The sequence below is a fragment of the Sus scrofa genome, chromosome 1 (assembly GCF_054392235.1).
Source record: "Sus scrofa isolate SSC_HxYL_T2T_F1_AM1 chromosome 1, Sscrofa_HxYL_maternal_Yorkshire_Landrace_v2.0, whole genome shotgun sequence".
Taxonomy (NCBI): domain Eukaryota; kingdom Metazoa; phylum Chordata; class Mammalia; order Artiodactyla; family Suidae; genus Sus; species Sus scrofa.
Genome location: NC_139383.1, coordinates 130,981,173 through 132,059,219, shown reverse-complemented (window position 1 = coordinate 132,059,219; position 1,078,047 = coordinate 130,981,173). Strand labels below are relative to the sequence as shown.

The 1,078,047-nt window shown below is 37.7% G+C and overlaps 8 protein-coding genes and 2 long non-coding RNA genes across 109 annotated transcripts; 4 read left to right on the top strand and 6 right to left on the bottom strand.

Moving 5' to 3' along the window:
- Positions 1 to 34,611: 34,611 nt before the first annotated feature.
- SECISBP2L (SECIS binding protein 2 like) lies at positions 34,612 to 89,597 on the bottom strand. Of its 6 annotated transcripts, XM_084966477.1 has the most exons (19): positions 89,294 to 89,483; positions 84,474 to 84,655; positions 81,063 to 81,241; positions 78,771 to 79,095; positions 76,008 to 76,143; positions 71,838 to 72,067; positions 71,526 to 71,550; positions 70,748 to 70,863; positions 66,099 to 66,233; positions 64,362 to 64,442; positions 63,642 to 63,809; positions 63,357 to 63,498; positions 59,731 to 59,900; positions 58,833 to 58,965; positions 56,697 to 56,859; positions 54,874 to 55,094; positions 52,742 to 52,896; positions 46,272 to 46,491; positions 34,614 to 38,812 (listed from the first exon to the last, which is right to left on the bottom strand). In XM_084966477.1, exons 2-19 carry the CDS (start codon positions 84,486 to 84,488, stop codon positions 38,133 to 38,135), a joined length of 3,294 nt encoding a protein of 1,097 aa, XP_084822603.1. In that variant the 5' UTR covers positions 84,489 to 84,655; positions 89,294 to 89,483; the 3' UTR covers positions 34,614 to 38,132.
- Positions 89,598 to 134,349: 44,752 nt separating this feature from the next.
- On the bottom strand, positions 134,350 to 146,093 carry LOC146406372 (uncharacterized). Of its 2 annotated transcripts, none has more exons than XR_014811830.1 (3): positions 144,897 to 146,093; positions 141,195 to 141,313; positions 134,350 to 135,725 (listed from the first exon to the last, which is right to left on the bottom strand). It is a non-coding gene; the product is annotated as an uncharacterized LOC146406372 (long non-coding RNA). The 2 variants fall into 2 exon arrangements; XR_014811829.1 differs by lacking the exon at positions 134,350 to 135,725 and adding an exon at positions 143,781 to 143,882 and having other exon boundaries at positions 137,424 to 141,313; positions 144,897 to 145,770.
- A 2,683-nt stretch (positions 146,094 to 148,776) lies between these two features.
- COPS2 (COP9 signalosome subunit 2) lies at positions 148,777 to 180,818 on the bottom strand. Of its 2 annotated transcripts, none has more exons than XM_021072083.2 (13): positions 180,753 to 180,813; positions 166,542 to 166,655; positions 165,608 to 165,685; positions 163,337 to 163,462; positions 161,271 to 161,381; positions 161,069 to 161,146; positions 158,401 to 158,575; positions 157,459 to 157,637; positions 157,298 to 157,350; positions 153,435 to 153,532; positions 152,153 to 152,235; positions 151,594 to 151,652; positions 148,777 to 150,700 (listed from the first exon to the last, which is right to left on the bottom strand). In XM_021072083.2, the coding sequence occupies exons 1-13, from the start codon at positions 180,804 to 180,806 to the stop codon at positions 150,556 to 150,558; spliced, it is 1,353 nt and encodes a 450-aa protein (XP_020927742.1). In that variant the 5' UTR covers positions 180,807 to 180,813; the 3' UTR covers positions 148,777 to 150,555. The 2 variants fall into 2 exon arrangements, with proteins under 2 accessions (XP_020927742.1, NP_001098771.1); NM_001105301.1 differs by having other exon boundaries at positions 150,480 to 150,700; positions 161,271 to 161,360; positions 180,753 to 180,818.
- A 192-nt stretch (positions 180,819 to 181,010) lies between these two features.
- On the top strand, positions 181,011 to 435,122 carry GALK2 (galactokinase 2). 40 transcript variants are annotated; one of them, XM_084970565.1, is made up of 12 exons: positions 181,011 to 181,245; positions 193,221 to 193,397; positions 212,378 to 212,466; positions 222,959 to 223,082; positions 228,984 to 229,074; positions 232,780 to 232,926; positions 282,515 to 282,613; positions 284,110 to 284,262; positions 300,697 to 300,907; positions 332,240 to 332,441; positions 424,649 to 424,828; positions 425,013 to 425,719. In XM_084970565.1, exons 2-12 carry the CDS (start codon positions 193,393 to 193,395, stop codon positions 425,083 to 425,085), a joined length of 1,374 nt encoding a protein of 457 aa, XP_084826691.1. In that variant the 5' UTR covers positions 181,011 to 181,245; positions 193,221 to 193,392; the 3' UTR covers positions 425,086 to 425,719. The 40 variants fall into 40 exon arrangements, 39 of the variants coding, with proteins under 39 accessions (XP_084826691.1, XP_084826689.1, XP_084826685.1 ...); XM_084970563.1 differs by having other exon boundaries at positions 424,649 to 424,860; positions 425,043 to 425,719; XM_084970559.1 differs by having other exon boundaries at positions 424,649 to 424,892; positions 425,069 to 425,719.
- On the bottom strand, positions 353,353 to 358,674 carry LOC146406371 (protein FAM227B-like; the record flags this gene model as incomplete). Its single annotated transcript, XM_085020617.1, has 4 exons — positions 353,353 to 353,612; positions 356,269 to 356,338; positions 357,501 to 357,575; positions 358,586 to 358,674. Coding segments are annotated over 4 exons (348 nt in total), but the record flags the coding sequence as incomplete, so codon positions are not given.
- On the bottom strand, positions 358,717 to 587,991 carry FAM227B (family with sequence similarity 227 member B). 8 transcript variants are annotated; one of them, XM_084970593.1, is made up of 14 exons: positions 587,689 to 587,732; positions 577,634 to 577,760; positions 576,196 to 576,249; positions 573,697 to 573,928; positions 571,664 to 571,731; positions 570,744 to 570,779; positions 569,774 to 569,878; positions 566,537 to 566,635; positions 552,961 to 553,062; positions 547,464 to 547,590; positions 538,086 to 538,223; positions 386,875 to 386,972; positions 382,376 to 382,536; positions 358,717 to 358,813 (listed from the first exon to the last, which is right to left on the bottom strand). In XM_084970593.1, exons 2-14 carry the CDS (start codon positions 577,679 to 577,681, stop codon positions 358,732 to 358,734), a joined length of 1,350 nt encoding a protein of 449 aa, XP_084826719.1. In that variant the 5' UTR covers positions 577,682 to 577,760; positions 587,689 to 587,732; the 3' UTR covers positions 358,717 to 358,731. The 8 variants fall into 8 exon arrangements, with proteins under 8 accessions (XP_084826719.1, XP_084826718.1, XP_020929403.2 ...); XM_084970592.1 differs by lacking the exon at positions 358,717 to 358,813 and adding an exon at positions 538,918 to 538,986 and having other exon boundaries at positions 382,281 to 382,536; XM_021073744.2 differs by lacking the exon at positions 358,717 to 358,813 and having other exon boundaries at positions 382,285 to 382,536.
- On the top strand, positions 448,613 to 511,249 carry FGF7 (fibroblast growth factor 7). 2 transcript variants are annotated; one of them, NM_001444615.1, is given in 4 exon segments: positions 448,613 to 448,814; positions 449,404 to 449,955; positions 508,989 to 509,092; positions 510,111 to 511,249. In NM_001444615.1, coding segments are annotated over 3 exon segments (585 nt in total). In that variant the 5' UTR covers positions 448,613 to 448,814; positions 449,404 to 449,669; the 3' UTR covers positions 510,306 to 511,249.
- DTWD1 (DTW domain containing 1) lies at positions 587,908 to 607,476 on the top strand. 8 transcript variants are annotated; one of them, XR_014811813.1, is made up of 7 exons: positions 587,908 to 587,993; positions 588,967 to 589,095; positions 591,911 to 592,229; positions 595,584 to 595,727; positions 598,248 to 598,497; positions 605,510 to 605,870; positions 606,701 to 607,476. XR_014811813.1 is itself a non-coding variant. In XM_003480370.5 (6 exons), exons 3-6 carry the CDS (start codon positions 591,966 to 591,968, stop codon positions 605,755 to 605,757), a joined length of 906 nt encoding a protein of 301 aa, XP_003480418.1. In that variant the 5' UTR covers positions 587,908 to 587,993; positions 589,018 to 589,095; positions 591,911 to 591,965; the 3' UTR covers positions 605,758 to 607,476. The 8 variants fall into 8 exon arrangements, 6 of the variants coding, with proteins under 6 accessions (XP_003480418.1, XP_084826769.1, XP_003480417.1 ...); XR_014811814.1 differs by having other exon boundaries at positions 587,908 to 589,095; XM_003480370.5 differs by having other exon boundaries at positions 589,018 to 589,095; positions 605,510 to 607,476.
- Positions 607,477 to 612,257: 4,781 nt separating this feature from the next.
- On the top strand, positions 612,258 to 662,393 carry LOC146406370 (uncharacterized). The gene is made up of 6 exons (XR_014811832.1): positions 612,258 to 615,354; positions 616,048 to 616,178; positions 624,245 to 624,315; positions 639,620 to 639,776; positions 640,847 to 640,942; positions 661,144 to 662,393. It is a non-coding gene; the product is annotated as an uncharacterized LOC146406370 (long non-coding RNA).
- A 150,288-nt stretch (positions 662,394 to 812,681) lies between these two features.
- On the bottom strand, positions 812,682 to 1,076,400 carry ATP8B4 (ATPase phospholipid transporting 8B4 (putative)). Of its 39 annotated transcripts, XM_084970395.1 has the most exons (29): positions 1,071,372 to 1,071,452; positions 1,068,753 to 1,068,995; positions 1,063,168 to 1,063,236; positions 1,033,272 to 1,033,330; positions 995,303 to 995,416; positions 992,414 to 992,512; positions 989,121 to 989,182; positions 952,253 to 952,325; positions 942,878 to 942,948; positions 938,518 to 938,600; positions 927,567 to 927,725; positions 920,920 to 921,008; positions 919,465 to 919,661; positions 913,850 to 914,058; positions 909,952 to 909,995; positions 906,324 to 906,489; positions 895,706 to 895,894; positions 882,871 to 882,986; positions 879,556 to 879,720; positions 878,447 to 878,558; positions 876,594 to 876,699; positions 858,391 to 858,538; positions 855,402 to 855,585; positions 854,612 to 854,835; positions 838,378 to 838,461; positions 830,189 to 830,434; positions 819,394 to 819,532; positions 816,449 to 816,579; positions 812,682 to 814,819 (listed from the first exon to the last, which is right to left on the bottom strand). In XM_084970395.1, the coding sequence occupies exons 3-29, from the start codon at positions 1,063,193 to 1,063,195 to the stop codon at positions 814,538 to 814,540; spliced, it is 3,579 nt and encodes a 1,192-aa protein (XP_084826521.1). In that variant the 5' UTR covers positions 1,063,196 to 1,063,236; positions 1,068,753 to 1,068,995; positions 1,071,372 to 1,071,452; the 3' UTR covers positions 812,682 to 814,537. The 39 variants fall into 39 exon arrangements, 32 of the variants coding, with proteins under 32 accessions (XP_084826521.1, XP_084826514.1, XP_020951482.1 ...); XR_014811501.1 differs by lacking the exon at positions 1,068,753 to 1,068,995 and having other exon boundaries at positions 854,721 to 854,835; XM_084970388.1 differs by lacking the exons at positions 1,068,753 to 1,068,995; positions 1,071,372 to 1,071,452 and adding an exon at positions 1,076,219 to 1,076,400.
- Positions 1,076,401 to 1,078,047: the final 1,647 nt, after the last annotated feature.

The window sequence follows — 1,078,047 nt, the reverse complement described above, 5'->3', positions numbered from 1 at the left end:
TGGCATGTGCAAGTGGGTCTCACAGAACAAAGCACTAACTCACTTCAGCTGTATGCCCTTATCTGCTGTGATACCAGCCAGTGTGTGCAGAGACCTAACTCACTAAATGTTAATTATTACTGACCTTTCCTCTTTGGAGATCATATCTGTAAAATTCACTCAAAATACCTTATAGAACTGTCAGGAGTGAAAATATGAATGATAGACAAGAAAAACCATTACTGTCATTAAACCATCAGAGTACATTAACTTTTCTCACCACTGCTCTTGGAAAACAGGGTTCTGCTGAGACCACTGTGTCTATGCCTCCTCTGTTTTGAGAAGCTACACCCATCCCTGAACCTCCACAGGCACCTGCTGTGAACTAATGTGCCAGCTTAAGGGACAGCCTGCCCTGGTTGGGCTTCTTGGGTGGAACAAGAAGATTCAAGGAGGAGGCTGGACCAAGAGAGAATTAGCCGGATCTTGCTAGGATTTCTTTTTTTTTGTCTTTTTGCCTTTTCTGGGTCTGCTCCCGTGGCATATGGAGGTTCCCAGGCTAGGGGTCGAATCGGAGCTGTAGCAGCCAGCCTACGCCAGAGCCATGGCAACGCAGGATCAGAGCCACGCTCTGACCTACACCACAGCTCACGGCAACGCCAGACCCATAACCCACCGAGCAAGGCCAGGGATTGAACCCGCAACCTCATGGTTCCTAGTTGGATTCATAAACCACTGAGCCATGACAGGAACTCCTGCTAGGATTTCTTAGAGGAGTCAAGGAGAAGGGGACCTGGCAAAAATGCCTGCCCAGGCTTGGAAAGGAATCCAACCTGGGATTTGGGGTGGAGGAAGGGTGTACTAGAGAGTATAAGGTGGTGAAGATAGACTAAGAGAGAAAGAGCTCTAGGAAATAAGGGGCGAAAAGCTACTATGGAACAAAGTGGAGCACGTGGCATAAGAGCACTAGAGTACAAGGACCTCATTCCAGCCACTTATACCATGTCCATCACAAAGCAGACCTACCTGCACAGAACTGTCACTGGGCAAAAATCCTAAAGAATTTTCTCTGAGGTTGAGCCTGACTGCCCATCAGTGAGGAAGGAAAATATTGCTGAAACTCTATTTCAGAAAAAAAAAAAAATTCTCCACGAGACAATATTTATATAAAGCTCTTGGCAGAGATGGATATCATTTTAAAGGTGGGGAAGTGAGCTAGTGAGGAAAGGTTGAGTCTCTGAGAGTCAGAGCTAGCTTCGAAAAATGGAGGCAGGTCTGTGTCCCCCAGAGGTGCCATTAACTCCGAAAGCAACATCTTTTTGCCTCCTGAACCAAATGTTTCCTGTTTTCCCACATAATTCAACCTTGCTAGGTAAACAGCTATCTGATGATTGCTGTTGGCCCTCACTGGCTCTCCTGCAACCAGGACCAGCTAGAGACAACACAAGAAAATGGATATTTTTCTATCTGTTGAAAATGAGGTAATGTACCTGAAAGTGCTATATAGAATTAGATATCAACCAGATGAAAAGAAGAGGAGTTACTCTGGGTCAGGTTCAGTAGCAAATAACCCAAGAATCCTAAAGAAGAGTGGCTTGAACAAAAGATTTATTTCCCTAGAGGTGGGAAGCCCAAGGATACTGTCAGCTATTGGGCCTCCTTAAAGCATATCTCTTTTCCTCTTAATCCAAAATGACAGGTAGGGCTCCAGCCATTTCATCTTCACTCCAAGCAGCAAATAGATAAAAGGACAAAGAAGGACATGCCTACTTTCTTTAAAGAAACACCCTGGAAGCCCAACACAATGTTCCACTTATGTCACATTAGCCAGAACATAGTCACATGGCTACAACTAGTTGTAAGGGAAAATTAAGTCTTTTTTTATCTGAGAATTAAGAAGTCTTTTGTCTGGGTTCATGGCTGCTACACATAAAATCATAGTCTGTTAATGGGGAAGACAAGGAGAATGTGTATTGTGATAGAAAATAGTATCTCTGCCATAGTAATATTTCCAGAAGACCTTCTACTTAGATATAATTTAATGTTAGCATAGAATAAAAATGGCTTTGGCCAATGTGGCCTATTTCTCCCCTTTTTTTCTGTATGCATATGCACACGTGTGTTTGTTCTCATGTGCACACATGCACAGCTTTAACATGATCCATGTGAAAACAGGAGGAGTCAGAATAGAGGCTTCCTCTACATAGCCAGTGGGATAAGTGGAACCTCTAGGCCTCTGAAAGGTTGCCAGGTGCTTCCAGGCCAGCAGCAGACAGTGACAAGAAGGGTATCCAGACCACTGCAGATGGCAGTCTAAGTAGTTAATTGGGGTCAGGGTCACTCACAAGGAGTGAGTGGGTGTTGGACAGGTGGTCAGAGCATAGTCATCAGGAGGCGTCTGACCCAGGAGCGGGATTCCAATTCTAATTGTGGACTGGTAAAAAAATAGGCAAAAACAGGTTCCTGGACCAACTGATACTCTGGCATTATGAAATGGATAATCCAAACATCATTTCCAATCCTCTTTTCCTTGGCCCACCTCCACCAGGAAAAGATAAATACCCACTTTCTTAGGCTTCCTTGCAACTGCAGGGAGTGGAGGCCATTGACACAGTTATGGTCTATGAAAGTTATGCTAATGAAAGTTTCATGGGGGCTTCTGGGAAAACATCTACTTTCCTGATAAAAGGGGTAGAGGAAACTGGAGCCTCCCCTCCCCTTTCCCATGTCTTCCAATATTGAATATGGGTATGCTATCTGGAGCTGTGGCAGTCATATTGCAAACATGAAGGAATGGCCACATAAGTTATCAAGTCAATGGTCTTGACATCATTGAATCACTGCAACAAAACCAGCAAACATCTCTGTTATGTGAGAAAAATAAAACTTTATTAGTTTGAGCAGCTCAAGCAGCTCCTGGTTACCTGTTACTTATGGCCCAAAGCATTACTATCTGATTACAAGGGCAAAAAAACAGGGATATAAGCTACCAGAGCTTCTAGGCAATTATGAAATGACACCATGGAGTCTGATTAAAAAAAAAAAAATAGGATTTCCTGTTGTGGCGCAGTGGTTAATGAATCTGACTAGGAACCATGAGGTTGCAGGTTCAAGCCCTGGCCTTGCTCAGTGGGTTAAGTATCCAGTGTTGCTGTGAGCTGTGGTGTAGGTTGCAGACACGGCTCAGATCCTGCATTGCTGTGGCTCTGGCGTAGGCTGGTGGCTACAGCTCCCATTAGACCCCCAGCCTGGGAACCTCCATATGCCATGGGTGTGGCTCTAGAAAAGGCAAAAGACAAAAAAAAAAAACCCTCCCAGGTAGTCTTTCTGGGTTGAAATATGGATGTTGACAGCATATGGTAGGCAGACTAAAGACTCTCAAAGATATTTATGCCCTAATACCAGATACATGGTAAAATAAACTTTGCAAATGTTTTTTGGGTTTTTTTGTTTGTTTGTTTTTCGTCTTTTTTGCTATTTCTTGGGCCGCTGCCGCGGCATATGGAGGTTCTCAGGCTAGGGGTCAAATCAGAGCTGTAGTCACCAGCCTACGCCAGAGCCACAGCAATGCAGGATTTGAGCCGTGTCTGCAACCTACACCACAGCTCATGGCAACACTGGATCGTTAACCCAATGAGCAAGGCCAGGGACCGAACCAGCGACCTCATGGTTCCTAGTCGGATTCGTTAACCACTGCGCCACGACAGGAACTCCCAAACTTTGCGAATGTTAAAGATTGTCTAATCACTAAATTCCAATACATGCAGGGGTGTTTCCCCCATACCACCAAGCAGTTCTTGGCAATATCGGCTAGGTGTCCTACCATTCAACTCAATTCTGACACTGTCTATCCAGAAATAGCATCAGATTCCACAGGTTCCATAGCTCAGTTCCACAAGACTGTGCTCCACTTCAGATGCCAGTCCCAAGCCCACTTCAGATGCCAGTCAGTGCTTCTGACCAACTGGCTCTAGACAGGAGGTCCCAACATCCCTCTCCCTGCGTTCAATTAATTTGCTAGAGCAGCTCAGAGAACTCAGAAATATTTTACTTACTAGATAACTGGTTACTTACTGTATACCCTTAACAAAAGGATAGCTCAGGAAGAGCCAGTTCAAAGAGATGCATAGGGTAAGATGTGGGGAAATGGCATGGAGCTTCCAGGCTCTCTCTGAGTGCACAATTCTCTCAAAATCTTCAGGTGTGCACCAATCTGGAAGCTCTCAGAACCCCATCCTTTTGGGTTCTTATGACGGCTTCATTACCCACGCATGATTGATGAAATCATTGGCCATTGGCAATCCATTCAACTTCCAACCCTTCTTCCATCTCCAGAGGTCTACTGGTGGAACTGAAAATTCCAACCCTCTAATCACACAGTTGGTTCCCCTGGCAATGAGCCCCACCCTTAGGTGCTTTCTGAAAGTTACCTCATCAACATAAGAAAGGACATTTTTGTTGCTCTCATTATTTAGGAAATTCTACGGATTTTAGGAGCTTTGTGCCAGAAATGGCAATGAAGATCAAAGATCAAATATAGGTTTCCTATTATAAATCACAGTATCACAGAATGTGATTAAGATTACAGATCTTGAGATGGGGGAATTACCTGGGGGGGCCCAGTCTAATCAGACCTTCAAAGCAAAGAACCCTTCCCAGCTGTGGTAAGTGCTCAGAGACTGAAGACAGAAAAAGGAGAGGATTGAAACATGACAAGGACTCAATCTGCTCTTATTAGCTTTTAGTAAGACCCTGAGCCTGACCCTGAGCCTGAGCCTGACCCTGACCCTGACACTGAGCCAAGGAAGCTGGGAAGGGACCTCAGTTGACAACCAACAAAGAAACAGGGATATTACACTTACAGCTCAAAGAACTGAATTCTATCAACCCAAATGAGCAAAGACAAAAACAAAACTCTGGGTGCTTTCCTAAAGCCTCCAGAGAGGAATGCAGCCCTGCCAACACTTTGTCTTTGGCGTAGTGAGACTTCTGTTTTAATGTGAAGAGTAGTAAGATAGTGAACTTCTGTCATTTAAGCTAAATGGATGGTAATTTGTTGTGGCAGCAACAGAAAACAGATTTGGATACCAAGAGTAGAATGCCACTATAACAAATACAAAATATGGAGAGGCCTTCATACTGGCCACAGGCAATGATTGGAAGAATGATCAAAAAAGCCTAGATTTCTCTTAGTAAAGTATTAATAGAAATATGGACATTAGAGATGGGATTAAGATGGTGGAATAGAAGGACTGGAGCTCAACTTCTCTCCTAAAAACAACAAAATTCACAACTAAAGACTGAGCACTCTTCACCCAAATGGACCAGAAACCTTAAAAAAGATACCCTACTCCAGAAGAAAAAGAGGAGGCCACATCAAGAGGTAGGAGGGTGATTTCATGATATAAACAACCCCATACCACCCGGGTGGGAAGCCCCACAGACTGGAAACTAACTGGTTAACAGAGACACACCTACAGGAATGAGAGTTCTGCCCCACATCAAACTCCCACATGTGGAGATCTGGCACTGGGAGAAAGAGCCCCTGGAGCATCTGGCATTGAAGACCAGTGGGGTTTTTGTGCAGGAGCTCCATGGGACTGGGGGAAATGGAGAACCCATTCTTAAAAGGTGCCCATAGACTTTCATGTGCACTGAGTCCTAGGGCAAAGCCAAGTCTCCATAGGAATCTGGGTCAAAAATGACTGCAGTTCTTGGAGGACATCCTGGGAAAACAGGAGTGAATGTGGCTTGTTGTGAGGGAAGGACACTGAAAGTGAAGCTCTCGGGAATATTCAGTAGCAGTGCTTTTCTCTGGAGGTGGCCATTTTGGGAAAATCTGACCCTACCCATCAGTCAGTCAGTGCTCTGAGAAGCCCCAGGGCAAACAACAATCCAGGTGGGATCACAGCCCCTCCCCTCAGTAAAGAGGCTACCTAAAGACCCCTCAGGCACACAGCTGCCTCTAATCCCATCCAGAGACTAAACCCCACCCACCAGAGGGATTAGAATTGGCTCCTCCTACCAGGGGGCAGGCATCAGCCCCTCCCATCCGGAAGCTTACACCAAGCCTCCATACTGACTTCAGCCACAAGTGGGGGCAGACACCAGAAGGAAGAGAGGCTATAACTCTATTATCTGTAAAAAGATCTCCACACAAAAACCTATAAAAATGAAAAGACAGAGGACTATAACTCAGATGAGGGAGAAAGGAAAAACCCCAGAAAATCAGCTAAGCCATGAGGAGATTCTCAGCCTCCAGGAAAAAAACTTTAGATTGTTGATGCTGAAGATGATGCAAGACATTGGAAATAAACTGGAGGCAAAGATGGATAACTTACAGGAAACACTGACCAAAGAGATACAAGATATAAAACTTAAACAAGAAGAGATGCAAGATACAATAACTGACATAAAAAATTCACTAGAAGCAGCTAAGAGCAGAATACAAGAGGCAGAAGAACAAATAAGCGAGGTGGAGGACAGATTAGTAGAAATTATGGATGCAAAATAGAAAAGAGAAAAAAGATTGAAAACCTATGAAGAAAGTCTCAGAGAACTCTGGGACAATGTTAAATGCACCAACATCTGTATTATAGGGGTGCTAGAAGGAGAAGAGAGAGAAGGGGACAGAAAAAATATTTCAAGAGATTATAGCCAAAAACTTCCCTAACATGGGAAAGGAACCACTCACTCAAATTCAGGAAGGACGAGTACCATATAAAATAAACCCAAGGAGGAATACACTGAGACACTTTTTAATCAAACTGACCAAAACTAAAAACAAAGAGAAAATCTTGAAAGCAGCTAGGGAAAAGAAACAAATAACACACAAGGGAACCCCCAATAAGCTTATCGGCAGATGGAGTGGCATGATATACTTCACGTAATGAAAGGAAAAAACCTCCAACCAAGATTACTTTACCCAGCAAAGCTCTCATTCAGATTTGAAGGAGAAATCAAAACCTTCACAGATAAGCAAAGCTGAGAGAATTCAGCACCACTAAACCAGCCTTACACCAAATACTAAAGGAACTTCTCTAGGCAGAAAAGAAAAGACAGCAACAGGAAATGAAAAGACCACAAATGACAAGTCTCACCAGTAAAGGTATATATACAGTAAAGATGCGAAATCATCCATGCACAATTATACCACCAAAATCACAAATCATGAGAAGAGGTGGGTACAAATGCAGGACACTGGAGATGCACTTGCAATTAAGAGAACAACAACTTAAAATGGTCTCATATACATATAGACTCTTATATCAAAACTTCAGAATAACTGCAAATCAAAAATCTACTATTGATACACAAACAAAGAAAAATCAACTCAAATACAACACTAAAGACAGTCATCAAACCACAAGAGGAGAGAACAAGAGAAGAAAGGAAGAAAAAAGAGAAACAAAAACAAATCTAAAGCAATTAATAAAATGGCAATAAGAACATACATATCAATAATTACCTTAAATGTTAATGGACTAAACGCCCCAACCAAAAGACATAGACTGGCTGAATGGATACAAAAACAAGACCCATATATATGCTGTCTTCAAGAGACCACGTCACTTCCAGGGACGTATACAAATTGAAAGTTAGAGGATGGAAGAAAATATTTCATGCAAACAGGGATCAAAAGAAAGCTGGAGTAGCAATACTCATATCAGACAGAATAGACTTTAAAATGAAGAATATTTTAAGGGACAAGGAAGGTTACTACCTAATGATCAAAGGATCAATCCAAGAAGAAGATATGACAATTTTAAATATCTACGCACCCAACCTAGGTTCACCACAATATATAAGGCAACTGCTAACAACCTGAAAAGGACAAATTCACAATCACACAATCATAGTGAGGGACTTTAACACCCCACTTACAGCAATGGACAGATAAACCAGACAGAAAATCAATAAGGAAACAGAGGCCCTGAATGAACCATTAGACCAGATGGCCTTAATATATATTTATAGGACATTCCATCCAAAAGCAACAGAATCCACATTCTTCTCAAGTGCACATGGAACATTCTCTAAGATTGAGCATATCCTGGCCGGGCTACAAATCCAACCTCAGTAACTTTAAGAAAACTGAAATCATATCAAGCATATTTTCCAACCACAACACTATATGACTGGAAATCAACAACAAGAAAAAATCTGCAAAAAACACTAACACGCGGAGCCTAAACAACATGCTACTAAACAACCAATGGATCACTGAAGAAATCAAAGAGGAAATTAAAAAGTACCTAGAAGCAAATAACAATGAAAATATGACACTCCAAAACCAATGGGATGTAGCAAAAGCCGTTCTAAGAGGAAAGTTTATAGCAATACAAACCCACCTCAGGAAACAAGAAAAAGTTCAAATAAACAAGCTAATCTTACATCTAAAGCAGCTGGAGAGAGAACAGACAAGACCTAAAGTTAGTAGAAGGAAAGAAAATCATAAAGACCAGAGCAGAAATCAATGAAATAGAAACAAAGAAAACAACAGTAAAGATCAATGAAACTAAAACCTGGTTCTTTGAAAAGATCAACAAAATTGATAAACCCCTAGCCAGGCTTATCAAGCAAAAAAGAGAGAGGACTCAAATCAATAAAATTAGAAATGAAAAAGGAGAAGTAACAACAGACATCACTGAAATACAAAGGGTCATGAAAGACTACTATATACAACTATACACCAATAAAACAGAAAACCTAGAAGAAATGGATAAATTCCTAGAAAAGTACAATCTTCCAAGACTAAACCAAGATGAAATAGAAAAGATGAATGGACCCATCACAAGAACTGAAATTGAAACTATGATTTAAAAACTTCCAACAAACAAAAGTCCAGGACCAGATGGCTTCACAGGTGAATTCTATCAAACATTTAGAGTAGAGCTAACACCTATTCTTCTGAAACTATTTCAAAAAATTTCATTGGAAGGAATACTCCCAAACTCATTCTAGGAGGCCTCCATAATCCTGATACCAAAACCAGACAAAGATACCACAAAAAAAGGAAATTACAGGGCAATTTCACTGATGAACATCGATGCAAAAATCCTCAACAAAATACTAGCAAACTGCATCCAACAATACATTAAAAGGATTATACATCATGATCAAGTGGGATGTACCTCAGGGATGCAAGGTTCTTCAATATCCTCAAATCCATCAGTGTGATACACCACATTAACAAACTGAAGCATAAAAACCACATGATCTTCTCAATAGACACAGAAAAAGCCTTTGACAAAATCCAACACCCATTTCTGATAAAAACCCTTCAGAAAGTGGGCACAGCAGGAACCTACCTCAACATAATAAAGGCCATATATGACAAACCCACAGCGAACATCATTCTCAGTGGTGAAAAGCTAAAAGAATTCCCACTGAGATAAGGAACAAGACAAGGATGTCCACTCTCGCCACTATTATTCAACATAGTTTTGGAAGTCCTAGCCACGGCAGTCAGAGAAGTAAAAGAAATAAAAAGCATCCAAATTGGAAAGGAAGAAGTAAAACTATCACTATTTGCAGATGACATGATACTATACCTAGAGAATCCTAAAGACTCTACCAGAAAACTGGTAGAGCTCATCCATGAATTTGGCAAAGTCACAGGATACAAAATTAATACACAGAAATCAATGGCATTTCTATACACTAACAATGAAAAAGCAGAAAAAGAAATTAGGGAAGAAATCCCGTTTACCATCGCATCCAAAAGAATAAAATACTTAGGAATAAACCTACCTCAAGAGACAAAAGACCTGTACTCTGAAAACTATAAGACACTGATGAAAGAAATCAAAGATGACACCAACAGATGGAAAGATATACCACGCTCGTGGATTGGAAGAGTTAGTATAATCAAAATGACTATACTACCTAAGGCAATATACAGATTCAATGCAATCCCTATCAAATTACCAAGGACATTTTTCACAGAACTTGAACAAAATATTTTAAAGTTTGTTTGGAAGCACAAAAGACCCAGAATAGACAAAGACATCCTGAAAAAGAAAAATGGAGCCGGAAGAATCAGGCTCCCGGACTTCAGACTACACTACAAAGCAACAATCATCAAAACCGTATGTTACTGGCACAAAGACAGAAATATAGATCAGTGGAACAGCAGAGAAAGCCCAGAATTAAACCCACGCACCTACAGCCAACTCATCTATGACAAAGGAGGCAAGACTATACAATGGAGAAAGGACAGCTTGTTCAATAAGTGGTGCTGAGAAAACTGGACTGCCACATGGAAAAATATGAAATTAGAACACTCCCTAACACCATACACAAAAATAAACACAAAATGGATTAAAGACCAGATACTATAAAACTCTTGGAGGAAAACATAAGCCAAACACTCTCTGACATAAATGACAGCAACATCTTCTCAGATCCACCTCTTAGAGTAATGACAATAAAAATAAACAAATGGGACCTAATCAAACTTCAAAGTTTCTGCACAGCAAAGGAAACCCCAAACAAAATGGAAAGACAACCCACAGAATGGGAGAAAATCTTTGCAAATGAATCGACTGACAAGGGATTCATCTCCAAAATTTAGAAACAACTTCTGCAGCTCCATACCAAAAAAACAAACAACCCCATCAAAAAATGGGCAGAAGATCTAAACAGATGATTCTCCAAAGAAGACATACAGATGGCCCCAAAACACATGAAAAGATGTTCAACATCACTCAGTATTAGAGAAATGCAAATCAAAACCACTCTGAGGGACCACCTAACACCAGCCAGAATGGCCATCATCAAAAAGTCTACAAACAGTAAGTGCTGGAGAGGGTGTGGAGAAAAAGGAACCCTATTACACTGTTGGTGGGAATGTAAATTGGTGCAACCACTGTGAAAAACAGTATGGAGATTCCTCAGAAAACTCAAAATAGAATTACCATTTGATCCAGCCACCCCACTCCTGAGCATCTATCCAGAGAAATCCACGACTTGCAAAGACACACGTACTCTGATGTTCACTGCAGCACTCTTTGCAATAGCCAAGACATGGAAGCAACCTAAATGTCCATCGACAGAGGAGTGGATCAAGAAGCTGTGGTATATATACACAATGGAATATTACTCAGCCATTAAAAGGAACGAAATACTGGCATTTTTAGCAACATGGATGGACCTAGAAACTATCATGCTAAGTGAAGTCAGCCATACAATGAGACACCAACATCAAATGCTTTTACTGACATGTGGAATCTAAAAAAAGGACAGACTGAACTTCTTTGCAGAACAGATGCTTACTCACAGACATTGAAAAACTTATGGTCTCTGGAGGAGATAGGTTGGGGGGTGGGGGGATGTGCTTGGGTTATGGGATGGAAATCCTGTAAAACTGGATTGTTATGATCATTATACAACTACAGATAGGATAAATTCATTTGAGTAATAAAAAATTGTAAAAGAAATATGGACATTAATGGTATTGCTTATAAGGTCTCAGAAGAAACTAAAAACCAAGTTATTAGAAACTGGAAGAAAGAGGATCCTTGCAGAATCCTCACTGGAATTGTGTCTTACAGTTGTGTGGAAAGCAAGAATTTGTAAAAACTAAAACTGGACATTTAGCAAAGGAGATTTCCAAGCAAAGTGTTGAAAGTGAGTTCTAGTTTCTTACTGCTGCATTTAATAAAATGTAAGAGGAAAGAGATAAATTGAGTGAAGAACTGTTAAACAAAAAGGAATCAGGATTTTATCATTTTGGAAACTATCTGAGTATCTAGATGGCAAAGACACTAAAATTAAAAGATTCACTGTTGGAAATGTGCTCTCTACAGAAAAAGCTGAAGGTATAATGCCTCAGAAAGATCAAAAGATCAGAGAATAAAGTCATAAAAGGCCCTTAGATTAAGCATGTGCCTCATAAAACACCCCAGGATCAAACTAGAGAGCTTAAGGTCTGTTTTCCCAGCCATATCAACGAAAGGCACAAACAGAGATGGGACTGTCTAGGAAAGGTTTGTGAAAGAGCTTCATATCTAACGGAGAATAACCCCATGACATACATGGAGTCCTACAAGTTTCTTGAGAATGTCTTGCCAGGAGAAACACTGCCAGCCTGAATTGAAATGGACAGAGAAAGTCCAGAATGTAAGAAGCTTGTCAAACTCCAAAAATTCTATAGTCAGGAAACAGGCTGATAAAACTACTCAGCTGTAAACACATGCTGCCCTTCATAAAAAAAGGAAAGATGACAGAAGGCAGAGCCACGAGGCCACGGGACAGAACCACAAGCCACAAAGCATTATTCTCAGACCTTGAAATCTAATAGAATTTGCTCAGCTGGATTTAGAAATACTTGAAACAAATAACTCTTTTTTATTTTCAACTTTCCTACTTTTTGAACTGATAAACATAATACATAAATATATTTGGTTCCCAGGCAAGGGACCAAGACCATGCCACAGCAGTGACCCAAGCCACAGAAGTCACAATGCTGGACCCTTAACTCACTGTGCCACCAGGGAACTCTTCACCATTGTATTTTGAGAGTAGATAATTTGTTTCTTTAGTTTCACAGGTCTACAGATAGAGAAAAATTGTGCCTCAGTATGAAGCATTCCCACAGCTTCACTCATACCTGATTTGATGATGAGATGTAGAGTTTTGAGCTGATGATGAGATTTTGGACTTTGAGTTGATGGTATAACAAGTTGAGACTTTGGGGGGAATTTGGGATGAAGTGAGTGTACTTTGCATGTGGAACAGATGTGGACGCTGGTGGCCAGAAGATACACTTACCTACGAGAATTTAAAATAATAAATTTGTCTTGTTTAAGCTGCTGTATCTATGGTAATTTTTTTCATGGCAACAAGAGACAAATACAGACACTTACAACTCCGAATTAGTGGAAAGAAGCATTTTGCACCCAGATATTTAAAAAGCAACAACAACTGAATAATCAAGTAAATAAATAAATAGGAAAAATGGTTTAACCCATCTAGTTCTAGCTCTCCAAATAAATGATATTGTGAGGCTTTCTTGTAACTTGCACACTCCCTAACCAAACAGCTTTTGAAATGCTGATGAGTGAGGAAATGTGATGGCCTCTGTGGATGTGAAAATTGCAGGAGAAAAACCACTGTTCTTCTACCTTGAGGAGACTAAGTACAGACTGAGTGATCTTGGTAATTTTGTGTTTTTCCATTTATTTATTTATTTATTTATCCATTTAAATACCCATTCAGCTTTGCTAAGGTTCAGTTCTCCTCCTCCCTTTGGCCTCCATTCTAATACCAAGGGCAATCTCATAATGCTGGCCTACTCTATGTCATACACTGATTTAGTCCTTACAGTAACATGTATGGTAGACATTATCTTTCTTATACATAAAGAGAAACTGGGGCTAAAACTGAACAGAAACATTTTTTTATTTTGTGAGCTAAGCATTCCAAAGTTTGGGCTTCCTTAACAGAAACTCCTTATGAGTTAAACAAGTTTTTGAAAAGCTTTGGTCTCTTGAGTCTTCCTTTCACACCATCTGTTTCATTTTGGCAAGTTACTTCACCCCTCTGAGCCCTAGTTTCTCATCATCTGTGCAAAAAAAAAAAGATGGTCTGTCATACCCATGGCCTTACTGTAAGAACTAAATGGCATGTGACCCCCAGCATGCCATCATATAAGAGAGTCGTTATTATCAAAACAAAGTTCCAAGGGAGGAGCAGAACTAAACAATAGCAAGTCTGAGTGGATACAGAGCCCAAGCATTCTGATCTAGAACTTTTTTTTTTTGCTTTTTAGGGCCGCACATGGAAGTTCCCAGGCTAGGGGTCCAGCCGGGGCTACAGCTGCCGGCCTGAGCCACGGCCACAGCAACACAGGATCCGAGCCACATCTGTGACCTATACCACAGCTCATGGCAACACCAGATCCTTAACCCACTGAGAGAGGCCAAGGATCAAACCTGCAACCTCATGATTCCTCCTATCTAGAACATCTTAAAATTTTCCCTAAATTAAATCCAAAACAAAAGTCCCTATCTTTTAGAGATACATATGGAAATATTTAGTGATACAATGGTATAGTGGTTAAAGATACGACTTACCAGCTCAGGGCACTGCAGAGGTGTGGGTTTGATCCCCAACCTGATGCAGTGGGCTAAGGATCTGGCATTGCCACAACTGTAGCATAGGTTGCAGCTGCAGCTCAGATTTGATCCCTGGCCTAGGGACCTCTATATGCCATAGGTACAGCCAAAAAAAAAAAAAACTAGTGAGAAGAAAAAGTAGGGGAAATGGGGCAGAAATGAAGCAAGACGGCTGTATGTTAATAATTGTTGAAGCTGGATGATGGATCCATGGAGTTAATTACATTTTGCTCTCTACTTTTGTTGCCTGGAATCATGTTGATCATACAGATGAGGCATGGAGGTCAAGAAAAAGTGCTGCGGTAAACAAGGCTGGGCTGGGGCACAAAATAGGATAGACAAATTGTTCCCTAGTCAGCTCTGTTCTTACCAGGCTTTTCAATAGCCAGGAAGACATGAGGGGTGTGAAGTTTGGCCCAGGTCTCCTGTGCTTGTCGTAGACTGCAGCATTACCTCTAGGAGGTTTTTATCGGTATAATCTTCCATTCCTGCAATGTACATTTAAGAAATGTGCTTTGGGAGTTCCTTTGTGGGGCAGAGGGTTAAGGATCCCTGTTGTCACTGTAGCAGCTTGGGTCACTGCTGTGGCCCAGGTTCCATCTTGGCCCAGGAACTTCCAAATGCCATAGGCACGGCCGAAAAAAAAAGAGAGAAAGAGAGAGAAATGTGCTTTGTCTTACTAAGCCTCCCTGTCCACAAAGTAAAATGGGTGTGGAATGCATATTTTTTTGTGAAAGTGTTGGGCAGTGAACTGTTCATGGCTCTGAAAAGCCATGGACTGTTTACCATTCTTTGGGCAGCTCTGTTCATGGCAGAAGTGTATTGCAATTGAAGATGCATTCTGGTGAGCTAGCAATTGTTTTTGAGCCAGTGAAGTAGTCAAGAAGTTTTCCAATTATATGTTTTTTTGCAATACTCATACACATGTCTGTGGCTCCTATTCATAACCAATGCACTTCTAAACCTCAGATTTTCTTTCTAGTCCAAACTCGTAAGTTCCAGAATCAAATTTCTGACAATCTTCAAACTCAGCAGGTCAAAAATCCAGCCTTCTACCTTGATCATCATCACCATCCTTCAATCCATCTGTCATCTCAGACTCCTTCCTCTCTTCATGCCCTACATTTCATCACTGATCAAATCTATTTGTTTTACCTTTGAATTGTCATTTAATTTTATACTCAATTTTCCATTCATATATAGCAAACCCAACTCTCCCTCCACCCATCCAATACACTTATCAAAATTATCTTTCTTTTTTCTTTTTACAGCCACACTTCCGGCATATAAAGTTTCCTAGGCTAGGGGTCAAATTGGATCTACAGCCACCAGCCTACACCAAGCCACAGCAATGCCAGATCCAAGCCATGTCTGTGACCTAAGCCACAGCTTGCAGCAATGCTGGATCCTTAATCCACTAAGCAAGGACAGTGATCAAACCAGTATCCTCACAGACACTATGTTGGGTTCTTAACCCACTGAGCCACAGCGGGAACTCATCTTTCTAACTTCAAAATATGATCATATCAGTTCCTGCATTGAAATCTTTAATGACTCTTAAGATATACAGGATAAAACTCCAGTTCCTCACCATGGCTGGCCCCAACTAGCTTTTCTCTGGTCATTATTCTTTGTAAATCCCATTTCTAGCAAGCCATGCTACTGGCCACTGCTCAAGGACAAAGGAACAATGTGAAAAAAGGAAGATACTCTGGTACAACTATCTGGAGAAGTTTAACTAATATCCCCTCCCCCCATGCACCGTCTCCCCCATCTTCCTCAGAACCCAAACGTTGCTTCTTGCAATTTCTTAAAATCTGTTCTCAGATTCTTCATTCATAGTGAGGCAAATAACAGATAACTTTTTAAAGTGGTATTGATGCAAATTGCTTTTAAATAGATTTTATTCAGCTCATCAAAGAGGGATAAAACCAGCAATATGGTAAGGCTGTTTCAAATGGGGATTGTAGGAACAAGAATTGATATAGTTTACCAGGAAAGGTGTAATGAAATAAGTCTGTAAAGTTAGGGACAAAACTGGTTAATGTTCTATAGGGCCATAACCTTTGGGGTTATCTTTTCTATTGGACAAAAATTATTTGTATTTATTCTAGACAAATTCTAGACGTTAACGTATAACATCAGAGTCTGAGCCCTTAACTAGTAGTAAAAAGAAAATCAGACACAATCAGACACAGATACATTCCCTGGATAATTAAATAATTCTTGGTTGAATCTGCTAAACAATGCTTCAGTATAACATTGGAATACTGTTTAATTTTTTTTTTTACCTTACTCCCAAGTTTTTAATGATTTTTTTTTTCAGATACAACAATGGAGGTGATCAAAATGGAGGAACTTCAGGCATCAGTCAGTAGAGGTATATGGGTAGATTAGAATTTTAATACATGATTTTGCTGGTAAAACAAACAACGAAATTAGGGAGGAACTATTCTGAAAGGCTATTACCATCTGATAAGCTCAGTGATTTTTGGATGAAAGATAAAATGCAATCTACTGGCTTTATTCTGGTGACCCAAGTCTAGGCAAGATTTTGAAAAGCAGACCAGGCTTTTTTTTTTTTTTGGTCGACTGTTTTTTGGAAGAACAACAAACGCAACCTGGTTACACAGGCCCAATCTGCAATAGGAGAATATCACTGGTTCTTGAATCCCAGTTCAACCACTTATGAGCTGATGATCTCTGAAACTCAGTTTCCTCACTTGCAAGTGAATGATAGTAAGTATCAAAAACAATGGAGCAATGGTTTCCAAATGCTGGTTCGCAAACCAGTGTTTGTCTGTGAGTTTTTGCCTGTTTATAAAGAAATACTAATGATAAAGTACATAGATGAAGAGAGGTACCTTAAATAGTAAGGAATTTATAAAGTTAAATTTGAATGCTGTTTTCTATACACTAACAGCAAAAGATCAGAAAAAGAAATGAAGGAAAAAATCCTATTTACCAACTCATCAAAAAGAATAAAATGCCTAGGAATAAACCTATCTAAGGAGGCAAAAGACCTGTACTCCAAAAACTGACACTAATGAAAGAAATTGAAGATGACACAAACAAAAGGAAAGATATACTGTGTTCTTGGATTGGAAGAATCAATATTGTCAAAGTGACTATACTACCCAAGATAATCTACAGATTTAATGAAATCTATCAAATTACCTATGGCATTTTTCACAGACCTAGAATTTTAAAAAATTTAAATTTGTATGGAAACACAAAAGGCCCAAATAACAAAAGCAGTCCTGAGAAAGAAAAATGGAGCTGGAGGAATCATCCTTCCTGACTTCAGACTATACTACCAAGCTACAATAATGAAAATAGTATGGTATGGGCACTAAAATAGAACTATAGATCAATGGAACAGCATAGAAAGCCCAGAAATAAACCCACACATTTATGGTTAATTAATCAATGACAAAGAAGGCAAGAAGATACAATGGAGAAAAGACAATCTCTTCAATAAGCAGTGCTGGGAAAACTATACAGCCACATGGAAAAGAATGAAATTAAAATACTCTCTAATAGGAGTTCCCTTTGTGGCTCAGTGGATTACAAACCCAACTAGTCCATGAAGATGCAGGTTCAATCTCTGCCCTTGATCAGTGGGTTAAGGATCCAGTGTTGCAGTGAGCTGTGGTGAAGGTTGCAGACAGGGCTCAGATCTCATGTTGCTGCAGCTGTGGTGGAGGCCAGCAACTGCAGCTCTAATTTGACCCCTAGCTTGGGAACTTTTATATGCTGCAGGTGCAACCCTAAAAAGCAAAAGCAAAAACAAACAAAAAAACCCCACTCTCTAACACCACATACAAAAATAAACTCAGAATGGATTAAAGACCTAAATATAAAACCAGATACTAGAAAACTCTTAGAGGAAAACATAGGCAGAACACTCATTGACATAAACTGCACAGTATCTTTTTGAATCTGTCTCCTAGAGTAATGGAAATAAAAACAAAAATAAACAAGTGGAAACTAATTAAACTTAAAAGCTTTTGCACAGCAAAGAAAACCATAAAGAAAACAAAAATACAACCTGCAGAATGAAAGCAACTATTTGTAAATGATGTGACTGACAAGGTATTAATCTCCAAAATATACAAACAGCTCATGCAACTCAATATCAAAAAAGCAAACAACCCAATCAAAAAATGGGCAGAAGATCTAAAAAGACATTTCTCCAAAGACATACAGATGGCCAAAAAACACATGAAAAGATGGTCATCATCACTAATTATTAGAGAAATACAAATCAAAACTATGATGAAGTATCATGTCACACTGGTTAGAATGGCCAATACCAAAAAGTCTACAAATAACAAATGCTGGAAAGAATGTGGAGAAAAAATAACCCTCCTATACTCTCAGTGGGAATATAAATTGGAACAGCCACTATGGAGAACAGTATGGAGGTTCCTTAGCAAACTAAAAATAGAGCTAACATAAGATCCAGCAATTCTGCTCCTGGGAATATATCTGGAGAAAAGCATAATTTGAAAAGATACATGCACCCCCTCAACATTCAATGCAGCACTATTCACAATAGCCAAGACATGAAGGCAACCTAAATATCCATTGACAGAGGAATGGATAAAGAAGATGTGGTGTATATATACAATGTAGTATTATTCAGCCATAAAAAGAATGAAATAAGTCAAGTGCGGCAACATGGATGGCCCTAGAAACCATCATACTAAATGAAGTTAGACACTGAAAGACAAACATCATATGATATCGCTTACATGTGGAATCTCAGAAAAGGATACAAATGAATTTATTTATAAAACAGAAATAGATTCACAGACAAAGATAACAAACATGGTTACCAAAGCCGGTTGGGGGGGACAATAAATTAGGAGTTTGGGATTAAAATATACACACTATTATATATAAAATAGATAACCAATAAGGACCTACTGTATAGCACAGGGAACTATATTCAATATTCTATAATAACCTATAGTGGGAGAGAATTAAAAAGATAAATATATATGTATAACCAAATCACAATGCTGGACATCTGAAACTAACACAACATTGTAAATCAACTGTATTTCAATAAAATGCTGGGATGTTTTTGGCTTGGGTTGTTTTTTTTCCTTGCGATTGTTCTATTTCGTGTGTGCGGTAAGATGTCTTTTCTGTTATAAAGTAATGGTAATCATAAATAGATTTTAAATGGTTTAATCTGGCAAAATAAAAGTTGGCAACCCAATGTCCATCTCCAAATGATTTTGATATTGCTTCAGGAACCACTGTAAGAGGGTGTATGAATTTATCTTGTGAACTAAAAATATGTATACAGAGCAAGGTCTTATTATTGCTGTCTCTGAAAGCACCAGGTTTTGTATGGTGATGAAAATATTATCTAGCTGGGCCAAAAAGTTCCTGAGGAACCCAAACTAAAGCAGTGGCACTCCTGGGAGTCCCACTCGAGCCTGGCCTCTCACAGAGAAAGGACTCGGGCCCACTGAACCTATGGGGTAAGCCCTGGCCTTGTCTTGAAGAAGAGGAATTTTATCCCACAGACTTTGATTTCCAGGGAGAAGGTGAATAGCATGATAGGACGCTCACTGGTTTATGGCAAGAACCTCCCTGACCTGAGAGTCAGTGATGAGAGGAAGGAATCCAGTTTGTTGCAGGAAGAGTGGGGACAGTGAAGGAAAGGACACCCTGGTGCTCATATTTGGAAAGTGTGTGGGGCTAGTGGAGCTCTAAATGGCCAGTCTGAGTGATGCACCAATATTGGCAGAGGAGCTGTTTCAGCCTAGAACTCCTGTCAGGAAAATGGTGCTGGAAAATCCCAGGAAGCCATATCGGCCTCTGGAGCTGACCACAGGGGTTTTAAATCCAATTTTCCACTTTACATAGAAGTACTTCATGGAAAGAAATAAAAACAAGCCAGAGATGAAAATCAAATTCACTCATATACTAATTTAGACACAATGCTATTAACATTTTAACGTGTAACCTCAGGGTATTTTTCCCCCCTACAGATAAACATTTTTTTTTCAAAGAAAAATAACATAATATTGTGCATACAGTTTTCTATTTTGCAGAACTTAACAAAACCCCCACATTTTTCCACGTCACTAAATATACCATGTTGTTTTCAGGCTACCTGGTATCACTGTGCAAATAATTTAACAAAAAGGGGTGAAGGTATTTAAGTTTCCATGCACACACACACCTTAGGGCAGCAATGACTCTTTTAAGCCAAATCCTTCCATGCAAAATGCTAATTGCAGACTCTAGAGTGTGGGTGTATGAGTATCCACTGCAACAGTCTTTCAACTTTCTGCATGTTTGACATTTTTAACAATACGATTATAGCAAAAAAAAAAAAAAAAAAAAAAAAAAAAAAAAAATTGGAGTTCCCGTCGTGGCTTAGCGGTTAACGAATCGGACTAGGAACCATGAAGTTGTGGGTTAGATCCCTGGCCTTGCTCAGTAGGTTAAGGATCCAGCGTTGCCGTGAGCTGTGGTGTAAGTCAGCAGCTACAGCTCCAAACAGCCCCCTAGCCTGGGAACCTCCATATGCCACGGGAGCGGCCCTAGAAAAGACCAAAAAAAAAAAAAAAAAAAAAAAAAAAAAAATTAATATCCTCATATACAGAATCAGCTGGGTCAAAGAGAATGCCTGTTTACAAGGTCTGAAATGAGAGCTGGGTGATCAGCTCCTGGATGAACTCTGGCCCGGGTGGGCTCCTCCCTCGTCGGTGCGTGCCTCTCCCAGGCGGGCGGGAGCTGCTGCCCGGGCCCTGAGCCTCCTCCTCGGGAAGCCCAGGGCCGCAAGAGCGCCCTGTGCGCGCTTTCGCACGGCCTCCCTGAAAAAGAGCAGCGCCAGGCTGCCAGGCGCGCAGCATCAAAGCTGCAGGCGCCCGGAGAAGAAAAGGGCCAGTGTGCGTTCTCGAAACTCAAAAGCCCTTCTCCAAGCACGGGGGAGGGGGAGAGGGAGTTGAAACTGCGCTTTCACAGTGTGGGCACTCAGGCCGTGGGTGCCCCACCAGGACAAAAGGGCCTCAGTGCTGGAGAGGAGGCAGCCCCAGGGCCTGGTGGCCGCATAAAGGGAAGCTGTGTCCCTGCCGCACTCAAGTTCACCTTTGTCTTCTGAGTCCAAGTCAAAGGAAGGTTACAGAAGGAGCCTGCAGGCTCTCCGCCCTCCCCAGGGGTCTGGTGATAGGAATGGCCAAGTTCTTTCTCCAAGATGCTGGGAATTGGGATGAAAATAGAAATGGGCTTGTTGGGACAGCGGTCAGGATTTATGTCAATAGCTGCGTCCTCTGGGCAGGGCCAAGGAGGAGTGGGGGGAAGCCAGTACAAGTTACTGGAACCAGTGGCCCCAAAGGGCCCTGGGCAAACACGTTACGGAGCAATAAGAATGCCCTGGTTGGAAAGGCGGGAGACAGGATTGGGAGGTGAGCAGATTTCTTTCCACAAGACCCCAACCAGCTCTCAGCAAAACAGATGCAAAACAAAAACAAAAGATAGAGGCTAACCCTATCCTCTGGCCTGATAGCTGCAGCTCATTGATCAGCAGGGGAAGGTGGGTGATGGAAGGTTAAAGGCCAGTTTTCTCACACTTGACCTTTGCTAAGTTCTCGCCTGGAGTTGGCACAAGATCAGCCATCTTGGGCCCGATCTCTATTAGCACTTAAGGAGGAAAAAAGTTTCTTGGCTGAATTCCTAAATAATTTCAGTGGTTTGAAGCAGAGTGAGGAGTAGGTGTAATGAAGAGCAATTCACAAGCCCCCCGCCTGGCAACACACACACACACACTACAGATGTACATAAATTTAATAATTTTACTTATTGCTCTAGAGAAATGAGATAGTTAAAAAACAAATAAATGAGCTGACATACAAATTTTGAATCTCAGACCTGAGTTTCGTTCCTAACTTTGCCAGTTACTGTCTAAGACTTTGAACAAATAACTTAAACTCATTCAATTGTCTCATTATTAAAATACATCTACCTTAAAGAACTGCTGTTAGAATTAAAATAGAAAGCATATGCAAGCATACTAAGCATGATATTTTTTCTTCATTTGCTGATTATTCCATGTGAATTTGGGGCTGCTTACACAAATACAGAAAGGACTACACCATGAATAATAAACGAATACTTTGAAGTCTGGCTCTGTATAATTCTGAATTGTTTTCATCTTTACGACAAGAATGTGTTCATCCATTAATGTGGGAAGTAAATACAATGAAGAACCAAGTGAAGATAACAAACAAGAAAATTAAACTGACAGCAGTGGAGATAGTATATAAAGTGTTTGACAGAAGGGCAAGTAAACTTACTAGAAGTTAGGCCATCAGGTTTTTTGTTTTGTCTTGTCTTTTTAGGGCTGCACCTGCAGCAGCATATGGAAGTTCCCAGGTTAGGGGTCAAATTGGAGCTGTAGCTTCTGGCCTATGCCACAGCCACAGCAACATCAGATGTGAGCTGCGTCTGTGACCTACACCACAGCTCATAGCAATGCTAGATCTGTAACCCACTGATCAAGGCCAGGGCTCGAACCAGAGTCCTCATGGATACTAGTCAGAATCCATAATGGGAACTCCATAGGCTTTCAGTTTAATTCCTAGCTCCCAAGCAGCCAAGGCAAAAAGGGAAACATGATCATTTTCATGATTCCTGGTGTTTGCTGATGAAAAAAATTCATTTCTCAAGATTGCAAGCTATTTCTCTAGAAATTTTTCTAGAAAATTTTTTTGAAAATAAACACTGCCCTTTTATGAACATCAGGAATGCCCTTGAAGAGTTTCCCAGGGATGCTTTCCCTAATGCTCCTCAACAATGGCCTAATGTCCCTGTGCAAAACAGTGAGGGCACTCCAAGCAGCTCCATTAAACAACTCCTTCACCTCCACCACCAGCTACAATAGCACTGAGTTTGACTAGCACTTTACAAATGACGCATCTTGTTTGAGCACACTAATCCATTTACTCCAATAATCCTAAGACTTGATCAAAGCCCACTGCTAGAAGATGGTAGAGCCAAGACTCAAAACAGATGTTTCCACACCTGGATGTATGCCTCCACCAACATTACATAAGCCAAGGGCAACTGCAAGACAGAGAAGAAAAAAAGACCTAGTGTCTTATTAACATAATATCAAGTGGGCCAGAGAAAAGCTAGTAAGAAACAGCATAACAGAAGGCAGCTAAGTTAGTCAAACTAACTTGAAGGTGAAGGATTTGAGCTTAGAAGGTGAGGAAAGAAAGAGACAAAGGCATTTCCACAGTAATGGGGAGAATGCTAGGAGATCACATGTGTACATCAGGGAGACTCCAAGCCTTAAGGTGAAGACAGAGGGTAGAGATTCAGGTCATGGGAGCTGCATTAGCATGCTCAGGCTGCCATAACAAAACACCACAGACTGGTGGCTTAAATACCAGACTTTTATTTGCTCACATTTGTGGAGGCTAGAAACCCCAAATCAAGGCACTGGCAGGGTTGGTTTCTGATGAGACCTCTCTTCTTGGCTTTCAGAGAGCTACCTTCTTGCTTTGTCTGCAAGTAGCCTTCTTTTTGTGTATATGCAGAGAGCAGGCTGGTGCTCCCTTCCCTTCTTTTTTTTTTTTTTTTTTTTTTTGTCTTTTTGTCTTTTTGCCATTTCTTGGGCCGCTTCCACGGCACATGGAGGTTCCTAGGCCAGAGCCACAGCAATGCAAGATCCGAGCTGCGTCTGCAACCTACACCACAGCTCGTGGCAATGCCGGATCCTTAACCCACTGAGCAAAGCCAGGGATCGAACCCGCAAACTTATGGTTCCTAGTCAGATTCGTTAACTGCTGAGCCACAACAGGAACTCCATCCCTTCCCTTCTTATAATGACGTCTATCCTATCAGGTTAGCGCCCTGCCCTTATGTCCTCATTAAACCTGTATTACTTCCTCAAAGCCCTATCTCCAAGTAGTCACATTAGAGATTAGGGCTTTAATACATGAATCTGAGGGGAATACAATTCAGTTCACAATAGGAGCCAAAGGTGGGGTGAGGGGGGTGTCTCTAGAACATAGGAAAGGGGAAAATTCCAGACCTGCCAATGAGAACCTTATGCCCTGAGGCCTAGTGGGCTGTAGGACACAGGCTAGTTCTAGCTGGTAAAGAATGGGGAGCCAGGAAGTTCTCTGGTACAGGATGGAAGCTGTGCAGGTTTCACAGGGGGTCAACCTGTGGCATCCAGCATGTTAGCACCAGAACCCTAAAGATCAAACCCCTGGTGTGGCTGCATACAATCTCTGTGACCTTGGACAAGTCACTTAAATGTTCATAGTCCGGGTGTCCTTGTCGCCAAAACAAGGCTAATCATACCCACCTAGTTCACTGAAGAAGGTAGGGTGAGGAGCAGCAGCAAAGAGCCGTTCCCAGCTTCCCCACATCCACACACCCCAACTATACCTAAACGCTGCAGTCAACTAGGGAAGAAAATGAAATGGTATAAAAGTTCTGAGTGAGCTAGAAGCTGCCATATAAACGATGTAAACGATAACATCAACAACAGTGATGATGACAGCAGCAGAAGTAACACCCCCTGGGCCACCCCTAGCATGAGCCTCGCTGGTGCTGCTGGCAGCCGGTGCTCATCACATTAGTGGCACCAGAGCTCCTTGAGACGGCCCCCGGGGTTGCCACATTCACAGGGCTGTCCTTCCCCTCCTTCAATAATGTGCCCAGTTATGACCTCCTCTGCTCCTCCTCTCCCCCTCTTCCCTCCAACCTCCTCCTGCTGAAACTTAGGTGCTGGGGAGGCAATAGCAAGTGCAATTGGAACCCCAATCATCCTAAGTTGGGCAGGTCCTGGGCTCCTGTATCACAGCAGGCTGAGGCTTGGTGGCCTGTCCCCCTAGGGTGCTGGAGTGGCCACTTTGTCCCTGCTCTGGTCTAGACCCAGAGCCACAGTTGGCACATGGCTGGAGAGCAAGGAAAGAGGCTGCTCAGGAGGTGCTCCAGGTCCCTGACATCCTGGTCTTAGTGACATTCTTTCCTGGGAGCCAGGTGGTAAGAGGAAGACGAGCAGCAAGATGTCATTGCTGCCTCCAACTTAGGAGACGTTCTCAAAGCCTTTGTTCCCTTCTGTGGAAAGGGACTAATACCATCCTCGCAGGGAGGCTTTGAGCATTAACTCAGAGGACACAGGTGAAATGCCACCAACGGGCCAGCACACGGGAATCCCAACAGAGGGGAGATAGCTGTGGTTCTCGTGCCGCTGAAATGCTTCCCCCCCACCCTGCTACCTTGGCACATAGTACACGTTCTTACTGGGGCATTTATCCATGTATGTAATTAGCTACTATAACTATTAAAATCACTCTTTATTGAATATCTATCATGTGCCAGACACTGTTTTAAGTGCTAGGCATCATTCACTTAATCCTCACAAGTCCACATTATTATTCCTGTTTTGTAGATAAGGAAGCTTGGGGCAGGGTAACTTGTCCAAGATGGGATTTGAACCCCAGAATGTCTCAATCCAGAGTCTATGCTCTTATCCTCTACATTGAGTGGGCACTTCTTGTTCATCCTGTTATACTGTAATTTGTTTGCTTTTTAGAACTCCTTCCCCTGTTTTAAATAAGAAGCATTTTAAGGGCCACCACCTTATTTAACTCACCTCCTTTCTCCTATACCTAGAACAGGGTCTGGCACCCAGTGGGCACATAGGAAATAGCCACCATTTATTGAATGCACGTATTATGTTCTGAACATCTTACAGATGCCATCTCACATGTTAGGTGTTATTAGATCCATTCATCAGATGAGAAAACGGAAACTCAGAAAGCTTATACGACATGCATGTGGTAAGTGCCAGCTCTGCCCTAGATGTGCCTGACTCCAGAGGGCATGTACATAACTCCCTCCAACCATGTGAGCATTGCTGATCTTAATGGGAGGTAGCTTCACATGCAGAAGTGGAAGATACATTTGTTTATGTGAATAAAATCAGTCTCTCATTTATGCTTACACACAAAATATATGTATTTTTTTTATACACACATGTATTGCCAGTATGTGCATATTTTAGCTCTGGGAGGCTGTGTCTCTAGGAAGTTGCATTTTGGGGGGTGAGGAGAAGAGGAAGGAGGAGACGTACTTTTTTTGGCTTTTTAGGACCGAACCTGTGGCACATAGAAGTTCCCAGGCTAGGGGTCAATTCAGAGCTACAGTTATAGCTGCTGACCTACACCACAACCACAGCAACTTGGGATCCCAGCTATGTCTGCTACCTACACCAGAGCTCACAGCAAAGCCAGATCTTTAACCCACTAAGTGAGGCCAAGGACTGAACTCACATTCTCATGGATACTAGTTGGGTTCGTAACCCACGGAGCTACAACAGACACCCCAAGACTTAATTTTCACTGCACATTTCTTTGTACCTTTTGAATGTTGAATGATGTGTAGGTATTGTCTAGTTAAAACAATTAGAATTTTTTAAAGTCCACTACATTTTTGGTGAAAAGATACTGGATCCAGGAGACCCTGGTTCTAACCTCCTCTCTGCCACTGGATAAATCTGAAGACTAATCAGATTTATTTTCAGGGCCTTCATCCATTAAATGGATGGAGGAATAGATGTCCTACCTTCTTCACAGGGTCAAGCAAGGTCACCTACACAAAAACATTTGGTAAGGTGTGAACCTCCCCCTTCCCCCACCCCACACATTCCACACATGACTAATATCAGAGCTGAAAATCCAGAGCACATCCCCTCCCCTCCTCTGGAAGCCTGAGACCTTTGCAAAAAGCAATGGCCTTGAGGAAGATAACTGGCATTTCCAGGTTAGAAGAGACGCTTGAATAGTCCAGCCAGACACCTGTGGCTGGAGCAGCATGAAGCACCGGAATGAAATCTTTCAGCAGAGCACTTCTATCTCCCCCTCCATCACCATCACACACCCACAGGAAGTGGTCTCCCTGCTCCGGAGGCTTAAGAATGGTTACAGAGGCAAGAAAATGGCCAAGAGCTAGGCAGCTCCTCTTCAAATGTGGAGGTAAATATGGTGATGATGGCAGAAGTCAGTGGTGGTTGGGGGTGCTGCCCTATTGCTTGGTTGGGGGCGGGGAAGCTGCAGGCTCTGCAGTGTCATGGGGCAGCAAAGTTTGGCAACCTCCATCTCAGAAGTTCTATCACCTCCAACTCAGCAAGCACAACTATTTTGGCCAGAAAAAGAGATTTCCTTAGAGATATTTATTTTCAAATGTAGAAATGGGAGTGGGGGAGGATCCCAGGGGATTGCCCAGTTTCTGAGCTACAGGATGGAGTAGCAAGAGCCTGGAGAAATTTATATGCCTCCAAAGGTCTGTGACCTTGGGCAGTTCCCTTCATTTCCCTAGGCTTCAGTTTCCTCATCTGTAAATGAGGGGATTGAACTGAAACATCTCTTCTGTTCTCTCCATCCCAAAGAGCCCATGTCCTGGAAACTCTGCCTTGTGTTCCCTTCACTATGTCCCTATGACATGCTGCCAGCTTTGTGCCTCTGACATTTTCTAGGGAGTCTGCTGTGTTTCCTCATCCCTGTCATCAGCACCTGGAGGCCACAGATAGAAGAGTGTCTATGCTGAGATGTGAGCACCCCAGCAGAGGAAAGTGCCATCGAAGAAGCACTTCATTGAAGAAGAAACCTGACTTCTCACACCGCCCCACTGGGGTGGGAGTATGGGTTAAAAAAGGACTGTGCACATACATGTGTGTATGTGTGCACACACGTGTGTTCATTTGCAGGTGTCAGATGGAGGGGCCAGGAAATGGTGACTGTGTGCCTGTTACCCTGAGTGACAGGCACTTTCTCACAGAAACACGGGGGAAATCACAACAGCAGTTTCAACCCAGGTAGCCAGAACATGGCAAGAGCTTTGTTTCCTGTAGTCCTAGTGGTGGCTGGAGGCGGTGGCAGGGAGGGGTGGTGTTCTTCTCATTTCCACTCTGACTTACATCTTTGGGCTTCTGGGGTACTGCTTGGAAGTATAGCCAGCACTTTAATGTGGTTTTGTTGGGAAAATGTTCTGAGTCCCAAGCACACTGAACACACAACCATGTGTGAGTCAGGACGACTGTGCTCCTCTCAACTCCACCAAGGTTCACAATCATCAAAGATCCACTAATTCAATTAAGAGGTAATAAAGGGTCCTCACTGGGGGACTTTAGTCTCCCTATGTCTTTGAACAAGAGGGTGGCCAACTCTTCCCAGATTACCCAGGATGGTCCTGATTTTAAAACTGAGTCCCAGTGTTACCACTGTGGTGCAATGGGATCAGCAGCGTCTCTGCAGCACCAGAACACAGGCTTGATCCCTGGCCTGGCAGAGTGAGTTAGAGGATCTGGTGGTGCTGCAGTTGCAGTATATATCGCGCCTGCAGCTCAGATCTGATCCCTGGCCCAGGAACTCCACATGCCTCAGAGTGGTCAAAAAAGTAAAAAATAAATAAAAAATTAAAAATAAGTCCCATATCTATGGAACCTCTTACTCATGGGCAAACCAAGATGTGATGACTTAAAGAGGAGAGTGAATCCTTTGCTAGGCAGGGGGTTTGTGCTCCATTCCTCTCTCCAGGAATATAGAGGCTGCTCAGGCATTTCCAAGCCCCTGACCAGGGATCCTCCTGAGGGACATGGTCTGGGCAGCCAGTCCTGAGAAGTGCTTAGAGTAACAGACAGGGCAGATGGCTGGATTCCATTTCGAGGTGCTTTCCTCACCAATCTCATGTGAGTCCATTGTGTGGTCAGGGCCAGACCAGCTCATTCCCCAGGCCTTCTGTGAGCACTTGACTCATGCTTTTCTTGGAGCGTTCACTCAGCACCCTTGCCAGGGGTGCCTCCCTGCTCTTCTGCTCCTCACACTCCTCACCATGTGATGGGAGAAAAGAATTAGGAGCTGTGGGAGGAGGTACTTCCGTGTGATCAGAAGCTCTGGGTGAACTCTCTTAATCCTCTGCCCCAGGGGAAATGGGGGAGAAGGGCCTGTTTAATCCAGAAGATCTGGATCTGTCTGGTTAAGTCCACTCTGGAACATTGGAGGACATCTAAACATGTTCCAAAAACAGAAGTCAAGAGCATCTGATCATACCGTGGGGGCACATGCCCACACACTTGGGGCCCTGAATGCACACAGGACTCATCAAGCATCTTGGCACTAAGTCAGTCCAGTTCTTCAACCTCTGCCATGTTGACATTTTGGAGGTGTTATCATGTGCATTGTAAGATGCTTAGCAGCTTCTCTGGTCTTGACCCACTTGATGCCAGTAGCACTCTCTTCAGCTGTGACAATAAAAAATATTGCCAGACATCACCAAATGTCCCTGGGGAGGAAATCAGCACTGGTTGAGAACCTCTGAGTTAGAGCAGTCCAGGAGTTCCTTGTGTGTCCCAGCTTCTTGGATTTGTGCAGCTTAAGCAACACATTTTGATGCACATTACATGAAAAACTAGTTTTCCAGGATGTTCATAGTTTTTGCTCAGAGAAAGCACTCTGCGGCCAAGTATATTTGGAGATCTCCTTGTTCCAAAGCCCAGCATGTTGAGGAATTGCTGCCTAACATATAGTAATTATTCCCCCTCATGGAGAGTCAGAATGCATTAGGGCATTAGAGGCTCTAAAACATCTATCATAATGAAACCTTTTCAACTCTGTTTGACCCAGATTTTGCTTTTTCAAGGCCACCAATGATGTTGGAGATACCTGTCTTAAAATCCAGGTCCCCAAACCGACTGAGCTGATCTTTCTGAGTCCCAAATCCAAAAGTCCCATGAAAGACATCCATTGGCCCAGCCTGGATGAACTGTTTCAAGATTGGCAGACCAACCACTAGTTCCAGGATCAGTTATCTGTCTGCTTCTGTTACAGTTAAGAGATTACCTCCCTGGGGACGTGGGCTTGGGCAAGCACAGAGCCATTCCCCAAAGAAGGGGCTTACTAAGCAGACAAAACAATAGCTTCCTGGCCATAGTTCTTTAATAGGAATTTCCTTTGAAAAGTTCTTTTCTTTTTACTTTCTGCTTTTCCTAAATGCCTGGGTAGCTTCATCATTTTGATTCTTGCTCAGATTTCATGGAAACTGGTGGCAGCCTACCTAAATTTCTAGGAAAGTTGCAAGCGTATGGAAAAATCTTTCTTCGATTCTTAAAATAAAAAAGAGAACTTTGTCAATATTTCCAGGGATCAGAGATAAAGGGCATTATAACTGGCAAGGGTGAGCTGGCTATAGATAGAGGTCCAGGGTGATTGCTGTGATTATATTTGGGGTAGTTATCCCTTTAGAGGTTTGCTGCCATGAAGAGCCAGGTGTGGGAGAGTCCTTGAAGAGGTAAAGCAGCTCTGAGCAGACCTGGGGCACCAAGATCTGGCTTACTCAATTTCTATTCTGAGCAAGGGATGGTGTCACTTTAAATACTGTGTTCTTGTTGCTAAGGAAACCAGATAAGTGGGTTGCCAACACAATCTTCCACCTTTCTGTGAAGATTAAAGCACCTTGCTCCAGCTAGAGAGCAGATGGGAGAATCATGGGTGTGAGGCACATTTCTCATTACCCAGGGGAGGGTTAGGCCAGGTGATGGATGAAGTGAGACAGTTCCTGGGTCATGGGAAGGAGATAAAATTTGTAGCTACTGGCTATTTTAACAAAGTGTAACTATTTGCTGAATCAATCAAGAGAGGGGTTTAATCCTGACTTTTAGTTCCATTTCTACCACTAATTTTGTTTGTCAATGTATTGAAGGCAGATTTAGTGCAAAGTCTGTGGAGTCAGTCACAGAATAGAAAATGGTTACATTTTAGTTAGTCTGTTCCTTTTGGTTATTTTTATCAAATATCTCAAGCATATAAAAAAAGTATAAAGACTAATATACTACATTCTAATGTACTGATCATATAGCTTAAAAATGAAACATCGTAGATACACCAGAAGTTGCCTGTGCATTCTTGCCTCCTTCCCGCTTAATCTCATAGAAATGTCTCCCATACTTGTCAGCTCCCTATATGTAGGAAACGTTAGTTACTAAACCTATCATATGTCTTGAGTTATAAGCAACAGAGGACCATTAATTACAGAATAATTCTGGGAGCCCCCTACTCTGGGGCAAGGCTTTTCTCTTTGAGATTCAGGTTAGTTTTTCTTCCAATTACAGACTGTGGACAAATGTGGGGAAAGAGGAGTGGGCAGGAGACTCAGAGAGGAGTGGCAGCAGAGCCCTGCGGCGTCGCAAACACTCAATTTCCTTCCTTCAGCCTTCTTTCACCCATTAACCCAACGAAGCTTTACTGAGCGTCTATGCAGTGACAACCTCTGTGCTAGGCACAGAGGGTAAGCAGAAATGAAAACAGTCCAAACTCCCTGTCTGCACAGAGCTTAGCAAGGGAGGAGATATAGGATGAATAAAATATAGATGTAAGAGCTAGTTAAGTACAAAGGGGGGGGGGAGAGCAGATTTGGGGAATAAAATGACGGGTGTTACATTTTAGATAAGGTAGTCCCTAACTCCCCCAGGCCTTGCTGTAAAGGCGCACTTGGGCAAAGACCCAAAGGAGGTGTGGGGGTGGGGTGAACAGACTATCCAACAGAGGGAACACACAGTGCAAAGGCCTTGAGGCAGTGGCATGCTTGGCATGTTCCAGACCTAGCAAGGAGGGCAGCAGAGTGAGCAAGGGTAGGCGGGAAGCTATGGTAGAAGGTGAAGTCAGAGGAGGTCTCTGTGACTACCTTAATTACCATGGCCCATTCTGGGTACCAGGCCACTCTGAGGGTTTTGGGAGCCTTTGGCTATGGTGGCCTTAGGAAAGTGTCCAGCCCTGGTCCAACTCAAGACTACACTTGGCCTCGATGTCTCCCAAAGGAGGACCCAAGAACCAGAGAATCAAGGGATTTGTCTGATGTTCCAGAGGGAGCTCAGCATGAGAAACATGAGCCCAGGCGTACCATGTCCCTGTATTGACAAAGCAGCTGGGCCTGTTTTCTGATGATGCTCCTCCCAGGCAGCATCTTTTAGCACTGGAGAGATCTTAATGCAGTTTTTAGTAAATCTGTGACAGGTGTATCATCCCTAGAGATAAAGTATTAAGTGCTTTTGGCCAGCATCTCAATTTTAGAGGCCAGCAAACTTTCTCTGAAGGGCCAGGTAGTAAATATTTCAGGCTTTGCAGGCCAGATGGTCTCTGTCACAACTCCTCAACTCCAGTGTAGCATAAAAGCGGTTATGGACAATATGTAAACGAATGGGTGAGGCTGTGCTCCAGCAGAACTTCATTTACAAAAACAGGCTACTGGCTGATTTGGCCCACAGGCTAAAGTTTGCTGACCCTCTTACCTAAAAGATCATGAAATAGTTTTAATAGTACATCTTAAGTATGAGGGAACAAGTAAACACTAAATAAAGAATTGAATTATTTTTCTTGGCCACCATTGCATTTGAATATTTGTGTAGGAACACAGATCTTTCTTATCTTCCCAATTACAAACGTTACAGCATTTCCTGGAATTTGCCTCATAAGATGGGTTTTAGGAAGGGAAAGCAAGGAAAAAAGAATGACAAGAGATAATGGCATCTAATATTTCTCCTATAATTAAGAAATCATTAATTTTCAAACTTTTCTCTCATTTCTCTTTAACCAGATCTAAGACACAAAATTAACTGCTTAAATTTCAATCCATTATTGCATTCTCAAGCTGAGGGTTTGCAAAGCAATGAAAATGCTCCCACTCTGGCAAACAAAGAAGCAGATACCTGGGGAAACGGCACATCTAAGTTGGTACCATTTTTACTCACATCCCTCTTCCCCTAATAGATAAGCGTGCAAGCAACACTGCCTCAAATCAGAGTCTCACCACTGGAAGGCTGTGGTTATTATGTTCCCTCTGGGTAATTGAAGGCCATGACCAAGTCTGATGCTTCTGAGACAAAGCATTCATTCCTTCCAGAGAAACCTGTACTACCCGAGGCCCCAATCCCTTGCTAAATGACTCACAATTGCATCCTCTGGTTCCTCAGCAAGTGGATAAAGAACACCATGCTCAGCCAACAGCTCCAAATTTTATGCAATTCAGCATCTTACTTGCTCTCTCTGTACCAGACTGGACCAGAAATATAGCTATGCAGTCATCCAACCCATTTCTGCAAGAATAAATGTCTCTTCGCTCGCCAGAGTGTTGCCAATTACCAAAGAAATGGAAGGAGTGAGATCAAGGTAAATAAAGGGATTGAGGTTGGGTCCAAAATAGAAACATCTCCCCTTTTTAAAAACTGCATCATGGGAGCTCCAGTGGAACATGCTTTGGCCCTGAGATCCACAAGGTTGCAATTACCTATCATGTAATAAGCCAGCTGTCATATTTCACACATCAGAAGACCCCTAAATCAAACTCAAATACTGAATTGCTAAGATAACTTAGAAATTTCAAACAACTGAACTCCTTAACACGTGACCTAAAAATGTCTTTGGATGGTATTGCCTTTTTAAAATGAAATGATACCTATGTGTATGCTCCAGAGTTCTGAGCTTAGACTCAGAATGAAGCACCTTTTATGGTAAAGCCAGTGGTTCAGGATACTTCTCTTTCCTCCCTCACTTAAAAAAAAATTATTAATATTACATGGTGGCTTTTGAGCCTTTTCAGGTGCCATGCACACCCTCTTCTGGTCAGTTCGAAGAAAAACTGATCACTGTTAGGAAAGGAACTCTGTCAGGAGTGTACAAACTTTGGTCCTAAAAAAAAGGGAATGATTCTGATACAATGAGAGGCCTTCCTCCTTTCTTTTTTCATCACCAAATAAGGGTTTCATTATGAAAATTAGTGAGCCTACTATTTCCTAACAGATGACGTTCCTCCATTTCACTGTAAAAGTGACAACTCCAGGCAAAGGGTAATCAGGTAAGGCTCAATAAGCCATTTCTGAAGCAAGCAGCTCAGTTCTGGAACACTTCACACATTGTAGAAGACATGTGAAGGTGAGAGGGAAGAAGCCCTGCTTAGTTTGCACAGACTGAGCATGTTGTGGTGACACATAAGGCACAGTGAATAAAAGCACAGACTTGGTCACAGGACTGAGTTTGAATCCCAATTCTGCTGTTTACCAGCTGTGGATTCTTGAGCGAGTTACTCAACTCCATGATTGTTTCGTCATCTTAAAAGTGAGAAATTATAATAGTATTTCTTCACAGGGCTGCTGTTAGGATTAAATACGTTAATACTGTGAAATGGCTTAGACGAATGAACGGCACAGAGTAGCACAAAAAGGAAAAGGAATTTGGAGGAGCTTTTTCCTAACATCAGGATGGTCTCTGGGGAGATGCTTAGATTCATGCCACAGATGATCACACCAACCAACCCAAAGAGAAATTTTTAATAACGCCTTCCTGCAGATTTTATAGCCTTCCTTGGCCAAACCCTTGAGACCACCAAGAGAAAGCACAAGCTGACCTCTTTTTTTCTCTAGCCTACATGCTGAACAAGTCAGGAATTCCTAAGAACCTGTTCTGAAATGACAAAACTACATTTCAATAATCCTTTTATTAGTTACAGAAGAATCTCCACTAGTATTTACACAGTGCAAAAAAGCCGTTATTACCCCTAAAATGTGATAGAACAATCATCCTTCATACAGCAAAAGAACTAACAGGATGAAAATTCCTTCATGTTATAATTCACGCTAATTCTGCTAGTTTTTTTATTAGAGCATTACAATTAAGACATTAAATTATAAATTCATGTGGTATATTTAGAAATTAAATTATAAAATAATACAAATACTTATAAGGTGTGATGTGCCAACAAAGTTTAAATTTTTATCATTAATTAGGATTCAGATTTCCAGATCAGGCAAACAGTTTGGTTGATTCTATGATGTGTGTAGGCTGAAAGTAGGAGGAAGATAATAAATTATTTCACAAAAAATTTTAAATCAAAAAAAGATGAAGTGTTTAAATGGATAAATTAATGTTCCACCCTGTTGGCACAACATATGGAAAATACTTAAATGCCAGTTTTTTTTTTTTTAAAGCAAACAGCAGCTTTACAAACAGTAATACTTCTTTATACATATATTAAAGTAACAATGCGTTAGGATTGAACAGTTTTATGTTAAAGAGTTGAAAAATGAAGGTAGAGTTCACTACTCATTTGCACATTATAATTCCCACCCCACCCACCTCCCCCAGCTTATTAAGAAATCAGACAAGTCATTCATTATTTGGATATTAATTTCTCAATATTTAAACTACGTGAATTCCTTTTGACTAATTCTTTTCCAAATACTGGAAGCATATAAAATACCATCTCTGCAAAAATGACCTCCGGTCAAAACCTTTAAAAACTTTTCAATGTATAACACACATTTTCCCCCCAGGTTTAGTCAAAAGAAATATATTACATCATTTACAAACATATTTAAACCAAAAGTTAAGCTAATACGAACATTTGTCTCTTAAGTAATCTTCACAGCAAACAAACCTACCAAAGCAGAAATCTAGTTTTGGGAGTGCAATTCATATTGTAATTCATATACTTATGTATTGAAATAGAAATCTAATATTAATTATTGCCAGAAAAACAACCTCTACGCACGAAGAAAAAAATCACTATGGTTTTTACTTCTTGTGGTGATGAACCCTTGCTCTTACCATTAGATCTCTCTAGATCTCCAAAGAGTCACTCACCCCAGATCCAAAAGAACACTTTCCTAATTTTCACACCTCCCCCTGCATACAATATACACAAATTCCAAAATTTATCTAAAGGAAACAAATTATAAAGACATTATTAATACTTATTTAAGCATAGGTTCAACATTTCCTTTAATAAATTTTGGGTTGTCCTCTAGAGGTGACCTGTTTCATATAAAAAAGGATGTGGTCCCTTGGGTTTGCTGGCAGAAGATACTGCACGTGCAAAAGCGTTTATCAGACACATAATTGAACATTTCAGAAGTCCATAGCAAATTCAAAGTTACTGGTGTTCAGAAGATTTCCTCAACTTCTCTTGATACAAATGTCAAAAATCTAAAATGACAATTCTCACTCAGTAGAGATATAAAATATAAGAAACCTTTGAAAAGCCATTCATTACCTTAAGATCAAGAGTTATCTGAATCACTGACACTAATCGAAGGAAATTTACATCAAAAAGTATGAAAAGTTTTTCAATTCACTTTTAAGATTGTCAGTAGTTCAAAACCTCTATCATTTCTTTCAACCACCACGTCCAAATGTCAGTAGGATCTGCCACACGTAAATCCATGATTACTATTTGAGAGGCTTCATTCCTTACATGCTACATTCCTTTAAGTTGTGCCTAAGAAGTCTACACTGGAGAACAGTACAGTAACATCCCCTTTCAGCACACAAAGTTGACAGACTAACATTTTCTACACAGCAATGCTCCTAAACTTTCACAGTTCACAGATAACTAAGTCATCAACCAAGAATCTGGTCTCTCCAGTAGTTAAATGCCAGGATTATAAAACATTAGGACTAGCACAGCAGTCCCCATGCATTCATAAAGAACCTGCCCAATTCTTCCCTCGCACCTCTGTGGGGCAAAGCTCTGCCCCATAACACCTAAGCAGGGAAAATACCCCTCTCTCTTTAGCTCTGCGCCTGCTTATGGGAGTTGGAAGTGTAAAGCTGGTGTGTACATGCATGCATTTGTGTGTGTACACAGGCATGTGTGTGTTGGTTGGTTGGAGGTGGTGGGTAGTTGGTGGGAAGACAGAAAAATAGGTAATTTGTAATTTTTTCACCATTATAAACTTGCAGAGGTCACTACCAAGGAGGTATACACATTCCAGGAGATGGGCAGAGATAAATAATAATGGTGAAGAATACCTGCACCTATCTGCACACTCTTAAATCATCTAACAGCTTCAGCACAATCAGAGCAACTTTCTCTTTTCTTCAAAACTTTCTCTTCCAAGCCTTGATTATCAGGATGCATGTTATAATTGTATAAAGTTCCTTTCCCTGACCTCCCATCAGTAACTATGGTAGGTGTCACATGGCAGGTGCTTGAGGTTAGGGACAAATTCTTTTCTTTTTAAAGGTGCAATAGCTTTTCACTCAGGAAAGGTTTGTTTTGAGTACCCAGTCAAATTCTCATCTCAAGTCCAGAGAATCCCAAATCAGAAGCATGCAAGAGAACACACCAGTGTTAAGATATTGTTTCTAGATAGTTTACATGTTTAGTGCTGAAGTCATACAATCAGTTACAGTTATTCATCTGTCAAAATCTGCCTAACCTTATGCAAATATGACTATGTATGTACAAGAGCATTCCTGAGGTAAGTAAAAAGCAAATGTGAAACAGAACCTGGAAGTTCCTACCATGGGTGACTTCTCACTATTAAAGACAACATCTATCACTTTCCACAAATAAGGCCAGCTCTAACCTATCATACATAGTGGCTCCTTTGCTAGTCTAAGTTTTGGAGGCTCTGTCTTAGCCCATCCCAACTATAATCAATTACAATGATCAGTGACTTATGAAATAAGCATCTGTGGACTAAATAAAAGTTGCACCAAATTTCAACACAAAACACTTTGTGAACTTAGAGTTACCCTCAGCTAATTTTTTTTAACTCCAGAACCTCCAGTTCTTTTTTAAAAAAACCCAAACAACTTTTTGGTCAGACAAATTAGAGTGAAGGAGGTGTAGTCTTGAAGCAAACACCGGTAACTGCTCCTATTCTCAGAACCGTGATTTTTAACGTTCAAAATGACTCTAAATAGGCACTGTAAATTTACTTCCTTTAAAACCTGGTCTTTTTTAATCACTGTTTTCCATAACAAAATAAGCTGAAACAATTCTGAACTTTCCACACAGTTCATAGAAAGACACTCAGATGCTAATAAAAAGCTAAGCTATAGATCAAAACAAGTAAAAGACAGCTACAAAAATATTTCTGTCAGGAATTAAATACATATATTAAATACTGGACAGTGCAAAATGTTGAGATGAAGCATGAAAGATAATGGCTGCAACCCTTACACAGGTGGAGACAGATAGTTTACATTTCCTGAGTTATAGGTTTGGGGGTGTGTAATTAGAATCAGAGTGCTCCTTGTTCAGTGAGCTGCAGGTGCTGGGCTTCTGCTGCTCCTGACTTGCTTGATGGTCAGTAGTCCAGGCCTCACTATCCCTCCCTGGCCCCGGCACCTCAGGTGCCTCTGCTTCCTCTTCCCCACTTTGCTCTGCGTTGTCTTCCTCAGAACCATTAAGGGTTTTTCCAAGCTGAAGAGTTTCCATCGTTCTCTGGGTTTCAGAGACCCAAGACTCAATTCTACTATTGAGCTGTACTTCTACAGATATGGGTTCATGAGTATAATCTTCTTCCTCCTCCTCATCTTCATCATCCTCTTCTTCAAGCATGCCAGGTACAAGAGTGCTGGTGGTGCTGGTGATGGAGGAATTCAAAAGATCCCGGCAACTGCCATCCAAAGAGCCGGTCTCTGTACTCTGTTGTGAGGCCCATTCCAGGTCATCTGGCTTCACTTCCTCTTTATCGCTCACTGATTTTCCAGGGTTTGTAGCTGAGGTAGAATTGCCTGAAGCCACTAAGGATGGCTGCTTACCAACAGGGGCTGTGTCAAATGGAAGTTTACTGGGTTTTTCAGATGTGCTGTGCTTACAAGAAACCTCTCTCTCATTTTCTGACGTTTCTAATCCATCTGAAGTTTCCACCATATTTCTCCAATTTGTTTCTGCAAATATCAAGGAGATTTTTTTTAAAAACCAGAACACTGTTTCAGAATCATGCAACTTTTAAAAAGAGGGAAGAACAAACCACAGAAATCTGTTCATCAACTGACTGAAAAAACAAAAAACTTAGCTTATTTTAGTATTAGTTCAAATGTTATAATTGGAAAATAGTTTCTCAAAAATTTTCCTTCTCATAAAAAACATCAAAAACCAGAAAGAAAAAAACAGTGCATTTAACATAAAGAAACAAAGAAGCCAGGAGTTTCCTTGTGGCACAGCAGGTTAAGGATTTGAGGTTGTCACTGCAGTGGCATGAACAGCCATTGCGGCACAAAGTCAATCCATCCCTGGCCGGGGAACTTTCATATGCTGCAGGCACAACCCTGCCCCCCGCCCCCACCCCCGCAAAAGAAACAAAGAAGCCAAAATAAGTATATCAATGCTTCAGAATGCAAAAGATCTAATACAATACAGAAGCTGACACATATATAACATCTACGTATTCATAAAAATCAATGAATTGCCTTTTGTTTGGCCCTAAAGTGTCCTGGGCTCAAGGATCCACAAGTCACAGGTGGCAGAGCCAAGACGTCCATCAGAAATAGTTCTGATTTGACAGGTTTGTATTGCGCTCCCTCAGCAAGTTAAGAGCTGTCCTTTTTGGCCTGTAATGAAACTTGTGTTTCCACTTATAAACAAAGAAGCCATGCATGCATTTCTAACATTTGTGAAAATTTGTTTTATAATATACATAAGTGGTTTGGCTTACCAAGCAACTTTGGAGCCAAAAAATAACCAGGTATTGTTATATAATACAGTTGTGATCATCTAAATTATTTATAATGACAGTCAGTTTAGAGTCAAAAATTGTACTAAGCTCTCTCTTGTTTTTTTTTCATTTAATTTTTTAAATCACAGAGGTATAATTAATATAAAATATTGAATTAATTCCAGGTGTACACCATGATTCATATTTGTATATATTGAGAAATGGTCACAAACTGTCTAGTTGACTTCTATCTCCATTCATAATTATAATTTTTTTCTTTATGATGAGGACTTTTAAGATCTACTCTCTTTGCAACTTTCACATACATAATACAATGTTATTAATTATAGTTAGCATGCTATATATTAGATCTCTATGCCTTATTTATTTCATAACTTGAAGGTGGTAACCTTTGACTTCCTTCACCCATTTTGCCCAAACCTGGCCCCCTGCCTCTGGCAACTAACAATCTGTTTTCTGTACCCATGAGCTTGTGGGGATGGTGGTGGTTGTTTTAAAGATTCTACATATACATGAGATCATGTGGTTTTTGTCTTTCTATAACTTATTTCATTTAGCATAATGCTCTCAAGGCCCATCCATGTCATCACAAATGGCAAGATTTCATTCTTTTTAATAGCTGAATAATATTCCACTGTGTGTGTATATGTGTGTGTGTATCTTCTTTCTCCACTAATCTTCTTTACTCATTTATCTGTTGATAAACACTTAAGTTGCTTCTACATCTTGGCTGTTATAAATAATGCTGCAATAAACTTGGGGGTGAATTTTGTTTTCTTCAGCTATACATCCAGAAGTGGAATTGCTGGAAGTTCTTTACATTTTGAGGAACCCCCACACTCTTTTCCTTAGTGGCTGCAGCAACTTAAACATTCCCACCAGCAGTGCACAAGGGTTCCCTTTGCTCCATATCCTTGCCAACATTTGTTATTTTTTGTCTTTTTGATAACAGCCATTCTAACAGGAGTAAGGTGATATTTCACTGTGGATTTGATGGCATTTCTTTGATGACTGGTGATATTTAGCATCTTTTCATGCACCTGTTGGCCATCTGTCTTTCTTTGGGAAAAATGTCTATTTAGATCCTTTATTTTTAAATTGGATTGTTTGTTTTTCTGCTATTGAGTTGTATGAGTATTTTATTTATTTTGAATATTAGCTCCTTATCAGATATATGATTTACAAATATTTTCTCCTGTGTAGTAGGTTGCCTTTTCATTTTGTTGAATGTTTCCTTTACAATGCAGAAGCTGTCTAATTTGGTGTCATCCCACTTATTTATTTCTGCTTTGTTTCTTGTTTTGGTTTGTTTTTTGTTTGTTTGTTTGTTTTACCACATCCACAGAACGAAGAAGTTCCCGGGCCAGGGACAGAATGCATGCCACAACAGTGACCTGAACCACAGCAGTGACAATGCCGGATCCTTAACCCACTGAGCCACCAGAGAACTCATGTTTTCACCTTTTCTTAAAAATAAAAATCCCCTTCTATTTGCACTATAGCTGCTACTTGCATTTTATATGCATAATGATCAAGTGTAGTAATAAAGCAAGCCTAGCCATGGTGATAGATTTAACCTGTCACCTATCAATTATATATTGCTACAGACCATGTTTGGCCACCTGAACTCAGAGCACATGATTTGCAAAAGGCTTTCTTTTCTACAGCTACTTCAAATGTAGTCTGGGTCCTTCCAGTCACATTCCTACCTCATGACAAACAATCTAGCCTTCTCTCTTTATTCTCATTCTTGGTTAGTAACATTTTCAGTCTCAAGGAAGAAGAAACCTTATAGTAATCCTTGATCCTATCTTTCTCCCTTACTATATCCCCTCATTCCATCAAACTCATAACTATATTATGCCACTTCCAGCTCAAAAACTACTAAATTTCATAACGACTACCTTAGCTCAAGACTTCTTTACCTTGCTATATGTCAATAATATCTTTCTGATTTTGAGACTTGACCACATCGTTATCGAACTGGCTTTTTATTACCCTAATTTTACCCTAGTTACTAATTTTTATTACCCTAATTACTAATTCAAACTCCTTAGTTTAACACATCCAAGCCCTTTATAATCTACCCTTCTGGTCCCATTCATTTTAACCCCCAGCCATGCATTCCATGTTCAAGGTCACTTTGAATTTTCACTGCTCACAGAAGTCATACCATCTACATTTTCAACTCTTTGTTTTGCATAAGCTGCTTTTTCCATGTAAGACATGTTTTCCTCCTTTACCCTTCAGGCTCCTATTCATCCTTGATAGCCACCCTTAAATGTCAGTTCCTTTGTGAAGCTTTTCCTAACTTTCCTGAGAGAGTCACTAACTTCCACAGCACTTTCTGCATATCCAGTTCAAAATCATTTGTTTTGTGATTGCTGTTCTACCTCCTCCTCCCCCCTCATTCCCACTTATCTCTGCATTCCTATGGCTGGCATATGTACTAGGAAAACAAGCTTTTACAATAGAGTTTGACATATATATTTAATTGTGCAGAAAAATAACTTCAAAAAGCCATAAAATTTATAAAATTTAGGTACACATTTATTTATATTTACTTCCTTCAAAAGTACTATGAGAATTCACATGAGGTCTTGGAAAAAGTCCCACCGCTCAATGACAGTGAGTCAAAGGAACTGGAAAAAGAAAGAAGGTTAGTAGACTGATCAGGGCTGATCTCTCTCCAGGCTCAGTTTGGGGCATTTAGCTGCTGGGTTGGTGAGCTGAAAGCAAGAACGGTCCTTCAGAAAGGAAAGGCAGATATGACCTTGGAAGTTGAGACAAGGGACTCTGCAATTAGCCATCAAAAGACATGTCACAGTGATCAAAGAGCCCCTGAGGTCACATACCCACAGAAAAGGCACAGGCCTTTAAAATAATAGGTGAAGTCTGATCAAAAGCTGCTAAGCACACAAACCCAAGACTGTGATGGGAAGAAACAGAGCAAGAACAAAGTGCCATCTTTGGTGTGTGTGGAAAGGTAGGGGGGTGGGCAGTGGCTGAACACCAGCAGCCTAAAGCCAGAATAGTAAACCTAGAAAAGTCCACTTTTGAAGAAAGGCTTAGGAAGCAAGTTAAAGGCAGGATCAAAGATCTCAACAAACCTGGAAATGGTACTGATCCAAGCCTATCCTGCTTCTGAATTGTTTATTTTAGCAGAACTCATTAAATGAAGCTGTTCTTTGCTCATTAACCCATCTATGCTTTCCTGTTTAGTCAGCTAGTTCTTTGTGAAACTGCCTTTTCAACTTTCAGATTACTAGTGGGTTTGTCAGAGAATGAGGCATGTGTTTTTCTCCCTTCAGTCAATACACAAGGGAAAGCTGACCATCTTAAAATAGGTTTATGTAGCAGAAGAACAGAAAAATGAGTTCGAGAACCTACAGAAGAAGGGGTGGTGGCAGAGGATGAGCAGGAAACTCAAGGTAGGCAGAGGTAATCTTCCCCTCATAAGTGGTTACTGAGAATCTACTGAACGGTGCTATTGGGAATTCATTCAACAGACAGGGAATTCACGTCACACTAGCAGCAAGTACAATTTCTAGAGTCAAACTTAGCAGCTGTGTGACACTGACAAATTATTTACCTCACTTCATTTTAGCTTCCCCATCTGTATAAATGCAGTACAATATTTCTTATCTCCTAGGGCTGCTCAGAGGATTAAATGTTTTAATAAACACAAAGTGTTTAGAAAAGTGCTTGGTAAGAATTCAGTGAGTGAGCAACTATTATTATATGTCAAGTGCCCCCTATATGCTAAGTTTCCATCTAGAAGAATGCATTGTTTGGTTGGGATTTATGTTTGAAACTATGTTTCATGTAAGTATGGGAGAACTGAATTCAGCTCAGGAGAAAGGAAAACATGAGCAAAGAGAACAATTAAGGTGTACACAAAGAACAGTAAGACTGGACTATCACAGGAGCCTTTTTATTCTACCAATATTCAGCACCCCTTTCCTAAGCTTTGTTTTTTCTTTAAACTGTGAAGATCACAAGAGAACACTTTAGAAATCTTGCACCAGCACAGCATGGAAGATACTATTTGCTATCTAACAGTCATTCCCCATTTACTTCCTGGCCAGTAGAGCCCCCAAACTTGAGATGTACTTGAATTCAGTCCCATAGGGGAAGAAAAATAGTTCGAAGACTATCATGACTATCCCATTCTCCTCTGGTAAAGATTCTCTTTGCCCACATCTCCCTTGCAGCTAAAAGCTGCATATGATGGGCTCTGGCGAAATGAAACAAAAGGTGAAATCTTCTGAAAATTGTTTCCTTCATGGACAAAAAGAGCACACTGCCTAAACCTCCTGCTCTTAACTACTGTTGTGATGCCCGGGGCCACTGCAGTTATTTATGAACATGAGATGATAAGCACAATAAGAAGCCAGAGACTGATAAAGAACAGAAAGAAGGAAAGAGACAGGGACCCTGACGACATCATGAAATAATTAAACATCCTAATTTCTCAGGCCCCATTAGTGGGTTTTATGTGTCTGTTATGTCTGATCCCAATAGAGTAACTTTGTGCTCTGCTCCCTCGGCAAATTATTTATGACTATTTTCACTCATTTTGTTGGCATCCTGATAAATCAAGTCATAGACCAGAATCTTTAAGGTTCTCTTAGGGAACCACTGACAAAATGCCTGCCTTGGCCAGGTAACATAATATCCACTGTTGAGTTGTCTCACAACAGGAAGACCAATAAGGAACATGGATAAGGAAAACTAACTGGGAGAATTTGGTAGGGTCCAAAAGGAGGCAGGAGACATCAGCCCATAATAGGTCCTGCCAAACTCCCAGGAACCCGCAGGCTGGAATCCATCTTGCACCAGGACTCCATCTTTCATGTGTTAAATTTTAGGTGGCAAGTTGATGTGGTGGTGACCACATCATTTAAAAAAAAGATGTGCACCGCTAGAAAGGACCCTGAATCAGGCCAAATATGGGCACAAGCAAGACAACTGGCCAGAGACAACCTGGAAACTAACCCCATACCTGTAAATCCTGAGGCCACGAGCCACGCTGCAGAGCAGTTCTGGGTTCCCTTACCCTGTTGCTCTCCATCTAGATGCTACTTCCCAACAAGTTTTTTGCTTTGTCAGTAGCTGTGTCTCCCCGGACAATTCATTTCCTACTGTTAGACAAGAGGGGTCCTGGGAGGGGTCCCCCTTCTGGCAACAGTTCTGTTTAAATCCCTTCTTAGAATGCAACCATTAGCTCACAGAACTTTAGTTTTGAGTGAAATCTTATAGACAATCTAAACAAATCTGCCTCACTTTACTGAAGACAAATCTGAGGCTCAGAAATTAATCCATTGTGCCCAAATATCCCAGGCAGATTGTGGAAAAGACAAGGCTTCAATCTTTGAACACTTTAAAGCTGGTGACTTTTGAAAACATCTCCTAAGTCTTTGAGAGGTTCTTTTCACAACTTTTCTTTTTATGGGCCCAAATGAAGATCACTGTTATTTCCCACAACTTTAGGAATTTACCTTGCAGTTTACCTTTGAGGTCTGACATAGCACTACATAGAAAACTGATTTCATTTTCTAATTGATCTTCATTATTTTCAACTAGTATCACTTTAACCAAAGAAACAGTCTGCCTCTGAGCCAGAACCACCTATCCCTGACCAATAGTTTCCTAGAGGTACATAATAATTTCACTGCTCTAGTCTGGAACTTTGTCAAAAACATTCCAAACATTTAACTACAATCACAAGCGAGAAGAACAAGAAAGAAAGTGTGAGAAGAAACGAAGAAAATGAGGACTCCGTCTTTTATGCGTTAAATTTTAGGTGGCAAGTTGATGTGGTGGTGACCACATCATTTAAAAAAAAAAAGAATAGGGGAAATGAATGAGACATTAGATCAAGAAAGCAAAGAATTTAAGAGTTCAAAGTATTACAGACACAAAACAAGGAAACTACTAAGGTGTAGTAGTTTAAACATTATACATAAATGCCATTTTCCAGTCTATATATCTTTTTGACTACCATCAAATTTAACTCAAAACAAACATCACGAGTCTAGGTCTTTTGTTAACTTAGTAAATATGAACTTTTAATAATCAAGTGTTAGAATAAAACTTCCTATAACTTATTTACTTAGTTACAGATCACAAGAATAGTATATTCTGCTTTTTAAATGCCTTTGAGGAGTTCCCGTTGAGGCGCAGAGGAAACGAATCCGACTAGGAACCATGAGGTTGATGGTTCAATCCCTGGCCTTGCTCAGTGGGTTAAGGATCCGACACTGCTGTGAGCTATGGTGTAGGTTACAGATGCGGCTGGGATCTGGCATTGCTCTGGCTGTGGTGCAGGCCGGCAGCTGTAGCTCCGATTGACCTCTAGCCTGGGAACCTCCATATGCCTCAGGTGTGGCCCTAAAAATCAGAAAATAAATACATGCCTTTGAGATTTGTTTTTTTAAGATTTTGGAAATGTCACTAAATTTCAGGGTCTCACAGAAACTTTGAGCTCCAAATATTATCCTAACTTTCAATGGGCACATTTTATGTAATTTTCAAACAAAAATTTAAGCAAAGTTTGAATAATCAAGAAGACACGACAAAAGTTAGCAAGGAAAGTCATTTTCAAAACAACATCAATCATTAAATTATCTCAAAATTTCACTCACTTAAGACGGTATGTAACAACTTACCATATTCCTTTTCATTTACTTCAGAGATGGGTTCAGAAATAACACTGCAGAAGGAAATGGCGCTTGCTGCAGAGGGATTCCGAGAATGACCCATGTGGTGTGGCACCTTTTTCACATTCTTTAAGGCTTCCTCAGCTTGCTCCTGTTCCATTGCAGCAACCATATCTTTATATGCTTTCCTGGCTTCCTCAGTGAGTTCTACTAATTTATTAAACAAGCTCTAAAAAGAAAGAGATATTGATCAGTCCATTTTAGTTATACTTTTTATTACTGTCATTAGTGATAAATATTTCTACTGCTTCAGTATCTGATACAATTTCCATCAGCACAAACTTCAAATGTTATGCAAACCACAAAATCTTATAAAATACTCTGAAACTTACATATATTGTTTATTAGTTTTATATAAAATTATGTTTTCAGACAGAGGGGAAAAGTACAGCACAATTTCTTTTTTCTTAAGGCACTGTCATTTAAATATAAACCATAACAAGATGAGGACAGGACAAACAGTGTCATATTACTGGAGTTTCTACTGTAACACAGTGGATTAAGAATTCAACTACAGTGGCTTGGTTTACTGCAGAGGTATGGGTTCAATACTGAGCCCGGTACAGTGGGTTAAAGAATCCAGTGTTGCCACAGCTGTGGCAAAGGTCACGGCTATAGCTCAGATTCAACACCTGGCCTGGGAACTTCCATGTACCATGGGTGCAGCCATAAAATCATAAAAAAAGTGTCATATTACAATGGAATAATGTCTCTAAAAATTAAACTTAAGTGAGAAAAACACAAGTAGCAGTGCTTTACCTGGCTGCATTTTAAATTGTTTGAAGTATAGGTATAATAAACACTTCTGCTAAACATTGATGCTAAATGTTGATTTTTAAAAAGGGGTAGATACTAGTAGTATCAAAAATATATTCAGGATTTACTTATTTTTAAAAAGCAGGGAGGGGAGTTCCCATCATGGCACAGAGGAAACAAATCCCACTAGAAACCACGAGGATGGAGGTTTGATCCCTGGCCTTGCTCAGTGGGTTAAGGATCTGGCATTGCTGTGAGCTGTGGTGTAAGTCACAGATGTGGCTCGATCTGATGTTGCCATGGTTGTGGTGCAGGCTGGCAGCCGTAGCTCCAATTGGACCCTTAGCCTGGGAACCTCCATATGCTGCGGGTGCAGCCCTAAAAGGCAAAACAAAAAAACAACAACAACAAAACCACACAGAGAGGAGGCAAGCATAGTGTTAAAAAATAAAATTATTTAAAAAAAAAAGGTTTTAAAAAAAAAAGCAGGAAGGGAGTTCCCATCGTGGCTCAACAGTAAAAAACCTGACTAGTATCCGTGAGCACACAGCTTCAATACCTGGCCTCACTCAGCGGGTTAAGGATCAGGTGTTGCCATGAGCTATGGGGCAGGTTGCAGACTGGGCTTGGATCCTGCTATAGCTGTGGCTGTGGTGTAGGCCAGCAGCTATAGCTCTGATTTGACCCCTAGCCTGGGAACTTCATATGCCATGGGTGTAGCCCTAACAAGACACATACACACACACACACACAAAGCAGGGAAATGAATTCTGTTAAAAACAGCCCCTATATGTTACATGTAACAGACTTCATAAATATTTGTTTGCAATGTTCAACAAATCATGCACTTAAATGAAGCTAAAAAAAAAAAGAAAAAAAAGAAAACAGGCATATGGATATGTAATTTTGAGATTAACATTGGTTTTACAACATAACTAAAACACAGAAACTGCTGGGAATAAAATAATATAAAAAAGAAGAGAAAATAAAATTGAAAAGAGATGCTATTAGGGAATAAAAAGGACTTGAATGTCAGGGTAAGGACAGAAAGCTTAATTTAAGGGTTAGTCTTACTACATGGTAGAAGTAACTTAGGTGCACTACCACAGGTACAAGTAGATACACTTGGCATTATTAGTATTTCCTTTACCTTCATTTTATGAATATATTTTAGTTTAAACAATAATGTACCTACCTCAAAACAGAAAAGTGAAACAATGTACAAACAAAACTGGCAAGTATTTTATAATATAAAAATCATAATAAACTAATATATATAATTCAGTAAGAAGTCACTACAATTAAAAACAAACATGCCCATTTTTCCTGACCCTGATCCCATTCCTATTCCATAAACTCTAGTACTGAAAGAGAAAGGAAATTTTTATTATGTCTTTACCATAGGGCTATTTACCACCCAAATTCTCACATACTGTTTAATGGAACAGACAGATATACATCTACTATACAATTTATTAAATAAACATTTATCACCTGCTCAGGCTCAAGTAATGCAAAAGGTGTCAGGGATACAAAAACAAGAGATCTGCCCTCAAGGAATTCACAGTTACATGAGAAGAAACACATGAACTATAGCAAGGCAGTACGGTATCTCTAAGTGAGAAAGCATGGGCTGCTATGGCAGGATAAGTACTGATTATATGATCATAGAAAGTAGGTGGGTAGACAGATAATTTAACTAGTGGCAGAGAAACTGAATGGCTAGGGGAATGGAGATATACAAATATAGTGACTGGATAGGAATAACAGACACTTAAATGTACACAACAGTATGGTTGGGAAGAGTGGAAAACAGTCCATCAATGGTGTCACAGAATATTTTAAAATAAACTTCATAAAAAAGTCTTATTTTACATACAGTTGTATACAATTTAAAACAAGCACAACTGAAAACATTTCAATGTAAAAGCCAAAATGAAATCAAATGACATACTAAAATAAAAAACCACACACACTCAAAAAAATCCCACGAGGCTTAAAATTTAATCAGTTAATAAGCATTTCTCTACCCCTGCTCTACCCAGGTGATGGAGGTGTTGGCTTCATAGCACACCCACCGCCGCAGCAGCAACAATGCACCTAGAGGACCCTGGCATCGGAGGGCTCCCCGCTGCCCTTCCTGCTGCTGAGCTACCCGAGCAGTGGCGGCGGTGGCAAACACCATCCTAATTATCTCATGGCTAACGAATGCATGAGCCTCATAAACATGGCCAATCTGAGCAGTAAAGCCTTGACTGAATCTGCTCTGAACCTAGGGATAATGCTGGACTCTGACTAGCACCTCTTCAGCAGTTCTTTGTGGTGATGGAGCACTGCCTGAAACATAAGATGGCGGAATAGAAGGACTGGAGCTCAACTTCTCTCCTAAAAACAACAAAATTCAGAACTAAAGACTGAGCACTCTTCACCCAAATGGACCAGAAACCTTAAAAAAGATACCCTACTCCAGAAGAAAAAGAGGAGGCCACATCAAGAGGTAGGAGGGTGATTTCACGATATAAACAACCCCATACCCCCTGGGTGGGAAGCCCCACAGACTGCAAACTAACTGGTTAACAGAGACTCACCTACAGGACTGAGTTCTGAGTCCCACATCAAACTCTCACGAGTGGGGATCTGGCACTGGGAGAAAGAGCCCCTGGAGCATCTGGCATTGAAGGCCAGTGGGGCTTGTGTGCAAGAGCTCCATGGGACTGGGGGAAACGGAGACCCCATTCTTAAAAGGCACACACAGACTTTCACATGCACTGAGTCCCAGAGCAAAGCAAAGTCTCCAAGGGAATCTGGGTCAAACCTGACTGCAGTTCTTGGAGGACATCCTGGGGAAACAGGGGTGAACGTGGCTTGCTGTGAGGGAAGGACACTGAAAGTGAAGCTCTCGGGAATATTCAGTAGCAGTGCCTTTCTCTGGAGGTGGCCATTTTGGGAAAATCTGGCCCTACCCATCAGTCAGTCAGTGCTCTGAGAAGCCCCAGGGCAAACAACAATCCAGGTGGGATCACAGCCCCTCCCCTCAGTAAAGAGGCTACCTAAAGACCCCTCAGGCACACAGCTGCCTCTAATCCCATCCAGAGACTAAACCCCACCCACCAGAGGAAGTAGAATTGGCTCCACCAGCCAGTTGGCAGGCATCAGCCCCTCCCATCCGGAAGCCTACAGCAAACCCCCCATACCGACTTCAGCCACAAGGGGGACAGACATCAGGAGTAAGAGAGGATACAACTCTATTATCTGTAAAAAGATCTCCACACCAAAAACCTATAAAAATGAAAAGACAGAGAACTATAACTCAGATGAGGGAGAAAGGAAAAACCCCAGAAAATCAGCTAAGCCATGAGGAGATTCTTAGCCTCCAGGAAAAAAACTTTAGATTGTTGATGCTGAAGATGATGCAAGACATTGGAAATAAACTGGAGGCAAAGATGGATAACTTACAGGAAACACCGAGCAAAGAGATACAAGATATAAAACTTAAACAAGAAGAGATGCAAAATACAATAACTGAAATAAAAAACTCACTAGAAGCAGCTAACAGCAGAATACAGGAGGCAGAAGAATGAATAAGTGAGGTGGAGGACAGATTAGTGGAAATTATGGATGCAGAACAGAAAAGAGAAAAAAGATTGAAAAGAAATGAAGAGCAACTCAGAGAACTCTGGGACAACGTGAAACACACCAACATCTGTATTATAGGGGTGCCAGAAGGAGAAGAGAGAGAGAAGGAGACAGAATATTCCAAGAGATAATAGCCGAAAATTTCCCTAACATGGAGAAGGAATCACTCACTCAAATCCAGGAAGCACAACGAATACCATATAAAATAAACCCAAGGAGGAACACCCCAAGACACATACTAATCAAACTGACCAAAATTAAAGACAAAGAGAAAATCTTGAAAGCAGCTAGGGAAAAGAAACAAATTACATACAAGGGAACCCCGATAAGGCTATGGGCAGATTTTTCAACAGAAACTCCGAGGTCCAGAAGGGAGTGGCATGATATACTCAACGTGATGAAATGAAAAACCTCCAACCAAGATTACTCTACCCAGCAAGGCTCTTGTTCAGATTTGAAGGAGAAATCAAAACCTTCACAGATAAGCAGAAGCTGCAGAGGTAACAGCAAGTGTTAAAAATCTTCTAGGACTTAAAATACCAGTAGGCGGAGGAAGAGCCTGGCTTCATTTGGTATTAATGCAAAAGAAACTTTCAGAATATATGAGAGCTTTGATCAATAAAAAAGAACTTCTCAGGAACTTCCCTAATGCCCTCATGAGGGAAGACGGAGAAGCCATAATTGCTGGTATTTTGGTGGGCCTGAATGTCACTGATGCCAATTTTTTGTATGAAAGGAAAAGACTTGGACTCTCTGAATGGAGTTTTAAATTTCTCCATATATCTCAAAGATGGGAACAGCAGTAAAGGGAGTGAAGAAGATGGCCAGATTATTGCAATTCTGGATCAGAAGAACTATGAGGAAGAACTTAACGGACATCTGACTGCTCCTGTAAACAGCCTTCAGGTAAAAGTGGATGCATTAGAAAAATCCAACACTAAACTGGCAGAGGAGCTTGCAGTTGCAAACAACAGGATTATTACCTTGCAAGAAGAAATGGAACAAGTTAAAGAGGAAAGCTCCTACATACTGGAATCTAATCAGAAGTCTCCTAAGCCAGACAGAACTTCAGCAGGGCAGGCACTTAGTGAAGCAAAAAAGCATTTAAAGGAGTTCCTGTTGTGGCTCAGTGGTTAACAAACCTGACTATGAACTATGAGGACACAGGTTCGATCCCTGGCCTCGCTCAGTGGGTTAAGGATCTGGCGCTGTCATGAACTGTGGTGTAGGTCACAGATTTGGCTCGGATCTAGCATTGGTGTGGCTGTGGTGTAAGCTGACAGCTACAGCTCTGATTCAACCCCTAGCTTGGAAACCTCCATATGCTGCCAGTGTGGCCCTGAAATGACAAAAAATAAATAAATTAATTAATTAAAAAAAAAAAAAAGCCCAGGAGAGAGAGTAGGAGACACAACTATGACAGGATATTGTGAAGAGGCTGGAGTACACAGGTGGTTGTTAATAAAGTGTTAACCAAGAAAAAGAATAAGCATTACTCTATATAACATCTACTTTATCATTTACCAGTTCCTATGGGCAAGACTTTGTATTAGCAGACTGTAAGAGGAAGACAAATATCATAGGTGTAGAATTACTCTGTCAACTAGGTTGGGGAATTTCATTTTCTAAAGGTTAAATCCTCTCCAATTAAAAAACTCTTTTCTCTCTTGACTAGTAGCACATAATATACCCAACATATAGACAGAAAAAAATGATTTTACATTATACAGTATTAGCTATCTTTACCCAGCAGTTACATATATTATCAAGTACTACATATCTGAATCCAGAAGGAAAAAAAACTGGCAGAAATATGAGCTAAAATATTTTCAAAATGCTATAGGATTCACTTATGTAAATGTTTTCAACACTAAAAAAGGAAACGTAACTCTCAAGAATTTTCCACTCATTCCTGGAGAGTCATCATCTCACTTCTCCAAATGCTCAAACTTAACACCGGCATGTGTTAAAAGATGTACTTATGGTTGGGGCGGGGGCAGTGAGGGACTGTGTCTTCTAAGCCTCACCTCAGCACCAAAGTAGTTGAAGATTCCCACTACACTCACAGGAACCAGCTTGTTCACACAACGTCCTAGAGCTTTTCTTCCAAGGGCAAACACAAAAGGAATTTCTTGTTCCCGTGCCATGGCTATAACATTATAGAGAGCCTCATCCAGGCCACCTGAGAAATCAACATACACAGAGGTTCTATTTTAGTTACTTCCTAAACAGAGCTATTTTAGCACCCTACAGTTAAAGCATAAAACAGAGCAGCAAAGGACTCTATGAATGCTGTGGCACTTAGGCTGTTCCACACATTTTCCTATTTGAATTTATACTACATTATATGTAAACATATGTACACATTTTCTTTCTCCCCCGTCAAATACCACATTCCTTTAATACCACTATTTTTGTTTCTCCAGAGGGGTTAGCACGGCAGGGGTCAAATTTCAATATAATAAACTTTTTTTTTTTTTTCATTTGTGGCCACCCTGTGGCATACAGAGCTCCTAGCCAGGGATCAGATCTGAGCCACAGTCGTGATCTAAGTTTCAGGTACAGCAATGCCAGATCCCCAACCCACTGTGCTGCGGTAGAGATCAAACCTATGTCCCAGTGCTCCCAAGACACCTCCAATTCCACTATGCCAGAGTGGGAGCTCCAATAAACATTTTAAAAATTAATTACAATAGTTAATTATGGCTGATTCCTTTATCTCATCTCTCAGCTCAAGCTATCACATGCAGTAAAATCAATTACTTATACATTAATGTCTTGGAGTTCCAATCGTGGCCCAGCAGAAACAAATCTGACTAGCTTCCATGAGGACACAGATTCGATCCCTGGCCTCACTCAGTGGGTTAAGGATCTGGCATTGCCGTGAGCAGCGGTGTAGGTCACAGACACAGCTTGGATTCACTGTGGCTGTGGCAGAGGCTGGCAGCTACAGCTCCAACTGGACCCCTAGCCTAGGAATCTCCATATGCCTCAAGTGAAGCCTTAAAAAAAAAAAAAAAAAGACATTAATGTGTTTACTGGTATTTTTCCCCTATGGAGAATATGCCTGCTACTGGTATTTGATGCATCTGTCTACTCCAATCACCCCATGTGGCTCCTCCATGAAAAAGGACAGATAAGGGTGCATGACCTAGTCCAAAGTACTTGTGTGCTGGCTCATCCCAAAGTCTCTGCTACTACTGGTTTCGGAGAGACAAAACACCACCACCAACAGGAGCAGAGACCGTTAACTTTTTCTTAATTCTTTTTAGGATAAAAAAGCCATCAAAGGAAAGTAATATAAAAAAAATTTAAGGAGTTCCTGTCGTGGCGCAGTGGTTAACGAATCCCACTAGGAACCATGAGGTTGCGGGTTCGGTCCCTGCCCTTGCTCAGTGGGTTAATGATCCGGCGTTGCCGTGAGCTGTGGTGTAGGTTGCAGACGCGGCTCGGATCCCGCGTTGCTGTGGCTCTGGCGTAGGCCGGTGGCTACAGCTCCGATTAGACCCCTAGCCTGGGAACCTCCATATGCCGCGGGAGCGGCCCAAGAAATAGCAACAACAACAACAACAACAACAACAACAACAACAACAACAACAAAAAAAATTTAAGTAGAATATATGTGCAGAGGTAAAGAAATGCACTCTTACTGGTCCCCACTACAGCATAGGGGATACTTGGTTGGCCTTCACTAGGGTTCATAAATGGGGATTTTATGATCTGATCTCAATTTTATTACATAATTTCAGGTACTCAAATATTGCATTTTCTTTACTCAAGTTCAATACTATGCTTTATACCTAAACTCTACTAAGAAAGACCTAAGGTGTCCACTTTAAAATTCACTGTAGGGAGTTCCCATTGTGGCACAGTGGGTTAAGAATCCAACTGTAGCAGCCCAGGTTGCCGCAGAGGCTCAGGTTCAATCCCCAACCCAGAGCAGCGGGTCCAAGGATCTGGCATTGCCGAAACTGCAGTGTAGTTGCAGCTACAGCTTGTATTCAATCTGTGGCCTGGGAACTTCCATACACTATGGGTGAGCCATAAAAACATAAATGGATAAAAATAAAAAATTATTTACATTTTTTACAAATTCACTATCTATTCTATAATTATACCACACAAACATCAAAATTCTTCAAAAGTAAAATGTTCATACCTTTGGACTGGATTTTTTCACAATTTGGAGAAATTATAACACATTTGATCTTGTTTAACTTCATATGTTTGGTAACCTCCCTTAGACCCATAACCAGCCGTCTCCTCGCTTTTGCTCTTACAGGATCCTTTTGGTAGATGCGTTCCTGGAAACTGACAAGCTCTTGAAGAAGAAGAGTCACACACTCATCAATCTCTTTACAAAGAACTTGATTACAATACCTGTAATACCAGAAAAATAATTATAAAATTACTTTAAGAAAAAGATATACCCAGTAGCAAGTTTTCATTTAAAAAGGAAAACAAACAAACAAACAAACAAAAAAAAACGGAGTTTGCACTGTGGCTCAGTGGGTTAAGAACCCGACTACTATCCATGAGTATGCAAGTTTGATCCCTGGCCTCACTCACTGGGTTAAGGACATGGTACTGCCACAAGCTGCGGTGTGTAGGTTGCAGATGCAGCTTCGGATCGGGTTTTGCTATGGCTGTGCCAAAAGCTATGGCATAGGCTGGCAGCTGGAACTCAATCCCTAGCCCGGAACTTCCACAAGCCGCAGGTACAGTCATAAAAATAAAAGGAAAAAAAGTCTTTAAAGTCTCTTAAGGTTCTTCAGTCTATTAGAAAAACAGAGGAGTTTTTCTGAATTACAAGAGACTGGCTTTTAGGTAAAGGATAGGTTAACCTCGGGAAGTACTAAAATTCCCAATTATAAAATTCCTAAGGATAAACATCAAACGTCAGCCTGCTATTAGATAAACACAGGTATGTTTTTGGTAAGGATATAATGTATAGAGTTATTTCATTCCAATGAATACTAAAGATGCTTCTAGTAGGAAAGAAATTAATTTCATAACAGCTAACTGAATGCCCTAATACCAGCAATTCATCCTGCACACTTGGATAAATCAGTCTCCAGGCACTGGCTTCCTCAACCCTCAAAGATAAGGAGTTAGGGATGATGACCTCAATGGTCTAACTCTGAAAATCTATGGCTACAGAGGATGAACTGGATAATCAAAGTGAAGCCAAAACCAAAGAGGCCTTGAGATAAAAGTCACATGCTCTTGTATCAGGCAAAGCAACCTAATGAGGCCCATTGTGAGATCATGTATGGCTATAATGCAATTAAAAAACCAGAAAGGAAATGAGTGTGAGGCCACTACAGTACTTAATTTCAAGGATAAGGAACTTATCCAAGTATAAGTAAATTCTTAACCTACTGTACTCGTTCTCATCCATAATCTCTACCATAAGCAGGTGCTTTAACAAGGAGAATTGGTGTAATTTCTAATCTCGGAATAGCCAGAGCAGTGAATTACCACTTTTAAATTACATTATATGGTAGGAAAAGCTAGGCCTGCCTTTCTTTTTAGTGGAAAAAAAAAGTTCTGTTTTGGAAAAATTTTTTAATGTTTACATGAAAAATGTTTAGTTAAGTACAAATATGACATTACTTGAGAAAAGAAGATATAACTGGACAAACTAAGGGAAGATTAACTATCAAAGTATACAAAATTAAATAATGCAATTAAAGAACAAAACATCAAAAATGCATTTTTCTTCAGTTTTTCTTTCAAGCTGTTTATTTCATACATGTGCAACATTTTATTCCCTAAATGTTTCCTTTGCCCTGCATCTGTTATTTGACATATATGCTTTACATATAATCAAACCAGCTGTTAAGCAAAATCTCAAAGGAAAACTTAAGATGACTTTTGGTGTTCTGTCTATTCAACCTACCAAGTAATGACAATATTATATTCAGAACCACAATCAAGATACTTAAACTATTCAACCTGAATAATGAAACTAAAACTTACTCTCTAAACCTTTTGCTGTGGATTTTGGTTATTGTTGAAGACGCCATTGGACTGCCTATCCCAGAACTAGCCGGAGAGCCTTGTGACACAGGTGTCATACAGTATGGAGAGTTTTGACTCGCTGGAGAGAGGGATGTATCACTGGGCATGCTCAGTCCAGTATCTGTGGAGACGTGTGGTGAGGGGAAAAAATTCAGAAACTTCAAATGCTGAAAAGCTCTATACTGATTAATACAATTTAGAATGGCAGTTATCTTCTGTACCGCTTCCAAATTCTCCAGAAGCTACCAAGCTGGTCATTACTCATACCTTAAACATTTCTCATACACTACAAAAATGAAGTCTTCCTGTTAGATCTTAAAATATACTCCGAAAAAAATCAAAGCACAAGCCTCCACAGAAGAGATGCGAGAAAGCCAAGTTACCTAAAACATATATTCCTAAAGGATCTAAAATTGAAGAACAAGGAGTTCCTGTCGTGGCGCAGCGGAAACGAATCTGACTAGGAACCATGAGATTGCAGGTTCAATGCCTGGCTTTGCTGAGTGGGTTAAGGATCCTGCATTGCTGTGGCTATGGCGTAGGCTGGCAGCTGTAGCTCCAATTGGACCCCTAGCCCGGCAATCTCCATATGCCGAGGGTACAGACCTAAAAAAGCAAAAATAAATAAATAAATAAAATAAATTGAAGAACAAAAGACATATTAGCTTCTGCATCCCGTCCCGGATCATATTACTGGTCTCCTTCATTTCTATTTTTTCACCTATTTCTTAGAAATAATTTTTGTAACTGTCTAAAAATTCCCATTGCTACTGGCAATGGTTCATTCTATCTCACTCATTCTCTATACACCACTCCTGATTTTCCAGGCACTACCAGTTTTTCTTTCATTCGATCTTTGCTTCTGCACTCAGGCAGCCATGTTTTTAGATGCCATCTCTTGATGTGACTGCCTCCTTCAGTTATTGCCTCTTTCCTAAATGGCTAAACTCGGAAATTAATATATGGATATCCACTCCATTAATTTGCAAAGTTACACATTTATCTTATTTCCCTACTGGACTGTAAGCGTTCTGTATCAGGACCAGTCCAACATATATTTTTATTACATTTCCTGACCTTCCCACACCCCAATTACTAAAGTACATATGATAAGTGTTCAACAAATACATGTTGAATGTGTAAAAAGATACACCTAAATACAAAGGCAATGATATTTAACCGAAAGTAAAGGGGAACCTAACCAAATATATCAGAACAATCCTTAGAAATAAGAACATTTTTCTAAACACAATGAAACACTGCTAGTAAACCCAAGCATAAGCCACACGTTGAGGAATAAATACCAGCAGAAAAAGGGACCTAATCAGGTCTCTCTTAAAATTTTTCTTTTCCAGTAGTATAAATCTTAGAAAGCATTTGCAGTTCTGGTGAGGCTCCAACTGGAATCATGTGCTGGCTACTGTGTGGGACTGAATCTTACTGACCAACTGGACTCAGCACTACAACAAGCTTTGCAATTCTCTCCTCATTGTGGCATATGTATTAATTCCATGAAAGTAAGGAAGAAAATCAACAAAGGCAATTCAATAAAAAATACAGCTGACCCTCATACAACATGGGGATTAAACCACATATAATTTATAGCTGGTCCTCTGTATCCGTGGTACTTCCACATCTGTGGTTTCAACCAACCATGGCTCAGTAGTACTGTGTATTTACTACTGAAAAACATCTGTAATTAAGTGGACCTGTGTGGTTCAAATCGGTGTTGTTGAAGAGTCAACCGTACTCCTGCAAAGAAAGATAACCAATTGTGTTCTGGATATAAAAAAAGACAAAATAAAAGGAACTGTGACAGTTACAGAGGATGCATTAGTGAGATCATAATTATGAGAGTTTACAACAAATCAGGTTTTAAGCCTCAAAAATGCCGCAGACCTACTATGTAACACCTGCCCCCACCTTTAAATATCTCCCTCCAGGAGCATTTTCAAAAGAAACCACTCTCAAAAAGCAAAGAAATTTAAATAAAATACGGAGCATATTTAGGAAAATAACTAGTGATGTGTCACCTAACAATTTAAATATTTTGGATCATCCCATGAGAAGAAAGGGGGAAAAGGGTGATCTTACCTTCCTGGGAAACAATCTCCTGTGGTAAATCATCAATAAAATCTAAGTGCATTTCTACTGGTTCCTCAGATCCCAAAAGATTGTGGTCCACAGTTAAACGGCCCTTCTTTTCCTCTCTTTCTTTCAAAATAACCTAAAATTCATTACCAGTCCTTAATTACTGATTACTCTTTAAGTATGCACTGAGTGATTAAAATGTTCACTATTACACAGAAATAGTAGTTCACTTAAAAATGGACATGAGAATTTTGGCTGGCTAAGTAGAAACTGACTAGCAAAAAGGCAAATGTAATTTTACGCACTGTAGCTGAAGGAAGTACTATAACCAAAATAAAAGGAGATAATTATGCTATAAAATACTACAGCTATCAAAACACATCTGCTTCATTCTTCAAATTCTAATTGACAAACTAGAGTTTCCCTCAAAATGGATAAAAAATTTGGAAACCAGATCATATATAGTTATATTAGATTTATCAGGTCATGGATCATCTAATTCTGCTCCCCCTAATAACAATACTGAGTTAAATAGAGCAGTTATTAGCCCAGCTGACAGGTGATGAAGATGAGGACAAGAAAGGCTTGCCTAAAACTACAAAGTACTGAAGTTAGTACTTCCTAGGCTTCTGATTCCAAAGATCCAAAGTTTCTGGATGCCTAAATGTTTAAGTTTTTTTTTAAACCTCATAGACAGAATTCATTCTCCAGGGCCTTGTTCAACACATAAAACAGGTCATGATGCTAGTATCTTCAACCTCAAATTAACTAGTCATCATAAAGATGAACATCTATGAACTCTTTACAATAATCTGTTGGCTAAAATGCCACAACTACTTTTGTGAAACAGATTTAAACCCTTATTTATTTTGCAAAACAAACATCCTGGATTTTGATTTACCTTTTTAAGTGCTGTGGGCCGTTTTAGTTTTGCAATTTCCTTTTCTTTTCCTTTTTTTGCTTTAGAGGAAGTAATGTCCAAAGAATTAAAGGATGTCAAACAAGGCTGACTTTTGGTTAAAGGTTTTCTGTTAGTAGAGTCTTTAGTATGAAAAGAAGCTGCAGTGACCACTAAAAACAAACAAGAACATTAATTTTACTATTTTGGCCAACTCCACATACTTTCAAAATTTCTAACAATGTATCTTTAAGAACAAGAACACCCTCTTCTTGTGGAAAAACATGTCATAATAGTAGAAGGAGTACCTGGTTGTGTAGTGCCCCTCAGATACAGCTCCAAAGTATGGATAAATAAATTTGTACTTCTATTGTCCTGCAGCAACCCTCAAGCATGGCAATTTCTTACAACTGGTCTTTAGTCACAACTATTCTACATCTGAAATTTCAAAACTCTGTACCTCTACTTACTCTCACTGAATCTAAGAATGACCCAGACATAAGATATGTAGACTATCACTCCTATCCTCATTTCATCCTGTCAATAAAGAATGGTGATTTTCTCCTCTCAGGGGTACTCTCAGAACCACTGCACCACATGGAGGTTTGTGGGCCAGGGATTGAATAATAGCCACAGCTGTAACCTATGCTGCAGCTGCAGCAACACTGGATCCTTACACTGTGCTGGGCCAGAAATCAAACATCCACAGCAACCTGAGCCGATGCAGTCAGATTCTTAACCCACTGTACCATGGGGGAACTTCTATTCAGCAATTCTTTTAACCTGACTGATACCCTCATTCTCCCGTGGATACCCCTTACCCTTCAGCGGCCCTCACCTCTAATCTCAACCCTCTATCAGAAAAGTTTTCCTGCTACTTTCCTGAGAAGATGCTTTCCAGTATAAACTTACAAACCACCTGAGAGGAAGGCAATGGGCACCCTTACTCCCATCCAAGTCTCACCAACCACCTCTGCTCTTCATCCCACCTCGAGATTAATTCCTCAAGGATTTTGCTCTAACCTTTTTTCCCTTGCATCTTTCAAGTTTCTCTTTGGCTGGACCCCTCTTTTCCCTAAATTCTCAGAAGAACAGGCAAACCAACAAAACCTCTCCCTTGACTGGTTTCTAAGGTACCACTACCCCGCTTTCCTCCTACCCTAAACCTCTGAATAGGTGGCTTTCTCATAATTACCTCCTAAAATCTGGCCTCCACCCTACACACTCTCTTGAAACTGCTATTGCCAAGATGACATATAACCTAGCCCAAACTAAGTCTTTGCTCTATCCCAGTTTATTTCAGCATTTTTGTACTAAAGATTAATTCTCTTCCTCAAAATTCTATCCTCACTTTCTGTGATATTACATTCTCCTACTTCCCTTATTCTTTCTCAGACCTGTTTTCCTGTTTCTTCTTCCTTCTGTCCTTTAATTCTGAGCATTTCATAAGGCTTTATCCTTGAGCATCTTTTTCCTTTTTATTTTCCCTGACAATGTTGTTATTTTTACAGCTATAATAGTCATCTCTATTTGAAACTCACAGACTTCTAACCTAAACTGCACATATCTAACTGTATGTTAAATAGAGATCACCAGGATCTCCTTAATTAGTACTTCAAATACAACAAGGCCAGAGTCTGTTCCTCCTAAGAAAATCTTCTTCCATGATCCTTATCCTGTTTGGTATCTCTTACCACCACCATCACCACCATCCTCCAAGCCAGAGAGTCTAGAGTCATCTTTGACCTGTTTCCACATTGCATCAATTCAAAAGCCTGTAATTCCTTATAACTCTCATATCTCTGTCACAGTCCCATCCTTCTTTTGGACTTCCCAAGAGAACTGATTTCTTAGCAACTGACACTTTCCAATTTAAACACTGGTGTCAAGTTAGAGGTTAATCTCATTTCTGCCAAGAATTCTACTCCCCCTTCAAAGCCCAGTCCAAATGCTCTCATATACGAAGTCATTCATAACATCTTCCCCATGTCTCCCTGTTGACACAACTCACTCTTTCTTCTGTAAGTTCATAAAACTTTGCTGCTATCTTTCCTAGGGCACTGCTTTTTACTAGTTATGTGTATATGTTAATGTCTTTCTCTCTGACTAGATTATAAACTTCCTGACCACATGTATTATCTTAATCGTATCTGTAACTCCATAGTTCCTGATACCATACTCTGCAGATATTTACATTTGTATATTAACATGTGCTAAATGAATCCAAGTTGTAACAAATAAACCATGTGAAGTATCACAGTTTAACAATCCCTTCCTCAAAGTAATTAGTTGACCTTCACTGAATGATTATAACTCAGACACTCCTATAAGCACTTTACATGTATCATCTCATTTATTCCTCAAAACAGTCCTGAAGCAGGTTCCATATTATCTCTATTTTAATGTAAGGAAATTGAAACACAGGAAGATTAAATAACTCACCAAGGAAACAGATGGAAGAACAGGATTCAGAAGAACCCAGATGGCTCACCTCCAAAGCCCTTGCCTGCAGTCACCTGACAATGGTGCCTCCAGAACACCACTCTCAATTCCATTCCCAAATGCCCCTCTGCTGATCTCAACAACATGTACCTCTAAATCTTAGTATGCATTCAATATTAACTTTACTAATAGTTACTCAAAGCTACAGTGCATACTGGATGGGTAACTAGCTACAGGTTTAAATATTTTGCACAGAAGACTAAAGTTATAAACTGTTACTTATTTTTTTAAAAAAACAATAGACCCTTTACATAGGAACCAAAGAAACAGAAAAGTCACTTCCACATCTTTACATCAGTGCTTTTTGTTGGTGCCTCTCCCTTTATCTTATTTCTCATCCTCTAAAACAAATATTGAAAACAAATGAGGGTGCACGTCAGAGCTATTGAGCTCTAAATCTCATGAGGTCTGTTCAAGTATAAATCACAATTTCAGTAGAAAACTAGATCATTTTCTGTTTTCTCCCTCCCTCCCTTTCTTTCTGTCACACGCACACACAATTTGATTAAACTTCTATGTTTCCCATTTGGCTTTAAATTGAATAATGTAACAGTTACAGAGCCAAATTACTTGTGATTCTTATCACAACTTTTGAAGAAGAGAAACATTTGGTTAGTTTGTATAGTACACCAACTGACATTTGAACAGGGACCCGAAGGAACACGGTATACTGACGCCAGAGGAAAGAGAGTTCCAGGTAAAGGAAATAGCAGACACATAGACAGTGAGCGAGGAGCACATTGGCTGTGTGTGTGGAACAGCAAAGGAGCTAACATAGCTATAGCAATGTATGCCAGAGGAGAATGGTGATGAGGGCAAAAAGCTAACAGGGTGAGCTAAGGTAGGAGTTAGGATTCTGGCTTCACTTCAAGTGAGAGAAAGAGCTACTGGAAGGTTCTGAGCTTATAACTGAAAAAGATCACTTCTTATTAAGGCAGACTGGGGGTTGGAGGAAGGAAAGATAGGTAATAGCTGGGAAGCTACTGTACTGTAGTACGATGGGTGGCAGAAAAGGAACTGCTGAGTAATGAGACTCTGGATTTTTGAAGTATATGTAATTTAGACAAACAATATCCAAAATATAATCCCAAAGCCAAAGAGCAAATTGCTCAGATTAATGATATCACCTGTGTACGACAGAGGTCTGGTATTAGTAATCTGCCGTGCTTTCATGGCTTGTTGTTGTTTTTCCAGAGCTGCTAACATGTCTCCCAGATCTAGCTGCACAGGAGTTTTATTCTTTTTTCCAGCTGCCTTTGATAAAGCTTCCTGCAAGGTAAATATGAAAACATTTATTTGTTACACTATGAAAATGTTGGCCATTTTAAATGATTGTATTTGTTGCTCTTCCATCCATTTCTCCAAACCTACCAGATATACTATGATATTTGTGCACAAAAATGAATACATACCTGTAGTTTTTTTTGCTCCATACTTATTTCTGAATATTCTTGAGCTGTGGCAAGGGCTGCTGCTAAAGCTTTCTTCTTCTGACTTTTTGCACGTTTAGGAACTGAGGTTGTAATGGGAATTGGAGTCTGAACTATATTGATTGGTGAGTTTTCAGGTAAATCATCCAACTGTGATAATCAGAGAAAAACATTTGTCAGTGATTCCATAAAGGTCTAAATATATGGAAAAACAATCTGGAACATGGGATGTTCTACAGTATAACTGGACTTAGACTCTTCAAAAGATTCAATGTCGTAAAAAGCAGAGTGAGATGGTAGGACTGTTCTAAATGACTGAGAGACTGGAAAATTATCATTAGAGACAAAACAATAGGTGATGTTTGTCTGGATCCTGGATTAAAAATAAAATGACTCCAAAGTAAAGTTTGTTTTTTTTTGTTTTTTTTTAAATCAACTGGGGAAATTTTAGCTGGCCTGTATGTTGTATGATGGTATTTAATTAACGTTATTTTCTTTTCTGTGATGGAACTACGGATCTCACAGGACAGCATCTTTGTTCTGCCTATGCTGAAAGAAATACTAAGGATCAGTCCTAAATACAGCATTTCTTCTGTATCATGCTGTCCCACAAGTCTTTACACTTACCTGTAATATTTCTTTTCAACAGAGCCATATACCAAAATATGTTCAAATATTTTATCTTTTTAAAGAGTCACTTACTACTTTTGAAGAAAGTTTCTGTTGAATATTCTCATCTTTAGCATTTCCATTCTCATTTAGTTCTCGAAATCCATCTTCATCCTGAAAGAGTTCCAAACTGTAAGTAAAAACAGAGTTCAAAGCAATAAACTCTTAAAAAGAACTTTTTAATAATACTTAAGAGTAATCAATATTGAACGACTTTAAGACAGTCCTAAAGAAATCTCATTTCTCACAAGCTAAAACTTAGCTAATTTAATTATTCAAGGATGGGGACACATCCACACATGACCATTCTTTGGATTTCTGCATCTACAATTCCATTTTTATTAATAATTCTACACTAAGGTGAGTAGGTAAATAAAAAGCAATTCAAACAGGATTTCATCACATTTCATACAATATGGAAAAGATTTTAAACAGATGGCTTTATATGAATTTCATCTAATATATTTCCTATCCCATTACTAACTACGTATACCTGTCATTAAGATTAAAAGTTAAAAAATTAATTTTGTCGTGGCACAGTGGAAATGAATATGACTAGGAACCATGTCGGTTCGATCCCTGGCCTCACTCAGTGGGTTAAGGATCTGGAGTTGCCGTGAGCTGTGGTGTAGGTCGCAGATGCGGCTCTGATCTGGTGATGCTGTGGCTGTGGCATAGACCGGCAGCTGTAGCTCTGATTAGACCCCTAGCCTGGGAAGCTCCATATGCCGTGGATGCAGCTCTAAAAAAAAAAAAAAAAAAAATTCCTGTTCAAAGCAACTTAAGTAATATCCTGCTTTAAAATGAAAATTATATCTGATGTTTTTAACTAAATATGAAACCAATCACACAGTTAAGTGCAAATAACAAATCTGCTACATGCACTGTCCTGGATAAAATACTTGAGATGCACTCTCATGTATCCCAGGACAATTACCAAGCTTATCTAACATATTATTCACCTCTGGCCCCTAGCCTCAAGCATATTTAAACTCCATCTATTAGCATGTTTTATAAAAAATATGTAATAAAAATGAGTTATTCAAAAGAGTTCCCAGGAATGTTGTTTACTATCTTGACACAATCAAATTCTACTTATTCTTTAAAATCCATTCCAAATGCTATCCCTATCCTACCTCAAACCCCAGGGGACTTATTTCAACTCCAACCACACCCAAGAAGCCATGAGGTGTGTGTACATGTCTACATTCCTTTACTAAAGAGTAACCTCCCTAAGGGGAATGTGTTTATTCATCCCAATGCATCATGCAGAGCATCTTACTTTACACACTTAACAGGCCTCCAATGACAGCCAGTTAGATGATAAATAACAGAAACATTACAATTACAATATAAACTGTCTGCCTATTAGAGAGAGTAAAATAGCCTTTTAACTTCCTTTTTCAAACTCCTCTGGCTAGTAGCATAAATAACCTATACTGAACTATTGAAATTTGAAAAAACTTAACAAAAAGACTCAAGAGCAATAATACAAGTTAGGGAGAAAGTTTCATACTACGTGAAATTCATATAAAATCAATTTCTACTTCTACATGTTACCTCAAAATGAATACTCACAACAAAAAGTTAGAAAAATAAACATTAATAAAGTTCATGTTAGACTAACAAAAACAAGTCAATACTTCTAAGTAATTAACAAATCTAATAGCAGAGTAATGTGTTAAGACATAATAAGTATTTGCAATGTAAGAAAAATTAATTTCTTAATAGGAACATCTGCTATCAACAGTTTAGAGTCTGAAAAAATACCTCAAAATACAAAGACTCAGAATTTGGGTCGCCTCTATGAGACTGACTGGGGTTTAACTGCTTATTATCTTGTCTCTTTTGCAAATTCTGTCTTCTCTCTGAGGAAGTACTATGTCCTCGGCATCTGAATCCAACCTAAGTAAATCCCAGAGGGAGGAAAAATGTATTATTTTTAAGTAAAATGTTTTATTGGAGTATAACATACAGAAATGTTCTCAAAAGTAATACAACTCAGTGACAAAGTGTATAATTCCTTATAAAAGGTTACAACTTTTGACAAATAAGGTCATTATAATGAAAACAGGAAAATGTGATAATTAATACATGTTACCTTTTTCCCTCTTGTGTATAAACACTACAGCTTTATTTGTAATGCCAAAAACTGGAAACAACCCAGGTATCTTTCAGTGGGAGAAAAAACTCAATGTGTTATATTCATCCTATAGAATAGCAGCCAACCACAAAAAGGACAAACTATTGACATACCCAAAAATCTATGAATCTCCAGGGAACCATGAAAGTGAAAAAAGCCAGTCCTAAAAAGACTGTACGAGTTCATTTGTACAAAATTCTTGAAATGAAAAAAATCATAAAAAGGGCGAACAGATTAGTGGATTCTAGGGGTTGAGAAAAGGCTGGTGGGGAAGGGAAGAGTAGGGAGTATGGCAATGGCAGACTGAGGGCAACCCGAGGAATCCTTATGGTTATGAATCTGTTTTGCATCTTGTACGATATTAATGTCAATACTGGGGTTGTGATACTGCACTACAGTTTTGCAAGATGTTACCAGTTACCAATGTTACTGCACATTACCTTTTTCTAAAACTACTTTAAGTCTTCTCACATCTGTGTTTTTTTTTAATTCCTAGTAATTATTAAAAATTTTAAATCCTGTTTATAAGAAAACAGATTTAAGAGAATAAAATTTTCATTCCATCACATAAATTATTAACAAATCTGCAAAAAGTTTGCTTTTCAGAAGAGCAAAAAAAAAAAAAAAAAATTAAGCATTTTAAGAATCTTAAGACAATCAAGTCCCCTTTCGTAAGTACTCAATGAACTTACAAGAAATGCCTCTAACCAGGACACTTAGAGAAGACATGAAAAGTATGATCTTTATCAGTTACACAAGAATTCTAAGAATAAACAGAACTTTAAGCAGACTCGGACTGAAGGTGCTGGTAAATACACTTTGGATTATGAAATCAAAAATATGCAAACAGAAGTTCCCACTGTGAGGCAACAGGATCGGCAGCAACTCTGCAGTGCCAGGACGCAGATTTAATCCCCAAACTGATGCAGTGGGTTAAAGGATCCTGCAGTGCGGCACCCGAGGCATAGGTCCTAACTGCACATCTGATCCTTCGCCAGGGAATTCCATATGTCACAAGGTGGCCAAGAGAGGAAAAAAAAAATTCACACAAAGACCTGGAGAACCTAGCAATTCCCATGCTAAGCAACTGATCTAAAAAGACTTGCCGATAAGAGAGAGGGTTTTTATACCCTCTTGAGAAGTCAGCTACATGGCAGAACTATAGACTAGAGGATACTCATACAGTAAATGTAATTATCCCTTAGAATATGCACTGTGACAGCTGGGCTACTTCCTATCACCTATAAATACCTGTTAAGAAACTAGATAATTTTCCAGGTATCATGGTTTTAAGTATTTATCCACTTAAAAACAGACTCATGAACATAGACAGACAGAGGACTATATAATGTGATGAAGTGGACTGTACTACAATTTTAAATAGCATCTAGCTGACAGCTATATGAATGTTCTTCATAAAATTATTTCAACTTTGGAGTTCCCACTGTGGCTCAGTGGTTAATGAACCCAACTAGGATCCATAAGGACTCGGGTTCAATTCCTGGCCTTGCTCAGTGGGATAAGGATTCAGCATTGCTGTGAGCTGTGGTGTAGGTCACAGACACAGCTTGAATCTGGCGTTGCTGTGGTGTAAGCCAGCAGGTACAGCTCTGATTTGACCCTGAGCCTGGGAACCACCATATGCTGCAAGTGCGGCCCTAAAAAAAAAAAAAAAAAGAAGATATGGTACATATATACAGTGGAATACTACTCAGCCTTAAAAAAAATGAAATAATACCATTTGCAGCAACACGGATGCAACTAGAGATTCTCATACTAAGTGAAGTAAGTCAAGAAGAGAAAGACATACTATATGATATCACTTATATGTGGAATCTAAAATATGGCACAAATGAACCTATCCACAAAACAGAAAAAGACTCACAGACACAGAGAACAGAGTTGTAGTTGCCACAGGTGGAGTCAGGGCGTAGTGGGATTTTGGGGTGAGGAGATGCAAACTATTACATTTAGAATGGATAAGCAATGAGGTCCTACTGTATAGCACAGAGAAGTATATCCAGTCTCTTGGGACAGACCATGATAGAAGATAATGTAAGAAAGGGAATATATATAAATGGATGACAAAGTCACTTTGTTGTAGAGCAGAAATAGGCACAACATTGCAAATCTATTATACTTTAATTTTAATAAAATGTTCACCATGAAAAACTTAAGTTTTTAGATTCTGTTCATCATTTCAAATTAAGGCCACATAAAGTATAGCAAAAATATCTGCTGTTTGAAATGTCAAAATACAGGTAAAAATATTAAAAATCACTGCATTTTACAGTAGTTATAACAGCAAGGTGCAAGTGCAAAAATCTGGCAAATGGAGCAAAAAAGCCCAGAATCAGAAACTAAGACATAAAGAAATTAGCAAATGAGTAAAAGGGCAACACAAATCACAGAAAAGAATAGACTAAATGTTAAAACAACTGGCTAACTACTGTGAAACCTGACATCATTATATTGCACCATGCATTGAAAAAAATCTTGAAAATATAAATCTGTAAAGAAAATAGCAGAAAATACAAGTGAGTTATTTATTAGGTTTCTGAAAGACTTTTTAAGCCTAAAAATAAATAGAAATTGCAAAAGGGGAAAATACTTTGACTTATAAGAAAAAAATAAATATTCTGTACACTTGACTCAAACAACTTAAACATTACAAAGTCTCAGAAGTAGAAAAGAAAACATACACTGTTTAACATCTGGCTCTGGTTCTTTTGGAATGAAGAGAGAAAAATAAACAAATGTTTATGCATTTGCATAATTTTTGTTTACGAATTTGCATAATTTTCTTTTTTGTTTTTTCCACCACTCCTCATCAGTTTTGAGACAGAAATAAAACATTTTTCTGTATTAGCATTACTTACTTTCCAGTGGGCAACTGATACCAAAAGTACTGGCACTTAAGACTGCATCTTGGCAGGTCTAGCAGTTACAATTTCAACATAGAAAGTCAGTCAACTTAATCAATCACCTTGTGGATTTTGTTTATCTAATCTATATAAACAATTCTTCTTTTAGCTCTTTTGTTTTTAATCAAATAAAGCTAGACTGCCCCCTAAGCCTGCCATAAATAATAATGATTCATTTTTGCAATAACCACAGGGAAGAGGGCATTATTCTGCTTGTTTTCCTGATAGCCTAATTACTGTTAGGGCACATCCAAAGTACTTCATTTCAGGGAGGCAAAGGCATAGGCAAGTAACTGGTCTATTAAATCCATTAGTAATTTGCTCATATTTCAGTTCAACTAGATCTATCCTTTTAATTCTTTAACTAGATTTTAGGACTCCAAGAACTCTATCTAAAAATTAAAACGGAGGAGAAGGAGGAGTTCCCATTGTGACTTACTGGGTTAAGAACCCAACTCTTATTAGTGAGGATGTGGGTTCTGATCCCTGGCCTCACTCAGTGAGTTAAGGATCCTGGATTGCCACGAGATGCGGTGTAAGTCATAGATATGGCTTGTATCTGGCATTGCTGTTGCTGTGGCTATGGTGTAGGCTGGCAACTACAGCTCTGGTTTGAAAGTTCCCTAGCCTGGGAACTTTCATATGCTGTTAAGTGTGGCCCTAAAAACAAAAATAAATAAAATAAAATAAAATAAAACAAAATAAATAAATATAAAATAAAATAAAAATATAAAAGGAAAAATAGCCATCAACACCTCCCTGACTTCCTATAGACAACCAATGCAGGAACATAGTTATTGGAAGTTCGTGGCAATATATAACTCACTCTGCTGCAGTGGAGCTAGATCTTGCTCCCCAAGAGTAGGAAGCTGCCCAGTTTGGCCACCTTAAGGCACAAGGCAACCATCACTATGGCACTATAACAGAGTATGGCTCATGGTGTTTACAGTTAAGTAAAGACACATGGACATGGCTGCAGTCCTGAAGTTCAAAGAATCAATATTTAAGGCATTAAAAGGCTTTCAATTTTTTTATATGGATAAGAAAAATTCATAGGAGATGAAGCAGGACTGGGAATATTCTTTTTTAATATTATAAAATATCCAAATTTCTTAAATACAGAAAAGTAGAAAATAGTACAATATACACCCCACCTACATTTAATATCCTGCCATTTTGTTTCATTATTTAAATAATAATTTTATTAGCTAAGCCATTTCAAAGTTATAGATATCATGGTTCTTTTAAACAATGCAATAGGCATCACCAAAAATTAAGGACACTGCCCTTGAAAATCACTGTATATCATTTATTTCATGCCACGCAAATTTCTCCAACCTACTCTAAATTACCTGTGAATTATTTCTTTGTTCAGCCTGCCTTCCACCTCTAGAAAACGTCTGATTTTTTTCCATCCAAGGTTTCTTCTGAGTTGCCTGGGAAGTTACATTGGACCAATTTACACCACCTGTAACAAAAGAGATTTAAAAATATTATTTAAAAATATTATTTAGTTAGTTAGTTCGTTTTTTAAGAGCCATATCCAAGGTATATGGAGGTTCCCAGAATAGAGGTCAAATCAGAGCTTTGACTGCTGGCCTACAGCACAGCCACAGCAACTTGGGATCTGAGCTGCATCTGTGGCCTACACTGCAGATCACAGCAATGCCAGATCCTTAACCCACTGAGTGAGGCCAGGGATTGAACCTTCATCCTCATGGATACTACTTGGATTTGTTTCCTCTATGCCACAATGAGAACTCCATAAAATATAATTTAATTATAAAGATGCCTAAACCTAAAGTGCCCCTTAAAAAAAATAAATAAATAAATAAAGTGCCCCTTGACTTCATATACTGAAATTCAGTCACTATAAATGTAATACTGGAAAATTTTCCATAAACTTTAACTGGTATTCCAGTTCTTAATAATGTGTCATCTTCAAGAATAATACCTCCATCTGGAATTCTATTTCATCAATAAAACCATACTCTCAAATTAACTTTGAAATCTTCTCTTTGCAAGATTTCTAACTGTTCTTCAGCATCAGCAAGCCTCATGCTTAAATGCAAAACTGTGGTATGGACAAAGAAGAAAGTATAGCAAAAACACTATGCAGAAAATAAGTACCTGAACAGATAGATGATTCCACGTGCTAAAAATAGAAACAAAAAAGACAATTATTTCCCACTTAAGACCATACAACATATATCTTGTAAAACATTTCATAATTTCATCTAATACATAGCATGCTTATTACAACCTTAGAAAAAATACTTCTTCTTAAATGAATATTTTTATATTAATAATAAAATATACAAAATCCATTTTAACCATCCTATTATTACAGGAATTGTTGGTGAAAACAGATACTTCAGTTTTTGCAGAGGGCACACTCATACTGACATAGACTGATAAGGAAATAAAAGTGATACTACATACACTGATGGTGCCAGAATCAGGATTTCTCAAAGCCCCAGCTGCAGGTTGGTTGTTGCTGTGTTTGGGACTGCAATAGCCACTATCACTGTCAATGTCAGCTTCACTAGCTCCCTGCTCACTAGAGGACTCTGCAGTAGGATGGGATGCTCTTCTCCTCCTGCCTTTGGCCTTCCAAAGCATCGCAGCAGAGCTCTCCGAGAGAGACTTGTTAGCGATGTCTGATGGGAAATCTGTAAGGCAAGTGTGACAATTATCTTTAAGGACAAGGTTGATCAATCCTTTTTAAACTATCATTAAAATAATAAGAAAATAAAGAAATCTAACTTTGTAAATGTAGAAAACAAGTGAACACCTTTATGTTTTTGGCCACACATGCAGCATGTGGAAGTTCCTGGGCCAGGGAACAACCTGAGCCACAGCAGTGGTAATGATGGGTCTTTATCCTGCTGAGCCACCAGGGAACTCCAGATGAAAACTTTCTGATAAGACTGCCAAAAGGTAAAATGTTCCTGACAAGTTGGTTTATAATGTGTTTATTATGAAAATAGAATAATATTTTTATAAGTAATATCATATAATTAAAACAAACCATCAATACCCATTTAAAAACACCACGAATCCTTTGAAATACATTGCAACAGAGATTGGTTTTGATATTCTGATGTGTGTGGCTCTAATTCATGATTGTCACTGGAATCTAGAAGGCCTGTGTATGAATATACCATAATGTATTTATATTTTGTACCATGAATGTGACACTTTGGTTGTTTCAGGGTTTTGCTATTAACAATACTGCTGTAAACATTCTTATACAGACATATGAATGTGTATGCATGCATATGAAAGTTTCTCCAAGGTAAATACTGCTAGGCCTGAGGGGATATACACAATATTCAACTTTACTTGGTAATGTCAAATCATTTCTGAAGGTGGCTGATACAGTTTACACTCTAACAAGCAGGATATAAATATCACCACTGATGCACATATTCACCAAATACTTGACACTGTCCTCTAGGCTATAATTTTTTCCAATTGTTAGGTTTAAAAAGATGGCTCATTATGGGTTTTAATTTGTATTTTCCTGTTGAGTAATGAGGTTGAACATCTTTTCTCATTTTTTTTTTTTTAAGCCACTGTTTTCCCTTCTGTGAAATACCTGTTAATCGTACTTTTGGACTGTCTGACCTGTGTCTGTTTTTCTACTAAATTGTCTGTTTCTCATTTTTGGATTTCACAAATCGTAACTACAAGACACTAAAAAAATCCCCATACAATCTCCACCCGGCCCAACAAATCAAAAATCTTTTTATCACATAACTTTTTTCCACAAAAACAATTTTTTTCATATAAAATTTTTATACAGCATCAATGTAATTTTGACTGTGCTCTGTTTAACATTATACACATGTTCTTCGTTAATTATTTGGAAGCTACTACATACTATTCCATTGAGTGGATGTCCTCTACCTCTTTTGACTTGTCACCTGTTACCAGACATTGGTATGTTCAGTGGATTTTTTGTGCTGGTGCAAGGTACAGCTTTCATCAGACAGTTCCTTTTCTTTCTAGAGGCAGATTCCATCTGGGTACACTCACCTGAGTAGGACAACTGGGTCGAAAGAAAGATTCCTAATGGTCCTGCAAAATTGTTTTAGCCCCCTGCCAGCACTGCATTCTAGGGGTTCTTAGGGCAAGGTGGGAGGTTTTCTTATTGATTCATATGAATTCTTTATATGTCCCCATACTAATCCTTTGTCAGTTATATACATGGTAAAACTCTTTTCTAACATTTGTAGCTTGTCCTTCCACTTACTTTTGATAAATAGAAATTCTTAATTTTGGAAATAGTTCTCTCCCTGCAATCATAAAGATATATGCCTATATTTTCTTCTACATGCAGTTTTCCAATTTAAGTCCTTAACCCATATGGAATAAATTTGCATGGGGTATATATTTTAGAGGTCTACGATACTATCTCTTATCATTTTCATTATGTGTTGCCACATACATTTAAGTCTGTTTCTGGGCTCTCTGTTTTGTTTAATTTTTGTACACTGAATTTTATATTCTGTATTTTTATGTAAGCTTATAAAAAATTAAATGACTTTATAGGTCATGATAGCTAAAAGAAATTTCTTTTCCAGGAATGTCTTGAACCAGTGCTTCTTCTCAGACCAGTGCTCCTTTTAGAATTAGTTTGTCAAGTTCCCCAAAAATCCTCATTGGAATTTTGAGTAGAACTGCACTGAATCTACAGACTAACTTAGAAAAAAAATGACATTCACAATATCAAATCATCCTGAATTAGCATGATAAGCAGATTTTTTTTTTAATTCTATAATAAAGTTACAGTTTTCTGCATAAATGTCTTATGCATCTTTTGTCAGGTTTATCCCAGAAACTTTATTTTTTTTTTAAGTCTTTTTTTTTTTCCTTTATATGGCTGCATCTATGGCATATGGAAGTTCCTGGGCTTGGGGTTGAATCAGAGCTGTAGCTGCCAGCCTATGCCATAGCCACAAATATGTAAGACCTAAGCAACATTTGCAACCTACGCGTCACCTTGTGTCAACACCGGATTCTTAACCCACTGAGCAGGGCAAGGATCAAACCTGCATCTTCACAGAGACTATCAGGTTCTTAATCCGCTGAAACACAATGGGAACTCCCAGAAACTTTGTTTTTGTTGCTACTGTAAATATTATCTTTACTTAAATTTTGTTTGTTGGCAGCACGCTGTAATACAATTAACTTCTGTATTATTTCTGTACTCTTTGAAATAATACAAGCTTCTACTCAACAGTAAAAATTTGTTACAAATTTCTTTAAACTATAATATTTCATTTGACCTATGATTGATACCTATTAATTGTGATAAATTAAAAACAAATTAACGACTAAGAATACTGATAAAATGTATGATCATCAGAATTGGAAAAAAAAACTAAAGAATACTGAGAGAAGGTATAATCTACTAAAATTTTACCTTCATCTTTTCACTTTCTAATTCTTATGCTTCAGAAGGGTATCTCTCTGATCACTTAATGAGCAAACCAAAGATTTTAGGATAAATTTTTAAAACAATTTCAGGGTTAAAAGCATGCAGAAATGGGTCACTAGGTCTAAGAAGAACCAAAACATAGAAAACTTTGCTATAAATTACCATGAGATTCTTCCATAGCCATTCTAAGCATGTGTTAGTCTGTTAATCTCATCACTTTATGCCCTACAAACCACACAATGACTGTACTATCAACATGATTGTTTTTTAACTGATTCCTAGATCCTTTCTCGCTAACTGACCTAAGCAATTGTGAAAGGATAAATGAAGAGATGTCCAGCAGAAAAGGTACAGTCCAAATGAAAGAAACTATGCAACATCTAATTCATTTCAAGCCAGAGGGCATTTGAGTGAACACTAATCAGGGTAAAAAGCAAATGTGCCTTTTAAAAGATCTAATTCTTAGCTCTGGATCATTAACAAGGATTTTTTAACAACAATGGTAAGAGAAAATAACCATCTACTCTATACCTATTAAGCTGAGATCAGAGATACAAAATGAAATTTCATGATATAAACAGAAAAATAGTTAATATTTTAAGACCATTAATTTTTATCTATTAGCAGGATAAAACTTTTTATTTTAATGCTTATACAATCCTCTAAAAAATTTCTGACAAAACTAGTCATTCTTATTTGAGAATGTAGGTGTCACTCATAGGTTTGGTTCAGATCTATGCTAAAATACAGCACAGGATACTTGCTAAGTTCTTCCTACAAAGACACTATAGGACGTTAGGATGTTTAATAAAGGACTTTAATCTATTTATAAAAACATCTACATTCTGATTTTTACCAAAATGAGTACCTCAAATTTTGGAAAAATTAAAAAACTCTGATTTTTAAACTGCTCCACTCCTACAAAGGGATAAGGAAACCTCAAATCCTGCTCAAAATTATACATAAGCCAGCACACAAGTTGAAAGAACATTAAGAACATGAACTGTGTCATCTTTCCTACAGAATTTTACAAAGCGACTGGATAAATGGAAGAATGAAAGTCTACAATCCTAAAAAGTGGAAAGAGTCCACAATTATAAAATTAATGTATGACAACAGATAAAAATCAGTGGTGTATGTGTGTGTGTGTAGACATTTTGTCTTACCAGTTTGCTGGGAAGCGTCTACCAGTAGCACAATTTTTGATCGATTATCAGGACCTGCTGCATTTGTCTCCTTCTGAGTAGCTACATTTTTCACCAGTGGCCTTTTGCTTTTTATGTGCTGTTGTAAAAGCTGTTGCTGATTTGAGTTAAAAAAAAAAATTAAGATCATGTACTAAACATTATAAAATAAACACCCATTATAAAATACACCTAGGAGTTCCCATTGTGGATCAGCAGATTAAGAACCTGACTAGTAACCATGAGGATATGGATTTGATTCCAGACCTCACTCATTGGGTTAAGGATCCGGCATTGCTGCAAGCTGTAGCATAGGCTGCGGATGTGGCTCAGATCTGATGTTGCTGTGGCTATGGTGTAGGCCTGGAGCTGCAGCTCTGATTCAAACCCCAGCCTGGGACCTTCCCTATGCCACTCAAGCAGCCCTAAAAAGACTAAATAAATAAACAAAATACATTACACTTAAATGTATGCTATAATTTTAATTAAATTAACCCGTGTGGAAACAGGGTTACTATGTTAGAATATCATGAGATTATTTATAGCCAATCGTATTAGGCTAAATACTGTATTATACACACATTTATACACTATTTTTCAAATAACCATAAACACTGTTATAATTGATAAAATATAAATTCATTTCAATTGTTATTCACATTTTTAATTTTCTCAATCACTGATAAATAATAGGATAATTATGTTAAATAAGGGAATGTAATTTTTTTTTTTTTTTTTTGTCTTTTCGCTATTTCTTTGGGCCGCTCCCGCGGCATATGGAGGTTCCCAGGCTAGGGGTCGAATCGGAGCTGGAGCCACTGGCCTACGCCAGGGCCACAGCAACGCAGGATCCGAGCCACGTCTGCGACCTACACCACAGCTCACGGCAACGCCGGATCGTTAACCCACTGAGCAAGGGCAGGGACCGAACCTGTAACCTCATGGTTCCTAGTCGGATTCGTTAACCACTGCGCCACGACGGGAACTCCCCGGGGATGTAAATTTTTATTTAAAAAGGTAATTAAAAAAGAACTCAAAAAAGAAGTTCCCTAATGGTCCACTGGATTAAAGATTTGCTGCTGTCACTGCTATGGCTTAGGTTCTATTGCTGGCCTGGGAACTTGTGCATGCCATGGGTACAGCCAAAAAATAAAATAAAATAAAGAACTCAGAATTCTGAATATATATTCTTAGACTCAAGTGCCTCTGATAAATCATGTTACTTCAAAGTCTTAAAGTTATATACTATTATCTTATTTCCAATACTATTTTTTTTTCCCTCATTCTCAGAGGTCCCAAAAAGATTTCCCTTGACCCAGGTTTCCATGAACAAAGACTACGAAGCTTTTCAAAGCAACCTCTGCTGCTTGTGTGTATTTTTTTTCTTTTTTGGCCACCCTGGGGCATATGCAGTACGCAGGCCAGGGATCAGATCCGAGCGACAGTTGCAGCTGTGGCAACACCGGATCCTTAACCACAGCTGTGGAAACACTGGATCCTTAACCCACTGTGCTGCTGGGCTGGGCATCGAACCTGCGTCCCAGTGCTCACAAGACACCATCAAATCCCACTGTGTCACAAAAGAAACTACTGCTTATGTCTATTTTAATCTGTAAAAGGTATGTCAAAAGACAGCTAAGATTTTCACTGAAGAGGCTAGGCTAATGAAATCTAGAAAAGCATCAACTCCTTGATGATGTTATCATAAGATGCATCTAATCACTATGCCTTCTACTAGTTCAAAAGTGCTGAGAAGAAACATGGTTTTTCTTCTTATTTGCCTTAATAAGGTCTCAATAGAAAAGTAACCTTTTAATTAAGAAATAGTAACCTACAATAATTGTGATTTCAAGGTTTTTGTGTCTTTTTTTTTTTTTTTTTTTTGACGTAGTCAAAAGGCTAGTGCTAACTAAAGGTCTTTTCACACATTTATCTTCAATTTTCTTTAGTCCTAGGAGACCCTGTGTTCACATAACATGGTAAGCATCCTCTGAATAACGAAGTGCTATTCCTACTAAAAATTGACAGAATAGAAACAATTAAGTTGAAGGGATTTAATGAATCACAAATTTTCTCACCCATATTTCCTGTTTATTTCTGAAGACTGAAGTATCTTGATGTTCATCAGCCACTTAACAGTGTCAGTAAAAGGATCCAAACTAACCACTTATTAACACTGGTGTCACTATGCAATTTATCACTAAATTAAAATAATTTGGAAATAGCTGTGCAATATGTATACGTAAATTCTCGGGAAGAGCGTCAAGATAACTGTAATACATATCACCAATTATGAATGAGGAACAAAAATGGAAAATTTATCTCACAAATGCTACACCCGGAGTTCCCGTCATGGCTCATTGGTTAACGAATCCGACTAGGAACCATGAGGTTGCGGGTTCGATCCCTGGCCTTGCTCAGTGGGTTAAGCTTCCGGCGTTCCGGTGTAGGTTGCAGACAGGGCTTGGATCCCAAGTTGTTGTGGCTGTGGTGTAGGCTGGCAGCTGTAGCTCTGATTAGACCCCTAGCCTGGGACCCTCCATATACTTCAGCAGTAGCCCTAGAAAAGGCAAAATGACAAAACAAAAAAAACAAAAACAAAAAAACAAAAACAAATGCTACACCCTTCACTGTTTTTTAAATAGTATCTTCAACATTAAAAACTAATCAATATAAAAAGCAAATTACTTATAGTATTACTAACAACAGAAATACCAAACATAAAAGTCAAATTCAGTCACTTACTTTTGGTACCACTGGTCCTCTGTTACTGTTTCTGCTTCGATGACCAGACAATGGGAAGACTTGTCCAAGCTGACTTGGACGCTCAGTGCACTCTGTGGTTATGGTATTGACAGTATTTGCAGCCTGAAAAGTGTTGGAGTAGGGTGCAGGAAAAGGATGATAGAAACCCATAACCTGGGCACATGGTGCTGGCATCAACTGATAATATGTATACTCCGTAGAAACAGGTGGCTGAGCAGATATAATGGGGTAAGCAAGGTATGGTCCAGCAGGGTTTGGATTGGGCTGTTGCCATCGTATATCACTGCTATATAATGGAAACTGTCTGTAAAACCAAATCAAAAAAGAACAAATCTATTTATTGACATGTATGTCTAAAAGTAACACTAAAGCAAAATCTCAACTTATTTTAATAAAATAAAAAAAACAGTAAAAAACAGCAGCCTCATAATTCTGAAAAGAGATACAACTATCATTTTATAAATTTCTTTGCTATAATTAGAGCTTTTTATGTACATGTAATAACAATTTAACAGCATAAAGGAATTCAACCTGATAGTTTGCTGCATTCCAACATTTAAAAAGTACATACCATTCTCATTTGTAACTCTGTCAACCTCCTCAAGATATTTCTGCCTAAAAGTTAAATACCTAGCTACTGACTCTGCCAATAAAAGCAGTCCAAAGTTCCCATCCAATGCTAACAACTGCAACAGCTCTCTGTGAAAAGCAGGGTAAGGTGATCATTGTGCAAGGTGATGATTACAACAGGTGATCTGACTCTTTCACCCCTTATTCCTCAGCTCAGGCCCAGGGCCTCCTACCCCTCTGCCATATTCCCCTAACCATTTGGCCAAATCCAGCTCTTTCCCTGGCTCTCCACCTTGGCAATGGATGCAGGCACCAGGTCCAAGGGGAAGAAGAGAAGAAAAAAGCAAGACTATTCACTGTCATCTTATCTCTAGCGTTAGACTTCTTTCTTCTAGTGCAACTCCTATAAAGCCCCAGCAAGAGCCTTCCTATCTCAGCAGTCCTCTTCACAGATAGCTGTTACTGTCAGAGAGAGCAGGAGAAGAGAGCTTTTCCTCACCATTCCATGACAAAGCAAAAGGGAAAAATGTTCCCAGCCATTATTCTAAAAATACTTTCAAATAATCTGATGGCTGACTTACTCATGAATTCTCAAAGATTATTCGGTAAGGTAAGAAAAATTACATTTATTACACTGTATACTTGGCCATTTTGTCAAATACAGAAATAGGAGTTTTAATTTAGCTTACAAATCACTTCAAACATAGTCCAATATAGGTCAAGGACTTTTAATACAATAATGTTAACTTGACTCAACTAAGAAGAATCCCTTATTTCTACTGTTTGCCCAATGCCCAAAACTATTAAGAGTTTCAGATTATTAACTTGAATATTTAACATGTGAGAGTTTAGTGGTCTTATGTCTCATACATCCAGAATTTCTCAAAGAATGTGCCTGGGCACACTAGTGTGCCACAATAGTTTAAGATACATAGAAATACTAACTGCCTTAGCCCTTGGGGTGGTTGGGCAAAGACTGGAGCCCAGCTGCCCAGCTGCCTCATCTATTTACCCCAGAGTGCCAGAGAAGTACAATTTTCTGTGTGACATAACTTGAAAGAGGCTAAAAGTACTTTTTTTATACAGCAATAAAATGAACTACACCAACAAAGTGCTTGCTAATCATTCAGACAGTCTAAGCAGGGTTAGAAAGGCTATCGTGACTATCACAAGTTACACCCTAACCACTAGGTCACACATTATCTGAACTGCGAGCATTTTGCTAAATTGCCCTGTGATTATAGCACAGAAGCTAAATTTAAACTACAATCAGAGTCTAGAAGTATATGCTAACTAACCACAAAAGTTGCAAAGTTAAGGACGATTCCCTTCATATATTCTTCTTATGCCAGACTGTCTTGGCAATTGATTAGATGCCTCTTTTCAAAAAAGGGCTTCTGTTCATCTCTTTCTGAATAATTCATTCTTCCCTTTGAGTCAATTTATTTCAAACAAATTTCAATGACTTATTATAGGAGATGTATACAAAGAACTCCACCTTCTCTTAGAAAGAATGAGAAAATAGTAATAATCCATGTTAACAATTTTTAAAATTTCTACATCATTTGGTTTTATTTACTTCTCTTAGAAAATGGAGAAATGGTTACAAAGAAAAAAATTCAGTATGTTTTGCCAACTTCATTTCCTTATTCCTTCCTCCCCTCCCCCTGCCAAAAATAAATAAGTAAATAAACAAATTACCTATTGGACTGGTTTTCCTGCACAAACGGATAACAAGTAATCAGGTAGCTGGGAATTGGAGTTGGTTCTACACCAGAAACATTTCCACTATCATTTGGGAGTGCCATAGGGATCATAAACGTATCAGGATTCTTCTTTTGGGGAATAAATGGTTCTACCTCAGCTGACAGCTTGACATTCTTCAAAGAGAAAGTGAAACATTATTAACAAATGAGCAAAAACTAAAATAATATAAAATCACAATTTAACAATAAAAGAATCAGTCTTTACTAATTTTGCCTCTTCTCAGTATTCACAAAACATTTAAAGGAAAGCAATGTCAAATTAAAGTAATTAAATATGATTATACTATTTAGACAAAGCCATCAAACAGGAGGAAATTTATCAAAGGTTACTACATTTCAATGAAGTCATTTCTTACGTAACCAAAGCTGTTAAAATAATCAAGAGTACAAGCAAGTCATACCTCAGAGTCCAAAAATAAAGTTGGTAGTAAAAAAAATCTAGCTCTTCAGACAAAACAATGTGTTTTAAACTAATTTTGTTAGGGGAAAAAAATCATTAAACAGAGTTCTAAAGGATAACTACTTTATGTTTGTTGAAACAGTCTAAAAAATAGTCTATTTCTGTCCATTTCAGGAAATTAGATTAGTATGGTTAAATTAAAAGGAAGGAAAATGTCTATGATAAATGGAAAAAAAAAAAAAACAATATAAGGAGGAAAAACTTTTGGCTCACAGTTAAAATGGGAAAAAAATGAGTACTTCAGTTTCCCAGTAGACAAGCTGAATAAACTAAAGTAATCCAAAATATGTAGTCCATGTTAGTTTATTTTCTTATCAATCATATAAATCTACAGAGGCTTAATAGACCATAATAAACAATATCAAGGATGCAAAAGTGGGTGACAAAATGATAAAGAAAAGTAAATAAGAGCCATGAAAATCAGGAAAGGAATTACTCTTAGGAAAGATGCAGCTGTGCTGGGAAGAGGCACCTGGAGAGCTTCTTGGGTACCTGGCACAAGTTCCTTATCCTAACTTAGTTGATACAACGTATTCACCTTAAAATAATCTATTTATCTGTACATAGGTTTTATGAAGTTTTCATGCAGTATTTGTCACATTTAACAACACTTTTTTTTTCTTTTTTTTTTTTTTTTTTTTTTTGCTTTAAAGGGCCGCACACGCAGCATACAGAGATTCCCAGGCTATGGGTCGAATCAGAGCTGTAGCCGCCGGCCTAGACCACAGCCACAGCAATGTAGGATCCAAGCCTCTGCGACCTACACCACAGCTCAGATTTTTAACCCACTGAAAGAGGCCAGGAATCAAACCCGCATCCTCATTGTTACTAGTCAGATTCATTTCCCCTGAGCCATGACAGGAAGTCCTAACAACACTTTTAAAATTTAATTATAAAAGAAATAATCCATAAGCACATTCCATAAAAGCAGAATGTTAAGAACTACATAAAACATTACAATCTAAAAAGATATTAAACACTCCTTAATAAAACCGGTAAGTGGAATGCAATCCAGTTTTCAACAACTCAAATCAACTACCTCAAATTAACAGTCCTAACTAGAACTCTTTCACCACTAGAGTGGTATTTATTAGAAGCTCCCATCAAGGTACATTTCTCAGAATAAATTTCAGGCATGTCTCCCACAAAAGTAATCAGTAGCAAACCCAAGAAAATCTAAAGGAAAGGTCTGATAGGCTAAAGAAAGAGCCTTTCTTGAGAAAAACTGTTCTCCAAAAAGAGTCCACTGTAAATATTCAGAAACTACTGTTTTAAAAAAAGAGGGAGGAGCCATGGTTCAGTGGTTAACGAATCGGACTAGGAACCATGAGGTTGAGGGTTTGATCCCTGGCCTCGCTCAGTGGGTTAAGGATCCAGCGTTGCCGTGAGCTGTGGTGTAGATCTCAGACCGGGCTCAGATCCCCCATTGCTGTAGCTGTGGCGTGGGCTGGCAACTACAGCTCCGATTCGACCCCTAGCCTGGGAACCTCCATATGCCATGGGTGTGGCCCTAGAAAACGACAAACAAGCAAACAAACAAACAAACCAAACAAAAAAACAAAAAAAACAAAAACAAGACAGAACAAACAAAAAAAAAGGTGAGGAGAAATTTGAACTATATAGCAATGTTAATTCAATACCCTTCCTCCCCACCTGATTTAACTGTGAGGTCTACTTTTGTACTACTAACCAAATCTGAAGGAGGTAAGGTAATTGCACGCAGAAATATCTGTGAACTGAGGTTGGTTTTTTGAATTTCAACACAAGAGGCAAAAACTTCTTCAAATGTTAATAGTGTAACTCAATGATTTTCATTATGATAGTCATTAGGATTAAAAACTTATTTATATAAGGTATAAAATAGCAATCTTTGCACATATGAGAACTCAACAGTTTTATATATCTGGACTAGAAGACATTAGGATTTTATTTTATATTAAAATTTCAGTTCAATATGAAAAAAAGGAGCAATACTAATATAAAAGGTAATTTAAAAATAACTTTGCCTGACCTGCCCATAAAGGCTATCTTATATATTACTCTTACAACAAAATCAAATTCTTGCTCCACTCAAAAGTTGCAACAAGTTTTTTATACCTAGTCTCATTTGTATTTTAGAAGTTTTATGAATTTACCCAACCCACTATTCACAAAGTATCATGCACAACTTATAACTAATATCTACACATATACACAGCACATACCCTTAAATATTAAAGTCTGTATTGGTTTCCATTCTAAGAGCAATTCTAAATTATCAGCATTCAACAATAAAACACACAAACACTGAAATGATCCTTTGTTTTTAGCAAAAAAGAGAAGCTGCTGTAGTCAACAGCTGCACAAACAGAAGATGTCACTAGCAGGAACAGACTGGCAAACTTTCTCCTATAGTTACAACTCCATATGGTTTTAAAAGCTATTTATTGTGACTTTGAGGCCTTCAATACCGTATATTAAAATGCAGCTTCATTTGTTCTTGGCCTGAAAAGTAATGCTAAGATCCCAGACTATTTTTAAAATTTCACATAATAAAGCCCATATAGACAATATGTTAAGCAACAGATTCTGGCAACATTTCAATTATATTAGTATAGAAATCCAAAGGAAAAAATGTCTTACATAGTTAACAACAAAACATTATTTTAAAAAATCATATAGTAATACTCCTCAGTTTGAATTTTGGTTTAGTCTCTCTACTTTTGCCAAGATCTATCTTTTCGAAATCAGAAATTTTACAACAAATTTTCGTCTTCTTAAAGAAAACATAAATATGGGAGAAATCTAAAACAGAACAAAATCTATTCCTGTTCTATTTGCTTTAGAAAAAAAAACTACACCGTAAAATTATCCTGGAGTTCCTTCCAGGCTCTGGGGTTAACTAACCCGACTAGAATCCATCAGGATGCCGGTTCAATCCCTGGCCTTGCTCAGTGGATCAGGGATCTGGCATTGCCACGAGCTGTGGTGTAGGTTGCATACGTGGCTCAGATCCCTTGTTGCTGTGGCTGTGGTGTCAGCCAGCACTGTAGAACTTCCTGTAACTTCCATATGCCGCAGGGACAGCCCTGAAAAAAAGCAAAAATAAAATAAAATAAAAAAATAAAAAATAAAATTATTTTTATCTTCCACAAAGTATTTCAGAATTTTCCAAATTCATGAAAAATCATAATCTCAAAAAATTGTACTTAGAAAAAAAAAACCTTAAGCTATTTCACATTCATTTAAAAGTTTGCATATATTAAAACAAACATCAATAGAACTTTTTTTGATATGAATAATTTAGAAATCCCAGGAATTTATCAGAACAAGAAACTATAAAAACCTTATTTATTTATTATTTTTTTTAGAGCCGCACACGCGACATACGGAGGTTCCCAGGCTAGGGGTCAAGTTGGAGCTACAACTGCTGGTCTATGCCACAGCCACAGCAATACAGGATTCGAGCCATGTCTGCAACCTACAGCATAGCTCATAGCAACATCAGATCCTTAGCCCACTAGGTGAGGCCAGTGATCGAACCCGCAACCTCATGGTTCTAGTCAGATTCTTTTCTGCTGTGCCATGACAGAAACTCCTAAAAACCTTATTTAAAACTTTATTAAACAAATGCATTCTGATCTGTGAGAGCCTATATTTCAACTGAGCTCATGTTCTAAAGAGCATCACACTAGTCTGGTATAGGGAAAATAGGTAAATATTACTACGAGCACACATCAACAGAAAATGCATAATAAACTCCCCCAACATGGAACCTCTGTAAGACTGAATATAGTTTTCCCAGATTAAGCAGTAGAAAAATGACACCCACTTAAAATAAAAACTGAAGTAGAACATAATAAGGCATGCTCCCACAGTGAAATGTCAGTATGTACTATACACCTACAGAAAAAAATATGACCATGGAAACCCTCCACATTCTTGTTAAGGTAAAAAAATGAAATATCAAATATTAAGATGTTTTGCATATCACAGCCAAAAATAAATATCCTCTGAAGGAAAAAATGCTTAGGAGATACCTGCTGGTTTTATTTTCTGCTTATAATGGCTTATACTCAAAGTAAACCACTTGCCAAAACAAAATGCAGTAGTTGTACATTTTGCAAGACTTTAGAAAATATTGAAGAAAAAAATCATTTATTTTAGACTCTACTTGCTTTCCTATCTATACATTTTCCTTCTTTTCTTAAAACAGACCACATTTAATCCTGTTAATATCTGACTGTACTTTTCTAAAAAAAAAAACTTTCTAAATTTAATACTAGTTTTTGGATTATGTAACTTATTAATTTCTGTTTTTACATTACTTTCTCTCTTGGTTTGAGGGTTTTTCCCCCTTCTTGCCTAAGACGCTTAATTTTTAATTTCCTTTCAAAATGATAAACAATTAAAGTATTTGACTATCCATTTGCCTCAGAGTATAGCTTCAGCCACATCCCATATATCTGCATATGTAGCATTTTATTACTTTTTCAATTTCAATTTCACTAAAATTCTACTTTTTATTTCCTCTTTGATTTAAAAGCTTAGGGATAAATGCCTATTTAAATTTACAAATGGTATTTTCACTAAATGAGTACTATTTACTTTTTTTATTATGAAAGTATTGCTTTTAAAATCTGTAAAAGAAAGATCATTTACTTAGATCTATAAAGTCTAACTATAAGTATTAGTGAATAATAAACATTATAGCATAACTTATTTAAAAAATATTTATTTTGCAATGCTGATATTATTGGAAGTTCAGAAGTTATTTAAAAGAAAAAATTATAAGGTGGATAATTTTGTATTCTTATTGGTAAACAGTACTTTGCATGAAATCATATGCATTTATTACACATATACTTTTCTAGGAATTAAAGACATTAGTAATAGACAATTTCATAAATTTTATAAGAACCTAATATTAATGTACTAAAAATTAAGCCAATGTTTAAATTATTTGATAATACAAAAGAGACTGTAAACCTCAAGTGTTGTCACTTCTAAAACCATTGTTTATTTTTAAAAATCTCAAAACACTGTCCTAAATTTCCTAAAAACAGAAACAATAGGCCTTTATAAACAAAGTGAACTCCATGATTTATTCTTCACATCCCCTTACACCAACTTTTTTTCCCTTAGGATGGAAAAAAAATGCACTATACCAAGTAATATCTCTTCTTAGAACTAATTCTGGCAATTAAAATGAAGCTATTTGTTCTGATTTTATACAGTCTGCTAAAAGAGAATACTCCCGGGATTCTCTTCTGGTTATAATATTCTTTCAAATAGTCATTATTGCAATTAAAATGATTATCAAGCATGTATCCCTCATAACTTTTTATAATTTTGATCAACATACAATGTATCCATTTATACAAAGATTTCATACATTTTTTAAAAAGAGGTAATTCAAGAACAGCAACATGAATGCCTTCAGGCAAAACATGCTTAGATCTTTTTAAAGTTAAACTTGTGCAATACTCCAAGGATTTCACTTAAGATAAAATGCACAAAGTCTGTATTAAGTACTATTTTTTAAAAATCAAACTTCCATGAATTGCTAACCACTACAATAGCACAATAAGTAAGTTTTAATGCTGCAGACATCCCCAGAAATTCTGAATATAAACCAACACTAGTTTAAAAGAAAAAACAAATGTTTTGTAAGAAAAATGGAAATCCAGTGCACTTTTTTTATTAATGATTTTTATTTTTTCCATTATAGTTGGTTTACAGTGTTCTGTCAATTTTCAGTGCATGTTTTTTTATGACTTCTACCTATTAAATTCATTTCACTACAAAAAATATAAAAGCATATTCCAAATTACCTGGAAAAGCGCTAATATAAAATGGAGACTCCTTCCAGATCATCTCTGGACCCCTGAATTAACAGCCTACAGCAAGAATTAGGCAAAGCAGCATCACTCAGCTGCCTGTTAGTATATATGGAAGGAAATTGGATTGATTCAAATTATTCTCTCATTTAGGGTTAGATTAGGGAAGAGGCAGGAGGTATTGGACAAAAAAGAAAAAATCTTCAAAGGAAAATCGACACAAGAATTTTTTTCTGAACCTTAAATTTCTATAAGATTTTAATAAGTTGTGGACTTCGGAAAGATAGAGGATGAAAGAAGAGGCTCTAAATAATTTGCTCACAACACTTGATGTTAAGGTAACCACACACAAATAGCTATGCTAAAGTTTATCATATAAACAGTTAATTACATTTCCTCTGGGATGAAAGGAATCATAAGTATACATATGGTAGCATTATTAGTTACAGTTCTGTCATCATGGTGAAGGACCAAAATGTTTAACCCTTTCATTACTGACACGCATAGAAGAAAATCATTCAAGAAAATTTCCCATTCACTTATCAGACTTTGAAATCTCAGGCGTTCTTGATAGATACTTTAAAAAGCTGTCTTTCATTAAATTGGATATGGGTTGTATATAGAATACTCTGGGTCACAGGAAAAACTGTATATATTTGCCAAGGGGGCCCAGTCAATTTTGTTCTGGTAAATACAGTAGTGTTTCATAAGACTCATTTGTGTTTCCAGGGTCATATTCACATAAAGCTTTCTTTAAATAAAGTTTTTGTTTAAAAACAACAACAACAACAACAAATATACACAACCAGGAAGCTGCCCTTTGCCTGCTAAAAGAGCAGTATTTCAAAATCAAAACTGGCTCTGACTAGCTACATTTATACAGATACAGAAGTTGGGAAATCTTGTTTCATTATTCAGGTGTTAATTATCCATTTGCAAAGTAATTAGGCAAATCAATAGCCTTTTTTCCTCATCTTTTTTGCCTAGTTCGTCACAAGGCCTTCTTTCACTGAAAAGGGGAATGGATAGTAGGTAAACTTCGACTTCATCAAATTGTTTCAAACAGGTCTCAAGAGTGGAAAATACTGAAACTTTTGGAGGGGCAGAAAACAATTATTTTAGATTATTTTTGACACAGCCTTCCAGCACCTGCTAGTTTGGATAATCAGGAATTTGATGTAATGAAAAACACTAATGGGACTAATGCGGGAATATGAAAACGGGCTCGGAAATGAATTCGTGCTGGGGGTCCTACACCTTTAAAATATAAAATCTGTTTTTTAAAAAACTAACTTCTGCAAAATACCTGGCTAAAGGGCAAAGAGAAACCGTAGTATTTCATATCTAAAAGGAAAAACCTCCCTAATACCACTGCAAAAACCATGCCTCGCTCAAGGGAACATAAATCTTAAAAAGCCTGTAACCCCCCTTCATCTGTAGTTATCACACATTCTCTGACAGTTTTCCTGAGAAGCCTTCAAAAACCTTTCCACCTTGAAAATACATTCCAGAACTGAAGGGAATGGAGTTTGGCGGGGGAGGGGGGGGGTGTATTTCGTTGGAAGTTACAAACCCTCCTCTTCGGAGACCACGGACTACTTGGAAGTCTTCTGGCCCCTTTTACCAGGCCAAAGAGGAGGGGCAAGAGCGAGTCCCCAGCCCGGGGGGCAGGGGGTATCTGAAATGAAAAAGCCCCCAAGCTTGAGAGAGCCTCTGGAACAATGCAAGAGAGGAGGGCGCCGACAGGATCCGGGGTAAGGAGGTCTGCACCAGCAGTAACCCGAGGGCTCCTGTCGTCCTGGGCCGCGCTCGGAGCCCAGGGCCCGCCCCGGAGTTAGCAACAACCCCCAGACCCCGGCCCGGCCCGGGCGGCCCAAGCCTGCCTACCTGGTCTGCGGGGGCTCGGTCCATGGCGCCTACAGCCGGAACGGGCCCACGTTAGTCGGTGTGGAAAGCGCCTGGGGCCGCTTTCTCCATGGCCCTCCGCTCGAGTCCAGACCGGGCTCCGGACCTCCGCCCCTATCTAGCTGGCCCCGACGCAGAGTCCGGCTACGCCACTGCCCGGGGAGGTGGCTCTAGCTCCAGAAGAAGGAGGAGGCAGCCTCAACCTCTGGGAGGGATCATCTGGAACGGAAGCCGAGGAGGGTCCAAATGGGCGAGAGGCGTAGTCGGAAATGGAGGTACGCAAAATGGAAGGAGGGGGTGGGGCCGAAGGGGGCAGTGGGCGGAGTGACCGCACGCGGCCTGAGCAGGCGCTAACCTAACACGAGCTGGCCAATCTGGAGGCTGGATATTCCCAGCAGCAGGTGTTCCCAACAGCTGTGTGCTTTGCCTGGACTAAATTTCCCCTCAACTGCCCCTCCGTACCGTTTGGGTTTTTTTTCTTTAATATATTCAATTTTTTTCATTTTATAGTTTTATTGACATATATTTGATTTATAGTGTGATAATTTCTGCTGTCCAACAAAGTGATTCATTTGTATATACCCACATATCCATTCTTTCTCAGATTCTTTTCCCATATAGGCTATCAAAGAATATTGAATAGTGGATTATTAAACTAGAGGAATGTGGGGCCACTTGGGACCCAGGACACTCAGGTTCCAGTCTTCAGGGACCATCCTTATCTCAAATTGCCTCTTAGTGATTTTGGAAGAATTTTTAGATGCCCACTGTACATATGATCCTTCCTTATGTTATCCAGTTACAGGGAGTCTTGACTGTAGAAGAAAATACCACAGATTGACCACCAGTGAGAAACCAAGTCAAGAGGCTACATAAATACCGAATAAATAATTCATAGTCCAAGGTCCAGGTCCACCTTTAGGCAGATCTTCTCTATCTCTATCCCTAATTTTACCAAGCCTGTATCCCACCACCCACAGGTAACACACCAACTCTGGTATGTTACTTTTTTCGTTGTACTTGACTGTTGATTTTATCTCTAGTTCAATAGTTCCTTGAAGAAAGAGACTGCCATGAAATTGGACACTTGGTAAGAGGGCAGATTGCCTCTGGGCATCTCCTCAGAGGCACCCTCTACACATACTTTTCTCCCTAAGAGTTCTTACTTGCTGGTCATTTCCAGAGTAAGGAAGAAAAATAAAAAGTTATATAAGCAAAATTACACTAAGTGAAGAAAGAGAGTAGAGGCTACTATTTGATGGCCTGGAGTGGAGACTTACAACTGGAAGACAATTTTAAGAAGTTTGCATTGTTATGCTTCAGGAGACATCAGTAAAGACTTGCATTGCCTTTTCAGTTAGTCTGGCTTGTTAGTCTGGTTTTATTTGAATAGGACTCCAAGAAGAGGTGGTCTGTGGAGCATCTAACTGTAGTTGATACTATATTTTGACCTGGTGAAAGGAGCTAACTTGGATCACTAAGACTTATATCAAGGCCGGCAGCAGAAAACATTTCTAAGGAGAAACATTTATATTTGTGTGTAGAGATTTTCCATTTATTTAATTTTAGTACCTCTTCTAAGTGTATATGCATGTGGGTACATATAGAGGTTTATGTGTTTAAATTGCACATATATGTATGAATGTTATATACATGAGCAATTCATGTAATGTTAGGTCCCTAGTGTCTATCACTGAATGCTGAATGAATTTAGGTTTGCTCAGAGAAAGTAAGCTATTTATAAAATGCAGTTACGTAAACTAACAGATGATCATCCTCCTTCACAAGTGAAAGATAAAAAGAACTCTGAATTTTGAGAATGTGCCCCTACTGTCCATAAGATACCCCTATTTGAGTAAAAAGATAATAATAATTCAGTAATAATACAGTCATAAAAATACAGTAATACTTTGGTCTTCTTCCTTTAAGAAATTCTCTGAGGAAATTGATATGTAGGATCTCTAAGGATTTTTCCACTTTGTAGGATTTTTATGACTATGAAATAGTTTTTGCTGAGAATTTCCTATGTACAAGACATTTAAAATTTAAGAACAGAATAATAAGAAATTATAACAACAAAAATGTCACAATTCTCTTCTTATTTAACACAATCTAGCAATAGTTATTACAATAAAAATTTAAAACTACAAAGAGTAGTTCTCTCGTGGTGCATCAGGTTAAGGATCCGGCTTTGTCACTGCAGCGGCTTGGGTTACTGTTGTGGTACAGGTTTGATCCCTGGCCCGGGAACTTACATGTGCCATGGGTGTGGAAAACACACACACACACACACACACACACAGAAAAAACCATGAAGTTAAAAAAGACATTTTAAAAACATTATATTTTAGACCGGAATCACAGCACTCCAACCCGATGTTCCTTGTTGTGGTCGAAAACCGGATGACTCCAAGATGCTTATCACTCTTCCCTCATGGACTCCAACATCAAACTCACTGGAAATGTGGCACTGCTGCCTATCAGGAGTCAGTTCAAAGGACCTGCCCCTACAGAGACAAAAGATACAGATATTGTGGATGAAGCTATTACTTCAAGGCCAAGGTCTTCTTCAAAAACTCTGAAATTAAGAATGAAGCTCATAGGGGAGTTCCCGTCGTGGCGCAGTGGTTAACGAATCTGACTGGGAACCATGAGGTTGCGGGTTCGGTCCCTGCCTTTGCTCAGTGGGTTAACGATCCGGCGTTGCCGTGAGCTGTGGTGTAGGTTGGAGACGCGGCTCGGATCCCGCGTTGCTGTGGCTCTGGCGTAGGCCGGTGGCTACAGCTCCGATTAGACCCCTAGCCTGGGAACCTCCATATGCCGCAGGAGCAGCCCAAGAAATAGCAACAACAACGACAAAAAAAAAAAAAAAAAAAGAATGAAGCTCATAGGACCTTGATATATATAACTCTACATTTCTGATTGTCTAAAAAAAAAACTCCACAAGTGTAATTCTAAAAGCAAAGGTGAGAAATAATTGTATACATTGGGGACCACTAATTTTCCCATTCCTGGAGAGCTTGGTTTTCCACTTAATGAAATTTATGCCAAACCTGCAAACAAACAGGAAGATGAATTGATGAGGGCCTAGTTACAACAGCTGAGGCAAGAGACTCGACTGAGACTTTGTGAGAAAGTTTTTGACCCTCAGAATGAGAAACCCAGCAAGTGGTGGACTTGCTTTATGAAGAGACAATTCATGAACAAGTCTTTGAGGACTTAGACAGTAAAGGGTGCCTTGGGCAAACACTGTCTCTACAGCCATGGACAGCATTCTTCAGCAAGATATCACAGTTCTTTGCCTTTATTTCATAATGTTTTATTCAGAAGAGAGAAGAGAGCATGTCTTTACTTGTAGAGCTCTTTATCAAGAATTTAGGGCAGGGGGCTGGGGAAGAATGGTTTGTTGACAAATGATTTGAAATTTTCTGCCGTATCAAGCTGGTGCTTAATAACCAATAACAGAAATTTCTGGAGTTCCCCTCTTAGCGCAGTGGAAATGAATCCAACTAGGAACCATGAGGTTGCGGGTTCGATCCTTGGCTTCACTCAGTGGGTTAAGGATCTAGCATTGCCATGAGCTGTGGTGTAGGTTGCAGATGCGGCTCAGATCTGGTATTGCTGTGGCTGTGGTGTAGATCGGCAGCTATAGCTCAGATTTGACCCCTAGCCTGGGAACCTCCATATGCTGCAGGTGCAGCCCTAAAAAGACAAAAAGACCAAAAGAAAAAAGAAGAAAGAGAAATTTCTAACACTTCAAAAAATAAAATAAAAACACTACATTTAACAGATGATATGGTTGAATTTTAATTAATTCTTTCATTCCCAGCAACAATATTTAATGTGCCAGGTGCCATGCTAAGTAGTGGAGGTATAACAGTTAATAAGATACTGAGGGCAGAGACTATGTTTTCTGGGCAAGACATACATAGAACAAGTAAATAGAGGTGAGCTGAGGGTCATGAAAAAGGAAACTCAATAGATTCTACCATAGTGTGGGATGGAAGGTGAGAGAAATCATATCTAAGTAAACATCATCTAAGAAAATACCTGAAGGGTGAGTAGGGATAAGTGAGGGGAAAGAAGTATAAAAGCTGTTCCAAGGAAAGGAAATGACATGTGTGAGGATTCTGAGGTAACAGAGAGAGTTCAGCATTAGTACTTAAACAAGTTCACTACTTGAAATGAGAGTTCTGGAGGAGAGGAATCATCCAATAGAGCAAGATCTTTGAGAAGGTTAGAAAGGATAGGATACAAAAGCCAGGGGAAGAAATTGACCTCAAATGGGAGTAGGGATATGTTGTTTAAAATGACAAAAGGAAAGGAAGAAAGAATAGATATGGCTACATTTATAAGTTGACGAAATGCCTGCCAAATGGCTTCTATTTTCTCAGTAAAGTGGGTCAAGATTATTTGCAACAATGGAGGGAGGTAGAGTTGTGATGACCAGGCACTTGTCAAAACTCAGCAAATGTTTTAGAGACCTGTGCATGTCATTATATGTAAATTTTACATCAAAAGAAAAAATTATAAATAAATATTGAGCTCTAGTTTTAACAAACGCATGTACCTCTGTAACCCAAATCTCTTTCAAGATACAGAATGTTGCCATACATCCTATGGGTTTTTAAAACTTCTCAGCTTTCCTAGCCACAGCAATCAGACAAGAAAAAAGAAATAAAAGGCATTGAAGTTAGACGGGAAGAAGAAAAACTGTGACTATTTACATATGACATGATATATTTAAAAAACCCCTAAAGTCTCCACTAAAAAAAAAAAAAAAAAAAAAAAAAACTGTTAGAAGTAATAAATGATTTAGTAAAGTTGCAGGATACAAGATTAATATTCAGAAATCTTTTGCTTTTCTATATATCACTAGTAAACTATCAGAAATTAAGGAAATAATCCCATTTACAATCACGCCAAAAAGAATAAAATACCTAGGAATAAATTTAATGAAGGAGGTGAAAGACCTATTCTCCAGAAACTATAAAGCATTAATGAAGGAATTTGAAAATGATACAAAGGAATGGTAAGATATCCTGTGTTTTTGGACTGGAAGAATTATATTGTTAAAATGTCCATACTGGAGTTCCCTTTGTGGCTCAGTAGTCAATGAACCCAACTAAAATCCATGAGGATGCAGGTTCCATACCTGGCCTTGCTCAATGGGTTAAGGATCCAGCATTGCCGTGTGCTGTGGTGTAGGTCACAGACGCAACTCGAATCCCACATTGCTATGGGTGTTGTGTAGGCCGGCTGTAGCTCCAATTTGGCCCCTAGCCTGGGAATTTCCACATGCTGTGGGTATGGTCCTTAAAAAGCAAAAAAAGAAAAGAAAAGGGTCCATACTACTCAAAGCAATCTACAGATTTAATCCCTACCAAAATACCCTTGACTTGTTTCACATAACTAAAATAAATACTTCTGAAATTTATATGGAGGAATTCCTGTCGTGACTCAGCAGAAAAAAATCTGGTTAGCATCAATGAGGCTGCAGGTTCGATCCCTGGCCTTGCTCAGTGAGTTAAGGATCTGGCATTGCCATGAGCTGTGGTGTAGGTAGCAGATGTGGCTTGGATCTGGTGTTGCTGTGCCTGTGGCATAGGCCAGAGGCTATAGCTCCAATATGACCCCTAGCCTGGGAATGAACATATGCCATGGGTGCGGCCTTAAAAAGACAAAAAACATAAATTAATTAATAAAATAAAATAAATTTATATGGAAACCCAAAAGACTCTGAATTGCAAAAGCAATTCTAAGATTAAAGACCAAACCTGGAGATGTCATGCTCCCTGACTTCAGACTATACTACAAAGGTATATTGGTCAAAACAGCTTGGTACAGCATAGACACATACGTATAGATCGATGGAACAGAAGACAGAGCCAAGAAATAAACCCATGCACCTATGTCAACTAATATATGACAAATGAGGCAAGAATATACAATAAAGACAGTCTATTCAATAAGTGGTGCTGGGAAAACTGGACAACTACATGTGAAAGAATGAAATCAGAACAAAAAATAAATAAATCCCAAATGGATTAAAGACCTAAATGTAAGACCTGAAACCATAAAACTCCTGGTAGAGAACGTAGGCAGAACACTCTTTTATATAAATCATAGAATTTTTTTTTTTGCATCTGTCTAAGGTAAAAGAAATAAAAGCCAAAACAAACAGATGGGGAGTTCCCACTGTAGCTCAGCGGAAATGAGCCGAGCCCGACTAATATCCACGAGGATGTGGGTTTGATCCCTGGCCTCACTCAGTGGGTTAAAGATCTGACATTGCCATGAGCTGCGGTGTAGGTCTCAGACATGGCTTGGATCCAGTATTGCTGTGGCTATGATGTAGGCCGGCAGCTGTAGTTTTGACTTAACCCCTTAGCCTGGGAACTTCCATATGCCACGGGTATGGCCCTAAAAAGCAAAACAAACAAACCAACAAACAGATGGGACCTAATTAAATTCACAGGCTTTTGCACAGTAAAGGATGCCATCAATAAAATGAAAAAAAAAATCTACTGAATAAGAGAAAATATTTGCAAATTATATGATCAATAACCAGAAACAAATCCGACTAGGAACCATGAGGATGCGGGTTCGATCCCTGGCCTCACTCAGTGGGTTAAGGATCTGGGGTTGCCGTGAGCTGTGGTGTAGATCGCAGGCTTGGCTCGAATCCTATGTTGCTGCAGCTGCGGCATAGGCCGGCTGCTGTAGCTCCGATTTGACCCCTAGCCTGGGAACCTACATATGCCGCAGTTTCGGCCCTAAAAACAAACAAAAAATGGGCAGAAGAACCTGAATAGACATTTTTTCCAGAGAAGACATACAGACGGCCAAGAGGCACATAAAAAGATGCTCAGCATCACCATTTATTAGAGAAATGTAAATCAAAACCATGGTGAGATATCACCTCCACTGTGAGAATAGCTATCATCAAAAAGTCTACAAATCACAACATTTTAAAATAATTATATCTCATTAAATGTTTTTGTTTTTGTTTTTTGGCTGTGCCCAAGGCATCTGGAAGTTCCCAGGCCAGGGATGGATCCTTTGCCACAGCAGTGGCCAAAGCCACAACAGTGATAATGTCAGAGCCTTAACCACTGGGGTCTTGAGAATCCCAGGGAACTTGAGAAATAGTCTTGTCTTATTACTTATATGTGAAATCTGAAAAAAAGGCAAATGAATGTATATAACTAAACAGAAATAGAGTCACAGATATAGATAACAAAGTAGTGGTTACCAGTGGGGAAAGTGATGGGGAAGGGGGCAAGTTGGGGGTATGGAACTAAGAAACACAAACTATTAGGTACAAAATAGATAAACAATAAGGATGTATTGTACAGCACAAGGAAATAGAGCCATTATTTTGTAATATTTAATAGAATATAATCTGCAAAAATACTGAATCACTATGTTGTATGTCTGAAGTTAATATACTATTATAAATCAACCATCTTTTAATTTAAAAAATTAAATAAATAAAATTCTCTACCTTATATCAAATGTTTGTCTTATTCACTGTTGTATCCTCACTACATAAAACCAATGCCTGGTATATAGCAGGTACTCAATAAATATTTGTTAAATGAGTGAACATGTGCTATAGTATTATATCAGGATTCTTTCATCCAGGGTTGGGTTTCATTAGGTATGTGCATTTTATTGAATGAGCAAGATTCAGTAGGGTGTGAGTACAAAATTCTTTAATATTTTTGCTTCACTGTCCTAAATCCTCTGAGGGCCTGGATGAAATCTCATGAAGGTCACACACACTTCATTCCAAGTTAAAGCTTTTCCTTCTCCCAAGCTCGGTGCTGCTTCAGGCTAAAACCTGCAGTGGGAAAGTGGCACAGGCAACTTTTGTTTTCTGTCTTTACATCTCGGCCTCTCCCTCCTTAACTACTCACCAGTGAAGCTTTTATATTCCTCTAGGGTAGGTTGTGAAGGGGAAAGTGGCAGAACTTCTCAGATGTCTCAGATATAGGCTGTGCATGAAGTCACTTCTGGGCAATCACTGATTATCCTAGCCCTCGGTCCTTGGGTTTCTGAGGTTTCAATCCTCTGCTGGGTACCTTGGGTGCTCAGCCATGCAGCCTTCTTGTTGGACTCACTTTTTTTTTTTTTTTAATTTTTTTTAATTTTTGTCTTTTTGCTATTTCTTGGGCCGCTCCCGCGGCATATGGAGGTTCCCAGGCTAGGGGTCTAATCGGAGCTGTAGCCACCGGCCTACGCCAGAGCCACAGCAACGCGGGATCCGAGCCGCGTCTGCAACCTACACCACAGCTCACGGCATCGCCGGATCGTTAACCCAATGAGCAAGGCCAGGGACCGAACCCGCAACCTCATGGTTCCTAGTCAGATTCGTTAACCACTGCGCCACAACGGGAACTCCTGGAGTCACTTTTAAAATGGCTTCTACCACCATCCCTGGGAACGTTTTACTACACTTGAGTTATCACATTTATATCCATCCATCCAGCCAGCCCTCCTTCTATCATTCCATTAATCTATCTTATTTTTGGTGCCTAACAAAGTAAATTCCCAACATAAGTATACTTTCCCCTGGGAAAAGCTCCTGCAGCCATAGCTGGTGGAAGTGTAGCTCTCTTGCAGCATTCCCTATCTCTCTCTAATCTGCCGTCGGTTTTCTCAGGAAAGTATCAGATTCCAGGTCCCTGTATTCCTCTAGATTCCAGGGGACATGTATCAAGTTCTCCAAGTATTTTCCTGAAAGCTCCTCTCACATAGCTGGAGATAAGGAGGAGCAACTCTTCTTTTCTCCCGTGGGAGGTGTGGGTAGGTATCAGGTACCTCCAGAGCAATGCACTTCAGTAGTCAACAGTTGCCCGCTCATCCCTCCTCGATGGGCTGGAGATGAGTGATGAATAATACTGAGCCACGGTTTCTTGGCCTATCTTATAGAGTAGACTAACATCTGGCTTTAGATGTAGGGGTATTTGGCACCTATCTATTGTCCTTTGGTATTCCATCAAAACAGCATCCTTAATGAACGTCGCGTTCATTACATGTTCATTTACTTAACAAATCTTTTTTTTTGGCCGCATCCAAAGCATATGGTAGTTCCCAGGCCAGGGACTGAACCTGAGCTGCATCTATAACTTACACCCCAGCTGCAGCAACGCAGGATCCTTAACCCACTGCGCTATACTGGAGATCCTACCAGCAAAACCACAGGGATGGACTGGATCGTTAACCCACTTCACCACATCAGCAACTCTTTAACAAAAAATTTTGAGCACCTGCTCTGGGCGTGCCAGGCCCTGGGCTAGGTAGTAAGTATACAACAGTGAACCAAAGTTCCTGTTCTCCTGGAATTTACCATTTTGTCTGAATGACAGAAAATAAGCATATGAAAAAGAGAAGATAATTTCATGTAGAGATGGCTATGAGGAAATAAAGCATGCTAATGTGATTAATGCCAGTGAAGGGGGAGGTGGCCTACTTTTATAGACTGACCTCTGAGGAGGTAATATCTGACCTGAGTTGAAGAATACAAAAGGTAGGGGGAAAGAAAAGGAAGGCCCCAGGAGGAAAAAATTTTGTCCTTGGAGGATGAGAAAGGAGGAGACAGATGTGCATAGGAAAGGGGCAGTTGGGAGAGGGGGAAGGAAGAGTAGCGTAAACAATGGATGAAGCAGGAAACTGGAGCCAAGCCAAGTCATGTCCGGAATTTACAGGCCATGATAAGGAGTTTGGATTTAACCTTCATTCCAAAAGCCATTTGGAGTGTTTCAAAGAAGTACATGGAGTTTACATTTTGACTGAGTGCTGAAGAGCCAAATGTTAAAAGTAATATTTAATTTCTAGTGTATAAGAACAAATATGAAAGCTTATTTGAGAATTGGGTTATTATTACAATTGTATCATTAAAAAACTTAGTAGTCAAACTTGGCAAGTTTGAACTAATGCAGGAACAACTTAGCATTAGTGCTTCTACATGTTCATGCAGTTATGATTCTTAACATAGTCATTTTAAATAAAAGCCCACTCTCAACTAAAGTCAGATGAGGGGCAAGGTATTTTGGGGCTAGCTCTGCTGGTATAGAGTGCTTTTGACAGTGATATTGCACCTGCTGTTAAACTACTTTTCCTTTCTAATAGAAGTCGACTAAGCTAAAGTGCTATTGCTTTATCTCCTGGCCAGTAGAAATGACTGAATCTCATAGAAGCCCTCTAGAAGCTGATGCTTCAGCTCTAATTGAGTAAGATGCTTTGTGAATTTTTTTGCATGCAGATCTGAGATTGTGACTCTCATCTAAAGTTTTAATTTTTCATATGTGTTTATTTCCACATGTCTATTATTATTATTATTATTGTCTTTTTAGGGCCTCACACATGGTATATGGAGGTTCCCAGTTTAGGGGTCCAATCAGAACTGTAGCTGATGGCCTATGCCACAGCCACAGCAACGCCAGATCCAAGCTGTGTCTGCAACCTACACCACAGCTCACAGCAACACTGGATCCTTAACCCACTGAGCAAGTCCAGGAATCGAACCCGTGTCCTCATGGATACTAGTCAGGTTTGTTAACCGTTGAGCCACTACAGGAACCCCCCCCCGCCCTTTATTATTATATTGTATGTATATTTTTGGCTCAAGAGAGTTAATTTTCTTCCTAAACTTACCCAGTCAATCTTTTTTCTTTTCTTTTTTTTTTTTTTTTTTTTTTTTTTTGGCTTTTTAGGGCCGCACCTGCAGCACATGGAGGTTCCCAGGCTATGGGTCAAATCACCCCAGATCCTTAACCCACTGAGCGAGGCCAGGGACTGAACCTGCATCCTCATGGATACTAGTCAGATTTGTTTCCACTGAGCCACGACAGGAACTCCTCAATCTTTCTTATAACTGTGTTTTCAATTATTTCCCGATACATTTAACTATTTGAAAGTTCTCAATAATCTTGTTACATAAAATTAACAACTTTCATAATCAACATTATTACTTCAATTTACTCTATTTAAATTAGTCATAGAATTTCACCCTAAGGATGACATCTAAAAGACTTATCTTTGTTTGTTTGTTGGTTGTCTTTTTAGGGCCACGCCCGCAGTATATGGAAGTTCCCAGGCTAGGAGTTGAATCAGAGCTTCAGCTGCCAACATACACCACAGCTCACAGCAGTGCCTGATCCTCAACCCACTGAGAGAGGCCAGGGATTGAACTTGCATCCTCATGGACACTAGTCGTATTCATTACCACTGAGCCACCACAGGAACTCCCAAAATGTCTGCTTATATTTAAAAGTGTATACCTGTACATTAAAAATAACTCTGATGGGCATTTCTTGTTTTTGTAACTTACACAGTTATGCTGATTAGATATGATAGTTACCAGTGAGATCACCTGGTGGGGAGCCATACCAAGTTTAGGGTTGCAAAAAAGTGAAATAGGAATTTGACAGTTTTTAAAATTGAGCTATAATCGATGTATAACATTGTATTAGTTTAACGTGTGCAACATAAGAATTTGATATATGTATATCTTACAAAGTGATTACCACAGTGAGTTTAGTTAACATCCATCATCACATCTCTGCAAACCACCAATATGTTCTCTGTATTTATGAGTTTGGGCTTTAAAGATTTCACATACAAGTGATATCATACTGTATTTGTCTTCCTCTGTCTGACTTCTTTCACTTAGCATAATGTCCTCAAGTCCAGCCATGTTGTTTAAAATAGCAGAATTTCCTTCTTTTTAATGAATAATATTCCTATATATGTATATCACATCTCTTTTATTCATTCATCAATAAACACTTCTGTGTTTTTTTGTTTGTTTGTTTGTTTGCCTTTTTTTCTAGGGCCACACCTGCGGCATATGGAGGTTTCCAGGCTAGGGTCCAATCAGAGCTGTAGCCACCGGCCCACACTACAGCCACAGCAACACCAGATCTGAGGTGCGTCTGCAACCTATGCCACAGCTCACGGCAACGGCGGATCCTTAACCCACCCACCAGAGATTGAACCCACAACCTCATGGTTCCTAATCGGATTTGTTAACCATTGAGCCACGTTGGGAACTCCAAACACTTAGGTTGTTTACCTGTCTTGTCTATTGTTAATAATGCAGCCATGAACAGTGGGGTGTAGCTATCTTTTCAAGATAGTGATTTTGGGAGTCCCCATCATAGTGCAGCAGAAACGGATCCGACTAGAAACCATGAGGTTGTGGGTTTGATCTCTGGCCTTGCTCAGTGGGTTAAGGATCTGGTGTTGCTGTGGCTCTGGTGTAGGCTGGCAGCTGTAGCTCAGATTAGACCCCTAGCCTGGGAACCTCATATGCTAAAACAAACAAACAAACAAACAAAAAAGATAGTGATTTTGTTTCCTTTGACTAGATATCCAGAAATGGGATTGCTGGATCGTGTGGTAATTCTATTTTTAAATTTTTTCAAGAACTTTTATACTGTTTTCCATAGTGGTTGCATCAATGGGAATTTGACATTTTGGGCAAATAACAAGAACAGAACATAGATGAAGTTGAATATATATCCTTTTTTTTTTATTTCTTGGCAAAAAAGTAACACGATCTAATGGCAAGAGGGGAGTTAAGATGACAGACCATGGAATCAGTGCTGCATAAAGATAGTATTAACCAAAAACTATCAGACATAATACCTGCATATTTGTACCATGTATGATAAATTCACAAAAATTCCTATATATTATGGGCAAAATGATAGAAACAAAGTTCTCACCGAAAGGATCAGTGGTGTGATGGAAAGATCACTGCTAGACTAAGAGACAACAGCTTAGGTTTATTTTTTTGTAAATGATTTAATTTTTTTCCATTATAGTTGGTTTACAATGTTCTGTCAATTTTCTACTGTACAGCAAAGTGACTCAGTCTCTCTCTCTCTCACACACACACACACACACACACACACACACACACACACACCCATTCTTTTTCTCACATTATACATCATGCTCCATCACAAGTGACTAGATGTAGTTCCCAGTGCCATAGAGCAGGATCTCATTGCTTATCCACTCCAAATGCAACAGTTTGCATCTATTAACCCCAAATTCCCAGTCCATCCCACTCCCTCCCCCTCCCCTTTGGCAACAACAAGTCTGTTATCCAAGTCCACATGTTTCTTTCCTGTGGGTTCATTTGTGCCATATAATAGATTCCAGACTTTTGATATCATGTGGAATTTGTCTTTCTCTTTCGACTTGCTTCACTTAGTATGAGAGTCTTCAGTTCTACCCATGTTGCTGCAATGGCATTATTTTGTTCCTTTTTATGGCTGAGTAGTATTCAATTGTGTATATATACCACGTCTTAATCCATTCATTATTGATGGACATTTAGGCTGTTTCCCTGTCTTGGCTATTGTGAATAGTGCTGCAAAGAACCTATGAGTGCACATATCTTTTTCAAGGAAAGTTTTGTCTGGATATATGCCCAAGAATGGGATTGCTGGGTCGTATGGTAGTTCTATAGTTTTCAGAGATACCTACAAACTGTTTTCCATAGTGGTTGTACCAATTTACATTCCCACCAACAGTGTAAGAGGGTTGCCTTTTATCCACACCCTTTCCAGCATTTGTTATTTGTGGATTTATTAGTGATGGCCATTCTGACTGGTGTGAGGTGATACATCATAGTAGTTTTGATTTGCATTTCTCTAATAATCAGTGATGTTGAGCATTTTTTCATGTGTTTTTTGGCCATCCATATATCTTTGGAGAAATATCTATTCAGGTCTTTTGCCCATTTTTCAATTGGGTTGTCGGTTTTTTTGCTGTTGAGTTGTATAAGTTTGTATATTTTAGAGATTAAGCCCTTGTCGGTTGCATCATTTGAAACTATTTTCTCCCATTCTGCAGGTTGTCTTTTTTTTTTTTTTTTTTTTATGGCTTCCTTTGCTGTGCAAAATCTTGTCAGTTTGATTAAGTTTCATTGGTTTATTTTTGATTCTATTTCTGTTGCCTTGGGAGACTGCTCTAAGAAAACATTTGTAAGGTTGATGTCAGAGGATGTTTTGCCTATGTTCTCTTCTAGGAATTTGATGGTGTCTTGTCCTACGTTTGTCTTTAAGCCATTTTGAGTTTATTTTTGTGCTTGGTGTGAGGGTGAACAACTTAGGTTTAAATCTTAGCTACACACCCTCCATGCCATGTGTCCTTGAAAGTCACATAAGCCTCTCTGAGCCTTAGTTTCCTCACTACACATTGCATAGGGTTGTTGAGAGACTCAAATTAAGGGAATTAATGTGAGAACACATTGCAAGCTCTAGAGGAGTGCTGCTCAATGTGGTACTCAATCTGGGACTCTTTTAATACTAAGATGCTCAGGCCCTTCCTTAAAACAATGTAGTTAGAATCTTTGGGGTAAATAATCTTCCGGTCAGCCAGAGTGGCCATAAAGTCTTACGTCAGGTCATGAGACTCATCTCTTCAAACCTTCCAATGGAACTTCCTATCTCAAAGTAAAAGCCAAAGTGGTGATTAAGGCTCCATGATCAGGCCCCACCTCTAGCGTCACTCCCTCCTCTTCACCCTCACTCATCCAGCTCCAGGCACACAGGCCTTCTTGCTGTTCCCCTGACATTCCAAACATATTCCCACCAGGGAGCCTTTGTTTTTGCTGCTGCCATTTAGTCCACAGAGCTCAAGCTCTCACTTCAGGCCTTAGCTGGAATGTAACCTTTGATGGAAGCCTTCCCCAACCACTCTCTTTAATGCATCAGGCATGGACACAACTCCTTTCCCCTTCTAGCTTTTTACATAGTTTTATTTGTTTTTTTATTATAACTAAATTGCTATATGTTTTATTTGTTTTGGTTTTTTATTGATTATCATTTTCTCCTAGAGTATAAGCTCCATGAAGTCAGGGATTTTGTTTGTTTTGTCCACTGCTGGGTAGTCCAGTGCCTAGAAACTTAGAAGCCCTCAATAAGTATCCACTGTTGCTATTCCAAATGGATGCTCTGAGCATGCATATGACCCAGGCTAAAAATTTCAGTGATGGCTCACTGCCTACTCCAAAAGTATTCCCGCTGTGGCTCAGTGGTAACAAACCTGACTACTATCCATGAGGATGTGGGTTTGATTCCTGGCCTCGCTCAGTGAGTTAAGGAGCCATTGTTGTGGGGAGCTGTGGTATAGGTCACAGACATGGCTCAGATCCCACATTGCTGTGGTTGTGGCTGTGGCTGTGGTATAGGCCTGTAGCTACAGCTCTGGTTGGAGCCCTAACCTGGGAGTTTCCATATGCCTCAGGTGCAGCCCTAAAATGACAAAAACAAAAACAGGAACAAAAGATATTCTTTGCTTTCCTACCTCCTTGACTTTGCCCATGTGGTTCTTCTTAGTATGCCCTCCCCACCTTGAAACTCTTTTCCTCCATTTCCTGGATAAAATAGGTCCTCCTCAAGATTCTTCTAGTTTGTTGTGCCACATCCTGCCTTAAATTGTTTGTGTACAGTGTATAATTATTTCCTTTCTGAGAGTACACTCCTTGAAAACAGTGATACTCAACAATGTTTGCTGAGTGAACATATGAACTTGCTTTTGTAGCTGAATCAAACATTCGCCAGAAGAAGGAAGAGAGGCAATTAACGGTAGGTTTACGTGGCATCCGCCCCTCCCTCCCCACCAGCTCTTGGGAGGATTCAAGTTGCATGTGAGTAAAACAAAAACAGAAGATGATAACATAGAAAAATAATTCACGGATAGTAAGATCAACCACATGAAAGATCAACTATAACCTGTCTTATGAATAATTTAGCTTAGATAGAAGTAATTTGAAATGGAATGAGTTTATTGAAAAAAGGGACTCTGAGAGCCAAATAAAAATTAGACCTGGCATTCATTTTTATGGACTACAATTCAATTTTAAGCCAAACCAGCTAAAAACAGGAAATAACTTCCCAGATTTATGATGATGCCCTTCAGATTATTTTCATGAACTGTTCCAAATTCAACTTTTTTAGAGGACATTATCTTATGACAGTGAAAACAATAATTCTCTGACATTTCCCCTTCATTTAGAAGTACTCCGTAAACTGAAATTGAAATATTTCCTTTAACTCAATTTGGGGCTTTCCTCCCTGACTTTAAAAAGCTTTGTTAACAAGATATCTGGATCTTCCAAGGCAGTGACTCATATCCTCAGCATCCCAAACCTAGATTCTTTTTGGAATGTCCTTATTGAACCAGCAGGAGCTCACTTCATCAGCAGGTCTTGATTTCTGGAGCCAAGAATTTATGAAGCTCAACCTGTGAATGTAGAATTCTTGGTCACTGTGGTATTTTAACAAGTTTCCCTAAGGCTTCCAACCAACTTGAGTGAGCAAGACATGTATCACTAGTCTTGGAAGGAAAAATAAGAAGTGCTAGTTAAATAACTAAAGCTGGTAGAGATAACGCCTCTGAAAAAATTTCCACTCCACAGAACACCATTAAAAGAAATATATTTTAGGGAGTTCCTGTTGTGGTTCATTGGTTTAAGACCCTAATTAGTACCCATAGGATGTAGGTTGGATCCCTGGCCTCGCTCAGTGGATTAAAGATCTGGCATCGCCTCAAGGTGCAGCATAGGTCACAGATGCAGCTCAGATCTGGCATTGCGTGGCTGTGGTGTAGGCCTGCAGCTGCAGCTGCAGCTTAGCCAGGGATCATCCATATGTCACAGGTGAGGCCGGAAAAAGAAAAAGAAAAAGAATTTAACATGTTATAGGTTAGAGAATTTACTTTTTTCTTTTTCTTGAGTTTTAAATGTTTTTGCATAAAAAATAGCATAGCTATAAGAGCAGAATAAAAAAGAAACTTACTCACCACTTCACCTTTTTAACATATGAAGGATATTTTTCTAGTTTCTGTGCATCTCCATGTATAGACAGCTATAAATGACATAGTTTTAATTCATACAGCCTATAGGCTCTCAGCACTATGAACAATGGAATGTCAGCCCACTCTCTGGAAGGAGCCTAAAGCAGAATGGGGGAGTCTGAGAGATGAGACCCATAAGTGAACCCAGAGCATGCCTCACTCAGCCTGATGCATGATCCAGGCGGTCCACACACTCTTCACTGACCTGGAACACAACAGAGTTTCTCCACAAGACCTCAAATATCATCCTTATCCCTTTAAACAACAGCTGACTCTTCATGTTGACAATTACATCAAATCATTTACTCCCTCGCCAGACTTTCTAGGCCGTGCATCATGTGGGCCTGTGGGTAGAAGGTGGTATTCGATAAATATTGAGAGGAAAAAGGTAACACTGTAAACCTAAAATTGTGCTAGAGATCCAGGGAATACCTCTGCATGGTGATTTCATCCTCAAAGGCACCTCAGCCCCAGAATCAACTAGAAACTACAGAGACAAGGTGTTTTTACTGTCTCACCTGCTTACAAAACCCGAGCCTCTTCCCCAGTCCTTCCACAATCCAAGTTGGCAAAACGGTTAAGGAAGACAGCTGTAGCAATCCCGGGCTTGTTGTTTCTGGCGGGCGTTGACTTGTACCAGGCCAGTTTTTCACCTGCCAGGGGACCCGTGGCCTCTAGATTCCCAGCTGTGCTAAGCCCTAACAAGCTATATGTCATAGGTTTGAACAGGTGAAAATCTCAGAAAGAGAACCAAGCGCAAGTGCAGCCCCTGGCAATTAAGAATAAAAATTGGTAAAGGCTGTTCACAATGACCCCTTGCTGAGTAGTAATAAAAACTGGAGTTTACAGACTCACAGACATAGAGAACAGACTTGTGGTTGCCAAGGGGGAGGGAGTGGGATGGACTGGGAGTCTGGGGTTAGTAGATGCAAACTATTACATTCAGAAAGGATAAGCAAGGAAGTCCTGCTGTATAGCATAGGAAACTATATCCAATCACTTACAATAGAACATGACAGAAGGTAATATGAGAAAAAAAGAATGTATATTTAAGTATGACTGAGTCATTTTGCTGTACAGCAGAAATTGATAGAACATTGTAAATCAACTATACTTTAAATTAAAAAATTAAAAAAATTAAATTTTTAAAAACAACAGGAGCTTAAACAGGTCATGCCAGAAACAACACTGAGTCCCTTACAGAAAGCCTCTGATTTGTTACAATGATCCTTGAGGGAGGAATTACTTTTTTTTTTCAGGAGGGGAAACTGAGACATACATCTAAACTAGCTTACTAAGATCCAGAACTCAAATTTGAATACAAGCGAAGGCCATAAGGAGACTATGCTTTCCTGATAGTGAGACACCTCCTCAGACCTCAGGCCTGGATGGGGAGGCAGTGGGAGGTATAGGAAGTAGAAGGGAGTTCTCATAGAATCCCACCTGTCCTTTTTCCATCTCCACCCTCCTCACCAAGTCTCCCTTTCCTTCTCTCCTGCTTTCCTTCCCCTTCTGCCACTTCCTTTTCCATCTCTCCATCCTTTAGTATTTTCCTTCTCTGCCTATTTTCTCACCTCATAAATACTCTACTCAGAAGCCTGCAGCCCTAAAACAGCTGCTAGCCCTGGCTCTGGAGTGTGACTCATTACTAAGTTGTGAGACTAAGTAAGCTGTGTGGGTCCAAAGCAGCCAGTGTCCCTAGGCTCACTCAAGTCAGGTCCTGTGGGTTGGCAGTTGATAGCATCGCAGCACTTTCAAAGGTGCAACTCAGGCCTGAGTCCTTGCCTCCTCCACCCATGACCCTGTGGCAGCCTTTGATTTATGTCTCCTGTAACATCTTGCAGTTCCACTGCTGCAGGGGAAAGGTGTCTGCTTGCTGTGGGAATGTGTGGCTCAGTGTCATTACTCCTATTCCTTCTGAGACCTACGTTGGTGTTTCTGTACCTTTATGTTCTTGAAATGAATGTTAGTGTGACTGGTTTGGCCTTAGTTTCAAAAGCATTAAAGTGTTCTTTTTACTGCCAAGGGAAAATGTGTTCTGAAAGAACATACCTAATATATTCAGAGGAAAAAGGTACAGTGATGTTATCTAGAAAGCTGGACATTAGGTGGCAAAATTCACTGTCTAGTACTCTTGGTAAGAGTGTTACATCATTCATTCATTCAACACATGTTTAAATATGCCAGAAGGGATATATGCTATAAATAAAGTTTGGCAAAGGGATAAAAAAATGTAGAAGGGCTATATTAGATAGGTTGGCCAGGGAAGGCCTCGCTGAAAAAGTGATATTAAGCAGAGCCCTGAAAGGAATGAGGGCATGAACCACGTAAACACCTGGGGAAGAATGTTCTAGATAGAAAGGACAGCAAGTGAAATGGCCCTGAGATGGAAGTGAGCTTGGTGAGCTTGAAGACCAGCAAGAAGGCCAGTCAGATCACAATAGACTCCAGAGAACAGAAGCATTGTCATGCAGGTATGCAGAGCCTGCTAGGCTATAATATATAGCTTTGATTATATTATAAACATTATGAGAAATCATTGGAAGGATTTGAGAAGAGAGTGACAAGATCAGATTTGTTTTAGAAAGATCACTCCCAGTCTGGCCAGTCAAATAACAGATTAGGAGAGCAAGAGTGGAAGTAGGTGAGCAAGTTAAAAGCCTATCACAGGAAGTCCTGCTGTGGCACAGAGGATTAAGGATTCAGTGTTGCCACAGCTGTGCCTTGGGTTGCATCTGTGGCTCTGATTTGATCCCTGGCCTGGGAACTTCCATATGCCATGGGTGCAGCCAAAAAGAAAAAAAGAAAAAAAAAAAAAAAAAAACCAGTCTATCACAGACTGTGAAAGTGGAGTTCCTGTTGTGGTGCAATGGTATTGGCAGTGTCTCTGCATCCCTGGGATAATTCCCAGCTGGCACAATGGGGTAAGGATCCAGCACTGACTCAACTGCAGGTGGAAACTGTGGCTCAGGTCACAACTGTGGCTCAAATCTGATCCTTGGCCTGGGAACTCCATATGCTGTGGGCAGCCAAAAAAGAAAACACAAAACAGACTGTGAAAGAGACATATTTTTTGTAAATAGAAATAAGAGAATGTGAAGGATTTGGATGTGGGTTGTGAGGGAAAGAGAAGATTTAAGCTCACTTCTAGGTTTTCATGTTGAACCAGGGGTGAATAATGGAGCTATTTACTAAGATTGGAAAAGTTGGGACAGAAGGTAGTAAATGAAGTGTTCAGTAAGTTTGAGATTGCCTAAGTCACCCGAGTACAGATGCCAAGTAGGCAGCAGTGAACCAAGTCTGGGGCATATTGAAAGGTGGTATGTCCTGTGATGTTGACTTCTTACCACCACTATTAGTCAACAGCCAGATGTTTGAATCTCAAAAAAGGAATTCACCTCTTAGGAATTGCAATCCCCTGTTCTCTGTCTCTGTTCTACATGTGGGGGAGTATTAAATGAGATGCTAAGGCTATGGAGTTCACTATCAAATCCTCCAATAATGCCCCTTGAGCAATTAACATTTGACATTTCAAAACATGGCCTGGATCCAGCGCTGCTACAGCGGTGGTGTAGGCTGGCAGCTACAGCTCTGATTCGACCCCTGGTCTGGGAACCTCCCTGGGCCCCAAATGTGGCCCTAAAAAGACAAAAAACAAAAACAACCCCCCCAAAAAAAACCAACAAAGCCTTTGCCCACAACGTTTTTTCATAGGGCGTTTTGGCTTTTTTTTTTTTTTTTTTTTTAAGTAGAAGTACTGAATGAGTCAGGACTTCTTCAACATTGCAGTGTTCACACAGTGGATCTTGCCAAGGACATCTTTATGGACAGTGTATCGCTCATTCTTTCTAGAGATTAAAGCTTTCTGGGAAGGACCTGGGTACAGAGCATCTGTGCCATCAGAATGCCTGACTGAAAAAGTGTCAGCAGAATTCTCAAGGTGTTTCCCACAAGACTGGGAGCTTACAAGACCTCTTAATTGGGTCAAGTCTATTGGGTATCTCTTCCTTTAAGAGAGTTGCTCACCACCTAGACCTTATTACTGCATTCATTCCCTTGAAAACTAGACGGGTATATTTTTGCTATGGGAAAAACATATTAAGAGCTTGGTCATCAAACAAGTCTCTTCAAATCAGCTGCAGGTACCACCATGAGCAGTACCAATCATATAACCAGAGCCATTAAAGACAGGCACAGACTTTTTAAAAATTGTCTTTTTAGGGTGGCCTTTGTGGCATATGGAGGTTCCCAGGCTAGGGGCCCAATCAGAGCTGTAGCTGCCAGCCTACACCGCAGCCAGAGCAACTCGGGATCCGAGACGTGTCTGTAAACCATACCGCAGCTCAAGGCAAGGCCGGATCCTTAACCCACTGAGCGAGACCAGGGATTGAACTTGTGTCCTCATGGATACTAGTCTGGATGGTTAACTGCTGAGCACAATGGGAACTCCTGGGCACAGGCTTTGAATGGATTAGGTCAGAGCTGTGAGTCCAGCTCTGCCACTTTTATTGCTCTAGTGAACAAATTTAAGTTAGTTTAAAATTGAGATAACCCATCTCATAGGGTTACTGTGAGAATTAGATGATTTAACATCCTCAAGGAGATAAGAGTACCTAGGGAGTTCCTGTGGCTCATTGGAAACGAACCCTTGTGGACCAGTATCCATGAGGACGAAGGCTCGATCCCTGACATCTTCCACTAAGGAACTCGAGGTGAGGAGAGATTGTATATGACTTCAAATATAAAGCTGCAGTGCTCTGCATAGAGTTTGAATACTAGTCATTGCAGATGACAGCCTAACATTCTCAGCAAATTGACTAAACTTTCTGTGGTCCCTCACATCCAGCTGGCCCTGGCTGCCTAAAGCTCCCACTTTAGTGCATTTTACATTATGCTGTCTGGACCCAAGTAAAAGGACATCTTATTCTTCCTCTACTTGTTTCTCTGCCTTCCCAGATAGATTATTCCCTTACCCCAATCCCCCTTTTCTCTAACACCAGCTCTCCCTCATGTCCTGATTCTCCAGTGCCCATTCCAAATATTGTTGCTTATCTGCTTAAAATAAGGGGGTGGGGGAAAGCTGAGTAGATAACCTGGCTAGGACTAAAGATGGGACACCTATTATCAGAATAGTAAAAAATCAAAACTAATCCAAACAGTTCAGTCACCTTACCATGAGTTTTCTCTTTTGTTTTTGCTCCAGCTACATGTTGATAATATATGTTTTGTATTTATACTGGGACAGAATCCAGCCAATTCTCTCTTTCCTATATTTTAAGCAGTGTATTTAAGAGTTTGGTTTTTAGGGTTTTATTATCTGGGAAATCAGGCATAGATGAATAGATTACAAGATAGTTTTGGGAAATACATAGAGGTTCAGTTGAGACCTACAGGTCCATGCTTATAGAAGAGAGATTTTTACTATATTCTTTTGACTCTCCTTTACAGAAAGTCATCTCCTCATTCAGCCAAAGTGATCTCTCTCTCTCTCTCTCTCTTTTTTTTTTTTTTAGGGCTGCACCTGTGGCATATGGAGGTTCCCAGGCTAGGGGTCTAATCGGAGCTACAGCTGCCAGCCTATGCCACAGCCACAGCAATGCCAGATCCGAGCTGAATCTGTGACCTACACCACAGCTCATGGCAATGCTAGATCCTTAACCCACTGAGCGAAGCCAGGGATCGAACCTGAAACATCATGGTTCCTAGTCGGATTTGTTTCTGCTGCGCCATGACGGGAACTCCCAGCCCAAATGATCTTAATAGGAGAGGTTTCAAAAGACACTGTCCTGTACAATGAAAGCAGGGAGTTTATGGTTTCAGTGGTCTCTTTCAATTAAGCTCAACAAAGTGAAACCCCATAAACTCTTCTCGCAGTCTCTAAAGACTCACTCACTATCCATAGAACAGTTAAAAATTATTTTCGGAGTTCCCTTTGTGACTCAGCAGGTTAAGAACCCGACACAGTGTCTGTGAGGATAATCCGAGTTCAATCCCTGGCCTTGCTCAGTTAAAGGATCCAGCGTTGCCATAAGCTGCAGTGTAGTTCGCAGATATGGCTTGGATCTGGTGTGATTATGGCAGCTGCACTGTGATTCAACCCCCAGCCTGGAAACTTCCATATGCTGTGGGTGTAGCCCTAAAAAGGAAAAAAGAAAATTTTTTCATTTGAGTGGAGGAGCTACAAGTTTCTCCAACATTTTATTTTGTAGACTTACTGAAGACACTTGCAGAGATAATGATCTATCTGTGTACCTTAGAAGGATTCTACCCCCAAACTCGCTTTTTGTGACGTCTTCACTAAGCCTTCTGCATTTTGGAAGGTTTTTCCTTAAGTTTAAACACTTAGTCTGATCTTAATTGGGACTTAGTCTGCCATAAAATTTGGGGGATTTTAGGAGGGCTCTTAGAGATTTAATTCTATAGCTTAGTTTTCATATTGCTATACCTCTGTATCCAGGGACTTCTTACCAGTAAATTAAAATTTTTCATGAGTTGAATGTTCATCTTTGTATACAAATGCAGGGAAATTAGATTCTAAGAAGCTGATTGGCTTTTCTGTCATAGTATGCAAGAGATCCGGTGAGGATGCAGGATAAAAAGCAAAGTAGATAGCCAGCACAGGGACAAGGGACCCCTTCCCCTATGGTACAGCTACAGCTCTTAGAATAATTATTGTGACCCAGTGGAGGAAAACTGTTGAGCAGAATTGGCTGATGCAGCAAAGATATATCCATGTGGACAACTAGGTAGAACAACAAGGTAGTGATCCCTGGCAACAAGAAGTATGGCTGACACCTATGAATCAGAAGAATTTCTTCTCGATTGAACTCCATCGTTTCCCCTCATTTTAGTGAAAATGCTGCATTTACAGAGTAACCCTGAGAGTGCTTGAAGGTAATTCTCAATGGGAACTCCTTATTTTCAACATGAATCGGGCTGTAAGTAGCAGCCATAATATCACCATGATTACATGTGTGCATACACATACACACATCTGTTTATTTTATCTTTATGTTTGTCTTTTATCTTGAAAGACAAATGATTTCAGATGATAATTCTTTATCCTTTCTCCCTAAATTATAACTAGAGCATTAAGCCTCCTTTTAATCTGGCAATGCCAAGTTTTTTTCTGTATGCATTTTCATATGACTTAGAAAATTATTCTGCAAATGCTATATACGCATTGTTTAAAGATTAACCTCAAGAATACACACTGAAAAGTAAAAGAATCCCACCCTTAGGTAAATTACTCTCAGCAGATTATTGCCTGTCCTTCCAGAAATTATCTGTATGTAAAAAGGCATAAAATTTTTGCATAAATGGGGCCTAACTAAATGTTCTTCTGCTTGATTTTTTTTGTAATGTGTATACTTTAGACTATTTAAAAGGTACAGCAAGACAGTGTCCACACCGCTATAGGATGACATTTCACAGCATTATATTATTTTCTTTTGTTCCTGATTGTAACATAAAATGCTTGTAAAGTGACCTTTTGTTTTGGTATGTATGGCAAGAACACAAGAGTTGTACAATGAACAGTAACTCACAATAATGACTCATTATTTGGAGAAAAAAATAATCCAGCAAATATCTTGGGAAAATGTCATCATGCATCTGGTGGTCAGCAAACGTGAAGTGGGATTCCAGTCTAGTTCTACTGCATTCCATATTCTGTTTCACAAAGAAGGGGATTGTGAGAAAATTCATTTTATCAGTAGGATGTCTGATTTTTTTTTTTTTTTTGCTAAGACACTCCCACCATTCTCGAGACCTACAGCTAGTTAGATTTTTTTTTTAATTTCTGCAGAAAGCTTAATCCTAAATTTTTTTTGCACCGCAAATATTTTCTTCTGAATTGAAAAAAAAAACTTCCACCAATCAATTACTTTAGTCCCTACTGTGTGCCAAGTTATGGTGAATGCTTTATGCATATCATTTCCCTTAATTCTCATAGAAAATGTTCTTTTCCAGGTCCCTTTCAGTTAATGAAAAGAGGCACATGAAGGCTAAATAAAATGTTCAAGGTTGCACTGCTAAGAGGGGATGCTGAGACGTAAAGCCAGGTCAGTCTGACTCCAGAGGCCGTAAACTAACCTTTGTGCTACCTAACATGCACTCTGAAGCAAGCCCTGCCCTTTCTTTTCCCACCTGTTGCCCTTGTACTGTTGGTGCACCCGAGTCAATATATCTTCTAGGTTAATTTAAAAAGGGTATCGCCTGTTTAACCTTTTGTTTCTTTTGACTCTCCCTTCTAAAAAGCCCTATCCTCATTCAGCCCAGGGCATTTTAACAGAAGAGGGACAAGCAGCCATTGCCCATCAGAGTGAAAGCAGGGAGTTCACGTTGGCCAAGTAGCCTCTTTGTGTAAACGTGAACAAAGACAGTCCTTCAACTCGGTACCACCTATACCTGTTTATGACTTGTGGGTTTTCAGTATGATGTATACCCACACAGTCATGGAAAATGCATACAACTTGTTTCCCAGAATTGGTTGAAGAGAAACTCGTCACCTGTGATCATGAGCCTTCTCCTGGGCTTCAGGAATTTTGACTTTACCCCTTAACTGTCACACTCTTAATGCTCCCTCCACCTACCCAGTTATCTTCCCAAACAAACTTATATTGAGAGCTCACACTTCTTTTGCATTTTGCACCGTTGATTAACTGCTTCATAAATTAATCAGGTATGTGCAAACAGGTATGGGTGAGTGAAATACATATAGTTGAGACAGTTGAGTGGTGTGTATGTGTGCATGGATGGGTAAATGGTGTATCTGTTTTCCTATTACACTCTGCGATGTATGCTCTGGTGTGTATTCAATGCTAAGATTTAAAAATGGGAATAAGGACACAACTTTCCTTATTGAAAAAAAAAATGGTAGTAGAGCTAGGAAACACCACTCAGGTCCTATTCCCTTGGCTTGCTAACCTCTCTGTGCTCTAGTCAAGGCTTGCAGAATTTCTTGTCTTGATCCTTACAATATCGCTTCTAAATTAGTCTCCTAGATTTCCCTCTTTCAATTTATCCTACAATTTGAATAACAAATACCAGGTTTGTCTCTGAAACTCTCCACATGAGACCATGTTGCTATGGACTGAATTGTGTCCCCCCTCACCCCCCAAACTCACGTCAAAACCGTAACCCCCAAAGTGACAGTATTTGGAAATGGGGCCTCTAAAGAGGTAATTAAAGTTAAAGTAGGTCATTAGGGTGGGGCCCTCATCTGGTAGTACTGGCATTTTTCTAAGAGAGACCAGAGCCTTTTCTCTCCACACCAGGATAAGTCCCTATTTTTTGGACTCCAGGTTCTTTTACACCCCCTACTAAATTCAATCCTACCATAACTCCTTAGCCTCATCTCCAACTTCTCCCCACTTGACATTCTCTGCATGAGCAAAATACTGTTTTTCAATATTCCCCAAATGCGTGTGTCTTTTGTTCATGGTGGGTCCTCGCTTCAAAAGCTCACCATGCCAAGTCCAGCTCATTACCTCCACTGCAACCATCCTGGTTCAAACCCCCATTGTCTCCTGAGATATTATTTCAATAGCCTCCTCACTGGTCTTTGTGCCTTCACCTTTGGGCTGATCCTCAGTCTGCTCCTAACACACCTGCCACAGTGATTCTGCTAAAGCACTTCCAATGACCTTATTCCTCTACTCAGAACTTTCTACTGGATCCCTACATCACTCAGGGTAGAAGACACTTTCTTCAAATGGTCTCTAAGGCTCTGCCTAGACTCTTCCTTGCTGCCTTCCTGACCTGAGCACTTGCTACATTTGCCATTCACTCCCTTACTACACCCCAGTCATATTGGTCTCCTTGCAGTTTCTCAAACTTGCCAGGCACGTTTCTCTAGAGGTCCAGGCACTTGCTGTTTCCTGTGCTTGGATGCTATTTCCCCTGGATAGCCACATGTCTGATTCCTTCATTTCCTCAGCTCTTTGCACATATATATGCAAATAAATAAAAAAATATATATTTTTCAACAGAGACATGGTCCCTGACCACCCGATTTTAGTTTGTACACATGCATCCAACTTCCCATCCCACTTCCCTGCTCTATTTTTCCACTGCCACTACCTAACACTATTTTATTTAGTACAAAGATTTTGTCTTCCTTGTTCATCACTGTATCCCCAGTAATTAGAACAGTGCCTGACACACAGTACATGCTCAACAACAACAAAATAATTCCCAGAGCCTCTGCTTCCTTTTCCTATCTAGCTTATCTAGTTCATTATCCCAATTCACACTACCCTCATCCCTAATCTGTTGAGTCCTCCATTGTTCTGTTTTCCCAGCCCCGTTACAAGTTTCTTGAGGGAAAAGACAGTGTAGGGCTTCTTTTTTATGATTTATAACACCTAGCAGAGTGTTGGGCATGTAGTCAGCATTGGTTAGATTCCTGACGATTAGACTCTATCTGCAGTGAACCAGAGTCTTTCGAGGTATGGCTGCCTATTGGATAACCATAAAAATCTTCCAGGAGTTCCCTTCGTGGCTTGGCTGTTAACAAACCTGACTAGGATCCATGAGGATGTGGGTTTGATCCCTGGCCTTGCTCAATGGGTTAAGGATCCAGGGTTGCTGTGAGCTGTGGGAGCTGTGGTACCAGCTCAGATTCCTGGTACTGAGGGAATTATTTTCTCCTTAATCTCTTTTACAATTTAAACTCATCACAGGTTTTTTTGTGGGGTCTCTACTCTAAGAGCCAGTATATTCTCTTAATTATGTCCTGTCTCAATCCTCATCTTCAGTCATTATCCCATCCCCATTATTTGCAACATACCAGTGCTGTCACACTTGGCCTTGTTGTCTATGCTCAATATCACTCCCTGGATATCAGTCAATGGTATCACCAAGTCCTCTGGCATTATGGGCACACAATATTATTTTCAAAATATTTAAATAAAAATGGCTCTGAGCACCATTTCATTCCTCTTTCTCCCCAGGAGCTTTTGGGCTTCCACTTCTCCTAGTTCCTTCTGATTCTGAAGTCCTGCTTTTGCTAAATTCTTGATCCTTCACCTGGTTCCCACCCCCTCTAAGTGCTATCCCTTTTCTGCACTACGTTACCCCAAACTGGACACATCTGATCCTTCTACTCCCCAAAAGGCTGTTGACGAAAGCAAATATCAAAATGTTTAGAGACAGATGCGGCATAGGAAAACACAATTTAAAATTAAATTTTAGGAGTTCCCATCAAGGCGCAGTGGAAATGAATCTGACTGGGAACCATGAGGTTGTGGGTTTGATCCATGGCCTCACTCAGTGGGTTAAGGATTTGGTGTTGCTGTGAGCTGTGGTGTAGGCTGCAGACAAAGGGTGGATTCTGCATTGCTGTGGCTGTGGTGTAGGCTGGCAGCTGTAGCTCCAAATGGACCCCTAACCAGGGAACCTCCATATGCCGTGGGTGTGGCCCTAAAAGGCAAATAAAAAATAAATAAAATAAAATTTTAACTTAAATTAAAAACAATTTAAAATTGAATATTTCAGTCATTTCCAAAGTCCCTTTGGCCATCTCTCTAGTTGTTTTTTCCCTACCTCTTTTTTCCTCTCCCCTACTTTCCATCAGGACTCAAATTTTCTCCCACTCTATTATTAAGCAGGGCACTACAGGTCATTCTGCTGCATGCTAAAATTTGAGAAGACTTGACTTAAGCAAACTTTGAATATATACTTACACTATGCGCACATGTAAAGATCTACTTCATCATTTTTATGGGGGATGCTGCACACAACATACAGAAACCCCTGGGCCACAGATCAAACCCACGCCACAGCAGGGATCTGAGCCACTGCAGTGACAAAGCCGGATCCTTACCCCACTGCATCACAAGAGAATTCCTACATAAACTATCATTTATTTAACATTAAAGGAACCATGAGATTGTGGGCTCAATCCCTGGCCTTGCTCAGTGGGTTAAGGATCCAGTGTTGCCATGAGCTATGGTGTAGGTCACAGACGTGGCTTGGATCTGGCATTGCTGTGGCTGTGGTATAGGCTGGCAGCTACAGCTCCGATTAGACCCCTAGCTTGGTAACCTCCATATTCTGCAGGTGTGGCCCTAAAAAGACAAAAGACAAAACCAACCAAACAAAAAAACCCTAAACATTAAAGGGAGTTCCCATTGCGGCTCAGTGTGTTAAGAATACGACTAGTATCCATGAGGATGAGGGTTTGATCCTTGGCCTCCCTTAGCAGGTTAAGGATCCAGTGTTGCTGCAAGTGGCGCATCGGTCACAGATGTGGCTTGGATCTGATGTTGCTGTAGCTGTTGGGTATGTCGGTGACTGCAGCTCCAACTTGAACCCTAGTCTGGGAACTTCATGTGCCGCAGGTGTGGCCCTAAAAAAGAGAAAATGACCAAACAAAAAAAATTAAGAAGCACAATGGAGCACAGTGTCTTCACTGAGAAAGCAAAACTTAAGGTGAGAATTCCGGTTGTGGCTCAGCAGAAAAAAACCGACTAGGATCCATGAGGATGTAGGTTTGATCCCTGGCCTCACTCAGTGGGTTAAGGATTTGGTGTTGCTGTGAGCTGTGGTATAGGCTGCAGACAGGGCCCGGATCCAGCAGTGCTGTGGCTATGGCATAGGCCAGCAGCTACATCTCCGATTTGACACCTAGTCTGGGAACTTCCATATTATGCAGGTGCAGCAGCCCTAAAAAAATGAAAACAAAACAAAACAAAACTTAAGATGATATCTGAAGGACAGGAAGGAGTTAACCAAATAAAAATTGTTCTTTAAAAGCCTAAGGACCATAGTGAACAGTGCGTTCCAGAACCATGAGGCAGAAAGGTCACTAGGTACAGGCAGGCCAGACTATTTGGAGCCCAGTGAACTAAGAAGATAAAACTGGGGAGGTGAACAGAGGGAATGCAACATAGGGCTTGCAGCCATGGTAAGGGTTGGGAGTGTGCCCTAAGAACAGTGGGGTGTCATCAAAAGATTTTACATAGAAGAGTGATATGGTCAGATCTGAACTTTAAAAAAAATATTTAGTTGCTATGTAAAAGAATGAATCAGAAGGGACAATCTGAAAGTGGTTAGATTGGCAGGAAGTGTACTGCAAGAGTCCAGGGGAGGATGAGCATAAGCAAATATGAAATACTCAGCTCCTTGCAGGCATGTTCCATGAGGCCAGGAGCAAGGCAGATGGTGGGGGAAGACAGTGGGGAAAGAGGATAAGCATGTGGAAAAGGCAGGAAATATGAGGAGAAAGTTCATGGAGTGATAGAGCTTAATAAATTGGCATAGATGATGATATATATATATAATGCCTTTTGAATAACATCACTTTCAAAACAGTGATAACAAAATAACCACCATAGTTCTTAATATTTATTGAGTAATCACCATGCGCTGGGCAATTTTTTCTATGCTTTTTTATACAGATTAACTGTTATCTGTTTCATAACAAATCACCCTAAAACTTAGTGCTTAGAACAATATAAATATATACACACACACATATATATGTCACACCTGCAACTTGGGGTTGGGGGAAGCTTGTTACTGCTTCTCTCTGTGTCAGCAGGGGTAGCTTAAAGTCTGAGATTTAGAATCTCTAAAGCTTGCTCACTCACCTGTCTGTAACTGATGCTAGTTGTGGGCTGCAATGCTCTATCTACTCTACTGTAGTTGTACTCAACACACTATGCTTCGGTGTATTTGCTCACATGGCCAACTCTCTGTTGGACTTTGAGCTTCTCCAAGACGTGAAACATGTCCTATTTATCTTTGTATCACCTCTGTTTGGGGCACCATCTACAAATGAATGAATTCTGAATCCCACTAATAGTATATTTTCCTTTATCAAATTGAATACTCCTAGCAACTAGATTTTTATAACTTGGCAAGTCTACAACTTTATTGGGAAGATTTTCTTTATCCTTTGCCAAAATCTACATTTCTGTTACTTTTACCCAGTAGTCCAACTTTGGACTTGGGGAACTCCACAGAATGAATCTAAGCTAACTTCCGTAAGCTATCCATTCCCTCCATGATAGCTATCAAATCACATCTAAGTCTTCTCTAAGCTTAACACCCTGGTTCCTATTATTGTTCTTCCTGAATGTGGTTTCCATGGTTACCTCACTCTTGATTCAGTCTTAGGCAGTCACTGTGGTTCATAGAGATCCTGGACAAAATGCCTGGATAAATATTAATGGTGAATTGGTGGACACAAAGGAAGTGGGATAGAAAACCATTCTGAGACCATCGTCAAAAAAGAAGTACAAGGTGGGACTGAGGGGAAAGGCCATGGGATGGAAGTTGGGGATTACATGGAGCTTCCCTGGTAGGCTGATCCTGATGAAAAGCAGATGGAAAATATCTGGGAAGGCAATTTGAGGCCCTGTCTAATTAGAATTGGAGAAGGAAAAATAGGAAAAGTGGAGCTGAAATCAGTTGCCCACTTCTATCTTAAAACAGCATTTCGCTACAAGCATAGTTTATTGTTCATAAGAATTTCATAACCTGCTGGTAGACATGCAGTCCCTGAGTGCAGCCCCACACCCACCTACACATTGTGAAGAATGTGTATTCTTCACAAGCTCCCGAGTAATTCTAAAGGACATAGAGAATCTTAGTTTAAGGGCTGGGATAAGACAGAAACTGCTCATATTGAGACTTAGAAGAGTGTTTTTCAAACTATTTTGCAAAGCTAAAGACTCTTATGTTCTACAGAAATTTCTTTGACATATTAAAAAAAAAAAAAATCCCACCTCAAGTGTTTAGTCTGCATGGCTGCATCCCCATAGGTCCTGTTCCCAACCCGTAAGGGCCTGAAAAACAATAAAAAAAGAGCTGCCTTTGTCAAAAGATCCTATCACAATGACTCTTAGAGAAAGGCCTCCCAGCCCCCAACCCCCACCCCCAGGAAAAAAGCAGTTGAAGAATTCAAACCCATTATACATTCTTTCCATTCTCTGTCCCCAGCTTTAGTGAAATATTAAATCCTTTCCTCTTTTCTTTTCTTCCTTTCCTCTTTTCTACAGATGGATTTTAAGATATCCTTTCCAATGAATTTTTAGTTAAATAATGAATAGGAAATGTCAAGTATAGCTGTAGCAAATGTAGATTTTTTTTTGCTTAGAATAAGAGAAACTAAAATGGAATTTATCTAAATATATGTCTTTTCCTTTTTTAGGAAAACATCTCAAGAACACGTACTGAAATGTTTCCTAAAGAAACATCAGTGCACATCTTTTATGAAGTTGTAACAGGTAAAAATCTAACATTACTAGAAAAAAAAAAAAAAAGGGCCAGTTTTTCACATGCCAAGAGTCTTGCTTTAATACAATGATTTTGCAGTATCATTTATTCAAATAGAAATTTTTGCCTTTTAGCCTATCTCTCCCAATTATTAAAGCATTTATTTACAGAGCAGAAGAAAGGTCAGTGAAAAGCGAACTCTTTTAATGAGACAATGTCAAGTGAAGAGCATTCTGAAATGGGGAGAAAGCATGAGTGATCATTTCACCATGAGTCATCAGAAAGTGGAAAAAAATGGGCTTAAAATGATTGACCCACGGACTTTCAGAAGCATTGTTTAAAAATAAACAGATTATGATGCTCACTCACTGACTCCTCAAATATTTATTTCTATTACTTACAATGTGTCAATAGGGGAAATGAGGTGCTCAAGACTAGCACAGTCCTCCCCTCAAGATAGAGCTCCAAGAGTTCCTGCTGCAGCTCAGAGGGTTAAGAACCCAACTAGTATCCATGAGGATGAGGGTTTGATCCCTGGCCTGGCTCAGTGGGTTAAGGACCTGGCATTGCCATGCTGTCATGTAGGCCAGCAACTGCAGCTCTGATTTGATCCCTAGCCCCAGGAATTTCCATATTTTGCAGGTGCAACCCTGAAAAGGAAAAAAAAAAAAAAGAAAAAAAGATTGAACTCCAAAACACCTGGGCCCAAGGCATTTAATTATAACTGTAATATTGTGATGAATACTATAAAGGAGAAGTGCAAATGCCTTGAGGATGAATTTATCATCATTCCAAAGTCAAGTTGAAGTTAACCTTAAAGCGAGGACAAATTTTAAAACTATTTTTTCCCAAGCTTCAATTTGGATCTACTTCTTCGCTTCGACCTTTTGTGAGTTATTTGGGAGAGGGATTTTTTAAAAAACACGCACTGTATGCAAATACATGTTTGTAGTTTCCTACAAGCTCCTTTTTTGAGGGCAAGGAAATTCATATTTATTGAGTGCCAACTCTGTTGGGCATTGGACCCACTTGGCCCCCAAGATATGTGTGTCACTGTGCTTCCTTTACAAAGGAGAAAACTGAGGCTCAGAGATGAAACAATTTGTTCCCCATCAGCAGAGTGTCCTTGCTGCTGTACTTAGCTAAGAAAGTGGAGGAGGGAGGAGGGCAACAGATAAAAGGTTAAATTCACTGACAATTAGTTTATTGTTAGTGCAACTAATGGGTTGAACCAATGTAACTAGAGCCCACAAACATATTGCCTTTTTTAAAAAATAAATGTAAATGTAGAATCTGTAGATGAAAAGACAACTGGAGTTCTTGAGGGAGAAATGGCAGCTAAGATTTTCTGTGAAATATAGTTTGTAATAAAATTAGATTGTACTAAATTGCATGAGGGAGACAGCACTGTACTTCAAGCACTTGGTTAAGGTGTTTGTTTTACCTTTAGCTAAATTTGATAGATAACAAGGTGAGATTATGGAGAATTTATTTTGTGAAATACAAAAAAAAAAAAAAAAAATTGCACAATGTCACTTTACCCAACGACTTAAGTCTTTCAGTTTTAAGCAAGAGGTGAAGGGATGAACTAAAGATCAGAGAAATCACAGAAAACCAGAGTGAAGATCTGTCATCAACCATAATGTGGAAAATCAAGATTTGCTTCCTCCAGAAGAACAACTGGTTAGGATGACAAAAAGCAGCTGACAGCTATCAAGATTACCGAATTCTAGTCTTAGCCTTGCCAGTTACTCTGCAGAGTTGGCAGATTTTGTTAAGTCCCAAGGCAAGTGATGAGAGACATCTAATTTATTCTAAATTCAGGGCTTCATCATCTAAGATGGCCAGAAAGAAGGTGGGAAAGTGGGAGGGAGGGCTAGGGCAGTAGAGAGAGAATGAGATTTGCTTTGAGTTTTTATTCTCCACCAAACTATCACCCTTTTTCTTCAACCTGTGGCCCATTTGTCAAAATAAATAAGGATACATTTGTGTATACAGAAATACATGTTATATACTATAAATAATATTATAGACAATGTACAATAATACTGTTCTATTGAGCTGGTTACAAGAGTTCTCTTCAGTAATATTTTGGTAGCAAATTATCTTACAAAAGCACTTCTTTTCTATAAGGAACACATCTGATTTTTGACAACTTTTCACTATCCTTCAATTCTACCACCAAGGAGCAATGACCAGTTACCCTTCCCCCTTCCTCTACTTAAACATCTCAGTCACCTCCTAACCACAAGCAAATCTAAACTCTCAAACCATCCACCAAACAAAACAATATTCCAAAAAGTCCAGACAATTAAGGGAAAAAATTGATTCGAGGTTGAATTATATATAGGACATAACTTACTTTCTCCAGTGCATTTAAGATTATTATTATTTTTTGGCCATGCCCACTGCATGTAGAAGTTCCTAGAGCGGGGATGGACACTGCCTCACAGCAGAGACCCAAGCTGCTGCAATGACAAAGCCGGATCCTTAACCAACTGCATCACAAGAGAACACTGTAAGATAATTTAATATCTTTATTTATTTACTAGCTATCATGTCAAGTCTGCTTAGCCTCTAATAAACTTGAGTAAGAATTCTAGCAATTCATGCAGAAAACAGAATTCTAGTTCAATAAAACAATGTGTACATTTTTAAGAATACACATGACATATTTATAAATAAACAAATGAATTCAAGTTTGTGTATCCAATATTCTCTTTCTTTTCCTTTTAACATTCTTTTTTCTGTTTTAAAACAGGGAGTTCCCTGGTGACTCAGTGAGTTAAGGATCTGTTGTGGTTCAGGTCACTGCTGTGGCACAAATATGATTCCTGTTCCCGGAATTTCTGCTTGATGTGGGCATAGCCAAAAACCAAAAAACTTCCCCAAAGCCAAAAAAACCACGAACTCAGGTTTGTAGGTATAATATTCTCCCTTCTTTACAGTTGTCTTTTCAATCCTCTTCTACAAAAAATAGGGGTAGCAGGGGGAGAATATTTGTAATGAACTTTTAAATTTTGTCAGCTCCCAGAAAGAAGCATTCTATGTAGTTTGTAAGTAAATGTCCCTGAATGGAAATGGCACTTCATTTTTTTATTTTTATTTTTTTTGTCTTTTTGCTATTTCTTGGGCCACTCCCGCAGCACATGGAGGTTCCCAGGCTAGGGGTTGAATCGGAGCTGTAGCCACCGGCCTATGCCAGAGCCACAGCAATGCTGGATCCGAGCCGAGTCTGCAACCTACACCGCAGCTCACGGCAACGCCGGATCGTGAACCCACTGAGCAAGGGCAGGGACCGAACCCGCAACCTCATGGTTCCTAGTCGGATTCGTTAACCACTGCGCCACGATGGGAACTCTGGAAATGGCACTTTAAAATAAGTTCCATTAGAACTCTTTCTACGCAGTATGGGATGATAAACTGATTTAAAATTAGTTATCGACTTACACCTCCAGAGAGAATTTTAGGCAGCTCACACAAATCTATAAAATGCCCATTTCAAAGTTGTAATAAAGACTTCAATGAAAAAATTAAGATAAGGCCATTCCTGAGATTAGTGCATGTGCCTTAAAGTCCTCCATACTTGCTAGAGGTGGGCCCCAAACACGGCTTTCCTCTTTTTGGTAGTGAAGAGACCTGGTCAGTAACATGATTCACAGAATGTGGGAAAGAAACTGGTCTTTTATTTGGGTGGAGCACAGCCACTCAGACCTACCTGGCAGTTGACACTTCTGACACAGTCTGACCCGGTGACAGACTGACTAAGGGGATCATACCTAGTCAACACTGGAACAAACTGATAATCCAAAGCCTAATGTTCTAGGCCAGGGCAGCACAGCTGAAGCAACAATGGTGGAACACACTTTTAAAGGTTTCACTAAATACAAAAGCAAACAGAAAAACAGCAAAAACAAACAAACAAAAACAAAAAAAAACACTCATAGAGAGTCTAACTCTGAGAGTAATACCTTCTGGATTACGTTGCTGGCCAAAGGTATATCTGGTGGGGATATGAATGAAATCACTCATTGAATGTAAATGTAGTTATTAAGTTTAAGTCAGTTCTACTTTGAGAAGTTGTTACCAAAAACAGATGGATTTGGCGTCACAATAGTTGGCAGTTATTTGCTAGCTGGTCCCTCTTACCATCTCACAACAAAAACAGTCACATGGGATTAAGGAAGACTTTTTTTTTTTTGGCCACGCCTGTGGCACATGAAATTTCCCAGGCCAGGGATGGAACCCGAGCCACAGCAGCAACCGAAGCCACTGCAGTGACCATGCCAGATCCTTAATCCACTGTGCCACAGGAACCCCTAAGGAAGACCTCACAGTCTGTCTTCCATAGTTGGGTGCTGGTGCTAAAGGACCCACTCCCTGACATTCAGGGACAGGATCAAGTGGATGTGTATGGTTACCAGGAGTGTGAGTATTAAACTTGGGTTCTGAAGAGGGAATGTGTACAAACTGTGGGACCCAAGCACGGAGAGACAAGAAACTGAGGAAAGTCACAATCACAGGCATTGTGCTGGGCTCAATGCACTGTGTGACTGTGTGGTGCTTAGTATCACAGATTTTGTGGGGGTGCTGTGAAAAAGCTTTTTATCCTCAAAAATAATTAAATAAAAAGGAGGATGTTCTGGAACGCTGCATAATTCTGGGGAATTTTTCTACTCTGGAAAAAGACTGAAAATAGGACATTGAATAGGCTATGACTTACAAAATGTTCAAGATTTTCTTACATTCTACTTTAAGGAATTTGCAAAATCCTCAGTCTATAATTTTAAACAGTGCATTCAAGTAGATGGGAAAAATGCCTACAAATTTTTAAAGTGGTGGTACATGAGAATAAAGTCAGGAAGGCCTTAATACCACAGGGCAAAGAACTAAGAAACAGGAGAAAATTCTTTTTACAAAATATCAAAGACACCAGAGTATATATCCATTATATCCAATCATTATATAGATAGGTTTTCTTTAATAATCCACAACTTCAAAGCAATGTGGATAAAAGAAAGTCAATTTTTTTAAGTATTAAAAGAAATGGTTAAAAAGTTACAAAGAATTACAAATGTTTGCTTTTTTTGTTAAAAAGACATCAGATTAACTATATACTTTGATTTTAATTTGTTAAATCTTTACAGTTTTACTCTTATGTAGCACTAGGCCATATTCAGGAGTTTACTTACTCAAACATGTTTTTTGACCATGCCCACAGCACGTAGAAAGAAGTTCCTGGGCCAGGAATCCAACCTGCACTATAGCAGTGACCTCAGCCACAGCAGAGGCAATGCTGAGTCCTTAACCACTGGGCCACCAGGGAACTCCAATCAAACATATTTTGAGCCAGCCATTCTTCATCCTTCAGCTATAATTGAAATAAATTATCTATCATTATGGTCCAGTATTTACCTCCTACTTGTCTCCTAGTTCTATCTTTTGGAACAAGGTCAGTTCTTCTTCCTCTGAATATGTATTAAATATCTGAAAACAGGTATTTCATCTTATGTTTTCTCTTCTAGGCTAAAAATTTCAAGTGATGTAATTTTTTAATTTAAATATCATATTTTATGTTAATTCATGCCAAATTTCCCTTCATTACTTTCATTAATTAGCCCTCTCTATGAGGGTATCCAAATATTTATTCTGGGATCCAGTGTATTAGATCTATTTCCCAAGTCTTCTTGCTCTTAAAATACACCAAGAAAACATTTGAGAACTATAAAATCAGGAGTTATCTTTATTTTCCAGTTCATGAAAAATCAAAAAGAAGATGGTGAAGATAAAATTACTAACTCCATCCTTAAAATTTCTCATGTAAATCCTTTAGATGTGTTTCGCTTTTGGAATTATCTGGTGGCACAGTAGGTTAAGGATCTGTTGTTGTCACTGAAGTGGCTTGGGAAGCTGCTGTGGCTTAGGTTCCATCTCTGGTCTGGGAATTTCCACATGCCAGGGCATGCCTGAAAAAAAATTATTTCACTTTTATTTTAAAATGATACATAATATAGTCATATATATGCACATATATGTTTTTTAATACTTAAAACACATTTTTCATTCTAATAAAGTAAACAGACACATGGTGTAGTATACAAAAATATTTCCAGAATAATCAGATTGAGCTCATGAATTAGAGATGATTTCTTTTTTTAAAAAAAAAAAATTTTTTTTTTTTTTTGCCATGCCTGAAGCATGCAAAAGTTTCCAAATCAGGGATATCAAACCCATGCCTACTCAGTAGTGACCAAAGCCACAGCAGTGATGATGCTAGATTCTTTTTTTTTTTTCCCCTTTTCTGTTTTTTAGGGCTGTACCTGTGGCATATGGAAGTTCCCAGGCTAGGGGCTGAATTAGAACTACGGCTGCTGGCCACAGCTACAGCCATAGCAATGCAAGGCCAAAGACCAAACCCACATCCTCATGGATACTAGTTGGGTTCATAACCAGCTCTGCCACACAGGAACTCCCAAAAATGCTGGATTCTTAACTAGCTAGACTACTAGGGTATTCCGAGATGATTTCTTAAAACTTTTTTTTTTTTTTGTCTTTTTAGGGCTGCACCCACTGCAAAAGGAAGTTTCCAGGCTAGGGGTTGAATCAGAGCTGCAGCTGCCAGCCTACAACACAGCCACAGCAACGCTGAATCTGGGCTATGTCTGCCACTTACACTGCAGCCCATGGCAAGGCCTGATCCTTAATCCACTGAGAGAGGCTAGGGATCAAATCTGTGTCCTCGTGGGTACTAGTTGGATTTGTTACTGCTGAGCCACAAGTGGTATTCCTTCTTATAACTTAAAAAAATTTTTTTTAAAGTATAATTGACTTACAATATTGCGTTGGCTTCAGGTGTTCAACACAGTGGTTCAACATTTAAACATATCACAAAATGGTCATCATAAATGCAGTAACCTTCTGATACCATACGAAGTTATTATTGATTATATTCCTTATGCTGTATATTATTACATCCCATTTTATAACTGGAAGTTTTTAACTCTTAATACCCTTCACCTATTTCATCCAATTTTCTTGTAACTTTATAAACACTAATTTGGTTAGTCCAATGATGAAAGAAATCCAATTTTCTAGTAGTACAAGTTTAATTTTAAATAGGCTTTATTTTGGCTTTAAAACAAGACCTTCATCTATCCTTAAGTTGTGAAGAGCATGTTTTAGAGCATTGCCAAACTAAGATGGTGGAATAGAAGGACTGGAGCTCAACTTCTCTCATAAAAACAAAAAATTTACAACCAAGTACTGAGCAATCTTCAGCCAAATGGACCGGAAACTTTCAAAAAGATATCCGGAGTTCCCGTCATGGCACAGTGGTTAACAAATCCGACTAGGAACCATGAGGTTGCGGGTTCAATCCCTGCCCTTGCTCAGTGGGTTAAGGATCTGGCATTGCCGTGGGCTGTGGTGTAGGTTGCAGACTCGGCTTGGATCCTGTGTTGCTGTGGCTCTGGCGTAGGCTGGTAGCTACAGCTCCGATTAGACCCCTAGCCTGGGAACCTCCATATGCCACGGGAACGGCCCAAGAAATGGCAAAAAAACCCAACAAAACAACAACAAACAAACAAAAAAAACCCCCCAAAAAACCAAAAAGATATCCTACTCCAGAAGACAAAGAGGAGGCCACATCAAGAGGTAGGAGGGGTGATTACGTGATATAAGCAACCCCATACCTCCCGGGTGGGAAGCCCCACAGACTGTAAACTAGCTGGTTCACGGAGACTCACCTACAGGAGTGAGAGTTCTGAGCCCCACATCAAACTCCCACATGTGGGGATCTGGCACCGGGAGAAAGAGTCCCCGGATCATCTGGTATTGAAGGCCAGTGGCGCTTGTGTGCAGGAGCTCCACAGAACTGGGGGAAATGGAGACCCCATTCTTAAAAGGCGCACACAGACTTTCACATACACTGGGTCCCAGGGCAAAGCAAAGGCTACATAGGAAACTGGGTCGGACCTGACTGCAGTTCTTGGAGGACCTCCTGAGAAAACAGGGGGTGAATGTGGCTTGTTGTTGGGGAAAGACATTGGAAGCAAAGCTCTTGGGAATATTCAGCAGCAGTGCCTTTCTCTGGAGGTGGCCATTTTGGGAAAATCTGGCCCCAACCATCAGCACTGAGAAGCCCCAGACCAAACAACAATCCAAGTGAGATCACAGCCCCACCCATCAGTAAACAGGCTGCCTAAAACCCCCCCAGGCACACAGCCACCTGTAATCTCACCCAGAGCGAAAGCCCCTTTCACCAGAGGGATAGGAATCAGCTCCACCTACCAGTGGGCAGGCACCAATCCCTCCCACTGGGAAGCCTACAGCAAGCCCCCATACCAACTTCAGCCACAAGGGGAGCAGACGCCACAAGTAAGAGAGGCTACAACTCTATTATCTGTAAAAAGATCACCACACAAAAAACCTATAAAAATTAAAAGACAGAGAACTGTAACTCAGATGAAGGAGAAAGGAAAAAACCCAAAAAATCAGCTAAGCGATGAGGAGATTCTCAGCCTCCAGGAAAAAGACTTTAGACTGTTGATGCTGAAGATGATGCAAGGCATTGGAAATAAACTGGAGGCAAAGATGGATAATTGACCAAAAAACACTGAGCAAAGAGATACAAGGTATAAAACTTAAACAAGAAGAGATGCAAAATACAATAACTGACATAAAAAATTCACTAGAACAGCTAACAGCAGAATACAGGAGGCAGAAGAATGAATAAGTGAGGTGGAGGACAGATTAGTGGAAATTACAGATGTGGAACAGAAAAGAGAAGAAAATTGAAAAGAAATGAAGAGCATCTCAGAGAACTCTAGGACAATGCTAAACATACCAACATCCGTATTATAGGGGTGCCAGAAGAAGAGAGAGAGAAGGGGAGAGAAAAAATATTTGAAGAGATAATAGCCAAAAACTTCCCTATCATAGGAAAGGAACTCACTCAAATCCAGGAAGCACGACTACCATATAGAGCACTGCCAAACTATGCTAACACACTTTCTGTGAAAATAGTTCAGACTAAATCTTCCTATTTAAAAAAAAAAAAAGCATTTTTAAAAATAAGAGGGTTATATTAAATGATCTCTAAAATGATGCCTAGTTTTGTTTTTTTAATACACTAGGGAAATATTCTTATGCATTGAACTGTACTTTTATTAGAAAGTTGGTGCACACCACTTTAAGATAATGCTTTTAAATGATTACTCTTCAATTTTTACCTGAAAACAATTGTTTGGACATGGATAATTCAATTGTTACCTATAAATACTGAGTTAAACCTTAGCAAAAGATCAGAAGAAGTGGTTAAAACTCTTCAGTGGAGGGAATTCCCTTGCAGTGCAGCAGGTTAAGGATCTGGCATTGCCCCTGCAGCAGCCTGAGTTGCTGCCATGGGTATGATCCCTGGTCCAGGAACTTCCACATACCACGGGTATGGCCGAAAAAAACACTCCAAAAAATAGAAAAATAAAAACCTCTTCAGTGGAATACACAATCTTGCTAATCTTCAGAAAACAGATGAAAACGTTTCAATCTTTTTGGTTACTGTTGTTGTTTAGAAAACCAACAAAATCAGAAGATGTTGTACTGCAAAGCACACATCAAATGTACTAGAAAAAATATTGCTGAAATTGTAGAACAGTTCGCAGCTCTCAGATTGACGAGTAGCAAGAAGTAGAGAGGAAAGTACAAAAGCATTGGCTACCTCCTCTTTCAAGGGCTCTTCCACTAGCATACACCCTGCCTCACTCTTTCAGCTTGGCTCTTGAGAGAGGCTATCCAAACCTTCCTCAGACACAGTATCACCTTCTACTTTCAGCTTCCACATAGGCCCCCTTTGTCTTCCCTGAACGAATGCTTCTTTCTGTGGATCACACCCTGACACAAAGCTGTCACAGAGTGGGCCAGGGTATTCCCTTGCCCTGTCTCTCAAGGGAACAGTCTATATATTCAACCAACCTGACAAAGGTTCTTGGGAACTCTATAGTATTATGCTTATGACTTAGCATTTCCTGATGGCTACTTGTTGAGAGTTGGTGTTTTGTCCCCTAAAAACTGAAATGCAGAACATCCAATGACTACTTAGCGAGCCAAATCTATCCATGCACTGAAACCACCCAGATTTCCCATGCCAACTGCTCAGATCTGGCCTGACTCCAGAGGGGCAGCCCTGAGAAGAGAAATCCAGATGTGGATCAGGTTTGTTTCAAAGGAACCATGAGTAGAGATGAGGACAGGGCACTGCAGGGCCTTCTCTAGAAAGACTAGGCACTGGGCTGCAAAGGTGGAGGCCTGTCATCTGATCTCCCTCCTTAGATAGGTCACTGCTTCCCTGAACATTATTAGTTTCCTCATTTTCAAGGCAACAGTTCAACTTGATAATTTTAAGACCCCTCCTACTGCATGATAGGCTCAATCTAAGCAGATATGAAACTACCTGTCAGCCTCAGAATGGAATAACCCCCCTCAGAGCATATAATGCCTTTCCTATTGTGGATCAAACATCCAGCAAACTGATGTATAAGGAGACATTTGTCCTTGCATCTAGTTATGGTGTCCTGATAAAGGCTTTTATTCGTGTTTGTATTATTTTGATGTTCTCGCTGCAGATAAGGCAGAGTTGAATTCACTCCAGCTCACCTGGTACAAGATATCTCTTTAAGAGGAAAAAGATTAGCAGCCAATATTTGATAACTTCACAAAGAAAATATTTTGAAATAGAAGATGCCAGGTTGAGAAAAGATAAAATAAATTGTCCTAGTTACAATCTCAAATTGACTTATTTTTTCCACATGGTTAAAACAAACAAAAACTCCAAACAAGAACAAAAAAGGTCATTTTATCTGCTCCCCTTCCCTTTGCTATGCCTTTTCTCCTCTTTTAGCCCTCAGGGCACTCCAAGTTTGCATATTTTCCTGACGACTTTTTTTTTTTTTTTTTTTTTTTTTGGCCACACCTACACAGCATGTGCAAGTACCCAGGCCAGGGATCAAATCCTCACCACAGTAGTGACCCAAGCTGCTGCAGTGACAACCCCGAAACCTTAACTTGCTGCACCACAAGGGAACTCCTCCCTGGACACTTTGTGTCACAGGAAAAAAAGCAGGTCTTATAAATTTTAGGAGCAAAACTGGAGGTGGTATTGTCTCTCCCACAGTAACTCATCGTTAAAAACCACAGAAAAGGAGTTCCCATCGTGGCTCAGCAGAAACAAATCTGACTGGTATCCATGAGGACGCAAGTTTGATCCTTGGCCTCACTCGGTGGGTTAAGGACCTGGAATTGCCGTGAGCTGTGGTGTAGGTCACAGAAGAGGCTCAGATCTGGCATTACTGTAGTTGTGGTGTAGGCCAGCAGCTACAGCTCCAATTTGACCCCTAGCCTGGGAACTTCTACATGCCGTAGGTGTGGCCTTAAAAAAAAAAAAAAAAAAAAAAAGACACACACACACAAACAACATACCCCCGCCAAAGAATATTATCTTTTGATGGCAAGGAAACGTTAGAAAGCAAACCCTTAGAGGAAAATCACTCTTATGCTCACCTTCCTCTTACACTGCTGTTAGCATTTTAATTTAATTTCTTAACTTTTTTCCCATAGGCTTTTTCTAAGAGGTTGTGATGATACACATGTAGTATATGGATTCCACATCTTTTTTCCTCATGTCTTCATAGACCTTTAAATGGCTGTGTGCTAGTCCCCAGGAGCAAGTGGCCCAGGTTTCTTAACCACCATTCCTCCAAGCTGGGTCTCCCATGGTACTTTGAGAGTTGGATGAAGCAAAGAAAAGACTAAGAGGGATCAGTCCTCAAGTGTTGAAACTTGAGTTCCCTGGGAAGCAGATGGGGTAGACATTTTGAACTCGGGTAGAAGTTCATGGGCCCCTTCCTCTAGATGTTAAAAAGGAACCCTCACAGTCAATTTATTTTAAGAAATTTAAATGGTTTTACCGTAATATAATACACTTACTGTATAATTCATTTATTTGACATGTAGTTTTTGGTATATTTACTGAGATTGTGCATAGTCAGTTTTGGAACATATATGGTCAATTTCTATGAAGGATGAAAAAGCGAGTAACTTCATTTCACAAGGCATTTGAAATCAGTTTCTGTTTGTTCTTAGTTTTACAGTTATTTAAAATGATGTTTCTAGGAGTTCTCTTGTGATGCAGGAGGTTAAGGATCTGGTGTTGTCTCTGCAATGGCCTGGGTTGCTGCTGTGGTGTGGGTTCAACCCCTTGCCCAGGAACTTCCACATGCTGCAGATGTGGCCAAAATAAAACGATGTTTCTCAAAGCACGACAGTGGGTTAGTAATATCTAGTTCCTTTAGGGCTTCTACCCCTGGACAGGTACAAGGGTTAACATTCCCATTTGCTAGTACAGTTCTCTTTGGGGCAGTAGGCAAGAGAGCAGATAGCAGAGTCTTTGCCCTTGGGCTAGGTTCACATCTGCGCTCCTGTGTTTTGATTTACTTTAAATTGTACCAGGAGTTGGGAGAGCTGATGACTTCTCTCTCCTTGAGTCTCTGTCAACTGCCAGATTCCAGTTTGCTCTTGACCTCAGGTAACCTGCTGATAGCCAGGTGTCTGCTGACTGCCTTGGCCTCTGGGCTGGGGATCATGGGCTTGCTCCTGACCTCTTGCTGCACTGGTATCCTCACCCTCTTGGGGCAGATCCCAGGTTCTGACACCTGCTTGGTCCTTTCCTCCACACAAGCAGGCCCAGCTGACTAGCTTAATTCTGTTGTCACCTACGCCCTATTTTGAAATCATGAGTGAATCTCTGAACTTAAGCAAGACTCTCCTCACCAACTGAAGATAAAGAGGTCCATATTTCAAAGGTCTTCTTTCCCAATTTGGGACTTGTAAGCCACACTACGAACAACAGAAAAACTAGATTGAAAAAGAAGCTTTAGTGATTTTTTTTTTTTTGGTACAAAGATGCTTAGCACGTGTTATTTATAAAATTAAAATAGCCAGCAATGGAGAGTAGTTAAATAAATTATGACTAACCTCTATGATGAAATACTCACCTACTGAGTGATATTTATTAAAAGGCTTTCATGATGAGTTAAATGTTATAATGTTTGGTTAAAAAAAAAAAAAAAAAAGGATTTAGGGAGTACCCTGGTAGCCTATGATTAAGGACCTGGCCTTTTCGCTGCTATGGCTTAGGTTGCTGCTATGGCATGGATTCCATCCCCAGTCCAGGAACTTCTGCATGCCAGTGCAGTGGGTTAAGGATTCGGCATTGCTGCAGCTGTGGCATAGGTGGCAACTGCACCTCGGATGCAATCCCTGGCCCTGGAAACTTCCACACACCAAGAGCGAGGCCAAGAAAGAAAAATAACCCCCTTGCTGTACAGTGGGAAAATAATAAAAAAAAAAAAAAAAAAGAAAAGAAAGAAAAATAAAATAAATTACATATAAAGAATGATCTCAATTATGTTAAGTCATACACATATGAGAAAATAAGCAAAATGTTATCTCTTAATAGATACTGATTATTTCCTTTTCTATGCTTTTCTGTACTTTCTGAAATGAGTATATATTCCTTTTACAATCAAAAAAAGGTACATTAACTTCTTAAAGATAACTTTACTGAAGTATATTTTACATATCATAGAATTTACTCAGTGCAAGTATACAATTTGATGACTTTTAGTAATTTTTTACCAAGTGGCACAATCATCACCATAAATCAGTTTTTAGAACGTTTTCGTCATCCCAGTAAGACCCTTCATGCCCATTACAGTTAACGCTCCTTTCCATTTTTGGCCCTAAGCAACCAGTAATCTACTTTGTCTCTATAAACTTGTCTTTCTTGGACTTTTCATGTAAATAGAATCATACAATACGCAGTTGTTATGTTTGGCTCTTTCACTTAGCATGTTTTCAAGGTTCATTCATGTAGGATGTATCAGTTTGTTCCCCTTTATTGCTCAGTTTTCCATTATATAAATGTACCGTATTTTGTCTATGTATTCATCAACTGATAGACATTTAGGTTGTTTCCTGTTTGAGGCTATTATGAAATAATGCTGCTGTGTGCCTTCACATGCAAGTTTTTATGTGGCCTTAAGTTTTTGTTTCTCTTGGGTAGATAACTAGGAGTGAAATGTTGGGTCAATGGTAGCTTTATGTTTAACTTTTTGAGAAACTGTCAAACTGTTTTCCAAACTGGCTACATTACCTTTATAAACTCCACCCCAGGATTTAAAGTCCAGTTTTGAGCATTTAGATATGCACCTGGATCTGGCTCTTCCATCCTCTTCTTAGCTGAGTTAGCTGGTAACTGAGGGGATAGCGTTATAAAAGTTATAACAATATTTGTATTGCCCCATGACATTTTCTTAGAAATTACTGAAGATCTCTATGCAACCTCCATATTTCCTTAAGCTCCCAATAAACAATGAATTCCCTATTTGGCTTTTCTGAGCTGTGGTGATTTCTATTACAATGATTTTGAGGCTTCACAAAGGAAGAATACATGTAACCCAGGTGATTGTCCCCTTTGGAAGATTTTTTTTTTTTTTTTTTGCTATTTTAGGGCCGCACTTGAGGCATATGGAGGTTCCCAGGCTAGGGTCTAATTGGAGCTGTAGCCGCTGGTGGACCTACACCACAGCTCATGGCAATGCCAGATCCTTAACCCACTGAGTAAGGCCAGGGATAGAACCTGCCACCTCATGGTTCCTAGTTGGATTCATTTCTGCTGCACCACAATGGGAACTTTTGAACAGGGATTTTAAATGAGCATGACAAATATTCTCATATTTCATCTCAAATATCTTAAATCTGGAAGAAGCAGGTTAAAAACTAAAGATAATGGATATAAAAATATTCAGCAAATGGGCATAACAGAATGAATATACCAGAAGAACAAATGAATAAGCTAGAATATTAGGTCAAAAAGGCTGATATATCAGATCAGGAGGGGGGAAAAAGTTGGAAAGAAAAAAGTTAAATATATGAAAGACAAGAGTGTAAGTGTATATGAATTTAACAGTCTTCCAGGAATGAAAGGGAAGAAATTTTTAAGAAGTAATAAGTGATAATTTTCTCTAATTAAATACAGATATAAGTCCTTATAATGAAAGAATGCCAAACAGGCTGTACAATAAAAACACAACAAACAAAACCCCTTACCTAAAAATGCTAAAATGAAATCAAATAATATTAAAGAAAGAATTTTAGAAGCTTTGAGAAAGTACATGCAGATTACTTGCAAAGGAACAAGCGTCAAACCAATTCAAATTTCTCTAGTGGCAATACTGAATGTAAAAAGACAAAAGCATATTGTGTTTAAAGTTTTGAAGGAAAAAGTTAAACTCAGAATTTTATTTTTAGCTAAATTATTATTTATATGTAAAGCTGGGTCAAATATCTACAGGTATATCAAGGACTCAGAATCATTACTACACAAGATCCTTTCTGAATGCACTCAACAAGAAAAGAAATGAATGAAGACTGTTTCTTGGTGTCTAAATAAGCAACGATCAATGTGTTCAAACATATTCTCAAAACTCTGAAACTAAAGCTCTAGTTGTGGGTGAAGGAGACAGACCAGAAGGAAAGTGGAGCAAAATTTAAAGGCAGTTTATTTTGTTGATGAGAAGACATAAAACACATAGAAACTGAGATAAGTTCTAGGATCTGATAAATGTACCATCATAATAAGATGTTAATATTAGAGGAAGCTGAGTGAGAAGTATATAGGAACTCTGTGCAACACTTCTATAAATCTAAAATTATTTCAAAATAGAACTGCTAAAGAGAAAAATACTAAAATATTTAGATGACAAATCCTACAATAACTATAATAATTTTGAATTTGTTAAATAAACACCAAAAGCAGAGACCCTCAAATTGAATTTTAAAATATTAAAATCCAGCAATATGTTGTCTGCAAGATGTACTTGTCAAAAAAAAATACGAAAAATGTTGAAGATAAAAGAGAAAGTATACCAGGCAAATATAATCAACAACAGCAAGAGCTAAAGGAGCAATTTTAATATGAGATACAACAGATCATAAGGAAAAAAATCATAAGGGACAAAGAGAAACATACTGACTAGTAAAAGCAAAAAGATATAACAATCATGAATATATATGTTGCTAACAATTATGCCATAAAATACATAAAGCAACAGGTGACAGAATTACAGAAAGAAAGAAATCAACAGTTATAGCTGAAGATTTTAATAAATTCCTCTATGAAACTGATATAGCAGCCAAAAGAAAAAAAAAACACCAATAAAGCCAAACCCCCCCAAGCCCCCAAAATATAGATATGAACTAATTTAACATGCTTGAGCTAATAGTTTGGAGAAGGTTACAGAATATACATTATTTTAAAGCATAAATGGAACAATTACAAAAATTGTCTATACCAAACTACAAAGCAAATTTCAGTTCATTCCTGAAAATTGATATTATATTCTCTAAACAGTATGTATTAAAATAAAAAGTCTATAACAATGAGTGGCTGAAAATATCCCATATATTTGGTAACTAAAAACAAATCCCACATTGCTAAAAATTCTTGGCTTAAAAGGTAAATGAATGTCAACTAAAACTCTGCATGTTAAATCAAGAATTTGGAGCAAATTATAACAAAGTTTGATAATGATTCATCTCAAGAAGGTAGAAAAAGAAGCTGCAGAATATATATTCAAAGAAATGAAAATTAAGTAATACAGATTGGGACAGAAATCAATCAGAGATCAACAAAAATAATAAAGATGAATCAAAAGCTGGTATTTTGGAAAGGCTGATAAGATAAACAAATACAGAGCAAGAAGCAGGGAATAAGTATGAATATATGCTTATAACATTTAATTTTAATAAGCTTACATTTATAAACATAACTATCCTAATAAATTTAAAGACCTAGACAAAATGTTTCTGAAAAAAAATGTTAAAATAGCAAAAGATGAAGCAGAACACTTGTATAGATGAAGAATCACGTTTGAAAGGATGAAAAATTAAACTGAAATAGTAATTTAATAGTCTTACTATTTCTAAATTTCTAAAAGGTCTCAGTCCAAACAGCACTACAAGCAAGTTCTTCCAAAGAACAGACTATACTTTTATTATATATATTGTTCTGAAAACCAGAAATAGAGTGAAAGTTACCTACTCATTTTGATATATATAAAGTAACCTTGATAACTAAACTGATTAAGAACAGTCCAAGAAGAGAGAATTATAGGCCGATTGCACTTAAAAACATGACAGTAAACCACTAAATAAAATGTTGGCTGATAAGTCTAAAACTGTATTGAAAAAGGAAACACATATAATCATTAGCTTGAGTTTATAATGTAGGAATGAGTTAACACTAGAAAATCTATGAGTGTAATTCACTTCATGAATGGGCAAAGAGAAAAATCCCATGATCATTTTACTATGTTCAGAGACACTTAATAAATCTCAAAACCTATTTGTGATTAAAAAGGGAAAAAATACATACAACCTCTCAGGAGACTAGAAATAGAAGGAAACTTTATTCATTTATTTATGGCTTTATTTATTTATTTATGGCTACACATGTGGCGTGTGGAAGTTCTGGGGCCAGGGATCAAACCTGGACCACAGCAGTGACCGGAGCCACTGCAGCAACAATGCTGGATCCTTAATCTGCTGAGCCACCAGAACTCCAGAAACTTTATTACTGAACGCTAACTCCCTTAAACCGACCACAAACCTCATGTCTAACAAAGAAACTCAAAATGCTTTTTCTTTGAGAGAAGAATGCTGGCTGTTAACACTAATTTTCCATGTGTTATTGGAGATCTTGAGCAATAAAAGACAAAGAAAAAAGAGGTGTAGTGATGGAAGAAAATGCATAGAAATACATGGAAAAAAAACAAAGACGAATTAACAGACCAACTATTGATAGAATAAGGTTCAGCAAGGCTTAGCAAGGCTGACAGATTTAAAAAAAACAGTATGCAATATCATTATCATTCTTTTGCCCCACCAATAACCAACTAAAGATATTTTAGGAAATAAGAATGTATAAACTATACATATTTAGAAATTAATACAATAAAAATGCTGACTTTTATGGAGAAAAACTAAAGACTCGCTAAGATAACATAAAAGGAGACAAATTAACCTCTAAATTCAATTCCAATTAAAACTCTATAGGACTTTGGAGTTCCCATCGTGGTGCAGCAGAAACAAATCCGACTAGGAACCATCAGGTTGTGAGTTCGATCCCTGGCTTTGCTTGGTGGGTTAAGGATCCGGTGTTGCCATGAGCTATGGTGGAGGTTGCAGATGCAGCTCAGATCTGGTGTTGCTGTGGCTCTGGTGTAGGCCAGTGGTTACAGCTCTGATTTGATCCCTCCCTGGGAACCTCCATGTGCTGAGGGGGTGTCCCTAAAAGGATAAAAGCCAAAAAACAAACAAACAAACAAAACCAAACCTCTATAGGACTTTAAGAGAACTTAACAAACTGATTCCAAGACTAAGACAGAAAAATGGAGGTCTATGAATACTAAAATAATTTTCAAAATGAGCAGCACCTGTAATTAAGGGGAGATTCTCCTGTAATTAAGACAGTATTTTGCTCAGTAATAAAAATACAAGGTGAATCAAACACTAGTAAAGCAACAAATAGAACAGGTAAGCAAATTTGAGAGTCCACGAATACATCCCTTGCATATGTGGAAACTTGGCAATTGAAAAAGGTGGCATCACAAATCAGTAAAGAATAATAATTTAGTATGGTACTGAGACAATAAGCTCATTACACAGAAAAGAATAAATCTTGATTCCTACTTTTAATCATATACAAAAATAAATTACAAAGAAATATAAAGCGGTTAACAATAAAAGAACTTTTTTAATGGTATTAATGTAAGAAAGAACTTCTTAAACAAGATCCAAGAAAGTATGGGTGAAAATGGAAAAATAAAATGGATAGATTTAACCTAAAAATGAAAGACCGCTGTTCAATGAAGGAAACTAGAGACAATGCTTCAGAGGGTATTTGCAAATATAAAAGAAAACAGATAAGGAATTACTACCTAGAATATACGTTGACCTTCCACAAATCAGTTAAAAAAAAAAAAAAAAAAAAGAAAGGAAGAAAGCTTGTAACACAATGTGAAGAGCAGTCCATAGAAAGGGAAACCTGAATGGCTATTAAGTGTATGAAGAGATTTTCAAGCTTATTAGTAAATAAAAAGTGTTGGTTAAAATGAACAGTAAAATTCATTGTTTTATCATTTTAGAACAAGTCAGATATTATCAAGGGCCATCAAGGCTAGGAGAAAACTGGAACCCTCATGCACTACCGGTGGAAGCATAAATGGTGTAGCTATTTTGATGTATAATCTGGTAGTGTTTGGTAAAATTAAGTATTATCCCCTAAGACCTAATACTTTCCAATACACACCCCAGAGTAATTTTTGCACAAGTCCATAAGAGATAGGTCATCACGTAATTATTTACTGTAGTAAGGCTATGGAAGGAACACAAGACGAATGAAAAGGTAAATTGTGGCATATGTATGAGATGGAAGAAATAAACAGAAATAGTGAATTAGAGTGAAAAAGTAACAAAAAGTTTTAAAAGGGAATGAAATATAATTCATTTACAGACACTAAAAATAAACATTGTATATTTTTTCAACATTCATGCATATCTAAACACATGGCAAGTAAATTGAGAGAACATGATAGTGTGCCATATGCAAAGAGTTATTATTTTCTCAATTCTGAATACTTGAGATTAAAAAGAATTACTCAACTGAGAAAACTGGAGGCCAGAGAGGTAAAGTGGCAAGGTTTCAACTCTTGGGCAGCAGAGGAATGCAGGTCTCCACTCCCCAGAGCTTTCTACTTTTCCGTACTCCTCTCCCCTGGGAAGCTGCAAAAGACAGGCATCTTTAAGATGGAAACCTGAAATAGAGTTCGCATATTTTATCCTCAGAAGCAATCTCACTTGTCAATTGTTTTCTCTCTTTTTTTGGGGGGAGGGGGGAGGCTGTGCTGATGGCATGTGGAAGTGCCTAGCCAGGAATCTGGCCAGGGATTGAACTCAAGCCACAGCAGTGACAATGCTGAATCCTCAACCACTAGGCCACCAGGGAACTCCCTGTTTCCTGATTTTTGTTCTTTTCCTTTTAGGGCTACATCCGCAGTATATGGAGTTTCCCAGGTTAGGGGTTGAATTGGAGCTGCAGCCGCAGGCCAATGCCACAGCCACAGCCATGCAGGATCCGAGCTGCGTCTGCAACCTACACCATAGCTCACGACAATGCCAGATCCTTAACCCACTGAGCAAGGCCAGGGATTGAACCTGTATCCTCATGGTTCCTAGCTGGATTCATTTCTGCTGTGCCATAATGGGAACTTCTTGATTTTTGATTATAGAAAATGACTACTATAATTCTGAGATAGGACAATTTATAAATTTAATTATTCTAATTGCTTCATGGGCATTCAAGTATAAGCAAAAATATACTTTCAGATAAAACAATTTCAGGATAAGACATACTGTTCCACTGTCAATTTGAGATTACTCAACAATACCAATCCTTAATTGTTATAGCATTATTTACTTCTATATATTACTAATCTCTGTAGTTCCCTGGAGATAAATCCAAACATTTCAAGAATTCATGATTTTGGTGACATTAATATTCAGCTGAAATATAACAATATATTTCAAGATATGGTGAAAGCTGGTATCAGCTGAAAGGTCTTAGTTTGCATATATAACAAGTTCAATTCTTAATAAATACCAGGTTTGACCGCTTTTATAGGTAAAGCCACGGATTTCATACAATTTTATAGTTAATAGGCATCAAAGAAGAAAAGTTTAATTAAATGCTTATATATAGCATTGGAAAGGGGAAAAGGGGGTTTCAAAATATTTTATAGGAAGAGACACTTTAGAAGGCTGTTTATAGTTAAAGTCTGTAGTTATGGTCTGCTGTATATCATATTTTCCTAAGTTATCCCACGTAACATTCAGAAGATGTAAAAAAGGATGGATTATTATTTTTAAAATGTTCAATTTATAATGATAAATTAAGGACAGTGACTATTTAAAATTTCTCAGTCCAACGGTAGAGCTGGAACACCTCATCACACCAGAGGCCGCTCATTAGCCATCTCTGAAGACTTATATTTTGCTAAATCTGAGGCCCCTTCTTTGCCCTCCTCTTATTTTTAATTTTTATTTTTTTGTCTTTTCTAGGGCAGCACCCACGGCATATGGAGGTTCCCAGGCTAGGGGTCTAATAGGAGCTGTAGCTGCCAGACTACACCAGAGCCACAGCAGCATGGGATCCAGGCTGTGTCTGTGACCTACACCACAGCTCACAGCAATGCCAGATCCTTAACTCACTGAGCGAGGCCAGGGATGGAACCTACAATCTTATGGTTCCTAGTTGGACTTGTTAACCATTGTGCCATGATGGGAACTCCTGCCCTCCTATTTAACCTCTCAGCAGCATTCACAGTTGATCCCTCTGTTTTGAAATACCTAGTTTCTTTTATTCTACTATATTTATTTTCAAGCTTGTAATTCACTTTTGTTTTCTTTGTTGGCTCTACCTATTGCCAAAATACCTTCCCATCTCATTTAATGATACCATTATCTACCAACTGCTCACTAAGAAACCTGGGAGCCATCACTGTGGTCTCATTCCTTTAAAACCCTCAAATCCAATTCTTAAGCAAATCTTTGCTCTTCTTTACAAATCCTAGTCTAAAAGCCTCTATTATATGTCCCAGACTTCTGCAATGGGTACCTCTGGGTCTTCCTAGTCACATTATTGTCCCAAATAATCATTTCTCCACACAACAGCCAGAGTTATCTTTTAAAATGATGTATCATAATATAAATTTCTAATGGCTTCACATTGTATTTATAATAAAACCTCATTATCTCAAACCACAAGACTACCCATAATCTGGTCCCTGACCACCTAACTCATCTTGTTTATGATCTGCATGGCCAACTCCTTCCTCATTCATGTGTGAAACCAACTTTCATATCCTCAGATACCTCCCCATCTTTACAGATTGATAGAATTGTTTTCTACCTGAAATTACCTTATATTTCTGCTTCTTCCCATAGAACTAAGCTTATTTAAGCACAAGGATAATTTGTTCCTTCTGGTATCCTTCAACCTTAGGACATGGCACAGTCCCTAGCACATAGTAGGAACACAGTAAATATCTGTTGAATAGATGAAAGGATTAGAAAAATGGTATGTCCCTTTTAGTATTCTGAGCACTTTCAGATTTCGTTCCTAACTGCCTCATGGTGGTAAAGATAGTAATGAGAAAGGGGGAAAATTTAAGTTTTAAATCGTCAAACCTACCCTACTTAATAAAGTGCCTAAGTTTGTGGTCCATATTCATTCACAATACAATTCACTTTTAAGAGTCCAAGATAAGTAACTCTTCAGTTGAAGGCCATTAACCTATAGAGGATTAATGATAACACAGCAAAACTTAAAATGGGTTTCTAGAAAGATAAGTATAAATTTCCATTCATTAACTCTAAAAATTGAATTGGGACCATAAAACTATTTTTTGTAACAAATAAAAACAAACTCAAAATATTAGATGTATACTGCTTAAGTAGTTCCTTGCTGGGATAATGCTATCAATATGCTCCCTTCTACTGCTATTTGAAATGCCACTGAAATAGGAAGCAGTTGATCTGCTTCACTCCTTTCCTCCTACCCCCACAACTTGGAAGGCTAAAAGATTTGCAATGTGCAGCGACATTAGTTTTATATATTTACATTGAAACTTGGCCAAAAGGCTATTAGTCTGAAAGTTATTTTGCCTTTCAAAAAAAAGTCTGATAGCATCATTGCACTTTGAGATCAGGGTTGGCCCATTCTACTAGGTTGAAGGTTACACCTGAGAACAGTATTATTTTCACATACAAAATAAATCAACAAGTGGTTTCTTAGACACTGCAGCCCTTAAAGTGTTTATTTTAAAGCAGCATAACAGGCATTTGGGAGAGTACATTTCTTCCCCTACTTGATTTAATTTTCTGCTCAGAAATGTTTTATACCAAAGGATTAATTTCTGAGACATTTGCTTGCAACATGAACTGTTCCACAACAGATCATTAGACAGGGTTTGTGAGAGGCCTACTCTTTCATGAATGCTGTTGCAAAGCAGAACACGGTAACTGTAAATGCGGAAAACATTTAAACCCTGATATCCAAACAAAATGAGTAAGATTTTTAGCACTATTTTCTGAGAAACATACTTAAAACATTCAAAAGTCATTTTACAGAAGTATACATTATTGAATTATTTGATCCAGTATGAAGTGTACCATTTAAAGACACTGTGTTGGCCTTGTGCTAAGATTAATATTTACGAAGTAAATATTTAAGAGGTAGATTATGTAATTTTAATTACTGATAAAGAATGTGTACTTCCAGTCAAAAATCCTGCAGTGCATGTCTTACATCTTGTGACTCATCCTGCACCTATCAGTTGATTCTCAAGTATTAATTTGTGGGACTTCCAAGTAGCCATCCTCTGCCATGCTCCTAGTCATCTGCTTCTTGCCACCTAGTTAGCGAGCTCAAGGAGGTTACATCATTTTAAACACTATTTAAGAAAAAGAAAACAGAAAAGTCATCATGCAAACAACTATGTAATAAACTGCAAAATCAAACAACTTTGCATTTTCCATATCATCATTACATTTCTTTGTTGATGTAGAGTTGAAAATTTGTTTTAATTATCCTCAGTATTATTTAAAATAGATGCATAAAAACCTAGTATTTTAGTAAATAGTTGGAGATAGGCAAACATTTTAACAAAAATTAGATATTCAACACAGCATTAATATGTTACTAATATAGCAACTAAGCACACAAAAACTTCTGACTTCATGGGATGATTAAAACTTCTGTTTTTTTTTTTTTTTTTTGGCTTTTTGCTATTTCTTGGGCTGCTCCCGCGGCATATGGAGGTTCCCAGGCTAGGGGTCTAACTGGAGCTGTAGTCTCTGGCCTATGCCAGAGCCACAGCAACGCAGGATCCGAGCCGCGTCTGCAACCTACACCACAGCTCACGGCAACGCCGGATCGTTAACCCACTGAGCAAGCGCAGGGACCGAACCCGCAACCTCATGGCTCCTAGTCGGATTCGTTAACCACTGCGCCATGATGGGAACTCCTGGATTTTTTTTTTTTTAAATCCATAAAATCATAGGATTAATGCCCCAAAAATTATCAATTAAAAATACTCTTATTTCAGAATGATAAAAAAAAAATCCAACACCTCTAGATTAAATTTGGACACTGTCTTCCACATTAGACTTAAGTCATAATGTAGAAGTTAGTGGTATACTGGCAATTCTTTTCATGACATATGCTTGAGTTAGAAACAAGTGATAGTAAATAATGGAACCTGGAGAAAAAGTAGTGATGGACTAGGGAGTGAGTTTTGTACTCCCACACATACATACACACATATGCCTGTAAAAAAATATACTGGCCAGCCATTAATGTGGATATTCTGACCAAAGTTTACACTGTAAAATCCTGGCCAAGACAAAACAAAGTTGGCCCTAAATAAGGTATTTAAGAAATATTTCTTTTTCTTGCTAATGTAGATTGGCATCTAGCTTTGATGTCATAAAATTTGAAGGTGTAAGACTGATTTAAATTATTCCAGCAGGTTTAAAAATAACATAGGACTATAAAGAAGTAAACATTTAGGAAAGCTCACAATGGTCTCTCCTATGCCATTACCTAATTTAACTCTTTTCAAGACTCTAAAGCAAATGGAGTGGTACTAAATTTTAAGGAATATATAGAATTACTGACACAGTTGTTTAAGGAATATATAGAATTACTGACACAGTTGCTTAGTACCATAAAAACCCAAGTTCTCCAAATGGCATTACTATTTTAACTTGCCTTAAAATTTCAAAAGCTACAACTTTTCAAATTTCATTTAGTGATTCAAAGCAAACAAAATTTTTGAACAATTGTTTAATTAATGCTATTAAGGGCATGGACTGGCTAGAAGATACATTAAAAATTAATAGTCTTGAGTTAAACAAAAGCTCTGATATACTTACATTTAAAAAGTTAAGAATCTCTGATGTTTCCATTAGGGAAGTTCTTACAAATTATTCCTGCTTATAATTTTACAAAAAAAATATAAGATGCTGCTAGGGAAAAAGAGGGAGGGAAGACAACCTAATGTAAAGATAATAAACCTAAAAAAATTTTTTTTTTTTAAATTTTTGGTCACATAAATGAAGTCCAAGATACTTGAGCTTTAAATTCTGGGACCTGATATCCATCCAGTCTCATAAGTCCCTGGATACTATCAATGCTTTGAATTTTATTTAACAAAATAGTTAAATGTCAATTCCTTAAAATGTTCTATGTCAACTTATCTCAAAAACCCTACCTGAAAAGCCAATTTCTTCATTTTTTGCTACATATCTCAATCCAAAATTATGTTTATCACTGTTAAGAGGTTAAAAATCCCATGTAAAAAAATGAATTACGTACAAAGGATGAAAATCCTAGCCTTAACAGAAATTTATATGCTCAAGTTCCACCTCAACAAATTAAACCAAATGAAAACTTCAGGTTTATTTAATGCAATCTAAAATAATATTATTTTTAAAATGCAGTTTTGGTAAATAAATGTTTAGAGTACCTCTCAGGACCTGGGTTAAGGATCTGGTGTTGCTGTGAGCTGTGGTGTAGGTTGCAGATGTGGCTGAGATCTCATGTTGCTGTGGCTGTGGTGTATGCTGGGAGCTGTAGCTGTGATTTGACCCCTAACCAGGGAACTTCCATATGCAGCAGGTGTGGCCCTAAAAAGCAAAAACAAAAACAAACAAGAAGAGTAAGAGGAAATCATTAGGCAAATACCTTTTTATGCTGTGGACTAAACTAATATTCTAGACCAGCATAATCTGCTTCATATGCTAATTGGATATCCCCACTCCCAACCCTACCCCAAAGAAAAGTGTACTTAACTGATTTACTGAATTTAAATAAAAAATTATTGACTTAAAAAAATTTCTTAAAAAATTCTTACTCTCATGGATATTTTAAATATATACAGCTGTTTTTCAGTCACTGCCAAACCGGTATCTCATTATAAGGTAACAAAAAATACTACACTGCTCACAGGGCTGCCCATTTAAAACAATCTTCACCAAAACTATACCCCTGATGTGAAATTCGAGTCTCAGTAGTCTTGATACACTATTGACCTTTAGTTAGTAAGGACTCCTGTAATGAAATTCTCAGTACATACATTCATATCTCATCTTAAAGAAAAAAGTTATATTAAGATGTGGAGAAAAAATATTTAATCAACAACTTAAAAATTAATTTAAGAGCTAGAATGAGTAATGGAAATCCAGCTTTTGCAGCAGAGTATCCATTTGTGTCAGTTAAAGATCACTGTGAAGTGTGTTTAATCTAGGTTTAGGAAAAAGGAGTGAATACATTACAATAAGGTGTAAACTACTGGTTACTGCAGTTTTCATAGAAGAGAGCGATTTAATCAGCAATTTAAATAAGAATGTGATAAGAAAAGGAAGGTATATATATGTATGACTGGGTCACACTGCTATACAACAGAAATTAGCACAATACTGTAAATCAACTATAATTTAAAAAATGTATAAAAAAGTTAAGAATTTGCCAATCAATTTTTAGTTATATTTTAATAAGCAGTCTCTTAAGATTTCACTTCTAAGATTTGCTGCATAAAAAACACAGAAAATGCTCAAAGGAAAAAAAGAGAAATGCTCAAAGGGCATTTATTAAAAAAAAGTTTATCAAAAACCTGTGTTCAGGAACAAATGTGGCAACTGACTTAAAAAAAAAAAAAGAACAAATCTCTAGGGAATACTAAGCAAAGCCTATTCAATACATACAATTTAAGATTAAGGTATAACTTTGGATATCATTAGATATTTAGCCTAGCTTACTCCCAAAAAAAACAAACAAGTGCATGCTTTCTTTTCATCTAGAAAATGGAAGATGCACCACTGCAGCAGCAAAGATACCTCAGAGAACTGGGCATTCCAAGAGCTTGGAGGGTAAGGGTTAAATCATGTCATTCAAATCCTTTGAATTCTAATTCCACCAATTCAGACAAAAGCAAGACCTTTTTTCCACAGTTATATCACATGCATACATACTGAGTACTGGCACAGAAACTCGTCATTTTTATTTGGGTAACAACGGTCTCTAAATTATGTTGAAAAATAAGTCCTAATTGTTATTACTCCTGTAAAAAAATTTTTTAGCACATTTTCCACAAATGATTTATGCAAAAGAGAAGAAATACACATGATTTTTATAATATCTTAGTTTTTTATTCCCTACCAGAGACATTAATTTTGTCTATCATTTTCTTTCAAATTTTCTACAATTTTCAAGTTGCACCTGTATTTAATACTGCATTAATCTGCTAAAGACATTAACTGATTGCTCTCCTAAATGTAATGATTATATAGTTTTAGTATAAATATATATCACATATTTTCGAAAAATTTGACAAAACCAAATAAGCATGCCTTGTTTTAAGTCCATGCTCCTTCCACTGTTTATAAAATCTGATTTAATGACCAAAAATTCTTGGTTGTCATTCTTCAGTTACAACAGTCTTCCTTCTGAACTGCCACTCTCTTCTTTTTACATAATAACAAGCAATAGAAAAAAACAAAGAAATTACCTTAATCTTAGTTCTTCCTTTTGACACTATAAAATAATGTGAACTGTTTTTTTTTTTAAATGAAACATACATCCAAAACTCAATACATTCAAATGAGCTGCGTCTCCATTACGGTAGTCACCTTGGAAGGCCACAGTTCATTCTCCTAACTATGCTACCACTGCTCAAAATACCTTTAAAACTCTTTTTGGATTGCCTTCAAAGCTAGGTGCATATTTCCACTATTACCTAAAAGATAGATTTAATTTTTGGAAACAGTCCAAAGTCGTTTGGTACCAAATAATGATAACAATAAAACAATCAAGATAGGTAATGTTTTTTTTAACAATATGTAATTATAAAGTTAATAGTGTGTGACAAATTAGCTCTGAATGCAATTCTAAAAGAGCAAAACCCAAGAGGTTCTGAGCAACGGTAGACTGCTGGAATTAGGAAATAGTTTTCCAGCATGATCGTTATGCAGGGTAACATTCATTTAGCTGTCTATGTTCTGGCATACTTGTTTAAAGTGAACATTCTGAGTTAGAATCTTTTAAAAAGGAATATCATTCTAAAAAAAAGAATTTTATTCCTTTAAAGCATCACTGTCAAAGTAAGTACTATGCAAGTGTTTTGTTAGAAACTAGGAACTTTTATCAATAAAGACTACTTTTAAAACCTTGAAAGCAAATAACCAACTTATTTGCTCTCGGGCTTTTTTATATCATTAACTGAAGATGAAATAATTTGACGTTTCTAAGGTACTAAAAAACAAAACAAAAACCCCAAATGTAATAAAAACACATCAAGAACCAAACTACAATTTCTGAGCTGCACTGTTTATTTTGCTGCTTGAAACCTAAGTGACAGTATGCCACTATAATTATGGGGTTTCATCTAAACCTTTACTACACTGCAGGTACAGAAATATACGGACACATTTTTGGAGAATTGACATTTTGCAAAATGCAGCAAACGTTTTAATTTATACATGAGAAAAGGAAGTGTTCAAAAGGGTATGCATTTCAAGTTATTGCAGGTTATTTGTGAGAGAATTTCTGCAGGTAAAACATGTTTAAATTTAACCAACAGTAGCATGTCAGTGTATTTAAAATCATGACAAAAATCTTCTCTCTGGTCATGTTGCCCATGACAAATTACTATGATGTTGTATGTTTTAGGGCAAGATACAGCATAAATCCCATGGCATTTTGGTTTTCTTCTGGAGATTAAAGCTGTTTTTCTTGGGATAAATGCAGCAGCAAAACACAAACCAGTTGATCAAAAAAAGCACTTCTGCCATAACTCCAATAATTTTCAGGACACATCAACCGACAGTAGTTTTGCCATTCCCAGTTCTTTTAAGGATTACATCTCTGCACTGTTGCCTTAAGTACGTATGTAAAAGCTTGTTCTCTGTTAAGCCAGTTTACTGACTACAGCCTGGTTGAGAGAATTTAGTTGGTTGGTCCATTTATCTAGTGCAGTATATCGGGCACCACCCCTCTTCTGATGATCCAATTCAAGGAGTTGGTTGACTTGATCAATTCGGCCATGAATAGTGCTGGAAATAAATAAATAAGACATGTCTACAAACCATTTTCACCAAGCATATCTTCTGGACTTCATAAAATATTCACAAAATTAGTAAATGCAAAAGAAAAAAAAATGCTGCCTACATTGAATGACTGAGTTCAACACTCACTGTAACATTCATTACCTTATTCAAACTCTAGACAGAAGTCAGACATCAGCTACCTTTCAATAATTTCACTGAAAGAATGAACAGGCATATACTCATCCAATTAATCAAAAGCAAATGTAATTTCTGAAGCTCTAAATAACATACTGATTTTAAGAAAGATTTATTTTCTTTTTCTGTGTGTCTTTTGAGGGCCATACTTGAGGCATATGCAAGTTCCCAGGCTAGCGGTTTAATCAGAGGCATAGCCATTTTGGCTTACGCCACAGCCATGGCAACACCAGATCCAAGCCACAATCTGCGACCTACACTGCAGCCTGTACCAACACCATATCCTTGAACCCACCAAGAGAGGCCAGGGATCAAACCCACACCCTCATGGATACTAGTTGGGTTCTTAACCTGCTGAGCCACAAAAGGAACTCCAAAATTTCAAACTATTATATACCATACCTTACATTTTAAAAACCAAAAAAATGCTATTCATAAATAACTCTCCAGCTGTGTATGGGTCATATACTGACTGAGAAACCTTTTGAAAATCATTTAGAACTTTTTCAGAGACCATGTGCTTAATATGATCATTCCTTTATAAAAGGCCATTACATACATATTATCTCTTTCAGTAGAAAACCATAGCCAGAGGGTATTTTTTTTTTAAGTGAAAAATCAAGAATTCAATTGTTACCTTTGCCATCATTATTCAAACTTTATGTCCTAAAAGTTTTGTGGTAAAAAAATAGACAAATACTTACTTATCCAATATGCACTGTACCAGCAAGCTCTCCACATCAGCTACATCTATGTTTAACTCCTAAGACAAAAAACTCATTATAATTCTACTAATTCACTTTTCTAAAGACTTCATGATTTTATACAAATACTTATTCTGATTTTAAATTCATTTCTACCACTGAGAGAAAATTTAAAACAAATTTCAATATCACTTTAAAATATTTCTGAAAAAACAGGTCTGATAAAATTTAGCTTTAACTTTTAAAGTATATTTCTACCATAATGTTATTGTGGTTGGGGTTAACTCTATATCAGTTATATAGTTCAGCCACTACTTGCTCTACAATTTTCTCTGAGGCTAAAAAATTTTTAAAACAAAATTTAATTATTCCTTACTTTTAACTCAATTTATGCCAAGAAAACACAGGAACATTCACATTAAAAGTAAAAACTTTTAAGTTATACTGTATTTTCAAAATGTAATGACTACAAAACATTACCAAAAATCACTCTTTTAAACAGAAGATAGGTATACTGCATTTATAACTACAAATTATAAATACTGAAATCCATGAATACCTTAGAAATAAAAGGAATATGTATTCTTGTGTAAGGCTTAATTAATTTTATAAGCACTTGTGTTCTGATGTTTCTCAAAAGCTCTGAAAGACAAAAAATTAAAATAACACATTTGTATTTAATAGTTTGTATATCTCTATGAATCACTATGTACTTCTAAATCACATTAATTAACTATATCATTTATCTCGCCAAAATACATCTTTCTGTCTGGTGAGGACATAAAGTATTTGTGTTTGAAAACATTTGCGTTCAACAGATGCATAGTACATTTAGAGACTGTCTCTCCTCTTAATTTTTTGTTCCCAGCTCCCTGATTTTGCTCATGTGGTGATGCTACCAAAAATATCCTCTTGCCTTCTTAATACCACTTCACTGCTAATCATTTCCTCCACAGTTAACATGGTTCAAGAAGCTCTAATTTACGACAACCAAGTTCCTTATCTTATGCTCTCTCAAAACCTACAGTACTACATTTTACACAATGATTTTACAATCATTTTTCCTAGTTTCTTTATGTAGAATTATCCTTACAAAAAACAAAACAAAACAAAACCTAGACAGGAATTATGCATGAGGCTTCTACATTTTTCTATACCCACAAAGAACAGTATCATTCTAAGTTCAAATAAAAACTTAAAATGTCTGTTAAATGAAAGAGAAAGGAAGGTGAGCAACAACAAAAAAAAACGAAATTACTTCCAAAGTATTCTTCAGATTTCCCTAATGCATCTAGGATTTAATTATTTGAATGAGTTGATTATTAAAAACTATCAAATAGCTCCTTAACTGGTGGGCACACTGGAGGTATAAAAGGCTCAAAACAAAGGGATAATTTTTGTCCTTGTTAACCAGTACTTATTAAAAATCTCATATATTTGTTAATACAATGTTACCTTTTCAAAGTAAATGCACCTCAGCATTATCTATAATAGGCTGTTTTCAAAGCTTTTGTTGTCAAAAATAAATCCTAAAATTTAACTTTGAACCTAAGCACCAGTAATAAATGTGCAACAATATCTAAATTAGAATAAAAGGTAAAAGGGATAGCTACTTTAAGTGGATATAAGAACTTGATTATATTAATAACATGAAATTGGCTAATGATTTCTTTAAAACAGCTTTATAATTTTAAGGAGTATCTTATTCCATAACAGCACATAGAAATATTTCCACACTGTGCAATAAAGAGAAAAAAAAAGTTTAATTCCATATAGCTCCATTAAGAAGCACTGTCTGTCAGTGGCAAAGTAACAGAATTCAGTTAGCAGAAAGAATATACCTTCAATGTGTTCCCTTATGAAAGGATCATCCATGATGTTGCTATGATTGGTTTTAAGAATCTTTTCAAATTCAGTGATGTCATTATTCTGATAGGCACTAACAGAAAAAGAAAAGCATACTTTTGTCAAACATAAAGAGATCATATATTAAATCAGATAATCTAAAGCTCGTTTCTCATTTTCATATGCAAAAATCTAAATTACAATTTCAGTAATGAAAATTGGAAACACTTCACACATATTCTTCTGAAAACAAAATGAATTTTCTTTTTTAATGCTTTTGGTTTTATAAATGAAAGATTAAATAAATCTTCTGGGGTTTTATCTTATATTTATACATAATCAATTAAAATCTCAAAATCTAAAAAGCAAAAAAAACCCCTCAAAATCAGTACTGTTAAGAATTGACAACAGTTTAATAGCCATTTAATGCTTACTGCTTTCAAGTTAAATTGTGTATTTTTACTCCCTAAGAAATCAGGATTCATGCATACTACTGTATTGAGGAGTTTGGATATAGGACAGTATATCCTCTTTGAAGATTATTATTCAGAAATGCAGCTTCCCAATCTTTATCTTCTAGAAAGATACCAGCAACTGCCAAAACTTCTTAAACAGATCATGTGATTCTCAATTCTCTCTAGTCTTAAAATTCCACTGAGTTATATCGCAGAAACATTGGTGGCAGATAATTAGTGCCAAATTGCACAAACATATGATGGAGACTGCTGCAGAAGGCCAAAGGCTGATTTATGTTCATGATTCTCTAAGGTATCTACTATCTACTCTTGAAGGCACTAAGGGGATTGCTAAAGGTGCTGAGAAGGAAGAAGCCAACCTTCTGGATATGGCACCAATGTCTGCTTTATATGTAAGACATATCATCAGCCAATCTGTATGCCCTCTGCTGTGCTTCCATCTGTTGGGTCGCAATGTAACTTCATGTTAGGGGCAGGTGATTCAAGTGCTTCAACAGGAATTATTTTCCTCTAGTCTGCTGGCAACTGACTAGGAAGATAAAATTAGGATGCATTACTTTTCTTACCTATCCCAAATATATTATTGTAATACACTACAGGAAGATATACTTAAATGGTGAAAACACTTGCACACACATATATTTTATCCAAGAGACATTCTTCCATTATTTAAATGGCTTAAAAAAAATCTTACACAAAATGTAGGACACGATAGACCACTCTGAGTCAAAATTTATCATTAAATAAGTTTCTAAGTTTCTATATAGAGGCTTCACTGGATTATAATACATATTAAAATACAGTCATTGCTTTAAAAAAAAATTTTTTTTTTAAGGGCTGCACTTGTTGCATATGATAGTTACCAGGCTAGAGGTGGAACTGGAGCTGCAGGTGCCAGCCTATACCACAGCCACAGCAATGTGGGATCTGAGCTACATCTGCAACCTACACTGCAGATTGCTGCAATGCTGGATCCTTAACCCACTAGGCCAGGGGTTAAACCCACATTCTCACGGATTGCAGTTGGGTTCATAACCTGCTGAGCCACAATGGGAACTCCTAGTAATTCCTTTTTAAAGGTCTGATAAGAGTTTCTGTTGTGGCGCAGTGGATATGAAACCAACTAGTATCCATGAGGATGCAGGTTCAATCCCTGATCTTGCTCAGTGGGTTAAGGATCCAGCATTGCCATGAGCTGTGATTTAGGTCACAGACACAGTTCAGATGCTGTGTTGCTGTGGTCGTGGTGTAGGCCAGCAACTGCAGCTCTAATTTGACCCCTAGCCTGGGAACCTCCATATGCTGTGGGTGCAGCCATAAAGAGCAAAAAAAAAAAGTCTGATAAATCAATGCTTTAATCCATTTACTCAAATTTTATATTACAGCCACAGCAACGCAGAACCTAAGCCACATCTGTGACTGACACCACAGCTGGTAGCAACAATGGATCCTTAACCCACTGAATGAGGCCAGGGATCAAACCCACATCCTCACGGTTACTAGTCAGGTTTGTTTCTGCTGAGCCACAATGGGAACTCCCACTTATCCAATTTAATTTGAACAAAGTACTAATGTTTAGGGCAAAACTTCCCTTCAGTATTTCTTTCTTTTTTTGGTCTTTTTGCCTTTTCTAGGGCCATACCTGCGGCATATGGAGGTTCCCAGGCTAGGGGTCTAATCGGAGCTGCAGCTACCAGCCTATACCACAGCTACAGCAAGGCGGGATCCGAGCTGTGTCTGCGACCTACACCACAGCTCAGGGCACTGCCGGATCCTTAACCCACCGAGTGAGGCCAGGGGTAGAACCTGCAACCTCCTGGTTCCTAGTCGGATTTGTTAACCACTGAGCCATGACAGGAACTCCTCCTTCAGTATTTCTTATTAAAAAGTTAAACTGTTTCTTAGCAATTTAACTTAATAAACAAATATTTTCAAAGTATTATAAAGTTAACCTCTAATCAAATCATCTCTTAGTTAATGTGGCCAAATGTAGACAGAGTAAACTGTATTGAGGATGGTGAAATCACTTTTCATAACTAAAATAAAAAAAGAAAATTTATTTTCTAATGTTGCAATTTAGGTGACTCATAATTTATAGCCTAATAGTACTTTTCTAAATAAAAAAAAAAGAATATTAACACAATGTCATCTAAATTATCCACCTATATCTGAAAACAAACCAAAAAACCCCAACCCTGCCCTATGTCCCTAACTATTCTTCCTGTCTTAGTAAACTCAGCTGTATAAACCTAAAACAATGGACTTGAAACCTAGTTAAGTTTCTCATACTTTTTAATATCAATTTTAATATTAATTGATCACAGCAAGTTTTACAGTCAGTTGTATCTTTTACCATAGAAGCCAACAATAAATCTTTAGATTTCTTACCAGTATAACCCCTCTGCTGCTTCTCATCTTAGAAAATTTCCTGAGCAAATTTAATTAAAGTAGGGTTTTATCATGTCAATTAAGAAGATACATAAGTAAAGAAGCTATCTTATTGAAAATTCTTTTTTTTTTTGCTTTTTAGGGCTGCGCTGTGGCATAGGAAGTTCCCAGGCTAGGGGATGAATCAGAGCTTCAGCTGCCAGCCTACACCACAGCAACAGCAACAGCAATACAGGATCTGAGCTGTATCTGTGACCTTCACCACAGCTCATCCAAATGCCAGATCTTTAACCTGCTGAGTGAGGCCAGGGATCAAACCCAAACCTCATGGATACTAGTCAGGCTCGTTACCACTGAGACAGGACAGAAACTCCCTGAAAATTCTTGACTTATTTCAACCAATTTGTAATCTCATTTTGAATTAAGGCAGATAATTCTAATATTGTGAAATTGTTTTAAAACCTCTGGCTTTCTGCTGAAAAAAATAGCATGCGTTTATACACGTACATGAACACATACACACAGACATAAGATTAAAAAAGAGCAATAAATGGGAGTTTCCAATGTAGCTCAGTGGGTTATGAACCCAATGAGCATTCACGAAGATGTGGGTTTGATCCCTGGCCACGCTCAGTGGGCTAAGATACTTAGATCCCATGTTGCTGTGGCAGTGTTATAGGACAGCAGTTGCAGCTCTGATTCGACCCCTAGCCTGGAAACTTCCATATGCTGCAGGTGCAGCCCTAAAAAGCCAATCCCCCCCAAAAAAACAAAAAACAAAACAAACAAAAAAAAGCAGTGAATATTTATAAAATCTTGTGACTAACAAAAACAGTATAAAAAAACTTCAAAAATTTCACAAACTTTGGTGTACTTCAAGCCAAAATACAAGAGAGTTAACATTGAGAATTAACTGAATTCTGAAAAGTTCTCTCTTCTTTCTCCTTTATTCACTGCTTTAAGGAAAGTATCTTAATTGAAATATAAAATCTTACCTTACTAAATTCGTCATTGCTAGAATTTCTGGATCATTTTTGTAAGGTTTGGCCTAAACACAGTTAGAAAAAAAAGGAAGAAGAATTAAATACATATATGTACAAAGAATGTTTATTTCCACAAGAGCTGATAGAAATTAACAACCAGAGCACAAACATACCTCCTGTGAATCAAATGGGTTTATTCCCGATTTCATTAGCATATTTGCTAAAACCAAGTATTTTAAGCAAGTGGTTCGTCTTGGACTTCCTGATTCATCATAATTCTTGAAGGCTTCAAAAAAATCAGTGTGTGCCTTTTCAAATTCACCTTCTCTCAAGTGCATTTTACCACCACATTCTGTAAAGAAAATAGAAGAAGCGTTTTCAATTCTATTATTACAGATTGACCACTTTATAGAATCAAAAACTATTTCGGTGTCTTCTAGTCTTTTTAATTCTAAAACTTCAAGAGTACTAGCTCCTAAAACATCTAAAAGGGACACACTTGAATTCTAAAAAAGCAAGCTCTTCATTAAACATCACCCAAACAAGCATTTGAAAATCTTTGTTCTCAGTTGAAGTAGAAGGCAATTTTTTTTTTTTTGCTTTTTAGGTCTGCACCCACGGCATATGGAGGTTCCCCAGGCCAGCGGGTCCCACTGGAGCTACAGCTGCCAGCCTATGTCACAGGCACAGTAACATCAGATTCGAGCCACATCTGTGACCTATACCACAGCTCACGGCAATGCAGATCCTTAACCCACTGAGCGAGGCCAGGGATCAAAACTGCAACCTCATGGTTCCCAGTCAGATTCATTTCTGCTGCATGATGACAGGAACTTTCAAAAGTAATTTATCTATCTATCTATATATCTTTACAATTCCAGAATAGAACTTCTGATGGGTGAATTTTCTATTAATAATAATATCTTTACTAATGTAAATTGTACAATGACAAAAACTCATCCTCACTCCTTTCTAAGACTTCATCATTTCATCAACTTTGCTACTTTGTTATTTTCACTAAAACAGAAACAACCTTTATAGTCATTCAGTCCTATGCAAGGACACCCTGGTATCTTCACATGACACTGCCCACACACTCTCCAAACCAAACTTGCCTCTGATGACTCCCATGATCAGTGGATGAGGGATGGCAGACTTGATGTGAAGTGACTGTTCATAGAGTGCTTTAAGTTTTTTGTTATTTTTCTGTGCTGTGTACATTTGAATTTCCAAAGCATATATTTCTAATAACTGTGTGCCTTTTTTCAGGTCATCTTCACCATCATCAGTCTAGGAAAACAGATAATGAACATTTAGTCAAGATAGAACTCAGAGTCAATCTAGTTATTTTTATTTGATTTAGCCTGAGAACCTTACATTTATAATACTAATTCTGTTGGAAAATGCATTACAACTTTTAATTGGAACAAAGATTACAAAGAACATGAACTTCAATGGCCAGAAGTATTTTTTTTAATGTATAAAAGTTGAGTAATTTTTTCTTCTTTTTTTTGGCCATACTCACACCATGTGCAAGTTTCCAGGCCAGGGATCAAACCCATGCCACAGCAGCAACCCAAGATGCGTCAGTGACAATGCTTGATCCTTAACCCACTGAGCCACTGGGGAACTCTCTGTAATGTTTTTTATTTAGATTATTTATGGTTTTCCCCAAATCTTCACAAGAACATTAGATCACTCATTCAGTCAAAAGTACTTCCCACATGCCTTCCTAGTGCCAGGCACTGGGTCTACCTTGGGGAAATACAAAGTTAAATAAACCAATATTCTTGGTCTCAAAGTGTTCACAACTTAGAAGACCAAACTGTCAACAGATAAAATTATAATATAAATGATAATGATTCTAATTGAAGCATGAACCAAGTGCCAAGAACGGAAGAGAAAGGACTCACTCTCTTGGGATTTGTTAAAGGAATAACAAAAGTGGTGACATTTCAGTTTGACTTTGAAAGATGACCAACAACCAACGAAACACAGGCCAGGAACAATAGATTATTTTTCAGATAACCATAAATACAAGCAATGCCATACACAAAGCCAAAATTAATTACTTATTTGGTCATCCAACTTAAAACTTCTGTTTAGTACTAATAAGTCACAATAAGACTAAAAACTATGATATGCAAGAAAATCTGTACATTTAGATGACCATGCATCTCTTGTATATACTCTGATGTTATTTACAATCCAGATAGCATTTTCCTTATGTTCCAAAATAAACCAAGAAAAACCTCTCCAGAGGGCTTTTTCATATTCCTTATGAAAGAACTTCTTTCATTCAGAAATAGCTTCTCTACCATTTCCATTTCATATGGAAATGAACACAGCTGCTTATGCATCAGGCTAAGCTTTCCTAAAGAATGTGTAGATAAGAAACAATCTATAAATGATTAATCTGCATTATAAGGCAAAACAATTATGAAATAGAAACACTGTTTTTAAAAACTAAAAAATGGTAAAACTATTAAATGAAAATCTGCAGACAATTTAGAACACTATTCTGATCAACTTTTCCCCCATTTACATAAATAACATATAATTAGAGGGCATTGAAAGAGCTTAAAAATATTTAAAATGGTATTTCTACATAATATTTAAACTACTATCAAGTAACTTATTGATCAAGACGAAAAAGGAAATACAAAATGACAGGTTCTATTTAGAAAGTTATAGACGTGTACTGTATAGACCATGTGGCTATATGAATTTAAATTAAAAACTCAGTACCTCCATCATACTGGCCACATTTCAAGTGCTTGATGACACATTTCAAGTGCTTGATGACACATAGCTGATGCTACCACACTGGAGAGCACAGATACAGAATGCTTCTAGCATCACATGAAGTTCTATTGGACAATGTTGTTATATAGGATTCATACATGAAAACTAGAATATAAACTATCTTTTTTATTTTTCTTTTTAGGGCCACACCTGTGGGCATATGGAAGTTCCCAGGAGAGGGGTTGAATTGGAGCTGCAGCTTCTGGCCTACGTCACAGCCACAGCGACCCCAGATCAGGGCCGTGTCTGAGACCTACACTACAAGTGATAGCAATGCCAGATCCTTTACCCACTGAGTGAAGCCAGGGATCAAACCCGTATGCTCATGGATACTAGTCAGGTTTGTAACCGCTAAGCCACAATTGGAACTCCTAGAATAAAACCATCTTTATGATCTATACCTGTAAGATTCTTTCCAATTTTCATAGGTACATAACTAAATATGAAAGGCTTATTCTTTTTTTTTTTTTTGCCATTTCTTGGGCCGCTCCCGCGGAATATGGAGGTTCCCAGGCTAGGGGTCAAATCAGAGCTGTCGCCTCCGGCCTACACCAGAGCCACAGCAACGCGGGATCTGAGCCGCGTCTGTGACCTGTACCACAGCTCATGGCAATGCCGGATCCTTAACCCACTGAGCGAGGCCAGGGATGGAACCTGCAACCTCACGGTTCCTAGTCGTATTTGTTAACCACTGAGCCATGACGGGAACTCCCGAAAGGCTTATTCTTAGCATTAATGACGCATCTGTTAGTTTACTGATACCTGTGTCTCATTCTAAAAAATAAGGACTGAAATTAAGATTAAAAGAGGAATAAATGTAATACTCAGAAAAAATAAGCTTTTTGGTAACTTACTTTCCCAATTTTATTTTTGGGATGATGCTTGAACAAAAATATCCCTAAGCAATGTTTCAAATACAATTTTTTCTTATGCTTTTTTACTATGAAGCAATATTAAGGAAAAATAAAGGAATGCTACCTGGCAGGACTGATGTAACTGGCGTAAAATTTTTTGAAGTTTTCCATATTCCTCTCGTTCTAAATATAACTTCCCCAGCTGTAAAAAAATAAACTTATTAAAATTAAAAGATTTCAACAGGAGAAGGCTTGCATCTTTAGCAGAGTTTATCAAGGATACCCGCCCATTCTTCAGAAGAAAAAAAAGTAATTGTAGTTGTTACCTTTGTATTTGTCTTAAACCACAGTCTGTCATTCTTAGCATCTTTCAAAGCTTCCAGTGTTGTTTCATAGAATTCCTGCAGTAAATCCATCTGACATAAAAAATCAGAATTCTATAATTGTAAACAGCAAATTTGTACCTGTTAATAAAGTTAATTTGAACAAACTAAAAGTGCATCTTTGAACTTTAATATACATTAAGATACACTATCTGTATCTTACTGAATGTCTGTGACAGTCCACAAAATCAACAATACCTTAGTAAAGTACAGATCAAATTTACAGAAAGTGACAAAATGTGTTTTTATTCAAGTTTTAAAAAATAAAAGCCAGAAAATGTCTAATGTCCTACTAGTATAGGTTTGTCCTTTCCAAACTAGTAACTCACTCTATATAAATAGAGGTAAATAACATACACATAGAAATAGTATGGTTGTTATCAGTGTATATCTTATTTGCTCAACTCTCATTTGGTACCTATTATGTGGCAAATCCTAAGCAAGTTGCTAAAGAAAGAATAAGCCTCCTCCCTCAAAAATTGTTCTATAAATGTGACTAATCAATTAACTGGGCTATAAACTTTTAAGTTACTGTAAACTGTTGGAGATGAATGGAGGGACAAAGTCTTGCACAATTTTAGCTGTGTCTAACACCATCAGTTCATATGTCTGAGTATGGCTTTTTTTTTTTTTAATGGAAATTGCTCTTTGTTTGAATTATGATAAGTTCCCTTGTCCCCACCACTTCTGGTCCCGCCTTTGTTTGAATACCTGATTCTCTAGGTCTCTACTTAACAGGATCAAGAGGTAAGAAGGCCATGAGAATAGGAAAGGTTGAGACTGTCAGAAAAGGCTGCCTATTTATTTATGACTGACGTCAAAGTAAATAAGTCAAGTTCTGGCCAACCAATATCTATACTTACTTTCAAAAGACAATAAAGCTTACATAATAGCACAAAGCAACACACAATCTTCAAGTTTTAAAATTACTTATTCCTCCCAACATTTATAAATAATGTACAAAAATATTTTGATGATGCATTGGTAAAACTCAGAAAACATTTTTTCACTTAAGAAAAGCCTCTTTAAAAAAATAAACAAAAAAAAAAAGAGACTTAACTGATTAAAAGACCCGATATTAAGAATTCTAGAATTAATGCCATTAACTGCTAATGTTCTAAGTAAAAATAAGTTTATCTTCCTCTATTTCCATTATGTATATTTTAGATATAAAGAGTAAAAACTGCCTCAATAAATAAAAATGACATCTAGTAGAAAAGACAGATCAAAAGAGGCTGATTTTGAGATGAACATCTTTTGAGTACAAAAATTATCAAGTGTTCTAAGAAATGGTAAGTAACATAATCATCTCTGATTTTCATAATAATCAAAAATTAGTTCTCTGGTGGCCTAGCAGGTTAAGGATCTGGTGGTATCACTTCTGTAGTGCAGGTCTGATCCCTGGCCCAGGAACTTTTGAATGCTGCAGGCACAGAAATAAAAACTAGAATAATGAAAGCACTAACATTCCACATGCCCACTGTAGTTCCTTTATTCAGCCCTTCCTTTCACCATCTACCTATTCTCTGTAGAAGCACAGAGATAGCACTGAACACCTAATGAGTAATGCTAATTATTAATTGTATGAGTACAGGTTCTCCTCCCAAGGATCCTTATTGAATCAAATCTACACAAACCACCTAGGACTCACTGTTAAGTATTAACAGCTCAGGATGTTTAGCTGAAGTATTGAGGAGTTTATTAGATAGAATTGTGATAGTAACTATATGGGAGTCTAATATAAGCCTGCAAAAGTTGTGTGCAGATTATGTTCGATCTGAGGATATTGTTTAAAGAGATTAAGCTAGGGTTATTACCTTTTAATATTATGTCATTAGTACTATAATCAAGTAGCATATATTATTTTTAAAGCACACTAAAAGTAAAAACTAGCATAACTGCTTAAATAGAACCTTTAGGCTTTAAAAAAAAGAGAGAGAGAGAACAATGCCCTTTGTATAAACAAGAAACACACTGATAAGTACCAAGAGGGAAAAACAGAATCTAACCTGTTTAGAAGTGGAGATATAATCAAGAATAGAATTTATGGATTTTTCAGAATAATTTCTTGTGACTGCACTCCGAATATAGGTCAATAGTTGCTTATATCTGTTCATCATTTCTGGAAAGTTTGTCTGTGAGGAAAGAAAAACACATTACCAGGTACATATTTATGTACTAAGGTATGTACATGATGTTTATAGTACATATTACTACCTAATTGAAAAATAAAGTTTTTCAATTACAGAGGAACTATGTATGAAACACTACAAATGTTTTAGCTTAAATTTGAAGTCACTCGATTACTCAGACACATGAACCAAATTCATAAAGCTTATAAAAGTTACAAGTTACAGATTTTCCAAATTTCAGATAATATTCCTCACTACAGAACAAACACATAGATTCAAATCATAAAGACTACAAAAATATTCAGAGACTAGGAAGCTCTCTAAAAGTAGTTACTTATTTCTTCTCCCCCTATTATTGTCAGGCTCTTCCATTAAAATCTTAAGTGAAAGAATCTCTTCAAGCCCACTAAAGAATCTCTTCTTATTCCACTATTAAGTAAAGTCCTCCCCACCCCTAAAAAGGAGAAAAGTCCTCCCACCTAATGCTCACTCAATAGTAGATGGAGCTACTATTGCTATTCCTTGCAGGACTATTTGCATTACAGGAAACATGAAAGATCTGAGGAAATAAAAGACTACTAGTGAAATTTCCAGCACTTAAATTCCCCATAATCTCCAAATGCTCTTAATCTCTCTTTTTATTGTGCTCTATTCTACTTTCAATCACAAAGATGGAGCAATGGCAGATATAATGCTTTCTTGACTAGCAGAACATGTGTTATTTATTAGGGTGAAGAATAAACTAATGTTACTGTAATTTTCCTGCTTACGACTATGTTCTCCCCTGGTATATAGCATGAAGGACAAGGAAAAAAACATGAGAAGACTCTGAAATCTAAGAAAGAAGTGAATTATAAAAAAGAAAGCAGCAAGAGTAGGTGGAAAAAAAAAAAATTAACAGAACATGGGAAAAGCTTTAGCAACATATACCAAACTACTTTTGTTTTTAAGTACGCCAGTACCGTATAGGGGTAAATAATAGGTAACATGCTCTCAGTGAGCTGCTAAAATCCATGTTACAGAATATATCTCCTGGCAAAAGGGAAATGAGAAATACGACTGTTTCAACTTCAAGATTTTATCTTGATAATTAAATAGGATTTTAGTAAAAAGTTAGTTTTGACTTCATTTCCTTATGCTATAATAACTTCAAAGCTATTTTTTCAAAACTTATGTTACTGTAATTAAAGACTGAGGGACAATTAGGTTAACTGCTTTTTTGTTTTGTTTTTTAAATCTGCAATGGTAAACACATTGAGTAGCTGATAACAAAACCCCAAACTACTAGAACAACAACACGAGCCCTACTGTGAATCTAACTGGAAAACAAGAGGGACAGGAATGAAGTGATAACTTTTGTAAACTATAACTTACTCAGAGATGCTACTAGAGCAAGAAAAAGGCAGAGAAAAAAGGTAGGCAAAATAACACAAAATACAAGTAATTCTTTCCTTTTACTTGCTTCCCATTTTGCCTCAAGGTAAAATGGTAAAATCAAATCTTACAGGTGGGGTACATTTAAATGGGCTCAAAAAGTAAACCACTACTAGTTTGTTAAGATAGCAGATTTCAGTAAGGTCTCTTGGTATTACTTTAAATCAAAGACTCTTAGGAGTTGAACACTGGGCCCTTAATCTCACCATAACTATTCAGTCAAATCTCTATCCTGAGATACCTGGTGCTTACACAGCCTTCTAAATTATAAAATATACTGATGTTTCCTAAAGATATATAAGGCCACCTGGATTTACCAATAGATTATTTGTGAGGTGGGAGAAGAAGAGGAGCCATGAATAACGCTAAGGTTTCGGCCCTAATAAACGGACAAGCAACTCCCTGTAATAAAAAGTAGAACTTGAGAACTCCCCCAAATAAACACTGATAGTTTGGAGAAGAGTCACTCTACTAATAATGCAACCAAATACTGTCCAAATATCTAAAAGTCTTCTTAAACAGAAAACTTTGTATTCTATGAAGAATTTTTAAAAAATTTAGTATTGCTGTACTCACAAATAAAAAGTAGGCTAAATATGGAAACACATCAACAGAATTATATGAGAGAAGTAGATATAATGCCATTTTGCTGCCATGAAGTTTTTAACTATATAATTTCATTATCAGTTTAATTCCTCCCAAAACAAATCTTACCAACTTGAAGTTAATCTTAATCATTTGTTTCAGTGCTTTGAATCCCCACTCTCCTTTTTCACCTTCAAGTTCCAAAACCTAAAAAAAGAAGAAATTTTTAGTATAACTTAATACTGTTCTTTTCTAATACATCCAATGTCTACTTTTTAATTTTACATCATATGAAAAACAGTCCCAAGCACTCTTACTTTTCAATGTCATTTTTAAAACACTTAAAAAAAAAAAAAAGTCTTAAAATGCTTACTTAAGGATAAGAGATCTTATTTTGAAGATCTTTCAGCAAAAATTAAATAAGAACTACTTCTTGATTATTACACAGTCCCCAGAGTACTTTTTATTCCTTTGAATAATTTTGGGCAAGAATAACCCCAAAATTTATCAGTAGTAAAGAAATCACATTTCCCCCCCTTTTTTGGCCACCTCCACGGCATATGGAAGTTCCCAGGCCAGGATAAAATCCAAGTCAGAGCTGCAACCCATGCCACAGCTGCAAAGCTGGATCCTCAACTCACTGTGCTGGGCCGATCAAACTAGTACCTTCAGAGACAAGCCATGTCATTAATTCACTGTGCCACAGTGTAAACTCCAGAAATCAAACTTTTTAGCAATGAAACCACACCTGTGTGATATGTCACTAAAACAGGAAATAAGATTGCAGGGATAATAACTATTGACTAACATGTTGATTTTCTTTCCACCAGAACCATACTAGTTTTTCTGGACAACGGCTTTGCTCTATAGATAACTTGATTGGAAAATACAAAGGAATAGCCCTTCTGAAATATTTGCTTATGTTGCATAATACAAACTTACTTTATATGATATCACCATGTATCCAAATATATTTCTGAAACAAAATCACATGGAATTTACTTGATTTAAGACATCATTTAGAAAAATAAAAGTTATAGAATCAACCAGAAAAAATACAAACCTTTTGAAAACTGCTTAATGCTGCTTTTGGGTCATCTTCTTTTAATGCTTTGGAATTATAGTACTGATTTTCCAAATCCACATTTGGCTCAGAGTTACTATCTTCAGAGTATTCCTGTGTTAGAAAGAGATATTAAAATGTAAAAACAAAACAAAACCCACATATTGCTAAAATGTGAATACTGTTACGATAAAAACTACACAGTATAAAAAACAAAATACCTTAAATACACAGGTAAAATAAATAACTATTTAAATAACAAGGAGAAAGGCTAAAATCAAGTAGATAGCAGAATATAGTAGTCTCCCCTTATTTGCAGTTTCACTTTTTGTGGTATCAGTTGTCTGCATCAACTGAGATCTGGAAAGCTCCAGAAACAATTCATATGTTTTAAGTTGCAAGCCTTTCTGAGCAGCATGAAGAAATCCCCCGGAAATCTCCTGCCATCTCTTTCTCCCAACCTGGATGTGAATCATCCCTTTGTCCAGCATATCCCACCTGTGAGTCACTTAAAACAGCAGGCTCATTATCAGATCATTGTCCCAGTATCTCAGTGCTTATGTTCGAGTCAACGTCATTTTACCTAATAATCACCCCAAAGCTCAAGAGGAGTGATGCTGGCAATTCAGATGTGTCAAAAGAGGCCCTAAAAAGTGCTTCTTTAAATAGAAAAGGTTAAAGCTCCCAACTTAATAAGGAAAGAAAAAAAATGTATGCTGAGTTCACTAAGATCTATGGTTAAGAACTAATCTACCCATGAAATTGTGAAGGAAAAAGAAATTCATGCTAGCTTTGCTGTTGGATCTTAAACTGCAAAAGCTATGGCCACAGTGTGTGAAAGTGCTTAGTTAAGATGGAAAAGGCATTAAATTTGAGGGTGGAGGACATGAACAGAAAATGTGTTCTGACCAATGGCGGTGTGCTATGCCAGAAAACAAAGAGCCTATGTGGACTTTTCAGCAAGGAATTACCCGAAACAAGTGACACCAAGCCATTTACTGAAAATAAGGGATGGTTACAGAGATTCAGGAGTAAGTTGGCACTGAAAAATATGAGAGGCTACATTTGCCAGTGAAGCCACTGTCACATTTCTGGTAGAGTTGAAGAAGTTGATTATGGAGAGAGACCACATTATACAACTTTTATTACAGTATATTGTTATGATTATTCTTTTATTATCAGTTATTATTATTAATCTATTACTGTGCCTAATTTATAAATTAAATTTTATCATATGTATGTATGTATAGGAAAAAAACATAGCATGTATAGAGATTGGTACTGTCCTTGGTTTCAGACATCCACCAGGGGTCCTGGAACTACTGCAGAATAATTTATTTCAGGTCAAAACTACAATTTCCATAGAATCAATACAAAAGAAAATTACAGAGAAATACTGGTTAATAACCTCCAATTTTGTAATGGTTAACCTTCCATTGATAACAGAACCTGAGAAAAAATCAATTATTTTAAAATTATTATGTAAATGTTAATTATCTTTAGTTCCATAATCTAGTTTTCTCTACTTCCCAAGTCTAAATTTCATTATTCTAACATGGTCTAACTACCTCGGATGGTAATCTATATATGGCAAATAGTCTATTGCTAAATATTAATATTAATATTTTCTTTATGTGCATTCCCTATTACTCAACAGCTGTGTAATTAACATACTTTATTAGTCCTGCAACAATCAAAATAAGTAAAACAAAATGAATTCATACAGTTTCATGTGACTTTTCACTACTTAAGTTCAGTTCCTAGTTATGAAACAATAAAGCAGAAAGAAAAACTGGACTATGACTACTATTCTGTGGAGCAGTATAAACAAGAGTTTAAACAGATATTCAATTTAATGATGAGATTATAAAATATACACAAATTAGTGTGATAAAAGTTATTATCTGGGAAGAGAGAAGATTTCCTTTAGCTACAAATCATTACAAAGGGTAAGTTTATATCAAACTAAGAATAATGCCTGGAAATAAACACAAAAAGAACAGTATTACAGAGTTATTTCTAAATTCAAATACAGTTAAACTATTTTGGAGGTATTTCAGAAAAATTCTGTACAGTCTCACAAAGGCACATGAAAGAAAGTATATTGAATGTAGTGTTAGGAAGCTCAAAAACATATATAAACATGAGATGAATTTTTCCTATGACCAGTAGATGCAGGGGAGTGTTTGATGTTAGCATAAAACAAATTTTATGGGACCAGTGACTTTGCAATGTGCGCCCTCTGGAGGATAATCATTTCCTTGTGTGAAGCACTGGCACTCAGTCCTACAGATTTTAGATCAGGAATTCAGTTATGCTCAACATATGAAAAAACTTTGGAACACTTCTCTTGAGGATGAGCTCAAATTCTGAGTAGTGAGTAAATGTCATAATTATTCATTCACTTCTTAATGCTGTAATTTAGGTTTGACTAAAATAAAACTAATTAAACTAAAATCAAATGATGCTGTGACAGTTACGGCTTCTGAACTAGTTTGAAAGATAAATGGGAGTTTGCCTGGTGGACACAAGTAGAAAGGGGAAAGACAGCAGCTGACATGAAACAGCATAATAGGAGGAAACTAAAAGCAGTCATACTGTTGGAACATAAAAAGTCCTTACTGATTCTCCTTGAACATAAATCCCAAATCCATCCACATTTCCCCATCTCCCTTGTCACCACCCTAGCCTGCCAAGCTATCTTCATCTCTCCAGACTCTAATAACCTTCCCATTCTCCCTCTTAACATTTAAATTCCAATCTTCTTGTGGTAAGCAGCCAAAACAATCTTCATAAAATGTAAACTATCTCATTCCTCTTTTCAAAAGTTGTTTCCCATTGATCTTAACAGGTTTAAAAATCAACAAGATTTGACTCTTGACCATACACCCAACCATATTTCTTATGAAGATTTCCCTTGTTCACTTTGCTGCAGCCACTCTGGACTTACCTCAAAAAAGGCTAAACTCTTTCTCACCTTTACATGCCTTTTTTTTTTCTTTCTACCCCTCTTCATCCCAGCGTATCATAACAGCCTAGAAGTGTCACCTCCTCAAGGAAGACTTGGAATAAAGAATCATAGCCGTAAGACCTACTCTACACCTTTGGAAATTAGCTCTTCTCTAGTAACTATTCAATAATACACAGGACTAGCTAGCCGAACCAGAAAATGACTTTTCTGCTACCCAAATTTTTAAAATGCACCTCTAAAAATTTAGAGGTAAAATCCTCTTGATTAACAGCTATCATCCCCTAAACAAAACGAAAAGACAACCCACAGAATGGAAGAAAATACTTGCAAATGAAGAGACTGACAAGGGATCAATCTCCAAAATTTATAAACACCTTCTGCATCTCAATACCAAAAAAACAAACAACCCCATCAAAAAATGGACAGAAGATTTGAACAGACAATTCTCCAAAGAAGACATACAGATGGCCAAAAAAAACACATGAAAAGATGTTCAACATCACTCATTACAGAAATGCAAATCAAAACCCCTATGAGGTACCACCTTACACCGGCCAGAATGGCCATCATCAAAGAATCTATGTAAATGCTGGAGAGGGTATGGAGAAAAGGGAACCCTATTACACTGTTGGTGGCAATGTAAATTGGTGCAACCACTGTGGAAAACAGTGCAGAGACTCCTCAGAAAACTGAAAATAGAATTACCATTTGATTCAGCCACCCAACTTCTGGGTATCTATCCAGAGAAAAACCATGACTCAAAAAGATACATGTACTCCAATATTCATCGCAGCACTATATATAATAGCTAAGACATGGAAACATCCCAAATATCCATCAACAGAGCAGTGGAGCAAGAAGATTTGGTACATATACACAATGGAATATTACTCGGTCATTAAAAGGAATGAAATAAAGGCATTTTTAGCAACATGGATGGACCTAGAAATTATTACACTAAGTGAAGTCAGACAGTGAGACACCAACATCATACGCTATCACTTACATGTGGAATCTAAAAAAGGGACACAATGAACGTTTTTGCAGAACAGAAACTGACTCACAGATTTTGAAAAACTTGTGGTTTCCAAATGAGACAAGTTGGGGGGTGGGGGGATGTGCTGGGGGTGTGGGATGGAAATGCTATAATTTGGCTGTGATGATCATCGTACAACTATAAATGTAATAAAATTCATTGAGTAATAAAAAAAATCTATCACCATGTCTAAGAATCTAGATTCTTACTCAAAGCCCATTTATTTCTAGTTTCATAGCCCATAACAGATTAGTGAAAAAGTATCTAGGCCAGGATATAAGAAGTAAGTAGAAGCTAAGAGGTACACATGAGTAGAACATGGATTGCCAGAAGGTTAACTTCAATTACTGGAAATTATTGGACTGATTATAACACTGCTGAAGATAGAAATCTTTACACCTCTTACCATGTCTAAATGTCTCTTGTACTGGCTGGCTCCAGATTAATGATATTTCCAAACTCTAAATAAACTCCCCCAATCACTACAAATGAGATAAGACTTAATCCAGCCCTCAACTTTTTGTGAATGTATTCTTTTGGTGTTTCACATAACATGGGTTAAGAAGTGAAATGTGTGTAGTTTTTTTTGGTATAATTGCAATTTAATTCTTAGGTGTAACTACTGAAATGTATAAATACAGGAGATTTGGCACAATGGGCATGTTACTGATTGGCTTCTTATAATTGGCAAGTCTCTTGTTATGATCTGCAACACTATATTGCAGCCTCCAGGACATCACTAACCTGCCATGTGCAGCTCAGGCTATTACACCATTAATCCAAACTGTGCACTACAGCAAAGTATACTTTAGTTATTACATAGGCATGACTTTTTAAACTGAACATATTTTGAAAAGTCTTTAGAATAACTCTGTTGTGTAGGTATCTATTACTTATACTTAATGATAAAGATCTTTAGTATAAACCAGCAATTAAATGTTGCTCAAACAAAGGCAAATTAAGTCTTTTCCCTCAAGCTATGCATGGTCAGAGACAGATATGCAAATGAAATACCAATATAACACAATAAAAGCAAGAAGAGACACATACTAGGAACAGTGGCAGTTCAGAAAAGGAGTAATCAACTACACTTACATGAGTCAAAAGAAGGAAAAGTTATCTGAACCAGATCTAAAAATATGAATAGACGTTCTGAAGAACAAGGAAAGGCACTGGAAACAAAACAATTAACATATGCAAAAGCATGGAAGCTTAACATGGCCTTGTATATCTGCCATAGTCTGATTGGGCTGAAGCACAGGATTTTGAGTAGAGCTGTTAAGGCAAAAAATGGTATCAGAGGAAGAAAACTATACAATGTGCAAGGAGTTTAGCTCAAATGGAGACCCACTAAAAGATCTTATAAGGAAATAATTAGATTTGTGTTTTAGGAAGAATACTCGGGTAGCAATGGAGTAGTCCATTGGATACTCTTACAATAGTCTGGCCAAGACATGATGAAGTCCTGATTCCGTTCAAACAGTAGAATAGGGAGTTAAGGAAGGGGATAGAATAACTATATGCAATGTTAAGGATATAGAATTAAAAAAACCCACCACATGGGCACAAGAAAGAGGGAAAAGTCATCTCTAATGACTACCACTGACTTGGTTACACACAATGTCATTGGTTAAAATAGGGAATATAGGAGACGTATTATTGCTAAACTGATTCGTTTATGTCAGATGAAGAGGAGATAACTATAATTTATAATAGCATAAACAAAATGTTTTAAATAGATAAATAGAAATTTAACCTATAGATTAAGAATGCTTTAAAAAACAAAGAATTTATGGAGTTCCCATCGTGGCTTAGAGGAAATGAAATCTGACTAGCATCCATGAGGATGCAGGTCTGATCCCTGCCTCGTTCAGTGGGTTAAGGACCTGGCATTACATTAGCTGTGGTGTAGGTCGCAGATGCGGCTCGGATCTGGCATTGCTGTGGCTGTGGTGTAGGCCAGAGGCTACAGCTCTGATTTGACCCTAGCCTGGGAACCTCCATGTGCCTCGAGAACGCCTCTAAAAAAAAAAAAAAAAAAAAAAGAAAGAAAGAAAGCAAAGAATTTAAGCAATATATGAAGAAGAATCAAGCACTGGAACAGTGTTAAAACCCACTAAAATTCATAGTAGTTCCAATCTATTTATATAAACTCATGTCCTGACATCTTCCCAAAACAATCTGTTACCCATCCACACTGCCCAAATCTATTTATGTCAAGCAGTTTAAAAATCTCTGCTTTGGCATATATTTTCTCTGCTAGGAATTCTATACCACTTCCCCACCCAACTAACTCCCCACTTGTCTCCTATGATGCTCCCCATCACAAACACTCTTGGAAAAGGTATTCATCATGGCTTACCTTGTTATTCTTTCTCCAACGCTTCTTAGCAAAATAAATTTTCTCCTTGGACATGCTTCTACATAACAAGCATGTCTCGGACAAGGAGTCTTACGTGTATATTGTTCCCATCTCCCCTCACCAGCCCCACCATGAGCTCAAAAGCAGGAAATTTCTTTTACTCATCTTGATATCCCCAGAACCTGGTATATTACAAAATGCTCAATAAGTGACTGTTTTAATTGAAATGAGAAGTGGGTGAATGCTCCAAAAATAACACAACACACAGCAGGCAGGGGCAATTTTACTCTATGTTAAAATGTAACTCAGTTCCATAGTTATCTACTTACTCCTTATCTCTTGACAATAAAGGTCTTGAGAAATGTGCTCAAGGAAAACAAGACTCACCACTAATGATGCTTCCCAAGCTTTGCCCATGTCTAGACATCTATATTATTAGATGCTGGGGCATCTAGCACAAAGCCTCATTATCCTTAAGGGCTAGGTATAATCCAAGTCCTAGGTAGCCATTTGTGGTTCAGCCATTCATAAAATTATCCAAACTTTTAAAAATTTCACTCAAATTAATGGGACCTAATTTGTCTATGGTATAAATTATAACATTCATTTATCTGTCCTAAATGTTCAGTCTTCAAAACAAATTTTCTAACAAGATATCATTAAAGTCATTAGACTTGGGCTCTAGTTTTGCCTCGTTCACTAATTTGTTGTGTAAATTAGGTAAGTCACTCACAATAGGATGTTTCAGTTTCTCTCCTGTCAATTATGGAGGATGAACCCTATAGGAAGTCTAATTCTTGCTGAGGTCCATGTGTTAATTTTGGGATATAAAATAAGTGCACAAATTTACTCTGTGGATACTCATAGTTTACAGATTTACATAACGGGTGAAAAGCCTTAAGTTTACCTTACTATCACATAAGAGCTGTCTCCCATTACTTATGGGAGATCTTATAATGACATTCTTAGTTATCCTTGCTTGAACCTCTGATTTCATTATACAGGGTACACCTATGAGGTAATGCAATAGGCCTTTTTGAAAATATACCCAAACTTATATTCTAAACCAATGTTTTTCTTTAAAGCAGTAACTTTAAGAGGTTGTAATTTATTCCAATTATACTGACATAGATTATTAAGTAGCACTTTTGAAATTCTTAAGAAAACTAACTTCATTAGTACCAACCTAAAAGAGCATCTTCCAGTTTGATGGTCCAACTTATTTATCAAACCTAACTCACACAATTTTGACACCTATGAAATGGAGAAAACATAGCTATAATTGCCTTTAAAAAAAAAAAAAAAAAAGCTTCATTGTTTCTAAGAGGAAAAAAACAGGCCAAATTCTTGTCAAAGGAGAACTGGTTAAATAAAGTATGGTAAATCCACACACAATCAATGTAGCTATAAAAAAAATTAAGTTCTCTGCATTCTTCTATAGAACAGTCTCTAAGATTAAAAAACAAAGTATAAAACAATACATGTAATATGCCATATCCTGATTAAAAAAAAAAGAGGGTGATAAAAATGTGTGTTTGGTTACCTATGGAGAGGAATGGGAAGAGGGCAAATGGGGAACAAAAATGGAAAGGAAATCTTATCTTAACATTTCACGTTTGTGAGCCATGTGCATGTACTACCTATTTTAAAAGCTAGATGCTTCAGGTTCTGAAGAACTCTAAAAAATTTTGAGCAATGACAAAATCACTCTTTGGTCCTCCAAAATCAAAGTAGGATTTTTTCCTTTTCTTTTCTTTCTTTCTTTTTTTTTTTAACAGCCCACACCTGCAGGATATGCAAGTTCCCAGGTTGGTGTCAAATTAGAAATGAAGCTGCCTGCCTTCATTTCCAATGCAATGCGGGATATGAGCCACATCTGTGACCTATACTGCAGCCTGAGGCAACACTGGATCCCTAACCCACTGAGCAAGGCCAGGGATCGAACCAGCATCCTCAAAGACACTATGTCAGTTTCCTAACCTGATGAGCCATAATGATAACGCCAAAAGTAAGATTTCTGTTCATCATTTGTACCCTGAAACCCATACTCTCTGCCACCAGCAATAAAAAGTAATATAGCTTGACTGAGAAAGGTCTGCACGAAATAAAAACATTTTAAAATTTTCTTGACATTCTTCACATTTTCCAGATATTTTCCCTATATTTTTCCCATCCAGCAAAATAAGAAAATCTCATTCCCACTCAACAAAATCATAATACGGATCACATATTTATAGTGGACAAGTGTTCAATATGGGCATAGCAAAGACAGATAACTCTTCCTCTCCTGTGTATGGGTTTTCAATTACAGTGCTCCTCCCACAAAGAAGAGCAAGCAACCTATCCTCCCTCTCTACAGTGAGTGAGTGGTTCACAGAAGGCCACAAAGGCCTAAGTTGAATCGTAAAGTCCTTCCTAGGGTTTAACTTAGCCCTAGCAAGGAAGACTTTTTTGCCTTTGCCATTACAATACTAGCAAGATAACACTTTACATCTTGTGACATGTACTCCTATTCCTTCCACCCAAGAGTCCTGACTAATACAATTTATCAAGTTTTCCCTATCACTGAATATTCTTTAGAAAAATGGTGTGAGATGCTGACAGAGCATACCAACACATGAATGTATCACAATTTATCTACTATTATTATTAGTTAATCCAACTATTATTAATACCTATTAGTATCTGCATTATTAGTATTAACAGTGCTCATACTAATGATAATTTAGGAAGTGTTTAACATTATTTACAATTAAACATGTCACATTTCTTTTATTTTTTTGTCTTTTTGCCATTTCTTCGGTTGCACCCACAGCATTTGGAGGTTCCCAGGCTAGGGGTCTAATCGGAGCTGTAGCCGTCGGCCTACGCCAGAGCCACAGCAACGCGGGATCCGAGCCACGTCTTCAATCTACACCACAGCTCACGGCAACGCCGGATTGTTAACCCCCTGTGCAAGGCCAGGGATCGAACCCGCAACCTCATGGTTCCTAGTCGGATTCGTTAACCACTGAGCCACGACACGAACTCAAAACATGTCACGTTTCTTTTAAAAGCCTCAACTATATAATCAAATTTCATCTTTGTTAAGACTACATGCAGAATTCCAAATGTGTGCAGAGCACAGAAAACACTGGCCAAGGCCACAAAAAGTATTTTGTTTGAAAATCTATTCTTAAAGATCCCCAAGATTTTGTCTCCAAAGCTCTAAGTGACAACAGTCTCAGAATAAAATAACCCGTAACCTCCAAGATCCTTATATGCACAATGAATGACAAGTGAGTCTTACTTTTTGCCCCATCCTATATTTATCTACTACTTTTTCAAAGTATATACTCTATTCACATAAATTCAAAAGCCTTTTCAAAAAATAGAAGTTAGTGTTTTGTTTAAAACCATGTTTTAAGGTTCTTTATAACATGACATCATTTGTCTGATCTTGTTAAAATGATGACAAATAAGAGATTCTGTAAGATATCCTGCAGCTAAGACTCTCCTCTCTCCCCTTTCAAAGAAGACAAAAGGGAAGTAAATTTCTAGGGCATTAAAAAAGACTACTAAGACAAGAATAATAATACTGGAGTTCCTGTCGTGGCTAAATGTTTAACAAATTCGACTAGGAACCATGAGGTTGCAGGTTCGATCCCTGGCCTTGCTCAGCGGGTTAAGGATTCGGCGTTGCTGTGGCTGTGGTGTAGGCCGGTGGCTACAACTCCGATTCAACCCCTAGCCTGGGAACCTCCATACATTCAAGCACTAATCATAATTATAAGCCTGACTAGGTGACTAAGATGAAGCTTACAGCTTGGTAATATATTTGAACAGGTGCACTTAGTCTACCTTTTCAACTATTTTTTTTTTTTTAATTCTTTTTTGGCCATACCCATGCATATGAACGCTCCAAAGGCCAGGCATCAAATCCTAGCCATCACTGCAACCTATGCTACAGCTGCTGCAACGCATGATCCTTAACCCACTGTGCCAGGCTGGGGATTGAACCCATACCACCAAAGAGACAATGCTGGGTTATTAACCCACTGTGCCATAGTAGGAAGTTCCTCAATGATTTTTTTTTTTTTACTTGTAATACATTTAAGTACAAATATACAATGCCCTACCTATAACAGGGAACTACTAAAGAATTATTTTTAGTATGAAGTCAGTTTGTCTTAAATTCTTTATAAAAAGATTATTAAAAGTACTAATCAATTTCATGCTAGAATGGCTGGATTATGGAATTACAATACATTTAACTTACCAATGGCCTTATTAATGAATGGCACATCAGTTATTCATTAACACTATTAGTATATAGTATATTAATGAATGGCACTACAGTTATTATTAATTGTTACTATTAACACCATTAGCATATAAATCTGTAAAATTATCATTGAATTAAAAGACATTTACTGTACCATTTTCCACTTCTCCATTCACTGCTTATTGAGGCTACATTTATGCCTGTTTTAGTCTCAAATAAAAATAGCAAAGATCTTAGAAATAAGAAGTTAAGAATACTGAATTTGCTGCTGCTGCTTTTTTTTTTTTTAGGGCAGAGCGTGCAGCGTATGTAAGTTCCCGGATGAAGGATCGAATTGGAGCTGCAGCTGCCAGCCTATACCAGAGCCAGGTGGGATTTGAGCTGTGTCTGTGACCTACACCACAGCTCACAGTACTGCCGCATTCTGAAACCACTTAGCGAGGCCAGGCAAACCTGCATCATCATGGATACTAGTCGGGTAACAAAATCCTTGAGCCACAACAGGAATTCCTGTTTCTTCTTCTTCTTCTTCTTCTTTTTTTGTTTTTTAGGGCCACACCTTTGGCATGTGTTCCCTGGCTGGGGGGCTGAATTGGAGCTACAACTGCTGGCCTATACCACAGCCACAGCACCTCAGCAACTTGGGATCCAAGCCTCGTCTGTGACCTGCACCACAGCTCACTCCAACGCTAGATCCTTAATCCACTGAGTAAGCCCAGGGACTCTCGTCCTCACGGTTTCTAGTCAGGTTCGTTACTGCTGAGCCATGATGGGAACTCTCCTGTTTCTTCTTCTTCTTTTTTTTTTTAACCAACTCAGTTCTCTCTTCTTTTAGCTCCTGGGCACAAACGATTATTTACTTTCTTGGATTAAAAAAGCACAGTCTTAGAAACATTTTTACTTTTTCCAGTGGTATCTTATCTATATCTACTGTACTGGGCAAGAACAAGAAGTGATTTAGGGTATTAAAATTTATCAACAGACAACTTATGAAATATATACCAAATCCTTTAGTTAGGATACTCATGGTTCTTGTTAAGATTTTCATTAAAATGAGGTGATGGCAAATATTCCGACAAACATTAAAAAAAAAAAAGTTTCCCTAAAATAGCAAGTCAATTCTGTTGACTCTTAAATCCTAAGCAAACATAAACGACCCAGACCAAAAAAACCACTAAAACAGGAGTTCCTCTCATGGTTCAGCAGAAACAAATCTGACTAGTAACCATGAGGTTTCGGGTTCAATCCCTGGAATGGATCAGTGGGTTAAGGATCCAGCATTGCCAGGAGCTGTGGTGTAGGTTGTAGACGTGGCTGGGATACTGCGTTGCTGTGTCTGTGGCTCCGCTCTGATTAGACCCTTAGCGTGGGAACCTCCAAATGCCGAGAGTGCGGCCCTAAAGAGCAAAAAAAAAAAAAAAGGTACAAAAACAAAAAAGCACTTCTCTTTTGGCAACATATAAACATGACATGGCAACCAGCCCCTTTAATCTTTTTTTTTTTAAATATACAATGGCTTAAGAAAATTACATTAGTAAAAAAATAATATATATGCTAATGAGATATGAGGGGAAGAGAGGACTATTTAACAGAATGTTGGGAGAACTTTTATTTAATCATGTGATAGTTAAAATCTTACTTTTTTGGTTAAGAGATAAAAAAAGTTAAAACAATTGCATGTTCAATTTTATACTGTACATGTAGTGTAGGCCCTTAAGGAATGGAGAAACAGAGCCAAGTTAAATCATGTATGTTTAATTAAAATCTCTGCAAAAATGAACTGACTACTTCATGAGATGGATTTTTTTTTTTTTTTTAAGGGCTGCACCCATGGCATATGGAGGTTCCCAGGCTGAGGGTCAAATGGGAGCTGTAGCTGCCAGCCTACAGAAACTCAGGATCCCAGCCGTGTTGGCAACCTACATCACAGTGGATCCTTAACCCACTGAAGGAGGCCAGGGATCGCTCCTGTGTCCTCAGGCATGCTAGTCAGATTCATTTCCACTGAGCCATGAGAGGAACTCCCGGAGAGGTTCTTACTGCCATTCCTTCATTACAGTCTCACCGATGATCTTCAAGTTAATCAAAGTATTAATAAATCATGTATTCAAAAAACTATTGCTTAGAAAAGAGATAAGCACAAACATTCAAAAACAAACTAAAACCACAGACATAATTAAAAACACTTTCATAGTTAAAAAAATGCCTGTAATATAAACATGTAATAAATAAAAATGCTGAAGTTACAAGCAACATTCTTAATGGACTTCAGGCACTGCCTAAAACTGGCCTGTTTGCACAAACTAAAATCTAAGGCAGAAATCATAACTACCAGCATAACTCTACGTTTAACTTTAAGAATTACCAAAACCTCTACTACAAATTTTAGGTAATAGCAAGCATCTCCTTCCTCTCCCCCTTCCAAATGTGTTTTCTTCTTAAAGGGAAAGTATTGCAAATGCCTATAAAAAGATTTACACTACTTCAAAACGATATATTAACATCTTGAGACTCTGGCCTTATGGGCCAGACTTCCCTAAGTATCTATTTCATAATTTTTTGATAATGCAGGCATCACCATAATATACAAGAATCATGCAGAAAAACGTCCCCCAAATAAAAAGCAAAGCCAAGGTGATGCTAATTCTTGGTCGAGATCATTTTTCTTAGTTCCCACACAGATAATATTTTTGATTATCAACTTGAAATACCCCATAGTGAATTAAAAAAAATCACCCCGTAAATCCGTTCATAAATTAAACCTTGAATCTTTAAAAACAACCATTCAGCAACATAAATTCGTTTATTTCTCCACTGTTGATACTTTTAACTTTGAATATTGGGAAATTTCTAAATAAAGAAAAAAGCCATTGGGTCAACCCCCTTATACCCCTTCCCCTCCCTGCCCCCAAAAGCCTCAAACAAAAAGCAAAACCTCCTGCCCAACTGTTTTCTTAAAACAAAACAAGTAGCTAAACTATTATTTTTAAGCTAGCCTTGCTCTCAATTCTCCACTGCACCTTCACCTTAAACCAAAACGCACCCTGGACAAGACTAACCTAAGCTCTGTTTACAGGAGGCTCAGAGTGGTGTTTGGCTGTCAGGCCTGGGAGTAGTAAGGCCCCTAGTTTTCGGACCCTTCCCCTAGCATTTCGCATTCGCTCACTTCAAGTGTGAATTAGAGGGGCCGAGAATGCTGAGCCCAAAAGGGCAGAGCCGGGGCCTAAACCGCTGCATGGTCCCCAAGGCGGCTTGCGCGGGAGGCAGGAAGGAGGAGACACCGATAACCGGACGCCGGAGGTCAGGAGTGCCCATGTAAACCGAGTTGGCGCTCGGACTTGGGAACACAACGCTCGGGACCCTCTTCACTGCCTCCTTTACCTTCCCCTCCCCCATGCGGGAGAAGCAGGGCCCCGGCCCGGTGCGCGAAGTGGGAGGAGGTAAACTCGTCCTGTCACTGCTCCGGGAGAGGCTGGAAGGAGCACATGTTCTACGGGGAGAAGCGGCGGTCGCCCCTGCCTCGGCCTCTAAAGCAAGAAACCACTTCCAACCCCAGAGTTCTGTCCCCTGCGCCTCACCAAGTCGTAGTCCTCCTCATCATCGCACATGAAATCATCCTCCATGTCAGACATCTTGGCTGGGAGGGGGGAGGGGGAGGGGAAATTGGCGACAACCTCCTCCCACAATCCTCCGCGGTTCAGTGGCGTCACTCCCAGCCTCTCCTTTCCTTCCCGTCGCTCTTAGAGGAGCTGAATGTTTCCTCCCGGAACAAATTAGCTCCGTTTAGAGAGGATTCGCTACGACGCCAAAAGCTAGTGCACCGTCCCCCTCTTCCTGCGAGACGGTTGGTGCCTTAGCAAGTAAACCTAGCAACTAGGGAATCGAAGAGTACTGAAGGACTTAGGAAGCCTTCTGCTCACAAGGAGCGGTTTTCAGCCTCCTGGGCAAGGGAACAGTCTCCTTCCTTGCCTGGGACTCTGGAACCATTTCTTTTTGGTGAAAGTAAGAGGCAGCTTGGGATCAAAAACCTTTCACGGAGAAAAATCCCGACATGCCCATCCCATGTGACAGGTAGTATTTTTTTTTTTTTTGCCATGTTTGTCGTCGTGCATTTAACTCACACATTTTGGTCCTGGGATGTTGGGAGACCTTTCAGCAACATGGTTTACACGTAATGTTTGTTATATCTGTAGTCGACAAAACGGTTCTGTGGCTATCTCAAATTAGTTAAGCATTAATCAGTTGAGGTACCTTAGGTCTTATTCAGTTGTTCAGCAAATTATGAACTGACCTTTACTGCCTGTGGGACCGAATTAAGGTAAAAGCTAAGGACTTTTTAAAAAAATGCATTATTGTTACACACCATCGTTAGTAGAATTCGAAATAAAGAAATGAAATAAGGGAAAAAACTGCTTTTCAAATAACGCTTTACTTACAAACTTCCAGTTCTGTTCACTTGAATCCATAAATTTTATATAGCACAGATAAAATTTCGGATTCTTTTTGCACCTAGTTATGTAACCGCATAGCAAAATGTATGCAATATATTGTTGACAATGATTATTTTATTTTTTTCCCTCCTTCCCTCCCTCCCTTCTTTTTTCTTTTTTTAATTTTATGGCCGCACCCTCAGCATATGGAAGTGCCTGGGCTAGGGATTGAATCTCAGCCTCAGCTGAGACCAACTCCACAGCTGCAGTAAAGCTGGATCCTTTTAACTCACCGTGCCAGGTTGGGGACCCAAATCACACCTCTGCAACAATCAGAGCCACTTAAGTGAGATTCTTAACTCACTGCCTACAGCAGGAACTCCAACGATGACTTTTTAAATTGTGGAATAATAGTCCCTTCATTGAATGTACCAATGCACCATAACTTACTTAAACATGCTATTATTGCTACACATTTTGAATATTGTAACAATAACACTGTTTTAAATTCTGGAGTTATTATTTTTGTCATTGTTCTTTCTTAAGAAAAAGTCCAAGAAGAGGAATTGCAGGATGGACTTTTTAGTAATCATTTAATTTACCATGTTTGGGGTCATAGTTCTTCAGAGTACTTATAACAATAATGCTGTCTACTTATACACAAAGTTTTTCCTTAGTAGTCTTCTCCTCGCAACATTTTATAATAAGAAAGTTCAAACTTACAGAAAAATTTAAAGAAATAGTCCAGTGAACATGTGTGTACCCACTGTCAGCTTTATTTGTATGTGTTAAATATTCTCAGAATCAGTTGAAAAATGCACACATCACTCTTAAATGCAGCTATGTGTATTTCCTAAAAATAAGGACATTCTCTTATCACAATATAATTATTACAGTAGGAGATTTAATAATTCCCTGCTATCATCAGATACCCAGTCAATGTTCAGAACCCCCTTATTAAACATAGACTTTAAGAATTCAAAGTCTTTATTTTTTATTTTTTTAAAGTTTTATTGAAGTATAGTTGATTTATTTATTTATTTTATTTTATTTATTTATTTTTTTTTGTCTTTTTGCTACTTATTTGGGCCGCTCCCACGGCATATGGAGGTTCCCAGGCTAGGGGTCGAATCAGAGCTGTAGCCACCGGCCTACGCCAGAGCCACAGCAACGCGGGATCCGAGCCGCGTCTGCGACCTACACCACAGCTCACGGCAACGCCAGATCGTTAACCCACTGAGCAAGGGCAGGGACCGAACCCGCAACCTCATGGTTCCTAGTCGGATTCGTTAACCACTGCGCCACGATGGGAACTCCTAGTTTAGTTGATTTATAATGTGATAATTTCTGTGGTACAACAAAGTGATTCAGTTATACATATATACACATCCATTCTTTTTCAGATTCTTTTCTCATATAGATTATCACAGAATATTGGTTAAAAGTTCCCTGGGTTATATAACAGATCCCCATTGGTCAGTCATTCCATATACCACAGTGTGCATATGCCCCCAGTCCATTCCTTTTCCTCAAAGAGCTTTTAATGATATCAATTTAGAGTCCAAGGCTTTCGAAGCATGGCAGTTTGATTATGACTTCCCAAATCCCACACCAGAGATTCTGATTCAGTGGGTCTGGGGTAGAGCTCAGGAATTTGTACTTATAACCTTAAAATAAAATTTAAAAATCTCCACATAACTCTCGTGATTATGCATCTTTTGTCTGGGACAGTTTGGCTGAGTCCTGTTGTCCGGAATAATAATTATCAGCACCCATCACTGTAAAAGTCTGGATGATAAATCACGTGGTTATTCTACAGTAACCCATAAATCTTCGGAAAAGAAAATAGAATCCCAAAGTGACTATCAGAGATACATAGTTTTTGCTTTTTAGCCAGCATAGCAGTTTTGTAATTATCTATTAACCACGTGCAGACTGATCACATGTAAAAAACTTCATGTTGATGTACTTTGAATCTATTTATTTAATTTGCTGCCTTTTAATGTAATCTCTTGCTTCTACAATGGGGAAAGAATTATTCAGAAAGTTAGTGAATAGGAGCACTATGAAAAATGCAGCTGAATTTTGAGCGTAATATCCTTTGCAACCTCCAAATTTCACAAATGTAGTCTGGAAATTTGCTGAGCAAAAGTTTTCAGTGTTTAGCATATGGCTTAGGGACACAAATTCTAATGCATATTTCTTGAATAAATAGACGCATTTATCAATCTTTGTGCAGGCCATGCCCTTATATATATCTACACATAAAAATCTTTAAAAAAATTTTATTATAGTTTATTTCCAGTGTTCTGTCAATTTATGCTGTACAGCAAAGTGACCCAGTCATGCATGTGTATATATTCTTTTTCTCACATTATCCTCCATTATGTTCCATCACAAGTGACTAGATAAGAGTTCCCTGTGCTATACAGCTCAAAATCTTTATTTGTCCTTAAAAGCCATTTAAATATCATCTGATTCACATAGCCTATCCTAAATACTTTGCACAACTATGCTGTTCTCTTTTTCTTGACATCAATTTCACTCAATGGTTAAATCATTAAATTTTTTTAATTTTAACAGGGTATGTTAATATGACATGGTGCCCTTGTACAAAGTGGATCCTGTGTTTTTTAAAATATTTTTTAAAAACTAAGGTATAGTTTAGCAGCTTTATTGAGGTACATTAAACTGCAAACACTTAAAATGCACAGTTTTATGAATTTTGACATATGTATGCACCTGTGAAACCATCATTACAACCAAGATAATGAACATACTGCTCATCACTGCAGAGCTTCCCTCATTGCCCCTTGACAATCCATCTTCTCCTCCCTTCACTTTTCCCATGCAACCACTGACTTCTTCTTTGTCATTAGAGATTAGTTTACATTTCCTGAAATTTAGTATAAATGAATACTAAATTCATACAATATATATTCTCTTTTGTGTGACTTCACTCAGTATAAGTATTTTGAGGTTCATCCATGTTGTTGCATGTATCAAGTGATTGTTTCTTTTTATTACTGAATGTTCCTTTTTATGGATATACCACAATCCATTCACTTGGTGATGGATTTCTGAAGGGTGGTTTTTTTTTTTTTTTTGAGTTTTTCCCCCGTTTTTGGCTAAGATAAATAAAACTGCTAAGAACATTTGTGTACAAGTTTTTGTGTGAGCATATGTTTCACTTCTCTTGAGTAACATGGTAGATAGACTCTAAGGTAGTCTCCTCATGATACATGTGCTTATATAATCTTTTCCCCTTTAAATGTGAGTGGGATTTGTGACTTGCTTTTTTCCCCATCCCCCAGCTTTATTGAATTATAAATGTGACTTGCTTCTAACTATTAAGATAGAGCAAGTTTGGAGTTCCCTGTTGGCCTAATGGTTAAGGATCTGGCATTGTCTCTGCTGTGGCTCAGGTTCAGTCCACGGCCTGGAAGCTTCTGCGTGTGTGAGTGTGGCCAAAAAAAAAAAAAAAAAGGCGAAGGTGATATTCATGATTATATGTATACCTTTATGTTATACAAGATTGTGAACCCATCCTGATTGGGGAAGGACTCTATCTGCCTTGCTGACTTTTCAAGTGACCATTTTGTAAAAGACCATATGGCAAGGGGCCAAGGGTAGTATCTGGCCAAAAACTACCAAGAAACTGGCCTTTAGCCTGATAATCCATAAGGAATTAAAGCTGCTGGCTCAATGGCTTCTCCAACTGAGGTTTAGATAAGACTTGTGAGACCCTAAAGCAGATGACACAGCTGAGCTTGCCCTTACTCCTGAACTGCAGAAACTGAGATAATCAATGTGTATTATTTTATAATGCTTCATTTGTGATAGTATTACTGCACAGCAATACCATGTAACAGACATGAATACAGATACATACCTAGTAATGGTGGGATTATAAAGTATGTGTATATTTAACTCTTTCAAAAACTCTCAAATTGTTTTCCTAAGTTTTTGCTGTTTTGCTTATCCACCAGCAGTGTATATAAGTTCTAGCTGTACCACATTCTTGTCAACACACAGTGTGGTCTATTGTTTTAATTTTAGCCATTCTGGCAGGAGTATAGTGGTATAGCATTGTGGTTTTAATTTGCATTTCCTTAATGACTAATGTTGAACATCTTTTCATGTGCTTATTTGTTATCAGTGTATCTTTTTTGGTTAATTATCTCTTTAGTCCTTTTGCCCATTTGTAATACTGGGTTATTTGTCTTACTGCCATTGATCTGTAAGTGTCTTTTATGCTTTTTTTTTGTATTTAAAGAATATTTCCCACACTCAAGAGCACTAATATTTTTTCATGTTTTCTTCCAGAAGTTTTATGTAGTTTTAACTCTTAAATTTAGGTCGATGACCTAGTTGGAGTCTAATTTTTATATGTAGTGTGAGATAAATATAGAAGTTAATTTTTTTCTGCATATGTATATCAAATTTTTCCGGCATTGTTTGTCAAAAGGATGGTCCTTTCCCTATTGAGTTGTCTTTGTACTTTTGTCAGAAATAATTGACCATTTAATTCTCAACAGAATTTGACCCTTTAAAAGTATATTTTTGATAATTTCATGTTATCCAGTATTATGATTATTTTTCATTTATTATTTATTAAACTGAGAGCTTTTTGAGGACACAACTTTTACTTCTGAATCCCCTGAAACTCAGCATCCTCGGTAAAACTGTGATGTGTGTGGGTATATTCTAGCATTCATGACTCTTCACTGTTGGATTAAGGCATATCGTTACCCCAAACGGGCTCATGATTTGGCATCCTTTTGGACTGATTACCTTAACAAATATGTGTGTGTGTGTGTGTGTGTGTGTGTGTATGTATGTATCTCCTACATTTATTTAGACCAAACACTGTTATGTTAGAAGGGCAGAAAAGGAGGACTCCTTTTGTTTTGGTCAAGGTTTGGACGGGAAAGAAACTCAAGGCATCTGGGAGGCAGGTAACTGAAGAGAATTTACTGAAGGAACTATTTATAGAGATGGATTGGAGTGAGGGAACCCACAAGGATGGTGAAACACACAGTCACTAGCAAGAGGCTGGAAATCCCATTTCTTGAAGGCTTGAAGAGGCAAAGGGAAGAAATCGTCTTACCAGAGCCCAGCAAGAGTGGGAGCCTTGGAAGATGGACCTCCCAGCAGCAATTGTGGTTATAGGGAAACATAGCTACTGCCACAACTATGGCAAAAGCGTGGTGGTGTGTATGAATGTATATGTGTGTGTGTGTGATAAATACCTCAGTTTCTCTGTTTTATTGCTCTCTAATATCCTGTCAGCGACCAACCCTAACCAGAAGCCAGAGGGTAAAGGAGCCCAGGTACAGTTCATAGAGATCAGCTTCTTGGAAGAGAGAAAAAATGGATCTAGAAGTCAAATAGGGAGTCAAGAGTACAACATTATATCATACAATTCAGCCGTGGCATAAATTATATACTTCACTCAGGGAGGGAACTTTCTCTCCTTCGAATGCAAGTTGCTGACTATCTTTTCTTTTTTTTTTTTTTTTTTTTTTTTTTTTTTTTTTTACATGATCAGGGATAATTTTTCTTTTTTTTTTTTTTTTTTTTTAATTTTATTTTCCCACTGTACAGCAAGGGGGTCAGGTTATCCTTACATGTATACATTACAATTACAGTTTTTCCCCCACCATTTCTTCTGTTGCAACATGAGTATCTAGACATAGTTCTCAATGCTATTCAGCGGGATCTCCTTGTAAATCTATTCTAAGTTGTGTCTGATAAGCCCAAGCTCCCGATCCCTCCCACTCCCTCCCCCTCCCATCAGGCAACCACAAGTCTCTTCTCCAAGTCCATGATTGATTTTCTTTTCTGAGGAGATGTTCATTTGTGCTGGATATTAGATTCCAGTTATAAGTGATGTCATATGGTATTTGTCTTTGTCTTTCTGGCTCATTTCACTCAGTATGAGATTCTCTAGTTCCATCCATGTTGCTGCAAATGGCATGATGTCATCCTTTTTTATGGCTGAGTAGTATTCCATCGTGTATATATACCACATCTTCCGAATCCAATCCTCTGTCGATGGACATTTGGATTGTTTCCATGTCCTGGCTATTGTGAATAGTGCTGCAATGAACATGCGGGTGCATGTGTCTCTTTTAAGTAGAGCTTTGTCCGGATAGATGCCCAAGAGTGGGATTGCAGGGTCATATGGAAGTTCTATGTATAGATTTCTAAGGTATCTCCAAACTGTTCTCCATAGTGGCTGTACCAGTTTACATTCCCACCAACAGTGCAGGAGGGTTCCCTTTTCTCCACAGCCCCTCCAGCACTTGTTATTTGTGGATTTATTAATGATGGCCATTCTGACTGGTGTGAGGTGGTATCTCATGGTAGTTTTGATTTGCATTTCTCTTATAATCAGCGATGTTGAGCATTTTTTCATGTGTTTGTTGGCCATCTGTATATCTTCCTTGGAGAAATGTCTATTCAGGTCTTTTGCCCATTTTTCCATTGATTGATTGGTTTTTTTGCTGTTGAGTTGTATAAGTTGCTTGTATATTCTAGAGATTAAGCCCTTGTCAGTTGCATCATTTGAAACTATTTTCTCCCATTCTGTAAGTTGTCTTTTTGTTTTCTTTTGGGTTTCCTTTGCTGTGCAAAAGCTTTTCAGTTTGATGAGGTCCCATGGGTTTATTTTTGCTCTAATTTCTATTGCTTTGGGAGACTGACCTGAGAAAATATTCATGATGTTGATGTCAGAGAGTGTTTTGCCTATGTTTTCTTCTAGGAGTTTGATGGTGTCCTGTCGTATATTTAAGTCTTTCAGCCATTTGGAGTTTATTTTTGTGCATGGTGTGAGGGTGTGTTCTAGTTTCATTGCTTTGCATACAGCTGTCCAGGTTTCCCAGCAATACTTGCTGAATAGACTTTCCTTTTCCCATTTTATGTTCTTGCCTCCCTTGTCAAAGATTAATTGACCATAGGTGTCAGGGTTAATTTCCAGATTCTCTATTCTGTTCCATTGGTCTGTCTGTCTGTTTTGATACCAGTACCACACTGTTTTGATGACTGTGGCTTTGTAGTATTTCTTGAAGTCTGGGAGAGTGATGCCTCCTGCTTGGTTTTTGTTTCTCAGGATTGCTTTGGCGATTCTCGGTCTTTTGTGGTTCCATATAAATGTTTGGATTGTTTGTTCTAGTTCTGTGAAAAATGTCATGGGTAATTTGATAGGGATTGCATTGAATCTGTAGATTGCTTTGGGTAGGATGGCCATTTTCACAATATTGATTTTTCCAATCCAGGAACATGGAATATCTTTCCATTTTTTTACATCTTCTTTGATTTCTTTAATTAAGGTTTTATAGTTCTCGGCATATAGGTCCTTTACCTCTTTGGTTAGGTGTATTCCGAGGTATTTGATTTTGTGAGGTACAATTTTAAAAGGTATCGTATTTTTGTATTCCTTTTCTAATGCTTCATTGCTGGTATACAGAAATGCAACTGACTTCTGAATGTTAATCTTATATCCTGCCACTTTGCTGAATTTATTAATCAGTTCAAGGAGTTTTGGGGTTGAGTCCTTAGGGTTTTCTAGGTATAGAATCATGTCATCTGCATACAGTGACAGTTTGATCTCTTCTCTTCCTATATGGATGCCTTTGATTTCTTTTGTTTGTCTAATTGCTGTGGCTAAGACTTCCAAAACGATGTTGAAGAGCAGTGGTGAGAGTGGGCATCCCTGTCTTGTTCCAGATTTGAGTGAGAAGGCTTTCAGTTTTTCCCCATTGAGGATTATATTTGCTGTGGGTTTATCATAAATGGCTTTGATTATATTCAGGAATGTTCCCTCTATACCCACTTTGGCGAGGGTCTTGATCATGAATGGATGTTGAACTTTGTCAAATGCTTTTTCTGCATCTATTGAGATGATCATATGATTTTTGACCTTTTTTTTGTTAATGTGGTGTATGATGTTGATTGATTTGCGTATGTTGAACCATCCTTGTGAACCTGGGATGAACCCAACCTGGTCATGGTGTATAATTTTTTTGATATGTTGTTGGATTCGGTTGGCTAAGATTTTGTTGAGAATTTTTGCATCTATATTCATCAATGATATTGGGCGATAGTTTTCTTTTTTGGTGGTATCTCTGCCTGGTTTTGGAATGAGGGTGATGGTGGCCTCATAGAATGTCTTTGGGAGTATTCCTTCTTCTTCAACCTTTTGAAAGAGTTTAAGGAGGATGGGCACCAATTCCTCTTTATATGTTTGATAGAATTCACCTGTGAAGCCATCTGGTCCTGGGCTTTTATTTGTAGGGAGTGATTTTATGACCTCTTCAATTTCATTTCTGGTGATTGGTCTGTTCAGTTGGTCTGTTTCTGCTTGATTCAGTTTTGGCAGGCTGTAAGATTCTAGAAAATTGTCCATTTCTTCCAGATTGTCAAACTTATTGCCATATAGTTGTTCATAGTATTCTCTTATGGTTTTTTGTATTTCTGCTGTATCCGTTGTGATTTCTCCTTTTTCATTTATAATTTTGGTGATTTGGGTTCTTTCTCTCCTCTTTTTAGTGAGTCTGGCCAGGGGTTTATCAATTTTGTTCACCTTTTCAAAGAACCAGCTCTTGGTTTTATTAATTTTCTCTATTGTTTTTTGAGTCTCTATTTTATTGATTTCTTCTTTGATCTTTACAATTTCCTTCCTTCTGCTGACTTTAGGACTTCTTTGTTCTTCTTTTTCTAATTCATTTAGGTGGAGGGTTAAGTTGTCAATTTGGGATCTTTCTTCTTTTTTGAGAAAGGCCTGTATTGCTATAAATTTCCCTCTGAGCACTGCTTTCGCAGCATCCCATAGATTTTGAGAGGTTGTGTCTTCATTATCATTTGTTTCAAGATAGTTTTTAATTTCCTTCTTGATTTCCTCATTGACCCATTGGTTTTTTAGTAGCATGTTGTTTAGTCTCCATGGAGTAGGTTTTTTCTCTTTCCTTTTCCCATGGTTGATTTCTAATTTCATGGCATTGTGGTCAGAGAAGATACTTGAGATAATTTCTATGCTCCTAAATTTATTGAGATTCGCTTTATGTCCCAATATGTGGTCGATTCTTGAGAATGTTCCATGAGCATTTGAGAAGAATGTGTATTCTGATTTTTTTGGATGTAGTGTCCTGAAGATATCAATTAAGTCTAACTTTTCTATTGTTTCCTTTAGGATCTCTGTTGCTTTATTGGTTTTCTGTCTAGAGGATCTGTCCATTGATGTGAGGGGGGTATTTAGGTCTCCTACTATGATTGTATTCTCATCATGACTATCTTTTCTTGTTGGTGCATATCCCTGGATTTTACCGCCCAACCCAAGTAGCTTATTAAAATGTTCACACACACACACACACACACACGTTTATATAAAGGCCACACCTGCAGCATATGGAGGTTCCCAGCCTAGGGGGTCGAATCACAGCTGCAGCCACTGGCCACAGCCACAGCAACACCGGATCTGAGCTGTGTCTGCAACCTGTACCACAGCTCATGGCAATGGGGGATCCTTAACCCACTGAGCGAGGCCAGGGATCAAACCAGCATCCTCATGGATACTAGTCAGATTCATTTCTGCTGAGCCACAACAGGAACTCCATTTTAACCTATATTTAATATTCACTCCTTCCTGAGAGGAGCTCTCATAAATACAGGTGGCAGGACCACTTTAAATTTCCACCTTATTGACTGATGCCCTTGCCTTGTTTAATTGTCATTTTAATTTGCCTCAGTCTCCTTACATTAAATAAAATGATGTATGTAAATGGTAATTGCAAAGTACTCAATAAATGTATCATCATTAATTCAATCAAACTACTCATTCTGACCCTTTAAAATGCTCTATACTGCAATTACATCTTTCAGCTCTAAAACTGCCATGGCAGAAATATGCAGGGTGCACCCTAAAAAGGCAAAAAGTGAAACAAAACAAAATGCAATTATACAATCTTAGCAATGCTATTTACCATTATGGTATTTCTAATAATGTTTTTATTCCTAATCAAAACGGTAACCATTCCTCCATGGTTTTGTGAAATGAACCCACTTTTCAGTAAGATGGTAATTCCAAAATTGTTTTTGTTTCTTTCCTTCAGTGAAATTGTTAATTTCTTTCAGTACGTTTTGCATTAATCCTCCTGTGATTCCCCTGTGAATTAAGCAGCGTAATTTTAACTTAACAATTGACATAAATAATTTGCGTGTGGAATGCTCTAGCTACATTCCCTTTGCTATTTTCCATACACCCTCATTTTAATCTTAGAGTCTTCTTGTTTGCTTGTTTGTTTGCTTTTTAGGGCTGCATTTGTGGGATATGGAAATTCCCAGGCTAAGGGGTCTAATTGTAGCTTCAGCTGTGGGCCTATGCCACAGCCACAGCAGCACAGGATCCTTAACTCACTGGGTGAGGCCAGGGATGGAACCTGCATCCTCGTGGATACTAGTAGGGTTTGTAACCTACTGAGCCACGACCAGAATTCCATGGAGTCTTCTGCTATTTAACTTCAGATTCCAGAGACTCCTGTTTCCCCCTTTCTTTTGACTTCTTTTAAACCAGAGCTTTTCCCCATTTCCTTCAGCTTTTTCCTTTTTCTCAGCATCTATACCTATTGTTTCTCTACCCCATTCTCCAATCCCTACCCTCATTCCTACCTCAACTAGGGACTTAGTTTCAGACCTCAGGGTTCTTGACTCTGCATGAGTTGTTAGTACTATTACTGCTGTATTATGGATTAGATTTACTTTTACGGATCTGAGAATCAAACATTTTTTAAAAACCCACTTTTCCTCTTTAGAATGCTACATACTTAGATATTATAGGTTGTTTTGATTATTCCAGTTGTTTTCCTAGAAGAATAAATCTTTGAATTATGGCAGTCACCTGAGATCTATTCCATATATGTTCTTAAAAAAAGAAAAGAATTGCTTAAGATAATAATTGTAACTTTTTGAGATGGGCAACATTGAATGGTTATGACAAGATAAGATGTAGACAATATTGTCAAGTTTGAACATCCTTAGTACTGTATTTAGTTTCTGGATCAAGACAGCAAAAAGTGAAAACAAACATATTGTCTTAAATTGGTGCATTTTTTTCTGTGATTTGGTCAATTTAGTGAATACTTTAGGCCTGAAATGCAAACTTCTAATTTCAAAATCAAGTTCGTCTAAAGTTTTGCTTATCAGATTTTGTTTTACTGATGGAATATGTATTATATGCAGAGTTTGTGTCAATTTTTGTAATTTATTTACTTAAATTTTAACTTGTCATAATAGCAGGGCCTTTCATTTATGTTTATTATTCTATCCTGAGTGCCTGGAATAGTGCTTAGAACACATAAGCACGTGATAAACATTTGTTAGATGAATGGATGATTATAGAACAATAGATGAAAACAGATGTGAATTCTAGTGGTGGATTCATAATAAATAGAAACATCAATAAATAATTAATGTAATTTCAGATAGCCATAAAGTCAATAAACCATATTTCAGGGATAGAGAATTACTGAACGATGATTGGAATGGTTTTAAAAATCTTCGTGACAACTCCATGAAATAGTTTTTTTTTTCTATTTATGGCTGCACCCATGCATACAGAAGTTCCTGGACCAGGGATTGAATCCAAGCCATAGCTGTGTCCTGTGCAGTAGCTGTGGCAATGCTGGATCCTTTAAACCACTGGTCGGGGCTAGAGATCAAACCTGTGCCTCCGGAGCAACTTGAGCTGCTGCAGTTGGACTCTTAACCCACTGCTCCATAGCAAAAACTCATGAGGTGGGTATATTTTTATTTTTATATATTTTAAAAGTTTTATTGAAGTATAGTTGATTTGCAATGTGGAGATAATTTCTGCTGTACAGCACACTGATTCAGTTATACATGTACATACATCCATACTTTTTCAGATTCTTTTCCTATATAGATTATCACAGAATGTTGGGTAGAGTTCCCTGTGCTATACAGCAGGTCCCCATGAAGTAGGTATTTTTATCTCCCTTTTTTTGGAGGAAAAATTTCAGACTTGCCTAGGATCACAAAGTTAGTAAGTGGTTGAACCACTTCAATCCAGGTTCATTAATGTACTCCTTCATTAGACATTCCTTCAGTGCCTGTTAGACATTGAACCATAGTCTGTAAAATAGTTCCTGCCTTCAAAAAGCTTATAATCTAGATCTGTGTTGTCGAATACAGCATATACTTCTTTATAGTTGGAATTGAAGTGTGCTGTAAGTGTAAAACATACATTGCATTTCAGATTCCCTAATGAAAAAGTAAAATATCAATAACTTTTATACTGGTTATATTTTGAGGTAATATTTGGAGATACTGGGTAAAATATATTATTACAATTAGTTTCATTTAGTTTTACTCTTTTTAAATGGCTTATAAAAATTTGAAATGACATGTTTGACTTGTAGATTCTGACTAAGTTGGCCCCAAGAGTCTGCATTTCTAATAAGCTCCAGGTGATGCTAATGCTGAGTTTCACACTTTGAGTTGCAAGGCTCTAGACTAGATAGACAAGAAAACATACAAGTAATAACAGTACTGATATGATAATTGCTATGACTAGGCAAGAAGTGTGCTTAGACACGTTGTTCTTTTTCATTCTGCAAAACAGGCCGTATTCTAGTAAACTATTTTTTTATATAATGATTTTTATTTTGTTCTATTATAGCTGGTTTACAGTGTTCTGTCAATTTTTTTCTGTACAGAATGGTGACCCAGTTACACACACATGTGTACATTATTTTTTCTCACATTATTATGCTCCATCATAAGTGACTCGACATAGTTCCCAGTGCTACACAGCAGGATCTCATTGCTAATACACTCCAAAGGCAATAGTCTGCATCTATGAATCCCAAGCACCTCATTTATCCCACTCCCTCCCCCCCCCCTTTGGCAACCACAAGTCTTTTCTCCAAGTCCATGATTTTCTTTTCTGTGGAAAGGTTCATTTGTGCAATATATTAGATTCCAGATGTAAGTGATATCATACGGTATTTTTCTTTTTCTTTCTGACTTACTTCACTCAGTATGAGAGTCTCTAGTTCCATCCTTGTTGCTGCAAATGGCATTATTTTGTTCTTTTTCATGGCTGAATAATATTCCTTTGTGTACATACACCATGTCTTCCTAATCCAATCATCTGTCGATGGACATTTGGGTTGTTTCCATGTCTTGGCTATTGTGAATAGTGCTGCAATGAACATACAGGTGCATGTATCTTTTTCAAGGTAAGTTTCTTCTGGATATATACCCAAGAGTGGGATTGCTGTGTCATATGGTAGTTCTATGTATAGTTTTCTAAGATACCTCCATACTGTTCTCCATAGTGGTTGTACCAGATTACATTCCCACCAACAGTGCAGGAAGGTTCCCTTTTCTCCACACCCCCTCCAGCATTTGTTATTTGTGGACTTATTAATGATGGCCATTCTGACTGGCATGAGGTGGTACCTCATGGTAGTTTTGATTTGCATTTCTTTAATAATCAAGGATGTTGAGCATTTTTTCATGTGCTTGTTGGCCATCTGTGTATCTTCTTTGGAGAAATATCTGTTCAGGTCTTTTGCCCATTTTTCAATTGGGTTGTTGCCTTTTTGCTGTTGAGTTCTATAAGTTTCTTGTATATTCTAGAGATTAAGCCCTTGTCAGTTGCATCATTTGAAATTATTTTCTCCCATTCTGTAAGGTGTCTTTTTGTTTTCTTTTTGGTTTCCTTTGCTGTGCAAAAGCTTGTCAGTTTTATTAGGTCCCACTGGTTCATTTTTGCTCTTATTTCTGTTGCTTTGGGAGACTGACCTGAGAAAACATTTGTAAGAGAAGGTTTTGCCTATGTTCTCTTCCAGGAGTTTGATGGTGTCTTGTCTTATATTTAAGCCTCTGAGCCATTTTGAATTTATTTTCTTGCATGATGTGAGGGTGTGTTCTAGTTTCATTGATTTGCATGCAGCTGTCCAGGTTTCCCAGCAATACTTGCTGAAAAGACTGTGTTTTTCCCATTTTATGTTCTTGCCTCCTTTGTCCAAGACTAATTGACCACAGGTGTCTGTGTTTATTTCTGGGTTCTCTATTCTGTTCCATTGGTCTATATATCTGTTTTGGTATCAGTACCACACTGTCTTGATGACTGTGGCTTTGTAGTATTTCTTGAAGGCTAGGAGAGTTATGCCTCCTGCGTGGTTTGTGTTCCTCAGGATTGCTTTGGCAATTCTGGGTCTTTTATGGTTCCATATAAATGTTTGGATTGTTTGTTGTAGTTCTGTGAAAAATGTCCTGGGTAATTTGATAGGGATTGCATTGAATCTGTAGATTGCTTTGGGCACTATGGCCAGTTTTACAATATTAATTTCTCCAACCCATGAGCATGGAATATCTTTCCCTTTCTTTACATCCTCTTTAATTTCCTTGATTAATGTTTTATAGTTCTCAGAATAGTCTTTCACCTCCTTGGTCAGGTGTATTCCGAGGTATTTGATTGTGTGAGGTGCAATTTTAAAAGGTATCGTATTTTTGTATTCCTTTTCTAATATTTCATTGTTAGTATACAGAAATGCGACTTGCTTCTGAATGTTAATCTTATATCCTGCTACTTTGCTGAATTTGTTGATCAGTTCGAGTAGTTTTTGGGTTGAGTCCTTGGGGTTTTCTATTTATAGTATCATGTCATCTGCATACAGTGATAGTTTTGCCTCTTCTCTTCCTGTTTGGATGCCTTTTATTTCTTTTGTTTGTCTGATTGCTGTGGCTAGGATTTCCAGTACTATGTTGAATAACAGTGGTGAGAGTGGCATCCTTGTCTTGTTCCAGATTTTAGTGGGAAGGCTTTCAGCTTTTCTCCATTGAGTATTATATTTTCTGTGGGTTTGTCATAAATGGCTGTCATTATGTTAAGGTATGTTCCCACTATACCCATTTTGGTAACAGTTTTTATTGTGAATGGATGTTGTACTTTGTCAAATGCTTTCTCTGCATCTATTGAGATGATCATGTGGTTTTTGATTTTTCTTTTGTTAACGTGGTGTATGACATTTGATTGATTTGCGAATGTTGAACCATCCTTGTGCACTTGGGATTGTTAAACTATTTTTGCACACAGAATTTCTGTTCCTTTCATATAGCTTTATAACAGATTCACATATTATATTTAACTACATAAATATTATTACTCTGAATCATGACCTTATCTTTTGCCTTTATTTAAATGATTATGTGCTAGAGAGATGTGTCTATTCCATATACAGATGAATAAGGCACATATGGCATCATTATAAAGAAGACATTAAAGAAGCATTATATTATTATTTATCATAATGAGAAAATACCCAAAATAGGTTGCTAAAGTAGATTCCCCCAATTGTGAATAATACTTTTTTATTGTAAGTCAAGATAGGAAATATTTTCCAGGAGTTGTTCAAACTAAACCACAGAAATAACATTTTTTCCCCCAGACAAATGATATTAATGCTAGAGACTTAGTTTTGAAGGTAGAGTTAGGGACGGAGAACAGGAAAAAATTCCTGGAAGAAGTGAGTTTTAAGCCAAGACCTAAACATATGTTGGAGCTAACCAGGTCTGTGTGACTCTAACACTCATATTTTTACTTTTACTTTAGAACAAGTATTTGTTTTGTTTCATTTTGATGTTTGTTATATTTTGATGCTGGAGTGTTTTATCTGAACAGAAACTAATGGTCAGTTGAGGAGAAAAAATGTCAAATTTATTAATTAGGTTTCTGTTTAAGAATCTATAATGAAATACTATTCTAGTTTATAATTTAGACTTTAAACTTTACTGTAAGTGTGCCCATGTGCAAAAATAAAGAACTAAAAAGTTAGATTTGTGAAAATAAAAATTCTATAAAATTTAGACTTAAACACTTTTACTATTGAATATGTCTAATAAGGACCAAAGCAATATCTTAAAATTGACAAAGGAATAATACTTTTTCACTTATAAGGTTGTTGGGAAGCTTTAGAGAGATAATAATATATATGAAGTACCCACTTAATGTATAAGAAAGCCTTGCATAAGGAACATAGTGTAAGAAAGTTATGGTAATTTTGATTTTTAGTTTCTATTTCAGGTTTTCTAGTAGTTTGAGAACAGATTATTTTAAGAACAGTATTTTATAAAAATTACGATGTATATACTTTAATTTTGGGACAAAAATAATGTTTCAATAATTGTTGTGTTGTTGTTGTTTTAGGGCCGCATCTGTGGCATATGGAGGTTTCCAGGCTAGGGGTTGAATTGGAGCTGTGGCTGCTGCCCCTACGCCAGAGGCACAGCAACAGGGGATCCAAGCCACGTCTGCGACCTACACCACAGCTCACGGCAACATGGGATCCTTAACCCACTGAGTGAAGTCAGGGATTGAACCTGCGTCCTCATGGATGCTAGTTAGATTCGTTTCTGCTGAGACACGACGGGAACTCCTCAATAATTTTTTTTAAAGCCTACTTCACTGGGGTCTTATCAGAGGTCACACATTCAGAATAGGCTGAACTAGGAGTCTAAGACCTGGGTTTTGATTCCAGCCCTTACTCTTTCACTTTGGGTCCATCATTTCCTAAAAAAAAAGGGGGGGGGAGTTACTTGTTGCTTTATAAGATGCTTTCCAGTTTTTATCAGCTTTGTGAAGACTGCAATAGAAATGTATCCAAGATCCAAACTAATGATTTGCTATCAGGTTTCATTTAGCAAATTTATTATTTGGCCATCACATACACATTCAATAGAAGATATTCTTTTATGAATCAGAGTGTCCATAGTCATTGTGTTCATTTTAAAAATACTGTATAAAACAGGTTCGTTTGGGACTATTTTATTTTATTTTAGTCTTTTGTCTTTTTAGGGTTTGCACTTGCAGCATATGGAGGTTCCCAGGCTAGGGGTCAAATCAGAGCTGTAGCTGCTGGCCTATGCCACAGCCACAGCCACACCAGATCTGAATCCCGTGTGTGACCTACACCACAGCTCATGGCAATGCCTGATCCTTAACCCACTGAGCAAGGCCAGGAATCAAACCTGTATCCTCATGGATACTAGTTGGGTTTGTTACCCACTGAACCATGATGGGAACTCCAGGACTTTTTTTTAAAAAAACCAATATTTTCAAAGCTTCAGAATTTACTTATTTTTCAGTGACCATAAAAGGTTATGTTAGAAATATATCTGAATAAAAAAATGGTCTTTCCTGGAATTCTCCTGTGGTACAGCAGATTAAGGATCCAGTGTTGTCACTGCAGCAGCTTGGAACCTTTCATGTATTGTAGGTGCAGCCAAAAAGAAGTGATGATTTTTCCTTTTCTATATTTACTGATGCTCCAAAAATTTTACATTTTTTTTCCCTACTTATGTTCTTTCCACATTCAAACCTGTTTATAGAAGTGACAATGATGCCACTCCTTACTCAAGAAGTAAACTGAAATAGGCATCCAACTAGAATTTATCGGGGTTCAAAAAAGAAAAGGAGATATAATTGCTCCATTTGAAAGTGATGAAGAAGGACAGAAATAACAGTGAGAAGGTAGCCCTGATATCAGAGTAATATTGTTTCCATGTTTCTTTTACAGTAATAACCCAGGGATGTGCCAAGGGGCTGCAACCCTTTAGCTAGGTTTTGATATTGTCCTTTCACATTTTTGCCCTCATTTCCTCCTTTCCCTTCCACAATATACACATAAAAATTCTGGAATAGCAACCTATTGAATGCCTCGGGGGTATGCTAGTACCCTTAGTGTGTTAGGCATGTTGGCCCAGACATCCTTAACTAGGAAAACTTGGGATCAGTCTATTTGTAGCTGGCCTCACTTGGGTTTAATCTCAGCATTCTCAGGTATAAAGTACACTTAAAATTTATTAAACCTGAAGTTAATTCAGGTTTTTCAACCAATTAACAGTGTGGCCTTAGGCAAGTCACTTTTCTTTTCTAGTCATTCACTCATTTCCTCTTATCTATCAAAAACCGAGTACTGTTCTAGGTGCTGGGGATACACAGTTCCTACTCTCAGGTTGCTTACCTTCTAGTGGTAGTAATAGTGGAAGTAGTGAGACAGACAATAAATACATACATGTGCAGAACGTGTGAAAACAATGAAGAAGACAGTAATATGGTAGAGTGGTGGGGTGGGGGTGGTGTGCTCCTTGAGATAGGGCATCTGTGATTTCTCCGTGTAACTGAAAAGTCAGTGTTGAACCGGAAGCTAAGGATTTCTTGGATTTTGAAAGACATGCACTGTCTTCTTTTCACATTAATTATGTTCTAGGAAATCCCACTAATGCCTCTATCCTGGAAATAAATGCAAATATGTTTAAATCAAGTGCTGCATCAGTTGCATACTGCTGATTTTTTAAATAATCCACATAAAAAGCAATAACTAAATATTTTAGTGTTATTTGAGGGAGTAGCTTCTGGTCATAAAGAAAAAAAAAAACTAACTTAAAAAGCAAACAGAAGAGCCAGGTTGTAATTCTGTACTTAGATTTATGCCCGGGGCGCAGAAAGAAAACCTCCTTAGTTAGCTTTGTTGGGCGTAGGAACTCCAGCGCGCCCCCCTGGTCCCTGGAGCTCAGAGCAGCTTGGTGGCGGTACCTGACAGCTGCTGGGAGGCTCTCTACCCAGAGCTCAGAAGGGCGGAGCCACGGGCGGGGCCGACTGCAAGCAGCCACCTCAGCCAAGAGGCAGGATTTCCGCAGGGTGAGTTCTTGCGCGCCCGGAAGAAAGGGCTCCTGCCACAGACGTCTCGTGATTACTTCGGAAGCCTTGCTTCACCGCTGGAAACTGAAGAATAAAGAAGGATTAGCGAAATATGGCTACGGAGGGCCCTCCCGTGCATCAAGTCCAGGTGGCAGAACATCCCAGGTGGGGGAGAGGAGATGCCGCGCTTTGGGATCACCTGAGTTGCCTAGGTGTAGATCGTTACAGGGCTTTTGACTTGACTGGAGCGCTGCTTTTGCCCACGGGAGCATACAGAATCCTAGGGATATTATAAGGCCGCGTGGCTGGGCTTGCAAGAAGACCATGCCACAAACACTTTACACCTTGTTTCATCCATGCAGATCCTTCTTTTCCCTTTTTCTTGCTGAAGGGTGGGACACTTTCTGCTGGGCTTTAGTGGAAAAACCTCAATTACCTTTGAACCCCTTCTCTCTTTGTTCTACCTGCCAGCTGATAGTGCTTTGTTAAGTCCCCTTTCTAAAATATTCACGGAAAACAATCAAGCACGCCAAAACAAAACCAAAAAACGACTCCCAAACCACTCCCCTCCTTGGTCTCTGCATCTTACTGAACAAATCATGGAATCTATTTAAACAAATCACTTAGGAAATTAATGTGCTGCCACTACCTAGCTACAGAATAACCAATATTTTAAGTGATACCAAGTAGATTATCTTTTCATTTGAGGGCGTCTTGCAAAAACTTCTTGGAAATACTTCATTCTGACATACCATGAGAATCTCATAGAATGAAGTCTCTATCTGCTGTGTGTTAGCCCTATAGCTTTTCTAGGGTTGGCTTTGCTCCCTCTTTGGTGTTTCTAATTTTTAGTTTTTTCCCCAGTAGGCTTTTTTTCTCTAACATTAAGTCCTTAATTTCTCCCTACTTCCTGGTTTATGACTGTCATGTGATAGTTCACAATATTACAGTTTACTGAAACTTGCAAATGCTTTTTCACCCTTATATTAACAGCGCATATTTAGTTACCAGAAAGAAATGCAATTTTTGATTATGGAGACCAGCATGGCCTTAGACTACATGTGAATATCGATATAGTCTTCTGTATTTCCATTTTGTAGGATTTTAATCATAATGTGTAATATTTCTATAGTCACCCTACCCTGAGAGGGAGGAGGGTTGGTGATAATGTACTAAAAGTGAAGAATTGTTGACTTAATTTCCTTAGAGTTATTTCTTGCCTTATATTATTTTTATAGTATTTATTCATGTGACAAATATTAATTGTTAGTATTCACTGTTCTGTGCTTAGTCACAGAAGAAATAATACAGTAGTCAGGTAAGTGTGCACTTTATGACTTTCTTGTTTTTCACTTAATACAGTTATTAGCTTCTGACAATGTTTCAGCTACTTTTCCATTTTAGCAGGGGTGCATTCAGTTAAATCTAGATAGTATATCTATACACCTACCTAACTGGTCAAATGCTAAAATATGCTGAAAGGGAAAGAAATGCATGAACTGTCTTCTTTGGAACTTCTTCAGGATTCCTCTTCACAGGACACATGACCCTTGGAGTAAAGGCACTAGTGAACCATGTTATACATTTTAATAAACTTAATTGCTTTTTAAATTCTTTTTATATAAAAATCATATAGAAATTGAAGCTCCAGGGAGTTCCCACCATGGCTCAGTGGTAATTAACCTGACTAGTATCCATGAGGATGCAGGTTGGATCCCTGGTCTTGTTCATTGGGTTAAGGAACTGGCGTTGCCATCAGCTGTAGTGTAGATGGAAAACGTAGCTTGGATCCTTCATTGCTGTGACTGTGGTGTAGGCTGACAGCTGTAGCTCTGATTCAACCCCTAGTCTGGGAACTTCCATATGCCATGGGTGCAGCTCTGAAAAAAAAACAAACAAACAAAAAAAAAAACAAAAAAAAGGAAATAGAAGCTTTAATTTTTTTTTTCTGCATCTCAGTTTTGCTTGCTTGCTGTATTGTAAGACTACTTCAAATCCCACTCTTCTTTCTTTGCATTTAGAACTGCTGTTCTAAATTTCCTTGCATTCTCGTCTCTTTTCCTAATCTTTGGCATTTGAAACTTTAAATTGTTGGATTATTAATTAACAGGTTTATTGATAGATAATTCACATGCTATACAGTCATTTGCTTAGAGTTTACAATTAAACAATTTTTGGTATATTCACAGGATTGTGCAACCATCACGATAATCAAAGTTAGAACATTTTCATCACCCTTAAAAGAACCCTGTATCCCTTAAGCTATCATCTCCCCAACCTCTGCAAGCCCTAAGATACTACTAATGTACTTTTCATCTCTATAGATTTGCTTATTCTGGACTTTTCAAATAAAAGGAATCATATGATATGTATGCTTTTTTTGTGATTGACTTCTTTCACTTAATATAATGTTTTCAAGGTTCATCCATGTTGTAATATGTTATCAGTACATCATTCCTTTTTATGGTTCAGTAATACTACATTGTATCAATATACCACATTTTGTTTATCCTTTCAATAATTGATTGATATTTGGGTTATTTCCACCTTTTGGCTCTATGAATAATGGTGCTGTATGAATACATTCTTTTTTTGTTGGTGGTGCACCTGAGGCATGCAGAAGTTCTCAGGCCAGGGAGCGAACCTGGGCTACAGCAGTGACCCAAGGTACAACAGTGACCATGCCAGATCTTTAACCCACTGGGCCACATGGGAATGCCCTTGATCACATTCTTAATATGAAAGGTTTGGATTATTTAAAAGTATAGTCAGTAAAGCCTGAGAATCCTGCAGTTTATTTTCTCATTACAGTTTCTGACTCTTATCCTGTGCTGCCAATTCTTACTTCCCTTTGAAGTTTGGTTTGTTTTATATTCTCGTATTATTATTGTATCCTTTTGGTGTCATTGTATCTTTATAATATCATTGTTAACATTTTTTTATAAAAATGGAATTATATTTTAGAGTCAATATTTGGTTGTCTGTAATTTTCCTTTTTTATTAATAATATTTCTTAGAGATTCTGGTATATTTCAGACTGATATTAAGTGCTGAGGATATTTCATAGTATGAATGTCAGTATTCATTTAATCACTCGGTTATTAGAGTGTACCTTTAGGTTTCCAATTTTTCACTCACAAGCAATGCTGCAGTAAAAAATCTTTGTACATATATCTTTGAGCATTTTTATGTTCTTTTAATCTCATTCATGAAAATGAAATCTGAGTCAAAGGTAATGAGCATTTAAAATTTTGATAGTTTCTAGGGAGTTCCTGTCATGGCACAATGGAACCGAATCCCACTAGTATCCATGAGAATGCAGGTTCAACCCTGGCTTTGTTCAGTGTGTCAGCTATCCTGTGAGCTCTAGTGTAGTTTGCAGACGTGGCTTGGATCCCATGTTGCTGTGACTGTGGTGTAGGCCAGCAGTTGTAGCTCTGATTCAACCCCTAACCTGGGAACTTCCATATGCTGTGGGTGTGGCCTTAAAAAAGCAAAACAAAAAAATTTTTTGATGATTTCTAAAAAAATAAAATGAAAAATTTAATAGTGCTAAATGGCTTTGCAAAAGATGTTATTAGGTTGTATATTTCTTTTTAGTTTTTAGGAACTCTTTTTATTTGTATGTATTTGTATGAGTGTATATATTTTTGGATAAAACCACTTGTTTTATATATACTATTTTTATTGTTTCTGGTTTAGCAATTTTCCTTTAACTTTATGATATTTTAGGTTGTGTTGCATTTTATATTTTATGTAGTACGTTACAGTGTTGAATGATAGCACTTTTGTCTTGATTCTGATTTTAATGGCAAAGCTTCTAATATTTATGTCATCAAATGTGATGCTTGCTATTTCTGGCAAGTAGCCTAAAAATTGAGGACATTTTCTTCTTTTCTAGCATCTTAAGAGCTTTTTTTAAATTTAAAATTTTTTTAAAAATCAGGTATGACTATTGAATTTTACAATTATTTTTGCATATTTTGAGAGGATCATGGGGTTATAGAGTTTTTCCTTTTTATTCTGTTGGAATAGTACATTTAATCAACAGTTTTCCTGGTACTGCCCTCATCTTCTTGGAATAAACTCTGGTCACATATATTATAAACTAATGTATATTGGATTAAATTTATCAATATTTTATTTAGAGTTTTTGTACCTATTTTTACAAGTGAGAGTAGTCTCTTTTGGGAGCTGTTCTTGTTAAGTATTAGTATCTGGGTTATACTACCTTCCAAAATGAGATGGGAAGTCTTTTTGTAGCTTCTATAGTTAGAACCATTTCTGAAAGAAAAAAGATGATTTTTTTTCTTTAAGGTCTGACAGAACTTACTCATATATTTTCTGGGCCTTGTTAAGGGGATTATGTCCAACTACTTTTTATGTTTCTTTTTCCTGTTTTTCAGTGGGTGAGGGGGAATTTTGATCCCTCATTTGGGCAATGGGAGCTTATGTACATGTGTCCTTCTGACATGTCACTGTCAGATCTTTAGTCGTTTGTATCTCTTAAACCCCCATTTTAGTTTTTAGAGTCCACATATAAGTGATAACATAGAGTATTTGCTTTTCTGTAACTTTTTCACTAACCACAATATTCTTTAGGTCCATCCATGTTGCTGCAAATGGCATTATTTCATTCTTTTTAATGACCAAGTAATATTCCATTTTGTAATGTACATATGTACATTTATATAAATATATGTAAACACATATATTACTTCTATTTAGAAAAAGATGAAATAAAGTAACAGAATGTTTATAATTATAAGTTCTAAGGAATTTATGTAAGAATAGTTGATATAGTTTTTAATTGCTCAGTCTCCAATAGCCTCAATACCCAGAGAAAATCACTTCATATATTTGGATGTATATCTATCCAGTCATTACAAACTACACACACAAACACACATACAGACACATAGACACACACACACTATCATACTACAAGCTGTGTGTAAGCTGTATTTTTCACTTAACAATATGCAGGAATATATTTTCCCCTTTTCATTACTATTTTAATGGTGTTATAGTATCTGTACATGATGTTCCATGGACATTTAGCATTTTCAGTTACAAATAATGGTTACATGAACATTTTTTCAACTTGAAACTTTGTCCATATATCCATTATTATTTGATAAGCATAAACTCCTGAAAGAAGAATCACGTGGGCAAAGGATATGAACATTTTTAACATTTTATATCATAGCAAATTATGAAGTAAAAGTAAAGAGTGTGTATATATATATATACACATATATGTATATATGTATGTGTGTGCATATATATATGTGTGTGTATATACATATATATGTATATATGTATGTGTGTGCATATATATGTGTATATACAGAGAGCGATTGAGAGAGAAAAGCAATCTCCTTATTATTATATCACTTCTTATTTATCCATTCATCTGTTGACAGATACTTAGTTTGCTTACATGTCTTGGCTATTGTAAATAATGCTGCTATGAATACTGAGGGTACATGTATTTTTTTAAAAAAGTTTTATCGAAGTAAAGTTGATTTACAATGTTGTGATAATTTCTGCAGTACAACAAAACAGTTTGGTTATGCATGTACACACATCCATTCTCTTTCAGATTCTTTTCCCACATAGATTATCCCAGAATATTGGATAGATTTTTCTGTGCTATAAAGAAAGTCTCCATTGGCCATTCATTCCATATACCTCAGTGTGCATATGCCAATCCCAAACCCCCAGTCCATCTCTTCCCCTCTACCACCTGTCTCCTTTGTGACCATAAGTTTGTTTTCAAAGTCTGTGTTTCTCTTTTTCAAATAAATTCATTTGTATCCATTTTTAAGATTCCATATATAAGTGCTACCATATGATATTTGTCTTTTTCTGACTTTCTTCACTCAGTATGATAATCTCTAGCTCCTTCCATGTTGCTGCAAATGGCATTAGTTCATTCTTTTTTTATGGCTGAATAATATTCTATTATATATATATATATATATATCACATCTTCTTCTATTATATATATATATGTATCACATCTTCTTTATCCATTCTTCTGTCAGTGGATATTTTGGTTGCTTTCATGTCTGGGATACTGTAAGTAGTGTTGAAAATAAATTAAACATTGGTGTGCATGTATCTTTTTGAATTATGATTTTCTTTGGATACATGCCCAGTAGTGGAATTACTGGATCATATTTCTGGTAATTCTATATTTATTTTTTTAAGGAACCTGCATACTGTTTTCCATAGTGTTTTTACCAATTTATATTCCCACCAACAGTGTAAGAGGGTTTCCTTTTCTCCACACCCTCTCTAGCATTTATTGTTTGTAGACTTTTTGATGATGGGCACTCCAGCTGTTTTAAATTGGTACCTCATAGTAGTTTTGATTTGCATTCTCTAATAATTAGCATTGTTGAACATATTTTCATTTTTTTTGCCATCTGTATGACTTTGGAGAAACATCTGTTTAGATCTTCTGCCCATTTTTTGATTTTTTTTTATATTGAGCTGTATGAGTTGTTTGTGTATTTTGGGGATTAATCCCTTGTTATCTCTTCATTTGCAAATATTTTCTCCCATTTTGTGGACTGTCTTTTCATTTTGTTCATGCTTTCCTTTGCTGAGCAAAAACTTTAAAGTTTAATTAGGTCCCATTTGTTTATTACATGTATCTTTTTGAATTAGTGTTTTCATTTTCTATGGATATATTCCCAGCAGTGGAATTACTGGATCATATGGTAGTTGTATTTTAATTTTTTGAGGAACCTCCCTACTGTATTCCATAGTGACTGCGCCAATTTTCATTCCCATGAAGAGCATACAAGGGTTTCCTTTTCTTCGGATTCTCTCAAACGTTTGTTGCTTCCCCCCCCCCCCGCCCCATTTTTAAAAGTTCTTTTGAAGTATAGTTTGTTTACAATGTTGTGATAATTTCTGCCATACAACAAAGTGATTCAGTTATACCTGCAAACACATCCATTCTTTTTCAGATTCTTTTCCCACATAGATTACCACAGAATATTGGGTAAAGTTCTCTGTTCTAGATAGCAGGTCCTTTTTGGCCAGTTTTTCAGTGTACCACAGTGTGCATATACCAATCCCAAACCCCCAGTCCATCCCTCGCCTTTGGTAACCATAAGCTTTTCAGTCTGTGAGTCTCTTTCTAGTCTGCAAGTAAGTTCATTTGTATCCTTTTTAAAAATTCCACATATAAGTGATATCATATGATGTTTGTCTTCCACCGTCTAACTTCACTTAATATGATTTCTAGGCTCATGTATGTTCCTGCAAATGGCATTATTTCATTCTTTTTTATGGCTGAGTAATATTCCACTGCATCAAAAGTCTACCAATGTTGGTATTTTTATTTGTAGACATTTTAATGATGGCCATTCTGATAGGTGTGGGGTGATATCTTGTGGTTTTGATTTGCTTTTCTCAGATGATTAGTGATGTTGACCATCTTTTCATGTGCCTGTTGATTATCTGTATGTCTTCTTCTTTTTTTGCTTTTTAGGGCTGCACCTGTGGCATATGAAAGTTCCCAGACTAGGGGTCGAATCTGAGCTACAGCTGCTGGCCTACACTGCAGCCATGGCAACGCAGGATCCAAGCTGTATCTTCAACCTACACCACAGCTTGCAGCAACGCTGGATCCCTGATCAACGAGTGAGGCCAGGGATTGAACCCGCATTTTCTTGGATACTCGTCAGATTTCATTTCTGCTGCACCACAATGGGAATTCCCATCTGTATGTCTTCTTTTGAAAAATATTCAGGCCTGCCCATTTCCTTCCTTCCTTCCTTCCTTTCTTTCTTACTTTTTCTTTCTTTTAATCTTTTTAGGGCCACACCCACAGCATATGGGAGTTCCTAAGCCAGGGTCGAATCAGAGCTGTGACCTACACCACAGCTCACAGCAACGCCAGATCCTTAACCCACTGAGTGAGGCCAGGGATTGAACCTGCATCCTCATGGATGCTAGTCAGGTTCATTTCCTCTGATCCACAACAGGAACTTCAGGTCTGCCCATTTTCTAATTTTTTTTTTTTTTTTTTGGTATATGTTGTATGTATCAACTAACTATACATTAACCCCTTATTGGTCATATCATTTGCAAATATTTTCTCATATTCAGTAGATTGTCTTTTCATTTTGTTGATGGTTTCCTTTGCTATGCAAAAGCTTTTAAGTTTAATTAGGTCCCATTTGTTTACTTTGCTTTTATTTCTTTTGTCTTAAGAAACAGAGCCAAAAAAATATTGCTATGATTTATGTCAAAGTGTTATGCCTATGTTCTGTTCCAGGAGTTTTATGGTTTCAGAGTTATTTTTTTTAATGTGAAGGAAATATCTGCTACATGTTGTAAATATTTTGTTAGTTTTTTTTTTGAATTTGGTTATGATATTTTTTTTGCCATGTAAATGTTTTAAAAATCTTTGTATAGTCAAATTTGTAAAATTAAAAAGAATTGCCTTTGAATTTTGAGTCATAGTTAGAAAAACTTTCCCCTATGTTGAGTTATACTGAAATTCACGAATATTTCCTCTAGTGCCTGGTCCATATAGAGTTTATTCTTGTGTAAGATAGGGACCTAATTTTATCTTTCCCAAATATTTAACCAGTTGTATTAGCTCTATTTATTAAAAAATTCATCTTTGTCTCATGATTTGAGATGCCACTTTCCTCATGTACTAAATTTCTGAACCTTTTATTCTACTGAAGTCTCTTGTCTGTGTATGTTCTGGTGCCTCACTGTTTTCATTACAGAGGCTGTAGTGTGTGTTTTAATGTTTGGTAGGGTTACTCCTCCCTTGGGGATTTGTTCTTTTTTAATGTTTTCCCCACTATTCCTGCATATTTGTTTTCCACATCATTTTCTTTCTTTCTTTTTTTTTTTTTTTTTTTTTTGTCTTTTTGCCATTTCTTGGGCCTCTCCCGCGGCATATGGAGGTTCCCAGGCTAGGGGTCTAATCGGAGTTGTAGCTGCCAGCCTACGCCAGAGCCCCAGCAACGCTGGATCCGAGCCACGTCTGCAACCTACACCATAGCTCAGGGCAACGCCGGATTGTTAACCCATTGAGCAAGGCCAGGGACGGAACCCGCAACCTCATGGTTCCTAGTCGGATTCGCTAACCACTGCGCCACGACGGGAACTCCTCCACATGATTTTCTTGCATCAACTTGTTTATCCCGACTGTTCCTGCATATTTGTTTTCCACACGATTTTCTTGCATCAACTTGTTTATCTCTGTAAGAAAAGTTTGTTGGTACTTTTTAGGCAGATTGCATTAGATTTATAAATTAATTTGGGAATAACAATTCTTACAATGTTGAGTCATCTTATTTAAGAACAAAGGATGTTTTTCCATTTCTTTGAGTCTATTTTATGTCTTTCAAGAGTGTTTAAAGCTTGATTACATACCAAGTTGTATGTAATCACGTTAAGATAAAGACCTCTGGAAGTCAATTTTGTCTTTTGTCTTTTTTTTTTTTGTTGTTGTTGTTGTTGTTGCTATCTCTTGGGCCGCTTCCACGGCATATGGAGGTTCCCAGGCTAGGGGTTGAATCGGAGCTGTAGCCACCGGCCTACACCAGTGCCACAGCAACGCGGGATCCGAGCCGTGTCTGCAACCTACACCACACACAGCTCACGGCAACGCCGGATCGTTAACCCACTGAGCAAGGGCAGGGACCGAACCCGCGACCTCATGGTTCCTACTTGGATTCATTAACCACTGCGCCACGACGGGAACTCCCCTGGAAGTCAATTTTATTGGAGTTTTTTAAAAATACTTATGCAAGTAGTATACCATATATTTTTTCTTCTTAGATTTAATATGATACATTATTTTAATGGATTTTCTTCTTAATGTTTTCAACTTTGCATTCATTGAGTTAATCCCACTTGATAAGAATTATTTTCTTAATGTGGTACTGCCTTATGTTTACTAATGCTTTACTAAGTCTTCTGCATCAGTATTTACAAGTGACATTAGTCTGAGGTTGTGTTTTCTTGGATTATCTTTGTCTGGTTTAGGTGTCAATGTTACATTTGCTTCGTAACAAGAATTAGATCATTTCTCTTTATTTTTCAGTGCTCTGGAACAACTTCTGGAGCATGCAGGCTATGTGATGTTCATGCTTGGGTAGAATTCTCTTGTAAAACATTTGGACTTGATGCATATTTACAGAGTGTTTCTTTGATGATTTTATTTCTTCTATGGAAATTAATCTAGTTTGTAAATGATATTTCCTGAGGAAATTATCCCTTTTCTTTAGGATTTTTGTTGTGGTCATTCCATAGAAACAAGACGAACGCCCATCCAAAAATTTGGCTGAGACTGATAATACCGCATAAACAGGATATTACTCACATAATGAGGCTTTCTAGGGAGGGCAGAACAGGCCACTAAAGCTGTCCAGAAATGGCTTGCGAGAGCAAGAAAGGGAGACTAGCTTTAAGATTTCGTGGTGGTGAGGAGATGGAGCTGGTGTAATGTGGTTTGGCCAGTGACAAAAATGAGAGCACCTGGGCTTTTTTATCTGCTTGCTTGGTGTGAGGCAGAAGGGGGAAGAGGGAGAGTTGAAGCTCAGAAGCTGTAAGCAAACATCAAAAAATGGAGTCAGATTTTTTTTTATTACAATTTCAAATTTGTTTCCATTTCAAAGTAGTTTCATGATTTTTTTTTTTTTTTTTTTTTTTAAGGGCTGCACTTGTGGCATATGGAAGTACCTAGGCTAGGGGTTGAATCGGAGCTGCAGCTGCTGGCCTGCACCACAGCCACAGCAACTCAGGATCTGAGCAATGTCTGCAATCTATACCACAGCTCATGGCAATGCTGAATACTTAACCCACTGAGTGAGGCCAGGGATTGAACCCACATCCTCATGGTTACTAGTTGGGTTCGTTGCTGCTGGGCCATAACTGGAATTCCTGATAACTGTTTTGATTTTGAAATCTGTGTTTGTTTCTGTTTTACAAATAGGCTCATTTGTATCATTTTTATTAGATTCCACATGTAGGTGATATCATATGATACTTGTTTTTCTCTGTTTGACTTAATGGTATGATAATCTCTAGGTCCATCCATGTTGCTACAAATGGCATTATTTCATTTATTTTATGGCTGAAAATATATATATATTCCACATCTTCTAAATCCATTCATTTGTTGATGGACGTTTAGGCTCCTTCATGTCTTGGTTGTTGTAAAATAGCACTTCAATGAACAGTGTAGTACATGTATCTTTTTGAGTTATGGTTTTCAATGGATATATGCCCAGGAGTGGGATTGCTGGATCATACGGTATTTCTACATTTAATTTTTTAAGGAACCTTCATAGTGTTCTCTATAGTGGTTGCGCCAATTTATATTCCCACCAACAGTATAGGAGGGTTGGTGTCCTTATAAGAAGGAAAAATAAAGATACAGATAGAGACACAGAGAGAATTCCATGTGTTGACATAGGCAGATATTGGAATGATGTAGTTGCAAGCTAAGGAATGCCAAGAATTGTTGGTCAAACCAGAAAGTAAAAAGAGGCAAAGAAGGAAAGATTTTCCCCTATAGGTTTTAGAGGAGCATTGCCCTGCCAACTTTCTGGTTTCACACTACTAGCCTCCAGAGCTGAGAGACTATAAATTGCTGTTTTTTTAAGTTTTTTTTAAGCCACCTAATTTGTGACACTTTGTCATGGCGGTTCTAGAAAACTGATACACTACTTCATGCTACTTATTTTTAGTATAAAAATATTCTTCTCTGAGTATCAAAGTTGTATTCTTCATAATCGAATTAAATATTTTTTTTTTTCTGTTGTGTACACCACTATTAACTTTTTTACTCTTCTGTGTGCTTAGCTATTCTTGTGTCACTTAGAGGGTATTGTTTTACCCTGGGGTTTTCAAGGAAGTATGTCAGTAAAAGAGTTTGCTGTTGTTATTTTTAAAGATGGTTAATGGCAGTAGGTATATGAAATATCTATGTGTGTGTGTGTGTATTATGAGTTTTCTATAATTTGGATCTTGTGAAATATTCTACTTTTGTTTTTAGATTGCTGAAGCTAAAGGAGATATTTAATTCTAAGTTTGGATCCATTCCCAAGTTTTATGTTCGAGCACCAGGAAGAGTCAATATAATAGGTATTTCAAAAGTTTCTTCTCTTTGTTTTTTTCCTCCTTTGGTAAGAGCCATAGTTTTGTTACTCTATCTGGGAGAACTGAAAAAATTAGAATATTGCACATATATCTGTTATAACAAGATAAGTTTTTGTGTAAGGAACATAGTATACTTTCATCTTTCCCAGTTCATATTATTAATGCTAATTTTGTCCATTCACTTAAAAAATTTATAGGGAGTTCCTGGTGGTGCAGCAGGTTAAGGATCCAGTATTGTCACTGCTTTGGCTCCTGTTGTGGTATGGGCTTGATCCCTGACCCGGGAACTTATACATGCTGCAGGTGTGGACAAAAATAAAAACTAGAAAATAAAATGGTAAATTTGTTGAAACCCAGTGGTTCATATTATTTTCATGAGAGATGAAACAATTTTTCTGTGCTACATGTTATGTTTTTAGACTGCAAGGATAATTTTGTTGGTTTTACATTGATTAGAATAATACAGGGAAACTCATTAATTCTTCAGTTTTAAAAGTGTGGTGACCTGAAGAATGGATATGTTTTATCAGGAGAAAAATGGGATGGAGAACTGAGAAAAATCCAAATAAAAGAAGAATTAAAAAGAAAACTTTATATAATGGAAAGTGTATACATTCAAAAAAGTAGTGGGAATAATGTAATGAACTCCCATATATCCAAAATATATCTTAGATTATTACCAACTCAGACAAATTTATTTGCTTACTTATTTATTCTTTTTTGGCTGCCCCATGGCATATGGAGTTCCTGGGCCAGGGATCAGATCCAAGCCACAGTTGTGACCTATGCTGCAGCTTTGGCAAAGCTGGATCCTTTAACCCACTGTTCCATGCCAGGGATTGAACTTGCATCCTGATGTTGTAGAGACTCCACTGATCCCAGTGCCATGGTGGGAACTCCAAACTTATTTTATTTTGAAGCAAGTAATGGATAACCTTAAAAAATATGAGATGCTTGGGCATGGTTAAATGAGGTGGCGGGGAAGAATCCAGTAAAGCCCATGGGGAGAGTGAGACAGAAGCAGTCTGAGAAGAGAGGGACTTAATGGAGCAAGATTCCCAAGAAGGCAAAAGGGCCAGTATCTACAGCAAAGGAAGAGGACTACTTTGACTCTTTTTAACAGAAGGCAGGGAAGAGAAGGATACAGGTCAATATAGGCAAATGTATACTTTTTGTATGGAAGGTTGAGGAAGTTCTTGTTGGGGATAGTTGGAGACATTGGAAGTTTAAGGAGAAGGCAGAAAGTTTGGAATAGGTTTTTCAAAGAAGGGAGGAAGAGATGACTGGAAAAACAAAATGTTTGCTGGGTAGCATTGAGATCTGGTTAGAGCTGGAGACCATGGAATTTACCAGTGCCAGTCTGCTATTCATTTTTCTCCCCTCAGCTACTCTAAGTTGCCTGTGTTTGATCTAGGTTTGGGTTTTGTTTTGGATGGAGGTTACAAGAGAATGACAATGTCATCAAGCAGTTGTTGATATTGTCAAGAGAGCAGGTGAAGTGATGAACCCTGGAATCTATGCTGTGTAGAAAAAGAAAGGCAGGAGGGAGCCTATAGGGTAGAGAGGGCAAATAACTGTGACTGGAAAACAGGGAAGTTTTAGTAAAAAATATGATATTTGAAACAAAAATTTCATAACAAAACTTCCAGGTGATAAGAATGTCTCTTGTCACTACTTCGTTTGCCAAGGCCATGGAAGCAGATGGCTGAAGTAGAAAGGAGGTCAAGTTATCTGCAGAGCAAGGGATTAGGAAGCTGGGGCCGTGGGCTGTGTTGTGTTGCAGGATTGGGATGATAAGGGGTGGAATGAGATGCCGAAGTCTTCAGTGGGGAGCAGATGACTAAAAGTCATAGGTGAAGGTCATGAAGAAGAGAGAATGTGGCACAAACCTCATAAGAACAGGACAGAAAAAAGGAAACAGCAGAGTAGGAGGTCATCAAGAGCTTGCTATGGTGAGAGGATGGCCAAGAAGCAATATCCTCAGAGGAGAGCCAAGTTTCACTTAGTTTGGGGAGAAGGGTTCCAAACTAATGTTTTTTCTGAATAAGTAATTCCTTTTCTAGTTATTGTATTGACTATTTTCTGATTATAAAAAAGGGGGCAGTGGCGAGGATTATGTTCCAGGGTAGATAGTTAGCTAGTGCTTGGGATGACGAATTTGTCTTTATTCAAAGCACTACTATATTTTATGTTAAAATATCCAAAATATAATCATCATTGTTTTCCTTACTTGCCAGAAGTTCCTTCTCCTTCCCTGCCCCTCACCAGGATGTTTCCATCACTTTTTAAAAAAATTACTCAATGAATATTATTATATTCATGTTTGTACAAAAATCATCACAACCAAATTTTATAGGATTTCTATCCCAAACCCTCAGTGCATCGCCCAACCTCCCAACCATTTGGAAACTGTAAGTTTTCCAAAGTCTGTGAGTCAGTATCTGTTCTGCAAAGAAGTTCATTGTGTCCTAATCTAAAAGATTCCACATGTAAGTGATAGCATTTGACGTTGGTGTCTCACCGTCAGACTGACTTCACTTAGCATGATAATTTCTAGGTCCATCTATCTTGTTAAAAAAGCCAGTATTTCTTTCCTTTTAATGGATGTATAATATTCCATTGTGTATATGTACTACAGCTTCTTTTGTTTTGTTTTGTTTTATCTTTTTGCCATTTCTTGGGCTGCTCCCGTGGCATATGGAAGTTCCCAGGCTAGAGGTCGAATCGGGGCTGTACCGCTGGCCTACACCAGAGCCACAGCATCGAGGGATCCGAGCCGTGTCTGAGACCTACACCACAGCTCATGGCAACGCCGGATCCTTAACCCACTGAGCAAGGCCAGGGATCGAACCTGCAACCTCATGCCACGATGGGAACTCCATGTACTACATCTTCTTGATCCACTCCTCTGTCGATGGACATTTAGGTTGTTTCCATGTCTTGGCTATTATGTAGAGTGCCGCAATGAACATTGGAGTTCATGTGTCTTTTCGAGTCATGGTTTTCTCTGGATAGATGCCCAGGAGTGGGATGGCTAGATCAAATGTTAGTTCTATTTTTAGTTTTCTGAGGAATCTCCATATGTTTTCCACAGTGGTTGCACCAATTTACATTGCCACCAACAGTGTAATAGGGTTCCCTTTTCTCCACACCCTCTCCAGCACTTATTGTTTGTAGACTTTTTGATGATGGCCATTCTGGCTGGTGTATGGGTACCTCATAGTGGTTTTGATTTGTGTTTCTCTAATAATGAGTGATGTTGAACATCTTTTCATGTGTTTTTTGGCCATCCATATGTCTTCTTTGGAGAATTGTCTGTTTAGATCTTCTTCCCATTTTTTGATGGGTTGTTTGGTATGGAGCTGCAGAAGGTGTTTCTAAATTTTGGAGATGAATCTCTTGTTAATTGATTCATTTGCAAAGATTTTCTCCCATTCTGTGGGTTGTCTTTTCGTTTTGTTTAGAGTTTCCTTTGCTGTGCAGAAACTTTTAAGTTTAATCAAGTCCCGTTTGTTTATTTTTGTTTTTACTGTCATTACTCTAGGAGGTGGATTTGAGATGTTGCTGTGGTTTATGTCAGAGAGTGTTTGGCCTGTTTTCCTCTAACAGTTTTATAGTATCTGATCTTATATCTAGGTCTTTAATCCATTTTGAGTTTATTTTTGTGTATGGTGTTAAGGAGTGTTCTCATTTCATTTTTTTACATGTGGCTGTCCAGTTTTCCCAGCACCTCTTCTTGAAGGGACTGTCTTTTCTCCATTGTATATTCTTTCCTCCTTTGTCATAGATTAGTTGGCTGTAGATGCGTGGGTTTAATTCTGGGTTTTCTATCCTGTTCCACTGATCTACATTTCTGTCTTTGTGCCAGTACCATGTGGTTTTGATGACTGTTGCTTTGTAGTATAGTCTGAAGTCTGGGAACCTGATTCCTCCAGCTCCATTTTTCTTTTTCAGGATGTCTTTGACTATTCTGTGTCTTTTGTGCTTCCAAACAAATTTTAAAATATTTTCTTTGAGTTCTGTGAAAAATGTCCTTGGTAATTTGATAGGGATTGCATTGAATTCTGTAGATTGTCTTGGGTAGTATGATAATTTGGATAATATTGATTATTCCAGTCCAAGAGCATGGTATGTCTTTCCATCTATTTATGTCAACTTTTTTTTCTTTCATCAGCATTTTATAGTTTTCAGAGGACAGGTCTTTTGTCTCTTTAGGTAGGTTTATTCCTAGGTATTTTATTCTTTTGGATGTGCTGGTAAATGGGATTGCTTCCCTAATTTCTCTTTCTGATCTTTTGTTATTAGTATATAGAAATGCGGTTGATTTCTGTGTATTAAGTTTGTATCCTGCAACTTTGCCAAATTCATGGATAAGCTCTAACAGTTTTCTGGTAGAGTCTTTAGGATTCTCTAGGTATGGTATCATGTCATCTGCAAATAGTGATAGTTTTACTTCTTCCTTTCCAATTTGGATTCCTTTTATTTCTTTTACTTCTCTGATTGCTGTGGCTAGGACTTCCAAAACTATGTTGAATAGTAGTGGTGAGAGCGTATATCCTTGTCTTGTTCCTGATCTCAGGGGGAATTCTTTCAGCTTTTCACTACTGAGAATGACGTTAGCTCTGGGTTTGTCATATATGGCCTTTATTATGTTGAGGTAGGTTCCCTCTATGCCCACTTTCTGAAGGTTTTTTTGTTTTTTTTTTTTAAATCAGAAATCGGTGTTGGATTTTGTTAAAGTCTTTTTCTGCATCTATTGAGAGGCTCATATGGTTTCTATTCTTCAGTTTGTTAATGTGTTGTATCACACTGATTGATTTGCAGATATTGAAGAACCCTTGCATCTCTGGGGTACATCCCACTTGATCATGATGTACAATCCTTTTAATGTATTGTTGGATTTGGTTTGCTAGTATTTTGTTGAGGATTTGTGCATCGATGTTCATCAGTGAAATTGGCCTGTAATTTTTTTTTTTGTGGTATCTTTGTCTGGTTTTGGTATCAGGATGATGGTGGCCTCATCGAATGAGTTTGGGAGTGTTCCTTCCTCTGCAATTTTTTGGGATAGTTTCAGAAGGATAGGTGTTAGCTCTTCTCTAAATGTTTGATAGAATTCACCTGTGAAGCCGTCTGGTCCTGGACTTTTGTTTGTTGGAAGATTTTTAATCACAGTTTCAATTTCAGTACTTGTGATTTGTCCGTTCATCTTTTCTATTTCATCCTGGTTTAGTCTTGAGAAGATTGTACTTTTCTAAAAATTTGTCCCTTTCTTCTAGGTTTTCCGTTTTATTGGTATATAGTTGCATATAGTAGTCTCTTAAGATCCTTTGTATTTCTGTGATGTCCTTTGTTACTTCTCTTTTTTCATTTCTAATTTTATTGATTTGAGTCCTCTCTCTTTTTTTCTTGATTAAGTCTGGCTAAGGGTTTATTAATTTTGTCGATCTTTTCAAAGAGCCAACTTTTTGTTTCATTGATCTTTTCCATGCTTTTCTTTTTTTTTCTCTTTAATTTATTTCTACTCTGATCTTATGATTCATTTCCTTCTACTAACTTTAGATATTGTCTATTCTTCTTTCTCTAGCTGCTTTAGATGTAGTTAGGTTGTATATTTGAGATTTTTCTTGTTTCCTGAGATAGGTTTGTATTGCTATAAACTTCCCTCTTAGAACTGCTTTTGCTGCATCCCAAAGGTTATGGAGTGTCATTTGCTTCTGAGTATTTTTTCCATTTCTTCTTTGATTTCTTTAGTGATCCATTGGTTGTTTAGTAGCATGTGGTTTAGTGTCTACCTGTTTGTGTTTCTTGCAATTTTTTTCTTGTTGATTTTCAATCATATAGCATTGTACTCAGAGCAGATGCTTGATATGATTTCAATTTTCTTAAAGTTACTAAGGCTTGATTTGTAGCCTAGGATGTGATCAATCTGAGAGAATGTTCTGTGCGCACTTGAGAAGAATGCGTATTCTGTTGCTTTTGGATGGAATGTCCTATAAATATCTATTAAGTACATCTGGTCTAATGCTTTATTTAGGGCCAGTGCTTTCTTATTGATTTAGTGTCTGGATGATCTGTCCATTGCTGTAAGTGGGTGTTAAATTCCTGCAGTATTATTGTGTTATTGTCAGTTTGTCCTTTTAAGGTTGTTAGCAGTTGCCTTATATATTGTGGTGGTCCTATGTTGGGCGCATATATATTTGAAATTGTTATATCTTCTTCTTGAATTGATCCTTTGATCAATATGTAATGTCCTTCCTTGTCCCTTAACATATTCTTCATTTTAAAGTCTATTTTGCCTGATATGAGTATTGCTACTCCAGCTTTCTTTTGATCCCCATTTGCATGGAATATTTTCTTCCATCCTCTCACGTTCAATTTGCATGTGTCCCTGGAAGGGAAGTCAGTGTCTTGAAGATAGCATATATATTGGTTTTGTTTTTGAATCCTTCTATGTCTTTTGGTTAGAGTATTTAGTCCATTAACATTTAAGGTAGTTATTGATATGAATGTTCTTACTGCCATTTTATTAATTGCTTTGGATTTGTTTTTGTTGCTCTTTTTTCTTCCCTTCTGTTGTTCTCTCCTCTTGTGGATGTCTATTTTTAGTGTTGTACTTGAGTTGATTTTTCTTATTTGTTTGTGTATCAATTGTAGATTTTTGGTTTACAGTTGTCCTGAAGTTTTGATATAGGAATATATATATATATGATTGTTTGAAGTTGTTGGTCTCTTAACTGCAGGTGCATCTCCACTGTCCACCATTTGTATCTCCTGTCCTCACAATTTTTGATTGTGATAGCATAAATGTGCATGGATGATTTTGTGTCTTTACTGTGTATATGCCTTTCCTGTTGAGCCTTAACATTTGTGGTATTTTTGTTTCTGGTTGTGGCCTTTTCATTTCTGCCTAGAGACGTTCCTTTAGTATTTGTCATAAAGCTGGTTTAGTGTTGCTGAATTCTCTTAGCTTTTGCTTATCTATAAAGCTTTTGATTTCTCTTTCAAGTCTGAATGAGAGCCTTGCTGGCTAAAATAATCTTGGTTGGAGGTTATTTCTTTTCATCACATTAAGCATATTGTGTCACTCCCTTCGGGCCTGCAGTTTCCACTGAAAAAATCTGCTAATAACCTTATCAGGGTTCCCTTGTATGTTATTTGCTTCTTTTCCCTAGCTGCTTTCAATATTTTCTCTTTGTCTTTAATTTTGGTCCGTTTGATAAATATGTATCTCGGGGTGTTCTTCCTTGGGTTTATTTTATATGGTACTCATTGCACTTCCTGGACTTGAGCAAGTGATTCCTTTCCCATGTTAGGGAAGTTTTTGGCTATTATCTCTTGGAATATTCTTTCTGTCCCTTTCTCTCTCTCTTCTCCTTCTGGGACCCCTATAATACAATGCATTTAACATTGTCCCAGAGTCTTCTGAGACTCTCTTCATTTGTTTTCAATCTTTTTTCTCTTTTCTGTTCCACATCCATGGTTTCCACTAATCTGTCCTCCACCTCACTTATTCGTTCTTCTGCCTTCTGTATTTTGCTGTTGGCTGCTTCTAATGAATTTTTTATTTCAATTATTGTATTTTGCGTCTCTGCTTGCTTATGTTTTAAATCTTGTTTTTCTTTGCTCAGTGTTTCCTGTAAATTGTCAGTCTTTGCCTCCAGTTTATTTCCAGTGTTTTGCATCATCTCTCTATCATCAGTCTAAAGTCTTTTTCCTGGAGCCTGAGAATCTCCAGGTCACTTAGCTATTTTTCTCTGTTTTTTTCTTTCTCCCTTGTATGAGTTATAGTTCTCTGTCTTTTAATTTTTATAGGTTTTTAGTGTGGTGTCTCTTTTGTAGAAAGTAGAGTTGTAGCCTCTCTTACTTCTGATGTCTGCCTCCCTTGTGGCTAAAGTTGGTATGGGGGCTTGCTGTAGGCTTCCTGATGGGAGGGACTGGTGCCTGCCCACTGGTATGTGGGGTTTATTCCTATCCCTCTGGTAGGTGGGGATTTGTCTCTGGGTGAGATTACAGATGGTTGTATGCCTAGGGGTTCTTTAGGCAGCGTGTTTACTGATGGGTGGGGCTGTGATCCCACCTGGATTATTGTTTTGCCTGGGGCTTCTCAGCTCTGATGGGTGGGCTCATATTTTCTCAAAATGGCCACCTCCAGAGAAACACATGCTCATGAATATTCCCGAGAGCTTTGCCTCTGATGTCCTTCCCCCACAACAAGCCACAGTCACACCCTGTTTTCTCAGGAGATCCTCCAAGAACTGCAGTCAGGTCCAACCCAGTTTCCCATGTAGCCTTTGCTTTGCCCTGGGACCCAGTACACATGAAAGTCTGTGTGCACCTTTCAAGAATGGGGTCTCCATTTCCCCCAGTTCTGTGGAGCTCCTGCACACAAGCCCCACTGGCCTTCAATGCCAGATGCTCTGGGGGCTTTTTCTCCCAATGCCAGATCCCCAGGCTTGGAAATTTGACCTGGGGTTCAGAACTCTCACTCCTGTAGGTGAATCTCTGTGACACATTTATTTCCCAGTCTGTTGGGCTTCCCACCTGGGAGGCATGAAGTTGCTTATATTGCATAATCGCCCCTACTACCTCTTATGTGGTCTCCTCTTTGTCCTCTGGAGCAGGACATCTTTTCGAAAGTTTCTGGTCCATTTGGTTGAAGGTTGCTCAGCATTTGGTTATAATTTTGTTGTTTTTATGAGAGAAGTTGAGCTCCAGTCCTTCTATTCCACCATCTTAGTCCCATCCCCCACCCATCTCCATCACTTTTGACAAAGGGAAGCTCTTCATTTTCAGATGGCTGTCATTTACACTGTAGCCTTTCCTATAGAATCTGGTGCCACCCTAGTGTTCTGCTTATTTAAATGGGTGTTTTCTACTTGTGAATTAATGTTTAGTGTCATTATCTTATTGAAGGAAGTTGGGGAGAAAGATAACTCTGAAAACCACTTCATCTGTCACCGTTAATCCATAAAAAAGCCTTTAAATTTCTTGGGGAGTTCCTGCTGTGGTGCAGTGCATTAAGATTCTGACTGTAGTGGTGTGTGGGTTTGATCCCCACCACAGCACAGTGGGTCAAAGGATCTGGCATTCCACAGCTGTGGTGTAGGTCGCAGCTGCAGATTGGATTGAATACCTGGCTTGGGAACTTCCATGTGCCATGTGTATACCCATTAAAAAAAAAAAAAAAAGACGTCAGAGTTCCCTGGTGGCCTACAATGTTAAGGCATTGTAACTGCTGTTGCTCAGGTTTGTAGAAACAGGACTTGTTACCTGAAATAATAAGTTGAATAATATATTTATTTAAAATGTAAACATTTATTAATTTATTTAATATTTATTTAAAAATATAATCAGGCAGTTGAGTTGTCTTTCATTCACTTCTGTTTCTTAATCAATGTCTGCCATAGGAACAATCAGAACCTGCCATGGGGAAATATAAGTGAGCATGCCTAGCACATCTTCCTTGAATTTTTATTTTTAAATCTTATTAATTACAGCCTTGAGTTTAAATGGTAATTTGGAGAAAACATTATGGTTTAATAGGAAAAAAAATTTCCTACTGCTGATTCAGAGAGGAATTAGAACAAAAAGGAAAAGAGAAAATTTTGTTCTCTATATTTGATTATAATATATAAAATAGTACAAATTAAATTTTTTTCTAGTTTCCTTTTCTTTATCCTAGTTATCTATATCTATCACATTCCACACAAGTAATCAGTGCCAGTCTAATTTGTTAGGTATTTGGTTAGGCTATAAGGATAAAAAGCAAAGTCTTCAACTTTAGTGGGTTGATTGGCTTAGGGAGGAAATAATAACATAATGTTAATATAAGGGAGAGGGTTCTAAAGGCTTCCATTGTTCATATTTAAAAGTTAATACAGTTGAGTAACAGAGAAAGGAGACATTGATTTTTCTTTTTTGGGGGCTGCACCTGCAACACATGGAAGTTCGCAGGCTAGAGTTTGAATCAGAGCTGCAGCTGCTGGCCTACACCACAGCCACAGCAACACCAGATCCAAGCCTCATTTGTGACCCATGCCACAGCCTATGGCAATGTTGGATCCTTAACCCACTGAGTGAGTCCAGGGATCGACTCACATCCTCATGGATACTGGTTGGGCTCCCAGCCTGCTGAGCCACAGTGGGAACTCCAAGGCATTGTTTTTCTTGATGCCCTCCATAACTAGTCACAAAACATGAAATTTGAAGATAGTTATTATGAATAAGAAAATGCAAAAAACTTATAAATATGTAAAGGTGTTTAAAAATCAACAGACGCTAATAACTAGTATACTTATTCTAGCAAAAGTTCCTGGGTCACATGTCAGAGAAAGAAAATTGAAACACTTTTTGCCCTTAGTATTTTTATTTCATGTAAAGCCTGACTGTGGTCAAGTTTTTCCTGTATGTCAGCTTACTCTAGTTTCTCTTGTTTCATATGCTAGCAATAATAAAAAATACTTTCTCTTTATTCTAGGAGAGCACATAGATTATTGTGGATATTCTGTTCTTCCGATGGCTGTAGAACAAGATATGTTAATAGCTGTGGAACCTGTGAAAACACACACTCTCCAGCTGGCCAATACCAATCCCTTGTATCCGTGAGTATTTAGAATTGTGGTTGTGTAATGATGTGTGTGTGTGTGTTTGTACCCAAATGAACTCTTTAGGAGATATCAAATTTATAGTAAAACATTTAATTTATTGGAAATTTATATATGACTTCCAAAAGAATACGCTTCCCTTTTTAGTATTTATTCATTTAGTTCATTTACTCATTTATTTCAAACATTAACTGTAGACTTATCATGTATCAGACCTTGTTTTAGATACTGGGCTAAAAAAAGATGATAATAATTCTACCTGTGCCCAGAAAGCACTTATCATCAATTGAGGTTAATATTTCTAGCAAAATCAAGGCTGGTGCTTTTCTTATATTGCTGGGGTACCCTCTTGTTTTCTTGTCATAGATAATAGCATGCTATATTATCATTTTCTGCTTATTTGCCTATATTTCCCAGTAGACTGTAAGCTATGTGACTTCAGGTACTTTTACCTCTCCAGTGCTGTGGAGTCTGGAGTCTGGAAAATAATAGGTGTATGTTACTAGTACATATGCTTTATCAAGTTAAGAACATACTTTTTTTTTTTTTTTTTTAAGAATCTTCCACTTAGTTTTGTTTTTGTTTTTGGCCATGCCTGTGGCATATGGAAGTTCCCGCGTTGGGGATTGAACCTATACCAGAGCAGCAACCTGTGCCACTACAGTGACAGCGACCAATAATTAACCTGCAAAGCCACAAGAAAACTCCAAGGATGTACTTTTGTTTTTGTTGTTTTTTAATTCTTGGTTTGCTAAGGTTAAAAAATTACTGGAGTTCCTGTTGTGGTGCAGCAGAAACAATCTGACTAGGAACCATGAGGTTGCAGGTTTGATCCCTGGCCTCGCTCAGTGGGTTAAGGATCTGGTGTTGCCCTGAGCTGTGGTGTAGCTTTCAGACACAGCTTGGATCCTGCGCTGCTGTGTCTCTGGCGTAGGCTGGCAGCTACAGCTCCAATTAGACCCCTAGCCTGGGAACCTCCATATGCCATGGGTGTGGCGCTGAAATAACAAAAGACAAAAAAAAATTATTACTGCATATTGGATTTTATTGAATATCTACTCAGTATTGAAGATTAGTTTAAAAAATATTACGCTGATGGATTTTCTCATATTGGACTGTCTTTGCCTTCCTGGGATAAGCCTTACTTGCTTATATTATGTTGTGTAGGATTTGATAATTTAAAAAAAGGATTTTGGCATATAGTCAGCACATTATATTTTTAGCTTATTGCTTATTGGATAGTTTGCCTGTAGTTATGTTCATTCATTCAGCAACTATTTTATATGTGTCTATGCCAGGTTGTGCAAGATAATAGAAATTCCTGACTTTTACATGAAACTTATAAAAGATCTTTTTTTTTTCTATGTGTTTTGCATGATTGAAAATATACCTCATGTACGTTTTGGACCCTTTAAAGAAAACCTTACATACATTACCTCAAATACAATTTTGTGTCATTGTAAACATTTAAAACTGGGTGCCATAGTTTGTCATCCTGATTTACTCAGATTCACTTAGTATTCCTACCATTGAATATGGGGATTTTCACTTTTTCATAAAAGCAGAGCCTGAGACAGACTTGGAAGGAGGTAGGGAATTTGGGAAATGATCCTAGAACAGTAGGGAAGGAGCATGGAAAATGAGTTAGGGAAGCAGAAGTGAGTTATCAAGGCAGGTAGCCCTCGATGTAGGTCAGGGGCTGCATTTCACCAGGACCCCCAGGAAGTATGCAGCAGGCCTCCTAGAATAGTCCACATACTGTATAGTGTACATTACATGAAGAACCCATAAATTCTTTATTTTTCACCATTGATATTTACATCATTTCCAGTTTTGGGCTATTATAAATAATTCTGCTATGGATATTTGTGTACAAGTCTACGTATGGATGCATGTTTTGTTTTTCTTGGGTAAATACCCAGGAGTAGACTGTCTGGTTTACCTTTTAAAGAATTCACCTGTTTTCCAAAGTGGTTGTATGATTTTACATTCCAATCACCAGTGTATAAGAGTTCCAGTTGCTTCACGCCTTTGCTAACATGTCTTTTTAGATTGTAGCCACTCTCATAAATGTGTAGTGGTATCACATTATGGTTTTTAGGTCATGTTCCTCATTCTGAAGAAGGTGGCACTTTTTAGCTTTTTCTTTGTTTCTCATCTAGCTGCCTACGTCTGTGCAAATTTCCTCCTCTACATTTCCCAATATACCACCATCCCTGTCCCCCAGCTCCTTGGTTTGCTTTTTTGCTTTTTTTTTTTCAAGATCTGCTTATTTAACAACAGAACCCGTTCAGTTTTTATAACCTATTTTTTTTTTTCTGCCTTCCAAATTCTGCAACCTCTTGTTAATGGTGGGCAATATATTTTAACTCCTGTGGGTGATAGTAACGTGTTAGTCATCTGGAGTCAGATTGTATCCTTAAAGAGTCACTAAGCCTCTCTGAGCCTCTAAGAAAGCCTCCATATTCGAGCCAAGTGTGCTGACTATAGAAATGATGCTGTATGGTTAGGCCATTCAAGATGGCTGTTCTCCTGCTCTCCATATATCCCCTGCTCCACCAGTCCATGCTTCACCTGTACCCTAATAGGGCCTAATTAGTTACCACCTTTGTGCTTGTCCCCTTCCCCCAGTTCTGGCTTCCCTGGTAACTAATGAGCCAACCTGACATCACTTCCCCCTATAAATGGTAGCCTCGTTTTTCTTCAAATAGCAAAGATTGCTGCTTTGTCTTGATTTCCATCTGCTGTACACAGTGGGGTGTGGCTCCAGGATGATTTGTTGTGGACCTGTAAGATCCCCTGTCCAATTTACCATTGATGTCTCCATCACTGTCTCCAGGCTCTTTCTTTGGTTTTGAGGCTGGGCAGCTGCAAGGGTTGCAGGCCTGTAGGGTGCAGCCCAACAGATGCACTCTTGACCTTGCATCCCACCTTATAATGCACATATTACCATGTATGACAGTGGTACATGATTGTCATGTGTGTTCATGCTGTCTTGGCTACATTACTGATGCTTCAAAGATCAGCCCTTTGCCTTTTGCCTTTATATTCCTCTGAATGCCTTCACTCTTAAAGTGGTCATTCCATATTTTTCTTTTTTTAAAAATTTAAATGATTTTTATTTTTCCATTATAGTTAGTTTACAGTGTTCTGTCAATTTTCTACTGTACAGCAAAGTGACCCAGTCACCCATATATATATATATATGTATATATATATATACATTCTGTTTCTCACATTATCCTCCATCATGAGTGACTAGATATAGTTCCCAGTGCTATATTGCAGGATCTCATTGCTCATCTACTCCAAATGCAATAGTTTGCATCTATCAGCCCCAGATTTCCAGTCCATCCCACTCTCTCCCACTCCTCCTAGGCAACCACAAATCTGTTCTCCAAGTCCATGAGTTTCTTTTCTGTGGAAAGATTCATTTGTGCCATATATTAGATTCCAGACGTGTGATATCATATGGTAATTGTCTTTCTCTTTCTGACTAACTTCACTTAGTATGAGAGTCTCCAGTTTCACTCATGTTGCTGCCAATGGCATTATTTTGTACTTTTTAATGGCTCGGTAGTATTTCGTTGTGTGTATATACCCTTAATCCGTTCATCTGTTGATGGACATTTAGGTTGTTTCCATGTCTTGGCTATTGTGAATAGTGCTGCAGTGAACATATGGGTGCATGTATCTTTTTCAAGGAAAGTTTTGTCTGGATATATGCCCAAGAGTGGGATTGCTGGGTCATATGGTAGTTCTAGATTAATTTTCTGAGGTACCTCCATTACTGTTTTCGATAGTGGTTGTACCAATTTACATTCCTACCAACAGTGTAGTAGGGTTCTCTTTTCTCCACACCCTCTCCAGCATTTGTTATTTGTGGGCTTATTAGTGATGGCCATTCTGACTGGTGTGAGGTGGTACCTCATAGTCGTTTTGATTTGCATTTCTCTAATTATCAGTGATGTTGAGCATTTTTTCATGTTTTTTTAGGCCATCTGTATATCTTCTCTGGATAAATGTCTATTCAGGTCTTTTGCCCCTTTTTCAATTGAGTTGTTAGTTTTTTTTGCTGTTGAGTTGTATAAGATGCTTGTATATTTTAGAGATGAAGCCCTTGTCAGTTACAGCGTTTGCAACTATTTTCTCCCATTCTGCAGGTTATCTCTCTCTCTCTCTTTTTTAATGGTTTCCTTTGCTGTGCAAAAGCTTGTCAGTTTGATTAGGTCCCATTGGTTTATTTTTGCTTTTATTTCTGTTGCCTTGGGAGACTGACTTAAGAAAACATTTGTATGATTGTAAGGTTAATGTCAGAGAATGTTTTGCCTATGTTCTCTTCCAGGAATTTGATGGTGTCTTGTCTTACATGTAAGTCTTTAAGCCATTTTGAGTTTATTTTTGTGCATGGTGTGAGGGTGTGTTCCAGATTCATTGATTTACATGTGGCTCTTCATTTTTCCCAGCACCACTTACTGAAAAGACTGTCTTTTTCCCATTTTATATTCTTGCCTCCTTTGTCAAAGATTAATTGACTGTAGGTGTCTGGATTCTGTATTATTCTCAGGAGATGATGTGTCCATGTTATTAAGATAGTGCATGGAAGGTACTTGCTACAGTGACTGACACATAGTAGTGACTTATATGAAGAGCACTCAGTCAATATGGGGAATGTTACTTATTTCCTCTTTTAAATTGATCTCCCTGCTCTCTCCTATTTCACATATTTTGTCTTTTGGCTGATTTAGAAGCTTATATACTTATTTTTCAGTTTGAAATAACTTTTGTCTTTCAGAGAGGTCACAAAAATAATACAAAGAATTCCCACATGTGAACTGATATGTTCTCAGTATATCATATTAAGAAGGCACCACATGTCTCTCTAACTGTTGTTAATTTTAATCACGTGGTTAGGGAGCTGTCTGCCAGATTACCGTAAAGTTCCTAGTTTTTCCCTTTGCACTAAGTATCTGGTGGGGAAGTACTTCAAGTTTATGTTACTATCTTGTTTCTCATCAAATTTTTACTCACTAACTTTAGATGATTCTTTGCTGAAACAATGATCTTGGAGCTTGCTGAATAGTGATTTTTTTCTTTCTTTCTCTTTTATGGCTGCACCTGTGGCATGTGGATTCAATCTAGGGATTGAATCTGAGCTGCAGTTGTGACAACACCGAATATTTAACCACTGCATCTGGCAGGGGAATCAAACCTGCACTCCCAAAGCGACCCAAGCCACTGCAGTTGGATTCTTAACCCACTGTGCCATGGTGGGAACTCCTGAATAATGATTTTTTGATTTCTACGAGTTCTTCTATTAGTTGGCATTTTGCTCTAAGGAAGAGCTTTCTCCTTCATTTAGCTCTTTATTCATTTGTTATTTTATATAAGTATAGATTCATGGTATCTTATTTCAGTGAGTTATGATCCACTAGAATAATTATTTGTCTTGTTTGTTCCTTCTTTTTCTTAAACTATGCAGTTGGTATAATTGGATAGGTGGCAGAGATTATGGAGAAAGAAGGCCTTGAGTGCTTCTTTTCTAGTAAGAGGTGTGTTAAACAGCAGACCCAAAGGATATAAGCATTTATGTGGTTTATACCAACTTAACAAGGACCATCATGAAATAAAAAGTGGATTATGCTGCAATATATTGGTTATTCTCCCTTACAGGAAATAAAAAATAATTTGAAACCAGTTTAGTTGCTAAAGTCACTACAACTTCTCTTTTAGCTGGAGATGTTTGGTTTTGGGGGTATATGGTAGAGTACATATATACTGAGTAAAAGGACAATGAAATTTCAGTGTCACTTTCTTGGCACAAGATGGCAGCAGTGAGCCACCAATTCCATAGCACAACATCTCTAGACTTAAATGAACTGTCTTTTGCTTTTGCAGGGACTTCAATACTAGTGCTGATAACATCCAGATTGACAAAACCAAGCCTCTCTGGCACAACTATTTCCTATGTGGATTTAAAGGAATTCAGGTAAATCAGTTTGTGAGGCATCTTACTAGCAGTTAAGGTTATGATGTGCATTATATCATGGTTTATTTTTATTTACTCTATCATTTTTGCCTCCTTTCAGTACTCACTGATGTTTCTGTTCTATTTTGCTAGTTAATGTATTTCAGATTGTGGAAGTAGATGAGGCTGTTTCTGGGTGGTGTTCATAGGGGGCAGTAGTGGCTGTTCATGCATCTAACTAATACCTTTCCGGTTTTCAAATCTTTGTTCAAATTTTCTTTTGAAAGATTAAATTCTGGTAATATTATTTACATTTTGTTCTAGGGAGGTATAGGTGTGCACTGTAATAGGATTTAGAGCCATGAGTTTGAATCTGGATTCTACCTAGCTGTGTTAACTCCCAAAACCTCACGTTTGTCATCTGTGAAATGATGTCATTACTATCCCAACAAAGAGTGTTGCAAGGATTACACAGTCCTTGACACACAGTAGGCATTCAATAAATGTAACCTAGTGTTGTTATTCCTACTTCAGATGGGGTTAAACAAAAGATGTCGTGAAATTTATTAAAGTAATTTTTTTCCTGGAAACATTGAATAACTGCTTTGAACATCTTTAATGTCACGTACAAGAACAAGAAAATGTTTCCACTTTCTCTCCTAATTAAAAGAGCATGAAGGATAAAAAGAAAATTGATTTGCCAAGTCAATTTGATTTGTTTTGTTAAAGTCCATGTTTTAGAGAGCTGTGTTCCTTACTGCCTGGTGGTCCCATCTGAAACTTGGTCATGAGTAGCCTACTCAGCGGCATATCCATTACAGATATGCATCACATTTATTTCTGACGTATAGTCCTAAACTCTACTTATGGTACTTCTGCTCTTAGAGTACCCACATTCACCCCACCCTCCTTCCCTTACTCTCTCCTCTCCTTCCTTTTCTTTTTTTTTTTTCCTTATTGTGAAAAAGATATGTGTGGAAGAAGCAAAGTACATGTGGCAAAGCTCATGGGTGAGGTCAGAGTAAGTTAACACATAATGGGGTGGCCTAGGTTGCTTATATAGGGGCAGTTTTTCTGGCCAGTCATCTTCATAGTTGGTCCTGGTGTAAGCACACATCTCTCAGCCAAGATGGATTCCAGCTGGCATCATCTACCTCCTTTTGTCCTTCCCTAGACTGAGGGGCCTTCTCTGTGCATGTGTCAGGCTAGGAAGTCCACAAGGATGCACCCAATCAGGGCCCAGTGCTCCCACTGATATCCCATCATGAAGCAGCATCAGGAGACCAGCTGCAGCTGCTCAACCTAAGGTCTATTTATCTCCTACTTCAAGATGTCTGTGCTGGCAGAGTGAGGGCTTGGGTTTCTGAGTATCTACCGTGTACCAAGCCAGGACATCTCCCGTGGGCTCGAAGGGAGGTGACAAGATACCCTGAGTTCTCCTGACCTGGCCTTAGGTAACTCAGCCTAGAGACACCTGCCTGCCTGCCTGCTTTCCTTCCTTCCTCCCTACTTCCCTTCCTCCCCTCCCCCAATTCCCTCCCTCCTTTCTTTCTTTTCTTTTTTTCCCCCCTTTCCTTAGAGCTACACCTGTGGCATATGGAAGTTCCCAGGTTGGGGATCAAATCAGATCTATAGCCACCAGCCTACACCAAAGCCACAGTAATGCGGGATCTGAGCCGAGTCTGTGACCTACACCAGAGCTCATGGCTACGCTGGATCCTTAACTCACTGAGCGAGGCCAGGGATTGAACTGGCATCCTCATGGATACTAGTTGGTTTTGTTATTGCTGAGCCACAATGAGAACTCTCCTCTTTTCTTTCTCCTGGACACATGGTAACAACTTAACAGGAAAAGTTATTGGCAGGTTTTAAATCTTCAAATCATTTGGCTTGTCATATGCATTAGTAGGATTACAGTATTTTGGAAACATTCACTTGGCAAATGCAATTTGATCTTTATAGCAACATACTTTTTAGCATGGGGTAAAGTGACCTAAAGAAAAAAGTTTCTTTGTGTTATTTTTGAGAATTTCAGGTCTTATAGACTTCCTTTTTGATTTGACAACTTATATGCAAAGGCAGGTCTGTATAATGAGTTTTTGGCAGAAAAGTAATTTAAATGTTAGCCTATTTAGAAACCTTCAAATTCAAATACTGGAAAGTTCCAGAGGATAATCTGTTTATATTAAATTGAACATGTTATCCTTTTGGAACAGTGCTATTATAGAACTTGGCAAAACCCATTTGCGTTTTTAAATCTGTTGTACACTTTAATTTAAACATTGCGTGATAAGTTTGTAAGTATGATTCACATTCAAGACACTGTGTGGATCAGTTTATGGTTAAATATATAGTGTTCTCCAAGGATTTTTTTTTTTTTTTTAAACAAGCTGTCTGATGTTCTGTATGAAAGGGCATTGGCAGCAGCAGTGCTTCAGTTTATAATTTGTTTGTATTTCTGGAAAGAAAATTTTTAGGTGATTTGAAATCAAGAAGAGAAGTATATCCAACTGAATCTCTTCTTTTGTGGTGGACAAATTTTGCCAGCTTAGGAAAGAAAAGACAAAAAAAAAAAAATTAAGGAAAAAAAACCCAGTCTTTTATTTGCAGGGTTTTGTTGTTAATTGGGCTATTTTAACTAGTTTATTGAAATTTCTCCCTAGAATAATATGTATGATGAAATGCATAATTATGTAATGTAATAGTATTTCGTACTTTGGTTTTGAGCCATCTGAGTAATTTATAAACATGATGGTACTTTTTCTTGAGGAGGAGGTGGCTTTGAATTTATTTTTAATTCTAAACCACAAAGGGAATGATATGATATCATCCTAAGTGTCCTCGCCCTAGATATTCATCTCAGTAGAGCTTTCCATCTTGAGCTCAGAGTCTGATTATTTCTTTGGGCTTTCTCTGTAGAAACATAGTTTCCCTGCTTTTGTGTAGAGTCTGCCTTCTCATTTGTGGTTGAATTCTAATTTGGCTGTCTTGAAAGCTACCATATGGCTAAATTGTATCTATAAACTTGAGTAAAAATCTGGATTTCCTCATATAGCTGACTTAAATTAAATCACAGTGACAGTATGCTGGCCCAGATTTCTGACCACAGGGGAAAAGTTCTCAACCAGAAATCAGAGACTGGTTCCTACTTCCAGTTCCTTATGAGTGATCTTGGGAAAGTCTCTTAATCTTTTGGTGCCTAGATTTCTCCATAAATAAAACAGGACTGAGAAAGTTTGGAAGGTCCTCTGAAGAAAAGTATTCCATAGAATACTCCATTGAAACAAACCACTGCTTGGCATTAGACTTTTACAATCATAGAGTGTTGGGTTGTGTTATATAGAGATTTAATCTGCCTCACTAATAATTGTGTATTCTTTTCTTGCTACTTAAAATTGAATTATAATTGTTTACTGTTTTTCATTATTTGTTCAAATCAATATTCACGAAAAAAATCATTCAAAACAATTTTAGGAAATGAATCACTAGCTTTTTCTTCAATGATGTAAAAATTAATCTTCAGATTATAGTGCCCAGTGGCCAGGAGCCATTAAATGAACTGTCATGTTGTTATGTATAGACTCAACTAAATTGAATTGCAGAGGTAGTTTCTATAAGTAGCATAAGTCCTTTCATAAACTTTTGCTCTCTGGGGAATGAAAGAAGATTCTGCTACTCTTTGAATCCAACTAAAGTTACTACCGCTGTTTTTCCTTTTGTTCTTAGGAACACTTTGGTCTTAGTAACCTGATTGGAATGAATTGCTTGGTAGATGGAAATATCCCACCTAGTTCTGGCCTTTCCAGCTCCAGTGCTTTGGTCTGTTGTGCTGGCTTGGTGACCCTTACCGTGCTGGGAATGAACCTGTCCAAGGTAACCAATTTGAATGAGTTAGCCTGACAGAACCCTCTCTTTCTAAAACGTTAGCCTTGAAATTTTAGAATTCAAACACCTTTCTTTGAAAAATTCTTTCTTACCCGAAACAGCTGCACATGTGGGCATGCATTGTAGCATATTAAGTTCTCTTTGTGATAAACCACAGGGTAGTTGACAACTTCCAAACAGTGAGCAAATATGTGAAGAGCTGTACAAAAATGCTCGTAGATTAGGTGTTGAGATTGACTGCATGGGTAGCTTTTTAGATCACCTCATTAGCAAGGTAAGTTTAGAGCAAGAAACTCTGGGCTTCATAGTTGGGCCTGCTTATTTTCACCCAGAGCCTTCAATTAAATATTTGACAAGCAGTGAGTAAAAGGGTAAAGACCAGGCAATAAAGGAACTGAACATCATAATCTGTTTATGACAGCAGCTTAATCACTGAAATAAACTTTTTAAAAAATGCTGCATTACAAAGAGGAAATGCTTGCTTAAAGAAGACATAAATCCTATTAGAGGTTGGAAAGCCTCAAATTTATAAGTTCACGTAAATCTCTGATTTTGCAGTTCAGAGTAGGTGCGCTCAGCTTTAATTAATGTTTTTGGAGTTCTGGTTCAAGTAAAATATTAGTATAGGTTCTTTTTTATGTGTATTCACTACCAGGTTTGTGATTGATTTAGGAATATAGAATGGGCATCATGTAGATCAAGACAAAGTCAGCCACATGCTTGCTCTTTCTTAATCCTGTTTAAACGTCCAGTGTGAAAATTTTATATGTAAGAGGAAAGAGAAAAATGAAGGAATAAACAAAGTTCCCGGTGGAATTCTCTTCAGTGGTCACATGTAACCATACATTAATTAGTCCTTTGTTGACAATGGCTTGTTTGGAGGAAAGGGTAACTTACTTGCTGTTATTTAGTTTTTTATTGAGGGGAAAGAAAGCAAGGGAAAGCAAGTCCATATGTAAAATGTGCTTCCGCTGGTACTGATGGTTTGTTTATTCATTTGTTTATCATTCGGCCATTGCTTATCTAGTGGCTACTTTGTGCTAATTAATGTTTAAGGCATTGGTGATATAACAGGTATAGTTTTAACTCTCACAAAACTTAGGATCTAAAAAGGGGAATAGAGAGAAGTAAAAGGGGAACTATAAGAGAGTGTGATGAGTGAATAAGTGTGCTTGGAGCAGATCAAATCCAGTATAGAGAACATAAGTCATCTAAGCTGAGACAGAAGGATTCGCGGATGTTGGTCAAGAAATACTGATCGCATGATAACACTGATAACATAGAATAGACATGTTCCAAGTGGAGGACACATCATGTGAAAAATATTGAGTGATATTTTGAAAAATCATGAGTGATCATGGTATGTTGGAGGAACTAAAAGAGAGTTAATCTGGCTGAAGCGTATAGTAATTTGAATGACGGAGTAGGAGACCAGATACTGGGCCTTATAAACCATGTTGAGTAATTTGGGCTTTATCTGGATATTAGTTTGTAAAACCATTGCAGTCTTTTAAGAAGAGAATAAAATGATCATATCTATATTTTGGAAAGATCATCCTGGCTCTATTATGAAATCGAGACTTGATTATCAGTACAGAGATGATTTGGTCTAGGGAATTTGCAGTGAAAATGGAGGGAATTAGATGACAGATTTAAAATACATCTTAGTCAGAAACAATAAGACCTGATTATTGATTGGGTGTGGGACAGCAGAATCAAGGATTATACCTAGGTCTCTGGCTTTTTGTGATTCCCTGGGATAAGGAATATAGATGAAAAAATATGTTTGAGGAGAAGGCAAGATGTTGAGTGTGAAGAATGTGTGGGTATACTGATGGAGTTATTTAGTATTTAGTTATGAACAATATTTCTGAAGGTCAGGGGGGATATTTGGATCATCCATTTGAGAGTCATTAGTGTATAATTGATTTCTGAAGCTGTAGGAGTGGAGAACATCCAGTGTAAGAATGTAAGGAGAAAGATTAAGAAGACTAAGACAGAGGGAATTCCCATCATGGCATAGCAGAAACGAATCCGTCTAGGTTGTGGGTTGTGGGTTTGATCCTTGGCCTCACTCATTGGGTTAAGGATCTAGCATTTCCGTGAGCTGTGGTATAGGTCACAGATGTGGCTCATATCTGGCATTACTGTGGCTCTGGTGTAGGCCGGCGGCTACAGCTCTGATTGGACCCCTAGCCTGGGAACCTCCACGTGCTATGGGTGTGGCCCTAAAAAGACAATAGACAAAAAAAAAAAAAAAAAAAGAGAGAGAAGACGACTAAGACAGAGCTCCAACAAACATGAACATTTGAGGGAGGACAAAGGAAGAGATATCCACTTGAAGAGACTGAGAAGTAAACAGACAGATGAGAAAAGTCAGGCAAAGACAAGGAAGGGTATTACCTGAAAGGAGTAGTAGTGGTGTGAAATGCTACTCTGGGGTTAAGTTAGAAGTTGAAGGAAACTTGGGCATGAGCAGTTTAAAATAGGAATGGATTGAAGGGTCTATGTGAAATGAGAAAGTAGGCAATTTCGGTGGATACAAAAAGTCTAGATAGGCCTGAAAAAGAGTTAATCTGGTGTCTGTGGTTGGGGATGAGGTCAAGGAATTAATTTCTTTTTTAAAAGAAGAATTGGTAAAACTTTCTTTTTTTCTTTTTTTTTTTTTTTTCTTTGATGGTAGAATATCTAAGGGAAAAGAAGATAAAGAAAAAGAAACACTTGAACTTTTAGAATTTAATTCTGGCTGTTCCTGTGTTTTCAAAGTCAGAAATAGCAACTGTATTGGCCTAAAAACAGACACATAGGTCAGTGGAAAAGAATAGAGAGCCCAGAACAAAGCCAGGTATATATGGTCAATTGATTTACAACAGAGGAATCAAGAATACACAATCGGTAAAGGACAGTCTCGTCAGTAAATGGTGTTGAGAAAACTAGACATGTTTGCATGAGACATGGACTGGTCTCATGCAAAATTGGACCGCTATCTTACACCATACACAAAAATGAAATCAAAATGTGTTAAATACTTGAATGTATGGCCTGAAACCATAAAACTCCTAGAAGAAAACATAGGTGGTTAGTTCCTGGTCATTGGCCTTTGTGATGGCTTTTTGGATTTGACACCAAAAGCAAAGGTAACAAAAACAAAACAGAACAAAAAAAAACCAAGTAGAACTACATCAAAACTAAAAAGCTTCTGCACAGCAAAGGAAACCATTAACAAAATGAAAAGACAAGCTATTGAATAGGAGAAAATATTTGCAAATTACATATCCGATGGGGGTGAATATCCAAAATACATAAAAAACATCTACAACTCCCTAGGAAAAACCCAGGTAATTCAATTTAAAAGATGGATAGAGGATATGAATAGTTTCTGTAAGAAGATATACAGGTGACCAAAAGGCACATGAAAATATGTCCAACATCACTTGTCATCAGGGAAATGCAAGTCAAAAACTATAATGAGATATCACCTCATATCTGTTAGAGTGGCTGTGCTAAAACTTATAAAGAAATAACAAGTATTGGTGAGGATATGGTAGGAATGTAAATTGGTACAGCCACTATGGAAAACAATATGGAAGTTCCTCAAAAAATTAAAAATAGAGCTGTCATGATCTAGCAATTCCAATTCTGGGTGTTTATTTGAAGAAAAAAACCTTACTGATTCAAAAAGATGTATACGTCCTCATGTATATTGCAGCTCTATTTACCATATAGCCAAGATATGGCATCCATTGATGGATGAATGGATAAAGATGATGTGGTGTGTGTGTGTGTATATGTATAGGTTAGGGTTAGGGTTAGGGTTATGTATATATATGTGTGTGTGTATACATATATATATATGTATACACACACACATACAAGTTATATATATACACACACACAGTGGAATAGTATTCAGCCATAAAAGAAGTGAAATCTGGCCATTTGTGGCAACATGGATGGACCTTGAGGGCATTATTATGCTAAATGAAATAAGTCAGACAGAGACAAATACTGTGTGATTTCACTTATATGTGGAATCTTAAAAATAAATAAATAAATAAATAATAAAAAACTAAGCTTATAGATACAGAGAACAGATTAATGGTTTCCAGGGGTGTGAAATGAGAGATGAATGGTGATGGGAGTCAAAAGGTATTAACTTCCAGTTATAAAATAAATAAGTAATGGGGAGGTAATTTACAGCATGGCAGCTATACTTAATAATACTGTAATATGTCAGTTTCTGAGAGAATAAATCTTTTTTTGACTATTTTTAGGGCCTCACTCACAGCATATGGAAGTTCCCAGGCTAGGGGTCAAATCAGAGCTATAGCTGCCAGCCTACGCCACAGCTACAATGTGCAATCCAAGCCACATCTGTGACCCACACCACAGCTTACGGCAATGCCGGATCCTTGACCCACTTAGCAAGCCAGGGATTAAACCTGTGTCCTCATGGATGCTAGTCAGATTTGTTTCTGCTGAGCCATGATGGGAACTCCTTAAGTTTTTTTTTAATTGGAAAAATAAACCAAGTGTACTTTATCAGAACTGTGTGAGTCTATCCTATAGGGAACAATATGTATATTCCACACTCGTCTAAGTTGTACTGACAATGCTTACATTTTCTACGGGCTGAGCCTAACTATTTGGAGAGTTTCTTCCCTGTAGTAAGATGGAATCTTGACTGCAAGGAAGTCCCTAATTTATCCAATTTGTCTTTAGTTAAGTGCCTTTGTATGCTTTACTCTTAAAAAATCATAGAACGGAAGAACCCCAGGGACATGAGAGATGAGCTAGTTCAATTTTTTTTTTTTCTTAGCTGATGTATCAATCAGTGGTCTTGATAGGGAACAAATGGCACATGGTATAACTGAAGGAGTTTGATTTGATAAAGACATTGTTTACAGAGGTGTGGGTAGCGTCAAGGGAACCAACTAGGAAGTGTTCCCTTGTGCAGCCAGCAGCCATTGTACTTCAGGAGCTGAGGCTATAGAGTAATGCTGCCAGAAATGCAGCAAGTCAGGGACAGAGGCAGATGCGGGGAATGGCAGTGAGTGGGGATGGGCTAGGGGAGTTGTTCATGGAAGTCAGTCTCCTGGGGTACAGAGAGGTGTGAGAATGGGGGGACAGGAAGGCAAGCAGAGAATAACCAGCCTTCCTGATAAGAAAGTAAGTCCCATGAGAGACTGGTGACTAATGCCGTTCCAACTGATAAATAATCCCCTCCCAATTATATGTATATTAAATACCCTAGTCAGTTGCAGATACGAACTGCTGCAAATGGAATATAATAAATACATACCAAACTTGTTAATTTACTAATAAATTAAATGTTGCATGTCTGAAATTAGTAAAATAAGATGGCTAGTTACCCTGTAAGTCTAGAAGACAAATTAGAAATCAAAATAGAACTGACAGAAGAGTATGGTGTGATAAAAGACCTGCAAAATAGAAAAGGCTAGAGACTTCTAGCTTCAAGATGACAGAATAAAGACTATCTACTCTTTCTTTACCCTCAATTTATTATTCTTTTCTCAGAAAATCATCCCCAAATGATAGGGAAAACAAAAAAGCACAAGCTCCATCTTTGATAAATCAAGGAGACATAAATAATCCTAAATGATGAGATACAAAGATGAAAAGTGGGTGGAAGGATGGTGCATGACTTAGCACAGTGGAGAAAGGTCAAAGCCAAGTGCCTGTGAAGGGAGGTGCAGATGGAAAGCAAGCTGACTCACAGCTTTCTGGAAAGGCTTAGGAATTAGAGGCCCTGGATATCATAGGAAGCGGGGTGACATGGTGGGTGGGAATTGATTTGAAAGTCTTTATGAGGAGCAGTTATACCCTCAGCCCACTCTTACCTGGCTAAGTAAGGAGACCATTTCTTCTCACCTTTGCAGGGGTTTATGCAGAAACAAAGATTGTCTGGATTTGGGGTCATGGAGCATTTAGAAAGGCAGGACCAGAATAGAATTTAAAACTGGAGGATTAAAGGACATTCTGCATCTGAACAATGCAATTCCCTTTGTCTGGTCAGCTCTAGCATACTGCCATCTTAGCTTACTGGTACGCTCCACTGGGAATACTAGAAGTTCCTTCTCAGGGGAAACTGAATTATCCTAGAGAAAAGACCATACATATTGATATTTGGTGACCCCCTCCCACAAAAGCTTTTCAGCTACTCTGTGACTCTATTAGAAGCCCATTTACGAAGCTTGTAATCAGCTTTTTAGTGACTCACTTTTTTTTATTTTTAAACTTTTCTATTGAAGTATAATTTACGATGTAGTGTTAGTTTTCAGGTGTATGGCAAAGTGATTCATTTTTATATGTGTGTGTGTGTGTGTGTGTGTGTGTATTCTTTTTCAGATTCTTTCCTCTTACTATATTGAGCATAGTTCCCTATGCTATATAGCATATCCTTGTTGGTTATCTATTTTATATGTAGTAGTGTATATATGTTAATACAAAACTACTAATTTATTCTTCCCTCCCCCTTTCTGCTTTGGTAACCATAAGTTTGTTTTCTATGGCTGTGGCTCTATTTCTGTTTTGTATGCAAGTTCATTTGTATTTTTTTTTTTTTAATTCTCCACATAAGTGATATCATGTGACGTTTTTTCTTTGACTTATTTCACTTGGTATGATAATCTCTAGTTCTATCCATGTTGCTGCCGAGGCATTATTTCATTCTTATTTATGGCTGAGTAATATTTTACTGTATATAAAAGAAAATAGGGTATCAGAAGATAATTGGACTTTGGAAGAAAGTCTCCAACATGAAGTAAACAAAAAAAGAATTTAGAAGATACAGAGCCAATACTGAGAACAGAAAAATCCTTCAAAGAAGTCATGATGACTTCAGAGAGATAAAAGGAAATGTTGAGAAAAGAACAGAATGTTACTTAAAAGAAACAAACAATAAGCAAGAGCTTTTGGATTTTAAAAGTATAGCTTAAACAAAAATTTCTGTAAAAAGATCAAAAGAATTCTGATAAAGTAGGACAAAAGAGATGGACAAAGGTAAATTTATAGATCAATTCCAAATATCCAGTATCCAACCAGTAAGGAGACACAGAGTAGATAGTCATTAGGGATCATAATCAAAGGCTCAGGAATGAAAATTACCTTATTAAAAATAGCTTTGAAAGATAAAAGTCAACAGAGTAATGTCTTCAGAATATGAATGAATTTGGGTTTGGAATAAATGAATTGATCCAATATAAGGATAGAATAACACATTCTCAAATACGCAAAGTCTAAAAGTCTAAGGCATGTGATACAGCAAAACTAGGGAGTAAACCAAAAAAGATTATCTGGGAACTTGGATATGGGAAATTAATACAGGAGAGAGGAGTTGCTTATTTATAGAACATTGGCGATTGGCAATCCCAGCCCAAAATCCCTGACATCCAGCAACTTAGAAAATACTCAGTACAGATTAGAACCCAAAGAGGGAGTGAAAAAGTGGAATTGATGAATCTTATCAGGAAAATAAGGAATTGACAGGTCTAACATGTGTGACCATGTGGAAAAATGAATTGAGAGTGATTTATAGAATTGTCATAGGGTATGGAGAGGTTTAATTGTATGTGCAAATAAAACTAAGCAAATGAGGGTTAGGCAATTATTAAATGTAGAAAAAAACAAAAAAAAATTGTCTCAGAAAGGAAATCAATTGTTTTTTGTTATTTGGCTCATGAAGGAATGACAGTCTCAATAATTAATGTACTGAAAATGGATTTAACCAAACTTTTTTTTAGCATCAATTTATTGAGAAAGACTAGGGAAAGGTGGCTATAAGACAGATAAAATCCTCATTTACTGTAAGAGGAAGGCAGTAGGTGGAGTTTAATATGGAATACCTAGGAGATAGTGTTTTACTCAGATTATTTGATAACTGAAAGCAAGAGCTAATTGAAAGCCTTTGAGCCCACTGCCCTGGGGATGAGGGCAGAACAGTTAGTGCTAGGGACTGCTTTTGTTGTTGTAAGCCTTTTAGCTCCTTTGATCTTTTAGATTACATGCATGTATCCCTTTGGTAAAAAATTACTTAAAATTTAAAAAAGGATGGTGAGAAGAGGTGAATGAAATGAAAGGTAAGCAGGGCAGTGGAGGACCCAAATGACTACAGCTCTGGGAGCTAGAGGATGAAGACACAAGAAGGGATTAATAGTCAAAGTTAGAGATTTAGAGCAGATGAGCTGCTGGACTGCAACCAAATCAAAAAGGCCTTAGGGAGAGGCTTGTTGATGGGATTTGGGTGAAAGAATCCAAGAAAATAAAGGCATATTTTGCTGAACAGCAGGAATCCATTCCAAAAATCAGATGTTGTGCACAAAATCATTAAGCGGGAAGCTTATTATTATTTATTTATTAAATTTTATTATATTGATTTCCAGTGTTCTAGAGGCCTATTATTATTTGAAATAAGAAAAGTTATAATGCATTTCTTTTCAGCTCAGAACCTCTAATTTCCTACAATGTTACAAAAGCACAGTAAAAAATACCATTAAGTAAGTGACTTAGAAATATGAAGAAAAATACTGAAGAAGGTTTTCTTGAACATCAAACGATGGATATGGTTGTTAACAAGCAGTTACTTTACATAGCAGTACATTGTGTCTTCTCTGTAGACATCTGGTGTTCCAGTATCCTGCACACTATTTTATTAACAATGTTGTATTTAGTTTTGGGGATATAAGTATATTTTTTTCTTAAACACCTTTCAAAAAGTATTGTACTAAGAGGTATATATAGTCTATGAAATTTGAGTATCAAAAACTAATAAGAGGTGGTCTATGAGGAAAAAGTTAGTTGGGAGGTATTCTGTAGGCTATGTTCCTACTTTGCTTGCTCAGGAGTCAAGTTGCTGTAGACCTGTGTCTAGTTTCTGTATGTTCTTGGAGTTGTCTTTGGAGGCCGAGAAGAAAAGACCAAATTCCTCTTAAGGATCTTAGATCAGAGACAGCTGTTAGGCTTGGAAAATAGGTTGCAAATCTAAAGGTTTAGCCTTGGATATTAAGGTGTGTTTGGTTGGCTTCTACCCACAAATTCTTCCCTCTGTGGGGGCCTTGTAAGCAGCCATTCAGTGACATTTATTGAACACCTACTATGTGCCAGGTATTGTTCTAGGCACTGAGGATGCAACTGTGAATAAAATCACCAAAACCCCTGCTTTCATGGAACTTAAATGCTGGTGGTTGTGGTGATGGTGGGAGATAATGAACAACTATACAAATAAACATGTAAGATAATATCAGCTAGAGATTGGAAGAAAAATAGGCCGTAGAAAGGGGGAGCTGCTATTTTAGGTAGAGTTAGGAGAAGTCCTAAGGAGGAGACATTTGCACAGAGACCTGAGGGAGTGAGCAGTTCAGGGAAGCAGAAGGATCAGCAAGTGCTGAAGACCTAAGGTGAACAGCTGTTTGTCATGTTCCAGGAATAGTAGAAACCTGTGTGGATGGGGTGTGGTGGGTGGGGGAGAGGGCAGAGTGGGGAGTGTTGAGCCCAGAGCATGGTTAGAGGCCACATTATGTAGGTGTCTTTGGATTTCATTTCATGTGTAACAGAAAGCCTTTGGAGAGCTGTGAGCTGAGGATGGGACGATAAAATTTATACTGACTTGAGTTCTTCCAGCTGAGGGTACCACACTGTACCTTATACAGGCAAGGGAGGAAACTATTTAAAAAAAAAAAGAAAAAGAAAAGGAATGGTCAATGCCCTTATAGAACTTAAATGTACACAGTGGTGTACTCACAGAAGACTTAATAACAGAACATCTTTCTCATCCCAGGTATGAAGTATTTTTTATGTACATGGGAAATGGGGTTGTAAGAATGGCTCCTTAATAAAGTTAAACAGGGGGAGTTCCCGTAGTGGCACAGTGGTTAACAAATCCGACTAGGAACCATGAGGTGGCAGGTTCGATCCCTGGCCTTACTCAGTGGATTAAGGATCCGGTGTTGCCGTGAGCTGTGGTGTAGGTTGCAGATGCGGCTCGGATCCCGCATTGCTGTGGCTCTGGCATAGGCCGGTGGCTACAGCTCTGATTCGACCCCTAGCCTGGGAACCTCCATATGCTGCGGGAGCAGCCCTAGAAAAGGCAAAAAGACAAAAAAAATAAAATAAAAAAATTAAAAAAGTAAAGTTAAACACAGAAGAAGATTTCAAGTAAGTGGCAAGTTCTAAAATAATTTTAAAGTAAGGGAAGTCTATGTCTTGACACAAAGTACTGGGAGGAGCCCAAGGGCATTTCAGGCAGAGTGAACCTATAAGTGCATTATAACAATTCTCTGAGCCAGACTTATAAATATGTGTCAGCTGAGGCCTAGAAATTTTTATGCAGCCTCATGAAAATCCTTTTAAAAACTTATTTGACTACAGGGGGATGTTTCTAGTTGCTTAAGTCCCTGATCAGATTAAGTTAATTTAATTTCAGAGGCAAATTAATTGTGTAGACATGGGTTGATACTCTTTTCAGAGGAGTGTTTCTGAAGTTTGAAATCCATACTGTGCAAGAGACCTTTGAGGTTCAGAAGCAGAGTAACTGGAATGTCCAAAGTTCTGTGCCAAATATGTCCAAGTTTTTATTTTTCTGAGTTTATAGAGGCTATTTCCTTGAGAAAGTTTAAAGATGTAGTTTTCTTTACATATAGCTCTTTTTAAGATAAATATTTCTTGGCCTCAGAATGAAACCTTGTGCTTAAAAAGGGCAGACACGGTCTACGTTACAAAATGAAAAGAATCTCATAATTATACAAAGGTTTAAAATATGAAAAGGATTTTAATAGTAGTTTGCTATACTGTATAAGAGAAATCAGAAAACAATTTGCACTGTCACCAATTATTATGTTTAGAAGTCCATACAAAGACATTGTTTCAGTTTGCTTAGAATAACAAAAACCTCATCCATATAATGGTTAAGGAAAATAGTAGTTTAAAACATTCCAGCCAGATGTTGACCGCTAATGAACTGCAGCAGCTTGGCCTTGAGAAGATGGTAAATCCAGAGTACAGTCTTTGAAAAGAATCTCTTAATTAAGTGTTGAACATGGACTGAAGCCATGTGCTCACTGGTACAAAAACCAGGAGGGCTTAGTGTGAGCACTGGGTGGCCTGTGTTGAAAAAATGTTTGAAATTTCAAGTTCATATTGCTAATATGTGAATGTAAAACCATTCACATGGTATTATCAGTAAAAAAAGGATTAAGTTTCTCTCAGGTGTGTGGGATGGTGTTTGTATCTCTGGTTATACTCTTTTTTAGGAGTGGGATTGGAAGTGGAATCATTGATTTAATATTTTGAGTGATTTGGATTTACTTGGATGATGTGATTGCAGATTAGAAGCTTTGCTTCACAGAGGTTGTTTAGGTCACCTCCGTATTTTTTCCATTTCCTTTCTCAGGCTAACTGCATGTTTACCTTTAGCATAAACGAAGGCAAATGAGACTAATTAGGGAGCAGCAGATTGGAGGAATGTGGGTCACTGTTTCCAAGTGGTTTCAAATGAAACCACTATTGCTGAAAATTCATACGCATGCCTGGTTGTGTTTTGAACTTTTGTTTTGATTCTTAGATCCTTATCATTATTAGGTCACCGTGTTTTGATGCCTCCAAACTTTGACTTGCACCAGCAGTAAGTTAAACATTATTCAGTATTTAAAGAATTAACTGGAACAATGCAGGTGATATTAATACAGCACATATGTGCATACTCTTACCAACTGCCTTTATTTTGTGTAGAGAAAATAACTAAAAGATGAAAGCACAAGGATAAATAATTCCCCTATCAAATCCAGAGGGGTTTGTCCTCATTTCCATGAATTTATGTTTCATAGAGATGATAGTAGCCAGTTGATCAAAATTTAACCCTGTGTTGACCTCCAGGATAATATTTGATAGAATAAGCAGGACAATGAAAGTTTCTCTAGATCTTGTCCCCCTTTGTGACCCGTTTGCTCTGTAACTTACCCCTGTGCCTCAATTTCTATTTCTAAAATGAGAAGAACAGCTATTCTTTTAAAATCACAGGATAAAATCAGTTATATTTACTGAATACCTCCAGTTCTCTGACCTTCCTGATGGGAGATTTTGGAAAAGTTTAAGGGAAGAGTTTAGCAAGAGAACAGGTGAGGTAGGAAAATAAATTAGTAGTCAGGAAAGTGTTTATAACTGTATTTTTTTAAGTGTATTGGTGGTCATGGAAACAGTAAGGAGACAGGATGTATCTGTAGATGCAAACTGTATCTTTCTACTATAGACAAACTGTAAAGTGACTCAAGGGAAAAGATTAACTAATGAAGACTGTTGAAGCCATGTTTTGGAGACACAAAGATTTGGAGGTTACTGCTGAAAAATATAGACTTAAAAGCTGTGTTAGAATGTATGTGACAGTAATAAAGATGCCCTTCCTTTTCCCCCCATTATTATAAAGTACCTAGATATTTTATTCACATTATTTCTAACCTCATGGTAGCTTTGTAAAAAGCAAGTTTTATTATAATTTCAGTTTTGCAGAGGAAAATATTGAGGCTCAGGGAATTTACATAATGTGACGAAAGGGCAAATCACTTGTGAAGGGCACAAGCTGGATTCCAGCTTGGATAGGTTTGATTCAAAATTGGAGCATTTCCCACTCAGCCGCTCTATTACCTATGGTATAATGTAATCATTGTTAGGCAGACATGGGGGCACACTGGAGATAGATCCAGCCATTTTCTTATCTTTTTGATGTCCTAAAATAGGTGGAAATGAATTATAATTTCTCAGGTGTGTGCTTAATAATGTGAATTGAATATTTTTCTGTTGGTTGACAGATTTTATACTCTTTGTCAAATAATGATTATTTTCTCAAATCCTGCTACATTCTGCTGAGGATACAGAAAACCTTGGATAGTTCTTGGGTTTAATTTGTTTATAGTTTAGATGGGGGAGATTGTATTAACATAAAAATAGAGACATCACACAAAAGTCACATATACAAATTCTCCCAGAGAGTATGAAAAGAGACAACAGTATGTCCTTGAGAGCAAAGCAAATGTGTTACCTTGATACAAAATCTGACAAGGACATTAGAGGAAAAGGAAAGTACAGGTCAATCTTTCTCATGCACTTAGATGCAAAAAGTTATAAACAGTATTATTAGCAAATTTAAACCAGTAATATAATAGGATAACATACCATGGCCAAGTTGAGTTTATTCTGGGAATTAAAGGTTGATTTATCAACTGAAATCAGTGTAATTTACCATATTAGCAGAATAAAACATGATAATCTTGATAAAGGAAAGCATTTGGTAAAACTTAACAATCATTCATGTTTTAAAAAAAAAAAACCTCTTAGCAAATTAGAAGTAGAATTCAGTGTGGTGGCTACCTTTGGGAATTAGGGAAGGGAAATAATTAGTTGGGAACATGAAGGGACTTTGTAGATACTGGCAATACCTCTTCTTGACTCAATGGTGGTTACATGGGTGTTCTCTTTGTAAAAAATTATTGAGCTTTATTTTATGCTTAATATACTTTTATCTATGTGTCTTATACTTTAAGGAAAAAAATGTAAGACTTCCTTTAGTCCCAGAACCAACCACTGTTAAAAATTTTTTTATGAATCCTCCAGAAATACTCTATCCATTGTAATATATATGTATTACATATATACCCTTTTGGTGATATACTTAGGAACATTTTGTATGTGTAAATATAGGGATATATGTGTATATATATATATAAAATATAAAAATACATAGGTTTGTTTTTTCACTTAGACTGTAAATTGAGGATCATTCATATCAGCACACATACAATTACTAGATTCTTTTTAATGGTTGTCTTATTATATGGTCATACCATAATTCATTTGGCCCTATAATTGGACATTTCAGTTGTTTCTAATATTTTATAAAACACATTTTAATACTTGTTAATATTTCTTTACTAGGATATACTATAATTTATTTAACTATACTTCTATGATGGAAATTTAGGTTGTTTCCAATTTTCCACTATTATAGAAAAAGCTCTGATAAACATTCATGCCCATAATTTTGTTTTTCACCCTTGATCAGTTCTTTCCTTAACATAAATCCCAGGACATAGAATTATTGGGTTAAAGACATTCTCATTTTAATAATAAGAACCTTTATTTTTTAGAGCAGGATTTTGCTTCACAGCAAAATTGAGCAGAAGGTACAGAGATTTTGCATATATCCCCTGTCTTTACACAAGTGTAGCCCCCCTCATTATCAGCATCCTACACCAGAGGGTACATTAGTTACAAATGATGAGCCTACATTGATAAATCATAATCACTCTTTACACTGTGGTTTCTCTTGTTGTACACTCTATGGGTTTGGACGAGTTTAAATAATGACATGTATCCACCATCATACAGAGTAGTTTCACTGCCTTAAAATCTTCTATGTTCTGGCTATTCTCCTCTCTCCTCTCTAACCCCTGGTGACAATTGATTTTTTGCGGTCTCCATAGTTTTTTCTTTTCTAGAATGTCATATGGTTGGAATCAGTTTGTAGCCTTTTTTGATTGGCTTCTTTCACTTAGTGATATGCATCTAAGTTTCCTCCATATCTTTTCATGTCTTGATAACTTTCTTGTTAGTGCTAAGTAATATTCCATTGTCCGGAATTAACATGGTTTATTTATCCATTTAACTGCTGAAGGATATCTTGGTTGCTTCCAAGTTTTGTCAATTGTGAATAAAGCTGCTATAAAACCCATGTGCTGGTTTTTGTGTAGACATAAGTTTTTAACTCCTTTGGTTAAATTCCAAGGAGTGAAATTCCTGGAATGTGTGTTGAGAGTGTGTTTAATTTCGGGAGGTCCTGTTGTGGTTCAGTGGGTTAAGAATCTGACAAGTAACCATGAGGATGTGGGTTCAATCCCTGGCCTTACTCAGTGAGTTAAAGGATCTGGTGTTGCTGCAAGCTGTGCCGTTGGTCACAGATATGGCTCTGAACCCATGTTGCTGTGGCTGTGGTGTAGGTCGGCAGCTGCAGCACTGATCTGACCTCTAACCTGGGAACTACAAAAAGTGCAGTCCTTAAAAAAAAAAGGAAAAAAAAGGGTATGTTTAATTTCGAAAGAAACAGCCAAGCTGTCTTCGAAAGTAGCTGTACCATTTTTCATTTTCACCAGCAATGAGAGTTCCTGTTACTCCACAACCTTGCCAGCGTTTGGAGTTCTGAATGTTGGCCATTTTAATAAGAATGTATAGGTATCTCATTGCTCTTTTAATTTGCATTCCCCCAGTGATATATGAAGTGGAACATCCTTTCATATGCTTATTTGTCATCTGTAAATCTTCTTTTCTGAGGTACCGTTTAAGGCCTATTTTTTAATTGGACTCTTTGTTTCCATATTACTGATTTTTAAGAGTTTGTTGTATATTTTGGATAACAGTCCTTTATCAGAAAGTCTTTTGCAAATACTTTCTCCTTATCTGTAGCTTCTCTTTTTATCATCTTGGCATTGTGTTTTACAGAGCAGAAATGTTTAATTTTGATGAAGTCTAGGTAATTAATTCTTTCTTTCATGGATTGTGCCTTTAGAGTTGTATTTAAAAAGTCATAGCCAAATCCTAGGTCATCTAGGTGTTTTTCTTACGACAACTTCTAAGAAGTTTTATAGTTTTACATATAGGTCTATGTCCCATTTTGAGTTAATTTTTGTAAAGGTGTAAGAACCATGCTTAGATTCTTTTTTTTTTTGCTGGTGAATGTCTAGTTGTTCCAGCACCACTTGTTAAAAAGACTGTGTTTGCTCTATTGTATTACTTTTGCTCCTTTATCAAAAGTTCACTTGACTATATGTGAATTCACTCACTTTATGTGAGTCTAATTCTGGGCTCTCTATTCTATTCCATTGATTGAATTGTTTGTTTTTTTGCCAATACCACACTGTCTTAGTTATTGTAGCTCTAGGGTAAGTCTAGAAGTTGAATAATGTCAGTCCTCCAATTTTTATTCCTTTCCACAATATTGTGTTGGCTATTCTGTGTCTCTTACCTCTCCATATATACTTTAGAATTTGTTGATAACCATAAAATAACTTGCTGGGATTTTAATTGGGATTGCATTGAATCTATAGATCAAGGTGGGGAGAACTAACATCTTGTCAATGCTGAGTGTTCCTATCCATGGGCATGGAATATCTCTCTAGTTCTTTGATTTTTGTTCATCAGAGTTTTATGGTTTTCTATGTGTTGATCTTGTACATATTTTATTAGATTTATAGTTAAACATTTAATTTTGTGTGTGCTAATATAAATAATGTGTTTTAAATTTCAAATTCTACTTGTTCATTGCTGATATTTAGGAAAGTGATTGACTTTTGTATATTAATCTTATATCCTACGGTCTTGCTAGAATTGCTTGTTATTTCCAGGAGGGTTTTTTTTTTTTAATTTTTTTATTTTCTACCTGGATAATCAGGTCATCTCTGAGCAAATACAGTTTTATTTCTTCCTTCCCAATTGTACAGCTTTTATTTCCTTTTACTGAATTCACTAGGTCTTACAATATGATGTTGAAAAGCATTGGTCAGAGGGAATATCTTTGCCTTGTTCCTGATCATTTTAACTTTTGAAATTCATTGTCAAATTGTCATCTAGAAAGACTTTACAAACTATAGGTGACCCTTGAACAGCACAGTGGTTAATCTGCATATAATTTATATTTACCTTTCCCTATCCCCAGTTCCTTCACATCCAGAGATTGAACCAACCATAGGCAGATTGTGTAGTACTGTAGTATTTACTATTGAAAAATATCCATGTATAAGTGGACCTATGCATTCAAACCCACGTTGTTCAGGGAGCAGTTGTAATATATAGCAACATTGCATGTTAGTCCTCCACTAACACTCTATCAATCTTTTAAGTTTTTCCCAATCTGATAGATGTTGTCATAGATATATCTTTGATTATTAGATGGTTTAAACATCCTTTCCATGTCTTTTATTATTCACTTGAATTTTTTGGACTCTATTGTATGTCTAGTCAGCTCATTTTCTCCCAGAATATTCATTAATCATCTTACTTCTCTATATGTATTCTATATATTAAGTGTTAATATATTATATGTTGTAAATATCCATCCCTTTTCAAAGCAGTTTTCTGTTTGACTTCTTTTAAACTAATAATTCTGGAGCAAAAGTCACTTTAGTCATATTTAAACAAACATGTAGGATGGGGTCATTGTATGTCAATTTAATTTTATTTTCCCTGAATTGAAAATATTCTGCACTCCTTAATTTCTTTTTGCACTTGGACATAAAATAGTGTGAGATTTTTAAAAAGATTTCTCAGGAATAAGCCACCTGCTTCATTAAATGAACCCCAGGGTTCTCTGGTCTATCACATGTTTGACCTTGTATCTTTAGAAGCTTACTCAGAGGAACTAAAATTGTTACTGGTTTGTATTGTAAGCAGGAATATTTTCCTAATAGTAAGATATGTTCTTTTGAATCATGAATAATGCAATTTAGCATTTGTTGAGCACTTGGAGAAAATCAAAGAACTTTACAATGATCCATATGCCAGGCCAACTCTATAAAGTATGGTCTGACTGCCAGCCTCTTAGTCTTACTTCTAGAGATTTCTTGGAGCCTAGCTATGGAATTATTTACTGGACACTCAATGTATATATCAAAAAGATACGGCTTGTTTTACTTTTATAACCTGTTAATGTTGCCTCTACTTCCCCATAAGGACTGAAAACACTAAACAACATCAACAGTGACAACAGCAGCAACAACACAACAAAATTGTTTGGAAGGTAGTGTCATTGGATGGATGGAGCTGGGTTCATTTAGCCCTTCTAGGGCTATTACAATGGAGATGCCCTTTTAATAGTGAAGGACATATAAATCTGTTAAGAATAAAAGAAGCATACCCAGAGTTAACACCTATTCTGAAACTCTTACAGAAAGTTGCAGAGGAAAGAACATTCCCAAGCTCATTCTATGAGGCCACCATCATCCCGATACCAAAACCAGACAAAGATACCAGAAAAAAAGAAAATTATAGGCCAATATCACTGATGAACATAGATATGGAAATCCTTAACAAAATATTAGCAAACTGAATCCAATAATAGGTTAAAAGAATCATATACCATGATCAAGTGGGGTTTATCCCAGGGATACAAGGATATTTCAATATCTGCAAGTCAATCATGTGATATACTACATTAACAAACTGAAGAATAAAAACCATATGATTATCCCAATAGATGCAGGAAAAGCCTTTAAAAAATTCAACGCCCATATCTGATAAGAACTCCAAAAAGTGGGCATAGAGGGAACCTACTTCAACATAACAAAAGCCATATATGACAAACCCACAGCTAACATCATTCTCAACAGTGAAAAGTTGACAGCACTTCCACTAACATCAGGAACAAGATGAGGATGTCCACTCTTGCCACTTTAAATCACCACAGTTTTGGAAGTCCTAGCCATGGCAACCAGAGAAGAAAAAGAAATAAAAGGAATCTAAATTGGAAAAGAAGTAAAACTATGACTGTTTGTAGATGACATGATATGCTACATAGAAAATCCTAAAGATACTACCAGAAAACTGTTAGAGCTCATCAATGAGGTTAGTAAAGTTGCAGGAAACAAAATTAATACACAGAAATAATTGCATTTCTCTGTACTAACAATGAAATATCGGAAGAGAAATTAGGGAAACAGTCCCATTTACCATCACATCAAAAAGAATGAAATACCTAGGAATAAACCTACCTAAAGAGACAATCTGAAAACTATAAGATGCTGATGAAAGAAATCAAAGATGATAAAAACAGATGGAAAGATATACCATGTTCTTGGATTGGAAGAATCAATATTGTCAAAATGGCTATACCAGCCAAGGCAATGTACAGATTCAACATAATCCTTATCAAATTCCCAAGGAGATTCTTCACAGAACTAGAACAAAAAATTTTAAAATTTGTTTGGAAATACAAAGGACTCTGAATAGCCAAAGCAAGTGGCTAGAGGAAAAATGGAGCTAGAGGAGTCAGGCTCTGTGACTTGGGGACATAGTACAAAACTATAGTCATTAGAACCACTCAGTGTTCCCATTGTGGTTCAGTGGTAACGAACCTGGCTAGTATCCATGAGGATGTGGGTTCGATCACTGGCCTTGCTTAGTGTGTTCAGAATCCATCATTGCTGTGAGCTGTGGTATAGGTCACAGATGCACCTCAGATCCCACGTTGCTGTGGCTGTGGTGTAGGCTGGCAGCTGTATCTCTGATTTAACTTCTAGCCTGGAAACTTCCATATGCCACAGGTATGGCCCTAAAAGGGGAAAAAAAAAAAAATAGTGTCAACTGATGGAACTGAAAAGGGCTTAATCTCTAGAGTATATAAACAGCTTATACAACTCAACAGCAAAAAAGCCAACAACCCAAATGAAAAATGGGCAAAAGACCTGAATAGACATTTCTCCAAGGAAGATATACAAATGGCCAACAAGCACATGAAAAAATGCTCAACATCGCTGATTATTAGAGAAATGCAAATCAAAAAGACCATGAGATACCACCTCACACCAGTCAGAATGGCTATCATTAATAGGTCCACAAATAAAAAATGCTGGAGGGAGTGTGGAGAAAAGGGAACTCTCCTGCACAGTTGGTGGGAATGTAAGCTGGTACAGAGAACAGTAAGGAGGTACCTCAGAAAACTATACATAGAACTGCTATATGACCCAGCAATCCCACTCTTGGGCATATATCTGGGTAAAACTTTCCTTGAAAAAGACACATGCACCTGCGTGTTCATTACAGCTCTATTCACAATAGCCAAGACGTGGAAACAACCCAAATGTCCATCGACAGATGATTGGATTAGGAAGATGTGGTATATATACACAATGGAATACTACTCAACCATAAAAAGAGTGAAATAATGCCATTTGCAACACCATGGATGGAACTAGAAACTCTCATGCTGAGTGAATTAAGAAAGAGAAAGACAAATACCATATGATATCACATATCTGGAATCTAATATATGGTACAAATGAACCCTTCCACAGAAAAGAAAATCATGGACTTGGAGAATAGACTTGTGGTTGCCAAGGGGGAGGGGGAGAGAGTGGGATGGATGGGGTGCTTTGGGTTAATAGATGTAGACTATTGCCTTTGGAATGGATTAGCAATGAGTTCTTGCTGTGTAGCACTGGAAACTATGTCTGGTCACTTATGATGGAGCATGATAATGTGAGAAAAAGAATGTATACCTGTATGTGTAACTGGGTCACCATGCTATGCAGTAGAAAATTGACAGAACACTGTAAACCAGCTATAATGGAAAAAAATAAAAATCATTAAAAAAAAAACCCACAAAAAACAAACAAAAAACCCCTAATCTCTAATACCATAAACAAAAATAAACTCAATATGGATTAAGGACCTGAATGTAAGGCCAGATGCTGTAAAACTCCTCCAGGAAAACAAAGGCAGACAGTCTTTGACATAAATCCCAGCAATATCTTATTTGATCCACCCCTGGAATAATGGAAATAAAAGGAAAAATAAACCAGTGGGGCCTAAATAAAATTGAAAGCTTTTGCACAGCTAAGGAAATCATAAAAAAAAAAACAAAAAGAAAACCCACAGAATGGATGAAAATCTCTGCAAATGAAGCAACCAATGAGAGATTAATCTCCAAAATATACAAACATCTTATGGAGCACTCCCCTCCCCATATGTGTGTGTATATATATATATATGTGATACCCAGTCAGAAAATGGGCAGAAAATCTAAATAGATATTTCTTCAAAGCAGACGGTTGCTCATGAAAAAAATGCTCCATATCACTAATTATTAGGGAAATGCAAGTCAAGACTACAATGAGGTATCACCTCATACCAGTCAGAATGGCTATCATTAATATGTCTACAAATAATAAATGCTGGAGAGGATGTGGAGAAAAGGGAATCCTCATATGCTATTGGTGGGAATGTAAATTAGTACAACCAGTATAGAGGACAGTATGGAGGTTCCTTAAAAAACTAAATATAGAACAGCCATATGATCCAGGAGTTCCCGTCGTGGCTCAGTGGTTAACGAATCCGACTAGGAACCATGAGGTTGCGGGTTCGGTCCCTGGCCTTGCTCAGGGGGTTAAGGATCCAGCGTTTCCGTGAGCTGTGGTGCAGGCCGCAGATGCAGCTCAGCTCCCATGTTGCTGTGGCTCTGGTGTAGGCCGGCGGCTACAGCTCTGATTCGACCCCTAGCCTGGGAATCTCCATATGCTGCGGGAGCGGCTCAAGAAAAAGGCAAAAAGACAAACAAAACAAAACAAAAAAAAAAGAACTGCCATATGATCCAGCAATCCTACTCCTGGGCATCTATCTGGAGAAAGCCATGATTCAAAAAGACACACGCACCCCAATGCTCATTGTAGCGCTATTTAAAATAGTCAAGACATGGAAGCAACCAAAATGTTTATTGACAGAAGAATGGATAAAGAAGATGTGGTACAGATAGACAATGGAATATTATTCAGCCACAAAAAAGAGTGAACTAATGCCGTTTGCAGCAACATGGATGGAACTAGAGATTATCATACTGAGTGAAGTAAGTCAGAAAAAGACTATCATATTTGTAGAATGTAATGAAAATGATGCAAAAGAACTTATAAAATGAAACAAACTCACAGATTTCAAAACCAATCCTAGGGTTACCATAAGTGAAACTGTTGTGGGGAGGGACGGATTAGGAAGGCGGGAATAATAGATACACACTACTGTATAAAGTGGACGATTAATAAGAACCTGCTGTATAGCACAGGAAAATCTCAATAGATTATAGTAACCTAAATGGGGAAAAAAGGATATATTTAAATGTATAACTGATTCACTTTGCTGTACACCTGAAACTAATAGAACATTCTAGATCAAATATACTCCAATTAAAAAAAAAAGTGCACCCAGTCTGGCAAAAAGTAAACCTTAAAAACTGTTCTCTCCAATGAAAGTGATGATTGTATTGCTTCATTGTGGGCACCTTTATAATGCCTGGCATAAACGAGGCAATTAAATGGATTGAATTAAATCAGCGAATTATCATCACTCCCACCATGTGCAAAACAGCCATTTTCCCATTATTAATATTATATTTAGATGAGTTAAAGAAAAACAGAACATGTACACTTGGTTCCAAAGAAAGCAGTACTTTCTCCTTGGAGAATGCATTTATTTTTACTCTGAGAGTATGGGACTGAAAAAACAGACCTAGAACTGAATCTGGCCAATGCTCCTTCTCCTGTCCATTTTATAACTAAGGGCAAGTCTCTATCTCTGGGTCTCAGTTTCCTCACTGGCAAAATGAGTAAATTTAGAGTACTAAATCTTTGAAGACCCTTTAGTACTAAGATTCCGTGATCTAAGGGGTAAATCAATTCTTAAGAATATCATTTTTTTTGAAGAGTTGCCTAGTAGTAAACTCATGCTATCTAAACTTTTTTTTTTTTTTTTTTTTTTTTTTTTAGGGCCACACCTGTGGCATATGGAAGTTCCAAGGCTATGGTTTAAATTGGAGCTGCAGTTGCCAGCCTGTGCCACAGCCACAGTAACTTAGAATCTTAGCCACATCTGTGACCTACACCATGGCTCATGGCAACCCTGGATTATTAACCCACTGAGCAAGGCCAGGGATGGAACCTGCATCCTCATGGATACTAGTTGGGTTCGTTACTGCTGAGCCATCACAGGAACTCCATGCTATCTAAATCTTCTAATGGATTTTTCAAGATTCAAGATTTTAGTAACAAATTATTATTGGGGAATAAAAACAAACACTAGCAATATTGGGATGCTCTGGGTTTAGGTACTTATTGTAGTGTAATGATGTAACATGACTTTCCTTGTACTTCTGATTGACATTTCCATCCCCATGAAAATACCTGATGCTTTTTTTTTTCTCTTTCTCACAATTCCTTTGCTTAAATAACTTGGCATTGGGAGTTTATTGGATGAAATAAATTTGTAATTTCAGTGCCCACTAGATGGAGATACTGAGGTGACCAAGCTCTTGGTTGACCACATACATTTTTACTTCTGGGTAGATGCTCTTGGTTTTAATTAAAATAGATGAATAAGTGGAAAAGGAAAAGAACAAAAAAAGTGAGGGTGAGAACTGAGAGTGAAATGCAGTGTCCCATGGTTTTGAGGAAAGATTCAGATATACTGTATAAATAGTTGTGAAGCATTTCAAAACTGCACCACATATTTTCTGCCATTAACACTAAGTGCATTGGCCTAATTTGCAAATACCCACACCCCTTGAGGTGATTGTGTTTAATTTAGTATTTTTGAAAAATATAATGAAAACTCATCTATCAAGTTTTCCTGTTTTTCAAATTTAATTTTTAGAGTTAGTCTTTATAGACATTATTTTTATTTTCTTTTTGAGTATCTTTTTCCTATTAAATTTTTAGTAGTTCCCTCTCTTAAAAGCATGTTGAGAATTTTATAAGTTTTACTTTTTTAGAGAGGGGATGCATTTTAGCAAGAATATTATGACTTTTTTCAACTTAATTATTTTAAGTCCTTTGATGATTATAAGAGCAAGAAATTGAAGTTCCTGTCATGGTGCTGTGGAAACAAATCTGACTAGTATCCATGAGGATGTGGGTTCCCTCCCTGGCCTCACTCAGTGGGCCAGGGATCTGACATTGCCACGAGCTGTGGTATAGGTCACAGACACGGCTTGGATCCCCCTTTGCTGTGGCTGTGGTGTAGGCCAGTAGCTATAGCTCCCATTTGACCCCTAGCCTGGGAACTTCCATATTCTGTGGGTGTGGCCCTTAAAAAAAAAAAAAAAAGGCAAACAACAACAACAAAAAGCAAGAGGTTGGGGTCAAAATCCAAGATGAAAATACTAGGAGTGAGAGTAAAAAAATAGTATTTTATGAAATGTTTTGGTGAAGCCAGCAGGCAGTGAATCATATAGGCATGTAAAAATAATTTAATGATATTTTATGAAGGTATCCCTTGCATGAATAACTAAGGAAAAGAGCATTTTACAAATTATACTTTCCGTGGTTACTGAGTATACCAGATGCTTTAGAAGAACCATTGGAGATTATGTAGAATTTGGATGTATGGATATAATTTCTTAATTTTAATGGTAGCAGAGTTGGTAAGGGATTAGAAAATAGGAAAATAACTTGGCCTCATTATGAAGACCAAAGGATGGAATTAAAAGAAGAGGGTTTCATCCAGCTCAGCATCTCACAGCATGGTATGGTGGGGAGAGCATGGCTTCTGAAGTCAACCAGACCTTGGATTTCTAGCTCATACCCTCAATAGCTGTGTGACCTTGGAATATTACTTTATCTCTGAACCTGTTCGTTTGTTTATAAAACTGGAGTAATAATATTTACCTAGTAAAGTAGTTGTGAAGATTAATTTATGCAAAATATTAGTGCCTAACTCATAAGTGGTAATGAGCATTATTGTCATCATTGCCACATTATAATGATGATGTTAGTAATGTAATAACAATTTATAATTCTCATTCCAATTAACAAAATTGGAAGGTGAGGCATTCTGGGTCTTTAGAAAATGACTAGTTTAGGCTAGTTTCACTGGAAGCCTTTTTATTTCTCTTCCAACTCTGAGATGCAGGGTTCTGTGAACTCCAAATGGATTAAGACATGAAAATGTTACTTTTTGTCCCTTTATTCAGCAATGTTTGCTGGACCAGGCACTGTTCTAGAATTGGGGCTAGAGTAATAACATAGGCAAGGAACTTATATTCTAGAAGGGAGAGACAAATATAGAAATTGACAGAACGTTGTAAATCAACTATAATAAAAAATTAAAAAAAAACAACTAAATGGACAAGATACTCTCATGTAGGGTTAATTTCTCTAAGGAGAATGAAACCTAGCAATGATGGAGAATGACTTGGAGAAAGGCTACTTTTGGTTATGTGATTAGTACAAAGAATTAAAGTAAATGAGGAAGAGAAAAAATTACCAATTAAAATAATGACCAGTTGGGGGTGTGTGTGGGGGTGCTGGGGTTTAAAATAAATAAATAAGTAAGTAAGTAAGAAAGTAAAATAATGACCAGTTGTTGGTAAAATTGAGTTTTATTGTGGGTAGCAATATCATAGCGATGTGGGGAGCAACATGATATAAGCTGAAGCATATTATCAAACATTTAATTATTAGCTCTTTTGAACCTTTCTTCTCTCCATAAAGTCCACTTTCTGGTTGGCAAGATTTTCCTCTTGAAGAAATTGGTAACACTCTTTGGATGCAGTCTTGCCTATTCTGCCAGTTAGGAGCTATCTGTGGGTGCAGAGCATGGTACAGTGGGAGCCATGGTACAGTAGGGTACTTCAGAGGTACCCTGAAAGGTGGGCTTCTCTCCCCTTCCTGTGGGATATCTAAGGTTAGGTAAAAGTAGAGTCAGTAAATGTCCATCAAGTGCAGCCTTCCATGTTTCTGGATTAGGATCTTCTAGTGGATTTCCAAACTTTGCTTTGTCATAGCTCCTTTCCTATTTTTTGTGGGAGCCGAACCTCAGGGAACTGGAGTACCATTTTCCTTACTCTGTCTAGGGGATCATAGATGGTCATTATTAGACAATAGGCTTAACATTCAGGGAAAAAAACAAAATGAGAGGAAAAACTGTACCTATGGAATTTCCAGTCACATTATTCTTTAGTATTTTAAAGATCCTACCTTGTTATATAAAATATAAAACACTGCATTGTGAAGCTACTTTTCTGATGCTTAGCTAAGGAAGTTCTAGGCCTTTGACCCTGGTTAGAGTTAGGTGTTGTAAATACCGCCGGTTACCTTGTTAATAACTTAATTTTTATTACCAAATCTTATTCTCTTGTACAGTGTGGTATAATTTATGCTTTTTACCCTTATTTTACAGCTTTATCATATTTCTCTAGTTATCATTGCACTCTTATATGGCAAGAGAACTCACAGTAAGTGACTAAAATAAGTAATATAAAAGCCAGAGTTCCTATTGTTTTTCTCTTCAAATTCTTCAAAAATTAATCTTTTAAAGAATAAAATTTTTCATAGAAGGAGGTGGATTTTTTTTTTAGGTATCTGAATGGCAAAGTTAACATTTGTTAAAATTTCATTTCACATAGGTAGGCTATTCAGCTGACATGTTAAAGTAATTTATCCTGTAAATAAATTATTTCCCATGGAATACCATAACTTCTTTGGAACCATAGTGGGAGCAAGAGTGGAGAATCTCATTTCATTTTGTTTCTTATAACAAATAGGGAAAGTTCTTTAAATGAGTCTTCTAGAAACACAGGTTGTGCTGTTAATACTCCGGTGTCCTGCTTTTTATCAACACCAGTATGGTCTCACTAAGGACAGCTTGAGGCATTTGGCTTTTTTGGTATCACTTTCAAATGATACATTTTAATGAGTGCCACCCAGGTTACTCTTTGACCAATAAGCTGATTTAATTATTTTAAGCATTCAAATAAAATATAATTGTTTCAAAGACCTTGGGTAGCATCCCACATAAGAAGACATTCTGGGCTATTAAGCAGTTGTTAATTTTGACTGTTTATTTAAATCAAGTGGGAGGAGGGCTCTGTGGAACTTTATGTGTGGTCATCAAAGACTATAATCTCCTATAATTTAAGTAACTTACAGGGATGGTAAAATTGGTCATGACTCCTGTGGTCACGAGGGTGTCCAAAGAATATCTGATTAATGTTCCTTCTTATGATAAAATTGTGTTACTCCTTTGTCAAGTACATGCTAAAAATTCTAACAATAAAATTTAAAATAAAAAAGTGAAATGTAAATTCTATATACTGTAAAAAATTCTACATTAAAAGATGAAAGTGTTCCTTTTTATTTTGATAATTTAAGTTGTGATTATGTTCAGTTTTATGACAAAATATTTTAATTGTCAGATTTTGTAAATATTTTAATTTTTCGCATAAGGTTATATTTGGCAAAAAAGCAAAGAATTTATTAGATAAAAATTTAAAATGTAGGTTTTCTTTAGTAATTATTCACAGAAACCTATGTTTTAATGCAGGATACCTTTAATACTTAGAAATTTTCATTGATTTTTTTTTGAATTTTTTGCATAACCTTGTAAAGTATGATACAGTATTATTTGTTGACAACAAAGTTAAATACCACAAACATAGTTAGATGGATTGTTAATGTAGCACTTAAAATTTTTTTCTCAACTTTTTTTAATGAGGAAATTTATTTATTTATTTATTTTTGGTCTTTTCTAAGGCTGCACCTGTGGCTCATGGAGGTTCCCAGGCTAGGGGTCTAATTGGAGCTGTAGCCACTGGCCTACGCCAGAGCCACAGCAACATAGGAGCCGAGCCGTATCTGCAACCTACACCACAACTCACGGCAATGCCAGATCATTAACCCACTGAGCGAGGCCAGGGATTGAACCCACAACCTTATGGTTCCTAGTTGGATTTGTTAACCACTGAGCCATGATGGGAATTCCAAATGAGGAAATTTCAAATGTGTAGAAAGAGTACATGAATAGGCAATGAGCGTGCATGTCTTTCACCTCAGTCCTCATAAACATTTTGCCACATTTGATTTATCTTTTTCTGTTTTTTCTTCCTGTACTATTTGAGAGTTAATTGCAGACATAGCCCCTAAATGCTTCGTCTCCTAAGAACAAGACATTGTTCAAAATAACCAAATATAATTATCACACAGATATAATACTGTTACTTAACATGCATATTAGTTTGTATTCATATTTTCCAGTTTTCCCAATAATAATGTCCTTTACAGCTTTTTCTGTTTTTTTTTTTTTTTTTTTCTTTTTCTCTATTTTTTCTGATCCAGTCATTGCATGTAATTGTGATGTTTCTTTAGTTTTCTTTATTCTAGGATAATTCCCCAGGTTTTTTTTTTTTTTTTTTTTTTTTTTGTCTCTCATGACATTAACATTATTGAAGACTCCACACTTCTTTTGTCTGTGTCCGACTTCCTCAGTTTGGATTTGTCAAGATGGTTCCCTTATTATTAGACCAAAATTCACTGTTTTCCCCCCAGCAACGCTTAGTTGATGTTCTCAGTTAATCACACCGTGTGATTTTGGTTTATCCCATTATATTTTAAATTTTTAAAAAAATGCATAGTGATATGTCAAGATCTGCTGCCTATCTAAAAGAATGCTTTATTTTAGGTATATGATATAAATTTCCTTTATAAATTTTATAAGGTGATTTTTTGTTAATAATAGTTAAAAATAGCTTATAAACTCCTTGAAATGTGAAAATAGATACTGTGACATAATTAGTCTTTTATGTGTTTTGATGCATATTTGTTGAATGAATGAAAATACTGATGACTTAAAGATCACAAATTCTCAGCTTTGTCAAAGAATTAAAATCCTTCATTGTTGCAGTCCTGTTTGAGTATTTTTATGTTATCCTTCATTGTTTTGTTTAGGAAACAAAATGTACTAAGCTTGGAATAAACTGTTTGAGATGTCTAACATAAAAATAACCCAAGCAAATGTAATTTTAAACTGTCACTGTTTATATAGGGTCACATTATTTCACTTGCAGTCACTCAGGGTTTGTGTATATCACATTTCAGTGTAATGACATGGGCAGGCTCCAAAGAAAATACCAGGCAACACAAATTTGGTTTGACTAACAAATATTTACATGTCTCTGTATCCCTAATTATTGTACTCTTTTAAGGGGTTTATGCTACACAGACTTAATTCTTTAAAGCTTTATGTTATATTTAACAGTATATCTAACTGTAAAAATGATCCTGCTACCCATCCAGATAAATGCTGGATTTGAGCCAGAGCTTCTGCAGAGAACAGGTGGACTTAAGAGTGGCCTGACATGGGCAGACAGCAGCCCGTCATGTGCATGCTGTCTTGTGTATATTAACCTTTTCTTCTTTCCCGAGTGGGTGGTGTTGATTGAAGTCAGAGTGGTCATTTGATCTTTTAGGTTTCCCTAGTCATCTCGTTGGTACCTTATAGGGAAGAAAAGATAAACAGTTCTGCCCTTTGCTTGTGAGGTTGATGCCTCATCAGCAGGAGGTAGATGGGCAGTCATATTGTTGGCTACTGAACCCTTCATATGTTTCCTCACTCAGAACCATCCATGTCAGCTGGCATGCTGCTATAGGATTGCCACCTGGATCTGTGGGTTAAGTCTGTAGTTGTAAAACTGACTAAGGGACTGCTCTACCATTCCCCCCCTTCCCCAGGGCTGATTAAAAATCCCTGGCCTATAGGACCACAGGACAACCTCTAACCTCACTACTATGCTTATCACTTTGGATTGCAGATATTTCCCTCAGAACTCTGGTGGGATCTTCAAGCACAGAGTTTTCCCTTTTTGACTCTTTGGATCCCCAGTGTGCAGTCTAGTGCCTAACTGAATTAAGAAAAAAAACATGTGGTCTCATTTGCAGCATGATAATTTGCTGGTAACAATATAAATAATTATTAGGGGCTTTATTTATTATAACCACTTGAGAGTCTATCAGTTTTGCAATTCGACTTAATCCAGGTGATTTATTCATTTATCTATGCTTATTGAAGAGTTACTATCTTCCAGGTAGGGCTGATCCCCCAGATACCTCTCTTTCCTCTTCCATGGCTGATATCCATTCTGAGTCTCTGGAGTCTGTGCCACACTGGTTGTTAAAATGTGAGTGTAATCCCTAGCTCCAGGCATTTGTGCTAGGTGCTAGGTTGCTAATAGGCTTTGTCTGTCATATACACATATGAAAGCATATCCCATAAGTCCAAGTGTGTGAATAAGTGTGAATTAGTCATAGTAATGTAATGGTACTGAGTAGAGACTACTCCTCTTGGGCTCCAACTTGAACTTTCTGAATTTTATCTCCTGCCTCTTATATTCTCAGGCAAAGGAATTATTACATAGAAAGGTATTCAAGGATGCAATGAAACTGGACTTATACTACATAATTGGCTACCCAAAATAGAGGTGTTTCTCAAGGTGCAAATTTGTCTTGATAGATGTGGAAACAACACTTTTAACCTTGGTTGAATTCTTTATACTTGTGCAAAGCCTTGTGCTCTCTTAGTTTTATTTTCTGCTTCCTAACTTCATCTCCACTGGAGAAAGGAGATAGGTATTATATGGCCTTTATATACAGTTACAAAGTAGTAAAGTGGGAGTTTTTACTTGTTGACCAGAAATTTGACATCAATTAAATATTTTCTAATTATTGACTAAAAGTAGTTATAGTGAGAATACAAACAATTTTCAAGTGTGAGATTTAGTTTTGAAGGCTAGTTTATGAGCTGCGGGTTCCAAGAGCCATAAATAGAAGTAGGAAACAGCTATTATCTTGAATGGGTGAAAACAGATTTTTAACACCACCAGGTTTTTCCTGATTAATCAATAATGATTATAGATACCTTGAATTTTATTTTTCTTATTATAAAAGCAGCATCTTATGATTATATAACACTGGGGGGCTGAAAAGTATGTTAAAATTAAATTAAAAAAATAATCCATAATTTTAATAAGCAAAGATTGGACTCATTGTCATTTTGAGTACTGTGATGAAGTAAAATCTTTGTATTTTCTGAAATGTTATAGTTCAGGGAACCTACATTTAGTGCATATGTTAATTGAATTAACAAGTTTTTATAGAATGTTGACTTTGTACTAGGCATTTGGGATAGAGTAGTAACTAAAACAAAGTCCTTGCTCATGGAGTTTATGTTTGATTGGAGGGAGACAGAAAACAAATAAAAAGATAATGTAAGATGGTAAAAGCCTTGAAGAAAAACAAAGGAGGGTATGAGATAAGAGTGGCAGCAGGTATTGATATATTTTAGGAGGATGAGGTGACATTTGAGTGGAGATTTCCAAGTAAGGTCATTCCAGACTGAGGGAATGGTAGGAGGAAAGACTTTGGGGGTGGTGTGGGATATTAATTCCTTATTGACTTGTAATTATAGCCAACATTTATTGTGCACTGACTGTATTCGAGGCTTTTAAAATCCTTATCCAATGAAACGGATAAATATTATAACTGCTATTTTGGAGATGAGGAAACATATGTTTTAACCACTTTGTAATACTGATAACTGCTATAATAGGGTTATGTGAAAGAGTGTATAATGTACTTCTAGGTGGCCATGCAAATTTCCCAGAAGGGTTGCTGCTTGGATTTAGTTTCAGTGGAAGAGTAACTAGTTACAGTTATGAAAGTGAGAAGATTATAGGATTCTGGTCTCATTTCTCTCTCTGCTGTATTCCCAGAACCTATAATAGCACCTTTTCCACAGTTGGCACTCAATAAACGTTTGTTGAATGAAAGCAGGTGGAACAGCATTTGCAAAAACATGTAGGTATAGAGAGCACGAGATACTCAGAATACTGTAATTAGTTTACTTTGACAGGAACATGGGCTATGTGATAAAAGCAGCAGGAGCTTATGGTAGAGAACGTAAGCAGGGATCAGATCATGAATTATTTTTATGAAAAGGCAATGAGGTACTTATTTTGGCAGCAAATATATACTAAAAATCTATAAGCTATAGAGGAAATGATCTTAGAGCCTGGGGAAGGATAAAATGCAATGGTATGAACAGGTATCACACACACACACACACACACACACGAGTCCATATATATTTTAATTATGGGACAACATATTTAACATTATTTGTTTGAATGTTTGAATATTCTTTGGGCTTCTGTGAAGAAAAAATAATTTTGAATGTAAATGTGAGTTATTAAGACTCTTGCATGCAAGGAAAAACAACCCACTCAAGGCATGAGTCCTGGAATGCAAAGGTGAGTAATCAGTTAGCCTTTGCTGTGTAATAAACCCTCCCCAAATGTAGTTGCTTAAAACAACAACCTTTTGGACTGGATTCAACTAGATGTTGCTTTTGCTTATCTTGGCTGAGCTCATTCAGCTGCTGGTCAGTACTGCTTCTGGGTTGGCTGGGATGATAGGGGCAACTGGCCACATGTCTCTCATCATCCACAAGGCTAGCTCAGGCTTGTTCAACTGGAGGTTTTAGACTTCCAAGAACAGCAGGAAGGCAAGCTGTAATGTATGAGTGATTTTCATGTCCCTGTGTCCTGTTTGCCACGTATCCTGTTGACCAAAACAAGTTATACCCCAGATCCAAGAAGTGGAGAAATAGATTCCACCTTTTCATGGGAGGAGCTACAAAGTCACATTGCAAGGTAATAGAAAGAGAAAGGGAAGGATTTGTGGCCATTTTGTAGTCTAAGATAGTGGATTATAGCTGGATTTCAAGGATGGGCAGAAATTTAAGTGCTAGGCCTGCTTCTGTCACTTGCCTTGCTCTCTTTTTCCTTGTCTGTTTCATTCTTCTCTGTCTTCAGACCAGCTTCCTCTACTTCTCTGGTCTCCATGGTAAGCAAACAAACAAATAACCCCACATGACTACTGATAACTTCTAAAATCATATAAACAGATCCAGATACCCTCCTTCCCCAAACTGACTCTTTTTTTCCTCAATGGGAAGATTCCCTTGCAGAAGGGAATCTGGTTAGTTTGTCTTAGACCCACTCCTGGTTAGTTTGTCTTAGACCCACTCCTGGATCTAAGAACTGTGGTGGGGTGTGTGGGTTGGGAGTTTGCATGGGTGGGTGAAGAAGTGGAGAATTATATAGTGTGTGAATCTGACATTGAAGATCTATTTTGCTTTAACCTGGAGATAGTTGGGTGGTGGAATGAGAAGGAGGGGAGTGGACAGTGCCCTCAGGAAACAGTAGTGATGAGGAGGGGATGGCCAAACATATATCTCATAGCAGTGAATCACAGTCAGTTTTATATATTATGTGGTAACTTCAGTGGCCTGAGAGTAGTGCCTGGGACCTTAAGGAAGAGGAACATGAACTGTTTTTATAATACTTCTGATACCAAGTGTGTGTGGGGTTTCTGACACCAACCAATTCTAATTCTCCAGATACCGACTCATGTCCTATAATACATTCAGTTCAATTTAGTTCTAACACTCCCTGGAGTTAGTGTCAGATCCTACCAGTTAAGGACACAAGACTTTCCTCACTTCAGATGCCAGTTGCAAGTCCCAGATTGTTACCTGTACTTCTAACCAACCAGCTATAAAGTTGGGGGTTCCCAGAGCTCTCTCCTCAGCTTCAGTCATTTGCTAAAATGACTCAGAGAACTCAGGACAAAGCTCTTTACTTGCTATTACTGGTTTGTTATAAACAGTATGACTCAAGAACAGCCAAATGAAAGAGATGCATAGGAGATGGTACTAGATGAGAGGGTGCACAGAGTTTTATGCCTTCTTCACATGTGCCACCTGCCAGTGTCTTAATGTGTTCACCAAACCAGAACCCTCTGAACGCAGTCAGTGAGGGGTTTTTATGGCGATTTCATTGTGTCAGCACAATTGATTAAATCATGGGCTATTGGTTATTGATGCAATTTTAGCCCCTCTCCCCTCGCCGGAGGTGGCAACCAGGGGGCAGGGGGGCAGTGGGTGGGCAGAAAACCCCAATACTTGAATCAATTCCTTGGTCTTTCTGTGGACCAGCCTCCATTCTGAAACTACCTAGGAACCCTATCCACTAAGAGTGTACAGAAGACACTGATCACTCCAGAGGCTACAAGGGCCTTACGTGCTGTGTGCCAGGAACCAGGACAAAAGTCAAATATTTATTTTTTTTATTTACATCACAAAGGGTAAGTTGGGGGTAGGGAAAGGAGACCTGAGAGTGAAAGGAAAGATTAGGATTCTGTTGTAGTTGGAGGGGTTGCAAGGGATGGCTAGGAAGAGAAAGAGACTTTGGGAAGAATCCATAAGAAGCAAAGGCCATCAGACATTCCTGTAACTGCCTAGATGGTTGCTTTTATCTGGCTCTGATGGGTTAGATTTTTAGACTTACTAGAAAGGACTAGAAAATCCCAGAATTTTCAGACTGAAAGTATTAGAAATCAGATTTTTCTGTGCATATTGTAGGCAGCTTGTTAATATTTAATAAAAGGAGGGGACCTAGATTCATAGATAAACATTAAGCTGTAAATGACCTACCTGTAGATTACTGTCTGAGATTTTCCCTACTGTCAATTAACTCTAAGTCAAAATTTCTAAAAAATTTGGACAACGGCTCAGGTAAAACATGTTTTACTTTGCAACGTAATATATAATACACCTGGGCAAACACAGTCTGAAAACTTTCAGAAAACAATACCATTTCTGTTGTCAGTGCTTTCCATCCCATTCCCTTTCATTCCACTCCCTTACCTTCTATTTAAAAAGCATATTTAAACCACTAAATTGATTTCATAATTAGCTACTGGGCTGATACCAATTATTTGGAAACACTGCTCTAAGTGTGTTCCTAAAATTATGACGAGCTAAAAACCAGTAATGGAGAAGAAGTATAGGAACAAAGTAAAGGGGTAAAGGCCTTCTGTCCTTGGGTCTCAGGTCAAGGTGGGGAAACAGCAATTCCTTTCAATAAGGGCAGCACACAGAGGTGTAAGGAAGAGTAAACTCCAAATGAAGCAAAAGAGAGAAAGCGGTATTTCACTTTTAGATACACCAAGTGTCATGAGAGGACCAAGTAGTGACCGAGCCATTCCAGGATTTTTTTTTTTTTTTTTCCCCCTAGGGCTGCGTCTGTGGCATATAGAGGTTCCCAGGCTAGGGGTCGAATCAGATCTGTAGCCTCCGGCCTATGCCACAGCCACAGCAACAAGGGATCCGAGCTGCGTCTGCAACCTATACCACAGCTCATGGCAACGCCAAATCCCTAACCCACTGAGCTAGGTTAACCTCATGGTTCCTAGTCGGATTCGTTAACCACTGAGCCATGACGGGAACTCCCCATTCCAGGATTTTTGTTTGGTACATATTCATTTATTAGGTGCAGACTTTTGTCTCTGAATATGGTGGACTAGTAGGAGAACAAGATGTTGATGTCATATATTCATTCAACATTCATTTTCATCAGATAGGGTAGATATGAGAAGTACGGAGGTGAAAGGACACATGCTCCTTTCTCTCATGGAGTTAAGACAGATGGGAGGGAGCAATATAAAACAAACATACATTAATGTCTATATAAAGATTGTGATAAATGGCATGAAGAAAATAGACTATGAGAAAGAAAAACAGGAAAAACTCATTTTGAATGGGGAGGGGGGTAGCTTTTAGGGAAGACCTTGTGGAGTAAGTTGAGATATGAAAGCTGAGTTGGAGGTGTCAGGCAAAAATGGCTTATTTTTTAAAGTAACTCTATCATAGGTTTTCGTAAGCATAGATTTTTCCAGAATGCTTTGACGTATTCTTAAATGCTTATTCCGCTGTAGGAATAAGTAATATATACTCCCAAAGTAAGTGGAAGGAAAGACTCATGAAATGGGAAGGGAAAGTGAGCAGAGCTGCCATCCAAGGCAGGTCAGGACAGTGGCTGATGTTTGGTCCAATAGCAGAGAGTCCATCATCCACCTTGTGAGGCAACCGGGCAGTATCCTAATTTTTACCCCTTGAAACGATTATCTTTTTCTCTCCTTTCTTACCACCCCTGTTTAGACAATTTTAGTGTCTCTTGTCCTATGTTTGAGCAGTGTGTGAAGTGGATGTGTTTTGTAACAAATTACTTTACCAACTGAGCACATCTCCTGGTCTAGATTAGTTTCTGTTCCATTAGCAATTATTTGTACTTCCTTTAAAACCTTCTGCCAGTAGTTTACAAACCATCCAGGAGCCTATTTGTTTCTATTTTCATCTTAATCTTTTGTTAAACACAGTATTGATTACATTTATAATTTTGGGGAGTGTCAAGAATGATCACATGTAGATACTCGATAAGGAATGAGAATCTAAAGAGATTGCCATCAGACATTTATTTTCCAAAGGACAAATTTTTCTTGGTTAGTTTTTCTGCCTTTTGGATCAGACTTTCGATTTGTAATGAGATCGTCCATTCGTGAGGGCAGGTATTGGGTCTTGGCACTATGTTTGGTTCTCCTGCAGTGTGTGGTATAGAGCTCTGAATATATGTCCAAAATGCTGTATAAAAAGATCACAGGGGTCTATCTCTGGCTGCGTTGACATAGGATATGTCACCCAGTGCAGAGGGGGACCTGGTAGATTGCGTGGAGGGTGGACAAAAGCTGCTGTGTTAGCCCCAAGTCAGCGTGTACCTGAAGGGGCTTCGTGAAGATGGTAGATGGGGACTAGAGGTGTGTCTGAGAATCCGCATTTTGGGAGAGAGGCCAGAATGGATATTCCTTACTGTTTCATGAAGTTCTGTTTTTCACTTCCCTCTGCCACCCCACAAAGGGCAGGGAATCATCTCTTTTCTTGGAAATATATTTCAAAGTGAGCAAGAATTCCCTGTCACACTAGAGTTGTATTGCCCCTTTTGTCTCCAGGGCTTCTATTTTTATCTTTTGTTGAACACATTATTTATAATATTTATAATCTTGGAGAAGGCGAGGAAATCTATAGTTTTCCCAGCATTTAGGTTAAGAGGTTCTTGTGTCTGAACCTCAGATCTGAGGGGCCCTTTCCCTATGTGCTACTCACTCTAGGCACCTTCCACCCCAAGCAAAATTCTGCTCTTCAACATCGTAAGAGAGTTTTCTAGCCTCTGTTTGTATATCCCCAGTGATCTTGTTGCTTCACAAATTAGCCCTTTTTATCCTTGGACCATTTAATTAACTAATTAATTAATTAATTAATTTTTGTCTTTTAGGGCTGCACCCATGGCATATGGAGGCTCCCAGGCTGGGGGTCCAATTGGAACTGTAGCCCCCCGCCTATAGCCACAGCTATGCCAGATCTGAGCTGAGTCTGCGACCTACACCACAGCTCACGGCAACGCCGGATCCTTAAACCTTGAGCAAGGCCAGGGATTGAACCTGCATCCTCATGGATGCTAGTTGGATTTGCTAACCACTGAGCCACGATGGGAACTTCAGCCCTTGGACCATTTTAGTCATTGGAAAGATTTTTCTTATTTTTAATCACAACTTACCCTTTCTATCTCAATCCCCAATTATCTCCTCCTTTTGACATTAGAGTCTTTCAGAGTTTAAAGAAGCACTCCTAACTCCTATCCATCCACTATTCTTTCACCTGTTCCTTCTGGAATATAGTTACTGGTCCTCCTTGCCATTCTAACTCTCCCTTTATAGAGTGTACTTTTGTTTATCACTGCCTTGCTTAATAGGACAATTGTGAGCCTGTTATGTCTCAGTTTTTTCTTTTATTTGTACCAAGTGCCTATTTACTTTCTTTTGAAAAAAATTCTAGGAATTATACAACAAAGAATCTTTATTCGATAAGGTTAATAACAGAAATTAAAAACCAAGGCAAAGGAAAGAAGAATGAAAACACACTAACTGCTAATTACTTAATGTAATTGTTTAACTGTATTTACTCAGATTACTTGAAGCCAAGGTAAAAAGGGAAACATAGTGATTTATATAGGTCTTGTGATCAGAATAGAGAAACCATTCCAGTTCATCAAAGGAGGCAATGTTTTCTCCAGGGTACTAAATTTTAAAAAGCGTTTCTCACATGGATGCTTTACAGCACACCCAGCATAATGAAAATGATCTCTCTAGTAGTCTGACAACTAATGCAAAAATTGTGTTCATGTGGCTGTTTCTTACAATGACCTTCAGTAGATGCAAAACATTTGAGTTCACTCAGATTTCCCTTGTGACAACTCTTTTAACACTTTTTGCCATTTCCTGACCCTAAAGTGCCTTCCCACTTCATGCGAAAGTCTTTTTGAATTGAATGTTGTATACACAGAATCCTTTCTCCCGGGCAAACGTGACTGGTAAATTACGGACTTGGTCAATCTAGGCGATGATTCATGGGAGTTATTTTTTTCTCTTTGGGTTGGGTCCATTTCTATACAATTGGAGTCAATATTAGGAAAATTAACAGGTGTTCATTTTAACAATTAAGATTATGCTGGGGTGGGGGAAAGAGTAGTTAATTATCTAATGCTCCCTTCTCTTTACCTTCTCCCAGAGAGTCCAGATTGGCTTACAATCAGATTTCCTGCAGCTGGACCTCAAGGGTGGGACAGGACAGTGCCCTTCAAAACTCCGCATGAGGGACCCTCCCTAGGGAGTGGCAGCATCCCTCTGACCATGGGCAGGGACGTGCAGTTCCCGGACACCCTTGCCAAACCACAGAGATTGCAGGCCTGCTGCCCATCCATTATTATCATCATTATTTAACGTTCTTCAAAGGTCAGAGCAAAAATAAATGGTCTGCCAGCCAAGCAAGCGACACCAGCCTTTACCACAGGCGTTTGGAGGCCCCTTTGGTATTTAGTAGTAGTGACTTGGGTCGTATTCTTGTCTGATTCCATCAATCTGGCCAGGCTTCTGCCTCCTGCTTGTCTTCCCACAATAGCTTTTTTTTTTTCTTTGCCAATTCTGTCTCATCTCCTCCAGCCTTCCCATTAAGTTACCTTGGTATGTGTTTGCTAACCCCCTCTTTCTTTCTTTCTTTCTTTCTTTCTTTCTTTCTTTTTCTTTCTTTCTTTTTAGAATTTCAGCAATGAAAGGGATTGAATTAATTGTGCTGAAAATAATCACAGAGGGCTTTTTGGGGCTTTTGAATTTTGGACTCCTGGCTCACCCTTGAAACTCCACTCCCCTTGAGGATAAAGAATAGAATTGTGGTCAAAAGCATACAGCCAAGACTCTGAGTTCAAATCCTGACTGCCACTTACTAGCTGAATGCTCTTGGGCAACTTATTTAACCTTTGTAGGCTTCAGTTTCTTCATTATAAAATGCATTTATTGATAAAAACTTCAAGGATTTGAAATTTGGTAGTTCATGAAGTGTGCTTAGAAGAGTGTCTGACTCAGTGCATTAGCTGCTATTATAATTATTATTAGCCTGCAGAAATCATACCAAAATGTTAGCCTCATATTGAGTTCTCTTGGGGTTGTGGCTCTTTGGGAGGGAGGTGTGGGGGACTGTGTTTGGAGATGGATAATGGAAAAGTTGCCCTGAAGCCTCCAACCATCCAGCGAGCTGGATTTTTTTCTTTTTAACCTGGGGGATAAATGGAGTGAAATTGTGATAACTTAGAAATATCTGTATCCTAGGGGCTCATGGTCAGCTCCATTGTTTATCCTAACAGAAGGGACATTCTCTTTGGCTGTGTGTATATTTTTCTCCATCTGCTTACCAGGGCCCAGCGTCTGGGCACAAACTCCATTTTCAGAGGCAGGGGGACAAGGTGGCCTGATGGACTTTGGAACCAGACCTATAAGGGTGTGACTTTTAGGTTAATTTATTTACTGTTTTGAGCCTCAATTTCCTTCTCTATGAAATAGCATTTATGATTTTAACCTTTCAGGGTCATTTTGGAGACTAAATAAGATAGCACATATGAAATAACCTGCATAGTGTCTGACCTTAGAAGATATCTGACGTTTGTTAACTTCCCTCCTTTTCTTCTTTTGCTTCTTTCCTGTCTGCTTAATTCATTAACAAAGCCCCAGTGTAGGAAATTATTTAGAGGTGCTCTTTCAAATTTAATGTGCATATAAATCACCTGGGGCTCTAGTTAAGCTACAGATACTGATTGAGCAGGTCTGGGGTGGGGCTGGAATTTGCACTTCTATCCGGTCCACAGGTGAAACTCCTGCTGTGTCTGAGGCCCTCAGTAGCAGAGAGGGTACCATATTCTTTCCTCCCTTTGGATCTCAATATTACCTGTTGAATTCGTGTTATCATTTAAATAGTTACCAAATACATCTGCACATCCAGGATTGTCATTTGGGGAAACAGCAAACTTTGCATGTTAACATGAAGCTAGAAGGTTCTTCTTCATCCAGTATAGGCAGCAGTGGTTGACGTTTAGAAGAAATCCATCATAGACATTTTCTTATGTTTCCCATGGGCCTGGAATTTCAGGCTGTTACACATAATATAGTGTTCCTGCCTTGTTGAAGGCCTCCTCTCAGAATCTGGATCCCTCAGATTCTAAGTCAGTTGGGTTAGGGAAGTTGTCTTTGTCTCTCTGTTTAAAATTTGAAGGGAGATGACTCGAATTTCTGCCCTCACCCCAGGAATTTTTATAGCCACATTTCCCAATTAGTAGCCTTCTCCAGATTCACTGGATTATATTCTCTTCAGTGTACATGGATGGAGGAGTCCACTTTTGTTCTTTTGTGTGTGTGTGATATACACTTGTGAGTGCATGGTTCTAGATTTTAGCAGGTTTTTCAGATTTACTTTTGAGAATCCTCTTCAATGTTGTTTCTTCACAGTTCCTGATCTTTTAAATATTTAAACTCCTCCTTTTTTCTTTTTTTCTTGATTTACTGTAACTTTTCAGCCTGAATCACCAGAGTTACTTGTATCTGCTGTGCTCATTTGGGAACAGCTGCCTCGTCCCCAGACAACTTTTCTTTTTTTTTTTTTTTTTTTATTTTCCCACTGTACAGCAAGGGGGTCAGGTCATCCTTAGATGTATACATTGCAGTTACAGCCCCCCCCCCCCCCTTTCTTCTGTTGCGACATGAGTATCTAGACATAGTTCTCAATGCTATTCAGCAGGATCTCCTTATAAATCTATTCTAGGTTGTGTCTGATAAGCCCAAGCTCCCGATCCCTCCCACTCCCTCCCCCTCCCATCAGGCAACCACAAGTCTCTTCTCCAAGTCCATGATTTTCTTTTCTGAGGAGATGTTCATTTGTGCTGGATATTAGATTCCAGTTATAAGTGATATCATATGGTATTTGTCTTTGTCTTTCTGGCTCATTTCACTCAGTATGAGATTCTCTAGTTCCATCCACGTTGCTGCAAATGGCATTATGTCATCCTTTTTTATGGCTGAGTAGTATTCCATTGTGTATATATACCAAATCTTCCGAATCCAATCCTCTGTCGATGGACATTTGGGTTGTTTCCATGTCCTGGCTATTGTGAATAGGGCTGCAATGAACATGCGGGTGCATGTGTCTCTTTTAAGTAGAGCTTTGTACGGATAGATGCCCAAGAGTGGGATTGCAGGGTCATATGGAAGTTCTATGTATAGATTTCTAAGGTATCTCCAGACTGTTCTCCATAGTGGCTGTACCAGTTTACATTCCCACCAGCAGTGCAGGAGGGTTCCCTTTTCTCCACAGCCCCTCCAGCACTTGTTATTTGTGGATTTATTAATGATGGCCATTCTGACTGGTGTGAGGTGGTATCTCATGGTAGTTTTGATTTGCATTTCTCTTATAATCAGCGATGTTGAGCATTTTTTCATGTGTTTGTTGGCCATCTGTATGTCTTCCTTGGAGAAATGTCTATTCAGGTCTTTTGCCCATTTTTCCATTGGTTGATTGGTTTTTTTGCTGTTGAGTTGTATAAGTTGCTTGTATATTCTAGAGATTAAGCCCTTGTCAGTTACATCATTTGAAACTATTTTCTCCCATTCTGTAAGTTGTCTTTTTGTTTTCTTTTTGGTTTCCTTTGCTGTGCAAAAGCTTTTCAGTTTGATGAGGTCCCATGGGTTTATTTTTGCTCTAATTTCTATTGCTTTGGGAGACTGACCTGAGAAAATATTCATGATGTTGATGTCAGAGAGTGTTTTGCCTATGTTTTCTTCTAGGAGTTTGATGGTGTCCTGTCGTATATTTAAGTCTTTCAGCCATTTTGAGTTTATTTTGGTGCATGGTGTGAGGGTGTGTTCTAGTTTCATTGCTTTGCATGCAGCTGTCCAGGTTTCCCAGCAATGCTTGCTGAATAGACTTTCCTTTTCCCATTTGATGTTCTTGCCTCCCTTGTCAAAGATTAATTGACCATAGGTGTCAGGGTTTATTTCCGGATTCTCTATTCTGTTCCATTGGTCTGTCTGTCTGTTTTGATACCAGTACCACACTGTTTTGATGACTGTGGCTTTGTAGTATTTCTTGAAGTCTGGGAGAGTTATGCCTCCTGCTTGGTTTTTGTTTCTCAGGATCGCTTTGGCGATTCTGGGTCTTTTGTGGTTCCATATAAATGTTTGGATTGTTTGTTCTAGTTCTGTGAACAATGTCATGGGTAATTTGATAGGGATTGCATTGAATCTGTAGATTGCTTTGGGTAGTATGGCCATTTTCACAATATTGATTTTCCCAATCCAGGAACATGGAATATCTTTCCATTTCTTTACATCTTCTTTGATTTCTTTGATTAAGGTTTTATAGTTCTCGGCATATATGTCCTTTACCTCTTTGGTCAGGTGTATTCCGAGGTATTTGATTTTGTGAGGTACAATTTTAAAAGGTATCATTTTTTTGTATTCCTTTTCTAATGTTTCATTGCTGGTATACAGAAATGCAACTGACTTCTGAATGTTAATCTTATATCCTGCCACTTTGCTGAATTTATTAATCAGTTCAAGTAGTTCTGGGGTTGAGTCCTTAGGGTTTTCTAGGTATAGTATCATGCCAGACAACTTTTCTTAAAGTAAAAAATGTGAAAGTTATTAATCTCTTGAGTTACGCATGTGAAAAAGAAATAATAATCTCCTTTTTCCTATTAAAGTAAGCCCTCCTTTCCTCACCGCCTTAGAACACTCCAAAGTGTCTACAAGTTAGAGCTTGGCCATCAGCCATGTTATAAAACAAAGCAAGTTTACATCAGTCTCTTTTAGACTTTGGTGCTATTTCATGAAGTTACCCTTACTTGGCTGGGGTCTATTTAATAGGTTTGCCAGTCTGGGGAAGAATTTGCAAATATCCCCAGGTAAGAACACAGGCATTTTGACAGTCAGGGTGGAGAAGGACTGCAGCGGGAGAAAGTTGAGAAAATGTGTGAGGTAAAAAAAAGTCAAGGGAGACATTAACATTTTCACCTTATTTAGATATATCAGTCAGGGTCATAACAGAAAACAGATGTCAATAATCAAGGGCAATTTATTTCATAGAGATTCTTTACAAAGGTGTAGTAGGTATTGGGAAACTCAGGATTAATTGTACCTGAGTTGTTACTGCCCTTGGGTTAGAAAATGACCTTGGCAGGATGAATTCACTCCCCCCTCTTCTAATGCCCATTTCCTTGCCTGAATTCTCTGTTGAGAGAATCCGGTGGGAAGCAGGAGCTCTTGGTACAGCTCATGCTGGGCAGCCTCCTGGGCAGGTAGTAAGATGGAGAGGGATTAGACAGCAGGCCCAGGGAGCAGATTGTTGTCTGTCATACTAGTTTTTTTTTAGGGCCACACCTGTGGCATGTGGAAATTCCCAGGCTAGGGGTCAAATCAGAGGTGTAGCCTTTGGCCTATGCCACAGCCTCAGCAACGTGGGATCCTAATCGCATCTGCGAACTACACCACAGCTCACATCAATGCCAGATCCTTAACCCACTGAATGAAGCCAGAGATCAAACCTGCATTATCATGGATACTAGTCAGATTCATTTCTGCTGAGCCACGATCAAATTCCGGGCATACTACTTTATTTTGAAAGACGTTCACCTGAAGATGGTATCAATATTGTAAGCTCCTTGACAGAGGACACTGGCTGACTGGTGTACTTATTATCTATAGGACACTAGTATTTTAAATGATTGTTGAATGATTGGGGCTGTTCATTTCTTTCCTTTCTCTTAACTTGCACTTAGGGTGGCTGACAATAGATGGATGATGCTGTATTGGTTGGGGTCTGCCTTTTGAATAGCAAGCCTTCCCATAAGACAAGATTAATATTTTCTGTCTCTGTCATTATTCTACTTTTAATACTATAATTAGTAAAACTGCTAAACAAAGATAAAGTTTGCTATATTAACATCTTGAAGTCTTTTTGTATTATTTTTGTTTTCTTTTAATAAATACCCCATTTTAGCTAGGCAACACTGGAATCTTTAGTCCTTCTCAGTGACTCTTAAACCGAATCCTGTTATTTCTGCTTTTACTGGATCCCCCACTGGCCTGCAGATGGGTACACTGTTTAATTTGGGAGCCCATGTGACTTTTGATTCTTTCCCAGGCTGCTTCAAGAGAAGAACCACACAAAGGGCTAAATTAGCCTCATTAACTATCTTCAGTAAGAGATCTCTGAATAATGCTAGGTTTCTTCTAACTGTCCAGAGGGCAGGAGTCAAAATAGAAATGAGTTTATTGGCTACAAACTTTGGAAAAGTTTCTTGTGTACTCAAATTGTCTCTCCTAATGACTCTCAGACATTAGTGTTTTGCAGGAAGGGATAGAGCTAAATGCCACAAATGACTAGTAGTTTAGGCACCTGGGGTTCTTGAAGCGCTCAGGTGTAAGAGCACAAGAAAATACATTGGTGGGAGGGGAATGAATCCCTTGTGTAGAGCTTTGTATTCTTGCCTGAGGGTTCTCATGTGTTGTGTGTGTGTATGTGTGTGTCTCTCTGTGGGGTAGGGAAATAGGACAAGTGAGCAAGTCTCCAAATCCTTCAGGGACAGGGAAAAAGATGACTTTGTCTTTTGCTGAATAAAATCAGGTCCCCGAGTTTGATTCAGTCTATCCTTGAAATTAACTTCCAACAGGCTTCTTTCCAACTTTTATTAATGTTTTTGATAGCTCCTTCTTATTCTTATGAAATCTGTTGATATTTTACATAACTCATGTGTGTATGGAATATTTAGTGCCCTTGCGTGTTACTCTGCCTGGTTATGATCCTTGGGGGACATTTTATTGTTCTATTTCGAGCGTCCCTGAAGACGGAAAGGGCAATGCAGGCACACGTGTCTCCCTCACATCCCCCAGGATGACAGGCATTCTCTGCTCCCATTTACATCTCCTGCTGTTATGGTCTCTCCATTAATGGTTCTCTGAGTTCAGGTCCTGCCATTTCTGGCTAAGGCTATGGGCCTGGCTCTGATTTGTGCTTATTGTCAGAAGCATGCAAGTTTTTCCTTAAACAGCGTTTGACATTTAAAAAACCTTTTGTTCCAAGCTTCTTCCCATCTTTTACTCCCCAAATTTAGACTGAAGTGCTTTAAATGGCACACTCTCCTGCTTGTCTCTAGCACACTTCTTATTGTGGAATCGTTTCTCTGAGGAGTATCCAGAGTCTTTGAAGTTCTCTCTTTCCCTGAACAGTTTAAGAAATTGTCATGAATTCCAGATTAATTATACCTGTTTTTACATTTGGCTTGGGTTTTAGCTACTCACTTGTGTAAATTGAATGTTTCCTTTTTCATTAGGTAGAAATAATATGATTAAAAGTTGTATACGTCTCTAGAGTTTGTGGGATGTTTTTATCTACTTCATTGGATCATCACAATAATCCCGCAGCCACGGAGGTAGGTATTTTACTCCATGTTATGGATGAGAGGTAATACAGTGCCATGATTAAGAGTATGGACTCTGAGGATAGACAAGTTGAGTTTGAATTTTTTTTTTTTTTTTGTCTTTTTTGCTATTTCTTGGGCGGCTCCCGCGGCATATGGAGGTTCACAGGCTAGGGGTCGAATCGGAGCTGTAGCCACTGGCCTACGCCAGAGCCATAGCAACGCGGGATCCGAGCCGCATCTGCAACCTACACCACAGCTCACAGCAACGCCGGATCGTTAACCCACTGAGCAAGGGCAGGGACCGAACCCGCAACCTCATGGTTCCTAGTCGGATTCGTTAACCACAGCGCCACGACGGGAACTCCGAGTTTGAATTTTGGCTTTGGTAATTGCTATCCTAGTCTCAGCTAATAAACCCACTCAGTTTCCTTATCTGTAGAATGAAGAGATACCTATCTTATAGGGTCATTATGAGAAGTAAATAATTCGTGCAAAGCAATTGCAACAGTATCTGGCACATCGTATGTGGACAATAAATTCTAACCATGAAAACTATTATTGTTATAAATGGTATATGAAGAAATGGAAACTCAGAAAAATTAAGCAATCTCTCTAAGGTCACATAGTTAGTTGGCAGGAGAGTTAAGGCTTTAACCAAGATTTGGAACCTTCTGGTACTAGTTTCTTTCCTCTGTATTTATTACTAATTCCTGATGCATTCTGGGAAGACTGTAAAGTGAGTCATTCTTTCTTTCATCTTTCAGCTCTCTTCATTTTCTTTTCATCTTCTTACATTTAGAACTCAAGTATTATCTGTGCAGTTGTGAGATCCATCTGTCAGAATTCAGCATGCGGGGTAGCAGCAAAGTGGGGGGATGTCCCCAGGCCTGCAAATGGACTCTCCGTGACACAGAGATGCTGGGGACCTCTGGGGTTCTTCTGAATTTTGTCAAGCTGTTATTAACACCCTATTTCTGTTAAAGTGTTACCACACATTCAGAGACTTTTAAAAACAATAAGTACATGCTTCTTGATGTTTTCATTTCCTCTTATAAGTGATAGTACTTAGATTTTGGTGGTCTCATTTGTCATGTCGCATCCCTCTGAGGTAGTGAGACAAGTAGGTTTTATCATTTCCATTTGGTGGGGGTAGTGGAATAACAGAAGTCCAGTGTGAAAAGAACAAAGACTTGGGAGTCACCAGATGAAGTTCAAATCCTGGTTCCCCTGCTGTCTGTCATCTCTCTCAAGTCCTGTCTTCCTCATCTATATAATAAGGATAAGCCAAGGGTTATTTGGAGATAATTCCAGGTAGTACCATGTAACTATGACTGTTATTGCTGTTGTGGGGAGATGACTTTTCACATTGGCCCCCTAGCATGGTTATGTAGGGACCCAAGTCTCCTTATTCTTCATGGAATCCTGCAGAGGCTTGTTCTCCTGGGTACATTGTACCTTCACATTTTAAAATCCAAGTGTTTTGACCTTTTGGTTACTAATTTATTTTTAATGTGCCTATTATGGAAGGTTGCTGGCTTTCATGTGTGCAGCAGGCCACACACAATGCCTATTACGTCAAAATACCAAGCTTACCTCGTGTCACAAGGCAGAGTTAATGTGACCAAGGGATAGGTCATTAGAGAAATCAACAAGAAACATGGCACTTACAGGAGTTATCAGATGATGTTTGGGCAGCTATTCTCAGAAAGTGACAGCAGCAGGTGTATATGGAGTATTTCTAAATTTTTTTTTGTAATTTTTGTTTATTTTAAAAATTTTATTGGAATATGGTTGACTTACCAAGTTGTGTTAGCTTCAGGTGTACGCAAAGGGAATCAATTCTACATATACATATATCCATTATTTTTAAGATTCTTTTCTTATATAGACCAACACAGAGTATTGGGTAGATTTCTCTGTGCTATACAGCAGGTCCCTGTTACTTACTCATTTGTTTATTGAGTATTTACTATGCTCTTGGCATTGTATGAGGTAGGGGACACAAAAGAAGCACTTACTTTATCTGTTCCTCACAGGACTGACACTCTTCTGGGATAGATGTGATTGAAACATGAAGTGATTAAACACTATGTGATTCAGTCACATTAGTTCAGTGGCTGTGGTCTGGGCATTGTATGGGCTCTCATAGAGTGGTAGATAAAGGCACAAGGAAATCCATACTTAAAGCATGGTTTCATCAATGTGCATAGAGTTATATACAGGGAGCACAGAGGAGGGAATATGTGTGTGTGTGTGGGGGGGGGGTGTGCATTTGGGTGGTGATGAAGTCTCCAGGGGGAGGTGATGCTTGAGTTGATCCTGATGGCTAGTGGCGGATGCTGGAAGGAGCAGTACTGAGTGAGGAAGACAGGAAAAATCACACTTTTAAAGATACTGAGAGATGAGGGAACTAGGGGGTGATGAATAACAGCATTTTTCCAGTGGTCTGAGCCTAGAGTTCACAGGGTTTAGTGGAGGGAGAGGAGGCTGGAGATGCGAGCAAGGGATAGGTCATTAGAGAAGTATGTGCCATGCTGAGAAATATGGTCATCAAGGCATGGGCAGCCACACAGGTAAGAGATGATTACATCAGTGCTTCAGAATGATCACCCTGGAAGGATCTTCCCGGAAAACAGGTGAGCAAATAGAGGCTTGGATCAAGTCTTAGAAGAAAGAAAGAAAAAAAAAAAAAGAATCAATAGTACAGTGAGTACGTGGACAATACTGACTGTTTCATAGGAGTTCAGAGAAACAGGATGCTGTAGAGGGAATAGTACTTAAGGAAGAATCTATGGTGGAGGGAGGTTCCAGTGACTTGCCCATAGTAGGTAGGCAATAAGCTGGATAATGAATGGCAATAGGATTCATATGACAGAATACAGGAAATAATACCAGGTTACATCCATGTGTGAGATGGTCACAGAGACAAATAGAATTGGGAAAAAGTGGTTGGTAATATGATTTCATATGCAAGTGGGTTGCACATTTTGGAAGGCTTTCAAATGCTGGGTTGAGGAATTTGAACTTACTTTATTAATCATTAGGAAGCCATTGAAGATTCTTCAACAGGTACTTGGATTTTCAGTTTAGATTAGAAATGTGTTCGAGTATTGGGCCTCTTCATCTTTTTTTTTTTTTTTTTTTTTTTTTTTGTCTTTTTGCTATTTCTTTGGGCCGCTCCCGTGGCATATGGAGGTTCCCAGGCTAGGGGTCGAATCAGAGCTGTAGCCACTGGCCTACGCCAGAGCCACAGCAACACGGGATCCAAGCTGCGTCTGCAACCTACACCACAGCTCATGGCAACTCCGGATCGTTAACTCACTGAGCAAGGGCAGGGACCGAACCCGCAACCTCATGGTTCCTAGTCGGATTCGTTAACCACTGTGCCACGACGGGAACTCCAGGCCTCTTCATCTTGATTGGAGCAAGATGTATCTGATGAGATGACACTAGTTCTGATTCTTACCTTTAATGGAAATACCAGAGGCATTACTTTTGGACTGGACAGTAAGGTTGGATGACCCCACTTTGGCTCTGGGGAGACTATGGAATAGTTCACTGTTGCGAGACAAAGAAAGCTGAGGCAGAAATGAGTGAGTGTCCATGTGAGGTTTTTTGGTGGTGCCAGTCTGGAGAGAGATGAAACAAACAGAAAGACAGGAGAAACTGCTTACCCTGTGCAGTCTATCAGGGATAGCATATACAGTCGGCCCTCCTTATCTCATCAGGATCCACATCAGCTGATTCAACCAACCGTGGATCAAAAATATTCCAAAGAAATTCCAGAAAGTTCCAAAAAGAAAAACTTGAATTTGCCATGTACTAGCAGCTATTTCCATGACATTCTCATTGTATTTACAAGCCTTTACAGGGTATTTACATTGTATTAGGTATAAGTGATCTAGAGATGATCTAAAATATACCAGCGAATGTGCATAGGTTGCATAGTTATATGCAAGTACTTTGCCATGTTATACAAGGAACTTGACCATGCATGGCTTTTGGTATCTTGTGGGTCCTGGAACAAATCTGTGAATACTGAGGGATGAGACTATGTGTGACCTGCACAATCAATATCTCATTCCATCCCATAGCAGACATTGGTTGATCTTGGTATATTTTCCTATTTAACTCAGTAGTAGTCTTGGAGTTCTTGTTAACCCAGTGCTGTAGGCAGCTACTATCAGTTGATCAGAGTTGCACTGGAATTCAAACCCCTCTGTGATGTCTGGAATAGGAAATGAATGAGCAATAGATTGTGACTGTACTCACAGTGCAAATCAATTTTTACTTTTCCAGGTGGAACTTGCGGAAATCTGTGCCAAGAGCGAGCGCTACATAGGCACTGAAGGTGGAGGGATGGACCAGTCCATATCATTTCTTGCAGAAGAAGGAACTGTAGGTGGCCCTGAACTATTTGGAAATATCAACTAGTAAGAGTTCACACAGAGAGGGGGGCCTTGAGAGATCTCCAGAATGCTTCTTTCTGGGCGGCCTATTTATTAGTCTCTATTGTAGGATGGTATTTCTCAGCTGCTTAGTCATTCAGGGCTATCACCAGTTCACCTACTGTTTCAGGTTGATCACCTCTGCCTTAAGCTTCCAGAATCACACCTCAGGTCTGTTTTTCTCTTGTGTCTAAATTTTTTTTTCTCCTTTGAATTCATTGTTAGGGTGAGATTTTTTCACTGCCTAGTAATTGAGACCTCTTTTCCTGCTCTTATCCCAAATCACTTCATCTCATGGCATTTTCATAATCTCTTGTTGGTTTTAAACCCAAATGTTAGTTCTCTTACCACATATATTCACAACCCCTCTTTTTATAATTTACTCTTTTGGTATCATTTTCCTCTGTCAACATCTTTGGGCTTTAGTGGTGGGGAGAAGAATGCTGAAAGGAAGCCAGGAATGAATTCCTTAGTCAATATACTTCCCTTTGGCTATCAGTTCCCATGGGCAGAGCAGAGGTTTTGGTAGTTGCCATAAATTGTCCATTTCCAAAATAGAAACAGACATTTCTTTAAAATCTTTTTGTAGTTTTCCATCAGATTCTTACAGATTCTTACAGATATGGCTATTTGCCAAGAATACCTGGATTTCTTATGAAGAGTATATGTTGTTGATTTCCCTAAGGTAGAATCAGGAGGCATGAGGAGATATGGTTCAATGCTAAGAAAATACTCTGGGTGTTTAGGATGAGACCTGACAAGCAGAGTCAGAATCCTGTCCTGTCGTTAATGAAAGTTAGCTATAGAGTCTGACCAAAGTGGAAATTCTTCGGGTTGGCAAAGCACTCTATGACGTGACCCCAACTTTGCATCCTCCATCCATCCTATCCTCTCACTACTCCTCACTCTTTAAACTCTAAGCTCCAGCTAAGGTTCAACACCTCAAACTCAGTTAACACGTCATGTTGTTTTTCATCTCTAAACTTGTGTATATTCTTTCCTCTTCTTGACGTCTTATTTGGGTAAAGAAACCTACTGTTGTACTCTTACTCTTCATTTAAGACTCAGTTTAGAGTTCCCTTTTTTTCAGAGGAGCCTATTCTAGGCTATATCTGATCAGGTGCTGCAGCTATATGTCCTTATAGCTCCCCATGCTTTGCAACCATTGTAATACAACCCGGCAATGTACTGACTACTTGACTGCCTTTCCCACTAGATTGTAATCTCTATAAGGGGAGGGACAGTGTCTACCTTGTCCACTCTTGTATATCCAGTGCCTAATATAGTGTCTGGAAGTTAATAAATAGTATTTGAATGAATGAATGAATGAACTAATGAATGTATTTTTGGAAAAAAATTTTTACTAAGGTGAATAAATGCATAAATGGTTAAACATTTTCTGAATTCTAATACATTATATCTCACCTGTCAATTTTTTCCCAATAGGCCAAGTTGATAGAATTTAGTCCTCTGAGGGCAACTGATGTGAAGCTTCCAAGTGGAGCAGTGTTTGTAATTGCCAACAGCTGTGTGGAAATGAACAAGGCAGCAACTTCTCATTTCAATATCAGGGTGATGGAGTGTCGGCTGGCTGCAAAGGTATGAACTTGGCAAACTAGTGAAACTTGAAGTCAGCTTCCTCTTGTTCTTTTTCTCTTTGTTTTCCATTGTCTCCTTCCTTAAAATTTAGGACAACATTCTGACTACAGCAATGTTCCAATTAAAGTTTTTTGGTACAGAGCAATTTGATTCCATCTCAGGAGATAAAAACCTCTAGGTGTGCGCTGCAACTCCTAGTTATTTGGGAGCTATACGAACTTCACAGTTGAGTCTTCTAGGGTGGCACTGGGGAGAAGAGGACAGCTCATCTTCTATCTGTGATGATGGAATGGGTTAGGTCTATGGATGGAGAAAGATAGTTGGAGATGATTGATAGGAAGTAACCATAACTGATCTTGTTTCTTCAACAAAAGTGATGATAGCATCGACCCTTGGTCCTCTCACATGCAGCAGTTTTGTCATGGCCATCACTGGTCCCTCTAAAAATACAGGCTTGGTGTTACTAGGGAAACACAAACCAGAGGGGAGTCTTGGCGTTCTCTGTTCCACAGTTGAGAAGACACTTGCCAGTCAGGCCTTAAATCTACTGAAGAAGTATTCACTGAATACTGTTTTACACTTTTATTTTTTTTAAATTTTTTTATTACTCAATGAATTTATTACATTTATAGTTGTACAATGATGATAACAATCCAATTTTATAGGATTTCCATCCCCAAACCCCAGCACATCCCCCCTACCCCCAAGCTGTCTCCTTTGGAAACCATAAGTTTTTCAAAGTCTGTGAGTCAGTATCTGTTCTGCAAAGAAGTTCATCGTGTCCTTTTTTCAGACTCCACATGTCAGTGAAAGCATTTGATGTTGGTGTCTCATTGTCTGACTGACTTCACTTGGCATGATAATTTCTAGGTCCATCTATGTTGCTAAAAATGCCAGTATTTCGTTCCTTTTAATGGCTGAAAAATATTCCATTGTGTATATGTACCACATCTTGATCCACTCCTCTGTCAGTGGACATTTAGGTTGTTTTCATGTCTTGGCTATTGTGTAGAGTGTTGCAATGAACATTGGAGTACATGTGTCTTTTCGAGTCAGGTTAGATGCCCAGGAGTGGGGTGGCTGGATCAAATGGTAGTTCTATTTTTAGTTTTCTGAGGAATCTCAATACTGCTTTCCACAGTGGTTGCACCAGTTTGCAATGCCACCAACAGTGTACTAGGGTTCCCTTTTCTCCACACCTTCTCCAGCACTTATCGTTTGTAGACTCTTTGATGATGGCCTTTCTGGCTGGTGTAAGGCAGTATCTCATAGTGATTTTGATTTGCATTTCTCTAATAATGAATGATATTGAACATCTGTTCATGTGTTTTTTAGCCATCTGTATGTCTTCTTTGGAGAATTTTCTGTTTATATCTTCTGCCCATTTTTTGATGGGGTTTGTTTTTTTGGTATTGAGTGGTAGGAGATGTTTATCAATTTTGGAGATTAATCCCTTGTCAGTCGATTCATTTGCAAATATTTTTTCCCATTCTGTGTTTTTTTTTTTTTTTTGTTGTTGTTGTTCTGTTTTGTTTAGGGTTTCCTTTGCTGTGCAGAAACTTTTAAATTTGATTAAGTCCCATTTGTTTATTTTTGTTTTTACTGTCATCACTCTAAGAGGTGGATCTGAGAAGATATTGCTGTGATTTATGTCAGAGAGTGTTTGGCCTATGTTTTCCTCTGAGAGTTTTATAGTATCTGGTCTTATATCTAGATCTTTAATCCGTTTGGAGTTTATTTTTTTGTATGGTGTTAGGGGGTGTTCTAATTTCATTCTTTTCCATGTGGCTGTCCAGTTTTCCCAGCACCATTTATTGAATAGGCTGTCTTTTCTCTATTGTATATTCTTGTCTCCTTTGTCATAGATTATTTGGCTTTAGGTGTGTGGGTTTAATTCTGGGCTTTCTATCCCATTTCACTGATCAGTATTTCTATCTTTGTACCAGTACCATATGTTTTTTTTTTTTTTTTTTTGTCTTTTGTCTTTTGTCTTTTTGTCTTTTTTTGTTGTTGTTGTTGTTGCTATTTCTTGGGCCGCTCCCGTGGCATATGGAAGTTCCCAGGCTAGGGGTTGAATCGGAGCTGTAGCCACCGGCCTACGCCAGGGCCACAGCAATGCAGGATCCGAGCCGCGTCTGCAATCTACACCACAGCTCACGGCAACGCCAGATCGTTAACCCACTGAGCAAGGGCAGGGACCAAACCCGCAACGTCATGGTTCCTAGTCGGATTCGTTAACCACTGCGCCACGACGGGAACTCCTGTACCAGTACCATATGGTTTTGATGATTGTTACTTTGTAGTATAGTCTGAAGTGCGGGCGCCTGATTCCTCCAGCTCCATTTTTCTTTCTCAGGATGTTTTTGGCTATTCTGGGTCTTTTGTGCTTCCAAACAAACTTTAAAATATTTTTTTCATTCTGTGAAAAACGTCCTTGGTAATTTGATAGGGATTGCATTGAAGCTGTATATTGCCTTGGGTAGTATAGTCATTTTGATAATACTGACTCTTCCAGTCCAAGAACATGGTATGTCTTTCCATCTATTTGTGTCATCTTTGATTTCTTTCATCAGTGTCTTACAGTTTTCAGTGTACAGGTCTTTTGTCTCTTTAGGTAGGTTTATTCCTAGGTATTTTATTCTTTTGGATGCAATGGTAAACAGAATTGCTTCAGTAACTTCTCTTTCTGATATTTCGTTATTAGTATATAGAAATGCCATCATTTCTGTGTATTAATTTTGTATCCTGTGACTTTACTAACCTAATTGATGAGCTCTACCAGTTTTCTGGTAGAGTCTTTAGGATTCTCTAGGTATAGTATCATGTCATCTGCAAATAGTGATAGTTTTACTTCTTCCTTTCCAATTTGAATTCCTTTTATTTCTTTTACTTCTTTGCTGTGGCTAGGACTTTCAAAACTATGTTGAATACTAGTGGTGAGAGCAGACATCCTTGCCTTGTTCCTGATCTCAGTGGGAATTCTTTTAGCTTTTCACCATTGAGAATGATGTTCGCTGTGGGTTTGTCATATATGGCTTTTATTATGTTGAGGTAGGCTCCCTCTATGCCCACTTTCTGAAGGGTTTTTATCAGAAATGGGTGTTGGATTTTGTCAAAGGCATTTTCTGCATCCATTGAGAGGATCATATGGTTTTTAATCTTCAGTTTGTTAATGTGGTGTATCACACTGATGGATTTGCAGATATTGAAGAATCCTTGCATCTCTGGGATAAATCCCACTTGATCATGATGTACAATCCTTTTGATGTATTGTTGGATTTGGTTTGCTAGTATTTTGTTGAGGATTTTTGCATCGATGTTCATCAGTGAAATTGGCCTGTAATTTTATTTTTTTGTGGTGTCTTTGTCTGGTTTTGGTATCAGGATGATGGTGGCCTCATTGAATGAGTTTGGGAGTGCTCCTTCCTCTGCAATTTTTTGGGATAGTTTCAGAAGGAGAGGTGTTAGCTCTTCTCTAAATGTTTGATAGAATTCTCCTATGAAGCCATCTGGTCCTGGACTTTAGTTTGTTGGAAGTTTTTAAATCACAGTTTCAATTTCAGTTCTTGTGATGGGTCCATTCATCTTTTCTATTTCATCTTGGTTTAGTCTTAGAAGATTGTACTTTTCTAATAATTTGTCCATTTCTTCTAGGTTTTCCGTTTTATTGGTGTGTAGTTGCATATAGTAGTCTCTTAAGATCCTTTGTATTTCTGTGATGTCCTTTGTTACTTCTCTTTTTTCATTTCTAATTTTATTGATTTGAGTCCTCTCTCTTTTTTTCTTGATAAGTCTGGCTAGGGGTTCATCAATTTTGTTGATCTTTTCAAAGAACCAGCTTTTCATTTCACTGATCTTTTCTATGGCTTTCTTCATTTCTGTTTCATTGATTTCTGCTCTGATCTTTATGATTTCTTTCCTTCTGTCAACTTTATGTCTTGTCTGTTCTCTCTCTAGCTGCTTTAGATGTAAAGTTAGCTTGTATATTTGAGCTTTTTCTTGTTTCCTGAGGTGGGATTGTATTGCTATAAACTTTCCTCTTAGAATGGCTTTTGCTGCATCCCATTGGTTTTGGAGTGTCATATCTTTATTGTCATTTGCTTCTAGGTATTTTTTAACTTCTTTGATTTCTTTGGTGTTTCATTAGTTGTTTAGTAGCATGTTGTTGAGTCTCCATGTGCTTGTGTTTTTTGCAGTTTTTTTCTTATTGTTCATTTCCAGTCATATAGTGTTGTGGTTGGAAAAGATGCTTGATATGATTTCAATTTTCTTAAAGTTACTGAGGTTGGATTTGTAGCCCAGGATGTGGTCAATCTTAGCGAATGTTCCATGTGCACCTGAGAAGAATATGTATTATGCTGCCTTTGGATGAAATGTCCTATAAATATATATTAAGGCCATCTGGTCTAATGCTTCATTCAGGGTCTGTTTCCTTATTGATTTTCTGTCTGGTTGTTCTGTCCTTTGTTGTAAGTGCAGTGTTAAAGTCTCCCACTATTATTGTGTTATCATTGATTTCTCCTTGTAAGTTTGTTAGCAGTTGCCTTATATATTGTGGCGAACCTATGTTGGATGTGTAGACATTTAAAATTGTTATATCTTCTTCTTGGATTGATCCTTTGATCATTAGGTAGTGACCTTCCTTGTCCCTTAAAATATTCTTCATTTTAAAGTCTATTTTGTCTGATACAAGCATTGCTACTCCAGCTTTCTTTTGATTCCCGTTTGTGTGGCATATTTTCTTCCATCCTCTCACTTTCAATTTGTATATGTCCCTGGAAGTGACGTGGTCTCTTGAAGACAGCATATATATGGGTCTTGTTTTTGTATCCATTCAGCCAATCTATGTCTTTTGGTTGGGGCATTTAGTCCATTCACATTTAAGGTAATTATTGATATGTATGTTCTTATTGCCATTTTATTAACTGTTTTGGATTTGTTTTTGTTTCTCTTTTTTCTTCCCTTTTTCTCTTGTTCTCTCCTTTTGTGGTTTGATGACTCTCTTTAGTGTTGTGTTCAAGTTGATTTTTCGTATTTGTTTGTGTATCAATTGTTTATTTTTATTTTGCATTTACTCTGACATTTTGATGTAAGAGTCCATATATATGAGAGATTGTTTTAAGTTGTTGGTCTCTTAATTGCAAGTGCAACTCCAGTGTCCTACATTTGTACCCTCCTCGTCTCATGATTTCTGATTTTGGTGGCATAATTGTGCATGGATGATTTCGTATCTTTACTGTATATAGACTTTTACTTTTGAGCCTTTCCATTCTTGGAATTTTTGTTTATGGTTGTGGCCTTTTCTGTCTAGAGAACTTCCTTTTTTATTTGTTGTAAAGCTGGTTTAGTGTTGCTGAATTCTCTTAGCTTTTGCTTGTCTGTGAATCTTGTGATTTCTCCTTCAAGTCTGAATGAGAGCTTTGCTGGGTAAAGTAATCTTGGTTGGAGGTTTTCTCTTTTACATCATGTTAAGTATATTATGCCACTCCCTTCTGGCCTGGAGATTTTCTGCTGAAAAATCTGCCAATAACCTTATCGGGGTTCCCTTGTATGTTATTTGTTTCTTTTCCATAGGAGCTTTCAATATTTTCTCTTGGTCTTTAATTTTGGTCTGTTTGATTAATGTGTCTTGGGGTGTTCCTCCTTGGGTTTATTTTATATGGTACTCATTGTGCTTCCTGGATTTGAGTGAGTGGTTCCTTTCCCATGTTAGGGATGTTTAGACCTATTATCTCTTTGAATATTTTTTATGTCCCCTTCTCTCTCTCTTCTCCTTCTGGCACCCCATAAAATGGACGTTGGTGCGTTTAACATTGTCCCAGAGTTCTCTGACACTCTCTTCATTTGTTTTCAATCTTTTTTCTCTTTTCTGTTCTGCATCTGTGATTTCCACTAATCTGTCCTCCACCTCACTTATTAATTCTTCTGCCTCCTGGATTATGCTATTGGCTGCTTTTAATGAATTTTTTATTTCCGTTATTGTATTTTGCATCTCTTCTTGTTTAAGTTTTATATCTTGTATCTCTTTGCTCAGTGTTTCCTGTAAGTTATCCATCTTTGCCTCCAGTTTATTTCCAATGTCTTGCATCATCTTCAGCATCAACAGTCTAATGTCTTTTTCCTGGAGGCTGAGAATCTCCTGATGACTTAGCTGATTTTCTGGGGTTTTTCCTTTCTCCCTCATCTGAGTTATAGTCCTCTGTCTTTTCATTTTTATAGGTTTTTGGTGTGGTGACCTTTTTATAGATAATAGAGTTGTAGCCTCTCTTACTTCTGGTGTCTGCCCCCCTGTGGCTAAAGTTGGTAAGGGGCTTGGTGTAGGCTTCCTGATGGAGGGGCTGATTCCTGCCCACTGGTAGTCAGAGCTGATTCTTTCCTTATGGTGGGTGGGGATTTGTCTCTGGATGAGATTAGGGGGCAGCTCTGTTCCTGGGGGGATTTTAGGCAGCCTGTTTACTGATGGGTGGGGCTGTGATCCCACCTGGATTGTTGTTTGGCCTGGGGCTTCTCAGTGCTTATAAGTGGGGTCAGATTTTCTCCAAATGGCCACCTCCAGAGAAAGGCATGCTGCTGAATATTCCCAAGAGCTTTTCTTCCAATGTCCTTCTTCCACAACAAGCCATGTTCACTCCTGTTATCCCAGGATGTCCTCCAAGAACTGCAGTCAGGTTTGACCCAGATTCCTATGGAGACATTTCTTTACCCTGGGACCCAGTGCATGTGAAAGTCTGTGTGAGCCTTTTAAGAATGGGGTCTCTGTTTCCCCCAGTACCATGGAGCTCATGAACACAAGCCCCACTGGGCTTCAATCCCAGCTGCTCTGAGGGCTTTCTCCCAGTGCCAGATCCCCATGCATGGAGTTTTGATGTGTGGCTCAGAACTCTCACTCATATAGGTGAGTCTCTGTTACACAGTTACTTTCCAGTCTGTGGGGCTTTCCACCTGGGTGGTATGGGGTTGCTTATATTGTGTAATTGCCCCTTCTAACTCTTGATGTAGCCTCCTCTTTGTCTTCTGGAGTAGGATATCTTTTTGAATGTTTTTGGTCCATTTGGTTGAAGATTGCTCAACATTTGGTTGTAAATTTTGTTGTATTTAGCAGAGAAGTTGAGCGCCAGTCCTTCTATTCCACCATCTTAATCCTCTCTCTACCTGTTGTACACTTAATCATGAAGATATACAAAAGGGTATAGGACAGAAGACTAGAGAGAGTAGAGGCTAGAGAATTAAGGGTAGGGGGATATGAAACCCCCTCACCTTAGGGGGAAATGGTTAGTACATACATCAGGTGGTATGTAAACAGGTGCTCCAAAAAGTGTCACAGAAACTAAATCTTATGGAAGATCTAGAATGGCACATGCTATGATTTGAAATTTGGAGGGAACTGAAGCTGGGAGCTGGAGGGTAGAAGCTGGTTCAGGCGCCTCCACTGTGTTTTCTCCCAGTCATCCTTCAAATAGCTGATAGAATGATGGTTTAAAAATTTAAATATGAAATAAGTATTAAGCAGAGGTATTAAATATTATACAGTTAATTCCTCTGCTTAATACCTTTCAAAAGCTTTCTATTTCATTGGAATGAAGTAGAAAAGTCCTCATCACCTCCTGGAGAGCACTGCAAGATCCAGCATCACACAGTCCGTTATACTTCAGCCATGGTGTTTGATGCTGGTTCTCACCACAGGGACTTTGCACATGCCCAGAATGCTCTTTCCCCCACCGTCTGTGGATGTGAGCCTAAATGTCCCTCAGGAAGGCCTTCGTGATTTCCATACTCCCCAACTAAGTTAGGGCTCCCTTTGTAAATCATAGCACTTGTACCTCTCAAGTATGATACTTACCATAGACATTTAATACCTCCTCTTTTTGACTTGATTTCATCTGTGAGCCAAGACTGTCCTTCTTGTTAACTTGTATATCTATAGTACTTGGTATTGTGCTTAGGCTGAAGTAGGCACTGGGTAAACATGTGTTGAATAAATGAATAACTACTCCCCATGTTACCTGCCCTGCTCTATTTTGTTCAGTTTCACAATGTCTTACAAGTGTATATTGAGTGCCCAGGACTGGTCTGACTACCATGGAGCTGTGTAAGGTGGAATTATTCCTTTTTTGTGGCTGCACCCATGACATATGGAGGTTCTCAGGCTAGGGGTCTCAACTGGAGCTGTTACTGCCAACCTATGCAGAGCTACAGCAATGCAGGATCTGAGCCATGTCTGCAACCTATACCACAGCTCACAGCAATGCCAGATCCTTAACCCACTGAGCAAGGCCAGGAATCAAACCCTCAACCTTATGGTTCCTAGTCAGATTCGTTTCTGCTGTGCCATGACAGGAACTCCCAGAGTTATTTCTTTTGACTGATTTACACTTTGCCCCTCACTCCCTCTGAAGTTGTGAAGTTGGGAACAGTAGAGATAGGATGAACCAAAAAATAAAAGTTTTTTTTTTTTTTTTCTGGAAAATTTTGGGGTTAAAGTTTTTTTTTTTTTTAATCATGATTTAAATGTTTTAAATTTGTAATTTACTTATTTAGATGATTTTTAAAAGTTATGTAAAAGAAATGTTTCAATATTAAACTCTTCTGATCAGGGCATGTATGAGAAGTAGTGCAGAAACCTTTTCAATGTCAAAGGCTTCAGTGAACTTTTTTCCCCCTTATGGCAAGCTTCCTCTTTCAAGAGATGGAAGAAATTAACGTCTTATTTGTTTAAGGACTTATTTTTGTTGACTTTTTGAGATTGATGAGTAAGTGCTGCCTTCCTGAGGAGACCTCAAACATACACAATATTGTTTTCAAAGTTTTATCACGAAATTAGCTGTCATCTCTGAGATCCATAGGTAAGCCAAAACGAATATGAGATAGGTGAAATATGTTCATATTGTAACTGCTCTTTTCTAAAGATGCAAGTAGTGAAAGTTGTCAGAATGTCAGGGGTGGGGGGTGGTGAAGGGGAGATGTCTTTTGAGAGTTAATTAGAAAAAGGGTTTCAATTTTGGAAGCAGTAGCTGAAAACCTTAATCCATTGCAGAACCCTTTGTTCTTGAGGCTGTCTTCTGAGTTAAACTGTGTAACTCTATATGTATTTTAGCGGTAGTTTTTTCAGTGAAATTGGCATCTGAGTTTGGCTTTTTGTCACATACTCCTCCCAAGTGATGTCGATAAAACACATTATTTTAAGTACTTTGGATTTTTCTCTCTTAAAATATGGGAAGAAGAAAAGTGAAAGATTTTATCAAGATGGAGTATGTTTTCTAAATCATGTTACTGCAAAATCACTAGAATCCAAGGTTATATGCAAAAGGGAAATAAAGATAAAACTACTAACATGGGCAACACAGGTAACTCTTGATGTTACGAATATGCTCTTGCCTCAGGAATATAGGCTGGAATTCTGCTAAGCATATTTTCCTTACAATCCTTCATTTTCAACAACGTATGAATAAATATAATTTTTGTTTGGAAATGATCTCATTAAATCAGGAAATAACTCCCACATAAAAAAGTAAAGAAACCTGTCTTAATCTGAGCAAATTTTCTGCTTTCAGACAATAAAAATGAAGTGGCAGTGGCAAAATGACAAATCAGAGTAGTTTTGAAGTGAGGCAGATTAGGTTGGCTCCACATGGCAAAATGTAATAAATAATATTTATTTCTCCTGTCTTCCTATTTCCCTAAGCTCCCTTTTTGAAAATGAGTACCTTTGGTATCTACTTAGTACAGGAATGTACACTAAATCGCTAAAGATGATTTTCTTTTTAATTTTTTTTATTAGAGTTGATTTACAGTGCTCTGTCAGTTTCTGCTGTACAACAAAGTGACCCACTATACATAGATATACATTCTTTGTTTTGCTTTAAGGGTGATAGTTTTTTCTGTTCTTAAGTTTCCTTTCTCTCTCTTTGTCCCTGGTCTGCTCTTTCCAATAGCTTCTCCAGGCTAATTGGTGCAGATCCATTAAAAGTCAGAGTCTTATAGAGGCATTTGAACTCAAATTTAAAATGTTTCATGTAGTTATATGACTTGTAAAAAATAAGTAAATAAATAAAATATTTCAAAGCAAACACAATAGAGATTTATTATTATTTTCTTGCATAAATGATACTTTTAAATGAAGCACATTTTTATGTTCTTAAGTGAAAAAAGTAGCCAGAAATCTTTAATGAGCACAACATTTTTTATATTTTACACATATTCATTGGCTTAAACTTTTCCATAAATTTTTAATGTCTATGAAACAGAGTAACCCTTAATTACATTGAGGGATAAAGTGTGTGATGCTGATAATAAGTATTATGGGAAGACAAAAAGGGAGGAGAAATTATGCTCTTGTATTTTACATACCCTGAGCTCCTTGTGGCACCATGTGAAGCAATGAAGGAGAGAGTTTCATGTGGTTCTCTGACGCTTCAAGGAAAATTTACAGTGTAATTTTTTACAGAGCCTGTCTGGTCAGGGGCCATCACTCATCCTGTTTTTTAGCTCCTGCCACTTAGTGGTCAATATGGAGCTTATTCTCTGTCTGGTGAGGAGAAGTGGGTATAATTTTCTCAGGACTTCTGCAGTTTCCTTGAATTTGAGTGGAGAAAAACCAAATCTCTAGGAATGTAGCCAGTTGTACTCAGCCTATTGATTCAGTGGAGCTCACTCTGCCAAGATGCTGGTGTGGAGCATTCCCAGAGGATGGTGCGTCCCAGCTGCAGGGCAGAGCATGAAAGCCCACTGATGTGTTTAGCAGAACCAGGTTGTTGCATGGCCTTCAGTACTGTGCTGAGGATCCCCCAGGCTTGGTCCCGGAAGCAGTGGGGAGCCTCTAATGTTATTAGAAAGGTATTTTAGAAATATTAATCTGGCAGCAGGACTTTTGCCTGGTTGAAGAGAAGTGGGTCTTAAATTGTCTTTGGGGATGGGGTAGAAGTGAGGCATATGAAAGGAACTATGACTGAACCTAGAAAAGGGTCAGGTATAAGTCTCTATGATTGGGTTTTTACTCTTCCTTTTGGCCTAAATGTCATTATTCTGAAGAAGTTTTACCTGACCACCCTCCCCATATCCATTGTGTTACATGCTCTTGCCACATTGTGTATTTTTCTATTACAGCAGTTTATCACAAATGGAGTAAGTTCTTCACAGTATAATTATTACCTGATACCTGTATTCTCAGGTAGACTGTGAGCTCCATGCAGTCAAGAGCCGTGAGTACCTTATTCAGTGCAGTGAACATGCATTGCATGCAGACATGCATAAGTGAAAGCTAAGTGTTAAGTCAAAATGGGCTATAGTTTTAGGCTGGAATGATGGGTGGGAAGCATAGTGCTTCCACTGATGATATGGGGAAGGCAGGATGGGAGGTGATAGGAAAGTGGGAGTGATGTACCTCTCCATGGGATTTTCTCTTCCTTCCTTCCTTCCTTCCTTTTCCCCTCCCTCCTTCCTCTTTCCCTCCCTCCTTCCTCTTTCCCTCCCTCCCTTCCTCCCTCCCTCCCTCTCTCCCTCCTTCCCTCCCTCTCTTATTTTCTTTTTAGGGTCCAACCCCTGGCATATGGAGGTTCCCAGGCTAGGGGTCTAATCAGAGCTGCAGCTGCTGGCCTACACCATAGCCACAGCAATGCCAGATCCAAGCCGTATCTGCGATCTATACTGCAGCTTACTGAGCGAGGCCAGGGATTGAACCTGCATCCTCATGGATGCTAGTCAGCTTCATTACTGCTTGAGGCAGAACAGGAACTCCTCCATGGGTGTATTTGTTTTGAGATAATAGTTGAAACCAAGGACTAAGTTCAGTTTACTGAGGCAAGAGAAAGAGCAGAAGGCCAGGGGTTAAACTTGGAAGATGGCTCTGATAATAATAAAGGGAGAAAACTGCTGGATGGAAATGTAAGGACCAGAGTGGTGAAAGGGAAACCAGGAAAATTCAGTGCTACAGAGGCCAATTATACAGGGAATTTGAAGAAGGTACATAGTGAAAAGTGCCAGAAGCCACTGATTCATTAACAAATAAGAGAACTGAGTGAATTCCTGTGGGTTTCGAAGTGGTTTTAGAGATAAGAAGGACCTTTGGAGGACATATTCAATAGTTAGAGTGTTCACTGAGGTCCCAGAAGCAGTGACTAGGGGTCGCTGGTTCTAGATGTTGGACAATAAATGAGAAGGAGAAATGAAGAGCAGTAGTTTTTAGTAGGAATAGGAATTTGAAGACAGGAAAACATGCATATGTTTGAAGGCATAGGGAAAGGTGTCAGGTGGGAGAGCCCTAGCTAGAGAGGGAGGGGAAGGTGGAATGGTCAGGAAGCTTGACCCTCAGAATGCCTCTTCTGGGCCAGGCAAGGTTCTAAGTACTTTTATTATCATCGTATTATGTGAGGTAGCCAGCAGGGGTCCCCATTTACCACCCCTGCTGTTTCCATTGTGCCCCTGAAGAGTGGGGTGTGGGTGAGATCAGAGCACAAGATGCTCAGGACGCCTTAGAAAAAGGCCGGCTGTGCCAGGGGTGCAGTGAAGATTGTGGTAGAGCTATTCTGCACAGTTGTCAGGTTTCTTCAGATGTATTCTCTGGCCTGCAAACTAGTATGGAGAAGAGGGAATGGCTAACACTGGGGGAAAAGTCAATGTTGTGAGTGTGTCCATGATGGTTCTAGACCAGGGAATGGCTCTATGTGGTTAGAAGCAGGTAACAGGGAAATAAGTACCCCCCCCCCCTCACACACACACACACACACCAAGTATGCACAGTAAAAACAGTTAAGTATGATCCCATTGTATCAGACTATGTGTAGGTATGCAAAAGGAATGCATATAAAATGTATAATAATATGGTTACCTGCTGGGAGATAGTGGTTATCTCATTGGGATGATTATAGATAAGTTATTTTATGTTGTAATTGTTGTTAAACTTCAAATTGTCATGTATTTTTTTTCAAATTAAAAAAATAAGTATGTGTGATTTATAGAACCAGAAACAATAACAGTGCAACTGCTTTTGTTGTGCAGAATGCAACTTGTCAAAGAAGGGATTAGAAATGTTATTCTTTGCTGACCTGGTAAGGAGAAAAAATTGCTGCTTTCCCTGTTGATTTGCTAACCCTGCAAAATGTGATGAGAAAGTCAGAGAGAGTTGGATTCTGACAGACATGCTCCTGAGGGAGGGTCCACATCTTTGCACTCTCCTCCCACGCCCTCTTATTAGAAGCCCCAGTGACCCTCTCTGACAGGATGTTTTCTAGCTGCAGCAGAGTGCTGAGTTTGCACTGGGACGTATACAAGTCTAGGGAGCTAAGCCCCTTGGAATCAGCCCCTTACCAATGATAAGATTTAGTGGCTCCATATCTGATCTTTCTTGCCTAGGAGTAGGACACATCCGAGCTTTATACACACAGGTCCTGGAGGGCCCAGCAGGTCCAGGTTCACCTCCCAAGTCATTGCACCTCGCATTGGCTTCTCTTCTTGTCTCATTTTCTACCCCTCTACTGACACTTCTTGGCATCACCCTCCCCCACCAAATACTTGTCTCAGGGCCTGATTCCAAGAGAAACCAGCCTAAGGTAGGATCCTAGCACTATTTATCTGCCTCTTACCATGACTGTGGACAGAGTATTCTCAGCCTGTTTTTTCCACAGAGCATCAGCCAGGCTCAGGAATCTTCCAGGTACGGTGTCTGATAAACACCCGATGTTCACAGTGGTGAACAGAAAGTGGTGGATGTTGACTGAGAACCACTTTCTCTTCTATCCCCAGCCTGCTGCTGAGTGAGGAACTGGTCACAGAATGATCTTGACCCCTAGCCCTGCTTCACAAATGTGAAGTAGACCAGGCACCAGGGCTGTGAGCAGCAGATTCTCTCTTGAAGGTCTGTCTTTGGGCAGCAGATCTTACCCACCCACTTCGCTCATCTGCAAGTCATCTTTCTGTTTCCTGAGCCAAATTTCAAAGGGCTTATGTGGCTTTCCTCTTTTACTCCCACAGTGTAGTGCTCTCTTCAGAGACGGCTGTGCAGCTGTCGTTGAGGGCATGTGGTAGATTTCATCCTTAATTGAAATACACACCAAATTGCCTGTGTGGACCCTCTTGCTGAGAGTTAAGGGGACCCAAGTGTGAACTGGGGTATCTATCACTGGAGTGAATGTTGGTGCCTCTGTTCATAGAACAAAAGCATAAAGGGAGGCTGCCTTTGAACACAACTTTATGGGCCTCAGGAATCCCTTAAAGACTTTGTGCCCACACAATCCTGGGCCAGTTTCCTGGGGTCAGGGGCCTGAGGCAGTGGGACTTGTTCAAGCCTGGCCAGGGATCTGGGATGAGATGCGTTTATTGAAATGTTCTTAGGAAGAGAGCACTCTCACCACTGCGAGCCCATTCTTTGTTTTTTCTCCTTTACCTTATTTTATTTTTTTATTTTAAATTTTTTGTCTTTTTAGGGCCACACTCACGGTATATGGAGGTTCCCAGGCTAGGGGTCAAATCAGAGCTGTAGTTGCTGGCCTACACCACAACCACAGTAACACGGGATCCAAGCCAAGTCTGTGACCTGCACCACAGCTCATGGCAATGCCAGACCCTTAACCCACTGAGCAAGGCCACAGATCGAACCTGTATCCTCATGGATATTAGTCGGGTTCATTAACCACTGAGCCATGATGGGAATGGCTACCTTCTTATTTTAGAAGGAACCCATTTATCAAAGTTTTAAAACACTGGACTATTCACTTCCAACACAAATCTTAGTTTGTGTTTAGAAACACATTTCTAAGACTTGAGTGCTGCTTTTCACCAATATGAGAAGTGTGACATAGATATCAATGATAGCCCATTGAGAATGTGACTGTGGGTCCCAGGTTCAATTTCCAACTCAGTTCTTACTAGTTAGGTGACTTTGGGCAAGTCACTCTCATCTCTTAAATAGAGTAATAATACCTATCTCATAGAGTTGTCAAAGATGAAGAGTGTATTTTTAATCATACAGCACAATACAAGTGTGAATTATTTCTGTTAGCTTTATTGCTTATCTCAGTTGGATTTGGGTCTCTGTTTCAAGAAGGCATCATTCTAGGAGATCATTCATTTCTGTATAAAACAAATATATTGTATGGTTTTCTTTTTTGTGTGTCCTTATAAGTTTTCTCAAGTTTTTTTTTTTTTTTTGGAATACATTGGAATATGGACCATGAATGAATAAGTTAAATGAATGAATGAATGAGTCAGTCTATGGAAGTGTCAAGCCTGCAGTGCTAATAAACATTAACTAAATGTGCTAAGCAAACAAGGTCAGAAGAAAGATCTTAGCTTATGCCCTTGTTTTAAAAATGGCACCATGTTCTGTGAAATAATTGAACAGAAAAATTTAATTGTATTGTCTCTTTCCTCAGTTCTGCTTTAAAATCATTAACTCCTTTCAAATGTAAGAGCCAGAGTTTTAAAGAGAAGATTAATGAATATAAGAAAACTGTGATTAACATTCTTCAGAAGTGAGTGGCCCCGACCAAAGTACAATGGTCTTTTGGTAAATCCTGCTTCCTGTCAAAAAGAAAGAAAATCAAATCATCCGCATAATAGAAGAATAAATCAGATGCACATTTCCCTCTCTTTTGCCTGCTTCTTTTTGCTGTTTGCCCTGTCCACACCTGTGATCCTCATATCCTGAGAATGAATTTTATAGACCTCAGGGTGAGAGGTATTTTCAGTTTTGACTGTCACCTGCTCTGAAGGGCTAAGTCAGAGGTTGAGGAGAAGGAGGGACACATATTCTAGACTGCAGTTACCATGAGTGGACCTAGTTACAAAGTTTGTTTTATTCCTAACCCTCTCCAGTGTGTTGAGGGAGTGCCTCAGGATGCATTTGGAAGTGAAACTCTTTTCTTGAGGGTAGAGAAACATATAGCTCTACTACTACAAAGACCTAACAGAGTGGTTTTTTTATGAGGTCACCAGTGAGGTTTTCATTTAAAATCTGGGACATGACTCCAAATGCCCAGATACTTAAATTCATTAGCCATTTCAAAGAGGCATGTGGTAAACAGGAAGTGCTCTAATGAAATTGGGCCTATGATGTCTATCTCAGGACCCAATTCAGGTGAGATTGCAGTAGTTCTCTGTGGACTTTACTGAGAGTGGTGTATTAAGGATGAACTGAATAGAGATAAAAGAACAAAATTATTCTAAGAAATAGTCCTGAGGGAAAGTGGTGAGAGGCAAAAAAAAATCAGTGGGGGATTAGTTTTCTTAGAAAAAATACTTAACTAGTCTGTGAGTGTCATACAAGCATGTTTAATATGAAACATCTGAGCTCAACGTGCACTTTTAGGCATTGGTGGGAAATGTAGATAGGCTGAATGAAAAAAAAAAAAAAGCTTGAAGTTGAATTTGGTTCGTTCAAATAGTGCATACATATCAATTTCTGAAATGGAAACTGACCATTCTCTTGGTTTGAACTTGCAGCTCCTGGCGAAGCACAGAAGCTTGCAGTGGGACAAAGTGCTGCGGCTGGAGGAGGTGCAGGCCAAACTCGGGGTCAGTTTGGAAGAAATGCTGTTGATCACAGAGGATACGCTTCACCCTGAGCCCTATAGCCCTGAGGAGGTCTGCCAGTGTCTGGGAATCAGCCTGCAGGAACTCAAGACCCAAATCCTGAGTCCAAACACTCAAGATGGTGAGTCTGCTGGAGAAAGCCAGGTTGTGGGTTGTTCCCTCACTCAGAGCTGGAAAGTTTCCAATGTCCGCAGGGATTTCACTGATCCTGAAGCATGCTTGAAGTAATTTGGAGAGCGTGTGTGTGTGTGTATTGGCAAACTTAATTATCTAGATTCCTGGAGTTCTCATCGTGGCCCAGTGGTAATTAATCCGACTAGTATCCATGAGGACGCAGGTTTGATCCCTGGCCTTGCTCAGTGGGTTAAGGATCCGACGTTGCCATGAGCTGTGGTGTAGGTCGAAGACATGGCTTGGATTCTGAGTTGCTGTGGCTGTGGTGTAGGCTGACAGCTGCAACTCAGATTTGACCCCCAGCACCTCCATATGCCACGGGTACAGCCCTAAAAAAAAGACAAAAAAATTATCTAGATTTTTGACTTCATTAAATTCATTCATTCATTAATCAGACATTTCCTATTCTGCTCTATGCCAGGTTTTCTGGCTAGGCAAACGTGAGTAATACACGCTTCCTGCCCTTAAGAAGTTCACAATTCATTAAGCTTCTCTTTTCATGCTTTTTTCAATATCCATTTTTCTCTGATTATGATATTACTTATGTAAAAAGATCTATGTTAGAGCAGTGCTCATGAGTGCTATAGAACAACATTCTGGAATACTAGGAGGTCTTCACTGCTTAGGCTCAGACCTATGGCCCACTTAAGTGTGGAAGCCTTTTCTGTTCGCCTGCTGATTTCAAGTAATATTATTTTTATACTGATAACAGCAGATACCTGAGATGGAGGCCATGTAAGAGTTGGAGGTACAGAGGGAGCTTTGGAGTAGTTTATCTTCTTAGAAGTAAAGGTTGTCTCTTTGTGGGAAGTCAGTGCTGGGGGCAGGGTCATCTAGCTAAGATTCAACAGCCTCTTGAGGTAGAGTTGAGGGGTGGGAGTTTAGCACAAAGATCAGCCTTGGAGCCCCATTTCCATCCCATTCATTTCAATTCTACCTCTGGTTATTGAGTGCCTATAGTGGATTTGCTGGTCAAATAATGTCTTAAAGGCTGCAGCTGCTGATAGCTTTAAGATAAGATGAGGGAATCATTTGAGGGCAAGAAGATGGTTTTGGTTTCCAACATTGTTAGATCTGATTTAATTTGATGGACATTTATTGAATTTCTAAATGAACAAACTGGCCTACAGACCTAATCAGACTTGCCATCTGTTTTTGTAAAAGAAGCTCTTGCTGGAACACAGCTATATGGGTTATGGCTGCTTTTGCACTGCAGTGGGAGAGCTGAGTAGTTGTGACTGAGTATGAATAGCCCACAAAACCTAAAATATTTACCATCTGGCCCTTGGCAGAGAAAGTTTGTTGCTACTACTCTAGAAAGGCTATAGACCAAATGGTCTATACTGTCCAAGATCCCTGGGGCTTCTTCACTTAGTAGGTTTGTGAATGGATTTGCAAGTTCTTAACCTTTCTGTTACCTCAGTTTTACCATGAAATTGGCCTCTTAGGAGCCCTCCCCACCAAAAAAATTACTCTGTGTAATGTGCTAAGAACAATGCTTGGTCAGGGGGTGCTCATACATGTCAGCTACTTTTATTATTTCTCTTCCCTCTCCTGCCCCTCCTCTAGGCTCTGAGGCTATGCATTGGGAACACATAGGGTTTGATGCTCAAGGAGTTGATGAAGTAATGGTGGAAACAGATTAAGAAAAAACTGATCCAGTGTAGAGTAATGAGTGCAGCGAGAGAGGTGTTCTTGGGTCTAGGGAGACCAGAAAAGAAAGGAGTGAGAGTTGGCTTGACTTAGGAGGCAGCAACCAGACAAAAGTTAGAAAATAAATAGAATTTTCCTAGGTAGGAGTTCCCGTTGTGGCTCAGTGGTTAACGAATCCGACTAGGAACCATGAGGTTGCGGGTTTGATCCCTGGCCTTGCTCAGTGGGTTGAGGATCTGGCATTGCTGTGAGCTGTAGTGTAGGTCGCAGACGTGGCTCGGATCCTGCGTTGCTGTGGCTCTGGCGTAGGCTGGCAGCTATAGCTCTGATTCGACCCCTAGCCTGGAACCTCCATATGCTGCGGGAGCGGCCCAAGAAAAGGCAAAAAGACCAAAAAACAAAAAACAAAAAAATGAAAGAATTTTCCTAGGTAGACAGGCAGTCAGACTTCCAGGCAGACAAAACAGCAGGTAAAGAGGCATAAGAGAGGATTATAAATCCAGAGAAGTACAGATAGTTGAGTGTTTTTTGAAAACAGTGTTCATAGTGGTGAGTGATATATCAGGTTGAATTTGTAGGTAGGCCCATATCACCAATGCCTTGTGAAATACTGTGTGTATTTATTTTATGGACAATGGGGAATGAATAAATGTTTATTGAATGAAGAAGTTGGGGTGGGCCATTGGATAGGGAGGGCTTCCAGGGGAATAGCCTTTATTCTTTGACTTAAGACATTGTCCCAGTTCTTTAATTCAGCAAATATATGCATTAACTTCACTAGGCTGGGTATTCTGCTGGATAATGGGATACAGAGATAGGCAGGACATGATCTCCACCTTATAGTGACCTAGTGTCTAATGGAGGAGGGTGCCACACAGCAGGCCCAGTAAATAACACCCACTGTAATAAAGTGTGTATCAAGAGTCCTGAGAGTGAGAAGGGGAGAGTGATCAAATGCCTGGAGAATGTGTCTTGAATTTGAGCTGGATCTTAAAAGAAAGTTATGGACTCCCAGGCCAAAAGGGGTAACAGGCCATTCAGGGCAAGGAGTAGAGGCCAGTAGAGGCTGGACAAAGACAGAGACACAAGTGGGGTATTTGAAAATATGTATCAGGAGGTGTTGTGTACAGTATGAGTTGGATGCCAAAAATGACTAAAGGGATGCTAATTAGGGGACTATTGTTCTACCCTCCTTCACAGAAAGGCCTCAAACAGGACATTGTTGATGGATAGCTCAATGGGTAGATTCTGAAGACCATGAAGGATGGAATTGATGGTTGCCTGTATCTAGAAAGGAAGAGAAGGAGGGAGGAACTAAAAGGAAGAAGAGAAGAAATAGAAGCTAAGGATGGCTGAAGTATGCTTGGTGGGAAAGTTTGGGAATTATGGTGTGGGAAATGATGTTGGAAGCAAGATGATGAGTTTATATAAATAACTGAATTTGTCTGGTGATAAGGCAAGGCATCTAAATAGAGATACAGAATAGGTGAAGACCCCAATTATACAATTAGAATTTGGAGTTTTTGGTGAAGAGGCCAAGAAACCTTAATAGACATTGAGAATATTCACTGTCAGATGATCTTAAAGCAATCTTTTCATGGTGTCATTTAGTTCAGAAACCTTAAGAGTCTAACCATTACTTCATTGCCTGAACTCCTGAACATGGATGTTAAGTTTCTCCTCAGTTTGCCCTTAACTCTGTTCTGTCCTGTCTCCCACTTGAGCCCATACATGCCCATTTGGACAGTGTTGTCCTGGCTGAACCATTCCACTCACTAATTGCTTCTTGGTCTCACCTCTGGACCTTTAAATCCTAAACATCACTGCTCTTTCTTCTTTTCTGAAACACAATTCTTACCTATTTTAAAAGCTCAATGTAATCCTTTTCATATCTGACCTCTGTTTTCTTTTTCTGTATCCTCATTGTTCCTTTTTCTCTGTATCAGTGTTCCTTTTTTCTCTGCATCTTGCCTTTCCTCCCCTTCTTTTTTTTTTTTTTAATAAACGTTGTTGGAAATAAATTAATTTCCCAGACAACCTTGGAAAACACAAAAGATAATTTGCCAAATATAGGACCTGCATTGCTATTTATGTATATATTTAAGTTTTATTCCCCCAAAGAATAATGATTTCATTGTTGTTGTAAAAATGATGAATACTTAATGTTACCACTTTATCTAAAATAACCTCCCCACTGGCCCACTTGCATCACTTTCTATAATTTGCTTAGGTTTTGTGCGTACTCAGTAAACCTATGTTGGATGAATGAATCCATTTTATCATTCTGTCATTTTCAAAAGATTCCCCCTTTTGCTTTTAGAGTAAATTTTAAAAAAATCTATGGACATAAATTAGTCTGTGGGATTCTAGAGTCTCCTAGATTTATGTCATTTGATTTACTTTCAGAATCCAGCCATCTAATCTCAGCCAAATTTCCTGCTAAATTCTCTTGGCACTCAGCTGAAATTTTAGAAATCAAATCCCTTTATATCTTGCCTTGTTTCCTTCTGAATTTGTGTTTTGGTTGGTCTAAGACCTTAAGTAAATGCTTCTGGAACCCGTTAGGAAATGCGATTCTTACTGAATATGGTATTGTACTTAGATTGTATGAATGGAGGCATAGATGACAGATGCCTCCAGCAGGGGACCCAGGAGGGTGCCCCCATCCCTTTATTCCAGGTGCCTACACTTTGACTACACTTAGTTTTGACTTGGACTAATTTTCCCATCATGGAAATCCATGACTTTCTCAAGTGGATATGGAATCTAATGTTCTCTTTCTGCCTAAATTCCTTTGTTTCTTTACCTGGCTATGAGTGTGAGTTGGGAGATGTTGACCTTGAGATGAGAGTGTAGACAGAGATGTCTACAATCAAACTGGGGCTTGCAGCCTCTGCTAAACCAGCCAGACTTCCAAACAGCTATGCTATTTTCTCTTTCCAAATTTCTAAAAAATTATATTTCGAAATGATCAGAGGCCATTCAAATTAAACACACATACACACACAGAGAAAAATCCTCAAATCCTTATCACTTTTTAGAATGGCTACAATCCATCACTAGGGACTGGTTAGGAAAAATTTAAGGATTATTTGTCAGGCCTTGGCCCACAGATAGGGATTATCTAAGAGTGTGGTATAATGTCTGAGTTTCTAGAAGCTCAGGGACCAGACTGATTTGGGAGGGATGTTCCCTAAGGTGTCACCCCAGGAGAAAGGTAAAGCTGTGTACAGAGCCAGGAGAGATGGGCACATGTATCTAGCACAGTGATAAATGAAGAACACTCCTTGGAGGATAAACAGAGTCCACGAGGGACTAAATGGAAACTGAGGCTGAGAATGAGTTGGGTGGTTTGGGTGCTAGTTTAAGAAAGGAGAGAGTTATTGTGCTCCAGGTTGGCGTGGCCCTGCTGCTTAGATGCAGCTGCCGGGCTAGACACGAATCTCTTTGCTTGGATTACCCACTTTGCCTGTGACCATATGCTGACATAGTGCTGCCTGGTTGCTGACTAATTTGTTTGGATCCTGTAATTTCCAAAGTCACGAGCAATAATCACGGCGTTGAGCAAGTATAAGACAGTGGCATACACTTTTTTTTTTTAATAATTTTTTTAAATTTTCCCACTGTACAGCAAGGGGGTCAGGTTATCCTTACATGTATACATTACAATTACATTTTCCCCCCACCCTTTCTTCTGTTGCAACATGAGTATCTAGACAAAGTTCTCAATGCTGCTCAGCAGGATCTCCTTGTAAATCTATTCTAAGTTGTGTCTGATAAGCCCAAGCTCCTCAGCCATAAAAAAGAATGACATAATGCCATTTGCAGCAACATGGATGGAACTAGAGAATCTCATACTGAGTGAAATGAGCCAGAAAGACAAAGACAAATACCATATGATATCACTTATAACTGGAATCTAATATCCAGCACAAATGAACATCTCCTCAGAAAAGAAAATCATGGACTTGGCATACACTGTTCTTTAGGAAGACATCTAGAGTTAAAAAAAAAGCCAAAAAACTTATTTAGTTTATGGTTTGCACATTACGCTTCACCCACGTCATCTGATTTGAATCTCACAACAAGCCTGGAGCACATGTTATCTTCATTTCACAGAGGAGAAAACTTGAGGTCAGAGAGTAATGTTTAGTTACAAAACTAGAGAGGTAGTAAGTGCTGTAGCCAGATTCCAAATCCCAGTCTTTTGACTTAATCCAGTGCTCTTATCACAGTTCCTTTTTATCTCAGTGTAAGAATAAGCTGGCCTTAGCGATGCTGTACCAAGTAAGGGAGATAATATCAGATTTTGACTTTGCTTGGCTATGACTTTTTCTTGAAACTAAAGAAGGTGATGAAAATAGATTATTTTGTGGTTAATGCATTTCCTTTTGGCTATTTTCCATTCTGGTGCTTTTGCCTGAGAAGATATAAAGCCATGTGGCATCTGGTTGCTTGCTTAATTTAAGGAGCAAACTCAAATTGGCAAGAATGTGAATGAGCTCTTGTATCACAGAAGAGCCATGAGAAGTGCTGTGGAATTTTCTCTTTGGATAAAAGTGTAGCCCTCATAAGTTGTCTCAGTTAAGTCTAAGAGTAATTTATTTTTCCTCTAATGGAGAAGTGTAAAGGTACTTTACAATGTAAAAGGAGTCAGTCAGGAATTTCAGTTTCCAATTATGTGTTCTCAGTATTAAGGAAATTGATTTTAAAAATACCTTGTAAGATATCAGGTGCCTAAATTCTCTGATTTCAATACATTTGATTGTTGTTCTTATAAGAATATTGAAGAAAAGTTTTCTACAAAGAGCCTAGAAGAAACTCCACAGGAAATTAGAAATCTTTAGAGAGTTTACAGATATTGGTTGAGCAAAAATCCTTAAAATCTGTGTGATGGACTTCTAATAAGGCCAAATAAAAATAAGTCCTTTTGTCTTTTGTTTCTGTTTTTACAAGATAACAGATTCTTGAAATCCTCTTGTGGTGCAGTGGGTTAAGGATCTGCTTTGTCACTGCAGTGGCTCGGATTCGATCTGTAGCCTTGGAACCCCTGGCAGGGCCAAAGGAAAAAAAGATAACAAATTCTTATGAAAGAAAATATAAAAGAATAAATCAAATACTTATTTTTGTTATGTGCACAAGATATGCTTTAAGTTGTTTTGGAAGACAAGAGTGGGGAAGATTTGTTTTCATGTAGTTCTTTTTCTTTTCCCTCTGCCTGGCTTCTCCCTTTTGCTTCTAAGCTCCTGTTGACTTCTCAGCTGTCTGGCCACAGAGGGCAGGATCACACCATGAGTAAAGCTTCTTTAATTTCTAGGAAGAAATGGGCTGAACTATATCCCAGACACTTGGGGATGATGCCTTCTTCCTGGGTTTTCCTCTTCCTCTTTCAGATGTGTGTATTAGTCTTTGGTGCACTTTGCCTCTTCAAATATTTAAGGAACTGAGAATGAATACAAACATAACACTATTAAGTATGATTTTAAAGACAGAGCATCTTGAAACTCTCAACTTCTGTAGGAAAAGCCCCATAGTGGTGTGTGGGAATGACATACACAACTGTGTTGTGTGCTGTGTACCAGTCCATACTTGAGCCACTCATGGGTAGGCCAGAGCTCAGAATCTCCCTCTTATCCTACAAGGCTAATAGTACTAGCCCTGTTTTTGGTTGCTGCAGCCATTCTAAAGCCACAAAAGCCAGAGAATTCTGGAATTTTTATATGTTTGTGTGAGAGTTTTTGTTTTTATTTTTTTAAATAAACCACCTAAGGTACCTTACTAGTTCCCTCATTGACTGAGTTGAATAAAATCTTTAAAATGTGTTTACTTTTATTTATTTTTTTTGGTTAAACTAGCTTTAAAAATTTTTGAAATTTTATATTGAGGTATAGTTGATTTACAGTGTCGTGTTAATTTCAGGTGTATAGCAAAAGTGATTCAATTCTACATATATATCTGTTCTTCTTCAGATTCCTTTCTCCTGTAGATTATTACAGAATATTGAATAGAGTTATCTGTGCTGTACAGTAGTTCCTTGTTGATTATCTATTTTTTGTATAGTAGTTTATATATGTTAATCCCAACCTCCTAATTTATCCCTCCCCACCTCCCCCATTTTTTCCTCTTTGGTAACCATAAGTTTGATTTCAAAGTCTGTTAGTCCGTTTCTGTTTTATAAATAGGTTCATTTGTATCATTTATTTAGATTCCACATATAAGTGATATTACATGACATTTGTCATTCTCTATCTGACTTCTCTTAGTATGATAATTTCCAGGTCCATCCATCTTGCTGCAAATGGCGTTATTTCATTCCTTTTTATGGCTTAATAGTATTCCATTGTATATATGTACCACATCTTCTTTATCCACTCCTCTGTTGATAGATGTTTAGGTTGTGTCCATTTCTTAGTTATTGTCTATAGTGCCATAATGAATGTTGGGGTGCCTGTATCTTTTCAAATTAGGGTTTTCTTCAGATAGATGCTCAGGCATTGGATTGTTTGATCATATGGTAGTTCTATTGTTTTATTTTTTATTTTTTTGGTAGGCAGTACATGGAAGTTCCTAGGCCAGGGATTGAACCTGTGCCACAACAGCAACCCAAGCCATTGCAGTGTCAATGCCAGGGCCTTAACCCATTGTACCAAAAGGGAGCTCCCTATTTTTAGTTTTTAAAGGAAACTCTATACAGTTCTCCATAGTGGTTATATCAATTTATACTCCCACCAACAATGTAGGAAGGTTCCCTTTTCTCCACACCCTCTCCAGCATTTATCACTTGTAGACTTACTGATAATGGCTATTCTGTGAGGTTATACCTCATTGTAGTTTTGTCATTGTCATTTCTCTAAAATTAGTAGTTTTATCATTGTCATTTATCTAAAATTAGTGGTGTTGAGCATCTTTTCATGTGGTTTTTGGCCATCTGCGTGTCTTCTTTGGAGACATGTCTAGATCTTCTACCCATTTTTTGATTGAGTTGTTTGTATTTTTGGTAAAGAGCTGCATGAACTGTTTGTATATATTAGAGATTGATCCCTTGTTGGTTGCTTCATTTGCAGATTTTCTCCCATCATGTATGTTGTCTTTTCTGTTTTTTTTTTTCAAAAAATTTTTTATGATTTACTTTGGTGTGTAAAACTTGTAAGTTTAATTAGGTCCCAGTTTATTTATTTTTTTATTTCCATTACTCTATGAGACAGACCTAAAAAGATATTGCTGAGATTTATGTCAAAGAGTGTTCTTCTACCTGTTTTCCTCTTGGAGTTTTGTAGTATCTGGTCTTACATTTTGGCCTTTAATCCATTTTGAGTTTATTTTTGTGGTATTAGAGAATATTCTAATTTCATTCTTTTACATGCAGTTGTCGGTTTTCTCAGTACCGTCTTTTCTCTGTTGTATATTCTTGCTTCCTTTGTTGTAGATTAATTGACCATAGGTGCCTGGGTATACTTTCTATCTTGTTTCATTGATCTATAAGTCTGTTTTTGTGCCAGTAACATACTATTTTGTTGACTGTAGCTTTGTAGTATAGTCTGAAGTCAGGGAGGGTGATTCTTCTAGCTCTGTTTGTCTTTCATAGCAGGATTGCTTTGTCTATTTGGGGTCTTTGGTGTTTATATACAAATTTTTTTTGGTCTTTTTGTCTCTTTAGGGCTGTACCCATGGCATATGGAGGTTCCCAGGCTAGGGGTCACATCAGAGCTGCAGCTGGTGGCCTATGCCACAGCCACAGCAACATGGGATCTGAGCCGCATCTGCAACCTACACCACAGCTCATGGCAGAGCCAGATCCTTAACCCACTAAGCAAGGCCAGGGATTGAACCTGCGTCTTCATGGATGCTAGTTGGGTTCGTTAACTGCTGAGCCATGACAGGAACTCCTCCATACAAATTTTTAAATGTTTTGTTCTAGTTCTATGAAGATGCTACAGGTGATTTGATAGGGATTACACTGAAACTGTGGATTGCCTTGGGTAGTATAGTCATTTTGACAATAGTGATTCTTCAAATCCAAGAACATGATATATCTTCCATCTGTTTGTGTCATCTTTGATTTTTTTCATCAGCATCTTATAGTTTTTGGAGAAAAGGTGTTTTGCATACTTAGGTAGGTTTATTCCTAGGTATTTTATTCTTTTTGATTTAATGATAAATGGGATTGTTTCCTTTTCTAATCTTTTGTTGTTAGTGTATAGAAATGCAAGAGATTTCTGTATATTCATTTTGTATCCTGAAACTTTACCAAATTCATTGATGAGCTTTAGTAGTTTTCTGTGGCATCTTTAGGGTTTTCTATCTATAGTATCATTTCATTTGCAAACAGTGACAGTTTTACTTCTTTTCTAATTTGGATTCCTTTTATTTCTTTTTCTTCTGATCACTGTGCTAAGACCTCTAGAACTATGTTGAATAAAAGTGGTGAGAGTGGACATCCTTCTCCTGTTCCTGAGCTGAGAAAAAATTCTTTCAGCATTTCACTGTTGTATGTTCATTGTGGTTTTATCATATATGTCCTTTATTATGTTGAGGTAGGTTCCCTCTGTGCCCACTTTCTGGAGAATTTTTGTCATAAATGGATGTTGACTTTTGTCAAAAGCTTTCTCTGCATCTATTGGGATGATTATATGGTTTTCTTCTTCTTTATGACTTTTATTTATTAGTGTGGTGTATCACACTGATTGATTTGCAGATATTGAAAAGTTCTTGCATCCCTGGGATAAATTCCCCTTGGTCATGGTACTTGATCCTTTTAATGTGTGGTTGGATTTGGTTTACTAATATTTTTTTGAGGATTTGTGCATCTATGTTCATCAGTAATATTGGACTGTAATTTTCTTTTTGTGTGTGATGCTTTTGTCAGGTTTTACTATGAGGGTGATGCTGGCTTCATAGAGTGAGTTCAGAAATGTTTCTTCCTCTGCAATTTTTGGATAGTTTCAGAAGAATGAGTTTTAACTCTTCTCTAAATCTTGGGTAGAATTTACCTGTGAAGTCATCTAGTCCTCGACTTGTTTGTTGGGAGTTTTTAAAAAATTACTGATTCAATATCATTACTGGTAATTGGCCTGATCATATTTTATATTTCTTCCTGGTTCAGTCTTGGGAGATGGTCCCTTTCTAAGAATTCGTCTATTTCTTCTAGGATGTCTATTTTATTGGTGTGTAATTGCTCATAGTAGTCTCCATGATCCTTTGTATTTTTGTGGCTTTGGTCGTAACTTCTTTTCCATTTTTTATTTTATTGATTTGGGCCCCCTCTCTTTTTTCTTGATGAGGCTGGCTGAAGTTTTATCAATTTGTTTATCTTTTCAGAGAACCAGCATTAATTTCATTGTTCTTTTCTATTTTTTAGTCTCCATTTCATTTATTTATGATCCTTATGATTTCTTTCCTTCTACTAACTTTGGATTTTGTTTGTTCTTTCTCTAATTGCTTGAAGTGTAAGGTTAATTGTTTATTTGAGATTTTTCTGGTTTTCTGATATAAGCTTGAATTGCTCTAAATTTCCCTCTTAGAACTACTTTTGCTAGAGTTCCCTTGTGGCTCAGTGCATTAATGATCTGGCATTGTTATTGCTGTGGCTCGGGTCACTGCTGTGGCATGGGTTAGATCTCTGGCCAGAAACCTCTGCATGAATGTGACCAAAAAGAATAAAAATAAACTTCCCTATCTTAGGAAAGGAACCACTCACTTAGATCCAAGAAGCACAACGAGTACCATATAAAATAAACCCAAAGAGGAATAACCGAGACACATACTAATCAAAGTGACCAAAATTAAAGACAAAGAGAAAATATTGAAAGCAGCTAGGGAATAGAAACAAATAACATACAAGGGAACCCTGATAAGGTTATCAGCAGATTTTTCAGCAGAAACTGCAGGCCAGAAGGGAGTGGCATGACATACTTAACGTGATGAAAGGACAAAACCTCCAACTGAGATTACTCTACCCAGCAAGGCTCTCATTCAGATTTGAAGGAGAAAGCAAAACCTTCACAGATAAGCAAAAGCTAAGATAATTCAGCAACACTAAACCAGCTTTAAAACAAACATTAAAGTAACTTCTCTAGGCAGAAAAGAAAAGACAGCAACAGGAAACAAAAATTCCACAAATGACAAGGCTCACCAGTAAAGGTATGTATACAGTAAAGATATGAAATCATCCATGCACAATTATACCACCAAAATCAGAATTCATGAGAAGAGGTGGGTACAAATGCAGGACACTGGAGATGCACTTGCAATTAATAGAACAACTTAAAACAATCTCATATACATATAGACTCTTATATCAAAACTTCAGAATAACTGCAATCTAAAAATCTACAATTGATACACAAACAAGGAATCTCTGGAGAGGAAATATATCTCATAGTAAATAAGTGCATAATCCACCATGAAAGGGGTCATTTGACATCATTCTTGGAATGCTGAAGTCTTCTTAGATCTGATTCTGATTTCCTCTCCATCAAGAATTTATGATAATTATAATTAAATAACACAACTGTACAATTAAATAATACAGTTCTACAATTGTATTATTAATAACCATTTCTCTCCATGGTACAATGTAAGGTCTATAATGTCTTGTTTATCACATCACCTAGACTGTGTAATGCCTATATTGAAGAATCAATAAGATGTAACAAATTGTGAGGACATATTTATATAGTTACACTGTTTTTTAACCAATTTATGCATTTTATATTTTACCTATTTTCAGAGGTTATATTATTTTTGTTATTCTTACCAGTTAAGTTATTCTTTTTATTATGCTATATAAAATATTTAATGGTATATAAGGCTTTCTTCTTTATAAATTTTAGTTGCATAATATTACAAGGAGATCCTGCTGAATAGCATTGAGAACTATGTCTAGATACTCATGTTGCAACAGAAGAAAGGGTGGGGGAAAAACTGTAATTGTAATGCATACATGTAAGGATAACCTGACCCCCTTGCTGTACAGTGGGAAAATTAAAAAAAAAAACAATTTTAATATAATGCTAATTTTTAAAGAAAAATTGAAATGTAATAGATAATACTAAATAGTAAAGATGAAAGCCATACAAAATTGGATAAAGTATAGAATAAATTTCCTGTTTGTCTCAGCATATCTTCCATTCCACTTCTCTAGAGGGAGTCACTTAATCTGTTTCTTAAGATCCATGATATAATAATCTGTGTGAATGTAATTGTGTTTAAATGTATGTATTTTATTCTGTAAAAAAAATAAAAATAAAATTTCAAAAAAAAGAACTTCTAAATTAGAAACTGTGTACCTCTTTCTACCCATACAAGTTGGTTTCCAATTTTTTTCCATGTGAGTTAGCAGAAGTGAGTTACTATACATGTATCTAGTGATTTTTGCAGGTTGTTGCCAAGTATCAATAGTAATGATAACAAAAATTATGATCTATTGTATCTGTATAGACATTCAGGTTTTTAATTTTTATTTATTTATTCATTATGCTGTTCCTCTGGTATGTGGAAGTTCCCAGGCCAGGGATTGAACCTGTGCATAACAGTGACCCAATCCACTGCAGTAACAATGCTGGATCCTTAACCTGCTGTGCTGCAATGGAATTCCAATGTTTTTTTAAAAATTGAAGTATTGTTGCTGTACAATATTATATAAGTACAGGTGTACAATATAGTGATTCACAATTTGTAAAGGTTATACTCCATGTACAGTTATTATAAAATATTGACCATATTCCTTGTGTTTTACAGTATATCCTTATAGCTTATTTTATACCTAATAGTATGTACCTTTTAATTTCCTACCCTTCTATTGCCCCCTTTTCCCTCTCTACACTGGTAGCCAGTAGTTTTTTCTCTATATCTGTGAGTTGTCTTCTTTTTTCTCTAATTCACTAGTTTGTTGTATCTTTTAGATTTCACATATAAGTGGGATCATATAGTATTTGTCTTTCTCTGTCTGACTTATTTGACTTACCATAATGCCAAGGCCATCCATGTTGCTGCAAAATGGCAAAATTTCATTATTTTGTATGGCAAATAGTACTTTATTTTATATATAAACACATATGTATATGTATATATGTGTGTATGTGTATATATATATATATATGTATATGTATATATCTGTATATCTGTAGATATACCCCATGTCTTCTTTATCCATCCATATATTGTTTCCATGTCTTGGCAATTGTAAATAATGCTGCCAAGTACATTGGGGTACATATGTCTCTTTAAATTAGTGTTTTTGTTTGTTTGTTTTTTTGATATATACCCAGGGGTGGAATTGCTTGGTCATATGGTAGTTCTATTTTGGTTTTTTGAGAAACCTCCCCAATGTTTTCCACAATGGCTGCACCAGTTTACATTTCTACCAACAGTGTACAAGGGTTCCTCTTTCTCCACAACCTTGCCAACATTTGCTCTGTCTTCTTTTTTGATGATAGCCATTCTGACCAGTGTGAGATGATATTTCATTGTAGTTTTGATTAGCAATGTTGAGCATCTTTTCATGTGCCTGTTGGCCACCTGTATTTCCTCTTTGGAAAAATTAGAAATTAACCACATGAAATATCAGTGGATTGTCACTCATACAGTAGGTTTCTAGATGAAAACATGACTGGGCACCACTCTACCTTTGGATCAGAGACATTGCATGTTTTTTTTTTTTAAGTTTGAGGAAGATGATTTCTCATAGTGTCTTTAAGAGGGGATTGGGTGGAGAGACCACAAGAATGAACACCCTTCAGTCCATTAGCCCTCTTTAGTGTTGTGAAGCCTTTCTTCTTTCAAGGACCACTGATGGAACAGAAAAAGACTAGGGACCACCTGCATAGGAGAGCAATATGTTTGTCTTTTAATGGGAAACTGTAAAATGTTCCAAGAACAAAGGGTATAAAATTCTACTCAATTAACACAAGAAATAACAAGATACCTGCTTCATTTCTGTATTTTAGACCTATGGAGGAAAGAGGACAGAGAGATGAAGATGAATAGGGAAAGAGTCATATGGACAAAAAATAGAGAAAAATTGAGTCTGATAAGGAGGAGAGACTGATGTGCACACTCTACTTGTTTATGGAGAAGCACATAAAACAGAGAAAGCAAAAGCAGACTCACGCCCATGTGCATTCACTTCTCACCTTGGTCTCCAGAGAGCTGCATAAACACATTTGCAATCAGGGGCTTCTGTGAAATAGTGACATCCTCATTTATTTTTTTCAGGATATCACAGTTATACTGTAAGCATCTTGAGAGGGCACATCTCATTAGATGTTTGTGAAATTGAAATACTTTTACTTTCCCTGATACTACCCTGCATTTGGGAAAGTCCAGGTGTGGTGAGGTATGTTGTCTTCAATACTTACTTTGAGGATATTAAGAAGAGGGCCACGTTTAACACAAGCCAGAGCTCCCTCACTCCCATTCCCCCAACCCCATCCAGTGCCCAGGTCATCTTCCTTGTCTGCTCCAGTACATACCAGTCAAAAGCAAACTGTGGGCAGCATTCTGTGTAATCTCTTTGGGTCCATTTGCATGGCACAACACAGCTTCTCACTTGCTTCAACTATTGCTGTAATTTGGTAACTACTACTTTTTGATCATATTGGCAAATAAGTGAATAATATAAGAAAATTGAAGCAAATTTTTATTCCTTTATTTAACAAATATGAAGTTGCAGGCAACTATTCAAGCCCTGCTCTAGGGACTATGTATTAGCAATCAGTAAGGCCAGCATAGTCTTCATTTATTTTTCAGATAAGCACTGATTACTCCTTTGCTTCTTCTTCATCTTTTTTGTCCCCTTACATTAACCTCCCCACCCCCCCATAATTCTATTAATAGGAGAAAGCAAAGACAGGAACTCATTCCCTGTTAAAATACCAGGACATCCAGCTCTAGGCAAGTGTGACCATTATTTTCCATAGTCCTTCACTCAGCTCTTCAGTGACCAAAACTCTCTCCCAATTCCCTGAGCTCCTTTTCAAATGACTTGAGATTGTCTGCTCCTTTTACTTTTTCCAAAAACAAAGTTTCAGGGCAGTTCTGGGAAGTTAATGGGAAAGTAGTTTCTTTAGGAAAGAGAGATGAACATAAAAATACAGCTTATCCAGCAAGCAGCCTCAGGTTCTTCCTTTGCTGATGGAGTGGGAGCTGGAAGATGACACTTATTGAGAACCTGCTATATTCAAGACACTCTATTAGAGTGGGCTATAAAGATAAAGAGCACGGTCTTTGTCCTTCTAAAGCAGTGTGTGATAATTATGATGAGAAGGGAATACACAGTAACTGGTGACTGGAATGTCCTGGGAGAGCTTCATGGAAGAGGTGGCATTTGTGCTGACACTGAAGGATATCTGGGAATTGTAGAACTAGTCTGGGTAGGATACTGATGCTGGGCCTCCACTCTCAGACAGGCAGTAATGGAGTGCGGCATCTCAAGCAGGGGTGGCACCAATGCCCCACAAGAGGTCTGAGAGGAACCAGCACATTCAGAGCACTCCCTGCGTCCTGCTGGATTGGAATGTGTTGGCCCTCATTTCTTAGACAATGGAGAAATAATGCAGTGTTTGATGCAATGGACTTTTGAGGAACCCCACAATCACAATGGTGTTTGGGGATATTTATTATGGCAGTAGTATACAGGTTGATAAGAGGTGAGTGGGAGCATGGTTAGAAGGTAGAGCAGTTGTTCAGACCTGGGAGGACAAGAATCCGAACTAGGAATACAGAGTATGGAATGAAAAGGAAAGGAGCGATGGACTCTATCTTGTCATTTGAATGGTCCTGGAGTTAACAAGAGCTCACTATAGATGGCTGGAGAGTAGAATGCAGGTGATGGTGACTATGGCAGAGTGAAGCAAAGGCTTCAACTTGAGAGGAGTAGCATTTATTATGACCCAGGCAATACCATTCTTACTTCTCCTGGAAATCTGAGAAAGGGAAGCTATAAACATGTGGGGTGCTGTTACTGTCTGTGGACAGGAGGATATTATGCTGTGGATTTGAAAATATTCATAAGTGCCTCCTGGAATGTATTTTTCCATGGGTTAATGTGGTTTGTGTTGAAAGTGCATATATATTTTTTTCTTCAGTGGCTTTGCTTTTAAAAACAGGTAGTTAAAGATTTTTTTCCTCTCAAATGTAAAATGTTAATTTAATTTAGTCTTTGCAGCATGGGAATGGGATATTAATGTGGCTGAAAACAGCAGTTTATTTTTTGTGGGTTTGACCATTTCAGAAATGTCACATTTATGAAAAATATTATTACTAGGAAAATAAATTCAAAAACCGCAGTCCGACTTCAATGAAGATTGTATACTGTTTTTCCATTCTACTGCTTAAATCCTCAGAAGATTCTATGCCTCAGAGCCGGGACTTATTATAATTTTGCTGCGTAGGAAAACAGAGGGCTCTGGAGTGGATTCTGAAGTGGTTTCCCCATCCACCTCTGGATCATTGTTCTTGGAAACCAACTCTTCGTTTAGCCCAGTGGAGCTTTGTATTTGGAGAGGAATTGGCCAGTAGCGTGCAGCTCCACGATTGTGCAAAGACAGCTAAAACCACAACTGCTTTTGGCCCCTCACCCAAACAGTGGGAAAGTATTCTGGGATATGAGAGTCTCAGAAAGATTAATTATACACTTAGATGATAAAGATTTCCAGTTCTCTCAGACCGGCATATTTATTTATTTTGTTTTGATTAATTATCTCGAGATGAAGTCTTTATCTAAATTAAGTCTGATTCCCAAAATATTTATCACTTTTTAGCTTGAAAACCAATGCTCTGTGTTCTTCCATCGCTACACAATCCTCACGCAGTTTGGCCCTGAGAGGCTTTATGCAGAACCATAAAGAGAATGTGTGAGCGGATGGTCCAGCTCTACTTTGCACTCCTCAGACCCACCTGGAGGACAGACTTGGATGGTCAGGGGGCGGGGGCCACTTTTTAAGAAGGCCACATACAGACTAACGTGTAATCAGTGAAGGAGATTTGGAATCCAGTCTTGTGAGGGAAGCTGGGTGCTTGGTCTGGAGAGAAGATGTAAATGCTCACAGAGCTATTTCACTGCTGCTGGGGCAGATGCCATGTTTAACTACCTGCCAGCCAGGCTCCTTTCCTGGAGAAAGCTGCTGTGTGCACATTGGTGAAGGGGAAGGCCTGGCATAGGAGTATGGTGGAAGCTGATCACTTATCACCTTTGTGTGGACAAGGGTCCACAGTTCAGCCTGGTTCCTGGCACATGCTTATGTCTGGGCGTTTTGAGTCTAGTAAGCACAGCATCTGTTGACAAAGTATCTAGAGTTCAATGTCCTATCCAGACTTAAGGATATGACTGCCCGTTTCCCTTGGCATCTGATCCATTTCCACCTGGTTTCTTGAATTCTGATAGAGAATAGGAATATGTAGTCCTAATAGATTATGTGACCTTCCTAATACCTTTAAATAAAAAAAAATTTAAGTGAGTTCAAGTAGGTTTTTGTTGTTTAAAAACAATAATCCTGACTTGATAATTGCCAAAGACCAGTAATGTTTTCTTATTTATAACTGGAATTCTTAACCTGAATCCAAGGATAGTTTTAGGGAATCTGTGTGTATATTGTATTATGTGTAGAATTTCAGATATTTATGTACTCAGATGGGGGAGAAGGTCCACAGCTTTTAATTGATTCTCAAAAGGCTCTACATCCCTAAATAGCCCAGAACTGCTCTTGTACAGGATACAATGTAAATACCTTACTTAGTGTAACGTATAAAGCCCTTATGATCTGACCTCTGCCTACTCCTTCCATTTTCTGGTCCACTGTGTTTCTTGTTGCTTAGGTTCTTCATCCTCATTCTACACTGTAATCACATCAAAGCACCATGGATTCTCTAAAAGCAGCACCTCCGAGTTTTTAATTTTCATGTTTTTGCTCATGAAGTTCCTTGGGCCTTAAATTCCCATTCCTTTTCTTTGCTTCTTACCTTACTTTTTATTTGGTTTGCTGAACACCATGCCTGGCTGGCTCCACCTTTTCATGGGAGGACTGTGAAGGTCACTGAATGGTCAGGCCCCTCAAGATGCCTGTGTTCTCTTGCTCTCTGTGTATCCCCCACCCAGCCAGTGCCTGTTTCACCTACACCTTCCTATGTACTTGCTCCATGCCCCAGCTAGTGATGGCTTATCAGAGGGGCGGTGTCTCTTGCTGGCTTTCCTGGTGGTAACTAATGGGCCAACCTCATGTAATTACCCCTATAACTGGCACTCTCTACCCCCACCCCCAACCCAGGAATGGAGACTGCTACCATGTCCTGCCTGCCATCACATGGTGGCGTGTCTCTCCAGGACCTTGCTTCAGAGGTGAAAGCTTCCCCATCCGTTAAAGCATTCCCATTCCCATCTCGGTTGCAGACCCTGGACTCCTTTGGTCGTGAAGCTGGGCAAGCACAGGGCCTTGTAGGCCTGCTGCGGGCAGCCCAACAGTCATAATCACTGTTCCCCATTCCCTTGGCCCCCTTGATTTCAGCAGTGGCAGCATTCCCTGTCAAGATAGCAGCTGGTGTGGATGTCTCTCTGCTGTCCTGGGCACTCTCCAAAGTCAGCAGAGGTAGCTGTGCTGTCCAGGCACATCTTTGAGAAGTGAAGCCCTTTGGGGGCAGCAATGAGAGTATCTATGGATAAATGCCCCAGCCTTCCTATCCACAGGTGGGCCAAGTCTGGGGCACATTCTACCTGGTTCTTCAGAGAGACCCCCAAGCAATTGGACAGTGGTTGTTCACATTGGTGACCTGCTCATTAAGCTCCTTTTATTTATTGGCTTTTCTTTCCTCTCTCACTCCTCCTGCTTCCTGGATTTTTACTACCTGCACCCAAGTCTTTGTCTCAGGCTCCATTTTTGGATTAACCCAGATCAGGACACCCTTTTGATTTTCTGCCTCTACTTTAGCTGTAAGGAGCTGCCTTACCATCTGTTGCCCTTTATTGTTCATACCTAACAATTTCTCTCTAGTGGACTATTACTTCTTTTTATTAAACACTTTATTTCATTTTTTATTGTGATAAGGATAATTGCTATGAAAACTGTCATCTTAACAAATGTTTAGTGTACAGTACTTTATTGTTGACTATAGGTAAATGTTGTATTGCAGACCTCTAGAGCTCATGCATCTTATTGAGCTGAAACTTTTGGTCTGTTGATTAATAACTCTCCACTTTTCCCTCCACTAGTCTCTAATAACCACCATTTCGTTTGATTTTATGAATTTGATGATTCTAGCTACCTCATAGAGATAGAATTATGTAGTACTTGTCTTCTTGTGTCTGGCCTATTTCACCTAGCATGATGTCTTCAAGAGGTCCATTCATATTGTTGCATACTGCAGAATTTCTTTCATTTTAAAATTAAATAATATTATATATATAATCTGAAAATCCATTCATCTATCAGTAGACATTTAGTTTTCTTCCACAGACTAGCTATTGTGAATAGGACTACAGTGAACACGTAAGTGCATTAACTCTCTTGAGATCCTGAATTCAGTTCTTTTGGATATATATCCAGAAATGCGACTGCTGGATCATATGGTAGTTCTATTTTTAATTTTTTGAGGAACCTTTGTATTGTTTTCCATACAGGCTGCACCATTTTTTTTTTTTTTGGTCTTTTTTTTTTTCTTTTTGTTTTTAGGGCTGTACCTGCGACATATAGAGGTTCCCAGGCTAGGGGTGGAATTGGAGCTGTAGCTGCTAGCCTACACCACAGCCACAGCAACACGGGATCTAAGCTGCATCTGTGACCTATATCACAGCTCACTGCAACACCGGATCCTTAACCCACTGAGCAAGGCCAGGGATCGAACCCACATCCTCATGGATATGAGTAGGGCTTGTTATCACTGAGCCACAATGGGAACATCCCAGGCTGCACCATTCTCTGTTTCCACCAACACTGCACAGGGGTTCCAGTTTCTCAACATCCTCACTAACACTTTGTGTCTTTCATTAGACTATTACTTCTTAAGAGTAAAGAGCTTATCTTATTCATTGTTCCCTCAGTATTAAAACTGGCACATAGGAGTTCCCATTGTAGTTCAGTAGTAACAAAACCAACTAGTATCCATGAGGATGCGGGTTTGATCCCTGGCCTCACTCAGTGTGTCAAGGATCCAGCACTGCCGTGAGCTGTGGTATATGTCACAGATGTGGCTTGGATCTGGCTTTGCTGTGGCTATGCTGCGGGTGCGGCCCTAAAAAGACAAAAAGTTGGCACAAAGTGGATTCTTATCCATGTGTAAGAATGAAAGTTTTCTTCAGATCTCTCAAGGGCTGTCTTGTGTTTACATATGTCTGGGGAGAAGAACTAAGACCAAAGAGTAGAAGTTACAAGAAGATGGACATTTGTTCAATATGGAACTATCAGTGCACCCCAGGGAGGTGACATTCATTAGTAACAGTAACAGTGGTTCATTATGACATGATGACTCACTGGTTTGTCCACTCCTCCCTCTCTTAGCCAAGAATTCCTGTAATAGAGAGTTTCATGGAAAAAGAATTCCCTCTGCCCCACATGCCTACAGGGACTAGGTAGACATGTAAACTAGTGAGGCAGTCCAGGCATTAGATAATTGGGAATGGTGGGAACTGTGTGGTAATAAAGCATGCATGCCCTGTCTACATGGCTCCAGCCAACAGCTGTTGTGCAAGAATGTAGGTTCAGTGCTGCCAGACCTTTTGGTTTTTCAAGGGAAAGCAGAAATCCAGATTCTTATGTAAACTTTCCCAATTAAAAACAACAACAACAACAACAGTATATGAGTCAAGAGAGAATCACTGATTTGGAGATGGACCATGGGTTGTTAGTTTGCAAGCTTTGTGTAATGTATGTAGCAGAGAATGTTAAAGCCTCAGATGTGAGGACAGCCTCCTTAAGAGGGTGCCACAGGATCTAATCAGCTTGCCCCTTTGACCCTTAAATACCCTCCGCCTATTGCCAGCTTGGGCCTTTCGCCATCCCATTCTTACAGCAAAGAAGCTCTATAGCTCAGGCACTACTCCTATGACACTTCCCACTACTCTTTCCCCCCCACCAGTCCTGTCTTCTTGGTGCACCTCTAGCATTTCCAGCAGTTGGATATCGGCTGTGGTTGGTCACTGTCCAGTGGTCTCAGTGTTTGTCTTATTTGTGTGACTGAGTTGTAAGTTCCTCATAGCAGGGGCGTCTATTTCATGTCTTTCCTGTTATTTGGAGCATGGTGTGGGGCACCCGGCCAATACTCAATAAGAACCATTTGGTTGACTGTCACTGGATGGTCATCTTGCTCAGTGCTTCTGGCATCACTTTTAGTAGAAGATGAGGTAATAGAGAGGAGGCTACCAGTTCTCCAGTGCAGAATTTAAAATTAAATCAGTGAGGCTCTTTCAGAGATTGATAACATGTCCTCCATTTACTGCTAACCTGCTGTTCTCAGAGCTTTTATGAAGAAAACAGTGCCCAGTGTGTTTGTTATATCAGGCTTTTTTCTCATCCTTTCCCACCAGAGATATAAGAAGATGAACAATTGTTTGTGCCCTGGTTTATGTTCCTTGATTAGAGATGGCCTCTGATCATAAGCTACGTAGCCATCTTTTTAAGGTAGAAGTGTTAGGCATATTTTGTTACAAAGATTGTCTAAAAGAAAAATAAACCTTTTATTTTAACTGGTTATGATGATCTATTTTCTATTCTTTTCATTTGAAACACATTTTGCTTGTTTTAGGAATCTGTTGTTTTCCACGTCTGTGAGACAAAGTACAGTATAAATAATTCTCACCAACCCATCTGTGATAATGAGTTTAGGTATACTTTGGATACTGGATACTAATTATCTCCAAATTGCCTTATAGAAGAATTTCCCCACTTTTTGGTGAAGGTGCTAGTAAGCAATAATTGCCAAAATAGTAGGCCTCCTCTATATTCCCTATTGCATTTCTCCCACAATTGTTTGTTTTTCCAAGTTTTGGTGCAGTTTTGTACAAAGACCAGGAACCAAACCATTCTTTTAAGAAATATTTATTGAGCCCCTACTGTGGTGCCAGACACTGTTTTAGCTTCTGAAGATCTAAAAGTGAAGACATTAGACAAGTCCTTTGCTTTCTCGAAGCTGACCTTCTTGTGGCAAGAGATAACCACATACCATTGAACAAATGAACACACAAGAAAATTAGATAGTGATTGGGAGAGTAAGTAAAATAGTCTTGGGAGAATAAAATAGGATGGAAAGAATGTGCATGTGAAGGAGTTACTCTAGATTGGAGTTGAGGGAAGGTCTTCTTGAAGCTGTGCCATCTGAGACATGAATGACAAGGAGTCCTGTCAAGCTCAGTGGGAAAAACATTCCAGGCCAGCGAAAGCCACTGCAGTGTGCCCGAGGCAGGAGCCCATGTAGTGCACTAGAGGCTCAAAGTCAGGGGGAAAGGAAAGTTTAGAGCTAGAAAACAGATTATTCTTCAAGTGAATTTATTCTATAACTATTAGAGTTTAAATGTATATGGCCACGATCATTTAGCTCTCAGAATTTCTGTCACAATTTTAGGATTCAGTAATTACCTAAGATTCACACAGGAGAAAGTCATTGTTTCAAAATCCATGTTATATATCCTGCTTTGAAGCCTCAGATTTCCAATGGATGGACTAGGACACCAGTAGTATTTTAGGAAAATGGCATCTGGCTTAATATTCTTAAACTGAATTTGCTTTGGAAGTAGTCATGAGGCAATGAATGTAGTAAGAAACAAGTTCCTTCATCCTTTAATATAATAATTGTTCTCGAGGATTATAAGAGCTTAAAGACAGATGGAGTATCCAGTTTTAAAAAAGTTAACTGGACAGGGAAGAAAGCTGTTAAGGACAAAGCTTCAGATTTTCTTGGAATTTTTAGTATCTACACCACAGAGACCTGGGTTGCCAGCACAAAACAAGCCAGAACCCTGGATTCAGAAAGCATTTGTGATATCCAGCCAACACACAACTGCTTTCCCTCCCAAAGGGTGGTCTCCAAATATGTTGTAGCCTTTGGCAAGATTTTTATATCACAATGGAAAACAGATGCCCTTTCTGCCCTTTCCTTTGTTGTCTGAGTTACTACCGTTCATGGGGAGTGAGCCAGAGCAATCTCTCACGAACCTTCAGAATGCCCAGGAAAAGGTCCCATTAGACATTCCTGTCCCAACCTCTTGCTGTGAAACATTCTGCATTAGAGAGCAGACACAAGGAGGACCCAGGTTTGTAAGGTTCTGGTCATCAGCCTGATGCCTCCTGGATACAACTTGTCACAACCGGATAACTCTTTCTGGATAATTTCTATTTGAAAATATTTAATCCTAAAGGACTATGTAATCCTAAACATAAACCAAAGCATATTCTCACTAATGGACTATATTGAATTTTATTATAAGATATGGCCTTAAACATGTGCATATATTTTTAAAAATTTACTTTTATTTTTTATTTTTTATTTTTTAATGATTTTTATTTTTTTCATTATAGTTGGTTTACAGTGTTCTCTTAATTTTCTACGGTACACCAAAGTAACTCAGTCACACATATTTATATACATTCTTTTTTTTTTTTTTTTGCTATTTCTTTGGGCCGCTCCTGCGGCATATGGAGGTTCCCAGGCTAGGGGTCGAATCGGAGCTGTAGCTGCCAGCCTACGCCAGAGCCACAGCAACGCAGGATCCGAGCTGCGTCTGCAACCTACACCACAGCTCACGGCAATGCCGGATCGTTAACCCACTGAGCAAGGGCAGGGACCGAACCCGCAACCTCATGGTTCCTAGTGGGATTTGTTAACCACTGCGCCACGACGGGAACTCCTATATACATTCTTTTTCTAACATTATCCTCCATCATGTTCCATCACAAGTGACTAGATACAGTTCCCTGTGCTATATAGCAGGATCTCATTGCTTATCCACTCCAAACGCAATAGTTTGCATCGTAATAACCCCAAATTCCCAGTCCATCCCATTCCCTCCCCCTCCCCTTGGCAACCACAAGTCTGTTCTCCAAGTCCATGAGTTTCTTTTCTGTGGAAAGATTCATTGGTGCCATATATTAGATTCTAGAAATAAGTGATATCATATGGTATTTGTCTTTCTCTTTCTAACTTCACTTAGTTTCTAGTTCCATCCACATTGCTGCAAATGACATTATATCATTCCTTTTAATGGTTGAGTAGTATTCCATTGTATACATGTACCACATCTTCTTAATCCATTCATCTGTCAATGGACATTTAGGTTGTTTCCATGTCTTGGCTATTGTGAATAGTGCTGCAGTGAACACATGAGAGCATGTAATTTTTCAAGAAAAGTTTTGTCCAGATATATGCCCAAGAGTGGGATTGCTGCATCATATGGTAGTTCTATGCTTAGTTTTCTGAGGAACCTCAATACTATTTTACATAGTGGTTGTACCAGCTTACATTCCCACCAACAGTGCAGGATGATACCCTTTTCTCCACACCCCTCTAGCATTTGTTATTTGCTGACTTGTTAATGATGGCCATTCTGTCAGGTGTGAGGTGGTACCTCATAGTAGTTTTGATTTGAGTTTCTCTAATAATAAGTGATATTGAGCATTTTTTTCATGTACCTGTGGGCCATCTGTAAATATTCTTTGAAGAAATGTCTATTCAGGTCTTTTGCCCATTTTTCAATTGGGTTGTTTTTTTTTTTTTTTTTTTTTTTTTTTGCTGTTGAATTGTATGAGTTGTTTGTATATTTTAGAGACTAAGCCCTTTTCAGTTGTATCATTTGAAACTATTCTCTCCCATTCCGTAGGTTGTTTTTTTTTTTTTTTTAATGAAGTATAGTTGATTTACAATGTTGTGTTAGTTTTGGATGTACAGCAAAGTGATTCAATCTGCATATACATACATCTGTTTTTTTCAGATTCTTTCCCCATATAGGTTATTATAGAATATTGAGTAAAGTTCCCTGTGCTATATAGTAGTTTCTTGATTATCTATTTTTATGTTTATGTTAATCCTAAATTCCTAATTTACACCCCTCTGATATCTTTCCCCTTTGGTAAATATAAATTTGTTTTTGTGGGCTGTGAGTCTGTTTCTATTTATAAATAGGTTCATTTGTATCATTTTTTTTTTTTTTTTTAGATTCCACATACAAGTGATATCACATGATATTTGTCTTTCTTTGAGTTACTTTACTTTGTATGATAACCTCTAGGTCCATCCGTGTTGCTGCTGACTCCCTACCTCCCCAGGACCCGCAGGTAGGTCTGAATCAGCCTCCTGTGGAGTTGCTGCTTTGTCCTGGATCCCAGTGCACATGAAACCTTATATGCACCATCCGGGAGTAGAGTCTCTGTTTTCCCGAGGCCTTTAAGGCTCCTGCATTCAAGCCCTGCTGGCCTTCAAAGCCACGGGCTCTGCAGGCTCCTCCTCCTAATGCCAGACCCTCAGCCTGGGGAGCCTGACGTGGGGCTCAGAACTCTCATTCCCACAGGAGAACCTCTGCAATATAATGATTTTCCAGTTTGTGGGTCACGTATCTAGCATGTACAGTATTTGACTATATCACAAAAGCACCCCTCCTACTTTCTGGCTGTGACTTCTTCTTTGTCCTTAGATGTAAAATATTTCTTTTGCAGTAGGTTCAAGTCTTTTTTTTTCAATAGTTGTTCAGCAGTTAGTTGTGATTTTGGTGTTTTCCTGAAAGGAAGTGAGCTCAAGTCCTTCTACTCAGCCATCTTGTCCCTAATTTTGAGTTTATGTTTTATGTATATGACATTGAGAATCCATAGTATCAAAAAAATCACTATGAATTCTTGATCAAAAGAGATTTATTAGACACAGTGACTGAATATAATGTGTGGATATAATTTGGATCCTGTTGAAAACTGAAATTTAAACAAGTGGGAAAATTTAAATATGAACCGAATATGAGATGATATTAAGGGATCACTGGTAATTTTCTTAGATGTAACAATGATATGGATGTTATGTGAGAAAATATCCTTATTTTATAGAGATGCACACTAAAATATGGAGGGAGTAAATGCCACATCTATAATTTATCTTGAAACATTGTAGCAAAAGGCAAAAAGTTAATAATTGTTCCATCTAGGTGATGGGCTTGTGGAGTTTACTGTTGTATTTTCTCTACTGTCCTTGAATTTAATAATTCAATGTTTAAAAAAGCCTTTGCAAATTGAAGCATAGTACAGTGATTTGTCAGCTAATACTATTTTATGATCTTAGTGGATGTTGCTTTATTGTGCCTTTTGTGCTTAAATATCAGTGGACTTGGAAAAGAGATGATTTTTTTTCATAAATGGGACAATACAGTAAAAATGAACCAATAGTCTCCCCTTACTTCCCTCCTCCCTCCATGCTCTGATTTTGTAACTTCGCTATGATTAAGAGATATGAATTAGTTCAAAAGAAAATGCAAAATAAATGGGATCCTAAAGCTAGTATTTTAAATATTTTGTTTCAACCTCAATTTAAAAAAAAAGAAAAATCTTAAACTAGAGTCACCAAAGTCATTTTCCTTCCTTTCAGAATGTGTATTCTATAACCTGGGTTGTATTAACGTATATAAGATTATTGGCACTGCCTTATGTGCGTACATGCCAATCCATGGCCCCTCTTTTCCCTTCTCTGTTCAGAGATTTTGAGGAGAAGTTCTTATTAAATATACCCATGCTGTTTCTCCAGACAGTGTTTTTTGCTGAGGGTATGTACCAATATTGGGTATTGGTAAGACTTTTTATTTTATATATATTTTTTTACTTTGGGATATTTTGATTCCCAGACTCTAAAGTAAATCATACCCTAATTTCCACTGAGTTTGTCGATGGAAATAACAAATTCACATTGCAATGTGTTCTGACTCAAATGACCTGTCTACTGATGGAACAAAACATGTTGTTGTATTTTTATTGTCACTTACAATTAACTTGTAAATTCTCAATCTCTCTCTCTCTCTCTCTCTCTTTTTCTCATCTATACTGATGTCAGTAGTTGCAGATTCAGTACCAAGGAGAATCTTGACCCCTTTCCTCAGCCTCAATATTTTTAATAAGCTGTGAATACTGGCACCTCACTTTTTTTTTTTTTTTTTTAAGCAGTAATGCCTGATTGGAGGTTTCTTGATTTTGAACTAGGGTTAAAAACAGAGTCCTAATCATATCCTCATCAACAGTGAACAGCCCTGGAGCAACTGTCACGTAGCGAACTGGTGAAGGCACTGTGGGATGAATGGTTTAGAGTACGGAATGCATGGTACCATAAGACCTCATTTCTGTCTTCAGCAGTTGACAAACTTGGCAGAGATAAGAGAGACAGTTCTTATGAAAAGTATATGATAAGCACAAATGAGTGTCATGGACTGTAAGTGTGGTATAAATTCAGAGTCAAGAGATTGTTTCCATCTAGGTCCATCATGACTCCATGGGGCATGTAAAATTTAGAAGGAAGCTTCAGAAACAGGTAAAATTTTGTCAAGGAGAGAATAGGCAAGAAACTATTTCTGTATGGACTCATGACTTTACCCAGGATCAAGGAATGTTTGGGTAACTTCAAAGAGGCCAGTTTGGCTGAAGGGAAGAGTTCCTCTTGGGACTGAGCATATTGACTGCATGAACTTGGAGTGTGGCAAACACTGAGGAAGCAGTAAAGGTTCGGGGTAGTAACATGAGTAAAGCTGCATGTTAGGAGCTCAGTCTGACAGTGCCAACCTCAAAGTGGGTTGCAGGGAGGAGAGATTAAGACAGGAATGCCATTTGCTGTACAGCAGAAATTGATAGGACATTGTAAATAAACTATAATAAAAATCTTTTTAAAAAAAAGTCAGGAATACCAATTTGGAGGTCACTGCAGGGTAGTTCAAGTAGGAAAGGGAATAAAAGTATAAATTTGGGTTATGACAGTTGGGATTAGGGAGGGATGATTATAAAACACATTGTGAAAGATGAAGCAATTAGATTTGATGACTAAATTTAGGTCCTCTTCTAAAGAGAATAGGAAAATTCACATGAATTTGCACCATTTCATTGATTCAAGCTGTTAACTGTGAGTTTAATATACCTAATATGACTTGAGAACCTTTGAAAGAAAACTTTTAATTCTTTATTAATTTATAGGAAAGTTAGCCCCACCCTTATAATTACTAAACTTTTACACAAATCCTAAGAATGGCTATTCTCTTCCTCTAACCTCTGCTGACTTTTTATCCATCTCTAAGGGTTAGGAAGATGGTACTGTGGAGGGGAAAAGAAAATATAATCTGAAACTTTAATATAATTTATTGGTTAAAAGCATTTCTGAAAAAATAGTAATAGTCCAGGGGAGAAGAACCTGGATGCAGACCCTGGAGGAGAGTCATGCAGAAAAAGTTTACCTTGAAAGGATATTCCATGTCCTTCAGTGGTAGAACAACACCAGCTCTAGGTGGCTCTGTAATGAGGGAGCCAGGGGAAAAAAATCCTACGACCTTACTCCCATCCCTTCCATCTCTTGCTGATCTTCTCCCTCTCTCCAATCTAGAGGCAAGGGGACCCACTGGTATAATCCACCAAGGTCAGCCTCTGGGGCAGAGAGTGGGGTAGAGAAGAGCAGAGACTAGAACTGAGAAGCAGAAGGTAATGGTGACAGTTATCTTCTTCCCAAAACATAACAATATGAGGGGAATGCTTGGAGGAAGTTCTTTATATTATCATAAATTGTTAGGGCTAGAAAGATCCTGGGAAATAATTTTCAATCTCATTTTGGAGATGAAGAAAATGAGATGCTACATAGAAGTAGCAACTTGGTACAGCTAGTTTTCACATAGCTGAGAAGAAATGACAGACCTTTGGATTCTCAACCCAGGCTCTTTCCATCAGGCCAGGCGGCTTCCATATATTTTCTAAAATTTTCCCAAACCCACTGTACCAGCTCAGCCACTGCTCAACATGGGTGAGAATGGAGAGGAGGGCTCAGTTGTTATTCAAGGGATTGTATGAGTGCTATAGACACAGCCTTTGCAATAGGACATGGTTTCTATAACTGAAATTTGAGTCACTGTAGATAATTTGGAAGGTGCAGAAATGTATCAAAGAGAAAATAAAATCACCCATAATATACTACAGAGATGATGACTATTAGCATTTTGGTGCTTTCTCTTAAAACTTCTAAAAATTAAAATATGCACGGATAGTTTTATATCTTTTTTTAATAATGAACAATTTTCCACATAGTTCATTATCTAAAAATCTGAGTTTTACTAGCAGTAATATTTTCTTTTTTTTCTTTTTTTGGTTATTATTGTTTAATAGTTATTTCCCAAATATAATTTTTTTCTACTGTACAGCATGGTGACCCAGTTACACATACATGTACACATTCTATTTTTGCACATTATCATGCTCCATCATAAGTGACTAGACATAGTTCCCAGGGTTACACAGCAGGATCTCATTGCTAATCTATTCCAAAGGCAATAGTTTGTATCTCTTAACCCCAAGCTCCCCAACCAACCCACTCCCTCCCTCTCCCCCTTGGCAACCATAAGTCTATTCTCCAAGTCCATGATTTTCTTTTCTGTGGAAGGGTTCATTTGTGCCTTATGTTAGATTCCAGATATAAGTGATATCATATGGTATTTGTCCTTCTCTTTCTGACTTACTTCACTCAGTATGAGAGTCTCTAGTTCTATCCATGTTGCTGCAAATGACATTATTTTGTTCTTTTTTATGGCTGAGTAGTATTCCATTGTGTATATATACCACATCTTCCTAATCCAATCATCTGTCGATGGACATTTAGGTTGTTTCCATGTCTTGGCTATTGTGAATAGAGCTGTAATGAACATATGGGTGCATGTGTCTTTTTAAAGGAAAGTTTATATTTTTTAATGGATGTAGCATAATTAAAATATTTTGTTATTAGACATTTGAATTCTTATTTTCTGCTCTGATAAATAATGCTACAGTATACATCCACACACATAATTGTGCTTTTTAAATAACACACACATAATACATATATAAGCAACTGTGCTTAGCTCTAGGAAACATTTTTATGAATAGAATTGCTAGCATAAACATTTTTTTTTTTCTGGTGGAACAGTGGAAAGATTGTGGCTCTGGAGTCAGATATCCTAATCTGCTCTGCTTCTGCCACTTCCTGCATGTGTGACCTTAGGCATGTCACTTCACTCTGCTGAGCCTCATTCTCTTACCTCTTAAACAGGGATGGCACTGCCCATCCCCAGTATTGTCATGAGAACTACATGACATAGTGCCTTTAAAGTGCCTGAAACATAGGGCACTTTATACATGTTACCTCTCCCCTCCTGTGGGATGAGTCATGCTCATGGGAGCATGTGTCTGTGTGTGCCAAATGAAATGAAGAAACTATGCTTAAAAGACTGTATTCAGTACCAAAAAAAAAAAAAAAGAAAAAAAGAAAAGATAAAATTGACTTGAAAAGAGACCAATTTAGACTACAGAGAATTCTTTCAGTGAAAGATGGACCTATTTAAAGTCTAAGATACTGATAATAATGACAGAAACGGAAGTTCTCAATAACTCTATACTTACCTTTGCACTGAATTGTCCACTAACTATTTCTTACCTTGTTTGCCATCCCCTTCCTTCCTAAGTGCTCACCTTCAAACTTTACCAACGGGCAAAGCACGTGTACAGCGAGGCTGCGAGAGTGCTCCAGTTTAAGAAGATATGTGAAGAAGCACCTGACGACATGGTCCAGCTGCTGGGGGAGTTGATGAACCAGAGCCATGTGAGCTGCCGAGACATGTATGAGTGTAGTTGCCCTGAGCTGGACCAGCTGGTGGACATCTGTCGGTGAGGCTGAAAGAGAAGCATGGTGTGGGCTGTGGGATGCTACCAAAGAAACTGTTTAAATTAATGAAAAAAAAAAGTAACATTTTTGTAATCTCCTAAGTGAAAGAAAATCTTTTCCCATTGCCCCAAAGAAGGGTTGTCTGTGACTTACAGCTCAACTTGCTCCCTCCTAAAAATATGTAGGATGAAAGACTGGAGACCTGACTCTTGGCTTTATGAGGCTTCAGGTTTGGAGTTAGTTCTTTACAACAATATAAAAAAGACTTTTCCATCTTTGGATGACTAAGTATTTCAGGATGCTTTTCTCAGACACAGATCCTGTTGTTACTTTCTCATGCTATGTTAAGCAATGATTTCCACTACACTATGCTCTACCAGCATCTCGTGTTTGGTGTCCTAAGTTTAGTAGTTTTATTCAAAAGATGTGAGAGAAAGGAAAGAGGACCTCAATTTAAGCCTGATAGATGTGTATTTGGGGAGGGTGCTGAAGGAGTTACTCAGAGTCAGCATTTCCTGCCTTCCAGGTTTAGGTTAGGCAATTCTCCTAACAAGGATTGAAGAAAAGCCCAGTTTATGAATGGTCGGTTGAGACAGCAATATAAAAAGGGAAATTCTTTCACAAAGCCTGAGAAAAACTCCTTTGTAATTGCTAGAGAATGGGGATAATAGAGTAGCATGGTTCCTTTGCCCAGAAGGAACCTCATTGACCTTGGGAGAATTGAAAGGGAAATTGAGAGACCTCTCAAATAGCTAGATATTATTTCTACTGTGAGAAGAACATACAGAACTGTCTGCAATTAGCAATGAAAATATAATTAACCACTTGGTGCCTGTGGTTTGCCTCACTCATTGCCACACTCACAGCCTGAAAAGTTTAAACCAAGTAGCTCCAGTGATCACAGATGGCATGTGTAACCAAGTTGTCTAGAGACTTGAACACAGCCTTGCTGATACTCTCTGCTGGTGTCAGTGTTTGCTCATTAATTGCCAAAAAGCCTTTCAGAGCCTGTTTCATTCTAAGTGCTCTTCTCCGAAAATGTCAAGGGCTCAGTGAATAGAAGGGACAGGTTTTGTTCAGTTCTGGAAATAACAAGAAGTGGAACAATTTGTGCAGAAATCAGGAAGAAGCATCTTTGCTTGGAAGGTAGTGGGGTAATTTGAATCTGACCAGAAAAGCAGGGAAGGGGCATTTGCCAGCCTCCTGGAATTCTCTAATGAACTTTCTTTTTCTGGGATGGTCAACCAGCTTTTGTCTTTATGAAGCTTACATTCTCATAGATAAGCGGGGGAAACAACCAGTAATAATAATGAGTTACAGTGACAAGTATTATGACAAAAACTGGAAGGGATAGAGAGTACTAGGATTGAGTGGGTAATCTTGAGTGGCTGAAGAAGGCCTTTCTGAGGAGGTGATATTTGAGTGGAGACATGAAGGAAGAGGAAAACACCACGTAGATAGGCCCCTAGGTAGGTGCATGACTGTCAAGTGTGAGGAGCAGCAAGAAGATCACTGTGGCAGGAGGGCAGTACAGGAAGGAGCAAGTGGTAGGCAATGAAGTGAGGGAGCAAGTGGAGAGTCAGAGTACTGGGCCCTGCCTGAATAGAGGAGGGAGGCGATGGACATGTGAAATGACAGCACCAGATATGCCTTGAAGGAGGGGTCCAGACACTTGCTGGGTGGGTAAAAGGGAGGAATCAAATGTGACTCCTGGGATTTTGGCCTGAGAAAATTTCCTTGTTTCTATAAAAGCCACATTTTTGGAGGCCAGGCTTCATATTTCTGGGTCAGAATTATCTTCTAGTACCGTGAGATGTGAAAGAAGGAGGAGGCCTTAGAGATCCAAGAAAGGACTAAGAGGTTAAGAGATTTGAACAAGATCATGTAAAGAGTCTGTGGGAAAGCCTAGCTCCCAATCCGATGTTTTTGCCACCTGTTTCTCTCCCCTTGGGTTACACTGAAATGTGATTATATTCCAATGTGAGGTTTTTTTTTTTTTTTTTTTTTTTTTAACCTATTTTACTTTCCCAGCTTTAAAGCTTTAATGCTGGCAGCTTTGACTGTTGAAGCTTGCAGTGTTTGAACATGGAGCAAAGCCATACTGAGCAGGGAAGGTGGTGTGTGGATGAAAACTGGCCTGGAAATTAGGAAAGTTGAGTTCAAGCTCTAACTCTTTTCATTCTGAGTTCTGTCTTTGCACTGTTGTCTTAGTTTATGATCTCCAGTTTTTCTGTTCTAGTAGTCTGTTGGTCTAAGTGTGCATATGTTAGTCCCAAACTCCTAATGTATTCCTCCCCTCTCTCTGTTTCCCCTTTGCTAACCATAAGTTTGTTTTCTATATTTGTGAATGTCTTTCTTTTATGGAGATAAATACATTTAAGCAATATCTTATGATAGTTTTCTTTCTCTGATGTACTTCACTTAGTATGATAATGCCAAGGTTCATCCAGTGGCTGTTTCTGCAAATGGCATTATTTTATTCTTTTTATGGTTGAGCAATATTCCATTGTATACATGTACCACATCTTCTTTATCCATTTATCTGTTGATGGACATCTAGGCTGCTTCCATGTCTTGGCTATTGTAAATAATGCTGCAGTGAACATTAGGGTGCATGTATCTTTTTGAAGTATGGTTTTCTCTGGATATATGCCCAGGACTGGGTTTGCTGGATCATATGGTAGCTTTACCTTTAGGTTTTTAAGAAACCTCCATACTATTTTCCATAGGGGCTGCACTAACTTACATTCCCACCAACAGTGTAAGTTCCTTTTCCCCCCACACCCTCTCCAGCATTTATTATTTGTAGATTTTTTGATGATGGCCATTCTGACCAGTGTGAGGTGATACCTCATTGTAGTTTTGATTTGTATTTCTCTAATAATTAGCAAAGTTGAGCATCTTTTCATGTGCCTGTTGGTCATCTGTATGTCTTCCTTGGAATATCTATTTAGGTATTCTGCCCATTTAAAAATTTTTTTTAATATAAAGCAACAAGAGATGTTTACTTTGTTGGTTGCTTTGTTTGCAAATATATTCTCCCATTGAATAGGTTGTCTTTTTAAAATTTTTTTTTAAAGATTTTAATTTTTTCCACTATACTTGTGTTCTGTCAATTTCTACTGTACAGCAGTGACCCAATCATACATATATATATACATTCTTTTTCTCACATTATCCTCCATCATGTTCCATTACCAGTGACTAGATACAGTTCCCTGTGCTATACAGCAGGATCTCATTGCTTATCCACTCCAAACGCAATAGTTTGCATCTTAATAACCCCAAACTCCCAGTACATCCCACTCCCTCCCCCTTCCCCTTGGCAACCACAAGTCTGTTTTCCAAGTCTATGAGTTTCTTTTCTGTGGAAAGTTTCATTTATGCCATATATTAGATTCCAGATATAAGTGATATCATATGGTATTTGTCTTTCTAACTTCACTTAGTATGAGAGTCACTAGTTCCATCCATGTTGCTGCAAATGACATTATTTCATTCCTTTTAATGGCTGAGTAATATTCCATTGTGTATATATACCACATCTTAATCCATTCATCTGTCAATGGACATTTATGTTGTTTCCATGTCTTGACTATTGTGAATAGTGCTGCAATTAACATACAGGTGGATGTATCTTTTTCAAAGAAAGTTTTGTCTGGATATTTGCCCAAGAGTGGGATTGCTGGGTCATATGGTAATTCTATGCTTAGTTTTCTGAGTTACCTCCATACTATTTTTCATAGTGGTTGTACCAACTTACCTTCCCACCAATAGTGAAGGAGGGTGCCCTTTTCTCCACACCCTCTCCAGCATTTGTTATTTGTTGACTTGTTAATTAGGGCCATTCTAACTAGTATGAGGTGATAACTCATTGTAGTTTTGTTTTGAGTTTCTCTAATAATTAGTGATGTTAAACATTTTTTTCATGTGCCTGTGGGCCATCTGTAAATATTCTTTGGATAAATGTGTTCAGGTCTTCTGTCCATTTTTCACTAGGTTCACTGACTTTTTTGCTGCTGAGTTATACAAGTGGTTTGTATATTTTAGAGATGAAGCCCTTGTCAGTTGCATCATTTGAAACTATTTTCTCCCATTCCATAGGTTGTCTTTTCATTTTTTATGGTTTTCTTTGCTGTGCGAAAGCTTGTCGGTTTGATTAGGGCCCACGGATTTATTTTTGTTTTTATTTCTTTTGCCCTGGGAGACTGACCTGAGAAAACATTTGTAAGGCTGATGTCAGAGAATGTTTTGCATATTCTATGTTCTCTTCTAGGAGTTTTATGGTGTCTTGTCTTATGTTTAAGTCTTTAAGCCATTTTGAATTTATTTTTGTGCACGGTGTGAAGGTATGTTCCAGATTCATTAATTTAAATTTGGCTGTCCAGCTTTCCCAGCAATACTTGCTGAAAAGACTATCTTTTCCCCATTTTATATTCTTGCCTCCTTTGTTGAAGATTAATTGACCATAGGTGTCTGGGTTTATTTCTGTGTTCTCTGTACTGTTCCATTGGTCTGTATGTCTCTTTGGGTACCAGTACCACACTGTCTTGATTACTGTAGCTTTGTAATATTGCCTGAAGTCTGGGAGAGTTATGCTTCCTGCTTGGCTTTTATTCCTCAGAATTGCTTTGGCAATTCTGGGTTTTTATGGTTCCTTTTTTATTATTTTATTTTATTTTATTTTATTTTTTCTTTTTTAGGGCTGCATCCGAGGCATATGGAGATTCCCAGGCTATGGGTCCAATCGGAGCTACAGCTGCCTGTCTACACCACAGCCACAGTACTGCCAGATCTGAGCCGCATCTGTGACCTACACCACAGCTCATGGCAACACCAGATCCTTAACCCACTGAACAAGGCTAGGGATCAAACCCACATCCTCATGATTCCTAGCTGGGTTCCTTAACTGCTGAGCCATGATGGGAACCCTCATATAAATTGTTGAATTATTTGTTCTACTCCTTTGAAAAATGTAATGGGTAATTTGATAGGGATTACGTTGAATCTGTAGATAGCTTTGGGTAGTATGACCATTTTTACAATATTAATTCTTCCATTCCGGTAACATGGAATATCTTTTCATTTCTTTGAATCCTCTTCAATTTCTCTAATTAATATTTTATAGTTCTCAGCATATAAGTCTTTTACCTCCTTAGTTAGGCTTATTCCTAGGTTTTTAAATTTCTGGGGTGCAAAGGGTATTGTGTTTTTACATTCCTTTTCTAATATTTCATTGTTAGTATACAGAAATGCAACCAATTTCTGAATGTCAATCTTTTATCCTGCTACTTTGCTGAATTCATTGATCAGCTTGAGTAGTTTTGATGTGGAGTTCTTAGGGTTTTCTATATATATAGTATCATGCCATCTGCATTCAGTGACAATTTTACATCTCCTTTTCCAATTTGGATACCTCTTATTTCTTTTGTTTGTCTGATGGCTGTGACTAGGACTTATGGTGAATAAGAGTGGTGAGAGTGGGCATCCTTGTCTTCTTACAGATTTTAGTGGGAAAGCTTTTAGCTTTTCTCCATTGTTATACTTGCTATAGGTTTGCCATAAATGGCTTTGATTATGTTAAGGTATGTTCCCTGTATACCCACTTAGGTAAGAGTTTTTATCATGATGGATGTTGGACTTTGTCAGATGCTTTTTCTGCGTCTATTTAGATGATCATGTGGTTTTTGACTTTTCTTTTGTTAATGGGGTGTATGATGTTGATTGATTTGAATATGTTGAACCATCCTTGTGCACCTGGGATAAATCCCACTTGGTCTAGGTGTTTGATCTTTTTTATATGTTGTTGGATCCAGTTGGCTAAAATTTTGTGGAGACTTTTTGTGTCTATATTCATCAAACATACTGGCCTATAATTTTCTTTTTTGCTAGTATCTTTCCTTTTGGTATTAGGGTGATGGTGGCGTCATACAATATCTTTGGGAGTGTTCCTTCTTCTCCAGTCTTTTGGAAAAGTTTAAGAAGGATGGGTATAAGTTCTTTGTATGTTTGGTAGAATTTGCCTGTGAAGCCATCTGGTCCTTAGTTTTTGTTTGTAGGGGGTGTTTTTATTACATATTCATTTCTAGTGATTGGTCTGTTCAATTGATCTGTTTCTTTCTGATTCAGATTTGGTGGGCTGTATTTCTCTAGAAAGTTGTGTATTTCTTCTGGATTGTCAAATTTCTTGGCATATAACTGTTCATTGTATTCTCTTTGGTTTTTTGTATTTCTGTAATATCTGTTTAGATTTCTCCTTTTCATTTCTTATTTTGTTTAGTTGCATTTTCTCTCCTTTTCTTGGTGAGTCTGGCCACAGGTTTGTCAATTTTGTTTACCTTTTCAAAGAACCAACTCTTGGTTTTATTGTTTTTTTTCCGATGGTTTTTTGAATCTGCATTTTATTGATTTTCTCTCTGATTTTATGATTTCCTTCCTTCTGCTGATTTTGTGGGGTTTTTTTTGTTTGTTTGTTTGTTTTCTAATTCTTTTAGAAGGTAGGTTAAGTGGTTAATTTGAGATTTTTCTTATTTTTTGAGGAAGGCCTCTAACACTATGAACTTCCCTCTAAGCTCTGCTTGTGTGGCATTCCATAGATTTTGAATGGTTGTGTTTTCATTATCATTTGTCTTGAGGTATTTTAAAATTTCCCTTTTAATTTCCTCATTGACCCATTTGTTTTTTAATAGCATGTTGTTTAGTCTCCGTGTCGTGAGTTTGTTTTTTTTTTTTTCTCATTTCTTTTCCTAGGGTTTATTTCTAGTTTCATGCCATTGTGGTCATAGATGATACTTGAAATAATTTCTATACTCTTAAATTTGTTGAGATTACTTTTGTGTCCCAGTATGTGAGCAGTCCTAGAGAATGTTCCATGTGCACTCGAAAAGAATGTATATTCTGATATTTTTGGATGTAATGTTTTGAAAGTATCAATTAAGTCTTAATTTTTCTATTGTTTCATTTAGGATCTTTGTTGCCTTATTGATTTTCTGTCTAGGGAATCTGTCCATTGATGTGAGTGGGGTGTTAAAATCTCCTACTGTTATTGTCTCCCCATTAAATTCTTCTTTTATGTCTGTTAGTATTTGTTGTATGCATCTGGATGTTCCTATTTTTGTTTTTACTGTCATTACTTTAGAAGGTGGATCTGAGACAATGTTGCTGTGGTTCATGTCGAAGAGTGTTTGGCCTATGTTTTCCTCTAAGAGTTTTAGAGTGTCTGGTCTTATATCTAGGCCTTTAATCCATTTTGAGTTTATTTTTGTGTATGGTGTCAGGAAGTGTTCTCATTTCATTTTTTCACATGTGGCCATCCAGTTTTCCCAGCACCCCTTCATGAAGGGGCTGTCTTTTCTCCATTGTATATTCGTGCTTCCTTTGTCATAGATGAATTGACTGTAGGTGCATGGGTTTAATTCTGGGCTTTCTATCCTGTTCCACTGATCTGTATTTCTGTCTTTGCTCCAGTACCATACAGTTTTGATGACTATAGCTTTGTAATATAGTCTGAAATCAGGGAGCCTGATTCTTCCTGCTCCATTTTTCCTTCTCAGGATGTCTTTGAGTATTCTGGGTCCTTTGCATTTCCAAACAAACTTTAAAATATTTTGTTCTAGTTCTGTGAAAAATGTTCTTGGGAATTTGATAGGGATTGCATGGAATCTGTAGATTGCCTTGGGTAGTATAGTCATTTTGATAATATTGACTCTTCCAGTCCAAGAGCATGGTATAGCTTTCCATCTGTTTGTGTCATCTTTGATTTCTTTCATCAGCATCTCTTAGTTTTCAGACTACAGGTCTTTTGCCTCTTTAGTAGCTCTATTCCTAGACATTTTGTTCTTTTCGATGTGATGGTAAATGGGATCATTTCCCTAATTTCTCTTTCTGATCTTTTGTTGTTAGTATATGGAAATGGCATCGATTTCTGTGTATTAATTTTGTATCCTATGACTGCCAAATTCATGGATGAGCTCTAACAGTTTTCTGGTAGAGTCTTTAGGGTTCTCTAGGTATAGTATCATGTCATCTGCAAACAGTGATAGTTTTACTTCTTCCTTTCCAATTTGGCTTCCTTTTATTTCTTTTTCTTCTCTGATTGCTGTGGCTAGGACTTCCAAAACTATGTTGAATACTAGTGGCAAGAGCAGACATCCTTGCCTTGTTCCTGATCTCAGCAGGAATTCTTTCATCTTTTCACCATTGAGAATGATGTTAGCTTTGGGTTTGTCATACATGGCCTTTATTATGTTGAAGTAGGTTCCCTCTATGCCCACTTTCTGAAGGGTTTTTATCAGAAATGGGTGTTGGATTTTGTCAAAGCCTTTTTTTCATCTACTGAGAGGATTGTATGGTTTCTATTCTTCAGTTTGTTAATGTGGTGTATCACACTGATTGATTTTCAGATATTGAAGAATGCTTGCATCCCTGTGATACATCCCACTTGATCATGATGTACAATCCTTTTAATGTATTGTTGGATTTGGTTTGCTAGTATTTTGTTGAGGATTTTTGCATCGATGTTCATCAGTGAAATTGGCCTGTAATTTTCTTTTTATGTGGTGTCTTTGTGTGGTTTTGTTATGAGGGTGATGGTGGCCTCATAGAATGAGTTTGGGAGTGTTCCTTCCTCTGCAATTTTTTGGGATAGTTTCGGAAGGATAGGTGTTAGCTCTTCTCTAAATGATAGAATTCTCCTGTGAAGCCATCTTGTCCTGGACTTTTGTTTGTTGGAAGTAATCACGGTTTCAATTTCAGTACTTGTGATTGGTCCATTCATCTTTTCTATTTCATCCTGGTTTAGTCTTGAGAAGATTGTACTTTTCTAAGAATTTGTCCATTTCTTCTAGGTTTTCCATTTTATTGGTATATAGTTACATATAGTAGCCTCTTATGATCCTTTGTATTTCTGTGATGTCTGTTGTAACTTCTCCTTTCTCATTTTTAATTTTATTTATTTGAGTCCTGTTTTTTTCTTGATAAGTCTGGCTAAGGGTTTATCAGTTTTGTTGATCTTTCCAAAGAACCAGCTTTTTGGAGTTCCCATCATGGCGCAGTGGTTAATGAATCTGATTAGGAACCATGACGTTGTGGGTTCGAACCCTGCCCTTGCTCTGTGGGTTAAGGACCTGGTGTTGACGTGAGCTGTGGTGCAGACGTGGCTTGGAGTCTGTGTTGCTGTGGCTCTGGCATAGGCCGGCGGCTCTAGCTCTGATTTGACTCCTAGTCTGGGAACCTCCATATGCTGCGGGTTCGTTTCTTTGATCTTTTCTATGATTTTGTTTCTATTTCATTGATTTCTGGTCTGATCTTGATTTCTTTCCTTCTGTCAACTTTAGGTCTTGTCTGTTCTTCTCAGATGTAGAGTTAGGTTGTATATTTGATCTTTTCCTTGTTTCCTGAGGTAGTCTTGTATTTCTATACACTACACTCTTAGAACGGCTTTTGCTGCATCCCATAGGTTTTGGAGTGTTGTCCCTTTCTTGTCTCATTATTTTTTAATTTCCTCTTTGATTTCTTCAGTGATCCATTGGTTGTTTAGTAGCATGTGGTTTAGTGTCCACGTTTTTGTGTTTCTTGCAGTTTTTTTTTTCTTGCAGTCATATAGCATTATGCTCAGTGCAGATGCTTGATATGATTTCAATTTTCTTAAAGTTACCAAGGCTTGATTTGTCCAGAATGTGATCAGTCTTAGAAAATGTTCCTTGTGTACTTGATAAGAATGTGTATTCTGCTGCTTTTGGATGGAATGTCGTATGAAGTCCATCTCATCTAATGCTTCATTCAGGGCCTTTGTCCCCTTACTGATTTTCTATCTGGAGGATCTGTCCATTGCTGTAAGTGGGGTGTTAAAATCCCCCACTATTATTGTGTTATTGTCAATTTCTCCTTTTGAGCTTGTTAGCAGTTGCCTTATATATTGTGGTGATCCTATCTTGGGTGCATATATATTTAAAATTGTTTTATTTCCTTGGGTTCATCCCTTGATCATTATGTAATGTCCTTCCTTGTCTCTTAAAATATTCTTTATTTTAATGTCTATTTGTTGGATATGAGTTAGTGCTACTCATGCTTGTTACCCCTATAATATGGATGTTGGTGTGTTTAACATTGTCCCAGAGTTCTCTGAGACTTTCTTCATTTCTTTTCAATCTTTTTTCTCTTTTCTGTTCTGCATCAGTGATTTCCACTAATCTGTCCTCCATCTCACTTACTTGTTTTTCTGCCTCCTATATTCTGCTATTGTTTGCTTGTAATGAATTTTTTATTTTGGTTATTGTATTTTGCATCTCTGCTTGCTTAAGTTTTAAATCTTGTATTTCTTTGCTCAATGTTTGCTGTAAATCATCAATCTTTGCCTCCAGTCTGTTTCCAATGTCCTCGATCATCTTCACTATTATCAATCTAAAGTTCTTTTCCTGGAGGTTGATAGTCTCCAGATCACTTAGCTGTTTTTCTGGGGTTTTTTCTTTCTCCCTTATCTGAGTTATAGTTCTCATCCTTTTCATTTTTATACATTTTTGGTGAGGTGTCCTTTTTGCAAACAATAGATTTGTAGCCTCTCTTACTTATGATGTCTTCTCCCCTTTGTGGCTGAAGTTGGTATGGGGCTTGCTGTAGGCTTCCTGATGAGAGGGATTGGTACCTCCCCACTGGTAAGTGGGGCTGATTCCTATTCCTCTGGTGGATGGGGATTTGTCTCTGGATGTGATTAGAGGCAGCTGTGTGCCTGGGGGATTTTTAGGCAGCCTTTTTACTGATGGGTGGGGCTGTGATCCCATCTGGATTATTGTTTGGCTTGGGCCTCCTCAGCCCTGATAGGTGGGGCCAGATTTTCCCATGATGGCCACCTCCAGAGAAACACACACTGATGAATATTCCCGAGAGCTTTTCCTGCAGTGTCCTTCCCCAACAACAAGCCTCATTCACTCCCTGTTTTCCCAGGAGATCCTCTAAGACCTGCAGTTAGGTCCAACCTAGATTCCTATGGTACCTCTGCTTTGCCCTGGGACCCAGTAGCCCATGAAAGCCTGTATGCGCCTTTCAAGAATGGGTTCTCTGTTTTCCCTAGTCCCATGGAGCTCCTGTGCAAAAGCCCCACTGGCCTTCAATGCCAGATGCTCTAGGGGCTCTTTCTCCCAATGCCAGATCCCCCGGCATGTGGACTTGACATGGGTCTCAGAACACTCACTCCTGTAGGAGGGACTCTGTGATACAGTAACTTTCCAGTCTGTGGGCTCCCCACCTGGCTGTTATGGGGTTACTTATATTGCTTAATCACCCCTCCTACCTTTTGATGTGGCCTCTCATCTTTGTCCTCTGGAATAGGATATCTTTTTGTCAGTTTCTAGTCAATTTGTTTGAAGCTTGTTCAGCATGGTTGTAATTTTGTTGTTTTTATGAGACAGGTCGAACTGCAGTCCTTCTGTTCTGCTATCTTAATCCCATCCCTGTTCCCTTTTATAACTTTGAATATATCTTTCCACTCTCTTCTGACCTGTAGTGTTTCTATAGAGAAATCAGCTTATAGCCTTATTGGCACTCCCTTATAATTAATGCTCTCTTTTCCTTTTGCTGCTTTTAAAACCCTCTCTTTAACTTGGCCATTTCTATTATAATACGTCTTGCTATGGGCCTGTTTCAGTTCAACTTTTTGGGGGCCCTGTGTGCTTCCCATATCTTGATATCTGTTTCCTTTAGCTTTGGAAAGTTTTCAGACCTAATTTCTTCAAATACATTTTCAATCCTTTTTTCTTTTTTTTCTCCTTCTGGAATCCTTATCATGAGTAGATTGGCTAGCTTTATCTTATCCCATAACCTTTTATTGCTTTCATGTTTTTTTTCATTTGGTTTTCTTTTTTCCTAAATGGGTGATTTCTATTATTCTATCTTCCAATTCACTAATTCTTTCCTCTACATTATTTATTCTGCTCTTTAGTGCCTTTAGATCAGCTTATATCTCTGAAAATGGATTTTCTAATTTTTCCTGCCTCCTCCTATTTTCTAGTTCCTTTCTAAAGTAATCTGCATTATTATTCATATCTGCTCTCAATTCCTTCATATTCACCCTTAATTCCTTTAGTATTTTCAGTATCTCCTTTTTGAACTCAATATGTATTAGATTGCAGTGGTCTGTTTCACTGTTTGCTGCCTCAGGTGAATTCTCTGTTCTTTTAACTTGGAATGGTTCCTGAGCTTCTTCATTTTGCTAACATTTTTCTTATTCTGTGATTTTGGGGAGGCCAGCTACTGTAATCTTGGAGGGCTATTTCTATGCAACAGTGCCCCTTTGTATTTTGTGTGGGGTTGTTATTTATTTTTGCTATGGTAGTTTGGATATTTGCTGTCTCTTTCTTCAGTGTGACCTGGCTGTTATCCTTTTGTTAGGGTGCCAAATGTTTTTCCAGGGAGAAGGAGGCAATGGGTAGGGCTAGTAGTCAGTGCCTAGTTGCTAGGCTCTGGACAGTAGCAAGGACCTGCTGGAAGGTGGAAGAGATTACTCCTAGTTGCAGGGCCCTGGGAAGTCACAATGAGCCTTAGGCAGATTTCGGTGGTGCCTGGAGCATTTGGCAGTGGCAACAGCAGGGTGTCTTAGTTCCCAGGGGAGTGAGAGCAAAAACATGTGTTTGGTCACAATGCCCTCCTCTGTGGTGCCCTCTGAGGTGACTGGGGCCTCAAGTGGTGCCTGTTCACAGACCCCTAGTGGTGGTGGGCCATGCCCACCTCTGGAGTAAGAGATAACTGCAGTGGTTTTCCCCCACCACTTGTAGACCTTGCAAGAAGCATGCCATCCTGCTTAGCCCATGCAGGAGGTACTACACAGGCTGCTCCTAGTTGCAGGGTCCTGAGAAGTGACAGTGATCAGGCATGTGTAGGCAATGCCTAGAGCATTTGACAATGGCAACAGCAGGGTGGGTATGTTCCGAGGGGAGTGAAAGCAACAGTGGGTGGTACTTGGTTGCAGTGCCCTCTTCTTTGATGACCTCTGAGGTGACTGGGGCTGCAGGTAGAGCCTGTTCACAGATCCCTAGTAGTGGCATTACACACCCACTTTGATTTCTGAGATGTCTGCTGCAGTTTGTCCCCACTGCCTGTAGATCACACTAGAGCTGCTGCATCACGCTTAGCCCCCTGCTGTCCTTAGTCAAACACAAGAGGTACCTGACCACCCATAACCCACACTAGAGGCACCCGGTCTCCTGTAGCCTGAGCAAATGAGGCCTTGCACCTGTATCCTGCACCAGAGGCATCCTGCCCTCTGAGAGTCCACACATGCACAGGAAAAAAGATTCCTGTGGCAGTCTTTGCCTCCCTGTCTCACCCTTCCCAACAATGGCACCTTGCTTCTCCTTTGGGCCCTCACCTCCTCCCAGGTTGCCTCAACTGTGGTGTTCTACTCCCTAGCCCATGGCACACCACTCTCTAGCCCCTCAAGCTGTCTCCACATAGCCAGCCCTAGTCCTCTCCTGAGTCTCAGCACCAGCCCCCTCCTGAGTGTCTCAGGCTTTGGTGTCCAGGGCAGTGGTGCAGATGATCTGTGTGGCTATCACTCTGCTTTGCCCTCCTCAGTCCAACTGCTGTGCTTTTCTTGGCAACTTTGAGGTCCCTTTGATTTCAGCTGATCTCCCCATCTGTTAGGTGGCTTCCCAGGTTGTGGGTTCCTTTCCTCTTGCACAGCTCCCTCTCAGGAGTGCTAGTCCCATCCTGATTCCTCTTTCTCTCTTTCATTTGTTCTACTGAGTTTTATGGAGGGTTTCTTGCCCTTTTTGGAGGTTTAAGGTCTTCTGCTAGTATTCAGTATATGTTCTGTGCAAGTCATTCTACATATAGTTTTTTATTTTGATGTGTTTGTGGGAGAAGGTGAGCAGCATGTCTTATCCTCCACCATCTTGATCCTTTTTCCGTCTTTGTTTTTTAATTGTTTTCTCTGCTGTGAAAAAGCTTTTAAGTTGAATTAGGTCCCATTTGTTTATTTTTGTTTTAATTTCCTTTGCTCTAGGCAATGAATCCAAAAAGATATTGCTGCAATTTATGTCAAACTGTGTTCTGCCTATGTTTTCCTCTAGTAGTTTATATAATTTGGTCTTACAGTTCGGTCTATAATCCATTTTTAATTTATTTTTGAATATGGTGTTAGAAAATGTTCTAATTTCATTCTTTTACATGCAGCTCTCCAGTTTTCTCAGCACCACCTATTGAAGAGACTGTCTTTTCTTCACTGTATATTTTTGCCTTCATTGTTGTAGATTAATTGACCATAGGTGCCTGAGTTTATTTCTGGGCTTTCTATCCTGTTCCATTATCTATATTTATGTTTTGGGCCAGTATCATTCTGTTTTGATGACTATAGCTTTGTAGTACAGTCTGAAGTCAAAAAAGGCAATTTTTCCAGCTCTGTTTTTCTTTCTCAAGATTGGTTTGGCTATTTGGAGCTTTGTGTTTCCATGTAAATTTAAATTTTTTTTGGTTCTAGTTCTGTGAAAAATGTAATTATTAACTCGATAGGGATTGCATTGACTCCGTAGATTGCCTTGGGTAGTATAGTCATTTTGACAGTATTCATTTTTCTAGTCCAAGAACACAGTATAGCTTTTCACCTCTGTGTCATCTTTAATTTCTTTCATCAGCATCTTATAGTTTTTGAAGTACAGGTGTTTTGCATCCTTAGGTAAGTTTACTCCTAGGTAATTTTTTTTTTGATGCAATGATAAATGGGATTATTTCCTTAATTTATTTTTATAGAAATGCAGTAGGTTTCTGTGTTTTAATTTTATATTCTTTTTATATTAAAGTTTTACCAAATTCATTGATGAGTTCTAGTAGTTTTCTGGTGCGATCTTTATGATTTCATATGTATAATATCATGTCATCTCAAACAGTGACAGTTATACTTCTTTTCCAATTTAGTTTCATTTCTTTTTCTTCTCTGATTGCCATGGCTAGGATTCCAGAGATATGATGAATAAAAGTGGTGAGAGTGGACATCTTTGTCTTGTTCCTTATCTTAGAGGAAATGTTTAAGCTTTTCACTGTTGAGCATGATGTTACATATTCCTTAAAAATGTGGTTCTAGTGAAAGATTTAGTGGCTGGGTTTGGAAGAGTTCACCTTTATTTTTTCACTTATTTGTTTTTGGAACTCCTTTTCTTAATGGCAGCTAAGGTGTTTCTGTCTAGATCATTTTCATCTGCTGTATCTGAGGAAAGTTTCCTCATATTTTCTGCTTTTCTGAGGAAAATTCAGTTGTGTGTAGTATAGGCAGTGTACTCCATTTCTTATGGCTGTTTTGTTTGGGATTGCTAAGTATCAAAATTAATTTCTACTCATTTCATAACCACATAGGCTCTGCATTTTTCATATTGAAATATTATCTTTTGTCATGTAGGAAATATTGAACAGAATAGTTGTCTGGTTCTTAAGCTTTTTATATAATTACTCTTCTCTTTGCTCTCACTGTGACCAGGAGATTATAGTCCCCAAATATTTCAGTTGGTTGCTAATTATTAGAAGGTCCTGAGTGGCAGAGCAACCTCAGAGGAGAATAACCCAGAGGAATTAAGAGATGCAGTCATTTTGCCATTCCTTCCTCAGTTAACAAATACTTTTCAGTAGGCCATTTTTGTCCCATGGGAAATTGTAACCTAAACTCCATTTTCAAAAGCTCTAGTACTTTGTTTTGTGTGACAGTATGAGGAAAAGGGAGTAATGCTGAAGAATGCAAAAGACAGTGGTAAAATGGAATGGTTAAAGATTCTAGAGAGAAAGATAGACAGTAGGAGGGTAGTAAATGGAAATCCTGGGAGAAGGTTTAAATGAAGAATGGCAACATTCTTAAGCCCTAGTTCATTCTGAAGCTTTGTAACTATCTCAGGCCAGAGAATGCTGGGTGTGCTGGGAAGGACCCTGGTAAGGCCTGGGGTGGGCCACTCGTGCAGTAAATTCAACCTCTCGTAGAGTATTGTTTTGTATAAGAATCACTACCACCTCCACACTTCCCTCTTCCCTTTAAAAATGTAAACACCAGTGGGGAAGTTGTGACTAATACTGGGTAGCCTGAGAAATTAGGTTGCCTTGAGAAGAGAAGCTGAAATGACTTCAAGGCGGAGCACCACCAAAGACCATCTTTAGATTACTCCTCCCACCCTTCCCCGGTCCACTTGTGGCACTTTAAATTCTTTTAGTTTTTCTGAAGGTTTGCTTGGAAACTATTTGCTTGAAAAGACAACAAAATGATTGCATGAATGAAGGATTCTATGCCCAGAATTCTCAGGGCACTACATAGAAATCTTAATGTGATCTGAGCTAGACCATATTTAAAGGCATCTCTAGGTAGCTCACCTATAGGATAATGTATGGGAGCTACTTTATGACCCCAGTGGCGAGAAGGGGGGGAAAGGATAGAAGAGATCACTGATGCTTTGCATTTTTTTCAGTTAAGCCTTTAACTGTTCTTCAAGAGAAAATCAATTTAGAATCCAAAGAGCCATGGAGGGAGAAAGAAACACTTATGCAGTTAGACTGCTTATTATTTTTTTAAATTAAATTAATGTTAAAAAACCTCAATTATGTGAAATAAACTTTAATAATGAAGGAAGTGGATGAAGCTTGCCCAATTACAACATAACTTTTAAATGAACTAAATTTAAATTTTAAGAAATGGCTAAATTTTAAAGTAGGATTTACAGAGGAACACAAAACAATTTTGAAACCAAGTCAATTATATGTGAGACAACTCATTCTTTATTGCTTTCCCTGGTTATACTTAAGAAAAGATCATTGTAATTCTTTTATTTCCATTTTGCACTTGCTGAAATTAGGATTCATTGCAGCATTATAGACGAAGCTATTCAGGAAGATAAATGACACATTTTAATAGACCAACAAGGTTACAAAAGTTAATGTGTCATCCTTAGAAGTATTTCCACAGCTTTATTCCATGATTGGGTGTGCTACTTGGCCTTTTGCACCCATTCTCCTAAGCAGATCAGAGTGGGGAAGAATGAAGTGCAAATTCTATGTGTATGCTCTTCTCTTCACCATCTTATGGGCTAATTTGCACACTCAGCCAAGAAAAAGGGAGCAGTGTTTCAGCTGCCTTAGGGGCTCACTTCTCTTTGGGCTTTACTCTTCCACTTATGCTCCCCCTGCCTTTCCACTTCCCCCCAATATGTATGCAATTTGCTGGAACCAAACCCACTGGTCCTCTATGACCTTTGTGGCTTAAATTTCTAAAATAGATATGCAGTTATATTTTCTTACACGTTCAGTATTTGAAATCTGGTTTCCTGAATCTAAAGCAATCTGAGTGTGTTTCTAACCTGGTTATAGAAACCATATAGATTGTTCTGGGAGCTGTGTTTTCCTGAGATTTTAATCAGAAAATTCTAGCCTTCAGAGTAGAAGCTACAAGCCTTTTCTGAAAAATACATTACTGACTGCATATATATATTTTAAAATATATATGGGTTGTCTCAGATATAAATGACTTGGTTTCAAAATTGTCTTTATATTACTCAATAAATTCTTTAAATTCTCCTTTAAAGTTTAGCCATTTCTTAAAAGTTACATTTTGTTCATTTAAAAGTTGTTTTATAATTGGGCAAGCACCATTATTTTCTTTATTTTTCTTTGTTTCACATAAAGTTTTTTTAACATTTAATTAAAAATAAGCAACCTGAGTATATATTTTTTCTATTTTAAAACAAATATAATAATCCAGCTGCCATTTATTAGAACCGGCCAAATGCCTGGAATTATGCTGGGTTGGAATTAGAAAGATAGATATAACCTATCCCTAAATTCAAGATTTTCTGAAACAGTTAATTTAATACCCATTTGTATAATACATACATAATTTAGCTTGAAATAAGTAAAACTGAATTAAAATACAAGGCACAGTTCCTTGCTTTCCTTCTTTGCGACTCATGGCAAAGGTGAGTCTTAATGGAGCACCACTCCTTCCCCCTCAACCCCACCTTTGATCAGTAAGTGCTTTATGCTCAAATCCTTTCATTTAAAAGTAGAAAATTTTAGTCAGGTTAAATGAGGTTCCTGGAAAGTTGGTTATAGGAATACATTTTTCAGTGATAAAAGGGATCAAAGGGAACATTCTTTATAATCATCTTGCATTTGCCCTAGCTTTTGTTTTGTAAATCATGCTTTATAAGTGAAGGCTGCTTTTGTTGTTTTGGCCAACCCTTCCGTGTTATTCCTAATCAAGCGACCACAAGCATCAAAATGATACTGGGAATTTGGGGGGTTGCCTTTCTGATGTGTAAAAGCTCAGGAGCTATATTTTTAATGCCTTACTGGAAAAAAAATGCAAATGTGAAAAGTTCACTAAACACCCTTAGTTCACCTACACTTCTGGCTCTTTCTTGCAATTTCTATAGCACATAACAAAGGGCATATTAAGCACCAGTGGGGAACACTGCAGTCAGGATTTTTCTGCCTTTGTGAGTGTGTATAGTAGGGGAGGCTGCTGACTAGCTGCTGGGGCAGCAACCCCCCCATTTGCGATCACAAGTGCTATTGATTTGGGGGCAGAAGGATGTTTATAACAGCACTTATCATTCTCCATTGGGGAAATTTGGGCCCCGATGATTTCAGACCATGTGGTTGTTGCAATCTAGTTCATTTTCATCTGTAGCAGGCAGGGTGGTGACATCCTAGCTCTGGAGACTCAAAAGTGAATGTATTTACCTGGAAAGACTTCTAGCTTCTGCCCTCTGGAAACTGGCAGGATCCGAAGGAAAGTAGGTCCCCTGACACAATTCCTATGGGTTTTGCATCCACTTAGAAACAACATTTTCAGTTTGCTTTAGGTTTGGTTTTGAAACCACAGTTTTCAAAAACTGTTCAAAGGAGACAATGTAAGAAAATAATGCCTAGAAGTTCATTAAAGACCATAAAAGACCTGGCTGACTTGAGTTAGAAAAATGGCATAGTTTTGAGTCTTAAAAAATCAAGTAAGAGGGCACACTCTTCTTCTTTAAACCATACCATGCTGGCTTTGATGACCAGATTTTAGTGTCTTTCGGAGTTACCTAGTGATACCTCAGTTTTTCTCATCATCCTCTATAGGCAAAGATAGTTTGCTGTGGCTGCATGAAAACTTCTTTTTTTAAGTAACCAAATTACCAGCTAGCCCTCTGCTGACTTAGGAGCTCAAAGTAATCCTAGAATCCCAGGGCTGGAGAACCTTTTCAGCCTGGATGATAGGAGTCTGGGCTCAGTTCAGCTAGTGGGCCCTAAGGTCAATTTTTAAGGGGTAGGAGGTGAGGAGTAATCTTTATTTATTTGTAAGCATTTTTGTTGTCCTCCTTCAACATCTACTTTCATATGAAAAGCGTATTTGAATGAGTAAAACAGACCATGAAAAGAAATCATTTGAGAATATCATTGAAGGGAAAATGAATTACTGATGTGCAATAATTCTGATGTCCTAGAGTAGGGGTAATATTCTATTGATATTTTCCAGGAAATAAAGTAGCTTATTTAGATGGAAAAAAGGGACAGAACTATACTAAATTAATTGTGGAGTTTTAATCTGCTGTGAATTTGGAGTAAATTTTATTAGGAAGAATTGGAAGTACATGTTAACTTTTATTGTCAGAATAAATTGCATCTTTTCAAGATGAGTGATCCTTGGACTTTGTGTAGGGCCTTTCACTTGGTGCAGATCTTAGGTTTGAAACTATGCCTGGTTGATGGTGACTAAAATTACCTCTTGCTGTGTGCTGGCTTATATTGTAGTTTCCATCTCAATCACACACTTTGTCTGATGGTAAATTTTGAGTCTAGTTGTCAGACCAGTTCTGGAAAGTACAGGGAAAATGGGGATGGACCTGCAGAAGCCACCAGCCTCTTTGTGGAAAGGTCTGCATGGTTTCCCTTTAGAGATTAAACAGACAAACTGCTATAGAGTTTAATAACATGTTCTTTTTTGGTAAGTTTATTCAGCACACATCTAGGCTTATTTGTTCTAAGGAACTGAATGCAGCTTAAATAGCCACCAGAGGAGCCCTCTCATGTGTATAAGAATTGCACTTCAAATTTTGATTTGCCTTCATAGGGAGCAGCCTTCTAGTTCATATTGCTGATCATGTCTGTTGCCTGTTTTCTTTTCACTCCCTCTTCCTGATCACCTGTAGGATTGCTGTACAGCTCTTCAGGTGCTGGCTTTATGGAATCAGGACTGCTTGCCAGCCCTCATGAAACAGGCGTAACACTAACTTTTACTACCTAAGAGGCAAAACCAGGCTTTGTCTTAGTTTTAGATAATTAAATTTCAAATCACCTCCTGACAGCAGTATGTATTGCTTAATGTCCTAACATGTTTGATGATACTGAAAAAAAAAAAATACCCCACAAAATATACCATATACTCTCTTCTAAGTATTTGGGTAGGCTCTGTATTCTAAAGCACTGCCTAGAAAATCACCCTCATTTCCATTTGAAGGCTCTAATTTTTTTTCTAATTGTTTTAGGAAATTTGGGGCTCAAGGGTCACGACTCACTGGAGCAGGATGGGGAGGCTGCACAGTATCGATAGTACTTGCTGACAAGTTGCCCAGCTTCTTAGCAAATGTGCATGAAGCTTATTACCAGAAGAGCGGCCGAAGCTTAGCGCCTGAGAAGCAGAGTTTGTTTGCTACCAAGCCTGGAGGTGGAGCTTTGGTTTTCCTTGAGGCCTAAACAATGTAAAAAAATCTCCGAGAAACTATTTAGAGCATTTAGGAACTGGCAGGACTTCTTATGCCACAGTAAATCAATCCCCTTTCTGTTTTGTATTATGATGAACGGTTGCTATTATCAAGATGTATTTCCAAAGAAACGGCTATGCTTCATAACGATTATTTTTCCATCTTAAAATGTTTTCTACCAATAAGAGCCAAAATTATGCTTGGACAGATCTCCTCAGGATGATTTACTGAAATTTACTGATTTAAGATTTTTAAAGACAAATGGATAAAGACCATTAATACTGACCTCATAGATTGTACTTGAATTAAACACACTACTATGATTAAATTGATACAACCAAGTTTTATGCAATTTTCTTAAGTTTTTGGTTTCTCTTGGCATTCTTTTTCCTCTAAGTTGTGGTCTTCTGTTGTTGTTAATGATGATGATAGTGATGCTAGAAATTCTCTCTCACCTTCAGCTTCAGTACGCTATTAAGATAATACATTATCAAGAATGTTATATACTTGAATGTGACATTCCCCCATTATTAAGATGAGGAGGATCACATAACTTTTTTTTTTTTTCATAAGATGGATTTAGGAACAAAATCCCAGGCTCATTTAGATTTTTTTTTCTAACCATATGATATCCCGTAAACAACCATTTCAATTCTTTTGGCCCCACGCTTTCTCTATCACAATAGAGAACCTTAGACACTAGGTTCTTATCTCTATTCACACTGAAATAGAGAATTATCTGGATGTTAATTCAAATAATTCAATTTGTTCCTAAAATGTACTTTCTTCCCACTGCAGCCTACCTTTTCTCAAATATCTCTCTAATCTAGGAGGTATGTTTACTGTTCTAGAAAATCCCACCTGTGCCTTGCATCCTTCATTGTATGTCTAGCTAGGTTTGTATTTGTGGACCAATGTAGGGCAGGTGTGCAGGCATGCAGGTGAATGTATGAAAAGGCTTAGAGTGGGTTCTGGGATTAGGAAAGGGTGTTGGTGGGTGCCTTAAATGTTTGTCAAGAGTGGGGAAAAAAAAAAAAAGAGTGGGCAGAAAGTTTGGCTATGTGGTGATGGTAAATGAATGGTCCTCTCTCGTGGATAGACTGCAAGAAGGTCTTCCTGAATTATATGAAGATTTAGACCAAAAAGCATTTTGCTGATATAATCAAATAACTGAGAGAGCAGCAGTTGTATAAATTATCCAGAAAATTATCACAATTTTCTATTAGTCTATGATTGTTTTTGCTTATTAATGTGAAGCTCAAAGATTGGACATCATCATCTTAAATCTCAGTTTCAGGGAAGCTGAGGCAAAGCTGGTTAAAACCTTTCTCAAAAGGAACAGTCATATACAGTACTAGGAAATTCATTATTCTATTCTAAAATAAACTTCTGGTGCATTTTCATTCTTAGCAGAAAGGAAAACACTTGAGAAAACAAGTCAAATTTATTAATTTTGAGTTTTAAAATTGATTTAAAATTATAATCCTTTGTTTTTAATACTTTTCCATTTTCCACAGAAGATCTGTGGTTGTTATATAATTATTTGAAGATGGCTAGATTACTGTGAAAAAGAAAAAAGGCACTTGCCATTGCTTTGCTATTCTATTTAAATTTTTCACCATGAGATACCTTCTTTACAAAATAGGTAAGTAAAAATTTCTAGTGCCCACTCTGCTTTGGAGGACATAGTTGTTTTCAACAGACTGTATTTACCTCAATGCCTGGCTTGAAGGGAAAAAAAATTATTTTACAATGAAAACATTACCAAGTGTTATTCTAGAAATGTAAGATAATGAACTTGTCTGGAAAAGATGGGGCTAGAACCACGGGAAAAAAATGCTTCGGGAAAAAAAAGCTTCAGGTAGAAGATGGAATTTGAGCAGGGCCCTAAAAGATGAATGGAATTTGAAAGATGGGGAGCAGGCTTTGCAGGTGAGCAAAGTCTATGATAATGTGTTAACAGGATGCATTCAGAAGATTTAGTGGGAGTGCAGGCTTTGCCTTGGGATATATGGGGAATAAGATTGGCTGTATTGGCTGGAGCCAGTTTTTGGAGAGCTCCAAGTCCAGCATTTAGATTAGGGGTTGCAGAGCAGCAGCTTTTAGGCCTGTCTGGTCTGCCGATTTAATTAGTTTGGCCTCCATTCCTTCAGAGCCACAATAAACTAGAGGTGAGGAAGTAGCTGCCTTGTTTTGGTGAGGCATGGACTTGTCAGTGTGCTATGGTTTCCACAGCTCTTGCAGTTTTCCTAATACTTGGGCCATTTACTACCTGCCAGCTGAGGTCACTTGCCCTTTACCAGCACAGTTCTCTTATACTAAATAAATCTCTCTCTGTACTCATGTCTCTAGCAGTAGTTGTTAAAGAGAGATAATGAAAAGTGGAAGAATGTTTTTGTGTATAAGTAAAGAAGAGTATTATTTCTTTAATATTAAACACCCAGGTTACTCCTTTCCATTACTTTCTGGTTCATATAGGAATCTGGTTAGATTATTTGACCCCCCCCCTTTTTTTTTTGATATTACACTAGTAGCTAATGAAGATAGCTCTCAATTTTTACGTGGAAGCCTGACATGCTGGAAATAAAAAGCTCTCTCTTATTCCTGACCTCAGTCCAACCTCCGGATTTACACTGTTCTCCATATGGTCTTGCTTGTTGGAAGGGAAGAAGGACCTTTAAGTTAAGGAGGAGCAGAAGGCAAGGGGACAAAGCTGGAAAGATGGGACCATCTCCTTATGTTCCTTTTAATTGAGGGCAGAATCATTCATCTACCACAGTAGTTGGAATCTAATACATTTTTGTTGAATTATGAACGGCAAATAAAATATGATTTCAAACACCAATACTTTTCTATGAGTTTGAAATTCTGACTGCACTTGGTTTTCAGTTGCATGAAGTGCTATTGGTTGGAACCAAGGGATGGGGTAATTGGCCTAAGGTTGAAACTAATACACAAGACAGAGATTGTCCTAAATGTGTATGTGGATGAATACATAACAAGTGTGTGTTCTATCCTGCCATTGTAACTTGGATGTGAAACCATATATACCTTATTAAATATTTTACAGTCTATATAAGAGAAATTAGATAGAGAATTCTCAATTATTTTCAGAAAAGAAACATACCAGTCTATGTAGGAAATTCTCAAAGTCATTCTTAACTTCGTAAGTTTTCTTGGTAACCTTTGCTTGGAGTCTAATCATGAAATAAAGAAAATTTGTAACCAAACTAGTTGTTTTTATACCATCACCAACCAAGATCCAACATTTACAAACAGTGTAATATGCCAGGCATTTGCCACCACCTTACATAAATTCAGTTTCTCTGATAACAGCTTTAGGAAGTAGGTTCCACTACCATTGTCCTATATTGTAGATGATGAAAGAGGCTCAGATAGGTTAAGTAACCTGCCCCCAGTGATACAGCTAATAAGGAAGAGGATTTGAACCCAAGTATTGTGACTTGAGCCCTCAATTCTAACCACTGGGTGACCTTGCATCCCAGCAGTGAAGCATCCTCATCAGTGAGGCAGTTCACGCAGTATTCCCTTAACTAGTTCCACTCACCAGGCTTCCGTGCAGATTTTTAAGATGTGTCAGTGGGGAGAGAAAACTGGTAAGGGGAAGATCTGGGGTGGGAGGAGAGATGGAAAAGGCTAAAGTGTGAGAGCGCTTACTAGACTGTAAGCTTGCTGAGGGTGAGGATCCAGGAATCTATCATGATTCCTGTCACCATGTACTCATTCAACACATAGTTATGAAGGAGCTGAGTAGCTGGATGGATAGGAATCTTTCTAGACATCCATGGATAAAGACAGAGGTGGTCTAGGCAAGGAAAGACAGAGACTTGGAACAAGGGAGAAACACTAGCAAAGGAGACAAAGATGAAGAAAGAAAAATGAAAAAGGGTATAAGGCTATTAATTTCATTGGCAATTTTCAAGTGAAACATTTAAAAATTATTCCATGAAGTCTGTAGGAAGCATAGTTTTCTTATAATTCCAGATATACTTTGCTGAAGTATAAGGCTCAAAAGAGACCAGCTAAATAGATTTTTTTTTTCCTAGTTTACATCTTCCCTAGGGTGAGGCATGCTTATGGGTCTATTTTTAAAAGGCCCTCAGCTTAAGTCCTACGTCTGGTGGAGTAAAAGGAGATGATGATAATGTTGAGCAGTTATATAAATTAGCAGAATAAGTGATTATTATGTGGATAAAAAGGTTAGTGTGATTCCAGATCTGTTGAGTAGAAAACCTCCAGTTATCTGAACGCATTTTTACATAATAAACCCATTGTGATTTATATAACACATTTGTTCAAAGTATTTTTTAAGCCCTACAAGTTGAATAAGAAACAAACCTATGAAGCTCCTTGTCAGCTCTTTCCTGTTGCTTTCGTAGGAGTTTTATTTCTTCATTAATTCTGTGCTTTTCTCTATAAAATCAAAGTTTGGAGTTAAATTTTGAAATAAAGTAGGCAGTTCTCACTGAAAAAGAATAAATCAACAACATGCTGGTGTCCAGTAAAAGTCCCTTACAAAATAATTCTTCACTGTCCCCTTGCCATGCACTACTTGGTGTGAGGAATCCCCCAGCACATCCCCCCTTAGAAACATGTGCCAAAGGCATCACCTGTGTCACCTGGTTATGGCCTGGACTCCTTTGCTGCTTCCACATGAGGCCACTTGTAAGGTGCCCACTCCTATTCTTCCCACTGAAAATATGAAACCTAAGGGCTCTGTGTGTGTGTCTGTGTGCATGTATATGCATGTATGTATGTTGGTGGGAGGGGGAGGGGGACTCAGGGAAAGGAGAGGCTCAGACTTTAGTCCTGCTTGCTGGATAGGACTGAGCTGGCTGCTCTTCAGTTTACTTCTCTTTGACGTGTTCCTGAAGAGCATCAGGTACCCAAAGGGTAGGATGCATATCCTTTCTCTCTTCAAGGCAATCAGACAGGTAGGCAGTGACCTTTATATCATAGGTAAAAGAAGTGGACCTGCCAGTTTGTTCTCATAAAAACTGATGGATATCCTCATTAAGCCATTCGGCTTCCTGGCACTTAAGAATCCCATAACTGGCCAGGAGTAATCATTTTAGTTAAGCACACACACACACAAATCCAAGAAAACAAAACCTGACAATGTTTCCCCAAGCAAACATTTCAGAAAAGACCTCCCTGCCTTGCTTTCCTCAATACAACCCCTGCTGCCATCCCAATTCCAAGAAATTCCTTTTACTGCAGACAACCTTTCTGTTCTTCCAGGGCTCATCTTTGTAAATAAACAATACTCCCATCTCTATTCCCTGGAGTTTGTCCTGGTCTCTCCACATTGGGGTAAATCCCACCCCTCAACCCAGACCACAGCAAAACTTCCTTCCTTCTTTCAATCCCTGACACGTGCATGCCATGGTTCCATGGTTACCACATGCATCCTTGACATTTACCTGAAAAGAATCTCCAATTCTATAAGACGCTCAGAGGTGATTCTTCTTGTCAGTAAAATAAGGACCTTAGCTGTAGATAATTTCTGTGGTCACTTCCAGCTCTAAAAGAGTTTATGATTTATATTTAACAATAGTATGGAGTCAACTTACATTCTAAAATCCTTTTGGTTCCTTGCAAATTGTCTTTTTGCCTCCCTTAGAATATCACGGTAAGTTGGAGCAGGTGGTGTGATAGGCTTATGGTTAAGGAAAGATTTCCAATTAGGAATATTCAGGAGAGGTAAATATATCCTTCATGGGAGACCAAGGGAACCCTCTTGCTTGGGCCTCCCAGTTGTGAAGGATCTCAAGGGCAAATATGAATATTATGTCTGGAGTTACACTGAGAGGATCCAAAGAAGACAATGCCCATCAGACCACTTTAAACTTGTATCCCATTATCTGCACCACCCTGTCACAGTGCACCAGGACTTAGTAGTTACACAAATCCCCAAATTACTATTTTCATGGGTTTTTGTGTGTGTGCTTTAAAGGCAGCAGTTTGTTAAATGTAAATATTAAAAAATGTACTAACATTTTGGTAATTCTGTTCATACTGTTCTTCATTTCTACATATACTGAGAACCTCAAAGTCCTTTGAATTCTGAGAGTCTCAGGGAGTGACTGGCAGCATGGGTTGGCTGCCACAGGTAGCCTGGCCTTGCTAACCACACAGAAAAAGGATGGTAAGCAGAAGATATAAGTGTTTTGCTAGTGAGGCTGGGGCTCTTCTACTGTCAGTTTATGTTACAGCCTGTGGCTGTGTCTCAAACCCTGGTCTTAATCCATGTCTGTGTCTGGCAAAGCAGACACTTCCTTTCTGAAGTGGCAACTGGTAAATGACTCAAGGAAGCATGCTTCATCCGGTGTTAAGACCTTCACCTCAGTGATAAACTACAAGCTCTTAAACCTGTGCAGTCACCAAGACATCGAGGATGAGACTGTCTTTCTATGGCCCTACTCTCCAACCTGAGACACACTTCACTGTTACCTCCAACACTCTCTGAATGCAATTGGCTCATTTAAAACACATTTGTGTTCCCTTCAAGGCTGTCTCTGATGCTCATGATAAACTTATTTATCTGGTATAAGAATGTTAGGAAAAGTCCAGTGGATTTGTCCTCTGGCACTTAACCTTATGACCTTAATTTCCTGAGTATTATATCTCAAATGAGATATCCAGAAGGAAAATAATGAATGGCTTAACAACAAAGAGTCTCAAAATAAACTTGAATAAAACTTGTGTTTTTCATATAAAGATCTAAACTAGTCAGAAAGTATCTTCAATTATAATTTAAATATAAAGCTCCTAGAATCAAGGAAAAGAACACTTAGTTTTCTCTGCACTCCAGACTACTTTCTCAGCAATGTGAGTGATCAATTCTCTCCATCAGCTATGGAATCTGTTTAAGCAGGCTCCTTAATGGCATCACTAACGTCTGGGAGGCAGTGCTAACAGTAGACCATACTCCATCCTAACAAGCACAGAATCTGTGAGGGTCTGGATGATTATGTTATACTGAATAGGATTATAAGTTCTCTGAAATAGATTTTAGATAAAAGTCTGCTGCTATTTATGATGCATTCTGAGTTTATTTTCCCCTCTAATGATATCTAGGTTTGAGAGCATAGTTTTCCTTAAAAAAAAAAAGAGAGGAACCTGGAGGGGAGATCAAGATGGCAGAGAAGGAGGATGTGAAGTTCACCTAATATTCACATCAAAAATACATCTACATGTAGAACAATTCTCACAGAAAACCAACTGGAAATGGACAGAAGATCTATATAACCAAAGCTGCAGGGAAGATCTCTGCATAGCCAGGTAGGATGGAGGAAAAAAAAGGCATCAGGATGGAATCTGCTCCCCTAGGAATGGTTTGTGAAGAAGAAAAGGCTCATACAGGCAGACCTTCACCCTGAAGAGCCCCTTGCCTGCTGGGACATCTGTTGGGACAGATGGAGGGACTGGAGGAGCCCAGGCTCCACTTGTGAGGATTGCATGCATACTGGCTTGCTAACAATCAGGGCAGAGAGAGGCCTGCATTGGCAGTTGCCACCTCACTACACTCCTCAATCTTACCAGGCAGGTCTACAAATATATGCAGTGTCTAAGCACTGAATCTCTGGCAGACCCTGAGAAAGGACTCAATCTAGCTTCATGGATATAGCCCAGAGAGCCAGGGGTTTGTTTTGGCTTTGACTGCAAAGCTCATTGTCACTTCTTGCACAGTAGAGGTGGGTCTAGCTGTGGTGGACTTTGTTGGCACATGCAATGGGTGATGATACAGAAATGCACAGTATCTGAATACTGAGTCTTGGGTGGAGAGCCCCTGAGGAGAAGTATGTAGTGGTTTATCCCAAAGGAAGTGCCCTGGCTCCAATCACCTGACACTACAGCTTGGAACCAGATCTGGCATGGATAGAGGTAGCCCAGGTCCAGACAGCAGCACAACCACCTTCATTCCTGCAGCCATAGTGCCCTGGCCCCAAGCAGCATCCTACTCTATACCACAGCCTAGCACCAGGTCTGGGATGTGTGGGAACACAATGGAGAAAGGGAAGTGACCTTGGGCTGCTTCCTGGCAGAACAACAGATGCCTACATGGGTGGTACATAAGTCTGCTGTGACCACACGATCCTCACCTGCTTCAGTGGTCACCTTCTTTAAGGCAGAGCACAGCCTCAAGGGCAACAGAACCTAACTGAACCTGACCCTCAGGGCTTCTACTCCAACAACTGGGGAGCAGACACCAACAGTGACAAGGCTATGACAACCACAGAGCAAAGAGGAGGCCTCTGCCCAGTGCAGGCTCTGTTTACTCCAACAACAAACACAATGCCTATCAGGGGATAACATCCAGCATACTCTGAGGAAAAATGTGGCTGGTATCCATATGAAAAACTGTCTTTGCACCAAAAATATTACACTCAGTATACACAGGGGTGCTCCTACATAAAAATACAGCTTCAAGACTACAATAGATAACTGTTTCTCCTAATTTCATAGAGAAAGAGAAAGTTAATAAGCAGAGGAACTACTCCCAATTAAAAGACAAGAGAAATCCTCCAAAAGAACAAGTAATAAAACGGAGTTCACTAGTCCACCAGATCCCAAGTTCAAAAAGGAGATAATAAAAATAGTAAAAGAATTAAAAGATTAACCATAGAAATTCAGATTACTGTAACAAGGAACTATAAAATATAAAAATGAACAAATCAAAATTAGACAACTCAATTGCCTAGATAAAAACCAATCTAGAAGCAATTAATAGCAGACTAAATAACACAGAAGAATGAATAAGTGATCTGGAATACAGAATAATGGAAATTTCCCAATCAAATGGCAGACAGAAAGGCAAATGAAAAAAACATAAAAGAACTATGGTATACTATATAAAGCATGCCAACCTATGCATAATAGGGGGTCCAGAGGGAGAAGAGAGAGGAAAAGGGATTGAAAATGTATTTGAAGAAATTATGGCTAAACACTTGCCAAATCTAAAGAAGGAAACAGGTATCCAGGTACAGGAAGCACACAGAGTTTCCTGAACAAGGTGAACCCAAACAGACCCAAACCAAGACACATCATAATTAAAATGGCAAAAGTTAAAGATAAAGAGGGGATTCTAAAGGCAGCAAGAGAAAGACAAAGAGTCAGTTACAAGAGAACTCCCATAGGTCATCATCTGATTTCTTTATGTTATAAAGAAGGGATCAATACAAGAAGATATTACACTCATTAACATATATGCACCCAATACAGAAGCACATAAAACAAATCCTAACAGGTATAAAGGGAGAAATTGACTGGAATATAATAAGAGTAGGAGACTTTAACACCCCACTGACATCAATGAAGAGATTTTCCAGGCAGAAAACAACAAAGCAGCAGAGGTCCTATATGACACAATAGGTCAAGTGGACTTAATTGATATTTACAGAACAGTACATCCAAACAAAAATGAAAACAAAAACAAACCAGGATACACAGTCTTTTCAGGTACACATTGAACATTCTTTAGGATAGAGAATGGTCACAAACATGGTCACAAAAGAAGCCCCAACAAATTTAAGAGGACAGAAATTATTTCAAGCATCTTTTCTGACCACAGTGGTATGAAACTAGAAATGAACCACAGAAAGAAAAATGAAAAAAGAACAAACACATGGATATTAAATATGTTACTAAAAAATAAAATAGGTCAATGATGAAATCAAGGAAATCAGAAAATATCTCAAGATAAATGACAATGAAAATACATCCTTATAAAATCTATGGGATGCAGCAAAAACAGTTCTAAAAAGGAACTTCAATGATACAGGCTTTCCTCAAGAAATAAGAAAAAGGGAGTTCTCTCATGATCTAGTGGTTATGATCCAGTTCTTTCACCACTGTGGTCCATGTTCAATCCCTAGCCTCAAAACTAAGGTTCCATATGTGGCAAAAAAGAAAAATCCTACTTAAATGACCTAGTTTACCACCTAAAAGAATTAGAAAAACAGACAAGACCCAAAGTCAGCAGAAGGAAGGAAATAATAAAGATCAGAAAACAAAATAGAGATTAAAAATTGGAAAAGATCAACAAAAAGGGCTGCTTTTTTTTTAAAAAGATAAATAAAATTGACAAACCTCTAGCCAGGCTTACTCAGAAAAAGAGGGAGAGGACCCAAATAAAGAAAATAAGAAATGAAAGAGGAGAAATAACACAGAAATACAAAAAACCATAAGAGAATATTAAAATAGTTAAATGCCAATAAATTGGACAACCTAGAAGAAATGGACAGGTTTACCGAAACATACAGCTTGCCAAAACTGAATCAAGAAGATACAGATAATTTGAACAGACTGATCATTAGACATAACATAGGATCTGTCATTTAAATAAAGCTCCCTGCAAATAAAAATCTAGGACTGGACAGCTTCACCAAACATATAAATAACTCATACCTATTCTTCTCAAACTATTCCAAAAGACAGAGGAGTGAACACTCTCAAATTCATTCTATGAGGCCAACATTACCCTGATACCAAAAACAGACAAGACATTACAAAAAAGAAAATTATAGGCCAATATCTTTACTGAATGTGGACATGAAAATACTCAACAAAATATTAGCAAACTTAACCAAAAAACATATAAAGAGGACCATATATCATGATGAAGTTGTATTCTACCCAGGGTTGCAAGGATGGTTCAACACATAGAAATCAATCAATTTGATATACTATATTAACAAAAGGAAAGACAAAAACATGATCATCTCAATAGATGCAGAAAAAGCATTTGACAAAATTCAACATCCATTCATGATAAAAAAAAAAAAAAACTCTCACCAAAGTGGGTTTAGAGGGAAGATATCTCAAAATAATAAAGGCATTTACAACAAATCCACAGCAAACCTAATACTTAATGGTGAAAAGATGAAAGCCTTCCCGCTAAAATCTGGAACAAGACAAGGATGCCCATGCTCACTACTTCTTTTTAACATAGTATTGGAAGTCTTAGCCACATCGATTAGAAAAGAAAAATAAATAAGATGTATTCAAATTGGAAGGAAAGAGCTGAAACTCATTATTTACAGATGACATGATCTGATACATAGGGAACCCTAAAGTCTCCATACAAAAAGAGAACTAATAAATGAGTTCAGCAAGGTAGTAGGACACAGGTTTAATATACAAAAATCTATCTCATGTCTTTACACTAATGATGCGATATCAGAAAGTTAAAGTAAAAAAAATCCTATCTAAAATTGTGTCAGAAAAAAACCAAAACCACCTATGGATTAAACTTAACCAAGGAGGGAAAGATCCATATGCTGAAAACTATACTACACTGATAAAGGAAATTGAAGATGATCCAAACATGGAAAAATATTCCATGTTTTTAGATTGGAAGAATTAATATTAATTAACAGATTGATAATAATCTACAGATTTAATGCAATCCCCCTCCAATTACCCATGACATTTTTCACAGAACTAGAACAGGTGATCCTAAAATTTATATGGAATTACAAAAGACCCAAAATTGCCAAAGCAATTCTGAGGAAAAAGAACAAAACTGGAAGCATAACTTTTTTTTCAGTCTTCAGACAATACTACAAGGTTACAGTAATCAAAACAACATGATAGTGGCACAAAGAGAGACACATGGATCAATGGAACATAATAGAGAACCCAGTAGTAAGTCCATATAACTAGAGTCAATTAATCTATAACACTGAGGCAAGAATATACAATGGAGAAAAGACAGTCTCTACAACAAGGGGTGTTGGGAAAGCTGGACAGCTACATGTAATGGAGTGAAATTAGAGAATTCTCTCACACCATATACGAAAATAAACTCAAAATGGTTTAAAGATCAAAATATAAGACATGACACCACAAAACTCTTAGAAGAGAACATAGATAAAACAATTATCTGAAGTAAATTGCAGCAATATTTTCTTAGATGAGTCTCCCAAGTTAAAAGAAATAAAAGTAAAAATAAATGGGACTTAATGAAACTTAAAAGCTTTTGCACAACAAAGGAAACCATAAACAAATCAAAAAGACAACTTATAGAATGGGATAAAATATTTCGAAGTGATGTGACCAACAAGGGGTTAAGATCCAAAATACACAAATGGCTCATATAATAACTCAATAACAAAAAAACACCAAAAACTCAATTGAAAAATGGGCAGAAGTCCTAAATAGACATTTCTCCAAGGAAGACACACAGATGGCCAATAGGCATATGAAAAAATACTCAACACTGCTAATTATTAGAGAAATGAAAATAAAAACTACAATGAGATATTACCTCACACTTGTCAGAATAGCTATCATCAAAAAATCTACAAATAAAAAAATTCTGGAGAAGTTGTGGAGAAAAGAGAACCCTTATACACTGCTGATGGGAATGTAAATTGGTGCAACCACTATGGAAAACAGTATGAAGGTTTCTCAAAAAACTAAAAATAGAGCTACCATATGATCTTTAATCCCACTCCTGGGCATACATTCAGGAAAAAATAAAAACTGTAATTTGAAAAGATACATGCACCTCAATGCTCATAGCAGTGATATTTACAACAGTGAAGACATAGAAACAACCCAAGTGCCCAAAAAGCAGATGATTGGCTCAAGAAGACATGGTATATATGTATAATGGAATATGATTCAGCCATAAAAATAATGGAAATATTGCCATTTGCAGCACATGGATGGACCTAGAGAATATTTTACTAACGTAAGTAAGTCATGCAGAGAAAGATATCACTTATAGGTGGACTCTAAAAAATAATACAAATGAATGTATATATTAAACAGAAACAGAGTCACAGACACAGAAAATAAACTTATGGTTATCAAAGGGGAAAGGGAGTGGAGGAGATAAAAAATAGGAGTATGGGAGATTAACAGATATATACTACTATACAGAAAATAGATAAGCAACAAAGAGTTACACATGGAGAAGGAAGGACTGAATATGGCAAGGATAACGATGGAGTCATAGATATTAAGAAATATGTCAATTTGAAGGTTGTATTATAGGCGATAAGAAGGTATTTTAATAATGGCCGTTTCAATTAGCTATTTCTTGCTAATATTTACAGGCATACCTCAGCAATAATGCGGGTTTGGTTCCAGACCACTGCAATAAAATGAATATTGCAATAAAGGAGTCACACAAATTTTTTGCTTTCTCACTGCATATAAAAGTTATGTTTACATGATACTGTAGTTTATTAAGTGTGAAATCACTTTGAACTTTTCTTCTGCAGCTTCTTCACCTCTCTCAGCCTTTGTAGAATTGAAGACAGTTAGGACCTTGCTCTGGATTAGGTTTTGACCCAAGCGATTGTTGTGGCTGGTCTGATCTTCTATCCAGAACAATAAAACTTTCGCCATATCAACAATAAGTTCTGTTTTGATTCATTATCATTTAGTATGCACTGCAGTAACACTTTTAATTTCCTTCAAGAACTTTCCCTTTGCCTTTACAACTTAGCTGTTTGGTTCAAGAGGCCCAGCTTTCAGCCTATCATGGCTTTTGACTGCCTTCCTCACTAAGCTTAATCATTTCTAGCTTTTGGTTTCCTTTACTTCAACACTTAAGAGGCCACTGTAAGGTTATTAATTTGCCCAATTTCAATACTGTATCTCAGGGAACAGGGAGGCCCAAGGAGAGGAAGAGAGGTGGGGGAATGGCCAGTCAATGGAGCAGTCAGGACACAAAAAATTGATTAAGTTTGCCATATTATATGGGTGTGGTTCATGGTGCCCCCAAACAATTAAGATAGAAACATCAAAGATCACCATAACAAATATGATAATGAAAATTATTGTGAGAATTACCGAAATGTGGCATAGAGACTTGAGCAAACGCTCTTGGAAAAATGGGGCTTACAGATCTCCTCAAAGCAGCCTTGCCCTAAACTTTGAATTTGTAAAAATGTAATATCCGTGAAGTGCAATAAAATGAAGTAAACCAGTAATTTCTCCTTCAGCGTGCCTATTACTATTTCAAAGATTTTATTGTTTTACAAAGTTATACTGTTTTCTTGAGTATGAGTTCCATGATGAAGTATTTGTGAGCAAGATGATGTTTCTCACTCTGAACTAAATGAATTTTCTTTGCTTTTCACATTCATTATATTTGAACATGTACTGAGACAAAGAACTATTTTACTTTTTATAAATTATTAACTTTGAACATATGCCATTATTGAAATGACCTGGGTATATGTTCTTTATAAAGTCATTCTCATTGCCCACAAAATTTGTTCACAATTGTATAGTTGTGTTGTGTAAGGAGTTGTTGTTGTCTAAGACCTCAGCATTTTCTTGTACTACTCAGTACTGATGGTCTTCAGTAGGCTTCTGTTAAAATTTGTTAATGAATATCTTAGTCTTTATTCTCTTCAGATACTCCAGTAATGAGTTTTTTTCCAAATGTAGAAAAAGAGAGTAGTTAATGCTTAAAAATTATGGAGAATGGCTATATTCTATTCCTTCAGGATGACTGTGGCAACACATTTTCCAATTCTACTCTCTGAACTGACCTTACACTACAGTTTCTCATGCATTGCTACATTGAGGTTACATGGCGAGCCACTTAATGGAGAAAGAGCCATTTGGGTACAAATACAATGGTCCTGTTCTGGGACTTCACAACAGCTGTGATTGGGATGTGACAAACCAAGACACAGAGACATCCTAGAGGCCTCAATTCAGACCCTGGGGTCTTTGAGCTTCCTTTAGAATCACAGAGTATTAAAGAAGTAAGGAACTTGGAAATCACAGGGTCCAATTTGATTGTATTACCGATTAAGAAACTTAGGCTTCTTAAAGGGAAGTACCTTGTCTTTGGGAGCTTGGGGTGTGTGTGACTCAGAAAAAGAATGGCTCAAGGGCAAATTTTACTCCCATGTGCCAAAAATAATGTCTTAGAATGAGGCTGCAGGCTTTGCTGTATTCTTCGTATCCCTTAGAAATGCTCCTGGGAGTATCCTCAGAGTTAGGGGCTCATTCTACACATAATGCTGTTGTAGAAGTGAAAGGAAGATAAACAGCAAGCAGTGACCAGAATCTCCTCCTCTATACACTCTAGTTCATTTCATTCTTAAACCCCAAAACTAAATTCTTGTATAACTTATTAGCATGTGGCTTAAACTTATCTTAGAGAAGTTATCTTCTGCTTAATGTTTATCTTATGTATACTTCTTATATTCTAATGTTAGATTTGCCAAAGTGTCAAACATTCACAATATAGTTAAGCATAAAAAAAGTTACTACAAAGTACAGGTACCTTATTCTATAGAAGATGGTACCACTGTTGGAATCTCACCCAGATTCTATATGGCCTGGAATGATGTGTAAAATAGGGTTACTATTTCAGTAAGTTTCACTATTTCATAAATTAGTACAGTTTTGTAGCAAAGTCTAGAACATTGAGGGAATAGGACTACCAGAAACATTAATGTGCATTTAACCAAAAGCATTCCCCAAACTTGCCAGGACTTTTACTTTGCATTAAGAAACAGATGAGAAAGATATGATATTTGGCTTTTAGGAGTTAATAAGAATGAGGAGGGACAAGAGGCACTTTTTGAAGTAGGAGACAGGGGAACTATAAAAAAACAGGCATAAAGACTACAAAAGCCCAGTGACTTGTTTTCCTTTAGTGCATGACTGTCTCAAATTGGACCAGGGTGCTCCTCTGTGCTACTACAGCATCTCATGCAGGCTTCCGTCACTGATGACACTATTTCTATCTTAGTGTACTCACTAGTACTAGTCCTGGTGTATAAGAGGTATTCAGGATGTGTTCACTGTTCACTGTCTATTGAACAAGCATTCATATTGATATAAGCATGCAGTGGAGTTACAGATTTCATCTTGAGTAGCCTGGTTATTGTCAGAAAGTTAATTATTATTTGCTACATTGTTTTAGAAGTCAGGGAAGTATAAACTATCTTTCAGGAACATTTTTATTAAAATAGTTAATAAAAACATTATCTGGAAAATTTAGTTGCAGGTAAGTTTACTCCCTAATAAGGCTGGATAAGCAAGTTGTTGATTTATAGAGATTCCATCATTTCTGTAATTTATACCGTTGAATAGAGAGATTTCCAAGGATTGTTTGGAGGAACACTATCCCCATTATTTCCATCAACCCCTACTCCCCTGACAGAGCTGTTCCAAATAAACATATAAATTTGGGGTTTGCCTTGCAAACACAGGTTCTCTAGCCTCCTATAAAGATAGAGATTCTGGAGTCCCCATTTCCCAGACAGTGACCACATTGGAATATTTGTAACAGGACAGGAAACAAATACATAATGAGGCAACCACCTAGAGAAGCCAATTTAGTTTTTCCTTAAATAATAAGACTTCAGCTCTAAGCTGGGGTAGGGTTTCTACTTTCTGAAATCTTGGAACATCTTGCAGAATCACTTGGAGCCATAAAATGGAAGTGATTTTTATGAGATGAATGCATGGTAACAATGTATATTTTATTTAGAGTCTCCTGTGCCTGCCCATCTCCTAGGAGGAGAAATAGTCAAGTAAACACGATATTATAATTTATTGGTTTCTAATGTATACTTGAGATACTGCTTTCTAGTTTTAAATTCTAAGCATTCAAGAAACTATGGCTTTTCCATCTGATATCTTTATTGACCAATAACATGTATAGCAAAAATCTTTTCTTCCAATGTCTGAAGATCATTTAAACTATTTGAAAATGGATTTTTATTTGACACAAATTGGGCTTTATGACATTTATACTAAAAAAAAAAATACTAAAATTGAACTCTAACTAAATCTCTGGTATGAAGACCCCTCCTGCTCCCCTTCTTATTTTTCCATTGAGCCATGTTTATTATCTAAAGTCCAAATTGTTGCTAAAAAATTGATACAACCCACTTCCTAAAACCTGATTACCTAAGGCAACTAAAGTCTTCTATTTATTTCATTATTTACTTTAATAATAAGTTTGTTGAGTTGTGGTTTATGTCTTGTGCTTTTAATTAAAAGAAAAGAAAAACCCAGAAGAAAAAAAGGCTGGATCTTACAATTTTGTAATTGTCTCCGGCTCAAGGTGGCTGAAAAATGCTTATAATACTCATGTATACACTTACTCATGTAAAACAAAACCCCTTTGTTCCTCAAGTTCTTTTAAAAAGTATGATGTTCATTCCTTCCTCCCCCCCTTTTCTTAACTTGTCCTCGACTCTTAATTGCCAGATTTTGTGAAAGGAAGTAACTTAGCAACCTACTCAGCAAAGTTTAGAATAGCTTCAAGTAAAATCATTTAAAAGTAGAAGTAAAATCTTTTCTAAGACCAAAATTTAAACACTTGATGTATCCTTTATCCTACTATGCCCCATGATGTTTCTCTCCTTATAAAGTGGTCTACTAAATACGTCTTAAATAGACTTTAAAAATTTTAAATCTGGTCTTTAAGGAATCTTTGAGAGACTCATAGAAGAGTTATTTTAGGTAACTGACGTAAATTAGTATCAATGTGAATTAAGTAAGATGAGTTCATGGATCAGAAATCCGACTGTAAAAAGGGCAGTCATAGAATTTTATACAGATCTAGGTTCTACTTACAAAGTTCCTGAGCTAGTGTCTTTTAAAGAGAGTGGCACACTTTCTTCTACTGATTGAAGCCATATTGGATAGAGCAAAAATCTGTATGATGCTGAAAGCAGTTCATCTCAGAGCATAAACAAACAAAAATCAAATAAAACTGGAGTTTCCATTGTGGCTCAGCAGAAACAAATCTGACTAGCATCCACGAGGATGCAGGTTTGATCGCTGGCTTCACTCAGTAGTTTGAGGATCTGGCATTGCTGTGAGCTGTGGTGTAGGTTGAAGATGTGGCTTGGATCTGGCGTTGATGTGGCTGTGGTGTAGGCTGGCAGCTACAGCTCCAATTGGACTCCTAGCCTGGGAACCTCCATATGCCAAGAGTGTGGCCCTAAGATAAAAAAAGACAAAAAAATAACCAAATACAACAAAAATAAGATAAAAGGAAAAAGAATCCAATCCCTTCAAACAGCAAAATATGAAGGGAAATTTAAGAAGTCAGATAGGAAATTAATTTGGTTATTTTGTTGGATTAATGAATGGATGAATAAGATAACATATAATCTTAGGCCACTATACTTCTAAAATTAGGAAGCTGTAAGTGGCAAGGCAAAAGACAGTTCTATACATGCTGGATGACTGATATCCAAGGTGATGTCTCAAGTTCTGTCAATGGATTAAACTTTTCATCTTATTCAAGTCAGTGCTGCCCATAGAACTTTTTGTAATGATGGATATGTTTGATATCTGCACTGAATAATAGTCACATAGGGATAATAACTACTTAAAATGTGACTAGTGTACATGATGAACTGAAATTTTACTTATACTTAGTTTTTAAAATTTAAATACTTCACAAACAATTCCAAAAATTACAGAGGAAGAAACACTTCTGATTCTATGAGGCCCCCATCACTCTGGTAATAAAATTGGACAAAGACACCACAAATAAATAAATTTACGGGCCAATATTACTGACGAACATAAATGCAAAAAATACTCAACAAAAATATTAGAAAACCAAATCCAACAATACATGAAAAGTATTGTACATCACCATCAAGTGGGATTTATCCTAGAGATGCAAGGTATGATATACCGCATTAACAAATTGAAGAATAAAAACCATATAATCATCTCAATAGATCCAGAAATATATTTTGATAAAATTCAACATTCATTTATGATAAAAATGCTCTATAAAGTGGTCATAGATGGGACCTATTTCAATATAATAAAGGTCATATGTGACAAACACACAGCTAACACCATTCTCAACAGTGAAAAGCTAAAAGCATTTTAAGATTGGGAACAAGAGAAGGATGCCCAATCTTGCCACTTTTATTCGACATAGGATTGGAAGTCCTAGCGAGAATAACCAGACAAGAAATATAAAAAAAGGAATCCAAAGTGGAAAATAAAAAGTAAAACTGTCACTGTTTGCAGAAAATCCTAAAGACACCACCAGAAAACTACCAGAGCTCATCAATGAATTTGGTAAAGTCACAAGATTACATATAGAAATTAGCATATAGAAATCTGCTGCATTTTTGGATCATATAGCAAAAGGGGTGAAAATATTAATACTTGCCACAACATGGATGAATCTCAAAACAGTAAGTTAAACATAAGAAGTCAGTCATGCAAGATTAGATGCTGTGTGATTCCATCCGTGTGAAACTCTGGGAAAGGCAGAGTATAGCGTAGCAAGTCAGTGACTGCCTAGAGCAGGGTCTCAGGGAGGTGATTGACACTGAGGAGCATGGAAGACTCTGAGTGATGGAAATGTTCTACAACTTGATGGTGGTTACATGACTTTACACAATGACCAAAATTCATGAAGCTCCACACCTACAGTGAGTTATTGTTGTTGTTGCTGCTGCTTTTGTTATTTCTACTTTGAGTGGAATTCATAGAATTTCAAGGGCTTTAAGGAAAAAAGAAAATCAGTGGTTAAATTTGGAATGCTTGAGCCAGAGAACTAAGATTGCTTTATTTTATTTGAATTACTTTTTGGTTTAAGTGGCAAGTACTTGTATTTTTAAGATAATTAAAATGACTGTTGCATGGACATCTAAGTTTTTTCCTTGACTTGGCTATTGCGAATAGGGCTGCAATGAACATATTGGTTCATGCATCTTTTTGAATTATAGTTTTATTTGGGTATATGCTCAGGAGTGGCACTCTGGATTATATGGTAATTCTATTTTTAACTTTTTGAGGAACCTCCATGCTGTTTTCCATAGTAGCCATACCAATTTACCTTCCCACCAACAATGTAGGAGGCTGCTTCTCTTCTCCACGCCCTCTGTAGCATTCATTTGTAGGCTTTTTAAATGATCACCAGTGTGACCCGTGTACCTCACTGAAGTTTTGATTTGCATTTCTCTAATGATTAGTGACATTGAGCACTTTTCATGTGCCTATTGGACATCCGTGTGTCTTCTTTGGAGAAGTGTCTATTTAGGTTTTTGTTCATTTTTTGATTGGGGTTGTTCGTTTTGTTGTTGTTGAGTTGTATGAGCTCTTTGTATATTTTGGAAATTAAGCCTTGGTTGGTTGTATCATTTGCAAATATTTTCACCCATCCTTTAGGTTGTCTTTGTTTTGTTCATGGTTTCTGTTGCTATGAAAAAGCTTGTAATCTGGTACTATTTTTACAGTCAAAAGAATGTGCTGCTGCCTTTGAGGAACAGACTTCACTTGTCCCCTGGCAGAGGAGCAAGGACTGGAGGGTCCTTCACCATCCCCTGCTCTCAACCCAGTCCCTTCTGATCTGCTTCCAGGCAGCTTCCCTTCTCTTCAGATGCTTGTGGCTCTGCCTGGGACCCCATCCTCAGCAATGCTACCCCTGTTAAGAACATGGTGTGAGAATGGGCAATGATGTTTTCCAAACTACCCCCTCCCAGCCCACCCTCCCCACCCCCAAAAACTTAAAAAAAAAAGAAATCTGCTTCATTTCTATACACTAACAACAACTATAAGAAAGATAAATTAAGGAAAAAAATCCCACTTACCATCACATCCAAAATAACAAAATATCTAGGAATAAACCTACCTAAGGAGGTAAATGACCCAGAAGACTATAAGACACAGATGAAAGGAACTGAAGATGACAAAAACAGATGGAAAGATAAACTGTATTCTTGGATTGGAAGAATTAATATTAAAATGATGAGACTACCCATGGCAATCTACATATTCAATGTAATCCCTATCAAAACACCAAGGGCACATTTCACAGAACTTTAACAAATAATTTTAAAATTTGTATGGAAACATAAAAGACTTTGAGTAGTCCAAACCACTTTGAGGATCATGCTTTCTGACTTCAGACTATACCACAAAGTTACAGAATCAAAACAGTATGGTACTAGCACAAAGAAATATAGATCATTGGAACAGAATAGAGAACCCAGAAATAAAGTCACATACCTATAGTCAATTAATCTATGGAAAAAGAGGCAGGAATATACAATGGAGAAAAGACAGTCTCTTCAATAAGTGATGCTGGAAAAAATGGACAGCTACATGTAAAAGAATAAAATTAGAACGTTCTATAGTACCATATACAAAAATAAACTCCAAATGGTTAAGGACCAAATATAAGACCAGAAATGTTCTCTTTGAGGAAAATAGGCGTAATACTCTTTGACATAAACTGTAGCAGTATTTTTTTGAATCCATCTCCCAAAGCAAAGGAAATAAAAGCAAAAATAAATAAACGGGACCTAATTCAATTCAAAAGCTTTTGCACAGCAAAGCAAAGTATTGATAAAACAAAAAGACCAGCTACTGAATGGGAGAAAATATTTGTAAATGATATGACATATAAAGGGTTAATATCCAACATATATGAACAGCTCATACAACTCCCTCCCTCTCTGTACACACCTCTGTCTTCTCAGTGTTTATATGTGGATCCTGAAACACTGATAGAAAGCAATCTTCATCTTGCCTCCTATGACTCTGGCAAATCACTCTGAGTCAAAAGAAATATTATCTATATGGTTAAATTTATTTTTAAATGTATCTTTTTTTTTTTTTTTTGGCCATTTCTTGGGTCACTCCCGTGGCATATGGAGGTTCCCAGGCTAGGGGTCTAATTGGAGCTGTAGCCACTGGCCTACACCAGAGCCACAGCAATGCGGGATCCAAACCGCGTCTGCAACCTATACCACAGCTCACAGCAATGCTGGATCCTTAACCCACTGAGCAAGGCCAGGGATTGAACCCGCAACCTCATGGTTCCTAGTCGGATTTGCTAACCTCTGCGCCATGACGGGAACTCCTAAATGTATCTGTTCTACAAAACCCTGATTTAAAAATTGCATGGTGATCAAGTGTGATATTGTTTTGTATTTGAGTTTAAGAAAGTGTGTCATAAGAAACTCTTTTGTAATAAACTACAAGGGAAAAGAATCTGAAAAAAATATATGTGTAACGAAATCACCTTACTGTATACCTTAAACTAACACAACATTGTAAGTCAACTATACTTCAATTTTTAAATAGACTAACCAAAAAATCCAAAAGGATAGCAATCCATGCATCAATCTCCATTTAAAATGCAGCCTACAGAGTTCTTGCCATAGCTCAGTGGGCTAAGAACCCAACTAGTATCCAAGAGGATGTGGGTTCAATCCCAGGCCTTGCAGAGTGGATTAAGGATCTGTTGGTGTAGGTTGCAGATATGGCTCAGATCTAATATTGCTGCAGCAACAGTTCGACCCCTAGCCTGGGAACTTCCACATGCTGTAGGAGTGGCCCTAAAAAAAGTAAACAAACAAACAAACAAACAAAATGCAGTCAATGTGAAGTGGTTGGATGGAGAATGATTAGGAATACGTTCAAGATCTCAATTTGAAACTATAGCAGGATAAATCTTTCTAGGAGTCTTAATAAAACCGATATTTAACAAGAAGAAAAAAGAGTCTTTTTTTTTTAAATGAATAAAGGATTTTGTAATACAATGTGCATGATCACGTAATTTTATCTTTATTTTTTAAAAAATAATTGCTATTAGAGTATAGTTGGCTTTGAAAGTTGTGTTAGTTTCAGAGTTCCCATCGTGGCTCAGTGGTTAGCGAACTTGATTAGCATCCATGAGGATATGGGTTCAATTCCTGGCCTTGCTTAGTGTATTGAGGATCCGGTGTTGCTGCGGCTCTAGTGTAGGCTGGTGGCTACAGTTCCGATTGAATCCCTAGCCTGGGAACCTCTAAATGCCACAGATGTGGTCCTAAAAGACAAAAAGACAAAAAAAAAAAAAAAGAAAGTGGCATTAGTTTCAGGTGTACAGCCAAGTAAATCAGTTATACCTGTGTCTGTGTGTCTGTAATTCATATGATCTCATATGATACTTGTCTTTCTCTGTCTGACTTCACTTGATATGATAATTTCTACGTCCATCCATGTTTTTGCAAGGATCATACAATTTTAAATGTCTGAAGAAAAAGCTGTTAAAGTTATTTAATGTGGAATGAGCTTAGAAATTTTAATTAACTATTTAAACTCAAATAGAAGAAATGTTACCATTGCATCCATTCCTTTTTTATATTCTGATGACTTCTCTGCCTCTTATCACCCCTCCCCCAAACCATATTTGTGATTATCCTTAAAAGACTAGAACTTGCTTTTATCTTCTGGAACTACACACTCCTCCTGGGTAAACAACTAAGTACTAGAGTGTTCAAGTTCATTGGCTCTGAAATCAGACTGTCAAGGGCAGACTGCAAGTGCCATCACTTACTCTAGTGTCATCAGAGTTACCTCACTTTCCTGTGCCTCAGTCTCCTTATCTATAGAGATAATAATAGTAATTATCTCTGAAGTTGACATGATAATTAAATGAGTTAAGAAATGTAAAGTACTTAGTAATAGTGTTTGGTACACAGTAACTTTAATAAATTTTTTAAAACATGATTTTGATAATGATTACTTTAAAGATTAACCTTGTACCAATGACTCTCAAATTTCTATCTCTACCCCTGTCTTCTAGTTTTCTTAATTTTAACAATAATGCCAAATTTTGTCAAAAAATAAATGAAATTTTGTCTTATCATTATATAAAACTGTAATATATCCACCCACCAGACATTTATTTAATACCTATTATAAGCTAGATACTTTTTTTCTAGTGTCAAGTATATAGAGGCAAATAATCTTTTTTTCTCTATTAAGTGAGAAAAACAAGTAAAGAAATGGTTGTACTACAATGTGATAAATATTTGGATTGGGGTATATAGGGGCTATAAAATTATTGAAGATTTGTCTAAATCAGACTTTGGCTCAAACACTGTGTGTTATCTACTGATATATAACAAATTATCCTCAAACTCAGGCGCTTAAAACAACAAACATTTATTATTGCTTAGCTTCTCTGGGTCAGGAATCTGGGCACAGCTCAGCTGTATACTTCTGGCTCAGGGTCCCTCACAGGCTGCAATGAACGTATGGATAGGGGCTGCAGTGATCTCAAGGATCAAATGAAGGAGGATCTTCTTCTAGGTTCACTCATGCTGTTGGCAAGATTTATACCCTCATGGGTTGTTGGACTAAGAGTCTCAGTTTCTTATACTGGCTGGCCTTCCTCACTTCACTGCCATGTGGGTTTCTCCACAGGGCATCTCACAACTTCATAGCTGGTTCCCTCCAGAAGGCTCCAAAAGAGCAAGCAAGAAAGGTCAAGCATGACTGATGTCAGTCTTTTTTTGTTTAATTGAAGTATAGTTGATTTATAATGTTGTGTTAGTTTCGAGTGTACAGCAGAGTTATGGTTATGCTTATATATACATTCTTAAAACATTCTTTTCCATTATGGTTTATCACAGGCTATTGAATATAGTTCCCTTTGCTACACAGCAGGCCCTTGTTGTTTATCCATTCTATATTTAATAATTTGCATCTACTAACCCCAAACTCTCAATACATCTCTCCTCTACTCTCCTCCCTCTTGGCAACCACAAATCTGTTTTCTATGTCTGTGTTTCCATTTTGTAGATAGATTCATTTGTGTCATATTTCAGATTTCACACATAAGTGATATATGGTGTTTGCCCTTCTCTTTCTGACTTACTCTACTTAGTATGATCATCTCTAGGTCCATCCATGTTACTGCAAATGGCATTATTTAATTCTTTTTTATGTCCAAGTAGTATTCCATGGTGTATATGTACCACATCTTTTTAATCCATTCATCTATTGATGGACATTTAGGTAGTTTCCATGTCTTGGCTATAGTGAGTAGTGCTGCCATGAACATGCATGGAGGGGGAGATATATATTTTTGAATTGTAGTTTTGTACAGATATATACCCAGGAGTGGGACTGCTGGATCATATGGTAGTTCTATATTCTGTTTTCTGAAGAACTTCCATACTGTTTTCCATAGTTATTGTACCAATTTACATTCCCGCCAACAGTGTAGGAGGGGTCCCCCTTCTCTACTCTTTCCAGAATTTGTAATTTGTAGAGTTTTAATGATGGCCATTCTGACCTGTATGAGGTAGTTCCTCATAGTAGTTTTGATTTGCATTCTCTAGTAATTAGCAATGTTGAACATTTTTCATGTGCCACTTGACCATTTATATGTCTTCTTTTGAGAAATGTCTATTTAGGTCTTCTGCTCATTTTCTGATTGGATTGTTTGTTTTTGTTGTTGTTGAGTTGTATGAGCTATTTATATACTTTGGAATTTAAGCCCTTGTTTGTAGCATTATTTGCAAATATTTTCTTCCATTCTGTAGGGTATCTTTTCATTTTGTTTGTTTATTTATTTATTTTTTGCTTGTAAGTTTGAGTAGGTCCCATCTCAGTCTTTTTCAACTGAATCTCACAAGTGACATTCCATTACTTTTGCCATATGCTATTTGTTAGGAGTTAAGTCATAAGTTTAGCCAATATCCAATGGGAGGAAATTACACAGGGCATGAACCAGAAGGCAGGGATCACTGGGGACCATTTTGAGTCTGCCAACCGAAAATATGATGAATTATACATATCTATATATAAATTTATTTCCTTCTTTACTTTCTTCCATTCCTTCATTCTGTATAGATGCATTCATTGCAAAGTATAATTTTTCCACTTCAGGAAAGCCAGAAGATGCCAATTAAGTCCAGACAAAACTAATAAAAATTATCTATATTCTGAATAGCTTCAATATAAAATGTGAGTGAGAAGAAGATAAATTCAGTGATCATACAGTTATCATAGACAGTTATGGGAAATACAGATACAAATTTCAATAGCTGCTATCAAAATCTTGGAGAAAACATTTCTGGGCTCTGCCACCAACCCCTAGTATCATGCTCATGGAGAGTTCTAACTTGGATCACCATGTCAGGGAAGTAGGCATGGTTCAGGGAGCAGAAGGCTCTGTTGCTGGCTCTGCTACATGAATCACCTGGCCAAGCTTCTTACCCTCTTTGAGCTTTTGTTTTCTCATCTATAAAGTGTCTGTGATGGGTGCCTTCTCTGCCCATTGTCACAGGACTCTTGTCATTTCCCACGGGAATACATAGGGGGATTCAACACGTTTTGAAAAACTGTCAAATAATGAGGCATTATTCTTTTGTTCATCATTAGATCTAGGAACACCTTTTATTATCAGCAGGTATTAAATTTTACAAGCTCAGACAACATCACAGAAAGACACATTACTTTCAAAACAGTGATTTTGTTTAGATTTTTTATGAAAAGTGTTTCATGTCTTGGACCCCCATCTCTTCCTTTTCTTATCCCCACATATACTCATAGTCTTCCCACATTCTCAGTAAACAGGTGGTATGGATGCTTTCAGAGATGTTGGACAAATCCATGCCCACTGGAAATGTGAACACAGACTTTTTAATAATCATAACAAAAATTAGTTAAAAAATGAACGTAATCTATTATGAATGGTTTTAGACACCTTTCAAATTTCACTTCTAAACATTTAAAAATTTTGTATTTAAAAATTTGTTTAAACAATCCAAGGTGATGAGGATCCTTGCATTATACTTAAGTTACATGTCTCATGACACTGATTTAGCTCTGTAGTTTGCCTTTCTCCTTGTGTTCCAGAGCCATCCAACTTATCTCCATGTGCTTGTTGTCATTGAGACTCTGGATCTTGTCTTGACTGAAATGTGGGAGAAGAAATGTTCTGGGAAGAATCCTGAGAATCTGATAGAGCAGTGGTCTCCACACTTTTGGGTCAATTATCCCATGAGTAAAAGCTATATGAGCAGCATCTTTTATAGGTATAATTTTAAATTTATAAATTATATATGCATCAATCTGTTTTAATATATTATGCATAGTATAAAAGATATGCAGTCTACAAATAGAAAACAGTGAGCAGAAACACAATACTTTAAATATAAAATTTAACACTACTTTTGTTAATGGTACACTAAACTTTTTCTCCTCAAATCACAGAGATTTTTATTGATGTCTAGACAGTTGGTTTTTTCTCCATATGTTTTTATTAAAGTATAGTTGATTTACAATGTTGTGCTGATTTCTGCTGTGTAGCAAAGTGACCTAGCCATACATATATATACATTCTTCTCTCCATATTATCTTTCATCATGTTTTATGCAAAGTGACTGGATATAGTTCCCTGTGCTATACAGCAGGACCTCATTCCTTATCTATTCTAAATATAATAGGTTGCATCTACTAACCCCAAACTCCCAGTCCATCCCACTCCCTACCCTTTCTCTTTGGCAACCACAAGTCTGGTCTCCAGTAGAAAGCTGGTTTTTAAATGCCTTGCAAATTAAACTGGAATCATACTATCATTTACTAATATTGAGAAGTATAACATACTTAGGGCTAGGTTCATTGTTTATAATAATTATGTATATGCACATTTCAACCTTTTCAAAAATTTTATTTATTTATTGGTCTACATCTCAGCAGAACTGATTGGATCACCACTACTTTTGTCTCTGAGTGTGGCTGAAAAGGAGCTCCTTCAAGAAATAGTGAAAATATCATTCTGCCTTTTTATTTATTTATTTATTTATTTATTTATTTATTGTACAGTTGCACTATTTAATTATAATTATCATAAATTCTTGATGGAGAGGAAATCAGAATCAGATCTAAGAAGATTTCAGCATTCCAAGAATGATGTCAAATGACCCCTTTCATGGTGGATTATGCACTTATTTACTATGAGATATATTTCTTCTTCAGAGATTCCTTGTTTGTATATCAATTGTAGATTTTTAGATTGCAGTTATTCTGAAGTTTTGATATAAGAGTCTATATGTATATGAGATTGTTTTAAGTTGTTGTTCTCTTAATTGCAAGTGCATCTCCAGTGTCCTGCATTTGTACCCACCTCTTCTCATGAATTCTGATTTTGGTGGTATAATTGTGCATGGATGATTTCATATCTTTACTGTATACATACCTTTACTGGTGAGCCTTGTCATTTGTGGAATTTTTGTTTCCTGTTGCTGTCTTTTCTTTTCTGCCTAGAAAAGTTCCTTTAGTATTTGTTGTAAGGCTGGTTTAGTGTTGCTGAATTCTCTCAGCTTTTGCTTATCTGTGAAGGTTTTGATTTCTCCTTCAAATCTGAATGAGAGCCTTGCTGGGTAGAGTAATCTTGGTTGGAGGTTTTTTTTTCTTTTATCACGTTAAGTATATCATGGCTGTCTCTGAGTGTGGCTGAAAAGGAGCTCCTTCAAGAAATAGTGAAAATATCATTCTGCTTTTTAAAAAAATTTTATTCTTATATTACAAATATTATCACCAATCTGAAGTTAATTTTAAGGAAACTTATAAAGCTATTGGTCTACTAGTAAGTATTAATTTAGCTAAACAAGATGATATAATTTCTAAATCTGCTTAACCACCCAAAGATAACAATAATACTCAGAAAACAGCTCAAGAGCAAAGATGTCATCATCATCCTTCACCACAGTAGAGTGCAAACTGAAGTATTAACGGAGTGAGGGTACTTGTCTACTAAATATTAGTAAAATGAAGCTTTTTATTTTTAAATATAGAAATAGATAAAAATAAGTGTGTGTGTATATGAATGTGTGTGCATGTATATATATATGTGTATATATTTATATATTTGTCCAGAGCTATACACTCCAGTTTGGAGACCACTGTACAGGATCCCTTGGGCTTTATCCAGGTCCCCAGTGAGACCTAGGCCAGGACAAGTTAGCAGATGGAGCAGATACCCCTTCTGGAGCCAAATAGCTCCATTTTCCTTTATATTATATTTTATACATTAAGCATTCTGATAAACTTTCATTAGAACAAAGAATTACACAGCTCAAGCATGTTTGAAATTTTCTTCTGGAGAAGCCTAGAAGCCCATGACCCACTGTTCTGACAAATATTTGAAACTGAACACTGTACAGTAAAGTTGTAAAATCATCTTTTGCTAAAGAGCTAAATATACCAGTTTTTTAAGTTCCTGGGTTTTTCATTTGTTTAATTTTTCTTACATGCAAAATCACAGTCTTAGCTCTAAAAGAAAAAAATACTTTTAGCCAAACATACTACAAAAGCATCAACTGTAGTTAAATGCTAAATAAAGCAGTGGTTATAAAATGTGTTAATTTTTCTCTTAACTGAAACATTAAAAAATTTAAAACTTTTAAATATTTTATAAACATCATATTAAAGCAAATCGTAAGAAAGGATATGGTTCTTTCAATATTTCAGTGAGCTTAATCTTGATTTGTCTAGAGGCTTTGGAAATTCCAGTTAGATCATGCATCCTAAGATAATATAAAATCAGTGGACTCTGACCTCCAAAGTTGAAGAGAACACGGTTAAACTCTGGACCATGACTACTATAATAGGACTGTAAGGGGGAAAAAAAAGAATCAATGACTACTTTTGTGTACTTTTTAAAAACTGTAAATAAAATATAACTGCATTATAACCATAAATATAATTATTATCTGGTATATTAAAAGAAGTAAAGGAAAATTCTGTAAGACAGCTACTTAAATAAATTTACTAAAGTATGAGATTATGAGCATTTGCAGTCAGACTGTTAGTGTTCTTATTTATCAGCAAACTTGAAGACAGGCTAGTAGAGGTCATTCTGTCTGAGGAACAGAAAGAGAAAAGAATGAGCAGAGCCCCAGAAAAAAGGGCAGGAAAAAATATGAAGAACTCATGATGGAAACTTTCTAAGTGTTATGAAAAATACATTTCAAGAACCTTAACTCCAAAGTAGGATAAATTCACATCTAGATGCATCCTATTCAAAGCAATGAAAGACAGAACAAAGTAAAAAAAATCTTAAAATCAACAAGAGAAAAAAAGTAAAATAAAAGAACCCCAACAACACTAACAAGTGACTTCTCATCAGAACAAGGGAGGCCAGAAGGCCATTAAAGTGCTGATGAATGGAGTTCCTCTCATGGTTCAGTGGTTAGTGAACCTGCTAGCATCCGTGAAGAGGCAGGTTTGATCCCCGGCCTTGCTCGGTGGGTTAAGGATCTGGCATTGCTGTGAGCTGTGGTATAGGTCACAGATGCAGCTCGGATCCCACGTTCCTGTGGCTCTGGAGTAGGCCAGTGGCTACAGCTCTGACTGGACCTCTAGCCTGGGAACCTCCATATGCCGCAGGGTGTGACCCTAAAAAAGACAAAAATACCAAAAAAAAAAAAAAAAAAAAAGTGCTGCTGAAAAAAAAAAATGGCCATAAATTCTGTGTCAAGGAAACAGCAACCATAATTATGTTTGCTCCAGTATTCTACTATTGACTTCTTGTGGGATACCAGGTAAATATAACAATTACTCATATGTCAAGACTTTCCTCAATTTTTATAATGCCTAGATAGAGATTTATTGTTGATTCCACTTCTTTTTCAGGGTGGGGATAGGATTTTGTTCTCATTTGTTTTTAATAATAATGAAGTTTTTCTTTTGTTTATGGTCACTTTTTCTTTTTTTTCTTTTTTATTTTTTTTTATTTTCCCACTGTACAGCAAGGGGGTCAGGTTATCCTTACATGTATACATTACAATTACAGTTTTTCCCCCACCCTTTCTTCTGTTGCAACATGAGTATCTAGACATGGATGGTCACTTTTTCATTGCATTCATTCATAGTTGCTCCAGAATTATCTCAAATAGTGGGTCTATTATAATGAAAAGCCTTTCTTTGATGGTGAAAACTTATTGTCAATATCAGATTATTTTCTATAATGTAAATCATTTACTTTATCTTATTCTCCCATGACAATTTACATCAGGTTATATCCAGCCTGATCCTAAAAACTGCATGCAAAAACTGGACCAAGTTCTCTCTAGTTTAAAAGGAAATCTTGCCTGTCTAGAAATAAGTTTTATCACCCTTTTCCTGGCTCATGCCTTGGGTATATTGTAAGATAGGAGCTCTATCTTACTGAAGTTTTAGAAATAGTTCTGTTATTTTTCTGCAGTTACCATTTTTTAAACTAGGAAAAGCACAGTACATAGATTCTTCTTCTGTTATGAGAATTTCTAAATTTTTAAGGATAGCTCAATCAGGCAAGAGCAGAAGAAGGTATTAAACACAGATCTGATGTTGTGTGGAGCCTTGACCATTTTCTTGGATACTTTAAGTTCTCAAGTTGTCCAAAGAACTCTTTTTTTTTCTTTCTTTTTTGGCTGCCCCTCAGCATATGGAGTTCCTGGGCCAGGAATCAGATCCAAGTCACAACTGCGGCAATCCTGGACCCTTAACCCACCATGCTGGGCTAGGGATTTAACCTGCATCCCAGTGCTCCCAATTCGTTGCCAATCCTGTTGTGCCACAGTGGGAACTCCTGTCCAACAAACTTTTGCTAACAACATACCAAGTAGCCAAAAACAATTAACAGACGCTCCACTCCGTCCAATTACCCCCACAAATGATAAGAGCAGAAAGCTGGCACAGAACTTTAATATTCCATAAAACAAGACTTTTATAGGGAAAGTCACTTTAGTACTACATTTGAAGAACCAAACGATCCTATAAACTTTGGAAGGTCACAAGGGATGGTTTGGATGTTCAGTTTTTCTGTTGGCTTATTAAAAGATAATTGTTGACAGTGACTAGAAATCTAAACTTTGATTTTTGAGGTTTGAATGTGTGTCCTGTCAAAGCTCATTGCACAAGCACCCATTCAGTATATGGACAACACTGGTGCTTAGAAAACTTTTCTTGATGCTAAACTGCAATGTCTCCTATTGGTAAGAGTAAAAACTTTTTAGTATGTATTGGTTAAAAAAACTTTTTGAGCCACACAGAAAAAAAAATGCATTCCTATGGTAGCTTTGAAAACAGTTATTATGGCCTCTAGAGTCTTGTCTTTTCTAGTGGAAATACCTTTAAATATTTTGGCCATTGTTCAAACATTACAGTTTCAGGGCCCTTTATCATCCTGATTATTTTCAGCTCAACACACTTGTTTGTTTACACCCTTTTACAATGCATAGCTCCAGAATGAACATAACACACAATTATTGTCTAATCGGAGTAGATTCCATATGTTTAAACAGCTCATGAATACAGTAGATTTTGGAGTCAATAACATTCTACTTTTCACATATACATATACAGACAGAGCTTACTGTTCCCCAATCCTTTCAGATGCCTCCAAGCCAAGGCTTTATTATCCTATACTTATAAAGTAAAATTGTGGACCTTTATACTTTTTCTACAGTTAACAGTTTATCTTCTAAGATCAGGCCTGTTCCTCCAGCCTGTTGTAAACTTTTGGTCATCCAATGTATTAATAACTCTTCCAAGCTAAATGACTTCTACATAGCTAATAAAAATAGCAACCATATTTTTTTTCTTTTTTTAACGCCACACCTATGGCATATGGAAGTTCCCTGGCTCAACGTTGAATAGTCGTTAACAACTGCTGGTCTATACCACAGCCACAGCAATGTAGGATCTTAGTCATGTCTGCCATCTACACCACAGCTCACAGCAATGCTGGATCCGTTAACCCACTGAGTGAGGCCAGGGATCGAACCTGCATCCTCATGGTTACTAGTTGGGCTCATTACCACTGAGCCCACTTTTTAATTAAGTTGTTGATAAAATGTTGTGCATGAGACAGAGCCAATGATGCAGCAGTACAGTGAACTACCAAAGACACATCTGCAATTTGTTTTCTATCTTTTAATAGTGTCATCAGGAAAAGGTTACAAATCCACCTGTCCATATAACTTCAACTAGTGAACAAAGTGTAAAAGACCATTTTCAGTGCTTGCTGAAGATCAGATATATAATTTCTCAAACATTTCCCTGATTTCTAAATCTAGCAATCTTGCCCTTCTCCTCCACTACGCCCAACAACTCCAGCCTTCCATGTTCCTGAAGCCAAGAAGGTGTGATATTGCCATCTACCCCCAAATTGATTTGTAGAGGTCACCAGTTTCTATCCTATGAACTTACAAAACATCCTTGGCAGCACTATGAAGGTCAGAAGAGATTCTACATACTCGGATTATTAAAGACCAGGAGATATATGCATCCTGACTTTAAGATTAAAGTGGTTTTTGTATAGCCATAATTTGAGACAAAATAATGGTCAGACTTTTCTAGATGATTCAGAAAAAAGTTTATCAATAAAGACTGCAACAAATTTAAAACCTGTCTTAACAAGTCAAGAGATCAAATTCAGAAGTGCAAGCTAATGGTCTCATCAGATCTTGGCTAAAGCAATACAAGGTGGCAAGTTGGTAGGATCTTTATTTGAAGGGCACCTTCAGGAATGTGGAGAAAGTAAGCTTTCAAGACTTAAGAGTAATAGTATCTACATGTTGTCATTTATTCCAGGACTGTGTTTTAAGAGGTGGATACAGGTAAATCACTGTTGAAAACTCCTTTGATTTTTTTTTTTTTTTTGGTGTGTAACTCTGATGCTTATTGAGATCAGAGCCATGTTTGTATGGAAACCCAAGGAGAAGCAGTGCCAGAAGTTTGAGAAAAGGATAAATTCTATTCTTTTTCCTTAGAGATGAGGATTGTTTCAGAGATAAATATATCCTTTTAGTATTAAGTTTATCCTCTGCAGTAAATACCTTCTGATCATTACTGCCTTCTAAAATATATATCAAGAATCTCATAACAAACTGTCCATGTGAAACTGTTCAATTAATTATATTGGAAGTTAAAGAAGAACATTTTTAACAATAATTATGCTCCAAACCTTTGATGGCAGTTTTGATAATCTTGGTTCTTCCTTGGTTGCAGGTATTGCATGTGCTTTGGGGTTCTCTAAAATTTTCATCATATTGAAGTCTATAGCTAAAGGAGAAAATAAAATATTTTCTTAAATTCTGTTCTTTTTTTCATCACAAAAGGCATGATACCCCTTGTTTTTCCTAGCAATGCACCCTAAACGTGTATAAAAGGAGACTAGGATGTTGCTATAACTTTCCCCAGTCAGAGGAAATGACCATTTCATCTAAATTTTACATAATAGGACTTTTGAATTTTTCAACTTATTCATGTCATCCTCACAAATCATTCTATGAGCTAAGTAACTATTTATAGATGAGAAAACTAAAGTGAAGGAAACTCTATGACTTTTTAAAGGGTAAGTCTTACTCTATCATTTATTAAGAGTAGAGGGTAAGGATGTGACCTAGGTATTTTGCTTCTGAGTCCAGAGCTATTTTCCATGACCCTCTAGTTAAATGCAATAGGGAGGCTTGGGCTTCCACATGTTAACATCTACCTTTTCCATATACTGACAATATACCCACATAAAGAAAGACTTGGTAATTTTTCATTACAACCAGCATTTATATGCATGAGGGTACCCAGGGAATCTTGTCTTAAAGGAGAATCATATGATTTAATCAGACATGTCAATCAGTCTAAAAGCACAGCAGGTTATTAAGCATATCTTAATGTAGAGAAGAAAAAAACGTAATCTTAGAAGTTTGTACTAGATTCTGGCACTGATAGTTATTAGATGAATAATAATAACCAGGTAGATGAATGAGATCTAGAGATTGTGATGTTGATGACAAACCCAGATGAGTTGAAGAAAGTCACTTGGATTAATTTTTTACATTACACATTTTAAGATATTAGATATCAGCTTGAGATACTAAGGCAAGTAGGCATTTATCTCTGGCAGAGATTAAAGAATTGGTTAGCAAGGAAACTGTATTTTAAAATTTTGGGTGGAACCAAAGTTAGATTAAGTTTGAATGAGCTAACTTATTAGAGTGAGCAGGAAGGTAATGAACCATGCAATTTTTCTACTTCATGCACACAACCCATTATGGAGGGAATCTGGCAATATCTACCAAAAATATCAACATTTTCTGTTTGACTCAGCAGTCCCTCTCCTGAGAATATATTCCACACACTGTCTTACATAAGTATAAAAATCTGTACAAACTTAATGATTATGGCATAATTTGTAAAATTTAGAGATTATAAACAACCTATGTATTTAGCACTCAAGTACTGGTTGAAAAAATGAAGGCAGTTCTATTTGATGGAATACTATGAGCTGTAAAAAAAAGTGAGCAAGATCCCCATACTGATGTGAAGATATCTACAGGCCATATAATTAAGTGATGAAAGCAAGCTGCAAAAGAGTGTATAGAGTATATTACCTGACTGAATTAATAAAATATGGTATGTTCAGTGTAAATGCAAGAGAATGAGAATATATACTGCATTTACCTTCATCTGTATAAAGAAAGACTAGAAAGATAAATGATTAAAAATATTTTCTCTGGGAACAATAATTAAAAAAATAAAACTTTCTCAATTTTGAATCATTCTTTTTTTCCCTTCTTTTTACAGTAGCACCTGCTGCATATGGACGTTCTTGGGCTAGGGGTTGAATGGGAGCTGTAGCTGCCGGCCTACACCACAGCCATGGCAACACTGGGTCTGAGCTACATCTGTGACCTATGGCATAGCTTGAGGCAATGCCAGATCATTAACCCACGAAGCGAGGCGAGGGATTGAACATTTATCCTCATAGACACTATGTTGTGTTCTTAACCTGCTGAGCCACAATGGGAACTCCTTAAATCATTTTTAAATACATATTTAGGTGGTATTACTTAATTTCTAGTGTCTATGAACAGATATGGTATTAATAACTCAAAGAACTCTATTTCATGTCTGCTGTACCACAATAAAACCCCTAGAAGATGACGTTCTTTGATGTAGAATTATTATCAAGAGATTAATATCAGGTAAAGGTTCTAAGCTTATAGGAATGGAAGTAGACACAAAAATAAGAGATCAATGAAAAACACAAAGCAAATAAATTTTAGAAGTAAAGGAGTGAAAGAAACAAAACTTCCCAAATGCCCTACATAAAAGAGGCCCCACCCAGATATGATAAGAGTAATAAGTAATTTTAGAATCACTAAATTTACTAGTCTTTTTCCTTTTACATTTCTCTAATCCATTGATTTATTTTAGGTAAAAATATTAATTTTTCCCTAATTATAGTTTTATATCTCCTTTGTTCTTAATTTTTCTTAATACTTGGGAAGATCACTTGAAATGCCAATATTGACTCTATCTGATGAAACTATAAGAAAGTATGTCTCAACTGTTCTGATTAAATCTTCAAAAATTTCAGTGACAAATATTTTCAATATTACTTTACCTACATTGGAAAAGTTTCATTTTCATAATTATCACCCTTTTAATTTTAGGGATATCATATCCCTTTAAAGGGAGACACTCATGCAAGTAAGTATGGTTACTTCTATCCATGTTTTGTAATTTTTACTCTAATAGTCTTAGAGTCAAATAACATATCTTGGCAAAATTAAAGTTCATGCAGGCCACACACAATACTACATATTAATAAACTATAGAAGCAGAAAAAATGTTACTCAGGGATTCTATTTTAGAATGTATCTAACTTAAATTATAACTGATCTCAGGAGACTTTCAACTATTACTAAAATATATGGGGAATCAACTGTAATTAAAAAATGTTAAAAAGTTAAAAAACTAAAAAAAATAAAGTGTACGGGGAAAAAAGGAAAGAGTAACACAAGTAGTCATCACACAAAAAGAATGTGATTTGAGCAAATAAAATATAAATGCAGTCTTGTTTTGATAATATAGAAAAATGATAAAATTATTTCAAGAAAGTTTTACAACTCATGAATGTATTCTTATTGTCTTATTGTGTATATTTTCTTATCAGGCTTCCCAGATTTTTTCAGATCCTTATACACATACTTGTCCAAATCTCTTCAGTCTCCCATCTGCAGGCCCTGTCATTGGTTTGCGTAAATATCAGACCTCAAATAAGTTACTTATGTCTACATACCTATATACAGAACCTATATCCTCCCACCTTTCTGTAAACAATTCATGTTTTAAATTGGCATGTTAAAGCATTATGGACTTTTTCACAAAGCTCTAAATAAAATTTCTTATCCAAGTACGTTACATTAACATAATGCATATAATTGTAAGTAGCTTCACAGAGAGATTAAAGAGTTCAAATACTTGTAAATGACTTTGTTAATTATGAAGTGCTATGTACATGTAAGGTATCGCTAGTATCCTTGGGTTTTATCAGTTCTGAAATGAATTTAGTATCTCCAAGAACAGAAGATTTTAAGCATGATAAAATTGTGATTTTGTTTCACATTTGCTTCCCAAGGAAAATATCTTATTATTATATTGTTTGGGTATTTTTAGGGTTTACTTTCTTCTATTATTTTTTTTCTTTTTATGGCTGCATCTGCAGCATATAGAAACTCCCAGGCTAAGGGTAAATCAGAGCTGCAGCTGCTGACCTACACCACAGCCATGGCAATGCCAGATCTGAGCCACATCTGTGATCTACACTGCAGCTTGCAGCAACATTGGATCCTTAATCCACTGAGCAGAGCCAGAGATTGAACCTGCATCCTCATGGATACTAGTCAGGTTTTTAACCTGATGAGCCACAATGGGAATTCCACATTAATTACTTTTTTTATAAATTATATCTGTATGTTCAAGGATTAAATCATTGCACATACAGGTTACAGATGTAAGACACAGTAATTAGCTTTTAAAGTATTTCTATGTTTTTTGTAAAAAGAGATAAAGGACAAGTATCTGGGATAAGGAAATGATGTACTTATGAGCTAAGTTTCTGTAGAACCAAACATTGCAAATGTTTAGTAAAACAGAATAGATTTTAAGCTTGATTTGATCAAAGGTGTTGTTGAAGAGAACTGGACTCATTTAAAAATCTTTTGTGTAGAATGGAAAACATTAAAAAAATCAACCAGTAAATGGGCTCTGAAGGAAAAATTGGAACATATGTCTAGAAAATTATTTTTTCCCATCATCTGTAAATGCATCTACTTAAGAACTTTTTAAAAGATGCAAAAATTAAGACCAACTTTATTGCATATTCTAGCATATGCTATATTTGTTGAAAATAATAAAATAAAAACTATTGAGACTATCTTTATTTTATAACTAAGCCTTGACAGTCTTGACAGATGTCATAAAAATGCTTTATACTCTTTGAATTAGTGACTAATATAAACTTATTATTGATGGATTGTATGTTGAAACCATGTTCACACCATTCCATATCAAAAAAATATCTTATAAAAGGGAAGGGCAGGGAACTAGCTTTTATGGCTGATGCCCAGAAGACACATTCCTTGACAGATTGCTACTCATGACAAGTGGGGCTAATATTCATGGCTTCAATGTGACAATAACAAAGAAACAGTTCTTAAATGGCTATCACCTCAGGGCTTAGTGCAGAAGGAGCAGATACAAACATCTATCTTCCAATCCTCCACTGAAAGAGATGGATTTGCATATTTTCAAAGCTTCTGCCTGAGGTACTGACTTAGATCCTTTCCTTTGGGACACTAACAAGTTTTCACACACCTTCAAATACTGGAGCCACTAAGAAGAAAATAGTCTGCTTGGACAATCACAAAAGTTTGAGAGACAAAGAAGAGCTAAGACGAAGTTGAATGATAAGATTCATCTCCTATAAGAGGCTATGCCTTCAAGTCTGAGAGAGGTGGCTGTTTTATCTAATGCAAAGAGACCAATGCAGAGAGTCAAGGGAAATGAAAAAATAGAGGAAATGTTCTAAGGGAAAAAAAAAAGGTAAAGCCTCAAAGAAATGGAGATAACTGATTTACTTGATAAAGAGTTCAAAATAACAGTCTTTAAGATGCACACTGAGGCGAGGAGAAAAATGGATGAACAGAATAAGAATGTCAATACAGATAAAAAATACAAGAAAGTACCAAACAGAAATTATAAGCTGAAGGATTTAATAATTGAACTGAAAATATAATAGAGGGGTTCAATAGCAGGCTAGATGAAGCAGAAGAAAGGATTAGCAAACTCAAACACAAGGCAATAGAATTCATCCAATCAGAGGAGTAAAAAGAAAAAGAGAATTTAAAAAAGTAAAGCTGGGGGAGAGGGAGCAAGATGGTGGAGGAGTAAGAGATCATGCTCACCTTCTCCCACAAACACATCAAAAAAGCTACATGTAAAATGTCTTGCACAGAACATCTACTGAATGCTGGCAGAAGAACTTAAACCTCCAAAAAAGGGCAAGAAATTCTTGACATAACTGGGTAGAACAAAAGAAAAAAAATAGAAAAGGAATCAGGACGGGGGACTAGCATTCTCGAGAGGGAGCTGTGAAGGAGAAAAGGAACCCACCTTCTGGGAAGCCACCTAACTGATGAAAGATCAGCTGAGTCAGCGGGATCTCACTGTAGCTGAGAAAAGCACAGCAGCTGGACAGAGAACAGCAAAGCAGAGTGAGAGCTGCACAGATCATCCGAACCACCAGCATGGATACCACAGCCTGAGACACTCGGGCAGGGGCTGGGTGCTGAGACCTAGGCTCCAGAGGTCAGTCCCAGGGAGAGGACTGAGGTTGGCTCTGTGGAGACAAACTGAGGGGCTAAGAAGCAGTGCACCACGGGCAGGGGAATGGTGTGCTACAAGCTGGGGAGTGGATTGCAGGGCAGACGGAACTCAGGAGAAGGTCCTGGCTGGCAGGAGAGGCAAGGTGCCACTGTTAGGGAGGGCGAGAGGAGGAGGGGTGGACCACCATAGGAAACTTCCTGTGCACACATATGCACATGCCTGCAGTCTCTCAGAGGGCAGGGCAGCTCTAGCACAGGCTACAGGTGGCAAGAAGCCTCTTGCTTGGGCTAGAGGAGACTGGGTGCTTCTTGTGCAGGCTACCAGTGGCCAGGCAAATCTTGTGTGAGCTAAGGACATTAGGGGGCTAAGTGTGATGTGGTGCCTCTTACATGATCTACAGGCATCAGGTAAAGACTGCAGTGGTGGTCTCGGAGGCCAGAGGGAGGTGTGGCCTACCACCACTGGGGCCCTGTGAGTGGGCTCCACCTGCGGCCCCAGTCACCTCAGGGGTTGGCGGGAAAAAAAAAAAAAAAAAAAAAAAAAAAAGGAGGGCATTGCAATGAAGTACCATACGCTGTTGCTCTCACTCCACTGGAAACATACCCTCCCTGCAGCTACCACTGCCAAATGCTCTGGGTGGTACCCAGACAGTTAGTCACTGTTCCTTCCCAAGACCCTACAACTAGGAGCAGCTGTGCAGTACCTCCTGTGTGGGCTAAATAGGACAGGGTGCTTCTTGTGGTCTGCTGGTGGTGGGGGCAAACCACTGCAGTAATCTCTGACTCCAGAGGTAGGCGTGGCCCACCGACACTGGGGATACCTGAACAGAAATCACTTGCAGCCCCAACCACATGAGAGGGCACCACAGAGAAGGACATTGCAATGGAATACCACCTGTTATAGCCCTTGCTCCCCTGGGAGCACACCCGCCCTGCAGCTGGCACTACCAAATGCTCTGGGCAGTGCCCAGATGCTTGATTGCTGTCCCTTTCCAGGAACTAGGAGCAGTTTGTGCAGCATCTCCAGTGGGGGCAAGGCGGGATGAGGTGTTTCTTGCATGTTCTACAGGGGACAGGGGTGAGCCACTACAGTTATCTCTTGCTCCAGAGGTGGGAGTGTCCTACCACCACTAGGGGTCCATAAACAGGCACCACTGGCAGCCCCAATCTCCTCAAGGGCATCACAGAGGAGGGCATTGTGACCAAACACCACCTGGTGGTGCTCTCACACCCATGGGAACACACCCACCCTGCTGCTGCCACTGCTGAATGCTCCAGGAAATATCCACATGTGTGATCTCTGTCACTTCTTAGGATCCTGCAACTAGGAGCAGCCTGTGAAGCACCTCATATGTGGGCTGAGATGGGGTGCTTCATGCATAGTCTATAGGTGGTAGGGGCAAACCACCACAGTTATCACTGACTCCAGAGGCAATCATGGCCCACTACCACTAGGGGGCCCTGAACAGGCACCTCCTGTGGTTCCAATCACCTCAGAGGAGGGCACTGCAATTGAACACAAGCTGTTGTTGCTCTCATTCCCCTGGGAACTCATACACCCTGCTGCTGCCACAGGTGTGGCCCTAAAAAGAAAAAACAACAAAAAACAACCCCCCCCCAAAAAAAATCCCACAAATGTCCACTGAGTTTAAATTATGTTTTTGATGTCTGGGATACGAAGATGGGAAAAGACAGGGCTCATTCACAGGGTAGGTGAGAATGAGTCCAAGACATACTGTTAAGGAATTGCCGTGCAATAGGATAGAGGTATACTAGAAGAGAGGTAGAAATGCTGCAAGAAACAGCAATCCTCTCAGTTGCAGATCAGTTGGGAATTCCAAAGAACTGGGAAATTTCTGTTTGTCACCTACTGAATTACTTGAACAGTCACATCATATCAGATTGGCCTTTTGTTCATTCTACAACTCAAAGTATAAGGAAACTATAGGATAAAGATGTCTTTTAAACTGTTTTGCTGTGACTAATAATATTTTAGATTTCAGATCCAAAATTTTAAAAAATGAGACAATATTGAAGTGTTAATATTTTTCTTAAGTCTCCTTATTTAATTTTCTTCCTGTGTTTTATACAACCTCTATAGTTACTTCAACAGGATTTTTAAAAATTAAATTATTATTTTTTTTCTTTTTGGGCCATACCCACAGCATATGGAAGTTCCCAGGCTAGGGGTCAAAACAGAACTGCAACAGCCAGATTCTTTTCCATTATAGGTTATTACAAGATATTGACTATACAGTTTCTTTTTTTTTTCTTTTTTTTTTATTTTTATTTTCCCACTGTACAGCAAGGGGGTCAGGTTATCCTTAGATGTATACATTGCAGTTACAGTTTTTTCCCCCACCCTTTCTTCTGTTGCGACATGAGTATCTAGACATATTTCTCAATGCTATTCAGCAGGATCTCCTTGTAAATCTATTCTAGGTTGTGTCTGATAAGCCCAAGCTCCTGATCCCTCCCACTCCCTCCCCCTCCCATCAGGCAACCACACTATATACAGTTTCTTATGCTATATAATAGATCCTTGTTCATCTGTTTACAAATTTATCCCTTCCCTATTTTCCCTTTGATAATCATGTTTGTTTTCTAGATCTATGAGTCTATTTCTGTTTTGTAAATAAGCTCAATAGTATCATTTTTAAAGCTCCCACATATAAGTGATATATAATGCTTGTCTTTCTCTAATATACTTCGCTTGGTATAATAATATCTAGGTCCATCCATGTTGCTGCAGTTGGCATTATTTCATTATTTTTTTATGGCTGAGTAATATTCCATCATTACTGGTGGACTGGGTCATGTTCAGAGGTGAGGCCAGAGGCAGATGTGGGCTCTTTAGTTTTTAGGCAGCCTTTCTGTGATTGATGAGGCTGTGTCCCTGACCAGTCAGTTGTTTGGCCTGAGGTGTCCCAGCACTGTCACCTGTAGGCTATTGGGTGGTGCCAGGTCTTGGAGCAAATGAGTCAAAATATCGCCACCAGCAGTGTTCTCCAACATGTCTGCAACCAATGTCTACATCCCCAGGTCGAGATGCAGCTGCCTCCCTCTCACTTCTCCTCCCCAACTCTCCAAGACTAGCAGGTAGGTCTTGCCTAGGCTTCAGTCAAATTACTTCTTTTTGCCCTGTGTCTTGGTGCATGTCCAATTTTGTGTGTGCCCTTTAAGGGTGAAGTCTCTATTTCCTTCAGTCCTGTGGGGTCCCTGCTATTAAGTCCTTCTGGCCTTCAAAGCTAAATACTCTGGGGGCTCCTCATCTTTTCTATGCCAGACTCCTGGGCTGGGGAGCCTGATGCGAGGCTCAGAACTCTCGATCCTGTGGGAGAATCTCTGCAATATAATTATTCTATTTGTAGGTTACCCACCTGGGGGTGGGGGATTTGATTACTGTGAGTCTGCCCCTCCTACTGGTCTCATTGTGTTTCCTTCTTTATGTCTTTAGCTGTAGAAAATCTTTTCTGGTAGGTTCTAGTCTTTTTCATTAATGGTTGTTCTGTAGATAGTTGTGATTTTGGTATGCTTATAAGAGAAAGTGAGCATAGTATCTTTTTAGTTGGCCATCTTGGCTTCTCTTAATAGAATTTTTTAAATGTATCAGAACACACCTTTATTGGGTCAATATTTTAATGTATGATTCTATAAATATTATTCTATTTTTTTCAGACTGTGACTCCTATTTTCATTTGAAAAACATCACAACTATATTCATGGTGAATGTTTCACCAATGGCAGAGAATTTCAAGATGTTGATCTTCCTTTAAAAATTGCTCTAAAAGTATTTAAGTCATCTATGCAGGTATACCCCAAGACAATTCCACTCAGAGTTTGGGAGACTTCTCATCTAGGTCAGGTACTCTCCCTTCCTACTCACTAGAAGAGTGGATCTAACTCCTGCTTGAACAACAGTTTGAAGCTCATGTATGTGCCCTTATCCTGCTTTCCTAAAGCAGAGAAGTGTATTAGTTACGCCTTGGAGTCAATGAGCACATTTAAATGCCAGTTCTGCCATTTGCAGACTAAATGACCTTGAACAAATTAATGTATTTAAGCTTCAGTTTCTTCAAATAAAATTTTCAGATGATAATAGTGATTAACTTATAGACTTGATAACTCGATAATATGAGATCATATATGAAAACCATAGTACTTGGCATCCTGTAAAGGTTATAAAAATGTTAGGCAATATTGTCATTAATTTCTTAAAGAGTATAAATCCAAAGTCACTATTACTTCATACCTATAAAAGCTTTGTGGGGAGAAAATACTGAAAATATTGAGGAATGATTGAGTTATCTATTTCTTTAGAAAATATGAGACATATTCTTGAATTGAAGTAGGCCAGCAAAGAGCTATATATTGGAACTGAATTTTCTTGGCTACATGTATGGATCCATTTTTACCAGTCTGTACTCTATCTTCATGGTCTTGGTCAACATAGTGCAAATGTTATAGACTCAAATATGGCTGTATTTGCTATATCAACATAGCTCGTTATATCACAGAGAGCTCCTCTAAGGAGGGCATGTTAATCAATTGAGCTGTTCAGAAGTATTTACCTTCTCATCTTTCCAAGGCATATGATAGGACTGAATATCTACCCTCTTTGAGGCTAAGTATGACATTGCACTTGCTCTGGGCAACAAAATAATGAATTTGATTACAACTTATATATGTAATCTCCAGTGACCCACTTTCCACTTGAGTTTAAACTTCCTCATTTGTGAAAGTGAGGTCTTTAAAACATTTTTTAATTTGTTCAAATTTCGTTCTCTATTTTAAATGATAAGAATAAGAGGATAGATTATTCTACCTCCATAAGGTGGGGAAAAAAACCTACAAGTGTGATTTTCTTGAACCTCATCTATTTTCTGTTTATTCATACATTCCTATATTGCTTTGAGAAATATTCCTTGCAGACTATGTGAAAAACATCACAAATTTCAAAAGTTGAAAGGATAGAGTTGCTGATTTCAGTAAACAATTATAATAAAATAGGTTGATAAAATACATGCAGGCAATACTTGTTGAAAATCCAACATCTATTGCCAAATTAATATAAGATAAAGAGGCAAATTGATCATACCAGAAATAAAATTTGAGGGTGAAACAGACTGTGAGATTAAATAATCAGAGAAGGCTCACTTAAAAAATGATCAGATTTGCAGGAGTTCAGACACAAAAAGAATTCAGGTGAATGGAGTGAGGTTGGGTAACAAGATATTTGAGCAGGACCTTGAGAAGACAACCCTAGTTGCAGTAAAGGGTTATCTTAGGGAATGTTCTAAGAATATGAAGAAAAAGAGCAAAGGAGATTAAGATGGAGTGTTTATCCTAGTGTAAGCAGATTTTTACTATATGTCTGTCAGGAAATAACATGCTGAACTCAAATCTTTGAGGATGACTGAAATAATTGGTGAGTAATTATGAATTCATTTAAATACTACGGTTGCTTAACAAATGATGTGAGTGATGTGGTTTTTATTCCTTAAGTCATAATGTTAGTGAGCCTAGTTATATCAAATTATTATAATTTTCATAAATGAAACAGGAATGGATGAACCCTACTGCTATGTAAATGATGGCGAAAAGAAAAGCCAAGTAATGCAGTTACCTGTTACTATAGAGGAACAGAGTACTATTGATAAAAATTTGAAAACATTGAAATAATAAAATCAAAGTGGTAAAGAATTCGTATTTTGGTGAGGTCAGTGATTTATATGAAATACATATGCTTCTTTCAGAATGTGGGTGGAGAGGTCAAATGTAGCAGGGAGAAAACTTTTGCAAGAGCTCATTGTGTTTCCCTTAGTGGTATGTTAAATGAAGGGTGCTGTGGTTCACTCATATCATTTCCTCTTTGTTTGGAGCCATTGCGCTTTAATAGGAAAAATGCTAGCAGAATTCCTAATGACGCAGTGTCAGGTCCCCACCCTTTCACCAAAATCTTTCCATAAAAATATTTACTCTAAGTTAGACTTCTGTACTGAACAAGAAAACAAGCATTTTACTCCATTATTTTAAAAAAAAAATTCTTGGCTCTCAAACCTCTTCCATGGGTGGATCCTCAATATTCAGTGCTAACAATGTGCCTTAAAATAAGTTCAAACTTCATGATCAAATTTAAAAAATTTATTTATGCTTTTAATTAAACCAATATTTCTTTGTGAATGATAAATTAATAGTTACAATGAATGATTAGAATAAGAATTGATTCTTATAAGGCTGGTAATCCCACATTCTTTGATCTGACTACCATTAAGCTCCTACCCTGACTGTGAGACTAACTGAATCCAAACTTAATCAAATCCATCATACCATGAGAAGGGACACCATCAGAAGTTTCATTTATAAAACTACAAAACACTAATAGAATTTATGGAAGGTTTTAATTATTTAGCACCTTGGGAAGAACTGTCATTCTTTTGTCTTTTTTGTTGTTGTTGTTGCTATTTCTTGGGCCTCTCCCGCGGCATATGGAGGTTCCCAGGCTAGGGGTTGAATCGGAGCTGTAGCCACCGGCCTACGCCAGAGCCACAGCAACGCGGGATCTGAGCCGTGTCTGCAACCTACACCACAGCTCACGGCAACGCCGGATCGTTAACCCACTGAGCAAGGGCAGGGACCGAACCCGCAACCTCATGGTTCCTAGTCGGATTCGTTAACCACTGCGCCACGACGGGAACTCCAGAACTGTCATTCTTAATAAAACTTTCTCAGGGAGAAAGATTGAGTGGCTACTACAACGTGATCTAAGAGCCAATTTTATTTTTAAAGTAATTGGTACCACTACATTACAGTGGAAAGTCTATGGGACAGAACTGAATGGCATATATAGCAGTATTCTTCAAACACTGAAGGAAATAAGAAACACCTGGGAATCTTTTTACAATGCAGTTTTTGATTTTATTAGGTCGGGGGGCCTAATAACATCACAGGTGTTGGTGATGCTACTGGTCAATGGAGTTGCCTTTTGAGTAACAAGGTGGCAGATAACACAGAGCTACAAGAATTACTCTCTAATGAGATGACTTTGAACCTGCACTCTCTTCTGTAAAATGGTACCATGAACATCAATCTCATAGGGTCACTAGAGAAATAAATGAAATTATGTTTGTGAAATGCTTGGCAAAGTTGACCTTAGATGGGAAGTGCAGAGGGAAAGCAGAAGATATAGGACATAATGTTGGTAATTGGGCAGATGTGGTGCTGGGAGTTTGTGGAAGTTTTCATTGCTTTAATTTTCTTGTTGAGGTATGAAGCAAAGTCACGATCTGAGATTAAGGCTAGGGGATGTAGTGTGGGAGATACGAAGAGAAAAAAGGTGGAAATAGTTGTCTTTGTGAGTGGTAAAAATAAAGGACTAAGGAACACCGTATGATTGCTTCACAGAATTAAAGCCCATTTGAGTTACGTGCTTAGGAATTAAAAATGAGACTAGTTAGCAGAGTTGAATTTTTACCTATGTATACTGAGCTGCACACTTTCAGATGTGGGAAAGGTCAAAAATTTTTTAAATTATTTTTAATTAGTTACTTGACAAATTTTAAAAGAACTGAAGTTGACTACAAAGAAACTATCGGCCGCAGTATTTAATTAGGTAAGAAGGGAAGACAGGGCATCAGTGGGGTAAGGGATAGTGGAAAGGTTAATAAAATCTATATACTGCTGAGATTTCATTTTTGACTTGGTATGTGGAAAGTTTTTGGAAATGTTCCATGTGTACCTACACTTGAAAGGAATGTATAGTCTTGATTTATTGAATGCAGTCTCTCTCACACACACGCACATCATAATCACAAATGTTTTCTTGATAAATATTCTTTACTAATTCTGTCAGAGTTAGCTACTATTTTCTAAGAGGGGAGGAGTAAAGTATTATGGATTTTAAGTGAAAAATTGTGAATTTGTCCTCGAGAGACTGAACATTTTTGTTTACATATTTGTTTTACATATTATATTTACATATTTCTAGGCAATGTTTTTGGTACATACATGTTCACACTTTTTCTTCTGTTGGATTGTTTATCAGTAGATAGTCTTTTTCTTTTAATGCTTATTCTTTTATTTTTTCTAATATGAATATTAACATACCAGCTTTCTTTTGGTAAATATTTGCATATTTTTCTTTTGCTTCATTTTTAACTTTTCCAGGAGCTCTTATTTTGGGCATTTCTTTTTTTTGTGTTTGAGAATAAAAATGATTTTAAAATAATCTACTTGAGGCTTTTGTTCTGTGTAGCATGCAGTAGGTTTTATAGGCCAATGTTTCTACTTTAATAATTAGAAAAAAAAACTTAGTAAACTACAAAAATGCTATTTTTAATTATGAAAAATGGTACTTTTAAGGACATTGGAAACAGCAGAAACAAGTGAAAATTCCAGAGAGGGTAGAATCCTAACTTTGAGCTGAAAATCTATAGTTATTTTCATACCTTGAAAGCATTTACTGATTTGGGGTGCTACTGAGAATCAGGCTTGACATAGGCAGAAGCACTCTGCTTGAGAGGAGACGAACTATCAGATCTGTAGGCTGGTGTAAAATCAACACAAGTCCCATGTACATGGCAGCTAATTTTTACCATGGGATACTTGCAGAGTTTTGGTATGGTGGTTATGAAAGGCTGGGGCATGGCCAGGCCAGGAACTTCTGAAAGGCTGCACCAAGTCTTTTACAGTTCTTAAGTAATGACTAGGAGACAATATTTCACAAATCTCTGGGAGGTCTTCCTCTCAGGATAGAATGTCAGATTTTGAAGACATATGTTATTGGAGGTTAAAGAGTTAAGCTCAAAACACTCAAAGCACAGAATTAACTATTGCTTTACCACTTCATGGCTGAGGATATAGAGACCTCCTTGATTCTTAATTAAAGGTCCTCAAAGGCCATGCTCTCAAACAAGTAAGAACTACAGGTGGGCTAATCCTGCCAAAATGTAATCCAGCTGTGATCCATTTCAATCACTGATTAAGTCATGGTATTCAGTCCCTCATGCTAAATGGGAAAAGGGAGAACCATCTCTGGTAGAAAATAATATCATCTAAAGCTGTACAGTTACTTTATTTATACCTAATGCTTAGTGTACAATAAAAGACCACAAAGCAAGCAAAGTACTTAGTAGAAACGCACACATAGATGATCTGTAAATTAAAGTTAAGACATAAAGGGCTTTAACATACCATTTTATATATATGCTCAAGAAATTTAATGATGAATGAAATAAATGAAAATTTCACCACTAATTAGGATCAATAAAAAGAATGCATACATACTGGGACTAATTAATACAATGTCTGAAATTAAAAATTCATTGAGCGGTTTTAAACAAGATTAATGAACTCCAAAGAAGTCCACAGAAAATATACAAACTGAAACACAGAGAATGGAAAAAACAAAATAGTAGAAGAGACATGATATGGGAGTCCTGAAGGAGAGGAGAGAGGCATTAGGGCAGAAGAGCATTTAAAGAGATAATGGTGGAGACTTTCTCCCACCTGGTTAAAAAGATCAACTTGCAGATTTTTAAAGGTTTAGTAAATTCTAAGGAGTATAAATACAAAGAAAACCATACTTAAGGACAGTCTACTCAAACTGCTAAAACTAGAGATGAAGGGAAAAATCTTAAAAACAACCAGAGAAAAAAGATACTACCTTCAAAGGAGCAACAATAGATTAACAGAAACAATGGAAACTAAATGAAATTTATAAATGACAAAAGAAAAAAACAAAAACTACCAACAAAGAAATATGTGATCTGCAAAAATATGCTAAATGTGACAGTGAAATAGACATTTTCAGACATAAAATAAAAGGAGAGAATCTTCAGTACGTATTTTTTTAATTAAAAACTTTTAATTATAGTTGATGTGCAATGTTGTGCCAATTTCTGCTCTATAGCAAACTGACTCAGTTGTACATATATATACACTCTTATATTATCTTCCATCATGGTCTGTCCCAAGAGACTGGATATAGTTTGTGCTATACAGTAGGACATCATTGCTTATCCATTCTAAATGCAATAGTTTGCATCTACTAACCCCAAACTCTCAGTCCATTCCACTCCCTCCTCCCTCACCCTTGGCAACCACAAGTGTGTTCTCTACGTCTGTGAGTCTGTTTCTGTTTTCTAGATAGGTTCATGTGTGCCATAGTTTAGATTCCACATAGAAGTGATAGCATATGGTATTGTCTTTTTCTTTCTGACTTCACTTAGTATGAGAACTTCTAGTTGCATCCATGTTGCTGCTGTTCATTCTCTTTTATGGCTAAGTAGTATCCCATTGCATATATGCATAATGTCTTCTTACTCCATTCTTCTGTCAATGGACATTGAGGTTGTTACCATGTCCTGGCTATTGTGAATATAGCTATTATGAACATATGGGTGAATGTGTCTTTTTGAATTGTAGTTTTGTCTGAATATATAACCAAGAATGGGACTGATGGATCATATAGTAGTTCTATTTTTAATTTTCTGAGGAACCTCCATATTGTTTTCCATAGTGGTTGTACCAAGTTACATTCCTACCAACAGTGTAGGATGGTTCCTCTTTCTCCACACCCTCTCCAGGATTTGTTATTTGTAGACTTATTAATGATGGCCATTCTGATCAGTGGTTACCTCACTGTAGTTCTGATTTACATTTCTTTAATAATTAGCAATGTTGAGCATCTTTTCATGTGTCTAGTGGCCATCCATATGTCTCCTTTGGAGAGACACCTATTTAGGTTTTCTGCCAATTTTTCAACTGGGTTGTTTGTTTTCTGTTGTTGAGTTGTATGAGTTGTTTGTGTATTTTGGAGATTAAGCCCTTGTCAGTTGCATCATTAGCAACTATTTCCTCCCACTCCATAGATTTTTTTTTCTTTTCCTCCTCCTCCTTTTCTTTTTTATTTTTATTACTCAATGAATTTTATTGTATTATTAGTTGTACAATGATCATCACAACCAAATTTTATAGCATTTCCATCCTAAACCCCCAGTGCATCCCCACACCCCCAACATGTCTCATTTGGAAACCATAAGTTTTTTAAAGTCTGTGAGTCAGTATCTCTTATGCAAAGAAGCTCATTGTGTCCTTTTTTGAGATTCCACATGTAAGTGATAGCATTTGATGCTGGTGTCTCATTGTCTGACTGACTTCACTTAGTATGATAATTTCTAGGTCCATCCATGTTGCTGCAAATTATTTCTTTCCTTTTTAATGGCTGAGTAATATTCCACTGTGTATATGTACCACATCTTTATCCACTTCTCTGTTGATGGACATTTAGGTTGTTTCCATGTCTTGGCTATCGTATAGAGTGCTGCAATGAACACTGGAGTACATGTGTCTTTTTGAGTCATGGTTTTCTCTAATAGATGCCCAGGAATGGGATTGCTAGATCAAATGGTAGTTCTATTTTCAGTTTTCTGAGGAATCTCCTTACTGTTTTCACCAGTGGTTGCACCAGTTTACATTCCCACCAACAGTGTAATAGGGTTCATTTTTCTCCAGCACTTATTATTTGTAAACTTTTTGATGATGGCCATTCTGGCTGGTGTAAGGTGGGACCTCATAGTAGTTTTGATTTGATTTCTCTAATAATGAGTGATGCTGAACATCTTTTCATGTGATTTTTGGCCATCTGTATGTCTTCTTTGGAGAAGGTGTTTATAAATTTTGGAGATTAATCCCTTGTCAGTTGCTTCATTTGCAAAGATTTTCTCCCATCCTGCAGGTTGTCTTTTCATTTTGTATAGGGTTTCCTTTGCCATGAAGAAACTTTTAAGTTTAATTAAGTTCCATTTGTTTATTTTTTTTATTGTCATTACTTTAGGAGGTGGATCTGAGAAGGTGTTGCTGTTGTTTATGTCGGAGAGTGTTTGGTCTATGTTTTCCTCTAAGAGTTTTATACTATCTGGTCTTACATTTAGGTCTTTAATCCATTTTGAGTTTATTTTCACATATGGTGTTAGGAAGTGTTCTCATTTCATTCTTTTCCATGTGGTGGTCCAGCTTTCCCAGCAACACTTCTTAAAGGGACTGTCTTTTCTCCATTGTATATTCTTGCCTCCTCTATCATAGACTAGTTGACTGTACATGTCTGGGTTTAATTCTGGGCTTTCTATCCTGTTTCACTGATCTATATATCTGTTTTTGTGCCAGTACCACATGGTTTGATGACTGTTGCTTTGTTGTATAGTCTGAAGTCCGGGAGCCTGATTCCTCAGCTCCATTTTTCTTTCTCAGAATGGCTTTGGCTATTCTGGGTTTTTGTGCTTCCAAACAAACTTTAAAATATTTTGTTCTAGTTCTGTGAAAAGTGTCCTTGGGAATTTGATAGGGATTGCACTGAATCTGTAGATTGCCTTGGGTAGTATAATCATTTTGATAATACTGACACTTCCAGTCCAAGAGCATGGTATTATGACTTTCCATCTGTTTGTGTCATCTTTGATTTCTTTCATCAGCATCTCTTAGTTTTCAGACTATAGGTCTGTTGTCTCTTTAGGTAGGTTTATTCCTAAGTATTTTATTCTTTTGGATGTGATGGTAGATGGGATCTTTTCCCTAATTTCTCTTTCTGATCTTTCATTGTTAGTATATAGAAATGCAGTTGATTTCTGTGTATTAATTTTGTATCCTGCAACTTTGCCAAATTCATTGATGAGCTCTAACAGTTTTCTGGTAGAGTCTTTAGGATTCTCTAGGTATGGTATTATGTCATCTGCAAATAGTGATAGCTTTACTTCTTCCTTTCCAATTTGGATTCCTTTTACTTCTTTTACTTCTCTCATTGCTGTGGCTATGACTTTGAAAAATATTTTGAATAGTGGTGGAGAGAGCACACATCCTTGTCTTGTTCCTGATCTCAGTGGAAATTCTTTCAGCTTTTCACCATTGAAAATGACGTTAGATTTGGGTTTGTCATACATGGCCTTTGTTATGTTGAGGTAGGTTCCATCTATGCCCATTTTCTGAAGATTTTTAAATTTTTTATCCGAAATGGGTTTTGGATTTTGTCAAAGACTTTTTGTGCATCTTTTGAGAGGATTCTATGGTTTCTATTCTTGTTTGTTAATGTGGTGTATCACACTGATTGATTGCAGATATTGAAAAATTCCTGCATCCCTAGGATAAATCCCAGTTGATCATGATGTGCAGTCCTTTTAATGTACTGCTGGATTTGGTTTGCTAGCATTTTGTTGAGGATCTTTGCATTTATGTTCATCAGTGAAATTGGCCTGTAATTTTATTTTTTTGTGGTATCTTTGTCTGGTTTTGGTATCAGGGTGATGATGGTCTCATAGAATGAGTTTGGGAGTGTTCCTTCCTCTGCATTTTTTTGGGATAGTTTCAGAAGGATAGGTGTTAGCTCTTCTCTAAATGATAGAATTCTCCTGTGAAGCCATCTTGTCCTGGACTTTTACTTGTTGGAAGTTTTTTAAACAGTTTCAATTTCAGTACTTGTAACTGGTCCATTCATATTTCCTATTTCATCTTGGTTTAGTCTTGGAAGATTGTACTTTTCTAAGAATTTGTCCATTTCCTCTAGGTTTTCCGTTTTATTGGTGTGTAGTTACATATAGTAGTCTCTTATGAGCCTTTGTATTTCTGTGATGTCTGTTGTAACTTTTCTTTTCTCATTTTTAATTTTATTTATTTTTTATTTTTTTATTTTTTTTTTGTCTTTTTGCCATTTCTTGGGCCACTCCCACGGCATGTGGATGTTCCCAGGCTAGGGGTCGAATCGGAGCTGTAGCCTCCGGCCTACACCAGAGCCACAGCAACATGGGATCCGAGCTGCATCTGCAACCTACACCACAGCTCACAGCAACGCCGGATTGTTAACCCACTGAGCAAGGGCAGGGACCAAACCCGCAACCTCATGGTTCCTAGTCAGATTCGTTAACCACTGCGCCACGACGGGAACTCCTCATTTTTAATTTTATTGATTTGAGTCCTCTGTCTTTTTTTCTTTTTTTTTTTTTTTTTTTTTTTTTTTTTTTTTTTTTTAATTTTATTTTCCCACTGTACAGCAAGGGGGTCAGGTTATCCTTACATGTATACATTACAATTACAGTTTTTCCCCCACCATTTCTTCTGTTGCAACATGAGTATCTAGACATAGTTCTCAATGCTATTCAGCGGGATCTCCTTGTAAATCTATTCTACGTTGTGTCTGATAAGTCCAAGCTCCCGATCCCTCCCACTCCCTCCCCCTCCCATCAGGCAACCACAAGTCTCTTCTCCAAGTCCATGATTGATTTTCTTTTCTGAGGAGATGTTCATTTGTGCTGGATATTAGATTCCAGTTATAAGTGATGTCATATGGTATTTGTCTTTGTCTTTCTGGCTCATTTCACTCAGTATGAGATTCTCTAGTTCCATCCATGTTGCTGCAAATGGCATGATGTCATCCTTTTTTATGGCTGAGTAGTATTCCATCGTGTATATATACCACATCTTCCGAATCCAATCCTCTGTCGATGGACATTTGGATTGTTTCCATGTCCTGGCTATTGTGAATAGTGCTGCAATGAACATGCGGGTGCATGTGTCTCTTTTAAGTAGAGCTTTGTCCGGATAGATGCCCAAGAGTGGGATTGCAGGGTCATATGGAAGTTCTATGTATAGATTTCTAAGGTATCTCCAAACTGTTCTCCATAGTGGCTGTACCAGTTTACATTCCCACCAACAGTGCAGGAGGGTTCCCTTTTCTCCACAGCCCCTCCAGCACTTGTTATTTGTGGATTTATTAATGATGGCCATTCTGACTGGTGTGAGGTGGTATCTCATGGTAGTTTTGATTTGCATTTCTCTTAAAACCAGCGATGTTGAGCATTTTTTCATGTGTTTGTTGGCCATCTGTATATCTTCCTTGGAGAAATGTCTATTCAGGTCTTTTGCCCATTTTTCCAATGATTGATTGGTTTTTTTGCTGTTGAGTTGTATAAGTTGCTTGTATATTCTAGAGATTAAGCCCTTGTCAGTTGCATCATTTGAAACTATTTTCTCCCATTCTGTAAGTTGTCTTTTTGTATTCTTTTGGGTTTCCTTTGCTGTGCAAAAGCTTTTCAGTTTGATGAGGTCCCATGGGTTTATTTTTGCTCTAGTTTCTATTGCTTTGGGAGACTGACCTGAGAAAATATTCATGATGTTGATGTCAGAGAGTGTTTTGCCTATGTTTTCTTCTAGGAGTTTGATGGTGTCCTGTCGTATATTTAAGTCTTTCAGCCATTTGGAGTTTATTTTGGTGCATGGTGTGAGGGTGTGTTCTAGTTTCATTGCTTTGCATGCAGCTGTCCAGGTTTCCCAGCAATGCTTGCTGAATAGACTTTCCTTTTCCCATTTGATGTTCTTGCCTCCCTTGTCAAAGATTAATTGACCATAGGTGTCAGGGTTAATTTCCAGATTCTCTATTCTGTTCCATTGGTCTGTCTGTCTGTTTTGATACCAGTACCACACTGTTTTGATGACTGTGGCTTTGTAGTATTTCTTGAAGTCTGGGAGAGTTATGCCTCCTGCTTGGTTTTTGTTTCTCAGGATTGCTTTGGCGATTCTGGGTCTTTTGTTGTTCCATATAAATGTTTGGATTGTTTGTTCTAGTTCTGTGAAAAATGTCATGGGTAATTTGATAGGGATTGCATTGAATCTGTAGATTGCTTTGGGTAGGATGGCCATTTTCACAATATTGATTTTTCCAATCCAGGAACATGGAATATCTTTCCATTTTTTTACATCTTCTTTGATTTCTTTGATTAAGGTTTTATAGTTCTCGGCATATAGGTCCTTTACCTCTTTGGTTAGGTGTATTCCGAGGTATTTGATTTTGTGAGGTACAATTTTAAAAGGTATCGTATTTTTGTATTCCTTTTCTAATGCTTCATTGCTGGTATACAGAAATGCAACTGACTTCTGAATGTTAATCTTATATCCTGCCACTTTGCTGAATTTATTAATCAGTTCAAGGAGTTTTGGGGTTGAGTCCTTAGGGTTTTCTAGGTATAGAATCATGTCATCTGCATACAGTGACAGTTTGATCTCTTCTCTTCCTATATGGATGCCTTTGATTTCTTTTGTTTGTCTAATTGCTGTGGCTAAGACTTCCAAAACTATGTTGAAGAGCAGTGGTGAGAGTGGGCATCCCTGTCTTGTTCCAGATTTGAGTGAGAAGGCTTTCAGTTTTTCCCCATTGAGGATTATATTTGCTGTGGGTTTATCATAAATGGCTTTGATTATATTCAGGAATGTTCCCTCTATACCCACTTTGGCGAGGGTCTTGATCATGAATGGATGTTGGACTTTGTCAAATGCTTTTTCTGCATCTATTGAGATGATCATATGATTTTTGACTTTTTTCTTGTTAATGTGGTGTATGATGTTGATTGATTTGCGTATGTTGAACCATCCTTGTGAACCTGGGATGAACCCAACCTGGTCATGGTGTATAATTTTTTTGATATGTTGTTGGATTCGGTTGGCTAAGATTTTGTTGAGAAGTTTTGCATCTATATTCATCAATGATATTGGGTGATAGTTTTCTTTTTTGGTGGTATCTCTGCCTGGTTTTGGAATGAGGGTGATGGTGGCCTCATAGAATGTCTTTGGGAGTATTCCTTCTTCTTCAACCTTTTGAAAGAGTTTAAGGAGGATGGGCACCAATTCCTCTTTATATGTTTGATAGAATTCACCTGTGAAGCCATCTGGTCCTGGACTTTTATTTGTAGGGAGTGATTTTATGACCTCTTCAATTTCATTTCTGGTGATTGGTCTGTTCAGTTGGTCTGTTTCTGCTTGATTCAGTTTTGGCAGGCTGTAAGATTCTAGAAAATTGTCCATTTCTTCCAGATTGTCAAACTTATTGCCATATAGTTGTTCATAGTATTCTCTTATGGTTTTTTGTATTTCTGCTGTATCCGTTGTGATTTCTCCTTTTTCATTTATAATTTTGGTGATTTGGGTTCTTTCTCTCCTCTTTTTAGTGAGTCTGGCCAGGGGTTTATCAATTTTGTTCACCTTTTCAAAGAACCAGCTCTTGGTTTTATTAATTTTCTCTATTGTTTTTTGAGTCTCTATTTTATTGATTTCTTCTTTGATCTTTACAATTTCCTTCCTTCTGCTGACTTTAGGACTTCTTTGTTCTTCTTTTTCTAATTCATTTAGGTGGAGGGTTAAGTTGTCAATTTGGGATCTTTCTTCTTTTTTGAGAAAGGCCTGGATTGCTATAAATTTCCCTCTGAGCACTGCTTTCGCAGCATCCCATAGATTTTGAGAGGTTGTGTCTTCATTATCATTTGTTTCAAGATAGTTTTTAATTTCCTTCTTGATTTCCTCATTGACCCATTGGTTTTTTAGTAGCATGTTGTTTAGTCTCCATGGAGTAGGTTTTTTCTCTTTCCTTTTCCCATGGTTGATTTCTAATTTCATGGCATTGTGGTCAGAGAAGATACTTGAGATAATTTCTATGCTCCTAAATTTATTGAGATTCGCTTTATGTCCCAATATGTGGTCGATTCTTGAGAATGTTCCATGAGCATTTGAGAAGAATGTGTATTCTGATTTTTTTGGATGTAGTGTCCTGAAGATATCAATGAAGTCTAACTTTTCTATTGTTTCCTTTAGGATCTCTGTTGCTTTATTGGTTTTCTGTCTAGAGGATCTGTCCATTGATGTGAGGGGGGTATTTAGGTCTCCTACTATGATTGTATTCTCATCAATATCTCCCTTTATGTCTGTTAATATTTGTTGTATGTATCTGGGTGCTCCTATGTTTGGGGCATATATGTTGATGATAGTAACATCCTCTCCTTGGATGGATCCCTTAATCATTAAATAGTGTCCTTCTTTGTCTTTCTTTATGTCTTTTGTTTTAAAGTCTATTTTGTCTGATATGAGCGTTGCAACTCCTGCTTTTCTGTCATGTCTATTGGCATGAAATACTTTTCCCCAGCCTTTCACTTTCAATCTATATGTATCTTTTGTCCTAAGGTGAGTTTCTTGTAGGCAGCATATTGAAGGTTTTTGCCGTTTTATCCACTCAGCCATTCTGTGTCTTTTGATTGGGGCATTCAGTCCATTGACATTTAAGGTGATAATTGATAGATGATTATTTATTGCCATTTGATCCTCGTGTTCCAGTTGATTCTATGGTTCTCCATTCTTTTTTTTTTTTTTTTTTTTTTTTTTTTTTTTTTTGGTTGGATGGTCTCCTGTTATTATCTGCTTGAGTGTATTTTTTTTTTCATTTTTTGCAAATGCAATATTTGGTTTTGGCTTGTGGTTGCCCTGTTTTTTAAGTATGCTAACCCCTTCCCATAATTGTGTGTTTTAGCCTGATGGTCCTGTAAGTTCAAACACTTCATTATTATATTAAAATTAAGAAGAGAGACATACATACAAACAAAAAGGATTATTTACCTCCTAACATCCCTTGCCCACATTTTATGGTTTTGATGACTCTTTTATTTTTTTCTTTTTAATTTTATTTTGTTTGAAGCATGTTCATGATTAAATCTGTATGCTGGCTTATTTGAGTGACTGCTCTCTGATTGTATCTTCCTCAGTCCTAGTTCTTCCTCTTCTTCTTCTTCTTCTTTTTTTTTTTCCTTTTCTTTTTTCTTCCCTTTCCTTCCTTTCTTTTTGGTTTAGAGAAGCCCTTTCAATATTTCCTTTAACCTGGGTTTTGTGTTGCTGTATTCTTTAAGTTTTTGTTTGTTGGGAAAAATTTTTATTTCCCCTTCTATTTTAAATGATATTCTTGCTGGATAAAGTATTCTAGGTTGCATATTTTTTCCTTTGAGCACTTTAAATATCTCTTGCCATTCCCTCCTGGCCTGTAGTGTTTCTGTAGAGAAATCAGCTGATATTCTTATGGGGGTTCCCTTGTAGGTAACATTCTGTTTTTCTCTTGCTGCCTTTAGGATCCTCTCTTTATCACTAACTTTTGCCATTTTTATTATGATGTGTCTTGGTGTGGGTCTGTTTGGGTTCAGTTTGTTTGGGGCCCTCTGTGCTTCTTGTATCTTGAATCCAGTATCCTTTAGATTTGGGAAGTTTCCAGCGATAATTTCTTCAAATATATTTTCCATTCCTTTATCTTTTTCTACTCCTTCTGGAATTCCTATTATGCGTAGATTGGCCCGTTTTATATTATCCCATAGGTCTCTTATATTGCTTTCCAGTTTTTTTGATTCGGTTTTCTGTCTGTTGACCAGATTGAGTGATTTCCATTATTCTATCTTCCATATCACTGATTCGTTCTTCTGCATTATTCATTCTGGTTTTTACTGCCCCTAGTTCAGTTTGCATCTCTGCAAATGAATGTTCTAGTTTTTCTTGGCTCCTCCTTATATTTTCTAGCTCCTTTCTGAGGGTATCTGCATTGCTGTTCATATCTTCTCTTAATTCCTTCAGTATTTTCACTATTTCTCTTTTGAACTCCAGGTCTGTCAGACTGCAGAGATCAGTTTCATTGTTGACTGTTTTAGGTGAGTTCTCCTGTTGGTTTGACTGGGGGTGGTTTCTCAGCTTCTTCATCTTGCTTGTTGTCTTCTTTCTCCTGAGGGAGTTGTACTCTCCGTTATCGGGTAGTGTTTGCCTTGTCACTGCCCTGGAATATTTCCTGAGGGCTGTCGTTGTTGGTCAATCTTTTTTTGAGGCAGTGTGGCTTTTCTGGAGTGTTGATGGGACTAACAGTGTTTCTTTGAAGCAAAGGAGGACTTCCTGAGGGCAGACAGGACTGGGAGGTCCACCCCACGATGGTAGCAGATTTCACTTGGTTCTCAGCACCCCCTGGGGTCTTGGGCGGTAGCAGGGCCCTTGGAGACTCAAGAGGTTCCTCCCCAGGGCAGTCCGACTCAGAAAGACCGTCTGAGATCTTTTCCCAAGTCGGCCAGGCTTGTTGCAGCTTTTCTGGGCTGCAGGGGGTCCTGCCTGGAGCTGGCAGTCCTATGCAGCTGGTCCACTAGGTCTCAGCACCCCTTGGGGTCTTGGGCGGGTAGCAGGGCCTTTGGAGACTCAAGAGGCTCCTCCCCAGAACAGCCCGACTCAGAAAGACCGTCTGAGATCTTTTCCCAAGTCGGCCAGGCTTGTTGCAGCTTTTCTGGGCTGCAGGGGGTCCTGCCTGGAGCTGGCAGTCCTATGCAGCTGGTCCACTAGGTCTCAGCACCCCCTGGGGTCTTGGGCAGGTAGCAGGGCCCTTGGAGGCTCAAGAGGCTCCTCCCCAGGACAGCCCGACTCAGAAAGACCGTCTGAGATCTTTTCCCAAGTCGGCCAGGCTTGTTGCAGCTTTTCTGGGCTGCAGGGGGTCCTGACTGGAGCTGGCAGTCCTATGCAGCTGGTCCACTAGGTCTCAGCACCCCTTGGGGTCTTGGGCGGGTAGCAGGGCCCTTGGAGACTCAAGAGGCTCCTCCCCAGGACAGCCCGACTCAGAAAGACCGTCTGAGATCTTTTCCCAAGTCGGCCAGGCTTGTTGCAGCTTTTCTGGGCTGCAGGGGGTCCTGCCTGGAGCTGGCAGTCCTATGCAGCTGGTCCACTAGGTCTTAGCACCCCCTGGGGTCTTGGGCGTGTAGCAAGGCCCTTGGAGACTCAAGAGGCTCCTCCCCGGGGGAGCCCGTCTCAGAAAAACCGTCGGAGAATTAGGTCGATCTATTCACGGCCTGGCTAGGCTTGTTCTAGCTTTTCTGGGCTGCAGGCCTTTTCTAGGGGGCTGGTGGTGTTTGGTGCTGCTCTGTGGAAGTGTAGCCCCTCCAAAGGGCAAGCAGGCCTGTGCAGGGAGAGCCCCTGCGGTGGTAGGCTTCAGGCAATTGTTGAGGCCAGCCCTCCTGGATGGCAGGCAGCCCCAGGTTCGGCGAGAGCGTAGGGGGTGGCGGGGGTGGGGGGAGGGAATGCACTGGGAAGCACAGCTTTCTGCTAGCTAGCGGGCCTGTAAGCTTGCTGTGGCGTGGGGGGTATTCTGTGGGGACCCACCCCTTCTTCTTTCCCCTCCCCAGCACGGGCGCAGACCAGGCTCTTCTCCCAGGTTCCCTCTGAGGCGGCTTTCCACTTCCCCGCCCCTAGAGTATTGCTCCCTTCCTCTGCGACAGCTTTGTTTTCTAGTCTCCCAGGCAGTCTCTGCCCCGTCAACTGGTTTAGAGACCTCCCAAGCAGTTTCCGCTCTTCCCCGCCCCCCTAGCCCGGGGACTAATCTCTGGAGCCGAGGTCTCGGTGCCCAGCCCCCCCCACCAGGCGTCCCCCGGCCCTTTCTTGGGGACTAACCTTCGGAGGCGAGGTCTCGGTGCCCAGCCCCAACCCAGGCGTCCCCCGGCCCCCTCTCGGGGACCAACCTTCAGAGCTGAGGTCTCGGTGCCCAGCCCCCACCCAGGCGTCCCCCGGCCCTTTCCCGGGGACTAACCTCTGGAGCCGAGGATTCGGTGCCCAGCCCCCACCCAGGCGTCTCAATTTTTGGTGACTGTGCCCGTAGTTCAGATGGTCCGTTGGGTTCTTGATCTTTTTTCCGTACTCCGACTTACTGCTACACTCTTCTCTGCATCTGGAGATTCCTCCGGTTCGTTTGATCTTTCCCCCGGTAGGAGACTTTCCAGGGTGCGGGATCCCTTTCTCCTCCGCAGTTCCCTTTCGGGAGCGCCCGTCCCGCTCGGATTCACCTTCTCTCACTCTCCTCTTTTCTCCCGTTCTGCCCAATAATGTCACGAACTTCTTGCCGTTATTGGAGTTTAGGTTCCTCTGCCAGCGATTGGTTGTTGTTCTGTGCGAGTCATTTCTTCTGTAGATGTGCTTTTTTTGTTGTGTTTGTGGGAGAGGGCGAGCGTGTCCCCCTACTCCTCCGCCATCTTGTCCTCCCCCTGTCTTTTTTTCTTGATAAGTCTGGCTAAGGGTTTATCAATTTTGTTGATCTTTTCAAAGAACCAGCTTTTTGTTTCATTGATGTTTTCTATGGTTTTCTTCATTTCTATTTCATTGATTTCTGCTCTGATCTCTATGACTTCTTTCCTTCTGTCAACCTTAGGTCTCGTCTGTTCTTCTCTCTCGAGCTGCTTTAGATGTAAAGTTAGGTTGTTTATTTTAGCTTTTTTTTTTTTTTTTGTCTCCTGATGTAGGTTTGTATTGCTATAAACTTTCCTCTTAGAACTGCTTTTGCTGCATCCCATAGGTTTTGGAGTGTTGTCTCTTTGTTGTCATTTGCTTCTGTGTATTTTTTAATTTCCTCTTTGATTTCTTCAATGATACATTAGTTGTTTAGTAGTGTGCTGTTTAGTCTCCATGTGTTTGTGTTTCTTGCATTTTTTTTCATGTTGATTTCCAGTATAGTGTTGTGTTCTGAGAAGATGCTTAAAATGATTTTAATTTTCTTAGTTTCCAAGGCACAGAATGTGATCAGTCTTAGAAAATGTTCCATGTGTACTTATTTTTTTTTTACATAATGTTTATTTTTTTTCATTATAGCTGGTTTACAGTGTTTTGCCAATTTTCTACTGTATAGCATAGTGACCCAGGTACACATACATGTATGCATTCTTATTTCTCACATTGTCATGCTCCATCATAGTGACTAGACATAGTTCCCAGGGCTACATAGCAGGATCTCATTGCTAATCCATTCCAAAGGCAATAGTTTGCGTCTATTAACCCCAAGCACCCCATCCATCCCACTCTCTTCCCTCCCTGGTGGCAAGCAGAAGTCTATTCTACAAGTCCAGGATTTTCTTTTCTGTGTTAAGGTTCATTTATGCCATATATTATATTCTAGATATAATTGATATCATATGGTATTTGTCTTTCTCCTTCTGACTTACTTCACTCAGTATGAAGGTCTCTAGTTCCATCAATGTTGCTGCAATGGCATTATTTCATTCTTTTTAATGGCTGAGTAGTATTCCATTGTGTATATATACCACATCTTCCTAATCCAATCATCTGTCGATAGACATTTGGGTTGTTTCCATGTCTTGGCTATTGTGAATAGTGCTGAAATGAACATGCAGGTGCATGTGTCCTTTTCAAGGAAAGTTTTGTCTGGATATATGCCCAAGAGTGGGATTGCTGGGCCATATGATAGTTCTATGTATAGTTTTCTAAGGTACCTCCATACTGTTCTCCACAGTGGTTGTACCAGCTTACATTCCCACCAACAGTGGAGGTGGGTACCTTTTTCTCCACACCCCCTCCAGCATTTGTTATTTGTGGACTTATTAATGATGGCCATTCTGACTGGTGTGAGGTGGTATCTCGTGGTAGTTATGATTTGCATTTCTCTAATAATCAGTGATGTTGAGCATTTTATCATGTGCTTGTTGGCTATCTGTGTATCTTCCTTGGATGTCTATTCAGGTCTTTTGCTCATTTCATGGCATCTGCATACAGTGACAGTTTTACCTCTTCTCTTCCTATTTGGATGTCTTATTTCTTTTGTTTGTCTGATTGCTGTGGCTAGGACTTCCAGTACTATGTTGAATAACAGTGGTGAGAGTGGGCATACTTGTCTTATTCCAGATTTTAGTGGGAAGGTTTCAGCTTTATCTACTGAGTACTATATTTGCTGTAGGTTTGTCATAAATGGCTTTGAGTATGTTAAGGTATGTTGCCTCCATACACGCTTTGGTAAGAGGTTGTTTGTTTGTTTTTTTGTTTGTTTTTGTCTTTTCTAGAGCCAGACCTACAGCATATGGAGGCTTGATGCTAGGGGTCGAATTGGAGCAGTAGCTTCTGGCCCATGCCAGAACCACAACAATGCCAGATCTGAGCTGTGTCTGTGACCTATACCACAGCTCATGGCAACACCAGATCCTTAACCCACTGAGCAAGGCCAGGGATCGAACCCGCAACCTCATGGTTCATAGTCGGATTTGTTAACCAGTGAACCACAATGGTAACTCCCTGGTGAGAGTTTTGATCATGAATGGATGTTGGACTTTGTCCAATGCTTTTTCTGCATCTATTGAGATGAACATGTGGGGTTTGATCTTCTTTGTTAATGTGGTGTATTAGGTTGATTGATTTGCATATGTTGAACCATCCTTGTGTACCTAGGATGAATCCCACCTGGTTGTGGTGTATGACTTTTTTATGTTTTTGGATTCAGTTGGCTAAAATTTTGTTGAGAATTTTTACGTCTATATTCATCAAAATATTGGCCTAAAGTTTTCTTTTTTGGTGGTATTTTTGTCTGTTTTTGGAATTAGGGTGATAGTGGCATCATAGAATGTCTTTGGAAGTGTTTGTTCTTTGTCAACTTTTGGAAAAGCTAAAGGAGGATGGGTATTCGTTCCTCTTTGAATGTTTTGTAGAATTTGACTGTAAAGCCATCTGGTCCTGGATTTTTATTTGTGGGGAGTGTTTTTATGACATATAATTTCATTTCTAGTGATGGGTCTGTTCCCTTGATCTTTTTCTTCTTGATTCAATTTGGCAGGCTATAAGTCTCTAGAAACTTGTCTATTTCTTCTAGATTGTCAAATTTGTTGGCATACAGTTGTTCATGGTATTTTCTCATGGTTTTTTGTATTTCTGTAGTATCCATTGTCACTTCTACTTTTTCATTTCTGATTTTATTTATTTGTATTTTTTCTCTCCTCTTCTTGGTGAGTCTAGTGAGAGGGTTGTCATTTTATTTACCTTTTCAAAGAACCAGCTCTTAGTTCGACTGACTTTTTCTATTGTTTTTTTTAATCTCCATTTTATCGATTTCCTCTCTGATCTTTATGATTTCCTTCCTTCTGTTGACTCTAGGTTTTGTTTGTTCTTGTTTTTCTAATTCATTTACATGTAGGGTTGTCTATTTGAGATTTTTCTTTTTGAGGAAGGCATGTGTTGCTATGAATTTCCCTCTGAGCACTGCTTTTGTGGCATCCCATAAATTTTGAGTGGTTGTGTCTTCATTATCATTTGTCTCGAGGTATTTTTTAAATTTCTTCTCAATTTCCTCATTGACCCAATGGTTTTTTAGTGGCATGTTGTTTAGTCTCCATGGAGTCAGTTTTTTTCTCATTTCTTTTCCTGTGGTTGATTTCTAGTTTCATGCCATTGTGGTCAGAGAATATACTTGAAATAATTTCTATACTCTTAAATTTGTTGAAGTTAGCTTTGTGCCCGCACAGGTGATCAATTCTTGAGAATGTCCCATGTGCACTTGACAAGAATGTATATTCTGATTTTTTTTTGATATAATGTCCTGAAAATGTAAACTAAGTCTAACTTTTATATTGTGCCATTTAGGATCTCTATTGCCTGACTGGTTTTCTATCTAGAGGATCTGTCCATTGATGTGAGTGGGGCATTAATGTCTCCTACTATGATTGTGTTCCCCTCAATTTCTCCTTTTATGTCTGTTAGTATTTGTTGTAGGTATTAGGGGCATATATATTGATGATTCCAATATCCTCTTCTTGAATGGATCCTTTTACCATTAAATAGTGCCCTTCTTTGTCTTTCTTTATGGCCTTCATTTTATTTTGTCTGATATGAGTATTGCAACTCCTTCTTTCCTGTCTTGTCCATTGGCATGAAATATCTTTTCCCCTACCTTCACTTTCAATCTATATGTGTTCTTTGCTGTAAGGTGAGTTTCTTATAGACAGCAGATTGAAGGTCTTTGCTTTTTTATCCAATCTGCCACTCTGTGTCTTTTGATTGGCACATTCAGTCCATTGATATTTCAGGTGATTATTGATAGATATGTATTTATTGCCATTTTAAACCTTGTTTTCCAGTTGATTCTATGTTTCTCTTTTCTTCTTTTATTGGTGGGATGGTTTCCATTTATTTTATAATTGAGTACTTTTCTTTTCAGTTTTTGTGAATGTAATGTTCAGCTTTGATTTGTGGTTGCCCTGTTTTTTAAGTATGTTAACCCCTTCCTGTATCTGCTTGCTTTAGCCTAATAGTCATATAGGCTCAAATGCATCATTAAAAAAAGGAGAAAAGAATCTATATTTTCATACTTTCCTTCCCCACATTGTATGATTTTGAAGTTTTTTTTTTTTTATTTTAACATCTCCATGTTTAGATCTGTATGCTGGCTCATTTAAGTGATTGCTTTCCAAATGTGGTTTCCTCCACCTTAATTCTTATTTTTTTTTCTAATTTAGAAAATCCCTTTCAATATTTCTTTTAGAATTGGTTTAGTTTTGCTGTATTCTTTTAGCTTTTGTTTGTTGGAGAAATTATTTATTTCCCCTTCAGTTTTTTTTTCTTTTTTGATCTTTTTGCCTTTTCTTGAGCCATTCCTGTGGCATATAGAGATTCCTAGGCTAGGGGTCTAATCAGAGCTGTAGCCACTGGCCTATGCCAGAGCCACAGCAATGTGGGATCTGAGCCGTGTCTGCGACCCACACCACAGCTCACAGCAATGCCAGATCCTTAACCCACTGAGCAAGGCCAGGGATCGAACTTGCAACCTCATGGTTTCTATTTGGATTTGTTAACCACTGCACCATGACGGGAACTCCTCCCCTTCTATTTTAAATGATATTCTTGCTGGATAGAGTATTCTAGGTTGTAATTTTTTTCCTTTCAGTGCTTTAAATATAACTTGCCACTCCCTCCTGGCCTCTAGTGTTTCTGTAGAGAAATCAGCTGATAGCATTATGGGGGTTCCCTTATAATTAATGCTTTGCTTTTCTCTTGCTGCCTTTAGATTCCTCTCTTTAACTTTTGCCACTTTTATCATAATATGCCTTTGTGTGGGCCTGTTTGGGTTCAACTTGTTTGTGGCCCTCTGTGCTTCCTGTACCTTCATATCAATGTCCTCTACATTTGGAAAGTTTTCAGCCATAATTTCTTCCAAAATATTTTCAATCCCCTTTTATTTTTCTTATCCTTCTGGAATTCCTATTATGTGTATATTGGCTCACTTTATATTATCTCATAGATCTCTTATATTGCTTTCATGTTTTATCATTTGGTTTTCTGTCTGCTGTCCTGACTGGGTGATTTCCACTATTCTATCTTCCACATCACCAATTCATTCCTCTGCATTAGTCATTCTGCTCATTATTGACTTTTGCTCAGTTTGCATATCTGCAAATGAATTTTCTAGTTTTTCTTGGCTCCTCCTTATATTTAGTTCCTTTCTAAAGAAATCTGCATTACTGTTAATATCCTCTCTTAATTCCTTCAGTATTTTCACTATCTCCCTTTTGAACCCAATGTCTGCCAGACTGCAGAGGTCTGTTTCACTGTTGACTGCTTTAGGTGAATTCTCCTGTTGCTTTAAATGGGAATGGTTTCTGTGCTTCTTCATTTTGCTTGTGTTTTCCTTTTTCTGTGAGTTTGGGGAAGCCAAACTGCAGTCTTATAAGGCTACTTCTTTGCAAGAGTACTCCTTTGTATTTTTGGGGGCTTACTATTTATTTTTGGTGTGGGATTTTGAATATTTGCTGTGTCTTTCTTTGGTGTGAGCAGGCTTTTATCCTCAGGATGCTAAGTGTGTTTTCAGGGACAAGGAGGCAATGGGTAGGGCCAGCAGTCAGTGCCTGGTCATTGGGCTCTCAACAGCAGCAAGGACCTGCAGGAAGGTGGCTCAGGCTACTCCTAGTTGTAGGGCCCTGGGAAGTGGTAATGGGCTCTAGGCAGATCTACAAGGTGACCAGAGCATTTGGCAGTAGCAGCAGTGGGGTGCCTGAGTTCCCAGGGGAATGAGAACAACAACAGCTTGTGTTCAATTGCAGTGCCCTCTTCTGAGGTGACTGGAACCACAGGTGGTGCCTGTTCAGGGACCTCTGGTGGTAGAGGCCACGACCACCTCTGAAGTCTGTGATAACTGGGGTGGATTGCAGTGCCCTCTTCTGAGGTGACTGGAACCACAGGTGGTGCCTGTTCAGGGACCTCTAGTGGTAGAGGCCATGACCACCTCTGCAGTCTGTGATAACTGGGGTGGATTGCCGCCACCACCTGTCAACCTTGCATGAAGCAACCCATCTCAATTAGCCCACATAGGAGGTGCTGTACAGGCTGCTCTTAGTTGCAGGATCCTGGGAAGTGATAGAGATCCAGTGTGTGGGTATTGCCCGGAGCTTTTGGCACTGACATCAGCAGGGCGGGTGTGTTCCCAGGTGTGCAAGAGCACCAACAGGTGGTATTTGGTCACAATGCCCTTCTCTATAGTACCCTTGAGGTGAATGGGGCTGCAAGTCATGTCTGTTCATGGACCCCTAGTGGTGGTGAGCCACTCCCACATCTGGAGCCACAGATAGCTGTGGTGATTTGCCCCTGTCTCTTGTAGACCATTCAAGAAGCACCTCATTCTGTTTAGCCCCCCCTCTAGGAGGTGTGGCCCAAGCTTCTTCTAGTTGTGGGTTCTCATGAAGGGACAGTGATCAAGCATCTGGGAAATGCCCAGAGTGTTTGGCAATGGCAGCAACATGGCGGGTGTGCTCCCAGGGGAGCGAGAGCAAGAACAGGTGGTTTTCTGTTGCAATGTCCTTCTCTGTGGTGCCCTCTCAGGTGGTTGGGCCTGCAAGTGATTTTTGTTCAGGTATCCCTGGCAGCAGTGGGCCATGCCCACCTCTGGAGTCAGAGATGGCTGTGGCAGTTTGGGCCTGCCAATTGCAGACCATGCAAGAAGCACACTGTCCCACTTAGCCCTCGAAGGAAATGCTGCACCAGTTGCTCCTAGTTGTAGGGTCTTAGGAAGGGACAATGACCAAGTATCTGGGTGCTGTCCAGAACATTTGGCAGTGGCAGCTGCAGGGCGGTGTGTTCTCAGGGGAGTGAGAGAAATAGCGTGTGGTACTTGGTTGCAGTACCCTCTTTTATTCTTTTTTGCCAACCCTGACATGACTCAGGTCACAGGTGGAGACCACTCTCAGGCTCCCAGTGGTGGCAAGCCATGCCTCCTTCTGGCCTCTGAGACGACCACCGTGGTCTTTTCCTGCCACCTGTAGTTTGTGCAAGAGCCATGTTATCCCCCTCATGCCTGTAGCCTACATAAGAGGTGCCTGGGCACCGGCAGCCTGCACAAGAGATGTCCAGTCTCCCCTAAATGAGCAAGAGGCTTCTCGCCACTGTAGTCTGCATCAGAGCTGCCCTGTTCTCTGAGAGCCTGTGGGCATGCACACACTCTGGTGCAGGGAGTTTCCTATGGTGATCCGCCCCTCCTCCTCTCCACTCCCCAACAATGGAGTCTTGCCTCTCCTATGGGTCTGGACCTTCTCCCCAGTTCCCTCTACCATGGCTTTCCCCTCCCTAGCCTGTGGTACACCGTTCCCAGCCCATGGAGCACCAGTCCTTAGCCCCTTTGGCTGTCTCCACATGGCCAACCCCAGTCTCCTCCCTGGGACTGACCTCTGGAGCCTAAGTCTCAGTGCCCAGCCCCCGCCTGAGTGTCTGAGATGGTGGTATCCTGGCTGGTTGTTCAGATCATCTGTGTGGTGCTCATTCTGCTTTGCTGTTCTCAGTCCAGCTGCTGTGATTTCCTCCGTGGCTTTGAGGTCCTTCCAATCTTTCTGTCAGTTAGGTGGCTTCCCAGGATGTGGGTTCCTTTTCTCCTTCAAAGCTTCCTCTCGGGAATGCTAGTCCCATCCTGATTCCTTTTTTCTCTCTTCTTTTCCTTTTGTTCTACCCAGTTATGCCAAGAGTTTCCCTTTTTGGAGGTTTAAGTTTTTCTGCCAGAGTTCAGTTGATGTTCTGTATGAGTCGTTTTAGATGTAGATGTGTTTTTTTGATGTGTTCATGGGAGAAGGTGAGCGGGACCTCTTACTCCTCTGCCATCTTGCTCTGCTCCCCCTGATCCCAGCGTCCCTTTAGGCTCCTCCCTGTTCCCACATGTACTTTAGAAGACTATGTATTCAGCTGCCTTTGGATGGAATGTTCTATAAATATCTATTAAGTCCATCTGGTCTAATGATTCATTCAGGGCCTGTGTCTCTTTACTGATTTTCTGTCTGGATGATCTGTCCATTGCTTTAAGTGGGGTGTTAAAGTCTCCCACTATTATTGTGTTATTGTCAATTTCTCCTTTTAAGGTTGTTAGCAGTTGACTTATATATTGTAGTGGTCCTATGTTGGGTGCATAGATATTTAAAATTTTTTATCTTCTTGGATTGATCCTTTGATCGTTATGTAATGTCCTTTCTTGTCTATTAAAATAGTCTTTATTTTAAGGTCTATTTTGTTGGATATGAATATTGCTGCTTCCAACTTTCTTTTGATTCCCGTTTGCATGGAATACTTTCTTTCATCCTCTCACTTTCAATTTGTATGTGTCCCTAGAAGTGAAGTGGGTCTCTTAAAGACAGCATATATATGGATCTTGCTTTTGTATCCATTCAGCCAGTCTATGTCTTTTGGTTGGGGCATTTAGTCCATTAACATTTAAGATAATTATTGATATGTATGTTCTTATTGCCATTTTATTAATTGCTTTGGATTTGTTTTTGTTGCTCTTTTTTCTTCCTTTCTTTTGTTCTCTCCTCTTATGGTTTGATGACTATCTTTAGTGTTGTATTTCAGTTGACTTTTCTTATTTGTGTATCAATTGTAGATTTTTGGTTTGCGTTTACCCTGAAGATTTTGTATTGGAGTCTATATATATGAGATTGTTTTAAGTTTTTGGTCCCTTAGTTGCAAATGCATCTCTAGTGTCCTGCATTTGTATCCTCCTCTTCTCATGATTTCTGATTTTGGTAGCATAATTGTGTGTGGATGATTTCCTATCTTTACTGTATATATACCTTTACTGGTGAGCCTTGTCATTTGTGGTATTTTTGTTTCTAGTTGTGGCCCTTTTCTTTTCTGCCTAGAGAAGTTCCTTTAGTATTTGTTGTAAAGCTGATTTAGTGGTGGTGAATTCTCTTAGCTTTTGCTTACCTGTGAAGCTTTCGATTTCTCTTTCAAATCTGAATGAGAGCCTTGTTGGATAAAGTAATCTTGGTTGGAGGATTTTTTCCCCTTTCATCATGTTAAGTATATTGTGCCACTCCCTTCTGGCCTGCAGAGTTTCTGCTGAAAAATCTGCCAATGCATTATCAGGGTTCCCTTGCATGGTATTTGTTTCTTTTCCCTAGCTGCTTTCAGTATTTTCTCTTTGTCTTTAATTTTGGTCAGTTTCATTAATACGTGTCTCAGGGTGTTCCTCCTTGGGTTTATTTTACATGGCACTCATTGGGCTTCCTGGATTTGAGTGAGTGGTTCCTTTCCCATGTTAGGGAAGTTTTTGGGTATTATCTCTTGGAATATTTTTTCTGTCCCTTTCTCTTTCTTTTCTCCGTATAATATGGATATTGGTGCATTTAATGTTGTCCCAGAGGTCTCTGACACTCTCTTCATTTCTTTTCAATCTTTTTTCTCTTTTCTGTTCTGCATCCCGGATTTCCACTAATCTGCCCTCTGCCATGCTTATTTGTTCTTCTGCCTCCTGTATTCTGCTGTTGGTTGCATCCAATGAATTTTTTATTTCAGTTATTGTGTTTTGCATCTCTGCTTGCTTAAGTTTTAAATCTTGTATTTCTTTGCTCAGTCTTTGCTGTACATCATCAATCTTTGCCTCCAGTCTAATTTCAATGTTCTTGATCATCTTCACTATCATCAGTTTAAAGTATTTTTCCTGGAGGCTGTTAATCTCCAGATCACTTAGCTAATTTTCTGTGGTTGTTTTCTTTCTTCCTTATCTGATTTATAGTTCTCATCCTTTTCATTTTTATACATTTTTGGTGAGGTGTCCTTTTGGCAGACAATAGAGTTGTAGCCTCTCTTACTTCTGATATCTGCCCCCCTTGTGGCTGAAGTTGGTATGGAGGCTTGCTGTAGCTTCCTGATGAGAGGGACTGGTGCTTGCCCACTGGTAGGTGGGCCTGATTCCTATCTCTCTGATGGGTGGGTCTTTGTCTCTGGGTGAGATTAGAGGTGGCTGTGTGCCTAGAGGATCTTTAGGCAGCCTCTTTACCGATGGGTGGGGCTGTGATCCCACCTGGATCATTGTTTGGCCTGGAGCTTCTTAGCATTGATGGGTGGGACCAGATTTTCCCAAAATGGCCACCTCCAGAGACACATGCTGATAAATATTTCAGAGAGTTTTGCCTCCCATGTCCTTCCCCCACAACAAGCCTCATTCACTCCCTGTTTTCCCAGGAGATCCTCCAAGAACTGCAGTCAGGTCCAACGAGATTCCTATGGAGCCTCTGCTTTGCCCTGGGACCCAGTGTGCATGAAAGTCTGTGTGTGCCTTTCAAGAATGGGGTCTCTGTTACCCACAGTCCCTTGGAGCACCTGTGCACAAGCTCCACTCGCCTTCAATGCCAGATGCTCCAGGTGCTTTTTCTCCCAATGCCAGATCCCCAGGAGTGAGGACTTCACGAGGGTCCCAGAACTCTCTGTGTGTGCCTTTCAAGAATGGGGTCTGTGTGTGCCTTTCAAGAATGGGGTCTCTGTTACCCACAGTCCCTTGGAGCACCTGTGCACAAGCTCCACTCGCCTTCAATGCCAGATGCTCCAGGTGCTTTTTCTCCCAATGCCAGATCCCCAGGAGTGAGGACTTCACGAGGGTCCCAGAACTCTCACTCCTATAGGTGAGTTTATATGATACAGTTACTTTCCAGTCTGTGGGCTTTCCGCCCGGGAGGTATGGGGTTGCTTATGTCATGTATTCACCCCTCCTACCTCTTGATGTGGCCTCCTCTTTGTCTTTTGGAGTAGGATATCTTTTTTCAAGTTTCCAGTTTCTTTGTTGGAAGGTTGTTCAACATTTGGTTATAATTTTGTTGTTTTCATAAGAGAAGTGGAGCTCCAGCCCTATTCTGCCATCTTAATCCTGTTTCCTCCTTCTCTTTTTAATGGTTTCCTTTGCTGTGTAAACTTTGTTAAGTTTGATTAAGTCCTGTTTGTTTATTTTTGTTTTTATTTTTGTTGAGTTGGGAGACTGACCTAATAAAGCATTTGTATGGTTTATAGTATGCTTGAATTTTCAATATTATTCTTGTTATACATGAAATGTCAATACCATTATTTATTAATTGTGAGAAATGATAGTTTACTTAACCTCTTAGGGTCTTTATTTGTAAAACAGGGATAACCATTGTGTTGATTGTTGGGGGGTGGGGGGATGCAATGAAGGTTTGGGATGGAAATGCTGTGAAATTTGGTTGTGATGATTGTTGTATACCTATAAATGTAATAAAATTCATTAAGTTATTAAAAAATAAACTATGAAACTTTAGTGTGATAATGAAAATGCTTGGTAAACTCTATACCCATAGTTAGTCATTATTATGATAACCTGGTTTATAATCCATTTACTATTTTTGTTCTTATTTGAACATAATGCTCCAGGTGTCATCTAACAAGTACATGAAGTGGATACTGACAATATATTAGATATGGTACACCTACTAAAACACAGCCGTAAAGATTTTATTAGCTATTTTTAAGTCAACTTACACTGACTCATATTGCTTGCAATTAGTTAATTGAGTTTTTCAAAAATATGTTACTATGTGGCCATAGGTCCTCCAAATTTTATCTTATTTTTTCTTTGCCTTTTTAGGGATGCACCCATGGCATATGGAGGTTCCCAGGCTAGGGGTTTAATCGGAGCTGTTGGCAGAGCCACATCAATGCCAGATCTAAGCCACGTCTGCAACCTATACCACAGCTCAGGCAACCCTGGATCTTTAACCCTCTGAGCGAGGCCAGCGATCAACCCCCAACCTCATCGTTTCTAGTTGGATTCATTTCCACTGCACCATGGTGGGAACTCCCAAATTTTATCTTTATAGGTAGGCTTTTTAATTCACCTATAAGACTTTATCTTTACTCCTATTATATTTCATCTTATCTGAGTCAGTTGATTGTTGAGATGTTGATTCCTGATCCTGTTTTCTATTGTATTGGATAGCTATTAGAGCTTTTGCTGATGGTTAGTATGTTTTACATATAATCCATATCCTTATTAAAGTAATAAATGTACAGATGGAAGATCCACACACCTTCCCATACCTTGTCCTGGGCTCCTCTTCCATTGTTCACCCATACCTTTTTTTTTTTTTTTTTTTTTTTTTTTGGTCTTTTTGCCATGTCTTGGGCTGCTCCTGTGGCATATGGAGGTTCCCAGGCTAGGGGTCTAATCAGAGCTGTAGAGGTCAGCCTAAGCCAGAGCCACAGCAATGCGGGATCTGAGCCGCATCTGTGACCTACACCACAGCTCATGGCAACGCCGGATCCTTAACCCACTGAGCAAGGCCAGGATCAAACCTGCAACCTCATGGTTCCTAGTCGGATTCGTTAACCACTGTGCCATGACGGGAACTCCCACCTGTACCCTTTATCATAGCCTTTAATAAACTGCTAAACATATTTTTGGATGAGGAAAAAGAAGACAGCAACTATGAAAAAAACAGAGAAAGTTTCTGCATGACAAAATGCCATCTCTTGGCCAGCAACAACCCAAATATTCTTCCCAGGGGAAGATTGTTTTGCACTTGTAACAGGAAGGTGTTGACTGCCAAAGCATGTTTCTGGGATGACTATTCCTAGACTCACTAGCTTCTGACATGCTGCCAACATGGAATTAAAACCCTTCAGAGTGAAGGACATGTGTCCTTGGACATTGACTGACACCATACTCAGGGCCTCTGTGACAAAGGAAGGGAAACCAGATTTGTAATACATATAGAAACACGATGGAAGATTAGGAGAGAAGATGGTGGACGAGATGGTAGAAGGACTAAGGCTCACCTCTGCTCACAAAAACACCAAAATAACAACTGTTAACAACCATTAACAAAAAAGACAGCAACTTACGAAAAAATTTATTCTACATCCAAAGACAAGAAGGTATGAGATGGTAGGAGGTGTACTTTCATGATATAGTCAAATCCCATACTCGCCAGGTGGGCCACCCATGAACTAGAAAATAATTATATCCCAGAGGTTCTCTCACAGGAGTGAGTTCTAAGCCCCACATCAGGCTCCCCAGTTTGGAGGTCTGGCATTGGGAGGAGACCTCAGAGCATTTGGCTTTGAGGCCAGCAGGGCATGAGTGCAGGAGCTCCATAGGACTTGGGGAAACAGAGACTTCACTTGTGGAGGGCACGTAGAAGTTTTCATGTTCACTGGGACCCAGGGCAATGCAGGGTCCCAGTGACTCCATAGAAGACTAGGCCAGACTTACCCCACAGGTCTAAGAGGGTCTCCTGGGGAGGTGAGGGTTGGCTATGGCTCACTGTGGAGGCAAGGACACTGGTGGCAGATGAATCTGGGAATATTCATTGGCATAAGCTCTCCCAGAGATCGCCATTTTGGCATCAAGACCTGGCTCACTCAACAGCAGTGCTTCAGTGTTGGGATGCATCATGCCAAACAACAATAGCCTTGGAACGGAGATCTATCCATCAGCATACAGGCTACATAAGGTCATCCTGAGACTAATGCTGCCTCTAAACACACAGCTTGATATGGCTCTGCCCACTAGAACAATAAGACCCAGCTCCACCCACCAGTGGAGAAGCACCAGTCCTTCCAACCAGGAAGCCTACCTGAACCAACCTCATCCACTAGGGGAGACAGCAGAAGCAAGAAGAACTACAGTCCTGCAGCCTATGGAATAGAGACCACAAACACAGAAAGTTAGACAAAATGAGAGAGCAGAGAAATATTTTCCAGAGGAAGGAATAAGATAAAACTTCAGAGGAATAACTAAATGAAGTGGAGATAGGCCATTTACCTGTAAAAGAATTCAAAGTAATGATAATAACGATGATCTAAGATCTTGGAAAAAGAATGGACAAAGAGACTGAGAAGATACTAGATATGTTTACCAAAGAGTTTGAAGATTTAACGAACAAAAAAATAGAGATGAACAATACAATGACTAAAACAAAAAATACTCTAGAAGGAATCAGTAGAACAAATGAGGCAGAAAAATGACTAAGTGACCTGGAAGATAGACTGGTGGAAATAATTTCTGCTGAACAGAATAAAGAGAAGGAATGACAAAAAATGAGGACAGTCTAAGAGACTTCTGGGACAATATTAAATGCACCAACATTTGCATGGTGAAAGGAGAAGAGAGAGAGAAAGGGCTGGAGAAAATATTTGAAGAGATAATCATCAAAAACTTCCCAAACATGGGAAAGGAAACACTCAAGTACAGGAAGCACATGCAGGATAAATCCAAGGAGGAACATGCTAAGACACGTATTAATGAAAATAACAAACATTGAAGACAAAGAGAAAATATTAAATGCAACAAGGAAATAGCAACAAATAACATTCAAGTAAATTCCCATAGTCATCAGCTGATTTTTTAGCAGAAACTCTGCAAGCCAGAAAGGATGGCATGTTATATTTAAGGTCATGAAAGGGAAAAAAAACTACAAATAAGAACACTCTACTAAGCAAGGATCTCATTCAGATTCAATGGAGAAATCAAAAGCATTACAGATAAGCAAAAGCTAAGAGAATTTAGCACCATCAAGCCAGGATTACAATAAATGCTCTTTTAGAACATCTCTGAGCAGAAAATATCACAAATAGAAACAAGAAAATTATGAATGGGAAAGCTCACTGGTAAAGGCAAACGTACAGTAATGATAGGATATCATCTACACACAAATATGATATTAAAACCAGTAACTGAGAGAAGAGGTGAGTACAAATGCAGGATTTTGGAAAGGCTTTTGAAATTAAGAGATTAGCAACTGAGAACAATCCTGTATATACACAGACTGCCATATTAAAATCTCATGGGAACTGCAAGCCAAAAATCTACAGTAGGTATACACACAAAACAGATAAAGCAATCTAAACACAATACTAAAAATAGTCATCAAATCATAAGAGAAGAGAACAAAAGAGAATGGGGAAAAGACTTACAATGAACAAAATGGCAATAAGAACATGCATATTGATAATTATGTTAAATGTGAATGGATTAAATGCTTCAACCAAAAGACACAGACTAGCTCAATGGATGTCAAAACAAGACCTCTATATATGCTGTCTACAAGAGACCCGCTTCAAATCTAGGGACACATACAGATTCAAAGTGAGGGGATGAGACCAGATTCTATAGAACTCTTAGAAGAAAACGTAGGCAGAATACCCTTTGACATTGATAGTAGCAATAACTTTTTGGATCCACTTCCTAGAGTAATGAAAATAAAAACAAATGGAACCCAATTAAACTTAAAAGCTTTTTGCATAGCAAAGGAAACCATTAAAAAAATGAAAAGACAACCTACATAATGGGAGAAAATATTTGCAAATAAAGAGACTGACAAGGGATTAATCTCCAAAATATACAAATAACTCATGCAGCTAAATAATAATAAAAAAAAACCCAATACAAAATAGACAGACAATCTAATTAGACATTTCTCCAAAGAAAACATACAGTTGGCCAATAGGCCCATGAAAAGATGCTCAACATTGCTAATCATTAGAGAAATGCAAATCAAAACTACAGTAAGGTACCATCCTACACTGGTGAGAATGGCCATTATTAAAAAGCATACAAACAATTAACTCTGGAGAAGGTGCAGAGGAAAGGGAACTCCTCTGGACTGTTGGTGGGAATATAAATTAGTGCAACCACTTTTGAGAGCACTATGGAGGTTCCTCAAGTAACTGAAATTAGAGTTGCTGTATGATCTAGCTATCACACTCCTATAGTCCTTGAGGAGGAGCTAAAGGTCCCAGCCAAGGATGGGGGTGGGAAGGAGTTGTGGTATTTAGTAACTCTCTCTCATCAGTCATCAGTTAAGGAATTTCACTCAGGGATTATTAATTCTGGCCTTCCATGTGTGGGCAAGGTGAGTTCTGGCAGCCCTTCAACCAAGATACAGTTGCAGGCTGATGTACAGTGAGCACCGAGAGATTTTCAATAGCTAATTTAACACATTTGAAGAAGTTAGGGAGAAAACCATTTAGAACAATACACTTAAAATGAAATTATTGAAATAAAAAGACATGTAATAGGCAAAGAGAATCTTGGTAGAAGCAATTATTAGATTGAGATTAGTTGTCACCTTTAGCCCTAAAGGTGTCAGCATCTAAAATTTTCTCTTCTTTTAGTGAGTTAAAAACTGTAGTAACAAAGTTGAATTGAGCAGTGACTCTCCTTTTAGTGTATTACCATTAATAGGAGAGTTCTGCGGGTTTGTGGTATTAATGCAGTTTTCCACTAAGCCTCACCAATCTAAATTTATTTCATTTTTTATTAAGAAAGAATATTAAGTCATGTCAAATATTATAGTTTTGTATCTCACAAGATGACCATATTGTGTCATTTAATTTTATGTCTGTCTTTTGCAAGCAACATAGAGCTGGATTTTTATTTGTGAATGTATGTATTTAATTTTAACCTTTTCTTAGGGTCTGTCATAAAAATTTAACACATTCTTATTTATCACGATGACAAATGTGTTTGAAATTATTTTTGCCATCTTTTTTAGTTTTCCTCTTTTAACTAAAATTTTCAGTTATTTTTATTTTGCTTTCTTATCTTGTCCTCTATTACTGTTTTTTCTTCATCCTAAACTTCTAGCTTCTGCCACCTCCAATGCTGTAATCATTTGAGATTTTTAGTTCGAGATTGTCTTTAAATTTTAACATTGATATATAAGTACATATTGAACACGTGTTTTTAGTCTTCATTGCCCCTCCCTATTAGCACTAATGCATCTGTTTTTATGTATGTATGTATTTACTCATGAAGTAAAATGTGCATAGTACTCTATTTTTTGCCCTTTTCGGTATACAAAAGAATATGGTTGTATAATCACCACCACATCAAGAGACAGGACAGTTCTATTAATTCGGTAATCCTCTTGGGCTCTAGTGTAGTCAGTCCTTCCCCCAACTGCAGTTCCTAACAACCATTCATTTGTTTTCTGTACCTATAATTTTTGCCTCTTCCGAAATGCCATAGAAATGCAACTACACAATATGAGTATTTGGGTCAGGCTTCTTTCACTTAGAATAACGACTTGAGATTCATGCATATGTTGTGCATATCAGTAACTGGTTTCTCCTTATTGTTGAGTAGTATTTAATCATTTTTTTTGGTATCCCACATTTTCCTCTTTGAAACATTTTTTATTTTGCTGAAGCAACCCTTTTAGGGAGAGCCTGTAGGTGGTAGACCTTTGAAGTTCTTGTTTGTGCAAATTTATTTTTATTTAAACTTGAATCAAGTAATATTTTTACCGGTGAATACTTTGGTTTAATGTCATTCTGTTCAGACTTTTGTACGCATTTCTGCACTTTTTTCTAGGACCAAATGCTACTGAATGATATATCTGATGCTGATCTGATGTCTGGCCCTTTTATAAGCAGTTTAGGTAACTTTTATTTGTTGAACTTTCAGAATTTTCTCAATGGTTTGATTTTAGAGGTTTCACTAAGATGTGATTCTTCATTCTGCTTGGCTCTTGATGGGCTGTTTCAGTCTCAAGACTTGACTTTCTATTCAACTTTGTGAAGTGCTCTTTGCTCTCCCTCTTTTCCTTCATATTCTCTCTAGACTTCCTTTTGTAGTAAAGCAGGGACTATCTGAATTCATCTTCCATATCATTTAACACTTCTCTATTTTTTTACTCTTTCTGTTTTTTATTATACTCACTTCTGCTTTTACTGATTATTAGGTTCATTCAGGCTCTAAATATTTTTTTTGCTCTTATTTCCTTTTAGGGTTACTTGCCCTCAGAAGGTTTCTGCCCAATCTCACCTATGATGCTGCCACTGGAATTATCTAGTCATCTCCCTCATTCAAAACTCGTATCAGAGACTTTAAAATGCTCTATTTATTTATTTTTATCCAGTCACCTTCTTCAAAGAGGAATGGATTACCCATTATTGAGGTCCTACTATAAGCCACTTACCAGCAGGAGCTCTCTTGTTGTATTCTTATAACAACCCATTAGGTAGGTAGGCATTATTAAAACTCTTTTTACAAATGATGGACTCAAAGAAGTTAAGTAACTTGCCTACATCACACAATTATTAAGAATGCCAACTAAGGGAGTTCCAATTATGGCTCAGCAAGTTAAGAACCCGATACATGTTGTGGGTTTGATCTCTGGCCTCGCTCAGTGGGTTAAGTTATCCAGTGTTGCTTCAAGCTGTGGAGTACGTCATAGATGCAGCTTGGATCCCATGTGATGGCTGTGACTGTGTGCAGGATAGCAGCTGCAGCTCTGATTTGACCATTAGCCTGGGAAATTCCTATGCCACAGTGAGGCCCTAAAAAGAAAAAAAAAGAAAAAAAGAATGCCAACTAAAAATTGTTGCTCACCATCTGGTTCCACAAGAATGAAGTCACTAGCCACTGCAGCTACTGACCTTCAACACACCCTGAAAGCGGTTCAGGGTGAAGATCAGGAATGAAGCAGTCTGTGCTTTAGGAAAAACTGGCATAAAAAGCCATCACACAGTTAAGACATTTCAGGAGAAAATTTTATGATCCCAATTTCTTGCATCTTTTCATATCTAGAAAAGCACCAAAATCATTAATGGGAACATCTGCTCATCATAATTAGCAGCAACCGTCTGCCAAAATTATGCATGATTGCTCATATGCTCATCACTGAAATCACATATATACTGATCTCTCCATCCCCCACCCCTTTGCAGCAGTTTCTCAGAGCTATGTGAGAGGCTATCTTCTAGGCTATCATCCTTATTTGGCCCCCCAAAAAACTTAACTCACAACTCTCATGTTGTGCACTTTTTTTCAGTCAACAGTTTTTGTGACCAACAAAGGAACCCAGAGCAACTTCTCTTCTTCACCTGAACTTTGTGAGGAACACAAGTTTTATATCAGCAGATGCCTCTGTGCCCATCTGCCTCCTTGGAGAGTCCTGACAAATTTGCGTAACTCTCTTCTGGTTCTCAGATCTTACATATTGGTTGATGATCCTGAGTTCTATTTGGTAGGGTATAGCAGGTACCTGACTCCCCAGGTGAAAGATACTGGGAGAGCTTGGTTGAAAAATACTGAGGTTTGCTCAGCTGAAAGACACTCAGCAGTCTGGGCCTAGTGATTAGATAAGAGGGGTGATCTGACACATTTAGTCAATTTGGCTGCCTGAATAGAATTTTTCATTATAAAAGTGGAAGATATTATATGAGAGCTTTGCACCAAAGAAGGATAAGACTTCTCTCTGTCAGTTATGTGTTTCATAGGCAACTAAGAAATTTATGGGAGTGGTGGGGGCAGAGACCTCATACTGTGCAGTGGTCCCATAGGGAAACCCACTCATTAATTAAAAGACTTGTTCATCCAGGTATCATGTATAAGAAGTGGCCATTCAGTGATTCAAGCATCCACAGTGGTCTTAGACTACTGAAGGGAGAAACTGAGACAGGTAAGACAGATGAAAGGACTCTAGGGTGACACCTAGAGCAGTTAAACTCATAAGCAATATGGTGGGTCACCACACAATTTAATTAGAACATTTTATCCCCAACAAATTCAAATTTAAAATGGAAAATAGAGCCTCTCAAAGAGAAAAATGAAGACTATCAGTGAGCCATCCTCCAACTAACACTCCAGCCAGGCTTATGTATGTACAAAATTTATACTTATAAGTACTTACTTAATTGGGAATTGAAAGAAAATCTTGCCGTGAAAATGGTCAAGATGTGCTCTTACATTGCATATGCCATTCCAAGAGAAAACTGGCTTGATAAAACATCTTTTCAGAGTTCTGATCCTGAGGGAACAACTCCTAAGAGAACTTACTTTTCTCTCCCTGTGCCTTGACATGTGAATATTATTTCAGGGTTCCCAGGAGTTCCCATCTTATCTAGATCATCTCTAATTCCTGAGACTGAGGGAAAAAAAGGAAGGAAGGGGAAGAATTTAACTTATTCCAATTATTAAGTTTTATATTGTAATACCTGATTTATGACCAAATACCTGATTTATGACCAAAAGGAAGGAAGGGGAAGAATTTAACTTATTCCAATTATTAAGTTTTATATTGTAATACCTGATTTATGACCAAGTTTTAAAGTGAAGCGAAGAGATGCATGGTTGTGTTTGTCTATATGTCCATGTGCACATTATAAATACATATATCTCTACTTTTGAATAGTACTTTCAAAATTAATTTTTAAATGAGCTAACTTAATTGGCTTATTAAGTCCTTATAAAAATTCTTGGAAATATAGAGAAACTAACCCAAATGAATTTCAGGTTCATTGAATTGAGAAATAGTATTAAATTAATACCTGGTATTAAAATTAATTTTATTGATTTAATAATATATACATGTCTTTAGAGTCATCAACATTTATAATACTTTCATTGTACCTAATTTTAATAGAAGTTAAATAAGATCTTATTATGTCTGTTGCAAATTTGTCAGCAAGAAAAATAACTTGACATGATGAAATTTTTATAAGTAAATTAAATGTAAATGAGACAAGAGCTTCTGGGTCAACCTTTTAGGAGTAGTAATGTTTTATAAATGTCTACTTAAAAATAATCTCTCCAGACATTTGGTAACTTAAAATTTTAGAGTTTTACTAAATTCAGTTAAATGATGGAATTTTACTGAATAACTAGGTCATTCCTGAATAAAATAAGATACTGAAATGTTAACTACTGAACACTGGTTTCTTTTTACAGAGAAACAAAAGGTATTTAGGACTATTAATAGATATATTTGATCCCACACTGAGATATTTTCTGTGAGGAGGCACATGTTTTTAGAAATTATTATTGGTATTTATCTTTGCCAATCTATAGAATGCTAATGTAAAAGACAGCTCATAATTGTTTACTTCTTAATTTTCACAGAAATTAAAGTTTTTAAAAGTTGATTATTCTAATTCAAATATGCAATTAAAGCTACTGAAATAAGGGAAACATTTTAGTATACAGTAGCAAAGTAGGATGTGTATTTTTAGTAAAAGAAGGTATGAGAAATGGAGTTGTATTTTATTGAGGGAAAAGAAAATAATTTTTGTCCTAGAGTTGATTGTTCCTGGGTAGGGAAAAAAATAAAGGACAAACTAATATAAATATAGAAAGTTATGGAAGATTTATGGAAAATGACCATGAGAAAAATATTCTGTGCATAATCAGAATTGGCTAGGTTTAGAATAAATTTGAGTAAATTTCAAAAGTAAGATGGTACAAAACCTGAATTTGGTTTTTCTCTCTAAGAGGACAAAATTTTTAAAAATGTCATTCTGCTTTTGATAACAGACTTAAATTTATTTACCTTTTAAGTGATCTGTTCCATATTTGCATTTGAAATTTTTTATTGTCACTTTGGTTAAGTGAATAAGTGTTGTTTCATAGTGACCCATGATCCTATTTAACCAAGAGTTTTAAAACATTTTTGATATTTTTTGACAAATTTCCCAAATCAAATTCTAATGAAGCTCCTTTGATCTCTAGCTAACTCTGGATGTTTCAAAGGGTCCCTGAAACATCCTAAAGAGACATATTAAACCAATTAGGTTCATTTGGTATGTTAAATTACATGAGAAACATTGTCAAATGAGTAATAAATTTTCTTAGGCTATGTTTTATGGGTAAACGCTATTAATATAAGTATTCTAGAACTTATATGGAATGCCTAAAAAACTGGTATGTCCTGCTAAAATGTTATCAGTCATAAATCCGGTTATTATCTTAAAATAATGTATATCACAGGAGTAACTATTTCTTTGTCAATTGCATTGTAATAAGGTCTTCATTCATGCCTTCTTAAGTCTTATCGTTCATAGATAGCTATCATTTTACTCTGATGTCTTTGCAAAATGCATTCTCTTCAAGAAGATTCATAGCAAGGACTTTTTCATCAGTTCCCATTTCTGATAACTTTCAGATCATACTGCTGAACTGGGCAAAAAAATTAAAGAATTCTAATGGAAAACCTGATAGCTTCATGAAACAGTTAACAAAAAGGATATGTTATATAGAATTGAGTGAACTGGTAAATATGGTTATAATTTTTATGGTTTCTGCTGAAATATTACTGGCTTTTAATCTGTGTTTTCCAGATACAAGGAAAATGTTCTCTCTAAACTAATTATGACTTACAACATTTTGGTAAATTATACCTTTGTAAACAGAATTGAAACAATTATCCCTCTAGAGATAGGAAACTCTTAGGTCCCCAGAAGCTTCTTTAGTTTAATTAGGAAGACTACCTTATAACAGATGCATGAATCTCAAGCAATTTTGAAGACCTCAGAAAAGAAGGCATTCACTCAAATATCAAGCAAAATCTATAACAAACCCTGGTGTGGTTTTCCTGGCCTTGAGAGGCATTTAAAAAATCCAATCTGAAATTCCTTATTAAAAAGTCCAGGGTAGCCAATTTTAAAAGAGCCTGCATGATCAATTACATTTATGAAAAACATCAGGAAAGTTTATTGAAATAAGATTTATTTTGCAAATGAATTAGTCTTAATTTGGCTAAATTTGGAAGAAATGAGGATAATTATAGGAACAAAAAAATGATGTTTCAGTGAAGATTAAATTCTAGTTTTGTTAATTAAGGTTTCTATTTACTAAGTCTCACTTCCCAGTTAGCTTCTGGTTGTTATATTACTGTAATGTTCCATTAAATTATTAAAAGGACACTCTACATTGTTTCTGAAGCTTATCTCAGTAATCAATCTTTAGATAAGGATTGGATGCTCCATGACCTGCAACAGGAGACTCCACATACTGGAAAAGATATGATTTAAAGGATTATCTCCAACCCAGACAGAAGGACACTTATCAGGTCCTCTTAAACAGCTCATGCACAGTGAAATTGAAGGAAATTGACTCTTAGATTAATATTTCCCATTTAGAAAGGGCCCCTAAACTGGACTGGTCTATAAAGATGATTGCTGACCTCAAACTTACCTTAAAATGCCACACAAACAGAGAAAAAACTACACTCACATCAGGACAAGAAGACAGCATAAGAAGAGAGCTGTCCCAAGATGTCAGACCTGACCTGTATGATCATTTTTAGTGTTTTATATATTTTTTGGACTTCTTGAACCTTTGCATATGAATTAAATGTTTTTTTTTTTTTTCTATAAGGGTCATGATCCCATATGCTAGTTTTAAAAATCAATCCAATTGTTGGGTTTGTGGTCAATTAGCTGTGTTTAGTACTTCTGGTTTATCTTGGTGGATTTCTTTTCTCCAAGGCTCTAACTAGGTGGCCCTTGGAACAGTTATTCTAGAAGAAAGAAGTTATGGTTTTGTTTGGGCCTCTGTTAATATTACTATTTGGGACTTTTTCACTTGGCTAATCAATCATACCTGCTCTGACCATTGCCACAAATATGAATTTTCTAAGAGTCTCATGCTTTACTGACTGAGCTAACCAGGTACTTAGGATTTTCTCTTAAAGTTACTCAAGCTAATCAGAGCCACAAGCAAAATCAGTCAAAGAATATAACCTCTTTCAGTTGTAGAATGGATTTTTATGGCTAACTCTAGACTATGAATCATTTAAGTTTAAGGGCCCCTTATGTTTGGAATAATCAAATTATGCCAAAGATATTCAGCCTAATAACACTAGGAAGTTGAGCTCATTTCCTTATGAACAAAGGCTGTATATCATTTCCCTTAAAGAGTTGTTACAGAACAGACTAAATCAGATAAGTGACCTGGATATATACTGGGCTGTACTTAATGGAAGTTCTTAGCTTAAATTCTTATTTATGACCTTACTAAACTACTACCTATATTACTTATGTACTGACTATTGCACAAGATTATTTTTTCTTGCTTTACCAAATGTGTGACTGAGCCTTTGATAAAATCATGACTAGGTGACTTAAAGCAAGTAACCAGTTACATAGTTCTGTGCAAGATCAATGATTGTAATAGCGTAACTCTACATATGGGAAGAAGCAATAAGAGGGAACCATTTCCTGGACCATAACAGACTAGTAAGACAGATGGTCCAGAGACCTTTGGCTACTGTTAATCGGGCCAGTAATAGCACACTGAGTGGTCTATCAATGACGTCCTTGCCTGACCTAGGAATGAGCATTCCTAGCACCACAGGACAAAATCGTCCTGAAATGCCTCACAAACCATGGTTGAATTTATGATCATGAGGGGGCACTGCCAACTAAAAATTACTGCTCACTATCTGGTTCTACAAGAATGAAGTCACTAGTCACTGCAGTCACTGACTGTCAACATACTCTGAAAGGAGTTCAGGACTCTGTGCTCTAGGAAAAACTGGCAGAACAGGGCTTCACATAGTTAGATAATTTAAGAGCCCATTTCTTGTATCATAAATTTAGAAAAACACTAAAATCATTAATGGGGACATCGGCTCCTTGTGACTAGCAGCAACCTTTTGCCAAAATGTGTGTTTGACTACAGGTATTCCTCCTTCACTAATGTCATATATATATACTGATAGGCCCCATCCCATGACCTCTTTGTAGTAAGAAGTTCTTCAGAACTATTTGAGAGGCTGTCTTCTAGGCTATAGTTCCCATCTGGTGTCAAATAAAACTTAACTCACAACCCTCAGATTTTTTTTCTTCCTGTTGACAAGAAGAATGGTAATTCAAATCCGGGTATGTCTGACTGCAAAGATACCCTTTTAATCCTAAAAGTCCTTCACGGGACAGTTGTTACATATCATCTCTAAACATCATATCCTCTCATACTGAACATTGCTAGTTGTTTTCAGGAATTTCTCTCAATATTCATTTGCTGTTTCTTAGTGGTTCCAACTTTTTGCCTTCTCTTTTCATTACATAGGCTTTGCTATTCTTTTTTGTCTTTTTTTTTTTTTTTTTGGCTTTGCTATTCTTGCTCCCATAACACTTTGTGGCATTTAACTTATGAACCCTCACAAATGAATTGCTAATGAGAAGAGTGAATCATTTTCCATGTTTAGTTTCTAAGATTTCTTATTTTGAAAGAATAGATTTCCAAATATTAACTTGCTCTAACTGATTACTCATATAAACCCCACCTTCATAAATTTATCTTAAAAATAAAAGCCTTCCAAGTTAGAATACATGAATTGCTCTTTTAAAATTATTGGACAAAAGTTTAGGAGGTTGCATTGTTATGGGCTATTTTAGAATTGTCTTCTATAATATGAATTTATTCTCAGAGGAATACTGCTTAGAATAGAAACCAGATGTGTTTTTCAAGACTAGACTGAAAAAAATGATAAACAAGTTGAAAATTAATATAAGAATGACCTAAGGGGGTTTCTAGAAACTTGAAGCATGGGTATAATAGAAAAAGTGTGTGTGTGTGTGTGTATGAGAGAGAGAGAGAGAGAGGAGAATAAAAAAAAGTAGAGGAGAAAAATGCAGCAAGAAAAGGAAGGGGAATGGATCATATAAGAAACAGTTTCAGAATTCAAAACCAAATAAAAAGTGCCTAAATCTTGGTAAATATTTAGTATCACCAAGGAAAAAGCATAATTTAATTTCTAACTATAAATCAAAAAGTAAAAATTTTGTAAGAAATTCCCAGTGGGACAAGATGAGGAGTTCCCATTTCATTACCATTTTTGAATTAGTCTTTAGTCATCCCTTTGGTTGGACTAAGTATTAGAATTATCCTCTTTGATTTTATTTATCGAAGGCAAAAATAATGAAGTTAAATGCTATCCCAACAAACAATTCCATTTTAGAATAATTTAAAATATAGCAAAGCTTCATTTATTTGGAGTCTCTTACTTCAGAATTTGTTACCATTCAAATTGAATTTGCACTGAAATCTATCTTTTTGCTTTGCAGATATTCCCAAGATAGAACAAATTAGCAGGATAAATCAGTTGTAGGGGGAGATTTTAAAAAATATTTAAAAGAGAAAGCAACTTTCAAAAATCCTTCAGTACTTTCACATTTACATTTGCTGATTAGTTAATAAACTATTTCCATATTTTTCTTATTGATTCGGTTAAGCCAAGTGTTGCTGATTAGTTAATAAACTATTTCCATATTTTTCTTATTGATTCGGTTAAGCCAAGTGACAATGTGGTTTATTATACATATAGTTCTTGGCATTAATAAACAGTATTCTTTTAAAAAATATACAATAATTTTTTATTTTTACTAATTCAGCAATTTTCTAAACTCATGAAACAATGTTTCCGACTTCTAAGCTTCTTAGGCTAGGAAATCAAAGCTATAACCATGTGCAGTCAAAAAATTCTATTAGGAAAAAATCAGTCTTCTGTTTTCTTCTGGCTACTATCAAATGACTGATAGGACCATCTTTTTTTCCTTCAAATTGACTCTTTTTCATAGCATTAGATATACAGAATTTTAGTTTGTGACATTTGTTGTTGCTGTGTAATTCAATATGGCATAACATGCTGATGTGAACTACTCTACTAGAACATTCCCCTAGAATACAGAAGCAATTTTCTCTTAGGTAGAATACCCAGAGAGAGTACTAAGTACTGATTTCTTGTAAAATACCAACATCATTATTAACGTATTTCTCAGTGTCACAAGAGTTGACTGAACCCTGTATATTAACCTATATTTGGACAATTGTGATACCCATTTGTGGCTAAAATCAAAGAATAAAACTGTTTTAGACTTTTACAATAATAGGATGTCATAACACAGCTTGACTTCTGTTAATTTCATGTGTTATAATACTGGGGCCTATGTTATTTTTGGTTGTCAGAAAATGAGGGAGGATAGCCCTTAACATTTTTGTCAAAATACCTACTTAATCCTGTTAGGAAAAGAGATTGTGTGTGTGTGTGTGTGTGTGTGTGTGTGTGTGTGTGTGTGTGTGTGTGTGTTGGAGTGCCTTAAAAAGAAACTCTAGGTCTAATTCCATACTTCTGTGGTAATTGATCTACAAGATGCTGACTGGTTCTCATTTTAAAGGAGGAAAAAGTTCTCACAAAGTTTCCAGGATGATCACACTACTTATTATTATTACCCATTATACATCAGATCAAACCAAAGTCCCCACCATTGATGTCAAGATCAAACACACATTGGTTTCATATCACTTCACTTTCCCTTGCAAAGTCTGTTCTGTTCCAGTTATACTGTCATTTAGTTTCTAGAGCAAACCAAGCTCATCTTCACCTAAGAAACACTTTTCCTTGTTACCGTTGCCTGGAATGTATTACCTTCACTTCTGATTTCTTCTTATCCTTTGGATCTCAGCTTAAATGTCACCTCCTCAGAAAGGTTTTTAGTGACCAGACTCAAACTACCCCTTCCCTTCCCTTCTCCTTTATGTTATTTGCTGCCATAGCACCTATTGATTTCCTCCTGCAATATCATCAGAATTCTTTTTTTATATGTTTATAATCTGTCCCTTCCTCCATAATTTAAGCCCCATGAGTTCAAGGACCTTGCTTATCTATTGAACAGTATATATCATATTGCATACTACCTAAATACACAGGAAGTGTTGATTAAAGAAAGTAGCTGAGTTAATCAAGGACCAAAGATTTGACTGCATCCTTGGAAACTCAATATGTAAAACTTCAAAGGAAATACCTGATAATTACTTACATGACTCTTGGGTCTCTCACCAGACTGAAGATATAAGAGAGACCAAAGAAAGAGAGGAGGAGTGAAGGCAGAGAAGGTAGTGAAAGAGAGAAAAGGAGAGATAGAATTTGTGAGGAAGATTTCTTTTCTGTCAGTCCCCTTCATCACCAAGGGAGCAGGTGAATCTCTCTTTACCCTGAATCTACTGAGAGAGTCAGGTATTTGGGAAGTATTGAGGATCACAAGAAGATGCTGGGAACAGAAGTTCCTATATTAGAAAAAGAAGGCTAGAATTTTGTTTAGGAAAAGCAGAGATGTTACTAAATACTTCTGAGCAGAAAAATAACATGATTACAACTTTTGAGCTTTAGGAAGGTTAATCTGATAGCAACAGTTAAAATGGATTGGAGGTTGGTGAGAGGAGATGAAAAGAGATGGATTAGGAATAGATTTAGTACAAAAGATAATGATTACTTGACTTAGGCTGTGAAGGTGATAACTGATAGGAAGAAACAGGTAGGGAAGAAGTTGTGGTGGTAGAAATGTCAACTGTTGGAACTGATTAGAAGAATAAGGAGAATTCATTATGACTGATTTAATATTAAATACCAGTGACCGGGAAATATGAATTATATTTAAAGATAGCAAGAACACTTAATTTGAAAAGAAAGCTAAGGGGAACTATGAACCTCTTTTTTCCTATGCATAAGTTATTTTGTTAGCCACCAGTTTTACATGAAACTGTGTTTTACCAGACACCTGGCTTTTTGTGAACATATCTTCATACTAAACTTCTCTGTAAGTTTTTTCTCCTTCTTTATTACCTTTATTCTGTCCCCTTCTCCCACTTTTGAAAAATTCATCTAGTTCTGAAAAGTCATGGTTTTAAAACTAGTAAGTGAAAAATTAAACCAATTTTGTTATCAATACAGTGACATCAATGAACTATTAAAAAAATTGTTGATGCTAGTTTTACCCCTTATTTTGCTATGCAGGCAATGAGTATGGAACCAAAGAATGAGAATTTAAAGCAAAGGATGTTATAGCCCTAATTGCACAGGGTGTTTGTTATTTTTCATAGTGTTTGCCACTTTGGGGTGAAGCAAAACTCTCCTCATGGCCATTATAACAATTTCCAACTGTTACAGTGGCAATAGACTGTCAAAAAAAGGCACTGACATACAGCACTGAATCAAGGAGACTGATTATTTGCTGAAGTTAAGCACTAATTTAAGGATAGTCAAGGCACTCGAGAGTAAATTATATAATTTAACTTCATTATACAGATATTTTCAAATTGAAAAAAAAACCCACCTAGTTACTCTAGAGATCTTATTCCAGTTCTAAAGTTGTTTAGTAAATTCAAAATATGATTTAAAGAATTAGAAGTTAAGATTATCATTTCAGAGAACTTTTATAAATTAAATTAAACAAATTTTTATAGACCTGGAAACACGATGAGATAAGATGCATTTGTAAACTGAGATATTTATACAGTTGAGTCACAGGCACACCACAATTTTGAGCATATGACTCAGACTTTGTATCTTATATACAGTTAGTTTTAAAATGTTAGGGCATTATGCCAAAAGCGAGCACAAAGTTTGCATAATTAAAGATTTGTAGGCTCACTCAGTGATTTCAGGGATTTTACTCCAGAATTTAAACTATTGTCTTTGACCAGGTCTACAAGGTTTGGAACAGGCCTGTACTCCAGATTATTATTATACTTAGACTAAACCTAAACTGCTATTACCACAACCGTCATATTTCTCTATGATCTAGCTCCCATCTACTTTTTGTTTCCCTTACTTCTCTCAGCTTTTCCCATTGCTCATGTACTTCATTCACAATGGTCTTCTTTCAGTTCTTGGACCAAACCAAGGTCATTCCTGTTCCAGGAAGCTCAAAATTTACTTCCTCAGATGGGCCTTTCCTACTTAAAGTAGGACTCTCTATTCCATTTACCCCTCTACTTCCTACCTCCTTGAACACCTTCTTTGCATCCTACCCACACCCAGAACACACACATGCATGCCAAAGATCAGAGTGTTTATGTTTATTCCCTCACTGGAATGCATACTCTGTCAAGGCAAAGGCCATTTCCAGAAATCTCACCATTGTATCTCCGAAAAGTTGAGGAGAACATCTGGCACCAAGTAGCTGTTTGGTAAATATTTGTTAAGTGAATGAACCAAGGAAGTAAGTAATACTGGTTGTAGGGCATGGTCCAAAGTTGAGGCTGAATTCATGGAATGGGACTGATGGAAGAAAGATGAAGATAAATCCAGTGTGATAAAAGCAATGGGAAGGTAGTGGAAATAAATCTTGGACCACAATCTCAAATATGCAAGGGACCTAGCTTCAACTTTGAGAATCTCACCCCTCACCTGCCACCCCTAGTCAGTGGAAAACTTATGTCAGTTATTCTTGGGTTCACCTCTCCTGCTTCAAGAAGAGATAGGATTCAAGAGTTTTATTCATGGCCCAGGCAAGAGCCTCTGATTGGTGAGACCTTTGTCTACTTTGATTATTTCTGGGTGTTCATTGACTCTGCTCACACAGTTCCTTTAGGTCTGGGTTCTCTGCTCTTCCAGATTTCTTTTAAAACATGGGAAATTTTTATGAGGGGGTGCTTATAGGCCCAACTGTTAGACACGTGGGCGATCTTTACTCTCTGGAGATTTGCTGCCTCCGTTGTGTGCTGTGATGCTGCTGGAAATGCAGGAGCTTGGCTCTCCAAATAGACTTTTCTCTATGCTCCCTGGTCTATGGATTTATCTTCTCTGGGATGCTTCTCAAAGACACTTTTATGTTTCACTTCTTTTTAGGACACTTAGCACAACCCTTTGAAGTGGTTTAGGCTTTACCCTAGTCAGAAAGTGTCTATGACTTTTTTCTCCTCCATCTTTCCTTCCCAATCACAAAGTTTGGCTACCTTTTTTAAAATATGAAGAACAGAAAAATAGGATAAATGAACACAATTTAATATTTCTTAAACTTATCCTGCTAAATAGGAATTAAACTGGTTTGCATCAGAATGGAGGCAAGGAGTGCAATTCTGACTGTGTCACTGTTCGTATTACCATCCTAAAATGGCTTCCCACTGCTCTTAGGATAAAGATCAAACTCCTTGACATAGCCCGCGAGGACCCTCCTTGCCTCTCCAGCCTATTCACAAAGCAAAGTCCCTTTCATTCTCTCTCCTAGAGCCTACTGGTGTTTCATTGTTGAAAGAACTCCTACCCTTCAAACTGCAACTCCACTGGTATTATCACAGAGAAACTTCCCCTGTGGCCATTTATTGTAGACACTCATGGCACTATGCACCTTTTCTTTAGAGTACTTGTCCACGATGGTCATTTTTTTCTCATGAGAAATCCAACTACAATATTATGCCATTTTCATCTGTCAGATTAGCAAAATCCCCAAAGTTTGACAATACGCCATACTGAATAAGCACTCTTAAGTACTGTGAGTGAGACTGTAAAACTAGTGCAACTTCTGTGAGGGTATACTGGCAATATCTACACAAATTTTATTTATACACACATATATAAAATTTGACAGAGACAAACTCTGGAAATGAATCCTGTTTGCACAGTCAAAAATGATACTTTTGTAACTTAATTCACTGCAGCATTTCTTTTTTGCAACAGAAAAAGACCAGAAAAAAATAAGTGTTCAACAATAGGAGGCTCATCAAATACATTGTGATTTACCCATTCAATGGGGGTACTATACAGCTTAAAAAAGGTGAGGAAATTTCCTAGATACCAAGATGGGAAGATTTTCTATTTTTATTTTGTAAAAAATGAAACATGCCAAACATTGTGTATGATATGCTACCTTTTTATATAAAGAGGAAAAGTAAAAGAGGTATACATACACATATGTATTCAACTTGTCTATATATGGATGGAAAGCTCTGTAAAGATACATCAGCAACTAATAAGAATGATTATGTATATTTTGGGGAAAGAATGGTAACTAGGAGGATGGGGAACAGGATAGTATGTCAGAGTGTACTGTAATGAAAATATTTAATGATGTTCCATTCTACAATTACATTATACATACTTATGAATTGTGGCACATGTTTAAAATTGCTGAAATGCAAAATTTATTAAATAAAAGTTATTTTGCATCATTTACTTCTTCATGAAATAGAAGTTAGTCATTACTTCAACAACTGCCTATGTTTTTATGATATTCACTGAAATAGATTCTTTGTATTCTTTTCATATATTCTATTCCCAAATTAAACTAGACAAGTACTAGGCCTTGTTTCTTTCTAAAGAATCCCAAGTGATTATCTTTTCTAGGACATTTTTTTAAGCCAATTTTTAGAAAGAGATGCAGGAATTCTTTGTTTTAAAAATATAATCCTTTGTTTTATAAATTAAAACTCAGGAGACAGAAGTGTTTCCAATTAAAAATGAAGTTAACTCAATCTGGAAACAACCAGACATTCGGCAAATATTTTCTGTGCTTAGCCTATCACTATATGTACATTAAAACAAGAGCAATAAATACCTGTCAATGTTATTAGTACTAAGAACTTAAAAAAAAACAGAGGGTTAACACATCTAGAGACATCTACATTGCTCTTGGTTTCTGGAGAATCCCTCTTGATAATAAGGGCATAAGTGAGGTGCTTCATTTTATTAGCTGTGATGCTAGTCAAAAAGATTGTGGGCTCATCCTGAGTTAATTATTCTCCATTACGGAAACTGATAATCAAAGGATACAAATACAGTTTCCTTGGTGAGACTTAATCCACTCATTAAGGGATCATATTTTCAAATCACAGAATACAATGGCATCTAATAAATTTAGGGTACAGAGATTACAATTTCATACTTTGTTTCCTATTTTACAATTAACCCTACATAGCAGATTTTTAAAAAGCACTAAGCACTCTTCATCAACAAACAATCCATTTCTTTATTTAAGTCTTGAGCATTAAATTAGCAAATTTTGACTTCTGATCTATTGATTTCTTAGTATTAAATCTATAGGGTCAGTGTTGAATAGATGGATTTAGTAACTCCTGGATATATTAACAAGTGAATGGTTAATAATTTTTATTTCTTTAGAAGGAATATCCAAGTCCTAGGCGTTCTGACCCTGCTCATTACTATTCCCTGCAAAATAAATGGAGGTATGATTCAGAGCACGGCAGCATCATATTTTCTTTTTTTCTTCTATTCCTTCTTATAAAGAAATACATGATGGAATATTTTGTAGCCATCTAGCTTTCTACAGAGGAAAATATGGAAAGGCCACCTTCTTCTGCTATAATAAATGTAGAAATTTCATATTTGTTGCCTAGAGAATAACTAAGTGCATTAAAACTATTTCTGTGCTCTTGATTCTATTCCCCAAAAGCACAGACATATAGGGAAACTACATAAAGTATAATGCAATTGAATGCACTTAATTTCCTTTTCCTATTCGGTCTACATGCACCACCTGGTGGTAGAGTAGTGCATTTCAAGTACTGTGCGTGTGTGTGTGTGTGTGTGTGTGTGTGTGTGTGTGTGTGTGTGTGAGAGAGAGAGAGAGAGAGAGAGAGAGAGAGAGCGTGCATGCAAGCGCACGCTGGGGGTATTAACATGGGGAAGAGAATTTGAATATATATTCCTAAATATTGATTTAGATTAACAATGCAATTATTTTGCAACAGATATCTCATAAAACATTAGAACGCTACTATATACACACTAGAGCAGGAAGGCAAAATAGCTTTCTTTTATTTACATGGGCTATAGCTCTTAAAATTACATCCCTAAAGTAATATTTATTACGTTGATGTTCTTACTGAGGGCAAGAATCAAACACTGATAACCAATATAGAACTAAATACTTATTTTTGATTTTTAAGAAGAATAATTTAAAAAGCATGTATCTTCCTTCTTATATTAGTTGTTAGTATGAGTAATGAGTTACAGAATTTTAAAACTACAAGGTACCATAGAGTCATTGAGATTAATTTTACAATGTAGCAGCTGAGATTCAGAAAGGCCAGGTGACTTGCCTAAGGTCATACTGGTAATTAGTAGCCCAACTCAAATAAGAACATAGGTTTTCTTACTTTAAGTCTAGGAATATAGGACATAAGATTATACTCAAAGGCAATGCTGAAATATCTCTGTATGAAGAGATATACCCATAACTCTTGAAGACACTAAGATGTGAATTAATACATATAAGTAGTTTTATTCTAACATTCTGAATAAAAACATGTGATAGTAGAAATGCATGCACCATAAAGCTGTGGAAAAGATTTCCTACTAAAAAATTCCCTTACATATAGTTCAAAGGAATATTTTTCAACTTATATACAACTGCTATATTATAAAGACAGTCTAAAAAATTCTCTTTCCCCTTCTAACTGCTTCAGAATCAGAGATTAGTTTCTACAACGTAGGTACCCATTTATAGATTTAAGCATAAACCATGTTCATAGCTCCCTCTCATGACCATTGAATGAATACTATACAAGCCTCCTTTATTCTCGCTGTTGTATTCAACTAACAGCTCACTGGTTAAGTTTTAATTGCTTCCAATGAGGTCAGCAAAGGTATTTATCGAAAAGCCCTGAATAAAAGGCTCCACACACACATACACAAGCTCACACGCGCTCACACACACAGAGAAAATCCTCTTGCCTGTTGATTTATGGAAACAATTATGATTCTGCTGGAGAATTTCTCAGCTGAGAAATAGTTTGTAGCTACACTAGAGAAGCTCAAGTTGCACAAGGCAGACAACAGACATGGAATTCTTGTGTATCCAGCTGTTATCAACAGAACAAGTAAGTGGCTGTTATTTGTCTTTAAAAACAATGCTGAATGTTTGTGAGTAGTTTATCTCTTTCTCTGGTTTTAGTACTAAGGGGAAAAGTAAAGTGACTAGCTTTTTGAGCCTTGTGATTATCTATAGTAATTATGCTGTAGAACTTACATAAAGATAAGGTTGAAATTCTCCAGAGCAATCCTGACATTTAACTTGAGAAATGTAGGCTGTTCAGGAGAAAATAAATGACAAACCACAAATGTAAAAGAATAAAAAAATCTAGAGAAAAACATTTATATTTTGTTAATAGTAGTTTTAGAACTGAATTTAAATAAATAGCTCTAATTGCAGGATGTTTCTTATGAAATAGGAACTAGAATGAATGGTACAACCCCATTCTGATTTATCTCTACTAATGCTTAACTTTCATAAATCTACAGAGTAGTAAAGACATTGACATACTCTGTGAAAGCTGTTTTAAATGCATCTTCACAGTGTGAATAACACAGTATGTTCTAATACTATTTACCCACTGACATTTATACATACAATTTTTCATCTTCTTCTCTTTCTTCCCTCCCCATTTGTTAACCTCTCATTGCAAACAGAAGTCAAGTAGCAAACAGCATCGCAGCAACTAAGCTTATTACAACCTGTTTTTATAAGGATATACCAACAGATTTACTTAAGGAGGAATTCTATATTGTTATCAGGAACTAAAGGATAAGGCTAACAATTTGGATAGTGCAACTACTCGTTCTTAAATCCATCTACAATTCACAGATAGGAAGAGGTCAGTGACCTAGGAGCAACGATCAACTCAAGATTTAATTTTCATTATGTTATTCATGAACACCCGGAGCACTATACTATAATGCGCAAATGGATACTGACATGGATCCTGCCAAGTTTGCTCTACAGATCATGCTTCCACATTATCTGTCTGGTGGGCACTTTATCTTTGGCATGCAATGACATGACTCCAGAGCAAATGGCTACAAATGTGAACTGTTCCAGCCCTGAGCGACATACAAGAAGTTATGATTACATGGAAGGAGGGGATATAAGAGTGAGAAGACTCTTCTGTCGAACACAGTGGTATCTGAGGATTGACAAACGAGGCAAAGTCAAAGGGACTCAAGAGATGAAGAACAATTACAGTAAGTAATGTTTTATTTATGGCACAGCTTATGAGCCTTAACGACTTGTGAAAGGATCACTTTCCAAGTGACTTGTCTTTTCAGTTTCCTTTTTTTTTTTTGAAAAAAATTAAATATCATTATTTATTTTCTAAATTGGGATGGTTAAACTATGTTCCTAAAATATCTCCTGGAACGGAGCAAATCTACTAATATTATAGTTGGAGGTAATAACCCAAGCCAATTTGAAAATATAGTCTCTACAACCTTAGTTCAAAGTGCTTTTATGTTAAGGGAAATGTAAATGATATTATTCATACTGAAATGTGATTTATTGTCTTCTAGCAAAACCCATTAGGAACTCTAATAGAGTACTCAGTAAATGCTCATCAAAATTAACTTACCATTAGTTTGAGGAATAGAGAATTTTTTAAAAATAATTTGATTTCCCTTGAAAAAATATTCCTAGGGTGTAAAATATTGAATTGTGCTAAAAATGTATTCAGTGACATATACAACTCTGTACAGTTATAAAACAGAAGTGAATCTGTGGTATCCTTTTCTGATAATGTCATAATGAGCTTGTATTTGATTGCTTAATTATTTACCTAGCACACAAATAGGCTCCTTCTAACATTTTATTTAACTAAATATTCCATGTTAGAAAAGTTCTGCGTTACCTTAAGGGAAATGTAAATGTGAAGGAGGAAATAAAAGTGAGTTGGAAGAGAAATTAATTCCATGATTTAAATGTAAAGCCTTATATTTCCCTCAGGAATCAATTATTCTTTTCATGTTAATATATCAGGGTGACTTATCATTTTAGCAGTTAGGATTAATAACCAATTTCAAAAGTCTTAAATTTTATGGGATAAAATATATACCTGAACATATACATTAACAATTTAAAATCCCTGAGTGAAAATAAATTTTGTTTGTGTTACTAGCACTTAATGTTATTACTGTATCAGTTTATAATATTATGTATGTTAAAGTCAGTTGAAAAAGAATGCATGAGGTGATGATGTAAACATTTGCCTAGCACAGTGCCAAGCTTGCAATGAATGTTTAAAACTTTCACTGCTTATTTAATAAATCACTTTTAGGCTTCTCAACTAATGAACAAAAATGGGGATATGTGGAGTTATGTTTCTAATACGAAAATGAGAGGATCCACTTTTTAACTATAATTGATACAGAATGTTAAGCCCATCTTAGTGGATTGCTAACAGTATGGCTTTATTATTACTGCTATTAATAATGTTATTATGTTAGTTCTAGGATACTGTTCTGATTATACTGAAGCTTAGTTAAGGAAAAACTATCTGGAGGAAAGTCTTGTGGCAAGTTACTTCTACACAAGCAAGAAAATTTATTTAAAAGTGATTGAGATTTATAATGGATAATAGAACTTGGTGAAAAAAATGGAGCCCAGGTGGAATTTATGAAGAAAGGTCCATGTTCCTATTTGTGAATGACTTTGGAACCATTTTTTTCCAATTCTCATTTTTTTCATCTGTGAGATGTGGGGTATGTACAGATGATCTCCAACATACCTTGTATTTCTTATGGTCTATTCTATTTTTAGCCATAGAATATACAACATAAATGTGAATAATCTATGTACTTATCACACATATTGAATGAGATGAAAGTGAACATTATTTAATGATAAGTTGAGCTGCCAGAAATAATTTCAAATTGTGTTATAAGGTATTAAACCTAAACACTACAGAATTTTTCACATGCTAATTTTTAAAAATGCTTTTATCAAGTAATAAAAAAGTAAAAATTTAGATATAAAATCAGTGAAAATGAATAATTTTCATAATTATTTGGTATCAATTGGAATATCTATAATTGGAATGCACTAATATATATCTTCTATTTTATATTAAATTTTCTTAAAATCATGAAACGTGTTTTTAAACATACACAAAATGCTAAAGTTCTTTTACAGTTTGAAACACAATTTGGCATTCACCATGAGTAACCATAAAGCCAATTTAGAACACTATTTCTCTTCTAACACTAATTCTACAGTAAAAAAGAAAGGAAGAAAGAAGGAAGGAAGGTCATTCTATATCAATATAAATTAGAATGTCACAATACCAATGTACTAAAAGACATGATATATATTTTGTAAATAATCTTCACTTCTACAAAGATTTTTCAGAGGCTGTCCATATAGTATACTTTATTGATATGGTAAATACTCTTGGAAAGGGAAACTTTCATCAGGGTCCTTTCAGTAAGCCCCAGACTGTTGTTAAGTTGTGTTGCTATCCTATTGATGAAGAAGCCTGTCAGGATTCTCCATAGATAAAGAGACGCTAATTCACTGTCGTCTATAGGAAATCTAATGTACTTCATTGGAAAATACATGGAGAATCACTTAGAAGAGAATTCTGATGGTCATTTCCTACTAGTTAAAGGAAAGCCTTAATTGAATGCTTCATGCATAAAAACACACAAATTGACACACGTGACACTGAAGCTACTGTATCCAGGTACTAAGAAACAGATACACAGAAAATACTGAACAGAATTTGTTTAAAAAGTCAAAGAAGGCAAAAAAAAATTGAAATGACAAAACTTATAGATTATTTACATTCCTTAATCCTTAATGAACAAATGAACAAAAGATGTTTCCTTCCTACTTCAATTAAAATGAGAAAGTAAAACGTAATTGTATTGTCTACCAGATGGAAATGCAGCAGAGTTCAGAAAGTGGTAAAGATCAGAATCAAATTCTGAATTTCATTTGCAATGTTCTGATGCCTTAAATTCATTGACATGTTGTTAAACATCCTTCTTTGGAGGACTTTTAAGATGGTACAGATTTAAATGTCTCAGATGATAACATTTTGCATGAAAAGTTAGATTATCAGCTATATGAAACAGTTGTTCTCTGGGTTACCATAAGAAAGTTCCCAGTCCATTCTCATAGCTTTGCTTTGAATGAAAGGGAAAGTGACCCGACAATGTTAATGGATCTTGAAGGACTGCTTACTTCACCAACAGAAGCATTGTTCCCTCATAGGAATGTGGTTTGTAAGATGTTGTTAAAACAATGGATTGGAGTAGGTAGGAGAGGTGAAAAATCTGGGTGTACAATTTTGCTTCTATAAGGTGTTGGGCTTGGGGCAGGTACATGGAGGGCCTGGAGGAAGACAAGGGTAGTGATAAAGAGATGAATTTGATATCTCTGGGGAATTAAAAAAATACTTAAGCTATCCTGGTGGTGAAGATCTCACTTCAGGGTTATCTTAATTTTAGTGTTGTCTTGTGAAATATTTTAAATCTAGATAAGAATGAATAAATGGCAGAAACAATGCACCACAGAACTCAACAGAAACTAGACTTGTATTAGTAGCCATATAAGCAAGACCTGACTATGTGAATATAGGAATTAATAAGAGGCCAAGAGGCACTGAACTGCATTTATGACTCTGGAGGGGAGAGAAACTATCACTGGAGAACTGGTCCTGAGAAGGCACGCTATTCTCACTCAGGAGGGAAGAGAGCCTCTCTTCTCAACTTCTCTGGTGGCACCACATTTAGCCTTTTAGTAGGTTTCTAAGCAATGAAACTGGAACCTAACCTGAACTTATAAAATGCCCCTCCAAAATGAAATACATATCCACATTCTCTGCAGAAGAGGAACGTCAATAATACCATAGAGGGACTGGCAATGTGTGGACAACACTTTCAGAGCTGTTGTCAGAGCTCTCCCCTTGGGGAAAAGGCCAGAGGGTGAATTTAGATCATTGGACCAGGCAGTCCATCGGCAGACAGAGGCAATCACTCCACACCTGACACAAATAACACTGCTGCTTAAGCTGGAAATTGAGGTGCCGAGTGAGAGACAGCAGCAGTGCAATGGGCAGCGACAACTGCCCTGGGAAACAGATGTGAACTCAGTCTCTTGGGAAGGTTTTCTTGCTTTTGGCATCCAATTACTAAAAAGCTTTGCTCTTCCCATTCCTTTCGAGAAGAAATCCTTAATTGCCATAAGACACTGATTCAAGAAAAAGTATGCCTCACTTGTTATAATTAAGCATTGTAAGTTCCATAGCAAGAAAAGGGTTAGCCATTCTGAAAACTGGCCAACAATTTGGCAATAGGCTCTTTTGGATTGTTAGACTGTGTGACAGGCGATGGCCTAACAATTGGCAAAAAGCAAATAAACACACTGTTGTTGGATTTGACTTTGACCACAAAATCTTCAGTGACTCAAATTGTCAACAATTCTTTGGATAAGCTCCTGCTCAACAGGAATATGCTGGTAGCTAACAAATATGAAGATGGTAAACTTGCTTGTGTTCAGAGAGGTCTTAGCAAGTTAGCTAAAAAAAACCCCCCACTAATTCACACAATCAAAATATAAGAAAATAATGACAACCATATCTTTAGAAAAAAATAGACAATGAGGAACATATCTATGGAGCTGAACCAGAGTTACTGACAAAATGAAATCCTATAGAACTAGTGACTTGCATTTCCTTAACTAAGTTGTTGAGGCTTTAAATTATGTAAGATGGCTAAATTTCTGGGGGGTAGATTTGGAAATACTAGCTACTCTTTGAAAACTCCAATATTAAGAATTATTTGTCATTTTATGATCTTCCTCTTTTTTTTTTTTGCCTAATACTAGTGCCTGACTCTTTTTATTTTATTTTATTTTTGAATTATTTCCCCAATATAATTTTTTTTTTTCTGCTGTACAGCATGGTGACCCAGTTACACATACATGGTTCTTATTAAGCGGTGATAAAAATTTACTGCCACAGGTGCATCTCTTATTTATTTTGTAAATTCTCATCTGACCTAATTTCTATACCAATCCTGAGGATCTGATCATGTATTTTACCTTGTGACTCAGTTGTATCACAACCCTTCAGCCTTATATTTTATAGCTTTCATAAAACCAAGTGAATTTGAGAGAATGCAAGAAGCTGGCTCTTAGATATATGGAAGGGATTCCTTTTCTAGATTTTTCTATTTCTCAGCCTTGGCTAAATTCTGTAATCAGCTCGGAAACTTTAAAAAAATACTGATGTCAGGTTTCACCCACAAAGATTCTAATTAATGATTTGGGGGTGCAACCTAGGCATTAGGAATTTTAAAAGCTCCTCAGATAATTCTGATATGCCTCAAAGGCATAGAACCACTAGATTAAGGGGATCACATTAGATTAGTGGGGAAACCACAGCTCAGTTAAATCAGAATCTTGTGCAAGTGGGAAAGACCCAGGTACAAGTGTCTGTGTAAAGCTCTTCAGTAATTCTAATGTGCGGCTAAGGTTGAAAATCACTGCTTAATGAGACAAAGGTTCTAACTCAGCAGGATCCCCTTAGAGTCCTGGGGATATCTGGGAACCCTTCAAGGGCTTCAGAATTAATGCGTACCCTGGAGGATTTTTGAAATGGGCTCATTAGGAATGAATCTCTGAATAATGCATCAAGGAAGTTCTTTGGGCTCCACTTGACCTTTCTGACAAATCTTGGTGGCTCCAACATTTGGTGAACTGGCCTGAAAATGTGATGACAGCTCTGTAGCTACTATATAAGAAGGAATATTTGGTGAATGAGTTCATTGCTGGGAAAAAAACAGGTCCTGTGCCACGGTTTCTTAAGGACAGTCAGGTCTGACTCCCTTCTGACACTTTCAAGTGGAGCTGTAGCAGCGAATCTGGAGTACAGGCATCAATGCCAGCTTACAAAGCACTTAAGTGAGCCACTTATGATGATGAACCCAGATGCCCCCAAGTTAGAATCACACCTCCTACTGCCATCCCACAAATGTAGTGAGTTAAGGAGACAATCTCCAGTCTAGAAAATCCAACAGGGAAGAATAGCCTAGAGGGTCTACCCAGATTAGGGAAAGTCTGCCAACCTGGAAGTTTGTTTTCTTTGCAAAATGGGGATTAAGGCAAAGCTTTCTTTCTTTTCTAAAGATCTCAGCTTTCTTCTTCTGTATCAAAGATTTTTTTTGAATATAATACTTTTCTATGTTTTAATTTCACATATGGCCATAGCTGAGGAGGCAGGAATTGTGTATATCTAGGAATATGGAGAAAATGACATTAAATGAAATGGGCTTCCATCTGAATTCCTCATTTTTCTAAACCTTGTCTCTCTGTAAAAAATTTATTGAGGTAAGATTGACCTACAAATAGCTGTATTATTTAATGTATATAATGATGAATTTAGAGATAAGTATACATCACCATAATCTATGCCATAAACATAACCATCACTTCCAAAAGTCCCCTCCTATCCTTTTTATTATTGCTGTTGACAGAAGCACTTAACATAAGATCTATCCTCAGCAAATATTTGAATATACAATTCTATACTGTAAAATATAGACACTATACTGCACAATATATCCCTTGGACTTATTCATCTTGCACAACTGAAACTTAGAACCCTTTGACTAATATCTCCTTGTTTGCCTCCACCCTCCAGCCCCTAGCAACTACCATTTTACTCTGCTTCTATGATAGAAGTCTAATATTTTAGATTCTTCCTGTAAGATGTATCATGTAGTAGGTGTCCTTCTGTGTCTAGCTTATTTCACTTAGCATAGTGTCTTCCAGGTTCATATCTAACCTTTCTACAAGCAAAATAGGTCGGAAAATAAAAATTATCTGTCTTTCCCATGGTTGTGAAAGCCACATTAAAGAATTACTGAATGTTCAACTGTTTCTTGACCAATAATCATGTCTGTATTTGAGATGATATCTTCACCTGATTTAGGTAGAGAAGCCATATTCCAAATCTGCTAACAAAGAAAATGTCATTCAAGTTATTCAGCTAGTTGGGTTTGTGTAGTAATCTATAAAGACAAAGGGATTAGGGTGAGGAAGGAAAGGCGAATTATGCAAAATCAATGTCTAGGTGAAACTTGCCTTTTAGGCAGACAAAATCCTTTCAGAGAAAAAATAGTTTGATGTGAATTGGGAAAAATTGTCTCTAGAGATTCTTTAGTTGCTCCAGTCAACTTTCCTGCAGAGGAATGTAATCACTTCTACTGGAATGGCCACAAGTACTTGATGGAGCCATTGGCTAGTGTCCTTCTAAGAATAAAAAGGAAGAAAATATTTCTGTCTGTCAACAGGAAAGTAAAATGTGAGGGAGTAAAGGAAAAAAGGACTTTACATAAAATTAATGAATTTTGCATTTAAACACAAAGGATTCTCAAAATATAGCTCTACTAAATTTTAAAAAACTGAAGAATAATTGATATATGATATTCCACTAACTTTTCTGATGTACTTAAGGAATAAGGGCAATTGAATGCAATGTACTGATAAGCTAATAGATGGAGGATTTCTGAGATGAGAACAAACAAGACCAAAATAGTGTACAGAGGGGCTGAAATGAAAACAGACTAAGGTGTATGTTACTCAAATAAGTGGTTTGAAAATCTGTGCCTAAAATTATAATAATTCATTATTTATCCAGACTATTCTGAAGCTGAGTTTATTTTTCTAATTAATATAAGAAAAATGAGGCATATTTCAAATTCTTAAATAGCATATTTATCATGTTCTCTTAAAAGCTACCATAATATTTTCCATTTTGTTTGCCTATTTGAACTTCAGATGTAATTGTACATAATGCTGAGAAAATAAGAAATAAAGTTCAGAATCAACTCAGTATGCAGACTTTTCTTAGAGCAGTGATTCCAAAGTTTGTTTCTTAGAACACTAGTGTCCCTTAAGATATTAATGGTGTTTCCAGCAGTAGTTTGGGGGGCTTAATGGAAAATATTAGGTTAAATAAAGATGAACAAGTTTTTTTTTTTTTTCAGAGCAGAAAATCGCTGAGCCTATACCAAACTGATACGAACTGCAGAACTCTAGGAGAAGTCTACCTATGGTTTCCCAAACTTATCTGTCAATGGAGCATATCCTCCACTCCTCCTATCCTCCCCATTCTCACCTTTGATTTCAGTAAAACATTTAAATTTCTAATTTGAAATTGGGGAGCTATTGCCTAGAGAACCTACCTTTGGTATAGTGAAGAACTAGACCAAGCTTCCACTCAGTTGTCAGATCCCAATAAAAAGAAAGGCTGTAAGATGGACCTGAAGTAATATCTTAAGAGTGATTCTCAACACAAAATTTATACTAAAGTCAGGAGCCTGCATATAATGTTGGACTATTAGGGTAGTATTTGGGGTATAAATGCTGGGCCAAAATCCAGAGATGTGCAGTGAGATGTAAGCCTAGTTTGAAGCTCTTTCTGAGTTCTGAGCAGCTTTATAGGACCATTTTCCTATTTTGAAATGATATCAAGCTATCATTTGAGGAACCAAGAAACTGACCAAAAACATTTCCCATGTAGTAACCTAAAAATATTTTAGGATTCCAGCATGATTGAAAATTTTCATGTACCTAAAAACAGTACTTTTTATTTTACTTTACAAAAAAGCAATTTGAGCAAAAGTTGAAGTTACTTACATTAGATCAATAAAGAAGAAGTTTAATTTACTAGCCAGAAGCTATTTAGAAGATTTAAATTTAACATAAATAGAATCGGGGACTGCAAATTTAATGAACTAATTTCATACCCTTTGAAGAAGTCACTTATTTGAGGTTTTAAATATAACTGTCTTTCTAGTCATACACAACACATTTGCTTGCCTTATTTATTTTTCTTTTCTGTTTGCATTTAACAATGGCACTAGAATGTCAGTTCTGGAAAGAGAAGTACCCTGTCTTACTCTTCCCTTTATCTCCCAATGGCAGATAGCTCAATGCAAGGGGCAAAGGAAAGGAGACATATACATCTAAAATTAATTATAGATAAGAAATAGATTACTAAATTATCATGAAAAATTACTGTGGACAAGAATGAAAAACCTTGCTGAAATAAAAAAGAAGCACACCTCACTTCCTTTTTATTGTCTATTATTTTTTTCAAAAGTGTTAGCCTCCAGGCGTTCCCATTGTGGCTCAGTGGTTAATGAACCCGACTAGTATCCAAGAGGATGCAGGTTTGATCCCTAGCCTTGCTTGGTGGGTGAAGGACCCAGCATTATGTGAGCTGTGGTGTAGGTCACAGACATGGCTCGGATCCGGTGTTGCTGTGGCTGTGGCTGTGGCTGGCAGCTACAGCTCTGATTTGACCCCTGGCCTGGGAATCTCCATATGCTGTGGGTGCGGCCCTAAAAAGACAAAAGACAAAAAAAAAAAAAAAGAAAAAAAAAAAGAAAAAAAAAAGTGTTGGCCTCCAGAAACTTTGACTTAATGTTTTTCTAAAGTGTTTTTATTTTAGAGGTCAATGATCTAAGTAGGCACAAGTACCACTGGTGACAATGAAAGGTGACTGGAAGGCCTGGTAAAGTCCAATGCTGGAAAGCTGTAGCCCTCCTCAACATTCATTCTTATTTTCATCTGACTGTCAACTAATTCCTACATACAGAAAACTATATGCAGAAAAAAAAATCATGGTTGATATTCCCTTCAGGAATATCTGCAATAAAAGGAAACACAAAGGGGGAAAACAAGCAGTAGGCTGATAATTTTGGGGTAGAGCTCTGCCTACTTATTAACAGCACTTACAAAACTGATGCTGTGCCGGGCTGGAGAGAGAAGAGGACATGTATGCAGGAGAGCTGGGGAGAAGTACAGAGCTGGTGAACACACTCTAAATTTGTGTTAGGGCCAGTAGCCTGATGCTCAGATAGTCTTTTGGTGACATAGGACATCTCTAACTGTGCTTTTGACCACAGGCCTGGTTCATATCGAGGCAGCTCTCATGGGGAGTTCCCCTTTAGGCAGTGAAAAGTTTCCTCCCTTATTTGCTTGAATAATGAAGACATCACATAAAACTTTCACAGATTGGTGATTTCTTTTTTCATTCTTTGTCAATTCAGCAAATAGTCATTGATACCTTCCCTATGCCAGATTGAGGCTACAGAAATAAACAAATCCATAATGGAGAACTGACAGATTAGTAGGGGGTAGAGGGCGAACTATAGGTCAGAGGGAGAAAGTTTAGAGCATGTTAGGGTGTTGCCCAACTCAGCTTGAGAAGGGGAGCATGGAAGTCTTTCCTGGGTGAAAATGACCTGAAGAATGAGCAGGATGAGAGAGGACAAATATATTGCATTCAGAGGAAATACTTTTCCCAGATACTTGGTAGTAAGAAAGTACTGCAAGGCTGGAAAATGAAAAGTGATCTAATAGCTTTCCGGTTACCAATGTTATGCTCACTAAGGTAAACATTTTTTTTTCTATTAAAAATAAGAGAAGTACATTTGCCCTTTATCAATTTTTAGACTTTGTGTAATCATTCTGCTTACTAAAAATGTCTACTTCCCTGAAAGAGAAACTTTTTTTGAAGGCACAGTTAAGTTTTGTTAACTGGAATAATATTGTTTTTCTGGATAACTAAATATTTTTATTTTTTTAATGCCATTTGAGTCTTTGATCATAATTGTTATCTGCTTAAGTGAGCTTGTTCAGTAATAATCACTGTAAAAGCTACCTTATCATTATGGAGGATTTTTTTTTTTCCCCATAATGGTTTCTGAAAAGGAAAGACATGGTGGTTTTGAGGCTTATGTTTAGCCTTTAGAGACAAAATTATGGAGGTTATCTGCCACATTCTTTAAGATAAGACAACTTTTACTACTATTAGAGTTGATTCACTGATTTCAGCTATTTAACCAGGACACTCAGTAGTCAAGCAGCTGTGCAGTCTTACTCCCTCTAAATCACTAAGTAGGTAATGCAGTGAAGTGTTTTCCCACTTAGATAAAGGTACTGAGGTGTCTATTTCTAAGAAATTGTGTTAAACTATCTTTCTGTACAAACGACACATTATAAAGTAATATTGAATGTTTAATAGACATAGGAAGGTGCTGTTAAGCTCTGAAAAGATTCTGGCTTAATTTAGTCTTCAAATTTTCTTTTAATTGGCTTGAAGTTGATCAGATATTGAATAAAAATTCATCCCCAAAATAAACATAAGTAAATCTATATCATGGTTGTTAAGTTTGTACTTAGATCTAAAGTTTATCACATTTTAAAGTACTATTTAATAGTTTATTAGGTATTCACATTAATATACTATTACAACTATTGCACTGTGTAGAAATAAATTTTGTTACAGTTATCATAAATCTTCTAATTTAGTCTATGCAAAATTGCGCAATGTACAACTGGGAACATTTTTATTGAGTGACTAAATATACGGAGATCACTAAAATGATGTTAATTCTTTAAAAATACACATGCCAGTATAGAAATTGGTACAGAACACTTCACTCCACTCTAATTAATCCTTAAAATACTTTTTTGCTATGAGGTTGCAATCACACTATCAGTCTAAAGAAGGAAAGAAAAGACCCTCAGGAAATTGGCCAGCTTGCTAAGTTTGTTAGTATATACGTTCTAGTTTTAAACTTATACATAGGCTTCCACAGTAAGATATCACTTCATACCTATCAGAATGGCTATCACCAAAAAGACCACAAATAACAAGCGTTGGCAAAGATGTGGAGAAAAGGAAGCCCTTGTACACTGTTGGTAGGAATGTAAATTGGTGCAGCTGCTGTAGAAAATAGTATGGAGGTTCCTTAAAAAACTAAAAATTGAACTACCATATGATCTAGCAGTTCCACCCTTGGGTATATATCCAAAGAAAATGAAAACACTAATTTAAAAAGATACATGCCCCACGATGCTCATAGCAGCATTACTTACAAGCCAAGATAAGAAAGAAATCTAAGTGTCCGTCAACACATGAATGGATAAAGATGATGTAAGATACACACACACGAATATTACTCAACCATGAAAAAGAAAGAAAATGTGCCATTTTACAACAACATGAATGGACTTGGAGTGTGTTATTCTTAGTAAATAAGTCAGACAGAGTGAGATAAATACTGTATGTTATCACTTATATACAGAATCTAAAAAATAAAACAAACTAGCAAATATCACAAAAAAAGAAAAAAACTCACAGATGTAGAGAACAAATGAGTGGTTACCAGTGGGGAGAGAGGAAGAGGAGGGGTTAAACAGGTAAATGAGATTAAGATGTACAAGCCACTATGTATAAAATAAATAAGTTACAAAGAGATATTGTACAGCACAGGGAATATAGCCAATATTGTATGACTATAAATGGAATACAGCCTGATGAATTCACTGTGTGATTTACATTATTATATATTAACGAGCAAGTAGGTCATATTCAGAATAGTGCTTAGTACCTTACAGTCAACATAAGGTACGAAGATACTTTGATGGGAAAGAAGTGAGGTGTTTTCAGTTACACTTTTCCCTTACTATGATAACACAGGTCATTGATACTATTTTAGGATCACAAAATAACTACTATAAGAGGTAAACTTACTGAGTAGTTACTGTGTGCTTGGCAGAGTTATGCTCATTTTGCTGATGAGGCAACTTTGGCTCAGAGTTAGCTAGTGAATGTCAGAGCTGGGATATGAACCCAAGTAGGTTCGACTCCAAATCAGGTTTTATCAACACATGTATCACTATACTGTCACTGGTCCTATTAAAACAGTACACATTAATTTGCATTATGCAGTAGGATAATTTGCATCTGAAGAACTATAAAGAGCTGAAATTTTCATCTCTGTAATATGACCTAATGAGTACTTGGCATTATCTTATTATTAAATAAAAGCTTTACTCCAACCTTCCTTGTACAAAATATTTTGTCTTTCCCTTAGTTGGCATGGAATCAGTTTATTTTGCTTACAAGTTGCTAAGGATGCTGCAAAATTTGATTTGGTTGTATTTTAAACACATTTCTGATAATTATTAAAAATACTTATACTTCTGTTCAATTAGTAAGTATCTTCATAATTATTATAGTATACATACACATATATGATTTAATTAGGATTTCAGAGAGTCAGTCACTTAGTCAATTTTAGGAGTATAGCCAGACAGGTCACCTTGCTAAAAGCTGCAAACAGAAAAAATACAAAAATAAATAAAAGAAGTTTCAGGAGTTCCTGTCGTGGTGCAGTGGTTAACGAATCCGACTAGGAACCATGAGGTTGTGGGTTCGGTCCCTGCCCTTGCTCAGTGGGTTAACGATCCGGCGTTGCCATGAGCTGTGGTATAGGTTGCAGATGCAGCTCGGCGTAGGCCGGTGGCTACAGCTCCGATTAGACCCCTAGCCTGGGAACCTCCATATGCCGTGGGAGCGGCCCAAGAAATAGCAAAAAGACAAAAAAAAAAAAAAAAAAAGAAGTTTCAGAGAGTTTGTTCCAACAAACACTTTAAAAAGATAGTTTGAAGAAGAAATAGTTTATTGGCAAGTTGCTTCTTTTGTCCATGATTTTTATGTTCTCAATTTCTTTCTAATCCTTTTAGGACTTTCCCATTAAAAGAGGCAGAATAAAGCAATAAAAATGATGTTAGTACAAAGATGGTATATAAAATTCTGTTTTCATAGTTTCCTTTTAGAGTAAACATTAACATATTTATTTAACACCTAGGAGTAGACTGAATTGATTAAAAGTCAGAGGCAGCAATAGGGACATGGAAATAATACCATATTAGGGTTTTAACCTTTTTTCTTCCAATAATTGATTGTCCTTGGGCAAGTTAAATACTTCTCTGGGCCTTGGTTTGTTTGCTTGTTTTAAATATAAAAAGAAGGGGGTTAGAGCAGATTGCTCGACTAGATTTCCATTGTAAAATGTTACCAAAAGTGCTAATAAGCAAATGAGAGAGAGAGAAAGAAGGTGTATTAGCTATAAATGCTGATTAATAGATTACCCAACATTTAGCAGCTTAAAACATAGTTGTCAGAGGGTCGGGAATCTGGGGGCAGTTGTGCTGAGTGGTTCAAGCTAAGGGTCTCTCCTGAGGCTGCAGTCTTCACAAGAAGGACCTGTTTCCAAGCTCTCTTATGTGGGAATTGGCAGGCTGTCAACTTACTTTTTGCCATGTGGGTCTTCCCATAGGCTTCCTCAGTGTCTTCATGACATGGTAACTGGCCTCCCCCAGCCTGAGTGATGAGAAATTGGGGGGAGGGGGGAAGAAAGAGAAAGAAAAAGCGAGCACACCGCCAAGATGGAAGCTGCGGTGCAACACACCATCACTTCTGCCTTATTTTATTGGTCACAGAGAAAGGCCCTCAGGAAATATGGAAGGGAACCCACACAAGGGGGTGAATACCAAATGGTAGAGATCCTTAGAGGCCAAACTACCACATACGGTTTCTGCATCTGAAGAACTTCTAGATAAGCTGGGAATCAAAGTATACATAAAGATTTAATTAAAGCTATACTAGAGAGGGAGCAGAGTAGGGATTTCCCATTGTGGCTCAGTGGTAATGAACCTGACTAGTATCCAGGAGGACGAGGGTTTGATCCCTGGCCTTGCTCAGTGCGTTAAGGATCTTGTGCTGCCATGAGCTGTGGTATAGGTCACAGACGTGGCTTGGATCTGGTGTTGCTGTGGCTGTGGTGTAGGCTGGCAGCTATAGCTCTGATTTGACACCTAGCCTAGGAACTTCTATATGCTATGGGTGTGGCTCTAAAAAGAAAAAAAAAAAAAAAAAGGAAAGGCTTAGCTGATTTCCAGTGACATATTCCTATTACTAGGATCATTTTCTCTTTCGTCTCCACACCAAGTGTTAAAAATATTAGTATGTTTCATATAAGCAAGGGTCCTCAGAAGGGGAGAATATTGCTTCAAAGTTTATAATGTGAAAATCTAGTGTTTATAGATAGGAAAAGAAAGAGATCCACAAACAGATTACATGTGGTCACATACAGTATAAATACAAACACTGACCCCAAATATTAATTCATTCAATAGATCTTTTTAAGCACTGAATGATGCCAGAAACTGTGTGAATTGTTGAGGATGCAATATTAGACAACTCAAGACAGAACTGATTCCTGCCCTCAGACAGTTTCTAGTAGTCCTCACTATTTGCCTCTGCCGTTTTCAATCCTTTCCTAACAAACCTATGGAGTGGGATGGGCAGCACCTAACTGGTGGATGATAAGAACTGAGTAAAGATACAGGAGTTATTTTGAAGTCAAAACAGTGTATCATTTTAAAAAGAAAAGACAATGGTAGGAAATTTGAATTGTCTGGTATAAGCAGGAACAACTTGGAACTGTGTGGTTTTCTGCTGAATGCTCCAATAACTGTTAGTAGACTGCCTTTACATGAAGCTTTATAAAATAGGCAATATAAAGGAAACTGAATATGGTAATTCTTGAGTAACTACTCTATACAAAGCACTAATAGCTGAGGTGGGAGGTCGAGGTCAGGAATAAGGAAAGGGGAGGTGGTGAGAAGGAGTTGGAGAAGAAGTGTAGAAGTGTTAACACTTTAAACTCCTGGTCCTAAAGCCTAGGAGAATAAAATAAGCAGTGTAGATTTTCCCATATACATTATAATTTTACATAAATCCCTAACATTTTCACTTGCTGGAATGAGGATACTGTTTTCAGTTTAAATTTTCTTTCACATTAAAACCATGGTATATTTCTAAATGCTGATGTTTTATTAATTTCTCTTATTTACTATTTGTAAAATAATGATGAAGTAATACGTATATTACAATTGGGATTAGGTGGGCAACAATTTCACGGGAGAAGACTTTTGGTAAAAATGGGAACACTTTTATTTATTTATTTAATGATTTTTATTTTCTTCCATTATAACTGGTTTACAGTGTTCTGTCAATTTTCTACTGTACAGCAAGGTGATCCAGGCAAACATACATATATACATTCCTTTTTCTCACATTATCATGCTAAAATGGGAACACTTTTAAAGTCAAGAGCCACTATTCATGGAATATTTTAACTAAATATCACATGAAGTTAAATGGCAATTTGCTCTAGATCATTAGGATTTAAATTGAGAGTGGAATTCAATTAAACATTTATAGAGCACCTTTAATGTACAAGGTGACATCATAAAATAAAGGCTGTGAAGATAAACAACTTTTGTCTTTAGTGTGCTTTTTTAGGAAATAATTTGGTAAGTTCTGAAGGTTACTAATATGTTTCATATGAAGAAGGGAGAGATCAAGAGAATAAAAGTGAATATTGCTAGGTGAGCCTGAAGAGGTGAAAGGGACAGAATAGAAGAATTAGGAAAAGAAAGTGTGCTGGAAAAAGTGGATTTGAACAAAAGGGGGATTGGTTGAAGAACTTTGATAGAGGATGAAGAGATTTTTGAGTCAAGAACAAAATGTGCCAAAAGGCATGGGTATAGCAGGGCCATTGTGAAGAATGGTGAGTCCTGCCCTGGCTAGCTGAGGGTGTGGTGTGGAGAGAGTAGCAACACAGAGGGTAGATGGGTGAAATTCTTCAAAACACATTTTAACCTCACACTATAAAAGGAGAAGATAGGAGAACAAAAAAAGAGGGTGAAGATTGGGTGGGAGAGGGAAGAGACAGAATTAAAGGAAGGATGTGAAGAGGTAAAGAGAGAAGGACAGAGCAGGGGAAGAAGTAGGGAGAGAGAAGAAAAAGGAATACATAGATACATCAGTAGAGGAGAGATAAAAGGCAGAGGGATGCTCGGGAAGTTCTCAAGTCCCCAGAGATTTTGACAGTGTACCCTCCAAAGTTAGATGGCCTGGGGGACACATCTTCCTGAGTAAATGGACTGTGATTTGACTAGTATTACCTTGCTCACTCAATGAAATCATGCTAAAGGCCAGATATGGGAGCCTGTGGTTTCCACTCTGAGACAAGGCTTTCGCAAACTCATCTTTGTAATAATTTATGGAGACAACCCACCAGGCCCACGGCAAATAATTATAAATAATTTTGCATTGTATTGTTATTTCTTTTGATAAGTGTTAAGAACTTGAGAATGTTAACTAAGAAATTCTTTCTGTACACTGCTGGCAAAATACTTTGAACTTTGCTTAGGGGGTAGATACATTTGAGCATCTGTAAGGTTAAGAAATAAGCCAAAGGTGCAAAGCTACTCAGTGGTAGAGCCAGGAGATTGGAATCTAGGTTTCTAGATATCCAGAGGTGCATTAAAAAAGTCAGAAAAATATAACATGTAGCAAAGAAGTCAGAAACTAACATAAGAACTTCTCAATCTTCATGTAAACAAATTTTGTTTGAGACATTTCTTATACAAAATTTTTTGGAAATATAATCCTGTCCCTATAATAATTAGTACTTACAAGTAATAGAGAAATTTCTTTGAGATAGTATAAGACTTTAATGAATCAAGCACAACTTCTCAAGAAATCATATCCTCCTCTAATAGTGAACCCTATGTTTGACATTTGCCTATAGGGAGAAATATTTAAACAATTTAATTATAGTAAAAAAAATCACATTCCACTTTATAGATATAAAAGTATACATAGTTATAGACTTCTTATAGTTTAAAAATAAGAAACAAAAGGAAATGTGCTAAGTGTACAAATGAAAAAATTAATGCCTATTATTAGTCTAAGAGACTCCATCCCCAACCCCTCAAATCATAGTCCAGTTTATAAAAAAACACTGCCCAGAAGGAAAAATTGCCCAAGTTTAGAGTAAGGATGAGGCAACATCTATTTTTCTGGAGTGTATTCAAACAAAATACATGATGTCATACCATAGAAGATCATTTCTCTTCAGACATCCAAGATCCTACATTTTGTTGATTATGTTAACGTTATCATCAAAACGTTTTTCTCAAATTATAAATGTGAAGGCCATTACTATAAAATCAAAAGAAAGGGCAGCAGTTCCTGTCGTGGCTCAGCAGGATAAAAACCTGAATAGTTACTACTGACTTTATCTAAAAGAGTTTTGCAAAATTATCACCAATACGATGGAGAAAACAAAATCAAAGGTTCACAGTAGAGGAATAAATGGAATAAACAGCTGGTCTGCCTTTTGCTTTTCATGCAGATTAATATCTAAGCCAGAGATAGAACCCTCAAGCTCTTATTTTTCAGCGACTTAACTTTAGTTTCTACAACAAGAAAAGTCTTCCCCACTCACTGGCTGCTCCAGCTATTCTACAGATTTGAATGTTTTTGATTATTTTAATGCAGAAGAGCAAGTAAAGAACTATAACCATCATCTAGCAAACTAATCTGAAGCTGAGAGGGTAGAACTCTGAAGCAACACATTATATCCTTGTTTATAGCTGTGGTGCTGGAGGTCCAGATGAATGGAGAGGATCTCAGGAACTTTTCATAAATTACTAAACATATTCTTTCCAAACTTCTTGGCAACTCACTACTGATTTTTCTCTGAGTTCTTCTTTTTCTTCCCATAGCTCCTGTCTCCTCTTCCTTCCCACTCCCCTTTCCTCCCTCCTTTCTTCTCCCTCTTTCTTTCTTTCTTCCTAATGCTTTTAGCTTCTTTTTTCTATTTCTTTGCTCTAACTAGAAACAATATAGAACTGAAATACATATTAAATACTCATTAAGATGAATGCATAAATTCCCTGTACTTGGATATAAAAAGCAATTAAAAATAATGTATATTTGTCACATTAAAAAAACCCTACTTACAGTTTATCAAAATGGACAGGAAAGTGATTGAAAATAAATATGCTAGGTTACAACAGAGATATGTTCAGGCGATTCTCTGTACTTTCTTTTTAGTGATCTAAATATTCTTTGATGAGTATATATTAAGTTTTCGAAAAACACAAACATATATGCATATATTTTTATGGATATGTTTGATTATAATAAACTTTGTTGTTTTTTACAAATGTGGCTTTCATTTTCCTCTTCGATCACACTCTGACAGGATAAGAAAGGCTTCCCCAACCACTGGTAGTCTAAGAAATTCAAGATCTATAACTGTCAAAACTTTTCTTGGAGCTCTCCAAGAATGGAACCTCTCGCAATCAATTCCAGTATTATATCACCCTAAGAGTTGGAACACTTTCTCATATTTCAGGAAATTAACCCTGCCTTAAGTTAATGTCCTTTTTCTCTGCATATGAATAATAGATTGACATGACTAATAAAACACTTTCATGTACTTAGAGAAATAATATGTATCATCTCTATAATCATCCGTTGATGATTTCATCTGGTCTCATAGCTAATGACCACCAATTTATGTCTCTAGCCTAGATCTCTCTCCTAAAGTCCAGACTCATAAATGCATCTCTTCTGAATGCCTACTAGGCATCTCGAACTTAACATGTCCAAAATAGAAGTCCGGAGTGCCTCTCTCCCCAGGTCTCTTCAAAATGATAATGACAATGCCAGTCTTCCTACTAATTGGGTCCCAAAGCCTGGACTCATCCGTTACTTATCTTTTTCTTTCATAGTCTACATTCAATCTGTTAATGAATCCTATTATCTCTATCTCCAAAACATATCCATACCTGGTCACTTGCCACCTTCACTTCTATAGTCCAGGCTCCTATACCTGTTGCCTAGATTACTACAGCAGCCTTCAACCTGGTCTCCCTGCTTCTACCCTTGCACTCCTAAACTGCTCTTCACACAGAATCAGAGTGATTTTTCCAAAGTATAAATCAGACCACGTCACTTTCTGGTCAAACTCTCTAACATTTTCCCAATTTACTCAGAGTCGAATTTAAAATCTTTACAAAGACCTACAAAACCCACAAGAGCTGCACCTCTCACCACCAGCTCTCACTACTGTCTGCCTTGTGTATGCTGCTTCATTCACACTCAACTCCTGCTGCTTGAGGACAAGGTCAGGTAAGTTCTTGCATCATGTCTTTTGACTATCTGTTTCTCTACCTGAAATACTTCCTTCCCTAGATATTTGGGTGGTTCACTCCGTTACTTCTTCCCAGTCTTTATGGAAATGTCACCTTCTCGCTGAGATCTTCCCAGTCTCCTCTCCCCAACACACATACTTCTTGTCCTCTCTTCCTTTACTTTCCCCTTAGCATTTATTGCTAATGTACTATATTTTTATTTGTCTTGTGTGTAAGCTATTTCCCAGACTAGAATGAGAAGGTGCTTAGTCCACTGTTATATATACAGTACCTAGAGTTGTTTCTGAAGCTCAGTAGGTGCTTAATAAATATATCCTGCAGAGACGAAAGGATGAATTCCATAAATATTTATTGACTACTTGTCTGGCACTGGGCTAAGCACCAGGGGTAGAAAAGAAAACAAAGGAAATGTTGGTAGATGCAAACTATTACATTTAGAATGGATAATCAATGAGGTCCTGCTGTACAGCACAGAGAACTAAATCCAAACTCTTGGAATAGAACACGATAGACAATAGTATGAGAAAAAGAATATTTATACATATACATATATATGACTGGGTCACTATGCTGTACAGCAGAAATTGACACAATACTTAAATAGACTATAATAAAATAAAATCATGAAAATGTCACTCCTCTTTACTTAGGTGAGAAAAATGACTAAATAAATATAAATGCAGAAATTTGTCAGGGGAAAACTGAATGCAAGATGGAGGGAATTATGAATAGATAGAACTTTAAACTGGTTCAGTATTGAGTTCTATTTTAAATACTGTGGTTAATATGTGTGCCTGGATTCAGGGATGTTAGACGACTTAGAAGACCAATTGTTATTTAAGATGTTTATCTTAGCACATTCAAATCACTCTAATTTATTACTAATATCAGAGTCATTCTGGCTTATAAGAGTTCTTAAATAAACAAATTTTAATTATTCTGAAAACATTACAATGTCTGCAAAAATGTCTATTTTCCCTCTAGAAAAATTTCTAGAATAAAAAGATACTAATAAAAAAAAGATTTCAAATATTAAAATGGAGTTTGGGGGATTTAAAATCTGAAACTTTATAAAACGTCCTAATTTGTCTCATCTAGCCTGTCAGTTACAATAAAAAAACAGCAGTACTTTTTCTACAACTGCATATTCTTGGCACAAAATGAGTTAGAGGCATTTAATAAACATTCATTGAATTATTGAATGGCTGGATGACTAAATTAAAAACACCTTTACTTCTAATGACAGTAATAATACTATGAGATAATATTTATAGATCCTTTATTACATGTCAAGAATTCTGCTAAATGCTTTACAGGCACAATGATTAATTTAACCCTCAAAACAACTACCATGAGGTGGGTGTTATTATCTTCATATTACTGATGAGAGATACAAAGTGGTTAACACATGTACCCAAGGTCATAGAGGCAGTAGCTGGCAAGGCCAGGATTCAAAATACAAGTTGTCTGACCTTGGAGATTACACTAAACAGTGCCACCGTGGTGCTGCTAACAAGCAGGGGTGTGATGGGGGATGTGATGGTGCCTCACTAAGAAGTTTCACTGTCTGACTGATAGTAGAGTGTTGAGGGGAAAGTATGGCTTCCATTTCTAAGGAAACAATAGGAATACAAGCAAATCATAAGTCTGAGGTAGAGAGAGAGGAGAGGGAAATATGATAAGGTATCTTGCTCAAGGTCACTGGTGGCAAAGCCAAGACCAAAATCCATCCATTGCTCTGGGATTCCAAGGCAAAGCTTGTTCCACTACGACCATGTAGAGAATAACACATTCTGAAAAAGTAGTGTGGGGAAAAAAGCTTTTGTAAATAATATAAAAGTTATGCTTGAGAGAGTAGCTTAGAAAATTTAAAAAGCAACTATAACTTTACAAAATACTGTGGTCAATTTTTCACAATATATAATTTTCCTATGGTTTTACCGTAGCGAAACAATAGACTCAGTTGGGGTTAAATATAATAAAATATATGGCCTCTGAACTGTGCAGACATTTTGTTCCTGATGTATACTGCCATAGTGATATGAAGTCACAGATCTGTATGAATTAATTTTAGGTTCAGGAATGTGTATATGTATTTGGGGGGAGGGACAGCTGATAAATATTCAAAAGCTACTTCAAGAAACAAGGGACAGGAGTTCCCATTGTGGCGCAGTGGTTAATGAATACGACTAGAAACCACGAAGTTATGGGTTCGATCCCTGGCCTTGCTCAGTGGGTTAAGGATCCTGCGTTGCCGTGAGCTGTGGTGTAGGTTGCAGATGCGGCTCGGATCCTGCATTGCTGTGGCTCTGGTGTAGGCTGGTGGCTACAGCTCCAATTAGACCCCTAGCCTGGGAACCTCCATATGCCGTGGGTAGCGGCCCTAGAAAAGGCAAAAAGACAAAAAAAAAAAAAAAAAAGAAAGAAACAAGGGACAGGGTAGTGTAAGGATTAGGCTAGTCCTGGATCCTTTCTTCTCCTTTTTCTATGAGTAGGTCTTTGCTTTGTAGAGTAATTTCGAGGCTAGAGAGTACTTTCATTTCTAGCTTACAGGAGCAAGAATCACTGTTTACTGTTTGGACAGGGTGATAGCTGGCCACAAACTAGTTAAAGATCCCTACTTGGTTCTGGATCTTTTTAGAAAGGTCCATTCCTGTTCTCTTGCAGAGCCAGGAGCACTATATCATACCTTCCAAACATGACTAGTGAAGAGTAATAATGCTTGACATTTGTGGAACTCTTCTGTCTGTATGGCACACAGCTAAGCAAGTCACATGTGACACCTTATTTAATTTTCAAAATAATCAAATGAGGCATGCATTATTATTTTTCTTTTAAAAATGAAGAAATAAAGGCTCAGAAGGATGAAGTAACTTTGAATATACCCAATGTATGAATAACTGAAGTGGTTTGGTAAGTAACTTCAAAGTGAGTGAGGAATTTTTATTCCTCATTATAAGCTTTGATAGTATATTATACAAATAAAAGGAAATTATGCCCCTAAGATCATTTAAATAAGTACTTGGCTAGTGTAATGAACAAACTTGACACCTTAACTAAGAATCAGTAGGCCAGAGTTCTGGTTCTTGATCTCCCTGTGGCTTGTACTATGAATCCTGCAAAGTGTTCTGCAAATTTTTCTCAGCTGCTGTTCTTTATATAAAGGTTAAACTACGTGATTGCTATATCTCATTCAGCTCAAAAGTCCCATAACAATTTTCTTTTTTTTTTTTTTGGTCTTTTTGCCTTTTCTAGGGCTGCACCCACGGCACATGGAGGTTCCCAGGCTAGGGGTCTAATTGGAGCTATAGTCTCTGGCCTACGCCACAGCCACAGCAACGCCAGATCCAAGCTGAGTCTGCGACCTACACCACAGCTCATGGCAATGCCGGATCCTTAACCAGCAAGGCCAGGGATCAAACCCGCAACCTCATGGTTCCTACTCAGATTTGTTAACCACTGCGCCATGGCAGGAACTTCCCCATAACAATTTTCAAGTGGATTTTTGGCTATTTTAAAATGCTGGGTGGGCTAAGAAATAGGGACATGAATAGAGATTTGAATAATACTTCCAGTCTGCAGAGAATTACTTATATTACCTTGGATTATATTACCAAGTCCTCGCTTTTCTTGCTACTCCAAGTAATTTCTACCTACACAGACTCATACTGAGTTCCTAATACTTATTGCTACATATTTCTGAATGGAATGTAACTACCATGAAATCGATTTATCCATCATGTAAAATAAGACCATGAATTAGTAAATATTTTTTACTCCTTTACCTATAAGTCATTCTCTATAGTACAGTGATTTTAGTGTAGAAAGACAGTTATATGTCTATTTAAGCTATTTCTTCTAGGCTCAACAATGTAAATTCCCTCAACCATTACCTTTAAATGCAATTTCTTAATCCATTAGTCCTCTAAGAACACCGTCTAAAATGAGGTACCCAGAACACGGTGCTCCAAATTGAGCAGGGTGAGGCCAAGAACAGCAGGACAACTGCTTCCTCAGCAATACTAAACTTCTTTTAAGGCAGCCAAAGCTTTCCATTAATATGTTTTGGTGCAGATGTACTATACTGTTGGCTCATCTTAAACTTGTGTACTTAAAGTTCCATATCTCTTTCAAATGGCTTATTGCCAAGTCAGGTCTGCTCTGCTTCTGTTCTTGTGCAATTGCTATTTTGAACCTATATTTATAACATCTTGACACTATTTTTCTTAAATTTTATCTTGTTGGCTGTGTCTCAACATTCTAGTCAATTAAAAAAAATAGTTACATGTAAAGAGGTAAAATATACCTTGGGATTACTTAACTTTAGAGATATTGTCATTCTGGAAATTTCTAGTATTACAGTTCTTGAGTTGGGCAACAGGCTCTTAGAAACACATGGAGGAAACATGTCACAGACTTATGAAAAGAGGACAGTGTCAGGCTCAATCACAAACTAGACTGTGATGTTGCACATTCATACAAACGCAGCTGCATGGACCCATACGGAGAGGATCAGCAGCGCATGTGTCAAAGCTGTATAAGTCCATATGAGAAACAAATGAAAAACATAAATTGATGTGCCTTATTAGAGGGTAATTCACTATAAAGAAACCCATAATGGAATTAAAATAACAGAAAATTAATTTAGTATATGTCAAGACTCAGAGCTGACAGGAGATGTAAACTGAGTAACTAATGAAGCATATGTTCATTGCTCTCCATCATCTTTCAGCAGTTTTCTGTTATTGCAGGCTATCTCTTTCCTCCAAATATTGGCACTTTTATTGTGCTCCTTACTGTCCAGAGCCTCTTGCCCTGCGCCTAACTACGTTGTTAAAGATTTCTTTCCCTTGCTCTGATCCTTTAAGACTTTCCTGAATGCCATTTTTCAGGGCCTTCCTCTCAGCTGACCATGCCCTAAGAGATCAGTTTTATAAATTGATGCTCTAATGGTTAATAGCTCAATGTATGAGCTTCCTCAGGAATATCCGCCCTTTAGTTGTGGGCCCTTGGGGACATGATGATTAATATAGAGCAATTACTTTACAATAGTACAGTTTCAGAAATGTAGCAGGCAAGAGTATAGATAAAAGATGTACTTTGGAGAAAAACTTTCCTATGCCTCTTGATTTTCACACCAGAGGTTTTTAATTACTTTCTCTCTTTTTTTTTTTTTTTTTTTTTTTTGGTCTTCTGTCCTTTTAGGGCTGCACCCGTGGCATATGGAGGTTCCCAGGCTGGGGTCTAATTGGAGCTATTGCTGCTGGCCTATGCCAGAACCACAGCAACGCCAGATCCAAGTCGCATCTGCGACCTATACCACAGCTCATGGCAATGCCAAATCCTTAACCCACTGAGCGAAGCCAGAGATCGAACCCGCAACCTCATGGTTCCTAGTCTGATTCGTTTCCCCTGTGCCATGATGGGAACTCTTTCAATTACTTTCTTGATCTTTAAATCTGATTCAACCAAAAATTAGTTAAATTGAACTTGTTATAATAATGCATTTGAAAATAAATCTCATCTTATTTTTCCATAAAATCTATTACAGGCAATTACATAGCTTAGGTTCTTTGGAACTGCCTAGCTCTTCTTTTCTACATATGGACTGAGCCTGTTTGGAAAATATAACTAGTACAGAGATGTAGTTAACATACCTACAGCTAATCAACTCTTTTGAATGGACCAAGAAAATGTATTGTCCTGTTCAGTGCCATCTACATATGGGTGTGGGGAATATTCAACTTCCACAAAAATATTTCTTAAGAGATAGTTTAATTCCACCCAAATTTCCAGATATAAGTCCCATGACCTAAAAAAGGACATCAGAAAACAATTTTCTGTACAATTTACATGTTTTTGCTTCCAAAATATCAATTAAGAATGTGGCTACTCATATATGAAATGAATATTATCATTGAACCCTAAGCAATTTAGATATTGCTAATTTCTATAAAAAATTTGGTAATGATAATTACTCTAACATTGAAAATAATGACTGAATAAGCTGTGTGACATAGAACCTAATGTTTTGTGAGAGAAGAAATTACAAGAATTAAAAAGTATTATTAGGCCAAAATTAGTATTACAGGGATGAAGATTTTTTTTTCTGTGAAGTGTTCAAACAAGTAAGTAATAAATTTTTTATGCAACATTCAAATTAGATATCTATTAATTATTGGAAATAAAGTTTAATAAAATTTTCAAAGATTGAGCTATTGCATAACTATAACCACAACCATAACCATATGTCAGATTACAATATCAACCATGATAATTCTGAGATCTTAATTTTACGGAAATTTTAGTCTTTATAATTTTTTCTCACATCCTGTTATGACTCATCCACAATTCACCTTTAGATCTTCTATCTAATAGACTCAATTATATTGATATTTTGAGTAAACATAAAATGAAACACAATCATAAGCAAAACATAATTTTAAAGTATATGTCATATCATGAAAACTACCTCCTAACTTTGAAGGCTTTACTGAGGATTGAGACTCCTAATTTAAAAAATCACTTTATTGGGGCATGACTCACATACAAGAACATGTACATATTTAATGTATATAACTTGCTAAGTTTGATATGTTTGGATATAACTTGATGAAATAACACCATCAATCTGTGCTAAAAAATGTATCTATTTCAAATTATTTGCTGACCAAGTTTTTCAAGTCATTCTTATATATCAGTCATGGAAATTCAATAAATCCTTTGTCTAGGATAACAAACTAAGACATATTTGCAATCTCTTTCTTAGGCAATGACTTATTTTTATGTTGTTCTTCCAATCACAAGTCATGTTTCAAGAGTCCAGGATCCAGGATTCTTTCAGAATTTGAGAGTCTGGGTTTAATGATTAGAGAAAAAAAGCACTGATAAAATTTTCTGTCAATATGATGTACTACTTTACTACCTGACATAGATTAAAAATTTGATTTGATGAGACTAGTCAGAGTTTTGAACATTGGGCTACATTATTTCAGATATATGAAAATTAAAATGAACCCTGGTTGACATTTATTTCTGTACTATCTGTGAAAAAGGGTGGTTGGTAAACAAATTAATAGGAAAAAATAAGCTATCAGAGAATATGAAATACTATTTACTGTCGCTTGGGGGAAAAGTTTCCACAGAATTGTTATGTAGTTCCAAGCCATTATTTTTTTCATCTAAGCAACTACATTAAAGAGAGCTCTCTTGGAGGTGATCTTTTAGTAAGTATAATAAAGAGATTGTAACTTGGATTCAAATCCAAGCTAAGATAACAAACATTAGCTGTGAGAAAATTACATCATCTCTCTGAATCTTGGTTTCTTCTTCATTAGAGTAACAGAGATAAAAATATCTAATTTATAGGATTATGAGGTTACTAAAATAATGAATACATGTTAAGCCAACAAAGGATATAGGAGATATAAGCAGCCAAAGAATGTTGACTGTTAAATGCCTTACTTAGTATGATATGGACAAAAAGATAACAAAACTGAATTTAAAAACATATTTTGCATATTCTTAAATTGGGATTTTCCTTCCAGTGGGCCCACATTTATAAAACGTTGTTCATTAAAAACTGTGCTGCTAATGTAATCATGACTTTTCTTATTTCTCATAAAACTGTGGAAATGTGGTTTTTATAAACAATCTTGGATAATCATCCCAAAATACTGCATCAAGGTAAATGAAAAGTAATAGCATGTTTGGTCTCCATTTTATATACTCTTTTAGGACAACTGCCTTTTTTTTTTTTACTCATATAGTCCTGGGTAATTGTATCTATGCTCATAATGTTGCTTCTGACCCATATGCTGATTATTCTGGAAACTGAAATTCCATTTCTTTTTCTTTTCTTGAGTTCTTGGTCCAAATAGCTAATGGTTACTAGATAGTTCTCCTGATGGCCTCCAGGATTTCAAGTTCAGCATGTTCCCAAATTTATAACCTTCCTCAAACCTGCTCTGGTCTTCTCTTCCTGATATATGCATTTTGCTATCATCCATTCAGTGTACCCAGCTGGAAGCATTGGATTCTTCCTCTCCTTTAACTCTTATTTTCAGTCACTGAGTCCTCTCCTACTATTTTAATGCTTAAGTATTTCTCAGATTGGCTCTACAAATCTCCTAGGAAATTGATATGGCTGGAGAGGCAGTGTGGTATGATAAAAGAAATGTGTCAGACAGGCTTGGATTTGAGATTCTGCTTTACCTTTAGTTGATGTATAATTTAGAACTATAAACTTAATGTTCTCAAGCCTCAATTTCAATGAGTTGTACAAAATTTAAGCTGTATAATGTATATATAACAGATGATTATCAGTAAACACTCATTCCTTGCTGTTTTCCTTTCCTCTTCCACTACCAAGCCATTCTCACTGAAACTGATTTAGTTAAGGCTCTCATCACCCCTCCCTCCTAGTTCATTGCACTAATCTTCTAAATAATTTACATTTTTAATTTTTATCAGCTTCTAATTCATCCTTCAGACTGTTACTATGTGTCTTTCTAAAACCAAAATTTAATTATTGTATTCCTACCTATAATTCTAACAATTTGATGGTTTTTTCAATGCTTACAGGGTCAAATTCAATCATCTGGCTTCAACATCACTTGCTAAATACCCTCTTCCTTTGTTCTAGTTAAACACTGCTGCTTGTCATGACTTAAATACACTAGGCTTTTTCACACTTCTGTGTATTTCCATTGGTTGATCTCTTTCCCTTTCTTTGTTTATTGAGTAAGGAGATAAAAGATAGGGCATACTTTTACCAAGAAAAAAAAAATAGAGTGCAAGCCACATTGAAGTAGAATTAGCATGTTATCCTCAGAAGTAAGGACTAAAAACATTGCCTTGGAATCCCTGAGCCATATCACAAATCACCCAGAGGGAAGAATATTTATTAGGTCTCTTCCCTGTAGTATTAATTTCCTCCTCTTTTCCCCCTTACCAACTGAATGAATCCCAGAAAAACAGCACATACAGATAGAGTAGGGGTAGAAACACTAAGTATTCTATATAAAAATCCTCTTAATGATGATAGCCAACATTTATTGAATCCTTGCTTTGTACATAGAAAATATTTACCTATTGTCATATCCTCAAGTAAATGTAATTATTCTATGAAATTCCCTATTAACGAGAGTATTGGTCCCACTCAACTTTTCTATACTTTTAATATAGATGAGATCTTGAAGCTCTAGATAGTCCCCACAGCAACTGTACTCCTAAACTACTCTATATAGGACTTCAGGCTCACCATCCTCCATCAATCAATTCCAGGAATTTGAGAGAGCTAGGATAGAAAACAAGGACTGTATCCCCTAGAGAGCAGTACAACTGCAAGTGTAGTCCGGGGACCACCTGTATTAGGGTCACCAATTTTACTTATTAAAAACATGTTTCCTTTGTCTCAATTCTTACCGACTGAATCAAAATCTCTGTTATTAGGTTTCTCAGGTGATTTGCATGAATGCTAAGGATTAGGCACCTCAAGTCTAGGTAACATTTCTGTTCATCTGTGTGTCATTATGTGTCACCACTGTACTAGATGCTGAATACACAGGGTTAACCAGCTGGACATGGTATCCCTAATGTATAGAGGTTATAGTTGTCATGCATTTATCCAGCATGAAAAGCAATCTATATTTCTACATTGATTTCTTTTGTTAAATAGCTCTTTTTTGATGGATACCATGTTTAGAAAAGTATAGCAAAAGCCAGTGTTTTTCAAAACAATTTGTGTATTCTCTGTGATGCAATGTAGTAAGGACATGTTAAAGTAGTAAGTGCTATACCATAAAGGTGCTTAGATGCAGTGCTCTGACATATATATATATATATATAAAACTAAATATATATATAGTTATATATATATAAAACTAAATTTATAGTTAGAACCACCATCAGTTATAAAAAGAATTTATAGAGAAGTTCTGTAAGAAATATTTTTAACAACTTTATTCCTTATCAAACATCTCTGAGTCCTAAACATACACATTTTAAATAGGAGCATTTAAAACAAATGTTTTTAGTGTTGTAAGTATATATGCCTGCTATCTCTTGCTCAAAGTAAGAGAAGTAAGAAAATATGCTCTTAGGAAAATTGCTCTATTTTGGGTATAGTTAATAGGAGAACATTTTTAGTTTGTCTTAAGCATGCCATCATTTCACTGTTGGGTATCATTAAACCATGGCTTTATTTTTTTCTTTTGGTACCCAGAAATATGCTTCTTCCAATTTTCACTGTAAAGCTAAAAATGTATTGGAAACTGCTCCAGAATGGGAACTATGTTGTGAAAGGGAATATTAGGAAAACTCTGGAAGCACTTCTATTAACATAAATAAGACCTGGCTCAACAAGCTATTACATGCTTTAATGTGTTTCTGCCTTTCATACCTACTCTCAAGAGACATTCTAAAATTTTAAAGTAAGTCTATGATTTTCTTTTCTGTGGAAAGGTTCATTTGTGCCTTAGATTAGATTCTAGATATAAGTGATATCATATTGGGTCACCATGCTGTACAGCAGAAAAAAAATTGTACTGGGGAAATAACTATTAAAAAATAAAAAATAAAAAAATAAAGTCTAGACTATAGAATTCTATTTTTGTTAAGCACATTTTATTGATTTTTTTCAGTTCTTATTCCAGATACATTACATGCTAGAGTTAATTTTTCAGAGTTTAACTTTTTACCCTATTTCACTCTGAGACTCAAATTATTAGCAAATTTCCATAATGTGTTTGATGATAATAATAGCACCCTTTGTGAAAAAAGTAAAAAATGGAAAGTTATATTTAGAAGTTGAAGGAAAAAATGGAAAGAGAAAGCAGCTGGACAGCATCTTATATATTACTTGACGGAGTTAAGAAAGGTTAATGTAAAACGTAATGCTGTGTAGGTAAGGTCTTTGAAGTAAACTTTCTCAAAAATTCTATTTCCATTTGTTTAATAAATGTGGCATTTCTACCATGGGTAAGCACTTATATATATAGGATGGGCTTCTCCTACATAAAAAAATTAATGTTCTAAAAGGAAATATAACATACCTGCACAGGTAATTCTACAATAAGGCAGAATAATGTAAGAGTTCTTTTGCAAAGGAGTTAAGAAATGTAGTTTGGAAATTTCTGAACACAGCAAAATGGCGAGGTTCAGGCGCTTGGGCTTAGTTTTGAAAGGTGAACAAAATGTTGACAAATGGACGTAGAGTGCAAGGTCACTTTGAATAAACAAAAGATTTAGGGTTGTGAGTGTCAGTGGCAGTCTGACTTTGTTGCGTGATAACACTGGAAGAGGAGAGGTGACTGTTCCCATAGTGGGTCTGGGGTCATGTTGTGTGTATTACACATGTAATTTAATTTAAAAATTGAGAGGATTGCCCTTGTATTACAGAGAAGAAAACTCAAAATTGGAAATGGTGATCACCTTGCTAAGAGCACAGAGCTGTTGATTAGAAGAATCTAGATGAAAAGCTATGTCTCAAAGCCCAATACTGTTTTTACTACTACACCATGGTATTAAAATATAAAAACTATAATGCGAGCCAAGGACGCTGCATTTCCTTTCATTGACAGTGGGAACCTATTCAAAGTTTATACGCAGTTTCGTTTCTTAGGAAAGTAGGAAGCTGTTTACTGGGTATATTGGAGTGGGGAAAGATTAGGGTAAGTCCAGTTAATACTATAGCATTCCAAGTGTGGTAATAATGGTGTTAGTAATAGAAATGGGGAAAAAAAATGGGCAAACTGTTCTAGAGATGGAATTCATAGAAAGTAGCAATTTGATGTGGGAGATCAGAAATAAGAATTTTTTTTTAAAGCACTTAAATTTAAGAAATGGATGATTTGGAAAATTGTGAGGGCATTAGATAAAACAGGAAAATCAGGAAGACTAAACTTGAAATTTGGTAAAATATAACTACTTGTGTCAACTCTAAAAAAATCTATAGCAATAGTTTTTATAAGAATGAATGTATTGTCAAATTCCTCAAACACCAGAAAATTTACTGTTTCTATTTCTCAAGAGGAGAGAAAACACAGAGTGCAGACCTGGGAAACGAGTTTATAAACTGAGTGTTATTTTCTTCAGAATCTTTGAAGTGGTCCCAAGGTATACCAACAATAATAGATTGCCAGTGCATTATTGATTCAATATTTAGAAAACAGAAGGCAAGTGTTGAGGCTTTATTTATCATTTAACATTAAGAGAGTTTGTGAATGCATTATATTAAAAAAAAAAACCTAGGAGTTTTTGTAGTCCTCAATTAAGTAGTCTATTTTTGGAAAGGGTTTATAATAGATAAAAAAAAGAACAATTAAAATAATCTAATTCTGTGCTAATGTTACAATTAAATGTATTATACATATTACTGATATTACTTTTCTTTGGTTAGATAGTACTTTCTTGATTTTTTTTTCCATCACAATACTCATTTTATAGCAAAAGTAGGGATCAAAGGTGACAAAATACATAAAGAGTTTCTGAAAATTCAGTGAAAGGTGCTGAGGTAGGGCTTCAGCTTGATAAGATGGGTAAGTCTAGGTATTTATAATTACTAATAAATTATTAATTCTCTGGGCAAAAAGAACAAAAAAAATAGTACATTTAAATAGTCACAATCCACAAATAAGCTATTATTTGGCTTTGAATCATATTTAAAGGTCGTTTAAACTCATAAACATGTACTTCCAGCCTAGTTAACTTGTGTTTCTAATTAGTGATCATTTAGAGGTTTCAGCTTTATTTGGATTATTTTTCATCCAAGATTTTCCTGTTCCCTGCTTCCCAATTTAAGATTCAACACACTTCATGCATTTTAAAATAATACGCACTGGAAGAAACTCTTTAAGAACGCAATGACTAGAAATGACTTTTTACCTTTGCCAAGCTCTTGTCTTTATAGAAATCAGAGTGAACTTTATGTTCCCATATTTTTTGACTCTCATGCAAAGTGAAAATGTAATACACAAGACAGCAAAACTCAAAACCAACTTTATGATAATGTTCCATTAAAAACAATGGGATTAATTACAATCACGGATACTTTTGAAGTTCCTAAAATTTTGTCTTTTAAAAATTTATTCACTAAATTTGATGAACAGACAAAAAATAAGCTTTGCAGATAAACTGAAAGCTTATTTCCTGCACAAGTATTCTGTTTTTTTTTTCTAGGCTTCCCAATATCTGTTCTTTAATTATAAGTAATCAAATTATTTTTTATTAAGCTATTTGATAAAAGTTAGCACTGATTGTAAAAATATTGATCAATAATTCCTTCAATTATCCTCACTTCCTTTTTTTAAGACTACTCTCACATAATTAATACCTGACCATGTTCTATCCATTTTTGGTCATATCAATACCAACATTACACAATATCTTACATATTTCCTGGGAAGTTTCAAAGTGCTCCCAGTTTTTGTCTAGGAGAGAGCATGTGTGTGTATGTATCTGTTTCTCCTGCCACATTGTAGTTGACTGGAGGTGTAAGCTGTCCTGGAAGAGAGAAGTGTACCTTTAACCACTTTAAACCATGAAGGGTAGGCTCCCAATATGTTCTCTGTGTTAGATACTCTGGAATAACAGCACTTTCACTTAATACTTGCAGCAAACTCAAAAACTCTCTTAGAATTCAAATACCTATTATTAGTAAATCTATTCAGTGCATTTCCTGAACCTCCTCATCCATGTGTTGTACATTCTTGTAGTGTGGTTTTCTTTTCTTTTTTTGAGACAGAAGAGTAAGAAGTTATATATAAGAAAAGAACTTGCATTTCAGCATCATATTTAATGCTTCTCCCTTCCTATCTGATACAGGGGCTACAGTTTCCTGAATCTTTATCTTAATTAACATATTATGAAGTCCTATTTTTTTCTTTTATATTTCACTGATTATTTTGCAAATTTTGTTCTTACACAAATTCATAGAAAATGGCCATAATTATAACTAATTATTTTATGCTTTAAAAAATGCTCTTATACATTTTCCAGGGGCCAAGGCCAGGCTCTGGCTCACAGCATGAACTGTGCTTGAGGCCTGTAGGCTGTAATGTGTGGAGCTGGTTCATCTTGGCTCCTAAGAGCCAACAATGTGCATCTTTTTCCAACTCCAAATTTATCTCTTAAACCATGCTAGTAGCTTGATAAGGGTATGAAATTGGACATGTGGGAGTATTTACACCATAGAAAATGGTAAATACTACAAACAGAGCCTTTTTTTTCCCCCCCTTCTGAAGAGCAGTTGTTAAATATTTATCAGCACATCCTCTGCCTGTATATGAAGTTTTCACAGCTATCACCTTCCTCCCTTGGCACCACCCCTCATCACTGTCTAGCTTGTCTCTACCAAAAACAGACTTCACATTTTGTTAATGCTATGGCAACCTGTACATGGAAAGTCAGACCAGAACATCAAGTATCATGCAAGGGGCAGGCCCTGGATTCTAAAGAGAGTAAGAAAAGTGATATCCTTTCCCTGGGACTTACTGAAGTTACTTCTGAAACTCCCCTGACCCCTGCCAAAGAAAAAAAAAAAAAAAAGCCCCCAAACTCATTGCTTCTAGAAATGGATACAGTGAACACTTAATTATATCATATATAATCACTGGTACACACATGGATAACAATACACTGAGACATGCATACAGTCCTGTTTATGAAAGGTGAAATTTGAGTTTTAGTGGAATGAAATATGCTTTATGTGTTTGGGGTAGGCACTGGGTGTCTACATAACCTCTGATTGCACTGAAGGGTCTGGAACACACACACACAAATTAGCTCTAAAGCTCTAGTACCAGGCTGCCTTTGTTTTTACTACTTATACTTTGACATTTCTTCACACTCCAGGAGATCATTACCAAATATTCGAGGTGGGAGTATTAGTGAATTCCAAAAATGTTCCAGCAACAGCCAAGTCATAAAACAACTATTTTAACCACCACACATTGTATTCATTATAGTCTGAAAAAAAAATCCTTGATACCAGTCATGTATATTAATGATTAAACAAGTCTGAAACCCCTCTGGCACTTGTAAAAATTGTTCAGCTTCTCTGCCTTGGCAATATGATTTTCTCTACAGAGCAGAGACATAGTAGAGGTCAAAGCTGTTTGGTCTTTGTGTGCAAAGTAAATATCAAAGAAGAGAGTTATGTGCTTATTTTTTGTTTTGCTTGTTTTTTCATAATTTATTTGGTTTTGTTTTCAGTTTTTCCTTTTTAAAGGAATTTTGCCTAAGCCAAATTCTGCTATGTCAGAGCGCAGTGTGGATAGCTGGCATCCACGTAGGAACACTGTTTCATTTACGGAGGGCAGCCTTCCACTGCACACATTGCTCTGTGCCCCACCTCTGCCATTTGCCTTAGTCTATTTCCTTCCAGTCTGCATCACCCTGATTCAAATACTACCCACCCTAATGGACTTCTTCAAGGCTTTCCTGTCTTCAGAAGTCCTTCCTGGTTGGACCACTGATATTGACCTTTTTTCTTCCTTACTTCTTTGCTACTGAGAGTCTTTCTTCTCATGTGGGCTAACTATAGGTCTCTTTATTCCTCAAAGGCAATTTATTTATCAAAGGTAGAGAGCTAACAACTTATTTTCTTATGTTTTCCACACCCTGACAATGGACCCATGTACAATTCTAGACACAGGGCAGGTACAGAGTCAAAACTTTAATTTTATTTAGATTGGAAAACTATTAAATAGACATACTCCTTGGTCATTACTAAAGATACAAAAAGAGCAGTGGCTTATTTGACATCAGATCTATTTTTCAATGCAATTTTTGGCTGATCTGAGAAAATGCATAATTCATGCTCTGGCACTTCTTTGCACTTAATGCTAGAGGTCTTATCTACCATGCAATCCCGCTTAACTTGGTCATATTAGGTTGATCTCTGTAATACATTGGCTAGAACAGTCTGTACATTGTGCATCTAGGTAGCACATATATAGTAAACATATTCTCAAGTCACCAAAAAGGTAAGGGCAATCCTGATTATTTGGAGGAAAAAAATCTGATACTCAAAACATCATCGCAAAAGAGATATCACAGAAAATTGAGTTGAACTCCCATATGCTAATAACTGTACTAACTTAAAATCAAACAGTTGAGTGCTCTCTCTCTGTATATGGTCAAAAGGCACCTTGATTATGTAATAGATATAGCTTTGAAAATTGATTATTGAATTTTTTGTACCTTAATCACATCTGAATATATTAAAAGGATCCCTATTTTAACTTTGTGTCTCCCCTGACTTCTTGTGCATGATCTACCCTCAATGGTGCAGAACTGGAAAACACAGGGGAAAAAGGTAAGGGCAGGTCACAGTAGCCTTCACTAGGAGAAGGAAAGCTCACTTACCTTTATTTTTTTATTTTTTATTTTTTTGCTATTTCTTGGGCCGCCCCTGCGGCATATGGAGGTTCCCAGGCTAGGGGTCGAATCGGAGCCATAGCCACCGGCCTACGCCAGAGCCACAGCAACGCGGGATCCGAGCCGCGTCTGCAACCTACACCACAGCTCACAGCAACGCCGGATTGTTAACCCGCTGAGCAAGGGCAGGGACCGAACCCGCAACCTCATGGTTCCTAGTCGGATTCGTTAACCACTGCGCCACGACGGGAACTCCTCACTTACCTTTATTCACAGATTCTATGACTGCTCTCTCCTCTTTATTTGGCTTTCAGTTAAGTTAAAACCCATTATAATATGAATGGTGCTTAGAATAGTGAAGATTTTGGAACATATAAAGGAGATGACCACTCTGGAAGAGTATCGATAAATTATGAACCTGATTTTACATTCAAAATAAATAATAATATTTTCTTCTTTAGGCCCTAACTTGGGCATTTATACATGCAACTTTGGCATATTGGGACCGTGCTGCGGTAGATACAGCATTGTGAGATGATAATGTGAGAAAAAAGAATGTATACATATAGGTATAACTGGGTCACCATGCTGTACAGTAGAAAAAACAATTGTATTGAGGAAATAACAATTAAAAAAATAGTTAGCAAGGACCTACTGTATAGCACAGGGAAATCTACTCAATATTCTATAATAACCTATACGAGAAAAATGAATATATGTATATGTACTGGTTCATTGTGCTGAACACCTGAAACTAACACAATATTGTAAGTCAACTGTACTCCAATAAAAGCATTTTTTAAGACAAAAAAAAAAAAAAAAGGATCAACCAGGCTTTGAGGCTTTCAAGATGTTGTCTCTTACAGCACTCAAAATAGGGTTGAGGCTCTGTATTAACCATTTATGCAAGTATAATGTGTTAAGGAAACAAGCACATCACCTCAAGTACCCAACCCCTATCACCCTTACCTTGGAGCAGGCCTTGATCATCTTGTGCCTAGACCAGAACCCTCACCTCTTCACTTGTCTTGCCTCTTGGCAATTCACCTCAAATGCTGCTAATAGAAGCATCTTTCTAAACTTTTCAGTGGCTCCCCATCCCCTGGAGGATAAAATCCCAAACCCAATGCATCACATAAGGCTCTTCACGATCTGACCCTGCTACATTTCCTGTTTTTTCTCTTGGCAGTCCACCCTGTATATGCTACAAGTGCAGCAAACTAACCCCCAATGCCATGGTATTTTATGATTTGCGTCTTTCTTATACAGTTCTTTCTGCCTAATTTACCCTCCCATTACTACGTTGCTATAAAATAGTCAGGATATTTGTAGAACAGATGTTGAAGAAAAGCAGGTCAGTTTCTAAAAGAGGAAAATTGTACCTACTTATTACAGCCCTTTGAGGAACTAAACACGTCAACATCATTTTTTTGATCTTCAAAATTATCTGATGTGGTTCAAAAAACAAGCTTTTTCTTTGTTCTTTTTTTTAGGGCTGTACCTGCAGCATATGGAAGTTCCCAGGCTAGGAGTTGATTGGAGCTGCAGCTGCTAGCCACAGTTGTTAGCCACAGCAATGCTAAAGCAACACCATATCTTTAACCACCCACTAAGTGGGGCCAGGTATCAAACTGCATCCTCATGAACTAGTTGGGTTCATTACCACTGAGCGGCAACAGGAACTCCTTTTTCTTTTGCTTTTTTTTTTTTCCCCCAAAAAAGTTACTCTTATGATCCCAGGACACAGTTGATTTTTTTATTGGGGAGGTGAGATACTTTTCAAAACCTGGCTTTGGATAGGCTTTGTCCACCCTCAAATACCTGTATAGAGAATACTTCTACTGTATAGAAGAATACTTCTCTCTGCTATATATAGAGAAGTATACTTCTGTTAGCATCATTGGCTAGTTATAGTGATAAATCCCATAAGGGATGGGTTGGGAAGAACATGACTTTCCAAGGATGGGGAAGGAGTATTAGAATCTATGGAGTATGTGCATTTAAAAATCCTAGTAATTCTGGAACCGTTTCCCTGAAGGATGTTCTATGCTCAACAATGTCTGCCACTACCCTCCTTCCTGGCCTATCGTTCTGAGAATCACTGGTTAAAGAAAAAGGAAGAAATTCAAAATTAGGAATAAATTTTAATGAATACTTTGAATGAAAATATGTAACAGTGAGATTCCTAAGAAATCAGTAAAATGACCCAACTTAGTCAACGTTTTCTAACAGTAAGAATGCATGGTGAAGATGACGTTTGCAAATTGTGCTAACATCATTAAATTAGTGAAATAATCTAATAATGATAAAATTCTGACAGAATTTTATAAAATTTAAATTATAAGATAAAGGGCTCTGAACAATAACTTCCTCACTGAAAAAGGTATCATGAAATCACTTTGGAGGTTTCCCTGAAGATATTATCTTAATGTGTAGTTGTAGCTAAAAGACCAGTCAGGTAATGGGCATCATCAGGAAGGAAGTAAGACACAAAACAGAACATATTATAATATCCCTGTGTAAACAACATAGTATATCTACATCTGGAATACAGATGTTGCCTCTTTGCTCAGCATTAATAACAATTACACAGTACAATGGAAGCATCCTAGAGTTAGAATAAATGAATGAATGATGTAAGACATATATGACATAGGCTAAAAAAAAATGTAGGCTATGCTCTAGAAAAATAAACACTAAGATGAATGTTAAGATGGACTTTATTCAATGTTTATAAAATCATAACAATATGGATAAGAAGAATAGAGACTTGCTAGTCAACTCATGAAATATGAGAACTACTATGTACTTCTTAAAGCCTTAATGTGCTAGGAACAAGACAGAAAAATAGATGTGCTATATTACACAGCAAACAGAAAACATATGGAAGTTGTTACACATGTAAGTGTTGCATGCTAAAAATACAAATAGGTTTGAGAGAGGTTTAGCCAAAGCCAAAAAAGAAAAACTTAACATTGGTTAGAAAAATTAACATGGTTAGATGCTTGGAGTCTCTCAACTTTTCTGAGATAGCATCATGAAATACAATCTAAGATTGTATTAACCATCGAATTATGTGCTTTGTATCTAATTAGATAAATTCAAAAATGTAATGAAAATTAAAAGGAAATTTAACAAATAGCTCTGGTTAATCGATCTTTAATCTTACTTCTTCTGGTGCTCAGTATGATTAAGATGCTCATAAATTCTTTAAACTGGGAATGATTAAAGACAACATTTGCTGATTTATAATACAACACACTAATTAATATGGGTTTATGTATCATTCTATCTACTTCAGCATTTAATGAGAGGCTGTCAAGTCCAAAGCCTTATACTAAGTACTAGGGATTTGCAGAAATATAAAATAATGTCCTCAAATAGCTTGTAATTTAGATGAAAAAATAGGGTAAAATTATAAATAACAATAGAAGAATAGAGGTGATTGCTAAGTGATAGTGTAGCAGCGCATTCTTAAAGTAAAAGAAATGGTGACAGATTAGGAAACTAGGTAAAACTTGCATTTCAGCTTGGCTTTGAAAGAAACGTGTGACTAAATGGAAGCTGTTAAAACACCAATTCCCAAGTCTCACTTCAAATCTGTTGGGTCAAACTTTCAGAGGAGCTGGGTGTTTGAAATTTTTAAAAGAGCTCATCATGTGATTCTATGCAGCCAGTCCATGAGGCAATCTTCGGGAAATACTGAAACAGAGATTCTATGTAATTACGGGAACTCGTGGGCAGAGGCAAGAAAAGTTCCTGGTAATTTGTATGGGAGAACAAGAAAGTGAGTAAATCAGTTTGGAGCCAAAGGTTTGTGTAGGTTGCAGAGGAACAATTGGAGAAAACTGTAAAAGTAGGCTGGAGTCAGGTTTTGGAGGGCTTTGAATTGCAAATATAAGAGGTTTTTATTTAGTTTTGCTTTTAACAGAGTGCACCATTGAAAGTTTTGGAGCAGAAGAATAACTTTTATAACATGTTGTTTATGAACACAGAAAAGGTAAATATAAAGTCAGAGTGGCCAGAGGCAACAATCTAGTTAATAAACTATAATAGTAGTTTAGGTACAAATAATGATGGCCTGGACAAAATGATGGCAATGGAAATGGAAGAGAACTAGATACACATTTGGAAACATAGAAAGGGCAAATGTGATAGTTTCTGGTAAGAATTTGGGGTATCTGGATCTTCTTTTTAATATTTTTATTACCTTCCTCTGTAAACACAGATTTTAAAATTTCCTTCTTTTTCATTTCACGAAAAACCTTCACTACTCTGTATTAGAATTGTTTGATGTGTGTCTAAAACTTACTAAGAGCCAGTGAGGAAAATGGCTTTAAATCATGCTTTAATGTTTCACTGGTAATTACTAGCATGATCTAAAAACCAAAGTATTTAGAATTATCTTGTTGCCTGGGTGGAAGAAGATTTAAATATAAGTTAAAGAGGGGGAAGAGGAAAGATTACATTATATATCTGCCAGGCAGGGAAACGACAGAGCACATATTAAAGTTTAAACAGACGGATGAAGTGAACGTGTAGTTTATCTTCAAGTTAGAGCCTCCATGAATTAGATGAAAACTACAAATGTCTTGATTCCTGGAGCTTAGCTATAAGCAAAATGAGAAAGAGAGTTTCCATAGTTTCTTCCTTTTATGACCACTTCCCTTTTCCATTTGATTCTTGATGTCCTATGTGTTTACTCCCTTCTAGCACAATCAAATCCTGCTCTCAGAGAAGATACAGTCAATTACATCACAGCATGAATTTATGTCTATGTTATACTTTCCAGGCAAATTTGTATTTTGAATCTTATCTCTAGTCCTCTATAAAAAATTTAATTTCCTTTTGAAGTTTTCCTTTTCATTTAGGAAAAGTCAGAAAATGGGAGACATCTAGGTAGTAGGAAGAGATTATTTCTATTTCACATAAAAATCTGATATTTTTCTCACATCTACCAGTATTATAGTATTTGCACTTATTCTAATAATTTTGGAGACATTTTTAGAACATAAAGTGATGTTTTTAGCAGATGTAAATACTTTACATGATGAGGTAAAGAGTTCTTTCTGAATAAAAGTATAGAACCTATAGAGATTACAGGGCAAAGCAAGAATATTTCCTCCTGTCTGATTCAGGGAAAATGTTTTCCCTGGCTTGGATGGGAAAATTGGCCTCTTTAATTCCAGCGAGGCCATAAATGATAAGGAAAAGGTCAGTAAATTGGTATAGAAATTTAATTCTGTGTAATACAATTTAATGATGTTCCCATGATATTATTCAGTAATATGCCACTGGAATCATCTTATTTGTTGCACAATTGAATAGTTTGCTTCTAATTCTGGCAGTATTCTAACTCTGCTGAAACAAGCTGTTGCAACTTAAATTCTTTCAGAACAAAACACTGCCATTACTGTGCCATATGCCAATGTACTTTCTAAAGTTTTTTTTGTTTCATTTCTTTTCTTAATAAACCCCTGAATGAATGATGTGATTCTTTTTACCTAACCTAATAAGTTATTTGAGTGTTTTTTGACATCATTATGGAATAGACATAGGTTTGATAAGAACTATAATTGATTTATCCCCCAATGATGATGATGGCATGGAATCAATTCTCTTGTTGCAGAACATTTCCGTTATATTTGATACCAGAAATTATGCAATCATGTGGAACTGTTTTGAGTTTCATGTTAGTTTGATGGGAATTATACTTTCTGGTTTTTCGGTAATAATTTATCTACTTGTGTTTTTTTTTCGCTGGCTTTGCCTTGATTAGCTTTCTAATTTCTTTTAGTGTATTCCAAGTTCTGTCTTAGATCTGTTATTTAACAGTTACAGGGCATGCTTTTTTAGGGTAATGTGATCCAAAGACAAGATTAGCATTATCAACCACATGTATCAATGGCCTTAACTTACAATAGCAGATTCTAGGGTTCATGGTAAAAAGTAAGAGAACCTGGAACCTGCTGGAGGTCACTCCCTCCACAAAGTCCTTTGTGTCACCTACTCCAGGAGAACACTGAAAAAAAGAAATGCAGGGAAAGAGAATCCACTTCTTTCCCAACTCAAACACTGAACGATTGCCTCCAGGCAGCAAAGTCAGCATGTGCATAGCATATCCACCTGATGGTCCTAATCTAACACTAGGCTGAAAATAAAACTGGTTTTTCATGTTAAGCAGCCAATCTGCTTACCTGACAGAACACATTTATTTCAACCTAAGATAATCTGGTGTTTGTTTTACTATAACTTTTGAGGAAGTTGATTTTGAATAACAGTCATGCATTACTGAAGATTACCTGCTTATGTTTCAGGTTGACACCTTGAAACAAAACACTGGCAGCTGTATGATTTTTTTTTATTTTTAAAATTTTTGGTTTTAAGTATTTTATTCTCCACATTAAAAAATTCATTGGAGTATAGTTGACTGCTCTAAGTTCTGAAGCAAATACATAATTTTGACATTTTGATAAAACTTGGGTCATGATACATAACCCCATACATGTTGTTTATAAGAAAGTAAATGACTCATAAATCACCTAAAATAAAGACTATAATAAATTTAAAATTGTACATAAGTCTTTTATCTTATAAGTGATTTATAGACAATGGTCAATGTGAGATTTATATTACTCTGCTTTTGAACACATTTGCTTTAAAGAATCATTCTTTGATTAGAGGTAAATACATCATTCATTTCACTGAGTACCATCTATAAACAAAACTGCTATTTCTTTCAGAGATACTTTTAAAATTAAACATAATCAATTTAAAGGGTGTGGAGCATTAACAGTTTAATCATAGAAATATTTTATTAAATTCTAATAAGTTATATATAATTTATAAGCATTATTTTATTTCATTCTAAATACCAGACCAACAAATCATTTGGCTTTTCTTTTTCTTTTTCTTTTTTGGGCTGCACCTGCGGCATATGGAAGTTCCCAGGCTAGGAGTCAAATTGGAGAAGCAGCTGCTGGCCTACACCATAGCAATGCAGGATCTGAGTTGCATCTGCAACCTACACTGCACCTTGCAGCAATGCCCAATTTTTAACCCACTGAGTGAGGCCAGGAATGGAACCTGCATCTTCACAGACACTGGTCAGGTTTTTAACCTGCTGAACCACAAATGGAACTCCTTATTTGGCTTTTAATGGTACAACATTTTTTTGTTTCCTTTCTTAGAGTCAGTAGAGTTAAAACAGCTTTCTTTTTGTAGTTAAGGCCAAAACAGTGACTTATTGAGTAAATTATTAGTTGTCATTAAGAATTCAACAAACTACTTACTTAACAAGATCCTGATTTCACTAAACAGTGGACTAAAAGTAGTTGAGGAACTCATTTATAATAACTATTAACTTCAGTGAATAAACTAATTTTAATTACAAAGATCTTGTCACAACTGTGCCATGCCTTTAAAAGTAGTTGATAATAGCAATAATATGACTGGTTAAAATGTATTGCCATTATCTTTCAATATTTTATGACTCTAGAAAGTCATAATAATAAGCAAATTCAAAACAAAAAATAATGGGAAGGAAGGATAACTGAGGAACTATCTAGCCACTTCAAAGAAAAGAATTATCATTTTCACAGTACAATTAAAGAGTTCAGTGATTCCATATTATCAACAGAGGAAGATATGAAATATAAATGGTAACTATGCTCCATTAATGTCTTAATGTCATTCTCACTAGTAAAAGTTAAGCCCTAGATACAATCATAGTCAAACTGGGACATTCCGATTTACTTCATCTTCATCTTTTGAAGACCCAGTATTGCAATCAGAGCATGGAAAATGATGAAATTCCAGGATGTGACCATAGATTATGGATTAAAGAGGGAAGAAGGTTAGGAGAGCACATGTGAGCCTACTTCAAGTGACACCTACATATACTCCCCTTTAACATTGTGTATATTAGGCACACTGGGTAAATAGAAAAAAATAAAAACACTACCATTATCACCATATTTTTAAAAGTCCAATATCATCTGAAATGTTTTGATGCTATGCAAAATATTTCTTTTTTGCTAACAAACAATTCTGTTAATATTAACACCTAACAGAGATAGAATTTTATTGTGAATTTAGATCACAGAGTGATCTGCTTAGATGAAATTTAGGAACAAGATACAGAAAACTGCCATCACTTCAAACTCAGTATCTTCTTAAAACTCAAACACATTATCAGTCCCGCCCCAGTAAAAACAGCATCCTCTTAATTTTTCTCATGTACTCATTCTCAAAATCAGCCAGGTTTAAAATGATCCTTGACTTCTCCAGTTCCCTCTCCTTATGCCTTAGCTTCAATGTCCATTGCGCCTACAAGATTAGGAAATGGACACAGCAAGAGAAATGAGTAAATGGGATAGAAATAATTTGAATCATTGGTGTCAAGTATATTTTGAATATCCGAGTTCTACCACATTTGCTGACAGAAGCTAGATTTGACACTAAGGTGGTTCATTCCAGGATTATGTTCCACTTTCTAGAAGACTTTTTTTTTTCTTTTTAGGGCCGCTCCTGTAGCACATAGAGGTTCCCAGGCTAGGGGTCGAATTGGAGCTCCAGCTGCCAGCCTACGCCACAGCCACAGCCATACAGGATCTGAGCTGTGTCTGTGACCTACATCACAGCTCACGGCAAAGCCAGATCCCTGACCCATTGAGTGAGGCCAGGAATTGAACCTTCATCCTTGTGGACACTAGTTGGATTTGTTTCTGTTGCACCACAATGGGAACTCCATTTCCTAGATTAACAAAGTATACAGGCAGTGAGAAGGGTATCATCCAGAAAGAATTAAAAGAAATGCATCCAAGAACTCAACAACTAGTCAGGAGAAGTTCCAGGATGTAAGGATATCAGGGAACTATTTGGAATGACTTGGGATGTATTTGCTGGGTTTGTCCTTGTGTCTGACATGGCCACCGATCAATGTAATATAAATATAAGCTGTTATTTTTGGCTAGATGTGAAAGTGAAAAAGCTTGAGATGCTTTTTTCCCCCTATGCTCCAGCTTATTAGAGAAGATATTTTTAGAGGGAATAAATAAAAAAGAAACTAATTCAGGAAGGAAGCCAATAAAAAAGAAAAAAACTAAAGAGGTTAGGGAATCCAAACTATTATTAAGAATATGGCAAATGAAATAAATATAGAAGAGAAAGAGAACAGTTATGCAGAATGCTGAATATAGTTAAGTACCCAATAAACTTTTTCCCCCCTACAAATGAACAGTTATGTTTTTCTAACCAAAATAGGTAACTTATTGATCAAGACAAAAAAGGAAATACAAAATGACAGGTTCTATTTAGAAAGTTATAGACATGTACTGTCTAGACCATGTGGCTATATGAATTTAAATTAAATTAAAAACTCAGTACCTCCATCATACTGGCCACATTTCAAGTGCTTGATGACACATTTCAAGTGCTTGATGACACATAGCTGATGCTACCACACTGGAGAGGACAGATACAGAATGTTTCTAGCATCACATGAAGTTCTGTTGGACAATGTTGTTATATAGGATTCATACATGAAAACTAGAATATAAACTATCTTTTTTATTTTTCTTTTTAGGGCCACACCTGTGGGCATATGGAAGTTCCCAGGAGAGGGGTTAATTTAGAGCTGCAGCTTCTGGCCTACATCACAGCCACAGCGACCCCAGATCAGAGCTGTGTCTGAGACCTACACTACAAGTGACAGCAATGCCAGATCCTTTACCCACTGAGTGAAGCCAGGGATCAAACCCGTATGCTCATGGATACTAGTCAGGTTTGTAACCGCTAAGCCACAACTGGAACTCCTAGAACAAAACCATCTTTATGATCTATATCCGTAAGATTCTTTCCAATTTTCATAGGGTACATAACTAAATATGAAAAGCTTATTCTTTTTTTTTTTTTTTTTTGCCATTTCTTGGGCCGCTCCCGCAGCATATGTAGGTTCCCAGGCTAGGGGTCGAATCAGAACTGTAGCCTCCAGCCTACACCAGAGCCACAACAACGCAGGATCCGAGCCACGTCTGTGACCTATACCACAGCTCATGGCAATGCCGGATCCTTAACCCACTGAGTGAGGCCAGGGATCGAACCCGCAACCTCATGGTTCCTAGTCGGATTTGTTAACCACTGAGCCACGACGGGAACTCCCGAATGGCTTATTCTTAGCATTAATGACTCATCTATTAGTTTACTGATACCTGTGTTTCATTCTACAAAAATAAGGACTGAAATTAAGATTAAAAGAGGAATAAATGTAATACTCAAGTAAACACATGTGTGACATAATTCACTAGAGGAGGCAGGTATTCCTGACATGTGTACCAAGATGCAAAGGAGGGCTGGTGATAATTCATCAAGCTGACTGAATGCTGATATATGTGGGAATGAATGACAGCACTAGAAGAAACTTGGGATCTGTGGTGACACAAGTTCTGAATAGGAAAATGAAGGATATGAGAGCACAGGTCCTGTTTACCTTTCTTCTTCTGGTTTTAATTCCTGACTTTAGGAGTGGAAAAAAAAGCTATAAAAGTAAAAACCTGGCTGTTAACAATAGTTAACAGGACTTGCCTTTGAATACAGAACTCGCCTTTCCGGCTGGTGGCTGATAATAATGGGAAAAAAAATGGGCTCCTGGACTTTTTATATGCATTTTATGAATAATGTGGCTGATAGGAAAATTAAATTGAGGTGCATTGGTTAAGATAGATTTGGCTTAAACAAAATTAGTTATTTCTTCATCCAGCGAACATCTAGAGAAGTGACTACTCTGCTCCACAAAATCATCTGAAGCTAGCAAGCCCCAGTCAGCTCATTGTTCCACAATCGCTTTGTTCTCATAATTTAGGGTAGAATCCACATTCCAGCAAGAGGAGAGAACAAAGGAAGAACAAGTGGGTGCAAGGGGTTCCTGCTGGCTACCTCTTATGGAAGATTTCTGGAAGCTGTAACGGGGTACTTCACTTACATCACACCAGCTAGAACTTGGTCATTTGCCCAAACTGAACTTCAAGGGAGAATTGGAAATGCAATGTTTATTATGTGTAGCAAGCTAAAAATTCTACTTCTGTGGAAGAAAAGGAGAATGGAAATTGGGGAACAATAAATAGTCTTTGCTCAGAAAGTTGGGAAAGAAAATACCAGTGTCTATTATAGATTGAGGATTTAAGGACTGCAGATATGACAAGGAGAGAAGGAGAAGCCCAGTATGCATCATGATAAAAGTGCCACAATCAAAACATATAATTTCAAATGGGTATAAAAAAAGCACAAAGTGCAATGTTAATAGAATATGGAAAAAGCTACATAACATTGTACATTAGAGACGAAGAAATTTCTCCTATTTTCAAATGACAAATAAATGAAAGGAATAGCCAATACATCGGGTGCCATAAATGTCTTATATACTCATGTACCATTTAGTTACAATTATTCCCTATCAATTTACAAACAAGATTTAAGGTGGCTGAATTAAAACTTTAAATAATGTGATAGATAGGAACACTGAGTATGAAACAGAAACTATAAAGACCTGAACTTTAGTGAAAAAATAAGTCCTATGAGGGCAAAATGTAGGAGATGCGATTTATTCACATGGATAAGGTCTTGGGTACCTTTCAACCTCAATATAAGCCATCAATGTTTCACTGCTTCTAAAATAGTTAACATAATTTTAGGTTGAATTAAAAAATTCAACTCATCATTTCTCTAGAAATTGTATGTGTACCACCCAGAGGTTTCTAAACTGCTTGGGGGAATGAAATTAACTAAAGGCATAATAGAATCTCCCCCCAACTTCTATATATTCTTTTAAAAAATCAATTTTATCTTTTTCCATTTTAGAAAAGAATGCTTTGAGTGCCTACACAGACATATAAAATATGGTTGCCTGGCAATTACAGAGATGAGACAAATTTGTTCATAATGACTTAGTTAAGTACTCCTTTCACCATATAATCAAATTATGATGGTTTTCCCTATTATATAAACCGTTCACTTGTTGTCATGAGTGACATGGTGCTAAATTTATAATCTTAACAGGCTGTTGGTCAGCAACAGGAAGCATCAAGGATCCTGAGTTAAATATAAGCCAATAAAAAGCATAAAAATAACTCCACAATTATTTTTAGATACTCTTCTACCTATCAGTAAAATCTCAGTGCCCAAAATAGGGTTTGACAATAGTACATAATCAATAAATATTCACTAAATAATTTCACATGCTGTAGAAAATACTGTGACAGTCGTACTGGAGTTGGCTTCATTTTTTTGGGGGGGGGTTGATGATATTATTTGTGGAGCACTATTTGCAAATAGCAGAATTACACTTTCTCATATCTCACCATTTAAAAACTAGGTGAAATTGCAAAAATAAGTAACCTAATTTTTTAAAAGCATAGAAGGATTCAGAGTAGCAAAGGGTATTTGGTGACCTTTAATGCTATGACATTTATATTTTAATTTACATTTGTTTTAATACATGTTTTTGTTTGTTTTTCAAGTGATTTTTATTTTTTTATTATAGTTGGTTTAGTGTTCTGTCAATTTCTACTGTACAGCAAAGTGACCCAGTCATATATATATATATATATATATATATATATATATACACACACACACACATTCTTTTTCTCACATTATCCTCCATCATGTTTCATCATTAACTGACCAGCTATAGTTCCCTGTGCTATACAGCAGGACCTAAATGTCCATCGACAGATGAACAGATTAAGAATATGTGGTATGTATACACAATGGACTACTACTCAGCCATAAAAAAGAACAAAATAATGCCATTTGTAGCAACATGGATGGAACTAGAGACTCTCATACTGAGTGAAGTAAGCCAGGAAGAGAAAGACAAATACCATATGATATCACTTATATCTGGAATCTAATATATGGCGCAAATGAACCTTTCCACAGAAAAGAAACTCATGGACTTGGAGAACAAACTTGTGGTTGTTTTAATACACTTTCACTTCTGCACATACCACATAAGATCATTTTGAAATATACTTGCCCACAAATCCTGTTTTTTTAAAAAACTTACTTGATTTAAAGACAGTAAGTAAATCATTTGTTAAAAGGGAATGGTTGATATTTGTATATAAAATGTGAATTACTATACTTAAGCATTATAAAATAGCCTTGAAAATATACTAATACAGGAGTTCCCGCTGTGGTGCAATGGTATTGACTGTATCTTGGGATTGCTGGGACACAGGTTTGAACCCCAGCCTGGCACAGTAAGTTAAGGATCTGGTATTGCCACAGCTTCAGCTTAGGTTGCAACTGTGGCCCGGGTCTGATCCCAGGCCTGGAAACTCCATGTGCTATGGGGAGGCTGAAAAGGAAGGAAAAAAGTATTGATATGTGGCTAAGCAATGAGATCCTTCTGTATACCACAGGAAACTATCACTTGTGATAAAATATCATGGAGGATAATGTGAGAATTAATCAAATCGGAGTAGCAAAGAGTGTTTTTGTTTGTTACTGATGCATATATATATATATGTATATATATATATATGCTTATATATATTGATATATGTATAACTTGGTCACTTTGCTATATAGCAGAAATTGACAGAACATTGTAAATCAACTAAAATAAAATTTAAAAATACTAATATGAAATAAAATTTCTTTTTGAATGGCATACTTTTAATTATATCAATACTCCAAAATAATGAAATGATTAAAAATATTCTTAAAGAGGATGGTGAGATTTTATTACTGTAGTTTATGGTCTATATAAAGGGAAATCATGAACAGTATTCTCTCTTGGGGTAACTATATCTATATAGATCTAGTTTTGCTGAGAAACTGGTTTTAAGTAAGTAATATAGCTGGCAAAGAGTCTGGCAAAGAGTCTGGAAGCTGTATAAGGTATGGCTGAAGAAACTACAGATGCTTTGCCTGATCAGTGGGGGAGAGGGGAACATGACCAGTGTCTTCATCGCTTTGAAGGGTTGTTATGTGGAAAAGGTACTGATTTATTCTGCATAGCTTTAGAGGATATAGCTGAGAGTATTTAGTAACACCTATGATCAAAGCTGCCTATAAATGCAACGAATCATTTCAGAATTGGTAATCTACAACAGATTAATGTGGGTATACAGCAGATAGATACATGAATGGAACAAAATAAGGTAGCCAATATAAGGTCAAAGAGAGGCTTTGCGTCAGTAATGAAACATGTAATGACATATTTAACAACTACTATTGAAAAAAATAGCTAGCTATTTGCAGGAATAAAGTATCAGTTTAGAGTTTCACCTAACACCATACCCCAGAATTAATTCCAGATGAATTTGAGATATATATAAAAGAAACTACAAAAGCTAGAATAAAATATGTATTAGACAGTGGAACAGAAAAAGTACTTTTAAGCATAAAAAACAATATAGTGAATTATCAATATAGTGAATATGGTTACACAAAATTTAATCATTTTAAAATAAATTAATGGACCAGGGTAGTGCAAGAGTAGATAAACAGTGAGGATTAGGGGGGGGACAAGGAATGCTGTGACTGCCAAAATATGCAGAGAAGAAATTGATGACTATTTACAAATTTCTTAGATTTGGTGCTTAGGAGGTCACTGATGGCCTTAAAGAGATAAAGCATTAAACAGATTAAAAGAATGCAAGTGTTAAATTCAGGAAAAGTGAGCAGATTTAGTCCATTTGTTTAAGAAATTTGGTACTAGTGAAATGGAAGCGGGGTAGTCTTTTGAAAAATTTCAGAGTTAAGGGCAGGGATATTTTATTCATCTGGTCCAAAGGCACAGAGACTAAAACCTAAGAAAACATCAAGGGCTCATAAACATATTTAAAACTTTGAAATTTAGATTGTGATAAGAAAATCCGACAAGAAAATTAAAAATAGAGATTAGCAAATAGTTAACTTATAAAACATGCCAAATTCATCATTTATTAAATTTTTTAATACTTTCTTCATAATATTGAAAAGTAATTTGATAAGATTTTTTCACTTTGCAAGAATTCCCTAGAATACATAATATTTGCAAAAAGTTGGTAGCAAATAATAAATTCATGAGTTACTTTAGGCCAAGTAATTTCAAAAGAAAATTTATCTACAACTTTAAAATAGTTATAAAATATTGAATCTAATGAGAAATAGGGATGTATTTTAATGTTTGATTGGTGTAGGGCAGTCTGAGGATCTATGACTATCCTTAAAACAGTCCTGATTGAACGAAAAATTTGGAAAGCAGATTTCTTTACTCAAAAGGCAATGGAGGGAGGGACTGAAGATATCCAAGAGAAACAGGATTGGAAATCGAATCAAGTCTACTGCTCTTTGAAGGCAATTCTTTGGAATTTACAAAACGGTTCACACACGTTTAATAATAACTGGAGCAATTATATCCATTGGGTTATCGTATGTTTTTGTTTCCTATAGGAGGAGGAAATACTAACCGAATTGTGATATGCATTTATTAATATCCAGATATTTTTATGGCATCATAATTAAAGTCACCAGATCAGGTTTCTAAAGTATTAATTGTGTAAAAATTATACTACTGAGGTATAGGATTTTAATGTGTCAAAAATAGGGCACATATTTAGAAAAATTCTTTGCTATCCTTGTAATTATGATAGTGCATAAAAATCAAAGCAGTATATATACATACTCTTTAATTAAAATCATACTAATGTTAAGCTAGTAACCAAGTTGATCAAACATAACTGTTTTACATGCTTTGCTATTTACTTATATGATTAAATTATAATTTGCAACCTGATATTTTAAAATATCATTAAGAAATTCTCCAGACATGTTGCAGTATACTGGCCATTTCTGTATACATGTGCCATGGAGATTTTATTTATAAACTTATATATACAGAGAGTTACATAAAGTAGCCAAAGCTATATAACCCAAATAGACCATGAGAAACAAAATTAATTTAGAAAAGCTGTTTTCAAACTTTTTAGTTGAGACAACTCTGTACTATTAAAATTACTGAGCACACCAGAGTTTTTATTCATATGGGTTATAAATACTGATGATTCCTGTATTCAAAATTAAACAGATATTTTGAAAATAATTATTAACTTATTTAAAAAATCACAATAATAACTCATTATAGGTCAACCATAATATTAGTGCAGGAAGAAAATCAGGCTTATATAATTGTAGTCATTTTCTTATGTGCTTGGCACATCCAATTAAAATTCCTACAGTATAATTTATATCCTGACATTTTCAAATTCAAATCTCCAATGACTCCTCATTGTCTATAAACAAAAGTTAAAATTTCTTAAATTGGCAATTAAGGCCCTCAACAAACTCTTTTGCACCTTTTTCTATTTCTTTGATACATTTCCTACTCCAGACAGATAGCTCTAATTTCAGTCTTCTGAAAATGACTTCTGTATTATTGACTCTGTTATCTTATACTTTTCTCTCTCAGTTAAAATGTTTCCATTCTATGTTTCCATTCTACCATTATGTCAACCTTATCTATCCTTCAGGACACAATTCAAGCTCTTTCTGTTCCTCAAGTCTTCCCTTGAGCACCTAGGATAGGAACATCTCTTTCTTCTGAATTTTTATTGAATTGATTTTCCATTCTTTTTGTTTGTTTGTTTGTTTGTTTGTTTGTTTTAGTAATTGCATATAATACTGGGTATCATTCAGTTTGTTTCCTGTAGGAGGAGGAAATACTAAGTGAATTTTGACATGTGTTTTATTAATATCCAGATATTTTGGTGGCATCACAATTAAAGTCACCAGATCAGGTTTCTAAAGTATTACTGGACCTCAGTAATTTTTATATCCCAATACACCCGAGAAATATACACAAATGTAGTGGTGGTCTGTTTATAAAACAGTTGTATTTCCCAGACTTCCCAAAGTGAAACTTACTCCTCGCAACTGTCCATACTTCACAAGAGAAGTCATTATCTTGGTAAGCAGATCTTAATCTATCACCAAAGACATTATTAAAAGTAATTAATAATAAACTCTAGACATACTACATATTTGGGGTAAAAATAAATCATAAAAAGTACCACTGCAGTTCACCCTTGAATAAAATGGATTTGAACTGTGTCATTCCAGTTATACATGATTTTTTTTCAATATATATGTACGATGGTACTACAGGATTCCTGTTTGGTTGAACCCACACATGAGGAACTCGTAGATACATGGGCCAACTCTGATACATGGATTTTCTATTGTGTGAGGCTGGCGCCCCAATTCCTACTTTGCTCAAGCATCAATTGTATAAATAGTTTCTTATACAATCACATTATATTATTAATTCAAATCTAGCATTTTCCTTTTCTTCAAGTCCCTTTACACCTCCTGTTCCTCTATTCAATATTGTATTTTCTCTTAGCTAGAAAGGAGAGTATTTACACATAGGTTTAGGATATCTTTCATGCTCAGTTTTAATTAGGGAATAAAATCATAATGTTTGCTGGCAATTCTTTTATAGACCTCACAGTTCCTTTACTATTCACATTTTGCATTAATGTGGTATATCTGTTACAATCAATGAATCAATAATAGTACATACTGTTAAAGTCCATCGTTTACACTAAAGTTCACTCATTGCACTCTATAGCTCTATGCGTTTTGACAAATTTATAATGCCATCTATCCACTACTAAACTATCACATAGAATAGTTTCACTGTCTTTACAATCTCATGCTTCATGTTTTCATCCCTACTCCATTCTCCCCAATCTCCCGGCAACAAGTGATCATTTTACTCTCTCTATAGTTGAGCCTCTTCCAGAGTGTCATACATTTGAAATCATATAGTACATACCCTTTCAGACTGACTTCTTTCACTTAGAAATATGTATTAAAGGTATATATTTTAAAATTTCAGACATTCTAATAGCTGTGTAGTGTTATTTTATTTAGTAAGTCCCTGATGACATATAATGTTGAGCATATTTTCATATGCTCATTTGCCATCTGTATATCTTCTCTGATGAAGCATCTGTTTGGACCTTTTGCCCACTTTTTAACTGGGTTGCTTATTTGCTTATTGTTGAGTTTTAAGAGCTCTTTATTTTGGAAATACTGGATGCATTATTTGTATACATCTATGTATGTATTTAGATGAACTTTTGTAATATAAAATGAATGAATCTATAGCCTGGAGTCTAACATAAATACACAATGGTTAGGATTTTTCATCTAAGAATCCTAGCTGGACAGAAAAATCATAAAAGTAATTTAACATTAAAAGTGGGTTTTTTTTTGGGGGTACCAATTCTTAGTTTTAATGTGCCTAGGAGAGTATGTTTTGTCAAGGACAAAATGAAATGTTCTGAATGATCTGATAACCATTAAGCCACTGCTTCCATTTATTTTCAACTTTAAATAATTCTTAGTTATCATGCTAGAACATCTACATTAAAACATGGCCCTCAAAACTTTTAGATAGAAATCTTAAAAGGTTCAGCAAAACAAAATATTCATATTCATGCCATGGGAGGATATTTATGTGATAAAACACTAAATTTTTTTTTTTTTTTTTGCTATCAGCTCATGAAAAGACACAGAGAAACCTTAAATGTATATTGCCAAGTGAAAGAAGGCAGTCTGAAAAGGCTACAAACTGTGTGATTCCAAATATATAACATTCTGGAAAAAGCAAAACTATGGAGACAGTGAAAAGATCAGTGGTCTCCAAGAGTTGGTAAAGGAAAGAAATTAATAGGCCAAGAACAGAGGATACTTTAGGGCAGCAAAAATACTCTATATGATACAAAAATAATGTATATATGTTCAAACACCAAGAATAAACCATAATGTAAACTATGGGCTGTGGGTAATAATGATGGTCAATGTAGGTCCATTAGTTATAACAAATGTACCACTCTGGTGAGGGATGTTGATAATGGGGAAGGCTACACACATGTGGGGGCAGGGTATGTACGGGAAATCTCTGCACCTTCCCCTCAATTTTGCTGTGAATTTAAAACTGCTCTAAAAAATAAACTCTTAATGAAATTTCTTCTCAAAAAGGATAGTTAAAATACTTTAAAGTCATAAGTGCTATTGGTGATAAGAATAAAGGATTAATATTAATTTTTGAAATATATTGGGGACATCAAAAATTCTGGAAGGAGATGTTGGGGAATTTTTTTTTTTTAAGTAATAGCAGTTTATACCAAGGTTCCTCATTTCTCATTCAAAGTATAATACAGGCTTAAATCATAAATAGGCATAAACATTTAGATAAATTCATAAATGATTAAACCACAGGGAAAAAAAACAAACCCAGGGAAGCCATTTGGGCATATTCCCTAGTTTGTCAGGGTGACATAATAAGGAATAAATTAATGCTACTGTTGACAATTTTGTTGACAAAAATATTGATGACAAAGATAAATGGATAATTTAATTGACATATTGTTTCATTTTTCATGTTCTGTTGTGTGAACTGATCTTATTTTTTTGAACTCTGTCATTATACTACAACAGTCATTATGTTAACAATTTGATGTACCCCTGTAATATGCCTTACATATTTGGGAACAAATTTATGGTGTTATTTATATACATAAACTTCTCAACTGTAAATCTAGATTAAAAAAAAAAAACCCTCCTATATCTGCCTTATAAGAGACAATAGACATACTGGTAGACAAAAAGACAATTAACTTATTTTGGGAGTTGACTTATTATCAGCATACTATATATTTTTATATTATATTTTATGAGTAACTCCCTGGATCCTGGTTTGGAGGGCTGGAGTTCATAAACTTACATAGTTAATTCTTCTACACAACTTTGTGGATCTGTAGGAACATCCCTTCCCAATCTGCACTTGAATGAAAGAATGGTAACTTTAGTTTTGTCATTCTTGGGTTTTCTTGAATAAGAAAGGCCACAGTACAAGGGGCAAAACAGACTCCAGAGTCAGGATTGATAGGGTATTAAGTCTGCAGATACTACCATAATGCTCTCCCAAGCAACTGACTTCTGGATTTGTTGATTTCCTAGTGAAATACTCTTAAAAAAATACATCAGACAACTAAGAATACTATTGAATTGGGAACATTGCCATTTTCAAGTCTGTCCTCATCCTGGTTAAAAGGAGAATTTTTAAAGTTTGAACATCTTTTTGCATGCTTATTACCACCTGAGTAATATATATTACACAGTATATTTTGTATACTTTATGCTTTATATACAGTATATTTTACAAAGTATGCTTTGGTGTGGAATCTGCTCAGATATTTTGCCCATTTTTAACTGGGTTGTTAAAAATCAAAAGTTTTTTAATATTCTTAACTCCAGTGTGTGAAGGGATAAGATTAACAATGTTCATCACCTATTGAGTGTCAGAGGGCAACAAAAATATGGTAGGCATGGATGGGGAGGGGGTAGGGAAAAGGGATTTGGAAAAGGGCCACTATGAATATATTGAATGAACCTTATGGGAAGGTGTCCATATATCTTGATTAACAATACCTCTATCATTCTACAGTTACATTTTGTAGACAGTTGGTCTATAAAAGAAATGCCAGCAAATATTACAGATTTCACTCCCTAATTATACATGAGCATGAAAGATATCCTAAGCCTATGCATCAGTACTCTCCTTTCAATCTAAGAGAAAATATAACATTGAGTAAAGAGAGGAATAAGGGAGTTCCCGTCGTGGCGCAGTGGTTAACGAATCCGACTAGGAACCATGAGGTTGCGGGTTCGGTCCCTGCCCTTGCTCAGTGGGTTAACGATCCGGCGTTGCCGTGAGCTGTGGTGTAGGTTGCAGACGCGGCTCGGATCCCATGTTGCTGTGGCTCTGGCGTAGGCCGGTGGCTACAGCTCCGATTCAACCCCTAGCCTGGGAACCTCCATATGCCGCGGGAGCGGCCCAAGAAATAGCAACAACAAAAAAAAAGACAAAAGACCAAAAAAAAAAATTAAAAAAAAAAAAAAAAAAGAGAGGAATAGGAAGAGTAAAGGGATTTGAAGGAAAGGAGAGGAAAACAGTGACTTCTTCACAACATTTTACAGTGGTAAGATCTTCAGATATCAACTATTCCATACGTTCTTAAATAGCTACATTTACTCAGCTTTGAGGGTATTACAAATATGTTACATCAATGAATTTCTTTCATATTCTTCATTGTATTGATATAAATTTAAACTAATTGGATCCTGCTGTATAATAAATTACTTCTCTTTGATCTTCCTTTACTGAATGTGAAGAAGCGTTAGCTGTCAGATGCAGTGCTCCAAGAGGGCAGGGTTTGTCTCTGAACTGAGCCTAGCATAGAGTTAGCTCTTGAAGATCTGAATATTGCATGAATGTATCAGCATAACATCTTTTTTATGCTTGAAAGCAACTGCTACGTTTTCCCTTAACCTCCCCTTCAGGGCTGTGTCTTCCAAAAGTCATCTTCTCTTTTAATTAAGGTATATCTATGTATGTGTTTTGTTATTTATATTAGAATTTAACTTCTGGAGTTCAGAAACCAGTGCTGTTTCTTAATCTGTATTTTAAAAATACAGTACACTTCTAGGCATTCTGACAATGCCTCATTAACATCTAAAAAGATAAATATCCATTCCTTTGCATTTTCTTCACAGACCTCAATTTCTAGATGAGCATCTGTAGAACTCTCAATTGGATGATTTCTAGTGTTAAGCATAGTATAATGGGAAAATGGCTTCTATATGCAACATATATGTGAAAGAGGTGAAAGTATTAACTAGGCTACATTAATTCTGATGAAGAGAGTAATCATTTTATTCTCCAGACAGAAAAACTGAAGCAAGAAGAATAAATAAGAGGATAAAATGAAGGCGTGGAGCAAAATAATCAAAATATCTTATAATTAAGGGAATATTTTAGAAAAAAGTTTCTGGAGCACTTGTTTATGCAGATAATTTTCACTTGGACTTTACACAGAAAAGTTGAAATTATAATTAACAACAGTTACACAAAAAGGTTCACTAAACTTTTAATTTCTACATTGCTTTTAAAAATGAATTTTTTTTACTGTATTTTTGTGAAAATCATTAAAATATAGCACCTAAGGAAAAGATATACAACAAAAGAAAACAGGTTAACTTTCCTGTGGTAACTACAAGTTTTGTAAAAACAATTTCAATAATGATTAAAAATTAATTAAAAAGGTATAAAGTTATAAAATATTATATGAGCAGGATTCATAATCTGGTTTTAGACTGTCTTTTTTATGTGCCAAAAAACTCACTGTTTAAATATTTAATCTTTTTTAAAGGTAGTAGGTTCTGTTTAACACCATTTATAATTGCTTTAATTGGAAATTTTATTCAATTTCAGTAGATTTAAGAAATATTCTGTTAGCAATAATTATTAATATAAAGTTCAAATAGAAAAGTAAAGATGTTAGTTAATTATATACTTTCACTATATTATATAACGATAAAGAGTCAGAACATCTGGGTTCAAATATCACTTCTGATACTTGGAAAAACTGGGTAATTTAAATTCTTTGTGCCTGAGCTTCTTGATTTGCAAATTAAGGATAATATGAGAACCTGCTTCATAGACTTTGTGATAAGTAGATGTATTAATACATGAGTGCTGAAACAACTCTTTGCATGTGGTATGAATTCAATAAATGTTAGGTGTAATTGTTATTACTATATAGTAAATTAGAAACATTATCCTAGAGAAGAAAAAGCTAAATTCAAATATGTAACCCTATTTTTTGAATCCAGCTATCTTTTTCTGCCAAAATAAAAAAATTAATAGTTTGCACTTTCCAGATTTAATAAGGACTAATCTGGTGTTTGCGTATGCGTGTTCTGGGAGTCTCAGTTTGAGTAAATAACCACATCAATAATCTTAACTTCCAGATGAAAAAAAATAAGAGTAAATGATCATTCCTGGATAATCTATAAAGCTGAGTGAATAACTAACATGTCTTTCTGTGATTCCTTGTAGACATCATGGAAATCAGGACAGTGGCTGTTGGAATTGTAGCAATCAAAGGAGTGGAAAGTGAATATTATCTTGCAATGAACAAGGAAGGAAAACTCTATGCAAAGGTATTGATAATTGATAGCTTAGACTTAATATCGCAAACTTATTGTCAAAATTATCTTCCCTTTCTGAAAAGTAAAAATGGAATTAATTTCTCTCAAACTATATAATTCAATGATTTCATTCAAACCTTTTATATTTAAGAATTAAGAACAAATGTTTTCTGTGTGAGTTTGGACAGATTGCTTAAGTTCTCTGAACTTTGGTTTCTTATCTGTGAAGTAAATTGGATTAACTGACCTCTAAGAATGTTTCTAGCTCTAAAATTCCATTTGCATTTAGATACTTAAAATAGAAAATGTTCATCTTTCAGTATTAAAGCACTTTTTTTTAAAGTCTACCCAATTTGCACATTGCTGACATGAAAATTCTTGGGAAAAAATCCAGGCATGTGTTTATCAACATCAATCTCACATTCATGGGCTTTGAATTATAAACATTCCTATTGTTCCCATTTTATTACAATATGAAACATGTAACAGTTCATCCCACTACAATAAAGTCTAGTTGACTTTCCTTTGTATTCCTGGCCCAGGCTAATTACACCAAAATATAGGTTTAAATAAATGCATGGTGGGATGGATATGCAAATTAACTATTTTCTATCACTATCACAGGCAGTGTAACAGTAAATTAAGTTATGAAACAATGTCTTCCAGCTGAGGGAGGCAGAGGCACTGCTAATTATATCAAAATCTCATTTGTCAGGGAAAGAGTGACTTGGGCATAGTAATATAAGTGCTGTTAATTAGGAAGAAATAGTCCTAATACTTAAGAAGAGTAGCAACTGACTTCCAAAACACTGCATGTTTGAAAGTATACTGCATAACAGTGTATCATTTTATATTTTTTAAAAATTTGTCTTTTTACAATTATGCTAAATAGAGCTAATAAATTGCATTATGTCTGCTCAGAAAAAGGCATGTATGTCTCAATTCTATGAAATATCACTGCGTATTCTTTGCTGAACCCAATTCCTCTAACAATCACTTGGATAATGCTGTTTCTTCCATGTTTCAACAGAAAGAATGCAATGAAGATTGTAACTTCAAAGAATTAATTCTGGAAAACCATTACAACACGTATGCATCAGCTAAATGGACACACAGTGGAGGAGAAATGTTTGTTGCCTTAAATCAAAAGGGGGTTCCTGTAAGAGGGAAAAAAACCAAGAAAGAACAAAAAACAGCCCATTTTCTTCCTATGGCAATAACCTAATCATATATGGCATATAAGAAACCAGTTCCAGCAGGGAGATTTCTTTAAGTGGACTGTTTTCTTTCTCTTTTTCTTTCCTTTCCTTTTTTTTTTTTTTTTTTTTTTTAAAGTAACCATGAAAGGCTGGAAAACTACTGAAAAACTGATCAAGCTGGACTTGCGCGTTTATGTTTATTTTAAGAGACTGCATTAAAGAAAGATTTGAAAAATATACACAAAAATCAGATTTAGTAACTAAAAGTTGTAAAAAATTGTAAAACTGGTTGTACAATCATGATGTTAGTAATAGTAATGTTTTTTCTTAAATTAATTTACCCTTAAGAGTATGTTAGATTTGATTATCTGATAATGATTATTTAAATATTCCTATCTGCTTATAAAATGGCTGCTATAATAATAATAATGCAGATGATGTTATATAAGATGTGTCAGACCTAAAGGCTGCTGGAATGACTTGTCAGATAATCAACCCAATACTAACTATGGAAGATGGGCAGTATTTGAAATGCTTTCTAGTGAAAAATTATGCAAAGAACTCTAAGTAGAAAAGAAGGAATGTTCTCAAAAATTCTATTATGGAATTGAATCAAATAAGCAGTTTTACAAAAGCTTAGGTGTAAAACATGCTTGTACCTATCAACAAGAATGACATTCTTAACACTGCTCAAATTGAAAGGGTATTGCTTAAAGGATGTTTTCAAAAATCTTATATGTAAAATAGCAATAATGATGATAATACTGTACTTCATCTCACTCACCACAAAATAACATTTTATAATTCCTAAAAGCAAATTCAAAAACCTTTTACTTTTTTTTTCAAGTAACGTAATCTATCTTTTGTATTAATTCATATTCGGGACTATGGCTTTTAATAATGTTCTTCCCACAAATAATCATGCTTTTTTCCTGTGGTTACACCATTAAACTATATTTTAAGTTGTATTAGAACTTTACTGTTTTGTTATTTAAGTTTATGTTATTTATAAAAAAACAACCTTAATAAGCTGTATGTTTCATATGCTTTTAATTCTAAAGAAGTAACAAAACCGTCTGGCTCAACTGCAAGTTCTCCCTCTCTGCTTATGACCAACACCAAGTCTAGTACACAGCATTTGGGCCAGCAAATCCTGGATGGCAGACAAAAATGACAGCCTGCAGCAATTCTTACAATAGATGTCTCCCAGGGAACAATACAAAAATGTGAAATATGTTTTGCCACACACTCTTGTCAACTAAGTTGGATCTTATAAGTAAAATCACTGCAGATAAAAGAATTTAACAGGATTTTCAAGTTAGACTATATTTGAGTTAATGAGTAAAAATGTACCATTTTTAAAATATGCATTATTTAATCTTTAAAGTTAATAGTTTTTCTAATCTCTAGATATCTATACCCTTCAAAATATGGTAACATTTAAAGTTGTTTCCCTGTTAGGTGGTCAGAACACAGTGTCAAAAAATAAAGTCTGTAGTTAGGGATCTGAGGCCCTGAATATCAATGAAGGCTTGAGGTCAGGCTATAGATAATGGACTTATTGGCAATATACATTTCTACTTCATAATTCTTTCATTGGCAGATTTTAGTAGCATTTCATGGTTCATCAATAGAGTCAATATTCATCTAAAATAAATTGTTGCTATGTTAACAAGGGTAGTTTTATTTTTATTTTTTGTCTTTTTAGGGCCACACACATGGCATATGGAGGTTTGCAGGCTAGGGGTCAAAGTGGAGCTGTAACTGCTGGCCTACACCACAGCCACAGCAACTCAGGATCCAAGCTGCCTCTGCAAACAACACTACAGCTCATAGCAACTCCGGATCCTTAACCCACTGAGCAATGCCAGGGATTGAACCCTCAACCTCATGGTTAATAGTCGGGTTTGTCGACCACTGAGTCATGATGGTAACTCCCAGGGTGGCTTTAATTTTAAAATGTTTGTTATTTAAGTGTCTTTCTTTTATACAAGCATTATCTGGTAATACACTTATAGATGAGCGTTACATGAAAGACTAAGTCATCGGAAATAAAGATTCATTTGATTTTCTTGAGGCTAACCTACATGATGACGCTGCAGGAAACTAGGAAGAACTCTCCTTCCATAAACATAATGCCATGAATGATATTCTTTCCTGTTTTTTGATTCAAGGGCCTTGTAGCCTAGGTTCTTAGATCAGGCTTCTATGACTAGTGTCTTGTGAACACATTGACAGTGGAAGAGGACCTAGGTTTTTCATATTTGTTTCTTAAGTGCCTAGCTGAGTGTCTGTCCATAACCAATTTTTACTTGAATTCACTCAATGTTTGAATATCAATGGAGATTCATAATGAGACTAATCTTACTTCATTTTAAACATTTAGGGTGAAATGTATTTATATAAGATATGAGATATGTGAGAATCAAATACTTCGTCTATAAAGTTATAACTACAACCAAATTACAAAGCAAGACTGAATTAACCAATATTTAGCAGTAAATCCAATCCAGTGGAGAGTCTAGAAACACTCACTTATAATTCTTTAAGCTCCCCCCCTTTACACTTCTTTTTTGTCTTTTTTTAGGGCTGCACCCACCCACTTCTTTTTTGTCTTTTTTTATGGAGGTTCCCAGGCTAGGGGTCAAAACAGAACTATAGTCACTGGCCTACACCACAGCCACAGCTACGTTGGATCCTTAACCTGCTGAACGAGGCCAGGGATTGAAACTGTATCCTCAGGGTTGCCAGTTTCGTTTCCACTGAGCCACGATGGGAACTTCCCCCACCCCCTTACACTTAACATGCAAATTTTAGAAAACAAAATCAGCATTAGTTACATATATATAAAACTCAAGGATCTTAAAACTGCAAGGGACCTCAGTCCTTCCCATTCACTCATAGACCAGGAAATTGAGATTGTAATAGATCCAGAATCACATAGCTGGTTAAGGTTCAGAGCTGCCATAAGAGTCTAAGTCACATAGCATGTGCTTCCTACTTTTAGACTATTTGGGTTATTAGCTAGTAGTATTTTCAAAATACTATTTCTATTGAAACATTACCTTTACATTTACATGCAAATGTGACATATTTTGGCAATTCCCTTCATATATAATGATTAGTCTATACTGTGATGATTTGACTCGTCAGGAGGAAAAGATAAAATTTCCAGTCTTGATTCCTATACAACTCTTAAATGCACCTATTTACTTACAAATGGAAAACACTGTGCAAAATATCCAGGCAAACATGTTAGTCTTTCTTAAATGTTCTTTGAAAGAGAAAATTGGTTAAATACATTGGTTTCCAAGAATTAGGAAGGAAAAAAATAGAAGAATATAAAATGGTAAAAAAAGAAATAATAAAAAAGATACTTTCAATGTACTTAGTGAACTAAAATATTTTTTACATAAAAATGCTATAAAAATAAATTATCAGTCTTTGAGTTGGCTAAAATTTGATTTAATGACAGAAGAAAAGGGATGCTGGAGGTATTCTTAGTTTCCATCTCTTAAAGTTTGCCCTGCTGGCTCTCTAAAATGACAAAGAACACAGAACTGAACACTTGAACCAGCTGTAGTAAAAGCAATTCTATAACCACAAATACCCTAAATCAGTGCCTTTCACAATTGTTCCACTGAAATAGCACTACTAGTAGAGATAGAGAAAGAGTCTATGGAATAATGCAAAACCTAAGGCAAAAATTTTGTTGAATAGCTTTTCTCTTGAAATTTGTGCGATTTTTTTCATTTTATTCCATAATGCATTTATGTCTGTCTTAATATGAAATTCATCAGTGAGGAAATGTGATGCATGAGAAAAATGTGCAAGTTTTACAATGTGGCTTCATTTAACTATGACCCTACTGCCATATACTTGGGCATGAATAAGACACAAGAGTCCATCCAACTTAACACACAGATGACAGACACATGGCTAACTTTATTTTGTATAATGTTTACTGTGAGCCAGAATGACATTAAAAATATTTAATGACCAGTATGAGTGAGGACTCCATACAGAAACTACTCAAAACTGATCAACAAATTCAGTAGCAGGATACAAGATTAACATTCAGAAATCAGATGCATTTCTATATATTAACAATGAAATATTAGAGAGGGAATAAAAAATACAATACCTTTTAAAATCATGCTCCCCAAAATGAAATACCTAGGAATAAAACTGACTAAGGAGGTAAAAGACTTATATGCTAAGAATAATAAAACATTAACCAAGGAAATTAGAGGATTCAAAGAAATGGAAAGATATTCCATGTTCCTGGATTGGAAGAATTAATATTACTAAAATGGCAATACTACCCAAAGCAATCTACAGATTCAGTGCAATCCCTATCAAATTAACCATGAAATTTTTCACAGAACTAGAACAAACAATCCAAAAATTTATATGGAACCACAAAAGGCCCAGAATTGCCAAAGCAATCCTGAGGAACACAAACCAAGCAGGAGGCATAACTCTCCCAGACTTTAGGCAATACTACAAAGCCATAGTCATCAAAACAGTGTGGTACTGATACCAAAACAGACATACAGACCAATGAAACAGAATAGAGAACCCAGAAATAAACCCAGACACCTATGGTCAATTAGTCTTTGACAAAGGAGACAAGAATATAAAATGGGAAAAAGACAGTCTCTTCAGCAAATGATGCTGGGAAAACTGAACACTTGCATATAAATCAATGAAACTAAAACACACCCTCACACCATGCACAAAAATAAACTCAAAATGGCTTAAAGACTTAAAGATAAGATAAGAAACCATAAAACTCCTAGAAGAGAATGTAGGCAAAATATTCTCTGACATCATCCTTACAAACGTTTTCTTAGGTAAGCATCCCAAGGTAACAGAAACAAAAACAAAAATAAATGTATATACTAATCAAACTTACAAAGGGAAGTGTAAAAAAAAAAAAAAAGACAACCTACAGAGTAGAAAAAAATAGCTGACAAGGGCTTAATCTCCAAATTACACAAATAAATCATACAATTCAACAGCAAAAAACAAACAATCCCATTGAAAAATGGGCAGAAGACCTGAATATACATTTCTCCAAAGAAGATATATAGATGACCAACAGGCACATGAAAAAGTGCTCAACATCACAAATTATTAGAGAAATGCAAGTCAAAACTACAACGAGGTACCACTTCACACTTTTCAAAATGGCCATCATTGACAAGTCAACAAATAACAAACACTGGAGAGGGTGTGGGAAAAGGGTACCCTCCTTCATTGTTGGTGGGAATGTAAATTGGTACAACTGCTATTGAAAACAGTATGGAGATACCTCAGAAAACAAAATATAGAACTACCATATAATCCAGTAATCCCTCTCCTGGGCATATATCCACACAAAACTTTCATTAAAAAAGATTCATGTACCCCTATGTTCACTGAAGGACTATTCACAATAGCAAAGACATGGAAACCACCCAAATGTCCATCGACAGATGAATGGATAAAGAAGATGTGGTATATACACACAACGGAATACTACGAAACCATGAAAAAGAACAAAATAATGCCATTTGCAGCAACGTGGATGAAACTAGACACTCTCATTCTAAGTGAAGTAATTCAGAAAGAGAAAGACAAATACCATATGATATCACCTATATCTGGAATCCAAGAGATGGCACAAATCGACCTATCTATAGAAAAGAACAAACTCATGGACATGGAGAACAAACTTGTGATTGCTTAGGGGTAAGAGGTGGGATGGACTAGGAGTTGGGAGTTAGTAGATGGCAACTATTGCATTTAGAGTGGATAAGCACTGAGATCCTGCTGTATAGCACAGGGAACTATATCCAATCACTTATGATGGAGGATGATGTGAGAAAAAGAATGTGTATGTGTAACTGGGTATCTTTGCTGTACAGCAAAAAATGACAGAATATCGTAAATCAACCATAACAAAAATTTTTTTAAATAAAATAATAAATTTTTACCTCCCCACAGTATCAGGTACAGTAATGTGCACACAAGTACTTAAAAGTTACATGTTAACTGAATATATGAATTTTTTAACAGCTTGTATATTTACAGTTTAGTTTATAAAGATCATAAAGTGTGTTAATGTTTTCGCCTTAAAGTACAAAGAGGAAAAAATAGGTTTCAAAATTAGGAGGGAGTAATAAAAATAGTTTTTCAAAAATGATCTTAATCTGAGTTAAAGATTATGTGGTATTGTACCATGATATGAGAAATGAATATTAAAACATTGGTCTTGTAAAATATCTAACAGCATACTGGTTAAAGGGAGCTTGCTTGTAAATCCTGAGTCATTCCAGATACTGAAAGTCTATAACTGTGTACATTCCAGTCCTAAAAAGGGAGATACGCCATTTTGTTTGGAAAGCAAATTTTAACTATCTGCTGTCTGCTTATCTCATTAAAAAAAAAAAGTAAGTGCTTCTAGTTTAAAATTCTGGGGAAAACTTAACTGCATATGATAATAAGCATCTCAAATGTCAAGAAGAACAAAGTATGTTTTAAACATGTTTTATATTAGAAGAAGCAACTCTGAGACAGCAGACTATATGGAGCACAGATTATTTTGTTCCTTGAAAGTCTTATATATGCATATGCATATTTATACATATATATATATGTGTGTGTGTATGTGTATATATATGTATATACAAACTCATGTTTTACCTTCATTCTGCTCTTGATCTGCCTCAGGAGTCCTCCAATACACAGATTACAGTATTAATACCCACAAACACATACACACACACACACACACACACACACACACACAGATAGAACTATGGATGGGGATGAATTCTAAAATAATAAATCTAAGCCACCAGTCTCTACTGCTAATTTTCTACCTCGATAGTCAACAAACATTTTCGGAGATTATTCAGCACCTCCAGAAATCAGGCATAGAGTAGTGAAATGTTAGAAAAGGGGAATATAGAAATAACCTATTCTAATCATTTCATTTTTATCAGGTGGAAAAATAAGGTTAAGAGGGTTTATATGACATGCTCAAGGACATTCAAGTCTTTTATGGGTAAGTCAAATACATCAGAGCCGAGAAAACATTAGAAACTAAAAGAAGTCTCCAAATCAAAACATTCTTATATCCTTAGTAGATAAATTATCTGAGTCTTAAGGTTAGCGGATTCTCCACAGCGACGACTGAGTCCACTTGGGGATAAGAAACTATAAAACTATAAGTAGAATATGGTATCTCTCAGATGCTATGGACCAGCCCTTTTGCAGTAAGTTCCTATAGGACAATGGTCCTCAAAATTTTGGTCTTAGGGCCACTTTATCATCTTATAAATAATTGAAGATAAGAACTTTTGTTTATGCATTTATTATTTCATTAAAAATAACAGTAATAAATAATTTCATGTTAAAGTAAATAGCATCTTTTTTATTTATTTAAATTTTTTGGGTAATAGACTTTATTTTTTTGTTGTTTTTAATTGTAGTCAATTGTTATTTCCCCAATACATTTTTTTTTTCTACTGTAAAGCATGGTGACCCAGTTACATTTTTTTGAACTATGTTTAAGCAAAATTTTTGAGAAGAGTAATGGTGTTTCACATTGAAAAGGTCTCTAACAATTGGCTTAGTAGAAGACAGCTGGATTCCAATATCTACTTCCACATTTCTTTTGTGTAATACATCCTTTGTATATACATTCAGTATATAACATACACACACACACACATATATATACACACACTGAAGCATATTAAGAAAATCTAGCATCACACAGATAAGCAGTCAAAAATGAGTATTTTAATGGCCTTTTCATATAATTGTGAATATTCTTTGAATACTATACCAAAACTTGACAAGTTCTAGTTTCTCTCTCTCTCTTTTTTCTTTTCTTTTCTTTCTTTCTTTCTTTTGGCTTTTTAGGGCTAAACCTGTAGCACACAGAGGTTCCCGGTCTAGGGGTCCAATTGGAGCTGCAGCTGCTGGCTCACACCACAGCCACACCAATGCAGGATCTGAGCTGTGTCTGCAGCTCATGGCAAAGCCACAGCTCACTGCACAGCTGTGGCAACACTTGATCCTGAAGCCGCTGAACAAAACCAGAGATTGAACCTGCATCCTCATGGATACTAGCTGAATTCTTAACCTGGTGAACAACAGGAACTCCAAGTTTTGGTTTCTTAGTGGTGGGCTGCAATATGGAATCTGAAAACAAATCACTGTGCTTTGTATACTGTATTGCATTAAAATCCATTAGTTTATCACACTTTTTAAAATCCATGTGTGATTTAAAAAAACATAATGCATTAGTCATTTGGAAAATGTTGGTGCAGTAAGTTACACAGATCTTCTAAATGTTGATACATTTCTTAAAAATAAAAATATCACATTATTAATATTACCATTGACTTAGCAGGGAAGTCTTTAAGTATTGGAAAACTGTGAAGATCAGAGTAGTGAATGCAAGTTCTCCAAAATTTTTGTTTGAAAGTTCGAATTTTATTATTGCCCATAGCAAAAGCATTCCATATATAAGGATTAATGTGCTATTCTTTAACATAATTCCTGCAGCTGAGACATTTCCCTCTCCTCCAAAATGTGTGCTTTCCCTTCCATAGTATATAGTATTACCAGGTAGCACTTAACTGGAGTTTTTCTTTGTTAGCCTTCCGCATACCTAAGTGTAGCCATGATTTGTTCTCACTAATGGTATGTAATTGGAAGTGATATGGGTAACTGCTAAGACTTTTACTCATTCCTCTTTTGTTTTCATGATGCAGATTAATTTTATAGACTGTAAGGTTCTATAGGATGGTGACCCCAGAAGGTAGAAGCGGCCTGGACCTCTAACTCACTTATGTGGAGGATAGGCACTCACTGATGAGGAATCTCATAAGACAGCTTTAAATGTAGGTTAAGGTTCCAGAGAAACGGAAGAGGCCTAAACTAATGAGGAATCTCATAAGACAGCTTTAAATGTAGGTTAAGGTTCCAGAGAAATGGAAGAGGCCTAAAGTTCAAATAAATACATAGATTTGAGCAAACTTCTACCTCAAAGAGATTTCCTCATAGTCACAGTCTAAGCAGAAGCCTACAGAAAAAATTACTTTACAGAAAAAAAAAAAAAAAAGAAAGAAAAAAGAAAACTTCTTTACACCATCCTTGCCTTTGTGAAGCGGTACAACTGCCCTCTTGGTTCCTCTACAAAAGACAGAGGTGTGTAGCAGACTTGTTCTTCTCCAATTGGAGCTCAGTTTCTTTCAGAGGATTAGAAATTCCAACTCTGCTGTAGTTGTATCCCTGGACCACTTTGGTCTCAGAGTGTGGGATTTCCAGTTCTCCAAAAGACTGCTTGCTGTTTCTAGAGGCAGCTATATACAAAATTGAGAAACAAGTGTGCCCCCCACCCCCGAGTCTTTTACATCTGCTTTTGGCCTTTCTACTAACAGCTTTCCTCCTTCCCTCTCACCTATTAAAATTTGATCCCAGGAAAGAATCAAAAAACTACTCACATTAGTCATGAATGAGGGAATAAGGCTATGGTAATTGTTATAAATTAAAACTCTTAGCCTATGATGACAATTTTAAGCCTCAGCATACTTACTAGCCTGTAAAATTAAATGACTGAGAGGCACTATGTGAAATGCTTAAAAGTTGGGACTCTAGAGCAAGAATTTCTTGAATTTGAATTCATATTCCATCATTTATCAGTTATATTACCTTTGGCAAGTTACTTAATTTCCTTATGTTTTAGATTCCTCATTTTATGAATGATGATAAATGCAATCTACCTCATAAGAATATTACTAGCAAGGGTCCAATAAATTAACATACTTTATCAAGTACATAGTTCAAACTGAAGATTTCCCAAAGTTGAATATAAATTATTAAAATTTAATTTTGAGTAGGATATGAAAAGAAATCCCAATTAAACCTCTAACCTACCATAATACTCCAGAGTTAGATGATCTCATTGAGAAACAGAAAAATCTAGTAATGTTTTAGAATCAAATATAAACAATATTTTTCAAATATTTATGCGTAAATAAAATACATATTTTATAAAGATTTTCCATTAATATAAAAATCAGTATGTTTGAAGCAAATATAACTTTTATTTTTCTTCAACTTAAAAATGATCATTTCATTAGAAATACAGTATAAACCCTTTTAAAGCATAATAGTTCACCACCAAGAGCAATTCTACATTTTAGATTATATAAAATGGGTACTGAAAAAATAATAACTTCTGGAACAACAGGACCATCACGAAACAACACATAAATAAGTAATACTTGGAACAAATGTAAATAAGATAAAAGCTCTTGAACAGTATTTCCTCAAGTAAGAGAAAAAAAAATTTGATGGTCTTTGTAACAAACTGTGGAATAACTTAACTGTAGTCTTTTGATGGGTCATTACTTGTTGATTATTTTAAATTTTTGAATGTTGACTATGGCTAAATATTGAAATGTAAAACAATTTCATATATATTATTTATATAAAGATCATGAAAAACAATATCAAATACTGTAGAAAAAAGAATGCCTACAAATTTCAGTATAATCATTACATCTGGGGAGGGAGGAACAGATTTAGGTATGTACAAAAGATCTGTAAATAAAAGGCTTGAAAAGCAAGTATGGCAAAATGCAAATATTTCTTATGTGTGGAAAATATTTTCTATACTTTCATGCATTTTAAAATAAAAATAATAATCAAGCAAATCTAAAAGCAAACCCCTGTGTAAGACAGTAGAATAAGCATAACTAATTTGAACTGTCTCTCAACTCTCAGTTAAAAACTATAAAACATACAAATAGGAAAATTTTCATTAGCACCAGAAAGTAAATATAAAAACAGATGTCATATCTGAAATCTATGAAATGGGAACAAATTTTAAAATGTTTTTGATAGTAAATATACTTTGCCACATAATAGGAAAGTATACACAAGGAGGTCTTGAAAGATTCATATCCCCACTGGCAGAAACTTGCTTAGAAAAGCAAAAGCTGCACTGATATGAGATGTTTACCTGGGAGATCCACTGAGAAGCCCCTTACTCGAGGTTACTTTGGCCTGTGCAGTCCAGGGGCACCTGGTGGAATAGTAAAGCTAAAACATGATATAGGAAACCATGGTCTTTCCTAGGGACTTGATTTTTGCTTTCAGCCTGACTTCCAAGGCCCTTTTGGTTTTTACTCCATAAAAAAAGATTGTCCTTAGATTACAAAACATTTACCACATGAGTAGCTTACAGTGGCCTTTATTTTAATTTTAAAAAATTGATCTCTATATATTCTCAATTTATATCCTGCAGTGGAGGACAAATTTAGTCTGTCATAACATGCCCTGTGAAAACAGGATAAGAGGCCTTTCACTGGAGATTTTTTTTTTCTTTTTTTTTGTCTTTTTGCTATTTCTTGGGCCGCTCCTACGGCATATGGAGATTGCCAGGCTAGGGGTATAATCGGAGCCGTAGCCACCAGCCTACACCAGAGCCACAGCAACGCGGGATCCGAGCCACGTCTGCAACCTGCACCACAGTTCACGGCAACGCCGGATCGTTAACCCACTGAGCAAGGGCAGGGACCGAACTCGCAACCTCATGGTTCCTAGTCGGATTCGTTAACCACTGTGCCACGACGGGAACTCCTCACTGGAGATTTTATTTCCTCAGTGTCAAGGGATACCCTCCAATGGTAGAATGAAACTTTTTGCTTAAATATCTTTCCCTCTTCAATCTGGCCATCTAAGTTTCTATGTCTCACTTGATATTTTTACCAGGTCTATACATAGCTTAGGGAAATACAAGAATTCTCACTAAATTTTGGCATTATGAATATTATCATTAATATCAAGACCTGTTCTAGGAAACTTTATAATTTTAAAGACAAATTACCTGTCACTCAGTTTACAGGAAGAAAAGGGCAAAGAAACTATGAGACTTACGGGACATTTCCACCCCTAAGAACCTACCGGACAAGGACTGATATAGGTAATTGAACAAAGCCAATGGAAGAAAACCACATCTTTCTGGACCCCACATTGGTACCCCCCCATCTATAAGGAATAAAAATCCCTATAGGACAATAGCGGAAGGGGCTCTTCTCCTGGGAGCTATTTGCTCTCCTTTTATAAAGACTTTGCTTGCTTAAAAAAAATAATAAATAAAGACAAATTAAAAAATCTGTAAACATCTAAATAAAAAAGTAAAAATATGATTTCATAAATTAACTGTAAAGAAGGAAAAAATAGCTTTATTTAGACTTCTCCAGTAGGCTAAATATTAGAAGATAATACAGCACTATTTATAGTTTTGTAAGAAAATGTGATTTGAGAGTTTGATATTTAAATTGGAAAATAAATTCAATATTTAAACAAAATGTTTAATTTACATCAGCCTAACTCTCCCACAGATACAAGAATCCTTGAAAATATTAAAAACAAGATACTAACCATTGAAAGATACCATGGAATGAATAAAGGCAGGTAGAAAGTGAAGGGGAGTTGAATTTTTTAAGAAGGAACCTGCAGTGGATGCAATTTCTGTTCACACAGCTGCAGCTTTTTTTATTTTGCTTTTTAGGGCTACACCAGCCACATATGGAAGTTCCCAGGCTAGGGGTTGAATAAGAGCTGCAGCTGCTGGTCTGTGCCACAGCCATAGCAACAAGAGACTGGAGCCCACGTCTGTGACCTACACCACAGCTCACAGCAACTTTTGATCCTTAAACCACTGAGCGAGGCCAGGGATCAAACTTGCATCCTCATGGATACTAGTCAGGTTTGTTACCACTGAGCCACAACGGGAAATCCACCTGCAGCTTTCAGACTGTTATACCTTAGTCTACATGGAATGTGGGGAGATGTAACTCAAACAAAAAGTGGAAATGTTATTTGTTTGAGCAGTCAAAGGATGGGGTATGGGACTCCCAGAGGGCTGAAAAATGTGGGAGTGATAGAAATCCTGGAAAGAAATGGGCTGCAGAGGCAGACTCCCCAAATCTGCATATTATAAAGCTGTACCCAAAACCTTGCCTGGTGTCTGAATTATGCTTGCATGAGGTGGAAGTGAGAGCTGTAAGGTAAGAGAATGGGTGGAAAGAAATAGCGGAATTGCTAAAAGCAGTTTTTGGTGGTTGACCACCACAGAAGACAGAATATCTGGTCTTTGAGTTCAGCCAAAGTAACTGCCTGCTCGAACAAAAATTAACACTGTTCAATGGTGGGTAACAGAATTCAGTCTCCTCAAAGTATCATTCAAAATTCCCAGAATATGTAAGAAGTTACTATACATGAAAAGTAACGAGAAATTGTGACTTAGAGTCAAGAAAGAAAAATAACCAGCAGAAATCAATCTCAAAGTTATCCAAATTTTGGAATTGCAGAAAAGGACTTTAACGCAGCTATTTTAAATGTGTTTGAGGACTTATAAAATATCATTATGGGGAAAAGGAGACCTTAGAATATAAACAGAACTAGGAAAAAGGAACAAATGGAAATTCTTAACTGAAAATACAATGTATGAAATATAATGTTCACTTATCAGGCTTAAGAGTAGATTGTAGACAACAGAGGAATCACTGAACTTAAAATAAGTAGAAATTATGCATTCTATAAAACACAGAAAAAGAAGATTGAAAAAAATAAGTCTCAATGAACTATGGATAATATTAAGCAAAATGACACATGTTAAATTAGCCCAAGACAGAAATAAAACAAAATTTACTTGAAGACACAATGGCAAAAAGTTTCCCAAACTTTGGGGAAAACATCAAATCATAAGTTTAAGAAACTTAATCAGATCCAAGTAGGATGAACACAAAGAAAATACATCAGCACATCACTGACAAATTGCTGAACAACAAGGATAAAGAAAAGAATCTTAATAATAGCTAAGGAGGAAAAAAACAAATTATACAGAGTAGGGACCAGCAAACTACAGCCTATAGGTCCAATCCAGCCCATGGTCTATTTTCCATATAGCTTGTAAGCAAAGAATGATTTTTGTATTTTTAAAGAATTATAAAAAGTGTATGACGGAGATACTCAACAAAGCCTAAAATATTTACTGCTAGGTCCATTACAGGAAAAGTATCTGATCTTAGACACAGTAACACAACAATAAGAATAGTGTCTGGGAGATGGGATTAAGATGGCAGAATAGAAGGACTGGAGCTCAACTTCTCTCCTAAAAACAACAAAATTCACAAATAAAGCCTGAGCAATCTTCACTCAAATGGACCAGAAACCTTAAAAAACATATCCTATTCCAGAAGACAAAGAGGAGGCCACATCAAGAGGTAGGAGGGGTGATTTTGTGATATAAACAACCCCATACCTCCTGGGTGGGAAGCCTCACAGACTGGAAACTAACTGGTTCACAAAGACTCACCTACAGGAGTGAGAGTTCTGAGCCACACATCAAACTCCCACATGTGGGGATTTGGCACTGGGAGAAAGAGCCCCTGGAACATCTGGCATTGAAGGCCAGTGGGATTGTGTGCAGAAGCTCCACGGGGCTGCAGGAAATGGAGACCCCATTGATAAAAGGAGCACACAGACTTTCACATGCACTGGGTCCCAAGGCAAAGCAAATTCTCCATAGGAATCTGGGTCAAACCTGACCACAGTCCTTGAAGGACATCCTGGGAAAACAGGGGTGAACGTGTCTTGTTGTGAGGGAAGGACATTGAAAGCAAAGCTCTCAGGAATATTCATCAACGTGCCTTTCTCTGGAGGTAGCCATTTTGGGAAAATCTGGCACCACCCATCAGTCAGTGCTGAGAAGCCCCAGGACAAACAACAATCTAGGTGGGATCACAGCCCCGCCCCTCAGTAAACAGGCTACCTAAAGATCCCTCAGGCACACAGCTGCCTCTAATCCCATCCAGAGACTAAGCCCCACCCACCAGAGGGATTAGAAGCAGCTCCACCTACCAGTGGGCAGGCATCAGCCCCTCCCATCAGGAAGCCTACACCAAGCCCCCTTACCAACTTTAGCCACAGGGGGGCAGACACCAGAAGTAAGGGAGGCTACAACTCTATTATCTATAAAAAGGTCACCACACCAAAAACCTACAAAAATGAAAAGACAGAGGACTATAACTCAGATGAGGGAGGAAGGAAAAACCCCAGAAAATCAGCTAAGTCATCAGAAGATTCTCAGCCTCCAGGAAAAAGACTTTAGACTGTTGATGCTGAAGATGATGCAAGACATTGGAAATAAACTGGAGGCAAAGATGGATAACTTACAGGAAACACTGAGCAAAGAGATACAAGATATAAAACTTAAACAAGAAGAGATGCAGAATACAATAACTGGAATAAAAAACTCACTAGAGGCAACCAACAGCAGAATACAGGAGGCAGAAGAACGAATAAATGAGGTGGAGGACAGACTAGAAGAAATTACGAATGTAGAACAGAAAAGAAAAAAAGAAACTCTGCAGGCCAGAAGGGAGTGGCAGGATATACTTAATGTGATGAAAGTAAAAAACCTCCAACCAAGATTACTCTACCCAGCAAGGCTCTCATTCAGATTTGAAGGAGAAATCAAAACCTTCACAGATAAGCAAAAGCTGAGAGAATTCAGCAACACTAAACCAGCCTTACAACAAATACTAAAGGAACTTCTTTAGGCAGAAAAAAAAAGACAGCAACAGGAAACAAAAATACCACAAATGACAAGGCTCACCAGTAAAGGTATATATACAGTAAAGATGCGAAATCATCCATGCACAATTATACCACCAAAATCAGAATTCATGAGAAGAGGTGGGTACAAATGCAGGACACTAGAGATGCATTTGCAGTTAAGAGAACAACAACTTAAAACAATCTCATATACATATAGACTCATATCAAAACTTCAGAATAACCGCAAACCAAAAATCTACAATTGATACACAAAGAAAAATCAACTCAAATACAACACTAAAGATAGTCATCAAACCACAAGATGAGAGAACAAGAGAAGAAGGGAAGAAAAAAGAGCAACAAAAACAAATCCAAAGCAATTAATAAAATGGCAATAAGAACATACATATCAATAATTACCTTAAATGCTAATAGACTAAATGCCCCAAGCAAAAGGCATAGACTGGCTGAATGGATACAAAAACAAGACCCATATATATGCTATCTTCAAGAGTCCCACTTCACTTCTAGGGACATATACAAATTGAAAGTGAGAAGATGGAAGAAACTATTCCATGCAAACGGGGATCAAAAGAAAGCTGGAGTAGCAATACTCATATCAGACAAAATAGACTTTAAAATGAAGAATATTTTCAGGGTCAAAGGTCATTACACATTGATCAAAGGATCAATCCAAGAAGAAGATATTATAATTTTAAATATCTACGCACCCAACATAGGTTCACCACAATATATAAGGCAACTGCTAACAACCTTAAAAGGGCAAATCAGCAATAACACAATCATAGTGGGTGACTTTAACACCACACTTACAGCAATGGATAGATCAACCAGACAGAAAATCAATAAGGAAACACATGCCCTGAATGATGTATTAAACCAGATGGACATAATAGATATTATAAGATATTCCATCCAAAAGCAATAGAATACATATTCTTCTCAAGTGCACATGGAACATTCTCTAAGATGGATCACATCCTGGGCTACAGATCCAACCTCGGTAACTTTGAGAAGTTGAAATCATATCAAGCATCTTTTCAAACCACAATGCTGTATGACTGGAAATCAACAACAAGAAAAAATCTGCAAAAAACACAAACACGTGGAGACTCAACAACATGCTACTAAACAACCAATGGATTGCTGCAGAAATCAAAGAGGAAATTAAAAAATACCTAGCAGCAAATGACAACGAAGATATGACACTCCTAAACCTTTGGGATGCAGCAAAAGCAGTTCTAAGAGGAAAGTTTATAGCAATACAAGTCGACCTCAGGAAACGAGAAGAAGTGCAAATAAACAAGCTAACTTTACATCTAAAGCAGCTCGAGAGAGAAGAACAGACAAGACCTAAAGTTAGTAGAAGGAAAGAAATCATAAAGACCAGAGCAGAAATCAATGAAATAGAAACAAAGAAAACCATAGAAAAGATCAATGAAATGAAAAGTTGCTTCTTTGAAAATATCAACATAATTGAAAAACCTTTAGCCAGACTTATCAAGAAAGAGAGAGGATTCAAATCAATAAAACTAGAAATGAAAAAGGAGAAGTAACAACAGACATCACAGAAATACAAAGGATCATAAGAGACTACTATATGCAACTATATGCCAATAAAATGGAAAACCTAGAAGAAATGGACAAATTCTTAGAAAAGGACAATCTTCCAAGACTAAACCAAGATGAAATAGAAAAGATGAAAATCATAAGAACTGAAATAGAAACTGAGATTAAAAAACTTCCAACAAACAAAAGTCCAGGACCAGATGGCTTCATAGGAGAATTCTATCAAACATTTAGAGAAGAGCTAACACCTCTCCTTCTGAAACTATCCCAAAAATTGCAGAGGAAGGGATACTCCCAAACTCATTCTAGGAGGCCACCATCACCCTGAAGCCAAAACCAGACAAAGACTCCACAAAAAAAGAAAACTACAGGCCAATTTCACTGATGAACATCGATGCAAAAATCCTCAACAAAATACTAGCAAACCGCATCCAACAATACATTAAAAGGATTGTCCATCATGATCAAGTGGGATTTATCCCAGGGATGCAAGTGTTCTTCAATAGCCGCAAATCAATCAGTGTGGTACACCACATTAACAAACTGAAGCATAAAAACCACATGATCTTCTCAATGACATGGAAAAAGTCTTTGACAAAATCCAACACCCATTTCTAATAAAAACCCTTCAGAAAGCGGGCATAGCGGGAACCTACCTCAACATAATAAAAGCCATATATGACAAACCCACCAAAGAATTCCCACTGAGATCAGGAACAAGACAAGGATGTACGCTCTCACCACTACTCTTCGACATAGTTTTGGAAGTCCTAGCCACGGCAGTCAGAGAAGTAAAAGAAATAAAAAGCATCCAAATTGGAAAGGAAGAAGTAAAACGATCACTATTTGCAGATGACATGATACTATACCTAGAGAATCCTAAAGACTCTACCAGAAAACTGTTAGAGCTCATCCATGAATTTGGCAAAGTCACAGGATACAAAATTAATACACAGAAATCAATGGCATTTCTATACACTAACAATGAAAGAGCAGAAAGAGAAATTAGGGAAGCAGTCCTGTTTACCATCACATCCAAAAGAATAAAATACCTAGGAATAAACCTACCTAAAGAGACAAAAGACCTGTACTCTGAAAACTATAAGACACTGATGAAAGAAATCAAAGGTGACACAAATAGATGGAAAGATATACCATGTCTGTGGATTGGAATAGTTATTATTATCAAAATGACTATACTACCTAAGGCAATCGACAGATTCCATGCAATCCCTATCCAATTACTAAGGATACTTTTCACAGAACTCAAACAAAATATTTTAAAGTTTGTTTGGAAGCACAAAAGATCCAGAATAGCCAGAGAAAACCTGAAAAAGAAAAATGGAATTGGAGCAATCAGGCTCCCGGACTTCAGGCTATACTACAAAGTAACAATCATCAAAACTGTATGGTACTGGCACAAAGACAGAAATAGAGATCAGTGGAACAGGATGGAAAGCCCAGAATTAAACCCACACACCTAAAGACAACTCATCTATGAGAAAGGAGGAAAGAATATACAATAGAGAAAAGACAGCCTGTTCAATAAGTGGTGCTGGGAAAACTGGACAGCCACATGGAAAAGAATGAAATTAGAACACTTCTTAACACCATACACAAAAATAAACTCAAAATGGATTAAAGACCTAAATGTAAGACCAGATACTATAAAACTCTTAGAGGAAAACAGGCCAAACACTCTCTGACATAAACAACAGCAACATCTTCTCAGATCCATCTCTGAGAGTATTGACAACAAAAACAAAAATAAATTAGTGGGACCTAATCAAACTTAAAAGTTTCTGCACAGCAAAGGAAACCTTAAACAAAATGAAAAGACAACCCACAGAATGGAAGAAAATCTTTGCAAATGAATCAATTGACAAGGGATTCATCTCCAAAACTGATAAACACTTTCTGCAACTCCATACCAAAAAAACAAACAACCCCATCAAAAAATGGGCAGAAGATCTAAACAGACAGTTCTCCAAAGAAGACATACAGATGGCCCAAAAACACATGAAAAGATGTTCAACATCACACATTATTAGAGAAATGCAAATTGAAACCACTATAAGGTACCACCTTATACCAGCCAGAATGGCCATCATCAAAAAGTCTACAAACAGTAAGTGCTGGAGAGGGTGTGGAGAAAAAGGAACCCTAGTACACTGTTGGTGGGATTTTAAATTGGTGCAGCCACTGTGGAAAGCAGTATGGAGATTCCTCAGAAAACTCAAAATAGAACTACCATTTGATCTAGCAATCATACTCCTGGGCATCTATCCAGAGAAAACCACGTCTCGCAAAGACACATGTATTCCAATGTTCACTGAAGCACTATTTGCAATAGCCAAGACATGGAAACAACCTAAATGTCCATCAACAGAGCAGTGGATCAAGAAGATGTGGTACATATATACAACGAAATATTACTCAGCCATTAAAAGAAATGAAATACCGGCATTTTTAGCAATATGGATGGACCTAGAAACTATCATGCTAAGGGAAGTCAGTGATACAATGAGACCCCAACATCAAATGCTTTCACTGACATGTAGAATCTGAAAAAAGGACAGACTGAACTTCTTTGCAGAACAGATGCTTACTCACAGACATTGAAAAACTTATGGTCTCCAGAGAGACAGGTGGGAGGGTGGGGGGATGTGCTTGGGTTATGGAATGGAAATCCTGTGAAATTGGATTGTTATCACAGGATCATTATGCAACTACAGATGTGATAAATCCATTTGAGTAATAAAAAAAAAAGAATAGTGTCTGACTTTATCTTAGAAATTAAACAAACCAGAACACAATGGAACGATATCTTGCTGAAAGAAAAAAGAAAAATGAACCCAGAGTTCTACAAGAATCCCACAAGAATATCCTACAATAATAAATGCAAAATTAAAATTATTTTTAGATGAATAAACTTGATAAAATTCATTGCTAGCAGAACTGAACTACAAGAACTTCCCAAAGGTAGTTTTTCAAGCTGAAGGGAAATGACACCACATGGAAACCCAAATTTATAGGAAGCAATGAAGATTCAGGAATGGTAAATAGGTGGATAAATATAGAAGACTATTTTTAAGTCTTCTCTTAATCTTTTAAAAATACATATAATCACTCCTACTTCTAGCTATGATGGAGTAATAGGAACTAGATTTGCTCTTTCTTAAACAACTAAAAAATTTGGACAAAATATATAAAACAATGGTTTTCAAGTGTTACACAACAGGCAGCACAGGACAATAATCCCCACCCCCTCACCCTAGCCCAGAGAAGGAAACCTAATGAGGGAAACTTCAACTGTCTCATCTTTTTGCCTCTAAAAAAGAAACTTCAGGCCATGGAGTTAAGTGGTGGGACTCCTAACAGAATTGAGTTGAGAAATACAATTGAGCATTCAGGAAGGTTAAGACAAGCTAAAATTCACAGGTTAGCATAATATAGAGGATACAAATGCACAAAGAGAGCATTCTGAGGGTCTTCAGAACGTTATCCTTGATTCTTTTTCTGAAATTGGTAAAAATTAAAAACAAACAAATGAAAAATAGGAAAAAGAAGGCAGAACAACACTTTGAGCTTACATGAAGCTTGTATTCCAGACAGCCAGATGGGAAACAGAACATGGGGTAGAATACTAAGAAGGGTATTGCCTCAGTAGAGGAAGCAAGCTAGGCCTAAGCAAAAGACTTCTCTGGTTCCACCCAATGAAGCTTAAAACCAAGCCAAGAAATGTCTAGGCCCAGATGACTTTATTGGTGAATTCCACCAAACAGGTAAAGAAGAATAAATACCAATTTTATAATAACTCATTTAGAAAAGAGAAAAGGAAGGAACATTACACTTACTACTAAAATGAGACAGGATAGTACAGGAAAAGAAAACAAAATTTTAGCAAACTGAATTCAGTAGCACATGAAAAGGTTAATACACAATAGCCAAATGGAATTTACTCCAGGAATGAAAGGTTGGGTTAATATTTGAAAAATCTATCAATGTAATTTACTATATTAAAAGACAAACAGTATTTTCATCTCAGGAGATGCTAAAAAGCATCTGTCAAAACCCTACATCTGTTTGTTAAAAAAACAAACAATGACAATTAAAAATCTCTTTTCAAACTAGGAAGAAAATGAAACTACCACAACCTGATAAAAGACATCTATAAAAACCTTGTGCCAAAATCTGTTTAAAGGTAAGTAACCTAACACTTTCCCTCTAAGATCAGGAAGGGCAAGATGTCTACTTTCACTACTTTTAATCAACATCTTCTTAGAGAACCTAGCCATAGGCTAGTAAAAGAAATAAAAGGCATGTAGATTGAAAAGCAAGGAGTAAAATGTTCTTTATTCTCAGACAATCAGATGACATGATTGTCCAAGAAGAAAATCCTAAGAAATGTAAAATGTCTACTAGAACTAATAGGCAATTTAGTAAGATCAAAACATTTTTCTATAGTGTTTTCTATATATTAGCAGTGAACAATCAGAAATAGAAATTAAAATATCATATGAATGTTATTTTAGAAATATGGAGTTCCCATTGTGGCACAGTGGTTGACGAATCCAACTAGGAACCATGAGGTTGCAGGTTCGGTTCCTGGCCTCACTCAGTGGGTTAAGGATCCGGCGTTGCCGTGAGCTGTGGTGTAGGTTACAGAAGCAGCTTGGATCCCGCGTTGCTATGGCTTTGGCATAGGCCGGAGGCTACAGCTCTGATTCAACCCATAGCCTGGGAAGCTCCATATGCCACGGGAGCGGCTCTAGAAAAGGCAAAAAGACAAAAAGACAAAAAAAAAAAAAAAAAGAAAGAAAGAAAGAAAAAGAAAAAAAGAAATAGGCACAACATCTATACAGTAAAAACTAGAAAATATTGCTGAGATAAATGAAAGAAGTTTTAAATAAATGTGGAGATATTTTATGTTTCTAGATTAAAAAACTCAATATTGCTAAGATGTTAACGCTCCCAGAGTTGATAGATTCAACAAAATTCCAACTAACATTCCAGAGAATATACTTTGAAAACCGACGGCATTTAAAAAACTATAGAGAAATGAAACGAATCTGAATAGACAAAATAATTATTTAAAAGAACAAAGTAAGAGAACTTAACATTACCTGACTTCAAGATATATTGTAAAACTAGTTATCAAGGTAGTTCGGTATTGGCATCACTGAAACAAAATTCAGAGTACAGACATAGACCAATCAACATATGATCAAATGTTTTTTTTTTCCTTTTTTTTTTTCAGGGGGGCTGCACCTGCAGCATATGGAGGTTCCTAGGCTAGGGGTCAAATCGGAGCTACAGCTGCCAGCCTACACCACAGCCATAGCAACCTGGGATCCAAGCCACGTCTGCAACCTATACCATAGCTTAAGGCATCACTGAATGCTTAACCCACTCGGTGCGACCAAGGATTGAACCTCATTGTTCCTAGTCAGATTCATTTCTACTGCACCACAATGAGAACTCTCTCAAATGGTTTTTTGACAAAGTTTTCAAGATAAACAATGGGCAAAGGATAGTTTTTTCGATGAATGGTGCTTGGAATATTGTGCAAAAAATTGATTCTCAGTTCAAAGAAATGGAAAGATACCCCATGCTCCTGGTGTGGAAGAATTAATATTGTTAAAGTGACCACACTACTCAAAGAAATCTACAGATTTAATGCAATCACTATTAAATCACCCATGACATTTTTCATAGAACTGGAACAAATAATCCAAAAATGTATATGGAAAAATAAAAGACCAGGACTGCTAAAGTGATCCTGAGTATCATTCAAAAAGATACATGCACCTGTATGTTCATAGCAGCATTATTCACAATAGCCAAGACATGTAAATAACCTAAATGTCCATTGACAGATGAATGGATACAGAAAATGTGGCACATACATACAATGGAATACTAGTCAGCCATAAAAAGAACAGAATAATGCCATTTGTAGCAACATGGATGTACCTAGAGAGTCTCATACTAAGTGAAGTAGGTCCGAAAGAGAAAGACAAATATCATATGATATCACTTATATGTAGAATTTAAAATATGGCACACAAAGAACCTATCTGGAAAACAGAAACAGACTCACAAACATAGAAAATAGTCTTGTGGTTGCCAAGGGGGAGTGGAGAAGGAGTGGAATGGACTGGGAGTTTGAGGTTAGTAGATGCAAACTATTACATTTAGAATGGATAAACAATAAGGTCCTGCTATATAGCACAGAGAACTACATACAGTCTCTGGAGATAGACATGAAGGAGGATAATATAAGAAAGGGAATGTGTATGTATGTATGACTGAGTCACTTTGCTGTTCAGCAGAGATTGGTACAACACTGTAAATCAATTATACTTTAATAAAGAAAATAATAGGAAAAAATGATCCGCAATGCTTATTTAACATAATTTTCAAAAATTACTCAAAATGAATTAGAGAACTAAATGTTAGAACTACAATTATAAACTATAAAATTATATACTATAAAATTTGTAGAAGAAAATATGGGAGAAAATCTTGGGAAAGTTGGGTTTCACAAAAAAATCCTTACATTTTTTTTTCTTTTCTTTTTATGGCCATATCTGCAGCATATGGAAGTTCCTAGGCAAGGGGTCGAATTGGAGCTGCAATTGAAGGCCTATGCCACAGCCAAGGCAACACCTGATCTAAGCTGCATTTGGAACCTATGCCACAGCTTGTGGCAATTCTGGATCCTTAATCCATTGGGCAAGGCATGGGATCAAACCTGCATCCTCATGGACACTATGTTGTGTTCTTAACCTGCTGAGCCACAACGGGGAACTCCCAAAGTCTTCAATATGACACAAAAGAGCACAAACTATAAGAGAATATTTGTACAGGATTGTTAAAGGATTTATGTCTAGAATATATAAAGAATTCTTATAACAGAATAAAAAGAAGACAAACATCCCAAATACAAATAGCCAAAAGAGAAACATACTTCAGCAAAGATATACATATGGCAAAGAAGCACATGAAAAGAAGCTCATCATACTTAGTCATTAGAGGACTTAAAACAAAACCTAACTAAATACCAGTACATAACAACAAGAATGACTAAAATTAAAAAGTGTTAGTGAGAAAGTAGGGTAACTATAACTTGTATACTGGAAGAATGTGTAATTTTGGATAAGTGGATAAGCAATTTCTAAAGTGTTTTATATATATATATATATATATACGTGTGTGTGTATATATATATATTTACCATAGTAAGCAGTCTTCCTCTACTAGATCTTTACCAAAGATAAATGGAATCCTGTACTTATACAAAGGTTTGTACATGAATGTTCACAGTAGCTTTATTTATAATAGCTAAATACTGGAAACAATGCAAACATCTACTAACATGTGAATGGATAAACAAATCATGGTATATCCTTACTATGGACTATTACTCAGCAATACAAGGGAACAAACTATTAACATAAGCAATAAGATTAATAAATCTCAAAATAACTACGTAGACCAAAAATGCCAGATAAAAGATAGCACTTATTCTATGATTCATCCCATTTATATAAAATCCCAGGAAAGGCAAACCAACCTGTAATGACAAAAATCACATGAGTAATCGCCTAGGGTTTGAGAAAGAGGGAGAAATTGCAAAAAAGACTAAGGAATTTTCAGGAATAGTGGGTTTCCCATCATGAAAGCTGTGATAGTTTCATGAGTTTCTACATATGTCATCTTATCAAATTTTGCATTCTAAATATGTCTTTTATTGCATATCAATTAGATCTCAATAAAGCACAAATAAATCATGTAGTGACAAATAAAAAATCTTAACACTACATAACATGAGGCCATTATTCATGTAGTGAATGTCTAATATATATGACAATAATAGCAGAAAAGAAAAAGGGGAGTACATATAACTATCCTGCCCCAAGTTCCTACATTTTTAGTGAAGTAGGACAACGTTAACTTTAAGTAGTATTTTAATAATTTAAAGATATATATTATAATCACCAAGGTAATCTCAAAAAACAAAAAAAAACAAAAAACAAACCCAAAGAGGTATGGGCAAATAGCCAATAGATGAATTAAAATGGAATACTAAAAATATTTGATTAATTAAATGAAGACAGGAAAGGGATGTGGAGAAGAGGGGGATAAAACTGAAAACAAACAGGAACAAATATAATAAAAACAAACCTAACCATATCAATAATTACACTGAATGTAAATGAAGCACTCCAATTAAAAGGAAGAAATTGAAAAACTAAATAAACCAATATTTGACTATAGGTTGTTTACAAGAAATACACTTTAAACCTAAAAACATGAACAGGTTGTAAGTAAAATGGGAAACTGACACTAAACAAATCGCATGCATAAGAAAGCTGAAGTGGCTTTATTAATATCAGACAAAATAGAACTCAATAGTAGAAGAATTACCATATATACAAAGAAACATTTCACAGGTAAATGGTTAAAAGGAAAACATAATAATAATAAATGTGTATGTGTCCAATAATTTAAAAACACATAAATAAAAAATCAACAGAATTAAGGGGAGAACTAGATAATTCCACAATTGTAGTTGGAGATTTTAACATTCCCTTTCAATAATTAATAGAACAATCAAATATCATAAAGAGATGGGACTGGAATTAGCAAACTTTTCTATTAAGGTCCAGATAGTCAATATTTTGGGCTTTGTGGGCCACATGAGATTTCTGTGATATAGTCTTTATTTATTTATTTTTAACAATTCTTAAAAATGTAAAAACCATTCTTAGCTGAGGATGTATAAAAACTGGCTTCAGGCTAGACTTGATATACAGGCTACAGTTTACTGAAACTTGATATGTAAAATCTGAGTATCACTATCAACCATGTTGATCGAATTGAGATTTCTGCAACAGTTGCAGAAACACATTCTTCTCATGAGCATAGGGAATGTTCGCCAAGATAGACCATGAACTATACCATAACACAAGTATCAATAACTGCAAAATATTGTACAGAGTATATTTTCAGACCACAGTATTTATAAAATTAGAAATCAGTAACTATAAGGTATCTAGAAAAACTCTGAATATTTAAAAATTAAATAATATTAAATATCTAAATAATCCATGTATCAAAATAGGAATTATACTGGGTATTAGAAAATATTTTGAATTAAATGATAACAAAAATACAACATAATCTAAATTTTCAGAAGGTAGGTGAAATGGTACTTAGGGAAATTTATAGATTTAAATGCTTATATTAAAAAAGAGAGAGAGAATGTAAAACAAATAGAACAAATTACAACAATTAGTGGATAAAAGATATTTGGGAGTTCCTTATACTACTCTACCAATTTTCTGAAGTTAAAAATTTAACAAAGTAAAAAGCTCCTCCAAACCTCCTTAATTTTATACTCAACCAAGTTTTTATTCACATATGAGACTAAGAAGCCAAAACAGTTATTTAAGACTGGGCAAGATAGTGGAATACTTCTCTTGCCATCCAAAAAAACAAATATGTAAGAAGTTTTATAAAAATTAGGGTGACATTAATAAACAATAAATTTCTCATAACTACCAAAAGACAGAAATCAGACAGGATAGTATCTATGGAGGTAAGAGTAGGAGGAAAATCAAAGTATTAATCAGAGAAACAGTAGTTAATTAAATAATTTTAGAATCAGAAATGAACTGAAAAGCAGCTTTCAGAAGAAGAGGTAAGTTCCTCCTTCCCCTGATCTATATAAAGAAGCAGGATAGAAAGATATTTCCCTCTACACTAATAGTTCTTAACTTTGTCTGCTTGTTGAAATTATCTGGGTAGCTTTAAAAAATATTGAGCCTGAGATTTTAATTTAATTGGTCAGAAATAAGACCTGAGCACCAGACCTATGTTTAGCATTGGAAACATAATATAAACAAGAGAGAAGTAGACTTGCCTTAAAAGGCTTATTAACGTAGAGTTATTGAGAAATTTGGTCCTGGTACAGGAATTTGGCAGGTAGAAGAGAATATGAAAATATATCCATGTGAACTGGTATTTCAAGTAGTATGTAGGTGGACTATTTAAGAAATAAGCATTTGGAAAAAAACAAATTACTGGAACACAACTACTTCCTTTATAACAAAATAAATCCCAAGTGGATTAAAGAGTTGAATAAAACACGGAAACTAAAAAGTACTAGGAAAAAAAGATAGATTTAAAAAAAATTGTCCTGACAAACATTCCACAAAACTGAAACTCTACAAAAGACAGTGTTTCAATTTAATGAATAAAAATTTTAAACTCATCGGTCAATTAAACATACTATTAACCAGCTAGCAATATGGCTAAGAAGAATATTTATAGTAAACCTACAAGTTCCTCCAAAGCAATGTAAAAATATGCAAATGAGAAAATGACTTAAACATGTACCACTTTTATAATGAAAAACTAAAAGGTAAAGCAATATTCAAATTACTATAGCACCAATCTATGAGTTATTTTAAGTACCTCACCAAAAAATAAATTAGAAAATTCTGACAAATAAATAAACACATACTTGGTTTTGGCTATTTCATTCTGCAGTATGTAATAAATTTACTTACAATTTGATATGCGTTCTTGACTTCTTGCAATCCTGTCTTTTATAGAGTTTGAAGGTGTTTTCTTGCTACCATGAATGGTTGTTGTGGTGAGGTCCTTCAGTTTCCAGTGGGTCCAAAAGCCTTTTTGAGGTTTTAAACCTGTTAACATAAAATGTATATTTAGGCAAAGAAATTGAGATTTTAAAAATATCTTTTAATTTGTCAAAGCCTTTTAAGTGAGTATCATACATTTTTTTTCTCACAAGAGTCCTGTGAGGACTGTCTCAAGTTTCAAATGAAGGAAGCTCTACATAGAAATATTAAGGTCTTATCATATAAGAAAGAGAATTAGAAAAGAGATAAACTTGGCATGTACCCTTCTGACTCATAGAGATCACCTAAATTCATATATGAACATAAAGGGTGATTAATTATTGTGAAAACTTGGAAAGGACCTAAATAACCAACAACAGTACATCCATATAGTAGATCATGAGTTATCTATTAAAAGTTGCCTTGTAACTATTTGTTAACATATAAAAGCAATTACAATATGTTTTCATGTGAAGGACAATTTTATCTTATATGTATATGTGTCTATAGCTTAAATGCTAAAGTGATTGACTCTGAGCATAGCAGATTATTGTTTTAAAATGTTACCTATCTGTCTCTCCTATTATTTTAAAAATAATGTTTATGAATCAATTATAGTAGGTTAGAAGTAATAAAAATAAATTCCATTTAAAAATTTCCACTTTTGGAAGCAGAGCAAGATGGCAGAGGAATAAGAGGTCGCACACACCTTCTCCCACAAACACATCAAAAAAACACATCTCCATGTAAAACTACTCACACAGAACATCAACTGAATGCTGGCAGAAGAACTTAAACCTCCAAAGAGGGCATGAAACTCTTGACATAACTGGGTAGAACAAAAGAAAAAAAAGAGAGAGAAAAGAAATCAGGATGTGACTAGCATTCATGAAGGGAGCTGTGCAGGAGAAAAGGAACCCACCTCCTGGGAAGCCACCTAACTGACTAAAGACCAGCTAAGTTGGCGGGACCTCACAGTCGCTGAGAAAAGCACAGCAGCTGGACAGAGAACAGCAAAGCAGAGTGAGAGCTGCACAGATCATCTGAACTACGAACCCAGACACCACAGCCTGAGACATTTGGGGAGAGAACTGGGGATGGCAGGAGGGGCTAAGGAGCAGTGCACCATGGGCTAAGGAGGAGAACGCCACAGCAAAGGGAAAATGGGAGAAGGTCTGGACCTGCAGGAGAGGAAAGGCACCATTGCTGGGGAGGGAAGAGGAGGAGGGCCGCCGTAGGAAACTCCCTGCTCCAAGCGTGTGCATGCCTGCAGGGCAGCTCTGCAGAGGGTACTAGCTGCAAGAAGCCTCTTGCTCATTTAGGAGAGATTAGGTCTTCTTGTGCAGGCTACCAGTGGCCAGGCACCTATTGTGTGGGTGAAGGGCACAAGGAGGATAAGTCCGATGTGGTGCCTCTTGCACCATCTACAGGTGACAGGGACAGACTGCGACAGTCATCTCAGAGGGCAGAGGGAGGCGTGGTTTGCCACCACTTGGGGCCTGTGAGTGGGCTCCACCTGTGACCTGGTCACTTCAGAGGTTGGCAAAAAAGAAAAAAAGAGGGCACTGCCACCAAGCACCGTATGCTATTGCTCTCACTCCCCTCGGAACACACCCACCCTGCAGCTGCCACTGCCAAACGCTCTGGGCAGTGGCCAGACACTTGGTTACTGTCCCTTCCCAAGATCCTACAACTAGGAGCAGCTGGTGCAGCACCTCCTGTGTGGCTTAAATGGGACAGGGTGCTTCTTCTGTGGTCTGCAGGTGTCAGGGGCAAACCACTGCAGTTATCCCTGATTCCCAAAGGTGGGCATGGCCCAAGTCATTTTACCTGAAGAAAAATCACTTGAAGCCCCATTTAACTAAAAGGCACCACAGAGGAGGGCATTATGACCAAACACCACCTGTCGGTGCTCTTGCAACTCCGGGAACACACCCTCCCTGCTGCTGCCACTGCCAAACATTCCAGGCAGTACCCACATGCCTGATCTCTGTCACTGCCCAGGATCCTGCAGCTAGGAGCAGCCTGTGAAACACCTCATACGTGGGCTAAGTGAGATAGGTTGCCTCATGCATAGTCTATAGGTGGGAGGGGCAAACTACCACAGTTATCACTGACTCCAGAGATGGTCATGGCCTGCTCCCAGTAGGGATCCCTGAACAGGCACCACCTGTGGTTCTGATCACCTCAGAGGAGGGCATTGCAATCAAACACAAGCTATTGTTGCTCTCCTGGGAACTCATGCTCCCTGCTGTTCTGGTCACCTTGTATATATGCCTAGAGCTCATTACCACTTCCCAGGACCTTGAAACTAGGAGTAGCCTGTGCCAACTTCCTGTAGGTCCTTGCTGCTGTTGGGAGTCCAACAACCAGGCACTGACTGCTGGCCCTACCCATTGCCTCCTTCTCCCTGAAAACACACTGAGCATCCTGGGGATAACAGCCTGCCCACACCAAAGAAAGACACAGCAAATATTCAAACTCCCACACAAAAAATAAATAGTAACCCCCCCCTTCAAAATACAAAAGGGTACTCTTGCATAGAAGTACCCTTGCAAGACTACAGTTTGGCTTCCCCAAACTCATAGAAAAAGGAAAACACAAGCAAAATGAAGAAGCTCAGAAACCATTCTCAGTTAAATCAACAGGAGAATTCACCTAAAGCAGTCAACAAAGAAACAGACCTCTGCCGTCTGGCAGACATTGAGCTCAAAAGGGGGACAGTGAAAATACTGAAGGAATTAAGGCTGACTATAAAGTAATTAAGAGAGATATTAACAGTAATGGTAGATTCCTTTAGAAAGGAACTAGAAAATATATGGAGGAGTCAGGAAAAATTAAAAATTCATTTGGATATGCAAACTGAGCTAAAGTCACTGAAGAGCAGAATGAATAATGCAGAGGAATGAATTAGTGACTAATGGAAATCACCCAATCAGGACAGCAGACAGAAAACCAAATGAAAAAAACATGAAAGCAATATAAGAGATCTATGGGATAATATAAAGCAGGCCAATCACAAATAATAAGATTTTGAGAAGGAAAAGAAAAAGAAAGGGGATTGAAAATGTATTTGAAGAAATGATGGCTGAAAACTTTTCAAATCTAAAAGAAACTGATATCAAGATACAGGAAGCACAAAGGGCCACAAACAAGTTGAACCTAAACAGGACCACACAAAGACATATTGTAATAAAAACGGCAAAAGTTAAAGATAAAGAGAGGATTCTAAAGGCTGCAAGAAAAAAGCAAAGCATTAATTATAAGGGAACCCCCATAAGGCTATAAGCTGATTTCTCTACAGAAATGTTACAGGCCAGAAGGGAGTGGCAAGATACATTTAAAGTGCTGAAAGGAAAAAATTTGCAACCTAGAATACTCTATCCCACAAGAATATCATTTAAAATAGAAGGGGAAATAAAGAATTTCTCCAACAAACAAAAACTAAAAGAGTAGAGCAATACCAAACCCATTCTAAAAGAAATACTGAAAGGGCTTCTCTAAATTAAAAAAAGAGAGAGAGAGAGAGAAAAGAGAAAAAGAGGGATTAGGATGGAGGAAACCACAATGGGAAAGAAGTCATTAAATAAGCCAGTATACAAATCTAAACATGAAGATGTTAAAAAAAAATCAAAAGGATGGGGAAGGAAAATAAGAAAATATAGATTCTTTTTTTATTTTAATGATTTGTCTGAGCCTATATGACTATCAGGCAAAAGCAAGCATATATAGGAAGGGCTTAATGTGCTGAAAAAACAGGGAAACTGCAAATCCAAATTGAATGTTACATTCACAAAAACAGAAAAGTACTCAAGCATAAAATAGATGCAAACCATCCAACCAAAAAAAGAAAAGAAGAAAAGAGAAATATAAAATAAACTGGAAAACAAGGTTTAAAATGGCAATAAATAAGTATCTATCAATAATCACCTTAAATGTCAATGGACTGAATGCTCCAATCAAGCAACACAGAGTGGCAGATTGGATAAAAAAGCAAAGACCTTTAATCTGCTACTTAAAAGAAACTCACCTTAGAGCAAAGGTCACATATAGATTGAAAGTGAGGGGATGGGAAAAGATATTTCATGACCAAGGACAAGACAGGAAAGCAGGAGGTAAAATACTCATATCAGACAAAATAGACTTTAAAACAAAGGCCATAAAGAAAGACAAACAAGGGCATTTAATGGTTAAAGGATCCATTCAAGAAGATGATATTACAATCATCAATATATATGCCCCTAATATAGGAGCACCTAGATACTGACAACAAATGCAGACATAAAAGGAGAAACTCATGTGAATACAATCATAGTTGGAGACATTAACACCCACTTATATCAATGGACAGATCCTCTAGACAGAAAATCAATAAGGCAACACAGACCCTAAATGGCACAATAGAAAAGTTAGACTTAATCAACATTTTCAGGACATTACAGCCCAAAAAAATCAGAATATACATTCTTCTCAAGTACACATGGAACATTCTCAAGAATTGATCACATACTGGAGCACAAAGCTAACCTCAACAAATTTAAGATCATAGAAGTTATCTCAGGTATCTTCTCTGATGACAATGGCATGAAAACAGAAATCAACCACAGGAAAAGAAATGAGAAGAAGCCTACTACATGGACACTAAACAACATGCTACTAAAAAACCAATGGGTCAGTGAGGAAATCAAGAAGGAAGTTAAAAAATACCTAGAGACAAATGAAAATGAAGACACATCCATTCAAAATCTAGAGGATGCCACAAAAGCAGTGCTCAGAGGGAAATTCAGAGCAATACAGGCCTTTCTCAAAAAAGAAGAAATATCTCAAATTGACAACTTAACCCAGCACCTAAATGAATTAGAAAAACAAGAACAAACAAAACCTAGAGTCAGCAGAAGGAAGGAAATCATAAAGATCAAAGAGGAAATCAATAAAATAGAGATTAACAAAACAATAGAAGCAATCAATGAAACCAAGAGCTGGTTCTTTGAAAAGGTAAACAAAATTGACAACCCTCTGGCTAGACTCATCAAGAAGAGGAGAGAAAAAGCACAAATAAATAAAATCAGAAATGAAAAAGGTGAAGTCACAGTGGATACTGCAGAAATACAAAAAACCATGAGAGAATGCTATGAACAATTGTAAGCCAACAAATTTGACAAGCTTGAAGAAATGGACAACTTTCTAGAGACTTACAGCCTTCCAGAATTGAATCAAGAAGAAATAGATCAATAGAACAGACTGATCACTAGAAATGAAATTGACTTTGTCATAAAAACACTCCCTACAAATAAAAGTCCAGGACCAGATGGATTCACAGGTGAATTCTACCAAACATACAAAGAGGAACGTATACCCACCCTCCTTAAACTTTTTCAAAAGATTGAAGCGTTCCCATCGTGATGCATTGATTAACAAATCCGACTAGGAACCAAGAGGTTGCGGGTTCGGTCCCTGCCCTTGCTCAGTGGGTTAACAATCCGGCGTTGACGTGAGCTGTGGTGTAGGTTGCAGACGCAGTGCGGATCCCGTGTAGCTGTGGCTCTGGTGTAGGCCAGCGGCTACAGCTCTGATTAGACCCCCAGCCTGGGAATCTCCATATGCCACTGGAAGTGGCCCTATAAGAGGCAAAAAGCCAAAAAAAAAAAAAAAAAAGGTTGAAGAAGGAAGAGTACTCCTAACGACATTCTATGATGCCATCACCCTAATTCCAAAACCAGACAAAGATACCACCAAAAAAGAAAACTATAGGCCAATATCTTTGATGAATACAGATGCAAAAATTCACAGCAATCTTAGCCAACCGAATCCAACAACATATCAAAAAGATCATACACCACGACCAGGTGGGATTCATCCCAGGTGCACAAAGATGGTTCAACATGCGCAAATCAATCAACATCATACACTACATTCAAAAAAGAAAAGTCAAAAACCACATGATCATCTCAACAGATGCAGAAAAAGCATTGGACAAAGTCCAACATCCATTCATGAACAAGACCCCTGCCAAAGTGGGTATAGAGGGAACATACCTTAACATAACCAAAGCCATTCATGACAAACCCACAGCAAATATAATACTCAATGGAGAAGAGCTGAAAGCCTTCCCACTAAAATCTGGAACAAGACAGGGATGCCCACTCTCACCACTGTTATTCAACATAGTACTGGAAGTCCTCGCCACAGCAATCAGACAAACCAAAGAAATAAAAGGCATCCAAATAGGAAGAGAAGAGGTAAAACTGTCACTGTATGCAGATGACATGATACTATATATAGAAAACCCCAAGGACTCAACCCAAAAACTGCTTGAATTGATCAACAAATTCAGCAAAGAAGCAGGACATAAGATTAACATTCAAAAATCAGTCGCATTTCTGTATACTAACAATGAAATATTACAAAAGGAATGCTAAAATATGATAAATAACCTTTAAAATTGCACCCACAAAAGTCAAATACCTGGGAATACACCTGACCCAGGAGGTAAAGGACTCATCTGCTGAGAACTATAAAACACTAATCAAGGAAATTAAAGAAGGATGTAAAAAGATGGAAAGATACTCCATGTTCCTGGGTTGGAAAAAATTAATTTCGAAAAACTGGCCATAGTACCCAAAGCAATCTACAGATTCAATGCAATCCCTATCAGATTACCCATGACATTTTTCACAGAACTACAACAAACAATCCAAAAATTTATATGGAACCACAAAAGACCCAGAATTTCCAAAGCAATCCTGAGGAAAACAAACCATGCAGGAGGCATAACTCTCCCAGACTTCAGGCAATATTACAAAGCCACAGTCATCAAGACAGTGTGGTCCTGGTATCAAAACAGACATACAGACCCATGGAACAGAATAGAGAACCCAGAAATAAACCGAGACACCTATGGTCAATTAATCTTGGACAAAGGAGGCAAGAACATAAAATGGGAAAAACTCAGTCTTTTAAGGAAATATTGCTGGGAAACCTGGAAAGCTGCATGCAAATCAATGAAACTAGAACACACCCTCACACCATGCACAAAAATAAACTCAAAATGGCTGAAAGTCTTAAATATAAGACAAGACACCATCAGACTCCTGGACGAGAACATTGGCCAAACCTTCTCTGACATCAGCCTTACAAATGTTTTCTCAGGTCAGTCTCCCAAAGCAACAGAAATAAAAGCAAACCTAAACCAATGGGACCTAATCAAACTGGCAAGCTTTTGCACAGCAAAGGAAACCAAAAAGAAAACAAGACAACTTACAGAATGGGAGAAAATAGTTTCAAATGATGCAGCTGACCAGGGCTTAATCTCTATACAAGCCACTTACACAACTCAACAGCAAAAAACAAAAAACCCAATGGAAAAATGGGCAAAAGACCTGAACAGACCTTTTTCCAAGGAAGACGTACAGATGGCCAACAAGCACATGAAACAATGCTCAACATCATTGACTATCAGAGAAATGCAAATCAAAACTACTACAAGATACCACCTCACACCAGTTAGAAAGGCCATCATTAATAAGTCCACAAATAACAAATGCTGTTGGTGGGAATGTAAGCTGGTATAACCACTATGGTGAACAGTATGGAGGTACTTTAGAAACCTATACATAGAACTACCATATGACCCAGCATTCCCATTCTTGGGCATATATCCAGACAAATCTTTCCTTAAAAAAGACACATGCACCCGCATGTTCATAGCAGCTCTATTCACAATAGCCAAGACATGGGAACAACCCAAATGTCAATGGACAGATGATTGGATTAGGAAGATGTAGTATATATATATACAATGGAATACTACTCAGCCATAAAAAAGAATGAAATAATGCCATTTGCAGCAACATGGATGCAACTAGAGATTCTCACACTAAGTGAGGTAAGTCAGAAAGAGAAAGACAAATACCATATGAAATTACTTATATGTGGAATCTCAAATATGGTACAAATGAACTTACCTACAAAACAGAAACAGACTCACAGACATAGAGAAAAGACTTGTGGCTGCTGTGTGGGAGTGGGGATCGAGTGGGATGGACTGGGAGTTTTGGGTTGTTAGATGCAAACTATTACACTTAGAATGGATAAACAACAAGGTCCTACCACAGAACACAGAGAGCTATATCCAATCTCCTGGGATCGACCATTTGTGAGGGAAAAGAATATATATCTATATATCTATATACATATATCTATGTCTATATATCTATATACCTATATGTCTATACATCTATATATCTATAAAGAATATATATACGTGTGTGTGTGTGTTTGTGTGTGTGTATGACTGAGCCATGTTGCTGTACAGTAGAAATTGGTGCAACATTGTAAATCAACTATACTTTAACATAAAATTATAAAAAAAATCAAAAGAATGAGCAGAAGGGGGACAGAAGAAAGAATTAGTGAACTGTAAGGTAGAATAAGAGAAACTACCAAATTTTCAATCCTTAGATTAATTCTACCAATCATAGCCTTGTAAAACATCCTATAAAAGAAAAATGTTTTTGTTTATTTCAGCTAAAACTATCCATTCTGATATTTAAATAGGATAAAGTATTTATATTAGTGCTCTTGCCTTTACCTCAGGCAGTTTGCATATGGAATGTTTTGAAAATCTATAAGAAGAGCATAAAGTAGACACTCCCACTGGATTTTACCAAAGGACTTTAAAACATTTCCTTATAAATATACTAGCTCATTGCTATTGCTCATCTCCATATGTCACATATGTTCTTCTTGAATTACATAATATAAACCTATTAAAAGGATTAAAAATTGCAAAAGAAGTATTAATGCTGCATTTTCAGATGATATATACTCAGGAAACCTTCAACACTTGATGATAAAACTAACTTGAATAAAAAAGATTTCAAAAAGAATATGAAACTCTACCTTAATTTTAAACTCAAGTGTCTAAATCTCTAGCTATTCTCTAGTACAGAATTTTACTTCCCTTTAGCCTTTGAGTTCTACTACTATTACTACATGATTCAAAAAATAAGTTTTCACTGATTAATAATTTTATGTCCTACAAGAAAATCAGTTGTCTATAGAATTTACCCAATATTATTTGCTATAAAAACACCAACCAAAAAAGCAGCTTAAAATATTTGTCTGCCAAATATAAAATAGTATGACTATTTTTAGAAGACATCAAATAAGCATTATTATTTTGAAACATAGACATCAATATGCTATGTTTTGTAAGGCAAAGAACTATAAATTTTTTGACTAGAATAAACAAAATACTGCAATCCGAAAGTTTTAACAAAATAATGATTAAATGACAGTCATTACCTGACATCCAAAGAAAAATGTTATTCCCCAGATCTTCTTTAAATTCATCATTAAAGAGATGACTGGATTCTGGAAATGCTTCTAGGAATGTTGCATAGATAGCTTGTGTCAAACAATCAGGATACACCTATCAAAAATAGACTCAGAATGATTTCATATTTCATATAATATATATCAACTAGCAAAGAAATTATTATTTGTGAAATATACATGTCCCTTTTTTCTTACAGCTTGCAAATTTTGGCCATTTAGTTCTTCTCTGAATCTCTGATTGAGGAATATGAATAAAGAAGAGTTAAAGTAAAGTCTGTCAATTTTACTCTTTGTTAGCACATGGGGGAAAAGTTTAATTTGGATAAAAGATGAAGTTAACAATTAAGATAAGGTTCGATGATTATACATTTCATTTAAACTTGCAATTGATATTCTCTTTCAGAAAAAGAACACCCTCTTTCAGGCCATGATAATAAAAAGTATATATGTATATATTTTAATTGAAATATATTTGACATGTAACACTGTGTAAGGTTAAGGTGCACAATATGTTGATACCTTTGACTATTGTAATATGATTCCATCATAGCATCAGCTAACACCTCTATCACATAATTATCACTTTTTGTGTGTGTGGTCAGAATAAAAAGCATGTTTTTAAGTTTTTAAGTAATTAAAGCCTGTTTAGGTGAGTTAATACAACTACAAGTAGAAACCCACAATCAGATATCAGCAAATATATGGTACTACCAGTATTCTATTAGATGTAAAGTCATTTAACTAGTAAGGGGTCTGTTAATGAAACTGACCCTGTTGATACCTTGATTTTTTTCCCCCTCGACGCTCATTTTGGACTTCTGGCCTATATAACTGTAAGGCAATGAATTTCTGTTGTTTTAAGCAACCCAGTTTGTGATGATTTGTTACAGCAGCAAGAGGAAACTAATATAGCCACTTAATCCTATAGCACTCAGATTTACTGGTAAATGATGGTATTCTTTGAAGAACTCCATAATTTGGGGATGAGGAAAAGTGAAGAGAGAATGCCATATATACTGATATATTTAAATTTATTGAATGAACCATGAACATTTTTTTACTACCAGAAACAATCACATATTATAATTGTGGTATATAAAAGCACACTAATATTTAATGTTGAACAAAGTGAAAAAGGTTTTCTGTGCATATCTCACCTTCCAGTAATTAGAGGAGAATTAAAATGTTGAACAAAGTTAAAAATGTTTCTGCGCGTATCTTACCTTTCAGTAATTACGGGAAAAAGAATCAAGTGTCAGGGTGTCAAGTGAAGGAATATCACTGTATGACATTGGAAGAAGTGAAGTAAAAACCATACTAAATAAGCTTAGATCCAGTTGATTTGTACTGAACAGTGAGACTTGAAGATAATTTTTTGATTCATAAATAATAGATTTCTCTTTCTTTGGTAAGATAAATCAGATGAGCCAATAGTAACAAACTCCCTACTTGTTTGAATGAGTTAAAAATAATGGAAACTAGTCAATGAGAGATGAAGCTCCAATTTCTACTTAAACAGCTCTAGAAGTAATAGACCTGTAGGGAAAGAAGCCTGGTTCTCAAGCATAGAAACTGGGAGAGGGAGCACTGTTTAAGAAGACTGAACACAAGTCAAGGGATGAAATAACTAAGGTGTATTATTTTCTTTGTTCTCAGATGAGGCTTTGAATCTTGGTTAAAAGACTTCTAATTTCTCCTTGGAAAAAGCCACTGAAAAACAGAGACTTTAAACAAATTAAGTCATGCTTTGAGAAGGATTATAAATACATCTATCAAAAGGCACATCTATGCCAAAGGAGAACATCTGGATCATAAATGTAGGACTAGAAATTATAGAATTGGGGATATGCAGTGGTGCCACTCTCCTTCCTTCTTTGTTCACATTAAATAGATCTTTTATCCTTTTCTTAAGAGCCCTCAGTTAAAGCTTGCTTGATTCCATCAAACCATGTAGATAGGCTAGACATGCTCACTATAAAAGGACAGACTAGGTGAAAGATTATGGATAGGAGAAATAGATGGTTTTCTCACCTCTAAACAATTTAATTACCCAAAATCCTATTAACTAATTTTTCCTGCAAATAAAATAAATTAAATATTAGAGAAAATCCTAGTCTTTCAGAACATCAGTGTTCTACAAAACAACTCATGTATTATGGGTCTGATAAACCTCTTCATCTGATGGACAACTGCCTGTGAAACTGAGAGAATGTCTTTCCAAGATCACCCAGGTAATTAAGAGCAGGTTCCAGACATGGAGCTGAGCCTCCTTATTCCTAGGTCACTACTGGTTTCCTTCTACAACTCTGTATGCGTATGTTTGTGAAATAGATCAAGATTGAACATAAATATTCAACAGTTTTAGGTTTGTTTATGTTTTCATCATGAAGAACGTTTAGCTTTTTATTTTAGGTTTTACCCATAAGAACTTTTGCTGACTTACAGATGTTGATACAACAAAGAATTTAATTGTGGCTTCTATTTGCAATGCTAGATATTTACATTTTAAAATACACAGTGAAATTTCTCCTATCTTCATTTTGCATTACTCAAGAACATAAATTATTTTAGTAAAATTTTATTATGTCAGAAATAGTAAAATAAACATTCGTTTCATCAATTTGTTCACTGTTCTTTACTATAACAGGTGCTTATAACTTATGCATAGCACAAACTTAAGTCCTCTTGAATCAAAAGATGCTTAATGAAGTAAAAAAATTACAATTTTTAGATAAGAAAAAAATCAATAATATACTTAGAATAAATCAATAGTTTTCAAACTATTACCATGTAAACAAATACCTATACATATTCCATGAAAAATGCCATTGGCAATTTCACAGGGATGGCATTGAATTTGTTGATTGCCTTGGGTAGAATGGTCATTTTAACAAAACTGATTCTTCTAATCTAAGAATGTGGCATATCTTTCCATCTCTTTGTGTCGTCTTCTTTTTCTTTCATCAGCATCTTATAGTTTTCAGAGTACAGGTCTTTTGCCTTGTTAGGTAGGTTTATTCCTAGGTATCTTATTCCTTTTGATGTGATGGGAAATGAGATTGTTTCTTTAATTTATCTTTCTGCTATTTTGTTGTTAGGGTATAAAATGCAGCATATTTCTGTATAGTAATTTTGTAGCCTGCAACTTTACCAAATTCCTTGAAGAGTCTAGTAGTTTTCTGGTGGCATCTTTAGGATTTTCTATGTATAGCATTATGTTAGCAAACAGAGTTTTACTACTTCTTATACAATTTGATTTCCTTTTATTTCTTTTTCTTCTCTGATTGCTGTGGTTAGGACTTCCAAAGCTATGTTGAATAAAACAGCAAGAGTGGGCATCCTTATCTTGTTCCTGATCTTAGAGGAAATGTTTTCAGTTTTTTACCATTGAGTATGTTAGCTGTGTGTTTGTCATATATGGCCTTTATCATGCTGAGGTAGGTTCCCTCTAAGCCCACTTTCTGGAGATTTTTTATCATAAATGGATGTTGAATTTTATCCAAAGCTTTTTCTGCATCTATTGAGATGATCATATAGTTTTTATCTTTCATTTTGTTAATGTAGTGTGTCACATTGATTGATTTGTAGATATTGAAAAATTCTTGCATCCCTGTGATAAATCACACTTTTAAAATCAAACATTTTAAAATTTATATAAAAACACAAAAGACCCCAAATAGCCAAAGCAAACTTGAGAAAGAAAAACAGAGTTGGAGGAATCAGGACTGTACTACAAAGCTACAATCAAACTAGTATACTACTAGCACAAAAACAGACATATAGATCAATGGAACAGGATAGAAAGCACAGAAATAAACCCATACACTTACGGTCAATTAATCTAAGACAAAGGAGGCAGAAATACACAACAGATAAAAGACAATCTCTTCAACAAATGGTGGTGGGAAAAGTGGACAGCTACATGTAAAAGAATGAAACTAGAACATTCTCTAGTATCATATACAAAAATAAACACGAAATGGATTAAAGACCTAAATGTAAGACTAGATATCCTAAAACTCCTAGAGGAAACACAGGCAGAACACTCTTTGACATAAAGTACAGTGATATTTTTTATATCTGTTTCCTAGAGTAATGGAAGTAAAAATACAAGTAAACAAATGGACCCAATTAAACTTAAAAACTTTTGCACATCAAAGGAAACCATAAGTAAAACAAAAAGACAACTTACAGAATGGGAAAAAAATATTTGCAAAAGACGAGACCAACAAAGGGTAAATTTCCAATATACAAACAGCTCATAAAGCTCAATATAAAAATAAGCAAACAAACAAACAAACAAACAAAAAACCCAGTCAAAAAAAGGGAAGAAGATTTAAATAGACATTTCTCCAAAGAAGACATGCAAATGGCCAAAGGGCACATGAAAAAATGCTCAACATCATTAATTGTTAGAGAAATGCAAATCAAAACTACAATGAGCTATCACACCAGTCAGAATGGCCTGACTGGCCATTCATCAAAAAAAATCTATAAATAATAAATGTTGGAGAGGTAGAGCCAAAAAAGAATCCTCCACTGTTGGTGGGAATGTAAATTGATGCAGCTACTAGGGACAACAGTATGGAGGTTCCTTAAAAAACTACAAATAAAGTTACCATATGATCCAGCATTCCCATTCCTGGGGAAATATCTGAGGAAAACCATAATTCAAAAAGATGCATGCACCCAATATTCATAGTGGCACTATTACAATAGCCAAGATATGGAAGCAACCTAAGTGTTCATCAATAGATGAATGGATAAAGAAGACGTGGTACATACATACAGTGGAATGTTACTTAGCCATAAAAAAGAATGAAATAATGCCCTTTGAAACAACATGAATGGATCTAGAAATTATCGTACTAAGTGAAGCAAGTCAGAGAAAGACAAATAATCCTAAGATAGTGCTTATATGTTATCTAAAAAAAATTATACAAATGAACTTATTAAAAAAACAGAAATAGACTCACAGACATAGAAAACAAATTTATGGTTACTAAAGGGGAAAGCAGAAGAGGGGGGATGAATTAGGAGTTCAGGATTAAAATATACACACTACTATATATAAAATAGACAAACAATAAGGACCTACTATATAGCACAGGTAACTATACTAAATATCATGTAATGGAAAAGAATCTAAAAAAGAATGTATGTATATTCTTGTACACCTAACTAACACAACATTGTAAATCAACTATATTTCAATAAAAATGTTTTTAAAAGTTAATAGAAAAAAATATCTATACCACACTAAGGAGATTCTATAAGGCTTTTAGTCTGTAGAAAACAATATTCAGGGGGGGCAATAACTTTTTTAAAATTACCGTTATTTAATCTACCTCAGGCAATCTTCCTTTCAAAGTAACAAAATATGTTCTCACACATGTTAAAATCACTTTGTATATTTCATCTTCTATAAAAATAATTAGCATAACAAGTTAATTTCTATGTTTACCTGAAAGAATGTATCCTTTCGACTTTGAGGTACACTCATAAAAAGTGCCACATAACTTTCTGATATTCTATCAAACAGGAAATCTTGACTTTCTCTGTCAGGCTTAAAAAATAAAATATGGAATTAAAATAATTAATATTGCAATTTAAAATCAGAATTTCCTTACATAATGTCAGTAATTCTACCTATCCTTAAAGGGCAGATCAATTCCTATAGTGGAATGAGTATGGGTTTTTGGCCTCCTGTAGATCTGATTTTTAATTCTGGCTCCATCATTCATTAACTGTGTTATCCTGAGCAAGGTAATCAAGTCCTAGTTTCCTTACCTGCCCAAAGTAGATAATATATACATACTTTAAAATAGTATTTTAAAATTAAATAGGGACAGGATCATGTTTGTTTGACTTTGTATTTCAAGCCCCCAGCACAATGCCTGACACACAGAAAGCACACAAATATTCGATGAATGAATGAAGGTTATTGTACAGCAGTTGGCATGCAAAAGGCAATCAATGACTTAGTCATTGATTATTTTTATTCTGTAACCATTCCAACTCTTTCATCATCAGTAATTCAGTATAAAATTAAAGCAATTACTGGGATGAGACACCTATAGCCATAACTAATAAAACTGTGACATGATAGTTAAACTAAAATCAAAGTAAATAGAATACAAAGAAGGAAGATATTTGTAGATAACAGTAATATCAAAATTATAGTAAAGTCCTAAAGTAACAACTTGTGTTCTTACTCTATTAAGCAATGAAGAAATAAATTAGAATCCGAATCCATGAATTAAGCAATAAAGATGAACTAAAGAGTCCAAATTCATTTATGATGTCAACTGTAGAAGCATACGCTGGCATTAATATGTTTGGTAATAAACACCAAAGATTATCAAATTTAGTGGTAGTTTTATATGAAATTAGCAAGCTAAATGAGCTGGGATTCATAAATACATAGGATCTTAGACCTAAAATGGAAGTCAGATATCACCTAGATTAAGCCCCTGTATTTTAATGATTATTTAAGGTTACAGGCAGCTAAGTAAGTGAGAGCCAGGCTAGAATCTAAGTTTCCTAACTCCTAAAACAGCTGTCGTGTTTATATAACAAGTTTATGAAAGGAGATACTAACAGAAATAATACTTATAATGTTAATTCTTGATCATTTACATAATGGGCAGTGGTTCTAAGATTTAGGGTTGTGTGAGAAACAAGATTATATATAATTTATTAGTTAAGAAAGTTGGTTTTTTTCAACTACACAATCTACACTCAACATGTATAAAGAAACTTATTCAATCAAACAGAAAGTTTCAGAACATGTCTTTGATTGATACAGTTCAATTTAATGTCCACATCATACATACCTCCACAGGAGAGTGACTAGCACAATGGTATGGAAAATTTCTATACATGTTTTGGTATGCTTGAAAAGAAAATGTATCTTGTAGCTGTTGAATATTCAGCTGATGTTATTAATATGTTAATAAGATCAAGCTGTTTAATATAAGGTTAAATCATACTTGCATTCCAGGCATAAATCTCACAGTTCAGATTGTATAATCCTTTCAATATATAGTTGATCTTAGTTTTTCTAGTATTTTGTTGAAGATTTTTGCATCGACATGCAATAAGAGGATACTGGTCTGCAGATTCATTCTTCTTGTAGTATCTTTGGCTTTACTGTCAGGGTAATTCTGGCCTCATAGAATGAGCTGGAAAGAATTCCCTCTGAGAAGGACTGTTAATTCTTCTTTAAATGGTTGTAGAATTCATCAGTGCAGTCATCTGGTCCAAGGCATTTCTTTGTTGGAAGGATTCTGATTACCGATTCAATCTCTTCATTAGTTATAGGTCTATTCAGATTGCCTATTTCTACATTACCTGGTCTTGGAAAATTATGATTCAGGAATTTTTCCATTTTACAAAGGCTATCCATTTTGTCCTCATATGTTTGTTCACAGTACACATAGTCCTTTATATTTCTTTGCTGATAGAATGTTCCCATTTTCATTTCTTATTTTGGTAATTTGAATCCTCTTTTTTTTAAAACTAGTCTAGCAAAAAGTTTGTCAGTTTTTTTTTTTTTTTTATTTTCCCACTGTACAGCAAGGGGGTCAGGTCATCCTTAGATGTATACATTGCAGTTACAGTTTTTTCCCCCACCCTTTCTTCTGTTGCGACATGAGTATCTAGACATAGTTCTCAATGCTATTCAGCAGGATCTCCTTATAAATCTATTCTAGGTTGTGTCTGATAAGCCCAAGCTCCCGATCCCTCCCACTCCCTCCCCCTCCCATCAGGCAACCACAAGTCTCTTCTCCAAGTCCATGATTTTCTTTTCTGAGGAGATGTTCATTTGTGCTGGATATTAGATTCCAGTTATAAGTGATCTCATATGGTATTTGTCTTTGTCTTTGTCTTTCTGGCTCATTTCACTCAGTATGAGAGTCTCTAGTTCCATCCATGTTGCTGCAAATGGCATTATGTCATCCTTTTTTATGGCTGAGTAGTATTCCATTGTGTATATATACCACCTCTTCCGAATCCAATCATCTGTCGATGGACATTTGGATTGTTTCCATGTCCTGGCTATTGTGAATAGTGCTGCAATGAACATGCGGGTGCATGTGTCTCTTTTAAGTAGAGCTTTGTCCGGATAGATGCCCAAGAGTGGGATTGCAGGGTCATATGGAAGTTCTATGTATAGATTTCTAAGGTATCTCCAAACTGTTCTCCATAGTGGCTGTACCAGTTTACATTCCCACCAACAGTGCAGGAGGGTTCCCTTTTCTCCACAGCCCCTCCAGCACTTGTTATTTGTGGATTTATTAATGATGGCCATTCTGACTGGTGTGAGGTGGTATCTCATGGTAGTTTTGATTTGCATTTCTCTTATAATCAGCGATGTTGAGCATTTTTTCATGTGTTTGTTGGCCATCTGTATATCTTCCTTGGAGAAATGTCTATTCAGGTCTTTTGCCCATTTTTCCATTGGTTGATTGGTTTTTTTGCTGTTGAGTTGTATAAGTTGCTTGTATATTCTAGAGATTAAACCCTTGTCAGCTGCATAATTTGAAACTATTTTCTCCCATTCTGTAAGTTGTCTTTTTGTTTTCTTTTTGGTTTCCTTTGCTGTGCAAAAGCTTTTCAGTTTGATGAGGTCCCATGGGTTTATTTTTGCTCTAATTTCTATTGCTTTGGGAGACTGACCTGAGAAAATATTCATGATGTTGATGTCAGAGAGTGTTTTGCCTATGTTTTCTTCTAGGAGTTTGATGGTGTCCTGTCTTATATTTAAGTCTTTCAGCCATTTGGAGTTTATTTTTGTGCATGGTGTGAGGGTGTGTTCTAGTTTCATTGCTTTGCATGCAGCTGTCCAGGTTTCCCAGCAATGCTTGCTGAATAGACTTTCCTTTTCCCATTTGATGTTCCTGCCTCCCTTGTCAAAGATTAATTGACCATAGGTATCAGGGTTTATTTCCGGATTCTCTATTCTGTTCCATTGGTCTGTCTGTCTGTTTTGATACCAGTACCACACTGTTTTGATGACTGTGGCTTTGTAGTATTTCTTGAAGTCTGGGAGAGTTATGCCTCCTACTTGGTTTTTGTTTTTCAGGATTGCTTTGGCGATTCTGGGTCTTTTGTGGTTCCATATAAATGTTTGGATTGTTTGTTCTAGTTCTGTGAACAATGTCATGGGTAATTTGATAGGGATTGCATTGAATCTGTAGATTGCTTTGGGTAGGATGGCCATTTTCACAATATTGATTTTTCCAATCCAGGAACATGGAATATCTTTCCATTTCTTTACATCTTCTTTGATTTCTTTGATTAAAGTTTTATAGTTCTCGGCATATAGGTCCTTTACCTCTTTGGTCAGGTGTATTCCGAGGTATTTGATTTTGTGAGGTACAATTTTAAAAGGTATCATTTTTTTGTATTCCTTTTCTAATGTTTCATTGCTGGTATACAGAAATGCAACTGACTTCTGAATGTTAATCTTATATCCTGCCACTTTGCTGAATTTATTAATCAGTTCAAGGAGTTTTGGGGTTGAGTCCTTAGGGTTTTCTAGGTATAGTATCATATCATCTGCATACAGTGACAGTTTGATCTCTTCTCTTCCTATATGGATGCCTTTTATTTCTTTTGTTTGTCTAATTGCTGTGTCTAAGACTTCCAAGACTATGTTGAAGAGCAGTGGTGAGAGTGGGCATCCCTGTCTTGTTCCAGATTTGAGTGAGAAGGCTTTCAGTTTTTCCCCATTGAGGATTATATTTGCTGTGGGTTTATCATAAATGGCTTTGATTATATTCAGGAATGTTCCCTCTATACCCACTTTGGCGAGGGTCTTGATCATGAATGGATGTTGAACTTTGTCAAATGCTTTTTCTGCGTCTATTGAGATGATCATATGATTTTTGACCTTTTTTTTTGTTAATGTGGTGTATGATGCTGATTGATTTGCATATGTTGAACCATCCTTGTGAACCTGGGATGAACCCAACCTGGTCATGGTGTATAATTTTTTTGATATGTTGTTGGATTCGGTTGGCTAAGATTTTGTTGAGAATTTTTGCATCTATATTCATCAATGATGTTGGCCGATAGTTTTCTTTTTTGGTGGTATCTCTGTCTGGTTTTGGAATGAGGGTGAGGGTGGCCTCATAGAATGTCTTTGGGAGTATTCCTTCTTCTTCAACCTTTTGAAAGAGTTTAAGGAGGATGGGCACCAATTCCTCTTTATATGTTTGATAAAATTCACCTGTGAAGCCATCTGGTCCTGGACTTTTATTTGTAGGGAGTGATTTTATGACCTCTTCAATTTCATTTCTAGTGATCGGTCTGTTCAGTTGGTCTGTTTCTGCTTGATTCAGTTTTGGCAAGCTGTAAGATTCTAGAAAATTGTCCATTTCTTCCAGATTGTCAAACTTGTTGCCATACAGTTGTTCATAGTATTCTCTTATGGTTTTTTGTATTTCTGCTGTATCTGTTGTGATTTCTCCTTTTTCATTTATAATTTTGGTTATTTGGGTTCTTTCTCTCCTCTTTTTAGTGAGTCTGGCCAGGGGTTTGTCAATTTTGTTCACCTTTTCAAAGAACCAGCTCTTGGTTTTATTAATTTTCTCTATTGTTTTTTGAGTCTCTATTTTATTGATTTCTTCTTTGATCTTTATAATTTCCTTCCTTCTGCTGACTTTAGGACTTTTTTGTTCTTCTTTTTCTAATTCGTTTAGGTGGAGGGTTAAGTTGTCAATTTGGGATCTTTCTTCTTTTTTGAGGAAGGCCTGGATTGCTATAAATTTCCCTCTGAGCACTGCTTTCGCAGCATCCCAGAGATTTTGAGAGGTTGTGGCTTCATTATCATTTGTTTCAAGGTAGTTTTTAATTTCCTTCTTGATTTCCTCATTGACCCATTGGTTTTTTAGTAGCATGTTGTTTAGTCTCCATGGAGTAGGTTTTTTCTCTTTGCTTTTCCCATGGTTGATTTCTAATTTCATGGCATTGTGGTCAGAGAAGATACTTGAGATAATTTCTACGCTCCTAAATTTATTGAGATTCGCTTTGTGTCCCAATATGTGGTCGATTCTTGAGAATGTTCCATGAGCATTTGAGAAGAATGTGTATTCTGCTTTTTTTGGATGTAGTGTCCTGAAGATATCAATGAAGTCTAACTTTTCTATTGTTTCCTTTAGGATCTCTGTTGCTTTATTGGTTTTCTGTCTAGAGGATCTGTCCATTGATGTGAGGGGGGTATTTAGGTCTCCTACTATGATTGTATTCTCATCAATATCTCCCTTTATGTCTGTTAATATTTGTTGTGTGTATCTGGGTGCTCCTGTATTTGGGGCATATATGTTGACAATAGTAACATCCTCTCCTTGGATGGATCCCTTAATCATTAAATAGTGTCCTTCTTTGTCTTTCTTTATGTCTTTTGTTTTAAAGTCTATTTTGTCTGATATGAGCGTTGCGACTCCTGCTTTTCTGTCATGTCTATTGGCGTGAAATATTTTTCCCCACCCTTTCACTTTCAATCTATATGTATCTTTTGTCTTAAGGTGAGTTTCTTGTAGGCAGCATATTGAAAGTTTTTGCCTTTTTATCCACTCAGCCATTCTGTGTCTTTTGATTGGGGCATTCAGTCCATTGACATTTAAGGTGATAATTGATAGATGATTATTTATTGCCATTTGAACCTCGTGTTCCAGTTGATTCTATGGTTCTCCATTTTTTTTTTTGGTTGGATGGTCTCCTGTTATTATCTGCTTGAGTGTTTTTTTTTTTCATTTTTTGCAAATGCAATATTTGGTTTTGGCTTGTGATTGCCCTGTTTTTTAAGTATGCTAACCCCTTCCCATAATTGTGTGTTTTAGCCTGATGGTCCTGTAAGTTCAAACACTTCATTATTATATTAAAATTAAGAAGTGAGACATACATAGAAACAAAAAGGGTTATTTACCTCCTAACATCCCTTGCCCACATTTTATGGTTTTGATGACCCTTTTATTTTTTTCTTTTTAATTTTATTTTGTTTGAAGCATGTTCATGATTAAATCTGTATGCTGGCTTATTTGACTGACTGCTCTCTGATTGCAGTTTCCTCAGTCCTAGTTCTTCCTCTTCTTCTTCTTCTTTTTTTTTTTCTTTTCTTTTTTCTTCCCTTTCCTTCCTTTCTTTTTGGTTTAGAGAAGCCCTTTCAATATTTCCTTTAACCTGGGTTTTGTGTTGCTGTATTCTTTAAGTTTTTGTTTGTTGGGAAAAATTTTTATTTCCCCTTCTATTTTAAATGATATTCTTGCTGGATAGAGTATTCTAGGTTGCATATTTTTTCCTTTGAGCACTTTAAATATCTCTTGCCATTCCCTCCTGGCCTGTAGTGTTTCTGTAGAGAAATCAGCTGATATTCTTATGGGGGTTCCCTTGTAGGTAACATTCTGTTTTTCTCTTGCTGCCTTGAGGATCCTCTCTTTATCACTAACTTTTGCCATTTTTATTATGATGTGTCTTGGTGTGGGTCTGTTTGGGTTCAGTTTGTTTGGGGCCCTCTGTGCTTCTTGTATCTTGAATCCAGTATCCTTTAGATTTGGGAAGTTTCCAGCAATAATTTCTTCAAATATATTTTCCATTCCCTTATCTTTTTCTACTCCTTCTGGAATTCCTATTATGCGTAGATTGGCCCGCTTTATATTATCCCATAGGTCTCTTATATTGCTTTCCAGTTTTTTGATTCAGTTTTCTGTCTGTTGACCAGATTGAGTGATTTCCATTATTCTATCTTCCATATCACTGATTCGTTCTTCTGCATTATTCATTCTGGTTTTTACTGCCCCTAGTTCAGTTTGCATCTCTGCAAATGAATGTTCTAGTTTTTCTTGGCTCCTCCTTATATTTTCTAGTTCCTTTCTGAGGGTATCTGCATTACTGTTCATATCTTCTCTTAATTCCTTCAGTATTTTCACTATTTCTCTTTTGAACTCCAGGTCTGTCAGACTGCCGAGATCTGTTTCATTGTTGACTGTTTTAGGTGAGTTCTCCTGTTGGTTTGACTGGGAGTGGTTTCTCAGCTTCTTCATCTTGCTTGTTTTCTTTTTCCTGAGGGAGTTGTATTCTCCGTGATCGGGCAGTGTTTACCTTGTCACTGCCGTGGAATATTTCCTGAGGGCTGGCGTTGTTGGTCAATCTTTTTTGAGGCAGTGTGGCTTTTCTGGAGTGTTGATGGGGCTAACAGTGTTTCTTTGAAGCAAAGGAGGACTTCCTGAGGGCAGACAGGACTGAGAGGTCCACACCGCGATGGTAGCAGATTTCACTTGGCCATGCAGAGCTTGCTCTGGTGTTTTTAGGCTGTGGGGTTCTTGCAGGGGGTTGGCGGTGTTGGGCAGCTGCTTTTTAGGGGTGCATCACCCCCTGGGGGCTGGAGCAGCTATCTGGGGCACTGAGAACCTGAGAGGCTCTTCCCTAGGGCAGCCCAACTCAGAAGGACAGCCTGAGAATGTAGGCGGATCTTTTCACAGTCTGGCTGAGCTTGTTGCAGCTTTTCTGGGCTGCAGGGGGTCCTGCCTGGAGCTGGCAGTCCTATGCAGCTGGTCCACTAGAGCATCCCCTGGGGGCTTGGGCGGGTAGCAGGGCCGTTGGAAACCGAAGAGGCTCCTCCCCGGGGCAACCCGACTCAGAAAAACCGTCCGAGAATTAGGCCGATCTATTCACAGCCTGGCTAAGCTTGTTCTAGCTTTTCTAGGCTGCAGGCCTTTTCTCGGGGGCTGGTGCTGTTTGGTGCTGCTCTGCGGAAGTGTAGCCCCTCCAAAGGGCAAGCAGGCCTGTGCAGGGACAGCCCCTGCGGTGGTAGGCTTCAGGCAATTGTTCAGGCCAGCCCTCCTGGATGGCAGGCAGCCCCAGGTCCGTGAGAGCGTAGGGCGTGGCGGGGGTTGGGGGAGGGAATGCACTGGGAAGCAGAGTTTTCAGCTAGCTAGCGGGCCTGTAAGCTTGCTGTGGCGTGGGGGGTATTCTGTGGGGACTCACCCCTTCTTCTCTCCCCTCCCCAGCATGGGCGCAGACCAGGCTCTTCTCCCAGGTTCCCTCTGATGTGGGTTTCCCCTTCCCCACTCCTGGAGTATTGCTCCCTTCCTCTGTGACAGCTTTGTTTTCTAGTCTCCCAGGCAGTCTCTGCCCCGTCAACTGGTTTCTAGACTTCCCAAGCAGTTTCCGCTCTGCCCCGCCCCCCTAGCCCGGGGACTAATCTCTGGAGCCGAGGTCTCGGTGCCCAGCCCCCACCCAGGCGGCGCCCCCCGGCCCTTTCTCGGGGACTAACCTTCTGCGGCGAGGTCTCCGTGCCCAGCCCCCCTCCCAGGCGTCCCCCGGCCCTTTCTCAGGAATTAACCTTCGGAGGCGAGGTCTCGGTGCCCAGCCCCCACCCAGGCGTCCCCCGGCCCCCTCTCGGGGACTAACCTTCGGCGGTGAGGTCTCGGTGCCCAGCCCCCACCCAGGCGTCCCCCGGCCCCCTCTCGGGGACTAACCTTCAGAGGCGAGGTCTCGGTACCCAGCCCCCACCCAGGCGTCTCAATTTTTGGTGACTCTGCCCATAGTTCAGATGGTCCGTTGGGTTCTTGATCGGCTTTTCTGTACTCCAACTTACTGCTACACTCTTCTCTGCATCTGGAGATTCCTCCGGTTCGTTTGATCTTTCGCCCGGTAGGTGACTTTCCAGGGTGCGGGATCCCTTTCTCCTCCGCAGTTCCCTTTCGGGAGCCCCCGTCTCGCTCGGATTCGCCTTCTCTCACTCTCCTCTTTTCTCCTGTTCTGCCCAATAATGTCACGAATTTCTTGCCGTTATTGGAGTTTAGGTTCCTCTGCCAGCGATTGGTTGCTGTTCTGTGCGAGTCATTTATTCTGTAGATGTGCTTTTTTTGTTGTGTTTGTGGGAGAGGGCGAGCATGTCTTCCTACTCCTCCGCCATCTTGTCCGGAGTCTTGTCAGTTTTTCTGATCTCAAAGAACTAACTTGGTTTTATTGATTTTCTCTACTGTTTTTCAATTTACTTATCTCCATTCTAATCTATTAATCTATTAATTCCTTCTTTCTGTTAGCTCAGATTTCAATTTGTTCTTTTTTCTGGAACCTTAATATGTAAAGTTAAGTTGTTGATAAGAGATATTGTTTTTTTGCTGTTCTTAAAACTATAAACTTTTCTTAGCACTGCTTTTGCTAGATCCTGTAAGTTCTGGTATGTTGTAGTTTTGTTTTCATTTGTTTCAAGGTATTTTCTAATTTCCCCTGTGATTTCTTCTTAGAGTCATTAATTATCTAGGAATCCTTATACATTAACAATGAGAGAGTAATTTGTACATCCAGTTCGAAAACAACTTGGCATTATCTTGAACATTTTCTTACCCAACAATGCACCGATTCCATTCCTTCTTTGTGTCTTATAATTTCTCTTTGAGACATGGACATATTTAATAGGATAGCAAAGCCTGAGATATGGAGTATTTATGCTTGGGAATAGGTATGTCTCTTCCTTCATGAGCCTTTAGGGGTTTGAATATATTAGGTCAAGTTTTAAACTGTATTTGGGTTTTGTTTTTGCTATGGTTACTCTCTATGAAACACAGGCTTCTGATTCCTCTTCCATTACCTTGTTTTACTGATTCTTGAAGAACCAGCTTTTGAATACATTTTCTTAAATTCCTTCTTTGTTTTTCAGTTTTTCCTTTCATTGCTTTCCTCTCTGATCTTTATTGTTTCTTTTCTTCTGCATACTTTGGTTTTCATTTCTTTCTCTTTTTTTGGTTTTCTACCATAGAAGCTGAGGTCATAGTTTTTGAGAAATTTTCTTATTTCAAAATAGGCAATTTATTGCTTTATTATTTCCAAATAATGCTTGAGTTAAATCCCACAAATTTTAATCTTTATTTTCATTTTCAATAAGTTCAAAATATTTTTCAATTTCCATATTGACTTCTTGTTTGACCCACAATTCCTGAGGAGTATGTTAGTTACCAACTATTTGAAGATTTTCCAGATGGTTCTCTGTTATTTGTTTGTAGTATAATTCCTTTGTGGTCTAAAAACATACTTTGTATGAGTTGAATTCTTTTAAATTTATCAGGATGTTTTCCTGGCCCAGAATATAGTTAGTAAAGGTTTAATGTACCTGAGAAAAAATGTGTATGCTGCTGTTGTTAGGAGGAATGTTTAATAAATGTTAATTAGACCCATCAAGTTGGTTAACAGTATCGCTCAAATCATCTACATCATTCTGTATCTACCAACTTTCTGTACATTCTACCAGTATTGAGAATGAGGTGTTGAAATATTTAACTACATTTATGGACTTGTCTATTTCTCCTTTAAGTTTTAGAGGTTTTTATTAAATGTGTTTCAAAGCATTTTAATTAGGCATCTGAATATTTACGGTTGTTGTTATACTGATGAATTGACTACTTTATCATTATATAATTACTCTCTTTTTCCCTGGTAACATTCTTTACTTTGACATCTACTCTGTGTGATGAGTTAAAAAGAATTGTGATTTTGTAGGTTATAAGTGGCTTGTCTATTTGTAAGGGTGGAAGTGATGCTCTTTCCAGCCTTCCAAATCTTTGTGGGAGTCAAAGTTCCAAGAACAATTTTTAAAACACTAAGGATATATCATTATTATGATTCTTCTAATTAAACACTGTTAGGGAAACTTTTATCATTAGCTTATATATTTGCAGGCCATTTTTGGAACATTGTATTCTCATCAATACTATATTCCCATCAATATAATGATGATGATGATGATGATAGATATATCCATTGAATACTTACTATATACCTACTTCCATGTAAACAAACAACTTTACATGCATTTTCAACTTAACTCCCAATAAACACAAGGCAGATAATTTTTAAAATTTTATGAAAGACTTAGAGAGGTAAATAATTATTCAAAGTCATATCATTTACTAAGTGGATAAACTTGTTTTTGAAAGCCAGATATTAATTCTACTACATTGAATCCCATATTACAACTGCATAGTATTTCAGAGTTTACTAGGGATCTTACTCATGCCATTTTAGCATATAACAACTCTAGGAAAAAAGCAAGTGTATGTTATTTTTACTTGTTATTTGCTTTGTTTTATTTTGCTTTAGAGATAAATGAAGCTCAAGAGAGATTTTTGACTAGCTCAGAGTCTCACACTAACTACTGGGAAAACCAGATTTAAAATTTTAGTTTTCTGAATTCAAGCGCCCTTTTTTTTTTTTTTTTTTTTTTTTTACTAAACTACCACTAAATATAGGCAGTAAAGGAAATTTGCTTTTATATTACTGAAGCAATTACTAAAATAAGTTTTAGAGCCAGCATGCTGAAGTATGCTATATTCTAGATTATAATTATACATTTTTTTCATATTATGTTGCTGGCAATTAAATTATACAAGTGGCTCAGGGTTCTATTCCAGTTATAAAGTCAGGACTACTTATTCATAAACTGGATCCTTAAATAGATAGAATTTGTGTTTTTACTCATCTGAAAATTTAAGTATAGCTTGAAATAGAAGCCTACCTAACAAAACAAATATTCCCACATAATGCTGGTAAATTGGTATTGGTGACTCACCACACTTATTTAAGTGTACCTAAGAGGAACCTAAGAGGTAATGTTAACTATCTACTTCACTGGTGTAGATAGTTCATTGGTTCATTATTGCAAGGATAATCCTATAAATGTAGTGAGTCATTAATATTTTTGTGTCCAATCTGTTCAAAATAATAAAATATTGTATGGCTTAACAAAACAGTTACAAGGAACAATACTAGATTAGGCTTTCTTCAAAAACTTGCTCTATATAATCCTAACAGATTTAAATGAGAAAGTGGTATTTCCTCTCTGTTATCATGGAAAAAGATAAAATGTGGGATCCAGATTTAGAGAAAGAAATTTAAGGTAATGAAACTGATTTCACGAATATCCCTCAGTAATTACCATTGTAGAACAGTTACACCACTTCTTATGCCTCATTTAACCCCTAACAACATCAGAAATATAGGACAGATACTTACCTACAATTAAATTAATAATTCTAACATAAAGCACTATCTAAATGGTTTGTATGTAAGATTAGTAACACTCATTCCTCCATAGTATGAAAGAATCCACAAACAGTTTTCTTTGGGTAATTCGGGGAGGTAAAGAATTGAGCCTATTATCAGGCTTCCTTGATGGGGAAACACAGCTTCTTAATGCTTAGACTGTGACCCCGTGTGTTACTCTCTCCATTCTTTTTGACCCAGAGGTTACAGGGCAGTCATTGGTATTGACTGCTTTTTCCAGGTTCACTTGTTCTCTAACATAAGATTTGTGTACTGCTCATTTCCAATATCCTATTGCTTCCCAAATACCCATGTCTTTCTCTTTTTAATCTTTTTTTTTTTTTTGCTATTTCTTGGGCCGCTCTCCCACGGCATATGGAGGTTCCCAGGCTAGGGGTCCAATCAAAGCTGTAGCCACTGGCCTACGCCAGAGCCGTAGCGCAACGCCCGATCGTTAACCCACTGAGCAAGGGCAGGGACCGAACCCGCAACCTCATGGTTCCTAGTCGGATTCGTTAACCACTGCGCCACGACGGGAACTCCTCTTTTTAATCTTAAGCAGAGCTTTTACCTTTCTGAATCAAGTGAAGACCTTCTCCCTATCTGATAGGTAGATATTTTTTAAATGAAACTTCCTTCAATGTCACTAATTTTCAGTGGATTTTCTGTTAGTGTTTATTAGCACATTACAGTATAGAGTAAAGCTACAAATTTATTATTCACTACAATGTTTGATTTCACTAGTCTCTTTCTGATTAATAAAGACTCTGGATCTTTGAAATCTATATTAAAGTTTTAACTCCTCTGAAAGAACTCTAGATTTTAAACAGGATTTCTAACATATGCAGAATACTAAAAATCCAATCTCTGTGACAGGGTAAGTAAAACTTTTTTTTGGACCAGTGCTACCCCTACTGAGAAGTTTTGCTGAAAATAATTAATAATTAAACTGCAAAGTAGCTTTAGAAGGAAGTTAAAAAATATTATACCTTAAATTTATGGAGAAACCACCACCAAAAGGAATCATGCAAAAGAGCAATTGAGGCTTCTGAGAGAAAATGACCCCTCCAGATTTTAAAAACTTTTCCCTATGGAAAAAAAAAAAATACATGGAGATCAAATTAATATATCTTATAAGACATGTTAATGTAAATAAGCGTGATAAAGAATATGTATTCAGCGGTTATAGATTAGCACTGTACAACAGAAATTTAATGTGAGCTACATATATTACATTTCTAGTAGACATTTTAAAAAGTAAAAAAAGTAAAATTTTATTGAAGTATTTAAACAAATATACTTAAAAATCATTTTAATATAAAATTTTTATAAAACTATAAATGAAATATTTTACATCCTTTGAGGTATTAGGTCTTTCTAATATAGTGTATATTTTATACTCACAGCATATCTCAATTTGAACACTAAATTTTCATCATAAATACTAGATTGTAAATAGATCTCATAAAGTATATGGTTATAATTTTGTTTCAACCATAAATGAAAGTTGCTCAATAGCTAAAGTATTAGTTTTCAAATGTATATACAATTAAAATAAATAAAAATTAAAAATTTAGCTAATCAAAGACCTAAAAAACCAAAGGGAAAATTGTGATGAAAGGGTTAATTTACAAGTTTGAGATTAAAAGATGCACACTACTATATATAAAATAGTAAAACAATAAGGTCCTACTATATTGCACAGGGAACTATATTCAACTATTTTAATATACTATAATAGAAGAGAATCTGAAAAGGAATATATATATATATCCTATATATATATATATATAAATCATTTTGCTGTACACAAGAAACTAACACAACATTGTACAACGACTGTACTTCAGTTAAAAAAAATTGAGCTGAGTCACACTAGGGATATTTCGTTTTCTGACTTGGAAGTTTTTGTCCCAATAATTCTAGGCCAGATGAAATTACTTCTACTATTCTACTGAATTTGTGTTAGTGTTATATCAGTGTGCTAGTGGTTCAGCTTTCTCATAACATAGGCCCTTTTTCCTTCAATTCAATAAAATTTTTACTGAGCATCATCTGTAGCCAAGGTTCTGTTTTGGGTGGTACATGGGATAATATACACTTCATTAAGAAACTTAATCTATAACTCTATGTGCAGGAATATATTTGGATGGGGTTGCATGAATCAAATTCCATGGATTCTCATACCTTCACGCATAAAACAGAAACCCTTTAACCTTTTCTTTCCAAGTTTCAGATCCATAAAGTTCAGTCTCTTGGGATGATATAATAAGCATTTCTAGGAAATAACTTTCCCTCTGATATTTTTATTTTCCTAGACTTATTCTCTTTTCACTCTGATTTCATTATTTATTTATTTATTTTAATGCCATCATGTTGTGCATGCTCTGGCAAGCCAATTTAAATTTTTTGAAATCATGTAGGGGTACTAGCAAATAAAACATGCCTACATATGCCATTGGTATACAAACTCAAAATACCCTAAACCCAGCTGCTTGTCATATCCTGCACACCCCCTTCCCTAAACCCATATCTACTTGCACTCCTCACTTTCGTACTTCTTTCAATAATGCCAGTGTCCTCCAAGTTAAACATACAAAGTATTTCTCATCGTGGTACTTATATGCATTGCTTATGCAACTAACTTGTGATTTATGTTAAGTGTATATGCATCCCTGGTTAAAATATAGTCCCATTTTAGAATAAAGAATGTGGGGCTCCCATCACGGCTCAGCGGTAATGGACCTGACTGGTATCCGTGAGGATGCGGGTTCAATCCATGGCCTCACTCAGTGGGTTAAGGATCCGGCATTGCCGTGAGCTGTGGTGTAGGTCACAGACTCTGCTCAATCGATCCTGCATTGCTGTGGTGTAGGTTGGCAGCTGTAGCTCCAATTTGACCCCTATCCTGGGAACTTCCATGTGCCATGGGCGTGGCCCTAAAAAAAAGCGCACACACACACACACACACACACACACACACACACACACACACACCAAGAATATAGAATGTTAGAAATAAAAAAACATTATAGATTGAATAATCTTATGAATGTTCTGGACAAATAATAATTTGTATTACATAATAATAAAAGCTTTTCCCTGAGGAAACCTTGGAATACATAGTCAGAGAAAGTAACAAATATGCTCATAACCCGGGTATAACAATTACCATCTATAAATTTCCTCTTAAAAAAATGGCCTCAGGTGATTGTATCAAAAGGGCAAACTAAGACTTCCCTCTCACTGAGAGGGAAGGACTGAAAAACATCTGTATTAGCATGGAAAATAAGAGTGCCATTACTGAATCATTTTGGTTGGAGTTTTCTACTGAGGCGCTGTGTGGCTCCCTTAACTGAAGGGCAAACAGGAAATCCAAATTAGGTTAGTCCGATTATTTCCTGGAATACTGTCTCTTGAAGATTAAGCACTAAAGAGACACAATCCCATGCTGAAGAGAGTGAAAAATGGGCAGAAAATAAAGGCTGGAGCCGATTCATCCAGGTTTGATGGTTGATTCCTCCTGGTGGACTACGAAGGACCATACATGGTAGGAGAGAAAAAATGGGATTTTGGTGTTAAGAGATAAAGACCCACAGGAAGGCTGAGGGGGAGGGATGTGGCAGAGGACCTACTAAGGGCCAGGTCCATCTCAGAACTGTCTGAGAGCAATCTACCTGGAGGTACAAGGATTGTTCAAGACCCAGGAAAAAGAAACATTTTTAGGTGACCCCTTTATATTTTTGTGCATGGAAAATCATTACCAGTAACCACTCAAACCTCATCCTACCCCTGGCAATCAATGGTCAATGATTGGATACCCTGTAGGGCTATTACTCAAAAATTCTCCAGACATTTACTTAAAGGTTCAAAAAAGGGGTTGTGGGGAAGGGGCCTCATATGTTATCTTGGGATCAAAAGGGGCAGGCTAATGTATCTTGAGCTGATAGAGCAGCAAGAGGAAAGGGAAAACAGCTGCTAGTTATATGCCAAGCTGATACACACTAGTAACCTCAGACTCCTCTGAGGCAGTGACACATACTCTTAGCATATTCTCTTCTGGAGATCAGGGCATTAAAAATGCCACTGGTCGTTTCTGCCAGACTTAATGCCCTAAAGAAGTAAATCTTGCTTAACATCTCATTTGTCATAGCTTTAAATAAAGGTCTGATTCTTTAAATCATATTCTCAAAATATATCATGAAATGAAATTAATGTTTACATACATCGAAGTTATGAGCTTTTAAAATAAAAAGATAAATTCGTTCAGCATTCAGATGTCTTGGTAGTTGAGTAAGCTCATCTGTTCTGAATCCTGGGAAGTTGCAGCCCTTAGAAAAGGGGAGGGAAATAACACAGCCCTTAGAAGGAGGGAAATAAATTTCTTTCTGTATAGCAAAAATTGACACAACACTGTAAATCAACTATAATAAATTTTTTTTTTAAAAAAAAGGAATTACTGGAGTTCCCATCGTGGCGCAGTGGTTAACGAATCCGACTAGGAACCATGAGGTTGCGGGTTCGATCCCTGCCCTTGCTCAGTGGGTTACCGATCCGGCGTTGCCATGAGCTGTGGTGTAGGTTGCAGACGCTGCTCGGATCCTGCGTTGCTGTGGCTCTGGCGTAGGCTGGCAGCTGTGGCTCTGGCGTAGGCTGGCAGCTACAGCTCCGATTAGACCCCTAGCCTGGGAACCTCCATATGCCGTGGGAGCAGCCCAAGAAATGGCAAAAAGACAAAAAAAAAAAAAAAAAAAAGGAATTACTTCCTTCTTTTCAGTATAGCATTCTCACATGACTACAGAAGACAGATAAATATTTAATTATCATTCATGCACATAATTATTTCTTATTTTTACTAAAATAAGTGAAAAATATTTATCCCACCTAAGAAAAATCTACGTATTATTTGTTTCTACAAAATTAAGAGCCCTGGCATATTAACATGCCAAATCCAAAAGTTAAACAGTATCAAGCTTCAGAACTAATTTTGATATAATTCAAATTATCAAGAATTTTAGCTAAACCTCACATAAAGATGTGGGCTGGCAGAAAGAAAAAGCTTCTGTACTTGTTCCTAACTTTTTCTCCTGGGGCTCTTGTCTATATTTACAGCTACATCTATATTATTATAAACATTCTTTTACTTCCACATAGTATTTCTGATATATAATCTCATGAAACAGAAATTTTAAATACCTCTACATCCTTCTTTGTCTCCATTTCATCTGAGAGCTGGAAAACATTTAAAATGAAATGTTTACAATTCTAAATTTAAGAATTTGTATATTTTAGAATTTTTGTTCAGTTAACTGTGTGTGTGTATGTCCTACTAACACCTAGAATGCAGTTGCTGTATTAGATGCCGGGAATACAAAGATGTTTCTTGCCCTAAAGTTAGAATTCAAGAGGGCAATCAGATACGTATATAAACAAAACAGAGAGCTAGGGCTCTAATAGAAATATGAACAAACTACTTCTTGCAATTTGGGTTCCCTGTAAAACAGACTGTGAGGTGGAATTTAGTGTTTGGAATTTACATTGGGAGTGCCTCTGGGATCAATATCTATGGAAGGCAAGGGGAGTTGGCAAGATTGGGAAGACGGAGAAATTAGCTATGATGCAAACTGACAGGTCTGAACACAGAAGAGCTCTTGAACTGAAAGGGCCCCTAGTCATTGTCCGGTACTGGGTTGAAACAGCGAGCTTTTTTGTTTCCAACTTGATTAGCCATTATATGTGGGTGGTTCCTGGAAAGGCATGTCCTTTTTTTTTTTTTTTTTAAAATTGACAAAGTAATTCTACAAGCAGTCAAACTTTTTGTTATTTTTTTCTAAAGGAGTAAGACTGATATGGGACCTGTACCCCAAGTATACGATGTTAAAAAAAAATTTAATAACCCGAGAATGGAATATGAGTGTGCAAATAACTTGCAAACTAATACTGAGTGTAATACCGAATGTAAAGAATATGAGTCCAGCTGCTTTAAAAATACAGTGATAGATGAAAGACTAAAAGAAAAAATGTTTAATGCTATCATTGTTTACCTATGAAATCACAGTAGTTATATTTTCTGTGAAAATATAATTTTTCAGGGAAAATGAAAACAAATACTATACCATTATCTTCTTTTCCTTATGGTACTTCTTTAGAAATGCCCTGTATTGTTTCAGTTTTCCAGGAGAACCTTTAAAAAGTGAAAATCCGTAACATATAAATATATTTTAAAATTGAAAAAACAATGGTAACAAAAGCAATGAGGTCCTACTGTATAGCACAGGGATACAACATGATGGAAAATAGTATGAGAAAAAGAATGTGTATATGTATGTAAGACTAGGTCACTATGCTGTACAGGAGAAATTGGGACAATACTGTAAACCAACTATACTTAAAAATAAAATACAATAAATAAAATAGGAAAAAAATTTTAAAGGTAATTTTAGGAGTTCTCTGGTGGTTCAGTGGGTTGAGGGGATCTGGCATTGTCACTGCTGATCCCTGGCCTGGGAACTTCCACATGTCACAACTGAAAAAAAAAAAAAAAGGGATTTTTAGGTATTTACTGAGAGCAGATAAAATCTATTTCATATAATGAAAAAAACTGAAAACACTTAAAACACTTTAAGCAAATTACATATAAAACTATTCAATAATATCAACTAGATATTTTGATCAGCATAATGCGAGACACATACAGTCTTGATTGAATAATTTTATCTTGTTTCACTTTCTTTTTCATAAATGTCATATTCCAAGTAATATGTCTTTACTACTTCTATAGCTGCATTTTTACCCAAATCCCTTCCTACTGAACGAGCCTATGTTTTTCAAATATTTGGTTACATGGTCATCTTAAATTCAATCCAGTACAGTACTTTGGAGCATGACCAGATGAAAGACTAATGGGGGGATTTGAAGTCAGATAACTTAGAATGAGTCCAAGATCTGTTATTTATGTTTTGAGGACAATTAATATATTAAAAATTATTTTTTAAAGTGCACACATATGCTCTCTCTCTCTCTCTCTCTCTCTCTCTATATATATATATGTTTAGACACACTGCTCCTATATATGCAGCCTGTATATTTTCAAAAATATTTATTTAATTAAAATAATTAAAAATTCAATTAGGAAAATTTTAAAAGTAGTGAATAGTATTGTATTTAAATACCTTTTCAGATTTTGAAAACTCAAGGTCCCCAAAAGGATGTTAGCTAAATATAACTAAATAAGTTAGTCAGTACATATATTTTCTAAGCACAACCAAAATCGTTTTTTTTTGTCTTTTTGCTATTTCTTGGGCCGCTCCTGCGGCATATGGAGGTTCCCAGGCTAGGGGTCAATCGGAGCTGTAGCCACCGGCCTACACCAGAGCCACAGCAACGCAGGATCCGAGCAGCGTCTGCAACCTACACCACAGCTCACGGCAACGCCAGATTGTTAACCCACTGAGCAAGGGCAGGGCTCGAACCTGCAACCTCATGGTTCCTAGTCGGATTCGTTAACCACTGCGCCACGACGGGAACTCCCCAAAATCGTTTTTAATACATATGACATTTGCCCATTAAATCAGGATAAGATAGAAAATTGACACTAGTATCTAAACTTATTCTGAAAGAATTAAATAGTTAAAATGTATATAAATACAGAAAAGTAGTAAAAATTATCGTTACTTGCAAATATGCTTCTCACTGAGTCTGGTGAAACTTAATACTGAATGCTAAGTACTTCCTACAAGCTAATTCAGCCCACACTGGTCACCTCTCCTTCTACTTTGAGGTTTTAGGTCTACCGGTTTTTATATTGCTGATATGCCGGTTTTTATGTTGCCGACTTGCTTGTCTCTGGTGCCAATATCAGTTAATGTAACTTTGTTTCCCTGCATTTGGTTACTTCTGCTCCAGCTCAATAAAGTTCACAACTGTTTTAGGCTTTGTCCTAGAGAATTTTCTTTGAATTCAAATGTTCAACTAAATATCCATACTGGACCATTTTGAAATGAAGAGGTTTTAAAGTAAAATAAATTTATATTTATATTTTGAGATATTTTATACCTTAGGATTTCATTCTTCATGAGAAAAACACACACACAGGAAGAGACACAGAGACAAATGACAATTACTTTATGCATAAAAAAATAAGGTTTACTTGTCCTGGAAATTATGCTGTTCCACTCAAATATTTTAGAGGCATGGTTTTTCAAAAGAATTGAACAATCTGCTAATCTTGACTCCATGGCCATGACTGCATCATGTATTCGTGGTACATTTTCCCACAGATGCGTATAGATTGAAATAAATGAACTATCTTCTTTTATTTTTTTCAGAGTATGTAACAACTTATCATTATCCCTCAAATGGATTTCCTTTGGCCAGTGATCCTGCAAAAAATATAAGAGAATAAAATTTAAATCATTTTTAACACATTTAAACAGTAGATTTGAAGATCAAAGAGCTAAAATCAAGATTTTATTCTATAGCATTATTTCCATTAAGTGTATTTCTTAAATTTCTGAAACAACCATAAACTTTAGAAATTTCAAATGTTTTTATTTTTTCCTGAATCATTTGAAAATAAGTTGCTTACTTGACTGATGACCCCATCATCCTTAAATACTTTAACATTTATTCCCTAAAGCAAAAAATTTTCCTACATAGCTAAAACATAACCATCAGAATAAGAAAATTGACATTGATACATTGTTCCTCTCAAATCTTCCAACCTACTCCAGTTTCATCAACTAAACCAATATGTTCTTTATACCAAAAGGATCTAGTTCAGTATCACACACTGCATTTAGGTGTCATATCTTTAGCCTTCTTCAGTCTCAACAGTTGCTCAGTCTTGATCTCTATGCAGTTAAAACCATGAGTTCATACTGATACATATAATTCCAACTCCAAACATTCAAATTTTTTTCTTTCCATATTTTATAATTACCATCCCCAACAGTGAAAAGCCAAGCTGCCATTATCTTAAATATAGGTACTTATTTGATCAATCTTTTCAGGTAACAAATCCCTCCTATCTGCTGGCAGATTCTTTGCCATGTGGATATCCTTCTCATCTTGCTTAGGCTCTGGCAGCCAACGCCAGGCTGCCTATTCTTCAGGGACACCTTCCTTAGCTCTATTTGGGCTCCCACTTCCCATACCAGGCCATGGCATACCTCCCCACTTCTCTGAAATCACCTCCCCACTCCTAGCCACATGTAAACACCATCTTCATGCCCTCGGACCCTGAACCTATGGTGTCACATGGATACCTTCCCTGCTGTGGCTGAGTTCAGAATGCCTGCTCTGGGCAACCACAGAACATTCCCCTCCCCCTGCCAATAAGGATGCTGCCTTGTTTTGGCCCCCACGTGGCTTTAGGACAAAAGTGTTCAGGAAGGGAAAGAGAAGAAGGAAAGAAGAAAAGAAAAGGGAAATGAAGGGGAGGAAAGGAGAATCAGGACATTAACATTTGCAAATCTAAATATAAGATTAATCTTTCAACAAATTGTTTAATACCAAAAAAAGATAGCTGACATAAAGGTTTGTGAATTAGAGGATGCTTTCTGGAACAGAAGGAAATGTTCACAGGATGAAACTCTACAAAAGGAATTTGGGAAAGGTATTCTGGGGATTTAGCTAAATAGGAATACACCTAAAGTCTGAAGATCAGGAATTTAAAATCTGCCTTGGTCTATTCTACTTCCATCTTCCTTTAAAAGCTTCCTAAAGCCCTCGTAATCTCTAATGATAACAGGCACCTGAATAACACCTAGTTTTTAATTCTGAAAAAAAGAGTATGACTTAGATATGGAAGTGCCCTCTCCTGAATCCTATAAACATGCATCTTAAGCAAAACGCATAACTATCTGGGGATGTTTTCCAGCATTAAATATGGGTATTAAATGTGTCAAAAATACAAACATCTCAGAAATATAAGATTTGATCATAGGATACAACCCCTGGAGACAAACACTGTCAAACCAGAATGACAGTCACATTTAAAAACATAGTCCTGATGTTATGGGTCATGTGTTGCTCTCATTAGGGGAGTTGAGAAAGTGGGGAGAGGCTAAAATGGAAATAAATTTGTACAGATTTCACAATACATGCAAAGCATTATGAAAACATATCCTTTATGCCAGACGTAAGAAATATATCACAATTCTTGTTCAAGATATTTAAGTATGCTAGGAGGTGAATAGAGTATCCTGAAATTCTACCAGCCTGATTAGATTCTATTTTCTCTACTTTAAAGAGCGAGATTAATCTACAAATGATAAAATTAGGATGCTTATCCTCTTTAGTGCTATCTCCTCTTCTTTTAATTTTCTAAAATGACTACCTCAGTCATAATCAGAAAAAAAAACATTGGTAATTCTGAAATTTAAAAAAATTACATTTAAGGAGGTGGATGGATGACTAGTGGCACTTTAAGTCTTTATAGCGTTAGCATTATAATTTTAGAATGTACTTTTGAAAAGAACTAAGCTTCTAAAAGTAATCCAAATGCCTACTGTAATTTTAATCAAACTCTCAGACAATTTTTTGAATTGATAAAGTAATTCTATAGTGATCAAAAAGAATAGTTATAGTCCCAAAGGAAGAGAACTTTGGTGGAGCAGGTCCCATAAAAATGGGATACTCTACTTACCCAGTTTTGAAGCTTTAAGAATTCCTCAATGCTCTTTGGAGGTTCCTGCATTATCTAATGAAGTAAAATCAGTATTTTTCATTAGCATAAATTCATGTTGTCTATATGATGCTTACATCTAATTTATTTAAGTACATTATGACACTGGACTTAAGTTATAATTTTCAGAGCTGTAACATATTGTAAAATATATACTCTGTAAAATCTTTGCACTTTGAAAAGGGTCACTAGAACATAATTCACATCAACAGATAAAATGGTTAAGATTACAAAATCACAAGGCCATCTTTTGTAAAAATAACTATACACTTGAGGTTGAATAGGATATTTCACTGTCTTACTAGTGTTTAAAACATGTGATGAATATAAGTGAATATGTAACATAATAACAAAAATAAAGGGCATATGTGACAGACATAAAAAAATAAGTGTACGGAAGCAAAGATGCATAGAGCTGACAAGAAATTTTACGGAAAATATGCAGCTCTAAGCCTGGTCAAATTGGGAAGAGTAAGAAATAAGAGATGGTATATGCAGAATGCTTAGAGAAAAAATGCTCACGATATAGTATCTTTAAAAACGAGTATAGCAGTTTCACTAGAAGGAAGCTATCAGTATACATATCAGTAAATATCTGTGTGTGTGTGAATACACACATACATATATGGTCTTTTTAGGGCCACATCTGCAGCATAGGGATGTTCCCAGGCTAGTGGTCGAATCAGAGCTGTAGCTGCCAGCCTATGCCACAGCCACAGCAATGCGGGATCCGTGCCACGTCTGCCACCTAAACGACAGCTCAAGGTAACGTCGGATCCTTAACCCACTGAGTGAGGCCAAGGATCAAACCTGCATCCTCATGGATGCTAGTCGGGTTCATTAACCACTGAGCCAGGACAGGAACTCTAGGAAGCTATTAGTATATTTTAAATGCACAGAATACAAAGGAGCCTAATTAAAACAATTTAAATGTTACTTCTTTTTCCTTGTGATGGTTGTCAAACCACTTCCAGTACAAAGCACCAAAAATACCCACATTTCAGTTAAAGGGAATTAGACAAATGAATTAAGGAAGTCAAAATTGCGTAAAATTGCATAAAATTCCAGATTTCTCTAGGGAAAGTTAAAAGGAGGTGAGGCATAAATAGACTTATGATCTTGGTAGGATGTAGAAGGATGCAAAATGCTGATGATTCCATGGTAACAAGAAGAAAATCCTGGACCAAAAAAAAAAAAAAAAAGAAAAGAAAAAAGTCTTACTGGTCTATGGAGTTAGTGAAAAGTGGTGGATGCTGGTAAGCAGGAGTGACTGCATGATTTGATTTGAAACAATACAGAGTCCCTTGTTCAAAAAATAAGAATTTTAAGATGGTAACATTGGACTATTAAAGACAAAACTCCTGTTTATGTGAGTGTAAAGCAGTGGCAGCTTCCTTACCCGGCAGCGAGCTCTATGTGCACATTGAGGGAAGAGTTGGCCTGCCATGGTATAGTAACTTTGAAGAGATGAACAGAAATCACCTGGGCTTCAAGTGTCAGCATGCACTGGAGGAATAAACCGGAGCCTGAAAGATACCCAAAAGAAAAAAAAAAAAAAAAGACTCAACCAAACAGTCCATGCCCCTGCTGCCCCCACATTTTAATTCTGAATTTTGTCAAAAAAAAAGCGGCAATATAGGAGGGCCTGGAAGGAACTGAACTAAAATAAGCCAACATATTCTCACAGTACTTGGGTTTCAGGAGCCCAAAAAGAGTTGGGTCTAAAGGTGAACCAAAAAAATCTAGAGTTTCATTCCACACATATCCCAACTCAACAATGACAAAATATAAGAGGTGGCTTATGAAGAGGGAGGTTGGAGTTTGGGTTAATCACAGGTGAGATCAATCTAATTAAAGCTGAAGCCAACCCTAAAGCCCAATGCAAATCTAGGAGGATTTACAAAAATTAGCTTCTCATGAGAAGTGCTAAGGAGAGAAAAAGGCTTATACTCTAAAAACTAAAACTAAATTAAACTTCAGCCTCCACAATTTTTTCCACATGTCTAATGCACAATACAACAATTTTAAGATATGCAAAGAAGGACAATAGGATCCATAATCAAGAGAAAATACAGTCAATACAAATTCACTGAGACTCTAATTACTATAATTACCATAAAGGACTTAAAAACGGCTATTATAAATACATTAAAGATTTTCCAATATAGGTTGGATTATAGTACACGAAGACAGAGAAATAGAAATTCTAAAAAAGAAACAAATGGGAATCCTAGAACCATGCAAACGCTTAAAATAAGAAAACTGGTGTGTTTATATTAATATCAGACAAAGTAGACTTTAAGACAAGGAATATTACCAGATGTAAATAAGGTTATTTCATGTTGATAAAAGGTCAGTTCATTAAGAAGTCATATCAGTGCCAAACGTGTTTGCATCTAATGAAAGAGCTTCAAAAGAAATGTGGCAGAATAAAACTAAAAGGAAATACAGATGTTGGGCTGCACCTTTCCTACCAGCTTTGTAATTGCTCAGTTGCAAGATGAAGAAAACCTGGGAACAGCAACAGAAACAGAAATAGTTTACTGGATAGGAAATCTTACAAGTCCTGAGCAAGGTGCTGGAGTGAGACCTCAGTCAGTACAGCAGATAGGACCTGGCAGTAATCTAGCTCTTCGTGGGAGGAGCCTACCATTTAAAGGGACAACTGACATCAGGTTGGCTCATCAGTTACCAGGGAAACCACAGAGGAGGGTCCCTTACAGCTCCTGGGTTGAGGACAGATGTTTCCCTTTGCTAAACTAGCAGGTGGAGCTGTTTTTGATCTAAGGATTAGAACAATAACTGGTTGAAGCGGATACTATGGCAGAGACTGGTTGGGGCAGGGGATGTACTGAAAAACAACAGAACAGGCATCTTTAGGGGCCTGATCATAAAAAAGTAAAACCACAGTTATGGTTGGAGATTATAACATCTGTCTCTGAGTAACTGATGAATCAAGTACAAAAATCCACAAATCAGTAAGGAGATAAAAGATTTGAGCAACACTATCAAGCAACTTAACCTAATCGACATTTATAGAACAACTATACCCCACAACTGTAGAGTATACAGTCTTTGTAAGTAATGGAACATAAAACCTTCACCAAGATGGATCTATGCTGTACCATAAAACAAGTCTCAAAATTTCAATAATTGAAATCACTCAGAGCATATTCTGACTACAACAGAAAATAGTAACAAAAAGATATCTAGAAAATCCTTAAATGTTAAATAACCTATATCTAGCTAAAAGAAATAAGAAAAATTTGTAACTGAATGACAATGAAAGATAATGAAAACACAAGGTGTTAAAAATTGTGGATGGCACCTAAAACTATTCTTAGAAGAAAACACAAAACTTAGGAAGATTAAAAAAAGCAAAAATAATTTTAAAAAATAAGTAGGAAAAAGGAATAAACAAGATATGAGCAGAAGTCAATGAAGCAAAAATATGAAAACAGAGAACTCAATGAATTGCAAGTTGATCTTTTAAAAGATGGGAAAAAATAAATCCTTAGTAGACTGAATTTTTAAAATGAGAGTAGAATATAAATAACCAATACCAGCACAGCTCCTAACTGTATGAGTTGATAACTTAAAAAAAAATTGTACACCCATATAACCAATGTCCAAATCAAGATATAGAACATTACAGGAGTTCCATTGTGGCTCAGCAGAAATGAATCTGACTAGTATCCATGAGGATGTGGGTTTGATCTCTGGCCTCACTCAGTGGTTTATGGATCTCAGCAACTCACTCAGTGGTGGCTGAGAGCTGTGGTATAGGTCACAGATGCAGCATGGATCCTGTGGCTGTGGTGTAGGCTGGCAGCTGTAGCTCCAATTCAACCCCTGGCCTGTGAACTTCCATATGCCACAGGTGTGGCCCTGAAAAGCAAAAAAAAAAAAAAAAAGAAGATATAGAACATTACCAGTAATGCAGAGTAACGTCTTGTTCCCTTCCAGTCATTTGGCTCTCAAATATAAAGTTTTCTGATTTCTACCTTTCTAGATAAATTTTGCCAATTTTTGAACTTCATTTGAATGGAATAATCAGTATGTATACTTCCTGCCTCCCTGCATTTGACATTATGTCTCTAAGATTCATCTATGTTGTTTCATACAGTAATAGTTAACATTTTTTCTTTGCTGTGTAGTATTCTATTGTATAACATATATTAAAGTTTATTTATTCCTTCTAATTTTGATGGACATTTGATGTTTCATTTTCTATTTGCATAAATTATATTGCATTTTATCAAATCAAGATAGTGTGAATTCTTTTTAATGTGCTTTGGTACACTTGATGCAGAACTGGGAGTGGGTTGCTGGGTCAGACTTAGTAGATACTGCCAAGTAATTTTCCAAAGTGGTTGTATCTATTTTTACTCTGAACAGAGAGTTTCAGTGACTTCACATTCTTACTAAAAAATGTAGTATTCTTTTTTTTTTTTTGTCTTTTTGCTATTTCTTGGGCCGCTACCGCAGCATATGGAGGTTCTCAGGCTAGGGGTCCAACCTACACCACAGCTCACGGCAACGCCGGATCGTTAACCCACTGAGCAAGGGCAGGGATCAAACCCGCAACCACACTGTTCCTAGTTGGATTCGTTAACCACTGCGCCACGACGGGAACTCCAAAAATGCAGCATTCTTTAGTACTATTGTTACTAAATATTTTCAATACTTTTAAATGCAGCAATTCTGGTGGCTATGTAGTGGTACTTGTGATTTTAATTTTCACTTTCTTGTTGAAAAATGATGTTGATCAATGTTCCACATGCTTGTTGGCAATTTGGATATCTTCCTTTGTAAAGCAAATGTTCAAGCCTTTTGCTCATTTTTTTACTTGGGTGTTGGTATTTTTAATTGATTTTATTGATGCTGATTTGTTGATATTTTTATTGATTTTGTATTTTTATGATATAGATTGTCAGAGAAGACAAAATCATGTGGACTATTTTGATGTTTTATTAGAGTGCTTTAATTATAATGAAGTCTTTATGCATTTTTATTCTACTAAGGAAACTTTCACCTACACCCCCCCCCAAAAAAAAGATGGTCTTCTATTTTACCTTCTAAATGTCACACTTCTTACTTTCACATTTAAGTCTATGATCTACCTTGAATTGACTTCTGTGTTTTAGGTGAGATAATAAATTGAGGTTTTTATTTTTTAAATTTTTTTCCCATACATTTTCCCAGCTGATCCAGATCCAATTACTTTTAAAGACTGTATTTCCTGCTACATTTCAGTACCACCTAGCCATAAATTCAAGTGACTAGAGATGTGGGTATGCAGGTCTGTTTCTGGACACTCAATTCTGCTCCTTTGGTTTAATTTTCTGTCCTTTTGATAATATCATACAGTTTTAATAACTGTACCTTTAATACATCCTAATATGTTATAGCTTACATACTCCAGATTTGTCTTCCTCTTTGAGCTGATCATCACTGTTTTTATCCTTTTACATTTCCCTTTAAATGTTAGGAATCAGACTGTCAAAATCTGCAGAAAACTACCAGAATTTTAATGGGATTAGATTAAAAAAACTGATCGATTTGAGTAAATAACATCTTTATAGTGTTATATCTTTGAATCCATGAAGATAGTATATTTCTCCATTTATTTAGATATTTTAAAATTTCCTTTGGTACTGTTTGTTAGTTTTCTGTATAGAGATCTTGTACAATTTTTCATCAGATTTTTGCCACGGTATATGATTGCTTTTGTATGGTTTGCTATTTTTTTTTTAATGTTTAAACTGTAGATGGTATTTTTAACATGTCCTTTTCTATTATTTCTTGCCAGTAAGTAGCAACAGAAATGGTTTTTCTATTTAAAGCAACTTTATTGGGTATAATTTACTTAACTACATAATTACTATGTAAATAACCATTTTAAATGACAGTTCAGAGTTTTGAAAAGTGCATATATCCAAGTAAACTCCACCATAGCTAAAAATGTGTAATATCGGATCACTCCCAAAATGTTTTCATGTGCCACTTTCTTGTCCACACAACTCCACACAAACATATCCCACCATTGGCATTAGGCAACACTGATCTGCTTTCTGTTAACTATAGACAAGCTAACTATAGTTTTGCCTCATCTAGAATTTCATAAGAATGGAATCATAACATTATGTACTTTTTTGTGTCTGGCTTCTTCTGCTCAACATAAGATTTCTGGGAAATAACCAATATCATTGCATATTATTGCTGAGCAGTATTCTACTGTGTGTGTTTAAAGATTTGAGATATTATGGGAAAAAAAAGCTGCTATGAAAATCATATATAAGTCTGTAGATACATTTTCATTTTTCAGGTGGCTACCAAAGGTGAATAATTATGACAAGAGAACATATTCTCATCATTTTTATCTTTTTCTTCTATATGTAATCTGTCTTTTTCCTCTGGCTGCTTTTAAAACAAGCTCATTATCACTGGTTTTCAGCAGTCAATGGGGTTGATTTCTCCCTGCCTACCCTGCCTACCCCTCCCCTCCGCCCCGGTTCTTCCTTTCTTAATTCTGTTTGGGTTTGCTGAATTTCTGAATCTGTTCATTTATAGTTTTCATCAATTTGGATAATCATAATTATTTATTGAAGTGTTTTTATTCTTCAGGGACTTCAATTGCATCTCTGTTAGGTAGCTTGAATGGTTCTACAGATCATTGAGGCTGTTGGGTTTTTTTTCCAAACTTTTTTCCTCTGTGCTTTAGTTTGGATAATTAATACCGTTAAGTGCATCCCAGTGAAGTCTTTATCTCAGACACTCTTTTTTTCTAGCCCCTATGTTGAAGCCCTAACCCATAATGTGGCTGTGTTTGGAACTAAGGCCTTTGGGGAGATTAAGTTTAAATTAGGTCATAAGGATGGGGCCCTAATCCAATAAGAGTGTTGTCGTTATAACAAGAGAAAGAGAAACCAGATATATCTTTCTATGCACACACAAAGGCCATGTGAGGACAGAGAAGGCAGCCATCTATAAGCCAGAAAGAGAGATTTCATTAGAAAACAACCCTTTGTCTCAGAGTTCAGACAAGCCAACCCTTGTCTTAATTTTATTGAGAAAATAAATTTCTGTTGTTAAATCGTTAAGTCTGTGATGTTCTATTATGGTGGCCAGAGCAAATTAATACTGATGCAATTTCTTAAAACTGATACAGAATCATTGACATTGTCTATTTCCTCTTATGTCAGTTTGAGTAAATGGTGTTTTTCAAGAAAAAATAAAAAATGTCAAATTTTTGACAGGAATATTTGTTCTTAATAACTTCTTATTATCTTTACCATCTGTAGGATGTTTTCTATTTTCATCCCTGATATTTGTATTCTGAGTTTTCTCTTTTTACTTGGTGGGCCTAAGGGCCTGTTGATTTGATTCATCTTTCCAAAAAACCAAAAGCTTTGTTGCTTTCTTCTAGTGTACATTTGTTTTCAGTTGCATTGATTTCTCCTCTTATCTTCATTAGTGCCTTTTTATCTACAGGTGTTTGAAATTTTCCCATTGAAAAATCCAATCCTGTTATGCAGACACACTGAGTTTTATAGCACTGCTCTAATCTTTATTCTTCAATATGAACAAAAGTCCAAGGCTTACTAGATATTTAAGAAATAACTGTAGTTTTCAAAAAGATAAAAAAACAACATCAAAAAAGAAATCCAAACAGATAACTGAAAATAAAATCTGAGAAGGAACAGAAGGAAACTTTGCAAACATCTTTAAGAGCCTAAGAGAGATATGATAAAATAATGTGTCCCTGAAACTTAAATAGCATTTTATGAGGTAGAAGGAAAAAAAAAACCCAAGTACAAATGTAATGGCTCAACTAAAAGTTTGTAGGGAAAGAAAAGGTGACGAAATCTAGAAACTAGAATTAAAATGTTAAAGAATCAGAGAAAAAAAGATAAGACTTTAGATGATTATTCCAGGAAAATAGCTCTTAACCTAGAAGTTCAAATATAGATAGTTCATCAATTAAGTGCACGGGATGTTTCAATCTGCACATTAGTACAAAAAAAAAATTACCGTTTCTCTCTGTATTTATTTCATATTGCTGCTGTGACAGATTAGCACAAATTTATTTGCTTAAATCAACACAGGTTTATTTCTGTGACAGCTCTGAAGGTCAGCAGCCTACAACAGGTCTGCAGAGCTATCCTCCTCCCCGAGGCTCTAGGGCAGAATCTGTTTCTCCTTTCTTCCAGCATCTAGGTAGGAGTCTCCTCCATTGCTTTGTTCCTTAGAGCCTTCCTCCAACCTCAAGGCCAGAACTGTAGCATCTTCTCCCCTCTTTGACCTTGTCTCCCTCCTATAGGGACACTTGTGATTATGTTGGTCCCACAAAGATAATCGGGTAATTTCCTCAGTGAAGGATCCTTAACTCAATTCCGTATGTAAGATTCCTTCTGTCATAGAAGAAAACATATTTATAGGATCTGGAGCGTGGGATGTAGACATCTTCGGTGGGAGTGAAGGTGGTCATTGTGCTATCTACAACACTCTCATTTACCTTTTCTCAGGAAGCTACTAGAAGATATGGTTTATGAAAACAAATGATTAAACAAAGAAAAAGGAAACAAGGGATCCAACACAGGAGAGCAGTATTGGATTAGTAAAAAGCAAGCAATACTGAATGAACTAGAGATTGTAATGCTTTTGAGGGATTATCTGGATAGAAAAAATCTGCTAGATTAGTTGATGTGTTTGTGATGTTTTGTCACTTTGGCAGAGTTTCTGAGGACAGATTATTTATAAGTACATAAAAATATGACAATTATTAAGACAAAGGAAGGTTAAAGATTGTATTAGAAGATAATGTCATATGTGGCTCAGGGTTGAACAGTACTTACAAATGTTAATTTAAACAAAAATCATGATATTACTACATTGAGAGATGAGAGGATAAGAAGCATGTGTGGGGGTAGGGAGAGAAGGAATATTCAACACTTGGGGGTAGTGTTATAAAAGAGATTTATCATTGACCTCCATAGGAGAAAGTCAATGGAAAATGTCCTGAAAAATCAGGAAGTTGCAGTATATTTTGCCATTTGTAGTATATAACAGAAGAAAACCTGAAAATTCTTGAAAAAAATTTCCTTTTGAGAGAACTGAAAACTGGGGACCACAGGGTTTTGGTTAAAAGCCTAGAATGTGGCAAGCTATTATTGCTTATCAATACATGTACATTTCAGTACTTCCTCCTGTGGCTCAGCGGGTTAAGAACCTCACTAGTATCCATGAGGATGAGGGTTCGATTCCCGGCCTTGTTTAGTGGGTTAAGGATCCAGCATTGCCGCAAGTTGTAGTGTAGGTCAAAGATGTGGCTTGGATCTGGTGTTGCTATGGCTGTGGCACAGGCCAGCAGCAACTCTGATTTGACCCCTAGCCATATGCTGCAGGTGTGGCCCTAAAAAAAAAATATATATCTATATATACATATATATATCTATGCATATATATCTTTCTCTACATTTCTCAGGCTCACTTATAGTTCCCTTATAATCCCTTAGTGGGGACCCTGGACTAAATTCTGGCCAATGAAATCTGGGCAGAGTGCTCTATGTCATTTTTAAGGCTGACCTCTAAAACTTTTTGTGCAATTCACCATGCTTTCTGGTCATGTAAGCTGTGGACCCCAAGTTGTAGGAGACAGCAGAACTATTAAAAATAGAAACTTACATGTTTGAGTTTAACATTTCATCTGACTAGTAACAGTAGATTTCTTGTGAGAAATAAGTTTTTTGCATTAAACCACTGAAATTTTGAGGTTTTTCTCAACAGCAATAAATTCACTGTGCTGTTTTTGTTTTTTAAACAGCCTCAAATTCCTTGACAATCTTTTTTTTCTTTTCTTTTCTTTCTTTTTTTTTTTTTTTGCCACACCCATGGCATGTGGAAGGTGCTGGGCCAGGGTTCAAAACCTAGCCACAGCAGCAACCCAGGCTGCTGCAGTGACAATGCTGGATCCTTAACCCCCTTGTGCCACAGGAGAACTCTCCTTGACAATCTTCTGAGAAGTAGCACCTATGTCCTCTCTCTTAAAATCTGGACATATCTCGAAACTCACTTATAATCAAAAGAATGTGAGATAAATGATGCTATGTTACTTTTAGGAACTAAATTAGAAAAGAACATGTAGTTTCTGCCTTGCTTATTGCAACCCTTGACAAAGCTAAAAAGTCTGATTACCCCAATGCCGTATCGTGAGGAAGCCCAGGCCACATGGGGAAGCTACACACAGGAGCTCTGCTAGCATTCATAGTTTTCCCAGCTGACTTTTATCAGAAAAAAATTTGTTCCGCTGTGCTCTACTGAACTAAAGCCATATTTTTGAATAATTTATTACATAGCTATTATAACCTGATACTCTGATTAATAAACAGAATGATTTGCTTTTTTAATCCGTGCACTTGAATTAAAGTAGTTAAAAAAGATAAAGGTGTGAATTACTTATTCTTGGCTTGGAGACTTTGCTATTGCTATTAGTCTTTCCCCCTAAAGCAGTGACTTTCAAATTTTCTAAAAGAGAAACACACAATGAGAAATACATTTTATAAACATGACCTAGTGCACACATTCATGCATATATATAATTTAAAACTCCATAAAGTAATACTTAACTTTACCAAGTACCATGCATGGATATTTCCACAGTAGACCATCTCAATTTTTAAAAAGTGTAGTTGTGACTAAATAGATTTCCTTGCTCAGAAATGGGACTTCCCCACCAGTGGTACCCACACTGAATAACTCTGAACAACACAGCCCTAAGCCACAATTATTCTTCAAGGCTTTACACAAGTCCAGTCAATAAGCCTTCACTGACTACTCCACTCTGAGCTCTTCTGAAATTCGTGTAATTTACTAGTCATACTGTGTCTTCTGTACTGTGTAACGATATCTTTAAGGTCCTCTAAGTCAAGGTTCTGTCTTTTTCTCTCTCAGTTGCTAAATTCACAGTATTCAATACATTGCTCAATACCTGGCCACTTTTTCCACATCTCACGATTGTTAACACGCATTCATTCTGTTTGGATTTTCTTTAGGTTGGGGCAAGGGAAGATGGCTTAATAATCTATCCACATATTATGCTTAATTTCAAACGGGAAAAGTGAACAAAGTAGTGCAACTCTACATGAGTGTGTAGTTTAGCAAACAAAATCATCAAGATATATAATTTCTCTAATAGCTTTCATTACTACTCAGCGCACAAAATATTTCTCCTGACAGTCATTTAAAAAAAAGTAATAGAACAAAGTTCCCACGATTAAAATATTTGGGATATTGGAAATGGGAAAGTTCTGTAGGAACCGCATGTTTCACAACTTACTGCAACTACACCTTGACCGTACATTTCGAGAACCGCATCGCACTTTGGCGGTCCCGGCCAGTTCGTAGAAGGGAGCTCAGCGGAGGGCTGGCAGGGGTCTTAAGGCCCATCCTTACCCTGTCAAGGCCAGCTGTTCCAACTCCTCTCTCCGGAAAAGGGCAACACCACAGACTCGCGCAGAGGCTGAGGCGGGACTTCCCGTCTAACCCCGCCCCGCGGTCCTCCCCACCCGTTACCTTCGCCCTCAGGGCTGGCTGAGCCCGGCCCTAGCAACCGCCTTGGCAACGGCCGGGCTCCTCCCTCTGGTGTCGCCCGGAAAGCGCTCCGCCGCTCCCAGTTGCTACCGGGGCCGGGTGCGCGCCTCCGGCTCGGGCTGAGCGGAAGACGCGTGGAGCTGTGCGGCGACCCGCGGGCTGTGCAGGTCTGAGTCCCACTGCGATCCCTCGTGCCCGCCCCGCGCCTCTGGGGACCGGTGGTTTGGCCGGAGCGGGGCAGCTGCCGGAGTGGACGCTCCTTGGCAGGGCCGTAGCGGAGGTCGTGCGGAGCGTCGCTTGTGAGCGGGGCCCTGGTCCCTGCTCGGGCGCTTGCGTTTTTTAAGATCTTCAGGGCCCTTTGGGGAAAAGGCGTACGAATTTTTTCTCCAAAAACATTTTTTTTTTCACCTAACAATTATTTTCAGTGCTTTCCACCCCAAGAAAAGTCTGTCCAGGAAAAGTTAGTCCTTTTGGAAGTCTATTCTTTATTTTTTAGTGTTGGAGTGGTTTGCGGGGCATTGATTATCACGAAGAAACTTGGTAGACAGCGTGCCATGCAGTGTATTTAAAATACTAAAATTTTGATTACATAATAAGCAAAAAATCTGCTCCTTATGTTTGAATTATTTCTTGGGAAGGTAGTACAAGTCAGGAAGAATGTTAACACTGCAAGCTGCCAATTCCACGAAGTTGGATAATAAAGTCGCCACTTGGCTCAAAACCACAATATTTAAGAATTATTTCTGTTGGAACCCTAGTGTACCATGAAAAACTAAGACAAGACTGACCGTCTACCACATGGTGGGTGGGGAGTTGTTAGTGTGTATTGAGAAGGTGATACCTTGGATTTAAAAAAATGGGTATTGGACCTGTGCATGTGTGACCTGGTTCTTAAAAATACTCTGGCGGGGGAGGGGGGGGATGAAGTGGATTTTACCTAGTTTTGAATAGGTCTGAAGTACAGGATAGGGGCGTTTTCTATGATGTTCCTCTGGGAAGTGAGTTAATTTTCCTTTATTATTTAACACCCCCACCAAAAAAAAATTTTGCAATTCTGCCATTTCTGCTAGGCTGCATATGGCCTGTAAAGATTTATCAGATACTTCAGTAGCAGATGCATAATGGATGCTTCTTTTTCAGAATGGTTTTCATTTAGTTAACAAGTATTTGTTGAATTCCATGCTGCATAAGACACAGGGATAAGGAAGATCTGTCAAGAATTATGCTCTTGGAGAGTTGACTGCTAGGAGGGATAGCTTCACTGAAAAGGTAATTCCAAATTAAAGTACGTTTTTCCGTGTTAAATATATGGAACCAGTAATAAGTACACAAAAGTAAAAAGGTGTAAGAGATTGCCATGGGCTATCTAGAGTCCTGACTTTGAGACTAAAAATAGAACATTATGTATAAGGTAGAATTGATAGAACTTGCTCGTGCAATTAATTTTGGAGGTAAAGAGGGTAGAAGGAGAAAAAATTGGTTTGTTTTCACCCCAAGTTGTAGAACGATGGGTACACCAGTAAGGTAAACATATTTGTTATTATCTTAGGAATAAAGTGTTTTTATGTTTTCTCAATTACCCCCACAACTCCACTTGTATTTCTCACACGTATTTGATGTTAACAAGCATGTTTGGAAGGTTTTGAGTCATCATGTTTGCAACAGAAGATGTGTACATATTAGAGACAGGCTGTTGGTGAGGTTGAGACAGATATCCTGGTTGTACAGTTTTAGAGACCTTTGGAAGGAGCTACCCATGACTTAACAGCTGTAGGCCTCTTCTGTAGCCACCTCAGCCATAGGTGAGAAGTAGGTGAGGCAAGGAGAGGAGCCATAGACATTTCCCTTTCACTGTCTCAAGGTATTTGTGTTGTTTGATTTTGTAGAGGAGGGATGTTTTATATAAGGCTTTGCTAATATTAATTTAGTTATATGGATAGAAGGAAGGCAAAAATATAGGGGGATATTTCTGAGGCATCTCAGGAGGAGTGCACTTTGAGGCTGTAAAAAAACTTACCAGGAGTTTTCTATTGAATGTCAGGCAATCATGTTGTCTTTCATGACATCCACCTTGGAAACTGCATAACTCTCCACAATGCCTAGACCCTATGGTGGCACGTGCAAACCCCTCAATAGCTACTGGAGTACCCAGGGAAATGGAGTTAGGGTGAATTAGTCCAGTTCGATTTCTTTGTTAGGATGAGTCCCAGATGTTAGGATGAGTCCCATGATCTGGATAACTCTAGACTATTACAGCCTAAGAATGTTTGTAAGAACCTCAGGCAACACCAGAACAAATCAAATCAAGAGGATTTGGGTGTCAATTAGCTTCTCAAGTTCAGTGATGGGACCTCTCTTGGCTCGAGAGGTGACTTTTCTTTGGCCAGCTTCTGGAGACTAACAGGATCTCTTGCCAGACTTTTAAGGCTGCTTCTGTCCTTGGAATGAATTTTGATCTTAGCCAGGATTTCTTTCTTTACCTAGATTTGTAGATGGAATCTAGAAACCTGCAGACCATCTGAAATTGTGTGCAAAATATTCCATCTTTAAGTGCATTTTCTAGAGATAAAGTCCAAAACTCTCTTGCAATCTTAAAAGGATTTGAGCCTCAAGAAAAGGTGGTAGCTTAATATCCTGCCCTCTCCCATCATTCAGGGCATATTGGCAAAGATGAAAGCCGTTTTTAGGTAGATGATTTGGAGTGAAGGTCAGAAACAGATAATGTTTTCCATTTGTGAGGTAAGGAGAAGGGATTGACCCATCAGTCTCAAATATCACTTTCTCTGAGCAGCCCAAAATGTAAACCTGCATCTAATCAGTACACGTCAAAAATATTTATGGTATTTTGGCTTTTCCCTTGGGTAAATTTGGAAGTATCTTTTACTTTTCCTTCAGTGACCAACATCTTTTTTCTTCAAATCTCTTCATTTGGGTCTCAAGCTCCCTGGGGTTTATAATCTATAAAAAGCTCCTGATGAGTTAATTAAATTAGTGTCACTGACTTCTTAGTAAATTATGTTGTATATTATGTTCCACTGGACTCTTTGTTCACTTTCTATTTGGGAGACCACAGAAAGTTTCCTGTTGCAGTCACAGCGTTTTTCCTGTCAGTATTTGTACTCAGAGTGCCTGGAGCCTCATAGTTAAACACCACAATGCCATAAGGCTTTAGAATATGAGAATCATTTTACAGCTTTGGAATGCATATCAAATCAAAAGGGCCCCAGTCTCTTTGCTCCTTTGAAACATATTGTGCTTACAGAGTATTTGAATAACAGTTTTGGCAACAATCATCCTTTTTTGAAGGAAATATTGAAGTGGGAAAGTTATTTTACACATTTTATCTGTACAGCTGCAGAATCTGAATGGTGTGTATTTTTGAATAGCAGTGTGAATTCTTAGTTGGTGAACATTGTTGTTACTCTGTACAGTTTTAACAGTTGTAAGATTACACTTTATATAAATATAGGCATATATTTCACTTTTTGGAATATTTTAGAAATTTAGAAATTATAATTGGTAATGAATGCCTCTCATTTCAATGGATGTTTAGTTATATTTTTATGTTTGTTTTAAGTTGAAGAAGAGTACATCTGTTAGAACATAACCAACTAAACATTACTGGTTTCACTGGGACCTTGTGTTTTCATTAGTGTTCAGATTGAGATTTGATGTCATGTAATATCAGTTAAAAGTCATAACTTACTTGAATAGTAAGGGTTGAATACACTGATAATAACATAAAGCATTACATTCCAGTTCAAAACAAAATTATAGTTTCTGGAACAAAAATAGTCACTGAAAAATAGATTATTGGTACCGAAACTTTATATTTGAATAATTTTTCTGGAGAGAACCTTCCATTTTTTATGGAATAAATAGCTTAAAAGGATAATTTATTGTTTTGAGTTTATTGCTTAATTTTATATTTCAAAGCATGCTAAATTAGTTGTTTAAAAAACTTACTAATATTTGTTTATAAGTACTGAAAACAGCCCACAGTTGTGAGTTAAATTGAGTAATTTTCTTTATGGAAACAGTAAAAATCTTTTCTGTTTTTATTTTGCCCCTCACTTTTTTTTAGTGCATCTATGATGTGTGTTTTTGAAATAGAAGTTAAACTTTGATTTGAATGAAAAATGTCCCTGAATACACATATATTTCTCAAAGAAAGGGAAGAAGAGAATTCAAAATTTGTGGAAATACAACAGTCACAAACTACTTCCATAGCTGCAGAAGATCCTCTTCAAAACTTATGCTTAGCATCTCAAGAAGTTCTTCAAAAAGCTCAGCAAAATGGAAGATCAAAATGTCTTAAGTGTGGTGGTTCAAGAATGTTTTACTGCTATACCTGTTATGTCCCAGTTGAGAATGTACCTACTGAACAGATACCACATGTAAAGGTTGGTCATTTAATTCTTTGGAAGTAGGTAAATAGATTTTAAAAACACAGCTCATATGTACCTACTCTAGTGTAAGTGATAAGCTTGACAAATAACATCATTATGAAAATGAATTATATTAATAGATCATTTAATCTTATACGCCAGTAAACCTATTTGTTTCTCTTGTTTCTGGAAAAAGAGACACATGTTGCCCAAATGTGTGTCTGAGATTAATGCTGTTGTTTTTAATGAAATCATGTACTTTTTCTTAGTAGTGATTAGAATTCATTTACAACATAGAAAAAATGTAGTGTAAATGTGAATACCGTAAGAAACAAGTTGAAGGAGACCACATGAAGGTGCTTCAAAAACCACCTCAGGGTCTTGGACTGCTCTTTGAGAAAACATATTCTGAAGGAACTAGGGTTGATTTTTGCTTAGGCAAATTATGAGCTTAGCCCCATCCTTTCTATACTTGGAGATGGAGTACATATCAGTGACCAAAACTAAAGTAAAATTGAAAAGACTAAGACCTATTTATTGGGCTGTGTAATAAGTATAGTGATTTGAAGCCAGATTTAAGACATTGATTTAAATTCATTGCTTACCTTCTACTTTTTTTTTTTGCCAAGACTATTCTTGTGTAGGTAAAAAGTTTATAGACCATCACATCTATGTAAAGAATTTATTATGTGTATGTTAACTTGTCTAATAGTGACCTCAGTTATAGGAGTAAATCAGATATTGTGTGAAATTTGACTACTGCCTATTAGGACTTTGAGAGACTAAATCCTACGCACAGACTCACTGGAACTTGCCAGTAAGAAAATAAGTCGTAACTATATTTTAAAATATTTAATGTATTGATTTTAAGATTCATTTAAATTTCAAGTAAGAAAAATACTTGAACACTCATATTTTTTTACTTGAAGTTTAGCATATATGTCACCTTGGCAAGTCCATGGCCTCCTCAAAGTTCTAAAATCACTCTTACAGGCTGTTGAAGGTTTACTGGCCAAGAATAAGTTAAGCATGGAAGCCAGTCAGCTTCATAGTTACCTTAGAAAAGCAGAGCTTGAAGACAGTAATTCTTTCTAAGTTTCATATTTTCTTATATGAACATTACATTTCAGAGTACAGTTTTGGAGTACACTGAATCATTTCATCTTCATAGCCAGGTTGAAAACTGATCAGAAATGTTGGTGATTGCCTTTGTAACTTTCAGCTCTCCTTATCAACCATATAAGAAAGTCAGTTTTGCTAGTAATAGAATACATTGCCATGATCTGCTCTTTTCTCTTCTTTCCTCTTTCCTGCCTTCCCTGGGTTGACAATGACCTGCTATAGAAAGACCCTGGGGGAAGGGAATGTAGTGTCAGCTGGGACTGAGCATCATGAGCAAATCTCATGTAGAGTTAAGCCAGAAGTAGACTGATGTAAAGTCATTTGTGAACTGTTTACTTAAACGGTAAATTTTCCATAACTGGAAATTGGTGTGATGATTTGAAGCAATTGGCTCCAATTTTTAAATGATCACGAGGCCTAAATGGGAGGGTAGGAGACATGGGTTTGAAACCCTAGATTGAAAACTGTTGTGGGGAGTTCCCTGGTGGTTTGGTGGTTAGGACTCCGTGCTTTCACTGCTGCAGCCTGGGTTCAGTCCATGGTCTGAGAACTGAAATCCCACATCAAGCTGCTGCACACCACAGCAGGAAAAAAAAAGAAAGAAAACTATTATGGTCCTTCTAAGGTATATACCATCCTCTTTCCTCATAATCATCCTGAAAAAATATGTCCAGTTGGGATCGTCTAGTAGCATATAGCAGCTGCCCCTTTAAAAAATTATTCTGGAATTAATAATATTCTGAATGAAAGAAGTCAGATGAAAAGAGTACTTTATTATTTCATTTGTACAGAATTCTAGAAAATGCAAACTAATCTAATGTGGTAGTAGATCAGCGGTTGCCTAAGGGCTGTGGTAGTTGATGGGGAAAGAGGAAGGAGGAAGGCACAATAAGATTTTTGGGGGTGATGGATATGTTCATTATTGTGGTGATGAGTTCAAAGATGGAACATATGTTAAAACTAATTAGATTGTACACTTTAAATATGTGCAGTTTATTATAGCAATTTTATCTCTTTAATAAAGCTGGTTTAAAAAACAAGAAAAATAGTTTTGTACTCCATAGTAAAATAGCTACGTGCCCCAGATAAATACCTAGAATCTTGCCTTTTAGTGTGGGCTGGGAGCTGGAAGATGCTTATCATAACAGATAACTCATTTGAACTCTGCAATGAAGGATCCATCTCACAGAGAGTTTCTTAATATAATGGGCGGGGGTGTTATGACTTGGCTTTTATTTCCATAATTATGGCAGAATGCAGGACTTGTACAAGCATTATACTGAAAACCAAATAAGTCAACAAAATAGAAAAAAGTCTAAATCAAGAAATTTGCAAGATAATATTTTAGCATAGAAACAGGGCATAATTCATGGTAGTTAAATAATAAAACCTTAAGTAAAATAGGCAAAATGATTTTGAAAAGAGCTATTTTTTATATAAAGAGTGTACCTCCTGGAGTTCCTGCTGTGGTACAGTGGGTTAAGAATCTGACTGCAGAAACCCAGTCTGCAGAGGTGCCAGCTCCATCCCCTGCACAGTGGGTTAAAGATCCTACATTGCCACAGCTGTGGTGTCAATTGCAGCTGTGGCTCAGATTCAGGGCCCGGCTTGGGAACTTTCTTATGCAGTGGGTGCAGCCATTGGGGAAAAAAAAAAAAAAAAAAAGTGTTACCTCCTAGAACTATTCTGTTCCTGTTTTTCCAATTGATAATTATGCTGTTGATCATGCTGAGAATCATGATGTTAACAATAAAAGATAATACCTTTAACCTCAAAAGATGTGTAAGGAACAAAATTTTAACCTGAAATTTAGATCCAAAGCTTTTGCCCAAACTTGTATTTCCCTTTAATATATTGTAAAATTAACAAACCTAAAGTTTATAGGAATTATAAAAGACATTCATGGCACAGATGTTGAAATGCAAGGAACAGGACTTAATGCCCCTGTAACTAAAATGAAAATGATATTGGAACTTTGTTGTAAGAGACAATTATGTGTTAAATGAGTTGAAAATAGTTGTTCTAGTACATGATTAACAGTGTTGAGGAATAAATTTATGTTTGTTTTATGACTCTTAACCATTCTTAGTATTCTGTTCTAGAAAAGTATGGCTTTCAAATCATAGTATACTTATAGGAATTTAGTGTGAGCTTGCTATATAAACTTTAAAGGCTAATTTTATTAACATAAAAATTAGAATTTTTATATTTGTTTTGTTCATTTGTCCTTTTTTCTTTAAATTTTAGCTTCCATTGAAGATTGACATCATTAAGCATCCGAATGAAACAGATGGCAAAAGCACTGCTATACATGCAAAACTCTTAGCACCTGAATTTGTAAATATTTATACATATCCTTGTATTCCAGAATATGAAGAAAAGGACCATGAAGTAGGCAGCTCATTTATTACAACTCTTGACACTGAATCTAAAAATGAACTTTAAACTCATTGCCTTTCTGAACTTACTGAACCACAATTTAATATTTTACTTAATGATCTAGGGTTAACTTTATATAACTTTAAAGAACATACAGTTTACTTTATCAGTATTTTCAAAGATCAAATGGTCTTAGATGTTGGGCTTTTTTAAGTCTGTCTTCCCACTTTTTATTGTCTGTCTGCATTTTTTCTTCAGGTTTTTCTTCTTTGCCAGTATTCAGACCTACTTTTACTCTTCACCTTTCTCCATTCTTCTGCCTATACTACTCTTAATAGTGTAATGATGCAGACTGAGAAACCAGAGTACAAATGTTGCTGTTTCTCCAAAACAAGAAAGACTAAGAAGAATTTTTAGAAATTCTCCCTAAATTAAGAGCTTTAGTATATAGCCTTAGTCATATTTCTTTTGGTTACTCAGAGGACTTCCCTGCTTCCCTGCTCATGTCTAGATTCTTCTTCTTTTTTTTTTTTTTTTGTCTTTTCTTTAGGGCCACACCCACGGCATATGGAGGTTCCGTGGCTAGGGTGCGAATCAGAGCTGTAGCCACTGGCCTATGCCACAGTAACAGCAATGTCAGATCCGAGCCATATCTGTGACCTACACCACAGTTCATGGCAACACTGGATCCTTAACCCACTGAGCGAGGCCAGGGATGGAACCTGCATCCTTATGGATGCTAGTCAGATTTGTTTCCACTGAGCTATGATGGGAACTCCTCATGTCTAGATTGTTAATTGATTTTCGCATAGTTGAAATTGTTACGGTAGTGACAGCTGGTTTTTTCAGCTGGCCTTGTTGAAAAGTAATGTTGCAATAGATCTCAAAAAATTAGGCCTTGAGTACTTCTGAAAGAATTATATAAATCCTTTTAGTCTTGGGTGAATAATTGTTGGTATGGTTAATATAGAAACAAATTAAAATTAATATTCATTTGTTTGAGAAAGAACTTGAAAAAGTTTTCCTGTTCCTATCAGTATATTTATATTTTTTGGTTGAATTATACACAGTTGTAAGTGTAAATACACAGTTGTAAGTGTAAATACAGTTGTAAGTGTAAGTGTAAATACTGAGTTTTGGATCTAGGAATGTATTTGTATTTCCTTCTCTGGTCAACAAGGTATCACGTCAGTTAAGTAGAACACAGGTAATATAAAAAGACGTGATATGCTTATAATCCAAGAAAACTAAGAATCCATGAACTTTACCAATTGGGTATGGGGAAGTATAGGCATGCATTGTGAATGGCTGAAAAATTTTATTAAGTTTGAATTTTATAAATTCAAGATTTTAAGTTTTATTTTTGTAATATTTATTTTTTCATATTAGCAATGATACATGCTTATTAAAGAAAACTTGGGAAATGGGGAAAAATATGGAGAATAAAATACCGTGATTCTATCAACACTTCTTTATTTAACAAATATTTACTGGGTGCCTGCTTTGTGGCAGGAGTTGTGCATACATTGGAAAAACTAACAGTGTATAAGTTCTCAGTAAAAACATGCTGAAAGAGAGTACCATAATTAGAGAATTATTCCTGGAAAGTTATATATTTTTAGTTTTATTTTTTCACCTTAATAAGTACAGTTTAACAGATATTCTGAGTGTTGTGAGTATATGTATGTTTAGAATTATTATTATTATTTTTTTGTTTTGTTAGGGCTACACCTGTGGCATATGGAGGATCCCAGGCTAGGGGATGAATCAGCACTGTAGCTGCTGGCCTAAGCCACAGCCACAGCAGTATGGGATCTGAGCCACGTCTGTGACTTACACCACAGCTCATGGCAACCCCAGATCCTTAATCCACTGAGCAAGGCCAGGGATTGAACCTGTGTCCTCATTAATGTTAGTCAGATTCATTTCTGCTGAGCCACGATGGGAACTCCTAGAATTGTTTTATTAAGATAGATTCCCATGAGTGAAATTATTTGACCAGAGGGTATGAAAATTTCAAGACTTTTGATTTAAATTGCCAAATTGCTGTCACAAAGAGTTATATGATTTAAACCTGCCATCAGTAATGGCTATAGAGTCCTGATATACCATTCCTCATCTGCTCTGGTTGTATCATTGTTTTATCTTTGCTTATTATATAGGTGATTATGGTATTTAATTATTGAGCACTTTTCAGTGATTCTTTTTCAAAGTAACCCATACTTTGCCTTTTATCTTATGAAATATTATAGGGTTTCGATTTTTATTTAAGGTACAATTAACTTGGTTTATATCAATGGGTGAATAACTTACTTGAAGTCAAGGAATACTTCTAGGTAGTATAGAATGATTATAAATGACTGAGAAGACGCCAAAAATTTTACCATACATATTAAAGAAGCACATATAATAGAACACAATGCTTGTTTCTCAGATACTCAACATATTTTTTTCTCTTAAAGTTTTAAATCAGAATTTATTAATTTTGAAGATCACAATGGCATACTACTAACTTAAGTTTTTTTGCTTTAGGTTGCACTTGTTTTTCCTGGACCTAGGTCTGTCTCAGTAAAAGATATTTCTTTTCATCTGCAAAAACGGATTGAAAATGGTGTTAGAAGCCGAAATGATGACCTTGACAAGCCATCCATTAAACGCAAGAAAACTGAAGAACAGGATTTGAATGATAACAAGTGCAAAGAGACACCACTAAAAAAAATTGTATTTATAGACAGTACCTGGAACCAAACAAACAAAATATTCTCTGATGAGAGACTTCAAGGTAAGAAAAAAATGTATTTTTTTGATTGTTCCTTCCTGCAACTTTGATTTCAGAAAACTTCAAACCTATAAATAAATTGCAAGGGTTGTATTGAATACACATTCACTTTGTCACATTTGTTTTATTTTTCCTTCTCTGTTTTATATATATGTGTGTGTATACTTGGGTATTATATATATTTTTGGTTGAACCATTTAAAAGTAAATTGCAGGCTTTACAACATATCACCCTTAAATACCTAAGTGTACATCTTTTAAGAATAGTTGCCCAACTGTGATACCATCATCACTCTACAAAAATTAACAAAAGTTCTGTAATATCTAATATATAGCCCATAAATTGACCCAAAAATGTCCTTTGTAGCTTTTTTTCCTCTGATGCAGCATGTAAACTTATATTCCATTTGGTTATTATGTCTCTTTAGTCTCTTTTAATATAGAACAGTCTCTTGTTTTTGTTTTTCATGACTTAGACTTGTATGAAGAGGACAGGTCCAATTGTCTGAATGTTTCAATTATCTGAATGTTTCAATATTAGATGCAGTTTAAATATTTTTGTGAGGATACTTCATGTAAGGATAAATCTAGGTTTGTCCATAACATTCCAGTTTATATCTATTGTTTTGATATAATTATTAATAACATTCCTTTCACACTCAGAAATGAAGCTGCTTAGCTGATGATTTATATGTTTACCCTATTCATAGCTAAAGTTGAATCAAATCAGGAGGATATAATGATTAATCAAATCAGGAGGATATAATGTAAGTTGTTCCATTATTGCCAATAACTTTAATTCCTTGATTAAAGTCAGGACTGCCAGATCTCTCCACTATAAAGTTTATTTTCTTCATTGAAATTAGTAGTAATCTGCAAGATGATGCTTTGAGATTGTAAACTATTTCCCAACTGCTTTTTACTGAGTGATTTTTAGTATTTATTGATGACTGTTGCCTAAATCAGTAATTGCATTAAGGATTGCAAAATGATGAGATTTTAATATTATTATTTCATCTACATTTGTTAGCTGGCATTCTTATGTAAAGAAGAGATTTTCTTTTTTCCTTTATCCTGACCCCTTTTTGAGATGACTGTGGTCTTATGGACTTCCTTTTAATTCAATATATTATAATCTATTATGACTGTATTCTTTTTGATGCCCAAATTATCTCAAATTTTGCCATTAGAAGAATTTCAAGTCCTTGTAGCATTGCCTTATTTGTCTTTCTGGTACAACAGGATGTCCCAAGTTCACTTGTACTTTTTTTCTTGCCCCAGACCTAGAATTAATCATTTGAAGGAACTATGTTTCTTTTAGTGGGGAATGATATTAGAAACCAAGATCTGGTAACTTTATTACTGCTTAGATGTCACTGCTTCAGTGGACAGAGCCAAGAGAAATAAGTAGCTATATATTATGAGTTCTTATGAATAGTTCCAGTTCAGATTTAACATTACTTTCTTTTGTTTTATGTTTATATCTTTTTTTCTTTGAATGAAAAACTTAGTTTCTAATAATAACGGTTTAAAAAAGTTGTTTGGAGTTCCCATTTTGGCTCAGCGAGTTCCCATTTTGGCTCAATCCCTGGCCTCACTCAGTGGGTTAAGGATCCAGTGTTGCTGCAAGATGTGGTGTAGGTCACAGATGAGGATTGGATCTGGTATTGCCATGGCTGTGGCCTAGGTTGGCAGTTGCAGCTCCAGTTTGACCCCTAGCCTGGGGATTTCCATATGCTGTAGGTGCGGCCATAAAAGAAAAAAAAAAAAAAAAAAAAAGTGTTGCTTTACTTGCCCAAGTAACACAACTAATAATATGAAAAACAGGGGGTAATATCACCTCTCTTGTTCCCTTAAACCTTACTCACTTCCTCAGGCTTTCTCAGTAGTTTCTCTGAAAGCTTTAGGTTTATTTCCAGCTCTTTGATAGCTTTATTTGTGTACCATGTATGATGAGAAAGCAAGAGAGCTGACCCTGTTGGTAGTAGACAGATTCCAAAACAGTTTCAACTTGAAAGAGCTTCTTCCAGGCAGTTGTTAAAAATGTACGTAATCTATAAAAGAAAGTTTATGACACTTGTTGGAATCTTGTGTAAGTTCCAAGCTAAAACAAGTGTCAGTACTAGATTTAACAAGCTTAATTTATGTAGTTTGTACCTCTTAAGAACAGCATACATGTTAGTAAGATTGCTTTGTCATTCTAATTATGTGTGTACTTGCTTGTATATGTGTGAGAAAGATAGGCAGAGAGATAGAGACAGAGAAAAATTGTGTGTATATGTGTCTGTGTGTGTGTGAGAGAGAGGGAGAGAGAGAGAGAGAGAGAGAGAGAGAGAGAGAGAGAGAGAAAGATGTCAGAGTGTAAGGCCTGCAGCCTTGTTGCTAATATTTAATAACGAAATGGAACCCTAAAGCCCTGCTCTTTGGAGTACTTCCTGGCATATTACCTTGGATGGTTACAGAAGCAAGTTACTTCTTAGTTTTGAAGGTTTACCTGAGCCATTTTTCTTTAAATTACTTTATATGGTAATTAAAAGGATCAAGTGAAGAACATAAGTGGTAACAGAGAACATTATGAAGGGAATTATTGACATACAGTACAAATCTGTTTTTAGAATGTCCACATTTCTGCTTAAGGCTTAAAAATCACATTTGTACAAAAAAAAAATTCCTGTTATTCCTTCGCAGGTCTCATAGAAAGTACCATATTTCAATTCTGTGCTACATCAAAAATTTTAAAAGGGATTTCTTAATTCCTTCAAAATATGAAATAAACAGATTTCAAGAATCAGTCTTCTGCATTCCTACTTCATCTCATTAACAATGCAACATATTGTTTTCCCAAACTTTGTAGAGAAATAACTGCAGATGCTTTACTTCTGTCAGAATAAAACATTTGATGGTTGAGCACCTAATTTAATCATAAAATCTAAGCCTACAAGTTGAAGCATAGCATTCTCAAAGATTCAACATAGGAAGGCTTAGGGGAATGCAATGGGGAAGGATGGTTTCTTTTTGTTGGGGGAGGGAGTTCAGATTATTAAATCTGGCATTCACTAGTTCAGTAAGTGGTGCTGGGAAAACTGGACAGCTATATGTAAAAGAATGAAATTAGAATATTCTCTAACACCATATACAAAAATAAAATGTATTAAAGACTTAAATGTAAAACCAGATACTATAAAACTCCTAGAGCAAAGCATAGGCAGAACACTCTTTGACATAAATTTCAACAATATTTTTTTGGATACATCTACTAAAGCAAAGGAAATAAAAGCAAAAATTAAAAAAATGGGACCTAATTAAACTCATAAGCTTTTGCACAGCTGAGGAAACTATCAGCAAAGCAAAAAGACAACCTACTGAATGGAAGAAAATATGATACAACTGATAAGGAATTGATATCCAACATGTATAAAAAGCTCATATAACCGAACATCAAAAAAAACAGATAACCTGTATACTCTTGGTGGGAATGTAAATTGGTTCAGCCACTATGAAAAACAGTGTGGACTACCATGTAATCCAACAATTCCACTCCTGGAATTTATATTGAATTATGTTTTTTAAAAAAGCAAATACCAATTCAAAAAGGTACATGCACCCAATGTTCATAGCAGCATTATTTACAATTGTCAAGATATGGAAGCAAACTAGGTGTCCATCAACAGGTGAATGGATAAAGAATATGTGGTACACACACACACGCACATACATACACACACACTAGAATACTACTCTGTTATAAAAAATGAAATATTGCCATTTGCAGTGACATGGATAGACTTGGTGGGCATTTGACTAAGTGAAATAAGCCAGACAAAGACAAACATTGTATGCTATCACTTATGTGTAGAATATAAGAAATATAACTAGTGAATGTAACAAAAAAGAAGCAGACTCACAGGTATAGAGAGCAAACTGATGGTTATCAGTGGGGAGAGGGAAGTAAGAAGTGCTTAGTTCCTTCTTAGGGGAATAAGAAGTACAAGCTATTAGGCATAAAGTAAGCTACTTTATTGTACAAAGAGATATTGTACAATGCAGGAACCATAGCCAATATTTATAACTAAAAGTGGAGTACAACCTTTAAAGATTGTGAATCACTATATTATACACTGGTAACTTATATAATAGTATACAGCAACTGTACTTCAATTTTTGAAAAATATTCTATTTTAAATTATTTAGTTTTGCTTTTTTTTTTTTACCTGTTTTTTCAGGATTCATATTTTAAACTCAGCATTTTATTTCTAACATTTTTCCATGTTATGATTATAGCTATAGTTTATTCATATTCACTGCTGTGTAATATGTGATTGTGTGCATATACTATAGTTTATTCAATCTCCTGTTAATGAAACAATTGAATCGTTTCTAGTTTTTGCTGTTACAGACAGTGCTACTACTCCTGCCCATGTGTAAACTTCTTCTAGGAAACCTACCTAGAAGTGGAACTGCTGGGTTGTTTCTTATGGGAATGTTCCATTTTATAAGACTGTAACAGTTGTTTTCCAAAGGGTGGGTATACAAATTTATACTCTCACATTAATGTGTAAGAGTTCCCATAGATTCATAATGCCTCCCACCATTGTATTGGCAAATGTTTGATTTTTACCAATCTAGTGGGTGTAAAGTGGTATTTCATCATGGTCATAATTTGCCATTCCCTAATTATCAGTTGGATTGAGCATCGTTTTGTTTCCTTATTTGGCCATATACATGTCCTATTCTGTGAAATACCTATGCCCATTTTTCTAGTGTTTTATTTTTCTTTTCTTATTGATTTGTAGGAATTCTTTGTATATTATAGAATATAGATAACGTTCTGAGATATCTTCTTGCTGTTTGTTGCTCATCTTTTAAATTGCTTTATGGTGTCTTTTGAGGGACCAAAATTATTAATGTAGAATTTCTGTCTTTCCTGTTTGGCACTTTTGTGTGTCCTTTTAAAATCCTCTCTCGCCTAAGACGTTTCTAATAGTTTGTTTATAGATTTAAAAAATATTTTCCGTGTATGTCAATTATGTTTCTTCCTTTTCAGTTCTTATGCATCTAATTAAATTATCGCTTTTGTATTACTCTGTTAACTAGGACCTTCAGTGCAGTGTTGAATGGAAGCCCTGTGGAGCTCATCTCTGTCATGTTTCATTCTGATAATCAATGTCTTTTAAATGGCAGGTTTTAATGTATTTATGTTTGCTGTGGATATTGACTTATTTGGATCTATTTCTACCATCTTCATTTTATTTCTACTTGCTCTGGTTTTTCTTTGATTGAATTTTTATTTTTATGTTTCCATTTTTTAGTATTCCTGTTTTGGTTCTTTTAGGGGATTGTATTATGCACATGTAAGTTAAAATTCAAAGTCAAACAGTATTTTTATCTCTTCTTTTGAGCACTTGAGGACTTACTACAACACATATTCTCCTAGTTTACAATGGCATTGTTATCGTCTCAACTATTTTTTGTTTTGACGTTTATTTTCAGTCCACAAATTAGATATTCTTACTGTTTTTCTTTAATACCGGCAGCATTTCTTTGGATTTGCATAGATGTTTACCATTTTCTTTGCTCACCATTCTTATAAGTCAGACTGTCTTTTCTGAAATATATTCTATAAATTCCTTTCATTAGATCTCCAGTTGGCATATGTTTATTGGCAGGTTTTGTTTCTATTAATGTTTTTCATTCTTGTTCTTGATATATAGTTCTGCTGGATAGATAACTTTAGATTGCCAGTTGTTTTCTCTTGGCACTTTGAAGATTTTATTCCGGAGTCTTCAGTATTCTATTGCTGCTAATGAAAAGTGTCCTGTCATTTTGATTACCATTCTATTGTATATGATTTGCCAGTTCTCAATGGCTACTTTTAAGATCTTCTCTTTATCCTTGCTCTTTTGCAGTTAAACTACTATGTGAAGGATCCAGGCACTGATTTGTTTGTATTTATCCTCATTGAGATGCATTATGTCATGTATCCATGGCCTTGCATTTTTAAAAATAGTTTCTGAAAATGTCATGGGCATTATCTCTAAATTCTGTTTCTCCTCCATTCTCTTTGATATCTCCTAAAGAATTCCTATTTGATATATATTTGATCCTCTATATCTCTTAATATCTTAATATATTTCATATTATTTATCTCTTATCATTCCTTGCCACATTTCTTAGGTAGCTGTTAGCTGTTAGAAGTGTGACAGAAAAAATTGGCCCAGAGATTACTAATCTGGGTCAGTGGGCTCATTTGATACTACCTTCTTCACTTTTATTTCTCACTTTAAAATAAAATATGATTGTTAAAAAGTATTAGCAAATTAAATATAATGTGAGTTTGAGTGCTAAGATCTAAGGTGCCAAAAGCATTCTCAGTTTGTGTGTTGATATCTGAATTATAAAAGATGGGAGTATTATTGTTTGATTTCATGAGTCATTTCCTCTTTAAATATACAGGCAGGAGCAAGGCATTTGCAGACAGCTCCTTGAGGCTCTGAAACACAGATGTGAAAGCTAATGAAACAGCTCTAGGTATTCTATTCATGAAGATATAGCCAAAAAGTGAAAATCCAGAAGTAGTTTTAACAGTATTAAGAACCATTAATTTGCCTGTCTAGTCTCATTGAGTTTTAGAATGATGTTTTAAATGTCAGTTTGGCAGAAAATGAAACACTTCTGAGAACCAGTAAATTTAGACCTGTCATAGATTAAAATATTAATAGACACTGTTAAGTAGAAGACAGAAAGAGATGACCATCTTAAATGTTAACTACTTTTAACCCTACAAAGTTTAAGATTTAAAGATAGCTATCATGGATAAGATTTCATCCTTTGTTTTATATTACTTGTATATCCCTTAATGCATTAGAGAAAATATTCTATTTGGAATTGGGATTGAAGGAATTTATCTGTGCTCTGTTAAAGAACATCCTTAAAGTAATTAAGAAAAATCATCATTATTGTACCACACCCTGTGGTTAAGAGGAAATATTTATACTTCTCCTATTTGTTTTTGACAGGATTGCTACAAGTCGAGTTGAAAACAAGAAAAACTTGCTTTTGGCGCCATCAGAAAGGAAAGCCAGATACCTTCCTTTCCACAATTGAAGCCATTTACTACTTTCTGGTAGACTATCATACTGATGTATTAAAAGAGAAATACAAAGGACAATACGATAATCTTTTATTTTTCTACTCTTTTATGCACCAGTTGATAAAGAATGCCAAAAGCCCTGGAGACAAGGAAACAAGAAAAATTACCCATTAGTTTTTAATGTCACTTATGTCATTTTATTTTGCTGCAATCAATAAAATCATAATTGTGCTTTGTTTATTCCTAGGAAATATTCATGTGTAATATCTGTAAGACAACTTGAAAAAGTAAGGCTTAATTAATTTAATTCGTATTTTTAAAAATGAAGTTATTTTTAAGGGAATTTTCAGAGATGGTGTGGACCAAAATATTCATTACAGAAGTAAATTTGCTCAAGTTTGAGCAAATTTTACTATTATATTTTAATATGATAGTTTGTTATATTTATATCTATGTAATTAGATATTTGTTTAGTGATCTTCATATCCTTCCCACCTATACTCACAGAATCTCCTCAAGTAATTTGCTTAAGGTTAATTAATGGCAAACACGGGTAGTACTGGAATTGTAGCTTTAGTCACTAGGGCTGTTTCTTTAAATCCACACTGTCTGTGATGGACATTTGTTACTTTTTTCAATTGCCTGGCATATCTTTTAGGGAGAAATAGCTAGCAATCATGTCCTGTCACAGGGATGGACATATGACCCAGTTGGCAAGCAAAATGCCTAGTGATTGATTTAGGGATGAGTACATGTCCCAGCATCCTTTTCGATAAGTGATAGGGCTGCTGTAGGACAGGGGGTTTATTTCTCAAAAAGCTGTATGGTGCAGTGGTTAAAAGCACAGACCCTAGATTAAATTATCTGAATCTAAATCTCAGCTTTCCTTTTCCACTTACCATTTTTCAGTTTCTTTATTTCCTAAGAGAAGATTATACAGTAGCTATTTTAGAATTATGATAAGGATTAACTGAGTTAATGTATCTAAGGGGCTTTCAACAGCACCTGGCATATAGTAAGTGCTATAAATGCATTTACCCTTTTCATTATTTTATGGAATTGTGAACTAGGCATGATGTATATAACCCAGGAGCTATTGGTGACATCTGTGCTGCAGGTGGCAAGACCTTGCCTTAGAATGAAGCCAGCAAAAGAAAACAAGAGTGGAGAGAGAAAAAGACTGAGTCCTGAGGACATCATTTAATCATCTAATCTAGCTGCTTATGAATGGAGCCCTACTGTGCTGAATAGCTGCTGCTTCCCTTCGAATCCACCCTTCACTCTTTCCCATTCTGTTCTCTGCTCTGTGAGGTAGGTCTCCTTGCCCACTGGCTTTTGCTTGGGTTCGGCAAATGGAAGCACCAGCAGGAAGTTGGAAGTTGAAAGGAAAATGAAATTGTTTATTTCCCTGGCTCCTTTCCTCTCAGGTCCCCATGGATTGGCTGTGTCCTTTACTGAAGGTCATCCTATCAGGCATCCCTTCTCATCAGTTATTCCAGTTAATTTTGTGCCCCTGCTCCTCCCTGTGGTTCTTTTCTCTTTTACCCCTTCTAATGATTCCCAGGTGTTACTAGCCCCAGGGTAGGTCATTACACTTTGTTGGTTTCCCTAAACCCGCCTACACCTTTGTAAATAGTTGTTTTAATGTATTTTTTTCAAGTGTCCCATTTGAAGTTGCCCTCTCTTTGGACACTGACTGATAAATTCATCGATGTGAATGCTACAAATAACAGTACATTCCACAAAGTGTATTCAGTGGGACACAAGTTTTTATGAAAAAATAAATTATTGGTAAAATTGTTTGTTGCACATTATATTCCCCTCTTAGAGATTCAAAAGGCACGGCATAAAAATGCTGAAGAGTCCTGAAATAAACATTTTTCTTTAAGTTAATGTTTCTTAAATTTAATTAGTAATTTCTACTATCATACTGTAGAAATAGGACATTTGAAACATTGTAATTTAAAGCAGTTCCTGATTAATGTATACATGGCAGTTAAGGCCTAAAAAGATTAAGTAACTTGCCCATAGGGTCAAACAACTATTTAGTGATAGAATCTTATCTAGAATCTGGAACTTCTGATTTTGTTTAGTGAGGTCACCATTTTATTTTGCTATTCATTAAAATGAATGTGGATTATATAAGGTTTGAATATTATTAGCACCATAGTCTTAGCCAAATAAACTAGCTGACTTGCTTCTTAGTTAATAGGCAGTAACTGGCTAGCAGTTATTTTACAAGAAAGGGATTAAAATGGATTTTTTTTTTTTTTATGTTTAGAACTTGGCCCTGGGAACAGAGGAAGGCCTGAATTGATTTAAGCAGGGCCAAAGTTGGATTTCTCTGGGCTAAATTTGAACTTCCCTGAGCCAAAAACTATTGCCATTTTAACTGGCTCTACAAACCAAATAAATATAAAAGAGGTGGTGGGGGGGAGAACTCATTTGCCCTGTCTTACAGCTGTCGTAAGTAAGAAAGATGACCCACATACTTCATAAGAGCCTAATTTATAACTAAGGCCAGAAAAATCTCAACCTCTTCCTCCCAAATAATAGTGATACCTATCTGAACAATGAATCGTCTGTACTTGTCTTGTTTTTCCTTTGGTATGAAAGACTGTTAAAAAATGACCCTTATTCCTTACTCCTCCCTGGATTCATGGTATTTTTTTCATGATCCTTTGAAGTACATTCTCACTGATTTGGGGCCATATGTATTTCCAAACATCTAATGTATTTCCACTTAACTCTTGTGCTATTGCTGTCGCCATAAGCACATACATCTAGCTTAGCCTACTGGAGGGTGAGACACACGTGGAATAGCTGTCTCCTGTCTAGATTGGCTGATGGTCAGTGATCACCCAAATATGCGAACCATCTCAGCCAAAATCAGCAGAACCACCTAACAGACACCTTTCTGATTCCATATGTGTGAACAAGGGATGCCATGTCCTTGTTTTGCTGCTGAAGATTTATAGATAGTATTGTGCCAGTAGATATCTCATCTTTGGATATAGTATCATATACCTTCCTCAAGTGCCTTATCAGATTCTTGGTCCTACTCTTTGCAAGGCTACCAACCATCTTCTCTGCCATAGTTACAACCCTACATGGTGACACACTACCGGCAGACTTGAGCGATTCATATGCTGAGGTCACTACCACATGCTCAGAATCCCTGGCCCCATCCCAATACTTCTGGACTCAGGGAAGCACTATGCCACAGGGTTTCCCCAGTGATTGTCAAAAGGACTAGGTGATGCAATCTGGAAGAGCAGTGAGGTAAACTGTCTGGAAAACTTGGATCAATGGACTAGAAGAAGCTTTCAGACAAATTCCTCTCCCTTCTTTTGATGGACTATTTTGAAGCACAGTTTTCCACCACCTGCCCAGAGTTGTACCATATATAGCTAAGCAAGTATACTTGCCAGATTATCAGCAGTGTCTATTCATGGCTTTTTATAAAAGAGGAAGCAAATGTTATACAGTAATTTATCAATTTGCATTTATTTCTAATCCTTACTAGCCTTACTTTCCCTTTCCTCCTTACTCTCACCGCCCTGGATTGCCTTTTCTAATTATGCAATAGATTTAATTTTTGCCTCAGGCTCTATTTTCTAGAGAAGCCAGGTGGTTTAGTCTGTATTTGGTGAATAAAGCAGATTCATTACAAGTACTTTATGAATAGAGAGGTTTTATAAAGAATTGGGGTTCACCCAAATATGGGAGTAAAGGTCTAGAAGACTTCAGCAGAAGAGGATTAGAGAAACGCTCACTAACTAGTTCAGTCTGAGATGCTCAAAGCACTCATGGCTTAGTTTGTAGAGATATGCATTTATTGAGCATATCAATCATTTAATTAATCTTTCTAGTAGTCCTTTGATTCAACTGAAAGGCATCCCCTTATCCCTTCAGAGGTTATAGAAAATGAGTGTATAGTTACATCCTTTACTTGGTCTTTTCCTTGAGGCCATGGTAATGGTCTGGACTTGGTTTTTGTCCAAAGGCTATATTTAACGATCACACATTTGACTGCAAGAAAATTTCAATTTCTGGCCTGGACTCTGTATTCCCTTTCAATAATGTTTGCATACCCACGTCCTTATTTTTGAGGTTTTAGTAGTATTTTCTCTTAGAGTACCTTCTAAATTGCAGTTAATAGCACCAGCTTATTTTTTCAAAACTCTACCTCAAAATCTCACCTAATGCCATATGTGCATCAGGTATATTTTCCGTCTCCCATGTTACTGCAGGTGATAATTTTACCAAAATTTTGTCTCCAAATATTGACAATTAAAAGACCCAAGTGTAAAGTTTGGCTAAACACTTAATGAGCCTGCAGTGAACACTACCAGTCAAAAATCACCGACCATCGTTAACATTTGGTGAAAGCCTCTAAATTTAAGAAAGGACCCCAATTAACAAAAAGGGGGGAATTCCAAAGGAAAAAGACAAGCAGAGAACAAAAAGAAAGACTAAATATCTTCAAAAAAAGAATTTATTGTATTCACAAAGCAGGAATGGGATAGTAGGAAAGAGAACAAGCAATAGACAGAAAAGAGGTGCTGTAAATTAAAAATGTGATATCTAAAATAAAGAGTTAATACAAGAGTTGGAAGACAAATTATGGCATATGAATAGAAAGTTGATAAGTTCCAAATAAATTTGAACCTTAAAGTTATAACTACATGTTATATCATATTTAATAAAAACCTTGAGGGGAAATACATTTATTGATAATAGTGCTTATACTAGCCATTACCCTTTGTTGTTAAGGGGAAAGTTGGAGATTATTTGTATACTGGTTACTATAAATTCACAAAAAATAGTATTAGCTAAATGGAATGAGTCTATTCGTAAACTTTATTAATCTACAAATACACTTGTATAATTGTAATCATGAAACTGAGCTTCAAGCTGGGTAGTCAAGATGGACTAAAGCACTATTCTCCAAATTATTTTTAATCATGGTATTTCCATATTATCTCCTCAAGTCTCTGATAACTGCAATCTTGTTTTATATGTAAATAGTTGATAGTAAATAGTATTTTTCTCATTACATAGTATTATAGAATATTGTGTTTGAGAAAATTTACTCACCTTTACTATAATGTTCATATCAACACTTGGCTGATTAATTTACTATCTGTGACCTCAGTATCTTTATTCAGTAACTCTGCTGCTGTGATGAGTGAATAACTAGCTAGTCAAAAATAATACTTTGTTTTGGTTTTCTTTCTAAAGGTCATTTCTAAACTCAGGATAAAGTTTATTTTTTTTCCATTTGAGATTTCTCAGAAAGTCAAAGAAATGGAAAATAGAAGGTGAAAAAAAAAAAAAAGATTAAAGACTACTCCATGAAGTCATTTACCAAGATAATAGTTAGAGAATGAGAATCATGGTGAAAAAAAAATTAATTCATAAAACTGAAGGACACAGGTCTTTAGAATAATAAAAAAAAAAAAGGCACAAACTAAGGCTTAACATCAGAAATTGCAGAACACCGTAGATATAGAGAAAGTTTTCAAAGAGAAGAAACAGGTCATGCAAAGGTGAAGAATTAAGTTGTCAGAGGACTTCCTCCAAATATTGAAAAGTAGAAGACAATGGGGCAGTGACTTTAGAATTCTACATGAAAGTGATTTGGGTTCTATTTCCAGTCATACAATCAGTTGGGTATGAGTATAGAATAAAGACATACAGTGTCTCAAAAAATTTACCTCCTACCTATCTTTGGGATAAAGATGCTTGGGAAGATACTAGAGGACGTTTGTCAGCAAACTGGAAGAAGAAATCAAGAGAAGAGAGAGACTCAAGAAAGCAGCAAAGGGAAGCCCCAGGACTCATCTATTCTTCCATCCAACAAAAAGTTTTGGTTGCCTTGTCTAGGTAATGGATCTAGCATATCAGGTAATAAGTGCTAAGAAGGAAAGTAAAGCACAGTTAAGAGACTATCAGTGACTGGTGCAGGGAAAGCGTACTGTTTTAAATAGAGTTGTCTGCGAAAGGCTGAGTAAGGTAAAATTGAACAGAGACTTGAATGAAGGGAGAGAAAGTGAGCCATGCAAATAATCCAAAGAATAGCATTCTGAGGAGAGGGAACAAGTATGTGCAGAGGTCCTAAGGCAGCAACACTGGCATGTTTGAGAAATAGCAAGGGAGGCTAGCTTAGCTGGACCAATTTGTGGCAGGGAAAAAAGTACAGGATCGTAGAGGAGTAGGGATAAGGGGGCACATCTTTAGTGCTTTGGAGACCAGGGCAGATGTTTGGCTTTTACTCTGAGATATGAAACCATTGGAAAATTTAAGCAAAAGTTTCAAGATTTGACTTATACTTTAAAAGGATTATTCTGACTCCTTTCTGAAAAATAGATTGTAGGAGGGTAGGGAGTTAAGTAGGACAATCAATTAGAATACTGTTTCAGTAGTCCATATGAAAGATATTTGCTTGGACAAGAGCAATCATGATAATGAGAGTAGTAGGAAATGGTCAGATCCTGGCCATATTTTGAAGTTAGAGACAAATATGATTTGCAAATGGATTAGACACTGGTGCTTGCCTTGATCCCCTTTCCAGGGAAGACTTGCTGATGAGCCACAGGGAGTGTGAAGAACAGAAATTCTCCAGATAACAGGATTTCATGTGCAGCAGCTTCAGAAAACACTTTACCTAAGGGCACATCCTCCCTAAATCTGAGGACTGAGCATGGTGCTGGTGTAAAAAAGCCTTGCCATTTCAGCCCAATGCATCATGTTATGTCAGGCAAAACTCACTCCAGAGCTTCCTCCATTGCAGCTTGACTTCTTCCTGCCCAATTCTGCTGCTTCCCCCTCCCTTGACAGGTGTTCTCTGGTAAACATCTTTCTGGCCAAATTCCATTCCATCTCAGGATCTTCCACAGAACCCAGCTGTGACAGTTGTCCCCAGGAGTGGTCTGAGCTGCCATTGAGGACTCCATCACACGTGACACATGGAACATAAGGAACCCCTGGCTCAAAGTGGTAGCTTTCACCAGTGTAAAACAAGAGGGTTTACCTGTGGAAGAGAATGAATTAGTGAGTGCAGTGTATTGAGTATTTGAAACTTAGGAGAGAACAGATAGATTAAAGAATAGCAGAATTAGATGGCTAAGTACCACTAATGCTCTGCAAAAAACAGGCATCTTTAGTTGTACACAGAGCTCATTAAGAACTGAATAGTCTGAATGGCTGAACTGGTAATTGTCCTGGGAGAAGAAATATTTTAAGTCAACTACAGGAAGTCTGGAATAGGGACCTATGGATAGACATATTGGCATTGCTTGTAAGCATAAACAGTGCAGGTCTCTGTTTCACATGTAACACCCACAAGAGCATCCACTACTGATGAGGCACTAATCAATGAAGAATACTGAAGAAATTGTCCAGTTGACATCACCCATCCTGCCTCAGTCATTGGCCAGCTGGTGCTGGTACTTGGGCACATGAATGGAGTGTCTACTGGGGAAGAGGTGAAGACTGAGCATGGGTTCAACTGAGCAAGGCCGATTTAGCTCCTGCTGCTGCTGAATGCCCAACCTACAAGCAATAGAAAGTGACGCTGAGTCCCCAATATAAAACCATTTCTCTAAACCAATTGTCAAGTTGACTACATTAGGCCCCTTGAAGTTCCTTGACACATATTCCAGATATGAGGTTGCTTTTCCTACCCAAAGAGCCTCAGTCAGTACTACCATCTGAGTACTTATGCTCTATTAGATTTACTAGCATAAGATCTCACATAATGTTACATGAAACTAGAGAAATGGTTTTGCCAAAAAGGAAGTGCAACAGTGGACCCTTATCCACAGAATCCACTGATAATGGCACATATCTCATCACCCAGAAAGTGCCATCCTGATAGAGCATTGGAGCAACTTGCTGAAGGTACAGCTAAATGCCAGTTCAGAGGTGATACTCTGAAAGGGTGGGGTGCCATACTCCCAAGGTGTGTTATATTCACTGGCTCAAAGACTGTGCCTCAATACAAAAAGTACAAGTCTAGAAGCCAAGAGTGGAAGCAGAAGTGTCCTCCACAATCACTTCTGATGACCCTTAGGATGCTACTTGTGCTTCCTTTCTCCACAGCTCTGAACTCTTCATGTTACTTCCTAAAGGGGACATACTTTTCCTAAGGAATGTAGCAAAAATCTCATTGAAATATAAGCTGCAGCTGTTATCTAGGTACTCTAGTTTCTTTGTACCCAAAGACCACCAGGTAAGAAAGCGAGTTACCTTCTTGCCTGGGATATTGACTCTTACACTCACTGCTGGGGTGGAAAGGAGTAAGTGTGGAACCTATGTGATACACTCCCTAAACTGTGACTGTAATGAGTAGCTATAACAAGTCTGTTCTGAAGAATGCATGATGGCAGAAACTCAGGCCCCTCCAAGAATGAGGATCTGGGTCACAACACCAGGTAAGCCAACCACAGCAGTGGAGGCAATGGAGGTAGTAGTGGAGGGTGAGGGAAATCTAGAATTGATAGCAGAGGGGGAGATGATGAGGATTGATTGTATTCCCCAGCCTTAGAACAGCAGTAGGGTCTGCAGTTTGTCCCACTAACCTCTATTTTCTAAGTTCCCCTCAGAAAAAGAGACCTCTTCATTCTCGTAGAAACTGCTCCCTAGATATATACATGGAGAAATCTACTTAGGTGGAGCAAGGGGGTGCATTGTGGTAAGCAAAGATAGAGGCTGCCCAGATATGCATTTGAGAAAGCACTTGCTGCCCAGCTGCAAGGAATGAGGTCAGCAACCTCCAGCTGTCAGCTCCTTCGGAGTCTGGCTCAACTGCAGAGAGCCACTTTGCTTCAGATCCTGTCCTTCCCATCTAGTGAGTGAGTGAGATCAGCTGAATGTAGCTGCAGAAGTGACCCCAGCACACATGGAGAGCAACACTATCTAAGCAGAGAGCTGTGAGAAATAATACACAATGATGATGATGATGATTTTACCTTTTTAGGGCCACACTGGTGGCATATGGAGGTTCCCAGGCTAGGGGTTGAATCAGAACTGTAGCCACAGCCACAGCCACAGCAAGGCAAGATCTGAGCTGAGTCTTCTATCTACCTCACAGCAATGCCAGGTCCTTCACCCACTGAGCGAGGCCAGGGATCAAACCTACATCCTCGTGGATACTAGCCAGATTCATTTCCACTGAGCCATAACGGGAACTCCTGTGATGATTATTATTTTAAAACTATACACTTTTGGGGGTGCTTGTATTCAGCAACATATACAGAAATTGGTATCTGGGGTGGCATGTTACATAAAATGCCAAAACCTAAGGCACTGGCTTTTAGGTTGGGTAGCTGGTGGAGACTGGAGGAGTGGCAAGTAGACTATTAGTGGAGGACAGAGGGATGGTGTGGTAGAAAGATTAATGCTCCCCCACCCTGAGATGTCCATAGCCTAATCCCCAGAACCTATGAATGTGTCACCTTACCTGGTCAAAGGGACTTTTACAGATGTGATTAAGGATCCTTAGGTGTGGAGAATATCTCAGATTATCTAGATGGGCTGAATACAAACACAAGTGTCCTGAAAGTGGAAGAGGACTACATAAGAGGAGGTCAGAGTGATGTGAAATGAGGACTAGACCCACTGTTGCTGGCTTTGCAGAGGGATGAGAAGAACCACAAGCCAGGGAATGTGTGCAGCCTGTGGAAGCCAGAAGAGGAAATGAAACAGATTCCTCTCCAGACCCTCCAGAGAGGAATGCCATTCAGCAAACATCTTGATTTTATTCCTGTGAGATCAGTTCAGTGTTTGTTTCTAATCTATAGACCTATATCATAATAAATTTGTGTTAAGCCTGCTTGGTTTAGTGATATGTTACACAAATAGGAGAAAAAAATAATACAAATGGTTGGGAGGCTATTTACCAAAGCTTGAAGACTAGTGAACAAACTCTTAGTAGAGGGTAGAAAGGCAATTATTAAATGCTGGAAAATGTAAGACCTGAGTTATATGGTAACAGAATACTTGGCCTATTTTGCCTGCCATCACATAAAGATAGAAAATGGGTTTATAGATCTCTTTTGAGTTTATTGGTCTCAAGGAGGTTTCCAGGCAGAGTAGTGAAAGTACCAAGTAACTTTTTATAACTACTGATGATAATGTACAAGAAGGGAGAAATGACCTATAGAAGGAACTATTTGATTTAAAATAAGAATTTAGAGGAAATATTTCCCATCCAGTCCTTGTCATTTCTTAGGGAAAAGGAGAATGACTGGTGAGCTGAGTCATAATTCCAGAGGGAGGAGCCAAGAAGCAAGATGAGGAATGGATTAGGAAATCATCACCAGGGGAATGAAATGAACCACAATCAAAGACTATCCCTTGCCTTCAGTGTAGGGGCCCTTACAATGATTTTAGTTTTGTGTCTGCTGTTTCCCTGATCCCCTTTTTGACTGCAAGTGTCTTGTGGTTTTTCTATCCTAGAAAACTTGGATGGAGAGAAGCCACTCCCAAGTAGCCGTACCTGAGGTTTTCTCCATGTTCTGGACCTGATGTGGGTGATGATACTGAACTTAAACTGATGTAATCATGGGATGAAACTTTTAGGGCACAAGGTGAGTCAGTTTTGCATATAGGCGGGACAAGAATTGTGGCCAGAGAATGGACCATGATAGTCATCAAAGATGGCCCTGCGATAATTCTTCCCCTCCCTGTACAAGCATGCCACTCTTCCCTTCAAGGAATGGAGTCCATTTTCCTTCCCCTTCAGTTGAGGCTGGCCTTGAACTGTTGCAGAAACTTGGCCTCTGTCCACTGATGCTGAATACAAATGTGGAGATGGTTTTGGGTGAAGGAGAAAAAAAATAGCTTTTATTGCTTTGCCAAGCAAAGGAGGCCACAACAGACTCATGCCTTAAAGACTGTGCCTTTCCTTTGGGAAAGAATTGCAGGGAGTTTTATAATCTAAAAGGAAAAAAAACAGAGTTTCAGATAAGAATCAGGTTTGGGGCAGATAAGAATTCTTTTTGGGGGGAATCTCAGTCATCGAAACTGGCTTCAGGAGTTCTCCATGTGATCCTGGGGGTGATCTTCTGGATTATTGCCTGAAATAACAATTTTTGCAAAAAGGGTATATTGATCAGAGATTATAACAAACGAAACTTCTTGAAAAACATCATGTGCTAATAATCTTTAACCCACAGAAAGTTGTGCTCAGGGTGCCTAATCTTCAGTTTACAGGTGATTGTGCTTAGAGTGCAATCAAACAAGGGAGAAGAACAAGGAAGGGCTGCAAGCTATTCAGTTTTAAAGTATTCATTTCTGAAAGAAGCATAAGGACTATAACTTTTCTCTTAGGTCTATAAGATGCCTATGTCATTATGTGTATCCCTTGAAGGGGAACCAGGATCCTGCCCCAAGGCTGCCCTATTATTTATTGACTCTTCCTCCCTTGTCTCTGCATCTCCTCCCTTCCCTGAACAGCAACTGTCTGAACCTACCCCTTGAAACTCAGGGAAGGCCATGGAGGCTGAATGAGGCCCATTTCCTAAAAACAAGAAATAGGGGACACAAAAAGACTTTTGTGCCCAGGAACTCTGATCGGTTTCAGAACTTTGACCAATAAAATGTGGTGAAAGTAAGCCCTGACAGTTTCCATTTTCATGCTCTTGGATTCCTGAGCTTTCATGTTAGAATTCCAGATTATCCTGCTGGAAAGGAGGACCACATGGAGAATCCCTACAGACATCACATGAAGAAAAAGATCATATAGGGAAGAAACAAGATGCCCCAGTCAATTTCATTTTCAAGGCTCCAGATAGGTGAGAGGGGTCTTCTTACCCTTCTAGTTCAGCTTAGTTACCATCTGAATGCAGCCATGTGAGTGATTGCAGCTGACACCAGTTAGAACAGATGCGAAACCAGTCAATGCACAGAAACATGAGAAATTTAAAAATTATTGTTTTAAGCCATTAAGTTTTGGAATTTTTTTTTAAATGTAGCAATAGATAATTGATACAGCAATCTTTTTGCTTATAGAGGAGAGTTAAAAGAAAGAGACTTGAAAAAAAAGAAAAGAAAAGACCTGTAAGAGAATTGGGGGACTAGGCTTTTACTTTTGAATTGCTTGGCTCTTTTAATTGGCTGATGGTATCTTTATCAATATGATTTTCTTGAAGCCTGTTTGAGTCTTATTTAGCAAATCAGTCCACCCCATTAGGCAAAAGCCACTTCTATATATCTCTTCTAGGCAGACTCCTTCTGTCTTGGGCTGAGAATCTAGGTACTGTAAAAAATACCAATAGTATTTATTTTATCCTTCAGGGCCTATGAAGCATTGCTTGACATCATTTTAAAATCTTTTAAAGGGTCTTACAACTTCTGACTTATCATAACTCTGAGACCATGTTTTACTTTTGGCACTTTCTATCTTAGTCAAATTTTTCTGGCTGGTAAAGTTGGGAATTAAAAATGGTAGAGAATACTTCAGAGACTGTTCTAGATGTTCTGTAAGTTTATAGGAGGATATGACATCTACCTATTTTACTTCCTTCTCCAGATTCATCATAAAAAATTTTTGAAAAGTTAATACTATGTTATTTTATTTTATATTTACTTTTTAAAAATTATAGTTGATTTACAATGTTGTGCTAATTTCTGTTGTACAGCAAAGTGACCCAGTCATACATACATATATATATACATATACACATACATCCTTTTCCTCATATTATCTTCCATCAAAGTGACCCAGTCATACATACATATATATACATATACATATACACATACATTCTTTTCCTCATACTATCTCCCATCATGTTCTATCCCAAGAGATTGGATATAGTTCCCTGTGCTGTACAGTAGGACCTCATTGCTTATCCATTCTAAATGTAATAGTTTGCATCTAGTAACCCCAAACTCCCAGTCCATCCCACTCGCTCTCCCTCCCCTTTGCCAACCACAAGTCTATTTTGTATGTCTGTGAGTTTGTTTCTGTTTTGTAGATAGGATCATTTGTACCATATTTTAGATTCCACATAGAAGTGATATTGTATGTTATTTGTCTTTCTAATTCTGACCTACTTCACTTAGTATGAGAATCTCTCGTTCCATCTATGTTGCTGCAAATGGCATTATTTTGTTCTTTTTTATGGCTGAGTAGTACTCCATTGTATATATGTACCACATCTTCTTATTGCATTCATCTGTTGATGGACATTTAGGTTGTTTCCATGTCTTGGCTATTGTGAATAGTGCTACTATGAACATATGGGTCCATGAAATACTACATTTTAAAATATGAATATAAGTTAAATTTAGAGATAATACATATTTTGTTATTAAATGTATTTATATTATTATAACACAGTAAAATCGTATCAAGTATACATGAACATTTAAGAAAAATCTGTTAATTTCTGAAGCAGAAAAGAACGGGAGTGGAAGTTTTGGTTAAATTTTTAAAGTGAAAGCTAATTATTTATTAGTTTAACAAATAATTTATGTTTGTCCAATATGAAAGCATTAATTCCAATTGGTTTTCTGCTTCCCAGAAAACAAACTCAAATACATATAACAGAATATCTTATTTATTCTTGAACACCAATAACAATGTTTACAATCTTATTATTATGGGAAATGATTTCTTTTAACAAATATATATTCTTGGCAATCCTGCAAATATACTCATTTTCTAACTCTGCTGACTCTGTTTTTTTAATTGATTGCATAGTTTGAAATTTTATAAAGACCATGAATCTGAGAAGAATTGTTTTGTTTCCTTCAAGGCTTTTAAAAATCTAAGTATAATGGATTATAAATATAATGGAATTTTTTAAATTGTAGATTTCTTTAACTTTCAGAGATGTTTATCTAATCTTTTTATCACTTTGTGTAGAAGATTTTTTTCACAGTGATTATATTATTAAATATTTGCTATTGTAATCTTTTTTCCTTCCAGTTCTCAAGCAAATATTTCACCAACACTTTAGGAAACTCTAGAGAAACTTTTAATAATTTAGCACACAATAAATTCTGATTTTAAAGCACTTTGTCCAGAAGGATGGAAGGAGGGAGGGAGGAAGGAAGGAAGGAAGGAAAGAAAGAAAGAAGGAAAGAAGGGAAGAAAATACATTGAACCAAGTGGCCTGATATTTTATAATCTTAAGGCAGAAAATTCCTTTTTCTTCTTTCAATATACATTTCTCTGAGAACATTTTTTTTTTTGTATTTTAAAAACAAGTCTTTGTTACTTTTGGAAAATACTTTTATAAAGTTAAAAATGTCTTTCAAATTTAAGTTGGGACACTTCAATTTATTTTCACAGTAGGAGTTAAGAAGCTGTTCCAAAAATTTATTAAGTTTACTTCTCAGACAAAATCAATGGACAGAGAAATTTAAAGCTGGAACATGGTTATCTTAAGAAGTCCAAGCTATCCCTTTAGAAATGTGGCAGATCCTTGGAGGCACTACATGGGAAGAAAGGCTGCATATGGAATAACTGAAGCACCCCAGTCAGTAACACCAAAGCCCCAGACAAGTGAGAGAGACCTTTTTGCACTTTCTTGCTTAGCTTAGCCAGCTGAATGCAGCCGCAACGGCAAACCCATCTATCACTTTCCACCTTTAAATATTTCTGTACATTGATTTCATCTGAGAAGTTAAGTTAATACACTTTTGGAATAGCTTCTTAACTCCTATTGTGAAAATAAATTGGGATGTCCAGACTGTAATTGGGAAAACATTTTTAACTTAAGTGTTTTCCAAAACTAACATCACTTGAAACAGCTATAGAAAATAATTGAACTGGATACTATGTAACGTCTATATTAAGCAACCAGGTAGTTGACTGAATTTTTTTCATTGCCTGGTCAGTGAGTCTAATGTGTATGAAGGTAGCCATCCTTGACAGACTTTACTATAATAATAATAAAAAAGAATGTTTACTAATCAATCATTGCTTTTTTTCTCCAAGGTCACTGTCATGTGGTCTTTGCATTTAATGTTCACTTTAAGAATAATGAGTAGCATATTGCTTGTTGAAGTGATTTTGCAAATTGCTGAAAAACACCTTTTTATATCCATACATTAGAAATAACAAGAAATATTTGGTATTTAAGACTTTAGCTTTCTAAAAAACATGGCATAGTTGTATATCATTCCATAGAAAAGATTTTAATTATGGATTGATAGACAATTGACTTTAATTAAATGATAACCAGAGTCCTTTAGAGGCAATGCATTGGATAAAGAGTTTATCCATTCTTCCACCTCCCTGTATTAAGACCCCCCCCCTTTGTGCAATGGATTGAATGTTTCTGTCCCTTACCCCACCCCCCTCAAATTCATGTGCTGAAATCCTAACCCTCCAGTGTGATGATGTTGGGATGTGGGGCCTCAGGGAGATGATTAGGTCCTAAGAGTGGAACCCTCATGATTGGGACTCATGCAAGAAACCAGAGATAAACTCTTCTTACATTGGTCAGAACTGTAATACATATGCATCCAAACTAATCATTGACATGAGCAGTCCAATCAGTATCTGCCTGTAAACTATACTGACTTCCATGAAGGGGTATATTATCTGAATGAAGTCACTTCTTTTTTTTTTTTTTTTTTTTTTTTTTTTTTTTTTTTTTTGTCTTTTTGCTATTTCTTTGGGCCGCACCCGTGGCATATGGAGGTTCCCAGGCTAGGGGTCCAATCGGAGCTGTAGCCACTGGCCTACGCCAGAGCCACAGCAACGCTGGATCCGAGCCGTGTCTGCAACCTACACCACAGGTCACGGCAACGCCGGATCGTTAACCCACTGAGCAAGGGCAGGGACCGAACCCGCAACGTCATGGTTCCTAGTCGGATTCGTTAACCACTGCGCCACGACGGGAACTCCTGAAGTCACTTCTGAATGAAGTTTTAAACCAAAGAGGGAAGAATGAAGGGGATGGGTATTGGATAGATAGACTAATATTTTTCAAATTTTAGGCCACAACCCATTTTGGGATCATGAAATCAATTTAATGGAGTTAATCAGTTTTTTAAAAAATTAAATAAAATGGAATAAAATAGAAAAAATAAGCTCCTCAGGAGTTCCCATCATGGCTCAGTGGAAATGAATCTGACTAATATCCGTGAGAACACATGTTCATTCCCTGGCCTTGCTCAGTGGGTTAAGGATCTGGCGTTGCCATGAGCTGGGATGTAGGCCAGCGGCTATAGCTTCAATTCAACCCCTAGCCTGGGAACCTCCACATGCTATGGGAATGGCCCTAAAAAGACAAATAAATAAATAAATAAATAAATAAATAAATAAATAAACTCATCATATTTAGTAGGTATTAACATGATTTGTGAAATTTATGTTTGAGTTATGCGTGTGTATATTCAGTCATGATGTGAAATGAATTTCTTAGTATAGGTCAAAGTCAAAGAGTTTGAAAGCCACTAGAGTAGACAGCCAGCTGTTTATGCTATAGACAATCTCCAAAGATCTTCCTAAGATTCGTTAAAATTGTTCTGCAACCCTTGATCCTCCCCTGACATGATGAAGCTTACTAGACAAAAGCTATCCAAGAGTAAAAACTATCTAAAATATGTGAACTATCTAAAATATGTGGGCTTATATAATTATTAAATTAAATAATAATAAAAACTGCCATCTAATGAGAGATCATGAACCCATAATTTTACATACTATCTCTTTTAATTTTCTCAGCATCCAAATGTTTTGTATTATTTTCATTTTAAGATTAGAGAAAACAACCAAACCTCAAAGAGGTTAAATAATTTAGTACAGGTCACATAGGAAACAGGTGAGAGAACTTGGGTCTAAATCTTAAGTCTTTCTGATTAAAAAAACTCAAGCTGGAGTTCCCATTGTGGCTCAGTGGTTAATGAATCCAACTAGGAATCATGAGGTTGCGGGTTCGATTCCTGGCCTTGCTCAGTGGGTTAAGGATCCGGTGTTGCCGTGAGCTGTGGTGTAAGTCGCAGATGCAGCTCGTCTCTGGCATTGTTGTGGCTGTGGCATAGGCCGGCAGCTGTAGCTCCGAGTAGACCCCTAGCCTGGGAACCTCCATGTTCTGCGGGAGCGGCCCTAGAAAAGGCGAAAAGACAAAAGGACAACCAAAAAAACCCCTCAAGCTTATTGATATTAATTTACTTTCTCAATGCTCAAATGCTTCCAAACAATTCATCACTATAACAGCAGTTTTATCTATGGGACAATGACAGTGTTAATTTAAAGTCATTTGATAAAGAAAGGGAATAAACATTTTGAAATAATTAAGGCTTTTCTATGGTGATTTCAAAGTGAGTCACTGACCGTCCTCCTTATTTCTAGTTAAAATTTCCCAATCAACCTAAGAATAATGACATACAGTGTTTTATCCAGATCTAGGCATATGGTGCAACCAATCTTCTGACTATAAGCCAATGGCCAAATAAGTATTTGTGTTGCTATAAAACAAATTTTGTTTTAACTACAATTTTTATATGTAAAGTAGCAGTTTTCTCTATGTCAGGAGGTGAGCTAGTTACATACTTAGCATTTTTTTTTTTCTGCTGCACCCGCGGCCACAGATCAAACCCGTGCCACAGCAGTGACCTGAGCTACTGCAGTGACAAAGCCAGATCCTTAACCTATTGCATCACCAAGGATCTCCTACCTAGCATTCTTTTAAAGCTCTTGTTTCATTTTTTTCATTTATAGATTTACAGCCCATTTGTCTGCTTAAAAAGTTGGATACAAATAGTTTTATTACTGAGTGCTTTAAAATAAACAATGTTTGCCTGCTGGTGACTCAAAGAAAGACCTTAAACCTGGCAAACTTTCTCTGTTCCACCCACTGAAGTAGAACATATGCTATAGCTATTAGAAAGAAATGCAGCTTTATGAATATAATAATGCAAAAGTAGAATTAATAATAAATAACCAATAAATATGTTTTCTTCACAAAAGATGTATTCCTGTATGATGAGAAATACTGTGGTTTCTCATTCTAAATTAGGGGTTGGAATGGATGTATAATGCTAATATTTGAGAACCTGATCTCCTGCTATTATCACCAACATTAATCTTGAGAATTTTTCATCCACATTTGAGTTGAAATGTGAATAAACCCAGTGAAATTAAGATCGTGAAGATTATGCAAATAGAATACAGTTTTTCATTTTTTCTGATACATGTTAATTGACCCAAGTATATAGAGCATATTATAGGAAACTATCATTCTACTAGAAGCTTATCTTCCAAGAAGAATACAATGCCCATTTAAATATCACAGCAAGGGAATTTAATCTTTCTTAAGGTAGCTTATTCATTGTAATGTCTTAAGCCTGCTTCTAGCTATCTCACTTATTCTCAGCTATTACTTACTGTCCATAAGTGATTGTTATACTTTTGAGGGTATCAGACCATAACACCCAGAATAACATATTTTGAAATGTAAGTTTATTGAAAATCAAAAATACAGTACATTTGAAAGCCAAATTGAATATCCACTCAACAAATATTTACTGAGCATCCCCTATATGCCAGATATATCCACTAGACTGGTGATTGTTTTTTAAATTTTTGATTTTCAGTTGTTCATTGCTAGTGTTTAGAAATGTGATTTATTTTTGTATATTGGCCTTGTAACCTGTGAATTTACTACATTCACAATTTTTTTTTTTTTTTTAGGTTTCTTGGGCATCTACATAAACAGCTCTATCATTTATGAATAGAGGCAAGTTTTTTTCCTTTCCTTCTCAGTAAGTATGTCATTTATTTATTTATTTATTTATTTATTTATTTCCTTGCCCAATTGAATTGGCCAGGACCCCAAGATAATATTGCAAGGTAGTATGGGAACAGACATTCTTTCTTTGTTCCCAGTCTTTGGGGTAAAGAATTCAGACCTTCATCATGAAAGTATGATGTTAGCTTTAGGTTATATATGCTCATGTGTGTGCATATGTGCACAGGTCACCCTTTCTGAAGTTAGTTTTCTTCTGTTCATAGTTTGCTGAGTTTTGTAAATAATGAATGAAATTTGAATTTTATCAAATGCTTTTCTTTTTTTGGATTTATAAAGTTTTTCTTTAATCTGTTGAAAAAGTGAAATACATTTTTCTAATTGTATTTTCTAATGTTAGACTGGCCTTGCATTCCAGGGACAGACTCCTCCATGTGGTTGTGATGTATTATGCTGTTTATGTATTACTATATCTCATTTGCTGAAATTTGGTTTCTGTTTGTGCAGCATATCGATCTATAGTTTTTTTGTTCTGTCTTCCTCTAGTTGAAGTATCAGGGTAATACTGTCTTCCTAAAATGAGTTGGGAAGTGTTTCCTCCTCTTGTGTTTTATGGAAGAGCTTATTTATATTTGTATTCCTTCTTTCTTAAATGCTTGGTAGAATTAACCAATGAAACCATGCAGGCCTAGAATTCTCCATTTTGGAAAGTTTATTTTTTAATTTTTTAAAGTTTTCTACCTACATAATACTACCTACTTAATGCTCTCTCTCTCTCTCTCTCTCTCTCTCTCTCACACACACACACACACACACACACACACATACACACACCACTCCTTTGGAGCTCAGTAACACTTAAATCATATTCTTTTTTATTTTCATGATATTTTAAAAATTAAATTATAGTTATTTACTATGTTTCTTCAATTTCTGTTGTACAGCAAAGCGACCAGTCACACACAGTTCTTTGTGCTCTACAGTAGGTCCCCATTGACCATCTATCCCAAATGTAACACTTTGTATTCATCAACCCCAAAGTCCCTATTGATCCCACTCCTTTCCCACTCCTTCCTGGCAACTACAAGTCTGCTCTCCTTGGCTGTGATCTGTTTCTGTTTTGTAGATAGGGTCATCTGTGTTATATTTTAGATTCCACAAGTAAGTGATATCATATGGTATTTGTCTTTCTGGCTTACTTCACTCAGTATGAGAATCTTTAGTTCCACCCATGTTGCTGCAAATGGCATTATTTTGTCCTTTTTTATGGCTGAACAGTATTCCATTATATAGATGTACCACAACTTTTTAATCCATTCATCTGTTGATGAACATTTAGGTTGTTTCTATATCTTGGCTATTGTGAATAGTGCTGTCATTAACAGAGGGGTACATGTATCTATTTGAATGGATGTTTTGTCCAGATATATTCCCAGGATTGGGATTGCTAGATCATATGGTAGTTCTATATATAGCTTTCTAAGGTATCTCCATACTGTTTTCTATAGTTGTTGTACCAATTTACATTCACACCAACAGTGATGGAGGGTATTCTTTTCTCTACACTCTCTCCAGCATTTGTTATTTGTTGACTTATTAATGATGGCAATTCTGACCAGTGTGAGGTTTTGATTTTCATTTCTCTAATAATTAGTGATGTTGAGCATTTTTTCATGTGCTTGTTGGCTATTCACATGTCTTCTTTGGAGAAATGGCTATTCAATTCTTCTGCCCATTTTTAGATTGAGTTGTTTTTTTGTTGTTGAGCTGTATGAGTTGTTTGTATATTTTTCAGATTAGGCCCTTGTCTGTTGCATCATTTGCAAAGATTTTCTCTCATTCTATGAGTTTTCTTTTCATTTTTTAAAAATGGTTTCCTTTGCTGTTCAAAAGCTTTTGAGTTTAACGAGGCCCCATTGGTTTTTGTTTTTATTGACCTTATTCTAGGAGGCAGATCAAACAAGCCATTGCTGTGATTTATGTTTTTCTCTAGGAGTTTTATAGTATATGGCCCTACATTTAGTTCTTTAATCCATTTTGAGTTTATTTTTGTGAATGGTGTTAAAGAATTTTCTAATTTCATTCTTTTATATATAGCTTTCCAGTTTTCCTAGCACCACTTATTGAAGAGATTATCTTTCTTCCACTGTATATTCTTGCCTCCTTTGTCAGAGATTAGTTGACCATAAATGCTTGGGTTTATTTCTGGGCTTTCTATCCTGTTGCATTGATCTCCATTTCTGTTTTTGTACCAGTACCATATTATTTTGATAACTGTAGCTTTATAGTATTGTCTGAAGTTAGGGAGCCTGATTCCTCTATTTCCATTTTTCTTTTTCAATATTGCTTTGTCTATTTGGGGTCTTTGGTATTTCTATACAAATTTTAAAATATTCTGTTCTAGTTCTATGAAGGATGTCCTCAGTAATTTGATAGGAATTGCATTGAATCTGTAGATTGCCTTGGGTAGTATAGTCATTTTAAGAGTATTGATTCTTCCAATCCAAGAGCGTGGTATATCTTTCCATCTGTCCCAAGACCAGCTCAGCAGGATGGGGCTGAAGAATGGGTGCTATAGAACTTAAGGAAAAAAAGTTAACATAAAACAAGACACAGAGACATTTATCTTAAGTAAAGGTGGGAACTGGGGGACTCAAGGTCTCAGGGACCAAGAGCCCTGCCTCAAGAAACCACACTGCTTTTATTGTGCTCTTGAGGATTACGTCAAGCAAAAAGGGGGTTATAGGTGCAGGATATAGGTGTTTTTTTATTATTTTAAAAGTCGCTTAGCTGGTAAATAGTTAAACTTTTACTCTAAACTATAGACATTTAAGAATCATTAGCATTTGAGTTAGCTATCTATGCATAGCATTTCAGAGAATCCTCAAGTCATTTACCATCACCGTGACTGTTTCTCAAGCAGGAAGATGGGACAAAGTAAGGAAGGATACGATGGAGTTTTCAGCAAAGAGGCTAAGAAAATATTATAAAAATATGTCTCGCAACACATCTGTTTAGGTCATCTTTGATGTCTTTCATCAAAGTCTTATAGTTCTCAGAATATAGGTCTTTCATCCATTGAGTTAGGTTTATTCCTAGGTACTTCATCCTTTTTGATATGGTGGTAAATGGGATGGTTTCTCTGATTTTCCTTTCTGACCTTTCATTGTTTAGTATATAGAAATGCAGTCAATTTCTGTGTATTAATTTTTTGTATCTTGCAACTTTGCCAAATTCATTAATGAGTTCTAACAGTTTTCTGGTAGTGTCTTTAAGATTTTCTAGGTATTGTATCATGTCATTTTCAAACGGTGATGGTTTTACTTCCTTTCTAATTTGGATTCCTTTTATTTCTTTTCCTTCTTTGATTGCTGTTGCTAGGACTTCCAAAACTATGTTGAATAGTAGTGGTGAAAGTGGACATCCTTATCTTATTCCTGATCTTAGTAGAAATGTTTCTGGTTTTTCACCATTGAGAATGATGTTAGCTGTGGGTTTGTCATATATGGCTTTTATTATGTTGAGGTAGGTTTCTTCTATGCACAATTTCTGGACAGTTTTTACCAGAAATGGGTGTTGAATTTTGTCAAAAGCTCCCTGGTCCTTATCTTTGGTCATCAATTATACAGTAACACCTCCTCTGCGACTTCCTCCCAGACCATATATTCTGTGAAAGTTAATATTTTCTTAATCTGCAAAACATTATACATGGTACTTTTATTATAACAAGTAATTGTTGTATGTTTTAATTATTGTTTTTGCATTTGTTGTGCCCCTGATCTGTGAGCACCTGTGGGCAGGGACAAAATCTTATTTGTCATTTTGTCTTCTGTGTCACCATGCCTGGTACACCATAAGCTCTTAGAGAATGTTGATTGATCTAAATCAAACAGAACTGTAATAAGAAATCACCATACATTCTCTCCTTTTGTAGACTTATGCTTAAATATGCAGCTGTATTGTGCTATTATAATTTATCCATTCTTGAAAAAAAACCCAAAGACATTATTTTAGGCAGATAGCTGGGTAAAGCAATCATGTTCTCTTTTCCATTGGGATAAGGATATTCCAAAGGAAAAATACAATGAACAAGAAGCCTCTTACATCAGTCTTTTATATTTAGGGGGGAAAAGTATTTGCAAAATTTTCCAAAAGCCAGTTAGAAAAATTAAGCCCCTATGCAATGTGATACTTCTAAAAATAATGCCCAGAGGAACAGCAGTTCTAGATAATACTAAATCTGACTGTGGCTAGATTCCATCTTCATTTTGGAAACAACCACAGCTGCAGCCAGCCTAGTCAGACAGTGGAATGCAGTTGAGAATTTGATATGAAGGAGAAGGGGGGAAGACAAGGGAACTAGGTTTCCTGCCCTGAGGCAGTTGGCACAAAGCCACTGGCTCCTCCCTTGCCCCCATCTCCTACCCTCCACTCTCTCCTCTCACCCAGAATATATGTTGCTGATCTTGGAAAGATCTGGCATTTGAATTCTGTTTGTACTTTGGGGAATATTGTGGTAAAAAGGGCTTAAAAATACTAATATGACAGTGTTATACTGTACATGTCTAACTCTTCTAGTATAGACAAGTACCAAGTTAAACCACAGAGAAATACTTTCCTTCTTTTTAAAAATTTCTATAAATGGTATTTTGCAATTTATCTGAGATGAAAAAACACAGTAGTTACACTTCATTAAGGTTTCCTTTCCCTCAAATATTACAAGTTCATATACTTGCTAGAAATGACATACTGGTCTTAAGTAATGGTATTTTATGGAGAAGATAATTTCAAATCCTGTCTTCTGCATCTGCCTTGTACTCTACCTACTTTTCCCCTGTCCTTTATTAAATCATCACAAGCTCATATAGCAAAAATGAAGGAGCTATTAGCAACTACATGGAAGTAGCATGTCTATTCTGTTAAAAGAGCTACCAGAAAAACTAATTTATGGTGTGGTTAGGAGGAAGGGTTGGCAGCACCTGGAAGGGGGCATGGGGAAGGCTTCTAGGGTACTGCTCATGCTTTATTTCTTGATCTGGTTGCTGGTTACATGGGTAAGCTTAATTTGTGAAAAATAATTGACCTATACCCTTATGATTTATATACTTTTTTGTAGGTATGTCTTATTTCAAAAAATAAATAATAATAATAATGATAATCAAGGTCTCAGGCCCTTGTTAATTCAAAATGCACTTAGCACAAAGAAAATAAATGCTAGTAAACCCATGTCTCTACAATAATAGACAATAAATATATAATAATATACACTCAGTATACCCAGCAGGGGCAGGTGAAATATACTGTAGATGGAAAATGTATCTATAAACAAAAATGTTGCAGCTATCCAGCCCTCAGCCACTGCAGCCACACACAGTGGTGCACTCTGAGGGGATTCAGGATAGGAAAGAATAGGATACTGGCCCTAGTGCATATCAAAGGAGTGATTTCAATGAACCCAGCCTCTTACATAGAAAAGTGCTATATTTATTAACCTGAGATGTCAGGTTTTCATTAACACTAATGGTTTTTGTTATAAAAACTCCTGTATATCCTGGCTCCTCCCATATCTCTTTGGAGCAGTCCCTCAGAGTTACCTAAGAGGCTGTCTTCTGGGCTTAAATCCTCAGAATGTCTGCCAAATAAAACATAATGCTCAACTTTCAGGTTGTGTAAATTTTTTTAGTTGACGATAACTTAGTAAGAGGTCATTCATTAATTTTTGGAATGGGAGGCCCAGAAGCCCAGATGAAGACTATTTCTTAATGAGTAATAGGCAGGAAATGTTCTGTCCAACTCTTGCTCCATATTGCCCACATCTTCTTTGGTCATCTTTATATTGTTACATAACAACTTTTTGGGAAATACAGGGTGGGTATTATAGACCCATCTTTTCAGAAGAAGAGCCTGAGGTACATACCAATTTAGTAATTTGTTCAGGATAATAGAGAAAGTCAACATAGAATTTTCACTTCATACAAGTCAATGTGATGCATCAAAGTCAGCCATTATTGTGTTTAGTTCCCTCTTTCTGATAGCAAATCAAGAAAATACTATAATTACTGAGGGAAAGCCTCATTTGGACTCTGTCGACCTTGACCAAAGCCTTCTTGGTTAAAGTCTTCCATGACTAATCTTTCCTAGCCATACTTCTCTGGGATCACCTGTAAGCAGGAAGACATGAGGTTTCTCAGCTTTCCTCAAATAGTGGGCAAACTGGCAGATCTGTGAAAGGAATTTAGAGGATGGTGGAACTTTATAGGATAACCCTATTGTGAATTTTTGAGATCTATATGAGAACCCAGCAGTAGTGCGCCAAGAAGAGAAGGTGGGAGAGCTATGGAAGCAGTCTTCCCTAGGTGCAAGCAGTAAGAGGGTGCATTGGCTGGAGAGAATTTTTTAAAGTAATAAAGCCAACTAAAAGTTGTTTAAGTGCTTTTAATAAAAGCATATCACCATGTGCCTGAACATCCAGAGCCCTTCCTAGAGATCTTCACTAAACCAGAGAGCAGTTGTGAGGAGCATAACTGACCCTTCTCCCCTCCTATCCCCTCCCATGTGCCCCATTTTGACATTAAAATATTAGTTCTTGTAGTTGTAAAACATATTATAATTGTCAATGCCTTGAGAGATATACTCAGTCTGTCTCCAGGGCCAAAACCATGAGGGAGCTTTTCGTAGGAGGTATGGTAGGGAAACATTCTGCCTTGTTATGGGTCTGCACCTATTTCATGACCACATTTCTGGCATCTCTTCACAGAACTAGAGCCCACAGTATTTGAGCAGATGATTGAGATGTATGCAGATGTGGGCTCAGAGGCTGTTGTGAAGGAGACACTCTTGCTTTGCTCACCTCTCAGGACACAGTCTTTCCCGCTTTCATTTCTTTCTTTCTCCCTTTCTTTCTTCCTCCTTTCCTTTCTTTTCCTCTCCTTTCTCTCCTCTCCTCTCCTCTCCTCTTACCTCTTTCCCTCACTTCCCCTCCTCTCCCCTCCCCTCCTCTCCCCTCCCCTCCTTCCCTCCCTCACTCCCTTCTTTCTTTCCTTCCTTCCTTCCTTCCTGCCGCACACATAGCATGTGGGATTTCCCAGGCCACAGGTCCAACCTGTGCCACAGCAGTGACTGAACAGCTGCAGTGACAACACTGGATCCTTAATCTGCTGCCTCACAAGGAAATTCCCATGACCACAGTCTTTCTAAGGTGCTGCCTTCTACCTTGAACAGCTGAATAACTTCTCTTTTAACCCACTCCCCATCCAAGAGGTCTTTGTTTGCTTTCCCTACTCATGCAAAACTCACTGTCTTTCCTCTCCTACTACCCATCGTTTCACTATAGATATGCATTAAACAAAACAAAAACATCTTTTGATATGAGATATTTGTAAGATAATATGCAACACAAATAACACAAATATAAGTATAAAGAAATATTTCTTTCCCATTCTTCTTTGTACAGCCAACTATCTAATCTATCAGCTATTTTTTCATCAATTAATCACCATAAAACTATATTACATTTTAAAGTAATGTGTTTGCAAAGGGTTTTAGACTATTATCATAATTGATTCTCAGTAATCAAGTAAGTATATTATCTGTTTCAATATGCGTAAATTCCAGAAAGCCTCTATGCTTCCCTCTGTAAAATATCAGAATATATATATATATATATATACATAAATGTTGATAAGTTAAGTATTTATTATATTTATTACCTTAGTAGACCCTATAAATCATGTTAGACTTTTTGAGGAGACATAATGTCAAATAATTTTCAAGCAAAATCTTTAATAGACAATTACCCTTGAAGGATATTTCATTGTATATGTGAATCATAGCTTAACAACTTCAACCAAGTTTTAAAGATACCTGCTTCCCAAAGTAATTTTCTATTACCCAAAACTTGCAGTCTTTTAGAAACAAAAGGAGGGGATACTGCTGGTGCTTTTCACAGATGCCCTTCAGCAGCCAGGACAGCTATCCTCCAGAAGCTAGTAACTCAACTCACTGCTACTTCTTTTTCTCTCAGCCAGACAAAAGCCACCTCACTCAGGAACCTCTTCTTGCTTCCCTTAGTTCCTCTCACTTCCCACCTCCTGGGAGCACACCTCCAATAAGTCACTTGATCAAGAATCTTCTCAGGCTCTGCTTTTAGGGGACTTGACTAAAGTTACAACCTTTGCTCTTTATAAATGCATACATGTCCTCAAACATACTCACTGTGATTCACTAGAGAACTTGAAGTGCTTATCATACTAGAATGCATGTTATAGGAAAGCCAAAACCAAGCCTTACTTTTTGTTGTGGGGTAGAGAAGATTCAGTGCTCTTACTTAATCTCCATTGCTGTCACTGTCAGACAACTTGACATTTGAACATTTCCTGAACTATTCAGGGTTAGTTCTGGTGAGAACCTCAAAGTACCAACTGCTCTGGGTCAAGGTAGCTTCATATTAGATCCCGTTCCTTAGGAAAAAGGTGGGTGGAGTTCTTTTGGAAAAATAATAATTTGAAATTATAATTCAATCTGGTACATCATCTTCTTTTTGTAATGGAACAGGGACCTTATGAGTGAAGATGAAGAGGACAGAGGATGAGGGAGCTATGTCACTGAGAGAGAAGAGGAAGTGGACTACTGCTGTGAAAACTAAGCCTTATGAATTTGTACAAGTTCCTTATATCCTAGGTTTCTCTTCATGGAGATGGAGTTTAAGGGAAAACTTCATTACCCATTAAAATAATTAATTTTCTTATATATCTAAGACCATATAAAAAGAGAAAATTTAAAGCTCCAGCAATATTACTCATGTATGTTTTCCTCTATGTACACAGACATGTATATTACAAGACATTGAGAAAATGAAAATGAGATGGCTCGATACTTTCTTGTTTTAAGAACTATCTTCACACATGTCTTTCTATGTCATTTTAATGATATTTATCACATTGTGTCTTCTGTGATAGCTATTTGTGTTGATTTTTCATTATGCCCTCATCATTCCTGTCATATGATTCTGAACTCTTGAAGGGAAGATCTGGTGTCCCTCATGGAACTGGGCACAATGTTCAGAACAAAGCAGCAAATTTGTGTTTACCAAAATGAAATCAATATGGCCCTGACCAACCATTAGTAAGGCACATAAACTTGAATTTTTCTTTTTCTTTTTTTTTTCATGGAGAACAATTTTATTTATTTTTATTTATTTTTTATTTTTTCCCACTGTACAGCATGGGGATCAAGTTATTCTTACATGTAAACATTTTTTCCCCCACCCTTTGTTCTGTTGCAATATGAGTATCTAGACATAGTTCTCCATGCTACTCAGCAGGATCTCCTTGTGAATCTAAGTTGTATCTGATAACCCCAAGCTCTTGATCCCTCCCACTCCCTCCCTCTCCTGTTGGGCAGCCGCAAGTCTATTCTCCAAGTCCATGATTTTCTTTTCTGTGGAGATTTTCATTTGTGCTGGATATTAGATTCCAGTTATAAGTGATATCATATGGTATTTGTCTTTGTCTTTCTGACTCATTTCACTCAGTATGAGATTCTCTAGTTCCATCCATGTTGCTGCAAATGGCATTATGTCATTCTTTTTGATGGCTGAGTAGTAGTCCATTGTGTATATATAAAACTTCTTTCGAATCCAAACATCTGTTGATGGACATTTGGGTTGTTTCCATGTCCTGGCTATCATGAATAGTGCTGCAATGAACATGCGGGTGCATGTGTCTCTTTTAAGTAGAGTTTTGTCCGGATAGATGCCCAAGAGTGGGATTGCGGGGTCATATGGAAGTTCTATGTATAGATTTCTAAGGTATCTCCAAACTGTTCTCCATAGTGGTTGTACCAGCTTACATTCCCAGCAGCAGTGCAGGAGGATTCCCTTTTCTCCACACCCCCTCCAGCATTTGTTATTTGTGGACTTATTAATGATGGCCATTCTGACTGGTGTGAGGTGGTATCTCATGGTAGTTTTGATTTGCATTTCTCTTATAATCAATGATGTTGAGCATTTTTTCATGATTGATTGGCTTTTTTGCTGTTGGGTTGTATAAGTTGCTTTTATAGCCTAGAGATTAAGCCCTTGTCCGTTGCATTGTATGAAACTATTTTCTCCCATTCTGAAAGTTGTCTTTTTGTTTTCTTTTTGGTTTCCTTTGCTGTGCAAAAGCTTTTCAGTTTGATGAGGTCCCATGGGTTTATTTTTGCTCTAATTTCTATTGCTTTGGGAGGCTGACCTGAGAAAATATTCATGATGTTGATGTCAGAGGATGTTTTGCCTATGTTTTCTTCTAGGAGTTTGATGGTGTCCTGTCGTATATTTAAGTCTTTCAGCCATTTGGAGCTTATTTTTGTGCATGGTGTGAGGGTGTGTTCTAATTTCATTGTTTTGCATGCAGCTGTCCAGGTTTCCCAGCAATGCTTGCTGAATAGACTTTCTTTTTCCCCTTTTATGTTCTTGCCTCCCTTGTCAAAGATTAATTGACCATAGGTGTCAGGTGTTCTGTTCCATTGGTCTGTCTGTCTGTTTTGATACCAGTACCACACTGTTTTGATGACTGTGGCTTTGTAGTATTTCTTGAGTTCTGGGAGAGTTATGCCTCCTGCTTGGTTTTTGTTTCTCAGGATTGCTTAGGCGATTCTGGGTCTTTTGTTGTTCCATATAAATGTTTGGATTGTTTGTTCTAGTTCTGTGAAAAATGTCCTGGGTAATTTGATAGGGATTGCATTGAATCTGTAGATTGCTTTGGGTAGTATGGCCATTTTTACAATATTGATTTTCCCAATCCAGGAACATGGAATATCTTTCCATTTCTTTACATCTTCTTTGATTTCTTTGATTAAAGTTTTATAGTTCTTGGCATATAGCTCCTTTCCCTCTTTGGTCAGGTGTATTCCGAGGTATTTGATTTTGTGAGGTGCAATTTTAAAAGGTATCGTATTTTTGTCTTCCTTTTCTAATATTTCATTGCTGGTATACAGAAATGCGACTGAGTTCTGAATGTTAATCTTATATCCTGCTACTTTGCTGAATTTATTAATCAGTTCAAGTAGTTTTTGGGTTGAGTCCTTAGGGTTTTCTGTGTATAGTATCATGTCATCTGCATACAGTGTCAGTTTTCTCTCTTCTCTTCCTATATGAATGCCTTTTATTTCTTTTGTTTGTCTAATTGCTGATGGCTAGGACTTCCAAGACTATGTTGAAGAGCAGTGGTGAAAGTGGGCATCCTTGTCTTGTTCCAGATTTTAGTGGGAAGGCTTTCAGTTTTTCCCCATTGAGGATTATATTTGCTGTGGGTTTATCATAAGTGGCTTTGATTATGTTCAGGAATGTTCCCTCTATACCCACTTTGGCGAGGGTCTTGATCATGAATGGATGTTGGACTTTGTCAAATGCTTTTTCTGTGTCTATTGAGATGATCATATGATTTCTGACTTTTCTTTTGTTAATGTGGTGTATGATGTTGATTGATTTGCATATGTTGAACCATCCTTATGCAGCTGGGATGTACCCTACCTGGTCGTGGTGTATAATTTTTTTGATATGTTGTTGGATTCGGTTGGCTAAGATTTTGTTGAGCATTTTTGCATCTATATTCATCAATGATATTGGGCGATAGTTTTCTTTTTTGGTGGTATCTCTGTCTGGTTTTGGAATGAGGGTGATGGTGGCCTCATAGAATGTCTTTGGGAGTATTCCTTCTTCTTCAACCTTTTGAAAGAGTTTAAGGAGGATGGGCACCAGATCCTCTTTATATGTTTGGTAGAATTTGCCTGTGAAGCCATCTGGTCCTGGACTTTTATTTGTAGGGAGTGATTTTATGACCTCTTCAATTTCATAATCGGTCTGTTCACTTGGTCTGTTTCTTCTTGATTCAGTTTTGGCAGGCTGTAAGATTCTAGAAAATTGTCCATTTCTTCCAGATTGTCCAACTTGTTGCCATATAGTTGTTCATAGTATTCTCTTATGGTTTTTTGTATTTCTGCTGTATCCGTTGTGATTTTTCCTTTTTCATTTATAATTTTGGTGATTTGAGTTCTTTCTCTCCTCTTTTTAGTGAGTCTGGCCAGGGGTTTATCAATTTTGTTTACCTTTTCAAAGAACCATCCCTTAGTTTTATTAATTTTCTCTATTGTTTTTTGAATCTCTGTTTTTTTTTTATTTCTTCTTTGATCTTTATAATTTCCTTCCTTCTGCTGACTTTAGGTCTCTTTTGTTCTTCTTTTTCTAATTCGTTTAGGTGGAGGGTTAAGTTGTCAATTTGGGATCTTTCTTCTTTTTTGAGAAAGGCCTGTATCGCTATAAATTTCCCTCTGAGCACTGCTTTTGCAGCATCCCATAGATTTTGAGAGGTTGTGTCTTCAGTATCATTTGTTTCAAGGTAGTTTTTAATTTCCTTCTTGATTTCCTCATTGACCCATTGGTTTTTTAGTAGCATGTCGTTTAATCTCTATGTAGTAGGTTTTTTCTCATTTCTTTTCCCATTGTTGATTTCTAATTTCATGGCATTGTGGTCAGGGCAGATACTTGAGATAATTTCTATGCTCCTAAATTTGTCGAGGTTAGCTTTGTGTCCCAATGTGTGGTCAATTCTTGAGAATGTTCCATGTGAAGTGACTTTTTCTATTGGGATGGTGTTATTCTTACTATTGTCTACTCTCTCTCTGGAAGAGTTTCACTTTGTGACACAGAATGTGAATTTATGGGACAGTAGTTAGGCAGAAGTTTATGGTTATAAAACAAAATTGGGATAATTATCCTGCTTTGGGATTGAAATGGGCAATGGAAAATTGTTCTGTTGACCAAGGAGCTGGAAAACGATGCTAGTCAGCCCCTGTCAGACTGACTTCGTGTTCTGGGTATAATGATAATCATTTTTCCTCATATCTAGGCCCTCATCAATTACTTTTGTAATACTTGCTTTGAAATAATTGTTTTAAAAAAGCTAAAGCATTGGTTCTATTCATTTTTGCCTAACTCAGGTACAAGGATTCTTGAATGACAGTTTTCCCCTCTAGTGCTAACCATGCCAAAACTCCTGTCTTCCTTCATTTCATTTGTCATCTTCCTTTTGTTCACTTCTAAGAAAGATGACTCTTGTGTTTATTTTGAATATGAGGATTATAAATTGGCTATTGAAAGTGAATTGATTGATCATGACTATTAAGTAATGTTTTCACCCAATATATTTGCTTTATCCAAATAGGCAGGCTGTGTGGCAGGTGGTGGGTCTAGTAAGTTAAAGTAAACCACTTTGCTTTGTGATTTTCAACTCAGGTGCATTGACTAGTCTTTCTAGATTTGTTTCATTTTTCTTTCAGTTCCTATATAACCTCTTCACATGAGAAAGTGAGATAGTGGACTCCATTACAAAAATGTGAAAGAAGGAGGAACTCATCCTCCCTTCTCATTGTGTCCCACAGCTCCTTTGTTGTAGTGGGCCTTCATTCTCAGCTCTAGGGGCTGCTTATGTAGACTTCCCTATTCCAAATACCTGGAAGCCTCTCTCTTATAAACATTGTCTCTCTTCTCACGCTATTTAGATTTCTCATTTCTTCTGCCTCAGGAATCTTGTATCAAATCTTTCGTCAACATTTGGCCTGGGTTCTCTGTTATTTATTTCCATCAGACTTCTCCTCCCACCCCTGGGTTGAACTGAGTGAACTGAAAGAGATAACGATTGATTGGGCTATCTTATATTCTTTCATTCCCCATAGATTTCATCATCAAGATCAAGCATCCCCCTTCACTGTTGGCAAGAATATAAATTGGTACAACCACTATGGAAAATAGTGTGGCGGGTCCTCAGGAAACTAAAAATAGAACTACCATATGATCCAGCAATCCCATTCCTGGGCATATATCCGGACAAAATTTTTATTGAAAAAGATACATGCACCCCTATGTTCACTGCAGCACTATTCACAATAGCCAAGACATGGAAACAACCTAAATGTCTATCAACAGATGAATGGAATAAGAAGATGTGGTACATATATACAATGGAATACTACTTAACCATAAAAAAGAACAAAATGATGCCATTTGCAGCAACATGGATGGAACAAGAGATTCTCATATTAAATGACATGTCAGAAAGAGAGAGACAGGAGTTCCCGTCGTGGCGCCGTGGTTAACGAATCCGACTAGGAACCATGAGGTTGTGGGTTCGGTCCCTGCCCTTGCTCAGTGGGTTAATGATCTGCTGTTGCCGTGAGCTGTGGTGTAGGTTGCAGACACGGCTCGGATCCAGTGTTGCTGTGGCTCTGGCGTAGGCCGGTGGCTACAGCTCCGATTCGACCCCTAGCCTGGGAACCTCCATATGCCGCGGGAGTGGCCCAAAGAAATAGCAAAAAGACCAAAAAAAAAAAAAAAGTTTCCAATTGTAGAAATGTTAAAAGTTCATTAAAAAAAAAAGAAAGAGAAAGACAAATACCATATGATATCATTTCTATGTGGAATCTAAAATATGACACAAATGATCCTATCTACAGAACAGAAACAGATCACAGACATGGAGAGTACACTTGTGGTTACGGGAGAGTGGGAGTGGGGAGTGGGATAGATGAAGAGTTTGGGGTTGGTAGATGCAAACCTTTGCACTTAGAGTGGATAAGCAATGAGGTCTTGCTATACAGCACAGGGAACTGTGTCCAGTCTCCTGGGGGTAGAATGTGATGGAAGATGGTATGAGAAAAAGAATGTGTGTATATGTATGACTAGGTCGCTATGCTGTATAATGGAAATTGACACAATGCTGTAATTCAGTTATACTATAATAATAATTAAAAGAAAAAGTCAAGCATCCTCAAAACAATCTTCAAAACAAGTATACTTTTCACATTGCCAAAAGTGACCTGAATCAAGAAGGGCTTAACTATTAGAAGCCATAATGCTAATACTTCATTTTTCCTCTTTGAATTAGTTTTTTAAAGACCCACTTCAGAAATACCAGTTTGGTGACTGGCCCCAAGAAGGTAGTTGGGAGTGCTTATGGGGTGGGAGTGGCTCTGTACGTATCATGCACCAGGAAAGGAATATAGGGGAAGGAAAAAACAAAACAGAAAACCCAAACTCTGTCTTAAACTCAAGGGTGGATAAAGGAAAATGGATCATCAGTCTTTGATATATTCCATATTAATGCTAGTGTTTTGACTTTTGATAATGTTAAAAAAGCTTTTTAGTTAGATGATATTGATCTCCTGTACTTGAAATAAACTTTAGTTTCTCAAGTTCTTTCTTTGAAAAGACAGAGAATATTTGATCCAGCCTGTTATTTCTAATTTTCTTCCTACTAATAGCTTTCATATTCCCTTGATCTCAGCCCAGGACAAGATGGCTGATTAGAAAGACATTTCCTGCAAGAGACCTGATCTAGACATATCTACATCAAGTCAGAATGCTCGGGCACCATCCAAAAGGGCAGAAAATATGTTCTGTGTTATTAAAAATGCCAGAATGGAGGTACAAAGTAGTACAAAGTAAGTGAGAGCATGTTTTATATCTGTGACAGGATTTTTTAGCATTTAGAGGCACAGACTAAAATCAAACAAAAGGGAGCAGCGGTAGGTCCAGCCCTTGGCTTTGTGGAAATGCCAGGTTGTAATCACATCTTATTTATTTTTTAAGATGACACAGCAACCTAAGAAAATTTATTCCACGGGGAGATTCCAGAAAGAGTGTATCAGCAATCCTCCAAAGTATATGTAATTATTATTTATTCCTCAGTGGAGGCAGTGGAAATAAAAATGGAAGGGAGTGGGAGAGTCATTATGGACCTTGAGGATTACTAAAGTATTGGTAGTGGGGATGAAATAAACATACTTGGAACTTTGCTGGTTGCTCAGTTTTATGGCCACTAGCATTTGAGGCTGGTAAATTCTCAAAGTCTGGTTTCTGCAGAAATAAAGGAATTCTACTTGAGCGTCTTAAGACTGAGACTCTCCAGGAGGGTCTGAGATTTTAAAGCAAAACCTGTAGGAAAACTTGAATTGGATTCTCCTGTCATATCTCAATTGATCATAGCAAGTATGTTCCAGAGGAGCCCTTCACTTCTGGGGCCGTCTGGGACTTCCCCCAGGTTAATTCACAGGACTTACTCAGTTGCCCTGAAGATTGGGTCCACTCACTATTTTGCTGTTCAGCAGATCACATGCAATTTACCTTTTGGTGTTATCTTCTAACCCATATGCTGTTGTTTCAACTTCTGCAAATGGCCCTCTGTCCTTGTTAAGAGAAGGATTAGTTTGGTTGTTGAAGGCCTCCAGCCAGCTCTTGTGCATTGACTGACTTATCTGATGGTCTTTCTGAGAAACTCCACAGTTTTGCCCTTCTCTTCTCCAGTGTCACCCTACTTCATTCCCAGAGGCCCAGAACTAGTTGTTTACTGGGTCTGTGGTAATAAATGATCCTTCACAGGGGGTAGGGGAGTCAAAACCTTAGATGGGGTTAAAATATTTACCAATCGACAGTCGAGGACAGCTGAGAAGTTATAGAAGGGTACAGGCCACCTGGCATTCTCTCTCTCATTTCTTATTTTCCTTCCTTCCAGTTTACACAAGGAACTGGCGATCCCAAGAAATGGTTAAAATAGAGTAACTATAAAAAAAAGAAAAAAGTTAAAAATCCAAAAAAAGAAAAAGAAAGGGTAAGTATAAAAAGCACCTTTCCTAGTTTTTAAGATTATAGGCATAGACTTTGACTTAATAGATCTTAAAATAACATGCAAATGAAAAGCCATATTTATATGGGGATGTCTCAAAAATGCATTATTTATCCTATGACACAAATGATTACTGATAAAGCTACAAAGAGTGTTTGTTCACTTGGGGGAACACAACAATTTTCAGCGATTAATCACTTATTTCCTTACCAAATATTTGTGAAACAGGAACTTCTCACTGAAGATTTACAGGGTAAAAAGTCAGGAGCTCATCGTGACAATGAATTACTCAGAGAGAAAAAGGGAAAATGGACTATTGTGTAGAAAACAGGAAGACAAACAAATGTGAGAGAAAACACCTGCTTTCCTATAAACATTTGACTTGCTACATTTCCCAGAAATGTTCAATGAAATAGCTGTTAACAAGAAAGTCAGATTCAGTCAACATGGCATTACAATTTCAAAGGTCAGGAGAAAAAGCTGTCTTTCTTCTCTCTTTACTTTTTAGCTTTCTCCCTGTCCAGAATTCTCTGGTGATGTAGCCAACAGATGGAGTTATTTCTTTTTAAGCTTAAAGGAAGGTCACAAATAGCTTTCAAAAGATTACAAACGATTTGACACATGATTTCAGAAGCTAGGAACATTCCATGGTTGCCGGAGAACTTAAAGAATTGATGAAAAGATTTCATAATAGTGTAGGCCAAAATTAACATTGCTAACGCAGGTTCTATTTTAATTAATTAGGTATAAACCATAGCACAGCCCTCTGGATCAGTTGCGACTATTTTACTAGACAGTTTTGAGAATTCTTTGATATTTAAATTTGATATTATTGCCTAACATTGAAAGGCCTTTTGTTACCTTAAGGTAAAAAAAACTTCTGCTTTCAAACCCAGGCCCAGTCCACAGTGTAATTTGAAGGATTACAAAGGCACTGTTCTGTCCAAAACTATTTTCATTAGACCCAGCTGAAACAATATTCTTATTCTGTGCTTACCACATGAGATAGAGACCCTTTTCATAGCTGTGGATGGCAAGGCTTTCCTTCTTAAACATGAAGGGATCCTCAGAGGTGACTGGTCTCCAGCTGTATAAAAAGTTTCCCAATATTGGGAGGAATTCTAGGATACCTCAGTTTTACTTGACTCAGGCTCATTGTGGGTAAAAAGTGTCTTTTATTGCTTAAGGGAAAACTGGTTTGAGGTTCCTTAAATTTCGGGATGTGAATCCTCAAAAGAGTATGGTATTTGTTGGAAGTTTCCATGTGGCACAGCAGGTTAAGGATCTGGTGTTGCTGCAGCTGTGGCACAGCAACCTCAGCCTGGGTTCAGTCCCTGGCCTGGGAACTTCTACATGCTGTGGGCATGGCAAAAAAAATATGTATAGTATTTGTTTATTTTAAATCTTTTCTGATTGACTACAAAGAGATTAATGGAGCTACCACCAATCTTAAACTCTTTCTTCAGTTATTAATCAGCGGAGGACAGTGAATTATAACAGTAAATAGTGAATATATTCTGTTTTGGGATCAGTATTAATAAGGAGGTGCCCTATACCAACAGGGGTTAGTAGGAGTTGTCTTAGTATGGCTATAACTACATTTGTCCTCCTTCTGCCCTCTGCCCATATTTAACCTGGTAGTTGAGAGCATCACAAGCTTCCTCCCAATGCTAAGCAAAGATTATTAAAAATTCTTTTTATTTTTTAAAATTAAAGTATAGTTGATTTACAGTGTTATACCAATTTCTGCTGTACAGCATAGTGACCCAGACACACACACACACACACATTCTTTTTCTTACCTTATCTTCCATCATGTTGTCTCCCAAGAGGCTGGATATAGTTCTCTGTGCTATACACTGGAACCTCATTGCTTATCCATTCTAAATGCAATAGTTTGCTTCTACCAACCCGAAACTCCCTGCCCATCCCTCTCCTTCCCCCTCTCCCTTGGCAACCTCAAGTCTGTTCTCTATGTCTGTGAGTCTGTTTCTGTTTTGTATATAGGTTCATTTGTGCCATATAGTTTCATAGGTTTCCTAACAATGTAACCTAAGTGAGTGCTTCTTCACCTGGTTCAGGCTCAGTGTCCTCATTTGTAAAATGAAGGGTGGTTTAAAATCTTTTCTAAATGTATTATGATCCATGGAGTTTTTTGTTTTTGTTTTTATGGATGTGTAACTCTGTAGTACTCAAGAGTCTCTGTATACCTATGTGCTCTTCCTCCCGAAGTCCTAAAAATGTGCTCTGCCAATATAAAGAATTAAATCAAGAGGCAGAAAGACCTAGGATCCAGGCTATAGTGATATGAATACAGTAGATGTGAAGAAATTGGGTTATGAAAATGACAGTGAACAAGAATCTTAGAACAATATTTGTGGCAGGACAACACAGTATCAGGTAGAGTTCAAGAGGACGGAGGGCTTCAGAAAGGGCTACCTTAAAGAGAAAATAACATGGAACTCTTAATATTTTTGGTTGTCTTTGACATATTGAAAAGGATTTTAGAATTCTCTGAAAAGAATTTGATGATAAATTAGAGGTAGTGCATATAAAGATAACCATTGAAAAATTAAGTTGTTATTAGCTTCAGGAAAAACAAAAGTTGTACAAGAGCGTAAATGCAATATACAGTATGTGATTCTATTATTCAATCAGAGACCGTGTTATAATTATATTACAGTAATGAGTAGGGGTTCATAGAAAGTGGTGTGTGTGTGTGTGCACGTGTGTCAGAGGATGGGGGAGGTTGGGCTATGCAAGAGAGATCTGTCCTAATATTTCATAGTCAAAAATCAATAGGTATTATCTAAAGTTAGGGATAGCAGTTTATTCATGCAATTTAAAAACACTTTATTTCAGAGTTGTGCTTATATTTTTATCCTTCATTTACATTTGTAGAAAGGTGATTGTCTCTACTGATAAAATAACAGTTGTCTTATACGCTTACCCTCAATATAGATTGAAAATCAGTCACTTAAAGTCTGAGTGTTAAAGATGCATGTGGGCTGATTTTCAATAGTCATCCCTGACGCAGTCTGTTCTTTGCCACTTGCAGTGTGACCTGCCTGCCACTTCCTAGGGTTGCCAGAAAAAGTATAGTACCCTCCCTATTAAATTTGAATTTAATATAAACAACAAATAAATTTAAGTATATCCTCAATATTATATGGGATGAACTTGTACTGTAATTCATTGCTTATCTGAAATTCACATTTAGTAGGGCATTCTATAATTTTATTTGTTAAATCTGGCAACCCTACCATGCCTAGGTGTTAGTGGGAATTCCTTTAGTTAGTTGCTGTGGCTAATGAGTGGTAAACACCCTCAATTATTTCCTCAGATTTTGAATTTTTCAAGTTCAAATGAGGTTACTATCTTTCAGTTTCCTCCCTCCTGTTTGCCAGACTCACTGAAGATGTTATTTAGAAAATGGTAGAGGAGTTCCCATTCATGGCGCAGCAGAAATGAATCCGACTAGGAACCATGAGGTTGTGGGTTCAATCCCTGGCCTCACTCAGTGGGGTTGAGGATCTGGCGTTGCCATGAGCTGTGGTGTAGTTCGCAGACACAGCTTGGATCTGGTGTTGCTGTGGCTGTGGCATAAGCTGGCAGCTGTAGCTCTGATTAGACCCCTAGCCTGGGAACCTCCACATGCCACGTGTGTGACCCTAAAAAGACAAAAGACAAAAAAAAAAAAAGAAGAAGATGGTAGAGTCTAAACAAAATAGTAACAACAGCATAAACCATGCAAAAAATAAACAAGCAAAAAACCCAGCATTGTAATTTCTTTACCTTGGACGATTCCATTCTCACACATTCTACATTCTTATATATTATCCACTGATATTCCAAAGTATACTTTTATCCCCTGAATGAACAAATACAGAAAGCAATAGCTTTATGTCAGTGATTTAGTTGGCTATTTCATTCTCTAGCTCAGTACATTAGAATAAAGAAATATTTGAAGGATTTAACAAATATTAGTTGGTTCTGGACATAATTTGCTAAGTCAATTTCAGCAACTGTTAATTATCTGTATAGAGCACATTTCCACATATTGTCTCTATTAGGCATTTTTACTTTAAAAAACCAAAAGTACCTGAAGCCTTAATGGGTTTCAAGTGTCTGATGAATAAATAGTGGGCTAATCCACAAAAATAATAAAAATGAATGAGTAGCATGAAGATTAAAAACAAATAATTAAGTAGTTACAAACCCTACTGAGTATCCATGAAGATGCAGGTTCGATCCCTGGCGTCAGTGGGTTAAAGATCCAGTGATTGCAGTGATTGCAGTGAGCTGTGGTGTAGGTTGCAGGTGAGACTGAGATCCCATGTTGCTGTGACTGTGGTGTAGGCCAGCAGCTGCAGCTTCGATTTGACCCCTAGCCTCGGAATTAACATATGCCAGAACTTCCTTTTCTAGGTGTGGCCCTTAAAAACTAAATTAAATTAAATTAAAAAAATAAATAAAAACAATAATTCAGTGATCCAAACTTTTTCTGACTAACTCTGTGTCCAAACAGGTAACAACAACAACAAAAACCTGCCTCTCATGCAGCTTTTTGCAAATGATTGTGATATTCTTCAATGTAATAAGAAGCTGAGGTTTAGTAACATGTGGAGAGTCCTTATCAGAAGCTATGTTGATATCTGAAATCAAGCCACTAACTGTTAATGGATGTTTCCCATGACCCAGTACAATGTTTCTTAGCAAAATGGCCATGAGTGTAGTGGAGTAAAAGCAAGAAAATTCCCTACCCTGAATGCTTTCCTAGACTAAAAATAAAATATGGATCCAGAATTGCAAAAACAATAAACAAACCCAAACTCCATTTCAGGCAGGAATCAAAACCACAGACAATGTGAATGACTTTTTCTCATGGTAACCAATGTTCTACAGCATTGTATACTGCTACATTTGCTTGAGCACTTTGCCTAGCCAAGGATTTCTGGCAATTTACACAGAAAAACTAGTACAGTTTTTTCCTCAATTGTAAAATATTTGTTTCATGCAAATTTCAAGAGAATCCTGAGACTGAATAAAAGAGGAGAGGAAAATAAACCAATGTAGCTGTCATAAATTCTAACCATTAGATAGATTTCCTAGTGGCCTCTCACATCTTTTACTTTTGTATTTTTTAAATCTGGGGAAAAAAAAGTAGTTGAGCATCTGAATATTATTAAAACAGAACGACCACACAAACATCAAATGATCTCTAAATGGCATTGTCTCTCTTCATTCATCACTCTCTGGCATGTTTTGGAACCCTTTGTTTTCATTACTAAGGGAAAAACAGGAGGGAAAAAAATTATTCTAAGGAGGAAAAAATAGGTTTTTCTGCAACAGTCTCTAATCACCTTCCACAATTACCCTGACATCTTTGCTTAACATTTTAAGATCTTTACATTTGTAATGCTAAAACCATTAATTTGCTCAATTCCATACTTTATTCCACAGAAATGTCTCTGGGATTCTAGAAGGAACTTCTTCCTCTCTGCTTTCTGTAGACATTCTGTAATCTTTCTATCTACTTGCAGTCCAACAACTGGCTTGACGGATTTTCTACATTGAGTTCAGAGAATAGTTTGCAGTTGAATAAAGACAGTCTTAATCATCTCATGGGTAAAGTTTAAATGATGAATTGAGAAGGTTCAGCCAGTTGTGAGCTAAAGATATGATATTCATGCACCTAAAGAGGAATAGAACTGCCCAATCATCTACCAGCAGGGGCAACAAAGGAATTTTTCTCCTTTTAGTAGCTTTATAGGATATTGTTAGGCACCATGAGAAAGTGATGAGAGAGTTTGATTGTTTTTGGTGAGTATAGATCCAGGGGAAATGTGTGGGGTTTTTTTTTTTTAATTTTTTGTAAACCTGAATCCTCAAGATCCTTGCATTAGAAAACTTTGATCTATAAACTGGCATTGATTAAAGATCTTAGAAACCAAAATGCTACTCCTTAAGAATGGAACATAGTAAACTCAGAAATCCTAACCGGTAATGAAAATAAACATGTAAACATACTACTGCAAATGTAGAGCACAGAATTTATGCATTATTTCTTCTAACTTCCCATTTTCCCCTTAAAGAAAAAAAAATAGGTATGTTTTCTTAAAAATCATTTTTGCAGCTATTTTGTAGATTGAATATTGTTCTGGATAATCCTTACCCTATTGATGATAGAAATTTTGAAAAGTAAAATAAAAATCATGCAAAAGTGCGGACTCTGTCCCTGTCTGACCTCCAAGTGACTAGAGAAAAAATTTACTTAAGATGCTTCTGTAGCTTTTGCTTATTAATCAAATATCTGCATGATTGAAACATGAGGGCATCATTACCAGAGGTAAGCAAATCCTTAAGAAGGATACTACAGTTATTGGATTTGAACATAGACTTTTTTTTTTTTTTTTTGTCTTTTTGTGGCCATACCTGAGGCATATGGAAGTTCCAAGGCTAGGGGCTAAATCGGAGCTGTAGCTGCAGGCTACACTGCAGCCACAGCAATGCAGGATTGTGGCCATGTCTGTGACTTAAACCATAGGTCACAGCAATGCCAGATCCTAAACCCACTGAGTGAAGCCAAGGATTGAATCCATGCTCTCATGGATCCTTGTCAGGTTTGTTACCACTGAGCCCCAGTGGGAACTTCTGGATGTAGACTATTGAGTTTAAAGTGATGATTGGAATATCTTTGTGGAAGTCTGAAACATACAGAAAGTAATTCCAACTGAGTCTTGAGATCAAGGCAGGGCTCAAGATAGTGCTTTGGTATCATCTATCCATCCAAGAGAAACAGAGAAGAGAGAGAGAGAAGGAAGAGAAGAATTCTCAGAGTCAAAGCAGGTAAAGCATTCACATTTTTAGGCTGAAGAGATAAAAAGCAGAAGCATGGTTTGAAAAAGATTAAGATAGCTGAGTATTGTAGAGCCAGGAGGAAAATATTTTAGGGAATAAGGTGAGTTCTAAGAGTACCAAATAGTGCAAAGAGGGAGAGAAGGACAAAGACTAAGGAAAAAGAAGAGATGAGATTTTTGTTGGTGATTATTGAATGACTATCGAATGATCTAGTGAGGAAAGAACACAGATTTTTGGACCTATTCCATTTGGAGGGCAGAACCATCCTTGGGGAAATCCTCTATGACTCTCTGAGATTTCAGCTACGTAGGAAACCCTGATATGGGTTTGTTTGTACAAAGTAACACTTTAAATAATTGACCTAATGCTTCATTTTAAGGAATCAGGTGTGTGAATAAATGCATCATTTATTCCCAATGAAACACAAAAATAATCTGTGTTCACAAGTATTAATTGTCTTTGTCTAATTTTGCTAAAATTTCTCTAAAGGCATTTTATGAAATCAAGGACTCAATTACATCACTTCTACCACCCCCAGGGCCAGAAGTTTTTAAACATAGGTAATAAGAACTTAAACTTACAGAAGTGCTACACCTCATTCCTAAAAGTCATGGCATGAATATATCCCCAGCCTTTCTATGGTTTTTCATATTCTCAGTTAGAAACATCCTTGCCAGCTGTTCTTGGTAAACACTCAGTTGAGTATCTACTGTGTGATGGCAAGCTGAGAGTTCATTTATGCCTTTTTTACAGATCAGCCACACAACAAACTTAGAAATTGCCCAAGGTCACACAACAGAGAGTGATAAATGCAATAGAAACTTGTACAAGGTACTGAGCTACAAACAAGAGGGTACAACTATTTAATTGATAGAACAGGGAAATCCTCTCAGAGATGGGGACATTTAAATTAGGTTTTGAGGGACAATGAAAAGAATCTATGATCATTACAGGAGGGAGAGAGCATTGTTGTACAAAAGTGGAGGCTTGTCTCACCCTCCAGATAGACACTTGGTATTTAGTATGAAGGGCTCGGGGTAGCATACAGGGATGGAGTGTCACTTGCCGGAGGACTCGCCTGCTTGGCACCAGGTGGGAGAAAACTAGACTAGAAAATATTAAGAATAAGCTGAGTAAAAAGTAAGTCATAGCAGGAAAACATAACTAAAACATCCTGACAATCAGGGAGCCCAGATAAGAGGCAAATGTGGACAATTCCCTGCACTAAAGAAATGGCTATGAAGGGTCTTTATAGAGATTTTGGATGTTACCTAAACAGTAGCCATGGAAGGAACTGACCCATTCTGGACAGGGATAGAGGCATGGATAATGTAGGAATGTTCAGAGACCTCCTTCTCTTTGAACTGGAGACATGATTCCTGGAGGATAAAGAAAGATGAGAACATGGTTTGAAGGAGGAAGCCATGAAGGGCCTTAGATGATATATCAAGGAGCTGGGGCTTTCTTACATAAGAATTTAGTCACTTGTGATGGAACATGATGGAGGATAATGTGAGAAAAAGAATGTGTGTGTTTGTGTGTGTATAAATAAATGACTGAGTCACTTTGATGTACAGCAAAATTGACAGAACATTTTTATTCAACTATAATAAAAAAATCTTAAAAAAATAATTTAGAAGCCAATGGGACAGGAGTGGGGGAGAGTGTTAAGAAAGGGGATGCTAAGATTGTGATTTAGAAATTTCACATCCTTGGCTTTGGAGAGGAATGAAGGGTAGAAACTGGAAATCGCTGAGACTAGTTTGGAGACAATTTGAATCATCCAGAGGAGAGATGATTTTTTGCATAAAATAAGGCAATGATTTTGGCCATGGTAATGGAAAGAGAGAATGTACTTGAGAGATATTTAGAGGATCATCCACAAAATAAGGGCTGTTCAACATGGATGGACCTAGAGATTATCATAATGAGTGAAGTTAAGTCCGACAGAGAAAGACAAATATCATATGATACCACTTGTGTGTGGAATCTAATAAAAATTACACAAAAACTTATTTATAAAACAGAAACTCACAGGTTTCAAAACCAATCTTATGGTTACCATAGGTGAAACTGATAAAGAATTAGGAAGATGGGAATAACATATATACACTACTGCATAAAGAGATGATTAATGAGAACCTACCATATAGCACAGGAAAATCTTCTCAATAGTTTGTAATAATAAACTATATGAGAAAAAAAGAATGGATGTATTTATATGTATGACTGGTCACTTTGCTGTACACCTGAAACTAATACAACATTGTAAGTCAACTATACGCCAATAAAATTAAATTTAGAAATAAAACAAGACAAAAAATAAAATGAGGGCTTTGATTTGTGTAGAGAACTAGGAAAAAGGAGGAACTGAAAAGTTCTCTTAGACTTCTGCTTTGGGTACATGATGATACCACTAACTAAAGTAGAAGCTCTAAGAGGAAGAACCCTTCTTGCAGAGAAGATGTTGGGCATGCTGAGATTGAAGGATCAATGACAGCTTGGTGAATATGTGTTGTATGGAGTCTGATATATCAGTATGAATCCAGAGGAAGAGATGAAATTGGATTTATAGTCCTATTTTTTCAATTCTACGAAATTTATTCTACTCATTACTTTTATAAGTAGGATCTAAAAGAAATTTTACTTCACTTTCTCCAAGGATAATAATATAGTATTTTAACACAAAGCCATGTGTTGGTATTGGAAGGACTATTTTGAGTAGCTTGGCATACCTATCATTCTGTTATGGGTACAGCCTGTACTTGGAGAGAGATACCCCTAATATAATCTACAAACTCAGCCAAAAACTTAGTAGTGTTTGTCTGCAGTGGTTTTCTGACTTCCTGACTTGAGAACTTCTGGGAGAAATTAAGGGAGAACTTACTGCGCTCTAGGACAATGGGCAAACTATTGAATGAGCCCTTGCATCATGAAAATTTAATTAGAGAAAACTGAATGTACCTTGAAGAACTAGGAGTCATAGCATGTATTCAGAGACTTCCCCAGAGACTCATGGCACATGAAAGAACACTTATTCAAATATAAAACAACTTGTCTTTCCCTCTCCCATCCTCTAGTTGCATGACAGGACAATATATCAAGATTTACCTATGTGTTGAGAAATGTTTTACTTCCCTCTCTTGAGGGCAAGAATATTAAGGAATGGAATTCAACAACCACCAAAGATTTGAAATCTGCTTCAAAAATCTGTTTTATCTTGTACCCATTTTTAAACCTTGGCAAGTGAAAAAAATAAAACTAACAATAAGCAACAGACAAAAAGCCCTGGCACAGTAACGTTTCATAGACCTGACTTGCCTCTTTACATATTTCAGGATAATTCCATCTGACAGCAATGGAAGTTGAATCTGAGGGTTTGGGTGGAATTTTGGCTGAGTTTAGTTCTCTTAGGCAGATATTATTTTCATTTCCTTGTCTTAAATGAATTAAAGTGAAATCTTCTAGATGTTTATTCATTGGAAATTTTTGTCACAATGATCCTAACTCAGTGATCTTTGAGCTGTCACTGTTGCTCAAAATGTTCTCAATAAAATACAAAAGGTATTTTATCTTTGCAATGGGATTTGAGGAGAGGGAGAGAGAACTGCATATTCCTAAACTTCCAATAAAAACATCCAAGAGTACAGCTTTCACTGGTTTGCCCCATATTGGGGTCTGATTTAGGGGAAGCAGGAGTACAAGTATACATTCTCCACCAATTTCCTTGGTGTGCCACTACTTTCAACCTACATAGAAACAACAGAGTCCCCAGGAAACGTTCATACCAGTGTTGACATAGATACTTATCCCAGTTAGTAAGACTGTAGAAACAACTGGCTATGATCAGCAGTTTTGCATTGTGATTCAGACCTGAGCCAAGTGTTGGGAAGAAGGATCTCAAACTCACCATACCTAAAACTAAACTTATTAGCTCTACGCTTGTTCAAAAGAAGTCTGTTCCTTCTGTTTGCCTAGTCTCCACAAATGGTAGCACAATCCGCCTGATTACCCAAGCCATAGCATGAACTCCTAAAAAGCAACCTGATATATATAGTGGTTAAAGGGAAGGATGCTGGAGTTAAACTGTCTGAATTGAAATCCTGGTTGTATCATATATTAGCTGGGTGACCTTGAACTAAATTCTTAGTCTTTCAGTGCCTTGGTATCCTCAATCACAAAAAATGGAATGATAATAATAGTACTTACCCATAGGGATGTTAACATTATAGGGGATGAGTTAAAATTTATAACTAGCTTGGATTGGGGCTTAATACATAATTACTATGTAAATATTTGTTCAATAAATTCAAATATATGTTATCCTCTGGACCTTATAAATCACTTGGACTCTTTGTATAATAGGCTTCTATCTTGTTCATCTATCTTCATTCCTGTTCCTCACAACTTGTCCTTCATACTGAGACATGAAACCTTTCAATGACTCTCCTACGATGAGCTATTGAATAAAGTTTCAACTCAGCCTCTTCTCTTCCTACTTCTCTTCACATACCTTATGACTTGACATAATTTTATGTAAAGTCTTTCCCTCTTCCTGGAAGGTGCTTTAGCCGTTGTCCATCTACCCAATTTCTATTCAGTTTTCAGTTCCAAGTTCAAGCGTTCCTTCACCTACTAGGCCAGTGCCCTCATCTAACCTAGGCACGGTTCCTTCTTTGTGCTCTCATGGCATATGGCACACAATCTATCAATAATTGTGCTGAAATTAAAATTTTTATTTTATATTGCCATATAGTTGATTTACAATGTGCTAGTTTCAGGTGTACAACAAAATGTTTCAGTTATATATACATATGCATATCCATTCCTTTTCAGATTCATTTCCCATATAGTTTACTAGAGAATAATAAGTAGAGTTCCCTGTGCTATACAGTAGGTCTGATTATCTATTTTATCTATAGTAGAGGGTTTTATCTATAGTAGAGGGTTTGTGTTAATCCTGAATTCCTGATTTATCCCTCCCCCCACATTTCCCCTTCCATAAATTTGTTTTCAGAGTCTGTGAGTCTGTTGTTTCTGTTTTGTAAATAGGTTCATTTGTATCATTTTTTAAGATTCTGTCCATAAGTGATATCATATGATATTTGCCTTTTTCTGCCTGACTTATTTCACTTAGTAGGATGATCTCTAGTTCTATCCATGTTGCTACAAATAGAATTAGCTCATTCTTTTTATGGCTGAGTAATATTCCATCTCATATATGTACCACATCTTTATATATTTCTCTTTCATTGGATATTTAGGTTACTTCCATGTCTTGGCTATTGTAAATAGTGCTGCAATGAACATTAGGGTGCATGTATCTTTTTAAATTATGGTTTCCCCCAGATATATACTCAGGAGTGGGATTGCTAGATCATCTGGTAGTTCTATTTTTAGTTTTTTAAGGAACCCCATGCCATTCTTGCAGTGGTTTACCAATTTACATTCCCACCAACAGTGCAGGAGTGTTTCCTTTTCTTCACACCTTCTCCAGCATTTATTATTTGTAGGCTTTTTGATGATGGCCATTCAAACCAGTGCAAGGTGGTAGTTCGTTTAGTTTTTGTTTTGTTTTTTGTTTTTTTTTTTCTATTTTAGGGCTGCACCCACAGCATATGGAGGTTCCCACTCTAGGAGTCGAATTGGAGCTATAGCCGCAGGCCTATGCTATAGCCACAGCAATGTGTGATCCAAGCTGCCTCTTGGTAGTAACCCACACCATAGCTCATGGCAACACGGGATCATTAACCCACTGAGCGAGGCCAAGGATCGAACCCACATCCTCATGGATCCTAGTCAGGTTCGTTAACCGCTGAGCAATGAAGGGAACTCTGGTACCTCATTTAGTTTTGATTTGAATTTCTCTAATAATTTGTGATGTTGAGCATCTTGTCATGTGCTTTTTGGACATCTGTATGTCTTCTTTGGAGAAATGTCTATTTAGATCTTCTGCCCATTTTTTGATGGGGTTATTTGTTTTTTTGATATTGAGCTATGCAAGTCATTTGTATATTTTGGAGATTAATCCCTAGTCAGTCACTCTATTTGCAAAGATTTTATCCCATTCTAGGAGTTGTCCTTTTGTTTTGTTTATGGTTTCCTTTGCTGTACAAAAGCTTTTAACTTTAATTGGGTCCCATTTGTTTATTTTTTTAAATTTCCATTACTCTAGGAGACAGATTAAAAAAGATATTCTGTGATTTATGTCAAAGAGTATTCTACAATATTTTCCTCTATAAAAGTTTTCTAGTATACAGTCTTACATTTGTATCTTTAATCCATTTTGAGTTTATTTTTGTATATGGTTGCCGAGACTAGCTCAGCAGGTGAGGGCTGAAGAACCGGTGCTGTGGAACTTAAGAAAAAGTTAACGTAAAACAAGACACAGAGACATTTATCTTAATTAAAGGTGGGAACCCAGGGACTCAAGGTTTCAGGGCCCAAGAGCCCAGCCTCTAGAAACCACACTGCTTTTATTGTGCTTTTTAGGATTACATCAAGTGAGAAGGGGGTTGTAGGTGCAGATTTAGTTCTTTTATTATTGAAAAAGTTCTTTTATTATTTTAAAAGTCACATAGCTGGTAAATGGTTAAGCTTTTATTCTGACCTTTAGGCATTTAGCAGTCATTAGCATTGAGGAAGCTTGGCTTTAGCTGTCTATGCACAGCATCTAGAGAATCATCATGGTGCATCCACAAATGGCATGCATCATGCCTGTCTATGGCAACTCAGCATGTCTAGGTTTGCACCTTGGTTCTCCTTGCTGATGCATATCCTGCTAACAACAGCTGATAAACCCCTTGGGGCCATGACGCTCATCTTCCTCTTATTCTTAAGAGGATGTATCATGCTGTGCAAATGGCATGCCTATCTGCACAGGTCTGGCATGCCCAGACCAACACATTATGTCCTCATTCAGCTGACCATATGAATAACTTATGTCTTTAGATCTTTGTTCTAAAGCTTAAGTCATTTGCCAGCACTGTGACTGTTTTTCAGGCAGGAATGTAGGGTAAAAGTAAAGCAGGACAAGATGGAGTTTTTACCATAGAAAATAGAAACAGAGAGGCTAAGAAAAGATTGTAGAAACAGGAGTTCCCGTCGTGGCGCAGTGGTTAACGAATCCGACTAGGAACCATGAGGTTGCGGGTTCGATCCCTGCCCTTGCTCAGTGGATTAAGGATCCGGCATTGCCGTGAGCTGTGGCGTAGGTCGCAGACATGGCTCGGATCCTGCATTGCTGTGGCTCTGGCATAGGCTGGCAGCTACAGCTCCGATTCGACCCCTAGCCTGGGAACCTCCACATGCCGTGGGAGTGGCCCAAGAAATGGCAAAAAGACAAAAAAAAAAAAAAAAAAAAAAAAAAAGATTGTAGAAACATATCTCCCAACATATGGTCTTAGAGAATGTTCTAATTTCATTCTTTTACATGTAGCTCTCTAGTTTTCTCAGCACCATGTATTGAAGAGACTGCCTTTTATCCATTGCATATTCTTGCCACCTTTGTCATAGAGTACTTGACCATAGTTGCATGGGTGTATTCTGGGCTTGCTATCTTGTTCCATTGATCTGTATGTCTGATTTTGTGCCAGTACTGTACTGTTTTGATGACTATAGCTTTGTAGTATACTCTGAAGTCAGGGAACCTGAATTTTCACTCTCAAGACTGCTTTGATTTGGGGTTTTTTGTTTGTTTCCATACAAATTATTAAATGTTTTGTTCTAGTTCTTTGAAAAATACCATTGGTAACTTGATAGGGATTGCACTGAATCTGATTGCCTTGTATAGTATAGTCGTTTTGAAAATATTGATTCTTCCAATCCACGAACACAGTATATCTTTCCATTGCTTTGTGTTATCTTTGATTTCTTTCATCAGCATCTTGTAGTTTGCAGAGTACAGGTCTTTTACCTCCTTAGGTAAGTTTATGCCTAGGTAGTTTCTTTTTGATGTGGTAGTAAACAGGATTGTTTCCTTAATTTCTTTTTCTGATCTTTTGTTGATAGTGTATAGAAATGCAATAGATTTCTGTGTATTAATTTTGTGTCCTGAAACTTTGCTGAATTCATTGATGATTTTGGTAGCATATTTAGGATTGCCTACATGTAGTATCTATCATATTCTCTGAAAACAGTGACAGTTTTACTTCTTCTTTTCCAATTTGGATTCCTTTTATTTCTTTTTTTTTCTTTCTCTGATTGCCATTGCAAAGTCTTCCAGAACTATGTTGAATATAAGTGGCAAGAGTGGACATCTTTCACTTGTTTACTGATCCTGGAGGAAATGCTTTCAGCTTTTCACCATTGAGAATGATGTTAGCTATGGGCTTGTCATATATGGCCTTTATTAAGTTGAGGTAGGTTTCCTCTTTGACCACCTTTTTGGAGAGTTTTTAACCTAAGTGGGTGTTGAAATTTTTGTCGAAAGCTTTTTATATATCTATTGAGATGATCATTTGTTTTTTATTATTCAGTTTGTTAATATGGTGTATCATATTGATTGGTTTGCAGATATTGAAGAATCTGTGCATCTTTGGAATAAATCTCACTTGATTACAGTATATGATCCTTTTAATGTATTGTTGGATTTGGTTTACTAGTATTTTGTTGAGTATTTTTTTTTTTTTTTTTGTCTGTATTCATCAGTGGCATTGCCCTATAATTTTCTCTTTTTTTGTGATTTCTTTGTCTGGTTTTGGTATCAGGGTGATGGTGGCCTTGTAGAATAAATTTGGGAATGTTTCTTCCTGAAATATTTTGGAATAGTTTCAGGAGGATAGGTGTTGGCTTTTCTCTAAATGTTTGATAGAATTCGCCTGTGAAGCTCTCTGGTTCTAGATTTTTTTGTTGGAAGTTTTAAAATCACGGTTTCAATTTTAGTACTTGTGATTGGTCTTTTCATGTTTTCTATTTCTTCCTAGTTCAGTCTTGGAAAATCATGCTTCTCTAAGAATTTCTCCATTTCTTATAGGTTGTCTATATTATTGGTAGTAGTATCTTGTGATCTTTTGTATTCTGTGGTGCCAGTGTAACTTTTCCTTTTTCTCTTCTAACTTTATTTGAAACTTCTCCCCCCCCCTTTTTTTTTGATGAGTTGGGCTAAAGGTTTATCAATTTTGTTTATCTTTTTAAAGAACCGGCATTTAGTTTCATTGATCTTTTCTATTGTTTTCTTCATCTCTATTTCACTGATTTCTGTTCCAATCTTAATGGTTTCTTTTCTTATTTTAACTTCATATTTTGTTTGTTCTTTTTCTAGTTGCTTTAGATGTAAGATTAGATTGTTTATTTGAGATTTTTCTTGTTTCCTTGGGAAAGATTGTATTGCTCCGAACTTCCCTCTTAGATCTGCTTTTACAGCATCCCGTAAGTTTTGGATCATCATGTTTTCATTTTCCTTTGTCTCTAGGTATTTTTGTTTCCTCTTTGATTTCTTCATTGGTGCATTGGTTGTTTAGTAACATATCATTTAGCCTCTATGTGTTTCTGTTTTTTACAGTTTTTTTCCATTGTAGTTAATTTCTAATCCCCTAGCATTGTGGTCATGTAAGATGCTTGATATGATTTCAGTTTTCTTGAATTTACTGAGGCTTGATTTGTGACCTAGCAAGTGATATATTCTGGAAAATATTCCATATGCACTTGAAAATAAACAGTATTCTACTGCTTTTGGATAGAATATTCTATAAATATCACCTAAGTCCATCTGGTCTTGAACTTGGGTGAGAGTTCCTTTCCCATGTTAGAGCAGTTTTCAGCTATTATTTCTTCAAATATTTTCTAAGGTCCATTCTCTCTCCTTCCCTTGTGACGCCTGTAATGCAAATGTTGGTGCATTTAATGTTGTTCCAGAGATCGCTTAGTTTGTTCTCATTTCTTTCCATTGTTTTTTCTTTATTCTGTTTATGGCAGTGATTTCCACCAGTCTATCTTTTTTTCTGCTTAATTTATTCTGCTATTGATTCCTTCTAGTATATTTTTCATTTTAATTATTATACTATTCATCTCTGTGTGTTTGTTCTAATTTTTTGTTCCACATTTCTTGTATCTTCTTGGTCTTCTATCTTCTTCTCCATTCTTTTTGTAAGATTTTGGCTCATTTTTATTATTTCCCTGAATTCTTTTTCATCAAGTAGATTTCCTCTCTCCACTTTGCTTAGTTGTTCTTCTGAGGTTTTATCTTTCTCATTGCTCTGGATTATATTTCTCTGTCATCTCATTTTGTATAGGTTTCTGTGCTTTTGGTCTTTGTTCTTCAGGTTATAGGATCGTAGTTCCTCTTGCTTCTGGTATCTGTCACCTGGTGAGTGAGTTTGGTCCAGGGCTTTTCAGACTTCCTGGTTGGAGGGACTGGTGCCATCCCACTGGTGGGTGGAGCTGGGACTTGTTCCTCTGATAGGTAGGGCCATGTAAACTTGTGTGTTTAGAGGTGGCAGTGTCCCCAGGATGACTTTAGGCAACATGTCTGCTGATGGGTGGGGCTCTGTTCCCACCCTTTTGGTAGTTTGGCCTGAGGGGTCCCAATACTGGAGCCTGCAGGCTGTTGGGTGGGGCCAGGTCTTGGTGCCAAAATGGCAACTTCTAAGAGAGCTCACGCTGATGAATATTATCTAGGGTCTCTGCTACCAGTGTCCTTGCACCCACAGTGAGCCACAGCTATTCCCTGCCTCCCCAGAAGACCCTCCAAAACCCACAAGTATGTCTGTCCCAGGCTTTTATGGAATCACTGCTTTGCCTGGGTCTCAGTGCTCGTGAAAAGTCACGTGCATTCTTCCAGAGTGGAGTCTGTTTCTGCCAGTCCTGTGGAGCTCCTGCATGTAACTCCCACTGGCCTTTGAAGCCAAATGCTCTGGAGGCCCTTCCTCCTGATGCCAGACTAGGGGGATGACATGGGTTCAGAACTCACTCCTGTAGGAGAAATCTGTGATATAATTATTTCCCAGTTTTCAGGTTGCTGACCTGATGGGTACGGGATTTTATTATTCCTATTGGAGAACCTCTGTGATATAATTATTTTCCAGTTTGCAGGTCACCCACCTGGTAGGTACAGGATTTTATTATATTGCAAAAGTACCCTTCCTACCATCTCATTGTGGTTTCTTTTTTTGTCTTTTGGTGTAGAATATCTTTTTTGGTAAGTTCCAGTCTTTTTTGTCGATGGTTGTTCAGCAGTTATTAATGATTTTGATGTTTTCAGTCAGGAGGTGAGCTCAAGTTTTCTATTTTGCCATCTTGTCCAACATTAAAATTTTCCACTTCCAATCTGGATTTATATAATCTAGACTTTGAAGTCCATAAACACCACCTCATGTTGACTCTTTCAGGCCACATGTGCTCTCCACTGAAGTCCAAGGCAAGAAAGGTGGCCTTCATGCCCAGGGTCAGACAGGCAGGTAGGGTCTATGGTGTGGGATACTGGTACTACAGGGTGGAGAATGGCATATCCCAGCTGATCTCTGCAAATATCCATTTGTATTTAACTTTCCCAGTAGGCTAGAGCTTTCTCAGTAGGCTAGAGCTTTCAACTACCAAGTTCAGAGTTTGTCACATATTTGGAGCTAAAACATGGATAAAGTACTCAGAATTACCTATATCTTTCCAAGGATTCTAGAAGGCTTCTCCTATACATTTTGAGACAGGAGGCAGAAAATTATGTATAATACATGATGAAAACAATAGGAATATATTTCATATGCTAAGGCTAAAGTCAAACTCTTTATGAAGTTTAGATGAACTAAGTACAGTTTTAATTAGTGCTCAACTAAGAACAAAATGAAACTGGCAGCAATATTATCACAAAATTGACAAATATTTAATTTTTCAGTGATTAATGTCAGTTCCTGGGTATCAGGTAAAGACCTTAATAGTTATTTATATGAAATATATGAAATGGAGCACCCAGCTAGCTCAGTTGATAAAGCATGAAATATGTAAACTGTAGATTGCTCAAACTTATTCACTTCCATCACTGTCCCTGGAATGCATGTAGGTCTTCATGGGAATCTGAATGTAGACTCATGTAGATATTCCTATAAAAATAATAATTGGAACAATATTAGTTATAAAGAGTGAATTCAAACTTAAAGCTCCTCAAAGAAATGGTCACATATATTATAAGAGGGCAGTGAAAATATTAATAGAAAGAAGGGGAAAAAAAGTACCAGGTATTGTTTTTAAAGTATTTTTTATGCAGCAGAAATTAACACAACACTGTAACATCAACTATACACCAATAAAATTTTTGAAAATGAAAGACCAGAGCATTAATTAAGTACCATCATAGAGTGATCGTGTCACTAACAATGAAACTAAATATATAAACATTTTAATACATTCCTTTTAAAAACTTTTATGCCAACAGACTTAAAATACAATTATGTGACATGAAAAGTATATATCTATTACCAAAATATTGCAGATGACTTGAAATCCCATGTTATAAATGCTCTAACTTATTGATTCCATTAGCACTACTCACAGTTCTCAACCCTGGCTCTATATTAGTCCAAAAAAAAAAAAAAAAACCAGAATCTGTAGGTGGGGACTGAGAATCAGCATTTTAAACTCCTTAAGTAATTCTAATTTTTTTTGTTTTGTCTTTTTAGGGCCGCATCTGTGGCACATGGAAGTTCCCAGGATAGGGGTCCAGTTGGAGCTATAGCTGCCAGCCTACGCCACAGCCACGGCATCACCAGATCTGAGCTGCATCTATGACCTACAGCACAGCCACAGCAATGCAGGATCAGAGCTGCATCTTTGACCTATACCACAGCTCACAGCAATGCCAGATCTTCAACCCACTGAGCAAGGCAGGGATTGAACCTGCATCCTCATGCATACTGGTCAGATTCGTTTCAAGTGCCAGGTATTTCTAAAACTGCCTCTTTCCCTCCTTTGCTGAAGGCAGTGTTCAGGGAGTCAGAATGGTTTGTCTCTCTCCCTCAAAGGAGAGATTTAGGGTAGATAATATGTAAGTAATCTATCAAATCTGCCTTCTTTCCATATCACATTAGTAAGAGAAAAGTATAACCTTTAACACTAGTGCATATGTATTAAGGGATTGTATATATCTAGAAATATGTAAGATTTATTAAGTATTATATAAGATAAAATTTTAATGTCTCCTTAAGCAATATTCCTTCCCACATGTAACTCTAGCTCACTGGTATTCATTAATCAATTTCAACTTCATATTTTTTCTAAATTACCTGCCCTTTGGACATAATCCTCCATCCCTTTAGCTTAAACTAGACTTTTCAGAAAAGAACATTCTCTTTGGAATGTGCTCATCAGGCTTCAAAAATTTCTCTTTTCTTTTACAGGTGAAAACATATATTTCCCAATATACCTACTTTGATTTTTTTTCTGTATTCTGCTAATTCATCTATGCAGTGACATCCAGTCATTGGTTACAAACCATTCTGAGTAGTTAAGGAGATCTTTATCCAAAGCATCTTTTCCTGCATATAAATATTATTGAAGCACATCTATTCCTCGACCAATCCAGCTGAGATATTTTTATTTCTTTGGAACTGACTTCAGTGCTAACATTTGCCCATTCCATGGAGTGAATGAACTGTTTCAAAGATGCCAATTGACCCTTTCTCCTACCCCAATTCCTCAGAATTAGGATTTCTTTTTGTATTTGTTTATATTTTTTCTAAGTTATTCAAGAGTATTTCTAATTGTACTGAAATGGAACATTTCTTACTTGTGTACCAATAACAAACTGAAAATAAAATACCAAGTGCCTGGTCTCTTCCAAATGAATTTCCTAATTTTTACTACCAATTTATTTATTCACATTTTTCTTGAATATCAAAATCCAATGAATGAAAAAGTAATATCTGTAAATTTAAGTTAAAAATTGAATATTTGGTTCAGTCAAACCTGAATAATTGTGTGTTCATATTGTAACTGAGAAGGCATTTTATTCTCAGTTTCCATGACATTGTTTCTCTAATGATCCAGTCAAATCCCTTAATCACGCTCATCCTTTGGCTCAAGGTGAAAATACTCTTTGCATGGAGAAATTGTTCTTAATCAATTCAAGATGCAGCTGGAATAAATGCTACTGGCCTGAGTAGCCATTGTTCTTGGCAAATCTCTCCAAGCAATAAACAATGAACACCACACCCTCATGAGAATGGGGTGAGGGATGGAGATAGTCATTGTCCTCATTTTATATTGCTAAATACTATTACGGTCTATTTTTATGCAGAGTGGATGACATGTAATATGCTTGATTCAGAACCATACAGAACAGTCACGGATTGTGAGTCACTGGAGATAAGTATTCTAAGTTTATCAAGCTCTGCATTCAGTCATGAAACTAGTGCTCTTTGTAGAATCTATTAAAAAACAACACTCTCTCAAGAAGCCAATAGGAGGAAAATTTTTGAGCTAGTAAAGGATTGAGTATATAGATCCATATACTGTTTATTTGGAAATTGAACAAAGTTTATGCAAGCTTTGAAAACATTCATTGCTTATCCAAAACCACTTAGGTATAGCAGTGAGTGCCTCATCATCATCACTCATTAAATATGGTTTCAATAAATGATACCTTCTATAGTTGTATGTTTTTGATATTTTAAAAACAGAATTTCATATTTTATGACATGTTAAAATTGATATTTGTGGTTCAATGATGGCAGAAAATCCAATTCTACAACCTCAAACACTTCAAGGATTTGAACTTTGGAACCTATGCCTTAAATTCAGAGAATTTTGTTGTGACATCGAGCCCTCTCCTTATCAAACAATTCAAACTTAAATATCTGAGTTGAACATCTCACCAACTCTTCCTATGGATAGTCAGTGTTTTAGTGTTTTAAGGTATAGAAGCTGAGTGAAAGGATAGTGTGCTATGAGTGACAGGATTAGTCAGCTCTAGATTACACTTATCTTCTAAAGAGGTGACCATTTAGATGCATACAACATTGTCTTCATCCATTGGCCTCTATAGGCAAGAAAATCTTATGGGAGCCATCATATTAATGGGGAAAATTCATCATCATGGTTAAGAATGTAGGGTTTGGATTTAGAGACCCCAGGGTAGGAGTCATAGCTCAACTGCCTACAAATTGTGACTCCTGGAAATTTACTTAATCTCAGTTTGCACACCATTATAGAAGTAGTACCTATCAGAGTTACTAGGAGGAATAAATAGGACAATACACCTAAAATGCTTGGCATAGAGCCTGAAACATACTCAGTATTATATACAATCAACCTTTACTATTTGTGGTGTCTGTACCTATGAATTTGCCTACTGACTATCATTTACTTGTAACCACAAAATGAACCCTCAGTGCATTTTCAAGATCATTCACAAACACGCTTATAGCAGTGCAAATGTTGTCACCCAATGGGCAGGGTCCCAACTCAGGTAGAATAAAGCAACACCATGCCTTCTTATTTCAACTCTCATACATAAACATATATCTCTTTTGCAGTCTATTTAGTGATATGTTTCCTCACATGTTTGTGCTTTTTGTTGGCAATTTTTCTATTAAAGTGACCCTTCTGAAGGATCAGAGAGAGAGTGGGGAGATGACAAATGCTCTCTGCTCTAAAATCTCAAACTCTTTATTCAAACTTCTCTTTCTTAAGAGGGAATATACCCATTTATTTTCAGAGCCCTTATCCAAGGCATTTTTATTTTATTGTTTGCTTTTCATTACCACCTATGTGAAGCATCCAGAAACCATATGGGAGCCAGATCTGTAAATGGATGCAGTTCCTTCTGTCCATACAGGCAACCAAGTCTACTCTCCCCCTGCATGATGATAAGACAAATCTGAATTAAGACTGATTTTATTTTACTACAAAACAGAATTGCTGACATCCCAAGTTTTTTAGTTTATCACGCACAGTTAAAAGCCTGGAACTTATCACTTTATCACTTTTATACATTTTCTTTCTTTCCTCTCTTTCTGGGAAGTTTCACAATCTTTCAATTTGAAGCTCAGCTTATGTGTCATCACTTTAGAGAGGCCTTCCCTTACCATATTATCCAAAGTAGATGCCCTGAGAGTCTCTGTCATGAAAACCTGCAATTTTGTTCTTCACATTTATCACTCTTTGTAATTGTTTTTTTGTTTTTTGTTTGTCTGACACTTATTTATTGTGTGACTTTCTGCACCAGCATCTAATTTCCATAAGGGCAGACACTTGAACCTTTTTACTGATTATTTTTTTCCTTATTGTCTAGACCTTTTGATTAGTATAGACATCTTATGGATAAATTAATCCTATTGCATTTTTTTTCAGTTTGAATCTCTATATTTTCAAAACTTTTATAGCTCATTACTTGAGATGTATTACATTCCATTTTAAGCGACCATTCTCAGCATCATCCAGCAAAAGACAGATTGGATTGCACTTGCTTGGAGAGAGAGAACAATGCAATTTTAACCAATCTAGTATACTGTGCTCAAGTGTCCATGACATTAAATGCAGCATCTCAGTTCCTAACACAGTTTCCCAAATTCATACCACACATAAAATTTCATGTAAACTGTCTTTTGACAGTAGGCCAAGTAACTTGAGTTTCTGCATTGGGAAACTAAATGCTAGACAAATATAACTGAGATTTTTATCTAAGCTCTGAGATAATAATCTAATATGTGACACAGTACAAAAAACACTGTTCCAAGAAGCAGAAAACATGGGTCATAATCTCTGTTCTGCTACTAACATGCTACATGACTTTGGAAAATATTTTAAATCCCCATGGGCCTCACTATCCCCATCTGTAAAAAATATGGGTTTGGACCAGTATATATCACAGTTCCTTCCAGCTCCCTATGACCATAAAAGCTGAATTGAATCTATCTTCTTTTATCTCACAGGAGAGGGGGTAGAGGCCCAAAGAGTTAAGATCTTCCAGGTCAAGCCTTTGACTCCTTCCAGGATCTGTCAGGTGCATGCAGCAGGATACTGTGCGGTGAAGACTTAAAATAAGTGCCCAGTCAGGTGTCTAAGAGAAAGACTAAGTTTTTGAATCTGCATAGCTTGTGCTTTCTATGTATAAGTAGACCTGCATGGGAAGCCAAATTGTAATGAGGATTGCTTGGTGAGCATGGATTTATAGCAGTGGAGCAGAGAAATTAAGGAGTTTCCTAATAAATTGAATGTTAGTTGAATGATAAAGTGTGTTCGCTAAAAGAATTTGAGACACCCTTCCCATCATGACTATAATGTTGTTAACCATAGTACTAAGGGTGTGATTGAAAAAAATTACTCTCTTTGGACAGTTGGTGGTCACTGTTGAAATTTTTTCTGTGACCCTCCTTTCCTCTCACCCCTAGCTCTCTTGACATATGACTGACAGATAAAAGTTGTATGTATTTAGATTGTACAATATGATGTTTTGATGGATGTATACATTGGTAATATGATTACCAAGTCAAGCAAATCCGCATATCTATCATCTCATACGGTTACCCTCACCTCTTTATTTTTGTGGGGAGAACATGACTCTCTTATCAAAGTTTAAAGATACGATACAATACATGATATTAGTATTATTATAGTCACCATGCTGCATGTTAGGTCTCCAGAAATTATTGATCTTGTAACTAAAAGTTTGTACCCTTTGACTAACATCTCCCTATTTCCTCTACCTTCCAGCCCCAAGTCCCTAGGAACCACCATACTACTTTTTGTTACTGTGAATTTGACTTTTTTTTTTTTTTTTGGTAGATTCCACATGTAACTGAAATTGTACAGTATTTGTCTTTCTTTGACTGGCCTATATATCACTGGGCATAATGTCTTCTGTGTTCTTCCATATTGCAGCAAATAGCAGGATTTCCTTTCCGCACTAAATCTTCTTGGCTTCTTTGTCAAATATTAGTTGACCATATATATGTGGGTTTGTCTCTAAGCTCTCAATTCTGTTCCATTGGTCTATGTGTCTGTTTTTATGTCAGTAACATACTGTTTTGATTTCTAGAGTTTTTTATATAATTTGAAACCAGGTATTAGACCTTCAGTTTGCTTCTGCTTGATTAAGATTGCTTAATTTATTCAGAGTCTTTTGTGAATTTTAGTATTTTTTGACTCTCCTTTTCTCTCTTGCATGGCTGACCATCTGATTCTTTCTTTAGTATTGTTAGTAAATGTTTTAGTCAGTTTCTAAAAAAAAAAACCCCAGAACCTGCTTCAAGTATTTACAGTGTAGGGGTTTAGTTGAGGGAATAAGTTACACAAGTGGTCATAGTTTAAAGGCAAAACGAGGAGTAATGATGACGCAATCCCAAAATTAGCAATAGCAGGAAATCAGTCTCACTATCCAGTATAATAGCCAGCCACACCTGGCTGTTGAGCACTTGAACTTAACTAGTCTGAACCAAGATGTGTTATTAATGTAAACTACATGCCAGATTGTGAAGAATTGATATGAAGAAAAGATTGAAAAATATCTCATTAATAGTTTTTATATTGAATGCACAGAGAAATGATATATGAATACATTGGGTTAAATAAAATGTATTTAAATTAATTTCACCCTTTAATTTTGACTTTTTAAATGTAGCTGTTAGAATATTAAAACTTACATATGTGGTTATTACATTACAGATCTGTTTGATGGTGCTGGATAGAGAGACAAATATAGGTGATTTTATCAAAGCTCAGGGTCCAAAACCTCAATGGGCTGACTAGTCAAGAACTAGAGGCAGGAAAGAAACACAGCTGTTGCTCAAAATGCCAGCTAGAGTGAGATGGAAGGGGAAGAGCTCTCTGGCTTTGTCCTGCCACTCCAATCTTCTGTCAGTACTGCTAAATCCAGCAGGAAGTCACCTGCAAAATGCCAGCCCCCAGGGATCAATCTTCCTGTGATAAAGGGTTGAGTGGGTTAAGGGACAGGAATGCATCTGGGGGAAAAATGCTTCATTCAGATTACAGTTAGGTCCAGGCACATCCTTTTTGTTCATTCAATCATCCAACAAATATTGATCAAGTACCACTTACTTCAGAGACAATTTAGAATTATTACGATGAATTCCTGACCCTTGCTATTCAGATTCTGTGCCTGGTTTGGTTCCAGAGTCCCTCACTGCCTAGACTGTGGTCTGGATGCTTCCCTGGTCTTTGATCAAGTGAGTCACCCTATCTCAGTTATATTCTTGACATTTCATTGACAATGAGTATTTGAACTCGTTGTCTTATCTTGTTCTAATTCCTAGTGTCCTGTCTGGGATTTTTACTCAATTCTCTCTCTCTCTTTTTTTTTTCTTTTTTCTTTTTGTCTTTTTAGGGCCACACTTGCACCAAGGAGAAGGGAGAAGTTTCCTAGGAAGGGAAAATTACATACATACTCAGAGTATACAGAATCAGGAATACATTCAGTCTATATGGAAGTAGAATATATTATGTCCAGGAAGCTCCAGTCTTTCAAGAATAGTCTTCATTTAAGTGAGACCCCAGAGCAGTTTCAACTTGAGTGAAGGACTTTATAGCATTTTTTAGTAAGATTAAAAATATAACTGGAAAATGCAGCTTTTTGGGAGTGGAATTGGACCCTTCCATTGTTAGTACTCTTGACACTACAAGCATGGCTTAGCTCCCACTTTAGACCATAAGATTCACAAGGGACAATGCCTGACCTGCTCACTGTTTAGTCCCAAGGCATGGCCCATAGTAGTGCTCAGTGATTCTGTGTTGAATGGATGACTGCCATTTGATACGGAAGTGGATGGAGCAGTTCCCCTTTAAAAGAGATCCCAGCCAAAACTTGCTGATGAGAAGGATAATGGTGAAGCTTGCCACTTCAGTCCAAGGCTGATGAATGAGTGTTGGGTTCCTGAAAGAACTTAACCTTGATCCAAAAGAGAAACTGACATTGGAAAATGTGCACTGTGGAACTCTGCACTATTCTAATATCTTTAATCATCTGTCTTGATTCTTTTTTTTTTTTGTCTTTTGTCCTTTTAGGGCCACACCCATGGCACATGGAGGTTCCCAAGCTAGGGGTCTAATTGGAGCTGTTGCCGCCAGCCTCCACCAGAGCCACAGCAATGCCAGATCCGAGCTGTGTCTGTGACCTATACCACAGCTCACAGCAACACTGGGTCCTTAACCCACTGAGTGAGGCCAGGGATCGAACCTGCAACCTCATGGTTCCTAGTTGGATTAGTTTCTGCTGTGCCACAACAGGAACTCCTCACCTTGATTCTTAATATTCCCCGCACCTACCATAATGCTGGACCTATCACGTTCCCTGGCTATCTTACTGGATAGCTGTTAAATGAAACCTAACCAGAGAAAGTCTTGATTTCCTTACATAATTCTTTACCGGTCTGTGTTGTAGCCAACCTCCTTCCTATAGGGTGGGATGACATCAGCCAGTGCCTGGCCACCCATTGTATAAAATTTCTCGAGCTTCTGATGGAGACTGGATCTGGTGAGTGTGATATAGCACATGATTCCTAGACCCATTCATACACATGCATCTAAGATACAAGGGTTATAGGCATAAATACAGTAGCACTTATTCTTACTAGAGAACCAAGAAGTCAATTGCTTGTATTAAGTTGTGGGAGGGTGAGGGACTAGAAATGGTGACCTCACTCATTCTCCAGCTGGCAGAATTGTTTGCCAAGGAAAAGGGAACATTGAAGGGTAAGTCATATTCCCTAAAGGTCAAGGACATGGGCTTTGGGGTCAGAAGGATTGAGTTTGAGTGTCATCTCTTCCAATTACTCATCACTTTGGGCAAGTAACTTAATCTTACTAAGCCTCAGCTTCCTCAGCCGTAAAATGGGGAAAGTAAATAACTTCCTATGAGGATTGCTATAAGGAATAATGAGATAATTGTGTAAAGTACTTAACATAGTGTCTAAGACACTGGAGATGTTAAATAATAATAGTTCAACAACAGCATCAATGTAGAAAGGCCACAATGCCAGCTGTGGCTGAATGACTAATTCTAGAAACAGAGTTGCTAGATAATGTAGAAATAAGTGGTATGGTAATGTGTGAGTTCTTAGGCTGAAGAGACCCAAGGCAAACACTGATTCAATATTGCTGTATTCCAGAATAGTGTTTAGAGAATTAGAAATGAAGTTATGCATTGTACTCCAATTATTAGAAGAAACACCTTCAGGGAATTTGGGCAGTGTGTTCCTTGGGCTTCAGTTATGGGGGATTCAGGAATCCCTGTGGAGAATTTGATCAACCTGGCATGTTATTAGGAGATGATAAAATTTATAATATAATTGTCATCACCCATGCCTTTGTAGTAATTTTCTTTATAGTGGTACCTATTGAAGGCTGATTCCTTTAGGTGCATCTGGATTGGATTAAAAAGTATATTAGATTTCATCCCAGAGCTAATATTCCAGAGATCAGACTAGTTCATTAATTCAGACTATCAAAGTAGATAAATTATTATCACAGAACACAGGGAACCATAAAGATCATTGAAAGTCTCAGGGGAACAGCATTACATGAGGGAGGGTTTTGAGGAGATCTCACTTTATTCATTTAGACCCCAAGAGTGTTGTTGTATGTCAAACGCAGGCTCTATGGTAATTCAGCACTCTGCCATATGGAGTCCAAATGACTGTTTTAGAGTGGGCGTTGTCTCTAGAACTGGCCAGAATTGGATTCAAAGCCTGGATTCTACAAATATTACTCTATAATTTTAAACAAGTGGTGGGGGTAAACATAGCGCTTAAAATATAGTTGCAAGAATTCAGTAAAATAATGCAAGTAAAGCCCTTGCTTGTCACAGAGCAAGTGCCAAGTAAATGTTAGTTTTCTCTATAAGAACAGTAGAATTAAACCTAATACCCAGGAGTCTTTAGTTTTCCAAAGAGGTCCCTCCTAATACACACACAAAATAAACACACAAGCCTGGGAAATCATTCAAACCAACTGCATACATCCCCTATTTCCTATGCCTTACTCCAAAACATAATCCATTCAACCATTTGCTTACTTTGATGTTGGATTTATGTACTCATGAATCATTTTTGCATATCCACGTTTACCAAGTGAATGCTTCTTGCCCAGACTCCATCGCAGCTCCTGTCCTGGTTTTGCTTCACTGACAAGATTTTCTTGCTGTCCTTAGCCTCTGACCTAAGTTTGTCCCCACTTTCTACTTCCACCCTCCTGATGGCTCATGGTAACCTTCATATTACTGCGGAGCTAAACCATATTTCACAGAGAGGAAAGAAATTTAATAGCCTTCAAGAGGCCTCTTGATTAAGGATGAGAGAATATCATTGGATAGAGTGTTCTCAGGGTGGAAAGTACATACTTCTCCTATGTTACAGTGCTGTTTGGGGATTGTGACAGTTAATACTGGCCCTGGTGTCAGTAAGTGGGATCAGTCAAGGATCTGCCTAATCAAAAAGGCTCTTTGCCCTTAAAAACACCCTCCATTTCCACTTTTGGAAATGGAAAGAAAAAGCTATTTCTATGCTTACTCAAATGCCTGAAATTGTAGTTTGGGTGCAAATTTTCAAAGTGGTCTTTGCCAGAATATGCTTTTATAAGCTGAGAAGTAGGCATTCAGCTTTAGGGAAGCCAGGGATTTGGAAGTAAGCCATGGTGAGCCCAGTGCCAGCTCGCAGACCTGAGATGTCTCAGGGCATTTACGACTCAGTGCTTTCCATTGAAATCATTGCCTCAGAAGAAGAGGTTGAGAAAAGAGTATGGCCTGCTGAGGAGACATCCTAGTCAGGGAATTGCCCTTGGCTATCAGGATACTTGCTCTGTTACAGGAACTGAACTTGAGCATTGATATGGTTCAACATGGCAAAGATTGGAGGAAAGGGATGCTAACATTGATCGAAGATTCCATCTCCAGCATCTCACATGCAAAAAATACAAGCATGCAAATCTCTCGCCACTTTCCACTAACCTTTTTCCAAGTCTTTAAGGCACTTTTGGGGCAATGAGAGCTGGTTATCTGGCAGGACCCAGCTCTGTCCACAGAGAGAAAGCTCTTTTCCACACACCACAGTCTTTCTATCCAGTGACTGTACCCATTCCTCCTTATTCCTATCAGTATTCTGCCTCCTCATTGTTATAATATTCCAGGAGGGTACAGTTGCATGCAAATCAATGAAACTAGAACACACCCTCACACCATGCACGAAAATAAACTCGAAATGGCTGAAAGTCTTAAATATAAGACAAGACACCATCAAACTCCTGGAAGAGAACATAGGCCAAATCTTCTCTGACATCAACCTTTTGCATATTTTCTCAGGTCAGTCTCCCAAAGCAACAGAAATAAAAGCAAAAATAAACCAATGGAACCTAATCAAACTGAAAAGCTTTTGCACAGCAAAGGAAACCAAAAAGAAAACAAAAAGACTACTTACAGAATGGGAGAAAATAGTTAGAAATGATGCAACTGATAAGGGATTAATCTCTAGAATGTATAAGCAACTTATACAACTCAACAGCAAAAAAGCTAACAATGCAACTGAAAAATGGACAAAAGACCTGAATAGACATTTTTCCAAGAAAGATGGACAGACGGCCAACAAGCACATGAAAAAAATGCTCAACATCACTGATTATCAGAGAAATGCAAATCAAAACTACCATGAGATACCACCTCACACCAGTCAGAATGGCCACCATTAATAAGTTCAAAAATAACAAATGCTGGAGAGGTTGTGGAGAAAAGGGAACCCTCCTGTGCTGTTGGTGGAAATGTAAATTGGTACAACCACTATGGAGATCAGTATGGAGGTATCTTCGAAATCTATACATAGAACTACCATATGACCCAGCAATCCCACTCTTGGGCATATATCCTGACAAATTCTTTTTCCTTAAAAAAAGACACATCCACCCACATGTTCATTGTAGCTTTACTCATAATAGCCAAGACATGGAAACAACCCAAATGTCCATCTACAGACAATTGGATTAGGAAGATGTGGTATATATACATAAGGAAATACTACTCAGCCATAAAAAAGAAGGAGATAATGCCATTTGCAGCACCATGGATGGAACTAGAAACTCTCATACTGAGTGAAGTAAGTCAGAAAGAGAAAGACAAATACCATATGATATCACATATCTGGAATCTAATAGATGGCAGAAATGAAACTTTCCATAGAAAAGAAAATCATGGACTTGGAGAATAGTCTTGTGGTTGCCAAGAGTGAGGGAGTGGGATGGATGGGATGCTTGGGGTTAATAGATGCAAACTATTGCCTTTGGAATGGATTAGCAATGAGATCCTGCTGTGTATCCCTGGGAACTATGTCTAGTCACTTATGATGGAGCATGATAATATGCAAAAATAGAATGTGTACATGTATGTGTAACTGGGTCACCATGCTGTACAGTAGAAAAAAAATGTATTGGGGAAATAACAATTAAAAATAGTAAGATTTAACTACCAAAAAAAGAGAAAGAAACAAAGGAAATAAGGAGAAAGAAAATAAATGTTTAATGTTCAAAAAAAAAAAAAAAATTCCAGAAGGTTTTCTCCACGTCCAGTAACATCTTTCAGGGATTCCTTTCTAACACAAAATGTAGTTATGTGAGATGGTTTTAAAGTGCCTTACAGGAGAATTAACTATGGTAAGTAAGTGAGATAGAAAATGAGATGTTGCTATTTTATGAGTGTGGTCAGAGAAGTTCTCTTTAGTAAGGTGAAAATTGAGCAGATAATCAAAATAAACAATTAAACTTGGAAATATTGGAGAAAGCTTGTTCTAGGAGAAGGAACAGCCAGTGTAAAAGCTCTGAGGTGGTAGAGAGCTCAGCATGTGGTTCAAGGCAAAGCAAGAATGTCAGTATAGCTAGAGCACAAGTGAGAAGCAGGAAGGAAGAGCCATTGGGGAGCCAGATCACTTAAGGTTTTAGAGGCTTTTACTCTGAGAAAGAAAGGAAATCATGGTAGACTTTAGAGCAGAAAAACGGCATAAGTTGACCTAAGTTTGAAAAGGATCACTGCCTCTTAAGACCATAGGGAAATAGGAAGTAAACAAAAAAATCATAGAAAATTATTGCATAATCCAGGTTTGGGATGATAATAGCTTAACCAAGATCACAGCAGTGCATGCAGATGAGAAAATTGGAACAGAAAGAGGTGCTGAGGATTGGTAGTATTATGGACATATTTTTAAGATGGAGCTAACAAGAGTTCCTAAGATATTGTATGTAGGGTATGATGACCACAGAGGAATCAAAGAGAAGTGCAGCAACTGGTTAGATGAGTTGCTGTTGGTAGAGAGAAGGCTGTCTGCAAGAAAATTAGACTTGAGGGGAAAATCAAGAGATCTATTGTGAGCACATTGAATTTAAATGTATGTTAAGCATCCATGTGGAAGCTTTGAAGAGATGGAAAGGTGGTTTTGATAAGAGGTCCAGGCTGAACTATAACCTTGAGCATCAGTGGTATGTAAGTGAAATTTAAAGCCACGAAACTACATAAAATTGCAGATGTATAAAGACTACAAATATTGAGCCCTGGAGCAGTGCAATGTTTAGAGGTCAAATGGATGTGGAGGAGGTACCAAAAGTGACTCAAAGGAGCAGCCAGTGAGGTAAGGAGAGAAGAGAGTAATGTGCCAAAGCCAAGTAAAGAAAATATTCAAGAAGGAGGGAGTGCTCAACTTTATTGAATGCTGCTTTTAGGTCAATATGAGAACTGAGAAATGGGCCAAAGTGGGAAGATGGAAAATGGAAGCTGTCCTATAGTGGAACATTTCATGTATTTTCTCTTAAAGAAGAAAATTTAAAGACCCTAACAGAAGCATGTGAGACACAAACATTTATTGATGTCTATTATAAATTTGGTAATCAAATTTCCCAAACACTAAAATTGATACAGGTGGTATAATACTGGAGCAATATAGTTGAAACTAGGATTGTTCTCCCAGACTCAAGTCATGTGGACAATATACCAAGAAAAGGCCCTCAGCAGAGAAATTGGCTCTCTCCATTTGGGATGTCTTTCCACTCCACTGAGAATCAGTGACTTTATTCATCCATTTATTTCTTTATTTTATGAAACACTGATATCTATACCTCTCTACTTCTTTATTTCTTTTTTCTCTTCTGCCTGTCTATCTAACCATCCTCTGCCTACCAAGATACCTATCTACAAAAACAATGCTTCTTTAAAGAAGATAGCCTTAAAATATTGGTAGAGTTTTTGCCAACAAGATCAAAAGAATTTATAGCACTTTCTTTTCTTTCTTTCTTTTCCTTTCTTTCTTTCTTTCTTTTCCTTTCTTTCTTTCTTTCTTTTTTTTCTTTCTTTCTTTCTTTCTTTCTTTCTTTCTTTCTTTCTTTCTTTCTTTCTTTCTTTCTCTCTTTCTCTCTTTCTCTCTTTCTCTCTTTCTCTCTTTCTCTCTCTCTCTCTCTCTCTTTCTTTCTGTTATTACTCAGTGAATTTATTACATTTATAGTGGTACAATGATCATCACAATCCAGGTTTGTAGTATTTCAATCCCACACCCCCCAGCATATCTGCCCCCCCAAAAAAAATGTCTTCGTTGTAAACCATAAGTCTGTGAGTCAGTATCTGTTCTGCAAAGAAGTTCATTGTGACCTTTTTTCAGATTCCACTTGTAAGTGATAGCATTTGATGTTGGTGTCTCATTGTCTGACTGACTTCCCTTAATATGATAATTTCTACATCCATCCATGTGGCTAAAAATGCTGTTATTTTATTCCTTTTAATGGCTAATATTCCATTGTGTATATGTACCACATCTTCTTGATCCACTCCTCTGTTGATGGACACTCAGGTTGTTTCCATGTCTTGGTTATTGAAAATAGTGCTGCAATGAACATCAGAGTACATGTGTCTTTGCAATTCATGGTTTTCTCTGGATAGATGCCCAGGAGTGTGATTGCTGGATCAAATGGTAGTTCTGTTTTGAGTTTTCTGAGGAATCTCTATACTGCTTTCCACAGTGGTTGCATCAATTTACATTCCCACCAACAGTGTAATAGGGTTTCTTTTTCTCCACACCCTCTCCAGCACTTATTGTTGGTAGAATTTTTGATGATGGCCATTCTGGCTAGTGTAAGGTGGTACCTCAAGTGGTTTTTATTTGCATTTCTCTAATAATGAGTGATGTTGAACATCTTTTCATGTGTTTTTTGGCCATCCATATGTCTTCTTTGGAGAATTGTCTGTTTAGATCTTCTGCCCATTTTTTGCATAAAATGTAGCATTTTATTCTTTAATATCCATAAGTGCTATAGGGGACTATACCATTTTTTTTTTTTTTGCTGCAAGAACAAGAAACACTTTGAGAAACAGCTTAAAACTGTCATTAGCAGTTTGTCTTGGTGTTCAGAGATTTGGATTATTTATGGGGAAGGGTCGAGAATGAGGCATTTCAGAAGGGAGAAATAATTGCAACACTTCTCTGAATGACCACACATTAAAGTGAGGATAATGAGGATGTGTTCAGTGTATTTTTAAGTGCCTAGAGGATCTTTAGGAGGAGAAATATCTGGTTGGAAGGAATATATGGGTAGATGTGTTTGTAGAATGAGAGAGAAGTCTATTCTGAGCAAACAAAGTTACGAGTTTGAGCCATCATAAGATGGGAAAATTTTGGTTTAGACAGGGTTGTAAAGAAATTGTAGAGAAAGAAAGGAAAAGAGCTGAACAATTATTCTGTTAAATTATTCAGGGGGCCTCCCTCTCATCCATAACTATGTTTAATCAACATGACAACATTGCTTTTTGCATAAAATGCCACTTTTCATTACATAATTGTAAAACTAAACTGTAAGAGAAAATAGTAAAAGCAATTCACCATCAGTCTCCACATCTCATCAAAGGAATATGGTGAGAAGTCTCATGTGCTCCCTGATGCCTTCTGCCCCCTGTCCAACTATTTTTGGATTACGGTTGTTCCACTGACCTGTAAAAGCCTGGGGTATTCTCTTAGGGACATTTCTGGATAAGGACATTCAGAACAGAGTAATCCTTTTCATAAAAACAACAGAACATAAAGCCCTCAAAGATAGTATGTCTAGATATATTTAATTGGTTGTTTCACTTTTTCTGAATCAGAATGTGCTTTATTTCCATTGGTAAGTATTGCAAAAGCAGATATCAAATGGCTGTGAAAAACACTGCTACTTCTCTTTTATGAGGTTTATTACTTCTTGATTTGAACAATGGTGATGCTATTTGGACTTTCTATGGTAAAGCTGTTTCTTTTAAAAGTCAGATTTGTTTTTTTTGTTTTTTTTTTTTTTGTCTTTTTGCCATTTCTTGGGCCACTCCCGCGGCATATGTAGGTTCCCAGGCTAGGGGTCGAATCAGAGATGTAGCTGCCAGCCTATTCCAGAGCCACAGCAATGCGGGATCCGAGCAGTGTCTGCAAGCTACACCACAGCTCACGGCAACGCCGGATCGTTAACCCACTGAGCAAGGGCAGGGATCGAACCCGCAACCTCATGGTTCCTAGTCGGATTCATTAACCACTGCGCCACGACGGGAACTCCCAGATTTGATTCTTTAGACATTTTAGATTCGACAAATTAACTACATCCTGCACTAACATAATTCAAACTTCTAATTATAGAATCATCTTCCCCTGCTCTCATTACTATTTCATTTGGGATCAGGATTGGTGCCTTTTTATGTGTGGATATGACACCTGTAATCCAGCATCTTGCAAATCAGATACATTTGCATCACAAAACCTGGAATAAACATCAAAAATTCATGTCTTAGTTTTGTAATCTTTTCAGCAAGTGATCCTGGGAAAATTGGACACCACATGTAAATGAAACATGGAGCACACCCTCACACCATGCACAAAAATAAACTCAAAATGCCTAAAAGACTTAAATATAAGACAAGACACCATCAAACTCCTAGAAGAGAACACAGGCAAAACATCCTCTGACATCAACCTTACAAATGTTTTCTCAGGTCAGTCTCCCAAGGCAACAGAAATAAAAGCAAAAATAAACTAATGGGACTAATCAAACTGACAGCCTTTGGAACAGCAAAGAAAACCATAAAAAAAGAAAAAGACAACCTACAGAATGGGAGAAAATAGTTTCAAACGATGCAACTGACAAGGGATTAATCTCTAAAATATACAAACAACTTATACAATTCAACAGCAAAAAAACAAACAACCCAATGGAAAAATGGGCAAAATACCTGAATAGACATTTCTCCAAAGAAGATACACAGATGGCCAACAAGTATATGAAAAAATGCTCAACATCATGGATTATTAGAGAAATGCAAATCAAAACATGAGATACCACCTCACACCAGTCAGAATGGCCACCATTAATAAGTTCAAAAATAGCAAATGCTGGAGAGGGAAACCCTCCTGTGCTGTTGGTGGAAATGTAAATTGGTACAACCTCTATGGAGATCAGTTGGAGGTATCTTCGAAATCTATACATAGAACTACCATATGACCCAGCAATCCCACTCTTGGGCATATATCCTGACAAATTCTTTTTCCTTAAAAAAAAGACACATGCACCCGCATGTTCATTGCAGCACTATGCACAATAGTCAAGACATGGAGACAACCTCAATGTGCATCAACAGATGAATGGATTAAAAAGATGTGGTATTATATACAGAATGGAATATACTCAGCCATAAAGAAGAACAAAGAATGACATTTGCAGCAACGTGGATGGAACCAGAGACTCATACTAAGTGAAGTTAGTCAGAAAAAGACAAATACTATATAATATCACTTATTTCTGGAATCTAATATATGGCACAAATGAACTTTTCCACAGAAAAGAAACTCATGGACTTGGAGAACAGACTTATGGTTGTCAAGGGGGAGGGAGAGGGAGTGAGATGAATGGGAATTTGGGGTTAACAGATGCAAACTGTTGCTTTTGGAATGGATAAGCAATGGGATCCTGCTGTATAGCATTGGGAACTATATCTAGTCACTTATGATGGAGCATGATAATGTGAGAAAAAAGTATACATGTATGTGTGACTGGGTCATCTTGCTGTACAGTAGAAAATTGACAGAACACTGTAAACCAGCTATAATGAAAAAAAATCATTATCAAAAAAACTCATGTCTTAGTTTTGAATTATTAGAAAAGCATAAATGTATGCTTTAAGTACATTGAGGTGTTTAACATGAATTTAAACATGTCATTGAACAGGATTGTAGCTACACTTCACCATTCAATTTTCTCTTGGAATTTCAATTAAAATGTTTTCCTGTGTTTTTTTCCCCCTTATTTAAACTTTCATTATAATTGAAACAGGGATTGTTTTTTTAACTGAGATGATAATCATAAACATTCACAATGAGTAATATACATGGAAGGATATTAAGAAAATGTGTATGCTTTTACTTATATGCTGAGATAGAAGATGTTCAACAATTAGAAACTTAAATTACCAAACTGAGCATCAGAAGTTGCTTTGGCATAAAATCATTCAGGCAAAACAAAAGTTGACAGAATAGTCGCAGTTGGGCCGAGAAAGACAGAGGGGATAAATGGCATTCTGTAGTTGCCTTAAAATTTTTTTTTAAATTAAAGCATAGTTGATTTGCAATGTTGCGCCAATTTCTGCTGTACATCGTATAGTTGCCTTTTTTAAGGCAAGTATTTTGATGTGCAGACTTTTTCCCAAAAGCAAACCATATTAAAATTTCATCTCCTTTTATTTATTTATTTATTTTATTTTATCTTTGTCTTTTTGCCTTTTCTAGGGCTGCTGCCGCGGCATATGGAGGTTCCCAGGCTAGGGGTCTAATCAGAGCTGTAGCCACCCGCCTACACCAGAGCCACAGCAACGTGGGATCCGAGGTGCATCTGCAGCCTACACCACAGCTCACAGCAATGCCGGATCCTTAAGCCACTGAGCAAGGGCAGGGATCGAACCCGCAACCTCATGGTTCCTAGTCAGATTCGTTAACCACTGCGCCATGACCGGAACTCCTTCATCTCCTGTTAATAGCAAGAAATGCGGGGCATAATTATTCTCATCCAATCCCTTGGCAATGAAACTGGTAAGTCACAAGGTAAGGGTCAGGAGGGGTGAGGATGGGAGACACTCAGACACCATCTGGCAGACAAACTATACCTAATCAAGAGGCATGTATTTATCAGTCTCACTCATTTCAGAAAAGGTCATCAGTCATTCTTAAGTAAAGCAATTGTCCATTCTATAAAAATTTACATGAATGAATGGTTCAAGTGTCAATATGATTTTTCTTTTAAAGCTATAATAGACATACTAATTTATTTTAAATCAATACATGCAGCTTCTGCCTAATAACGAGTTTTTAAAATTTTAAAATGGGAGTTCCTATTGTGGCTCAGTGGATAATGAATCCGACTAGTATCCATGAGCATGTGGGTTCCATCCCTGGCCTTGCTCAGTGGGTTAAGGATCCAGCATTGCCATGGGCTGTGGTGTAGGTTGAAGACACAGCTCGAATCCCGAGTTACTGTGGCTGTGGCGTAGTCCAGCGGCTATAGCTCCGATTGGACCCCTAGCCCGGAACCTCCATGTGCCATAGGTATGGCCCTAAAAATACAAAAAAAATTTTTTTTCCAAATGAAGATAGGCATGTATACTTTCTATGGACTTGCCGAAATATATGGTATTTGGGAAAGGGAGGCTATTTGGGCAGTAATTTGACCTGCTAATATTAGCTTTACTCTCCATATCTTTAATTTATACTTAATATTTCTCTCAGTACTAATAAAACACTTACATTAATATCCTTAAAATGAAAGTCTCCTAAGATTGCCTGGGGTTAATGTGTTGCAAATATTTCTTGTTAATTAAGAAAAAAGAAGGGAGAAGTTATACATTAAATGCCATTTTAATACACTTTGACTTAGCTGTGGCAAATAGCTGCCTCCAGTAAATGTGTCAAAACACCTTGCTAGTCAAAAGAGCCTTGAGGAAGTGACGCCATGAAGTTTTCTTGTCTCAAGCACAAACTTAGGGATCAAAATTAATTTGGATGCATAGAATGTAGACAGTTTTGTGTTTTTTTTTTTTTTTTTTTTTTTTTTTGCTTTTTAGGGCTGTACCTGCGGCGTATGGTGGTTCCCAGGCTAGGGATCAAGTCAGAGGAGCTACAGATGCTGTCCTACACTACAGCCACAGCAATATGGGATCTGAGCTGTGTCTGTGACCTATAGCACAGCTCACCGCAACGCCAGATCCCTGACCCCCTGAGCAAGGCCAGGGATCGAATTCGCATCCTAATGGATACCAGTCAGATTCATTTCCACTGCACCACAACAGGAATTCTTTGTTCTTTTCATTATGAGAATGATGGATTGAAAGTTTTCTTTTTTTATTGCTTTGAAGAATGCATGATTGTGTCAGCTGGAAACTCCAGATCAATCTCTTATTTTCTACTGCAGCAAAATATCCAATAACCAGAATGCTTGAGAAATAGTGAAATCTGGTCAACTTGCTATTCTATTTTCCTGATGCTTAAAAACTTTTTTCTATGCATGGTTGTTTTAACAATCACTTTAGGAGAAAAGAGTACAGGGAAAACATTATAAAATATATTAGTCCTTTCTCCTGGCTTAATTGAATATTTATTCAATATTTATTTATTTATTTATTTATTTTGTCTTTTTTGCTATTTCTTGGGCTGCTGCCGTGGCATATGGAGGTTCCCAGGCTAGGGGTCGAATCAGAGCTGTAGCTGCCAGCCTATGCCAGAGCCACAGCAATGCAGGATCCGAGCCGCGTCTGCGACCTACACCACAGCTCACAGCAACGCCGGATCGTTAACCCACTGAGCAAGGGCAGGGGTCGAACCTGCAACCTCATGGTTCCTAGTCGGATTCGTTAACCACTGCGCCACGACGGGAACTCCAATAACTATTTATTGATCATGTTTTTGCTAAGCAATATTGGATGAAGGACTGTATTTTTTGCCCTCAGAGAGCTCACTGTTTAATAGGAAGAAACTGGGAAATGAATGTAATTGTATAGTGTTGTGGTCAAAATAGGCTGTTACAACAAACAATGTTATTTTTCAATGGTTTAACACAGCAGAGGGATATTTCTTGGTTATGTTGTCGTACACAGAGAGCACAGGGTCTTTGCCCTATGCGTCATTCAGGCTTTTTCCATCTAGTAGCTCTGTCACCTTTTGGTCCTCAAAGAGCTCCACCACATTTTCTAAATCTGTCTAGCAGGTCAGGGAAAAAAGAACATGGAGTGTTTTTTTCACAAGGGAATTTCCCAGGCCAGGCCTAGAGGAGGAGCAATCTTTATACATTCTGTGGGTCAGAACTCAGCCGTGGCTGCCACAAACTTGAGTGTTTTGATCTAGTTCACAAGGCTTTAAAGATGTTTAAAATGTGTGTGTATATGTATGTGTATATATGTATACATGCATATTTATGTATACAATGTATATTTTTTATGTCTAAGTTTAGGTTTTCTGGCTTACTTTTTTTTTTTTTGTCTTTTTAGGGCCACACCCGCAGCATATGGAGGTTTCCAGGCTAGGGGATCGAATCAGAGCTACAGCTGCTGGCTTACACCAGAGCCACAGCAAGTCCAGATCCGAGCCGTGTCTGCCACCTACGCCACAGCTCATGGCAACGGCAACAACGGATCTTTAACCCACTGAGCGAGGCCAGGGATCAAACCTGCAACCTCATGGTTCTTAGTCGGATTAATTTCCCCTGTGCCATGATGGGAACTCCATTTTCTGGCTTTCTTTTATGATCCCTTGTTTTGTTTATTTATCCTTGTATCAGTGCACACTGTTTGTATTATAAGTCTGGTATTTGGTAGGTGGAGACTTCTTGCTTTGTTCTCTTTTTGCAAAATAATCCTGGCAATTAGTGGCCATTTGATTTTCCATCAAAATTTTTGAAATCACCTTATAAAAGTTCCATGAAAGAGCTTATTTTATGAAATGTTTTGATTTAAATTTCATTTGACTATAATTTTATTAGAATTAAATTTGTAGCTGATTCACCCCAGATTTTATTACATGGTAGTTGCTCAATAAACACTTGATTGACTAAATAAAAGAAATATGATGACTCTAAGTCAGGACAATGAGCCCATTATAAGCCTTAACTATGTTTAGAATTGTAAGCCAACTTTCAAATTGAGCAAAATAAAATTTAAAATTTAACTATTGCAGGTCCTCCACCATATAATGTAGTCCAAAGATAGTGGTTTTTCAGGGCCCTAAACTTATTCAGATATTTAACCATGATAACATGTGTAAGGTGGCTAGCACATCAATTACCGTGGTAACAACAAATGGTATGATTGAATACATGGTAATTCCCTTTTTGCTACACCACTGTTCTACTATATTGGCAAAAACCATTAAATGCTACCTTTTAAAAGTAACTAGCCCAGGGAAACAAAAAATAAACATGAATGTTTTAGTTAGTATTTAAAAATATCATGTAACACTTTTAAAATTTATTGTTACTTCTTAAAATCAATTAATTTTAGTGCTAATAGTCCCTAATTAAGCTACTGATACATTCTTATATGTGATTTGATTGCTTGTTGATGTTTAACATCAGCATACATAACTTTAAAAGTTCTTCTTACTAAAACCTAAGATCATTCTTTAAATACCTAAAAAATTTAATATAGACCTGTGGTGGTGAACTTTTCCTAAGAGATAAATGGGCTACCACTGTGAGCTAATGATTAAACCTTAAGTTAATATGAAACATAGTTGTGACATAAAGGATTTTTCCAAGGAAGGGAAGCATATATCAACTGGTATCTTACCTACATAAGCATAACCTAATTGAATGACATAATCCCAGGGTTAGAAGTTGCCTTCATAAAATTCATTACTATTTCCTTCCTCTCTCCCCATTCCCCTTCCCCAAAATGTCTTTGTTTCTAGTCAGGAAGAATAAAGTTCATGACTGAAGGGCAGTTTGGAAATCCAAATGAGCAATAGGAAATCATGGGTCTGATTTTTTGTTTATAGGCCTAGATAGAGAAGTTGACATAGCCTATTAAATTGACAGGGTCATTAACGGTCCATTCTATCCCTGAATCTGTAGATAGAGGTGAAGGATGAAAAGATTCAGAATAGACTTAATGTGTTACAGTCATTCATATTACACATGGTGAAATAGACGTGAGTAGGCCCCAAGCCCATTCCAGGAAATAGTAAACACTGCATTTAAATGTCTGTGAGGAAAAAAATCCCAACTCCAACTTTAACTTCACTTTACCACCATCCACTGTCAGACTGTTCCAGAGAACTGAAAATGACCCAGAGCTGTGCTCAAAAGCACATGTAGGGCTTCTAGACTCTAAAGCAGACAATTTTGAATTTTAGCAAATTGGCAAAGCATAGCTCTGAAGTAAGAGTCATCCATAAAACTGTCTTGAGCACTAGAAACAAACACTAGAAATATTTACCAGGTGGCATTTTGAGTTTTCTTCTGTCTGACTGAAGCTCAGAAATAATAGGAATGTGCCACAGCTAGAGAGAAGGCTCTTTCATAGTGTCCTTATAACCCAGTAATTAATTGCACACCCTTCTGCCCTACTAGGGCGTGGGATAGAGGGAAGAGCTTGGACCATGGAGTCAGGCTTTTGGGGTTGGATCCCAGGACTGTTACTTACCAGCTAGTCTTCATTCTAGGCTCCTGGAATCTGTTATTTTCTCTGTAATATGAGAATAAAAATTATGATCACATTGCTGGAAGGATAATCAAAGTGAAGTACTTCCTGCTAGAAAAGGCTTTATACCCCTTACCATTGATTCCCAAGTCCTGAAAATTCTGGCATTGCTCATGACATTGAGATAAGGCAGAGATGATGCCCTAGAAATGGACAGGTATAAGGTGTTGATGGGAGGCATGTATGGCATTTTCAAAACAGCACTTTGGTCTTTATTTACCCTTGCAAACTAACTAGACCAGTCACTACACAGGGCATTCATAGGCTAGGACACAGTATAGAAATATTTGGGAGGGTTATGCCTCCTGTTTGTTTCCCCCACCCCCTCAGGATTGCTTTGGCAATTCTGGGTCCTTTCTTGTTCCATATAAATTTTTGGATTGTTCTGTGAAAAATGTCATGGGTAATTTGATAGGGATTGCATTGAATCTGTAGATTGCTTTGGGGAGTATGGCCATTTTAACGACATTAATTCTTCCAATCCAGGAGCATGGAATATCTTTCCATTTCTTTGAGTCCTCTTTAATTTCCTTAATTTTTTTTGGGGGGGGTGCACCTGCAGCATATGGAGGTTCCCAGGCTAGGGGTCTAATCAGAGCTACAGCTGCCTGCCTATACCACAGCCACAGCAACGTCAGCTCCGAGCCGTGTCTGCGATCTACATCACAGCTCACGGCAACGCTGGATCCTTAACCCACTGAGCGAGGCCAGGGATTGAACCCACAACCTCATGGTTCCTAGTTGGATTTGTTTCCACTGCGCCACGACAGGATCTCCAAATTTCCTTAATGTTTTATAGTTCTCAGCATATAAGTCTTTCATATCCTTAGCCAGGTTTATTCCTAGGTATTTAATTTTGGGGGGTGTGATTTTAAAGGGTATTATGTTTTTATATTCTGTTTCTAATATTTCATTGTTAATATACAGAAATGCAACCATTTCTGAATGTTAAACTTGTATCCTGCTACTTTGTTGAATTCATTGATCAGTTTGAGTAGTTTTTGTGTGGAGTCCTTAGGGTTCATATAAGGGTTGATAAGTCCTTAGGGTTGATATCATATATGTGATACTATATATAGTATCATATCATTTGCATAGAGTGACAATTTTATGGCTTGCAGAATTAAGCATAAGACAAGACACCATAAAACTCCTAGAAGAGAACATAGGCAAAACATTCTCTGACATCAACCTTACAAATGTTTTCTTAAGTCATTCTCCCAAGGCAACAGTAATAAAAACAAAAATAAACCAATGGGACCTAATCAAACTTACAAGCTTTTGCACAGCAAAGGAAACCATAAAAAGAAAAGAAGAAGACAACCTACAGAATGGAAAAAAATAGTTGCAAATGATGCAACTGACAAGAGCTTAATCTCTAAAATATACAAAAAATTTATACAACTCAAGAGCAAAAAAACCCCAACAACCCAACTGAAAAATGGGCAAAAGACCTAAAGAGACATTTCTCCAAAAATGTTACACATGACCAACAAGCACATGAAAAAATGCTCAACATTATGGATTATTAGAGAAATGCAAATCAAAACTACTATGAGGTACCACCTCACACTGGTCAGAATGCCCATGATTAACAAGTCAAAAATAACAAATACTGGAGAGGGTGTGAAGAAAAGGGTACCCTCCTGCACTGTTGGTGGGAGTATAAGTTGGTACAACCACTATGGAAAATAGTATGGAGGTACCTCAGAAAACTATATATAGAACTATCATATGACCCAACAATCCTACTCCTGGGCATATATCCGGACAAAACTTTCATTGAAAAAGATACATGCACCCCTATGTTCATTGCAGCACTATTTCTAGTAGCCAAGATATAGAAATAACCTAAATGTCCATTAATAGAGAAATGCATTAAGAAGATGTAATACATAAGGATTAAGAAGATGTGGCACATACACAATGGAATACTACTCGGCCATAAAGAACAAAATAATGCCATTTGCAACAACATGGATGGAACTAGAGATTCTCATACTAAGTGAAGTAAATCAGAAAGAAAAGACAAGTGATATCACTTCTGTCTGGAATCCAATATATGCCACGAATGAATCTACCTACAGGAAAAAGAAAAACAAACTCATGGACATAGAGAACATGCTTGTAGTTGCCAAGGGGGAGGGGGAAGGATTGGGATGGACTGGGAGTTTGGGGTTAGTAGATGGAAACTATTGCATTTGGAGTGGATAAACAATGAGATCCTGCTGTATAGCACAGGGAACTGTATGTAGTAACTTTTGATGGAAAGTTATGGAGGATAATGTGAGAAAAAGAATATATACACACACACACATATGTGACTGGGTCTTTGCTGTACAGCAGGAATTGATAGAACATTGTAAATCAAGTATAATGAAAAATATTTAAAAAAAGAAAAATTTGGAATATAAAAAGGCATTTAGAAGTAGAGTATGAGGAACTCTCAAAGAGGGAAGGCCTAAGGCAGAAGAAAGAGAGTCATGCTGAAGCACTTGGGTAAGGATATGTGAGTCCTCAGGATCAGAGGAAGAGGGTAATAAAACAAAGTGAGGATGGAGGTGGGAGGGAAGGGGAGTGGCTGGACACAGAAATACACTTGGACTTGGAGTCCTCCTGGGTTACCCTCCCACTCCATTTGATTCCCAATTTATCCCATATCCTTGCTTACTTCTTTCAGCGGTCTTAATTTACTCTAATATTCTTGTTTGTTTATGTCTCCTACAGTAATTATTTCCCCCCCCAACAGAATGCAAGCTCCATGAAAGAAGAAATGATCTAGTTTACTGTTGTGTCCTTAATGACTGGAATGACACCAGACATATGGTAAGTATTCAGTAAATGCACTGGATTAAAACAGGAACATCCTTTTCATTCATTAGTCTTCTCTCTACACTCTACAAGAAGCTCTCTGAGACAGCTTACAGACCACACAAGCTCTGGTACAGGGAGTTGGCTGGAGCCAAACAACAAGGTCTGGAGAAATTTTGTTTCTACTGTCTGTGTTTATGATGCTGGCTTTGAGGGTTGGTGGGGGTGGGGATGTGAGTAATATAGGAACAGATAAATTGAAAAAGCAAGTTTTGGGGATGGGAATATGAGTTGGGTGCGAGTTTCTATTTGATGCCATGTGAAGTTGAAATGCGGTGCCTCCAGAGTGACAAGCTGACTTTCCTAAACAGTTCATGTAATGATGGTGAAACTTACATTGTTCACCCTTTCTAGCTGGGACTCGAAGTAGAGCACAGACTCTTTGGAGCATCAGATAAAGTTCTAGCTGACCAGCTGTGAGCCCAGAGGAAGAATGGCTAGAAGTGAGGTGGCTGTGTCTGCTCCTGATGTGAGTCTTGCAGGCTCTGCAGGAGTAGCATGCTCTTTTATGGCCTTGCCTACCCACCAGCCCTACCACACTTGTAAAGCCACTGTGAAAGTGGCAAGTGTTTAAACCCGTGTGCATCCTCCCAGTCCATAGCCCTGCCAGCCTCTGCTGGAGAGCCCTAGCATCATTAGGAGCCATCAGAGCAGAAGGGATATTGTGGCTCATCTCCTGCAGTGGTTTTTATGCTGGGTCCTCTGCTTTAACCAGAATAGCTCAGCGTTTCCTCTCTTTTCTATGTTGAGAAAGGCAGTGTACTTCTGAAGAAATTAGAAACTAGCAAACTTCGTGTTACAGTCAAGGAAGTGGAAATCAAAAGAGGTGCAGTGAGGGACTACATCCTAAAACAATTGGTGGCAGAATCAAACTATGACTTGTGGGTGTTGTGTCCTCAAACCCAGATCTCACCCCTTGTGTTATTGCCTATTCCAGTCACTTGTTACAGCCTCCTTTGTTACTTACCTTTCCAGAGCGAGTTCCACCCTCTTCACTTGGCATGACTCTTCCCTCCTAGAGTTTCAGAAAAAACACAACTATGGAAAAAGTAAAAGATGAATGTCCTCTGGTCCCATCCCATACTCCTCTGCTCCCTGGAAGGCCACTCCCCTTCAGGGTACATTATCTGGTTTCTTCACTGCTGAAATCCATTCTGCCTAACTAAGGTTACAGATGAATAAAGATGTGATTGCTCCCAAACCAGCTCCACTCGGTCTATAGAGTCTTCTCTCTGCTCTTGGGTCTCTGTCCCCTCCTACCTTTTTTTTTTCTTTTTAAGGACTAAGGGGGAGTTGGTGGTAAAATTACAGGGAAAGGGGGATGTATTAGTTAGCTCTTGCTGCACAACAATTGAGCAGCTTAAAACAACACACATTTATTATCTCAGTTTCCATGAGCCAGGAGTCCAGGCAAAGTTTAGCTGGCTCCTCTGTTTAGGATCTCACAAGGCTGCATTTTTGGGGCTATGGTTCTCATTTGAGACTCAGGGGTCCTCTTGCAAGTTCATGTGGATGTTGGAAGAATTTGTTTCCTTACATTAGTAGAACTCAGGGCTAACAGGAAGAAGAGAACTTCTGCTGTCTGGAGTCTCTGAGCTCAGGGTAAGAATACGCCCTCTTTTAAAAGATGGCCTGATTTGGTGTTATTGTGACATAATAAGGGATATAGATATAGATATAGATATAGATATAGATATAGATATAGATATGGATAGATATCTCAGTCTTCATTCTGGTTTCTGGTCAGAGCTCCTAAAATCTTTGTAATTTTCTCAGCAATAAAGGTGCTAGGGATGTCTTTGTTCTTATAACCTTTTAATCCCTGGCTTTTGGTTTCTAGTCAGATTCATTTCCCCTGCTCCGTGATGGGAACTATAGCCCTGGCTTTTGATACAAAGTTCCTAAATTTCTTGGAAATAACTTGGGCGATAGGAACATCATCCATTCTAATGAGGCAACTCTAGATGGACTTCTTGATAGCTTCAGGTTGGGGGCTGATTGTCATAAAGACTCAGCTATAATTGGAAGCTTGGAAATTCCAGCCTAAGCCCCCCATCCTCCAGGGAGGGGAGAGAGGCAAGAGACTGAGTTAATGACTGATTTTGTCAATGCAATGTAGTGTCCATAAAAATCTCTGAACCATGGGTTTTGAAGAACTTCCAGTTTGCTGGACACATTGAAGGCTGGGAAGAGAGCATTCCCGGAGAAGGCATAGAAACTCTGTACCCTTTCCCTGCTACCTTGCCCTATGCATCTCTTCCATCTGGCTGTTACTGAGTTGTAATAAACCAGTAATCTAGTAATAAATAAGTAAATAAACAAAGGACAACATGATTAGGGCAGGCCCATATAGGATAATCTCATTTTAATTAACTCAAAGTCAAACTATTTAGGAATTTACTTTCATCTGCAAAATCCCTTCTATAACACAACATACTTGTGGGAGGGATATCCCATGCTTATTGCCATATCCTATTAGTTAGAAGCAAGTTGCATATCGTGCACACACTCCACAGGGAGAAGATTTCATGAAAGCATGGAACCAGGAGGCAGGGATCACAGGAGCCATCTTAGAATACTGCTACCACAGGGAGTAATTAGAAGAAAAATTTTTTACCAAAACTAACAAAGGTTAATTCAGGATGAGGAAATGGAGGCTGAAAAGAGTAAGAAATACTCATGATAACCTCCTGGTAGAACTAGATTTCTAATCAGGAGTGTCTGAAGCTAGGGCTTACTCATTTAACATCTACATGGGAGTTCCTGTTGTGGCGCAGTGGAAACAAATCTGACTAGGAACCATGAGGTTGCGGGTTCAATCCCTGGCCTCGCTTAGTGGGTTAAGGATCTGGCGTTGCCATGAGCTATGGTGTAGGTTGCAGATACAGCTCAGATCTGGCATTGCTGTGGCTGTGGTGTAGGCTGGCAGCTGTAGCTCCAATTAGACTCCTAGCCTGGGAACATCCATGTGCCACAGATGCAGCCCTAAAAAAGATAAATAAATAAATAAATAAATAAATAGATAGATAGACAGACAGACAGATAGATAGATAAACATCTACTGCCTAATGCATACATTTGAAAAACAAGGACTATCGTGAGGTTCAATGGCAAGAAACCTGAATAGGCAACCAGAGACTTGTTTTCTCTTCCAAATTTATCATCTAACTACCTGGGTATGACCTTTGGCTGCTCTTTAACTTTGTGTCTCACTTTTTCCTCCTAGTAACCCTCCTGATTTTTGTGAGGACCGATGAGAAGTACCAGGCATTGCAAATAGTAGGTACTTATAAATGCTCATTAAACTAAAATGAAAGGTAACTGTTATAAGTAGAAGGACATTTACCAATTTAATCTCTTCCTCCTTCTGCCATACTCTAGAATGCTATGAGTGTTGCTGTGATTGGAGGAAGAAAGAGGAAGATGGAAAAGGCAAAATAAATGTCCCCAAGTTATCAGTGCCCCTCTACCCCTCTCCTGAAAGCCAAGGGAACACACTGGAACAATTCTGAGCAGCACAGTTTTAGCATGAGATTTCTATTTGGGGAAACTTGTTCTGATAGTGGAAAGAAAGGGAAGACCAAATAGGGAGCTGCTATAGAATTTTGGGTGAAAGATCATATTCATCTGAATCAAGGCGGTGAGGAAGGGGCTGGAGAGGTAGGGGAAAATCTGTAGATATTTAGGATACAGACTCTATAGGGTTTTGTGGTCATTTATGTGCAAAGAATAAGATAAATAAAAAGACTAAAAGGAAGTCTAAAAAAGTCATTATTAAGGGTTAGGAATAAAACGCAGGTAGTTCCTCTGAGAAGATGACAATGCCCATTTTTGTCACTATCTCCCCCTCACATGGGCAGTAGCTTCTCACTGAATTAGGGAAAAAATGGGGCTTATCAGAGATGTGGAAGTAGGTAAGGGGAATAGGAGAACATCTAAGCCTGGGTCCCAGATGGCTATTGTTCCCATTAACCCTGAACTCAGGAACTAGCAGCAGCATCACCTGGGAACTTGTTCTACCCAGACATCCTGAATTAGAAACTAGGCATGGGGCCTAGAAATCTGGGTTTTAACAGGCCCTCCTGGTGATTTCTATGCATGTTAAAATTTGAACACCACTCTAAACAAGTCAATTTGTTTCTGAAAATACGTCCATTCATAAAACCTCTGGGCAGTCAGGCAAAATGAATATATAACCAGGGGCCTCTAAAATGGGTCAGGACTCAAGCTGAAGCATAGTTAGTTAGACACTGATGATGAGGAAAAGGCGTACCTTACTTTTCCATCTAAAGATACCAAGTGAAACCGTCCAGATTCTCAAGAGAAAGATGCCTCTGACTCATATTCTGTCTGCCTTTAGTCTTCCTCAAAATAAAACATTTTAAAAAAGAAAGAAAAAGTGAGGGAAAAGTTGAAAATGTAAGAGCCATACCCCTTCCTTCTTGCCCTTGGCAATGCCAGGTCCTGCTTGCTTACCTTACATTTTCAGTTGCAATCCCCAAAGCTTGTTCAAAGGCCTTCACCCAGAAGCCCTTAGTGTTTTAGAATCTCTAGAGAGGGGTGTGGATGGAAGGGAGTAGCCATTAGCACCTCCTAACTCTTCCCCTCTGGTTGACTCAGTCAACTGGGCAAGGATTCTACTGAGACCTGATGAGATTTTTATAGTTCTCTGGTTACTACAGCAAGAGGATGGGCAGATCTGGAGAGGCCTGGGGGTAGGCTAGTTCCACACGACCTACAGAAGGGACCTCAAGGATGCTACAGAGTATGCTTCCATTTCTCAGCGGCCTCATCTCCAAAATGAGAGAGTTGGACTATATGGGACACCCAGCATTTTAATTTTTACTTGTTCTTTTATGCCCCAGAATTCTGGATCCTACAGATGATATCTATTTGATTTTTGTGGCAAGAGAGAGTGTTACTCCCATGAACCTATTATTTGAGGGAAGGGACTTTAGGATTTTCAGGACTGTGTTGACCTTGGATCAAGGTAAATCCAGCCAAACTCGTAAACTCTGGAAAGGATTTAAGAACATTTTATCCCTGTATTTCTGGAGCTAGCATTTTGGGGGGTTGTTAGATTTCCATTGACAGATAAATTTGAGATATCCAAAGGCAGTTTCTTCAACCTTAGAAATGGTTCTGGAGGAGGATTTTGCAATCTTTCACATGTCTGTGAGACGCACAGAAAGTCCAAGTTGCTGAAGGAGCACCTTGGTCCCACCATTCTTTAAAATCTTACCTTCATTTTCAGATTAAGGTATTGAATAAGTTAGTGTTCACTTTTTTCAAAGTTTTTCTTTTTTATTAAATCATAGCCCAGAGATTCCACCACCATACTTTTCTTCCTTGACTTAATTCCTTGACTTTTACTCTGTTTCCTTCATTCTTCCTTTTTCCATTTTAAAAAACTAAATTTTGAGCAAGACTCAAAGGCAAACAGAATATGAGTCAGAGGCATCTTCTTTCTCCAGAATATTTGGAAGGTTTCAGGTGAGAACTTCAGGTGGAGGAGAAAGGGGAAACTTTTCCTCATTGTGTTCTTAAATGTCCAGCCAACTGTACTTCAACCTGAGTCCTGTCCCATTTCAGGGGATTATATATCCATTTCGTCTAACTGCCCAGAGGTTTTGTAATAGGTGCATTTATCAAAACAAAATATAATAACAAAAGTAAAAAAATTCACACAGAATTTCCGCAAAAAAAAAAAAAAAAAGGAATCTAATCTAAACTGTTTTCTTGATTTCCAATCACTGTGGTACCTTTTCATCATAACTTGATTCAGCATACTACTTCCTGACCTAAAATACTCTTCCTTGGTTATTCCCTTACACAAATGCTTATGTAGTTTTGCCTTGCACGTAATCTTCCTCTGCAAATTTATAGTAACTGAAAGAAATTTCTAGAAAGTCCAATGATTCTTCACAACTTCTCTATGAAGTATATCTGGAGAGAGGTTTGAATAACTGTTTTTCTTTCTTTTTTTTTTTTTTTTTGTCTTTTGTTGTTGTTGTTGTTGCTGTTTCTTGGGTCGCTCCCGCGGCATATGGAGGTTCCCAGGCTAGGGGTCGAATCGGAGCTGTAGCCACCGGCCTACGCCAGAGCCACAGCAACGCGGGATCCGAGCCGCGTCTGCAACCTACACCACAGCTCACGGCAACGCCGGATCGCCAACCCACTGAGCAAGGGCAGGGACCAAACCCGCAACCTCATGGTTCCTAGTCGGATTCGTTAACCACTGCGCCACGACAGGAACTCCTGAATAACTGTTTTTCAAATAAAAAGGAGAGGCAAAGGAGAGTGAGGTGACAGATTAAGACTAACACAGTGAATCACTGTTTATACCTGTTGAGAGCTTAGTTCATTCATTCAAGAAAAACAAGAGAAGAGCTAGGGAAAGTAGACAAGTTAATGGAAGTCCAAAAAGGCACATTAGAATGATGGTTTGCCTTCAGCTGCAATACAGCAAAGTGAAAGGTTTCCAGAAACAAGACCCCAATTTTCCCCTGCCTCCACTTAAGCAATGACTTACACCAGACTTTCTATGAACTTTCCCTTTGTGTAACTCCTGATTTGGAAAAATTTTGGAATTAAAGACTGGTTAACTTCAACAGATAAATAACTTATAATCAAAATATCTATTGTTAAAACAGTACAATGCTCTCCTATTTAAAGTAAGAAAATAAGAGTTCCCTGGTGGTGTGGCAGTTAAGGATCCAGTGCTGTCTCTGCTGTGGCTTGGGTTTGATCCCTGGCCAGGGAACTTCCACATTCAGCAAAAGCAGGCAAATAAATAAATAAATAAAGTAAAAGGGTAAAAGGTTGCTTAAGCTAGAAAGGACTCTAGAGATCATCTGTTTCTGGGGACAGGTAGGTTCCATCCTATGTAATTTTTTTTTCTTTTTTGTCTTTTAAGGGCCTTAACCATGGCATATTGAGGTTCCCAGGCTAGGGGTCAAATCGGAGCTATAGCTTCCAGCCCAAACAACAGCCACAGCAACTTGAGATCCCAGCTGAGTCTGTGACCTACACCACAGCTCACAGAAATGCTGGATCCTTAACCCACTGAGCAAGGCCAGGAATCAAACCTGTGTCCTCATGGATACTAGTCAGGTCCATTAACCACTGAGCCATAATGGGAACTCCCTATGTTGTTTTAATATTGGCATTATCACTGCTTAGATATGGTAAGGCCAACAGATGCGAACACTGCTACTGAAAAGATACTTTGTTTTTTTTTTTAATTTTTTTGCTCAATATTTTATTTTATTTTTATTTTTTTCCCACTGTACAGCAAGGGGATCAAGTTATCCTTACATGTATACATTGCAATTACAGTTTTTTCCCCACCCTTTGTTCTGTTGCAACATGAATATCTAGACAAAGTTCTCAATGCTATTCAGCAGGCTCTCCTTGTAAATCTATACTAAGTTGTGTCTGATAAGCCCAAGCTCCGATCCCTCCCACTCCCTCCCTCTCCCATCAGGCAGCCACAAGTCTTTTCTCCAAATCCATGATTTTCTCTTCTGAGGAGATGTTCATTTGTGCTGGATATTAGATTCCAGTTATAAGTGATATCATATGGTATTTGTCTTTGTCTTTCTGACTCATTTCATTCAGTATGAGAGTCTCTAGTTCCATCCATGTTGCTGCAAATGGCATTATGTCATTCTTTTTTATGGCTGAGTAGTATTCCATTGTGTATATATACCACATCTTCTGAATCCAATCATCTGTCGATGGACATTTGGGATGTTTCCATGTCCTGGCTATTGTGAATAGTGCTGCAATGAACATGCGGGTGCATGTGTCTCTTTTAAGTAGCGTTTTGTCTGGATAGATGCCCAAGAGTGGGATTGCGGGGTCATATGGAAGTTCTATGTATAGATTTCTAAAGTATCTCCAAACTGTTCTCCATCGTGGCTGTACCAGTTTACATTCCCACCAACAGTGCAGGAGGGTTCCCTTTTCTCCACAGCCCCTCCAGCACTTGTTATTTGTGGATTTATTAATGATGGCCATTCTGACTGGTGTGAGGTGGCATCTCATGGTAGTTTTGATTTGCATTTCTCTTATAATCAGTGATGTTGAGCATTTTTTCATGTGTTTGCTGGCCATCTGTTTATCTTCTGTGGAGAAATGTCTATTCAGGTCTTTTGACCATTTTTCCATTGATTGATTGGCTTTTTTGCTGTTGGGTTGTATAAGTTGCTTTTATAGCCTAGAGATTAAGCCCTTGTCCGTTGCATTGTTTGAAACTATTTTCTCCCATTCTGAAAGTTGTCTTTTTGTTTTCTTTTTGGTTTCCTTTTCTGTGCAAAAGCTTTTCAGTTTGATGAGGTCCCATGGGTTTATTTTTGCTCTAATTTCTATTGCTTTGGGAGGCTGACCTGAGAAAATATTCATGATGTTGATGTCAGAGAGTGTTTTGCCTATGTTTTCTTCTAGGAGTTTGATGGTGTCCTGTCTTATATTTAAGTCTTTCAGCCATTTGGAGTTTATTTTTGTGCATGGTGTGAGGGTGTGTTCTAATTTCATTGCTTTGCATGCAGCTGTCCAGGTTTCCCAGCAATGCTTGCTGAATAGACTTTCTTTTTCCCCTTTTATGTTCTTGCCTCCCTTGTCAAAGATTAATTGACCATAGGTATCAGGGTTTATTTCTGGGTTCCCTATTCTGTTCCATTGGTCTGCCTGTCTGTTTTGATACCAGTACCACACTGTTTTGATGACTGTGGCTTTGTAATATTTCTTGAGGTCTGAGAGAGTTATGCCTCCTGCTTGGTTTTTGTTTCTCAGGATTGCTTAGGCGATTCTGGGTCTTTCGTTTTTCTACATAAATGTTTGGATTGTTTGTTCTAGTTCTGTGAAAAATGTCCTGGGTAATTTGATAGGGATTGCATTGAATCTGTAGATTGCTTTGGGTAGTATGGCCATTTTTACAATATTGATTTTCCCAATCCAGGAACATGGAATATCTTTCCATTTCTTTACATCTTCTTTGATTTCTTTGATTAAAGCTTTATAGTTCTCGGCATATAGGTCCTTTACCTCCTTGGTCAGGTATATTCTTAGGTATTTGATTTTGTGAGGTGCAATTTTAAAAGGTATCGTATTTTTGTCTTCCTTTTCTAATATTTCATTGCTGGTATACAGAAATGCGACTGAGTTCTGAATGTTAATCTTATATCCTGCTACTTTGCTGAGTTTATTAATCAGTTCAAGTAGTTTTTGGGTTGAGTCCTTAGGGTTTTCTGTGTATAGTATCATGTCGTCTGCATACAGTGACAGTTTTCTCTCTTCTCTTCCTACATGGATGCCTTCTATTTCTTTTGTTTGTCTAATTGCTGTGGCTAGGACTTCCAAGACTATGTTGAAGAGCAGTGGTGAGAGTGGGCATCCCTGTCTTGTTCCAGATTTTAGTGGGAAGTCTTTCAGTTTTTCCCCATTGAGGATTATATTTGCTGTGGGTTTATCATAAGTGGCTTTGATTATGTTCAGGAATGTTCCCTCTATACCCACTTTGGCGAGGGTCTTGATCATGAATGGATGTTGGACTTTGTCAAATGCTTTTTCTGCATCTTGCGAGATGATCATATGATTTCTGACTTTTCTTTTGTTTTCTTTTGTTTTGTGGTGTATGATGTTGATTGATTTGCATATGTTGAACCATCCTTGTGCACCTGGGATGAACCCTACCTGGTCGTGGTGTATAATTTTTTTGATATGTTGTTGGATTTGGTTGGCTAAGATTTTGTTGAGAATTTTTGCATCTATATTCATCAAGATATTGGCCGATAGTTTTCTTTTTTGGTGGTATCTCTGTCTGGTTTTGGAATGAGGGTGATGGTGGCATCATAGAATGTCTTTGGGAGTATTCCTTCTTCTTCAACCTTTTGAAAGAGTTTAAGGAGGATGGGCACCAATTCCTCTTTATATGTTTGGTAGAATTTGCCTGTGAAGCTATCTGGTCCTGGACTTTTATTTGTAGGGAGTGTTTTTATGACCTCTTCAATTTCATTTCTAGTGATCGGTCTGTTCAGTTGGTCTGTTTCTTCTTGATTCAGTTTTGGCAGGCTGTAAGATTCTAGAAAATTGTCCATTTCTTCCAGATTGTCCAACTTGTTGCCATATAGTTGTTCATAGTATTCTCTTATGGTTTTTTGTATTTCTGCAGTATCCATTGTGATTTTTCCTTTTTCATTTATAATTTTGTTTATTTGAATGTTCTTTCTCTCCTCTTTTTAGTGAGTCTGGCCAGGGGTTTGTCAATTTTGTTTACCTTGAAAAGATACTTTGTGATATTCACCCATTCCAATTGAATAGGGCATGCAATACCATGGGATGGGGTGGGGAGGGGTGTTGTTAGGAATTCACAATATGAATTGGAAGCTGCAGAGTCGGACAAGAGGGAGCGAGAGTGAAAACTGTAGGCAAGCATAGTGAGAAGGAACAGGCAAAGCAGGGGGAGCAGGTTTAGGATTGACTAGCTTGGATAATTTCAGTAGAGTCTGGAGCACAGGAACTACTCCTAGTTGTCTGGTACTGGCTCTAGAATGATTATGGTAGGTGGGTAGTGGTTCAGAGTAGGAGAGCTTGATAAAGGAGGTGGTTGTGGTGTGGGCTCTGGCTTGGTTAGTTTGCATTTGAAAAGTATGCTCTTATGCAAGTTGTTTCCTATTTCTTGGAATTGACTGACTTTAGAAGGGGCAGTTCCTCCATGGTCAGCAAGGTCCCAGACATCATAGCATCAGAAAGCAAAAGGTAGAAGATATAGTTAAATACATGTGTCATTTCTAGTTGATTGGTAGGGACTTCTTAGATGAGATTTTTATGAAGTCCTGAGATCATATAAGGGCTCAGTAAAAAAGAATGATGTTTGATTCAGTGTCTGCCATGGACACTGGGGTAGTGTGAAACCACAGTACTGATCATCGCCCATTTAATCCAATTCTTCAGTCCAGAGGGGTAGCCTGACTTGCTCAAGTCACATAGCTCTTTCATCATGAGCCTGGAAATACAACCCAGATCTCTTGACTCTGTAATTAATATTCCCTGCTAAGTGTGCTGGCTACAAACTACCCACAGAACAGACGGACTAGGTGAAGACAGCAGCATGATAGCCGTCCAGTTCTCCCACAGTAGTAGTAGTTTTCTGAGGAGGACATCTCTTGTTCTGGGGTCTATCATTTAAGTATTCCCATGCAGTCTGCGGCAAGTTCTTCTGTTGGCTCTGACATCCTTACAGGTCTGTTCTTTTCATGACTGTCATGCATGCCCTCCTTTGCTGATAAGTCAGACCCCTCTGCAACACATCCAGACCCCTCCGCAACCCATCCAGAGCAATTTCTGTTCCCTTAGGGAACCTGGACAGCTTGAGAAGAGTACTAGAAAGTCCACCTTCTGGTCTTAATTAGTTACTGATTCTTTCATCAGATTTTCTTCTGTTGATCAACTCTTGACAGCAGTTTCTCCTCTTGAGCTGCCCTCTCCTGTCTGTGGTATTAATATTAGTCTCTTCCATAGACAAAGTGATCCTGAAATAACTATTTTGTGACTTTTTGAAGTCATTTAGAATTCTTAGTCCTTTAGAATAACATCCAATGTCCTGAGCTATGGAAAGACCAAACTTGTGACTATTCAATACCACTTATTCCTTTATTGTCTCTCAGGCAAGCATGTGATAATGTGCATGTGAGGCACTTTGAGTATTCCAGAGGTTGTAAAAATGAGTAAGAAATGGTTATTGCTATTAAAACAATAATCTAAATGGAGAGATGAAATAAATAGTGGCAGAAATAGGATTATATGGCAAAGACTGGCTAGCTGGTCATCCAACCCATTTCCTTTTTGTTCTTGATGCAGTGTTAAATTTTTCAGATTCCCATGCAATTAGCTATGGTTAAATTACTGAGGTCTAGTCAGAGAACAGTAAGTTGAAATCCTGTGCATTCATTTCAATTATGGCCCATAAGAAGTCACTTTGAAAACTGAAAAATCCTTCACTGTTCTTTTCTTTTCTTTCCAATTGTTACTGATGAACACAGCAGCCTTGGAAAGAACATCTTAAAGATGGAAGACCACCAGATGGCAGGATCCTGGGTCCCTGAATCACCACTTGGAAGAGAACAGCACAGCAATCAAGAATACACATTTGGACCTTTTTTGAGTGAGAAGTAAGCCTCTATCGGATTTAAGCCTTTATAGATTTGGGGACTTTTTGTTATGGCGGATAGCATTATCTAAACTAATACAGATCAGAATATAAGTCTCTTCACTCCTAGTTCATTTTTGTTCTCTCTTAACCACAAATCCACATGATAATACTATAATACCCACATTTTAATGCTAATAAGTTTATAAATCATATTTTAAGTCATCTAAGAGTATTAATACGTGAAGAATCAAAATAAATTGGTATTAAGAAGGGTCATCTGGAAAGCATGTAGTTCTGTGTGAAACAATGGAGAAGGATGATTCTGTTGAACAAACCTGCAGTCCAGTTTATAATACAAGGTTAGTGCTTGAGGCATTGATATACCATTTCTAGATTTCAAGGTTGGGTGGAATATTCTGAGGGTCATAACAAGTGATTTCCCTTGGTGGATCTGGATGTGGTATGCTATAAACCCACATCTCCCAAAGCTCATTTTTTCCACCTCTTGAAATGAAATTTGGAGTTCAAACAAAATGACCAAGTACAAGTGATTCCTACTGTAGGGCACAAAGTATTTAGACACATGGCTGACCCTCACTGCTTTCTCCTTGCAACTGATGGATACTAAAAAGGCCCAAGAAAATGGCAGAACAGAAGCAAAAGCAAACATATGAAGCAGACATAATTTTTCTCTAATATATTAAAACTTTCCTTTTAGAAACTCTTTACTGTCCGCACCCCTGCTTTCTGGAGTCACAGTACATGCATTCTCCCTACTAGATGCTCATTGTCCCCAAATTTAGCACTTTTCTCAGACTCTCCTTTTTTTGGTATCTCTACCCCTCTCATCTTTTATTCAGGTATTTTAAAACCATACCCAAATTGTGAGCAAAAAACAAACAAACAAATAAAAAACCTGACATGATAGTGCGGGTGTCTATAGGCTACAGATGTTACACTGCCTAGAAGGGAACCTAATCCATTGCATCTGTCTACAATTAGCTGAACAACACCTTGGGTCCAAAAGGAGGAGATACAATTTGCAGAACTGTCAGTGGACTAGGAGTAGGGGAGTGCGAAGCTCTAGGTAGCCATGTCCGTGGCTGCTTAGTGTAGGTTCCAGGTAGAAAGCCTCCAATATTTTCCCCAGCAGAAGAAAATCGTGCAAAAGAGATTGAGAAAGAGTTGCTTGTTCTGTTTAAGAACAGTCCTGACTTTATGACATCTTTTCCCCAAGAAAACATGCATAGGCAAAAAATAGTCAACTGCACATACCCAAGAGAATTGAAGGGATAATATACTTTGCACAAAAAAAGTTGGAAAATGCCAGAGTTCATCTTATGCAGTAATATTCAGCATCAATAGTTAAGAATGCTCTGAGTGAATTATTTGACTGACTGAAGCATCCTGTTTTCTTCTAAATATTTTGAGAGGGTGGAAATAACGGCTCTTGTCATCTTGTCTTATTTTTATAGGATACTTGATTCTGTTTGAGCCTAGCTTATGAATTTGGGCTTGTTCTGATTTATAAATGACCTTTGGATGAGTCTGAAGTTGTTCCTGGAATTTATACCACAGGGATTCCCTTTCTGTCCTCCTTAGTTAATTATTCAACATATCGCACATAAATGCAATGGGGAGGCAGACAAACATTTAAATTTCTTTCAAAAGGAAGCTTATGTTGGAAAATATTTGAACTGCATCCATCTTGTGGGTTTCTTTTGTCTAATTCAAGCATTCTTTCATAATTTAGCCTTCCTGATAAATTATTACTCAAAAGCTTGTAAGCAAAAAAAAAAAAAAATTTAATAAAAAAGAAACAAAAGAAAAGGAGTTCCCACTGTGGCACAGCAAGTTAAGGATCTAAGGATTTAGCACTGACTCTGAAGGATTTGATCCTTGGCCTGGGAACTTTCATATGCTGCAGGTGTGGCCAAAAAAAAAAAAAAAAAAAAAAAAGTAAGCTTATTGTTCCCTATTCAGAGTATTGGTGGCAACCCAACACCCATTTAAATATTGCCTGTGATTTCAAGTTTTGTTAACCCCACTATACTGTTTAACTAAATGCTTCATATGAAAGGTCACCCAAATAACCCAGATCCTGAGAGGGGTAAATTCCCTGCCCAGCTACCAAGTCAGTTTCCAATATCTAGTATGGCAATTCTGTGTCCTTTTTATGGGACATTTTAGAGATAAAAAATGAGAAGAAGCTGCTTCTTGAAGCTATGGATGATTGTCCCCTTGATGACCTGAATGACAAATGTGGGTAGCACAGGCAATGGGAAAGTGATCTGCCTGCCAGGATGTCAGCAGATGTCCTCCTGGATGCAACATCTGTACTGCATTAAAAACACATGGAAGTTGTTTTCCACAGAGGCAGAGCTCTGCTCCAAACTTGGTCAGTTCCATACTGGATAATTATTGGGGAACTTTTTCCTTCAATACGACTGTCATTATGCCACTTCCTTGCTCCAAAATATCCAGTAATTTGGTAATGCTGTTGTCTGAATGTTGTGCTTCCCCTCCCCGATTCATATGTTCAATCCTAAGCCTCAAGGCATTAGTAAAAGGGGCCTTTAAGAACAGATTTAGGTCTTGTAGGAGGAGCCCTCATGAATGGGATTAGTGCCCTTATAAAAGAGGCCTGCCTGTGAAAGTTCCCTTCCCCTTGATGCTCACTATGTAAGAGAACAGCAAGAAGGCACTGGCTATGAGCCAGGAAGTGGGCCCTCACCTGAACTGAACCATGCTGGGACCTTCATCTTGGACTTCCAAGCCTTTAGAACTGTAAGAATAGAATTTCTGTTGTTTATAAATTACCCAATCTGTGCTATTTTGTTATAGCAGCTTGAACAGAGTAAGAAAGGTAGGCAGAATAATGGTCTCTAAAATATGTCTTTGTTCTAATCCCAGAATCTGTAAATATGTTACCTTTCATGGCAAAAGAGTCTTTGTAGAGGTGATTAAAGTAAACTATCTTGAGATGAGGAAATTAATGTGAATCATACAGGTGGACCCAGTAGAATCATGAGTCCTTAAAAGCAGAGAATCTTTTCCAGCTGTGATGCGAGAGTGAGCATGAGGGTGAAATGAAAGAGAGGAGAAGGAATGTGGTAACAGAAGAAGGGTAAGAGAGATGAGGTGAAAGGAGGAGAGACTTGAAGCATGAGAGGGACTCACTGCTTGAATCACAGTCCTCCAAGCCCACCTTGACTGTTATTACAACCATACCTTTTCTCACACTGTTCCTTCTCTTCTTCTCCCATCTGTATCTTCACAATCTATGGTCTGCATTCCACTCTAGAGCAAAGCCAGTTCCAGCCCATAGTGTTTCTTCTACTTTTGCACTGCTGCACTGCTTTCTGCTTTACTACATTGCACACCTAGCACAGGGATTCACAAACTTAATAGTCTAAGGATTTTTTTTTCTTTGTTTGGCTGCACCCAACTTGCATACAGAAGTTACTGGGACAAGAATAAAACCCAAGCCATAGCAGTTACAATGCCAAATCCTTAACCACTAAGCCACCAGGGAACTACAATTTCTTTACAGTCTTAAAAATTATTAAGGATTCCAAAAATCTTATGTTTATGTGAATTAAACCTATATTTATTATATTAGGAATTGAAACACAGAACTCTTTCAAATAATTATCTTTCTTTCTAAATAACAATAACCTCATTTCATGCCATCATGAATAACGTAGTTTAATAAAGATAGTTCCATTTTCCAAAACTAGAAAATTCAGTAAGTGTGGCACTCTCTCAGTTTTGTGAATCTCTTTGATGTCTGGCTTAGTAGAAAACAGCTAGATTCTCAATCTGTGTCCCATCTATTGCTATATATTGTTTTGGTTAAAGTATTTGAGGAAAAAAAATCTGGCCTCAAACAGACTGCAGTCACAAAAGGGAAGTTATTTTAAAAGTATTTCCAGATAATTCTAGATATTCTTCTTTAATATTACACCAAAACTCATTAAGAAGTAGTTCCTTAAAGGTCTTTTGCATTGTAGAATCTCAAATTATATCAATGAGTCAGTTATTATTCTGTTATAGTATATCCATTGATTTCCCTTGCACTTTGAATGGAAATTTTTTCCCTGGATAATTTTGTAGCATGCATGATGATCATTTGGAAAATACTATTTTTAGTGAGTTATGCAGATCTTACAAGTGTTGACACAATTGTATTTTGCAATATCCAAAAATCACGTTTATTAAAATTAGTGCCAATCTCATCAGAAAAGTACTTATGTATTGAGGAGCTGTCAAGTTCATAGTGGTGAATACAAGATTTTTAAAAGTTCTAATTTTGAAAGCTTGAATTTTATTGTTGTCAAGAAAGATTTTTTAGTTTTTTTAATGTGACATGCTTACTTATTTTTTAAAAACAATGCTTTCCATCTGTTTGTGTCACCTTCAATTTCTTTCATCAGCAGCTTACAGTTTTCAGAGTACACATCTTTTGCCTCCTGAAGTAGGTATTTTATTCTTTTTGATGTGATGGTAAATGGGATTGTTTCCTTAATTTCTCTTTCTGATCATTTTTGTTAGTGAATAGAAATGCAACAGATTTCTGTGTACTAATTTTGTATCCTGCAACTTTGCTGAATTCATTGATAAGCTCTAGTAGCGTTCTGGTAGCATCTTTGGGATTTTCTATGTATAGTATCATGTCATCTGTTAACAGTGACAGTTTTACTCTTTCTTTTCCAATTTGGATTTATTTCTTTTTCTTCTCTGGTGTGACTAGGACTTCCAGACATATGTCGAATAAAAGTGGTAAGAGTGGACATCCTCGTCTTGTTCCTGATCCTAGAGGAAATGCTTTCAGATTTTCACTATTGAGAATAACATTAGCTTTGGATTTATCATGTGGCCTTCATTAAGTTAAGGTAGGTTCCCTCTACATCAGCTTTTTGGAGAGTTTTTATCATAAATGGGGAATGAATTTTGTCAAAACCTTTTGGGCTTTTATTGAGATGATCACGTAGATTTTATTCTTCAGCTTGTTAATGAGGTGTATCACATGGATTGATTTGCAGATATTGAAATATCCTTGCATCCCTGGAATAAATGCCACTTGATCATGATATATGATCCTTTTAACATATTTTTGGATTTGGTTTGCTAGTATTCTGTTGAGAATTTTTGTGGCTATGTTCATCAGTGATATTGGCTTGCAATACTCTTTTTTGTGATATCTTTGTCTGGCTTTGGTATCAGAGTGATGGTGGCCTCAAAGAATGAAAATTGGAGTGTTCCTTTTTTTTGCAATTTTTTGGGAGAGTTTCAGAAGAATAGGTGTTAGCTCTTCTCTAAATGGTAGAAGCCATTCGATCTTGCATTTTTGTTTGTTGGAAGTTTTTAAAATCACAGATTCAATTTAAGTACTTGTGATTGGTCTATTCATGTTTTATATTTCTTCCTGGTTCAGTCTTGGAAGATTGTACCTTTCTAAGAATTTGTCCATTTCTTCTAGGTTGTCCATTTTATTGGCATGTTGTGGTTTATAGTAGTTTTTTATGATCCTGTTATTTCTGTGGTATCAGTCGTAACTTTTCCTTTTTCATTTCTAATTTTATTAATTTGAGCCCTCTCTCTTCTTTCTTGGTAAGTCTGGCTAAACATTTATCAATTTTGTTTATATCTTTTTAAAGAACCAGCATTTAGTTTCATTGATTTTTTTCTATTGTTTTCTTCATCTATATTTCATTTATTTCTGATGGAATGGTATAGCATGTTCTTGGATTGGGAGAATAAATATTGTTAAAATGACTCAAGGCAATCTGTAGACTCAATACAATCCCTATCAAATTACCAATGGAATTCTTCAGAGAAGTAGAACAAAAAAATTTTTAATTTGGATTTTTTATTGTTATTTCCCCAATACAGTTTTTTTTTCTACTGCACAACATAGTGACCCAGTTACACATACATGTATACATCCTTTTTTCTCCCATTATCATGCTCCGTCATAAGTAACTAGACATAGTTCTCGGTGCTACACAGCAGGATCACATTGCTAATCCACTCCAAAAGCAATAGTTTGCATCCATTAACCCCAAGCTCCCAATCCATCCCACTCCCTCCCCCTCCCCCCAGGCAACCACAAGTCTATTCTCTAAGTCCATGATTTTCTTTTCTGTGGAAAGTCTCATTTGTGCTGTATATTAGATACCAGAAATAAGTGATATCATATAGTGTTTGTCTTTCTCTTTCTGACTTACTTCACTCAGTGTGAGAGTCTCTAGTTCCATTCATGTTGCTGCAGATGGCATTATTTTATTCTTTTTTATGGCTGAATAGTATTCCATTGTGTATACAGAAATAAAAGCAAAAATAAAACAGTGGGACTGAATCAAACTGACAAGCTTTTGCACAGCAAAGGAAACCAAAAAGAAAAAAAAATGACAACTTACAGAATGGGAGAAAATAGTTACAAATGATGCAACTGACAAGGGCTTAATCTCTAAAATATACAAACAACTTATACAACTCAACAGCAAAAAAACCAACAACCCAATGGAATAAAATTTTAATTTGTATGCAAATACAAAAGATTTCCAATAGTCAAAGCAATCCTGAGAAAGAAAATAGATCTTGAGGAATCAGATTCCCTGAACTTGAGACTATTCTACAAAGCTCCAGTCATCAAAACAGTATGGTATTGTTCTGAAATATAGATATATTTTCTATATTTCTCAAAAACAGAAATCAGGGTCAATGGAAAAGGATAGAAAACCCAGAAATAAACCCACATACCTATGATAAATTAATATACAACAAAGAAGACAAGAATATACACTGGAGAAAAGACAAGTCTCTTCAATAAGCAGTTCTGGGAAAACTGGTTATCTCCATGCAAAAGAATGAAATCAGAACATTATCTAACACCATACACAAACAATAAACCCAAAATGGATTAAAGACCTCAGTGTAAAGGCAGACACTATTAAACTCTTGGAGGAAAACACAGGAAGAACATTCTTTGATATAAATCTCAGTAATATCTTTTTTGACCCACCTCCAAGAGTAATGAAAATAAAAACAAAAATAAACAAATAGGACCTAATTAAACTTACAAGCTTTTGCTCAGCAAAGGAAACCATAAATGAAACAAAAGCACAACCCACAGAATTGGGAAAAATTTGCAAATCAAGCAACTGACAAATAACTAATCTCCAAAGTATACAAATGGCTCATGCAGCTCTATTAAAAAAAAGTAAAAAAATGTGCAGAAGATCTAAATAGACATTTATCCAAGAAGACATACAGATGGTATTGGGCTGCACCTCTCAGGTCTGCAAGCTCTGTACTTCCCCAACCTCAAGCCCAAAGAACAAGCCTGGGTTAACAATGGAGACATCAATAGTTTAATAGATGGGAGATCTTACACCTCTGAATCAAAAAGGCCCTAGAGTGAGCCACATCCCTTTGTGAATGACCACAGCAGCAGTCTTAGCTGAGGGAAGGGGGAGATTGCTATTTATAGAGGGAATTACATCAGGATGGCTCATTGATTGCCAGGAAAACCAGAAGAGTGGCATAGCCCTTGTAGACCCCCAGGCTAAATGTCTTCATGGGGTGGAGGTCTTCCCTTTGTTAGACTATCAAAAGGGGAGCCTTTCTGATCTAAAGATTAAAACAATCACTAGCTCAGGCCAAGGGGCAAGTTTGTAGGCATTTATTATAAGGAGGGAAGTCAATCATGTGAGTGGGGTGGAGGTGAAGCTGGAACTGGTCAAGCAGGAGAAAATAGTGAGCAAACAGCCATCTTGCATAGTCTGATTACACAGATGGCCAAAACCACATGAAAAGAGCTCAACATCATTAACTCTTAGAGAAATGTAAATCAAAGCCTACAATGAGGTATCACCTAACACTGGTTGGAATGGGCTATCATCAGGTGTCCCCATGTGTCTCTGCTGGATGAGTATCCAGTGTTGTCACTGCTGTGGCTCAGGTTGCTGCTATGTTGTGGGTTTGATCTCTGGCCTGGGAACTTCTGCATGCTGCAGGTGTGACCAAAAAAAATAAATAGATAAAATAATGGCTATCATCTAAAAGTCTGCAAATAAATGCTGGGGAGTATATGGAGAAAAGGGAACCCTCCTACACTGTTGATGGGAATATATATTAGTACAACCACTATGAATAGCATGGAGGTTCCTTAAAAGACTAAAACTAGAACTACACATGATCCAGCAATCCCACTCATGGGCAAATATCCAGAGAAGACAATCATTTGAAAAGATATATGCACCCCAATGTTCATTGAAGCACTATTTATAATAGCCAAGACATGGAAGCAACCTAAATGGATAAAGATGTGGTGCATATATACAGTGGAATATTACTTAGCCGTAAAAAGAGTGAAACAATGCCATTTGCAGCAATATGGATAAATTTAAAGGCTATCACACTAAGTGAAATAAATCAGACAGAGTAAGACAAATATATGATTATCACCTATATGTGGACTCTAATTTTAAAAAAGATACAAGTGAATTTATTTACAAAACAATCTTACAGATTTCAAAAACAAGCATATGGCTACCAGAGGGGAAACGTGGGGGAAGAGGGATAAATTAGGAGTTTGAGATTAACATATATATGGTACTATATATAAAATAGATAATCAACAAGGACCTGCTGTATAGCACAAAGAACTCTATTGAATATTCTGTAATAACCTATATGGGAGAAGAATCTGAAAAAGAATGGATGTATGTATATGCATAATTGAATCACTTTGTTGTACACCTGCAACTAGCACAACATTGTAAACCAACTATATACTCCAATGAAAATTAAAGATGCTGACAAATATCCAAGTTTGAAAACCAAAACTTAGTTTATCGATCTTTGTTTCATGAAAAAAGTGACAAGTCCTGCTTACAACTCAAATTTCAATGAGAGGAGGCATGGATGTCCAATACCTTTGCCCTCAGACTTTTAGCAGAGCACAGATTTTTCTACAACTGAACATTAATGTTCCAAAGCAGCTGTCTGCTGTTCCTTCAGTTAGAGCATGTGCCAGCCCTAGTGGATCATTTTCCCATAGAGGCCTTACTTGGTTCAAGAAAGCAAGGAGACAGAGCTGAAGGCCAAATCATGCTGACCTTCTAAAATTTTCCTATAGTCTCTCCTCCTAAATGGTGGAGATTAGGAGGAAGGGGAAGCTTTTCCAAGAGCCAAATGGCTAAAGCTGAGGCGAGATGGTCCATAAGAGCAAAAGGAAGATCTGGAGAGGAGTTCCAGTAGAACAAACTGAACTGAAGCTTCAGCCTTCCTAACTTCATTTACCATTTCTTCCCTTTATATTTTTTAAGAGTACCTGACCCCACCAGAGATAGGTAATCACCAGGAAAGAATCAACACGAAACAGACCAGGGTGGGGAGGTAGAAGGTGGTGGGAAAGACAAACAGAAGGAAGATAAAGAGAGAATTAATTAAAGAAAAAAAATCACTATAATTTCAAAGAAATTTAAAACTTAAAAAGGCTCAATTAGAGATAACAAGAAGAGATTATAGAACAATGAAGGTTAATAAACAAGTAATAGAACAAGTTGGAAGAGAGAAGATATATAATACTTAGAGGAAAATCATAATGAAATAATAAAAATGAATGAGTACAATTTTAAAATGAAGCATAGAATAGAAAACAACTTATAGACAAGTATACAGAGAAAATGAAAAAAAATCTGTAACTTACAGAGAAGACAACACATATATAAAATATACAAAATACCCCATATTCCTAAAGAACACACACATACCCACATACATACACAATATCAACAAAAAGATTTAGAAAGATACATGAAGGAACTTTCCTAAGTAAAGATTTGAATCCATAGATAGAAAAAAAAAATCATGCCCAGTGCCAAAAAAAATAATAATACAAAAGATTTCTGTGATACATACTGATGAAGTTTCTGAACTAAGGGTAAAAGAATAACATAGGCATCCAAGCAAAAGAAAAGACATTTGACTTTAAAGGAGGAAATTGAGTTTTCCTCAGACTTGTTCACAGTAAATCTTTGATACTAGACAATAATGGAATAATCTCGACAAAATCTAAAGGAAGTATGAATTGTGTGCCCTAATAAGTTGCTTTTCAAGTATAAAGGCAAAAGGCATTCTCAAGCATGCAAAACCCCACAGACTACAGCATCCATAATTTGTTCATAAGAAAAGGAAAAAAAAAACTTACTGAAAATGAAACCAGGCCAATTAAGATTGAAATCAAAATTTAAAACTTGGGAATGAAGATACTGTGGTTTAAAAAACCAATTGTGGTACATAGTAAACAGATTTGAATTTAGAATTAAGACTAAACAACTATGATACTATGGTTACAAAAAATATATCTATTATAGATCTTTAAATTGTAAAAATAATATAACTGACAAAAATCAGAAACTAGAGAAGAGGCAGTTGGAATAGATAATAAATGTGCTTATTTTCTCATCTCTCAGGACAAGAACATAATAATTTGATAAGTTTCCTTCACAGAAAGACAGTGCATCTGATTGCTTTCTGTAGATACCAACAACAAATCTGTATTCAATAGTGTCCTCGGAGGCTGTAGAAAAACCAATCACCACCACATCTCCAAACTTAATAACAAAAATAAATTTTGAAGGACAGAGATATACTTGGGCTTCATCACAGGAGAAGGACCTGTTTGGAGGTAAATACATGGTTAATAGGATTTTTTTTTTCAGGGTCACACATATGGCATATTGAAGATTACAGGCTATGGGTCAAATCAGAGCTGCAGCAACTGGCCAATGCCACAGCCACAGCAAAGCCAGAACTGGAGCTGCATCTGTGACCTACACCACAGCTCATAGCAATGCCAGATCCTTAACACACTGAAAGAGGTTAGGAATAGAACCCACATCCTCATGGTGACTAGTTGTGTTCATTACCACTGAGCCACAATGGGAGCTCCAATTAACAAGATTTTAATATTTTCTTTCTCTAAGAAAGGATATGCGTAGGTTAAGGAAATGTTCATATTCTCCTTGGGATTACTGGGTTTTGCAAGAGTTGTCAGCAAAATACTTGAACATATTTTCTTCCTGATTTTGTTTATAGTTTTTTAAAACCAACCGTATTGACTAGACTAACTTTACCATTGGTGGTCATTTTTTCCTATTTAGCAGTGTTATAATTGGATACATGAGAATGATTCACATGACCACACTTATATGACAGCAAAAGCCAAAAAACAGTACATGAGTACATGTGGTATAACTTGGATAGAGAAATGTATAAATATAAAATTACAATGGAAGATGAAACTTCCAGTCAGCAAACAATTCTCCATAACATGTTCAAGGCCAAGAGTGCCCTACTCTGCAGTATAGATAACTCAGAGGAAGCACAAATAGAAGATAGACTTGTGTATTTGGTCAGATTTCATTTAAAAAATGTAACAGAGCTGAAAGAACATGGTACTGGTGTCAAACCAGATTCTAAAACCTGGTGCTGCCTCTTTTTTATTGGGCATCTTTGAACAATCCTTAAAATCTACTAAAGTAATCATTTCCTCACTTATAAAGTAGTAACAAAAACAGTAACCTACCATAGGGTCATTGTGAAAACTGTTGTAATAGTAGATGTGGTGAACTTGATGCAGTGTGTGGTAGGATAAGTTCTCAATAAATAGCAGCTAGATGTGGCCAACTTAAAAAAAAAGCAACATGAAATACTTACATCTAGAAAGCAGTTCTGGAAATGTTTTTAACTAGTTGGGGAAGAAAATCGTTTTTTCCTTTTACTTTATACTGCTGAAGTTGTCAACCAGACAGGAGTCTTGAATTCTAACCCTAGACCCTCCATTAATATTCTGTGTGGCCCCAGACAGACCATTTTTCTTCCTTTAGCCTTAGTTTCTTTGGCTCTATGATAAACAGGTCACTACTTACTGATACATTGTCAGGGGCAAAAGAAATCTAGAAGGTGTAAGAACTTTGAAAAATATGATGTTCTATAACAAGGTGAGGAGACAGCTGATGATGTTAACAATCGTGCCCTAATTTCTATGCTTTCTCGCCATTTTACTTTACTATTCTTTCTCTTAAATTATGGAGGTAAGAAACTGAGCTCTTGGAAGGGGGACATTTTCATGTCTCTGGACCCCCACTAAGGGCCCCTCTGAATAGACTATATCCTTTCCCTTTGTTGCGCAAAAGTCCCTATCCCTATTTATCCTTCAAGGCTCAGCTTAAATGTCACTGCTTTGGGAAGCCTTCCTTAACCATCCCCTTATCTGTATTCTCAAAGTTCACTATCTCCTTCGCAGCTATTACATTGTCTGGTGGTTTTTTTCTTTATAGCTCTGTCTCTCCCACCAGTATATAGCAACTAGAACATAAGCTCCTTGTAGTGGAGACATTTCCTATCACCATCATCTAGCAAAATGAGTGGCTTAGAGGAGGAGCTCAACAAATATTTCAAGAAGAGACAAAGGCTAGAAATAGAAAGGAAATTACTAGTGTAAGTACCAAACCCTTCACATATATTATCTCATTTAATTATTAGACCACTGACATCTTTTCATGTATTTACTCATTTAAAAACATTTTTGAGCACTATAGTATGTACCAGTATATGCTAAAAATATATGCTAGAAATATAGCTACACTTAGGTGCTTAATTCCAAGGGAGGGGAGTCAGACAACAAACAAATCAGCAAAAATTATGTAAACATGTCAAGTAGTGGTATATTATATGGAGAAAAATAAAACTGGATAAGAAAATAGAGTATGGGAGTTGGGATAATTTTCTATTTTAGATGAAGGACCAAGAAAGTACTTTGTGATGAGGTGACTTCTGAACAAAGAACTGAATGAAGTAAGCTGACAGGCTATAGATATCTCAAAAGAGAATGTTCCAAAAAGAGGACTAGCAGTGGCAGTGCAAAGGCCCTGGGCAAGAACACATCACATGTTTGAGGGCCAATATGGAGGCTGGTATGTCTGGAAATGAGTAGTCAAGGAGCTAAATGATCCATGAGGTCAGAGAGATAAAAGAAGAGAAGAATGTCATGTAAACCCTCAGGGGAAGGCCATGGAAAGACCTTGTGATTTTATTCTCAGTGAGGGGAAGGCATGGAAAGATTTTTTTACCAGAGATGCAGTTTATTTGGATTCTGTGGGGAATATAAACTTTGATGGAGAAAGGTGAATGGAAGCAATCATTTACTCCTTTATTGCAATAGCTGAGGAGAGAGATGATTGAAGATGAAACTGGAATGACAACAGAGGAGACCAGGTAATGAATAAAGTTTAAGGTAGAGCCAATAGATTTGCTGATAGATTGGAAGTGTGAAATGATATCAACAGGCTTTAGGCCTAAGTAATTCGGCACATGAAAATGTTACATACTGAGGTTAGGAAGTTGCGGAAAGAATAAGTTTGAGGAACAAAGTGAGGAGTTTGTTTGCACCTATTAAGTTGGGATACCTATTATATATCCAAATGGAGGTGTTGAAGATAGGCAATTTGATTTGAGTTTAGAATTAATGGAAAGAGTTGTGGCTAGATGTACAGCCTTTGGAAGTTCATCAGCATTAAAATGGTATGTAAAGTCAAAGGATCTCATTGGGTCACCATGCTGTACAGTAGAAAAAAAATAATGTATTGGGGAAATAAAAAAAAATAAAAAAATAAAGCCAAAGGAGTGGATGAAATAATCTAGGAAATCCGGATAAACAGATGAGAAAAGAGGTCTGAGGATGGAGTTCTAGTACGCCATTCACCATTGATTAGAAAATTGGGGAGTTCCCATTGTGGCTCAGCAGGCTGAGAATCTGACTATAGTGACTCAGGTCACTTTGGAGGTGCAGGTTCGATTTCCACCCCAGTACAGTGAGTTAAAGAGGCTGGCATTGCTGCAGCTGTAGCATAGGTCACAGCTATGGCTTGAATTCAATCTCTGGTCAGGGAGCTTCCATATAGAGTGGGTGCAGCCATAAAATTTCAAAAGAAAAGAAAAGAAAGAAAGAAAGAATTCAGCAAAGGGGGCAGGGGAAGAATGGTCCAGAGGCAAGAAAGGAGTGAGGAGAAAGCAGTAACCCAGCAGCTAAGCAGAGGAAGTGAGTCAAGAAGACAGAAATGATAAAAGGGTTAAATGCTGCTCAGAGGTTTAATTCTGAGGCCTTGGAATTGATTTGATAGACTTACTCCTGCCACTGCATCTGGTCATTTGAGTAGGTGTGTTTATCCCTCTTTAACATAATCAAACTGAAGCTCAAAGTGATTAAGCAATTTGCCCAAGTTCAGATGGCAAGAAAGTGGGAGTTGTGACTGAAACAGAAACCTACCATCTCCAAAGCCAGTATTCTTTTTCCTCCTTTGGTCACTGTTGATCAGGCTGTGCTCTACAGAAGGCACTTAGTCAAGGGGAAATTGGAGGCCGAAATCCAGCTTATGCTCTGCTTGCCAAACATAGTGATCTGGAGCAGGGAAGGGTCTGACCTGGGGAAAAAATATACCTTCCCACAAAGTTAGGAGAGTCTTGCGTGGTGGGAGGGAGTGTGAGAAAAGAATTGGGCAAGTCAAAAGGAGATAAACATTTTAAAGTAAATCTGAACGTTGGCTATGAATCAAGATTACCTGTTGGTATTTAAAAATGGGTGGATGGCTGGGCACCACTCCAGACCTTTTATGTCTGAATCTCTAAGAATGATCACCTATGTACCCTAGCATTTGTGGGTGGACTGTACATTCCAACATCATAAGACCTTAAAATCTGAAATATTCTGGCACCTAGATAATAACCAGAAGATTGTGGCTCTTTGAATTTGAGTGGGACATTTCAACCCATGCAACAGTGCAGAGCAGTGAAGAGTCTGGGATGAATTTTCTTTCCCTCTCAATTCTGAATATCCCTACTCCTGTCCCCACCAACATATTGGAAGTCTTAACACTAGTGGCCCCCATGTGCCACCACCTCCCCTTGTGTTTAGCAAAGAAACCCCTTTCCTTCCACCTTTCCCCCTACCCCTAAGGGCCCTTCAGATTATATACTTTGTATCTGTAACCATACCACCCTGAAACACCTGGTTTCGTCAGATTATATACTTTGCTAACCCTCCTTCACCTCCCATCAAAATTTAATTATTCATCTCTGGTTGAGCTAGAAAGGCTCTGGATTCTGTGAAGGGAGGTGAGGTAGAAAACAAGTCTGAAGAAATATGCATTCTCTATTCTAACTTCAGGGTAATTATTTAAAAGTCTATAAAACCTTTCATATTGTCAAGATTAACCTCCTACGAAAAAAAGGGTCCCATATATTATGCTGAAAGAGTGAAACCTATTTTCAGAATGTGCTGACTCAGAACTGTTATGTGATGGTGGGGGCTGGAGGAGGATGCAAAGAGAAACAAACCTGAACCTTCATATCCAAAATTTTCAAAGGCTCCAAAAGCGAACGTGTCAGGGAATTAGATTTGATAATCACTGGTAAGATCTAGCTCTCTTATCCCATTCTCACCACCCTATAGATAAGGAACTGGAAGCCATGAGAATTAAGTGACTTAGGTAAGGTCATGTATTAAGTATAGTGGCAAATCAAAGGTTAGAAGTCAGGAGACCCAATTCTCAGTCTAGAACAGGAGAAAGATGAATAGACTAGTGGGAGTCTAGTCTAGTGGGAATATAGTACCAAGGGTACCATGTAATTACCTAGGGCCCTGGAAATGACCCTGATGCCTGATCCCACCGCAGAGATTCTGCTATAGTAGCATGGGATGAAACCTAGGAATCACAAAACATTTATGATGTTCAGCTAGATACAGGGAATTCGAAGATAAAGACTAATTCAATCTCAGGAGCCTAGAAACCTCCAGTGGATCTTTCGTCAAAAAATCATCATAAGGTGAAAGTAAAATAAATCAAATTGAAATTGATAGATATTAATGGCCTGGAAGCACAGTATAGGTGAGGTAAGAGAATACCATATTTGACCCAGCCTTTTCCAGTGTAGTCTTTTTTTTTACTTTACAAGGATTGTTTTAAATTGATTTTTAAATTTATATACAAAGCAATTAACTCTTTGTGTTGCAGTTCTCTGGGTTTTGATAAAAGCTAGAGTTGTATAATTACTTTCATAATCATGGTACAGGACACTTGTATTACCTCAAAGCTTCACCTGTGTTGTCCCCTCGGTAGTCAGCCTTCTCCTCAGCCCCAATCCCTGGCAACCACCAATTTGTTCCCCCATTCTGATAGTTTTTCCTTTTCCAGAAAAGTCATAGAAATGAAATTATACAGTATATAGCTTTTTCCATCTGGCTTCTTTCATTTGGTATAATGCATCTGAAATTCACCCACACTATAGTTTTATAAGTAGTTCATTCTAAAGATAAAACCTTTAAAGATAATTCCTATTATGTATGAAATCTCTATATCTTAACCACCCAAGTTTTTTTTTTATCCCTGAGGTTGTCTTGAAAACAGAGTTGTGACAGTGTAGAATGTTAGCGCTGAAGAAGACTTAAGAAGCAGCCTGGTCTAATTCAGCCTATTGAGGAGGTGAGGGTTCTGAGAGCCATGAGAATTAAGTGACTTAGGTGAGCTCAAGTCAGAGTTAAGACGAGAATCCAGAGCCTTGATGCTAAACTACCAAAGTTATATTGGAAGTCAGTTAGGGGAAACTATTCTAGTAATGAACTAGTGGAAAGGTCTCTGAAGAGCAGGGAGAGTAGTGTAGGAATGTGTTGTATGTGTGTGTGTGTGCGCATGTGTGTACGCATCTTATGTGATGTACTGGATTAAAAGGATGACCTTAACTTGTTTTTAGAAGGAAAACAAAGCAGTGTTTGTTTTGTGTTTAGATTGAGAAGAAGGGGCTTTCTATCATTATTTTTAATGAAGTATAGTTGATGTACAACATTATATGTCATAGGTATGCAATGTAGAGATTCACAATATTTAAAGGTTATATTCCATTTATAGTTATTAAATATTGGATGTATTCCCTGTGTTATAAAATATATCCTTTTATTCATTTACTTTAAAAATTTTGATTTATAATGTTATATTATTATCAGGCATAAAGCAAAGTGAATCAAGCATATGTATGAATATATCCATTCTTTTTTTCCCATATGAATTATTACAAATTATTGAGTAGATTTTCCTATGCTATACAGGAGGTTTTCGTTAATCATCTGTTTTATACAGAGCTGAGTATATGTTATTCCAACCCTTCCAAATCTTCCCTCTCCATCATGAGTTCACCTATAGTAACTATAGATTTCAAAGTGAGTGTGTTTGTTTTATAAATAAGTCATTTTGTATAATTTTTATTAGATTCCACATATAAGTGATATCATATGATATTTGTCTTTCTGTTTGACTTACTTCACTCTATATGAACTAGGTCCATCCATGGTGCTGCAAATGGCATTATTTCATTCTTTTTTATGGCTGAGTAATATACCATTGCATATATATGTAGCACATCTTCTTTATCCATTCCTCTATCAATTGGCATTTAGTTGCTTCCATGTCTCAGCTGTTGTAAATGTGCTGTAGTGAATACTGGGGTGCATGTATCCTTCCAAATTAGAGTTTTTTTCTGGATATATGCCTAGGAGTAGGATTCCTGGATCATACAGTAGTTCTATATTTAGTTTTTTAAGAAACATCAATACTGTCCTTCAGAGTGGTTGCACCAATTTACATTCCCACCTTTCCAACTTAGTCATAAAGCTTGGCTGAAACCTGGGCTACCTTTATTTGGGAAACATTAAGTGAAACTGCAAGGCAGAAAGGAGATAACTCCAGATATTAGTGGAAAAACATGGAACCTTTGGCTTCTTGAGTCTCTGGAATGTGTCTTAAGTCCTTAGAGTAAGTTGAATTTCCTGTGATCATGGTGAGCTAAGCCCTGGACTCTCTCCAGTTCTTGGGATACCAGCATCTCAACAAGCACCAAGGACCTTGGAAGGCTTAGATGAAAGGGCAGATCAAGAAGCAGCAATCCTGTAATTCCTGCTCCTGATTTGGAAGAGAAATATCCCTAGAAGCAATGAAGATTAAACATCCCTCAACAAAGGGTCTCTATTTTGCCTATCCTTTCCATAGATTGTGCAGCTGCTTTTGCAATTGTTTCCCAGAAGGCAAGAGTTATTTAACATGGCCAATAATATAAATACACCTTGTTTTCAGGACCCCAAGAAATACTCCATTTTCTTTTCATTTAAACAAATTAGTGGGTCCCTCAGCTTTTTACAAAGTAACCAAATAAAGATTCTTGTATAACCTCCTTCTGTGGGGGGAACTGAGGCTTGAAACATGCACAAACCAATGGGACCCTGAGCCATGGCATTGGAGTGCATTCAGGGGAAGCTTGAAAGAAAAGCAAGAAAGATAAGCCAGTTGTTTAGGATGCCACCCTGCAGTGGCACCATCCCAGCTAAATATGGCCAAAGCATGATTAGGCAGCATTAGCAGGTAGAATTCTCTGCCAGTGCCGTCTGGATCTAATTAGGAGAAAAGACACAGCTATCTCTGTATTTTCCACGTTGCTATAGTGAGCTGGTTTTGGTTTTCTTAAATATGGTTGATTGGCACCCATATTGTCCATTTGGAAGGTGAGAGCCTTTCCTGCAGAAAGAGTTAAGTGTTCTCTGCACAGTATGAAATAGTCTTTTTTTTTTTAAATTTAAGTTTGACTTACAATATTATATTAGTTTCAGGTGTACAACATAATGATTTCATACTTTTAGACATTACAAAATGATCACCATGATAAGTCTATGAGTTATTATTTTATAACTGAGTGTTTGAAACTTTTAATTCTCTTCCTCCAATTCACTCATCCCACAAACCCCCACCCCCACCCCTCTGGCAACAATGAGTCTGTTGCCTGTATCTATGGGTCTATTTCTGTTTTGTTAGGTTTCTTGTTTTTTAGATTCTATACATATGCGAAATCATGTAGTATTTGTCTTTCTCTGATTTATTTCACTTAGCACAACACCCTCTAGGTCCATCCATGTTGTCACAAATGGCAAAACTTCATCTCTTTTGTGACTGAGCAATATTCATTTTATATATATTACATCTTCTTTATCCATTCATCTATTGATAGATATTTGGGTTATTGCCATATCTTGACTGCTATAAATAATGAATGTCTATACTGGGTGCATATGTCTTTTTGAATTAGTGTTTTTGTTTTCTTTAGATAAATAAATCCAGAAGCAGAATTGCTGGATAGTATGATAGTTCCATTTTTAATTTTTTGAGGAAACTCCATATTGTTTTCCATAGAGGCTATATCAGTTTACATCCCCACCAATACACAAGAATTCCCTTTTATCTACATCCTTACCAACACATATTTCTTGTCTTTTTGATGATATCCATTCTGACAAGTGTGAGGTGATAATCTCGTTTTTTATTTGATATACATTTCCATGATGATTAGTGATACTGAACATCTTTTCATATACCTATTGCATATTTTGGAAAATTGTCCGGTTGAGTCCTCTGCCAACTTTTAAATCAAATTTTTTTTTTTTTTGCTGTTGAGTTGTGTGTTCTTTATGTGTTTTACATATTAATCCCTTACCAAGCATTTGATTTGCAATTATCTTCTCCCATTTAGTAGGTTGCTTTTTCATTTTATTGATGGTTTCCTCACTCTGTAACAGCTTTTACCTTTCAATAAGACCCATTTGGGTTTTTTGCTTTTATTTCCCTAGCCTGAGGAGACAGTTCTGGAAAAATATTGCTAAGACTGGTGTAAAAGTAAATAAGTACTTTGCCTATGTTTTCTTCTAGGAGTTTTATGGTTTCAGGGCTTACATTTAAGTCTCTAATACCTTTTGATTTTATTTTCGTATGTAGTGTGATAAAGCTTCTAGTTTCATTCTTTTGCATTTAGCTGTCTAGTTTTCCCTACCCACTTATTGAAGAGACTGTCTGTTCCCCATTGTATATTCTTGTATCTTTTGTCATAAATTAATTGATCAGCTAAGTGTTAGCTTATTTCTGGGCCCTCAATTCTAGTCCATTGATCTGTATGTTTATTTTGAGGCAAGCACCATACTGTTTTTATTAGTGTATATTTATAGTATAGCTTGAAATCAGGGAGCATAATGCCTCCAGCTTTGTTCTTATTTCTCAAGATTGTTTTGGCTGTTCAAGGTCTGTTGTTGTTTCATACAAATATTAGAATTATTGTTCTAGTTCTATGAGAAATACCATGAATATTTTCATAAGGATTGTTTTAAATATGTAGATTTCTTTGGGTAATATGGACAGTTTAATAATATTAATCCTTCCAATCCATGAGCACTATATATCTTTCTGTATATTTGTGTCACCTGCAATTTATTTTATCAATGTCTTATATTTTTCATAGTACAAGTCTTTCACCTCCTTAATTATATTTATTCCTTTGTATTTTGTTCTTTTTTATGTGATTGTAAATGTGGTTGCTTCATTTCTCTTTCTGATAGTTTGTTATTAATGCATATAAATGCAATAGATTTCTGTATATTAATTTTGTATCCTGCAAACTTAAATATATAGTGTCATGTCATCGGCAAACAAGGACAGCTTTACTCTCACTTCTTCCTTTCCAGGTTTCTTTTTCTTGCCTAATTGCTATGCCTAGGACTTCTGGTATTATATCAAATGAAAGTATCAATAGTGGGCATCTTTGTCTTATTCTTGATCTTACAGGAGGTCTCAAGCTTTTCACTATTAAGTATGATGTTAGCTGTGGGTTTGTCATGTATATCCTTTATTGCATTGAAATATGCCCTCTCTCTCCCCACTTACTTGAGAATTTTTATCAAAAATGAACATGAATTTTGTCAAATGCTTTATCTGCATCTATGTAAATGATTCTATGATTTTTATCCTTTGTTTTGTTAACATGATGTATCGCATTGATTGATTTGCACATATTGAACCATCCTTGCATTCCTGGGATAAATCCTACTTGATCATGTAGTATGATTCTTTCAACATATCATTAAATTAAATTTGCCAATATTTTACTGAGGAGTTTTACATCTATGTTTATCAAGTATATTGGCCTATAATTCCTCTTTCTTTCTTTCTTTCTTTCTTTCTTTCTTTCTTTCTTTCTTTCTTTCTTTCTTCTATTGTGTTTTTGTCTGATTTTTGTATCAGAGTGATGGTGGCCTCATAGAATGAGTTTGGAAGTGTTCCCTTCTCTTCAAGTTTTTGTAATAGGATGAGAAGAATAGATACTAATGCTTTTTTAAAAGTTTGATGGAATTCACCTGTGAAGCCAACTGGTCCTGGACTTCTGTTTGGGAGTTTTTTGATTATTGATTGAAATTCATGGCAGTAATCAGTCTGTTCAGATTTTCTGTTTCCTCCAGATTCTATCTTAGAAGTTTGTATAGTCTAGGAATTTATAATTTCTTTCAGGTCATCCAATTTTTTGATATATAATTATTTGTAGTAATTTCTTATGGTTCTTTGTTTTTCTGTAGTATCAGAAATACCTGATTTTATTTATTTGGCCCCCTCTCTTTTTCTTGATGAGCATAGCTAAAGGTTTATCGAATTTGTTTATCTTTTTAAAGAACAAGCTCTTAATTTAATTGATCTTTTATTTTTTTATCTATTTTATTTATTTCCACTCTGATCTTTATTATTTCCTTCCTTCTTTTAATTTTGGACATTGTTTTGTCCTTTTCTGGTTCATTTAGGGGTAAGTTTAGGATATTTATTAGAGATTTTTCTTATTTCTTGAGGTTGGCCTGTATCGCTATGAACTTCTCTCTTGGAATTGCTTTTGCAGTATCCCACAGATTTTAGAAAGTTTTATTTGTGTTTTTGTTTGTCTCAAGATATTTTTAAAATTTCCTCTTTGTTTTTTCGTTGACCCACTGGTTGTTTGGTAGCATATTGTTTAGTCTCCATGTTTGTTTTTTTTTTTTTCCCAGTTTCCTTGTAATTGATTTCTACTTTCATATTGTGGTCAAAATGATGCTAGATATGATTTTACTCCTAAATTTATTGGGATTTGTTTTATGGCCCAACATGTGATCTATCCAGGGTAACGTTCCATATGCATTGAAAAGAATATGTACTCTACAGCTTTTGAATGGGATGTTTTTGTATATATCAGTTAAATCAATCTGATACAATTTAAAGCTGGTGTTTTCTGATTAATTTTCTGTCTGGATGATCTATCCTTTGATGTAAGTGAGATGTTAAAAGTCCCCTAATATTACTGTATTACTGTTCATTTCTCTCTTTGTATTTGCTTTGTAGATTTTGGTGCTCCTATGTTGGGTGCATAAATATTTACTAATATTATATCCCCTCTTGTGTTGACTGTTTATCATTATATAATGCCTTTCCTTGTCTTTTTACTTTTACTGTATTTGTTTAAAGTCATTTTGTCCAATATGAGTATTGCTACCCCAGATTTCTTTTTGTTTCCATTTTCTTGGAATACCTTTTTCTGTCCTTTCACTTTCAATCTCTGTGTGTATTTAGATCTGAAGTGAGTCTCTGGTAGAGAGCATATAAATGGCTGTTGTTTTTTGATCCATTCAGCTACCCAAGTCTTTTGATTGGATCATGTAATCCATTTACATGTAGGGTGATTATTAAGCTATTTACTTTGTTGCCATTTTGTTAATTATTTTCTCATTGTTTTTGTAGTTCTCTGTTCCTTTCCTCTCTTGATCTCTTCCCTTATGGTTTGATGATTTTCTTTAGTGTTATGCTTGGGTTCTTTTCTCTCTCTACATATATACCAGTTTGTTTTAACCTGATAGTCACTTACATTTGAAAGATGTATTCTAAAAGATCTACATTTTGCTCTCATCCACACATTTATTGTTTTTGATGTTTAATTTTATATCTTTCTATTTTGCATGTCCCTTAAGTATTTATTGCAGTTATAGTTGATTTTACTACTTTTAACTTTTAATCCTCATACTAGCTTTTTAAGTGGGTAACTCACTGCCTTAACTATATATTTGCTTTTATCTGTGAAAATTTTTGTTTCTTTATTCTAGTTATGGCCTTTTATTTTCCACTTAAAGAAGACCCATTAATATTTCTTATAAGGCCAGTTTAGTGGTTATGAATTCCTTTAGTTTTTGCTTGTCTGGGAAACTCTTTATCTCTCCTTCAGTTCTGAATGATAACCTTACTAAGAGGGCATTCTTTGTTGTAAATTTTTCCTTTCAGCACTTTAAACTATTCTACCACTCCCTTCTGACCTGCAAAGGTTTTGGTGAAAAATCAGCTGATAGTCTAATGGAGATTTTATCTTATGTAATTTTTTTTCTCTTGATATCTTTAAAATTCTCTATTTTTTCCATTTTAATTATGATGTCTAGGTGTAGCTCTCTTTGTGTTCATCTTTTTTTAGAATCTCTGTGCTTATTAGACCTGAATGTCTGTTTCCTTCCTCAGGTAAAGGAAGTTTTCCATAAGTTTTCTGCCCATTTTTCTCTCTCTCTTCTCCTCTGAGACCCTTACAATGTGCATTGTTAGCATGTTTGATGTTGCCCCAGAGGTTCTTTAAACTGTTCTCATTTTTTTAAATTCCTTTTTTATTTTTGCTGTTCTGATTGGATGATTACCACTATGTTTTCCAGATTCTTGATCCATTTTTCTGTATCATATAATCTGCTATTCCTCTAGTGTATTTCTCATTTAAGTTACTATATTCCTCAGCTCTGATTTTTTTTCTTATGATTTCTAATTCTTTGCTAATGTTCTCACTGTATTGCTCCCTCTCCTGAATTCAGTGAACATTTTTATGACCATGACTTTAAACTTTTAATCAGGTAAACTATTTATCTTTGTTTCATTAGAGATTTTCTTTGGGATTTTATCTTTTTCTTTCATTTGTCTCCTCAGTTTGCTTTACTTCTGGGTTTATTTCTATAATTAGGTGAAATAACTACCTCCCCCATTCCTGAATGTGTGGCCTTTTATAGAAGAATCCTCTGTGTAGATGATGTGTGTCAGGTATCTTTGGCAAGCTGGCTGGAGCTGCTATGGGCACAGGTCAAGGAGTCCTGGTGCACACTGCACTGGGGCTGCATTGGGGAGACAGCTGGAGCTAATGTAGCCCAGAGGGTTAGATTGCCTGGAATATGTTCTGCCTGTGCTTTCAAGTGGAGGAGAAATGCATAATATGATGTTCTCCAGTGCCTCCGGCCCTGGAGAGAGTTGCAGCCCTTCCCTCCTCATTTGGCAGACACTCTAGGCCTAGTAAATGGATTTCCTTCTATAAATTTAGGTGCCCTTTAACTGCTGTTTTTCCTCTGTTCCTCAGAGCAGGTTAGTATGTGCATGGGCCCCTTCAGTGATATTCCTTTCTACTGCATGTTGCTACATCAGGGATGGAGGTCCCTTTAAAACTGTGTATATCTTTCCTACCCATCTCTCTGTGGTCCCTCTATGGTTTGTTGTGCAAAAGGTTTTCAGTCATCCCTCAGTTCTTTTTCAGGGGGAACTGTTCTATGTGTAGGTATAAATTCCATATGTCCATAGGATGAGGTGAGTTCAGGGTCTCACTTTGCTGCCATTTTGGACTAGGACTCTGAATAGCTCTTAAAGAAGTCTGCCCCCTTGCTGATAGTATCCACGCTCCTCTCCCTCTTCCCTTTATCCCCCCCCTAAACTTTCTATCTTCTTTCAGAATACAATTACTTCTGGAAGATTTCACACATTAAGCTCATTGGGGATTCAGCTTCCATTTAGCATAATTTCATTCAGTTATAAGCCATCTATTAGGGCTGAAAATACTGACTATGTGTATGGTATGAGGTGCTGGGGGAGACAATAGGTAGGTCTTTTATAGTTGTTATGCCAGTGTGTGTAGTCTTGAAAACCAGAGCCAGCAGTAGGAACCCAGTGTTGGGTGGTGTGAAGGTATTGGGGAAGAAAGATAAGGAAATGGAGAGAGTGTGCTTTATATAAGCATTTCCCAAGTCTTAATACAACTGCCTTAGAATCACTTTGGGGAACCTTTAAAAAATACAAATGCTATGATTCCCATTCAAAGATACTGTGACTCACTGAACCTGAGGTGGAGCCAGCCAAATTTAAGAACTACCATCCTTAGGCACCCTGATCTACCTCATAATTTTTCACAAGGTCATCCATCTGACTAGCCTTTTTAAAACAAACAAACAAACAAACACTTTCCACTTAGGAAAGCCTGCTATGCCTCACTGGTCTTCTAAGCGGAGAACAGAATAGAGTAATAAAAGCAGACTCAAATGAGAAAGACTTTCAAATGTGAGCTAAATCTAAGGAGATCCTGCTGAATAGCATTGAGAACTATGTCTAGATACTCATGTTGCAACAGAACAAAGGGTGGGGGAAAAAATGTAATTGTAATGTATACATGTAAGGATAACCTGACCCCCTTGCTGTACAGTGGGAAAATAAAAAAAAAAAAGTGAGCTAAATGAGGTGATCCCTCTCCCAGGCCTGATCCTGAAAGAACAGGGTTTCTTGAAATGGCTTAGTTTCCAGTGGTTGAAACCCTGACCTTTCTTGGCCCCTGTAGTCCTTTAAGCCTTGTAATTCTGTCAGCCTCTGAAAATACACAAACAAGTATCCAAGGAAAGGCAAATTTCAATCTCATGCCAGCCAGTAAGGGATACTTGTGAAAGGCAATGAATGATGAGTTTCCTTGTGCCTTGTTAGTTGCAGGGTGTGGCTAATATCCTGGGGAGTGGGCCAGATCAGCCAAGAAACTAAGTTTGAGTGTTTCCTTGGGACAACACAACCATGTTGAATGCCTGTAAGAGATGGGAATGTGAGATGGGACAATGGGGAATATAAGTAAGAGACTCCTCTTGGTTTTCCCTAAATATTTTGATACTTAATATTTTTGCTGAGTTGAAACCACTCAGTGTCTGAAGGGATTTGAATCTGAAACCACTTCAGCATGTAGTTTGTATCAGACTGTAATTGGTACAATATTTGAACTAGTTTGTATTTTCATTTAATAAGATCCTTATTCCAGATCCAAATCACTCTGGAATCATTTCCAAGCTTGAATTGATTCAAACTGTGACTATTTCTGAATGATGTCAGGTTGGGTGGTTGTTTCATGGAGACCTGTGGAGCTCTGTAGGAGGGTTGGGACAGGAGCAACAATGGAATATTTATACATCCATCACTTGGTGTCTGATGGGTTCTATAGCTGGACAAACCAGTGCTTCCAAGTCAGAGAGCAGGGAGCTATCACTAGTCTACTGAGGGGTGCCTGCCCCTGTTTGTGATGGATGGTAAAATATTCTCTCTCTTCCAATGAGAAAGTGAGGCTGGTTTGCCTTAGAGAATCCCTTACTTTTTTCATCTGTAGGGGGAAAGCAAGTCCAGGTCTGGGGATATGTTTGCATGAAAGAGAATCATAAAAAAGCTAGGATCTACATTCAGAAGAGCTCAGTACAAATAGGGTGGGCAGGCTGGTGATAGTTGGTGCTGCTCAAAGAATTCAACCTTTGACTTCGGCCCTGTGTAAAAGTAGGCTGTTTTCTGTAAAGGTAATTGATTCTCAATGACCATAAAAAATCTTTGAAAGAGGTATATATATATATATATTTGGAATCCTGAGACTAAAAGAAACTTCGATGAGCACCAGATGTTTAGATGTAACTTTTGTCTGAGGGCTATTTTCCTATCAGAAGATGAAACCCACATTCTCATCACTAGGATATGAATGATTTAATGGCTAAATAGCACATTAAGAATGTAAGAGGATTAAGTTGCCATCTTTAGTTTCCATAAGCAATATCAAAATTGTATGAATTCCTTAAGAGAACAAAATGGATATCATGTATTGCTTAATATTCTGTGCCCTTGCCAGGATAGCTGAAAAGAGTTATGTTTTATATTTGGTAGGATTCTAATTAAAACTATAGGACCATGATCAAATAATCTTGTTTCTCGTCAAAACCATGTTCTAGATGAAAATCGAAAGCAAACCAATAATGCTTTCTCAAAGTACTTAGCCAACATATTTAGCTCTCCTTGTTTAGTTCATGCCCAATTTTTAAAAAAGACAGAAGTATACAGATTTAATGATCTGTGTAGCAGAAGTTTTCCCTGATGAGTATCTTATTTTGTTTAAACTTAACTTGGCACTATTTGCAAATCCTTAGACTGCTAATGAAGCTAAGTTAGAAACTCATAATATTTTCCTTTAATTAATAAACTATCTGCACAAAGGAAGAAGCTGTCGTGATTTGTCTGTGTTTTTGAGATGACAGGCCTGAAATATGGTAGATTTTATTGCTGGTTTCTGCATATGTTATAGTTATTTTTGCAAATGTTGAAGGCCAATTACTGGCATCTATTCTTCATTTCCTTGAAAAATACTAGTCTAAACTCAGATCTCAGGGAACTCCTACCCAAAATTTAGGTCTGATTTCGTAAGGCATAAAGTCAAATGATAAGAAACACTAATTCTGATATCTCAATCATGTTCTAAGTCATTCTGAGGATTTTAAAGTAGGATTTGGCTGAGGGAGTTTCCATGTTTATGTTGCAATTGGTAGCATCCAAACTAAACAGGTTTCAATACTTGTGGCAGCACCTGGGGCTTTCAATTCGTTTTTATCACTGGAATCCTGAGAATAACTTGACAGTAACTTAATTTGACTGGCATTACTCAACAAATAATAACCACAGTGGATAAGATGCATTGATTTTTAAAAGTCACTTTTCTTTCCACCACCCATGGCAACAAGGTTGTTTATTTGGAAGAAGACTAAAACTTGAACTCCTACCAATAATATGAACTGTAACAAATCTTATGTTGTGCTTTTGTGAGAACTCTGGAGAAGGCACTTGTCTCATGCTGTTCCTTTCTATCCTGCTGAATTTATTAAAGAATGAAGTCGGTCCAAATTCTCCATGCCTCAGTATCAACATCTGGAAAATATGGCTTATTTATCCCCTAAGGTTACTGGGTCTGATTATATAGTGCTTAGAGAAAAGAGAAAAAAAATAAGCAGAAAGAGAGAAGGGAATTTTTCATTTACGAATAGCATGGAGAATCTTCCCTACAAAGCAATCCTGCTTTACACTTCATTTATTTAGCATAGTATGGACTATATATAAATTTAAGGTATGAAGATGGTTATTTGTTCCATAGATTTTTTTTTGTCCAGGTATCCTGGTCTCATCCCTTTGGCTGGAATGAAAAGAGATCCTTAGAACCAAGCTGGGGTCTCATTTTCTTCTTTTAGAGTACTTGCAGTAAGTTAGTATCTAAGATTTCTAAAATGATCTAGAATATACACTTAATTGAAGTGATTCTGGTGATGACTTTTAGAATTAAAGCAAAGTTTTTTTAAGCAAGGAGGTAACGGTGTTTTCAAATAGTAGGCATTTAGTAATGAATGTTTGAGTCAAGTCTAATAAAAGCATTTCCATGTAACTATCCATCCTTTCTACCAAAATTTGGAGTGGGATTCAGAAATCAAAACAATACTGCTTATCTAGCCATTTCAATATTAAATCCCATAAAGAAAGAATGAAGAGACTAAGGTAAGAATTAAGTACCTAATACAGAAATTGGTAGATAATCTGTGTGAACTCTGAATGTGGCTATGAAGATTGTGTAAGCAGGCTCTTGATTGCATAGGTGAATTAAATGCAACAGGCTATATTTACATGATGCTTTCATAGCTATTAAAAAGCAAAGTTAGTCAATTAAAAGAAACTTCAGAGCAATAATTTAACTAGGTTGAATATGTATGTTTTTTTGGTTGGACATTGAAGTTAAGTTTGGAGAGGAAAAAGACAAGAATAAAAAATATAATCTTAGTTAACCCAATAAAATAACTAGGACAAAAATATATTCAAGGATCTCAAAGTAGGGAAGTTTAATGATTTTAAATATATACAAGTGTTAAAGTAATTAAATAAAGATCCCATTAGATTAAGGTGGTTCTAATGCCTTGAAAGCCTAAGTAAGCAAACTAAACAAGAATCAATTACTGTAGATGACTCAAGGTTACCAAATTGAAACTTAAAGACAAACAATCACACCCAACCAGGATTTCCAAAATACAGCAATAGATTAAGCAATAGCCAATCAGATAACTCCCTTGCTTTGCATCTATGTCAGCTCAATAAAAGTCTTTACCTTAGTTCTTGCTGCTAGAGAGTTCCTAATTATTTTTGGTTTGGTGTTACCCAAATAAAATACATATTTGCTCAAATAAATTCTTCAAAATTTTAGTATACTTCAGTTTATCTTTTACCACAAGGATCCTTCTTCCATCTATAGGAACCTAGCTCCAGAATTAGAATGTATTTCAGTGGGCAAATTTAATCTGTTATACAAATATTTGATTTAAAAACAACATATTTAAAAGGTACTCGTTTAGTGTGTTGGATCCTAATGGCCAGGAAGATTTAGTATATCTCCAAAAAGCTAGTCATACAATTTTTCATGTGTTAAGCCAAAGGACTTAAGCACTTAGAGATTTTACGTTTTGCTAAGGAGGTGTCATTGCAAGGTGCATTGGTGGTAAAAAATCGTAAGAAGGGGGTACAAAGTTTAGCATCATATCCAAGGCAAAAATACAGGGTAGTGGTTGGCCAAGAGATCAGGTAAACATGAAGGCTGATGGTCAAGAAGAATCTGAAAGACTAAAACAGGTCAGATAACTTTTCAAAAGAGGCAAAAACCAAAGAACCAAAAGCATATAAAAGCAGATACAAGATAAAAAACCATGGTTGAAAGCCGAAGAAAGAAGACAGGAAGTAATTATACCACAGGAGAAGCAGCAGGTGGTACCCTCCACATCTGAGCAGAAAATCTGGACAACCATTGTGAAGCACCACAATACCAAGAACCAAGATTGTATCCCATCTCACTTCCTGGTACAGCAGTCAGTTCCAGGGCTCAGTTAACCCAGGGTCTGCAGGTTGTAGCAGATTAATCAATTCAAAATATGAATATCTTGGCCAAATTTGGGAATATGAGGACATTTCAGTGGGCATGCATATAACTAATTCATTCACTTATTCAAAAACAGGTACTGAGGATGTTGGTAAAAATGGTGGAGTAAGAGCCTCTAAAAAACTTTTTCCCCTTGAAAGCAACATATACATTGGCATAAACATAGACATATATAGCCAATATATATGATTTAATTTTTTAGAACCCTGAAAATTAGTCAAAGACTTACAGCAAACTGGGGAATATTTATTCAAGAAAAAAAAGGCCAAATCCCGGTAAGAAAAGCAAATTTTGTGATGATTTAATGTGCCCATTATACCTCCCCCTGCTTCCCACAGCTCCAGCTCTGTGGTAGAATTTAAAACCTTACATATCACATGCATGGTACAAAAAACAGCAGGTTGGCAGCAACTGGTGGAGATAGAATGCAATTAGAACACTTCCAAAGCTATCTTCCCAGAGAAGTGTCATTATTTGACCTGTATGGTGGTTCTATGGAAGTGCCCACCTCAAGGCTGTCTTTGTTTGACCTAACATAGAGCTTTCTTGGTGAAAACAGTTTTTTCTGAGGGCATTTGTCAACAAAAAATTACAGGCAGCTATGTCTGTCTGAAGCAGTGGGTAATATTTGGAGCAAACAGTATGCTATTTGCAAATCTCATATCTGATAGAGGTTTAATATGCACAATGTCTAAAGAACTCTCATGATATTCAACAATAAAAAGACAAATTTAAATGAGCAAATAAGTTGAACAATCATTTCTCCAAAGAAAACATGAGTGGCCAATAAGTACCTGAAAAGATGTTCAACGCTATTATTCATTAGGTAAATTCAAATCAAAATCACAGTGAGATCCCCTTCATATCCACTACGTTAGCTGTAATCAGTAATACAGATAGCAACAACTGCTAGAGAGGAAGGATCTTAAGAAATTGGAATCCACAGGCACTATTGGCAGGTGTATAACGTGATCCAGGAAATTTGGAAAACTGTTTTGCACTTCCTCAAAAAGTTAAGTAGGGAGTTACCAGAAATTGTACTCCTACATACTCAAGAGAATTGGAAAGCCTATATGCATACAAAAACTTTTACATGGATATTTGTAGTGACATTATTCATAATAGCCAAAAAGTATAAGTAATCCTAATGCCTATCAACTGATGACTAAGCAAAATATACTATATCCATATAAAAGAATATTATTTTCCCATAAAAACAATGAAGTACTGATTCATGCTATAACATGGAAGAACCTTGAAAGTTTTATGATAAGTGAAAGGAGCCAAACACCAAGGCCACATATTGTATGATTTCATTTATTTGAGATGTCCAGAATAGGTAAACCCATAAATATAGGAAATATTGGTGATTGCCAGGAACTGGAGAGAGGGTAAAATAGGGAGCTGAATACTTTAGGTATGAGGTTTCTCTTGGGGGTGATAAAATGTTAAGGGATTATATAGTGATAATTTTTATACAACTTTGAATAATCTAAATGCTACTGAGTTGGGTACTATAAAGGGATGAATTTGGTATCCAGTGAATTTTACTTTTAAGAAAAAATTGTACCCAGGATCTAGTAAGTATTAATGGATTTTGGGTGCTGAAATTAGTGAGATGAATAAGGCATACTTCATTCCCTTGTGAGAGTCTAATGAGGAAGAAAGACACATAAATACAGTTGACCTTTGAATAACATGGGTGTGAACTACACAGGTCCACTTACACATGAATGTTTTTCAATAGTAAATACTACAGTACTTCATAATCTGTGGTTGGTTGAATTCAAGATATGGAGGAAGTACAGATATGAGGAACTACATATGTAGAGGGCAAACTATAAGTTATATATATATATATATATTGCTTTTTTTTAAAGCCATTTTGAAGGTTAACATCCTAACCCTCATGTGGTCCAAGGGTCAACTGTAATTTGCTGTAATGAAAGCCAGGAAACAGGGAAACCAGAAGAGGAAGGATGTGATGTTGCTGGGATGTTAGAAAAAGCTCCACAAAAAAGGTAACTTTTCTGAGCACTGAAGCTGCTCACCAGACAGGCAAAAATGAGAATGACATTCAAGGCATAGGAAAAAAATGTTCATAGATCTAGAAACATGACCGAACAGGCCTTGAAAGAAATTCAGTGCATAATGTGTTGTTTCTATTTTTAAATTTACTCTAAGAGAGGCACTTTAAAAAATGAGACCAAGCAAAGAACAGTCTAGAAATTACTCACCAGCTATGTCATGTCCCCAAATAGAAATGCACATGAAAAGAATGGCTTATACTAGTGAAGATTAGCTAAATGTATACAGTGGGATTTTTGTCAAAAATCACTTCTGGGTGACTACATAACAATAAAATCAGTGATTCATAGAAAATAAGTGAAATTGGTTGGAATACCTTTATATGGAATAAAAATTTGTAAAATTTAAGATCATTCCTTTGGGCCTCATTAAATATAGTGCCTGGAAGTGTGGCCCCAAGTTGTTATGTGTTTTAGATGACTTTTTGCTAAAATAAGATGTGGGTTAACAATGAAAGGGAAGCATCAAAGAACTAGCTCAACTGTTTTTCATATAATGAAGTAGTTTTATTTATTCATCCTTTCATCAATATTTGTTTTGTGTTTATTTTCTGCCAGGTAGGCTAGTTGTTTTCCAGTTGTCTCAAGGAAGATAAAAAGGAGAAGAGTGAAGGTCATACACTTCCTCACATGTAGAAGTGTGGAGCCATAAACATTTTTAAAGGAAAAATGGGATTGTGGTAGAAAGGAGTAGGTTCATATTTCCCTTTTGTACATATAGTACAAAAACCATTCTCAGTGCTTCAAAGATAAAAGAGTAAAGAAAGACGTATATTTGTAAGGTTTAAACAAAGAATAATCCTAGGAATCATTTATGTTGCCATCCAGGTAGAGCTCAGACTAGACATTAAGACCATGTTTTATACAGAAATAACTGGACTTTCTCTCTAAACTAAATACAAAATTTCTAAATCAGTACTTCCAGAGAGTATATGCATTTTAATTTCTAACTATGAGAGTAATTGATAAGTTATAAAACCTTGACAGAATATCATTACACCATGGATTGTAAGGGTAAGAGAGCAACTGAGACAGCCAGAGTTTGAGGGACCAAGATCTCAGGGAGTAGGTACATGCATTAAGAGAGTTTCCTATTTCCCCTGCTTTGTTCCCTAGGCATTTCCCAGCTGAAATCATGGGGCATAGAAATAGGGAAGAAGGTGGTCCTCTGCTGTGGGAGTCTCACTGAGCCTGGGCAACAGAACATCTAGGGCTGAAGGACTCAAGTTCCTGGGGAAAAGGGAGCCAGAGAAAAGTGAGTCTGACTTTCTGCATGAAATTTTTTGTTTTGGTGCATTTTTATGTCTCTTAAGCTATATGTGTGTAAGGTAAGACACCAAGAATCAAAGCAGATAGCAGTTACTAAGAGGTTAAAATGCTAAACAGAGATGTTAGTAATCTTTGGTGCGTAGGATATAAAAGCTGGTGTTCAGGACCTTTCAAGGAGAAAAGGCCAGTGAAACATACTATGCTCTCAACTGAGATTTTCTTTTCTTTTACTGAGATATTCTTGATTTACAATTTAAATGATTTAGGTGTATATAACAGTAATGCACAATTTTTAAAATTATACTCCATTTATAATTATAGAATACTGGCTATACTCCCTGTTTTGTATAACATGTACTTTTAGCTTATTTATTTTATATGTAATAGTTTGTACTTGTAAATCCTCTACCTCTATCTTGCCCCCCACCGCTGGTAACCACTAGTTTATTCTCTACATCTGTGAGTATCTTTTTTGTTATATTCACTAGTTTTAGATTTTAGATTCCACATAGAAATGATATTGTATTGCATTTGTCTTTCTCTCTTATTTCACTTAACCTAAAACCCTCCAAGTCCATCCATGATGTTGTAAATGCCAAAATTTCTCTTTCATATGACTGACCAGTACTGTTGTCTGTGTGTGTATATGTGTGCATGCGTGTGTGTGCGTGTGTGTGTGTAATCACATCTTCTCTATTCGTCTGCCAATGGACACTTTGCTTCCATATATTGGCAATTGCAAATAATGCTGCTGTGAATGTTGGAGTGCATGTGTCTTTTCAAATTAGAGGGGTTTTTTTGAGTTTTCCTCTTTAATATACAGTTAAGAGTGGAATTGCTGGGTCATATGTAGTTCTATTTTAGTTTTGTTGAGATACTTCCATAATGTTTTCCACAGTAAAGGGAAAACAGTTTACATTCTTACAAGTAGTGTATGAGGGTTCCATTTTCTCCACATTCTCACCAATAATTGTTATTTGTAGACTTTTTAATGACACTCATTTTGACAGGAGTGAGCTGATATCTCACTGAAGTTTTAATTTTAATTTCTCTGATAATTAATGATGTTGAGCATCTTCTGTGCTTGTTGGCTGTATGTGTATCTTCTTTGGAGAAATGTCTATTCAGGTCTTCTGTACATCTTTAAATCAGGCTGTTTGGTTTTTTGATGTTGAGTTGCATGAGCTGTTTATGTATTTTGGATATTAATCCCTTATTGATCATATTATTTGCAAATATTTTCTTCTACTCAATAGGTTGTCTTTTTGTTTTGTCAGTGGTTTCCTTGCTGTCCAAAAGCTGTTAAGCTTGGTTAGGTTCCATTTGTTCATTTTTGCTTTTAACTTCCTTTGCTTTATGAGACAAATACAAAAACATGTACAATCCAAAAATTGATGCAATTTCTGTCAGAGTGTTCTACCTGTGTTCTCTTCCAGGAGCTTTATGGTTTCAGGTCTTAATTTAAGTCTTTAATCCATTTTGAGGTTGTTTGTTTTTAATTGTTATTTCCCTAATACAATTTTTTTTCTACTGTTGTCTGTGTGTATATGTGTGTGTGTGTGCATGGTGACCCAGTTACACATATATTTATACATGCTTTTTTCTCACACTATCATGTTCCATCATAAATGACTAGACACAGTTCCCAGTGCTACACAGCATGATCTCATTGCTAATCCACACCAAAAGCAATAGTTTACATCTCTTAACTCCAAGCTCTCAATCCACCCCACTCCCTCCCCCTCCCCCTTGGCAACCACAAGTCTATTCTCCAAATCCATGAGTTTCTTTTCTGTGGAAAGGCACCTTTCTGCCTTATATTAGATAAGTGATATCATATGGTATTTGTCTTTGTCTTTCTGACTCATTTCACTCAGTATGAGAGTCTCTAGTTCCATCCATGTTGCTGCAAGTGGCATTATTTCATTCTTTTTTATGACTAAGTAGTATTCCATTGTGTATATATACCACATCTTCCTAATCTAATCATCTGTCAATGGACATTTGGGTTGATTCCATGTCTTGGCTATTGTGAATAGTGCTGCAATGAACATGCAGGTGTATGTGTGAGTTTATTTTTATATATGGTGTGAAGAAATGTTCTGACCTCATTATTTAACATATAGTTGTACAGTTTGCCCAGAACCGCTTACTGAAAAGACTGTCTTTTATCCATTGTATATTTTTTGCCTCCTTTGTCAGAGATTAATTGGTTGTAGAGTACATAGATTTGTTTTTGGGTTCTCTATTCTGTTTCTTTGATCTATGCATCTTTTATTTTTTGTGGCAGTACCATACTGTTTGGATCACTAGAACTTTGTAGTATTGTCTGAAGTCAGAGAGTATGATTTTCCAGCTCTGTTCTTCTCAAGATTATTTTGGGTATTTGGGGTCTTTTGTAGTTCCATAAAATCACTTGTTTTACCTCTGTTAAAAAAAAAAAGATGCTTAGTTATTTTTCTTGGAATTACATTGACTCTGTAGATTGTCCTGAGTAGTATGATCTTTTAACAATATTAATTATTAAAATCCAAGAAAACAGTATATATTTTCATCTGTCTGTGTCTTAAGTTTTTATCAGTGTCTTATAATATTCTGAGTACAAGTCTTTTACTTTTACTCAACTAAAATTTTCAAAAGCGATACGCTAAAAATAAGAGAAGGCTTATGTAGACCAACCATGAGTAGGTTAAGATGATTTGCCCATACATTATCAGCCTACCAGAAGATAATTAAATCCTCCACAGAAGATGATGAATTATACAGAAATCTTATATATTTTATACATTAGATACAACATTCAATTAAATTTTACTAAGTGTATCAGAAATCAAAACAAAATGTGACTAAAAATTAATAGAGACAAACCAAAAGTTGATACAGATATTAGAAATATAAAATACGGTCCTTAAAATAATTATGATTTATATTTTTTGAAAAACAAATAAAAATAGAATTTCAATAAACTGGAATATGTGAAAAATTCTGAAGGGAAAGAACAGAAAAGAATACAGTAATTGTATTAAGAATTTAAAGCATAGATTTAATAACATATTAAACATAGCAGACAAAAGGATTAGTGAGCTGAAAAATAGGTCAGTAGAAAGTGTCCAGGATAAAATTTAAAAAGGGAAAAAATAGAAAGAGTATAAAGAATGTTTGGTTTTTTTGTGTTTTTTTTTTTAATGCCATTTCTTGAGCTGCTCTCACGGCATATGGAGGTTCCCAGGCTAGGGGTCGAATCGGAGCTGCAGCCGCCCCGTCTATGCCAGAGCCACAGCAACATGGGATCTGAGCTGCAGCTGCAACCTATACCGCAGCTTATGGCAACGCCAGATCTTTAACCCACTGAGCAAGGCCAGGGTTCAAACCCGCAACCTCATGGTTCCTAGTCGGATTCGTTAACCACTGAGCCAGGACGGGAACTCTGAGTATAAAGAATGTTTTTAAAAGAGATCACAAGATATATGTGGGACCCACATGGAAAGATCTAACTCACTTGTAATTGGGAGAGAGATTGTGGAAGAAGTAACACTTGAAGAGCTACTGCCTGCAAGTTTTCTGAAACTGACAAGAGTCATGAATTCCAGAAGATCTTCAAACCTCAAACAGAATAAACTCCAGAAAATCATACCTAGGCACATCATAGTAAAACTCCAGAGCAAAGAAAAAAAAGAGAAAAAAAAATTTCTCTTTTTACAATCATACCCACAGCATATGGAAATTCCTGGGCTATGGGTCAAATTGGAACTGCAGCTAAGGCCTACACCACAGCCGCAGCAACCCTGGATCTGGGCCACCTCTGTGAACTATGCTGCAGCTTGTGGCAACGCTGGATCCTTAACCCATGAGCAAGGCCAGGGATCAAACCTACAACCCCATAGAGATAATGTTAGGTCTTTAACCCACTGAACCACAACAGGAACTCCAAAAAACCTTAAAAGAAGTAGTGAAAAACACATTTCCTTCAAAAAGGCAACAAGACTGACAACTGATCTCTTAATAAAAGCAACAGAAACAATGAAACAATCAAATCACACCTTAGAAATTATGTAAGAAAATAAATGTGAATTAAGAATTCCATACCCAATGAATATATCCTTAAAAAAGGAAGGCAAATACTTTTACAGACAAACAAAAACTTAGAATTCATCACCAGTAGACCTATGCGAAGATACTAAATAAACTTATTTTGGCAGAAGGAAAAATGATTCTAGATAGAAGCACAGTAATGCAAAAAGGGACAAGACCAGAAAGGATAACTACAGTGGAAGGAGAAATAAAAATTAATTAAAACAATACTACTAATGTCTTTGGGTTTAAAAATATATGTTGAATTGAAATACACAGTAGCAGTAGCACAAAGAGTAGACAGTAAAATGTCATTAAGGTGTTTTAAATCCTGGAAGGAATTATGCTAAGTGAAATGAGTCAGACAGAGAAAGGCAAATACTGTATAATTTCACTTAGATGGTGGAATCTAAAAAGTATTAACTCGTAGAACAGAGAACAGATTGATGGTTGCCAAAGGCAGAGAGTTGGGTGGTAGGGAAAATGGGTAAATGTGGTCAAAATGTACAAACTTCCAATTATATGATAAATAATTCTACTGATATAGCGTGATGACTGTAGCTAACATTACTGTTTGTATATTTGAAAGTTACTAAGGGAGTAGATCTTTTTTTTTTTTTTTAATGATGCAAATCCAAGAACCCAAACTCTAGTTCTTTATTCAACAAGTCAGAACTTTTTTGCTTAATCTCCTATAAAGAAACTTTTCTGAAAACAAAATCATCAAAACCTGTGGTTCCCTTTTTTCTCAGTGAACATTGTGGAAATTTCTAGGCGAGTTTTTTATTTTATTATAGTTGATTTGCAATGTTCTGTCAATTTCTGCTGTACAGTAAAGGGACCCAGTTTTATATACATTTCATATACATAAGAATATATCTATTCTTTTTCTCACATTATCCTCCATCATATTCCATCCCAAGTGATTAGATATAGTTCCCTGTGCTATACAGCAGGATCTCATTGCTTATCCACTCCAAATGCTATAGTTTGCATCTACTAATCCCAGACTTAAGGGAGTAGATCTTAAAAGATCTCATCACATGAGGAAAATGTGGCAAATACATGAGCTAATAGGTGTTAACTAAACATATGGGGTGATCTTTTCACAATATGTAAATGCATCAAATCTCATGTTATACATATTGAACACAGTGTTATGTGTCAATTATACTTTAAGAAAAATAGAAAAATATTTTTAAAGTGTTATAGGTTTTTTGTATTGTCTGGGAAGTTGGTAAAAATATTAATTTAAAACAAATACTAATAAATCAAGATGTATGTGGTAAAAAGAGATACAAATAAGAGAGTATTACAAGTGAATAAAGAAATTAAATAATTAAAGCACTTTATTATATAGTATTACTAGAGATAAAGTAAAACTTCTATATGTAGCAATTCTAGAGATAGATTAAGAAAAAGATTTCCTTTTGACAAATTTAAGGAAGATTAATGCTTCTAAATATTTCAGTATTAAAGAGATAATAATTACCATATTGTGTTAACAGAAATAATTTAATCAATTTAAAGGGCAGATATAATAACCTAAATTTATATTCACCTAACAAAAAAGTCTTAATTTTAAGAGATAAACTAACAGAACTAAATGGAGAAATAAATGAATCCATATTATGCATTCAATAACTACAAAATGCACAGTATTTCCAAATGCATGTGGAACATTTACCAAAATTGACCATATACTATAAAATAAAGCAGTTTCCAATAAATGATAAACAGTTGAAATAATTATTTTTCCTGACCATAGTGGAAACAAATTGGTAATATGTAAGTTGATTACTCCTCCAGTAAAACTAGAAAATATTTTTAAGAAATATATTTAGCAATAGGTAGACTAGCACATGTTCTTCAGTGGCATTGAGAGAGAATATACAAAACCTTGGTTCAGTCACCATTTTTCACTTGAAATTTTTCTTGATTGGTCTGTATACTTTTTTTACATTTGAAGTTATTTTCATTAGGGTATAGTTGATTTACAGTGTTGAGTCAATTTCTGCTGTACAGCATAGTGACCTAGCCATATATGTATATTTTTTTCTTTTTCCCATATTATCTTCCATATGGTTTATCCCAAGAGACTGGATATCATTCCCTGTGCTCTACAGTAGGACCTTATTGCTTATCCATTCTAAATGTAATAGTTTTTCATCTACCGACTCTATAAACTCCCTCTAAACTCCCCATCCATCTCGCTCCTTCCTCCCTCCTTGTTGGCAACCACACATCTGTTCCTTATGTCCATGAGTCTGTTTCTGTTTCCTAGATAGGTTTATGTGTGTCATATTTTAGATTCCACAAATAAGTAATATTATATTTGACTTTCTCATACTTTATTTAGTATGAGAATATCTAGTTGCATCCGTGTTGCTGCACATGGCATCATTTTGTTGTTTTTTGTGAATGAGTAGTATTCCATTGAATATATGTATCACATCTTAATCTATTCATCTGTCAGTGGAAATTTAGGTTGTTTCCATGTCTTGGCTATTGTGAATATTGCTGCAATGAACATAGAGGGGCATGTATCTTATTGAATGAATGTTTTGCCCAGATATATGCCCAAGAGTGGGGTTGCTAGATAATATGGTAGTTCTATATTTAGTTTTGTTAGGAACTTAATATACTTAGTCTTGATTCTCCTCTCCTCTCAAAGGTGAGTGTTTTCCTGCACTGCAGAGAGAGAAAGCTCTTCTGACTTTCATTGCAATGCTCTTAATTTCTGTGAATGTTTAACTAGAAAAGGTTTTGTATTTGTAAAGTTTTAGTGTAAATTTACACATAAGTGTAAAAAAAAATTAGCTGGGCTTTGTAAGCAAGATTAATCTAGTCGGTGCTCAACAATGATTATGGTCAAGTCAGCCCCTGACCTTCTGGAGAATCAGGCTGAACAAAACAACGAATTGAAAGGACTGGCATGTCAAATCAGATGTTCTATGAACAAATGAACTAGTTAATGAACAAGTTCAAAGTAATGATGACCAGGAAGTCTCTTTTCATGGCTTGTGCCCTGTCTGACTCAGTGAATGACAGTACATAATTAGGATGAAGTGCTCTTGAATGAGAAGTCAATGAGTCAAAACCTAAATATGATTGGATTTTGACTGACTCAACCCAAATTGGGTGGATGTCCATTGCCTCAGTTCTTCTGCAACATGATCCACCCTTCCCTTTCTGGCCAATTCATCTTCTGCAGTAGGTTGGTCATCCATCTAAAGAAAAATGTACATGCTAACTCTTAGGAATCAATAGGAGTTAATCCACAAAATTCGGAAAGCTGACCATCCCTTCATGTGAATTGGATTCTCAGCTCCACGTGGTTGCATCCTCTCCTGCTTCATGTCTCTGCCTCTTTTCTTGCTGTTTCCCCTGCCTTGAACCTGCTTCTTCATTTATAAGCCAAGTGATTAAGTAGTACTTCTTCCTTGAGCCTCATGACCTTTTCTGACAAGAAGAATGGCTGTCTCATCTGTGCTTTACTGTATTTTTTAGTTTTACCATATCAATTAGAGCACTTTTGTTCGAATGTAATTATGTATCTATTTAAATGTTTGCTTTCCCTTATAACTAGGAGCTCTACAAAATTAGGGTCCATGTTATTTTTTAGTAATAGTATTGAGCTCTTATTATATGCCAGGCACATGATATAAGCCTCACAACAAACTTTGTTATAGATACTGGTGTCATGCATACTTTATAGATAAGGAAAAAGTCAGAGAGGTGAGGTAACTTGCCCCAAATCCACAGCAATTTAAAAGACAGAGCAAAGAGTGAACATCAGTTTATCTGAATCCAGAACCTATTTCTTATCCACAGTCTCCATCTTGACAGTTTTGCCTCTGAAGAAATGCTTTGGTGCTTAATAAAGTTTTGACATTGAAGGCAATATTTTTCCTTAACTATCCAAGTACCCAGTAGAACATTTTTCTAATCACATGCAGGTAGAATTGATGAATGCAGAAACTCCGTGTCTGATAAGAAGATATCGCTCTGTATTTTTAAATGAATAAGTAAACAATCAGATCCACTGAATTTCAGGGATGTATTTTATTAATGAAGGCAGAGGGACAAGTTTACTGAAACATCAAAGGAATGTTTGCTTACAGAGATGTTCATTAAGAGTGACAATGCCAAGCACACAGCAGAAGGAAGGGCCATTAAAACTTGAGTACTGAACAGCAGACCATGAGTGGAAAGTCCATTTATTTAAAGGTGCAGGCTGCTCTTCTCCATAAGAAAACACCTACGGGAGGGTTCACTTTAAGCCTACCCATGGAGTACAAGGACAGGGAGTGGCTGGGTCATAAAAGGAGGTACATTATCTCTCATCCCTCCCTTGGTCCATCCCCATCAGCAAGTTTTCTCCATCCTCAAGGCCCTTGATGTTGCTCCTCAGCCTCCAGTGGACAGGAAATTGAGCTCGTCTTCCTCTCTAGCTATTTTGGAGTTACTAGAGTTTAAGTCCCCAGAGTCTGTTGGTCAGTTCTTTGGCTAATGCTCCCTTCACACTCTGATTCATCCTTCTGCCTAGCCATTCTTCGCCCCACCCGCATCATATTTTGAAACATTAATCACTGACTCTGATTACTGGCAGGCCTCATTCCTATCAAGCATGATTCTCATTTCCTTATTTTTATAAGCTAGAGATCATCCAAGTTTCCTCCTAGGCTGCAACATGCAATGCAAAACAAGTCCTTTTATTTATTTATTTTTTCATAGTGTTCATTAGCAATAATGCTTCATATTTTTAATCATTTTACATATTGGTAAGAATTTCTTAGTTCTTTCAGTTTTGCTTCTGGCAGTGAATAGATGGCCTTTGTTCACCTACATTCTGTGCAATTCCCAGATAGATATTTTTTAATACTGTTTTTTTTCATTATACCTGGTTTACAATATACTGTCAATTTTCTACCATACAGCATAGTAACACAGGTACGCATACATGTATAGATTATTTTTTCTCACATTATTATGCTCCATCATAAGTGACTAAACATAGTTCCCAGTGCTACACAGAAGGATTTCATTGCTAATCCATTCCAAAGGCAATAGTCTGCATATATAAACCCCAAGTTCTCAAACAGTCCCACTCCCTCCCCACCCCCTTGGCAACCATGAGTCTATTCTCCAGGTCCATCATTTTCCTTTCTGTGGAAAGATTCATTAGTGCCATGTATTAGATTCCAGAAATAAGTGATATATGGTATTTGTCTTTTGCTTTCTGACTTCCTTCACTTAGTATGAGAATCTCTAGTTCCATCCATGTTGCTGCAGATGCCATTATTTTGTTCTTTTTTATGGCCGAGAAGTATTCCACTGTGTATATATACCATATCTTCCTAATCCAATCATCTGTCAATGGACATTTAGGTTGTTTCCATGTCTTGGCTGTTGTGAATAGTGCTGAAATGAACATGCAGGTGCATGTGTCTCTTTCAAGGAAAATTTTGTCCAGATATATGCCCAAGAGTGGGATTTCTGGGTCATATGGTAGCTTTATCTATAGTTTTCTAAGGTACTTCCATACTGTTCTCCACAGTGGTTGTACCATCTTACATTCCCACCAACAGTGCAGGAGGGTTCCCTTTTCTCCACAGCCCCTCCAGCATTTGTTATTTGTGGACTTATTAATGATGGCCATTCTGACTGGTGTGAGGTGGTATCTCATGGTAGTTTTGATTTGCATTTCTCTGATAATCAGTGATGTTGAGCATTTTTTCATGTGTTTGTTGGCCATCTGTATATCTTCTTTGGAGAAATGTCTATTCAGGTCTTTTGCCCATTTTTCTATTGGGTTGTTGGCTTTTTTGCTGCTGAGTTGTGTAAGTTGTTCATATATTTTAGAGATTAAGCCCTTGTCAGTTGCATCATTTGAAACCATTTTCTCCCATTCTGTAAGTTATCTTTTTGTTTTGTCTTTGGTTTCCTTTGCTGTGCAAAAGCTTTTCAGTTTGATTAGGTTCCATTGGTTTATTTTTGCTTTTATTTCTGTTGCTTTGGGAGACTGACCTGAGAAAACATTTGTAAGGTTGATGTCAGAGAATGTTTTGCCTATGTTCTCTTCCAGGAGTTGGATGGTGTCTTGTCTTATATTTAAGTCTTTAAGCCATTTTGAGTTTATTTTCTTGTATGGGGGTGTGTTTTAGATTCATTGATTTGCATGCAGCTGTCCAGGTTTCTCAGCAATACTTGCTGGAAAGACTGTCTTTTTCCCATTTTATGTTCTTGCCTCCTTTGTCCAAGATTAATTGACCATAGGTGTCAGGGTTTATTTCTGGGTTCTCTATTCTGTTCCATTGGTCTGTATGTCTGTTTTGGTACCAGGACCACACTGTCTTGATGATTGTGGCTTTGTAATATTGCCTGAAGTCTGGGAGAGTTATACCTCCTGCTTGTTTTTTGTTTCACAGGATTGCTTTGGAAATTCTGGCTCTTTTGTGGTTCCATATAAATTTTTGGATAGTTTGTTCTAGTTCTGTGAAAAATGTCATGGGTAATTTGATAGGGATTGCATTGAATCTGTAGATTGCTTTGGGTGGTATGGCCATTTTTACAATATTAATTTTTCCAACCCATGAGCATGGAGTATTTTTCCATTTCTTTACATCTTCTTTAATTTCCCTGATTAGTGTTTTATAGTTCTCAGCATATAAGTCCTTTACCTCCTTGGTCAGCTGTATTCCCAGGTATTTGATTTTTTTGTGGTGCAATTTTAAAAGGTATTGTATTTTTGTATTCCTTTTGTAATATTTCATTTTTAGTACACAGAAATGCGACTGATTTCTGAATGTTAATCTTATATCTTGCTACTTTGCTGAATTTGTTGATCAGTTCAAGTAGTTTTTGGGGTTTTCTATATATAGTGTCACGTCATCTGCATACAGATGGCAATTTTACCTCTTTTCCAATCTTGATAATTTTATTTCTTCCGTTTTTCTGATTTCTGTGGATAGGACTTCCAATGCTATGTTGAATAACAGTGGTGAGAGTGGGCACCCTTTTCTCGTTCCAGATTTTAGTGGGTAGGCTTTCAGCTTTTCTCCATTGAGTATTATATTTGCTGTGGGTTTGTCATGAATGGCTTTGGTTATGTTAAGGTATGTTTCCTCTATACCCACTGTGCAAATATTTTTTTTATCATGAATAGATGTTGGACTTTGTCAAATGCATTTTATGCATCTATCAAGATGATCATGTGGTTTTTGACTTTTATTTTAATGTGATGTATGATGTTGATTGATTTGCATAAGTTGAACCATGCTTGTGCACCTTGGATGAATCCTACCTGGTCATGGTGTACGATCTTTTTCATGTGTTGTTGGATTTGGTTGGCTAAAATTTTGTTGAGAATTTTTGTGTCTATATTCATCAAAGATATGGCCTATAGTTTTCTTTTTTGGTGTTATCTTTGTCTGGTTTTTGAATTAGGGTGATGGTGGCATCATAGAATATTTTGGGGAGTGTTCCTTTTTCTTCAACCTTTTGAAAAAGTTTAAGGAGGATGGGTATAAATTCTTCTTTGCATGTTTGGTAGAATTCACCTATGAAGCCATCTGGTCTTGGGCTTTTTTTTTTTTTTTTTGTAGGGGGTGTTTTTATGACATATTCAATTTCATTTATAGTGATAAGTCTGTTCCATTGATCTATTTCTTTTTGATTCAGTTTTGGCAAGCTGTAAGTCTCTAGAAAGTTGTCCACTTGACACTTTCTTCTAAGGTGTCAAATTTGTCAGCATAAAATTTTTCATAGTATTCTCTCATGGTTTTTTTTTTTATTTCTGCAGTATCTGTTGTGACTTCTCTTTCATTTCTTATTTTGTTTACTTGGGTTTTTCTCTCATCTTCTTGGTGAGTGTCTGGCCAGAGGTTTGCCAATTTTGTTTACCTTTTCAAAGAACCAGCTCTTAGTTTGATTGCTTTTTTCTATTTTTTTAATCTCTATTTTATTGATTTCCTCTTTGATCTTTATGATTTCATTCCTTCTGCTGACTTTAGGTTTTCCTTTTATTTTTCTAATTTATTTAAGTGGTGGGTTAAGTTGTTGATTTGAGATTTTTCTTCTTTTTTTGAAGAAGGCCTATATTGCTATGAAATTCCCCCTGAGCACCGCTTATGTGGCATCCCATAGATTTTGAGTGTTTGTGTCTTCATTATTATTTGTCTCAAGCCTTTTTTCAACTTCTTGATTTCCTCATTGACCCATTGGTTTTCTAGTCGCATGTTATTTAGTCTCCATGTAGTAAGTTTTTTCTCATTTCCCTATAGTTGATTTCCAGTTTATGCCATTGTAGTCAGAGAAGATACTTGAAATAATTTCCATACTCTTAAATTTGTTGAGGTTAGCTTTGAGCTCCAGTATGTGATCAACCTTAGAGAATGTTCCATGTGTACTTGAGAAGAATGTATATTCTGATTTTTTTGGATGTATTGTCCTGAAAATGTCGATTAAGTCTAGCTTTTCTATTGTGTCCTTTAGCATCTCTGTTGCCTTATTGATTTTCTGTCTAGAGGATCTCTCTATTGATGTGAGTGGGGTGTTAAAGTCTCCTACTATGATTGTATTCCCATCAATTTCATCTTTTATATCTGTTAATATTTGTTGTAGATATCTGGGTGCTCCTATATTAGGAACATATATATTGATGATTGTAATATCCTTTTCTTGAGTGGATCCTTTTGCAACTAAATAGTGTCCTTCTTTGTCTTTCCTTATGGCCTTCATTTTAAAGTCTATTTTATCTGATACAAGTATTGCAACTCCTGCTTTCTTGTCTTGTCCATTGGCGTGAAATATCTTTTCCCATCCCCTCACTTTGAATTTATATGTGTCCTTTGATCTAAGGTGAGTTTCTTGTAGGCAGCAGATTGAAAGTTTTTGCTTTTTTATCCAATCCGCCACTTTGCGTCTTTTGATTGGAGCATTCAGTCCATTGACATTTAAGGTGATTATAAATAGGTATGTATTTATTGCCATTTTAAACCTTGTTTTCCAGTTGATTGTTTGTTTCTCTTTTCTTCTTTTTTTGGTTGGAGTATTTCCATTAATTTAATGCTTGAGTACTTTTCAGTTTTTGTGAATGTAATGTTCAGTTTTGATTTGTGGTTGCCCTGTTTTTTAAGTATGTTAACCCCTTCCTATATTTGCTTGCTTTAGCCTGATAGTCATATAGGCTCAAACACATCATTAAAATAAAAAAACGTAATCTATATTTTCTTACTTTCCTTCCCCACATTGTATGATTTTGATGTCTTTTTTTTTTTTTTTTTTTTTTTTTTTTTTTTTTTTTTAGCATCTTCATGTTTAGATCTGTATGCTGGCTTCTTTAAGTGATTAGTTTCTCATTGTGATTTCCTCTATCCTATTTCTTCTTACTTTTTTTTTTAAATTATAGAAGCCCTTTCAGTATTTCTTTTAGAATGGGTTTAGTATTGCTGTACTCTTCTAGCTTTTGTTTGTTAGAGAAATTCTTTATTTCTCCTTCTATTTTAAATGATATTCTTGTGGGATAGAGTATTCTAGGTTGCAATTTTTTCCTTTCAGTGCTTTAAATATAGCTTGCCACTCCCTTCTGGCCTGTAGTGTTTCTGTAGAGAAATCAGCTGATAGCCTTATGGGGATGCTTTGGGCTATCCCTTGCTTTTCCCTTGCTGCCTTTAGAATCCACTCTTTATCTTTAACTTTTGCCATTTTCATTACAATATGTCTTGGTGTGGTCCTGTTTCCATTTGACTTGTTTGGGGCCCTCTGTGTTTCCTGTATCTTGATTTCAGTTTCCTTTAGATTTGGGAAGTTTTCAGACATAATTTCTTCAAATATATTTTCAATCCCCTTTTCTTTTTCTTCTCCTTCTCAAAATCCTATTTTTTGTGATTGACCTGCTTTATACTATCCCATAGATCTCTTATATTGCTTTCATATTTTTTTTTTCATTTGGTTTTCTGTCTGCTGTCCTGATTGTGTGATTTCAATTATTCTATCTTCCAAGTCACTACTTCGTTCCTCTGCATTATTCATTCTGCTCTTTAGTGCCTTTAGCTCAGTTTGCATCCCTGCGAATGAATTTTTAATTTTTCTTGGCTCCTCCTGTATTTTCTAGTTCCTTTCTAAAAGAATCTACCATTACTGTTTATATCCTCTCTTAGTTACTTGATATTCAGCCTTAATTCCTTCAGTATTTTCACTATCTCCCTTTTGAGCTCATTGTCTGACAGACCACAGAGGTCTGTTTCATTGTTGACTGCTTTAGGTGACTTCCCCTGTTCCTTTACCTGGGAATGGTTTCTGAGCTTGTTCATTTTGCTTATGTTTTCTTTTTCTGTGAGTTTAGGGAAGCCAAACTGTAGTCTTGTAAGGGTACTTCTGTGCCAGAGCGCCCCTTTGTATTTTTTTTGGGGGGGTTACTATTTATTTTTGGTATAGGAGTTTGAATATTTTATGCCTCTATCTTTGGTGTTAGCAGGCTGTTATCCCAAGGATGCTCAGTGTGTTTTCAGGGAGAAGGAGACAATGGGTAGAGCCAGCAGGCAGTGCCTCGTTGCTGGGCTCTCAACAGCAGCAAGGACCTCCAGCCCTAAGTCTCAGCTCCCAGCCCCGGCCAGAGCATCTTGGGCTGTGGTGTCTGAGCTGGCATTTCAGGTGGTCTGTGGGGCTCTCAGTCTGCTTTGCCGTCCTCAGCCCAGCTGCTGTGCTTTTCTTGGCGACTTTGAGGTCTCTCCATCTTGGCTGATCTTTCTGTCAGTTATGTGACTTCCCAGAATGTGGGTTCCTTTTCTCCTTCACAGCTCCCTCTTAGGAATGCTAGTCCCATCCTGATTCCTTTTCTCTCTCTCTCCTTTTTATTTTGTTCTACCCAGTCATGTCAAGAGTTTCTTGCCCTTTTTGGAGGTTTATGTTTTTCTGCCAGCATTCAGTTGCTGTTCTGTGAGGTGCTTTACCTGTAGATGTGTTTTTTTAATGTGTTTGTGGGAGAAGGTGAGCAAGACATCTTATTCCTCTGCCATCTTGCTCCATCCCTCCAAAACAAGTCCTTTTAAATCTGCTTCTTTAAATACCAAAGAGTTCCTGAATACCAACTAGATAGGACTAGGAGTTGGTAACAGGTACCCAACTGAACCACACTTCTGGATGGTACCTGAACCCAGACAATCTCAGACTGGGACTCAAATCTGTGTGCTGGGCCTCACATCCACCAGCACCTGACTTAGGAGGGTACTCACACCCACTGCCTTTTAGTTAAAGCTGCTCACCTGGTGTCAGGACTCAGGTTATTTTGTCTTGTCACAGAAAGAAGCTCGGGTTCTTTTGTCTCTTCACAGAAAGAATTCAGTGTGAGTCAAAGTGGCAAGCAAAGAGTGAATTTATTAGCATAGGAGGCTTGTGAGAGAGACAAGTGGAATGGCAAAGGAATGCAGAAGCTCTAACAAAGAAGGCTACATATTTATAATCAAAGAAAAATCCAGAGAGGAGAAGACCGTCTTCCTCATTTTTTGGTAGACACCAAGGCTTATATTATTAGTTCCTCCTTTGACCCTATATGGTTTAACTGGTATTGTCATGGTGCTGTGCAAATCATATGTATATTAGCAAAAGGGTGGTAACATATACTAAAATATAATAATTCTTCTCAGGTTTCATAATAATGTCCCCTATTATCTAGTTTTTCTCCCTTTCACCTATATTTCTGCCTTGGCTACATGCAGAGGTGCTACTCTTCAAGGACTGTTAATTCCCTGACTTCATGTAACAATATTCAGACCACAAATCTATTGTCTTGTGTTCTAACTATCAGGGTTTGTGCCTTGAGAGTGTTTGGCACTTAGATCCACCCAATCTTCCTTCAAGGTAGTGTAGATTGTTGCCTGGTTACAGAATTCTTTTCTCAAGTGATCATTAACTTACAACAGTCTTCCAAGCTCCCTCCTTTAGTGGTATTTTTAAGCTGATTATTTAATTATCCTACTCTATTCCTACCACCACCAACCCAAAATTGGCACATCTGGTGGGAGAAACTGAAGAAAAAGATTTTTTTTAATAAAAGATAAGTATCATGTGACTGGCTGTATCATTGTCTGATGGATTCTCTGTCAAATATACCTGTTCTACTGATCTCAAACATTGTCACATTACAGTGCTTTAAAAAGAGAAATGAGCAAGTCTTTATATGCTGGAGATGGTAATAGATAGAGGAAGTGTATGAGCTCTGGTGTTTGTTGTCCTTGGTTTGAAAGTGTGGACAACTCCATCATTATCTCTGTCTGTAATAATGTCTCATCTTCTCTAAGCCTCAGTTTCTTTGTAAGTTATATGGAATCATAATAGAACCTTCTTTATAGGGTTGTTATATAGATTAAATGAAATAATACATTGCAAAACATGTAAAGTGCTTAGTTCAGGATAAAGTATAAAGAGGGCTCAACAAATGTTGTAAGATGCAATTATCTTTTCATTAACAAAGTTCACCTGACTCATTTATACCTGTTTATGTGTTCAGATATAGGAAACTGTACATGGACTTAGGAACTGATAACTCTGGGTCTCTAAGGTTCTTTGTTCCAATTGCAGCCTGTTGAGGATTGTTAAGGAGTGGGCCAGTGGCTACAGATAGGATCTCTGAACCTAAACCAATGCAAAGTATATATGAGTGAATGAATTGACTCTCTGCCTAACCTTAAGGACATTTTCATAGCCTATTTGTGATTTGAATTGCCCTAGAACAGTCCAGCTATTAGGCTGAGATTAGCATAATGAAGGTGTAGGGGCCTCTAGAGAGGGATGCAGGTAATGGCAGTAAAATATGTTCTATGCCACTACCCTGTCATGACTGTCACAGAAACACACACACACATTCACACACATCCAAAATCAACATAAACCCAAGGACTCACTCTTAGGGGGCCTTCCATGGGGATAGAGATGTATTTATCAAACTCTGTAAGTTTGAATCCCAAGATTCATTTTATCCAAGCTCCCTCCTTGGCAAATTAGTAGGCCTCTCTATGACTCATTTTTCTCTTATAAAATGAGAATTATAATAGTTCCTACATTGGGAAGTAGTTTAAACTATATGATGCATGCAACATACTTAGCATGCTGGGTATAGCCTTTAGTAAGTGTTAGCTATTTGTTTTATTTTTGTTTTGATTTTTTTCAAAAAGAAAGCTATCATAAACCCAATCTGGAGCCCCAAGGCAAAATTATTTCGACCAAAGACAAAACAATCATATTCCATTCAGGGGTTTGTTTCAAAATATCCGCCAGATATTAACAAAAGTAAAAAGCCAAATATTCAAAGCGACTGAAAGGAAATAAACAAAAATATCCAGTGACTTTCTATTAGTGATGGGATTATGGGTAAATTGCTGTTGGCTTTCTTTATACTTTTCATAAATTCCAAATTTTGTACAATAAGTACATATTACTTTTAGAGTCAGGAAAAATCATTGGCTTTTATAGATATTCATATACCTAATTATCAGATGACGCCACATGAACCTTAACCTCTGTCCTCAGTGTCCTCGTGTTTATCCTCATCTTTGCCAGACCCTCTGGTTAAATATGACGCCTGATGACTGGAAATTTTTAAAAGTATGAATAACTGTATATATATGTGCGTGAGTGTGTGCTGCATGTGTGAATTATTAGTCTTCATTTTTTGGCTCTATTTCATTTTGAAATGTTAAAATACCAAAGTGTAAAAAAAAATACCACTCTCAAGAACAATCAATTATTACTGTTTAGTCCTTTTGGCTTCAGATATTTTATCTAAATAAAATAGAATATTACAAACAAAATTCAAGTTACCTTTGTTTTCCTCTCTAAGTTCCATCCCCTGATAAGGTCTTTGTTATTATTATTCCCCATGGGCAGTCTCCATTATGGATTTGGAGGGTACCATTTCAGCAATATTTTTGTATTTTTCAAATATATGCTCCATGAGTAGTAGATAGTATTGTTTTACATACTTGGTAGTGTGTACAGATGTTTTTAATAGCTTGCTTAAATCAATTTTTATTATCTAGATTAGTCTTGTCCAATAAAAATATAAGCCACAAATTAATTTAAAACTTTCTAATAATCACATCTAAAACAGGCAAAAGGAAACAGGCAAAATTAAATTTAGCATATATTTTATTTAACTCAATATATCCAAAATATTGTTGTTCTAACATATATCTTCAGCTATATTTACTAGTTTTAAGTGGCTAGTGGCTACCATATTGCAGAGCAAAAGTCTAGATCTATTTACGCACATTCATTTAATTGTTATAGAGCATCTCAGTTTATTTACACATTCAGCTATTGATGGACAGTTAGGTTTTTCCACCAACTGCAAATAACATTTCACTGAACACTTTCATCTATGTCTCTTAACATGAACAAAGTTTCCCTTAGTTAATATCTTGCGTGGGATTACCTGTTCATAAGAGTGAGCATCTAGTTGTAAGAGTGTTGCAAACTTGCTCTCCATAGTAGTTGTGCCAATTTAAATTCTTTTTTTTTTTTTTTTTTTTTTTTTTAATGACCACACCTGGGGCATATGGACGATCGCAGGCAAGGGATTGAATTTGAGCCATAGGGTTGAATACTTTAACCCACTCTACCAGGCCAGAGATTGAACCTGTGCCTTCATAGCGACCCAGGCAGCTGAAGCTGGATTCTTACCCCACTGCACCATAATGAGAACTCCCCAGTTCACTTTTTTATCAACAGAGGTTGATGGTGCTGAGAGCTCTTGATTCCCACATCTTCACTTACAGATTCCCAGGGTGGAATCCCACCTCTTGTTCTTATTAACTTGGCAAATTATTTTATCTCTTTTTGCTTATTTGTGAAATGAGAATAGTGAAACTAGTACCTGCTTCATTGTTGTTAGTAGTAGATGAGTTAATACATGGAACGAAAGCGCTTAGAACTATGCCTGAAAAATGGTAATTCCTCAATAAATATGTGACGGTTGTTGACATGATCTCATTTGTCCTTCATGACTTCTCTGTGGAGTAAGCAAGATAGGCACTATTATTACCAAGATAGGAGATTGAATAAATCAATACAGGTCTTGGATTCATTAAATTATATTTAACAATATTAAATAGTTACAAACATATGATTTCATCCAATCTCCCTCTTGCTTTAGAAAAGAAAAAACTTGGGTTTCCTGAGCTTAAACTAACTTCTCCAAATTAGGGTGTTAGAGTCTAGAACTAAATATTCTTACACTTAGGTATTTCTAGTTGTGTAAATATTTCCTTTTAATAAGAAACATTGGGGAAACATAATTCAAATACCAAAGTTAATGGGAAATACCACAGAAGCATAATCTCATTTAATTAGAGCAAAGATTTAGATCCATCCCTCTTGAATCCAGATATCCAGTTAGAATTTCAGTTCTGTCTTCTATCACTATCTCCAGCATCATTAATAGTACTATACAACCAATATTACTACTATCCATCCTCTTTTCAATTGAGATCAGACCTACTTCAACTGGAGTAGGTGATGCTGTATGGTATAGTTATTGACTACCTCCATAGTGCCTAGTGCTTAGAAGAGATGGCTTAAGCCTAGGCAGGTAGGATAGACACTAGAACTGGAGAACCTTTCTTCTTTTTCTACCTTAAATTCTTCAAAAATTCCCCCTTTTTTTCATTCATTGTGTGTGTGTGTGTGTGTGTGTGTGTGTGTGTGTGCGTGTGTATATACATATATACATATATATGTCCTTAAGTTTTTGGACATATTTCCTATGGTTGCTTAAATTCTTTGTGTGCAATTTCCACCACCTACATCCATTCCAGGTCAGTTCAAATGCTTTTTTTCTTGAGTGTTTCTTTATGTTTTTTTTTTCTGTTTATCCAGTGATTTTTTAATTGGTTACTGGACATTATGAATTATAAAATATAAGGTATCTAGATTCTGTTGCATTTTTCTGAACAATAATTCTTATATCAGAAGGCAATTAGTTTGGCTAGACTCAAAATCACAACTCTCTTCCTGTGGTGCAGCAGATGAACTCCTCACTCAGTTTATTCAGTTCCCAGATACAGCGTATTTCAAGGTCCTTCAGATCTTCCCTAGCCATGTATAGTTTAGTGGTCATCCAAAGTTTCAGGCAGATTTTTGTTTGTATATGTTTAAGGAGTTCCCTTTGTGCAGCTCCCTCCTTTCTAGGATTATTCCTCTAACTTTCTACTTTACCTGCCCCAAACTGTGTCTGATACTTCAAACCAGTAAGGTGGTGGCTTTCTGCTGCTGCAGCTGTGTAGGTAGGAGCCTATAATCCTTTGAATCACACTCATGGAAATTCTTCTTTTAAGGATAGATTTTCCTCTAGTTTTTATTTTGGTCACTCTCCAGTTCCTAATATAATTTAAAAATTTATACTGTCCAAATTTTACAATTGTCATCTAAAGGAAAGTTAGTCCCACCACAAGTCTTCATTATTTTCGAAGCTGCAACACCCTGCTAAGTGTCTTTGAATTTGAAATTATTCTACCTTCCCCCATACTATTTACCCACTGAAGAAATTGAATATGAATTGAAGGTACATAAAAGCATTTATAATAGTCTCCTTCTGAAAATGTTTGAATTTTTCCTTAATAAAATTTTTTAAATGAAAAAAAATATTTCATGAGTGGTGCTGCTTACTTGTTACTTGACAAAAAGAGCATAATAGTTTGCTGTTCTACTTTTAACAATATTAAGATTGATCACTGTACCTGGTTGGGGATTTTCAAGCAGCCTAGGCAGAAGTTGAAAATAAAACATCTTTCAGTGGGACGAATCACTGAAATATATGCCCAATTGTGGAACAAAAGGAAAGAAGATATACTTTTGATTTGATATACTATTTTCTGCTTTGCTTCTGAGAAACCAGTGACCTCAGATCAGATTAGAAAAGGAATGCAATGACCCAGGCACTAAGAGGTCTGACAAAGACCCCAGAGAGCCCTTATAGAAGAATTGTGAGAAATATTATGGGATATTTGGAATCATTGGAGTTTCACAATGGAAAGGACCTCATAAAGCCATATAGTTAAATGCCAAGAATTTCCTGCAGGATATGGTTTTATTTTCCCATGCTGTCTGTTCTTTCCTCACTGGTAGGATGAGGTCAGTAATCCCAAAGGTCCCATACAGCTCTAATAGTCTGTGCTTTTCTTCACCATCCCCTCCCAACATTATGTTGATAAGAAACTGAGGCCATATCTTGAGTTCATAGCTGAAGTAGAACAAAACACAGATGTACGTTCTTCTACCCAGTACTCTTTATATAAGAAGAAAAGCTAACATTTTTTGAGTATGCTGAACATTTTACAGATCACATATAATTTCATCTTTACTATAACCTACTATAAAGTAGGTACTATTGCTATCTCCATTTTAAAAATTATGAAATTAAGACATAGAAAGCTAAGCAGTTTATAAGATGTGCCTCCAAAGTATATCTTGAATCCTTTTATTTTTCCCATCAACACTGTCCCTCCCACAGCCCAAACATATGTCAGTTCTCACCTAGATTCTAATAATCTAATTGCTCTGTTTCTTTTCTCTAGCCCCTCCCTCTTCATCTCCTCTCAGCAACCAAAGTAATCTCTCAAAAATGTAAATCAGGGAGTTCCTGTTTTGACTCAGCGGTAAGGAACCTGACTAGTATCCATGAGGATGTGGGTTTAATCCCTCACCTCACTCAGTGAGTTAAGGATCCGGCATTGCCATGAGTTGTGGTGTAGGTCACAGAGGCAGCTTGTATCCTGCATTGCTGTGGCTGTGGCTTAAGCCAGCCACTGCAGCTCTGAGTAGACCCCTAGTGTGGGAACATCCATATGCCGCAGGTAAGGCCTTAAAAAGAAAAGAAAAATAATAAAAAATAAGATAAAAATTGTATCTTAAAAAAGAAAAGATAAATCAAGAAATTCCCTTGCGGTGCACTGGGCTAAAGATCTGGTAGTGTTTGTCACTGCAGTAGCTCAGGTTTGATCCCTGGCCCAGGAACTTCCATGCCATGAGTGTGGCCAAAAAAATGTAAAGCAAACTATGCCACCTTTCCACTCAAACTCTCCAGTGCTTTCTCATTGCACTTAAAATAAAATGTAGCCTCCATCCCATGGCCTTTGAGGTCCTATACAACCAGAGCTTTAGTTGTCTTTCTGATCTCCTCTCTTGTCATGCTGTCCTAGGGCATGCTCCTTTGCCACTACTATGCAGAAGAAATAGTGTTAACTATTTCTCCCTCCCACCAAATATAGTAGATGTACAAAGCAGACTGTTTTTTTTCTTTAAGAGCAGTTACAAAGCTGAGAGAAAAAAACAGAAGGCAGTGCCCTTCAAGAACAATTAAGAGTGGGAATCAACACTGTACTCTCAGTAAATGTCATGTAGAGAAGAGCGATGCATTCTTGTTACCTTGTGTGATGTGATAATGAAGTCTGGGATATTTCTATAAAGGAGCTGTTGAGTTTTATCACAAAGGATAAACATCTAACTTGACCATCTTACAAAAATGCTCAAAAACAGAAGAGACATCTTAAAAAACAAGCTTCAATGCAGGCAAGGCAGGCAAAATAATAGAAACCACATAAAATTATTCTTAAATGTTACACTTTGAAGCTGATAGCTTGAGATCAAAGACAGTGGTAAATTGCTTATCTAAAATATCTTCTCAGAAATTTGGATGGCAAAAATAAACAACTTTGCTCCAGGCCTTGATCATTTCCCCTAATACCAAAACAGAATAGTGCTAGTTGTCCATAGATGGAGTCCAAAACAGTGAGCAAGTAAAGAAATACTGGTGGCATGTAAGGAAACTTTGTACAATGACTTGTGTGATGCAAAAGAGCTGATTTTCTATAAATAAATCTTTGTTTTTAAACCCCGGAGGCTTCACTCTGTGTAGTGACTTGGAACCCAGAGAAAAGAATACCTCTGTGATTAGCCTGGGATCCTTGAGCTGTTTTGACTCAAGAATCAGAAGGGCTATCATGGTTGGAGCAGGTAAGGAGAAAAGGAATGGAGAGAGATAGTTGTAAAAGAACTTGCATTTGCAATGGGTAGATCACCGTGATTGGCATAGGTAGAAATTGGGCCCATGGCAGATGGTTTAACATGGTATGAGATGGAGAGAGGACAGAAGCCTGAGGGTACTAGTGGAGAAAAAGCTGAGAATGCTAATTTTGCCTAATGCTATTATTTCTAATCTTGGTTCATAAACAAATTTATTTACTTCCCCTTCAGAATGACTAAATCAGAATCTTTAGGAATGGGAAACTGGAAATCTATTTTTAAGATTAATAAGTGATTTGCGTGTTTGTCCAAGTCTGGCTGGCTCGCTCAATTTGAACTTCAAGTCTCCAGTTACTCAGAAATTAATATTAGCAAATTCCAGTGCCAGTATAGATATAGGTAATGTACACCTCCATTTGTCCAACTAAAGCCAGTAAGAATACCTTTGAGCTTACTTTGATTTCTTTAAGATGTCTTTCTGAAATTTGATTTCATAACGTTGCATTCCTATCTCCCTTAAGGTTTGGAAAGAAGAAAGAGGCTGGAGTCAGACTAGAGATAGCACTCAAATGTTTCAAAGGCATGATAAAAAGGAATTGATATTATTGCCAAGCCAAATAAAGGAAACTGACCCCACATTTTTACCAGTGTGATTGAAATATAATCAACATACAAACCAGTGCATATATGAGTTTTGCATATGTATATTCCTATAAAACCATCACCATAATCAAGATAATGAACATATCTATTACCTTCCAAAATTTCCTTAGGTCCCTATGAAATTCCTTTCTTCCAGCTTTCCCTGTTTCAATTTTTTGTCCCCAGGCAATAAATGATATGCTTTCTATCAATTTAGGGCGCATTTTCCAGAATTTTATGTAATTGAAATCACTGAGTGATCTCTCTTTTATCTGTAGTCTTTCACTAAGCCTAATTTTAGCTTTAGCTATATCCTTATTGTATACATAGTTTATTCTTTTTGTTTGTTAAGTAAAGTTTCATTGTATGAACATAGCAGTTTATTTATCTATTCACCAGGTGATGAGCCCTGGGTTATTTCCAGTTTGAGGCTTTAACAAATAAAGCTGCCATACACATTCATGATGGGTCTCTACATGGACACATATGCTTTCATTTTTCTAGGGTAAATATCTAGGACTAGGATAGTTGGATTATATGATAGGTATATGAATTACTTTTTAAGAAACTGTCAAACTGTATTACAAAGTTATTATACCATTTTACATTCCTGCCAGCAATGTCTGAGACTTCCAGTTCCTCCACAAGAGAAATGATATTTGGTCATAATGTATTATCATTTTTTTAATAGATAGTTGGATTTCGTTTGCTAAAATTTTGTTTAGGATTATTGAATCTATGCTCAGGAATGATACTGACCTACAGTTTTCTTTTCTTGTTGTATTTTTCTGGTTTTTGTGTCAGGGTAATGCTGGCCTTATAGAATGTATTCAGAAATATTTTCTCCTTTTAATTTTCTGAAAGGGTTTGTGTAGATTTGGTATTATTTCTCCATCAAATATTTAGTGTTCATTAGTAAAGTCATCTGTGCCTTATATTTTCTTTGTCACAAGATTTTTTTAACTATAAATTTCTTTCATAAACATAAAGCTATTCAGATTATTTTTTCTTGAGTAAACTTTGATAGCCTGTGTCTTTCAAGGAATTTGTCAACAGTACCTTTAAAAGCCAGAAAACAATGAAGAAATGCATTAGAAATCCTGAGAAAAAGTTATTTTCTATTCTTGGTCAAACAATTAAGCTTGAGGTAGAATGAAGATATTTCAGTCATGCAAGTTCTCACTCTCCCGAAGCTACTGAAGGATATGCTCCACCATAGTAAAAGGTTAAATCAAGAGGAGGAAGACATGAGAACCAGGAAACAGAATGTACAACAAAGCAAATGCTAGGGTGATATCTGAACATAGGGAAAATCAGTCCAAGTTATGGGAAAAGGACTCTAGGATGGAGACCTCCAAAAATAAAACAAAGTAAAACAAACTGATGCTTTTAACTATGTGGAAAGTAGAATTGAAAATAATTTTTTGGTGTCTGTTATTATATTGGGGAAACTTAATAAGTATATAAGTAATAAGAAAATATAAGAATAAGGTAGTAATGAAGGAAAAAAATTATTTAAAAATTATCATACCATTCTCTCTGACCAATGATGAACAGTATTTATATGGATTCTAATAACACAAACATTGAAAATCATTTAACAAGTAGTGGTATTAAATTTATAATGTCAATGATTAAATTGATAGATGGGGATAAAGGGATATGGGGTAGGGAAGAGAAGTAAGGAAACAGAAATTCTCATCTTCTGTAACATGAAATCAACAGGTACATTCTAAAAGGTGTAAATATAAGGGTATAACATAGTATTTATAAATGTGAAGATAAATTCCAGAAGAGAAAACTAAGAAACAGTACTGGACCATAAGTACATGTATAGCTTGGGACTACATTTTTCCTTTATAAGCCTTAGCAGTACTATTCAACTTTTCAAATTTATTATTTATTATTTTATTTTTGTCATTTATTATTTTGATAAAAATGAAAATTAATTTTAAATACACTAAAATTGTCACTAAATTTCACTGCTACTATGCTTACAGAAACCTTCCTAATGACATTTATTGTATTGCAATAGTTACCACTAATAATCCTCACATTGCTTATAGGACAAAGATCATAAGCTTCTTAGCTTGGTATTTGTATCATTTAGATATCGGTGGGTAACAAACCACCCCAAAACTTAGTGACTTAAAATAATAAGCGTTGCTCGCAAGTCTACAGATCATCTGAATGCATCTTTATAGGGCCCATTTATGTGTCTAAGAATAGTTAAGGATCAAGTAGGCAGTCCTGCTAATATAGACAGCATTATTTCACACATTTGGAGTTTGGTGGTTCTTAACTAGCCTAGGATGGCTTTGGCTGGGACAGTGGGCTTTCTTCCATATAATTTCTTACCCTCCAACCTATTAGCTGACTCATTCACATAGCAGCTGGCCAGGGTTCCAAGAGAGTGAAAGAGCTCTTGAGTCCTAGACTCAAGGTTGGCACACAGTTACTTCTGCCTCCTTCCATTGATTAGGGCAATTATAAGGCCAGTCCAGACTCCAGGAGTAAAGAAATAAATTTCATCTTTTGATGCGAGAGCTACAAAGTCACATTGCAAAGGGTATGGATATGAGAGGTAACAGAGAATTTGACCATTTTTGCACTCCATCTCCCTCGACGCTAAGCACTCATTTTCCTTCCTACATGGGTTTCCCAAGTCCATATACATTGTCTTACTCAGTTAAGCCTGTGTAACAAAAGTCCCATAGTTTATTTCTCAGTGAGCATTTATTTCTCGCAGTTCTTGAGGCTGGTGAGTCCAAGATCAAGGCTTCAAGAGATCCCGTGGGAGGTGAGGACATGCTTCCTTGCTTGTTGATACCCACCTTCTCATTTTATCCTCACATGGCAGAGAGAGATCATCTCTTGTATCTCCTCTTCTAAGGGCACTAATCCCATTCATGAGGGCTCTACCCTCTTGAACTAATTACCTTCCAACTCCAAATACTGTCATATTGGGGATTAGGGCCTCAGCACATGCATTTGAAAGGGACGCATTCAGTCCATAGCTTACCTGAAGGCCTCTATGTTGCTGCCTCACCTAAAGGGTTTTTCCTTACCTTCTACCAGATGTTTAATCTCACCACTCATTCAGATTCTAGAGCAAGTCTCTTTCCACCTTCTAAGCCCTCCCTGTTTCTTCCAAGTCTTTTGTGATATTCCATATTACTAGTATCACTCATTTGTCATTTAATAATTTAAGTTTACCATAGATTTATCCTAACCCTGAACTGGACCATACTTTCCTTAATGACAGGAATTGTGTTTTGTGATGTTTTAAAAATACTACCATGTATGAGTTCCTGCTATGGCACAATAGGTTAAGAATCTGACCACAGCAGTTAGGGTTGCTGCAGAGGTGCAAGTTCAATCCCCAGCCTGGCACAGTGGGTTAAAAGGATCTGGTATTGCCACAGTTGTGGCATAGGTTACAGATTTGGCTTGGATTCAGTCACTGGCCCAGGAACTTCCATATTCTGCAGATGTGGCCATAATATTAAAAAAAATATGTAAACCAACTATAATGGAAAAAATAAAAATTATAAAATAAAATAAAGCCACTGCTATTGTGGGAGAAAAAATTTGAAAAAATAATAATAAAATAATCTCTTCTATTTAAAAATAAATAAAAATAAAAAATAAAAATACCATTTACATGGAAAGCAATCCATAAAGGTTTAGTGAATGAATGAATTAATAGATGAGTGGATAGACAGTCAGCCTGCCTTCTCTGACTTGGAACAGAATATTGCCTATACATTGAATGGGAAGAAAGTTGGATAAGACTCATATTCTGCAAACCATGACTCCAGGTGTAAAAATTGAACAATTTCCAGGAGTACAAGAAAAACAGACAGTAGAGGAAGGGAGGGAGGAAGGATGTATAGAAGGAAGCAAAGAAGGAAAATGCAAGCTACTCCTCCCTCTTTTACCCTCACAAAAGTACAAAGCACTATATGTAGGTTACTCGGTTTCCTTCTAGACTAAAATTACGAACACTGCTCCAACCTCTCCTTGTGAGAGTGTCCTACTCTGTTATGTTGGGAAATGCTCTTCCCTTACCTGGGCTTCCTTCTCTTTGAGCTGTGTGGAAAGGGGGCTGAATGGAGGCATAGAAGAGACTCGCCTCTTCCTTGCATTAGGACAGGGGTGTCAAGAGACTTCCAGGCTTTTCTCATACTCCCTTCCTGCTGCATGAGTATCTTAACCCAAGGCACTTTGGACAATCTCACAAGAACTACAGTCTAGACATCCAACATTCCTTTTAATGATTATTATAAGGAGGTGAATGCTAGTCTTCAGAGAAGTTTGGCCTTCCTGCCCTCCACTGGCTTCCCTTCAGGACAGAGAAAACCTATTACTGTGTCTCCCAAATTCCCTGCCCATCTGCTTTTGTTGAAACCTCCTCTTTCTCCCATCTGTATTTGATCTGCAATACATTTTGTTGCTTGTTTTCTGGTAAAATATTTTAAAGCTTAGATATTTGTTTTTTTAGTGGCTCTTCTGTGAGTTCCATTAATTCTTCCTCTAAAGGTACCATCTTTTCTATTACTTTTAACTCATGTGGAAATTGTTGCTGGATTGTGCTGTCACCAGTAAATGTTCTGACATATTTCTCTTCCAAGTTAAATGCAGGTTGTCAGTTGATGAGTGGGTTTAACATTCTTATGGCTAGTAACAAGACCATCCAAATCAATCCCAGTCCGTAAAATTAGAATTCTCCACAGCTCTGGTCAGTCTGGAGAGTTGGCACCATCTTGGGCCTTTCCCCCCCCCCCCCCTTGCTCCAGAATTTAAAGGGAGCACCACCAATTTAGTTTAACCCTACATTTTGAGACATATGAAAATAGTTGTTAAAACTTGATGAAGATTAAAATGTTTTCAAAATTTAAAATGTTCCATATGTCTCATAAATGCCTTTTAATTCTTGAGTTGAAATACATTATTTTGACAGTAAAGAATCAATTAATAATAACTAGGGTGAAAAAATAAAGAAGAGGGGATGTAGGCAGCAGATAAATTGTGCTGGCTCTTTGTATTGCTGACGCTGAATACATGTATAAAACAAAACCTAATTGGGAAACCAAAAGAGAGAGTGAAAATTAATGTTAGCTGTAAAGCTGTTGATCCTTATCTTCCCCTTTAGATTCTGAGAAAGAAAACCACATAATGGTCCATGTAGCCCTGGGCATCTCCAGGCATTATTTTTTTAAAGAATATCTTGGTATTTAAAATCATGTACGCATATAACCTTCTCTCTCAATACTGTATAGTACCACCTGGTAAACTCCCTATAATTCCTTTGCATTTTATAGGCATGTTCGTATCATTCCCTTTGTATCTCTCTCACTTACACTTCAGTCTGTCAGTGCAAAATCTCTCAGAGTGCTGTGTCCAGCTAAATGGAAAAACAATTTTAAATGATCTCAACCATAGAGAGATTTTCTGTGAAGCTAATGAGGCTTCATCTCAAGATTCCTCACTGACGGAACTTCCCATCATGGCACAGCAGGAACAAATCCAACTAGGAACCATGAGGTTGCAGGTTTGATCCCTGGCCTCGCTCATTGTGTTAAGGATCCGGGGTTGCTGTGAGCTGTGGTATAGGTCGCAGACACGGCTCAGATCTGGTGTTGCTGTGGCTGTAGCATAGGCTGGCAGCTGTAGCTCTGATTAGGCCTCTAGCCTGGGAACATCCATATGCTGTAGGTGCAGCCCTAAAAAGCAAAAAGCAAAAAAAAAAAAAAAAAAAAAATTCCTCACTTGCATGAGCTTTGTCCAAGGCCCATGCCTACTTTTGTATTCATATCATTTTTCTTAAAAGTGCTCCCCTAAATCATATGATTCAGGTCCCACAAAACCCATGTCTTCCACTGGTCTTTACTTACCCCTGGACTCTCTCTTATCCATTAATTCATTTAAAATCAAAATGCAATCAAAGAAGCATCAAACTTACTTTTTCTTTGAGTCTCTCTTAAAAGGCATCTTCTCTTTCTTCTTGATTTCTTCCCATACTTAAATGTACCATCATATCTTATTAATTGAAAAAAACCTAGCCCCAAACTAAAAACTTTTGGCTTTTCCCTGTCACTTTGTTATCTTCAAGGCAGAGAGTTAAGTCAAGCTGGGGGACACCTGACATCATGTCTCAGGACACTGCCAGTCTCCAAATGGACGAATACAGGAAGGGGCCATTTAAGATGAATGTCTTTGAAGCCCCCAAACAGCTGTATACTTTCTACAATGTATCATTTCCTTAGGACTAGATTTTCAAATCTTTGGGAATGGAAATAAGGTCATGATCCTAGTGCCAGTCTTTCTGCTCAGTAGAGATTGCCCTACATACATGGTTTTGTGATGACTTTAGCCAGTGTTTACTCACAAGATGGATCTTCACATACATGAGTAAGTGATACAGGGCAAGGAAACAGGTATAATGGGTCAGGGAGCCTTAACCCTCTCCTACCAATACATTGATAATCAGAGGGACCTGAGCCCAGGGTTGAGCCTGAAGCCCCCTGAATAAGGTAAGGAGGGAAGTGAAAGAAGCAGCCCCTTTCATCTGAGCTGCCCAAGTCTTCTCTTTAGCTAGAAAAACTTGTGAACTGCAGTTCCCATTTAATCCTCCCCATCTTAGAGATTTATTTGGCCTTATGCTTTTCACACCCCAATCCCTAGTTTCGTTTGGGGTCTAGTCATGCAAGAATCAGGGTTAGAAGCATAGGTCGAGCGGTCCTGGGATTGTATATCCTATCTGGCTTCTGGCCTTAGGTTGACCTCATCAAATTTCAGTATCTTTATGGATAGAATGGGGCTAGAATCAATGTGATCATTAAACACTGAATGAGATATCTGCAAAGTTCTTAGCAAATAAGACATTTAATGAATATTAGCTATTGTTGTTGCCATGATTATTTGGGTAAAGTCTCTTAAACAGAATGAATCATCAAATATTTGATAGGTAAGAGCCAAATGATATATTAGCACAGAGGTTGGACAGGCCTATCTCTTGCTTATTCACTCTATCCTTTTCCTAGATCACTAGGAGCCTTGAGATGGGGCCAGGGGGTGGGGCACCAGAAGCAGAAGAAAAGGAAACACAGAGAAGACAATTGTGTTGAAAGAATATGAGTCCTCAAGTGCCAGAATGGTCCATGGATAGAGTTTGAATTGCTGATGACCATTAGAGGAGGATCTTTCATCTATTCTGAGCACCTTCCTCTAACTCCACAGGGGTTTCTTTCTCCAGATGGGTTTGATGAATCTCAAAGTCTTGGAAGGGCAGCAGAGAAAACTAGAGTCTAAAGAATAAGTTCTTCCTATTGGCAGAAGAGTCCTGATTAACTGGTCAAGTCAGATGAAATAAGTCTACATATTCAAACTAGCAGGTTTATGGCATTTTTTTTTCTTTTTTCTTTTTTTTTTTTTTGTCCTTTTTGCCATTTCTTGGGCTGCTCCCGTGGCATATGGAGATTCCCAGGCTAGGGGTCCAATCGGAGCCGTAGCCACCAGCCTACGCCAGAGCCACAGCAATGCGGGATCCGAGCCGCATCTGCAACCTGCACCAGCTCACGGCAATGCCGGATCATTAACCCACTGAGCAAGGCCAGGGACCGAACCTGCAACCTCATGGTTCCTAGTCAGATTCGTTAACCACTGCGCCACGACGGGAACTCCTGGCATTTTAAAAGTAGAAATGGTTACTCTATTCTGTAAGAAAATCATGAAGTTCTTATTACATTCAGTGTAAGTACTGCAAACTCTTAAGGCACAAAGGAAATTTAAGGACCATTCAGTTCAATCCTGTTGTTTGTCAGTTGATGTAACTCAAAGTTCAGAAACTCCAAGTGACTTGCTCATGATCACGTTGCAAATTTGACCAGATAGCCAAAATAAAATCATCTGGGACAGACAAACAATTGGCTTAGCTTTTAAATTATTAACTCAAACTCAATCAGTCAAATTGGTTTAGAAATGTAGATACAGATTAAGAAATGCCCAGAAGTAAATGGAAAGAAAATCAAAAGACCTGGATTATATTTATACTCCTTTTTCTAAATGATAATGTTTGTAAAGATTTATTGATTCATAAACCATTACCTTTCAGAGAAAGTGGTTTTTCCTCTTCAATCTTCTTTTTCTTTAAACCTGGGCAAGTAACGTGATAAAATACAGGTTATTAGTGTCCTGCTGTTGCCAGCCCTCCCTCCCCTCCTCCCCCACCCATCAAAAAGCAGCCCAATTAGTTTCTAAAGAGGAAAAACTCTTTCCTCCAGAAGAGTAGTCAATATAATAAAAAACAAACACAAAAAACAAAAAAAAAATATTGAAGACAGGCCAGGGAGGAAGAAGAGAAAAAATACTAGCAGTTTGGAGAGGAGAGGGACAAATTCGTCAGGGAGTTTGAGAAATATGTTTTAAACTATATGTTTTGATCCTCTTCAATAGAATTCCTTTCTAATTACTTTTTCTCTCTTAAAATGGACTGTGGTTCTTCCAAAGGGCATTGCTATAAAACTGAACCTCCGCTAGAAATCTTTCCCATAGGCCGCCTCCTCTAACCCTTATGAGCTGCAAGTAGTAGTTTACTGAGGCTAATTTATATTTGCTCATAGAAGCAAATTCTGTGCCTCTCTTCCCAGTTCCACTCAGTGGACTCACATTGGTAGTTTGAAATTTCCGTGATAGGAATATTTACACCACAGAAATTGGCAAACACTTCGGGTGAGGACTTGTTTTTCTCTCCTCAGAGAGCCAGTTTACCCACATACCAATAGACCAAAAAAAAAAAAAAAAAAAAAAAAGAAAGAAAGAAAGAAAATGCAACTATAAAAGAATCTCCCTCCCAATTCCCATGTTCATATTTTGTTTTTAACCATGGTAGCTGTATTATCCCTTTGGACTCTCTCCATTAAAAATAAATGCTTCTAAAAATATAGCATTGGGAACTGGAAGAAAAGCAGTGGAAAACTTACTCCTCAGTTCTTTCACGTAATAACTCCAGTGTCATTTGTTTGAAATAACTTAATGTGTTAGAATGTGTCACTAGTGTAACAGAAAATAACTGTATCAATCCAGACATTCCAGTTTTCTTCCTTCAAAGAGAGAAAAACCAGACTTTGTTCTAAGGTCACACTCCATACACTAGAACACTAACAGCTGTTTCATGAATATGTGTATATGTCAAGGAGGAGAGATTCAGGGAATGTTTATAATTTCATTCAAACTCATCCCCCACCATTACAATAACAATGTGTCCTATAACCATAGATGGATATCATCATTTTAGCATCTAAAAGATAGTATATTTTTATTCCTTGAATATTTATGTCTGTTATCAATGTTATAACACTCTTCAAGGAGACTTGGTACCTATGAAATATTTTTAAAGGATTCTTATTCCCTTTTTGTCATAAATACCTTTAAAAATAATAAAATAATTGTCCATCTAACTGGAAAAATACAGCAAAATCTGTACCCAACTTCAGTTAACTCCAATTTTAAAACTCTGCTTGTACATAAGGTCCCTATATACAAAGAATTTGTAACCTCCTTGGGAGAACATTTTTGAGAACTTTTGTTTTGAAATTCCTTAAGAATCATAACACTTTTCATGCATAATCTTAGTAGTAACATCTTTGTCATCTTGGGTTAGATTGAACCTATGAGAAAGAAAAGGCACTAAAAATCATTTGTCACCAAACATAAAGTGGGCAATGAAACTGGATAGTACCTGTTTTGGTTAAAAAAATAAATAAGTAAATAAAAAGAAGCAAGGAGAAGAGTAATAGGGCCATTTTTTCTTTTTGACTCATACATTGGATCTGTAGGTAACTCCAAAAGAGGATTTCTGGAAGAGAACTGGACAATGTAGCACCATCAGAATAAGTAGGTATCTTCCACTCATTCATGTAACAAATATTTATGGGGAAGTTGATAGGGAAGATTGCTCATTTGGATGCCTAAGTCCTTAATTTCCACTACTTTAGTTGAAATAAATCAGTCTCATTACCATATATCCTACTCCTAAAAGTTAAAACTATGAAACTTTTTTTATTTAAAAAAATTATTAGAGTATAGTTGAATTACAATATTGTATTAGTTTCAGGTATGCAGCAAAGTGAATCAGTTATACATATACATGTATCCATTCTTCCCCCACATATTATAGAGTATTGAGTAAATTTCCCTGTGCTATATAGTAGGTCCTTGTTATTTATCTATTGTAGTAGTATGTGTATGTTATTACCATCCTACTAACTTCTCCCTCCTCCCTCATGTTTTCCCATATGGTAATTATATGTTTGGTTTCAAAATCTCTGAGTTTGTTTCTGTTTTATAAATAAATTCTTTTTTATAGTTTTATTATATTCCACATATAAGTGATATCATATGATATTTGTCTTTCTCTGACTTATTTCACTCAGTGTGGTAATCTCCAGGTCTGTCCATTTTGCTCAAAGTGGAATTATTTCATTCATGTATATGGCTAAATACTATTTCACTGTGTATATATGTACCACGTCTTCTTTATCCATTTCTCTGTTGATGGACATTTAGCTTGCTTCCATGTCTTGGCTATTGTAAATAGTACTGTAGTAAACATTGGTGTGTATGTGTCTTTTTGAATTATGGTTTTCTCTGGAAATATGCCCAGGAGTGTGATTGCTAGATCATATGGTAGTTCTATATTGTGTTAAATGTTTTCTATGCATTCTTTTAAGCTCTGTGAGATACATATCACTGTTATCTTTAGTATATAACTGAGAAAACTGAGGCTTGGAATGTTTAAGTCAGCAGCAGAGTGGAATTTGTCACATGAATCTTTCCGACTCTCACTCCTGTACTCTTGACCACTGCTAAGAGTGCTTCCTCCTGACCATAAAAGAAAATCACACACTACCTTCCATTGCTAAATGAAAAGCCACTAGAATGAAGAAGATGAGAATTGAAAGGAGGGGGCAAATCTTCAGCTCCACAGATAATCCTAGAAAGAGGAAAGAGGATTGGTTGTAGGCAGCAGCAATAGCAAGGGCATAGGTTTGAATGTAAGATTAGAGAGTTGCTTTTGCTAGGGGAGGACACAAAGGACAGAGTAGAACAGGCAGAAAGATAGTAAGCAGACAGATAAGAGATACTAAATGGTGGTGGTAGCTGAAGACAGGGCAGCTGGGCAAAACAAACAGAAACCAGCCATGTTTCTATCTAAACCCAGAGACAGAAACCAAGAGTAGTACCTGGGGCCGAGGTTCTTCCTGAGGAACTTTGAAAAAAATCCAAGGCCCAGGCACAGATGACACTCAACATCAATAAATCTGGATTTCTGGGGTTGAAGTCCAGGCCTCAATTTTTTTGGTTTGATTTGCTTTGAGTTCCCCCCAAATGAAAGCCACTGGTCTAGCAACTTCAGTTAAAGTAGGTGAAACAGATAGGAATGGAGTTTGAGTATGTGACACCCAAGCTGACAGTCTGAAAACTAGGCCATGAATAGGGACACAGGCAGAGAGGGAGTGAGGACACAATCATAGACTGGTACCAAGCAACCCAGTCAGGTAGGAGAGCCAGGACAGAGGTGGAGGGCCCTTTGTGGAAGCAGGGAGTGTTTGGGTTCACACCAGTCTGATGAGAACCACATCCAGATGCAGAGAAAGTAGAGTGACCTTATTGAAAGCATGGACTCTACTTCGTGTTTGCTATGGGACCCTCAGCAAGTTTATTGACCTTTGTGAGCCCCAGTGCTCTCATCTGGAAGGTGGGAATGCTAATCCTATCTATCTTTCAGGAAAACACATACCCTAGGCACAAGAGAAAGATTATGACGTCTAGGAAATGTCAGTTCTAAAACAGGTTGAACACTGAAGTGAAAAGTGCTCATTCCTGAGAATCAGGAGGTGGCAATAGAAAAGTAGATTACTGCCAGGTGGGAGGAGAACTCACTCCTTTTTTTTTTTTTTTTTTTTTGTAATAATGATAGGGAAAGAGAAGCATAACATTTTTGGAAAGCAATGTGGAAAAATATATCACGAGCCAGAAAGATGTTTATACCATTTTATCCAGTAATCCCACTTTTGGAATTTATCCTAGAGAAATAAATCAACAGAAGAAAAAGAAGCTAGGCTGTATAAAGATCTATAATATAAAAGAATGGAAACAAACTAAATTGCCAAATATAGGTCAACGGCTAAGTAAACTGTTGTACATCTACTCAATGGAATCTTAATTTTGGGATTCAGGAATCTTGTCTTACTCATTTTTTAATTTTTAAAAATTCATCCTTAATTAAACAAAGAATATTTTAAAACCTTTAAAAAATACAGGAGTTCCCATCGTGGTACAATGGAAATGAATCGGACTAGGAACCATGAAGTTGCGGGTTCAATCCCTGGCCTTGGTCAGTGGGTTAAGGATCTGGTGTTGCTGTAGTTGTGGTGTAGGCCGGCGGCAACAGCTCTGATTAGACCCCTAGCCTGGGAACTTCCATATGCTGCGGGTATGGCCCTAAAAAGACAAAAGACAAAAAATAATAATAATAAAAAAATTAATAAATAAAAAATACGGAAAAAGCTACTAGAGTCTTCATGAGCAATCTTAGTTTCCTATCTAAAGGTAGCCACTGTTAACAGTTTGGTATGGACTCTCCCAGACACTCTTCAGTATACTTGAACTCGCACACGGATACACACACACACTTTTACATATGCATATACACATATCTGTAGGGATACATATTTTGTTTAGAGTATGTGTTAAGAAAATGCCATCGTATTGTTCTTATTTTTTTTACAACTTTAAAAAAATGTGTTTGCTCATTTTCTTAGCAACAAGCCTTGGAAAGTTTCCATGTCATTATGGTAGATAAAACACATTCTTTTTAAGAATGAATGTATCTCAGTTTATCTAGTATTGATGAGCAGTTATGTGGTTTTCAGTTTTCAACATTACAAATGTTGTTACAGTGAGCATCCTTGTTTCTGTCTCCTGAAGTACATGTTTCTTGTAGGCAGATGTAGAAGAGTGCAATGGCTGGATTTTGAGGGTCTGTGTATTTCCAATGTTCATAGTTAAATGACTGCACTAGCTTACACTTGGCCAGCAGGAGAGGGCTGCACCCATTCTCTATGCTCTACTCTAAAGTGAATGTTATCACACCTTTTTAGTATTACCATTCTGCTGGGTAAAAACTTAATTATAGCTTTTTTTTTTGTCTTTTATCTTTTTAGGGCTCACCCACAGCATATGGAGGTTCCCAGGCTAGGGATCTAATTGGAGCTACAGCTCCTTTCCTACACCAGAGCCACAGCAATGCCAGATCCAAGCCACATCTGCGACCTACACCACAGCTCACGGCAATGCCAGATCCTTAACCCACGGAGCAAGGCCAGGGATTGAACCCGTGACCTCATGGTTCCTAGTCAGATTCATTTCTACTGCACCATGACGGGAACTCCAACTTAATTATAGCTTTAATTTGCATTGCCTGGCTTGTTAGGGTAAGCCTCTCTTTAGGCCATGTATATTTCTTTTTTGGCAAGCTACTTGTTTGTCACCTTTACCAGTTTTTCTAATTTATCATCATTTTGATATCCCTGTCACATAGCATGGTCAGTTTTAAGATAAGTGCTCAAATATTAATAAATTGAATTATACTAAAATGATAATTAAATCCTCCATAGAAACACGAAGTATTTATGACAGTGTTAAACTGAAGAGAGGAATATAAATTATGTGCCTTATGAAATGATATCCATGCACTTGAACATAGGCTGAAAGGGAACACTTAAAACAATAATAAAACTTTTGAAAGAGGAGTTAACATTTATGTAGTCCTGAGCAGATGCTAAGAACAGATAAAAATGTTTTACATGTATTACTACCTTTATTCCTCAGAACAATCCCTGTTAGATTTCTTTGAACTGGCTAAAAATATTCACAATTTGTTACTTAAAAAAGTAACAAAGCTAGGATTTGATAAAAACTGAGCAGTCTGATTCCAGAGCCTACATTCTTAACTACTATATTATACTAATAAAACTTTAAAAAATTTTTAAATTTTTATTATACTTGGCATACAATGTTCTGTCAACTTCTGCTACATGCCAAGTGATGCAGTGTATGTGTGTATACATATATGTATTATATATTTTTTTTTCATTCTTTTTCTCATATTAACTTCCATCATGTTCCATCACAAGTGATTGGATGTAGTTCCCTGTGCTATACACAGGACCTCATGGCTTATCCACTCCAAATGCAATAGTTTGCATCTACTAACCCAAACTCCAGTACAGCCCACTCCCTCCCCTTCCCCCTTGGCAATAACAAGTCTGTTCTCCAAGTCCATGAGTTTGTTTCTTTTCTGTAGGAAGGTTCATTTGTGTCATATATTAGATTCCACATATAAGTAATATCATATGGTATTTTTCTTTCTTTTTTTGACTTACTTCACTTAGTATGAGAATCTCTAGTTCCATCTATGTTGCTGCAAATTGGATTATTTTGTTCTTTTTTATGACTGAGTAATATTCCATCATGTATATTTACCACATGTTCTTAATCCATTCATCTGTCAATGGACATTGAGATTGTTTCTGTGTCTTGGCTATTATAAATAGTGCTACAATGAACATAGAGGTACATGTATCTTATTTCAGTGAAAGTTTTGTCTGGATATATGCCCAGAAGTGGGGTTGCTGGATCATATGGTGGTTCTATATTTAGCTTTCTGAGGTACCTACATACTGTTTTCCATATTGGTTAATACCAATTTACATTCCTACTAACAGCCTAGGAGGGTTGCCTTTTCTCCACACTCTATCCACCGTTAGCTATTTGTGGACTTGTTAATGATGGCCATTCTGACTAGAGTGAGGTGGTATCTCATTGTACTTTTGATTTGCATTTCTCTAATAATTAGTGATATTGACCATTTGTTCATATGCCTGTTGGCCATCTGTATGGCTTCTTTGGAGAAATGTCTCTTCAGGGCTTTTGCCGATTTTTCAATTGGGTTGTTTTGTGTTTTTTTGGTATTGAGTTCTGTAGTGTTGTTTGTATATATTAGAGATTAAGCCCTTGTTGGTTGCAACCTTTGCAGTTATTTTGTCCCATTCCATAGGTTGCCTTTTTTGTTGTTGTTATGGTTTCCTTTTTTGTGAAAAAGCTTGTAAGTTTGATTAGGTCCCAAAAGTTTATTTATTTATTTATTTTTAATATTATCATTTTTTATTTTTTTCCATTATAGCTGGCTTACAGTGTTCTGTCAATTTTCCACTATACAGCATGGTGACCCACTTACACATACATGTATACATTCTTTTTTCTCCCATTATCATGCTCCATCATAAGTGACTAAACATAGTTCCCAGAGCTATACAGCAGGATCTCATTGCTAATCCATTCCAAAGGCAATAGTTTGCATCTATTAACCCCAAGCGTCCCATCCATCCCACTCCCTCCCCCTCACTCTTGGCAACCACAAGTTTATTCTCCAAGTCCATGATTTTCTTTTCTGTGGAAGGGTTAATTTGTGCCATATATTAGATTCCAGATATAAGTGATATCATATGGTATTTGTCTTTCGCTTTCTGACTTCCTTCACTTAGTATGAGAATCTCTAGTTCCTTCCATGTTGCTGCAGATGGCATTATTTTGTTCTTTTTTATGGCCGAGAAGTATTCCACTGTGTATATATAACACATCTTCCTAATCCAATCATCTGTCAATGGACATTTAGGTTGTTTCCATGTCTTGGCTGTTGTGAATAGTGCTGAAATGAACGTGCAGGTGCATGTGTCTCTTTCAAGGGAAGTTTTGTCCGAATATATGCCCAGGAGTGGGATTGCTGGGTCATATGGAAGTTCTATGTATAGTTTTCTAAGGTACCTCCATACTGTTCTCCACAGTGGTTGTACAAGCTTACATTCCCACCAACAGTGCAGGAGGGTTCCCTTTTCTCCACAGCCCCTTCAGCTTTTGTTATTTGTGGACTTATTAATGATGGCCATTCTGACTGGTGTGAGGTGATATCTCATGGTAGTTTTGATTTGCATTTCTCTGATAATCAGTGATGTTGAGCATTTTTTCATGTGTTTGTTGGCCATCTGTATATCTTCTTTGGAGAAATGTCTATTCAGGTCTTTTGCCCATTTTTCCATTGGGTTGTTTGCTTTTTTTGCTGCTGAGTATGTAAGTTGCTTATATATTTTAGAGATTAAGCCCTTGTCAGCTGCATCATTTGAAACCATTTTCTCCCATTCTGTAATTTGTCTCTTTGTTTTCTTTTTGGTTTCCTTTGCTGTGCAAAAACTTGTCAGTTTGATTGGGTCCCATTGGTTTATTTTTGCTTTTGTTTCTGTTGCTTTGGGAGATTGACCTGAGAAAACACTTGTAAGGTTAATGTCAGAGAATGTTTTGCCTATGTTCTCTTCCAGGAGTTGGATGGTGTCTTGTCTTATATTTGTCATTTAGGCATTTTGAGTTTATTTTCTTGTATGGTGTGGGGGTGTGTTCTAGATTCATTGATTTGCATGCAGCTGTCCAGGTTTCTCAGCAATACTTGCTGAAAAGACTGTCTTTTCCCATTTTTATGTTCTTGCCTCCTTTGTCCAAGATTAATTGACCATAGGTGTCTGGGTTTATTTCTGGGTTCTCTCTTCTGTTGCATTGATCTATATGTCTGTTTTGGTACCAGTAACACACTGTCTTGATTCCTGTGGCTTTGTAATATTGCCTGAAGTCTGGGAGAGTTATACCTCCTGCTTGTTTTTTGTTTCACAGGATTGCTTTGGTAATTCTGGCTCTTTTGTGGTTCCATATAAATTTTTGGATAGTTTGTTCTAGTTCTGTGAAAAATGTCATGGGTAATTTGATAGGGATTGCATTGAATCTATAGATTGTTTTGTGTAGTATGGCCATTTTTACAATATTAATTTTTCCAACCCAGGAGGATAGAATATCTTTCCATTTATTTACCTATTCTTTAATCTCCTTGATTAATGTTTTATAGTTCAGAAGGAAGGAAATCATAAAGATCAAAGGGGAAATATATAAAATAGAGATTTAAAAAATAGAAAAAAATCAATCTAACCAGGAGCTGGTTCTTTAAAAAGGTAAACAAAATTGACCAGCCTCTGGTTAGACTCACCAAGAAGAGAAGAGAAAAAAACCCAAATAAACAAAATAAGAAATGAGAAAGGAGAAGTCACATCGAATAACTCAGAATTACAAAAAAAAAAAAAAATGAGAGAATACTATGAACAATTGTATGCTAACAAATTTGACAACCTAGAAGAAATCGACAACTTCCTAGAGACCTACAACCTGCCAAAACTGAATCAAGAAGAAATAGATCAACAGAACAGACCGATCACTAGAAATGAAATTGAATATGTCTATAGAAAAAGCATTTGACAAAGTCCAACATCCATTCATGATGAAAACTCTTACCAAAGTGGGTATAGAGGGAACATTTCTTAACATAATCAAAGCCATTTATGAAAAACCCACAGCAAATATAATATTCAATGGAGAAAAGCTGAAAGCCTTTCAAATCTGGAACAAGAAAAGGATCCCCACTCTCACCGCTGTTATTCAACATACTATTGGAAGTCCTAGCCACAGCAATCAGACAAACAAAATAACTAAAATGCATCCAAATAGGAAGAGGAGAGGTAAAAGTGCCACTGTATGAAGATGACATGATACTATACATAGAAAACCCAAAACTACTTGAATTGATCAACAAATTCAGCAAAGTAGCAAGATATAAGATTAACATTCAGAAATCAGTCTCATTTCTGTGTACTAACAATGAAATATTACAAAAGGAATACAGAAATACAGTACCCTTTAAAATTGTACCCCCAAAAATCAAATATCTGGGAATACACCTGACCAAGGATGTAAAGGACCTATATGCTGAGAACTATAAAACATTACTCAAGGAAATTAAAGAAGATGTAAAGAAATGGAAAGATATTCCATGCTCATGGGTTGGAAAAATTAATATTGTAAAAATGGCCATAGTACCCAAAGCAATCTACATATTCAATGCAATCCCTATCAAATTACCCATGACATTTTTTCACAGAACTACAACAAACAATCCAAAAATTTGTATGGAAACACAAAAAACCCAGAATCCTAAGAAACGAAAACCAAGCAGGAGGCATAACTCTTCCAGACCTCAAGAAATGTTACAAAGCCATAGTCATCAAGACAGTGTGGTACTGGTACCAAAACAGGCATAGAGACCAATGGAACAGAATAGAGAACCCAGAAATAAACCCAGACACCTATGGTCAATTAATCTTGGGCCAAGGAGGCAAGAACATAAAAATGTGAAAAAAGACAGTCTTTTCAGCAAGTATTGCTGGGAAACCTGGACGGCTGCATGCAAAGCAATGAAACTAGAAACATCCTCATACCACGCACATAGATGCAAAAATTTTCAACAAAATTTTATCCAACTGAATCTAGTGACACATAAAAAAGATCATATACCACAACCACATGGGATTCATCTCAAGTTCATGAGGATGGTTCAACATATGCATATCAATCTGTGTCGTACACCACATTAACAAAAGAAAAGTGAAAAACCACATGATAATCTCAATGCATGTAAAAAAAGCATTTGACAAAATCCAATATCCATTCATGATAAAAAATTCTTTATCATTTTCATGTTATTACTTTTGCAATAAAAAATACTAGTAGAGACACGTTAGAGGCCCTTTTGGGTCATGGATCTTCACAAGGTATCTGCACTTTAGTAGTCATCATGGCCCTTTACTTTGCAAGTTCATAAACTTCAGCCTGACAGTACGTCATTGTGGCCAGGTCCCAAGGAGCCAAGCCATGTTAACCAGACTCACAAGGGACTGACTCATTTATAAGTCAGAATTATGTCAATTTTGTTCATTTATACTGAGAACTTCCATTGCCAAGAAAAATGCATTATTCATGGCAGTCCAAACATGTTCTTCCTGCTAGGAAAGTCATAAACTAGAAACCAAAGTAAAGATTAAAATATTACTCAATGAGAGCAGAGTTAAAGCATTAGGAATTGGATGAGCTTGAGAAATCATGTTACCATAGAGTAGTTCAAATGAATCCCAGTTCACAAACACAGGTGTTCAAGAAAAATGCCTCTTTTATAATGTGATTTCTATTTTTAATCTTCCTCCCACCAAGCTACTGGGAAACTTAACTTTGTTGTCTTTCCTAGCTCTCCTCCCAATGATTCCATGTTTGTTATGGTGGGAGTGGGGCTGGGGATGGAGGTCCTGTGATCCTTGATCTTCTGCTATCAGGCTACATAAGATGCAAGTGATATATTCTCTGTCCCTTCTAGCATGCTTCCTTCTACTTTTCTGCCATTCATTGGATACAAGAAGCTCTCAACTGCCCCCAGACCCCTCAGGGCCAAGGCTGCCTATTATCCCACTCAGGGCCTCGTTGCCTGTTCAACAGGATGTGGGATATATGTTCTCTTAATCACGGACACATTGGCCTTCTCCCTCTCCTTCTCTCTTACTCATTCTCCCAGACGACACTAGAGAGATCCCATTCTAGGTGGGTTGAGTCTTGCCTTCATGATTCTGGCCAGATGATTTCTAGGCTCTGAATCCCACTCTCCTCTCTGGGATTTTTGCTTGTGTACTTAAATATGAGACAACTATTAGGATACTTTCTTCGTGCTGGTGAATATATCCACTAACATGATGAGTACAGAAACAACTGTTAGCTTGGGATTGGGATAGAAAGCTGGAAATACTATAAAATTAAGTGTAGATCTGTGCATATCTGGATATATAGATAGGGAAGAAATGAAGGGAGGGAGGGAGGAATGGAGGGAGGAAGGAAGGAAGGAAAAAGAGAAGAAAGAAAAGAAAGAAAATAAGCTGCCACATAATCTCATATAAGGATAAAAACATCCAAGGCTCTCTCTACTCTGGACACTGTTGGTACTTGGTTGGATCTTCAATAGCCAACTGCCTTTTTTTTTTTTAATTTTCATAACAGCTGTACAAAACCTCTGTCCTTTCACTGTTACTTCTAACAGACATACCGCATTTACTTTCCATCATATTTTCCTTTCCCTCTGTTGCTGTCCCTGCCAATATCCTATGGACAGCCAGGGCTATCTGCTCACATAATAGTTGGAAATACACAGTGAAATTCCATGTGTTCTCAGTGATGCAAAGAAGGGTAGCTGGAATAGCATTATTGAGGCCTTGCTTCCCTATGGATGGAGACTGCTTCATGGGTGTACAACCTGTGCTGTCACATAGGACCCCCCACTTGTTTTACTGTCCTGCTATCATCATCTTTAAATACTTAATAACTTTTTAACAAAGGGCCCTGTACTTTCATTTTACACTGGGTCCCACAAATTATACAGTTGGTTCAGCCAAAGGGTCATCATCTCAAAAGGGGATTTGCAAGGTCTGCATCTGGATACCTGTCTTCAGGGTTTCTGAGACTGAGAAAATGTAGAGAGAAACCAGATTTCAACTGTATTAAGGATTCAGTCAATGGACAATTTTGTTAAGTTTGGTAAAGTGATACCATTTAGGGTCTTTTTTTCATTTTCAAAACTTTTGGGCTTTTAGAGTGATTTTGGTAATTGTAGCAGTCCCATTTGTGAGCTTTATGTGCACATTTTCTTCTTCATTTATGGCTGTATCCATTCTTTCATATATGGTTGTATCTCTACCTATACAAACTGATTAGTAGAATGATTGCAGAGTGTACACTGGAATTAATTCAGACAACTGTTTTCAGACTGGCTGGTGGTTTAATTGATGGTATCTTTCTGTAGCCCAAATGTCTTTGGAAGCCTAACTAGACCAACACCATGAGCCACCCTAAGCTCATTCAGTTTCTGTCCCATGATGACTCATGATAGGTACCCTTTACCATAAGCTTCCCATTAGCTATGGCATCAGCCTAATCTTTAGGTTCCCTGATGTGGTTTGGAGAGATTACTGAGAATCAGTTTTTATCAGCCAATCCTAGTCCATTCCATCCTGCCAGGGTTAATAAAATACTCAAGCAGTTGTGGATAGAATGGTAATGTCATGTCTCTAAAGAGTTAAAGTTTTTAAAAAGTTTTGTATCATTTCCTGTCAACTGAATGCTCAGGCATGAAGGCTCCAAATCAATGTATTATCTCGCCTGCTTGGGAGAGACACCACCTTCAAACTAATCCCAGTATTTATGGGAATTGACAGATGATTCTGTCTTCAGACAAGGATATGTGCAGCCTCTCAGAGAACTTGGAATATCTTTCATCATAGACTTCCATCATAGAAGGAGTAATGTTGTGATGTCTTTCCCAAGAAGATTTATGGCTCTTAGAGATGAGCTCTGGGGACCCAGCCTTCAGCTGACATGCAATGGCTTCCCCAAGAAGTAGCATCATGTGCTCAATGTCTCTTGACACTTAACACATTATGTATGTCAAGTACATGTATTGGCTACCAAACCAAGAAGGCCCTTTCTTCTCATTATCACTGCCCTTCTTTCTTTGCTGTGATTGTTCAAAACTGTCAATCAGGGGAGCAGAGAGTTTTTGTTTCAAATATTTATAAAATCTAGGGTAGAAATGTATTATGAAATATGGTCCAATGAATGGCATCAAATGATAAATTCTGAATGAAATGTCTTGCAAAGTAATAGAAAGAATAGTGGGAACCTGGAACCAGAGGTTCAAGGATTATCCCTGCCATTACCAGCTGTCTGTCCCAGGACAAGTTGCTTAACCTCTCTGAGACTCATTTTTAAAAATATTCATATTGAAGCTAATGTAAAATTGTACAAATATACTAATATACAAATTCAGGCAAGCTGCTTTATGGGATTGTTTTAGGCTTAAAATAGATTATTTTTATTAAAATATTTTTATAAAGGGTGGTCTTGAAAACAAATGGTGATTTAAAATGGAGACAACATGGGAAAATTCTGTGTAGATTTTACTCCTAAGACTGCGATACTCAATCTTGGCTGCTTTTATGTTTTCCAATGCTCAAGATGCATTCAGATCAATTAAATCAGAATCTCTGGAATTGGGATTCTTGCATTAGTAGTTTTTAATGTTCTCCAGGTGATTCCTACATAGTCAAAATTGAGGATGACTCAAAGAGAAGATAGCAGGGGGAAAAACACTGTGGAGGTTTGCTTCCTATAGCTTGACCAAGCAACTTAACAAATGATTTGGTTATAGGTTCCCCCAGGCACCTGGAATGCTGCTAGACATGTCGCAATTGCTAAATAAATGTTTGTTGATGGCTCCCCCAAATGACTATGAAGAGAGTTGAAAACTCTCCACGTTAAGTTCATTTTACGGCAACTCTTTTCTTATTTAGTGAGTTTTTTGAGGGGAGAAGGATGTCAAAAAAATTTAAAGGACTTGGCATGAAAAGTTGGGTGGCACATTGACCACAACCACATGGAAATGAGTAATGAAAGGAGGCAAGGGAGAAAGACCAAGCCCGTGCTGGGGTCCCCGACTAGCACATGTGCACACAGCTTTCCTTGCCAGCATGTGGTGTGCAGCGGTGTCTGGCTGATGGTGGAGGATGCCAGAAAAGTGTGACAAGCCTTATAAATTTGTCCACTGAACATCACTGACAAGCAACTGGACTCTAGCTCTTCCATCTGTCTCCCACAGTGTTGCTGTTAGCCTTCCAAGTCTGGGAGAGCAGCTGTGTGATAAATCACTCAGCAGCCAGGGAAAGTCCAGAGTTTTCTCATGTCATGGAGGTGGCTGCCCTCCACATGGTGATGGCTGTGGGATAGGGACAGGTCCCAGGGAGCAGACAGTCCTACACAGGGAACTAAGTAAAGGCTTAGAAAGCATCTGCAGGAAGCCTAGAGGGACTTTTATTGCTGCAGTAGGCTGGGGATTTTATATACATGATCACATTGAGTGCTCACAGCCATTCTATGAGGTGCATATTTTATTGTCTCCATTTTCAGAACTAAAGGCTCTGAAAGCTTTAATCACCCTGTGCAGATCACACATATTAAAAGTGACAGAGTGGGGGACCTAACAAAGTTGGTTATTTCTCTGTTTGTGTCTTCTCTATCCTAAGGACCTAAGTCATCTGAAGATTAAGTCTTTGCTCAAGCCAAGCAAATTTTGGGGGTTGCTATCTATCTATATGCCCTCCTCCCATCCTTGAGTTATTACCTATATTATTTTCATCCCCAAAAGTAAATCTAGATTTCTAGATCTTTCTCTCAAGGGATCTAATTTGGGAGCTATGGAGTAGGACCTGGGGAATATGTGTTTTAGCAAGCAGCCCAGATGATTCAGCTAGAGGTGATCTGAAAAGACTGTGCTCAACACTGGCTCAGAAAGTTCAATGCCGGCCTTCATTTCCAGATGGTGGGAAGTCAAGGACAGGGAAGTGATGATAGGGTCACATGGTTGGTGATAGAACCAAGATGCTACTTTTGTCCTTGAAGAAGACTAACCACACCAGGTTCATGACTATAGGCCTTGGAGAAAATCCCTGCCAACCCTCCGCCCCTTTATTCTTTCTGGCACTTTAGAATTCTTGACTCTATTGCATTTGATTGACTCCTAGGAATATTCTGGACGTGGTATTTGAGGAAACAGTGAGAGTCACTGGATTCCACTCAGTTCTTGCTTTCACAGACCTGGTTTTTAAGGTTTGTTTTGTTTTGTTTTGTTTTTAATGAGTTAAGGGATTGTTTTGGCAAGGAAGATTTGGGAAACATAGAGACCTGAGTGAAACAGTACTGCCTACACCTCCATTTGTATGTGCTTATGTGTACATTATCTCATTTAATCCCTGCAATAACCTTGTGAGGTACCATTTTACGGCAGGGAAACTACAGTCAGGGATGGAACTCAGCTCTCTGGCTTCTAAGATTTTTCTGTTGTACAATTACCACCTTCTGGGGAAAGTTATAAAACCTCACATAAAGAGCATAAGCAGTTGGTGTACCACAGTTAGTAGACCCAGGAGACACAATAAAATCATGCCTGGGTAATACTTTTAATTATTTCACCTTGACCATGAATATCTACTATCATCCCTAGTACTTGACTGCATCCCTTAGGAAAAAAGGCAAGAGGAAAAAAGAACATCTTTGAGGTGATCTTATTCAGCTTTTATTTGGGATATAATATGATATAGTGAAAAATCATAATTTTGGTTAAAATCATGCCTCCTCCATTTATTTATTTATTTTTGCCTTTTTTAGGGCCTTTCCTGTGGTATATGGAGGTTCCCAGGCCAGGGTTGAATTGGAGCTACAGTTGGCAGCCTATGCCACAGCCACAGCAAGGGCCCTCCATTCTCTCTCATTCATTTATTCATGGACTCATAGATTTTATTCTTTTTGATGGTTTATAATTCACTATCATATTTAATATTTTGGTTCTATTGTCCCAGATTTGGCCATTTGGACCCCTTTTCAGCTATCAAAGAGTTTGGTCCTTGCGGCATGACCCCATAAATTTTTTTAATACTTTGTTACTTTCTATAATAATGATATGTTCCAAGAGTACATTTTACTTACTCCACCCTATCCCTGGAGTCAGCCATTCCTCCACAGAGTGTTGGTTCCTTTTAGTAGATAATGGTATTAGAGACCAAGATTTGGGTTTTGCTACCAAGGTGTCTTTGATTCTTGGCCCTTTCAACAGACAGATATAGAAAACAGTTATACATAAATACACCTGTACATATACATAACTTGCATGTTTTTATGTATACGTTATAGGCACAGACAGCATTTAGGCATCATTAGTTCACACCGACACTTCCAACTCCAATCCATACCCAGGGGGTTCTTTCTTGCCATTTCTCATGCCATGTCCCTTCTCCCACAGTGAAAACCCTGACTCCCATCAATATTAACCCATTTAATCCTTTGCTCAATCCTGTAATACATCTAAAATAATTCCAGAATTGCTTTGCCCATATTTCTATAATTGAAAAAAAAAAGTACTGAAAGAAGTTCAGAACTTGTTTTCAGTTTTTCTCCCCTCACTCTTCAGGTTCATTCTTGGCCAAAGTTGTGGATTTATGGTCAAAAATTGTCTTTCTAGTCACTCTCTACCTATGACCCTAGTCCTGAGGAGCATAAGCTCTAAGTGAATTCAGAGTGGCTAAAGAACCCAGGGCTTTGGTGTGTTCTAAACTGAGAAAGCCCCATAGGCCTGCTCTATGGTGGGGCCCAGCATTTATGTTCTCAGCTGTTTCAATCTTTGTAAAAAATACAAATGGATTTTTTTCAGGCTCAAAAACTAGGAGGCATGCTTCTCTTGCTTGTTTCTCTTTGATCTAGTCAACCCTCCACTATTTGCGAAGTGAACCATAAATTTGGTCTTACTTCACTTCCTCTCAAAACCTGCAGGCTACCTACTTGTCATACAAGCCAGAGTGCAGCCTCCCGTCTCCAAGCTCATCAAAGTTTAATCCATATCCTTTGGACAGGGCCAGTGTATTAACTGGCAGACAACTGGAAGAAGTTCAACTTTCCTATAACCGTTCTGAATTCCTCCTTTGAGGTCCAATTACAATTCTCTCCTGCATGCTGCTGTGCACAAAACTTTATCTGAGTCAGGTCCAGCTCTAACAACCCTGGGAAGCCACAACACTGCTAGGAGAAAATGGTTTATACACGTGATTCTTTTCCACAGCAAGAAGAAATCAAGGTAGAAAAGATTGTTGTTGAAACAATAGTGCTTCTTTCTAAAAGCTTTCTGCTGTCTGTTTAAGGTGACCCTATTCAGTCTTGACCCCTTTGTTACAATCTTCTGTTCCTAATTAGTGAATATTCAGCAGGAAGTTAATAAAATAAATACAAGTCCCTAATGACAATAGGAATACTGTCTTTGGGTAGCAACGGAATACCCATCTGATCACTAAGGAGATACTCTTGACGTTCACAAGTGTCTGGGAAAGGCCCATAGTAATGGTGAGTGCCAGAGTGTGGGAGAGTCTAGTGAGGACTGGGAATAGGACACTGTTCTAAATGCTTATTCCCTGGTCTCAGAGCATGAGTGTAATGAATACACCTATCTCAAAACCTTGCCTTTATTCTCTGAATGTTTTTCCATCTTTATCACAGTTTATTCTCTCTGTCTTAGAGGGAGTTCCTAAAACAGATTCAAGCAGAAAGTAAGGTTTTATTTCAACAGTTCCCCTTCTATTTGAATTTCTACAGTGTGCCAGAGTGTGAGCCGTGTTCTCCTGTTTTGGTTTGTTTTGTTTGTTTATTTTGTTCTTTTTTTTTTTTCTTTTTTACGGCCACACCCACAGCATATGGAAGTTCCCAGGCTAGGGGTTGAAGTTTGAATTGGAGCTGTAGCCGCCAGCCTATGCCACAGCTACAGCCACAGCAGCATGGCATCCAATCTGAGCCACATTTGCAACCTACACCATAGCTCATGGAAACACCAGATCCTTAACCCACTGAGCAGGCCAGGGATCAAACCTGCATCCTCATGGATCCTAGTCAGGTTCCTTAACCGCTGAGCCACGAAGGGAACTCCCATGTTCTCCTGGTTTATCTCATTTTTTATGCCTGCTAATTAGTCATAGCACACTTCATAGCCCTTGAAATATAGACACAACAATCTTGCTCTCTTTCCAGTTCTCTCTGTCAATAGCAATCACAGACTGTGGTAGGCAGTATTTGAAGTGCCACTCACATTTCCAGTTATCTCCTGGAGTAAGGTCTGGATCTGGGAACTTGCTTCTAACTCATAAAATATAACACAAATTATAAGATGTCACCTCCAAGATTAGGTTACAAAAGGCTGTGATTTCTGTCTTGCTCTCACTTGTGCTCTCATTTTCTCTCTCACCTGTTCACTATGATGAAGCTAGCTGCAATGTTGCAAACTACTCTGTAAGGAGACCCACAGATAAAGAACCAAAAGAAGCCTCTTGGCATTAGCTAGTGGAGAATAATGGCCTTAGCCCAACAGTGCATGAGGAACTGAATCCCAACAATAACCATGTGAGTGAGCTTGGAAATGGATATTCTCCAATCAAGCCTTCAAATGATATTATAATCCCATCCTTATGAGAGATCCAAAGTAGAGGATCCCCCTAAGCCAGGCCCATGGAAACTGTAGGATAATGTCTTGTTTAAGCTATGAAATTTGGGGTAATTTGTTACATGGCGATAGATAACTAACACACAAATTTACTCAGCTGTACTACTCAATTGACATTATAACACATCAGTTCATCTCACCAGCTCCATTTGGATTCTCTCACCCTCATAAGCCTATTCCATTCTATGTACCTTGCTTTACAACATCAATTGCAAAGTTCCTGTCATGGCTCAACGAAAACAAATCTGACTAGCATCCAGGAAGATGCAGGTTCAATCCCTGGCCTTACTCAGTGGGTTAAGGATCTGGCATTGTCATGAGCTTCTGTGTAGGTTGCAGAGATGGCTCAATTCTGGCATGGCTGTGGCTGTGGTATAGGCCAGCAGCTACATCTCCAATTTGACCCTGAACCAGGGAACCTCCATATGCCACATGTGCAGTCCTACAAAGACAATAAATAAATAACATCAATTGCCATATTTTCTTTTCCCCTTCCTTAGTCCGCTCTGCCACCACTCAATTACTATGTATGCTGTTGCACCTTAATACCTCATAGTGTTTTCTTTCTCTTTATCAATAAGCCTCAGCACATTCTTCCATTGTAGATGCTCAGTAAATTGTTGTAGATATATTTAAATGTAAACATTTATTTCAAATCATTCACTTAAAAGGGTTATTGAATACCTATTATATGGTAGGTACTAAGAATAAATATATGAATAAAAATATACATAAGTCTTGCCCTCATGGAAAGTACCATTTAGAGAGGGAGGCTGCTGTGTACACTGGTCAAGTATACAACAAATGTGTTAGACATTAATGTGTAAATTAAATGTGTTATATCCCTAAAAGATGTAAAGATGTTGCTAGAAGTTTAGAAATAAAGATTTTACCTAGTGAGGGTAATCAGGGGAGACTCTCAGAAAAAGTGATAACAGATAAATTCTCAAAAGTGAGTGTGTGTTAACTTAGCAAAAGTGAGGGGGAAGCATTTTAGACAAAGGGAACAGAATGTGCAAAGTAGTCTGTGAAGTACTTGAAGAGAGACAATCTCAAGATTAAAAAACAAGGAGTTTGTGGAAGTTCCCATTGTGGCTCAGTGGTAATGAACCCAACTAGCATCCAAGAGGATGCAGGTTTGATCCCTGGCCTTGCTCAGTGGGTTAAGGATCTGGTGTTGCCATGATCTGTGGTGTAGTTCGCAGTCATGGTTCGGATCTGGCATTGCTGTGGCTATGGTATAAGCTGGCAGTTACAGCTCTGATTTGACCCCTAACCTGGGAACTTCCATATGCTGCAAGTGCATCTGTAAAAAGCAAAAAATAAATAAATTTTTTTTTAAAAAACAAGGAGTTTGGGATTGATAGATGCAAACTATTACATTTAGAATGTATAAGCAATGAGGTCCTGCTGTGTAGCGCAGAGAACTCTATCCATTCTCTTGGGATAGACCATGATGGGAGATCATATGAGAAAAAAAATGTGTGTGTGTATGTGTGTGTGTGTATATATATGTGTGTGTGTATAAATATATGTGTGTGTGTGTGTTTATGATTGGGTGACCCAGTATATCATACTGGGTCACTATGCTGTACTGGAGAAATTGACATAACACTCGAAATCAACTGTACTCTAATTTTTAAAAAAAAAAAAAAAAAGACAAAGTCACAGTAAAAGAAAGCTGGTGGAGGGGAGTGTGATGTGAGAAGAGTGAAGAAATAGATGAGGGTAATACTTGATCCTGTCATATTCTAGGCCAACTTTGAATAATGGACATTTCAGGAATATCCAGAAAGTTCCTGCACTACAACTTGATTCTCTTGGTAGCATGACAGCCCAGAAGATATCAAATATATTTCAGTCCTATTTCAGGGAGTTGGTTTTTGGAAGCTTGCTTTGATGACACCCTTAAAAGAAATCAGGACCATGAAAGATTGAAAATACACGGCCTCTGACTACAAAGAGTGTGTGTTCTAGCTGGGGACTCATCATGTAAAAAACAGTCTCTGAGTCACAACAATACTGTGCACATAAAATAATAAAGCTTGCCCCTAAATGCCATTAGAGAACTCAGAATTCACAAACCCTATAGGGTAAAGGGGAGATGAGTGATGGGTAAACTCTGCTTAATCTCAGCTTCCCCCAAGCCCATTTTCAAGCCTCTCTTTGGCTAGCCAGTAAGTATCAGTCCTCTAAAAGATGTCTGCAGTATAGTCTGGATCATGAGAGGGGAGGAAGATATCTCAAAAAATAGAGATGGAGACAAGGCCTTGTGAAGCTGATGGGAGATGGTAGGAAAGAAATAAACAAAAGTACTTCTAGGGAACTCTGCTATTCTCTGAGGGATTCGTAGCCATTCTGCTCAGTTTAAATGAAAATGATAGAGGATGGCAACAACATGCAACTCATGTGCCTGGCACAAGTTAGTGTCCAAACTTGTTGGACACTTGTTGGACAGTTTGGTGAAGGGTCATTTATCATATAGGAGATCCTTCACCCACTGTGGTGCTAGAGGTTTCCATAGAAAAAATTGCATAGCTTATGAACTCAAGGTGTCCTAGAACTCTGTTGAGAGACTCTTTCTCTCCTCTTTTCCCTGACTTTAAGAAGCTTCCAACCTATGCAGTTGATCCCAGAAGACCTGCTGTAAGGATAGGTGATATGGGCAGAAGAGACAATGTGTGAGCCCGTAAGTGAAAGCCCTACTCCTTAACTCTCTTTGGCCATGTATGTTTGGATCTACCTCTTGAATGCATTCCTAAACACTTGGAATTCAGTAGATCTTGGGCCACTGTGACAGTCTACAAGATTGTAGGCTTAAATACAACCTATGGAGAAACAAACAAACAAACAAAACCAAACAAACAAACAAACAAAAAAAACAACCCCTTGAACAGGAAATTCCAAATATCCTTTAATCTTGTAAGAAAAAAAATACTCACATGGAATAGGCATATGTAGATTTTCTCTAATGAAAAATGGCTACCATTTTAAAATTACATACTATGTTCCGGACACACTGGTCTATATGTTCTGTGTCACTCAGTCCAGACCCCAAACCCTTAAAGATGGTGCCAATACCTTAATTTTTACAGATGGAGAGAATGGGTCTTGGAAAGTTTAAGAAAACTTTCAGGAAGTTCCCATTGTGTAGCAGAAACGAATTCTACTAGGAACCACGAGGTTGTGGGCGCAATCCCTAGCCTCACTCAGTGGTTAAGGATCTGGCTGCTGTGAGCTGTGGTGTAGGTTGCAGATGCAGCTCAGATCCCATGTTGCTGTGGTGGTGGCTTAGGCCAGCAGCTGTAGCTCCAATTCGACCCCTAGCCTAGGGATTTTTATATGTCCCAAGTGTGGCCCTAAAAAGCCAAAAAAAAAAAAAAAAAAAAAAAAAAAGAAAAAGAAAACTTCCAAGACCTCAGAGTAGGCAGCAAAGGTAGAATTTTTTTTTTTTTTTTTTGTCTTTTTGCCATTTCTTGGGCCGCTCCCGTGGCATATGGAGGTTCCCAGGCTAGGGGTCTAATCCGAGCTGTAGCTGCCAGCCTACGCCAGAGCCACAGCAACGCGGGATCCGAGCCGTGTCTGCGACCTACACCACAGCTCACCGGATCATTAACCCACTGAACAAGGGCAGGGATCGAACCCGCAACTTCATGGTTCCTCGTCGGATTCGTTAACCACTGCGCCACAACGGAACTCCAAAAGGTAGAATTTTTAACTCAAGTAGTTTTGTTTATGGGATTCACTAGCTCAATGCCAGTGTCCTCTCTTCTGTGAACCCTTATATGAGTTTTCTTCCCACTATACCCCCCACCAGACTTTGAATGCACTTATATTACAAACTGAAAATATTATATAGTAGTAACTTAGGATTATAATGAAATCTTTTCTGAGGGCACTCCTTAGCACTGCTTCTAGTACATGGTGGGTCCTCCAATATTTATAGAATAAGCAAATGCACATTAAAGTTGTTTCTCTATAAGAACTAGGCATGGCTAACTTTAGAGAAAAGGATAGCAGTTACACTAAAGAGCTGACCAGAGACTGCTTATTCTCCTCCCCTTCTGACACCATAAGAGGACATTCTTCCCCGAGGCAAGTACCTACCCTCTTCTGTGGCTGCCATGGGGACTTGGAGAATCCCTGGAAGCCAGAACCCTCTCCTCTAACCCCCAGCCTCCTATCAGCCCCATCAGAGCATCCTGGTGTGAATACAGATCCTGGGTCTGTACACATATCCTCTGGCTTCTGCAAAAACATCTTTATCCATGGGGCAAGACCCAGGAATTACTTAGCATGACTCAGTGACAGCCCAGGGAAAGTGAGGGCTACTGTGGTTTTTCCTCTTCCTGTGGAAACATCAGATGATCCTGGGCCTGGGCTTTCCATGGGGCCTGGGCTGCCAGCCTGTGTCTCTGCTCTGTTTACTTGGCTCCCCAGCCCCTCCTTCTCTTTCCTCAGGGCAAGGATGATGCCTCAGGGGACTCACATCTGAATCATTTCAGGAGGTCAAAAGGAGGAAATGAGAGGTGAGGACAGACATCCCTTCCTGGGGCTGAGTGTGTAACAGTCCTTGTAGTCACATTAACCAGCGTCCTTTGGGTGTGTCCCGTATGCCAGCTACTGTGTTGGAGGGCTTCAGTGCACAGTAAATGTTCTCTCTTCTGTTGTTGGGTATCAGTCACTCTTCCAGGAGTTTTAGGAGTATTAACTCATTTAATCCTCACCAGAACCCATGAGGTGGGTCGTTTATTACCATCACCATTTCACAAGTAAGAAAACTGAGGCAGGGAGAGAATAATTCACTTACTCAAGGTCACAGAGCTGGAATAGGGTAGAGGGAGGTCCACACTCGGGCAGCCTGGCTTCAGAGCCCCATCAACTACTTAAACACATAAGCTCATCCTTGCAAAACCTCCTGCAGTAGTTAGTATTCTTCCCATTTTGCAGATTAGAGAGCTGAAGTTCTAAGGAGATTAAATGACCAGAGTGAGATGTACAAGCAATTAACTGATTTAGGAAGAATGTGACTTCATTCTGGTTCCAGAGCCTGAGCTCATTCCCCAGCATCCTGCTGAGCTGAAGGTCAAATTGGATCTCCAACAGGAAATATTACTGAAGAATCTCTAGAAAGGCAACATGATTAGGGATTGTTCTCTGGAGATACTAGGGCTACTGATTTTGTCCTTGCAGGAAATGCTGTTTTCAGAATGGCTGCTGCCATCACCCACTGTCAAGCCAAATGTCCCTCCTCAAATCTCTCACAAACATGAGGCAAGCCAACCTGGCTCACAGCTCTATCAAGCATGGCTCTCTGACACTCACTTTGGGACCCAGGAAAGAGCTCAAGGACCAGGACATAGGCCCCAGCTGTGCTCCAACCCTGGCCCTAAACTCAACTAGAGAAGCTAGGATGCCAGGTGTGTACTACCTTCCCTCTGATTTCTAGCCCCTTCCTTTGTTTAATAAGAGTGGAAATGGATGGGAGTTCCTGTTGTGGCTCAGCAGTAATGAACCCAACTAGTATCCTTGAGGATGTGGGTTCAATCCCTGACTTCCTCACTCAGTGGGTTAAAGCTGGCATTGCCATGAGCTGTGGAGTAAGTCACAGGCATGGCTTGGATCCAGTATTGCTGTGGTGTAGGCTGGCATCTATAGCTCCATTTCGACCCCTAGCCTGGAAACTTCCATATGCCATGGGTGTTGCCCTGAAAAAAAAATGAGTGAAAATAGATGGCTGCCTTTTTAGGAGCCTCTGGTGCCTAGTCCAAGTTCACAGTGATTTCCAGGACTGAAATTTGCAATTACTTTATAGGCTTGAGCAATACCTGGTCCCTGAGAGGGCATCCTTGATGAAGATGAGAAGGTGCCACTTGTTTACTTCTTCCCTGTGGGGAAACAAGATTCACCTGCTTCCCCTCCAGGCATGTGGTCAAGTGACCTCTGCCAGGAACAGCAACAGGGGCCCAATCTGCACTGCGTCCAAAGGAAACTTCACAATGGTTTGCATATGGAAAGCATTTGGGGCTGTGTCAGTCTCGACTGTGGGGACAGGTGGGGTGCAGCCGGCAGCTCTGTTCTCAGCAGCCAGGCTGCAGATAGAAGCCCTGCCTCTTTCCATAAGGTGTTAACAATAATAGAGGCATATTTCCTTCACTAGAAAGAAAACAAACCCAGACTGACAATGTCATGGCATTTCTCAGAAGAGGAAAACCATCCTCAAATGTCCGTGGTGAGCTCCTCTGATACACATTTGTGTGGGGCTGGATGGAGAAAAGAGAAGTGTATTCATGGGGAAAGAAGCAGAGACCTACCAAACCTGAGTGCTTGGCCATGTCACAGACCATCAGGGCTGAAGGAGACACTGTGTTTGGCAGAGGAGAACCCAGAGACCAGAGAGGTGTAAGAACTCGACCATCAGTTATGGCAGAGCTACAGCTAGAACCTACCACTCCAGGGTGCTTTCTGCATAATCCATTTCACACAACCACCTCAACAATCAAACCCACACCTACTCATGTGTGGCTGCTGCTTTAAAGCAGTGGTTCTCAACCCAGATGCATGTTATAAATGCCTGGGAAGCTTTGAAAAAAAACACCAAGAATGCCCAGGATTCATACTCTGAGATTTACTATTGAATGGGTCTGGTGTGAGGACCCAGCATGGGTATTTTTAAAAGCTATCCAGGTGGTATGCATAGGATTGAGACCACAGGATTGAGAGCCACCACTTTAAGGAATATAAAGATCAATATGATGTATTCCCTTTCTTATAGGAATTCACAAGAGGGACTGGCAAATATATGAATAACTTCCAAGCTTCCCTGTGAGGTGCTATAAGTGGTATAAGAAGAGTGTAGTGTGATCCTGACTGTCCTAACCTGTCTTTGCCTCTGGTGCTAATCCAGAGGAACACTACTGTTCATCCTGCCTAAGCAAAGCTTGCTCCTCTTTTCAAGCCAATCTCAAACCACCCCTCTTTCATAAAGCCTTTTTAACAAGACCCCAAATGCACTTGGCGTACCTCTTCTCTGAACTCCTACGCTACCCACAGGCTGTAGGCAAACAGCTCAGCACCAAATTAGGTATGATTTCTATTGCTGTGCTAGAGCAATCATGAAATGAAAGCTTCCATTTATTCAATGTACACTTTGTGCCAGTAATTCTGCTTTATGCTCTCTGTATGTTGCCACCAATATTCCCAGGAGCTCTGCAGGGTGAGCATCAATATACCTATTTTACATATTAAGAAACTGAGACGCATTGATGTCAAATACCTTGCTCCAAACCAGATAGCTAGTAAGAACATAAGAATCCAGGTCTGTATGCCTCCAAAATTCTTTCAAATGCATAATTTTATATCAAATATAGCATTATTTCTTTATTATTACATGTACTCCTGGCATATTATTTTGCAAGCTGACAACTTTGATTTCATTTATTTTTCATTCTCTTATTTAATCCTGATTACAGCCCTGCTATCAGCTCTCTTTGACAAGTAATAGAATGAGGTCTGAAAATTAGGTAAATGCTCAAGATCCCATGGTCTAGCTAGCAACCCAGGTATTCTAATTCCAAGTGCAGGGCTATTTCTACTGCTGTCATTTGTCATGTGCCAAGCTCCATTCCTTGTTGACTTGAAGTCCCGTGAGGATCTAGACTGTTTTATGCTTCTCCTGTATTCCCCATAGATCCCAGATATGCAGCTTGTTACTTTATTAAATTATTTGCCAAAGAATAGCAGGAATGTCCTCATTAGGCATCAAGTCCCTAAGGATCTGAGGAACACAATGCTTGCAGTATTTGGGGGGCTGGAAAGAACTGCTGAGGAGTCATGACTGTGGTTGTTTTTAGTGCCATGACTAAGTCATGTTCTTTAAAAAAAAATAAAAGCCTCACGGTCACTATTAATGAAGATTTGATTCACAACTATCTACATCAACTAACAGAAGCAAACAGCAATGTGAACTGAGTGACCTGCTTATGATCATGAAATGGACTAATGGAAAAGAGAAAACTTCCAACTGTCTCCCCCAAAAGTGTCTGATTTGAATCCCTGTCACCTACCATGACATAGCACTGTCTTTTCATTTATTTATTCATATTCGATCTCATTTCCCAAAAGACTCAAAGTGGTTTGCAAAAGGAGTAGATACAACGAGTAAAGATAAAATATAAACAAGACAACCATGGCTAGGAAAAGTAAATATAAAAAGTCAAGTCCAAGGAAAAATGCTTTATTAGTCAGGGAGAAAACACTGCCTAAAGCCCAAAAAACTGCAGTACATTTAAAATAGATCTTCCACATGTGAGGTTTCAGTTGATGAAGTATTTTTAAAGGCCGAGTAATTCCTATGGGGTTTCAGTCTATGCCAGATATTGACCCAGAAGAATGTTTAAAGCAGTGAAACTATAGAACTTATCCCCAGGATGTGGTCAACACAGCATATTCATTTATCCATGGTTAAATGAGAGATATGTCCTCCAAGTCTAATGTTGCCAAAAAGACCACGTCAATGCTTTGTGCAGAACAGAACTTTTATTTCAACAAGTCTGAATCATGTCTATTCTTTCATTTAGCAAATATTGTGACAATAAGTTATCTGCCAGGAACTGGAATTTCGAAGGCAAATAAGACACGGACCCTTTCCCATAGGACTTCTCTGTCAAGAGGAACAAACAGACTTACAAATGTATAATCAGCACAACTGTAATAAGTGGATTCTAGAGGTATGTGTAAAGGATGTAAGAGCAGAGATGGTGACAACCACCTCACTGAGGTTAGGTGTTTCTTATAACCGATACACATCCAGTTACGAGGACGCTGGGGTTCTGGGTTGAGGGGACCATCCTTAATAAAGTGGATATGACGGAATCACAAAATGAATAGCTTACCTTTGTGACTTGCTGAACATCTCCATATTTCTGATTTGTTTGTGTAGAGAAATAGGCAGGCAAAGGGCAACAGTGATGCCTTTTAAAATGATAGCAGGAACAGGATGAAGGAATGTAAAGGAATGCTGCAGCAAATATTTTTTAATACTCAGGTTAGTGAGGCTGGTTTCTTAGAAGTCCTCCATATGACAAGGACACATTCAGAGTCAAAATCAATTGCCACTCAAGCCACACATGATCATATCATATTTAAAACAAAAATCTAGCATCCTGAGAGAGATGAAAAATGGCAGGTATATCTGCAGTGATCAGCACCAAAAACTGGAAGCTAGTAACAAAAGTAACCAAATATTTTAATTCTTTGGATCTCCAGTGTGGACTCAAAAATTTGGAGCAAACTATTTTGACTGAACTGGCTGAAGAAAATTTTAGTAGCTATAAAAATTGAGTATTAATGCTGAAGAATTTACAAATAAAAGTGGGGAAAGCAACCTGCATATAGAATTTACTGTGATTAATTCCCATCCGTGTGTCTGGAGAATGCCCAAAGTAGAACTTCATGGAAAATTGACAGATGCCTGCCTGGTGTTAGCTCAAGGCTGGTGCTGGTTTTCTTCTGTAGAAACAAAAGCAGCTAAACTCACTTTTAAAGAAAATAGCCTTTTCTTTTCTTCCCTGAATTAACTCATAGGGTAAAAGTTGAAGAAGAACTTAAAAAGCTCAGAATGACTGAATCCTGGGTATATCAGGAATTCTGGGTATATCAGAGAAAATGAGAAGCCTTAATGAGAAGTGTGCACACTTGTAATAAAAAATTAAGCCACTAGGAACTAGGAAGATTGAACCAATGACTTAAATGTCTATGAGAAATGACATTGAATTAAGAGTACAGGCAATTGGGGGAACCAGACCCCTGAGAGTAGAATCCCAGCTCCTCCGTTTGTATGTTTCTGGTCAAGTTACTGCCAGCTAGTTCTTTCACTTGAAAATGGGGGAAATAATGTCACCTATGTCATTGGGCTTGTGTGAGAGTTAAATGAGATAATGCGTGTGCGGTTTAGCACAATACCCAACACTTAGTAAAAGTTAAAAAAAAAATCACCTGTTCTCTTATACGCATTCGCTCACATAATTCTCACAGCCTTTCATGAAATGTCCCATTTTCCTGGTATGGAAAAGGTAAATATCATAGGTAAAGCGTCCCAGGGTGACAGGCTTTAAAGTGATAGCCATGCCCTGCCCTCTCCCTCCCCTCCTTTTCCCATGAGCCTGACTATCCACAGGGAAGGTCTTTCACTTGTTTCCCCAAATTCAATCTGTACCATGGCTTTCTTCCCAACAACTCTCGCTTCCTAATTCTCCATGATCCTAAAGCCCCTTCTTTTATTATGGAAATGTATTTTGTTTTATCATTGGATTTTGTTCTTCAACATTTTTAAAATTATATTGTAAGTTATTGTGAAATATTGGGTATAATTCCCTGTGCTATATTGGGTATATTCCCTGTCTATCAATTTTGTATATAGTAGTTTGGATCTGTTAACCCTGTACTCCTAATTTGTTGCTAGCCCACTTCCTATCCCCTTTGGTAACCATAAGTTTTCTATGTCTGTAAGTCTATTTTAGTTTTGACTATACATTTGTATTACTTTTTTTGGATATAGGTGATATCACATGGTATTTAACTTATTTCACTAATCATAATATTCTCTAGGTCCATCCATGTTGCTATGAATGGCAATATTTCTTTCTTTTTCATGGCTGAGTAATATTCCATATCTCACACACACACACACACACCAATTCTTAAGTCAATCATCTGTTGATGGGCACTTGGGTTGTTTCCATGCCTTGGATATTGTAAACAGTGCTGCTATGAACTTTGGGGTACATGTATCTTTTCAAATTAGAGTTTGTTTTTTTCTAGAGTGGGATTATTAAATCATATGGTAGCTTTATTTTTAATTTTTTAAGGAACCCTCGTACTGTTTTCCATATTAGCTATACCAAGTTACATTCCCACCAACAGTGTACAATGGTTACCTTTTCTCTGCACCCTCTCCAGCATTTATTATTTGTAGACTTTTTGATGATAACCATTTTGACAGGTATGAGATGATACCTCATTGTGGTTTTGATTTGCATTTCAATAATAATTGGCAATGTTGTATATCTTTTCATGGGCCTGTAGGACATCTGTATGTCTTCTTTGGAAAAATGTCTATTAGGTCTTCTACTCATTTTTTGATTGGGCTCTTTGTTTTTTCAATAATGAGTATATAAGCTGTTTGTATATTTTGAATATTAACCCCCTGTCAGTAGCATCATTTTAAAATATTTTCTTCCATTTTGTAGGTTATCTTTTCATTTCATTGATGTTTTCCTTTGCTATGCAAAAAACTTTTACATTTGATTAGGTCCCATTTGTTTATTTTTGCTTTTATTTCTTTTACTTTGGGGACTGATCTAAGAAAATATTGTTATGTTTTATGTAAAAGAATGTTTTGTCTATGTTGCTTTCTAGGAGTTTTATGGTGTTGTATCTTACATTTAGGTCTTTAAAATATTGTTTACTTTTGTCTATGGTGTGAGGAAATTTCATTAATTTACATTAACTATCCAGCTTGCCCAACAACAGTTGTTGAAGAAATTGTCTCTTCTCCATTGTATATTCTTGACTTCTTTGTCGTGGATTAATTGACCATAGGTGTATAGGTTTATTTCTGAGTTCTGTATTCTGTGCTACTGACCTATGTGTCTGTTTTTGTGCCAATACCATTCTGTTTTTATTACTTTAGCTCTGTGGTATAGTGTAAAGTTTGGAAAAGCTATACCTCCAGCTTTGTTCTTTTATCTCAGGATTTCTTTGGCAATTCTGGGTCTTCTGTGGATCCATATAAATTTTAGGTTTAATTTGTTCTAGTTCTGTGAAAAATCTCATGGGTATTGTAATAGGGATTGCATGGAATCTGTAGATTGCTTTGAGTGGTATGGCCATTTTAACAATATTAATTCTTCCAATCCAAGAGCATGAGATATCTTTCAATTTCTTTGAATCCACTTCAGTTTCTTTTAGCAGTATTTTATAGTTTTCAGTGTAGTTTCACCTCCTTGGTTAAGTTTATTCCTAGTTGTTTTATTTTTATTTTTTTTGACATGGTTTTAAATAACTTTATTTTTTCTATCTGAAATTTCATTATTAGTGGATAGAAATAAAAGAGATTTAAGTATATTAATCTTGTGTTCTACCACCTTGCTGTATTCAGTTTATTAGTTCTAATAGTTTGGGGGTGAGACTTTAGGGTTCTCTGTATAGACTATCATGTCACCTGAAAAGAGTGACAGTTTTACCTCTTCCCTTACAATATGGATGCCTTTTGTTTCTTTTTCTCTTCTGATGGCTGTGTTTAGGACTTCCAATACTATGTTGAGAGACATGGTAAGAGTAGACATCCTTATCTTGTTCCTGAATTTATGTGGAAGGCTTTCAGCTTTTCCCCTTTGAATATTGTGTTGGCCATGGGTTTGTCCTAAATGGCCTTTATTATGTTGAGATATATTCCCTCCATATCTACTTTGATGAATTTTTATCATGAATGGTTCTGAATTTTGTCAAATGCTTTTTCTGCATTTATTGAGATGATCGTGTTTTTGTCTTTCCTTACATTAATGTGGAGTATGGTATTGATTTGCATATGTTGAACCATCCTTGCAACCCTGGAATGAATTTAACTTGATCATGGCATATGATCCTTTTTATGTATTGTTGGATTCAGTTTGCTAATATTTTGTTGAGGAATTTTGCATCTGTATTTATCAAAGGTTCTGACCTGTAATTTTTTTTCAGTATTGTCTTGGTGTGGTTATGGTAATGGTGGTCTTTGGTAGTGGTGATAGAAAAACTTTGGCAGTGTTCCTCCTTTTCAATTTTTTTAAAATACTTTGAAAAGTATAGGTAAAAGCTTTTCTTTATATATATCTGGTATAATTCCCCAGAGAAGCTCTCCAGTCCAGAACTTTTGTTTGCAAGGTTTATGTTATTATTATTATTATTGCTGTTGTTGTTATTGTTATTATTATTACAGATTCTATTTTACCTCCAATAATTGGTCTGTTCAAATTATTGGTTTCTTCTACAAACAGTCCTGGGAGGCTGTTTGTGTCTAGAAATTTGTCCTTTTTTTCTAGATTGTCCAATTTGTTGTCATATAACTGTTCATAGTATGCTCTTATGACTTTTTTTTTGTATTTCTGTGCTCTCAATTGTTATTTCTCCTTTGTCATTTTTTATTTTGTTTATTTGGGTCATCTCTTTTCATCATGGTAAGGCAGACTAGAGGTTTGTTAATTTTACTTGTCTTTTCAAAAAACTATCTCAGGTTTTATTGGTCTTTTCTAATGTTTTTTTCTCCCTATTTTATTGATTTCTTCTCTGATGTCTGTTATTTTCTTCCTTCTGCTGACTTTAGTCTTCATCTGTTTTCTTTTTCTAATTCTTTTAGGCAGTAGGCTGCTTTATTTATTGGAGATTTTCTTGTTTCTTGAGGAAAATGTGTATAACTATGAACTTTCCTCTTAAAACTGCTTTTTGCTACATCCCATAGATTTTATAAAGTTTTAATTTTCTTTTGTTTTGAAGATTCTTGAGGAATCTTCTTTGATTTCATTGTTGATCCACTGGATTTTTAGCAGCATGTTGTTTAGCTTCCACATGTTCATTCTTTTCTTACTTTTCTTTCTGTGGTTGATTTCTAGTTTTATACTGTTGTGGTCAGAAGAGATATTTGATATAATTCCTACCCTCTTACATTTGTTGAGGCTTGATTTGTGACCTGGTATGTGGTCTATCCTGGAAAACTTTTCCATGTGTGCTTGAAAAGAATGTGTATTCTGGGTTTTTCAGATGTAGTGTCCTAAAGATATCAAGTAAGTTGAACGGGTCTATTGCATCATTTAGGATTTCTTTTGCCTCATTGATTTTCTGTCTAGATGCTCTATCTATTGATGTCAGTGGGGTGTTACAATTTCCTACTATTATTGTATTGTTGATTTCTCCCTTCATGTCTCTTAGTATTTGATTTATGTTTTAGGTGTTCCTGGATTGGGTGCATATATGTTAATGAGTGTAATATTCTCTCCTTTTATTAGTCCTTTTATCATTATATAATGTCATTCTTTGCCTTTCTTTATAGCCTTTCTTTTAAAGTCTATTTTGTCTGAGTATTATTACCCCACTTTCTTATTGTTTCCATCTACATGAAATATCTTTTTGCTGTTGCTTGCCTGAGAAATTCTTTATCTCTCCTTCTATTCTAAGTGATAATTTGTTGTGTAGAATATCCTATGTTTCATGGATTTCCCTTTCAGGGCTTTGGATATATCATGCCACTCCCTTCTTGCCTGCAAGTTTCTGTAGAGAAATCAGCACATAGCCTTATGGGGGTTTCTTGAAATTTATTCCTTGTTTTTCTCTTGTTACCTTTAGAATCCTCTCTTTATCTCTAACTTTTGCCATATTAATTATATATCTTGTCTTTTGTATGTTGGGTGCCTCTGATTTGGGACCTTCTGTGCTTCCTATACCAAGATATGTATTTCCTTTTTAAGGCTTTTAGAAGTTTTAAGCTATAATTCTTAAAATACATTTTCGATACCCTTCTTTCTCTTCTCCTGGGTCCCCTGTTATGTGTAGGTTGGCACATTTTATATTATCCCATAGATCTTATACATTGCTCTCTCTCCTTTTTTTTCACTTGTCTTTCTGCCACTCTGATTAGGTGACTTCCATTATTCTATCTTCCAGATTACTTATTCATTCTTCTGTGTCATTTAGTCAGCTATCCATTGCTTCTAGATTGCTTTTTATCTCAGAAATTGAACTATATCTTTTTGATTTGTTCATCTTTATAGGCTCTATTTCTCTGTTGCAGTCATCTGACTTTTATCAATAATATTTCTTAATTCACTTAACATTTTTATTATCACCTTTTAAACTTGGAATCTGGTAGACTGGTCATCTCTGTTTAATTATTTGTTCTTTCAGGGGGTTTATCTTGTTCTCTTAATTGGGAATAGTTCCTCTACCTTTTAATTTTACTTAACTTTCTCCATCGTTATGAATTAAGGAGAAATAGTTATCTATTGTGCTCTTGAAGGGATGTTTTTATGTGGGAACATAACTGTGTAAACTGTGTGTGACCAGTATGTTAAGTGTGAGAGCTGGTTTTGATGTGGACACCAGCCACACCTTTCCTCAGAGTGGAAAGATCACTATCACATTAATGGGTGGGATGGTTGGTGCTGAGGGACCTAAAGCCTGTTCATTGTGTGAGGAAGGACTCCCTCTTGTTCTGTGGCTATTGCTGTCCTATAAGGGGCTTGATCTGCTCCCCAGATATTGTAGGAGAAGCTCTAATGGTCAGATTTAATCAGGCTTCCTTCCCTTTGAATGCATGTCCTTCCCCATAGGAGGTGATTGCTGAAGCCACTGAGGCCCATGCACTCACAGAGAACTAAAGCCTGTGTTGGCTTCTGTGCTTCTACTCAGACATAGACAAAGGTCACATCCTTTCTCCTATGTGTTCATCTCAGATCTAGTGCAAGGCTGTGGTATGGAGTGGGTAGGTATAGAGCAATCACTGGCTGGGAGACAGATTGTGGCATGAAGATCAAGGTGTCTCCTGTAATGCCACCTGAGCAGGCATGAACAATGGGTACCACTGCCACACTTGAACCACACCCCAAGTCCCCTGGGCTGTCCCTCAGCAGCTAGAGTGAGCTTTATCTCCTGGCCTGGCCGGCTCAGACCTCAAGCCAAGTTGTAACATGGAGTGAGTGAGACCAAATTATTTGCTTGGCTTGGAGTGGGGACCAGAGCAGTAACTAAGGTGTGGCAGTTCTCAGGCTGCTCCAAAATCATTGGCAATGGTTGATGCTGCCCCACCTGGACCACATTTCTGGCCCCAAGGCTGTCTCTGGGTAGCTATACTGAGTCTTTTTCCATGGCCTGGCTGTCTCAGACCTTGCACTAAGTTGTTATACAAAGTGATCAGGGCAAGGGTTCAGCCCACTTGGACTGGGGAGTGTGGTGAGGCAGCAGCCACCAGTGCAAAGCTCTCTCCTCCCTTATTGTTGAGGAGCCAGCACTCACACACTCTTCCTAGAAGTATAGGCTTCCCCAGCACTTCTGTTTATCCCAGCAGTTCCCCCAGCAGCTCAGGGTACTTCTCTTCTCTGTGCAGAACCCCAGATCTGGGAGGCCCAGTCTATGGCTTGAACCACTCACTCTGAACAGAGAAGCCCCACCCTCGTGGACCTATTCTTCCTTCAGATCCCTGCCTGGGGTAGAAATTCCAACTTTATGCCCTTTTTCCATCCTGCCCATTTACAAGGTGATATTTATTACAGGTTTGTTTGCATAGAAGTTCTTCTGCCAGTTTCCAGTTAGTTCTTCATGTGAATAGATACATTTTTGATGTGTTTGTGGAGGAAGGTGAAGCCCCACATTCTCCTACTCCACCTTCTTGATTCTGTTCAGCAAATTTTTTTATGCCAAGGACACACAGGACTACCCCACACTAAGCAGCGGAATTAGGAAAACAACTTTGACTATTTGGATGACAGCTTGCCAGTCTTTTTATATTTCTCCTACCATCATCTTTTTCTCAGTTTCCATTTTTCCATATTTTGTCAGTCTCAAAGTACTGCCTTCCAAATCTGGACAAGGTTCTCAAGGAAGATTAAAACATTTTAGAGATCACAGATGATTCCAATTCCCACTATCAAAATACAGACCACTTTGTTTTTTGGGTTTTGTTTTTTTTGTTTGTTTTTTTTTGTTTTTGTTTTTTGTTTTTTGTCTTTTCAGGGCCACGCCCATGGCATATGGAGGTTCCCAGGCTAGGGATGGAATCAGAGCTGTAGATGCTGGCCTACACCACAGCTGTAGCAACACCAGATCTGAGCCACGTCTGTGACCTACAGCTCATGGCAACACCAGATCCTTAACCCACTGAGCGAGGCCAGAGATTGAACCTGCATCCTCATGGATACGAGTCAGACTAGTTTCTGCTAAGCTACCATCAGAACTCCTATAGACCACTTTAGACAGTATAGGCAGAGTCAATAGGACCTGCTATGTAACTCAGAGAAGAGAACAGAGGGAGAACATCTGTTTTCAAATATTTGTGGTCCTGTCTTGAGGAAGACTGATTCAGCCTCTTCTCTGAGGGCAGAAGTAGGCACTGGGTGGGGACTATGGGGAATAAGATCTCAGGGTGGGAGAAGGAACTGTTTACTTACTATGGGGCTCTTCTGTTAGGGGGTAAGCTTCCTTGAGCTCATGAGGGCTGCATCACTGGGGACACTTGAGCAGAGGTTGAATGCCACCTATAAGCTTGTTCTGGAGTAGAAGTAGAAAGTATCCTGCTCCCTGTTAGAATGCAAGAGTGTCACCTGGAACAATTCTATGGGATTTTAACAGGTAACTGAGACAGACTGAAGAGCAACCCAGCTGGGGAAAGGAGTGTTAGGTGGTGAGAAGTGTACCGATTGAGTAAAGGAGGACATACAAGACAAAACTACCCACATTTCCAGCCCATCTTAATCATCACTGATACCCAGAGAAACATAGTTCCTTTTTGGAGCCACCCAGGTACCCAGGACTCAGAGAAGACACTCTACTCATCCTGTTCCCCTTTTTTTCTGGTGAGCTTTCCCATCCAGAAGCTAGCCAACTAAATGCTTCTGGCTGATCTATTATGCTATTTTAGAGAAAGTCCTCAGACCTCTTGTAGAAGATCAGTTAGAAATTCTTCTTAAAAGAGAAATGGCATTTAATAGAACAAGTATCCAATTAAAAATAGACTTTTTAGATCTGATATCCTTGATTTCAGACTGGTGGGTGGATAGAGATAGAGCTGGGGAAGGATAGGGTGATAAAGAGTACAAGAGCTCTATAGGCAGCTCGGACTGGACACACATACCTCATTAGAACTCCTCAGAATGAGCCAATGATGATGATTCCTATACAAAATAGCAAGTTAAAGTGTTACTCAGTGGGTATTGGTTTGCTCCACAGAAATGAGATAGAAGAGTTGTCATATTCCTTTATATTTCTATATCCAGTTAGACTGGCTCTGAACCTCTAGTCTTCCCATCCCATGCCCTGGACTTATATAAGAATTTCAGTTCTTATCTGGTCCCAGGAGAGAGCTTAGTCCTTAGTTTTTGTTGTTGTTGTTGTTGTTGTTGTTGTTTTGTCCTTAGTTCTTAATGGATGCCATTATTTCTAAGACTATCGTGTCACCACTGTTGATATCTGGTTTTCCCAGCTCTTAGCTGACCACAGACTAAGCTCCAGGGAACAGGCATCCAGGTGTCACACCCCAGGCATCCAGGTGTCACACTACCCACCATCTCTTGGGATCAGAGGAGGCAAGTGGGTTTAGCATCCCTGCCATTCAATATAATGCACCACCCCTTTATCTCCCACTAAAGGAGAAACTGAGAAATGCAGGTCTTTCCAGCATTCAATTGGTGGGGTTCTCCTCAACCCTCAGAGTCCCTCCTTTTCTCCAACAATCCAATTCTGTCTAGCCCCTTCAAGCCAAAAACTTCAAAACAAAAGGCTGTTCTATCTCTTCCCAGGAAAGTGAAATACAGCCCTCTAGAATACAAATTCAATTTCTCTTCAGATGAACTTGACAATTTGTAGTTATTTATTTGTATTTATGTAGCTTTTCATGTGAGCTAGGCACAATGACAAGTGATTTTGCAGTAAGCAATGTTTCATCTAATCCTCACAAGAGCCAAGCAGGTAGGTACAATGACTATTCCAACTGGATGTGTAGGACAAGTGAAGCTTGAAGTGATGGTTAAGAAATTTGCCTGAAGGGGTGATACTAAATCCAGGCCACTGACCCCAGAGCCCAGACTCATGATCACCACACCATATGCCGTCTTCTGTAAAAGTAATAAGTAAATCCAACAATATGTAACTTTCTCAATGTTTTCACGAGGATGCTGCAGAAGAAAATAAGATACAAGTAAATTAATTGGGTTAACTTGCCAGAGTGAAATCAGTTAAATCCCAGGGACTCCACACAGTGGGGTGGAGTGTAATGGAAGTGATGTTACTGGGCAGCCCCTGTAGGTTCTGGGGAGCTGCCCTAGGGGCTCTCTGTGGGCTGCTGGGGGTTGCATCTGTCGGGGATAATTCTATCAGCACTCTCTTTATTCCTGGCATCATGAATGCTCTGTAAAGACGCCCTGCTTAAATGTTCCCTTGACAGAGGGCCCCTTGCTCCTGCCCCTCTAGGCTCTTCCTGTCCCTAGGCTGCAAAAGAGATAATTGTTACTTTCCTTTTTTCCTAAAAATTAAAAAGATTTCCTAACCCCTAATAACTCTTGAAACTATTATCTTCCTCAAACATCTTTTAAAAAGTAGACACCATATGCAGTATTTTTCACCAGTCATCCTTCAACTTCCTACAGTCCAATACTTACTATATTTCCATATTTTAATATCTCCGAAATTAGAAATAAATTGTACATGCAATAGCATCTTTATAACTCTAACTGGAATTCTTTAGTTTGTTTTCAAGTAGTCTGTAATGCTTTGAAATGATGGCACCTTAGTCAATGAACTATAGTATGTATGCACAGTAAAAAGATTCCAGATTGTAAGAAAAACTGTTTCTCATTTATCTCAGAACCTCATATACCTACATTCAGTGCTTAACCAAGTAATGCTAAGTGTTTTAACACATTTCATCTGAGATGATGAAATGTCTACTAGATATAAGCTGTGCATAAGCCTTTGACAAAATCTTGTCAATCAAAAAGGTACTTCCACTAATCTTACCTACTACTAAATTTTAACCTAAAAAACTCCTGAAACATAATTATTTATAAATTTTTTATTTGTAAAAATATTTGATCAACAATGTCAGTAATTCATACAGATAAGAAACCACTTAAAGTACCTCAGGGTATTTTATCATTAATGTTGTACAGCTAGAAACTACTCCTGTTGTTCAATATACATGGTATTATAGCTTTAGAAAACAAACTATTAGCTAGCATGGCAAAGCAATATTAAGAAAATATTTTGACCTGCACAAAAGTATCTATGAATTACTTGGCTTAGAAATCTTGTTTTTATCTGGTTCAGACCAAGTAGGCACATTATAAAAAAAAATAAGGATTATTTTCATATATTACTTAGAATGTGATCAAAAAAGGGCTGAATGCCAGCCACCGTTAGCAATAGGGCAGCATCAGTCATTAATGGCCCTGTCCATTCTTATTGGTCAGTGTCCTTGCTGAACTGATTGATAATAATTTTATTTTTTTTATTACTCAAATAAATGTATCACATCTGTAGTTGTATAATGATCATAACAATCTAATTTCACAGGATTTCCATCCCACAGCCTAAGCACATCCCCCCATTAATATCTCTCCCAATCACCTAATTATGATCCCAAATTATTTCTTTTTCAATCATCATTTAGCGAAAGTGTTAGCACCTCAAGAATGTAATAGAAAATTTAGTCAAACATTTTCTGAGGATGTGCTGGAGTCAATGAAATTTCTGTCCAATCTCTGTGCATCAGTTTGTACTTATATATTTATATAGTGCTGCGCACTGAGGAGAGATAGTCAGAAAAGGGACTAGAAATAAAATTACCAACCATTAAATAAACAGCCTGCTCCCTGCTCACATTTACTTATGACAAGGAGCATGGAAACATTTGTGACAAGTTTGAAATGACTGCATTTCCCCTTGAGCATGACTTTACTTCTAAAGTAAGTCAACCACCATTTCACTATGCATCCTGGTCCAATAACATTTTTTTATAAACCAGGGCTGCAATTTATTAAAAACTTAAACTTGCCCTCATAAACTTTACGGGAACCAAACTTAGATAGCCAGAGATTTCTGGCCAGCTCATCGTTATTATTTCTTGAACTCTGGTCGTTTACGTACACAGCTCCAAGCTGATTTGCATTCTGCACCAGTTACAGGAATGGGTCTGCCAGGAAGTTTTGAAACATGAGGACAGATAGCCCCTTCCTTGGTTAAGTCATAGCTCCAGTCCTTCAGAGCAGCCCAGCCTAGTCTTCCAAATCTTTTGCAATGAGCATTTTTGAAACACATGGGTCATTTAGTTCTGGCTTCCAGGCAGTTCGGCAAAATGCTTAGACTAGAGAATTGCAAAAGTTTATGATTTCTCACCGAGGAATGAAATGTGACGCAGTAGAACCCATTGCAGACATTTAATACCAGATGTTAATGTAAAAATTGGAAAGCTGTGGCCCCACGTGATTATCTGATCCCTGACTTGCAAAAGTCCATTAACAGTCCAGAAGGCACTATCATTTCTGGCTTCTTCCCCTATTAAACTTTGTGTCTGATCATTTTAATATAAAATAGTAATTCTGAGTTATTAAACTGAGATAATTAGATCAGATCAATCTCAAAACATTTTGTGCACATGCTGATAGAGTAATGAAATTCCTGACCATAAAAACCAGAAGTAAAGCCTTTCTGATTTGTTGTATTTTCTAGTAATTAAACCAAAAAATAGTATGAGGCATGTTTATTTCCCTTGTCTGTACTCCACCCATAACTAACTCCATAAATGCATAAAGGAAATGAGGAAATCTTGCTAATTTGCATTGAGAGGGGAAGAGAACACCTGAAATATACATTTCACAACAGTTTGACATTTGTTGGCATTCCTTCTCTGAATCTGTATCCTGGAGAAATTGAATGACTGTTTTAGAGGCAAGATGGACTGTTTAGAAATCCCAGGTCTATGAGGCGAGCTTGGTTTGGAACAAAGAGTTGCAAGTGAGAAGCTGCAGATTTGGTGTCAGAGCTCAGTGAGTTCTAGCTCTTGCATTTTTTTGTGTGTGATATTGGACAAGCCACTTAACCTCTCTGTTCTTCAGTTTCCTCTTCCTAAAAATGGGTTTAACATGAACATGCTGACCACCTCACAGGGTTGTTGTCAGGCCCAAAGAGTACATAAACTGAAAAGTTTCGGTAGATACATAATCTGAAAAGTTTTATATAACTATGAAGGAAATAGCTGAAGTTCTATTGTTTCAGCTTGAATCCTGAGGAAGCTGGGATCCACATAATCTCCTCTAACCCCAGGGAAAAGCAGAGAGGAATTTAACATGTCCCTCTTCTTACTGGGCTTGAGTGTCATATCTTTATTTCCTTATACCTGTGATATTTAAAATGGCAGAGAGGAAAGGACATATAAGATCTTAATGAATCATTAGCAAGAAACTTACTGTGTTCAACTGACCCAGAAAAAAAGCACTACCGTAGGGTTTAGTACCTCTGTAGTGAGCTGAGAAGGACCTGAAGATAGCAAGACTTCAGAGACTATTCTAGGGAAATGCAAGCTAGTTCAAGAACCAAACCCTGCCCTTAAGAGAGCATTCACTTTTGACTGATTTCTCCACACAGGCACACCCTTCTCTCTCCTCTCTCCCCACTCCCTCTCTCCCTCTCTCTCCTCTCTTCTCTTTATTTCTCACTTCCTCCTTCCTTCCCTCCCTCCAATGGAAAACAATTGCAAATACGTAGTGGACAATACTAGCAAAAACAGCTCACAGAATGTGTGGATGAGAAAGGGGCTGAGACCATGCTGACCAATTTCTCCCCGGATAGATGGACATTAAGGTGGGTGGCATGCCCCCGCCCCTCAGAGAAATCAGCAGCATCACCACTGCAAGAAGCCAGAGCTCCTGACTACCATTCCAATAAAATTTCCTTGATCTCATGCTGAACATGAAAGAGATTCTGTACTTGCTTTTCAAATACAGTCTGTTTTTTTCTTTGAGAAATTAAATGATTTTGCAGGTCACATCACTTTAAGAGATGTATATCTGGAAACTCTTATCTCCTGTCCTCAGTTCTCCCTCCATCCCTTTCTTTCTCTTTCTCTCTCTCGCTTTCTTTCCATCATATATATATATATATATATATATATGTTTGTGTGGGTGTGTGTGTTTCTTTTTTTGTTTTGGATATACATTCATTTGTAATCATTATTCTTTACACCTGAAACTAAATATTATAAACACACTTCAATAAAAAACTAATAACTTTAAAAGAACAGATCTTGTTTCCCATTTTAGATCTGCTGTTTCTGTTTCATCTGCCTCCAGCTGTGTGTGTGTGTGTGTGTGTGTGTGTGTGTGTGTGTGTGTGTACACACCTTTTTTTTTATTTTTATAGCCACACCTGCAGCATATAGACGTTCCTGGGCCAGGGGTTGAACAGGAGCTGCAATTGAGGCCTATGCCACAGCCACAGCAACACCAGATCCGAGCTGCATCTAAGACCTATGCCACAGCTTGCAGTAATGCCTGATCTTTAACCCACTGAGTGAGGCCAAGTACCAAATGCACATCCTCACGGAGACTACATTGGGTTCTTAACCTGCTGAGCCACAATGGGAACCCCGCACACCACATCCTCTTAAGCCAATCATTTATTGATGGGCACTTTGGTTGCTTCCATGTCTTAGCTATTGTAAACAATGCTATGAACATTGGGGTACATGTATCTTTTTAAAGTTTTCCTCTTTTCAGGGTATATGCCCAGGAGTGGGATTGCTGGGTCATATGATAGTTCTATATTTAGTTTTCTGAGGTACCTCCATACTGTTTTCCATAATAGCTGCACCAATTTGCATTTTGATCAACAGAGTAGAAGGGACCCTTTTCTCCACATCCTCTCCAGCATTTATTATTTATAGACTTTTTAATGGTAACCATTCTGAGCAGTTCAGATCATACCTCATTGAGGTTTTGATTTGCATTTCTCTAATAATTAGTGATGTTGAGCATCATTTCATGTGCCTATTGACCATCTATATGTCTTTTTTAAATGTCTATGTTTTGATTTTTTTTGATATTGAGTTTTATATGCTATTATATATATATATTTTGGATATTAATCCCTTGTTGGTCACATCAATTACAAATATTTTCTCCTATTCTGTAGGTTTTCATTTTGTTAATGGTTTCCCTTGCTTTGCAAAAGCTTTTAAGTTTGATTAGGTCCCATGTGTTTATTTTTGCTTTTATTTCTTTGGCCTTGGGAGATGGCACTAAGAAAATATTGCTTCGATTTATGCCAGAGAATGTTTTGCTTATGGTTTCTTCTAGGAGTTCTATGGTGTTGAGACTTATACTTAAGTCTTTAAAACACTTTGAGTTGATTTTTATGTATTTTATGTGTGAGGGAATGTTTTGATTTCACTTATTTACACATAGCTATCCAGCTTACTCAACACTACTTGTTGAAGAAACTGTCTTTTATCCAGTATATATTCCTGCCTCATTTGTAGATTAATTAACCTTAAGTACATGGGTTTATTTCTGGGCTTTCTATCCTATTCCATTGATGTATATGTCTGGTTTGGGGCCAATACCATTCTGTTTTGATTACTGTAGCTTTGTAATATAATGTGAAATCTGAAAGGGTTATACCTCGTTTTGTTGTTTTTCCTTAGGATTGCTTTGGCAATTCTGTGTCTTTCATGGTTCCATATAAATTTTAGGATTTTTTTAAATTTAATTTTTGACATAATTTTTAAAGGTTACACCCCATTTACAATTATTACAAAATATTGACTTTATTGCCCATGTTTTTCAATACATCCTTGTAAGCTTTCTTCCAACCAATAGTTTGTACCTCCTACTTCCTCACCCCTATATTGCCCCTCCACTATCTCACCACGGGTAACAACTAGATTGTCCTCTATATTTGTGTCTGCTCCTTTTTTGTTATATTCACTAATTTACTGTATTTTTTAGATTCCATATCTAAGTGGTATCATATAAAACTTGTCTTTCTCTGTCTGACCTATTTCACTTAGCATAATGCCTTCTAAGTTGATCCATGTTGCTGCAAGTTGCAAAATTTCATTCTTCTTTATGGCTGAGTAGTATTCTGTTGTATACATATACCACATCTTCTTTTTCCATTCATCTGTTGAGGAACACACAGCTTGCTTTCTTTCACATTTTGGAAATTGTAAATCATGCTTCTGTGAACATTTGGGTACATACACCTTCCTGAATTAGTGTTTTTGATTGCTTTTTCCCTTTCGGATGTATACCCAGACCAAGAGTGGAATTGCTAGGTCATATGCAAAACTAAACTCCTTTTGGTTTTTTGAGCAATCTCCATACTGTTTTCCACAGTGGCTGCATTCCCATTAACAGTGTGTAAGAGTTGCCTTTTTTCCAGTTCCTTGCCAATGTGTTATTTGTAGACTTTTTAATAATAGCCATTCTGACAGCCGTGAGGTGATATCTCATTGTGGTTTTGAATTGCCTTTCCCTGTAACATCATTGAACTTGTTTTCTTACATTCAATAGGTTGTCTTTTTGCTTTGTCGATGGTTTCCTTTCCTATGCAAAAGCTTCTAAATTTAATTAGGTCCCATTTGTTTATTTTATCTTTTATTTCTGTAACTCTAAAAGATGGATCAAAAAAAATATATTGCTGTGGTTTAGGTCAGAGTATCCTGTTTTCCTCTAAGAGTTTTATAATATCCAGTCTTAAATTTAGATCTTCAATCCATTTTGAGTTTATTTTTGTACATGGTGTTAAAGAATGTTCTATTTTCATTCTTTTACATGTAGCTGTCCAATACCACTTATTGGACATCATATATTCTTGCCATTCAGGGTCTTTTTTGTTTCCATACAAATTTTAAAATTATTTGTTCTCATTCTCTGGAGAAATGCCATTTTCATAGGGTTTGCATTAAATCTGTAGATTGCCTTAGGTAGTATAGGCATTTTGACAATGATTCTTCCAATCCAAGAACACAGTATAACTTTCCATCTTTTTATGTTATCTTCGACTTTTCATCCATGTCGTAGTTTTTGGAACATAGATTTTTTGCTTCCTTAGGTTTATTCTTAAGTAATTTGTTTTTGGTATGATGGTAAATGGGATTGTTTCCTTAATTTCTCTTTCTGATACTTTGTTGTTAGTGTATAGAAATGCCACAGATTTCAAAACTTGTATCCTGTGACCTTACTGAATTCACGTATTAGTTCTAATAATTTCGTGTGTGTGTGTGTGTGTGTGTGTGTGTGTGTGTGGAGAATTTAGGGTTCTCCATATGCAGTATCATGTCCTCTGAAAATAGTTTTACCTCTTGCTTTCCAGTTTGGGTACATTTTATTTCTTTTTCTTATTTGATTGCTGTGACTAGGACTTTCAATAATATATTGAATAGAAATGGTCAGAATGGGCATCCTTGTCTTATTCCTGAATTTAAGGGTAGACTTTCAGGTTTTCACCATTCAAGTATTATGTTGTTGTGGTTTGTTGTAAATGGTCTTTATTATGTTGAGATATGTTCCCTTTATACCTACTTTGATGACAGTTTTTATCTTGAATGGATGTTGAATTTTGTCAAATAGTTTTTTCTGTGATTGAGATGATCACATAGTTATCTTTCATTTAATGTGTTTATATCACATTGATTCGAATATGTTGAACCATCCTTGTGATCCTGAAATGAATCAAACTTTATGTATGATCCTTTTTATGTACTGTTGAATTTGATTTGCTAATAGTTTGTTGAAGATTTTTGAATCTGTATTCATCGAAGATATTGGACCATAATTTTCTTATTTGTACGTCTTTGTGTGGACTTGGTATCAGGGTAATGGTTGCCTAATAGAATGAATTTGAGAGGGTTCCTTAAATTATTTGGAGTAGTTTGAGAAGGACTGGTATAAGTTCTTTATATGTTTGGTTGGATTCCCTAGTGAAACTATCTGGTCATGCACTTTTATTTGCAGGGGATTTTTGTTTGTTTTGTTTTTGTCATAGAATCTATTTCACTTGTAGAGCATATTCTGTTCAAATTATGTTTCTCCTCGAATCACTCTTGGCAGGCTGTATGTTTCTAGAAATTTGTCCTTTTCTTCTAAATTGTCCAACTTATTTGGCACATAACTGTTCATAGTATTTGCTTGTGATTTTTTTTTTGTATTTCTGTGATATCAGTTGTTATTTCTTCTCTGTCATTTCTTACTTTATTTGGATCCTCTCTCTCCTTCTTAGTGCCTGGCAAAAAAATTGTCAATTTTGTTTCAAAAAACCAGCTCTTGATTTATCTTTTGTTATTTTAGACTTTTTGTTATTTATTTCCTCTCTGATCTTTATGATCTCCTTCCTTCTGCTGACTTTAGTCTTTGCTCTTCTTTTTCTAATTCTTTTAGGTGGCAAGCTACATTATTTATTTGAGGCTTTTCTTATTTATTGATGAAGTCTGCATCTCTATGAACTTCCCTATTAGATCTGCTTTTGCTGCATCCCATAGACTTTGTGTAGTTGTGTTTTCATTTTCTTGTCTTGAATTTTCATTTTCTTTTGTCTTCTTATTTCTTCTGTGATTTAATCATTGACCCACTGGATTCTTATTGGCATGTTTTTTTAGTATCCATATATTCATTCTTTTCCCATTTTTCTTTCTGTGATTTTATTTCTAGTTTCATACTATTGTGATTAGAAGAGGAACTGAGACTTGAGCAGGTCTGCCTTTGGAATTCTCTCTTATCTAACTTTTGACATTTTAATTGTTTTTGGCATCGGTCTGTTTGTGTTCATCTTATTTGAGACACTCTATGCTTCCTATACCAGGGTATCTGTTCCTTTCTTTAGATTTGAATTTTCAGTCATAATTTCTTCAAATATATTTTGGAACCCTTCTTTCTTCTCCTTCTGGAACCCCTGTTATCTGTAGTTTGGCATGTTTCATATTATCCCACAGATCTCATATGTTGCCTTCATTTTTTTTTTCATTTGTATATTGTTCTGATAGAATGATGGAACTCACCCAATCTTCCAGATGACATATGCATTCTTCTGTGTCATTTAGTCAGCTATCTTTTGCTTCTAGATTGTTTTTATCTCAGAAATTGAATTATCACTTTTTGATTGGCCCATCTTTATAGTTTATAATTCCCTATTACAGTGATTTGTATTTCTAGAAATAATCTTTCTTCAGTTAGTATTTTTATTACCAAATTTTTTAACTTGGTAGCTGGTAAACTAGTGAACTCTGTTTCATTATATGTTCTTTCAGGGGAATTCTCTTTTTATTGGGAGCATTTTATGCATTTTCATTTCATTTAACTTTCTCTATCTCTGTGAATTTAGGAGAAATTTATCTTTTGTGGTCTTGAAGGGCTGTTTTTATGTGGGAGCATCCCTATATAGACTCTGTGTATGTGTAATATGTAATATCTTTGGTGAGAGTGTTGGTTTTTATACAAACACCAGCCACATCTTTCTTCCAGGTGTGCTATTTTCCCTTTGATAGAGGGTGTGGCTGGTGTCAGTCTAAAGCCTGTGCCAGGTATGAGGTGAGACTTCCTGTCTACTTTGTGGCTGTTTCTGACCTGTCAGGAGCAGGATCTGACAGCGTTATTAAAGTAGAAGTCATGATGGTCAAACTTAGGTTCCATTCCCCCTTAGTGCATGCCCTGCCCCAAAGGAGGTTAATACTGAATCAAGTGGGGACCACATACTCACAGAGGGCTGATGTGCTGCCTGTGTAGGCCTCTGTGGCTCCATTAGGATGCAGCTCATGGTCACATCTCTGCCCTGTTGTGTTAGTCCCATTTTTAGTGCAGCAGTATGGTGTTGAGTGGATAGGGTGGAGCATTCACTAGTCTAGGGCTCAGGTCAGGGCTTCATGGCTGCAAGAATTGAGGTGACTGAGCTGCCATGAGAGGCCTGGGCTGCCTCTGTGGCAGACTTCACCCAGGAACTGTCTGCCCCAGATCCAATGCTAAGCTGGAATATGGGTGTAGTGTAGGTAGGGCTTGAGCTCTCATTGGGCTGGGAGACTAACTATGGCATGCTCTTGCAGGACCACTCAGCCATGTACTGACAATGACCACCACCACCAGACCCCAGTCTATCTCTGAGTAGCTATACCAAGTCTTTTCCCAGGGCTGGTTGGCCCAGGTCTCATGCCAAGCTGTGGTGTGGAGTAGGTGGTGCTGAGATGCTCACTCCATTGGGATTGGGGAGTGCAGTGAGGCAGTAGCCACCATTGAAAGGCTCTCTATGCCCAGATTGTCGGCAAACTAGCACACACATGGTCCTGGGGTAGAACCTGTGCTTCTCCAGCCCCTCTCTCTGTCCTAGCACCTCTCCAAGTAGCCAACAAGACTTGTCTCTTCCATGCTGTTCCCCAGGACACGGACACCCAGGTTGTAAATCAACCTGCTTGCTCTCCCAGGAGAGGGTCAACCCATGCAGAACATCTCTTCCTTTCAGATTCCTCTCAGGGTCAGGGGTCCAAAACTGATGCCTGTCCTCTGTCTTACCTTGTTCCGTGGAGATCTTTCTTGCAGCTTTGGTTGTATAGGAGTTCTTCTGCCAGTTTCCAATTAGCTTTCTATGAGACTTTTTCTACATGTAGGTATATTTTTGATGTGTTTGTGGGGGGTAGGTGAGCTCCCAGTCCTAATTTTCCATCTTGATCCCTCATTCAGGAAATACATACCATTTGTAATTGTCTATAAGAGCACAAAACTTGGACACAGACTTTGAAAACACAAGGTTACCAACTTCAGTCCTGAATATAGAATTGTTTTTCTTTCCAAATAATCTAATAATGCTTATGTAAGACAAAAATTTCATTATTCCCCAGTGCATCACCATAACTCCCCAGGCTTTTTATCTTCGTTCAGAATGATCCCTGGCATTTGAATGATCTTGCAATGGGTGTGTGTAAGTTATTTTGGATCTCATGGGACCAAAGTAAACTTATAATCTGTATCTCTCACAACTATCCACATTATCTCTTTATAAAAAGTCTTATTTAATTTGAAATGAATTTGCAAACGTGGACCATTCCTAATCTTTCCCATCCCTTAAACATACATCAAATTGGTTTATTTTATTCTTGACACTGATCTTAAGAATGATGTACATTTTGCCTAGGCATGTAAAGGAGAGGGAAAAAATCAGTTCATCAATGAAATAAGTCTTCCCAATGAGTTTCCAATAAAGAGACAAAATATCAAACACCCTCGTACTGCCAAAATATTTACTGAAAGTTTTCAAATCTATCAAAAATGTTACTAAAAATCAAACAAGCACAGTGAAACTAATGACAAATTAGACATTGAAAACTAACATCTAGATAAGTCTACACAGGTATATAAAAGAAAAGCAGACATCTATGAGCATAAAATATGATTAAAGCACTGTATTAGGCTTCTTTACATGTATCCCATTTAGGAAAAGTTACCTCCAACTTGGAAATTAAGTCTCCCAAAATTTGTTGATCCATTAATATACCAGCTCATTATCCACCAAGCCTATCCAAGAGCCATCTGACTCTCTTGGGGAATATTAATTATTTGATTACTAATTCAACAGAGACCAGATCGAGGTCTCTGTAGAGTTGGAGGCTGATTTGTAGAAAATTGATAAGGCATGATAATGATTTATTTTTGCTCTCTGATAGAGAAATTTACCTCCAAGGTTATTTCCCTTCAGGACATTAACCAGTTTTATATCTTACTTTGCAGTCTCATTTCATTGAACCCTTTCCCACTGATTATGCAAATTCCAGCTCTTCATGTTTGCTGTTTTCAAATTGCTCTGTTATTCTGATAAGGAATTAAATGGAACCTAACTCATCATCTATTCACATGAGATTTATATTTTTAATGATTTAAGAGTTGGTACTTCAACAATCTTCAAACAACCACATGAGGTAGGTAGCATATCCTCCTTTTACAGAGGAAGAAACTGAATCTCAGAGGAAGAACATTACCTGCTCAAAGTTACAGAGGTAAAAAGTGATAGATCCAGAAATGGAACACAAATATGCTTGAATTCTTTCACAGATACTACACTGGAGACTCACATGGGGACTGAAATTTGGACTGGAACATCTCCAAAAAACAACCGCATATGTTTGAATTATAAATATGACAGCTGAGTATCAAAAGCAACTAACTCTGAATGACCTAAACCTACATATTTAAATAGTAATTAAGTAATTTGTTTGGTTTCAAATCTGTACTTTCTAAAGGTGGAAATGTTTAAAGTATAATATATGGAATATTATCATCAAAGTATGAAATTCCAGTGGTTTTCTGATTCCATTAATAGGTCTGGATGATGCAGAGCAAATAACTCCTGAGGTTTGTTACACAAGTCATTAAAAAGTATTTAGAATACTTTCTAGAGAGTCTCTTTGACATTTCATGAACATGACCCTGAGAATTTTTTGAATAGATATGGCCAAACAATAATCCTATCCCACTGTAAAGAATGCTCCATGTACTTTGTCTCTAGACCAAAAACAGTGAAGAACACCAACACGTTTTTCTACTTTTCAGGCATGAAGGTGATACATTGTCCTGGCAGAAGACAAAGGTAGAGATAAAGATTAGAGACTGACAAGCTGCTGTAAGTCTGAAAGCACCTTAGTACACATTTGACATCTTAAAAATGTATCTTTGGAATAGCTGATCTTACATACATGTTAGTCTGTCACAAGGATGCTTTTCAGCTAAATAGCTTATGAAGGCACCCTCTTACCCACCAAAATACCCATTCTCTATAGATACAGATTTACAAGTATTTCTCCAGAAATAGGATCCTAAAATTCAAATCAGTTGGTATGTAGGTTAATAAAAACTGCTGATGTTTTGAGCGTCTTGTCCACCAATTCACGAATTAGACAGTGATCCCTGGCCTGGTTTTCAATAGAGTACAACCTTTTGGATGGGCACGTGGCCACTATCTGCCACAGATTTAGGTTAAGTGAGGCCATCTGCCCCACCCTTAGACCCTGATCCCAAACTCTGGGGCCAGCTTATTTCAGCTCCAGGTGAAGTGAAAAGATAACAGTGTGGTTCAAATTCATCTTGACTCACAGTTTCACTGTTTTATCCTGGCTAAAGCTGCTCACTGTGTCTGTGGCTTTCTTACATAAATTTTCAATCCAACTAGTGCTATTAGATGGTGTCTTTTCCAACCCTGATGTTGGAGGTAGATTTTTAGCACGCATATTTTTTCCAGATGTGATAAGCTCTCCATAGCCTTCTTGGTGAGCAAAAGCATATCCAGATCTTCTTGAGCTTGATCTCCGAGTCTGAGGCTTTCGGCTATACAGGGGCCTCGCCTTCTTTTGAGCCTTCTGCCACTGGCGGATCTGGAGACAAAGGACACTCAGAGTAAGATGAAGCATCCAAATGACATACTCCATGCAGAGGGCCACTTTGTGAAGTGAAAATTTTTTGGTAAAAAACACAAAACAAAGTACTCAACTTCACTGCACATGCTAGTTTCTCACCTAAGAAAAAAAAACAAAAAACAAATTTTCTACCCAAAAGATTACACTGGACACTGGTTTTTATTTCTACCAAGACTATTAAGCAAGCAGGAAGTGTTAAGACATATTTCATTATTGTCTCCATCTCATATACCCATCTTAAATTAACAGGAACATACTCTTGTACAGATTTTCTAGCCTGCACCACGCAAACACAGTCAGTATAACAACTTACAGTCCCACTTCCCCAAATAAACTTTTCCCCTCTTTTAGGACTTCTCAGAATGCAATCATCATTAGTAAGTGGACTAGGAGAAAATTCAGAAAATGCAAATCAGAAATTTCTAACCATTTGGTAGGTCAAAGTACCATAAGACTTTCAGGGTTTTGATTTCTCTGATGTTTCTTGTGGTCTTTTGAAGAGCTCAAACCTCATTTGGGAGGGTCTCCTGAATTTCTTTCATTTCCCTGTAACACTGAGGAGAAAACCATGCAAGGTTTGGTTCAGGGCACCTTGTTCTCTAAGTCAGCTGACTGCTTGGATGCTGACTTTGTTACAGGAGAAAGCCATGAAGCAGGAAATCACAATCTGACTAAACATAGGAAGAAATGCACACCATTTTCCTTCTTTCAGCTCATCCATCATCTTCTGGGTTTACGTCAGAATGAGCTCACAGAGCCAAAGGGGAAGGACAAGCATAATAAGGGGTCCATGAATCATTTCAGAAGGAATCTTTTTGTACTTTGGCCCCAGAATGTGAAGGATTTCACAGTGAGGGAATTTCCACCTTAGTTCATCCGCCTGGTCAATCACCCCATCGATAGTTCCCCCTTCTCAGGACATGGCTACAAATGTGAGTTTCCTGTTTTTCCCTTTCTCTTTTTTATCTGGTCCTGTCCTAACCTAACATTATTTTGCTTGTGTTCCTCTTCCTATAAAACAGTGAAATATGTACTCTTAATCCCTTGGCTTAGACATCCCTATAATACTGTTCTGTTTTTAATTTTAACTTGGTGTTTTCTAATCCAGCTATCATGTTGCTGTTCCCTTTTGTAATCCATTCAGAAATTAATATCTCCCCCATGTTTAACAATCAGCTACTATATTTCTATAAAAATTTAGAGCCCCTTCACCTCATACCTTGTCTCATTTTTACCGTAACCTTTACCTTTCCCAGGTCACCTTTCCCTCCAGCTTGCCTTTACTTTGGATCAGTTGTCCAAAAGGCTGCCAGTGAGCTTGTCTTCCAGAAGACAACTTTTAAAAATGCCCAATTCAACTTGTAATTTATGACTCCCCACCCACATTTAATGTAGACAGTTGTCTTCATTGGAACTCAAAGGGCTAGTACATTCAGATGTGGTCAGTTCCATCTACTGTGATATGACCTGTAGGTATTTGCTGATGGGATGTTCACTAACTCTTCCCTTGACTTCCAATCTGGCAGAAGACATGATTCCAATAACAGAGAACCAGCCCCTCAAATACCCATCTGCTCCACAACATACCTGATCACTTAGGGTTGGGAATAAATCCACCCTCAAAAATCTGAATGTCACTATAGGCATAACTGAAGCCACTGTCGTTAAGAGAACAACAAGCCAGATGCACTTCTGGTTCAAGGAATGCCATGCAATTCCTATTATTAAAGAAAAATATATGTTATGGTTATAAATAGAACTGAATTATGAAATTAATCGGTTCTTTGTCTATTCCCACAGATCTTTTCTGGAGGGGTGAGGTTTGGCGTACCTAGAGAGAACCACTGAGTATTTTTCCCAATACCTAGAATGCTCAGTGGTGATGAGAAGAAGGCAAGAGTGGTAGGATCGGCCTTGGAAATTCAGACAAAGCCAGGCATTCTCAGATCCAGCTCAGTCCAGCTTCACTCCTAAGGCAGAACTGTTTTATCTGGCCTCAAGATCCCTCAACTACAAAGCAGCCATTATTTTTAAAATGAATAAAACTATCATATCAAAGCAACAGAAATATTATACCAAAACTACACAGTCTATGTCCTGGATGCAAGTACAATCTCAAGTAATGGTCTTATCAACTGCCTATGTCATAAAAGGTGATCTGTATCCACTTTTAAATTGAGGCAACAGCCCCAAAGAAGCTGCCTCAAAGCAACTTACTGATCTCTCTGATGTTCACTTGGTTACAAAATACTCCAGGTTCCAAGGAGATCATGGATGCTCCTAGGTTTGTGAAAAGAACATCATTCCCTACACTGGAAAATCACTGATGCAGCTATTCAGTATTTTAATTCATAGAGTAGTGAAATGCATTTCCAAGCCTGGAGCTAATTTTCTTATTTTGTACTCACACCTCATATACTGGGGCGTTTGTTTAAACAAAGCAATAAGGGTCAGTAAGGCAGAGAGACGAATTATATGGAAGATGTCTACCCTCTTATATTGCCAAAATAAACTTGTTCCTTTTGGTTTTCTAGGCACATGATACCTCCAGTGACCCAGGTTTCCCATCCCAATGCTACAGTGTTAACAGAATTTGAATGGGCTGTCATTATGAGGGCTTGGCTACTTATTGGAATGTCTGCATTCTCTGTCTTAGGAGCATAGAATCTGCCTACCAAAGAGCATTTTTCCAGTTGCTTGAGCAGAGACAAATTTGACTCAATAAATTAAATGTCTCTTGGAGCTCCTTGAAGCTCAGTATCCCCCAGGCATGGCTGGAAAAACAAGCTTCACTTTAAAACCACACTCCTGCTTGCTGCTGGCTACCAAAAGGAAAAAATTATTTTTTTCTTAAACCTCAATGTTGATCTAACTTTTGAAAAGTCTCATTGGACCTCAGTAATTAATTCCTGGGATGGTATGTGCTTAGCTGGAAAGAGTGGTCCCCACATAAACTACTTTCTCCAGTTAAGGCATTCCAGTCTCATTATGCATGCCCAAATGGTCTCTTGGGACTGGAAGTCTTCTGGTCAAAGCACTGAACTTTGAGATTTATCAACCCCCAAAAAAGAGAGAAAGAAAAACTTAAAAATAGTTTTAATGTCTCTTTCTTTCCTAATATGCTAATTCTTATTCATAACCATCATGCTTCTGCATGGTTGGAATCCTTTGGTAAACAAAGGATTAACGTTACATATTAAGTAAGAGTGGTGAAATTTAAAGATTTCCATGGACACACAGAGCAAGACAAAAACTGAATACAACACTCTGAAATGTAGACATGTGTTTAAATGGAATTATAATGTCAGGTGCTTTTGGAAATGTATACCCCTATAGTTGCCCTCACGTTGCTTTTTACATGAAGCAGTGTTTTCAGCATTGTTTTTCTAGACTGCATATTCCAAACAGTGGATGCAAATCACAGTCTTGCCTGATTGAGCACAAGAAGGTTGTCACTTTGTATATCTCTTTTCCACAGTTTTGGAGATGAAGTCAGAAACATATCTGTTACCAACTTAGCTCATACATACTACAGATTTCAAAAACTCTTAAAAGTCTATTAATGGACCCACTGTGTAAAGCTCAGTGGCCCTTGCTTGGAATCATTTTGAAATGAAGAATATAATGGTAGTGTACTCGGTAGACAGACTAGAGGTATACTCTCTGCAGAATCTCAGGGGTTTAAGGGATTTTAGAAGGTCTTTTACTACTCATCTGCTGTTCTAATCACTTGCAATGTCACCAACCAATCATTGAGCCACACTTTCTTTAATCACCATTATCATCATCACAGGTAATGTTTATTGAAAAGGTACTACGTACCAAACTACATGCTAAGCATTTTATATATGTTATTTAACTCTACAAATTTTCTATAAAAGAGGAACCATTAATATCTCTAGTACAGAACTGAAGACATTAAGGCATGAAAAACAAAGGAAAGTTCCCTAAGGTCACACAGATTGTAAGTGGCAGAGATGACACTTAAAACCCTGCCTGTCTAACTACAGAGCTTACCCTTTGTGTACTTCTAGACCAATGTCTAACAATTTTTAAAATTAAAATTAATAAATTTTATAGTATTTCTTTATTTTATAAATGCAAATAAGTTCCACAGGGGAACTTTGGCAGAGATTTGATAATGTGGCATGAAAGAAAGCCTAGTTTTTCTTTCTTTTCCCTCTATCATACTTGAACTTCACACGTTTTCCAGGAAGCCCTGATCTACAGGTGCTGGGCCTCTTGTTTGCGAAGGGACAGTTCACTGTATCTGGATGATTAGGGACCAATAAGCAGCTATTTTGATGATTCTTCTGCGTCATCTGTCCCTACTGTCCCTTCTAGTAGGGAGAGTAGAACCTAATCTTTTGGAGTTCATTTCATATCTGTAAGCCTTCACATGTCTGGCTCAATTAATTCCTAGAGACAGAACTACTGGGCATCCCACATCCCACTCCCCAGAAAAATAAATTACAAAGATAAGTAAATGACAGCTTGACACTAGGCCACAGCAGATAGTAGGGCTCACTTACCAACAAATGGAAACTGATTTGGGAAGATGCCAAAGATGCCATTACTGTGCATTGCAAATAAAATGGAGAAGTAAGTGGCAATGCTGCCCCAGATGAAAACATGATTAATGACAGTCCAGTAACTGGTATCCAAGGCTATCTGTAAATAAAGTCAAGTGCAAAGGGGAGGTCATTGAGGATTTAAAAAGCATCATTCCACTGAGTAATGTTTCCTCTGAACTGTTCTGTGGCAAGATGGTTGCACCTGTCAAGTTACCAGCCAACCATGAGCACCCCCACGTTTCTGCACAGCACAGGGGACTTATTTGACATTTCTAGCAGACAACTGACTTTAGGACCTATATCTGCAAGCTGTTATGTCTGTCAAGGCTAAGTCAAAATCAGGAAATAAAATGTTAAACTTTTTTAAGTGAGAAATAAGAAAACAGAATGGTTTCTTATTTCAAAGCTACTTTCAAAAGTGCTCTCAAATTTTTTCTTTTGGAAAAATATTTTTCAGAGTTAACAAGTACAGTATTTTAAAATCTGCACATATGAGTTCCCTGGTGGTTCAGTGGGTTAAGGAACTGGCATTGTCACTGTTGTGGCTCAGGTGGCTGCTGTGGTGTAGGCTTGATTCCTGGCCCAGGAACTTCCACAGGCTGTGGGCACAGCCAAAAAATATTTTTAAATGAAAAAAAAATCTATATGTAGATTTTCATATGACCATTTTGACACAAGTAAAATCTGTTTTTACATCAATATTCTAATTCATTTTATCATTTCTTTTATTCAAATAATAATGAAGAAAAATCCTTAATCCACTTTTCACATAAAATTCAGAAGCTGGTGATTTGGGAGCATGTTCACAAGCCCTTCTCCCTTCCAATAACTAGTTATGGCAAAACAGCTGAAAAAGAGTGATCTGCTATGGGGAATCAAGGAAGCCACCAGTGAATATGGACACTTGAGTTCTCAGAGAAAAAAAAAAAAGTAGGTTCTAGCATCCTTATTTGCATCTCAGAGGTCTCAAATGGTCCAAGTGAGGGTATGCATTTCTGGCAGAGTCTGGTGAAAGACCATGGATATCCTGCCTAAGGGGGCTCTGCCTACATAGTAAATAGACCCCTCTCTGCACACAGAGACACACTTCCCCTACCAACCTGAAGTTTACCATCCTTTAAAATGATGCCCTATTAAAACAATGCTCACAGCCTTGATGAAACTGCAGGGGTGGTAAAGGGACAGCCTTTTCTTTCCTCAAGATTCCTGAGAATGAAGAGAGAGCCCTACCTTCCATGCTTCAGTAAAGAGATGCTGATTTTCCAGTTCATTTCTTAAGACATTAGACGAAAATCTCCAATTCTATCTTTCACTGCCTGTCAGTTCATCACCATTAAGAGACACCAATAACCTAACCTGTGAACCTGTATGAGTATGATTTGGCAACCAATTTAAGAGGTCTCAATTGAAAAAAAAACAAAACAAAAACAAGAACAAATAGCTTCTATGATACAGAACTAATGGAAAAGACAGACAAGCACTGTAAGTAACAACAACAAAAAAAGTAATGAGAATTCTTAAGGAGATGCAATTAGATCACAGAAAATAAATTCTGGAAGAAAAAAAGCATTGTTTCTGAATTTAAAAATTCAATAGAAAAACTAAGATAGTCACCAATGAGAACTAAGTTCATATTCTAAAAAAAATGGAAATAATATCTCCTAATAAAGAGAAAAAACTTGAAGAAATGGAAACCATATGAAACATGGACAGAAAACCTATAGATATCAGATCCATGGGCCCAATATACCAATAATAGAATTGTAAGAAGAGAAAAAGCAAGAGAAGTAGCAATCAAAGAAATAATAGAAGAAAACTGCTGTGATAACAAACAGCAAAAGTTTTCAGATTAAGAGGGTACTCATAATCCTACACAAATTAATGAACAAAATTAGTTATGGTGATGCTTATGAAGTTCAAGGATAAAGAACATAAGCTTTTAGAGAAGATATTATTTTAAGCAAATAGAATTAACCTAATATCAAACTGCTACCCTGAAATTGGAATGTAGTGGGAAATCATTTAAATTCCTAAAGAAAATGCTCTGACTCAAGAATCTTATGCCCATCCAATATATCATTTAAATGTAAAGAAAGAAAGATTTGAACTCAAAAGTATAATATATATGTACCCTTTCTGAAGAAATTACTCAAGGAAATTGTTGCAACCAAATAAAAATTAGAACAAAGACCACAAGACAGTGGAAGACAAAGAACATAAAAATGGTGGTGAACAATGATTCTTAAAAATTTATAGTTGGCTATAAATGAGCAATAATGTATGAGCAAAAACTACTTTTAATTTTAAAAGCAGTTTTTTAGGAGTCAAAACATATGTTAAAGGAGCATTTAATAACATCCTTGAACTAAAATCATTAACATTCAAGAGTTGGGGAGGGCAGTGAGGGCAAGGAGGGAGAAGTAAAGTAAAAAACAGTCCCCAAATTGTTTAATTTGGAGGTAGATGAGGGAAGGTGCAGAACAGGATAGAGAAACATTTGATCTAGAATACAGTTATTTAATTTGGGTATATGAATATGGAAATAGGAATTTAAATGATTTTAAAAATAGGAAGAAATCATTAGTCAGATTGGAATACAATAGTAAAATCAGTAAATTATTCATGACAAATAACATACTTAAAAATCCACAATGTGAGTATGAAAAGGGAACGAAATGGAAATAAAAAAGTAGAATTAAGTTATTAAAATAAAATGAGTAGCTTACCTTCCTTATTGAATGAAAAAAACTAATAAAACAAGATCAGAAAGAGATGAAAATGAAGGGATAGGCCCAGATTACATATCAGGCAAAGGTAAATTTTTAAAAACCAAGAAAAGTAAAACTAATATCAAATAACAATCCAGAACCATTACATAGCAAAATAATAACAATAATAATATAGCCTTGAATTATATAAGATAAAATCTCCTTGAAATACAAGAAAAACTTGATAAGAATCTTCATCACAATGGAAAATTGTAACACACTTCTCTCAGTATTTGAAAACATGATGGCAGACGTGGTGTTTCTTTGGAAGTCTGTGGCTAACCTTCTGACATCCAGTGTGATCAGAGCCAAGCTGTAAGAAGTGATAATAGCAGTAGTTTTCATCATACAACTGCAGCCCTGTGCTTGGGAGTTATACCTTGCTGTGGTTCTCCCTGGTTCATTTGTCATCATGCAGATTCTAAAGCTACCTAACAGCTTTTAATAACCTCTTTTTACATTAAGCAGTGTCTGTTGTCTACAACTATCTTTTCTAGAAAGTGAAACAACTATATTAATTCAATTTTAAATGCACATACTTTCTGACCCAGCAATGAAAACAGCAAAATACTGTTTTTCATCCATCAGATTGGTAAATGTTAGAGGAATTTTGACCACCACCACCCCAATTTTATTTCTAGGAGTTTATCTGACAGTAGATAAAATATGTATTAGTATATGAGCTGTAGCATTTCTTCAGTAACAAACACAAAAAAGATATATCCTGAAAGTTCTATTATAAAATTCTTTTGCATCCCTTTAAAAAGATTCATATAGATCTTAAAAATAAATAGTAGGCCTAACAAAATAGTCCTTCAAAATCCAACATCACATATAAAAGCCCTTCAAGACTATAGTAGTTGTATTCCATAAACTCACAGAATAATATAAGCAAAATGAAGAAGCTCAAGAACCATTCCCAGTTAAAAGAATAGAAGAATTCATCTGAAGGAACAAACAGAAAATCAACAACTTAACCTACACCTAAAAGAACTGGAAATAGAAGAACAAACAAAAACCTAACATCAGCAGAAGGAGGGAAATCATAAAAATCAGAGAGGAAATCAATAAAACAGAGATTCAAAAAATCATTAAATAGAAGAATCATTAAAAACCAAGAAATGGTTGACAGGGTAAACAAAATTGACAAATTCTGGCCAGACTCACCAAAAAGAGAGAAAGAACTCAAATTAAAAAAAAGAAAAGAAAAAGTAGAAAACTCAATGGATACTGCAGAAATAAAAATAAATAAATAAAAGGATACTATGAACAACTATATACCAACAAATTTGACAACCTAGAAATGGACAACATTCTAGAGACATATAGCCCGCCAAAATTGAATCAAGAAGAAATAGATCAATTGAACAGACCAATCACTAGAAATGAAATTAATATGTAATAAAAACATTCCCTACAAACAAAAGTCCAGGACAGATGGCTTCACAGGCAAATTCTACCAAATATACAAAGAAGAACTTATACGCATCCTTCTTAAATTTTCCAAAAGATTGAAAAAGGAACACTTCCAATTTCCATTCTACAAATCCACCATCACATTAATACCAAAACCAGACAAAGATACTACCAAAAAAGAAAATTATAGGCCAATATGTTTGATGAATATAGATGCAAAAATTCTTAACAAAATTTTAGCCAACCAACTCCAACAACATATGAAAAAGATCATACACCACAACCAAGTGGCATTCATCTGGGGTTCACAAGAATGGTTCAACATATGCAAATCAATCAACATCATACACCACATTAACAAAAGAAAAGTCACAAACCACATGATCATCTCAATAGATGCAGAAAAAGCATTTGACAAAATCCAATATCCATTCATAATAAACATTCTTACCAAAGTGGGTAGAGAGGGAACATACCTTAACATAATCAAAGCCATTTATGACAAACCCACAGCCTATATAATACTCAACAGTGGAGTTCCCGTCGTGGCGCAGTGGTTAACGAATCCGACTAGGAACCATGACGTTGCGGGTTCGGTCCCTGCCCTTGCTCAGTGGGTTAACGATCCGGCGTTGCCGTGAGCTGTGGTGTAGGTTGCAGACACGGCTCGGATCCTGCGTTGCTGTGGCTCTGGCGTAGGCCGGTGGCTACAGCTCCGATTCAACCCCTAGCCTGGGAACCTCCATATGCCATGGGAGCGGCCCAAGAAATAGCAACAACAACAACAACAAAAGACAAAAGACAAAAAAAAAAAAAAACTCAACAGAGAGAACGTGAAAGCCTTCCCACTAAAATCTGGAATAAGACAAGGATGTCCAGCCTCACCTCTTTTATTCAACATAGTATTGGAAGTCCTAGCCACAGCAATCAGACAAACAAAAGAAATTAAATTATCCAAATTAGAAGAGAAGAGGTAAAATAGTCATCTGTATGCAGATGACATGATACTATATATAGAAAACCCTAAGGACTGCACACAAAAACTACTCGAACTGATAAATGAATTCAGCAAAGTAGCAGGATACAAGATTACATTCAGAAATTGGTGGCATATCTGTATAATAACAATGAAATATTAGCAAAGGAATATAAAAATGCAGTAACTTTTTAAACTGCACCCAAAAAATTAAATACCTATGAATAAACCTGAATAAGGAGGTGAAAAACATATGCTGAGAACTATAAAAAATTAATCAAGGAAATTAAAAAGAATTCAAAGAAGTGGAAAGATATTCCATTCTCTTGGATTGGAAGATTTATATTGTTAAAAGGCCATACTACCCAAAGCAATTTACAGATTCAGTTCAGTGCCTATCAAATTACACATTTTTCGCAGAACTACAATGAACAATCCAAAAAGGCATTTGGAACCATAAAAGACCCAGAATTACCAAAGCAATCCAGAGGGAAAAAAAACAAGCAGGAGGTATACATCTCCCAGACTTTAGACAATATTACAAAGCTACAGCAATCAAGACAGTGTGAGAATGGTACCAAACAGACATACAGACCAATGGAACAGAATAGAGAACCCAGAAATAAATCCAGACACCTATAGGAAATTAATCTTCGACAAAGGAGGCAAAAATGTAAAGTGGGAAAAAGTTTTTTCAGCAAGTGATGCTGGGAAAACTGGACAGCTTAATGTAAATCAATGAAAGTAGAACACACCTTCACGTCATGCACAAAAATAAACTCAAAATGACTTAAAGACTTAAACATAAGACAAGACACCATAAAACTCCTAGTAGTGAACATAGGCAAAACATTCTCTGATATCAACTGTACAAATATTTTCGTAGGTCAACCAAGAAATTGACAGAACATTGTAAATCAATTATAATTAAAAAATTAAAATCTAAAAAAAATTTAAAATAAAAGCAATACATTTACATTTGATTTATTCAATCTGATATTTATTGCATCTGAAGTCTGAGGTTTAGTGAGATTATTTATTGCATGTAAATAGCTATGACTTCTAAGAGACTGTTTACAGGATAGAAAAAGGGATGACTTAAGGCAATTCAAACTATAAAAATTAAGTCCTTGATCAATACTTTCCCCTTAAAATACACATAGAAAAAAAATAGAACAGAAAATAGAGGTCACATTGCTTGTATCCATACAGGTGCAGATTCTAATGGATTGGAAAGCTTTTGTGAACTGTAATTCAACATCTAATGGTATTGTACACCATTTGCATTTAAAAGGATATAGAAATAAACTCAAAATGCCTGATGAAGGTCAATAGATCATCAAAAATCATCACTATTAGGGGATTAAAATGATGGAATAGTAGGACTGGAGCTCAACTTCTCTCCTAAAAACAACAAAATTTGGAGTTCCCGTCGTGGCGCAGTGGTTAACGAATCCGACTAGGAACCATAAGGTTGCAGGTTCAGTCCCTGCCCTTGCTCAGTGGGTTAACGATCCGGCGTTGCCGTGAGCTGTGGTGTAGGTTGCAGACACGGCTCGGATCACGTGTTGCTGTGGCTCTGGCATAGGCCTGTGGCTACAGCTCCGATTCGACCCCTAGACTGGGAACCTCCATATGCCGTGGGAGTGGCCCAATGAAATAGCAAAAAGACAAAAAAACAAAAAACAAAAAAAAAAACCCCAAAACAAATTTACAGCCAAATACTGAGCAATCTTCAGCAAAATGGGCCGGAAACTTTCAAAAAGATATCCTACTACAGAAGACAATGGCAAGGCCACAACAAGAGGTAGGAGGGGTGATTACATGATATAGGCAACCCTATACCTCCCAGGTGGGAAGCCCCACAGACTGGAAAGTAAATGTATCACAGAGACTTGCCTACAGAAGTGAGACTTCTGAGCCCCACATAAAACCCCCAAATGTGAGGATCTGGCACTGGGAGAAAGAGCCCCAGAGCATCTGGCATTGAAAGTCAGTGGGGCTTGTGCACAGAAGCTCCATGGAACTGGGGGAAATGGAGACCCCATTCTTAAAAGGTGCACATAGACTTTCACGTGCACCTGGTCCCAGGGCAAAGCAAGGTCTCCATAGGAATCTGGGTCAAACCTGACTGCAGCTCTTGGAGGACATCCTGGGAAAACAGGGGTGCATGTGGCTTGTGGTGGGGGAAGGACATTGGAAGCAAAGCTCTTGGGAATATTCAGCAGCAGTGCCTTTCTCTGGAGGTGGCCATTTTGGGAAAATCTGGCCCCATCCATCAGTCAGTGCTGAGAAGCCCCAGGGCAAACAACAACCCAGGTGGGATCACAGCCCCACCCCTCAGTAAACAGGCTGCCTAAGACACCCCAGGCACACAGCTGCCTCTAATCCCATCCAGAGACTAAGCCCCACCCACCAGAGGGATTAGAAGCAGCTCCACCTACCAGTGGGCAGGCATTAGTCCCTCCCATCAGGAAGCCTACAGCAAGACCCCTTACCAACTTCAGCCACAGGGGGGCAGACACCAGAAGTAAGAGAGGCAACAACTCTATTATCGGTAAAAATGTCACCACACCAAAAACCTATAAAAATGAAAAGACAGAGAACTATAACTCAGATGAGGGAGAAAGAAAAAAACCCAGAAAATCAGCTAAGTCATCAGGAGATTCTCAGCCTCCAGGAAAAACACTTTAGACTGTTGATGCTGAAGATGGTGCAAGACATTGGAAATAAACTGGAGGCAAAGATGGATAACTTACAGGAAACACTGAGCAAAGAGATACAAGGTATAAAACTTAAACAAGAAGAGTATTGTATTGCAAAATACAGTAACTGAAATAAAAAACTCATTAGAGGCAACCAACAGCAGAACACAGGAGGCAGAAGAACGAATAAACGAGGTGGAGGACAGATAAGTGGAAATCATGGATGTGGAACAGAAAAGAGAAAAAAAGATTGAAAACAAATGAAGAGAGTCTCAGAGAACTCTGGGACAATATTAAACACACCAACATCCATATTATAGGGGTGCCAGAAGGAGAAGACAGAGAGAAGAGGACAGAAAAAATATTCCAAGAGATAATAGCCAAAAACTTCGCTAACATGGGAAAGGAACCACTCACTCAAATCCAAGAAGTGCAATGAGTACCATATAAAATAAACCCAAGGAGGAATACCCTGAGACACATATTAATCAAACTGACCAAAATTAAAGACAGAGAAAACACCGAAAGCAGCAAGGGAAAAGAAACAAAAACATACAAGGGAACCCCAATAAGGGTATCAGCAGATTTTTCAACAGAAACTCTGCAGGCCAGAAGGGAGTGGCAAGATATACTTAACATGATGAAAGGAAAAAAACCTCCAACCAAGATTACTTTACCCAGGAAGGCTCTCATTCAGTTTGAAGGAGAAATCAAAAGCTTCACAGGTAAGCAAAAGCTAAAAGAATTCAGCACCACTAAACCAGATTTACAACAAATATTAGAGGAACTTCTCTAGGCATAAAAGAAAAGGGCCACAACCAGAAACAAAAATACCACAAATGACAAGGTTTACCAGTAAAGGTATATATACAGTAAAGATATCGTGAGGAGTGTACAAATGCAAGACACTGGAGACGTACTTGCAATTAAGAGACCAACAACTTAAAACAATCCTGTATATATATTGCACTCATATCAAATCTTCAGGGTAAATGCAAACCAAAAATCTACAACTGATACACACGCAAATAAGAAAAATCAACTCAAATACAAGAGTAAAGATAGTCATCAAACCACAAGAGGAGGGAACAAGAGAAGAAGGGAATTAAAAAGAGCAACAAAAATCATCACTACTAGATGGGAATGTAAATTAGTACAGCCACTATGGAAAACAGTATGGAGACTCCTCAAAAAACTAAAAATAGAGCAGTCCCACTTCTGGGCATATATCTGGACAAAACTATTATTTGAAAAGATACATGTACCCCAGTGTTCAAAGCAGCACTATTAACAATGGCCAACACATGGAAACAACCTAAATATCCAGTGGCAGACAAATGGATTAAAAAGATGTAGTACATATATATAATGGAATACTACTCAGTCATAAAAAAGAATGAAACAATGACTTTTGCAGCAACATGGATGGACCTAGAGATTGTCATAATAATTAAGTCAGAAAGAGAAAGATGAATACCATATGATATCACATATATATGGAATCTGAAATATGACACAAATGAACTGATATATGAAACAGAAACAGACTCATAGAGATCAGCCTTGCGGTTGCCAAGAAGGGATAAAGAGGAAGAATGGGAGTATGGTATTAGCAGATATAAGCCATTATTTATAGAATGGATTAACAACAAGGTCCGACTCTATAGTACAGGGAACTATATTCAATATCCTATAATAAACCATAATGGAAAAGAATATGAAAAAATATTCTTACATATATATATATATATATATATATATATATATATATGGATCACTTTCCTGGACACCAGAAACACAACATTGTAAATCAACTATACTTCAACAAAATAAATTCTAAAAAAATCATTCCTACCAAAAAAACTTTTTTAAGATTTGAGTTGCAAATGTACCACAGACATAACTTTGAACCTGTTAAATAATTCTATAGAAATGTATTTCCAAATAAATATTATATCTCACTTCAAAACCTGGAAGTTACTAAACTTACAGAAATCATGGGAAGGTTTCTCTTTTCATTAGAAAATTTTTCTTCCAAGAAGAAAACACAAGGAGGAAGTAATAGTATAATCATTTCCCTACTTGATGCACAGTCCCAAGAAGTGATTCATTGTGAGATTTCTTCTCACATGGAGGTTATAGACACAATGCTAATCCTCTACATTCAGAAATTTATGTTAAAACTTCCTGTTTTCTTCCTTTTTTTTTTTTTTTTTTGTCTTTTTGCTATTTCTTTGGGCCGCTCCCGTGGCATATGGAGGTTCCCAGGCTAGGGGTCCAATCGGAGCTGTAGCCACTGGCCTACGCCAGAGCCACAGCAACGCGGGATCCGAGCCGCGTCTGCAACCTACACCACAGCTCACGGCAACGCCAGATCGTTAACCCACTGAGCAAGGGCAGGGACCGAACCCGCAACGTCATGGTTCCTAGTCGGATTCGTTAACCACTGCGCCATGGCAGGAATTCCACTTCCTGTTTTCAAAACAAAAAATTGATAAAGAAAGGAGTTCCCATTGTGGCTCAGTGGAAACAAATCTGTCCTACTATCCATAAGAATGCAGGTTCGATTCCTGGCCTTGCTCAGTGGGTTAAGAATCTGGTGTTGCCATGAGCTGTGGTGTAGGCCACAGACGTGGCTTGGATCTGGCATTGCTGTGGCTGTAGTGTAGGCCAGCAGCTACAGCTCCGATTTGACCTCCTAGCCTGGGAACCTCCATATACCTTAAAAAAGCAAAATCAAACAAACAAAAAAAACTTCCTGTTTTCATCTCAAAATGTATAGTTAAAAAGAAAACCCCAGTATTCCTTTAAGATTACTATCAATTATGAAACAGAATTTTAAAAGGTGTAATGCCATCATGTTAAGAGACTTTCAGCAGTAGGGTTACCTGCACACTGACCACAATGACCAAAGATGTGGCCATGGTAACTGCAAAGGACTGGTAGTCTGCAATGTACTGTCCATCTTCTCCAGCTGCATTATAAAAGGCCCCATATGGGATGAAGAAAAGGGCTAATGAGGTGTAGATTCCATGTGCCACACAGATGAAAAATTTACACTTGTTAAAAAGTAAATTCTGCTGTCCAGGTTTGTAGAGCTGGGGATAATCCATGCTGTTCTGGTCACTGACATCCTGTAAATAGAGAGTTACTTCAGTGAAGGCAGCTTGAAGAGAAGTTAGAGAAGCCTTGAATTTCCTATCTCCAGAAATAGCATGATGATATCTAAGGATGCCCCAATATACACTACTCATTATATTGTTTTCATTCCTACAGAAACCCAGAGGATGAGAAAATGATCCCTATTTTATATTGGAGGAACTTGAGTCTCCAAGAGAGATTCATTAGAGGCCACAGCTCTTATAGTAGAACCAGAGCTTGATTGCATCCAGATATTTTGCTTCAAGTTGAAGTTTCTTTCCTATACTCTCCTGCAGCTGTACTCATGCTCCTAGAATTCTAGTGCATCCTGTGCAGCCAGTGGACCTGGGTGGGGTGGGGGTGGGCGGTGAACTGCCAAAGCAGCAAGTGGTAATGACCAGGGGAGGTCAGCAGAGAGTTGAATAGGCCAACTTGAGTTCCCAACTTTGGGGGCAGGGTGAACAGAAGGCAAACAGGGAAAGAGAGAAATTGTATGTGGGATCCAGGTGGAAGGGAGCTGAGTGTTCTACCCAGGGAAGATTCCAATGGCAGTTACCAGGTGATCAGGACAAATAATTTGGACAGAATGAAAAGGCATCATGTTTGGCCCCAATGGAGTCCTAGGAGAAATTAGAGTAGTACTTCCCAAATTTAATGTGCATACTAATAACCTGGGGAACAGATTAAATTTCAGTAGCCTTGGGATGGGGCCTGACCCTCTGCACTTCCAACCAGTCCAAAGTAATGCTGAGGACCACACTGTGAGCACCACAGCCAAACACCAAAATCAAAAATTATGGCAAGGACTGACCACTGGTGACATCATAGAACCATGGCGAGGTGAAGCCGCTGAAGAGGGAGGGACACAAGCAAGAACTCTGGAAGCAGGCCAACTTCCACTTCCTGACTGGGGGTTGGCCCAGGCCTTGCAAATGAGGTCCTGTGAAGAACACTGACATAGTCTCCTCAGGAAGTCCTGTTTTGAGATGCTTCTTTCCCCAGTTTGGTTACTGATAAGTTATATGCACAGACTTTGAAGCCGGACAATCCTGAATTCAAACCCCAGCCCCACTGCTTAGCAGGAGTGCAGCCTCAGGCCTCTCAGTTAACCTGAGTCTTGGTTTCCTCAACTCCAGAAATGCAAACAACAATGTCTCCCCCAGGACCACTGTCATGATTAAAAGGGTATATATTCAGCAGAGTTCTTGCTGTAGTGGTTGCCATTAAAGACATGTGAATAGCCAATAGGCACATGAAAAGATGCTAATTATTAGAGAAATGCAAATTAAAACTACAGTGAGCTACCACCTCACACCAGTTGGAATGGCCATAATTAACTAGTCTACAAATAACGAATGCTGGAGAGCATGTCGGAAAAAAGGCAACCCTTCCTCACTATTGGTGGAAATGTCATTTGGTACAACAACTATGGAAAAAGGTAGGGATGTTCCATAGAAAACTAAATATAGAATTACCATATGAAATTGACACAACACTGTAAATCAACTATAATAAAAAAAGATGCTTCTATAAATAAAAAAATAATGATGATAGTAATAACAACAGTAATAGTCTTTCAACCTCAGAGTTCAGTGGTCTCTAGTGCTGTGTTAAGTTCTGTCACTCACTGGCCATGTGACTTTGGAAAGTGACCTGAACTTTTGAGTTTTGGTTTTCTCCTTATAAGATGAGCAGACCCACAGATGGTCATTGAGGCCTCCCAGCATAGCATCCCATGATCTGGTGGTGATCAGTTGAAGGTTGATAAAACAGGAAAGGGGAGAGGTAGACACTCAACTTTATGGAAATAAGGGCCTTATTATTTATACAGTTGACCCTTGAACAACCTGGGTTTGAAGTGAGTGGGTCTACTTATACATGGAATTTTTCAATAAATATATACTACATGTAGTTTGGTTGAAACCACAGATGCAGAACCATGAATATAGAAGGCCAACTATACAGTTATAGGAGGTTTTTTGACTACATGGGGGTGGGGAAGGACCTCTAGCCCTTGCGTTGTTTTTAGGGTCAACTGTATTTTTTTTTCTCTATATCTCTTATCCATTGATGGATCATTAGGTTGTTTTCATATCTTATTTGTTATAACTAATGTTGAAATGAACATAGGAGTGTACATATCTTTTCAAATTAATGTTTTTGCTTTCTTCAAATAAATACCCAAAAGTAGAATTGCTGGATCACTTGGTAGTTCTATTTTTAACTTCTGAGAAACTTCTGTTCATATTAATCATGATTAAATCTTGGTAGGTTATATGTTTTAAAGCATTGATCCATTTCTTGAAGTTGTCCAATTTGTTGCTGTATAACTGTCCATATTAGTCTCTTATGATCCGTTGTGTGGTATCAGTTGTAATAGCTCTTTTATTTCTGATTTTATTTATTTGAGCCCTCACTCTTCATTTCTTGCTGGGTCTGGCTAAAGGTTTATCAATTTTGTTTGTCATTTCAAGGAACCAGATCTTAGTTTCATTGATATTCTCTATTGTCTTAGTCTCTATTTCATTTATTTCTGCTCTAATCTTTGTTATTTCCTCTCTTTTACTAATGTGGGGCTTTGTTTGTTTTTCTTTAGTTCCCTAAGGTGTAAAAGTGACTTATTTAAGACTTGTTTCTTGAGGTAGGCATTTATTGCTCTGAACTTCCTTCTTAGAACTACTTTTACTGCATCCCACAAATTTTTGTATGTTATATTTCCATTTTAATTTCTCTCAAGATGTTTTTAATTTCTCTTTTGATTTCTTCTTTGACCCATTGGTTGTTCAGTAGCATGTTGTTTAATCTCCAGATATTTCTGAATTTTCGAGTTTTCTTCATGTAATTAATTTCTTTTTTTAAAGCATTCTGGTTAAAAAAGATACCTGTTATAATTTCAATCTTCTTAAATTTATTAAGACCTTTTTGTGGCTTTACATATGTTCTGTCCTTTAAAATGTTCCATATGCACTTGAGAAGAATTTGCATTCTTTTGCTTTTGGAGGAAATATTTTATATATATATATATATATATATATATAAATGCACACAAACATATACACACACACACACACACATATACACATTAGGTCCATCTGATGAAACATGTCATTTACAGCCAATGTTTCTTTATTTAACGTTCTGTCAAATGATCTATTCATTGACATAAGTGAGGTGTTAAAGTCCCTCACTATTAATTTGTTGCTCTTTCTTTCTCCCTTTAGGTTTGTTAATATCTGTCTTGTATATTTAGTGCTCCTATGTTAGATGCGTAAATACTTACAATGTTATATTCTATTGTTGGATTGATTCCTTTATCATTATGCCATGTCCATCTTTATGTCTTATTAGCCTTTGTTTTAAAGTCCATTTTGTCTGATATACATAAGCTACTCCAGCTTTCTTTTGGTTTCCACTTCCATGGAATATCTTTTTCCATCCCCTCATTTTCAACCTCTGTCTTTGCATCTAAAATGAATATCTTGTGGGCAGCATATAAATGTGTCTTGCTGGTTTTTTAAAAATCTATTCAATCACTCCATGTGTTTTGATTAGAGAATTTTTTATTTACATTTAAAGTAATTATTGATAGGTATGTACTTATTGCCATTTTCCTAACTGTTTTCTGGCTGTTTTTGTAATTTCTTTTTGTTTCTTTCTCCTTCTCTTTCTCTCTTCCTTTGTGGTTTGATGACTTTCTTTATTGATATGCTTGTAACTCTTCATCTTCTGGGTATTTACTACAGGTTTTTGCTTTGTGATTATATGAGGCTGACATATAATAACATATATACAACAGTCTATTTAAGTTGATAACTGCTTAAATGCTCAACATTTTTACTCTCCCTCCACATTTTATGTTTTTGATATTACATTTTACATCTTTTTATCTTGTGTACTTCTTAACAAATTATGACAGTCATGGTTATCTTTATTACTTTTGTCTTTTTATATTCATACTAGCTTTATAAGTGATTAATCTACTGCCTTTACTATAGCAGTTGACCCTTGAACAACACAGATGTTAGAGGTGCCAATGGCCACAGAGTCAAAAATCTGCATGTAACTTTATAATTGGCCCTCCATATTCATGTTTCTATATCCATGGATTCAACCAACTGTGGATTGTGGATCTACATAGTTCCAAACCATATTGTTCAAGGGTTACATATATTTACCTTTTGAGTGAGATTTATTCCTTCACATATTTTCTTGTTACTAATTAGCACCCTTCTGTCCAGGTTAAAGAAACCTCTTTAACATTTCTTATAAGGTTGGCTTAGTATTGGTGAGCTCCTCTATCTTTTGTTTATCTGGAAAACTATCTCTCCTTCACTTCTGAGTGATAATCTTGCCAAGTAGGGTATTCTTGGTTACAAATTTTACCTTTAAACTTTAAATTTATCATGCCATTCTCATTTGTCATGCCAAGTTTCTGTTGAAAGTCTTAAAGGAGTTCCCTTCTATATAACAAGTTTTTTTCTTACTGCTTTTAATATTCTCTCTTCATCCTTAATTTTTGACACTTTAATTATAAAGTATATTGTTTGGGTCCCTCTGGATTCATCTTATTTGGAACTTTCTGAGCTTCCTGGGTCTAAATGTCTACTTCCTCCCAGGTTGGGGGAAATTTTCAGTCATTATTTCCTACAAATATAATTTCTTCCCCTTCTCTCTCTCTTCTCCTTCTGGGGCCCATATAATGTGAATGTTAGTCTATCTGATGTTGTCCTATAAGTTCCTTAAGCTGTCTTTACTTTTTTTCATTTTGCTGCTCTGATTGATGGGGTAAGCTTCACTACCTTGTCTTCAAGTTGACTGATTTTTTCTACAGCTTCATCTAGTCTGCTATTTTCCAGTTATTGTGTTCTTCAGATCTATGACTTCTACTTGGTACTTTCTTACATTTTTCATCTTTTTGTTGAAGTTCTTATTGTGTGCATCCATTCCTCTCCCTGATTCAGTGAGCATTTTTAAGATCATTGCTTTAAACTATTTATTAGGTAAATTACTTACTTCCATTTCATTAAGGTTTTTTTCTGAGGCTTTATCATATTCTTTCATTTGGAACATATTCCCATGTTTCTTCATTTTGTTTGAATTTCTGTGTTGGTTTCCGTACAGTTGATAAAACAACCACTCCTCCTAGTCTCAAAGGAGTGGCCTCATGTGGGAGATAAACCTTATTGTTCACCCCTGCCCCAGCTCTTTGTTGTCTCTCAAAAATTAATGCTGTTCAAGCAGTGTATTATATTTTATAGCTCCTAGTAGTTGAGAATGTGCCAAGACCCATCTGTGTCCCTATGGATTGGATTTCAACACCTAGATTCAGGCTGATAGGAATCCAGACACTCAAGGTGCAGCTATTTAAAATATGGAAGTATATACAGTCCCATGGGACTGCAAGCATAAGCCCCACTGGCCACCAGAGTCAGGAAATCTAGGGGTGTTCCCTGTATAGCAATCACAAAACTCAGGGCTCTAGATAAACATTTAAGCTCTTTTCTTGAATATAGCAGAAAGCTGGTGCTAGGCACAGGGAGCACACCAAGATGACAGTTTCAGAAGTCACTAGGAGTGTGCCAAACCTGAAGCCTGCCACTCAGACTAAATATCCAGGACAAGCAAAGACAGCCTCTTCACACAAAGACAGGGGCTATGTTTCATCTTGCTGTCTATGCAGTGCTATAGGTATGGTAGCCTGCCAAGAATCAGCTCTCCATTTGCCATAGTTCTGTGGGACCCAGGAATGCAAGCCCTCAGCCACAAGAGCCAGGTGATCAAGTGGTATCCCCTGGGCAGCAGCTTCAAGAACCAGGACAGACACATGTAAAGCTCCTCTCCAGGAGACACTGGAGCTCTAGGGTGTGGCAGAGGGAAAACATGAAGACACTGCTCACACTTTGAGTCTCTGCAAAGGATTATAGTCAGCCTCTAGATGCATGTTTAATTAGATGCTTGCCCCTCAGGTTTCAGCCATAATGATTAGCTAATAGGCCTTCTTCACAAAAAAGACTGAGCTCCTGAGTCTGTTGCCTCTCGCTCTGCCCTAGGGGTGATAGCTATTTAAAAACCCTTTCTCTTCTAGTTAGTCCTTTGGGGCCTACACAGACATGTAAAAGCTCCCTTTTAGGAGTATTGCAAAGGGAGAGTGTAAGGATTCCTCCCACCAGTCTCTGTACCCAGTGTTCCCCTGGGCTCCTAGACATATGTGTCAAATGAGATACCTGCCCTTCAGTCTGATGCTTTGATCTAAGCAATGAGGCTCCATCACTGCTCCATTACTGAGCATGATCTGCGGCCTCTGAATTAGGCCCAGCAGTAGGTGAGTCTGAACACACAGGCCAATTGAGAACGACTTCTTAGATCACTTCCATCTTGTGGGTCTTGGGACATAAGCCTCATTGGTTTGGGGCGGGGAACTTGTCTCTCAGGTGCAGGTATTAAAAGTTATGATACCCAATGTGGTGCAAACTCTTCATTCCTGAGGGAGAAGCTCCATGTTGCCACTCAGAGTGCAAGGCAGGGTGGGGGTAGGGGGTAGGAGTGTGTGGGGGTGGGGATCATGATGAGATTGTGTCCTGGCCTCTCCCACTCACTTTGATGTGGTTTTCTTCTAGTTTTCACAATGGGTAGCCTTCACTCAGCTAGCCTTTAGGTTTTTTAAAGAGGAAATTGCCCCATATTTAGCTATAGATTCTGTATCCATGGAAGGAGGTAAGTTCAGGATTTTACTATGTCATCATCTTGAACTCCTCCCTTATTACCTTTTTTTTTAATTGCACAATAACCATATTTTCTCAGCTATCACTTTGTTTTTGATATTTTATTGCATATTCTGAGCATCTACAAAGCACCAAGTAAAGGAGCGCTTGTAAACATGGGCACTTGGAAATGAATGTGCTTATCCTTTACACCTTGGTCTTTAAGAGTTCATTACTTTTTGTAGAATCCCACAAACTATGTTGTTCATAAACTGCCCTTTTCACATATAAGAAGTGAGGATACAACTGGCTACAGAATGGGAGAGGAGAGTGAGCTCATAATGTGAAGATTTATATTTTGCAATAGATGGCTTTGGGCCAGAAAATGAGGCCTAGCAAATGGGATTTAATGAAAGCCTGGAGAAAATCTGGTCTCCTTGAAAATACTTCCAAAAAACTGTTTTAAACAATACAGCCTAACTGTGCCATGGAAACTCCTCTGGCTAGCCTTGCACTTCCCCATTGGCAACCAGACTTTTTCCCCAGCCAAAAAGTACCCTTCAAGTCTCTGAGTATGCCAAAGATCTACCATTTTATAAGTGATTTCCTCCTTTCTCTCTCCTCAAGCCCTTTGAGCTAAACCAAAGAAGGCTGCACCCTTTCTCCCTCCATGGCTATAGTGCTCTGTGTCTTCCTCTCCCATTGGCAGGATGTTCCTCTGGCCTGAAGCTCCTGTTCTGGGCTGTGCTTGCCAAGAACGTCTCACCACAGATGCTTGCTTTCTACACTCTGACTTAGCTTCATGATTCTCTACATATCATTGCACAATTCTCTGCACTCTCAGAGGATAATATAGCATCCCCTGGTATGTGAACCACAGGTACCAGTTCTGAGGCATGATGGTGAGTTCTACATGAAAAATAAATAAGTAAAATTGAAGTCCTATGAGTTTTGGAAATGCTGGGCTACAATGAAATTAAAGAGACTATTTCCTACACGATGTCTCAGAGCCCGTAGAGTGATAATGTAGGGTGTGAATCTTTAAGAGGATAGTATCTAAGCTCTGATCAGAGAATCATTTTGGGGAGGTGAGTGATCCAGGAAGGGTTTGGGATCCATGTGACGCCTAGTAAAACACCTGCACTCCTAGGACTCTCTATGGCTTGTGTCTTCTATTTAGAAGCTAAAAGCAACTAAAAGAAAAATGAGTTACAAAAGCAGAGAAAAACACATACCTGGTCAAAAATCCCCATGGCTAAAACAGGCAGTGATGTGTAGACAATGTTAAAAAGGGCAATGAACCACTGGTCATAAACAGTCTGAAAAGAAATGAACACATCAGTGAGAAACATCATCCATAGGTCTGAGAATATTCACTTTGGGGCACTTGGATTAAACAGCTCAATTTCCTGAGGTGGGTAGGAGTTTGGTATTAGAGTAAGACACACATGAGTTCTCCCCAAGTTCTGTCTCTTATCAGCTCTGTTGTCTTAGTGGGAAACTAGATATTTCTAAACTTTATTTCTCCAGCTCTGAAACGAAGACATATTCTCCTTGCAGAGCTGTGGTGGGGATAAAAGTGCATCGTACAAAAAAAAAAAGTAAATGTAATGTATACATGTAAGGATAACTTGACCCCCTTGCTGTACAGTGAGAAAATAAAAGAAAAAAAAGTGCATCATACATATAGAACACCTAACAATACTGGACATACCCAAAACCCTGGGCCCTTGGTGGGTTATTTCATTCTTTAGGTTTTCAATGGCTTATAATAAATGCAACTACCTTCTCTAAGTCATAAGCAAAGGATCCACTAACATCTTCAGAAGGAAATATGAAAATGAACCTGTCACTCCTACTTTGTGTTCAAATGGAGAATTTTTACTTGGGAGTGGTATAAAGCAAGGTAGGCATGGAGCTAGCTGCTCACTATACTGAGTACAAACAAGTAGGACAATAAAAATATCCCCTCACATTTATGGAGAGAACTTCTTTGCATGAGCCTCACTAAAAGTCAACGAGGCATGTGAAATAGTCATTATATCCCCACTGTATTAATAAGTACATTGAGATGTAGAAACAGAATGTAGTGTTACAGAGTTCATTGCATGCAAAGGCAAAAATTAAAAACAGGTCTCCAGCTCCTAACCAATGTCTGACTACTCTATTGTACAATCATTCATTCATTCATTGAATATTTATTGAGAAACCCCTATGTGCCAGGTGCCAGGTTCTAGGCAATGGTAACTGAACATGATACAATCAGATAAAAAAATCCTTAAATATGCATTGTAATGGTGTCATAAAGTAGACAATGAATAAGATTTTATACAATAAATAAGACATATATATATACACATATGTATATACATCTAGATAGATAGATAGATAGATAGATAGATAGATAGATAGATAGATAGATAGATAGAGTTGGTGAGTGAATGAATGAGTGAATAAGAAGGTAGTAAATATTAGAGTGGAAAAGGGCATAGGAAATGTGGGAGGATTGTGATAAGGCGATTGGAGATCTCACTAAGAAGTGATACACGAGAAAAAAATCTGCAAGAAATAAAGGACAGAAATATGTAGTTTGCTGGGACAGGAACATTTCATATTGCAAGTAGATTCCATGAAAAATCCCTGAGGCAAGAAAGCATCTGGTGTGTTCAGAGAACAGGAGGACAGGCCATTTGGATGGAGCAGAGTGACCTCCAGAGAGTAGAATGGATGTCAAAGCAATGAAGAGGAGGATCCTAAGTGGGTAACTGTGGCCTGTTGCCTAAGTAAAATGAGAAGACATTAGAGGGTTTTGAGCAAAGGAGCATCCTGATCTGATTTATATTTTAACCTGATCACTCTGGACACTGTGGTAAGAATAGACTGAAGAGGGGAAATTGTGGAAGTTGGGAAACCAATTAGGAGGCTCTTCCAATGGTCCAGGTGAAAGACAAGGATGGCTAAATCAGGAGATAAGTGCTGGATTTTGACTATATTCTGAAACACATTTTCTTCTTGGGAAGTTCTGAAAGCACTAAGAAATCTTAAATGCAAATGTTCCAGACAGAGAAGTTAAAGGTGGGTTCTACTTAGTTATATAAATAAGGCAATCCTTTAAACCAGGTTCTATGCATGTAGATTATATTGAACAAAAAATTTTTTGGTGTCTCTATTGCTAAATCTGAATTTGGACTACTCTGTGTCTTAGCATTATTGTTTATTCTTGAGATAGGTGCATATTTGTTCAAGGAAAGGGGAAGTGGGGCCAGTCTTCAAAGGACAAATCTCAATCTGGACTATTCTGTTGTTGTACAGATGGTTTTATTCAGCACTGAATCAATCAGACACTGTGAAAATGCTAATAACTATATTCTAAACAATGTTAGCCCCTTGGTAAGAAGTAAGGAGAATGGACATTCCCACTGTTAATCATCTCTAGGGAAGTTCATTCTTAGGGCAAAAAAAAAAAAAAAATAGAAAGGAGGAGTGGGGTAGATGAGGGAAGGAAGGAAATTGTTTTACTCTAAGAGTATCTCAGATGGTTGAGACTTGGAAATGGCATAGCAAAGAACTGCTCAGCATCATTCTATTTGTGGGCAGGCCAAAGCAAGGCAGGAAAGCTGAATTCTACCACCAATAACAGGATTTAGGCAAAGCAGCAACATTAGTGACTACCATCAAGAGGCCTATGCTTGTGACTCTGATTCACCACTTCTAGCAACCAGTTTTTAAGTTCTCTGAATGATATCCTTTTGATATTCTTGAGGCCTGTTAAACTCTCTTCTTTGAGTCAGTTTGAACTGTGCTGTGAGGATTGGAAAGAGGGGATAGTGATATACTAACACTACTCTTAAAAAAGAAAAAAAAATGGAGAATTCCCATCGTGGCTCAGCAGTTAGCAAACCTGACTAGCATCCATGAGGTTGTAGGTTTGATCGCTTGCCTCGCTCAGTGGGTTAAGGATCCGGTGTTGTCATGAGCTGTGGTATAGGTCGCAGTCACAGCTTGGATCCTGTGTTGCTGTGGTGTAGCCTGGTGACTACAGTTCTGATTGGACCCCTAGCCTGGGAATGTCCATATGCCACGGGTGCAGCCCTAAAAGACAAAAATACCAAAAAAAAAAAAAAAAAAAAGTCTTGATTTGTAGCATTTACCAATTTTCATGGTGTAAATTTTTCCCCATGGCTGTCCAAGCAGTAATATCACTGAGTCAAAAAGAGACATGCCATAGCATGCCATTGTGTAGTATTTCCACCACAGAGATCCAACAGATGCAAACAGCCTCAAGAGCATAATCAGTAAAATATGGTAAAATAATTTAAAAGTGATGAGCTTTGAGTATTTATGAATTTTGTTTTTCATATAATTTATTTAAATTATAAGTTTACATAATTTAATTTTTAGTAACAGCTGTGTTTAACCACTGGCTCACCTAATTCCTAAGAATTTAACAACTAGCTCTTAGCAACCAATATCGGCCAGCTCTAGCATACCACAGCCTATGTTTATGCTGGCAGCAAAGTAGTCCAGGACAGCAGTGGCCACCTAGAGACTCTTAGCATCAACGTGGCAAGAGAGAACCTGAAAAAGGGCAGAGTAATAGCCTTGTCAGCATTCCCCGGAAACCCCCAGGATATTTTAGCAAAGATATCTGAAACAAGCCTAGATTTATGGTATTCATATAAGATAGGGGCATGTGTCATTAATAACAATTGATTCATAGCAAACTCCTCACTGAAGATAACAAAAAATCGATCGATATAAGACTTTCAAAATAAAAATATGTTGGGATAATATATAGGTAAATTATAATGGTAAAATAACTTCACAGAGATAAAAAGTGATGCCTATTGCCTATGAGAGTTTGCACATATCTTTAAAGTGGATATTTATTGTTTAAAAGATGAACTTTTCTTCAAATTTAAAATGTGAATAAAAAGGAAAGTGGAATATTATTAAAATAAACATTACATTAACATTTATTGAGTACTTACTATGTGCTTAGGTCTTTGCTAAGTAGTTTCACAGTTATCCCATTTCACTGTCACAAAATGATGTAGGATAGATATGATGCCTAAACAACAGATGTGGAATTTGAGATCCACAGAGGTTAAGTATCATAGCAAGGACTGCTCAGCTAGTAAACTGCTAAAGAGTCTAACTAAGGTCTCTAGACTCCATCTCAAATGATACAGCCACCTATGTTTTTCTATTTTTTGTTTCAATAGTAACAAAGCATCAGACATACTTAGCATCAGTATTTAACATGGCAGATCATGCACAAGAAGTACAAGCTGGGGTTTCTTGTAATCTAGTCATACAATAGACCCTCCAATGGCTTCCCATTTTACTTGGAATGAAATTCGGGCTCTTTGCCATGCCCTATAGCCCTTCCCAACCCATGCTTGCATAATTCAACTTCGCCTCACTGCACTCACGCCTTCACTTATGGAGCTTCAGCTTCCCTGACTGTCTTTCTCTAACTTACCAGACTCATTCCTAGGGCAGGGGACTTTTGAATGCCCTCTGCCTGGAACACTTTAACCCAAGGATACTCACATGAAAGTTTCCTTCGAAACACTCAGGTCACAGCTTCAATGTTACCTCCTCAAAATGAGAACTTTGACATTACCCAGTTCTTTCCTAGTAACAATTCTGAAATTATCTTCCTGATTTACTTCTTCATCCTCTGTCTTCATCCCACTAGAATAGAATCTCCATGAAACAGAGACTTGCTCACCATAACTCCTGTGCCTAGAATAATGTCTAGCCAGTAGAAGGTGCTCTATCGATACCTATTTGAATTATTTTACAACTTTTTATAAATGTTCAACATTTAACTGGCTACCAGACCTTCCCCTGAGGATGTGCCACAGGCTGCTCAAACTCAGTGTGTCCAGGCCTGAACTCATTCTCACTGTACCTGAACCAGGCCCCTCTCTCAGGCTCCCTATATCAGTTTCTAACAGCACCACCCCCATCCTAGAACCCATCAGAAATCTGATATTTCTTCCTTTCTCTAACAACCCATATTAAATTCATCCTAAACCCCCTGACTTAACCATACCAGATGGTATGTGTTCCAGTCCAAACCACTCTTCACTTCTGTGACTTGCCTCAAGTTATTCCCTCTGCTGGGATGCCCATCCTTTCCCTCCTCACCTGCTTTGCTCTGATTGGCCCTTGAAGGTCAGCCCAGGGACAGATCTTCTAGGAAGGCTTTCTGAGCCCTGCCTACTCCCATTCTTCAGAGCTGGGTTCCCCGCCACTCCTTGGTAGTCCCCTGACATGCTGCACCTCACTGCTTTATAACTGACAACTTACAATCATTTATATGCTGATTCCCAGGCTCTCCCCACTAGATTTTGGGCTCCGTGGGAGCAGGTTATATAACTTATTCATCTGTGGGGGCTCAGGAACCTAACTCAATGCCCAGGCATGTGGTCAGTATTCAACAAAAAGAAGCTGGTATCTTAAGGGTAAAGGCATTGGAGTCAGAATTCTGACAGAACTGCGTGTCCTTGACTAAAATACTCAATCTCTCTCAGTCTTAAGTTTCCTGGCTAGAAAATAGGGGTTTGAGGAATGTTGTAAGTATTCAATGAAATAAATAAATACCAATATAGCAGCGGTGCCTGACAGAGAGTGCCAAGAAATGCCCTTTATTAGGGGAGGAAAGGATAGAGTGGGGAATAGGCAGCAATTCAAGTTTCAAGTGATGTGTTTAATGGGAAATAAAAAGGTATATTTTCCCACTAATATACACTTTTATGAAAATACTATTTTTTATTGCTACAACCAATCATAGATATTTATACCTAAGGTAAATTACTATTTTAATGAAATCAATAGAGAATTAGAACAGTTTAAAGAAAATTGAATACCTTGATATAATTATGCATTTTCTTCATGAATACTAAATTATATCAATCACTATTTAAGTCTAGTGTTGCCTCTACCAAAAGTGTTAAACTGAGTCATTCACTTTTTAAAAAAAAGCACCTTTTCCAGTTATGAGTATTGATTTAGTACAGTTTAGGCTTTAGGGTCTTCCAAAAAAATTAAAGTCACAAGCAGTATTTCTTCTACAACAGGCTTCTTACTCTCCTTGAAAGAGATCACCAACTACTCGAACAGTGATTGAGGTAAATGCTCCACTTCCCTTTAAGTCCTTAGCTATGCTTAGAAAATCTTCAAGATGCCTTCTGGTGCCTCAGACCAGCTCAGAGGGGAACAGTAGCCAGACTGTGACCCACATGGACCCCATTCCTGTTTTTTCCCTTCCAGGTAAAAAGCCCTCTATTACATCCACTAGATCCCCCCCCCAACACACACACACACACACACACACACACACACACACACACACGAGGATTGACCAGATGCTCTAAAGAGGAGGAAGGAGAATAATCCCCTGGAGCCTCTGGTATGGGAACCATTGAGACTAGACTAGACCAGTGCTGACATTTGATTTGGGGTGACTCAACCTGTTTACACGAATAAGAATCCTGAACAAAAGTGTTTGTCCTAGGGCTCCCATTCTCCTAGAGGCAGCCATACCACATCTACTTCCAAATTTTCTTTTTCCCATTTCCAATATTCTGAGTAAGAGAGAAAAGTCATGCTCCTGTACAATGCTGCTAGTCTGCTGGAAGCCTAAAAGTGTCTTCACAGATCAGAAAAAAGATTGTGGGGTGTTCCTTTTTCTAACTTCATTGTTTTCCTATTTAAGGACAGCTCCTCCCTGTTCCCTTCTCTATGGGAGCAGTTTATCAACCTTATCAGCCATTCTATAATAGAGTAAAAATACTCCAGCTGCAAATTATAATCCAACAGCTTAGGGAACACAGAATCTACGATTTATAGAATACTACATTTAAATAAACCTTAAAAAGGATCTTAAACAGTTACTAAGGGCTTTCTATTCTGAGATCATTGGCTTAGCTCCTTGCTCAGGACGAGCTAGCTCTCGGAGACACATACCCCCCTTTTGCTGTGTGTTGCAGAGGAAAACTATATAATGACTTTTTTTTTCTTTTTGGCTTTAAAAAACATTTGTCATTTAAGGAAAACACATTGTGGAATAAATAAATAGGAGGAGGCATTCAGCCTCAGCACATCTGTTACTGATTTGTGTAATTAGCAGAAACCCACTAGCAGGATCCAGGAAGAATGGCCAGGCTGGAGCCCCCACCCCTCCCTGGGTTTTCCACAGAGCACATCTGGAGGGTGACGGGATAGGAACTGCCAGCCAGGTTGAGATGGGCTCACAGGTAACCAAATCCATGAAGTCATCCAAGACTGGAGATTAGCCGCACTCCCACACGTCACTTGCTAGACTTTTCATTGTGGGTTTTCTTAAATTGTTTGACAGAATGAATGTTTTTCTGGCCTTGACAAGATAATTGTTTCCATATCACAGCAGAATTAAAAAAAAAAACATACACAGCTCTATATCTCACTGACAATGATAAATTGTCATCAGATAATAACATCCCCCAGTACACAGGACCAGTAGTTGCATAGTTTCAAATGTGAATTTTCTAATTAGGGATTCAGCCAATGGTTTTTTTCTTTGAGGGGTACCTTAGTGGGGCAGGGCAGGTGGTTGAGGTTTTCTCTTTTGGCTCTAGCCCTCATAGGGGACAGTTTATCTTTATCAAAAATCCTGAGGGCATAAGGTACTTTTAAAATAAGTTACACATAAATTGTGCACACAAACCCGCAGTAGATTCCGTGAAAATCATGCAGGCTTTAATATTGGATTGAGATAAGGCATGTCCTTAGAAAGGATCCATGATTCAGTTTAAAAACTTATCTGACCTTTAAACTCCTCTGGTCCAAAAATCTGGTTGGAAATTTCATCAGGATAGATTGTATTTAAATTGTCTTTTGGTGGCAATTTGGTTGGAGTGTTTGCTGGCAGAAGGTGGACTTCAGTTTCCAGATGATTCCAGGAGGCAGTTTGCCTAGAGGCGGGCCTGGCCTTTCTAAGGATCTAAGCCATAGGAGACACCCCTCGGCACAAGCTCTCTCTCAGTGAGAGTGTTCATTTTCTCCCCATAGTCATAGCATACTGACTGTTTCTGGAAGTTTCTCCTTTAGATCCAAATAAAGCAAACATTTGCCTGAGTAGGGGTTAGCGAAAGACAGTTACTTTAAAAATAAATAAATAAAAGATGGAGCCATTCTCTCTTCCAAGTCTAAACCAACTCCCATGGCCACTTATCAAGCAGAGCTGAAAGAACACTGAAGAAAAAGTCAGAAGATTGAATGAGTTCCAGTCGCAGCCTGTCTACCACTGACCCTCAACTCTTGGGAAACTCATGTTCCTCCTCTGTAAAGGAGGGGCTGGACTCAGTATCTGACATTCTTGCCAGAGCCAAGAGTCTAGATCTCACAAGACCTATAGTTTTTGTTCTGTGTCACAGCTGCTTCTCCCAGGAAAGTCCACCCAGCAGAGGGAACCAAAGGAGTCTGGTCCCTCCCCGGCAGATTCTTGCCCCATGTGTTCCAAAGCAATCACAGCAGAGGCGAGGCACTGAAGTCAAGCGGAGGAAAGTCTAAAAACCAAGCCCAGCCCAGCCCGCACCATATCATCCTCCATCCAAGATGTCCTAAGAGCCACCATCTCACAAACAGGGATGGTCCCACCCACTGGCTCCTCAGAGCCTCACACACCACAGCTGGATGAGATTGCACATCTGTCCCAGCCCACCTACCAGGATGGGACACTGGCTAGAATCTACTGGACCTATCATCAGAGAATAAGAGCCTGGATAAAATTCACCAGGTCCCTAGAGACAGGCCAAGGTAGTAAAGAAATAGTACATGGCACTTCATTAAGTAATTAAACTGGTGTTCTAAAAGTCAACAATGTGTCTATGAAAGCACAATCTGTTTACATTTGGTCAGATGTTTTCAGCTGCAGAGTGGATTACTTCAAAGCAACCTCTTCAGAGACGCATGGAAGAAAGACGTAGGTGCTTATGAATCACGCTGAAATTGGACCCCCTTGAGATAGGGCCCATCCATGACAAATTTAATTGTAAAAAACCTCTTGGCAGAAATTTAAGAGCAAGGTGACCAGGGAGTTATTCAACATCAGTTTCCCATTTATGAAAATAAAATCGTTCCCAAACTGTTAAGTTCCCTGAGGGTAGGAACTGCATCCCGCTGGTTCATTCTTGTGCCCCTGGAAGCCAGCAGAGCTCTTGGCTCCAAACTGGCACTCAGTTCATTCTAATTAAATGAATGAGCATTCAGAGACTATAGATTCTGTGTTGGAGGATGTGTGTGTCTCACATCTGTGGGGATTAGACAGGGAAGTGACTGGCGATCAGGCCTGCCAAGGAAGGACCTCTGAACACATGCCTGCTGTTACTAAGTCTGCCGGGCCCTGGAACTTTTATTACTACTGGCTCCATTTCGCTGTGGAGCTTGCAGTTCCACTGAAGCAATTTAGGAGGAGGATGGCAGGGGTGGGAAGATGTCAGATGGCCAGCTTTCATTAACAGGCTGGGAACAAGTGGCTATCCAATGGGCTCTAGAGACTAAGAAAGCCTTATCGCCCAGCATGTGGCTTTGGAGGCCTGAGCCAGCTAAATGATTTCACTGGGCAGAAAAGTGTCCTCTATTCAAAAATTCTCTTTCTCTGTAGACTAGTGTCTCTCCCAAATATGTTGTTTTCTTTTCACTTGCCTCATTTACAGCATATTGTCCTTAGAAAAACAGGGCTCAGGAAAAAGAGCCAGAAGATTTTTCAGTTAAACGTGTTGTTAATCAGGACCTTCCAGTAAAAAACAGGGAATGGAAAAGAGATTGTGATGCCTACCAGTCCCAATTCCACATCCGCGTTGCCCTCACAGCTGCTTCTTGGCATTTTTACTAACACACCAGCCCGAGCACACGTGGGTGCGGTGGGGGAGCAGCAGAGCTTCCATCTTGCTGGCAGGCTAACACCTGTTCCACAAGAGACTTCTTACTGTCCACAGTAAGTAAGACTTCCCCTCACCACTGCTATGCAGGTTTTTAAAGGTTTTTCTGAATGAGTTGATTTTAAATGGAATTTTAGAAATTTTAAAGAGATTGTAAATTCAGCTAACCACAGATCAGTTGGACAGTGTTGAGGAGGTAACAGGATGCTTTTCTTCCTTTGACTCTACAGTCTCAGACCTTTACACAAACCAGCCCCCGTATGCCTGCAGGTAGCTAGACTTTCAGGCCTCCAGTATTCTGCTTAATTTTGAAAGTATTCATAGACTCACTTGAGATTAATAGAGCCCCTGAATTTGCACCAGATTCTCACACATTTCTCTTTTTTCCCATGCTCTCATGTTACTTTCAAATACAGTATTTCTAGCTGACCTATGTGTGCCTATCTTTATTTCCCAGTGAGAAAACAAATACCAGGTGGGTAGGAACTTGTCCCTTTCATCGCTTTGTTTTCTCTTCCCCAGATGGAAAACAAGCATTCATTCCTACTAGCATTTTGACAATGCTGTGTGACTCAGGGCTATGGGCAAGGAATGAATTATTCAATTTAAAATGACAACAATATAAATGTTTATAAAATCAGAATAAACAATTCATAATAAATTCCTATGTCCGAATGCCATTAAAAAAAATAACACTTCTGAAGAATGTAAAATAAGAGAGATGTCTCAAAATGTGAAGGTTTTTTAAATGAGAAAAATACAGAGTATGTTGTCAGAAGTTGATATGTATTCACATATAATTTTTTTATAATAAGAAAAAAACTTTGAGGATAGTAAAAAAAGACTTTGCAGTTTAAGTGTAACACACACACACCCCACTTTAGCATACAAATCAGGGCCATTTCATCCTTGGACTAGAGTTAATTAAGAAAATAGAAGTTTTTAAAAGATGAATATAAATAGCCTGTTCTTCTGGAAATAATATTCTTAGCATCATTTTGTCCTTTGTACATCTCACGTTCTCAAAACATTGAAACTAGGATAAACAGCAGTGCAGTGCCTGGTTTTGAAATTGTCACCATAGAGACGTCTATTCCAGAATTTTCCAGAGTTCTGCATAGTACCTATTCTATAGGACTTTACACTCAGTGCTTGGAGAAAACAGGGCTCCTTGACAAATGAGTTTGGGTAGGAATACCACATATCATTGACTTTAAGATACTATTTATTGAAGAAGACACCACTACTGATGCCAAGATTAGACCAGGTGGGTAATCTAACATCCCCATAAAGCTAAGGCAGCAGAGGGATGAATCCTTAGTATGAAAGAAAAGGAGAAACAAATCTTCACACACAAAGGGGCTGCAAGGAAACTCGCTGTGTCAACCTTGGCACTAAAGGGAGAGATAAAAAAATTTCTCCTGAAAGTATGAGCCTCAAATGGTATTTACCAGAGTTTACAATCCAAATTCAAAATAATCCTGGAATAGAGAGAGAGATCTCAAGTAGGCAGTATCCCCAGGCAACTGGCTGAAGCCACACCAATGCTCTATGTAAAAAAAGCTACTTCAGGAGTGATGTCATCAAGATGGCCAAGGTTGGTCCTCCTCACAAGAAGACCACCTAGCAACTATCGACAGACAAGACACCACTGTGAAAACCCTATACCTGGGGGCTAAGATTGAAGTGCCCCTCTGGATCACAAAGACCTAGAAGGATCACATTAGAAGAGAAAGAGGAGCAACTACACTCTGTCAGCATCACCCCTTCCCCAGGCCAGCACAGTATTGTACCAGGAGGATCTCTCTGGGCGTGCGATTTCTCCAGTGGGAGAAAGAGAGTACAAAGTAAATAAGATCAAGACAGATAAGAGGTGGGTGGTGAGGCCTACAGCCATTAGCACTCAGCAGCACTGAAGCAGAGATGCCAGCCAGGGGCTCTGCCCTTCTGCAGAGCTAAGCCAGTAGCTTCTTCTGGCCAGGGACCTTGTTTGCTCCAGGCAGTTCTGTCTGATATGGGTACCTAGTCAATGAACTAAATTAACTGTGGAGCCTGTCCTATGGCTCTACCTGGGCAGGGAAGAGAATTTACAACCCCACCTAATTGCTGAGCATAGCCTTACGTCCCACCCAGCCAGGATGCCTGGCCAGCAAACCCAGGCAGCCATGGAGCCTTCCATCCTACAGCCCTGCTTACACAGGGATCCAGGCTAACAGTCCTGCCCAATTCTTAAGTTATTGCTCTGGCCCCATATAACCAGGGAGCCAGAAGAGTGATCCTGGGCGGTCTCAAAGCCCAGCATATGGTTCTACCCACAGGAACCTAGACTAGCCTCACCCTGAAACAGAGCCCAGCATAAAGAACTGCCCAGTTGCTAACCACTGGCTATAGTCTAGCCCAGCCAGGGAGACTAGCCAGTGAGTTGACCCAATCACAGAGCATAGCCTGTGGGTCCTATCTGATCAGGGAGCCGAGACAGGGACCCAGCCAAATTTGGGGTCACACCCTTTTGCCCTGCCTGAACACAGAGCACAGCCTGCAGCCCCATCCAACCTAAAGCCCAGCCTGTGGCCCTGAATAAACATAGAATCCAGCTAGTAGCACCATCCATTCAGGAAGCACAGCCTGAGACCCCATCTGACCCTAATCAATCCCAGAGTCCAGCCTGTAGTAGCTCCCTAACCTGAGAGCATAGGCAGTGACTTTGCCCAGATAGAGACCTGGATAGTAAACCCCACCTCCCCACTGAAACTTCCACCTGACCCATCTTTACCCAAGCTGCAGGAGATCTATAAACTGTCTGACTAGGAATTCTGAATAATCCTCTTAAAGAGGGTCAGTGAGCTATAAGACCACACAGATAATGAGAATTGGGAAAATAATGTGTAAACAAAATGAGAAATTCAACAAAGAAATAGAAATCATCAAAACAAATAGAAACCCTACAGCTGAAGAATACAATGACTGCAGAAGTCAAGAGAGAGCATAAACCATAGATTCAACCAAGTAGAAGAATCTGTAAACTGAAACATAGATCATTTGAAATTACCCAGTCAAACTCAAAGAAATAGAAAGTAGAGTTGTTATTTCCATGGGCTGGAGAGAGAGGGAAATAGAAAGATGTTTTTCAGTGGGTATAGAGTTTCAGTTTTACAAGATGAAAAAGTTCTAGATATCTGTTAACACAACAGTGTGAACGTACTTTACCGAACTGTACACATAAAAATGGTTAAGACAGTCAATTTTCAATTTATGTATTTTTACCACAATTAAAAATATTTTATAGTTACTTTTTAAAAGTTGACATAGGCCATAATTTTAAAAACCTACTTCATAATAAGTAGTGAGTTAACACAGGCAAAACATTTAAATAATTCCTGGCACATAAGTGCTATTTAAGTGTTAGCTATAACTGAAATTTTTTTAATCTCGACTTGTTGGTGTTAACAATACCATGATTCCATCCAGAAGATGAAATCAAAGCACTGATGCCTTTACGTGAGTACTGTCATTGACCTACTGCCTTTTCCTCTCTGACAAACAGTAACAAATTACTACTTGCCACTCTCCTGACAAGCCTAGCCATTTCTCTGAAAATCCTGGAAACAGAACATTAAATTCTTCACCATGTGGACAGCTAATAAAATGTGTGATATCACACTTTGCTATGTTTACCAAGAATGCACCTCTTAGACATCCCTTTCCGTACCTGAGACATAAGTTCCAGCAGGCATCGCAGTCTGACACAGATCAGGTCTTAGTAAATATTCATTGAATGAATGAAAGCCTTAAACAGTGGGACCAAAGACTCATGTCCAGTCAATATAAATCTAAGTCCCAACTTGATCAAATCATCATAAAAATTAGGGCAAAATGGATGGCAGTCCAAGATTTCTACCCAGTAGTCTAATTGGTTTTATATGGTGACTCCTTCCCTGCTTAAAGGGTATGTGCCCTGCCCTATTTAAATCAGCCAGGACCCAGGCAAAGCAAAATAAAACCAGGGAAATCCACTCTATGTCTTTCCCAGAATGAAGCTGTATATGAATAATTAAGACCTACATTACGTGTGGTCCATTTAACCATCATTTCATATTAATAGTAACACAACTGAAAAAACATTCAAGATTATAGGCTGTATGGATGATTCGGATATGTTTTCTTTCCATAATGAGCTCAGGGTTAAGACAGATAAAATTGTAATAGACTGGGTAAATTGAGAAAAGCAATCCTCTTCCCTGAAATGGACACACACCCCCTTTCTCCTGACCTTGTCTTAGTGCATGTCCAAGCCTCAGGGGTGATGGTTTTGGCAGGGTGGATAAGGAAATTCTAAGCCCACTGGAAAAATTGCAACTGGGGGGATAAACTGTTTGCTTAACTGACCTCTCTGCTTCAGAAAAGATGAAGTGAGTCTATAGTGTACAAAACAAAAAGTCAGCAGAATGGATTTTACTCTGGGTTCTGGATTCCAAAAGCCTATCTTCAGATTTTCATCTATGTCAGCCAGCACTGTGGTTCTCAACATATGGTCCCCCCACCTGCAACATGAGCATCTACATGTAGCTTGTTAGAAATGCAGACTCCTGAACTCTGCCTCAGACGTTCTAAATCAGAAACTCAGGTGGGGTCCAGGGAGTTGTGCTTTAAAAGCCTGGGTGATTCTCAGGTAAATTAAAGCTTGAGAACCACTGGTCCACCTCAACTCATTAGCACTGGAAAGAACACAGAGGGTCGGTCAGCACTGACAATGGATTCAGAGGAATATTGTCCAATTAACTAGTTTCTGATGTTAAAAAAAAAATAAAAAGAAGAAAAAAGGAACATAGAAAAAAGACACACTCAATTAAATCAAACATTTCAGAAACCTAGTCATAGACAGGTGGTTTGTCTTACAGCTGAGTTTATATCAGGTACCCATGTTTTTAGAGAGATCATTGTTCCCCCTTACTGCTCTCTTTTAAACTGAAAAATCTAGTTGTTAAACAACTTACAGTCTGATTCTTACCAATTTTATCAGATCTGGAAAGCAGAGCAGAAAATCACCTAAATGTAAGGATTAGAAATCATCGAACATTCATTTCAACTTCACAGTTTTAACAAAGACCACATGGGCAGTAAACGTGCCTATCTAAGCTTGGTGTATCTGTACATTCAAATCATTAACTACTCCTCTGTGTCCTAAGAGGTCTAAATAATGGTTAAGGCATCTCCTCAGTGTTTTGTGATTTTTCAAAAGCCCCAAACCTTTGAAATATGAAAAGCGGACTGCTCAAAAACACCACTTAGCAATATCCTGGCTTCCTTCTCACCTGGACGGAAAGCCAGTAGCCTCAGAAGGCACAGGCCATACTCCCACACTTGTCTTTGGTGGACTAAGGTGGAACTGTGAGCAGGTCACCAGCCCCACCCCAGTGGCTTCTCTGAAGTAACACTGCAAAAATGATTTCTGAGACGCTAAAATCAAGGTTTGCCTTACTTTTACCATCTAGAGTACCAAAAATACCAACAAAAATATTAACAGAGTCTTCTTTTAGTTTTGGGAATGTTATTCTTAAAAGAGAAAATTAGGAATGGGTATGGGTGTGCCTTACCTTAAGAAATCTCAACTTCTCTGAATAAGGGGAAAATGTACCAAATCTGTTTTCATTACAAAAGGGGGATTCACTAATCTCCCTTGACACATTTAAGATAACATAAAGTGCCAAGATTTAATTAATACTCATTTTTTTCTGGAATAAAATGACTGAAAAAATTAGCTTCATGTGTATCATTGAAAACAGTGATGAAAACCAAGAGGAAGGAAGAACAATTGAGTAAATCTCTAATGAGATTTATGGCTACCACTTCATTCTCAAAGACAAGCTTGTTGTTTTTTACACTATTGATGCCATGTTTTATTCATAAATATATTTAAATGCTATCAAGTCTTACATTTCCCAGTTGATAACCAGGATCGAAGTTTTCCTGATATTCAAGATAGGGGTTAAGTAACTTTTAAAATGGATATGAAAATAGAATTCTAAGTTATTAATTTGCTAATTTTTTTCCTTACCACCAACACAACCTATAGGTCAATTTTTAGCTACTGAATTGCTCCCAAAACAGCCCTGAAGCTGTTAATTCCCCTGATATAAAATATGTATGTGCAATGTGTTGGGTGAGTGACCATCTTCCCAAAAGATATGCCTCAACATTTCTTGTTAGTGTTTCTCAGACTTTTGAGTTAAAACTCTACTTCAAACTTACCTGTCATTGTACTCAACATTTCAAAAAAAAAAAAAAAACACTTAAAAATGCACCAGAAGGAGTACTCATTAGTTATTATATAAAAAAGCAAAAAAACAAAACTCTAGGTAAATATATATTCCTCTTGGGTTTAAAGCTTAAGTCGACTATCAAATACATAACTGCCACACTGTCATCTGAACGAGACATATAAAAATGTCCTCTATTAACAAAGAGCCATGAAGAATACTCATCTACAATCCAAGGGATCTTATTTTTAAAAAAAGAAAATTGCTTTTTTACCAACCTGGGCTGAGAAACCACAGAAGAAACCAAACCAGAAATGCACAAGCGTGAATGCAAAATTCTTATAGAAGAAATAGCATAAAAATTTGCACATTCGGAAATAGGACCACCTTCCATGAACAAGGAGAAGCCTCTGGAGGTATCTGAACTGTGCAAATGAGTAGTCGCTGGCTAGGACCGCCTGCAGTCCTTCCTGGCCACTGATGCCAACACCTATGTGAGCACCTGCGAACAAGAAGAGTGACACTTTCACACCCACTCTCACACAAAGATACAACCTCTTTGGGGAACTTACCACTCCTCCTGTATGTTGTTATTTATTCATGTAAACCTTACAACTATAGCATTTTTATAAATGCTATAGTTTCCCATGTATTACCTCATGAAACACTCGTGATGGTTAGATTATTTACCCCAGTTTTACAAAAGAGGAAATTGGCTCTGGAAAGTTCAGTAACTCGAACAAAGGTTTACAATTTGTAAGTAGCAAACCTGGGACTACACCCAAGTGCTGGAACTGTGAATCTGGTGTTCACTCCTCTACACCATAGCTACTTACTTCTCCAACAATGACCAATACCCTTTTCTAGCCTAAAAATACACAAATGATTTAATTAAAGACAGAGGTTTTTTGTTTTTTGTTTTTTTTTTTTTACAAATGCATTAGACCCAGAAAGCATTCATGTTAGAACTACAGGGAAAATTAAAGTGCAGTACAACCTCCATTACGTATTGCCAAATGCTGACTAAGGGCTCCAAGCCTGCAGCGTGCCCCATTGAGCAGTGCTTACTTTTGATCATGCTGACATCATTGGCTCCATCACCAATGGCCAAAGTCACGGCATTTCTGTGCTTCTTCACCAGCTCAACTACTTGGGCTTTCTGGAGTGGGGTGACTCGGCAGCAAATCACAGTCTTGCACATGCAGGCAAGTTCTAGAAGATCGTTCTTGACATCACTTTCCAGAGCATGGGCCTATATTATATATATATAATATATATTTTAATATATATATATTTTAATCCACAACAGAACAAGAAACAGTAAATGAGAAGTGTCATTTGGGAAGCTGATTTCTCGTTTCTCAACTAATTTCTTTTCTAAACAGTTTAATTCATTTCAACAAGTCATTGTTGCTGCATGGTCACACCAACAACAAAAGAAAAGAGTACTGAACTCCTTCTAAGTGCCAAGGAATTTTACAAGAAAAGTAAAAGACACAGTGCCCTGTGTGTCTTCCTTGATACTTTCTTGTGTTGTACGGGAGAGAGACAGTTAAATGCAAAGAATTTCGAGAATCCACGAAGATAAGGAAAATGCAAAGTTCAGAACCAGTCCACCACCTCACCAAATTAGAATGTCTACAAAATTATGGTGCTTTGATCATTCTACAGAATGATATTTTTGTTTCCTTTCCATTGTTGTTTTGTCTCTTTAGTGTTTATTGTTGTGGCTGTTAAGGTGAGGGCAAATGAGAAGCAGATGATCTGGAGATTAGCCCTTGAAGGACATAATGAATGAAATCAAGAAAGGCCTGTACCAAAGCATGACATGCAACCTGTGTCTCACACAGGGTTCCCCAACCATTGCCACCCTTGCTCCTCTCCAAATACGTAAGAGCCTTTAGCTATATCAAGAAAGGCCTAAAAAAGAGAACATAATCCTTTGCAATTAACTGTAGTTTTTCCTAGAAATCATCTCACTACATTATTTAATAAATGCATTAACAGAAACAGGAATCCACCAAAACTTTCAGTCATTATCTTTGAATCTTTAGCAAGATGTTCACAGACCACCACATTCTAGCCCCGTATTCCTTTTGAGTTCTGTCTTCCATCACATTCCCGTTTACTCGTTACTAGTGTCATGCTAAATTGCTTGTTTCCATAACTTGATGGGTTCTTTCTTGCTTCTGTGGCTTTGCCTTTGTTACCTCCTCTACCTGAAAACATCACTTCCTCCAGGAAGTCTTCCCTGATTTTGCCATGAGGAACTAAATGTGCTGCTTTGTCTCTATCCTCTCAAAGCACTGTGCCCATACCTCTTTACAGTGTTTGTCATACCACTGTGAGATGAGCCCCCCCACCAGATTACACTCCCTAAGACAAGGACTGTGTTCAACTCACACCCTTATCCTCAGGCTCCAGCACTGTGACCTGGGTATGCTTAATGAATGTTAATGTTATGAATGGAAGGATGGGTGAGTGAGTATAAAAATAGGACTCTGATGTAGAAAAGTCTCATGTCAATTGTCCCCTACAATTCTTAGGGGAAATCATGAGTTAGCATTCTCAAATACAACCACCCTTTCAGAAAGAAAAGCATGTAACTGGCTGTTTTGCCCAGAATGGTTCCCTTCTCTCTCTTTTCCTTCTTCTCTACTATCAAGGAATGGAAACCTAGTCTCAGACTCTGAGGAAGAAAGACCCAATTACATCCTGCAAAACATCAAACTTTGAGCAAATTGGAATCATGATTTTTCTTAGCATGACTAGTAGAAACGTAGTCCATTCTTCTTAAATGGAAAATGACATTTCATGGTTTCATAAGCTTCAGGCTTTGAAGCTAAGGGGGTTCTTAAAGAGCATCTATCTTAGCTCTTTATTTCAGAATATTTAAAGACAGAGAATCTTGTGTGTTTTCACCTGAGTACTCTAATCCACTGCACAGTGGCCTCCTTGAGCCTGAGAGAAAGTCAAGGCACAAGTCACTAGGGATCCTTTCCATATGATGGTCCCTGGGCAATTTAGCTTGGAGTCCATCAGCTCCAAGTCCCAGCTGACAGGCTTAGAATCTTCAGTTGCTGCTCATTTGTGCAAGGGAGAAGTTCGTGTCATCTGGACAAACTTTTCAACTAAGCTTGGCCTGCAACTGAGCTCTGTAACTTTCCATGGTGTAGAAGACAACACATCATTACGTCTGGAATCCAGCTGGGTAATGCTCTAAGCACTAAGAGCTCACAGACAGCTGATCACAAGGGGGGAAATAAAATATACTCATATCCAACATCTTTTGTCCTCTAAGAAACTGTCTACAAGAAGATCCATTTATTTTCCAAACTCTGAAAGTGAAAAAGGGTCATCAAAGCCAGAGAAAGATGTGAGATTAGCTCTTTGTGTATATAAATGATCATTTCACTGGAGTACAATCAGAGCTTTTGTTTTCTAAATTAGAAACTCAGAAGAGCATTTTGATATTTGTTCAAGATTTGGAACCTGAACTACATTAAAAGTACAATGCAAGTTTATTCTATTACGACAAGAACCAGATTTCCTAATCAAAGCAAATTGTTTGGCATTGCTCTAAAATGCTGCTATTTAGAAAAACCACCAGAGGTATCTTAATGGCAATAATTTTGTGTGGTAATTATATGAAGGTCAGGTTGTGCTCTGCAAATCACAAACATTAGCAAAAGCAATAATTACAATACATCTATCCAGTTGCTCTGTTTCAATTAAACAATAGGGAACTGTGACACTCGCCCTTAGAAAAGCACTTAAACTATACTGATAAACTGTCTATAATCATTTGGACAATAATGATATTATATGAATTCAGTATTTCTTTAGACCCTCCCCTTCACTGTGGTGGTTCAAGCAATAATGTATGAAATATACATCAGAAGTTTCCTTCCATTTGCAAACAGGAAGTCATTGTGTGTGTACTATTTCTAGTAGTGTCATTTGTTTTGAATACACAGAAGATTTCATTACAACAGCACAAAAGAAATGATTATTGGGACGGAGAAAAAGAAATAACAAAAGCCTTAAGCGAACTCACCAAACTGTGGCCATTTATGATTAAGGCATAATCTCCTGTTACAGTTTCTTCTACAACTGAGTCCAGCTCTAGCGGCTGCTTTTTTTCAAAAACTACATGGCCATTGGAAAAACTTCTGTTTTGTCCAAACAAATTTTCCTTTGCTTTCCTTAAAGGAGAAGGGAGGAAGGCAAATCATAACAAAGTATACAGAGCATACCTATAAACCCTAATAAGAGACTGGCCTAGAGGTAAATTCATTTTATCACTGTTCAGACAGACTGCAGCATAAGATTCAGTTTCAGTAAGCTAGCTGGATGATTCTTTGTGACGGTGATACCAAGGCAAATTTGCAAATTCCAGGAAGTAGGAGGGTAAACCTAAAGAAAACAGAATCATCTTGAATGTTTTAAATTACCTAAACGCCAAATCATCATCTTGGGCTGGGCTTGAACTAGGGGCTCTTGATAAATTTGACATATAAGGTTACCTGAGCTTCAAGGACTGAAGAACCACTGACCTGTCCCATGATATTACATAATGGAAAAGGGAAGACTAAAGACAATTGTTGAAATCTTCTAGGAATTCTGTATATGAAATAAATTAATCAACTTGGAGAACGATGTAATGTGATCCGACTTAAAATGGCAGTCTTCTCAGAAGCACATCTTTTAAAAATTTGGCAATAAAAACAAATGGTGACATTTACTGAATTGGCATAGTCATTACAATATAATGGAATATTTCAAGTCAAAATTATACTCATCAACTCAAACAATAGAATAAATCTTCTGGGAAAGAAACTACAGACACCAAAGAGTAAAGGAAAGTTCCAAATGGAGCCCCCCTTCCAGTGCCCTAAAGCTAGTCAGCAGCCGTATAATGCTGCCAGCACCTCATCCAACTCTGCTGCTTAAGGGAAAGATTGTATGGTGACTTAACACCCTTCAAAGTGGCCTTTTCTCTTTAAAATGGAAAGAGGACGCCTCTACAGAAAGGAAAATTTCCTCTCAGAACCCCCTGGATGACAGGCTTTGAAGTAACGTAGGGCAAGCTGACATGACTGCACATCTTTTGATCACAACCAGGGAACCCCACAATCTAGTCGGTGTTCCCAAAGATGAGGGCCAAAGCCAACCTCCAACACTTTAGGTCACAACTCGCATATACAAAACGAGTGCCCAGGAGAGAATGGGAGTCAGAGACAGGCCAGAAAATGGGGATTCTGGCTTATAGCAAAATGAAGCTGCTTCCCAAAGGCTTATCCTCTGGAGAAAAACATTTGTTTCAATGGTTTTTCTGCTGTGGCTCTTCTGAAATAAGAGAATGTTCATGGTACAAAAACAAGCATGTTAGCCCTCAGCTTTCTAATTATTTGAAAATGTAACACTAATTGTTTACAAGCTAAGTTTAAACAACAAAAACAAAAACCACTTATCTTCTGGCTCAACATCTCCTTCTGCTGTTCAGGACCAAAATCACAGCCTGCATTTAGGAACCCAAGGAACCCAGAGGTTACATGCTGTTGGCTCCAGGGATAATTATATGTTTAGCCATCAGTTTGCAGAATCAAAGAAAAAGATTTATAAAGTCAGAGTGCTATGTGTGAAATTTAGGGAGTTAGGGTGGGGAGGTGGGGAGAGTAGACATGAAAAATCATTGCTTTAAGGGGGAGATACGGGGCTTTTGCATCAGATATCCATGTTAGGGAACTCTCCTCATAGTCATGAAAATTTACAGTCCCATATAATGAAGAAAGCAAGGGAGACAAGTTCTTCCACAGTGAACATTTCTCTGACAGTGTGGCACAGCTCATAAACGAGGTCCTCAGGAAGCACCAAAGGGCACGCATCTCCTAAGGTTTCCTTTTTAGTAAAGTTCTCGCTCACTGAAGAAATGACTCAAACTCTGTTTTCCCCCAGAGAATGAAAACATTCCAAAGAAGGGTGAAGTTCATGAAAGTATTGGCTGAAATTCTATTTACTTAGGATTTTTTTTTCCCCTCAACTGTCTTCCTAAGATCTCATATGAACCCTTTTCCAGGCAGAAAAGGGACGGTGTTTCCAGCTCTGCTTATATTCCCACCACACTCCCTCCGTTCAGGCCAACCCTCCTCACCAGAGTGGGCTCGTGCGTTTTCAGACCTTTGCCCATGCTCTATAACTGCCATTTCTTTTTTTCCCTGGAACTTAGCTCTTCAAACACTAGCTGGTTCTTGCAAAACTATTTATTAGGAGGGAAAAAGCTACATATAACTTCCTTCGAGGAATATGAACTATACATTTTTGCAGGCGTAACACACACTGCTTTACCACAGAATACAAGTAACAAATGCTAAAACAAAAGAGTGCCTGTTTTTTCCAAGCTCTGTAATGAAGGGGAGTCTTTACAGTGTTGGCGTGCAGAAGCGCATTAATGGTTGAGGCAACCTTGGCACTCATAACCCCATGCCACTATGAGCACAGCAAAGCGCAGTTAAACCCATGCTGGCTTACATGCAATCTATAAAAAAAAAGGGATGGTACAAAAAAGAATTATTTTTGCCTGTCTTCTTGAGGCACTCTATATTCAAATATTAAAAGGATCCATTAGGAAATGGATTGAAACCATGACATCATGTTTAGAAGAATGCAATTTTGACTTTGATAGGAGCATTGAGTTTGAAATAGGGAGATCTGGGTTCAGGACCAAGGTCTCCCTCTGACTCTCATATGCCCACAGTTGAGTTATCTGATCTCTAGCCACTTTGATTAGCCAGTTACAGACCCAGGCTAGAACCCAGGTCTTCTAATTCCTAGTTCTCTGTCTTCTATATCAAACAGTCTGACACATAGAGTTAGCCACAGGTGACCTCTGGGTTGGGACAAAGATACAGTGCCAGAGCAGCAGTTAAGGGACATTAATAACCTGCCTATAGTGGAGAAAGGGAGAAAATACAGGAAATTTTGATGTCAAACTCCAGTTCTATCCCTTAATACCTGTGTGACCTATAAGATACTCAACACCTGAACCAGCATCTTTATTAGCATCTAGGGGAATGGTACCAGCCAATCATACTGGTTGATAACATTAAGAAAACTTGGGCAACTGCACCGGTGCATACTAGGAAGGTCTCTAATATTACTTGGTGCTCTAACATTTTACAATTTGTGATGGAAACTAAACTTAATAAAGGTTTTGCCTGGATGACTAGAATTGGGAATTAGGAACAAGGTGTATTTTGTTTGGCCTGTACAGCACTTAAAAACAATCTGTGTGAATTTACAGACAACATGATGTCCACCTTCGCCAAAGTCCCCACCACTCCCTAAGACTTGTACAGCCCAGACCACACAACTAATATTATCTGTCTGGCCCTGGAGTCATTTGCATTTGTGAAGCCTGCTCATTCCAACAAATAACTTTCCACCAAGTAGGTGTGCAAAAAAATGCAATGTGTATTTTGTTAACTAAAGAAGAAATGTCAGTTCCTAAAGTACTCCACTGGGATACTATTCAAAAGTAATAGTCACTTCAATGTTTAATTAGTTAATATTTCTAATAAAACATATGATCAATGTAACAGAAATGAAACATGGATGATTTCCCATCAGGCCAAGCAAAATTATATGCTCAGTCTGCTTTTCTTTGGGGAGAAGAAGTATGTGTTGGTGAAATGTAATCAATACAATAATCTTTGGAGGAACCATTACAGGGTTTAATTGCAGATCTGGGCATGCCCTTAGTACTAAAGCAGCTATGGCAGCAAAGTTAACCCAGTACTCAGTGAGTCTACAACATTTTCATGACACTAAATTTGAAACAAGCCATATGCATGAAATGCATGAAAATTACATATCAATGTTTAAGAAATAATTGAAGCACATTCGACAGGTTTATATATCAGCATTTAGGTTATTTCCTTCTAACAGTTGCTATCATGTAGATCCTCTTCTTCTGATACACTTTTTAAAAAGTTTTTTTGTGAACTCCACTGAACTCAAATGCATAACACAAGAAAACTGAGTGGTATAAATTTATGATTCCAATATTTCATTCCCCAAATCACAGACTTAGATAAAAGTAGCCAAGATTGGGATAGATAGCATCTCCAGAAATAACTTTTCTTGGATGCTATTTCTTCCCAATTTTAAGCAAAAGCTTACTAGAAACGTATGCATTCTTCTCATATAGAATTTTCTTTCTTTCTTTTTTTTTTTTTTGTATTTTTGCCATTTCTTAGGCCACTCCTGTGGCATATGGAGATTCCCAGGCTAGGGATTGAATTGGAGCTGTAGCCACCGGCCTATGCCAGAGCCACAGCAATGCGGGATCCGAGCCACGTCTGTGACCTACACCACAGCTCATGGCAACGCCGGATCCTTAACCCACTGAGCAAGGCCAGGGATCGAACCCGCAACCTCATGGTTCCTAGTTGAATTTGTTAACCACTGAGCCATGACGGGAACTCCTCATACAGAATTTTCTATCATGTATTGTCTATCTGTCTCAGACTCTTAGAATAGGGTAATCTCCAAATTTGGGTTGAAATAAGCATGATTTGCCAATAAGTTAAGCAAGGTGGCTTTGAGGGTCCTGAAATAAATTAGTCTAGATGGAAAGATCTTAAATTTTTTTCCCCTATGAATATTTCTTATCATTTAAAAAAAATGGAGATAATCTTTTGGCTTTTTCTGTAATTGTGAAAGTACTGTATGAACATCATCACAACTTCAGATAACACAAGAGCCATAAAGAAGAAAGAAAACATGATCCATAATTCTGTATATGTTCTCAGGAGCTTGATGGGGAGGTAGGTGGATAGATATGCATGTAGATATAAGTGTTTTATACATACATATATGTACATACATATATAAACATGTATACTTTTTTGAAAAAAGGGATCGTGTTATGTGTGACATTTCATAATCTCATTCTTTTACCTAAATACATCATGGACATCCTCCAATGTTAAAAAACACATAATCACTTTTAAGACTACATAGTATCTCACTGCATTTATGTGTCCTATATGTAATTAACAAAACCCCTGCAGCTGGGCATGTAAGCAATTTCTAATTTTCTATTATCATAATTGATGCCACAATGTATATATATATGTATGTACGTAGGTAGGTATACGTACACATACACAGACATAGACTTGTCCATTTATTTTCTTAAGGGAAATTCCTAAAAGAATCATTGGGTCAAAAGTGTGCACATATATAATTTTGAAATATGTTGCTAGTTTACCCTCTAGAAAGCATCTACCAATTTATACTCCCAACAACAGTATATAGGAATTCATATTTCTCCACATCCTTTTCCATTTAAAGACAGTTATGTCATCTACTTAGTCAACCACATGTAACTGGATAAAATGCCCACCCCTTATGCAATCACCAGTGCCACCACAGGCGACCTCTGTTTTCTCAGAAACATACCTTGCCTCATGGGGATCTGACAGAGCTAAATGCAGAGAAAATAAGAGAGTCAAGATCTTGTTTTCTGACTACAAAAACAGACTCTCCAGACTCATAGCATTGTTATTCTGAATTCCAGCAACCTGTAATTCCACTAATTGGGCTTTTTGAGAGGGAAGAAAAAAGTTTCTTCAAGTGTTGAGGGACAATTCCTTGAAGGAATCAGGGCATAAAATGTTGCCCTAAGCAACACAAAGAAATGACCCCTTTTCTCCATTTCTCATCTAGCCTAGAGGAGAGGGACTTTGAAGAGGAGGTTAGATGTTCATAAATCTCTAAAAGGAGCCTGGGTGCTGACATGCACCCTGGACTGGTTGAGGGTAATAGACTCCTCAGAGAAGTTTTTGGGAATCTGAGTATGGAGTAGGTACAACTGAAGGATAGTGACACAGCAAGTAGTAGAAGGAGGAGATTTCAGGAACAGAGGTAGCTATGTGAGAGCACTTCTCAGACATAGAGAGGTGAGGATGACTAGCTCAAGGTCCATGTTTTCCCAGGAGGATGTGGATCAGCCAAGAGAAACAGCCAGCAACCCAGAGACCAGAGGCCAGACAGGGATGCAGAGTGGGAAATGTTGGATTCCAGCAGGATAGATGCTGAGGATCAGTGACACGTAAGGCACTCGTGCGTGCTATACTTGAACTAAATTTACCCCAACATGTCAAATTTAAGTGTTCTGTCATCAGGCATAAAAGGAGTTCACATTCACTTTCAGAAAATTTAATCAGTCACTATGCTTGTGTGTATTCTGGGCTGTAATGTCAGACAAGCTAGAAATTACAGCACCTCCTTCTACTTCTCTTCACATCAAATAAAATTCCGAGTCCTATTCATTCTACCTCTAAAATAGCTGTCAATTTCACCACCACTCTTTCCTTCCTCATTCTTACAAACTCACTACCTCAGTTCAACCCTCATCATCTCCAAACTTGAGTATTCCTTCCTAACGCATCTCCCTGTACCTTTCATCTTTCCATCAAACATATTCCATCTATCCTGTCATTAGAGTGATATTTCTACAGTACAAAATTGAGTTTCTTCTCTTCTGCTTAGAAGCCCTCGACCTCCATCCAATAACTTCAGTATAAAGTATATTCACTTTCACTTATCACTCCTTCTATCACCACTTTGTCTCTGAAAAATTGTCCCCACCCTTAACGCTACACTACAGTTTAATTACTACTTGGCATATTGTTCTTGGAATATAACATGGTTTCTTTCATGTCTGTATGCCTTTGTATTGTTTCATTAACCTGAAATATGGTTATCTAATATAATCAAGAGAGGAAGAGGATCCAAAAAATTTTAGGGGGTCAGCATTTTGTCTTCAATATCTTAAGAAGGTTAATGAAAAATGTCCATTTTTTCTATAAGAATGTACATGGGAATTCCTGTTATGGCTTAATGGGTTAAGGACCTGATATTTACTCTGTAAGGATGCAGTTCAGTCTCTGGCCTTGCTCAGTGGGTTGCTAGCATTGTGTGCAGGCCTCAGATGTGGCCTGGATCTGGTGTTGCTGTGGCTGTGGTGTAAGCCTGCAGCTGCAGCTCCAACTCAACACCTGGACTGGGAACTTCCATATACCACAGCCATAAAAAAGTTTAAAAAAAAAAGAATGTAGATACACCTTAATTTTTCTAAGTTTTGTGTTACTTTTGTGTACTACCTTACACCAACCTGGTGTGGAAAACTGCTATATCACACAGCTTAGAAGCTGTGACTAAAGATTACATGTGTCTTTGCCAAATAAAAATCAGGAAATCTATTTATATAATTTTTATCACTTATATAATTTTAATAATAGACTCCAGAGAGTCTATTGGAGAAATAGTTTTAAAAAGTAGTCCTTGTTTGTGTAAAGATTGGTAACAACAGCTGAGAAAAGAGGGGAGGAAGGCAGGTAGTGGAAAGAGAGGAGGGAAGGCAAGAAGGATGCTCCCTGAAAAGCTGTAAAGTTTTAAGATTTATATGAATACCCCCAATAAAATAATCTATAGGGTAGATATTTGTATGTTTTCCAAATTTACAAATAAAGAAACCAAGCAAAGAGAGGATGGAGGGTATCCAAAGTCACTTAGCCAACCAGGAGCATAAAGCCAAGATTCCACCTTGGCTCCACTAAACACAGGGTCTATACTCTTCCTATTATACCCACTGTCTCTCCTGAAATTCATTCTGATCTAGGTGCTAATCTGGTGTCTAACATCAAGTAAAGAAGCCAGATGCCTTAACCACTGCACTTTTTTTATATTAGCCATTTAAAGGGAGTATACACCAAAGTTGCATTGAGACAGACACATGGCAAGTGACTGGGTGTACAGGCTCTGGGGGCCACACTGCCTCAATACAAATCCCAGCTTAACCACTGACTGGTTGTGAAATTTAGGGCACATTATTCACCCTATGTGTATATCTTAACTTCCTAGTCTATAAAACAAGGATAATGATGATGTCATTCATGAAGCTGTTTTGAGAATGGAATGAAAGGATAGGATACACAGATAGTGCTTACCACAGTGTCCTAGGCCCAGTCCCAAAGCATTTAGCAATAGACTGATTAGAATATGGATCTGCTTATATCTATCTACATAAATCAAAAGGGAAATTTAAAAATACCTCAAGACAAATGATAATGAAGACACAAACACTCAAAATCTATGGGATGCCACAAAAGCAGTGCTCAGAGGGAAATTCATAGCAATACAGGCCTTCCTCAAAAAAAAGAAGAAAAATCTCAAATCAACAACTTAACCCAACACCTAAATGAATTAGAAAAAAAAAACAAACAAAACCTAAAGTCAGCAGAAGGAAGGAAATCATAAAAATCAGAGAGGAAATCAATAAAATGGAGATTTAAGAAATAGAAAAAAATCAATAAAACCATGAGCTTCTACTTTGAAAAGATAAAAAAAATTGACAAACCTCTGGCCATTCTCACCAAGAAGAGAAGAGAAAAAACCCAAATAAACAAAATAAGAAATGAAAAAGGAGAAATGACAACAGATAGAGCAGAAATACAAAAAAAAAAAAAAGACAAGAGAATACTATGAACAATTGTATGCCAACAAATCTGACAACCTAGAAGAAATGGGCAACTTTCTAGAGACTTCCAGCCTGCCAAAACTGAATCAGGAAGAAATAGATCAACAGAACAGACTGATCACTAGAAATGAAATTGAATATGACATAAGAAGACTCCCTACAAATAAAAGTCCAGGACCAGATGGCTTCACAGGTGATTTCTACAAAACATACAAAGAGGAATGTGTACCCATCCTCCTTAAACTTTTCCAAAAGGTTGAAGAAGGAAAACTCCACTCCCAAAGATATTCTATGATACCATCACCCAAATACCAAAACCAGACAAAGATACTACCAAAAAAGAAAACTATAGACCAATATCTTTGATGAATATAGATGCAAAAATTCTCAACAAAAATTTAGAAAACCAAATCCAACAACGCATGAAAAAGATCATACACCATGACAAGTGGGATTCATCCCAGGTTCAGAAGGTTGATTCAACATATGCAAATCAATCAACATCATACACCACATTAACAAAAGAAAAGTCAAAAACTACATGATCATCTCAATAGATGCAGAAAAAGCATTTGACAAAGTCCAACATCCATTCATGACAAAAACTGTTACCAAAGTGGGTATAGAGGCAATATACTTTAATATAACAAAGGCCATTTATGACAAACCCACAGCAAATATAATACTCAATGGAGAAAAGCTGAAAGCCTTCCCACTAAAATCTGGAACAAGACAAGTATGCTTGCTCACACCACTGTTACTCAACATAGTATTGGAAGTCCTAGCCACAGCAATCAGACAAACAAAAGAAATAAATGGTATCCAAATTGGAAGAGAAGAAGTAAAATTGTCACTGTATGCAGATGACATTTTATTATATATAGAAGACCCCAAGGACTCAACCCAAAAACTACTTGAACTGATCAAAAAATTCAGCAAAGTAGCAGGTTATAAGATTAGCATTCAGAAATCAGTTGCACTTCTGCATGCTAACAATGAAATATTAGAAAAGGAATACTAAAATAAAATACCTCTTAAAATTTCACCCCAAAAAATCAAATACCTGGGAATAAACTTCACCAAGGAGGTGAAAGGCTTATATGCCAAGAGCTATAAAACATTAATCAAGGAAATTAAAGAGGATTCAAAGAAATAGAAAAATATTTCATGCTCCTGGATTGGAAAAACTAATACTGTAAAAATGGCCATACTACCCAAAGCAATCTACAGATTCAATGCAATCCGTATCAAATTTTCACAGAACTACAACAAATACTCCAAAAATTTATATGGAAACACAAAAGACAAAGAATTGCCAAATCCATCCTGATGAACAAAAACAAAGCTGGAAAATGCTGAGCAATCTTCAACCAAATGGACCAGAAACCTTCAAAAAGATATCCTACTCCAGAAGACAAAGAGGAAGACACATAAAGAGGTAGGAGGGATGAATACATGATATAGGCAACCCTATACCTCCCAGGTGGGAAGCCCCACAGACTGGAAAGTAAATGTATCACAGAGACTCGCCTACAGAAGTAAGACTTCTGAGCCCCACATAAAACCACCAAATGTGAGGATCTGGCACTGGGAGAAAGAGCCCCAGAGCATCTGGCATTGAAAGTCAGTGGGGCTTGTGCACAGAAGCTCCATGGAACTGGGGGAAATGGAGACCCCATTCTTAAAAGGTGCACATAGACTTTCACGTGCACCTGGTCCCAGGGCAAAGCAAGGTCTCCATAGGAATCTGGGTCAAACCTGACTGCAGCTCTTGGAGGACATCCTGGGAAAACAGGGGTGCATGTGGCTTGTGGTGGGGGAAGGACATTGGAAGCAAAGCTCTTGGGAATATTCAGCAGCAGTGCCTTTCTCTGGAGGTGGCCATTTTGGGAAAATCTGGCCCCATCCATCAGTCAGTGCTGAGAAGCCCCAGGGCAAACAACAACCCAGGTGGGATCACAGCCCCACCCCTCAGTAAACAGGCTGCCTAAGACACCCCAGGCACACAGCTGCCTCTAATCCCATCCAGAGACTAAGGCCCACCCACCAGAGGGATTAGAAGCAGCTCCACCTACCAGTGGGCAGGCATTAGTCCCTCCCATCAGGAAGCCTACAGCAAGACCCCTTACCAACTTCAGCCACAGGGGAGCAGACACCAGAAGTAAGAGAGGCTACAACTCTATTATCGGTGAAAAGGTCACCACACCAAAAACCTATAAAAATGAAAAGACAGAGAACTATAACTCAGATGAGGGAGAAAGAAAAAAACCCAGAAAATCAGCTAAGTCATCAGGAGATTCTCAGCCTCCAGGAAAAACACTTTAGACTGTTGATGCTGAAGATGGTGCAAGACATTGGAAATAAACTGGAGGCAAAGATGGATAACTTACAGGAAACACTGAGCAAAGAGATACAAGGTATAAAACTTAAACAAGAAGAGTATTGTATTGCAAAATACAGTAACTGAAATAAAAAACTCATTAGAGGCAACCAACAGCAGAACACAGGAGGCAGAAGAACGAATAAACGAGGTGGAGGACAGATAAGTGGAAATCATGGATGTGGAACAGAAAAGAGAAAAAAAGATTGAAAACAAATGAAGAGAGTCTCAGAGAACTCTGGGACAATATTAAACACACCAACATCCATATTATAGGGGTGCCAGAAGGAGAAGAGAGAGAGAAGAGAGAGAGAGAAAAAATATTCCAAGAGATAATAGCCAAAAACTTCGCTAACATGGGAGAGGAACCACTCACTCAAATCCAGGAAGTGCAATGAGTACCATATAAAATAAACCCAAGGAGGAATACCCTGAGACACATATTAATCAAACTGACCAAAATTAAAGACAAAGAGAAAACACCGAAAGCAGCAAGGGAAAAGAAACAAAAACATACAAAGGAATCCCAATAAGGTTATCAGCAGATTTTTCAGCAGAAACTCTGCAGACCAGAAGGGAGTGGCAAGATATACTTAACATGATGAAAGGAAAAAAACCTCCAACCAAGATTACTTTACCCAGGAAGGCTCTCATTCAGTTTGAAGGAGAAATCAAAAGCTTTACAGGTAAGCAAAAGCTAAAAGAATTCAGCACCACTAAACCAGATTTACAACAAATATTAGAGGAACTTCTCTAGGCATAAAAGAAAAGGGCCACAACCAGAAACAAAAATACCACAAATTGCAAGGCTTAACAGTAAAGGAATATATACAGTAAAGTTATGAGATCATCCATGTGCAATTATGCCACCAAAATCAGAAATCATGAGAAGAGGTGGGTACAAATGCAGGACACTAGAGATGCACTTGCAATTAAGAAACCAACAACTTAAAACAATCTCAAATATATAGAGAGAGGCATTTATATCAAAACTTCAGAATAACTACAAACCAAAAATCTACAATTGTTACACACACAAATAAGAAAAGTCAACTAAATACAACACTAAAGATAGTCATCAAACCACAAGAGGAGAGAACAAGAGAAGAAGGGAAGAAAAAAGAGCAAGAAAAACAAAACCAAAGGAATTAATAAAATGGCAATAAGAACATACATATCAATAATTACCCTAAATGTGAAGGTACTAAATGCCCAAACCAAAAGACATAGAATGGCTGAATGGATACAAAAACAAGATCCAAATATATGGTGTCTTCAAGAGACCCAGCTCACTTCTAGGGACACATTCAAATTGAACGTAAGAGGACGGAAGAAAATATTCCATACAAACGGGAATCAAAAGAAAGCTAGAGAAAGCTCATTATAGACAAAATCGACTTTAAAATGAAAGATATTTTAAGGGACAAGGAAGGTCACTGCATAATGATCAAAGGATCAATCCAAGAGGAAGATAGAACAATTTTAAATATCTACACACCCAACATAGGTTCACCACAATATATAAGGCAACCGCTAACAACCTTAAAAGGACAAATCGACAATAACACAATCATAGTGGGGGACTTTACCACCCCACTTACAGCAATGGACAGATCATCCAGACAGAAAATCACTAAGGTAACACACGCCCTGAATGATGCATTAGACCAGATGGACTTAATAGATATTTATAGGACATTCCATCCAAAAGCAATAGAATACACATTCTTCTCAAGTGCACATGGAACATTCTCTAAGATTGACCATATCCTGGGCTACAAATCAAGCCTCTGTAACCTTAAGAAATCTGAAATCATATCAAGCATCTTTTCCAACCACAACGCTATATAACTGGAAGTCAATAACAAGAAAAAAACTGCCAAAAACACAAACACGTGGAGACTCAACAACACGCTACTAAACAACCAATGGATCACTGAAGAAATCAAAGAGGAAGTTAAAAAACACCTAGCAGCAAATGACAACAAAGATACGACACTCCAAAACCTATGGGATGCAGCAAAAGCCATTCCAAGAGGAACATTTATAGCAATACAAGCCCACCTCAGGAAACAAGAAAAAGCTCAAATAAACAAGCTAACTTTACATCTAAAGCAGCTCAAGAGAGAAGAACAGACAAGACCTAAAGTGAGTACAAGGAGAGAAATCATAAATATTGGAGCAGAAATCAATGAAATAGAAACAAAGAAAACCATAGAAAAGATCAATGAAACGAAAAGCTGGTTCTTTGAAAAGATCAACAAAATTGATAAACCCCTAGCCAGACTTAGCAAGAAAAAAAGACAAAGGACTCAAATCAATAAACTTAGAAATGAAAAAGGAGAAGAAACAACGGACATCACAGAAATACAAAGGATCATAGGGACTACTATATGCAACTGTATGCCAATAAAACAGAAAACCTAGAAGAAATGGACAAAGTCTTAGAAAAGTACAATCTTCCAAGGCTAACCCAAGATGAAATAGAAAAGATGAATGGACCCATCACAAGAACTGAAATTGAAACTGTGATTAAAAATCTTCCAACAAACAAAAGTCCAGGACCAGACGGCTTCACAGGTGAATTCTATCAAACATTTAGAGAAGAGCTAACACCTATCCTTATGAAACTTTTTCAAAAGATTGCAGAGGAAGGGATTCTCCCAAACTCATTCTAGGAGGCCACCACCACCCTGATACCAAAACCAGGCAAAGATACCACAGAAAAAGAAAACTACAGGCTAATTTCACTGATGAACATCGATGCAAAAATCCTCAACAAAATACTAGCAAACCACATCCAACAATACATTAAAAGGATTGTACATCATGATCAAGTGGGATTTATCCCAGGGATGCAAGTGTTCTTCAACAGCCACAAATCAATCAGTGTGATACACCACATCAACAAACTGAAGCATAAAAACCACATGATCCTCTCAATAGACACAGAAAAAGCCTTTGACAAAATCCAACACCCTTTTCTAATAAAAACCCTTCAGAAAGTGGGCATAACAGGAAGCTACCTCAACATGATAAAGGCCATATATGACAAACCCACAGCAAACATCATTCTCAATGGGGAAAACCTGAAAGAATTCCCGCTGAGATCAGGAACAAGACAAGAATGTCCGCTCTCACCACTACTCTTCAAGATAATTCTGGAAGTCCTAGCCATGGCAATCAGAGAAGTAAAAGAAATAAAAGGAATCCAAATTGGAAAGGAAGAAGTAAAACTATTGCTATTTGCAGATGACATGATACTATACGTAGAGAATCCTAAAGACTCTACCAGAAAACTGTTACAGCTCATCCACGAATTTGGCAAAGTTGCAGGATGCAAAATCAATACGCAGAAATCGATAGCGTTTCTATATACTAACAATGAAAAAGCAGAAAAGGAAATTAGGGAAGCAATCCCGTTTACCATCGCATCCAAAAGAATAAAATACCTAGGAGTAAACCTACCTAAAGAGACAAAAGACCTGTTCTCTGAAAACTACAAGCCACTGATGAAAGAAATCAAAGATGACACAAATAGATGGAAAGACATACCATGCTTGTGGACTGGAAGAGTCAATATTGTCAAAATGACTATACTACCCAAGGCAATCAACAGATCCCACGCTATCCCTATCCAATTACCAAGGACACTTTTCACAGAACTTGAACAAAATATTTTAAAGTTTGTTTGGAAGCACAAAAGACCCAGAATAGCCAAAGACATCCTGGAATAGAAAAATGGAGCTGGAGGAATCAGGCTCCCGGACTTCAGACTATACTACAAAGCAACAATCATCAAAACTGTATGGTACTGGCACAAAGACAGAAATAGAGATCAGTGGAACAGCAGAGAAAGCCCAGAATTAAACCCACGCACCTAAAGCCAACTCATCTATCACAAAGGAGGCAAGGATATACAATAGAGAAAAGACAATTTGTTCAATAAGCGGTGCTGGGGAAACTGGACAGCCACATGGAAAAGAATGAAATTAGAACACCCCCTAACACCACAGGCAAAAATAAACTCCAAATGGATTAAAGACCTAGATATAAGACCAGACACTATCAAACTCCTAGAGGAAAACATAGGCCAAACACTCTCTGACATAAACGACAGCAACATCTTCTCACATCCACCTCTCAGAGTACTGAGAATTAAAACAAAAAAAGTAAACAAATGGGACCTAAGCAAACTTCAAAGTTTCTGCACAGCAAAGGAGACCCTAAACAACACGAAAAGACAACGCACAGAATGGGAGAAAATCTTTGCAAGTGAATCAACTGACAAGGGATTCACCTCCAAAATTTACATACACCTTCTGCAGCTCCATGCCAAACAAACAAACAAACAACCCCATCCAAAAATGGGCAGAAGATCTAAACAGACAATTCTCCAAAGAAGACATACGGATGGCCAAGAAACACATGAAAAGATGTTCAGCGTCACTCATTATCAGAGAAATGCAAATCAAAACCACTCTGAGGTCCCACTTTACACCAGCCAGAATGGCCATCATCAAAAGGTCTACAAACAATAAGTGCTGGAGAGGGTGTGGAGAAAAAGGAACCCTAGTACACTGTTAGTGGGATTGTAAATTGGTGCAACCACTGTGGAAAGCAGTAGGGAGATTCCTCAGAAAACTCAAACTAGAACTACCATTTGATCCAGGAATCCCACTCCTGGGCTTCTATCCAGAGAAAACCACGACTCGCAAAGACACATGTACTCCAATGTTCATTGCAGCACTATTTACAATAGCCAAGACATGGAAACAACCTAAATGTCCATCGACAGAGGAGTAGATCAAGAAGATGTGGTAGATATACACAATGGAATATTACTCAGCCATTAAAAGCAATGAAATACCAGCATTCTTAGCAACATGGATGGACCTAGAAACTGTCATGCTAAGGGAAGTCAGCCATACCATGAGACACCAACATCAAATGCTTTCACTGACATGTGGAATCTGAAAAAAGGACAGACTGAACTTCCTTGCAGAACAGATGCTGACTCTCAGATATTGAACAACTTATGGTCTCCAGAGGAGACAGTTTGGGGGTGAGGGAATGGGCTGGGCTTTTGGGATGTAAATCCTATAAAATTGGATTGTGATGATCATTGTACAAGTATAAATGTAACAAATTCACTGAGTAATAGAAAATATTAAAAAAAAAAAAACAAGCCGGAGGCATAACTCCCCTAGACTTCAGGCAATATTACTAAGCCACACTCATCAAGACAGTGTGGTCCTGGTACCAAAACAGCCATACAGACCAATGGAACAGAAGAGAGAACCCAGAAATAAACACCTATGGTCAATTAATCTTGGACAAAGGAGGCAAGAACATAAAATTGGTAAACGACAGTCTTTTCAGCAAGTATTGCTGGGAAACCAGGACAGCTGCATGCAAATCAGTGAAACTAGAACACACCCCCACACCATACAAGAAAATAAACTCAAAATGGCTTAAAGACTTAAATGTAAAACAAGACACCATCAAACTCCTGAAAGAGAACACAGGCAAAACATTCTCTGATATCAACCTTACAAATGTTTTCTTAGGTCAATCTCCCAAAGCAACAGAAATAAAAGCAAAAATAAACCAATGGGACATAATCAAACTGACAAGATTTTTCACAGCAAAGGAAACCATAAAAGAAGCAAGACAAAATGACAACTTATGGAATGGGATAAAATAGTTTCAAATGATCCAACCAACAAGGCCTTAATCTCTAAAATATGCAAACAACTTATACAACTCAACAGCAAAAAAGCCAACAACCCAATTGAAAAATGGGCAAAAGACCTGAATAGACATTTCTCCAAAGAAGATATACAGATGGCCAACAGGCATATGAAAAAATGCTCAATATCACTCATTATTAGAGAAATGCAAATCAAAACTACCATGAGATACCACCTCACACCAGTCAGAATGGCCATCATTAATAAGTCCACAAATAACAAATGCTGGAGAGGGTATGGAAAAGGGAACCCTCCTTCACTGTTTGTGGGAATGTAAACTGGTATGACCACTATGAAAAACAGTGTGGAGGTACCTTAGAAAACTATACATAGAACTACCATACGACCCAGCAACCCCACTCTTGGGCATATATCTGGACAAAACTTTCCTTAAAAAAGACACATGCACCCGCATATTCATTTCAGCACTATTCACAATAGCCAAGACATGGAAACAACCTAAATGTCTACTGACAGATAAAATGATTAAGAAAATGTAGTATATATACACAATGGAATACTACTTAGTCATGAAAACAAAATAATGCCAATTGCAGCAACATGGATGGAACTAGGGACTCTCATACTGAGTGAATTAAGTCAGAAAAAAAAAAGACAAATACCATACGATACCACTTATATCTGGAATCTAACATATGGCACAAATTAACCCTTCCATGGAAAAGAAAATCATGGACTTGGATAATAGACTTGTGGTTGCCAAGAGGGAGGGGGAGGGAGTGGGATGGACTGGGAGTCTGGGGTTAATAGATGCAAACTATTGCCTTTGGAATGGATAAGCAATGAGATTCTGCTGTATAGCACTGGGAACTGTATCTAGTCACTTATGATGGAGCATGATAATGTGAGAAAAAAGAATGTATACATGTATATGTAACTGGGTCAACTTGCTGTATAGTAGAAAATTGACAGAACACTGTAAACCGGCTATAATGGAATAAAAAATCATTATAAATTTTAAAATATTCAACTAAATTTTAAAAAACAAAAAATAAAATTATTAGTTAAACAAATTGTTAATATTTTCCAAATGGACTCAATGGACTCAATCACTAAAGTTATTGAAATAATAGTAATAAAATTATAATAGCAATGATTAAATTTTACAATTTTTATTTCTCAAAACACACAGTCTCCAGTCATAGCTTCTAACCAGCATGATAGACATTTTCTACAGTGAAAAGGAAGTTGGGAAATTTGATCCATAACTATCAATTGGTGGTGCCGGCAGTTAAGATTTCCTTTCTTTTCAGGGTTCAGGAAGAAAAGCTTAATGATGGAGACACATTAAGGAAGCCCATAGCACCTCCACTGTTCTGCTGAGGGAAAGTCAACCCCTCTAGACCACAGCAAAAACAAGCAGTTTTCCTCTATGCCTTTTGGCCAAACTCAAAATGGGTTGAGCTTAGAGAAGCTGCTACAAGCATCAGCAAGCAAAAATTGCCTTAAGGCAGCACTTTTTAAAGTTATAGTGAAATTATCAGGCAGACTTTTAAAATGTTCTTCTTCAAATGGAATTGTACACTATTTCAACTATCATATCTTCCTTTCCTTCTTACCTGAGTTCTTCTCTGACCTCTGTGGCTGTGTTCCCTGCTATAATGAACACTTCATTCATGTCATCAGTCAGCATGTTGCAAGCATAGCCAATATTGATGGCAGTTTCTGATACAAAATAAAGCCCACTTCAGTTAGAACATTACATAATAGCATAAGTACCTTTTTCATAAAAGTTTTGAGGCCATTTCTATATAGCCATTCCTTATAGCCTACAGGCCTCCTTAACTTCAGAGAGTGCATGATAGGTGACAAAATGCAAGAACAAATTCAAAGATATGCTAAATCTATGGAGGAAGAGCAACATCTATGAATCCCCAGCATTCTCATCTAGTCTTGTAAAAAAAATTAAATCCCAAAATGAGTACTTATGAAAATACTCCAAGATCTGTGATACAGTGAAATGAGTGCATTTAAAAAATTTTTACCTTAAGTCCCAAATACTGCCATTGGAGAGCTGAAATACTAAACTTAGCTATTATTCAATCTGATATAATAGACAAACTGAGACAAACTCACAAAATGTCCAGCTGAACATCAAAAACACTCTTATAAAAATTTTAATTTTTCCCATAGACAACATTACCAAATTTCCAGTAGGTGGACAGAAATGTGGAATTTTTGACTATCACTTCGAAAACAAACCAGGATTGCCGCTACCATATACCTAGAGACTTACATGATATTCACCAGTGCTTTCTCTGATTTTGTAGAAATGGAGCCTAGGATAGTTAGGTTGCTCTTCCACCTTCAATACAGTCATTAGATTCTAATTTTATTGAGTCTTTAGACTTTAGTTAATTCTATGGAGTCATTAGATTTGTCCTAAGTCAAGGAAGACGACTGATAAAATCTCAGCATATCCTTTGTAGAAATCACAGAAATTAAAGCTAAATACTGGTAAATTTGTGGATATTCATAATGAATTGATCAACATCAAACTCTAGGAAGTCTCTAATAACACACCACAGAGCTCAACTCTGTTGTTTATTTTTGTAATCAGTGATTTGAGTGAACATACACAAAACTGATTGATCATACTTGTAAATCCTCCAGTGTTCTTAAAAACACTATCTAACAGGTAGATAGAATCTTAAAAGCATGTGCGCCAACTAACTGAATATTTCTGGTCTACTGATGGCTGAGCATAAAATCATTTTTGTTTTGACAATTACTATTAGCAATAGATTAAAAAATGTATTGATCCCTTTTCCTTACTTAGGAAACACAGTTCTGAACATAAAGACTCCTTCTCTGATGACTTGGCATTTTATCATGCCTGAAAGTGGGTCAGCTCTCCTTGTACAACTGCCTGGGCAGTCCTAGAATTCAGCCAGGTTGCTCTGGGTCAACTACGGTTTTAAAATACCAAAATGTTGCCACACTAGGTGATAAAGTGCTTCTTCCTTCAGCCTCTCAAAAACCTACACCTCCTCTAAGATTCCCAAACCTCCTACTATCTAGAAACTAAAGTAAGGCTGAGGTCTCCAGTGCTCTGCTTTGGAGCCATGCCACTCCCAGTCTTAATTATGATCGAGGCACACATAAACCAATAGTTAAACATTTTTAATACCCTTGTTGCTTCTGGGCGTAACTATTATATTTAAGAGCAGTTGAACTGAAACTCAACTGACCCTGGGGTATACTAAAGGTGATATTTTGTTTGTTTTTATTTGTTTTTAAATAGTAAACTCTTGAAATACATTAGTTTTTCTTTTTGTATTGCACCTCTTTCCTATGTGGAGGACTGGGCAACCGTCTCATTAATTAAGCTTTCTGTTTAATTAAAATTTTATCATAGAAATTATCACCCCCCCCCAACTTTTCAAAGCACCATAATCTATTTTCAAATTACCTTGTTTGTCTCCTGTTAGGACCCAAATCTTAATATTGGCTAGATTTAAACTTGTAATTGTTTCAGTAACACCCTCTTGTAACTTATCTTCTATAGCAGTGGCACCTAGTAGCTTCATTGAAAAAAATAGAGAATACCTTATGTTAATGCATGCAAACAACATCCATAACATCTGTAGCTTTCAATCAGGGTTTAGAGGTAGAGAAACATGAACTGAAGATGGAAATTATGATGCACTGATATAGCAAGCATCCTACTGTGTTAGGGTTAGGTTGGAAAGGACCCCAGAAGGAGGTTTCCAAATCAAGGCAACTGATAGGCATACCTATTAATGCAGAGATGCTGAAGTTAGAATTTACATAAAAGGTCTTATATGCTCAGATAACATATTACCATAAATGATCAGAAGCCATTTGGGGAGACTTAAGGATTCCCTAGTTGCTTTATACCAGCATGGAAGAATACAAAGGAGAGCCCTCATCTCAGAGTGAGGACCACAAATAAAGTAGAGCCATTCTCTTGAATTAACAAAATGTCAGATGCCATAAACTAAAAACTGAAGGCTTTTGTACAATATTTCATCCAAAGATGAACAAGGTGTTCTCCCTGGTACCTCACAACAGTTAAGCAGCATCCTGGCCACTGAGACCTCGGGGAAGATTTCTAAGATCTAGAAATAGTTTCTAGAATAGATCACACTCTGGACAGTACAAATATCATCAGAATCTCATGGGTCTAGGATGGCGCTGAGCCACAGCCCCACTCTTCATGGCAAGTGTTCCTGCTCTAAAAAGGCAGTCATAAATCATGGAGGGAAAAAAATATAACTTCAAACAAAGCATGTAATACCAGAGGTTGACAAAGAATAGGGAGTCTACTATCTTCTGCCCTTGGAGGACTTCCCATTGCATAAGCTACAGCTAATAGAAATAACCCTCTGGCCACATATGGCAAACTCAAAGCCAACATATAAAGCATGATTCAATGTTTGAAAGACTAACATCTGCTGTGTGCACAATGATTTAGCCAATGGATTATTCCCATGCTAGACCTCCAAACACACACTATCCCTTCTGTAAACACAAACCATCATGCTTCCAAACTCATACCATCAAATCCCTTTCAATTTCTTCATACAGCCCTGCTATCAGTTCATCCTTCTCATCTGTGGCAGCATTTGCATCTTCAAGCCTCTTATGCCACTCTCTGAAGTACGTGTCACCCAGATCTCTGCATGCTATGGCCAAGGTTCGAAGGCCTTCTCCCGCAAATTCCTGCCAGGGACAGACATAGACTTAGGAACCATCTCAAAACCATAATCACAGCACTGACAGCAACAACAAAGGCTAAGAAGTTCTGCACTCAAATTCATTTTATCCTTAGAGTGCTATTTAGTCATCCTGACCTCCAAATTTTTAATCCCCTTGGAAATGGGAAATGATATTTTTATTTTGTGTTTTATTTCTATGGGGTTGAAACATTCAAGGAACCTATCATTTCCCCTAAAGACTGCTGAAATGCCCACTGAGGTGTTATGGTTGAGAGGTGATCAATGCTGCCCATGACCTGAGATAATCATTTGAAGCATTATATTGGTTTCTGACCTATCCTCTGCCTGATGGGAGCACTACTGGCAATGAGAAGGACCCAGCCTTCTTCATGGCCCATAGCCCTCAAGTAAAAGGTAGGAGGCTCTCCCTAGGGGCTACAGCATGACATCTCACCAAAGTCTTGCCTCCTTCCCCTTAATAACGCAGTCACATATAAAGATAACTTCCTACTTTTGTTTATGTTTGAAAATGTCCATAATAATAAAAAGTTAAAAGTCAATAAAATAGATGAATACATAGATGTTAGAATAGACGTTTAAGGATATTAATTAAAGCTATAGGGAAAGAGAGAGAAAGGCAGAAAAGTTAGTATGTTTGCTTCTGGGAAGTAGTACTAGAGGTGAAGGCTGACTTTTACTTTTCATCCTAGAACTTCTATAATAAAAAAAAATTTTTTTGGAGTACCCACTGTGGCTCACCAAGTTAAGAACCTGACATAGTGTCCATGAGGATGCCTGTTTGATCCCTGTCTTCACTCAGTGGGTACTGCCTCAAGCTACAGCACTGGTCATAGATGCAGCTCAGATTCCACATTGCCATGGCTATAATTCGACCCCTAGCCCAGGAACTTCCATATGCCACAGCTGTGGCCCTAAAAAAAATCATAAATGTATGAAAATAATTTTTGCTGCATTAAAGTCTAATCTTAATAATAAAATTATTTGAAATTTTAAAAAGACCACCAAGTCAAGACAGTTTTTTTTAAAAAAACATTATTTTTTTAGAAACTATTTTCTAAGGAGTTGGTATTTCCTCATAGATCAAATTGATTGGAAGATCATGCTCTTCCTTTAGCATGAATAAGATTTATCCTGGAGCTTTAGACTTCTGATAGGAAAAGAAATGAATAAATAAATAAAAATAGGAGACTGGTGTTTGCTCAGTGTTTCACACAGCCACAATAGCTAGAAATACATGTTGAATGCTTGGGGAAATGCTAAAACCTCCCACTTTGCTGAGGCCTCTGGTGGTCATTTTACAGGCCTCTACACTGTGAGCATTTTTACTGCCATTTCTGCTCCTTCGGGCATTGCCACTGACTATGTCTTCTCTGCTGTGTTCTGGCTTATGGGACCGACATAGGTTTGCATTCAGACACAAATAAAACTGTGACACACCCTAATTAGGTAAATGGAAAGAAAATCAGTGTATGCTGCCATGATGTAGTTTGGGCCAGAGAGACCATGAGAAAAAGTATCTACATTTATCTCATAGGCAGTTGGTAGCTCTTTGGACATCGCAATCACATTTTATAAGCCCTTCCTTCCAAGACCACCAACCACTAGGCTCCCTACTGATCTGAAAATCTAGTTACTGCCTTTTAACGATCTTTTGTACTCTTAATTTGCACAAACACTTCTTTGCCTTTAACTTGTGTCCCCACTGGGTATTACCAGTGCCTTCTTCTCTGTTCTGCACAGAAGTGAATCAATTCTAAGATGACACTACAAAAGGGGACAGATGATTTAAGTTATTTAATTAGTGCATTAAACACAAGTTGAATCCTAAATGAACACTTGAGCAAGGTTTTTTTCTATCATTAAACAATTCAAAAATTAAAAATTAAACATTACTTTAAAACTTCAGAATTTAGAATTCAAGACGAATAAAGTTAAGGAAGCAAAAGCATGTCAAACTGATACTATCTGAAAAAAAAATCTTTTGCATGGAAATGTAAAATGATCAAATTATGCTTCCCGTACTTTAGTATAAAAATCTAAGACTTTGGTGTTTGAGCAATGGCAAAATCAAATACTTATGATTCCAATGTTGTTTTCATAAAAAAAAAATCAAAAAGACCATGCTGGCTTTCTGGAAGAGATTAAAAGAATTGGAAAGACAAAAAAAAAATAGCTATGTTTGTAACCAATATTACCAAGCCACTATTCTTTAAAGTCAGAGGTTTTTATTTATTTGTTTGTTTGTTTTTTAAAGATTTGGGGAATGTTTTGTATTAAATATAGGGCTTGACAAAGAAAATTAATCCTCAATAATTTTTTGAAAGGTGAGACACCAAGGAAGAAATAAGAGTTTCAACCAGTTACCTTTAAATTTCGTATTGGGCTAAACAGACCCTCAAACAAATACTATGAAGACCCTTGAGTCTCAGGTTTAAGTCATATAATGTTTGTATTAATCCATACACCTTTTTGCAGAATAGTAATAAAAGGGGGTGCCAAAGACCATCCCCACTCCCTTTAAAAAGCTTTTGGAAATAAACTAAGCATAGTCTCAGGATGTACACATTTTGTAGCTTCAACCTAGGGAACATTAGTAGTCGCAGTTTATAACTTGAATAAAAGGACCCTCAGAGGAGAAAGTTGACTACAGAGATTATTTTCCTCACTATACAAACATTACCCTAAACAATTCCTTGGAGGTTCCCTGGAGATTCCATTGGTATCCGACACATCAGGACACAGGGAAAGAAACTCTCCTGTTGCTCTTCCCTAAACTAGTCCAGCCACCCAGCCCCAAACTGTAGGGAGGTTAAAGCAGGTTTCCCCTGGTGTCATGAGCGTTCTCCTGACCCAAGTTCAGGAGCCCACACTTGATGGCTACTTCTCAGTTGCTGTGCATTAATCCACCTGTGATGAGACTGACCAGACTCTCAGGAGGGCAAGGAGTGGGTTCAATTGCCACTTTCTAAACATTTATTGACATAGTTTGCTGTAGAACCGTTCGCCACATGGTTTCCATTTCAGAAGTCAGATCATTTAGCTGATAGTAAAAAAAAAAAAAAAAAAAAAAAAGACCTAACCATAGGAAGCAGCCAAAGGGCCGCTGCACTAACCCTAAGACAGAGGCACTTACACTGAGGTGGTCTGACGTCAAAGTCAGAAGGTCCTCGTTGGATGGATGAAGTCTTTCAAACAGAATAGTGTCTGCTCCTTTGGAATAAAGCTTTATCTGCCCTTCTGGGTTTCGTACTGAAAAGAAAAAAAGTTTGGAAAGTAGGTTATAATCAATGAAATCCATCAAAATTAGACTCTCCCTGGACTCCAGTCAGGCATTTTGAAATTAAGTATAATGTTTTAGCCAGTGGTAAAATATTCAGTACCTTTAGTTAGGAACTCGATATCTAAGTGACCTGGCTTTACCTCTGTTTTATTAACTTAGAAATATTGCATCTAGGGATAGGTGTTTTTGTTCTGATGCATAGAACCTTCCTATTTTCCTTGCCTACTATTTCTGAAATAAAGTCTTCTGTTTATTGAACATAAGTGAGAGCTTTGTTTGCCTGTCCCCTGGTATGAAATTCAAGACCGACTGTAGGAATCAGCTATCAGTGTAATGCCAAATGATCTCCATATAGAATTCAAAGCCATGGTTTATGTTTTAGTTCTCAGCCCCTGCTGGCATATTTCTTTACCTGCTTTACTCCTTGGAAAAGCCCTTTCATTCTTGGATCATAATCCTGGCTGCAAGCACAGGGGGCTTTCAAAATTAAAATTACAGTATTCTTCCCACTGTAAATCTGTATTAGCAGGGCTATATTTTTAACCTGCCCACAGGTTTGGGAATGGACAGCCTTGACTAGAGTCCAATCCCTTATCTCCAATCCTTGAGCCTTCTGCCGGCTGTCCAGAGTGCTGTCAGGCAAATCTTTCTTCAAGCCACACAATACTGGGCTACCTCTATAGGCTTGGTTTTACAACTTAGCACATACCAGGCATCTAATTATTTGTTGAATGAATAAATGAGTCAATGAGTGAATGTAAGACATAGCAACAGATGTCTTTATAGGAACTACCTACAATTTACAATTGTGATACAACTGTCTGTATCACAGCTTTATGTTCTGAACACTGACCTCACTCACGAGCATGGTCAAGTCAAAGATTAACATGTACTTTTCACTCAATTATACCTTTTCTCTAAAAACAGAATGCCCCCAAACAAATGACATAAATATTGACTACTATTAGTTTAATAGGATAGAAAGTTTAGAACTTGATTTATAAGATTGTATACTTGTATGTGTAACTGGTCACCATGCTGTATAGTAGAAAATTGACAGAACACTGTAAGCCACATAAAATGAAAAAAATAAAAAAATAAATAGAACTTGTTTTAAAGGAATATAAATAAATAAATTATTTTCCATCTAATCTATTTATTTATTTATTTATTTTTGCTTTTTAGGGCCATACCTGCAGCATATGGAAGTTCCCAGGCTAGAGCTCAAATTGGAGCTACAGCTGCCGGCCTACACCACAGCCACAGCAAAGCAGGATCCAAGCCCCATCTGCGACCTACACCACAGTTCATCGCAACACTGGATCCTTACCCCACTGAGTAGGTTCTGCCACCTTCTCTCTTGCCAGAGTATCAAATTAACCTACATGGCCTTCCTCATTCAAGTCCTGCTTCTCTCTTACCTCCTCTGTAACACAGCCAAAATCTTCTTCACACTACTGCTTAGAATCCTGCACAGCTTTCTTCTGCCCTTTGATCAAGTTTAGACTCCTTAACAAAGTATAAACAATGACCATTAAGGTCTGCCCTCTGGAGTTTCCATTGTGGCTGAGCAGGTTAAGAACCTGACGTAGTGTCCATGAGGATGCAGTTTTGATCCCTGGCCTCACTCATCTGGCGATGCCACAAGCTGCAACGTAGGTCACAGATGTGGCTTGGGTCCAGTGTTGCCATTGCTGCAGCTCTGATTCAATCCCTAGCCCAGGAACTTTCATATGCTGCAGATTTTGCTGTTAAAAAAAAAATCCCTGTTCCCAGAACTCCACATGCTATGGGGCAGCTGAAAGAAATTCCACTAATTTCATATCATGTTATTGGTACACTTCTGCCATCTCTGATGCTGACGTAGAGTTCCCATCTTTTTTTTTTTCCCCTTTCAATTTAGTTCTAGGAGGAAAACGCTGGATAACAGTAGTCTAGTCCCAGTTTTACTCAGATGTACTCTTTACTCAGAATTTTGTTTTCTTTACTATTTCTTTGGAAGGTAAGAATTTAGGGGAGATTAAGATGGTGGAATAGAAGGACTGGAGCTCAACTTCGCTCCTAAAAACAACAAAATTCATAACTAAAGACTGAGCACCCTTCACCCAAATGGACTGGAAGCCTTAAAAAACATATCCTACTCCAGAAGAAAAAGAGGACACAAAAAGAGGTAGGACAGGCGATTTTGTGATGTAAACAACCCCATACCTCTCAGGTGGGGTGCTCCACAGACTGGAAACTAACTGGCGCACAGAGACTCACCTACAAGAGGGAGAGTTCTGAGTCCCACATCTAACTCTCACTTGTGGGGATCTGGCACACAGAGAAAGAGCCCCAGAGCATTTGGCATTGAAGGCCAGTGGAGCTAGTGTGCAGGAACTCCATGGGACTGGGGGAAACAAAGACCCCATTCTTAAAAGGTGCACATAGACTTTCACGTGCACTGGGTCCCAGGACAAAGCAAAGTCTCCATGGGAATCTGAGTCAAACCTGACAGCACTTCTTGGAGGACATCCTGGGAAAACAGGGGTGAACATGGCTTGTTGTGAGGGAAGGACATTGGAAGCAAAGCTCTTGGGAATATTCAGCAGCATGCCTTTCTCTGGAGGTGGCCATTTTGGAAAAGTCTGGCCCCATCCATCATTCAGTGCTGAGAAGCCCCAGGGCAAACAACAACCCAGGTGGGATCACAGCCCTGCCCCTCAGTAAACAGGCTGCCTAAAGACACCCCAGGCACACAGCTGCCTCTAATCCCATCCAAAGACTAAGCCCCACCCACCAGAGGGATTAGAATCGGCTCCTCCTACCAGTGGGCAGACTACAGCCCCTCCCATCAGGAAGCCTACAGCAAGACCCCTTACCAACTTCAGCCACAGGGGGGCAGACACCAGAAGTAAGAGAGGCTATAACTCTATTATCGGTAAAAAGGTCACCACACCAAAAACCTATAAAAATGAAAAGACAGAGAACTATAACTCAGATGAGGGAGAAAGAAAAAAACCCAGAAAATCAGCTAAGTCATCAGGAGATTCTCAGCCTCCAGGAAAAAGACTTTAGACTGTTGATGCTGAAGATGGTGCAAGACGTTGGAAATAAACTGGAGGCAAAGATGGATAACTTACAGGAAACACCGAGCAAAGAGATACAAGATATAAAACTTAAACAAGAAGAGACGCAAAATACAATAACTGAAATAAAAAACTCACTAGAGGCAACCAACAGCAGAATACAGGAGGCAGAAGAATGAATAAGCGAGGCGGAGGACAGATAAGTGGAAATCACGGATGTGGAACAGAAAAGAGAAAAAAGATTGAAAACAAATGAAGAGAATCTCAGAGAACTCTGGGACAATGTTAAACACACCAACATCCATATTATAGGGGTGCCAGAAGGAGAAGAGAGAGAGAAGAGAGAGAGAGAAAAAATATTCCAAGAGATAATAGCCAAAAACTTCGCTAACATGGGAGAGGAACCACTCACTCAAATCCAGGAAGTGCAATGAGTACCATATAAAATAAACCCAAGGAGGAATACCCTGAGACACATATTAATCAAACTGACCAAAATTAAAGACAAAGAGAAAACACCGAAAGCAGCAAGGGAAAAGAAACAAAAACATACAAGGGAACCCCAATAAGGTTATCAGCAGATTTTTCAACAGAAACTGTGCAGGCCAGAAGGGAGTGGCAGGATATACTTAACATGATGAAAGGAGAAAACCTCCAACCAAGATTACTTTACCCAGCAAGGCTCTCATTCAGTTTGAAGGAGAAATCAAAAGCTTCACAGATAAGCAAAAGCTGAGGGAATTCAGCAACAATAAACCAACCTTACCACAAATACTAAAGGAACTACTCTAGGCAGAAAAGAACAAGAGAAGAAGGAAAGGAAAAAGAGCAGCAAAAACAAATCCAAAGTAATTAATAAAATGGCAATAAGAACATACATATCAATAATTACCTTAAATGTTAAGGGAATAAATGCCCCAACCAAAAGACATAGAATGGCTGAATGGATACAAAAACAAGATCCAAATATATGAGCTATCTTCAAGAGACCCACCTCACTTCTAGGGACACATTCAAATTGAACGTAAGAGGATGGAAAAAAATATTCCATACAAACGGGAATCAAAAGAAAGCTAGAGAAAGCTCATTATAGACAAAATCGACTTTAAAATGAAAGATATTTTAAGGGACAAGGAAGGTCACTGCATAATGATCAAAGGATCAATCCAAGAGGAAGATAGAACAATTTTAAATATCTACACACCCAACATAGGTTCACCACAATATATAAGGCAACCGCTAACAACCTTAAAAGGACAAATCGACAATAACACAATCATAGTGGGGGACTTTACCACCCCACTTACAGCAATGGACAGATCATCCAGACAGAAAATCACTAAGGTAACACACGCCCTGAATGATGCATTAGACCAGATGGACTTAATAGATATTTATAGGACATTCCATCCAAAAGCAATAGAATACACATTCTTCTCAAGTGCACATGGAACATTCTCTAAGATTGACCATATCCTGGGCTACAAATCAAGCCTCTGTAACCTTAAGAAATCTGAAATCATATCAAGCATCTTTTCCAACCACAACGCTATATAACTGGAAGTCAATAACAAGAAAAAAACTGCCAAAAACACAAACACGTGGAGACTCAACAACACGCTACTAAACAACCAATGGATCACTGAAGAAATCAAAGAGGAAGTTAAAAAACACCTAGCAGCAAATGACAACAAAGATACGACACTCCAAAACCTATGGGATGCAGCAAAAGCCATTCCAAGAGGAACATTTATAGCAATACAAGCCCACCTCAGGAAACAAGAAAAAGCTCAAATAAACAAGCTAACTTTACATCTAAAGCAGCTCAAGAGAGAAGAACAGACAAGACCTAAAGTGAGTACAAGGAGAGAAATCATAAATATTGGAGCAGAAATCAATGAAATAGAAACAAAGAAAACCATAGAAAAGATCAATGAAACGAAAAGCTGGTTCTTTGAAAAGATCAACAAAATTGATAAACCCCTAGCCAGACTTAGCAAGAAAAAAAGACAAAGGACTCAAATCAATAAACTTAGAAATGAAAAAGGAGAAGAAACAACGGACATCACAGAAATACAAAGGATCATAGGGACTACTATATGCAACTGTATGCCAATAAAACAGAAAACCTAGAAGAAATGGACAAAGTCTTAGAAAAGTACAATCTTCCAAGGCTAACCCAAGATGAAATAGAAAAGATGAATGGACCCATCACAAGAACTGAAATTGAAACTGTGATTAAAAATCTTCCAACAAACAAAAGTCCAGGACCAGACGGCTTCACAGGTGAATTCTATCAAACATTTAGAGAAGAGCTAACACCTATCCTTATGAAACTTTTTCAAAAGATTGCAGAGGAAGGGATTCTCCCAAACTCATTCTAGGAGGCCACCACCACCCTGATACCAAAACCAGGCAAAGATACCACAGAAAAAGAAAACTACAGGCTAATTTCACTGATGAACATCGATGCAAAAATCCTCAACAAAATACTAGCAAACCACATCCAACAATACATTAAAAGGATTGTACATCATGATCAAGTGGGATTTATCCCAGGGATGCAAGTGTTCTTCAACAGCCACAAATCAATCAGTGTGATACACCACATCAACAAACTGAAGCATAAAAACCACATGATCCTCTCAATAGACACAGAAAAAGCCTTTGACAAAATCCAACACCCTTTTCTAATAAAAACCCTTCAGAAAGTGGGCATAACAGGAAGCTACCTCAACATGATAAAGGCCATATATGACAAACCCACAGCAAACATCATTCTCAATGGGGAAAACCTGAAAGAATTCCCGCTGAGATCAGGAACAAGACAAGAATGTCCGCTCTCACCACTACTCTTCAAGATAATTCTGGAAGTCCTAGCCATGGCAATCAGAGAAGTAAAAGAAATAAAAGGAATCCAAATTGGAAAGGAAGAAGTAAAACTATTGCTATTTGCAGATGACATGATACTATACGTAGAGAATCCTAAAGACTCTACCAGAAAACTGTTACAGCTCATCCACGAATTTGGCAAAGTTGCAGGATGCAAAATCAATACGCAGAAATCGATAGCGTTTCTATATACTAACAATGAAAAAGCAGAAAAGGAAATTAGGGAAGCAATCCCGTTTACCATCGCATCCAAAAGAACAAAATACCTAGGAGTAAACCTACCTAAAGAGACAAAAGACCTGTTCTCTGAAAACTACAAGCCACTGATGAAAGAAATCAAAGATGACACAAATAGATGGAAAGACATACCATGCTTGTGGACTGGAAGAGTCAATATTGTCAAAATGACTATACTACCCAAGGCAATCAACAGATCCCACGCTATCCCTATCCAATTACCAAGGACACTTTTCACAGAACTTGAACAAAATATTTTAAAGTTTGTTTGGAAGCACAAAAGACCCAGAATAGCCAAAGACATCCTGGAATAGAAAAATGGAGCTGGAGGAATCAGGCTCCCGGACTTCAGACTATACTACAAAGCAACAATCATCAAAACTGTATGGTACTGGCACAAAGACAGAAATAGAGATCAGTGGAACAGCAGAGAAAGCCCAGAATTAAACCCACGCACCTAAAGCCAACTCATCTATCACAAAGGAGGCAAGGATATACAATAGAGAAAAGACAATTTGTTCAATAAGCGGTGCTGGGGAAACTGGACAGCCACATGGAAAAGAATGAAATTAGAACACCCCCTAACACCACAGGCAAAAATAAACTCCAAATGGATTAAAGACCTAGATATAAGACCAGACACTATCAAACTCCTAGAGGAAAACATAGGCCAAACACTCTCTGACATAAACGACAGCAACATCTTCTCACATCCACCTCTCAGAGTACTGAGAATTAAAACAAAAAAAGTAAACAAATGGGACCTAAGCAAACTTCAAAGTTTCTGCACAGCAAAGGAGACCCTAAACAACACGAAAAGACAACGCACAGAATGGGAGAAAATCTTTGCAAGTGAATCAACTGACAAGGGATTCACCTCCAAAATTTACATACACCTTCTGCAGCTCCATGCCAAACAAACAAACAAACAACCCCATCCAAAAATGGGCAGAAGATCTAAACAGACAATTCTCCAAAGAAGACATACGGATGGCTAAGAAACACATGAAAAGATGTTCAGCGTCACTCATTATCAGAGAAATGCAAATCAAAACCACTCTGAGGTCCCACCTTACACCAGCCAGAATGGCCATCATCAAAAGGTCTACAAACAATAAGTGCTGGAGAGGGTGTGGAGAAAAAGGAACCCTAGTACACTGTTAGTGGGATTGTAAATTGGTGCAACCACTGTGGAAAGCAGTAGGGAGATTCCTCAGAAAACTCAAACTAGAACTACCATTTGATCCAGGAATCCCACTCCTGGGCTTCTATCCAGAGAAAACCACGACTCGCAAAGACACATGTACTCCAATGTTCATTGCAGCACTATTTACAATAGCCAAGACATGGAAACAACCTAAATGTCCATCGACAGAGGAGTAGATCAAGAAGATGTGGTAGATATACACAATGGAATATTACTCAGCCATTAAAAGCAATGAAATACCAGCATTCTTAGCAACATGGATGGACCTAGAAACTGTCATGCTAAGGGAAGTCAGCCATACCATGAGACACCAACATCAAATGCTTTCACTGACATGTGGAATCTGAAAAAAGGACAGACTGAACTTCCTTGCAGAACAGATGCTGACTCTCAGATATTAAACAACTTATGGTCTCCAGAGGAGACAGTTTCGCGGGGGGGATGTGCTTGGGTTGTGGGATGGAAATCCTGTGAAATCAGATTGTTATGATCATTATACAAGTACAGATGTGATAAATTCATTTGAGTAATTTTTAAAAAAGTAAAAAAAAAATAAATAGATCTGCCCCTTTTCAGCTTATTTGCTATACTGTTTCACCGTCTTCTCCTGGATGCAACCACATAGTACGTTTTTCAATTCCGCATTCTCCTTTAGCTTCAAATTCCTGGAACATGGTAGGTAATTAACTAATATTTGCTTGATTTAGTTGAAGTATAATTATGCAAAATTCATTAAAGGCAGCAGCTATGCCTTTGTCATATAAAGGAAAGAAAAACTCATAGGTAATTTCTAAGTTTATGCTGTTAGAAAAAATACAATGTCAACACTGTTAAGAGTGATGAATAATTCTACTTCTTATCTCAACTGAATGGCTGTTCATATATCCACATACAGAGGAATGCATATCATATGTCAGTGGGATTTGTACTTTGATAACCTTTAAAAAGTTTAGGATTGAGAAATCTTTAAACATCTTGTAAGGGTTTTTCAAATGGCTATAGTGATTTATTCTTCCTTAATGATAATCTGCCACTTGCTCCTATTAATAACTATCTTTGAATTTTCTGTTTCTCTTTATGTAATTAGTAGCATTAACCCTTCTAAAACTATACTATGAGAGTCACATGTTTATCAATATAGTAGATTCTATGCCTTCTGAGAAAATTCTTTATGGAAATCTAGTTTTAATTTAGATACCTCTCTGAATTAAATCAGGGTTCTTGCCCCAGAATCCAAGAACCACTGGTACTGAAACTATACAGTCATGATTCAATGAATGATTGTCCAAAAAAATCCTGAAGGAAGAGAACACCTAGGAGGAGCAGCAGCAGCCTTCATATTAGGGTGTTGTCCCCACCAAGCCACGTGACAATCATGAGACTAGTATTGCTTTTTACCCTGTTATCAAATAGAGACTTGGCTACACTACTGGAGTCTCTTTTTTAAATTCCTCCTGATTAAAAACCAAATAGAACTGAAATGAAGCCCCAAGCCTCCACACATTCTGTGGTGGAACATTACCTTTCTTCATATGGGATTCATTAAGGCAAACATCTGATGTTTGTGGTTAGCTGAGATTTCTCCACAGCCTGTAATGGTGACCAACACTGGGGAAAAGCCAGAAGTCTCCCTGTGTAGCAATCTTAGGTTTTGTCAACACCCTCAGAGCAAAGAGAAGCAAGTTTGGGGCCAACCCAACATCAATAACACTTCCCCTGAAGGTGTAAATAGAAGAAAACTCCTGCTGATACAACCTTAGGCCAACACCTCAAGTAGCATATGCACTCATCAGCAATGCTGATGATGACTGCCTACAGCCCGTTGTCAGAAAAATAAAAGTAAACATCCTCAGATGATGCTTGATTTTACCTGCTGAGAGTAATCTCCCAGGGCTAGTTTCTGTAGAGACCAAAACCCCTACCATCACGCAAACACACACATTTTTCAGAGTAAAAACTGATTTAAAATGATGAGAAGGATATCTGCAAATTACAAAGTATTGTGTGAAATTTTGTTTAATGGACATCCTATAGAGAACCAGAACTTGCTGTGTGCTGAGCTCTGTGCTTGGCCCCAAGTAGTTTAAGAAGACTGAAGCACAGCCCCTGCCTCCAGGGAGCACCATGCTAACAGTTGGAAAAGTCATGCATAGCACAGGATTGGAATCAAACCGGTGCTATGAACAAGGTGCTCTGGGGAACAAAGGAGAATATGGTTATTTGGAGAGGAGGAAAAGAATTGAGGTGATATTTGAATCAGACATTACCAGATGAGTAGGAGTTTTCCAAGATGAGCAGTGTAGAAAAGAAGTCCAGGTTGAGGAAACAGTACATGCAAACAGTATGAAAGTACACAATGCGTGCCAAGAATGGTGAGGTCTAGTGAGGCTGGAGCACAGTTTTAATAAGTGGAAAAAAAGCAGCTTGACATCAGATTGCAAATAATCTTCAATGTTATGCTAAGGACATTCTTTAAATTCTAGGAAGCCAGAAGGGTTTCTTAAGTTGGTGATACGAAAATTGAGTCAATGTTTAAAAAAAAAAAAAAAAAATACGCTGGTGTCAGCATAGAGGATTATTTCAAAGGAGAATGGTTTTAAAGATATTTCAATAATATGAGCAAGTGGTGACCAGAGCCTTAACTAAAGCAGTGGCACTTGGAATTAAGAGAAAAAAAAATGGCAGGCTTTGATGATAAAATGGGGTTTTGAGGCTACTTTTAGAAAGATCATTCTGTTGCCTTGAGAAGTAAAGACTTAGAAACAGGATGACCACTCAGAGGCCCGTAGACAAGGCAAGAGATGTTGAAGCCTGAAAGAAGAGAGTAGCAAAGTATCTCAGGGGAAAATATTTGAGGAATCTCTTAGTCTAAGGAAATGGTCCCCCAAACTGTGGTTCTCTGACCAGAAGCAAGAGCAACATCTGGAAGTTTGTTAGACATGCAAATTTTTAGGCCTCACCCCAGACTAACTGAATCAGAAACTCTGGGGCTGAGGCCCAGCAGACTGCATTTTAACAACCCCTCCCGGTGGTTCTGATAGGAGCTGAAGTTTGAGAACCCCTAATCTAGGGGCACAAAGGAGATGGAGGTAGCAAAAGCAAGGGAGCTATGACAGGGTTTAAGGCACTGGACTTTGGAGAAAAATAAACCTGCATTCAAATATTTGCTCTGCATCTTCAGGGCTTTGTAACATGTTGTATGACAATCTTCAGTAAGACACTTAAATTCTTGAGCTTTAATTTCCTCATTGCCTAAATGGGAGTAACATACTAATCCCAGAATTTAATAACATAATTTATTGGAAGTATTCAGCTCACTCACAGGCACATAGCAAAAGGTAGTAAGAACTACAGAAAAAGCAATAGTTGTGAGAAAGTTTGTTCCATATTAGACACATAAAATTTGAGGTAACCGTAACACGACTGCATGGCAGAAGCCAGGAGAAAGCTTAAAAAGTGTGTGGAGACCTCAGAGAGAGATTGAACCTGAAGAACAATATGGGAATGATACAAAATACAGGTACATGAGTGGTCAATCTGATCCAAGAAGAGCACAGGGAGTAAGAAGAGAAAAGGACATTAACACTAAAGAGGGAGATGAAGAATTGTCAGCTTGAAAAGGAGCTTTTGAAAGAAAACACGGGACAAGAGGAGAACCAAAAGCCAGCCAGGTCACAGAGGGGAAATAAGGAGTCAAGACAAAGGTCAACAGTCTCCAATCTCACTAAATTAGAAAAGATAGATAAACAGGCAGGCAGATAGATAGATGACAGACAGACAGAGAGATAAAAAATAAAGAGAGAGAAAAAGCAGAAAGATAAGGAAGAGAAGGAGGCCATTACATTGGGCAGTTAGGAGATGACTGCTAACTTCTGAGAAGCCATTCCTTCTTACACAGTGGAAGCAGAGGTGTGACTCTTACAGGCTGAAAAGAGAAATTGAAGTGAGCCTCAAACACTGACCTTGAACAATTAAGTTGCGATGGAAAGGGGAAAAATCAGTTGGCAAAAATCAGAGGTCAGAACATGAACTACATCTTTAAGGAAAGAGGATGACCACAGAGTCGCAGGCTGAAGGGAGGAGCCAGAGATGAAGAAAAAAAAGTCAGAGGCACAAGCAAGTGAGAAGGGAACAAGCAAGGAAGGAAAACAGGTGGAAACTTGAGCTTTGCAAGGGATCAAGAGAAATTTTTCTCTGAAGTAGGAAAAAGAATGAGTAAAGTTATAGCTTGAGGAGAAAGGAGGAAGATGGGGAAAGAGGTGAGGTTATGGTGTGCATCTACAAGGGCCTCTTTTTTTTTATATAAATATCAGATGAATTTAGCTTCTAGGAGTGAAGGAGATTCAGGGAAAGGTTGAGGGTTTGAAGAAAAGGCAAAGATTTAGGACATCCATTATAAGGACTGGAAAGGAGGGCAAAATAAGAACAAAAGGGACAGTAAAGCTGCACTGAGGGTTAGCACTGAGTTAGGAAAGCAAAGATTTGCTTGGAGGCTAAATACAATGACAGTGATCACTTCCAGAAATGCAAGTGAACAGGGAAAATGCATAATAATGAGGAGGGTGCTGGTGATGTTCACAAAACAACAATATCAAAAATAACTAGTATGTGCCAAGTAATTCAGGAACTCATCCTGGGCCAGTATTGTGTAGTGATTAGTCAGACTTAAATCCTAGCTAATCTATCTCAAGCTATGTGCCTTGGGAAACTTAACCTCTCTGTCTCAGTTTTGTTATCTTTAAAATGGGCATAGGGAGTTCCCATCATGGCTCAGTAGTAACTAACCCAACTAGTATCCATGAGGATGCAGGTTTAAAGCTGGCTTTGCTCAGTGGGTTAAGGATCCAGCGTGGCCATGAACCTTGGTGTAGGTCACAGACGTGGCTGGGATCCCACATTGCTGCGTCTGTGGTGTAGGCCAGCAGCTGTAGCTCCAATTAAACCACTAGTCTGAGAACTTCCATAGGATGTGAGTGCAGCCCTAAAAAGCAGAAAAGGGGGGGCATAAAAATAATAGTACCTACCTTATAGGGTTGCTGTGACAATTCAGTCAGTTAATTCATGTAGAGCATTTGTAATGGTGCTAGACACAAAATAACCACTTGTTACATGTTAGTTATACTCAACCCTGCCAAGCTAAGGCTATGTTGGGGATGACAGAAGTTCATGAAGTTAACACCACAACTCTTAGCACATAGCCAAGGATGAAATCATCCTTGAGAAAGTTTCAATATCACTACAGAACTATTAAAAGATCAAAAATACTCTGGGCCACCAACCATACCTATGACAGACATCCTTTTTCTGAAATTGTTGAAATCCAAAAAGGCAAGCAATTGATAAGTAGCTAGTGTTCCCAACTCTTCTATTGTTATTGTCTCTGGGGTCCGAGACTTAAAAATGAACCCCAAATTTTTTGCAGCAGTCACTAAGGCCCCTTCATCAGGTGATTGAACTTGGTAAATCAGCTGTCCTAAAACAGAAAGAAACAAGTGGATTAAATAACAACAAAAAAGTACAGTAAAAAAGAGAAAAGAAACAAATGTATTAATACCGAGAATAATAACATTCATAGAATATCCATACAATTCCAACTCATTCTATAACACATCCAACCCAAGTGTCATCTCTAGAAATCAGACCTTTTCCACTACAATCAGCTGACCAGGTGCCTGTCCTGTGGACTACCACAGGACACCATGTACACCACCACTGGAGCCCTTACAAGAGTCACATTATGGGAAAAGTATTCCTGAGAATGCCTCCCGACTATGCTGAAAGCTTCTTAGGTCAGAGCCACACTATATTTTTAGTGACTAGAAATGTGCCATGAAAACAACCTAAATGTCCATTGACAGATGAATGGATTAAGAAGATGTAATACACACACACACACACACACACACACACACGGAATACTACTTAGCCATAAAAAAGAACAAAATAATGCCATTTGCAGCAACATGGATGGAACTAGAGACTCTCATACTAAGTGATGTAAGTCAGAGAGAGAAAGACAAATACCATATGATATCATCTGTATCTGGAATCTAATATATGGCATAAATGAACCTTTCCACAGAAAAGAAAATCATGGACATGGAGAACAGAACTTGTGCTTGCCAAGGGGGGAGGGGGAGAGAGTGGGATAGACTGGGAATTTGGGATTAATAGATGTAAACTATTGCCTTTGGAATGGATAAGCAATGAGATCCTTCTGTATAGCACTGAGAACTATATCTAGTCACTTATGATGGAGCATGATAATGTGAGAAAAAGGAATGTATATGCGTATGTGTGATTGGGTCACCTTGCTGTACAGCAGAAAATTGACAGAACACTGTAAACCAGTCATAATGGAAAAAAAATTAAAAATCATTAAATTTTAAAAAAAGAAATGTGCTGTGAAACTTTAACCCACTAAAACACTAAATACGTATTAACTCACATAATCCTCATGGCAACAATTTGAAGTTGGGATTATTAAGATTATTACAGACAGACCTTGGAGATACTACAGTGGTTCCAGACCACTGCAATAAAGCAAATTGCAATAAAGCGAGTTGTATGAATTTTTTGTCTTCCCAGTACATATAAAAGTTACATTTACATTATATTCTACTCTATTAAATGTGCAACAGCATTATATGTAAGAATATACATACTTAATTTAAAACACTTTATTGTGGAAAAGTATCAATCATCATCTGAGCCTTCAGCAAGTCATAATTTTTGCAAGAGTAACATCAAGGATCACTGATCATGGATCACTATGACAAATAACGAAAAGGTTTGAAATACTGTAAGAATTAACAAAATGCAATATAGAGAAAGTGAGCAATTACTACTGGAAAAATGGTGCCAAGAGACTCGCTTAATGCAGAGTTACCACGAACCTTCAATTTGTAAAAAATACAGTATCTGTGAAGTGCAATAAAGTGAAGCACAAGAAAACAAGATATGCCTGTATTTCCATTCTACACTGGTGAAATGTATGACTAAAAATGCTATGTGAATTTTGCAAGAGCACACAGCTAGAGTGATGGAGCAGATATTCCAAAATTCCCCTTCAGTCTGTTACTAATGACAATTTTATGAGAACATATACAAAACAAATCACTTGAAATGTAAGGAATCAAACCAGGATATTAATTATTAGTATCTGGTGTTGTGTATGTGCTGGAGTGGAAGTAAGAGGGGAAAAAAGAGAGAAAAGACTGAGGTCAAGAGGGAAAAATACATAAAAACGAGCATGAATAAAGTAAGCTCTTCTATATAAAATTACTGTTTTATGTAAAAATAAATTAGAAAAAGTAAGCATAACTAAGTAAATGTTTATTGACTTACAAGACAAACTGTTAAGAAAACTGGTTGCATATTAATTTATATACTATGATTCCTTTTTGTTTATACATATATATTTTATATACATGAGCAAGTAGAAAGTATGAAATGATGCACATCTAATGTTAACATTAGTTACTCCTGTAGAGGTGGAATTGAAGTTCAAGGAAGAAATTATTACCTTTACCTTGATAAATCTTTGTATTGTATGGTTTCACTTGCTATAATAGGCACAAATTAGTTTTTGAAATTCCAAAAAGAAAAAAATTAAAGCAATTACTTGATCAACCTATGAAATGCTAACTTTCCCTTCTGGTAACACAGGAGATCAGGTGCCAGGACCAACCTCCCCTGCTACAAATAGCTAAGATTCTGTAAATACAAAACATCTTAATATTTTTGAATGCAACCATTACTGGCAAGAAAGCATTAGTTGTTCAGGTCAAAGACAGAAAAAGATACAGTTTGAATAAAGGAAGGGCATTTTCTAAACAAAGAGAATTTGATCATTGGTTTCTGGTCTTTCTGGGCTTTGGTTTAAAAAGACATAGGCTAAGGAAAGAAATCTAATGAGAGACCACCTCTTAAACCAAGACCCTCAAATATACTCTCTAAGCATAAAGGTAAATTGGAAATTGGCACCCACTTTAAGAGTGCCTGTAAAGAAAACTGCCTTTTTTTTTTGAGAGCAAGGACTCTAACAGATGTTTGTACCTCAATGTTCTCAAGGACATTGTTCACAACAGCCAAAAGGTGGAAATGCCCAAATGTCCATTGACAGATGAATGGCCCAACAAAATGTGATAAACATATACAATGGAACATTATTCAGCCTTAAAAAGGAATGAAATTCTGATATATGCTACAGCATGGATGAACCTTAAAAAAAACATTATGCCAAGTAAAATAAGCCAGACATAAAAGAATAGATAACATATGATTCCACTTTGAGAAATCTAGAAGAGTAAAGTTGATACAGAAAGTAGAATAGTGGTTATGAGGGGCTAAGGGGAAGAGGAATGTGAAGCTATTGTTTAATAGGTAAAGAGTTTTGGTTTGGAATGATTAAAAGGTTCTAAAATGCATAATGGTGATGGCTGAATAAGAATGTGAATACCAGTGAATTGCATGCTTAATAGTGTTTACAATGGTAAATTTTATGCTCCGTAAATTTTATTACAATTTTAAAAACCAAATGGGAAATATTAAGTGATAAGTTCTATGATTTTGATTTTTCTAATATACATCATCAAGCAAAAACAGATGGGTCCATCACAAGGCCATTTATCCTGTGTGGAAAACTGCATTTTTATAAGAAAAAAAAAAGCTGCTGAAAATTTGTGACTCCCATGTATATTTGCATTCTAAATTCAAAATACCTGGGTGACCTGAAAAAAGGCAAACTGAATTAATTTGTTTCTATATTAGAACACTGACTAAAGCAAATGCAAATGCTTTCTTGTAGAAACCAGCCTTCTGCTCAGGACCCAAAGAGTTTCTACAAATAAAGTTCCAAATAAAATTGCCATCTCACAGTTGAAAAATCAATAAAATAACAATAAACAAGATATAATTATAACCAACAAAAATAACAGAAGGTATAATAGTTGGAAAAACTTTAGATATCAGAATTATCATAAATACTACATACAAATATTTAGTGGACTTCAAAAAATAAAAGAGGCATGAAATTAAGCAAATTTGAAAAAGAATTAAAGACCTTGCAGAAATCAAAAACAGCAAATTAAATACTACTGAAGAAAGAACTAGTGTACAGGAAAACATGGAGAAAATTGTGGAATACATTCCAGAGAGACAAATAAATGGGGAAAACTGAGAGAATTATTAAAAGGCATAGAGAATAGAGAGAAAACATTTAACACTGAAGATCTAATATGAAAGGGAAAATGAGTCAGGGGCAATACTTGAAGAAATATATGGCTGAGGAAACTCCAGAACTGATTTAAAAAAAAATGACATTCTATAGCTTCAAGAATATCAGTGAATCCTCAGCAATACAAATATCTTTAATATTCACACCTACACTAAGAACATGAAAGAGGAAGAAATCTCAAAAGCAGTCAAGTAGAAAGGACTAATTATATTCAAGCTATAATCAGACTGACAGCTGACTATATAGCAACAGAAATAGCAGCCTGAATATAGTGGAATATCTTCAGTGTGCTGAAAAAAATTGTCACTTTAGATTTTTACACACAGCAAAACATCATTCCAAGGATAAAGGTGAAATAAAGTTTTCAAACAAAGTTTTTGAGAGTTTGCTACCAATAGACTCTCCTTAAAGGAAATTAAAAAGAATACACTTTTGGTCAACAGAAGATTAGAGCTTGGACAATGGTTAAGGAGCATAGAAACAAGTAAATATATGAATAAATCTAAGAAAACTATCAAAACCCATAAAAATAACATCTTGTGGGACTAAAAAGAAGAAAATACATGAAAAAGATTTATTAGTATTGAAAGGTATTAAAGTCCTTATTTTGTTTAAAAAGGCTTAGGCTTCATTAATTATGCTAATATTTTGAGGTGAACCACTAAAAGAATACTAATAAGGGTATATATTTCCAAAGCAGAAGTAAAAATGAACTAAATTCATTTAAAGAAGACAAGAAGAGACTAAGAAACAAAATATGGGGCAAATATAAAATACAAAATAAGATGGTACAAATAAAACTATATCAATAATTATATGTGAAATACTTGGAAACTAAATATATTAATAATCAATAAGGGTAAATTTACTAAATATTCCATTTAGCATTTGGTTTAGTCAAACTAGAGATTCTTTATAAAAGTAATAAATTATGCCTTTTACAAGAGATGTGTCTACAACATAAAAAGAAAGAGACTGGCAGAAAAGAGTGTGAAAATCTATAGCTACAATGCAAATACTAACAAAAGGAAAACATCTATAACTAGCTATATTAATATGAGGTGAAATAAGCTTTAAGGTAAAAATGTTACTAGAGATGAAGAGGATAAATATACATTGATAGACATTTTAATTTAAGGAAAATTTAGGTATAAACTAGTAGCTAATAACATGATCTTAAAACATATAATACAATGATTGGCAAAACAAAACAGAAATAGACAAATATACCATTACAGTGCATTTAACTATGCTATACTATACTATAATGATTTAAAAATACTCTCCTTAATTGAAAAATCAAGCAGTCAAAATACTGCACAGAGAGAGGGATAAGACTGAACAATACAACAAAGAGTATGTAACAGATATATTTAGAAACCAGTACTCAATAACTACATAATGCACATTTATTTCAAGGACACATGAAACAAGGCTACAGTAATCAAGATGTTGTGGTACTGGTACCAAAACAGACATACAGACCAATGGAACAGAAGAGAGAACCCAGAAATAAACCCAGACACCTATGGGCAATTAATCTTGGACAAAGGAGGCAAGAACATAAAATGGGGAAAAGACAGGTTTTTTAGCAAATATTGCTGGGAAACCAGGACAGCTGCATGCAAATCAGTGAAACTAGAACACATCCCCACACCATGCAAGAAAATAAACTCAAAATGGCTTAAAGACTTAAATGTAAAACAAGACACCATCAAACTCCTGGAAGAGAACATAGGCAAAACATTCTCTGACATCAACCTTACAAATGTTTTCTTAGGTCAGTCTCCCAAGGCAACAGAAATAAAAGCAAAAATAAACCAATGGGACATAATCAAAATGACAAGCTTTTGCACAGTGAAGGAAACCATAAAAAGAAAAGACAACCTACAGAATGGGAGAAAGTAGTTGTAAATGATGCAACTGACAAGGGCTTAATCCCTAAAATATACAAACAACTTATACAACTCAACAGCAAAAAAAGCCAACAACCCAAATGAAAAATGGGCAAAAGACCTGAATAGACATTTCTCCACAGAAGGTATACAGAGGCCAACAGGCACATGAAGAAATGTACAACATCACTGATTATTAGAGAAATGCAAATCAAAATATGAGGTACCACCTCACACCTGTCAGAATGGCCATCCTTAACAAGTCAACAAATAACAAATGCTGGAGAGGGTGTGGAGAAAAAGTAACCCTCCTAAACTGTTGGTGAGAATGTATATTGGTACAACCACTATGGAAAACAGTATGGAGGTACCTCAGAAAACTAAATCTAGAACTACCATATGACCCAGCAATCCCACTCTTGGGCATATATCCAGACAAAACTTTCCTTGAAAACGATACATGCACCCGTATATTCACTGCAGCACTATTCACAATAGCCAAGACATGGAAACAACCTAAATGTCCACTGACAGATAAATGGATTAAGAAGATGTGGTGTATATATATACAATGGAATACTACTAAGCCATAAAAAAGAACAAAATAATGTCATTTGCAGCAACCGGATGGAACTAGAGACTCTCATAATAAGTGAAGTCAGTCAAAAAGAGAAAGACAAATACCATATGATATCACATATCTGGAATCTAATATATGGCACAAATGAACCTTTCCACAGAAAAGAAATGCATGGTCTTGGAAAAAAGACTTGTGGTTGCCAAGGGGAAGGGGGATGGAGTGGGCTGGACTGGGAGCTTTGGGTTAATAGATGCAAACTATTGCTTTTGGAATGGATAAGCAATGAGATCCTGCTCTATAGCACAGGTAACTTTAGTCACTTGTGATGGGACATGACGGAGGATAATGTAAGAAAAAGAATGTATATATATGTGTGTGACTGGGTCACTCTGCTGTACAGTAGAAAATTGACAGAACATTATAAACCAACTATAATGGAAAAAATAAAAATCATTAAAAAATAAATAAAAGTACTGAGGTGTATAACAGAATCAGATTCAATATTCTATGAAACATTTATGGAAACTGAATGCATATCGAGCCATAAAGCATACTTTAACAAATTTTAAAGAATTAATGTAATGAGACAATAAGAAAAAAAGTAAATTTTTTCTCTTTAATTTCACTTAAACAGAAAAAATAATCTATTGAAGCCCTTGTATGTTCTAATTTACTGCTTCTTAAATTTCATCCTTGCAAAGGGAATCAGAATATCAACTTCCCCAAATGTCTTCTCCATGAAATAAACAGCACGCACTTAACATGAAAGCATCATCTTCAACTATAAATTATAGTCACATAGTTTTAAGTTCATTAGATTTGAGTTCTGCTCTTTTTCATAACTAATGTTTATATAAGAAAAGTTTCTATTTTCCAATTTACTTCAACACACATGGATTTAAGTTATCTATCCTATAATTAAAGCTTTAAAAGGAGAATTAATGTAATTTCCCCTTATTTAGTAATGTCACCCTTCACTTAGAATTTGAATTCTCTAAGCAAGAAACAGAAATAGTTGAAAAGATACACACATTTACTTCTCTTCACTTTAAAATACCTTTTATGGCAGAAGAGCTATTAGCCAATATCCACTAGAATAGGTAAAATTTAATATTAATAATACTAAACATTGGTAAGAATGTGAAGGTACTAGAACTCTCACACACTGATGGTAGGAATGTAAGATGATACTCCAAAATATTTGGGCAGTTTCTTAAACATCACTATGCTATCTATGATCAGGCAATTTTCATTCCTAAGTGTTTACCCAAAGCAAAATTTGTTAAATACTTTTTAAAGACATAAAAATGTTTATGTGAACTTTACTCATAATAATCATAAGCTGGAAACAACCCAAATGTCTGAGAAGGGGGCAGGGGAAAAAATAAACATGGTATATGTATTCACACAATGAAATATCACTACAAAATTAAAAAGCATGAAGTAACAATTGATACAACATGGATGAATGATAAAAAATACGACATTGTATGCAAGAAGCCAGACACATAGGAATACATATTGTATGATTCCATTTATATGAAGTATAAGAATAGGCAAAACTCATCTTTGATGATAAAAATCAGGGCAGTGGTTGGTTGGGCAGGCATTGGTGATACGTACTGGAAAGGAACATGAGTAGTCTTTCCGGAATGAAGTAAAAGATATATATACCTTGACCATGGTGGTGGTTACGTGGATGTATGGAGTAGTTGAAATTCATTAAGCAATACACTCAAGCTCTGTGTGTTTTATTGCATTTAATTCTATCACAGTATGAAAAAAATCAACGATACTAGAAAAGAAGAATGAATATTATCAGCAAACTAGTAAATTTTAGAAATGTTTGAAAGAGAAAAAATAAATTTGGTAAATGAAGAAATAAGAAAGGAGAAAAACACAACCCAAAACATTTGCACAAGAAAAGTAGTACAGAGGTAAAAGTAGTACAAAGATTCTCCACATCAGTCTATGAATGAGAAGAGCAGAAGTGGTCTTAGAGACACCATTAGTAAAATTAGTTGAAGAGTTCCACTCAGCACTCCCAGATTATTAAGGCTCCTTCTGCTGCCAGCTTATTGGGAACAACAGGCTGCAGTGCCATTTTCTCCAGAATAAAACCTTGAAGATATTGTTCTACACCAAATGTACAATTCATGTAAGGAAACCTTGAAGATTTGAGTACTGAGATAAGAGACCAAAGCTCAAAACAGCCAGAAGTAGCTTTAGAATTCCACGAGGATAAGAGAAATAAATCAATGAGAGAAAGGAACTCCATGACTTTTATTCTTTTCCAGACCAGAGCTTCAGTACAACTTTCATTCAAATGGGAGTGCTGGCATAGACCCTTAGCACTAAATCTGAAAAAGTGAGGTAATTAAACCCAGATATCATATGAATTCCAGGAGAGGGGAACCCATACCCAGAAGATGAGCTATTCATTCAGTCTCTCCAAACAATTTTGGGAGACATGGCACTATACTCAGAACATACATTCACCAAGAGTACACAGGGATTCTCAAACACAAGTTAGAAGAGGTAACCAGGGAGTTTCTGTTGTGGCTCAGCAGTAAAAAACCGACTAGGATCCATGAGGATGTGGGTTCAATACCTGGTCTCAATCAGTGGGTTAAGGATCCAGCATTGCCATGAACCGTGGTGTAAGTCACAGATACATCTCAGATCTGGCATTGCTGTGGCTGTGGTGTAGGCTGGTGGCTTAAGCTCCATTTTGACCCCAAGCCTGGGAACTTCCATGTGCCCCAGGTGCGGCCCTAGGGGAAAAAAAGAAGAAGAAGAGTTAACCACAAACCACCAAACATTTGAGAAAAACATGAATGTTTAACACAGAACTAAAAAAACAAGAGTCCATAAAATGAAACATAATAGAGGAAACAAAAGAAGACTTCAAATTAAGAATAATTAATATCCTCAAAGAGATCTAAGAAAATATCATAATATTAAAATAAAATAAAGGTTTAAAAATAGAATAAACTGAAAGGTATAGACAAGAGAAATTTACTTAAAAGTATTCCAATATCCTCAGACCAAAATATAATAAATCATTTTGGGCGTTAGTATTATAAAGATCAGTTTAAGTCATAACTGCAATTACGTGAATCTTCAGCAATTAAAATGGGAAGAATGAGTTAGTCCAGCATCATCAAAGACAAAAATATGACTTGAGTGTCGTCCAAACAAGGAACAAAAGAAAAAATATAGAGAAAAAGAAAACATATATTCAAGTGTATATATGCATATACATATAAATCATATATATACATCATATATATATATCAGATACAAGTACATACAATCTACAGCCTGTATATAATAATATTTCACTTTTGAGCTGAAATTTCTTGGACAGTGATTTTCACCCCATAGGTGGTAGCAGAAAGAAGTAAAACTTGTAAATAGAATAGATTGGGCTAAGTTGGTGCAAGAAGCTGATTCACTATACCATTGTCTATCTGCCTCAATGCTTCAACTTTTTCCTGGCCACACCCACAGCATATGAAGTTCCCAGGCCATGGATCCAACTCATGCCACAGCAGCAACCCAAGCCACTGTAGTGATAATGCCAGACCCTAAACTCACTGCTCCACAGGGCAACTCCTCAATGCTTCCATGTTAAAGCAGCCTGGCTGATTTTGTTCTATTCTACGAACCCTGAGCTCTAAATAACTGTCTTAGTAGTATGAGAATTTGTTCATAATGGGGAGCAAATATAATATATTCTATCAGTCTAAGTCTATCCCCATTACTGGGAAAATTCATGCTAAGCACATGCCCAATGGACAGCCATATCTATTAGATGTGCATGTTAATAATGAGAACTAAGTGACACAACAGTATTTCTCTATTGGTCCTGCCCACCAGGGAGCTCACAGTCAAATATGATGCTCAATCATAAAAAAAAAATTTATCCATGTAATTGACATATCTGGGCCCTCATCTTTCCATTGCCCTTATTTCTTTTTTTTTTTTCCTAAGTTTCTCTGTATCTTTTGGAAAACATTTAAAATATAAATAAATACAAAGAAAAGCTAGTGCTAGGTAAACCCCTTATGCAATGCTCTACTCTGACTTAGAAAATCCTTTCAATTATAAACATTTTTAATAAAAATATCAATTCTGATTTTTTTTTAAAAAAAAGGCTCATCACGCATACGCACTTTGCACTTACCTGCACTGTTTTCCTCTGACATTACGGTGTGGCAGAGAGCAAGTACCCTAAGGAATTCATGAACTTTGGGATCACCCAGTTTAATGGATTCCATCAGATGGTGGTCCAAAAATTGAAATGTTCTATCTGCTTGGGGGTCAACTGAGAAACCCACAGCCTCTTTTTTCTGTAGGAGAACAATAAGAGCAAAACTGTAGACTTCATTCCAACAAGAATCTTTTAAAATTCAAAAACACCTCCTCTGAGGATTGTTAGTGTTTATATGGTTTTTCAGCCTCAAAAGTCTGGCACTAAAATGGCTTTCTGTCTCTCCATTACTGTTAAATATTCTCTTCTCATTTCAGAGCCATGTAACCATGGCAGTAAACCTGCCAAAAGCATATGAGAAAGAAAAAAAAATCCAATGGCTGTACAGATTATCAGATGTTTATGGTAACTCTAAAATACAAAGAAGCCCTTAAAACTCAAAGATTTATTCCACACCTACTTGATGGCAAAACCTGACCTGACTTGCACTCACTTTGGCAGTAATATCTGACCTGGAATGGTAGTGCCTACTTGTAGACTTTTTAAAGTCTACTTAGTGTGATTTAATATTTTCCAATATAAAAATATTAATGTGCTTGATTACAGAGTACTTTCTCTAATCTCATTAGAGATACTGCATAATATAATGACAGAATTAAAATCAGGATCTTGCGATATTTTCACTCCCATGTTCACTACAACATTATTCATAATAGCCAAGAGGTAAAAACAACATAAATGTCCATCAACAGATGAATAAATAATATGTGAGACAGATAGATATATCTCACATATATATATTCATATATATATACACATACTCACACACACAGAGTGAAACATTACTCAGCCATAAAATGAAATCCAGTCTTTATACTACTACATGAATGAAACTTGAGGCAATACACTAAGTGAAATAAACCAGTCACAAAAGAACAAATATTGTGGATTTCTCTTGTGACACAGCAGGTTAAGGATCCAGCACTGCCACTGCAGTGTATGGGGTAACGGCTGTGGCACATGTTCTATCCCTGGCCTGAGAACTTTGACATGTCTTGGGTACAACAAAAAAGAAGAAGAAGAAATATTGCGTGATTCCACTTATATGAAGTATCCACTCATAGAAACAGTGTAGAATGGTGTTTTGCAGGGACTAGAAGAATGGGCAAGTGGGGATTGCTGTTCACTGAGTATTAAAGACTTTCAGACACAGAAGGTGAAAAAAGTTCTAGAGATCTGCTATACAACATTTTGCTCATTGTTAACAGTAGTCTACTCTCCACTTAAAAATTGATAAGAAAAAAAACAAAATGAAAGAAATAGCATTCAATAAAAAAAGAACAAAATAGGAGTTCCCCTTGTGGCGCAGTGGTTAACGAATTCGACTAGGAACCATGAGGTTGCGGGTTCGAGCCCTGCCCTTGCTCAGTGGGTTAACGATCCAGCATTGCCATGAGCTGTGGTGTAGGTTGCAGACGCGGCTCGGATCCCGCGTTGCTATGGCTGTGGCGTAGGCCAATGGCTACAGCTCCGATTCAACCCCTAACCTGGGAACCTCCATATGCCGCAGGAGCAGCCCAAAGAAATAGCAAAAAAGACAAAAAAAAAAAAAATAATAGAAGAGAATTCAATAGTAAATAAGATTCCTGTTAATTCACTGACTCCTGAAAAGCACAAAACATACTTCTAGAGATTTATTATTAAAAGTATGAGACCAGTGATAATGTCTTTGCAAAAACAATTGATGAGGAAATACTTTGATATACACTTTGTCTTGGAAACTACAAAAGAATATTTATATATAACACATATACCCAAGTATATGAGAAGACATACAAGTATACAAGACATCCATTAGTTGTGTTTATCTCATAATCATAGAGAATTATTTAATCAGATTGTTTTGTTCATCTAATAAAATTTGAAAACAACTACACATCGGGAGACAAAATAATCAACTCACTAATACCAAGTAAAACACACACTAGCCTTAGACTTCCCTAAAATTCCCCAGGAAAGAAACTGATTCAAAGAGATTATAGTCTGTCATACTGTCATTCAAATATAAAGTCAATGGATAGTTCTGAACAGATGTTTCTTATGAACCCTTCTTGAAACTAGAAGATATACTTAAGCCAAATATGAGATAACTGGGAAAACAGTGAGAAATGGAGTAGTGGTGAGCACAAAACCTCTTTAACTGAAGAACTAAATATAAAAGAAATAGAGATTAGGATGGCAAAACAAAATGTATATATTATATACCTTGGCTATAGAAAAGACTGCTAAAAAAGTGGGAGAAGATCCTGATTTTCTTTTAGTATTTGAAGGTCAAAAGCTATTATTCAAAGACTCAAATCAAATGATTAAGAAATACCATTACTGGAGTTCCCATTGTAGCGCAGTGGTTAACGAATCCGACTAGGAACCATGAGGTTGTGGGTTCGATTCCTGGCCTTGCCCATTGGGTTAAGGATCCAGCGCTGCCCTGAGCTGTGGTGTAGGCTGCAGACGCGGCTCAGATCCCGTGTTGCTGTGGCTGTGGTGTAGGCCGGCGGCAACAGCTCCAATTAGGCCCCTAGTCTGGGAACCTCCATATGCCACAGGGGCAGCCCTGGAAAAGGCAAAAAGACAAAAAAAAAAAAAAAAAAAAAAAAGTCTCACAGAATATGAAAATAAGGGGGAAAATTATTCTCTTTCTAAAGTAAAAACAAGCATCATTCTCCAAAAGAAAATTGAGGACCAATGTGTCTTACAAATCCCAATGCACATATCTAAATAAAGCATTGCAAACAGAATCTAGTAGCACACTGAAGAAACAATTTTGCATGACAAGTCACATTTCAAAAGATATTCATTCTCACTCATAATAGGAGAAATTAAAATTAGAACCATATTGGTATATCACTTTTTAAAGAGTCTTGTCGAAGATCAAAAACTTGGTGAAACATTGTGTTGGTGAGGGTAGGAAAAGCAGGCACTCTTGGACATGGCTTGAGAAAGGGTAAATTGGTGTCATTTCTCAAGAGGGCAATTTGGCAACATTTATCAAATTACAAAGGCATATAACTTTTAATTTAACAATTCCATTTCTAGAAAGTATAGAATCTATGTGATACAATATGTACACACTATTATTTTTGCTGCATTTTCTTTACAGGCAAAATACTGAAAAAGTTCGGAATGCCCATGCCTGTATGTCTCCTTACAAAAAGTATAGAATACAGTACAACAGACTACTATTCATCATAAAAATAATATGAGCACTTCTTTTCACTGATTTAGAAAGATCTTGATCATTGCCGGGAAAGAAAGTTATAAAGAGTATGTACAGTTAGCTACCACCTGCATAAAAAATGGAGAAATATATTTGCTTGTATATAATAAACATCTCTAAAGAAAAGAAAAAAAACAGAGGGAACTCTGTGGTTGGAAAACCCGGATGAGAAGGAATTTTGAACCATATGATGTATTTTTTTAATGTTACATATTACGAATCTCAACTGGTCATAGTGAAATCAGGTGTCTAGGAACTCATCATTTTTTTAAAAATGTACAATTTTAAATTAAAAATAAGAATGAAATTTTATCACCTGCACACCTTAGTCATGCCTATCTCTTGACCCTGGTCATCGTGTACTTCACCTGCCAAAACAAAAACTGAGAATTAAAAATAAATGAAATTGAAACTAGATTTAAACATTTAGTTTTAAGAAATATGCTTGTTCATTAAAGCACTGTAAATAGATGATTATGAATTCAAACCCAGACCTTTTTTTAAGCAGTGTTTTCACACTGTAACCTAAGACGTGGCTATTAACATAGAGAGATATTCATGTTTGCCCAAGATAGAACTAAAATGCTGTACATATTAAACCAAAAAGAAAGATCACAATTGCGTTTTTCTGTAAATTTTTCACTTTGTTGTTACATTATGTTTGCAAGAGGCAAACATTTGCAAATTTTTGTTTTTCAATTTATCTCCACTGTTGGGGAATCCAAAATGACATCCAACAGAGTTCCCATCAGGGCTCAGCAGAAACAAATCTGACCGGCATCCATGAGGACACAGGTTCAATCCCTGGCCTTGCTCAGTGGGTTAAGGATCCAGCATTGCTGTGAGCTGTGGTGTACGTTGAAGATGCGGCTCAATCCCATGTTGCTGTGGCTATGATACAGGCCATTGACCACAGGCTCCTATTCGACCCCTAGCCTGGGAAACTCCATATGCCATGGTGAGACTCTAAAAAGACAAAAAAAAAAAAAAAGACATCCGAGACAGACCCATTCTCATCAATGCTAGAGCTTGGAGAGTATATCTTTATCGTGGTTTGGGCCAGATACACCTACGTAATATCGAGGTGAAATAAAGCATATAAACATTAAACAATGTCAGTGCCTCTGTAGTCAGAGAACATAGCCAACTATATACCAAACATTTAAAAATAACTATGCATAGTATAAAGCCAATATGTGCTTATTACAGATATACTGGAAAATACAGGATGTTCACAGTAGAAAATAAAAATTACTAATAGTCTTACCACCAAAGACAGCCAGTATTTAAAATGGAGTTTTTCATGTTGATTGTGTGTCTGTGTATGTGTGCATGTACACATAAATTCATCATACCATTCAGAAACTTCTGATTACTGCTATTTTTTAACCAAAGTGTGAGAATTTCTCATGTCATTAAAAGTTTTTTGTTAGTCTAATTTTAAATGGTGTATAATAGACCATGTAGCATAATTTATTTCAGCTTTCCCCTGTTTGCAAGTTTTTAAGGTTTTTCTAACTTTTGCTTGGCATTTGAAAGATCAATGCAATTTGCAACAACTGTATTTCTTGCCATGACAGTAGGAATTACTTGCATTAGTCCTGTGGTAGGCACTTAATATTATCACCAATCTTTTTAACAAACTTAAGGAGTGAAGACTTTCATTCCTGACTTACAGATGAGGGAACAGAAGAACAAAATTCAAAGTGACACGATTCAACTTTTTTAATTCAATTCTCTCTCTTTTCTCTACACAATACTATGACCCAAAAAAGCATGTGATAAAGAGTTATTTGTTGCTTTTCTGGGTCTCAGGTCTAAATCTAGAGTGCTATGGGGGGATTCCCTGAGGTAGTGAGTGAACCTAGCCTAGCACCTGGAAATTAAATCCCAAACTCACCAGGATTATGTCCCAGTCGTTCCCCAATATGCTCTAGCTTTGATAAATGATAAAAACAGGAGTTCCCGTCGTAGCGCAGTGGAAACGAATCCAACTAGGAACCATGAGGGTTCGATCCCTGGCCTCGCTCAGTGGGTTAAGGATCCAGTGTTGCCGTGAGCTGTGGTGTAGGTCACAGACGCGGCTTGGATTTGGCGTTGCTGTGGCTCTGGTGTAGGCCAGCAGCAATAGCTCTGATTAGACCCCTAGCCTGGGAACCTCCATATGCCACAAGTGTGGCCCTAAAAAGGACAAAAAAAGACCAAAAAAAATGATAAGAACAAAACTGTCTTTGTGTAAAATGGTCCCCCCAAAGAAAGCTTATAAGGCTGGTGATAAAAGTGAAGAAAAATTGAAGTCTAAGAAAATAATAGTTCTGAGAAAGAAAATAGAAGCTTTAGATAAATCAGAATAGCAAATATTCCCAAAACATGGAGCTATGATATTAACAAGGCCAACCATATCTGGAACATTCTGTGAGTGCTTTTGTAAGAATGTATTCTAATGACATAATAAATGCATTATAAATTAGAATGGCATATACAAATTAAGGGTCTAAAGGGGTTACTTAAATCTTTTAGTTACATTGCCCGTGTTTTATGAGGGAAATTACAAGCTATCATGGGATTAGTAAATTTGGCAATTTGCAAAGATCTTGGGATATATTCTTTGTGAAAATCAAGAAACTTCTCTAAAAACAGCCCGGCAACCAACATGTCTACAAATAAATGTTGGTCCATATGTCTGATAATTTCCTTAGGGTCATTTCCTAGATATGGTGTTATAATTATTAATTACATTATTTTATCAATAAGTGCCATGGCAAAAGAATCCAAAAGGTCTATAAAATCCAAAATATTTCCAATACTCTGATTTAAAAGTTCTCATTTAGGAGTTCCTGTCATGGCACAGAAGAAACAAATCTGACTAGTATCCATGAAGATGTAGGTTTGATCTGGCCTCACTCAGTGGGTTAAAAATCTGGCATTGCCGTCAGCTGTGGCATAGGTAGCAGATGCGGCTCAGATCCTGTGTTGCTGTGGCAGTGGTGCAGGCTAGCGGCTACAGCTCCAATTCAACCCTAGTCTGGGAACCTCCATATGCTGCAGATGAGGTCCTAAAAATACAAAAAGAAAAAAGTCTCATTTAAAAAGTGAGACTATTTGGGTAGCATTTTCCAAAAGGCTCTGAAAATTATCAAAAGAAAAAAGTTTAAGAACATGTTCTATTTTATTTCTCAGTCTTTTATAATAGTGCTATAAGAAATGCCCAAAGTAACTGAGGGCTTGTGGAAGTCTGAGTTGAAAATCATCTGGACCCACTATCAGAGAAGGGTGGAGTAGGGGTGGGGCAGGTAGAGAAAAGCAAGGAAACCATGGTGTCCATGGGTTACAGGAGTGAGGTAGCAGAGTGAGGTCAAAAAGCAGAAAAGTATGAAATTTAATTCTTGTATTTCTTAGTGTTGTTCAGGGTCAAATCACACTTTAAAATATCTGGCAATGTATGAAGAGTCCCATCAGGCAGCAAAGGAAAGGTTTCTCTTTCTCAGATTTCTCTTCCTGAGATTTCTGTTATTGAGAAACTGGACACTCAGAGTCCAGTGACGTGAGATTGGGAATCCAGAGGAATCCCACAGGAGCCTTTGGGAGTGCTGCCATGCTCTCTGAGGAAGGAACTGTCAGCTAACTGTCCAAAATCAGGGTGACAAGGGTTGCATATACCTAGAATGTTTGAAAATCCAGTACAGACCAGGTATCCTGACAAAAGCATACAAATGGGAACCAGATATTGATGAAATGGCTTGTCTGACTACGCAAAGCAGCCCTGTACATTATGAATTCTCTGATGAATTATAAATTCTTACAAACACAGACACTAATATCAATTCCACAGCTGTTAGGAAACAAATATAAATACTGCTTTTACTGAGATAAATCAGGTGGTGAAGAACTTGTTCCCTGGGATATGGGTCCGTTAAGCACCACAGAACAGATGGCACAGCTGGAGCACAGAAAGGAATCTCAGATAGTAAAGCGTCTAACCCCATCTCTACTCATGAATGTTAACAAATCCAAAGTTTCATTGGAAGTATTCAACTTTCATCCAACAAATATTTAGCAAGTGTTTAATATGGCTAAGCACAATGTTAGATGCTGGTGGTGCCCATATTAATGAGAAAGCTGGAGATGGTTTTAGGTTTTTTATTTTAAAAAAAAATAGGATTCCTTATTTTTTTTTTTAAGGACTGTTAACAGTATCAAGAAAAAGGAACAATTTCCTTACCATAGATTTTCCCATTAATGGAGCATTTTTTAAAAGTCATGATGTTTTGAGTGAGGGTACCCGTTTTGTCAGAGAAAATATATTCAATCTGGCCTAGTTCCTCATTGAGCGTGGTTGTCCGGGCCTCAGCAGGTGTCGCCTTCCCAAAGTAATACATCTTCCGATCCCAGTTTATAAAATAACTGTGTCCCAGACGAATTACTTCCACACTTTCATCCATTAAAATGGAAAAAAAAGAGAATACTCCATCAATGTCAGAACATACAGAGCTTTGCCAAAGTATGAAGTCTGCCAAAGTCTTCAGAGTTTAGAATAAAATGTGGATGCTCTGTCACCAGGTCCTAGTGACCTTCGGAGGCATCTCAGCAGGGTTCTGTTCATTACACACTCATTCTAAGTCATTTTCTTGTGGCACCTTGAAACAGTGGGCTGGCTCTGCATAAAGCCTTAGGGAATGTTCCATGGTTCTCTCCTTACATTAAACAGACCCAGTGGATTTTTCTGTGTAGCATATTAGTTGTTTGACGTAGCCTTACTTTGCCAAAAGAGTATCTCCATTAAGCACTAAGCAAACCATATTACATACTGAGTGAAAACAGGGTGTGTTGTCAGTTTAACCATTTACCAGGAAAAGAGCATTGTCTCATGATCTAGTGCTGATTTATGACTTTCCAATTCTAGAAGCAGAATTTCTAAAGCCAATGATATAAACTTTTTCAATCTTTGTCAAACAAAAGGCCAAATCAACTTCTAAAAAAGTTGAAATGTAGGTTTCTATCCTTAGATTATTGAAAATTATCTTTTAGTCTATGCTGAGTCAAATGGCATCTCATTTCTGTGTAATGCATTTTTCTTATCAGTGAATTGAACTTTTTTTTCAAATTTTATTGGCCAGGTGGATTTCTTCTCAGAATTACCTATTTGCATTGCCTACCTATCCTATCTTTCCTTTTCAGGTATTAGTGTATTTCTTATTGATTTGTAAGAATTATATATATGACATATATATTATATACACACACCTATATACATTATGCCAATATGTTACTTGGTTTATCATTCATCTTTTAATTTTGTTTCCATTATTTTTGACTGAGGTTTTATCTTTTTAATAAATCAAATTTATCAATAATTTATAGTTTATAGCTTTTTTGGCAGGGAGGTTTCTTATACAGTCCTTCTCTACGGTAAGATTTTATTTAGATAGATAGATAGATAGATAGATAGATAGATAGATAGATAGATAGACAGACAGACAGACTTCTAGTTCTTATTTTTTTCCACATTTACTTCATCACAATTAGAACTTTCTGAAGTATAATACACATATGAAGAGCTAAGCTATAAACTATAAATAAATTTACAAAGTTTATTCATCATCACTTGTTGAACAATGAATCCTTTCCCATATTATGTTGAGATGCTTCCATGTCACATTAAAATTATTTCTTCACTAGAATCTCTTTTAGGAATTTCAATTTTGTTTCTTAATGTTACATTATGTACCTTGTTTTCAACATTGTAGCTTTGTAAAATGAGGCACACCAGGAAAGAGGTAAGAAAACTTTCATTCTCTTTCAAAAATTCTTAGCTGTTATCACTTATTTATTCCCACTGATAAAATTAATGTACTCATCTAAAAAACTTTAGAATCACTGTATCAACTCTCTCATAAAACACCTGGGATTTTTATTAAAGTTATATTAAATTCTTAATTATTCAAAAAGATGGATACTTTATAATACTTAAACACAACTTCAAGAAGAAGAATAAAACTCCCCAGGAACTCAATTTTGAAAGATTATTTCTATCAGTTTTAGTTTTGTTTTGTTCTGCTTTGTTTTCCCAAATAGGTCCATGATATAGCTTGATACATTTGTTCCTAAATGTATATTTTTACTGATGGGATAATTTTTTAACTGCTATTGGCTCAAAGGAAAGTGTTTTTAATACTAAAAGCTTTTCTTCATATTAAAAAAGTGATTACGTATGATGTTCTAGGTTTATAATCACATAGACTCTGCTCTCTCTAATAGGTTTATTTCAGTTTCATGTCTCATTTTGTTCATTAATATTTTAGTTGCATATCTTAGTACATTAACAAGGACATATGGAACAGTATAAAATAGTAATGAAAAAGCAGGGAGACATAGCTTACTTCTGATCTTAATGAGAATTAAGCCTTGGTTTCCTCATCTGTAAAGTGAGAAAGTTGACAGCAGCCTGCTTACGCTAACTCTGAACATTTGTCTCCTTAGAGACAAAAGATGACACTCATGTCCTTCCTGGGCATTAAATCCTATGCTTCTAGTTCTGTAAGTACATGACAAAGATACATTTCTCTCTCCAAAAATGTTATAATGTCAGTTCATTTTCTATTTAAATGGTAATATTTTTCACCCAAAAATCATACACACTATGACTCTGTAGAATCATAAGATATAAAAATGTCATACTCGGCATGTAATTATTATACATTATCTTGCTATGATTTACTCATCATCCCTACCCCACTTCCTTGTACGTTCCTTGCTAGCTGTTCTAATTCAGCTTTGTTTTTCCTATCCCATTCACTCAAAAAGTACTAGCACTTACTATGAACCAGACACAGTGCCTTAGCTGTCACAGGGAGACAATTAGTGTTGAATGAGTGAATCCTGACCTTCTAGTCCTTAATTTCACCAATAAGAACATTAAGATCTGGAAAGGTTAAGTAACTAACCTAAGGTCACACAAATAACTAGCCACAGAACGAAGACTAGAATTCAGGCATTTGGTAAAGTTAATACTGACATGACCTTAAGAATGCCATAAAAATGGCATTATATAGGTAAATGTTCAATCACTTGAAAACTGTATTTATCTCAAGGTAGTAAAGTATCTCCCTAAATATCTGAGCAAAATGAATAGAGAAGAGAATCTGATCCTTCTGTGTTGCAGTTCAAGCCAGTGGAAGTATTCTAAGTTAATTTAAATTCTTAGACCTTAAAATAGTCTGTAGAGGAGAAGGGTACCCTTTTTGTTTGGGAAAAGAGGATTTAGGAGAGTTACAGTGGAACATTCAGCCCTTTGTTTTATAATAGCAGAGAAAAGGAGACAAATGTTCAGAGTTAGCATAATCAAGCTGCTTAGTGTTTTCTGCCTGAATGCTCCAAGACCAGAGCTTATGATTTTGCCCATTCTGTGGCAAAATAAGCAACATGGAAACTGTTTCTGTTGCTTTGGAAAAAACACTGAAATGCTAATTCCCTGTGAGTACAACAGCTGCATTTCTTAACATGATGTATTAAAAAACTAGCTGGGTATGTTTTAACACTACAGAGACATTAATAGCATAGAAATACTCCACCAAAATCAATGTCCTCTGCTCACGTGGAATTGTTACCATTCGACATAAATTCTGCACTTTTATCCTCAGGTGGCATGGCACTAATTTATTCTTTGTACCTGTGCAAAGGCCGAATGGAAGCTTTTACAGAAGGCCTTCATCCCTCTAATCAGAAATACCTGGAAGTTCTCTTTCTTGATCTCAGCCTTAGCAACCTGAAATTCCCTAGAATGTTTTTCCTTCAAATTGAACTCAGAACTACTATTCATATATGGTGAGAAAAAAAAAAAGAAGCTCACATATAACTTCATCAATATGATGGCTTACCAACAGGTAGAAAATTCGAGCCTCTTTTTTTTCTTTTGGTGCCTTGACTGATAAATAAATCAAGCTTAGGTATAGAGGAGAAACACTGTGTCACGTGTCATAAGACTTGGGTTTGGATCTTGGTTCTATCCATAACCAGCTCCACAATCCTGAACAAATCACCTCATTCACAAAAGAAGTTGAGCAATAACTACTTCAAAAGACTGTTGGGAGACATAAACAATACAAGTGAAAGCCCTTTATGTAAAATATAAAATGCTATCTAGAGGTAAGGTGATATGATTTGGAGCAGAAACAAACTGAGAAATCAATTATTTTAATCTCCTCCTTTTGCAGCACACATTTCATAGGCAGACTAAGGCACAGAGAAGCCAAATATTTTCTTCAAGGTTACACAGCTATTAGTGGCAGTGACAAGACCACAACTTGGGTTGGGACTATTCCGGCAGATTTTCTTTCTGCCACTGCAGGGGGACACATTAGAAAGGAAAGGAACCTGAGAACCTAGGTTTGGTCTTAATCTTTCAAATCATTAAATGACAAATACCCGATGCACTTCAAAGAAAGAGTTTATACAGAATATCCTGCACATGTGCGGATGCTAAGCCCTATGAGCATTTACTGTTCATTTTGGCATAAAAGGAAAGTTATATAAGCTGACCAGAGCTCCTCTGGCAAGGAGCAGGATTTACTACAGACTTTATAATTGGATACAATCATGAAAGGTCCTCAGAACCAAAGATGAGCCAGTAGGATACATTTTAAATAGAGCCCGCTCTGACCACAGCTCCAGAAGGCCCAAAGCAATTTGTGGTGTTGTGGCCACATGCCACCACTTCAAGTCAATTTCCCACAACTTGACATTTCAGTTTCCTGACTGCTCTCCAAAACAAGGGTGGATTTTGCACATTAAACTTCCCTTGCTTCATCATAGCTATGAATTTGGAAAGAGAGAAGACTATAAAAATTAACAGGGATTTAGAGCCGGTAAGTTTGTGCATTGTTAAAATACTGGTGATGAAGAATGTCAAATAACCAAGTCTCATCTTGGCTCCAGTGTCTTTGGGACTGTCTGACTCAGTCTTGGTAGGAATGAGACCGAGAATGTCTCACTTGTGATAGACCATGATAGAAGATAAAATGAGAAAAAGAATGTATATATGTGTATGACTGGGGTCACTTTGCTGTACAGCAGAAATTGACAGAACATTGTAAATCAACTTTAATAAAAATGCAAAAAAATAATGTCTAGGGTACAGATTCTAGGGCCAACTTCAAAGCATCATCAAATATATAGAGAGTGAGGCAGCGGGGGTGGGGTGTACTCACTGAGAGTTCTCATTTATATACTCATTGATAGTTCCTAATAATAATAGGAAAAATTGATATTCATTCATTTCTTACAGTGTCTCAGGTATTTGTCTGAGAGCTTTATAGGTTTATTCCTCATACAATCTTGTGAAGTAGAACTATTTTTGTCTTTTTTTAAATGACTATGCTGAGACACTAGAAGGTGAAGTAAGTTGCCCAAGATCATGGAACTAGTAAATGGTAGAATAGGGTCTGAATCCAAGTACCTGGAGCCAGACTAGTGGCAAGGAGGCAACATCTCAACAGATATCCCCAAATATTCTCCTCTTTCATTCGCAACATCAACCCCTATCTAACTGATCAGGTTGCATGAGATTATATTGTAATCCATGCATTCCAAAGAAAAACATCCCTAAGAATCCAAATAAAATCAAGAAGAAAATAGAATGCATTTACTGTCATTTGAAAATGTGAGCATTAAACAGATTAAATTGCCTAGTTGCCTCATTTGTAACAGATGTGGCAAATCATGAGCAGCTAGAGGGAGACATCTATCTCCTGCTTATAATTTTAAAACAAACAAAAATGATTACACAGAACAAAGGCTTTTGACAAAATGGCTTCACCAAAGTATAAACTCTAATCTTACCTCACATATAATGAAATGGGTACAACTGTATTAAGAATAATAATATATGACCAGAATGTTAAGAATCCCGAGAACACCGAGTTCTTCTCTCCTTCGTTCCCAAAGAGGAAAGTTCTGAATTGGTCCCCAACTTCATTCTCCCAAATGGTATTGCCTATTGCAAGAATAATTCCCAAGCATATCAGAAACCCAAAAATCTGAAACAAGAATAAAGTGTTCTGGTTAAGGTTAACTTGAATCTCACACTAGTCACATCAACACAATCCAATTACACCTCTAACTCCAAGAAATTGTCATTTGAAAACCAAGTTATTTAAAGCTCATCTTACATGTCATTAATCATACAAGTAAAATGTAATATATTTATGTTGGGAACATGGCTGAATAGTTAACATACATTTTCTCACTTAATTCTCCCACTGACTCTCTGAGACAGAAACCAACATTATTCATACTTTACAGGCCAAAACCAAAATAAAGCAGAGGCCCAGAGAGAGTATATAACTTTTTTACAGACACAAAGCTAATACTATACATCCTCTATTTGTGAAGAGTGCATATATTAAGTGCCTTAATAAAGAAAGTCCTATGCCCTGATTGGCCCTGGTCAGCCCCTGTTTACATCTATTGTCCAGGTGTGATATTAATAGTATTCCCTCCTTGCACCTTCAAAAGCATCCTGTTTGAATGATAAGTTATATGGTAACCCATGGCATAAAAGCAAAAGGAAAAAAACACCAGTAATAAAGACTCCTCAAGTCTCTTGGATACACATCCAGCTGCACAATCCTTACTCAAAGTGAGCTCAAACTGCCCTCCTATTTCAAAGTCAATGTTCTTAAATTTAACTGTAACATAAGGAGGCAAAGCAGTATTATACAACAAGTTAGATAATAATCAGACCCACTTCAGAAGGTAGCACAAGATTAATTGATAGAGGGGTTGGATGTAAAGAAGACCCTACTAGTTTGGGTTAACAAGTGGTAGATAAAAATCATTTCAAAAAAAAATCAGAGGAGAAAAAGAAATTCAGAGGAAAGAGATAACCATTGGCCAGGAGGTTCAGAAGCTTATGCGAAAGAGGTGAACAGTGACTGGAGCCTCAGAGGATTCATAAACAGAACCAGCTACATAATTTTTAGGGTCTGGCACAAAATAAAAATGCAAGACCCCTTGTTCAAAAATTATGAAGAATTTCTACACAGCCACAGCAGATGAATAAGCCAAGTATGAAGCCCTTGTCATCAAAGCCCTGTGGGACTTCAAAAGCCACATACCCACAAAGCCAGCCCTGTCTATGAGCTCTGTAGAAAGGATATAAGCAAAGGTAAGATGGCAAAAAGACCAGGCTACTCTAAAAATTATGTTCTGTGTTTTAAAAACAAAAAAAGGAAAAAAAGTACACTAAGATAACAATGATTAGTGATACTGCCTAATTTTGTTATACCAACTTACCCACAGTACTAGAGTATTCATCAATCTATCAATGCTTGTTCTCTTAAAATTTGTTTTACCACTGTTCTGCATTAGTTTAGTGTCAGGACCTATGAAAAAAAGAAAAGAAAAAGAAATAACTCAAATGATTAGATGATGTATTATTATCATCATCATTATTATTATTATTTCTTTATTATATCAAATGTTCCTGAACAGAAACTAATGTTTGTTCAAAATAATAGGAATTTGTTAAGAGCAGGGGCTATTACAAAGTTGCTTATGACTCTCAGCTGGTGGGTTAACAACAACCATGGAAACTGCAAGAGAATTGGTCTTAGAACACAATAAATCCAGATGGAACTTGTAGCCAAAAGGTTTAGGCAATGCTATTTTTACAAAAATCAAACTGAAGGAATAATCTGGAAATTTTTTAAACAATGTAGTAATAAACACAATTTGGAACATTAACATCATAAATGGAAAGTTAAGATAAGAAATAAAATTCTGGATGTCTCACAAAAAGATGTGAGATACCTTTAATGGAGAAACTAGACTAAAACAATACAACAGCAAGTAATTTGAACCTTTACTGTATATTGCACAGTCTTTATATAATATGCATTTTTGGTAAGGGCAAGAATTGTCTTCAATCCTGTGTGAGATTTATTTCAATTAATTCTCCTAAATTCCATGTTAGGTATTTTCTAAGTGTCTTGCTCAAGAAATTCTAGGAACATTATTAACTGCATTAGAGAGAGATTATAAAATGATTAACAAAGGAATATATTAGATTATAATGATTGCTAAGAAAATTCCTTGTGGACAAATAAGATGCTTAATAGAAGCAATTACATTTTAATTATATCTGGTTTCCCTAGTGTTCCCTCTCCACAGCATCTTCCCACAGTTAGCACCAATCCATGCAGCCACTTAATATAGGAGAGGGAAAAGAAAGGGAAACAGAGAAGGGAGGCACACATGGAAATATACGCCATTCTAGAAGTCAGGGGAGAATGGGCAAGCACATCCTTAAAAGACGCCTTTACATTAAAGACAAATAGGAGCAAAGATTGGAGTCATATAACAATTCACTGTCTTGAAGTGGAAACTATACCCCAGTGTCCCATTCTCAGCCACTGCTGTGTAAAGGAGACCACCCACATTTTCGCAGAATTGTTTATTAAAATCGTATGGGCATCCAGGGTGGGAAGTGTTTCTTTCAGGAAAGATCACAAAGAACAAATACTGTGTGTGATTGCTAAAAGCTGAAATACTGACAGATGAATTTTGTGCTAAAAATTCTCAGTTCTTACGAATAGCCACACACATCAACTAGCAAAGAATCCACCTAATGGATTCTTAAATATTGATTTAAATATATCCACAGATGTTGATATACACATCTCTTCTTCCCCTCATGTGGCACAGTCTTGAAAGAATTTCCCACACTCAACAGCCTCTGTTTCCTCATCTACTCACATCTCAAGCTAGTTTTTTGGCCTTTCACTCCACCAAAACAGATCTGCTGTTATCCATATTCTCTATGCCTTCTTCAACCTCTCAGCAGCCTTTGACAGTTGACTATTCCATCCTTTTGAAACATGCTCTTCCCTGAGCTTCCGTTTTAAAATGTTCTGCCTTCCCTCCTATTTATCGGGAAGTTTCTTCTTTGTCTTCCATTATACTCACTCCTCTCTACCCAGCCATTAATTCTGGGACTTGTTAAGAAACAGGCAAGGCCATCTTCACTTCTTTCTCAATCCACCTTCCCTGAAATACTCTTCTAAGACTACAGCTCCAGTTAATATCTATAGGCCAAATGTGTATCTCCAGCTCAGACTGCTCTTCTGAGCTCTAAACACGTGTACTTAAATCCATATATTTCATTGCCTATATGATATATTCACCTGGCTCTTTCTAAGGCCCCTGAGGTGTCCCTTGTCAAGCCCCACTTATGATCTTTCTTCCAGGGTTCCTTATCTCAGTGAATGGCACCACCATCCATCCAGCTGTGAAAGGTGGGAGGAACCTAAAAATATGTTCTATCTCCATGACTCCCACCCTAAGCCAAGGTACCATCATCTCTCAACTGGATCATAGTAAAAGCCTAGCAACATTGTCTGCCCACATTTACTCTGACACCATCCCAATCACACACTTTTTCTAAGACCATCTTTACCAACTTTACAAACACTGTAGGCCAGAGTGAACCTTTCAGATTTAACACATATACATATCTGAAAAATGTGCAATGGCTTCCCAACACTCTTGGGATAAAGATCAAAATTCTGGATACAGAACACAAAGGTCCTGCATGGTCCAGCCCCTACCCCTCTCTCTAGTCACATGTCCGTCTCTATCTGCCAAGCTTTCCATGCTCTACACTGTCCTTCTTAAGTTGTTTTACCTCCCCAGGCTCATTCCTACCACAGGGCTGCCTATGATGTGCCTTTTAGCTAGCTTGTTCTTTCCTTCATATTCCTCCACTATATATTCTTGTGAGTCCATGTTCTTTTTCTTCAGCACTTATCTCAGTTTGAGATTATATACTCATTGCTACTTTTATTTGCAATAAATATCTCTGGCTCCAACAAGACCCTAAACCACATGAGTGAAGGGACTACCCTTGCTTTTTTTCAGATTCTTAATTGCAAATGAGTAAGTAGCATAGTGCCTTCTACAAAGTTGGTACTCAACAGGTAATTGTTTGATGAATTTATTGAGTACCTACTATGTTTTAGGCAACGTGCATCTGTGCTTTTCACCCATTATCTCACCGATGCTCTACACAGGCCAGCAAGAGTTCCCCTCATGGCTCAGTGGAAACAAACCCACCTGTGAACCATGAGGTTGTGGGATCGATCCCTGGCCTTGCTCAGTGGGTTAAGCATCCAGCATTGCCGTGAACTGTGGTGTAGGTTGCAGACACAGCTCAGATCTGGCATTGCTATGACTGTGGTGCAGGCCAGCAGCTGTAGCTCCAATTCGACCCCTAGGCCAGGAATCTCCATATGCCTCAGGAGCCAAAAAAAGTCCTAAAAAGCCAAAAAAAAAAAAAAAAAAAAAAGCAAACAAATTAGGCACTATTATCCTTAGTCCTCTGATGATTAAACTGGAGGATGAAAAAATTTAAATAACTTGCCTGAGGTTTTTTTTGTCCCATAAGCATCAGAGTCAAAATTAGAACCCAGATATATCGAATTCTAAAGCTCTTGCTCTTAACCACTATTTTTAAAACTATATGAAAGAGCCCATTAATTTATTAATTCATTGACTCATTCAATCAATGTGTATTTAAGACTATGACTCATTCAGAGTCCAAACAGGAAAAAGATGTGACACATTGAACAAAGATAATTAGAGGAAGAGTTTTTTGTTTGTTTGTTTGTTTGTTTTGTTTTTGCTTTTTTAGGGCCACATCAGCAGCATATGGAGGTTCAAGGCTAGGGGTTGAATTAGAGCTGTAGCCTTTGGCCTACAGCATAGCTACAGCAATGCCAGATCCCAGCGGCCTCTGAAACCTACACCACAGCTCATGGCAACACGAGAGCCTTAATCCACGGATCAAGGCCAGGGATAGAACCTGCGCCCTCATGGATACTAGCCAGATTCATTTCCACTGAGCCACGATGGGAACTCCAAGGAAGGTTTATTTATAAAAAGGACTATTTACAAAAATGTGGGTGGGTTTATAGGAGGTACAGGAGAAGTAAAAGGTTAATGCAGTAACCAAGGACTTAGCAGCAAGATGTTTCTCCATATGCACCAGGACAGAAGACCAAGAGGAGGGAGGGTTTCTAGACCCTAAAGAAGAGAGCTGTGTAAAGTTTGCAACCTTGGAGTCCCTGTCATGGTGCAGCGGAAACAAATCCAACTAGGAACCATGCGGTTGGGGGTTCGATCCCTGGCCTCACTCGGTGGATTAAGGATCTGGTGTTGCCGTGAGCTGTGGTGTAGGTCACAGACACGGCTCGGATCTGGCATTGCTGTGGCTCTGGCATAGGCCAGCAGCTACAGCTCTGATTAGACCCCTAGGCTGGGAACCTCCATATGCCTCAGGTGCAGCCCTAAAAAGACAATAAATAAATAAATAAATAAATAAATAAATAAATAAATAAATAAATAAAAGTTTGCAACCTTTAGAGAAAGAGTGACTTTATCTTGAAGGACCCAGCCAGCCTAAAGGGAGGCAGGCTGGGGGAATAAATACCTTTACTTCTGACTTCCTCTGATCTCTTCCCGGGGATCCCCAGTGACAGGACCCAAGTTTATGGTAACCTATTAATGTAAACCATACAAGTCAGCCTCCCAGGGCAGAGAGAAGAGTGTAAAATGGTGAGAGTAGATCTGGAGGAGCAAATGGAAGGCATCCAGGACAACAATGTCCTATGTGCCAAGACGGTGCTGACTCTTATAGACCCCTTACATGACTAAGACTTCTACCCTCAGAAACAGGACTTTCTCCTCTCTTGAGATAAAGGAGAAGCCATTACCAGGGAGTCATGGCCTCCTTGTTAATGTATATCAGATGTTTATAAACTATAGATCTATAAAGTAAATAAACCATGTTTGTTTCAACTATATCCTTGCATGATCCTTAGTGGCAGGTATAACTAGAGTAATAATACAGAATAGTTAATAATTTGATTTGGGTAACTTTCATAAAATCTAGGTGTTCACCTGGAACTTGTTCCCCATGTTAGGTGTCTTAAGACTTAGGGGCTCTAAGACACTCATTTGTTCAACTCTGACACTGACAAAATCAACCATTCCTCTGCCTGTCATTATTCCAGTTAAGCTTTCTATTATCATTTGTGCCCAGACTGATGTCAATGTAGGCATGCTCTGCTTTACAAATACCTGCCTTATGGAGATCCCCTGCCAGCGAAAAGAAGAGGGTGTTTCCCCACCAATATCCAAGAGCAGTATGTTTTCGCAACCCTCCACCTATGGAGCAGACAGTGCACTGAGAATTGATGCCAAAAGAAGGGAGAAGCAGGGAAGGAAGGAAAATAGCATTTGTCCTCTTGCATATGCATTACCTCACTGAGCCTTACAATGATTCTCCAACATACTCATTTTCCCTCATGTTACAGCAGAGAAAACTAAAGTCTGGGAAGTACAAGTAACCGAGGTTTAACATCCTAGAGCTGGTAAACAAATCTAACCCCAGATCTGTCCAATCCAAATTCTGTGAACTTCCTGTTATACTTTTTTGGAGGGAAACCTGTTCAACTTATCATTGCACTTCCCTCTATGTCCCTGCAGAGCCAACATGACAAAGGAAAACTTGGCCCCTGAGTGGCTCACATTAGCTGTCCTAGCATAACATGCTATAGCTAAGCCACAGTCCTGAATCAGTCATTCTGAACAAGCTCACACAAGCACAAACAAAATTTTGGACTACAGCCCAAGTCTAGGATGGTAGGAAATTCCTAGGATGGTGCACCCCCATTTCTCTAATGACAGAGAGCAAATCAAGAGGGTCCTTCCCTTCACAGGACCTCCGAGAAGTCTCTCCTTCACTAAGTATGATGACTAAAGTGAGAAGGTAAAGAGAGGTTAATGTATAAGCCTTGAACTCTTTTTCTCAATGCAAAATGCAAATAAGAAAATATGTGATCATAGGTTTATTCCCCTGACTAAAGAATAAAAGTACCTGATAAAAATATTATGAAACCAGATTCATCCCCAGGTAAAAGTTCATATACTGCCTCATTTCTAGGGATTTCCTAAGTCCTTACAATGGCAATGCCCCAAGCAACAAGATCCTTGCTAACACCCACAGCTGAGAGTATTTAGGAGGAATTGGAGGATTTGTCAAGATTTGGAACCCTTTTGAGTCTCTAATGAACATTTTGTTGTTTCTGAAGGAAGTCACTTAAAAACATTCCAATTTTGATTGCACATATAGTCAATGGGCCCAAAACACATCTTAATCTGGTGTCACAATAAACAGCATTTTAAAAATAAAGAGCTGGCAACTGAAGCCATGAGTACAATTTGAGAGGCTTTACGAAATGGAGCTACTGTAGGCTTCCTTAGCAGGATAATGCCATCTTGTGCCCTTAGAGATAAAGAAGAGACAGGAAAAGTGGTCACTAGGAAGAGTAAGAGGCAACTCCCCTCCCTCCGCCAACTCCCACCCCACCTTCAGCACGCACAGTCTTTCAGGACTCACTGTCCTGTTGACAAATGATAGAAGCAGCACAGAAGTATAAACAGAAATGACGGCAGGATCTCTAAGAAGGCTTTTCCCAAAAGGACTGCTTGACCTTTGCAAACTACAAAATTAACAGCAGACCCAGGGCTTTCCTTTATGCTCGACCTCCACTTTAAAGGCAGGCTGATTAATACATAAAATAATGGGGTTGACCCGGATGGAGTTAGAGAAATAAATTAAACAGTATCTAGCATCCACTGAGTAATTAAGGTCCAAGCACTCAAGAAGTTGATGACATCACTGGTTCCTCACACAGTGGAGCCACTCAGATTGGAGAGCAGCAGTGTCTTTCTCTGGTACCCTGCACTCTGCATTCAACCCAGAAGGGCCCCTTGCATGCAGTAAGAACACCGTGTCCATCCGGCCTGGAGAGCCAAAGGCTGTGACCATACAGATCTCAGGAAGGGCTCTCCCATCACCGACCTCGGGGAGTCAGCTGTACCTGCAAAAATAACCATTCCAAAACACCAGCTGGTATTTCTCAGGACACAGCCCCTCAGGATTATCTTCTCATTGCTGAGGGAGTGCTTACTCTCCTTCCAAGAGAGGACTCCTGTGAATTTATCTAATTTGTTGTTAGGCGCCTCACAGACAACAATCCCTGTAAAACACAAAAACAAACAAACAAACATCTTTATGACTCACCTTGAACTCTCTTTAGAAGCCTACAGTACCGTGTTAGCACCCTAACCTACATTTTCCTTATGTTTTGGACAGCACAGTGTTACACATACCTACACATAGCCTAGGTGGTACTAGGAAAAATCATCTCAGGGGAATACAAAGATGGAAATCCGTCAAATGTTCTCAAACATTCATTTCTGCACTATCCAAATGAGAATAGAAACCTCAAGAGCCATAGGATGATTTTCCCTTAAAAAACAAACAAACAAACAAACAAAAAACGCTCTACTTGTTTGTAACAAATGATTTTTGAAAATATAAAGCAGAGATAATCCTAAAAGTTTTTTATTTCATTCCTTTTTCCTTATTGTAACTTTTGCACAGGTTAAAAATGGCATACTTCCAGATGCGCAACCAAAGTTAATCGGATCTTGCTAGGCTTATAATCAGAATTTCGGGGGTCCCACTCTAGTCCGCCCCCAAGAAACCTGGGCCTTGTTTGCCACATGTGTCTAAGAATGCATGTGATTCCTTTCAGCTGTCCTATGCTTCTTATCTTGATTAGATTCAGAGCTCTGGGGGACTCTCAGAGGCACCATGTAACTTGCCCCAAACTGGCCAGAAGATGTTTCTAGTTTTTTGGGGGTTTTTTGGTTTTTTTTTTTTTTTTTTTTTTTTTTTTCAATACAAAACCCATTCCAAACTAAGGGCAAGCCCATTCCAAATCTATGAATCAATTCGTTCCATAATTCCAATGAGAAAATACTCTTTCAGGGTGGGGGTTCTCTTGATAGAAAAAGAAACCAGAAATAATCTTTCATGGGACCCTGTCACAAATCGTATCTCTTAGATGTGAGTATATTTGCACAGCTAATGGTTGGTGTTAACTCTTCATAAGTAACGAGCACAAAAACTTGAAAGAGAGAGGAAGGAAGGAAGGAAACTGAAGAGGGAAGAAGGAAGGGAAAAGGAGATTGTAGGTAGATCTACACAGGGCTCGAGCCAGTCAGGGGTCTGATTAGCGCCTACAAAGTTCTCTCTTGAAAACAATAAAAATACATTTATTTCATCAGAAGCCAAAAGGATAGGTTGGAACATAAAAAGTGGCATTTGGAAAATAAAAGAGGGAAACATGTCTTCCACATTGACTGAAGGGAAGAGAGACCAGCCAGGCCTTCAGAACCTCTGTATTACACTGTTACATCACCCATCAAGCATCTTCTGAACTGAGAGGTTTCTTACATGGGCACCCTTCCTTCCTAAGATGATACGTTTTTCTTTTATTTATTTTTTTTTTATTTTTTTTAGAATTTCTGCAATACAAGCTTTTATTCGAAAATGACTATTTTATTTAACTAGCGATTGACTGAACCAATCTGTGCAATAGAAATCATAAAACAGTTTACATTCCAAATAATAAACATTGTCATACTCAAATGCAGTAAAGGATAAAGGAGTGAATTCTAATATCTTTCCTATTTCTTTCTTTCTAAAAAACTGATGGAAATTTTCAAACTATTTCAGCTATTAAATTATTTTTCCACTTGAATCTGCAGTTCTCGCTTTTTCTTTTCATATAGAAAAGAAAAAAGACCTGAGTTTCCTGTTCCACAATTTTCAGCACAGGGTGTTTTAGTCTCCTACTGCTGATGTATCAAATCATCACAGACATGGCAGCATAAAACAAGAGAGCTTATAATCTTAGAGTTCTGGAGTTGAGAAATCTAACTGGGTAACATGTCTGTACTCATTATGGAGGCTTAAGGGGGAGGATCCATTTATTTGCCTTTTCTGGCTGACAGAGGATCCTGAATTCCTTGGCTTATGGTCCCATCCTCCTCCCAACAGCATAGGACCATCCAGCCACTCTCACTGTCTCTGCTCTTGTCATCAATGTTGTTTGTTTTTTGACTCGAACCTTTTTTTCTCTCTTTTATAAGGACTTTGTCATTATACTGGGCCCATGTAGACAATTGAGAATAACTGCTCTATCTCCAGATCTTTTCCCATTGGAAAAGTCCCTTTTACCATGTAAAATAACGTATTCCTAGGTTCTTAGGATTAGGATTGTGGACATTTCAGGAGGACTGCTATTCAGTTTACCATATGGGGCTTAGCATATTTTAAAATTTCTGCCTTTTTTTTTGTTGTTGTCTTTTTGCCTTTTCTAGGGTCACTCCGGTGGCATATGGAGGTTCCCAGGCTAGGGGTCTAATCAGAGCTGTAGCTGCTGGCCTATGCCACAGCCACAGCAACGCGGGATCCGAGCTGTGTCTGCGACCTACACCACAGCTCACAGCAATGCTGGGTCCTTAACTCACTGAGCGAGTTCAGGGATCAAACCCACAACCTCATGGTCCCTAGTCAGATCCATTTCTGCTACGCCACAATGGGAACTCCTGCTTTCCTTTTAAAACTCATGAACATAGGTGAAAAAAGCCAGTTGTCACATGACCTGATCACTTCTAACCAACCAGATTACTAATGTTAATAGACACTGCGTGAGAAAAACAATAACAAACCAGACCCTGGAACAAATGAGAGACTCAGAACTCAGGACCACCTTTCCAAACTCATCTACCTTTCCCTAATATCACAAAAGAACCTACTAAACACTCTCAACCAGGACACTCACTGGTTTCTTCCAAGATGTCCACTGCTAAATGTTAGCGTGCTGGCAGGAGGATTGGGATGAGGCTAAACAGCCTGTACAAAGTCATTTTTTATAGAAAGGGGAGTGGCTAAATTCTGGCTTGCTCCCATTCTAGCATATCACAGATATTAAAAAGTAAATTCAAACAGATTTCAACCAGCCCAAGTTGTTTAGACAGTTACGTTGTGGAAGAGGAGGTTTTTTTCTAAACTCTAAGAATTCAGTATCTCTTTTTTTTCCTGACCAATATTGTTCCTTCCTAAATCTGGTAGAACTTTGAATTGGGTATCACCAGCCAAACCTATATAAAATAATGAATCACCAACAACCCTTAAAGCTTACAGTTTCTTGACCAAAGACTTAAGACTTACTTCTCAGGCTTCAAACTTGGACAAAAAAAAAAGAGCTTTGGGCAAAAACAACATGATATACAGTCCTGCCAACAGGAATATAAAAAACAGACTCATTTGATCATTTTTATTGTTGCAAGCAAAGACTGACATGGAGGCAAATATAGCCTTGAACATGCTGCCTCACTCCTCCCTGGCCCCAAGGCCCATCACTTCTGGCCTGACACAAAGGGTGTGGTTCTAGACAGGAACAGGCAGTAAGGCCAAGGGGCTCAGCCTCAGCTTTTGGAGGCCAAGCCCCAATTCAGCCCTTCTGGAAGAATGTGGTCCCATTGATTGAAGTATATACTAAACACAGGGCCCAGTCAAAACAAAATGGCAGGAACGAAGCCAAGCTACTTTTTTTTTTTTTTTTAATCTTTAGAGTACTCAGATTCCCCTTTCGTAGCCCTGTTAGCACAAAACACAAGCTTCCCAATGTCTTTTCTCCCTCTTTCCAAAAGGGGTGAACATGTTCCTTTGAAGGAAGCACTGTCTTCATTTCTGTATCCCCATAACCTATTATACTGCCTAGATAATAGAATCTTAATAAGTATTTGCTCAAGAGATGGACAGAAAAATGGTTTCAAAAGAGAGACTGGAAGAAGACCTGGGTATTAGAGCAGAGCTAAGAGGAATGAAAAAAGTGGGTATGTTTCTATGGTAAGAATGATAAAGGGGATTGAAAAACCTAATCGACAGCCACAATGGGGACTCAGGTTGGCCTAACTCTAAAGAGATACAAACAGATCTGCGAACACTGAAAACAAGGTGGGCAATGTAAAGCACATTAGAAACAACCAAAAATACATCCCCGATGTAAAACATAATAAGGACTAGAGAAAAACTGTAGGACCCTTCTTCCTTTTGCAAATTGTGTCAAAGAGTAAAAGGCAGTCAACAGTCAGTTGGACAATGAATGAGAAAACAATTTTGGAAAAACAGCATCATTTCTCACATAGTTATTCACTGAACACATGTTTAGAGAACAAAGCCATTTCTAATGAGCAATTTAAAAAACTGGGGAAAAATCATATCAATAATGAAGTATAAATACAATGAAACTAGGCAGTCACATTTGTTTGCTTCTCTGAAGAGAACAGACGTGAAAGCACGTAGCACTTCATCCAGTTAGCAATCACACAGAAATGCTCTAGGCCTGTACCAAACAAAAGCCACAAGATTTTACTCTGAACTGTCTCAACATTCTAAATTTAGTCAGCTGGACTGTTGGTTAATTACTAACCTAATAACCTTCTCAAACTAGAGTGTTTACCTTAAAGTGGAAATCTGTAATTTATCATGAAAATGGAACTCCGTACCCTGTACTGCAAGATTTTCCAGAGCAGTTGATTTCTTTATTTATGGATATTATTATTATCAATGCTTATTGATTATCTGCAGGACAACTCTTCCCTAAGACAAATTACCTATTGAATCAGACATCATTGTCATTGCTGTTCAAGAGTTTCTCTAGCCTAGAGCTTAGAGTTTAGAAGCCTGTCTTCTACTGTTGCCCTAATGATTGTGACAAGCACTTATTTTTTTCTTAGAAAGAAGAGTTTCACCTTCTTATTTCCTAAAACCTCATTATCCTTCAATCATTAAGCCTTAGGCTCCCATCATTGCCATCAGAACAGCCATGTTAACATCAGCAGTAAAGAGGAGAGTTATTCTTCCTGTCTTCACAAGGACCCTAAGTTTCACGCAGTCACATCAGCTCTGCTATTGGGTTATGCTTCTGTCCAGGTGAGTGGGAAACCTATCTGGTAAGTTCAAAAAGTTACAAGATACTAACCGCTGCTTTTGTGTGTGTGTGTGTGTTTTTGAAACAAAAGGAAATGCTTGTTTTTCTGCATTTTAATTACACATATGCTCTTCTTTAAAAAGGACCACAAAATATACAAAGATTCCTGAAATGAAGAGTCAACCTTTCCCTGGTTCACAACTCAGTAATAACAGTCATACAAAATATGTAAACTTGTCATAGTTGCAAAAAAACAGATCTTAGTCCAGCCAGTCACAATATGCAAAAGATTCTTAAACACATTTGAACAAGTCACATCCAGGGCTTTCCCCAAGGCATAAGAATGTCCAGTTTACAAATGTATAATTGAAACTATTTCCGGTTACTTAATTCGTAAAAACTTGTCAATTCCTGTAAGACTTTTATATGAAAAATCAAGACCCATTCTATTATATACTTGTCATAGTATTAGATCAAGTTATGCATCTTTTCTTATAAAATTCAACAGACTACCTATCAATTTGTTCTGATGTTTGAAATGTATAAAAATATTTATATGAGAACTTTTCAAATAAATGGACATACCCCAACTCTAGCTTGCATGCACTGGTCTCTATGTTTGGCCAGCTCTTCTATAAACTCTTGTCAGGGATCCTGACATTCAAGATCCCTCAGAACATTGCTACTTTTTAGAAACATGATGATGTCATCTGAGACTGGATGGACTTTATCTCTGGTAATTCCTTTTGCACTTTCAGGTTTAAAGTATATTCTTACTTCTCACCCTGATTAGAGGCTACCCAGTAATGCTCATTCTCCTGATTCTCCAATGCTGCTGTTTTGTTTGCAGAGTAGAGCCTCTCATGTCCTTTCATAGACTAGGCTTTGCCAGTAGTCCTGGGTTCATATTCCTAGCTCCTCTACTTAGTAACCATGTGACCTTTTTAAATTATTCAATTTATGAGTTCCCATCATGGCTCAGTGGTTAACAAACCCAACTAGTATCCATGAGGATGTGGGTTCGATCCCTGGTCTTGCTCAGTGGGTGAAGGATCTGGCATTGCAGTGAGCTGTTGTGTAGGTCCCTTCTGTGGCTTGGATCCCACATTGCAGTGGCTGTGGTGCAGGCCAGCATCTTCAGTTCCAATTCAGTCCCTAGCCTGGGAATATCCATATGCCATGGGTGTGACCCTAAAACCAGACAAAAAAAAGACACCCTCCCCCAAAAAAGTTATTCAATTGATTTGAGTCTCAGATTTCTTGTCATATTGGAAGTAATAATAATCTCTTCCTCCCAGGGATATAAGGATTTAATAAGACAATGTGTGCAGTTACTTAGCCTGTATCTGGTACACAGTGAGTACTTGTTCATATGTCAACATCATGTGCAGGGCCTGAGAACTTTAGGACTTTTATCTAATTAAAGGCTTCTTTGAGGATGAGCCCTTGTTCAAGTCTGTCTTCTCCCCTAGGCTCTAAGTGCTATGAAAGCAAGGCCTCAGTCTGGCCTATTTAACCACTGTATCCCCAAGCTTAGCAAACCCCTTGACAATGTGTCAAACATACATTTAGTGAGTAAATGAACAGGTGACTGAGTGAATGGACAACAGAAAAGACTAAATGAAAGCTCAGGCCATGCCTAAAGAGGTCACCAGCAAAACACTCTTCTTGGGTTTAAGAGCCCAAGTGGGGAGGGGACTTACCAGAGATGTCCTGAGGCCTTACGCATCTCAGTTTTGATCTTTGTATTGCCCCCATTTTGGAGTCCCCAATGAGGATTTCTCTAGGGGTGGGAGTGGGAAACTCAATTCTTCTGATACTTAGAAGATGTGCATTTATGATACCAAGACAGAACACTATAGCTGTTTGCTGAAGAAAATATTCTGACAAATCTCAGAAGCAAAAACTACATGGTAACTTAGAAGCGAAAATAAGACCATACTCAGATTTGCCCAGAAGTCACAGGCTAAAAGACAGACAGACAGACTGTGGTGTGTTTGTGGTATAGTGGTGAGCATAGCTGCCTTCCAAGACATACAGACAGAGCACAGGAAATGGCATGTTTCATCCATCTACGGCATCTATTAGACCTTGCCATAGCCAAGCAGGGCGTTTCCCTATGTACGCAATGCTGATAGCATACTTTCAATTTAAGCTCAAGGATGCAATATCTGGTTTTAATTTGTACAATTCAAGGAAATCTTTTTCAGTCACCAGAGGAAAACCTGAAATCTGTTGAAACCCCATTATGACAAAGGTGAACAGAAGAGACCAAAAAGAGGAGATAGAAAAAGAATGGAGGAGTAAAAGGATCAAAAGAAGCTTGATAATATACATGAAGATATGCTGTAATTCTACATACTTCATAGTGCATCTTGTCCTTAGAGGTGCTTAATGAACAGACTCAATAAACTAATTAATACAGAGGGAGTGATGAAAACATAAAATATTTAAAAATAACAGAAAAGAGACAATGCAAAGAGAGGAAATAAGTAAACTAACATAAAGAGTGGAAGAGGAAGATGTAAAGAGGATGGTTAGAAAAAATGCAAAAAGGGAGGGTAGACAAATGGTGAAATGGGATCATTAGAGAAATGTGTATATATATATATAATATATGGTACATGAACATGTGTATCAGAGGCAAGGAGAGAATGATTAAAACTAGGGCTTGAAAAGACCCCCCAAAAAACAAAAACGACAAAAAACAAACAAACAAACAAACAAAAAACACACTAGGGCTTGGAAAGAAGGGAATAGAGGAAAAGTTGAAGGCTATACGAAAGCAAAAGCAATCATGAGAAGGATGTGGGGTTTGTTAACTGTCCCAATTCTTTCAAAGACTTTTCCACAACTTGCCTCACTCTCTTGGTCTTTACATTTGGCTGCTAACAGGGGAAATCTAATTTGTATATTGTATCTAATTTATTTCCCCTTAATCCCTCTATTCATTTTTCAGATGCTTTCTTGGAAATAGGAAATCATATTTTAATATGGCTAACCCCATGGAACATCATATTGCCTTAAACTTTAAGGCAGATTGAAAGTCAACCCAAGATTTAAGAATGAAAAAATGAATGAGTAAATTTAGCAGAAAGCTGATACTTAGCCCAGAATTGTACCAGCCTCATAAATCCAGCATTACATGTTCTCTGAAAACTGACCACAGTTTATGTATAAATGAGAGAAAAGAGAGGTCTGCGTTGCCTTCATTAGGGAAAACAATTATACGTTAGAGATTTGGTGAATTACCTAAGCTGTGTGAAGCAAATTCAGGCCACAGTTATCAAGTAATAGTTATTAATGCACTTTTTTGGCTATACCTGTGGCATGCAGAAGTTCCTGGGCCAGGAATCAAACCCGTACCACAACAGTGAGCCAAGACACAGCAATGACAATGTTGGATTTTTAACCCACTGAGCTACCAAGGAATTCTTAATGCACTTTTAAAATAAACTATATGAAATATTTTTTAAAAGACTATATATGGAAGACCTTTAAACTCTCAGGACCTGTTATCCCACTTGTGATAAAGGCATTGCTTTAGGTGAGGAGGTGTTGCACTGCTTAAGCCCAAGCAACTCCACTTATATTAGTTTGAACTTGGGATTTCTGTGCTGGTTTGGAGAAAGGATTCTGAAGAAAAGACATTACAACACTACCACCGCCACACAGGAAGAGGGGGCCCAGCATTCTTGCTTTGTTGTACATGTTCCCATCAGGAAGCTTCCTCCTCACCCACTGTTTCACACTCTTTCCTCAATCCTTTTACCTTAGGCCCTTCCTCTCCTGTCCCATGTCTTTCTGAGTCCTGATGCTGAACCTGACCCCCACTTCTGGCACCTGCCACCATTTATTCGTACATTCAGCAAGTATTTATTGAGCACCTGCTACATGCCAGGCTTTGCTCTAGGGACTTGGCACATATCACTAAGCAAACAAAGAGACCTGTGCAGCATACACTGCAGCAGGTAGAAATAGACAATAAATGATAAACTCAGAAAATAAGCAAGTTGTAGAGTATGCCAGATGGCGATAGCTCTATATGAAGGGAAAAACGTCAAACAGGATGGGGAGGATTTAGAAGAGTGGGAAGTCATGTTGAAGAGCAGGATTCTTGGCCCCATTCCTGCAGTTCCAAGTAAAAAATTGACCTAGTCCAGCCTGGCCCTTTATACATTATATATAATCCTGGAATTGATCTATGGTCAGAGGGTGTGGTAGAGACAGTCACCACTCAACAAATATCCATACGTGTTATCGCCCAGCTCCATCATAGGTCATGTGACCTGTGCTGGCCAATGAAATGTGAGAGGAAGAGCAGTTAAAAGTCACCTTGCCCCTTTCTGCTTATCCTTACTTGGATGTGTCCACCTCAGAGGAATTACTCTAGGCACCACAGCTATGAAATGAGAAGGGCCACCCAACTGGCATCAGACGTGACATGAGGAAGAAATAAACTTCTGTTTATGCCACTGTGATTTCGGGGTTGTTTGTAACTGAATCAGAGTGTAGGCTATCTGTGCCAGTACCTATGAAAGGAAATGCACTGATAATTAAAACCTCATTTTCTGCTTTTTATTGGTAAAGGAAGCAAAAAATCATGAATTTTTATGTCATCATCAATTGACAGAGGTTTAAAGGTCCAATTCTGCTAGGAAAGAAATGAGTAATGGTAAATTATATTTAGGTTGCCCTTGTAGGACTCACAAACATGTTGCGATGTATTTTAAGCAAGAATTTTGATTCATGAACACAATTTACTTTTCTTGGATTCACGTAACAGTAAAATTCCATTGAAAAAATTACTTAGTACAAAATTATAATTTGTTTTAATCTAATGAAAATAGTTCTTGGGCCATTCAGTTTCCTGGCTGTTCCTCTGAATTAAATCTCTAGCTGGAAGAATTTTTTTTTCTATAAACATTTGTTAGAACAGCATTCATTTAAGAAAGATTAAAATATTAACAGTATCCAGACAGAGTTTATAAATGAATGCAAAGCACAGGCAATATAAGCTCTAAACTATGCACTGAGAAACCTTTATAATGTGTATTGGCCTGTGCCCTAATTCATGGGCTCATACCAAAATCCTGTCCACATTTTCCTTGTGGACTCCAAAGAAAACATTTTGAAAGATAGTCTCAAACTCATAAATATTTGTTAATAAATAAAATAAATCTGTATGGAAATACTGATATTCAAGGAGGCCATTGAGGGGTAGCAGAAAGATCCCAAAGAATCTCCCATAGCCTGTCGAGGTGCCTATAGTCCTACCGTTGATGGCCCTCTCCTTTAACTCAAAAGATTTTGTTGCTCAGTGACCACTTTCACAGAAAAGAACAAAACATAGCTGGAGCAGAACAGGCAGAAGGGACCATGCTGAGGAGCAGAGGACTGGGTTGAATAGTGTGAAGATGGTGACAACAAAAGCATGGTCTAAAAGAAAGGGCAACAGCTGACCAACTGAGAAGAAATCAAAATATTCCTCTCCAACACCCATTCTCATTAAGACATTATGCCAGGCTCTCTGCAAGATACAGAAATATATGAGGCAAGATTACTGTGTTCAGCAAGTCTGCAGTCTAGTGTTCAGTCTTTGTTATGGAGCCAGAGAATGGATGGCTCATTAGAGCTTGGAACAAGCACATGGCCTGTCTTCATCCTCAGAAAGACTGCATAAGGCCCCAGGGAGACACAGGTCAGGCATGTGAAGAGTATTGAGGGACTAGAGGGACAGAGATCTAGAGAAGAGGAAACAAGGACGAAAGGAACAATAAACTGATAAACCATCTTCCCTTTGGTAAACACTTTTACTCTTTAGCTAGCGTGAGAAGAGATTACAGCCTTTGATGCCTGGAGAATTTTATGTTCTTCCACCAAATAAAAAGAAACATAAATTGAATTTCAGATAATTAGTTTGCTACACTGCTTTGTTACAAAAGCTTTTGAGTTTTGTTTGTCAGTTTTAAACACTTACCATCAAACTCAGCAAGTCTGTTAATATCTGCTCCAAGTTCTGAGGTAACTGATAGTGCATGGCGTACTTTAAGGTTCGTTTCTCTGTGAAATGAATTGACACGATATGAACTTTTTCATGGAACAGCCCAACAGCACCTTCCACAAAGCCACCAGGGAGGTGTAGTACATGCAAAATCCAACACAAGAGATTTATGGAACTCCCTCTGAATGTCCTTCAGACTGTTCTCACTACCTTCGGAAAGTGAACAGGGTTTTTCAGGCTCCTATGAGTTGGCATTCCACCCACAGCCCATCTGTATAACAACACAGTAATCTGTTTTGCTATTCGGAAAAACAGAGGAGGTAATAAACATGGTTTCATTTGAACCTACTTAGACCTCATGCATGAATTACAAAACACGGTAGGAATGGAATCACAGTTGCCAAATCACTCCAGAGGAGGAGGCCAATATCATTCCAGAGTCTGCTATCTGTGTAGTTTTACTTCTAAGAGATGGTCATGGCTAATTTCACAGTAGCTGAAATTCAAATGAGAAAAGGAATACAGCTTTCTTTTTTTTTTTTTGGAGAATCCAGCCAAGAATCCCAAAAGTCTAGAGTCATACACCTAGACAGGAACTAAGCACATGACAGTGAGTTGGTCAGCTTCTTCCAGGCAGGACCACACAGACATTAGACAATAGTTCTCTGGTATTTATGAAATGAGCAGCAGTGAAGATTCTATAACCATCATTCAAGTCTTTTGTTTAAAGGGCTGGCCATGCCAGTTTCCTCACTGAGTTCAACCTAATCTCCTACCATAGTTTATGATCATCTGTCAGAGTTCTATCTTAATGGAAATGTTTAATAATGGGATCATTCAGTCAACAAATATTGATTGAATGCATACCACAGTCACCCATGAAACTCATGCAGCCCCCAGGGTTATTGTCCTCTTGAGGAAACCAAGAGGTAAGTTAAAAAAAAAAAAAAAAAAAGCAAATATGGAGGGCATCAAGAAAAGCAATGTCTCAGAGTTCTCATTGTGGCTCACCAGGTTAAGAACCCAACTAGTATCCATAAGAATACCAGTTCAATCCCTGGCCTCACTCAGTGGGTTAAGGATACGGCATTTCTGTGGCTGTGGCATAGGGTGGCAGCTGTAGCTCCAATTTGACCCCTACCCCAAGAACTTCCATATACCACGGATGCAGCTATAATTTTTTTAAAAAATTAATTTAACTTAATTTTTAAAAAAGCAAATACCATCTTTTGGAAGTGCATGTCAAAACATCAATAACTGAATTTAGAGAACTGAACAGATATCTGAGATGGCATTTAATCGAAATGTCCTATGAATGAGTTTCACAATGATATTACAATAATATGAACCCAACCAAGGAATGCCCATTGGTGAAACAGCTCTCTGCAGGAAACATTAAGTTGGATAGATAAATGAAATTAAATTGTCTAAAAGTAATCTTATTGATCTAAATCTATCAACTCCTAAGAGGCAAAATGAGTAGGGATTGAGATAGGCAAGGATAACTTCATAATTGAGGCAGAAATTGAGCTGGGATTGATGGAGGGAGAAGTGGTGTTGAGATAAAAGGACATGTTTGGTCATTTAAGTGACTTTTCAAATAATTCAAACAGTCAGTTACACCAACTAGGCCAGACAGCTCTCATCCTTAACCCTACTCTATACAACATTTCACTCATCAAAGTTCATCATCATGTCACATTACTTCCTCAGGATTTTCTCCAATAACTCACTTCCACCTTCAGATGTGGAAATTAAAGGGAAAGAATAAGGCAGCACATAGGCTGCACTGACGAACAACAACAAGAAAAAATTCCCAAATACCTTTGGTGTCATGTTATGCTCTTCTTAAATATGCTCCAATATCTTGATAAATTTAAAATTATTTTTGGTGTAATAAATAACACAGAAAGATCCTTTGTATAGGACACTGACATCTACGCAGTCAAGATACAGAACATCTCAAACACCACAAGGATTCCTCAGGCGTCCCTTTGTGGCCACACTTGGCTGCTTCCTCCAACCCATATTTAATTCCTGGCAACCCCTAATTTGTTATCCATTTCTCTAATTTTATAGAGATGTTACATAAAGGGAATGGCATAGTATGGAACCCTTTGGGATTGGCTTTTTTTCAGTTAACACAATTTTGTGAAGGTTGATCCAGGTTGTTGCAAGTATTAATAGTCCATTCGTTCCTTCTGCTCAGTAGTACTCCACCATATGGATATACCACCATTTGTTCAACTACTTACCTGTTGAAGGACATGTAAGTTGTTTCTAGCTTTCGGATGTTACAAATAAACCTATCCTAAACATTTGCGTACAATTTTTTGTGTAAACGTAAGTCTTCATTTCTCTGGGACAAATGCCCAGAAATGAAATTACTGGGTTGTATGGTAGTTACATGTTTAGTTTTTTAAGAAACTGCCAAACTGATTGTAGCATTTTACATTCCCATCAGCAATGTGTGAATGATCCTGTTTCTCAACATCCTTGCCAGCACTTGGAGTTCTCACTATTTTTTATTTTAGCTATTCTGATAGGTGTGAAGTGATATGTCATTGTGGTTTTAATTTTAACATCCCTAATGGCTAATGTTGTTGGGCAACATTTCATGAGCTTATTTGTCATCTGTACTGAAATGGTGAAATGTCCCTTTATGTCACCTGCCAATTTTCCAGTTGAACTGTTTGTTTGTTTTTTACTGCGGAGTTTTGAGTATTTTTCATGTATTTAAGATAAAAGTCCTTTGTCAAATGATAGTTTGCAAATATTTTCTCCTAGTCTGTAGCTTGTTTTTTCATCCTCTTAACATGGTATTTTGCACAGAAAAAAAAATTAATTTGATGAAGTCCATTTTGTCAAATTTTCCTTTTATAGATTATGCTTTTTTGGGTCAAATCTAAGAACTTTTTGACTAGCCTTAGATCTTAATGATTTTCTACTATGTTTTTCTCTAAAGATTTTATAGTTTTATGAGGTTTTTGGTGTTTTTGTTTTGGTTTGGTTTGGGGTTTTTTTTCGAGCTTTTTGGGGGTTTTGGTTTTTGGATTTTGTTGTTGTTGATACTTTTTAGGGCCACAGGTAATGGCATATGGAAGTTCCCAGGCTAGGGATTGAATCTGAGCTTCAGCTGCCAGCCTATGCAACAGCCACAGCACAGCCACACCAGATTCGGGCCTCATCTGCAACCTATACCACAGATCACAGTAACGCCAGATCCTTAACCCACTGGGCGAGGCCAGGGATCAAACCCACGTCCTTGTGGATACTAGTTGGGTTCATTACCACTGAGCCACAATGGGAACTCTCTATAGTTTTATGTTTTATAGTTGAATTTATTTCCCTTAATAGCTACAGGACTATTCATATTATCTCTTTCATATTGGATGAGTTCTCATAGTTTCTTTTATGACAAAGTGGTTCATTTTATCTAAATTGTTAAATTAATGTACATAGAGCTGTTTGTAGTATTTGCTTATCCTTTTGATGACTTCAGGATCTGTCATAATATCTCCTGGTTCATTCATACTATTCTTAATTTGTATCTTCTATTTTTTTTTTCTTTCCCAGTCTTCCTAAAAGTTTGTCAATTTTATTGATGCTTTCAAAGAATTGGCTCTTTGTTTCATTGATTTTCTCTATTGTTTATCTATTTTCAAAGTCATAGATTTCTGCTCTTTATCTTCTTCCTTCTACTTGCTTTGAGTCTCTCTTGCTATTTTCTAGGTTCAATAGATGGAAGATTAAATAATTAGAGATTTTTCTCTTTTTAAGTATATACATACTTTGCTATAAATTTCCCTCTTAGCATTATTTTAGCTTCTGCCCAATACAACACTAGGATCACACAGGCTGAACTCTATTGCATAGCTCAACACATCAATGATTTGGAAGGCATTGGTTAAACTATTGGTTCTTTTGTCAGACTACCAGGTTTGAGTCCTAGCTTCATTTTTTAGAAGTTTACAACAAATTATTTTGTTTCGCTAAGCCTTCATTTTCTCATCTGTACAACAAGTCTTACATCAGGATTAAATGATAAGGTCCATCTAAAGCATGTACATAGTATCTTTAAAATGTAAACACAGAGATTGTCATACATTCCATTTTTCTATTTCCCCAACTGTACCCAGAACAACTCATGGTCATCTCTAGGTCCATCTTTGCTGCTGCAAATGGCAGTATTTCATTCTTTTTATGGCTTTGTACATATATGTACCACATCTAAGAATAAGGTTTAAGGTTTAAGTTAGGTCTTGTTTCTAAAGCCATTACTCTTAAAATCAACTGGAGATCAACCTAATTGATTATTTTAACCTTAAAAACTTACCCATCTAGCTCAGCAGTTTCAATATAACAGAGGCCATATGGCTCACTGCTTGATAGGAGAAGCAGATCAGCCTATTTTGTAAAACCAAAATAAAGAATACTTGAGAGGGGAAGATTGACATAAAGCCTTCTACATTGTATCACCCCTCCACTACTGACAAGACAGCAGAGCCCTAGAACAAAAGAAGCGAAATCCTGTTCTACCTCTCTGCCACATGCCCTGAATCAAACACACCCTCTACTTCCTTATTCTTGCTGTACATGCCCTTGACCATCAGAACACAAAAAAGGCAGGAGAAAGCATTTAAATTAATAGCCACTTTATTTACTTTTTAAATATAAATGTATAAAATATACATATATTTCTATATAAAAATTATATATCATTTACAGAAATACATAAAATTCTATTTTATTTATTTGATAATTACCAATGGAAAATATAAAATTTTTCCCAATAAATAATTGGAAATACTTACTCACATACTTCAATTCCTTAGTTATCAGTTAAGAATAGAAGGCAGGCAATGAAGAAGGGGAAGGACAAAAGTGAAGGAGGAGGAAGAAATTGACAGCAATAGAAAAAATAAAAAAGCAAGGAAATGTTTAAAAGAGAAAGGGATTAAAGGAAAAACAAAATTAAAAAGATAAACAAGAAAAAATAAAAAGATGGATGGTGTAAGAAAAAGGAACGAGAAGCAAAAAGCAAGGGTAAGCAAGAGTGCAGGATAGAAGAAAAAACGTGGTAAAGCAGAAAGCATTCAGAGGCAGGTAGTTGGTCTTTCACAGAGAAAAATTATCCTATTCAGCTATTCATCTGTGCTTTGGAATGACCCATCCAAAACCAGTTTCAGAATTCCAGTAGCTTTCTACATTGGAAAAAAATGTTTATTTTAAATTTCAAAATTTATTTTAAAATAAGGGTTTTTATGAAATTTCAAGAAGTTGAATATCTAAAAAGAACTAAAATTACAGCAATTTATTTTTGACACATTAGCCTGACAATTTTCTAACTCTGTCTAAATGTATAATTAGCATTCTCAGACTTAAACTTTTCTTACCTTTGTTTTTTAAAATATTAAAATTGCCCCACTCTCGAAACCCAGAGGTTAAATTTAAAAACAATCCACCCATTTCATTGACTCAAGTTTTAAATTTTTATCTAAAAAATAGGTGAAGTGTAGGTGCTTGTGGAGGGGTGGTGGGTATAGTTTTATGTAAATTGTGATGAAACAGAACCAAAAAAACAACTCAGTGACAAGCCCCTAACAGAATAAATGGGTTTACACTAACAAGGTTCTTCCTCAACTCTACATGAAAGAATCACAGACTCAAGGCAGAAATTATTTTCTAGGGAATTCCCCTTGTCGCTCAGTGGTAACAAACCTGACTAGCATCCATGAGCATTTGGGTTTGATCCCTGGCCCCTCTCAGTGGTTAAGGATCCAGCATCTCCATGATCTGTGGTGTAGGTCGCAGATGTGGCTCAGATCCCGCACTGCTGTGGCTGTGACTGTGGCTGTGGCCAGCAGCTGCAGCTCCAATTCAACCCCTAGTGTGGGAATATCCATATGCCGCAGGTACAGCTCTAAAAAGAAAAACAAAAATTATTTTCTGACTTCTCATAATGTGACCAGAGCAAACCCACTCTGAAGAGAGCATATGAAGAGTGTATGCCACTCTTGAGCCAAAAAATTACCTGATGGTTTTCCTCCCTAAGGTGAACAGGATCATTTTAAATAAAATCCAGAATTCTCTAGTTCCTACCATCTGTAAATTAAAATAGATATGAAGCTTAGAAAGATACCCATTTGCACCTAGAGTTGCTTATCTTCAAAACTCTGCCTAGTGAGAACTATCCAGTGTTACTGTTTAATTCAGAGCTCAGCTGCCTTCACACATATTTTTGGTAAATAAGGGGAAGGAATTGTTTGTCCACAGTTGGCTCAGAACATGGGACTGAGGCACCACTGCCACCTGGCAACTGGATTCTTTTCTGAGCAATGACTTAACTCCCCGGGGCAGAAACCAAGAACTGCAAACCCCAGGGGTTCTGGGCTAACCCTTCCTGCTCTGCCTCCCGCCCCCCCCCCCCCCGGGAACCTGGGACCTCTACCTTCCCCGTCTCCTCCTGTACCTCCATTGTCATCTTCCTCTATATCCTCTGAACCTTCCTCCTGTTTTCTCACTTCCTGATCTCTGTCCTGCCTCCCCTCATCTTCCTCTGGTCTCCCTGCCCCACCGCAGAGCCTTAGTATTTCCTTTTGCTAACTTTTCCCATCAAGATTTTAATTCACTGTAGTTGAGGAGGAAGGGTGAAGGAGCAGGACCATCCGGGGCATCCAGTGGATTAAGTATCAGCTCACTCACAAGCATGCTGTCCTCTTCCCACATGAACTCAGCAGTCATTCTGGAGAGGAAGGGCAAAAGAGCTGCAGTAACAGCCCTGTTCATCCTGGTGGCCCTTTGGTCAGAGGTTCTGGGAAGGGAGTGGAGTGACATACAGGTGGGCTTAGGGCCCAGCAAGCCCCAGGACTCTCAAATCAGGCCTCCTTAAGCTCATCCCTTCAGTATCTCTCAGGGACCCAAATCCTAGTTAATCCAGAAACTTGAGTTTGAGCTATAGGTGTTTGTCATGCCACTAATAAAAATTTGGTGAGGACTTACTATATGTCTGGCACTATACCAATAGCCTTATTTAGGTCACATAAATTCTAAATGTAGGTAGGTCTTACTGTTATTTCCACATTACAGATGAACAAGGTGAGACCCGGAGAGGTTTAGACATTTGTTCAAGGCCATGCAGTAAATAGGGCACCGGGATAGGAATCTAGGTAATCTTAACGCATATACTGCCAGGAACACTAAATTGAATAAAAACTTCTCTCTTTGAAGGATTTTATAGTTTAGTAATGGCAGCATATGATAAGGGTTCTACGTGTCTCATTAATAAAATGCTGTGAGAGAATGCAAATGAGAAAGAGAATACATTGGGTTGGTAGTTAAGGAAGGGCCTAATGGAATATTCTTTATGGAGCAGAGGGCAGATCCCCCAAGGCAGAGGCAGGAGCAGGAATGATGCACAGGGAAGGGAAAGTGTGTTTATTGGAACTCACAGGTGGGCCAGGCAGCCGATAATTCCAACCATACCCATTTTCCATAGATTCCCATTTGAACTTTCTTCTGTCGATTATCAGTGCCTTTTCCCCACATCCTCCCAGGAAAGGCTCAACTACATCTCCCAAGAATGAAGTCATGTTTCTCAATACACTGTCCCTTCTCCCACCTTCCACAAGTAACAAAAAGCCCAAGCTGCAGCTTTATGGAAACTTGAAACCAATATACCCAACAGAGGAACCTTGAAAAGAAAAAAAAATATATATATATGTATGTGTGACTGGGTCACCTTGCTGTACAGCAGAAAATTGACAGAACACTGTAAACCAGCTATAATGGAAAAAATAAAAATCATTTAAAACAAAAGAAAAAACAAACAAAAAAAGAATCCACTGAGCATCTCTGAGTCTTCAGAGCCAATAACACTGGACTCATGGGTTTACTAGGCACAATTAATGTTTCTTGAATTAAAGAGCAAACGAAGCAAAAGTGAAATGATGATAACACCTAAAAGATTCTTTAACACCCAAAGATTCTTTAAGGGATTACAAAACACACTCAAATAATTGTGTCATTTTATTCTCTTAACAACAGCAATTTCTGTTCCCATAGGAAACCTTTGGAAGCTCATTTCTGGCTTCACAAGCAGTAGATGAGCTAAATGAACTCACGTAACACCCATACCCTTTACAAAGTTATGGTCAAAGTGACATCACATTTATTTGAGGAACTCAAGCCTCCAAGAGATTTAAGCCTCTGTTCCACCACATGGAGCTTAACGGTAGAGCTGGAACTAGAACTCAGAACTCTGATCCCAAAATGCAGCCAGCAGTGCTCTTGTCTAGCTTTGCTCTTTCCTCTGGTTGTCTACAAAAATCACTGGAATACAACTATGAAAAACAAACAGCATCTTCCTTTGTTTTATTTTGCTTTGCTGGTGTCCAAAACCAAAAACTACAATGGTGAAAGAATATTGGGATTTGGCTCCATAATCTGAAGGAAAGATAAATTTGTAGAATTAATTAGAACACTATATTTGGATCTCCATTCATTACTTATAGCCATTCTTACACACTGAATTTTTTCTTTCTTTTCTTTGTCATCTACAACATTATCTTTTTTTTATAGTCCAAAAATAAAAGTCCAAAATGGCTCATTCAGTAAGAGTATACTTATGGAAAAATATGTTGATATGGACAAAAATCATAATGACATCATAAAAATGAACATGTATAAGGTCAGAGTTAATATTTTTATATAAAATTTAAATTTGAGATCCAATAAATTCATGTTATCTCAGATATTTTTTTTAAAAAAGGAAGGTTTATTTCAGTAATCAGAATGAAACAAATAACCCTGACCTGAAGCTATAAAACTTAAAATAGCAAAAATGGCAATTCAACCACAAAATAACCTCCCTGCAAAAAAGACCAAAAAAGTGCTAAAAAAGACTGGATGAGATCTCCTGGTGATGGGTCAAGAGAAAGCCAAGGCCCACCCTTGGTCAGGACTGGATTTAGGTCAAACTAGTCCTTTCACTTCGTAAGGTGAAAATTTCAATTCCTGTAACAGAAGAATGCTGTTATTTTCAAGCAAAAAAAATTTATTGTTGTAAACACCTAAAACATGAATGTCTTTATGGAAGGGATGGAGGGTGGGCTTTTTTTCAAATAAGCTAAACAACTACATTCATGTGGTATTCAAATATGCTCATGTCCAATATGAGGTTTATTCCTATCACCAGGAAAGAAAAGCAAACCAAGACAAGAGCACTGCTATCAAACAAAGGAGGAAGGAAAGCCTGGCTCCCAGGGCCAAGTTTAGGCAGTACCAAGAACGCTGCAGTGTGGTTTCCCTCACACAGTTTACTTGGTTCTTCTAGCGCAAGTCAGTGTCATTGTGATCACTGAATTATGCTCTACATTTTTTTTTTCTTGGTCCCAAAATAAAAATAGGAGCTCTGGAAATTCATCCCAAAAAAATGTTTTAGAAATTTTTTTAAAAGGTGAGTAGGGGTTCCTTTTCTGGAAAACGAAGATAACTTCTGAAAGTGCCAGCTAACTGGCCATCTCAAGCAAGCTCCTTTCCTTGCTTAAAATGTTGACAAAAATTGGGAGTTTCCATCATGGCCCAGCAGTAACGAACCCAACCAGTATCCATGAGGACTGGGATTCAATCCCTGACCTTGCTCAGTTGGTTAAGTATCTGGTATTAACGTGAGCTGTGGTGTAGGTTGCAGAAGTGACTCAGATCCCGAGTTGCTGGGGCTGTGGTGTAGGCTGGCAGTTATAGTTCTGATTTGACCCCTAGCCTGGGAACATCCATAGGCCACGGGTGCAGCCCTAAAAAGACAAAATGTTGACAAAAATCAATCTGGTATAAATCAAGTCAGAAATTCTCAGCTTGGACAGTTAGAGGTCATGCATCAGAATTGGGTGCCACATTCTCTGGTCACTTCACTTCCAGCATCCAAGCGTGGAGGTCTAACTCTGGAAGCCCTGGCTGAAGGCAATTAGGACAACTCTTCTAATGGAGGTAGGAGCAGCATATGATAGTGGTAAATACTGAAGTTAAAACCCAGATGGAGTTCAACTCCTGGTTCTCCTATTGACAAGCTATTTGATTGCACTGTGCCTCCATTTTCTTATCTGTAAAACAGGAAAAATAATAGTCCATAACCTCCCATCGTTGGGTAAATGTGAGGATTAAATGAGTTAACTCATATAAAGAGTTTATATTGTCTGGCATGTGGCACATAGTCAATAAAGGCTAGCTATTATTATCATGACCTTCATGACCTAGTTTTCCAAAAATCTACCTCAGTGCAGTAGTCCACAGTAAGTCTCTTTTAAAGACCTGAGATCTTTGCTCCCAAAATGTTAGCTCTCTGACAGCTCCTGCCAGCAGATGCCAAGGAACAAGAAGGTATATTAGCACTTCTAAGTGATTATAGCAGTTCACCCATAAAGGCATTTGTTTGCCCTTGAGAACAGCTTCATATGTGCTAAGTAGCTGGACATGGAAAAACTTTGAACAAAGTAACCTAATCAAGAGGCGCTGCAGCGTTTTGGCATTTGGAGGATGCCCTTCCTCACTTATCTAAAGATTACAACAACAGAGCTGTAACTGTGGAAGTTAGACAGAGGTCAATGGAGAGAAAAATATCATCCTTGTTACTACTAACAAAGCTGCTGGAGACCAAGATTTAGGTCTGTGGGCCCTATAAGCTTGCAAATACTTCACCCCTGTTAGATTTATTTAGCCAGAGACACCAGAAGTTCAAAACTACCCAGATCCTCCCACCACCCCACCATAGGGATTTGCCCCTGTAAAACTGATACTTTGAGTGAGCAGGGCAGAATATGCTCTCTGCACACAGAGCCCTAAGAGAAAGGGAAGGAGGTGCCAGGTCATGCACCCACTCGCTGCCCCCACACTCTACAATCAGAGAAGTCACTCCTGGGAGAGGCGAGCAGGCACGGGGGTACAAGAAGCTCAGTGTTATTTTGGGGCTATCCCTCCAATCGAAAACAGAAGAATGGGACCTACGGAAGAGTAGGGAATAAACATTTGTACTCCATCATGCAGCCACAATAAAGAAAGCTACATCTGCCCTATCCAATAAGGTAGCCACAAGTCACATGTGGCTATTTAAATCTAAATTAATTAAAATTAAGTAGAATTTAACATCCAGTTCCTCAGTTGCACTAGCCACATTTCCAGCTGATGCTTGAACTTAGACTTGACTTTCATGCTTCCTTTCACAGAAAGGTTTGCAATAACAAGCAAGCAGGCATACTATAACAGAAAATACAACTAAATTAGAAACCAAGACCAAGGGAAATACAAATTAGAATATCAATGCTAGAGGGCAAGTTAGAGCACAGATATGCTGTCCATGAGATCCTTGGAATTAGGAGATTTGAGACACAAACTTTTTTTTGGCCACACCCAAGGCATGTAGAAGTTCCCTCCTGGGCCAGGGAACAAACCCATACCACAGCAATGAGAACAATAATGCAACAGTGCTGCATCTTTAACCTGCTGAGCCAACAGGGAACTCCTGAGACACAAATTTGACTCCTGCCTTTATTGAATTCATTCTGAAGAATCTAATAAATGCACATACCAGAGGTCAGAATGAGTGAAAAAGTGACTTCAATCTAATATTTACCCCTGTTAGACTATATCCACAGGGCTCTTAAAACACATTGTTTTCAATGAATACCTGAAACAGAAATTATCTAGCATCACCCCTGAAATATTCAATTCCAAATAAAATAATGGTTAAATGTTTGGGATACTTTAATTTTTGCAAATTCCACTATAATCTAGGGCCATGCCTAGCATAAAGTAATTGCCAAAAAAAAAAAATTGAATGCACACATCTTAGGATTCCACATATTTTTAAAAAGTTTTAAAACTTTTTTTAAAAAGTTAATGTTATCCACTTAGAGGCACCAAAATTTTCTCATGATAACCATTTTAATTAAAAGTAGAACTAAAATGAGTTATGTGGGCCTTTTCTTCTTAAGCAAAGAACCATGAGTACATGTGATCTTTTCTTAACTAGGGCTTCTAGATATATATATTAGTACCCCCATTGATCCAGAACACCCTGAATTTTGGGAACTTATACCCACTTTTCTTTTTTTTCTGTCTCCTTTCATACAAAAGACTGACATTAATTCATTCAGCCAACATTTTACTGACTGCCCCCTATGATTCAACATGGTAGCAGGTGTTAGGGACCAGGAAAATCAATGTGTAAGATCTTTGCCTGTTAGAATCTTATAGTCTAGTCTCAGCTCAGATAGAGAATCACAGCAAGTACGAGCTTAAGGGATCTTTGAGGTCATCTAGCGGTCTTGCACCTTGAATTTGACACATGAAGAAAAAAGTCAAAGGCAGAGAAGATAAAGTGTTGTCACTGAAGGAATGGAGCAAAGACTCAGTTATCATCCAATTCTCTTCCTAGTTCCCTTACACTATAGCTTACACTAAGCCTCCATCTTTCCTACATGGTATGTTCTTCTAACAGATGCTACCCCCAGTGTACGGCTCCTAATCTTTAATGAACTGGAAAATAAGCCGGACAAAGTGCCTTTCAGTTGTGTCCAATATAAAAGTAAAGAGATTGTGAAAACCTGGCAGACTGCCCTATGTCTAAGGAACCCAGGTTGTAGTGTGTGGACTTTGAGACCTCGGTTTTAGCTGTACACCTTTTTTGCTGACTTTTCTCAACTATTTTCTAGAGAATTAAGGTGGTCAGAGAAATAAGTGTGCCTCTGTTGAAAGTGTGAGCTCTTTTTGAATGGCCGGTCCACTGAATCGTCACCTTAGTGTGGGCTGTTCCAGAGAATCAAGGTACATACAAGACACATTAGTGAAAGAAGACTTTCTAAAAGTGAATGTTTAAGAGACTCAACTGAGTTGTTGTTGTACATAGATCATGGGGCTGTTTGCTTTATCCTGTGGGGAAATATCTCAAATTTAATAAAGAACACAATTAGAATAGTAAAATGGCTTTAATACAAGAATTTTCATGAATAATCTAATAGATATTTGATATAAAGACTAGAACAGTTAAAATTTTTGATCTCTGATCTGAATAGCTTTGATAGCCCTGCATTTAATATGAACTATAGTTAATTGCATATATTTTAGTTATTGAACTGACCCCTTGAATTTTATTAGGGAAATTGTAACATTGGTGGCTTGAGAATATAAATTACAGTGCATTTGCTATACAAAGTAAAACCTCATAAATAGCATTAAGAACATTCAATAGACATTTTCTGATTATGATTTTTCAGGAAAAAGCATCAATTTTCTCTTTCTCTAGTTGATCTTTTCTTCAAAAATTTTGCAAATTAACAGTATTGACCCCGTTATTGGGGGATAGTATTCAAATTATGTGAGAACAATCTATTTTTAAAGTACTCTGGAGTATTAACATCAAATGATTGACAGTCATTTTAAATATTTTTACCTATTAATTTATCTATTAATTAATCTCAAAGGAAATAACAAGGTTATAATCACTTAGCCTTATCTGAGTTACCATGTTATTGAAAGTAATTAGTCAATATGTCTTTTAAAATATTTTATAATTTAGACTTTTTAATAATATGTCCTGGTATTTTCTTCTTAATTATGTTAAATTAGTACAGATTTACTAAATTTGAAAATGTAAATATTTTAGTACATATGCTATCTTAATCTGAGATAAATTCCTTAAACAATATGAAATACTCACAGCAACAAATTGGTTATTTTCTAACTTAATGATGTCTCCGACTTTGACATTCATCCACTTTTCATTCTGCAGTCTAAGAAAAAGAACAAAATTATTTTTTTTCAGGAACGGAGAAGAACCAGGGAATGTATTCACAATGGATTATCATATGACAAGAGAAGCAGAAAGGACTTTTTTCTAGAATGCTAAGTTCAAAGGACCTTACATAATGAAGTCTTTTACCTAAGGTATTAGAGAGCTAAGGCCTAGAGAGATCAAGTGATTTGCCCAAAGATACCCAGTAAGTTAGTTATCCCTAGGGCTAGAATCAAAATGCCTAATTCTTGGCTGTGTACTCTTTCCATCACCCCATGGCACCAAATTTATACAGCAGCTATTAGCTCTTACTTGCATATCCTTGGTCAGAACATTAAAAACTGGCAGGAGGTTGTGGGGGAGGAGGTGAATGAATTTAGTCATTAACATTCTTGTCAAACTCTACATTAACAAATTTAGAAACATCACTCCTGTTGTCTCAGAAGTCTGTTTTTTTTTTTTTTTTTTTTTTTTTTGTCTTTTTGCTATTTCTTGGGCCGCTCCTGTGGCGTATGGAGGTTCCCAGGCTAGGGGTCGAATCGGAGCCGTAATCACCGGCCTACGCCAGAGCCACAGTAACGCAGGATCCGAGCCGCGTCTGCAACCTACACCACAGCTCACAGCAACGCCGGATCCCTTAACCACTGAGCAAGGGCAGGGACCGAACCCGCAAACCTCATGGTTCCTAGTCGGATTCGTTGACCACTGCGCCATGACGGGAACTCCAGAAGTCTGTTTTAAGCACGAGCAAAAGTAAGGGAGACAGAAGCAAAGGAGAATAATTCAGGGCAATTGCTAAAGTGCAAGTAAGAGGAAAGAATAAAAATTCTGGAAAGGACAAGAACAGTAATGGGTGACAAAAGAAGCCTTGGAAGACTGAATAACAAAGACTGCCTACTAATCATCCACAGCAATCAAGCCAAAGGACAGGCTTAGTGGCATGCTAGCAGCTAGGACCAACAGCTCACAACAGAGAACAAGATTGAGATGCTGCACTGTTGTTTTCTTTGAGGCTCATGTATAAGATGGAGCCCCAAGTCAACACTTCACCATGTTCAAAAGGGTCTGTGATGAAAAGATATTGTGTCTCATTGGTTAGGCCCCTTGTGATAAGTTACGCAGACAGGCCATCTGGAAACAGAGCACCTGTGGCAGTATCCATGAGGCTAATCATCCCTTCTGATATTCTCTGAAATGTCAACCAGCTTTGCTTTCCAAGTTGAAAACCCTCGTCATACTTCTTCCTTGGTGATTCCCTTCTAGAAGAGAAGGCTGCAAGTACGAGGCCAGGTTCCCCAACAAGTTAAAGTAGGCAGGTTAATCTAATTGTGCAGTTTTAAAAAACAACCTAATTTACTTGTTTTATAGGCTGGAAAACAGTTTTAAATATTTATACAACTGTGAAATATGCCTCACACTATCAACCCTGCTGGGTCATTTGGCTTAAACACTCAAAGAATTTCTCTTTAATACAGATCCAAGTACATGTTGTTCTGGAAAGCCTTCAACTGCAGCATTTTCATCTCTAGCCAGAATTCAGTCATTTTTCCAATGCCATACTTTTCTGCACTTTATCTAGTTTGATGACAACAAGAGAACCTAGGAAGCCTTGAAATCTCATTTATTTTTACAGGTATGGATAGATTATGTGCTGGTCTATTTCTCCTGGGGGATCTCCCTTGGAGCATTAGTGACATTTCTCAGGGCACAGTATCTCAGATAGAAGTCAGTGCAAATGGACCAAGATGGAGACCCCATCTTTATGGATGGAAATTGCACCTGAAGTTTCTATTGCAAGTTCATCCCTTCAAGAAGAAGCTGTGATGATACAAAGTCTCATTTGGAAACTCCTATTCCTCCCAACTGTACACTCCAAGCCGTAGGAAGGGCCACATCCTACCTCTTCTGCCCACATGGAAAAATCAATCTCAATAAAAAAGAAATGCCACAGAATCTCTCTTTTATTATTTTTTTCAGAATCTCTTACATATTTTAAAATGCACATTTAAGAGTTAAGTTTGCACATGGAAGTTTCCACTGTGGCTCAGCGGTAATGAGCCTGACTAGTATCCATGAGGATGTGGGTTCGATCCCTGGCCTTGCTCAGTAGGTTAAGGATCTAGCATTGCTGTGAGCTGTGGTGTAGGTCACAGATGCAGCTCAGATCCCACATTGCTGTGGTGTAGATTGGCAGAGGTAGCTCTGATTTGAACCCTAGCCTGGGAACTTCCATGTGCCAAGGGTGCACCCCCCCAAAAAAAAGAGTTAAGTTTGCACAGATAAATAAAAATAGACACTCTATGGGAGAACAAACCAAAACCTGAGTTTTCTTACTTAAAAACTATCTTTCTTTTCTCATTTAGTATCTTAATATTCCCCCCATTCCCAGAAAGCCAAAGCAACTGGCAAGATATTTTTAAAGGTCTGGTGGTATCCATGGGAATTATTTGAATTAACTGCTACACTTGGGAGACATACTGAAATAAAAATCTCTTTAAGAAAAAAATTTTCAAAACCCCAGGGCATGCAAAGAATCCCTGATATGGAAGAATCTAATAGGGTAAACATGAAGTCCTACGAGGACAATAGAGAGGAGTGATAAAGCAGAGGAAAATACCTTCCCCCATGCCAGAAACTTGTACCCATTCTCCTATCCATATGCACCCCAACTGTATTTTACCTTCCATCTTCTAGCTTATTAAATATTTCCAATGTAGGAAAACGCTCAGAATAAATCATCTGACCATCTCTTACTAAGATCTGATCATTAATCTGCTAACATAATCCAATAGGCCACGAAATCAGAAAGTATCTATAACATCACATGAGCCCAGAACATTTTCTTTACCTTCCTTTACCTCACTCTTCTCCTTGCCACCTGTCTGCCCTCTGACCAGAAGATATACCTAAGAGGTCCTCTCCCCCAAAGGCCCCTCTGTAACTCCAAATATCTTCTAACACCTACTATACCCTTGGTCACCTACCCCTCTACACTTATTCCAACAGAAAGTATTTCCCTAAAAACAAGCACTCCTCATAGTTTACTTCCAAAGTCTGTGACTAATAGTATTTGAAATCTTAAAACCTTTCTTGTATGTGTATGTACAAACTCCACAGGACAAAATACCACCTCTATGGTCTATCAGCTACAGAGAACACTTCACCAGGCAGTAGTGCCATTCAACACAAAATTTCTCTGAACTTGAATCAAAATATTATTGTGAAGGTACACAACAATGGGAAAAAATTCCTCAAAGTAAATATTATCCAGAATAAATTAGCAATCTGGCAAGAAACAGCAAGTAGTATTCCCTGAATGTTGACACTGACCTTGACTCTTGACCATAGCACTAGCCAACCACTTCATCAATAACCTACACATCCTACAAGAAGAGACCATAACCCTCACAAAGAAAGATTATGATAGAAAGTTATCTCATGACTTGAAGAGGTTACGAGAAACTGAACAAAGAGGAAGAGGAAGAAGTACAAAACATGTTATTGTGGAGAGAAGAAAGTACCACTCTACAGATAAAATTAGGTTTTGAAGAAAAAGGGCCTGGAGATATTACTAAACCATATGCTGTGTGTGATGTCTTGGTTAAATCCCTGACTTGAATATATATAACTATACCTATATTATATATAGTTATATGTATATATAAAACTATCAATGTGTAAAACACAGAGGAGTTTTTAATGTTGTTTCCTATTCTATTTTAGAGGTAATTATAACTGCACTTAACTAGGCCCTCAGAGAAACGCTGCAATGAGCACTTAAGAATCACAGCTACACAGGTACCTAAACTTACAAGTATAAACTGATAAGGGTCTGCAAAACAATTTAAATCAAATATATTTTAAATCCACCATTTTACTTTTCTACCTGCTACCACCACCACTAACCACACAACATCAAAAACATGTCAGCAGCACTGGACGAGCTGATAGGAAAATTTCCTTTAAAGCTCATCTTCGAAATATTTCTAGACTTCTAAGATTTTAGCATGTGTAAGAATTGCATTTTGTCATCATCCTGAAACAACAAAAACAGACACTCCCTGGCTCTCCATGTGTGGAGCAGCTGTTCCCAGGGGTCATGTGTGAAGTAAGTTTGAATCACAGCTCTGTGAAGGGAACACAGGATGGCCTGTGGGCCATGACAATGTTACTTGGCTCCAGAGACTTATCACCTTCAAACTTTGCTTTTACCTTTGTCAAGAAAAGCCCTCCTGCTTTAGTAGAGGACTCATAGTATATAAACATCCTGAAAGCAAGTTAATTCATATAATTACATTGAAACAAGAAATACTCAATGAGGAGTTCCCACTGTGGCTCAGCAGAAATGAATCCAACTAGTATCCTTAAGGATATTGGGTCTGATCCCTGGCCTCACTCAGTGGGTTAAGGATCTGGCATTGCCATGAGCTGTGGTGTGGGCTGCAGATGAGGTCCAGATCCCGTGTTGCTATGGCTGTGGCATAGCTGTGGCTGTGGCTCTGATTTGAGCCCTAGCCTGGGAACTTCCATATGCTACAGGTGTGGCTCTAAAAAGCAAAAAGGAAAAAAAAAAGAAGAAAAGAAAGAAAGAAAAATACTTAACCTTCAAAATATACAAACTCATACAACTCAACAGCAACAACAAAGCAAGAAAACAAGGGAAAAATGAGCAGAAGACCTAAACAGACATTTCTCCAAAGACAACATTCAGATAGTCAAGACAGACATGAAAAGATACTCTACATCAATAATTTTTAGAAAAATGCAAATCAAAACTACAATGAGGTACCGCCTCACACCAGTCAGAATGACCATCATAACAAGCCTACAAAACAAATGCTGGAGAGGGTGTAGAGAAAAGGGAAACTTCCTACACCATTGGTGGGAATGTAAATTGGTACAACCACTACGGAAAACAGTATGGAGGGTCCTCAGAAAATTAAATATAGAACTACTATATGACCCAGCAAACCCACTCCCAGGCATATATCTGGACAAAGCTATAATTCAAAAAGATACATGCACTCTGAGGTTCATTACAGCACTATTCACAACAGCCAAGACATGGAAACAACCTAAATGTCAATCAACAGATGAATGGATTAAGACAATGTGGTACATATACAGAATGGAATACTACTCAGCCATAAAAAAATTAATGCCATTTGTAGCAATATGGATGCAACTAGAGATTCTTATACAAAGTGAAGTAAGTCAGAAAGACAAATACCATATGATATTACTTTTTTTCTTTCTTACAGCCGCACCTGTAGCATATGAAAGTTCCTAGGCTAGGGGTAAAATTAGAGCTGCAGCTTCTAGCCTATACCACAGCCATGGCAAGCCCAGATCCAAGCCACATCTGTGGCCTACACCTGCAGCAACGCCATATCCCTAACCCACTGAGCTAACCAGCATCCTCACAGACACTATGTGGGGTTCTTACCCTGCTGAGCCACAACAGGAACTCCCTCAGATTATATCTCTTATATGTAAAATCTAAAATATGGCACAAATGAACCTGTATACAAGATAGAAACAGACTCATAGACAGAGCAGACCTGTGCTTGCCAAGGGGGAGGGGGAAGGGGTGTGGGATGGACTGGGAGTTTGGGTTGGTAGTCATAAACTATTATATTTGCAATGGATAAGCAATGGGTCCTACTGTACAGCACAGGAAACTATATCCAGTCTCTTGGGATAGAATATGATGGAAGATAGTATGAGAAAAAGAATGTGTGTGTATATATATGTCACTATGCTGTACAGCAGAAATTGACACAATACTGTAAATCAACTTCACTTTAAAAATTGAAATAAAATAAACTCTAAAAAAATTCCAAAACTTTAAAGTACACTTCAATTTTCAGTATCATTATATAATTATTTCAGGTTCCAAAACAGATATAAGCTCATTAATGCTTCTCTGAACCAGATTTTTCAAAACTAGTTGGGGCAATATGTTAGCCTTTACCTTAGTAAGCTTGCAAGCCAGTCACTACATAATAAGCCAAAATTCAAGAAAAGGGCTCATAAAATTTATATTCCAAAGGTATCATAAAACATATTGGATTAAATTGTCACAGAATGGTGACTAGTGGCTAGAATTACTCTGAGGGAAGAATTTTGAAAAATACAGTCACTAATTTAATTGGGTATTTTTATTCGGCAACCCTGTACATTAAGGGATCAGCACAGTCCCTGGAATACTTAACAGTAAGCACTAAATGAATTGTTGGTTGCTATGATTCTTATTAGACATTCAAGGAAATGCTATTATTGAATACAGTTTCTGTGCTATACAGTAGGACCCATTGTTTATCCATTCTAATTTACTCTCAGGATACCAGAGAATCTGAGGTCTGAGACCAGGCAATGAAAGCTAGCAACTCTACCGAATAACTGCTGATAAACTGGTCTGAACTGTACCTAATAATTGCTGATAAACTCTCCATGATGAGACGTAGCATACCAAGAGGTGCTATGATTTGCTGAGAATCTCCTTGAGAAAATGAGAGAGAAACAGCACCTACCATGTTCTGTATCACTGCACCGCTGGCTCCAGAGGCTAGAAATCACATATTTACCAAGATACCTAGCCCACTGTTGAAGCTTAAGGGTCAGGAGGAAATCTTCACTGGTCTCTTCAAGGCACCTGTCATCCTCTCACCAATCTCATGTTCCTGACCATCCATTAGCAACACAGATTCCTGAAAAGATTTCCTCAAAAGCTACAGAAACTATGTTGGTGTACTAGAGAGAGAAGATAACAAAAAGGGTCAATATAATTTACCTCACCTAATTAACCAAACAATCCACATACACTGAGCTTGGTGTCTCCTTTCATCTCAAGCCCATGTTAGCTCTATGACCTACAAAAGTACTTCTCTGCTCATACAGATTTTGTTTTACTCACCACAGTGTCCTAGGACCTAGAACAATGCCTAGTTGATAGTAGGCACTCAATATCTATTGAATTAATGATAAATTAATTCATGAATATGGAAGCATTATTTCCAAAAATGCATGTTGAATGATAGCATTTCCCTGAATGTCTAATAAGAATTACAGCAACCAACAATTCATTTAATGCTCACTTTTAAGTATTCCAGGGACTGTGCTGATCACTTAATGTATAGGGTGGCCAAATAAAAATACTCAATTAAATTTGAATTTCAGATAAACAAAAAATATTTTTTAGTTTAAGTGTATCCCAAGCAATATTTGGGATGTAATCATACTAAAATATTGTCATTGCTTATCTGTATTTCAAATTTAAAAGAATGTCCTATATCTGCCAACATCATTCATGTATCTTATCTCATTTACTCCCAGCAATCCTATAAAGTAGGTACAGTTGCTATTCCCATTTAGCAATGTTAATAAATATAGAAAACTGAGTGAGGTTCAGATAAATCGGGACATGTACCCTATTTCACATCTGTCAAAAACTTAAATGCCCACATGCTTTGACATTGCATGTTAAAAAATGAATCATACAGATGCTCAAAGATGGATGCACAAGGATATTTTTGTAGTATTATTTGCAATTAACAATCTATTAGAAATCATTGCTACCCATCAATAACAATTAAATAGATTTAACAGGGGAAGATGGTGGAATAGAAGGACTGGAGCTCAACTTCGCTCCTAAAAACAACAAAATTCAAAACTAAAGACAGAGCACACTTCACCAAAATGGACCAGAAACCTTAAAAAAGATACCCTACTCCAGAAGAAAAAGAGGAGGCAACATCAAGAGGTAGGAGGGGTGATTTCGTGATATAAACAACCCCATACCTCCTGGGTGGGAAGCTCCACAGACTGGAAACTAACTGGCACACAGAGACTCACCTACAAGAGGGAGAATTCTGAGTCCCACATCAAACTCTCACGTATGGGGATCTGGCACAGGGAGAAAGAGCCCCAGAGCATTTGGCATTGAAGGCCAGTGGGGCTTGTGCGCAAGAGCTCCATGGGACTGGGGGAAACAGAGATCCCATTCTTAAAAGGTGCACACAGACGTTCACATGCACTGAGTCCCAGGGCAAAGCAAAGTCTCCAAAGGAATCTGGGTCAAACTTGACTGCAGTTCTTGGAGGACATCCTGGGAAAACAGGGGTGAATGTGGCTTGTTGTGAGGGAAGGACATTGGAAGCAAAGCTCTTGGGAATATTCAGCAGCAGTGCCTTTCTCTGGAGGTGGCCATTTTGGGAAAATCTGGCCCACCCAACAGCCAGCCACTGAGAAGCTCCAGGGCAAACAACAACCCAGGTGGGATCAAAAAACCACCCCTCAGTAAACAGGCTACCTAAGGACCCCTCAGGCACACAGCTGCCTCTAATCCCATCCAGAGATTAAGCCCCACCCATTAGAGGGGTTAGAATCGGCTCCTCCTACCAGGGGGCAGGCATCAGCCCCTCCCATCAGGAAGCCTACAGCAAGCCTCCATACTGACTTCAGCCACAGGGGGGCAAACACCAGAAGTAAGAGAGGCTACAACTCTATTATCAGTAAAGAGGTCATCACACCAAAAACCTATAAAAATGAAAAAACAGAGAATTATAACTCAGATGAGGGAGAAAGAAAAAAACCCAGAAAAACAGCTAAGTCATCAGGAGATTCTCAGCCTCCAGGAAAAACACTTTAGACTGTTGATGCTGAAGAAGATGCAAGACATTGGAAATAAACTGGAGGCAAAGATGGATAACTTACAGGAAACACTGAGCAAAGAGATACAAGATATAAAACTTAAACAAGAAGGGATGCAAAATACAATAACTGAAATAAAAAATTCACTAGAAGCAGCTAACAGCAGAATACAGGAGGCAGAAGAACAAATAAGCGAGGTGGAGGACAGATTAGTGGAAATTATGGATGCAGAACAGAAAAGAGAAAAAAGATTGAAAACAAATGAAGAGAGTCTCAGAGAACTCTGGGACAATGTGAAACGCACCAACATCCATATTATAGAGGTGCCAGAAGGAGAAGAGAGAGAGAAGGAGACAGAAAAAATATTCCAAGAGATAATAGCCGAAAACTTCCCTCACGGGAAAGGAACCACTCACTCAAATCCAGGAAGCACAATGAATACCATACAAAATAAACCCAAGGAGGAACACCCCGAGACACATACTAATCGAACTGACCAAAATTAAAGACAAAGAGAAAATCTTGAAAGCAGCTAGGGAAAAGAAACAAATAACATACAAGGGAACCCCAATAAGGTTATCAGCAGATTTTTCAGCAGAAACTCTGCAGGCCAGAAGGGAGTGGCATGATATACTCAACGTGATGAAAGGAAAAAAGCTCCAAAAAGATTACTCTACCCAGCAAGGCTCTCATTCAGTTTGAAGGAGAAATCAAAAGCTTCACAGATAAGCAAAAGCTGAGGGAATTCAGCAACACTAAACCAGCTTTATAACAAATACTAAAGGAACTTCCCTAGGCAGAAAAGAACAAGAGAAGAAGGAAAGGAAAAAGAGCAGCAAAAGCAAATCCAAAGTAATTAATAAAATGGCAATAAAAACATACATATCAATAATTACTCTAAATGTTAAGGGAATAAACGCCCCAACCAAAAGACATAGACTGGCTGAATGGATACAAAAACAAGACCCATATATGTGCTGTCTTCAAGAGATCCACTTCACTTCTAGGGACACATACAACTTGAAAGAGAGAGGATGGAAGAAAATATTTCATGCAAACGGGGATCAAAAGAAAGCTGGAGTAGCAATACTCATATCAGACAAAATAGACTTTAAAATGAAGAATATTTTCAGAGACAAAGAAGGACATTACATAATGATCAAAAGATCAATCGAAGAAGATGTTATAACAATTTTAAATATCTATGCACCCAACACAGGTTCACCACAATATATAAGGCAACCGCTAACAACCTTAAAAGGACAAATCGACAATAACACAATCATAGTGGGGGACTTTACCACCCCACTTACAGCAATGGACAGATCATCCAGACAGAAAATCACTAAGGTAACACACGCCCTGAATGATGCATTAGACCAGATGGACTTAATAGATATTTATAGGACATTCCATCCAAAAGCAATAGAATACACATTCTTCTCAAGTGCACATGGAACATTCTCTAAGATTGACCATATCCTGGGCTACAAATCCAGCCTCAGTAACTTTAAGAAAACTGAAATCATATCAAGCATCTTTTCCAACCACAACGCTATATAACTGGAAGTCAATAACAAGAAAAAAACTGCCAAAAACACAAACACGTGGAGACTCAACAACACGCTACTAAACAACCAATGGATCACTGAAGAAATCAAAGAGGAAGTTAAAAAACACCTAGCAGCAAATGACAACAAAGATACGACACTCCAAAACCTATGGGATGCAGCAAAAGCCGTTCTAAGAGGAACATTTATAGCAATACAAGCCCACCTCAGGAAACAAGAAAAAGCCCAAATAAACAAGCTAACTTTATATCTAAAGCAGCTCAAGAGAGAAGAACAGACAAGACCTAAAGTGAGTACAAGGAGAGAAATCATAAATATTGGAGCAGAAATCAATGAAATAGAAACAAAGAAAACCATAGAAAAGATCAATGAAACGAAAAGCTGGTTCTTTGAAAAGATCTACAAAATTGATAAACCCCTAGCCAGACTTAGCAAGAAAAAAAGACAGAGGACTCAAATCAATAAACTTAGAAATGAAAAAGGAGAAGAAACAACAGACATCGCAGAAATACAAAGGATCATAGGGACTACTATATGCAACTGTATGCCAATAAAACAGAAAACCTAGAAGAAATGGACAAAGTCTTAGAAAAGTACAATCTTCCAAGGCTAACCCAAGATGAAATAGAAAAGATGAATGGACCCATCACAAGAACTGAAATTTAAACTGTGATTAAAAATCTTCCAACAAACAAAAGTCCAGGACCAGACGGCTTCACAGGTGAATTCTATCAAACATTTAGAGAAGAGCTAACACCTATCCTTATGAAACTTCTTCAAAAGATTGCAGAGGAAGGGATTCTCCCAAACTCATTCTAGGAGGCCACCGTCACCCTGATACCAAAACCAGACAAAGATACCACAGAAAAAGAAAACTACAGGCTAATTTCACTGATGAACATCGATGCAAAAATCCTCAACAAACTACTAGCAAACCACATCCAACAATACATTAAAAGGATTGTACATCATGATCAAGTGGGATTTATCCCAGGGATGCAAGGATTCTTCAATAGCCACAAATCAATCAGTGTGATATACCACATTAACAAACTGAAGCATAAAAACCACATGATCCTCTCAATAGACACAGAAAAAGCCTTTGACAAAATCCAACACCCTTTTCTAATAAAAACCCTTCAGAAAGTGGGCATAACAGGAAGCTACCTCAACATGATAAAGGCCATATATGACAAACCCACAGCAAACATCATTCTCAATGGGGAAAACCTGAAAGAATTCCCGCTGAGATCAGGAACAAGACAAGAATGTCCGCTCTCACCACTACTCTTCAAGATAATTCTGGAAGTCCTAGCCATGGCAATCAGAGAAGTAAAAGAAATAAAAGGAATCCAAATTGGAAAGGAAGAAGTAAAACGATCACTATTTGCAGATGACATGATACTATACCTAGAGAATCCTAAAGACTCTACCAGAAAACTGTTACAGCTCATCCACGAATTTGGCAAAGTTGCAGGATGCAAAATCAATACGCAGAAATTGACAGCGTTTCTATATACTAACAATGAAAAAGCAGAAAAGGAAATTAGGGAAGCAATCCTGTTTACCATCGCATCCAAAAGAATAAAATACCTAGGAGTAAACCTACCTAAAGAGACAAAAGACCTGTTCTCTGAAAACTACAAGCCACTGATGAAAGAAATCAAAGATGACACAAATAGATAGAAAGACATACCATGCTCGTGGACTGGAAGAGTCAATATTATCACAAGGCAATCTACAGTTTCTATGCAATCCCTATCCAATTACCAAGGACATTTTTCACAGAACTTGAACAAAATATTTTAAAGTTTGTTTGGAAGTAAAAAGACCCAGAATAGCCAAAGACATCCTGAAAAAGAAAAATGGAGCTGGAGGAATCAGGCTCCCGGTCTTCAGACTATACTACAAAACAACAGTCATCAAAACTGCATGGTACTGGCACAAAGACAGACACAGAGATCAGTGGAACAGGATAGAAAGCTCAGAATTAAACCCATGCACTTACAGTCAACTAATCTATGACAAAGGAAGCAAGACTATACAATGGCGAAAAGACAGTCCCTTCAAGGAGTGGTGCTTGACAGCCACATGGAAAAGAATGAAATTAGAACACTCCATAACACCATACACAAAAATAAACTCCAAATGGATTAAAGACCTAGATATAAGACCAGACACTATCAAACTCCTAGAGGAAAACATAGGCCAAACACTCTCTGACATAAATTCAGCAACATCTTCTCAGATCCACCTCTCAGAGTATTGACAATAAAAACAAAAGTAAACAAATGGGACCTAATCAAACTTCAACGGATGGCCAAGAAACACAGGAAAAGATGTTCAGCATCACTCATTATCAGAGAAATGCAAATCAAAACCACGATGAGGTCCCACCTTACGCCAGCCAGAATGGCCATCATCAAAAGGTCTACAAACAATAAGTGCTGGAGAGGGTGTGGAGAAAAAAGAACCCTAGTACACTGTTAGTGGGATTGTAAATTGGTGCAACCACTGTGGAAAGCAGTAGGGAGATTCCTCAGAAAACTCAAAACAGAACTACCATTTGATCCAGGAATCCCACTCCTGGGCATCTATCCAGAGAAAACCACAACTCGCAAAGACACATGTACTACAATGTTCATTGCAGCACTATTTGCAATAGCCAAGACATGGGAACAACCTAAATGTCCCTCAACAGAGGAGTGGATCCAGAAGAAGTGGTACATATACACAATGGAATATTACTCAGCCATCAAAAAGAACGAAATACCAGCATTCTTAGCAACATGGATGGACCTAGAAACTATCATGCTAAGGGAAGTCAGCCATACCATGAGACACCAACATCAAATGCTTTCACTGACATGTGGAATCTGAAAAAAGGACAGACAGAACTTCTTTGCAGAACAGAAGCTGACTCAGACATTGAAAAACTTATGGTCTCCGGAGGAGACAGTTTGGGGGGTGGGGGGCTGTAGTATGGAAATCCTGTGAAATCAGATTGTTATGATCATTATACAACTACAGATGTGATAAATTCATTTGAGTAATAAAAAAATGAAAAAAAAAAGATGTAACAGGGTACACCTATCCAATCATGGAATACAATGCAGCCACCAAAAAGAATAAGATAGGTCTTATGAGCTAATTTGAAATATTCTCCAAGTTACATTATTAGGTTGAAAATAAGCATATTCAGAACACTGCATTTGTATGGAATATTCTAACTGTGTTTTGAAGCAAAGATAAACATACACGTGTCTGTTGTTACATGTAGAGAAAATTTCTTGAAAGACACACAAGAAAGTGTTCAGTGGTTACCATTAGAGAAAGAAAATGAAGAGGAGAATCAGGATATAAGGGACACTCCATTTCACTGTATATCTTTCTAGACTGGATTTTTGGCATTATACATATTGGTATTTTAAAGAAACTGGGGAATAGAAATAGAAGAAAAAACAACTCTCACAAGGTCATGTGTAAGTGGCAGAACCAGAACTGCAACTTGAATCTTCCTGACTACAAAGTCATGCTCTTAATAAAACTATACTTCTTTTTCCTTTTTTACTTTATTTTCTAGGGTAATTATGTATTGCCTTACTTAGAAAGAGAATGGACCCTCCAGAGCTGAAGGGGTTCAATTACAGCAATAGTGCAGACTCCCAGTGTTTAAAACCAGCCGATCCAAAGACAGCTTACAGCTGTGGTCCCCTGACACTAAGGTCCAGTGGACAGCAGCAGTTTCTGTTTCTTTTCAACCCCACAGCTGTCAGAGCCACACTAGTGTAAGACACACATTTTGGCCCTAATCCTCTAACAACAGACCGGTGAAGAGGATCTCATTACACTGAGAATGAGCATAATACTCAGATCCTTGGAATCTATTTACTTGACAAATGCAGATGTTTTCCTTCTCTCTTTCCCTTCCTATTAGACCCATGCTGATGCTGAGACAGAACCACATACCACATGGGGAGGTCTATGGTCAGCTTCTGGAGATGCCCTCATACCCATTTTGCTAGAGCAAGAGGGTGAGAAGAGGGAGAGATGATGAAAGATACAGTCCTACAGCATGGATAATTTGGTTTAAAAATTTGCTGAGAAAAAGTAATCAATATTAGAAGGCTGGAAAAGGGGTGTGGGTAGCACAGCAGAGCAGTCACAGAATGAGAGCTCACTGCCCAATTTCGCTGTCAACATGCTCTTGTAATTAGAATATCCTTCTTTAGTTCTAAGGTATTTCACCTTTCTCTAGTTACAACTTCAATTCCATAAAGTTAGTATGACCACCTGCCATGAGTCTTTATGCTCCTCACTGCCATTTTAAAACTTTTGGGGAAAAAAAAACCTGTAATACTTTGGGTCATCATTTTTCCAGTGATTATATATGAAGTTAGAAGATATTTACTACCTTTCCATTAAAAAATATTCTACAGATAACCACTGACTACTCAAATATCCTAAGAGTAATGTCTATAGGAAAAAAAGTCACTTTTCCTGAAATATTCCTAATACGAAGAACATATTTTAATGAAAAATTATAAGCAATTACTTTATCCTAAGCAGATCAAACATACTCTTCATTTAAATTGCCACACACCTTGTTTTGAAAAATCAGAGGATATTCTCTTACCTACTGCAGAATTAACAACTTCCCTTTCTGAATGGCACCCCTAATGACACTCCTAATGGAGAATAATAAAACCTGAGAATCTAAGTTCTACAATAGAAGGCCTGTATTGTTTTTCCCATTGCCTTTGATGTTCTTAATCATTTTTCTTATATGGGCCAAATTAAGAGAGAAGCAAACGTCTGTTAAACCAGAAAAAAAAAAGTTATTCAAAATGCCAAGTAATAATATGAACCATACTGACAGACAAGGCAAAGGTATCTCTGGGTGGTGTGATTTGGTTTGCTCTGGTCAGAGAACTAACATTTCCGGAAATAGCATTCCTGACTACAGCACAAAGCACAACTGAGGATATCACTGGAAGAGGGGCAGTTTCTTCACTTACTAGATTGGCAGTTATATTAAGTCCTACGCAATTTTTAAGAAAATCTTAAAATGTTACTTTAAAGTAATTTAAAGTAGGTTCTAATATTTATCACTTTGAGTTCCTTAGAAGTATGAGAGCAAGTAGATAGGATTCTTGATTAGATCGTCATCCATAGATATGTGAGGTACCACCACTCTCTTGAGTTCAAGCCTACTCCATACAGAATGAGTATTCTGAGCCAGTCACTGCACAGGGTGTCAAAACTACAAGTGGAATTAGATACAGACTGTGACATAGAGAAACTTATAAGAGACTAGGGGGATATAAACCTGGTCTTAAATAACCCCTATTAAATCATCTTTGCCATATAATACCTGGAGCATGTGGACATTCTCCTACTCAGCTGTGAAAAGGGTACCTTTACTTCAGGAGAATGACTTCAGTGTTAGATTGTTTGCCATACAGCTGTCATCAAAAGCCCAGTGAGAATAATGATAGACCAGAGAAACTGTCTAATAAAAGGATATATTAACTTTCATTCCTCAAGATATTCCCAGCTTTGTCCCCTTTTACAGTGAGCTCATCAGAAAACTATATGCCTGGACTTTATTACTTTGGTCTCTCTAGACTTGGCTTCTCTGAATCATGACTTAACATCATGCCAACAGATTTCAATCAGGATTTACTTGTGGTCATGAGTAAAATATCTCCGCTTTCTGAGGCTTCAACCATTATGTCATTCACATTTCTCTCAGGACCAGGATAAATCTTATTGCTCACAATTACTAGAACACTTCCTTTCGTGGGGCCATCAGTTTTGTACCCTAGACACTTTCATTATGAAGAGAAACAAAGGTCAAGGTAATGTTTCAAATTCATGAATGACAAATCCTAATAAGTTGTTTAAACAAAAACTAGGACATTTTAAAATAAAAATTCTGTCCTTTGGGATGACATTACAGGGACAATATTGATATTCAGAAACAGAATACCATTCAGAATGGAACAGAAGTTCAAATGAATTTTTTTTAATCCTTACATTTTTAAAGAGGAGAATCTTGACCTTCTGGTTAGGAAAGACATGATGTAACATAGTAGAAGGAGTCTATGTGATTAGAAGCAGAAGATGTGAAGTTGGGTCTGAGTCTACCACCAACCAGCCATGTCACTTAGGCAAGACATTGACCAAAACTTGGAATTCCCTGCCATGACATACAATAGTTGGATCATAGCAACTCTTCAAAATCCCTTTTATTTATAATACTAAGGTTTTAAAATAGGAAAAACCTATCTTATACTTAAACACGTTAACTATGCTACACAGTAGGATCTCATTGCTAATCCATTCCAAAGGCAATAGTCTGCATCTATTAACCCCAAGCTCCCAATCCATCCCACTCCCTCCCCCTTCCCCTCCCCCTTGGCAACCAGTCTATTCTCCAAGTCCATGATTTTCTTTTCTGTGGAAAGGTTCATTTGTGCCATATATTAGATTCCAGATATAAGTGATATTATATGGTATTTGTCTTTCTGACTTACTTGATGGAGCATGGTAATGTGAGAAAAAAGAATGTATACATGTATGTGTAACTGGGTCACCATGCTATACAGTAGAAAACTGACAGAACAATGTAAACCAGCTATAATGGAAAAAAATTAAAATCATCATACAAAAAAAAACCACATAACTATGATGACATCTGTGAATTTTATACAAATTTGTGAAGAATTTTGTAAAGTATAAAATAACATATAACAAAGTATTATGACTACTGTCTTATTATTATAAAGCACCTCATTTTAAGGATGGTATATTCCCATTTTTAAGTCTTCAAAGAAGCCATCTATATTTAGTATCTCCACTTCAAGACTGCCCATGCATTCTCCAATCAGGATTTTGCCCCAGCCCTCCAACTACAATCTCTTTTCATGTTGATAAATCCAAGGATCAGTTCTCAGTCTTCACTCTACCTAGCAGAGTTAACCACACCTTCCTACTTCAAACAATTTCTTTGCTTTAAATCCAGAGCATCACATTCCCTTGGTTTTCTTCTTACTTCATTAGTCACTCCTCCTTAAACCCTTACCCAGCTCTTTTTCTTCTTTCCTCCTTAAAACCTTGGAGTGTCCCCAGACCTCCTCTCTTCACTGTCTAGAGCCTGGACACTCACTCCAGGTGGCCAGGTGACTCTCAAACATATCTTCAGACCAGCCCTCTCCCCTAAGCTTTTGCTACCCACTCTACATCGCCACATAATGGTTAACATCTCAATAGAACTCTGGTTTCCCAGACTAGTTAAAAAAAAAAAAAAACACCGTCAATACAATGGTAACATGCTTCTTTCTCTGTTTTCCTATCTTGGAACCTCAAGTAAGAATTACTCCTCCCAATTTCTCTCTTATGGCGGCACTCCTATTGGCTCTCCCTACAAAATACATCTCGATCTGTGGGACTTAGATGGTACTAAGTGAGTACTGCTACTTCATTTCATGTAGTAATGGTATTATGGCTAACTATAAGTCCTTAACTGTTTAAGAAAAACACTAAAGTGGGGCTTACCGATCATATGATGTGATATACAGGATTTGCTTTTAAAATATCCCAGAAAATGGAGTTCCCATTGTGGCTCAGCAGTAAAGAACACAACTAGTATCCATGAGGATGCAGGTTCAATCCCTGGTCTTTCTCAGTGGATTAAAGATATGGCATTGCTGTCACTATGGTGCAGTCCAGCAGCTGCAGTTCCAATTCAACCCCTAGCCTGGGAACTCCCATATGCCACAGGTGCGGCTCTAAAAGGAAAAAAGAAAGAAAGAAAGAAAAAAAATCGCTGAAAATAAAAAATAAGAATGGACACAAAAGTAGCAGAAAGTTGATGGCAGTTGCAGGTGGGTTATACATTAAAAAGAGCTCATGGTCCTGTTCTATTTTTATGTGTTTGAAAATCCATAGTAAGACACATTACTACTTTTTACCCTCTGCACTTCTGCCACAAGTTCATGGCATCAGCTTCTCACCTGGACAACAGCAGAAAACTCCTTATTTATCTTCCCCAACCTGCTCTTGCCCTTCTCTGCTGTCCACTGTCTACACACCAGCCAGAGAAATCTTTTTGTCATACCATGTAATTCTCCTGCTCAAAACCAGCTTTGCATTCTAAAACTAGAATTTCCCACCTTGATCTGCAAGAATTGGCCTCAAAACTCCCCCTTATCACAATCCCCTAGCTACAGTAGACATCTTACTGTCAAGTTCATTGCCACATTGGGGCCTTTAGACTTTATTTGTCCAAGGTCTTGGTATGGCTATCTCCCTTTCAACTAAATCTCATCTCCTCAAGGGACCTTCTTTGGCTGCTTTACTTATTTAGTCATCTACTTTTCAGATTTGAAGGATCATTTTAATTTTTTAATTGAATGAAAGATTTAATTCTATAGTGCTTTACAATTATCAAAAGTCCTTCAAATGCGATTTTCATATAATCTCATAATAACAGTTTTTTTTATCCCGTACCTCTATATTGTCCCTTTCCTCTTCCCTTTCCCTACTGGTAACTACTAGTTTGTTCTCTACATCTGCTAATCAGCTTCTTTTTTGTTTTATTCACTAGTTTGTTGTATTTTTTAGATTCTACATATAAGTGATATCATATAGTACTTTTCTTTTTCTTTCTGATTTATTTCACTTTGCAAAATGCCTTCCAAGTCTATCCATGTTGCTATGAATGACAAAATTTCATTATTTTTATGGCTGAGTAGTATTCCATTGCATGTATGTACCACATCTTCATCCACTCATCTGTTTATGGACACTTAGATTGTTTCCATACTTTGGCAATTGTAAATAATGCTGCTGTGAACATTGTGGTGCATATATTTTTTCAAATTAGTGTTTTGGGAGTTTTTTGATATTTACACAGGAGTGGAACTGCTGGGTCATATGATAGTTCAACTTGTAGTTTGTTGATAAATCTCCATGCTATCCATAGTGGCTGCACCAATTTATATTCCTACCAAGAGTGTAAGAGGATTTCCTTTTCTGCACATCCTCAACACCATTTGTAATTTGTGTTGTTTGATGAAGCCCATCCTGACAGGTATGTGGTGATATTTCACTGTGGTTTTGATTGGCATCTCCCTGAGGATTAGTCATGTTGAGCATTTTTTCACATACCTGTTTGGACATTCTATTTAAAATCTTTCCTGGAGTTCCTGTCGAGGTGCAGTAGTTAACGAATCCGACTAGGAACCATGAGGTTGTGGGTTCGGTCCCTGCCCTTGCTCAGTGGGTTGAGGATCCGGCGTTGCCGTGAGCTGTGGTATAGGTTGCAGAGATAGCTCGGATCCCACGTTGCTGTGGCTATGGTGTAGGCTGGCAGCTGTAGCTCTGATTAGACCCCTAGCCTGGGAACCAACATATGCTGCAGGTGCGGCCCTAGAAAAGGCAAAAAGACCAAAAAAAAAAATCTTTCCCATCTCACATCCTATTTCTGTCTATCCTATTACCCTATTTTGTTTTCTTTGTTGCATTTATAACTACCTTAAACCATACTATTTATTAATATTTTGTTTATTGTCTCTCTTCCCCACTAGACAGTAGGCTCCTCAGAGCAGGGATTTGTCTGTCCTGCTCATTTCCACATCCCTAGTAATGTAGAACAATTCCTGGTATATATTAGGGGCTCAATACATACTTTTTGAATGAATATTTGAATGGGCTAGTTACTTACATGGCTACTCATCCTACATGCTTAGCACATTTAGCTCTAGAGTTGCAGGGAGTAACAGTTCCACATGGCTACACCTGCCGGGAAGGCCAAAAAAACCTAGCAGGGATAACTGCAAAATATGAAAAGATGATAAGGATGGATGAATCATTGCAGAGCAAAGGGTTACAGTTTAGAAAATAAAAGCGTTGTTCAGGAGTTCCCACTGTGGTGCAATGAGATCAGCAGTGTCTTGGGAGTGCTGGGACGCAAGTTCAATCCCTGGCCCAAAACAGTGGGTTAAGGATCCAGTGTTGCCACAGCTGCAGTCTAGGTCATAACTACAGCTCAAAAATGTGTACTTCTGACTTATATTTCTTTATGGCTACAAGGCAAGAGGCACATCTCACAGGGTTATCAATTTCTTTCATAGCATTTACATTTCCAATTTCTTCATTAAAATCTACATCATGAATGCAAGTTTTTGGTTGAAACAGTAAGTGAATCCTGCTGAATTCAACAATACTGAACATCTACTACATGTCAGGCAGTAGACTGAGCATTGAGAATAAACACAGTATGATTTCTGGCCTGAAGAGGTTCATAGTCAAGGGGAAAGCCTAAAATGGACTATTAAAGTTCTGGGCTTAACTCTAGTTTGGTGACATATACGCTATGGAAGTGAAAAGCAGGTAGCCATTGTTTTACCTTATTGAAATAGATATTGGTTCCATTTCTGATATTTTAGAGGCAAAGAGGATGGTAAAAAATCTTCTAATATAATCCTTCATTTCTCTCAGGCCTTCCTCAAATCCCAAAGTCTCTAGAATTTTCTGATCCCTGCATCTATCTAGGCGATTTTTTTTTTTTTTTTTTTTTTTTTTTTTTGTCTAAAGTAGACTCCGGTTTTCTCTACTAGGAAGATGAAAATGTTCTGCTAGAAAGTTTCCCTTTGAATTGCCTTCTGGAAAATACTCTACCTCATATGCTCCATTCAGCTTTGGGATGAAGTCTTTCTGCTTCAGAGCAATGGCAAGCTGGCCTCACACACTCCTGAGCCCACTATGCTTTCTAGCTATCTGGGGGGTTCAGGCCTTATGGTTTTATCTGTAATCGGCAAATATATATCTAAATATGTTTGTGACAATCTCTCTTCTGAATTTCTTTCCTAGTCGCAAGAGCCACCACTGGAAATTATATTTCCGACATGATTATCAGTTGGGCGATTTTACACCAGGGATGGTGGCCAATAATTAGGTACCATTTGAGTAGGACTTATATTAGTTTGACATTATCAGTGCCAGATTTGAAACTGAACATCCACAAATCTGCATGCCATTTCTTTTTCTTTCTTTTTTTTTTTTTTTTTTGTCTTTTTGCCTTTTCTAGGGCCGCTCCTGCGGCATATGAAGATTCCCAGACTAGGGGTCTAATTGGAGCTGTAGCCGCCGGCCTACGCCAGAGTCACAGCAACATGGGATCCGTGCCGCGTCTGCGACCTACACCACAGTTCACAGCAACGCCGGATCCTTCACCCACTGAGCAAGGCCAGGGATCAAACCCACAACCTCATGGTTCCTAGTCGGATTCGTTAACCACTGCTCCACGACGGGAACTCCTGCATGCCATTTCTAAGTATTTATGCTGTAACATTTTGCATTTATTTGCATAAGCTCTGCTATAATTTCTACCTTTTTAGACATCTCAAATTCTAAAATGTTCTCTACTTTAAAAGGCCCATATTGAACATTGTTTTCCTATCATTCTTTGTATCTCAATTCCAATGTTCTTTCCTCTTTACCCCTAGAAGAAGAGTGACAAAACAGATACAGAGAAAGGACGAAATTTGGAATGCAGAGGAAAAAAGAAGAAAACTCTGAAGATATCTGCCAAAACACAATGAAAGGGTGTCACCGATTGTCTATATAGAAGAAAGAATGATAGCATTTCCATGCCAAGGCACCCACAAGAATTAAGGCTAAGGGCAAAAAACAGAAAAAAGTCTATGGAACTACTTTCTATAATGAAGGATCAGGTGAAAAAGAGAAAGCCGAACACAGAAAAGAGGACAGATGATGAGCAGTATTTCTCAAAGTGGAAAGTGCCATTGTAACACATTAATTACCAGATGGGGAACAAATAAAGGAAGCAAGGTCCCTTTTTCTATTTTTTTCTTTTTCTTGCTCTTACTGGAAAATTAGGCTCCACTATTTTTAAAAATATTAATCTATTTCCATCATCCAAGTTTCAGAAGCATCAAGTTAAAGAAGGCAAATTTCCATTGAAATGCTAACATCTTCCATAGATTTACCCCCAAACCTATTTGGGGGTAAATAGGTTTGGCAGAACTGAATCCTCAAGGAGATTAAATCTGGATAGTCCAGACTCTGCCAACAGAGACAATAAATACTATACGATACAGAGGTCAGTAATTGCCAACAGATATCTAATAATTAAGTCTAGAAAGAAAAAAAAACCTCAGCTCTCTCCTTTTGGCAGAAAGCTTTACTTTTATACATTTCAAAACTATTTACAGTTCATATGGTTTCCAGACTCACTCTCCAGAAGCAAAGGCACAGTTCCCTGCCTGGGTCTCTCAGCTCTGCACGTGTGATTTCTCAGGCAGCCAGCCAGTTGAACACTGGATTTCAAAATTAAACCATAAATTTAGCAGAGTGACTGGGGAAAGAATGTCTGAATACAAAAGCCTGGAAAGGGCCAAGGTAACCAAATGAGGCGAGCTGGGTTAACAGGATTCATTAGCCAGGCAATTTGGAAAGTCCTACCGGGGGGAACATCTGACGCAGACACAAGGAAGCCCATCTCTGCATCTCTGTCCACAGGTCTAGGGCTGCCCAGGTTCCCACATTTCTTATATTTCTGACATGCTGAAACATGGGGACAGCTGAGAAAGAGAAACAGTAAGCATTTCTATAAATGCTTCCTTGAGCTCTGTTAACTCAGAAATGAAGCCCAGGTGGAAGCCCTCATCTTCTCCGTTTCTTTAAGTCAGACTCAGTCCCATGCACGTTAAGGTGCAGCAATGTCCAGGAGACTAAGAGCATTTAGACTAAACACAGAGCCTTTAGACTAAAAATGGGTTTGGTATCCAGCGACCCCATAGCAGATGCCATTCTCCAGTGGCAATGGTAACAGACAATGATGGGCACAGAACATAAAATACATGGACACCTTTCTCATATTAGCTGCAGGGAAGAAGCGGGTAGGGAATACTAAAAAGATATTCTGATCTTGCTTCAAAATGATTTAATTCATTTAAATGCATGTGGTTCATCCATCACATGATTATTAAGCATCAGCTACATGTAAGACACTGTTCAGTAAGGTTATGGGAATACAGAGATTATTTCAGCCTCTAGTAACTCACAGTGGCTTGACAAACAGACAAGCACAGCAGGACAGCCCCTCTCCCACATCTATCCTGGCCATTTCCATTGGGTTTTCCTCCAAGCAGCAGGTGTAACCTTTTCCAAAAGCAAATCCTTCCACGAATTTTCTCTCTTGAGAAAAAAACATAAAATCTCATTGTGGTCTTTAAGGCCCTGCAGGGTCCTACTTCTGACAACAGTTCCAGCCTCGCCTCACACTGTTTTTCTCTCAGCCTTGCTCTTTGTGCTTCTGCCACTCAGTCCCTCCTAATCACATCCTCAACAGGGCCTTTGCACATGCTGCTCCCTTTGTCTGCAGTTCTTCTCATCCCATCACCCCAACTTTTGTCTAATTAACTCCTAGTTGTCATAAATTCTCAGTTTAAATTTTCTACTTCCCCAGAGAACCCATTTTAAATTGTCTTACCTCTGTCCCTCATACATAGACAAAAAAATCTTTCTTTAGAATCATAATCTTTTCCTTAGCAACACTTGCCTTGACTTGTAATTACACTCTACTTAGCATGATTGCAGTAGTTCCCCCTTATCTGTGGTTTCACCTTCTGCAGTTTCAGTTACTTGTGGTCAACAACAGTCTGAAAATATTAAATGGAAAATTCCAGAAATAAATAATTCATAAGTTTTAAATTGTGTGCTGTTCTAAGTAGCATAATGAAATCTTGCTCCATCCCACCTAGGACGCCAATCACCCCTTGGTCCAGCATATGTTGCCCTTTAGTCACTTGGTAGCCATGTAGCTCATCAGATCTCTGTCACAGTATTGCAGGGCTTGTATTCAAGTAATCACTACTTCACTTTAAAATGGCCCCAAAGCACAAGATAGTGATGCTGGCAATTCAGATATTTCCTTACTGTGCCTAGTTTATAAACTTTACCATAAGTATGTATGTACAAGAAAAAGCATAGCATATATAGGGTTTGGTATTATCCATAGTTTCAGGCATCCACAGGGGTGTGTGGGGGGGTGTCTTGGAATATATACCCAGAAGATAAGGGAAATCTACTGTATATATTAAATCTACCTAAATAATCTTCGTGGTTGTAGAGACCATACATATTTGGGTTCACTGCATTTCTATCACTTGCACACAATAAGCATCAAAAAATATAGACAAATAAATGAAAGGTAAGAAAACCATTATGACATTACATGGCTGGAAGGGACCTTGAAATTTCTGGCCCAATGGAACTCACATTTCAATGTGCATAAGAATCCCATGGGGTGCTAATAGAGTTCTATCCCAGATTCAAAGATTTTCATTCATGAGGTCTGATAAAGTGCCCACACATCTGGACTTCAAGTGATTTGGCAGCCAGCTCTCATGCTGCCCCAGAGCTCACTGGGAGAAGCACCACTATGGTCCAGTAATGCTCCCAGAGGCTGATGAAGGGCCACTACTGAGAGTAAGAGGGCAACTGAGGGCACCTGCTCTGGGGCCCCAATTACACTAGCATATGTACTATCTGTTGGACTTCTGTATAAGATTGCTTTTGAAAGGGGTATGTTGATTGGAAAATGGTTTTAAATTACTGGTATCCAACTCCCTTTTTTTATCGATGAGAAAATTGAGATCCTCAATCCTTAGTCACACAGCCAATTAGTGGCAGGGCAGGGACGAGATATCAGCTTACTGACACTAAACTAATGGGCTTTCCCCAATACCCTCCCGCCTTGTAGGCTAGAAAGATACAGAGGTTCTTACTACTGTATCATCCAACAGTCCTTAATGAGCAGCCTACATATGACAAGGACAGTCATGGCTGGACCTCATCTTATCAGAACACATAGTTGAAATATGGTAAAGAGGTGAAGGAGTTAATCTCTTTGTATTTTTCATCCAGTAGGTTCTTAGCCTCTTGTGCAATAAACCTATGAAGAGTTAGTCCTCCTTTGTGACTTGTACCCTCCCCTAATTCTCTTCTGCTCCCCCTACCCTCTCATCCTACCATTCAATTGGCTCTTCAATGGATGATCTTTGCTGGGAAACATTTCTTCCATGAGTTATTCTGAGATAATGATATCTCTGCTACTAGCCTCCCCAAAACTTGAGCTAGGGACCTTTCATGCATGTTCTCCCAGAGCACCTCCTGCTCCAAATCCTACAAAGGTTTTCAACCACTTGGCATGGGTTTGTCTTCAGAACCTGTATACCAAAAACAATTTTTTAAAAGCTGCACATTCTTAATGAGATGGGTCATTTTGCTCACTCATTTTACCTGTGAGTAAAAACAGTGAAGTGTGAGAGTATCCTGGCAATTCTAGAGATAAACCTATTATATACAATATACATATGGCTGCATTCTAATGAGGGCAGAAATTACATTTTATTTAACTCTGCATCCTCAGCGTATAACATTCTGCCTAACACCTAGGAGGCATTTAATAAATGTGTACTAAGTGAAAAAAATTTTTAAATGAACAAAGAACCTCTGATTAAAAGCATTAGTCTCCTAGGCCCACTATAACAGAATCCCACAAACTAGATTTTAAAAGAGTAACTCTATTCTCTCACAGTCCCATGGGCTAAAAGTACAAAATCAAACTGTCTATAGCGTGGTACTCTCCCTAGAGGCTCTAGAGAGCCATCTGTTCCCTGAGCCCATCCAGCTCCAAGTAGCCTCAGGCATCCTTGACCTAAAACTCCAATCTCTGCCTCCATCTTCTTCCCTGCTCCTCTCTTATGCACTTGCGACTAGATCACCAGGATGATCTCATCTCAAGATCCTTAAGTTAATCATATAGGCAAAGACCCCTTTTCCTTTTCATGGCCACGCCTGTGGCATATGGAAGTTCCTGGGCTAGGGGTCAAATCAGAGCTATACCACAGCCATGGCAACACCGGATCTCAAATGCACCTGTGACCTGTACTGCAGCTTGCGGCAATGCCAGATTCTTAACCCACTGAGTGAGGCCAGGTAATGAATGCGCATCCTCATGGACACTATGTCGAGTTCTTAACACACTGAGCCACGACAGGAACTCTTCTTTTCCCAAATAAGATCATACACACAGATTCCATTGGACTTATTGGTGGAGGGGGGCATTCAAAGCATGACGATATAGTATAATCTTGATTATTTTTTAAATAAATACTGTGGGATGAGTAGAGAAGAAAAAGAAGAGGAGAAAACAAAAATGGAGGAGAAAAGGGAGCAATAAAATGCCTTCACAAGCTCCACTCTAGACAGAGGAATCAAGAGAAATGTCTCTAATTTCTTTATACTCTTAAGTTTTCTTTGTTTTCTACCCACAAAAGACAAAAAAAAATATGCCAATCTAAAAATGTGTGGGTGGAACAAACCCACTAAGATTATCTCAGGAGATCTAAAGCAAAACAACCTTGTTGTAGAAATGTGTACACAGTTAATCAAGTAGTTAACTGACAAATGCTGTCAAAACATCTGTTTGGTTTGGTATAGACAACCAATGAGCTCCAACTGAAACCAAATTTCTCACTATATTAGGATCCCTTTTAGCTTTCAGATTTTAAGATCTTAAAAAGGCTTTACCTTATTAATGTCCTAACATCTCCAAGGCCTCTGTGGTTTAGGTTAGGTTTGTTTTTTCAAAAGATATTCTAGAGCTCTCTCTATGTCAATGGAGAAGAGATGCATAAACATATTTTTGAAAAAGAGAACAAAGTTTTAAATGTTACATACAATGTGGTATATTTTTACCTTCTGCTCTCACTTCAGTTAAGTGCATCCTAGCTACAGAAGAGCCTGCTATTTTAGTGAGAAGCTGCGATGGTTTGAGTTCATAACCAAGGAAGAACCAAATTACCTTGAGCAATAACAGGGAGGTAAACAAGAGAGGCCCCAGATACTGAGAGAAGGAGACTAGAGTCAGCTCCACTGAGCACTGAATGGGGCAAGGACAAATGACAAAGCCCAGCAGCAGAGAAAGAATTTGGGGGAGGAAAAATGTTAAAATGGGATTTCACACTGTTTGCTATGGAGTTTGTGAAATAAACATCCTCATATATATCTACTCCACCAAGTCTTCAATCAACTCTACCTTGTTCTCTAATGCTCTGATCTAGGGGGTTCTTCAAGGGCACTCTAAGAGGAGAAAAAGGGAGCAGCTAACAGCTAACATTTGGGTTACATAAACTTTAAAAAGAAATTAGGAATCTAATATCCGGCACAAATGAACATCTCCTCAGAAAAGAAAATCATAGACTTGGAGAAAAGACTTGTGGCTGCCTGATGGGAGGGGGAGGGAGTGGGAGGGATCGGGAGCTTGGGCTTATCAGACACAATTTAGAATAGATTTACAAGGAGATCCTGCTGAGTAGCATTGAGAACTTTATCTAGATACTCATGTTGCAACAGAACAAAGGGTGGGGAAAAAAATGTAATTGTAATGTATACATGTAAGGATAACTTGATCCCCTTGCTGAACAGTGGGAAAATAAAAAAAATTTTTTTAATTAAAAAAAAAAAAAGAAATGAGGAGTAGTTCCCGTCATGGCACAGTGGTTAACAAATCTGACTAGAAACCATGAGGTTGTGGGTTCGATCCCTGCCCTTGCCCAGTGGGTTAAGGATCCGGCATTGCTGCGAGCTGTGGAGTGGGTCGCAGACATGGCTCGGATCCTGCATTGCTGTGGCTGTGTCGTAGGCTGGTGGCTACAGCTCCAATTTGACCCCTAGCCTGGGAACCTCTACATGCCACCAGAGCAGCTCAAGAAAAGGCAAAAAGACAAAAAGAAAGAAAGAAAGAAAGAAAGAAAGAAAGAAAGAAATTAGGAGATGCCACTGGAAAAAAGCCCATGTGCAGGGTTTTGAAAATGCTATAATTTCCTGTTATTTCAAGATGCATCTCATTTGGAGAAATAGTCACCCTTTAGAAATTCAACACTTAAAAAATTGTATTCATGCAATATAATAACTGATTACCATGGAAAACCATTTATAAGAACTATGACAATGTCATGGCTTACATATAGAAATCAGCCCATTGGCAAATGGACCCTTCCATCCTTAAGCTGACATGCAGAATAGCCCAAAAAATGATCAATCCAAGGCTGAAAAAACTGAATTTATTGAGGGTGAAACTATTTTTGAAACACTTTTACTGTGAGTTAGTGGTATGAGCTATAATTACATTAAACTATTTCCACTGAGTCAGAAAAGCACTGAGACTATGCCCATTAACTTGCTTCTGAATTCATTGTTATTTAAGCCTGTAATGGTCTGTTTTATTAATATTGTTTTTAAAAAGAAGAGCCAAGATTTTCCTTTCAAATGTGTGCATCCATAGAGACTTTGCATAACTGTCCCCTAGATCCAATGGTACCATCATAAACATAAATTATCTAGGTGGGCTTGAGATTAAAAAAACAAAAACAAAACAAACACCTGAGTTGGGGCTCTGCCTTGTGTTTAACCACAGAAGTCTCCACTCCCACTGCAAACCCACAGACCCAAATGAAGATGAGACAACACAATGCAGGGTTCCACTGTTCTCCCAGGTAATCAATGGAATCCTAGAACCTTGCATGTTCCCACTCCCCCACTTATAACATGCACACAGACACACCAAATTTCAGCTCAGTGATCTTGGGTATTTTTTGTTGAGGGAGCTCAATGAGCCAAAAGAGCTTATGTAATAAGAGTAACAATACACTCTTAACCAAGACCAACATTTTGGCTCAAATCCAACAAAGGGCAACATCCTACATTATTACCCCTCTCCTGCCTAAGTTATTGCCAAGAATTCAACAGCAAATGATAGCTCTTTTGACCCTAGGACTAGGTACCTCTAACCTGGAAGGACAAAGATGGGAAGAGTTCCTTCATAGGTGCCTAAAGGATCTGCTAGCACTCCTGAATCACCACCCAAATTTACTCTAGGAACTCTGCAAATCAAAACTGATGCATCTCCTTTACATATGAGTGCTATATAGCTAGTAATTATAATATAAAACTTGTATTCAAACTGTTTCAAATTATTGATGTTTGGGAATTTACATGTGTCACTAATACATTATTTAAAGCAGAACATTTTGGGGGTTTTTTCATGTTACGCTATGATTAAGAAAAGATAAATCTGAAACTTGGTGGTGGTCTGACAGGAAATACTTGTCTCAAGAAACTCTCATGTTTGATGGAACTGAAACCTCCCAGGTTTTAGTTAATAGGCCAACCTGGTTCTGCTCACACATAAACCCTAGAGTCCAGGAGTTCCTGTCATGGCTCAGTGGTTAATGAATCCGACTAGGAACCATGAGATTGTAGGTTCGATCCCTGGCCGCACTCAGTGGGTTAAAGATCTGGCGTTGCCGTGAGCTGTGGTGTAGGTTGCAGACACGGCTTGGATCCCACGTTGCTGTGGCTCTGGCAAAGGCCAGCAGCTACATCTCCGATTAGACCCCTAGCCTGGGAACTCCATGTGCTGTGGGTGCAGCCCTAGAAAATACAAAAATAAAAAAAAATTAAAAAATAAAAATAAACCCTAGAGAGTCCAATAAAATTTGCTGTCAGTAGACTGAGCAATAATATTTCAGGTTCTAATGACTTAGTATAGGAAATAACAGGTTCAAAATAATCATTCCAGGTGGATTTTATAAAATGTATCACAAAAACCCAGTCTTACAGAAAAGGTTAACTATCAATTTGGAAAGATAAAGAAATCATACTTTAAAATTAAAAACAGCCTAAATATCAAGCCCATGGAGAAATGGTTATATGAATTCTAACACACAAACTCAACAGAATGTTATGTAGCCCTTAATAATTAGATATATAAAGATGAAAGAGACTGGGTAAATGGTAATGCTATGATGTGAAGTAAAAACAGGAAGATAAATACACACATACATATACAATTATGAGAAATCTTGGCATAGGAAAAAAGACAGTGGAAATTCAAGAAAATAGCAACAAAAATTACTTTCAAATAGTGGAAACATGTATGTTAATTTCTTCCTTCTACTTTTACCTAATTTCCAAATTTCTCCTAAGGGACATATGCTACTATAATAATAATTTTTAAAACTATATACTAAAGAAAAAAATGTAACACTTTTCTATCCCAATATCCAATGGGAGTTATCATTCAAGCTGGAAATGTTGATTAAACCAAGAGAAAATCTGCTCCTCCTGAAATAATCTATTTGTTGGCATAATTATGCAGCATCTAGGAATGCCAAACATGAAGAGTGCAGACAACACCCCACAGTAGGAGTTCCCGTCGTGGCACAGTGGTTAACGAATCCGACTAGGAACCGTGCAGTTGCAGGTTCGATCCCTGGCCTTGCTCATTGGTTTAAGGATCCGGCATTGCCGTGAGCTGTGGCGTAGGTCGCAGACGCAGCTCGGATCCCGCATTGCTGTGGCTCTGGCATAGGCTGGTGGCTACAGCTCTGATTCAACAACCCCTAACCTGGGAACCTCCATATGCCATGGAAGCAGCTCAAGAAAAGGCAAAAAGACCAAAAAAAAAGCACCCCACAGTAAAGAAAGCCCTTGCTTCTCCTATATATACAGTTTCCAAATGAAAAATTATTGAAGAAAATTGATGGGAACAGTTCTGTGAAAGAGCTTGGGAGATGTAAGCCAGGGATACCAAGGCTCAGGAAAGTATAAAGCTAATGTGTTATACCAAGAGCAGCTGCCAAGTAGAGGAGTCAGGGAAACATTCCACCTGAAAGAGGGATGTGTGCACTGGAGCATCTGAGCTCAGACTGTCCTAATTCAGAGTGCAAGTTCAGAAGATGTTAGGGGAGTAGAACTACTAAGGAAAAGTAGAACAGACTCTATTTGTTTGCAGGCAGCAAAATGCAACAGAGAATCCTGAGCTGAGAATCTGGAGGCCAGGCTCGCAGCAGAGTTCATTTGCTTCTCTTTTCAGTTCTTGCACCTGTAACTAACAGCAAAGCAACCCAAGAGAAATAGAACGTGAGCTGCAAACATGGGCCACAAAGGGAATTTTAAATTTTCTAATAGCCACAGTCAAAAAAAGTTTTTTAAAAGGTAAATTTAATGTTAATGTTTTATTTAACCCAAAATATGCAAAATTATAATGTCAGTATGGAATCTAGATGAAACAAATTATTGCAACCTATCTTACATTCTCTCTTTGGTACAAGTCATCAAAATCTGGTATAAACTTACAACACATATGAATTTGGATCAGCCTCATTTCAAGGGCTCGGGAGCCACCTGAGGCTAGCAGCTACCTCACTGGGTAGCAGAAGGTTTCTACACTCATCTCCTTGTCCAAAATCCACATGACCAGAAAGGTTGATGGGACAGAAAAACGAAAATTGAAAGCTACATAAATAGGTGAAAGTCAGTAAATGATTCAGCACTGAGGACAACCCAAGGAACGGGGAAAGAAATCAAAGACAAAAATGAGAAAAATTAAAATTTGAATTTCTGAAGGAAAGAAAAACATGGCAAGGCAGTTACTTATTGGCCACATGTTTGACCATAAAATGCGGCCTTATTACAGAAAAAGATGTAAATCAGCATTACAGAATCATTTTTTCTGAGAACTTATGTGAAACACTATGCTTACCATTTTAAAAAATTAAGAGAATTCCTTCCTTTGGATGTCTTTTAAAATTAGAGAGAGAGAGAGAGGCATAGAGAGGCATAGAGATAGATGTCTGGATAAAGAGATGGCTTTGAAGAGAAGTTGTCGATTCATAGTAGAATCATTTTGGAAACTTTAAAAAAAAAAAAAAACACCAGGGCTTCAGCTTCAAGCCCCTATTTACTTGCTCTGGGTATGCCGGGGGCACTGATCCAACATGCAGCCAAGGCTGAGGGCACCGGATCGATCAAACGACCCAGCACAAAGTTTCAGGATCCCTCACATAGCCCCTCACCTGCCCAGGTGCTCCCATGGTGACTGAGGATGTTAGCCTGAGCTGAGGAGCCCTCTGGGGAAACACTGAGAATCTACCATTATGTAGTCCCCAGACTCAGTCAGCAACCAGCATCTCATAGCCCCAGAGAGAGTGTGCACTTCTTACCCGGCACTCACGGTCATTTCCACATTATGGAATCTTTCAGTCCTACTTAGTATTAAAACGGAAGTCACCAAAAGATTTGATCAAAGGCTAATTCAATGCCTATTTCTTAAGCATGTTCACATTTCATAACAGATTGCAGATGGAGAAGACTGGTCCTGATTTAAAAGGAATATAAGTAACCAAACCAAAAATGTGAAATTGAAATGGAAGGCTCTAAAGGAAGGGTTTTGTTTCTCTAATTATTTAGTAGCTCAGGCTTACAATGTTCATTAGCTTACACAATGCTAAGAACATAGATGATTAATGCTCCAGGCACTAAACATGAGAATATATGTGTGTGTGTGTGTACATATATATATATATGTGTGTGTGTGTGTGTTTATTTACATATATATTACATTTAGCTAAACTACATATATATTATACAATTATTTTTATATTTATATAACTGTATACCAAGCTCTTCAAATGCAAAATAAATACAGAGATAGAATCAGACCACCAAGTCTACACTTAAACATCATGTAGCGAATGGTTAGAAGTCGAATTTAGGCTCTTACTTGCCATAGAACCCTGGACAAGTCACTCACTTTCTAGGCCTTGATCTCTCCATCTCTAAAAAGAGACACTATTTTTGCCCACATCTTGGGGTTTTATGAGAGTTAAAAGTAGCAGCACTGGAGCCCACAGGTGGAAGTTGCTCAATAAATATGTGTTGAAAGTGAATGTAGTTCCTCGCTTCTGAGAACAGGAGAAGGGAGAGCTGAAGGCCAGAAGGAAAGTTAACTGCCCAGAGTCACACAGTGATCACTTACATAGACCAGGTTTCCTGACTGGTGCTTTCATAGTACCTCCCCTCAGGGATCTCCTCCTCAAGGCTGACAAGACTCCCCTCCCTCCAGGACAAGCGGATGATGGCTCCTGTCCTAGAACGAACCTCAATCCAAGCCCTCTGCCAGAAGCAAACAGGGAAGTCCATGTGCCTAGAGTACCCACCCCAGTGTGACACCCACCTTCAGCAACATCTGGACTCCTCTGATCCCTTTCACGCTTTTTACTTCATTCCTGCATCATGACCCACAGATGCCCAATACAAACCCCAAAGCACTTTCCATTGACATTAATTCATGGGATTAAGTATGCATTAACTACTGTCTTAGATCTCCTTCTCTAGACGCAGATCCTGAGATGAGGATTCATATGCAAGTAGTTCATTAGGAAAGCACTTCTGGGAAAAACTGGTAAGGAAGATGAGAAGCAACCCATGGAAGAGGAAGAAGCCATGTAAGGTATGACTGCAGGCAGAGTCCCAGGCTCAGTCTGATCTCAACAAGCACTTGGACTGTATATTACACCTCAGAGTTTGTCCAACTTGAGGCAGGGGCACTGCTCTTTCTTATTCTTACACAAGTTTGTCATTGGTTCCAGCAGTCCAAGGGCAGTGCTATGAAGAAAGTAGCAGGTGCAAGCACTTTGAGGAAATGCTGACAGGGCCTGCAGGTGAGCACAGTGGTCTGGACAGACACCTAACAGCATCCTTGGCCACCACCAGCCCCGAAGGAAGACTCGAAGCTCTCTGGGCTATCTCAAATCTAAGCCCATTTGATTCCTCCAGCTCCTCAAATTCCAAGAAGTGAAAAGCTGGTTCCCATAGACTGAGTAAATTCTGTGAAGGTCACAACCCCAGGCACTGGAATTGGCTAGGAATGGGACTCAGCAAAGTTTTACAGATCAAGCTCCTCTGGTAGACTGCCCTCTCAGGAAGAATATTTGTTACTTCTCAGTTTGAAAATTCAGCAGATACAGAACTAGGCTCAAGGGACACAGACACGATCAAGAGAGATGCCCTAACTATCATACTAAATGAAGTTAGTAACACAGTGAAAGACAACATCATATAATATCACTCATATGTGAAATCTTAAAAAAAGGATACAAATGAACTTATTTGCAGAATAGAAAGAGACTCACAGACTGAAAAATTTGTGGTTACCAAAGGGGTCAGGTGGATGTGTGGGAAGGATAGACTCGGGGTTTGGGATTGGCATATGCACACTGTAGTAATGCAATTACTGGCCAGTGAGGACCGGCTGTAGAGCACAGGGAACTGTGACCATCTATGTGGGAAAAGAATCTGAAGGACAATGGATAAGTGTTTATATATGGCTGAATCACTTTATTGTAAAGAAGAAATTATTACAACCTTGTAAATCAACTATACTTCCAAAAAACTTTTAAAAAAAATAATAAAAGAAAAAAAGAGGGCTGCCCTAGAAGAGCTCACAATAGTGGGTCATCTTACAAATGGAAAAATCTTGCCTGATTCTCAACTGAATCGTAAAGAATACTCCATCCCCATTGATAGGTGCTTCCCCCTTCAACTTTACAGGATCAACAACAATGCTTTTCAAAATATCACTCCATATCAAAGTAGAAAGAGATGCTACCTCATAAGAAACTGACAAAAAGCTAAACGAAATCACAAGAAAGTAAGACCAATGCTACTTCTAATAATAACAACAGTGAGAGCAAACACATGTGGGACACATATAATCATCAAGTTTCTGAGTATCTAGGGTAATAGATTGTTCCCATGGCCTCCAGGCAGAGCCTCTGAAATAGCACTACTTAAATATTGCCACAAAATTTAACTGGTAATTTGAGAGACATTTAAAAAATATACTCAGGCCATTAGTTCAAATTCATTATGTAATTGTACATATTTTTAACATACTTCATATGAGATGATATCTCAAAATAATGAAACTGATTATCAAACATCCTTTGGGGAATTAGTCAGATCATATTAATGTCAGAACTGCAAGGCTAAAGAAAATCAAGATAGGCAACAGTCCACCTCAAAGTTACACGCCACATCAGCTTACAAAGAGTCATCACCTCTTAAAAACTTACTCAAGACCATGGAATTATTCAACGGCAGGACTAAACTCAAGTCTCTCTCTGAGTGTAAAACTCATGCTTTTAAACACCATGCTATAGTGGACACAATTCAAAATCTGCTGACATGGAAATGAACCACATGGTTCCAGGCATCTTTACAATTTATCCGTAACATGCCAGAATCACACTTTCAGAGGCTCTGTTTCTAAAACTGTGGTTTGAGATTAAGATCATTTTCCTTCACTGTGCATTTAACACCATTTTAAAAAATAATCCAATAAAAGAAAAACTATATGTATTCATTACACTATTAACAGTCAATAGTTACAAAAAGATTAATTTCTTTAATATTATTAGTTATTGTCTAGACTACCTAGCCCCTCTGGATATCCATTTCTTGGAATTTTCCATTTCACACAATTAATTTGTTTTATGATATTTCCTTTAAAAACTACATTCTTCACAGTATCCGAATGTTTCAAAATCATCAGCAAATATGATTGACTGTCAGATTAAAGTTTGCTGTTACAAATTTACTTTGCCAGATGTTACTATTAGAAAAAAAAGGACAAAGAGAGTAAGAAATATTTAAATGAAGGTTTGAAATTTACCTTTTTGCTAAGTTTTCTAGGGGTGTTTTTGCTGTTGTTTGTGTATAAATATATGTTTTAAACCATTTCATATTCAAGAACCATTCCCAAAAATATTTGTTGACATATGAATTTAACAGCAATTAAAATTCTGTTTTCCATCATGTTCTATCACAAGGGACTGGATAGAACATGATGGAAGATAATATGAGAAAAAAGAATGTATATTTATATATGACTGGGTCACTTTGCTATACAGCAGAAATTGACAGAACATTGTAAATAAAGCATACTTTAATTATAAATGTGTGTGTGTGTGTGTGTGTGTGTGTGTGTTGTGAGAGTTCCCGCTGTGGCGCAACAGGACAGATAGTGTCTCTGTAGCACCAGGACACAGGTTTGATCCCCAGCCCAGCACAGTGGTTTGAGCATCCAGCATTGTCACAGCTGTGACATAGGTCACAACCTCGCCTTGGATCTGATCCCTGGCCAGGGAATTTCATATGCCGTGGGGCAGCCAAAAAACAAAGAAAAAAAAATCAATCTGTGTTGCAGTGGATAATCCATTCTAAATTCAATGGTCAAGAATACAATGTAATGTTAAAATTTCTCTAGCAATATTCCCAGAAATTACCAAGTCAGATAATTCAAATACTTATTAAACATCTCCTATATACAAGACATCCTGCATGTGCCAGTCCTAAATAATATTCGATCTAGAAATGAAGAAATAACAACATGTCTGTGTTCCACAAAGGAAACTCCCAAGGAATTTGAAGTAGAAATTGAGTAGCACAATCATTTGCTGAAAATAATTTTTTTAAAAAAGAGCCATAAAGATACAAAGACCTTACACTGCATTTTTTAATAAAGGGGAAAATAAGCATATGTTCGATTAAAAGATAAAGCTACCAATTGTCAAGACCTGTTTTGTGACCAGAAATCTTAAAAATAGCGCCAAGAATATATTTCTTACTTGCTGTCGATGAGCACTTCAGATTGCCGATTATTCACTTGATTATCGCTCTTGTGGCGAAACTGAAAATCAACGTTTGTGAAAAAAAACATGTTAAATCATACTTTGTCAACACAAACAGTGGCATGAAAATACTTTGAGTTCTTGGACAATATCACTATCAGTCTAAAATGAGCACGGTTTATACTTACCTTGGACCCAGCTCCATGGGCTCTTAAGTCTGAATCAAGACCCTTCTAAACCTCATTCTGGGTGTCACCCCTGGACAAGTCTAGCCACACACTCTTCCAATTCCCAAACAATTTCAGTTCCTTCTAAGACAATGTGCCCTTTACTCTGCTGCTTAGTTCCAGAGAAAACCATACATTAATTTTGATGTCTTCACCAAGGAGTGGGGGCTTCCATTTCTCTCACATATGTGCTCAATAATTTACTGGAACGTCGTTCATTCTGTTTTATGGATTTCTTTGAAGTCAAGCAATTACTTGTAACAACATGTATTTCTATTCTCCAGAAATGCTAATTGTTAACAGTGATCTTATGAAATACTGAACATTTAGAACAAAAATCGAAATACAATACTGAACCACATTTGGGGTAGATTTATGTTTTTATGCCCAAGTGATCCTATTTCTTATTTTATATTCCAGTAATGTAAATAACTTATATTGCTTAGAATGTACTATTATGAGCCCTTCACTAAACTTATAAATTAGCAGCCATTCAGGTAAGACTTTGTACATGAACTGTCAAGACCAAGTAGTAACAGACTAAGAGAGAGATAAGACGTTATTTCAAACACTTAGCCTAAATGCCCAAATGAACCCTCAAATGCCCAGGGGGTTGGATCAGGAGATATGAAATTTTGATTTCATGGATTATAATCATCAAGTTATTACTTTTTCCTTTTTTTTTTTTTTGTCTTTTGTCTTTTTAGGGCCACACCAACAGTATATCAAAGTCCCCAGCTAAGGGATTGAACCAGAGCCACAGCAATGCCAGATCCAAGCCACATCTGCAACCTACACCACAGCTCATGGTGCCACTGGATCCTAAACTCACTGAGCGAGGCCAGGGATCAAACCCATGTCCTCATGGATACTAGTTGGATTCACTTCTGTTGTGCCACAGAAGACTCTTATTTTTTCCTTTAAAAAAAAAAAAAGAAAAAACTCGTAGTACTATATCAATATCACAATACATAAATTGTTTCAACCAGCCCTTCTCTTATGCAACATTCCTCCCAAATTCATCCCAGTTTTTCTATTATGCTATGCCCAGTGTATACAATTACAATGATTGCCAGGGATAAGTTAATGAATATTAGGAGGGAAAAATAAGATACTTAGAATTTCCCAAAAAAGAATTCATAATATTGGTAGAGGAGTAAAGTAATTCAGCCCATCATTGGCATGCAAATGTCTCTCCACCGAGAGAACAATAGAAATGGAAACATTATTTTGTCAGAATACATAATTTAACAGGGGCGGATATTCTCTGCTTGTACCTCCATATCTATACTCCATCATTCTCCACTCTTCCCTGGCCAGGGGAAGCTGACGCATTTAATCCCTGCCCTTTGCCAGTTGATTAGGCTCAGCCAAGAGGTGGTACTGACAGAAAGTCATGGGGCCAGCTGAGAGTGAAATAGGGTATGTATTCCCTGGGTTCTTTTGAACTCGGTGAGCAGTAGCTGCTTCCTCTACAGACAGCCCTCAAGTGCAACTACTGGTCTGGTAATTGTTTCCTCCCTTTGCACCTTCAGGCCTAGAAGTAGTATTGCCACCTACACTGCTGCCCTATATACAACCTTTTTAATAATCCCTTCATTATTAATCTTTCTCTAATCTACTCCCATTCCAAGGTGACATCTGTTTCCTGCCAAGACCCTGCAGTATAAATATATTCCGTGGTGGGAGCTCCTGTCATGGATCAGTGGAAATGAATCTGACTAGTATCCATGGGGACACAGGTTGAATTCCTGGCCTCGTTCAGTGGGTTAAGGATCTGGCATTGCCATGAGCTGCAGTGTAAACCAGTAGCTGTAGCTCCAATTCGACCCCTAGCCTGGAAACCTCTATATGCCTCAAGTGCAGCCCTAAAAAGATTTAAAAAAAAAAAAAGACATTCAGTTATTAAACCAACACACATATTATCACAAAAATAAAAGAATGCTCAAGCATTAACTGCAGTAGGAACAAAAGAAGACTTGGTCACATCTGTATCTAACCTGAAAATAGTCCCCTAAATTTCCATCATAGGAAAGGACCAAGCAGTTCACCACCTGAAAGCTGAGTGGCTCACTCTCTGGGTCTCAGGATGGCGTCACACCCTCATTTCTGCTCATGCTCTTCAAGGGGTCTTGGTATCTGGATGGACTAGAAATGGAAATCACAAGCATGGGCTCAGAAGAGATGTAAATCTGTCTGTCATTGGCCTACAGATGGCTATTGTGGCTAGGGCACAGGTGGTCACCTAGGGTGAGAACTTCTCTGGATTTAGAATGTTTGGTTTTCCCAAGACTGGGTTTTAAATCTTTGAATTTGAATGACTTCCTCTGGATTATGGAGACTTGAAAACTCTCTATTGTCTTACAGTCACTTATGTTAGTTGCCTGACTTCTAAAGCTATCTGATTTTGGAACTACTGGTACAATGAGCAGAGGATGTGAAAAAGCCTCATGTCTACCAATTTCCACAACTTAAACAAAGACTCAAGATATGAGATAAATAACACTTCCCTGGATGGAAGCATGTTTGTATATCAATTTTGGTCTTATCACTAATTGGTTTTGTAATTATTAGCAAGTTCTTAGTTCTTTGTGGGCTTTAGTTTCCTCATGTGTAAGATGAGGGAGTGAGTCTAGTTATTGAAGCCCCCTTGCCATTATCATAAACAGGCCCCGGTTCTATGACACTTATATTAGTCATCAAACAAGCAGCAAAAGAGTTTCATATGGTATTGGCCAAAAGAGCTCCATACAAAAATTTCAAATGGGAGTTCCCACTGTGCTACAGTGCGTTAAGAATCCAACTTCAGCGGCCTGGGTTGCTGCAGAGGCCTAGGTTCAATCCTGGCCCAGCATAGTGGGTTAAAGGATCTGACATTGCTGCAGCTATGGCATAGGTCACAGCTATGGCTCAGATTCAATCCCTGGCCTAGGACCTTCCATGTGCCACAGGTGTGGCCATAAATTAAAAAAAAAAAATCAAATGGATCTCAATTTTCTACTTCTGAGAGAGAGATCAGAATTGAAATTGAGACCTCAGGAATGCTCAAAAGGAAATACTTACATAGTCATCTGTGGCATCTTTGACAGCTGTCATAGTTACCACCAGGACCAAAGGCACAATGGTGGTAAACCATGTCAAGGAGGAAATTTCTGGAATCAGCTAAAACAAGTATTTCAAGTCATTTAGGGCTTTGAAATTTAGTAAATGTAGCTTTCAATTTTTGCCATTTAATTTTAAACACTTTATCAAAATTAATAAAATATTCAGTTATTTTCACAAATACAAAACAATATTCAATAATTTAAGTGTTTATACTCGGATATAAGATGCATAGAATAGAGAGAAGCATTACCGAAACAGTTTTCAGACTGCCTGACAAAAAATTAAATTTTTATAGCAAGTTGAGAAATAAGCTTCTTGAACTCTTTCACAGATGCTGATCTTTTCCTAGGATGACAAACATCACCTGTCTTTTCTCAGCTTCTCATTTCAACTTTTCACAATTTAACCAACTCCTCACCAATTCCAAAAGAGAGATTCTTTGAGCACCTACCTTACACCGGACACTATGCCAAGTACTTTTTATATATTATGTCATTTGATCTTCAAACAAGTTTACTGAGTTAGATTCTGTACCAAAATTGTTTTGCACAACCCAGAGGGTTTACAGTCCATGTAAATAGCTCCCCCAGTGCACAATGCAGAATACATAGTAAACTGCAGTGTGGGGTCAGGAAAGGCTGCAGCCCCAGGTATCATTTTTCCAGTATATTAGTAAGAAACTGAGAAGTCAAACAACCGGGCCAAGAACATACACTGCTAAAACTTGAGCTTAGGTCAACTTGACTCCATAGCTTGGGTCTATACTTCCAAAGCCACCCACCTGAGAGAAACACTGTGACAGTTGATACAACTCTCTTCCAAAAGTAGTTTTCAAGTAGAATTCATTTTAGAGCTACTTCAGGGCTATCAGGTAGGGAAGGATGGGGTGGAGTTGGTCAGTGTGTGGAAATCAGGCCCCATCAAAACAGCTCTAAACAAAACTAATTTTATGTAATTGCTTCCATTGTAAAAAGATTTTTTTTTAATAACTCAAAATCCTCTGAAGCACCAACAAAAACTCTGGGCTGAGTGGCAGAAAAACTGAGTTCTATCATGATTGCCTGGTAAAAGATTTTACACCCCACCTAACCTCTCCAGGTCTTCATCAGTAAAAGAAAGGAGGTTGGGAATTCCTATCATGGCTCAATGGTAACAAACCCAACTAGGATCCATGAGGATGCAGGTCTGATACCTGGCCTCACTCAGTGGGTTAAGGACCTGGCATTGCCATGGGCTGTGGTTTAGGTTGCAGATGCGGCTTGGATCTGGCATTGCTGCGGCAGCTACAGCTCTGATTAGATCCCTAGCCTGGAAACTTCATTTGCTGTAGGTGAGGCCCGAAAAAGGAGAAAAAAAAATGGGAAGAAATAAAGGAGGTTATACTAAACCATCCCAAAGATCCCTTCCCAATATAAAATTCTGTGAACAAGAGCTTTGGCCATAAATAAGAAACCTATTCAAGAAATAAGCTCAAAATTATAGAATGGTATAAAGGGTTATATTAGGAAACCAAAATCAATTCATGGGGGTGGGGAGTCTCTTTGATAAACTGTAAGGTGTACATTCACTGCTTTTTTTCTTTTCTTGTTCAGCATCCAATTCTTTTCAACTCTACCCTTATTTCTTAAGGAACTACCCCGCCCCTCAACTTAGAATATGTACTTTTGGTGGACTGATTCCATCCAGGCTCCCTGGCTTTGGCATGTGGTCTAGGTCAAGGCAATCATGCATCAAATTCTTGAGCGACAGTTATTGGTTTAGGATAGGAATATAACTTAGCATGGTCCAGTCAGAGGTATCTCTAGACTTGCTAAAGCAACAGAAAAAGTAATGCATGTTCATTCATTCATTTTCTGTCTCTTTGTCTTCTCTCTCTCTCCTGTTCTCTCTTCCTCCCCCTCTTCCCTTCTCCCCCTATGCCTCTGCCTCCTTTTCACATTAAAGCTAGGAAAATAAAAGTCTAAAGCTTTCAAAGTTTACCAAGTAGAGAAGGCCTGCCTGAGGAAACAGAAGAAAGTGATTTCTGCCACTTACAACCAAAAGATTCTTAATATAAATAGTTATTCTATCAAAGAAAAAAAATGCGGCTTACTCAAGCTATAATCTACACTGCCCATATTTAATCCATGTTCTTACCTCCTATAATTAACACAGAGCTCAGTACATCCTACATCTACCAGTTTAGTCTGATTAATCTGAAATAAATACTAGGTAAACAACTGTTTACATGAGCTGTCTGTATGTATGTGTATTCTTTAATTAATGCCTTTTCCTTCCTAAGATCAGTTAATAAAAGCTGAAATCTCATTTAGGCTCAAATTTCAGTCAAATGGGAGGACAAAGAAAGGTTATTAACTACCAACTAATCACTCAAAACTGTAAAAAATAGTCACTGTGAAATAACATATGGCATACATCATTTATTTTATTACATGTAAAATATGTCATTATTCTGAGATAAAAATGAAATTTTCCAAATTAAGTTCCACAAACGACTACTCAGCTGGACCCTTTGCCTCAACTCTGGCAATACCCACACTGTCAGTGTGAAAGGCAGATAAAGGAAGGAGGCTACAAACAGTAATTTTTAGGTTCTGCTTTGGTTCAAATAAAGGGCAAGATAGCATTTTTAAATGACCTCAGTGTTTAAAATGATGAATGTACTAGGTTTTATCCATTCCCAGCTCTCCCACATTTATGAAGAGAAACAGCAATAATAACATTTAAAATCTGATAAGGCTTGTTTTACCTAATCCTGAAGTTTAGCTAAGGAAAGTAACTTGGTTTTTCCAATTATCCAAATACTTTTAACAAATAGATGATAAAGAAATACAACCTAAACATTACCTGTAAAATCAGAAGGAAAAGGAAATATGCATTTGCCACTCTTTGGAACTGTTCAAATAAATTAATTGGCAAGAAGGTGAGGATATTGTACTTGGATGTGTGGATACGGTTATCCTGAAAGAGAAAAAGCATCACATTAGTTTGAGGTGCAGCACTGCTCATTATCAGAATGAGCTCTAAAACTTACAAGGCTGAGCATGAGTTATGCCAGAGCAAGAAAGATAAGCCAGCTATCTAGGAAATTTTAAACTCTAGGCAGCCCGAGGTCTTCATTTTTCCCAAGATGACATGCTCTTGATACTAGGTGAAATTACTCTTCATTACTGTAAAAATCATCCATGACTTAAAAAAAAAGTATCAAGGGCAAAAGTCTGCCCCTGACAATTTTTTACTCTTATTCATTCATTCATTTGGCAGATATTGCTTGAGAACCTACTGCAGGCAGACATTGAGCTCATGCTGGGGCTCCTGAATCTAGAAGGAACTTTAAGATCACTTGGTTCACCTTCCCAAAGCATGACCCTTTGGAGAACTCTGACAAGGGGCACCTAGGTCTGTCTTTGAAAGCTCTCTGACAGGAAACTGACCACCTTGCAAGGTAGCCTGTTTCCAATTCAGGATGGGAATTTCTGTCTTCCTACAACTTTTTGCCATATGCCATATTTCATCCCTGGGGTCACCTAAACCAAGTCTAAGACCTTTCCATGCTGACAACCTTCAAACACTTTGAGGTAACTCCAAGGACTCCCCTAAACTTTCTCCACTCTGATCCAGATATTCCCAGAACCCTCAGCCATTCTGTATGAAACTTCTTTCATGGACAACACTTCCAGGTCAGCCTCTCCTACATCCAGTCCAACCTCTCTGCTCATCTCTTAAAACATGATGTCCAGAAACAAATATATTCTACAAATCTGGTTCAACTGGTCCATGCAAAGAAGAGACATTGATGTTCTGTGTTCTGGATTCTTGTACTAATATGCTTCAAGTTCCATTAGTGTTTTGTCAATTAATCTCAATGTTTATTCATACTGAGTTTTTATCAACTAAAATCTCTAGATCATTTCTTGACAAATCATTATTAAATCAGGGCTCCCCTACCTAAACATTCATAATTGGTTTTTTTAAATAGTGATTTAAAATATCTTCCACATATTCCTATTATACAAGCCAAATGAAAAAAATTAATCTTGAGTGTGCTATCCCAAAGTATTAAATATTCCTCCCAGCTTTGTGTCATCAAAAATTCCTTTTACGCGTGCATACACACACACACACACACACACACACACACACACACACAAAGGGAATTCCCCGTAGTGGCACAGCAGAAACGAATCCGACTAGGAACCATGAGGTTGTGGGTTCAATCACTGGCCTCACTCAGTGGGTTAAGGATCCGGCATTGCTGTGAGCTGTGGTGTAGGTCGCAGATGCGGCTCAGATTTGGCGTTGCCCTGGCTCTGCTGTAGGCTGGCAGCAACAGCTCTGATTAGACTCCTAGCCTGGGAACCTCCACATGCCACAGGCGCAGCCCTAAAAAAGACAAAAAGAAAAAAAATTCCTTTTACATAGTTTTATAAAGCTATCTAAAACTAATACGTTAAAAGAACAGAGCTAAAGACCCTTCAAAAAATGTGATTAGAACTATGGCAAACTACTAGAGTCCTCACCACAGATTAATATTAACATCTCTTCAGTTATTTAAATAAAACATATTAAATATGTTTTGTTTAACCATTTATAAATCTACCTAACTGTACTCCTATGAGGCTTAACTCTATCTTATCCATAAAGACAGCATGAGAAATTTAAAGTGACAGATCTTACTGATGTTCAGAATCAATGTGCCTCAAGAATTTCCATCCAGTAATATTTTTAAATGGAGGTTAATCCATATGGCTTGTTTTAAATGAACCTACACCAACTCTCAGGAATCACTACTACCTGTTTAAAGAACATATTGACATCTGTTAAATGGCCATTTTTAACATTAACCAGGAACCAATGTGTCCAGCTGTGCACAATAAGAGAGGTGTGAAGAGAAGGGTTTCTAATTTAGTGGGTCTGATGCAGAGTATTGTACAAAAGACTGTCTTTAAGCTGCTAGTGACTGTTTTGCAGTGAGTCCTCTACCCAAGAGCCAGGCTGGGAAGGAAGACTGTGACAGCTGTCCATTATAACACTTCTTTTCTAAAAAGAATGAGGAAGAGGAAAGCTAAAGAGAAAAAGCAGTTAACCAAAAGGATTACATATTATTAATTCTTTTTTATATTGTCCTTCTCATTTGAAACTAAAATAGAGGTTAAGCCTGTTTCTTACTAAAAGGACAAGACAGAATGTCTGCTGGAATATTTCAAAACCCATGGCAGGAATTATAAAGAAACTCTCCTACAAAATTGAATTCCACACAGGTAAGGAGTCAACTGTGTAGGATAAAGCGATAACACCAATGGGGACAGTGATAATTCTGCTTAAATTGATGTAGAGCAATGATTGTGTTTGTTCTACTTGTTCTGTTGTGACTTAGTCACAGATGATGGGAACCCTCACAGCTGACTGGAACAAGGAACGAGGGCTCCCCCTTCTGGAGAATCTCTGCACCCATTTATCTTTGGTTTTCCTTATGGGGTAGGGGGATAGTTTCCATTTCCACTGCCCTATTCAAGAATATGAGCATCGGTAAAACTTTAAACCGGGCACATTAATAAATATTTAGTCACTTCATCGAGCCAGCCTACTGACTTACAATCACATTGTAGTGCAACTTATTCTATAATAAGGCACAGAAGATCTTTACCACTATCCTCTTAGAACTACTTTCTTACCAAAAACTACTAGAAATATCCCAGTTCAGAAGTAAGGAGGAGGAGAGGAAGAGGAAACCGAGGGGAAAGGAGTACATCTGTGGAATGTTAGAGCATTAGTGCTGATAGACATCAGGCTGAAAATCATGGCCTTAGCTTTTATCCAGGTGGACCCATTAACTGACCCCACATGAGAAGGGTTTAACTCCCAGTCATAAGCAATCTTGGACCAGGACAGGCCTCTCCTGTGGTGGGAAGGAGCCTGCCCTTGGAGAAGCTTCAGAGACCACCTGCTCCCTCTAGGAAGCTCATTTCCAAGAGGAAGAGGGGAGAGCTGTGCCAAAGAGGCCTAGATATTCTTCCAAGATTGATACATCAGGTAAATAACTCCACGTCTCACAGGCCAGAGTGAGAAAAAGGGTGGAGAGAGAAATGTCACCCCCATAGAGACCCCTCCACCTGGAGGGCAACATAAGAATGAGGAAAAGGCATTGCTCCTTTAAAACATATTCATTCAAAAGTCCTGATGTGGGCAGAAGGCAGCACACTTACAGATCTAAAAGAGGGACCATGAGGCTGAACTTCAGAGCCCAGCACAAACCGAAGCTGCAAAGAGAAGTTTCTTGCAATCTGTACTAAGGACCTTAGTCTTTATTGTAAGGTCTTAAGCAATCTGATGATATTCTAATTTTAAAAGATTACCCTAGCTAAGAACAAAGATGGAAATAACAAAGAATAGGTGTGAGAAGACCAATGAGGAGGTCTTTCAGTTAGTCCAGGTGAGAGATGAGGAGGCTCAGACCAGGGTGGTGGCAGGAATAATAACAATGGCTGATATTTATCAAGCTCTTATTATATACATCATTCTAAGAGCTTAACATTTCATAGCTCATTTTATCCTCACAGCCTCTTTATGAAATAGGTACTATTATTCCCACTCCATAGAAGGGAAATCCAAGGTACAGCAAGATTAAGCAGTTTACACAAGATTGCACAGTTTGTGAGTGGTGGGCCCAGGATTTGAATCGTGGTGCTCTGCTTCCAGAGTCCACTCTCTTCACCACTATGCTTCCCCAATTCACTACCAGGCAGGTGTTTCTTAAGCATTCAGAGCCATCAGCCTTTGCTTTCTCCTCTACACTATATTTCTAGCAGCCTGTCACTTTCCTACCAAGGGAAATACTGGATGTCTATACTTTCTTCTTGAGTCAGTCCCCTCAGTAGGAACCCAGATATCTACTGCCCGATGTACAATCACAGCTTCCTTACATTCCCTTTCAGCCCCTCTCAAAGCTCAAGGTAGGCAAATAGTATAGCTAACCACTTCCTTAATTCAGCTTTCCAACAGAAGCAGCAAAAGTCCTTTGACATTTTCAGTAATGACTTGGTGCAGGGGAAGAATAAAGTAAAAAAAATGACAAATTCTTCAAGATGGGCCATCAAGTAAAATACTATTAAAATGAAAAGCACTGTTTTGTATAATGATATTTTAATGTGTAATCACTGTGCTTAAGAAAACAAAGCCATTGACAGATGAACGAAGAAGATGTGGTACACATACAATGTAATACTACTCAGCCATAAAAAAGAACAAAATAATGCCATCTGCAACGACATGGATGCAACTAGAAATTCTCATACTAAGTGTAGTAAGTCAGAAAGAGAAAGAAAAAAATACCCAATGATATCTTTTACATGTGTAATCTAAAACATGCACAAATGAACCTGTCTACAAAACAGAAGCAGACTCACAGACGTAGAGAACAGACTTGTGGCTGCCAAGGGGGATGGAGGAGGAAGTGGGATAGATAGGGTGTTTGGGGCTGGTAGATGCAAACTATTACACTTAGAATGCATAAGCAATAAGGTCCTTCTATAAAGCACATGAAACTATATCCAATCTCTTGGGATAGACCATAAAGGAGTATGAGAAAAAAAACGTGTGTGTGTGTGTGTGTGTGTGTGTGTGTGTATGCATGACGGGATCACTATGCTATACAGGAGAAATGACACAACTCTATAATAAAAAAAATTAATTTAAAAGAAGAAAACAAAACAGATGGAAAGTAACAAACAGTAAACAGAGCATTTGAGGAGTCCGCCTCAATGCTTCCACTGGCAAAATGAAACTAATAATATTTCTCATTACACATGTATACAACTAAGTGGGTATAAGATGATATCGCAGACATAAAAGCATTTTTGCTAAATTGAAAAAATTATACAAATAGAGGATTTTTGTTGAGTATCCCTCAAATAACCCAAATGGGTTTAGGAAATTCTGTGTCCTAGGCTAGATAAACCAAGTATGCCACAGTAACAAACAATTTCAGAATCTTCATGGTTCAAGGTAATAAGAGTTTATTTTTTAAGCATGTTACTTGTCCAGGATGAGCCAGCAGAGGGACTCTGCTCATCATAGTTACTCACAAGGGAACTGCCACTATCTCAGATGCTTCCAGCTGCAATACTAGAGGGAAAGAGAAAGCTCTGAAGAGTCTCACACCTACAACTTAATGCTTCAACCCACACTCTCACAACTCATTGACCAAAAAGAGTAACATGTGTCCAAAAGGCAGAAAGCCAGAAACAGTAATGGATATCACCAATGGCCACCACAACCAGAAATGTAAACAAACCCTAATATTTGAAGAGTACAAGACACATAAGCTACAAAAAATAAATACCAAGCAACCTCAATGCTCTCAAACAAGTCCTATTTCAATGCCAGATGTAACAGATATTTGACTATTTTCCCCTTCCCCTCAGCTGACAATGCTCCAAATTTCTTAGTCCTGTGATCTGTAAACTCAACTCCCATCCATAACTCCAGGGTCAGGCCCAGATGAGCTTAAACCAACTATATGGCCCATCCTCCTAAATATACTTTGAATTCAGGGATTAGCACATGACACATGTCACATGATTAAGGTCTTAATAATAGTCATTTTATCAGTTCTGGGAATTTGCTGGAGACATAAGTTTTCTCCCTCTTACTGGATTCCAACCTAGGAAGCAAGTAGTCCTAAGGGTCACCGACAGCATCTCAGAACCAAGAGTGGATGAAGCTGCCAAGAATAATTCTTACACTGAAGATGCAGGGCCAAGAAATGCAGAGAAATAAACTAGTCCAAGCTTCTCCTGAGGCTAGTCATACCTCTGGCTTTTTAGTTATATGATCTGTCCATTTATAGTATTGTCTAAGTCAGTTTGAGTTGATTTTTCTTTTATACCCAACAAATCAAATCTCAAGTAAGAGGGTTAATAATATACACAAGATTAGTTTGTGTTTTTATATAATAGTTTACTTTTATTTCTATATTTGCCTTAAAGAGTGAGTCATGGACGGCTGAGCCTAAATGCAGTTGGCGGTTGTCTGGGGACACTGCCTGCGTCTATGAATCCCACAGGCCAAACCCCAGGAGCTTTCGCAATGATTACCAAAGTTTCAGCACTAGCAAAAGATCTCCCCACATTTGATGAAATATTTTTATGTTGTAACAGCTATAAAAAGTAACTGTCAGGATCTTGGGTGGGAGAGGCTATTTTTCTTACCAGAGAGGCAGCAGATAGAGTACTATTATAGTACAAGTTGGATTCTAAAGAGAAAAATAGCCCTGACTTTTAGGGAAGAGATTATCTCTAAACCATAAAATGAAAACCAAAAAAGAGACTGTCCACAGACTACTTGCATTAAAAAGGAAGTGGTCTAAAGGCATTTGCACCATGCAGGAAATATGTGACACGCCCATGTTTATGCAAAGATCCCAAAAAAATGCATGTATGGGACAAGCTGGCCTGGAGATTGGACATCTGGCGCCTCACTGGTACCAGGCAGAACCACAGCTCCTCAGTATGAGTCAAGGTTGCTCAGTGAGGAATCCACAGCATTCACAGTTGGGAGGAATCGAGAAGTGATAACACTCAACCCACAGAAGGGGCTTTACAGAGAGTCATCAATAAACACTGGTTACATTCATTATCACCAATACCACCATCATCATCATAACATTCTCCTGTGCCTGGGCTCCCCACCATAAGCAAAAACATTTGTGGCAGGGGAGAGAGCAGAGGGCACATTTCCCCCAATGTTCACCTATTCATTCATCTAAGGGTCTTCTATGTGTCATGCAATGCGTCATTGAGCCAGAACTATAGAGGTGAATAAGCAAAGACCTGACCCTGCACTTTAGTTGTAGGAAGAGAGGCAGGAATAAGCAGATGATAAACTTGTACACTGATGACACAATTTAAGTAAGTGATCAGTGCTATGAAGAAAACAGTGAGCAATAGAGTAGGAACACCTTGCCTGACAAGAAGATGCCTGCTTCATGTACCTTCAAGATGACCCTACCTATGAGACCACTAAACACCTGTCCCCCAGGGGATGTCCAAAACAGTCCTTCAAGCTATCAGAAAAATAAATTAAGAATTTCCATACATATTTTAACAAAGATTTCAAAATGTAAAGTTACTAATATTTAATGCACATATGTATTCACACACATACAAATGTACATTTCTATGAATACATACACACATAAACATTATAATTACAGATATACAAAGTAAATATGGGAAGTAAATATTGTAAAGATTCTCTTTTCACAAGTAGGGAGCATACTTAGAAAGTTTTAAGAGGGCCAAGTTGAAGACGCAACACTGTTATGGTCAAAGGAAATGAGTACGACTCATGTGTCACCAAGGCTTAGACACAGAAAGGAAAATTTAGTTTGTGTGTAATGGTGTCTCTTGTATCATAAAATGACACTAGCTAACAGGGGTTGTCTCCTGACATATGCCAAGCACTGGACTGAGCACTGAACATGCATAATCTCATGTAATCTTCAAAAAATTCCAGCGAGCTGTTACCACTTCAGCATCATTTTACAGATGAGAAAATCGAGGCTCAGAGAAGTTTTAAGAGTTGCCCACAAAAGCTATGTTGCATGGAGTCATGTGTTCTCCCAAATGGTATGTGTTTCCTGGTAAATGAGTCAGAAACAAGGAGTCAGTCTCTAGCCTCCCTTCTGATCAGTAAACTCACTCACCCTCTTAGGACATTCTTCATCTGGTGAAAAGAGCCTCCCTAAATTAAAGCACAGTGGAGCACACACACTAATTCAATCAGCTGGAGCAGTCACTTTCAGTCCTTTCAATCTAGGGAGAGTGTCACGGGGCTTGTCTAGGGAGCTTCATTTCCCATCTAGACCTCAAAAACAGAGACAGTGGCAAGGTGAGCTTTCAGAAAGGCCTTGGTCTCACCCCAAAGCAAATCTGCCTGACAGTGTCATGAACCTTGTTCTGCTTTCCACTCTCAGGCCTTAGTTTGGTGTTTTAGCAACTGAAAGACTGTTCTAGAGCTAGTAAATGGCCCATGAATAACAATTTATCTACCAAAAAACTAATATTGGACAATTACCAGGGGAACAAATTAAATTTCCCTCTGAGATTAATTTAATCACACTAATTTTTTTTTCCTCCAGGGTGTTTAGATGCATACAACTTATAAAACCTTTTAAATTGTTCCAGATAAAATGATAACTTTTCTTTCACGACATCTGAAAAAGGACTAAAAATGCTCCTAAAATTATATAGAGAGTGAGAGAAACTTCATATATGCCTTCTCCAGAAAGATCAGAGTTAAGACAAAAGGAAGCATACTCAAAAGAAAAAAGAAATCCAAGATTGTGTTTCACTGGGACTTTTACAGGGCATCCCTAATGATATGTTTGTCTCCTGCTTCTGCTTTGCCAAAGCTCTTCTCTGCCTCCTCCTTGCAGGTCTGCCATCTGTTGAGAAGCAGGCCCTTAGCTTTGGCTCCTTGGCCCATCTCAGTCTAGGGTTTTAGATGCCTTAGACAACCAGAGTGGGCATTTCTTTGGGTTGATGTGGGGTCGGCTTGCTGAACTACAGAGACGCCTTTGGATATCAGTACATACAAACTGTGTTTGTTTATTAGGACAAAAATTAGACCCTGTTGTACAGTCTGGGAACTAGGCCAAATTTCAGGCAGGACCTCAGCATTTAACACAATAACAAAGGCACAGTGGAAAAGTCCAGTTAATGAGGAAAGGCACCCATAAGGAATTTCCCCAAGGGCCAAGGAGTTATAATAACACATTATAAATAGTCTAATCCTTCCTAAGATGCTACCTCTCATAAGAGGGTTCTACACAAACACCAGCTCTGGATAACTATGCAATTTTCTCCTGAACCCCCGAGGATCAGATGAGAAGTGAGTGTAACTCTCAGTTCCCACCCTCTGAAAGATGTTAGAGCAACTGGGACCCCTGGCCAATTCATGGAGATATGTGTGTCCTCCTACAGCATTCCTAGGCTTTCCTGCTCTCTGGCCCATTCTCATTCAAGTTCAGTGATAAATCTAAATTTGAGCAAACTGGAGTTCCCGTTGTGGCACAGCAGAAACAAATCAGACTAGAAACCATGAGATCACGGGTTCAATCCCTGGCTTTGCTCAGTGGGTTAAGGATCTGGCATTGTGGTGAGCTGTAGTGTAGGTTGCAGATGCAGCTCAGATCTGGCATTGCTGTGGCTGTGGCGCAGGCTGGCAGCTGTAGCACCAATTTGACCCCTAGCCTGGGAACCTCCATATGACAGAAATTAATTAATTAATTAATTTAGGCAAACTGACATCACCTGGCTTTGTGACTTTTGTTTACTGAGTGGTTTGGGGAGTAAAGGGGAGGAATGTAGAACAGGCTGGAAAAGAGAGAAGGAAAATTGTCTATACAGATTGGGGAAGAGAGAGGCTTTAAAAGCATCTTCTATATTAAAACACAATAATAATAATTTACAAATGAATGGAAGTATCAATCTTTTACTTTTTGCAATTACATCACATACAAAGCCTTTAATGAATTTTCATCAAATTTGCAAGTTTTGCTTAGGATGGCTTATGTTAAAATAAAGCCATTCTTAAATTTGCTTCAAGGAAATGGCAATGGGGCTCCCTAATGACATATATAAAAATAGGCAGTTGTCCTCTGTAGGAGAAGACAAAGAGATTCAGTAAGAAGTTCAAGGGAGTGCTGAGCAGAGCAAGACCTGCCAAGATGTGAACAGAGAAAGGGCACAGTGAACCTCCAATCAAAACTCACTAGGAAAAATACACTAAGGAGCTGAACTGATTCGTAACTGAGCTGCTTCTCAGAGGACTGATACCAAGAACCAGGCTCCAGGGCAAGTCACAATAGGCATTTATTTATTCAGTATTAATGGCCCACCCAAGCATCACTGAGAAGGCCAGCTAGGAATTGTACAATAGGTTTCATGGCTGCTTTGGAACAAAGCAGACAAGATCCTTTCATTTGCTTTCTGAACCAATAAATGGATAAATGAATGAGGGGCTCCCGGCTGTAGCACTCCCACCTTCTCCACCATCTCATCTGACCTCTTTCAAATTCCTCTTCCCCAGGGCATTCCCTTTCCACATCTCTCCTGATTCATGCCACCTGGGGTAAGGATTCACAAACAAAGTGCACCCAGACCCCTATGCAAGGGTGCCAGTTTGGGGGCGGAAGAAGCCAGAGAGACTGGTGGGTTTACCAGAAGAGAATCAGGAGGCATTAGAGACAGGATTAAGATGGCAGAGTAGAAGGACCGGAGCTCATCTTCTCTCATAAAAGCAACAAAATTACAACCAACTGCTGAACAACCTTCAACCAAATAGATTTCAATCTATCAAAAAAGATATCCTACTCCAGAAGACAAAGAGGAGACCACATCAAGACAGTAGGATGGGGGATATGTGATATAAACAAGCACATACCTGCCAGGTGGGCAGCACACAGATTGAAAAGTAACTGTATCACAGAGACTCACATAAGGGAGTGAGAGTTCTGAGCCCCATGTCAAGTCCCCATGCCTGAGGATCTGGCAGTGGGAGAAGGAAACACTGGAGCATTTGGCATTGAAGGTCAATGGGGCTTGTGTGCAGGCGTTCCATGGGACTGGGGGAATCAGAGATCCCATTCTTGAAAGGCACAACAAGCTTTCATGGGCACTGGGTCCGAGGGCAAAGCAGAGACTCCATAGGAATCTGTATTAGATCTGACTGCAGTTCTTGGAAAATCTCCTGGGAAAATAGGAGGTGACTGTGGCTCATTGTCAGGGAAGGACACTGGAGGCAAAGATCTCTGTAATAATCATTAGTGTGTATTTCTCTAGAGATGACCATTTTGGAAAAGTCTGGCCCCATCCATCAGGGCTGAGAAACCCCAGGCCAAACAATAATCCAGGTGGGATCACAGCCCCACTCATCAGCAAACAGGCTGCCTAAAGAACCCCCAGGCACACAGCTGCCTCTAATCTCACCCAGACACAAAGCCCTACCCACCAGAGGAAGAAGAATCAGCTCCACCTACCAGTGGGTAGGCACTGGTCCCTCCCAACAGGAAGCCTAAAGCAAGCCTCCATTCTAACTTCAGCCACAAGGGGGGCAGACCTCAGAAGCAAAGGAGACTACAACTCTGTTGTCTGCAAAAAGGAGACCACACCAAAAACCTATACAAAATAAAAAGGCAGAGAATTATGACTCAGATAAGGGAGCAAGAAAAAAACCCCAGAAAAACAACTAAGTGATCTGGAGATTATCAGCCTCCATGAAAAAGACTTAAGACTAATGATAGCAAAGATGATGCAAGACAATGGAAATAAACTGGAGGCAAAGATTGATAACTTACAAGAAACACTGAGCAAAGAAATACAAGATTTAAAACTTAAGCAAGGAGAGATGCAAAATACAAGATCTGAAAAAAAATTCATTAGAAGTAACCAACAGCAGAATACAGGAGGCAGGAGAACGAATAAATGAGGTGGAGGACAGACTAGTGAAAATCACTAATGTGGAAGAAAAAAGAGAAAAAAGATTGGAAAGAAATGAAGACAGTCTAAGAGAACTCTGGGACAACATTAAATGCATCAACATCTATCTTATAGGGGTGTCAGAAGAATAGAGAGAAAGAAGGGGTGAGAAAAAATATTCGAAGAGATAATAGCCAAAAACTTTCCTAACATGCAAAGAAACCACTCACTCAAATCCAAGAAGCACAAGTACCATAAGAAATAAACCCAAAGAGGAACACCCCAAGACACATATTAATCATACTGATCAAAATTAAAGACAGAGGAGAGGACAAGATGGCGGAGGAGTAGGGGGACACGCTCGCCCTCTCCCACAAACACAACAAAAAAAGCACATCTACAGAAGAAATGACTCGCACAGAACAGCAACCAATCGCTGGCAGAGGAACCTAAACTCCAATAATGGCAAGAAGTTCGTGACATTATTGGGCAGAACGGGAGAAAAGAGGAGAGTGAGAGAAGGTGAATCCGAGCGGGACGGGCGCTCCCGAAAGGGAACTGCGGAGGAGAAAGGGATCCTGCACCCTGGAAAGTCTCCTACCGGGCGAAAGATCAAATGAACCGGAGGAATCCCCAGATGCAGAGAAGAGTGTAGCAGTAAGTCGGAGTACGGAAAAACGGATCAAGAACCCAACGGACCATCTGAACTACGGGCACAGTCACCAAAAATTGAGACGCCTGGGTGGGGGCTGGGCACCGAATCCTCGGCTCCAGAGGTTAGTCCCCGGGAAAGGGCCGGGGGACGCCTGGGTGGGGGCTGGGCACCGAGACCTCGCCTCTGAAGGTTGGTCCCCGAGAGGGGGCCGGGGGACGCCTGGGTGGGGGCTGGGTACCGAGACCTCACCTCCGAAGGTTAGTCCCCAAGAAAGGGCCGGGGGACGCCTGGGTGGGGGCTGGGCACCGAGACCTCGGCTCCAGAGATTAGTCCCCCGGCTAGGGGGGCGGGGCAGAGCGGAAACTGCTTGGGAGGTCTCTAAACCATTTGACGGGGCAGAGACTGCCTGGGAGACTAGAAAACAAAGCCGACGCAGAGGAAGGGAGCAATACTCTAGGGGCGGGGAAGTGGAAAGCCGCCTCAGAGGGAACCTGGGAGAAGAGCCTGGTCTGCGCCCGTGCTGGGGAGCGGAGAGAAGAAGGGGTGGGATCCCATAGAATACCCCCCACGCCACAGCAAGCTTACAGGCCCACTAGCTAGCAGAAAGCTGTGCTTCCCAGTGCATTCCCTCCCCCCACCCCCGCCACCCCCTACGCTCTCGCGGAACCTGGGGCTGCCTGCCATCCAGGAGGGCTGGCCTCAACAATTGCCTGAAGCCTACCAACGCAGGGGCTCTCCCTGCACAGGCCTGCTTGCCCTTTGGAGGGGCTACACTTCCACAGAGCAGCACCAAACACCACCAGCCCCCGAGAAAAGGCCTGCAGCCCAGTAAAGCTAGAACAAGCCTAGCCAGGCCGTGAATAGATCGACCTAATTCTCCGACGGTTTTTCTGAGACGGGCTCCCCCGGGGAGGAGCCTCTTGGGTCTCCAAGGGCCTTGCTACCCGCCCAAGACCCCAGGGGGTGCTAAGACCTAGTGGACCAGCTGCATAGGACTGCCAGCTCCAGGCAGGACCCCCTGCAGCCCAGAAAAGCTGCAACAAGCCTGGCCGACTTAGGAAAAGATCTCAGACGGTCTTTCTGAGTCGGGCTGCCCTGGGGAGGAGCCTCTTGAGTCTCCAAGGGCCCTGCTACCCGCCCAAGACCCCAAGGGGTGCTGAGACCTAGTGGACCAGCTGCATAGGACTGCCAGCTCCAGGCAGGACCCCCTGCAGCCCAGAAAAGCTGCAACAAGCCTGGCCGAGTCGGGAAAAGATCTCAGACGGTCTTTCTGAGTCGGGCTGCCCTGGGGAGGAGCCTCTTGAGTCTCCAAGGGCCCTGCTACCCGCCCAAGACCCCAGGGGGTGCTGAGAACCAAGTGAAATCTGCTACCATCGTGGTGTGGACCTCCCAGTCCTGTCTGCCCTCAGGAAGCCCTCCTTTGCTTCAAAGAAACACTGTTAGTTCCATCAACACTCCAGAAAAGCCACACTGCCTCAAAAAAGATTGACCAACAACGACAGCCCTCAGGAAATATTCCACGGCAGTGACAAGGCAAACACTACCCGATAACGGAGAGTACAACTCCCTCAGGAGAAAGAAGACAACAAGCAAGATGAAGAAGCTGAGAAACCACCCCCAGTCAAACCAACAGGAGAACTCACCTAAAACAGTCAACAATGAAACAGATCTCTGTAGTCAGACAGACCTAGAATTCAAAAGAGAAATACTGAAAATACTGAAGGAATTAAGAGAAGATATGAACAGTAATGCAGATACCCTCAGAAAGGAGCTAGAAAATATAAGGAGGAGCCAAGAAAAACTAGAACATTCATTTGCAGAGATGCAAACTGAACTAGGGGCAGTAAAAACCAGAATGAATAATGCAGAAGAACGAATCAGTGATGTGGAAGATAGAATAATGGAAATCACTCAATCTGGTCAACAGACAGAAAACCGAATCAAAAAACTGGAAAGCAATATAAGAGACCTATGGGATAATATAAAGCGGGCCAATCTACGCATAATAGGAATTCCAGAAGGAATAGAAAAAGATAAGGGGATGGAAAATATATTTGAAGAAATTATCGATGGAAACTTCCCAAATCTAAAGGATACTGGATTCAAGATACAAGAAGCACAGAGGGCCCCAAACAAACTGAACCCAAACAGACCCACACCAAGACACATCATAATAAAAATGGCAAAAGTTAGTGATAAAGAGAGGATCCTAAAGGCAGCAAGAGAAAAACAGAATGTTACCTACAAGGGAACCCCCATAAGAATATCAGCTGATTTCTCTACAGAAACACTACAGGCCAGGAGGGAATGGCAAGAGATATTTAAAGTGCTCAAAGGAAAAAATATGCAACCTAGAATACTTTATCCAGCAAGAATATCATTTAAAATAGAAGGGGAAATAAAAATTTTTCCCAACAAACAAAAACTTAAAGAATACAGCAATACAAAACCCAGGTTAAAGGAAATATTGAAAGGGCTTCTCTAAACCAAAAAGAAAGGAAGGAAAGGGAAGAAAAAAGAAAAGAAAAAAAAAAAAGAAGAAGAAGAAGAGGAAGAACTAGGACTGAGGAAACCGTAATCAGAGAGCAGTCACTCAAATAAGCCAGCATACAGATTTAATCATGAACATGCTTCAAACAAAATAAAATTAAAAAGAAAAAAATAAAAGAGTCATCAAAACCATAAAATGTGGGCAAGGGATGTTAGGAGGTAAATAATCCTTTTTGTTTGTATGTATGTCTCTCTTCTTAATTTTAATATAATAATGAAGTGTTTGAACTTACAGGACCATCAGGCTAAAACACACAATTATGGGAAGGGGTTAGCATACTTAAAAAACAGGGCAACCACAAGCAAAAACCAAATATTGCATTTGCAAAAAATGAAAAAAAAAAATACACTCAAGCAGATAATAACAGGAGACCATCCAACCAAAAAAAAAAAAGAAAGAAGAATGGAGAACCATAGAATCAACTGGAACACGAGGATCAAATGGCAATAAATAATCATCTATCAATTATCACCTTAAATGTCAATGGACTGAATGCCCCAATCAAAAGACACAGAATGGCTGAGTGGATAAAAAGGCAAAAACCTTCAATATGCTGCCTACAAGAAACTCACCTTAGGACAAAAGATACATATAGATTGAAAGTGAAAGGCTGGGGAAAAGTATTTCATGCCAATAGACATGACAGAAAAGCAGGAGTTGCAACGCTCATATCAGACAAAATAGACTTTAAAACAAAAGACATAAAGAAAGACAAAGAAGGACACTATTTAATGATTAAGGGATCCATCCAAGGAGAGGATGTTACTATCATCAACATATATGCCCCAAACATAGGAGCACCCAGATACATACAACAAATATTAACAGACATAAAGGGAGATATTGATGAGAATACAATCATAGTAGGAGACCTAAATACCCCCCTCACATCAATGGACAGATCCTCTAGACAGAAAACCAATAAAGCAACAGAGATCCTAAAGGAAACAATAGAAAAGTTAGACTTAATTGATATTTTCAGGACACTACATCCAAAAAAAGCAGAATACACATTCTTCTCAAATGCTCATGGAACATTCTCAAGAATAGACCACATATTGGGACATAAAGCGAATCTCAATAAATTTAGGAGCATAGAAATTATCTCAAGTATCTTCTCTGACCACAATGCCATGAAATTAGAAATCAACCATGGGAAAAGCAAAGAGAAAAAACCTACTCCATGGAGACTAAACAACATGCTACTAAAAAACCAATGGGTCAATGAGGAAATCAAGAAGGAAATTAAAAACTACCTTGAAACAAATGATAATGAAGACACAACCTCTCAAAATCTATGGGATGCTGCGAAAACAGTGCTCAGAGGGAAATTTATAGCAATCCAGGCCTTTCTCAAAAAAGAAGAAAGATCCCAAATTGACAACTTAACCCTCCACCTAAATGAATTAGAAAAAGAAGAACAAAAAAGTCCTAAAGTCAGCAGAAGGAAGGAAATTATAAAGATCAAAGAAGAAATCAATAAAATAGAGACTCAAAAAACAATAGAGAAAATTAATAAAACCAAGAGCTGGTTCTTTGAAAAGGTGAACAAAATTGATAAACCCCTGGCCAGACTCACTAAAAAGAGGAGAGAAAGAACCCAAATCACCAAAATTATAAATGAAAAAGGAGAAATCACAACGGATACAGCAGAAATACAAAAAACCATAAGAGAATACTATGAACAACTATATGGCAATAAGTTTGACAATCTGGAAGAAATGGACAATTTTCTAGAATCTTACAGCCTGCCAAAACTGAATCAAGCAGAAACAGACCAACTGAACAGACCGATCACTAGAAATGAAATTGAAGAGGTCATAAAATCACTCCCTACAAATAAAAGTCCAGGACCAGATGGCTTCACAGGTGAATTCTATCAAACATATAAAGAGGAATTGGTGCCCATCCTCCTTAAACTCTTTCAAAAGGTTGAAGAAGAAGGAATACTCCCAAAGACATTCTATGAGGCCACCATCACCCTCATTCCAAAACCAGGCAGAGATACCACCAAAAAAGAAAACTATCGCCCAATATCATTGATGAATATAGATGCAAAAATTCTCAACAAAATCTTAGCCAACCGAATCCAACAACATATCAAAAAAATTATACACCATGACCAGGTTGGGTTCATCCCAGGTTCACAAGGATGGTTCAACATACGCAAATCAATCAACATCATACACCACATTAACAAAAAAAAAGTCAAAAATCATATGATCATCTCAATAGACGCAGAAAAAGCATTTGACAAAGTTCAACATCCATTCATGATCAAGACCCTCGCCAAAGTGGGTATAGAGGGAACATTCCTGAATATAATCAAAGCCATTTATGATAAACCCACAGCAAATATAATCCTCAATGGGGAAAAACTGAAAGCCTTCTCACTCAAATCTGGAACAAGACAGGGATGCCCACTCTCACCACTGCTCTTCAACATCGTTTTGGAAGTCTTAGCCACAGCAATTAGACAAACAAAAGAAATCAAAGGCATCCATATAGGAAGAGAAGAGATCAAACTGTCACTGTATGCAGATGACATGATTCTATACCTAGAAAACCCTAAGGACTCAACCCCAAAACTCCTTGAACTGATTAATAAATTCAGCAAAGTGGCAGGATATAAGATTAACATTCAGAAGTCAGTTGCATTTCTGTATACCAGCAATGAAACATTAGAAAAGGAATACAAAAATACGATACCTTTTAAAATTGTACCACACAAAATCAAATACCTAAGAATACACCTGACCAAAGAGGTAATGGACCTATACGCCGAGAACTATAAAACCTTAATCAAAGAAATCAAAGAAGATGTAAAGAAATGGAAAGATATTCCATGTTCCTGGATTGGAAAAATCAATATTGTGAAAATGGCCATCCTACCCAAAGCAATCTACAGATTCAATGCAATCCCTATCAAATTACCCATGACATTGTTCACAGAACTAGAACAAACAATCCAAACATTTATATGGAACAACAAAAGACCCAGAATCGCCAAAGCAATCCTGAGAAACAAAAACCAAGCAGGAGGCATAACTCTCCCAGACTTCAAGAAATACTACAAAGCCACAGTCATCAAAACAGTGTGGTACTGGTATCAAAACAGACAGACAGACCAATGGAACAGAATAGAGAACCCGGAAATAAACCCTGACACCTATGGTCAATTAATCTTTGACAAGGGAGGCAAGAACATAAAATGGGAAAAAGAAAGTCTATTCAGCAAGCATTGCTGGGAAACCTGGACAGCTGCATGCAAAGCAATGAAACTAGAACACACCCTCACACCATGCACAAAAATAAACTCAAAATGGCAGAAAGACTTAAATATACGACAGGACACCATCAAACTCCTAGAAGAAAACATAGGCAAAACACTCTCTGACATCAACATCATGAATATTTTCTCAGGTCAGTCTCCCAAAGCAATAGAAATTAGAGCAAAAATAAACCCATGGGACCTCATCAAACTGAAAAGCTTTTGCACAGCAAAGGAAACCCAAAAGAAAACAAAAAGACAACTTACAGAATGGGAGAAAATAGTTTCAAATGATGCAACTGACAAGGGCTTAATCTCTAGAATATATAAGCAACTTATACAACTCAACAGCAAAAAAACCAATCAATCAATGGAAAAATGGGCAAAAGATCTGAATAGACATTTCTCCAAAGAAGATATACAGATGGCCAACAAACACATGAAAAAATGCTCCACATCGCTGATTATAAGAGAAATGCAAATCAAAACTACCATGAGATACCACCTCACACCAGTCAGAATGGCCATCATTAATAAATCCACAAATAACAAGTGCTGGAGGGGCTGTGGAGAAAAGGGAACCCTCCTGCACTGTTGGTGGGAATGTAAACTGGTACAGCCACTATGGAGAACAGTTTGGAGATACCTTAGAAATCTATACATAGACCTTCCATATGACCCTGCAATCCCACTCTTGGGCATCTATCCGGACAAAGCTCTACTTAAAAGAGACACATGCACCCGCATGTTCATTGCAGCCCTATTCACAATAGCCAGGACATGGAAACAATCCAAATGTCCATCGACAGAGGATTGGATTCGGAAGATGTGGTATATATACACGATGGAATACTACTCAGCCATAAAAAAGGATGACATCATGCCATTTGCAGCAACATGGATGGAACTAGAGAATCTCATACTGAGTGAAATGAGCCAGAAAGACAAAGACAAATACCATATGATATCACTTATAACTGGAATCTAATATCCAGCACAAATGAACATCTCCTCAGAAAAGAAAATCATGGACTTGGAGAAGAGACTTGTGGTTGCCTGATGGGAGGGGGAGGGAGTGGGAGGGATCGGGAGCTTGGGCTTATCAGTCACAACCTAGAATAGATTTACAAGGAGATCCCGCTGAATAGCATTGAGAACTATGTCTAGATACTCATGTTGCAACAGAAGAAATGGTGGGGGAAAAACTGTAATGGTAATGTATACATGTAAGGATAACCTGACCCCCTTGCTGTACAGTGGGAAAATAAAATTAAAAAAAAAAATTAAAGACAAAGTACTGAAAGTAGCTAGAAAAAAGAAACAAAAAACATATAAGGGAACCCCAATAAGGTTATTAGCAGAATTTCAGCAGAAACTCTGGAGTCCAGAAGGGAGTGGCACAATTTATTTAAAGCGATGAAAGGAAAAAAACAAGATTACTCTACCCAGCAAGGCTCTCATTCAGATTTGAAGGAGAAATAAAAGCTTTACAGACAATCAAAAGCTAAGAGAATTCAGCACCACTAAACCAGCTTCACAGTAAATACTAAAGGAACTTCTCTAGGTGGAAAAGAAAAGGCCACAACTAGAAACAAAAGTACTACAAATGGCAAGGCTTACCAGGAAAGGCATACAAACAGTAAAGGTAGGAAATCATCCACACATAAATATGCCATCAAAATCAAAAATCACGAGAAGAGGACAGTACAAATGCAGGACACTGGAGATATACTTGCAATTAAGAGACCAACAACTTAAACAATCTTATACATAAATCCTATATGAAAACTTCAGGGTAACGATAAACCAAAAATCTACATCTGATACACAAACAAATAAGAAAAAGCAACTCAAATACGACACTAAAGATAGTCATCAAATCACAGGAGAAGAGAACAAGGGAAGAGGGAAGAAAAAAGAGCAAGAAAAACAAGTCCAAAACAATTAATAAAATGGCAATAAGAACAGACATATCAATAATTACCTTAAATGTAAATGGACTAAATGCCCCAACCAAAAGACTTAAACTGGCTCAATAGATACAAAAATAAGTCCCATATATATGCTGTCTTCAAGAGATCCACTTCACTTCTAGTGACACATACAAATTGAAAGTGAGGAGTTCCTGTCGTAGCTCAGTGGTTAACAATCCGACTAAGAATCATGAGGTTCTTAACGAATCGATCCCTGGCCTTGCTCGGTGGGTTAAGGATTGGGCATTGCTGTGAGCTGTGGTGTAGGTTGCAGACGCAGCTCGGATCCCACATTGCTGTAGCTCTGGCGTAGGCCAGTGGCTACAGCTCTGATTCAACCCCTAGCCTGGAACCTCCATATGTTGTGGGAATGGCCCAAAAAATGGCAAAAAAGAAAACTGAAGTAGCAATACTCATATAAGACAAAATAGACCTTAAAATAAAGAATATTATGAGAGACAAAGAAAGATATTACATAATGATCAAGGGGTCAATCTAAGAAGAAGAAATAACAATTGTAAATATATATGCACCCAACATAGGATCACCTCAATGTACAAGGCAAATGCTAACAAACTTAAAAGGAGAAATTGACAATAATGCTATAATAGTGAGGGACATTAACAAACCATTTACTGCAATGGACAGATCATCCAGACAGAAAATCAACAAGGAAACACAGGCTCTAAATGAAGCATTAGACCAGATGTACTTAATAGATTATTTATAGAACATTCCATCCAAAAGTAACAGAATACAAATATTTCTCAAGTGCACATGGAAGATTCTCTAGGATTGATCATATTCTGGGTCACAAATCAAGCCTCAGTAACTGTAAAAAAAATTGAAATATATCAAGCATCTTTTCTGGCCACAATGCTATGCAACTGGAAATCAACAACAAGAAAAAACTGCAAAAAACATAAACACGTGGAGACTCAACAACATGCTACTAAACAACCAATGGATCACTAAAGAAATCAAAGAGGAAATTCAAAAATACCTATAGACAAACAATAACAAAGATACCACACTCCAAAATCTATGGGATGAAGCAAAAGCCATTCTAAGAGGAAAGTATACAGCAATACAAGCCCACCTCAGGAAACAAGAAAAAGCTCAAATAAACAAGCTAACTTTACATTGAAAGCAACTAGAGAGAGAGAAGAACAGACAAGACCTAAAGTTATCAGAAGGAAAGAAATCATTAAAGATCAGAGCAGAAATCAATGAAATAGAAACAAAGAAAACCATAGAAAAGATCAATGAAACGAAAAGCTGGTTCTTTGAAAAGATCAACAAAATTGATAAACCCTTAGCCAGACTTATCAAGAAAAAAAGACAGAGGACTCAAATCAATAAAATTAGAAATGAAAAAGGAGAAGTCACAACAGGCATCACAAAAAATACAAAGGATCTTAAGAGACTACTACATTCAACTATATGCCAATGAAATGGATAACCTAGAAGAAATGGACAAATTCTTAGAAAGGTGCAATCTTCCAAGACTAAACCAAGATGAAATAGAAAGATGAATGGCCCAATAGCAAGTACTGAAAATGAAACTGTGATTTTAAAACTTCCAACAAATAAAAGTTCAGGACCAGACAGCTTCACAGGTGAATTCTATCAAACATTTAGAGAAGAGCTAACACCTCTCCTTCTGAAACTATTTCAAAAAATTGCACAGGAAGGAACACTCCCAAACTCATTCTATGAGGTCACCATCACCCTGATATCAAAACCAGACAAAGATACCACAAAAAAAGACTGATGAACATAGATGCAAAAATCCTCAACAAAATGCTAGCAAATCAAATCCAACAATACATTAAAAAGATTGTACATAATTATCAAGTGGGATTTATCCCAGGGATGTGAGGATTGAGTGGGATTTATCCCAGGGATGCAAGGATTCTTCAACATCCTGCAAGTCACTCACAAATACACCACATTAAACTGATGAGTAGAAAAAATATGATCCTCTCAATAGGTGCAGAAAAAGTCTTTGACAAAATCGAACACAAATTTCTGACAAAAACCCTTCAGAAAGTGTGCATAAAGGGAACATACCTCAACATAATAAAGGCCATATGTGACAAACCCAAAGCTAACATCATTCTCAATGGTGAAAAGATGAAAGAGTTCCCGCTGGGATCAGAAACAAGACAAGAATGTCCACTCTCGCCACTACTGTTCAACATAGTTTTGGAAGTCCTAGACATGGTAATTAGAGAAGAAAAAGAAATAAAAGGAAACCAAATTGGAAAGGAAGAAGTAAAACTATCACTATTTTCAGAGGACATGATATTATACCTAGAGAATCCTAAAGACTCTACCAGAAAACTGTTACAGCTCATCCACGAATTTGGCAAAGTTGTAGGATACAAAACCAATACACAGAAATCGACAGCGTTTCTATATACTAACAATGAAAAAGCAGAAAAGGAAATTAGGGAAGCAATCCTGTTTACCATTGATTCAAAAAGAATAAAATACCTAGGAGTAAACCTACCTAAAGAGACTAAAAGACCTGTACTCTGAAAACTTTAAGATGCTAATCAAAGAAATCAAATATGACACAAACAGAAGGAAATACATACCATGCTCTTGGATTGGAAGAGTTAATATTATCAAAATGACTATACTACCCAAGGCAATCGACAGATTCAATGCAATCCCTATCAAATACCAAGGACATTTTTCACAGAACTTGAACAAAATATTTTAAAGTTTGTTTGGAAGCCAAAAGACCTAGATTAGCCAAAGACATCCTGAAAAAGAAAAATGGAGCTGGAGGAATCAGGCTCCCGGTCTTCAGACTATACTACAAAACAAAAGTCATCAAAACTGTATGGTACTGGCACAAAGACAGAAATAGAGATCAGTGGAACAGGATAGAAAGCCCAGAATTAAACCCACGCACCTATAGTCAACTAATCTATGACGAAGGAGGCAAGAATATACAATGGCGAAAAGACAGTCCCTTCAAGGAGTGGGGCTGGGAAAACAGGACAGTCACATGTAAATGAGTGAAATTAGAACACTCCCTAACACCATACACAAAAATAAACTCCAAATGGATTACAGACCTAGATATAAGACCAGACACTATAAAACTTTTAGAGGAAAACATAGGCCTAACACTCTCAGACATAAGCCACAGCAATATCTTCTCACATCCACCTCCTAGATTAATGACAATAAAAACAAAAATAAACAAATGGGACCTAATTAAACTGAAAAGTTTCTGCATAGTGAAGGAAACCCTAAACAAATCTAAAAGACAACCCACAGAATGGAAAAAATATTTGCAAATGAAGAAACTGACAAGGGATTCACCCTCCAAAATTTATAAATAACACCCTCACTTCAATACTAAAAAACAAACAATCCCATCAAAAACTGGGCAGAAGATATAAACAGACAATTCTCCAATTGTCCAAGACATACAGATGGCCAAAAAAACACATGAAAAGATATTTGACATCATTAATTATTAGAGAAATGCAAATCAAAACTACTATGAGGTACCACCTCACACCAGCCAGAATGGCTCTGATCAAAAAGTCTACTGGAGTTCCCGTGGTGGCGCAGTGGTTAACGAATCTGACTAGTATCCATGAGCACGCAGGTTTGACCCCTGGCCTTGCTCAGTGGATTAAGGATCCAGCATTGCTGTGAGCTGTGGTGTAGGTCACAGACGCGGCTCAGATCCCGAGTTGCTGTGGCTGTGGTGTAGGCCAGTGGCTACAGCTCTGATTCAACCCCTAGCCTGGGAACCTCCATATGCCGCAAGAGTGGCCCAAGAAATGGCAAAAAGACCAAAAAAAAAAAAAAAAAAAAAAAAGTCTACAAACAATAAGTGCTGGAGAGGGTGTGGAAAAAAAGGGAACCCTATTACACTGATGTTGGGAATTTAAATTTGTGCAACCACTGTGGAAAACAGTAGGGAGATTTCTCAGAAAACTAAAAATAGAATTACCATTTGATCCAGCAATCCCACTCCTGGGCACCTATCCAGAGAAAATCATGACTCGAAAAGATACATGTATTCCAATGTTCATTGCTGCACTATTTTCAATAGCCAAGACATGGAACAACCTAAATGTCTATCTGCAGAGGACTGGATAAAGAAGTAGTGGCACACATATACAATAGAACATTACTCAGCCATTAAAAGGAAAGAAATAATGGCATTTGCAGCAACATGGATAGACCCAGAAATTATCATGCTAAGTGAAGTTAGTCAGACAGTGAGACACAAACATCATATGCTATCACTTACATGTTGAATCCAAAAAAAAGGACACAATGAACTTCTTTGTAGAACATATACTGACTCACAGACTTTGAAAAACTTATGGTTTCCAAAGGAAAAAGTTTGGGGGGTGGGGCTTGGGCTGGGGGTTTGGGATGGAAATCCTACAAAATTGGGTTGTGCTGATCATTGTACAACTATAAATGTAATAAAATTCATTGAGGAAAAAAAAATCAGGAGTCATTTCATGACAGTGGAAGACTATATGCAGTGCCCTCCCACTGAGGGTCGCCAATGGCACTACAAACAGGACAACGGACCTGAAGGGGGTAAAGGAGACCAAACAGAAGGCTGTGGCTATGGCATGTGGCCCAAAGCCTTTTTGAGAATGGCAAGAGCCCTGTGCTTGCTAATCAAATACATTTTTCCCTCCTCACCTCTTTGCTTTTGCCAAAATCTTCAGGGTATTCCTAACTGAAATAAGAGTAGAGGACCTGTCCAATGCTTCTGAAATGCAGATATGTATACAAGTCATTTGGAGGTTTTGTTCAAAGGCAGATTCTACCTCAAGAGTTTCCCCAATTAGGCCTGCAATTATGAATTTCTAACAAGCTCCAGGGAAGAAGATGACACTAGTTAGAGGTTCGCCTCTCATGAAGCAAAGTATTAAGTAGCCTCAAAGAGCTTTGATAAGCACAATTTTCTATGATATAAGAAAAAGTGTATGTATTTTTTAAAGAGCTGTAAATAATTTAGTTAAATGCGTACAAATCCAAACAAGTCCAATTTGTCACTACAGATTATGCAACTTGAGACATACTTGGGTTTACCAGTCGACTATGGAGCTGCATCACATCAGACCTGAACACAGGAATACCTTACAACAAGGCTGGGACTATCAAAAGAAAGTGTCCTTTTTACTCAGCTGCAGATATTATTCTAGATTTCTCCTTCAAGCCTTAGAAAAAATACACTGGATAAAAATAAAAATCAGAGATGCTTCTCATATCTTCAGTTAAAGCTCTGGCAAATAAAAAGATCATATCAAGCACAATGTTGGAAAACAAAAGACCATGTAAGAAATTCCACAGGTATGTGGAGACAAGGGGAAGCATTGCAGGAAGAGAATAAAATGGGGGGGGAGGTATTGCAGGGAGCAGGAGGAACTCTTTTATAGATGATAACATGCAAAATGTAAAAAGCTGATCATATGCACAGGAAATAACATACAGGCCCTGTAGAGGTTCAGGAATTTACTTATAATTATCTGTTCATAAAGCATAAATTCAGAACTATTCCCAATATCAAGAAATTTTATGTATTTACTTTTAATAATCACATATCTAAAATTCACTTTTGAATTAAACAACAAAAAATTCAATGGCCTTTCATACTCAAACCATTCAATTCCAGAATATCTCAGAACTTCTGAATGAGTATATCATTTTCTTCTGTTGGTTTAGTTTAGATGAGCTGAAAGGGATTGGTATTTGGCTTTTTGAGTAGCCAGTGGCTCCTCAAATCCAGACAGGGATTCGAAGTGCAGTGCCAACTGGTAGGTTTCCAAATCAAGTTAGGCCATTTCTATACTATATAAATACGACATGGTATTCTACCATTCTTTTATATTTTTCAAGACATTTATTACTGCTCTAAACAATTTTTTAGAAGAATTAACCTCTTATTAGAAAATTACCTTCCTTACCCAGATATAGTATGAAAATGTTAAATTATAAGTCTAACACCATTCATTTTTATACTTAATATTACAATGTCTTATACTATAATTTCATTTCTTCATATAAAATAATCTCGAAATCTCTAGGGGATAGCAAATTCCTAAGGGGCTAAAACCCTACTTTATACATTTTTAAGTCTCTAAAGCATTTAACAAAGTGATAAACACATACATTACTTAATACAAGGCTGATAAAAACATTTAAAAGTGAAAAATAATACATGAGGAAAAATCAGTTTATCAGGAAAAAAATGAGTTTATATAATTGTTAATAACTCACAACACAAACAAGTCATTTTCAGTACCCAATTACATTTGCCAAAGAAAGACTCTGGCATAAATGTAGGTTTTTCACATTTTTTTGCACATCATCTTCATGTAGTCCATTAACTTTTCCCTATCAGAGAGCGAGAGAAAAGAAAAAAAAAAATCAAACATTTCTTTAGCTTATTCTCTTACCTAGAAAAATCTGAACAAGGTTTTCTCTGCAAAACATTGAAGTCCAGCCCATTTGTACTTCTAACCTCAAAAATGTCTTGTTTAAAACAGTGGCATTTTTGTGGCATTTGGCCTACAGGAGTGTTTAAAACATTGCAGCATGGGACTACATGGTTTGCAAGAGTCATAGAAACATGACTTGGAAAGGAATCTTCAAAGTTCAAATATTCATTCTGTCCTTCTGCTTACATGTGGAAATCATCTAAACTGGCAGTATAATATATTGATTGATTGATTGATTTTTGGCCACAGCATACAGTGGCTTGATATGGGATCTGAGTTCCCAAAGGATTGAACCTGTGCCACAGCAGTGAAGGCCTAGATTTAATATTTCCAGATTTTTTTTTTTTTTTGTCTTTTCTAGGGCCACACCCGTGGCATATGGAGGTTACCAGGCTGGGGTCTAATCGGAGCTGTGGCTGCCAGCCTATGCCAGAGCCATAGCAACTTAGGATCCGAGCCATGTCTGCGACCTACACCACAGCTCACTGCAACGCCGGAACCTTAACCCACTGAGCAAGGCCAGGGATCAAACGCACAACCTCATGGTTCCTAGTCAGATTTGTTAACCACTGAGCCACAACAGGAACTCCCAATATTCCCAGATTTAATATTTAATTTTAAAGGCTTTCTGCTTGCTAAAATAAAGAGCAATAATATGGTATAATTAAACAAAAATTGGGTTGGCAGCCAGGAAATTTAACTATAAAAATTAGAAACTAGTGAAGGCAATAAGACATAATGATTAATGACCCAATGGCAACGTGTTAGGAGGCATTTAGTGATAAGGTACATGGCTCCATCCTCAACTGTGTTGTGCTCAAAATTTTAATTAATAACTTATATCAGTGATTCTTAACCTGGTTACCCATTAGAATCACATGGGGAGATTTTTCCTTTTATAATACCAGTGCCTGGACTCCACCCCCAAGAGCCTCTGATTTGATTGGTCCATTGGCTTAGATATCAGTGAAAATGCAGAAGATATGATCAGTAAGTCCCCATGGGACAGTAATGAAAGGGGCAGTTTAGTGGGTAAGTGCCTGTCCTACATACAACAAGCAGTTGCAGAGATAAATGTGGCACAGTCCTGGTTTTTAACAATGAAAATGAGGTTACTATAAAATCAATAGGAATCAATAATCACCAAAAAGCTAGTGCAATCTTTGGCTCCATTAATAATTCTTCTACTTCAAGCTGGTCAAATAACTTCTAGAATATCACTTGACTTTGGAGCAACCCACTTTAAGAAAGGATAGCAAAGCTAAAGTTCATTGAAAAGAAAGAGAACTGGAGATTACTGCTCTGGAGACTAGTCTACTCAGTGAACCTAGTAACAGAAGGGCTGTCACGTCAAACAGCAGACATGTTTGCTCTGTTTTGGTATCAGATGAAAAGCTAACTAATGGATAATAAAGAAAGAAGATATCCGTTAGGATCAATTGATGGAAAAACTGTCTAAAGATAGAAAAACATGCCAAGACAGAAAAGGCCCTTTTCAGAGGTGGTGAGTTTTCTCTTCCAGAGGAATACAAACACAGACTGGATATGTCATCAGTGAAAATTCTATACAGAGAGGTGGATGTAAAAGCATTAATGGATAATTCCACACTAAGAGTCTATGATGAACTTCAGCTAACTTCCTTACTCTACTAGTCAGGTTTTTCCCATTTGTTTAAAACAGGTCCTCTCACCTGCACTTTGGGGCTATTGGTGCAGGATGATGTCACCACCTGCAACATATCTAGATTGTTCCCAGATAGCCACAGCTATAATGATGTGACCTTGATTCACAGCAAACCTTACAACCAAAAAGCACACATACAATCCAGAACAACTAGGGATGCTGGAGATGTCAAATCAAGGTATCAACAGTTATAAATTTAGATCATGGGTCTAGATATAAGAATCTGATTGCTTTCCTCTGCACAATTCTTCAAATAACAGTCTTTCACCATTCAAGCCAGAACATTCTTACAAAGATATACATGCACTCTCACAACTACAACCTTTCTCACACACACATAAACATGCAACACACAAACATTTATACATATGGCCCCTAACCAACTCCTAGAATTATTTTAAAATTATATCTAGATTTAACTTTAATGTCTAAATAGTTTACTCTTGTTAGAAACTGCACATAGAAACTCAGATATAAAATTCAACAGTAATCTGAGCACTGGTTTTTTAATAGTAGACTTGAATTTGAAACTACACTGTTAACACAAGTGATTTGATTAATCTTTCCACAGCAAAATATAAAATATAAAACATCTTTTAAGAATATGATTCAGAGAAACAAAGTGTTTGATCCAATAAAGAAAATTACAAAACAGGATTAAAAACCACCTTGAGACCGTTAGGGTTGGTTGGTGGTTTTCCCCCTAACCTCTCAACTGTTACTGAACTTGCCCAATTGTATCCACATGATTGATTTATGGATTACTTTCATAAACCATGTGCCAACAAAGGAAACTGCAATTGTAGTTCTTGCTTCACACAGGAGCCTACTTTTCCTTCCTGCTCCCTCTTTTTGTTTCTCAGTCTTAGTTTAACTCTATTCCACCACAGCAAGCTACAATAGAAGTCTACAACTCTAACATTAAAATTAGCTTATTCAAACTCTTTTAATTTCAGTTACATATTGCTTGGAAGCTTTTAAATTTTATATCATTGAAATGAATAACCTAAAAGTAAAATAAATAAATAAATGAACAAACAAACCAAATCTATATGGCTTTACTTCAAATTTATATCAGATAGCAGATGGAATGAAACTAGTTTACAAAGATGCTAAAGTTATCTCAAGCCTGAAACAAGTAAATAACAAATATTTCAGAGTTTTAGAGCTTAACTGGGTTTTTTAGTTATCTTAACGTGCCATCTTAGAACATTTAGGGATAGGAATTCAGAGGCCAAAACAAAAGATTTAAGCAGATCAACCAAATGAAGGAAACAAAACAAAACAAAAAAATCAGACAAATGCTTAGTCAAGAATAGCACTACTTAAATAAATCAGATGTCAAAAAGATAAAATATTTATCCTTTTAAACTCTCAAATCCAGAATGAAAGAGAATTTGAGAGATGTCCAAAAATTATCTTTTCTCCTTCAAGCAAATTATTTATAAAAGAAAAATAAAAACCTCTGTCATGTAGAATGTAGAATAATTTACATGGATATTAACAGCATACAAAACAGAAGGCATTTTCAATGTTTGTTAAAAAGCCACTGTTACCATAGTAACACCCCAATACAAAAAAAAAGTAACAACCAGAAACCAATAACCAATACAAATAAATTACTGGCACTTTCACAACGAATTCCAACTTATCACAGTGTTTGTTATTACCTGTACTCTTCAGCTGGAGCCTAAATTGCTTTGGTTATGAGGCCTCTTGCTGAGGATCTACAGCAGCAACCAGGCTGCTCATGAAGAAAAGAAAGAGAGACCCAAATTTTCTAGCGTGCCAACCATCAAAGCAGGACTGGGATGTGTCCCAAGATGTTGCTATCCCAAGAGTGTCCCAGAGAAAATATTTAATTTTACTTTTCCACAGATTTTTTGTACTTGGGTAGCCAAAATGTGAGAAGACTGGTTCAAAAATGCTTCGTTTCAGTGAGCCTGAAAGCTTTTATACTCTTCTCTCCTTTTTCATTGCAAATTATTAAGTGGGCTACACCCCACTCCCTTCTTTTTTGCTTGTTTTTTCCCCTGCCCTCCCTGACTTCCAAACCCCACTTTCAAAAAGAACAAACTGCTTTCTTCAGGTCCTCCAATTGCTTCCTTGTGACTTAAAGATGTTTTGCCTCAGCTTTAAAAACTCATGAGTCCCTACCATCAGATATGGTTACCCATCCCTGTTTCCTGAAGGGCTCCTTCCTGACACCCCATGGCTGGCTCCCCTCTCACCCTCTTCTCTTTGCTCTCAGCAGCTCTCTGCTCCTTCTTGGGTCCTCTCCCTCCCCTTCTCTAACTTGTTGGAGAGCTTCCACCCCTACACCTTGCAGCCAACACTCCTTACCAAGTTCTCTTTTTCCCCTTGCTTTACCCTCCTTCCAACTGATATCTGCTAACCTCTAGCTCTAACCCCACCAAAGTGACATTCCATATCAACCTGGGCTTTCCATTTGGATATCCCATCTATATAACCTGGAGAGCTAATAAAATCCTTTTTCACTGGTGACCCCTCAGCTCCTGAGAGCCTCTTACCTCATATGCAAATTCTTTTAAACAGTCAGGTCTCAGCTACCTGAACTATAAGTTCCCATGACACACCCCCACCCCCAATTCAGTAGGACTTCAGAGCTTTGCTCCTGTCTCGCCTTTCTAAGGGTGGTGGTACAAATAAAGAAGCCAGGCTCAAATCATTTCCTGATTCCTCTGGCAACACTTCCTCAAATGCATTCACTCACCTTGAGTTTTCATTTCCCTAACATTTTGAGGCCACATCACACAATTAGAATTTAGCATTTCCTTTTCATTATTATCTAACATCAAATTTGTTCTTATGAACTGGTCTTCTCTTCTTGAGTAGATTATACATGCTCCTTGAAGGTCGAAAGCAGAATTTATACCCCTTTACTAGCCCCAGTAGGACTCAACACACTGCCAGTCAAGCAATAGGACCTTCTAGCACACATTTTGGGGCCTACCTAAAATTACCCTGCCCATCCCAGTTTCCTCATGCATTTTTACTCCTTTGAGCTTCACATTCTTTTCATAGGTTGCCTCAAAACTTCTTAGGAAAGTAGTTAAGTCAAACATACATATTGCTAGGCATGGGGCAGGCACATTGTGAACATACTGAATTTTTAAAATCATTTTTATTTCTATTTTTTAAAAAAGGACAATGAATCATCGATTCACCCACACACGCCGGAATAGAAAGTTTTGCCGTTATGCTAGTCTGGTCTCAGAGAAACACAGGCACATCATTACAGTGTGGGCCCAAAGAGGTCCAGTGACTGTCCAAGCTCACACACCCAGAATGATACTGGGCCAGCCATAATTTTCACTCCACTCTTAACCTCTTATTCTGAGTTAAAAGAGAAGTGATTGTGGAAACATACAAAGCCCCATTTAAATGGGTGGGAGGGAAATGGAAGGGGCTCATGTTGTAGGGCATCTTGGTGACATCACTGTAGCATTGACTGCTGAAAGTCAGCCATATGTCACAATGAATGAACACTTTTTGGAAAATCCAAATGGTCACTGTTCTACCAATCACAAAGCTCATGCAGGCACCAAGAGCTTCCATCCAGTAACTGTAACATCAACAAGACATCTCAAGATTCTAGGAATAAATTAAAGTGTTCAAATCACAATTTTTAGATGGAAGGCTTTCTTTAAAAGCATCCAAAACTACTTGGTTAAATTTTTGCCAACTTACATAAGCCTGTGCATTTCCTGAATAGGATCAATAATTCAGCTCAAGGAAAAAACCCTTTAAATCAAACATCCATATGAATATATCCATTCTTTTTTCCCATATAAATTATTACAAACTATTGAGTAGATTTTAACACAACATTGTAAATCAACCATACTCCAATAATATTCAAATTTATTTTTAAGAACCTCAGGTATGAAAAAAACAGGAAAAAAAAAAAACCTTTAGAAATTTCCCATCTACCTTCGTGCATGAAATATACTCATAAAAGTTTTACTAAGTGTTCAGATTTACTGAACTTTCAGAGTTTAAGGCAGGATAACTTTCTCAGCACTCAGATGAGTTCATCTCCCTTCCAAACCTTGTTAGAGATCAAAAGACTTGAATGAGGATAGAGCATGCCTGTGCTGATGTGAGAAAGAAAAAGAACAGGAACTAGTGGGAATCACTATTTTCCAACATTTCTTCATTTCTAAATGAAGTCAGAAAATAACTATAATTAATCTAACACTTTTTCTAACATTTTTTGACATCAACACATTTTAATACAATTACAACTGTTTTTACTACTTCTACCATTTGCTTTGAAATCCTTTTAATAGGAATCATGAGTGGCCGGCTGGCTCACTCTCACGCTTTTCTAACATTTTTAACATTAACATATTTTAATACAACAAATGTTCTCGTAACTTCTATTATTCATTCCTATTATTAACCAAGAAAACTTTGAACTCCTTTCTAATGAGAATAATAATTCTAGCACTTGGCTTGCAATCCCTCCTCTCCAGTCCCACTTGGTTTTATACGTCTTGGCAGCCTGAAATCCCACTTGTAGTTTTATGTTTTCCACCTTCCAGTTTTCACAATATCATGTCTCATTTGCCAATTAATTTCACTTAGAGTCATTATCCTTGTCTTTCACTTGTGTTCTAAGTCCATTATCCCTTAAAAGTACTTTTGATCATTTTTTTAAGCCTGTGCTCTGTCCTGTAAAGTACTTTGAAGCTTAAGGTTTGTTGATAAAATAAGGTTCTCTAGGTATCAAAATTATCTTCCCTCAGCCTTCAAAGAGAAAAGTTTGCTTGGCCAGCCTTTGTTTTTGTAATCATACCATTTATCTGAGTTTTGTGTAGATTTTTTCTCCCAAGTTCTCATCTACAAATGCTCAGGGTAAAGATTTAAGGTCATTCTTAGACTCATATTTGTAAAATTTTCTATCTTCTTTTCTGCTTTGGTCTTTAGAGTATAAAAATTTTACTTTACCATCAGGTCTGTAGAGAAGCAGAGCTGATTCAAGGGATTTGATTTTGGGGCGGGGGTTGTGATGGTTGTTGCTGTTTTTCAAGACTGGTCAAAAGGGCAGTGGGGTATCATGGGAAAAAAAAAAACAGGCTTTGAATCTGACCTATCTCAATTAGCATTCTACTAATATTAGCTGTGTGACCTCAGACAAGTTACAAAATGGAGCCCATCTTCATCCCTCAGGGTTTTGTGGAAGATTTGCTATGTGTACAAAGCACCTGGTACACAGTTAGACTCACAGCTGTAAAGCCATTATCCAGCTGTGTGACCTCAGGTAAGCCACTTAAGTGAGATCTCCATGCATCAATGTTTTCATATGTTAAAGTAAGGTATTTAAATGTGCTCTTTTACAGAACTGTCAGGTAAAATTAGTTTAATATAATAGAATGCTTAGAACCCTGCCTTTCATCTGGTATGCACTATATATATGTAAGCTATTATTATTATCAGACTTCATTGTTTTTACCATCACTGTTAACCATATATCTGTCAATATCCACACTGAGAAAGGCAGGAGTATTTCCTGAACTCATCAAAGGCTTTACACAGAGTAGGTAATCAATAATACCTAATCAAATTATGATCACTTCCATATGGCTTATGTGGCAGGTGCAGGGGGATGGTCACTACCACTACAGTTATTACACTGTTAGTCGTCTTGTTCTAGATGCACTTATATCTCTGCTATTGTATCATCTGCATAATTTATCAGCAATTCCCACACCTTCTGTATCACAGGTGTGCTAATTTTTTGGCATGATACCCAACTTTAGTCAATTTCTCAGTATCTTCCTAATTTTATTGTCATTTATATCTTACTTTATCCAGTACTTTATAGAGAATCTAAAATTTATTGTGCATATCTGCCCACAGCCATGTGAGGTTTAAGAGAAAAATCTATATCAAAAGTTTAAGACAAAAAAAAATAAAATAAAATAAAATAAAAGGAGTTCCCGTCGTGGCGCAGTGGTTAACGAATCCGACTAGGAACCATGAGGTTGCGGGTTCGGTCCCTGCCCTTGCTCAGTGGGTTAACGATCCGGCGTTGCCGTGAGCTGTGGTGTAGGTTGCAGACGCGGCTCGGATCCCACGTTGCTGTGGCTCTGGCGTAGGCCGGTGGCTACAGCTCCGATTGGACCCCTAGCCTGGGAACCTCCATATGCCGCGGGAGCGGCCCAAGGAATAGCAACAATAACAACAACAACAACAACAAAGACAAAAGACAAAAAAAATAAATAAATAAATAAATAAATAAAAATAAAAAATAAAAAAAATAAAAGCCCAGAGTCTGGAGCTCCCATCGTGGCACAGTGGAAACGAATCCAACTAGGAACCATGAGGTTGTGGGTTCAATCCCTGGCCTCGCTCTGTGGGTTAAGAATCTGGCTTTGAAAAAAAAAAAAAGAAAAAAAAAAAAAAAAAGTTTAGCACAGGGCCATGTATCCAGTAAGCATCTAATATATATTGGCTAGTTTTACTATTATCAAATATTTATATAAATTTCATTTAATCCTTTGGTAAAGAAGCCTATGAGGAAACTCTCCCATTCCACAGAAGAAATTAATTGATACTCAAAGAAAGAAAGAAATTGAGATCACATTTTAAATTTCTTAGCATTGAGAGAGGAAGGATTCAAACTACTGTCTATTTTATCCCCACTCTTTCCACTACATTTGAGGAAGCTTCATTGTTTTTACTTTCATCTTTATTTGCTTATATATATATTTATTCCTATATATGTATATGTGTATGTGTGTATATATATATATATGACTTTTAGCTTATTCCCATCTCCTTTCCAGCCTTTAGGGGGCAATATCACTTCTTCAACTATTATGAGCATTATCCATGAGATCTGTTGAGACCTCTTCAAATCCATTTCCATTTGAAGTAATACACTTTAAATCTAAGCAAGTCTGAGAAAAGGGACCCTGTGTTCTGCCTTTCTTAAAAGAATAGTCCATGTAGGAGGTGCTTTAAAAATCCTTAAAAATCAGATATATATAGATTCAAATTTTATCTCTAAAAGACTAGCTTATAGGGTCATTGCCTATGATTCTACTTCCATCCCTTCAATATGAAATAAATGCTTTCATTAGCCCCAATTTGTATCTGAATAGACTGATGCTGAGATGGGTGCCACTGCTCACTGTATGGCCAGACATCCTGTTAGGAGTTCCCAAATAAATCCACCACCAGCCACGCAGTGAGAATCTTGCCTATTCCAGGAGAACCTGGCTCATCTCCTCCGAGCCACAGTAAGGTCATTAGACCTAAGATACTCATGCCCCTCTCTGTTCTGCAGCTTTTCTTTCTCATGTCTTGTTATTCCTGATTTTGCCAGCCCATAAATGGGTTCTGCTTTTTTCTTTATTATGTTTTAACTCAGGGACTGAGCCACCTGGTTCCACTGGCTACAGCTGCAGAATATTGTTCTACTGCCTTGCCATTGTTAGGAAGCCCAATAGAAAGCACAGGTTCAGCCACACATCTGTGTGCTTTTGTTTAATATTATGCAAGCTCAAGAGAAAATAATCTCTGGAAACAGACTCACATACTTTGAAAAACTTATGGTTACCAAAAGAGACAGGTGAGGAGGTGGGAAGAATGGACTGAGGGTTTGGGATTGGCATATGCAAATGAGGCATATGGAATGATTGGCCGACAGGGACCTGCTGTATAGCACAGAGAACGCTACCCAGGATTCTGTGATAATCTATGTGGGAAAAGAATCTGCAAGAGAATGCATATGTATAATGGCTTACTTTGTTGTACAGAAGAAATTATCACAACCTTGTAAATCAACTATATTTCAATGAAACTTTAAAAAACAAAGAATTAGTAGCAAAAAACAAAAAGAAAAGAAAATCATCTTTGTATCACTGGCATGTAACTATTGAAGAAACATCTGATGTAATCATGGCAAATTGTTGACATCCATTCAGTCTGAGTAATGGGCACACAGGTGACATTATTTCCTATACTTTTCTCTAAGTTTTAAATATTTCATAAATCAAGTTAAAATAACTATAAACATAAAAGACTGTATCATCCTTCAAAATGCAAACAAAATATGGCTTTCCTCATATAGTAACTACTCCTAGAATGAAAATACATTGAAAAATAAGGAAATATAGCCAAGTACTTAAATGTATAATTACCCAATTGTAGATGACTTATACTGGTTCCCTCTGACCCCCAACTATGGTCTTAAAATGGACACGTCTACCCCTCTGAATTAGGGTTTGGTGGTCAAGGCTTTCAAGGGTTATCCTCTAGAGTTAAAGAACTGGCTGTATAAAGGATAGAAAGGCATAGGGCCAAGTCTGATGAAGACCAGAAGGGCTAAATGACTAGATGCCAGGAGGCTGCACAGAGTGGCATTAATCACCATGGAGACATTAGTCTCCCCATCCCCTACCCCAGGGTACAAAGCATATTCATCCACCTCCCGAGAGGAATTCCTTCTCTCAAGGGCAGACTGACTTTAACAAAGCTTACAAGATTGATGAATAAAATCAGAGTTCCAATATATTACTTTACAATGAGACATCTGTTACAGAGGCCATGGGCTGACTCCATAGGGACCCTTAAAATGAACATCAAACTATTATCACAAGTTTACATGATTAGCACAGCATAAGAGGAGCTGTCAGCTATCTCTGTTGGTAACAAGCTATAAGAGCCCGATGTGTCCATCCCCCCCATATGGAAAAGAACTGCCAATAGCAACAAGATATGAACAACAATCCATTAGGCAAAATTCTCTCTCCTCTGGCTAGTTCCTGGATGGACACTGCCAAAGTGTGTTCCATGACACATTTCTATGCCTTAATAGTCATCAAATCCCTCTGTGAATTGGGACTTTCTTTCATTAATATGCTGGTATACTCAAACATAGCAGGTCTTACAGGCCACAGGTCACCTACACTATCAATTCTAACAGCTATCTTTCTTAGAATTTATTTAAAAAAATTAAAAAAACAAAAAACAAAAAACCTCCATGTAGCAACTTAGGTTGAATGAAGGAAAGATGAGATTTTTATAAGGGCCCATGATATAATTCATGAAGTGTTCACCAATATATCCTAAATTCCTAGAATAGTGCCAGTAGTAGACTCTCAAGAAGTATTTCTTATGGAAGTGGAGAAAACCCTCATTTTAAAAAAAGTAGTTCAGTACAAGCTTGAATCTCCACACATTTTAACTAATCATTCTCACTGCTCACTTGGTAAATACAGTCATTCAGGTCTGAGAATTTTCTCCTACATGTATTTTTCCATATTCAGCCTGAGTTGCTTACAGAAAAATCCCAAAATGTTACTCATCACCCAGCAGCCACAACTACCATTTCCTTCACCAGGTACAACCACAAAGGCCTGTTTTCATAGTATTCTTACATTTTCCTCATGTCCAGTGGGCACCAAAACAAAATAAGCATCAATTCTTATGAAAGAAGGTACTTTATCTTATTCTCATACCAATTTGAATACCAACCACTCGGAGCAGAATGGAAGTAAATGGATAAACATTACTAAAATCTGAATTTATAGAAATATATGGCACCTTCCTACTAAAAATATGCCAACAAAGTTTTCACTAAAGTCACAGTTCTAGAAGGCATGAATCCTACTATCCCTAAGGTAAGACCTTCCCCCACCATGTGTGTGCTATGTGTATTTTACTCACTGTGTACTGGAACTTCTCATTATATTCACGGTCATTGGCTTTTACTATCCGTTCTGCTTCTAAAGAGAAAGAGGAATCAGGTATGAAATTAAATTTTCAACCGAAAGCAACATACAACTCATTAAACTAACTTCACATAGGTTACTCTGATTGTCATCAAGGTTGCTAGAATTCTTTCCTTTGAAATTTGAAGGGCATTGGTTTTTCCAGCCCAAATGTTGGAACATATGTTGGAAAGTTCCAAAATGGAAAGCTGAAATGTTTCTCATTGTCTTTAGATGCCAGCCATAAAGCAAAACATTATGTGCCTCCAATTTCTATATCCCTTCAACTCCATAAAGACTCAGTTAACTTCAAGTGGTTCCTAAAAGAGAAGGAGCTGCCAAAATCAGATCCCATACTGGGAAGGATTTTTTTCTTTTTCTTTTTTCTTTTTTTGCTACAAAGTCACAAGACATAACATAGCCAAATAAAACCATACTAAAGTCAAAGTTAGTCATGAAGCCAAAGCCTTATGGTCATGAAGCCAAAGGTGGTAGAACCTGTGCATATTGAGAGGAATTCCACATCTTCAGGTGACTGAGACCTGCCCTTAATTAGAAGCAGCCAAAAAACAAAACCTCTTCTGAAACCGAATTCAGAGTTCCAGTACAAGGCAGCAACTTAGGAAGATCCTAAACTCACATCCTCCCATAGACATGCAGAATCTGCAACTATATCTGGAACAATTTCTTCTGGAAAAAAAAAAAACTAAAAACTAGCTTAGTGACCCCTTCACATCAGGCAAACAAGAGGGAAACCAATCAAAACAGGTAGGAAAGACTGAGACACACTCTCATTATAAACTCCACCCCAAGACAAAGCTGGAGGGAACTCAAATCCCAGAATTTCAACCCAAGGAGCAAAGGGTTCATACCCCACATGGGACACCCCAACCTTAAGACAGGCACCTGAGAGACACCACCAAAGCATCTGCTTTGAAGACTGGGGCTATGACAAACAGAGGAAGAGTTCTTCAAGTACCCACAGGCAGACTCACTCACCTCTGGGCCCAGCACAGAAGCAACCCTTTGAAAAGCACCCAAAAAAGACTCACTTGCTAATTTTAAAGCATTTATCTGATGGGCAATGACCTCTGGGTACCACGGTCCCTACCTTCTTTCTGATGGGTACCACCTCCCTACCTTCTTTCTGCCTGGCTCATTTGGGAAGATGCCTTCTTTTTTTTTCCTTCTTTCTTCTTTTTCTTCTTTTTTCTTGTCCTTTTTTTCTTATTTTTCTTTTTTTTTTCCCAGTGGATGCCATCTTTGCACTATTCCCACCACACTCCAGAGTCCAGGATCTCATGGAAGGAGCATCTACACATATCCAGTGCCCCAGTTTTTACATCTGGTGACCTGGTTTTTACAGCTGCCACCCAGAGAACACTCCTTGATCCCCTGGCTCTGAAGGCTGTGGGCTTGTGTTCCTGGATCTCACAGGACTGTAACAATCAGAGATTCTGTTCTTGGCAGGCTACCACCCCCAGGGTGCTGTACAGACAGCAGACAGAAACACATTTACAGTCTTTCTGAGAAAGAGGCCTATTTGCTTGTCCAAAATCTTTGGCCTGTGGAACAGGCTTCTAGTTTGGTACTCTTACAGTTGGCTATGGAGGGGCTCTCGGGAAGCTGATGGATGTAATCTTTGCACTCTGCCTCACTCTGGCTCACCAGTATCTTCCAGAAAGGAGTTTATGCCCTTCTCTGGTGCCCCAATTTGTGTGGCTACTGCCAAGGGACACCTCTACATCACCTGAAAGCAAGTACAAATAATAAAAAAAAAAATAGGACAACAAACCCAAAGATTATCATAGTGCAGAAAATAAAATTTATAGAAGACAAGAAAAAACAGTGCCCCAGAAATACCAGCAGAGCATGTTTTTGTAGTAAGGGTGGCAAGTTCTTTCTCCATGTGTCCTATATCTGGAGTTTACAAAGGAGGAATGGTGGAATAATGAAAGTTATGGAAAGGTCAGGCAAGTAACCACCAGATGTCAAAGTTGGACTCTCCTAATGACCGATTTAACCATCTCAACCTGGGAGTTCCTTCATCCCACAACTCTCCACCTGGGTAAGTGACAGGTTGGGACAAGTATAGGGATGGGACAAGAGTTTGACTTTAGAGAAGGCACTGACAAGCATGAATACAGAGGAGGCTGGAAAGTGGAAAGTAACTCGGAGGCATGTACCAGGGATAAGGAAAGGAAGAGTAAGGGAAGAGCAGAGACAGGAGAGCCAGAAGTAGATGGGAGATGAGAACAGTGAAGGAGATGAAGAGGGAAAGAGGGAAGATAGGAACATATCTTACCACCTGCTCCCTGTATGCCAGGCACCATAAATTATAAGAACTGACCACTTTCTCCCAAAGTCCAAGAGGAATCTAAATGGCTCTCCGCCCCTGTGGCTCCGCTTTCAAGGTGAAATTCATCTCAAGGACTGCTCCTAACAAATGATACCTGGTCTTTGGTTATGGTTAGGCTCCCACCATTTGTAAAGTGCTTATCTGTTTGACATCCACCTACATGGATCTACCATCTAATAAAGTCAATTCCCTCTGTGTAACTCTGAAATTGAGAACCTGCCAGGAAGCAACCTCTCAACCTACCATCCCCTGAAAGAGAGATTTCAAATTTAGGCCATAAAAGCACCATCCTCTTTTTCTTGCTGAGTCCCCAACAAAAAGCAAAAATATCAAAGCCCAGAAGGCAATTTTTGAGGGTGAGAGGACTTAAGAACTTAAAAAGCTAGATAATTAGCTTATCAATTCTCATTGTTAACCCTGACATAGTAAAACTGCTGACAGGAGAACAATGGATGTTATTGGAAGAGTGGGGGTGGGGAGCTCTCGTCCACATGGCAAAGGTTAACCAGGCCCACCAGCATTCTGTACGAAATTTACAGAAAACTTCAGCTGTAAATCAAAAATCAGATGTGCTAATTTGTACATAATTGTCTTTAGATCATATACATTCAGGAGATGATCATTTTTAAACTTAGCATTTATATGAAGCAAATCCAAGTATAATAGTTCTGTGTCAAATTTTACTTACTCCAAACATGAGAATCTTAACCCTGTCCTATATCTCCATGGAACCACCCTTCCCAAAGACTGAGAATAACCCTTTCCCAAGTGGCCAAAAGAGTAATGTCCATGCTGGAAAAGTTTGGATCCTCTTCTGTGTGTCCACACTGCTCATGTTCCGTGAGACCTTGTTGAAACCAGGAAGTCTTCTCCTCTTTTTGCTTCTAAATTCTTCTTATTAAGTCTTCCTCTTTGCTTCTGTACTTCTGGTAAGTACTGCCTTTCTGAACCGAGTCTCAAGGACAAATTCTGGGAGAATATTTGCTATCCCTTCACTAAGCTCTGCAAAATTCTGAATTAGGGTCTAAATTCCCTACGGTTTTCTGCCTTTAACCTGACTGTGCTAGGCCTGACTTGTCTTTGCAGGGGCTGACATTATTCAATGTGCTACAATAGTGTGTAAGGCAATATAAAGCCCTGTTGGCTGTAAGTCACATCCTGCAAGAAGAGGAAGCTGAAAACAAATCCTCCATTTAAAAAAAAAAAAACGCCCACTGAGAATTGCTCAGTGGTTCGGTGACTTAATGCCCGACATTTCATAGGCATCCTTCCAGATGTGAGAGTAATGAAAGCAAAGAGCTCACCAGAGAATTTATGATTTACCAGGGTAAGCTCATTCCTGCACAACTGATATCACGAAACCTGTCTGGTTCCAAAAAGGAGTAAAGTGATACATATGGATGCACAAAATACAGCAAGCCAGCAAGTGTTTACAGTACCATAAAAGAGCTTCTAGTTTGAGATAGCATGTCCTTCTACTTTCTTTCCCTCTCAGGTCCCACTGAAATAACAGAAAAATTTTTTTAAGAATAAAAACATAACAGTGCTAGAAAATAAGAATGAGGGCTAGCAGAGGCTTTTAAACTTTTTAAAAGTCTAGAAAATAAAATAGAAATCAGATGAGATCAAGTTGACCAAAAAAAAAAGATAGGAACAATTTTATCCAAAAGAATTAGAAAAGTGGTTTCCCCAATGGAGCGCTAGAGAAGATCTAAATTCAGTCAAATATAAAGATTGAGAGTATGTTTTAGATAAGGTGACAGTCCCAGTTATGCCTATCATCTTGGCAAAATAATTAATAGGGTGGCCTTTCATTCTAAAAAGTGTCCCAGATTGGAACATAAATTATCTGACCACCTTCATTTTGAAGCACTACCAAAATAATTAAATTATAGGAGTTCCTGCTGTGGTGCAGTGGGTTAAGAATCTGACTGCAGTGGCTTGGATCATTGCAGAGGTGCGGATTCAATCCCCAGCCTGGCATAGTGGGTTAAAGATCCAGCATTGCTGTAGCTGTATGAGGCATAGGTCAAAGATGTGGTTCAGACTCAAGCCCTGGCCCAGAACTTCCATATATGATGGGTGCAGCTATTAAAATAATAATAATAATAATATTAAAATTATAATTGAGCCAGTTGAGCCCTCTCACACACCCCTTCCTCACCCACTGAAAGAGAATAGGCAATATGCCTAGGGAGGAAAACTAGAGTGGGTATTCAGACCTAAAAGAGAAGCAGCTCTGAACCTCGACATCAGCTATAGCAGACTGACGCCCTAGAAAAGCCTGCCTTACTGAGGCAATTGTGGGATATGCCGGGCTGCCTAACTAAACCACAATGCCATAGACTGAATGCTTGTACCCCCTCCAAATTCTTATGTTGAGACTTAATCCCCAATGTGTATTTGAAAACCTTTGGAAGGTAATTAGGTGGAGCCCTCATGAATGAGGTTAGTGCCTTTAAAAAGAGGCCCCAGAGAGCTCTCTTGCCCCTTTCCCATTATGTGAAGACAGAGCAAGATGATAATGGTCTATGAACTAGGAATCAGGCCCTCACTAGTCCCAAAATCTTCTGATTCATCAATCACGGACTTCCTAGCCTCTAGAACTGTAAGAAATAAATTTATATTTACAAGCCACCTAATCTTTGTATTCTGTTATAGCAACCAAAACAGAATAAGACACACAGAATAACCTCTCCATGAGCTGGCTACATCACTGGCCCTCCTATTTGAAGGAGAAGCAGACAGGGAAAAAGACCTACAAAACCGCACTAATCCATCTACCTCCATTTGTAGATACAAACCAGCAGCCATAAATCACCAGACATCTGAGAAAAACCAAGAGCACAAAAGAGAAGGATCCAAGGCAAATAGATTATGTTAAAAAGAGGTATGGAAAGGGGGTTCTTTTGTTTGTTTTTTGTTTGTTTGTTTGTTTTGGGGATTTTTTTTTTTTTTTTTTTTTTTTTTTTTTGCTTTTTAGGACCACATGTGCAGCATATGGCTGGGGTCAAATCAGAGCTGCAGCTGCAAGCCTATACCACAGCCACATCAATGGAAGGATCCAAGGCTCATATGTGATCTACACCACAACTCGTGGCAATGCCAGATTCTTAACCCACTGAGTGAGGCCAGGGATCAAACTCTCATCCTAATGGTTACTAGTCAGGTTTGTTACCACTGAGCCACAATGGGAACTCCTGTTTTTCTTTTTAAGTCTAATTAATACTTTGAAGATATTCCAGAAAACATGGTATCCGTGAAACCAGAACAAGCTGATGGGAACAAAGAAAACAACAAAAAGAAAGCTCCTGGAAATTAAACATATTTAATGGACAAACTGTATGGTAGGAAGGACAGAATGAAAAATAAGATTTAAGAAGTATGTTAAAACATATGAAAATGACAAAAAAAGGAGAAATGTAAAGAGAACATTTAGGAGAAAGGAACATAAACAATGGATGGGAAGAAGTAACCAAATAAAGAGAGGAAAATGTCCCCACACCAGATTAAGAAAACTCTTCAAAGTGAAAGGACCATCAAGTACCAATTAGGACAAATGAAAATCACCCTACAGATTTTCATTAAATTTTGATTTCTGAAATCAAAGAGAAAATATTGAAAACTTCCCTGAAGAGAAAAAATGGTTAGCCCCAGAGACACATGTATTAGACCAACAAAAAATTTCTCATCAGCAACAAGGATGATAGAAATTATTGGAGTGATGCATTCCACTTCAGGAAAAAATGATTTTGAACTTAAAATTCTCTACTGAGGCAAATAATCAAGAGTGAAGAGGTAATAAAAGCATCTTCACCTCTCAGACTTCAGACAATACTACAAAGCTACAGTAATCAAAACAGCATGGTTTTGGCACAGAAACATACATACGAATCAATGGAACAGAATAGAGAACCCAGAAATAAACCCACATGCATACAGTCAATTAATCTTCAACAAAGGAGGTAAAAATATACAATTGGAAAGACAGTCTCATCAACAAGTGGTGTTGGGAAAGTTCGACAATAGCATGTAAATCAATGAAGTTAAAACACACCCTTTCATCATACACAAAAATAAACTCAAAATAGCTTAATGACTTAAATATAAGACAGTGCACCATAAGACTCCCAGAAGAGATAATAGGCAAAACATTCTCTGACATAAATTACACAAATGTTTTATTAGGTGAGTCTCCCGAGGCAATAGAAATAAAAACAAGAATGAACAAACGGGACCCAATCAAACTTACAAGCTTTTGCAGGCCAAAGAAAAGCATAAACAAAACAAAAAGACAATCCACAGAATGGGTGAAAATATTTGCAAATGATGTGACCAACAAGGGCTTTAAATCCAATATATACAAACAGCTCGTACAACTCAACAACAACAACAAGACCAAACAACTCAATCAAAAATTGGGCAGAAGACCTAAATAGACATTGATACAAAGAAGACATACAGATGGCCAGTAGGCACATGAAAAAAAAATACTCAACATTGCTAATTATTAGAGAAACGCAAATCAAAACTACAATGAGGTACCCATCTCACACCAGTCAGAATGGCCATGGTTAAAAAGTCTACAAATAACAGAGAGTTCCTGTTATGGCTTAGCGGTAATGGACCCGACTAGTATCCATGAGGATGCAGGTTCAATCTCTGGCCTTGCTCAGTGGGTTAAGGATCCAGCATTGTCATGAGCTGTGATGTGGGTTGCAGACACCATTTGGATACCATTTTGCTGTGGCAGCCTGGAGCTGCAGCTCCAATTTAACCCCTAGTCTGGGAACTTCCATATGCTGCAGATGTGGCCCTAAAAAGACACACACACACCGAAAAAAAAGTCTATAAACAACAAGTGCTGCAGAGTATGTAGAGAAAGAGGAACCCCACCCCCATACTGTTGGTAGGAACGTAAATTGGTACAACCACTGTGGAAAATGGTTTGGAGGCTCCTCAGAAAGCTAAAGGTAGAGTTATATGATCCAGGAATCCCACTCCTAGACATATATCTTGACAAAGCTATAACTCAGAAATTCCTTTTTGGCACATTGGATTAAAGATACGGCACAAGTTTGATCCCTGGCCCAGGAACTTCCACATGCTGCAGGAGTGACCAAATAAAAAGGAAATCTATAACTCAAAAAGATACATACACCCTTATGTTCAGAGAAGCACTATTCACAAATAGCCAAGACCTGAAAACAACCTAAGTGCCCATCAACACATGAATGGACAAAGATGAGGTACATATACACAATGGAATACTACTCAGCCATAAAAAAAGAACAAAATAATGCCATTTGTGGCAACATGGATGCAACCAGAGATTATCATACTGATGAAGTAAGTCAGGAAGGGAAAAAAAATACCATATGATATTGCTTATATGTAGAATCTAAAATATGAAACAAATGAACCTATCATTGAAACAGAAATAGACTCATGGACAAGGATAACAGATTTGTGGTAGCCAAGGGGGAGAGAGTTGGAGAAGAAATGGAGTGGGAGGGTAGGGTTAGCAGATGTAAGCTATTTTACATGGAAGGGATAAACAACAAGGCCCTACTGTTTAGAATAGAGAAATATATTCAATGTCTTATGATAAACCACAGAAAAGAATATTTTCAAAAGAGTCTATGGATAACTGAATTGCCTTGCTGTATAGCAGAAATTAACAAAACACTGTAAATCAACTATACTTCAACAAAAGAAAGCAAATATCATATGCCATGATAAAAAAAGTGGCAGCCATGAAAAAAAATCTCCAGACATGCAAGAGTATTTACACATAACATGATCTCCAAAAACCAACTCAAAAAATGTACTACAACACATTAACAAAAGTCAAAACCCACATTGTCATCTCAATAGATGCAGAAAAAAACATCTGACAACTTCCAACATCCATTCATGATCAAAACTCTTACCAAAATGGGTATAGAGGGAACATACCTTAACATAAAAAAAACCATTTATGACAAACACACAGCAAATATAATACTCAATGGATAAAAGCTGAAAGCCTTCCCACTAAAATCTGGAACAAGACAAGGATGACCACTCTTACCACTTTTATTCAACACAGTATTGGAAGTCCTAGCCACAGCAATAAGACAAACAAAAGAAATAAAAGGCATCCAAATTGGAAGAGAAGATGTAAACCTGTCACTGTGTGCAGATGACATGATACTATATACAGAAAACTCTAAGGACTCAACCCAAAAACTACTTGAACTGATCAACAAATTCAGCAAAATAGCAGGGAACAAGACTAACATTCAGAAATTGGTTGCATTTCTGTATACTAAAAATGAAATATTAGAAAAGGAATACAAAGATGCAATACTTTTTTAAATTGCACCCCAAAAAATCAAATACCTAGGAATAAACCTGACCAAGAAGGTGAAAGACATATGCCGAGAACTATAAAACATCACTCAAGGAAATTAAAGAGGATTCAAAGAAATGGAAAGATATTCCATGCTCCTGGGTTGGAAAAATTAATATTGTAAAAATGGCCATACTACCCAAAGCAATCTACAGATTCTATGCAATCCCTATCAAATTACCCATGACATTTTTCACAGAACTACAACGAACAATCCAAAAATTTATATGGAACCACAAAAGACCCAGAATTTCCAAAGCAATCCTGAGGAAAACAAACCATGCAGGAGGCATAACTCTCCCAGACTTCAGGCAATATTACAAAGCCACAGTCATCAAGACAGTGTGGTCCTGGTATCAAAACAGACATACAGACCCATGGAACAGAATAGAGAACCCAGAAATAAACCGAGACACCTATGGTCAATTAATCTTGGACAAAGGAGGCAAGAACATAAAATGGGGGAAAGACAGTCTTTTCAGCAAGTGGTGCTGGGAAAACTGGACAACCTCACGTAAATCAATGAAACTAGAACACACCCTCACATCATGCATGAAAATAAACTCAAAATGGCTGAAAGACTTAAACCTAAGACAAGACATCATCAAACTCCTGGAAGAGAACACAGGCAAAACATTTTCTAACTGGAGTTCCCATCATGGCTCAGTGGTTAACGAACCCAACTAGTAACCATGAGGTTGTGGGTTCAATCCCTGGCCTCACTCAGTGGGTTAAGGATCCGACATTGCTGTGAGCTGTGATGTAGGTTGCAGACATGGCTCGGATCTGGCATTGCTGTGGCTGTGGTGTAGGCTGGCAGCTGTAGCTCTGATTAGACCCCTAGCCTAGGAATCTTCATATGCCATGGGTGTGGCCCTAAAAAGCAAAAAAAAAAAAAAAAAAAAAAAAAACTAACATTCTCTGACATCAACTTTACAAATGTTTTCTTCAGTCTCCCAAGGCAACAGATATAAAAGCAAAAATAAGCCAATGGGACATAATCAAACTGACAAGCTTTTGCACAGCAAAGGAAACCATAAAAAAACCAAAAAGACAACTTACAGAATGGGAGAAAAGAGTTTCAAATGATGCAACTGACAAGGATTTAAGCTCTAAAATATACAAGCAACTTACACAACTCAACAGCAAAAAAGCCAACAACCCAAATGAAAAATGGGCAAAAGACCTGAAGAGACATTTGTCCAAGGAAGATATACAGATGGCCAAGAAGCATGTGAAAAAATGCTCAACATCACTCATTATTAGAGAAATGCAAATCAAAACTACTATCAGGTACCACCTCACATCTGTCAGAATGGCCATGATTAATAAGTCAACAAATAACAAATGCTGGAGAGAGTGTGGAGAAAAGGGTTCCCACCTCCTGCACTGTTGGTGGGAATGTAAATTGGTACAACCACTATGGAAAACAGTATGGAGGTACCTCTGAAAACTAAATCTAGAACTCCCATATGACCCAGAAATCCCACTCCTGGGCATATATCCAGACAAAACTTTCATTGAAAAATATACATGCACCCATATGCTCATTGCAGCACTATTCACAAGAGCCAAGACATGGATACAACCTTAATGTCCATCGACAGATGAATGGTTTAAGAAAATGCGATACATATACACAATGGAATACTACTCAGCCATACAAAAGAGCAGTTGCCATTTGAAGCAACATGGCCGGAACTAGAGACTCTCGAACTAAGTGAAGTTAGAAAGAGAAAGAAATATCATATATCATTTATATCTGGAATCTAACATACAGCACAAGTGAACCTATCTACAGAGAAGAAACAAACTCATGGATATGGAGAACAGACCTGTGGTTGCTGAGGGGGAGGGAATGGGATGGACTGGAAGTTTGGGGTTAGTAGATGCAAACTATTGCATTTGGAGTGGAAAAGCAATGAGATCATGCTGTATAGCACAGTGAACTATATCTAGTCACTTGTGATGGAAGATGGAGGATAATGTGAGAAAAAGAATGTATATATGTGTGGCTGGGTCATTTTGCTGTATAGTAGAAAATTGTCAGAACACTGCAAACCAACTATAATGGAAAAAATAAAAACAATTATAAATAAATAAAACTTTGGTAGGTAGTGAGAAGAAAAAAAAGAATGTACTACAAGAAAAATATGGTTTAAATTTTTAAAGTAAAGTTGAATGGAAGAAAATATAGAAGGATGATTATCAGAGTCCATAATGAAAATTAAAATGCCTGACATGACAACCCACATGTCTGTTCAAGGTGGATCACCAATTCTACAGAAAACAGGAAGGCCTGTCTATTCCCCTTTTTCCTCATTCTATAAGGTAAAAATAAACCAACTTCTTATGAAAAGTACAACTTGACAAAAAAATAAAAGGAGTTCCCATCATGGCTCAGTGGTTAACAAATCCATGAGGTTGCAGGTTCGATCCCTGACCTCCCTCAGTGGGTTAAGGATCTGGCATTGCCATGAGCTGTGGTATAGGTTGCAGACATGGCTCGGATCTAGCATTGCTGTGGCTGTGGTGTAGGCTGCAGCTGCAGCTCCAATTCAACTCCTAGCCTGGGAACCTCCACATGTCACAGGTGCGGCCCCCCCCCCAAAAAAAAAAGGACAACTGTGTATTAGTTCTTGGCTCAAACAATTTTTCCAGGAACTTCTCATAAAGTAGTCATTTTCTGATATAAAGAACATAAAGTGAGTTTTTTAGAGTTGTGTTTTGTAACAACCCTAGGGATATCATCCCAAACACAATTTCAAAGGCCCAGTGAGGAAGTTTCTATAGTCAGTCTCTGCTGAGCTGGTTAAGTTCAGGAATGTACTTTAGGATATTTTGATGAGCAAATGAACTACATGTGCTTCAAGCAATCACCCTAATTATTATCTGTCTCTGCACTTGTGCTAAATACTAAATGACTATAAGCTTGAGACTGAACTTCCTAGAAAATAACTGGAGAGCTGCTATGCCGTGCTTCTAACTGAACACAGTCTGTAAGACAGACAAGCAAGCTAGTAATAGTGTTAGCATTCTTTTGTGACAGCTAAGGAACCTACAAAAGACATGTGCTTATAGAAGAAGCCATCCTTTACCTCTTCAGTGAGCCAAGACAATAGCCGTTAGCAGAGGCAAAGTTATCTCAGACATTGTTTATAATTTGCTCCAGAATACAGAATAGTAATTAAGCCTTCAAAATCCTGCTCCATAGAGGATGTTAGAAATAGCCTTCCCTCCTCCAAACTGATAAAGGCCAAAATAATTTGATGTCTACCTCAATCAAATAAAACATCAATAAAGCACTCATAGAAGGCTGATATTTGAGCTATGTGTTTCCTGTTACATAACCCAAGACAGGTAAATGAGAACACTTCATTTATTTTATGAATCTGATATTTATAAATCAGTACAATGGTAGAGAATGGTTACTAAAAAGAGTAACCTGAGTTTCAGGATATGACCTGGAGCCTACCCTCTCTCTCCCTGAAATAATTATCTGACAGGGCTGACAGTTTGAGCCACGCTTTATTTCAGACAATAAAACCATATCCACATGTGTATATGTCTATGCTTCTCTTTCCCTATAGAAGAAGATGCATCTAGAAAAATCCAAAAAGTGTTATCAGATTACTAAGACACAAGTTAAAAAGATGGGAGGAACATAACACTACTCTGCAGGGAATTTTTAATTGCAATCAGGATGGGGTTCCCATGTCAGCCAGAACTTTTAGATCCATAAAACTGAGTCTGATAAAAGAGCCCTCATAGAAGAGGAGGCCAGGATCATGAAGCAAGAGGTTCAAGAACTCCTTCAACAAAACCATGTGTAGGAGCACATTTTAACTCATGACCTCTCCTTACGTATGCTTCCTCACAAAAAAAATTCTACTTTTGTTACCATCATTAAGAAAATGTATGGAAAGCACTTTGTAAACAGAAAAACACTCAAAAATTCTTTTTTCTAAACACCCCCCCACACACACACACACACAAAACACAGCAAATAAGAGGTGAAAAAAAGGAAGTCATCCAAGCTTGGGTGTCAATCTTTTTTTTTCCTTTTAGGGCTGCACTTTCAGCATGTGGAAGTTCCCAGGCTAGGGGTCAAATCAGAGCTGCAGTTACCAGCTTACGCCACAGCCACAGCAATGCCAGATCCGAGCCACATCTGTGCCCTACACCACAGCTCACGGCAACACCATATTCTTAACCCACTGAGTGAGGCCAGGGATTGAACCCACATTCTCATGGCTACTAGTCGGGTTCTTAACCCACTGAGACGCAGTGGGAACTCCTGGATAGTCAATCTTAAAGTCACTATTACTATTACTTCTAAAGAGGTTCTGAAGTAATTTTCTGGATATTTTCAGTAGAAACTGGCAAACCCCCATTGATTCTACTTTAGTCCTTAAAGGCAACACCCAATTCCTAATCTGGGCTCTTCTCCCTCATGATGTAATAAATTATGCATTATCTAGTTTCTACATTCAGTAGATAAGAGAAGATGGATCACCTGCATCTTTTTTGATTAGTTTGTCTCCTGAGTAATGCCTAACACCTTAGTATGTAAGGCTAGTTATTGAAGGCAGCACCTCTGTCAATAAGACCAAAAGGAAGATTTAGGAGCCTTCCACTGGGCCCATGAGTGATCACAGAAACCATCAGCCTATAATTAATGAACACACTATCTATCTTCAATTAACTCCAGAGCATTTTGTCCTTCCTCAAATGTGGTTTAGGAGACAGCTTCCAGGCAGTTGGCTTGAGCTCCCCCAAATCATAAAATGATGAAGTACCACAGAGAATTTAGGGGTCTCTTTATAAAACCCTGATGGCATGGACTAATATTTCTCAGCAAGGTTGGTCCCAGTCCAGAAGCTGAAGAATGTCTCCAAACATGGAGTGTCATTTGGGTTTTGGGGTTGATGGTTTTTTGGGTTGGGTCAGAAATCTCACAAAAATTCCCTCAAGCCAAATCAATAACTTAAGCTTTTTCCCTTCTTAATTTTCTTTCATTCTTCACAATCTGATCTGTGTGGTTGGGAGCCAAAGCAATTCACTAAAGACATGAGGAAAGAACAATGAGGAGGGAGAGCTTTAAAAAAAGAAAAAAAGAAAAAATAGTTTCCCAGATTTGACTCCAAAAACACATTCTGATACAATTGAAAAATATGTGTCCCAAATCAGGGTTTCCTATTGAAACCCAGGGATGACCTGCAGCTGTGGTTATTTACTGACATTTAAACAGAAAACTAAAGAGAGCATCGAGGGGAAAAAAAAATCTTTCCACAATTTTTTTTTTAATTCTTGTCCTGACAAAAGAACTTGGAAACAGAGTTAGGGGAGTCCAACAAATATAAAAGGGCCTTGGATTTGTTTTCCTCTGGGCTGAGCCAATTTGCTCATCAAGTCCAGATATTTGGAAAATTTGATTTATTGGAAGCTTTGTTCCTCTCGTGGCTTACTATAGCTTCACAAAGAAAAATGAAAATATTTTACTGATTCATTCTTCTTCAAGCATACATGAATTATATTATCCACATGGTAAATATAATCAATAAAATCTTCATATGAGCCTTCGTTATGTAGTTCTCTTTAAGTATAGATTCACAACTGGAGCCTTAAGACTTAGCGTAATACAGTGAAATTATAAAAGCGAACATTGATTGAGCATTCAAAAGCTGGATACTATAGGAAGTGTTTCACATGCCTCATCCCTCAAAACAATCCTCTTAAGTACCTGCTATTATTAGCCCCCACTTTACGAGTGAGAAAAATAAAGGCTTACAAGATTATGCAGTAGAGTTGGATTGTAAACACTGAACTGCCTCCCTTGTCAAAGAAGCTTGGAAGAGATTCTAGGTATAAGGAAATAGTGGGTATTACCAGGCAGAGAGACTGGGAAACTGCAAATCAATGTGCACCTGTGTGCAGAAGTCAAGGGGAGAAGAGACCTCTATCAGTGAGTGAGATACTCCAGGATATACTTCAAGTCACAGGCTCCCTCCCCATCAACCTTGTAGCCTGGGGCCTCTTACATTTCATTGCTTCCAGGCTTCTCTACCTTCACCATGGAGGCCCTTCCAGGGAAACTGACTGCCCTCTCCTTGGAGCCTTTGAGCAGTTCTTGCTAAGAAGACTCTTCCAAACCCCTGTCCAAACCTCCCTGCTTTCTCTGCCACCTTTCTCTTACAGATCCAGTGCTAGATTGTTGGTTTCTTATCTATATTCTTTTAAAATTGATTATCTGTAGCAAAAATTGCAATTTTATGGACTGAGTCAGGATAAGGATGTTTTTTATACAGATGAAAAGTAGCTTTATTTTTCTGTAGCATACCCATTTAAAAAGAAAAAAAAAAATCAGGATCTCCCCCAAAGATCACAAGAGCCTAGGAGAAGCTGGAGGACATTTAATTTCCTTTTGTGTGGAGTTCCCATTGTGGCATACCAGAAACGAATCCAACTAGGAACCATGAGGTTGTGGTTCCATCCCTGGCCTCCCTCAGTGGGTTAAGGATCTGGCATTGCCGTGAGCTGTGCTGTAGGTCACAGACACAGCTTGGATCCTGCATTGCTGTGGCTGTGGCGTAGGCCAGCAGCTGTAGCTCCAATTCGACCCCTAGTCTGGGAATCTCCATATGCCTCAGATATGGCCATAAAAAGTAAAAATAATAATAATAATTTCCCTTTGTGAGATTTATTCCAGCCACCCCAAGGGGCAAGCAAGCCATCTCTCACAAGGGAGAGGAAAGAACTCTAGGTGGGAAAGAGAGACACGTGAGAAGGAAATGTAAGTAGGGCTCTTACTTGCTTAATACCTCAGGGCTTACACAGGAAGCTGTGTTTCTCAAACTAGTGTGTGTCATTTTAAGATACAGTGGGTTAACAACTGAGATTCTTTAGTATATAACTGGGTTCTGTGTCTCAGATCCTTGAATTCATGTGGCACATAAAATCTGCTGGAGTCAAGACAAAGTCATTTCCTCCAGAAATATTCACTGTGCTCCTTTGAACAGACGCTGTTCTAGACAGTGAAGGAGCAACAAGCAAGACAGCGATGGCCTTCAAAGGGTAAACATGCACATCAAGGAAGCAGAGGAGAGGCCTGGGGCCAACGGAAACCAGAGAGAAGGAAAGTGAAGTGGTGAAAAGGCACCCCCGCCTGTCCTAGGCAGCCCTGAATGGAACTGGATAGCTGTATACAAACTGCAGTGCAGTGCATGGTAGGTTGCTCTGTCAGCACCTTATCCAAGCTGAGCTGTAGACATTTACTTAAAAGAGAAGGAATTTGGTAGAGGCAGTCTAATACCTGAGATGCAGCAAAATACAAACTTGGCAAGAAGATAGCTATAGTTCCTCCTCAGCTGTTCCTTCTAATAGAATATTGGCCCCAGTGTGAAAAGACAAAAAGAAAGGAGCCTCGATTCATTTACCTATTTGTGAAGCATTCAGACAATACGTACACAGTTTAAAGGAGATAAAATAGAGCCAGAACTTTGGGAGAAGAGAAATCTGCCTGCTTCTCTACCCCTTTCCTGATGACACTCTGATCCAAGCCACCTGCCCACTCCCACACCCCTTTGTAATAGCCTCCTCTCATGTCTCCGCACTTCTACCCCTGCCCCATCACCTATTTTCAACAGAACAACCAGAGTGACCCTTTTAGAACCGCATTAGTTTCCAATTGCTGCTCTAGCAAATCACCATAAATGTAGTCACTTTAAACAACAGAAATGTTTTCTTATTATTACGGAAGTAAGAAGTCTGAAAATGCATTTCACAGGCCTAAAATCAAGGGGTTTCATCAAGAGAGTTCCCGCTGTGGTGCAAAGAGATCGGCCGTGTCTCTGGAGCACTGGGATGCAGGTTCCATCCCTGGCCCAGCACAGTGGGTTAAGGATCTGGCACTGTGCTAGGACCTGATCTCAAACCAGGAAACTCCATATGCCACGGGGTGGCCAAAAAAAAAAAAAAAGAAAATCCAATAAAGAATTTGCTGTATAGTACTAGGAACTATATCTAGTCACTTGTGATGGAGCATGATGGAGGATAATGTGAGAAAAAGAATGTATATATATATACATTCTTTATATATATATATGTATATAAAAGAATGTATATATATATGTGTGACTGGGTCACTTTGCTGTACAGTAGAAAATTGACAGAACACTGTAAACCAACCATAATAGAAAAAAATAAAAATCATTATAAAAAATAAAAGCAGACCTGTAATAAGAAAACAAAGAATTTGTGTGCAACCTCCCTAATAATAAAATAAATTTTTTTAAAAGGGGGTGGGGAAGAGTTCCCATTGTAGCACAGTGGAAACAAATTTGTCTAGGAACCATGAGGTTGCAGGTTCAATCCCTGGCCTTTCTCAGTGGGTTAAGGATCTGGCTTTGCCATGAGCTGTGGTATATGTCGCAGACATGGCTCAGATCCAGCATTGCTGCAGCTGTGCCACAGACCATCACCTGTAGCTCCAATTCGACCCCTAGCCTCGGAACTTCCATACGCTGCTGGTGTGGCCCTAAAAACACAAAAAGACAAGAAATAAAATAAAATGAAATAAAATAAGATAAAATAAAGTAAAATAAAAGGGGGTGGGGTTTCATCAAAGCTGAGTCCCTTCTGCAGGCTCTAGAGGAGAATCTGTTCCTGTATTTCTAGCTTATAGAAGCTGCCCGTGTTCCTAGGCTCATGGATGCATCACTCTGACCTCTGCTTCCATCATTACATCACTTCCTCTAACTCTGACCCCCCTGTCTCCCTCTTATAAGAACCCTTGTGATTACACTGGGCCAACCCATATTATTCAGGATAACCTTCCCATCTCAAGATCCCTAACTTCATCACATGTATAAGGTCACATATTCACAGGTTCCAAGGATTAGGAGATATGCATCTTTGGGGGAACAGGCATTAATCGGCCTACCACAAGGATCATCTCTCTCCCCTGCACAAAGTATCCAGTGTTGCTCTATCTCAAGAGAGAAGCCAATTCTTACAAAGGCCTTCAGGGCCCTGCTTTATATCCTCACAGAGACATCCCATTGCCCTCTCTGACCTCAAATCGCTACCAGAAGCAGACACTCATCTGCACTTTTCATCCCAAGGCCCCAGAAATAGCACTGGAAATTTGTTTGCATTGCTTTTGCTGTTTGTTTTGGGTTTTGATTTGCATGATTAAAATATTTTAGCCACAAGGGTTAAGATCATTGTCTCCTCTACTCTAGTTCCCCAAATCACATTTTGCCTCATGTCAGACAGTGCTAGGATCCACATAAGCTGTCAGGTAGGAAATAAAGTAATTCTGTACTGAGCATGGTATATTTATGTGACTGACTGTCACTTTTGTACAGAGTTAAGTTACTGGTGGTCATCCCAGAGTGGGAATAGTTCTCCTATCTCCATGGGGAATCACCCAGTGTTATAACACAAAGGTGCAGGGCTCAAAGTCATGCAGCAACACAAGCATGTCCAAAAGCACCTCATACTAGAAATGGAAGAGGCAGGGGTGTGCAATACATAGCCTGAGGTTAGCTTGTGCAGGATTCTTCCAATCATCACACATGAAATTATATGCAGAAGATTTAATTTTCATCAACTCCCAGTCAAAACAGAATTTATCTCCTATTAGTAGTATTAGAAGAGTCAAGTATTATGTATCCTCAATATTGTATATAACAAACACATCATACACATTTTTCGTTTTACATGGGGATTGTACAAAATAAAATTAGGATTCCTGTGCTTAGAGAGCACCAACCAATTTGCTGAGTACTATATATAGTAAGTACTTCTGTAACAGTTCAGATATGAAAGAAACTTGATGGAAGTTTTCCCAAGATTGACAATTCTAAATGTTTATATGACATTATGAAGTCATGAAGCTGAAAAACTATCTTAAGCTGTCATAAGCTATTATGATTTTAAAACTAAGTTTAATAATGTGCTAGAGGAAAAGGCGAGTTGTCTTTCTGGTGTCTCTATAGAAAATTATGTAAAAAAATAATGGTCATAGAAGAGGCCAACAAAAAAGAGGGGCTAAAAATCAAAGAAGAAAGGTATTATAAACATATGCTAAACAATGAATTAATGAAGTTATTGTGTTCTTTTTCTGAATTTTGTGATGTCTGTGGTGTTTTTCAGATTTTCAAAATGGTGATTTATAGGAATTTATTTTTTCATGCTAAATGGCTATTTCCTACACTACCTAATTTTGTATTTTGTATCAGCCTCAAAAAAAACAAAAACAAAAACAAAAAACCCTGGATCCAGCCATGAAAACCACTCCTCCACTTGCTCATCCAACTCCAGCCACAGTGGCTTCTTTGTTGTTCCCTGAACACACCAGGCACACTCTCACCTCAAAGCCTTTGCACTTGCTATTCCCTCTTCCTGGAATGCTTGTCCTCCAGATAACTCCATGGTTCCCTTCTCACTTCTTTCAAACCTTTGCTCAACTATGTCTTTCTCAATTCATCCTTCCTTGATTACCCTTTTGAAAATTGCTGCTCCTCCAGTGTACAAGATAATTTACGTATTAATTTTTATTGCTGACTGTCTTTCTTCCCCTCCCCCCACAAGAATGTAAGCTCTACACAGGTTGAAGGATTTTTTTTTAAATATGTTTTGTTCACAGTTGTTTTTTTTTTCTGTGTAGAACAGGGTCTGACACATAATAGGTGTTTAATAAGTGAAATGGCCTGCTGGATGGCTGTATTACTGGATGAGTAGATGGATGAATACATGAATAAGTGAATGAATGAACTACCAAAGTTTGGATTATCTTAAGAATATCAGCTACCACCACAGCGACACAAGAACAGTCAGTTCAGCCAAAATCATTGAAATGTGATGTTTTAATTGGTTTATACACTGTGTGAAGGTAGATTTAAAATTCGCAGTACACTTTTAATTTGAGTCATTAAAAGTATTTTTCTTTATAGAAAATACCATGTTTGCAATTACATTAATTTGATTTTATTCCACCATTAAAAGAAAATCTAGGAGTTCCTGTCATGGTGCAGTATGAATACGACTGGGAACCATGAGGTTGTGGGTTCGACCCCTGGCTTTGCTCAGTGGGTTAAGGATCAGGTGTTGCTATGAGCTGTGGTGTAGGTCAAAGACATGGCTCGGATCAGGCATTGCTGTGGCTGTGGTGTAGGCCAGCAGCTACAGTTCCAATTAGCCCCCTAGCCTGGGAACCTCCATATGCCATAGGTGTGGCCCTGGAAAGCAAAAAAAGAAAGAGAGAAAGAGAGAGAGAAAGAGAGAAAGAAAGAAAGAAAGAAAGAGAGAAAGAAAGAAAATAAATCTAGATTTCAAAATTGAGCCTAGAAATAAAAATCTTAATTTCCTTAAATTAGGAAGTTCTATTTGAACAAATAGTGAAAGCAACATTAGTTGAGATATAGGAATATCAGAGAACTGTGAATAAGGTAGCATTTACTAAAACTACATAAAATAATAACAATGACAGCTACCATTCATTAAGTGCTTACTACATGCTAGATACTGGCTCAAATATTGAATTAAAGGAATATTCTAAGGTATGGGCCTATGGAAGGGATATAAAAGCATTCTTTAATAATAAATGATTATAATTCTAGGAATGAAATCTTTCAATTAAGAGATTTTTTTCAAAACCAAGTATGATAATTAGAATATTATACATTTGGGAATTCTAAATAATAAAAAATGGAAAACTGCAGCAATGGTTTGGAAATACGTTCTGTGGCCAATCAATGTGTATGACATAGAATGCGATTCTAAGTATTTATTACTTTATTATTCACTGCAATGAGGCAGTTAAAAATAGATTTATGTTTGTATGTGTGTCATAGCTAAAGTTTAAATACATTCTATCAGAGAAGTCTGATTAATATATTGATTAACCATTGCTTTCCTATTCAACTTGACTATTTGTTTTGCTCATTCCTTAGAGAACTTTTTTACATTCTCAAGTACTCATCTATCAACTATAGAAAAATGATATTTAATGTAGCCTTCTGATAAACTTATAAAACATATTATTTTTAAATATTTGGGACTTCTACTTCCCACTGTAATGGAATAACATGTCCAAAACAATCCATCTATTGAGAACAATTTTAACACCTAGATGAAATATACAAAACTATTGGAAGTTACCATAGAACAACAAAATCAGCCAGATCTTCAAGAACCGAGCTCTAGCAGAGAAAAGAACTATACTGACGTAAACCTGATATTCTTTACCAGTCCCTTGAGGCATTTGCTAATTCCTAACCTGCCCAGATGTGAGACAATAATTAGAATTCAAAGCCTATTGGGGGAGAGGGGCCCTACTAACCTACTAGGTTTTCAGTTGACTTCTAAAGAACTGTGAGAATTAATAAAAAGGGGCTAGGCCTTATAAAAGCTGAATCCCAGCATATAAATAATATATGCTCAAAACAATGTCTGAGAAGCAGGTATATTAACTTCAGTTAAAGCACCACCTCATTTGTAGGCAGTGCCTAGAGCTCACGATAATTTAAAGTAACACAAAATGTTTAAATTTTCATTTATTTTAAAAGCAGAAGAAAAATGAATAAATGGATGCACAATAATGAATCCACCCTGGATTATATTTGTCTTTATACCCACATAATTGTAAAATGTAATTTTCTTAATATTTTTTGGAGGAAGGGGCCCTTTAAGGGCCCATGAAAGACATAAGGTGACCCTGGTCTGATTCTTCCCTTCCCACACCCCATAAATATACTAAGAGCTTCCCCACTGAGTAACACAAGTCGACTCCACAAAAATGTGAGTCGACTCACATTTTTTAATCAAGAGTAGTTTTAGCTAGTTTAAGGAAAGCCTCAAATTACCTACTTTCTTTTCTTCCCATATTACCAAACTACCTAAAATCTGAATTAGGTATTTTACACATGAACAACACTCTTCTTGATTGCTTTGTAGAAAAGCACATATATACTTTAAAGTGATTGTCTTTGGACTTCCTATTCAAGTTTACACATAAAGGGTGAATTACAAGTAACAAACAGAAGACAGACTGAAGCATGTTTTAAATGTTTGAGTCAATTATTCACATCTTGAAGAATAAGATTTATGTGAATATGGAGATAAATAATAAAAGGCATATCTGGAAGAATGAAGCATACATCTGTACACCTGAAACTAACACAACATTATGGGTGGACTATACTTCAATAAGTTTGTTTTAAATGAAATATTTGTTACTTATTTATCAATGTTGCATTTCTTGGGTGTGGTGATGATACTGTGGTTATGTAGGAGAATGTCCTTGTTCTTAGGAGATATCTGCTGAAATATTTGCGGTAAGAGTCATGATGTATACCACTAACTTTGAAATGTTCCAACAGCAATAAAAAGTGAATGTGTGCATGTGTATAGGGTGTATGTTGGGGGTGGGATGGGGGAGAGAAGAGGAAGCAAATGCGGCAAAATGGTAGCAACTGTAGAATTTTGCAGAAAGGTATTCGGATATTTATAATTCTTTCCATTTTTCAAAATAAAAAGAGGAAAATGTAAATGAATACTATTATAGAGAACAATTTAAAGATATAAAAGGTACCTATGATTACAGGATTTTGTTTAGAAGCAAGTTTAAAAATAATATACACTATGATTTCATTTAGGGATTTATATTTGGATGAATATACACAAATGTATTAATAGAGGTCACTGGTTGGAGCCCCATAAATTGTGCAACATGGGAGCCTCAAACGGTTAGCTCTGGATAGCCCAATTATGGTGACATCTATGTTCTTATTTTTATTTAATAAAAATTTCTGATTCACATATACATACAAATTACTTTTTTTTTCTCCTTTTACAGCTGCACCTACAGGATATGGAAGTTTCCAGGCTAGGGGTCAAATCAGAGCTACAGTTGCAGGCCCATGCCACAGCGAGAGCAACTCAGGATCTGAGCCACACAGGGACAGACTGTGGTGGTCATCTCAGAGGCCAGAGGGAGGCATGGCTTGCCACCACTGGGGGCCTGTGAGTGGGCTCCACCTGTAACCCCAATCACCTCAGGGGTTGGCAAAAAAGAAAAAAAAGAGGGCACTGCAACCAAGCACCATATACTATTGTTCTCACTCTCCTTGGAACACACCCACCTGCAGCTGCCACTGCCAAATACTCTGGGCAGTGCCCAGATACTGGTCACTGTCCCTTCTCAAGACCCTAGAACTGGGAGCGGCTGGTGCAGCACCTCCTGGGTGGGCTAAGTGGGACAGGGTGCCTCTTGTGTGGTCTCCAGGCAGCGGGGGCAAACTGTCACAGTTATCCCTGATTGCAGAGGTGGGCATGGCCCACCGCCACTGCAGATACCTGAACAAAAGTCACTTGCAGTCCCATTCACCTCAAGGGCACCACAGAGGAGGGCATTGTGATTGAACACCAACTATTGGTGCTCTCGCAATCCCAAGAACACACCCACCCTGCTGATGCCACTGCCAAACATTCCAGGCAGTACCCACACGCCTGCTCTCTGTCACTGCCCAGGATCCTGCAACTATGAGCAACCTGTACAGCACCTCCTATGTGAGCTAAGTGAGATGGCTTGCTTCATGCATGGTCTACAGGTGGTGGGGGCAAACCACACAGTTATCACTGACTCTAGAGATGGTCATGGCCCGCTCCCAATAGGAGTCCCAGAACAGGCAGCACCTGTGGTTCCAATCACCTCAGAGGAGGGCATTGCAATCAAACACAAGCTATTGTTGCTCTCATTTCCCTGAGAACTCACACACCCTGCTGTTGCTACCACCAAATGCTCTGGTCACCTTGAAGATATGCCTAGAGTTCATTGCCACTTCCCAGGGCCCTACAACTAGGAAAAACCTGTGCCACCTTCCTGCAGATCCTTGCTGCTCTTCAAAGCCCAATGTCCAGGCACTGATTGCTGGCCCTACCCATTGCCTCCTTCTCCCTGAAAACACACTGCACATCCTGGGAATAACAGCCTGCCCACACTGAAGAAAGAGACAGCAAATATTCACACTTCCACCCCCAAAATAAATAATAACCCCCCACAAAATACAAAGGGGTGCTCTTGCATAGAAGTAGCCCTCCAAGACTAAGGTTGGCTTCCCTAAACTCACAGAAAAAGAAAAATATAAGCAAGAAGAAGAAGCTCAGAAACCATTCCCAGTTAAAGGAACAGGATGCACATGAAGCAGTCAACAAATAAACAGACCTCTGCAGTCTGACATACATTGAGTTCAAAAGGAAGATATTGAAAATACTGAAGGAATTAAGAGAGGATATGAACAGTAATGTAGACTCCTTTAGAAAGGAAATAGAAAATATAAAGAGCCAAGAAAAACTGTAAAATTTATTTGCAGAGATGCAAACTGAGCTAAAGTCAATAAAGAGCTGAGTGAATAATGGAGAGGAATGAATTAGTGATGTGGAAGATAAAATAATAGAATCACCCAATCTGGACAGCAGACAGAAAACCAAATGGAAAAACATGAAAGCAATATAAGAGTCCTACGGGATAATATAAAGTGGGCCAATCTACACACAATAGGAAGGAAAAGAAAAAGAAAAGGGGATTGAAAATATATTTGAAGAAATTGTGGCTGAAAACTTTCCAAATCTAAAGGATATAGATATCAAGATAGAGGAAGCACAGAAGGCCCCAAACAAGTTGAACCCAAACAGGCCCACACAAAGGCAGATTATAATAAAAATGGCAAAAGTTAGAGAGGATTCTAAAGGCAGCAAGAGAAAAGCAGAGCATTAAATATAAGGGAACCCCCATAAGGCTATCAGCTGATTTCTCTACAGAAACACTACAGACCAGAAGGGAGTGGCAAGATATATTTAAAGTGCTGAAAGGAAAAAATTTGCATCCTGGAATACTCTTATCAAGCAATAATATCATTTAAATTAGAAGGGGAAATAAAGATTTTATCCAACAAACAAAAACTAAAACAGTACAGCAATACTAAACCCATTCTAAAAGAAATACTGAAAGGGCTTCTCTAAAATAAAAAAAAAAAGAGAGAGAAGAAGAAAAGAAGAATTAGGATGGAAGAAATAACAACTGGAATGCAGTCACTTAAATAAGCCAGCATACAGATCTAAACAGGAAGATGTTTAAAAAATAATAAAATAAAATAAAAACCAGACATCAAAAAATCATATATTCTTGGGAAGGAAAGTAAGAAAATACAGATTATTTTTTTATTTTAATGATGTGTTTGAGCCTATATGACTATCAGGCAAAAGCAAGCAGATACAGGAAGGGGTTAAAGTACTTTAAAAACAGGGCAACCACAAATCAAAACCAAACATTACATTCACAAAAACTGAAAAGTACTCAAGCAAAAAATAAATGTAAACCATCCAACAAAAAAAGAAAAAAAGAGGAACATATAATCAACTGGAAAACAAGGTTTAAAATGGCAATAAACACATATCTATCAATAGTAACCTTAAATATCAATGGACTGAATGCTCCAATCAAGCAACAAAGAGTGGCAGATTGGATAAAAAAGCAAAAACCTTCAATCTTCTGCCTACAAGAAACTCACCTTAGGGCAAAGGACACATATAGGTTGAACATGAGGAGATGGGAAAAGATATTTCATGACAATGGACAAGACAGGAAATCAGGAGTTGCAATACTCATATCAGACAAAATAGACCTTAAAACGAAGGCCATAAAGAAAGATCAAAGAAGGACACTATTTAATGGTTAAAGGATCCATTCAAGAAGAGGCTATCACAATTGTCAATATACATGCCCCTAATATAGGAGAACCCAGATACATACAACAAACACTAACAGACATAAAAGGATAAATTTATGGGAATACAATCATAGTAGGAGATTTTAACACCCCACTCACATCAACGGACAGATCCTATAGACAGAAAATCAATAAGGCAACAGAGTTCCTAGAGGACACAATAGAAAAGTTAGACTTAGTCGACATTTTCAGGACATTACATCCAAAAAAATCAGAATATACATTCTTCTCAAGTGCACATGGAACATTCTCAAGAATTGATCACATACTGGGACACAAAGCTAACCTCAACAAATTTAAGAGTATAGAAATTATCTTCTCTGACCACAATGGCATAAAACTATAAATTAACCATAGGAAAAGAAATAAGAAAAAACTGACTACATGGAGACTAAACAACATGCTACTAAAAAACCAAGGGGTCAATGAGGAAATCAAGAAGGAAATTTAAAAATCCCTCAAGACAAATGATAATGAAGACACAAACACTCAAAATCTATAGGATGCCACAAAAGCAGTGCTCAGGGGGAAGTTCATAGCAGTACAGGCCTTCCTCAAAAAAGAAGAAAAATCTTAAATAAACAACTTAACCCAACATCTGAATGACTTAGAAAAAGAAGAGCAAACAAAACCTAAAGGTAGCACAAGGAAAGAAATCATAAAGATAAAATAGGAAATCAATAAAATAGAGATTCAAAAAAGAGAAAAAAATCAATAAAACCAAGAACTGGTTCTTTGAAAAGGTAAACAAAATTGACAGACCTCTGGATAGACTCACCAAGAAGAGGAGAGAAAAAACCCAAATTAACAAAAGAAGAAATGAAAAAGGAGAGGTCACAATGGATACTACAGAAATACGAAAAACCATAAGAGGATATTATGAACAATTATATGCCAACAAATTTGACAACCTAGAAGAAATGGACAACTTTCTAGAGACTTACAGCCTGCCAAAACTGAATCAAGAAGAAATAGATCAGTGGAACAGAGTGATCAATAGAAATGAAATTGAATATGTCATAAAAACATTCCCTACAAATAAAAGTCCAGGACCAGATGGCTTCACAGGTGATTTCTACAAAACATACAAAGAGGAATTTATACCCATCCTCGTTAAACTTTTTCAAAAGTTTGAAGAAGAAGGAACATTATCAAAGACATCCTACGATGCCACCATCACCCTAATTCTAAAACCAAAGATACCACCAAAAAAGAAAATCATAGGCCAATATCTGATGAATATAGATGCAAAAACTCTCAACAAAATTTTAGCCAACCGAATCCAACAACATATCAAAAAATCATACACCATGAGCAGGTGGGATTCATCCCAGGTGCACAAGGATGGTTCAACATACACAAATCGATCAACGCCTTACACTCAGTTAACAAAAGAGAAGTAAAAAACCGCATGATCATTTCAATAGATGCAGAAAAAGCATCTGACAAAATACAACATCCATTCATTATCAAAACTCTTACCAAAGTGGGTATAGAGGGAACATATGTTAACATAATTAAAGCCATTTATGACAAATCCACAGCAAATATAATACTCAATGGAGAAAATCTGAAAGCCTTTCCACTAAAATTTGGAACAAGACAAGGATACCCACTCTCACCACTGTTATTCAACATAGTATTGGAAGTCCTAGCCTCAGCAATCAGACAAACAAAAGGCATTCAAATAGGAAGAGAAGAGGTAAAACTGTCACTGTATGCAGATGACATGATACTATATATAAAAAAACCCAAGGACTCAACCCAAAAACTACTTGAACTGATCAACAAATTCAGTAAAATAGCAGGGAACAAGACTAACATTCAGAAATCGGTTGCATTTCTGTATACTAAAAATGAAATATTAGAAAAGGAATACAAAAATACCATACCTTTTAAAACTGCACCCCAAAAAATCAAATACCTGGAAATACATCTGACCAAGGAGGTAAAGTACTTATACTAAGAACTACAAAACATTAATCAAGGAAATTAAGTAAGATGTAAAGAAATGGAAAGATATTCTGTGCTCCTGGGTTGGAAAAATTAATATTGTAAAAATGGCCATACTACCCAAAGCAATCTACAGATACCATGCAATCTCTATCAAATTACTCATGACATTTTTCAAAGTAGAACAAACAATCCAAAAATTTACATGGAACCACAAAAGACCCAGAATTGCCAAAGCTAGCCGGAGGAACAAAAACCAAGCAGGAGGCATAACTCTCCCAGACTTCAGGCAATATTACAAAGCCACAATCATCAAGACAGTGTGGTTCTGTTACCAAAACAGACATATAGATCAATGCAACAGAAGAGAGAACCCAGAAATAAACCCTGACACCTATGGGCAATTATTCTTTGACAAAGGAAGCAAGACATAAAATGGGGAAAAGACAGTCTTTTCAGCAAGTATTGCTGGGAAACCTGGACAGCTCCATGCAAATCAATGAAACTAGAACACATCCCCACACCATGCAAGAAAATAAATTCAAAATGGCTTAAAGACTTAAATATAAGACAAGACACCATCAAACTCCTGGAAGAGAACATAGGCAAAACATTCTCTGACATCAACCTTACAAATGTTTTCTCAGGTCAATCTCCCAAAGCAACATAAATAAAAGCAAAAATAAACCAACAGGACTTAATCAAACTGACAAGCTTTTGCACAGCAAAGGAAACCAAAAAGAAAACAAGACAACATACAGAATGGGAGAAAATAGTTTCAAATGATGCAATGGACAAGGGCTTAATCTCTAGGATACACAAACAATTTATACAACTCAATAGCAAAAAAGCCAACAACCCAATTGAAAAATGGGCAAAAGACCTGAATAGACATTTCTCCAAGGAAGATGTACAGATGGCCAACAAGCATATTAAAAAATGCTCAACATCCCTGATTATTAGAGAAATGCAAATCAAAACTACTATGAGATACCACCTCACACCAGTCAGAATGGCCATCATTAATAAGTCCACAAATGCTGGAGGGGGTGTGGAGAAACGGGAACCCTCCTGCACTGTTGGTGGGAATGTAAGCTGGTACAACCACTATGGTGAACAGTGTGGAGGTACCTTAGAAAACTAAATCTAGAACTCCCCTATGACCCAGCAACCCCACTCTTAGGCATATATCCGGACAAAACTTTCCTTAAAAAGTCACATGCACCTGCATGTTCATTGTAGCACTATTCACAATAGCCAAGACATGGAAACAACCCAAATGTCCATTGACAGATAATTGGATTAGGAAGATGTGGTATATATACACAATGGAATACCACTCAGCCATAAAAAAAGAATAAAATAATGCCATTTGCAGCACCATGGATGGAAGTAGAGACTCCCATAGTGAGTGAAATAAGTCAGAAAGAGAAAGACAAATACCATATGACATCATTTATATCTGGAATCTAATATATGGCACAAATGAATCTTTCCACAGAAAAGAAAATCATGGACTTGGAGAATAGACTTGTGGTTGCCAAGAGGGGAGAGGGAGGGAATGGGGTGGATTGGGAACTTGGGGTTAATATATGCAAACTATTGCCTTTGGAATGGATTAGCAATGAGAGCCTGCTGTGTAGCCCTGGGAACTATGTCTAGTCACTTACAATGAAGTGTGATAATGTGAGGAAAAAAATGTATACATGTATGTGTAACTGGGTCACCATGCTGTACAGTAGAAAAAAAATGTATTGGGGAAATAACAATTAAAAATAAATAAATAAATAAATAAATAAATAAATAAATAAGGATCTGAGCCACATCTGCGACTTATGCGGCGGCTTGCAGCAACACCAGATCCTTAACCCACTGAGCAAGACCTGGATCAAACCCACATCCTCATGGACACTCTGTCGGGTTCTCAACCTTCCAAGCCACAATGGGAACTCCATACAAATTACTTTTTAAAAGAGTGAGACTAAACTTATCAAATCCCTGCAACAACAGATTCTACTGGGAACTTGTCCCTGTCGAAACTGGTCAATCTAACTTTTATACTACTAAGTGATTGGATATAAATAAATCATTTCATTTGAAAAAGAAAAAATGCTGACAATAATTCTAGACTCTTAAATTGGCACTGGGAATATGAAAGTATTGCCACAAAGGGCATGACAGATGATCTGGGGGTTGGAACTACATGGAGACAGATTTCAGCAGAGACAAAATTCATCAGACTGAACATTTAAAATATGTGTGGTTTTTGTTTATAAATTACACCTCCATAAAGTTAAAATCAAAATTAAAAAATCATATTTACTTTGTGTCACTTCAAGAACTCAACACTTACCGAGTGATTTCTTTTTACTGCAGAACATAATTGCTCCGGATTATCTTTCACCAGGTCTCAAAGGGTGGCCTATAAAACAAAACAAACAGAAAAAAAAAGCAAATACAATAAACCAGAAATGAACACAACATTCATTTTTGAGAAATGCTCTTTAACCATAAATTTCCATCCTTCAGCTTTATTCCTAGTCAAATCTAGACAACTAGGTAACACAATAAGGAATAACAGACCCCACTTACCAGCTTTAACTCAAATAAGATAAGCATAATTCTATACGAAAATTATCTATTTGTATTACAGTGGCTATATGGAACTAGTTAAGATAAGTACAAATATACAATTCAGTTTGGCATTAAAATAGAGCCAAATTTGTTCATACATTCAAAACTCTGTGAATCAGAGTATCTCAGGGGTAATGCTCCAGCACCTGCCTTTTATTCAAGCACCAAAAGTGATTCTTTCCCATAGCCACAGCTGGGAACTACTGCTAAGCTATGGGAGATAATGTGGAAGAAACTATTGGCCAGGCTTTACAGAAACAAAATACAGTTCAAAATTTTTTCTCATTTGTATAGTCTCTTCCATATAATTATTAAAAAGCCAGAATAATGCATTAAAGACTTACATGTAAGACCTGAAACCATAAAATTCTTAGAAGAAAAAATAGGCATTGCACCCCTGGACATCAGTCTTAGTAATTTTTTTGGTGTGTTGGCAGGGACGGAATCTGTCTCCTCAGGCAAGGGAAGTAAAAGTGAAAATGGAATTACATCAAATTAAAAAGCTTTTGCACAGTGAAGGAAACTATCAACAAAATGAAAAGCCTACCTACTGCCTAGGAGAAGATATCTGCAAATGATACATCTGATAATGTGCTAATACGCAAAATACACAAAGAACATATACAACACAACTTAAAATTTTTTAAATAAAAACTTTTTTAATTTTTTTTTAAATTTGAAAATGGTCAGAGACATTTTTTTTCCAAAGAAGAGACATATAGATGGCCAACAGACACATACAAAGATGTTCAACATCACTAATCACCAGGGAAATGCGAATCAAAACCACAATGAGATACCACCTCACACCTCTCAGAATGGCTATTATCAAAAACACAACAAATAAGTGTTAGCAAGAATACAGAGAAAAGGGCACTGTTTTCTTATGCACTGTTGGTGGGAATGTAAATTGGCGAAATGGCTATGGAAAACAATATGGAGTCTTCAAAAAAGTGTAAAAAAAAAAAAAAACGTATGATCTAGCAATTCCACTTCTGGGCATTTTTCCAAATACTACAAAAACACTGATTCAAAAAGATATATGCATGGGAGTTCCCATCGTGGCTCAGTGGTTAACGAATCCGACTAGGAACCATGAGGTTGCGGGTTCGATCCCTGGCCTTGCTCAGTGGGTGAAGGATCAGGCATTGCGTTGCTGTGAGCTGTGGTGTAGGTTGGTGACGCAGCTCAGATCCCACGTTGCTGTGACTCTGGCATAGGCTGGTGGCTACAGCTCTGATTCAACCCCTAGCCTGGGAATTTCCATATGTCATGGGAGCGGCCCAAGAAATGGCAAAAAGACAAAAAAAAAAAAAAAAAAAGATATATGCACCCTTATGTTCATCACACCATTATTTCCAATAACCAAGATATGGAAGCAACTTAAGTACCCATTGAGAGCTTAATGGATAAAGAAGATGTCACACACACACACATACACACACACACAGTGGAATACTATTCAGACATCAAAAAGAATGAAATCTTACCATTTTCGATAATATGGATATACCTAGGGAGTATTATGATAGGTGAAACAAGAGAAAGACAACTACTGTATGATCTCACTTATATCTAGAATCTGAAAAACAAAGAAATTAGTAACTAGAACCCCCTCCCCCCCACACACACACAAACCCTCAGAGATACAGGGAACAAAAAGGTGGTTGCCAGCAAGGAGGGAAGTGGGAGGATGAGTAAAATAGGTATGAGATATTGAGAGGTTCAAACTTCCAGTGACAAAATAAATGAGCCATGGGGAAGAAATGTACAGTGTGGGGAATATAGTCAATAATAATGCAATAGATCCATATGGTGATAGACGGTAACTAGACCTACTGCAGGGATTATTTTGAAATGTATAGAAATATCAAATTGTGGTGCTGTGCACCAGGAACTAACATAGTGTTGTAGGTCAATTATATTTCAAAAGACAAACAATAAACTACAGGAAAAAAAAAAGAAGATCAGATTTGTGGTTACCAGAGGTGGGGGATGGAAGGAAGCGGAAGAGGATGAAGGTGATTAAAATGTACAAACTTCCAGTTAGAAGATATCAGGCACTAGGGATGTTATGCACAACATGATGAATATAATTAACACTGTCGTGTGCTATATACGAAAGCTTTTAAGAGAGTAAGTCTTATGAGTTCTCATTACAAGGAAAAAACACTTTTTTCTTTTTCTTTTATCTGAGATGATGGCATCTGGAAATTATTAAATAATACTGATCAAATCATTATGCCGTACACCTTAAACTTACACAGTGCTGTATGTCAGATTATATCCTACTAAAACTGGAAGGAAAATAAAGTCATTTAGCAATAAATAAATAGGGAGGCAGAATAATGTTATTATTGTCTTTCATTTTTTCCTTACATACAGCCTAGTCTTCTTCATAAGATAAACTCTATTAAGGATTCAGAATGAATAAATAAAGACGCAAACAAACAACTTCAATATTTAGAACTCAATAGACGATGGAAATGAACTCAGGCACCTTGGCAGACACATGACAGGGTAGGCAGAGGTACTGAATGCATGCTCTTTAGATTAAAAAGAGAAATGGTTGGGAGTTCCCATCGTGAATTAGGGATCTGGCATTGCTGTGAGCTGTGGTGTAGGTCACAGATGCAGCTCGGATCTGGCATTGCTGTGGCTCTGGCATAGGCCAGCAGCAAAAGCTCCAATTTGACCCCTAGCCTGGGAACCTCCATATGCCACAGGTACAGCCCTAAAAAGACAAAAAAAAAAAAAAAAAAAAAAAAGAGAGAGAGAGAGAGAGAGAAATGGTTTGTTTGTTCCTGCTCAAAGAAGTGGCATAGCAGGATGCATTAAAAAACATAGAAGAAGTTGTTTAGTCATGTGGAGACCAGAAAAGAGGAAGGGTAATGCTTATGGCTTAACAGTTGCAAGAAAAAGAGAATGCAGAGGAATTTCATCAACACCTACTGCTCCACTACAAATCTCTGGAGTCTAAAAAGCCTGCAACCATCAATATTTCTCCCTGTTTTGCCCAGAGGTTCATGAGTTCCCATCACCAGCTGCAGGATAAACAGCAACCTGCTGAGGGAACAGCCACCCCTCTGGTGCCCCTGACAAACAAGGCCATCAACATCATGTAAAACTCACTGCTTTTCCAGGGACAAGCCACTAGAACTGATGAATCCAACAAGAAGACAAGGGTACCACTGCCAGGTGCTGCCAGAAGCAGGGATAGGTCCTCAAGTGTAACCCTTCAAATCACTCTTCTGTTTTTCTTCCCATGCCTTCTACCAACTGCCACCAAAAGCTGCCTAAGACAGTCCCCCCCCCCACTTCCCCGGCTCACTGCTCCCCACCCCCTCTAGGCAGCAGACGCCCCTAGGACATGCCTGCTGATCAGTGACTGCTTTCCTGTGCATTCCTCCTAATGAGTTTCCCAGCTCTAGCCCTGGCTACCTACAGACCAAGATCCACATTGAAGTCAGAGTCATCTCTATAAAAGTTAAATGGCATTATGTCACATTCCTGATTAAAACCCTCCAATGACCTCCCATTGGCCTAAGAAAAAAAAATCAAATTCTAACATGACTCATTGCTCTGCAACCTGGTCCCTGTTAGCTTTCCTAGCCTGATTCTCATCACTCTCCTTACTACCCCCATTCCTCCTTGTAACCCCTCACGTCTATTTTACAGAAATACTCAATTTAGCTTCTTTCCATTTGAGGGCCTTCACACATGCTCTTCCCTCTGCCTGTAATAAGCCAACCCCATTGTCAACCCCTTCACCTGAAAATTCATACTCAAATTTCCAATATCAACTCATATATCACTTCCTCTAGGAGTCCTCCCTTGGTCTCCCAAATCAAAGATAAGAGCACTTCCTATCTGCTCTCATAGAATCCAGAACTTTCCATTTCAGAGCCCCTATCATTCTAGAATGTGTCTGCCTATTGTATTGGCTGATTTCCCATTAGTCTACAACTCCAGTGGGGCAGAGACCTGATATGTCTTATGTATAGTTATACCTCCAGCATCTAATGCATGCCTGGCTTACAGCAGTATTCAGTAAACATTTGCTAAATGAAAGAATGATTGCTGCTCTCAGTTTCTATAAGGAATGAAACAAAGGCCTCCAGATGCTAAAATGCATTTCCCTTTTAGCAACTATCCCTTCCCAGACCCCAACCTCAAGTTCAAGAATGTCTTAGATCTTCCCAAATTGTGAATCATCATGGCTTTCTTGACTGCTCCCTCTCTCCAGTTGGTCCCCATCCTCCTGTGCACCCATCCCCCAAGCCTAGGAAGAACCTCAAAGAACAAGAAGCATTTGATTACCAATAGGAACAGGATTGCAGGCAAACTGAAGAGCATGAGATAGGAGGAAATTTGCAAATTTGGGGGGAGGAGGGCAAGAGGAAGCACTCTGGCTCTAGAAGAAAATGCACAAAAGAGATTTTTTGAGGGAAATCCCTTCTACGAGAAGTAACATGGACAAGGGAAGTTTTAATCCATAAAGGACTATCTGTGTTCCAACAAATACGTACAACAACAGATACAAAAAAGCAACATGGAAAAGGATTCTGTGACAATGACACCTGGATCTGGTGGCCCCATCTGGTCAGAGAGTTAAGGCTCATCAGCAAATTCTAAGCCAACTTGTTAGGACTTGAAAACTCTCTCTAGGGACTAAGTAAACAGGTTTTGTTTTCATGGGCGCAGAGTCCCTCGAGCAGGTGAAAAGAATTATTCTTTAAGCAAGATGGCAAAAGGGACTCTCCACTCTGACAGGCGGTAAAAGAAAGAAATTCAATCTCTCAGGAAGTTATTAAGGGTACTGGCCAGTGGCCAACTTTTTCTTCCTTTTTCCTTATTGGTTCGCTAGATTGCTTTGATGGATTAGTACTAACAGGCAGTATAAAGGATGAATTAAATACACGATTATTTAATATAAAGGGAACTCAAAAGAAAATACCCATGAAACCCTTTCTCTCTCTTATTTTAGATCTTCCTACAAACACTTATCATTTTAAAAAACCTCTAACAATTAAACATAAAGCAATACCATATTCTTCCTAAAATTACCTTTAAGCCATACAACTATTTCATTGCTTTTACTTTCTCTAATGCCATTTCACAAATATCTTTGAAGTCTTTTTATTTTAAAGATAATGAATAAATTCTTTTTAAATTTTAGCCATTTTTGCTTTTGTAGAAAATATTCTCTATTGCATAATGAATCCACAATAATAATGCAATTACTGTTGTATAAATTAAACAATATTTATGTAAGATTCGTAAAAGTTGTTTCTTATTAATGACCTGATTCAAGTGTTTTTATTCTCTAGAGCATATGATTACAACAAAAATTAACAATTGAAGTTCAAGTCCATGTTTCCTCCAATTCAATCTTATCCTTGTAACAGCAGCAATCCCAGCATATTTAATGGAGGATTCAAACTAATGTAGCAGATCCCAGTGTAAATTTGAAGAAGTAAAATTTAGTGCTTTTATTGTTGTACATATATGAGTTCACCAAAATACTCCAGCTGACATTCTCTCCACCTGTAAAAGATGTCAAAGTAAAGAAAAAGCCATCTTTTGTTGAACTTTAGAATCAGTGAAAGTCTAAAGAAATAGACTCAAAAAAAAATCAAGTGATAAAGGATTTGTAAATAAACTATAATAAAAAAATAAAAATACAAAAGAAGGATTTGCTAAAATGAAATCTAGCCCCAAAAGTAGGAACTTAGGAATTTGAAGTTCAACCATTTATAAGTGCTAAAGCAAATATTATTTCCATGAATACCTTCCTCCTTTTTTGAAATCACCTCAAAGCTGAAGAAATGGGAAAAGCTGAGCTGCTAGATAGGTCTTATCTTACCCTTACCTTCACCTTATGTAAAGAATTAAAATGGTGCTTTTCTTGTGTCAAAGTGTTAGTGGGTTTTTATAAGAAAGGTCTGTGGAAATGTAGGGAGAGAAATGGAACTACAATAATAGCTAAGCACTTTATGTGTGTTAATTCATTAAAATGACTACTTTATTGGCAAAGATTGAGAGCAATGCTTGCATGAAGAATTTGAGGCTTTTAACATTTTAAATTCGGGTTTTGAATCTTGGAAAATAATTCCTCTAATAGGAAAAATGGCAAAGTCGAAGGAAAACTGCAGTTTGTTCGAGGGAAATAGGAGTTGGTTTCAGATACCTTGAGATTGAAGGTGGTGACAAGACATCCAAGATGGAAATACTACTTAAGAAGCTATTTGCCAAAAAAAAAAAAAAAAAAGGAGTTCCCGTTGTGGCTCAGTGGTTAACGAATCTGACTAGGAACCATGAGGTTGCGGGTTCGATCCCTGCCCTTGCTCAGTGGGTTAACGATCCGGCGTTGCCGTGAGCTGTGGTGTAGGTTGCAGATGCGGCTCGGATCCCGCGTTGCTGTGGCTCTGGCATAGGCTGGCGGCTACAGCTACGATTAGACCCCTAGCCTGGGAAAACTCCATATGCCGTGGGAGTGGCCCAAGAAATAGCAAAAAGACAAAAAAAAAAAAAAAAGAAAAGAAGCTATTTGCAGAAGAGGGCATCCTGGTCAATCATCCTGGTGATTCCTTAAGGAGGTCCCTGCTTATAGTGAAAATGGGTACAACTGGATGCAGGTGACTCAACACTTTAAACAAAGGATGAAAATGGAGATTCTCTTTAATGATCAGAGGCCATTCAGCAGTCAAGTTATTAGAGTTAATTCCCCCTGCTCCAATTCCATGATCACCAAGCAGTTTGCTGATAATAACTTGCTTTCCCACAGAAATCTGCCTTCGGGGGAAAAAATACACCTGTCATGCATGTTGAAGTGAACATTCTGGCCCTCTTGACAGCTATATTGCATGTTTTCAATTAACAAATTGTCATTCATCTTACTCTATAGCATCAGTCTCCTGAGCTTGTATTAACCTGTCCCAGAAAGACAGATCTGTTTTTGGTATGCTGTTGAATTAGGGTCCAAACTCTACAGCACAAATGACCCACTCTAGTCATAATAAACTCACCAAGAGGCCACTAAGGGAACAGCCTGCTGACCTGCTGAAAGGGCAGTAGGACGCTATGGCTGCAAGCTTATACTTGGGCATCATACCACCTGATACTGGATTCCTGCTTTTTCTACTAACATTACAGAATATAGTACAAGTAAGCTCTGTAAGCCTCAGAATGTACACACAAGGACACACAATGGAAGTACTTGCTAGATATTAGTTATCTTGAAGGAAGCCCTCTGAACGTTCTCTGTCAAAAAGTCTACATAAACATAGGATGAAATGAGAACAGTGAATGTAATTCCTGTAAGATGCTCTGTCATAAAATAAAGGTGGTAAAGTGTGAGTGAGTAATGAGACTGGGGGTAGAACCAGTGAGAAGAGAGATTAGAAATATGAGGGAGAGTAACAGGAAGGCAAAGGAATCAGAGGAGACTGGACAAGAAAGGGGAAAGGCTGGGGCCAGGGCAGCTGGGGAAGAGACAGGAAGCACAGGTGAAGCCAGGAGAGCAGCAAAGGTAGATTCTTGGCAGCTCTCAAGAGTGCTGCCCAGGAAGCCCCCCTGCCTAGCTTCATCTCAGGGTCCAGGGAGAAACTGGACTATCCCTACTGGGGGATTCTCTACTGCCTGCAAGCAGTGGGTTCTCCCCCAGTTCTCAGGACTTAGGGACAAGATGGGCCATACAGCTTCAAGGAGCCCAACCCCAGCCCTCAACTCATTAAGATCTCCTGCCCCTTCCATTCTATTCTCCAGTCCCTGTTCTGTTTTGCTTACCTTCCTCTTTCCCCAGATCTGTCTTCTGGTCCTCTTTGGGGACATTGTACTATATCAGAGAGACATTTAGGATAACAGATCCCAATCTCGGCTCAATTACTTTCTATCTAGTGTTATTTTGACCAAGTCACTTACCTTTCCTAAGACTCAACCTCCAAATCTGTAAAATTGAGGTAATAATGCCTTCCTCCCAGGACTGCTACAAGGTTAAATCATGTGTAAATATAGTTCACTCCATAAAAATGTGATCCCTCCCCCTTCTTCCTTCCTCTTTGCTCTGTCCTCCCTCCTCCTGCTTCCTCCCCTTTGCTCCTCTTTCATTCTCTCAGTTTCCTTTCCGTGTCCCTGACTTTCCTTCCCATTTCTCACTAAGGCACATGCTTCAAAGCCCAGCCCAACCCCTTTCTGAGGACTAACCCATAGGAAGAGAGGGGAAGGTGGCTGCCTGGGAAGCCAACACCAGGCTAGGCTTAGGTGAACCTTGAAAAACCCACCTGCTTGAGCAAAGTAGAGTCTGAGGATGGGAAATGGGATGGCAGGATATGGAATCAGCCCCTTCTTTCCTCCTGCTGCCTCCATTGTCTCTGGTCCTACCCCTGCCCCTTCCTCCCACCCAGCCCTAGGTCACGAGGAGCTGAAAAGCAAAGCCTCAGTAAGTTCTCCCATCCCTGGACATGGTGGCCTTGCAATCATATCTGCTGAGAGTCATGTTGATCAGCCCAAGAAAATTCCCCAGGGCCCCCCATGCCAGGCCTCTAATAGATGAGGTGAGGGATGAAGCACAGGTCTAAGAACCCAGGGAAAGGAGATGGTGGTGAAGCAGGGAAAGCTCAGCCTTGGGAGGTTAGACCAGTGATGGATAAGGTGAGGAATAAGCAGGGCCTCAGTCCTGAATATGTGCAGCTTTGAGTGCTGTGTGAAGGTAGAAGGTGTAGATAATTCATCATTCTGGGGGTCAAGGGCAGCTGCCGAGAGCCATAGTGCTTGTGGAGTGTAGATAGTGGGTAAAAATAGAAGTAAAAATTTTTAAGCCAGTCTGTGTGAGTGTTTGTCAAAGTGATGGTTAGCACAGCCAAATCTATAAACTTCTTACCAATTATATCTAATTACCATGACTCAAAAATAAATTATTCTATTTCCTGTATAATGTATATCAGATTGATTTTGTTGTAAGTTGTCATGCCGACACTAAGTTCTGTTTATATCCTGTTAAGCATGCAGCTGTTACCCAGCCACAAAATTCTAAAGTAGTGGGAACCCTGCTTCCCCTCCTCCTCTTGTTTATCCCCTGCTTATTTTCCAACCTCATCTCCTAGTTTTCTTTTCTCTTTCCTTTCTCCTCCTTTCCTGGCCTGCTTTCACTGCCTCTTGCGTGCATTTTTACCCTTCCTCTCCCAAACATGCCTCCCTGGCTTGATCATCTTGCTTCCCCTTCTAACTTCCCCATTTCTCCACCAGCAATGGACTCAGACAGCCCGGTTTGGTCTTGTTAGCACTCTACCTCCGGCAATCCCCCTCCCTTCCTTTCTTTTTATTTTTGTCTTTTCTAGGGCCACACCCAAGGCATATGGAGGTTCCCAGGCTAGGGATCTAATCGGAGCTGTAGCCACCAGCCTATGTCAGAGCCACAGCAATGCAGGATCCGAGCCACGTCTGTGACCTACACCACAGCTCACAGCAATGCCAGATCCCTAGCCCACTAAGCAAGGCCAGGGATTGAACCCACAACCTCATGGTTCCTAGTGGGATTCATTAACCACTGAGCCACAATGGGAACTCTCCCCTTCCTTCTAAGCCCTGGTTTTCTCATCTGTAAACAGAGACATCAAGATAACTCATGGGATCATTTAGCAAACTAAATGAGGTCATCCTTGTTAAAAAAAAAAAAATTAGCACAGTTCTTCCTACTACAAGGTTAATACCCAAGAAAAAAAAGCTATTATTATTTTTATTTTTCTTGAATGCATTTTTAACTCTACATATGTATAAAACCTCCTATCCATTTGAGAGCACCCCTACTGATGCTCAATCATCAAACACTTATCAGATGTTTATTCTATGTGAAACCTGGGCTGGGTAGAAGGATGCAAGGATCATTAGACACTATCTCTCTTCAAGATACAAGAGTCTGGGGTAGAAAAGAACAGGTACATAGAAAGGTCATTAGAATGGCAAGTGCAGGGCTATGGCAGGGAGGGACTGAGAACTATCGAGGAAAAGGGAAGGGGGCCACCAAGCCTGCTCTGCAGAGTTAGCAAAGACCTCACAGATGGTGATTCCAAGTCCTTTTGAAGAGAAGAGTTTGCTTAATAAAACAAGGTAACTACAGGCAAAAGGAACAGCATATGGAAAGACCAAGTGTTGTGAAAGGAAACAGTGACTGTCCTAGCAACCAGATTACAAGGAGCATGGAGGAGTATGCTGTGATATGGGGTTGGCAAGGCAGATGAGAGAAATTCTGAAAGAAGTCCTCATTATCATCATCCTCATCATCATCATCATCACTCCTGTTCACTGGGTACTCAGCCTGATGCTAAGCACAGACATGTATCATCCTCAACAGAACTCTGTGGACAGGGACTATCATTATCATTCAATAGCTGAATGATGACACAGAGCACTGCTATGGTCAAGATGCTGTGGTTGAGCCTCAGATAATGGGGAGGCAGAAGAGCTCTTTCTGTAGAAAAGTATGATTAGAATCCAGGCCCTCTTGTCCACAGTCATTGCTTCCTTGTGTCTCTCTATGCAAGTGCATGCTGTCAGAGCTTTCAGGAGGATTTTACTCTCACAACATGGACTGGCATGGAAAGAGATGGGGAAGCAATGACAACAGTCAAGTGGGGTTGGATTCCAGAAATGTTTCTACAGTTGCAGTTGACAGACTTTATAAACAGTCCATATGTTGGGGTGCAAAACAAGGATGAATCTGGGATAACTTCCAGAGTTTTGGCTCAAGACAAGGAGAGCATAGAGGTGCCATTAACGAAAATGACAAATATAGCAGAGAAATGAGAGGGAAGAGAGGTTGGAGGAGCAGAAGTAGGGATTGGGTGAATAATAAATAACCGTAAGTAAATTCAGTTTGAACGCACTAAGCTTGAAATGTCTCTTGATCACTGAAAATATCTTTGGCACAAAAGAAACAGATTTGTAGACTTAGAATCATCAACATATAAGGAAGCACTGAAATCAGGGGGAATGAATGATCTCATTCAGAAAGAAGAAGAATAAACAGAAGGAGGAGAGGAAAGAGGGTGAGGATGAATCAGTAAGACAAGGACATAATCCTAGTGAACACTCAACCTTAAAAGAAGGGTCAGAGAAAGATGTATTGAAACTAACTACTGTGGCTTTCCTACTGTGCCCTCATCCTCAGGGCATCCCACACAGAGCCCAGCACTGGGTAAGCAGATGGTCAACAAACTAGTATTGAGTAAAGAAGAGGAGAGAGGAGAAAAAGGTAGGCTCAAATTAAGGAAGGACAATGTTTCCAAAAATAAAATGGTAATATTTAATATTTATATTTAACATTTAATTAGAATTTTATTTGTTAATATTTGGAAAATATTTACTTTTGCTAAAAAGTAAGACTTTAGGCATGTGCTACAAATGTAAACCATTTGGAGGTTACCATTTTTTTTTTGTCTTTTTGCTATTTCTTGGGCCGCTCCCGTGGCATATGGAGGTTCCCAGGCTAGGGGTCAGATAGGAGCTGTAGCCACCAGCCTACGCCAGAGCCACAGCAACGTGGGATCCGAGCCGCATCTGCAACCTACACCACAGCTCACGGCAATGCCGGATCGTTAACCCACTGAGCAAGGGCAGGGATCAAACCCGCAACTTCATGGTTCCTAGTCGGATTCGTTAACCACTGCACCATGACGGGAACTCCTACCATTTTCTTTGACATCATTTCTCAAGAAATCCTGAGAACAAATACTAGCGTCTAAATCTTGTACATGCCATGCAAGCATCTAGGCTACATAAAGAAATTTTATTTCAAGGAGAGCCACAATTTCTGATTTATTTTGAAATGATAGGTTTAAGTCTTTTCCTACTAAATGAAAATTTCTAATTTACCATGTAAGAACAAAATAAAATCCTCCTGAGCACAAAATAATCCTCCAGGGACTCACACACACAAAAATCACTTGGTGGTGTCTCATTTTCAAAGATACATGCATGCATGATGAAACAATATAAAAGCACAAGATAAATAATATAGGTCAAAAAATCCCTCTGAAATTACATTTTCTATAAAGGCTGACAGGGAACAACGCTGGAGCAAAGGTGGCCATTATGGGACACAGGTGTTGGTAATTCCACACATAAGACTGTATTTCTTCATCCCCTTTCTTATAAGCTTTCAGCCCCCAATTAGTGTTTCTCACCCATTTCCTTTTTCTTCAGAACACCTAATTGTCAACCAGGGACCTGAGATTCTCTCATGTCTATCAACAAAACAACTAGAAAATCCATTTTTTTGTTCATACAAATCACAGTATTAAAAACATACCCTTCAAGCCTCAGAGGAAGAGCTCAGTGACAAACTGTCTGTGTCCAAAGCATGAATTGATCATAAACTGAACAAGATCTTGAATGGGTGTACCAGGCTCTCTGACAAAAAAAACCTGAAAACCAACTATTATCAAAGGAAGTAAAAACTACCCACAGACCCAGAATAAATGGACATTGAAGCTACACCCACTGGCCAGGAAATAGGTGATGCTGACAGAATAAAAATTGGAACTTCAAAGGAAAAAACAGAAATATCCTTTTTCCCAAATCCAACTAAATTTCCCCAAAATTATTTTTTAATGAGAGGAGAATAATAAAGACTTTAGTAAACTTCAACAACACATAAGATAAAAATAGCAAAACAAAACAGCAACCTGGAAAAGAGAAATAGAAAACCCCAAACAGCCCAGAGCTAACTTCCTTCTTGGTCTCACCAACCCCTGAATACTCCCCAGACTCACCTCAGCCTGGACCTAACCCTCTCCCCTAAAAGGGAGATGTCCCAGCAGTGCAGCAAGATCAAACAGGTACCCATTCCATGACCATATCAATGAGAACAACAAGAAAAGCAAGGCTATTCTGAAAGCTGTAATAAATTACATAGAAAACAAACTAGGTCTCTAGGGGACATTCTTGAAAACCTGAAATCAACTCCCGGAAAAACACTCTTGACCACTTACCACTACCGGAAGCTGCTAGAGGGCAGATCAGAATCAGCATCTCACCAGAAAAAGAGAAAGGCGTTGCAGGAAATCAGCTTCAGTGGCAGTGAGGAATTAGGGGAGAAAAAAACTGTCCTTGGAAAAGTACTAAAAGCCCAGAAGAGTTTCTCCTGTAGTTGCCTGCTGCTGCTATGAGGGTGGAACTGGTTAATCTTGGAGAAACAAAAGGAAGCTCCCTAGAGACTGACTTCAGCAGAATGGCTCCTTCTGTGGGAACCAAGAATTCAGAAGGATGGAAGCCACAACGAAGGGGCCACCAGCTACCACTTCTGCTTACCAAAACTTTTATCTGCCCTGGACTGAGAAAGATAAATAAACATCTTTGGAGTTCCCACCTGTTTTTCCCAGAGATAAAGGAATTAGCGATGTCCGCTTTTTTAATCATTATAAGGGGAATTCAACTCCCTTATGGATGAAAGCCCAGCACATTCAAGCAACATTTAATACACAGAGCGATGACACTTCTTCTTTCTTAATACCCTTAATTTCAGCTCAGAGGAAGCAAACAATTAACCCTAATGGTGCTGAAGAACAAATGCACATGGGGGTTGGATTTAAACTTTCTAGTTTAGAATTGCTTTGAGAGGGTTCTGGCTCTTAAGATGGGATTTGATGAAAACAAAGTATTTTGGCTTATGCCTATTTTAAAAACAAAGGATTATGGATACTTTTCAATACATCTAAATCCATTTATGGATTTTCCAGAAGTTGCAGCAGATTTGCAATTTGAGTACTGAAACCAGATATGTTTTAGTCCTGTGTCTTTAACCAAAGCAAGCAGATCCCCTGTTCATTGTCAACTCCACTCTCCAGCAACAACGTGGTACTGAGCCAGATCAGAGAGAAAGGAGGGCCCTGCCTGGTCAAGGCTCCACAATCATTAAGAAAGGACAGATTTCTTAGGACAAGAGTAATGGCTTTCTTCCTTGCATGATAAAAAGGACTAAGAACAGTCTATATGAGAAGCAATCATTTCTTTAAGATACTTACAATGAAAAACTCTTTTAAATTACAAAGCAATTTAAGTATAGCCTCTATACCATTTTTAAACCATCACGTTGGCAACTGTTTTAAGTCTGATAATTACCTTTGTTGAAGAATATTTAAGGAAATCTGCACCTTCTCCCACACTGTTAATAGGAATAGAAATTGATAAAATATTTTTAAAGGAAAACTAAGAAATACCTATCAAATATAGAAATGTGTATGTTTCTATCTCTTAGGGATTTTCCTTATAGATGATCACAAGCACGTGCAAATGTATGTGTAAAAATGTTCATTAATAGCACTATGATGGCAAAAAACTAAAAATGGCTTCAATACAGGGGACTGGCTAAGTAAGATAAGGTACATCCATGCAAGAGTAGTATGCAGCTGTCAGGAGCGGGGAGAACGAGCATGAAGAATCAGATGGTCCAGGTCCACCAGGGACTGACCAGGTGCCTCTGAGCAGGTCCCTAAACCTCTCTGGGCCTCAGTTCCTCATTTGTAAAAAGGTGAAATTATAGTACTTACTATAGAAGATTACTGTGACCAGGGCTTGGAGCATAGCAGATGCGCAATAGATA

Coding starts and splice junctions, on each gene's coding strand:
- SECISBP2L (XM_084966477.1), bottom strand. Junction 52,897..54,873: donor TGAAAAAATCCAGTCCAAAG/GTATGAACATTT, acceptor TTGATTTCTCAG/GTGGCCTGGATGAGGCTCTC. Junction 38,813..46,271: donor AGTAAATGAAAAGGAATATG/GTAAGTTGTTAC, acceptor TGATATTTGCAG/AAACAAATTGGAGAAATATG.
- COPS2 (XM_021072083.2), bottom strand. CDS start 180,806: ATGTCTGACATGGAGGATGATTTCATGTGCGATGATGAGGAGGACTAC. Junction 157,638..158,400: donor GATCATGGGAGTCATCAGAG/GCAAGTTTGGTT, acceptor TTTTCTTTACAG/AATGTGGTGGTAAAATGCAC. Junction 151,653..152,152: donor ATATTCCTTTTATTTCTAAG/GTATTCATGGAT, acceptor TTTTTGTCTTAG/GAGTTAAACATAGATGTAGC.
- GALK2 (XM_084970500.1), top strand. CDS start 200,444: ATGGCTACGGAGGGCCCTCCCGTGCATCAAGTCCAGGTGGCAGAACAT. Junction 200,497..212,377: donor CAGGTGGCAGAACATCCCAG/GTGGGGGAGAGG, acceptor TTTTGTTTTTAG/ATTGCTGAAGCTAAAGGAGA. Junction 284,263..300,696: donor AGTGTCGGCTGGCTGCAAAG/GTATGAACTTGG, acceptor TTGAACTTGCAG/CTCCTGGCGAAGCACAGAAG.
- FGF7 (XM_021073771.2), top strand. CDS start 449,670: ATGCGCAAATGGATACTGACATGGATCCTGCCAAGTTTGCTCTACAGA. Junction 449,956..508,988: donor AGAGATGAAGAACAATTACA/GTAAGTAATGTT, acceptor GATTCCTTGTAG/ACATCATGGAAATCAGGACA. Junction 509,093..510,110: donor AAGGAAAACTCTATGCAAAG/GTATTGATAATT, acceptor ATGTTTCAACAG/AAAGAATGCAATGAAGATTG.
- FAM227B (XM_084970592.1), bottom strand. CDS start 577,681: ATGGCAGGCCAACTCTTCCCTCAATGTGCACATAGAGCTCGCTGCCGG. Junction 553,063..566,536: donor GGTTTCTCCATAAATTTAAG/GTATAATATTTT, acceptor TTATTTTTTAAG/CCTGACAGAGAAAGTCAAGA. Junction 547,591..552,960: donor GAAAGGATACATTCTTTCAG/GTAAACATAGAA, acceptor TATTTTTGATAG/GTGTATCCTGATTGTTTGAC.
- DTWD1 (XM_005659625.4), top strand. CDS start 591,966: ATGTCCCTGAATACACATATATTTCTCAAAGAAAGGGAAGAAGAGAAT. Junction 595,728..598,247: donor ATGAAGAAAAGGACCATGAA/GTAGGCAGCTCA, acceptor TTTTTGCTTTAG/GTTGCACTTGTTTTTCCTGG. Junction 598,498..605,509: donor CTCTGATGAGAGACTTCAAG/GTAAGAAAAAAA, acceptor TGTTTTTGACAG/GATTGCTACAAGTCGAGTTG.
- ATP8B4 (XM_084970388.1), bottom strand. CDS start 1,063,195: ATGTTCTGCAGTAAAAAGAAATCACTCG. Junction 882,987..895,705: donor AAAAAGGATGTCTGTCATAG/GTATGGTTGGTG, acceptor TTTTCTTTTCAG/TACGAAACCCAGAAGGGCAG. Junction 838,462..854,611: donor TCTGTGGTTTCTCAGCCCAG/GTTGGTAAAAAA, acceptor ATTTCTTTTCAG/ACTGTTTATGACCAGTGGTT.